The sequence below is a fragment of the Rutilus rutilus genome (assembly GCF_951802725.1).
Source record: "Rutilus rutilus genome assembly, chromosome: 1".
Classification (NCBI taxonomy): Eukaryota; Metazoa; Chordata; class Actinopteri; order Cypriniformes; family Leuciscidae; genus Rutilus; species Rutilus rutilus.
In genome coordinates, this window is record NC_140209.1 from 33,103,478 (window position 1) to 34,256,910 (window position 1,153,433).

Consider the following 1,153,433-nt stretch of genomic DNA (forward strand, 5'->3'; position numbering starts at 1 on the left):
GGAGCAAGGATCTTTGATATTACTGTACTGAAATCGTAGCCAGCTAGCTAGGCTATGTTCACTCGGCTGTGAACTGAGACTTGATAAGTCATATTCCATAACACTGACTTAGATTACAACTGACACAAGAATGCTATTGTAGAAATAAAACAAATATTACAATATATAACATTGGCCAGCGAATTTTACACAAGTGGCACAGACTGTATTATCAGTGTTGGGCAGTCGCTACTTGTAGCTTAGCTAGTAATTTAGTATTTTGGTGGTATCAAGTAACTTTTCAGTAGCTTAACTCCTTTATTTATCAAGTAGCTTGGTCAGACAAGCTACACTTTTCTTGTCATGTGCAATTAGCGCAACTTAAAGTAGCTTCCTATGTAGTGAACTAGCCTACTGCTGTGTTTGTTACTTAGCTTCAGTTCGGTATTCAGTGAGGTATGATTAATTAAATGCGCTGACAGCTCATTGCACCTGCCAAACAGATTACACTGAGCGGAGCGGGTGACCGGTCCAAGATGGCGGCCCCACGGCTCGTCAGCGCCAGTAGGCAGTAGCGGTCGATGCGACATCTACTCTCTTTTATGTCTATGGTGTAAACGACCTTTGCCGGTGTTGTAAAAAGAATTTAAGGATACACAGAGTACTTACCAACAAGATCATAATTTTTGAGAGAAATAGTAAAGGTGAATGCATATACAAACAAGTTCTCCGTTTAGGATTAGAACTCGACAATACAGCAAACAAATCTTATCGCAACCCAAGCGCTCTTTGGTGACGTGGATGATTACGTTACTGTTGATCATCTGTCCATCATCGTACAAAGCCCGCCCTGACAATTTGATTGGTCCGACCAGCTCTGGTTCGAGCATAATTGCTCCACAACGGATCAAGTCCAGACCGAACTTCCTGACCTCAAATGTTGTGGGCGGGGCTAAGTTCGGATAGCATCCAGGCTAATCCACACAAGTTATCTGAAAGAAATGTATATTTGTCATCGTAATATTTCATAGTAAAAGGGAATTGTCATAATTTACCCTCATGCCGTTCCAAACACCTACGATTTTTGTTCATCTTAGAAACACAAATTAAGATATTTTAAATGAAGTCTGAGAGATTTCTGTCCCTCCATTGACAGTCGAAGCAACTACCATTTTGATGCTTCAAAAAAAATCATAAAGAGATTTAATAACTAATCCATATAAATTGAGTGGTTTAGTCCAAATTTTCTGAAGAGACACGATCGCTTTATATGATGAACAGATTTAATTTAGGCTTTTACTCACACACAAATTTGCTCTGCCTGCTTGATCTGACATCACCAAGCACCATGTTTCACGCAGAAATGTGTACAATACATGAGTAAAATGACGGGGGGTTTCTAAGAGTGTCAGTACCCTGTTCATGTTAAATTCTGGTTAATATACTGCTTGATGTGTTGAAAATGAGAAAGCATAAAGTTTCCCTTACTTTGAGACATGTAACATTACTTCAAATGAAGTTGTATCCCATCAGTTTAAGTATCTGCAGGAAAAGTCTGGAGCTCTGAAACAAATGATCGGCCTTTGTGAGAGCTCTCAGTGTTTCAGTGTGATTGAGTTGTTCTCTCTGCCTGAGGATTTGAAGCAGTCACAGTTCAGCAGAAAGAGAGTCTTTCCTCTCACACAAGCCCTGAGATAAATGAGAGACCTGTTGGAGAGCAAATTAGAAAAAGAGAAAAAAGACAGTCTGGACTATAGTGCAGCCACAGGCAGAGATAAGGAGAGAAGAATTCGAAGAGACAGAGAATAAGATAATGTCTAAAAACAACACAACAACTAATTTGCCTTTGCAGAGAAATACAAATTTATAGAGGCCAATCTCTGGGGCATCTCATCAGACGAGCACAAACACTGAATTCATACCGTATTCCTTTTGCATTTCTGCTGTATAATGCAAGCGTAGCGAATACAGCTGTCCCCCAAGCCGTCACATAAATCTTTATTATGTATATGGACTCAAAGCGTCAATTCACCACACATCCCATACATAATACATCAAAATATACATTAAAAGACAAGTGCCTGCAAGTTTATAAGCTCTGCTGGAATTCGTAAGTATATAACGTCTATATTACCAAGACGCTACAAGATTATGCTTACATGGCAAATATCAGACACTTGAATCCCAGAGTGAAGAGTGTGTTTCCCACCATTATTCCTCCAATGTGTCATTTTTCCAAGCTGAACAAACAAAACACAGCTGAAGGGGGAGGAAATGTAATAGGTGACGACTCCTCGCCCAGAAATGCCTCATGCGCACAAATTCATTAATATGGAAATTGGGGCAAGGCCACGATCACGACGCCTTACTGATCTTGTTATTAAATTAATTTCCTCCAAACAAGCTGCCGCCGCTGCTGAACTAGTCAATGGAGATTCCTCTTGTCTGTGAATTTCAATGAGCTCTATCAATTTTGCATTCATCACAGATAGCCAGAGTCAACGGGAGAACCGGGAGAACGGCACTGCGTCTCCAGCCTGTCACCATATCCCAACTCACACACACTGCAGTCATCACTCCAGCGCTCACATGTCCTTCGTCATCGCGCCGTGCCGACGACGGGCCATGCAAGACCCCCCGCGGGCCCTGTTCCCGATCTCTCCGAGTCAGCTAAAGATTCCACTCACGTATAATCAGTCTCACACACTCTCAGGCAGTTAGTTATTTTCCTGACTTCACTGAGGAGGGATGCTGCAGTTCTGTCTCTGAGAGCCCATTTCCAAAGCTCTTTACCACCAATAACATGATAAAAGGGTGTCAGAAGTGTGTTGATGAAGATCAAATACCATTTGGAGCAGTGGTTCTCAAACTTTTTTGGGTCAGCACCCCCTATCCATTATCCAGGTCCCCATTAACCTGCTGTATGCTTGCGGCATTCTGAAAAGTTGAGATGTTTTCAACCGACCGCGTCGCTTCCATTATGAGCGCGCTTGCCGCGCGCCTACATTTGAAATAATGAATTTGCACACCCATAAAACGCGATATGTGAACGGCCCCTGACTGGTTCGAGTCGGCACTCGCCACCGCTGCGGAGTAGCACAGTACCTGCACAGTCAAGACGCCTGCAATTTTGTTTATTTACCGCTAGAGCGCCAAAAGTTACGGACCGCAGCTTTCATATATAATTAATATAAAGCATGTCACTAAAAGCCAAATAACAGATTTGATTTGACTGAACAGTGGTAATATTATTATCATAGTTTCCCAGAGAGAAAAAAGGCTATATGTCTATATATTTATTACATGGCTTGGTTGAATTGTAATGTAGAATGCGGTCTGTTATTTCTTGATAACAGACCGCTGCTAAGTATAACACACCGTTGCCATGAAAAACAGAGCGTTGCTATGGACGCAGGATTCTAACCGTAGAGACGGAATGGACTATTTTCTTTAGCGGAAGCAATACAATCATTTTTAAATCAATAAACTCCGTTTTAAATCAATATTTTGTGTCAAATTATTGATTTATTTCATAGGTAGCCATGTAATAAGCGGGATAATGTAGAGCGAGGCGGTTGTTATAGCGAATACAACCCCTTCAGGCTGATTCAAGACTGTCGGGGTTGTATTCGCTAAAACAACCGCCTCGCTCTACATTATCCCTTACATATATATCAGTGTTAACGAAATGCAATGGTTACAAATTTGACATTCAAAATTGAATTATGTGGCTTATCGCAAATAGCAGCCAATCAACGAGGAGCAGCCAAAAAATGCAACGGTTACAAATTTGACATTCAAAATTTAATTAACAGCAGCTGTACCACGAACAGCCAGTCAGCAAACAAGAATTATTCTTATAAATTATTTTCAACGGAGAACAGTAACAGGGAAAAAGCAGAATGATTTATTTGAACTTTCGAATTCGCATCTTTCAAAATTGATTTGAAAATTAGTGTGAGCCCTGTGCTTGATGTTTTTCTGCTTATTTCTTTACTGCGGGTTGCAGTTTTAGCCGTAGTGCACCTGAGGCATGCAAGTCCATGTGATTGCGGTACTTAGACTGCATGTGGATGTGACAAGAATAAACATATATGAACAATAACATTTTTATTGTATTATTAATTTTTTTTAACTATCTTGAAACTATCTAAGCAGCGTTTCCCGCTCAGATGTGATGGCGGAATTAATACATTACCAAAATGTGATTACAGAATATATTTAAATTATCCATCAAATTGTCATTTTCTTCTTACAGTCTTGCGAGCCTATAATGTCAATAATGTCTGACCAGTAAATTACTTGGTGAACAAAGAAAATATTTTGCCATTATTCATTGGCATTAGTTAATGCCTAAAAATGTAAAAGTTTTACCTTATAAATAAAATTTAGTTTAATTAATTTTAAAATGTGTCGCCGGAACCAATGGGAACATGATTTATTGAAAATATTTGAAAATATATAAGTGGTTCTTAAGTCAATACTTGTTTAATGGCTTGTCAACTTTCCATTCCTCCACAGCGTGTAGATTAAAAAGTTTGTCGAGACAAATTAGTTAAGTTGTCTTGAGAAAGCTGGACCAGATAGTTTGAAGAAGTGATTCTAGTCAGCGCTGGATTCTAGCCACCACCGGATTGTTGTCAGTGCAAAACACATTTTTGAGCATGTGAATGCTGATTCTTGTCAGCGCTGGATTCTAGTCAGTGCTTGAGCGCTGGTCTATGACTGGAAAAATAATAGAGTCCTTGCAAAAGAAACGATACATAGCTTACATGTTGCATTAAACTGGCAGATTTTAGAATGTAGTAGGCAATTATTTTGCAAGTAATTACATGTTTAATCTTGTCTTGCCTGGATCTTTGGTGTAAACTCGTGAACACCTGAACGCCCTCCTTTCAAAAATCTTGCTTCCAACGCCTCCGCTGGACTCAGGCGTACTTTGTAATTAATTCCCCTGCTGAAAATTCCTGCAGGGCTGGTTAGCAGCATATGCTGGGTTATGAAAGCCTGATGTCTCAGACGGCACACCCACAGACCACCCAGTCTGTCACTAGCCGCGTTTCCATTACCCTTCAAATTGCGCAAATTGAAATTGCGAATTGAAAATACGCCCAATGGAAACACGTCAATTTCGCAAAAACTCCCATTTATCGCAAAAAAGTTTTTACGCTCGCATGAAGTGGTTTAACATCGGGTAATGGAAACGCCGTCATTTCACAATAGTTTTTTACCAAGTTTTGCGCAAATCTGTAATGGAAACGCGGCTACTGGCTGCCTGATGCATATTGCAAAAAAAAATTAAAAAAAATTGCAAGAACTTTCTTGATCTGGCAGGCTTCAATATGATCAGCTTATATGCCATTTTCAGGAGTTGGAGCACACAGGCTTTCCACCTGGAAACTAATGTAACAGGTTGCTACAGTGAGGAAGGCTGTTGAGAAAGAACTAATCATGCCAAGGCTTACCAGGTTATTGGCGTCAAATCTTTTGATAAACCTAGATAAACACACTACCTTAAAAAGTAGATTTATATTTTTAGTTATGTCTGTAAAATAAATATGCATTTGAATGGACATAAAGATCAAAGCCTAGTGTAGCTTGCAGAATCCTTCAGGACAGTAAACATTTATATTTATGAATTGTTAATATTAATATTAATTGACAATGTGTACTTATAGGGAAGGGTTAGGATTGGGGTTAGTTGCATGTAATTAATTATGCATTATTTCCTGTAATTACTTTAAAAAGTACGATTAGATTGCAGGTAAATGTGGCCCAAATCCAATTTGTTTGCTCATATGTGACTCAGATCTGTTTTTCTCATGACAGTGTGAACAACAGCACAAACCACATAGAATCTGATCGTTTCAATACCGATTTGTTCCACTTCCATATGTGGTCCAAAATCCGATACAGGTCAGATGTTTTGCAATGCGACCTCAGTCATATTGGAATTGATGCAACTTTTACATCATTCTAGAGCAACATTAGTCACAATTCTGCACTCATGGGAGTCACTTCAAAGATTTTACATACAAGACAGTTGTGAAAGGTAGTCAGTGGTAGGACATTGATGTGTCAGAACTTAAGTATTACAGTGACAGCTCTATATACAAGCAAAACATGAGGGCTCGTATCATAAATGTTTGAAAACTGTGCTCTCTTTGTTTTATATTGCCTGTGCATAAATTTTCCGGCTTCCGCGGCAGATCACACTATAAATAAACCTGTAATTGCTAACTTTAATGTCCTCTGTGTTTACTTCCGTATGACAGCGTGCTGCGTGACGTCTTTTTATCGTTATTTTGCGCATGCGTGTCAGTCCAGGACCATGATCTGTTCGCACTGGAATCTGATATTGGCCACATTTAAAACAATAATGTGAACAGCTATCGGAAATTTCGGATATTATCAGAAATATAAAAAAAAATCGTGTCTGAGCAATAATTCGAAATTGAGCACTAAGGCTCGCAGTGTGAACGTATCCAAAGACACTGTAAAATAAAGTGTAACAAACACCTTGGTTAGAGTATTCTGGACAGAAAGCAAACTTTCAACAAATTTTCTCAAAATAATGGTTGTCAAGGGAACTGTCAAGGTCACCTGTTAGTCACCGTCTTCACTACATGTCCCATAATCCTCTCCGGCTCACACCTGCACTCACTTCACCATTACCCGCACCTGCCAGCAATCATCATCACTCACCATGTTCAGCTGTTGTCATATGGAGGCAAAATAGTCTAAAATATAATTTACGCAAAAAACATGATTCATACATGTGTAGACAATTTCACATGCATGAAACCTAATTCACGTACGAAAAAAAAAAAAAAAATTCACATGCATGAAAAAAAAATATATATATATATATTCACAAAAAGCAATTCACATGCACAAAATAAAATGATATATTCGTAAAATACATTTCACAAATGCAAAACACAATTTGTAGATATACAACTGTGCACAAAAACCTTTCAATGTTTCAAATGTACGAGATTATCCTTGAATGTGAATGTGCAAATTGTCATTCACGTGTGAATCGCCTTGGATGTGTGCTTCTTTCAAACAGCCAAAAGCGTGACAGGAACAGGCTGTCAAGGTGACCCGTAGCTGTAGAGTTCAGTGTTTATTATGTATTAAGCCACTTCTCTGGTTTAAAGTATTGAGCTGGATAGCAAAGTCATCAGCATTACAGCGACATCACCTCATTAGGCGAGTTGCTTGAAAAAAAAAAAAGAAGCTTATTATGCCGGGTTAGGCTTAAGCACAGGCTTAATGTTTAAAAATTAAGAAAGTGGATTGTTTATTTTCAAGTAACACTGTTCATTAAAAAGCATTGAGTGAAATGGGAAATGTGTTATTATAGCTTTGTTGACTAATAGGAGAGATCGAGTTTTTTGCGTGTTTTTTTTTAGTCTGAGTCGGCATCAAAATTCATCTGTTTTTGTTCATAAAATAAGAATCAATAAGGTCTAAGGGTCCTCTAAGGTACAAAAGCTGTCACTGGCAGCATCCTTTAGGGGTAAATAAGATATAGAGGTGTATCTTTTTAAAGGATAACACCTTTTTTTGTGAGAGTATACAGACTTTAATTGTATGGACTTTAATTGCACAGCTGGCCACGGGGCCTCCGCAAGTATGCGTTTCCCCCAGTGAGACTTCAGGAAGGACGAGGAGCAGGTCATTTTGGTTGCGCCTCTCTTGCCCACCCGGACCTGGTTCTCCGAACTAGTACTCCACGAGACAGCCCCTCCCTGGCCAATTCCTCTAAGGAAGGACCCAAAAGTTTCTTCTGCTCATCAAGCCTGCATTTATTTGATCAAAAATACAGATTTTTTTTTTTTTATATTATGATATATTATTACAATTTAAAATAATTGGTTTTCAATTTATTATACTTTAAATTATCATTTATTTCTGTGATGCAAAGCTGAATTTTCAGGATCATTACTCCAGTCTATCACATGATCTTTTAGAAATCATTCTAATATGATGATTCATTATCAAAGTTGGAAACAGTTCTGCTGCTTAATATGTTTTCATAACCTGTGATACTTTTTTAGGATACTTTGATGAATAAAAAGTAAAAAAAAAAAAAACAAGCAAATGTTTTAAAAATAGAAATCTTTTGTAACAACAATATACACTACTGGTCAGTAATTTGGGTCAGTAATTTTTTTTCTTTCTTTTTTTTGAAATAAATCAATACTTTTATTCAGCAAGGATGTTTTAAATTGATAAAAAGTGATAGTAAAGAAGATTTATATTATTAGAAAATATTTTTTTTATTTTGAATAAATGCAGTTATTTTTAACCTTTTATTCATCAAATATATTAGGCAGCAGAACAGTTTCCAACACTCATAATAAATCAGAATATTAGAATGATTTCTAAAGGATCATGTGATAGACTGGAGTAATGATCCTGAAAATTCAGCTTTGCATCACAGAAATAAATGATAATTTAAAGTATAATAAATTGAAAACCAATTATTTTAAATTGTAATAATATCACAATATTAAAAAAAAAATCTGTATTTTTGATCAAATAAATGCAGGCTTGATGAGCAGAAGAAACTTCTTTCAAAAACATTAAAAATAGTAATGTTTCCAAACGTTTGGCCTGTACTGTACATGTGTGGCTTCTGGACGGGACGAGGCAGGTTTGTGTACCCTACCACCTCAGGTGGTGGCTAACATCACTTCCGCTAGGGCCTTGTCAACTCGACACGCCTATGCGTTGAAGTGGAACCTCTTCGTCACCTGGTGCTCTTCTTGCCGAGAAGACCCCAGAAAATGCCCAATCGGGTCTGTGCTCTCCTTCCTCCAAGAAGGGTTGGAACGAAGGCTGTCTCCTTCCACCCTCAAGGTTTACGTGGCCATTATCTCAGCTCACCACGACCTCCTGGAGTCGAAAACAGTAGGTCAGCACGACCTGGTCATCAGGTTCCTGAGGGGAGCCAGGAGATTAAATCCTCCTTGCGCTCCCCTCGCACTCTCTTGGGACCTTGCAGTGGTCTTATCTGCCCTGCAGAGAGCTCCCTTTGAGCCATTGCAATCAGTTGAGCTTAAGTTCCTGTCTATGAAGACCGCACTCCTGGTTGCATTGGCCTCCATCAAAAGGGTAGCGGCCCTGCAGGCATTTTCGGTTGACGAAGCGTGCCAAGAATTCAGGCCAATCTTACAGACATCTGCAGAGCTGCAGGCTGGGCGACACCTAACACATTCGCGAGATTCTACTCTCTAGGATTCTAGGATCTGCTCAAGTGCCTTCGCTTGCTCGCCATTCCACTCCTCGGACTGGATATGTGCGATATTCTCCTCAGGTGAGTTTCTCCGGGAAGTCCTGAGTTCCTCCAGCACTGTTGACGTCAATGACAGAGTTATGCCTGCAACAGCTTTCGTGTTGGCTAGGTGCCTCCATGTGCAATGCCCATTGGTATTCCCTTGCCACTGGCACGTTTTGTAAGAACTCGAAGGTGATAGGCTTTCTAAGCGGAACCCCATTCGTCAGTCACTGACGTAACGTCTCCGTTCCCTCCTCAGGGAACGAGGGTTACATACGTTTTACTTTCACTGCAAGCAAATGTGTTAGTAAATTCTGGTGCCGCTGTAGTTCATTTTATTTCATATTGTGTGAAGCTTCATTCCAGATGGATTTCAGTCAGATAAGCTCCTTGTTTTCATGCTCTCTCCTGTTTGTCAGCATGGATGCTGCCTGGATGGACCAAAGGTTGTTCTCACTAAGGCTTGAAAAGGCAGAGGCGGATGAGGTCAGCACACTCACTGGTGACAGAGGGAGATGTACAACCCCTCAATCTCATCTCTGAAAGGGCACAAGATTCTCTGCTGCAATCACAGGTTTTAAATCCATCTCTCCATCCTGACCTTTCCTGTACTGCACTGAAGGAGAACAACGAAGATGGGCGGGGGCGACGGTGGGGATTAGCAATAGCCTGGAAAATCTTCATTTCCAGTTTCAAGAAAGGAATAAAGCGTCAAAATGCCTTTTCCATGGATACAGCAGCGCTCCAGCTGAGCACATAAACTGAGAGAAACAAAACAAAAAAAAGCATTATGATCAACATCGCTGATGCCATTTTCATAATTCATTAGCTTTCACTTGCAACTCAGCTAGAGTTACTGTGGACACCTGCAGCGGGGAAGCTCCTGTCTGACTCCTGATTGGGTGAGTAGATGGAGGGATGGGGAAAGAGAGAGTGAGTTGACTGAGGGAAGGAAGGGGACTTAGTGGAACAGAGACTTGTACTGGAGGGCAGAGACCCTTAGTGGCCATACATCAGCTTGGTACAAAATAAAAGATTTAGCGTTCTGTCCTACTTACCATCAAACATCCTGGCATTCCCTTGTTATTTTAACAGCTCCCAGTTCAATTTTTAATGCGGGCATATGCTTATGCTAAAACCGCACCCTGCTGGTTTCCCTCCCCCTCAAGTTCCTCTTCGCCCCCACAAAGATAACAAAATTCCAAACTTCAATGGAACTGAACTCAGATAAAAAAGGATTTGGGGACAAAAGAAGGCATGTGTGATGCAGTGTGACATGATTGCTAAAGCTCTGGTCGTGAAAATCAAAATATCATTGCAACAGCAGCAGAATTATGGATTGTGTTATTTTTGGCTCCTTTAACTCAGCCAGTTGAGGGTGGCACTAGTAAAGCCAAGGTCAAAGGTTTGATTCCCAAGGAATACACAAACTGATCAAATGTTTACCCTGAATGCTCTGTAAGTCCCCCTGGATAATGGTGTTATGTCAAATGGATAATTGGTAAATTTATGAAGGATGAGAATAGGAACCCTCCCAAAAGATGAAATGCTTTAATGTGGTGAAAGCTCTGGCACTCGCATGGATACATACCACACATTTCTGAAGTAAACATTTTGATAGATTTGACAGAGTGGGTAGAATCACCATGAACCCATTTTACCTCCATAATGTGATGTATTTCAGAGTGAAATAGATTTGTAACCATTTAACCCCATTGGTAACTGATTGGATCATGAAAAATGCATGCTACATTCCAGATTTCACTGTCAGTTTGATTTAGGAGGAATGCTGTCCTGAAAATTCTGTCATCGTTTACTGAAGCTCATGATATACAAACCTGTATGACTTTTTTTATTTCTGTGAAACTCAAAAGAAGACAACAGTGAACCCATTCACTTTCATTGTATAGACAACAATATCTTCAAAATATCCTCTTCTGTGTTGCGCAGAAGAAAGAAAGTCGTGCATGAGTGATACAATTATGATAGAATTTAAATTTCCGGTAATTTTTTTTAGCATAATTTGCAATTTTTTGGAGCCATCATTACATGTATATACCTAATGTCAACATTAACCAACATTAAATTAGTATTAGGTAAGATTTTAGAAAGTTACATTGCCTACAACAGTGGTTAGTGTTCCTGTAGATCAGAGCTTCCCTAAACTTCAGAGGCGTAAGAAAGTGTATTTCGTTTAGTTGTAATGACATGATGAGGCTGATGCACTGTCATACTCTGCTCCTTTTTTTACAAGCATCTAATTGTTCGAAATAATGTCAGTGCTGGATTGTGTCAGGCATCCAGGGTAAAACCTGTGGCAAATTAAATGTGTGTGTGAAGCGGACCCTTCAAATGAGCGGGAATAACAATTAATTGGATGGATGGATGGATGGATGGATGGATGGATGGATGGATGGATGGATGGATGGATGGATGGATGGATGGATGGATGGATGGATGGATGGATGGATGGATGGATGGATGGATGGATGGATGGATGGATGGATGGATGGATGGATGGATGGATGGATGGATGGATGGATGGATGGATGGAATTGTTCTAAATAATTAACTGAATACAGTTACAAATAAGCAAGGTATCTCACCTTGCTATAATAAAAAACAGTTTTGATCAATTTCAAACTGATATTACAAAAAAAATCAGAGCAAAGACAATTTTAATTGTCATTTGTTCTCTGCAGCCCACCAGAGGGCCGAGATCTAGGTGATGTCAGCCGAAATCACAAAGATCGCTAGCATTGGATTTGTCCCTAATGAATCGCAAACCACTTTACTCTGTAATCTGCTCGGTCATTTTTATAGTTGCACTAAAGAAATGTGCTGTTGTGTTAATGCTGATTTCTCATTTTATTGTTGACGAAGATTGAAAACTAAGCTGTTGCAGGAGACTTACTTGACAAGCTTTTTGGCAGAGAGGAGAAAAAAGCCATTTGTGCCAATGAAAACAGAGCAAAATGGAGGCAAATGTGACAATCAAAGTAGCAAAAGAGAGAGAGAGAGAGGAAGACATTCCTCCATTTTGGCGCCAAATGCGGGGCGAGGGATGGCACAGAGGATGAAGAGGAAGTGATGAGGGGCCCAGAGGAGAAGAGCGCCTGATGAAATGATTGCAGGATAGAGAAAATACGAGAAGGAGATGGATGCTAAAAACATGAGTCTGTGGCAGAAGCATGCTCTGTAATCATCATTCCCCTCATTTCCTGCTATTCACCACCTATACTGTCTCCATCACCAAACACACTCGCGCAAACAGTACAGAAACACTCTCGAAGCAAGAATCCGGACCTGATTACCTATTGTGCAGTGTTTATTATTGCAGAAAAAACAAAACGCACACGCTCGCACTTCAAAACCTCAGTCCTAGCCTTTCTGAGCCACATTAGCCTGGCAAAAAAAAAAAAACACCAGAAGAGTGTGAGGAAACAGGCGGCCTGCAGTTTCTATGGAGATTTAAAACTTGATCATTCAGCTACCATGGCGGGCTCAGACAGAGCCGTCAAAGGTCATCATTTATTATATCTCTCATCAGCCTGGTCTGTGTGCGCGCTCACCGAAGTCAATGACTTTGTGAATGTGTGGCAGGGTGTGATAGAAAATCAGCGAGAATACACAGTTCTGTTGACTGTGTATGAATTGTGTTTACCATGTATGATGTCTTGTATAGCTTGTCTGCTTTAAGGAAAAAGACTGAAAATTGTGGATGGAAGGGAGGGGCAATAATGGCAGACAGAGAATGAGAAAAGAAAGAGAGAGAGGAGGACGACGACGAAGGCATGGAGTGAAAAAACAAGCTTCAATGATGTCAATCAGACACCAGGGATTCATTAGTCAGATAGCAATGCAACTCAAGCCATGAGATAGTGAAACATTTTACACTGGGCTTTTTCATTTCTCCGCAACCTCTCCTTCCTTTTTTTTCTCCTGCTAGGGTTCTGTTCTTGTCAGTGATCTTGGCGAGGGTCAGAGCTTCAATACTTAACCTCTGTTGTTCAGTCAAACAGACAACCAAACCAGTGGCATAGTTTCATTTGAACATTGAGAGGGCAGGTCCATCTGGACATTTAACATTAATGCTTAAGGAGGAGAGAAGCTTGCCTAGGGGAGTGTGGGGTAATATTAGGCAATTTTTACATAGGTTGTCTTCTATACAAGAAAAAACTGGGATAAAATGAATAGGTAAAGGTTTCTGTTCATAAAAAATATGACTCAGAGAACTCTTTTTTTATTTTATCATAGGAACGTTGTGGGTATATACCAGATGTATCTCATCCAAATTCAAACATAAAGTCAGAACATTTTTCTTCTGAATTCTTCAAGAATGTTGCAATCGTGGATGTGCTGCATGAACTGAATAAGGGTGCCTACACTCTAGAGAAAGCTCTTTGATCGATATGAGTGCGCAATATTCGTTTAGAGAGGTTGGAAAGAGCCAGTCTGTGTCAGTTTAAAATAATTTGAATGGATTTCTGAAAGCTCAACTGTCATAAAAAGTTTTAATGCTGAATAAAAAAAAGAAAAAAAAAGGTTGTTAGCGATTAACGATTCTTATCGATTTCAGTTTCGATTCCAGTAAGGTAAAAATAAAATGACGTCAAACATTTAGATATCAACGATATTTATTCTGTGTCTTTCCATGGTTTTAACAAAAATACCACAGCAGAAACAACTAGACTAACTAATATAAATTTCAAACATTATTAAAGACAAGTAAACAGTCAGTAATAAAATAAGAAAAAATAAACAAATTAGCAGTAGCACAAATAAATTCAACTGAAAAAAGTTCAGGTACATAAATTGAAATCAAATAACACTGCGTAGTTTTCTTTTTAGAAACAAAATATAGATTAAACTTTATTAAAGTTAGAAAAGTTGTTCAGTCAAGATCAGTGAATGATTTTCGTTAATTGTTTTTATTAACATTAATGATATGGAAGCAGATCAGTCTCATTATTAATCCATGCAAAAAACTTGATTCACACATGCGTAGACAATTTCACATGCATGAAACAAAATTCACGTGCACAAAAAAACAATTCATGTGCATGAAAAAAAAAAATATATATATATTCACAAAAAAGCAATTCACGTGCGCAAAATAAAATTATATATTCATAAAATACATTTCACAAATGCAAAACACAATTTATAGATATACAACTGTGCACAAAAAACTTCAAATGTTTAAAATGTACGAGTTTATCCTTGAGTGTGAAAATCGTCATTCACATGTGAATCACCTTGGATTTTTGTGTGTATATTTTTGAGACTTTCTTGGCAGCGCACTCCTCCTTCGCACTCCTCCTTCACAGATCAGTCGTACTCTTTAGCCAATCAGATTTAAGCTTATCAATCGATCAATCATAATCACGTGAGGGCGTGCCTACCTGCATGTTGCGTCATAAGCAGAGGTATGTGCAGTTGATCGGTTCATTTCTCTGTGTTTACTGAAGTTAAAGAAGTTAGAGATCAGTTAAAGTTTATTAACTGCTGTTTAATCCACGTGTGAACATCAACATTTATTTTTAGTATTGATGGATTTTTATATCCTGTCCACCACACATTCAATTGATGATGATGATAATGACATGCATACATAGGAGACATCTATGTTTTGTTTTAAGCTGCATATATTATGTAGTTTTATTGTTTCAGATTTCCGAGACAGATGATGTATGAAGTTGCAGACAACGAGTTCTGTGATCTTACCATTCCTACAGTAATTCTTTCAAAACAGTCATGTTGCAAGCCATCCATTTTGACAGTTGTTTCAACAAGAAGTTGAAAGTGATGCATTGTTACTGTATTCATTTGTCTCCTGCGGACTATATGTACACGCTTTAGGAATAAAACCCTGCTATGCATGCATTATTAAATGTTCTTGTTTTATGTCAGAATTAAAAGATTCAAATACATAGTTAATATTTCATTTAAAAGTCTCTGGATCCTTTGAAAAAAATACGAAATATATATATATTACTTGGTCATGATTAATGTTTCTGTTACATATGAAGATCAAGAACTGACAATCTTAAGGATGAATCACAACATTCAGACAGTATAGAGAAATATACGTCTCTTCCATAGTTGTGATATCCAGTCAGAGTCTTCTTATCTTTTAAAGTATATAAATGTTTATGGCCAAATGATAAATATAAGTGCAATACATCAGGTGAAAAGTTCCTGATGTCCTGAATCCAGTCATCACTAGACCTCTCTGTTAGGACACTGTTAGGATTTTGGTCTGATATTTAAAATAGTAAAAACCTATACAAGAGGTGCAGACAGAGGACGCAGGAGATTAAGTGATGGTATATGAATAGAGTTTACTGAATAATTTTAGTTGCATGATCTTAATTGCCTCTCTATGATTAGCTTTGTCTGAATAGCATAAATCAGATTGGCCTGTTTTACCAGGCAAAGTCAAATTAATGCTTCACAACATTGTCCTGTGACACTAAAAACCTTGAGATGACAATAAAGCACAAAACATAAGGAAATTAATAGTGAATGTATTGGTAACACTATATATTTTACAATAAGGTTCATTAGTTAACATAGTTAATGTATTAACTAACATGAACTAACCATGAGCAATACATTTGTTGCTGTGTTTGTTAATCTTTGTTAACGTTATAGTTAATAAAAATACAGCTGTTCATTGTTAGTTCACAGTGCATTAACTAATGTTAACAAGATTTTAATAAAGTATTAGTAAATGTTGAAATTAACATTAACAAAAAGTAACAAATGCTGTACACGTGCAGCTCATTATTAGTTCATGTTAACTAATGAAACCTTATTGTAAAGTGTTACCAAGACATTAATACATAAATATAAAGTATAAAAGAGAATAAAGAAATAACATGAATTAAGATGTTTGTGACTGCTATCCAGATGAGTAATCTTCAAAGGTGAGTAATCCTGAAAAATGCAGGGAAACAACAAGTGTAATAATTTAACAACATACACAAATTGCACAAATGGCAAATTAACAATGGATTCTCATAAAAATAGGTCTATTCACTACTTAAAGATCGTCTCGATGAGGCAAGTGCTAGGGTGAGTATTGGAGTGATTGTCATTTGCGTGATTGAAACTGAGAGAGAGAGAGAGAGAGAGAGAGAGAGAGAGAGAGAGAGAGAGAGAGAGAGAGAGAGAGAGAGCTGTCTGAGGGGCTCTGTCTGTACCTGCAGCTAAAATACAACAAAACAAGCATCATTTCTTCTTCATTTTTGAAACAGTATGGGACATCTGAGAGGAAAGTCTAAAAATACACACACACAAATCCAAGGTGATTCACACGTGAATGACGATTTGCACGTTCACATTCAAGGATAAACTCGTAAATTTTAAACATTCAAAGGTTTTTGTGCACAGTTGTATATCTACAAATTGTGTTTTGCATTTGTGAAATGTATTTTATGAATACATCATTTTATTTTGCGCATGTGAATTGCTTTTTGTGAATATTTTTTTTTTTACGCATATGAATTCTTATTTTGTGCTCGTGAATTTTGTTTCATGCATGTGAAATTGTCTACGCATGTGTGAATCAAGTTTTTTGCCTGAATTAATAATGAGACTGATCTGCTTCCATAAATGACAGACAGCAGCGGGTTTATTAAGCTGCTGTCACTTTAAGAGCTATTGCACAGATTCAATAAACTGATACACATGGGTTTTCTTTCTCAACTATTCACACTCACTTAAAACAAAACCAACTGTGTTTATATGGATATTTTTACATCATTTTGTGTATATTTGTCCATTCAAGAAGACATGAAAGACAACTCAATTCAGTATTCGCTCACTATATGAGGCTAATTTGCGAGCTTTGGACGTATGCACAACACAGAAAACTGAGTTTTCTTTTGTGCTTGAATGGTTTAAAGTCAAATTAAAATGCGAACACCGGAATCGTTAAGAGGAATCGAAATGCGCATGTCTTATCGAATCCCTGGTTCCTGGAAATTAAGAAACAGGTTCTCGATGCCCAACCCTACCTATGACCCAAACACAAAAAGAAACAGCAAAAGTAGAGGGCGTGTGTGTATACAGTACATATGTGAAAGATGGCATCTTGAGATCTTAACAGTAGAGCACATTCTCTCTGAAGAGTACATCTGAAAGCTTCCAAACATACAAAGCTTTCTTGTAGCTCCGGCACACTGAAAAGGCTTCACACGACAACAAATAACGCCAGCGCAAATGGTTTATTGGCAATTGTTTGCTTCGAGGCGTATTGTTGTGAGCTACAAAGGCTTGAAAGAAGCTAGAGAAGCAGAAATAAAAATTGGAGGCATCTGTTAGCCACAGATGAGTGAAAGATTGAGGTCGTCCTCCTCCAGATCCTCATTAAGTATTGAGGCTCCAAATCAGAGTCTGCAAACCCTGCCGTTTCGCGCAGTGTCAAATGTCTGATCGCTATCTCCAGCTGCAGCCTGAGGAGCCGAGCACAGGGACCTGTGCAGCTCAGAAGCCCAGTGTTCCTGTCAGACTAGAGCACAGACAGCCTGCGAGTGACTGAACAATCACAGACAACTCCAGCGCAGACTTACGTGCAATTTCGTTTCATGTTATACATCGAAATATCACCCCTCAAGGCAGTTCATCCTGGAGGGATTCTGTAGAGGCACTCATGCTTGTTGTGATTTTGACAAACGAATGAAATATTCCTCAAAAGCCGCCAGTTCCGATCTCGCCGTACGTTACTGCATTATCAAGATCTTCATCAAGAACATGGTGTGGCTTGCCCTTAGATTTCTGTGGGACTTGCCATTTTTATGGCATATGGCAGCTAATGTATTTCACAGAAACTGAATGACACTGCTCTGTGCTGCTTCTTTATAGGTTAATTAAAATTTCATATTCACAGATTTTATCACCATATTGGTGCGTTAAATAGCAGATATGAATTATCATCAGTTCCATCTAAGCTATTTATGAGAAGGCTGTTAGGCTGTGTGTTAGTGATGTTCCGGTTATGAACGAATCGTTCTCCCATGGACTCGTAAGTCCTTCGAATGTAATACACTGTCCTTAAAGACTGAATATAGCAAAACCGAGATTGAGCAAGTAGCCTTGGAACAGCTGTGAAGGGGCATATATATATATTGGACAAGCTCACTTGAAAACAAGGACCTTTACTGAATGAGTTGGTGATTTAACCCATAATGAATGAGTAAGTGGATTGGCATGTTGCTCATTCAGTTCAACATGTCAGCCTTGTTCACAACAATGGAGTAATGAGTAAGAAGCACATAAAAAAATAAATAAAAAAAAAAGAGCCATGAATTAGATGCATCAGGCTCAATTTGTGAAAGAATGGTTGGGAGGGAGCATGCAGAACCTCTTGATTAAAATAAATGTTGTATTTTTATTTCCATCAAGAGGTGCATACATTTTTGGTGAAGATCCAGCATGCTGGAAAGTCTCCTCCAGCACATCCCAAAGACTTTCAGTGAATTTAAGGTCTGAACTCAGAGGAGCCAATTCATGTGTGAAAATGATTCTTCAAGCTCCTCCCAACCATTCTTTCACAATTTGATCCTGATGAATCATTGTCATCCTGGAATATGGCCATGATGTGTCTTCCTACATGGTTGTTTAAGAAATGAAAAGCTACTCACTCTATCAATTAAGGTTAGTAGAACTGATGCCAAACATATAACATGATAGAAACATAATAATCACTGCAATTATGATCCGGTCATAGACTTTCAAGCATTTTTCTATTTAAATCCAAACAGCAACTTTCTTTTGGGCCGGGCAATATGCAAAATATTATATAAATATGTCTATATATACATTTTTATATAATATATCTTTTTTATAGATAGATAACTCATAGCGACGCGTTATGGTAACAATGCCTCAGACTGTCTGAAAGCAGAAAAAAATAAACAGTTAACAACATTTGAGTGATTTGTTATAAAATTGTGCATTAAATATGTAAACACAGAAGCTTGAACAGACCTCACAGGTTCTTGCGCGTCATGCTTGCACGTTTGAGCTTCTTATTTTCTTTCTTTCTATTTTCTTTTAATGGCGGTTGGCAAACCCACTTGAAGGACCATTTTCCATGACCTACTGCACAACATCTGCATGACAGCTGATGTAAAATAAAGGATCGGGCTTAGGATAGCCGATTCCGATCATTTAAAAAAATCTAAAAAAATATTCGGCCCCATATTCCGTTCCTTGATATCGGCTTGGGACATCCCTAATTCAAAACAAACTTAGTGAAAGACAATTGGTCCATGCTGGCCGGTATGTTTATTTATTCAGTGTGGCTTTAAAAAAAAGGATTAAGAAAGAGGAAGCTGGCCAAACTTCGACTTCGTCGAGTCCATCACGAAAACTTCTGCGCATCTTCTCCACAATATCTCAGAGCAACCTTATTCCATCAGCGTATTCCATGAAGCACTTTTCTGCCTGTAGCCTTCAGATGCTACAAAGCCTCATTCTCTAATGCTTGCCCCATTCACCTTTACTGTAAGTGGAAGCCTTGTGTCATAGTTCTTGCGCACTCGAACACATGTATTACTATAATACGAACTGCAGGGAGGACTGAATGCTCTACAGTTCAGAACAATGCAAACACCTCCCCAGCAGCCTCCCGACGGGATAAGCATTTCATTCATTCTGCCTGCTTAGGGTCATTATCGTTCATGCGCATACCGTGCAAATGCCACACTCTGACTGTCAATATTTTGACTCCCACGGAAATGAAATCACTTTCTTTAATTACATTGGTTTTCAGGAGTAAATGAAACACATAGCCTAACCTCAGAGAAATGCAGCTACTCAATGAGGAGATTTGCTTCCACTCTCACACACACACTCGTGCCTCTCATTACATGCCACGTGCAGAGAGAGCTAGTGCACGCAGGCAGGTGTGCTACGTTCCACTCTGCCTCCAAGGAACCAGCATATTTAATTAACCTCCCAGCTGGCCTTCTACCTCCCCCAACACACACACACACACACACACACACACACAGAGCAGACATATGCTCCTTAATTACTATGCACATTTCCGTGACTGCTAAGAAAACAGTAGATTGTAGAGTAGATAGCGACAAATACTCAACGCAGTTCAATATGCATGCATTAATTAATATGCATGCCAGCTTCCAAGGTAAGAAACCAAGGTGTGCGCATTATGCCTCCCGTTCTAATATAAAGTTTGCTATGTAAATGGCACGGCGCTCACTTGCATACTAATAAGATAAATTGAACATAGAACGCTGGAAGCCCTAACGTTTTTATATTTTCCATCTGTATCCCCGACCTTTTTCATCCTCACAAGATGTTATTGATGATCCCCATTTCTATTTGTGAGAAACTAGGTCTTCTGCAGTAGGCTTGCTTCGCCTGCACACAGGTTAGCCTAATTAAATGCCGTTATAAAATATGGATGTTCGCCTTATAGTTATGCTCCTTCTGTTTCATATGGTAATGCGATTAAAGTGAATGAGAAGAGGGAAAAATCATCAATAAGAAAACAGGGGGCTTTTACGAGTGGAAATCAGCAGGAGTAGAGGCCATGTAAAGCTGGAATTAGCCTTTTAAAGCTTCTTCCTGAACCATCATGCACTCAAAGCAGTTAACGCCAGCAGATAGCGCTGAGTTTTCATGAATGCCTGCAGCGTCATTTACATTAATATCTGCCACACTTCCCTCCAACTGACATTTACCTGTTATCCTTCAATCATTTTAGGACACTTCTTAGTAGTTGGGGTGAAACTAGTTATCATGGGCCAAATATGAGATCAAATATCATTGTGTCTGAAAGACAGAATTAGTTCTGAAATGTAGCAAGGAATGGGAATGGCTTCTTTTTAAATAAATTGGTTCACAAATAAGCCTGAAACGGTGGGGAAAAAACTACTGAGTCTGAATTGAGATGCAATCGCACACTTTTACCAGCATTGTTGCAGCCCCAAAAGCCAGTGGCATATCACAAACCAGTTGGTCCCCATCACAAACAATGAAGCAGGTCCCACTCAAAAGCAGTGACATCATGAATTACAGTTTATTGCTGAATAACAATGACGCTGATGGAATCATCTTAAAGCTGGTGGAGACATCTTAAAATTGGCAGGAAAGAGAATTTGCGATATTCTTTTCTTCCTTACTGTGATGTATATCTGAGTAAAATGGCGTCTTGAACAAGAATTCTTGTCGGTCGATTTTGTCATTGGGGAATTGATTGGATGGTTGTGGTTTGCTATTGCAGTGATGTCATGTGAGTGATAGGTTGCCCCGCCCTCACGCCAGTAAACACGTGTAGTTGCAAAGTTACTTAGAGTTAGTAGAATGTCTATGGTGGACCATCGAAATAAAGTGTTACCTAAAGTTTTTGAGGGGTTGCACCACATGATTTTTTTAACAATAAAAATAATCCCAAAAAAGAATCTCATTATCTCGTAAGCTTTCTGGATGTTAAAAAATTTAATCTGGCAGGCTATAAATGTTGCTGTTGTCAATCAGCATGCATATTGTTGTCTGCCGGTTGGGCACGAGAAGATAAAGATGGATTTAATGGCAAAGCAAACTTGTTTTCAGTCTATTTTTAGGTCTGTTTCTCTCACCCCACTGGCAATTTGTTTTCGGTCGGTGCCGTTAAACTACGTAGCCTAAAGGAGGTTTGCCGTATGCCAGAGCCCGATCCCACAGGAACAGAAAAACAACAACAACAACAGGGGCTTCCTCATTCTATCCAGTTTTCACAGCCTTCTTAAAGCCAGCTGCAAAGGGATTGACCCGGGCTATACATGGATTAATGTTGATTAACACAAACACTGGGGGAGAGGTCAAACTAATTTAGTTAGACATTAAATACATTAAAAAACTTCTCAAGGGCCAAATTAATAAAAAACGAGTGGCAATAATGATGTTCTCTGCAACCGAACGAACAATGCTTCATTTCGGTGTCTCGTCTCGGAAGAGAGCGAATCCAAAACATTTGGCACCAAATTGTTTGTTCTGCTGCCAATAACGCTGATTTGAATTTTAACATTAGTCAGAGGACATGGGCAGAGAGAGAACGGGGCAGTGAGCGAGAAAGAGAGGGACGGGGGAGCAGGGGCTGGTGAGTACAATCAGTCACAGATGAGAGTCATTTGTCTCAGTCTGAGAGGCACTCATTCAATTATTCCCTAACTCTTTACTCTGGTGGGAACAGAGACATGCAGGCAGGAGTATTGATTCATTTATTTTTACACCACACCATTAAACAGCAATACACAAGCAAAATAAGATTGAATTAAGGCTTCTCACTTCCACTGTATCAGCAGCCAAATTTAAGGTGGTGCTTATCCGCCGGTCACAGACTACCTCGCTCTCTCTCTCACTCGGCGCGCACCTGCTCACGCTGTGAGGGATAGCAGTAAATCGTTAGCTGTGAGACCACCATAAATTGCTGACTCGCGTGAAGAGATGGTGCCCAATTACACAGCAGGAGTACCTGCCACTACACTTCTAATTGAACTGCTATTTTAGCTTTTCAAAGATTCTTGGTCCATCTTAAAAAACGTACAAAGCAAGCCGCGCAGCCTGAGCCGAGAGGCGAGAAAGGAGCTTACCGACAAGTAGCTTTTACAGCCCAAATTAAGTTCTTGCTCATGTTGGCAGCAGCTCAGGCACCCCGCAATGTTTGCTTTCTGTTTGTGCCCTTGCGTTACTTACAAAACCTTTCCATCACTGCCTCCGCAGCTAAGAGGTCCCCAATCGTATGTGATATGCGGCCAGTGAGCCGTGCGCTCAAAGTATAATTACTCAGTCCAGCAACGGCATAGGCAACAAACCCAATTTGCCAGAAAATGGAGTTTCTTTATGGAGGATCAAGATGGACGTCCAAATGGAGGGTAATAGAGCAGATGGGCTATGATGGGATTTGGAGTGTAGCAACGACAACAACAACAACAACAGGAGGTAGAACAACAGGTTTGTAAAGCAAGTGTAACGGGAACAGACCGATGCAGGAGTGGTTTTCTGTAAGCAACTAAACCAGTTATATTCACATCAAACATTATTATAATTGAGAATGATTGGGGAAAGTCACGTGAGATGAGGCAATGGCTCCTTCGCAGTATGACTGGTTATGATTGGTTTGTGAGATAAATCCCGCCTCTTGTTTTCGTGCGCGTTCTCGAATCGGCCTGACTGAAGATTGATGACGTTAATGGGAACACCAATTAAAAAGTAAGGAAACAACTCAGCTACTTAGATATCACCGCTTTGCCACGTCAGAATCAAACTTGAAATGGCCTGAAAACATGATGACTGTGGGGGAAAGCAATCAGCTTGGGGAAATTAAAGGTACATTTTCATGTCTGTGTCTGTGACCAGTGTGTACAAGCTTGATGACTGATGAAAATATGTTGACTATTACAAAGAGTTAGTAAACATTGGTTCACAAATAATATACAGTACATATTGTTTAAATTGTAACTGCCTTTAGTTATTATTTTGGAATAAATGTAAAAATGCGTAAAAATAGTAGAATTGTATTTGGTCTCTCCTTTATTTAACCAGGTAAATTAAGTGTAACAGGGAAATCAATTTACATTTTCTATGGATAAAAATGTGAGGACTTTGTCTCATTTTAAAATTACATCTCACACCACTGCTTACACGTCTAAACCAGAAGCGACAAAATCAGATAGAACCCATTATCAAGTGATGCTGTCTACACTGGATGCGGCCCAGTGCTGCACGACACCACAAATGTACGATGGTAAGCTGATGCCCCATTCTATTTATGACATGCTTCAAGCACTCATGCAACTTCTCATTCAAAGGACAAATAGATTTGCAATGGTTGTTTTGTTGTGTCTGTGTGGACAGCTTCTAGCTGTATATATTCAATGATTGTGTCCGGTGTAGACACGATGTTAGACTCTAAGGCAGAGGGTTTCAATCTTTTAGATGCAATGGACCTGCAAATATGATCATCCTGATGTGAGGGCCCCCCATCTAAAATGTAAAAGGCAGCTCTATATTTCTGTCATGAAAACTCTCGGAGAGTATGTAAATGTGTTTGGTCTTGACGGATTAGATCTGCTACACTGCTGCTGTTATTGTTGCTGCTGTTGATTATAGCTTTTGCTGCTGCTCAGAGCAAGTGCCACTGCCAATACACACGACATGCTGCTATGAGCAAGATGTGCTGCTGCTGCTGTACAAGCATACGTGATTTACCCATAGCAGATCTATACAGGTGGAGCTGGGGAAGGTGGAGGGTAATACATCGGGAACCAATCAGCTGTGCCCTATAGATGTAATAGTAGGATTTATGAGCCTGCGCTATCTAGATTTTCATGACAGAACTATTTCATGTACAAAGACCAAATGTATACTGTGAAAAATAATAGGTAACACTTTATAATAATTATACAGATTTACAAACTAGTTATAGTTATTCATAGTTTATATATTGTATTCTCTACATTGTTAATATCATTAGGCTATTTACAAATGGTGAGTTCTTTATTCATTGTCATTGTAATTAATACAATTATTATTGTTTAATTAACTCTAGAGTTAATGTTTTTATTGTATAACAAGATGCATTAATGCTGCAGAAAACGTTTCCAAAATTAAATAATTGTCTTTTAAATTGCCATTGTTCTAAATTTAAAGTAAATTATTAAGAAATTATCTATAGATTATTAAAAAATATGACTTAAATAAAATCTAGAAAATATATTTTCAGTATTAAGATGAGAGCAAATCTTTTTTAAAGTACTGCTAGACATATGAATTTGAATAGAACCATTTTCAGTTCAGCTCAATAGCACTTTTAACAATATATACTGTTCTGAAGCAGGTTTTTAGAGCTGCTTACAAAGCTGCCTACAATATTGCCTTACAATCCTCAGTGAGCAAGATAAAGGCGACAGTGGGTGAGGAAAACCTCTGTAGAAAGATACAACAAAAGCACAAACCATTCATGCATAAATGTAGATGTGCATTCAAAGAATGGACAGAGGAACACTTACAAATATAGATTTTTTCCCCACAAAAGTATATCCAGATGTACTTTTGTGGAAGAAGAAAAAACAGTGTTTAAAAAAGTAAACAGTGGTTATATAAAATTCGTTGATGTTTTTATGAATTTACAGTTTACAAAATTTTCTGCAGAAAACTTAATACCTTGCAAACCCCAAAAAAACCTGCTCCAATGCATTATAGAAACCAAATTAAATGAGAAAATATAGAAGACATTCAATGTTATAGAATAAGAACAACAATGAAATTATCCATCTTCTCAGCAGGCAGCATTTCATCAGTCAAGCTACGGATGCTACATAATAAATGTGAAAATTTGGACAGTCTTGTGTAAGCCGACTGGCACACAGAGATACATAGACATTACTATAATTTAAAAGGGATTTTATGTGACAAAACCTTAATATAAAACTCATTTCTGTCTGCAGTCTGGAGTAGTTTGTCTGCAGAGACAATATTTGCCGAAAGTTTGCACACACTAAAAGCTTGCTGTGGAGAACAGGGTTATAATTCACATCGCAGCAGACGTGCTCTCTACTCTTGCCTGCCGAGAGGTATTTCCACCCGTTGTTACTCTTCTGTTACAGCTTCATTTATAGGCTTTTCTGCTCAGGTCAGCCCTGCCTGTACACGGCTAGTAACACAGCACCTTCTAAGGAGGTGAACTAAAGAACTTGTTGTCTAATCGAGGAGTAGTGAATGTTTTTTTCACGGTGGGTAAGAGAGCAATGATGCTTACGGACATGTGGAAAAAAATCAACAGCACTACAGAAATTACTGCTCATTGTTGTAAAGGGCACAAACAAACTCACACCTCCAAAATTCTGGATTCAGTCTGCATTGTATGTGTGTTTTTGAAATGAGGATTTTCTTTTGTGTGGTGCTGATATAATTGTATCTGCTGGTCAAGAACTAGATGCTAGTCAAATAAAGTCACATTTCTTTATATATAGTGCTTTATACAATGTTTCAATGCAACTTCACATTAACGAACAGGAATATAACCATATTAATTTAGCTAAATTATTCAATTATGAAATTAATTGGTTTTCAGCTGTAAAGCAGCTCTACAGAAGCCAAGAGTGTAATTTTTCAGCTCAATTTAGTTCTATGTTAGTTCTTGACTTGATGTGATCCAGTTGATTCAACTTCATTAAACTGTTTTTATTATGTTTTTTTTCCCCTAATTTTCCCTTTCATGTAGTGTGTAAAATAGCTGTTTGTGAATGTAAATGTTCTGCAAAGTTGTAAAGTCGAAAGTGCACGATAAATAAAGTTATTGTCCCCCAAAAGAAAGAATCGATTCTGAACCCCCTACACGAGTCATCTGTAATTCCAATCCCACTGCGTGACAGTTCTATGTCACAAGAAAACACATTTGCATAATGACCACCTATGTTGTACGTTGTTCACCCACAAACAACTTGACCAGCCCTCAAACGTCATTTTACTGACGACTGCTTCTCAAATCTGGGAGTTCAACGTGGAATTCACAAAACACTTGCTCTTGAAAGATGGGTCAGTACCAGCTTGCTCCTCAGAATCACAACCATGAATAATTATTGATGTATACATTTTCTACTGAGTGTTCAAAATAAGTAGTTTTGTGTTTCATATTGTGCAAGTTTCCGGCTAACTGGCTAGCTCAAGTTATTACGGGTCTTACTGAAATACTTCTGCTAATCAGCTGTGGGCCACTATTAAAACTGTGTCTATTAATGCAGATTGTCTGTCGTACTTACTACTGCTGATGTTGAGAAATGACAGCTGCAACATCTCATAATGTACCTCAAACTGAGAAGTGTATCAGCGTCCTGCTCAAGTCGTCCTTGAGATGGATGTTTGGGTTGAATAACTAGGTCTTCCATTGTTTCATCATCAGACTCGTGCTTGGATTGATATGGTATGATATGGTAACATTTTTACTGTGATGCATCATTACTGTCTTTACAGTTCAATCGCTGAGCTGTAGGAAGCCTCTGAATGGAGCTGAAGTTCAGTTATGGCAATGGCAAAAGTTTAGCTTCCAAAACACATGTTGTAAACGGTAGACCAATCGTAACAGACTGGGCCATCTGGCCAATTAGAGCAGAGCAGGCTCGCAGAAAAAAAGGATTTAGAGAGACTGATTCATCCGGTCAAGTCATTTGAGAATCATTGAAAAATCTGGTGATGTGCAATGTATATTATGAGAAAATGAAACTGTTTGACCTTTGATGGATGTAAACCTGTTGTAGGAGACCTCCAAAACAAAATTAGGAGCCTTTCAAATAGAATAATGGGGGCACTTTAGCAAGTTTTCTAGCAATTTACGTTTGTTTCCCGAAAACGTGTCACACGCCCGTCACTCGGACCACGTTGGTTCAACAATATATTTAATGATGGCTCACAGGTGGTGGAGTAATAATCTGTTGTAGATTGACTAAATGTCAGATTATTGCTGTAAATAACAAACATGGCATCTGAAGACTGCCTCGCTATTTATGTTCTCCATTGTTTTGCTTTATTTCCAGATGTTTTATTCAATCAAGTTCCCTCTTGCATCACCCAAGGGTTCCCCTGGCACACTAGAGTACGAACGCACATGTGCACTCTTCAAAAGTGCTTTGGAGTCTTCGGTCTTTCCACTATCAAATTCCGTCATGTAAATAGCGAATCTGCCATGACACGAGCGCAACTGCCATTTAAAGGGAATGGGAGATGAGACTCTGATTGGTTTAACTCATGTAAATCCCGAAACACATCCATTACTCATTTATGGCCTCGTTTACACTATCAGTGACATAGATCGGAAGTGTTCTATGACCGTGTAAACAGGAAAAAAACGCATGCATTCAGATATTTCGAGATCGGTTTCAGGCCTCGTTCATATGTGGAAATAAATCAGATATAAATCAGATATGTGCTGATGCGACTGTCATGTAAACAGGCAGATCGGATTTTCTGAGGCATTATCTACATCTCCGCGGTTTAATGACGAAAGCAACCCCGACTCGTATCTGCGAAGGGACGAAACGTCGTGTCGTCGTAGGAGAGGAATGTGGACAAACGTTGACACATCATATTAAAAGTTGGCTTGCTCATCCTCGGACCGACCACTCCTCGTTAAAGCCAATATTTAAACACAATATGCTCCCACGAGTCCTGAGATCTCTCTCGCACTCAACAACTGAAGCATGAGCACAGGCTGCAATGATGGCACTTTTACTCCTCCTCCACCTCAAAATCGTGGTGATGTTTGGCGAACTTTGCTTATATCGCAGAGCTAGCATAAAGCATATTTCGCGTTTGTCCATCTGTGCAAGATAATTTAACCCTTTAAGCATACGCGATGTTTCAGATAGTATGGCGAGTGTAAACACATGAATCGGATATGGGTCACAATTGAAAGAACGTGTAAACGGACGTTAAAAAAAATAAAAAAATAATCGGATATAGGCAACAAATCAGAATTGGGCATCAAGACCTGCAGTGTAAACAAGGCCTATGAGAATTGGGACAAACCTTTTAGACCATGCGTCTGGCGCGCCGACCATTTTTCCCGTCGTTAAACTAGCAAAAGTGGATTCGGACACGCCCCTAGTGAACTTGCGCCGTGCGCTTTAGACCATGCGCTTAGATCGTTAAAATAGGGCCCTCAGTATTATTTGTTTATTAATTCTAAGAAATGTACATTTCCGGGGTATGGGAAATGTTTTTCTTATACTGTACAGTATACTAAGAGCAAGTAGTCCAAATCTGCATGATTAGGGACTCCAGTATATAAGAGCTTGAAACACGGACAACTTTACGTGTGACGAACAAAATTTTATTAACTAGACTAAACACTTAAAGTACTCTAACATACACATACATTCATGCATACAGTTTACCAAGGGAAAGAGAGCTGAAACAGAATACAGGAAACCAAGAAGTTATAGCATTGTTTGAAATTCAGCAGATCGACAGCCTTGAGCAAACCATCAGTTTAGTTCTAACACGCCCTTCTTTAAAAGGGGTATGGCTACTTAATGTATCAAATAATGAGGCTAAGTTTGATACTTGCATGTTTCACCCATTTGAATTAAACTGTCCTAATGCAATTTGTTGAGGCTCCAGTTGATCTCTGCTGATGTTGTCTTGATGAGAGAGAACCAGTGGGAGTCAGAGGATCTTTGGTGAATGGAAAGACAAGGCCGCAGCCTGGCACAAGCTTGGGGGTCCTTAGAAAACTTCTAGTGATTTTTAAAGCGTGAATAAGTCTCACCCTCTGGAGGGTTGTGAGCCAAAAAGAAGTTGTTCCCTTTGGAGGACGAAGATAGGAGTTTATAGAGACTAAACATGATACACATGATTTTGGTTAACCATAGTATGCAAGTCTGAAACATTAATCCAAAAGAGTTTTAAAGCGAGAATGATTATATAGACCAAACCATTAGAAAATTAGATTTGTGTTTATAAATTTCTCAAGTGGTTATATATAGGATTAAAAGGGTTTATTTATTCTTCTCAGCTAGAATTAAGTGAGAGTCACAACTCTCTGCAAATTCCTTTTGGGGTCGTAAAACGTCTTATCAGTCTTAATGTGTCCTGTGTCAGGACACCAGGTGTGAAAATGACACTTTTTCCAGTATAAATTCTCTGAAAACTCTTAATATCTTACACAGTTTTGCTTGTCAAGTAAATGTATATTTTAAAGGATGTTTCGATATTTTTACTGGAAAAAAGACAAAAATACTGATTAAGAACATGATTTTCTTGATATAATGGTCCACCAGCACTAGCAAGCATAAACTAACTGGAACCAGGAAAACGAAGCTGGTCTTTCCAAAGGGGGAAAAGTCACGGGAACTGTCTGTTTCCATCCACATAAAATAGTGCAAATTCAGCTACTTTGAAGAGCTCCTTTCACACCTCCAAAACCAGCTTTATTCTTCCATTCCGTGGCCAGAAATTTAATATAGAAGAGAATGACCAGACATTTTCATAAAATAGTTCGTAATTTCCTGACCTCTCTGCACTATTATTTCCTCTCTCAGCCCCAAGGGTAGGAGAAGAGATTGGACAGCAGATTTCAATCATACTGTATGTGTATGTGTGTGTGTGTGTATGTGAAGGCAATGAATGAGATGGGTAAGGAGATAGTGGAAGTGCAGAACAGGGTCCTTGGGGTAGCATGCTGTGCTGGCAATATAGACTTTTGTTAATAAATGAGGAAATTTATGAAATAAGATTTTAATATAAATGCCAGAGCTGACAGATTGGTGATATGGGTGAATTCAACCACAGCATTTAATTCACAAAAGACATTTTAAAGAACTGTTTTATGTATTTATCAATGCAGTGATTATTTACAGCAGATTTCCGCAACGACAACCTCAGTAATGATCTTAGTTTTACAAAGACCATTTTGAGGAAAGAGTTTTTTCAGAATGGATTGTTGAAGTTTTTAAATAATAAAAAAAGGTCCATAAATGTTTCATGCACTGTACAGTATTTGAAGTCTTCTGAAGTCATAAAATAGCACTGAGTTAGAAACAGACAGACAGAGTTTTTCCCTATAGATACAGTTTATTGAAAAAACGCTGAAACCAGATAATTGACTATGTGAATGCCTTTATGTGCACAACAATGCAGCAATATCAAAAAACAATACAAATCGGTTTTAAGTGTTTACATACAAATCAATAAACCAGCATGGGGAGTAATAAATCAATTATTACTAATCTACTGTATATTACTACTATAAACAAATCAATAAACCTGTATCTCCGGTAGTGAGATCAAAAATGTATAATCATTTTGTGACATTTTCCGACATTTTCAGTCAGACATAAACACTCTGAATAAGCTAGAAGAACAGCAGTAAAGGTGCTTTCATGCAGAGTGAAATAGAGGTCATGGGGAAAAATCTGTGTGTTGATCAGTTTTTGCTTAAGCTATTGCAGTTTTTAACATGACCTTGCACACTGTCAGATTATTAAGCATAATCAGTAAGCCTGTGCATGTTTGGCAAGCCGTTTTAACATTTAATCCTTAAAGTATCTATTTTCATGCTACTAGTACTTATTTTTTAGATACTAGTAAAGTACCAGTAAGTACTAGTACTTATTCATTAGCTATAGTGCTTATTCTTTAGGTACTAGTACCTTTTTAATAGATACTAGTCATTATTCATTAGATACTATTCTTATTTTTTAGATACTGGTATTCATTCATTAGATACCAGTACCTATTAAATAGACACTAGAACTTATTAATTAGATTCTAGTGCCTATTAAATTGGTACTACTAGTACTTATTCATTAGTTACTAGTAGAGCCGGACCGATATGGATTTTTGGGGGCCGATGCCAATACCGATATAAGGGAGTAAAAAAAGCCTGATATCGATTTATTGGCCAATATTATTTATGTGTATATTATAATACAGTAGCAATATTATTTATGTGTATATTATAGTACAGTACCAGTTAAAAGTTTGGACACACTTTCCCATACAGAATACACAGTATTCATAAACAGAATATATATATATATATATATATATATATATAAACACATGTTTTGCAATGATCACTCAAATGGGGTGATCAAACACTTGTGTGACAAAGATAATGGAGGCAGGGTGAATGATAGAATGAGAATGATACATTTGAGCTGTAACCAAACTGGTTTGCATTACATGTTCTATTCTATATCATATTCTAAATACTGTTGCATAATCTTCACTAAAGACTTTGTCTTTTAATTTAGTCACATTATATAAAAAATAACTTGTATCAATAAATAGCCTAAGCCTATCAAAAGTGTCACTGGCAAAACATTATCTTCTATTATTAATCTTAATTCCTCAGTGGAGGAAGAAATCAGATCCTTTTACTAAAGTAAAACTAATAATACCATAATGAAAACGTGTTTAATTACATATGTACAGTACTTTTATACTATAGTACAAGTAGTCAGCAAAATGTACTAAACGTGAAACTAGGCTACTTTTAATGCAAAATGGCCCCATATTAAGTGTTATAATTATATAAATGATTAGAATATTGCTTGATGTTGTAACGTAGCATTTTAGGCAGAATGGGCTTTAACACTGTGTGTCCACACTGCGTTTACCCTCGACGCGAAAAAGCGCCCGTTACAAAGCAGAACGAGGCATCAGATTACTGTTGGAGATCTGTCGCTCGCGCCACGCCGCATCCAGTGTAGACCACATCACTGATTATAATGGGTTCAACTGTCTTTTGACGCATCGTGCCGCTCGCGTCCGTTGTCTTGTTCAGGCAGCAGCAGACAAGCGGTGTCTTAACTGTAGGCTAAGTTGCTTACTAGTAGGCTACCAGTGCGGTCTGTTGAATGGTGATTTAACGCTATGTTGTCACCTGGCGAGACGCAATGCTATACAGTAAATAAACAATGTCCCCATCTTTTACTCTCACAACGAGCTTATATCATACTCGTTTGCTACATTAGCTAGCTAGCCATGTTTCATACCTTGTCAGTGAAGTGGAAGCTAATGTGAAACATCTTTCACGTGTCTGAGGTAGAGACCTTCTTTTACTGAAGTGCTCTATGCATGTGTGTTGATAAAATGTCCATATGTGAATAAAAGCCTAAATGAAATCTGTTCATCATATAAAGCGATAATTTGGATTGAACCGATCGATCCATATGGATTACTGTATTTATGAACAAAATTTTAGGGGAAATGGACTTTTAATTTTTTTAAATGTGTCAGGTTTGCACACACGAAGCAGACAAGATGGTAGGTTTGATATTTTAATAGCAGAATGGATTGGACACAGCGTGAAAGGTGAGTAAACAGGAAGTAGATAATCAGATGAAGCTTAACTGAATGATAACCAAGTCTATCTCTCTCTTGCAGATGAAGATGATGAAGTTTCTCAGAAGACGGAATGAAGACAGGCTGAAGAAGATCGGGATCGACGGTGAGTATGCAGGTAGGTAATGTAGAGGGTCTGATTGTCATGAATCGATATGTATTGATGAGACCAGACGAGGAGTGAAGGGAGAGTGCTGAATATATAGGGCTTATTAACGAGGGAGTGCAGGTGATGATGATGATGGCTGATAGAGTGCAGGTGTGCAGGTGTGCCAAGGAGGATGATGGGAAGTGTAGTGCACACACAGATGAGGAAGACAGACGGTGAATGTGACATTACTCCCACCTCCCGCTAGGCGCGAACCGCGCCGTAGAAGGCAGAACACGGGAGGGGGGGTGGGCATCCTGGAGTCTGTGACCGGAGGGTGGACAGGGAGATGACAGACAGGAGACTCCAGGATGTTATCGCCGACCCCGGCGGCGCAGGACGAGGAGGTGGCCATGGCGAAGCAGGCTGAGGAGGTTCACGAATCCCCAACAGAGCCGAATGGACCCAGAGTCGAGGCGACACCACAGGTCCGGAGGGCCAAGGCGGATCTGAAGGCACATGGGACTGAGGCGGAGAAGGGGCTCTGGAAGGCCGCGGTGGAGCCAGTGCGAATGAGGACGACAGTGGAGCAGGAGGGAAGACGGAGCCCAGTGAAGCTGAAGGGACGAAGGGCAGAGGCGCAGCTGGCAGCTCGGAGTCCCGTGGTGGAACTAGGGTGACGGCTGACCAATGCGGAGAAGGAAGGACGAGAGAGCCTGGCGTAGCTAGAGGGCTGACAGGACACGGCGAAGAGGAGGGCACTATGGGCTGAGGAGAAGCTGTGAAGGGTCGGAGGAGCAAGGTGGAGTCCGAGGTTCAAGGGACAGAGGCGAAGACAGGGGATCCAGGGGCCAGGGCGATGTTGAGGCCTGGACACCCTGAGGCGGATGAACAGAGACATGTGCGTATAGCTGTGGATGAGCCGAAGGGTTGACAGGGCTCAGCAGAGGCAGGGCAGGAGAACAGGATGACTCAAACAGAGGAGGTGGGAGAGAGAGGCTGGGTGAGAACAGCCTCTTGGAGAATACTGGGCTGGACAGGATCAGCGGTGAAGGCTCTGTGCTGGACGGGACCAGCGGTGAAGGCTCTGTGCTGGACGGGACCAGTGGCGAAGACGGCTCTGAGCTGGACGGGTCCAGCGATGAAGAGGGCTTTGAGCTGGGCGGAACCAGTGGCGAAGAGGGCTCTGAGCTGGGCAGAACCAGCGGTGAAGAGGGCTTTGAGCTGGACAGGACCAGCGGTGAAGAGGGCTTTGAGCTTGGCGGAACCAGCGGCGAAGAGGGCTTTGAGCTGGACGGAACCAGCGGCGAAGAAAGCTCTGAAAAAAGGTCAATTAAGTCCTTCTCGTCCGGACTCTGGCTGAGGACAGGAACAGGAGACACTGGGCGGACAGTCTCTGGCTTGGCGGGCACGACGCTTACAGTCTCAGGGGCGGCGGGCACGACGCATACTGTCTTGGTCTCGGCAGCTCTGGCGTGAAGTGCGGGCTCGGCTGGACTGGCGTGAAGTGCAGGCTCGGCTGGACTATGGATGAGGGTGGATGGCGTGGCGAAGATGGCTGGAGATGGTGGCGTTCCGGAGCCGAACTGGAATGCCGGCTCGGCAGGAACCAACCGGATAATGAACGGGGCTGCGTCGAATAGGGACAACAGGTTAGCTCAGTAATCCAAAAGATTCTGCATCTTTGGTCTGGTCTTCTGTCAGGTTTGCACACACGAAGCAGACAAGATGGTAGGTTTGATATTTTAATAGCAGAATGGATTGGACACAGCGTGAAAGGTGAGTAAACAGGAAGTAGATAATCAGATGAAGCTCAACTGAATGATAACCAAGTCTATCTTTCTCTTGCAGATGAAGATGACGAAGTTTCTCAGAAGACGGAATGAAGACAGGCTGAAGAAGATCGGGATCGACGGTGAGTATGCAGGTAGGTAATGTAGAGGGTCTGATTGTCATGAATCAATATGTATTGATGAGACCAGACGAGGAGTGAAGGGAGAGTGCTGAATATATAGGGCTTGTTAACGAGGGAGTGCAGGTGATGATGATGATGGCTGATAGAGTGCAGGTGTGCCAAGGAGGATGATGGGAAGTGTAGTGCACACACAGATGAGGAAGACAGACGGTGAATGTGACAAAATGTTATTAAAAACATCATCATTTGTGTTTCAAAGATGAACTAAAGTCTTATGGGTTTGGAACGACGTGAAGGCGAGTATAACAGAATTTCATTTTTGCATTTTTGTTCCTCACAAACAGGTATCCTCTTTGAATTTTAAAATCTCCAGTCCTAATGGATTGTAATTGCATGGAACAGAACGACCACAGATTCTTCAGACTTTCTTATTTGTGTTCCATGGAAATAAAGAAAGTCAAAAAATTTGGGGAATGACAGGGAAGTGAGTAAATGATGACAGAATTGATTGTTCCTTAAAGGGTTAGTTCACCCAAAAATGAAAATTCTGTCAGTAATTACTCACCCTCATGTTGTTCCAACCATGTAAGTCTTTCGTTCATCTTCGGAACACAAATTAAGATATTTTTGATGAAATCTGACAGAATTTTGACTCCTCCATAGGCTTCCAGTGTGACCGAAACTCACCGGCCCAGAATAGTTATTAAAACATCGTTAAAATAGTCCAAGTAACTACAGTGGCACTACATTAAGTTTATCATGCGACGAGAATACTTTTTGTGCGCAAAAACAAACAAAAATAACGACTTTATTCCACTTTTCATTTCCTTCTCTCTGGGCCTCGTAGTGTTTTTGCGCTGCGCGTCTGTGTTGCACGTCATCACGCAACACACACATGACCGGCGTCGGCCAATAGTGAGCCTACGTGGTGACGTGTAACACAGACGCGCTGCGCAAAAACACTACGCAAACCAACTAGACATCCAGAGAGAAGGAAATGAATAGTGGAATAAAGTCGTTATTTTTGTTTGTTTTTGCGCACAAAAAGTATTCTCGTCGCTTGATATACTTAAGATTGAGCCACTGGAGTCACTTGGACTATATTAACGATCTCTTTAATAACTTTTCTGGGCCAGCAAGTTTCGGTCACACTGGAAGCCTATGGAGGAGTGAAACATGGCTCAGATTTCATCAAAAATATCTTAATTTGTGTTCCGAAGATGAACGAAGGTCTTACGCGGTTGGAACAACATGAGGGTGAGTAATTACTGACAGAATTTAAATTTTTGGGTGAACTAACCCTTTAAATACGGTTACAAGAACCAACTTGGTGTTACACAAAACATCTCTTCTTTGGTGTCACTTACCAGACAGCATGAATATATCATCTTGACACATTCAGAGAACACATCAATAGTTTCAATAAGAAAAAGTAATTTCCTTACTCAGCAACATTTTGATCTTCTGAAGCACCATCAATACTCCCTACGCTGTAGTGCCTGAAACTCTACAAATGATAGACATTGCGAGCATAAATATGCAGCATGACGAAAGAGAAGGAACATGTGCAACACAATCATCCACAAACATGAAAATCAAACAGGCATTGAATCTTGAATGAACCTAAACACACAGTCTGCATTATGCATTTACCTCATCTTCAGCAGACATGTGACGGGAAGCCAGAAAAGCTTTGATGAGATCAAAACGACTGTATCTCCAGAAGGACGAGAAGCTTTTTATGCTCATATGAATGGTTTTTGAAACACATCAACAACTGCAGGGGAAAAAAGCAAAATACTAACAAAATTAGGCTTACAGTATTTTTCGTACCCTTTGGTAAACTGTTTTCAAGTATAAAGTGTCTGGAGAATCCCAAGTTAAAGAATGATACAGAAGAAACGCCAATCCTCATTATGTGTGAAAGACCTTGATTAATAGCGATAATTTTGGATGATTGTTTGTGTGTGTGTTGGTTGGTTTGTGTGTTTTAGAACGCACACGCCTTCCCATCTCGACTCTCTGCCCCCCCTCCGCTCAATATGTGATGGACCTCATTGGAAAGGCAAGCTGACAGCCATGTTTAATTTCCCTGCAATAACAGAAAATTGAACTCTCCAGGAGGACTGCGGAGCGAGAGAGCTTTTCATCACATGCACTATAATGTTATAATACCGACGTGCATACAAACACCATACACCTGCGTTTCCGTCTCGTAGTGTGACAAACGCACTCTGAAGCTTGCTAGCGAAAGAAATTGAGACAGGAGAGGACAAAAACAGCATTAGCTGACTGAGCATGGGAAAACAAGGACATAAGGGAGGCGTAATCACTGAAATGTGTCAGAGGTGACCTTCCCCCACCTAAAAGAGCAGCAAAAAAAAAAGAAGAAGCCGGGAGCGATTATTTTGTGGAACAGAGATAAAACCATTAGGCCATGGAGATGAGCCTGAGCTTTGTGTGTTCCACGTCCAGCATACGCGTGTCAGAAGGGGTCATCGCTGATCCCAGGTCTGTAATGAGGCTAAAAACATCACCTACGAAGTGTAGCTAATGATGCACTCGCACTGATCCGGCTTCCGCTGCTAATCGTGTTTCAGGCAGCCGAGCGCAGCGCCTTATCCTCGCTCGCCTCCAAACAACAACAGCAGTAAAGGAGGGAAAAGATTAAAAATATACCCACACCAACTATTTTCTGAAACTCCGAGCCGAGATGAAAGTGTTCAGGCTGTTGATGCAAATGCTAGGATGATGAATATTTATACATATTTAGATGTAAGAGAGCACGTAGGGGAACACCATAGTCGTGTGCCTCCCTCAACCTCCTGAAGCTGAGGGCCAAAACATACGTCAAAAAACAACGGCGTTTTCAAAAAAACGCAGTTCAGTCTGCTGTCAGAGAGTCATGGGAGTCATGTATTTGTTTAAACTTAAGTCAATAGAGCTTTTCAGGAACAGTCCTAGAGGGAGAAACACAGCGTTCCTGAATAAAAAACAAAAATGACTTTTTTTTTGTACAAGGAGGCCATTTTCCACTAAGAAAAGCTGCTAGAACAGGGCAAAATGATATCAGCTTCCTCCTGAGCACCACAGCACACACAAAGATACATAATCCTGCTGTTAATTGCGAAATTTGGGAGCTGAGAGGGGAGCCAGACTCTGACATAATAATAGAGCCATTTCGCACCGGCTGTTTAATAAGATAGGGCATAGCTGACTCAGACCTCCTGTTTCAGTTCAGAAATGGACTATGAGTAATGGGTGGGATACTTGCTGAGATCTGTAAAAATAGTCAAAGCATAAATGTCATCCAGGCCTGTGTGAGCTTCATCTTTTAGTTCAGTTGCAGTGGTAATCAACCTTGGCTAATTCAGGAACCAAGCTGGCTAATTTCCTTTTGTTTGTGAGAGACACGTTTTCGAAACGCTCTCTGAACGTGAACTGAATATTCCCTCTCCGCTCTCAATGTTCTGCACATTTGTAGCTACTGAACTCCTCATCTGAAAATGCATACTTCGTAAATATACACACTGCTGGGTTATTTTTTTCTAATGAAATGTTAGGGTCATTATTGGGGTTATTTTTAAGTGTTTTTTTGCGTTTTATGTAGATTTTGTGTCATAGCAGCGGCATTACCCGGCTGATTAGTTACAGAACGCAGATACATTTTTGTGTAGTAAAATAAAGGTTTGTGTATGTTTTATTTGATCTATAAAGTCATTACTGTGCTGTAAATCATTTTATTTTATGCAACGCAATAAACAGGGATGAGATGTCATTCAGGAAACGCCTGATGGCTTGAAATAAATTGATTTATTCGTAAAGAGACTGAATACAATTACTGGTACTTTGAAAGGTAAAATAAGTCATCAGAACTGTGTACTGTTTATTTATAGGCAGGCTATAATAATTAAATCATGGCTATCAGTAAAACATGGGGCAGCGGCCTGAGGTTCGCAGTTCCCAGCCGAACACCAGCCCTGCTCTGGCACTAGAACAAGTACCATTTTGGTTGAAATAGATCATTTCGACTTTGACTAGTCGACTTTAATGGTCTGGCATGGCACTTTAAGCTTGACGTCCACTTGTCGCTGATCATTCATGGCCTATAGAGGGTGTAACAGGATAATAATAAATGTTTAAAGTCCACTTTTATGCTCCGTTTCAGTTAAAATGACAAATAAATGCATACTCAGAGAACGCTCCACAAGATACATTTAATTATACCATCTGGAAGCCCAATATTGATCAGGTAAATGCACGTTTTACACAGCTTATTGCACAGGTAAGTTAATCGCCGTTCTAAACTGCTTCTGCATTACGCGCACACACACACAGACAGCAGCGCGGATCACGTGAAACTGAGACAGATTTAATAATGATATGGAACAAAGGCAAGCGGAAACAGAGCAAACAAAACCAAAACAGAATAAAACGGTTGCAGTAACTCCCCCTTCTGGAAGGCACGTCTTTGCGCCATAACGAATACACCTGAGCAGTGGCGTGTGAAAATGTCCTGGTAGACGGCTGCGTTGAGTGGACAGCACAGTGGACCAACTCCAGCCGATGACATGGCTCCCCAAACCAACACAGACTGTGGAAACTTCACACTGGACTTCAAGCATCTTGGATTGTGTGCCTCTCCATTCTTCCTCCAGACTCTGGGACCTTGGTTTCCAAATGAGATGCAAAATTTGCTCTCATCAGAAAAGAGGACTTTGGTCCACTGTGCTTTCTTCAATCCAGAGTCAACGCAGCCGTCTACCAGGACATTTTCAGAGCACTTCATGCTTCCTTCAGCAGACAAGCTTTATGGAGATGCTGACTTCATTTTCCAGCAGGATTTGCACCTGCCCACACTGCCAAAATAACCAAAACCTGGTTCAATGACCATGGTATCACTGTGTAATTACTGTGTGATTTCATGTAATATTCAAATTTTTTGAAATCCTGTTTTCATGGGTTTTATGAGCTGGAAGCCCAAATTATGTACAAACTAAATACTTGAAATCGTTTAAGTTGTGGGCCCTGAATCTATAATCTATGGAAGTTTAACGTTTTAAATGGAATTATGGAAATAAATAAACTTTTCCATGATATTCTAATTTTTTGGAAAGGGTCTGTAATTGTATAAATGTAATAATATAATAAAGGTATAAATAATATACAATAAAGTATAAAAATACTACTAATAATAATAGATTATTTTAATTATTTTAATAATTATTTTTTAATTATTACTAATAATAATATAATAATAATATAATAAAGGTATAAATGTATAATTATGTGAAATGTATTATGAAAACTGGCTAGCAATTTCGAAAAGCAAATACCAAGAAATAGGTTGCAGCAGTTTGTCTTTCGACTACACTTGCAAAATCCGCGATGGGACTGAGCTCGAATAGCTTCATCATCAGCGACTTTTTATTGTATGAAATTGCTGTCAATCAAAAGGAGATACAGCCTTTCGACAGACCCTCCAATCATCACGCAGAAGCCCGGAGTCCAGGCCAGCCCACTCCTCATTAGCCGCGTTTCCACTGTCGGGCCAGGGCCGGGCCGTGCTAGTGCGTGCCAGGGCCAGTCGCGTTTCCACTGTCACTTCCGGGGCTTGATCGGGGCTTACTCGGGGCCAACGGCCAGGATTTCTGGCCCGTCGAATACCTTGGGCCAAAGCGGGCCAGCTCGGGCTAGAGGAGTGGTTACCAACAGAGGAGGAGTTTACAGTTGGGAGACGGCAGCGCCGGATGATTCTGTCAGCATTTAAGACTTAAAAATAAAATAATTTAAATCGCGTTCATGTTTGAATGCCTTCTGTTTGTGATGCAAAAGACTATGCGCGCTAGCCGTTACCATAGTAAACATAGTAAACGCTTGAAGATACACATAGTAAAAAAAAAAACATAGCGAATGCTTGAAGAAATCAGACCAATCTTAAAGGCTATCACAGTCATGTTTTTATTTTATCTGTCATAGCCTACGTCTCGTCTCTTTAAACCGGACTATCAAAAAATAAAGTAACTTTTTTTTTCGGGAGCTTCCTCTGTTTCTCTGACTGAAAATATCTGTATGGGAGTCGAGAGAGTGCTAAAGCTCCTCAGGTCGTATGGCATATATTTGTAGAAATTATAATTTTTTCTAAATGTGATGGATTATGTCCTGTAACTAAGTTACCAGATAAAGAAACAGACGCGACTGAAAAAGTAAGTGTGCATGTCCTCTTTCTTTTGTGAAATAGACCTAACGGTAATTTATTTCTGAGTGACTAATGTGCAATTTTTACATAAATTAATTCATTATGATCAATGTATCACTTTTTATTGTAAACCTGTGGTAAAACATCGATGCTTGGGTTTTAAATATTCAAGTAGCTGCTAAACAAACAAACAAAAAAAAGCTAGCAAACGGCCGCTTTTATCGTGTTTGTTTTCAACGCTGTTTCCAGTGATATCTGATTAGTTTTCTGATAAAACTTCCATTTGTTGGTGAAATGATGGGTTAGTGTGACGTTGTCCCAGAGAGGCGTGTTACGGGCGTGTTTTAGTGAAGCGCTGTGGAGCTTCTGGCCCGACAGTGGAAACGCATGCCCGGTGCTATTGGCCCGAGGCTATTAGCCCGGCACGGCCCGTTTAAAGCCCTGGCCCGGCCCTGGCCCGACAGTGGAAACGCGGCTATTCACCCCCAGAGACGCTGAGCGTCCGTGGGCGGGACATAATCGCAGCATTTATCCAATGACCGTCTAGTTTCGAAGCACCGGAAAAAACTGTTCAAAGCAGCCCCATTGAAGTCAACAGGGAAATGCACTGTGACGCTACGTGAACGTATGAGAAGGAAATCGAGTCAGCCGACCTGCTATATGTAACTGATTCGGAACTAACTCTCTTTGAGATGAACGTTTTCTAGTCAGTAAAATGTTAACACAATAGTACATATTTGACCATTCATTTTTTGACATTATAGGGGAAGCCGAGCTTCCCTTGCAGTCTTAAAGAAATCCCCACTGGTTGAAATCCCTCGCTAGAAATTGCATTCCGTTTCCCTCTCAGTAGAAATCGCCCCTTTTTCACTACTAAAGGGGCAGGGGCTCAAGAAGGAGGAGGAGTGCGGAGCTGGTGATGGGTAGGAAAGGGGGAGTCAGTGGAGAGAGACACCATGGTTGAGTCGACGGAGGCCGAACCAGGGTGCGTGGAGTATCCTGCAGAGCAGAGAGGCCGCGTACCATCAAGATAGCCAGACGGGACCGGCGGAAAAGTCAAAGACTCGAGAGTGGGGACTCGGGAGGGAACTGGATCCGTGGACCACAGATCAATTAGGCAGAGGTCCGCTCCTGGCTCTGAGATGGACTGAACAGTGCTTTGATAGTAGCCGGCTCAGGTTCTGGGACGAGCTTGGTGAGTGCTTTGGGCTCGTAGGCTGTGAGGGTGGGGGTCGCCATGCTGGAGCATCCAGCCCAAATACTCCAGCACATTACGGTGTTCTGTGAGGATGAAGAGGAGCCACGCTGGTCAGTCCTTGTTCTTTTTCTTTTTTTTTTTTTCATCTCCATACCGGCGTGATGATAAATATTCTGAATGATCCAATCCAATCTGACTTCTGACCTGTGATGCAGCCTAAATCATAATCATACACTGTTCGCTCGTTGGCCAGAGGAGAACTGGCTCCCCGACTGAGCCTGGTTTCTCCCAAGGTTTTTTTCCCAATTCTGTCACCTGATGGAGTTTTGGTTCCTTGCCATTTTCACCTTTGTCACCTTTGGCTTTTGGCTTGCTTAGTTGGGGATTGTACTGTATTGTATTGTATTGCATTGTACTGCCTGCACTGACACAATTATATGAGAACTGAACTGAGCGGGACGATGACATGACTGTTTTCTGCAGAGCAGCTGTAGATAAATGAACTAAATGAATAACTTTTTTACAACAAACATTAACCATCGCTGAACTTACTTAAAGGCAGGGTAGGTAGGTTTTTTCTAAAAAACTTTTTCCCAAATTTGTTTATACCAATACATAAGTACTCTGAAAAGGAGAGTATAAAAATCGAGTGTCTGTAGTCCTCTCGGGGCTGCAATAAACACAGCCACTTATTTCCATTCGGAACGAATGAAATGATTGGCTGGGCGACTGTCACTCTCCCTCGCTACCATGGCTACCACCCCTGCTGCTACAGGAGCTGCCCACATGCGCGCACCCGTTTGACTCGAGGAGGCGAAGAGGCACGGAAGCTAGGAAGAATCACAATTATGGCAGAGAAAGAGCAGTCAAAATTCCCAGTACCTGCATATACAGTCAGCGAAGGCAAACAAGGCAAAAAAAAGGAAGACAGTATTCGAAAAGGCTATGACCAAAAAGTCTTTGGATAAAGCAAGAAGTCAGACGAAAGTCAATATCGGCCAACAGTGCTTTCATCGTGGAAGCTCTTACATGCAAAACACCGTATATGTTATGAATCGGCATCGCGCGTTCATGTGTTTTGGGGGCGTGGCTTTGGAAGGAGCCCAGAAGGGAGGGGGAGGGAGTGAATGGAATAAGTAGCTGTGTTTATTGCAGCCCTGCGAGGACTACAGACACTCGATTTTTATACTCTCCTTTTCAGAGTACTTACATTTAAATTATGTATTGGTATATAAAGACAGTTTAAACAAATTTGAGAAAAAGTTTTTTAGAAAAAACCTGCCTACCCTGCCTTTAAGCTGGATATTACACTATTTTCTTCTAGATCTGCTGTACAGCCGAAACAAACTTAGTTGCATTATTTGTCACTGTAAAGCTGCTTTGAAACAATCTGTGTTGTAAAAAGCATTATGTAAATAAAGGTGACTTGACTTGACTTTTAACTTTTCTGTGACGTGTAGTTGGTAATAAAAATAATGTGTCCAAACTCAAAGAACACGGAACAATGAGAAAACAGCAGTCAGGAAATTTTAGAGGATTTGAGTTAATCTGGAAGTACTTACACATGTATTTAGTTGATTTTAACCAAGCATGTTAAAAGTAGTATGTCACTACACGGTCCATTAACGTAAAGTTAAAATAATTCAATATGCAATATGATAATACTTTAAGCATCTAAAATCAATTCAATATATTTTTAAAAGCTATAAAATCCATAAATGTTTTGTCCCAGACCCAATGAATTTGAACAAATCTCATTCCATTAAACAAAAATAGCTTACAGCACCTTTAATCTATAGTTCTGATCAGTAAAGTAGATAAGAGCTGGGCAGTTTTCCATCATAAAACATGCACAGCTCCCAAGCAGAAGTCCATCCACTAACGTCCCTACTTAGAATCGCTACAGGGCACACAGGCGTTCCCAGACGAGTGTGAGATTGCCTTATCCGGATGAGTAATGGCATCCGAGACTATATGAAGCCTGGTGCATGTCCTTCTTTTTTTGGCCCCACAGCCGGCAGCTACATCTGCACATGGCAATTTTATCACTGCTGCAACCTTCATAAAGCTCGTCTGGAAAAAAGACTTGTCTGGTGATAATAAAAACATGTTTTGGAAAGTTGCGAAATTGTTTGGGGACTGTATAATCTAAAAGATTGATGCCATCCGTTGCTCTTATTTTGGCTGTGCCTGCTCTTGTTGCTTTCCTTGGCAGTGAGGGATATGTTTACTGTTGCAACAAGAGGAACGGCACATGATCGTTCAAGATGAGCAAGCTGTGCGTGGACACTTGACACACACACGCATTCATTTTCCAGGCTTTGTGGTTTTGTGGACCCAGATATGCATTGCATTCCTTTCTAAATATTCTAAAAGAAATTAAGCCTTTTTATTGCGACAAAAAACTTTAAGGGTGAGAAATGCACGATTTTAAAACCACAGCACTCAAACAGCAGGTCAAGCCATGGTCACATGATCTACAGTGGGCCAATTAAAGTGAACATCAAATCTCTGCTGCTGAGAGAGAATTTCTCCTGAGACGGACTATAGCCTGCGGTCATAAATGCCCAGACTGAATGAGGTCCTCAGAATGACGTCTGATATTTGATTTCTTCACTAGAGAGCTTCGTTTGATTGACCGACACTGTAAGAGTCAGACGCCTGCAGGCATACGAGTAAAAAAAATAAAAAAACTTTGAACACACATGCACAGGTGAACCTAAAATTCATTCCCACATCATTTCACCCCAAAATCAAACATGTTCTTGACAGATTTTGTGGGACTTACCAGTACCCACATTCTAGCAGAGAGTGGTGGACTCCTTTTCACACCAAGACGAATATTCTGTGAACAAATTTGGTTCATTTAAATGAATGGCTGTTAATTCAGTTCAGATCAACTCAAACATTTGCAAGGTTTTTTAATTTCTTTTTCAACTCATTGCGGAAAAAACAACAACTGCGAAACCAACAAGATATGCGCTTTTAGTCACATGCCCAGAGTCACTGCTTTAATGTAAAACTTGGTAGTGCTCATGAAAAGACTATTTTGCTAAGCGCCACCTACTGTCAGACTCAAACCGCATGTGAAAATTGAACCAAATTTTCATGTCGAACATTTGTGTTGGTGTAAAGTTTGTAAACTAATTTAATGTAATCTAATGTAAATTAACTATGCAATTTCAATGGAATGTAGCAGTGTTTATTTTAAATAATAAAAAAACGTACGTCCCTCCTTGCTACGACTTCTCTGATGCCGTGTATATCTGCCGTGAGGGCTGGGCAATAATGTTGTCTAATAGCCAGGTTAAAACAATAGAGCACAAACTATTATTTACCAGCAATTTATATTCAAATATAATACACTCAAATAAAACTGAAACGTTTGTATACAACACAGTTGCACATAAGACAGTTTTCATAAACACTTGTCTCCATGGCAATATTATTCAAATATACATATAAAATTAACAGTAAATAAGCTCCTCTGTAGTGTTTTTCTAACTAACGAACTCTGAACATTGGATAACTTTCCTGAGGTCAATGCAACATTAAGTGACATATTGTTAACAAGCTTTGAATGTTTATTGACATCTTTTATTGACGTCTTTCCGCAGTTGAAACACTGGTTGAGCAATTACATGAGACATGATACATTTCAGTAAGTTGTACTGTATCTTTCAACATACCTTTTGATGTTCATTCATGTTTATTTCGTGCTGTAACTAGTAATAAAGTGGTGGGAAACAAGGAATCAAGCTCTGCGCTGCCGCTACAACTGGGGCACTACAGCAATCTGTCACGTCACATGTAAGAGCATCAAAATGTCATTTATTGTTTGAATTTGCGATAAACTAGATAAAATTTGAAAGCTTAGATATCGTTTCTTATCATAAGTATTGGATGGCAGGCGTTACAAATAATGTCTAGTGTAGAGAAAAACCACGGACTTGGCAACCCTGGCTTGAACTACAGGTAATTCATAATAAGGTCAAATAGAGCCTGCTTTAACTATGCTTTTTTTTTTTTTTACTGTTCATGCGTTATTGTCGTGTTAACTTAGAGACAGCCCTAAATTGTACACAAGAGACATTTGTTACACTTTATTTTAAGGTGACATATTTACATTAAAATAAGTAATATTAATTAACTACATGTGCTTACTATAGAGTTACGGTTAGGGTTTGGTTTACGGTTAGTTACTTGTAATTATGCATAATTTACTATTACTAAAGCAAGTACATGTAATAATGTAACTACGTCACCTTAAAATAAAGTGTTACCGAGACATTTTCCTCATGCACAGTATGTTGTAGTCTAACATGTTTTTCTGCCCTCTTTTGATTGACAGGATATAAGCGACCCTGATCACCGGCTGTTTTTTAACAATCAAACGGTAGCCAATAGTTAAAATAATTGCTTTTGTTGGCCGACACCGATAAAACAGTGCATCCCTAGTTAAAACCGCGTCACATCAAGTGGTAGATTTACTAAACAGGACAAATTAGCGTGAGAGCGCAATTCCAAAACAGCACCAATGGGAGTGGAAAGTTCTTCGCTTAATCTACTGACGACGTGCAAATGAAAGAACAAGACGCCATCAGATCATTTCCATAATGACCAACACAATCTACCAGGTAGCGTCTGGTTTAAGAGGTTTAAGGTTTTTTTGGGTGCTAAATAATGGCGCAAATACCAGTAAATTGACTAGCGCAAACCCTAGTAAATTCATTTAAATACTCTCCTCCCATAAATTTGCGCCTGAAAGCGGAACTCCTATAAATACATATTCAATAAGGTCAGCCGCAAAAATAACTGTCCACGCCCTTTCAGCGCTAATTTTTCACTGTGTGTCTTTAGTAAATCCTGACAGTAGATTTTTAACGCCAAAAGAGGGTTTGCGCTGGCGCAAGCTGTTAGTAAATCTGGCCCCAAGTCTATAACCTTTACAAAATGAACATAAAACTGTATGCCTGTGCCTATTATCATTAATATAAAATATTAACAATACTAGGCAGTTGTTATTAGAATTATATTATTATTATTATTATTATTATTAATACATCTTCTCATTTAAATTGTTTTGAGAAAGCGCACTGCCTAACACATTCTCACACACAAACCGTCGCCTGATGCACTGCCTTCATTTTGCACTTGTTGCCAGTGAATAAGGAAGGCTCTGGTGCCTAAAAGATGAAATATTCTTGTGCAGCCTAAATGTCATTGGTGCAATGCAGGGAGCCCCAGGGCTCTAAAGAGGGGCTGAGAGAGTAAGAAAACAAGTAAACGGCAAGAAAGAGAAGATGGGTAAAGGTGATAAATGATGTAACTCCTGGGTTTATCCCTGACACCACACTGACACACAGAGTACAGCTTCCCTGAGACGACACATGAGACTAGATGCATTTAGTCACTTACATTTACACTCCAAGTAGACACTTTTTGTTACCAAAGCCATTCATAATGAAATACACAAGTCGTTCTATTCTAGTCATCCAATTACGAGTGCATTAGTTTGTGAGTGCGCATGTTATGAATCTAGGCTACTTTTTTGATTTTTCCTGGAACTCCTTGTGCTACAAGGATGTACTCCAACAAATTCTCATTAGCAAAACAACAGAAATCTGTTAACAACTGGCAGAATTAGCACTGGGCTGAAGAGGCTCTAACATATGTTTGAGGCGAGCTGGAAATGGAGAGCCAGCTGCAGCAGCAAGGGCTGATGGGTAACAGCCGACAAGCCAAAAGAAGAGTTTTTGTGCGCAATGGAGGAAAAAGATTGACATTATCTGAAACCAGGATGAGCATATGAGAAATAACAAGTCCCTCCAGCCCCTCCTGTCTGTGGTCATGATATCAGAGCTGATGATTCCATGCTTGGCTTCCATCAAGTGCCTCTTCGCCAGATGCTGACATTTCATCTGAATGAATTAGTCTACGCTTTCCACAACACAAAATTAATTTATAGATAGAGCGAGTATGAAAACAGGTATTGACCCAAATTATGTGTGCCTCACTATACTGTATGGTGGCTAAATGACTAAAATAGCTGAACATTTTTCAGTGGAATTACAGTAGCTCAAAACAGTGTATTTTCCTCATAACTAACTAAGTTTTCCAAAGAACAACAGAAATACTGAATGACTGTTTGTGTCACATTGTACTGCGCATACAGCTTTACAATGAGCGAGCAAGGCGACAATCAATCACACTCTCCTAAAACGTATACTCTCTCTTTGAAGTAGAATTTGAGAAATCTGATTTATTTTAGCGAATCAGCTCGACCGGACAAGTTTCAAACTGGTTCAAAGAAAGAATCACCAATTCATTGGAGTCCCAGTGCAGCATTTTCATCTTCTTTTTGTTTTGAAATATCCAATTAAATACCGCAGGTCATCGCTGTTTGATTCATATAATTGGGGCTTTATGTTTGTTTGTTTTATTAGTTGCAGTTAATGTAAATGTAAAACATTTGTTTTATTAAAGCAGTTAATGTAAATGTAAAACATTTCATTTTATCTTAGGCCCCGTTTACACGATGGGAAAACGCAGATATTTCCCTGCGTTTTGGCCTGTCCTTTACACGAAAACGCCGTTTTTATCCAAGAAAACGGTTATTTCTAAAAACTCCGGCCAAAGTGGAGATTTCTGAAAACGCCGGTTATGTGTTGCCGTGTCAACTGGGAGAAACGGGGTTTTAGGTTCTCAAACGTCACATTATGCGCCAGAAAATGCTTACGTCATGTGAGCGCCCTATGTTTAGAGTTTGTTTGGCTACTATTTGATCATGGATGCTGTTAAGGTGGTACTCATTTTTACTTTTGTGCAAACGTTTTTGGCATGTTTGCATTTGCTTCGCTGCCTGTCCACACAAACGAATCTCGCGCCATGTCTGTTGTTTTGAAAGGAACTGGAAGTCGCTCGTGCTATTCGTTGTTGTCGCTTTTTGAGGATTCTGATTGGCTTGCATGGCTTTATCCTTCTCCCTACACTGCCGCCCATAGGTTTGGCATAATTATGATGTTGCTCGACGGCGTATTTATGCGGGTTGATGTAAACGACAACTTTTTTGAAAACGATGTTGTGTACACGATGTTATTTTTGAAAACGGAGGGGGAGAAATATTCGTTTCTCTAAATACCCGGCTATGTGTAAATGTGGCCTTATACTTATATCTAATTAGATATCCCCCCTTATTGTAGTTAGCCACTTTTTCTTAGTAGCTTGTAGTGTAGATCAAGGGCGTAGGTTTGATTTTGAAATTGGTGGGGACGGGGGACATCCCCTGAAGCTGAGCTGCATCTGTCATTAAAGGGATAGTTCACCCAAAAATGTAAATTCTGCCATCATTTACTCACCCTCAAGTTGTTTCGAACCTGTATGCATTTCTTTCTTCTTCTGAACACAAAAGAAGATATTTTGAAGAATGTCGGTTCAGCAGAAGAAAGAAATGCATACAGGTTCGAAACAACTTGAGGATGAGTAAATGATGGCAGAATTTTCATTTTTAAAGTCCAACTGAAATCAAAATGGACCCTATTTACTTTGTTAGCGCATATTACTAGTCTTGTGGTGAACAATTAATCCGTGCAAGTTAAAACACAGAAAAAAAATGTTTGGCTTCGTAATCTTTAATCAAAATCTGAAAATGCCCCTCCCCTCTGCATTGGAGGACCTTCCCTGATGACGTAGGTTTGACGGCTTGGTTTGGGAAACGCTTAACCACTCCCCTCAAATCGTTACTCTGTAATGAGCGAGAGATGGAGAGGAGGAGCGCTAGAGTAAAACCCTGCCATCTGTTCAATATTCCCTTTCACTGGGAAATACGTCACAGCACTGGAGAAAAGTCGTTTGCAACTTCCGGTTCACGCGGACTTTAAGTGAACTATCCCTTTAACGGAAATGAACTGTTGGCATATTTGTTTCACATCAATAATGTCCAGTTTGTCCTATTGGACATGGCAGCAATACTGTTAAAAAAAGTTTTCCACAAAAAAAAAAAAGAATCCCCACAAGGACAAGTATTTCAGATATTGCCATCTTTGTGGGGACATTTTGTCACTATAACTGTTGATTTCTCCCTAGCTTACCACATCTAGGTTTCCTTCAGAGGAGCATTAATTGCCGCTTCACACAAGAGCCTCTCACAAGTTAGAAAGAAAAAACAAAGCCAATCAGTTTAGCGATGTGTGTTACTGTTAACTGTTTGTGTACCATGAATTTGTACATTTTTCTCAGAATGCTCTTGTAAGAGATTTTAATACAAATGTTTTCTGATTTAAAAAAATAAGCCTAATACATAAAAACCACAAGACACATTCGGAAAACAGTGGTTATACATAAATATATTTTAAGTTTTGATCTAAATTATTGCTAGGGACATATCAGTGTCACTGGATATTGGTAGGGACACGTCCCTAGCGTCCCTACTCAATTCTACGCCCCTGGTGTAGATAACTTCTTCAAAAGGGATCTTGACTGAAGCTGAGCACTATGGAAGATGAACACAATTCCATTACTATAAATGGGGTGGTATAATGCCCTTTTCACAAGATGTAAAATAAGTCTCTGATGTCCCCAGAGTGTGTCTGTGAAGTTTTAGCTCAAAATACCCCACAGATATTTTTATATCATGTTACAATTTTGAGGGTGAGCAAAAACGCAGTTTTTGTGTCTGTCCCTTTAAATGCAAACGAGCTGCACAGAGGGCGGAGCTACAACAGCTTGTGTCCTTTTACCTCACACAGACATGCACTGAAAATTTCAATTTTTTTTAGCATTTTATGTTCAAACCGGATTCAGACGATGATGGAGAGACTCAAGAAGAAGTGACAACATGTAGAATGCAACAGTACGTTTCTGAATGGTTAGTTGATGAATTTATGTAGCTTATGTGTAGTTATCTTCTAGTCATTGATTAGCATATTCTGTCATGATAATCTATAAATCGTGTTCCCAGGGGGTGGGGTTTATGTAAATTTTAGGGTTAGTGATGTCACTAACCCAGGAGGAAGCTCATGTTGTCCCTACCAGCCGTTTGTTGTAGTCCTTAAAAAGCAATTTCTTTAAAAGCAAATATCTCCCTTTGCTTTGAACTTTGAGTATTGTAACTTTGCAGATGTTGTTTATGCTCAAACAGCATCACCCTAACTAAAGTTAGAAATGTGAAATCATAATCAACCCCTTTAAGTGAATCCATAAAAATCAGCTGTCAAGCAGTTTTTGCTTTACCCCAATACACTAGTAAGCCTGCAATAAGGATTTATATTTTGAGCAACCAGGGACATTTTTATATTTATGTCGCGTCCATAAACAATGGGAAATACAAGTCAATATGGCGTCAGATATATTACTTCCTCAGTCTCTCTTCTTACTATCAGTAGCTAGTCAAATCTGCTCTGATATACCATGTGTCTACCTCAAATCATCAGATTTTTTTTCCCGGCGATGTCCGTAAATAAACGTTGTTTAAATAAATGTTGGGGCAAGGTTCTCTAAAATTTATGAACAAACGTTCTTCCAGTAACTTTAAAAGAATATTAGTTTAAAGTTATCTGGTCTTTTATTATGTTCTCAAAATGTTAACATAAAAACATTATTGTTCATGGAACGTTTTTTTTTTTTTTTTTTTAAACGTTGGATGTGCATCTAACATTTTTTTTAAATGTTACTACTAGTTTTAGAATGTTCAACATTCAATGGAAGTGTTCCCTTAAAGCCCCCTGTGGTGAAAACAAAGCTTTTAATGTTGTTTATGTCTATGTGGTGTTTTTAATATGCTTTAAGACAAACCATGTACAAATTCATAAGTCAACACCATTGCTGAGTATTTTCTCCTTAAAAATGCAGTGAACCAAAGACCATCTGAAAAACGCAGTTTGTAAATGCTGGTGTTTCTGACGTCACAAACTACCTTGACTTGTAACCAGTCAAATCAACGTGTGATCATCAACGAGTGGATCTCTGAGCTGGTGTGAGTGAGTGGAGGTGGGGTTAATTTACATATTCATAGAACTGTGTATACTAAATGAGGCAAGGGTATAGAATTACATTCAAGCTATTTTAAAGCATGAAGATTTTTTTTTACGGAAAAAAACATTTAACCCTTTCATGCATGAATTATGATAACCTCAGTCAGGATTTTTTTCCTATGTGTTTTTATCGCTCTTAGGGCATGAAAAACAAGAATTGATTTTTATTTATTTTTTTTACAAATTTTTCAAAGAGATCTTCAGATGTCCACTTGAGTGGACAGCATGCGGTTATGGTTTAAACTTAAGATATACTATATTAAATATAAGACAATAATCAAACAGATAAAGTATGTGAATTTAACAAACTAATCAATACTATTATATCAAATCATGTGAAAACTATAAAATATATGCAAAAAATATAAATGCAAAATATTGCGAAGGCTTCATACAACTTCATACAAGTTGCACTTCGCGTATCTTTGATATCAGAACACGAGGACGTGATTCCATCAGAATTTTCTACAGTCTGTCAAGGTACAACTGTGGAAACCACTCAGATGCTCCCTCCAGTGCACCAGAGTATGGATATTTACCCTTATTAGCTGATAATTCTAATTATCTTCAAGATGGACATGCACATTTCTATCATAGCCCTTCTCTGAGAAAACCTAGCGATACGTTTTTTCAGTCTCATCTGAAATGATCAGTGTTGGGGGTAATGCATTACAAGTAACATGCATAACGCATTCAGATTACTTTTTTGATGTTACAAGTAAAGTAATGTGTTACAAGTAACATGCATTACCTAATCAGATTACTTTTTGATCTAACAGATAATTAACTACAAGTAATCTGCATTACGTAATCAGATTACTTTTTGATGTTATGAGTAAGGAAACGCATTACAAGTAACATGCATTACGTAATCAGATTACTTTTTTATGTTATGAGTAAAGTAATGCATTACAAGTGTCATACATTATGTAATCACATGACTTTTTTCGATGTTAATGAAAATTACATTCTAATAATACAAATACATTTATTTACAATAAAAAAAGTCACTGCAGATTAAGTTTTAAGTTTCAAAAACAATATTCACATTATAATTATGAATTGTAGCTGAAATATAGCAATTGATGCATGACGTCCACTACAGTGGACATGTGATTAATCAGAGTTTTCTCTCAATCTAAAATCAAAACTTGGAAAATTTTACTGTGATATGACTCATTAGATATTGCTTGATGCTGCAATATTTTTTTTACCTACAAGAGTCTCCTAGGATAGAAGGAATGGGTGGATATTCCGGAGCAACTTGGCATGTCTGACTGACCCTTGGCCATCTTGGTTTGGAAAAAAAAACACAAAAAAAATCGAAACACAACGGCTTGCCACTTGGTTGCAATTTATAGGATGATGCACCAGGGTCCAATGAAGAGATTGATGTGCAACTTTGCCATAAAAACCCGTGCAAATTCAAGAAAATGCTTTTTTAATAGCTGTCCACTGTAGTGACCACTATGCGTGAAAGGGTTAAATATGTCATTTTGGTGATCAAAGATGAGTTTTAGGGGATATAATTATTGACTACAGCCAGGAGGACTTTAACAAGGTAGGGTAGGCATTTTTTTTATATAAACACTTTTTGTTATACTGGTAACAATAAAGACCCTTTTTGTACATTTAAGATATTCGTATCGGATTCATTCATATTCCAAGTTTGAAACAAAGAGGGAAGTCATAACAGTGTACCCAACAGCAAGGTCAGGCATCTCTCAATTGCTTGCTTTTGGCAAAGCCGCATGGGCTTTTGCAAAACTATCATTAGCATATGTGCATGAGGGCATCGGAACAGACCATTTGAGCCTTATAAATAGTGCAGTAGGTCAGTGCGGCTCTATCTATTATTCTTATGAAAGAAGCAGAGAGGACTAACAACGCTGCAGGTTTAGAATGGACTCAGGAGTGGAGCTCCAGGGCTGTCAGGCCATATGTTTTCATAAAGCTCATCTCAAAGCCTGTGAGCAGTTATTCCACCTCTAGACATCATAAAAACAGGGATTATATACATTTACTGTCAGCCTTGGTAAAGTCTTTGCACATCAGAGATTGATTTTTGGTACTTTCACGGTATAGTCAAATCAGCTTTAAAAGAATAGCCTAAGATGCATTCGTATTAACAGTTTTCAGCTAGATTCTCTCTCTCTGCTGAGGTAAGTTGAGGAAGATCTGACCAGAACAGAACTGTCAACCATCTTCACAGAAATAAACATTGATTTAGATGTGTTGGTTTGACAGGCACCGAAAACACAAACAAACAGTACAAATGGGGAGTGAATCACACTGCCTTGACTATACAGACTAAAAGAAAGACAAAAAAAAAACAAAAAAAACATATGAAACGTAAACCTGCAGTCTGCATGAACCTCCTGCAATACAAACATACAACAAGAACTATGATGAAAACAATGTTGAAAAATGGAAAAATATATTATGGGAATTTGAAATAATGTTAAGATTTGGATAGGTTTTTCAATAATAATAGTTTAAAAATATTAACATTCAAAACAATTTACATATGGAAGCTCGCTTCCTCTTCAGAGTAAAATATCTTTTTTTAATTTAAAATAAAAAAAGTCTCAATTGTGAGAAATAAACTTACTGTGTGATATAAAGTGGAAATAACAAAATATTAAAAAATATACAGTATAATTATAAGAAATACTTGTGCAACTGTGAAATTGTCACGTGTACATTAAGTTTTGGTTTATTCTAGTTCCTGTTTCCTTTTTTCTCATTTTCCCGACCACTTGTTTGTTTCTATGGTTGTTATTTAGTTCCCAACACTTGTTCTGTTACTACATTGTTTTCAGTTTGTATTCAGTATAAGCCTTGAGATCTCCTTAGTTCTTTGTCCTGTATCGTTAATGGAAGAGTGGTTGTGTTTCTCCGTGAACTCCTACGTGTTTGTTTTCTTTTATAATAAAGTGTTTCTTTGGATTCTTCTTCATCATGCGCTTTGTATACAGCCACTACGTGACAGAAATATAAAGTCACACTATACAATATAGTCGTAATTGTGAGAAATAAAGTTGCAATTATTGTGAGAAATCACAAAGTGAGATATAAAGTCCCAATTACAAAGGATGAACATTTGTAATTAAGAAATAATTGCAGCTAAAAGAAATAAAGTTGAAAGTATAAAAAACCGATACAAAAACATGGCTGATTTTGTCCAAGAAATGGGTAAGATTAGTATGACACTGCTGTAATTGATGTTGATGGTAATTCATTTGGACATATTTGTGCTGGTGTCTTCACTCAGTAAATATCTCTGAAACACATCAAAGGGGATTTTTGCTTTGTATCATCATAAAATGGCAATTTCAGAGCTTTATCAGTTGTTGTGACACTATTCAGAAAAAACTCCATGGCTTCGGTAACCTTGCCATGCTGCAGTGGGTAGAAGCGGCCACAATAACTAGTTTATTTCAAGTCACAGCCTGCCACAGATTGATCCGATTAACAGTCATATCAAGGCATAAGATTGTGCATGTCATTCCATATGACAAATCAGTCACACTATAGTATGTCACTGGAACTGATAACAAATAACTACAATGAAAAAGTAACTACAGTCCACATAATTATTTCTTCTCTAGTAAGATTTTCCACCCACCTTGTTTTTTTTCCCAATATAAGGCATTTCCCTGTAGAATTTTCCTCCTACAAATGTAAAAGGGCATACACATTATCTCTCCGAAGAATCACAGCAATTAAATTTAATCTCTTTCTTCATGAAACAAATACAATAAAGCTGTCAAGCGCAGAGAAAACAAAACAGTACAGGGTCAGAATTAACAGACATTCTTATAGGACAAAGAAAGCAATTAGTCTGGAACCATTAATACAGGCAACCCACACAACAATTTTCACTCACTGAATCATATTTTCAAATGCACTCCAAAAATCTTTGTTTTAGTTTAAAAAAAAAAAAAAACATTTTTACAGTGCAGTCACAGAAAATATTCAAGTATTATATTATATTATTATACTGTTAGACTTTAAGGTCAAAGTGTCTTTATTTGTCTCTCCAAGGAGAAATTTGTTTTGGATGTGAAGAGATTGCTACAAAACTATTAAAACAGAGACAAAACACAGATACAGGGTTAAAACAGTTAAAAGACAAAAAGTACATAAAACATTAAGGCTACTCAAAGAGCTGTGCAAATTGCAAATCACAATTTTCTAAAATCTGTTTGTGCAAAAGTGATATCATGTCCATACATAACACTGAATCACAGATATACAGTACATTAATAGATTCATGGTCAGACGGTCATCGCTGCTCATTTATGAGCTTAATTGAGAGAGGAACAAATGAGCGCTTATACCTGTTGTATTTGCACAGAGGAACCCTGTACCTCTTTCCTGAGTTCAAAAGCTCAAACTCTGAAAACAACACATGAGAGTTATCAGGTCAAAAAGCTGGTCAGGGATGCGTTTCCCGTACAACTATGTAGCTCGCTGCTTAACTACCATAGTACAATGCATCGATGGAGAAATCAACTAGCTAGTCACGACTGTTTCCCGAAACCGTATGTCGCAAAGTATCGTTCAACCACGTTGGTTTATGACGTCTCGCACGTGGTGGACTAATAACTTATTTTAATTAATCTGTTTGAGATCGAATTAACGCTAGATTTGGTCATATAAGCTACAGACATGGCGTCTGAAGACCATTTCAAATTTTTCTCAGTTATTTTGCTTTATTACCAGACTCAATATTTGGCTCGTTCTTACATAGTAGAGCACGTTCGCACATGCGCAGTCTTCAAAAACGGTGCTTTAAATCTCTTGACAAACTAAAAGACGTAAATAACATTTGTATGTATTCTAAATAAATAACACGGGTTGTACTGAATGTCAGCTTGCTTATTTTGCTAAAGATAAGGATTTATTCAGTCTACATCTCATGTAAACTAGAAACTATGCTTCTAACCACAGCTCGAGAGCTGTCGCTCCAACCACACAAGTTTGCGATGCTGTTTGCGAACGTTCGTTGGAACGATGGTTTCGGGAAACACCAAATCGTTGAACTATGCTGATAACGGCGGAACTTGCGACCATAGTTGGCTAACGATGCTTTCGGGAAACGCACCCCAGGTTGTCTGGTCAAAAAGCTCCTGCGGGTTGAGGGGTGCTGGTGTACCCATAATTTTACCTGCCGTCTTGACCAGATTAAAAATCGGAGTTTTTTTATTTAACTGTCAAATTTCCAAACCAGCTGGTGATACCATACCGAATAATGGACTATATTGTTGCTCTAAAAAAGGTGTCCTTGTCAGTGTAACAATGCATTTAAGTACTAAGTCATTTAGGGTTAGTTGCATTATGCATAATTTACTGTTTTTACTACTGTAAGGACATGTATCAAATGGAAGCTTGTTTCCACCACAGAATAAAACATTTTAAAAGATAATTGTGACTTTTAATCTCACAAATGCAAGTTTACATCTCACAATTCTGACTTTATAACTCCCAATTGCGACTTTCTATCACCCAATTCTTTCTGAGATAAAACTTCAGAATAATGAGATGTAAACTCGCAATTGTGAGAAAAAAGTGAGATAAAAAGTCGCAATGACATTTTTTTTTATATACTTTGGCAGAAACCAGCTTCCATAGTAATATATGTAACAAAGACACTAAAAAGTGTTACAGATTATATTACTCAAGCAAACGGTTACTGATGGTTTTTAGGCAAGCGGATTCATTGATAAATGGCATTTGAATAATTCATAACGGTGAAAATGTAAATGTCTTGCAGCTGTTTGCCTCCCTGCTTAACATCAGCTACATACTGCAGTCTTGCACTCAAAAGAGACACAATCTGGGGCGTTACAAACACAACCTCGGACAACAGTGACTAATCTAACAAGGGGAGTCATACACTGTTGTGCTTATTAAAGCATCTCAACCGGGACAGGGTCAGAATGCATTTTCTTCTGTTTTACTACACTAATGGCAACATCCACAAATACCAAACAGCTGCACTCATCAACACAGCACAGATTTTGCATCACGGAGCATGAATAAGGAGGCTGTTTCCTTCTCTACTCTGAAACACACAGGCGCTTCTGGGTTTGGAGTGGCCCATGACCCATCAGGCCAGCGTACAGCTCAGAGGGGCCATCCATCACTGGGCCACGGCTGCAGCCTGGGGATAGATTTGCACTCCCCCAGCTGACTCATCCATCAGCGCTGGCTCCCCTGCATACGCAAGCAACCTGGAGAGGCCCAGCAATGCCAGCCAATGTCATACGCTTCCAAACCTGCCAAATGCCTTGAGATAAGCTCAGTGAAACCAACGACCTAAGGCTGCTTTAATGTTTTACGCTAACAGGAGTGTAGGAAATATTCTTATATATTTAATGGGTTTATTGTATGGCAGAACAGATGGAATTGGAAAACGACCTGGACAAATCTGTTAGTATTTATTGCTGCACTGCACCAGTTAAAGTCGCCATGAAATCCAAATGGACAATTGTTGTTTTTATGGAATATTGCAGTATGTAATATAAATTATTTATCCGTGCACATCATATTTTTTTTTTTTGTGTGCCCTCTTAATCTTAAATAGAATTAACTTTCCCTCCCTCTTGCAGCGACATCTCTTCTCTTCTCTGTGTTTACTGGCGCGGGGGCGGGGCAACCTGTCACTCACATGACATCACTGCAATAGCAAATTACAACCATCCAATCAATTTCTCATTGACAAAATTAAGCCCACAACATTTCTTCTTGTTTGAGAAGCAGATTTAATCGGATACACATCACAATAGCAAAGAAAAACGATCGCAACTTCCATTTCATGCTGCATTTAAACATAAACCTCATTAAATTTTGTTTGATTTATAGTTTAAAAAGAAGATAAAAGAAGATAAAGATGATTAAAGATATTTTTTAAATGAACAGTAAATCAGTACCATATTGGTTATTGGATTTTTAATTGTGAATGCTAATTTCTTTTTACAGTTAAATTACCTTTGCTGCCATCTAATGCTCACTTAAAGCTAATCTTTAAAAACAGTAATAATTTGTATTTGTACAACATTGTTAAATATAATCTTTAGCACATTTCAAAATGAATATCCATATTTCATACTGTACATTCATAATGTGGTGATGCCTAAATTCACTTGTAGCATATTTAAAATGATTTATGTTCATTTGTAATGGTATATTCCTAATTTCTTTAGTATCTGTAATATATCTGGCATAACATAATTATCAGCTATTTGGTATCGGCCAGAATTTAATCAGCCTACTTTTTCCCCCTTTTTTGCTTGACCGGTGAATTGATCATGTTTTAAGTATGTTTAGATTTTGACTGTAAAACAAGATAACAAGACGTTCTGATAAAAAGATTTTTGCTGACCTCTCTTTCATATGTTACTGTACTGTTTCTGAAGCATTACAGGAACCATCAGTAGCTCCAACAGACAACCAGAAGCAATCTCTGATGCAATCGGCCTGAAAGATAAAGCCGAGGAAGCAGAGAGCACAATTTGCATGTGGCTTAACTCAAAACTAGCACATAGCAGTTTAATGAAGGAACGGTATCGCAAGGTTAATGACGACGCAAACCCATTATCACAGAGCTGCTCTAAGCTGCTTGCCATGGTGACAAAAGGTCTCAGGGTGTGTGTATGTGTGTATATTCATAATGTTGGCACGCCAATGTGTCCTCAAGTCTCAACAGAGCGGATGAGAAAAGTATACAGTTGTCACTGTCGGATGACACCTGTATACACACTTTGACTGACAGCAAGAGGCCAGCACCGCTAGCAATTAAAAACTTTAATTAATCAGAGCTATTTAAAGATGCCCATTCATCCCCCTCGGCAGGTGCACAGACATGAACGAAAGATAAACGGCAAAGCCCCCACCCTTCCCCTTCTTCCTATTTTCCTCTTTCATCTCTGCCCCTCTCTCTTTCATGCCTCCATTCAGTGAACTAAATCAGGTCTGCATTACCAGAGTGACACAACAACAGCAGTGCGAGATTTCCACGACTTTTCCATAACTATATTAATCTTTAACAGCTTATCTGGATCACTAACCATTTCCTAACCATTTGTGCTACAGACATGAACAATACATTAAATGGTGCGGGTTGCTCCAACATACAGTATGATTTTTGCCTGGTGGATGATAAGACAGGGGAAAGAACTTTTGAAGGAGGGAACTGATATATAGAGAAGAGAATTTCAAAGAAACAGTGGATCGGCTCTTTTGGCCACCTAGCAACCATCCAGAACACCCTAGCAACCATCCAGCAAGCAGAGCTCAAATTTTCTATGAATAACTGGAGAATTGCAGTTATCCACCTTAAAAGTCTTGTAGAAGTGATTTTTAGAGCACTTGATCTTTTGGAACTGATGTTTTTTGTCACAAAGCACTGGTTTTGATTGAGAGGTCTCTTCCGGTTGAGATTTGATTGAGAATGTCTTGATTGAGAGGGGTTCAGTTTACATGAAGACACTTCTGGGGTCAAACACAATATGTGGGTGGTTCATCACTTACTGGCTGTCATGACTCTCAAATGGGATGTATAGTGACTGATGCGCTCAAAGGCTGATTTGTGCTGCCCTGTGCGTGGCATGCCTCGCAGAGTCGTCTTTTATCTCTGCTCCCTTTAAACAGGGACTTCATGATGAAACTAGCTTTTAATCTTTAATCGGCATTGTTAGGCAGCAAATTAATTGCTTGTTTTGTCGCAACAGTCGGTAATGAAAAGGGGAGTGATATGCCACAAACATGAAAACACTGGCACTGAAGAGAGAGATGCATTAAGAACATTGTGAAAGGTCAGACATTAACTTAAACACATTAACTGTGATTTTAACTAATCTATTAATTCTATTTTACATGCAAGCACGTGATGCATAAAAAGCCTCGTTGATACTTTCAAACCAACCAAAATGCAAGTTAAAACTCAAAATTCCCTGATTTAAATAAGAGATAGACAGACAGACATAGATAGAATGACAGACAGACAGACAGACAGACAGACAGACAGACAGACAGACAGATAGATAGATAGATAGATAGATAGATAGATAGATAGATAGATAGATAGATAGATAGATAGATAGATAGATAGATAGATAGATAGATAGATAGACAGATAGAACGACAGACAGACAGACAGACAGATAGATAGACAGACAGACAGACAGACAGACAGACAGACAGACAGACAGACAGATAGACAGACAGACAGATAGAAAGATAGAACGACAGACAGACAGACAGATAGATAGATAGAACAACAGACAGACAGACAGACAGACAGATAGATAGATAGATAGATAGATAGATAGATAGATAGATAGATAGATAGATAGATAGATAGATAGATAGATAGATAGATAGATAGAACGACAGACAGACAGACAGACAGACAGATAGACAGATAGATAGAACGACAGACAGACAGATAGACAGATAGATAGATAGACAGATAGATAGAATGACACAGATAGATAGATAGATAGATAGATAGATAGATAGATAGATAGATAGATAGATAGATAGATAGATAGATAGATAGATAGATAGATAGATAGATAGATAGATAGATAGATAGATAGATAGATAGATAGATAGATAGATAGATAGAACGACAGACAGACAGACAGACAGACAGATAGATAGATAGATAGATAGATAGATAGATAGATAGATAGATAGATAGATAGATAGATAGATAGATAGATAGATAGATAGATAGATAGATAGATAGATAGATAGATAGATAGATAGACAGATAGACAGACAGACAGACAGACAGACAGATAGATAGAACGATAGACAGACAGACAGATAGATAAGACAGATAGATAGAACGACAGACATTCAGACAGACAGACAGACAGACAGACAGATAGATAGATAGATAGAACAACAGACAGACAGACAGACAGACAGACAGACAGACAGACAGACAGACAGACAGACAGACAGACAGACAGACAGACAGATAGATAGATAGATAGATAGATAGATAGATAGATAGATAGATAGATAGATAGATAGATAGATAGATAGATAGATAGATAGATAGATAGATAGATAGATAGATAGATAGATAGATAGATAGATAGATAGATAGATAGATAGATAGATAGACAGACAGACAGACAGACAGACAGACAGACAGACAGACAGACAGACAGACAGACAGACAGACAGACAGATAGATAGATAGATAGATAGATCATTTACAATAGCTGTTTTGGTTGAACTGCAGTACTGAAGAATAATGTTTGTATAGTGCTTTTCATAAGTGCCTTATACTAGTTAGGAGATTAATGTGTGAAAAGAGCATTCAAGCGCTCTCTCAGATGTTCAGATGGGCAATTCCATCCCTGAAGGTATCCATACACTGCGATATGAACACAAAGCGGAAATTGGTCCTTTGATAAGCTGTAAACAAACCACTCGCACACATATACAGTCACCGTATGACAATACAAGCAGAAGTGCAGCCACCAGTGTGACATCGAATAACATCAAACATTTACACATAAAGAGCATACATGGACACACACACACTTACACACCTCAACGTCACCAGCAGCTCACTCTTGAGTCACAAATGCTGACAAGGAAATGGACAAAAAATTGAAAGTGCCAAAACAATTCATCATTCTCCCCTGGGAACGGCCTCCGTCATGCTCATATTTCTGCTCTTTAGTATATGTCATGTTAAATCAATATTTTGAGAGCTCATGTGCCATGTTTTATTGAAGTTAAAATCATTAGTCGTTTATAGATTATACACCAGAGTAATACATGAAACCTCCAGACTACACGCATCAAAATTATACAGCAAAAAAACATCATTAATCATTCCATTAACAGAATGCAGGTATTGCTTCCAAATAGATTTGGTTGTTATTCAATCTAAGTGCAAGTAATTCCCGCTGCCTGAGACATTCAATAAACACGAACCTTGAGGCTATATATAGTTTACAGCACAAATAACGTAACTTACAAATATTATCACACTGTGGCTTTTTACTCATCCTGACATTAACAAATTATTTTCTTCATAAGGAACTTTGTTCTGTTTATATTCATTTATTAATTCATTAATCCACTCCTGAAATATATTTTGAATTAGGTTTATTTTTCTTACACCACTTGTTTTTTTCTTGTTTCAAGCGCAAGTCTTACTTAATGTTTCTGGATTTATGCTTAAAACAAGATAAAAGTACCGATTAAGAAAGTTATTTATTTTTTTACAGTGTGTGTGTGAAGTGCCTTGACAATGATAAGAAAATGAAATCAGTTGTTGTATGTCTATTTGCTGAGTACAGAATAATCTAGAATAGTGGAGCTGATGTTTTATGCATTTCCTTTTATAAAGTGCTGGTCTTGCTCTCACCACTGACAGAGTGATGGTTCCAGCGGTGGGGCGGCTTATCTTTGTGAAGAGCCTGCGCGCCAGAAAGCCCTTCTGTACCAGGGACCTATCAGTTTCAGCCAGGTTAGCACAGTGTTATGGTAAAACTGACCTTTAATGTGTTTTCGAGAGCAATGTCAAAGCATACAAATGAGGTATACACCGCCTGAGGAGCAAACAAAGGAGACACAATAAAACACCAAGAAATTTAAATATCATGTCGAGCTTTGAAAATGTATGCTTTAAGAGAATTGCAATTAAAAACCACTGCATATATGAAATCACAAAGCTTCTTGAAAGTGCAGAAGAATTGCAAAGGTTCTCAAACTCTCCAAGCCCCACCTCAAACTCGCGCCATTGGTTGACTCAATGTTATGGTGTTGTTTTGTGCGCGTTTGTTTGACTAAGGGGGCATTCACACGACACCATTTTCATAACGTTTTTTTTATACTTTTTACACGTCAGCGGCATTTTGGGGGCCTGAAAACGCGAACTTTTTAAAAACGGGATGCAAAGTGAAAGCTTTTGGAAACGATACCGTTATCGTCTCTGTGTAAATTTCAAAAATTAACTGAAAACTGACGTCATGCGCATGCGTATTACATGTTCAGTCTATTGGCGTGTCGTTTTTTTCCTCACAAAGTGACATCGCCAACTAGTGGCATGAATAATACAACTTTTTAAATCATTTTCGTGGATCCGTGTGAATGGGGATCGTTTTGACAACGTTGTCGCCTGTACGCGAAAAAACGCAAAGGAAAAGCTTTTTCGATTTTAGTACATCGTTGTCGCGTAAACGTACCATAAAATAGTCAAGAGGTGTGTTTGACTTGAAGTGGCGCTGCACAGACCGATCAGTGCATCCAAATCCAATTCGTAGTGGATGCGTGGTTTTCCCCCACAATCCAGTTCAGCGCAAACCACGCCCACGGCCGATTCAAAAGATTGTATTACTGATGCTGATTGCCTACACAACGCTCCAACATATACCCTAACCTTAACATGGTTTGGAAAAACGCGTCCACTACATATCGGATTAAATCCAGTACATCATCGCAAAACAGTGGCCAGTTACGTGTTTGACACCAGCAGCGGCCAAAAAAATAACTCCCTAATGTGTGTGCTTTAAAAGCCAGTGAAATCAGAATATTTGTTATTATGTAAGCAGTAAGGTACGAGAGGCCATGCTGTAGGCAATTGTGTATACAGTCAAGGCTGAAGTCAACCCCTTCAGCCATGACACGCATCGAGTATCTTACTGGTTTTATTAAACAGTTACCACAAAATACAAATATTAAAGCCAAAAATATGTGAATTCATATGTAGTGCTGGGTAGATTACACACAAATTGTAGTCAGTGACTGATTCCAAATTACATGACAAAAGTGTATAATGTAATCTCAAGATTACTCATTTTAGGTAAAGTATTCAGACTACTTTTTAAATTACTTTTAACCTAACTCATATAACACATTGATTTGAAAAGGATAATCTTGTACCATACTGCTTTAAACATACAAAGACAAAGAAAATATATTACATTCTTTGATATTAACAACAGTGCATTAAATATTACATTATGTCAGGGTTTCCCAGACAGGGTTCATGATGGAGCTGCAGGGGTTCGTGAGTTTAATGAAAAGCTATTAAGTAACTAAATCACAAACATTACATAAATCATTTTAAAATAAAAACAAACAAAATAAAACATTTACAAAAAAAAAAAATATATATATATATATATATATTTGTTTACCTGCATGTAATGTGACCATTAACTGACATCAGCGAACTGTAAACTTAATTTTATTATTATTGGCTTAATTTTATTATTGCCCTAAATTATTAACTGAAAATCTCAGGAGGTATTTCAAGTAAATATATTAGGTCAAAGATGTACAGCTGATGAAAAAAAATGGGAATCCCTGCATTGCATGTAAATATGAAATGATGTGAATTGTACAAGTGAATGTGTATGAAAGACAAAAGCCTTCAAGAGATATAGTAGTAGGCCTATATGGTTAAATGACTCACCGGGTGATAATTCAAATAATAATTAATGTAGTCAGGAGCTGATTAGATAAGCAATGTTGCAATGTTAACACTTGTTAAAAGTGAAATTATTTCTTTGAATCCAGTGATCAAAAGCCATGTGGGTCTCAGTTTTCAGTGATAGTCACATGACGGCTGCTCTGTGTGTGCACTTCCACAAACCTGGAAGACCTTCTGAACATAAGCAGTAGGCTTTTTTATAAGGAAATTTTTAAATATAACAAACAAGCAGAATCAACGATTTATGAATAATGTATTTCCATTGTGGGAATAACATGTAATCATGAAATCAATAGAAAAGAAACTGTAGTCTGATTTCAAGTAGGCTATTTTAAAATGAAATATAATCTAATTAGATTAGATTAGATTAGATTAGAAATATAATCTAATTAGATTAGATTATAGGCACTGAAATATTTTAAGATATGTCAGTCAGTGCAAGTTGCTTTCAGTTAAAACAGATCAAACGTGCACTATAGTCTGGGACTAGTCTTAAATCTTGTCTGTGAAACCGGGCAAATGCATATTTCCTCACGCACGCTCATCTCTCAACGTTTGTTTTCCGTCTTTATTTTAAATATGTTCACGCCACTGCGTAAATTCGCATAATAAGAAGCGCCATTAAACAGTATAACTCGATGAACATACAGTAGAACCATACCTGAAACAGAACACTTTTAAATAATATTCCCTCTGCGCACGTCGGCAACGTCGGGCTTCCACAGGGACGCACACATCAAGGTATCCACTATCCAGCATGACAGGACTTGACAGGGGAAGTGTGTGGCCGCAAAATTAAAGTCCCCGTGAAAGTTTTTTTGGCTTTTAATATGAATGTTAGTCTCACTGTTATCTATAAGCTAGTGTGCTCCAAAACAATGGTAACATTTGCATTTAGAAGATATAAGCATTCAAAACTCATCATTTTCATTGAATGATTTATAAACACCCACCAGTTTGAAAACGCCCTCAAATTTAGAAACGCCCACTTCTGCTCTGCACAGACCCCATACTTGGTTAGAAATTTTGTCCGATTTGATACAGCACCGACGTGTTTATTCTCACAACTTTAGTTCCACTTAAGCTCACAAATCTGTTTTTTATTACAGTAAACACTTTTTTCATGTAGCCGCGATGTTATATTCTGTCATGTTTATCAAAATAAAACTGATTAAAAAACGTAGACTCCACTTCATTGATAGTAGGCTATAGGCTTATGTTGAACTTTATTCTTGTTCAAACAGATGCTGTATGAAGCATAAAGTATTGAATGAAAATATCTCTGAAACATCTGTGTATTTGGCAAATATTGCATTTATTTCACTTCAGCTGTGGTAAAGCAAACACAGCGCGAGCGTCACTACGGGAAGCAGAGTGTCCGACTTCACGTGTCAGTTTTCTCGACGATCGGTTACATCCAGCCGCAGCCGATATCGAACACACCTATTGAATAATGCTGTGCGTTTCAAGGCACTTCAGTGGGCCTTTAATGACATTCAATAACGCCAGCAAACACTTCATTAAATAAATAATAAACAGCTGATTTTGCTGAAATGCATAATTCATGGAACAGTTTTGACTGTATATTGGTTGCTAGGATGAGATCTATTTGTTGAAACGGAATTGACCAATCAGCATCAAGGACCGGAATCCGTTGCTATTTTGTATAAACATTTACTAAATGTATATTTTATATGTATAATTTCTTTGGATCAGTAATTGTTCCTCATCAGCACAGCACTCTATTTCATTAATAAATGTGTGAAATGTCAATAAAAATACTATAATTACTATCTTAATTTTGAAATCCATGCATGCAAAGCACATTTGTTAAGCAGTACAATAAGCCTGTATCTGCTTATAGCAATGAAAGTGAAAATACTATGGTAGTCCGCCAACCTATTATGTTTTCCCTAACAGGAGTTTTCATGTCGGAAAAGTAACAAAAGCGTCTTTATTGAATAGGCCAGCCATTATCTTCCTTTTCAATACTACAAAAATGGAGACAAATTCCACTTAAGTATGTGTTCTGACATAAGGGATGCAAGAGGAACAGCCCGGATAATTGGGTTAATTGCAAAAAGCAAAAAGCATGCAATTAGCTGTAATTGAAGTAACTGTTGTATTCAAGTACTGACTCATTGCTGAGAGTAGCTATAGTGGATCTATAACAATGTCTTCTAAAAACTGGAAGCAAGCAAGATAGGTGCACTTATAAAAAGCATTTATAAAGGTCAATCAAATGTCATGTTCTGGGCAGGCAATGAGATGTGATTTCAAAATAAAAAATAAAATAAAAAAATCCTCAGGGCTGTGGACATGAGGGAATAAAGAAATGGAGCAACAGGTATGTTCCCTGATTTGTGTATCTGTCCCAAATAGCACACAAGAACAGAATGTTTCTGTCTCAAACAGCAGACTATGTTCAAAATAGTATTCCAAAGGTGCTCGGATACTATTTCAGGTGGATTTTTAAGTCTGCATCCAGGTATGCTTTTTTTAGGTATTACCCACAATCCCCTGTGCAACAGAAGTGTTGGTAAGGTGATGAGGACTGTCACTGCAAAGCAAAGGCTGCCACACAAAATGTATCAACCTAAAAGTAATTAATTTAATTCAAGTTCGCTTATATGCTAACATAAACAGCTAGCAGTTAGCATTGAAAGTTATCCCAAATACTGGGGCACTTTTTCTGAGTTCCATTGATGTTTCTTGGAATAGTGCACAGGGTTACATAAACCACTAAGACAAGTTAGTCATACAGTCCCAGTTTTGGTAACCAGTTTGGTACAGTTTTGGTAACCAGACAGTTGATGGACCCCTTTGACTTCCATAGTCGGGAAAAAAAAAATACCATGGAAGTTAATGGTTACCGTCAACTGTCTGGTTACCAAATTTTTTCCCAAAATGTTTATTTTTGGGTCAACTATCACTTTTAAGACACTGTCTTAATGGCTATGTTTATGTAACTGGCCCCAGAACGCCACTTAGCCTATAGTTTTAGGCTACACGCTAAATTACATACACCCTATTTTAAACAAATGAAATGCCTAAATTAGGTAACGGTCTTACATTAGTTACATGATTGCGTAACCTAGAGACAGATGTCGAAGCTGTTGTTTTTTCCTCTTGAGAATTGTAGGCCTACACCTAAACAAACACTCACATTTCCTGTCAGATGTCAGAGATATAAATATCCCACATCTGCCCTGAATGGGTTCAAAAGTAAGCTGTAGTTTTCTATCAGCATACTCATGGTTAATTTGGGGGGGGGGGACCATGGTTAATCAGAGATGGCTATTTTTAACAATATAACTCAGATTCATCCACGTATGATATCCAAAAAAGCACACTTATATGCATTTATATTCCACAAATTCAAATAAAATGTATATTTAAATAACTGAGGTTAAGATCACAGCATTTTGGGGAATTTGGAGCTATCTCGTTGTACATTTCTTTAGATTTGGCGCCCTCTAGACCAGCACTGATACTGAACAAGTGGAAGAAAAAGCAGGGATTCTAACGATTCCACAGTCGAAAATCATTTTCCTCTCAGTTCAGTCAATACATGTATTGCGAACACATCCAGATCTTTTATGCTGCTTCATCAAAGGCATTTTGGGCATTTACATTGTTTTTGCTCTTTAATGCACGTATATTTTCGTTAATGTGCGATTATAGGCTATTCATAAAACGTTTAAGATTTTTAGCAGTTTAATTAAGTAGCCTATTGCAATTATTCGCGTATTTGTTGCAATACAGTTTGTGAAAAGGAGCTGGAGAAAGCAAGTCCATGATGAGTCCTAGTCACAGCTTATAATAATCGAAGCCGAGTCCTTGAATAGACTAACAGACACTGAAGGCTTTAACGGTCTTAGTGTACAGCGAGTTGTCAAATAACCTATAGATATTTAGGTCTGAGCACGGTGCACCTTACGATCTGTTGCTATCATATTTGGCAGCTAAGATTCGTACGTCTATCAAAAGATCACTCTTGGCGTTTGTCAGTCATTTCCAACTACCTTGACTAATTTTAGTTTGACTCCAAGACGTGTCTGTTTTATTTTGGTCTGTACATGGACAACATTATTTCAAATCTGTTGCAAATGTATATGAGCGAAACTACGGTCCAGTATAGATTTGTTGTGCAACACTGCCACCTGTTGGAAACCTTCAATAAACCAATTAACCACGAGGGGTCGTGATTATTTTACCACTGTTCAAGTCAAGATTTATTATTTTGCACGACGTGAAATGGCTTTTTTGAAATAATAACGTTTAATAGCCTAGTAAAGGTCAATGATCAATAAATAGATACATTTATTAATTGTAGTAATGATCAGAATACACCTAGCCGAAAAAAAGCATAACTTTGTTGTTTACGGTTGCCACAATTGTGCGTATAGGCTATATATTACCCGTTTTACGACTTTATTTGTTTGTAAAATAAATATTGAGGAGACATTTTATTATAGTAATAAACATTTCCAAAAAAAACTTGTGTCTCGAAGATGATTTCCTCCATGTTTTACGAGTAAAAACTGAGCAGTTGTTGCTCTGTTTTCAATAGAAAATGTAAAACTTGTCTAAACTTGTCTTACTTCTCTCTTTTTTTTATAGATTTAGATTTAGTACTACTGTTTTTGAATGATTTACTGTATCTTTAGGCTCTCTTCTCCCAGTCATTTTGGATTATTAATGTGATCATTAAGCGCTCAGATCATCTAATTTGATTTCAGAAATTACCCATGCCAGCTCAAAGAGTTGTCACTATAATTTTCTCACCCTCATGTTGTTCCAAACCTGTATGGGTTTCTTTCTTCTGTTGAACACAAAAGAAGATATTTTGAAGAATGTCGATAACCAAATAGTTGATGGACTCCATTGACTTCCATACTAGTTTTTTTCCATAATATGGAAGTCAATGGGGTTTACCCCCATGTTCTTCAAAATTCTTGAAAAAAACTTCTTTTTTTTATGTTCAGCAGAAGAAATAAACTGATACAGGTTTGGAACAACTTTAGGGTGAGTAGGCCTAAATGATAACAAAATGTTCACTTTTGGGTGATCGATCCCTTTAACAAGCTGCAACCTCCTATTACCAGCAGGCGGCACTTGTAAGCTGTGAAAAACAATGGTATTATGATCATGTGACCTCAATTTTTACTAATTGCAGCTAAAATCAAGAACTCATCTCAAAAGCTATATGGCTTGCTTACAAAATCCCTTACAATTGAGAATTTCTCCCAAAAACAAGACAAAACATCATGTAAATTTGGAAATGTGCTTGACATTTATAAAGACAATAAAATAAGTGTATTTTGAGTATGGTACACACACAAAGTTGAAGGCACCTTGACTTAGACAAACACTAACAGTTCTGCCTTGGATTCAATCAAAGACAAACAAAACATATATTTTGAATTATACCCTTGAATTTAGAACTCTATTCTTAACAATACAATCTTTATTCATCAAGAATAATAATAAAAAAAAAACAACTAATAAGACAATAGTGGTGTTGTGATGCCTAAAATATATTATTTCATATATATATAAATATATATGAAAATCCAAAATTTGCTTTTGTTGCCTAGAATAGTTTTTCTTAGTTGCTAGTACACTGTGCATTGTTGACCTATCTGAAATAGCAAATGTGTGCAGTTACCTCTTACATAAATGTGATTTACTGTTTATTTAATATACAAACACTTATTTATATACTCAATAAATTATATTCTTTTATTGCAACAAACTATTTATTGTACTACGTATCTGTAGATTTGAGAACGGTGGCTTTTCTCTGCAGATTATGAGACTTTGATTGTCATAATTTTGTACTGCTGCTGAGTACATCAACTGTTTGTGCAACAATCTTATGGAGAGAGAAAAAAAAAAAGGAGCTACTTAATATTACTTGAGCGCTCAGTATTTTCTATACACAGAAATGTTAGGTCTTATCGACTCGTAGATGTGGCATTCGTGTTACTGCACACTTACTGAAGCATTTGCAACACTCGCTGCTGTAAAACATCATGTTTGGCCACTCGTATCTTTAAAGCAAATACTTCAAGTTAAAAACGTTGCATTTGAGCTGGACTTCTGCCTGCAGAGATAGTTACGCTTTTCGCTCCAGGTGCCAAATCACATCATCAAGGTGCAGATGGAAGATCTTCGTGGAGGACAAGTTGAGTGGATCATGCTCAGCTCTGCTGATAGACTGCTTTTAAAAGTCACCATCAGACAGAGTCACCACAGGAACTGATGTGTCTGTTGAGCAATAGCTGCGAGTACATGGCACCCTCCTGCATTGTTTTCCATGCAAAACAAGGAGAAAAATTATTCCAACCTTCTCTACCTCTTTCACTCACATAATACACACCCTGAGATACTCATTCATCCTTAGAGGAGGAGTGTATTAGCCCATTGTGCGGTGATCCCCCCCCCGGAGCAGCAAGCCGTGTTGGGACATAATGAGTGTTAATCTGAAGCTACTCATAGTGTTTGTTATAGTGCATCTCTGCTGCAGCGGGTGGAAAGGGGACGAGGTCATTTGTTAAGCGTGATGGTAGCATAAGAAGTTGGGATGTAGCCCTCGTCCCCGTTGTTCCGGCGCACCCGCGTCCACCCATCGCCCTTATCCTCCTCCACTACAGACAGCACCTCTCCTTCCTGCATGGATATGGTTCCTTCGCTGGAGCCTGTTGACAGATGGATGATCTGAGTGTCAGAGGACAAGTGGTGGACATGATATTCGCCAATGCTTGTGCGAAGCCGTTAAATCGTACCTGGGAAATTGTAGAGCGCTGTGCATTGACCAATAGGTGCGGCGAGTTCCTCTTCCTCAAAGTCGTCATCAAACTCGGTGTAGATGGCATGGGAAGGGTCCGTGTCATCTGAGAGAGTTCCAGGACTAAAAAAAAAAGAGCACAGGACAATTCTGATTATGTAGACGCAATGTAATCGCCTTGACCAGATTCAAATAAATGTACGGTTTCTAAAACAAATCTGAATAAGACTGCTGATATATTCCTGTTTATTTGCATTCTGTGTTTGTTTATATCTCTGTGTATCCACATTACTAGGTAATTTGAGTAAAACAAGAGAAGTGAAGCTACGAGACCTCAATGACTTATTACAAACATTTAAGAGGACAAATTATGAGGAATAAAATGTTGCTTAATCATTTGAGAAGAGCTTGCTCTACTATGAAAACATACTATTACTGTCAAAACACATAATTTCTTTCCCAGTGCCCAGATGACTGGGGTGTAGTCAACATCACAAAGTAATAATAATAATAATAATAATAATAATAACAACAAGAGAGAGCGAGAAAGAAACTAAAGAAAAAAATTACTAACATTTCAGACTTTCAATTTAATTGTGATGTTTTTTTATGTAATATCAAAAAAAAAAAAATAACCCAATTAATCATGCCCCTGATGCATAAAATTCCATAATAATACCAAAATATAAAAATTATTGCAGACTGGATACAAGGTCCACTTATTGACCTCTGAAGCTGCATGGATATGGTTCGATATAATAAATATATCTTTATTATTTAGGGAATTTTTCTTTAGATTTTTTTTTTTTAAATTAACACAGTGAAATCATGTCCAACATTTTGCTATTCATTGCACTCTTGTGTGCTGTTGTCAAGGACACAAATGATAATGAGTTGATTAAATATATAATGGTATTTACACAAGACAGTAGAAGGAAAACAACATGCATTTCTTAAGTTTATAGGAAACACTGGTCTGCGTTTTTACAAATCGTCTGCTTCAGAGATAAAAATTTGCTATTTATTATGTATTTTGATGTGATGTAATTCAAATATGACAATTAAAACAACTGGCAACTGTTTTTTTACGTCTCTGTGTATTGTGTAGATAGTACCCGTCACCTGTTTATGTAACCCTTTAAAAATCACCAAAGGGTTATATAAATCAAATTTTCTTATGAAACAAAATGTACAAAAAAAAGTGCATAGATTAGTCCTATTCAGTGTCTACTCTGCTCTTCTTGGCTTGTCTCTTGTATTCATTAAATGGAGCATCTCTTTGTCACTGTCCAGCAATAGTCTGCCAGCATTGATGGGCTCCGTTTAAGTTATCTGCCCTGTTCACACAAGTACGAGGCATCGCTGCTCACTTTGGCTAAAACAGAAATGAGCACCTTTGCAAAATCAAACACTGACAATTAAGAGAGCAAGGCACTGTATAGCCCCTTTCACACAGAGATTCCAGAAAATACAGGGATAAAGTGACCCGGGATTTGACCCGGGTTCGTTTGATTTTGGTTCATTCACACTGCCAGTGATTTTCCGGAATCAGAGAGTGCGCTCACACACAACCCCTAAAAATCCCGTAAAGACACGTGACATCGATGTGACTTATGTCTCAGCAGCGTCTTAAGTTTGCATATGAGCTGCGATTTCTCTCTCGAGAAACCACGCTTGTGCATTTTTTTTCTCTGATTCGATCATAAACTTGCGCATTACGTACCGTTTGGTGGCGAAAGAACCAGGTGTTGTGCTGAATTTCGACCCCCTGCCAAATTATTACCCCCCTCGTTGAAGTCAGTACCTGATTGCCTAATCCTAACCCCACCCCCAATCCTAACCCTCCCCCACAACTAATCCTAAACCTACCAATACTAGGGGGGGTAATAATTTGGCAGGGGTCGAAATTCGGCACAACACCGGCATCAATCCCGAGTCGTGTTTGTGTTCCATCAGGCTTACTTGAAAACTACAGAATTGCATATTGAAACTAAACTCTGTAGGGCTGTGGACCTCCAGGAATTGAGTTTTGCACCCCTGCTGTATGATTCCTAGAACTGACACGGGGCAATTTGTTCAGCAGAGTGATCGTTATGATTTCATCATCCATGACTTCTAGGAATAACAGCTGCGTCTGAAATCGCCACCTATACCCTTAAATAGGGCACTATTTGAGAGGAAAGCCATTTGTATTGGTGTCCTAAACCATAGTGGATGTTATCGAGTGCACTCATTCAATCCCATAATACACCGCAATAACGAGTACACAACTGATGTACGCTCAACGGCTAGAGAATACCCATAATGCACTGTGAGAGTCGTGCGCCGAATGAATTACATCTTCTGACCAGAAGATGGCGCCTGGAGATAAATCATCCATTCATCCATTTTCCAAAACGCTGGTCCAATGTGGCTACAACGTAATATCACACATGTGTAAATACATTTTTGATTGATTACTTAATTGTTTAATTAAGGTTTATACATAGTTGTTTCCATGACAGAGTCCGAATTGACTCACTCATTTTCATTCACTCCTTCAAGTAAACTATATTAGTGGACTAATGTAGGGAATAGTGAATGAGGGTTTAGGGGGCGAATTCAGACACATCCAACATGATGCAATTCATATCATGTGACGCAATACCAGCTTCAGATGGCATCATTCATTGGTTTGCCTATAAAGCAAGTACTTTCCAAACCCAGTCATATTCATAGATCCAAAGATGTATTTTAGCCATTTCTGGTTAAAACTGAGATCCCTTCTCCTCCGCCATTCCCAAGTCAAGGTCATGTATACTAACCCAATAGCATATCTTGAAAACTAAAGCCAATCAATAATTTTAAGCATTGTTTTCGTTCTCAGTGACCCAGAATTAGTGAAGTTTGACTACATTAATTTCAAGAGCATTTTGGTTGTAGACTTCCAATAGCTGTGAAGCAGAAAAAAAAAAAAAAAAAGCTTTTTCAGAAGGATTAAAGTGATACTTCACCCAAAAATGAAAACTCTATCATCACTTATTCACCCTCAAGCTGTTCCAAACCTGTATGGGTTTGTTTCTTCTGTTGAAACCAGACAGTTGATGGACCCCTTTGACTTCCATAGTAGGAAAAAAAATACTATGGTAGTTGATGGGGTCCATCAACTGTTTTATTACCAACATTCTTCAAAAAAAATTCACAATTCACAAATTTCGCAATTCTTTTGTGTTGAGCAGAAGAAACAAACCCATGCGGGTTTGGAACAACCTGAGGATGAATAAGTGATGATAGAGTTTTCATTTTTGGGTGAAGTATCACTTTAAAGGGGTCATCGGATGCCCATTTTCCACAAGTTGGTATGATTCTTTAGGGTCTTCATGTAAAGTTTGTAATATACTTTGGTTAAAATTCCTCAATGGTTGTGTAAAACAACACCCTTTTTACCTCCTCAAAAACAGCTCAGTTTACAGTGACCCGTTTCGGTGCATGTCTCTTTAAATGATAATGAGCAACTGCTCCCCCCCCACCCCTCTCTTCCATGGGGCGTGTCGACACAAGACACGTAAAGTGCTGCCTTGGCGGACAGTATACAAATGGCTGAGGGCGGAAATATGCTAATACGGGACAGCCCGTCAGTGGTCGTGGGCGGAGCATGAGCAATATGACATGATATTGCTCAGAAAATCCAAACGGCTTGATTATTGAGTGTTTAGGCTTTTTGAGGATAAAAAAAAGGAGATTTTTTTCATTGTATGGTGGTTGTGTCCACACACTACAAAGACACATTTATATGCAAACACCAAATAAAAGTGAATTTTGCATCCGATGACCCCTTGAATCCGAATACACACCATAATTAGAAATAAAAATTGTTGAAATAAAACTGACCTGCTGGGGTTGTGAGCACCGTTATTGTTCAGAGAGTGAGTGGAGTATCGTATCGAGTCTCCCCGGCCCCCTGCTTCTGCAAGCCAGGACTACAACAAACCAAGAAGTGAGTGTGCTGAAAAAGTCTTTATGAAGCGGATAAAGATTTACAGACAGCGTTAAAACTGAAACCTCATATTTGTTGAGATCTCCTCGCAGTCTTTCCATGTTTTGTGCCGTCTGAGTGATCTGAGGTGCCAAACTGCCAGGATCTCCCATCTGAGGGTTTTTTTCATATACATCTTTCATTTTACCCAGAGCCTCACTGCAGAGAGATATAAATATATTTATTTAAGATAGAGAGAGATTGATCGTAAAAGACAAACAGATACGGTTACTCGTGGCACTCAACACCACTGATTCCTCAGAGACCTGAAGAGCTTAGTAAACAAAGCCCAGACCCCGGTAACCCTGAGGATTCAGCTGTGGCCGGTTGCCATGGAGATGGTTGTCGGAGAGGCGACTCACCTCTGATCCATTTCCTTCTGCAGCTCCTTGCTGATGTCATCGATCTTCTGCTGCAAGCGTTTCCTGCGCTGCTCAGGAGGAAGATGGGTGAAGCCCTCCGTGTCCACAGGCTGAGGAGAGATGGGTCGGGGAAGATAGTGTCACTCACAGAGATTCACACCAACACACAACCCCACCAACACCACAAGATAAGCCGTGAAAGACGTCAACCAGAGAGCCAACAGTAAGAGTTCAGGTTTGCAGAAGCAAAAGATGTAATGTAGCAATTCGTCACAAGGGTAATTACACCGCCTGTTACAATTGTTCCACTTAAACACTACAGGCTGTATGCTTTAACGAGATTTTGGCAACACATTTATCATTTATGACAAGTAAGACATGCTTAAATGGGTGATAAGCAGTTTTACTCAAAAGAATGTTCTGGGTTAAATAAAACTAGCTTTTTGAACAGAATTTGTGACATGCTGTCGACTATTCTGTAAAGGAATAGTGACCGGAGGGGTTTAAAGGCAGAGTTGTGAAGCTAATATTTATGTTAACACAGTTACATGAAATACTTTTAGTAGGGCTGTCAAGCGATTACATTTTTTTTAAACGAATTAAATCACACAATGAGGCGATTAATTAATCGAATTAATCGCTAATTAATCGTATGTCAAATTTGGCTGAGAAATTACCCCCATAAGATAATTTAAAGTCATAATTGTGTTAAATAGCACAATGTCAAATAGACATTACAAAAAGTAGCTTTAGAAAAATTATTTTATTTGATTAAAAAGAATTTATTAGACAAACGTTTAGGCTTCAACGGCCACGAGGGTGAGTAAATGATGACAGAATTGTCATTTTCGGGTGAATTATACCTTTGATGTAGCCTAGAAATCTAGACGCACCCTAGCGGCAGCAAAATTATTTTGCAGCCAGGATGGGTCTAGCAACTCTCAATAGACCTTTTTGCTGCAAAAACCTAAATTGGGTCAGGCCAATCACGTCATGTATAGAGTAGGCGGGGGCGGGCTTAACATATGACGACAGAGTTGCGACGGCTCCCTGCCACTTGAAAACAAAGAATGGCTGCTGCGGATGGAGAACAACGGTCTTTCGAATCGGCTTTGGCCGCAACTCTGGAGGAGTTGGAGTTAAGTTTTTCTTTGAGAAAAGAACAAAGAACGGCACTTAAGTCATTCTTAAAAAAAGGAAGATGTGTTCGTAGTTTTGTCGGCCAGATTTAAAAGTTGAATCTATCAACTAACGTTAGCTCCGCTGTTGGGAAAACGCTCTGGTTGGTTGAAGCGCTGTCCTATTGTGTGCAGAGAAAATTTGAAAGACAGCCGTTTATCCCGCCCATCAGATTGACCGTGTCTATGGTGAGTTGCCAGACTAAACATCTTGATGTACGTCTGGCTTGCCAGGCTACCTTTGATGGGCTTTTTATTAAAATGGTAACTGAAATGTTTTTTTAATGAAATGATACTAGTAATTAGAAATTACTAATGATAATTTATTCGATTCATTCAAACGGCTGATTCATTCGATTCATTCAAGTGGCTTTCTTTATGAATGGGCCATTGAATCATTGGTTCACCCAATTTTTCACTAAAAACGTGCACCATGCCGCCCTGCATCATGTTTGCCACCATCAACTGGATGAAATAGGTCTAGGGCGGGGCGGATGTGTTAAATGTGTTCATTTGAACGCGTAATTTTTTTTAACCAGAACTAATTCATTAAATTAAAGTGTTAAATTGACAGCCCTAATATTTAGTAAAACATTTGATACTACCTTTGATGCTCGACATGTGTGCACTTGAAAGTTTGGGCTTTTTACGCATACACTATATGCGTACAGTGCGTGACGTAAATTTTATCATCAGTATACATACATACACGTATGTGCAAAGCTAGATTTTTCTATCCTGCACATATGTGTATATTGAATTTTTGGGGGATTAATTAGGCTTGCTGTTTCAACGGTCAAAAAAGAAACAGATGAGACAGAATACAACAACAGCAACTTCAGTTTTAACAAGTACACAAGACGGTCATAACCTTTGGAGATAGAAGTTACAGTCAAAGAGCACAGACAATGGACAAGGATGAAACTTTCTGTTATGCATGTGTCGAGCGCCTGTGCTAGACTTATATTTTAAAGTTGGATATTACTTAGAGCAGACGGGTTTAATAGCAGCACTAGCCTAATGTTAGTTGAATGATGAAATGTAATGGCTACACTATCAAAAAAGCGCGACAGTTTCATATTTTTAGCTTTTATTCACAGTGCTGTAGACTTGCCCCATAGACCTCCTCCAAAAGTGTATTGCTGTTTTCAATTGTTTTTACAAACCCGAGGGAGAGATGTCGTCAATAGGGTATAGATTTAATTTAACCAGGAATATTCCTTTGAGCAACCCTCAATGCATTTAAACCAACTTTAAAACATGTCCAATATAGTACACCATAACACCCTGGCTTAAGAACCATTGCATAGATTATGTGTTTATATGCCTTTGTGTTTGCAGTGTCTCACCCTGGAATAGCTTGTCACGGTTTAAGAGCCATAGAGTGTACTGTTAATAAGCCCAGAGGCTTCTGTGCCTTTTACTGAGAATGGCCACCTCTACAATAGTGAATGATAGAAAATCTGTCATTTTAGAGAAGATGTAGAGGTGGTCATATGTGAAAATCCTCAGAAGCAGAAAAAAATCCAATAAAGACAGAGGAAGTGAAATATACATGTATACGGCAAGTACGGCCCATACCATCTTAAGCTTCTCTGGAGCAAACTAAGAAAGAGAGAAATAAACAGACAGTGCTTTATAAGCTGGCATCACACTAGTCAATTTTTTGGTCACTTCACTTTTGTCTAGTTCTGCATCTTACAAAAAGCAGCTCTGAACGCAGTGAGAAACGCAGATTTCAGATCTTAAGCTTTTGCGTGACCTGCTTCTTATAGGAACCCTGAAGTATCATGCAATATCATGAAACATGATTGGATTAGCACAGCCCTAGTAGATGTGCATAACCAATAAGCTCTGATTCAACAACTGACATGCTTCTGCACTGCTCAAATCTCATCCAAACAGCATAAAAATTCCTGACCATTGTCGACCGTGATTGTGTAAACATGCATTTTTGGCATTTGCCCTGAACTTACATGGGCAACAAAATAAGAAAGCAAAGGCAGAACAGTCTACTTTTATATAAATTAAGTCATGCTTTCACATGAGCTGACAAGTTATGCTGGAAAACATGAACATACTACAAGCTCCAGAGGGACAAACACACAATCACACTCACTCAAAGGACAAACATACTACGTGAAGTGCATTCTAATTCAGTCTTTGCTCCAGTTCTTATTTCAGCAAGCTTCATGTTGATTTGATGCCAATATGGGACGTTTAAATGCATGGGAATGAGAAAGAAATATCCGAGGCAGTCGTATAATTTGCCACCAAACTTTCATTCTTAATCGTAGAGCTTGAAAGACTCACTGCCAGAAGAGGTTGAGATTTCAGCCACAGCATTCGGTAGGTGACATCTCCTACTGTTATCAGTTCTTTCGAGTTGGCTAGTTGTGATGTCAGCCTTAGCTACAACTCAGTAGGTGTTAGAAGTGTACTAGAGGAGTGTGGTAGGAATAGGTGAAAGGTTGGTGCTGTTGTGGTTGAAGATGAGTGGTGAAAGAGCAGTGATTTCTACTTCATTTGATGTGCATGTGACCACAACTCAGACCCAGATCAATCTAGTGCTGCTGAACGCCTTAAAGAGACGTGCCAAAAGCAGCAGCACACAGGTGTAGCAAACTTGCTTGATCCCTGACCGGTCACACTCACCGTTCTCTTGAGGGTCCGGAAGGAAGAGATTCGGGGTTTGACTGTCTTATTGATTTCCTTCAAACAGTACGACAGGGGGTCCCGGCCAAACTTTGGGGAAGGGGGTCCGTTAGCGGGCGAGGGGGTGGGGGGTGTGGAGAAAGGACTGAGCGAGGACGAGGGAAGCTAGGGCAGACACCAGGCACAAACCCAGAGGAACACAGGGACAGGACGGCAGGAGAGGGACAGGGGGAAGGGTAAAAACAAACAAAAAACATATATGACAAGGGAAAATAAAGAGACACCATCAAACACCTCAAAGCAACATCAAAACAGCAACGAGGACAACACTGGACCAACCTTAGCAAGAGCCAAGAGAAGCAAGACAAAGAAAACCCAAACCCACAACAGCCCCAAATCCACAAGCCCCAGCAAAAGCCAGATGAAGAAGCAAACAATGGCTCCATCAGAAAACAATAAAAGTCTTGGCTTGTTCAATGGGCAATGTGGCCTTCAAGAGATGCAGGAATGATGGTAAGGACGTACATGAATGGCACCACAATCTGAGGTCATGTAGATTACACAACTACGGTCTATACAAACTTTGCTTAATGTTGATGAAAAACAGTTACAGTTGAAAATTATTTTTTTGATGTGGCAGCACGAAAAAAACAAAAAAAAACAAAAAAAACAACAAGGCATAAATTACACGCCTACAGCGAATCCACTGCTTTTTGTCTTTTCATTTGCTAAAGAGGTTCTGGTCTTTGTCAGAAAAAAAAAAGCAGAAATTACACCAAAATGTCCATTTCATTCCAACCAAAATCTCTTGAGAGCACATCACAATGACAGCCAAATGCATAAGCTTTCAAGAAGAATTTGCACTGTAGGCAGCATAAGAATAGTCAATGTAAACAATCTACGAAACTATTACTGTTTTACACCCCACTATGGATGTAACGAGTGGAGCCACTTTTTGCCCAATCAACATTCGGAGGGTTATGCTGGATTGCATAGCAACAAAATGGCCTAAAAATGAAAGGAGACCTGATAATTCAGTGAATAAGCTGTGCACACTTGCTCTTTTCAAAAGTGAGCTGCCTATAAAGACAACCTCACAGTTAAATCTACAACTCAGAGTTTATTCCAAAAGAAGCTGATAATAGCTAAGATACTAGTTACTCTAATAAGCACAAAAAGTATTTGAAGCACACAAGAAACTCAATTAATGCTCACATGTTGATTCAAAAACAAGACTTACAAAAAAAAAACACAATACACAAATATTGGATGAAATCATGCATTAATTAGATGGAACTACTTTGAAAAAAATATATACATTGCAATCTGGGATTATTGTTGTAGGATAAATGTGATGCTAGTAAGATATCTTATATTGCAGCATAATTTTGAAATATTTTTCACATTAGGAGGGCCTATGACCCTTTTCTAAGTTTTATAGGTGGGCAGTTCACAAAGTGGAACCGAGCAAATAAGCTTCACCCTGATACAAGAATTTTTTTAAAGTTTTAAAACCTACAATTGCATCAAACAATCCCCTACAAGTTATATGGCTAAACGAATGACAGTTTGGTGCTAAAAATAAGTATTTCCCCTTCCATTGGTTTTAGCTTCTCAATATTGCGACTGTCTCAGCCGGAAAGCAAACATGCACGGTGAGCAAAAAGTAAAGCGTCAAGGAATAAAGGAAGATGTTTGATCTACACCAGTGGTTCCCAATTCCAGTCCTCGTGACCCACTGCTCTGCACATTTTGTAGGTCTCTCTTATCTGACACACTCATTTCAGTTCATGGAGTCTCTCCTAATGAGCTGATGATCTGGTTCAGGTGTGTTAAATAAGGGAGACATACAAAATGTGCAGAGCCGTGGGTCACGAGGACTGGAATTGGGAACCACTGATCTACACGACTAAGGGTAAAGGAAGAGGGAAGTAGATTTGAGGTGCAACTTTTGTAAAACACAACAAAAACTCCATGATATTTGCTTACTCGCAAGGAAAAGAATGGATCTGCACAATGATTAGGACTGAAATTAAACAAGACAAGACTAGACATTTAAGCTGGCAAGCTCAGGAAGGCTGGCAGAGGAAGCGCTGAGGGTCATGTGAAGAACGCCAAGCATTGAACAAGCAGGAAATAAGATTATTGGAGGAGCAGGAAATGATATTATTAATATGAAGGTGAAGTGTTCCTAGAAAACACTTCAGACCTATATAGGCCACAGGGACAAAGAAAGATCCATTGAATCCTATGCAGAGCTCTGAATCATCACATGACTGAAAAGGGAATGTTTTTAATGCTTCGCCTCCAACCCTCATTTTAAGAGGATTTTTCTCCTTAACAATTTAACCAGATGCAACCGAGCATCTTTCCTGATGGCAAACAGTGGACAAAGGTGTCATTGTGATGGGACTGAAGGATATTTTATACAGCATATAATAGCAGTAGTGTGTGTGTGTTAAGGCCCATAGCAGAGGCAGCAGTGTCCCAAAGAGAAGCACAGACACAGCAGAATGAGCACTAGGTCACACGCTGAGCTAAACAACAGAGCTGGGGGCTTTTCAATCCCCATTTACAGCCAGACAGCCATGCAAAGGGTGTATACTTGAAAACCGTCTGTGTCGGGTGCATCAGAGAGATTGAGAGCTGGGGTAAGGAAAGGTGACGGATGATTTAAAAATCATGCATCTTTCAGCTGTGGCAGGGAGACGAAGGGTGCAAGAGACCACAGCTCTATACCTTTACTTTACCTTTTCTAGTGACCTTTCAAAGACCTGAAACAATGTTTTTCCCACAAATCATCTCAAGCCAACCCTTTGTTACTTTTCAGACTGTGAATCTCCTCTATTATATTGTAGGGCAGGAGTCTAACCTTAATTAAACTTAAAGGTCTTCAGGATCACTTAAATTTTCCAGGCAAGTGTGGAGCTAAACTTATGCTGGTGGTGCTACAGGAGTGGGATTGGACATCTCTTCAGGAATTGGTACTGTAGAAACCTGTAACAGATCTACGGTTCTGGTGGCTGGGTTCAAAGTTGCCTCTAGATGGTTAAATTTGGTCAAGCTTCATTTAGATCAGGAGTGTCCATTGTCCAATTCTAGTTTAGTTTAGCTCCAAACCCAAATTAAACACATCTGAACCAGCAAATCAAGCTCTCCAGTAACACTAGAAACTTCCAGCCAGCTAAACTTTGCAGGATTATGGCCCCTCAGGAACAGAATGGGACACCCCTGATTTAGATGGTTGATCAGGTGGACTATCAGAAGCTAGAGCTGTCAGACCAGTATGGACAAGCTGGTGGGATCTGGTTGAGATGGTTCACTTTTTTTGACTGGTATGACAAGGTTTTTCCAGCAGGGAACTTTACATCTCCACAAAGAACACAGGAATTTCATCAGATGGAACTCTGGTTTCATGGAGTGGTGAAGCCTACCTTGCTCTTCTTATTAAACAACCGGAAGGTTTTATTCTTGTTCTTGCCCAACAGCTCTAGTGGACCTTTAGGAGTGCCAAGGCTGCTGTCCGAGGAGGCCCGGTTGATGCCCTGACTGTAGTCCTCAAACTCCAGATCTCCTGGTCTCTCGAAGCCAGACTTATGTTGCTCTATAAGAACCACAGAGTCCTGAATAACACAGAGAAGTGTTAGCTACCCAATGTGTCGGTTTGCAGAAGATTGACTGCTCTCTCAAAGTATTTGGCTTAACGCAGGGGTGTCCAATCCCTCTCCTGGAGGGCTAATGTCCTGCTGAGTTTAGCTCCAACCTGCCCAATCACACTAGTAATCCCTAGTTCAGGTATGTTTAATTACAACTGGAGCTAAACTCTGCAGGATTGTGGCCCTCCCGGAGCAGGATTGGACACCCTTGGTTTAATGAGAGCAGGAAATGTAACTGTTTTTCTTAGAAACGCAACTCCACTTACGTTCCTCTCGTTTACATTCGTGCCAGCTCTGGTAATGCCCTCCAGACACTTCCCAATAATGGGCATGACTTGACGCTCCGTGTCTGCAAACTGGATGTAGCCCTGTGCCATCTTTTTAATTCGCCGTTCATCCATGTCCTGCAGATTCTGCAGAGAAAATAGCATGCATATAACTCTAGATATTACTATAAAGTCTGCAAGACTGCTTGGGATCATTCCCATAGATGCGTCTCGACATGTTAGGACTGAGGCGGGTGCTTCTTACATTGAAAATAAGAGGCATGTCTGTGAAGTAGAACTGATTCTGTTCTTTGTTGTACTTCTGAAGCTGTGCAGCATAGTCGTTTTTACACTCTTCTGCTATGTGTGTTCGCATATGTGCCTGCTGTTTGGCCTATGGTCAGATAAAAAAAAAAGTGAAATCAGACCCATGAACATAAAGAGGAACAAGGAAACAACAATAATGCATTTGGATATAATGGAAATGAGATGGCAGGATGGGAAGATGTGCATACAAAGGTGCGGCAACACCTGTGAAACATTTTGGGGAAACGAATACCTTCTCCACGTCGGCTTTGGTAGCATTGAGGTCTTGATCTGTTTTCTCTGCATTTTGAGTAGCCTTTTCTGCTTCTCTCCACTCCCTTTCAAATCGTTTTTTACTCTATCAAAAAAAGAGAAAAAAAAATCAAAGCTATCCCTGTTGGTTACTACTTACACAATGCTCTTATTTTCAGCCATTAAAGGGATTATTTACCCAAAAGTTAACATTGTGTCATCACCAAACCTATATCACTTTCTTTGTTCCTCTGACATATTACTATTTAGCCTGGTAATACCAAACTCTGCTACTTCGCTTTGCTTCGTAGACAGAGTCTGGAAGGGCGTAATAGAAAAGCGTTTTCTTTCTTGCGCGGGGGCACTTGTCTGAAGTTTAAAATCATTGGTTACCCGTAAGCCAATCACATAACGTTTGGTTAAGAAGTGTGTTATGCGCCGACTCAGCCGCATTGAACTTCACCTGTAAACACATATGATGCGAAAACAAAACCATCGAGTGAAATACCGGACTGAACATGGCTATGAACGACTTTTGCAGATTATGTGAAGTAACACTACGCATCCACGGTACAATCAGCGTCTACGTCATGGCTCTCAGCCCGCCCTCTGTTCGTTGATTGGCCGGCTGTTTTGAGGCCGGAGGAAAACTGAAAGACAGGTCGATATCTCAGACTGAGTACAGAAGCGAACTGAAATTGAGCGGAAGTACGAAGTCTGACGTAGTCAGGCTAATTACTACTGGCTATTACACCCAAATAAAACAAGGCATTTAGCACCACCAAATGCAAACTTGCTATGAGTATTCATGCGGCATATTTGAATATACATTTAAAAGTCCCTGTGAAGAGGCTTGATTGCGGTTTTATCGAAATATGCTTATTGTAAGCATATTTATACTGCCATTTCCTTAATTTCCTATATAGTGCACTATGTGCCGTTCACATAGTGTAAGTGTGTGAATAAGTGATTGATTTCAGGCACGGTTGTATCATCCTTTTATCATGTAGAAGGTGGGAAGCTTCAGATTCTAGAGAGCATTTGATTGGACAGGCAATATGGTAAGTTCCTGAAGTGCATTGTTGAATTTTGAATGCATACATCTACTAAATGTGAATTTTGCCATACTTTTGGAGCACCCTCTCTTATTGATGACCTTTTATTGAAATAATTTTTGGTATTTTTGTAGCTTAACAGCATCTATCCCCACTCACTTTTATTTCAAGGATAATATCAGCATTAATATTCTATCGAACATCTCCTTTTGTTTTCCAAAGAGGAAATGAAGTCATACTGGTTTTGAACATGATTTCTATGTGAAAGAAGGCGGAGCCTCAGTGCCACACCCACCTAGTACGTAATCGCCACGAAACAATGGTAGCACGAAGGTGTTTACCAGCTGGAGTGAACTTTTCTGGAAAGTTCGCTTTGGCAAGTCGTTTCGAACTCCCAAAACGAACTCCAAACGAACTTTATTTGGCCATTCGAAATGACATCACATCAGGGCTGCATTTCCCAAAAGCATCGAAAGCTTAAGTTGATCGTAGAGGCCATTTGTGGCAATTGTTGTATGATCAACTTACGATGCTTTTGGAAAACGCACCCCTGTTCGTTCTGGTATTTCGTATATTGGGGCCTTAACACTGTTTTTCCCGACCACCCCTGTGTAAATGATTACAACATTGAAAAACAATAATAGTTTTTGATTTTGATAAAACATCTAAAACAACTTTTTTTCTTTAAAATAATGTGCACGAAAGAATATAGTGTAACTATGGACATTTATATATTACACTGCATATCGAAATACTTGAATGTGTTTCTGTTTACAATCCTTACCCTTACCTGAACAAACACAACGGCCACAGAAACAAACGGTAAACAATCACTTTCAGTCTCCCTACAAAAGAGCTCTCTCCCCACAGTCAGCGCTTACACCACAAAGAGACGTGACGCAAGCCTCTGACAGGGTGCAAGAGCCAGTCAGATCTGGATGCTCAATGATACACTCAAAAGACACACCACACCGCCCACAACAGGGTCTCCATCACAACCTGTCACAGAGAGAAACTTACAATGTCGAGCTGCTTGTAGGTGCCCTCCAGAGACTGTTGTGCTTTCTTGGCATCTGACAGATGCTGTTCATTATAGACAGAAAGAGAGAAAGAGAAAACATGGTCATTGTGCTTTAGGCTTTCTGACATAACATCAAATTTTGAAAAAAAATTAGTTTTTATATTTTCTAAAGAAAAATATGAGTGCTTGCTTGTACAAAACTGAAAACCATGATTTATAAGATTAAAGTCGGCATGAAATAAAAATTCATCCCATCTATTTTCTAAATGAATCATTCATAATAAGATCCATAACATGCATCCATTTCTTTTCTTGCCTTTAGAACTTTTAATTAAAGCCCCCTGTGGTGAAAACCAAGCTTTTAAATGTTGTTTATATGTTTATGTGGTGTTTTTAATATGCTTTAAGACAAACCATGAGCAAATTCATAAGTATTTTCTCCTTAAACCTGCAGTGAATCAAAGTCTCAAAAACACGGTTTGAAATCGCTTGTGTTTCTGACGTCACAAACTACCTTGTAACCAATCACGTCAACGTGTGATCATCAGTGAGTGGATCTCTGAGCTGGTGTGAGTGAGTGGAGGCGGGGCTAATTTCATATATTAATAGAATCGCGTATACTAAATGAGGCAAGAGAGTTACATTCAAGCTATTTTAAGGCATGCAGAACTTTTAATTATGTCATTTTGGTGATCAAAGACGAGTTTTAAGAAATACAATTATTGACTTCAGGCCAGGGGGACTTTAAAACATAACTCCATCTTCTCTCGAGTGAAGCTGAACTCTGGTGATGTATGCCGGAGTTCTCTAATCATTCAGTCCGCTTATACCCCCACCCCTTTCTTATTATTCAAATCAGACTCCATCCAATCAACAGCTGATGAACCCTCCTTCTACAAGCGTCTATGTGATTCTATGTGACTGCCAGGCAAAAAATACTTTAAAAAAACAAACATTTTAACAGCAAAACCGCGTTCTGTGTGAACCTGCCCTTAGAAAGGAAATAGCACACCTCTCTCAAGCAAAGAATATTTACCTCACAAATCTGAGGTATCATTCTAGTCTATATCAACAACATGTTGGATTGAGTTTAATACTCATGTTCAGTCATTTGTTTAAATGTCTGACTCTAAGTATGAGCAATGGTAATAGTGATATGTGCCTTAGGAAGCACAAACAATAAAACAGTGTCCCATAAATTCCAAGTGACAAACAAGAGGAGACAGCTGAGGTTATATGGTGAGCTTTAACTGTTGTTTATGAAGATCATCAACAGTGTTGCGCAAATCAAAAAGAGCATTCCTCCCCAATAGACTATAATGTTTCTACACAAGTTCTCCACTGCCTTTCCTTTTTACCCACAATCCCCCTCTCTGTGTCCTTCCCAGCCCTCTGTCCCACAGCATGCTTTATTTTAAGCATGGCCCAGTTTCTCCGACTGCCTCTCTCGTCCTCTCACCATCTTGCGCTCCTGTTTGAGATCCTGGAGGTACTTTGTGAGCTCGATGCAGATATTGATCATCATGTTCTCAGCGATCAGCTCCCTTTGGCCTGCATAGTCATTCATCTCATTCAGGATGTCCAGAAAGGCCTGGTGATTGGAGAACCTAAAGAAAAGTGATACAATGAGATACAATGCAAGAAATCTCCATGGCCTTCTTTTAGTCAGTTGTGATAACTCATGTTCATTCATTCCCCAATGAATCTTTCATTTCAGACTCATTTTGGGTGGAAAAACTCAAATCAAACCTCAATAGGGTTTGAAAGCAAGTTTTACACTGTGCATACAAAATCTGTATAAAAAAAAATAACCAATCATTTAATAGCCCACTTTCACAATCCAATCAAACCCTGTTGTTTAACTTGTAAATGCGCCACATTGCAGAGGTTCAATGTGTTGTGAACGTTGTTTCATCACCTGTGGCTGATTCAAATAGTGCCTGATTTCCATGAGTGACTTCATTAGTTTAGCTTTCCAGAGGGAGCATACGTAAAGTCATTTACATGTGTATGCGCTTGTTTGTTGAACTAATATGCTTTTGTTTGGAGTCGGCAACGGCCCCACAGGTCCTGCTGCTCAGTCACCGTAGCAACATCAGACATAGCTCAGCGTACCACAGTGAACTGATTATAGTGACTGGGGATTTGTCAGCTTTATTCTCTGATTGCACATTGTTCAGGTTGGACAGTTCAATTGTCATCACAATTGTGAGGAAAATAAGCTTCTGAAATGTGCAAAATTACCTGCATTCCTGCTCTTCTTTGCTGCCTCGTTTAGGGCTGTATTTCTTGGTTAAATTCCTAGCAACCAGGAAAAAAATCCACTGGATCAACAACATCATAATACTGTCATTTGCAAGTGCTCAAATTTCAAATAGCAAAAGGTTGCATAACACGCCACGTTGGAGATCGAAAACTGCAGAGGTCCTGCCGGAGCAGGTGGCCGTGAAGCATTTGCATGGGACATAGTGTTCAGAACATTTGTCCTTTCCAAGACACAGACAGAGTATTTTTGGGGTATGTCATAGGGACATTTTCTTTACTCATTTTTCTTATCATAACACTAATCAGGCAGAAAGGGAGTTTCCATATCTATCTCTGCGGTCTATATCAGGAGTTTTCAAACACATGATTTAATATCCCTAAGTTACATCAAGCGTCAAATCAAATAGAATCAAATGTAGCTGCATGATGCAACCACTTTTTGTTGGTACATACGCTGTACAGGTGTGGGATAAAGAATATTTTTGTTTAGGTGGCCAAAATGTCCGCCGATAGAAAAAAGTTTTGCTCAGCAAGAAAAATAAATGAGAAGGAACATTGCAGTTAACTATAACTAAATTAGCGTCCACACAACAGCGGACAATATTGTTCTGTTTATCATAAGCATGTTCTGCACTTTAGCTGTCTGACGCTTTAAATGCTCATGCTCTTTACAGCAGGATGGATTGTGATTGGCTGAAAAAATTATGTAAAATGATTGTTATTGCTGTGGTGTGGTGTGGACTGCTATTCTTTTAAATTCAGAATTATAAAAAAACACACAAAAAAAAACATCTTTATCGTTAACATTATAATTATCGACTTTGGTGTGAATGGGCCTTTCTGCTGGAGCAGGATTTTGAACCAAAGAAATTCACTGTGGACGGGACAATATATAAGGGTCAATGACACTATTTTTTGTCTGTCTCTATTAATTTATAAAAAAATGCATTGAAAACAGTATTTATACATTCAATGACTTGAATACACCTCTTCTATGGTATTTATTAAACTCTGAATCAACATGCACCAATGCTAAGTTTTCTATATATTGTAATCATTATGTAATTATGCATTAATACATTATTACTTGTAATAATTACTTCAATGAGCTCATTGTTTCTGCCTAAAATGTATACATGATGTTAGCTGTGTGATTTGTATATGTACATTTGAAAAATATAACTTACATAATATATATAACAGATCACTCTAAATTGTAATGTAGACACATGCATTTTTTTATATAAAAATTTGATAAAAATTATATTGTCAAAAGTGCGATAAAAATGAATGTGACTTGAAAATGTAAATTTATTTGGGGGGGGGGGGGGGTTAACATTTTCATGGTGATGTAACTGTTTGATATAATTAAGAAAAAAGCCTCATTAAAGAGAAAAGCTTATGAAGTAATTAGGCATAACCTTTTGATTGTTGTTTTTTAGAAATATATAAATAAAACAGGTGGCAAACTGTCATGTGGTGCGACTCGCCAAAAACAATGTATTTATGAATTAATGTTGTTACTTGGGATATATGTACTTTTACTTTAAGGTCACACCACATTACAGTCCTTAAATTTTAACTTTTATTTGAAAATGTTTTTCGAAATCATTCAAAAAAAGCCAGCATAAATGCAAATTATAAATCTTTAAAGGATTTTTCATTGGCCCCTTGGTCACAGTCAGTAGGGACAGAAGCTCAGACGTACATCAAACACTGTGGCGTGTTTCAGTTTCGATTGACCAAGCACAATTGTGTAATCCCAAAGAGCTGGACTACAAACTGAAAGCAATGAAATGTGTCACATAAGGAAGGCCACCGTAATCAAAACCAGGGTTCATTTGTTTCCTTCCTTTGCATACGAGAAGCCGAGACAGAAGCCAATGCTAAGCAGCTTTCCACACTTTCACTCTATCCCTCCACATCCCCTCAGTCATATGCTCGTCTGCTCCCACTTCCCCACTTCTCTCAGAACGGGAGGGAGGGAGGAAAGAAAGACGTAGCGTGTGGAACTCTGAACAGTCTGGCAGAGATCAAGTAAGTGTCAAGGCATAGCCGTGAATGAGAAGGGGAGCAGGCGCGGATATGCTTATCCTCTGGGCCGAGGCCAACGCTACAGCTCAGAGGTGCCAACAAGTTCAGCTCTGCTCTGTTCAGTCATGGGACCCGAATATTTCACAACCAGCTCTGGATAAACATTCACAAGCATGCATACACATGTACACACTCAAACAGGTCAACAGGATAGCCTAGATTTTAAGATCTCTTACCGTAGTTGCTTGGCATAATTCTGTTCAATCTCTGTTCGCTCCTTCACAAACTTCACGTATTTCTCCACCAAGTCCAAGCCAGATTGTGTGTGCTTATCAAGGATGTCATATTGGTCCTGTAATACAAAATCGAGACCAGGCTCTTAAATAAAAATGTCAACTTATTTTGATTTGTCAGACACTGATCCAAATCATTTGATTGTGATGGTCTGTCGTCATTCCTTATTCTTATTCAGGTAGCTGTTGCACCTCCCAAAATGGTTACAATTTATGATATTATTATAGGGAAGCATAACACTTTCTTCATACTGATTATTACTCCGTAATCATACTAGAGATGCAGGATTAATCGTTAAAATATCGCGATCCCGATTCAAACACCCACACGATCTCATTCCAAAACGACAACGATTCGGTCATGTTTATTAAACCATTGACAAAATCATACCGGGACATTCAGATCATGTATATGGAATGAGCTTTTCAGCCACACAGTATCATTATTTCTGTGTTACAAATATTCAAATTATCACAGAAGTACTGAGATAAAACAAAAGTTTATAGTTCAGATATAAAAACTGATGTCTATGGTAGCAATCAGAATAGAGCTGAACATTGCTCTTCGGATAGCGATTGTATCGTTGACATCGTTACACCTGTAGGTGGCGACAAGTGACTGCTTGTAAAATGTTTTTGTCATTGGATTGATTCAAAAGATTTGTTCAAAAACACTGATTCATCCAGTGATGAACCAAGTATTTATAAGTGAGTCATTGAATCATTCATTCAAAGCAATTTTTTTAAATAATGAATTTAAATTAATTTAACATTTTAAATAGCAATTAACATTCAGAACCTCTAGTAAATTACTTTAAATAAATAAATTATGTTATTTTGATCATGAATCATGGGATCATTATTTGAAAAAAATATATGAAGAGTTCAGATGCAAAAGCCTCTAAATGCCATCTGAAATTTTCTTATAGAATGATAATTTTTATCAAGCTTGTATGTTTAAGTTCAGTAATTTCACTTAAATGACAATTAATAGGTAATCTTCATTGCCATTTAAGTGAAATTATTGAATTTAAATATACGAGCTTGATAAAAATGATCATTCTATAAGAAAATTTCAGATGGCATTTAGAGGCTTTTGCATCTGAACTCTTCATATATATATATAATAATAATCGTGATTCTTAATTTATCCAGAATCATGCAGTTCTATGCCATATGCAAAATATAAGTATTGTTCACTATATCTGTAAGAAACATGCATTAGAGGAACCCTTGTCAATAGAACCATGTGCAAACATAAGAAATCATTTAGCATGCAAGCAATAAAACAGGAATCTGTGGATGAGTCTCTGAGTCTCTGAGGATGACCTGTCAACTGGTAAAAAGGACACATTTTTTTAATTAATAATTTTGAGACACAATGTTTCATTGACGAACTTTAGCACTACACTCCGCAGCATCCTGCAACATTAACATTATGTAGATTTTAAACCTGCACTCTTAGAAAAACTTTCTAATATGATTGCATAATAATTTAATGTTTAATGGGTTATTTGATAAAGTATGTTTGCGAGCGGTTTCATTCATAAAAATTAAAACAAAAAAAATTACTAAACTAAAAAAAAACTAAATCAGTCAAATGATCACATGATGGTTTCCCATAAAAGGTTCTATGAAGCCAACTTTTAAGGTTCTATATAGAACCTTTTCTTCAGAGTGTGAAAGATAAAAATTGAGTAAAAACAAAACAAACATCCACAATTAATTAACTTTTCTCCCTTAAATTAACTGACGCTATCATCATCTTCTATTAAATAATATCCTGGCTCTTCCAAGCATTACAATGGGAGGAGTGAATGGTTCCTTAGATTTTGAAGCCCAAAATAGCATATCAATCCATCATAAAAGTAATTTATACAACTCCAGGGGGTTAATAAAGGCTAATAAAGTTACGAATATGGATATTTTTCTTACAAAATCGTTTCGCTTCACTTCAGAAGGCCTTTTATGTGCTTCAAAATCTCAGTTACCATTCACTCCCATTATAAAGCTTGGAAGAGCCAGGATATTTTTTAATATAACTCCCATTGTGTTCGGCTGAAAGAAGAAAATCATATACAACTAGGATGACTTGAGGGTGAGTAAATTATTAATACAATTTTTTGGGTGAACTAACCCTTTAAGAATGAATCAGAAATGGTATCTTTTGGGTTCATAACGTCTCACTGAACTTTTTTTTAAAACAACATGACTTTAGGTTTAATTTTTTATGAATTTATAAGGGGAAGTTTCTCATCATTTGTAATGTTTTCCCTTCATCTAGTTATTATAAATGAATTTTTAAAAGTACAAATGATTAGCAGATGCATAGTCTCTCATCTAATATGAGCCAGTAAAAGCTGCATGCATAATAATTGTAAAATTATTATAATATACGCTGCAGCTTTAGGTTGTCCAAATGAATGCAATCATGAAGATGGAAAGGTACTTCATAAGTTTTACTAATTCCAAACACCAGCTGAAAGCCTGCATCAGATTGTGTGAAGTCTCCTGACAGGAGTTGATCAAACTAATGCGAGAGCAAGTAAAAATGCAAGTGAAAAGAGGAAGACCAGACAGTTTGCCAGCTTCGTTTCTGCAGAAACTCAATGCCCAGCTATTTTTGTAAACCAACCCGGAAATCAGCATCACCCTGGTTCCCTCGACAAAATCCCAATTGGCTTTTGGCTTATTGCAGAAAACAAGGTCTGTGGCTAACAAAAGCTTATGATTCTAACATGTTTTGTTCATCGTGATCATTTTCACAAATGAACACAACTATGAATTTTGAAGTATAAATACAATCGGCAGAAGTCCAAGGCTAAACGTAGGCTATAACCGAACTAAAAACGTGCCTGCCCAGTGCCCACACAGAGGACATCCCAGAGATTCCCTTCCCTGTTCGCAACCCTTGACCCTATAACGTTATCTATGCGAGGCAGAGGGTTCCTCAGGGCTTTAAACGCATCCTGACACAAGTGACTGAGCAGACAGAACACAGGAAGTGGAAGTCTTCCCCACGTCCTGCTGCATTTCAGCTGTGCTCAACAAAAATATGAATATAACATTCTATTTCCTACAGCATACCTGAAGCAATACAAAAACAGACCTAGAGATTACTTTGTCAAACATATGCCAGCAAGAAAACAACATCTGAAACTGCCTGGTTTGGCTGTATTTTTCCTTTTTTCCCCAGTTCCTTATTTGGTGGGGCGCTCTGTTACATTTCAAGTACGGGCCTGACCACTTGAGAGTGATGATATCTTGAAACGTCCCCCACCCCCTCAGTGCTACCTCCATCGGCCTGGATGTAGATATGCGTTTTTGAAGTGGGAAGGAGGGAGGTGCCTTTGGGATGACATTCCTAACAAGCCAGGCCATGTCCTGACTCCACCTCCTCCTCCTCTCTCCTCAAAATGGAGTCCATTAATATAGAACAAGAGAAGAATTCCCTGCCCCCTCACAACCCACTCACTCGCAAAAATAGAGAGCTTTTCAACTTCAAAACAAAGTCTCGTGAGGCAGATGTTTATGCCCCAAGATAAGCTTCTGTTAGTTTGCGTCTTAAGACAACAGCAAATATTTGAAATATAAAAAGAAAAGAAAGTCAAAAAGATTGTTTTTTTTTTATGAAGTGAAAATAATCTCATTGTCATTACTGTAAATAATAGTACTTATTTTTTTAACTGTGATGCATATTTAAAATAGTATTTGACCTTCCATAAAACAAGGAATGCAAAAAGTGCTGTGTGGGGTGTAGAATCCGTGGGGTGTAGAATGCTCTGTGTGTGTAGAGATAATACATTTATAAAAAAAAAAAAAAAAAAACCTTTTCAAACCAAGGCACTCGAGAGTTTAAGGAAAAAATATAAAAAGCCTTTCTTGAGTCATGGCTCAGGCATTTAAAAACAGGTAACGTAACCGCACACCGACGCGTTTATAAATATATATTGAAGTTATAGAGTATTTAGTTTATTTGAACATATTGTGTTTGGTTTAATTATATTTTGGTGAGATATGTTCTCTTTACATTATTAATCATGTATCACTACATAATCACATCAGGTGACTATACCATATGACTAATTCATTGCTGTTTAATAGGACTCTGGAAATGATTGCTGTCAACACCCCGATGAAGGCTCATTAGTCGCAACGTGTCGGTGTGCGGTTATCTGTTTTAAAATGCCTAAGCCATGACTCAAAGGCTTTTTATATTTTTCCTTAAACTCTCGATTGCCTTGGCTTGATATGTTTTTATAGTATTGGACCTTTTTTTGCATTACAGTAGGCTACTGTGAATTTGGGGGTTCAATAAAAAGGAAATAATCTTTTAAAATATCTCAATTGTCTTAAAAATAGGCTACGTTTTATGTAATTTATTATATACTTTTTTCTTTTTGGGTGAAATATAATGGGCATTTCAATGAAATTCACAGAAGAAAATTTAAATGCTAAAGGATTTGTTCGCACCAAACATTTCATTGTGTCATAATTTACATTAAAATCAAGTCATAGATTACAGACTTTTGGTAATCATTGGAAACAAAGATATTTTAATATATTTTCTCATAACTTGTATGCCTATTGAAAATCTAAGCATACAGTAATCAACATTTTTTAACTTCAAAAAGTACAACGATTTTTGGATTCATGGACAGAAATAATAATTTTTGTTTCGAAGATGGTTCAACTAAACCTTTAATGTACAGCCGTGGCCAGCAGTACACAGCCAGTGGCATACATTTTGTGTTTCGCAAAGTTTGCTGCTTCAGTATTTGTAGATTTTGGTTTTTACGTTACTATATCTACAGTAAAACTTAAGCACTTCATAAGCTTTTAAGGTTCTTATTGGCAAAAGCATTCAACATATGCAAAGAGTCAATATTTACAGTGTTCTTCTTCATAACCTCTGCAATTCACTCTGACATGCTGGAAATCAGCTTCTGGGCCAAATCCTGACTGTTAGGCTTATACCGTTAAGCCTTGCCTTATTAGTGCTCGGAGTTGATCGCAATTTGTGGGCTTCGCTTTTCCACTCACCTTTTGAGGACTGACCACAGGTTAAAATTTCAATGTAATGATCTCTGATCCATTTCATTATTACTCTTGCCTTGTGACAAGGTGCTTAACATATTAATTATGGTGCTTAATCACACCAAATTGCACCTGTGTCGTAGAAGTAGCTCTTGCAGGATGTTTTGATACCATTATTTATCCCTGGCAGTGTTTTTGGGCAAAATTTTGAAAGATCCCATTCCCTTGGATAAAAAGCAGCCCCACACATGGAAGGTCTCAGCATGCTTCACTGTTGGTACGACACAGGACTCACGGTAGCGTTCACCTTCTGCGCACAGTTGGTTGATTTTCAGATGTCCCAAATAGTTGGAAGAAAGTTCATCAGAGAAAATAACCCTGCTGTCCAGTCCTTGTGAATTTCAGTCTGTCACTGATGTTTTTCTTGGAGAGAAGTGGCTCCTTTGCTGCTCTTCTTGACACCAGGCCGTTGTCCAAAGTCTTGGCCTCACTGTGTGTGCAGATGCACTCACTCATGCCCAATATTGAGCAGCTCTGCACCGGTGGTGACAGGATTCCATACCCGAATCCTCAGGAGGAGACGGTCCCGGCGCTTGCTGGACACTCTGGGACGTCCTAAAGCCGTTTTCACTGCAGTTGAACTGAACACCTCTCCTTGAAGTTTTTAACTCTATCCCCTGCCATTGATAGAATTTTCCTGCTTTCCGTGCTTTCGCTGTTAATCGGTAGGGAGCGCTATAACGCATCTTCTGAAAGAGTACTGAATCTCCTAATCAAAACATGTGCGAGAAAGATGCAGAAACGAGCGATATCATATGCAAGCAGATGCACATGTAAAATAACACGATCAACAACATTAAACAGAATATAAACCAAAACTGCCTAATGTTACTGAATGAAATGTCGACCCAGGACGAGCTTTGGGACTGTGCAAGCATTAGGGGTGTTGATGGACTCGATCTATTCCATCTATGTTTTGATCATCGTTCTGAATCAGATCTGGATGAAATCACTGGATCAACTTTTTGCTCAAAATTTAGCTTTTTGATGGAAAAAAAGAATGCATTAAGCTAGAATGAAAATTGTTTAAAAGCAGAGGCTTTGTTCTTTCTTTTGATACATGGCATGTTCAGATATTCATACAACAAAACATTCTGAAATTGTTGTGAAAATGATCAAAAAACGCTGGCGGTGGCTGGCAACTTTTTCTAAAAACGCTAGTGTGGAAAGAGTTATTGATTCAGTCAATGGTTCTTTCAAGTGCAATATTCTTTGCAGCAATTTCCTTGCATGTGAGGCCACTTTCATGCAAAGCAATGATGGGATGGCTACACATCTTTTTTGGGGGGGGGGGGAAGTAACCAACACTGTGATTGGAAGCATTTCCTCCTTCCGTTTATAACCATCAGTCTGCTCTTATAATCCAAACAGAATGATAGAGTGAGTTCACCTGATTATTGCTCGTTCACACTTTCCCATGTGCTGATGATACTCTGGTCATTTTGAGCCAGGGCCAAAAAACAGTGAAATGTGGGTTTTTGTGATAAAGTTAGGCCTAAATTATTATTTTTTGGGGGTCAATTATGCTTTTTGCAATTATTTAAAGAGCATCTGATACAATCTGAACAATTTCATCAACAGCACGACAACTGAAGCAGCAAACTTTGCGAAAAACTACATTTATGCCATCGCCAATACTATTAGGTCATGGCTGTAGCTAATGCACTGAAACAACTCCCCTGATTTGAATCAGCGGTGGCTTCAATCAAACTTCACACCAACTGCTATCATCACAATCTTTAAACCAACAGAGATTCCCTCTGCAAACATCCAGTCAATCTATAAAAACAGTCCTGAGCACAATTTACAGCAGGGTTCCTCTTATCCGTAGCACTGTATTCGGCCCAGTCTTGACCCCTCCTCTTGTACTTTACTGCTATCATTAACTCCTCCTCCCCATAGTGCAAACCAAAGCTATTCTCCCAGCCTGAGCAGAGAGCAGCAGTCTACAGCCTCCAAGAGACGAGAGTACACAGCGAAATACCGCTGTCCTTCGTCATGCTCTTATGACTTATAAGGAGCCTGTTGTGTGGCATTTCTCATTTCAAGAAATGCAGAAAGAATTCAAATCAACAAAAATCCTCCACACTCCCATCGGTACACATCTGAAATCTCGAGCTGCCAAAAATAGCAAGTGGCTTAACAGCAAAGGAGTGGACAGATGCCACAGTGTAGCCATGGGAATGGCACTTAATGACTAACCCAACCAAAACCAATTAGGTTAGACATTGCTAAGAGTGACGGTAAACCAAAGCCAGACTTATGAAAACCAGCGAATGCCCTTCCCACCTGGACCGCCTCAAGCTGAGAAACAAGTCCACACAAACACCAACTTTCACTTCTGTCTACTACAGAAGATGAAACTACTGTAATTTCCCGGGTTGAAAGTAGCATCCCTCAAAAAGCACGCAAAAGGGAAACTTTCTAGTGAAGCGGACCACAAAATAAACAGCAACGTGAAGTGATGTGTTTTTATGAAATTAGGGCAAAACTAATTAGGCTGGTGCAGTAGAAGATGGAAAGGGGACAGCGGACAGAGGCCTAAGGGGAGCAACAACAGCAATGAGGTCAAACAATCTCCACCCATTTCAGAGCAACGCTCCATTTGCAACACTGCAGGCATGTGGAAGGGTCTGTGCAAAATCTGTCTCTTGTCGAAAGAGGTGGGAACCTCTGTGCAGACGGGACATAATGTGATGGCAACGCGAGAACTAAAACAGGCAGGATGAAACACAGCTGATGATGATGCAATCAGAAACAAGCACTGACAATTTCTCTAAACTATTTCCACCTTTGTGAAAGTGCTTCGGGTGACAAGACTGATGTGTAGCGGATAATTGTGAACAAAAACAAATGCAATTTGTCTAACTAAATAAAGATCATCAATTCAAGAGCTCCTCGTTGTCAGGTGATACTGATAGACAGGGACTGTTTATTAAACTAATCTCCAAATCTACAGAAAACATTCAAATCAAGCAACAGAAATGATGAATAATCAGCTAGCAATTCCCATTAGCAGGAGACGATTAAGCCTGTCTGAGCAGATAAACGAAGCCAAAACATCTTTACAAGACAGCCAGAGACTAAGACAAGAAAACAGAGTAGGCCACTAAACACAAAATAGTGACATTTATGGTTAAAGTTGTTGGTTATAGTTCACTCATGTCTTATTGAATAAACAACTATCTCCCCAAACAAAAAATGGATGGATACATACGTAGATGTATATATGCATGTATGTATACATGTTTGTATGTATACATGCATATGCATTCAGTACCGGAAAAAATTATAATATTTATGCTCATCAAGCCTTCATTTATTTGGTCAGAAATACAGTAAAAACAGTAATATTGTGAAATATAATAATTTAAAATAATGGTTTTCTATTTTAACATACTTTTAAAATATAATTTATTTCTGTGATGCAAAGCTGAATTTTCATCAGCCGTTACTCCAGTCTTCAGTGTCACATGAATCTTCAGAAATCATTCTAATATGCTGATTTATTATCAATGTTGGAAACAGTTGTGCTGCTTAAAAGCCTAATTTTCATAACCTGTGATACTTTTCTCAGGATTCGTCGATGAATAAAAAGTTAAAAAAGAACAGCATTTATTTAAAATATAAATCTTTTGTAACAATATACTCTACCGTTCAAAAGTTTGGGGTCAGCATTTTTTTTATTTTAAAGAAATTAATACTTTTATTCAGCAAGGATGTGTTAAATTTATTTTAAAAAAGTGATAGTACAGATTTATATTGTTAGAAAAGATTCCCATGTTGAAAAAATGCTGTTCTTTTGAACTTTTTATTCATCAATGAATCCTGAAAAAAGTATCACAGGTTCCAAGAAAATATTAAGCAGCACAACTGTTTCCAACATTGATAATAACTGAGAATGAAATCATCATATTAGAATGATTTCTGAAGGATCATGTGACACTAAAGACTGGAGTAATGGCTGCTGAAAATTCAGTTTTGCATTACAGAAATAAATTATATTTTAAAGTATATTAAAATAGAAAAGCATTCATTTAAACTGTAATAATATATCACAATATTAGCGTTTTTCTGTATTTTTTATCAAATAAATGCAGGATTGATGAGCATAAGAGACTTCTTTCAAAAACATAACAAATAATGTTTATGTAGTAATGTATGTAGGCTGTGTATACATCAATGTTAAATAGAGATTGTAGACGGTGACTGGGCCGACTCTGGTTATATGAAGTTAACGGCGATACTGTTGTTGTTGCTGCTGTGATTCTGCTCAACTTTGTGTTAGAGCGGATGTTCACATTAAACGTGGCAATTAATCGAATTACATGATGACAATCGTGTAGTTCGAAAAATTTGGTCATAAATCTGTTTCACAATCTGCCAGATAGTCTTTTCGTGCATTTATCTTCTTCCAGTTTGCAAAAAAAAACAAAAAAAAAACAATTGTCATAAATCACGCTTACGCCCATGTATTTAATCGAGAAGTTCATCGGTGTCATTGAATCGGACTCGGACTTTCTGAAACAGAAAAATTAAACACAAAACAGAGTTTATCCTCCGAACTTACCCAAAGCTCAGTGCCCCAGTCCATGTTCAGCTCTCCTACCACTTTCCCTCCTCTATTAGCCTGAAAAGTTATCCCAATTTACGAGAGTAACAGATGTTCAAATTAGGATCAAAGAAAGCGACTCATATCTTTTCCCCACATTCACGCGAAACACAGAACAAATCGGTATGGTTCTCCAGCGCGAGCTACTTTGTGGCGGCACAAATACTTTTCGTTGCTGAGCAAGAGAAGGATCAACTGGATTTCATTGCCGCGTCACTCCCAGATCCCTAATTCTTAAAGGAGCCGCCGGATCCAGTTTCCAGTTTTCAGACTGCATGTCGATCAACAGACGGAGTGAGAGAACTTCAAAACAGAGGGGACGTTTATGAACATATAACACCTTTATTAAAACATTCCCACCACAGGTCAACAATCAATCAAAACATACATCCTGAAACCATTTTCCATTCATTTTATTAATCTAAATAAAGCTTTTTATACTGTATCTAGGCCTGTGTAAGCTGATATAATTTAATGGTCAGTTATCTAGTTTGAATATATGAAGCCATGCAAAAATACCTAAAAAAAAAGTCAAGTCACTCAATAATATAACTTGAATATTCTTCTAATTAATATGTTTTTAAGAGTAACTTGTTCATTTTTGTTGGGCTTTAGTTAAAAGTAGTATGTAGTATGTAAGTAGTTTGATCTTTCTTTATTATTCTTTTTCAAATCTGCAAATTAAGTTTGCTTAAAAATATGATTCTATTTCAAAACGTTTTGTACAGTCTTTTGATCCTTTATTGCATCATTATTAAAGAACAAAATAGGCATATTACTATCTGCCAATACAGAATTCAACTACAGATCTGCATTTATACATAAACATTTCTAACAATTGTAATAAGTTATGTAACACACAAGATATGTTTTCGTTTCACGCAGGCTATTAACCCAACTTTAAACCCACAATCTCACAAAATAGTGGGTAACACTTTTCTGTATAGCAAATAATATTTAGTGTGGCATAGGCTAACCAACATACAGGAAAACATTTAGTTTGATAACTTGATACGTTTTAAACGTTTCTTTTTTTATCATCCAAGACATTCTTCTTTGACACTGACACATACACACGTGACAGCGCATGCTGCTATGAGCTTTTACACATTGAAGGCCCGGTTTCACAGACAGGGTTAAGATTAAGATTCAATTAGGGCATTTAAGTAGCTTTTATAAACGTGCATCAGAGAAAAAAAAAAAACATTACTGGTGTTAATCTTGAGACAAAACAATGGCACTGACTTACAGTACCAGTCAAAAGTTTGGAAACATTACTATTTTTAATGTTTTTGAAAGAAGCCTCTATGCTCATCAAGCCTGCAGTTAAAAAAAATAAAATAATGGTTCTCTTTTTTAATATATTTTAAAATGTAATTTATTTTTGTGATGCAAAGCTGAATTTTCATCAGCAAGTACTCCAGTCTTTGGTGTCTTATGATCCTTCAGAAATGATTCTAATATGATGATTTGATACTCAGTTATTATCAATGATGGAAACAGTTGTGCTGTTTAATATATTATTTTGGAATACTTTTTTCGGGATTCATTGATGAGTAAAACGTTAACAGCATTTATTCATAAAAACAGCATTTATTCAAAATAAAAACATTTCTAACAATATAAATCGTTAATCGTTAAAACGGTAGTGTATATTGTTACAAAAGATTTCTATTCTATATAAATACAGTTCTTTTTAACTTTTTATTCATCAAATAATCCTGAAAAAAGTATCTCAGGTTATAAAAAAAATATTAAGCAACACAACTGTTTCCAACATTGATCATAAATCAGCATATTAGAATGATTTCTGAAGGATCATAAGACACCAAAGACTGGAGTACTTGCTGATGAAAATTCAGCTTTGCATCACAAAAATAAATTACATTTTAAAGTATATTAAAAAAGAGAACCATTATTTTAAATTGTAATAATATTTCATAATATTACCGTTTTTTTTTTTTATTATTATTATTTTTTTAACTGCAGACTTGATGAGCATAAGAGACTTCTTTCAAAAACATTAAAAATAGTAATGTTTCCAAACTTTTGACTGGTACTGTAGCCTAGATATGCCAGTGCAAGTTGCTGTCAGTTAAAACAGCTCAATAATGCATTTTAGTCTGGTAGTAGTTTAAGCCTTGTCTGTGAAACTGGGGAATAGATTTCCCACCCGTTTTTATTGAATATATGTAATATGAATGATGTTCAATAGGCAATATCATCTTTGTTCATTGTTAGCTTTCGCCTCCATTGTTTAACGGACGCATTTCATACTGATTCACTGGCTGTATTTGATAGCTTCCAGTTGATTTTTTCTTTATCCACAGATAGATAAGTAATGCGATGATTATAACAAGCAGTGGAACAACCGCTATAACAATTGGAATGTAGTTAGGAGGGTTGCCTAGAAAGGAAAAAGCAAAATGTAGGTTCAGTTAATAAAGATCTAATAAAAAACTCAAAATATTTAGCATAACATTCTTTTTGTGGTGACTCAACAGTAAAATATCACATAACCAAAATCTGTTAATATCTCACGGCATGGGGAATAAATATCAGATTATTATCACAGTCTTAGCCCTAACCTCTTATCTCCACTTCGAAGGTCTTGTCCTGACGTCCAATTTTATTCTTGGCACTGCATGTATAAACTCCAGCACTGGTAGACGTGGCTTTCGTGATGTTGTAGGTGATTGGGCGCCCCCTAGTGGAGATGGTCTTATTGTTAAAGCTCCACCACATTTCAGGCTCTGGGTTACCAGACGAATCGCACTCTAGGGTTATATCGCTGTCTTCAGCCACAACAAACTTGTCTTGGCTGGCATGAAACACTGGGGCATCTGTGTTGGAAGTAGAACATTGTCTTTTTTATTTCTGTCAAAGGTTGTTAAAGAAATATATAACGTATTGAAGAAATTTTTTTCGTACACAGGATAGTTAGAACGAATGTAGAATTCGCAGTTCCATGTTTGTTACTTGCAGTTAATAGATACGAGCCATTATCATTCCATTTGGGATGGAAGGGAAGCTCGATACGTGTTCCATTTTTGTAGAAGGAGACATCAGGCTTTGGTAATCCATCAGCTACACAAGGACTTTGGAAGGGTGTTTTCTCTTTTACTTTGTAGCTCTCACTGCACTTCAGCTTTGGAGAGTCTATTTTTGTGAGAAAATGTTTTTAAAATTTGATAACAGAAAGACAATCAGAGACACAAAACATCAGGTTTTAACGCAGAGGAACTCTCACACTTACACTCCACTGTGATGTTTATGATACACGTGGAATTGCCATGTTCATTACTGGCAATGATTTCATATTGGTCAGAATCATATGTGTTAAGAAGCATAGAAGCATTGAGTTGGCCTAGTGATGATTTGCGTCTCCAAGTGATGGCTGGATGAGGGTTACCCACAAGAGAATATGGATATGAATTCAAGGAGGTCCCTGCCGTTGGAAACCAGTCCTGACAATGTTTAATTGTTGGCTTATCTGAAAAAGGACATTGGAAACATAGAACATACTTATCGGTGTATTTTAAGAGCATTTCGAGCTTTTTTACATGTGTGGAGGATGGAGATAAAAACAATATTTTGTTTACTTACAATATACAATAATGTTGAGAGGATCTGATGGGGCTGTTGGAGGAGGTTGAGGTCCTTCTTCTCCCAGTTCCAGCTTTGCTTCACACCAGTACTGAGCTCCATCATCAGCTCTGTCTGGACGGATCTGGAGTTTAGATGTTTTACTGACTGGAGTCTTGATGGTGTCATTGAAGATGGTTTGATCCACCAGAGTCTGTCCTTTGTACCAGTTGACAGTGAGATACTGTACAGGAGCCACATTGAGAACGTCACACTGGAGCTCATACTGGTTTCCCTCCATCATTGGTCTGTTGTGATTCACAGTGCTGATGGACACACTGTCTGGAGTCTCTGTGGAGGAAGATATACACACTGATATCTGCAGTCATCAATGTACATACATTAGACATTTCTGAGAAGGAAAATATAACAATATCAATAACAGAGAAACTCACTGTAAATAGTCACTGGGAGATTCACTTCACACTGTGGCTTATTATAGTTTATGTAGCAGGATGGCTCTATGCCCCATTCTCTCAGTTCTGGCACTCTCCATGTGATCAGACTGGCTCTGGTCATGGGCACTGGTCCCTCACTGGCTTCCCATCCCAACCCTCTATGCTGGACATAAGTGCTGCAGTCGACTGAAACAGGACCGCCAAACTTCACAACAACTCTCTGTGGGTTGAGCTGAACTGGACAGTCGCTGTCTATAGAATTGGATGTGATTGAAAACTAATTAATCTCTATCACAGAATAACAGCATCATTTATAATCAGTTTGGGCACTCACTCATCTATCTAGTGATAAAAAAAAACTTTTCCTTAGCAAAGTGTGAGCAATAAAATAGTAATGCTTTAGGAGCCAATTATATTGAACACATTAAATAACACAAGATGCAGGGCATTACGTGTCTTTTAACTATGTGGTGTTCCTCACACACTTATGATCCTCAGCGGTCAAAATCGATTTTTTTTGTTTTTTAATTAAACGGATGTACTACAATTTGTTTCAATAATATATCTTTTTTTAATTAAAAAAATTATTTTTGAGGGGATTTCATTTTACTAGACAATATTCACCTGCACATGTATTCCTATATAAAATAATAGAAATATTAGAAATAAATTTTCATATTATTTTCAATTAATACAGTGATTAAGTTAAAAACAGAGCAAATGTGTTCAATATCCAATGCACTGAAGGCAGATTTCCGCCATCTGATGTGAGAACCAAAGAAAATCATATGTAATACCATCGTGCAACCAGATGCCTGTATAGCCCTATATATGTATCCGGTCTGTCCCTATTGCTTAAAAAAGTAGTTTCGGACCACTCTCAAAAAATATATATTTAAGCGGACCATTCTCAAATAAATATATATTTTTTTATATCAGACAAACACACAAAAAAATGTGTAAGCCTACAATAATAAAAAAAAAAACAGTTCCTTTCTTTAGTATTACTGTCAGTATTTCTGAAGAAAACTGAAACAGCTGTTGGAAATTATCAATTAAATTAACTCACTTAGAATGGAAAATAATAGAAATAGTTACCTTGTATGGACACTTTTACACGTCTGGTGGTGCTGCCAACAGAATTTTTTGCAATGCAGAGCAGATCCTCAGGTGTTGAATCTGTTATAGTAAGAGTTTCACTATAAACTATATCAGTTGTGTTGACACTCCAGCTGATTGTTGGTTTTGGGTTTCCCTCGGCTTCACAAACTATCACCACTGGGTATCCTCGAAACACAGACACTATGGAGGGCAGTTTGGTCTCATTGATGATCGGTTTAACTGCAAGAAGGAGAAAAAAACTGTTTTAGAGGTTTTGCATATCTGCATCTTAAATTTCTTGTGTTAATCCATATTCATTTTAATCTTGTAACAAAACCAACAAAATTTAGAAATTTAACAAGAAAGAGTTACACACTGGCTGTGTCTGAAATCGCATAGTCTCTTCATGAGTAGGTACTTATTTTGATTAAGTATTTACTTCATGGCCACCAAAAAAGTATTTTCTATAGTATGAATGTGTGTATAGTACGAATGTAATTTGGATGAGCTACATTTGCCATAATGTCATTATCACATGACCAGCGTCAGTTTTGTCGCTTCACCGCCATTAACAAATCCTCTCCTGTGGCCTCATGGGATAGTAAAGTGTCTATCGTATGCACACTTTTTGTCTACTCTTTAGTGAGTACTGTGAATTCAGACATACACTACTGGTCAAAAGTTTTAGATCGGTACGATTTTTTATGTTTTTAAAATAAGTCTCTTCTGCTCACCAAGCCTGAATTTATTTGATAAAAAAAAAATAAATAAAAAAAAACAGTAATATTGTGAAATATTATGACAATTTAAAATGATTGTTTTCTAATTTAATATATTTTAAAATGTAATTTATTCCTCAGATGAAAGGTGAATTTTCAACATCATTACTCCAGTCTTCAGTGTCACATGATCCTTCAGAAATCATTCTAATATGCTGATTTTATGCTCAAAAAACATTCATTATTATTTTCAACACTATTTTGTGCACTTGACATAATATATTTATATTCAGTTTACTTATAATAATTGTGTTTGTTGACTTTAAATGTTTTTTTTTCTATTAAGGTCCACGTAATTATATCTCAACTTAACTCTACAAAATCCTAACGCGTTGTCTAAACACAAACCATTTATGTTAAGTAAAAAATTCTTACATCCAGAGGGTGGCAGTATAGTGCGACGCCAACTGCCATTTTGCCCTAACTTAATTTGATTGTGTTCAATCTGCTTAAATATATATAAAATTTAAGTTTACTTAATCCGTTTGTGTTGGATTGCATGAATGATTTGTGTTGCATTAACTGAAACTGGACGGTGCTTGTTAGTTCCCAGCATGCTTTGCAAATGGTTGAATTAAGTGACTTAATTAATTAAAATTAAGTGTTATTTTATGTTTTTTTGAGAAAATGAGAAAAGGGGAAGACTTGATAGTGTGTAATTGTGTTTAATGGTCAATTACATTGGAATTATTAGAACCATTTAAATGACAGTGTGTTACCATTGTGGAGAAGAGTGGAGCATTTTGTTTGGCTGTGGACTGATTTTGTTACTTACAACTGCTTTGGTTGAAAGAGCATGTAAATCTTAGATGATAATATGTGCTACTGCTAGCAAATAACTAGCTATAATCTATCAATTTAATTATGTGTCACAAAAATAAATGAAATATTAATGGATACTCTTGAAACATATGAATTATGTCAGGAAGCCTTTAAAAATTATCTTTGAGACTACTTAATTTGGGTCGCTTAAAATGACTTAATTCCATGATGTTAAAGTTACATGAACAAATTATGTTAGTTTAACGTAACCCAGTTATGTGGAACCTGTTGACATAAAAAAAATGAATTAAAGCCAACATATAATATAATTTTTTTTGAGTGAATGTTGAAAACAGTTGTGTACAATATTTGATGAATAGAAAGTTCAAAAGAACAGCATTTATTTAAAATAGAATATTTTCTAACATTATAAATGTCTTTACTGTAACTTTTGATCAGTTTAACTCATCCTTGATGAATAAAAGTATTGATTTATTTTATTTCTTTCCCCCAAAAATAAAATTAAAATTCTTACTGACCCCAAACTTTTGAAGGGTAGTGTTTAAGTGAAAGTGAAAGTGAAAGTGACACGTGACGGCCAAGTATGGTAACCCATACTTGGAATTTGACCTCTGCATTTAACCCATCCAAGTTAATGCACACACATTAGGAGCAGAGTAGTGAGTAGTTAACACACACACTGCAAACGTGGATACACACACCCAGAGCAGCGGGCAGCCTTTGTGTGGCGCCCGGGGAGCAATTAGGGGTTAGGTGCCTTGCTCAAGGGCACCTCAGTCATTTCCCACCGGCTCTGGAATTGAACCAGCAACCTTTGAGTTACCAGTCCAACTCCCTAACCACTAGGCCATGACTGCCCCTACAAAAGCTTTCCATTTCAGATAGATGCTGTTCTTTTGAACTTTCTATTCATCATAGCATCATGAAATAAAAATGTAAAAAACTGTTTTCAACATTGATAATTATCATACATTTTTCTTGATCATCAAATCATTATATTAGAATGGTTTCTGAAGGATCATGTGACACTGAAGACTGGAGTAATGATGCTGAAAATTCATCTTTGATCACAGGAATAAATTACACTTAACTTTATATTCACATAGAAAACAGCTGTTTTAAATTGTAATAATATTTCACAATATGACTGTTTTTATTTATATTTTTAATCTAATAAATGCAGTCTTGGTGAGCAAAAGATACTTCTTTTAAAAATATTAAAAATCTTACTGATCTAAAACTTTTGACCGTTAGTGTATACTTCTTGGGCCATATACTGTTTTCACCAACTATATTGTAGGGAAGTGTGCGATTTCGGATACAGCCACAGTGTCACATGGTAAGTGCTACAACCTAAAGTCTGATTTGGACAACAGATGTTCCTAAAAGATTAATAATAGAAACTGATGGATCTTACTTACAATATACAGTAATGTTGAGATGTTCTGATTGGGCTGTTGGAGGAGGTCGAGGTCCTTCTTCTCCCAGTTCCAGCTTTGCTTCACACCAGTACTGAGCTCCATCATCAGCTCTGTCTGGACGGATCAGGAGTTTAGATGTTTTATTGACTGGAGTCTTGATGGTGTCAGTGAAGATGGTTTGGTTCACCAGAGTCTGTCCTTTGTACCAGTTGACAGTGAGATACTGTACAGGAGCCACATTGAGAACGTCACACTGGAGCTCATACTGGTTTCCCTCCATCATTGGTCCGGTGTGATTCACAGTGCTGATGGACACACTGTCTGGAGTCTCTGTGGAACAGATTTTAGAGCTATTGATTTCCACAATCCTGAGTGAATTCCAGAAAATAATTAGTTTTGCATGATTTAAAAAAAAAAAAAAAAAAACTCACTGTAAACAATAAATGAGAGATTCTGTGAACACTGAGTTTCATTGGAGAAAATGTGACAAGTTAGTTGCATCTCCCAGTTTGTAACATCACCACTTTTGGAGATTTCTCCAATGTTTTCCAGTGTGTCATCAGATGCCTCCCAACTCAAGACAAAATCATCTGTCATGGAAGTGGAGCAGTTCACTGAGAATGAAGCTTCATATTGAACCACCACCTCAGGAGGGTTGAGGGAAATGGGGCAGTCTGTCAAAAGAGAACGAAGACAGTGCATTCTGATAAAACTGATTTATGTGAAAAGTAGTATTAGAGTTCATTAAAGATTTAGTAAAGCTGTAAACAAACATTACGCAAACTGAACGCCTAATTGACTCTGCTACAGACTTTTTTATGCTTGATGTGACAAAATCTGTTAAACATCCAGAATTTAGCATTCACACTTCATGAATCGTGTGGCTTGTATTTACCCAAAGAGAAGAACAGCATATACAGTAACAGTATATACACCTCATGTCATTCTAAATCAGTATGACTTCTGTGGTGGCAAACAATTTTCTAATACTGAATAAGAGACAAACAGGTATCAATTATCTATAACAATTATACCTTATAAATAAGGTCAGCAGTCACACAAAGTAAGGTAGAACAGTTAGCCTATGTGTATTAGTATGTAGATACAATGGGTTATCCCACTGGTCACTATTGTTGCCGTTGACATGTTTGTGAGTGCTATGACCACATTAAACAAAGTTGAGTAATTGCAAATGCATATATCAATACTAGACACCTTAAACATGATATGTACCAAAAATCTATGTCCTATCTTTATGTTAACATACTTTACCACCCTTTTCTTTGGGAGCTTTCTTGCTGCCATCCTTTTCTCTTGGCGCAAACAGGAAATAAACAGCTCTGGTCATGTGACAATTTACAGTAAACATGCGACACTGCACATATTTCATTGAGACCCTTTATTATTTCAATATCTGCTGGAAATGCATTGATAGATCATTCAGTAACATTTTTATAGTCTTAGAAATGAAACATTTTTTTACGGTCACTATTGTGACCGGTGGGATTAAATGGGTTAATATATTTTAAAATGTAATTTATTCCTCAGATGAAAGGTGAATTTTCAACATCATTACTCCAGTCTTCAGTGTCACATGATCCTTCAGAAATCATTCTAATATGCTGATTTTATGCTCAAAAAACATTCATTATTATTTTCAACACTATTTTGTGCACTTGACATAATATATTTATATTCAGTTTACTTATAATAATTGTGTTTGTTGACTTTAAATGTTTTTTTTTTCTATTAAGGTCCACGTAATTATATCTCAACTTAACTCTACAAAATCCTAATGCGTTGTCTAAACACTAGGGGTGTAACGATACCCTAATTTCACGATTCGATACATATCACGATACTGAACTCACGATACGATATTATTGCGATACTCCAAGACATATAATAAAAGGTTAAGAAAAAAATGTACTGTTGATTAAATGCTAAATTTGATATAACATTGTGGGTGTAAATGAATAGGCTTGGACAATGGGGACACCAGAATAAATATATTCATGATTCTGAACCTGAAAATACAGAATTATTTTAGACGAATATGCTTGCACTCTGTCACTGGCTAGATATATTTAAAATAACCTAGGCCACTTTTTACTGGTAACATAAGCATTATCAGGACCCACTAATATTCCCCCATTACTATACATAATATATTGTAGTTTAATGTAGTACTGACTCTGAAAACATAAATATTTTCTCACAGGGTAATTTTTATTTTGGGTGAACTATCCACGATACATATTGTCACTATCCACGATACATATTGTTGCATTTTTGTATTGCGATATATTGTGACACGATATATTGTTACATCCCTACTAAACACAAACCATTTATGTTAAGTAAAAAATTCTTACATCCAGAGGGTGGCAGTATAGTGCGACGCCAACTGCCATTTTGCCCTAACTTAATTTGATTGTGTTCAATCTGCTTAAAGGGATAGTTCACCCAAAAATGAAAATTCTGTCAGTAATTACTCACCCTCATGTTGTTCCAACCGCGTAAGACCTTCGTTCATCTTCAGAACACAAATTAAGATATTTTTGATGAAATCTGAGCCTTGTCTCACTCCTACATAGGCTGCTAGGTGGCCCAAACTTGCTGGCCCAGAAAAGTTATTAAAGAGATCGTTAATATAGTCCAATACAGTGGCTCAATCTTAAGTATATCAAGCGACGAAAATACTTTTTGTGCGCAAAAACAAACAAAAATAACGACTTTATTCCACTATTCATTTCCTTCTCTCTGGGCCTCGTAGTGTTTTTGCGCTGCGCGTCTGTGTTATACGTAATCACGCATCACACACATGACCAGCGTCGGCCAATAGTGAGCCTACGTGGTGACGTGTAACACAGACGCGCTGCGCAAAAACACTACGTGAACCAACTAGAGGTCGAGAGAGAAGGAAATGAATAGTGGAATAAAGTCGTTATTTTTGTTTGTTTTTGCGCACAAAAAGTATTCTCGTCGCTTGATATACTTAAGATTGAGCCACTGGAGTCACTTGGACTATATTAACGATCTCTTTAATAACTTTTCTGGGCCAGCAAGTTTGGGCCACCTAGCAGCCTATGGAGGAGTGAGACAAGGCTCAGATTTCATCAAAAATATCTTAATTTGTGTTCCGAAGATGAACGAAGGTCTTACGCGGTTGGAACAACATGAGGGTGAGTACACTGAAAAAAATGATTCATTGACTAGTTAAATTTACTAAAAAAAATTATGTTAATTGGATCCACATAATTGATTTTAGCTAGATTTAAACAAATGCATTACGTTGAACTAAGTTCAGCTTAATGCATTTGTTTAAATGTAGCTAAAATCAATTGTGTGGAACCACTTATGATAATTTTTTTTTTGTAAATTCAATGATTTCAGTAAATTCATTGAATTTACTAAATGTTTTTATCGTAAGTGGTTCCACACAATTGATTTTAGCTACATTTAAACAAATGCATTAAGCTGAACTTAGTTCAACGTAATGCATTTGTTTAAATCTAGCTAAAATCAATTATGTGGAACCAATTAACATAATTTTTTTTAGTAAATTCTACTAAGTCAATAAATCATTTTTTTCAGTGTAATTACTGACAGAATTTTCATTTTTGGGTGAACTATCCCTTTAAATATATATAAAATTTAAGTTTACTTAATCCGTTTGAGTTGGATTGCATGAATGATTTGTGTTGCATTAACTGAAACTGGACGGTGCTTGTTAGTTCCCAGCATGCTTTGCAAATGGTTGAATTAAGTGACTTAATTAATTAAAATTAAGTGTTATTTTATGTTTTTTTTTGAGAAAATGAGAAAAGGGGAAGACTTGATAGTGTGTAATTGTGTTTAATGGTCAATTACATTGGAATTATTAGAACCATTTAAATTACAGCGTGTTACCATTGTGGAGAAGAGTGGAGCATTTTGTTTGGCTGTGGACTGATTTTGTTACTTACAACTGCTTTGGTTGAAAGAGCATGTAAATCTTAGATGATAATATGTGCTACTGCTAGCAAATAGCTAGCTATAATCTATCAATTTAATTATGTGTCACAAAAATAAATGAAATATTAATGGATACTCCTGAAACACCTGAATCATGTCAGGAAGCCTTTAAAAATTCTCTTTGAGACTACTTAATTTGGGTCGCTTAGAATGACTTAATTCCATGATGTTAAAGTTACATGAACAAATTATGTTAGTTTAACGTAACCCAGTTATGTGGAACCTGTTGACATACATTTTTTTAATAAAGCCAACATCATTTTTTTTTTGAGTGAATGTTGAAAACAGTTGTGTACAATTGTTTTTTCAAAATTATTTGATGAATAGAAAGTTCAAAAGAACAGCATTTATTTAAAATAGAATATTTTCTAACATTATAAATGTCTTTACTGTAACTTTTGATCAGTTTAACTCATCCTTGATGAATAAAAGTATTGATTTATTTTATTTCTTTCCCCCAAAAATAAAATTAAAATTCTTACTGACCCCAAACTTTTGAAGGGTAGTGTTTAATGTTACAAAAGCTTTCCATTTCAGATAAATGCTGTTCTTTTGAACTTTCTATTCATCATAGCATCATGAAATAAAAATGTAAAAAACTGTTTTCAACATTGATAATTATCATACATTTTTCTTGATCATCAAATCATTATATTAGAATGATTTCTGAAGGATCATGTGACACTGAAGACTGGAGTAATGATGCTGAAAATTCATCTTTGATCACAGGAATAAATTACACTTATATATTCACATAGAAAACAGCTGTTTTAAATTGTAATAATATTTCACAATATGACTGTTTTTATTTATATTTTTAATCTAATAAATGCAGTCTTGGTGAGCAAAAGATACTTCTTTTAAAAATATTAAAAATCTTACTGATCTAAAACTTTTGACCGTTAGTGTATACTTCTTGGGCCATATACTGTTTTCACCAACTATATTGTAGGGAAGTGTGCGATTTCGGATACAGCCACAGTGTCACATGGTAAGTGCTACAACCTAAAGTCTGATTTGGACAACAGATGTTCCTAAAAGATTAATAATAGAAACTGATGGATCTTACTTACAATATACAGTAATGTTGAGATGTTCTGATTGGGCTGTTGGAGGAGGTCGAGGTCCTTCTTCTCCCAGTTCCAGCTTTGCTTCACACCAGTACTGAGCTCCATCATCAGCTCTGTCTGGACGGATCAGGAGTTTAGATGTTTTATTGACTGGAGTCTTGATGGTGTCAGTGAAGATGGTTTGGTTCACCAGAGTCTGTCCTTTGTACCAGTTGACAGTGAGATACTGTACAGGAGCCACATTGAGAACGTCACACTGGAGCTCATACTGGTTTCCCTCCATCATTGGTCCGGTGTGATTCACAGTGCTGATGGACACACTGTCTGGAGTCTCTGTGGAACAGATTTTAGAGCTATTGATTTCCACAATCCTGAGTGAATTCCAGAAAATAATTAGTTTTGCATGATTTAAAAAAAAAAAAAAAAAAACTCACTGTAAACAATAAATGAGAGATTCTGTGAACACTGAGTTTCATTGGAGAAAATGTGACAAGTTAGTTGCATCTCCCAGTTTGTAACATCACCACTTTTGGAGATTTCTCCAATGTTTTCCAGTGTGTCATCAGATGCCTCCCAACTCAAGACAAAATCATCTGTCATGGAAGTGGAGCAGTTCACTGAGAATGAAGCTTCATATTGAACCACCACCTCAGGAGGGTTGAGGGAAATGGGGCAGTCTGTCAAAAGAGAACGAAGACAGTGCATTCTGATAAAACTGATTTATGTGAAAAGTAGTATTAGAGTTCATTAAAGATTTAGTAAAGCTGTAAACAAACATTACGCAAACTGAACGCCTAATTGACTCTGCTACAGACTTTTTTATGCTTGATGTGACAAAATCTGTTAAACATCCAGAATTTAGCATTCACATTTCATGAATCGTGTGGCTTGTATTTACCCAAAGAGAAGAACAGCATATACAGTAACAGTTTATACACCTCATGTCATTCTAAATCAGTATGACTTCTGTGGTGGCAAACAATTTTCTAATACTGAATAAGAGACAAACAGGTATCAATTATCTATAACAATTATACCTTATAAATAAGGTCAGCAGTCACACAAAGTGCCTGCAGAGTGTGACAACGAGTGGGGGGTATCCTTCATTCTTTATAGTTGTTCCTCCCCCAAGGTTGTTTTACCGAGGCTGCATCAAGATACATCTTAGCCATAACTAACATATTGTTTAGATTTGTCTATAATATTTAATCATATTACACCCTTGAATGGAGACTCTCATTCATTCAGTCACATTAACTTTTGTCAGGTCATATACAAGGTCAAGGACATACACATACGTATATTCATGAGGGTATGTATCGACACTACATTCATCTGATTATCGTCATATTTCTAAGATTCTATGAATATAAGAAAATGCAAACATATTAAATTTCTTCCACACTTTATTTCGTCTGTGATGAGATGAGTCATTTGACTGCAGTGGTTTGGTGTGTTTATAGTGGTTTTTAAGGCAAGCATTAGCTTATCTTTTGCTCATACCTATGGCTAGGGAACAAACCACCCACTACTCTAAATCTTACTCCTTGGTACGTAAATAACCCTGCAGTTCAGAGATATTAATATCCATCAAACATTATTGACAAATCATGTGGTTTGTTGAGCAGAGGTGTGCTATTTTTTCTAATAAGCTGGGAAACAACCATCTACCGACCTTTTGAATGCCTTTAAATGATGCCATAAAAATAATTCAAAAGACCATAACTGTATCAATCTAAAAAAAAAATCTACTTACTAATTTAAACAATATTCAGTTTCTATAAAAGTTAATGAAATTATCTCATTCATATGTTCAGAGTACAGAAGAAAAACAAATGTCAAAATGTGTTCAACGTTTGGGCGTTAGAAGTGTGAAAACTACTTGAAGGACTGACTGCATGTGCTACAGTTTCTGTTCAGAGACTTAACAACTGGCACACCCTTCAAAATCATTCAAAAGTTAAAAAGAAGCTTTTGGATAGTTGGATCTCCTGGCTTTAGAAACTAATATCATCTCTCAGATAAAATCAGATGGAACACTTTGCAAAGTGCCATAGCTTTAAAACATTTTTATATGTAAAAGAAAATGCTGATCCAACAAAATCAGATGAGACCATCTCAAGAATAACAGATTTGGTTTTGGTAGAAATCGGGCTACAAAGACATGAAAGAAACAGGGTTACAAACACTATGAACTCTGTCCCAGGAGGACTTTTTGGCCTTTTAGCCATGATAGAGCTTAAAGACATGACTGAAACCACAGAAAGACAAAATGGTGAGAACTTACCGCCATGAACCAAAGTGATCAGCAAGAGACCTATCAACCGTTGAAGCAGAAGCATTGTCGGCACAAGCAAACGATTGGCAGTGATGAAGCGGTAATGCCAGAGATGGATGATAGATGGATGATTGCTGTTGAAAAGGATTTATTTTCTTCTAACTGTCAAAAGCATGGTGTGATGCATCTAAGAAGCTGGCAATTGAACAGGAAATCCTGCACAGACTCACATTTTAAAAGAGGAAACCCACAAATGTGAGGCAATGTTTTTTTTTTAAATAATTTGACGCAGACCGTTTCCAAGGAATAAAGAAAAAAATAGAAGTTTTTTTGACTAAAATATGTACATTTTATATGCAATTATACAAAAATTAGACATTTTATATTTGACAGTTTAAACACAATTCAGTTTTCACTAATGCAAATATACCAGAATACAAAACTGCATCAGACAAAATTCAAATCATGTCTTTGTTCTAACAAGACTACATCAGCAATGAAATATCCTGAAGCTCATTTAGTGCTCATTGTCACATCTTTGTGATTGTGAAAAGGTACAGTAGCACTCTTTCTGTCTGCTGAGTTGTTTCAGTTCAGCTTAGGCAGGTTTGATCATCATGGCCACTTTCTTTAGGGCGTACGAGCCTCCATGGAACTCTGCCCAGTAAACGCCATCCTGGTATCGACTTCTGTAATGGCCGCCTCTGTACCACACACCGTTCAGGTTTGAGTGGGCACACATGTGGTACCACCAACCGCCCTTCTGGTAATGAGCGCAGTTACCTATGGAGGACAGAGAATGTGGCTTTTAAAATAGTTTTAAGGACAGAAAAAAAAAAAAAATAATAATAATAATGATCACCTGAGTAGGCATCCTTATCACGGTCCAGAGTAGTGAACGCTTTATTGTTGTGCCATGAGAGGGAGTCTCCTGCACTGCCTTGGTAACTGCCTAATCGTAGACGATACCAGTCGCTCTCCGCTTCCACCTGAAAGCTGTCGTACTCCGCAAACACCTGTCGTCCTTGCCAGTCTTCCATAGCAACTCGCAGCTTGTACTTGGCCTGAGAGGTGAGCCAGTACAGGTGCTCCAACCCCAGCCAGTATTCTCCATCCAGATTCCCAAAGCCTTGCTGTGTATAAGAAATAGTCATGTATTTAATTTTGCATTAAAAAGTACATTGTGTGCATTAAAAATGCAGATTTTTTGCTCATAAGCGCCCTCCATGGACCCTGTTTTGCCGCTTATGTGGCATCATGGCACCAAAGTGTGGAACGTAAGGGTTGAGACCATCAGTTGTGTAGGGCCATTGAATTTGAAATTCAACATTGAAATTGTAGAGCCGTTTAGTTTTCAACTAAAAATGGAAAAAAATATATACGTTTTGGCCATTTATTTACACGAAAACAGCATTTTGGGGGCCTGAAAACTCAAACTTTTGAAAATGGGTTTCAAAGTGCATGGTTTTTTAAAACTATTTTGTGTAAACTACACAAAATGTGAATTTGTGAAAATGATGATGTCATGTGCATGCATATTACATGTTCAGTCTATAGCTGCTTAGTGTTTCTTTACAAAGTGACATCGCCAACTACTGGCCTGGCATGAATAATACAGTGTTTTTTTTGTTTTGACGTGAATGGAAATCTTTTCTGTTTTTGGTACATCGTTGTCGTGTAAATGTACCCTAAAACAGTATAGACCATTGTTACCCATGGCTAATATTTTTTAGATCAAAGATGAAATACACTACACAACTTGTAACTTAAAATGTGAACAGATTTCAATACATCATACACTTGCCGTTACAGAGAAATTTTTTTACATCATACACTTGCCGACTTTGTAAATAGTTACAAAAATGGGAAAAAATTGACATAATACACTTGATGACTGAGAATGACTTTAAAGCAACACTAAGGAACTTTTCCTCTTCGGTCGCCCTACAGGTTGGAAGCGGAATTGTCCATTACCGCTGTCGTAAATAATATAGCCTGCTGCAGCCTACTGTCGCACGCATGCTCGCTGTTTATCTAGCACCGGCTTTGGAATGAACGATGTCCACAGACAAGGTAGAGTATGTTGCATGATTTCATGAAAGTATGATGTATTGCGACATCAGAAACGAAGAAAAACTAAATAATAATTGTAACGCTTGACGTAAAGCAAGTCAAATTTGTAGTTTTCTTATGTCTCATTCGAACTACAGAAACGCGACCCGGTTTGGCAAACTTGCATAGTGTGGTTATAGCAGATATAGGGCTGCAAAGCGAATCCAGAAGTGCCTTTCACCCTGTTACGACTTGATGAACCACTGAAACAATGTGTTAGTGTTGCTTTAAGACAAGTCATTTCACTCGGCGGCCATCTTTGAAATGCCTCTCGGTCATGCAAGTGCAGCTCCTATCTCTTTGAATGGGGAAACGTCAAATTCACCAAAGCTGTTCATCAAGCTTATGATTAAATTTTATTTTTGAAATCACCAATGAAATCTGACAACAACTGTCTCATAAATGTTGTTTCTAAATGCTCGAATCATGACAGAAAACATCATTTTTCAGGCAGGATCAAGCTAATGCGCATACGAAAAGGAAGCGCGCGTCTGACTGTTTCTATAGGAACCGGAGCTTCTAATGGTAGCTGCAGTGACACGATGACTCTACCAATCAGCGATTGACTCTTATTTAGAAGGCGGGACTTATTTTGCCATATTGAGCTTTGCACTTTTCAAATGACTGATCTCCTCCAAATGGATGGAATCACAGTATGTACTATGTAGATAAAAAAATGATATCTGTCAACTCCGACTGACCCAAAAATCTGCAGACTGGCTTTGACTTTCGACAACTAGCATCAAGTAGATGGCGACAAATAGCTGTCTTTATGAGTGAGCCATTAATTCATTCATTTAAACACACTGATTAATTCAGGAACTAAACAATTGATTGTCTTAATACGCGAGTCATTGTATTAGTCACTCAAACGATTTGTTCAAACACACTGATTCATTCAGAAACACAACACTGATACTGTGGCTGCAGCATTCTTAACCCTGCATATCAGACACAAAAAAAAAACAGTATGTGAAAATAGTAATGTCCAAATTGACAGTATTCATAAAACAGTAGGCAAAAAGTACCCGGATGACCTACTACTTCCAGCGAGATTCTGAAGTGTGCATCTGATTTACTATCCCATGAGGACACAAGAGAGGATTTGTGAATGGCAGTGAAGCAAGACAACTTCTATAATAGCAAGTGTTTTGTTTCATGCACCTTGTACTGATCCCAGGTTCTGAAGAAGTTGACTGAGCCATCCTGTCTCCTCTGGATGACGGTCCAGCCACCTTGAGCTCTGCTCTGGTCACACCAGGCCTGCAGCAGACGGTTAGTGTTGCGTGGTCGCAGCAGGTAGATACCGCTGCTCTTCTCTCCTGACTCCAGCACATGATGACAGTCATGCCACGGCCCTTTAAAGGAGACAGTGTGCTGCTCATTCATATTTAGTACATTTTCACATCACAATCATCTATACTACTGGTCAAAAGTTTGGAATAATTAAGATGTTTTAATGTTTTCGGAAAAAAAATATTTTATGCTCACCAAGACAGCATTTATTAGATCGAAAATACAGTAAAAAACAAATGTTGTGAAATAATATTACAATTTAAAATAACTGTTTTCTTATATATTAAAATGTAATTTATTCCTGAGCATCATTACTGCAGTCTCACATGATCCTTCAGAAATAATACTAATACGATGATTTGCTGCTGTGTTATTATTGTAATTGGTAATCAATTATTAATAATAGTCCTTACTGTTAACAATTTTGGATGATTTAATCAATCAATTCTATCTCTAAATCTTACTAACCTCAAACTTTTGAATGGTATGTATCATGATTTCCACAAAAATATGAAGCAGCACAACAGTTTTCAACATTGATTACGATAAGAAATCGGCGAATCGGCGAATTAGAATGATTTATAGGATCCTGTTCATTTGCTGTTCATTTCTAAGAAATATTCCTGGTGTTTCTTCATTGATTTTATTTGTGAATCAAAATGTTTAAAACAAAACATGTTTTCATGGGAATATTGTTTTCTATCTTCTTGGTCTTTTGTATAGCATTATCCTTCCATGAAGTGGCATCATTTGGTGGGAAAACAACCACAGATATCACCATGTATTAGCAATGGATTTGATGAATTTGTGACGATTTGTGTTATTAGTTGGTTTGTCTCAATTCATAAAATCGCAGTAATTGATCTTTTGGTCAAACAATCAGCATGATTAAAATTGTAACACTTTACAATAAGGTTTCAGTCGTCAACATTAGTTACTACTTAACACGAACTAACAATAAACAGTTCTACTGCATTTATTAATCTTAGTCAATGGTCATTTCAACATTAACTCATTTTTTTTAAATCCAAAGTTGAATTTGTTAACATTTGTTAATGCCCTGCAAACTAACAATGAAGAATTAGATTTATACTAAATGTTAAGAAAGATTAATAAATGCTTTAAAAATATATATTGCTCATTGTTAGTTCATGTTAGCGCGTTTTATTGTAAAGTCTTAACATGAACGCCAAGTTGGCTCTCAATCACAAGCACCTTGTGACCCTGCTCTTTTTGTTTTAACTTTTAGAGTACTAGATAACTTTTAGAGAAGTTAGGATATGGGTGGTTTCTATGTTTGTAAAGTTAGATTCAGCATTTGTTTTGAGCACATAAGATGGAGGTGCTGGACGAATGGTAAGGAAGGGCTACTCTGTTGGTTCAGAAAGCAGCAAGGTCATGATCTGTATACAGTATACAGGCGTCTCTCAGACTTCATTTATCAGCTCACCGTAGAGGAATTCCCACTCCCACAAGCCAAAGAATTTCACCTATACAGCACATCACTGCCATCTTCTAGATACAGACTAAAATCTAAAGGAAGTAGTTTGCATCGTGAGATTTATTTATAAAATATATTTAAAATATATATATGGGATTTTGATCATTACAATTTTTAATTATCTTATAAAATGATTTTAGAGTTTTATAAATTCATTCACCATTGCCTTTTACAGTCTCCAACAATTCAGTCTTCTATCAGTGTATGTCCACACGTGCTCTAGTTTTTGTTCATTGCTGACTAACACCTACTCCACCCTTTAACAACTTTTCATAAGTTACAAAGTAGCTTTTTTTAGAACGTTTTTGCAAACTGCCATAGCTTTAAAGCATTTTTTTTTTTACATTTTCAACTTCCTTTTGTGTGTAATGTTGCTGTTTTAGCATGAAAAGGGTATTCAAAGTTACAGTCACTGCAAAGGGAGTTTTTTTCCCCTCTATATCAATAAGCATTGTTTCTGAACTCCCTGAAACACCTCCATTGTAGTCTTGAGTTTTCTTCCAAGAACGTACACATCACTATATTCCTCCTTTGAATCATTTTCGTCCCAGGTATATGCAAACAAAACAAAAAAATGTGGCGAGGCCTGGTTAAGTTAGTAGTGTATGGAGCCCCTAAAAGGACATGGTAATGGAGGGGGGCGGTATTTCAATGCTTTTGTGTTCCCCAAGAGACTTTGCGTTCGCTCAAAAGCATTGACGTATAATTTTTCCTCCCATGTTTTTTTTTTTCACCACCTTGTCCCTTTTAGGGGCTTTGAAGTAGCGTGTTAAACATCGTGGTTATGATAAGGTCCAGCCGACCAATCAAAGAACACTGCGCTTTTCGGAAGGAGGGGCTTCATAGAGACAGGAACTAAACAGAGCGTTACTGACAGACTGGGAAGAGAGGTGCTGCAACAATAGCCGCGTTTCCAACGAAATTACCCGGAACAATTTGTCCCAGGAACTTTTTTTTACCCCAGACCTGTTGCTGTCTGCGTTTCCACCGTAGTCTAAAGGGCCGCGAAAATTAGGCAAATTAGTCCGGTGACGTAGGATTGCGTGCTTCTTTACAGTTCCCGCTGGATTTCATCCTCTGAATTTAAGCTTAATAAAGCCTGAACCTTGTTGTCAGTCCATCTGTCGTATTTTTTAAACTCCATTGTGGATTCTATAGCAAACAACTGTTACTGCACGCACGGCAACAGATTTAAAAAAAATGCTGCAACCAATCAAAATGCGGCATTAACTCAACCAATCAGAATGTCCAGCACCCAAGTCACACCCCAAAAAGTTCCTGAACTTTGAAAAAGTACTACCTTGCAAGCAGGGACTTTCGGAGGGGGAAATATTTATCCGGAACTTCATCTCTAGACCCTGGTTCCTGCGGTGGAAACACACTGAGTAAACACAAAGTCCTTAGTTCCCGGGGAAAGTTCCTGCGGTGGAAACGCGGCTAATGTTAAATATGTGGGCCATTTTTTTTTTTTTTACATTAAAGTACGAAAAGCTATTCTAGTAGTATATGAGTCGCCTGTAATTTATGGGTCAGCTGTAATCGCCGGCTGTAATTTGGGTCTGTTAAATGGAAACGACATGTGTCCTGTAATCTCACACCCGAGTTGGCGAAGGCAAAAGCATTGCATTGTAATTCAAGGGTTGTGTCACAAAGCTTTTATAAAGGTGGTGATTAACATGCATGCGTTATGTGCATGTGTGTGTGTGTACTTGTGCTAATACACAGTTTTCAGCCTGAGCGCAGCTCTCACAGTCTGTACGTCAAGTGAAGACTAATGAGGGTCACCACCTCTGATAAGACACTGTTTGGAATTCTCCGAGATAAAGCTTCCTGACTACAGGTCACTAACACTCAAGGCTATTGAACTCCTACATGAAGCACAGATAGTTTCCCATATAACCCATATCTGAGATTCTCACTCTTCTGCTTTTGCATTAACATATTACATTTACATTTATGCATTTGGCAGACGCTTTTATCCAAAGCGACTTACATTGCATTTCAAGGTACACATTTTTTTTAGCTGCTGAGGCAGTTGTCACTAATTGCTTATACTTTATGTTATAACTTAGAACAAACACCTAACCCTGAATATTCAACTTTTGTGTAACTGATCCAGCACCGTTTGTGCTGCAGACATGAATGATACCTCAAACGTGGTGGCTTGTTGTGGCGAGAAGTGCTATTGCTTTTCTAAGCATTTCCTAAGATTTTCACTTGGTGGTGGATGATAAAACGTGCAAAAAAATCAATCGAAGGAGGGACCACATTGGGTGGGCTCTTTCGACTTAAAGGAGCCGTATGTAAGATTGTGGCCAAAACTGGTACTGCAATCACTTTCAAATGACTGTAGAGCGGTGTATCCCCTCCCCCTCCCCCCTGACTCGAGGTTGCCAGATAGGCTGCAGGATCCAGCAGGAACGTAGGCTGCTACGTAGCTGTGGTAACTAGAGCAGAGCTGGCAACCCCGATGCCGAAACACTACTGACTTCGTGATTGGTAGATAGGTGGAGGGTGGGGCATCAGGCCAAAACACAAGATGACAACATCAACATCAGTTGAGGGCTGCAACTTCACTTTTTAAATGACAATATCCTGGCCGGACTACTGTTGTCAGTGATATAAGTATTTGAAATGAACATGATTTCTTAATGTCTAGTGACATATCAGGGCCATTTTATGATTAATTGAAATACATTTCTTACATACAGCTCCTTTAAGTCAGTAAGTCCTAGCAACCACTCTTAACGCCCTATAAACAGCATAGCAACACAGAAAGGGCTAGATGTACTAACAGCTTGTTCCAGCACAAACCCTCTTTTGCCGTTAAAAAACTACTGAGACACGTAGTGAAACATTTGTGCTGAAAAGGCGCGGACACTGTTATTTTTGCTATATATATTTGCTCCAAATATAAATTTGGCTAACCTTGAATATGTATTTCTAGTTTCCCTTTCAGACGCAAAATTGATTGGAGGAGAGTATTTAAAAGAATCACACAATGTGTTTTACTAATGTTTGCGCTCGTAATTTTACTGCTATTTTCGCCATTATTTACCGCTCCAAAAAAAGCAAGTCATTGGTCATTATGGAAATGATCTGGCTATGTCTGTGTTCTTTTACTTAGCGCGTTCTTTTACTTGCTTCTGATACATCAGAAGATCACGCATAGAACTTTCCACTCCCATCGGTGCTAATTTTGGCATTTCACTCTCACGCTAATTTGAACTTTGAACATTTATGGAATCTTTCCAGGTTCTTTACACTGGAAAAAAGGTTCTTTAGATTATTAAAATGTTCTTCACCCTAAGGTTCCTTGGGGAACCAAAAACTGTTCTTCTATGGTATTTCTGTAAAACCACCTTTTGGAACCTTTATTTTTACGAGTGAAGCCTTTCGGGATTTTTATGCTACCTGGAGATTTAGTCACAGGGTAACTGATGAAAGGTGTGTCAGTTGGTGGACTGGGAGAGTCATCAAACATCTCCAGTGGTTCTTGAGGACTCTGTTCCTGGTGCAAATGGACACTTTGGTCTCTTTGGACATTGCTGGTAACTTCTTTAGTCTCTTTGTTCTCTCTCAAACTACTTGTCTGTTGAACCGGTAGTGGTGTGGCTTCCTGTAAAGAGATTCATAAGAAATTTTACTTGTGGGGGCGTTGCGGAAGAGAAAACTGAGAGCTCAGATGGCTCTTACCTGCAGTGTTTTAGCAGGATTCTTGAGCTGGCACTGTTTCTCCAGATGTGCGATTAGCTGGCTCTGGTTGCTCACTAGAGAAGTGAGTGTGTCATACTTCTTTTCCAGGTCTCTGTAACTGCTGGACACCTGAAGCACCTGTCAGGATTTGCCATCAAACGGTTGCAAAGAGTGATCAAAATATTAAGTATAAAACTTCATAAGTGGTCCAAATATAAAATAACGTTCCATAAAAATAACCTTTTCAATACATCCCTTGAAAAAAAGAAATGAATTAAATTGTATTGAATGTGCACTTGAAGTGTACTTCAAATCTTAAAGTGATAGTTCACCCAAAAAATTCAAATTCTGTCCTCACTTTTTTCCCTCTATACTATGGAAGTCAATGGGGCCCATCAACTCTTTGGTTACCAACATTCTTCAAAATATCTTCCTTCGTGTTCGCAGAACAAAGAAACTTACACAGGTTTGGAACAACTTGAGGGTGAGAAAATGATGAGAGAATTTTCCTTTTTGAGGGAACTATCCCTTCAATATTAATTTAAAGTTATAATATGTAAATGCATGCATTTTGCGAAATAAACTTCTTTGAAATGTAATTCCAGCACTGTGCTACAACAACCACAATGAAATTAATGACCCTTCACATTAGATAATGCTTTACACATTCACATTTTGACCACATGATGTCGCTACACACAAAGAGAGCATATTGTGTTTTTGAGTCAATTATGGAAAAACCTAAATAAAAACAACATATAAATTGCTTTTAAAAACTGCCGACGAAAAGCAAAAACGTAGGTATTGTTTCATAAACGTAATGTCTAATGTTAAAGTTTGTTTTTACGTTATATGCTCATTGGAAGCCGGACATGCCGATATTATGGAAGACGTCAAATGACGCGACTCGCTGAGGTAGGAGGGGTTGATCAATGTACCGACGAGTTCACAGGTATAATGTCTGATTTGAGTGCCGTTCCAGCCATTATTCCCAAGAACGAGTTGGAAAAATCCAAATTCCGAGCTGTCTAGAACGCAGCATCACACCATGCCTCAAATATGATGATACACACGCAGTCACGCACGGGCGAGTGACGTATGTACGCAATTTCCCGCGAAAACCATCCTGACAGGTAACATATAGCTTTCCATAGTAAATTAGGGTAAGACAAAAACATGTTTTAGAAGAAGTAGGCTATTGATGATGTATTGATATGCTAATTTTGAACAAAAAAAGTTATATGGGGTACATTTAAATCAAATTACATTTTAATTTAACTGCAATTAACATGCAATTACTCTTTTTAAAAGCATTCTTTTTTTCACAAGGACATTTTCTTTGGTTTAAATTAAAATCTATGACTTTTCATTGCACATATATTGTATTGTAGCAAATCTGCGCACAGTTTGATGTCGTTGAGATGATCTCTGCTGAAACTTTAAAGGAGACACTCTCAGGGAAAATATGAGATGCTGGAGACTCCGCTTGCTCTCCATTTAATCTCACTGCTGTCTAGGTGAAGCAACTGAGACAATAATCAAACAGTAATTGTTTCTTCACAGTATGAAAAGCTACCTGAGATGTTGCGTTAAGCACCAAACTCTCGAGCCGCCGTTGCTCCGAAGCATGATCCTTCTTCTGGATGATCTCGTTCAGCAGTTGGGCGTAGAGTTGGGTGATGCGGCCATTCATGCTGACGCTCTCCCGGCGCAGGACTCTCATCTCATTGGCCAGTGCGCCTTCCTTCTCCAGTTGCCCACGCATTGTATCCAGCTGTTCCTGCTGCCGGTCCAGCAGCGCGCGCAGGGATGCCATCTCAGAGCGGTTGACACGGGCAGTCTCAGTGCTCAGGCAAAGTGCCCCTGTTAACTTCTGCTGAGGCACGATGAAGGTGTAGGAACAGCGGCTCGGCTTATTCTCTGATGCTCGAGACGGCCTTTTGTGACTGGCATCCTCCTTGGAGGTGTTTGCATTAGAGGCTTCCTTGAGGGCATTTACAAAGCACGCCCCAGCCAAAAACAGCAGGAGAACAAAGGCACGAGTCACTGGAATCTCCATGAGTGTGCTACTGTTCCAATGAACTGTCCAATAAAATCCTAACAAACAAATAATACAAAGTCTTAGCAATTTACACAATAGCATAAATCTCAAATGAACTCTCTTAATACAGTTTAACTTTCTAGCATCTTTTCTTTAGTAACTCAACGTTTAGACCGAATCTGACTTGAGAAATTGTAATAAACAGTTACTGTATGTCAGATCATGTGTTTAATGTTTGACTGAGTTTAAACCAGATAGACAAAGTCGCATCCACGAGTAGGTCAGTCATGAACGGAACTGAAGAGGCCTGCAGTTTTTGATGCATGCCAGATGTTTCTGTTTAACGATGGGGGGTAAAACATTTTGCCTTTTCTTGGGTTAATTAGCATGTCAACAGAAACAGAGCCTGAGTCAAGCCATCGTTTCATCTGATCGTCAATAGCAATTGCTAAAGTCAATATACTGATGAAAATGACAGCTTTGGCACACATCATAAATATCATAAGCAATTAACAGTCTAAACACTGACTGAGACAACTACTTAAAAACAACTAAAACAAAAGAACTAAAAAGACCATTGATGTCTATGGAATTATAATTCTCAGTAAAAAAAATACCAAAACTAATAGCAAAAGTATGTTGAAATGTTAATGTAATGTAATGTAAATGTAAATGTAAATTATCATAATATATTTTTTGAACAAGTTTCACTCATTAAAAAACTGCATTGTTCCACTGTAAAAAAAATTAGATGATCAATACGTTGACAACATATGTTTTTCATCAAAATAAGTTAAGCAATTTTCAACTTTCTTTAAACAAGATTCAACTACTTTTTAAGTCGTTTTTTTGTGATTTAAGTTGAAATGACTTACATTTTTAAGTACAATGAACTTGGATGTTTAAGGCAGGCAACTTTATAAATATATAATTAGTGCTAATCGTGATTAATCACATCTAACATAAAAGTCTGTTTACATTATATATGTGTGTATCACACATATATTTATACATACTGTATATATATATATGTGTGTGTGTGTGTGTGTGTGTGTGTGTGTGTGTGTGTGTGGTGTGACACAGACAGACACACACACACACATATATATATATATATAAACATAATAATATACACACACAAAGTTTTATGTTAGATGTGATTAATTAATCGATTTAACAGCACATATATATATATATACCAAATTTCAAAGTAATACTGAAGAGGAATTCCAACAGAAGCACACATCATTTATGTAAATTTAAAAAAACTAATATTTCTCTTACCTCCTCAGTTATATCACCAGATGATCTTCTCTTTTATTTTTGGTTTTGTTTAACTGATTACCTCGTCCTCCCGACTGATGCAAGCTAAATCTTCTGATCTGTGCGTTATATAACTAAAATATTATAATATCAGTGAAAAATCCCTATCATAATGAGAAGCACAGTTTAAACATGGCCTTTGCCGTTAATAATTGAACAGGAGGACTGAAGCAGTGGATGTCTGGTCGGTGCTCTGGCTGGTCTTCAGTGGAGATCTTCAAAGGCTGAGGGAGACACCCAGACTGACAGTAAACTTTTAAAGCAGGATAATCAGCTCCTGTCAGAGGATCTTTAAACAAAGAAGAGTGTAATTACAAACCATCCTAATGAGACCAGCGCCTCTCCTCTCTGGTCCTGTCCCACACGCACCACCCTCTCCTTCACTCCTGTGACCCCGTCCATCGCTCAGACTGACCATGATTGTACAATGTGTCGAAATACAGCTTATAGGGTTCTATAAAATTAATTTTTTACGTTGTTTCCATAACAAGGCAGCATTTTTACAGTATATGTGCAGGAAATTACTCAAATTCATATGATTATTTACATGATTGACATTAATTGAAATAAAAATAACTATTAACGTCTTAATAGCTGATGATATTTTCTACCCTCTAACCTGACTTCTAAACCTTATTATGTTTACAAAAAAAGTGAGAGATGAAAACGATTAGGAATAAAAAAGAAACACTAAACAAGAAAAAGAGAAAGATGACGACACTGCAACTTTTTAGATTGTTGTAACTCACATTCGATTTTGAATCAGATCAATAGAGTGATTAATTGAGAATGAAGAAGAGTAATCTGAGTTTAGCAGTGGATATTTCCTTAATAATCAAGCATGGATAGTTCACCCAAAAATGAAAATGCTGTCATCATTTACTCACCCTCAAGTTTGAGGGTTGTTTGAGTTTCTTTCTTCTGTTGAACACAAAATAAGATATTTTAAAGAATGTTGGGAACCAGACAGTGATGATACCCATTGAGTTCCAGAGTATTTTTTTCTTACTAAATGTTCATTTTTGGGTCAACTATCTTTTTAAACCTACCAATGTGTGTGTGTGTGTAGTAATTCATCCCATCCAAGAGACGGCGCATGTAAATCAAACATGCATCGTGCGCACAGCGTGCAATACATTGCTTATGCGCATGCGCAACCACGCCACATGGTTAACAGCAGAGTTCCAGGATTTTCAATTTCAAGATGGACTCTAGTTAACAAGACATGTGAGATATTTTAGAAAAGATTTTCGCGTTAAGCTCAGGTTCAGTTTTCCACTCTAAGTTTGGAGAAGTTGTACTGTTCTATAAAAAATGGGGAAAACAAAGGTAACGTTATGTGTTTAACTTGCTTCCTGAGGTTACGGTAAACGAGACACGGCTAGTCAGCCTGTCTTTATCTGTGCAGTGTCTCTAAATTTCGTAATTGTGACGATTCAAATTTACAGTAAAATAAAGAGAAGAGTTACTTGTTACACTTCTGTTTTTGTCTCATAGACTAAGAACCAGAAGAAAGCCCGCGAGGCTGCCAGCGTTCTGGCGGAGGAGTCTTACTCCACTGTGCCACACACCTTCGTGTTTCAACGGGGTCAGATCGGTAAGAATGTCGGTCAGCTGGTGTTGGACATGAGGCGAGTCATGGAGCCTTTCACTGCCAGATCTTTAAAGGTGAACCTCGCGATTACTCCTGCTCAACTCTGCGCTCATTCAAAGTCTCATGATCATACACTGAAACCGGTGACATGTTTTGCAGGTGCGGAAGAAAAACATTTTGAAAGATTTCGTTGCTGTGGCCGGACCGTTAGGAATCACGCACTTCTCAATATTTACCAAAACAGATCATTGCGTAAACATGGTGAGTATAGTTGCATTATGAGGGCAAAATTCACTATCTATTTTCTAACTGTATATTGTTACTCTTGTTGTGAACAATACTTCTGTTCTGTCTATATTTTTTGTACAAAAATGTCAATGTCAAATATCTCCGTATTCCAGTGAAATGACAGAATTCTCTCTGATGACGTTTGTCAGTCTTCTCCAATCATTTAGTCTGCTTAAACTCCGCCCCCATCTTACACTTGACTACATTAAAGAGATAGTTTACCCAAAAATGAAACTTCTGTCATCATTGACTCACCCTCATGTTGTTCCAAACCTGTATGAAAAAAGAAGATATTTTTAAGATTATGGGTAACCAAACAGTTGATGGTCCCCATTGATGTCCATAGTATGGAGAAAGAAAATTACTATGGAAACCAGTGGGGTGCATCAACTGTTTGGTTACAACATTCTTCAAAATATAATCTTTTGTGTTCAGCAGAAGAGAGAAGTTCATACAAGTTTAACAACTTGAGGGTGAGTAGATGACATAATTTTCATTTTTAGGTGAACTATCCCTTTAAGATATTCCACCATCCAATCAACAACCAACACACAGAACCCTGCCCTAAAGTTTTTTCTTATAATGTGTTTCACTCAAAAGTGTCACAAAACAGAAGAAAAGATATGTCGCTATTTCTGTTATATTGTGACTTTAATGAATTTACATTTATGCATTCAGCAGATGGTTTATCCTAAGCAAATTACGTTGAATTATTACTTTTTTATCCGTTCTTGCTTTTCCTGGGAATCAAACCGATGACCATGGTGTTGCTAATGCCATGCTCTAATTTTTGAGCTGCAGGAATGTTTTTTAAAATGATAATAAAAGCAATGAGTTACTGGAGGCTTTGACTCTGTAGTATTAAGTATGGCTTCCTACATAAGGTAAATGTCTTTTTTGCTGTTTTAAAGTTCATGGCTGGATCATCTTCTCAGTCTTTTTGAGATAAAGTATGTTAACAAACTGAAATGTCTCTTTCTTTCTTCACAGAGGCTTGCTCGGCTTCCCAAAGGTCCAACGTTATATTTCCGTGTTGCAAAGGTATATAAATGCACTATCTTTGGTTTGATTTCTCATATTCGAGGGCACAGATGATGATATTTTAATATATTGACTGTTGAGTGATGTCTCTTCAAAGTAAACGTACTGACGTGTCTAGTCTCACTTTGAACGCATTATGAATGCTCTTCTAAATTAATTTGTTCTAAAAGCAAATTGTCTCTTTGTTCCAGTACACGCTCATCAAAGATGTAGTTTCATCTTTAAAGAGGCACAGGATGCATGACCAGCAGTTTACCCATCATCCTTTGCTAGTGCTGAATAATTTTGGCATAGAGGGCATGCATGTCAAGCTGATGGCCACCATGTTCCAAAACATGTTCCCCTCGATCAACGTACACAAGGTAACTCACTCGTTCGCTCACAGCTGTAAAACGTTTCTTAACTCATGATGAAAGTATAGTCTTCTGAGATCTGTGAAGTGTACATCCAGCTGATATTTTTGTCTTTTTAGTGGTGACATAATATAAAGGTTTCGTGCTTGTTTTAATCATTCACCTCTAATCTCTCAGCTCAACCTCAACTGCATAAAAAGATGCGTGCTGTTAAATTACGATCCAGTGTCTCAGGAAGTGGAGTTTCGTCATTAGTAAGTAGCCTGGATTTGTTTTTTGTAACAAAGTAAATTTGCACATGATGAAAATTTGAAACATGACTTTCCTGTGATTGTTTTCAAAGTAAACGCACTGATGCACCCTAAAACAAATGCTGTGCTGTGTTGTGAGGTTTGTTACGATGTCTCCTAACCCTTTCCATGTCCTTCTGTAGTAGCTTGAAGGTGGTGCCCGTGGGCATGAGTCGAGGGGTGAAGAAGCTCATGCAGGAGAAGTTCCCCAACATGAGCAAGCTGGAGGACATCAGTGAGCTCCTCATGAAGTTAGTCTTCCATGAGCTGGAGATGATTGGCATAATTTGATGCATATGATGAAATGTATTAAAATTGACGGAACAGTGATGTTTCAAAGTAAACGTTCTGATGCACCAGCTTCATGCTTATATTTGTATTTTAAGTAAGTGGTTTTATAAGTCACACTTTTGTTGTCCATTGCACTTTTCAGAGGCGTCAACCTTTCTGAGAGCGAGGCCGAGCAGGACGGGGATCACAACATCACGGAGCTTCCTCAGGTGTACTCGGGTCGTGGGAACATGGCTTCTCAGCAGAGTGCAGTTCGGTTAACTGAGGTGAGGAAACTCCTTGCAAGCCACTAGTCAAGTCGCGTGTGATGCCTTTAGGGGTTAGTTCACCTGAAAAGGAAAATTATCCCATCATTTACTCCCTCTCAAGCCATCCTAGGTGTATATGACTTTCTTTCAGCTGAACACAATCGGAGTTATATTAAATAATATCCTGGCTCTTCCAAGCTTTATAATGGGAGTGAATGGTACCTGAGATTCTGAAGCCTAAATATCCATATTTACATCTTTATAATCTATTCACTGGCTCTACACGAATCTAGTTCCAGCGGACCCGATGCATTACGTGTTGACGAACGTGAAAGCACAGAGGGGTAGAGCAAAACGAAACACCGGGCAGAATTAGAAGTCTAAAATTTCTATATAAGAGAAGAGGAGCTTGAGTTTGTTGCCCAGTCCTATTTGTTTGAACTTCGAGAAGCATCAGCTCTCACCTAAGCTTATGTTACTCCTACATCATAAGTCATGTGTCAGGTCTAGAGATGCACCGATTGATCGGCTGGTGACCGGAATTGGCCGATTTTCACGTGATCGGCCATGACCGGCGACCGGCCGGTCAGTCTGACATATGCCGATTTTTATGCCAGTCAAATGCACTCGGGCGCCGCATGATTAACCTTTTGAGCGGTGCGGTCTCATATATGGGATTGTTATGTCTGTGCCCCTGAGAGTATCGTTACGGCGCCACATTTAGAATGTTCAGTGACGTCGCATAACTGCCAGATTCAAACTGTGCTTTCGCGCGTTGGCTGGCGCTGAGCCAGAGTCGGACGCGTTCAGCGCTGTCATATATCACAACTAAGCAGTGTTTTCAACCTCATAATGTTTATTTTAGGTTTCAGATATTTAAATACACATAAGCACGAGTAAAACAATACATTTGGAGTTTGTAAAACACACTAATGTCTGTGGAAGCAGCAATAACAATCTATTCAAATATAATTTGCCGACATGTGTTATTCATATCAGACAAACATAATGGAAGTAACTATAAAGTTTACTCTATTCTTCTCAGTTCACCGGCCAATTTCTTGCATTTATTTCGGGAGAAATTGATGAATTCACGTGCTGTAATCCGACAACATAGCGGCGCCCATCTCATGTGTTATAGATCAAGATTATTTATAAAGGTTTTAAACGACCAAACACACTCACTTACACGTATTTGAGAATTGGAATATCAGATATCAGGGAACTACACTGCGACCAAAATGGTCGCATATGCGACCTTTTGAAATGTCATTGCGACCCTAATTTTTAATGGGTCGCAAATGTATCACTGATTATATGCTATGATTTACTATGAGCATTTATTAAAACCGAAATGTGTATTTTAAGAATACGTTTTAACGTACTCTGAGCATTCAACACATCAAGTTGGGTTTGGTTTTCGGTACGCATTTTTAAACCGAACGGTTCGTTGGACCATTTTTCCTGCCGACAAAAATTCCGTTATTTCAAATGTAGGCGCGTTGCGCGTGGCAAGCGCGCTCATAATATAAGAGACGCCGGCGCGACCACAATATTGCCCAACATCAAATGGCAAACGTAATGCAAGAGGAACGAAACTGCTCGTTATAGTGTGGTTGAAGGACCGTTTATCACTTTGGACCAAAGCAGCGCGAGCCGATCGTGATCATGCGACACTGTTACTACACAGCGCTAATAAGAGATCCAGTAAAGAAAGCATTTGAATTCGCCACAGAATTAATAACATCGCTGCGAGATCTAGGGAGAAACATTCACATTTCTCCGTTATTAACGGATCAAACATTGTGCCATGAATGATCCAGTGTCCGATCAGCAACATTCACCATGGATTTACTGTAGTAACTAACTGCATCCATGTAAGTTTGGCAGGAATAGTAGGCATAATGCCTTCAAGTAACATTACGTAGGTTTTATTTTGACATTATGAATACAATTGCTGCCCTCAAATGTTAATCTGAACTAAAATAAACCTTTGTTTATAACTACTACAATATTACATTTCATGTCAAGGAGCTGTTTTGTTTTATATGCTCCTAAGAAAAGTCAATTATAGCTCCAGAATTGCTCAAAGTAAAAAAAATATATATATATACTTTATGATGTTAGTTTTAATAATTTTTTTTTTTTTTTTTTTTTTTTTTTTAAATTAAATCAAGGAAACTTCTCTGGCATTTCTTTCTTTTTGCTGTATCGAAAACGTACCGAACCGTGACACAAGTGTATCGTATTGAACCGAACCATGAATTTTGTGAACCGTTACACCCCTAGTATCCGGACATATGAATTTCGACACCAGTGGCTCGAAGAATACCAGTGGTTAAGGTACCAAGATGAAGCAATGCACTGTGTGTACTGTAAATTCTGTGGGCCTTCAATTGCAGGACTGTCCAAATTTGTAACTGCGTCAAAACAATTCAAACACGAATCATTGAAGCTTCACAATGACAGTATGAAGCACGCGAATTGTAGAGACAGTTGTGTACTGTATTTTTTTTTTTTTGCAGTAAATCTATCCCAACCAATGTTAAAGAAAACAAGAAGGCATGTGGTTTAAAAGATGGCAAGTAAAATAAAAAGCACATCTGTATGCAATACAGTTTCATTATTGTTCATTATTATCCAGAGCGGCTTACTATAAATAATTTGTGCGACCAAATCATGTTTTGCGCCAGTAACTGAAAAAGTTAGTAGCGCAAGTGCCACCAGTGGAAAAGATTAGTGTAGTTCCCTGGATATATATAGTTATGATATAGTTGATGACATGGTAAGCAAGTTTGTGAATATTTTGAATAAAAAAGGAAAAGCGAAATAAAAGCGACACATCTGTCATACAGTATTATTGTGGCTGCGGTGCATTGCATGACACGTCGTCATGGAAACATTAAAGGGAATGTTCGCCTTGAAAAAACTCACTTTGGGGGTGGGGGTGTCAGTTAGAATATTTTAAATATTACCGTTACCGCAAACCAGTTATTATACCAGTTTATAAAGTTATATGGATAAATATGCATATTAGCAAAAAATATGGATATTTTTCTTACAAAAACACATCGCTTTGCTTCTGAAGGTCTTTATCAACCCACTGTAGCTGTATGGATTTATTTTATGAAGGATGGATGTGCTTTTTTGTGCTTCAGAATCTCAGGTACCATTGCAACTTTTGACATTGTTAAATCCTTTGTTGGTACTATACGGTTATCCGGACCACATGTGACCACAACCGCTCTTGGTTGGTCGTAACCCCAGTGACGGGGTAGGTTTAGGGGCGGGGTTTAGGTCATCAAATAGACCCCAGTGTGGTCCGGATAACCGTATAGTACCCCTTTGTTTCTTCTTTTTGATGTAAAATGTATTTTGTGTAAATGTATATTTTTCTATTTAACTATTGATTAGGTATTTATTTTTTTACCTTTTCTACTGCAATGTCTTGCAATTCCTTAGCACAGTATAAGTCTACTTGGTCAGTGGGTGGCTAAATGGGGGTTATGGGTTACACTTTAATATGTTGTATATCAAAAACAATAGTCTCCGGTACCATTCACTCCCATTATAAAGCTTGGAAGAGCCAGGATATTATTTAGGTTAACTCTTGATTGTTTGGCTGAATGAAGAAAGTCATATACACCTAGAATGGCTTGGGAGTGAGTAATTTATGGAATAATTTTCATTTTTGGGTGAACTATTCCTTTAAAACGCTGCCTGATTTGGCGTTCACTTGGGTTTGGAACATGATGGGTGTCTGTTCTGCTACAGATTGGCCCCAGAATGACTCTACAGCTGGTGAAGATATTAGAAGGCATGGGAGAAGGAAATGTGCTCTATCATTCCACAAGTAAGTATATCTTTGTGTAAGAGACCGTCTAGAAACAAAACGTAGTCATTACTGAGCGTAATCCTGAGCTAGTCCAAATTGTGCTCTGTCTGCAGTCTCAAAAACGGAGGAAGAGCTTCAGGAGATGCTGAACAGGAAGGAGGCCCGTCTGAAAGAGAAAGCAGAGCGGAAGAGAAAACAAGAACAGAACGTTGCTCTAAAAAAAGAAAAACGCGATCAGAACAAGTGAGTAGACATCCATTTGCTGCTCTGGTGGTGATGAAACGCTAGATGTGGTGCAGTCTTGTGGTAAAAGAGCAGTGTTATTAAAGGGATAGTTCACTTTGAAATTAATTTTTGATATGTTTTAGCTTACCTCAAGGGCATCCAAGATGTAGGTGTCTTTGTTTCCGCAGTAGTTTCAATTTTGATATTTTTAGGTCAAACCGTTCTTGTCTGTCAGTCATATAATGCAGGTCGATGGTCATTGTCTCAAAACACAAGCACAGAGTCCAAATTAAAACAATTCCCCATCGTAAGTACACATTGATGGCCTAAGACACGAAACGAGCGGTTTGTGTGAGAAAACGAACAGTATTTATATCGTTGTTATCTCTTGAAAACAGCACACGTCCAAATGATCTGACGGCGCGGGCGGGTATAGATATATACATAGATGTCGCCTTGGCTACGGTTTCGTTCCAATGAACTGCAGTAGCGAAGGCGAACACCATGAACACCTGTAAACAGTATTATATTTATGGTAAATATGGCGTCTTTATGTTAATGATATAGTATTTGGTCCTAAAAGTATTTAATTTCTTAAAGGAAAAGGAGCTTGGAGGGAATCAAGAGAAAGGGGCAGCAGGAAGGGCAGGTGTCCGATGATGAAGTGGAGGATCCTGGGAACCAGGAGGACAAGCCGCCAGCCGAGGAGTCTGAGGACGAAGCAGATTATTACAGGCAGGCTGTAGGGGAGGAACCAGATGAAGGTATCATTTCACACCTAATTATTTGCAAAGTTTTACTCTTATCATTTGCAGTGGTGGTAATTTTGTTCTTTGACTCCATCTCAGACATGTTTCCTGGTGCAAAAAGGAAGCGCGGCCCTGGAAAGTCACCGAAACCCTTCAAAAAGAGGAAGCTGTCACCGGGGAACGGCCCTCCCCAAGACAGGAAGAGTTTTAAGTCGCCTGATAGGGGGAAGAAAGCTGGTGGGCAGCGGTTTGGGGATAGAAAAGCTGGTGGGCAGCGGTTTGGGGATAGAAAAGCTGGTGGGCAGCGGTTTGGGGATAGAAAAGGGGCAGAGGGGAGAAACAGGTTTAGGAAGAGTGAAGGAGGCAAGAGGTTTGGTGCAAAAGGGGGAAAGGGAAACAGATTTGCAGGGCAGAAAAAAGGAGAAACTGGGAAGAAGTACGGCGGACAGAAAACATTTAAAGGACGTGCTGGTATGAAACGCCAGAAAGGCGCTGAAGGAAAAAAGGACTTCAGGCACAAAAAAGGAAAAAGCTAAAGGAAACGAAAATTAACCACAAGATGGGACTGTTGCTTCACTGATGCGTCAAGTCTGATGTATCATTTCCATGCAAACATCAGCAATAATTCTGCGTAATGTCAGACTTGTGCCTTGTATAAATGTTCACAGAGTTGCATGCAATAGCCAATAAATTTTCAAACCGTCACTGGAGCGCGCTAGTGTGCATATCTGTGCTTGTGTGAGTGATTTCACACATTCAAAAAAAAAAGAAAAAAAAGTGTACACTTTGCATGAGACAGGAAGTTTGACTGTTTCAAGGGAGACTGTCGGAGTATTTAGTAAAGCAGAGATACTTGGTGAGTTTTATAAGCTTGTTTGACTTTTAATTTAGATTTGTTTATCAAATTTAGATTTTTTTTATGTTTATACACTATTCCATACAATTAAAAAAAAAAAAAAAACTGCAGAGGATAATATAAAAGCCAGGCTTGTTTCTGTTGTGTTCCTCGTGTACATGTGCTCAGTACAAGTAGCCTGTTACATTGTATTAACATGTTATTACACGTCTCAGTTGAGTAAAGGGTAATTGATATATAACTGTACTTGATGTGGATTGATTGGTTTGAATACATGAAGGTATCTGTGCGTGAATCGTATTTGGTGAAATTGTTGTAGTCATTTAAACCCATTAAGAGTTCTTAGCCCTATGTTTCCAAATTTGGTGAAATATTGTTTGAATTCGCTGCAAATTATTAAATTCATTAACTTGCATATTAAAACAAAAAACATTTAAAGCAATGCAGATACATTCTCCATTTCATATCATAAACCGCATTTGGGTGAATTTTTGCACGTGCTGAAAAGAAGTTTTGCAGTGCATAGGTCGAGCTTTGTCATCACACTTTGCTAACCCCAGTGCAGATGTGACGCATGTCTCTGAATTACAAGACTAGGTTAGTCACGTTTTTTAAAAATCATTACATCTTTTATAAACTAAGCTAAATTTCTAATTGTAAAATGTTATGTAAAAGTATTTTGTTGGCTACAACAAACCATTTTTAAAAATGCATGGTGCAAAAAACTATAATCAGATAAAGAGTTGAATCATAAACAAGGTAGCGATTAATTAACGAACAGTAGTTAATGCATTAGGTGTCAACTAACAATGCAAAACAATTCATGTTCATTTATACAACTTGAAATCTTAAAGTGTATTTTTTACCAGATTGTGCCATTTTTTTCAGGTTTGGCCTTTAAAGCAAATACTCGCTTTATTCCTGTTTTTTTGCTTCTGCATATTATATGGATACATTTATATTGGATAAATTGTGCATCTATAATTGTGTGGGTGTGTTGGTAAATAATTTTTATAAACTTAAACCTATAACTTTTTTTGGTTTCACTTTTGTTTCCCAAATGAGACCAAACTTAAGTCTGTGCTCACAATCGTCACATTTTTATGACAGGTTATTTTTGTCCTGTATGGACTTATGTGTAACCTTTTTTAATTGACGCATAAGGGTTAATGCAACAAAGATTGTTTTGGCTGTACAGCAACTCTAGAAGAAAGTCATTGTCTGGCTTAAGGGCACACTATGTGAGATGTTTGGATCAAAATATCGAAAAACCACTAGAACAATGTTATATATTTTGTTGATTTGTGTACATACATGATCCCAAATGTTTCTAAGGATGTTTAAATCCAGAGAAATAAGCAGTTTTAACCAGGACACGGACCGTGTCCGTGCGTCGCCTATCAATGACATCATACCCGCGTTACCCTTGATTTATTTTGTAGAAACCATAGAAACACCAAAGGCGCTTTAATATATTATGTGTTTTATTAGACAGGTAAGCAACTGTTTGGATACATTCATTGACAGAAAACTAATCATTGTTATATAGCTCAACACAGTTAATATTTTTGTTTAAATCTCGTTTTTGTGTGTCATGCTTGTCTCTCATTAGCAATCGCTCCAGCGGCCTCGTTTTGCTCCAACGGCCTTCGTAACGTTAATAAATCTTTAACACATTACCGGTGTAGCGACAATGACCTTCTTGTCCCTTAGAGGTGTTGTAGGATCACTTCTGATGCGTCCAGTACTGCATTTATCCCTTTATTTGTCACAGTTCCGATGCCAAAACACATTATAATCCACAAGTTAGCATTTCCACATACGATCCTGACACGTCAAAAATGGTTTGCCTCCCTCATTAGTTACACCTGACTTCACTTGCTCTCTGGCTACCTATATATCTATTAAACCCACACTCCACCCAGTGTCCAACAGTGGAACTACAACTAATTATAAATGGAGCATAATGGCTTTGCTACGCCTTTGTTTTTGAATAAACGACCTCTAGTGGTGAAAAATTACATAGTGTGCCTTTAAAGGAACACACCTACTTTTTGGGACTTTAGCTTTTTCACTGTATCCCCCAGAGTTAGATAAGTCCATACATACCCTTTTCATCTCCGTGCGTGCCGTAACTCTGTCTGACGCACCCACCGCTAGCCTAGCTTAGCACAAAGACTGGAGGTAAACGGCTCCAGCTAGCACACTGCTCCCAATAAGTGACAAAATGACGCCAACATTTTCCTATTTACATGTTGTGATTTGTATAGTCACAGCGTGGACAAATAACAAGGTCACATGAGACACAGCCGCCATCTAACCGTATAAATACTGGGAACTATATTCTCAGAAGGTGAAGCACTGCTACTTCTGCGGAGTGATTTGCTCACAGCACCTGAGAAGCCACGAGTTGAAAGAGTAAATCACTCCACCCAAGTAACAGTGCCTTCTGAGAATATAGTTCCCAGTATGTATACGGTTAGTTAGATGGTGGCTGTGTCTCGTGACCTTGTTATTTTTACACTTATTGGAAGCAGTGTGCTAGCTGGAGCCGTTTACCTCCAGTCTTTTTGCTACGCTAGGCTATCGGTGGGCACTGTTGTGCCTGAACGCGTTCATTGAACGATAGTTCATGAACTCGTTCATATTTTGGGCGAACGAACTGAACGTAGGCTACTTTATTACTGCCTGATGAACGTTACTGTGAACTCGTTCATTCGGGTGTCTGTGAACGGCACGCTCTCTCAGTTTAACAATAGGGTGCCGGGTTTCTATAGAGCCTTCCAGGCGAAAGCACACCGTAAACTGGCCTTAATATGTAGCGGAAAAAACACCCAATCTGGCAACACCAGCCACCACTGTCGCACCGCCGCATGCGTATCAAAACAAAAAGCAACATGTAGGCGACAAAGCAGCAAGGAGGCGTTGTATGATCATTTAAACGAGTGTTATGACAAGGTCGGTGAGGATTGGGAAAAATCGTACATTTCTGTGCAAACTTTGAAAGGAAAAGAAAATCCGCACTTGTTGAACCTGCCTGGTATATTTTTTCAGGATTCCAGGATTCTTTTTTTAGTAGCCTATGTACTGAAATGGAAAATTATTAAAATTGAAAAACATTTGCACCTTATGGACTACTGTCCTGTTTTTCCTTTTAATAATTCCTCATTTAAAAAAGACCATTCAAGCAGCACATTTTTAATAATTGCTGTCTGTGGATCTATATGGGCAGTGGAAATATTTTTGAAAAAAAAAAAATAGCTCGTAGCAACATATGGAAAAAAAAGAACTATGAACTAGTTCATTTTTGGAACTGTGAACTTAGTTAAAAATGTTGAAGTATGAACTATGAACTAAACTAGTTCATTTTAAAATTTGTGAACTGAACTTTGAAATAGTTCATGTAGAAAGTGAACTTTCCTAACACTGTCGGTGGCTGCGTCAGACAGAGTTACGGCACGCACGGAGATGAGAAGGGTATGTATGGACTTATCTAACTCTGGGGGATACGGTGAATTAGACAAAGTCCCAAAACGTCGGCATGTTCCTTTAAGTAAGTTTTTGATTTATTAATTTCCGTTGTAAAAAATAATGAGTTATTAAGTGACATTACCAACTCTATTTGTATTTTTTTTTAGGGGTCAGAGAATGCCAGAGACAATTTGCAACAGTTCAGACATAGCAGGCCTATATGAGTTTCAAGTCTTCCTCCTCCCCCCCATGTATGGCATTGAGATGTGTGTGGCTCTGGTGGGGAATATTTTTGCCCTGTGGCTCCTGATGACCAAAGAGAGGCAGAACTGGCACACTGGAGTAGTGTTCTCCTGTAACCTGGTCATCTGTGACATTATTTACGTCCTGACCTTGCCTTTGCTCATCATTTACTATGCCAAAAATAAGAACTGGACCTTTGGAGATGCTGTATGCAAAATCGAACGCTTCCTCTTCAACTGCAACCTCTACGTCAGCATATTCTTCATCATGTGCATCAGCGTCAACAGATATGTCGCCATAGTTCACCCATTCTTCACCCGGAGCTACGTGCGCTCTAAACATGCAAAGATCGCAAGCGTGCTTACGTGGGCCATCGTGATCATCGCTTCATCGCCAGTCTTCAAATTTGCTGGAATCGAACCGATAAAAAACTACACTCTTTGTGTCTCATGCCATGATGAAAGCATGCGCGGTACCCACTTTAAGTACAAGGTATTTCTTATGGTTGTAGGCTGCATGATTCCTATGGTAGTTACTTTTGGGTCTTATTTAGGTGTGATTTGGACCATTCTGAAAAATAAAAACATAACCACTCTTGAGAAGAGGAAAGTAGCTCTGTTGGTCGCTCTGGTCTGCATCCTTTACGCCACGTCATTTGTGCCCTATCACGTTCTGCAGACGTACCACGAGCATCTGAAGTCGGTGAAATGTAGCAACTCATTGGTGTATAATTCATATCAAGTGTCAAAAGGCCTGACCACCCTGAACATGTGCTTGCATCCGCTTTTGTACATGGCTGTGTTTGACAGCATACGGACAGCTTGCTGTGGAAGGAGCTCGGATGACTAACCTTCGTACGTTCAGTATATCTTTGGCAAAATCTCACGCAGTGACATCCTGAATGATGATTTTCTGCTAAAGCTTGTACTCTGTTCTTGAACGTCTGAAAACCACAAATAACAGAGAAATGAGAAACATTTTCCTTGTGTTATTTTTGTATTCAGAAATTTGTATGTGTATGCAAATAAGAAAATTTATGACTGTAACTGACAATTAAAATGCTTGATATGTGTTTAAAGCTGCAAAAAATACCAATTAAAGATTTTTAAGAAAAGACAGAACTGAAGAATTTTTGTGGGTAACAGATGGGGATCAGATGAAGCAAACATTGTGCTAAAGCAAATGTATTTAGATCCAAAATGTTGGTGATTTGTGGTTATTTGATATATATATATATATATTTTTTTTTTTTTTTTTATTTATTTTTTTTATTTTTTTTAAAGTAGGCTATCATAAATATTCTTTTTATTTAGAAAGCGCTTCTTTTAAAAAATTTTTTTTTTATTTGGGGTATATTGAGCTCCAATAATATTCCAGTACATTGCCATTTACAATATTACTTTCATTGGACTTCACAACTAATATTGTTTAATGTATAACTCAAGTGAACCTTAAAAGCCTGCTGTATCATATTTAATATGCAAATTTAACTTGGCTGAAAAACCTGTTGCACATAATCTACTGCATGACTTCTGTCGTCTAATAGTTTTAGTATAAATCTAAAAACGTCCCCCTTCAGATTGTGATACACATATACAATTATTTTAAACATAGACATAGGAATAACTTTTATATTGTCAGTAATATTCCAAGATGAACATTTACTGGAATGAAGCAAATTAGGTTTACTTGATTATCCATTTAAAAAATAAATAAAACATGTTAAAATGAGGGTATCAAAGATGATATATCAGGCTTTTGAGGAACAAGTATTTGTTCATCGCTCAACCATATTGCATTGCATTATGTCAAAGCTATAAAGCTTTGATCATAAAAATAGGCATTTAAATATTATCTAAGATTAGTATTTGTATGCTAATGGTTGAAATATGATGCTCAACTAAATAACATTCGCAAACCCTTTTTTTAAATAGTTTGTCTATAGGATCAATAAACTGTTTCATTTCAAATAATTACATTTTTCTGACTATTATTTCATATTGTCAGGCTTTTGCAGGGTTAAGTCAAGTTTGTTATAGCCAATTTCCCAATACATATTGATTTAAAGCAGCTTTAGAGAAAATATTCCCTTCTGCTGTTCAGCAAGACATTTGAAGCTCTGAGGCATATAGGCTGACCTTAAAATAATGTTTTGCATTTCATAGGAAAAGTTGGTAACACTTTACAATAAGGTTCATTATAACATTAGTTAATGTATTAACTAACATGAACTAACCATGAGGAATACATTTGTTACTGTATTTGTTAATGTTAGTTAATAATAAATAAAGCTGTTCAGTGTTTGTTAATGTTAGTTCACGGTGCATTAACTAATGTTAACAAGATTTTATTAAAGTATTAGTGGCCTAAATGTTGAAATTAACATTAACAAAGATTAATAAATGCACAATAAAAAGTGTAGTTCATTGTTAGTTCATGCTAACTAATGTATTAACTAATTTTAACTAACGAACCTTTAAAGTGTTGCCGAAAAGTTGTGGCTGCTATTAGGCTACATTTTTTAGGTTAGTTAACATTTTTGTAATGGCATTTTCTTATGTCCCTAGATAGATGAAATATAATTAGGATACCTCGTTTATCTCATCTTTTACGTAGAGAGGAGGGGGGAAAAAACAGCTAATTTTAGCACACTTTCTCTTCATCGCTCTTCTTCCTCCACTCCACTCCACTCACCGTCGTCCTCCGCGCGCACAGGGGTCGCTGTAGCGCAGCGCGTGCTCTCGACTACCGCTGACTGTCCCGGGAAACGCTTCCTCTCGAGGCTCAACGCTACCCCGTAAAGATGCCGTCGATCGAATTCGACGAGTAAGTTTTTCATATCGTTTTTACTGACTCTTACTGCTGTTTAATAGGCATCTAATGACTTGTGTTTTTCGACAGCTCAAAGCCGAGCTGGGCTGATCAGGTAGAGGAGGAGGGAGATGAAGGTACGAGGCCGCAGCGCAGCCTGCGCTTAAACATCATCACACACACGTGTTTAACACACACTCTTTCATTAAAATACACTCATTACATGAAGCCATATGAGAACATGCTTTACAGATATAGAAACACTCTGCTTATTGTGAAAAGTACAGGAAAGTGAGCAGGATGCCTGACTGAAGAAGTCAGCTGGTGCTTTGTACTGTGGCTACTATACAATATATATATATATACATATACATATACATATATATATATATATATATATATATATATATATATATATATATATATATATATATATATATATATAATGCTATACTACATACAGCCATAATATATATTGTACTGTACTTCTTTGCCATATTAAACAGTACTGTTCAATGTACTATAATATACTATTTACTTGTCAGTAGTGACAATTAGGTAAATTGAGGGGGGAAAAATATGCAAAGAAGGTTACAAATTCTTTCCACTATTTAAATAATCTTGTAAGGTTTTTTTTTTTACAGTTCACTTGGATATGTGACAACACTAAACATACTAATATTCCATGCAGTCAATTAATTTAAGGTCATAAAACTTCTACAAGAATTAGAATAATAATAAAAAAATAGTATTAGTATTAGATGACATATGTGCATAATGTTCTGCTTGACCTGCCATGTGAACTAACCATAGTAACGCATCTATAAGGGATCAGTTTACATAGAATATTTCTCAACAGGTTCACTTCCTTCACCGAAAGAGACCGTCAAAGGTAACATCAAGACTGCCACAGAATACAAGATAGATGAAGATGGCCAGAAGGTTAAGGTTAGTAGAGTTTTATATTCTTTATAGTATATAGCACTTGTGAAAAGGTTTCAGAAAAATGTCATAAAGGTTTCATATTTATTCGTTGCTCCTCTGGTCAGATTATCAGGACGTTTAAAATTGAGACACGGAAGGCCTCCAAAGCTGTTGCCAGGAGGAAGGTATGTCTTCATTTGTCTTTAATATATTCATATCTAGGCCTGTCACGATCATGAATTATTGTGCTGATGATTAATTGTCGTATATTTTTACCTTTTAAAATCATAAACTGGGTTCACATGTTCTACTTAAATGCTATAAAATTAATATTTATATAATACTTAGAGTTTGTTTTGTGTACTTTACAACAGTTAATTTTATATTAGAGATGTTCCGATACCCTTTTTCCCTTCCCGGTACCGGTACCGATTCCGATACCTGGACTCAGGGTATCGGCCGATACCGAGTACTAATCCGATTCCCCTTGGTGTGTATCTCTACAGCTTGGTTGCTTGTGGCAACAGCACAACTTCCTGTGTTGCCACAAGCAACCACTGTTTAGAGCAGCAAAGAAGAATTTGCAGCGTTAAGCAAAGCTAGCGTGCATAACGAGGTATTGTTTAATAAAATGGTATCGGATCAGTACATGGGTAGATGTACTCGCCCGATGCCAGAATTTTTATTGGTATCGGCGGCATTTCCGATACTAGTATCGGAATCGGAACAAGCCTATTTTATAGATTCTTTGGCAAAATGTCATTGAAATTTAAACTGCACAATTAGACGATTAATCAATAATCATGACAGGCCTATTTATATCTCCATTAAACATTTTTTGAGAGTTTGATTGTCTTTTCCAAACAGAACTGGAAGAAATTTGGCAACTCTGAATTTGACCAACCAGGTCCGAATGTTGCCACCACTACAGTGAGTGATGACGTCTTCATGACCTTCATCTCCAGTAAAGAGGTATGATGGTGATGACCTCCCAGTTTTTGCACTGATCCATACTTAGAAACTGAAAAGTGTTTTGTAATGCAAGCTGATATATTTCAGTCCTTTGATGCGTTTCACTTCCCCGTTTGTACCGATGCCAACTTGAAGTGATTCTCCCCGCTGTTTTACAGGACTTGAACGCTCAAGACCAAGACGAGGACCCGATGAACAAGCTGAAAGGTCAGAAGATCGTGTCCTGCCGTATCTGTAAGGGGGATCACTGGACCACTCGCTGTCCGTACAAGGACACACTCGGTCCAATGCAGAAGGAACTGGCCGAGCAGTTGGGCCTGTCCACGGGAGAAAAGGAGAAGGCGGCGGGTACAGGTATGTTAAGCATATTTTTGGTGTCGATTATTCTTTTTTTTAAACATTTTTTTTATATATAATATATATATAAATAATTTTGTTTTGATATCTAGAGCCCGAGCCTGCCCAACCAGTCCAAAGCAAGACTGGGAAGTATGTTCCCCCCAGCCTGCGGGACGGTGGTACTCGCAGAGGGGAGTCCATGCAGCCTAACCGCAGAGGTGCGTGTTTGAGATTCAGATCTCCATCACTGATGTTCTCAGTCATGAAGGCTGATGCTAATGTGTTGGTATTTTCTCTGCAGCGGATGATAATGCTACAATCCGCGTGACCAACCTTTCCGAGGACACCAGGGAGACGGATCTGCAGGAGCTTTTCAGGCCTTTCGGCTCCATCTCTAGGATCTATCTGGCCAAGGACAAGAACACAGGCCAGTCTAAGGTGAGAGATGTGAAACACGACGAGGAGTTAAAGATCCGAGTTGATTCATTTGCTCGTGAACAAAAACAGGAACATGAGCTTAATGGTTCACCTAAAAATAAACAGATTTGCTCATACTTGTTTTTCTAAAATGACTGTTGCACTGTAAGAAACGCATGAAAGCACCATGTGAGTTATTCTTCTGGAGAAATTCATATGACTTGTTTCCCCATCACTCCAGGGCTTTGCCTTCATCAGCTTCCACCGCCGCGAGGACGCAGCCAGAGCCATCGCTGGCGTGTCGGGCTTTGGATACGATCATCTCATTCTCAATGTGGAATGGGCCAAGTGAGTCCTCTAGAAACTCTTCATTTAAAGGGATAGGGATTAATTGTCATCATTTTCTCACCCTCCTGTTGTTCCGAACCTGTCGGAGTTTCTTTCTCCTGTTGAACACAAAAGTATAATTTTGAAGAATGTTGGTAACCAGTTGACGTCCATAGTATTGAAGTCAGTGGCTACTGTCAATTGTCTGGTTTCTGACATTCTTCAAAATATCTTCTTTTGAAGAGATTTCCATGTCAAAGAAGTCAGAGATTCAGAGATAAACCTACCTAGTATGTAATCGCCATTGACCAATGGTAGTTTGAAGGTGTCTACCAGTCGGAGCGAAGTTTGCTTTGGCAAGCCGTTTCAAACTCTCCAAGCAAACTTTTCTTTCTTCGATTTCGCTTGAAGTATATCAGGGCCTTTAGAGTCTAAATCGAGTAGCGGGTGTGTTTTCTCTGATCTGATCATGTTTTGCTTTGTCTTTCCAGACCCTCCAACAACTGAGAGAGTTCCATAAATATTCCAGGAGGTCTAGAGTCTGTTCTCCCAATTGTATAAGGCAGTGATTCAAATAAATGCAAATTATAAAACATCCAGTTGTCTGATGTGTTGTGGCTTAATTTGTCTTTGATCAGCTTGTTTCCGGAGTACTTGCAATGATTCTCTTACAAATAATAGGGAACTAATGAAGAAATCTGAGGGAAATGCAGATCTGCCTTTGTTAAATGTTCTTAATGTTCAATCCTATAGAGACAGTCTGAAGGTGGACATCACTAAAGACAGGGCTGAAACCACCACAGACATATTATCATACATTTGATATTCTTGATGCTGCACTTAACGTGCTGCTCTCGGTAGGATGACAAAGTTTTAAGTGATGTTTGCGGTGGTCTTCCTCAGCTGTCTATAATTACCTGTCAAATAAAAGAAGGTTGGCTTCCGTTCACAGATCCAGAACATTCCAGTGCGAGTGTCAGATTTAATGGGAAAGGAATGAGGTAAGATGCAAGTAGTTAAACGTATTTTTTTTTTTTTTTTTTTTGCATTTAATACATGTTTTACGACATAAATGTTAAAAGACTGACAGCAATAGTTCGTTTTTGATATTTTAAGTACCTTTTAAGTAATTCATAACTAAGAAATATTAACGTAAGTCTTCTTAAAAAAAAAAACTGCATAGGCTGGTTTTAGAGGGGTTTTGGACACTTTTTGTTGTTGTTGACTAGGCTGGTCTAAGCTGGGAGAACAGATAAAAGACAAGCTGAACACCAGCTAAGACCAGAAAAAAAAGGTTTTTTTTTTCAGCAGGGCGTAGACCGATTTGTCACACTACATTGGCCACAGTTTAGCAAGCAATCAGATAGTATCACAAATGCTCAAAATAGTGTTCATAAAAAATAAAAAAAATTCAGAGGTTGAGTACATTGTATACTTGTTTAATGCTTTGACAAGCATTAATGATATTTCATGTAATTCATGAAATTTGCAATGCATGTTTTACTATATATACTGCAGAATGAGTATTGCATGTTACACAGAGCAATGGTGACCAGACGTTCCTGTTTTCTGGGGACAGTCCCAGTTTTCGGTTCATCCTGGCTCTTCTCATCTGGGGTGCTATTGAACTCTCCTGGAGATTTTTCCTTTGGCACGGTCACGTGTCTCATGATAATAAACAACCCCTGCAAGCACAATTGGATATAACACAGGCCATATATTTTCCATTCAAGGCTGTTTTGTCAGGATTCACTGGAACAGAACATGAGAACTCCATCCACACACAGTGATTCACGGCAATGGTTTAAAAAAGAAGTTAAAAAATGACACCTGCCAAGTATGCATATGTGTTAGTGACCTTAGACACAGTTGTCTTTACATGTCTCATACAGCTATCATAAAAACAGCAGAATAAAATGAATAGACAATTATCTTACTAGATATGACTCTTGGTTAATGTACTTATATGAGCAAGTTACAAAACAAGTACATATTCATTTTCTGGAAGCTGGGCTAATTGCGTAAACACTTAATGTCTGCATTCCTTGATCAGACCCTCAGATAGCAAATACAGGCATTGCCTCAAAATAAATACATACTGTTTTAACTATGTTACCTTATTAATACAAGAGGGAATGTAAATCCACCCCTCCACACAAAACATTTGAAGCTAAAAATTGCATTAATGGAAACAACATCAGTTTGTGAGAATAAGAAAACCGTTTTATTTTTGTATTGCTTTCATCTATTTGCAATGGTTAATATTTAGTTTTTCAGTGTTTTTTGGTGAATTACACCAAAACCAGGTAGGGTTTTAATGCAGGCATCATAATCAAATATACAATCTTTACAAAAATGTATTATCCCAGTTTTAAAATGTATAGATAAGTGAGATTTCAATGGTATTTTGACCACTGAACTGGGAAATGTCTCGTTTCAATTCCAAAAATCTTAACTCCCAACATTAAAGCCTGATTTTTTTTTTTAAATGAATCAGACATACCCCATTTATTAGATTTCAGAACAAAAAAAAACCCATATGACAACAATGAAACCATTGAATAAGAGCTTTATTTGAAATATTACAACATATAAAAAACTACATAGAATTTATGCCACTGTCTCAGAGTGGATAATTGCAAATACACGGTTAAAACCACATTTAGAAATTGATAAAACATCACATAATGGCACTGCACAGACTGTCCATAGAAATGCCACTGAAGCGGCCGGGCTCCAGACTAGCTTATGAATAAATGGAATGAGTTAAATGGGCTGATGCATCACACACACACTCCCAAACACAATGCAAATGGCCTGCTGTTTTATGAGATGGCTTTAGTTTCAAACCTCCATCTTCTCCTTTTTGACAGGCTCTGAGAGAGAGAAAAAAAAAGGTGAAGATTAAAATGTGTTATAGTGAAAAAAAAGGTGAAGATTAAAATGTGTTATAGTGAAAAGTACTTGAACAAGAAAGAGAATAAATTCTCCTTTATTCTCTCCTGCACACATCTCTTGATTTCAAGGCCAATGGCTTTGGAGAGGGGTGGAGGCACAGCATTACCAACCTGAGAAATACAAGGACAGATAAGTGTTACTTTTAATTTATACTTCACAAGATGAGAAGTGAAAGGGTTTAGCAGAAGCATCATACCTGTCTGTGTTTGTCTAGGATGTTGCCGAAGAAGCGATAGGTGTCCGGGAAGCCCTGGGAGCGTGCACATTCCCTGACACTCACCACACGGTGCTGCTCAGGGTGCAGGACGCGTCCCTGGGGAAATAACAGCTTCATTAACATCAGTACCACTGCAACAGGGCACAACATAGTATTTAACAGGGAAAGTCAGCTTGTCAACTCAAACGGCTGTAAACTGAAGTTTATAGCTGTTCAATTCAATGCAACCATGGTGAGAAGACCACAAAACAGTAATATTGTGAAATATTTCCAATAGTGGTTTGCTATTTTCAAATGCAGCTTATTTTTGTGATTGCAAAGCTGAATTTTCTGCATCATTACTCCAATCTTCAGTGTCACATGATCCTTCAGAAATCATTCTAATATGATTTGATAAACATTCATCAAGGTTGAAAATGGTTGTGCTTTTTGGGGGGGGGGCGGGGGGGGGGGGGGGACTCTTTAAATAGAAAAATGACACTTAAATTAGAGTTCTCTCCAACATTGTCACTTGATCAATTTCATGCATCCCTGCCGAATAAAAAGTATTTAAAAAAAATTAAAAAAAAATTAAAAAAAAAATTGTAGGGTCAGAAAGATCTCTTTATGCTTCATGTCACGACAGATTAGCAAATGGCCTATGAAGGCAATACCTGCTTTCCCATAGGCTCAGGATTGGTCACCGTAGTGCTGAAGAACCCGTCCCATTCCAGACGGCCGTACAGACCAGCCCAGTGATTGTGCCGGTTACCCGTGTGAGGCAGACACCAGGGAACCAATGTGTTGAACTGCCTGTCCGCAGGGTCACATGGTTTTCCTAGTGCAATGAGACAGTAACTGGCAAGTCAGGATTTTGATTAATTAAAAGAAAAACAAAACAAAAGCTCCAACTGATTGAATTACAGACCCTCAGCACAGGAACACACTCCTCTTAAAGCACCGGTGCCACTGCGGCCATTCTTTTTGTCGGAGTGGCTGTAGCGAAGCTTTTTTGTGAGGGTGCCGTCCCGCAGCCGCACCTCAATATTAGGCAGATCCCTCCAGTCAGAACCAGGAGCCAAAGGAATGTGGCGCATGCGGGCCGCGACCAGGGCGCTCATGTCCTACAACACCACAAAAATCCAATTATTAACCTGCTCAGCTTGTGGTCTGAACTATGGTGCCTTCTCTCTTGCAAAACCTAATTTAGCAACATATTGAGAAGACTTGAGTGAGCTCTTTGGTATTTAACGCTTAACTTCCTGTATGTCTAAGAGGAAATGTCTCAACAGCTGCAGTTTTGGTCCAAGTTACTTGTACTGCATGAGTGAAAAGCAAAAATAAGTAACATGTAATTCTAAGCCACTGATAAGCAGTGTCATTTAACCATTTTCCGAGTGTCAAAAGACACCAAGTCACTGCCGACAGCACTGGAGAGGGACTGACCTTACAGATGTGGTCCCGGAGGATGGGCTGGTACTGAGAGCCACGAATGTGTCTCTGGAACCAGGACTGCGGCTCACCATTGTAGGAGATCTCCAGAGCTGCGGCTCCGTTACGGATCTCAGGGAGGTCAGACATGGTGTCTCGCACTGTGATGGTGCGATAAACACCCCCATTTCCACTGGAGAAGAAATGTGTAAGATTAGTATAGAAAACCGCAGAATTTACTAAAGTGACTCCAGCATTACTGTTCACAAATGCGTACCGAGTCACATTGCTGACGTATTTCTTTTCGTCAACCGCCACACTAAGAGAACACGCTCGTGGGGCAAACACATGCAGGGGTTCAGGGTAACGGGGCAGCTTTTCACCCGGGGCTGCAGCCAGGATGATCGCCCTGCGTCGGGTCTGGGCCACCCCATACTGTCCAGCCTGCAGAAGATAAGAGATTAATGAATGTGCATGAATGATGGTAACCCTTTGATTAGGCATTTTAGTCAAAAAAAATAAATAAAAATTCTAAATGATATCTACAGTCAGATGAGGGGGCAAAGGGGGATAAAAATGGGCTACCAAGTTGACATCAGATCAGCACTTTTATAATAGATTAACATTTACTTTTTAATACAACAACTTGCCTGTAGCACACCAAAGGTGCACTGGTATCCCATGCGAACCAGACAGCGCAGCGTGAGTTTCAGGACCATGGAGCGCTTGAACGACACAAAGTTCCTCACATTCTCCAGCAGGAAGAACTTTGGTCTGTAATAGTCACAGTAACTGAAAGGAAAGAATGATGCACACAAATGATAAATATATCCAGCATTTCCAAATATGCAAAGCCTCATTTTACAGAAAGACTCATTGTGCTGACCTCAGATAAGAGACAACCAGAGAGTTCTTGAACTTTGAGTATGTGCGTGAGTTGAAGCGGTTCATTCCACTGAACCCTTGGCAGGGCGGCCCACCACAGAGCATCTCCACGTCACCCTTCTGAGGCAGCTTCTGTCCAAGAGAGTTGGTCTTCTCTCCAGACATCACCAGCTTCAAAAGGACATTACAGTCCTCCGTGAAAACTGTGGTGCCAGGATTGTTCAACCTGAAGGCCTGAGCGGCAGGATCCCACATCTCTATGGCCCAATTAGTCTCTGAGATTCCTGGTGTTTGGGAAAAGAAATGCATAAGCAGGGCATGACATTCTGTCAGCATTTATATCTGTATATGTGCCATATACCCCAAGGGCATTTTCTTTTTACCTTTATAAAGGTAACAGCCCTAATAGTGTCGTCTTATTCCAATCAAATTAAATAATTTACACTTAGAATATTACAAATGGATAATGTTAGATGTTTTTTTTTAAAGATACTTAACATGAAACTAAACCGCCAGTAGGTGGCAGCAATTGACCATCTTAATCAGACAGTGATTCATTCAACAGGCCGGTTTATTCAAGTATGAGGCAATTGTTTATGAATGGGTCATTAAATCTTTGAATGATTCAGCGTTTATATAAAAAAAAAAAAAAAAAAAGGGTTGAGTGATGAAAACACTGCCGAGTGTTGCTGAGACGCGCTACAATTCTGCTGTGATCTTTGTTTGGAACTAATTTTGCTGCTGAAATAGAACCAAGTCAATATTAACTACTCTATTATATTAATAAAATACATGTTTATTGAACAGATGTATGAAATCAGTCACATTTTCAATCATGATGGTATTCAGAAAAACAGCACTCACGGTTGTGTGATGTTGCTTTACTGTATCATACGTTATAAATACAAAAAAAAGTCACGATCCTCAACAGTGCAACCTTATACATTATATATTATCCACTATCAAATCACCACTTACTCAACGTAATAAAATCAGAATCACTCGCCTGCTGGTGATTCATGTTTTTATTAATCAGGCAACTTGTCTGGCCAGGCAAGTAAAGCTTTTACTTACCCCTTGAAAAACAAAAACCTGTCCCTGATAAGCATTAATGTCAAGCCCTGAATATAAAATACATATAATACAACAGGTCTATAAAGAGGTTTTGAATAGAAGCCCAACCTGCTTGATGGAAACCCTCAGACAGACCACCACAGCCAGAGAACACATCCAGTGTGCGCAGTTTGGGGACTGTCGGCTCTTGCGGCTCCTGATCCGGTGATTCCTGTGAGGCTGATTTACCCTTCCCTTTCCCTGCAAACAAATCACAATACACAAATTATTTGGCTGTAATTTTTCTCCAGGCAGTCGTGATTTACGTTTTATGGAGGATTTTTAAAACAAAATTGCATCAATGATGGAATTTGTTCTAGTTATCCCGTTTCATTGGCTAGAAACTGGCCAAGGATTCCATGAATTGTCATCCCAAATTTAAGGCCCGTTCTCACGAAGAATGACAGCTGTAATAAGCCATATTCATGTCCACACCAACACACGATAACGTTGTTTATAAGCACGTGCTGCAGTCATGTCCTGTCACTTAATGCTCAAACTCTTTACAGCAGGATGGATTGAGATTGGCTGTTTGTTCTAATCATTCATTAGCTGGGGAAGAAGAGAAAAAAAACCTTTATTGGCTTGAATTTCAGCGCAGGATTGCGGGTATTGCACATAATTTTACTCCTTCCCACAGGTTATGCTCTTATAAGGAGAGAAATTCCCACAAACATACAGTATATAATATTAGCTTGTTGGCTGAATGAGCAAATTAATTCACAGATTACATTTTACATTTTTTACATTTAGTCATTTAGCAGACGCTTTTATCCAAAGCGACTTACAAATCAGGACTAAATTAAGCGAGTCATCATGAAGAGGCAAAAGACAACAACAACGCAAGAAGTGTTCAGAATACGAAGTTCATGCATTATTCAGAGTAGCATAAGCATGATAAGTGGGATTTTAAGGGAAAGGTTTTTTTTTTTTTTTTTTTATTTAAAAAAATTACCAGATAGTCAGTAATTAGACAATTCTGCGAGACAATTTCACAAACAGCGTGAGAGATGCGGTAGCGCTGAATCACCCCTTCAAAATGCGCACATGGCTTCACATCGTCTGTACAAGCAAGCTGCAATACAAGACTTTCCCCTCGCGCTTCGGGACAGAATTGTCACTTGCCCAATCGGCCTATTGTTGCACTGTTACTAAGTGCACAACTTGCCCATTTAAACATGCAATAGTACTTGCACACAGAGATACCCGGAGCTCACACACAAAGCTGCCTCTCAAACAGATGACTAGTACCAAACAGAGCTTTTTAGCAGCTTATTGTGCTTCAAAAGCCAGCAAGAAGAATCAATCTGCATTTAATTTATTCAATTTCTGTAGTATCCTGTACCTGAATACGGTTAGACCAACCTGAAAACCTTAAACCAATCTCATTTGTATTTTATTGCATTTATTTGTGCTTCTTGTAATTTGTTTGTTTATTTTGTGAATTCAATTCAAGGTTGAAATCAAGCTTCCTTGTGCTGTGTAAAAGCAAAAATTACCTCATTGTAAGAACACAAAATACATAGAGCGAGCACATTTAGGTGAGAAAATGTAATAGACAAAATATAATCTTTTAGTTGTCCTTGGTGTGAATGGGAATTTAGTTACCTTTCCCCTTTCCTTTCCCTTTGCCCTTATGCACGGCTGATCGGGCATGATTGGGAGGATCCTCAAAGCTCTTAGTCCTGGCATTATAAGCCTAAAGAAAACAAAAACAGTTAAACAACAGAAAAACAAGTGGCTAACCATTTAACTCAAATCTGCTTTATTGAAAAATCAGTGCAGCTGAAAAAAAAGGTTGCAAATTCACTCATAACTCCACCACAATACCACTACTTTGCCCTTTAAAGATTCTTACCTCTAGGAAATAAAAGCGATCAGGTCCTCTACTTGAATAGTCCTGCACACTTTCCACAAGATCCTCTGCATACTCCACACGACAGCGGCCCAGCACATCCACCATGTTCACGGTCACCTCTTCATCACTCCAGTAGAGCTGGTTTATGTCAGAGTGGTAGGCACCCTTTGGTCCTTTATGAGTGTTTTCAGGCCTGAAAGCAACAGTCATCATGGCAGGGGAAGGAAAAAATAAATAAAATCAGTTCAGTTTAATGTACAACCTTAATGGAAACTGGAAGGAAATCCATTTCCTGAAGTACAACATTTAAAAGCAGATCCAGTGGTTAACATGCAAGAGGATGAAAATGTGTCACCTGTAGAATTTATAGAGGCGCAGTTTGATCTCGCTTGTGTCCGGCTTTCCATTGCTGCGCTTGCTGCAAAAGATTTCTTTGATGCGGCCAACGCGGAAGGGCTCTGGAGCATCCAGGTTAGAGCCCTTTATGTAATCAGAGGACTTCCTATAGTATTCTGGGTAAAGATCCTCATCAACATCCTCCTTTCTGTGAGAACGCTTCATTGGGCTTGCAACCTTTACCCTAAGAGAGAAAAGACACATTTAATAAAACTCCTTTCAACCTCAAAACATCTTAAGGCTTTAAAAAACAAAAACTTACACAAAATTAAAAGCCTCGGGGGGTAGATAGACGCTGTCTCCTACTCTGTACTGCTCTCCCTTCAGGCTAGCCAACCCATAGAAGGCTTTAGAGTCACTATCCCCATCCTCCAGGGGCTCATAGGCATGAGGCGCATCCTGAGCCGTTCGTTCCTTAATCCTGGTGCAGCTGACACAGAACCTGCCATAAAACATGCATTAAAGTGCATGTAAAGGAAGAAACAAACCACAGGAAAGAAAAGGGGCTCAAAAGCAGTACGTACTTATACTTGCAGTCCTCTGATGGTGTGACACTGGGAGGAGTCTCAAAGCGAGCACATTCCACTTCATACCAGAGCTGATAAAAGAAGCTTTTGCCATCATCCTCGATGACTTTGATTTCATCATCCATGCCACCCTAAAAGCGTGCAAATATTAAAACTTCTGCCCAGTTTGTTACCAAACACAAATGTAGCTCAGACTTCAGCATCTGTACCTCCATGAACCAGTTTTCAGATGGAGCCTTGTAGAGGACGTTGACCTTGCCATGGACAAAACTCAGCTGCATGTCTTCACACTCATCCACAAGAAACAGCTCAAGAGGGTCTGATGACTCTCCAAGCACAGTATCGGTGCCACGGCAGAACCAGTGGGCATGAAACATCTTTTCACTATCCTCCCACAATGCTGTAATTCTACAAACAAAAAGAAAACAATGGCTTATCGATTTGAGGCGATACAAATGTTGGCAGTAAAGGCATGTTTGGTTTAACCTCCTTTCAAAAAAAACACAAATTTGCTTCGATAAAGGTTACCTTGCCAAGTAGATGGGGTGTGAAGGGTCATCCGGGCTAACAGACACACAATCTCCAACCTCAACCACCTCATTCTCAACACGCACTTTCATGTAGTATTCCTTCTTTCCCTCAGTCTGAAAAGGACAAGATCAATACTTAAAGTCCTAGAAGTGGTCATCCAGGTTCTCAATGCAAGTGAAACCACATACCTTGATGGGCTCTCCCACCCAGCTGATCTTGTTCTTGGTCTGTTTCTTTTTCTTGGCCTGAGACATCTTCTTTCTCTCTTTAAGAACCGGTAACACATCCTCCTCTTCCATATTCTCATCATCCTCCGCTTCTTTCACTGCCAGGTTGGGACATCTGGAAAAGAGAAGACACCCATTTAGCTTTAACCTGGCAAACAAAACCAAGGCCACAGAGCTGGATAAACTGGCAGGAGCTTCCTAAAAAGCTTATCCTATTCACACTCAATACGACATGCTAATAAAGAGCAGACTCTTGCTTTAGTCAGAGTCAGCACTGAACAGAGATCTGGCTCATTGTGTCTGTTGTTCCAATGAACAAACAGATTTTTCACATCTAGAAAGATTAGCAAAGACAGGAGGAGAGACCAAGGCAAGATCATAAGCAGTAGTCATGTTAAACACAGAATTCAAAACTAGCTCAGGCATTTCACATCACATGGAAACAATATTACATTTCTGCCAAGCAGAATTACAGAAGTATGAAGACTGCCCAGCAAAAGCATACCTCCTCTTCTGACAGGCCTGTTTACTTCTGCCACTGCCGCCAAACTTGATCATATCCTTACAGGCTGAACACTTGCCACAATCTGGTGCTTGACACACCTGAAAGATAAAAACGGAATTATAACAGTCTTGTCACATGGACATTTGCAGGCTTAATTTGGTTGCAATAAAGGCAATTTCTGGAGAACCTACTTCACAGACACCACACCGGTGTCTCTTCACTCCCCCATCCTTATTGTTCTGGTCAATCTGATCGGAGAAAAAGGTGTCAAAGATTAGGTAGACCAGTTTAGTGGTGGTGGCTTTAGTCGGGCCCTTGTTGTCCTTCTCAATCTTGGTGGGATGACGAATGGCTTGTCTTCTGGCTGCTCTCCTGAGGGGAGAAAAAACCCAAAGTGCAATAAGAAACAAATACACAACATTCAGTTTCTTTTACAGAAGCCACTAACAGCCAAGCGAAAATAGAGCCATGCATGTAATATGTATGGAGGTCACAATACACTGAATGGATTGACAGTTTGTCAAGACTGGGTGATCGTCTATTCAAAGTCTATTTTAAAGAATTTGTGGAGATCAGCTCTTTTTTTTTTTTAAACAGAACAAGGACATTCAGTTCCTTCAGAGGCATAGTTTCTCCAAATGCGAAACTTGTAAACTCAAACAATGGGAGCGCAAATTAACATCTGTTATGCAGAGCCATGCTAGTTGGGGGTGGAAAGAGCTATGGAAAATACTCTTGTTCTCGTCACCCACCCCTTTCAGCTAGTGAAGTAGGTTGCCACCAACACAGACTATTGAAGTTGAGCGTTTGGGAAAATGGATAAAAACCAAGCCACACACTCTGCAGAAACATCAGGTTTTACATACCAGTACAGCTGCCTGCTGCGTTAGGGAAGGTTAGAGGCTCATTAGAAACAGGAGATCATGGAACAAGCACGAGTGAACCCAACAAAACACTGAATGTTCAGAGCCTACCACAGCGTCAAAGTTCACCCAAAACTTAAAACGTTAAGTTAAAACTTAAGCATTTAGTCACTGAAAGCAAAACACAAATATTGTTAAAATGACTCCATTAAGAGCAAAGGGTCAGACACTAGGAGTACATCATAATTTGAGCATCTAAAGCCAATTACAATCTCTGCCTGCCAATTAAGAAACCTTTGCATCCCCTAGCACCTATTAGAGTAACTTAAACATGATTCAGTGCTTGGACAAATTTGCTAAAATATTGTGCAAGATATATATATATATATATGGAGACAACAAATACAATAGGCAGGCACTTTGCAACTTTGTGAATGATGGGCATTGCAATTCTTAACATGCAGATATCCACAACCTCTTTCAGGATGGAATATCAGCTCATTATCTAAGAGCATCAGGTTTCAGGCTAATTTAATAGGTTTAAATAGTGTGCAAACCTTGCCACACTGCTCTCTGGGTATAAGCATTTGGCTATTATATTAGTCAAACATTACTCGATCACACTGAAACATCCAAAAGACCTTCACTCTATAAACTCACCTCTTTCCCAAAGTAACACCAGCCAGCTTGATCAAGTCTCGCATACAGGGAGTGACGATGATGGGCTGCTCGTCTGAGTCTCCAGCCTCATCATAGCTCTCCACCTGCTCCACCACAAACTGGGCATGGCGCAGCAGTGTGTCCTCAGTGAAACGGTTGAAGTTGAGCCCAGCAGGCGGAACAGTAGTCTAAAAGACATGGGTGAACACATCAGCACTGCTTCTGGGGGACAAGAGACTTACTGTGCTTCAACATTTCAATCAGCTTACCTCAATTTTGTTAAGCAGATCCTCATATGTGGCGTCCTGGTTCTTCTGGAGAAATTCAACCACAATCTTGCTCATGTAGATCTTCTCCTGCATCAGAGCAAAAATGAGCGAGTACTCCTCACTGGGGTCCATTAGAATGTAGTCCGCAAAGGCTGTGGAGGGGGAAAAAAATAATTCAAAGAAATAAATACACTGTTGGATCTAAATGTGCATGGTGAAATTTAGTTTAGGTGAAAGTTACTTTAGGAAACATTTACCTGTTGTGAAGCCAATTAAAGCTTTCTCTCCACCATCAAAACCAGTGATCCACCAAGCATTGACGGGACCAAGCTTCTTGGCAGGAACCCCGCCTGAAGAGAACAATTGGAATACATTTTTCAATCTACACTGATCAATTTTATTTTGCTAATTTTAGGATTTACATGTCTTTGTAAAGAATAGGGCTGCCCACAACTACATTTCTAGGCTAGTCACTCATTTAAGTCACTAAATCACACATTTATATTACTTATATATTAAAGACTATGGTTCAGTATTCCCCCAGTATGTGTGTAATATCTAGCCTATTCCACGCTCAAGCACACACTCAAAGCATTAAGTAAACATCGTTTTTCAGTCGAATGCACAGCCTTGCAAAGTATGGTTCTTTTGACTCCTACGCGTTCGACGCATGCACAGTTGAAACAGTATCTTTCGCCAAGATACAATCTATGTAAATATCTTGGTATTCGTTCATGCTAAAGTTGTACAAATGAGGGTACTTTTAACCTCTTTGCACAACCTCTCGTCCATGTGGGCCTCCATTGTTGCTGTAGCTTGCACACGTTCTGGTCTGTTTATGCAGTTTTCTTAAAAAAAAACAAATGCGCATGTGCGACCTCTGGCGTTGCGCATACTCTTCCGATGATGAAATTCACGTTACGTGCCAAACGCTGCCCCGTGAGGAAAGTATACGCCGGGTTTGTTTTGTGATTTGCTCCAGTTCACTGAGACCGAGACGACAGAAAGCACAAACGTTTTCTTATTGAAAGTTTACACAAACTTAACAGTTTTGAATGATGTATGACCATTAGCTGTATGACCAAAGACGAGTGTATTTTAAGTTGTTTCTGCTGTTGTCAGAAAATAATAAATGCTAGTGATCGTGCCGGCGCCTCCATGTGGAAGCTGAAGTATTAGCACTCTTACTACATGACATGAACACTTGTATAAGTGCCTAATAATAGCACACATTTAACTTGGTTAACGTTTGAGTGCACAGCCAAGTTACTTGCGTTTCAAATAAGCTATTTGAGGTCGATGGATAGGTGAATGTTTGGATCTCCTGACCGAAACCAATTACCACAAGGACCCGACATTAACAATCTGTCCCTCACGGTTTGCTTGATTCTGACACTTTGAGTTTTATCTGAGACTAACTGACTAAAATCTTGGGTCGACTAGGCCTTTTCTCATTGACAGTCGACTATTAGGGGGCAGCACTAGTAAAACTTCAGACATACCATCCATGCATGGGTTGTCATCATAGATCGGCTTAACAGCACAGCTGAAGTACAGCTCCACATTTTTCTCAATGAGGCCAGAGTCAAACGGACACAGGTGCCCATGCTTGTCATACACACTGTGAATGAGGATTACCACATCAGTCAAATCATTGGGTAAATAAATACAAATAACGTTCAGTTTGATGCATCCCTCTTTATCACCTGAAGTTAGTGATCTTGTGCTGAGGCAGATCTTCATAGCTTTCAAAACCATCCTCATTTGCATCAAAGAGGGAAAGACGCTCATCGGTCAACATCTCTGGTTCATCCAACTACAATATACACCATTTTAAAGTGTTGCAAAGACATTAAAATATCACCTTTAAATTTGAGATATAGATGTGAAACATTATTTTAACATGCAATTAAAAGTGATCCAGCAGTTGTCATGGCATCTAAACCGCTTTAAGTAATAAAAAAAAAAAGCTCACAGCATTATCAGGATCTCCCTGGAAGAACTTGAGGTCTGAATCATCCAGAAACTGCCTGCAGTCGGGACACTTCGGCGGAGGCGTCTAAAATGAAAATTAATGGGATTAATTTGGTGCATTAAATCAAGTAGCAGCACAGATGGGGAACGAAATGAGTCACCTTGGCTGTGGACACAGGCTTGATGCTGCCATTAGTGGCGTTCTCAGTGTCATGCCTGAGAGAAGGGATAAGAATTAAACTCATGTGCATTACCTATGGAGAACAACAGTTTTATTAAATTTGCATCAACAGGGAACTCACTTCTCAGCTTCCGTTTTAAGGCGTTTCTCTTCATGGACCTTGACGGGAAAAGCTGCTGTTAAAATATTACTGTCAAGGACTTAATAAAATGACATTAACTTGCAAAACAATTTTACCTCCTCTGTAATATCTTCCTCCGTCTTAGCTTCTGCATCACCATTTGCTGCTTCTCCATTCAACTCATCAGACTTGCGTTTTGGGCTATTGAGGAGGGTACAACACCTTTCATTTACAAATGGAAGTGATTTATTTCCACTAGCACAATGCATTTCACAAGCCACAAATTAAATCAGACTCTCACAAAAGGACACCAATCGGACATTAAATTTTCAACTTACACTCTAGAGAACATTGACAGGATAGTTGGCTGTTTCCCGGAGTTGCGTGTAACCCTGCTACTGCCTGGAGATTCTGTGTGGAAGGAAAAAGAGTGTCATTAATAAAAACACTAAACATTCAACATCCAGCACACAATGTAGAGCCATGCAACTCACTCTTGGTCTCAGAGTCTGCTTTACTGCGACGGCCACCCCTTCCCTTTGGGGCGCTGGGAGACTTTATGGCATCTCCTTCCTCCCGAGTATCCATGGCTCCTTCCTGCTCGCCATCCTCCTTGTGAGATCCGTTTTCAGAGAAGCCGTTTGAATGTCCATTCTGCTCCACTCCATCATCCACCCGGACAACTCCCAAAGCTTTCTTCAGTATGGCCTTCACCTCCGATGTGTAAACCTCCTAAACAGAAAGACACGAGTTAGAGCTCATAACTACTCTAGATGAGAGAATTGAAAGGGCAGAGCAAACTCACAGTGGAAAGCTCAGAGCTCTTTAACTTGTCCTCAAGGATTTTGAGCTGGTCCTGAGTATCAGCGAACAGGAACTCCTGCAGTAACCTGAGCTTTTCCTTTACACACTCCTGGACAATGAAGAAAGTGCAGTCAGGCTACATGTTCAGTGGACTTTGCGGACTCTTTAACTTTTAAATAGGACTGGGATTCAAAATAAATACAAAATAAAGATTCCTCAATTTAACAAATCTCATTTTGATGAACCTATATAAAATTCCCAATAAATCACAAGAAGCTGTGTTACTTTTGAAATAAAAAAAGGGACAAATAAAAGAGAGATAGTGACACTGTAAGCACCTCAGTTCAAGCGGCACATGATCTGATAATCTCTTCCTCTAAACTGCTAGTTATAGCACGAAAGAAAAGTCAAGTAACATTACACTTGCCTCTATAACCAGCTAGAAAAATAAACCGTAGAGAAGCATTTTGCCAAATATGCTCTCAACTTCTGAAATGTACAGTTACTTCTGATGTAACTCCTTTAGATACTGTACAGACTATAGAACAATTCTGTATGGGTCATTGACGAATAAGGTTTTTAAAAGTGTAAAAAAAATAGATTGGAGATATAACTATATTTGAAACCATTTTTTAGTTTACCTAGGTGTTAACAATAAGATTTTGTGGTTTGTACAATCAATTAACACTGTTTTTTGTCATTTTTTACAAGATGGAAAAAATTTGTCACCAAAAGTCATTCGGTTTAACCACTGATTTGAAAGTTAAAACCTGATTTGACATTGATGTTGAGATAGTATATAGTGTGTACCACAGAAGAAATATTAAATAAAATTATCACTGATCTCATAAATGTAATCACTTATTGGACTACTCTAAACACGCCAACATATTCAAGTGAAACATTGCACAGGGAAAGGAGAAAAGGGGAAATGTAAAAAAAAAAAAAGAGAGAAAAAAAAAGAGCCTTATCTGCTTTATATTTGTATTATTGTAGTTCCGTTAGTTATTAAAAACAATATTATTCCATTTAAATATTTACTATATCGGTTTTACCAAATGACCTTTGACACTTCAAAATCTTTAAAATACCTTTATATGTAGTAAAATATAGTTAAAACCTTTAGGATTCAGTAAAAGAGATCAAGTTGTACTACCTTACATACTTTGGATGTTATATATTTGTTTCATTATTATTATTATTATTATTATGGCCTTTGGACAAAAAAAAATGACCGTCACGTCATTGACCCACATAGATCTATAGTGGATTTAACAGTAATGTATCTTTTAATGTAACCTTCCTTTAAATATTTTGCTCAAATATATTTAGCTATAAATATAAATCAGCTCAAAAATAATTTATGCAGTTATAATTTACATTTATTTGAAATCATTAAAATAGAAGTTTCATGCCTATCCTTGTATTGTTCAACTGGTTGAGACATATGGGATTTAGAAAGTAATAAGTACCACTACTTTATTAAGAGCGTAATCAGTACAGTAATCTATTTACAGTGTTGAAGAGTGGGTTTCACATATAATTTACAGCATTAGTTCAAAGATAATTGATTTTTTTTTTTTTTTTTTTTAAGTGTATAGCCCCATGTAATAAGCAGGAATAACCTAACCATTTTATTTGAATACACTTCCGAAGGATGCAATGAAAACCCCTCACCTCATCTGACAAACTGTCATCACCACCTTCATCCAGCACCTGAAGCCTGGGAACATGAAGGTAAACATCTCATTAACATTGCCCACAGATCTCGCCACCCACTTTGAGCGATCAAAATGACGAGAAAAACATTTCACACAATAAATCAGATGTTAATTGTAAATATTTAGTATTAACTATACGGTAATATCAGCAGCTAATATGTTCTTCTCAACAAACGCTAGCATGTGATCGCACAAGTAAACAATCACGCGCGCATGCAGAGACGGCGTGCATTTATTTGCTTACTAACACCACTTCAGATGATCTTCCTTGAGTAAACTACACGAAATGCAGCTGAATTCAGTAGGGATGGGTCTAAAGACTTCTGCAGTGATTGAGTAGAGGGAGACAGGAGGCGGGCAGGGCTTCACTCTGACGGACACATGTTTATTTGGCGCCAAATGCAGTCAGACTGACACCTGCAAGTCAAATCGCATCAAAACAACCAGCCGCCGCCTGTTTTACCAACTAAACGCGAGCTAATGGCATTTAAAACATTTATAGCATTTGTAACACGGCTAAATGCTAACTAGAGTAAAAAACAAAACCGTCACGTTTTTAAATCTTCAAACAGCACTTAATACAGCGGCCGTTATGTGACGTGATCAATGTGTAACGAGTCGCGAGCAAAGCCCGCGAACTAGCAAGCTATCAAACCCAGTAGTTGCTTTAAACAAACAAGAGCACCGTACCGTTCCTTGACATCCTCTGGCAGAGACAGTGAGGTCCTGGTAGGCATTTCAAGTTCGAGTTTGATCAAAGAAAATACTATTTAAAAACACGATTTAAAACAACAACGACAGATAAAAGCGGTTATTAAAATCTGCCAGTGCCAACAGCAGCGCGCGCTAAAAGGGCTCAACGGGCTTTATGAATTGACGCTAGCAGCTGGGAAATACGCGCGGGCCGCTTTTTCGCGCGGAAACGCGAGTTGGACGCTACCATTCTTATTCAAAGCACGGGGGTCAACGGTGTCAAATAAGTTGTGCGTTTCTATTTTGGTTTTAAATGATTCAGGTACGTTCTTGTGAGTATATGAAAAGTACATTATTATTATGAAATATATACTTTAAGAGTGAAGGAATATCAAACCGTACGTTGTTTTCAAGGATTATTTTTATATGCACCCCTTGTACGGCTTCAGAATATTCAACCGATATAGGATGTACCACGTTTTGCCTCGCTCAGGGGTGCAAATTCGCTCCAAAGAACCCAACTCTCCCGATGTAAATATTGAACTGCCAGTGACGAATAGAAATCTGAAACCGAGCCGACCAATTCGATTGATCTATTTCAGTCAAGTTTATTTGTAGGCAGCATTCATTTATCACAATGTTCAAATATTTAATAAAGAAAACAAAGGATCTTCAAACAAACAGATAAACGTATAAATAAACATAAATAAATGCAGAGTCCTGTTAAATAAAAGCACCCTAAAATCAACATGAAACTAATGTTAAAGCAATTCAACAGCTGCAGCATTTCCTGCAGGTTGCATTTTCAGTTTTCAGATTTGTTTAAATCTATTGTAATATTCATGTTTATATTGAACTATTCAAAAGAAAAGATAATCACACAGATGCACTGATTTTCACAAATTAATATTTGTTATGGTCATAACATATATGTAATAATAAAGAGATAAAAATTGAAAAGTTATTTATTTTAAAAGTTGGGGGGGTTTTTTTGGATTTTTTTTTTTTTTTTAGATTAGTCTGAGTAGTAACCTACTCCTGTCACCACCATGGTCACCACACTGCCAACCACAACAATCTGACATCATTCGTAGTTCGATCAGCCTACATAATCATGCAATCTTCCTACAGATGGCACAATAGGCCAGTACATAGTTAGACTCGTTTCTTTGTCTGACCACAAGGTGGCACTGTTGTACAGCGGTTGTAGTTACTGCTTTGCATCTGGATGCATGTCTTGTCAGAATAAACGTGTTCTCACATACGCGGCGTGGAGTGGGAGTAGAGAATGAACATAAATCACACAGAATTTACTGAGAACAACTCTATATGTTTGCAGCTGTTTAACCATGAATGGCGTTACTTCGGGCTAACTCTTGGCCATATTCCAAGCTGTGTTGTCTCCCAGGGTGGGTTGCTGTTCCCACTCAGGAATTCTGGATGTTTGACAACAACCAGGTCAGACTATCTTTAAGCCCACTCAGTCAGGGTTCACAATCTTTTTTTTCTTCTTTTTTTTTTATTTTTAATTTTTAGCTAAGAGTAGCCCCAGCTTATGGCCATGCCGTCCCAGCAACCCCTTTCCCATAATGCCATTCCCATTGATCTCGTCATACTCCCCTTTTCCTACAAAACCCTTCGGCTAAACATCTGCACTCCCACAAAACCTTGGAACTGGCACTTATTGGACTGTCAGAAATCAAGGCCGGCAGTTGGGCAATGTTGTTAGCAAATAGATGCATGTCATAGCGAGTCTGCCCTTAACCATGTTCGTGCATGCTAACATTTAGTTTCCTTTTTTTATTGTCTCTTTAGATTTCTGTAATGTGTGGGATAAGCTCTAGGACCGAAATTCAAAGTAAATTGCGTAGTGGCATTAATCATTTCTGTCACGCACACAACAACCACCTCAGAAGTTACACTTAAAGGGACAGTTCACTCAAACATTAAACTTCTGTAATCATTTACTCACCCTCATGTTGTTCCAAAACTGTATAAGTTTCTTTCTTCTGTTGAACAAAAAATATATTTTAAAGTATGTTGGTAACCAGACAGTTGACATAGCCATTGATTTCCATAGTATTTTTTTTTTCCTACTATGAAAGTCAATGGATATCATCAACCGTCTGGTTACAACATACTTTTTTTGTGTGAACTATCCCTTTAAAGCATATGCTAAATTCATAAATGCAATCATGACGCAGTCAATCAATCTAGATATCAATCAATAAGCAATAATAATTTTCAAGAACACCCTTAAAAAATATTAATTAGAGAATGACAATCAAGCAATGACTTTTTTTTACTTTTTTTATTTAAAAAAAAAGGAATGATCTAATGTGTATGTACCTACATTAGTGTTTGGGATTGTACCGATTTAGCACAGGTAGCTTGCTACTAAACACAAGGCTATTGCACACAAGACATTCTACACGTATACACATTACATACATTCTGTACATAGATACATACATACATACATACATACATTAATATATTTATCATAAAAAAACTAGCATTGTTCCACAGGGTAGACAATGTTTTACATTGAACGGAGTGATAGTGATGCTCACACAGGCTTAAACTCTTCATGCATTAAAAAAAGAAAGAAAAACCAAAATACATTAGACCGGCATTGGAAGAGCTGCCAAAGTGCTTTCTCTGCTGAACTAAACCGATCAACAGAGGAAACTAAAACATGTTGGGATCAAACAGTTAATGGGTATGATTGTATGAGTGAAAGTGTTGGGCTAATGACATTAACACATGACAACAATGAGGTCAATTCATAACAACAGGAGGAAGCATAAGAAAACACCGGACTTCCCGTGGTTGCAGGAAGTTTAAATTTTCTTCAGAAGACTTGTGATCCATTAAAAGACAGGGTGACACCTAACATCCTCCATATTTCAGAATGAATATGCCTTCAAAAGAGAGAAAGTCATACTCAATTTGTCCCATCAATGGCCTATCAATTTCAATTAACTTTAAATGTTGTTAATACTTCACAGTGTGAGCCTTCTTGTTGCTGCAAGCTCAATAATCAACAGGAGAACAATAAAGTTCATTAATACTGTCGATCAGCGAAAATGTTCGCCTGTAACACTTCATTATTCTATTCAGTTCCATTAGTCAAGAGGGCACAAAACGAAGCACACGCTGCCGCAGCGACGCAACAACATCGTCAAGATCAAGATCTAGAATTTACACCGGCTGCTGTGAGAAACTCATTTCAGGATTTCAGTAATCATATACCGAGTGTGCTTTCCTCTTAGGAAAAATTAGGAATGTAAAAAAAAAAACAGAAAGGGACAGTGAGTTTAGATGGACAAATAGGAGTAACATTGACAATTGTACATAGGTTTGCCATACATATTAGTTTTTACACAGGTTAGACTTTCATGCAATACAATGAAGCGGAATACTTTTCTTGTCGGTAATCAAAGGGTGTTATGTATATCAAGTAATTCGATAAATACATAGGAAAGGTTCTGCAAGCATGCGTTGTGGTTTGGCTCATGTGGAGTGCATTGTCGATCCTTACATTCCATCTCTTATTCCTCTCAGTGCATTGTCGATCCTTACATGTCCTCTCATATCTCTGAACCATGACAGTGGCAGCCGAACTTGTGGATAAGGATACATCTTGTATTTGACTTCTGGTAGGTTAGTCAGCATAGGAGAAATATACAATCCCAAACCGCCTAGAAGTCTACAAAGTGCAATATTTAACATTTTGGTTTTTTCGTGTTCTGTCAAAGAGCTAAAATACATATTCCCATTTGAATTTGGCTTTCTTTAATTTGCCTGAAAATGTCAAATATGTGATGGTCTTATTCTGTGATGGTCAGAAACCTTTGCAAGGACAGAAGTAACAAAGGGCACAAAGGGAGTCCAGTACCACACCTGTGATATCTGTTCTGAATGCAAGAGTCCAAAGACGTTGATTGTGATTCTCATGTCATCCATGAGGTCTCTGAACGCTTCTGTCTTCGGTGCCTTGCCTCCAAGATGGAGTCTCCCCTTATCTTTAAGGACCTGGGAACTGTGGAGCCGAAATCAGACACAGGTAGTGCAGTCCTGCATGATGGGAGTCGACTGATGTTCGTGTTTGTTGGTGCAGTGCTCCATTGAGCTTGAGCTCTTGAGTGGCACCATGCAGCGGTGAGGAGGTCTGCCGCAGTAGAGGAGCCCCCAGCAGCACAAAACCCTGAGGAACTCCTTCCTCATGTCCTTACTCCGCAACGTGTAGATCAACGGGTTCAACGCAGAATTCAGCGTGGCGACGCTGAAGAAGATGTCAGCTTTATTGAGGATAGGGCATTGCTGGATCGGACAGGAAGTGTCCAAGAGAAGGATGGTGAAGGCAGGCAGCCAACAAATGATGAAGACGCCCAGCACGATCGTGACGGTCTTCAGGAGAGCGTAAGCTGGAGAATTGGTGGCCTCTAGTTGGCTGGTGCGCACAATAAGGTAGATGCGAACGTAAAGGATCACAATGGACAGCAAGATGATGGTAAATATGGTGACGACAAACCGGACGTAGTATCGGGTGTTGAGAGGCAGGACAGCGGAGCATTCATCCAGGTTGTTAATACAGTTCCAGCCGATAATGGGAAGCCCTCCCAGAAGGATGGACATCACCCAGCACGCTCCGATCAGAAGGAACATGCGGCAAGTTTTGTTGGAGCCGTAAACCTTGACCTTGGTGATGGCAATGTAGCGCTCTATAGCGATAGCCAGCAGGCTGAAAACTGAGGCGGACAGGGCGATGAAAGCGGTCCCCTCTCGTATGAACCACTGGACAGGCACCAAATTAAATGTCCTAGGGCCTGACAGAAAGATGTTGGCGATATAAGCAGAGCCAGCCAGTAAGTCAGAGAAGGCCAGGTTTCCGATGAAGAAGAACATGGCCGAGTGGAACTTCTTGTTGCGAAACACGGCAATAAGCACCAGGAGGTTTTCCAAGATGATGATACTGCAGATAATGACAAATACAATTTTCAGGGTGTCCAGGCTCTGTTTACCATCTATGCGGTCTTTCAAATCCGCTTCGTTCATATTCTTGGCAGATTGATAGTGGACCCGTATGAGGGTCGTGTTGAAGTACTGGGAGTATTTGCTCATGGTGACAGCTTGGCAAAGCCTTGCAACTGGACGGCCAGTAGTCATTTAGAGGGCAGGTTGTCTGAGCTTGTCTGGGCCAGCAGGGCCACAGGAAACGAGACGCCCAGCCCGAAGTCACGTCTCAGCGGCCCAGGAAGCTCTTCGTTGTCACCTGGAAACAAATACAAAAAAGAACAATTACTGGCAGCCCTTACGAAAAAAAAGTATACTTCAAGTTCATTTTATGGAGTATACTTGAGTAATGTTCAAGTATATTTTTAAGTATACTTTATGTAGTAAGTATACTAATGTCAATATGTACTAGTAGTAAACTTGTAAGTGTACTATTTTAATACCGATTGGGACTAAATTGGCCCACTTGAAGTATATAAAAGTATATGTTTAAGTGTACTATAAGTGTAACAGTAGTAAACTTTAAGTGCACAACTAGTTCATAATTATGTTTCTCATTTGTACTGCAAGTGAACTTATGAGTATACTAGTAGTTTACTATTTTAATACTTGTAGCAACTTTGAAGTATACTCTCAGTAAACTACTAGTTTAGTAGTTTTATACTACAAGTTTTCTTTAAGTGAACTTAACATCATGCTTATAGTTTACCATTTATATATTATTTTTACTCTTTTAGTGTACTCTCAGTAAACTTGTAGTATAAAACTACTAAACTAGTAGTTTACTGAGAGTACACTAAAAGAGTAAAAATAATATATAAATGGTAAACTATAAGCATGATGTTAAGTTCACTTAAAGAAAACTTGTAACTAGTAGTTTTCTTTAAGTGAACTTAACATTATACTAATAGTTTACCATTTATATATTATTTTTACTCTTTTAGTGTACTCTAGTTTAGTAGTTTTATTCTACAAGTTTTCTTTAAGTGAACTTAACATTATACTTATAGTTTACTATTTATATACAATTTTTGCACTTGCAGTAGGCCTACAGTATACTACTATGTTCAAATGTTATTTTTTATACTTGAAAAATACCTTTAACTCTACTTTAATTTGAAAAAAACATTTGATTAGCTTCATGCATCCTTTTTATCAACACTTGAATGTCGGTAAGTTTCATAAAGAAAGGCAACATTTTGTTAAAATGTTGAGAAAATCACATTTTTGTCAAAGACTACGCCTTGATCAGATTAAGAACGATGATCAAAACACAGATGGAGTAGATTGAGTCCAACACCCCCAAAGCTTTACAGTCGTTTTCTCTTCATGGGTTAGGCCTACGCTTCATTTCATTTGGAAACATTAAGCAGTTTTGATTTACATGCTGTTTAATGTTTGATGATCACATTATTTTACATGTGAGTGAGCAATCTTCTATCACATGGTTCAGCTTCTTCTTCTCCTATGTTTTGATCCGGAGATTCTGTACTAGAAGATGTGTCATAGCGCCCCTACCGTATACCAGTGAAAACATGGATAGCTGGAAAATTCAGTCAATGGTGTGGAAAAGTTTAATTAAAGTAAATATGTACACTTCCAGTGAACTAGCCTACACAAAAATTCAGATATGCAGAATTAGAAACATATCTGTTTTATATCAACATTTTAATCAATATTTTCAAACAAAGTTTCATAAGACTGTATATGAAAAACGATGTAAAAAAAGTATATTTATAGGCTACTCGATCAAAAGAGTTAACACAACTACAAGCCAAGTATACTTTTTTAAATAATTAAAATTTTAAGTATATCTCGATCAAAAGATTGAGTACAAGTATAGGCCAAATATACTTGGACTTTTCTCTCAGCATAAGTCAAGTACACTTAAGTGTAATTAAGTATATTTTTGAGAAGTATATAAAATGTAGACTTGTTCTTTTTAGATGAAAAGAAGTATTCTAATAGAACACTTGAATAAACTTATTTTCCATGATTATTTTATTTACTCTATAAGCTATTCCACCCGAAAGTTTGTTACTATATAAAGCAGAACATGTTAGTTTATAAGACGGTATGTAATATTATGTTTTTAAAAAAAGTATTTAATAAGCTACTCAATCAAAATAGTAAACACAAGTACAAGCCAAGAATACTTAGAATACTCACTTTTAAGTATATCTCAATCAAAAAGTATAGGCCAAATATACTTAGACTTTTCTGTCAGTATAAGTCAAGTATACTTAAGTGCAATTTGAAGTACATTTCTGAGAAGTACATAAAGTATATTTCTGAGAAGTATATAAAGTATATTTCTGAGAAGTATATAAAAAGTTGACTGAAAGTATACTTTTTTATTTTTAGTTTAAAAGAAGTATACTAATAGAGCACTTGAATAAACTTATTTTTCGTAAGGGAGGCCAAATGTAAAAAAAAACAGACCAAATCATTAAAAGTTGTCATTTCTGCACCTCTAACAGCACCAAACAATCTGTTTGAGTGAGCAACATTAACAAATTTGGATGGGATTACTTACTTTTTTGCACTTTTGTTGCAGGTAAAAATCTTTCAAACCTATTTTAATGTCAGCTCTAATGATATGCTTCACATAATGCTATGCAAAGTTTTGTCTGACTTAAACCTTAAGGTGAAATCTGGTCAGCCTGTGCACATTAGGTCCTGTTTCCCCCTGGTATTAAGATGTGTTTTCAGTGATCGTTTCAGAAGTCGTCAGCCTAGGTGCATTACCATTTCCACCTGGTATTATAAAGGTTTCAAATCTCCTGTGATCACTTGTGTTCAGATTTCGCCTAGATCATCATCAAGATCATCACACTAACATCACTTTTATGGGATCAGTCTGTGCTGCACACACATACAACTCAATGCACAAACTCATGTTAAACATCTTACGCGAGTGAGCAGGAAAGGAAGTGAATGAAAAAGATAAGGAGGGGAGCTATGATTTTTGTGTTTGGAACAACACAGTGAAGTTGGAATCGCTTGGTTTGGTGTGCTCACACACACATCCCAGAATACATAAAACATTCAAGAACCCATTTACACAAGTATTTAAAACATCTTAATACCAGGTTGAAAGGTTACTCTGCTCCAGACTGTAGCTACAATTGCTCACTAACAAGCTTCATCCTCGTAATGTGCGCTAGGCTTTATCTAAGGATCAAGCAGTGGTCCTGCACTGATCAGACACATGTTGGAAACCAAAAATAGCTCTCAAGTAGTGTTCTGGAATTTCCCTACTGAGTAAAGGCGCCATGCCAGAGCTGTCCTTCAGCTACAATCTGTTCTTGCCCCATGAACTAAGATAAAAGTGCATGTGACAGACAGTCTTCTACACCTACACATAACTACACCGTATGTAGGACTTGATTCTTAGTCTACTCTCAGACTGCTTTTTGTAACCTCACGAGATGCGTAAAACAACGTCACAGAAACCATCACCTTGTCATCTGAATGTCTAACACATTTGACAAGAATCACCAAGATCTCCAACACAAATGACTAGAGTGTCATTCCAAAAGGCCTCAAAGGCTATAAACTTTCCCCTAATCTAAAACTCCCTTTCAACTGCTGATGACTAAATACATAGGGGAAATGCTGAGATTGACATTCTAGAATGTTTAGTAATTGATGACGAACTGCTGAATGCATCAAAAATGATGCACAGATTTGAGTAACAAGGTTCTATGTATGTCAGAGACAGAGAATGTGAGCAAACAAGTGTGATTACCTGCGTCTGCCCTGGCCTCAGACATACAGTCACATTATTACACATAATTACAGTATTTTAGATTTTAGGCTGTACAGTAACCCCAATCAGCTGTTGGCTAGCTGCTAAAATTGCGTCATTTTGAAATTGAAATAGTTTGTCATACAGTTTGCTTGCCCAGTGCCTTTTATAATGTGGCAAGTAACGTGCAACTGTAATGCCATCAAGACTGGAACAGCTTTATAGCCAAGAAGTTGTGGAAAATGTAATATCCAACATAATATCCATATGATTTCTCACTTAAACCTGGTCCCTTTCTTGCTATTAATTGCAAGCTTGCATTCAGATCTGCCTCCATCCAATCAACAAACTATGGACAGAACCAAGTGCATGACCTACATTGTTTTCGTATTTTGCCAATACGGGAAATTCCTTTTATTTCATTGTGACTTTAAACTACAGATTTAAATATTACATTTACATTAAAAACATTAGAGAAATTAAGGTGTCAAATCACATGCAAACAGGCCTTTTGTTTCTATTCAGAAGGGCAAACAAGAGATCTCCAGGAGATAAAGTATTTAGCCACAAGGTGTCTTTGAGCTGTGGCCTAGCGGTTAGAACCCCGGTTTTGTATCATGTCCAGATCTCTAATTTCCTGTCTGCCACCTCCCGTTACAAATGACAAAAGACCCCAATAAGTACATCCCATAGTCCTTAGAGTGAAGTCTGAACACAATGGGATGTGCTTTGGTGTATACTTGCATACTTTTGTGATTAAATATAGTAGACGAATCAAGATATTTGGCTAGAATATCTCGAGGCCAGTGGTTACAAAAGACTACTCACAAGTGGGCTCAAACATAGCTGTTCTTCACTGCTCAAGACACATCATCAGCACAGCCAGAGCAAAGCTGCCAAAGCCTCAACACTGAAAGATGCAAATCCCCCGTCAGGCCAGAGTCACTGTAGAGACTATGCAACCATGTGGAATGGCATCTGGAGACAAAGGCAGGAATCTAAGACATCTGTGTGACGCACACACCTCACTTCGACAACTCTGTTCTCTGCACATAGTTCAAAACCCCTCACATACAGACTCACAGATGCGGACTTATGTAAACATACCAGGAAACGTGTCTCAGTCACCTACAAACACACAATAAGGTACAGCTGCGCAGACAGTGCCACAAACCTGCTGCCAAATGCCAATAATATCCAGCAAGGCCATTTCCTTGAGCAGCAGCGAAGAACAATGGTCTCCTTGTCCAGGTTATGTTTCACTTGATACTCTCCAAAGGCACACTGTGCTCCAAAATTACACCATGCATCAACTACCAAATGCAAACTCTACAATTCAAACTATTTTCAGTAAACAATCAACAGCTCACAGCATCCGACCAAAACTTCAATTACCCATCAAAATGTGTAAGCTGCCTTCTCAGAAACTGAAGGACGCATTTTCAAAACAGCTCATTGTCTACCCACTGAAATTTCACTCTCAGAACAAGTTTAAGTAGGAGGTTTCGCTACTGACAACTTATGTTTGTAATTTCACTGTGTCGTCTGCAAGCTCCCGCTCACATGCACTCTGGTCCTCGGTGTTACCTTGGAGACCTTGCCGACTTTCATCATGGGGATTTGTCAGCTTGTGAAACCTGATGGGCTGGTTTGTCGGCAGTGCCGTCTCCGGCCTGCCCCACTTTACAAGTATCCCCGCCCTGTCCTGCAACTGCAGACTGGAAGGGACGCCAGATCGTCCTGTCTGAAATAAATCCTTTGTCTCTCCCGCTACAGAAAACCATATTCATCATACTGAAAGATAAACAAGATGTTCATATATAGGGCGCACAGACAAAACTGTGAATGCATCGCCAGTAGCAGGACTCCTTAGTCCAGCTGGCTAAGAAGAGCAGTCTTCCTGTACACAACTATGCTGTTATAGGCCAGAGGAAGTGTTTGTGGTGTCAGAAGACTAACATCCTGTTCAAACTTGATAGCTGACTGGTGGAGAGCTAGACAGTTAACGTGGGAAAGGTTCAGTGGAAGTGAGAGACGCAAAAGCAGATCAGAGGAAGTTTATTCGGATTCTTACAGGTGTAATACGTGCGGCAGGAAATGAGCTGAGGCACGGCAACAAGCCGCTCGTTTTATGTCAAATGTGCGACAGACAGATGTAACTTCGAGAAACCTTTGTTGTAGAAATCAGAATTGAGTCATCATAAAGGTCACTGTTACAGTTCAGAACAAGTCAACCATATGATTACCATCTCTCATTCCACAGTCAGTGAAACCTGAACTGATGACCCCAGACTCGGGCAGGACTCCGCCCACATCCCCGTGACAAGTCTACAAAGGCTCCAGGTGTTGTTTGTACTTCCCAGCAATACCTGATAAGCCCCAATTAGTTAGTGGCGTCGATGCAGCCATGTTTCCCACAACGCACCTGTTACCTAGCATCAGTTGGACACCAGTTGCCTCTTTCTCTAGAGAGATCTTACATCTTTGCAGCTTGCACAAACCGTCAGCAACCACACACAGTTGGAAAAAACAAAACATCTAACTGGCAGATGTTTCACTTCAGCTTGTTATGGCTGGTTCTCATGTTTGCCATCACGTATGTTAAAAAAACCCAGAATGAGCTGAGAAATGACCGCGAGACATACGCTTCCTTTAAGTTTCGTTGAGGGAGAGAGGTTTAAGAACAGAAAACACAAAGGGCTGTTAGAAACTACGCATAGCACACGTTACTTGTGTCCATGCAACGCCTGTCAGCACAGCGCGTTCTCACCCGAGCATGTGATATTATTGAACATATGAAACAATATAAACACTTCATTAGCATTTTTTCCCCATTTGTGCTGCTTGAGCTTAAATGCTTTTGTGCTTTATATTTCTTGTTTACACATACTGTTTAAACTAAAATAATACCTTAAGATATAACGTAAGCTTGTTGTGTACAGTATACTGCCTAATCGTAAGCTTGTTCAGAAATGGTGACAAAAACTTTCTGAATAAAAAAAAGATATATTTCTTGTTAAACGTCATTTAAATAAACCGAACTGCGAATAGTAAATTGTTTTGAGTCCAAATATCTGAATACAACACTTTTTGAAAAATGCCCATCCCTACTTTATGCCACCTCTGTTAGTACAGCTTGAGTGTCAGCCTTGCAGTCTGCAGTAAATAGATGAGCAAAGTTCTCTTTCTGCGCTAATGTTGTTGCTGTGCTCTATAAAGAGCTTCAGGCACCGACAAGCTACTGCTACTACATCCTGTCCCAATCGTGATAAGTATCACCATCCACACGACCACATTTTTTCACCTCCACCACAAATGCACTTAGAGCTTATTCTTGGGAAATTTTATAACACTGGTTGATGCAAAAAAAGCATTCAACTGCAAATCCTACAAACGTGCTAAAGGGCAGGAGGAAATCTTTACCAGAACATCACACTTAGGCACACTGTACATGCAAAAATGTTCTTTCAGGTTTGAATGCATTGTAGAGGAACTGCAATACAAGTATTATCAAAATGCAATCAGTTCATAGCACATGATCATTAACCTGATAATACCTTGCCCTGGAGAGCTGTACAATTACGTCATACATAATTGTATTGATTTGCTAGCTGGTTCCATAAAATCAGATGTAAAAGGGTGAAGCAGAGCACTTACAGACGGGTGGGGAGGGAATGGGGGAGGAAAATTCCATCTGTTTCGCTAAGCCAAAGGAGTTATGATTCAAAGCCAGTCAATGCAGCGAAGGTGATACAACACAGAGAGTCCCGAGACCACAAAACTCTATTCAACACACTCTCATTCCACCATGCTAATGACCCAGGTCGGACATGTACTTCCGCGACTGGAAAAATATCTTTTAAATATGCCAGTTTATGAAACAAATAGTCCTGGGATGAGGATTCTGATTGGTTAACACAGAATTTCAAGCATGCTACAGGCTTGCTGCAGTAGGGTGTGTTTCCAGTGTTACGCGGCGTTCGGCCATACACCAATTACATTACATGCCCACCGTGGCACCAACCCCACTGTCGTTTTGCTTTTTTATAGAAATAAAAAACATTCAGTTGGACAATGGACGCTACAATTATAAACTGAGAACGCGTCTGCTCTGCTCCATAGAGTCGCTGCAGATCATGCGCATCATTGACAAATATCTTATCTTGTAAAATGTGCGGTCAGTACCCTATGCACTCCCTAGGCATGATGCGAATTCACACATTCATGCGCACATTCAAAAGCGATTTCAATACCCTGTTGATAGATAGCGGTGCTCGCAAATTATAGGCCTATACAGAGAGCATGCGAGAGCACGAATTCGAGCATGCGTTCAAAATATCAGTAATACCAGTTTTGTCACAAGTTTATATACCGGTGTAAAAATATCCTTACATCCCTAGCGTGCTATAATCCATAATATAGGCTACTCATGCCTGTTCACCATATCACTGCACTTCTCCCATATAATCGTTATTTTGTGATTTTTGAAAAATTCGGTGATATTTTTAGAACTAGTGATGCACAATCAAGTTTCAAATGATCACGTGTTTTAAATTACCGATATTGGTTACGTTTGAATACTTATTAATAGATACTGGATATTTAATTGTGTATACAACCAGACAAATGCAGTGTTTAAGAAATTTCATCTGAAAGGAATGTTACAGGTTCAATTCAAGTCAATCTCTATTGGCAGTGTATTTGGCATGCTGCTGATTACCACCGAAAATAATTCTTAGTTTAAAATTTTTTTTTTTTAAAAACAGGTATACTAATGTTCAAAAGTTTGGGGTTGGTACGATTTTTTTTAACGTAAAAATACAGTAAAAATAATTGTGAGAAAATAATTTAAAATAACAGAGATTTTTTTTTTTACAGAGATATGATACATTGTAAGCAAGAATCTACAGTTCTAGGAGGGCGAAAATGAAAACAGGCAAATTTCTATTAAAAAAAGACATCAAGAGCGGAAAATAATTATGATTAGTAATCAACTGGTTTCGGACCAGCCTTTAAAAAACAGACTGAACAATGTCATCCCCCCTCCTGAAATTTAGGGAGAACCCTGACCACCTAGTAGAATAATAAATAAAAAAAAGTCACAGGATCCTTCAAAAATGATTCTAATATGCTGATTTGCTGCACAAGAAACATTTCTTATTATCATCAATGTTGAAATTATGTTGGTTGAGCTGCTTCATATTTTTGTGGAAACCGTGATACACTTTTTTCAGGATTCTTGATGAATAGAAAGTTTAAAAGAGTAGCATTTATTTGAAATGGACATCTTTTGTGACATTCTAAACTGTTTTTACTATCTTTAATGTCTTTAAAATCTTACTGACCCCTAAACGTTTCAACTGTAGCGCACAGAAATGTACGTACATGTCAACATAAAATTGCACAGCTGTCAATGCATGTTGGAGTGTAGCAAACTGTGAAAACATATGTAATGTGGTAACCTGACTTGCATTTGCAAGACCATTCCTTTAAAGCCACACAAATGTGTTTGTAGTGCATTGTTTGTTGGTAGAACAAAGGCTGTGGGTGATATAAACTTATATCAGAGAAAACCACAAAGTTTTAATGTCTTCAGATAGCATGCTGTCCTACAATACTGCCACTGCATCTAGCCAAGCTGCATCTGACGCTTCATGTAGCCTTATTCTCACGAATCAAGAAGCATGTGGGCAAGCTGAAGCAAGCCTAAACACCAATGCACGCCGAACATCCTAGCGCACCGATGCTGCCGCTCTGTAACAAAGCCTGGGGCCGCCTCTAACCGTTCCATACAGCGTCTCTCCATCATAACCATGCATCGATCGGCCGTGCGGAAAACGGCAACATTCCTAGAAAGCGTCAGAGTTCTGGAAACCGAGGCAGTACTCCTAACAATGCTTGACAGACCGACTGTGATGTAACAGATTGGCCTCAAAAGCCAAAGCGTAGATATTAGTTATGACATAATGCATGTTAGTAAAGAGTCTTTGTAGAATACCACATATTAGGGGTTAAACAGATCGTGGTTGATATGTGATCCAGGCTCCACGGTTCGGCACGCATGTGATTCGCGGATTATTTGCAAAGTTTAATCATCAGAGTGAAAGTTTATCACTTGCACGAGTTTTGTCTTGCCAGTTTACGCCTTCAAGCAGTTATTCCAGCATAAGAAGAGGCGAAAGAGAACTGAATTTGGTCCTCGCACGCTGTTATCTGTGCAGACAGGCGCACACACATATAGAGACAAGCTTCAGATATATATAGCGCACAAACACAGAATTGATTCCTCTTTTGCATTTCCTTGCGCTTGAAAGGATACATGTACACAAAAATTTATGTCAAAATCGGCAAGTATTCTCTCAAACACAGTCGGCTGAAGTGAACGTAACCAGTTGAGTAGTACATCGGATGTGTATCATTATATTGGATCCATGCATTAGCTCTTAAAGTGACAGCAGCCTATAAATTCATGTTGCTGTTTATGTCATTAATGGTAATCAAACAACAAGATTAATCTATATTTAATTTATACAGTGAACACTATAGTTTTATTTTACATTTAGGCCTAATTATTAAATTTCTGTACCTGAATACACTACAGTTAGACCTTACCTTATTTGTAACTTTGTTATACTTTATCTATGCTTGTAATTAGTGTATTTGTTTTTTTGTTTTTTTTTGACTGTTCACTTGCCTTTAATAATGTTTGAACTTTATAAAGTTAGGCTAGTAGTTTTTGCTGTGGTATCGACGTTCTTAAAGTGTGCGTTTTAATAAACGGAAAGCAAAGTTACATTTGGTTCCCCCCAACTATTTATTATTTTTTTCTTGCTGATCTGAAAAATGATCTGATCTATGACTCAAAAACTGATATATGATCCAAACCGCGAGTTTTGTGATCAGTTGAACCACTTCCACATAATCCCCTTAAGCAATAAGCTATATTTTCATCCAAAGTAAAAATTATTTTCATAAACTTTTCATAAAGTAAAGTGATCATGTTTTTTGTTGTTGTTTGCAAAATAATAATAATAATAATAATATCTATTGGATTTTATATTGTGACTACCAAAGTATTCAAATTCTATTTAGAAAAAAATTACTACGTATTAGTTGAGAGATATTTTAGAACTACCAAGTATCTGGATTTTACCTTAACTTTTACAGTACTGTTAAAAGCATGCATTTAGAGAAAAAAATAATAATTGGTATACCATTTTTTTTACAATATCTTTCCAAAATATCTTCTTTTTTTTTCAGAGATATGATACATTGTAAGCAAGAATCTACAGTTCTAGGAGGGTGAAAATGAAAACAGGCAAATTTCTGTTAAAAAAAAGACATCAAGAGGGGAAAATAATTATGATTAGTAATCAACTGGTTTCGGACCAGCCTTTAAAAAACAGACTGAACAATGTCATCCCCCCTCCTGAAATTTAGGGAGAACCCTGACCACCTAGTAGAATAATAAATAAAAATTTAATAAAAAAGTACAAGATTTGTGCATGAGCAAGTGTTGGGAAAGTTTTAGGGAGTCCATCCTCTATCTGGAGAGATTTTCCTCTTCTGACTCATCTGAATACACTAAAGCACAAAATATCTGTCCTCAGCAGCAGACACCAGCCTCCCTTGAAATGATTTCCACTCTTATCTCCAGGACGTGGATGAGCAACAGGCATTTAGATAATACAGAAGCTAGAGGGCAGATCTCAAACAAAGCAGAATACCACAACAAATGATTATCTGTTTCTCATCTGTACAAGCAAACATAGACACAACACTTCAGTATAGACAGATACATGTACACCAAACTATTAGGCTGTGTCTCAAGACTTCACCCCTGTTCATCAATAGTTATGTCGAGAAGCAGAAGCTAGTGTCATGCTAGGGAAAAAACAACATTGAGATTAAACCACAGATAGGATGCTAACTTCTGTTGCAATACACACTTAAACGTCGTTAGGAAAGTGCAAAAAAAATCTTTGAACAGCTCCCAAGTGCAGTGCTTTGTTGAGCAGATATGGGTGATTTTATGTGGTCTGCCATATCTCACGTACAAAAACTCTTGAGAGGAACTTCACAGACATTTTATGAAAATGCATAGCAAAAAAAAAAAACAGAACATAATTAAGTTGCTTAAGCAAGCAAAATACCAAATAAACCCGAGCACACTAGAAAAGGGTTTGTGTAATCATACAAGTCAGACTTGAAGTCACATCTTGCATTAGCATCACTGGTCAACATGGCAGACAAGGGCCACTTTCTAACAGAAGATAATAAAGTAAATTTTTGGTTTTCAGAAAAAAAATCTGAGTATAGTATGCGTGCATGCACAATGCAGAGGTGATGTGGGTAGTTACTATGCGGTAGCTGAGGTTACGTTTCTAGTTTGTTTGCTAGAGTGTTTTTTAAGTTAACTGGCCCCAAGTCAAAAATATCCAAGTCTCTATGTCATAATAATTCGTACTAGATGGTGAAATCATAAGAAAGTGTATGCCCTGAATCTAAACCTGACCATAAAGTCCATTACCCAATCCCTAAACATGCTATTTAAGGGTATCTATTTTTTAAGAAAAAAAAAAAAAAAAACGTCTAGAAATCATAATCATTCATATAAGCCAATTGGTACAATATCTTACAATTTCACCCTTTCATGAGAGTGTGTTGATGTTCTGGTCTATAGATGTGTTGGCCCACATTTACTTCAGTTTTGACATAAATGCTTTGTCTATGTGTACCACCAACCGCATTGCCTTTTCAAGTATACTCCATTAGATGGTGTGAAAATTGTGGGAGCCTTTAAACTCGCTCACACAAACACTTGTGCATCTATTGTTGTTGCCGTCACTAGTAGTTTGCAGTTGTCGTTGCTGTTCTTCTGTCTCATCCGTTTCTTTTCCGACTGAGAAACAACTAACGGAGGCAGTGCTGCCACCTTGTTGACAAACTAATTAGTGCAAAACAATTTAAAGTGCATGTGCGAGATGAGCGTACTGAGTTTGTACAGTAAAAAAAAAAAACCGGCTGTGTGCAAACAACGCATAAACTATGCTGATGATGAAATTTGTCACGCGCACCACGCACACCTTAGCGTACACGTAAAAACCAAAGTATACTTTGGGCTTAAGTCTATTTTCTTTCGTCCATTTTATAATCCACTAGGCAAATTTTTTTATCTGATCGCTTGGCTATGTAACTCCCCACCTCTCCTCAATAAGCTGCATAATTCACGGTATCATTCATTTTCATAGTTACACTGAAGTTTAATATCATCGCTAATCTTCCTAAGTAAAAGCAACAGACACAGTGATACTTGGATGAGTAGTATGCACAATTAATCACTCCCTCATTTCAATGAAGAGCAACCTGATAACAATCTACTTATCTTTACTTCTCTCAATTAATTCCACTAATTAAGCCTCGGTTTTGACTATGTAAAGCCCAGGCACACTTTCACGGCTAGGAGGCAGTGGCGGGGTGTCACACGGACACGCGGTGTTCTGCTATAGTAATTCAGGGGGAATTGGAAAGTTGTGTATACGTTTGCCCTCGGCTGCACGGGGGAGGGGAGAAAACAGGCGAGAAAGAGAGAGCTGCTTTTCCATACAACTTACATTTAGCCGCATTATTTCCTCTCAGAACATTGGTCAATATTGTGTGGCTTAAGTCTACTCTTCACTTGTCAGTGTCTTTTCCTCCCCTGCGTGGCATACATAAACAAAAGCCCATTAGAACTCATGGCTTACATTTGTCATCTCTGTTTATTTGCCGATGCGTTTCTTAGCATGTGGGCGAAAGAAAGGCGACAGGAAACGAAGAGCTGAGTAAAAAGAAACAGTGGAGTGGAGAAACCCTTCTGCCTCACATTCTGGACATTGGGGGTAGTGCTGGACTATGTGTATTGTTATATATTTTTTCTGAAATATTATTATTATAATGGGTTTTCTATTTGAATAATAATAAAAAAAAGTATTTATTCCGGTGATGCAAAGCTGAATTTTCAGCATCATTACTCCAGTCTGCAGTGTCACATGATCCTTCAGAAATCATTCTAATATGATTTTCAGCTCAAGAAACATTTCTTATATACTTGTTTAATATTTAAAATCTTTTGTAACATTATAGGTAAATGTCTTTACTGTAACTTTTGATCAATTTAATGCATTCTTGCAAAATAAATGTAAATTTTTTTTTTTTAATCTTATTGACCCCAAACTGTATATATATATATATATATATATATATATATATATATATATATATATATATATATATATACCGTTTTTGGTGGTGTGGTGAGGATGTTGAAGTGTGTTGAGGTAGCCTAGTACTCTGAGCTACTTACAAGGTTCACTCTTATCAATTCATGTCAGCCACAGGCTCTTCACTTCTGATTCAGATTCTTGACGGACTCTTTCCCGCCCCCAACCCCCTACGGTTTAATGTCTACTACATAGATCAAAGGAACGGCCCACAAGAGGGTGATTAAAAACATCAGGAAGGATTAATTCAGAACCACAGCCATGGTCACGCCGTCTCTACTGCTCATTAGATCAAGAGCTAATGCAATCTTACTTCATTATTGAATCTACCAAAGAAACTACTGCTGGTTTAGGCATGTCTAGACCTTCGACGTCCACACATCAGCAGGGCACATGAAGGCCACATAATGGACTAAATAATAACTAGGCCTAATGTTTGCTGAATTATCAAATGTCAACCAGAAGTTAAATAACGAACGGCAGAACTGTCAAACTAAGAGCACTGATATTTTTAACTCTGCAGCACATCCCCGTTATAAACGTGACAATCTGTGAGTTAAATCTTAACCGCAGAAGATCAAGTTTCACACGCACGGCTTTTCTCACACTTTTCTGCTGTTGTCTCCACATAGGAAGTATCTTTTAATGAAAGGTCCTAGAACAGAAATTGCACTTGCTTTGTTCTAGAGCCCTGCTCCTGTTCCCCCATAATGCAAACCCCACCCATGCTCATATTCTTCTGCTTTATCATGAGGATGTGTGTGTGCTCATGTTCGCGACAGACGAAACACTGCCAGATCTTCATGACAACACTGTACCATTGTGCAAATGTGACCCGCATGTGTTTCTCATATGCGTCAGTTGTGTCATGGGACAGTCGAGGGTTTGGGGGTTGTTGCTGTGAATTAAAGAGGGGGAGACTCCACAAAGGAAACAGGCATCCACAACGACGAACAAAGCAGTCTTGATTGCCTTTTGTGATACGAAGCTGTATTATGGTCTGGTACCTTTCATCCAACAATGACAGATGGGATAAGAAACAGAATGGGGGAGACCTGAAAGTGGACATGTTAAAAAAGTGCCCATGCAATAACAGATGCGCTAAGGAAGACTCCCTATTTGTGTTTGTGGGTATGTTAAGATTCAAATATTCTTTGTATTAAATGACGATAAACACAATAATTGTCTGTGTCTCAAAAATGCACAATGATCTTCCATTTTTCCCAGACCCTCCTGACATATTAGATCATGTCCATTTGGGACAATAAAGACTAGATTTCCTCACAGACACATGCAGAGTGTCTGGCTTGGTATAAAGTGAAAGTTTTACTTCCTACTATAGTCAAAGACTCAATGGCATCCTCCACTCTCTATCAGAAGCATCATTCAAACCAAAAGAGCATATCCGTCTTTGATTTTGAACCAAGATTTTAAACGCAACTTCAAAAAACTATGATTTTCTATTAAATTCTATAATATATATATTAATATCAATGATGAGACATTAAATATACTACTACATAAAATAATGATAAAATTTACACATTTATATTATATTATACAGTGCTATGCATAAGTTTAGACACCCATGCTAAATTTGACTAAAAAGAGGAATAAAAAATCATCTTTTGGAAATTGAACTTAATGCCTTAATTAAAAAAATTCGGAAAAATCCAACCTTTAAGGACACCAATTTTCCTTGTGAATGAATAATGTATCGTAAATAAATAAATAAATGTTCTTCCTTAAAATACAGGGTGCATAAGTCTGGACACCCCTATGTTAAATTCCCATAGAGGCAGGCAGATTTTTATTTTTAAAGGCCAGTTACTTCATGGATCCAGGATACTATGCATCCTGATAAAGTTCCCTTGGCCTTTGGAATTAAAATAGCCCCACATCATCACATAGCCTTCACCATACCTAGAGATTGGCATGGTTTTATTTCAGTTAGCCTAATAGCTAGTTTGATTTGCATTGAGAGATGATCTTATGGAAAGTACTCCATGCCAATCTCTAGGTATGGTGAAGGCTATGTGATGATGTGGGGCTATTTTAATTCCAAAGGCCAAGGGAACTTTATCAGGATGCAAAGTATCCTGGATCCATGAAGTAACTGGCCTTTAAAAATAAAAATCTGCCTGCCTCTATGGGAATTTAACATAGGGGTGTCCAGACTTATGCACCCTGTATTTTAAGGAAGAACATTTATTTATTTATGATACGTTATTCATGCACAAAGAAAATTGGTGTCCTTAAAGGTTGGACTTTTCCTAATTCTTTTAATTAAGGCATTAAGATCAATTTCCAAAAGATGATTTTTTATTCCTCTTTTTAGTCAACTTTAGCATGGGTGTCTAAACTTATGCATAGCACTGTATATTATATTATTATATTATCTAAAATAAAGTTGCACGATTATCATAGGTTAAAAAGCAGGAGAAATCCGGCAGAAGTCCCATCTACCATCTACTCCACCATTTTTGTGGAACAAAATGTCAAAGCTCCTCTTTTCCATGCACTGTCCAGACCCCCAAAAAACCTAAACCTTCATGCTAAAAAACCACCAAACATGCAAACAGCATGTTGTCTTTATAATATCATGCTTACTATTTTACAGAGTATGATGGCCTTTATACATAAATATATACAGCTGTCTTTAAATTTTAAGCAGCAGGGATTACCATATTTGCTGGTCTTTCCATGGCATCAAAAAGCTAGAAACGCTCTGCAACATCTTGCATTTGCATTAAGCATTAGTTAAAAAGTGTTTGTTTTGCTTCTTTTTTTTTTTTTTACATACCTTTAGTTATGTCTTTTCTTGCTTAGGGCGCCTATAGTGAGTCTGGACTGCCACTAGTGCCCTCAAAAACAACTGATGCATAATGCCCTTTGTCATTTCATTTCCCATAGGGTGTGGTTTAGATATCGATCCAAAGCAGATCAAATTCAACAGGCTTATTAGTGCTGGATATGTTACAGGGGGAAGTCAGAAATCATATCATGTGGGCCTTTAACTGTAGCCTATTACTGGCACAGCAAGCCGTAAATCTAATATACAACATTGTCTGACGTATGTTTTTTCTGTAATATTGCGTTTCAGGGGCCAGGCTTTGGCATGTCTGCTCATTTGTGTTTTGATTTGTATCACCACACATAAGTCTATCAGTGACCCGTGCGTTCGCCACGGGTCACTTCAGAAGACATTTCGTGAGGAGACTTCTCATCGTCGAGGGAGACCAGACCAGACCAGCCGATTACACAATATCAACGATTTATGTGGCTGTTTAAGAGAAGTGAGAACATTTTTCCCCAGCAGAAAATGTCTGAAATCATCTAGTTTTTAGTCTAAACGTTAAACCGCCAAGTTATGCAAGATTGTCAAGAGTTTCATTTAGCTTCAGTAAAAAGACAAGATGAAGTTGTGCAATATCTGTTTCAACAAATGATTGCAAAAAAACAAATAAGTAACAGCAGTATCGTCCCACCAGAGAGCAAAGAGCCAGGCTATTCTCATGCTAAAAGCCCCCATGTGGGCAGGATCCATGTCTTTCTGCCACTCATGGACATTCATGACTTTGCGTTAGCATGAGGATGGGCCTGATCCTATCACAGATGCCACAACTGAAAGAACAGGTTTGATGGACAAAGCCCCCCCTCCACAGTTTAATCCGCCGAGCTCTAGCGAGCAATCCGGCTCTTCATTCCAACAGGGCTTCCTCGGTGGGCTTCTTCCAGGTGCACAAACAAAAGCAGTCAGGGTAACAATACGCTGTCTATCACGAGGGGGAGGGTGTGCGGGTCTGGCATTATCTCTTTCAGTACCTGCTGGAAACTTAATGCAGTTGGACGTACTGATGCCCGGTAGACGCTTGCAAACCACAGTGTGACCACATCACTACATATCCACCACTTTATGGAGTACTTCAAGCCACAAATCGTTCAGAAATGTTTTACGGCTCACTAACACAAAAACGATCTCCAAACCTCTTCGTGGCCACTAAAACGGTTAACATTATCATAGCACAAGAGAGTGCCAGATTTACAGAGGAAACTATCCCGTTGCAAGGTTTCTTTACTTTTGAAAGCTGCAAAATCATTCAGCACACACAGTGGTTTTACATTCAGCAACACCGTACCAAAATATACAATTTACACAATACAAAAATGTACTAAAAAGCTTGCAATGAAAATTCAATCATCATTTACTCACCCTCATGTCTTTCCAAACCTGTACGAACCTGTGTGAAACACAAAATATATATTTCTTTGCTGTTTTTTTCTTCTTCTTTTTTTTCAAAATACCTTCTTTTGTCCTTTTGTCCTGAAGAAAGTAAGTTATACAGGTTTGAAACGCCATGAGGGTGTATAAATAAATCATGACATTTTTTGGGTGTACTATTTCTTTAAAATCAAACATACATTAAAATGTATTAATATTAACATGCATAAGCTCATCAATATGCACAATTAACATTACATAAATGTCTCATGAATTTGAATTATTTCATGCTCTCAGAAGCCAGTTATTCACTGCGCATTGTGGTTGACACAAACATTACATTTACATTTACATTTATTCATTTAGCTGACGCTTTTATCCAAAGCGACTTACAATTGCTATATATGTCAGAGGTCGCACGCCTCTGGAGCAACTAGGGGTTAAGTGTCTTGCTCAGGGACACATTGGTGTCTCACAGTGGATTCGAACCCGGGTCTCTCACACCAAAGGCATGTGTCTTATCCATTGCGCCACCACCACCCAAACATGTTTGTCCTTGTTGCAAGTTAACCAGTATTCATTCTAGCAAAGGTCATACTATTATTTTTTTTAATGCAGTAAAGTTTGATTGGATACACAGCCTTTGACATCATTGATTTTTTTATCCTCTCATCTTCTAAAAATTGCTATTTATTTTGCTATTCCAACTACCCACAATTACACAACTAGCTGCTTTTTTTTTCTTTTCTTTTTTGCATTAGCAAACACTTTCAGTAACTAATTTGTGACCTGATTTTATGTTAAGACCCACAAGTTAAGAACAACGGAAACATATTAGACATTAGGCTATATTGCCCAAAATTCACCTTTGTGTTGCTTTTCTGAAGCTAAGATCTGTGTACACCTGCATCAGTGTTAAGCCAGATTTGCCGTTCTACTGTATATGGCAGATTTTTATCAGTTAGGCGATGTTTGGCAAAATAAACTCATAAATAGTCATTTTGCACAGATGCTAGACATGAATAGAAAGCGAGACCTTTAGAAGTTCTTCCATGGCTCCAAAACTGTCCTAAAATGGACAAAGTGAAACGCTGCTCAGTAAATATTTAGAGAGCTTCCCCTGAGCCTTGTCTGCATGTGTAACTGTGATGTATACAACATAAATTTATGGGATTGTGTTCGTGATTGTCTTAACATTAAATATGCATGCTACTGTTTGTACATAGAGTAAGAAAGTCTTTGTGTGTAAGAAAGTGATTGGGTGTGTGTGTGCAATGTGCATTGGAGAAGGTTAGCAGCCCAAGCAAAGGCAAGTCATTACAGCGACACTCCCAATTCTTGGCACAAATACTGCAAGCTCAATATTGCCGGCTGTGAGTTGTAACTTGCTCAGCAGCAGCCTCCAAAACAGAAGGCGTTTATTTTGTTCCAGCTGCCACACCCAGAAAAAGTGTTTTTCGGCTGAGGCAAGATGGCATGCTGCCTTATAATATATAGTGCAAGCCCTAAAGCACTGGAAACCCCAGTCTCTATTAATATCACCAAAGATATTGATTAGCATTATTGGAAAAAATGCTGAACTGGTTGACCAGAGAATGCATTGATCCCTGAGCGCCAACAGTTCCTGAACAACAAAACATATTGGTTCATCAAAGATGACCGTCTTCCATAATACCTTCCTGTACAAAATGTCTTTTGTTCTTAAAGGAGTACACCCAAAATTGATTGTGACGATTTTCTTAACCGCATTTTGTCAAAAAACGCCATAAAATACAGAAATGTACGTAGTTATTGACTGAAAATCTTGATATGAACCATGCACCGTTTTGTGAACTAATCGTTTATTTGAAGTGTTTTCAATGATTCGGTTCACAAATCTCAAATGTTTCATTCATGAATTTACGAAATTCTCAAGTTCACCGACTTAAAAGAGCGCAGAAATCGTTTAGACTACTTTTAGTGCTACTTTTTCCCCAGTCCTCATTTACTTCCATTATATGGCAGGGCTCCAGACTGCGATAAGAGCTGCCATTTCCGTTGCCAAATGAAATGAAAACGGAACGAAACAGCGCTTCTCGTGAGGTCAGAACAGGTTAGCACTGGGAGATCCAGTGAGAAAGTTGAATTCGCCGCAGTATTAATAACTGCTCTTAAATGTTAGTCCAGACTAACATTGGAAAAGAGAGATGGACATGAGCAGTTAAGTGATTTCATTTTTGGGTGGACCTGTTTTAAATGCTCTGCCTGGCTTGAGGGATTCAGTCTTCCTCAGAGAAGGTTCTCTCAGGACGTTCTGCAAGCGCTCTGCGCCTGTTGCCAAAATGCTAAACGCAAAAGTCCTTGAGGAATCGCTCCGCCCACACAGTGACATGGCCCCACCCGTAACCCCTCATGTGACCAAGCCCAAAAATCCCACACTTCCAGTTCCCACCACCGCCTGCAACATTTATTTATCTTTCCGTTTGCTTAGATTTCCGTTTATTTATTCACTTTTTTTTATTTAACTTCGCCTCTCATGCACAATCCCTCCTCATTGACGTCTGCATGCACATATATGCGACCTGTGGGCATGCAGAGCCAAGTCATGGGGAACGATCCTCATTCCGAAACATGTGTTTATGGGACAGAGTTGAAATGAAGGTCAGGGGAATTCAGGAGAAAGCACCAGCAAGTAACAATCAGACAGTCAACCTGTGCGACGCCATCATAATGAATAGTACCACTCATATCTGAAGGCAAAGCCTTTGCTTCATCATGAAACTTTGAAAGTGAATACTTGGAGAAAATTCTGAGTGGCACGGTGAGTCATAGATATGCCTACGCTAAATCCAGGCACGCAAAACTCTGTGGAAAGCTCAGGAGACTTCCTTGGAATTGGAATGTCTGTCTCTTAGGCTAATTTGATAACAGTTTACGCTGCCAGCTAACAAACTTCAAGTTTGTCCCCAGTAAATGATGACAGAATTGTCTACGGTTTAAATGCATTCCGCAGAGTTCCAGTGAAAAAAAAAGAACAGAAAATACAATAAAAGTCTGGAGTGTCCAGGTGATAGAGTCACAGTGGGTAATGTATTAAATTAAGACCACAGCTGAAGTCTCTCTCACGTAGACATGGACTGAGAGTATGAACGTGAGTGAAGAACGCCGGTGGTGGTCAGCTGAGACAGCGTGGCTGGTTTTGTTCTGGTTTAATGAAGCATGGCATCACATGATGCCAACGCGGACTACATGCTGCCCATATCAGCTCCGTCTACAGATCGGATCGCAGCGTGATGAAAAGCTGTCACCTCAACAGAGAAGAATGAAAAGCTGTCACCTCAAGACCCTAGACAGGAATCTCCACAACCATCAAACAGATCCAACACCTGATATTCCTGCTCATTGTAATTTTCCCACTTTAGTAATGCTGTTTCCATCTAAGCAGTTTAAAAAGCATGCCGAAATCCCCATGCGCATCTGCAAGCACTCTGCATGCAGTCCCAGAACAGACAAGATAATGCAATCATTCCATTTAAAGCTTTTAGAAGAATAACGTAACCTAGCACACATTTCACACCCACACTAGAGAATGATAGATGGACAACTCTCAATGTGATAATCAGCGTTTCCTCACACATATCAGCTTATCTTGTATAGGGAGGCATTGTGTACCACAAAAGCGGATTACAAAAACATCTCGACCCCATCCCCTTTTCTTGTCCTGGAGAGAATGTACAGTTGTGATTCTGAGTCATTATCTCAGAGAGGTGTTGTTAGTGAATGATTATTCTGGACTTAAGGGACGGGTGCATTTCTATACTATGACCTAAATTCAGAAACCAGCGCAATGGCTTTTCAATGTAGCCTTGGATTCCAGGGGAAACAAAAATCTGTACAATAGAGCTGACCTACATCTATACAATTGTCTAGTTTCATAATAAAACAGTCAACACCAAAAAAAAAAAAACATAAAAAAAAACCCCATAAAGGGATAGCCTTACCCAAAATGGAAGATTTGGTTAAGTTGGTCAAAATCTGAATGCTTTTTGGTTCTTCCACGGAACAACAAAAACCTACATCTAAGAGGATAGGCACTGATTTTTACTATCAAGCTTCATAAAAATGCAACTGATTCTTGTGTGAATGATGTTGAAATCAAACAAAGACTTTCAACAAACTTTGAAAATGAAAACTGTTATCAAGAACCAGGTTTCGGGAATGTAAGGCAGAAGAACAGCCTCAGCTATCATTGACTTTCATTACATGGAGAAAAAAAAAAAAAAAACTTAAAAAAAAACAATTAAAGTGCCACAGGCTTTTGTGTTTCACAGAAGAAAGGAAATCATACAAGTTTACAACCACATGAGGATGAGTAAATTATGACGAAATCTGCATTTTGGGGTGAGCTATCCCTTTAAATTCCTGTCAGACAACAATATATCTTGTGTTTTCTTTGTAAAAATCCCCCAAAACATTTCTCTCTTTTTTTTTTTTTGCGTTTCAAGACAGAAAGAGTAAATGATGACAGAATTGTCATTTTAGGGTGGACTATCCCTTTAAGAAACAGACACTAGACTCAGAGAGCTCAGTCCAGCAGCATAATGCCATAATAGAGTCTTTTGTCTTATTAATACGAGCTTTAAGAACAATGCCATCCTTTCGGTGACGGATGGACGAATCCCCACGGCGGGTTTTGCAACGGCTACAAATATCGCAAAGCTCCTTGCGTGCAATGAGCCCAGCGAGAGCCCGTCCCTGTTGACAAATGAAGAGCTGCTGGAATACACATAAAGTCCAGCAGGTCTGGATGATGCAGGTCAATGTTTAACCGCATGCAAGTTACACATTACATCTGTGATTAAACATTTACGGTTTACTTTCTCGTAAATTATGCAAAACACTGGTGCATGTCACACTTCATTTCAACTGACACTAGTGGAATATGCATGTGTCGAAAGCTTTGATAAGACTATCTCGCGGATTTCATTATCTGGTCGGTGCATGCGAGATGATGGTGATGGTGATAGAAACGTGTCGGTGTTGACAAATTAAAAACCTCACAATTTACTGTTAAAGAGTGAATTCTGAGAAGGGCTCACACATCTGTCTTAAACAGTCAACACCCAAAAAAAAAAAAAAAAAAACATAATTTGAAAATTTGGTTAAGTTGGTCAAAATCTGAATGCTTTTTGGTTCTTCCATGGAACAACAAAAGGGGTGGTGGTCATTAACTAAATACAGGTATATCGCACTGGTACGGAAATGAATGAAGACTATTGAAGCTATTGAAACACCACATTTGACTAGCCTTAGTAACTTATATAGTGCGATGTCGTTAGTTACAGTGCTGTGAAACTCACCCCATGTGCGATGTCCGGCAGAGAGAAGAAGCGCGTGCCGATGTTTTTAATCTTCATTTACAAAGTTTACATTAAATTCCGTAATTCCTAATCGCTTGATCGAGTCTTCAAGGATCCGTTTGGGAGAGCCCCAACAATGCAAATGATTTAATAAAAGTCAAAACTTTTGCGGAATCATTTCTTCATATAATCTAATCATTAGAACAGCCATGGTTAAGATAAACGTCAAAAAAAGCTAGAAGAATACTCTGAGTTTGCGTTGACGTCTCTAGGACGCGTCCGTTACTGCTGTATTTTCAGTTTAATAAAAAAAAAATCGTTAATTCCACGAGCTGGTCGCCAGAACAACAGCCTCGCGATCTGCGCGCGGAGACGTAATACACACACACACACACACACACACAGAGAGAGGCGCGCGCACGTCCGCACTCGCACTCGCACTCGCTCAGCAACTTAGCGTGGAAGAGCTTAGGACGCCTGGCCTGGGTGATGATTTTTACACCCCTAATTTGCCTGTTAACGAAAATAAATGTATTACAAAAAACATATAATTGCAGACGGTCGTCAAAAATATGTTTTCTCCACTCGATGAAAATGTTCAGGATAAAAAAAGTCACATTTATGGTGGTATTTTAGCTGCTCTCTCCCCCGGGTAGAAATGAGGTCCAGATGTTTTTTGAGTTTTTTATTTTTTTGGTTCCACCTCCTCACTTCCTCTCTACTCTGAGTTGACTTTGTTTTGCCTCTTTTTCACACATAGATTGACATGTGTATCTAATTGGCAGAGACCTATTGATTTTCCTACTATATTTCAATATGGCTTAATTAGACGTTTTATAGCTACAACAAAGGCAACAATAAATATGAATGCTTCAATTGTATGGTGAGATCTGGTGGTGAAGAATCAAGTAACTTTGGATTGATATTAATTGGATTGCCATCTGTTAGGGAATGCCCTTTGTCATTTTTCACTTCCATAATTGTAGATTGTGGGATTCCCAAACTTCTGAATGCTGATGTTTATGTCTGTGGCCTGAACAACCAGATGCATTTTGCACTTGGCACCTCATGAGAATGTTTTGAAGCAGGAAATTACACTTGGTTTCTTTACACATTACACACCCTCAGTGCCCTTCAGCTGATGAGTTTACAATCAACATTCAAATCATCTTGTTTCAGTGAGCTATACCACCCTAATACCGAGACTTCATGTGGTCAGGGGAAAATTATACGTCTCGTTTGACATCTGCTCATACATGTGTTAAACACCTTTGCTGATTCACTAGAATACGCTCGCTTCAACGGTTTATTTTTTTCTTCTCCTTTTTCCTATCATCACTGATGTATGCGTTGATATCTGCCAGTATAATTTTTTTTTTTTTGTCTTGATGAACACGTTTAGCCTCAGGTGTGTGCCGTTTGGTCTAGGCTTGTTTGCCATTGGGGTTATGTTGTATCGTGTTCACACAGGGAAGGCAGGTATGAATCATACGAGATTTGTTTCATTGAACACTACTTTTAAATTCAAGCTTTCTGGCATCAAGAACCCAGGAATAAAAGACATTAATAAGGACCATGTGTTTAATTTCATTCTGTTGAGTAGATAAGCCCCTCGAGCGTGTATGGAAATCAGTGAGTCATCCTGGATAACGACACATCCACCTCCAAGTCGTTCCTGTCTCATTTTAAGCAGCATTGTGTGGGCTGATTTCACCGTTTTGAGATGTAAATACTCAAATGTTAAATTCACACCCATCTAGAACAGTTAGATGCCATATACTTTGACGAACAGATTGATGCATCTTACAAAAGTCCAAGAGACTCCGGTTTGAACTCTACATTTCTGTCAGCTCAGAGGAGGGGTCAGGAACCCTGACCTCACTTCCTGTGGTGACTTCACAAGCCGTGCATTGTGTGTGAGAATGTGACAGGGCTCCTGGGACTCCTCCACATCTGGCAGCTGTTTTGACCACCCCCAGTCCTTTCCACCACCACCAGGAAGATCTATGAATGTTCCTGGTACTCACCTCAGGAACCCATCTCACACATGCTCTGTATTTTGGTTTGCCACACTCTGGTTTCCACCATCAGGTTTTACCCGAAGAAGTTCCGTTTTGATGTGGTTTATGCCATCGTCTTTTGCAAGCGCCTCACCCTCCATAGGACAGACGTTAGCGGTCATTGTGAGTTCCTCTAGCTAAAGGAGAACAACTTTGTTATTCAGAATCATTTTCATTGCTAGTATTTTCCCTTCAATGCTTCAGGCATTATTTAGGGACATCAAACATTTTTGTGAAATGCCACATTTGTGTCACTGTCTTTCTCACGGGGGCTTGATGCATGTGGTCTCGCTCGCTGCTTTGAGAGGATGCTGCTAATTTTAGATGGTTTCTAACGTAGGCAAAGTCTTTACTTCCTGTTTAAAGTTTGAAAATGAAAAGGGCATATCCTCTGTCATTCTGAATTAAAATATGTTTAATTTAGAACAAATAGGAATTATTTCATATTTTAATATGTGATTTAGTAGTTGCAAAAGCAGGCATGATTCCTCACTATTCTACACGATTCTTAATATTAAGATGTAGAATATTATTATTTTGTAAAGAATTTCAAATAAGAAATTAGTAGAATTTATTACCACTAAATATGATGATGCCCTTGCAAGGGAACCTTTCCTAAAGTATTAACATATCAAACACACTTGTCTATATATAAATGTGACATCTATATATCTATCTATTAAAAATATTAAGTGTCTATACTGAGAAAAATATTAAGTGTAATAAGACAACATTTTGGTTCCAAAAATAATTCATTTGCTTTATTATTGTCATTGTACAACAGCAGATTGTTACAAATACTAATAAATACAGTATACACACACGCTACAAAATTTGCCCCCAATACTTGATTCTGATTGGTCAATTGCAACATTCTGAAGTCAGATATTTTTGTATAATCTATACTTTATAATTGACCATTATGCCAAATAATTAGCTTTGCTGTGTTAGTATCTTGTATCTCATATGCGGTCTCTTCCCACATCAAACTCAAATCAATATTTCAAGTCCAGTTATGTTACTACTGTATTGTTGTTGTAAGAAGTGGATAATGTACAGCCAGCCGGCCATTCATTTTTGTAAAATAAACCCAGACAGAGTGATCAGGACATTGATGCAGTGTGATTATAATGATCAGCTGATTGTACTTTAACCTTTACATATATCTGGTATTGGTATGTGCTAACGGTCATCACTGTAAACAGTTCTGTATTTCACACCTACATTATTTTTCTTTTAAAGGTCTCTGACCAGTAGACACTGGTATACTGTGCGTACCGGTATGTACATATATATATATATGTGTGTGTGTGTGTGTGTACTAAATAAAAAGAATGTAGGCAATAACAAAAAAACAGAACTGTGCTCATATTTCATTTCCTCTCATTAGAGCGGGAACCTCCAGCATTTGCGCATTGACATATACCCTTCCTCTTTTTTCCGTCATCATCACAGATTTATATTTTTAGAACATCAGAAGATTCTCTCTCTGTCATGTGGTCTACAGTCGTGTGATCCAGTGAGTCTGATGTCTTATGATGAGTTTACAGTCACGCTCATTGATTTGTTCAATTTGCAGCATGGCATTGCATGCTTGAGAGAATATTGCTGTCAACATTGCTTTGGCAATGTCTAAAGTGCAGAAAAAGCCACAATGTTTACACTTTTTCTTTTACACATTAGAGTATTCAGTGTGTAAGAGTGTTTCATAAGTGACATTTGGCATACAAGTCTATTTAGCGTGCAAAACTCTAAAAAGAATTTGCAATGTAGTCTTATCATAGCATTGACCATATAGTTGTCTCTTTACATTAAACTGGCATAATTCAATTAAAAAAGTATTTAAATGAAATAAGTATAAATAGCATCCTTAAAGGGATAGTTTACCCAAAAACTAAAATTCTGTCATTAATTACTCACCCTCAAAAACCCTCATTCCAAAATATTAATCTCAGACTCGCATTCACGTAACAACATCCGCTCTCTTGTTAAACACAACATGCATGCGTCGTGGTGTTCTCGTGAACGCGCATTTGAGATTAATATTTTGTAAATAAAGTGGTAAATTATGTTAAGTTTTCACAAACAAAGCACTCGCGTCACTTCATAAGATTGAGGTTAAAGCACTGGAGTCACATGGATTACTGTAATGATGTCTTTACTACCTTTCTGGGATTTGAAAGTGGTAGTTGCGTAGGCTGTCAATGGATGGGGCAGAAAGCTCTCAGATTTCATCAAAAAGATTTTCATCTGTGTTCTGAAGATGAACGAAGGTCTTACAGGTTTGGAACGACGTGAGGGTGAGTAATTAATGACTGAATTCAAAATTTTGGGTGAACTATCCCTTTAACCCAAATAATCATAAAATGCTAATAAACTATATCCTACTATTCATTGTTTAGCTAAAATGGAGTGAATCCTAGAAAGGAAATGCTTAAGCTAGCACTTGCCTTGCAAGGCCACCAAATCTATCATGGCTTTATCTTACCAACAGACTTTGTGGACAGTTAGACACCATGTTTTTTTTGTTTTTTTTACACAGAAACACTCACTATGGTGAGGTGTCTGTTCTTCCACTTCTTCCCCTTCAGCCGTTACTGAAAAAGTAAATAATGGCACCTGGAGTCAAGATGGCTGATCTCTTCTTCCTCCTAATCATCCATTAGAGGCTTAAGTGTCAGTCGCGCCACATGTCTAACAGAGCTCACAGGTTAAAATCCCTCACGCCCCCCTTCGCTCATACCTTTTATCACCTGCTCATTTTCCTTTTTATAAGACCAGCTTTGTTTTTTGTGGAACGGTGCTTACACCATTTAATGGTTTTGCACAGCTGCATTCAGGATGTTTTCCAGATTGTTTGTCCATGGGAGAATGAACAAACTGATCTAGCAGGTGATGCCTCTTCTTTATCAACAGTTCACCATGCTGTTTTCATTCTTATTTCAGTGACTGCATCTAAACCATTGTATAAAACAATCATTATTTCAATCTTTCCTCACAGGGATGTAGTTGACTTTACTATATTATTATAGAGGAGGACAGAAGTTGGTTCCCATGCTCCAAACTGTGTGCTGTTTGAGTATGTGTGCGCCTGTATTATGTTTACATTGGGTTTAATTATGTGATCATACTTGTTTGTAACTCAGGGCAGATATAGACAAACATAAGGGCATGTAAGGCCCAAAAAGTGCTCCACCGGGGGGGGGGGGGCGTCAAGAGGAATAGGGAGTGGGTTTTCTGGCTTCCTGGAGATTAGGCCTTTATTTACAGAGGGGTGCTCAAGTGTCCTTAATACAACACAATACTAATCCACAAGTCCATTTTTACGCTTTTCTTTATTAACTACTTTGCTGAGAAGACCATGTTTTCCCTAAGAGGGCCGGTCATTTGTATGGTAATACGAGTCCTATAATGTGATTTAGCTAGGATTTTGAAGTCCCAGCCAGTCAAGACTTGCTGTTGATCGTATCTGGGATTTAAAACGTGTGAAAAGTACAAGAAGGCCGGTTTGTACCAGTTTGAGGAATAAGTAATGCAACAAAAGACATACGGGATGGGGAAAGGGACACCATCTTTTTTGCTGATACTTTATCTTGACAAAATCTGTTGTTTTGACCTGTAACCATATGGCAGCCATCAGTACTTTGGCCCCTTTGGCTTGGAAACCTAACTCTGACAGACATTCACTATCACATTGGTTATCTGACTTGTGCTGGATCAGAAGAAGGTACTTGAGTCTAGTTCCTGTGAAAAGACCTGCATAGCTGCTCGCCAGCATATGTTGTGTTTTGGATGCTGGTTCCCAGCATGGGTGCTGGTTTTCCCACCAGGCTTCTTAACTAACACATCTAGCAAGACTTCCTTTGACAACTCACTTCACCATGCTGCCAAGTTTTCAGTGACTGTAATTTTTAAAACGTAGGACGTGTTCCTGGATCATCATCTTTGATGGTCCTGTAACAACATTCCTATTTTAGTCTTTTTATTTTAAATGTGTTATAAATCTACTTTAGCCACCTGTATTAGTTAATTAAGTTAAATGTTTTTTTTTTTCCTTTTATTCATTATATTGTAAAATCAGTTATACATTAATTGCAGTTATACGCATGTCTTTAAAGGGGTCATGGACTGGATTATTTAATTATGTTATAATGTTTCCTGGGGTGCCCTTATAATGTTAGTATGATTTTAACATCAAAAATTGTTATAATTTATAAATAAAAGGCATTTTTCCAAGCCTGATTTTGGCCTCTGATTTGAACGCTCTGTTTTAAGGGGCGTGTCTGCTGTGAGACCCACTGCTGTGATTGGCTGACATGTTTGCATATGAAATAGCTAGTATTACACGTGGAACTCTCTCTAAAACTTTTACTACGTTTTTACTATAACAGCTATCGAGATTAAGGAATCGTGAAAAGTATTGATCATAATGATCTATTCCCATCACATGAAAGGTTGCAGTGATGAGCATTGAGCAGATGACAGACAGTCTGTTGATCACGTATGAAAAGATCTTATCATTGAAACGCAATTTCGGCACTCTCACGAATGAAAAAAGCCAAATCTCCAGGCTGAAAAACGGTGCTAATTAGCAAATCCAGGTGATTGGAACAATAGCTACTGAGGAGGACTTTTAATTTCTGAACCTGGACTTTACACCTCTGGCTTTCACCAAATAACAATGCAAACACGATAGGCATAAATGCAATAAGAGCTTCGTTGTACAGTACATTGTAACAGCATCATGATTTTGTGATGATTGATTTCAACAAGTTTTGGCAAGTGTCCAGATAAACTTGCGCTGTTTGATTGACAGCTTGGGCAATTGGAAAGGGAGCATTCTTTGATGCTTTCTTTGTATAATTTAATCTCAGTTTAAATAAGATTATTTTCATCCTACTAAGAGAAAAGACGTGAAGTTGACTGGCTTGATTTACTGATGCATAAACAGTACTGAACGATATTTTGAGAGATAATCTGTCAGAACTTCAATAATTACATCAGAAATCACTGATCACAGATCAGGCATTAGAATAAACATGACTACTTACATGTTTGTGGTGTTGCTGGCAGATCCATATCGTTTGCCAAGCCTGCACCGAAATTTACCAAATAATCCACAGTGAAATACACAGAATACAAACAAAAACACTGCTGAGACATTCACATTGAAAGAAACCCTACTAGCATTAGGATCGTTTGGAAGGATATGATTCTTTATCGATCTTTTCTTGTTCTCATGTCACTGTTCAGTGGGCGGGGCCAAAGCTGCCCTGTGACATCACACGTCTCCACTTTTTAGATCCTGTCGTTTGCTGGCCTTGGTTTCAATAAAAGCAGTTTTTGGAACTTACAGGGTATTTTTATAGTAAAACGAACTCTTAACTGTCAAAGGATCAAGGAACATTTGAATTCTCAGTCTAATATTACTTCCTCAGTTCAATTCCTCAATCACAATTCAATTCCAAAAAACATTCTCAATTCCATTCTGAGTGGAACATAATGTTGGTTTGTGGTCAACATTCTGTCATGCTAACATGCTTCATCTTTACACAACCTTAAGATGTTAAAGTTGGGACTATGTCTGACGGAAAGAACACAAGATATTGCTAGATTATAGTCACCAACCAACCATAACAAAAAAGCAGAAACCAGCTGGGACCAGCAACAACACTGATGCTGCTCGAAACTGTTTTTATTCAGCAGGGTGTTTAGGTATTAGAGAAATCAAAATATCTCATGCAAATTTCCAGTCTGTCCATATGGATTTGCACTACACTCACTATCCATAAGCAAAGGTGCCCAAGGGCGATTGCACTCCAAGCAAGATCATGTTCACAGCATGTACCTAACATATGGAGCGCTCTTGACCCCTTTGATCTTGCAAACAAATGATCTATAATGGAGATCCTCATGTGGCCTCTCTACATGGATTACCATTAGGAATCACTTCAGCCTCAACAGAGTAATCTAACATGCTCCCAGTGGGACACATTTTTCTCAGAAGGTAAAATGACATTTCTGAGAATCAAAAGGTTCTTTGAGTGGCAAATTTGGTCAAACTGAACCCAGATGCACCACGCACCAAAAAATGTTTAGCTGTTTTAATGAAGCACGGCAGCATGCAAACTGAGGCATAGCTGCAAAGCAGTCGTGCAATTTGACCCAGAACTCCAGAAAGGTCAGAGAAAGAAAAAAGAAGTGATGGAGTAGAGAATCAAAGAGGGTTGGGAAAGGAAATGAGGGAACAGCTGAACGCAAAGTTGTGCGCGTGCAGGAGGAGACGGGAGAGGAGGAAATGCAGTTAGGTGGATCAGTAGAGGGTGAAACAGGCTTTCATAGAGCAGGTCATGCATATAACAGCGGAATCCAGAACTGCCAGACACGAAGATCTCACGGAGATGCGTTTTTTAATAATTCAACTCTTGAAATATAAAATATTCTGTGTACAAAAACAGATGCTCACATTGTACCTTTTGCTGAATTGCACTGGCCTTCACTCAAGCTGCCCTGAGGGCAGAGCTCAAAGTCAGAGGTCAATGTCAGGGGTCATCTGATAGCGGGGGATATGACTCAGCCCAGTACAGAGGCTTTATTCTGTGTCTGTTGATGTTGGCCATCTTCACTCTGTGGCCCCCAACTTCTACATACACACACACACACACACACACCTGCAATTACGTCAAACAAGCTTGATGTTAAATGGCACCATTATAACCGAAGGCTGCAGTAAAGAAATTATAGCTCAATTGGCAAATCAGTACAGAAAATATACACTTGACATACTGTGCACATTGTTCAGTTCCTGAATTAAGTATATAGTTTTGGAATATCTGACTGCCTGATCAAGCTATCTTGTGGAATATGCACTCAAAACATGATATATGCCTAATACTTAATAAAAATTCACTGCAGCAACACAGTTCTTGTACATTGTCAGAATTGTATTTCATTATGATTAGTCTGTTTGCATTTGTATTGAACAACTGAAACTGGACAGTGGACTTGTAATTCCCCGGATTGAAACAATAAGTGTTATTTTATACGTTTTTGAGTAAAGGGAAAGCATCGTTACTGTAAAGATGCTTTGAAATAATCTGTATTGTATAAAGCAGTAGCACTATATAAAAAAAGTTGACTTGACTTGATAAACAAGAGTGGATTATTACTCACAAAATAGTTCAAATGAAATTGATGTAATCTCATTAAAGTAAGATGAATTTTACTTGTCAGCACAATTCTCTCTGTTGGAGGACCTACATTGTGAAAATGTCATAATGAACTAAGCAGGCAAAAAACAACAACAACAACAACGCAGGCTCATTGAAAAACATGCCTCTTCCCACAAAACTCCAAAAAATCTACCAATAAATACATCTGTTTCCATCTGAAATGAACACCGGAGGATTTAAAACAGCAACAACTTTTATTCATTTTCACACAAATTTATGATTACAGGGGTAGATTATTGATTAATAAAGACTTATTTTCATGTGCTCATGAAAATACTATGTTATGACCACAAAACACTTTTACCATGATTTGCTAACTAATACATTTTGACGTTTGCAGCGCATAACCAGATTGTATATTTGACTCTGGGCCACAAAACCCACATGGGTCACATGGGTCAATTTTCTGCAAATGAGGTTTCTACATCATCTGAAAGCTGAATAAATAAGCTTAGTTAGGACTATTTGAAAATCTGGAATCTGAGGGTCCAAAAAATGTAAACACTGAGAAAATCGCCTTTAAAGTTGTACTGCATTCACTCACAAAAATAAATGTTTTATATATTTACGGCAGGAAATGTACAAAATATCTTCATGGAACGTGATTTTTACATGATTTTGACCCATTCAATGTATTGTTGGCTATTGCCACAAATATACCCGTGCGACATGACTGGTTTTGTGATCCAGGGTCACATATGTGTTGCTTTTCTGATAGAAAATGCAGGTAGCTACAAGACCTGTGAAACGCAAGACATGACAAAAGAGCTCAAAGACTTGTAGAAGCTAGCTGAAATGCCATGGTTGCTTCAGCAAATGCGTTTTTATGTCACGTTTGCTTTTATTAACATTGTCAGGTTACGGTTTAGTGTGGTACGTTATTTTCAAATGTGATAGAGCTTTAAACATAGCACCACTCATCATCACTCATTACAATTCAGAACTTCCGCAATACGCAGCTAGTACGTCGTACAACCAATGTAAAAAAAAAAAAAAACGTTGCCAGATTCATGTTCATCTGTTTAAAATAAAAACTAATCGTGCTTTTAGTGCCACTCACTGGAATTTTCACTTTGAAAGCATCCCAACACGTCCAAGAGGCAAAGCAGCCTACATTTTTAGAAATGTCACCACGGGTAGGCCTACGTCTTTCAATAAGCCTGGGTTGCAAAAAAAAGTCAATGCTGTCTGCTTAGCATTTCTTCACTATGCACAAATTTACAATCTAACACAATCTAAAGTGTGATCAGTTTTAACATTAGAAACGGATGTCAAAGTTAGAAGTCATATGCGACCCTGGATCACAAAACCAGTCATAAGTCGCACGGGTGTATTTGTGGCAATAACCAACAATACATTGTATGGGTCAAAATTATCGATTTTTCTTTTATGCCAAAAATCATTAGGATATTAAGTAAAGATCATGTTCCATGAAGATATTTTGTAAATTTCCTACCGTAAATATATAAAACATTTCTTTTTGTGAGTCAATGCAGCACAATCGCGAACATAAATGGAGAATTTAAAAGGCGATTTTCTCAATGTTTCGATTTTTTTGCACCCTCAGATTCCAGATGTTCAAATAGTTGTATCTCGGCCAAATATTATCATATCCTAACAAACCGTACATCATTGGAAAGCTTATTTATTCAGTTTTCAGATGATGCATAAATCTTAATTTAAAAAAAATTGACCTATGTGACTGGTTTTGGGGTCCAGGGACACATATTAAAACAAGAGATCATTGTGAAGATGAGCTGCACACTTTGCAAAAAAACTTAAAATACATAAATATTGACAAGGCTACTCATCAAATAACTTATAGTAACACTACAGCTACAATTAATTGGAACTGGAGCTTTCCAGCAAAACAAAACTACTTTTGGTTACTATTTTTGTCCCTTTTGAAGCTTGAAAATTTCAGTCTCACTTCCTTATAATTTTACAGAAAGAGTGACCAGCACATTCTTTGGAATTTCTCCTTTTGTGTTACAAAGAAGAAAGAATGTCATGAAGCTGGTTTGAAACGTCATGAGAGTGAGAACATGATTGAGATTTTAAACTTTTCCTTTAATAATGTGTGTGTGCTAGTGTATAAAATGTTTAGTAATACTTTGCAAGTGTAAACCCCCTTTTTAGCATACCAATAAAACTTCTTTGAGTCTTGCAATGTAGACTAATGTAAGTATCATAAAATAACAAAGGCACCGATAGGAGACAACGTGATGTCTGGGCTCTAAATGTCACACTATCCTGACAGAGCTTCCAACAACCCTGTCTACACTCTGAAGACCTCCAGGGTCCAGACAGTCAGACAGAGATGTGACTAATTCTGCCAACTATATTCCCTGTGGTGTTTTAGTGCAGATACTTGAAGAAAGTTCTAATGCACCATAGTGGGTTTGTGTACAGCATGCTTTTGTTTTTACACAATAAGTCATGAAGTATTTCCTGAGGGCAAATGCACTTCCAGATAACTTGGATAAGCCCACAAATCGGTAAAGGCATCTTTATTTGGTACTATTCAGAATTCAGTCAGTAGTATCATACTTCTTCTTTTAGGGTTTTAGAGTATCTAAGAATATAGTCAGTGTGATTGTAAAAAGATCTTTGCACTTTCAAAAATACTTTGTGTGAAGGCTGAATTATGTGTAGCAGGGAGTGGACACAGCTCTGGAAAAGTTTGCTGATGTTGTTACAGCTGGACCATAACTAGAATATGACTTCACAGACCACAGCCAATCAAAACTAAAAAAAACTCATTGGCCAGATTCAATCAACAGAGCAATAACACCAGCTATTGAAGTCAAAATGATTGCCAGTGTTTGGGGGAAAGTTTAATATCTGAACATTTGGTAGCAAGGTTCCACATAAAACTGAAAAGCTAACTTGCAATTGCTCTGTTTTGACATATGGAAGAGTGGACAACATCAGCTTTCACCAAAGCCCTTCTCCTCACTAACATTTAGATTGTGGCAACATTCCTCATGTTTGAGGAGATTATGACAGATGAGTTAAACGTGCAGCCATTTGTTTGTACAGTTAAATATTTGAAAGGACCATAGTGTCATCTAGAGATGTCTGTCCTGATTGCTATAGCCTATGACCAAGATGTCATGATGACTTGCAAATCATACCAAACTTTAGTTAGTGGTGCTTGCTAAGGCCATCTTGATTACTATTGCTTTGGTGGAAAAAATCCATAGAACTGGGAAAGTAAGTAACCACTCATAACACTGTAGCAATTACCTGTCATCAACCACAATGCAATCAATGTCCTAGCAAACCATAATTAAAACCGTTACAGTTAAACCAAGTTAAAACTGCCCAGTTCGTTTTATCAACCACATAGCCAGGCCTAGAGTTTCTTGCCACTGTCTTTGGTTTGCTTAGTCAGGGACACTTAATATTCAGTAATGTTATTGATTTGACTGCACTGACACTATTGGATGAGAGCAAAACATATGAGCTGAATTGAGCTGCAAAATGACACCACTTTTTTCTGCAGAGCTGATTCGACTTGGTTCCATAATTGACTAATTTTGCTACATCTACACTCTTATTGAACTGACTCAAAGCGAATAACGACACTATTATCTGCTGTACAGCTGCTTATAGCTGAATTTAATGTATTTCATAATTGAGTCATAATTTTACAGTTATTGAACTGAAAGTGAATCAACACTGAACTGACTTCAGCTAAATATAGACACTATTGTTTATCGACACTATTGTATCACTGTAAAGCTGTTTTGAATTTGTATGGTAGAAAGTGTTATAAAGAAGACTTGACTTGACATGCAATACTATTTATGCAACAACGTTGCAACTATATAGTTATCACTACACTCTAAAAAATGCTATGTTGGCTTTAATTAACTTTTTTATGGTAACAGTTGGCTTTAATTAGCCTAACATTTTTATGTCAACAGGTCCCACGTAACCAGGTTTTGTCCAAAACAATTAAGGTAATTAAGTTCAGTTATCCTAAAAAATTTATTTTTACATTCAGCCAAAACAAATAATGCAGTTGGATTACAAAATTAAGACTGTTAACCTTATTCAACTAAAAGGCATTGGATTAACCTTATGTAATTAACTTAAAGGGGTGGTTCGGGATTTTTGACATCGGACCTCATTTTTAAGTCAGCCTGGTTGTTATTCATCAGTGGAGACATTTTTTTTTTAAAATTATCCAGTCCTTATATTTGGATAGTTAGCCGATGCTAGGCTAGCGCGAGTCAATGGTATATGTTAGCCAGCCATTAAAAACCGTTTTACCCACTCCACAGTGCACTAAACGCAAATCAATTATAACACTAGACTATCGATGCAAATGTCCGTTGAGAGAATAATGTTAGAAATCAAACTTACCTTTCATCTCAATGATCCCAAAGGAACTAGTTTCTCAGCAGCTGCGGAATTTTACTTTGCTCCGGTTAGTAATGCGGCAAAAAGTAAACACAGAACAGAAGCTCACTCGGTTGCCTAGGTAATCAATATCACTCTGCTGCTGCTGTAGACAAGGCTTATGGTTACAGGGAACAAATTATAACTAATGCAATGTGATGAAAGGTAAGTTTGATTTCTAACATTATTCTCTCAACGGACATATACATTGATAGTCTAGTGTTATAATTGATTTGCGTTTGGTGCACTGTGGAGTGGGTAAAACGGTTTTTAATGGCTGGCTAACATATACCATTGACTCGCGCTAGCCTAGCATCGGCTAACTATCCAAATATAAGGACTGGATAATTTAAAAAAAAAATGTCTCCACTGATGAATTACAACCAGGCTGACTTAAAAATTAGGTGCGATGTCAAAAAATCCCGAACCACCCCTTTAAGTTAATTGAAATAAATAATGTTACATGAATCCAAGCTAACCTAGTTACGTGGGACCTGTTAACATAAAAAAGTTAATTAACATAGCATTTTTTAGAGTGTGCATGGATGTGCTACACAATCTAAAGTGAAATAAATGACCTTGACAGAATCTTTATGCACAAAATCCAGGACTGGGTTAAATGATGATCATTGTTGATGACTCAAAGTGTACACAGGGAAAAGAGGCAGAGCACTAATCCCTGTAGACTATTGGGAGTTTCCACATCTGGCAGGTTTAGGAAGGGTGAATTGAAAAACAAGGGGTAACAACTACATCAGCCCAGTCTTCTCAGGTCTTGTTTTAATTTCAGTCTTGACGTTCTTTGTCTGTTGGCTACATCTCTGTGTTTATGTGTCTGCGTGTGTCTTGTGTTTATGTCATAACACAAGCTCCTTTGTGACCATCTACTGATGAGTTATGCTGAGTAAATTCCAAAGTTTATCTAAAAGTTTGAGTTTGGCATGTTGCAGCTGCTGAGAAGAATGGTTCATAAATTGAGGAACACCATTACTTGATAGCCCCGCAGAAGACTGCTGTTAATCATCTCGCATAGGAATCCTGACAGGGTTGTCTGTGCTGGTGCTAACTGAAAGCAGATTGTTGCAAATGGGCTGAGAGTCCATGTTGAAACAGAGGAACGCCTTAGATTACTGACTGTGGGTGATTAAAAATGGGGGATTGTTATTTTGTTGCGTCATGCATTGGCGTGGATGCTGACAATAATATTTTCTTCTTCTTTTGCCTGAGAAACTCAAAGGACGGAGCATGACACAAAGCAGTTGTTCGTATGTCTTAACATTACAAAAAAGTACCATGGTGGTTCTTTGATGGTATTACCCCACCATGTTAAAAAACTAATAGGACTACCCAGGTGTACTATTTTGTAAGTGTAGTGTCACTAACACACAACTGCAAAGTGATCCCAAAAACAAGTATCTTTGTCCTTCAAAAACATCCGACTCATCCTGCTTTTCTGTCTCAAGGGTGGCTGACTCCTTATGTTCTTAAAACAAATGACTCCAACTCAGGAGAATATAATGGTCACTCTTTAAACAAGCAAACCTTTCACCGCAAAGACCTTTACCTCGCCCTTTCTGGCTTTCTGCACTACTATGGGTCACTGCCTTAGGCATGTCAGAGTTTACACTTAGGATATCCGATCTCAAATAACAATCCCTTTGACTCTTCTAGGCTTAACTCGGTGAGGAAAATGGATCCATCAGGAAACAGTGGGTATGTAACTGAAAACAGTGGGCAGGAGGCTGTTGTGCAGTCAGTAGGCCTCAATAAACTCTCACACATCTGGGAATCAATTGATTTAATGGCCAAAAAGAAATATGGCCTCCCTCTTCCTCCAGTGTGTGCTCACACTCTAAGCGTCCCCACGCGCCTCCAAAAAGACTCCAGATTCCAGGAAAAGTTGAAGTGGAGCTCTCGACTCTATAAATCAGCCTCCCCCTGTGACAGAGGAATTGGGGGTGAGGCCGAGAGCCCTCCACCCCTCTTCTGAGAGGGGAACTGGACGCCTTTACACGCTCCCTGTCTGAAATTGCCCCCTCAAACTCTAGTGTGTCTAGTATCTTCAGTGTTACGGTCTGTAAAGCTTTTTATAGCCCTGGCCATATTGCCACAGAGGTGTCAATGTCAAACCCCTTCAAAAACAGACCATATTCTTTTAGCCATTAGTGTCGGTCCATGGCCATGGTGCCGTGTCCACTTAACTGCCTGTAATCAGCAGAGCTCCTGCTCCCCTTTACCAGCTCTGGTATGCCTCACTGATGGGACAAAAAAGGTGATGACAGCAGCTCCAGACACAAAGGATGAAAGAGGGATGGATGACTAGATGCGTCTGGACGTCCAGGAAGGCTGAGGTTGATTTTAATTGAAGGTGTTTGCGTGATTCAGATTTAGGCCTACGTAAGGTGTATGTGTTTCCACAGGGATAATAGAAGAACCTTCAACTGACGCATTGTAGAAGCCAAGCCCTTGTGAACCATAACTTGTCCTCACATGCAGATTAAACTTCGAGAAGGCGATTAGTAATGGGCAAGATTCAACAGTGAATGACACATCACTCAAAACATGTGCGCTCAATAACACATGGCTGAATTTACACAAATAACCAAAAACAGTGAACACTCTTAAACAGTTCTGAGGGGATTTTGAAGTTCTTTTCTTACCAGGACAGGGGAAAGGGTGGATAGGTTGTGGACCATAAAGACTTTGCAGCTGATTTTCTCTGTTACGTAGCCCAGTGTTGTGGAGCCGCTGTGGCCTGCCCCCTCTCTCCTGTGGGACATTCTGCCTGTGCAAACAAACCGACCCCCGGGCCTCTGGTCTAATGGGAACCAGACTTACCCCAGCACCAAGGCCCAGCAAACTCCCCTCTTTTTGCACACACAGTCATCACGGGTTCCAGCTGAGGGATGCAGTCCAATTATCCCTAACAGACCTGAAACTATTCCCTCTCTCGTTTCCCACATAGCAGAGCACCATGATGTTCCACCTTTTAAAGCCACTCAACCTTGTGACCCCTCAAAAACAAAATGCATGTACAGTATGTACAAAGGCATCATGGCCATTCAGGGGGGCATATGCACCCTCAGATCTGAGCCAAGTCTGTTTGCACAACTTGGTACATTGATAATTGCTGTAAGTTGTGCAAGTATTGCATAAAGATTTTTAGTCTGCATTTGGTTAGTCCAGACAAGTTGTAGCTTCCTCAAGCCATTTGCTTTAAAGGGTTAGTTTACTCAATACAAAAAAAGAAAAGAAAAAGAAAGTGCAAGGTGCATGGTTCCCCAAACTTATAAATGTAGTGTTATTTATAAATACAAATATCTATCTATCTATCTATCTATCTATCTATCTATCTATCTATCTATCTATCTATCTATCTATCTATCTATCTATCTATCTATCTATCTATCTATCTGTCTGTCTGTCTGTCTGTCTGTCTGTCTCTATCTATCTATCTATCTATCTATCTACCTGTCTATCTATCTATCTATCTATCTATCTATCTATCTATCTATCTGTCTATCTGTCTATCTGTCTGTCTGTCTGTCTATCTATCTGTCTATCTATATTTTATAAATACAAATATCTATCTATCTATCTATCTATCTATCTATCTATCTATCTATCTGTCTGTCTGTCTGTCTGTCTGTCTATCTATCTATATTTTATAAATACATCTATCTATCTATCTATCTATCTATCTATCTATCTATCTATCTATCTATCTATCTTTTATAAATACAAATATCTATCTATCTGTCTGTATTTGATCTATCTATCTATCTATCTATCTATCTATCTATCTATCTATCTATCTATCTATCTATCTATCTATCTATCTATCTATCTATCTGTATGTCTTTCTGTCTATAAAATTATAATTTATATTATTTTACCAATATTTTAAATTCAATTGATCATGTTTGTTCAATTTTATTACCTACATGTAGTAGCCTACAAATGTTTTAGCATAAGCAATTGCATGTTTTTTCTTTGGTCTTATCTTATCTAACATATGGCAACACACGAGTCAAGCCACCTGAATAAAACAAAGGTGCATGATGTCCCTGCACAGAGCCGTCAATCTCTTTTAGTCAGTCAGTCGTCCTAAACGTAAAAAAAAATAATGAAATGATCATCTCCAGTCATTCAAGCACAATGTTCTTTCCTTTCTCTAATGATTCATCTCTCCAGGTCCAGTTTTCTTACTTTCTCCTTTTTATTCAGCCGTCTCTTTTTCCAGCTCACTCTCTTTCTTTTCCACCCCCCACATCTTTCTTGTCTCCTTCATCTCCCTCTCCCCTTTTTTTCCATTCCCCGCCCCCATGTTACAAAAAATCAGTTTCAGTTTTTATCACTCTTCCACAATGTGCACTATTGTGTTTGTCCTTGGCCTAGTGCTGCTGTTACTTTCCTAGTAAGATCATGGGTTTGTGGAGGAGGCCTTGTGATAGTGACTTTCTTTGGCAGCTGCAGAGTAATGAGTTGAGCAGCAATCTAATGTGTAATACAATTCACTAATTTCCTGCTTCAGACGCCCAGGGCACAAGGCAGCACAGTCCATCATGATTCTAGATTGTTCACTGTTGGATGATACAAGTTGAATGATCTCATTGTGGAGTTTATGGGTTATCTCAGAATGTTCAGCCAGGTTTTGCACTGCTTTTTATTTGAATGGCCCATTTCGCAACAGACTGAATCACAGGACAAAAGAAACTAATATGGAAAGTCCTCCAAAATGCAATAAGCCCCCACATAAGATGTGCCGCTAGAGGGTTTTTCCCTATGTCTTATAAACAGAAAGTCTTTTATGCAGTTGTTTCCACCTAAAAAAAATCAAGCACGGCACTCAATCTGAATGCTTTCACCAGATTTTTGGTCAACAGCCCACTCTCTTTCGTTATCTCTTTTGTTTTTTTTGTGTTTTTTTTATAACACTCATACTGAGTGTGAGTTGTGGTGTGGTCCTGTATGTGTGCTCAGTTCGAACAGTGTGTAAGCAGTGGATCTAAAACATATTGAGGTTTTGAGGTATAAAGTCATTTTAATGTCAACACAACTGGGAGATTATGTCTTTTCATTGTTTCCTCTGTATCTGAGCACAGACTAGTCCTGACAGGCTCAGATTGGTGTGTTTTCAGGCAGGTTTTTTTGTTGTTGTTGTTTTGTTTTAAGCATGGCAGGAGTGGCCTACATCAGACTTTCCCTTCTGGGGAAGTGTGAATGTGCATATCTGCGTCTATGGTTTCTGCAGCATCAGCAGAAAGGCCGATAGAAACCTGCCTGCATGTAATCGCTACAACGCGGCTGTGGTGCATTATCGAATAAAGGGCAGGTGTCTGTGAAAAGACTGATGTGTGTTCATCTGAGCTGCTTCTTTAAGAATGTGATGTGTAACCTGAGGCTTTGGATACTAGTTGCCTTATTGATTTGTCTCGAAAGTATTATAATAATCTCTTTAAAGCGTCTGGAAACTCATTTCAGATCAATAAATTATGTTTTATTAACAAAGTTCGGGAGGAACACGTTCAAACGATCTATCCAATCATCACGTCATTCCAATCATCACGTCACTTTGGGCCAAATCCCGAGCTCGGAGGCCTCTCCTCGGACAGCACGCCAAATACGCATTCTACTTTACTCTGATCTGATTATTTGTAAGTGTGAACTTGTGAAACTCCTTTGTCTCTTTCCTGTTTGCATTGTCTGTTTGCCTTTATGCAGAATTTTCACATCACTCTTTTTTTTTTACAAACTGTTTTCTTGGATTTTGAACAGCCTTTAATCACTATAACGTAATCTTCAATATAAAGATTTTACCTAAGAATGCGGATGCTTAAAAGTGAAATTCGGCTAAAGGCACTATTTAATGAAAGTTTAAGTTGGGGGTGCTTTCAATCTTTTCCAAATTGAGTTCCAACGAATCTGCCAAGAAAAGGCTTCATGCAAGCATTGCATATAAATGTGTTTTGGTAAATAGTTTGCATGTGTGTTTTTCTCTTTATCCATTATTTTCTTTCTGCATTTGCAGCTTTACGAGATTCTATACGGCATACAGAAATGAACGACATGTCTATACCCATTAGACTTTGGTGCATTTTAGCTTAAACTGATGCCGCTAGGTTCATTTTGAATGAGTGTAATGCACCCCCAATGACATTTTTGAGTCATGGATCCCTGGCAGAAACAAACGAAACACAAACAAACAGTCTTGATCACCATCAGCAATAGGGAATGAAGCTCTAGACGTTCTGTTTCTCTCATCAGGGTATTATTAGCCAGACGTGCTCCATCAGTGCAGCGTGAATACACAGTATGATTTGTTCAGAATCGCTTCCGTAGAGAATACAACTTCATTACACCATGTCTTCTGGCCTTCCTTTGTCATTCTTCTCTTTTACAGGCCTCTCTAACTCTCACCACATCTGCTGCCACGTTTCCATATGCTACGGGCCCAGTGTTGAAATCATTTTCTTTATGAGGTGAAGAAAAAAGGAATTAGCATCCAACACTGACGATGTGGCAAAAGTGAGAAATAACAGAGATGGGGCTTTCTAACACCCCCAAATCCTTCTCCCAGTGCTCTACTCTCTCCCACCACCACCAGCTGAAATATTCAGGGAAGTGTGGGATTACTTTCACAAGGAGAACTTGAACCCCTTGACTTCCTGCCCGCTGATGAGGTCACTAGTCTCTGAGGGAGTGTCTGTGAAATGCCTCCCGCTCAATAACAGCCCAGCCAAGGCCAGAGAAGAGCGGGGGCTGGTGCAGTCAGAGAAGCTTCGGAAGCAGATGAACGAGGGGGGGGCGGTGGAGGAGTGACGGAACTGGGCACGGCAGGGGGGTCTGGAGGTGATGATGAGGAGGACTGTATCGTCCAGGGTCTGGGAACTCAGCCCAAACACAGTGTGATTTCAGATTATGGCACGTTTATGGGGGTGCCACATTGGAGAATTCGATCAAGTTGTGAGCGTCCGCTATCGCAGATGGGTCCTTGAGTGATGCTTTACAGGAGGGAGAATCCATATTTCTGATAGATATGCTGAAATAACGTTGTTTTGCTGTCTACCCTTAGGCTCTGGGCTTTTGTTGCAGATGGTGCTGAACGCTTGGAGGGAAAAGAAATGAGAGAATAAGCCTTTTGACAAATCCAAACCAGATAAAGGCCAAAACCCCTCGTATGAATGTACTGTCTGTGCAATGTTCAATGAAATAAGCCCAGTTACAGACTTCATATGGGGCGTCCCGTCGCAGCTGGGCTGATGTCGCCGATGATGAAGGCCGAGCACCTGGTACGCCACACCAGAGGCCGGCTCATTTTAGGTGGGGGCGAGTCGCACTCACAAAGCCATCTTGTTCGAGCTTGTGGTCCAGATGGAACAGCTCTTTTGCCAAGGATGCCGCTTTCCACTTCCTGTACCAAAATGAAAAGGCCAGTCCTTTGAACAAAGAGTCATACACAGACGCTTTCATATCTCTTCATCTGTTTCGTACACTAGCTGCCTCTCATGCATGCATGTTTAACCTCACACTATTTCACTGCAGTGAAATAATGATGGGAGAGAGTCACACTCTCCCCATGAGATAGGCTTTTCTCTCAGCCCTGCATGGGCAATAATAGACTAATGCTTTCCAGATGCGGTCTGCAATGGCCGTACCCAACAGTAGAAGTGCCCCTCTCGCGGGAGTCCTAACGACGCCTTGGGGGCCTTTGAGAGGGAAAGGTTTGAGTCTGTAGTCCCCCCCCACCCAAAGCCTTTCCCTTTTTACATACTCGTCTCCCACCGCAATCACAAGCTGCTGATCCCTGATCAGCACAGCTGGAGGTCAGAGAGCGAAATTCTTTTTTCAATCTGGTTCAATTTGTATTCCGATTCCCATGCCATTTACACCACAAAGTGAACTAAAAGTGGTGTAGATGTGATTTTTAAAAGGATGGGACTCCTTATTAATTGCTTAGCTTTTCAACAGGCTAGATCTCTAATCGCCAGATAAACTCATGGGAATGTGACCTGACCACGTGACCTGTTTGTTTTATTAAGGCAGCGGGGAGGGCGATGAGAGGCTGGGAGGCAAGGCACGGGTATCTGAGCTGTGCAAAGCATCCTCTCATGTTTCAGGACTCAAATGGTGTCCATTTGCCTCAAATTCCTCCAATTCCAAAGTCGAGTACTTTATGCAAGCTCTTGTAGCAGGGCCCCAAGTTGATATTTTGGTGATGCTGCTCTGGCTTTTCTCCTGGGCCCGTTTCCATGGTCTTTCTGAATCTGAGGGCTGTATCACCAGAAACAAGTACCGCATGTTCCCCAAGGGAGAATCCACAGCAGCTCTCAAGTGCAGGTTCGCTTGACCTAACTTTCTCCCTTGGAGAGAGCGCGAGATCTGTCTGAGACAGACTGTTCTCACAGGAAGAAGAGAGGGTGGGATTTAGTCTGAGAAAAACAAGCCCGATGGCTTTAATCTCTGCCTCAGCGCAGGGCTGGAAGGGCCACTGGGGAACAACCAGAGACGCAAAACCTTTAGTCTGTTGGCCTACCATGTTAGTCCTTCTGATAAAACCAGCACTTTTCATTACCGAGTCTTTATATATAACTTTGAATTGGTTGTAGGGAGGCATATCAATGAGCATTTGTCTTAAAATCTAATTGAGGTGGGCCTTCTCAAATTAAGATTAAACAAAACAGGGTACAAAGACCATACAGAATAGCAACTCTGAGTAAAACTCAGGCTCTGTTCAGGAACAGGATGGAGCAACTCCGTGAGAGTATGTCCATCTGCAACACATACACTGTGGAGCCCACCCAAAACAAACAAACAAATGTTAAAGACACTCTCTTTCTCTCTGAGTTTAAAGTTTTAAGAAAAAAAAAATCCTGTGACAAAGTCCTCCTCAATAATAAGGCATCTAATTGCTGTTTTGGATAAAACTTTGGATTCTACCTTTGTAACTGGATACAGCTAAAACCTCAGAACTTAATCTTAAAGCATTTACATGTAAAACCTGAAAACGTTTGTTGATGAATTACTAAAGATGACAGGCTTTTGAATAGTGTCTCTCTGGTATCTCCTGGTAGATCGTTGACAATACATCGTTGAGGTAGACCAAAAAAGATTAAAGACACGAAAAACTCACAGTAAAGAACTGGACAAGTCTGTTTGACATACTTAATCATGTCCTCATGAGCCTAACCACACTTTCACAACCAGTATGGTTGTCTGAGGTTCTTGTGGTTGCCATTGCTGATGTTTCCTAAATCCTGGAGAAACATGAAACTGTTGGACGTTTGAATTACTTTAGTATTGGGCAAGCTGCCTGTTAGCAACCACCAATGTACCAAATCACAGAAAGTTCCTTTTTTCTTTTATTTCTGTGGAAAAAAAATCACCCGAATCTGCTCCACGGATCAGTGGCTGAACGTTTTGGGTGTTAGCTTTATACCGGCGCCATCTTGTGTCGTGAAAATTGCATAGCAACAACCTCAGCTTTCATTTTTATAAAGGCTTGCTAAATTGCAAACAAAAAATTGGCGTTTATTGTCATTATTCGAGTTTACAACCTGCTGAATGTAACGATATGGATTAGCTTTAAATAAAATATGGCAAAATATACATTTTTAATTAGCGTTAATTCTGAAAAACTACAGCTTGAGAAGAACAGTAACTTGTGTTAAACTGGTAGTCCTTGTAAGACAGTAAAGTCTTTGTAAGACAATAACATCTAATCTAGCCTACATAAAAGGCATTAAAATAGCTTAAATGATGATGGTACAAAGATTTTTTTAGTGTAGAAATTCCCCGTCAGATGTAAGAAAGAAAAACTAGAGAAAAAGAATTAGACATTGTCGGGGATAAGTGTAAACGTTCATGATTTAGACATTACTTGCCTAGTCTATAAAGCTTGTAAATATAAATGTTTAACTGTAACCACTAGATGGCACCATTTTTCTGAATATGCTTACAGTACAAGGTTTTCATGAACAATTATTGTATTCTTGTGCTTTATGGGAAATGCTCGAGCTGTTTTGTGAAACTGAAACATCTTAGGTTTTGCTCCAGCTGTTGGGTTGCAACCGAGCACAATAACCCCCCTTTTAGACATAGTCAACTAGGCTATTTATAATAATGAAAGTATAACTATGAACGGTGAACTTTTTAGATCAGCCTCACTCTTAGAAGAAAATGTTCTAGACCTCTATTGAACCTTAAAGGTTTCTCCCAGGCACTTCAAGAACCTTTTATGGGATACCCTCATGTGATCATTGTATGGGTTTAGTTTAAGTTAATTAGTTTTGCTTTAATTCATTTTTAATTTTAATTAAATTGTATGAATTAAACTGCTTGTAAACATACTTTTATCACTAGAGTATTGTGAAATTGTTTAAGACATAGCCTATGTCCTATTATATAACCTTTTTGAGTTCTTTAAAATAGAGTTCTTTCAAATAAAGCCTTGGGTTCTATACAGAACCTTGCTTTAGAATTAAATAATGCAAAGACTTTAAAGACAAAATAACTTTTGTTTGAATCTGTATTAAAGTTCTTGAATATACACTGAGAAAAAAAACTAAATGGTGCAGATACAATTTTAACTTTTACATTTACAAAGAAACAGTAACACATTGAATTAAATGTGAAATTTCAAAGTAGAAAAACTGCCATTCCACCGAATGGGTGACATTTGCTTGTTGTAACTCTTCAAAATTAAACTTTATTTTGTATCTTTTTTCAACACTGAATCTAATACTACACATATTTAACTATTCAAAATGTGTATTGGTCAATCTCAGGCAAATTTTTTACAAGGTTTCTAAGCAGAAGATGGACGCATGTTTTCTCAGTCCTGTCAACGAAACTCATGTGCCATTTAAAAAGAATGTTTAAAAGCATGTCAATTAATTCCTTTGTTTTCCCCACAAGAAAGTGTTTATTTTAAAGAAATTGTTGGTTATATGTTCAAATAATTGATATTTTTGAGGCAACGTGTATTTTAATAAAAAACACAGACATTTTTTTTTTTTTCATTTTAATGAAGACCAAAGCCTCAAGTTTATATATTTTTTAATAATTTAATTTATTAAACAATTGTATAAATGATGGACCAAACAAAACTGATTAAAACAGTGGTTTAACTTTCTTTTTTTAGAAAACAAAACAAAATTATTAACAGGAATGAACTATTTCATAACAGGAATGAGGAACAGGAAACAGGAATGAGTGTCGGTGTATGACATATGTTGACCTTCTCAGTAGTTACAATTTCATCAAATATACAGAAATTAAAATGAGAGGACTTGTGGTCTTCCCATTGCCTTCAGAAGATCCAGATGATGCAGCTTCATGTTGAAAATGTGTCTTGTGGAATATTCCATGTTTTTCAGAGGGGGGGATGTGTTAGGGTAACAGGAAAGAGTGAAAACCTGGGGAAATGACTAAAATGTGTATTTTATCTAAAATATTAGATTAAATATTTTTTTCTCATGAAAAAAAAAACATTTTAAATGCAGAAAATGCTATTTTTTAGTGTTCTATGTAGTTTTTATTGTTTTTAATTATACATTTAACATTTGTAGTTAGCTTAATGTGCAGGACATTTTGCTTAATAATAAAATGTATTTTAGTGTTAATTTTCATGCAATTTTATGTCCTGGGGACATAACCATAACCAGTCACCCATTCGGTGGAATGGCTCTAAAATGTACCATAATAATCATTGTTTTATTTACTACTTTGGGGATGATTTTTTATTTATTTTATTTTTACAGTGAATGTAAAAGTGATCTTTTAATAAAAAATGTTCCCTTACAACAAATGGCATTTATTAACCACAGTTTCCTCTAAATATCATAGAACAAATAAAGAACTGCAGTACTGTTAGTACTGTACAACTATAATAAATGAACATGAGATCCTCTCCAAACAGTCTTTCAGAATCTCATTCCAGCACGGCCGTATATCATTAGGCTACATTGTTTGTGTTGGACGGCTGAAAATCTTTTCCTTTCTTTGGGGGAAGTCAAACATGTTTGGGCTTAGAGTTGAACTAGACAAAATGAAACATCATGACAATTATTTGAGTCCTCATTTAAAGAGAAGCCACTCATGGAAGGGGATTTTTGGCAAGCGGGGAAGGGGTTGAGTATTGCTTCAGAGCTTGAGCTCATACCAGAAGTCATGTGATCTCTCAGCAAACCCCCCTTTTCCTCGCTCGGCCAAGTTTCTCTTCAACGCTTCCAAGAAAAAGAAAAAAACGGCCGTAAATCAAAGGAATGCCCTAAAAATATAAAGGAAAGGCAAAAAAGCTGATGACATTGTTTATATTACTTTTCAAATTCAAGGACTTTTTTTATCATTCATCATGGGGAAACATTGAAACATCCTATCACCTCAGACCTTTTGTTAAATATGTGTCCGGTCCGTCTTATGCAGCCATTCTGATTGTATCTTTGTTTCCTCAATGAACTTCATTAATGTAGTAAGGAAAACGTTTGTGATCTTAAAAAAAAAACAATTATATTATACTGCACAAAGTCTATACAGCACATCTATACCTCTAAGTGCTGGTCTTTTCATAGCATATTGTAAACATGACATCCTATCCTGCAGAAACTATGTGTGGAGGCAGGAATAGCAAGCTGGGATACTCACAGGACATGTATGCTGGAGTGTGTTTGTGGAAATAGGGCTTTTCCTGGAAGAGATATATTGCACTGGCTTAATGATGTAAGTCTCTGAGGAATCCCCCCACACCCCACACCCACTTGATCATTTATCATGTAAAAATTGTCAGAGTTTGATTGCTTAAAAAAAATGATAGTTATTTTCATTAAATATAAAGGAACATCAATTTTATTGTTAATTTTTATTATTGTCAAGTTTTGTTACAGTGTATGAATGCAGGTCTTTAAAAATGTTACATAAACTAATTAAAAACAAACAAGAGCAAGTAAGCATAGAAAGCTGTGGGAAACACAATTACTGACACTGATGGTGGCTGTTTGCGCATGAGAAGTAGTGCGCTTTATCACTGCTGACCTCATCCAATGGCCTTCAAATGGCTAAAAGGGACATATTTGTCAAGGCTAGAATACACTACATGACTTGTTTTGCCTGGAGTTGATGCTATTTGACATAAATCAGAGTCAGTCAGTCTGCATATTTTGGGCAGTCGCAGTTGACAGATGTAACAGAAAATGCGTAGTGTATGTTGAGCAGAGTCTCTGATTTTTTACCTTCATTATATGATTCCATGCAGATAGAGAATATAAAACATGTTTGATCATTCAAGTGGATTTTAGAAATCATGTTTGTTGTTGTGGTCTTTGTTAGCGCGCCAGAGACACGGGTTGGAATCCCACTCAGAGCGGGTCGAGTAGGACCAGTTACATTTAGTGTGTGATGCCCAGTTTTTCTCTGTAACTATTTACAAAGTCAGCAAGCGTGTGATGCATAGTGTTTTAAAACCTGTTCAGATTTTAAAAGTTGTGTAGTGTAGGCTATATCCAACCTTATGTCTTATTCCCTACCTCAGTTCAGGCTCGTAGAATAACGATTTATATGATGTTTCATTAACAAAGTTCGGGAGGAGCACGTTTAAATAATCAATCAATCAATCAATCAATCAACTCGTCATCAAACAATTACCATGTCTACCCTATCAGCATGAGAGGAAGCATATATATTCACTCACCTAACATTCCTTGACAGTTTTCAGCATCCCTCCACCACCCCGACTCCTCACTCTTGGCTTGTTCTTTCACAGCCAGGAATACGGGGGGAGTACTCTGGGTTCGGGCCGAATACCGAGCCCGGAGCCCTCTCCTCGGACAGCACGCCAAATACACATTTATTCTATCTGACTTATTTGTAAGCGTGAACTCGTGAAACAACAGTTATTTCCAGGCCTCAGATTTGATCCAACAGTGCTGGATTCTCACTGTTTTCACTGCTTGTCTGTGTTTTTTTCACTCTGTATGGCGGGGATTTTTCACGATGACACAGTAGGTGTTTCTTCATGAGTAAAGTTTGTTTTTCTTCATCGTTAAACAATGTGTTACACATAAGTGATTCGTGTCACGTTTATTGATTATAATTAAAAAAGTCTTTATGAGTAGGCTAAGTCAGTGAATCATTCATTCAACCGAATCATTCAAAACGCTGATTCATTAGGGAACTGTGTCTCAATTCAGAGGCTTCAAAGGACGCGGTCTGAAAACAAAGTTGAAACCCGATACTTACATTTAAAAGTGTAATCCGGCAATTTCTCTCAAAACAAATCCCTTCATCACCGGTGCAAGGAATCTTGGGATAGGCAAGGCTGCGAAGGATCCTCTCGTTCTATACTTCATTGCTCGAGGAACAAAGGACGCATTTGAAGGAACCTTCGAATTGGGATAGCCTTCGTCGCATCGATGTGACGCAACCGGCCTTCGAATACAGGCTTTGTAGGATGCAGCGTCTGAATTGGGAAGCAGCTTATGCGACTAGTGTTTTGCTAGGAGAATAAACGATATTCTGTTTTAGAATTATTTACATTGACAGAACAGAAATAGACTAAATAACTGTAATACTGTATCTAGAAGTCACACCACTTAATATATAGTTGCCTTTATTCCGAATTTCACCTCTCTCGCTTATAAACTGAGAGGAATTCTCTCTTGGTATCTGCTATCTATCCTGCAGTTTCAACACATTCCATTCTCCCCCCCACAGACTATAAAGCCCTCCTCTCCCTGACATTAAAGAAATAAACAATGTCATGCTGCAAGTCTCTTCAGAACACAAGTCTCATTAGTATGAGTTGTTTTTTCACCAACACACTTTAATCTTAAGAAAAATGTCATATTGACATTATTATCATAAACATGTTAATGAAAAAAAAAAGATAAAATATACAGTGCATTTACCTAAATGTGAAGTGCTCCAGTCCACTGAGAAGACAGGGATCTCTGTTCTTCACTGAGAACTCGATACCCTAAGCTCTCAGATTCTTTAGTGCTTCCTGACTTCTTATCAGGATGCCAACAACTTTCTTTCCTTTCCTGATGCTTGTGGGAAAAAACCCCCACTGAATTGAATCAGAACTTATGGAAACTTGTTTTATTAGTTCGAGTGTGACTTCATTTAAAACATTTTTTATTTTTTTTTATCAAAACAGGTGGCCAATGGATCAACAAACACTGCAGCAACCATATGTCTGGCCAACACTGATTTAAAGAACATTGCATGGCACAAACATACTATGTAAATCTCAGCATTTATTAACACTTGAACAATATTGCCAGCTCAATATTGTCATTAAATGGATCTCTCTACCCAGTTTCCTTTCGATTTCCTAATTAACAAGGAGACCAAGGGTAGTTATCATGCTTTTTTACTCCAATAAATATTTTTCAGGGATTTTTCTTTCTTTCTTTAAAGTCATTTATTTTGTATGTACATGTTAAGGTATTGGTGGGACATGTTGTCACATCATATGAGATAAGCTGAATGCATGTCAGTGTGTTTTTGTGTTCATTTGTAAGAGAGCTTTTACAAAAATATTATTTAGGAATTTTAATTTGCAGGATAAAATTAACATTATAATATTATATAATATATAATATAATATTATCCTAATTTAATAGGTCTGAACTTGTAGGATGCCAACATACTGAAACAAGTAGGCTTTTAAACAAGTTTTTTTTTTGTATTGAACATGTTAAAAAACAACAAAAAATCTAAATAAGAACAAACAATCAAAAAAACAAACAAACAAAAAAGATCATCAGCAGATGATCCTAATAACAGTCATGTTCACTTGAAGTGATAGGATGTGTACTTGTTGTAAAGTCTACTTAAGAGACTACTGGCCAAAAAATAAAGACTGCATGGGAACTCTCGGTAAATTCCATTATTATTATGTCACTAATAAGGGTCATTGTGTGTGTGTGTGTGTGTGTGTGTGTGTGTGTGTGTGTGTGTGTGTGTGTGTGTGTGTGTGTGTGTGTGTGTGTGTGTGTGTGTGTGTGTGTGTGTGTGTGAACTCTCGGTAAATTCCATTATTATGTCACTAAGGGTCATTGTGAATGTGTGTGTGTGTGTGTGTGTGTGTGTGTGTGTGTGTGTGTGTGTTTAAACTGCAGTAGCCTATGTAGCTATGAATTAGTAAGAAGCTATTCCCTTAATAACACGGGGCATTCCCGTAATCTTGCTCACATCTCTACACAGGGGAAGGGCAGTTCTGTTCCGCTGACCAGAACACGTGGTCTGGTCAGTCACTCTCATTTTTACTCTCCCACTGGGCGAAGAACGCAGTTCTACCACAGGGGAAGGACATCTCATTTCTAAAGTCCAGGACTAAAGTTTAACATTGTTTGTTTGTTTGTTTTAAAATGAAGAAAGGGGCATTTTTTCTCTCCACATCTTTTCGGATTTTCTATATGCGGCTAATCGGATGCTGTTTTCTGTACTTCTCACTAATTGCAGGTAAGTGTAATCGTTTTCGAGAATAAATGTGCCGCTTATTAGTTTGAATGTTTTGTAGTTTATGACACCGGTTCAACCCAAGAAAGTGCTGTAGGTGTCTAGGCTAATCAGTCAGATCCGTATCGTTAGGGGAAAACCAGAGATTGGTGTTTGGAGATTGTACGTTTTAAGCTTTGAACCTTTAAAGACTTGTAAAAGAAAAGAAAAAAATCGTATGCTTTAAAAAAAAACTGACCTACTTTTTACGTATTTACACCCCGAGTAGGCTAAAAGTCGTTGGATTATTCTGCGTTTGGCTACGGCTCGTCATCATCTGTAAGCCTACCAGATGAGGGCGCAATAGCGTTTTTACAAAAAGTTTTCTTTAGAGCGCTTTTGTTTTTTGATGTCCCCAGGAATGCAGGCTTTTTTGTCAGTAGACCCAAGTTGCCAACACTGTAAGAACAAGATATTTCACAAAAACCCGTTCACCGCATGGACGATAACTATAAAGATAACGATAAAGATGTAGTTTCAAAAATCGTTCTCAATATTAAAGAATTGCAAAGCACACCACAGATAGCCTATATAACGGCACAAATCAATTATATCGTTGGAATTTTGTCCAGCTGATAGCATATATACAGCCAATCAGACCCTTACGAAAAAAAAGTAGCCTATAGGCCTACTTCAAGTTCACTTTATGAAGTATAAGTAATGTAAAGTATATTTTTAAGTAGGCCTATATTTTATGGAGTAAGTATACTACTATCATTGTGTAGCCTACTTGTTGTAAACTTGTAAGTGTACTATTTCAATACTGTTTGGGACTAAATTGGCCCACTTTTAGTAAATATAAAAGTATACGTTTAAGTGTAGGCTACTATAAGTGTAAGAGTAGTAAACTAAGTACACAACTAGGTTTCTCATTTGTAATTAATCTGTACTACAAGTGAACTTATATGTATACTATAGTAGGCCTAGAAGTAGCCTACATTTTTTAGTTTATGACTGAAGTGTAGGCCTACTCTCAGTAAACTGCTAGTTTAGTAGTAGGCCTACTACTTGCAAAGTGAACATAACATTATACTTATAGTTTAGCCTACTATAATACGGCTTTGGGTCCTTGATCCACTGCTCTTTTTCAGAATTAATAAAAAGTGCCCTTCTGTAACAAATATCAATGATAATATTGTGATCAATAAAACAAAATGCATTTGATTATAATTAACATGAAAATGTGTACGAAACTAAAGTAGCCTAAATTCACGTTTATTTTTGCGTTTCTGTCAGTCTGTGGTGTCGTTGCCATAACGCGTTGGTATGGGTTGCGTCACTTGCGTTTGTGACTGTCTTGCTTCGGACTTGACTGAAGAAGTCAGTCTCCGTTTTCGAGGGTCGAAAACTCCATAGACAGTATATAAACGGAAAACTCCGGGAAAAATGTGTGTGGACGGCAGGCGCAGGCGCAACCATAGCGAAGGTTATGCGTTTTAAAATGAAATTGCACTGGTAGGCCTATTCCAGTCTGCTCAGGAACCGATGCTCTCGAGCCAAATATGGTTATTTCAGTGAGTAGCCTAGGCAGAAACTTCAGCAGCGGGGTACACATTATTAATAATCCAAAACTAAATATCCTTTATTTTAGGTAGAATATTGGCCATTTAAGGCAATTGCAGTTTTTTTTATATATATATTTAATTTTCAAATAGTTTTAATTTTGAAGGTTTATTGAAATCTGAAAATAAATTAACATTTTAATACATTCCCTATTACTTTGTGATTATTATTATTTTTTGTCTCCAATATATACTTCTCCAGTCTTTAACCCGGGCAGTTTAACAGATACCTTTGAATATGTAAGAGTGTTTCTTATTAGTTTTTGTAAAGCAAGAGTAGTTTTTGTTTTTGTGCTTCACACAATGTATTAAATTCTCTAAAGGAACATTTTATCTCAGAGTTCTCCATGAATGCATTATGCTGAATGATTTGACCTGTTTTATCTAAAGATCAACAACATGTAAAACTTTTTTCATACCACTCTTTTCTATTCTACTTCTTTTCATTCTAGGAGTCATGCCTGGATTAAGGGATATATAACTATAAATGTTGTTTTATAATATCTTAATAAACTTACAAACCCCTTCCCCAAAACCAAACATTCTAAGAGTCGTAAATATAAATTCATGCTCCACAGTGTCGAATGCTTTAAAAAAAAATCTAAAAACAAAATGAGGCTTTCTGATTGTATCAGTGATTGATAGTTGATCATATCCAAGATTAGTCTAATATGGTTTTGAATATATCTTCCCTTGATGAATGCTGATTGATATTCCTCTACAAGTTTCCCAAGTACCAATTTAAGACGATTAGCATACACCAGGGCAAGTGATTTATAATCTGTACATAACAGAGTTATTGGTCTCCAAATTTCTAATAATAACAACTGTTTTTTAGGTTTAGGTAGGTTATTAAACCTGTTTTCATAGTAGGTGATAAACTTCCTTTCATTCTAAAAATGCATTATATAATAATTTCCGAATATCTTTCCAAAAATGTTTTAAAAATTCAGTAGATAAACCACCAATACCTGGTGATTTACAATTACTCATTTGTTTTAAAAAGCTATATCCATTTCCTCTAAGGTCAACTCATCATCAATTAAGACTTTGTCTTCCTCTTTCAGTTTATGTATTTGATTTCTTATATTCCCAAATAAAGAATCACAATCGGCTTTATTATAATTGGATTTATAAAGGTTAGAATAGAAAAGCAAAATTCCATTTTGAATAATTTTTTGATCATCTGTTATAATTTCATTAATCTTAAGATTGCTAATCTTTTTCTTTGTTTGTCTTTGTTTTTCAAGGCCAAAAAAATATGATTCACTTTTTTCTCCCTCCTCAATCCATCGCGCTCTCGGTCGAATATAAGCTCCATTTGCATTTTCTGAATACAACTCATAGTTGAGATTGCAGTGACTGTAATTTTGCTGAATTTTCTGGTGATTCTTGTATATTAGCTACCAAAGAGTTTATTTCTCCAATCAATTCCCTTTGTTTCTGTTTTCTCCTCACTGATACAAATGTACCTGTATCAGTTGCTATTTGTTTAACCTTAAATTTGGACCATTCACATTTATTTAAGTTAGACATATCTAACTTATCAATCTCCTCAATAAAAGCCAACACTTGTTTGGTAAAATCTATCATTCTTTAACAAGTCATTATTAAACTTCCAAATATTAGGAGAAATTTGAAGTTTCTTAAGGACTGATAAAGACAGAGTAACCATACAGTGATCTGTAAGTGGCACTGGTGGCTTCACTTCTCACCAATGGAAGAGAGCGAAGGGTGTCGTCCATCTTTTTTTACAGTCTATGGTCACACCCAGAGCCATATAGAAATATTCTTACAGTGTGACTGAATAATAGACAGTTTACTGTTCCAGATTTGGGAATTTTAGCACTGTGCATACATGAGTACATAAATATTAGGTGATAAAAAAGGTGCTTTGTGATTTTGTGCAGTTTGTCTAGTCAATTGAAAAAATCCTGCATTTTTGCTGTTCTGTGGGCAGATTACTTCTGTGAGTTTTGATTCACCACTTGCTTGTTACAACAGTGTTTAAAATACTGTAAATCACAGCCTTCTCTACGATGTGTTTAACATGAGGAACATGCTTTTGTGGAATGACCCTGCTGTGCATGTCAGTGATGTTCATTAGTTTGATGCCAGTATGATGAGAATTGATGAGCATTTGTTTTAAACAGTCATTGTTAGACTTATGGTCTTCTACAAGACCAGATCCTGACCAAGAATCTAGACTAGTCCTTTTTCTTAACATGTGATATTTGCTGTCATTGTTAGTCTATCAAGTAAATAATACCTGTATGCCATTATTCTAAACTCTTCAATGTGTTTAACAGGTACACATGCTGATGATGGATGTCCTCTTCAGCTCAACCCACAGAGAGTTATTGTGAGGTACGGCGGTTCTGTCTCAGTCAACTGCAGCACTTCTGTCGAGCATAAAGGAATGGGATGGGAAGCCAGTGAGGGAGCAGTGCCCATGACCAGAGACAGTCTGATCACATGGAGAGTGTCAGAACTGAGAGAATGGGGCATAGCGCCATCCTGCTTCATGAACTATAATAAGACACAGTGTGAAGTGATTCTCCCAGTGACTGTTTACAGTGAGTTTCTCTGTTATTGATATTGTTATATTTTCCTTCTCAGAAATATCTACTGTACATTCATGACTGCAGATATCATTGTGTAAATCTTCCTCCACAGAGACTCCAGACAGTGTGTCCATCAGCACTGTGAATCACACCGGACCAATGATGGAGGGAAACCAGTATGAGCTCCAGTGTGACGTTCTCAATGTGGCTCCTGTACAGTATCTCACTGTCAACTGGTACAAAGGACAGACTCTGGTGGATCAAACCATCTTCACTGACATTAACAAGACTTCAGTCAGTAAAACATCTAAACTCCTGATCCGTCCAGACAGAGCTGATGATGGAGCTCAGTACTGGTGTGAAGCAAAGCTGGAACTGGGAGAAGAAGGACCTCGACCTCCTCCAACAGCCCCATCAGAACATCTCAACATTATTGTATATTGTAAGTAAGATTTATTTTAATAAAAATATTTCAGTTTCTATTATTAATCTTTTAAGAACATCTGTTGTAAAGTCCAAATCAAGCAGACTTTTAGTGGTTGTAGCATGTGACACAGTGTCAAGTTGTGTGATGATAGGGATCGGATGCAGTATGTAACTTTTTCTTGTCAAATTTCTAGATTTGAGTAGTTTTGTTGAAGCGCACATTACTAGACTTGTGGTGAACAATTAATCTGTGCAAATTAATAAACGGAAAAAAAGTGTTTGTCGTGGTAATCTTTAATAATATTCTGAACATTTGCTTCCGCTCTGGAATGGCGTTCCTTCTCTGATGACGTCAGTTTGACGGCTTGGCTTGAATATCCTTTAACCACTCTCCTCCAACCATCAGTTTTCTATGAGCGAGGGATGGAGAGGAGGTGCGCTAAAGTAAAACCCCACCCTCTATTCACTTTTCTGTTTCACTTGGAAATATATCACAACTTTTGGAGAAAAGTTGGTTGCGACTTCCGGTTCACTGGGACTTTAACATAAGACACTTATCATGTATATGAAGGAGAAACACCTCTTAAACTGTTTTTCTTTCACTCCTTCCTGCAGTTGGACCGATCATCAATGAGATCAAACTGCCCTCCATAGTGTCTGTGTTTCGAGGATACCCAGTGGTGATTGTTTGTGAAGCCGAGGGAAACCCAAAACCAACAATCAGCTGGAGTGTCAACACAACTGTTATATCTTATAGTGAAACTCTTACTATAACAGAATCAACACCTGAGGATCTGCTCTGCATTGCAAACAGTTCTGTTGGCATCACCACCAGACGTGTAAAAGTGTCCATAGAAGGTAACTATGTATTTTTGTATAATTTTCAATTAAAGAATTGTTTAATTAATTTATTGTTTAGTTTAATTGGCAATTTCAGTTTTAGTAATACACTACAGAAAGGAACTGTGGTTGTTTTTTTAGAATGATTTTTTTTTTGTATTTGTTTGTCTGATATTAAACATTATATTTATTTTAGTTGTATTAAATATGCAAATTATTGAGAAAAAACAAAACAATTTAGTAGTCTAAATGATGTTGTCAGGATAGATTTTATGCAAAGTCATTTGAAGTTCCTCTTTTAGCGTTTTGCCTTTGATTAATGCAAATTTCATTCATCCTTCTTAAAACAATTTCGACACAGCTTTCAGATTTTAGCATGGCTTTTTTTGTGGTTAATGTTTTGGCCTTTCACAAAGTATTCGCACATTTGTAAGAAGCTGTTTGGTTTGTTGCTCTTGTAACGCTCTGCTTGCAGTCAGAATGTCAGAGGATGTGTTATAGGAACACTATTTAAGCGAAATGGCTTGTGGATCGTGTCACCATTGTTGATCTGCATGGATTTTTATTTAGATTAGCTGCTGACTTTCGATATGTTGGAGGCATTATGCAGGCTTGATATCTATGCCCAGTTTTGCTTGCTTGGATATAATTTCCTAATTTGCTGATTTACTCATATATTTGTTTCTTTTGACACAGAGAATTACGTGCCCATAATAGTAGTCATTATTGTTGCTGTAGTGCTGGTCATCACAATGATCTTCGTCTACATCTACTACACCAACTACAAAAAAACCAGGACGGGCCATTATAATTTGAGGAAGCCCAGAGCACAAAATGGACTCTTAGCACAGTCCCTATGAAGGAACTCAATCTGCTGTCTGATCAGTCGTGGCAGACGGTCACAAGGATCGGTGTTCTGCTCACTTCACCCTTAGATCGAACTGCCAATCACATCCTCAACCTGTTGTCCAAGGATGTTGATCAAATAAAAACATTTGAGGAGAATCCTGGTTAGATTTTTATTGGATTCTTGTCTGCTTTATAAAGGAACTATGCTTACACTGTATGTTTCAGCCACATTGAACATTCTAATATTTATTACATTATTATATAAGACACTGAAGTTGCTACTGTAGTCTAGATGTTGTAATGTTGTGGGCATATTTAAACAGATGCTGATGACTTAAAGATGAGATCTCTTGTGCCTAACCTGTAGGATTTCTTTGTGACCAATTGATGTAAATGATCTCAAGCCTCCCTGTAAATAGAATCTCATTTCTTTGTGTAGAATACAATTCTATGGAATTCACATCATCGGTCCTATTAAACACAACTTACACATGACATCATGTAAATAATTTTTTTTTTAGAAAACCTTTTTAAAGAAAAGTTAAAAATAAAAATAAAACTTTCTTTTTTCACTGACTATTTTTTATTTGAAAACCATGCTAAGTGTAAAAATCCTGTCACCGCAGTAGCTCTACATTAGCTTATTATCTTAGCAAAAATGGCCATAGTCATTTCTATTGAGAAACGCAGGGGAATAAGGCACTTGTCGCTTTGCTATTAACTTACTAGTACTGTACCAGTGAAGCATTTCTGTTTCTTGCCAAGATGATAAATATAGATGAGCCTCTAAACAGGCTGACGTATTCGGAATCAAGCCAGAATCATTTTTCAGGGGTGTGTGTGTGTATGGCATTGGTCAAAGCACAAAACTGGCTGTCAGTTTGTAAGCCTCAAGACAGAGTACACAAATTTTTGATTTATGTTTTGCTGGCTGATAAAGCAGTGGTCTTGGACTTTGTATTGACATCTGTTCAAATGCAAATGCGTGTTTTTAGTTGACATTGTCATAGAAATGCCCTCTTTACAACTGCAAGTGTCCTTGTGTACTTGTTTGATTCTATAGCTTCATTATTTGTAAACCACACACTTTTCTTCTATGTGTGAACAAGAACACAACAGATTACCCTTTCAGCTCGACCCGTGGAGTGTTGTCTGCTGGCACGACAGATCTGTTTCTGTTAACTGCCACACTTCAGTCACAAAGATGCAGCGCTTGTGATCACTGCACCAGATAACAGCGAATGTTCTCAGAACATTCTGGCAAGGTTCGCTCAACGTTTTGAACAAACATTCTTACAGTAACGGTGATAGAATGATCGTTCAAAGTTATCTGGTCTTCAATAATGTTCTCGAAACGTTAGCACATAGACATCATACATCGTTCATAGGTTTCTACTGAAACGTTCTAATTTTTTCAGAATGTTCAAAGAACATTCTAAATTGTCCCAGAACATTCAGAAATTCAGAAATAACGTTTTTGTTACTTGATATGAACATGAGCAAAATGCTCTTAGAACATAATTTTGTTTGATGGGGCCAGTCTGATTATCTTGTGATGCACTGGTTACTCTCAGCATCACATGTCTGAATCTATCTCACCCACCATGTCATGAGAGTAGTACTGAGTATTCAGAGATGCTTCTCCTTTCTGCATGCTAAATATGCTTATTCAGACAGCGAATGTCCATCATGCTGTGGATCACTCATGAATCATGACCAATGCCCAAGGAGGTCCATCATCACTTATTATGACTCAGACTGTGACACATAACATAAGAGAAATCAAACAGCATACAAAACGGTGTTTAATACAGACCCACCCCGGTCTGTAATATGCTCGAGGATATGTTGACAATCGACTCGAATCGAGGGAAATTGGGTTAAGTAAAGATTGGCTTTTCAACTGTGGTCTTTAATATTCAAAACATTACATTGCCTTTTCTAATTGGTGAATGCGCTCTCTTTTCCAAAAACCCCGATTTGAAGTGATCATGCTAATGAATAAAGTTGGAATACGTGCACTTTATAGAGATGTGTGGGGGAGGGTTAACATTAACTAAAGCAGGCAGCTATGCGAGGGCAGACTGGGCAGTGGTTTCCTGCGATAAATGAGGGGTCCGAGTCCGTGTCCGTGTGTTGTGTTGTGTTGTGTTATCGCCTGAACAATTAAACACTGTTAGCTGGTTAAAGATAGTGTCGATACAGCGCAAACACTGCTAAAATGACGGCGCGGAGCGATCGGATACTCTTCACGTGTCTAATTTTGGATCTGCTGTCGCGGTGGTATGCGTTGGATGGTAGGACATTTATATAACGAATCTTGTATCTATCCAATCCTGAAGGGGAAAATAAATATATATATTCATAACAGTTTTCGGTGTTAAACTTGATAAAGCTGTATTAAATACGTCAAGGGTGATTAAATAGTCGCCTCTGAAAAGACTTTTGTGTAGCACTGTTTAAATAGCGATAGATCGTTGTAAAACAAGATATCTAACGTTACAGTGTTTTTGTTATCATTGGAAGTAACCACAGCCAGCCATAACAGTAGTCCGTTAGCAAGTTAAGTTAGTCTTTCGGTAAGGTAGAAAAGGGCTTCTGAATCTATTCACCAGGAAACATCACAGTTTTTGTTTTAGGGTGGTTTCTTTAGCCTACTTTAAAATGTTAACTTCATTTCCCATGTTAGTTTTGACTTGCAAAAATATCACCCAACTTGCTGATGATAGTCTAACTCTTGCTTCAGCAACAACTACTTGCATACAACGGAGTTTGGATTCCTGCAAAAAAAAAAAAAAAATTTTACACCTAAGCTGGTTTACTGTTCTTAGGTGGTTTCCCAAGTCTGGCTAGTTTAGAGAGGTTTGGGTCTGTAGTACTAAACACTAGCTTAGCCAGGCTACCCAGAGTAAACCGAGACCATGTTTGTTTAAGCATTTTTCGCAGGGATATATAGAAAACGTCTCCATGAAATCCAGAACATCACACTGGAAATACCACACTGCTCACAATACAAAAAAGGAAGTTAACCATTTCACAGAATGGAAGCAAAGGCCAGTGTGTTTGGAAAGTAGCCTACATCTTAAGATGGTGACTGTGCTTTGAAGCAGGGCTAATGGTCATATTGATGGTCAAAGAGCAATAGTTGCAACATACAACTACATATAAAGTAGCCTTGTGTCTAAACAGCACTCAGCTAAAGCAGGGACATGTTTTTAAAAACACATTTCCAAAATTTTGTTTTGTTTTGTTTTTTTCAATAAATGAAAAACATTATTATTTTTTGCACCTTTTTTTAAGTATGTGGGATGCAATTTTGTGATGCATTTTAGTTACTCTATTATTATTGCTTAATGTGTCTTCCAGATGTTTCAATCAGGACTGGGAATCACACCGATAGGAATCACATAACAATGATAGTGGGCAAGAAGTATGAACTCCAGTGTGACGTTCGGACTGTGGCTAAGAGTGTTGTTGTGAGATTGTACAAAGGACAGCATCTAGTGAATAAAACTATCTTCACTGACTCCTCCAATACTTCAGACAGAAAAACATATAAATTCCAGATCCATCCAAAAAAAAGTGATGATGGAGCTCAGTACTGGTGTGAAGCAGAGCTGGAACTGGGAGAAGGACCTCAACCTCCTCCTAAAGTCACATCAGAATCTCTGAACACTACTGTACATTGTAAGTATAATAATTTGTCCACTTTTCATGTTTTCAGACATTAAAGTTTATTTAGCAGGTATTGGTCTTAATTATTAACATGTGAAACCTGTTTATTGCTCCTTCCTGCAGTTAAACCGATCATCAATGAGACCAAACTGCTTTCCAAAGTGCCTGTGTTTTCAGGATATCCAGTGGTGATAGTTTGTGAAGCCAAGGGAAACCCAAAACCAACAATCAGCTGGAGTGTCAACACAACTGTTATATCTCATAGTGAAACTCTTACTATAACATATTCAACACATGAGGATCTGCTCTGCATTGCAAGTAATTCTGTTGGCAACACCACCAGACATGTAAAGGTGGTAAGAAAAGGTAACTATGCATGTTTGCGTATTTTTTTGTGTACATTTCCAACAGCTGTTTCTGCTTTCTTGCCCTATCAATATGGGAATGTTGGGAACTATAGAATTTTGATCAGGCCAAACACTTTAAAAAAATAATGTTTATGATGTTCACCTCACACTAGTTCAAATATGCAATGATAGTAGCAAATCATGATGAACAAAATCATTTAAAAAATTTGTAAAAAAAAAAGAAGAATTTTAAATAATGTGAATCAGAATGGATTTAAGTAATTTGATTCAATGTTATTTGCAAAAGCAATGGAAATGTACTGTTTACAACATCAACATGTGATGTATTCCCTTTTCTCTAACTCACAAAGACAACATACGATTAAACAGTAATATACAATGAAAAGTAATATGAAAAAGTAGACGAATACTGATATAAAATGAATATTAGGAAATGGGTAAAAATGCAGAGATCAAGATAGGCCTACAACATAAATGAAGTACAGCACAGATGTGTGTTTACAGTTTTTTAAGCCACACAGACTCATAGGCTGCTTTGAAAAACTCAGTTTAGATCCTTCATACAGCTTCACTTGTAGTTTTAGGGTGATAAACACACATGGTTTAAATGCTATACATAATTTTGTGTGCTTAGGTGTTATATCTGGTACTTTACTTATGATCAGCCTTTTCATTTAGCTTGTTTGCTTCTTATATGGCAAATATTGTTTTCTTCAGGTCCCTATTTAGCACTTCTTAACTGTTATTCGTTTGCTTGGATTGTGACTGATTTTTTTTCTCTGTGCTTTATTTCTCTTGACACAGAGGATTACCTGCCCTTAATAGCAGGACTTGTTGCCATCACAGTGGCGTTCATCTCTGTCATCTTCATCTTCATCTACTCTATCTACTACAAAACAGCTAAGATGGGCCGTTATAACCTGAAGGATGCCAAGCTTAGTCCACAAAATGGAGACATAGCACAGAATGGCAAAGACAACTCTATACCTATGAAGAAACTCTCTCAGTCCGATATCCTTGCTTAGGTTATGAATCCCTGGGTTTGTTGCATCTGCCCCGAGCCCCACTGTCCACATTGGGCAAGGTTTTATTTTTTACACTGGAAGTCTCTGGGGCTAGTCTCTTCAAGGCTTCATTATATTTATTTTATGGAGCATTAGTGCATTCACTTCTCTCTTAGATCCAGTTTTCATCAACTGCTAATTGCATCACGAAATAAACGTTTTAGATCATTTAGCAATTTAGCAATCTGCTGTTTAAATGCCCAACGGAAAATATCTGACAGAACAAATGTTGAGGTGATGACAAAGAAAACCTGAATGAATTTCAAGTTAAAGGACCTGATGCCTGCATTTGACGTTTTCAGGATCTTGAAGATTCTTGACATTCTTCGACTACAAAGGGAAATTACTTGGTTGATTTAATATTTGCTTTGTACACTAGCTTAAGGGAATAACATGTTTTACTATTCTTTTGTATATGTCACAGGCACATTGATCAGATTATGTTTTGTCAAATGCTATACATTATATATTGAGAAAAACACAACAGTTGAGTGTTTTACTCTGTCATTTCTGTAAAGTTTCAGTTCTTCAGGAGAATTCCGCACTTCAGAGGTGGTTGACTGTGAAGAAGTGAAAGTTTGGTTATGAGGTCTCTTCTCTCATGTCGAACCTGTGGGAAAGTATATTGATGTATTTCTGAAAACTCTCTCAGGCCTCATAGTCTGTAAAAAACAAAACAAACTGCTGGACATAAAATAAGTGTGCCAGTTTTATGGCTCGAGTAGTTTAAAGATGTTAAAAGCATAGTTAACTCAAAAATGACAAGTCTGTCATCATTTTTTCACCCTCATGTCTAAAGCTGTATGGTGTGTGTGTGTTTTTTTTTGTTTGAATTTTTTATCAGAGCACAGAAGTAGAAATTTATGAAAAATGTATTTTTGCAAAGATTTTTCAAAGTTTTACCTTTTGTGTTCCGCAAAACATGAGGGCGGAATAAATTATGACAGAATTTTCATTTTTGTTTGAACTGTGTTTCATGTAGACTGTAATGTCGTTTTCTTGTGGGGTTTAAATGATATTAATGGAATTTACACTTTCTGTCCTTATAAAATGATTTGAATTTGTACAAGCAATTGCTGAGAACATTTTAAGAAAACATAATTTGTTTAAAAAAATCACAAAAAAAAAAAAATTGTGCTTTTTACTCATCATGCAAAATAATTGAACATTCCTATTGTGTATTGAACAACTATGCATTTGATCAACTAAACAAAAGTATTTTACCTACCTTTTCTGATTATTTGCTTCTTGTTATTTACAGAATTATTTCATTGTGCACAACTATGACATTTAATGAGACATGAGAAATGTGTAAGATGAAGAAAACAAAACAAACCAATACGTATTGTTTCTGCTGTTATAACATAAGTTATAACTATATAAATTATATAAAATACATTAAAACTATAAAAAATATATATAATTGTAACCGTAAAATAGGCTACAAGAGCAGAAGCAGTGTTTGTAGATGCATTTGAGAAGATGTTTTTTTTTTTTTTTTTTTTTTTTTTTTTTTCTTCTCAAACATTGACAAAATGTATGACCAACGTAGGCTACTTTATTATTATTTCAACGTAGAGTAAAAATTATTCGACCAGACAGATAACAATAGTATGTAACAGATAGCCTAAAGAGATGTTTTATTACGACCAAATAACGTTGTGATGTGCCAACCAAACAGTGAATGCTCAACACTAAAATATCGTATTCTGTCGTCGGTAAGACGGTTTGTATCACTTTAATAAGAGTCTGATGTTTGAAGTGAAAGTAGGCTATATCTACACGAGAACCGCGTATGAGATTGTTTTGCGATTATAGGCACTGTGTTCTGAGCTGAGGATCCTCCCATGTGATCTGTGTGAATGGTTTCATTTCTATAGGTAGGCTACTTCTGTGGAAAAACATATCCAGTTCTGATCTGGGTGGGGTTTTGTGGAGTTTTGCTTGAGAAACCACTGGACAGTCACTCAAATCTGATCACAGTGTTGGGCGACGTATTTATTTATTCTCCAGCCTTTTAACCGCGCCTTTACTCCGGTCGACGTTTTCCTTGAAAACATTTAATATGCTGCAGTATTTCTTTGGACTTCTTTATCTCTTTTCGGTTTTGCTGTTTGTGACTCTCACAGGTTTGTATTAAGTTCCATTTTCATTCTACCGATAAATGAAGCGAAAACTTTAATTTACTGCCTACGAGTTTAAATATCATTTCGAATTTTATTTGTTTCCGAGCGTAGGTTTCCTATGTTATATTTTCTTTGTGTTTAAAGGTTGATATGTTGGAAAGCTAATCCATTACTGTACACAGTCGCTATATAGGCTACAAGCGCTCACTGGTACAGTATGCTCTTCAGCATGTAATCTTTGGATTTGTATATGACCTTTAAAATGTAATCCAGACAGTCATGAGTTATGACAGTGCAAGCTTTTTATAATGCTGATATTTCTACAAATATCCACTTTTTGGGTACGGACAAGCAGCAACATACAAAATTAAGCAATAAAAAAGTAAACACGTGTCCTTGAAGAGTTCACATACTGTAACAGATAATGATATAATTATGACTTTTTTTATTTTATTTATGGAATTGTATATCATATTAATAAGGGTGAGTTGTGAGGGTAATGGGTTTGACACTTAAAGGAATAGTTCACCCAAAAATGAAAATTCAGTCATTAATTACTCACCCTCATGTCATTCCAAACCTGTAAGACTTATGTTCATCTTCAGAACACAGATGAAAATCTTTTTGATGAAATCTGAGATTTCTGTCCCTCCATTGGCAGCCTACGCTACTACCACTTTCAAGCCCCAGAAAGATAGGAAAGACATCATTACAGTAATCCATGCTACTCCAGTGCTTTAACCTCAATTTTATGAAGTGACACGAGAGCTTTTTTTTGTGCCAAAAAAACAAAAAAACAAGATTTACCAATTTATTTACAAAAATAAATTATTCATCTCGCAGCGCAACTTCTAAAATATAAATAAAATGTTTAATCCCTGCAACAACTTGTGCTTAATTACTAAAAGAGAAGTTTGAAACGGGGTTTAACATTGTAAATGGCTTACAAATATGTTAATGAGGAACATGCTTTTGTGGAATGACCCTGCTGTGCATGTCAGTGATGTTCATTAGTTTGATGCCAGTATGATGAGAATTGATGAGCCTCTTTGTTTTAAACAGTCACTGTTAGACTTATGGTCTTCTACAAGACCAGATCCTGACCAAGAATCTAGACTAGTCCTTTTTCTTAACATGTGATATTTGCTGTCATTGTTAGGCTATCAAGTAAAGAATACCTGTATGCCATTATTCTAAACTCTTCAATGTGTTTAACAGGTTCACATGCTGATGATCGATGTCCTGTTCAGCTCAACCCACAGAGAGTTATTGTGAGGTACGGCGGTTCTGTCTCAGTCAACTGCAGCACTTCTGTCGAGCATAGAGGGTTGGGATGGGAAGCCAGTGAGGGAGGAGTGCCCATGACCAGAGACAGTCTAATCACATGGAGAGTGTCAGAACTGAGAGAATGGGGCATAGAGCCATCCTGCTACATGAACTATAAGACACAGTGTACAGTGAATCTCCCAGTGACTATTTACAGTGAGTTTCTCTGTTATTGATATTTTTATCTTTTCTTTCTCAGAAATGTCTTATGTATGTACATTGATGACTGCAGATATCAGTGTGTAAATCTTCCTCCACAGAGACTCCAGACAGTGTGTCCATCAGCACTGTGAATCACACCGGACCAATGATGGAGGGAAACCAGTATGAGCTCCAGTGTGACGTTCTCAATGTGGCTCCTGTTCAGAATCTCACTGTCAACTGGTACAAAGGACAGACTCTGGTGTTTCAAACCAACTTCACTGACACCATCAAGACTCCAGTCAATAAAACATCTAAACTCCTGATCCGTCCAGACAGAGCTGATGATGGAGCTCAGTACAGGTGTGAAGCAAAGCTGGAACTGGGAGAAGACGGACCTCAACCTCCTCTAACAAACACATCAAAAACACTCAATGTTGAAGTTTACTGTAGGTTTTTTTTTATTGCTACGCTTTCAAATTTGATTCAGTTTAATTCAGTTTATATTTTTCGGAAGGGCCTTCTAGTGTGAAGGATTATTCATATTATGAGGATTATTCATATTAATAGGATTTTAATTCACTTAAATGAATTAACATTATGAATTAAAATGTTCCTCTGTCCTCCTCAGATAAACCAAAACACTCCAGGTCAGCAGAGACCATCAGTAAAACCAAAGAGGGGACACTAAACTGTACAGTGAAGGCAAACCCGCCTCCTACGTACTCATGGCACTCAGAACATCTGAAAGAGACGATCAGCTCCTCAGTGCTTTCCTCCACGCTCAGCTCAGGAAACTACACGTGCATCGCCACAAACTCTCAGGGAAGTGACATCAAAGTGTTCATCCTCATATCTTCAGGTCAGTTCTGAATAAACACTAATCTGCCTCTCAGTTTAAAGTTACAGTTACTGATTTCTGCATTCTTACTGTTCAATAAAGCATGCAGTGATGATGTATTTTTGTTGGCCAACTCGGAAGTTAGCGTCACGTTCCCTCAATAAAAACTTAACCGTATTTTTCCATTGGCTTTAGAGAAAGCATGCTCTGTGACCAACAAAATATGATTCTTACATGCTTTATTCATTATGATGAACTTCACAAATGGAAAACAATTTTATGAATTTTGAAGCCTAAAAATACAGTGACCAGAAGTAAAAAGCAAAATCTTTAAAAAAAAATCACAAGGGGGTATACCGGTAACTGATGTATTTTATATATATATTTTTTTTAATTATCTTGTGATAAACACAGACCTTATTTCAGGCATTTAACCAACAACTCATTTAAAAAAAAACATTGACTTTGGGACGATGGAACCAGAAGTGTTAAAATGCTAACTCTTCTCCGTGTTTGGCCTATAAAAATACGTCATACATTCCTCAAAATAAAGGCTCTTTATTTTTGCAAAAGGTTCTTCATATTTTTAAAATCACACTAAAAGGAAAATGTAATTAGGCTATTTTAAAGGTTTCAATTTTTTTTTTGAGGTCTCCTACAAATTTTCTTTTTTTTTTAAATTTCGTAATGTACATTACACATCACCTCTTTACTCAGAGTGTCTGAAATGACTCAATAAAGAATTCAGTCTCTCTAAACCCCTCCTTTCCGAGAGCTTCCTCTGCTCTGATTGGTCAGACGGCCTAGTCTGTTGTGATTCGTCGACCGCTTACAGAAGGCAAAGCGAAATGTCCATTAGCATATCTGAATTTCAGCTGAGTATCTTCCTCAGCACTTGATACACAGCGATACGAACAGTAACGATGGAGTCGGTTTAACCTTATCAATTCGAGTCCTCATCCTTTGGAAGTGCAGCAAAGTGTATTTGCTTTGGCAGCACAGAAAACAGCGTCTTCTCGACATGTCGACAACATGAACCAGACTCTTTCAGACCTCAGCTACAACTACAGGGTTTGAGGGCGGGTCAAAGAAGACGCTGTCCAATGACGATCATATGCGGACAGTATGCAAATTTCAGACAGTTTAGAATCAGTTCTTTCATTTAGGAGACAATAACGTCATTTGTCGTGCACATTGACCTTTGAAACTTTGCGGACCTTTTACATTCACAAACAGCTTCAGTATATTAGGCACTACATCTGAAAATGCATAAACCAGGCACTTTAAGAGTGTACATGCAGCACTATATATAACAATGAGATCTTCTGATACAGAGTAGCCTAGGCCATAGCTGTCAACATTGAACATTGAAAATAAGGGAGATTTCCCGGAATCCATCCCCAAAATAAGGGATTTTTTTTTACACGATTCTTACCCAAAAACTTTTTTAAAAAAGCACTAATCATTAACAGTCTAAAGAGTTTATAACTACACAATATATATTACAGACCAATGGATATGTTTAAAGAGCTTTATTTATTAACAAAGTAAACATTCAGGGTTTCTGCAGGTTTCAGTAAGTCAAATTTAAGACCTTTTTAAGACATTTTAAGACCATAAAGATTCAAATTTAAGACCCTACACGTGACGACGCATTATCCAAGTTAGATAGATAGTTACCTCGGGATCATTATGTATCTATCTATCTATCTATCTTTCTATCTATCTAGGATTATCTGATGTGTGTGTGTGAGACAGAGGGAGAGGTAGATATTTTTTTAATAGAAAATTGTACTTTTGCATATTATACTGTAAAAACACAGTTATTGTTGATTGTTGTTTTAGTTGATCATAACTAGAGGAAATGATAAGATGATTAAAATGACCAAAATGATCACGGTTATCACAGAATCCTGTTCAAAAAGTACTAATACTACAGAATGAAGTCAATTCAACAAGTTTTATGTCGAAAAACAGCAAAAAACAAATTGATTAGCATCAATATGCACTTTTTGTTTACGTAAACATTAAAATACCATTAAAAATGATGGCCAGATTTTAGAAGAGTGTCTTGCAACATGTTATCTACTAACATGTACAAATTCAAATAAAGTTTTGACAAAAAAGGTTTTATTCAAAGATAAACCTCATATTTCAGCCTTTAAATATTTTTTTATAAAAAGTCAAAAAAGATAAATTACTGACATTTACACATTATAGCTTATATTTATTAGTAGTGTTTGGGTGCACCCCCATCCTTCATGTTGACTGTGCTTTCAATGTTGTTATGGAAAGGGGTGATTGGTTGGTTCCTGTCACAGGACCTGCGGTGCGTTTGCGGCATTCTGAAAAGTGTAGATTTTTTTCATCTTGTTGCGCCTGGTAAAAAAATGTGCGCGTCGCTTCAATTATGAGCGTGCTTGCCGCGCGCCTACATTTGAACAAACTTGAGCGCGCAAAAGACGCGATATGTGAACGGCCTCTGGCGAGCTAGCTCATATCAAGCCACGAGCGACTGGTAGCACGCGAGCGACGAGTTGGAGACCCCTGATCTAGCGCTCCGCTTTGTAGGCTACATACTCCATACTTTTTGCTACTTTGTAACAACTTTCTGCGGCCAGCGTTTCTGGAAATGAACGAGGGTAAACACTTTTTTGGATCTGTCACCTGACTAAATGAAATTTAAGACCTAGGATGAAAATCTGGCCGTTTTTAAGACTTTTAAAAATACGGGATATTTTACGGGAAAATACTAAAACGGGAAGACAGCGGGAAAAGAGTTAAAATACGTGAGAAACCCGGAAAAAACGGGAGGGTTGACAGCTATGGCCTAGGCTTGTGTGTTTGTTACAATTCCACTAGTGTAATTTTCTTAGCATTTTATTTAGGAGCATCTAAAAAACGAAAGTCATCAAAAACAAAACAGCTTTCTATTGGTTATATAGACTAAAATATTATATATAAAAATAAAAAAAAATCAATTTGAAATGAAAACCCTAACTATGAGGAAGGAAACAAGAATGTGTTTGTTTAAACTCTCAGTATTGATTTGTCCCAATTGCAATTTTGCCCCATTGATTTGCTCTCTTGAATCATTCATCAGGCATCTAACACAAAATGAGGAATAGGGCAACAATAGTGTCTTGTAGTCTCCCGTACACTGGTGTTGTGTTCCTGCCGAGCCGCTCCAGGACGGCTGCTGGTAGTTTGTGTGTCACGCTTCTGTTGCTGAAACTGTTGAAGGATTCATCTGTTTCTAAAATCATTCATGTCATTTCTCCCACAGGCAGAACCACATTCTGGGTTATTATTTCATGCGGTGTGGCAGTGGCTGTGCTGCTAACCGTCGCTTATTTGATATACAAACGCAATGCTTCCCCGAATTCTGTCATTTGATGGACTTGCAAGAGATGACCTCAAAACAGTACCTTCTCCTCAGGGAGATTGTGAAAAACTTGATTATTATGGATTATTCTTTAAATAACTGACTTGATTGTGCATGGCTTGGGGTGTTACGGTAAACCAGAAACTGTTACAATACAGCACTTTTTTTTTACATCGACAAGTTAGATTTATTTTTATGTGTGTTTACTGATTATTCTGGTCCTGAAAGGACATAATTATGACTTAATAATTTTATATAACCACTTATTAAATATAACCACTTTTTGTGGAAATCCCATTACTGTACAACACTAGATGAATGCTTTTTGTCTTTACATATATTGTCATATTTCCTTGCTATGGTCACATTTTTAGTGTCTATGTTAATTAGGTACTGAGTATGTACTGTAAAATATTTAGAATGTAAGTAGTTGATGTTACATGCCACACGTGTAATAATACTAATAATCATGTTTAATTAGTCTGTATTTTACTTTAGTCCTGAATGTAAGACATCTAATTTTTTACTCATTGACTGTTTTATTCATAGCTAAAGTGAACTTGTTTTTCATACAGCCTCACATAATTGTTCATGCTGAGGTCGGGACATCAGGCTCAATCCGCTTGTTACTATTAAATGACCTGCGTGCCTTTTTTCTATGTATTTTTATAAAACATATGAAGGATTGATAGAACATTTTTATCTTGTGGTGCATAAGTGATCAAGAGCATGTTATGAATGATTTAAATATGCTATATTTATTTCAACTAACCCTATCTGTCATCCTAACCTCAACTAACTGAAAACTGATAGTTAACTTTATGAACTTAGTTAACTGCTGGTTAATAATAGAAACATTAACACGAATCTACTTTTTGGGAATGAAGCAAAAAAATAAATAAAATTCGATCACAAAGATTGCAACAGAAAAGTATGAACTAACTATTATCATGTAGGCTACTAATATCAAAGGTGTTTAACATCCTGACTACCTTATCATGTGTAAATGTGTTCAAAAATGTTGTAGGGCACACGGTTGTTGTAAACGTCTGTTGCTTCTTCTGAATGTGTAGTAGCATTTTTTATCATGTTAGTTTTATTTGTGTGCTTATGTGTTTTATTTTTTTATGAATACAGAAACTGGTTGAAATGCTTGCTGTAACTTGTTGCCTCAAATGTTTTTGTTTGGTGTTTTTAATATTCTTTAAGAAAAACCATGTGCAAATACATAAGTCTACACCATTGCTGAGTATACTGTAAAAAAAATCCCGTAGTTTTTACGGAAAAAAACTGGCAGCTGGGGTTACCAGAACAATTGCGTAAAATATACAACAAAACAGTAATTGCTTTTACCGAATAACATGTACATTTTACAGTTTAAACCAGCATATAACACACTGGAGTTCTGTTATATTTACTGGTTTAAACTGTAAAATGTACGTGCTATTCTGAACAACATGTCAATTTTACAGTATAAACCAGTAATATGATATAATGTTAAATTACCGACCTATTCAAGTATTAATATCTGTTTTGTACACTGATAACCACCAATCACAGCAGTGATGAGAGTCACATGATCAATCAAATCTCAACACAAGTAGTTCTTCCACAAGAAAGTTAATACTAATATATATAGAAGCTGCTCAGTGTCATTCACACAAACATTAAACACCATCATGGTAACACATGAAATTTTAAAAATGCAATAAACATTAATTTAACAACATTAAATGTAACATAAACCCCTAATGTACATAACTGATTAGAAAAAACGAAGAAAACTATGAAGAAACAAACATAGTTATTTCAACAAAAATACATCAAATGTGAAGTGTCACAGGGAATTGTGGGAATGTCAATTTACGGTTTTTCACTGTAAATTATACAATGAGTTGTTTTTTCACTTTCAAAAACTGTAAATTTAACGGTATGTTACAGTAAAATTACATTAAATGTACCGTTAGATCTATCACAGTTATTTACCGTATATAGTACGGAAACTTTCTGTTAACCAATTAACAGTTTTTCACTGTAGCATTTTTACAGTCTTTTACCGTTAAAATTACGATCATTTTTTACATATTTTCACCTTAAAATTGCAGTGAAACAAAGACAGTCTCAAAAACACGGTTTGAAATTGCTGGTGTTTCTGACGTCACAAACTACCTTCCCTGCAAACACATTTACATTGTGGCAACATCTGTGACGCGTTGCATTTCTGCTATGGCAATGTCGCTGTCTACGTGCTCGCAACATTGTAACAACGTAGAATTGTAAGACGTGACAGGGCTGTATAGCAACCTTGCTGCGCGAAATTCAGCAACTGAGAGACGACGTTCTGACATTTTTTTTTTATGCTAGATAAGGCCTATATTCCCCATTTAGCATGTTATATTTTGTGGTTAATTTTTAATTAGTCATATGTTAGATAATTATATAGGCTACTTTTTAAATATTGTTTAACCTTATTATTATGTATGGGCCTAACAGTGAATTCATTATAATCAACACCTACAAGTGTACACTTTGAAGAGTAAAAATGACATAAAAGGTTAGCTAATTCAACTTTATTAAACTGCAATTCCAAAAGTCATACATTTGTGAAAAAAAAAAAGAAAAAAAAAATCAGGGAGTGGACTGACGTTAACTAGCATGAGCAGACATGAGAAAATGAATGAGTCAAATCAAAGGAAAAAAATAAACAGGTGTGCGAGCGGTTACAAACATTTTTCCCATTTTTTTCCCTCTGTGCATTTCCAAAAAAAAAAAAAAAAGTCAGTTCAGGGAGTGCTGAAATCAATTACTCGTCATTAAAGTAACTTTGGCTTCATTCTTTTGGCATAAAATTCAATATTTGTCATACCTGACCCATAAGATGTTCAAATAAATGTCACATTAGATAATGAAGTTGTTTATTTAGCTGAGGTAAATTAAACGCAATTCTCATGTAGGCCTATCCTTGCTTGATGAAGAATGAGAGACGGCCCAACGGTCAGTTGAAATTTAAAAGGCTGATTGATTCACGCTTCAGGGCAGTGACGAGTCCTCCAGTGGTTGTCCAGACACCCTTGGCACAACCTTAAAGCAATGGCCCTGAACGGTGGTTCAATGTCAACACTGTGACAATGCTGTAAGTTAACAACCCTCACCACACAACATAGGCATATTTATAGCAACCTTTTGGCCATGTTGTTAAAACGTTGTTAGAAGGTTGGGTACGTTGTGCCAACGTTCTGTGTTTGCTGGGTTGTAACCAATCATGTCTGAGCTGGTGTGAGTGAGTGGAGGCGGGGCTAATCTACAGTGAACCCCACTGATTACAGTTACCCCACCCCTAAACCCCAGTTACTTCATGGATCCAGGATACTATGCATCCTGATAAAGTTCCCTTGGCCTTTGGAATTAAAATAGCCCCACATCATCACATAGCCTTCACCATACCTAGAGATTGCCATGGTTTTATTTCAGTTAGCCTAATAGCTGGTTTGATTTGCATTGAGAGATGATCTTATGGAAAGTACTCCATGCCAATCTCTAGGTATGGTGAAGGCTATGTGATGATGTGGGGCTATTTTAATTCCAAAGGCCAAGGGAACTTTATCAGGATGCATAGTATACTGGATCCATGAAGTAACTGGCCTTTAAAAATAAAAATCTGCCTGCCTCTATGGGAATTTAACATAGGGGTGTCCAGACTTATGCACCCCGTATTTTAAGGAAGAACATTTATTTATTTACGATACATTATTCATTCACAAAGAAAATTGGTGTCCTTAAAGGTTGGATTTTTCCAAATTTTTTTAATTAAGGCATTAAGTTCAATTTCCAAAAGATGATTTTTTTTTTTTATTCCTCTTTTTAGTCAACTTTAGCATGGTTGTTTAAACTTATGCATAGCACTGTACATTGCTGCTGGTAGACCACAAGACAAAACTTGTTCATAAAAATTCCTTGTCTGGAAAAAGATTTAGTTATGTGTTAGTCAGTTTTGTACAAGCACAATTTGCTCAGTTTTCAAATAAATGGCGTCACCCGTTGTCTATTGCTCAAATGTTATTCATGGCTCTTGCGCTGCACTTCATGGAAATACACTGAAACTATGACTCAGTTTATCAGATGAACTCTTTTTGTGTAGGCCCGTTTAACAGAGACCTGAAAGGCTACTGCCAAAAATGTGTGCAGTACAGTGTGTTTCTATAGCAACTGCTCTACAGGGAAGAGCCCTAAAGCCGCTCGCCAGGACTCAACAGTTTCCTCAACCAGAGACACACACAGCAACACATTTCGTGAGAAAGTAAACATGGGATTAAGCAGTTTAAAACGTCTATAGGAGTGATCTTGATGGATTCAAGAGCACCATTTTTATAGACTTCCAAAATAAACAAAAATACAAAACCCAGAAGGTAAATGTGACTCAGCAAAAATCACAATGAATCATAAACCATTCAACATCTGTCATTGCACATTCAAGACTGCACATGTTTAATAAGACATTGCATTCTACTTTAACATACACTGTTTAATAATGATGCAATGATTAACTAATATGTGAAAACAAGGTAACATGGTTAACACTCAGAGAAAGAGAGAAAGGAAGAAACTTGAAACCGTGAGCAAGACACTTTCGAACTCCTCCTCGTCCTGTCCACTCTTCAGAGCATTTACACAACGATCTGTCACTGATATTTGATTTTCAGTTGGAATATTATTTTGAACAATAATGTAACTGTTGTGGCAAGTTACATGTTTTTAGTGTTTAATTCAGTGAGTCTCAGTAAAGAAGAGACTTAAGTGATTGAATGCCCTCATTTCTCTAAACGAGTCACGTGACGGAAACCACCCAGGATCACATACTGTAGGCTACAACAAAAATCCCTCATGAAATCCATCCATTCCAAACTTAAGTTTTCTGTCTTTTAGTCTACAGGTGTGAACCTAAATCTCGATGAAGTTCGTTTTTGTCGGACAAGCAAGTAGCAGCAAATCATATTCATGGCAGTTGCATTAATCATTTTTATTTCTTTTGTATTTTTTAAAATATGCCCAGACTTTAAGTTACAGTTAAAAGTAGAATAATTCATTAATAGTATTAATAGTATAAATATCTTTAGAGTAAGTTAACTAATGGGTGTTGTGGAAGTACAGAGAAAACGCAAAACCAACACTTTGCGACCTCCACTGGTCACGAATGGAAATGCATTGCTTCAACGCTAATATGAAAACAACTGAAGGGAATCGCCCACAGAAATGCATGAACAAATGTAACATATAGTTTTATTCTGTTCTGTTTGTTTGTTTGTTTATTTATTAAATGGTAGCATGTGTTTACATAGATATTTTTGAATAACTAAACAAAATATGTTTGTGTAGCAGCATACATTTCATTAAGCCCAAACCAGTATCTTCAAAAACTTCATCTTTGTTTTAAAATACATTTTTATATAATTTTTCATTTGTATTAATTACTGGTTTTTTTTTATTTGTTTAAAAGCATATTTTATGCTTCTGCTTCATGGATGACCTTGACTCTGAATCGGTTGCACATATCCTGTTTTCTCTCTATTGCCCTGATTTTATGGAAAGGGAAGAGAGCACTTATAAGAGAGCAAAGGTAAACTTGAAATCAGGCTCTGTCAGTGCTGATATATAATCTGATATAGTGCAGCTGTACAGACAGTACATTCATGATCTACTCTACATGATTAACATTGCATTCTATCAGACAAGAAAAATGGTGTGAAAACATTTAAGAAGCAACAAAATGTGCTAAATAAATATTTTGAGTTGCACCAGATAAATAAAAATATATATATTATATTAATCAAATATTTCTGGAGCCAAAACAAATGAACAGTTAACAGTAGATAGGCTAAATTACATATTAAGACTTCAGACATCTTGATTATAAGTCCTTTTGCCTTGTTTCTTGACATACACTTCATTATATTTATATTATACTGGGTAACACTTTATTTTACAGTGTCCTTGTTACATGTTACATGTACTTACCATAGTAATAACAGTAAATTATGCATAATTACATGCAACTGACCCTCAACCAAATCCTAATCCTAACCTAACCTATAGTATGTGGTTGCTTAATATTACTCAGTACTTAAATATATAATTACACTGTAACAATGACACCTTAAAATAAAGTGTAACCTTATACTGTATATTATTTTATAATGCATGTTTCTGTAGTGCACTGAGTGTCTTCCATTAGCTATATAATAGGCGCTATATATATATATATATGAAGACTTCAGATGCAAAAGCCTCTAGTGCCATCTGAAATTTTCTTCTAAAATTAGCATTTTTATCAAGCTTGTAGATATATTTAAGTTCAGTAATTTCACTTTAATGACAATTAATAGGTAATTTTCATTGCCATTTAAGTGAAATTACTGAATTTAAATATATGAGCTTGATAAGAAAATTTCAGATGGCACTTAGAGGCTTTTGCATCTGAACTCTTCATATATATATATACTGTATGACCTTTGTAATTCGTAATCTTTCTATTCTCTTACTCTGTAACTTTTCCCTCTCAGCAAACGTGACCGCAGAGGGCAGATATCTTACTGGTTAATCAGATTCAGTACATAGTGAAATATTGCTTTCTTATGCGAGTAACTGAATGGACACAGGGATCCATCCACTGATTGTGAAAGTGAAACAGATATAATAACAGATATAATGAATGTGTGATGCTGAGGTTTGCAGTTTATAAAATCACAATGTGGCATATCAGAATGGCCATTGTTTGCTGTTAAAAGCTTGAGGTGACAGTCAAGTCCAGACAAGCCTGCAGCAGCCCTTCACTACCAGTGGGTATAAACACACAAACACACACAGTCAAGTGACAGAAATAGCAGACGGCCTCCACACTGCTGCTGTGAGTCTGAGATAAAGCAGCTGGTCTCACTTAAGAAGATGTTTCACCCGAGGTCACACTTGTGTGTCATTTAACAGTTGTTTACAATTAAGGCCCGTCCACACCAAGAACGATAACGAAATATAAAGATAAACTATATTTGCATCCACATCAGTGGACGTTATCGTTCTGTTTATTTTAAGCGTGCGCTGCAGTTCTGTCGTCTGCTGCTTAAAACTATGGGATGAATATAGTATCAAAATGATTAACATGTGCAAGCACACTTATCAATGAACTTGATACATTTTGCAAAAATGTTTTATCCATGCCTTTCAACTTGAGTGAGCAAAATTCAAAATTGAATGAATGTGTAGCAATCTGTACAAATAGAGACCTTTTTGTGAATACAAATGTTTTCTTTTGTATTAGTGTATCATAATTTGCGCATGCAACAAAGATGTGCATGTGTGGATCAGGTGACGCGTGCATTCATTGACGTCTTTTCTGAGTCGATCTCATTTGACTCATTTGGATTTTGAGACTTTCTTTTCGCTGTTTTTAAGCATTTCACAACCCACACAAACAACTACAAATGAATAGGCCTGGTGCTAATTATTAATGTGTGCACAACTACCCATCTATTTGACAAATTCAGAAAATGTGCGTCACTACATTTAAACTAATACAATACAACTTGTGTGTACAAAATCAATTTGTTAAATGACCCTTTTATAGCCATCCAAATGCAAAAGTTCAAAATTTTTTTTTTGATAATTATTGATCTAGACCAAGTGAAACAGCGCTGCGTTACCTCACAAGTTTAATTCGCCAAATAAACTGACTTGTTAACCCTTTTCCACCAAGGCAGTGCTGGTGCTGGTTCGGAGCTAGAGCCTAGTTTCAAATCGGTTCTTTGTTTTTCGACACCCAAAGCTACCAGTTATGAACCAGGAAAAGTGGTTCGCTTGCATCAGGGGCTGGGGGCGGGGTTACCGTGACCAACAAGACGAACAGAAACTTGTGACCGCCATTTTTCAAATAGCAGCTAACTTAATCGAGCTAATAGCAGCTTGATTGTAATCTCCGTCTATGCAAGTTACGGCGAGCTGCACGAACACGTTGGATTCGCCGTGTTTGGATGCCGATGTAGGTTCGCAAAGCCATGGCATGAGCATCAATAGTAACGCAACGACCTCCATTGTTGATGGAAGGCTTGTTCGAGATGCATCGGAGCGGCACGGACCGATCGGAGCTGCGGGAGTGTTTGGAGAGCATACGAGTCCTTGTGCTAATTTGGATTGCTTTCGCAGTGCTTTGATGTCATGAGCCGATCGGTCTGCGAGAAGCCTAACCATCTCGAACAAGCCTGGTGCGTGTGTTTGTGTTTGGCGCTGCCACACTAGCGTTGCTGGGCAACATGAGATGTATACAGTGACCTTGTGGAAAGGCAAACTGGATCTTAGAGAGCTCGTCAGTCGAACCAACTCCGGACTGGCAATAGCTCTGGCTCTGAACTGGCACCTGGTTCATGCTGGTGGAAAAGGGGTATGTAAAGAAATTAGCTCAAAGGGGAAATATTAATAATAATCCATAATTACTAATTATGATTAATTATTAATATTTGGGTCAGTTAATTAGATTAACTTTGAGGTAAGCTAATTAATATTACAATCAATTAATCAGTTCCAATGAACTCTTTGATTATTCATTTATTCTAAGAAAAGTGTATCTTTCATCGTCACTGGAAAATAATTATTCCTTAGCATGTAGAGAAATTAGAGCATACTGTAACAAAATCAAAATCGTAAAAGGGACTTTGTATGCAAACAGAGGATCAGAAATCAAATTCATAATTGTGCAAAGTTTTATTTACTAAATCACAAACATAATTAACACTAAACAAACATAAATACATTCATACATCCATACATGATACATGCATAGGTAAAGGTGTGAGTGATGTGGAACCGGAAACAGGAAATAGAACTATGGAGCAAGATCTATTTCAGTATGAAAAGAACCATAAGCTTATCATTTTCAGCGCACCTCATAAAAATAGATACTTGCATGATCAATTCTTGAAGTGGTTGAAGATTTAGGTAGAATTTCTGGCGGGAGTTTCCTCTGTCACCAGGATTTACATGCCTTTGTCTTAAATGTGCTCTTTCGGACTGGCATGCTGGATTGGTGTTTAATGACACTACTAAGGAAGATTCTTAGTAATACTAATGTGTTGCACAGCTATTGGCATATCATGTACACAATCATTTCGATCTTCAAAGTACCAATTTATCGAGTCCAAACATGGTATAAGTGGGGTTACATTGACAGTTGGTCCTGTAATAACTACATAGTATCGAAGAGATCATAGTATCAACAGAATTATTAAAAGACAAAAACACACAACAGTAAATCATTCTCAAAATGTTCTGGAATGCATGTTCATTTCATGTTAGTCAGTTCATCAATAAATGAATGCAGGAGAGTTTGTTCTGATATCTGTGTCAGAGTTAGTTACTTGTTAGCATTCCTGAGAGTCATAAAAACATCCTATCTGATCGCGGCCATGGCAACCAGGCCCCTTTCGCCCCGCCTGGGGAGTTGGGACCACAGCTCTCGGATGAAAGTTTTTAAAGATTTGTTTGTGCATATGGTAAATAATTGTGTCTGATTTGTCTCAGTCGCTACAGGTATGTGTGAGTATTAATTCAGCACTTGCGGGTAGATCTGTAGAATGAAATGTCCTTATTCCTTTATAGCCGCGGGACTCGCATGTGGCTCTGATATCTGTCTCTCATTAGCAATCGCGACCTGCTTCATACCGCAGTCATGTTAAAAACATCAATGTATTCACTCATCCATAAACATTATTAGATCCTTCGGCATGACGACAAGTTCCATAATTCCGCTGATGCGTCATCAACCTACACCTTTGTTATTGTAAGAGGTTAGCAAGCCTGGTTAGTACCTGGATGGGAGACCTCCTGAGAAAACCAGGTTGCTGCTGGAAGGGGTGTTAGTGAGACCAGCAGGGGGTGCTCACCCGTGGTCTATGTGGGACCTAACGCTCCAGTGTAGCGATCGGGACACTATACTGTCAAAGAGCACCATCCTTCCAATGAGACGTTAAACCGAGGTCCTGACTCTCTGTGGTCATTAAAAATCCCAGGCCAAATCTGCCCCTTGGCCTCTGTCCATCATGGCCTCCTAATCATCCCCATATACTGATTGGCTTCATCACTGTCTCCTCTCCACCATTAAGCTGGTGTGTGGTGGGCGTTCTGGCCCAATATGGCTGCCGTCGCATCATCCAGGTGGATGCTGCACATTGGTGGTGGTTGAGGATATTCCCCCTTCCATGTAAAGCGCTTTTGGTACCCAGAAAAGCGCTATATAAATGTAACAAATTATTATTATTATTATTATTATTATTATTATTATTATTAAAATGTAGATGCAGAATATAACGCTTTAAAATATGGACACAATTTAAGTTCATCTACAGTGTTTAGAGAAAACAGACAGAAATTTTTTTTTACAAGATGGTTACCATTTAAGAGTTTCCTCTTATTGAATTTTTGTTAGCCTATTTGTTGTTACATGTGTTGTAGTTCCATTTGTAATATGTTGTAGAGTTCATATCGATATCTGATATTCAAATTTCATAAAATTTCATGTCAACATAACATGTTCTAGTTGTTTTGAACTTTTCACATGCATTGAGTGAACTGATGAGTATTACTCATCATAGCCTATCTATGTGCTTTTGGGTCTGTTAAATATGCTGTGGAATATGTTTGTGTGATGTGTTAATAAATCATGTGTTTTTAAGATCCAGGATCATTTTTGATAAATTAGGGATGGGTCACATTACCTGAAAAGAAATTTGTCTGGAGTGCATGATCTCAAAATGTTTACCTTGCAAATAACACATATCAACTGTATTCAAAATTAAATATTAAAGTCGGACCTTAAAGTTAACAAAAGTAATAAAAAGAAATAAACATCTAGGTACTGTATCTAAATGACAAGTGTCCCACCTTACCTGCATTCAATCTACTAAAAGGGGATTTTAACATCGATGCCATAGAAGAATCATTCCCTCAGACATTTTTACTTCTGCCTTCAAAGACAAGTACAGTTTTTTACAATCGCTATGACAATTTTTTCAATACTTTTAACAAATTTCCTAAACTCTTAACGCACCAACACACCTACAACACACAATTGGCAAAACAGTTAATTTCATGCTCAAAATCACACATTGTAAACTAAACTCCAACACTAATTTTCTAAATACAATAATACACTATGTCTACCAAAACACTGCAAACATGTCTCAAAATCAAATCATTTTTCAAAACACTAACATATGTAACATAGCCGTCCAACAGGAAGATTTAGTCAATCATAATGGCAGTGTCATGTCAGTGTGTCGCGATGTCAGTGACACATGCCACTATCCACCACTGACACATGCCAATAATGTCAGTGACACATGCCACTATCCACTGGCACATGCCAATGAAGACCGGATGTGCCACCGGATGTGCCAATACGCATAGTGACATGTGCCATTGGCTTCTGTGCGTCAGATGCATGTCACTTAATGTTAATACCGCCTCTCACGGATCGTTCATGAAGGACTCATCACTTCCGCGGTAGACTATTGCATGAGGAACCACTGGATAGTCACTAATCTCTAATCTGAGTCTGTCTATGATTTGATTACAGTGTCGGGCGACGTATTTATTTATTCACCAGCCTTCTAACAGCGCCTTTAATCCGGTCGACGTTTTCCTTGAACACTTAATATGCTGCAATATTTCTTTGGACTTATTCATCTCTTTGCAGTTTTGTTTGTGACTCTCACAGGTTTGTATTGACTCCCTTTTTTATTCTACCGATACATGAAGCGAAAACTGAGCGTTTGTAATGTGACATATGACAGTGCTTGAGTAGCCTACACGGTATTTTTAGTGCTGGCAAATTTGGATTTTTAGACCTTATGCGCCAGAGAAACAGGTGCGCAGCCATCTTTAGAATATTGTCTGTGAACTCCCGTTTTTGCGGTCGCTCTGTATATTTCTATGGCATCGCTGTCGAGGAGTAATTAGCTGGCTTAGTGGATGTAGCCTACTTATTGTAGAGTTAACGAAAGTTATCACGAGCATTTGTAATGTTTAAAGCAGATGTCTTAGCAAATGTTAAGGACGAGCTGTTCATTCACAAAAACCGAATGAAGACAACGAGCACAACGCTGAAAAGGGGCGTGCCTGCATGTATAATTATGTGGTTGATTATGATTTTACTTTTTTAACTTTAGTTAATGTGTAATGTTGCTGTTTGAGCATTAAACAAGTGTTCTTCAACCCTGCTCCTGAAGGACCCCCAACACTACACGTTTTCTTTGTCTCCCTAATCAAACACACCTGATTCAATTCATCAGCTCATTATCACATGGGTTAATGAGCTGATGAATTGAATCAGGTGTGTTTGATTAGGTAGACAAAGAAAACGTGCAGTGTTGGGGGTCCTTCAGGAGCAGCTAGGGTTGAAGAACACTGCATTAAACAACATCTGCAAAGTTAAGTTCAAAGCAAAGGGAGATATTTTCTTTTACATAAACCACATTTTAAGGACTACAATAAACGGCTGGTAGGGACAACAGGAGCTTCCTCCCAGGGTTAGTAAGATCACAAACCCTAAAATGTATATAATCCCTACCCCCGGGAACATGATTTATAGATTATCGTGACAGAATATGCTAATCAATGACTAGAAGATAGTTAACTCTACATCAGCTACATAAATTCATCAACTAATCTTTCAGAAATGTCCTGTTGCTTCTACATGTTGTCACTTCTTCTTGAGTCTCTCCATCTTTGTCTGGTTTGAACATAAAAGGCTAAAAGTTTTTTAAATGTTCAGTGCGTGTCAGAGCTGCTAACACAGGCAAGCTCTTTAAGCTCCGCCCTCTATGCTGGAAGCAGCAGCTCATTTGCATTTAAAGGGACACACATTAAAAAACCCTCAAAAAGTGACAATTTTAACATGATATAAAAATATATATATGGGGGTATTTTGAGCTTAAACTTCACATACACACTCTGGGGACATCAGAGACTTATTTTACATCTAAGGGGCATTATACCACCCCTGTCACAGTCATGAACCATGTACGGTGGCCGAGAGAGAGCTTTACGCGCTCCAAAGAGCAACGCGCTGCAATCTGCAACTGAAGAAATAGAAATAGAAAAAATACCAGTAAATTAATAAAACCAACATCATCTTCAGTTTGACAACACGTGCTGCAAATACTCACAATGCTACCAAATACAGAAACGCGCTGCAAATAGCATTTATTTTGACCTGGTTTTAACCATTAATAAAGTAAGCATTACGGAATTTATTTTCGTGAACCTTGAATGTTATTTAGTTACAGTTGTGAAAATTTGCCAGTTTACATAACGTTTCACAGTTGATTGTGTATTTTGTCAGATTATTTGGGCTTATAATATCCAAAAGGCTAGCTGTGTGTTTCTGTATTCGGTTGCGTTGTGAGGATTTACAGCACATGTGTTGTCAAACTGATGAAGATGTTTTCGTAATTTGCTGGTGTTTTTTCTATTTGCATGGCTTTTCTTCCGTTGCAGCGCATTGAGCTCTCTCTGCCACAGTAGGCTCATGACAATGCAATCGGTTTATTGAATATAATATGAAGTGATAAATAATTAGACATTTACTTCCGTAGAAACTATGGAAACACCAAAGACATTGTAATATATTATGTGTTTTATTAGACAGGTGAGCAACTGTTTGGATATCTTTAATGACAGAAAACAAATTGTTATATAGCTCAACATATTAAGCTTGTATAGCTTATTATTTGAATGTCTTGTTTTCTTGATTTACCACGAGTAACATATTTGTACCATGCCTCATGGAGACTAACATATCATAATCAGAAATAGTTTTTTTTTTGTTTTTTTTGTAACAGTAATACAGCATTTTCTCCACCATACAATATTAATTACAATAATAAAAAATATTTTTTATTATTTAGCAACACAAGTCATCCAGTTTTATTAATATTCTAAAATAGTTTACTACAGTGTGCAACAAGTGTCCAATACCAGCCACTGTGTGAACGCACAGAGTAACGTTATATCATAACTTTTAACACACTCAATTTATTTTTATTAGGATTGTTTTGACCAAGTAAAACAGTACTGCGTTACCCCACAATCTTAATTTGTCAAGTAAAGTTTATTGTAAAATAAACAAACTACAAAATGTGTTTACGGGTGTCATCAAGCCACACCTTTGTTATTGTTTTTAATAAGCGACCTCTAGTGGGGAAACTTCCGTACTATGCCTTTAATGCCAAGATGATATGAATTGATTCGCTTCTTTGTTTTTAAACAGTCATAAACAGTTATAGACTGATTGTCTTCTACAATAGCTTTGTCTTGCATAGTTGGTCAATAAACACAATAAAATACCAGATCCTGACCAATAATCCAGACCAGTCAATATGTGATAGTTGCTTATCAATGTTCAGTCTGTCAAGTAAATTATGCTATTTACTTGCTATTACCTATGCCATTATTCTGAATTCTTCAATGTGTTTAACAGGTTCACATGCTGATGATGAATGTCCTCTTCAGCTCAACCCACAGAGAGTTATTGTGAGGTACGGCGGTTCTGTCTCAGTTAACTGCAGCACTTCTGTCGAGCATAGAGGGTTGGGATGGGAAGCCAGTGAGGGAGGAGTGCCCATGACCAGAGACAGTCTAATCACATGGAGAGTGCCAGAACTGAGAGAATGGGGCATAGAGCCATCCTGCTTCATGAACTATAAGACACAGTGTACAGTGAATCTCCCAGTGACTATTTACAGTGAGTTCCTCTGTTATTTATATTTTTATATTTTCCTTCTCAGAAATGTCTAATGCATGTACATTCATGACTGCAGATATCAGTGTGTATATCTTCCTCCACAGAAACTCCAGACAGTGTGTCCATCAGCACTGTGAATCACAACGGACCAATGATGGAGGGAAACCAGTATGAGCTCCAGTGTGACGTTCTCAATGTGGCTCCTGTTCAGAATCTCACTGTCAACTGGTACAAAGGACAGACTCTGGTGGATCAAACCATCTTCACTGACACCATCAAGACTCCAGTCAGTAATACATCTAAACTCCTGATCCGTCCAGACAGAGCTGATGATGGAGCTCAGTACTGGTGTGAAGCAAAGCTGGAACTGGGAGAAGGAGGACCTCGACCTCCTCCAACAAACACATCAGAAAAACTCAATGTTGAAGTTTACTGTAGGTTTATTTATTGCTACGCTTTCAAATTTGATTCAGTTTAATTTAGTTAATATTTTCTAATGGGCCTTCTAGTGTGAAGGATTTTTCATATTATGAAGTGAATTAACATAGATAAAAAGATTTTACTGATCAGTATTTTACTGATCTATTAATAACAGCTGCTCATCATGGTGTTGTTGTGCTGAGAAATGTTCCTCTGTCCTCCTCAGATAAACCAAAACACTCCAGTTCAACAGAGACCATCAATATAAATGATGAGCTCACACTAAACTGTACAGTAAAGGCAAACCCGCCTCCTACGTACTCCTGGCACTCAGAACATCTGAAAGAGACGATCAGCTCCTCAGTGCTTTCCTCCACGCTCAGCTCAGGAAACTACACGTGTATCGCCACAAACTCTAAGGGAAGTGACAGCAAAGTGTTCATCCTCATATCTACAGGTCAGTTCTGAATAAACACTAATGAATAGTTAAAACACTAATTTAAAATTACCGTTACTGATTTCCTACCCAGATGTTAGCATCACTGGTTCCCTCAATAAAAACGTAACTGGATTTTTCCATTGGCTTTAGAGAAAGAATGCTCTGTGACCAACAAAATATGATTCTTACATGCTTTGGTCATCATTAAAATCTTCACAAATGAACACAATTTTTATACATTTTGAAGCCTGTATAAAACTGTATAAACTACACCACGGTCACATGTCTTCAACGTCACCATCACCCAGCTTTCAACAAATCTTTCGGTCTTTATAAAAAAAAAAAAAACATTTTCCCATGAGCGTTTGAGTTATAATAGTTTGCAATAGTTTGTGACACAGGTAGGCTGTACAAGCAGACTATAGTGAGTAGATGACTAAGTTGTTTGGTGTAATTGTCTAATGTCCCGGCAACAATGTCTGTAGTCCCATTTTACCACTTGTTAGCAACTGCTTTTTTCAAGAAAAGCAAAAGCTTAAAAAAAATTACAAGGGGGTATAACTGATGTATTTTTTTATTTAAATTATCTTGAGTTTAATTATTGAAATTACCTGATAAACACAGACCTTATTTCAGACATTTAACCAACAACCAATTTCAAAAACCCATTAACTTTGGGACGATGAAACCAGAAGTGTTAAAATTCTAACTGGTTTCTGCATTCGGCCTATAAAAATACATCATACACTAAAAATAAAGGTTATTTAAATGTTCTTAAATGTTTGATTTAGCTTATTCACAGTATCCCCCAGAGTTAGATAAGTCCATACATACCCTTTTCATTTCTGTGCGTTCTGTAAGTGTTATTTGAAGCACCCACCGCTAGCCTAGCTTAGCACAAAGACTGGATGTAAATGGATAATGGTAGCATACTAATCCCAATAAGTGACAAAATAATGCAAACATTTTCCTATTTACATGTTGTGATCTGTATAGTCACAGCGTGGACAAATAACAAGGCTATATGAGACAGAGACCATTTTTAATCGTATAAATACTGGGAACTATATTCTCACTAGGCGTAGGAGCACAGCTAACCTTACTTGGGCGGAGTGATTAGCGCAGCACACGAGACGCCCTGTGGTGAGGAGCAGAGAGTTCGCTCAGAGTTGGAGTAATAGAGTCAGTAATTACTAGATAGTAAATTTATAGTTTACAATCATGGGTGTTCGCTGTATTGTAAAGAGCTGCGACAATAAACAGGGGAGACCAGGTAATACCATGATGTTTCATAGAATTCCAACCAAAAACGCTGACTTGACGAATCGATGGCTACTTGTTCTGGGTATAGATCCAAACACACCTGTAAACATCATCAAGAAGTATTTCGTTTGCTCTGAACATTTTACTATAGACGACTATTTTGAAAAAAATGCAAGTTGCCACACGGACCATGAAACGTGTGCTAAAGGATGCAGCCATCCCATCGATAATAAAGACAGGACAAATTGGATCACCTGTTGCTGCGGTAAGTGTTTCGTTATGTTTTGAGATGACTAACATTAGCCATACTGTAACAGTGCCATGCTGTAATGTAACCTTAGTAGTGACACTATTACGTGAATAGGGGCTCCGTGTATCCCCTTTATTGTTATTATTGTGTTGTCATGAACACACTGTATCGCTCAATAACAAATGAGCGGCGCTAAATGTAACTCTCAGGACTGTAACATTCAACTTGCTAATGAACAGCTTCCAAAGTTTGTAACTCCTCGTCGGTGTATTCTGGCTCAAAACTATATGGTTCTGGATCTTGGTTTGATACACAGTAAAATTCCTCTGACAATTCCTCAAAGTCAGCCATGATCACGAGTCACGTTCGCTACTAGCTAGTTAGTCACGTTTGTTTTGTTTACGGAACCATCAACAGGGCGTCTCGTGTGCTGTGCTAATCACTCCGCCCAAGTAACGTTAGCTGTGCTCCTACGCCTAGTGAGAATATAGTTCCCAGTATTTATACGATTAAAAATGGTCTCTGTCTCATATAGCCTTGTTATTTGTCCACGCTGTGACTATACAGATCACAACATGTAAATAGGAAAATGTTTGCATTATTTTGTCACTTATTGGGATTAGTGTGCTACCATTATCCATTTACATCCAGTCTTTGTGCTAAGCTAGGCTAGCGGTGGGTGCGTCAAATAACACTTACAGAACGCACAGAAATGAAAAAGGTATGTATGGACTTATCTAACTCTGGGGGATACTGTGAATAAGCTAAAGTCCCAAAAAGTCGGAGTTTTCCTTTAACATCCATGGAGCCTTTCCATTTCACAAAGGACTGACTCTGAGTTTCTCAGTCCAGTCTGAGTTTCACAAACAAAAACAGCAAACATGCTGGATGAAAATACAAATCCACTCTCTGTCAGTAGGTGGGGGGCTTACTGAGCAGCAGAAGTAGAGCTGTTTCCCCGGTAACTTCTGCTGCTAGTAGACTGTTGCTTAATTTGCTTAATACCGGACAGTATTTTACCATGAGTTTTTCAAACCCTGGAAAACAAATACATTTTAATGACGATTAAAATATTAAACTGTAATACGTCAGAAACTGCATTGTGGTTTATCTTCAAACTGGTAACCGTTTCATCCCTATTCCTCAAACTTGGAGTGAACTTGCCGACTCCTCGTAAATCTTTAGCATAGTGGCGGTCGCGACCCCCAGGTTGGGAAACATTTGATTATAAGTGCGAACTAGTGAAAACTCCTTTTCTGTGAGCTTACTCAGGACTTCATACACAGTGAAATGAACAGTAACAATGATGGTTTAACATAATCAATTCGAGCCCGAGTCCTCATCCTTTGGAAGTTCAGCAAAGTGGATTTGGTTTGCTTTGGCAGAACAGAAAACAGCGTCTTCTCAACATGTCGAAAACACAAACCAAACTCTTCTAGACTACAGTGTTTGAGGGCGGGTCAAAGTAGACGTTTGCAGGCAGCCATTGAAGACCAAAGGCTGGATTTATGCAAATGTGTTAAACACAGGTTTGAGCAGGAAGTGAGACGACTCGTTTTGGCAGTTCAAAATCGATCCTTTTATTTGCAATAACATAATTTGTCATGCACTTTGATCTTTGCAGACCTTTTAAATTCACAAACAGCTACAGTATATTAGGCACTGCATGAAATGTAAAATATGAAAAAGCATAATAAGGAGGGGGGCACTTTAAGAGTGTAGCACTGTATATACTGTAACAATGAGATGATCTGATGCAGAGGAGCCTAGGTTTGTGTGTATGTTACAATTCTGCTAGTGTCATTTATATAAGTATTTTAATTAGAAGGAGCAACTAGAAAACAAAAGTAAAAAAAAAAATTAAACAGCTTTCTGTTGGTTATATAGACTGCAATATTATTAAAAATCTTTTCCATTTGAAATGGAAAACCCTAACTATGAGGAAGGAAACAAGAATGCGTTTGTGACATTTTAGCAAGTTGGTTATATTAAACTCTCAATATTAATTTATCCCAAAGTTTATTCTTTTTTTTTTCTTTTTTTTGCAGTCTTGAATAACCTTTGCATTTGCATTTAATCATTCATCAGGCTATTTTATTTAACACAAAATGAGGAATAGGGCAACAATAATGTCTTGTAGGCTCCCGTACACTGGTGTCGTGTTCCTGCCGAGCCGCTCCAGGACGGCTGCTGGTAGTTTGTGTGTCACGCTTCTGTTGCTGAAACTGTTGAAGGATTCATCTGTTTCTAAAATCATTCATGTCATTTCTCCCACAGCTGGAACACCAGTCTGGGCTATTATTTTATCTGTCGTGGTCGTGGTTTTGGCACTGGCAGTCATCTCTTATGTGATATACAAATGCAGGACCTCCTCAAATGCTGTCATCTGATTGACTTGCAAGATATGACCTCAAAATGGCAGCTTCTCCTCAGGGAGATTGTGAAAAACTTTATGATTATGGTTTATACTTTCTATAATATATACTTAAGATAAAAATGTATTTATTTATTTGTCCTCAAAGAGGAAATTATTTTCCACAGTGGTGCATATATTACAAAGACACATTCAAACGTGTTCAAAATTATACAATAATAAGCATACACAATGCACAAATCAAAACAATGACAAAGGCATAGCTAATCCTCTAATGTGCATTGAAAGGATTGTTTGTTTAAAACCTGTACACCCGTATGGCTGTATAGAGCTGGTAAGTCCCGCCCCTTCCGTAAAACCCCGCTGGACCTTTAGGTTGAAAAATCATCAATGCAAGTGAATGGGAGAAAATAATTATTTTATGGTCCCGTTTGAATTGTGCCATGAATGTGAACATATGTTGTCTGTGAATTTTTTATATAATCTTTCATGTTACGAGTTTGACAGTATATGGTATGATTCTTCGGCTAGCAGTTGTGGAAAAGACATAACGAGAAAGACTACATGTCGCCTATGTGACGTCACCCCATAAAGTTGACTTACCCGTGGTTTTCGCCAACCTCAACGATTTTGTCCTCTCCCTGAAAGAAGGCGGTGAAGTGCACCAAAGACAGTCATCTTTAGCGGGATCAGTGAGCTAGTGTCCGTGTGCGAATGAATGGTGGTGACGTTTCAAACGCGTCGAAAGCAGCGAAGAGTTGTAGTCCACAAAGTGCTCTCACACAAAGTCTAACCGTATCAAACTTCTACCCGCTAAATTGTAGCATTCTTCACACGAAAGATTATATAAAAAATTCACAGACAACATATGTTCACATTCATGGCACAATTCAAACGGGACCAGAAAATAATTATTTTCTCCCATTCACTTGCATTGATGATTTTTCAACCTAGAGGTCCAGCGGGGTTAGCGAAGGGGGCGGGACTTACCAGCTCTATAGGGACTTCAGTTTAAACGTCCACTGCTGTGATTGGCTGACAGATTTGCATGTGAAATAAATAGTATTACATGTGGAACTCTAAATTTTCTAGCATGTTTTTACTGTTACAGCTCTCATGCTTAACTAATCGTGTAAAGAGTTGATTATAGCATTATATTTAGATCTATAGCATTATATTTAGATGGTGGCATGAACGGTTGCAGTGATGAGCATGTAGCCGATCACAGAAATGTTGAGCACATGAATGCAGCGCTCTCATCATTGCAACTTGATTCTGCACACTAAAGAATGCTTTCATCATAAATAACAGTGCAAACATGATGTAAATAAGAGATTTGACGATTATAACAGGAGTTTTGAGATGTTAAGGTGGAGAAAACTGAATACTGAATTATCAACCCTTACAGCTTGCAGTGTATTAGAAAGGAAGGTATGGACCCGGTGTATTAATGTTGAAGGAACTTGTAGATGCTGCAATTTCTTGATTACCTGATGACAATGAATCATATTGAAGTCAGAACTAAAGTCAATAAAGAGAAGAACATTGACAAATTAGATTAATAGTAAACTTTATTTTATATAGTGCCTTTAAAGCAGCTTCTCAAGGCACTTTACACAATAAAAATACAAAGAAAATAAAAATACACAAATAGAAATACAAAGAGTACAAAAAATATATATAACAGACTGGAATACTTTTTTTTGCACACATTGCAATTTGGTGAGTGTGGTTTTAGGAACCCCAGAAAGAAGTGCAATGCAGTCAATTCGGGGAAAAACAAAACCAAAGTATTGATAAGCCTTTCAGTCACAGGAAAAGATAGCATAGGGCGAAGTCTACCCTAGTGAACAAAATAGGATACTTAAGCACACATTCCCCCGGTTTCACAGAAAAGGCTTAAACTAGTCCCAGACTAAAATGCATGTTTGAGCTGTTTTAATTGAAAGCAACTTGCACTGGAATATCTTAATATATGACAGTGCCATTGTTTTGTCTCAAGATGAACACCAGTATGTTTTTTTTTTTTCTAAGGCATGTTTATAAAAGCTAGTTAAATATCCTAATTGAACTAAGGCCTAATTCTTGCTTAATCTAAGCCCTGTCTGTGAAACTGGGCCTTTATTCAATAAACGTAAGGCTTGGTTTCACAAACAGGGCTTAGATTAAGCCAGGATTAGGCCTTAGTTTAATTAGGGCATTTAATTAGCTTTTATAAACATACCCTATAAAAAAAAAACATTACTGGTGTGCATTTTGAGACAAAACAATGGCACGGACATATATTAAGATATTCCAGTGCAAGGGTCTTTCAACATCTCAAAACTTTTAGCACTTTAGTCTGGGACTAGATTTAAGCCTTGTCTGTGAAACCGGATGTAAATGTGTTGGTAGTGCACTATAAATTGGTACACTTCAAGTCTACTAAACTAAAGTTGTGTTAAGTATACTTTGTTGTGCTAAAGTGGAACTATTCCAAGTATACTTAAGTACAATTTAAATATCTAACCTAATTTTTGCAATATACAGAATACAATATGAACTTCAAATGTATTTTGGTGATATTGAAATTGCACGTTATAAAACTTTTGGACTTAGATTTATTGTTATACATTTACATGATAATCACCTTACAGTGGTCAACACACCAGAATTGATTGCTTTATAGGCTACTGACAATTCATAGAAATTCCCTAATATACCAACAATTCACTTAATTTGTGAATGTAGGATCTGGATTCAAACTCGATTCCCTCCCGTTACAAAGGAACTGTCTTTACCAACTGCGCCACCATCAAGATTCGACTTATTTTGTGGTCTTCCCATAATGGGAAATGTGTTCCTGGTGTGTAAATATCTTTCATAATTTATTTCACTATTTCAACCTGACTACACCTGATATTAAAATGTGCTTAAATGACGGTTATGACTGTAAAAACTGTATGAATTTGTATGATGTTAATAAAATTGTGTAACAAACAACACTAAATACCTTGTCATTTTTCTTATGTAGAAAATGCATCTTGATTTAAGAATGTTTGGATATTTTGACCGGAAACAACAAGGCATTTTTTAGCAGTGCAGGTACACTCATTCATTGCGCATATTTTCATCATGTAGACAACATCAAAAATGGCATGTCATTTTATACAGGATCCTGTAGAGGATCCATTAATTCGTAGGGAGTTACATTATTAGAATTTTTTTTTAGGATTTACAATGTGGTTGGATGCATTGATGCGGTTTACTGCAGTGATTCTCAACCGGTGGGCCTTGGAGGGCCATCTGGTGGGCCGTGTAGGCAGTGGTAGACTACCCCCAAATTAATTTTTATTTATTGTTTAATTGACACATCTTGTTATTTTCTAATGATCTAACTGTAGGCTACTTATGAATTTATATGTTCAAAAACACTCAAGTCAAGAAGCATTATCTAAAAGCTGTTTTATGTAAATATCGCAACACCAATTACGTTACAACGTCAGATTGAACGTTTGTTCGATCAGATGTAGTAACATTATGTCACTGTAATATAGATTGTTTAATGAAAAGAAAAGCAGATGTGGGAGAACTGTGCAAGCAAAAGCTTCGAAGTGTGTGGTGAGAAAATACGATGCTGAATACATTCAATTTGGTTTTATAAGGGCAGGTACTGAGACCACCGGAAGCGCAGTGCGCGTCGCGTCCTGTCTAGGACAAAGGGACGAATTTTCTAGGACGAATTTTAAAGACGCGGCGCTGCGCTTCTTGTCCGCTGCAGGCGCAGTGTGTTGAATGTGGAGACATTTTGTCAAATGAGGCGCTAAAACCGTCAAAGCTGCAGAAACATTTGAACTCAAAACACACGGGCTGTGTTGGGAAGCCAAAAGAATAACAGTCATGTTCATATCGCTAATTTTATTTGATAAATTACAGTGTTCTGTTTTGCTCTATCCTCAGCTCTTCCGCATTCGTCATTACATAATGTGTCAGGTTACTCTTCCACCGTAAATCGATGCGTTCGGAAGCTAGTTATAGTCGATAAAGTTTTAAATATGGATATTGTTTTTTACACAAATGCATCGCTTCGCTTCAGAAGGCCTTTATTAACCCCCCAGGGCCGTGTGGAGCACTTTTATCATGGAGGGATGCACTTTTGATGGACTTAAAAACAAAAACGACCATTCACTGCCATTATAAAGCTTGGAAGAGCCAAGACATTTTTTAATAACCATCCCGTCTACGGATAGCCTACCCACTCCCTATTAAATCCTATTGTATCGAATTTTGGTTGTAGTCCCACCAGAGTTCCACTGGGGGCGATCGCCCATGAGTGCAGACTGAATGGGAGTCTATGGGGCTAGACGGCTAAATTTGTCTCTTTCACCCGATTGCCGTTGAGAAATCTTAGATTTGATTGTAGGTTTTGCAAGTTCAAATGGGTTATAGGTCGAAAGTTTAATGAAGGAGTAACGTTACTTGTCCTTTCGATTTCTTACAGGTTGAGTTGTTGTTGCCCATAACACGCTAGCATTCTGCTAATGAACGCTGATTGGTCAGTGAAGGACTGATTACGACCAGAGATACCGCTTGATGGCATCATGGCATCCGAAGCGGACCAGAAACAAACAAAACAAAAACTCTTCTAGCACGTGTATTTACCTGTGTCAGCTGTGTTGTCGATGCCTCGAGAGAAAAGAAAGTGCAGAGCGCGAAAGCACCAAAGTGACTGAAGGATTGCCGTTAAGCAGTATCTCTGGTCGTACGATGTGTATGACGTCATTGACGATTTAAAAGACTTTTTAAAGCAAATAAGTGACTCTAAAAAATCTAACACCCCGCAATGTGTAATTCCTTTGCATCTCCTTTCGAATACAATATTCAAATTACTAGACAAAAAATTATATCCTGAGAAAAGTGGATTTTGATGTGTATACATAGCTGTCAACATTGAACATTGAAAATAAGGGAGATTTCCCGGAATCCATCCCCAAAATAAGGGATTTTTTTTTTTACACGATTCTTACCCACAAACTTTTTTTTTAAAAAGCACTTATCATTTCAGTCTAAAGAGTTTATAACTACACAATATTACAGACCAATGGATATGTTTAAAGAGCTTTATAACAAAGCAAACATTCAGGGTTTCTGCAGGTTTCAGTAAGTCAAATTTAAGACCGTTTTAATACATTTTAAGACCATAAAGATTCAAATTTAAGACCCTACATGACGCATTAGATAGATTGTTACCTCGGGATCATTAGAGTATCTATCTTTCTATCTATCTAATTATCTGATGTGTGTTTGTGAAAGAGAGGGAGAGGTAGATATTTTTAATAGAAAATTGTACTTTTGCATATTATACTGTAAAAACACAATTATTGTTGATTGTTGTTTTAGTTGATCATAACTAGAGGAAATGATGAGATGATTAAAGTGACCAAAATTATCACGGTTATCACAGAATCCTGTTCAAAAAGTACTAATACTACAGAATGAAGTAAATTCAACAAGTTTTATGTCGAAAAACAGCAAAAAAACAAATTGATTAGCATCAATATGCACTTTTTGTTTACGTAAACATTAAAATACCATTAAAAATGATCTTACTAACATGTACAAGTTCAAATAAAGTTTTGACAAAAAAGGTTTTATACAAAGATAAACCTCATATTTCAGCCTTTAAATATTTTTTTTATAAAAAGAATGAGTCAAAAAAGATAAATTACTGACATTTACACATTATAGCTTATATTTATTAGTAGTGTTTGGGTGTACCCCCATCCTTCATGTTGACTGAGCTTTCAATGTTGTTATTGAAAGGGGTGATTGATTGACATGACCTGCGGTGCGTTTGCGGCATTCTGAAAAGTTTAGATTTTTTTCATCTCGTTGCGCCTGGTAAAAAAAATTGCGCGTCGCTTCAATTATGAGTTACGCCTACATTTGAACAAACTTGAGCGCGCAAAAGACGCGATATGTGAACGGCCTCTGGCAAGCTAGCTCATATCAAGCCACGGACGACTGGTAGCACGCGAGCGACGTGTTGGAGACCCCTGATCTAGCGCTCTGCTTTGTAGGCTACAACTCCATACTTTTTTGCTACTTTGTAATAACTTTCTGCGGCCAGCGTTTCTGGAAATGAACGAGGGTAAACACTTTTTTAGACCTGTCACCTGACTAAATGAAATTTAAGACCTAGGATGAAAATCTGGCCGTTTTTAAGACTTTTAAAAATACGGGATATTTTATGGGAAAATACTAAAACGGGAAGACAGCGGGAAAAGAGTTAAAATACGTGAGAAACCCGGAAAAAACGGGAGGGTTGACAGCTATAGCGCCATAGACCTCCATTCATTCTGCACTCGTCCTGTGAGCGCCCTCATATGGAATCAGAGTGGAACTGCAACCTGTTCAGAAGCCGGAAGTTTACTGAGAGTGAAACTTCTCCCCTTTTTAGACATTCTCTGATATAACTCCGATTGTATTCGTCTGAAGGAAGAATGTCATATACACATGATGGTTTGAGGGTGAGTAAATCATTGGGTAATTTTCATTTTTGGGTGAACTATCCCTTTAAGTTTGTGTATTTTAGTCCATGCGTGTAAACTGAGGTCACCAATATGCAAGTGAACTCAATGACTCTGAAATCTATCTTGACGAAGTTCGTTTTTGTCGGACTAGCAAATAACGTTCATTCCTGTTGCATTATTAAATCCCATTTTATTTTTTAAAACCTGTCCAAACTTTGTTACAGTTAAAATTAGCCTACCTCATTAAATAATCCTTAATGAGGCTTTTTATTTATTTACATTTAAGGCCGGTTCACACCAAGAACGATAAATAAATGTTAACGGGTCTTTAGTTTTGAATGTCCAACTTTATAGTTTCACAAAGGCAAAGCTAAACAACATTACTTGCAGTTAAATCGGCATATTCTCTGCATCATTGTTTTTTTATTTTAATTTTTTATAGAGATTGCAATCACAAGGAGGTTTTTAGGTAATGAAATTACTTTGAGCTGCTAACAACTAGAAAAGCTGATATTCACTCAACAGAAACTTCCACAACTTTTTAAGCTGGTAAAATTTCCATGTTTTTCCAGGTCTGTAAATCACACACTTACTAAGGTTTTCCTTGACTTTGGGATCTCTGAGAATTAATTTGTTAGATAATGTATATAAACCTATGTTCTTGTATACTGACCAACTTTAAGTATATTGTACAGAATTTAAGGCAACATTTAGTGTAATGAAATTAAAAACAAAACACATAAAGGTATAAAATGTGAGCTCAAAATCAAATGTAATTATGGTCAATATATGGAAGTTGAATCGGATTGATTGTTTGCTGAATTAAAGTTACCTCTGGGTCTGTGTAATCATTTACCATGGTATAAAAGGATACAAAGGTCTAACATGAAGTGACGCCAATTACACTATAAGGAAAACAGACGTAAACTATTTTACTATGCTAACATGAACTCCACCACAACGTGTTTTGCAATATATACAATATTTATTTAAAAACACACACACACAAAAAGGAAATGATAACCATCACAGTCCACAAATATTGTGGAGGCAGTGTGAACAGAGTTACAGGGAGAAGATCTGTCAAAAGAAATAGGAGGAATATAATCTCATTTTATATATAAATAAGGGTTCATGATAAAACAGACAAATGTGCTGAGTAGAACCAGAGAATTTAACATTCTGGGTATGAAACGCTTCGTATTGCATAATTTTTTTAAATATAAAATTCCAATTTAATTCATCACAGAGTCATAAATCAGTCAATAATTACAGACCAGGCCAAAAGATCATATGATTGCTGCAGTAAACCTGTTAATTAAAGGGACAGTTCACTCAAAAATGAACATTCTGTCATTATTAACTCTCTTCATTCTAAAGGCTCGTTTACATCAAGAACGATAACTATAAAGATTAGCTATATTAGCGTCCACACCAGCGGATGATATAGTTCTGTTTATTATAAGCGCGCGCTGCAGTTTTGTCGTCTGCTGCTTTAAATGCTCAAGCTGACTGGATTCTGATTGGCTGTCAGTGTTTTTATCATTCATCAACTGGAAATAATCATTGTGAAAGTGAATCCAACGATGTTGTTTCTCTGTGCCGTTATTGTTATAGTGTGAATTTTTAAAACTCTATCTTTATCGTTACAGTTATCTTAAACCCGTATGACTTTCATCTGTAGAACATAAAAGAAGATACTTTGAAGAACATTTCAACTATTTTTGTCCATAAAAAGCAAGTCAATGGTGTCCATTTTAACAAAGTCATACAGGTTTGGAATGACATGAGTAACAATCCCTTGAACCGTAGATCCACTGCAGGTTGAGTAAACAGTGCAAAACAGAGTATTCACTATTACTTGAGAACTGCTGAAATCAACAATATTTTAGTAACACATTCATTTGTCTGAGGTTATCGGTGAATATGCTACATAATTGCTCTTTCTGTCCATCTTTTTGGCCAAGAAAAGCTTTTGTAAAAGAGTCCCAGATCTCCAGTGACCTAAGAGAAGAGGACATATGCTGTTCCACCACCACCGATCTCCCATACCGTTCACTTCAATTCAGTTTTACATCCACAACTGCCGCAATCATCCAGAGGAAGGTCCATTCTCCTCTTCCTGTAAGGTGTGATGGCTAGTTCAAGCAGTCTCTATCTCTCGGCCTCCATGACAATAATAGTATGCTCAGCGGAGGCTTGCTGAGTCACAGCTGCGGGCCAGCCTGGAGAGACCGTCTGCGGCACGAGCTGACCCGGAGTCCATCGGCCCTGCAGGCCAGGGGTCGCCGGAGGGCTCATGGCCCAGTTGGTGTGAGGAGCTGGTGATGTAGCCATAGGAGAGATGGGACTGCTGCTGCCGAAGCTCTCTGAGGCTTTAAGATGAGAAAACATGGCTAGGGCATCTGGGAAGTTGGGGGGTGTCGCTGGTGTGTTGGCTGGAGTGCACATCTGGAAACAAAGACAGAACCAACTTAATCATTTATAATGAACACTGCAACATTCTGTAAGAACTATCAATTTTGATATCATGCTGACTTTAAAGGGATACTCCACACAGTTGAGTTTTACCTTTTTCGAATCCATTCAGCCGATCTCCGGGTCCCACTTTTAGCATAATGAATTGAACCGGATAAGACCATTAGCATCTCTCTCAAAAAAATTAACAAAGAGTTTTGATATTTTTCCTATTTAAAACTTGACTCTTTTGTAGTTACATCGTGTACTAAGACCGACGGAAAATTAAAAGTTGCGATTTTCTAGGCTGATATGGCTACGAACTACACTCTCACTCCTGCGTAATAATCAAGAAACTTTGCTGCCGTACCATGGGTGAAGCAGGCGTAATGATATGACGCAGCGCATGCCGCCTGATAATAGGCTACTGAGCTGGGGACTATTATCAGGTGCTGCGTCATATCATTACGCCTGCTGCACTCATGGTACGGCAGCAAAGTTTCTTGATTATTACGCAGGAATGAGAGTATAGTTCCTAGCCATATCAGCATAGAAAATCGCAACTTTTCCTTTTCCGTCGGTCTTAGTACACGATGTAACTACAGAAGAGTCAAGTTTTAAATAGGAAAAATATTGAAACTCTTTGTTCATTTTTTTGAGAGAGATGCTAATGGTCTTGTCCGATTCAATGATCTATGCTAAGCTATGCTAAAAGTGGTACCGCCAGACCCGGAGTTCGGCTGAATGGATTCGAAAACGGTAAAACTCAACTGTTTAACTCTGGGGGAGTTGTAAAATGAGCCTATTTCCAAAAAAAGTGGAGTATCCCTTTAAAACTGGTACGGTTAATGCAGCATTTGACACACAAGGGTCAGTTTCATAAAGTAGATTTTTACAGCTTTGTCCACTGAATGGAAATCATTTTCTTAGAATTGAGGAAGCAATTGAGGAAGTCTCAGAAATGTGACTGAGGTTGTAGACCTTTGGAGTTGATTTAATAATGATTGGCTACCTTGCCTGAATAAACACGAGACCTGATGCACCCACCCAAATGCTACTATAGCAACGTTTAGTCTTTCAGAGGCCAGCGTTAAGAAGAAAAACAACACCTATGACGTCTTCTGTGACATGTTGTGCACTAGACACACTAGAATTTAAAGAATTAAAGCCTTTTCTTGGGCTTCTGACCCAAGACACATTTGCAAATTCTATTAACAATATACAAACTATATTCTCTATATGTTAAATACTTTTGAAATTACTTCTGTGTACCATTCAAAAGTGACAGTAGAGACATTTATAATGTTACAAAAGATTTATTTGTTAAATAAATGCTGTTCTTTCAAACTTCTCAAAGACAGTTGAAAAAAATGTGTCACAGCTTCCACAAAATTATGAAGCAGCACAACTGTTTTCAACATTGATAATAATAACAATAAGTGTTTCCTGAGCATCAAATCATAATATATTAGTGATTTCTGAAGGAACACATGACACTGAAGACTGGAGAAGTGATGCTGAAAATTCAGCTTTGACATCTCATAAATACATTACATTTTAAAATATATTACAATAGAAAACAGTCACTTTAAATGTTAATAATATTTCACAATATTACTATTTTTTATCAAATAAATGAAGCCTGGGTGAGCATGAGACTGCTTTCAAATATTATTACTTTTATCAACCTAAGTATAACTGATTTTCTAAATAACTGCTAGTTTCTCACATCACACCACAATATGTTTCTTCTAACATAAAATAATTTCAATGCAAATTAATACCATTTATTTGGTAAGTAGTCATGTAGTGGAATAATACAGTCAGTTGATCATTAACGTAAAAAAAAAAAAAAGAGAAGCTTTTATAAGCAATTAGTTCACTCAGCAGGTCTGAGGGTTTTCAAATACGGTACAAATATTCGCTACGGTTTGGGTTTTAGTTTCTGCACTTGTGTGAGTGGATGGCATACCTACACCAGTATATGGTCAAAAAGCACATGTCTCCATTGACAGTCATTCAAAAGTTCCTATGTCTGACAAACATTTTGTCAACAAATGTGAAAAAGATCAGCTGAATATCAGCAGTCAAGTGACAGTTCCATCAACTGGCCCAAAGATTGCTCACACTGGGACACCCTTACTGTTGAACTATTACAACTAGTACAGTAGGACTTTTAAACTGAAACCTGTATGTGTGTAAAGGCTATTTCTATGAATTGCTCACTAAAACAACACTGTCATCTGAAAATGTAAATCGCCTCGGCTTTCCAGTCACACGCAGATCATTCATAATTCATCTGTCTGCTTGCAGCCTTGGGGACCCAAACATTTTAAGCAAACAGAAACATGCCCATGTCCACCAAAACTGACATTGCACAACATTCCCTTTCACTATAATCAGAAATTTGATTGGGGTTTTTTCTCCTCATTGTCATATCTTTTTTTCTCGCTGTCATATCCTTTGGTTTGTTTGTTTAGATGTACTTTCACATTTACACATTGAGAGCTGTAAACGCCGTTATCAGCTAATAAGAAAGCTGCTAAAACTTCTTTGTTGCTCAAAAAAATTATGGTTTCATTATAAATTACCTCCTGATTTTCTGAAGATTATTTATTTATGTATCCCTAATATTACTTATTTCTATTTACTTGTATTAATTTTTTGTATTTGTAGTTTCTATGAATGTTTTGTGAACTTTCCCTTATGTAGACTACTGCCTTGAATTACTTTGAATTTACTGTCTTATTTTTTGTATCTTAATTTATTTTTTGTGCTTGATGCATGTATTCCTTGTCCTTTTTGTTCAATAAATAAAAAAAATAAAAAAAGTTATAAACGCCGTCAACTGCATGTATGAGACTGGTGACGTCACCATGGCAGCGCCCATAAGGGTGCGACCCGCTCCCTGTAGAATAAAACTGCCTTTTCCGATTAGTCTTTATCTCATGTGGGTGTACATCATAATAATATTCCATTTATTTATTTTATGTGATGTTTGAGTAAACCATTTTAAAGTGCAAACATTTTAAGTGGACTTGAAAGTGAGAGACAAATGAGGTGCTTACCAAGGGTTAACTGACTTTGAATTCGCTTTGCATGTGACCGGTAGTACACTAGTCTACTTCTGAGTAATTCCAAACAAATTCCTTTAATTTACGATATCTGCTAAAAATTAATAAAACGTGTTTTTTAAGCCACTGATGTTTTGAACACCACGGTACCGTTCTTTTAATTGTTATACGGTGTAAACAGCGCGGTGTCAAGCGCGTGCTCTCTCCGTTTCCTGGAATCGCCCTCCCCCACAAATTTTGGACACGTTTACAAAATCGCAACTCCCATGAGTCCAGATTATTTTATCATCTTAAATATTGACATATTTAATTAACCACCTACGGGAGACTATTATGCGCTTAAAAAAGACAAAGTTGTGAGTTTGAAACGACATATATGTAGCCCTCGCGAGAAAACATGCCAGCCTGTGTTTATTTTTGTCTGACTCGTGGTTTCAACATGGCGGAAGTCATCATAACAGATATTAAAAACTATCAAGACACAATAACAAGAGAGACAAAAAAATATATATATACTCACCATTTGATGGCTGTACGGAATATTAGCCTCTTGGAAAAAAGTACTGAGTGCAGTCTGCAACATCATAAAGTAGTTATCAGTAATGCATAAACACGTGAGAAAGCAAGCAAACGTGTATTGTAGGGCTTTGAACATAAATTTAAATTTATAGATATTTATTTCGCTGAAGCCAACGAAATATCCCGTTTAAAATACTTTATAAAGTATCTGATTGTCCCATTTGTTGGCTTGTTTTGCTGTCTGTTGCAATGAGCTTGTCTCGCATTGTTTTAAACTACATCAAATAAATGAAGGGTTAATTATAGTGATTTGTATAGATATTACTGTGCAACATGCCATTCAGTTTTCTGTTATTTGCCCCACCAAACAAACATACCTCAAACTGCCAATGTGAAGCTTGTAGAAGCTGCTTTGCTTGATCCGCCGCACATCCGGCTGTAAGAACAAACTGATTTATCATAACTTGATGCCTTAGTTCGTCCATATCCAGTTAAGAAAGCTGTGTTATTTCGTACGTTCAAAGTTACAGCTCGCAGTCTTTCAAAAACGCCGCACTCGAACATCAACTTGTCGGGTAGAAACAGAAAATGTTGTGAGTTGAAGCGTCGCACTTAGCGCCCCCTGTCGGACATCTGCAGTGAGCGCAAGATACGATGAACTCTGGGATTTGTAGGCAAGTATGCAAACGATAGCTCGATGGACTCAAAATAATTGATAACAAGACAAGCATGGATATGAAATCTATATTAAATTCTTACAAACGCACATTAAATTAAGCTTCCACCCCCTTATCATGTTATTAAGATTTGTCACTTTCATCCTGTGTTGTACCAAGACTTTAGTTACACTTAGTTGTACTTGTACCCATTTGCGTATATATTTTTGTCCTTCGTTCCTAAAGTAATTTCCACACAACCCAACTAAACAATTACACATGCAACAGTTGAATTTGCAGAAAGCACATATTTTTTTGCCTTCAAAATGAGCCTGAAATGAAAAATATTTAGCCTATTTTGGCATTGCAAGTTTAGTTTCCAAAAGCACAAACATAAACTAGCATTTGAAAAGGTTGTAATTATTACTGTATAGAGTACGAAAATGAAAATATTAAATACGATTAGAAAATGCTATAAATGTATTTATTTTTGTAATGTGTTTTTGTAAAGTCATTATTTTGTTATAATATAATACTGTTTTGATGTCTTTGCTGTTTGCAATGGTTGCTATTTACTATTTATCATAGTGTATTTTTTGGGTGAATTGTATTACAACCAGTTAGGGTCAGCGAACATCATAATAATTATTAATTATACTACCAGTCAAAAGTTTGGAAACATTACATGTTTTGTTTTTTTTACATTTATTATAAACATAACTTTTTATTATCAATTTAAAGTGCCTTTGCTAAACAAAAGTATTTCTTACTTTTTTTTTTTTTTTACTTACCCCAAACTTTTGAATGGCAGTGTATCATGATTAAAAAAATAAAATAATGTTTTCAACATTGATAATAATAAGAAATTATTTTAGAATGATTTCCGAAGGATCACGTGACACTGAAGACTGGCGTATTGATGCTGAAAATTCAGCTTTGATCACAGGAAAAAAAAATAAAACTGTTATTTTAAATTGTAATAACATTTCACAGTATTACAGTTTTTACTGTAGATCAAATAAATGCAGCCTTGGTGAGATTAAGAGACTTCTTTCAAAAACCTTACTGTTTCCCAACTTTTGACCGGTAGTGTATAATAATAGTATACTGAGCCCACGACAAAGATACAATAATATATCGTTTTTTTAATTAATAGATAATAACAAGTGAGATTCAATTATATTTTGACCACTGAACAATTCAGATAATATAAATATTTGTTAATTTCTATAGATATATAAATAGATATTGCAGTTATTTTACGGTTACCAAAAATATATGATCTTCTATGCCAGTGTGAGATAAACAAAGCTTGTGTTCTTTCCACTAGACTAGATGAAAACAGACTTCTCATGGTCAGCGAAGCTTGTGATTGGACGAGTATTCATTTCTCGTGATGAGTTCAGCCAATCACGTGGCGATACGCTACAACCCTCGCGGGATCGCCTCGCAACAACGATCTCGGATTTCCTTGTTGTTGTATTTTCACGAAGAAGCTGCTATTACTTCGAGGAAACACCAAACGGTCTTTTTTCTTGCCTATCAGAATTTACCTTTGTTTGTTGATGTACCCTTTTCACATCTTGTTTTATTGGGTATCCGTTCGTGACAGGCGAACTAACTAGCTAGGCGCTGTCTTGCTAGTCAGTTAGCCAAGTGTCAAGACTGATCCAGCTGACTGCACTGAACAGCACATAATACGACTGTACGAGACACATCTGATCCGACTCAGAAGAAAAAAGATGTCGATCAAACTCGTGTCATGTTAATTTAAACACTTCGGTCGGTTCGGAGCGGTTGCTGTTATTACGCGGCTAAGTTAGCTGGTTAGCTGACTTTAACAGCCGTGCTATTGTAGTGTACACCTTAACAACTGCCTATTTGTTCTGATCGGGCTGTGTTGGAGAAATGGGTTCAATTCTTAGTCGAAGAATCGCTGGTGTTGAGGACATCGACATCCAGGCTAATTCTGCCTACAGATATCCTCCAAAATCAGGTAAGGGTGATACAAGGTGGCGTTTATCTGCTCATGTTTTGTAAGCACTTATCTCTGATGGATTGATATCTTGAGCTCAAATAAGCGGATTTTCTTAAATATTCAAATGATAAGTTAGACAAATCACTACTGTCAACAAACCATTTAAAGCTGCAGTCCGTAGTTTGTCGCTACTTCTTTGTCGCCATCTCTGTTCAAAATCTGCAATTGCAGTTATTCGCGGAATTATCAACTTTACGCGGGTTGTGCCGTGCCGAGGCACAACCCACGTAAAGTTGATAATTCCGCGAATAACTGCAATCCGATAATTCAATAACAATCTCAATAATAACGAGCTCAATAACTGAGCCCGATAATTCCGCGAATAACTATGAATAGCGCTGATGAATCCAATGTTTTGAGGAGAATGTGCGGCTGTCAGTCACTGCGCCGGTGTGGATACTTGTCATTCGCAATCACAGATTCAACTTTTTGGAAGTATGACCAACATAAGAATTTTCACTGGAAAATGTCGTCTGAACAACTAAGTAACATCCACTTTTGTTCTGACCAACTAAGGGAAATTTAAGGCTGATTAAATCTAACGATCGCTTATCATATCACGTCAAACCGTGCAAATTATACTTTGTTCTCAAATTGTTAATGTTAACAACATCAGCATTGCGTGACTACATTTAATGCCCTTCTGATATTATCCTTGTTTTCGCATGGGCCCGGTTGCAGACTCTGTAGCCACACCGAAGTCTGAACAAAGTCTTTTGCATTTTACAACGGTTGAATCTCCAGTTGTCACTGGTTTGCACCTTTCTGGATCCGCCATAAAATTGATAAGTTTAATTATATCAAGTGCTGTGAGAAAAGGCTATAAATCTCCACCTCCAACATCCTCACACACAATATAGCCTACTAGCCGGGACACCTTCTTTATGTGTACAGATGTGACGTAATGGCGCAAAGACATGCTCAAATTTCCCGCGGAAATCCACCAGTACCACTGGAATTAAAAACATTATTACAAGCTTATCGTTTTGAATTGAGCTAAGGCAAGCAGATGGTTTTGAACACTGGCTGGTAATGTACTTGCTCAAACATTTATTTGGGATAATTTTTTTAACCCAAAAAAGTTTCCGGAATGCAGCTTTAAATTATTTGGTCAAAAATCGTAATGATATGAGACATATCAGTACTCTCCAAAATGACAAAGGATGCCTTAATTTATGGTGTTATTCTGTTTAGTTAGAGGTGTCAGATTGGCTAATTACTATTTTCCTTTCCTAAGGAAACTATTTTGCCAGCCACTTTTTCATGGGAGGAGAGAAGTTTGACACCCCTCATCCAGAGGGTTACCTTTTCGGGGAGAACATGGATCTCAACTTTCTTGGTAACCGCCCAGTGCAGGTACAGGAAAAGCAATCCATCAGAACATCTGTTAGCTGAATATTGAATGTCTTGCTTTGCAGTGCTTCTGATCTCTTTTGTTGTAACTGTAGCATCTTATAAATATATTAATAAAATATTAATGATTTATTTCTGTTTTGTTTTGGTACCTGCCACAGTTTCCCTATGTTACTCCAGCACCCCATGAGCCAGTCAAGACTTTGAGAAGTCTTGTCAACATCAGAAAAGACTCATTACGATTGGTCAGGTACTGATTCAGGAATATGAATGACCAAATCATTGATCACCTGAGAACAAATTATCTCAGTTAGTGCTGCATGTAGTGACTTTTATTCTGTTATTGATTCACGTGCTTGATTGTTTATGTAAATGTGTGTGATTATAGGTATAAAGATGATACTGATACTCCTACTGATGAAGGAGTAAAACCAAGGGCCTTATATGGAGTGGAGTTCACCTTTGACTCGGATGCACGAGTGGCCATCACCATCTACTGCCAGGCTTTTGAGGAGTTTTCCAATGGGATGGCAATGTAAGGACTGCCGTTGTACAGTTACAAATGTTTAAAGTCGCGATAAAACAGAGGTAGTGACAGATCTTTTCTTATGTATTGTGACGTACTGTATATCCGATTGGCTGTTGCTTGCAAAAGTGGAGGCAGATGAACGAGAGTTTATCGGACTAAATGATTGGAGAAGTCCTGCATACGTCACCAGAGAGAAGTCGGAAACAACAGATTAATGTTTGATTAAACATTACAAGGTCAAAATCTTTTATTAAAAAAAGACACGAATGCATGGATGTATTGTTTACAATAAGATCTATAACATGCATTTAGAAAATAGAGAGGGTGAATTCCCATTATCCATATAAATCAGTGTTCTCGTATTAAGTAAACAGTATATTCGCAACCATTCTTTGATATAGTTTCTTATAAAATGCCATTACAGTTTATTATCAGTGTTCAAGTAATAATACAATTTTTCAAAGTTCATATTATTTATGTGTTAAATGGACAGTTCATTAATGACTCACCCTTATGTCATTCCAAACCCATAAGACTTTAGTTCATTTTCGAAACACAAATTAAGATATTTTTAATGAATTTTTGAGATTTCTGTCCCTCCATTGAAAGTCTATTTACCCAAAACTGTGACGGTTCAAAACGTCCATAAAGAGATCATAAAACGAGCGGTTTAATCCAAGTCTTCTGAAGAGACACATTCATTTTATATGATGAACAGATTTAATTTAGGCTGTTATTAACATATAAACATAGTTCAGAGAACACACATAGAGCACTCAAATATGGTAAACGGAAGGTTAACTCTACATGCTTGATTTATATGATCTTTTTATGAAGATTTTGAACTGTCAGAGTTTTGCGTCAAGCCTACGCGATTATATGATGCAAAATGCTGCGATTTTATATTAAATAAACAAATTAGCGCTGTTAACGCAATTAACGCAGCATCTGTTCATTTTTGCCATCCTTTGGCTATAGTACATGATCCCGCTCTTATTCATGCAAATGCTTTTAAACCATTCGTGCGCGATAAGACAAAAAATAACGCGCTGTCAATGAATGTCCTCCTGACACACACACACACACGACCCACAGATAGACGCGCGCCAGTATCAAGTTCTCTTTCGCGGTAGAACGAACAACACACATGTATGCCAAAATGAACGCGCTGCCTGTGAATGTCCTGACTGTGACACACAGAAAGACTCGCGCTAATATCGTGCGTGCGCACAAAACAGCATGACAGAATACAGTTCTCTTTCGAGCTTTTCGAGCTTGAACACACACAATTATGCCAAAATGTCTTTTTGTCGAGTATCTTCATAACATAAGAGTAGTCTTATGATGAACGTGAAGAGTTGTGACTCGTGAGAGAATGAGGCGTGTGAGATCTGCGTCTCTGACAACAGCGGCTGGTCTTAAAGGGACAGTACACAGTATCCACTAATTATATCTGTCGCTAAAGTTAATCAAAGAACAGAGGGAACAGAGAAAAACACTCACTGCTCTTGACTAAAGAACTTTTTTCTTTAGGCAGATTATCACTAATCTGTGTGTGCATTTATTTTCCTTGAGAACCAAGCAAGTTGACTCATGAAACCATTTGTTTATTATATCGCATATCGCAATCGCAATATTGACCTCTATTAATCGCAATATGACATTTTCCCCAAATCGTGCAGCCCTAATTAAAAGTATCTTCATTTGCAGTCTGAAGATGAACCAAAGTCTTATGGGTTTGGAGGGAGAATAAATTATGACACAATTTTCAATTTTCATTTTTGGGTGAACTAACCCTTTAAATAATGGTTGTTGAAAGGCTTTAGTGTAATTCCTCTGTACACTTGTCTTTGTTTTATTTTGAAAGTTCATTTCTCAAAGCTGTGTATATCCAAAAGCTAAGTAATTACAGTTAACAATCAGTCACTGGAGCCAATTGAGCTACAGAGAAAATGCATTTAAATGTGAAAAACTTTATGTAATTATTATAATTTGAACTCTCTGAAATGGCGTTATATGAAAAAAAAGTATTTTGTTGGTATATTTGTGCACTAACAGTATATATTTGTCCTTAAGATACAGCCCCAAAACCCCTGCGTTGGTCTCTGAAACTGTATATTACAAAAGAGGGGTTAGCCAGCAGTTTACCCTGCCAGCCTTCAAGATTGATTTATCTGAATGGAAGGAAGAAGACGTAAGTACCATCAGTCTAGTTTAGCGCTGTCAATCAATCAATCTCCTCTGATGGTCAAATCCATACTGGCCTCTAAGATATTGATTTTTGAACTCTTTGCATTATTAGTTTACACGCATTGAAGAACAAGATCATGCAAATCCAATAAAATGAAAGTGACTGACTTGAATGTAAAGTGTTTGACCTGACTTTTCTCTTCCTTTTTTTTTTTTTTTTTTTTAGCTCAACTTTGATTTGGACAGAGGTGTTTTTCCCATGGTGATTCAGGCTGTGGTTGATGAAGGAGATGGTATGTTGCCATGACTTCTTTATAGTTGAAGAGTGTAAAAGATTCAAGGATTTGCTCTTAATATCAAAATCTCTTTGACACTACACTGCTGATACTTGTGGCTGGTTGAGACCAAAAAAGTTGAACATGGAAGATATGTGATTTAATTGCTCTACTCTATATTGTTGTGCTTATAGAGATTGGTGTTGCCCAAATCTTAAAAAAACAACAACAACCAACCAGTGTGTCTGTGTAGTGCTGTCATGAATGTGCATTTTTAATGGTAATTGTCTATTTCAGATTGTTTGGGTCATGCACATGTACTGCTGGCAGCTTTCGAAAGAGTGAGCTGAATTTGATGTCATATTATTCATAATTTCCGAAGAGGTTGTTTGTAGTAGTTGTGTATTTCTGACGTTTTTTTTTATTTACAGCATGTTGATGGCAGTTTCTCAGTGAAACCTTTGAAGCAGAAACAAATAGTGAGTCCTAAAGATGTACACTTTGTCCTGTTTTTAACATTAAGTACAAAATATAGATAGCAATGTTTATAATGCTTATAAACAGGCTGTATTTCTAAATACTTCCCTTTACACTACAGGTGGATCGCGTTAGTTACTTGTTACAGGAGATTTATGGAATTGAGAACAAGAACAATCAAGAGACGAAGGTGAAAAGATGATTGTTGCTGTTCATTACATTTTCTATATACTTTTATATGTCTGTATTATTATTATTATTATTATTGAAAAATCTCATTGTGATTTTCTCCCCAGCCATCTGATGATGAAAACAGTGACAACAGCAATGAGTGCGTGGTGTGTCTGTCGGATTTGCGGGACACTCTGATTTTGCCCTGTAGGCACTTGTGTCTGTGTAACTCTTGCGCTGATACTCTACGCTACCAGGCCAACAATTGCCCGATCTGCCGACTACGTATGTAACTGTTGTTAACAGTCCCACACACTGTAAAAATTCATTTGTTGGTTTAACTTAAAGTAGTTACCTGGTTGCTTTAAAATTTTGAGGTCATTGAAACTAAAAATTTGAGTTAAATTGTAACTTGGCCGATTTTCAACCCGCTTTGTATTGGTACAATATACAGGGTGTCCGCGGATCCTTAAAAAGTCTTAAAATGTCTTAAATTAGATTTTTAAAATTTAAGGCCTTAAAAAGCCTTAAAAAGTCTTATTTTTACTTATGAAAGGTCTTAAATTTTCGATGGCAATTTGACTTAGACATATCTAAATGTTTTCCAAATTAAAACCATCTAATTAGCGTACTTTTTTATTTGTTATTCTTTCTTTGTGGATTTGCTTGTTCACGTGACATTGCGCGTCACATTCGCGGCAGCATTACGTCCGTCTCCTGCACGCGAAACAGGAGGAGAGGAGAAGCGAGCTGGTGAATGTCAGTTCAGTTCCAAGTTAATTCTTTATATGCGTAGTGGTGTGCGATGTAATCATTGTTTTAACGATATATGAGGCACTGCGAGCTGACATCGCTTTTGTCTCTCGTGCTTTCACTGCGATAGGTATGTTCCCAAATGAGTTTTTGTCTCATATTTATATCATATTATGTTGTTATCATAGGCCTACAATATCACACCAGCAAGAGTTCCGTTTTCCCGTGCACAATTGCAAATGTGATTATTTATTTTATATAACAGTTAAATTAACAATAAATTAACATTGTGAGTTAAATTTTATAAACAACATTGTCAATTTTGTTTGTTTTCCCTTTATTTCGCTGACGAGAATTTCTAAATGAAGCCATAGCAGAGTCAATGCAACAGACAGCGACGAGTTTTTTAATGGAATCCGCGTTTTGAACGAATCAATTTAATGATTCAATGAACAATCACTTGCTTCTTTCCCGAATAAATCAGCCGTTTGATCAAATCGGTTGATGAATGACTCCCTCAACTTACTTATTAAGACAGTGACTTGCCGCCACCTAGTGGCAGTTTTAGTTTCACATTCAGAGTACCCTTTAATTAGAACGTTAAAATTAGAAATCAGTTCATATTTAACAATCTCATAGCTTTATTTATGCAATTGTAAATGCAGTGTAAATATATTAATGCCAGATCTGATGCCACTTCTGTGTCTCCTCTGCACTGCAAAGATGGATTTTGATTTATTGATTTAATTTGACTGGTAACAGTGGTATTGTGTAATTATTCTAATAGCATTGAATTTGAATGTTAGAATTTGACATAAAAGGTGATGCACAAAGATGATCTACAAATGTCCATATGTAGGTGAAAATGCCCCTGGAAATCAATTTAAGGTGGCAAATATTACCCCTTAATAAAAAAAATTCATTTCTGTCACTGCTGTGAACTGACCACTGCATAGAATATGAAAAATATGAATATCTTCGTCAGTCAGCTGTCAACAACAGGCCTAAACCAGCCATGGCACCAAGCACAGAAACACAATCAGTAAAATATTATCTAATTATTATTATCAACAAAACTTTGAAAATATATCGAGACATATTTTGTCAATATTGCACACCCCTAATGCATGGTATTCATTTTGATTTCTTCGGGTCTTAAAAAGGTCTTAAAAAGCCTTAAATTTGACTTTTAAAAAGTGTGCAGAAACCCTGAATATAGGTAGGATATAAATGCTCAATGTTTACTTGTTCTCTGTGTTACCTGGACTGAGAAATTAATGTTTTTTTGGCAGCAAATGTCCGCCGGACTTTTGACAGTGCCAGGGCTTTCGTGAAAACTACAGATTATACTTCCGCATTTTTGTATCCCAACCCACAGACATTCACATCGACAGAAAACAGTTATTGTGGGTATTGTAATATCACTAAAAACTGTATCATACTTTGTCTACTTTTTGAACAACCGGGGAACAATACAAATCGACACCATTACAACTAAAAGTTTGCTAAACAGTATTTCCTACTAAAGCTTTCCTACAAATTTTTGACTCTAGTCAAACGTATTCATTGCAAACTGATGCAAGTGGCCTTTGATGGCAACAAGACCCAGTGCATTATGGGTGTTTAAGTTTCCCTGCCTATTTGGCAAAAGGGAAGACGGCAGTCTTTTTTCTCTGTTTTCTCTAGTCAGCACTGAATTAAAAGAAAAAAATCTGCTTTTCCTTTTAGTGTTTTAGTGAAAGCTCATTTTGCCAGCGGTGAGGTCCCCTTTTAATACAAAGAGAGAGAGAGAGAGAGAACAAAATATCTTTCTTTGTATTATTAACAAAAAAAAATTCTCAATGAACTCCAAAATTTAAGGCAACCAGGTTACTTTAAGTTAAACCAACAAATAATTTTCTACAGTGCAGTTGTGTATCATTTAAGTAACAGCCCAGAAAGCCTGCATTAGATGTAAATGTTCATATATTTTGAGACTCTGAAGTAGCTTTTTGTCTTTCTCCAGCGTTTCGAGCTCTTCTTCAGATTCGAGCTGTAAGAAAGAAGCCTGGAGCGCTTTCTCCTGTTTCCTTCAGCCCAGTGCTGGCGCAGAGCATGGACCATGATGAGCACTCAGTATGTCACATATGTATCTGTATTGTCTCTTTACAAGACAACATGGTGTAACTCTCATTCTCATTGTATTGTCCCGTCTCTCAGAGCTCAGACTCCGTTCCCCCTGGCTATGAGCCCATCTCCCTGCTGGAGGCTTTAAACGGTCTTGGTGGCGTGTCCCCCGGCATTCCGTCTGCGCCTCTGTATGACGAGATCAACTTCTCTGGGAGCCTGAGTGGAGAGAGCCGGCAGCTCAGTTCACCTGACCACTCTGGGGATAGTGGCGAACAGAAGAGCAAAGTCAGCAAGTCACCAGACAGGTAAATCTGACCCGCTGTTTTTGGATGCAAACAATTGGATCTAATAACATGCTAGACTATAACTTAAAGGTGCTCTAAGCGATGTCACGTGTTTTTTAGGCCAAAACATTTTTTGTCACATACAGCAAACATCTCCTCACCATCCGCTAGCTGCCTGTCCCCTGAACACACTGTAAAAAAACGCGGTCTCTCTAGACACCACAGGCTCCACAAACGGCAACAAAAACAAACTGGGCTAACCCGCACCACCAAACATAACAAACTGTTCCAGCCAATAACCGACAAGAAGGATTTGGGGTGGGGGTTGGGGGGTTAGTGCGCGGATGAGGAGGAGGGAGGGTCTAGCTAGCCTCCGTTTTGTTTGACAATACAAGAAGTGACGTCACCCAACATCACTTAGAGCACCTTTAAAATACTATTTATTTCTCTTTGTGTGGATATTATGTACACTAGAGTTCAAAAGATTCACCAAGGCGACATTTATTTGTTCAAAAATACAGTAAAAACAGTAATATTGTGAAACGTTATTACAAATTAAAATAACAATATATGTTTAAATGTAATTTATTCCTGTGATCAAAGCTGAATTTTCAGCATCATTACTCCAGTCTTCAGTGTCACATGATCCTTCAGAAATCATTCAGATATGATTTGCTGTTCATGAAACATTTCCTATTATTATTATTATTATCAATTTTGAAAACAGTTGTGCTTCTTCATATTATTTTCCCATGAGTCTTTAATTAATATAAGGTTCAAAAGAACAGCATTTGTTTGAAATGGAAATCAGAATCAGAATGAGCTTTTGTTTGAGGACTTTGTCTTGGTGACAGGAGCTTCCAGTGCAGAGGAAAGAATTTAAATAATGCGATGTATACAGCAGTAGAAATATAGAGAAATATATATATATGAAGAGTTTGGTTCCAAAACGCCATAAATCCATTTTGATTAATTTGAGTAAAAATGTGTTTTCTTTACCCAGAATGTGGCAAGATGAAAACCACTATTTTCTGTTTCAAACTTTCACATAGCATCTTTAGGTTATAATAACAAAAAAAAAATTCAAATCCAGATTTTGATTTTCAAAGATTTATTATAAAAACTGAAATTTTTTTCCCCAAAATGCAATAAATTCATGACACTTTTTTTTCAAAATGCAATTAATCCATTGAATCAATATAAAAGTTATTTTTAATATTGAAACTGTTGAAAATACACAACAAAATAAGTTGCTCCACATATGACAGCCTCTGAACTCGGTCAATATCTTATTACAGGCACTGGACTAAAAATACATTCAATCAATCAGCCATCGCTGGGAAATACCTCCTGAACTTTTTTGACGGCGATCATCTGTAAAATGGCTTGGTCCTGCTCGGTTTTCGTTGACTTTGAGTAAAACAATTGAAGGTTTTTCAAAAGATCCCCTGGGGTTAACGTGTCAGCGTGACTGAAGTTTGATGGTGTCGTGTGACAACAAGCAACAGCCGGCATATTTCCTCCTCCCACGTGCCTCGTCTTCTTAATCTCCTCACGTAAATGATTAGATTTCGATGGCTTACGTTTCTTCCCTACCGCAGAAACCACCACAGGTTCATCAATGCTGTCAAAATTATAAAAAAATTTGTTTGATTGTTGATCAAAAAGTACAAAGTAGATAGGAAAAACTAGGATGCCGGGTGTGTTCAAAGCTCCGCCGTTACTGTTTACAATGCGTGGAATGGTGCGCTGTGATTGGTTGAGCGGATTTATCGCATTCTGCAGAGAAAAGCTACGTTCACACCGTGTCCTAACTACACGCGACGCGACGCCGCGACACGCGATAAAAGGTATCTTTTCCATGTTAATCAGAGTTTTTGTCCTAACCAGGCGCGACGGCGACACGCGACGTTTCTGATTTAGAAACGGTTTCTATTTTTCTGCGACGTCGCGCTGGAACATCAAACACAAGTGTGGCGATGATAATCTCAGGTACTGTTTATGTGCTTTATTTAATTTTAAAAGCGTGAAATGTGACTTTGAATATCATTTAGTGCTCCAGCTTTGTATCTGTAAAAGCAACAATGGATAATTCACCTCAGATCTTTAAATTAAACAAATGGAAACATGAACGTTCAAACTGTGAACAAACAAGTGTATTATTTGACAAAGATTGTTTTAGTAACTCAGTAGCCTATGTATTTTTTTTTTAAAATGGTGTATGGTGTAATATGTAGCTACTTATCCATTTTCTTGCGAGTGCCGTCAAGTTTACTCTCTAGTGCTGTGCACTTGCCGCGAGACTCTGTTCTGATTGGCTGTGATTTTTCGATTGACGTTCTGGCGCCTCACAGTCGCGTCGCGTCGCGTCTAGTGTGGACAGACACACTGCCTGTCGCTGGAATTTTATCGTGTCGCGTGTAGTTAGGACACGGACACTACACGCGACCAAGCGACGCGATACCATTCATTTTCAATGGGGAGCGGGCGACTTCCGGTGACACGCGCAGTCGCGACCGTTGGCGACTGGATGGGGCGTGTCTGGCGACGCGACAAAGTTGAGAAATGTTTAACTTTATGCAAATGAAGAGCGACTTTCGGGAGCGACAACCAATAGGAGTGAAGTCAGTGGAGCACACGTGATCCGTCACTCTTCAGTGCTGCGTCAGACTGAGGCAAGATGAATGAGAAGTTTATTTTAGCAGTCCGAAACTGTCCAATAATGTATGATATGTCTCCGTGTACTTACAGTGGTACTCGCCGTGCTGACTCCGAGCCTGAATGGTTTCGTGAACTCAGAAAGACCAGTATTTGCCCATTTTCTGCAGTTAAATAGCCGCGATAGCACAGGGCACTCGCTGTTTCTCATTCATCTTTAATATTATGCATTTAATGTACTGATTCCATTTATATTTAGACTTTTCCTTCAAAATGTTAGCTTGTAGAGGCAAGAAAACAGATTTGTTGTCTACAACATGGAGTAACATCCGTGAATGTCACTCACAAACATTACTAGGCAACCAGTAGTGGGAACGCCCACTAACGACCTCACCGCCAGCCACTGGCGACATGCAGCGACAAAGTCGCTTGTAGTGTGAACGGGGCTAAAGGAGACTGGCGTTTGTCGCGGTTTGGAATGAAAGGGAGAAAACATGACAGAATAACACGGGGGATATCGCATTTTACCTAAAATTTAAAATTGACTTTTCAATTGACTTCAAAATTGACTATACAACAGTACTGATTTTTGCGGGAACTCAATTTAAAAAAAAAAAAATAGCGTTTATCGTGTTTTGCCAACCAAACAATTTTTTTTAATATATATAATTTTTTTATATATATATTTTTTTTATATATATATATTATTTTTTTTTAATGAATTTACAATTTAAATCAAGAAATGAATGTAAAAGCCTTTATTAATTTAATGTGCCCTTGCAGAATAAAGGTATTTGTTTAAAAAAAAAAAAAAAACTTTTGATTAGTAGTGTATATTTGACAACAAATTGTCATGTGAACATCAAAGTCAAGTTTCACTACACTTACAAATTCACATTTTCAAAGATTTTAGCTTAATACGTTCTTTAGAAAGAGAATATCGCTTCGCTGTTGAGTCTATCTATATGTCCAAACTTCCTGTTTTATTTAGAAACAGGAAACGCATTAACACAGGAAAGAAAACAGCACTTGAAGTTGTCAAACTATTTCATGGCATCTTTAACACTTTCAAAAATAAAATAATGCTTTTGGCTCATCTCAAGTGAGACATTTTAAATGTATGCTGCTCATAAGAAATCACTGCCACTCCTGACTGTAATAATGACTGGCTAATGGCCAGTCAGGAGTGGAACTTCCTGTTTTGGCCGGTCTGCGTGTCACAGCGAGAGGTTATGACCTTCTCTTTTCCATACATCACTCCATTTGCCCTTTTCTATCCGTCCTGTTCACATTGTTGTGAATGCGATTTGGAAAAAAATCTTAGTATCTCAGGAAGCACGCATGTGTTGACTCATTCCAGCTTTCAGGTAATTATGTTGAGACTTTTAACACAAATAACACTGAGAGGCTTGATTACTTGACAACAGCATTTGTTTGTTTTTTCCCCCTTCCTGGCATTCTTTGATTTGCGATCACAACATGTCATCATGCAAATATTGATATCAAATGTTTTAACTAGTAAATTTCTTATTGTGAGAATTAATGTGCAAAATAAACTTAAAATGCAATATGGCAATATGAACTGACAGCTCTCATTTAAACAGAGAGAGTTGATATTTATAGACAGAAAAATCACTATATTACCACTACATATTCACTATTTACAACACTATATTAAAGTTGGCATGAAATGGAAATTGTAATAGTCTTTTCTGGATGGTTGTGGTTTGCTATCGGTGGATCTATCTATATCTATCTATCTATCTATATATTATATATACATACACACTCTTGAACAAAATCTTAAGATTGGAGGAAACATTGCAAGTATTCGCATTTTGCACTGGTGGATCATAAAATAAATAATAATAAGGGGGCAGGGGCGGAAGGACCAAAAAAAAAAGAAGAGTACCTTGTTTTTTTTTCTTTTTATCCTTTATTTCATTGGCATTCTATGAAAAGATGTTGATACAATTAAAATGCATAACACATTAAACGAAAATAGGGAAATTATGATAATATTACCAAATATTATTTACTTTACCAAACAAAACAGTGAGAATCAAGAAGGTAATTATGAGGAATTCATGTTTAGTTTTGTTGATGTTGTAAATTTTATGTATGTATTCATGAAAATATTAGCTATCATGAGATCAGTAACACTTTACAATAAGGTTTCATTAGTTACATGTGTTAACATGAACTAATAATGAACTGCACTTCTACAGCATTAATTAATCTTAGTTAATATTAATTTCAGCATTTACTAAAACATTAAAATCAAAAGTTGTATTTGTTAACATTAGTTAATGCACTGACTGTGACATAACATGAACAAACAATTAACAGGTGTATTATTATTATTATTATTATTATTAACAAATACAGTTACAAATGTGTTGCTCATGGTTAGTTCATGTTAGTTAATACACATGAATAATAAAAGTGTTTCTATGTTATCAAATATATAAATTCCTTACAATTTAGAGTTGGACATGGACTTAAGATTTAATTTCACTATGTGAAATGCGGCTGAAATCGAGTTATAATTTTATTATAGTTAAGCATAACTCGCATGCTGCCGCAACTTTTACAGTAGCATGGTTGGATAAATGTAACTTTTCCATATTAGCTAAACGTTACCTGCTGCTCGTGCAGTTTGAAGACTCTCGGTGAACTGCTGTGTACGAGACGCTGCAAAGGAAACTCCGCCTGCCACTTCACCTCCGCCAAATGCTTTTCTGCCCAAAAACATGTTTATATAATATTTTTTTGGTATTATTATTGTTAGTGGCAATAGTGTATAAGTGTATTGTTATCTATTATAATATTTATAATAATAATAATAATTATTTACAATTATCAGAGAGGGGCACAATACATTTTGAGACAAAAGGGACAGGGGCTTGAGCCCATTGTCTGCGGTGGAGACAGTGTGCTCTAATGGCACAAAGATGACAAAGACACAGACACCGCTCTGGTAAGTGTCCAAATTTTTTGAGAACATGAGCTGCTACTTTCCAGCATAAAAGCAGATCCTCATCCTGTGGGATGCGTGACACTTGATTTGGCAGAACCAAATCTACCAATAATAAATGTTATAAACATTTCCATACTTAAATCACATCAGCTTCACATATCCACAGCGCCACCTAGTGCATTCAGTAATGTGTTTAGGTGAGAAATGGGAAAGATGTTTCATGGTTACAAATAGCGAATATGATTTGTACTTCTAGTAGTTGGCGTGTTACCTGTGCACATCAATAGTTTTGACAGTTTGTGTGTTTGCAGCACTCTACGCTCTCCATCATCACCGATTCAGGAGGAGGATGAAGAAAAACTGTCTGAGATGTCTGATGCACAAGCTCACATGCTGCTGTCCAGCAGTCCCGCTCCCACTGAGGTCAGCAGCACAGCCCGTATGACACCTTCCACACGGCCTGCCTGATGATGGGTATGAGATCCTGATGTTCTGCACTGTCTTTGTATTCTCAGGGTACGGCTGGGGAGGACGCCCCCGATTCACTGTCTCCTGAAGATGGTGAGTAACTCCACTCTTATCACTGTCTGACTGGAAATAGCAAAATAATACAAATGCTTTATTGCCTCATGTCTATCATATTATGTAAAGGGCTTTTTGTCACAATAATGTAGTTTAAAATTAATGTAATTTTTTTTTTCTCAGTAAATATTGATGAAAATGTGATTAATTGGAATTAATTTGAGTGATTATTAACAAATAATATTTTTTTTGATAGATTTAAATCTATTGACAGCGCTAGTTGAAAGTATTGAACCTGGTGGGACTCATGATAGGGGCATGTTCAGATGCACCAAGTCGTGTTGTTTGCCACTGTGGGATGGCCATCTTTAAATATCTACGCAAAGGCCATACATATGCATATTGTATGTATACACTCCCACTTTATTAGCTTGTATTTTAGAACATTTGATGATTATCTAATCAAAATAACAAAATAAAATAACCCATTGTTTTTTAAGTTCATGAGGCACTACTAATGTTAGCGTCCTCTCAGCCTTGACGGAAAACATGCTGCAGTTCTTTACTAATGCAGCATCTAGTCAACAAATGAATTACTTTATAATACGATGAAAACATGTACTGTATTGTAGTGTACTGTGTACTTACCGTTTCGCTGTCTGTTTAAAACTTTTAAATCCATTTCTGAAGTGTCCCTCTCAGTGCAGCGTGTCAAAACAAACACCACGAGCCGTCAGTGATAGTTTTTATTTCGCCTCTAGAGGCCGCTCTCGTACTGTATATAATGTCAGCAGACTCTAATGGACGGTATGGATTTTTGCAGATAACGGATTGTTCCAGCGATCAGTCGGTCGACCTCTGATTAAAATTGACAGTAAAGACATTTTTATTCATTTATTGTGTTTTTCCACAAAATTTCTTTAGGAAAAAAATGTTACTGACCCCAAATTTTTGAGGGGCTGCATATATATTACAAATATTTTGAAAACAAGTGGGCGAACATGTATTCATTAATATCATAGACAGACATTTTTACTAACAACGGAAGAAGCTTTTGAGCAATTACAGCTTTTATTTCTGTTATTTGTGAATCTGTGCAGAGGATGGACTGAATCTGGAGGAAGAGGCCATGAATGACTGTAGCAGCGAGCACAGCAGCTTTACCAAAACTGATAGTGACCCACCTGGAGACCTGTCCCTCCCTGGTGAGTGCATCTGGACACAAGAGCCCACTCTGCATGCTTTGAGTGTGTGGTTCACAGAAACGCTATAGCCTCGAGTGTGCGTGCACTCATCGAACAACACTGTTCGTTCTTACTCTTTTTTTTTTTCGAGTCGTCAAACGCTCTGTTTCTGGCTCTCAGTCATTCAGCTTATCTAACCTGTGTGCCCTTTATTCCTTGACTTCCTTCCCCTGCCTTCCTGCCTGCTCTCGTGGTCTTGCTCTGGGCAGCTCTAGGTCCTGATTCCTGCTCTATTGGTATGGAGGAGTAACTGGTATGTAGGCTTCTGTGTTCTTCTCTCAGCCGTTCCTTCATGTTCTTGTTCTCAGTGCCATGCAAACCTATGCGGCACAAGACGTTTCTCAGTTTTACTGGTTTAATTGATCATCAGATTGTTGCTCATTACAATTTACATTTTTATTAAACTTCGGCATATTATGTTTAGATATTAGTGAAGAACAGTGGTTCCCAACCCTGGTCCCGGAGTACACCAGCACAGCAGATTTTTGGGGCTGTTTTATACGACACCATTTTCAACTAAAAACGGAAACTTCTTTTGTGTTTTGGCCGTTCATTTACACGACAGCGGCGTTTTGGGGGCCTGAAAAAGTGCAAAGTGCAAGTTTTTGAAAACGATACCGTTATTGTCTCCGTGTAAACTGCAAAAACGCGGATTTGTGAAAACGTTGACGTTAAGCGCATGCGCGTTACGTGTTCAGTCTATAGGCGTGTAGTGTTTCTTTTCAAAGAGACATTGCCAACTACTGGCTTGGCAGCACAATACAACATTTGTAGTCGTTTTCGCGGATCCGTATTTAGTTTAACGTGTAAACCTACCTTTAGATGTCTCTAATCAAACACACTCGATTCAAACCAACAGCTCATTAGTAAAGACTCCCAAGACCTCAGATGGGATGTCAGATAAGAGAGACATCCACAATGTGCAGTGTTGGTGTTCAGTACTCCAGGATCAGGGTTGGGAACTTTTTTTTCTTCTTCTTCTTTTTTTTAACTGCAGTGTCTGTCGTTTGTTTAGGATTGTCTGGCTCAACCGAAAGTCTGAACACTCAGAGTACCTGCTGCTCCAGCCAGCCGCTCCTCGGTCCCTCAAGCCATTTCCACATGGATGATGAAGAACTGGATTTTTAACCATGCAGGCCCATCTCCTCTGCGGTCTATGTACAGCCCGACATGAACCTCACTTCAATGTTCCCACATTGAAGTTTGATGCAGTCCCATTCCAGTATCCAACTTCAAATGCGATTCAGCCCTTTTGTTTTTGAATATAACTGGCTGAGGCTGATGACTTTTGTTCTGGTGATCTTTCATTTTTCATTGTGCTTGATTTTTAGGGCTCTTGATTCACACCGAAGTGATCGCCCTCACGTTATTGCATGTATTATGCCTTACTTTCCTCCATAATTCCGCAAGGAGAAGTTAGGCAGAATGTCCAAGCTTCTCTTATCCATAATTTGAAGGGGGGATGGTGTTTTGTACTACTTGATAAGCTCCAAAAAGCAATGTTAAATATAAATATCATTATCAAATATCAAGTAGTCTGTATGACTTCTGAGCTATATGTAAGTCTTCTGAAGCCATATGATTTGTGTGATAAAGAGACTCTAAACCATCTAATAATATTCCCTTCAATTTAAAAAAAACGACTTATCAAACTTTTGGAGCTTCACCATCCATCTTTTCATGGCAAAAGACATAATACTGGGTTAGAATGACATGAGGGTGAATAAAAGATCATTTTTCTTGGTATATATATTGGTTAAAGGTGTAATCCATGCTGATTTGTGTATACACTCTTAAAAATAAAGGCTCTTTATTGGCATCTAAGGTTCCGTTTAAGAACCTTCACGAGTGTGTTCACACTTGGCATGTTTGGTTCGATTAAAACAAAGTCATGTGCGATTGCTCTGTTAGTATGGTTCATTTGAATAAGCGTGAACGCTGCCGTCTGAATCCTGGTGCGCACCAAACAAGTAGCCTAGACCGAGACCCCTGAAAAGATGGGTCTCGGTCCACGTCTAAAGGAAATGAGCACTACACGGACCAAAGACATGTAAACAAACCCAAAACGGGACATGATGTCACGTGATTCGACCCTAAAAAGGACAGATCAAGCATACCTGTTTTGTTCTCATCATAGTCACGATGTTGCCCATCACAGTTTGGTACAGGATCAGAAAGCGTCTCCTCACAGCCGCTCTTCATTTGTGTGTGTGACGGAGCAATTTCAGCCACTGTACTGACTCCTTTACTCATTTTATAAGCTCTTCACCAGTTCTCAGCTGGTCAAAACACCATCGGCTACACACATACAACGAGCGCATTCAGCCTAGCACACATTGGTTTGGATATTCAGTAAGTTCCGTCACGAAATAAACGCAATAAAAGCCGACCAAGCAGGTTTTGAACGTATCCCTATGCCTTTAGGTGGGGTATGTTTAGGTTTGGTGTTAAAATGCCAATGTGAACCATAAATGGTTTTTACGTTGTTGTTTTTTTTCGGTCCGGACTAAACGAACCAAGAGAACTGAACTGCAAGTGTGAACACACCCTAACATCCAGAAATCTTTCCAGACATCCAGAAATCTTTCCATTGCACAAATTTAGGTTTTTAAAATGTTCTTAACGTTAGGAAAAAATAAATGTTATTTTAAGAACTGATCACTGAAAGATCATTTGAGGAAACAAAAATTGTTCTTTCTTCTATTGCAAACCCCCCTTTGGAGCCTTTATATTTAAGAGTGTAGTTAAGGAGGTTGAGGGAGAAGAACGCCATCTCAGTGCTTAATATAGAGCTTTGATCTGGACCATATTATAACATTATTGACATACAGCAGCCTGTTATGGTTAATAGACAAAGCACATTTCAGTAAAACTCACTTCAGGATATCTGTATGACTAAACATAAAAGCGTTTACTCGATAAATGATCGTATTAAACTCACTAGTAAATAATGCAGAAATATAACTGTGCAGTTGAAATGTTTTTAGTAAGTACTTAAATGTCCTGAACTTATTTTTTTGTGTGCTGACTGAAGACAAGCAGTTTAAAAAAAAAGCACCTCAGAATATATATATTCATGATTCCAAATGTAATATTTATAGTGATCAAATAATGTTAAAAATGGTTGACTTCTTGTCAGTTTAATGACAAAAATATTGTGTGGTCTAACAGTGCTTTAAATGTGCTTGCCTGTTTAGCTATTTATGCTTTTTAAAACTTTAAGGACTAAAAAAAGCCATGCTGGACTCTGTTTACCTCTTTATTTGCTTTATAAATATTGTAATATGATCTTTAAATACTTTCAACATGTGAAGGCATTCCTTTCATGTGTCAGTTCAAATGTTATTTAATCACTTAGCTTTGTGAATATTTGACATCATGTATTTCTAAGAAAGGAAAGAACAGCTAAATGACCAAGTCACAAGAAGCATTAAATCTCATTGTTCTCCTCAAACATGCAGATATGCCGTGTCTTGTAGCGTTATGCAGAGGTTTACGTGCCTTTAAAAAACAAAGCAAGTGTTGCTACAGCTTTTTCCCATAGCTGTGCTGTTCATCTTTAAAGCTGTAACCTTTAGCCTTGATTTACATCTATGTATTACATGTGTGGCTACTTATTTGTATTGTCCATTTTGAAGAGCAGATGATTTTAAATTGATATTAAGTAGGTAACATATTGCTTATATTGAACATGAATACAAATAAACTTTGTAATGCTGCGATAGGCCTACATGATTATTCATTATATCAGGATCAATATTTTACCTGTTAATACTGATTAAGCTGCCCTGTACATGTATTTTAAACAAATGTAATAGAAAAATAATAATAATGGTGTTAAGTTCATTTCTTTACGCTCTGCATGATATGTTAGATTTATCACTGCTCTGGAATATGCATATTATTTTATTTCCTCAGATAATGTGCCATTTCAATTAAATATTCCACTGTGCCTTCTTGGTCCTCACTTGTGAGAAGTGCATTTAAAGCATTATGAAAGTAATATACTTTAAGACGTCATATTTCATACATAATTGTGTGTATTTAATGTATTATGGAACTGTTGTATTCCGTATTCTCAATGTAAACATTTTAACCTTTTGAGTGCCTTTTGACTTTATTTTAGGAGCACCATAAGCTGGCTAAGTGTCATTGTTGCATGTACTTCTGATACTGATACTTTTGTGCAACCTATTAGTTGCACTGAAAAAAAAAAGTACTTCAGGGCAAATCATTTAGAAAATGATTCTACTGCATTGGAAATGTTTTCTATAATAGTCCTATACTACCATATAGGCTACTTTACTACTGTGGTGTAGCGTGCTACTGCTAAAATACACTTAGCTATTCTGAAACATTCAATATATGTTATAATAAAATGTTATCTAAAATCCTATAAGAATAGGCTATTTAAAAAAAGAAAATCCTTTGAATCCCTTCACTGGCTTAAACAGAATTTATGCATTTGCAATAGCAAGAGGCGAGTCATTGATTATAAAAATCTAGCTTTGCTGCTTTCGTTTGTTTCTGATTGTAAAAAGCTGCAGCCTATAAATTTGTTCATTTTTCAGATGATAATCAATTGATCTGCATTGTAAAGTTGGTCCCTAGTGATGAACAACATAATCCAATTTATCTGTGATCACGTGGCTATACGTTAAACAGCTCCATTAAAGGTTTAGTTCAGTGATTATAGTTTATAAAGTTATAAATATGGAAATTTTTCTTATAAAAACGCATTCAAAATGCCTTTATTAGACCCCTGGAACCATATGGATTACTATGATGGATGTGCTTTTTTGGGGACTTCAAATGAAGATCTACCATTCACTCCCATTATAAAGCTTGGAAGAGGATATTTTTTTAAATATATGGCTTGAGGGTGAATATATTATGAGATATACAAATTTTTTATATTTTGGGTGTATTTTGTTGATACTGACATAATTAGATTGGTAATGGCCATACATACAGTGTCTTTTTATTCTGATTTAATGTGTTGATTGAATTTAAGAATCTGACATAAGAGGACAGATATGACAGGCTTTATTGCTCTGTTATTTCAGGATTTTGTTCTTCTCTCAACTACTAGAGCACATCCTGTATTTAATTGTATTATTTAAATTAAGTAAGGGATAATGTATAGCGAGGCGGTTGTTATAGCGAATAACCGAATAACAACCCCGACAGGGTGAACGGGACCCCGACGCGAAGCAGAGGGGTCTTGAATCAGCCTGAAGGGGTTGTTATTCGCTATAACAACCGCCTCGCAATACATTATCCCGCTTATTACATGGCTACCTACAAAATAAATAAATTATTTGACACAAAATATTGATTTAAAAAGGAGTTTATTGATTTAAAAACTATTATATTGCTTCCGCTAAAGAAAATAGTCCATTCCGCATACATAACGCTCTGTTTTAATGGCAACGGTGTGTTATACTTCGCAGCGGTCTGTTATCAAGAAATAACAGACCGCATTCTACATTGGAATTCAACCAAGGCATGTAATAAATAATAATAATGAATGATAATAATAATAATAGCAATAAGCCCCGCGAAGCCGTGTTTTACAGTGGACTTAGAACAGCTAAGGGGCGTTGTTTGGCACGACGAGGAAATAGGCACGAAATTGTAATATTTATTTTATTCATAAAATAAACACCAGCAACAAAAATATAACGTTATAACCACTGATCTATAGAGTGTCATCATTATATAGATCAGTGGTTATAACACATTTATTTCTCTGCCAAGCTAAAGAGGTTGCTAAGCAACACATACATCAACAAATAATCACAAACGGCAGTTGCGCAGTAATACTAATGTAATGCGGTCACAGGTGTATGTTTGTTGAGTAATTTACAACGGCTTCGAACGCGGCTCAACCAATCAGAATCAAGGACTGGAACTATCCTTTTTATAATAGCCTAACTATTATAAAGTTTGTGTGCTACTCCATAATTGAGTTAGTTGAGGTCAGGTGATTTGTTGCATAGGAAGGGCCCAAACAAAAACTCAAGCCCAGAGGCCCCCAGCCCCTCGAGTATTGCCCTGCCCATGCAATGCTCTGGAAAGCAGGTAAGTTAAGTAATTTAGACAAAAAATAAACCTCAGCTCAGCCCATATGGTCATTGTCTGAGCATGTCCGCTCACTAAATAATCTGTAACGAGTCATGCAGTCACACAATCATCAACACTGCATACTTTATTAGTCTTTGGTTCGTTTGTTGTTTGAGTCAGCTTGTGTTAGCTTCATCTGCTCATCTGGCCCAGAATGACTCATTGGCTTTTAGTCTAACGTTACATTCCACAGGCCAGCAAGCCATTTATTTGCTCTGATCATCTTAACTTCTGTAAATCACGATCAATCTAAATTGTCAAGTGATGTACATAATACACAATATTAAGAGAAAATAAGGATGCTAATATTATTCTCTAAAGGATTTTTCTCTGATTGAGAGAATTGTCTTTTGAGAGCTGCTTGCAGCAGAATTGAACTGTTTGCATAATTGAATCATTATTTTACTGTAAAGCTGCTTTGAAACAAACTATTATTGTATAAAGCACTAGGCTATATAAATAAAGGTGACTGACTGACTGATAAACTATTAAGATTCTTCTACATTATTTATATGCTAAACCAGTATGTCAGCTGTGACTTACAGCTGAAACACTGTTTTGTAACTCATAAACAGTCACCGTGTTAAGACTGTCTTAAGAATTGGCAAAGGCTAATCCGTCTTACTTTTACACCACGTTACATTTCTGTTAGGTCTACAGTTTAGAAAATGAAATCTGTTAGGTCTACGGTCAAGAAAATGCAGCAACTGGCCCCTGACACGACGATTGGAGCTTCTCCGAGGGGTCGTTGAAGGTCAAGTCATCTTAAATTGAGCTCCTCCTGTAGGTCATCTGAGGTCCAGCATTAACCCAGAGCTTCAGTCTGTCAGATGTCATTTTAAAACATAAATGCTCAATACAAAGTGTTCTGGAAGCGCCTTAGACTGTGTAGATTTGAAAAGGACGACGTTGTGGGATAAATATGAACAGCAGTGTGTAAAAAATATGTAAATATTTCAATTAAAACCTTCAGCCGCATGATATGCTATGAATTAATTATACTATATGGCAAAGATAATAGCCTATATTCTTCATCAAATGAATAATTTTAACACTACAGCCAGGGGTTGCTATACAGATGTAAAGGGATCTTAAACTGTACAAAGCCTCCGGTTAAAACATGGGATGTAGGCCTACAAAGTAATATGGTTTGCCTTGACCAATGAATAACTGAAATAATGAATGCAAACAATAAATGAAGCAACAAATATTCAAAATAGACATGTGAATTAAGTCCCTTTCATACAGAAATCGATCAATTCAGTAAAATGTATTCAGGCAATGACGTATTTTAATGTAATTATTAAAAAAAAGAAAGGGTAGTGACACACACACACACACACACACACACACACAGTGAAGACATTTATAAAGTTACAAAAAAAAATCTAGTTCTCCGTCTTCTTATTTCTCTTGTTAAGGAAATGTAGAAAAAAAAACCTAAAACAAAATACGTAACAGTAACAGATCTATCAGGACTGGCGTAAACAATCCAAAGCTTGCTTTGGCTGTACAAACAGTTTCTGGGTAAGTGTTTGTAAGAGTGGCTGATGAGCTGCGTTGAGAGTAGGCTATTAGCACACAGACTTTTAGGGAATTGCTGCAGCTTCACCTGCCACGTGCATCCATATCCCTCTAAACACAGGACACTTTAGGAGATGTGGGGCGGGCTGGGAAAGAGCCCAAAGTAGGGTTAAAGAGGAGGAGAGGTGACAGCAGCAGCGAGGTTGAACGATAGGATTCAAACACATCGGACCATAGGAGAGAGCGGGCTGGACAAATAGACTGACGGAAAGACAGCGGTGTCCTAAAACTTTAAAGTGAAGGAAACCCACTAAGTTACTATTACAAACAGTCTAGTCCTCCAGCAGTCCGAAGTGAGCTCGTGTCAGATGATGGCACCTCAGGTCGTCAGCTCACCCTTCCTGAAGCCATTCTTCCTGAAGACGCCGCTCAGCGTTGGCAGCTCGCGACGCCAGCGACGACACACATTACCCGCTAGCGAGTTCCGAAATCTCACCCCACAGGACGCCATTAGTGTATTTGAGATCGAGAGAGAAGGTAAGATGTTTCTCAGACATGAGTGTGTGGATATATTGGGGTGCTGCTAATAGATATACTAAAATAGAGTGCCATAATAATTTAAATTGCTGTTAAAGAAGGTTGTGCAGTGTCAATAATGTTGTAATTTTAGTTTAAATTTAGTTTTTCAGCAAGTGACAAACACTGAAGGCATTAAGTTATACTCTTAAAACTCTGATGGTTGGGTTTAGTTTACTTTACTGGTTAAAATTTGTGAGCATATGTATAGTAATATAGTGAAAATATTTTACCAACCCAATACTTTTGAACGATGGTGTATGTATGTCATACTAATAAATACATTATTTTTGAATTTGGGAAAAAATTGAATAAAAATGGTTTTGGTTAGCCTGGAAAAAAATAACATTTATTTACAGAACTCTTCATTTTTAAATTGGTGCCCCATAAAATTCTGTAATACACACCAACACACACTTCTTTGTAGAAGAGTTTAATCAAACCAGTACTAAAGTCCTTAAGCACTTCCCAAGTTTTACATATAGAAAACTAGAAGACTGCAGTCAACAAGCCGACTTGATTGCGATAAACCTGCTAATCTGCCGATAAACTGTTGTTTGCATTGGGATGAGGGTTGACTCATCCCTGTATCTCTCCCATCTCTCCCTCTACAGCGTTCGTCTCAGTTTCCGGTGAATGTCCACTCACCCTTGATGAGGTGCTTAGTTTCCTGGGTCAGTGTCCTGAGCTCTCTTTGGGATGGTTTGAAGAGGGTCAGCTGGTGGCCTTCATCATAGGATCTGGCTGGGACAAAGAGAAACTAGGACAGGTGAGAAGTGATTCTCTACTCTGAAAAAATAAATAAAAAAATTATAGTGTAGGATTAACTTTGAAACCATTTTCACTCCAAAATTGCTAGTAAATTTCAAAAATGATTACAATTGCAAGTAGCACATTGAATTAAGGGTGAAATTTGTACTTCTTGTAAATCGTACTTAAATAAACTTGCGAAAAGTTTTTTTTTTTACAGTGTAGTTGTTGAAAAAACATCTATGTGGTTCTTTAAAGAAACCTTGTATCAGTTCATTTGGGATGCGTTTAGATTCTAACCCTCTTTTGACCATCTTATCCAGGAGGCCATGAACACACACGTCCCGGACTCTACCGCGGTACACATCCACGTGTTGTCAGTGCACCGCCATTGTCGACAGCAGGGCAAAGGCTCCATCTTGCTTTGGCGCTACCTGCAGTACCTGCGCTGTCTCCCCGGCCTGCGCAGGGCCCTGCTGGTCTGTGAGGAGTTCCTGGTGCCCTTCTACCAGAAAGCTGGCTTCAAGGAGAAGGGTCACTCGGCCATCAGTGTGGGGGCTATGACCTTCACAGAGATGGAGTATCAGCTCGGAGGCCTGGCTTATGCACGACGAAACAGCGGATGTTAAGTTTCTTTAGCTTACAGCACATCCAATCCTGATAAAGGACATCATGTGTAGATTCTGGACAGCTCTCACCTAGTTAAGGACTCAACGCCCTAATACCGCCTGAGCAAAGAACCAGAGACTTGCCTATGCACTCATTTAAAGAGATTGCACACAGATGTTGGCTGTTCATTTTTCTTTTCTTGTGAACTGCCCAAGATACACTGCACACTTTACTGGTCAAAAAACAGTAGTTGTTTTTAACAATCACCATATTCATCATTTAGTTTGATCAATAAAAAAAAGTTTCTTTCATCTTTAATTACATTTTACATAAATAATATTCTACTTTTACAAAACCATTCAACCACTGAAAAAGTGAATTCAAAATCTTTCTTCTGGAAAATATAACTTTTAATTGAAAATTTGACATAATTTTATTTTTATATAATGTTCCATCCCTTGGATTGCAAGTGGACAGTGAAATGTTGAATACTGTTTTAGAATAAAATCTTCCTAATATATTACTGCATATGTGACAATGTGTTTTGAAATGCAATCTATGTATACAGTGTATGAACTGATGTGAACTTTAATTAGAACATCCATAAACATTCTCTGTGGCATCTTAATCAATAACAAATAAAACATCTAATAACAAAGCTATATTTTGTAATGTGAATTTTATGCACAGTGGTGAGAAAGCATTTCTTTAGGTTTATGGATACATTAAGTTATCCTTGGTACCATCCTAATCATTTAATTTAAAGACGCAATTGTGAGATATGTAGTTGCAGTTATGATAAATAAAGGCAAGTCACTATATATAAACTCACATTGTGAAATATAGTCACAATTGTGAGATATTAAGTCACTGACGAATTATACATTTTGTAATTAAGAAATCATTACTGAGAAATAAGGTCACATCGCCATATACTGACTTGTACTGTGATAAGTAACGTCACGATTATGAGAAAAAAACAGTCGCATTGCAATATATGAAGTCTTAATAAATGGAAACAAGGTCACAATTGTGAGATATTAAGTCGCGCTGTGTTGCAATTATGAGAAATGTTTCCATTGAAAGTTGTGAATTTAACTTGTGTGCAACATCACACAAAAAAGAAATCATATTGAGATGGTGTGCAATGCGATTGGTCCGCTGGTTAGTGCAGTTATCCAATCACATCCTCTGTTGAGGCATGTCGAGGGATTTATTCTGTAAATGTTTCCATCTTGGCGTTTCCATCGAGCATTTTTTATGCAATATCTCAAAATGTGCATTAAAATAGGTGGATGGAAACATAGCTATTGTGATAAAAAGTCGCATTGAGATCTTTTACATTTTTATTTTTTTTTTACTCTGAGGTGGAAATGAGCTTCCATATTTTAGAGCTTGTTTATGGTCGAGTAGACAAGAAAAAACAGACAAACTCCAGAGGTGCAGGTTGTTTTTTAGCTGTATTCTGTGACAAGTGTGTAAATTGGGTAGCTAAAACACTACCCTTTCATAATCAACTATAACTCCATTAGAAGTAACACACAAATAAAAGAATATCATTTGAGTGCTAAACGTGTAACGAAAATATGGCAGTAGTAGGTACATTTATCAAGGCACCGAAGGTACAGTTTTTTTTCGTCCCTGGATTCTGAGGTCGACTAAACAAAGACAAACCTACCCCTGACATGCTAAAACATAAAAAGTACAACAATCAAAATTGGAGAAGACGTGTTCTCCGTTTGGTGTACCAGTGCTTTTATTATGACACTGCCTTCTGAGACTGTAGTGTAAAGATTGTTTTCGGGCGAGGGTGACCCTGTTTTCGTATGATTATCAGACACCCTTCTCAATAGACTACATAAATCTTTAGGGTACGTTAAAAAGTGTTCTTCATTCTCAGAGTCCTAAAATCATAGTCAAAGTGGAGTTCCACATTGCACTTGAGTAAAAAAAAAGCAAAACAAGCATACGTATGTCCATGTTCACAGAAAGGGCTTCATTTGGAAGAGACGAAGTGCAATTTGGGGCTGGCGGATGCACGATTAACGACCAATCAAATCCCTTCGTCCCCGAAGCCCCGCCTCTCCCTCAATGGAGGTGCGCGTTGAGGTCGTACTTCTCACAGAACTTGTCGGTGAAAGGAATGCAGGTGAGCAGCTCGCACCACTCACACTTGATGGGATACACGTAGAAGAGCACCACGAGTCCGGCGAACAGGCCCACGAACACCACCATGAAGATGATGATCTGGCAACGCTTGCGGTACATGTCCAGGCGGCCGAAGCTGATGTAGGGCAGGAAGGCGAAGGAGAGGAAGAAGCCCGAGATGAATCCGCAGATGTGGGCGAAGTTATCGATCCAGGGCAGCAGGCCGAAGGCAAACAGAAAGAGCACCACGCACAGTAGCTTAGTGAAGGCCCGCCACGGCTGAGCCAGAATCTGCCAGCTCTGAATCAGCTCCACAAACAGACAGGCCAGGATGCCAAACTGAGAGCCAGCCGGACCCACCTAGAGAAGCAGCAAAAGAGGGGTCCGGATTAGTGCCATAGATAGATTCAATTCACAATTCATATAGTTTCAAAGCAGCTTTACTGAAAATGCAGTGTCTGTTATTAGAGGTGTTCAAGTACACATACAAATCACGCAGTTAGCTAACAACGTATTCATTTAAAGGAGAAGTTCACTTTTAAAAAAACTTTTGCTGATAATTTACTCACCCCCATGTCATCCAAGATGTCCATGTCTTTCTTTCTTCAGTCGAAAAGAAATTAAGGTTTTTGATGAAAACATTCCAGGATTTTTCCCCATATTATGGATTCCAATGGGACCCAAACGGTTCAAGGTCCAAATGACAGTTTCAGTGCAGCTGCAAAGGGCTTTAAACGATACCAGACGATGAATAAGGGTCTTATCTAGCGAAACGATCGGTCATTTCAAATATAAATAAAAAAGTTTAAGTTTTATAAGCACAAATGTTCGCCTTGCTCTGTTCTGTGATGCGTGTTCGTGACGTCACGTAATACGCAATTACGTTGAAAAGGTCAAGTTTGAAAAATGTTCTTTTTGGCTTTTTAATATTAAAGCAACTAGGATACGCACACGAATGGGCATTTTAAACGATAAACTGACACAAATACATTTTAAAATGTGTATATGGTCCTCCTCCCGCACATTTGTAAACACATCAAACTTGACCTTTTCAACGTAATTGCGTATTACGTGACGTCACGAACACGCATCACAGAACAGAGCAAGGCGAACATTTGTGCTTATAAAACTTAAACTTTTTTATTTATTTTTGAAATGACCGATCGTTTCGATAGATAAGACCCTTATTCATCGTCTGGTATCGTTTAAAGCCCTTTGCAGCTGCACTGAAACTGTCATTTGGACCTTGAACCGTTTGGGTCCCATTAGAATCCATAATATGGGGAAAAATCCTGGAATGTTTTCATCAAAAACCTTAATTTCTTTTCGACTGAAGAAAGAAAGACATGGACATCTTGGATGACATGGGGGTGAGTAAATTATCAGCAAAAGTTTTTTTAAAAGTGAACTTCTCCTTTAAGGCAGAAACAAGCTCATTTAAGTTCCACCAAGATTGTGCCGGTTCTCTTCCTAAACTCGGGTCTGCGAATTTAGTGGTGGTTAGTGAGGGAACTGCAGGGGGTTTGTGAGTTCAACGAAAAGCTAATAATTCAGTCATAAAAATGTAGTTACAATAAAAATACAGAGCCACACACATGATATTAAAAAAAATATATATATATATATTTTGCAGATAATAAACTTTCATGATGATGAAGAACTGCAATGTCACACGAGTGTATCCAAGGCATGAGCTGTACAGGTTCCACCCAATTTGCATTTAAAGATACAAAAACAGCATGTTTTTTCTTCCAATCAAAACCGGGCATTTACAACATGGTATAATAATTTATCTGTGGGGTATTTTGATCTGAAACTTCACAGACACATTCTGGGGACACCTGAGACTTATAATACATATCGTAAAAAGGGGCATAATAGGTCCCCTTTAAATCAAAACAAGGGAATGAATTAGTACAACATGGCCACAAATAACTAAAATGAGGGAAATAATGAGTAAATCACGCCATGACTCACTAAAATGAATGAAATGAATACATTCATAATTCGTGGGAACGAATTCTTAATTTGGGGCGACAATGACATATTGCATGTCGTGCGGGGCTCCTAATAAAAACAATAAAACATTTTAATATTTGATTTGTTTACTTGCACATCATGTGACTAAAAGAACTATAGAAATGAGAATGTGCTGTTAAATCATTGAAATATTTAATTAAAATCTCAAGGGTTACTTCAACAAAAAAAGTTTGGGAATCCTCATCTTAGATGGAGCCCCCAAACAGTTTTTAAGAACATATTTAACATCCATAGGAATTTTGTAGTAATGCAAGAAGTTATTTTAATATATGGGTCAATGATAAATAAGAGCGTTCATGATAAGGAATAGGAAAAATCTAGTTTAAAACATGTACAAAGTTCTTAGAAATACACTCTTTATTCATATGTTTTTAAAAAATTACCATTTTTGGAAAAAAAAATCTATTTAACTGTATAGATTTTTTGTCTTTATACATTTTTATTTTGAAATTTTAAAACATGCCTATCATAGAAAAGGTGTATTTAAGTCATTGTATGTATAAATTGCATTTTAAAGTATTTTAAATAAATTACTAGAGCCAGGCAAAAAATGAGTGTCACTTCACTGTTTAATAAATAACATTAATCTGAAAACAGTATATTTATAAAGGAAAATGATTTTAAACGGATGAAAACTAAGACAGCTAGAGCCACAACATACATCGGATGTCCGTCAACTGGAGCGTTTCCAGTTTCCAGCGCACCCTGTCGGTGTAAAAGAGGCAAGAGGGGCTCACCTCAGCCCTGTAGGGGAGGAAGATGGCACTAGCCAGGTTTCCTGTGATGCCACTCAGGATATAGATGATAGATATTCGTACCCATCCGGCCAACTTCTCTAGATCTCGAAGGATTGTCATCTGAAAACATACCGACACCAGGCAATGCAGAATCCTGTTTTTAACAGATGGGGACAAAGAGAACGTTTCAAGCATGTTGTTTAAAAGCTGCCATGACATCTTTATGGATTTAAATGCATATTCATCATTCCCAATACACCACAATGTTCTGAAATGGCTCCAGTGGGTATAAACATTCCCCTCATTTAAGTTATGATCCATCTGACTCTAAATTATGTCCAAGCAATCCACTGCCTATGTCATAATTACACTTCTGTCAGCTGTCTCATAAAATGTGGCAAAGGCATGTCACAACAAGAGTCCCCGCACATGTTATTATGAAAGATGCTTCATTGCAATCACTGGCCACATATATGAACAAATATGCAACAGGCGATCCAACTTCAGCAGGTTCAAGGACGTCTGAGAGTGAGAGTGATGTTCAAGGTGTTTGACAGAGGCACGTGCAGGAGCGTTAATCTGAGCCTTCTTAAGAAAGGCAAAGAGCCAAAGTGCAGCTCAGTGAAGCACTCTCTTTGATTACTACTACAGATCACGCCACGCTCAATAGCGCCAGCTCTTCCAAGTGTCAGCTGTTTCTTAAAGCAGATAATCTGATCGTGTGTCAGCTTTTCGAAGCATTTGAAATATACTGCAGTGCAGCATGGGACACGGGGCGTATGGGTAAACGGTTCCACCACGTGTGCATAGTTAAAACCCAGAGGAATTTTATTATCGCTTGTGGGTTGAAGATTTAAGAAGAGGTCTCGGCAGTGTTTCGTTTGAGTATGAACTCGGTAGGAAAATAAACAGACACTCAAGAGACAATTGTTGAAATACAGTAAGAGTGAGAGTAGAGCTGAAAAATGAATAGTAATTTAGTCTGGGAGGATTTTGATGAGACATTATTGAGTCAATACTGAAATATCTGCCATTGCAGACACTGGTATTCTGCCAGTCTGAGCACATTTTCAGACATTAATATCTAATATTTGGAAACTCTTGTGTTTTAACCTGTAATAGTTTGCTTTTTAATTTCGCTCATGGAGTGAAAACATGTTTTGTTTGCAGATTTTTGTCTGTTATAGGCAATGTTGCACATTTCGTGTTGTTCTTGGCCTGAACAGATCTTTCATTTACATTGTTTCACTTTTTTTGTTTAGCTGTTGGTGTGACCAAGTCTGTTACCACATTTGTCTGTGACATTTTGCTTTTCCGTTTGAATTTCGTCTGCAATATTTCACTCTATTGTTTTTCTCATGGGATGAACAGACCATTCGTCTGCAATTAGTTTAGGTTTCCTGAGTTTTTGTTGAGTGTGAACAGTCACTCACCCAGCATGCAGGAACAGTGAGAGCCAGAGACGGTAGAACTGATCTGGGACCTCCGGGTTCAAGAAAGGAAGAAGGCCACACACATCATCCATACAGTGAACCTGGCAGGGACAGATTAGTGCGTTTCTTTAGATTATAAAAAAGAAAAACACCCCCAAACACTGCCAATAATAAATTCAATTGCATTTCCAAGCTTAAGATTAGACATTAGACCGTATTTAACACACTTTTAGCACAAAGTCTTAAGTTAAAACCCTGGAAGCTGGCACAAGCTTCAGACCCGGGCAATCACAGTGTGCCCTTTCAGATGACAACAGATTTTGCCATTGCAGAGGAGATTAGCATGGCAACCTTCATTGTGATTACAGAGCACTTAGCAGAGGGTAGATTTATCTTCCGTTCTTATTCACGCCACCTCATTAGTCTAGTGGGTGAGTACTGACAACTTTTAGGGCTGAGAGCTTTACACTCATTTGCGACCTGAAGTTTGGGGTCAGTAAGGTTTTAAAAAAAGTATACTTTTACTCAGAAAGGATGCATTAAACTGATCAAAAGTTACAGTTAAGGCATTTGTAATGTTACAAAAGGTGTGTTTTTCAAATAAATGCCGTTTATTTTATTACCATTTTATACAAAGCCATTAACAGTCGTGCTTCAGTGTCACTTGTAGCACATCTTTGCCTTATTTCTGTGCTTCTCTGGTTTAGTGTGCTTACTTGTGAGCAGAGGGTTGCCTCCTCGTGGAAGAATCCTTTCATGAAGTCACAGTACTCCCTTGATGTGATTTCACACCTGCAAAACAACACACAAGATATTTAGAAAGCGCACAAAACTGTATATTCATGCCCACTAAACAAGTGCATGTGAAATGTCTCAGTATTGATCAATTGTAACTAGCGAGTAATAGCAGATTTCCTCACCTCCCTTTAGTGCCGATGCAACAGGGCCGGCCGGTGATAGTACAGTCGATATGAGGCAGATTGGTGTGGTTCCCAGAATTATATTTGGTGCAGATCTGGAATACATATCTATATTAGGACAAAGTATCTAATCGACCACAGGTAATACTATAGTTCTTTCATATATTTACCATTCTTGATGCAATACTTACTGGCCATTTGGTGATGTCATCAGGCCACTCATGAGGAGATACAGAGGCCGGCTCTGTACACGTCCTGCCAAAAACACAGTAAGATCTTGTGTTTGAAATGTCTCTGTGAAAATTGTACATTGAAGTATTGAGTGAAGTCGTATTCCCTCACCTGGGGTCCTGATGACACACAGAGCCATACTGCCGGTTTTTCAACTCCAGCTGAGGGGTGCTGGGATGCTGAGGCCATTTTACCCATACAGCCAAAGTGCTCTGAAACATAAAGAAAGGGATGTCAATGACCCGACAGCTTCTCATTCATAGCCTTGAGAGTCCACGGCTCCTGTACTTACAGAGCATTCCTCCTCTAAGGTCTGCAGACAGCCTGAGCGGTCGTTGCGCACACAGCAAGCCGAATGTCGCTCCATATCCCGCTTTTTTTTAATCAGTTCATGTACCTGGTGGTCCCGTCGCATACAAGGTGAGAATTTGGCTCCCAGGTGGATCAAGGCCTCCTGTTGAGAAGCGGACAATGACGATGACTTGTCTTATGATACTATTTTATTCAGTTGTTCAGTAGGAAAACATTCAATAACTGATCGCTGCTTATGAAATACAATTTCAACATAGTCAGAGTTTCACTTTTGAGATTGGAGGGGAATAGAAGCCGCATCTGAAGTGCCATACACTACCGATCAAAAGTTTGGGGTCGGTAAGAGTTTAGTTCACTTCTTCTTGAGTCTCTCCATCTTTGTCTGACTCCGGTTTGAACATAAAAGCCTAAAGGTTTTTGAAATTTTCAGTGCATGTCTGTGTGAGGTAAAAAGAACACGAGCTCTTGAAGCTCCACCCACTGTACCGGGACCAGGAGCTCATTTGCATTTAAAGGGACACACACAAAAACGGTGCGTTTTCGCTCACTCTCAAAAAGTGACAATTTTAATAACATGCTATTTAAAAATATCTGTGGGGTATTTTGAGCTAAAACTTCACATACACACTCTGGGGACATCAAAGACTCATTTTACATCTTGTGAAAAGGGCGTTATACCACCCCTTTAATAATTGATTATCTTTACAGAGGAGCTGAATCAACACTGAACTAACTTCAGCTGAACAATGACACTATTTTCATATAGAGCTGCTGTACAGCCAAAATTAACTGTTTGCATAATTAATCTGTACTGGATAAAGTGCTATATAAATAAAGGTGACTTGACTTTTTAATGCAAATCATAAATGTATTTACACAGAAATCGCAATCATGTGAAATCTAATGACAAGCTTGAAAGTTGATTGCTGAAACTTGCACATGTTGTGCCATGAGACATGCAGTGTTTTAGACAGTACTTTAAATCAGAATTGAATCATAACTAACTAACTAACTAACTAACCAAGTGTCATGAAACCCTTCCCTGTTTTAGCCTGGTCGTTCACACCTCAGAGTTGAAAAAGTCTCAAGAAATGGGTGTGTAAAGCTGTGGAAAAGTGGGAGAGTAGAAGGTGGGAAAAGGGGAGACAACAACGGATAAAACACAGACTTGCAATACACTCATTATACAGACACATGAATATTAAAATATGACCACGGAGAAAAACAAACAAACAGAGTTGAGGGCACCTTGATGCATTTTAAACATATAACCCAATATGACTACAAACTCCCAAAACTGAGAGCCTGTAATGCGATCTCATGCATACTACGGCGCAGTGATTTGATTGAACAAGCTCTTTCTCATGAATAAATGCAGCGAAGCTCTCAGAACCGGATGACGTAGATTCCACCTTCGTGACACTGCTTCGACTTTGCTTTTCAACCCGGAAGAACGAAATTGCTCTTAAAAACTCAAAAATAACCAATTTCCACTTATTGATCAAATTTATGAGTGTGTAAATATAGGTATTTTTATTAGTGAGTTTTAGTGTTTTTAGTGATGTACATATCTGTTCACATCTAAAAAAAAATGTGTTTTGGGGTTTCATGACCCTTTAAAAAAAATTTTTTTTTAAAACTCACCGAACTTGGTCCAATCCAAAAGTTCTCTTGCTGCACGAATTTGACGTTTTCATAAACACCTTTATTTCTTAGGACCTTTATGAGAGAAAAACAAAATGTGTTTACAAACACCAGATGGTCAGAAACAGGAATAGAGCATCAGAAATGCAGGATATTTTGAAAGTGCAGCAGCACTCACAGAATCTACGGTTTCATGCTGGGAGAAGCCCACTGGTGCAATGCCATAAATACACACTGCCAAAATGGTGATGAGTATGTGAACGAACGTTATCCAATATGTAAAGAAAGGCCTGAGAAACAGAACAGAAAACACAGCCTCACATTATAAGCATCTCCGAAAATCTTAAAGAAGTTTTAGGGATTTAATTAAGTTTGCAAACCTGTGGTCATCCATGTCCTCTATTTGTTGTTTCACGTAGCTGTCGATACGCTTGCGATATGTTCGATTGGTCAGCTTTCCCACCATGCCCAATCCATACGGCCTTTTTTCTCTTGCAAAGAGCTTTTTGACTGGCACGGCTATGCGTTGGCCTCTCCGCTGACCGTTCACACTCACTACCTCCTGCCTCAGTCTGACTTTAGGGGGGACTGGCGTTCCCTCCTTAACTTTTCGCCAGCCGCGCTCTAAAGGCCTGTTTGAAGAACGAGGATAGAATGATAAAGCATATATATAGTCATAGAACAATGTCTAAGCTAGATAAATCATTATTATGTCAATAAATAATCATCCTTTTTCAAATATTTCTGGATATGATTTTATACTTTTTTTCCAGCAAAATATCTAAATCATATTTAATGTTTCTTAAACATTATATTTAATTATATTTTCAAAAATATTTTGAATTATTGAAATATTGAATACATGTAAGATATGCTGCTACTGCTGCAAGAATAGAATACATCTCATAGCAGATCTAGGCAGGTTGAGCTGGGGGAGGTGGAGGGTTTCAAAGGACTCTGGACTAGCCTCCAGAGAACACTTCAAATGTTGAGTAAGAAATCTCATTGGCTGCTGAATTAGCAGAAGCCAATCAGCTTGTGCCATGCAGTAATGGTGTTATTGCTTGCAGATTGCAGTGAAAATGACCTATCAGTCAGTGCCATCTAGAGTTTCACCAGAATTTTAAACAGAAATTCTCTGCAGCTAACATTTTCTATTATCAAATATTTTATAGTATCAAAGCACAATTACTGTGACAGGTAATATGGTGTTGTGAAGCTCACAGCATTAAGTGACTCCTCTCTAACTCGCTTTTTTCCAGTGCGCTGCCTGTTAGCTCCGACTCATCCAGCTGTTTGCTGTCCACATCCTTCATGGTGGAGTCTGATGGAGACTCAAACACCTCATCGTGAAAAGTGGACATCTCCTCCTGCATCATGGCATCCTGAAGCCCGACAGACAGTAAGCATACATATCGGGAAAAAGTCTCCCAAAAGCAAATGTATGTGTGATGTGTTTCGGTGGGATTATCCTACCCTAGCAAAGAACGATGTGTCCAGTTCATCTGGGAAGTCCACAACATCTTCTTCAATAAAGCTAGCAGGTGTGAAGCTGCGCCTGTGAGCTCGTTTTAGCGTGCCTTCGCGCAGCGAGCGACCCTTAAAATACAAAAACACAGATAAACCACACTTTATCAATCAGCATGGCATACTAAGCAGAATAAAAAGTATTTACTAAGTAAATAGATGATAAATAATTCAAAGAGACTGTGTTGCGAGACCATTGACCTGTATACCAGCTCGGTCTCTGATATCTGATGTTTTGCTTCATGTTATTGGTCATTTTTAAAGATTGAATGTGCCCGTTTGATTTATCTGATGTGTCTTTTAAAGAACCTCAGATGACCCTACGCTAAGCCGCACCTTACAAATGCTACTGACCAATCCTACTTTAGCAGCTGTTCCCATTTGACATTATCAAACAAGCTTCTTCTCTGATTTAATGTAGGTCTGTGAAGTATCTGAAGTATCAATTATCACAAAATACAGTAAAACTTTGTTCCCGGGTCACTTATAATAGTGATCCAAGAAGCTCAAACAGGATACAAGCATTTTCCCCAAAATAATATTTCATTTGATATAAATCTTGTGAAAGTTATGGTGTGGACTATGTGTAAACACCTACATTTGCTCCAATGTAAACAGACAGATATATTAGCCAGACCAATTAATCAGTATAATCATTGACCACTGAAAAAACACTGTAAATAAATGTTAGTAATTGGCAGTCATTTAATTTGAACATTGATTCATATCATCATAGTGTTGATAGTACCATTTCTGTTCATTAACATCAGCTATATCAGCTTAAAATAATGGATCTCATTGACTAACCATATGTACGCACAAATTTGTGTGTGAAATCAACGTTTTTGCAAACAAATCATGATTTATCAATAACTTAAGTACTAAAACGTATTCTAAATTCACGGGGGGAAAAATGTAGGAACAACTGAAACCACACATACACAAAAGTCACATACTCTAGATGGCCTCATAATTGTGTTAAGATGACATTTTATAAACAGATATTTCATCATTTAAAGTGAGAGAGTAAGAAAAACTGTTATAGCTCCAGTTAGCGCTTTATGCAATACAGACTGTATAAAGCGCTATATAAATGATTCATTTCAGCTGTACAGCATCTCTAAATGAAAACAGTGTCATTGTTCAGCTGAAGTCAATTCAGTGTTGACTCATTTCCGTTGAAAAGATCATCAGTTATTAAATTAGTTCATTTCATCTATAAAGCAGCTCTGCAGAAAACAGTGATGTCATCATCCAGCTCAGTTCAGTTTTCATTCAATAGTATCAGTGACTATAAGGCATGAAGATATTATAACCATTAACATCATGATTTTCTGTAAAGTTGCTTTAAAACAATGTGTAATACAGTCAAACCAAAAATTTTGACATTTGACTTGACTTGACACTATAAGACCAAAACCTGGTGCATTATTTCCAGAAAAGTTCCAAAATCATTCCCAATGTACAAATTCAACTGAAATAAAGGGTATAACGGTCATGTATGCAGCTGTGGGTCATGTGCTCACCTTGACCAGAGCTGCTGCCGCCCTGAAGCTCATCTTGGCCACGGACTCGCGCTTGCGTCTGCGTGGGATGCGGTTCAGGCCTGAGCGTGAGCTGGTGAAGGAGCACAGGGACGCAGCGCCGGGGGTGATGGGAGTTTGAGGCACACTGTAGCCATCTACTTCCTCGACCATGCGAAACGCACGTCCTCTTGCCAGTGGGTCCACAATCTGAACAAAAAAAGTGCATCATTAAAAAAAGGAGGAACAGGTGCACATTCAGTCCTGTTCCAGTGATGACTCCTGGTACTGTACCTTCTGCATGCCATGCTGAGATGAGGGTACGTATAGAGGTGGAGGGGTTTCCGTGCTGGTCAGGGAGATGTTGTCCTGGCTGGGCAGCTCCATCTCACGGATCACCTGCGGTTTCAGCTTGCCGTAGCGCAGGCTGCAGTGTCGCAGGCTCTTCCTCTGCCATTTCTGCGTGGCGTCGCCGTCCTTACTGACCCCGAACCAGTCCGCCGTACCCCTGAGAGCGATCGACACAACCCGTTCAGCCTGAGCTCACTCATCCAGAGATCACATGACATCCCTGACTCTCTTGAATTTCCCTGTATGCTAACATGTTCTTGCACAATAACTGGACACTGCAATGGTAGTTTCCACAAACGTGTGACACACTGTCTCCTCCCGGTTGTGTACAAATGAGATCAAGGGTGAGGTAACTGTAACAAACTTCTAAGGAAATAGTGATGGGACATGCCCAGGCATGCTTCACAGTAAAGCTACTGGCATTGGCTAAAATCCTGTCACAAAAACGAAACCAAACGCACACACACAGAGAATCATTAGGCTGGTGTCCATCCCTCTGCACAGCTGCTTGGCTTGGGAAACATCCGCCTCGTAATGTCAAGAGGCTGACATGTTTTTCAAGTTCACATATGACTCATGTTTCAGTCAAAAAGATAAATTGATATAAACCAGTGTAAAATAAATACACAATGCTCAGCTGTCCAGCCTCACCCACAAAAATAATCACATTTTATTAAACAACCCCCATACCAAAACAGTAAAAACTCTGGTGGTCCATTACAAAAAGGCTCCATGGCCAAAATAGTCATAGTTAATACAGTTATTTTAATAAGAATCCATGTGATCGGGAATTACATGTGACTGTAAAAAGATTTCCCCTTATGCAGATTTTGGTCACACAGATTTGGAGCGCTGACTAACAGAAAGCTGTGACTTCTGTGTGAGTTGTACCTCATACATTTCTATTGATAATAGACAATGGACTTTTTTGCTGGTGTAATTTTGTCAAAAATTTCGCTAATGTGCCCACATCTTAAGTCTAAGGGATTTGGGGTGTTTACAAAAAAATGATGAAAAGTTTTTGCTTTGTGTTTTTCACGGACAGACGACAACGTCGTCAAAACGATCCCCGTTCACAGGAATCCATGATAATGACTAAAAACGCTGTATTATTCATGCCTGGCCAGTAGTTAGTGTATGGCGATGTCACTAAAGAAACACTTACGTGCCTATAGACTGAACATGTTATACGCTTGCTCGTGATGTCACCTTTTTTACAAATTCGCGTTTTTGTAGTTTACACAGAGACAATAACAGTTTCGTTTCCAAAAACTTGCACTTTGAAAAAGCTTGCATTTTCAGGCCCCCAAAGCGCCGCTGTCGTGTAAATGAATGGCCAAAATACATAAAAAGTGTTCAGGTTTTCGTTGAAAACGGTGTCATGTAAACGGCCCCTTAGTTGCCAGTTTTATGGAAATTGTTCAGTTGCTTAGAAAAGTGTTACTTTTCTTTCTCTCCACAATCTGCAGGATAAGTTACACCACTCACAGCTACTTTCCTGTCGACTTTATATACAGTATTGTACTGTAAATAAAGCAAAGAAATAAAATAAGTTAGTAATAAGGTTAGGCCTTCAAAACAAAAAGTATGAATTACTAATAAATTAAAATAGGACCTCCTTCAAACAGTGACAGGATCTCTTTTTCATTATGTTTTGGTTCATGTTTCATGACAGTGGTGGCTGAGATCAGTTTTTATAGTAGTAAATAACCATGTTAGTTTTTGAAACTATGGTTATCAGCCAACATTTTTGTAAGTGGTGTGTTTGAGATTTGAGTGCAGACCAACAATAAGCTGCTAAGGACTGGAGTATGTATGATGTGTGATGAAAATAATTATTTTCATTTGTATTTGTCATTTGTATGTGTGATTGTCTGATAATATTTGTATAAGCGTTGTTTTATTGTTAAAATAAAATAAAATATGAATATTAAATGAAAAACAAACTTAGAAAATTTGAAATTATGTCTTTGCAAGAAACTGAAATAAATAAGCTGAAGTACTTAAATTTCTAAAATTAAAGTTAAATATAAATTCTATATTTATGAAAAGCACATAAAAAAAATTACTAAAACTTCAACCTAAATTAAAATTAAAGTGAAAATTGAACATATAAAAATTAAAAGCTAATTAAAAATATGAATAAATACTATAATAGAATATAACCATTCTAGATGAGATTCCCATTGCTGTTCAGCGCACACAACATGTGTGGCTATAAAACTCTGGATCGGCACCCCACAGAGAGATCTAATCTAATCTTTCTGACTCACCGAGGCAATAAACATGACTCAAATTCTGGCTTATTATGTTTCATCTGAAAGACAACAAATACAGCCTGCCAGTCTGGGCACAGTGTCAAACTGTGCAAAACAACTAAAGATGAATGTGTCGTTCGAGCTCATACATTGGAATGTTTTCAGCTCAGTTTAGAAGAATGGCAACAATGCACCATGTTTGAAATCATAACGGTTAGAGACAGTGAGCATGTCATGATAAGAATCCTTATTTGCCCCTATCAACAGACTGAAGTTATGCATGGCATGACATGTGCTGAGAATCCAAACATGTGAAACAGAAAACCACAAAATCCTCACTACTTAAACATCCACTGAGGGAGAACGCAAAGGGAACATATTTGACAGAAAGATCCTAGGGTCAAACCTCACAATGGATGACCAAGGAGCATTTCTTATTATTATTTATCAATGTTGAAAAAAGTTGTGCTGCTTTGTGGAAACCCTGATCATTTTTTCCAGGTTTCTATGATGAAGAGATGGTTCAAAAGAACAGCTTTTATTTAGACATTTTAAACATTATAAATGTCTTTACTGTCAGTTTTGATCAATTTAATGTAATATTCTTTGGTATCAAATTAATTTCCATCACTTTTCCATAACTTTTGTGATTACTGAACTGAATGCACAAACAGCTTATTCATAACTAGAAAACTGTAGATTCACTATAGAAATTTCCATTACGTTTCCACTGTAACATACAGCCTGCGTTTCAGTTTAGTGTTCATGGACTTTTAGGGGCCATTTACACGGTACCATTTCCAACAAAAAACAAAAAACTGGCCATTCTTTTGGTCATTCATTTACACGACATCGCCATTTTGCGGCCTGAAAATGCAAACTTTAAAAGCGCAAGTTTTTCAATACGATACTGTTATCGTCTCGGTGTAAACTACAAAACGTGAATTTGTAAAAACGGTGAAGTCATGAGCACGCGTATCACGTGTTCAATCTATAGATGCATAGTGTTTCTTTACAAAGTGACATCGCCAACTACTGGCCTGGCATGAATAATACACAGTTGTTAATCATTTTCACTGATCCATGTGAATAGAGATAGTTTTGACAACATTGTCGTCTGTACGCGAAAAACACAAAGCAAAAACTTTTCCGTTTTTAGCACATTGTTGCTGTGTAAACGTACCCTTAGTTGGTGTGTTTGTGTTTTCCTTTGTTCCAGTCATTAAGTTACTTCCATAGATACTAATTACCATCCACATGTGTCTGGATTAGTTGCTAATTATCTTATCACCCTTGTGTATTTAAGCCCTCTTGAGTTAGTCTTCAGTAGTCGGTTATTGTTTATATGCCAGTGTACTTTCTATTTCGTTACCTTTTGGATTTTACCCTCTTCTTCTTGGATGATCTTCTTTGTTTTGATTAAACAATCCTGCAACTGTGTCTAGATTCTACCTCAACTGCTCGTCACATCCACAACTTCAACAACGACTTTTTCAGGCCTGATAATAACAATTTTAAATTTAATACATTTGTATCACTCTGCTGTACATGCACTCTCCGAAAAAAGAAAAGAAATTTGTGATCGGGATGGTACCCAATCAATAGGTTCACCTTTGTACTTATTTACCCTAAAGTGTACACACTAATTCCCTAAAGTGTACATACAGCATAATAGCACCTAAATGGAACTATTATTACAACGCTAACACCAAAGTTGACTGTGCCACGTGACCATGTTTCCTTTGCATTGTGTGTGTTGTGTGTGAGAGCTCCCTCGCCAGGCCTCCTGCGGCCCGCTGTACCTGAGCAAGGTTCTGGAGAGGGACTGATGCCTTCTGAAACCGTGCCGCCCTGCACGGTGACCCTTAATGGGCACAGTGTTAATCCTCTCAAAGTGCACCCGCCTGCTGCTGTGGACGTCCCGAGAGCGGGAGGAGAGGAAGAGCAGGGCGAAGAAAGGAAGCAGAAGAGAAAAAGATAAAAAAAAGAGGGAAGGAGTGTGAGAAGAACTGGAAAACTGATCAACAAGAGCCAGAGAGCAAGATTAGCAAAAAGCAGAGTATTCCAGCGGGAGGGAGAGGGTTATATCAGTGCAGATTTAATGAGTAGCATATGAGTGAGAGACATGTGCTAGTCATACATACACACGCAGACGCACAGAAATACACAAAACAAGGCTGAAAAGTGGCATCGTCCACATAGAAACCTTGTAAACAGGCAAAAAGACACTGGTTCTTTTCAGGTTTGATTTATCAGCCATGAAATGGAGTCATGAAATGAGGAATTTCAAACCCTCTGGCACATGGAATCACATGCACATTCCTATTACATCTCGGCGCAAAACAATCGCAGCAAACAAATCATAAGGCAGGCTGGCAACATTGGCTTGCAACCAAAAAAGTGCTACAGTCTTGACTACGGAATCACACACAATTCACAGATAGAAACAAAGTATGCAACATAATGGGCTACATTGATGCACAACCAATTAAAACTATGATTAAAACTCTAACTGTTGGTGTAGTAGTATTAGCTTTGTTCCAAAACGTAGTGAGCTCTCTTCTAAAGGTATGGCCACATTTCCCGCTGTTCGCCGGCAAAATACGGTAATTTAAAATATAACTGGTTTTACAGCAGGTTCAAGTTGGTAACACAAATCGCCGCATTGACCAACAGACAACTGCTTGGTTTGAAAGTGTCTTCTGTGTGAGCTGTGCTTCATACATCATTACACTATTGATAATAGAAAAATTATGTTTTTTTGCCCACAAAATGTCATCGAAATTTCGCTAATGTGACCACAACTTAAGGCAGCATCCTAATTGAGACTGAACCTCACTGGAGAGTGTACTCCTTAGGGGGAACATACATCAGCCATCTTGGATTAATGTTTTTACTGAAGTCTCATTGCATTATGTGATTGACTTCTCATAGGTCACACGAAAAAGCCCCAAAAAATGTTACTGCCATTTGCAACAGTCTTCGTTTAGATCAGGGGTGCCTACAAAGTTCAGCTCCAACCCTGATCAAGCACAACTGAACTAGCTAATTATGGGCTGCGTCCGAAATCGCATTCTTCCCTACTATATGGTGGGTGAAAAACAGTATGTGACAAAAGAAGTAGGCCTATGTCTGAATTCACAGCACTCATAAAACAGTAGGCAAAGAGTCCCCGGATGACCTACTACTTCCGGCGAGATTCTGAAGAGGGACACTTTACTATCCCATGAGGCCACGGTAGAGGATTTATGAATGGAGGTGAAGCGACTTAACTGACACTGGTAGGTCTCATGATAATGACAACATGGCAGATGTAGTACGTCCAGATTACATCCATACTACACGCATACATACTATTTAGAATGTACTTTTTTGTACAAGTAATTACTCTTTCAAAATAAGTACCTACTCAAGAGGTGTATGCGATTCGGACGCAGCCAAGATCTTCAAGAGCACTTGATAATGACAGACGGGTGTGTGGCATCAGGGTTGGATCTGAACTCTGCAGGTAGGTTGATCTCCAGGAACAGGATTGGGCACTACTGACTTAAAATGTCTATGTAGACAGCTTACTAGGTTTTGAAACAGAGTTTGACCTTTGGTAAAGACATGAACCTCAGGCCACATGTAATGCCTCCCCTACCTCTTGATGGTTTGGGTGATTGAAGACTGACGCTGGAAAGCAGCTCGACGGGGGTCAAAGAGGTCCCGTGGAGGGGAGGGGAGATGAGACGTTTCCACTGGCATACTGACGCTGCGATGGAAACCGTGCCTCTTCACTGGCTGCAAAAAGAGAGACATGGACAAGATTGGAAACCAGGGCTAAACTCACTTGCACTTAGAAGGACAGTTAGAGACAACAATGCTGTACCTGGACAAAAGCGGGAGGTTCGTCCAGGGACACCTGAGCGATGGGAATGTCCAGTTTTAGCCATGGAGGCTTCTTGCGCTGCAGGCTGCTGGTGCTGTCGCGTCTGGGTTCAGCCATGCTGCCTGCCTCTCCTTAGACCTGCCAGCTACAGACAGAGAGAGAGAGAGAGAGAGAGAGAGAGAGGTGAATCCTCAAAAGAATTGCACAGTGTGGAATTAAATCCCAAATGCAAGAAGTTAATCCTCAAAGTTGAGGCTCTGTTGTACTGATAAGGTTCATGACTGACTTATGTAGGAAACGGGACACTAAATGCGCTAGACAGTATGCAGTATACAGCCTCAGGGTTCAACAATAAGAATTTTGTTGCCTTGCCAATACTTCAAACTAAGTAACTCCATTGGCAGCTATACATTTATAAACCCACTTCTGCTCAAAAATACACCTTTGCTGGTTAGTAATTTTGCATTCTCTGTACAGTACATATACTGCAGCAGCATACTACACATACTAGCATGCCACTCATACCCAATGTCTAATTAAAAGTACTTGTTGTGCCACAAGATGGCAGTCTAAAATCACCACAAGATACACGAGGGCCCAAATATCCAGTAAACCTTCCTGCTGCTGAGGAGGAAACCATAAAATGTAAATAAATAGCCGTTTTCTCATATGTTTACATTCACTCAACACACTCATATCCACTTAACTGACTAATAAACATTTCTACTGTGGGGGTGGAAAAGTTTATTGTCAGTAGATTAAGCCTAAACCACTTATTTTATACCACCCTCTCATTAAAAGTGCTACTTTGTGGCGGAGCAGGAATTTGGTGAGAGGCCATCATTAGTGTGTCTTCCCGCTGCATATTCCCACACAGCTTGAGCAGAGAGTTTACCAGATCACTGCAGCGTGGAGTCGGCAGACGAAGAGCACTAAACCAACACTGTTTCTGCCTTTCTCCATTCAGTGAATACAGCTCGTCAACATGTCGAATTAGGGCAGCCTGTGTGTCCACAGAATAGAAGTCTGCTACCCAAACTGAGACTGCTATCAGTTTTTTCAGATTCAGGTTTGTTATGGAAGAAAAAGTTTTTTTTTAAGGGTCCTGGTTTTGGCTTTATCTTAAAGGCACAGTTCACCTAAAAATGAACATTTTCTCATCATTTCTCAACAATTTTATCACCCACATGCCATCCCAGATGTGCGTAGAGTTAAAGATCTTTACAGTGTCACGCTTGTTTAAAGGGAATCATTTGCAGTGCACCATGACAGCAAAATATAACTGAAATTATTTAGAGAGTTACTCCTTATGACTCCTGATTGTTATAAAATTACAATTAAGCACACATACTAAACACTTAAGTCAAGTCAAATCCCCTTTATACAATACAGATAGTTTTAAAGCAGCTTTACAGTGATAACAGGAAAATTCTATGAGGTCCATTCAGTGTCATTGTTATCAGTTTAGTGCTGTTTCAGTTCCGTTGTAAAGATCATCAATTATTAAATTAGTTCAATTCATCTATAAAGCAGTTCTGCAGAAAACAGTCATCATCAAAAAAATCATTGATCATCATCAAAGAATTCTGTAGAATTTGCAGAATCCATCACAATTTTTCCTACATACTAAACAAAACGAAAATGCTGATTATGACACATTTAAATGTGTTTTATTAATACAACTCTTTTCATCTGTCTTCAACTACATATTGTCTTTTACAGTAAACATCCAGCCAGAAATGAGTCAGATATTCATTCAATAACCACTTTGATGGACTTAACAAGTACTTCATGAGCAAGTGAATCATAATAACTTGTCAGTTTGTGGGTCTGAGTAATAACTTAGAAGCTATTGTAATGACTACAATGGTCCAGTGGTGTTTTTGCTTTTGCGCGCAGTCAGTGAAGACAACACAATAGAAAGACAAGTTTATTGTCTTTGTGTTATTTCACAATACTGCAAACTCATAAATCAGAGGAAAATATCATTTCTTCTGCTTTGGTGCACTGATTCAGCAGAGGCACAGTTAGGAGTGCTCAAAAACTTCTTTTTTCAAAAGGCCTTTTGCTTTGACAAGGGAGTGACGTGTAGGCAAAGGCAGTCTTTCTTTCTGGGATATATATATATTCACCCCTCGGGAAGGCCTCCAAATCTGCTTTTGGTTTAACAAAACAGATTTTACAGCAAACCACCCATGATGGAGTGATGATGGAAGAAGCCACTGTGAAATAACATAAATCACAGAAGTTCATAAATCTTGAATCTTGTAGAACCTGAGTGACAGTTTAAACTTTAAACTCATAAAAATAGCTACCTATCAGCAGGCACCAGGCAAGAAAGAAGCCCTGCGTCTGCAGCTCATGCTGGAAAGTGAAACACTCTCATTGTCCATGAGAAAGTTCCTGCCCGCTGAAGAGGAATGTGGACTGATATCATCACTGGCCGCTCAGTATGTGTGCGGTGTGATGACTGTGAGATTACAGAGCAGACAGGAGCAAAGCCCCAGCTTTGAGGACACCCCTGTCGGCCCATGCCAATGGTTTCCCACCACAAGGGCTGGGTGATGGAGGTCAAAATATAACAGACTCTGTATTTTGTGCTCATATACTGTATATTGCGATACTTATGTATTTGTTCTCAAATGGATTAACTGTAATGTCACTAGAGAAGTGGTACTTAAATGGCGGACCGCAGTTCAGTTCTGGACCCTGGCTTGGTTCCATCCGCCCACGGGACATAATTGCGCCATTTTACCGTTAATACAGTTTAAAGTGAGTGCATCAAAACAACGTAGCGGTTCACACTACATACAAGTGCTCTGGGTCGTTTACAGTAATGATATTTCAGCACTACACCCTCTAATATTTTTAGAGGATTCATTCAAGCCCTTTCCGCTCCGTGTGCATTGCTTCTCTGAGAAGAATGAATGAATGAGAATGAACAAAAATGCAGAAAATACAATTATTTTTATGTCATACAGATGACTCTGACCGTTTGACTAAACCAGGTTTGTTAACGCGTGGTGCCTTTAGACTTTTTTTTTTTTCCCCTTATACATTTAGTATTATTAAATCAGCATTTTAAGAGCATTTCATAATAAACACTGCTATAATTTGAAACATTATTTAGAGATGGCAAAGGAAGACAAAAAACTTTGAAATTAGGCCTACTAGTTACCTTTGTTTTGTGCTCATGATGAGAGAGTGCACATTGTTTGTTTTTAGTAGTTTATTACATAGAGCAAAATATAAAAATGGTCCATACAGTGTTTTCTCACATCCTGAGGCCTTTTATGTGTCACACACGTAGGTGTCTAAGGGCCAGATTTACTAAACAGGGAAAATTAGCGTGCGAGCGCAAATCCAAAAATAGCACAGATGGAGTGGAAAGTTCTGCGCAAGATCTACTGACGTAAGTTAAAGAACACAGGCGCAGCCGGATCATTTTCATAATGACCAACACAATCTACCAAGAGCAGTGCAAATTAGCGTCTGGTTTAAGAAAGACATACTTTTTTTGGCTGTTAAATAATGGCGCAAATACCAGTAAATTGACAAACGCAAACCTTAGTATATCACCTTGCGTGATCCCACCTCTCCTCCCAAAAATTCTGCATCTGAAAGGGAAACTCCAACAAATTGATATGTAATAAGGTCAGCCGCAAAAATAACTGTGCGCAAATTTTTCCACTGTGCATCTTTAGTAAATCCTGACTAGTTTTTTAATGCCAAAAGAGGGTTTGTGCTGGAGCAAGCTGTTAGGAAATCTGGCCCTTAATGTAAAAAAAAAAAAAAAAAAAAAAACTGATAAAACATCCGATCTTACCTTTTAATATTCATATCCAGTTGTGAGAAATATTTCCTTTTTTTGGTAAATATTGGTAAAAGTCCTAAGATTCACTGCTTTGGCTCTCTGTGCCCAATATTCTCATCTTTGAGAATATTAAACACTATATTGTGTGTTTAGGATTTTTTTTCTTTTACAAAGCACTACAGCTGCCCCGATGGAAATGTGTAACTGTTCCAAAAAAGTATTGTCTGAACCTCTGCTGGGAAGTAAATATAGAGACCGGGCCTCTTGGCACGTTCACTGAACACCTCTGCGCTATAGGATAAAAAATGAGTTACTAACAGATACTTCAAACAAGCAAAGATTTACGTAGTGTAGCTTTAAACAAGCCAACAGATGTATCTCAAATATTTCACAAAAGTATTTGATATTGTCCAGCCCCACCACAGAAAGGAACCACCTGCCAGGTTCAATATCCAAACAGACCCATTACAGAAATCTAATCCTGACTTTTAAGCATGTCAGAACCCAAATTGACTGATTCTGAAAGGCAGCGATTATGTTTGACGCAGGAGTCCGAAATGAGAAGACGCAGTTGTGCTGTGTGATAGACCGCTGGAGAGGCCTGAGGGAGACACATGAAAGCTTCCTGTCAGTCCTTGAGTCAGAACAGACCACCGTGACGGTTTAATGTCTGTATCAGTATCCACCATCATCTCATTAATCTGGCCACTAAATCTCACGACGGGCTGATTACCGACTGCATGAGAGCCATCAGCCCCGGGTCTGCACATTGCATTGTGGGATTACGGTAATTATCTTCTACACCCCTGTCATTTGACTCCAACCCCTACAGCTTCCCTTCCTGCGAAGCTAATATGTAGCATGTGCCTGGGTTTATGTTGCAGATGCCTATGGTTAGTTTGAAAGAGAGCTGATGTTACATCGCCAGCAATTAATTCCCTTCAGTTTTACTGTAACATCTTAAACATTATAGCACCTGTCAATCACAGAAGCATGGTTTTGGGATAGACTTCTGGTTTCTCGAGCCTGTGCATGCATGGGCACTGTGGCATCCATCTCAAGGCTGCACATGTCGGAGACTCCCCAGGAGAACCATGGGAAGAACCGCACAAGGCCAGCTGTGTGTTTTGTAACACTCCATAAACTTTCAGCAAGTGTGCAAGACGCTGGACAGCTGTAGCCCAATGCATTATGTAGATGTGATGAGATGAGATGTATACAGTTATGAATTCTATTGAGGCTTGTAGCCAAAGCAACTCGCAGTGCACTTTTTACAAGGACTTAATATTCTGCAATGTAATTGATTTGACTGGACTGACACTATTGGATGAGATGAATTGAACTCCTTTCATAATAGATGAACTTTACACAGTTATTGAACCAAACTGAATCAACCCTGAACTGATTTCAACTGAATAATGACTGTTTGCTATCATCTATTTAGAGCTGCTTTACACACCGTTTATCACTGTAGCTGCTTTGAAACAATCTGAGGGGTTCAATTTGTTAACATATTTAACATAGTTAAAATATCATAAACTAACAACAAACGTTTTTGGCAGCATTTATTACATTTAATTAATTATTCTAATGCATTAATTAATGCACACAACTTGAAAAGTTAAAAAATATACACTACGATTTGAAAGTTTGGGGTCAGCAAGATATTTTTCAAAAGATTTAAAAGAAAGGACGGATTAGATTACAGTTAAGACTGATTAAATACTGTTCTTTTTAACTTTCTTTTCATTGAAAAGCAGCACAACTGTTTTCAACATTAATAATAATAATAATGATGATTGTTTCTTGTACAGCAAATCAGATTATATTAGAATGATTTCTGAAGGATCATGTGACACTGAAGACTGGAGTAATGATGCTGGATGCAGGAATAAATTACATGTTAAAATATATTACAGTAGAAAACAGTTATTTTAAATTGAAATAATACTTCCCAATATTACTTACAAAGAAATGCAGCCTTGGTGAGCATAAGAAGCTTCTTTCAAAAACATTAAAAAATCTTACTGAACCTAAACTTTTGAAAGGTATTGTGTGTAGTATAAATGATCATTAATCAAGATTAATAAATGCTGTAATTATTAACAAACATTCACTAATGTTAACATATCAAATCTGAATTTGAAGTGTAACCAATTTAACTAGCAAAATGTCCAAGCCATTCTTTTCAATAGAATAAATGTGGATGGGGACCAGTGCATAAACAGTGGCAAAAAGATATGAAAAACTACCATACAAATCACGCACTGAATTCCAAGTCTTTTAAAGCGATGCAATAGCCTTGTGTGAAAAGCAAATCAAAGTTTAATTTTGACTGACATTTCATTTTTGGGTGAACTATCCCTTTAAGTGCCCCGCTCAAAATCAAAATGCTGATAGACGGTTCATGTATAAGGTTTGAAAATAGTAGCCCATATCTTGACCCATCCACATCACTCAAAGTTATTAATTAGGACATTTTATGAAGGATTTTTTAATATCCTCTACAGTCAGAAGAGACAGTTTAGCAGGTCATGGGAAGAATATCCTTGAATGAGAGCGATATCCTTGAGGAGGGAGACAACGGATTGATTTCTACACATGGCCGTCATCCAAAGGATATGAGACTTCTATAAAGGTTTTCATTCACATTTATGCTTCCACACAGAAAAGGAAATTGACCCACTCAAGAGCTTCAAAAAGATCACTTATATCAAAGTTACAAAGCGAGTGAATAGCACCACGTCGAGATGAACTTTCCATCAGGGTTTTAGCATTCTCTCTTCCTGACTGCATCACATGTGGCGTCACTAAATGTTTTTCTTTTTATGTAGCCATGTAGTGATTTGTTTTGACTGTCCGATTAAATCAAGAGAAAGAAAATCTCGGCTTTCATCTTGACGTTACATTGTTCGCGATTAGCTTCCTGCTCTTGTGTTCCCCAGGCAAAAGCCTGACACGAGCTAAAACTTCCTGTCTCGAGACATAATCATACTATATCTGGTATGTACAGAAGGCTAAAGTGTTGCTAATAGTGCAGGTGCAAGGGATTCAAGGTAGAGGTTAACATGCAAACACAGATTGGCTGTTGAGTTTTCTCTCGCTAAGACACAACAGTCTTTTTTATACAGGCTTTATTCTGCTTTTATGATTTGTATGATCTGTTCCCACCACAACTGAATACAACAACTTGCTGAATGAGTGCTAGTCATGCATGACAGGTTATGTAGTAATGGATTGGGCCACTTTTTAGAGCGGGGGAGACTTTAGATGCTAACAGTACCATGCAGGGTATGAGTGAGTGTGAGTGTGTGTGTGTGTGTGTGGTTCAGGTATTCCCAACACTATGGGGACAAAATGTCATTTTCGGTCCCGATGAGGAAAACAGCTTATAAATCATACTAAATGATTTTTATTGCAAAAGTAAAAATTCTGAAAGTTTTCTGTTATGGGTAGTTATTGGGTTAGAATATACAGTTTGTACATAAAAAGCATTATGTCTACGGAAAGCCCCCATAAAAAATGGAAACCCATCATGTGTTTGTGTGTGTTGGGGTGTGCCCTTCTGTTTCCACATCTCAAGCCACTCAAGAAACACCCTCACCACCAGCAGACCAAATGGAAACTTCCTGTCTGAGATTTTCCACCATTTGAGCCTAATATAGAACACCCGGGTGAGCCAGATACGATTGTTTTTGGAGAAATCTATCTGATTGGACGACCTGCCACTGCCATCTGTTTGTCAGAAAAGTTAAAGGTCTATGATTTAGATGGTAAAATCTTTCCCATATTCCAGGTTAATATGCACAGTCTCCGATACATATAATGCTGTTTTCTCAAAACCTTGCTCTATACTTACATACTGTATGAGCTCAACCAATGGCATCATTTTGGGGCGGGTAAAAGGGATTTTAGTATAATTCAAAATAACTGGGCTGAAGCATCTTGAGTTTACTTGATTATCCAGACACCTTTTTTGTTAAATTGTGAATATCAAATATGATCTATCCGGCTTTTGAGGAATGTTTATTTGTACATCTTTCAATCATCATTGTATTGCACTGCATATATATGTTTTGCCCCTGACAATATAAACAACAGAGCTTTGATTATAAAACTAAGCTAATTTTACCAAGACATATTATTGAGAGATATAATGACCACTTTAATGCTGCTTTTTCTTTCTTTTCTTTTTTAAGATCAACAGTCCCAGTCTCTATACATTGTATAAAAAAGAGCAGATTGGACATCCAGCAAAATGTCATATTTTGTGTTTCACAGAGGTTTGGAACAACATGAGGCCGAGTCATGTGAATTTTTCATGAGAACATTCCCTCTAGAAAGCAATCTAGCAATTCATGAGAAGAGGAGATCACTGAGTTCAAGCCAACCCAGTCTCATGAAAAAAAAAAAACCCATCTATTTAATAAGGTGGTAAGGCAGTATTTTGTATGAATTTGTATGATGCGAAGCATGAAGGTCCGCCTGTAAACCTAACCATCAGCAGGTCAAATGAGATCATTATCCACAAATTCACCAAAACATAAAATAGTTACAAATTGCCATAGTGTATTGGTTTAATCAGCATGTTCTGCAGATACTCATGTCTCGCATGTGTTTGTGTTTATTTGGAGCAACAGTGTTTGATGAAAGAGCCCCGGGGCAGAAGGAAGAGGTTTAATGATTGGGGCAAAAGAACACAGTGATGGATGACCTCATTTATTTGTGTGTTTGAAACACTGGACACTTCCTTCCTAAAGGCTGAACATCCTGGCCTTGAGGAAGGCTTCTCTCTCTCTCTTTTTTTCTTTCTGTCTCACTCCTCACAATTTCTTGGACCTACAGTTCTTGCACACACAAGTGGCCGCTTTGCTCGCGGCATTTATAATGTGATGTCTTTATTTCCCAGTCACAGAGAGTTAAACTCCCCCAGTTGCACAATACCCACAAAGCAGCCAACAGAGTTATTTCCGCTCATGCCAAGCTGACTCCTCCTTTCCTCTTGTACACTACCAGCAGTGTGCCTAAAGGATCTGCCCAGTCTCAACAAATCAGCCTGAAAGGAATTCCCATTTTACTCCCAAACATGGAAAAACTGACATTTGGACTTTAAACTGTAGCCTTGTGTAACTATTCTAGCCAGACACAGTGCAAGTCAATGGTCGTGAATCGTGATGAAGGATACATGTTGAGGCAACGCTGTGTGTCAGGCCAGTTAGGATGAGGTCTGTGTATTAAGAATGGATAAAAAATAAAGGTTTAAAAAAACAAAACAAAAAAGTACAAACATTAGGGGCTTTCGCACCGGAGGAACCTTTTCATAGTTCCTGTAACTATTGGTGGAAGTACCCACTTTTTTAGCGTGTTCTCACCACAGGAAGTGGGAACGATTTTAGTTCTAGGAACGCCTTTTAGGGGAACTAAATTAGCTCCTACTACAGAGTAGGGTCAACCCAGCACTACAGGAACTACCAGTGACATAAGTGTACGTTGATTGGCCGAACGCATGCAAAACACCTGCACCCGCCATTTAAAAAAAAGCCATGTACACACCGTTTATAACCTATATTTACTACTTGAACATGGAAAAAGAGTGATAGATGGACTGATGCCAAAGTACAGGCACTTATCAACCTTTACGCTGAGGAAATCCAATGCGACTTTGAAGGGACAAAGCGAAAAATGATTGTATTTCTGCTCAGCAAGCGACACTGGGCATCAACCACACGGCAAACGATATTTTCCGTATACCGTTTACTTTCTTTGTGTAACAGTTCTATCTAATAACGTGTAAGATAGGACTGTTAAACAGATCGTAAACTAATAAAGACAGAGGATGTGAGCAGTGTGTGCTCAGGCTAAGTCGTTCGCCCCTATTATTAGTAATTCATCAAATAAAACAACTGAGAAAACCATCATATCTCCAGCAAGAGCAACTGAGCAACATGATATTCATCTGGGTGTGTGTTCTGTGGTGTAACTGCAGCTCATCTTCAGTCTGTCTATTTTGTACAGATTCTGGCTTTTTAAAAATCTTTTTATAGCTCACCAATTTTGAAGCTGACAACAGCAGGGGAGCTGCTCAAGCTTGGTGGAGGATTCTGGACAACTTTTGAAAGAGATTAGGAGTCTAAAAATAAAGCCCATCATCTATGAGGAGAGAAAGCCGAGCAGAGCCAGGTGACTGTGCTGCTACTGCACACACTGCTGCCAGAATGACATAACCAAGGGTACAGTGCCACGCTGAGCTCACGTTTGCTCATGCTCCATATTCACATGAGGGACAAACCAGTATGACAACTAATCACGCTTCAGCAGAAAGGAGAAAAAGAATTCTGAAAGGCTTCAATGGGAAATCAGAATTCAGTTATTTTCCTTTCTTAATAAGTATTTATGGTTTCAATGTGCACATCACAGTCAGTCTAAAGAAGAAGAAGAGAAAAAAAAAACTTCCATAATCTTCCAAATCTCTATGCCATAATGCTGGTGGTTGCTTGCTATGCAGTTATTACAGTGTTCTGAGTGGTTTTAGTATGTTATTAGGAGATTGCTTTAAATTGTTATGCATTTTCTAGTGTTTCTAGTATGTCACTATGTGGTTGCTAGGGCTGTGCTAACCAGTTACTAGAGTGTTCTTCTGAGTAGGGTTTAGTATGACACTAGGTGGTTGCTTAGGCATTGCTATGCAGTTACTAGAAGCTGTGTCCCAATACAGAGGGTGTATACTTTGAAGTCCATGAAGGTCGCACAGTGTTGTTAAACAGAAAAGTCTAGCCTACGTAGGAAAAGCGACAGTACAGGACTTTTTTGAAAGTTGTATTCAACTATCTGAAAACAAAACAGGGTTCACAACCTGTCTAAATATGTTCACATTGGTCCATTTATGTACATAATCAACGTCCAATGAAGGCTAGGCTGTGAAGGATCCACTCTTTCTATCCTTCGCGGCCTGGGAAGGACGCATTTGGAGGAGTCTTTGAATTAGGACAGCCTTCATCACGCCATGGTTATTCATTCTGCCTTCGAATGCAGCCTTCGAAGGATGCAGCGTCTGAATTGGGATACAGCTAGAGTGGTTTTAGTCCATTACCAAGTGGTTGCTACAGTATACGGTAAGTAAAGTTGCACACGTGAGACAAGTTCCACGCCGATAATACTTAAGAGTCGTTCAAAACCCTAACCGCAAATATGTGGAACAGTAATAGTAATTATAGTAATAACAAGCATATAATATCATGACCATCCAATAGCAATCCAACAATAAGCCGCTGGATCAAATAAAGTCCCACCCTACATTATTTCCAGCTGCACAGTGTGTCTCACTCACATTGCAGAAGTTAATGCATTCTGTGTCATGTTGTCTTTAGGGGAGATGGGGGAGGGACGATGGTCTGCGCAGCATTCCTTCTTATCAGACAGGAAATACTCCGCATAGTCACCCATCATGCTGCACACCCCTGAACTGCTCAAGCCCATTACATTTCTGAGGAAAGCCTGACACTGTAACATGTGACGGTCTTTCACCCTGAACCACTTCATCTGACATTAAAAAACAAACACACAGGAATACCCTTTGCAGCAGACTCTCTGATCATGTATCAGGGCAGCGGTGGTCAGGACTGACTGTGTCTCAGTAGTGGGCGGAGCTTATGCCGTTGCCCATGTTTGCTCAGCAGGTTTCAACAGCATATCTGGTCTTTCCAGGGGAAACTAAACACTTCAAAGTGATCGCCTGCATTAATGATGTAAGCATGCATAATTATAGCCAATGCTTAAAGTGACAGATCACCCAAAAATGAAAACTCCAGTTTTTCCAAACATGTATGTGTTTGATTCTTACATGGAATCAAAAATAAGATATTTTGGCTGCTTTTTTCCCAAAAGTTGCTCTTTTCCGTGCAATTAGTCCCTGTGGAGATGAGGCTTTCAAGCTTCAAAATACCATAAAAATTTCACAAAAGTAGTCCATATGAATGCACAGTTGTGTAGTCAGTAATAGCTTTGCGATAGCTTTAGGAACAGACTAAATTGAATAGTTATACAAGGAGTTATTCACTGAGAATCTTCCCCTGCAGTGGGCTGTTGTGACCAAATCATTGAACTGAATTAAATGAATCACGAATTAAACTGAATCAGTTATGCCCTGTTTACACCTGGTATTAAGATGCATTTTGGTCAATCGGATCACAAGTGGACGAGGCTAAATACAGGTTTAAACGGGGTCTAAAACGTTTTGAGCTTGTCCACTTTTGACCACTTGCAGAGGTAGTCGAAAACGCATTCAACCGGATTGCTTTTAACGCTCATGTGGTTGAATGTGTTCAAACAGCCACAAAAGACCGTCTACTCTCCTACTGACCTAACGCATTTACGTTATGGGAAGTGCGCTAGCCAGATGGGATTTAAACTTTGGCTGGAGACCCAAGTTTGGTTTGAAGACGAAAAATGTACCAAGCACAATATTATCTCACCATTCCTGATTTCTAACACACACTCACAGCGTTCTGCGTGATCTTGCAGCTGTCAGAGCAGAAATGAAAGCTGCTACTCTGCGTATGTTTTTCAGTCGTCTCCGTGCGCGGTCATATGTAAATTGCGAGAGCTTATTTTGTCCATTAAATTGAAAGATCTGAAAAAAAAAAACTCATATATTAGACCCTCCCCTCAAAGAAATCAGGACAGAATTGGTTGAAAGTGGACAAAAGAGACATTCAGATACCAGGTGTAAAAGGGTATATGTCTTCCTCGTCTACTTGGACCTCGTTGACGATTCATTTAAGAATCGGATATTGCTACTTTTCCCATGAACGCTCATGAAAGTGCCATGAAGAGCAAGGGTAGATGTCAAGTTATTTTTTATTTTTTTTGTGATTAATGATTTAAATTACACAAAATTATCAAATGACTTCAGAGGATTCGAAAATTGCTAACAGACTCGTATGGACCACAGCTTGAAAGCTTCAGACCCCATTCATTGTAATTCTATGGGTAAAAAAAGTGTTCCATGGAAAAAGAAAGCCATACAGGTTTGGAGCAACATGATGGTGAGCAAATAATGACAGAATCTTCATTTCTGTGTGAACTATCCCTTTAACCTTCTTCAAAGTGACAGTAAAGTGCACACTAAGAATTAAAGCATGAAAAGGGACCATAAAACAAATTACAAACCAAATGAAACACTGAACACTGAATCCTCTGCATTCAAGCTCCCACATTCTCCCTATATCTCACGGTCCGCTGCAGCGCTAGCCTCTACGGCTGCATTAAGCCGGGTGGAGGACTGATTTAATTATCACAAGCAAATTACTAAGTATCCTCAGCTGTTTCTCACCATGATCCAGAGGCCGAAGAATCCAGCTCTGAGTCACTGCTGAGCTGAAACAACATCCCCTGATTTTGCAAGACGTGAGGCCTCACGCACCATATTGTTCAGCGACCTTTAGTTGCTCACATTATTGTGCAGACTTACAGTTCTCAACACTCCCATCCAGAAATAGCCTCATATATATTTAACAATCACTCGGGGGCCTTAAACTGCGGTAACAGGCATGACTCCCTACATAAGTGCCACTCAACACTCATACTGTTCAGCTTCACATCAAAACCACATATAAATGTCACAACACTTCAGTATTTTACAAGACTCCAGAGAACAATAGGAATTTGCATTAATTTACAATGTAATTTTCTGATTTAAGCATGTAGGAGAGAACGGTACTCATGTATGGAACCTGAAATATCTGTTTTTTTGTCCATTTAATTGAAGTCAAAGGCCTCCAATTTTCCACATAAGAAAGAAAGTCATCCAAGTTTGGAATGACACAAGGTTTTTTTCTGGATCTAACGCTTTAGCGCTTTGATTTTTATGTCGTTGGTCTGAAAGTAGTGCAGTGGCGAATAATCTAATTGATCAATTATTTAGCAATGCAACATCCTTGAATAATTCACCACCTTTTTTTATTTTTGGAGCATCTATAAACAAATCTCTCTGGTGACTAACCATGAGCAGAGAGTGGTCAGAGAGTCTGTTTCCTCTTGAAACCCGCAGGACAATCGTCTGGATCACTACAAGTGCAAGAACTATCAACCAAAGGAAAGTGCAGGTTTACATTATTTCATCTAACAGGAACTGAAGAACATCACAAGCAATTTATTTATCTATTTATGTACACAAGCAAAAGCCAAAGTAAAATGAAGAAATAAGAGAAAGGATTAGTTAGAAGAAGTGCGTCGTCAGCTGTTTCTTGAAAGTTTTGATTGTCTGAGCAGATCATATGCCTGAAAACCACAAGTGAAACTGTTTCCCTTTTGCATTTTCTTTAAGACATTACATTACAAATTATATTGTCAGTATCAAAATTTGAGTGAAAAGATCAATGACATTACATGTCATGATCAATATCGCAAATTTAATTTTGTAGTGGCCTAAAAATAGTGCAGAATATTTATTTATTTCCAGGATGAATTTTGAATATGATTTTTCAATATTGACCCCACTTTCTATTAAAACTAAACTGCCTTTCTTGTCAAATGAAAAACTCTGTATAAATATATATTTTACTGACATAAGAAATAGAACTATGATGCCAAAATATTCCGTACAAACTTACACAGCTATGTTAAACCATCACAGCATTTTGTAAAATCCACTGAAAAATATGAATATGAAATTCAAGGTCAATATTTTGAAAGAGTCAGTTTCTAGAACTACTGTTCTTTTACTATAACGGTGGTGTATTTGGCTACAGAGGTCTGAAGTTTGCATGCATGTGAGCTCCATGCTGAGTTCATGTGATGCCTACAGCTGTCAGCTCAATGTGTCAGAAGAGAATAAAATAGAGCAGGAGGCCTCAACAAAAATCACATGACACCCAGTTACAATAAACAGCCACATACACCATAGTATTAGTTCACTGACAATTCTGTCATCATTTAGAGGGTATTCAGGTCAATTGGGCCACTTTATAGCATTAACATCACTGTCACAACATTGGCACAACATGAAAGATGAGGAAATGGTGGCCTTTTGGGGGTAAACTATCCCTTTAAATTGACTGATTACGAATGCATGATATGGTCAATTCTTTGAGTTAAGAGTTTACCCCTCTATAAATAAAACAAAATATGTATTTTTTTTAACAAGCATATATTACAGGGATCACAACAGTGACTGTTTGTCATACAGGGCATTCAATACGTGTCACTCTTTATAATTTCCATATAGCCAATACTAACTAGAGTGGACATGCAGAGAAGGAAAAGGTTTTATTTAAATAACCGTAACTGAAGAACATGTGTTTTGCATTCACAAGCTGGTGAGAGCAAACACACCAGTGCATGTTTACTTTCATACAGGGTCATATCCTGGGGAATCAAATTTCCTTGATCTGTTACGATAAAAGAGCTTGATGTGCGATGAAAACATACTATAACTGTCAGAACTAAAAATTCCAAAAAGAGCATTTATTGAAACTAAGGGTACTACATTTACATGGTAACAATGTACAAAAAACGCGAACGTTTTTCCTTTGCGTTTTTTACGTACAGACGACAATGCTGTCAAAATGATCCTCGTTCACACGGATCCGCGAACATGATTCAAAACGCTGCATTATTCATGCCAGGCCAGTAGTTGGCGATGTCACGTGCCGTAATACGTCACCGTTTTCACATATTCACGTTTTAGTTGTTGACATGGAGACAATTCTGGTATCGTTTTCAAAAACGTGCACTTTGAAACCCGTTTTGAAAAGTTTGCGCTTTCAGACCCCCAAAACCGCCGCTGTCATGAAGGGCCAAAACCATAAAAAGTTTTCAGTTTTTATTTAAAAACGTTGTTGTGTAAAGGCCCCTAATGCAGTTAGATGCTAGTCTTTCTTTCGTAACACCGCCATTGTCGTCCACTATGGCACACTATACAAGATTAAACGATCCATTCTTGCGTCCCAACGCCCTTTGTCATTTACGTATCACCACGACACCCTACATCAAACAGATCATGCCAAAATCGAGCTGATATCGTTTAGTCTGAACCTGGCATAAGCTGCAAAAAATACTCATTATGAACTTCTACAATTTGAGACATCACATTGTAGATGAATACAATATCATTAACCGTCTATATTTACAGGTCATTGATGCCTCCCAGGTGATCAAAAACCTATTTATGCCACTATTTATAAAATAGTGATGATTATTATTTTTGAAATAATAACAGAATATTTCATAATAACTGAAAATAATGAGTGGGCTGCTCCAAAATCACACCATTGGTTGAGTTGGTCAGGATACTCAAAACACCATAGTGTGTACGGGAGGGCATTCAACATATGGATGGTTTATAGCTGTCTCTGCATATTAAGCTGGGACAGAGGAAAGTGCTGATGAAAGTTACACACTTCACCTTTAAATGCACACAAACACACTGAACAAGTCAGTGAATCAAGGCAGAATGTCTCTGCAACCCTATGTATGTGAAGGCAACTCCCACTACAGATGTCAAAAGGATCAATGTTGTCAACTTTTCAGTTTGTGCCAGGATTTTGACAAGACATTTGACCTCTTTTCATTCAATCTCGCTGGCTGTGCTGAGTTTCCTCTCAGGAGAGCAGCATTACAAACAGCGAAACAGCCCATATTTCAAGCAGCTCCCTGACAGAGAGGCTTCAAGCCGCATCCTCAACCTGCTAAACAAGTGACTGATTGTCTGCTGGAGGTCAAACATTTTCCTGTTAAGTGAGCTAAGAGTGGACTCTCAGTCACAGCGTGCCCAAAAACATGTGATCCCCATCTAAATAGTTTCCAGCATGATATCAGCCTGAATCAAGGCCACAGAAGCTCTTATTGTGCTCTCAGTATGAGCCTGATGAGCATCAAGCGGAACATAAGGTCAGCAGACGGGCCCTTCTTCGCAAGGAAAAAACATCCAGGGAACCAAGTTCATACAAAAAATTGCATCTACACATCCTGCACAATTTCTGCACTCTAAGAAAAGTTGTAAAAATACGGCCCAATGTACCGTTTAATATGAAGGAATTTTCTGTATTGTTCTGTATTTCTGTAGGTGTTTTATCTGTATTTTGCATTACGCATTGCATTGTGTTTGAGTTGAAGGAAATGTCTGTAAAAGTAATGGAAAAGGTATTGGTAGAAAAGGTCATTATCCACTTTTTCCTTACGGTTTGAGGTATTTATAAATGCAAAAAAAATACTGAATACAACTAATAAAAATAGAAACTAGCATATATATATACACACGAAAGAAGATTCTGGACTATATTAGCCTCTGAACTTCCAGTCTCTTCAGAACTCTCTAACAGAGTTTATCTTATCTGCCTGCAAAAAGCAACAAACCCAACAATAGTCCTCAAAGGACAGCAAAGATTCCATCACATCACATCCGCCTCAAGTGAGGCGAGGGTCAGAGGTCAGAGTTCTGCTTTTTTGAGGAGCCAGGGAAGGAAGTGCAGAGCAGAAGAGCTGATGAGACTCAAATGGAAGAAGGAAACGCACTCATGTTTGGGAGTCTTCTCTGCTTCCGTCAGCCACATTTACGGAAAAAACACAAGTCGATTTTGAAATGCCAACGATAAGCCACTGAGTAATAAACTAATCAGAACCTCACCCATCTATACATAGCACACAAAATAAATCTCGTTCATGCATTCATGCAGAGTGTCATGTTTGGCAGAAATTGCCACTATTGACAAGGAGGGAAAAACACATCACATCACTTCCTGCCAACATTACAGCATTTTCTAGGCTCATCATTAAAAAAAAAATCCCCAGCTCTTTTCATGAAACCATTGTTCCTCCTTATTGAAAGAACTTTGTCTATGTTAAAACAGAAAAAGTTAATCATTTAGTTACACATTTATTGTAATTAAAATAAAGCCGAACAAAATAAAATATACATATTAGATCTGCAACAAGTTACTAACTGAAAATAAATAAAAACTAAAAACCGAAGTTAAACTAAAACTGAATTAAAAAATAAACCTAATTAGTAATACAAAAAAGAGACAAAAGCACTTTTTAAAAATTAAGCTAAAATTAAAATGAAAAACTGAAAAATAAAAGCTAATTCAAAATATGAATTAAAGCTATAATGGTGTATACATGATACTAAAATAGTACCGTTACAAAAAAGACGTCCTCTGAATGTCTGGTTGAACAGGATGCCGCCAGGTTTAAACGGCACTGAGATCACTATATGTTGAATAGTCTTCAAAAGAGGGTGTTAGCCAAGTTGTCGAAGCAACTTAGAAAAAAAACCACGAAAGGGAAGTGCAAGGGCTGGGTATGACTTTATCCTCACGCCTTCACATGACTTCTGTGCAGCAGCGCTATACCACATCTGCCCAGTCTCTCACAAACTACAAAAACTTTGTGCATAAACTACTGTCGGGAATCATTTGTTACTGGAGCTCCTGGAATTTCTTTAATGCTCGACCATATTAATTGACATGTTGCTTGAACATCTGGTCTTTCTGGAATCCCTTCCCCCACTGATAGCAGAGATCATGGGAAAGGAAATGATCTTATCACACAAAGCCCATCCCTTTCATGTGCACGTTGCAAATGCAAACACTGATAAGTGTATATGACTCCTGCGCAGGTGAAGCTCATTATCATGAAAATGAAACGCTGGGAAGCAGACAGCAGGGCTTGAAGGTGCAGATCTGGTTCTTGTGGTTTGGGCGAGCGGTCTAACCTGGGGCACAAGAGTGTGGGCTGATGACACAGTTTCACTGTTCTGCCACAATGTCAGTTGAAAGGAATCTTTCTCACCCTACATGTCGTTACAAACCTGTATGACTTACTTTCTTCAGAATACAAAAGGAGAATTTTTGAATATTGTCAAGGGCACTCTTATTATTAATGTGAAAGAGAATTGGGTGTATCAAGCTCCAAAAAGAAAAAAAGCTATATATATATAGCTTTTTTTCTTTTTGGAGCTTGATACACCCAATATATATATATGGGCCTAAAACTGCCAATGGCCGGTGACTTAAAGAAACTTTACTAGCCATAAATATTTTTTACCAGCCGTGAAACATATATTAATCCTTATTAAAGTTACAAAAGTTATTCGGTCAAGAGCAATGAGTGACTGTTCTTTGTCTTTTGTTGTTTGATTAACATTGAAAACACAGTCAGCAGCAGGAATATTAGGCTGTGGTCACTTTAAGAGCTTCACAGATCCAATATAGGCCTACTGTTACACATGTGTTTACGTTTGTTTAAGACAAAAATGACTGTTCACAAGGATACTTGCTAAGACTTTTGTTTGAGTATGTCTGTTCAAGGTCAAGAAGACATGAAAGAGATCTCAGTTCACTGTTCGCGTGTTGCCTGACACGCGGCTTTTTGGGCGCGTGCTTTATGTTTTTTAACTTCCCACACGTGACTTCCCTTTCATGTCTTCTTGAGCTTGAACATTTAAATTAGCAACGCTTAAAGGGTTAGTTCACCCAAAAATGAAAATTCTGTCAGTAATTACTCACCCTCATGTTGTTCCAACCCCGTAAGACTTTCGTTCATCTTCGGAACACAAATTAAGATATTTTTGATTAAATCTGAGAGCTGGATCACTCCTCCATAGGCTTCTAAGACATTATAACTTGCTGGCCTAGAAAATGCATTAAAGACATCGTTAATATAGTCCAAGTGACTCCAGTGGCTCAATCTTAAGTTTATAAAGCGACGAGAATACTTTTTGTGCGCAAAAACAAACAAAAATAACGACTTTATTCCACTTTTCATTTCCTTCTCTCTGGGTCATGTGTGTGATACGTGGTGACGTGCAACACAGACGCGCTACGCTTAAACACTACGTGAAAAGACTCGAGGCCCAGAGAGAAGGAAATAAAAAGTGGAATAAAGTCGTTATTTTTGTTTGTTTTTGCGCACAAAAAGTATTCTCGCCGCTTTATAAACTTAAGATTGAGCCACTGGAGTCACTTGGACTATATTAACGATGTCTTTAATACATTTTCTGGGCCAGCAACTTATAGTGTCTTAGAAGCCTATGGAGGAGTGATCCAGCTCTCAGATTTAATCAAAAATATCTTAATTTGTGTTCCGAAGATGAACGAAAGTCTTACGGGGTTGGAACAACATGAGGGTGAGTAATTACTGACAGAATTTTCATTTTTGGGTGAACTAACCCTTTAAGGTGATGATACACAGGGCAACTTTTTGAGCAATGTTGCTGGGCAATGTTGCTGTCAACGGGCAACCAGATGAGACACAGGGCCCACGACCGATCTAAATTATCCAGATAGAAATGTAATGCCCATTTTCAATGGAAAAGTGCCCAAGCAACAATCGCTCGGCAAGATTTCCCAGCAATATTGCTCAAAAAGTTGCCCTGTGTATCATCAACTTTAAACTTTCGTGATGATGCAGCGCTGGCCCATCAACTGTCCGGAGCGTCGGTTTGTTTACGTTACCAAGCAACAATTTGCAAAAGGGCGTACATAAAGAAAGTGTTTTTACGTTTAAAAACAGCTAGAGGAACCAAACAGAATGCAGTTTGAAGAACCATATTAAAAACACTCACACCGCAACACCCCAAATAATTTTCCTCTCAAATGTGACTGAAAGGCTTGCACTGAGAGCTCTACTTAAGCGAGTGCAACAGAACAAATACTACAGGAGCCACGCAACTCCCATTAAGCCACTCATCTCTATTATAGTCATAGAGTTTTGCAAGCTTGGCAAAGTTGTACATTTTCAGTCACCCACATTAAAGAGGTTTAAGCAAGCAGTCATTCACACGTAAGAATCATTTCTGCTGCTTTTGGGAGCGCTCACGGTGGAGAGCTGGGAGTGACCTTGAGCGGTGTTGACAACAGGTGGAGGGGAAAAGACACAGTTGGGTTGGGAGAGAGAGAACGAAGAAGAAAACAGCAGCAGGCCCCTGCAGCTCATACAAACAGGGAAAAACAGCAATTCCAAGCAGGCAGGCTTAGTTTCCTTCCTTCAGACCCCGCACACACCAGAGCAGGAGCATGTGTGACACATACTAGCTTACCATGGCTGTGGACAGACAAGACAAGAACAGAAGGAAAGTGCTCTCGTCAGCGCTCCACATGGGAGCGAGCGTGCCGTGATGAGTCTGCAGTTGTGCGTGCCACGCTTGTGCAAGAGTGTGAGCGAAAATCTGGGCTGCATCCCAGAGCAGCAATCTAACAGCTTCTATTACTGCTTTGTTTTTATCGCGATGCTCTCCGTCAACATGGCAAGCGCTCGTTTGTTCTCTTTTTCCTGTTTTTGTTTCCCAAAAGAAGAGGCCTCATGTGGCGCATGCTTCATTTCTGCCTTTCCAAAGTGCTTGATCCACCTCCTGCATATTTGAAAGAGTTTACATCATTTGGCGGGCGCATAGCAGTGCCAAGATATGACTAATGGAAGGGAGACTTGGCTGGATAGCATCCACATAGTTTCAAGCAAGGTATGCTGAACGCCCAAAACAACACATCTGGTGACATAATGTTCAACAGAACACAGTTTTTCAGGCAAAAACAATGGAACTTTTTTAAAGCCCTTCTCTGATAACATGCCATGGAAGGTTGAGCAATGTGTCCACACTGACCTTACAGGAATCTTCTTGTCAGTTATTATTAGTCATCTTGCATCCACCTACTCCCAAAAGGCCATTGAAGGCCAAGTCACACAGCGGCACAAAACACGCCCTCAGTTTTTGGTTTGAAGTCTAGGCTAGTTTGATTCTGTCCAGACTGCACATGACTTCAAGTAGACAAACAGGGTCGACAGCCTCCTCAGACTCATGCCACACTGTATGCTAAAGATAGAGACGGGCGAGCTGGCCGACCTATTTAAAAGCGGCCCTTCATCCTCACTGCAATAATATTAGCACACAGGCATAACTACAGACGGGACAAAACAACAGCCCAAGACCCAATATAAACTACTGCCTACTGGATTGTGCAGTCAATAGTAAATATTCACTGTATTTTAATGTCTAAAATAGACATTCTCACATTCCACAGGAAGAAGAATTACATCCCCCAAATTCGTACGCAGACAGATAGTAATAGAAGCAGGATGGGTTGGCTGGTGGTGGGGAGGGAATAGGGAGCTGCTTACCTGCTTAGGGCACAATACAATTTAAAAGAGAGGCGACAGCAGAACTTAAGATGTGTCCTTGTGGGAAGTTTACATATTCAGAAATCATAAATACAGCATGTGCATTAGGGTTAGTGACTAACTTGCTGTACACTTTTTATCACTAATGCAACATTATGAGGATAAATGGATGCACATTAGGTGTGTGTTAAAAGTGTTTGGTCATAAGTTTGTCTCCTCATTAATTTTTCCATTATTTTTCCATCATCATTTACAATGACAAATTATTGCTTGTTATTATTTGCATGTTAACAATTTGCTTCTGCCAAGGTTCTTTAACTAACACACCCCTAACTTGCAAAATCTGGGTTTAAAGTTGGCATGAAATGAAAAGTCAACCTATCTATTATTTTGTAAATCGATCTTCTTGAGAAATGCTTCATCCATGTATTTGTTTACTTTCGGTAACACTTAAGTTTAGAGTCCAATTCTCACTATTAACTAGTTGCTTATTAGCATGCATATTACTAATCTGGCTGTTTATTAGTACTTATAAAGCATATATTAATGTCTTATTCTGCATGACAATATTCTACATCCCCAACTTAACAACTAGCCTACCTTACTAACTATTAATAAGCAGTAATTATGAGTATATTGAGGCAAAAGTCAATAGTTAGTTAATATCAATAACTGGACATAACTTGCTCTTCCGGTGAAAACAACAGACTTCTCTCTGGTGACGAATGCTGGATTTCTTCAATCATTTGGTCCGCTTAAACCTTGACCTACCACAATAAACTTTAAGCACACATTCGTTTTTGAGTGCAATGTCCAAATCCAATCAACAACCGATGGATAGAACCAAGTCCCCAACCTAAATTTTTTCTTTTTCGTTAATCCGTTACACTCGGATGTACATCACATTACGGAAGAAATGATCTGTCGCTACTTCTGATTCATTGCGACTTTAAAGAAAGTATAATTGTGTTCAAGTGTGCTCAACTCGCATGTTAATTTCGACATTAATTCAATGGACCATTACACTTGGTACAATTCCTTCGATCTGCAGTGAATGTGTGATAGAGAAGTGCAGTGGCGCTGTGTGTGGGGAGGACCTATTGAAAACATTGTATATGACAGAAACCACCACTATGCCTTAAATGGGCTGACTTGATGATACTATAACTTTTTGTCTATTTAAAATGCGTATTTGACTTTGTATCTAAATTTGGCTTGGACAGGAAGCCCACAAGTCAACCGACCCACCAGAAAGCTCCCTAATGTCACTCCATACATCTGCCTGATGTTCTCCATAGGCCTCTAAAGTGAAGAGATTATGAGTACAAGGCCTCATATGAAAAACATACAAATCTAACCTGAAATATCTAACACAGAAACACTCAATGCAAAATGTATGATAGGTACCCTAAACCAGCCTGAGATGCATGTTTTTCCAGGCTGGTCTAACCTGTGGACCAGCATAATCATGCTTTTCTCAAGCTTAACTGATCTGGTGTAACTGCTCCGCAACCAGCATAATCCCATGCAAATTATACCTTATGGTGGTGACCAGGAATGCTGGATTTTTCAGCAAGGTAGAAAAGCCAATATTCTTAAATAACTGATCGAAGCAGCTGTGATTTGTAAATGATCTCCTGACCTATATCAGCTTTTCACAGAATTATTTGAATCTCAGAGGGTAAAACATAACTCAATGCAATTCACTATACTGATTTACTGATCAAAGCCCTTCCTGTGGAAACACCCACAACATTACCAAAGCCCTCCAAAATAGCATGCTCATGTCATACACGTACACATAATTTCAAACCAGCAGCACTGTTTCTGGACTTAATAAACCCTAACCGTCTCATTCAGAAACCCCTTTGCTCATTAAAGTCATGTTGATTAGTCTGAGAACCCAAAGTCACTCAATTATGCCAGTAACATGTGCACAGGACAGGACTGACAGCAGAGGTAAAGGAATCTGAATCTCAGTGATCTAAAGAGCTACAACAGCCCTGAAGAACTGCATCATAGTTACAGAGAAATGTTTAAGAGCATGCCACAATCTGTCAGATCTAACCAAATCAAACAACACCTGAAACAGGCAAGACACACAGAAGTTACATTTTAAGAGCACATGATTTATGCTCCAAAACAGACTCAAATAATATTTCAAAGACCACAATCTTTTTTCACCCAGCAAACACATCTAGAGCATTCTTGCTTTTAAAAGTGCAAAACGAATATAATGTGCGGAAATATACAATATAAGTGTGAAAAACAGTGCCTAACAGTTTAGCAATACCGCACAGCCTTGCCTTACTATGCACGTTACAATTCTCCAAGCGGTTTATGATTGTTTACTCACATAATGACTATAATTATATGTCAACCTTTAGTGCTGTCACATTTATAATATACGAGCAGGTATTTTTAGATAACGTTAATATTAGTAGTTAGTGCATGATTAAATGTAAGAAAACGCTCCCAAAGAAAATACCGAGTTCATTGAGGCCAAGTTAATCAAGTCAGTGAAATCAGCAACTAAAATGAAACCACATGAGATCATGTTCCTGTTAATACATCCTCTGGCACAGTTGCAATTTTGATTAAAAAAGATACATTAATTTATTCCAGAACCCAAACAAGGACTGCATGTTTCTAAAAGTGCATATGAACATCCAAGAAGTTCATTTACGTGCGAGTTCTTAACAGTTTTAAAATATGTGCGAATCAACAAAGTGGTGTGTTGAAAGTCCACTTTCAAAGAGGGAGGAGTGCTGCTGGGACGTCCCCAACAGCTCTGACACAATTCGAATGCTGCTTCTTTGAAAATATGAAACTTGAAGCATGGAGCTGTGGGGAAAAGGCAGACTCGTTTTAGCAACTTTAAGTGACAATAGTATTTTCTTTCAAAAGTTGTCAAACAAGTCAGTGAAACATGTCTTTCTGAAAGCGATACTGTTACTTAGAATTTTCTTTTCAACATAATGTGTCTATTTGACACATAACAGGAAGAACTTAGTTATACTTCAAGTAGTGCTGCATCTGATACAATATCAGCACAGTCTATTATTAGCTTCAATCCTCGCTTATTGCTGTTTTGCAACCCCTGTTACAATAAACCACAAGACCACCAATACCTGCGGTGACAAAGGATGGCAATGTCATTTCACAACACGTGCTAAATCTACATGGTGCTATTCAGACCTCAGATGAGCTCTTTCTGATTCACAAGGAACTGGTTAAAAAAACGTAGGCTACTTTGAGAAGAATTTCACATAGCTTTTTCTTGTCCATAGCTAAAAAGAACACATGGTCATCTCACAAAAAGAAATAAAGAGTCACACCTTTGACCTTTTACGTTTTAGTCGCAAAACATCAGTTAATGGAAACGCTGTAAACTGCTGTTGGCGTGAAACCCTCTGCTCCCTACCATTGTTTGACAAATCGCTGCTCGAACCGATGTTGTTATATCCGGCCCAGTCAGGCAATTAATACAAACAGAGTGCAATTTGGCACTTTAATAAACAGTTTCACTGCCAGAAATGCCTTTTAAATTGGGAAGCTTGAAAGAAAACAAAACCACATGTAATGAAAGCGATCCACTCTTGGCTAGACAGACCGACAGTCAGACGGACACACACTGCCGTGTGACTCATCCTCATATGATCACTCTTCTCCATTACTTACAGCCACCTTCGGCATCAACCTACTCCAGCACTATCCTCCCCTTGTCCTTCCTCTACTGTGTCGACCTAGAGCCCAGTTGGAGCGCACCTGCGACACATAATGACGACAGTCGATCGAAGCCCTGCTTAATCGGGCTTGTTACATCACCATGAATGATGATCCCCTGAATGAGATAATGTTTCGAAAGCATTGCGAGCACAAGCTGGAGTGGGATGTGGCGATGGGCCAGGGACACCTCGCGCGGCACAAACTTCAGAATAGACGCTCTAGCTCTCCCAATAAAATAACTGCTTGTATTCTTGACTATCTCTTGTGTATATGCATGCAAAACATCAGCGATAATGTTTCACAGGGATACTGAATTAGATGCAGGCCAGTAAATGCCTTTTTAAAACACATAAGCATGGCCTGAAGCGGCACACACCCCCTAAAAGGCTAACATGCAGGTTGTGTTTCGAAACCTGAAAAAAGTGCTGTCGTCGCAGGAAGTATGGCATATGGATGCATCTCAATTTGTACCACAATCATTAAATATTCAGTTAGTTTTGCTCCCCTGGAACTGGTTTTTAGATCATTAGATATGACATTATGTTGCCTTGGAAGCCTGTCAAAAGCAAACACACTACCTGTGAATGAGGTTCCATTTGTACCAAATAAGAACAGATTGTTTTGTAATATACATTTTTCCATGTCTACAAGTCATTGCGTACTTGTTAAGATAAATTAGTATACTGATGTGCAATCTTTGTTTATGTTGTCTCGTTCTTTTGATTATGGAAGGCTTTATTAAAAAAATTATGGCATTCTGTTTGTGCCAAAAAAGTGTCCTCTGCTTTGCACAGTACATTTGTCTGTTTAATGCTATTACTGTTTCTATTTGTGTCCTTCTCCCTGTTGTGCGTTCAGCTCGGTTTTATGCAGTGTTGGGGAAAGTTTTAAAAGTAATGTGTTACAATATTGTGTTACTCCCAAAAAAAGTAACTAATTGCATTACTTAGTTACTTTTTATGCAAAGTAAGTTTTATTTTTGGCAAATGTAAAGGCCCTTTCACCCCATAAGTGAAATGAATAAGCCTCAGGCTGAAGGAAATGCAAATTCACTCCTGTAAAGTAGAGGGCGCAGCTCAAACCATTCAGCTGTGCTGCCATTCTGGATAACAGAAGAATAGGACGCAGAAGAAGAAAGTTAAACACTTACTTCAGCAATACATTTAAAAAAAAAAAAAAACGCATATGTGATGTTTATCTAAAGTCATTTTTGCTTATTAGTATGTTTGAATTGGATCATTGAAGGTCAGCAGCAAAGACATTGGATAATAAAGTGAGATTAAATACATAAAGTATATTTGTGTTATTTAACATTTAATTATTGCAGGTTTGCATCATATTCTGAGTTTGCATTTCACAGTTTTTTTATTTTTTTATTATGAGGAGTACTGAATCTGTTTTTGTGCAAGTGAGATGAGTAAATGCATGCTCACATTAGTATAGAACTACAATAACCATCATGTTCACACAGCGCACACAACATCTCTGCACTTATGGTGCGTTCAATTCATGTCAAAAGATTGTGAACGAGTGGAAAGTTCAGGATTTTCTTTAAGCCCTGATGTTTACGAGTTGGGGATGCGTGACGTGTCAATGAGAAACATGGCGGAATACCACAATATTTATAGGTATTATTATTACCAACATTTAAAGTTTACAGTGGCTTCATAAATTAATTAAAAAGCAAAACACACCCGATGCACATTCTTTGTTCTTCATTATCTAGAAGAAGAGTTGAAAACCTTGATGCATAATTTAAGAGATGCATGGTGCACCGCCTTCTTGCTCTGACGAAAGTGACTTGAACGCACCTGACATAGTAAACACGACATCCCACCTTGTAAATATACGAAACTTCCCAGGAGGACTTGAACACACCATTACTCTCGATTTCTTTCAACATGGAGACGGGAGAGGTGTCAGTCAAATAAGTAAACTGCGTTACTTATTTGAAAAAGTAACTCAGATATTTTGTTGGAAATTTAAAAGTAATCCGTTACTTTACTAGTTACTTGAAAAAAAGTAATCTGATTATGTAACATGCTTTGCTTGTAATGCACCATCCCCAACACTGGTTTAATGCCATACAAGTTACTGCTCTCAATGAACGTTCTGCAACGCATTTTACAGATAGGCCTATAGGACAGGTAAACAAATAGAACACTGAGATTTTTTTTTCAATGAGTTGTCTACTTTCTACAACTCTGAATATTATGACAAAGCACGAAGATGAACCATAGGGACTACAGATTCATTCAAGTTTATAGAGATAAATGCATCGACAAGTTTTTGGAAAACTCATAAAAAAAAATTCTAAACATTTTTATTTGTTTACCTGTAGGCTATATCTGTAAAATATGTTGCAGAGCCTTCACTGAAAGCAGTCATTTATAACTGGGAGGATGATACAAGCAGACGACTGACGACACAAACCGAATACTATTAATAAATATGCATAAGTTAATTTCCATTAAATACTAGTTAATTAATTAACATTTCTGAATTTTCATTTGATTTATAAAAACATTTTGCGCGCTCAAAGTCATGTGAGACTGCGGCTTTACCAGAACCCCACATGAAAAAGAGCAACGCACAATCGCCAGCAGTGGCCTTTGGTTTTGAACAGACTGAATGCATAAAATACAGGTAACAATCAGCTTATAAAAAAAAAATCACTATTGAGGCGGGGCATCAATAACATTCGAACTGACGTCACTGCCAGTGCAGGAAATAAGTGAAATGATATTACTAGAGTAGCGTATGGAAAACACACTAACACTGGCTATTCGTATCAAAAAGATTGTCCCTCTGACAACCAATGAGGCGTTTAACTGATATAGGCAATAAGAGCTGCAAATCACCATGAGGTTACTATTACTGGATACGGGGACCATAAACATATTTAAACGATATGGTAAGAAACCATATTCTTTAAAACTGTACAATGCAGTACATAAATGCATCGATTTGATCTCAAGACGCACCGGTAGCCTATGTTGATTGGCGTAACCTACACAGCAAATAAATCGTTACGAAAGAAACGATCACCTACCCTTATTCGATCCACAAGCACTTCGAAACGGGGTGAAATATTAACAGCTGAAATCTCCAGATCCCTGTGAAATATCGAGGGTGTATAGGCTATGTTTATTTCATTTTGTCCAAGCAGCGCAAACGATAAACAACTGCAGATGTCAAAGTCTCTCAGTCTTGAGGCTCTCGGTGATAAAAATCCAATGTTAAGACATTGTAGAGCCGTTCATGTGATTGTTCCCACGCATGCGAGTACATTCCCACGCACGCACGACACACAGCGAGAAGCGGTAAGTTTAGTTTTGGTCTGCCGGTAATTCAGTTTCATAAACTGGGAGCCCCGCCCGTGTCGACCAAGAGTCTGTCAAGTGCGTGGCCGATTGGTGCGCGTACACACACACGGGGAGGCGCAGAGACTCGTACTGTATGTGTGTGTGTGTACAGCCATGACTAAGCAGAGAAGTCTGTTAAATACAGGACACGAGTTTATGAATTCCTCTCAGCTGTTATTACAGTCGTGTGATATTGTTGGGGAGTAGTTGTTTAAGTTGCTGTATAGGTTTAAACATGAACTGCGGTTTGTGACAGAAACTCATTTAGATAAAGGGGTGTGGATGAGCACATGATCAGACGTTCAGACCTCATGACACACTTGAGAAATTACACGGACCTCTTTTTTAGTTTTTAGTTAAAAACATTTTTTTTTTTTTTTCATCGGTTAGGTGCAGCTGTCGAGTTTACTCAACCAGCATTCAAAGAGTGCTAATATACAGTCCAACAGCACTGGGTCTTTTCACTTTCTGTATCACTCCACCTCTCTGTGTTTGTTCCAGACTGACTGTCAGTCTGTGAGTTAATAGTTGGATTTTTGTGTGTGTGTGTGAATTTTTCACCAAGTTTGTTGAAACCTTTGAGATTATCTTTTGAACTCATTCAATTCCGTAATGCATCGCAATAAGGAGTGTATAAATCCATGTACATTCAGCAAACAACTATTTCATCTCAGATTGGCCTTAACGTTAACAGAGATAAGACCAAGATTCTCAAGATAAAAAAAACCCCACAAGCAGGGATCCATTCATTCTGAATGGAAGTCCCCTGGATGAAGTCCAGTCCTTCACCTACCTGCACATAATCATTAACCAACAGGGCGGCACAGATGCAGATGTCAAGGCAAGGATTGGCAAAGCAAGAATGGCCTTCTTACAGCCCAAGAACACCTGGAGCTCCGGAGACATGACCTTGGCAGCAAAGATGTGAAAGTAAATGTAACAACATGCATTGGCAGCCATAACAATGATGTTAAATTATGACATTAAACTAAGCCACCATGGGATTATGAAATGGGACAAGGATTTGTTTAGAAAAGTAGAGGCTGCATTTAAAGAGAATTATGGATATGAGACTGCATTCACAAAACCACACACTATCTTCACTGAATGTTTTAGTAAATGATTAATCAGGGAAGCATTACTGAAATTCACAAACGTTCCCTTAAATTCCTCAAGAATGCAACGAGTAATGATTAAATCATTTTAAGAGAAAGCAAGGCAACAAAATAAAGCATTTGTGGTTTTGATTTGTCAGTTTGTGAAATATCCATTCTGATGTCAGTTCCCTTTCGCCCTTAAACCGCAGAATCAGGCAGAGAGATGTTTTAATTCTGGACAGCAGGTTCCTCCTCAACTCCAGAGTTCAAACTCAAGACAAAGAGACTGCATTGACATGCATAGCATTCCATTTTCTCATTCGACATTGTTGAGATTCTTCCCGTATTTGCCTTCGGGGACTTTCCAGAGTGCCTCTAAGGCTTACGTGTTCCGTTTTCCACATGGCCTTATTACCTGATTGTCTGTCCACATAAAATCATGCATGAATAGAGAAGAAGAATATGACTGTCCTGATCAGTGCCTGCATCAACTTTGGAGACACCGTAACTTGTATGTTTTACACAGCGTGGGGTGCAGGTCATTGTTAATTGGGGTTCAATTTAATCAAACCAAACCTGCCAAGTGTGAACACACCCTAAAACTTGCAATATATAATAATAATAACATATTGGCGACCAAACTATGTTTGTGCCCTGATTTGGAAGTAAATTTATAGGAATAGTTTACCCAGAGTCATCATTTCCTAACCCTCATATCATTCCAAACCTCTATAAGAAAAAAGGAGACATTTTGCAGAATGTCCAAGCTGCATTTTTACATGGCTTTCAAATGTCATTCATGCTTGCATGCATCTTTAAGACGCTTTTCAAGGGCTTTGTATGATGTCAAAAGTTATTGGTTCTTGTGCATTTTGGTACCAAAAACATTGTTATTGAAAGTTTTTAGTTTCAGATTTTAGAAGTATGCATTTCCAGCATCCCTCCACCACCCCATCTCCTCACTTCTAACTATTCCTATCCCAGCCTGGGATGAGGGAGTACTCTGGGTTCGGGACAAATTCTGAGCTCGAAGCCCTCCCCTCGGACAGCATGCCAAATACACATAACCTTTACTCTATTTAATTATATGTAAGCGTGAACTCGTGAACCGTCTTATATATATATTTTTTTTCATCATGTCCCCTCAGGGGCTCCGTCGATTTTAAACAATTAAAAGTTCAGACTTTTTCTCACACAAAGCTAAGGCTTCAAAAGACTTGTTTAAACATTTTTTTTTTCTCATTAGAGCTTGACAGTATAAATCACCATCCATTTTCTTTCTATTAAAAAGGGCAGCTTGTATATTCAGCTAAACATCTCTGTTTTGTGAATAATGGCAGAATTTTCATTTTCGGGTGAAGTTTACCTTGCTGAACAAAAATAACACAGACAGAGCCCAAATGTATGAAATGCTCATTGTGATGTAGGAGGCTCATGGGGAACATCTGATTGCTCTACCATGGGCCAGTAGTAACGAATAGATTCTGAAATACTCCTGTGGGTCACAGAATAGGCAGAGGGGGGGCTGAGGGCAAGGCACGGCCACCGATTAAACTGCAGTAGTGAAGCTGGGAGAGCACTCAAGCTCTGTGGAAACCCCATCAATCAGTCCCAGATAAAAGAGCTGAGCACAAGACCCACTTTCAACAGAGGAACACAGAGTCAGACAAGCCATAAAGGATTTCCTCTGGTGTTAACTGTCCACAAAGCTGCAGGAGCAAATCTCACTTCGGAAGTCTTCACGGTTGGCCCTGAATTACTGAGGGCAAAAAGAAAGGACATATGGAGAGTGACAACTCGATATTCTTCGGACATACACATGCATGACACTTAAGGGATTGAAAAAAGGGGTGAAATGAAGGGTCCTCCATCAGCACTCCTCCTCAGTATCAAATATGTGTACATTTTGACAGTCTATGTGTTTGCTTTCTATGTTAATTCCAGTTTTAGGCTAGGAAAACATTGGCTAGGAAAACATATTGACAGATCCGGATCTGGTGATTGTAAGTATAAGCAAAAAATAAATAAATAGCCCATTCCAGGATTGTGGGAGTCTAACTTTTCTTCATGTGTCAGAAAGCCCTGCAGTGCCTCAGAAACTCTGCTGATGCAATAGCCTGTGGTCCACTTCGGTCACATGTTACTTCCCTCACAAACCACTGGCATCAAACCGTGTCATTATGGTAAAACAGTAATCAAACACAAGAACAGCCATTTACATTCCACTCACCATTTTGTCTAACCAAACCTCACAATCCACATTTTTTAAATATGAACTCATCATAAATCTTATGTCCAGCAAATCCAGTATTTTGTAAGCAAATTAGGGATAGTTCACCCCAAAATGAGAATTGTGTCATAATTTATTCACCCAATTTCTTCAGTGGAACACGAAAGAAGAAATTTTGAAGTTTTTGCCAATATAATGAAAGTCAAAAACATTGAACCCCATGGACAAAAGCATTGAGACATTTTTCTACAGAAATGCACACAGGTTGGCGCTCTCAGAAGAAAAGGTACAAAAGCTGTCACTGGGGCGTACCTTTCCAAAGGTACACCTTTGTACCTCTAAAGGGTGCATTATTGTCCAAGTACCTAAAGTGTACATATTAGTACCTAAATGGTATATTTTAGTACCTTATTGAAAGGGTACCAACCCAGAGACAGCTTTTGTACTTTTTTTTGGGATAGTGAATGATTCACCTTAATGATTCATTATAAACTGTAGTAGGAAAACAATGCTGCACTGTGAGATTCAAACAACAGGTTAAAGATGGAACAGGGGTAAATGTGTCAGTTAAACAAACCTCCTCTTCCTCAGTGAGATAAGAACAGAATCAGTAAAGTCCAGACCGCTTAAGTCTTCCTGTCTAATGGTAGAGCTTTAGACTGGGGTCAAGGAGGCTGCTATCAGAAGCATAACACTTTTTTGTATCAGGGCACCTGTGGTCAATCAATACAGTGTAAATAATCTTCCACAGCTGCATGTCAGGAGAGTCCAGGAGTAGAAAAGGAATTTTGTTCAGCCCTTGTAAAACAACTCTGTCATTTTTTACTCACCTTCATGATGTTTCAAACCCAAATGCTGTGGTTTTTATGAAAAGTATAAAAATAAAGGTTCCAACAGGGGGGTTTCAAACCAATGCCACAGGAGAACATGTTTGTGTTCCACAAAGAACCTTTCAGTGAACACTAACAGTTCTTAAAATAACCCTTTTTTTCTTAGTGTTAAGAACATTTGAAACACTTAAATAACCCTTTTCCACTACAAATAACCTTTTATTGAATGGAAAGGTTCCATGCATGTTGAAGGTTCTTCATGGAACCATTAATGCTGATAAATAACCTTTATTTTTAAGAGCATATGATGGACATAATTCACAAACGATCATCAAGTCCACTGCAGCTCTCAGTCTTCATCCCATCTCACATTTTCAAACCAGCACATTGTGTTCATTTACGGCACATGACAAATCCATCCCATGATATTTTGCGATGTCGAGCTTGGCACGATTGTGAATGTGATTTCGGATCTGAAACGACTTGGATTTTGGTCTGTTCCTCACACAAGGTTCGAATGGCTTTAGAAGACTTGGAATATAGAGCATTATTTATTTTTAGAGCTTGACAAACATGGTTTCTATGAACTGTGGAAAAGAGAGGTTTCATTTAAATAACATCCCAACAGAAATGACAGTTTAAAGGAAGAAGAACAGGTATCATAAGATAAGGAAAGCAGTTTTTCACCTCATATTTCTGCATGTAACATTTGACCTCACATTCTTGCAATATCGTTTACCTCCTTTCCATAGGAGCCCCCAGCAGATGAAAGAATAAGCATGTGTGTGTCTGCCAGCTGTTTGGCTTTCAGAGCAAGACCACATGAGCCGCGGAAACCACCCTCAGAGTATCCCGAATAATCCCGCCTCTCCCTACTGCAGAGCCGCCCAACACCTGACACCTTCCCACACAACACCGCCAGGGTCCCTTTAAACATTAATGAGCTTTAAATTACGACGGGTTTAATTAAAGAAATTGAGTTTGACTAGGGAGAGATATTTCCCTTGAGGAATCTTTCATCCTGCTTTCTTAACTGGCTTTCAGTGGAGAGCGTTTGCCAAGTGCAGTTATCCCACAATGCCAGGTGGTGAGAGTGAGAAAGAATAAACACTATCTTTTGGCACGATGACCTGGAACAAAGTGGGAATATTGTGGCAGATCCTAATTTTGCCTTCTCTTTCTTACAGCTCAACAAAAAATGTGTAGAGCTGCGATAAAGCAGGTGGGACTAAAGGAGAACAGAGCTGAAAGAAAACTGCATGTAGAAGTTTTCACATTGGCTAAATCCTGACTGCATTCTAATCTTGAAAGCCACAGAAATTTCACACCCACTCCATCAATGTGAAGAGCTGATCCTCTATCAGTTAGGAAAGTAGTTACAAACCACACCAGGCTCTATTAAAGATGAAGTGTGCACTTTTTGTCCCTCTTGCGGCTCCGAATGGATTTGCAAAAAGTAATTGTTCCAAACAGGTTTCCCTAAAGCTCTAACACGTCTTCTGAAGGAAGCAGAACGTTTGGCGTTATATCTTTGCATTCCGTGTTTGGAATAATAGTACAAGGGCTGCACGATATAGCACAATTATTTAAATATTACAAACGCACAAATCGTAATATGCATAACGCAATTGCTTGTGATTGATAAATAGAGAGATTGATTTTTATACTTTAAAAAAGTGCAAAAAGTCAAAGTTTTAGGGTGATACAGATAGCAGAGAATACACAACTGTTACTTAGGGGTGTGTGTGCTTGAGCTCCGAAGACATACAGTGATCCACAAACTCTGGTGATGGTCGCATAGCTACAATTTGGCCGCCTGAGACAAATTGAGTGAATCCTAAAAGATTTCTATGATCCTAGGCCTAGTCTTTGACCACTAGTTTGACATGTTCGCAGACTGCCGATTAATTACCATTGCGATCGAATTTTACCTCAGATGAAATTCTGGCAGTGTCAGAAGATTTGATGCACAGTCCTGCAGTCTGGCTTCTCAAACAACAATCGTCTAATCAAAAACCAATAGGAGGAGATTGAGATTTCAACATCTTGTATAAATTATTACAGTCAACTTCTCATTAGACTTAGTGTACATTTACACAACAATGATGTAATAAAAACGAAAAAGTCTTTCCTTTGCGGTTTTCGCGTACAGACAACAAAGTTGTCAAATGACTAAAAATGCTGTATTATTCATGCCAGCCAGGCCAGTAGTTGGTGATATCACTTTGTAAAGAAACACTATGCGCCTATAGACTGAACACATGATATGCATGCGTATGACGTCACTGTTTTCACAAATTCACGTTTTTGTAGTTTACACAGAGACGATAACGGTATTGTTTTCAAAAACGTGCACTTTGAAACCCGTTTTCAAAAGTTTGCATTTTCAGGCCCCTAAAACGCCGTTGTCGTTTAAAAAAACAGCCAAAACGCATAAAAGGTTTTCCGTTTTTAGTTGAAAACATTATGTAAACAAGTCCTGATTTGGCAGTTGACATTCGTGGTCGTGTATTCAAATGTCATATATCTGTCTTAAGTCAGCAAGTTGCAACAGTATTAAAGGTTTTTAATAAAAAAATTAAGCCATTTTAGCAGTAAAATCTGACAACATCAAACAAATTTCTACTGCCACAATTTCTCCTGAACTGTTTATGTCCCCATTTCTCCTGGAATAACAGAGACGCTCAACCAAGAAGAATATATATTAGACAGAGTATTATTTCAGGAGTCTGTGACACAGAAAATACAGCATCTTTTGAACTTTTTGAATCAGAAAGGAGCTGTCAGAAAGGAGTTTCAGAGAATCACAAAGCAAAATGTGATGAGATAGAGGGAGCGATACATGAGTAAGACAGCGAGCAGGTGGTAGAGGGAGAAGCAGAAGGAGAGGGAACTTTGAATGAAGGAAAAGAGCCAAAGAAACTATGGAGGCTCCGATTAGTAACGCCTGGATCCGCATGTCAGCTGACAAAGATATCGAGTTAAATTTAGCAGTGAGGCAAACAGAGCAGAGTATGCCAGAGAAAAAAACACTCCCACCGTCTCTATTATCTGACCTCACATTTCAGCCAGGGTTTGTTTGAACTTACTTAGCCAGAGGCTGGAGTAGCTTTCCTACACTGCTTAACGTTTAAACCCATTTCCATTTCACTCAAACGCAAGAGGTTTGCCTAAAGGAAATAACATATAAGTAGGATGTCAAGTGTTTTGTTTCACTGAGGCTCATCTAGATCCGCAGCTCACAAGACATTTTTATGTTCCCTGTCCTTAAAGGGATATCAATTTAAAATCTGTCCTCATTTACTCACCTTCATGTCATGTTGTTCCAAACCTGTATGACTTTCTTTCTTCCACTGAACACAAAAGAAGAATGGTATTGTCATTCTTTTCCAAACAGTTAGTCCCAAAGAGGAGTGAGGCTTTTAAACTTTAAATGGGCACAAAAGTGCCATAAATGTGCAACGGTTCATATAACTCATGCATTAGTCATTCGATAGCTTTCTCTGATGAAAAGACCAAAATCGTTATTCAGTGATAATCTTTCCCTCCAGTGAGCTGTTAACCGCTGTGACTGGATCATTGTGTCAATGCGAACCAAATCTGATTCGTGAATGAATCATCCGTTTTTGTGAACTTAGAATAACCGATTCATTGAAAAGATCTGACTCAAACGAATGATTCGTTCATGAATCAGACATCTAAAGACATGCGAGTGAGTAACGGATGACAGCATTTTCATTTCTGAGTGAACTATCTCTTGGCCAGCTACAATATGACACATAGAACAATGAGGCAGATATGGATGCAAGCTATGCATGATTTAAAAGTACCACAGAAAATTCTTTCCCGCTGCCCCCCTGTGAACTGTTGAGCTGAACAGGTGTTGTTGTGAAACTAGAGAGGGAAACAATCTGCCCGTTTAAATATTTAGTAGGGAAATCTGCATACAATTACCACATGAATGTCACTTAAACAAACACATGCACCGTCAAGTTCAAGTTTTCTTCTCCTAGAAACAGTAATAATAATAATAATTAAAGCTGCAAGCAGCATTTATCGGGGTTCAAGCAGTTAAGGCCTTTAAGGCCTTTAATCACACAAGCATCAAAAGACATTACGTTTTATTTAGCAAGCATTTAACAACTGCCATCATAGATGAAAAAGTCAATTTACAGCCAATACATGCAGTTTGCCATAGGAAATCTATGGTTTTAAAGCGTTTTTACAGTATATATTTTATTTTATTTTATATATTTTAGTTATAGCACCTTTTTGCCTGAGTCTTCTTACAGTCTTGCCTGATCTCCACCACTTTTATTAGTAGTACTCAAAGTGTGCCTATATATATATATATGTGTCAAATTTGTTGTAAATATGTAATTTTGATAAGGAGTTTAGACAATTATATTCAGTGGCGTAACGAGCCAACACCGGCCCTTAAGTAGGATTATCAAGGCGGGCCCCTTGATGACGCAATTGATGACATTGATGACGCAATGTCCGCGAGTAGGCTACCATGAATAGGGCAGGATATGATCATACACAGCATATAAGAGATGAGATGACTAACAAAATCAGGAGGAGCCTACGCTCACCAAAAAAAAACAATAAAAAAACACTGGTGACAGCGCACCATAACATTGTTAGGCCTAGGTCCAAATATGTAAAAAAGATGCTTTCTTACATTATAGCGGGATTTTCCGGGCTTTCCTATGTGCAACTGCAAAGTTGTCGATTAGATCAGGATTGTGCGCACGGGCATTGTCAATTGACCCTTCGCAGGGAGTTTGATTGACAGGCGATCTGACTAATCATAATCCTCCATTTTGTCCCACAAAGCAGTCAGGAGAGTTAGTAGATTAACTTTGGAGGATTTAAATTTGAAAAACAAAGTGTACTGACGTCTTAGCACTTTAAAACAACATTCCTTTTATGTTCATTCATGCTTATTTTAATGCTATAAATTAACTAGAAGGAAGAGATGATCGGTTCACGAGCAGCTTTAACTGAGCCTTGAGTCTACAGCGATCTGTCAGACACATTAAAGAGTCACAAAACGGTATTTATTGTTTAAATGTCTCTAAAAAATGACTACATTTGAAAGGTGAGACTTTTGGCGCTTTTCCATTACCAGTACCAGCTCAACTCGACTCGGCTCGGCTTGCTTTTCGCTCCGTTTTTCATTGCAGATAGTACCTCCACAATAGTACCTGGTCGTCATAGCGACGCCGCAGGAAACTGCCGTGACTTAATCTTCTACGCGAGATACATCCGCTGCCACACACACAGGACAATGGAGGAAATCAAGTGTATGCTGTTTTTGGATGTTTTTGTTTTTGCTGTTTTTTATTCAGGATACTCCGTCTGGCGCGTGAATAGTGACGATTCTCTCTGACCAATCAGCAGTCTGCCGTGTTTTCACGTCACATTTTAGTATCGCCTCAGCTTGCTTAGAACCTTACCGGAGGTGGTACGAAAAAAAGTACAGGCACAACTTTTACACAGTGGAAAACCAAACAAAGCCGAGTCGAGTCGAGCCGAGCCGAGGCGAGCTGGTACTGTGTAGTGGAAAAGCGCCATTTGTTTCATATCAAAAGTACTTGTCTGTCAGCACGCAGTCTCCTCTCTGATCTGCAATGTATTTTTCACTGCGTGAGAACTTGGTGTGGTGTGAGAGTGGCGTCGCTTGTCAGACATAGCAACAGTAAGTAAAGTGGTCTTTGCGAATGGTCAATGACAGTATGGACGGGGATTCGCCACTCCCAATTCAAAACAAATTTCATCACAATCCATCATTGTTCGTTTCAAACATGTGAGAGCATCAAAATGATCCATGGGTGAATTTTTTTGTCAGTTCCTATCATCAGTTTAACATTTTGGCGTTATTGTTTAGCTATTTACCTATGTTTTCAAATTTCCTTTGTTTTTTTGTTGTTGTCTCGATCGGACTAACGGCTTTGAAGATAAACAATTTTTTAAAGCTCTAAATGACACTTACAAAAACCATAAAGCGAAACCTGGCATGTTTGGTATTGTTGGACTCGGCAAGGATTCAGGAGTCTTAGGAGGTCACTCCTGTGAAAAAACACTGGCTTGAAACTTTATTTATTTTATTTTATTTTATTAGTTTATTTGTCAGGGACAATGTACAAAATACATTAATCTTTCGAAAAGATGTTTTGTACCAGAAATAGCAAAAGCTATTTTCCATATGTAGTCCCCGGGCAGGTGCACAATATTAAAACATTAAATAAATTAAAAAACGAATCAAAAAACCATAACATCCTAAAATATATACAACATAGTCAAAAACATTTACTTCAATATTACATTTGTAGACTTTAAATGAGCTGATGCTGACACAGCTGGTTATCAATTATGTAATTTTTTAAGTTTCGAGAGAAAACTTCTAAGGCTCCTTCAAGGCATTGTGCCAATGACGTATACTGAGTTTTTTTAGATACACCAATGTTCTCATAGACTATTATGGCACCCTGGACAAAGACACTGCGTGCCAATTTTCAGTAGACTAACAGTTGGGTGCGCTTATAGCTATTTTCATGATTTTTTTCACTGTTATAGCGCAACCAAGTGGCCAATTGTCACGATTTTTTTCATGCCAACTCAGATTGAGCTTATGAACATGTGTCCCAAGTTTAGCGAAAATATCTCTTTCCGCTCACAAGTTATAACCATTTTATACTGCCACCACGTGGCCAATTGTCATGATTTTTTTTCACATGACCTCAGAATGAGCTCATGAACATGTGTCCCAAGTTTTGTGAAAATATCTCTTTCCGTTCACAAGTTATAACAGTTTTATAGTGCCACCAAGTGGCCAATTGTTGCGATTTTTTTCAAGTGATCTCAGGTTGAGGTCCGGAAGATGTATCCCAAGTTTAGCAAAAAAATTCCTTTCCGTTCACAATTTATAACCGTTTTAGTAAAAGTGGCCCTGGTGCCATCAAATATTTTGGTTCCCCTTATCGACCGTTAATTGAAATTTAGAATTTTTTGGATGATTATTGATTGTCAGACTCCAGAGAACATTCTTGCAGTGGTTTGGTTCCGATCGGGCCAAAAACCTAGGAGAAGTTCGCAAAAATAGGTTTTTCAAAAAAATGCAATTTACTCGAAATTGGCGCCGAAGGGCAAGCAAATCGGAGATAGCCATTTTGTCCGCCTTGAGCCAAGGATTCCAACGATATAAGACACTTGATCCTGGGACAAGCGGTCTAAGAGTTATGAGCGATTTTGAACTTTTGGTTGCTGTAGCGCCACCTATGGGCCAATCGGGGTCATACTCTGATAGGTTGTCCCCAAATTGAGGCCTACCATCTGGCCAGGTTTCAAGTCTCTAGGCCTTACGGTTTGTCCTGCACGATGCGTTTTACGAATCCTTACAATTACAATAGGGTTTCAGCATTTCATGCTTGAACCCCTAATAAGAATGAAGGCTTTTTGCCAGTTATAGCGCCACCTATGGTCCGATCTCCATGAAACTCTGCATGCTTCCTCACCATGTTCGGACACATATGCTCATCAATTTTGGTGAAGTTCTGAGTTTTCATTTGGGATTTATAGGCTTTTTAGTGTATTTTGCCACGCCCCTTTTCTAAATGACCCTGTTACAGCCACCCACATGCCAAAGTTCAACTTTTTTTCGATAATTATTGATCTAGAGAGTCCAGAGAATTGTCCTAGACTGGTTTGGTTCCGATCGGGCGAAAAACCAGGGACTAGTTCGCAAAAGTAGGTTTTGGACAAAATGCGACATAGCAGAAATTTTTCCCTGCCTACATCCAAATCGGAGATAGCCATTTTGTCCGCCTTGAGCCAAGGATTCCAACGATATAAGACACTTGATCCTGGGACAAGCGGTCTAAGAGTTATGAGCGATTTTGAACTTTTGGTTGCTGTAGCGCCACCTATGGGCCAATCGGGGTCATACTCTGATAGGTTGTCCCCAAATTGAGGCCTACCATCTGGCCAGGTTTCAAGTCTCTAGGCCTTACGGTTTGTCCTGCACGATGCGTTTTACGAATCCTTACAATTACAATAGGGTTTCAGCATTTCATGCTTGAACCCCTAATAATAAAATACACAAATGTAAATATAAAGGCTAGGCTACATACAGAAATTAGACACGCATTTTTACAAATATTTTTTTTTAGAATTGTGCCAGGACAATAGTTTATTTTTTGGCTTTTGAATACTTGTAAATACATTTTAGATTACATTTCAATACATATTCTACAAATTAAATTAAAACCTAACAAATTACACAAAATTCTAAAGTTTGTGGGTGTTCATGTTTTTGAATTTGTTTTTGTTTTGAATTTATTTTAGTATTCATATTTTTATTTACCATGGATGCATTCAGCTGTGCAGACCTCATAAGCAAACAGTTTATGAAGATATTCAGCTGAAGTTTCACTTCCCACATGGCATTGGACACGTCTCACTTCTCATATACTGTTCAAAATGTTGGGGTCTAAATGGGGTCAAAATGTCTATTATGCTCACCAAAGCTGCATTTATTTGAAAATACAGCATACAAATAGTGTATATATATATATATATACATAGTGTTGGGGAAAGTTATACTTTTAAAAGTAATGTGCTTCAGTATTGTGTTACTCCCTACTATTTGCGTTACTTAGTCACTTTTAATGGAAAGTAATGTAATACATTACTTTTGCATTACTTTTTCACACCTGGGCTGGGCTTGCTTGTCCAGAGTTGTATTTTTGGAAAATGTAAAGGCCCTTTCACACCAAAAGAGCAAATGCAAAAGGAAATGCAAATTTAGGCCTGTAAAGTAGAGGGTGCAGGTCAAACAAACCTTGAACCATTCTGGATCACATAAGAATAGGATAGGGGAGGGTGGGGTGATTTGTGCCAGGGGGGAAGTAGTTCCACCCCTTGTTTCTGGAAAACCATAGAAGAAATTGGTCATGTGACCACATCATTTTGAAAAGCAATCACTTTTACTCATCCTCCAAAGAAGAGAGACACATGGCATGAGAGTTAAGCATATTTTAGTGCAAAAAAACAGTTTTTTCCCTTTCAAAGTAAAATTTCTATGATTAAGGTTTTTTGATTGTAGTGTCTGAACAATTATAGACAAGTTTGAAAACATTTCACACGTTTTAGTGCTTTAGTAGGCTACACAATGAGTCTATACAGTTAGCATGATATTAGCTCTTAACTGCTAAATCATTCTAGTTTTTCAAACTTGTGGGCCTGGGTTAAGTTGTGCCAGATCCAGACCACCTAGACCATACTCACAGGGGATAATATTGAGAAGTGAGGAGATGGGCATGCCTCATCATTGTTTGACTTAGGCCTGCCTGCTATTTGTTTAATTTAGCTAACACTGATTTCAGTTTTGAGTTTGCACTATGTTATTGAAGAGAAGTTTTATTCTGTTTTTAAGTGGCCTATGTCACAATAGGATGTTTAGAAATTAGCCTAGTCACTTTATTCTTATATGTTACATAATTGACAGACAGCGCTATGTCAACATGCATCTATTGCCAAAGCCTTTTTGCCTGAAATGATTCACAAATATCACATATTGTGTTGCTATGGTGCTCTAAATGGTTGCTAGGGCGTAGCTTGATAGCTTCACAATGATCCTGAGAGACTGATTGGTCGTCTGAGTAAAATGAGCCCGCCCCCTTGTCTCTATGACACTGTGATCCAGAGTTATGTTCAATACAAAATCCCTATGCAATTGACCATAGTAGGAAAAACGCATGCTATGGTATTCCAGGGTGACAATATCTAAATAAACCTTAAATGAGTAATTTTGTATTGAATTTATCTTGCTTTCATATAGCATTACGGTTCATAACATGTTCTGGTTTACTTCAGACAACACTGGCACAATTTACCCCAATGTATTCCCCCAAAGGCACAACTTCCCCCGCACCAGGGGCAAGTTGTGCCATGAGACCACTTTTTTCCCAAAAGCTATATTTCTGAAACAATTTATTTCAGATCCAAAGTTATTGTTCTCAGGGATGCACCACATCCTGAAATATATGTACATCCTTAAGTTGAAGGCATTACTGCCATGGCCTCACTTTGAGTAAAAACTGGTACAACTCACCCCACTTTCCCCTACAGGAGAAGAAAGTTCAACAATCTTACTGCAGCAATAAAACAAAGTCATTTTTGCTTATTAGTATGGTTGAATTGGATTGTCGAAGGCCAGCAAAAAAGACATTGGGTAATAAAGTGAGATTAAATACACAAAGTATATTTGTGTTATTTACCATATTTAATTATTGCAGGTTTGCGTAATATTCTGAGTTTGCATTTCACTGTTTTTATTCATTTTGAGGGATACTGAATTGGTTTTTGTGCAAGTGAGATGAGTAAATACATGCTCACATTTAACCATGTTCACACACAGCGCACACAGTGCTTCACGATTTCTCTTAACATGGGTACAGGAAAGCTGTCAGTCAATAAATGGGAAAACAAAGTAACTTGAGTTAATTATGTGAAAAGTAACTTAGCTATTTTGTTGTACATTTAAAAGTAATGCGTTACTTTCCTGGTCACTAACTTTAAAAAAAGTCAACTGATCACATAACTCTGGGTACTTGTAATGCACAAACACTGGTCTTGACAAACGATTGATTCAGAGTTTCTAAACAAAACCTATAACCAAATCTTACCTAAACTTTTGCAGCTTTGCAATTTCTGGTATTTCCAGTTTTCCCATGGAGCCTTTACTGTGCTAGGATATGGTCCTTATATTGCAAATAAATCTCACTGCTTCAGTTTCATACTGAAAATAAATGGACATGTGGACGCACTCCGCTTCAAGAGATGTTTTTGCTGCCTTCTGCTTGCTTCCTGTGCGGGAGCAGCCATGCGGGAACACTGAAACTCAAATCAAACAAGCCAATCTTTCCATTTAAAAGAGTGTGAAAAGACATATCAGACATGAAAATAAAGCTTTTTATTTTCTCATACTGCTGTCATAATCAGTGAGTATCACTGAAGCGTGGCAGTGGAGAGCATCCATCTATCTGTCACAGGCATGTCCTGCTGCCTAAAGCTGAAGAGCTTTAGCTGAGCTGATGATGGAAGTCTTTGCCAGATCTCCTCCTGTCTGCTGACATGTACGTGAGACCAAAGCCAAAACATCCCAACAATGGTTTCAGCCAAACCACCAGATATATGACACAGCCATCATCAAACCATCTCTGGCTTTTAGTTACAGTTATGTCAGGCCAATTTGTATCTCTGGCCCCAGCTTTGGCTCAACAGGCAGACGTGATCCTGATGCCAACTGGCCGTTGGAGCACATACGCTCCGATCAGCAGACAACAAGCATCCCAGCGCAACACTTCGCCACATACTGAGATACTGTGTTACACATATGCTTCTCATTGTTCTCTAAATAGATGTACAGTGTGCTACATAATAACTTTTGGAATGAATGACACTCTCTTGAAAAGTTAATGTAATTAGTTAATTAGATATAATGATATATAAAGTAACTTAAATCACCTTTCTTCCCCATTATGATGCTCAGTTTTAACTTCAGCAGATCCTCTTCACCATATCTACATGCCTACATGAGTTGCTGCCATGTGATTGGCTGATTAAATATTTCTGAGCAGTTGAACTGGTGTATCTAATAAAGTAAAGTTTGAGTATATATATATACATTTTCAACATCACATCTTCTAGAAAAGCCTTGTGTTAAATGATCCATTTTGTAAGGATCATTCAACACAAAGGTTTTAATTAGTAAATTGTGATTTTTAATGTGCTCTTTCTAATGTGTTGATTTGTTGTCATGGAAACTTTTTATTATTAGCACAGTTGCAAATGGTTGTGCTGCTTAATGATGTGTGGAAAGATAATGCAGTCTTCAATAAGTCTTCTGGCTTCACCTTTTTGAAAGAAAAAGAAATTAACTTGTATTCAGCAAATTACTTTTTTGGAAATGAATCTAATTGATCAAACGTGATAGTAAAAATAATATTCTGTTTCTTTAGCTACAAATCAGCATAGCCTATATGTGACACTGAAGACTGGAGTAATGATGCTGAAATTTCAGCTTTGATCACAATACATTACATTTTAAAATATATTACAATAGAAATGACATTGTAATAATATTTCACAATATGACTGTTTTTACTGTGTTTTTTGATAAAATAAATACAGCCTCGGTGAGTTTAAGAGACTATATGAGAAGTGAGACATGAACTACAATGACTAGAATGCATAAGCTCTGCGCGGCTGAATGCATCATTGGTGAATAAAAATAAAAATAGTACAATAAATACTCTTCAAAAACGAAAACATTTCAGTGATTCCAAACTTACAAAGCTGTGTTGAAAACTTTACGGAGAATCATTGTAAAGAAGATTCTAGTGCAATACACAATCTTGTGGAAGACCTTAGAGGTGCAGCTGGTTACTCCACTGTACCATAAAAATGAGCCATGAGCATATTTCACCTTGGAATGTTTATGGCATTCTTGAGTTACTTAAACATATTGATTTACACATTGGCAGCCAACAGTGTGCCCCCTTTCTATTTCTGCTACCATTGCACATCAGAGCAGCAATGTGTGAGCATGCAGATCTCAGTGGCTAACCAGAGTAAAGACGCATACGCAACAAGGACGATACCTACAACGATAATAATTCAGATGTTCTAAATGTAAAAGAATAGAAGAGTCCACACCATGGCTATTAACGACTGCGGAGGAACGATAGCGTTGGAAATTTGAAATCACTTTCAAAATGATTTTCTTCCTGCAGATGAACTTTAAAAACATTGAGAGCCAAGCAGTGTTGCCAGGTCTGCGTAACAAAACTAGCTCAATATGGCCAATCAAAAGTAGTCCAATGACCATATCTCAAATATCAGAATGCAAATCAGTTATGCAAATTGAATTTAACCCATTTTTATATACGGCTTCTTCAGTGATCTATCCAATAGTGTTGTCAAAAGTACCGACTTCGGTACCAAGTCTTTTAAAAAATGTGACGATGCCAGGAATACAGGGGGAGCACTCTGGGTTCAGGCCAGCGAGCTCGGAGTCCTCTCCTCGGACAACACGCCAAATACGCATACTCTTTACTCTATCTGAAGATTTGTAAGTGTGAACTCGTGAAACAGAGCATTATCGTCCGCTGGTGTAGATGCAATATAGTTATCGTTCTTGGTGTGAACGGGCCTTAATACTTGGGGATAAAGGTTTTGAAAAATCCCTAAGCCCAGTTTTGAGCAATAATACTATATGCCTCTACACTCTGCTTTAACTCACCTAAGCACTGTAACATATTGCAAGCACTTCAAAGACTTTGGACAGGCTTCAGAAGAGTCAGATGGGAGGCCTGGGACAGGCTTTTGTCCATCCTGTCGTCTGTTCTTCAGTCTTACAGAACTTTACAGCTGGTGGTTGTGTCCTCTGGGAGCGTCCACAGGCGATCAGCCAGGTGTTCAGGAGTCGGTCTGCTGCTACTGATGACAGACATGCTGAGACTGTAGAGAGTGGCTCAGTTAAAGCCTGAATCTGTAAGTCCCATTAAAGCCACTGCTTGTCATGCTGTCCGTTTAAAGTCAGGCCATCTCTGAACTTTTGCTGTGTAATGTTTTAGAAAAACACACAGAAATAATCCAGTCTGCACTTTATGCATGGATTCCTGGATCATTGCTGGAACATTCCTATCAAACAATCATGGTCCAAATCATGGTTTCCCTAAAACCAGAGGAAAAAGATTCTTGATATAAATAATGTTGTTCAAGCTATGAATCCTAACCCTACATCTAACCTTAAACTGAACCCTAAAATCTGATCGGTGTGGTTCTCCGTCAGATGTTTCTGAGCATTTCCTTACCACAGACACTCACTCCCTCTGAGCTCTGACAAATCACAAGCTTTCTCGGGGAATGGAGAGTATGAAAGGTATTTTTAAAGAATGAATATACTAAATCACAACCATTTTGCAAGTGTTTCAGGTATATAATATCAGTTTATTGTCATTTCTTGAGTTATCATTGATAGACGAATAACCCTCTTTCAAAATACTGGCATCTACAGGCGTGAGAACCGCTCTTATTTTTGTAGTAGAAGTAGTAGTATCTACTAATATTATACAATATTGTGATTGTGTATTATCTCTATATGTGGAAATGTTGCAGATTTGTAAAGGGGCATCGAGTCATTACATTTTATATTTTTCTTTCTAAACAACTCTTACGACAGCAAAGTCTGAGGTAAGTTTGTTGTTGGTTACCTTTAAGACGAAAGCTTTTTCATTTATAATCTATAATCTAAAGTGTATTCTGACTAAATTAATTTTTTTTGCAAGCAACATTATTTTTTTGTATTATAGTAGATATTTTACCAGTGCCCAATTCTTCTTGATGGGGTCTAAAAGAGATAGTTCACCCAAAATGAAATTCCGATTCATAATGATTTATTTTCTTTTAATATCTCTTTATGAACGTCTTAAAGCAAATTTGGGTTGCATGGACTGCCATTGGAGGGACAGAAATCAGGTTTCATGAAAAATATCTTCATTTGTGTTTTGAAGATGAGCAAAAGTCTTATGGGTTTGGAATGACATGAGGGTGAGTAAACGATGACAGAATTTTCATTTTGGGGTGAACTGTTATTTAAAAGCTTTCCTTGTCACAGCTTAGGTAGTCTCTGATGAATTTGGGACTGTTCGAGCCAGCCAGTCCAAACTGATATCGCGGGAAAACGTATCTGTGTAACTTAGGTGGTGATTTCTTATGAATTTGTATGATGTGTAAAAAAAAGTAAGCATGAAGGTTCAACCATAACCCACCCCTAAACATACCCGTCACTGGGGCGCAATTTGATAGTATGAAAATGTATGAATGAGATGGTATAATTCATATAAATTAGCCAGCAATTTGCCAAAATGTAAAATAGTTAGCCTATGAATTGCCATGAGATTATGGCCCTGTTGAGACCTGGTATTAAGATGTGATTTGGTCGATCGGATCACAGGTGGACACGTTTTTAGCTTGTCAACTTTCGACCACTTCCAGAGGTAGTCGAAAACGCATTGACCGGATTGCTTTCGTAGTGTAAACCCTCATGTGGTCAAATGTGTTCGAACAGTAAAAGACTGCTCTTCGTCTACTGACCTAACGCATAAACATTATGGGAAGCGCGCTAGTCAGACAGGATTTAGGCTTTGTCAGCTAAAGATCCAAGTTTGGTTTGAAGACAAAAAACATACCAAGCACAATGTTCTCTCACCATTCCTGATTTCTGACACATTCACAGCGTTATCAGAGCTGTCAGAGCAGAAACGAAAGCTGCTTATCTCCGTATTTTTTCCGTTGACTCTGTTCGTGTTCATATGTAAATTGCGTGAGATTTCTTTGTCCATTAGTTCGAAATATCTGAAAAAGCCCATACATTTACCTGTCCATAGACCCTCCCCTCAAAGAAATCAGGACAGAAGTGGTTGAAAGTGGACAAAAAGACAGATTAAAATACCAGGTTATGTGTCTCCCTCGTCTACTTGTGATCCGATCGACTCAAACGCATTTCAGTACCAAGTGTAAACAGGACCTGTGTTGGTGATGTCATGACATAATTGTCATGCACCTAAATCTTCTTGGTGGCAAGGAAATAGGGGAAATGTGACTGTCATTTTAATCACTGCCAAAAGTTCTACTCATTTCTACGGATGATCAACTTTTGTGGGAGAAGTGGGAAAAATACTTGCACCTTATTTCATCCGAAAATCAATCAAAACAACTACAACCAACAACTCAGTTGTTCTGCAACTTAACGTCACACAAACGCCACTGGCCCTTTAAGTATCCCAGCGTGCTTTGCGCTTGCTAAAGGTAAACAAACCAGGGCTGCTGCTGCTGAAACTGAACTGAATGAATTTGTTAAAGCTGCTGTAACTCCGTATTCAAACATCCACTAAACACAGAAGCGACAGTATACGCATTAAGTGTTTCCCCCTCTCAAGACCGCAGTTACACTTATTCAAAATAATCTGCACATTGGAACATGTTGCAGTTTTGCGATAGGCTATATCACCTATAAAAGCGACATTACGTCTTATTGCTTTTTGGTCTTATTTTATTTAGCATTTAAGTAACGTTATAAAGTAAAGTAAAAAAGATCGATAGAAAGACTGGAATAAACTTATGGTTTGGGGAAAAAAATATAGCCTAATATTTTTTAATATTTATAATGACAACACGGAAGAGAAAGAATTTATCATTACCTCAATCAGAATCTGCCGATGGTGAACCTCCCAAAAGACTCATTCAGTCTGACACGAACACTGCGGATCATCATCATCATCATCTCAGCCCTTATTTCTCAATGAAAGACCCCGTCAGACTGAGTGACAGCTTCTTCCATCAGTCCTGCGTTGATCTGGCGAAAGCCTTTCTCGGCAAGGTAAGCTGAGGGAAGAGTCCGATCTCAGGAAATCACCTCATATGAAAAGGTTACTGCTGAACTTTCAAGAAATCACGTTCCTAAAGTGTCAGGCATTGTTAACTAAAACTATAAAAAAAAATAGTTTTCTCTAATATATTAGTTGCCTTTTTTTTTCTGTCATATATTCTTGTTAATTATATCAGCAGTAGAGCATTGGAATGCAGATGGAACACAAAAAGTCCTGCATTAAATGTTTAACTTAATATTAGTTATTTTACATTCAAATAGTCAGAAATGGCATCATCATTTTCATATCTTATTTCTATCATAGAGTATGAAGGAAAGTGTTAAGAGTGTAATCCTGAGCCGTCTCCTGTCAAAAAAATGTACCCCACGCCTGTAAAAAATTATTCACAGAAACTGTGATGAAATCATGGAGTGACAGTGACACCCAGAAATGAGCAACATCCCAAGCACATACTTATTCCTTGGCAAGAGTCAGTGTTCAGAAGCCCAATTCTGACTTTAAAAATGTCTGTAATGCTACAAAATTGTGTTGGAACTAATACATTAATGCTTATAAAATGTCTTACAATCGGCATGAAACAAGTTGCGAAAGTTTTAAAGACATATATCAGAGTGAAACAGCCATTTCAAACAAGAAAAAATGTAGGGCGGGATTTAATTTTGTCCAGTGGGAATTGATTGGATGGTTGTGGTTTGCTATTGGTCGATCTCATGTGAGTGACAGGTTGTCAGTAAACACGTCATCAGAGAAGAGATTTCACTACAAGAGGGAGGGGGAAGTTATTTTGTTTTAAGGATTATGAGGGCACATGAATTAAATAAATTGTGATGTGCACGGATAAATCAGTTACAATAAACACTGCAATATTCCATTAAAAATAAGAATTGTCCATTTTTACAATACATATAGATATCGTATTAATTTAGATAAAAAGTTGAGAATCACTTTGGCTTCTAGGAGTTTTTTAATGACTCCCTGTCTTGACTGCAGACGGCATATCTTGAAATACAGCTTAACCTCATGGAACCATTTGAATGACAGAGTTAAATGCAGAATGCAGAGCACAGAATAGACTCGACCGGACACAGAGAAGCCTAATTTGCATTTTAATGAGGTTTAAAATGGAAAGAAGGCTGCTGAAACCATCGAGGCTACTCTAACAAAATCAGCCACATCGTTGCGTGACAGTGCCGAGTTTCAGGTTGATTTAACCAGCACAAAGTATGCCCTTGTTTGTTTTCAGTTTACCAGTGTGTAAATAAGGGGGTGTAATGAGAAGCATGAAGAGCCATTATCATGTTGAAGGGTATCCGGTCTGACCCATAATAGGTTGCTCGGTGTGACCAAGCAGTCGTCCAGCGTGACAGCCTGCAGCCAGTTTGAAGAAGGTGACACTTGTGGCTTTCACACTCTGTCGCGCTCGCTGCATAAACATCATTCACAGCTGTCTTGTATTTGCTCTACCTCCCTGCATGACTGGCTGTAGCATCTTTTAGCACATTTTAAGCAACCTTTCAAAGGATAAGTGAACCCACTTTGAATGAACACAGACTTTAGAGTGTCACACAATGTGTTAGTGCTTTGATGGGTAGTTTTCTAGTTTAAAACACAAATGTCAAGTTCTTAAAAAATGTAGACTTTGTATTCATGTATGGTTTTGAAAAACTTTACATAAAGTTTACATGACTCTAAAAATATAATGTAATATATTGTTCTTACACCTTTAAACACATTTTACACATAAAAAAAAGTTGTACAAATATTTTTCAAACTAAAAGTAATTTTATATATATATATATTATTAGGTTTTTGGGGAGTCACAACCTATGACATTTTACAACCTGAACCAACCTTGCGTTGTCATAAAAAATGTCAAAGAGAAAAGTTATATTGTACTTCTATTTTAAATAAATGCTGTTTTTTCCCTCAACTTTATGAATCCTGGGAAAAAAGATCAGTTTGACAAAAATATTTAGCAGCACAACATTGCTAATAATCAAGAATATTTCAAATCATCATATCAGAATGATTTCTGAAGGATCATGTGACACTGAAGACTGGAGTAATGATGCTGAAAATTCATCTTTGATCACAGGAATAAATTACATTTTAAAATATATTACAATAGAAAACAGTTTTTTTAAATTGCAATAATATTTCACAAAATTAATGTATTTTTGCAGCCTTGGTGAGCAGAAGAGACTTCTTTTTAAAAACATTACTGACCCCAAACTTTTGAACATGTATTTTTTGTGCCTGTTTTATAAACTATCAAAAACAAGCATAGACCCAGTCGTTTAGAAAAACAATAGCCCGCCTTTACTCAAAAAGCAACAAGATTTTACATATCATCAATAGCCAGCACCAACTGTTAACATGTGATTCTAGTCTCAGTCGTTATAATTTATTGGCACATTTGCACCACCTGCTGGATATAAGATGACGTGTTTTTGCAGGATATCTGGTTTCTGTGTTTATTAGGTGTTGGTGAGGAAGCTAACTGATGGCACTGAGCTCAGAGCAAGGGTTGTGGAAACCGAAGCATATTTGGGTGGGGAGGACAAGGCGTCCCACTCAGCGGGGGGAAAACGCACAGAGAGGAACACTGCAATGTTCATGAAGCCTGGAACCATCTATGTCTATCCCATCTACGGCATCTACCTCTGCATGAACGTCTCCAGCCAAGGTGAGGCTCCAAAATCCACTCTAATTGACCACACGCACATAGGAAAAAGGCTTTACTGGAGATGGAGCCGGAAGGCTGTGACCACAGATCCCTCATCGCTGGTTAAGCAAGAAACAAGTGTTTTGTTTTGCTGCCGTTTTGCTTCTCTCCAACTGTTTCTCATTATAGGTCGAGTTGGCACATTACATAAACCTAGAGAAAGGTTGGAGCATACGCACAAAGACACAAGCCAACAGGAAGGAGACAGTGAGGAGCCTTGCTAACTACTCTACTATGTGTGTGTGTGTGTGTGTGTGCAGGGGAGGGGGCGGCCGTGCTTTTGCGCTCGCTGGAGCCTTTGAGCGGTCAGGACGTCATGAGGGGCCTGCGAGCAGCCAAACGTAAAGCTGGAGCCAAAACCCTTAAGGACAAAGAGCTCTGCAATGGCCCGTCCAAGTTGTGCCAAGCGCTAGATGTACAGCGCTGCTTCGACCGCAGGGATCTGGCCACTGATACCGAGGTGTGGCTTGAGAAAGACCCAGAGCGAGAGACTGTTCCCGCTGGAGAGGTGGTGTCGGCCCATCGGATCGGAGTTGAGTCTCATGGGGAATGGGCAACCAAACCGCTTCGCTTCTACCTGAGAGGACACCCATGTGTGAGCGTCCTGAACAGAGACGCAGAGCGTCAGATGCATTCACAATCCTCCACTGACTCGCAAAAGACAGTCTCCTGAAGGTCTTCATGTTGTTTGGTCTCTTTAAAGAGATTGTCATCATTTACTCACTCGCATGTTGTTCTAAACTTTTATATTTTTTTGTTATTTTGGAGAACAGAAAAGGAGAGGTTTGGCAGAATGTCCAAGTTGCTCTTTTTCATATAATAAAATAAATGGTCACCAGGGATCGTTCAGCGCAAAAAACAACGAAAAGCACCATAAAAGTATCAAAGTGGTTGTGCTTTATATTCTCTATATAATGTAGGTATATTCTAAACGCTATTCTCTATAGTCTTCTAAGGCCATATAACAATGTTGTGTGCGCAAAAGGCTGAAGTTTACATCTTTATTCACCAATAATTTTCTTAACTGCCCTCACAAAGCCATCTGATTGAGAATATAGCACACAATGGTTATCATTTCGTCTTTTCTGGAGCTTGAAAGCTTCACTTTTAGTATATTGAGAACAAAAAAAGAGCAGCAAAAATCACAAGCTTCTACAGAAGAAAATCATACAGGTTTGGAAAGACATGAGGGCGAGTAAATAATGAGAATTGTCATTTTTGAGTGAACTATCCCTTTGAGTGATTTCTGAACAGGTCTGGTTTTTGTAACATCATGTTTCTTATATAATAAATAGTCTTGTTATTCCTGGTGCTCATTGATTTTACAGATGTTTGGAAAACCATTTGCACCTCATAGCAATTACAACCCCCTTTTTTTCCTCTTTCTCTTCCCGATCTCAGTTTCTCCGCTCTGGAGTCTTCAGGGCATGCAGTCTTATAGTCTGGAATTACCATCATGGCATGTGTTTTTGGTCTTGTTTGCTTGAGGAGATGATATATCACATCAGGGAACGATATCAAAATAGGAGATGCTTGGGTGGAATACTTAATCCATTTAATGGCTGAACTGCACATCACGACCCCTGAATCATTTATTAAAATCGACCACTTATGAGGTAAAATCATGACAACATAAAAATCTTTGGTCAGCACAGTTATATACAGTAGATTATGCGAGGCTCACTCCATAAACCTCTTCTGAAACTGAGAAGGTCATTATTTTGTTGCAGCAGAACACATTTTGCTCCTGAATTAGGTTATTTAAGCCACTGATGATGAGCAAACACGTCAACACCGTCCTCAGACTCACGGCGAGCTGAATGATCCGTTCACTCTGGTGGAGACTGGAACAGAGAGATGATGGGGTCCTCATGGTTGGTTATGACTAAAACACTGCGAAACTTGTCGAATAAAGTTTTCAGCTGCGAGCGACGCATGTTCTCATTGTACATGATCTCTTCCAGGTGATGATGGCCTCTGAAGGAATGCAGAAGCCTAAAGAAAGACAACACTATACATTAATATGCACCCAAATAATCCATTTAAAATAAGACTGATTGGACTTCATGCAAACACCTCAATCGATGCGATTGAGCTCAATCCGAGGTAAATCTTGATCGGTTTGGAAAAGGTGTTGTAGACCATAAATAATCCAATAAACCGGACAAATATAAGCACGTAAACGCTTGAATCGGACTATTTTCTCAATTGGATTCAAAAATACCAAGTGCACATGTGCAGCGCCGTGATACACATTTACATTTTACGTCTTATAAATGTGCATATCTTTATGTCTCGCAACTTATGAACTGGGCTGCGTTTCCAAAAAGTTCTGCAATCTACATAGGCTTACGATGCATTTGGGAAATGCAGCCCTAGTCAGAGGATGAGACTAAATATTTGCTAAAAAAAAAAAACACACGTGTAAGCATTCATATTAGATGTGTCATCAAGGCAAAAACTACATTTATGCTTGTGGTACTGTAGCTCAGATGACATTATCAGTCCATTTTGTCTGATTCTAATCACTGCACATGTGCTGACATTTTGTTTGGAATACATGTAATGCAACTTTCAGAATCAGAAATTGGAATGGATTCATTCTGAAAGATGAAAATGAGTGCAAACTTACGAAAACGCACCTGCTGTTCAGAACAAAGTCACGTTTGAGATAAAAACGCTCTGTCACCTGGCAAACAAGCGCAGATCCTCTGGGTTCTGTGCCGCTGGGACACGGAGTATGGCCTGCCGCTCATGTTCGGTCAGGCTGGCCAGAAGCGTTTCTGTCATTCTTTTATTGAGAGGAGAGTCTCCACCGGTCTGCTGCTCAGCGCTGGAGTTTTCCATACTGGGACTCGTCAGGGTCATGTCATCGCTACTTGCTGCAGAGAGAAAATGAGAGAAACTTTATTTGATTATTTATTTGTCTCTTCTCTCATGTGAGTGTCTGTGGTGTTGTGGTTAACTGGGTTACATACTGGGAGAGCCGAAGCTCAGGGCACTGGGAGTGCTCAGACTTCGGCCTGTAACGCGTGTGACTATGGGTGGCTCCTCCTCCCGCAGACCAGGCTCCTCCTCAGTGGGCGGGACCATTAGATAAACATACGTATGGATCTGGAACAGCAGCCGGTGCTGGAGCATCCATACCACCATCTGAATGAGCTGGGCCTGCTCAGATACACGTAATGGTAACAATAATTACTTCATCTACAAGCCTTAAAAGGGTACTTCCCTGCTGGCAAAAAGGGCTTTCAATAAAAAAAATTCTGAAATAAAAACAGAGAAGGTTTTCTAGGACTCAAAGTATATAATTAATTATAACAATTATTTTTTTTACATAATTATTCGTAATTTGTTTAACAGAAATTTTAAGTTTAAAGAATAACATTTTAGTTATTTTATTTACTAATCTGATAGTTCTGATACAGACTAGGCGGAAGCGTGGGGTAAAAGTCCAAATTTCAACGCATATCAGAAAATTCTGCATTCAAATATGTTCTAATCTCCACAATGCTCCTGTACTACTCCCCATTGACAAGGAATGACTTCCTGCTTGTTGTTTGTCTGAGATGGTAAAATTGTGGCTAACGACACTAACCTCATGCACAGGGGCATCCAGTGGATTCCTGAACTCCGACAGAGATACAGGAAGTGAGAACTTGGCTAACATGGAAGGCAGGTCATGACCTGGAAATTGGAGGGCGAACTCATCAGCCAGAGGAGAGTAGCTGGAGGGAGGAAGACACAAAATCACGATTAATGTCTGCAGAGAGGTATTTTGAAGGAATTAGAAGAACTTACATTTTTTACAGTGTGTACATTAACACTGACAATGCAAAAGAGCTTCGATTGGTTTTCTAGAAAGCACATACTCACATGCAGATGTTTGCATGGGGAGAGAGCATATACACGTTGTTCTCACAGAGAGGGTAGATAATGATGGCTTTACCCCAGTACACCAAATGCGCAGCTATCTGGAAGACCTGTGGGAGGCAGTGTAAGTGTCTGATGATCTAAATACAGTTGGTCAATTAATTTGTCATTTTATTTTTATTTCAGAAATACTGTGTGCGTACGAGCAAGCATGCTTATAAACAAAATGCAGTGCAAGTAAAAAAAAAAAATAAAAAAAAAAGTCTTTAGTGTAGGAAAGAAGCTAAATGTATTTTACAGAAGTAATTTGAGACAAATCTAACTATTCAATGTCTAGACTAAAAAAAAAAAAAAAAAAAATTATATATATATATATATATACAGTGCTATGCATAAGTTTAGACACCCATGCTAAAGTTGACTAAAAAGAGGAATAAAAAATCATATTTTGGAAATTGAACTTAATGCCTTAATTAAAAAAATTAGGAAAAATCCAACCTTTAAGGACACCAATTTTCTTTGTGAATGAATAATGTATCGTAAATAAATAAATGTTCTTCCTTAAAATACATGGTGCATAAGTCTGGACACCCCTATGTTAAATTCCCATAGAGACAGGCAGATTTTTATTTTTAAGTATTTTTTTTTAATTTTTTTTTAGGATACTATGCATCCTGATAAAATTCCCTTGGCCTTTGGAATTAAAATAGCCCCACATCATCACATAGCCTTCACCATACCTAGAGATTGGCATGGTTTTATTTCAGTTAGCCTAATAGCTAGTTTGATTTGCATTGAGAGATGATCTTATGGAAAGTACCCCATGCCAATCTCTAGGTATGGTGGATGCTATGTGATGATGTGGGGCTATTTTAATTCCAAAGGCCAAGGGAATTTTATCAGGATGCATAGTATCCTAAATTTTTTTAAAAAAAAAATACTTAAAAATAGAAATCTGCCTGCCTCTATGGGAATTTAACATAGGGGTGTCCAGACTTATGCACCATGTATTTTAAGGAAGAACATTTATTTATTTACGATACATTATTCATTCACAAAGAAAATTGGTGTCCTTAAAGGTTGGATCTTTCCTAATTTTTTAAATTAAGGCATTAAGTTCAATTTCCAAAATATGATTTTTTATTCCTCTTTTTAGTCAACTTTAGCATGGGTGTATTCACTTATGCATAGCACTGTATATATATATATATATATATATATATATATATATATATATATTAGGGGTGGCTCGATACCACTTTTTCATGTCCGATACCGATACCGATACCACACAATTGAGTATCTGTCGATACCGATACAATACCATATATTTTTTTCTTAATTAAGCTGTTAATAACACATTTGTCAGGAGGATGCACTGTGCTTAACCTAGCCATCTAAAAAGCATCATGCTCAAACAGTGCAATAAATGTTCCACTTTCCTAAAGGATGAAATAAGTAGGCCACAACATGACTCAGTTGTGCAATACTGCTGCTTAATTTTTAGGAAAACTATTTTTAAACAGAACTTGTAGCAGCATTTTTAATTATTCAGCACCATTCAATTAATGAAATTTAAAGTGCAACTGTGCAAATAAAACAAAAATTATAATTCCAGTGCCAAAAACTGGATGTAACACACAACTCTTATGTAGTCATCATAATAATAGGGCTGTACCCGACTATTCGAATATTCGTTCGGTGGGTTGGTATTCGATTTGAGAATTTGACATTCGAATATTCGAATATTGTGTTTTTTTTTTTTGTTTTTTTTTTTTCACACCTGGCATCTCCCTCGAAATGGTTCTCATTCGCGCTTGAATATGTTCAACACTTTAAAATCTGACGAAATATAGATAGACACACAAGACGAGACACGTTCAGAATGAATAAACTTTTAATAAACTACAGAACAGCGGGAGTGGGAAGCGGCGCGCCTCACGCGGGCAGGGCTTATATGCTCCGAGAACTCTTTTTTACAACTATCTTATAAAGCCTAGCCATTTTTAATAGGATGGACAGTTGAAGGAACCCAACCTCGTTATTTGATGCTTCTTGGCCAGTTGGCCTAAAGTGTTCCTGCAACGGGAGTATTCTCTGGCTAGAGCGCAGAACAGCAGAGTTTGTTTGGACAGAAGTGCATGCCTGCGAGCTTGTATTTTGGGTTAAGCTGCGTTGCTTTGACATTGTGGAAAATAGAATAATAGAAACAAAATGTATTAAGCTTTTTACCCCTTATCAATCTAAATTAATCTAGTTTTTAATTTAACTTAATTTCGGTTTTCTTTATTTAAATTCGTTTTTTTCTTTAATTAAATTTCGTTTTTCTTCATTTAAATTTCGTTTCTTTATTTAAATTTCGTTTTTCTTTAATTAAATTTCGTATTATTCTTTATTTAAATTTCGTTTTTCTTTATTTAAATTTCGTTTCTTCTTTATTTAAATTTCGTTTTTATTTATTTAAATCTACCCTTTACTGTGTGAGTAATTTGTTAGTCAGAAAAATATTAGACTACCTTATTAAGTATTGCTTAAGTTAACAGACCTGTGTGTGTGTGTGTGTGTGTGTGTGTGTGTGTGTGTGTGTGTGTGTGTGTGTGTGTGTGTGTGTGTGTGTGTTACGTGCGAGTGTATTTACTTTGTGTTGTTCATGGGGAAGATGCGTTTTATATCACTAGTGCAGTAATCCGTTTTCGGAGCATAAGCCGTGCCCGCATGAGGCGCGCCGCTTCCTGCTCGCGCTGTTCTGTAGTTTATTAATTATGAACGTATCGCGTCTTATTTGAAATAACTCCACACAGCTGACATGATAACTTAATTGCTGAGAGGGCTTACCTCACTCACCTCTAGCTACCGTTCACGTGATGCCAGTGTTGCCAAGTCCGCGGTCTCTCCCACCCCGAAATTTTTAAGAAGCAATTGGACGGGATTTGTATGTGAAAATCTGGTAACCCTGCGTGACGCTGCTCATCTCTCTTTATGGCATGTCTCTCAGGTGTTGTTAAGCATTTGTATGACAATTTAGGACTAAGGGACGTGATCGTATCGGATCGGGTTATACTCCCGCGATTCATGCAATATCCGATCCAGTGATTTTGGCCAGTATCGAACTAATACCGATACCGAATATCGGATCGGCGCACCCCTAATATATATATATATATCTATCACCATAATTTCATGTGTAAAGCCACAGTTCACTTTCGGGTCAAAACGGACCCGAACACAAAAGGTGTAACAATTTAGTTTAAATGGTTATATCCTACATTTATATCCTACATTTACTCCTACATTTTGTTTTTAAAAATAAATAATGTGTATTTTGACAATAAATAAATTTAAAAACTATTAATAATTTTTTTTTTTTTAACTATATACCTCTTGTGGGTCAAAACGGACCCGAATGCATTAGGAGGGTTAAATGATTTAAAATAAGCCAAAACAACTACAAATCAAGATATTTCTTACTTTATTTCAACCTTTCAACAACTATTTTACTTTTCTGCGAAGAAACAGGATTCCCATATTACTAGAAAACCTGTAGAGACGTATCCTGTAGGTAAAAGTGTGATTTCTGGACCTGGATTACAGGTCATGTAAATTAATAAATGGTAAAACAATTTTTATAATGATTATACATTTTTCTAGTTATGCAAAGCTCTAAAATATTTTATTGAGTAGAATTTGTAAAAATAATACTTACATTTTATTTTATCCTTAACCAGAAAACCATGAACTATGAGTCTCAGGCTTTTAAATAATGATGTGGACAATAAATACACTTTTTTATATACACTATCCAGAACATAATGTTATTTTCTGTCCACTAGGTGGTAGTATAAGACTAACTATAACAAAAACAAATGCTATGACGTGGAAAGTAACTCTTCATTTTATTTTTGCCAGGACTAAAACGAGAGCTTGTCTTTGTCAAACCAAAGAGAAGATGAAAACATGGAAAAAGGACATGGCTGATAAAAGTGTCATATAGTCATTAACCTGCAGGAGAGCCAGGTCGGCGTCTTGAGCCAGCTGCTGCAGGTTCTTGACGGCTGAGCAGGTCTTGATGAGGCGCACTAGAGCAGGAGAGCAGTCCAGAGGGAGCTGAGCCAGCAAGGCCTTCTCACTGTCCAGCAGCAGCAGTGCGTGATACGGCCTGCAGGGGGCACACCAACACAACAATACGTGCAGTTCAAACTAAACTCTGGCCAAATAGCAAGTGCACTTGATCATGCAAGCAAAAAAAAAAGGCAGGGGAGACTAAGGCTATTGTCAGATTATCATATTACCATACTATTGCTGAAGTAAATAGTATACATACTGTGCACAAAGAATAGATGGATGAATTACTATATTTGCCAAAAATAGCACTTTATAACAAAGCACACTGAGGAATACTACATCCCAAGAAAGAATAGTGAATATGAAACAAGAAAGAAAAAGAGTTTTAGAAAAAGCAAATTAGCTAATATCAGCAACTTGCTGAATTAAATGCAACATGATGACAGGGGCATTTGTGACTTTAAAATGTTGCAAAATGTGTTGGACATATGCTGTAACTCACCGAATGGCCTTTAGGCTGCGCTCAAGAGCCTCTGGTGGGATGTGTTTCCCTCCTACACGGTGGATTTTGTGTGGAAGGCAGAAACTGACCTCAAGCCAGTTATTGATGTGAAGCCGAACAACTCCGGTCGTGCAGAGACTGAAAACAATACACAGTCTATAAGGTTACCATGACAGAAATTACAAGAGTGTTTCTTTCAGTTAAGAATAGAGACACAAGTCAAGTATGTTTGTCGGTCCACCTTATTTTGCAAAGCAGAAGCTATATTCTATGAAATATGCGAGACTTTTGATTCATTAGACGCTATAGGGAAATAACTAAAGGAACAACAAACAAAGAGCAGTAAATGGTGCGTTTAAAATAATATGACAATAAATACCACTTTGCAATATCCAAGCAGCAAAACGGACTAAAACTGGAAGCCTCGCACATTTAAGTTACAAATGGACGCACCCACTACTACATTACAAATAAGCCGGTGGATACAACTGTATGCAACATTTATTCATATATGAAAATTAGGTATTTCATGCATAAGAATTTAAGTTAAAGCATCAATAACAGTGCTGAAACACAACATGCTGCATGATTTAGCCCAGCAGGACATGTTCCTTTTGAACAATTATTGCCCTAAACATCCATTTTCCTACTCCTAACCATAACCTAGTACCCCTAAAATCAAAGGGACATTTGCTGATAAGAATGTCATCAACCCGATGACCCGATAAATGACAGTTAACGTAACACTACTCACCTGTCATAGGCCTCCTTTAGGTCTCTAGCTAATTTACACTTGGGAAGGATCTGGCGAAACGGCGACTGTGGGGTGCCGTCTGCTATAATAACAGGTAAATGTCATGGTGAAAATCATGTAACAGCTTCAGTGATTATATTAGCATCTCAAGGGAACGGGACGTCTCACTCTCAGTCATGGTGGTGACCTCGTCCTGCACTGCTAGCATGAGCTTGGCCTCTCTGGTGAGGTACTGGCATCTGCGCTCCTCGTGCTGCAGGGCTATGGCAATGCGACGGGACAGGTTATGCATACAGTTGATGACTGAGGCGTCTGCATTGGCCTGTAGAAGGTGGAAACACAGATGAAAGAGAGACACACAGTTATTGTTTATTTAATGAGTGGGTCAATGACATGAAACTCATTGTTTGTGCTTGTCTATGAATTTATTCCAAATTGCATTAAAAATGCATTTATTCATACATACAATGACTTCAATAGTAATAAACCTTTTCTATGAGGAGCAGTGTCGGGGGTAACGTACTACAAATAATGCAAGTTGCGCAATCAGATTACTTTTTTCAAGTAACTAGTAAAGTAACACATTGATTTTAAAATTAAACTTTTAAAGTTACTATTTCAAACAACACAAGTTACTTTGTTTTCCCATGTACTGGCTGACACCTCTCCTGTCCCCACGTTGAGACAAATCAGGAGTAAGTGCAGAGGCGTTGTGTGCGAACATGATGCTTATTGTAGTTCTAGACTAAATGTGAGCATTTACTCATTTATGCACAAAAACAGATTCAGTGTTCCTCAATGAACAAAAAGAGTAAAATGCAAACTCAGAATATCACGCAAACCCGCAATAATTAAATTTGGTAAATAACACAAATATACTTTATGTATTTAATCTCACTTTATTGGCCAATGTCTTTTCTGCTGACCTTCGATGATCCAATTCAACAGCAAAAATGACTTTAGATAAACATCACAAATGTGTTTCTTTCTCTCTCTTTTTTTTTTTTTTTACTGCTAAAGTAAAAGTGCTGAACTTTCTTCTCCTGCGTCCTATTATTCTGTAATCCAGAATGGCAGCACAGCTGAGAGGTTTGTAGGAGCTGTGCCGTCTACTTTACAGGAGTGAATTTGCATTTCCTTCAGCCTGAGGCTTATTCATTTCCACTTTTGGTGTTAAAGGGCCTTTACATTTGCCAAAAATAGAACTTTTGTTTTGGTTATAAAAAAAAAAAAAAAAAAAAAATCAAACAAGCAGAGAAAAGTAATGCTAAAGTAATGTAACATATTACTTTCCATAAAAAGTAATTCACACAAGTTACTTTAAAAAGTAACACAATATTGTAATGAATTACTTTTAAAAGTAACTTTCCCCCACACTGGTGATGATTTTCTATTTTTTTGGGGACAAAGTAAAAAATGTCAAACTATGCTGAAATCATAATGAATAAAAAAAAATGGCTCATTAAAAAGAAGACATTTTTTAAAAAGACAAATTTGGCATAATCGTATATTTTAATAAAACTGTTTCACTGCTTCCTTAATACCCATCAAAATCATGTATTCCAACATTGAGTCTATTAACTTTAAACTTAAATAAAAATTCTCAAAATTCTATGAAACAAATATTAATATAAAAAGTACATACATACATATACACATATATATATATATATATATATATATATATATATATATATATATATATACACACAGTGCAATGCATAAGTGAATACACCCATGCTAAAGTTGACTAAAAAGAGGAATAAAAAATCATATTTTGGAAATTGAACTTAATGCCTTAATTTAAAAAATTAGGAAAAATCCAACCTTTAAGGACACCAATTTTCTTTGTGAATGAATAATGTATCGTAAATAAATAAATGTTCTTCCTTAAAATACATGGTGCATAAGTGTGTACACCCCTATGTTAAATTCCCATAGAGGCAGGCAGATTTTTATTTTTAAGTATTTTTTGTATTTATTTTTTAGGATACTATGCATCCTGATAAAGTTCCCTTGGCCTTTGGAATTAAAATAGCCCCACATCATCACATAGCCTTCACCATACCTAGAGATTGGCATGGTTTTATTTCAGTTAGCCTAATAGCTGGTTTGATTTGCATTGAGAGATGATCTTATGGAAAGTACCCCATGCCAATCTCTAGGTATGGTGAAGGCTATGTGATGATGTGGGGCTATTTTAATTCCAAAGGCCAAGGGAACTTTATCAGGATGCATAGTATCCTGGATCCATGAAGTAACTGGCCTTTAAAAATAAAAATCTGCCTGCCTCTATGGGAATTTAACATAGGGGTGTCCAGACTTATGCACCCTGTCTTTGAAGGAAGAACATTTATTTATTTACGATACATTATTCATTCACAAAGAAAATTGGTGTCCTTAAAGGTTGGATTTTTCCAAATTTTTTTAATTAAGGCATTAAGTTCAATTTCCAAAAGATGATTTTTTATTCCTCTTTTTAGTCAACTTTAGCATGGGTGTATTCACTTATGCATAGCACTGTATATACACATAAGCATGTATTTTATATTACATAAAAAAAAAATCCCTTTCCTAGACTTTTCTTTGACAAATATCTCTAATGCAAACTATAAAATTACGTTACAAATCTGTCTTTGTTGGCCTTTTGTTAATTTTTTTTCTTTTTACTGCTCACAAGGAACAAAATAAATATATTTTTTTTCTCCCCTAATATTTGCAATGTGCATGTGCAGTGTACTGTAGTTACACGATTATAGATGACATGAAACCTTTATTAAACTTCTTAAAGTTAAAATCTGAAGTGTATATAATCTAATTATAATCTAAAACGTTCCAGTTAAATCAAAATTTACACATTATTCCACCAATTACTATTTAGTCCACAAAAATACAGTACATGATGTATATATGAAAACAGTCTTTGTTCATTTGATTCATGCAATAATGGCACACAATGACTTGAATATACCTTTTGTGTGATTAACATGTTTTTCATTTCTGCATTTTGATATTTTTAAGGGGGCATAAAGAATAACTCAACCAAAAATACAACCCTTTAACAACTTTAATATTTCACAGAATATTTTCTTGTTTCAAATGTGCCCATATGGTAAATTTGCAGACTAATGGTGGGCAGTGTGACAGAGGGAGGGTCCCGAGTGAAGGGAGTGGGCATTGCTGGAGAACTGATAGGAGCGTGAGTGTGCGTTTTCTGCAGCTGGAGCTTTGACTCAGCGCTCTGCCATGTTAAGTCATGGTGGCACCAGGGTGGGTCTGATCATGTGTGGTCTGATTGTGAGGTGAACAGAGTCCCGCCTCCCTGTTAGGCTGTCTGATAGACAGCACACTGGAGGCTTATCAAAATCCACACCCTTTCTGAGAAACTCTTGACCTCACATATCCTCACAAACAGCTGATTCACTATGCAGGGGCTCCAAAAAGTATTCTGTATTAAAAATGTATACTTTTTTGTTGTTGTTGCAATGCATATTAAACTAAATTAAAAAGTTCGTCGAATTTACATAATCGAAATTATGATTTTTTCCCTCCAAGTTCACATAGATGTCCTGTCCTTTATCAAGCATGCACTGACACTGACATTTTAAATCTTAATTTAGAACAAAACACTAATGCCATGATAGTCACATATTTTAAGTGTATTTTAAGTGTATTGATGTGTACCTTAATATCTTTGGGGGCCAACATATCAAACAGTGGTTTTAAGATATTAAGTAATTAAATCGTAAAAATATCAAATTAAAATAAATAATTCTAAAATAAAAACAAAACCAAATAAAAATAAAACACTTACTAAAAAATATTTTAGTTTGTTTACCTGCATGTCATTACACCATTATCCAACATCAGAGAATCGTGAACTTAAGTGTATTATTGCACTTATTAACTGAAAATTGCAGGGGTTACTTCAAGTGTATGAATGAATTTGTAGGTGTATCTGTACTGTTGTTATTTATTATTTTTGCTTGTGATTTGTCTTTTGTATTCTGTATTTGTGTTTATAGGACCCTCTTGAAAATGAGATGTTGCATCTCAAGAGGCTATCCTTTAATAAATAAATTCAAAATACTAAGTGAATATATTAGGTGAAAGAGTTTAAGCTGATGAAAAAGTTGGGGAATCCCTGCATTGTATGTAAATATGAAATGACGTGAATTTGTATACACATCATGTGTTTGATGTGTTCATGTGTTTGATGTGTTCATGTGTTTGAAGACAATAGCCTTCCAGAGAGATAGTAATACATGGTTAAACAAGTCACTGAGTGATAATTCAAATAATAATTAATGTTTGTCAGGAGCTGAATAGATGGGCAGTGTGGCAATGATAAGAAAACACTTCTCACTATATATATATATATATATATATAAAGATTATATCAGTTTTCATTTAGAGTTTATTTAAATATGATGTTTTCTTACCCTTAAAGCAAAAACCACACTGAACAGGATCATGGTGGGCAGCTCTCTTTTGGGGGAGGGGTCGGTTTTGGAGACCTGGGGAAAGGAAAGTAGAATTAGATTAAGCTAATTTTATTATTAAACATGTCTTTCAAAAGGTAGACACGTGATGATAATTTTAGAGCAATGATAAATAACGTTTGTTTTCTTTTAAAGTTACGTATATTACAGTAAATTAATTGAATTGAATGTTGCATTAAGCGTATTGCAGTTCAAGTTCTAAAAAAGTACAATCCTGACTTATTTATAAGTCGTGACAACTATATTTCTATATTTGAGAAATAAATGTGATGTGTGCATGTAGATTATACTTTCATTGTGCAGGTTAGTATAACAGAGTTTTGTGTCGATAACATACAGAAAAAGTGATAATGTTATAATCAGAATCAATTTATCTGCAGCGTGAGTTGATTTTTTGATGAATCTTTGCTGTAAAGCAAGTTAAATTCTCATTCAACAAATGCAAAGAATTTCTTGGCATAGTGGTCTCCTAACATATTTTCTCTCTAACAGAAGGTGGAGCTGTTCGCCTGTGATCATGGTAGTTGTCAGTGCCTTTGCAATATTATCAGCAGCTCATCATACATGCAGCAGCTTCCTGACGGCTCAAACATTTGAGCAGTTTATGGGAGGAATAAATGGCCAAATTTCACAGGTCAAAATCCTTTCCTAACCTAACGCAGTACAGACTATCGTTCTGGGGTCAGAAAGACTTTTAAGAAATTAATACTTTTATTCATCAAGGACGCATTGATTAAATGGATCAAAAGTGACAGTAAAGACATTTATAATGTTACAAAAGATTTCCATTTCAAATAAATGCTGTTCTTTCTATTGATCGGATTTTGGTTTCCACCAACTATTAAGTTAATTACTATTAACTATTAACAGTTTTCAACACTGATAATCAGAAATGTTTCTTGAGCAGCAAATCAGATCCTTAGAATGATTTCTGAAGGATCATGTGACACTGGAGACTTGAGTGATGATGCTGAAAATTCAGATTTAACATCACAGGAATAAATAACATTTTGTTGAGTTATATTAAATTGCAATCAAATTTCACAAGATATTTGGTACGTCTCACCTGAATACTGTGCGGAAGCTGCAGTAAAGTTGGATGTCCGACGAAGCGCACATTGTCTATTTTTAGTTCAAACTTCTTGCCGCACATATCAGACTTGGTAGCCAAGATGGTGGCGAGAATGATATCAGAAAACCTTTGAAGGTAAATGAATAAAAAGAGGAATTAAGAAAAGATATCACAGAAGGAGTAAAACTAAAATCAGTGGGTGCAATTACAGCAGAGGGTCTGATAGGATTTAAAGTGCTAATCTACTCAACACTAGTAGCAACACTAGCAGCTAGCTGAGAATTATACACTCTCTAAACATATTTCTAGGGGATTCACAAGGGATGGGTGTTTGGGCAAATGATTTGGTGAAGCCTCTGGACTTTTTTCCCTGATCTAAACCTTTAAAATGCACTTATAAGTGAGTGATTGTCTCCCTCTGGCAGAGTGATGAATCTGCTGGTTTATATTGCTCACTGTATATATTTCACCCACTCAGACAAGGTCCTTTAGAGTGAGACAGACCCCAAGAAGGCCCATGGCACAAAAGTCAGTGGTCTGATTCAAACATTTAATTATGTGAGGGGAAAAGAAAGAAAGAAAGAAAGAAAGAAAGGAAAACAGGTCTTGAAATGTGTTGAGTTCATGAGCATTGCATTAATGCAGGCCCATCACCTGTACCACATTTGATTGAATATCATTTCTTGATTGCAAACGTATCTCAGGTGATTCCCGCAATGCTGCATTTCAATTAATTTGAATGAATGTAAGAGCAAAATCATAATCGTACCATTGCAACTTATTCAAATCCATGACCCGATTTAAGCTGATACTATGGCATAAATTACAGAAGCTATCACAACAATTACTCAAAATTTTACAGACTACATTTGCCATTTAAGTGTGAACAAACTAGAACATAAATGTCAGACAAAATTATCAGGAAGAAAACATGAACAAAGATGTGGTGCTCTGGAAAAAGGAGAGGTGGTTTAGACTTAGAGAATGGTGGTTTAATCTTACCCTGCTACCAACTGTTCATCAGTTAATGGAGTTTGTTCTCTGAAATGGGAATAGGGCCATAAAGAAGAAGAAAAAAAAAAAAAAAGGAAAAAAAGAAAGAAAAAAATGCAGCAGACAAGTTGGCAGGATGCATGACACAAGGGTGACAAAAACAAACCAAATTTTAAGATTGAAGATTGATCATCCAGGACAGTAAGTTTGTTTTCTTTTTACATATTTAATTCTGGTTGCAATGTTTAAGGGGCTATATGTACAAATGGTCATGTATTAATCGCTTTTATTTATTGCCAATGAACGAACAGCCCTTTAACGAAACCTTCCCCGACTTCCTAGGTTGTCTCTGAAAGCCTATTGACTGATTTTTATGTGATGGACTCGGGACGTTTCTGATGGGAAAATCAAAAGGATGTGACGATCCCGAGAGAATGCGTCAGGATAATGCCAAAAGAGCCATTCTGCACTGTAATGTGTCATACAAAGAAAAGGGATTAATTCAAACTATAGTCTCAGCCAGATCTATGAAGTCTATGGTCTCAAATATACTTAAAGGGATACTCCACTTTTTTCGGAAATAAGCTCATTTTACAACTCCCCCAGAGATAAACAGTTGAGTTTTACCGTTTTAGAATCCATTCAGCCGAACTCCGGGTCTGACGGTACCACTTTTAGCATAGCTTAGCACAGATCATTGATTCTGATGAGTCCAGTAGCATTTCTTTCAAAATGACCAAAGAGTTTCAATATTTTTCCTATTTAAAACTTGACTCTTCTGTAGTTAAACCGTGTACTAAGATCGACGGAAAATGAAAAGTTGCGATTTTCTAAGCCTATATGGCTAGGAACTACTCTCATTCCGGCGTAATAATCAAGGAACTGTGCGGCTGTACCATGGGTGCAGCAGGCGTAATGATATGACGCAGCGCCTGAAAATAGGTCTAATAGGTTAGACAAATAGGTCCTAGCCATATAGGCTAATAGTTCCTAGTCATATAGGCTTAGAAAATCACAACTTTTCATTTTCCGTCGATCTTAGTACACGGTTTAACTACAGAAGAGTCAAGTTTTAAATAGGAAAAATATTGAAACTCTTTGGTCATTTTGAAAGAAATGCTACTGGACTCATCAGAATCAATGATCTGTGCTAAGCTATGCTAAAAGTGGTACCGTCAGACCCGGAGTTCGGCTGAATGGATTCTAAAACGGTAAAACTCAACTGTTTAACTCTGGGGGAGATGTAAAATGAGCTTATTTCCGAAAAAAGTGGAGTATCCCTTTAATTATCAAACTATCATAACAGTATAATTTTATTTTCTTCATCTGTTGACATGATGCCGGTGAATTTCAGAGGTCGTGCAAACAAAACACGACGATTAGAGATGCTTTCTTAACTGCTGCTTTCTCACCGCTGTCATTTTTGTACAGCACATATTTACATATTCATCTAACCGTCGCTCTCAGCAGCGTGGATGGCGTCAGGATATCGCTCAAAAGGTATTTCCAACTTCTTTGTATATCAGAGCCTTGAATCATGTTCAGTCTCTTGTACATTACGTGTTCACGAATGTGAGCCTGAGCAATAAGTTGCTGGCTGCAGTTCACTTAACGGCCACCGGTGTCGCTAATAACGAGGGTTTTTGAATTCTACATATAGCCAGAGAATGTCTAATAGGAAGAGAATTGGCACTCTCTGCTTACTTCCGGTTTCTGGACTGGCTGCAGTAACCATAGATATCATATATAAAGGCTAGATGTCTCGTGCGCACTGCTGGCCAATGGAGGTCGACGTCCGCACGTGGCGGCCATCTTGCCACAGTGTACTCGCTCACTACTTCAATGGTGCATGTACTTTTAAATAACCATAACTTGCTCATTTTTCTACCGATTTTCAAACGGTTTGGTTTGTTATAAACGTCAGAGATGTAGTTATGACACTGCATACATACACTGCATACATATGAAAAATTATAACATACCTGTTCAAGCATTCGGAATTATAGCCACGTTAATAACGTTTGTAAGAAACCAAACCGTTTGTAAATCCGTCAAGATTTCAGCGAGATAAGAGGATTTGTGTACGTGCTGATCATTCACCTTAATGCACAGAGCACTGTGACAAGATGGCCGAACGATGATGCCGGAAGTGACTGCGCCATAAGACATCTAGCGTTTATATATGATATCTATGGCAGTAACACGTCTCTGTCCATGCGGGGGCGCTCGCAGGCGAGTGCAGAATGAATGGAGGTCTATGGCGAAAAACCCTCAAAATCCACTTTTCTCAGGATACAATTTTTTGTCTAGTAATTTGAATGTTGTATTCGAAAGGAGATGCAAAGAAATTACACATTGCTGGGTGTTAGATTTTTTAGAGTCACTTATTTGGTTTAAAAAGTCTTTTAAAATGTCAATGACGTCAGAATGCTGACGTCATTAGCAGAATGCTAGCGTGTTATGGGCAACAACAACTCAACCTGTAAGAAATCGAAAAGAAATAAGTACTCGTTCATTCAACTTTCGACCTATAACCCATGTTGAACTTGCAAAACCTACAATAAAATCTGAGATTTCTCAACGGCAATCGGGTGAAAGAGACACATTTAGCCGTATAGCCCAATAGACTCCCATTCAGTCTGCACTCGCCCGCGATCACCTCCAGTGGAATTCTAATGGAACTGCAACCAAGATCGATACAATGGGGCTAATAGGAAGTGCCAAGGCTCTCCGTAGACGGACTCTGATATAGCCCTTTGAAAGTGTGATTATTTGTTAAAGGAGCCGCATGTAAGATTGTGGCCAAAACTGGTACTGCAATCACTTTCAAATTACTGTAGAGTGGTGTATATTTTTGTTCATTATAATGGCTTATAAAAGGGTTATAATTTAGCCTATAATAATAATAATAATAATATTAGTAGTAATAATAATAATACAAATGTAGCCTACTATACACTGCCGTTCAAAAGTTTGGGATCGGTAAGATTTTTAATGTTTTTAAAATAAGTATTTATTTTTTTGATTGATTTATTATCACCAAGGCTGCATTTATTTTATTTAAAAAACAAAAACAGTAATATTGTGAAAATTACAAAAATTACAGTCCGTAAGAATTTTTTTTGTTTGGAAAGAAATGAAAGAAATGAATATTCTTATTCAGCAAGGATGCATTAAATTGATCAAAAGTGACAGTAAATACATTTATAATGTTACAAAAGATTCCATTACAAATAAATGCTGTTCTTTTCAACTTTCTATTAATCAAAGAATAAAAAAAAAACTGATTTCAACAGGGATCAAACAAAAAACTGTTTGTTTTGTATTTTTAATCAAGTAAATGCAGCCTTGGCGAGCAGAACAGAATTCTTTGAAAAACATTTAAAAACGTGCCGAGCCCATACTTTTAAACGGCAATGTATATCACGCAATAATGTTGTCAAACAGATTTCAGAGCGATACAGACTCAGTGACACTTTTACGACACATTTATTAAGTTATGTATTATTATTTAAATAATATATGTACATATATTATGCATTATTATATTATGTTTATGCTGCTTAAAACATTTTATAATCATATACCTAAAACTATCACATATAACATGTACATTTATAGTCAAGTTTAATGACGTTTCTGGATCAGGCCATACATATATTGTGGTTTATAAGCACACACTAATGCATAATATCCAGACAGCAAGCTAAAATCATCCAACATAGAAACATACAACAGTGGACATCATGAACTCTGGTGACACTGGTGATTTCTTAACATGCCACTAGGGTTTACCCCATGCAGAAAAACGCTGACAACAGAATAATTTGGGTCATATGTAGTGTATTAGCAGAAAGCACATGTACATCAACAACATGCACACTTATAAAGCGACTTTGCTTTGCATAGTACCTTGAGTCACCATCCTGGTCCTCCGTAGAGTCACCTGATGTATTCAACACATATGGACTCCGCTGTTTTGCTTTAATGAAGTAAAAATACACACCTTGAAAAGTTCAATTCTTTGTGTATATTGCATGTGTAAAGTAATGTGACTGACAGTAGAAATGTGTCAAAATGTATCAATCACAGCAGGTGTGGCAGTGTCAGGTTAAAACTCCAGGATGACACACAGAAGAGAAAGCAGGAACACTTACATGCTGCTGATGAGGTGTTTTCAGACACCTTCTGGAACGGGTATCGGAAGAGCAGTTTATTTCCTCTGCTGCCAGAGCTAACTAGTATAACGCTTATGGGACTTGTTTTTTCACCATTTGGCTGCAGGCTGGATTCAGACTGCTTCCACATCAGCTTCGCATCTGCATTTAAATCTGGAGACCACTGCTTGTACATCCTGACGCGTATTCTGAAGTATATATAATCTCAATCGAATTAAGGTTGCAGCTGGAGCTGAAACCGTGCAATGTAACATTTACAATACAAGTTTGGACAGCTAAAGGGTTGTACCGCATGAGAATTTAACTGAATGAGTGTAATACATCCGATGCACTTGATGAACTGCATCTCTGATAACCTGAAAAGAGAACTGACATAAACGAAAATGGGAGATAATGGCAGTATAACAAGTTCTGTTAGCCTGCTAGCTAACTAAAAGCACAACACTGACGCAAACCAGTTAATGGTATCATTAGATATAGTACACCAAAATGGCTTGTCCATCAGTCACCAGCTGGCGTCATTGAATATGTGCAACTAATCTGACAGTGAAGTTTAAAACGGAGAGCTAAATAAATAAACGTAATTCTTTACTGAAACATACAACATTACCGCCTGGCAGGTCAGTGTTTAGTGTTACACTACTTGCGCCGAAGAAATACAAATGACTGGATGCAATGGTTCCGCATGTATGCCTGCATGCATAAATAAATAAATAAATAAATAAAACAGTTGAATATTTTTTTTCGATCAAATTTTTGTTGTTGTAGCTATAACCTATATTGTTTTACATTTTTAGTTATGAAAATCCATCATAAAATATTAATTATTTTGTAAACTATTATAATCCATATAATTACAAATACTGACATAATACTAAAGTAGCCTACTACTTATATAGCCTACTATTGTCCACGAAGAGTTGCCCCAATGAAGTTATTTTCTTCTTCTAAAGTTGACTGAGTCAGGATCCCTACAGTGTTTTATGCTCCCTACTCCCTGGATAGTTCACCCTAAAATGTAAATTAAGTCATAATTGGCTCATACTGTTGTTCTACTAATGACGTATGACCTCTTCTTTCTTTTTTGGACCACAAAAGGACAATAAAAAAAAATCGTGTGCTTGTCATGGCAGTGAATATCGAGCATTAAGCTTTTAAAATAAGACGCAAAAATGTCTCAGAATGATCCCATGCGACACATGTCGTATATTCCAAGTGTTCTGGGTATCCTATACGATAGGGTTTGGTGAAAAATAAACTGAAATTTAGCACCCTGTCCTGCCCAATTTGTCACGGCTGCAATGTCACAGTAAGGTTCTGTCTTGTTTGGTATGTTTACACGATGGTGATGATGAATGATGTACTAAAAGCTGAAAACTTTTTCCTGGGCGTTTTTGGCCCTGTCCCAAATGGAACCCTAAGCACTCGCGGTCTTCCTCTGAGTCCGCACTTTCGTGACGTAATGCCGCTTTGACTGTCGGGAAGAAGTCTCATGCGGAGCCCGCATCAGCGCGGGCTCGGCAAAAGTGCGCATCAAGGGCGCAAATCGACCACATGGGGGCGCTCGCGAGCACCCTTCTGAGATCTAAAAATGAGAAATGGGACACACTGCGGTCTCACGGACTTAACGGACACGCGCACGCGGCAGCCATTGTCCACAAGACCGAAAGTGCACATAAAGTGTGCCATTTGGGACAGGGCCATTCATGTATGGACTACAACATTGTCAAAACCATCCCATTCACACCGATCCGTGAAAGTGACTAAAAACGCTGTATAATTCATGCAAGGCCAGCAGGTGGCGATGTCATTTTGTAAAGAAACAGTAGCCTGCCTACATGCCTAGACAACATGTTGGCCTAATATGCATGCATCTGACATCACCATTTCACAAATTCGTGTTTTTGTAGTTTACAGAGACCATAACAATTTAGGCTATGTTTACATGTAAACGATCTGAAGAGAAAACGCAAAAGTGGCGTTGCGTTATCACTTTTTATTCTGCGTTTTAGACGAGCGTTATGGGGGGGGAAATCTGCGTGCATATGGTGACGCAAAAGTGTGTGAAATTCCAGGGGCTTGTGAAGCACTGCCACACAACAACACCAAGTCTGCGCGCCTGCGTACAACCTTCCTTCTATTACAGACTTTTGCGTTTTAGACGGGAACGCGACGGTGGAGCGTTTTTAAGATTTCCACTCTGGAGGGTGGTTTCACTTTTTTGTGTTTTTAAGCCCCAAAAACGGCGTCGCCGTCTAAACGAAAGGCACATCTGATAAAATATTTTTACGTTTTCACCCGCGAGCGTTCTCGTGTAAACAGGGCCTTAGTTTTACTTTGAAACCTGTTTTCATTTTCAGGCCCCCAAAAGTTGTTGTGTAAATGAATGGCCAAAACGCTTAACAGTTTTCCGTTTTTTAGGTCACCTGTCTCCTATTTTGTTGATTACCTTCCTCGTCTATTTAAGTCCTCAGTTCTCCTTTGTTCATTGTATTTTGTTAAAGTTCTGTTAGTTGTGGTGTTATTCTCTTCAGTGTTTATTAAAGTGATTATCTGTTCATTCTGAATTCATACTACAAGCAAACCCTAACAGAAAGAGAGATTTACAGACAAGATTAAATGACGAACATTGTAAATGGTTATTTCCGCAGTCCATCTCCTCCTGCTAGAGCAGGGGTATAGTTCCCTCGAGGATCACACAAGGGACTTTTTTACCTGTTGTGCCTAACTCACTAATCTGACCACTCACTTTGTGTTTATATCACACCGGACTTAACCAGCGGTCGAAGGCACGCCTGCCTGTAGATGGTCCTCGAGGAAGCTTCACCAAGTGTGGAGTAGGTGCTGGTACAAAATGACTATCCATTTACATCCGTTTACATCGTGGATGAGGACATCGCGAGCCCCACTCCAGCCCCAGATCCTAGCCAGCCGTCAGCAATGCTCATCGCAGAAAAGCCAGAGCCTGACACTGACTTTGAGCCAGAGCCTGTCATGACTTCACTTGTTTCATTCCTGGATGAATCAGCGTTTTTTGAACGAATCTTTTCTTTTTTTTTTAACAGTAACTTGTGTTGTAATAGAAACCATCTTTATTTAAAGTGTCACCTTTCAAAAGGGGATTTACTCTATTTTGATACCATAGATATCAGTGTTTATATCCAAACTATAAACGTTTTTTACGGTACTTCCATGATTATCTGAGTGTTTGTGAAGACTTACATCGCTTCTATTCTTGCCACCTGAATGTCGGATTGGAAACCCTTCTGCCGGCGGAGTTCTCGCCACCGTTTGAACGCTTTTCCGATGTAAATTCGGACTTCGTGTTCCTTCTCCTTTTCCCTATTCTTTGTTATTTGTTCATCGGAACGTCGTCTCTTTGGTCGTGTGTCGGCCATATCAAAATTCTCAAGAATATACAATTTTAACGTTAGTCGTTGTTAGGACATCTCTCCTCTAGCTAACTTCCCTCTTCATGCTTCTCTCTCCTCCACTCCCCACACCCCCCTTCATGTGCAGGCACACTAACCCCCCAAACCCCACCCCCAAATCATTCTTGTTGGTCATTGGCTGGAACACTGTTTGTTATGTTTCGTGGCCAAAACTGGGTCAGTTTGTTTTTCTTGCCATTTGTGGAGCCTGGGCTGCCTACAGAGACCACATTTTTTTAACAGAAAACGGAAAAAAAAATTGGCCCTCCGACCTATCGGTTCTACTCTAGCTCAACCAACGCTCCCTCGGCTCCACCATGGAATGTCATCCCTCAGGCTCTGTCCTCCTCCAGGGCCTCCAACCTCCCGCCTTGCGAGGACATGCTTTCCAGGGGAGGGGAGTTATTTCACATAAAGACAGGCGATTATTATTTGTTTACTCTGCGTCACGCATCATCCTTTGGATTCATACTACAAGCAACCCCTGACTGCAGAATGGCATGGTGTGGTTTGTCTAGCTTTTTACTTTAATTGATTGTATTTAGGCTTCAAAATTCATAAAAGTTGCGTTTGAAGAATATCATGATGAACAAAACGTGTAAGAATATAACAATTGTGTTGGTCACAGATCTCACTTTCTGTAATAATCCAAAAGGCAAGGGAAAAATCCTATTGAGTCTTTGTCAAGGCAAGGGAGCTTGGAAGATGCTAACTTTTGGGTTGACCTACAAAAATATGTCACCTTGCAGCCCTCTACAGCAGCAGCTGTTATATATTTGTTTAATTTAAAGGGGTGGTTCATAATGATTTCACTTTTCTAACTTTAGTTAGTGTCTAATGTTGCTGTTTGAGTATAAACAACATCTGCAAAGTTACAACGCTCAAAGTTCAAAGCAAAGGAATATATTTGCTTTTAAAGAAATCGTTTTTTAAGGACTACAACAAAGTGCTGGTAGGGACTACACAACATTCCTCCCGGGTTAGTGACATCACTAACCCTAAAATTTACATAAACCCTGTCCCTGGGAACACACAGTCCATGTTGAGAAGAGGCAGAGTTGTTGTAGTAGAGCACATTTGAGAGTCTGCTCAAGCTGTTGCATCCGTCTTTTCACATGCAATACAGTACATTACACAAATGCAATAGCATGTCACTCTGTAGGCATCTTACAACAGTTCCCACACGAGCGATTTATATATTATCATGACAGAATATGGTCATCAAAAACTTGAAGATAGTTAACTCCACATCAGCAACATAAACTCATCAACTAACCATTCAGAAACGTCCTGTTGCATTATTCTACATGTTGTCACTTCTTCTTGAGTCTCTCCATTGTCCAACTCCAGTTTAAACATAAAAGGCAGAACAGTTTCTGACATTTTAGCTCATGTCTGTGTGAGGTAATCGGAGCAGCTAACACACACAGCTCTTGAAGCTCTGCCCTCTGTGCCGGGAGCAGCAGATCATTTGCATTTAAAGGGACACACACAAAATGATGCGTTTTTGTTGTAAAAAATTATCTGTGTTGTATTTTGAGCTAAAACTACACATACACTCTCTGAAAACAACAGAGACTTATTTTACATATTGTAAAAAGGGGCATTATACCACCATTTTTTATACATACTGTATATACACTCACCTAAAGGATTATTAGGAACACCTGTTCAATTTCTCATTAATGCAATTATCTAATCAACCAATCACATGGCAGTTGCTTCAATGCATTTAGGGGTGTGGTCCTGGTCAAGACAATCTCCTGAACTCCAAACTGAATGTCAGAATGGGAAAGAAAGGTGATTTAAGCAATTTTGAGCGTGGCATGGTTGTTGGTGCCAGACGGGCCGGTCTGAGTATTTCACAATCTGCTCAGTTACTGGGATTTTCACGCACAACCATTTCTAGGGTTTACAAAGAATGGTGTGAAAAGGGAAAAACATCCAGTATGCGGCAGTCCTGTGGGCGAAAATGCCTTGTTGATGCTAGAGGCCAGAGGAGAATGGGCCGACTGATTCAAGCTGATAGAAAAGCAACTTTGACTGAAATAACCACTCGTTACAACCGAGTTATGCAGCAAAGCATTTGTGAAGCCACAACACGCACAACCTTGAGGCGGATGGGCTACAACAGCAGAAGACCCCACCGGGTACCACTCATCTCCACTACAAATAGGAAAAAGAGGCTACAATTTGCACGAGCTCACCAAAATTGGACAGCTGAAGACTGGAAAAATGTTGCCTGGTCTGATGAGTAGAGTAGAGTCAGAATTTGCCGTAAACAGAATGAGAACATGGATCCGTCATGCCTTGTTACCACTGTGCAGGCTGGTGGTGGTGGTGTAATGGTGTGGGGAATGTTTTCTTGGCACACTTTAGGCCCCTTAGTGCCAATTGGGCATCGTTTAAATGCCACTGCCTACCTGAGCATTGTTTCTGACCATGTCCATCCCTTTATGACCACCATGTACCCACCCTCTGATGGCTACTTCCAGCAGGATAATGCACCATGTAACAAAGCTCGAATCATTTCAAATTGGTTTCTTGAACATGACAATGAGTTCACTGTACTAAAATGGCCCCCACAGTCACCAGATCTCAACCCAATAGAGCATCTTTGTGATGTGGTGGAACGGGAGCTTCGTGCCCTGGATGTGCATCCCACAAATCTCCATCAACTGCAAGATGCTATCCTATCAATATGGGCCAACATTTCTAAAGAATGCTTTCAGCACCTTGTTGAATCAATACCACGTAGAATTAAGGCAGTTCTGAAGGCGAAAGGGGGTCAAACACAGTATTAGTATGGTGTTCCTAATAATCCTTTAGGTGAGTGTATATATATATATATATATATATATATACACACACACACACACACACACACACACACACACACACACATATATATATATATCCTTCTATGGTACGCAATATGATATCAATGAGAATTTAATTATTTAAGTTTTAAAAGCTTGTTGCCTCAAGGCAACATTGTACCTCAATGGACAAATTGAAACACTTGACATTTTCACAAAAAAAAAAAAAACTCTTTATTGAAAACATCAATTTCTTTAACCACACACTTGAACAAACACATTTATCCAGTTTTTAATGTATTACAAATTTCATATTTAATAAAAAGTAACGTTTCATATCCATCTGTTGCAGCATAGTGGGACACAAGCAGTGGTTAAATTGGGCCGGGGCTCTCCGGGGCTCAGCCCCGGCACATAAGCCTGCTCGTTTGCAGTCAGTTGCCTATAGGAAATTATGTCACATAAAATTTGATAAAAGTGATGCTTTTGAAAACATATTTCTGATTATAAATGAAAGATTTTGAAATGGCATGTCTATTTTGTCTCGGCGGAGCTGAGATGAGAACAATCGGAACACGGCCGTGCCCGTACTCTTGTTCAGCTGCTTAATCTCGTTGTCAGTCGACCATGAACGCGCACCGCTCGCGCATGCCATGCGCATCTAGGTAGGCTCAGAACTCCGACATGGATAAATGTACGCAGCAATAATGAATGTTCCTGGGAGATCCGTAGTTGCGCGGGATGTGGAAGCGCGCAAAAGTTCCAGAACCTTCTACTGCCTTGAAAAAAAAAAAAAAAAAAAAACCCGAGCTGCTGGCCGCCGCTGCAGCAACAGATCAGTTTTGTCAAGTTCAGCACAACGTTGGTTGTACAAAAAGTGCCCTGGCCTTGAATAACAAGGTAAGGAAAAAATGTTTGGCACATTGTATGGGTCACTATATCATAACAAGGTAATACAATGTGTAATCAAGCGTTTTATATTTAATATGAGGGAAATAGGCTACACATGCCGTGGACGTGACACAAAAAATCTTTAACTTTTAGGTGGGAAAATATTTTTTTGTAATTCTGTGAATTACACTGCAAACCAAAGTACTACCCACCGGATGAAGAAGGGTTGGCTCTCCACAGAACATAACATATTATGTGGGGGGAACAGGCAAGACAAACTCCTACATTTAAGCGTTTTATATTTAATATGAGGGAAATAGGCTACACATGCCGTGGACGTGACACAAAAAATCTTTAACTTTTAGGTGGCAAAATTTTTTTTTGTAATTCTCTGAATTACACTGCAAACCAAAGTACTACCCACCGGATGAAGAAGGGTTGGCTCTCCACAGAACATAACATATTCATTTTATTTTATTTTTCATGTTCGCATTTATGAGGAAAAAAACATGTTACGGACGGGACCGCTCTGAATGTGGCACTAAAAGACTGTTTAAAACTTTCACTGAGACCTCAAACAGAAAGCACAAAGCCTTTCTTTAAAATTAATTTCGTTTTGTATTAATTGTATCTTAATTTTAATCAATGTTTCATTTCAAAAATAAGAAGTAAATATAGTATATAGACAATAGATAGGCTAATCACGACACGGACGCGCCGGCGAGTGAACTGGACTCTCGTCTCATAAATGAACCGAAACTCAGCGTATAAGGGAGCCTACTTGCCTGACAGACCTGATAAATATATCTATAGAAAGCTTGGAAGGTCTTCTTTTCAAAACGAAAGAAAACAGACCGCTGCTTGTGTAGCCTAATCCGTATGAAATGTGCATTTCTCTCTGGCGAGTTTACTACTGCGAAGATTGCATCGTCAACTTCATCTATGCAGGGCACTGACACAGAAAACACTTGTTTATTAATAAACAATTAAAATGTCTCCTTGCTATATTTTACATATTCATAATCATTACTTTTGATGGTTCTTTGTGACAGCTTTTAGGTGCTTTATTGGCAGCGCCACCCTTACATGAACGCGTCACCACCGCATCAGCACCGAAAACAGGACATTTTTTTCAATCCCTGTTTTGGCAGGGGGAAAACTGATCAGAAAATGTAACGAAACGTTGTAGAAATGTAGTGGAGTAGAAAGTATAATAATTGCTGCAAAATGTAACGAAGTAAAAGTCAAACGTATGCACTATTGATTCTACTTAAGTAAAGCCTACAGAAACGAAGTATTTGTACTTCGTTACATTCCACCACTGCTGATTAACAGTAATGTAAATGCTAAATGTCCTAATACCTGTTGATACTACAACAATGCAAATATGCTCTTAACCTTGCAGTTTTTCACATATCATGTAAGACTCAATTTCTCCATTTCTTTGCACAAAACTCTCCAGAAAATGCCATTTAATAGTTTATTTTTCAAAAAAAATTTCCGGGGGGGCATACCCCCGGACCCCACCAGGGGGGGCCCCCCCACATAATAAATCCCAATTTAACCCCTGGACACAAGTATTACCAAACCATCATACATCAAGTTATCATATTCATCTTCATCCTCATCTCCATCTTCGCTCTCACCCTTACTCTGTCCCTGCAGGATTCACTGTCACTATGACCTCATCTTCCTCATCACAGTATGACACTTCATCCTCATCACAAATTACAGGGGGAAGACTCCAGACCCTGTCAACAGTGAGCTAGCATTAGCAGAGGAGCTGAACAGTTTCTTTGCCAGGTTTGACAAGGACAACAAAAGAACAGTGATGCCAGCCAGCCTGTCACTTGAGGGAAGCACAGCACTGGTAACAACACTTGCTTTGCTATTGATGTCCATGGCTTTGCGGACCTACATCGGCATCCAAACACGGCGGATCCAACGTGTTCGCGCGGCTCGCCATTATTTGTACAGACGGAGATTACAAGCGAGAGTAACGGCATGTACATAACATTTATTTTTAACAATAAGATGCCGACTTTAGCCTTAGATTTATATTTTAGATCGCGTCCATCGTGTTTAGCTGTTGTTAGCTCGATTAGCTGCTATTTGAAAATGGCGGTCACAAGTTTCTCTTCAGTCTTGTTGGCCACGGTAACCCCGCCCCCAGCCTCTGACGCAAGCGGTTCTTTCTTGGCTCCGTTCTAGACCCTGCAATGATTTGGTGCTACTTAAGAACCAGTTTTACTGGTTCGGAGCTGGTGCTTTGGCGGTGGAAAAACAAAGAACCGATTTGAAACTAGGCTCTGGCTCCGAACCAGCACCAGCTCTGCCTTGGTGGAAAAGGGGTATCACATGTCCACAGTGGTAGGCCCAGCAGAGCCTATATTGCCTGAGGGCATTCAAAGGATCCGGTCTACCCGAAACTGCTGGTGAACTTCTATTACAGTGCCATCAAAAGTACAATAACGTACTGTAGGACGTCATGGTATGGTAACTGTAATCAGGCTGACAGGAAAATGCTGCAAAGAATTTTAAGTACAGCACAGGATACCACTGGGACCCAATTACAAGACCTGGACTCAAAACATCATAAAAGACCCATCTCACCCAAGCCAACACCTGTTTAACCTTCTGCCTGGGAGGAGATACAGGAATATCACTGCTCGGACTTCGAGGAAGAAAAATAGTTTCTTTCCCAGGGCTGTGACAATACCGAACACCACTTCTGCTCAATCCATCACCTCAGTGATAAATAATCAAAGTCCACAGAGACTAGCATGTTAATCTCATCATTGTATATTGCTACTCTTTTTCATCCCACATTTTTGTAATTTATTTTAATTGTATGTCAATCCCATGTGTAGTTATTGTTCTCTTACGAGAGGTTCTCTCGTATTGCGTAAGCTAGCTTACGCTGCGGGAAAGTCTCCTTTCACGAGATACTGAAGCCAAAAATTATCCTAATTTTTTAAACTTTGTCAACGCAGTGCGGCAGCCTGCAGACCTAGGGCAAGCGAGTCGCGTGCCCATTGGCTGCTCTGCGGCAACTGCAGCAGCCTATGGCTGAGCCTTGCGCGTGACGTCACGTCCAATGAGCGCGCTTGGCGCGCTTAGTGCGTCACAGCCCGTCATTAGGGGTGTGGCTTAGAGTATATAAGCAAGGAACAGAGGCTGCTTCGCTGATTTCTGTCTCTTCAGCGAAGCTCTTCGCATCGCTGATCTCCGAGGAAGCCGCCGTTGAATCCAGCGACCAGCACGCCGAGGATCTCAGCCTGAGGACGCCGGCCGCTCGCCGCCTTCAGCCTTCCCTGCCTGCTGCGCCATCCGGCCTTATATCCTTTTCTGCTCTGTTTTGTGTGTGTGTGTGTGTCCGCCGCGACACACTTGCATCTAAAAGAGCGCGAGGCGTTGTTCCAAATGCCTCGCACATCCTGTGGCTCGTGCAGAGCCTCGCTCAGCGACGGAGACCGCCACGTGCTGTGCGCTCTCTGCCTGGGTTTTGACCACGCTGTTCGCGCTCTCTCCGAGGGCGGCTGCGAACAGTGTGAAGATTTACCGATGTCGACCCTACGGGCTCGACTCGCTAAATTCGAAGACACTCCATCTTCTCCGGCCGCTTCTTCCGGGCCACGAAAGAAAAAACGTCGCTCTCAAAGGCCGCCGGAACTGGACGCTACAGCTGAGCGCTCGCCGGAACCTCTCCCGCGAGCCTCGCTCTCTCCTTCCCCCCCACCCTTCTCCGACGCGCAGCGGCCGGCCACTGCCCGCACTGCCGTCGCCCTGGGGGATGATGCAGATGATGCCGCTGACAGCTGCTCTCTGCTCGCGTCTGACAGCGAGGAGTGGTCGGGCTCTCACCGCTCCGCCCCCTCTACTATGGAGTCTTCTCGAACCCGCGCTAGTGTTGACGCAGAGCTTCTCCGCCTCCTCACTTTAGCGGTCGAGAGAATGGGACTGGATTGGTCTCCACCTAAGGAGCCGGAGCCCAATCGCCTTGACGGGTTTTTTCTGCCTAGCCGCCGCCCTGCGCCTGCCTCTAGGTCAGCACCCTTCCTGCCTGAGCTCCACGCCGTGCTCTCTTAGTCCTGGAATGCTCCGTTCTCCACCAGACTCCGCTCGCCAGTCTCCTCGGCTCTCTCCCAGGTGGACGGAGCCGCCGAGAACGGCTATAACGGCATCCCCGCCGTTGAGGATGCTGTGGCAACGCACCTTTGCCCGCCGTCTGCTAGATGGCGCTCAAAGTCTGCCCTGCCGTCTAAAGCCTGCAGGACCACCTCAGCTCTCGCCGGCCGCGCTTTCGCCGCCTCCGGCCAGGCTGCTTCCGCCCTGCACTCAATGGCTATTCTTCAGATCCTTCAAGCCGACCTCCTCCGTGAACTGGACGAGAAGGGCTCGGATCAGTCTGCCTTTACCGATCTCCGCAGCGCTACGGATCTCGCGCTGCGCGCTACCAAGACCGCTGCTCAAGCCATCGGCAGATCCATGGCCGCGCTCACCGTCATCGACAGACATCTATGGTTGACGCTCGCGGACATGAGTGAGTCAGAGCGCGCTGTGTTTCTGAACGCACCACTCTCGCCTACCGGCCTCTTTGGCCCTGCGGTCAGCGGAATTGTGGATCGGTTCTCTGAGGTACAGAAGGCGTCGCAGGCGATGGACCTCTTCCTGCCCCGCCGTTCGAGCTCAGCCACAGGCCGCCCTCAAACTCAGCCTCCTGTGCGCAGCTCTAACCAGCGCTCTTCCAGGCCCCCCAACGCTTCGCAGCGGCGCCAGGGCAATCGCCCCAGGTCGCGCTCGACCAGCCGTCACAGACCGCCGCCCCCACGGGGCCCGCGGTCCAAGATCGCGTTGAAGCCCGAGCCCGCGAAGTCCTCCTAGCATCCGCAAGGAGGAAAAGATGGTTGAGTCCCGCTACGGCCGGACCGCCATCAAAACGCACAGCTCTGTCAGTCCCCTATGCTCAGGCTACTGCAGCAGCACACACCGCAGCCAACGAGCCAGTAATTACACTCGCTCGCCTGCACACAAACGCCGTTTTCACGGCGACCCAGATAAATCTCAAAAAGAGTATAAGTGCTTTAAGTGTAGAAAATGTGCCCACACCCATGTGCTCACTGCTTCACACAAGTGCAATCCCCATGGTAACGCGCCCAGAGCGCTCTCTCATAAAGCGGCCTCACACCGCTCGAGCACTAAATGTAGTAAAAGTGCCCACACTTCCGTGCTCACAACTACTCGCTGCTCGCTCTGTCACTCAGTTACCTCAAATTGCTACGGCTCAAGCCGCAGGGGTTTTAAGTGTAGAAAAAGTGCCCACTCCCGTGTGCTCACTGCCTCACACAGACCAGGTTCCCATGGCAACGCGTCCAGAGCGCTATCTCTTAAAGCGGAAACTTTCCGCTCGAGCATCAAGTGTAGGAAATGTGCCCACAGCCCTGTGCTCACACCTGCCCACTGCCCGCTCTGCCAGACAGGTTGCAAACCTCATAAAGCCCCCAAACACTGGCCGTGTCATAAGTGCATATTCCGCGCCAGCTCACGAGCACGCGCGCCCACTTTCAGACACCATAATCCCCACGCCGCCCTCGCGCCTGGGTTGTTTGACAGCAGTTCACGCTCCATCGTCCAAGATCGAGCTACTAAATTCTGCACAGTCGGCCAGCCCTGTTCTTCTGCCCTCGTGTCCGAGCATCGGCGGCGCGCGCGCCGCCCCGTCTTCTCTGATACAGGTTCCCCATCCCGCGCAACGCGGCGATCTGAACCCAGAGACCATTCGACCCCTAGCTATGCATGCAAAAGCATGGGAGGCTATTCAGGGCGCGTCAGAATGGGTGCTCAACACCATAAGACACGGTTATTCGCTCCAATTTGCTCGTCGCCCTCCGCGCTTTCTAGCGCAGACGGAAACGAAAGTGAGTTTGGAAACAGCACATCTGCTTCAAGCAGAGATAACAAAGCTGCTGCGAAAAGGGGCCATAGAACAGGTGCATCCTTCTCTGAGCGAGTCAGGCTTTTACAGCCGTTACTTCCTCGTTCCCAAGAAGGACGGAGCATTAAGACCTATTTTAGATCTGAGACATCTGAACAAAGCCCTCATGAGACGGCCGTTCAGGATGATTACAACCAGACAGATCCTCGCGCAAATTCGCCCAGGAGACTGGTTTATCTCTCTCGATCTGAAGGACGCTTATTTCCAGATCCAGATAACTCCCCGTCACAGGCCATTTTTGAGATTCGCCTTCGACGGTCGAGCTTATCAATACACAGTCCTGCCGTTCGGCCTGTCTTTAGCACCCCGTACATTTACGAAATGCATGGACACGGCTCTCGCTCCCCTGAGGAGTCAGGGAATGCGAATTCTGAACTACTTGGACGATTGGCTCGTTCTAGCGCAGTCAGAGACAGAACTTGTGTCTCACAGAACAGCGCTACTCGACCACCTGGAGGTTTTGGGTCTAGCGGTCAACTGGACAAAGAGCTCGCTCTCGCCCCGGCAGTCGATTTCCTTTCTCGGAATAGAACTGGACTCGGTGGCGATGACGGCCAGATTGACGGAGCAGCGCGCGCGCCGCATCCAGCGCCTCGCTGCATCCTTCAAAGAAGGCAACCGGGTTCCCCTGAAGGCATTTCAGCGCATTCTGGGGCATATGGCCTCAGCTGCAGCAGTGCTTCAGTTGGGTTTACTGCGCATGCGCCCGCTTCAACGCTGGCTGAGAACGCGCGTATCCCATCGAGCCTGGGCGACCGGCGGCTCGCTAATCAGAGTGACTCAGGTCTGTGTCTCAGCCCTGCAGCCCTGGCTAGCAGCCGAATGGTATCACACGGGAGTGAATATGGGAGTGGTCTCACACCGGAAAGTTGTCTCTACAGATGCGTCCAACCTAGGTTGGGGAGCGCTCTTCGAAGGCAGACCGGTCTTTGGCCACTGGTCAGACCAGGAGAATCTCCTACACATAAACTGTCTAGAGATGCTCGCGGTCGAGAAAGCGCTCATGCACTTCCTCCCTTTCCTCCGTGGTCACCATGTTCTAGTCCGCACGGACAACACTTCAGTAGTGGCCTATGTGAACCGCCAGGGCGGTGTCAGATCAAAGCAACTCTGCGCCCTGACGGAACGCCTCCTCGTATGGGCTCAGCACTCTCTGCGCTCTCTGAGAGCATCGCATGTGCCTGGCCATCTGAACGAGGGCCCCGACAGACTGTCCAGGGACAACGTTCCCCCTGGGGAGTGGTCTCTACACCCTCAAACAGTCCAGTCGCTGTGGCGCCGCTTTGGCAGAGCGAAAGTCGACCTCTTTGCGTCAATAGACAACGCACACTGCCCAGCGTTCTTTTCAAAGAGCGAGGACGCGCTGGCCCAGTCTTGGCCCAGCGGCCCGCTATATGCGTTTCCGCCAGTCTCTCTGCTGCCTCAGGTCATCGAGAGAGTCAGGAAAGCGCGCCACACAGTGCTCCTCATAGCCCCGTTCTGGGAGAACCAAGCTTGGTTCCCGGAACTCATACAATTGGCAGACTCAGCCCCCTGGCCGATTCCGGTGCGGAGAGACCTTCTCTCTCAAGCCCGCGGCTCGATTTGGCATCCCCACCCAGAGCACTGGTCTCTGCATGCGTGGAGCCTCAACAACTACATGCTGATCTACCAGAAGGGGTGATGAACACGATCATACAATCTAGAGCCCCCTCCACGAGGCGGCTCTACACGTCTAAATGGTCTGTGTTTAACAAATGGTGCACTACCAAAGGGCTCAATCCACAGACATGTGGGGTCTCACAAGTATTGTGTTTCCTTCAAGAGCTACTGGACGCGGGCAGGTCCCCCTCCACGCTCAAAGTCTATGTCGCGGCCATTTCAGCGCTCTCTGTGTCAGAGCCGGGCCGCGCATTAGGAAGGAACGAGTTGGTCATCCGCTTCCTTAGAGGAGCGAGGAGGATGAACCCCCCGCGACCCCCTTCGGTTCCTATGTGGGATCTTTCACTGGTCTTAGACGCACTGAAAGCACATCCCTTTGAACCCTTAGAAACTGTGGATATGAAATACCTCACGCTCAAAACCGTTTTTCTGATAGCACTGTCTTCAGTAAAACGTGTGGGAGACCTTCACGCGTTATCCACTAACGCTGCGTGCCTCGAGTTCGGACCTAATGACTCTAAAGTTATTCTCAGACCGAGGCATGGGTACGTCCCAAAAATTTTGGGCACTCCCTTCAGAGCGCAGGTCATTTCCCTTTCAGCCCTGCCGATTACAGGCTGCGAGGCAGATAGTCACCTCCTCTGCCCAGTTAGGGCGCTGAGAAGCTATATTTCGCGCTCCGCCGCCTTCAGGCGTTCAGAGCAGCTTTTTGTTTCGTTTGGTGGGCGCACCAAGGGTCTCGCCGCCTCGAAGCACACTCTGTCCAGATGGATAGTCGATGCTATCGCAGCTGCTTACGCATCTAAAAACCTGCAGTGCCCCTTGGGCATTCGGGCACACTCCACCAGAGGCATGGCCTCATCGTGGGCGTGGTCCAGTGGGATTCCCATTCATGACATTTGTGCAGCGGCGGGCTGGGCCTCCCCCTCCACATTTGTTAGGTTTTACAACCTGGATGTTCCCGCTTTGCAGGCCAAAGTGCTATCAGTCTAAGTCTCGCGTAAGCCAGCCCACTGTCTGTGCGCGGGCTACGCTGCTGATTTAGCTCTACTGGTTGAGCTACACTGTATGGAAGTGTTAGTTGGACCGGCTGTGCCGCTCCCTGCCTCATATTATGTGCTTGTGTACTGTGGTATCTGGCCGCCCAGCTCCGTTTCGCGTTCCCTGGGCTTCCCACGGGATTCATTCAGGATGCTGGGCGCGCGCACGGCGTTGACAAAGGTGTTCCCGCAGCGTAAGCTAGCTTACGCAATACGAGAGAACCTCTCGTAAGAGAACGTACTCGGTTACTAACGTAACCTCTGTTCTCTCTAGAGAGGGAACGAGTATTGCGTAACCCGCCGTGCTCTCGCCACGAGCTCATTTTCGCTTCATGCGACAGAAACCAGCGAAGCAGCCTCTGTTCCTTGCTTATATACTCTAAGCCACACCCCTAATGACGGGCTGTGACGCACTAAGCGCGCCAAGCGCGCTCATTGGACGTGACGTCACGCGCAAGGCTCAGCCATAGGCTGCTGCAGTTGCCGCAGAGCAGCCAATGGGCACGCGACTCGCTTGCCCTAGGTCTGCAGGCTGCCGCACTGCGTTGACAAAGTTTAAAAAATTAGGATAATTTTTGGCTTCAGTATCTCGTGAAAGGAGACTTTCCCGCAGCGTAAGCTAGCTTACGCAATACTCGTTCCCTCTCTAGAGAGAACAGAGGTTACGTTAGTAACCGAGTACGTTTTCTAATATTTGTTGTTTGCTGAGCATGGTGACTTTTTGTAATCTTGTTGTTTACAATGACAATAAAGCTCTATTCTATTCTATCAACTGGCAATTGTGTTTGATACCTTTTTAGATATGTGCATATCATAATATGTGCAGTCAGACATAGTATATGAATTACTATTCTTATGAGTGCATTACAAAATCATGCAAACATGTTTTTCTTACAACTCTTTTCCTTACAAATATAATTTTGTATTCCAACCTGGTATGGTTTTATGCAATTCCATTGTGGTACAATGTTGCCTCAGTTTTTTGTAATGTCCTTTAAAACATTTGATGATATATAATGTAAAGTTCTTGAAAATACCTCTTTACTCACTACTGAAGGTGGCTCATATTTTTTTGTGGGTGATTAACTGGACATAAATTAGTGAAAAATGCACTTTTCATTGGGGAAAATATGGAGCCATGGGCTGTCGCTAGTGGGGTGAAAGGTGGTAACAATCCAGCAGTTATGCTGTATATGCCCCTGTTGTATGAATAATTCTAATATTTATATTAGTTATATGCCTGAGTTTTAAATGAAAACGGAAAACTTAAATGGTAATTAAGTGCTTTTCCTAAAAATGAGAAAGAAAATACAGGGTATTAAAACAGTAGCCTATGAACTACAAATAAAGTCAGTATGTGAGGCTAAATAGATGTGTTTTAGTCTGAATTAGGTAAGATGTGTGCTTCCATTTCAGTTTCCACAAATCCCTTCACTCGACTGGGATGTTCTCTTTTGTTCTGGGCGGCAAGTGCAGTAACTGTAACATCGGGCATATTTTGAAGTATTAAACACATATTTATACCGACTTAAGGCTCCGAAAATTCTTCACAAAGAACACAAAGAATGGCCTTCTCAGCTGCCATAGTTGCAACTCTTGCGTCATCAGAACAGTGTGTTCAACGCATCACCGTTTCTGTTTAAAAAACGTTGTGCAACGTTTTGTCGGGGCTGAGCGCAGGAGACTGACTGACTGAAAATTTCGGGGATAAGAAAACATAAATCAGGGTACCAGAAACGCCATTAAAAGAATGAGAGGGAGGCCAGGAGAGTTGTTATATCCCAGTCGATCAAGACGTTCTTAAAGACAGTTTGCATTGTTATTTCGCTGGGAATAAGAAAACTACCGGCTGCTTATCAATATTTTTTCAGGGGCCCCGAATCCTCTTGCTATGGCCTATGTGCATTTGTGCTGAAACAATTAAATGGACCCCTGTGGGCCATGTGACCACTTTTTTGCACTTTCATTGAGTTCTTCTCCCCTGAGATAGGTTTGACCAATAAATGGGTGTCTCATTTTATTAAAAATAAACTAAAATAGACTATGTTGCCTTGAGACAACACCCAGAGTGCTAAATTGATGTTCCTGATATTTCATGATACATTATTTGAAGCAATGATTCTGCAAGTGCAAGGCATCTTTAAAAATATGAATGCACAATGCAAAGTTTTGAACACCGGACAGCCTGTGTTATCTACAAGTGATGACTGTTTTGAGTTTTCTGTCTACAGTTTTGGAAAATTACATCAAGGTTCTAAAATTGGTGCCGAAATGAGTGTAAAAAAAACAACAACAAAAAAAAACTGTAGGATAGTGGCAGAATTATGAGAGGGGCTCATATCCTATACATTCTTGCAACATCTCACATGCCATAACCTGAGGCTACAAGAACTCTGAACCATCCTAATGTATAGGCCAATCATTTATGCACATTCATATGGCCCAACTTGCAGCATATCGCTACCGTCCGAAAGTCTGCATATACAATTGTGATCAAATTAAGAGCATTTTGAGTGTTTTAAAAAATGAAAAAGAAAATATTAGGCCTACTTTATAACCATTGCAAGGTGAACAACTATTCACTGATAATGCTGAATATGATGGCAACAGTTTTATTCATTTTGGAGAGAAATGTTGATGCTCATTTATCATCATTATGCTGTATGTTAAAGTAATTTACTTGATGAATAAAAAGACTCACAATCCAACCCTTGTATGATTGCTTTATTTATATACTTTTTCAACACTTTAATCCATCGAATCATTGAATTGAGGCCGAGATGTCGAGCAGGACTTCAATAGTACTGGCTGGAGAGAGCGGACACAACTACAGACAGGAGCTTCTGCCAGGTGGCCTGAACTGCAGGGGTGAAAGCGGGTCCAAATGCGGTCGCAATGATAATGGTGAGGCAATTGGCCAACAGCTGCGTGCATAGGTCAAGAAAACGTGCATTTGTTAGGCAACAACTGTCTGTGATATACTTATTAATACGCTCAAATTTAGAAAATAAAGCATTTACCTTGAAGTTGCCTGGATCGACGTTGAGTTTCTCGCAGTGCAGCTGGCTAAGTTGGGCGTAAGTGGCTTTGATGTTATCCATGTTCTTCACGGCTTTGTCCAACGCATTTAGCACAGTTTTACCATGTGCTGACACTTTAGGATTGCCCAGGATTGCAGCTGCATTGGATAGGTCTCCAAAGGTACCGAAATACCTCTGAGTCCAGGGGTATACAATCAGAACCCTGTCACATGAAGGAATGGAAATAGCTCTATAAATCCAACCTCTTTTCAAAATACATAATTGAATAAACGACGTGTTATAATCTTTGACACGCTTTCACATTACCTTGCCAGAGTCTGGGGTCCGATTTCACCGACGTTGATTCTGCTCCAGACACTCGCAACAGTTTTGCGCTCGGAATCTGACCACTCCACCATTGTGATTATCTCCTTCCTTTTTCAACAAGTGTGAATGCTGAACATAGATAGATGCGCGCGGAGTTTTTATTAATAATCGCACTCTCCGCCCCACACCAGGCGCCGAGAATGATTGGTGTGGGACCCATTCGTAGGCTACTTGGATCCGAGTTAGCTACATTCTGATTAGAAACATGTGAACTTAGATTGAACCCATTTCGTACATCTCAAAATAAATATGGATTCATTCAACCATCAAAATCACGAATGTCGTATTGTGTGTATTGTTGTGTGTAAGAGTCCAAAATCTAATCAAGGCTTTATGTTGTAATTTGTCTTCCATACTCAGAAAATGTTGAAAACTATAGCTGGCCATTAACATAATTATGTTTAAAAAACACTAGGCACATAAGTCGCATTAACAGTGGATGGCACATCAATATTTAGACATATGAATCCGTATAGGGGAAAGCTCGGGCATGTAAATTATTAATATTAAATTAACGTTAAATAAAATAAAATTATCGCTTTCAACATCTAATTTAAGTTTTTAATTTGAACGAGTGCCAGCTCATTTGGCTTTATCTGGACACTCAGACCCGTTCCTCCCATTTCAAAATGTTCTTAATTTGTTTAATCTCGATAACCGTGGATGTCCTGTTCTTTTTGTATTTACCCCTTTAGGTACCATTTGGTGTCAACAACTTATTTTGATGAGTTAAAGCAATGTAATAACATAAGCAATTCTCACCTTTTTTTGTTATTCAAAATTCAACTCAATTCAACAATTTTTTTAAACAAAAAAGTCAGTTGAATGTAATTTAACTTGAAATTACTTAAACATCCGTGAATTGTACTTTACTTAAACCTTTTACTTACTTAAATTACTTAAACCTTTTACCAAGTTAAAGGCAACTTTTACATGCAAACACAGCAGACTGAATATAAATTGTTCAGATAAATGTATTGTTAATTTAGTAATAAAAAAGGCAGAAAAAAGCAAGGACAGTATTTTTTATGTTTTCAGACAAAAACGGCCAAGACATTCAATATATTGTTTAGGATTCTGGTAATTCTTTTTGGATATACATCGCTGTTTAGAGAGATGATGCAAAATAGATTCATAGACATTTTCTGTTCTCTCTCTCTCTCTCTCTCTCTCTCTCATTTAGAATAAATGAATTAGACATTCACTGTTTGTTTTTTTAAGAATGATAAAATGAATTGACAAAATGCGTCTGTAATTGTTGGCTGAAGTCTGAGAGGTGGAGCTGATGCGCTGTTGGGTGTGGCAGAACTGCGCATTATAACCCCCCCCCCCCCCCCCCCCCCCCCTATCCTACAACTAAAACTTTTCTCTTGTAGCCTAATACCGAAGTGGAAAGGATCGAAAAATGAGTTTGACAGCTAAGGATAAAGCCTTTGTCAAAGCCTTCTGGGGTAAAATATCTGATCAGGCCGACGCCATAGGACAAGAAGCTCTGGGAAGGTAAGAGATCTACATTTGAATTATTTTTTTGACACCAAGCAAATCAATGTCAAAGAGTTTTGCCAAACCAAATAACGGATTTTTCTCTTTCCCACAGAATGCTCATCGTCTACCCTCAGACTAAAATATATTTTCCTGACTGGACTGATTTTTCTCTCGACTCTCCTCAAGTGAAGAAACACGGCGAATCTGTGATGTCAGCCATCACTGATGCTGTGGGCAAAATGGATGATCTTATTGGTGGAATGAGCGCCTTGAGTGATCTCCATGCCATTAAAGTTCGCCTTGACCCTGTAACCTTCAAGGTGAGATGATTTCTATGTGCAGTGTTTCAATCCTTTCACTTGAGTGTACATTTAGGGTGTTAAAATAATCTGACACACTCAAATCATGGTGTGGAGCACTCTGAGTTCAATCAAACGGAGACATTCAAGATGTGAAATAAAATATGGATTATTAATTCATAGTGCATTAATTGTTATTTTTTCTGTTCTTTTTTTTTTTTTTTTTTTAGATTCTGTCCCATAACATCTTTGTGACTCTTGCAGTTCATTTCCCCACTGACTTCACGGCAGAAGTGCACGTGGCCGTGGACAAGTTTCTTGCGGCTGTGTCTGCAGCCATCGCCGATAAATACAGATAAGATCATCATTCAGGGGCTACCTCAAATAATGAAAAATAAAATATCAGAGGCAATCAATAAAATATTCTACAATCAAAACGTCTCTTATACCTGTATTTTTTCGAGCCTTCCGGACGATAACCAGCCTATATGGACAAACAGGTTATTGCATGATTGATTGTCCTTTAACCCTTTCAGACACGTTACTTGGACAACTTTAGCACCTCTCATTGTGCTTTGGAGTTTAAAGCAGGATCTTTCCATTTTATTATTTTTATTATGGCTGCTCGAAGGTAATCCGTTCATTTTAACACATTGAAAAATTCCAGCAGCCATTTATTTTATTGATGACAATAATGAAATGACCAAAAGAAATGTAAATCTCTGTAAAGCTCGTTCTATTTAATCAATGTCATTTAATTTCTAAAAAAAACATTCTTTAGATCCAGGGGTGTAGCCTTACAAAACTTCCCCATGCGGTGAAAGTCAAGCTTTTAATGTTGTAATATGTCTATGTGGTGTTTTTAATATGCTTTAAGACAAATCATATACAAATTCATAAGTCATCAGCATTGCTGAGTATTTATTCATTAAAACTGCAGTGAACCAAAGACCGTCTCGGTTTGAAATCGCTGGTGTTTCTGATGTCACAAACCTTGTAACCAATTGATCATCAACGAGTGGATCTCTGAGCTGGTGTGAGTCAGTGGAGGCGGGGCTATTTTGCATATTCATAGAAGGGTGTAGAGTGACATTCAAGCTATTTTAAGGCATGACGAATGTTTTAAAGGAAAACAGTTTTAAATATATAATTTTGGTGATCAAAGATGAGTTTTAAGTGATACATTTTTTTGACTACAGGGGGACTTTAAGTAAAAGCCTAGAGAAAATGTTACTCAGTATGGCCTACTTAAAAAAAATAGTAAACAAGTACAACTATAAATTATATGATATTATTTAAAAATAAAGTTTCCAACACAAATAAAACCAAGAGAGATAAAAAAAAAATGTGATGCAGAGGCCATAAACATATTTAAGAAAGAATGCAAGAACATGTTGATGTTAACAACTCCTAAACTCTGCTGCTCAAAATGTTTTGCTGATGTGAACTGTAGGCAGTGATAGAGGTAGTTTTATGAGTGAGATAGAATTAAAACACTGACTTCTATAGCCACTTTTGTCTCTATTCAGCCTCTGTCTGCAACAACAACAAAATATTTTTTTCTTTCTCAGAAAAATATTAACCCTTTCATGCATAGTGGTCACTACAGTGGACAGCTATTAAAAAAAAAATTCTTGAATTTGCACGGGTTTTGATGGCATAGTTGCACATCAACCTCTTCAGTGGACCTTGGTGCATCATCCTATACATTGCAACCAAGTGGCAAGCCGTTGTGTTTCGATTTTTTCCCCCTCCAAACCAAGATGGCCAATGGTCAGTCAGAAATGCCAAGTTGTTCCGGAATATCCACTCATTCCTTCTATCCTATAGGCGACTCTTGTAGGTAAAAAAATAAATAAAATTGCAGCATCAAGCAATATCTAATGAGTCCTATCGCAGTTAAATTTTCCAAATTTTGATTTTAGATTGGGAGAAAAATCTGATTAATCATCTGTCCACTATAGTGGACCTCATGCATCAATGGCTATATTTCAGCTACAATTCAACTTATACTGTGAATATTGTTTTTGAAAATACTTAATCTGCAGTGACTTTTTTTGACTGTAAATAAATGTATTTGTATTATTAGAATGTCATTTTCATTGACATCAAAAAAAGTTATGTGATTACATAATGTATGTGACTTGTAATGCGTTTCTTTACTCGTAACATCAAAAAGTAATCTGATTACGTAATGCACATTACTTGTAATTAATTACTTTACATGTTAGATCAAAAAGTAATCTGATTAGGTAATGCATGTTACTTGTAATACATTACTCATAAGATTAAAAAAATCGGATTATGTAATGCATGTTACTTGTAACACATTACTTTATTTGTAACATCAAAAACGTAATCTGAATGCGTTATGCATGTTACTTGTAATGCGTTACCCCCAACACTGCTCGTTTCAGATGAGATTGAAAAAAACGTATCGCTATGTTTTCTCAGAGGAGGGCTATGCTATAGAAATGTGTCCATCTTGAAGATAATCAGAATTATCAGCTAATAAGGGTAAATTTACATACTCTGGTACACTGGAGGGAGCATCTGAGTGGTTTCCACAGTTGTACCTTGACAGGCTGTAGAAAATTCTGATGGAATCACGTCCTCGTGTTCTGATATCAAAGATACGCGAAGTGCAACTTGTATGAAGTTCAATTGCCTTTGCAATATTTCACATTTATATTTTTGTATATATTTTATAGTTTTCAGATGATCGGATATAATGTTATTGATTAGTTTGTTAAATACACATACTTTATCTGTTTGGTTATTGTATTATGTTTAATACAGTATCTCTTCAGTTTAAACAATAAACGCATGCTGTCCACTCAAGAGGAGATCTGAAAATGTCTTTGAATAATGTGTAAAAAAAAAAAAAAAAAAAAAAAAAAAAAAAAATCTTGTTTTATGCCTTACCAGCAATAAAAGACATAGGAAAAAAAAAAAACCCTGACTGAGGTTATCTTATTCCATGCATTAATATTTCGCTTACAAATTACTTGATTGACATACCTACTTGTTACTCAAAATATATTTATAATCTGATATGATAATATTCACATAGAACATCACTAAACATGATTTACACTTAATTTAACATATTTAATGTTAATTTTAAATCAAGTCTGTGAGTAAAACACTGATTTTATTGTTATTCTCAATGTTGTGGGCAGTTACCAATGACCAATATTTCAATGTAAAAAATGTATGTATGCTTCTACGAAAGCATACAAACCTCAGAGGTTTATAGGACTATTTAAAACTCAGTTTCTTTTGGGAGATTTAGAATTGTGTTGGCTATTTTTCTTGTGAAACCCAAGGTGCGAATTACAAGAGAATTATGACAAGGTTGTTTGCATTCGTTTTTTATGTTTCAAAATGTGGGTTAATGTTAATTTAAACATATTTGATTTGGCCCATTGCTATAAGTTAATTCTATCACTATATTTTACAATTGAAATTTAGAGAGGAAATCTGCAATAATTCTTGGGGGTTACCATCAGCCACCAAAAACTCAGCGATAACAGCCAAGGAATCAAACTTATAGTCTGCCAACGACCCAGGATTGAATTTTCTCCACCATTCGCCACGTCTACTCTACCCTAATATCTATTTAAACAGGACACCCATTAGTTATTTAGCCCAAACTGCTTGGGTACGATAGAAACCTGTGCGCCAGTGTCAATCAATAAACGTGTTTCACACTCACCACCAGTCAGAACAACTCCAGCACCGGATGAAGAAACTGAGGCCAATTTATCAGACACAACCGTGAGGGCAGGCATTTGGACTGTTGTGCCCGCCCCCTCTAGTTTCTCTGCAAATAAGGGCAATTTCTACGTAGGTGTCTAGTACAACCACATTCCCAACATGTTTCGGTCCCGTACTACGGGGTCCTGTGACTCAGATATTTAGAGGAGTCACTGCGTGCAGACTTCACCTGTATATCCTTACAGTACCTAACTTGTAAAGCCTTAACCTCCTGACGCAACTCCTCCACTATGCCCAGTAAAACTTCAACCTTATTATCAGATGAATTCTGAGCACTCAGACCCCGAACTTTAGAATCTGAACAATGTGCATGTTCCAAATTCCGAATAAGCTCCAATTCAGATGCTAAATTAATCGTGCCTTCTAAAGTGGCAGTTTTTGCACTGCGCAAATGAAACGCTTAATAAAGCTTACCCTTCGCTTCGCTTACCCTTACCCCATTAAAACGCTTAACCCTCTGGGCTTCTTCGCCCGAAAACGGGCGAAAACTTGAACGTTTCGAATTGTTTAATTTTTTTGCTTCATCGGATGGGGGTGAAACTTGGTGACTTTTGTTTTATTATCTATATGAACACACAAAAAAATCAAGGAGATGATTCTGATATGTTAAAGGGTCGTAAAAAAAAAGTCACACTTAGCTTCCTCCCGCCCGAAAACGGGCGACATAGGAAATGAATGGGAAATACGAAAAAATAGGAAAACTCAGAGAAACTTTTGGTGGTACAAGCTACAGATCAGCCACTGTGCTGAAAAAAAGTGTACAGCAATGAAGGGGTGACACTCTAGAACATCAAGAGTGCAAATAAGACACCCTCCCCCCCACACACACACACCCACACACACAAACACACACACACACAGAGAGAAATGAACTGGTAAGACTGAAACAGCAAATTTTGCCCCAAACTATATAAAAATTATATAATCATAATAACTCCAAAACTATAGCAAGGAGAGTCAAAAGGTAGGTATCGTTTGAAAGAACTCTTTTTAATTTTTTTGAAAATATAAATTACATTACATTTGGACATTGTCCTGCCAAGAAACAGCGGATAAAAGACAATATATATATATAATTTTTATTATGATTTTGCATATGTTTCTTATTTGTCATGGAATAACTCAGGAAGGAAATAAGGTAGGAGGAAAATTCTTTTTTAGTGAAGTCCCCCTACATGTTAGCTGCATCTGGATAAAAAAAAAATAATTTTTGGATAAAGGAATCAAAAGTTACAGCATTTGGAAAAGAGATAGCCTTTTTGTACAGTCTTTGACACCCCCGCATGGGCAATATTTTCTCCATGAAGAATATCTTGTCATAAAAGCAATAGATTATGTTAATTTTGGGCTCATTTTAATTGTAACAATATGCTGTAAAAAATGAAGTGCCATTTTCAATTATCTGAGAATGTTTCATGAGCTGTATGATGTTTTTGACACATTGCAGTACATTATTTTATAGATTATGAAAAAAAGGAAATTCTATTTATCAGCAAATAACTCAGCAATACTTAAGAGTTTTTCAAAGTGGATACATTCACTGTAAAGTTCAGACTCTAAGCTTTCAAATGACATCAACTTTGTGTTAATCAAGACAACATGTAGGTAGCGGCGACATGCGTAGCCTATAGGGTAGAGTGGGGGAAAACGCCCCCCTGGGGTAAAACGCCCCCCACCTGTTTTTCCCAAAATAACCACTAAAAGTAGTCAAGATACATTTTTACTGTTGCTATGCACTACGTTGATAACGGGGATATACAAATCTCTATGGAGAAGCTGACACCAGCAACATATTTGAAGATAAGAGGATTACAGGGTAAATGCTATAATTTTCAGATATTAGTAAATAAGTGTTTAAGAGAATATTGTTCTGCAGGATATCGCAGTGATGTATGATAGATGAATAGTGAAGTCTGTAGTTTGAGATCATATATTATTTATAAGGAATATAATTATATTTTAAAAATTAAACATTTTTTAAAAAACTCATAGCTTGTGGGGTAAAATGCCCCCTACACTGAGGGGTAAAACGCCCCCCCTGGGGGCATAGTTTCTCTATCATAATTACCATAATAAAATATTTATGTCTATCAAATCCTTTGTTTTACACTTAATGCAGTATAACTAGGTGGTAAAATCAAAATATTTGAACAAAACATGAAAAAATTACCTCAAGTGAGCATTAACTAGCTAGCTTGCTAGCACAGTTAGCTCACTGATGGAAGGTAGTTAATTTTGCCTATTTTGAACATTGCTGAAATAATTATTAATATATATACATGTTGATACATTACTTGCCTTTTACCTTTAGAGATTAAAAACTATTGTCTGTTAATTTTGCTGTTGATCTATGAAGCAAACTGGTTGGTAAGAAAGGGGGCATTTTACCCCACGTTGGGGGGCGTTTTACCCCACCGCTGGGGCAAAACGCCCCCTTTGTACAAAAATATTTTCAGTGAAAATACTAATTAATTATGAAGGCTGAGCAATTTTAATATTTGGTGAATAACTCCTGCCATAGTCACTCAAAACCGGGATGGCAATTCTAGTCACATTTATGTTTTGTTTCACTGTAATGTCACATTTTCCTTAAGGGGGGCGTTTTCCCCCACTCTACCCTACATTTCACTGGCCACGAGCCAGTAAATCTTTCGTAGCACCATCAGCAGAAGGGTAAGCTTTATTAAGCGTTTTAATGCATTACCAAACTCACGCGCAGTCCAACATGCTGCAACATGATCTCAAGACCAATTCGTACGAATTCGTACGAGTGATAAAAAGGTGGCTAATTCGTATGAATTCGTACGACCTCACTCGTACGAATTTGTACGACTTGTCTAAACCCACGTGATGGGTATGTTTAGGGGCGGGGTCAGGGGTAGGTCATTCGTCTGAATTCATACGAATTTGGCAATTCGTAAAATATGTACGATTTAGCAAAAATCGTAGCCTACTAATTCGTACGAGTGAGATCGTATGAAGTAGCCTACGAATTAGCCACCTCATAGAATTCGTACGAATTGCCTCGTTCCAGTCTGCACTCTCATAAGGCTTTTAACACTTACCCATCGCATCTTTTAAAATAACATAATTATTCTTTGCTTCATAAGGACGTCCACTGTAAATATCTCTGGCTCGACCAAAAAATAATAAAGACATAACCTTTAACTTGGGCTCATTATCCCACCTTACTTGGACCGCCATCTCAAATTGTCTAGACCAGTCAGACCATTCCCGTCCCACCCCAGTAAATGCTTTTAGCATGAAAAGAGGGCGAGAAACTGGAATTAGGCATTAGAGTTAGAAGCTGTCATATCACCATTTGATACAGTTTATGATATTGGTGGAGGGTGGTGGGGGGCCCACATCAATATTTTTTCAGGGGGCCCGAATCCTCTAGCTATAAATGGCCTATGTGACCTGTGAATTTGTGCTGAAACAAGACACTTAATGGACCCCTGTGGGTCATGTGACCACTTTTTTGCACTTTCATTGATTAGTATTTGAGTTCTTCTCCCCTGAGATAGGTTTGACCAATGAATGGGTGTCTCATTTTATTAAAAATAAACTAAAATAGACTGTTGCCTTGAGGCAACACATACCACAGAGTGCTATAATTAAATATTTCATGATAAATTAGTTATTTGAAGCAATGATTCTGCAAGTGCAAGGCATCTTTAAAGATATGAATGCACAATGCAAAGTTTTGAACACCGGACAGCCTGTGTTATCTACAAGTGATGACTGTTTTGAGTTTTCTGTCTACAGTTTTGGAAAATTACATCAAGGTTCTAAAATTGGTGCCAAAATGAGTGTAAAAAAATAAATAAAAAAACTGTAGGATAGTGGCAGAATTATGAGAGGGGCTCATATCCTATACATTCTTACAACATCTCACATGCCATAACCTGAGGCTACAAGAACTCTGAACCATCCTAATGTATAGGCCAATCATTTATATGCACATTCATATGGCCCAACTTGCAGCATATCGCTACCGTCCGAAAGTCTGCGTATACAATTGTGATCAAATTAAGAGCATTTTGAGTGTTTTAAAAATTGAAAACGAAAATATTAGGCCTACTTTATAACCATTGCAAGGTGAACAACTATTCACTGATAATGCTGAATATGATGGCAACAGTTTTGTTCATTTTGGAGAGAAATGTTGATGCTCATTTATCATCATTATGCTGTATGTTAAAGTAATTTACTTGATGAATAAAAAGACTCACAATCCAACCCTTGTATGATTGCTTTATTTATATACTTTTTTAACACTTTAATGCATCGAATCATTGAATTGAGGCCGAGATGTCGAGCAGGACTTCAATAGTACTGGCTGGAGAGAGCGGACACAACTACAGACAGGAACTTCTGCCAGGTGGCCTGAACTGCAGGGGTGAAAGCGGGTCCAAATGCGGTCGCAATAATAATGGTGAGGCAATTGGCCAACAGCTGCGTGCATGGGTCAAGAAAACGTGCATTTGTTAGGCAACAACAGTCTGTGATATACTTATTAATACGCTCAAATTTAGAAAATAAAGCATTTACCTTGAAGTTGCCTGGATCGACGTTGAGTTTCTCGCAGTGCAGCTGGCTAAGTTGGGCGTAAGTGGCTTTGATGTTATCCATGTTCTTCACGGCTTTGTCCAACGCATTTAGCACAGTTTTACCATGTGCTGACACTTTAGGATTGCCCAGGATTGCAGCTGCATTGGACAGGTCTCCAAAGGTACCGAAATACCTCTGAGTCCAGGGGTATACAATCAGCACCCTGTCACATGAAGGAATGGAAATAGCTCTATAAATCCAAACTCTTTTCAAAATACATAATTGAATAAACGACGTGTTATAATCTTTGACACGCTTTCACATTACCTTGCCAGAGTCTGGGGTCCGATTTCACCGACGTTGATTCTGCTCCAGACACTCGCAACAGTTTTGCGCTCGGAATCTGACCACTCCACCATTGTGATTATCTCTTTCCTTTTTCAACAAGTGTGAATGCTGAACATAGATAGATGCGCGCGGAGTTTTTATTTATACTCGCACTCTCCGCCCTACACCAGGCGCCTAAAATGATTGGTGTGGTACCCATTCGTACTTGGATCCGATCCTAGTTAGCTACATTTTGATTAGAAACTGTGAACTTAGACTGAACCCATTTGAACCCATTTCGTACATCTCAAAATAAATATGGATTCAATCATCAAAATTAATGTCGTATTGTGTGTATTGTTGTAAGAGTCCAAAATCTAATCAAGGCTTTATGTTGTAATTTGTCTTCCATACTCAGAAAATGTTGAAAACTATAGCTGGCCATTAACATAATTATGTTTAAAAAAACACTAGGCACATGAGTCGCATTAACAATGGATCGCACATAGGCTAGTCAATGTTATAGGCTAATATTTAGACATGTGAATCCGTATAGGGGAAAACCTCGGGCATGTAAATTATTAATATTAAATTAACGTTAAATTAACATTTAACGCTTTCAACATCTAATTTAAGTTTTTAATTTGAACGAGTGCCAGCTCATTTTGCTTTATCTGGACACTCAGACCCGTTCCTCCCATTTCAAAATGTTCTCAATTTGTTTAATCTCGATAACCGTGGATGTCCTGTTCTTTTTGTATTTGCCCCACCCCTTTAGGTACCATTTGGTGTCCCCAAAAGACCCCGAAGCATCTCTCACACTGTATAAAAAAATTACATGGTCAAGTTATGACAACATAACTTATTTTGATGAGTTAAAGCAATGTAATAACATAAGCATTTCTCACCTTTTTTGTTATACTAAATTCAACTCAACAATTAAACAATTTTTTTTAACAAAAAAGTCAGTTTAATGTCATTTAACTTGAAATTACTTAAACATCCAAGATAATTGTACTTTAACTTACTTAAACCTTGTACTTGCTTAAATTACTTAAACCTTTTACCAAGTTAAAGGCAGCAACTTTTACATGCAAACACAGCAGACTGAATATAAATTGTTCAGATAAATATGTTGTTAATTTAGTAATAAAAAAAGGGAGAAAAAAGCAAGGACAGTATACTGTATATTATATTGTTTATGTTTTCAGACAAAAACGGCCAAGACATTCAATATATTGTTTAGGATTCTGGTAATCATTTTAGGATATATACATCGCTCTCTTTCTATCTCTCTCTCTCTCATTTAGAATAAATGAATAAAGACATTCACTATGTTTTTTTTTTTTTTTAAGAATGATGAAATGAATTGACAAAATGCGTCTGTAATTGTTGGCTGAAGTCTGAGAGGTGGAGCTGATGCGCTGTTGGGTGTGGCAGAACTGCGCATTATAAAAAAAGACCCCCTATCCTACAACTAAAACTTTTCTCTTGTAGCCTAATACCGAAGTGGAAAGGATCGAAAAATGAGTTTGACAGCTAAGGATAAAGCCTTTGTCAAGGCCTTCTGGGGTAAAATCTCTGGTCAGGCCGACGCCATAGGACAAGAAGCTCTGGGAAGGTAAGAGATCCATATTTTTTGACACCGAGAAAATCAATGTCAAAGAGTTTTGCCAAACCAACGGATTTTTCTCTTTCCCACAGAATGCTCATCGTCTACCCTCAGACTAAAATATATTTTTCTGACTGGACTGATTTTTCTCTCGACTCTCCTCAAGTGAAGAAACACGGCAAAACTGTGATGTCAGCCATCACTGATGCTGTGGGCAAAATTGATGATCTTATTGGTGGAATGAGCGCCTTGAGTGATCTCCATGCCACTAAGTTTCGCATTGACCCTGTAAACTTCAAGGTGAGATGATTTCTATGTGCAGTGTTTCAATCCTTTCACTTGAGTGTACATTTAGGGTGTTAAAATAATCTGACACACTCAAATCATGGTGTGGAGCACTCTGTGTTCAATCAAAAGGAGACATTCAAGATGTGAAATAAAATATGGATTATTAATTCATAGTGTATTTTTTGTGTTATTTTTTTATTTTATTTTTTTCAGATTCTGTCCCACAACATCCTCGTGACTCTTGCAGTTCATTTCCCCACTGACTTCACGGCAGAAGTGCACGTGGCCGTGGACAAGTTTCTTGCGGCTGTGTCTGCAGCCCTCGCCGATAAATACAGATAAGATCATCATTCAGGGGCTACCTCAAATAATGAAAAATAAAATATCAGACGCAATCAATAAAATCTTCAACAATCAAAACGTCTCTTATACCTGTATTTTTTCCGGACGATAAACAAATCAATAGCCTATGCTATGGACGAACAGGTTACATTGCATGATTGATTGTCCTTTAACCCTTTCAGACACGTTCCTTGGAAAACTTTAGCACCTCTCATTGTGCTTTGGAGTTTAAAGCAGGATCTTTCCATTTTATAAATTTATATTAATGGCCAATATATTATGGCTGCTCGAAGGTAATCCGTTACTCTCATTTTAGCACATCGAAAATATCAGCAGCCATTTATTTTATTGATGACAATAATGAAATGACCAAAAGAAATGTCAGTTGCTGTAAAGCTCGTTCTATTTAATCAATGCCATTTAATTTCTAAAACACATTCTTTAGATCCAGGGGTGTAGCCTTACAAAACTTAAAATCCTCATGTGGTGAAAGTCGCTTTTTATGTTGTAATATGTCTATGTGCTTTAAGACAAACCATATACAAATTCATAAGTCAACAGCATTGCTGAGTATTTACTCATTAAAACTGCAGTGAACCAAAGACCGTCTCGGTTTGAAATCGCTGGTGTTTCTGATGTCACAAACCTTGTAACCAATTGATCATCAACGAGTGGATCTCTGAGCTGGTGTGAGTCAGTGGAGGCGGGGCTAATTTGCATATTCATAGAACCGCTTATACTAAATGAGACAAGGTTGTAGCGTTACATTCAAGCTATTTTAAGGCATGACGAATGTTTTAAGGGAAAACACGTTTAAATATGTAATTTTGGTGATCAAAGATGAGTTTTAAGGGATACATTTTTTGACTACGGGGGGACTTTAAGTAAAAGCCTAGAGAAAATGTTACTCAGTATGGCCTACTTAAAAAAAAAAATAGTAAAAATATAAATTATATAATATTGTTTAAAATTAAAGTTTCCAGCACAAATAAAAACAAGAGAGAGAAAAAAGTATGGCCCTTAAACAGACAGATGTGATGCAGAGGCCATAAACATATTTAAGAAAGAATGCAAGAACATGTTGAGTTACAACTCCTAAACTCTGCTGCTCAAAATGTTTTGCTGATGTGAACTGTAGGCAGTGATAGAGGTAGTTTTATGAGTGAGATAGAATTAAAACACTGACTTCTAAAGCCAACTTTTGTCTCTATTCAGCCTCTGTCTGCAACAACAACAACATTTTAATTTTCTTTCTCAGAAAAATATTAATATGTGATATAATTTGAGGAAATCTGTACTCAACAGTAATTCTTGGGGGACCAACATCAGCCACCAAAAACTCAGCGATATCAGCCAAGGAATCAAACTTATAGTCGGCCAACGACGCAGGATTGAAATTTCGCCACCATTCGCCACGATATCCATCTACAGTATATCCATCTATCCATCTCTACCCTTATATCCATCAGAACAGGACATCCATTAGTTACTGTTAGCAGAGTACACAGATTTAGCCAAAACTGCTTGGGTACGATAGAAATGTCCGCCAGTGTCAATCAATAAACGTGTTTCACACCCACCTACTTTACTAGTCAGAACAACTCCAGCACCGGTTGAAGATAGGCTGAGGCCAATTTATCAGAACTAACCGTTTGGGGGCATGCATTTGCCCGCCCCATCTAGTTCCCCTTCAAATAAGGGCAATTTACGTAGGTGTCTACAACCACATTCCCAACATGCTTCGGTCCGAAACCGGTCCTTAGATATTTTTTTCAGAGGAGTGGTTCGTGCAGACTCCACCTGAATATCCTACAGTAACTTGTAAAGCCTTAACCTCCTGACGCACGCAACTCCTCCACTATGCCCAGGAAAACTTCTACCTTATTATCAGATGAATTCTGAGCACTCAGACCCCGAACTTTAGAATCTGAACAATGTGTATGTTCCAAATTCTGAATAAGCTCCAATTCTGAATAAGCTCCAATTCAGAAGTTGGCTAAATTAACCGCGCCTTCTAAAGTGACAGTTTTTGCACTGCGCAAATGTACGCATGTCGCCGCTACCTAAATGTGAGACAAACTGGTCACGAGCCAGTAAATCTTGCGAAGCACCATCAGCAGAAGGGTAGCTTCTAAGCTTTATAAATCAAGCGTCTTACCAAACTCACTAGCAGTCTCGTTATGGAGCCGACGTCGGGAGGAAAACCTCACCCGATTCCATACACTCTCATAAGGCTCTAAACACTTAGCCTACCCATCAGATATGTTTAAAATAACATAATTAGTCTTAGTTCAACGAGTTGGTGTTTCCCGAAACCATCGTTCTAACGAACATTCGCAAACAGCATTGCAAAGTTGTGTAGTTGGAACGACAGCTCGACCTGTGGTTAGAAGCATAATTTCTAATTTGCATGACATGTGGACTTAAATCCTTATCTTGAGCAAAATAAGCAAGATGACATTCAGTACAACCTGTGTCTTTTAATTAGAATACATAGCCTACAAATGTCATTTACGTCTTTGAGTTTGTAAAGAGATTTAAAGCACCGTTTTTGAAGACTGCGCATGTGCGAACGTGCTCTATAAGAACGAGCCTATGATTGAATCTGGAAATAAAGCGAAATAACTGAGAAAAATTAGAAATAGTCCTGAGATGCCATGTCTGTAATTTATATAAAAACATCTAGCGTTAATTCGATCTCAAACAGTTTCATTAAAATCAGTTAATAGTCCACCACGTGCGTGACGTCATAAACCAACGTGGTTGAACGACCACTTTGCGACAATATGGTTTCGGGAAACAGTCGTGACTAGCTAGTTGGTTTCTTCAACGATGCATCGTGAAGCATCGAGTTACGTCGTTGTACGGGAAACGCACCCCTGATAATGACGGAACTTGCGAACATAGCTAACGATGCTTTTGGGAAACGCACTATGGTCGCAAGTTCCGTCGTTATCAGCATAGTTCAACGATTTGGTGTTTCCCGAAACCATCGTTCCAACGAACGTTCGCAAACAGCATAGCAAACTTGTGTGGTTGGAACGACAGCTCTCGAGCTGTGGTTAGAAGCATAGTTTCTAGTTTACATGAGATGTAGACTGAATAAATCCTTATCTTTAGCAAAATAAGCAAGCTGACATTCAGTAGGCTACAACCTGTGTTATTTATTTAGAATACATACAAATGTAATTTACGTCTTTTAGTTTGTCAAGAGATTTAAAGCACCGTTTTTGAAGACTGCGCATGTGCGAACGTGCTCTACTATGTAAGAACGAGCCAAATATTGAGTCTGGTAATAAAGCAAAATAACTGAGAAAAATTTGAAATGGTCTTCAGACGCCATGTCTGTAGCTTATATGACAAAATCTAGCGTTAATTCGATCTCAAACAGATTAATTAAAATAAGTTATTAGTCCACCACGTGCGAGACGTCATAAACCAACGTGGTTGAACACTTTGCGACATACGGTTTCGGGAAACAGTCGTGACTAGCTTGTTGATTTCTCCATCGATGCATCGTTATATGGTAGTTAAGCAGCGAGCTATAGTTGTACGGGAAACGCACCCCTGGTTATCAATACCACCTCAATGCTGAAGCACTTGTGCCAAGTATTGACAAGGCCTTTTCTCCCTCTGCTGTGAGAAGGGGGGACTCATTGGTCCCACCACCTGTTTTAATAATTGTTGTAGCCTACTCTGCTGTGCCCTTTTCATTTTAGCAAGGTCGGTATAGTCATGTCACTTTTTCCTGACATATTTCCCTGATCTTTTAATGCCCCTAGCTGCAGTCAGTTTTGTAGCAATATCCTCCCAGATGTATTGTTGTTTTTGTTTAGTTGTATGACTGCCCTTAAACCTGTTGACAAGTTTTGTTTGTAGCTCCACCTCCTCTAAAATGACATTAAAGGAGAAGTTCACTTTTAAAATGAAAATTCTGTCATCATATACTCACCCTCATGTTGTTTCAAACCTGTATGAATTTCTTTCTTCTGCTGAACAGAAAGGAAGATATTTAGAAGATTATCAGTAACCAGACAGTTTTTGGGTCCCAATGACTTCCATAGTATATTTTTTTCCTACTATGGAAGTCATTGGGACCCAAAACTGTCTGGTTACTGATAATCTTCTAAATATCTTCCTTTCTGTTCAGCAGAAGAAAGAAATTCATACAGGTTTGAAACAACATGAGGGTGAGTAAATGATGACAGAATTTTCATTTTAAAAGTGAACTTCTCCTTTAATCTCCTCTTTTTGAAAAATTTATTATTATTATTTTTTTGGTTCTGCCATTTTGCTGGTGTCTCCACCCGTAGGTTTGTGCTTATTGGCCTCGTAGAAAATGCACATCAGATGAAAACAATTAGGCTAAACATTTCAAAATAAAAGCATGTGCGACAATTACGAGCCATTCTACAAGGTGACATTTCAGCACCTGACATACAGCGAAGTAGCACTTAAAGCACAGCTGTGTGCGATCGTGCTAAGTGCGTTTTTGTGAAACGCACTTGTTGAAATGAACAGGGCTGGGTGCGTTTCCCGTACAACTATATAGCTCGCTGCTTAACTACCATAGTACGATGCATCGATGGAGAAATCAACTAGCTAGTCACGACTGTTTCCCGAAACCGTATGTCGCAAAGTATCGTTCAACCACGTTGGTTTATGACGTCTCGCACGTGGTGGACTAATAACTTATTTTAATTAATCTGTTTGAGATCGAATTAACGCTAGATTTTGTCATAGAAGTTACAGACATGGCATCTGAAGACCATTTCTAATTTTTCTCAGTTATTTTGCTTTATTACTAGACTCAATATTTGCCTCGTTCTTAGTAGAGCACGTTCGCACATGCGCAGTCTTCAAAAACGGTGCTTTAAATCTCTTGACAAACTAAAAGACGTAAATTACATTTGTATGTATTCTAAATAAATAACACGGGTTGTACTGAATGTTAGCTTGCTTATTTTGCTAAAGATAAGGATTTATTCAGTCTACATCTCATGTAAATTAGAAACTGCTTCTAACCACAGCTCGAGAGCTGTCGTTCCAACCACACAAGTTTGCGATGCTGTTTGCGAACGTTCGTTGGAACGATGGTTTCGGGAAACACCAAATCGTTGAACTATGCTGATAACAACGGAACTTGCAACCATAGTTGGCTAACGATGCTTTCGGGAAACGCACCCCTGGGTTTCCCGATAACGATGGATCTTTCATCTTAGCACTTATGAAGATTTTCTGCGAGTGATTTTCTTCGTGTTCATTTCACGTGCGTTTCACAAAAATGCACTTAGCACGATCGTTCGCAACTGTGCTTTAAGTGCTACTTAAGAGTCGCTGTCCGTTTGTCAAGTGCTGAAACCTTGTAGAATGGCTTGTAATTGCAGCACACGTTTGCAATTTTAAATGTTTAACCTGTTTTCACCTGATGTGCATTTCCCCCCACGAGGCCAAAAATCTATAAAAGCACAAAGATACGAGTGGAGACACCAGCAAAATGGCTGAACCAAAAACAAACAAACAAAGAAAATACCTTTTTTTTAAAAAAGAGGAGATTAAGGTAATTTTAGAGGAGGTGGAGCTATACAAAAATATTATTTTCAGCAGGTTTAAAGGAAGTCATACAAATAAACAAAAACAAAAACAAATCTGGGAGGATTTTGCTAGAAAACTGACTGCAACTAGGGGCATTAAAAGATCAGGGAAGGAGGTCAGGAAGAAGTGGCAGGACTTTGCCAGCCTTGCTAAAAGGAAAAGGGCTCTGCAGAGGAAAACATTTAATAAAACAGGTGGTGGGACAAATGATGGCCAACCAAGAAATGCCCAATACATGGCTAGGTTTCGTGCATGTCAGCAAGTCATTTTTCAACCCTATTTTTCCCAGTCTTTGAAGCATATTACATCTTTTATTTATTTTTTGTTCATTCATTTAACTTTGATTAAATTATTTCTATTTTGTTGTTGTTGCTTTTTTTCTGACCTTTTCAATTATTTAATTTATACATTAATTTAACAAAAACAAAACAACAACAACAAAAAAGAGTAGGCCTAATAAAGTGTACAAAAAGTACAATCAAAACCTTATTATATATTATATTATAATCACATTGCATTTAAATAAAGTTAAAGGTGTAATCTGCCGGTTGTCCTGCAGGTGACCTCATAACTCTGTCCTCTTACGATGCACTTGGGGATTTCCGATTACTCCAGAGCACTCGTAGATCTACGATGATTTTTAAGTGCTATTTAAGTTACGATGCTTTTGGGAAACAGACCGTAATATTATCAGTCGTACGATCGTTTTTACGATCTACTTAAGCTTACGATGGTTTTGGGAAACGCAGCCCACGAACGTTCGTGAAGTCGCTCGTAGAAAATGCTCGTAAGTGCTAAGACTTTTCCTGCGCACTGCAGTTTCGTAAAACTCGCCCAATAGGTCGCGCAAAAAAAATAAAAATAAAAATAAAAAAATAAAAATTACTTGGTACGCATCTTCTTTGGACGTCCTACCATATCCTCTATGAATCGGATAGGCTTCACAAGGAAAAGACATAGCCATGTCGTCATAATGGACCACAAACAGCCAAGGAGACAAATAAATAATTCGATCAAAATTAGAAATGAAATATTATGTGCATTTAATGTTCTGGATTAAAGCAAGCATTCAGAAGAATTTTGATTTGAATTAAACTGATCTCAACTGAATAGTGACTTTTTACAAATGTCTTTTTAGAGCTGTTTCAGAGCAGAATTTAATTCTTTTTGCATCATTGAATCGATATTTTCCTGTCTATCACTGTAAATCTGCTTTGAACATCTGTGCTTTATATAAATAAAGGTGGCTTGAAAGGACTTTCCTTATGAAATTTTATTGGCTACTGCGGTTTTTTGGAGTTGGCTACACAAAGTCCAAACTTCTCAAAACTTTGTACATATGATATGGATAACAAGTGATTCTGAGCAAACAAGCAGTTTCATGATTTTATGATGCTTCGGCGAAAACCATCCCATCAGGTCTATTACCATATGAATCAGGGTAAGACAAAAAAACGTATTGGAAGAAGGATTGATGATGTATTGACTGATTAATTTCTAACAAAAACGTTAGTGTAGCCTATATGGTATACTGTGGGTGTTAACCGCTTGAATTCATTGATCAAATCAATTAAATGTATCGCAGCCTCCATAAGCTGACACTCTTATCTATTTTTATTAATATAATTATTAATAGTCAGTTTCTCTGTTTGCAAATTTGACATTATTTTGATAAGAGAAAACAGCGAATTACCTGCAATGTGCTTGAACAATATTTTTGCAGAGAACGGAAGAGTGCCTTCTTATTAATATGAAATAGTAAAAACAACATTCCAAGTTCCAGCAGGCCAAGTTCTATTATGAGCCATTTTGATTATATTATATAGAAATATATTTAAAAAATGAAAAGAGCCTTAAAGGTATAGGCTATACCTTTAAGGCTCTTTTCTTTTTTTAAATATATGTCTATGTGTGTTGCCTTAACCTGCTTGCAGTTTAACACAAGTGTTTGTTTTATTTTTCATAACACTACAGTAAGCCTTAGTGTCTTTATATAAATTGTATAATATATCTTAAGTGTCTCTCCATTTTAAATGGACAGCAATATATTTAATCATGTCTTGTAATTAGAAAAAATGTGTCTTATTGGGGTCTAGAAAAGAAAAACATTTAATGATCTATAAGCATTTCACAGATTTCTATGTAGGCTACACTAATTAAATAAAACAGTACTGTCCGCCTCGTTCGTAGTTTAGCCTCAACGATTCTAAGATTATTTTAGAACTACTTTCCTCATCCATCCGTTAGATTTTTGTTTTTTTATGTCTTAATTTCTTTGGCTATATGGTACAGCAAAAGTGCAGCATGCTATTAAACGGAGCTGTCAACACTTTAAAGAGTATACTACTTAATCAAACAATATAAAAAAACAAAAAAAACAGGTATATTTATTTTCTATAATTTTCTATATATTTTCTGTCAACCTGCTCTCTAGAAGGCCTAGGCTACTATCAAAACTTTAGACACGATCTCGCGGATTAAATAGGCCTACTGATTGATATTACAATATATAAAAAATAAGCAAACGTTAAGATGACATTTCAATAAATTGTCAATAATATTGACCGGGGTAGTGTTTGTCTTGTAGCCTGTCATATCCGTGTATAAAGACTCATGCTTAAAACGCTGAGTCGTGAACATTTAAATTGGCTTTGTACATCTACGTGCGTTGTAGCTACATCTAAGTGCTTTGTACATCCTACGAAAAGTTATTTATGGTATGCTCTGTCATACCTGTCTTTTTGTGTTGTGTTAAATTTGCAAAAGACATTACCGAACCATAAATAAGGCCCCGGGTTATCCATCCTGTGTGCTTTCGTTTTTAATAGGCTTTTTTTAAACAGTTACTTTGTGACAGTTATTTTGGCTGTTAAGTTATAATCCATTTCCATCTGTTCTTTGTTGTTTCTGTGGTTGTCCAGCTGTGTTGTCAAACTGGGAAAGCAAATTACAGTCGATATGTCATAGTTTGCTATCAGTATAGGGCCTACTAAAAGAAGTAATGCGATAGCTTTTATTACAGGCTATTAACTTACATGTAACCTAACTTTCGACATTGCAAGTTGGCCTATTTGGTAGATCTACACGGTTTGCTTTCGGCTCATTTTAGTAGATGTCCGGTGTAGTTAAAGTAGTTTAAAGAATTTAGAAATTCGACAGAGCAGAGATGCCGACATTTCAGTTGGACATTTAGGACATTTAGAGTTAAACGTGTTAACTCGAAGAAGAGGTGCAAAATTAAACTTGTAGGTTCTGCTATGCCTTTGTTATTTGGCATATTATTTTTTAACCTTATGACAAAATGGCTCATAATAGAACTTGGCCTGCTGGAACTTGGAATGTTATTTTTACTATTTCATATTAATAAGAAAGGCACTCTTCCGTTACCTGCAAAAATATTGTTCAAGCATATTGCAGGTAATTTGCTGTTTTCTCCTATTAAAATAAATTGCATACACATTTGCACATAGAAACTAACTGACTAATAAATAATTATATTAATAAAACTAGATAAGAGTGTCAGCTTATGGAGGCTGCGATAAATTTAATTTCTTTTATCAATGAATTCAAGCGGTTAACACCCACAGTCTGCAAATCTATTACAACTGTCTTTGAAAGGCTTATTTGTAAGAAGTTTCTGACTCATTAGGTCTTGTCGAAAAACTCACTAAGAAATGGTTAAAACCCCAATAATGTTGTTAAAGAACAGGATTATTTTCTTAATTTGCCATCTATATATATATATATTTTAATTTTTTCAGAGTTTATATGTATGATCATAGACTATGATCAGCGTGTTTTGTGGAATAAATGGGAGCAAACAACATTAAAGTGCTTTTAGCATTATTTTATTGATCTTGTTGTATAAGAGTTAGATCTTTGTGTGAACAGCTCCGTGGGGTGCGATCTTCTGCAATACAGCTGGTGTTCATTGGTGATGAGACTCTAGTGGTACTGTCTGCCCAGAGCGGACACGACCACGCTCAGAAACTTCTGCCAAGCCTCCTGGACGTCAGCATTGAAACCAGAGGGGCCGAACTTCATGGCAGCGCACACGGTGATACAATCAGCGAGAAGCTGTAGAGCAAGAGATCTATTAAGTGGCTGCTGTGATGAATAGGCCTATTCAACATAATATGAGCACAACAGTTTTGTAAATGTCGTGGGCAAACCTACCTTGAAGTTGTCTGGATCCACATGCAGTTTCTCAGAGTGCATCACACTGAGCGCGGCATAGGTGGCCTTGATGTTGTCCATGTTCTTGATGGCTCTCTCCAAACCTCCCATCACAGTCCTCCCGTGAGCTGCCACCTTGGCGTTACCCATGATTGCAGCGGGGCTTGACAGGTTGCCAAAGGTCGAGAAATATCTCTGAGTCCAGGGATACACGATCAGACACCTTAAAAGAACAGAATTATTAAACAAACTGGGTAGCTGACATCATCTAACAGAGGGAGTCCTGATAGAATGCGTCTATTAAGAATCTGGTGCAGTTATTTTACCTGGACAAGGCCTGAGGTCCGATTTCATCGATATTGAGTTTTCCCCACAGGCCAAGGATGGCAGTTCGCTCTGCGTCTGTCCACTCAACCATGTTTACGCTTTAGGATGTCCTTAGGTGCTTGTTTAAGTCCAATAGGAATCACTAGTAGAAATTCAGAAACCGAAGTACAATTTATTGATGTCTGATGTCTCCGCCCATTAAAATATGCAAAGTCTTATTGGATAATTTCTCTCAGCAGGTGACGCATATGTGTCTGGACCTCACTGATCGGACCCCGTCCAAAAAGTTAGTAAGTAAACATGAACAAGCATTTATATATATTTTTTTTTTTTAAATAAAAAAATATGCATAACGAATTTTGGTCGTGCCCACAATGATCATGCCATTACTTTCCCAAAATATGCCCCACTGTTATAAGGTTAAAAATAAAAAGTTTATGTTTTTAAAACAAACAAACAAACAAAAGTTCATAAATTTCAATAAAATGTAGGCTAGTTGTTTTCGTTGAAAGACCTACACTCCAAAAAAATTATACATTTTTAAGATTTACGAATTTCAATTGTGTAGTACAATTCCATCTTTAATTGAACAATACTTACATATTATTCATATTATGGATTAAGAATTTTAAATCCGTTAAGCAGAGCTTAAATAAACATTTTGTATAAATCTTAATGGAACAACGGACCATTTAGTCTAGGCTATGTGATTCCTATTCATAAATTCATAAAACAAAATGTATTTATTTTTATTTTTATTTATGAATATGAATCACATAAACTAAACCCATTCCCTTGTTCCATTAAGATTTATTAAAAAATATATATATATTAAGCTATATCTCTATTTTTTTCATTTAAAATTCTAAATCCATAATATGAATAATATGTGACCATTATTCAAATAAACTGAAAATGTTATCTTCATTAAACAAGAAGCACAAAATTGGCACGTTTTTGATTGGACACCACAGGTTAGAGATCAGCAGAAAAGCGTTGAAGAGGTGTGGTTTGGATCGATTGCATGGGTGTGCCCGTCTTTAGTTTTATATAAAAAGTGGAACAAAATCCCGTTTTCGCCAACACCGTTTTTTCTGAAGACGATCTAACTTGAGAAAAAAAGATGAGTCTCTCTGATAAGGACAAGGCTACGGTGAAGGCCATCTGGGGTAAGATCAGCCCTAAGGCCGATGAGATCGGCGCTGAAGCCCTCGGCAGGTAATACTGACCTATTGTCTTTCTATTTAAGTTAAGATAAACGGAGTTTTGAAGAAACTTGTTAAATAACTTTGCTGAACAGCATGAAAAGTTAATGTTTTTATCACTTCTACATTCAAGTATAGCCTGATGTTTAGATTACCCAAATGATTATTGTTATTATTTTCTTCTTCAGAATGCTGACCGTCTACCCTCAGACCAAGACCTACTTCTCTCACTGGGCTGACCTGAGCCCCGGCTCTGCTCCAGTGAGGAAGCACGGCAAGGTTATCATGGGTGCAGTCGGCGATGCCGTTTCAAAAATAGACGACCTTGTGGGAGGTCTGGCCGCCCTGAGCGAACTTCATGCTTTCAAGCTGCGTATCGACCCGACCAACTTCAAGGTACACCAAAACAATAGCACTACAAGTCTACCCAACACTGACATGTAGTAGCCTAATAGCCTAATCATGATAATGTGTTTCTCTTTATTCCTTTTCTAGATCCTCGCACACAACATCATAGTGGTCATCGGCATGCTCTTCCCTGGAGACTTCAGCCCAGATGTTCACGTGTCAGTTGACAAGTTTTTTCAGAACTTGGCCCTGGCTCTTGCTGAGAAGTACCGCTAAACTTCCAGTGGGCATCCATGGGCAAGACTGTGCGGCACCCCTAACCAACTCATGCATGATGTCTGAATAACATTTCTCAATAAAAGGCACAGAACTGAATGAGTTGAGTCTTGTTTTTTGATAATGTCGATCGTGTGTTCCCAAGTGTAAACGCTACACGATATAGGCTTACTCAATATGACATCAATCAATCAATCAATAAATGATGAAATTTTTCTTTTTTCTTTTTAACCCTCTGATGGTCTTCGGGGTCTTTTTAACCCGCAAGTGACTTTTGCTGAATTAAAAAAAAAAAGTTATCTTTGTCCAAATGGCATGGAACTTTGTACGGCTCTTAACCCTTTCTAGATCTACAACAACAACAACAAAAAAATTGTAATGATATCTGTTTTTATGTTAGCGTGAAAAAAAATAGTCACACTCGTGGTCTTTGGGGTCAAATGTAAAATGCAATTTTACTCTGTTTATTAATGTTTTTACTCCGCATTTGTGCAGTTTTTGGAGGATTTATGATATATTTTAAATAAATGAATTAAATACATACATATATATATATATATATATATATGGGTGGTTGACATGACATGGCCTTTTTTTGGTCCAATGTGTCAATGTTAAGTAAATTATAGAAAAATATATCAAAAACTGTGATGATATTGTTCAGAAAGTGCTGTTTTATATGGACATACAGAGCATTCATGGGTTTAATCTTCCATTTTTTCACAATTTTCAGCCAAACCAGAATAAGCTCATATGGCGTGACTGTCCCAAGCACATTTCACAAATTTTGATTTTGAATAAAAACAAGAAAATGAATTCATTTTCTGTTTATTAAATCATATATTGATATCCCAGATGTCTACTTGTGAGTCTGCTTGACTAAAAGTTCAGGCATAATATTTTGAATCAGCCCTTAACTAAAACGTGTTGTCCCGGAAATGGATATCATTAGGTGTGACGCCATATTCCCTTTTTTAAAAGGGCAATTGTTTGGAGATCTTTGGGGTGTGGGGGTCCTCCTTCTTTCAGGAGGAAGAACAACACCTCAGAAGGACAATGAAAGTTACAATTAGAGTTTTCTCTCTTCATGGTTTAAAAAAAATCAAGTATATCCGGCACTCCTGCTTCAGTTCCCTTTTGCGCTGTCTTTTGGTGTGACACATTTTACACAAAAATGCCCAAATGAAATTACTTTTCAGTCAAAATTACCTTCAAAACTATATTGTCATATTGTAGTTAGCATGGTTTTAGCATGTTAGCATAAAAGCACATTGCTTAATGTCATGCTAAGTACATGAAACCTCATATGGTGTGACACAAAATCATAAGGTGTGACAGGGTTTTCTTGTCACACCATATGATTATTTTGTCACACTATATGATATGAATTGCATTTAAATACGTAAATAATGTTCTTAGATACATATTTTATAACTAATAGTTAAGTTTATTGAATATTTTGACCTTTTAACACATTTTGATACTATATTATGTACACATTTAATATCTATACACCAACTCAATTTGGTGAATCCCTACTATCCCATTTTCAAGCTGAATCCATGTTAAACTACAGCATTTTGTCACTCAAATGTTTCCCTTTATTTATTTATTTTTTATTTTTTTCAGTTTGAGGTAGATTTCAGTAGATGGCGAGATAATGCGAATAAAGAAAGAACAACGAAATGATACATCAGCTTGCTGTTCGGTCATTGTTTTACTCATCCTCATTTTGAAATGAATTTATGCATTCAATAAAAAAAAATGTTCAATGATTTACTATAAAGATTATTATAATTCATGTAGTTAATATTCAGCAGATTAAAATAAAAAGTGCAACATCAAATGAATACAGTAAGTGGATTAATGCATGTGTTATAAACATGATTCTTTGCTACTTTGAGCAGAACTCACTGTTTTAAACAATTTTGTGATTTTTGCAGTAACTGAAACAATGATTCACTTGTCAAACTAAGTTGGGTTGTTTGTTAAATGCAGCTAATACAGATTTTTGCATACAGATTGTTGTGTGGTGTGACATCATATGGCGTGACACCATGTCATTTGGTGTGACATTCAGAATTTTGAAAGATATTAAGGCTTTTTGGTTATTAATCATAAAATCATCAATGTGACAGATGGGGAATAGTGCCAGCAAAGGTTACAAGCATTTTGGTACTTTTATAGCAAGGTATTCCCAAATTAATTTGAAGTATATTGAAAGATTACAAGTAAACGTCTGTCTATGAGTGATGATAAAGTAAAATAATGCAAAATGTAACATATTTGCACATAAGAATTGCTATACTTTTATATAGTAATGATAAAGAATCAGGATAAATTTACTTACATTATCACATTATACCCCTTTTTAATTTAATACACAATAACATTCAAGTCACACCATATGACATTTTTAGTCACTAAGACAGTAAACTAGTGAATAAATGTAAATTTTAGGACAAAATCTTCAAGACCACATATATATTTGGAAATATAAGAGTTGGTAGAATATAACCCAATGAGTTCCATGACTTACATTTGAGATTTTTTAAAAAAACTTTTTTTTAGCCAAATATGTCAACCACCCATATATATATATATATATATATATATATATATATATATATATATATATATATATATATATATATATATATATATATATATATATATTTCTTTTTAAATAGACTAGGTTTTTATACAAACACAGGTTTTAATGTAAAATTCACTTTATAAAAGACCCACATTTTTAAATTTCATTTATGGGGATAACATAGATAATTTGACATGGTTTAGTGTTACATTTTTGCCCATATTTTGGAAAATGTAGTTTTAAAAGTAAAAAATGATCATTTTATCCACTAGAGCAGTGGTTCCCAATTCCAGTCCTCGTGACCCACTGCTCTGCACATTTTGTATGTCTCTCTTATCTGACACACTCAGTTCAGTTCATGGAGTCTCTCCTAATGAGCTGATGATCTGGTTCAGGTGTGTTAAATAAGGGAGACATACAAAATGTGCAGAGCCGTGGGTCACGAGGACTGGAATTGGGAACCACTGCACTAGAGGGGAAAAGCAGGGTTAACTTAGTTACAAAAATGCGGCCAGGAAAAGTTCATTCAACTCAGAGATAATGTTCATGGTTGACATTCTCAACTGAGCGAGCTAGAATCCAGAATACTGGGAGGTTGAAATTACAGAGATATTCTAATAAAGATGAAGAACATGTGCGAATCACAATAGTACTTCACTATAATAATATTAGGCTAATTGAGTTTTGCTGAAATATAATTGTAGCCTATTTTTAATTACATTACAAAGGGGAAAAAAAATACTTTTTACTCAAAAATACATAGTAGGCTATATATATATATATATTTCATCATATATATATACATTTCATCATGACATATTTCCTCAGTGATTAAAAAAATAGTCTTTTTCTTTATAATGTGACTAACAATAAATCATGCAACTTTCTTGAAATGTATTTTAGTGTAAGGCAGCTTTTATTTTACGAATAGTTTATCAAGACATAAATATGTTATTCTAAACCTGCACAAATTTTCACTTCAGTGCATCACAATATAAGTAGTTCTGTAGAATGTGCATGTTCCAAGACCTCCATAGCCATATGAGGCTTTATGTAGGAACTGAGTTATTCACTTGTCTTCAAAATCTACTTTGACAATTTTCCCTTTCAGACAGGCTTTGAACTATGATTGTTTTTTATAGGCTAGGCTGAATGAACTTGAGTCAAGTGTGAAAACGATTCATGAGAATTTATATTTTTATATTTATTATTCTAAAAATCACTATATTCAAGTCATCTGCAATTTCAGATGAAAATATTCAGGTCACACTATTTCCAGAATACTTTCAATTGTACTTTCAATGGTAACAGGTTTTGTGATATTGGTTTCAGTAGAACACTGTGTCTGAGAGTCTTGCATAGACAGAACAATGATAAATAGTCATTTTCCAGATCTGTCTCCTATTGAAATGTGTGACCCATCATGAAAAGGAGAATCAGACAACGATTTACTGTCTTGTATCAGGCGAGATTTGGCAAAAATTCCACTTGCAAAACTGCAACAATTAGTATCCTCAATTCCTAAACGATTATTTAATATTATTTAATTTAATATTAATTAAAAGGAAAGGTGATGTGACACAGTGGTAAACATGCCTCTGTCCCAACTTTTTTGGAGTGTGTTGCAGCCATCAAAATAAAAATATGCTTATATTTACAAAATACAATTAAGTTGGTCAGTGAAAACAATGGAAAACTTTTCTTTATACTTTTGGCAGTTAAATAAAGGTTCAAGAGAATTAACAAATCTTCATTTTGATTTTATTGCATTTTGCAAAATGTCTTTTCTGGATTTTGGGTTGCATTTAGATTATTTCTGAAATACTTTAATTTGTTGCGACAAACTAATTTGTAGCAGACAAATATGGGAATATTATACCATTTGTTTGAGGCACATAGCATTTTAAAGTTACTAATGTCTCAACACTCCATGATCTCCACAATTTTGAGTTTTTCTCAAATTCTAAGACTAAAAAGGCAACAACAATTGAGACTTTTCTCTATACGAAATGGCCAAATTCCTGTTTTGGAATTTGTTAACAAACAAGTATACTTGTTAACAAACAAGTATTCATTACTTCAATGAGTTCATTGTTTCTGCATTAAATTATTACATTGTTTAAATTAATACCTTTTTCGCTAACTGTGATTTTGTATATGTACATTTCTGAAATACGTAACTTAGACAGTAGCCTCTGATAACAGATCACTCTAAATTGTAATGTGGACTCATGCATTTTCTTTAAAGCTGCTTTGAAATGCTGTGTGTAAAGCGCTATACAAATAAATGTGAACTGAATTGAATTTTGCTTAGGATACCTTCTTACGTGTGACGTTACCCGTAGTATGGTGTACATTTTAGGACATCCTCAGACTGTCTCTAAAGGTTACGAGAAGGAAACTCCTGAGAAGAGAACTTATGCTGCGTCGACGATGCTTTGGGAACACCCCTGCATGATTGCATGTGAAGCACGTATTTCAACTAGTCCAATGGCGAGAGTGAATGTCATGGGCAGATGGCGTCACGACCAGGAAAGGATAAAAGCACATCCGGTCTGACGGGCGTTAGCTTCGATATAGCCGAAGCAAGTCAAATCACAGGAATGCAGGAAGTATGGCAGGGCGATGCAGTCTCCCTTTCGAGAGAACTCACTCTTTGTCGACGACGCTTGGGGAACGACAATACCCAAACGCCAGACTTTCAAATGCCTGTATGGGAAACTCACCGCATCACACACCTCCTGTAAGGAAACCCCTGAGAGTAAGGCTTTGGAGGCCACCATATTCCTAGTAGAATGAGCCCTGACCACCAAGGGTGACAGTTGGCCAGAGGACTCATAAGCAAGAGAAATAGCCTCAACTATCCACTTGCTGATTATCTGCTTAGATGCCGGAAGACCCTTCTTAGGTGATCCAAAGCAGACAAACAGCTGATCTGATTTTCTCCACGGGGCAGCTCTGTGGACATATGTGCGTTGTGTTCTGAGACGCAAACAGATCCACTTCCGCTCGGCCATAAAGTTCCCATATGTACTCCACCACCTCGGGGTGGAGTCTCCAATCCCCTGGCCTCAGCCCCTGTCTCGACAGGATGTCTGCTCCTATATTTTGGTAAACCGGAATATACACTGCCCTCAGGGGGAGTATCTTCCCTAGGGACCACAGGAGGATCTTGTGTGCCAGTTTGCATAGTGGACGCGAGCGCAGACCCCCCTGGTGATTTATTTAAGAGACCACCGATGTGTTGTCTGACCGGACAAGTACATGATGGCCCCTCAGATCTGGGAGGAAGTGTCTCAACACACTGAAGACCGCCATCGTCTCCAGGCAGTTGATGTGCCAAGAGAGATGATGACTCCTCCACAGACCTTGAGCTGAGCGGCCTTCCATTTCCACTTCCCAGCCAGTGAGGAAAGCATCTGTCGAGAGCCCAACTCGATGGCAAAGAGCTCAAAACACTGGACCCTGGGATAGGAACCAAGGTCTCCTCCATATAATCAAAGTGTGGAGACACCGCCGCGCGATCTTGATCATACGAAGTGGGTTTCCCCTCGGGGAGAACCCTTTGGTCCTGAGTCACCACTGCAAAGGTCTCATGTACAGCAGGCCAAAAGGTATCATATTGGATGCCGCTGCCATGAGGCCTAACAGTTTCTCGAACTGTTTCACAGTGCATGACTGGCCTAGCTTTAACTCTTTCGTGGCTGTGAGGATAGCAGCTACACGAGCGGGGGATAGGACGGAATGTGACCGAATCCCAGAGCACACCAAGGAAAGTGGTTCTCTGTACTGGAGAAAGCACACTCTTCTTGGCATTGAGTCTCAACCCCAATTTTTGCATGTGTGCAGATCCTTGTACAGCATAATATTTCAAACTTTTACTATGTAATCCAAAGAATTTCTTAAAAGTTTCTCATATACAAAAATCTATTTTATTGTTTTGTTTAGTTTTTAGACACACAGACATCAAGAATCAGCCTGTGAATCTCAACAATGGTGACAATTATAAAGCATGTTGCAGTACATTCTGCGTGCCACCAATCAAAACTTATTCACGGCTCCCATCATGCATTGCTGCATGAATAAATAATGAGCGTATGATCAGAGGTGATCTGTTTGTCACCATTGCTGAGATTCATACGCTAATTCTTGATGTCTGTGTGTGCCATAAGACATTTTTTTTTTTTTTTTAATCATTTGGATTTCATTGAAATGGCTAATACTATTATGCTGTACAAGGACAGTGCTGCTATAATTAATAAAGTAAACCTAACTCTATATGAGTTCAGTGATTCAGGTCAAATGATTGTGAAATAATGATTATGTTAAAACACAACCAATACCATCAGATCACCTTTTCTATTTGTTCATCTGGTTGTTATGACTCAGGAACAGCAGCTAAACAAAATCTAAGTTAATGGTTTAAGGGTCAAGAGCCCAACTAAAACAAACACAGATCACCATAATGGTAACTTAGAATTACGGCTTTCTCCTTAAGTGATTCTGCTTTTTTAACATCAGGTATCTTCAATGTTGGCAATAAAAAATAAAGAGTTCTTAATTCATCTTTGACGTCTGTCTGTTATTCAGATATTTTTGTTTAAAAAAATGTGTTGCAACTTTTACTCATTTTAAATGGTTAACTTTTAAGGAATTAATTTGATTAATTAGCCTATTATTCAATTCTAATTTGTTAAATTTAATTAATAATATTGCTTGTAATCTGTTGCCACAATTTTATTGAGTAGATATTCATTTTTACAAAAGGCATGAGAGTTGGCTGTTTTTCGCGGGTTGGGTGAGAAAAAACACTGATATTATGGATTGGACGGCACTAAAATCACCGACTTACCCATGTAAATGTTTAAAATACCGTACGAAGTGAACCCATGAGAAACAATTTTAGCATCCGAATAGGACTTAACTAACAGTAGCCTATGCTTTCACTGGCCTTTAAAACCGCTCTTTAATTAAATTAATAATATTGTATGATAATATAATTAAAAATCTAACAACAATCAGTGTAATGACAATTTTATTCTTTTTTCTATTCATACTTGAATTAGCCTAATTGAACACTGTCTGGGTGTATTAAAACTTCAGAATTATATTCGTATTGACCTGCAACAGTGATAAGGTAAAGCGGTAACACTTTAGAATACTGTATCTTACTTACTGCATAACTAATAAGGAATTATTGAGGAACTAATAGATAATTATTTATTAACACTTAAGTCACTACTGTTAACTACTAAGGAAGATGTGTTAACTAATTAGTATGTAATAGAATTGTATGATTGTGTTAAGTTTCAGTTAGTTAATCAATAACTAATGAATTATGTCATAACTCTTGAAGAACTATTATTAATTATCTATTAATTAATGTGCAAGAAAAATAACTAAGAAGTAACTACTAATGAACAGTCATACACAGTGGTTACTACAATAAACCGTTTTAGCAGTGGAGTGGTGGATGAAGTACACAAATCAAGTACTTGAGTAAAAGTACAGATAACCCAATAAAATATTACTCCAGTAAAATGATAAACTATTGGCCTATTCATTTTCAAAATTACCTTAGTAAATGTACAAAGGTAATTACTTGAAAAGTAAAAAGCACTGATCAATGTTTTTTATTTTATTTTCTAGCCAGTTTTAGTCATTCTTCAGCACTAATAAGAAAGATAAGTGCAGACATTTACTAGGCTATATATTGATCTGCAAATAAGCAAACTTTTTATTTAATTAGCAAAATGTATCATAATGTATGATAACTTATCTATTTTACAAAGGTTTAGATAATACCGTTAATAATGTGTTTTTTACAGTAAGTTTGATTTGAGTCAGAAGTATGTGGTAATTCTGTATTAATTACTAATGAGTTCCCTATATTCTCACTTTAGAATACTGTTCCAGGTTCCAAGTAATTCCTGAAGAATTATCTAATAATTATTTGTTAATTATCAATTAATTTCCTTATATGTTCACTTTAGAATACTGTTTCAGGTTATAAGTAGCCTAATTCCTGGATAATTATTTGATAATTATTTATAAATTACTAATGAGTTCCCTATATTCTCACTTTAGAATACTGTTCCAGGTTCCAAGTAATTCCTGAAGAATTATCTAATAATTATTTGTTAATTACCAATTAATTTCCTTATATGTTCACTTTAGAATATTGTTTCAGGTTATAAGTAGCCTAATTCCTGGATAATTATTTGATAATTATTTATTAATTACTAATGAGTTCCCTATATTCTCACTTTAGAATACTGTTCCAGGTTCTAAGTAATTCCTGCAGAATTATTTGATAATTATTTATGAATTACAAATAAGTTCCCTATATTTTCAGTTTCCCTCAGTCATTACCTCAAACATGAATTTACTCAATGGCATTCTATGCTGAGGAAAACAGACACACACAGTACTGTATATAAAATATAAAAACTAATCTGAGGTTAGTTTTGTATGACTGTTCATTAGTAGTTACTTCTTAGTTATTTTTCTTGAACCTTAATTAGTAGATAATTAGTAGTAGTTCTTCAAGAGTTATGACAGAATTCATTATTTATTGATTAACTAACTGTTACTTAACACAATCATAAAAATATATTACATACTGATTAGTTAACACATCTTCCTTAGTAGTTAACAGTAGTGAAGAAGTAGTTAATGAATAATTACCTATTAGTTCTTCAATAATTACTTATTAGTTATGCAGTAAGTAAGATACAGTATTCTAAAGTGTTACCGGTAAAGCTAAGAGTGGTCCAGACCAACCTTCCGAACGTATGACTTACAAAAAGTATACTTGCCTAAGAACGTTTCGGGAAACACGTATTAACGATAAGGTACAGCTTAAGGTGTAACTTAAGAACGACGTAGCGTTAAGAAGGTTTCGGGAAACCCAGCCCAGGGCCCGGTTTCCCGATAACGCTCACTCTTAGCCTGCTAAGAAGACTCGAAAGATATATCTTACCAAAGTAGTTTATGTTTTTAAGTGTGTTCCCCGAAGTGTCTCTTGGAAGCTTCTTAAATCGCTGCCGCTTAAGTTCAACTTAACAAAGGCGCTGTCCCAAGTGAAGGTGCTGAATTAGTTGTCATCGATTGCTCAGGAATCGATTTTACACTTCACACGGTGCATTACAGCGTTAAGAAAGACAACACGTTCTATCCAAATGAAACATTCCTCAAATTATTCCAGTAACTTTTATTTTAACATAGTGTAAGTTATCAGTAAAATATAGCCTATTAATTAAATGGTTAAATTGTCAGTAATATGTTCACACAATATGTTGTGACGGGTAGACGAACCGGGTATCCCTCGCTAATCATCCACCCTCCTTATCCCGTTGTGCCACTTGTGCAGCTTCTTTACATGGGTTTAACGACTTCTAAAAATTATGTAATTATGCTCTATCTATGAGATACCTTATTTATCCAGAAGGAAATGAAACAGTGTCATTCTAAGTGCACATTCAGATATAAAGTCTCATTTGAAGAGGCTGCGTAAAGACATTAGTTTGTAATGTACATTATCTGTGTGTTTGACGTAAAGCTATGCATAAGGCAAAGCAGTGGAAAGGGAATCCTCTGACAACCATGTGACCTGCGTTCAATGCCCTATAAATGAATGAAGATGAATCAGCTATGAGACGTGGTCATTTGGGCATATGTCAATTTTTGATGCAGAAATTCTAACGTGTACGCTCCTTTGTCAACATTAACCCTTAAAGAGTTTCTGTATCTTGGGGGATACAGTCATTTAACAGGCTGTGGGGGGAAGGGCCATGGGGGGAGGGGCATTATGTGGTTGCAGTTGATGAGAAACACTGATGGGGTGATGGGTCATGTAATCAGGTCATGTGACTTTATGCCAACATTCCAAATATTTGTATCAAAATCCAAAATGGCAGCATACGTGGACAAAGACACTGGCTATGAGGGAAGTGTTTTTATATTTTTCACGATTATGATATTTTAGAGTGATTTTGTTTTAGAAAATAGTTTTTTAAGGATAGTTTTACATGTTCTTGTGGATATTTTTTAAATAATCTTCTCACAACTTTGATTATCAGACATTGAATGCCTGTATCCTGGGGGATACATTGCCCATATAAGGGTATTTAACAGGGCTGATCACTCACAGATATTCTTATGTTTTGAGGCCTGTTCTCTACAGATATTGAATATGATAAAGGTTTTTCTTTAACTTGTAGTGTAGTGTAGTGTAGTGTAGTATAGTGTAATGTAGTGTGGTGTAATGTGGTGTAGTGTAGTGTAATGTAGTGTAGTGTAGTGTAATGTAGTGTAGTGTAGTGTGTAGTGTAGTGTAGTGTAGTATAGTGTAATGTAGTGTGGTGTAATGTGGTGTAGTGTAATGTAGTGTAGTGTAGTGTAATGTAGTGTAGTGTAGTGTAATGTGGTGTAGTGTAATGTAGTGTAGTGTAGTGTAATGTAGTGTAGTGTAGTGTTATAGTGTAGTAGTGAAGCAATTAGAGGCAAATTGTTTGCCAGATTATAATTATCAAAAGTGAATGCCAATTATAGATTGACACTCATTAATGCTTTAATGACATTAGAAAATAGCCAAGGCTAATTAGCACCATTTTAGTTCTAATAACAAATAAAGTCAACTTCATAAATAGTCCTGTATCCATTGCGGACATTTTTTTATTAGTATATATATCATTATATATAGCATAAAATCATTGTTGAGCCACAACATTGTCAACATACCATAGTTTGACTTGCAAACAACGCTAAGAGAGAGCTTACGAATGGTCTGGACCAACCTTACGAAAGTGTGACTTACAGAAGATATACTTAGCGTACGAACATGTCGGGAACCGTGCATTAAGGTTAAGAGAGAACTTAAGTACTAGGTTAAGAACTACTTAGAGATAAGAACGCTTTGGGAAACCGGGCCCAGCTCTTTACATTAAATTAGTTGAGTTAGCATAATTAGTTAATGAACTTAATAAAATAATAAAATAAAGTTTAAATTAAGATACTGACCATATATTTCTATATAGCATTGCTTATTCCACCACACAAAGGACTGTTTATAAGGCGACAATCCGTTATACATGTGAAGATTGTAGGCTGTATCTTGACGATTAATTAATTAATTTTATTTGTATTGTATTGTATTGTATCTTCTGTCGAAGATTGACATTTCGTTAATTAAACAAAATAAGAACACAATGTTGTAAAAAATAAACAACTTAGGCTATGTTCTGTTAGATGTGTTTTGACTACTTTTTGTTTAATTAGGTATTGAGATATAGCCTATTAACAAAAATAAATATTATATATAATATAGGCCTATTATATAAAAAAAAACTTATAGGCCTATATAAAATATATATTTTAAAGGGCCTCATTGATTAATTTTGTCTGGGGCCACCATTCAGTGTTCGCCTCTGATTGGGGACTGCTATTTGCTTCAGCTTTTTGAACGTAGAAGTGTGATAAAGGCGTGAGGCTATCAATTGTATGTGGATAAAGGCATATTTTGTACATGACTACACATGTCCTTATAAGGCCAAGAAAATATGTCGTTTTAACGACAATACATCTCGTTATTACGAGAAAAATATGTCGTTTTAACGACGTAAGATCTCGTTGTTACGAGAAAAGATGTCGTTTTAACGACACAAGATCTCGTTATTACGAGAAAAATATGTTGTTTTAACGACGTAAGATCTCGTTATTACGACATAATTGAGGGAAAAAAAATAGTAGCCTATCTATGTATGCGTCACCGTCATTTGGCATATTGTAATTATCTTTTTTTTTTTTTTTTACTTATGACAAAATAGCTCATAATAGAACTTGGCCTGCTGGAACTTGGAATGTTGTTTTTACTATTTCATATTAATAAGAAGATTCTTCCTCACATTCCCTGCAAAAATATTGTTCAAGCATAATATTGCAGTTAATTCGCTGTTTTCTCTTATTATGATAAGTTGCAAACAAATGTGCAAACAGAGAAACTAAGAGACTAATAAATAATGATATTATTAAAATAGATAAGAGTGTCAGCTTATGGAGGCTGCGATAAATTTAATTTATTTTATCAATGAATTCAAGCGGTTAACACCCACAGTCTGCAAATCTATTACAACTGTCTTTGAAAGGCTTATTTGTAAGAAGTTTCTGACTCATTAGGTCTTGTCGAAAAACTAACTAAGAAATGGTTAAAACCCCAATATAATGTTGTTAAAGAACAGGATTATTTTCTTAATTTGCCATATATATATATATATATATATATATATATATATATATATATATATATATATATATATAGGCCTATATTAATTTTTTCAGAGTTTATATGTATGATCATAGACTATGATCAGCGTGTTTTGTGGAATAAATGGGAGCAAACAACATTAAAGTGCTTTTAGCATTATTTTATTGATCTTGTTGTATAAGAGTTAGATCTTTGTGTGAACAGCTCCGTGGGGTGCGATCTTCTGCAATACAGCTGGTGTTCATTGGTGATGAGACTCTAGTGGTACTGTCTGCCCAGAGCGGACACGACCACGCTCAGAAACTTCTGCCAAGCCTCCTGGACGTCAGCATTGAAACCAGAGGGGCCGAACTTCATGGCAGCGCACACGGTGATACAATCAGCGAGAAGCTGTAGAGCAAGAGATCTATTAAGTGGCTGCTGTGATGAATAGGCCTATTCAACATAATATGAGCACAACAGTTTTGTAAATGTCGTGGGCAAACCTACCTTGAAGTTGTCTGGATCCACATGCAGTTTCTCAGAGTGCATCACACTGAGCGCGGCATAGGTGGCCTTGATGTTGTCCATGTTCTTGATGGCTCTCTCCAAACCTCCCATCACAGTCCTCCCGTGAGCTGCCACCTTGGCGTTACCCATGATTGCAGCGGGGCTTGACAGGTTGCCAAAGGTCGAGAAATATCTCTGAGTCCAGGGATACACGATCAGACACCTTAAAAGAACAGAATTATTAAACAAACTGGGTAGCTGACATCATCTAACAGAGGGAGTCCTGATAGAATGCGTCTATTAAGAATCTGGTGCAGTTATTTTACCTGGACAAGGCCTGAGGTCCGATTTCATCGATATTGAGTTTTCCCCACAGGCCAAGGATGGCAGTTCGCTCTGCGTCTGTCCACTCAACCATGTTTACGCTTTAGGATGTCCTTAGGTGCTTGTTTAAGTCCAATAGGAATCACTAGTAGAAATTCAGAAACCGAAGTACAATTTATTGATGTCTGATGTCTCCGCCCATTAAAATATGCAAAGTCTTATTGGATAATTTCTCTCAGCAGGTGACGCATATGTGTCTGGACCTCACTGATCGGACCCCGTCCAAAAAGTTAGTAAGTAAACATGAACAAGCATTTATATCTTTTTTTTTTTTTTTTTTTTATAAAAAAATATGCATAACGAATTTTGGTCGTGCCCACAATGATCATGGCATTACTTTTCCCAAATATGCCCCACTGTTATAGGGTTAAAAATAAAAAGTTTATGTTTTTAAAACAAACAAACAAAAGTTCATAAATTTTAATAAAATGTAGTTGTTTTCGGTGAAATACCTACACTCCAAAAAAAATTATACATTTTTAACATTTACGAATTTCAATTGTGTAGTACAATTCCATCTAATTTAATTGAACAATACTTACATATTATTCATATTATGGATTAAGAATTTTAAATCCGTTAAGCAGAGCTTAAATAAACATTTTGTATAAATCTAAATGGAACAACGGACCATTTAGTGTAGGCTATGTGATTCCTATTCATAAATTCATAAAATAAAATGTATTTATTTTTATTTTTATTTTTATTTTTATTTATGAATATGAATCACACAAACTAAACCCATTCCCTTGTTCCATTAAGATTTATATATAGGCTATATAAAAAAAAAAAAAAAATATTAAGCTATATCTCTAATTTTTTCATTTAAAATTCTAAACCATAATATGAATAATATGTGACCATTATTCAAATAAATTGAAAATGTTATCTTCATTAAACAAGAAGCACAAAATTGGCACGTTTTTGATTGGACATCACAGGTTGAGATCAGCAGAAAAGCGTTGAAGAGGTGTGGTTTGGATCGATTGCATGGGTGTGCCCGTCTTTAGTTTTATATAAAAAGTGGAACAAAATCCCGTTTTCGCCAACACCGTTTTTTCTGAAGACGATCTAACTTGAGAAAAAAAGATGAGTCTCTCTGATAAGGACAAGGCTACGGTGAAGGCCATCTGGGGTAAGATCAGCCCTAAGGCCGATGAGATCGGCGCTGAAGCCCTCGGCAGGTAATACTGACCTATTGTCTTTCTATTTAAGTTAAGATTATTAACGGAGTTTTAAAGAAACTTGTTAAATAACTTTGCTAAACAACATGAAAAGTTAATGTTTTTATCTCTTCTACATTCAAGTATAGCCTGATGGTTAGATTACCCAAATGATTATTGTTATTATTTTCTTCTTCAGAATGCTGACCGTCTACCCTCAGACCAAGACCTACTTCTCTCACTGGGCTGACCTGAGCCCCGGCTCTGCTCCAGTGAGGAAGCACGGCAAGGTTATCATGGGTGCAGTCGGCGATGCCGTTTCAAAAATAGACGACCTTGTGGGAGGTCTGGCCGCCCTGAGCGAACTTCATGCTTTCAAGCTGCGTATCGACCCGGCCAACTTCAAGGTACACCAAAACAATAGCACTACAAGTCTACCCAACACTGACATATAGTAATAGCCTAATCATGGTAATGTGTTTCTCTTTATTCCTTTTCTAGATCCTCGCACACAACATCATAGTGGTCATCGGCATGCTCTTCCCTGGAGACTTCAGCCCAGATGTTCACGTGTCAGTTGACAAGTTTTTTCAGAACTTGGCCCTGGCTCTTGCTGAGAAGTACCGCTAAACTTCCAGTGGGCATCCATGGGCAAGACTGTGCGGCACCCCTAACCAACTCATGCATGATGTCTGAATAACATTTCTCAATAAAAGGCACAGAACTGAATGAGTTGAGTCTTGTTTTTATCCTTTAACCTGTATTTGATCATGTCGATCGTGTGTTCCCAAGGGTAAACGCTACACGATATAAGCTTACTCAATAGGACATCAAATTCAATCAATCAATCAATGATGAATTTTTTATGTAATTTTTTTCTATTTAAAATGGCCTAATTCTAAGGGTAAAGCAGGGTTAACGTACCATTATCGGTTACAAAAACGCGGCTGGGATTCAACTCAGATGAAATAATGTTCATGGTTGACATTATCAACTGAGCGAGCTATAATCCAGAATACTGGGAGGTTGAATTTACAGAGATATTCTAATAAAGATAAAGAACATGTGCGAATCACAATAGTACTTCACTATAATAATATTAGGTTACTTGAGTTTTGTTCAAATATAATTGTAGCCTATTTTGAATTACATTTACAAGGGGAATAAATACTTTTTACTCAAAAATAGGCTACATATATAATTTTTCTCACTTTTCCTCAGTGATTAAAAAAATAGTAGGCTATTTTTCATTATAATGTGACTAACAATAAACCATGCAACTTTCTTTTTATTTAAACAGCCAATAAAATGTATTTTAACATAAATATGTAATTCTAAACCTGCATCAATTTTCACTTCAGTGCATCACAAAATAAAAGTTGTTCTGAAGAATGTTCATGTCACTATCACTATATTCAAATGTCATCTGCTGCTAATTTTAGCTGAAAGTATTCAGGTACACTGTTTCCTGATACTTTCAGTGCATGGTACTTTTAATGGTAACAGATTTTGTTACATTGGTTTCAGTAGAACATCTCTACGGTGTCCGAGAGTTTGCATTGACAGAACAATGAGAAATAGTAATTTTCCAGATCTGTCTTCTATTAAAAATGTATGGTCCATCATGAAAAGGAGAATCAGACAACGATAACTAGTGATGGGAAACCGAGGCTTTCTGAAGCATTTGAGGCTTTCATCAAATTGTGCCGAAAAAGGTTCATTACTCGAAGCTTTTAACACATTGTGCATTAGTGACATCTGGTGGTCAGACAGGATTCTCCACCATGTCTAACAAATCACCGCAGAGCATAAAAAGCACGCGACCAAAGTTTCGGAAGTCGGTGACATGGATCAATACAGTTCTATCTAATTTAGTATTGATACAATCTCATGAATTTGTGCCAATGAGACCACAACTCATGTCATGTGTAGCCTGGTCAACGGATTCACATATTGATCAATAATATAGGCCTATATATATATATATATATATATTATGTGATGATAATTATAGTAAGCTAATTGTAATTGAAAAAATATTTTGGGGGTTCTGTTTTAAGAAAATATAAATCATGTTATAGGGAAGTGTAGTGTTAATTTAAATAATGCCTCCTCGATGATCATTTCCCCTTTTAATGCATCAGATAAGGTCGCGATTCTCGCGAAGCTCCTTTTTCTTTTTTTAAACCAGCAGCTGTCCTCCTGACCATAGATATCATATAAAGGCTAGATGTCTTAAGGCGGAGTCACTTCCGGCATCACCGGCGGCCATCTTAGGACAGGGCTCTGTGAATTAAGGTGAGTGAGCAGCACGCACACAAATCCTCTTATCTCGCTGAAATCTGGACGGATTTACAAACGTTATTAACGTGGCTATAATTCTGAATGCTTAAACATTTTGAACATAATTATTCATATGTATGCAGTATAATAGCTACATCTCTGACGTTTATAACAAACCAAACCGTTTGAAAATCGGTAGAAAATTGAGCAAGTTATGGTTATTTAAAAGTACATGCACCATGTTATGAGTGAGCGAGCACCCTGTCTTAAGATGGCCGCCGTGTGCGGATGTCGAGCTCCATTGGCCAACAGCGCGGACGAGACATCTATGCTGCGTTCCAGTCCAAAACTGTCATGCCCTTCACTCGCAAACTTCCCTCCGTCTCGTTCACTCGGATGTACGTCATTGCGAGTGCCCACTACTGGCGGAAACTGCAATGGGCTGAACTGGAACGTCCTAAGCCCTTGATCACTTGGAATCAGCTGTGGAGTTGATTTATTATTTACATTTTTTTTTTCCTTTAAGAATTTGTTTAATGCAGCATCCAAATGTTTATGTGTGTTTGGGTTGTTTTAAACAAAATATATATATAATTAATGTTGTCTGTTGTGGTGGTGATTAGATGAGATATGTGGTGACGTCACAATCGTACTGCATTGTGGGACATAAAGGTGCCTGAAGTGTACATTTGAAGCAGACTCGCTCCCTCGGTCAAAATCGAGGGAACGAGGGTCTGTCCATATAAACTTCCCTCGTCCACTTCACGAAGTGGAACGCACTTCAAAATGGCGGCAGGGATTCCCCCAAGGGGAAGTGCTTAGGGAAGTTCGCAAGTGCGTGTCTAAAAGTGGACTGGAACGCAGCACTAGCCTTTATAGAGCTGGTAAGTCCCGCCCCTTCCGTAAAACCCCGCTGGACCTCAAAGTTGAAAAACCGTCAATGCAAGTGAATGGGAGAAAATAATTATTTTCTGGTCCCGTTTGAATTGTGCCATGAATGTGAACATATGTTGTCTGTGAATTTTTTTTATAACTTTTCATGTTACGAGTTTGACAGTATATGGTATGATTCTTCAGCTAGCAGTTGTGGAAAAGACATAACGAGAAAGACTACATGTCGCCTATGTGACGTCACCCCATAAAGTTGACTTACCCGTGGTTTTCGCCAACCTCAACGATTTTGTCCTCTCCCTGAAAGAAGGCGGTGAAGTGCACCAAAGACACAGCCATGTTTAGCGGGATCCGTGAGCTAGTCCGTGTGCTAGTGGTGTTGACGTTTCAAACGCGTCGAGAGTTGTAGTCCACAAAGTGCTCTCACACAAAGTCTAACCGTATCAAACTTCTACCCGCTAAATTGTATAATTCTTTACACGGAAAGTTATATAAAAAATTCACAGACAACATATGTTCACATTCATGGCACAATTCAAACGGGACCAGAAAATAATTATTTTCTCCCATTCACTTGCATTGACGGTTTTTCAACTTTGAGGTCCAGCGGTGTTAGCGAAGGGGGCGGGACTTACCAGCTCTATATGATATCTATGGTCCTGACTGCCTACTGCCAAGTCATCATGACTTTCGAACCTTCAAACGTCATCAATCACGTGGTATTGTCATTTCAATACAAGCAGAGCCGTTAAATATGTTTTTCAACGGATACAATTCGGTAGCCTGACTACGTCAGACTTCGTGCTTCCGCTCAATTTCAGTTCGCTTCTGAATCTGTAGTCAGTCTGATATCGACCTGTCTTTCAGTTTTCCTCCGGCCTCAAAACAGCCGGCCAATCAACGAACAGAGGGCGGGCTGAGAGCCGTGACGTAGACGCTGATTGTTGCCTACCGTGGATGCGTAGTTTTACTTCTTCACATATTCTGCAAAAGTCGTTCACAGCCATGTTCAGTCCGGTATTTCGCTCAATGGTTTTGTTTTCGCATCATGTGTTTACAGTTGAAGTTCAATGCGGCTGAGTCGGCACATAACACACTTCTTAACCAAACGTTATGTGATTGGCTTACAGGTAACCAATGATTTTAAACTTCAGACAAGTACAGTGTGTGACAATAGTGCTTTAAAAACTACGCTGGAGCATCAGAGCCCCGGTATCAACCGTCCCATCACTAACGATAACCACGGACTGTTGAGCAGGACTGTCTTGTAGGCCTATCAGGCCAGATTGGGCAAAAATTCCACTTGTAAAACTGCAACAATTAGCATCATCTATTCCCAAACGATCACAAAGTGTAATTAAAAGGAAAGGTGGTGTGACACAGTGGAAACCCAGGGGTGCAACTGCATGTTTGCTGAGGGGTAGGCTAGGCTAGCTTCTTATGACAGGACTATACAGGGAGTAAGGTTACTATGAGCAGACGTGGTAGCATAAATAGCAGACAAATCAAAGGAAAAAATAAACAGGTGTGCGAGCGGTTACATTTTTTTTTTTCTCTGTGCATTTCCAAAAAAGGAACAAACATTAACGTGCAACAAGTACGCGCTTGAGTCACTGTCTGTTCAAGGAGTGCTGAAATGTCAATTAGGCCTACTCATTAAAGTCATTTTGGCTTCATTATGGCTTAACTTTTGGTATAAAGTTAAAATATTGGTCATATCTGACCAGAAGATGTTAGCACACTGGTAGGCCTAATTTACACAAGATTGCAAACTCCATGAATTATCAGCTAACGTTATTCTGTTCTTTCAGTTAGACAGAACAAATAATTAAATGTCACATTAGACAAGGAATTTGTAGTTTTGTTTGAATAATTATGTATCTTATTTATCTGAGGTAAATTAAACGCAATACACAAGCTATCCTTGCTCGATGAAGAATGAGACAACACAATGATCTCAATGGGCGTTTGAAATTTAAAAGGCTGATTTTCGCGCTTCAGGGCAGTGACGACGAGTACATGTCGTCCAGTGGTTGTCCAGACACCCAAGCACAACCTTAAGCTATGGCCAGAGCCGCCTTAACCTAATGTTAGGCCCCGGGGCTGAGAGGTTTTGTAGGCCCCCCATCCCATCGATTTATAGAGTCTCATTTTAAAAAAGTGTAATATCTAGGTAACCTACATCACAGAATGCATTAGTTTCTTTTGAGACCTACAACAGTGAGTTTTTTAATATTGTTTTCAATTTTAATATTGTCATTAACATATCACTGAGCACATAAACACAAGACACTTTATTTAACAACCACACACAGCAACTAAATTTCAACTTTATGCAAATGAGAAGGGATTTTCGCGAGCGACAACCAATAGGAAATTAGCCTTTCAGTGGAGCTCAGTCAGCTCCAGCTCCCATCACCGTCTCGAGTGCAGTGCAGGCAAGACAGAAGAGTTAGAGGGCGATTTAACTGTTTTATATGGTTTGACTGTAACCACAAACATGGATATAATAAAATGATGCATGGAAAAGAAAGAGTAAGAGTTTATGCTGGATTTAGTGCGTAAATCATTTAGTTTACAAATTAGACGCTTTGCAGTTGTTATATACATGTTAAAGATTTTATTTTGGATGTGTTCATTGTGATTATATTGGCTGGGTTTATAAACGTTTATAAAATTGAAAGGATCATTGCTTGGTGCATTTGGAAACAAAGCTTGTCTATTTCTAAATGTAATCGCGTGCATTGCTGATGATTAGGCTATAGCCTACTGTCCATGTGTTGAAAAAAAACTTAGATTAAACACTCGCAACAGACACACCCCAACAGCGTTGCCAGCGGCACTGAGCGGACTTTTGCCGCTGTAGTGGACACGCACTGTAAAGGTGCGTTCAGACCGGACGTGAATAGCGCGTCAGGCGCGAGTGATTTCAATGTTAAGTCAATGCAAGACGCGTCAAATTCCCGCGGCGCGAATGAGGTGTAGAGCGCGGCGCGGGACCTCTAGACGCGCGTAAACGCGTCTTTGCATTGACTTTACATTGAAATCACTCGCGCCAGACGCTCTATTCGCGTTTGGTGTGAACGCACCATAACAATAACATTAGAGCGACAGCACTGTCTACCAACGTCCACAAGCGACTAGCGACATACAGCGACAAAATCTGACAAGTTAAAACAATATGACCTTTTCAGCTCATCATGAACCTGAACATGGGAGGCCCCTGAACTTGGGAGGCCCCTGGGCTTCAGCCCAGGTAAGCCCGTGCATTAAGGCGGCCTTGGCTATGGCCCTGAACGGTGGTTCATTGTCAACACTGTCTGTGACAACGCTGTAACAACCTTCACCACACAACGTATATCAACCTTTTGGCCACGTTGTTAAAACATTGTTAGAAGGTTGGGTAAATTGTGCCAACGTTCTGTGTTTGCTGGGATGACCGCATGCGCACCAGTGCACAAAGCAAGGTCCGTAAAGACATGGATGAGCGAGTTTGGTGTGGAGAGTGGAGACCTCAACCTGATAGAACACCTTTGGGATGAAGTCGAGCGGAGAGTGCGAGACAGGCCTTCTCGTCCAACATCAGTGCCTGACCTAACAAATACGCTTCTAGAAGAATGGTCAAAAGCCTTCCCAGAAGAGCTGATCAAGCTGTTATAGCTGCAAAGGGTGGGCCAACTCCATATTAAACCGGATTAAGAATGGGATGTCATTAAAGTTCATGTGCATGTAAAGGCAGACGTCCCAATTTTTTGGTCAATATATATTGTATATTACTTTATTCTATCAAAAGCCAATTGTGGCCGGACTGTGGCCAGGTAAACAAATAAGTAACACAGGCCTATTAATTTGAGACCGCATATAAAGCCTTTGGGCATTAGGCAATAATGTTCTCGAAAGGAATCAGTGGATAGGTACTGCCCATAGTGGAGTGAATAGCAAAGGTTTCAAATATGATGATATTATCATGAAGCATATGCCTACTAATAATATAAAAAGTAACATGTACAAAGGTTATGAATATATAATAATACAAATTACAGGGTATATTGGAAAAAATGGAATTGAGAGAGAGAGAGAGAGATAGAGAGATAGAGAGAGAGGCAGGCGTCCCCTGCTGGTTAAAGTGATGAACTAGTTCTGTTTTATTTATAGGCCTATTATTAGCTAAATTAATAGACGTGAACAGCAGAGGGCGCTAAAAGACTTCGTTCTGTGATGCAATACATTTCTATTCAAGGCTTGTACAATATAAAGTTACTGCGAGCCTGTGCGAGGTTATGAGAATATGATATAGCAAAAGTTGCCTATAGCATATGTTCAGATTTAATATGGCCTTCGCCTGAAGAACTTTTTTTACCAACGTTGCAAATAATATTCAATGTAAATGAAGGAGATAGTCTCTTTAAATTTCATTATATATTTTTTGATAAACAGTTATTCAAAGAAATTGTTATTTAGGAAACTGTAATGTCAAATACGTCTCTATATGCTATTCGATTTCTTAATTATTCTGTAGTTTGCAACTCTCATGGGAGATCAGTTATTTGTCTAAGTGGTGGAGATATGAGAGAATAGGCCTACCCCCTTCTTCTCAGATAGGCCTACTAAATTCCGTTCAGAATTCTCCAATGTACAAAAATATTCATTCGTGTATTATTTATTTATATCTCATACAATATGACATCCGATAACAATAGCCTAATCGTTCTTTAAAAAACGTTGACATATTAAAATATGTTAGGCTATAAACATGATGCAGTAGTTTCACAGTAGTCTATTGTTGTTTCTATTTTTCTTTTTTTGCGGCAAAATATTGTTTAGTCTTTGTAGATATTAGAAAAGAACGTAGACTATGATATGCATCTCTTGGATGGACGTGGTTGAACCAACCCACAAACTTATCACCCAATAGCCTGCTAAGGGGTGTGGTGACGAAAAGCATTTAAAAGTACATCTCTGAAACTCTCTCTTCTCAGGATTCTTCAGCTTCTGTTAAAGCTCCTGTAGTCTGAACATCTAAAGTCGGAAACATGGTTGAGTGGACAGAATTTGAGAGGGCTACCATCCAGGACGTCTTCTCCAAGATTAACTCCGACGTCGTTGGTCCCCAAGCCCTGGCAAGGTACTGAGTCTTAGCAATACTTTAACTTTAAGACAGGCGACTAGTTTCGAAACTGTGCTCTGATAAAAAATGATTTCTTCTCATTGTGTTTCGTAGATGTCTTATCGTGTACCCCTGGACCCAGCGGTACTTCGGCAATTTTGGAAACCTCTACAACGCCGCTGCCATCATGGGAAACCCCATGGTTGCTGCTCACGGTAAAACTGTGCTCGGTGGCCTGGACAGGGCTGTGAAGAACATGGACGACATCAAAGGCACCTATGCTGAACTAAGCGTGCTGCACTCCGAGAAGCTCCACGTAGATCCTGACAACTTCAGGGTTAGTTTGATGCTCAAGTAACGTTCATTAATAGGCTAAGTCTTGTTCTGACTTCAATATTCACGCATCTCGTCTGTGAATTTATCACTGCTCTCTGTCCTCCCACAGCTTTTGGCTGACTGCTTAACCATCGTTGTTGCTGCACAACTGGGTGCTGGATTCACACCTGCAGTCCAGGCCGCTTTTCAGAAATTCATCGCCGTCGTGGTCTCCGCCCTTGGAAGACAGTATCACTAGATACTAAACCTGCTTGTGCACAGAGGATCATCTGATGTTTAGAATATGATTTCTGAGTTGAAGCAAATAAATATTTAAATATTCAATATTACGTGCATCATGTGTTCTTTCATATTCGCATGAATTCACTCTTTGTGTCTTTGGGATTGCTTCTGCTGCAGACAACCTTTGATTTGAAAATAAAACAAACCTTGGTAAAAACGGTCTCTAACAGATCATCTTCTTATATTAAAATAGGCAGCAAGTTCGTGCATAACCTAATCCGAACACCTCATAATAATATTGGTGAAATAACCGGTAACACTTTATTTTGATTGTCCACTTTAGACATTCTACAAACTATAAGTAACTTTGCAACTACATGTCAACTAACTATCATTGGATTATTAGTAGACTGTCTGCCTAATATCTGCTAACACTTTATTTTGATGCTCCACCAACAGATATTCTACTGACTATAAGTAACTTGGCAACTACAATTCAACTTATTCTACTAACCCGAACCCTAACACCCAACCATAACCTGACAGTTTACTCAGAGAGTTAGTTGACATGTTGTTGCAAAGTTACGTTAAGTTAAGTTAAGTGCTGATTCATAACCTAAAGGCCAAAATAATAATAATAATAATGATGATGATGATGATGATAATAATAATAAAAATAATAATAGAAGAAATTTGAATGTATTTTAATGGAAATTAAATAATAGAATGCACCAAATGAACAGTTTCGATGGGGTTTTAACCCCATTATTAATATTAGGTTTACATATTGCATGTTGAAAAATAACTTTTACATTTTCTTTCCGAGCGAGAGACGCCTCATTTGTTAAAAATAAAAATGGTTTACAATTGAGCAACACAGAGCAGATTTGTTTCATGGGTTTGAAATCATGCACGAATTTAGTTTTCAGCCTTCGTCCTCTTTTTTAATTAGTTTAAAACTCCATCTGTCTTGTACAAATGGTGTAAAAAGTACCGAGAAATTGTTTATCAATTAAATTTAATCAATATAATTTACTCCATTAAAAGTCACCCAGACAGCAACATGTCGCATCAGATCCGGCCCACATCTGGACCCTGTGGAATCCACGTGTATAGGCTACCAGATGTAGGCCGTATCTGGGATGACATGTTGCTGTCTAGGAAGTCTCTAAAACATTTTTTAATTATAATTAAAAAATATAATTTGGACTTCAAGTTGACAAGTTTATTTGTTCTTGAAGTATTCAAAAGAAAATGTTTGAGTAGGACTATTGTTATATGAGCATATTCATTTCAGCAATAGCTGATTTTATTTGATGTTCAAATTTCGAATACTGTTGTAATACTAATCGTTCGGTCGTGACCATAATTTCAATTATGGTTAAGTTATAATTAGCCTAAAATAAGCTGCATGAGACGTCCATATCTGTGACTATATTTTACACTGATATTAATTTCCTAGTTTATTTTTAATGAAAGTTTAACGACAAGAGCTCAGACCGACAGGCAAAATAATTGTTTAATAAGAGAATAGATTTATGTTGTAATGATCCATATTAGGCCATGTTAAAATACACAAACTATGCTTAAGGCTGAGAAATTATAAAGCAATATCTGGTCTCATGTTAAGGTTTTAAAGTTTAAAGTTGTTTAACCCTCTGATGGTTTATGGGGTCTTTTGGGACCCCAAATGACTTTTACTCAAATTAAAAAAAATGTTCCCTTTGTCCAAATGGTATGAAACCTTCTACGGCTCTCAACACTTTCTAGATCTACAAAAAAAAAAAAAAAAAAATTGGAATGATATCTGTTTTTATGTTGGCGTGACAGAAATTGTGACACTCGTGGTCTTCGGGGTCTCTGGAGACCCCGCAATCAAAATAGACACAATTCATCATCAAAATCAGAAACAACGCAGAACACATCGACAGAAATGGCACAAATTAAGTGGCACACTTCCACCGATGCAAAAAACATCCACAATGCTAAATTATATTGCTCACAACACGCGTGTACACACACACACGCACACACACACACACACACACACACACACACACACACACACACACACACACACACACACACACACACACACACACACACACACACACACACACATATAGAGGAATACATTTTTGAGACTATAAAAACTGTTCTCTTATCATTTGTAAAATAAAATCATCCAAAATGCAGTACCACCACAAAAATAAATTGGTGACACTGACACATTGAAAATGTGCACACACACACACACACACACACATTTGTAAGGCTATAATTTGTCAAATAAAATCATCCAAAATGCAGAACCAACACAAATATAAAGTGGTGACACTGACACCGACAATGTGTACTCACACACTCTCTCTCTCTCTCTCTCTCTCTCACAGACACACACACACACACACACACACACACACACACACACACACACACACACACACACACACACACACACAGGAACATTTGTAAGGCTATAATTTGTCAAATAAAATTATCCAAAATGCAGTACCACCACAAAAATAAATTGGTGACACTGACACATTGAAAATGTAAACACACACACACATACACGCATACACACACACAGGAACATTTGTAAGGCTATAATTTGTCAAATAAAATCATCCAAAATGCAGAACCACTACAAAAATAAAGTGGTGTGGTGACTGGCACATCGACAATGTGTACTCACACACTCTCTCTCTCTCTTTATCTCTCAGACACACACACACACACACACACACACACACACACACACACACACACACAATTGTGTGTGTGTCTAGAATCTAGAATTAGATTAAAAATAAATGATTGAAATAAATGATAAAATCTTAAGACTCCAACATTTCTCTTTGTAACATTTTGTTCAGGTTTGGTTCTAATCATAATGTAACATTATTGAAAAACTGGGTTTTTTTGGTACAAAAAAATGCTAAACTTTGACAAAAATATTTTATTTTTGTTATAATTGTGATTTTATAATATTTAGATATGAATCCAACTGAATCCAACTTGTGAAAAGATATATTTCAGGTAGTCTAATAGCAAATAGCATATACTGGAGCTCTATAGCCATATAGTGGTTAAAATTATTATTTTTTATTTTAAAACTGCATTTTCCAAAAAATGGGCAAAAATTTTACATTAAACCATTTGAAATTATCCATGTTATCCCCATGAATGAAAGTTAGAAATCTGGGTCTTTTATAAAGTGAATTTTACATCAAATGCTGTTTTTTTGTAAAAAGGCTATTTAAATATTTATTTATTTATTTATTTATTTATAGAAATTTTAAAAAATATCATAAATTCTCCCAAAACTGCACAAATGTTGAGTAAAAACATTAACAAACAGAATAAAATTACATTTGTAAAAAAAAAACCTATTATCTTGTTACAAAATTAAATGTTATTGTCTGGGGTCTCTAGAGACCCCAAAAACCTCAAGTGTAGACATAAATAAAGACCATCAGAGGGTTAAATGTATTTGCTTGTTTAGTTTTGTGGTTGGTTATTTTATGTTTTATTGTATTTTAAATGCCAGATTTGTAGCCAAAACGGTTCATAGCTTATTGAGTATGCGAGATAAAACAACATCAGTTTCATGTTCATGATAGCAGTCTTATAGAATGTATTTAAACCAACCTGATCTCACGGGAAAACGTACAAATTCTACGAGGTGGCTAATTCGTCGTACAAATTCGTATGGTGAGGTCGTACGAATTAGTACGAATTAGCCACCTTTTATCATTCGTACGAATTCGTACGAATTGGTCGTGAGATAGTGTTGATTTAAACAGTTATAAACAATATTTGTGCTCTGATATTATACATATTTCGTCTCTCTTCATTCGCTAATTGTCTTCTTGTTATGACAACAAAACGATGTTTTAAAACATAATTTACTGACAAGCTGATACTGACAGGTTAATGACTTAAAAATATGCAGCAAAGACGTTTCGTTAAGGTTTTTCATACTTTATTGCATCATAAAAAGACAGAATGTTTATACAGGCATCCGTCTGGTCTTGAACAACCAAGCGCGCTCATCTGTACTTCTCGGCCAGAGCCAGAGACAAACAAGAGAGGAACTTGTCCATAGCAACATGGGCCTCAGGAGTGAAATCGGTGGGGAACAGAATGGCCAGAACCACGAGTATGTTGTGGGACAGAATCTATGGGAAAACACAGACAGCGAATTCAGGTTACCGCGACTACAAGAGTATGACAAAATTAAGACGAACTTTCATGCTTTTACCTTGAAATTGGCGGGATCAACTCGCAGCTGGAAAGCATGAAGCTCGCTGAGGTTCAGAAGTCCAGAAGTAAGGTCATCGATTTTGCTGACAGCCTCACCAACGCCACCCATCACAGTCTTCCCGTGCTTCTTCACTGGAGCAGAGCCGGGACTCAGGTCTTTCCAGTGAGAGAAATAGGTTTTGGTCTGTGGGTAGACCGCCAGCATCCTATAGGCAGACACGTTGAATTGAATTCCAGATAGACGCCAAGCTAAAACATTAAGCTATAAGCATATTAGGCTACAGCACACCATAATAAACCTTACCTAGAAAGAGCATCATGTCCGATCTCGTCAGCTTTTCCTGAGACCTTGGCCCAAAGGGCTGTGACGGCAGCTTTGTCTTTGGCAGTGAGACTCATCGTGGAAGGATGACTTTAGTTTGCAGAAGACTTCTGTAGATTGCTGACAAGAGGACTGGCTGTTTTATACTGCCATCAGGAAGAAACACCCAAGACCCTCCTCACACCCCCAAAGATGACTTATCAAGCTTTGGAAGACTTATCAACTTTTGAATGCCCCACTTTATTTCACCGTATACTTTAAAGCTTTATTTTTTATTCACCTTTATTGCATTAACAAGGAATTAATTGAATTGAAGGTAATTTAATAATTTACCATCAATACTTGTAATTAATTACAATATTACAATATAGCTGCAAGTCTCCACGACGTGCCCATGTAAGCACTGGCGCCACCAACACCCGGTGGTTTAAGACTTAAAAAAAATTGTGTAAAATAGTGTAAAATAGACAATCACACTAAAACACACATTCTTATGTGGACGTACATAACACAGTTCAGGAGTTTGGTGTGTTGAATAAAACCATTAATTCAGCCGCAATCCAGAAAAACACACACAGCAGGGATTAGAGGACTGAAGGAAATAGGCCTTGGATTTATACAAACCGTGGCACAATCCAAAACATATTTCGGGGAATAACCTTTCACAGGTAAGACTGAATAGGCTAATTGTTTCTGGTTGTATTATGTATTTGGTCATAACATTATGTTGGCAGCTATTTGACCACCACAGTCTATTAATAGTTAGCGATAATACTATAAAGGTAAGACTTTATAAGTTCGCATGGTTCTTATGAAGTCTCAGTTTATATAATGTAAACTAAACTAAATCGCAAGTGAGTCTTGCGTGCAGTGCAGTGAGCACGTGACTTTGACAGGACAAGTCAGGCTTTCAGAATTAGAGACAGAGCTAAACCCAGCCCGATCTCATGTTGGCTAAACCATGTCTTCAGTTACCCAACTAATCTCAAAAGAATAGGCGATTTTATAGCTTGTCATCAAATGGTGGCTCATTAATATTTTTCTCCAATTTACATTTGTCTTTATCCAGTGGGAACCAGGACAACACTAACCTCGAGGAAGGCTGAAGAGAGCCTGTCATTGGACTGTTCTCTGAATTTCCCTTCTGTATTTTACTTAGCCCTATATTATATTATTGTAATGCTCACTTTAGTTACTAATTTTATTGACTATGTTATTCTACAGTTAAAACTATTTGATGTTATTATTAGTTGTCACAATACTTCTATAGCCTACTATAAACAAACATGTCAGCGAAAATGAAGAGGTAGAGATGTACAAAAATATTCTTCCAAAGGCTATGCATTTATCTATATGCAATCGATAGCCTATCCTCCGATTACAATAATTGTTCTTTAAAAAATGGTGACTTATTAAATTAAGTTATTAACAGAATTCAGTGTCAGTTGGCCTATTGTTGTTTCAGTTTTTTTCCTTGCAAACTATTGCTAAAATTAACTGTTTTAAGTTTAGTCTTTGTAGATATTAGAAAAGAAAGTAGGCTATGATATGCATCTCTTGGATGGACGTGGTTAGACCAACCCACAAACTTATCACCCAATAGCCTGGTAAGGGGTGTGGTGACGAAACGCATTTAAAAGTACATCTCTGAAACTCTCTCTTCACAGGATTCTTCAGCTTCTGTTAAAGGCGTTTAGTCTGAACATCTAAAGTCGGAAACATGGTTGAGTGGACAGAATTTGAGAGGGCTACCATCCAGGACGTCTTCTCCAAGATTAACTCCGACGTCGTTGGTCCCCAAGCCCTGGCAAGGTTGAGTCTTAGTAATACTTTAACTTTAAGGCTGGCGACTAGTTTCGAAACTGCTCTGATAAAATGATTTATTTTCATTGTGTTTCGTAGATGTCTTATCGTGTACCCCTGGACCCAGCGGTACTTCGGCAATTTTGGAAACCTCTACAACGCCGCTGCCATCATGGGAAACCCCATGGTTGCTGCTCACGGTAAAACTGTGCTCGGTGGTCTGGACAGGGCTGTGAAGAACATGGACGACATCAAAGGCACCTATGCTGAACTAAGCGTGCTGCACTCCGAGAAGCTCCACGTAGATCCTGACAACTTCAGGGTAAGTTTGACGCTCAAGTAACGTTCATTAATAGGCTGTCTTGTTCTGGCTTCATTGTTCACGTATCTCGTCTGTGAATTTATCACTGCTCTCTGTCCTCCCACAGCTTTTGGCTGACTGCTTAACCATCGTTGTTGCTGCACAACTGGGTGCTGGATTCACACCTGCAGTCCAGGCCGCTTTTCAGAAATTCATCGCCGTCGTGGTCTCCGCCCTTGGAAGACAGTATCACTAGATACTAAACCTGCTTGTGCACAGAGGATCATCTGATGTGAAGAATATGTTCGTTTGAGTTGAAGCAAATAAATATTTCAATATTCAATATTACGTGCATTATGTGTTCTTTCATATTCACATGAATTCACTCTTTTTGGGATTGCTTCTGCTGCAGACAACAGTTGAGTAAAATAAACGCGAATCAAATATTGATATAAACTGTTTCTAACAGATCATCTTATATTAAAATAGGAAGCAAGTGGGTACATGACCTAATCCGTATACTTCTTATAATAATACCAACAGTTGATCAAGTTATATTTTAAAAAATGGACGAATACAAACAAACAATTGTATGCACAGGATATACCTTCTGTCAAAGAATGTCCTCAACATTGCATTGTGCCATCTCAAACTAAAAGTAGGCCTGACTGTATTTAATATACAGAATGTTGAAATGCAAGTATAGCCTACACTTTTTCACAGAGTTTTAGAGTTTTACAGTTCATTTAGTACCTAGTCCATGGAGCCATACAAATATTAACACAAATACAGAAGACAAATATCAGCTTTTCAATGTTAATGGGAAAAAAATCATGATAACATTTGATGTTGATAGTAGCATAACTAACAGACATAACCAAATACAATTTGCTCGTTGTTACACTATAGTAGTTCACTGATGATGTTATTTTGATCAAATAGAATAATGAGAATTATACTTCATACTTGATGCAAAACAGAGATCATTTGTTCCATGGGTTTGAAATCATATTAAAGACAGATTTAGATTTGCAAATGTCTTTCATCCTCTTTTTAAAATGGAAGTCCATCTGTCTCGTACAAATGGAGAAATTGTTTTTATGTTAAATTTAGTAACTATAATTTATTCCCCAAAAAAAGTCAAAGAATCTCAAACAAAAACTTTAAGTAAACGTGTATAATCGTTTGTAGCCTACTTAAAGCTGTGTATATTTGTTCTTAAAAAATAAAAAAAGTAGATTTCATTATTTATTTTTTTATTTTTTTATTTTTGTATTATATATTATTATTCTTTGATCAGAGTCCTCTCGTTGTTCAATATATACAGTTGTATTATCGCAATTCAACCCCCATTGCAAATCAGGTTTATTGGCAAAAAATTCGGACTTTAAGCTGTTTGCAATGAACAAATCAAACAAAAGTAATTGAAATAAGGCAACACAACAAATGTTTAAATTGGTTTCCACAAATTCAACTGATAATGCTTGTATTAAAAAAATCCATGTTCATTGGATGGCAGTTCTAATTTATGAAATAGTCATAAACAATATTTTTGTTCTGATGTGAGATTGCGCCATATCTCTCTCCATTTGCCAGCCTAAATGTCTTCACTTTATGACAACAAAGTGATGTTTTAAAACATAATTTACTGACAAGCAGATACTGACAGGTAAAGGCCCACACTGTAACAAATTTACTGTAAAATTTACAGCAACTTACTGGCAATTTTGGTTGCCAGTAAGCCTGTCAATTTTACAAGAGTACTGTAAAACATCAACTACAATTTAACAGTAAAAATAAAACCTGTGTAAACTCGTTTCATTTGAGGAAGCCAAATATCTTAAAATGGTCAATTGCCACTTCATATTTTCATATCTTAGTTCATTTGAGTCCACTCAAAAAATAATATTTCTAAAAAATAAAATACACTTAAATTTAGTTGACAAAACATAAATTTAACTCAATCCTCTTGCAGATAATTATTAGTGAACAACAGCACACATACATGAGACAAATAACTTAACAAAAAGATCATCAATGCATCAGCAATGTGAATAGGGTAAAACAACTAAAAACTAATAGATATCACCATACTTCCCCAGGTGATTGATTACATTACACATTGCAAACATTTCGGAAATGTTGTTTAAATATGCAAATGAGACAGGTTTATGGCTTGAAAAAATACGCAGCAAAGACATTTAGTTAAGGTTTTGCATACTCGTTTATTGCATCATAATAAGAATGTTTACAGGCATCCGTCTGGTCTTGAACAACCACGCGCGCTTATCTGTACTTCTCGGCCAGAGCCAGAGACAAAGCAGAGAGGAACTTGTCCATAGCAACATGGGCCTCGGGAGTGAAATCGGTAGGGAACAGAATGGCCAGAACCACGAGTATGTTGTGGGACAGAATCTATGGGAAAACACAGACAGCGAATTCAGGTTACCGCGACTACAAGAGTATGACAAAATTTAGACAACCTTTCATGCGCCTACCTTGAAATTGGCGGGATCAACTCGCAGATTGAAAGCGTGAAGCTCGCTGAGGTTCAGAAGTCCAGAAGTAAGGTCATCGATTTTGCTGACAGCCTCACCAACGCCACCCATCACAGTCTTTCCGTGCTTCTTCACTGGAGCAGAGCCGGGACTCAAGTCTTTCCAGTGAGAGAAATAGGTTTTGGTCTGTGGGTAGACCGCCAGCATCCTACAGGCAGACACGTTGAATTGAATTCCATATAGACGCCAGGAGAAAACATTAAGCTATAAGCATATTAGGCTACAGCACACCATAATAAACCTTACCTAGAAAGAGCATCATGTCCGATCTCGTCAGCTTTTCCTGAGACCTTGGCCCAAAGGGCTGTGACGGCAGCTTTGTCTTTGGCAGTGAGACTCATCGTGGAAGGATGACTTTAGTTTGCAGAAGACTTCTGTAGACTGCTGACAAGAGGACTGGCTGTTTTATACTGCCATCAGGAAGAAACACCCAAGACCCTCCTCACACCCCCAAAGATGACTTATCAAGCTTTGGAAGACTTATCAACTTTTGAATGCCCCACTTTATTTTACAATATACTTTGTAAAGCTGTATTTTTAATTCATTTTTATTCAATTATCTAGCAATTCATTCAATTGAAGTTAATTTAATAATTCACCATTAATCACTGGCGCCACCAACCACCGGTCAAGAAAAAAACAAGAGTATAAAATAGACGCACACTAAAACAAATTCTTATGTGGACATAACACAGATCAGGAGTTCGATGTGTTTATAAAACCAAAAATTCAGACACAATTCAGAAAAACCCACACGGCAGGGATTAGAGGACTGAAGAATATAGCCTATTCCTTGCAGCCTTGGGTTTATACAAACCGTGGCACAATCCAAAACATATTTCGGGGAATTACCTTTCATAGGTAAGACTGAATAGTCGTTTCTGGTTGTTGGTCCTAACATGTTGGCAGAGTTGACCACCACAGTCAGACTATTAATAGCTAGCGATAATGCTAGTTAGTAAGATGAGACTTTAAAATAAATAGAGTTAATGATTCTAATGAAGTCTCAGCTTATAATGTTATAAACTAAACTAAATCGCAAGTGAGTCTTGTGTGCAGTGCAGTGAGCACGTGACTTTGACAGGACAGGTCAGGCTGTCAGAATTAGAGACGGAACTAAACCCAGCCCGATCTCATGTTGGCTAAACCATGTCTTCAGTTACCCAACTCATGTCCAAAGTATCGTTTTTTTTTTTTTTTTTAGCTTGTCATCTAATCATGGCTCGTTTATATTTTTCTTCCATTTATCTTTGTCTTCATCCAGTGGCAAGCAGGACAACACAAACCTCAAGGAAGGCTGAAGATAGCCAGTCCGTGGACGTAGGCTACCTCCTGTATACTTAGGCCTATAGCCTATGTTATTGTAATACTCACTACTTCAGTAACTATTGGTTATTCTACAGTTATAGGCTATACCAATACGGCGGACTCCTTGACGGCAAAAAGTGGCAAATGAGGCGTCTTGTATAAGAGAGAAGAATCAAATGTTTTGTCTAATAAACACGTCAGTGGAAAATGAAGAGGCAGAGATCTGAGAAAACATACCCTCTTTTCAGATTACATTCTGTTCAGAATTTATTCTTTCACAGGCTAGTATATCCAATAATCATCCGATTACAATAATTGTTTAAAAACCGAAGTTTTGAACAGAATCCAATCTCGTTTGGCCTTTTGTTGTTTCAGTTTATTTCTCGACAAACTACTGTTAGAATTAACTGTTTAAGTTTAGTTTTTGTAGATATTAGAAAAGAAAGTATATAGGCTATGATATGCATCTCTTGGATGGACGTGGTTGAACCAACCCACAAACTTATCACCCAATAGCCTGGTAAGGGGTGTGGTGACGAAAAGCATTTAAAAGTACATCTCTGAAACTCTCTCTTCACAGGATTCTTCAGCTTCTGTTAAAGGCGTTTAGTCTGAACATCTAAAGTCGGAAACATGGTTGAGTGGACAGAATTTGAGAGGGCTACCATCCAGGACGTCTTCTCCAAGATTAACTCCGACGTTGTTGGTCCCCAAGCCCTGGCAAGGTATTGAATCTTAGCAATACTTTAACTTTAAGACAGGCGACTAGTTTCGAAACTGTGCTCTGATAAAAATGATTTCTTCTCATTGTGTTTCATAGATGTCTTATCGTGTACCCCTGGACACAGCGGTACTTCGGCAATTTTGGAAACCTCTACAACGCCGCTGCCATCATGGGAAACCCCATGGTTGCTGCTCACGGTAAAACTGTGCTCGGTGGTCTGGACAGGGCTGTGAAGAACATGGACGACATCAAAGGCACCTATGCTGAACTAAGCGTGCTGCACTCCGAGAAGCTCCACGTAGATCCTGACAACTTCAGGGTAAGTTGACGCTCAAGTAACGTTCATAGGCTATAGGTCTTGTTCTGGCTTCATTGTTCATGTATCTCGTCTGTGAATTTATCACTGCTCTCTGTCCTCCCACAGCTTTTGGCTGACTGCTTAACCATTGTTGTTGCTGCACAACTGGGTGCTGGATTCACACCTGCAGTCCAGGCCGCTTTTCAGAAATTCATCGCCGTCGTGGTCTCCGCCCTTGGAAGACAGTATCACTAGATACTAAACCTGCTTGTGCACAGAGGATCATCTGATGTATAGAATATGTTCGTTTGAGTTGAAGCAAATAAATATTTCAATTTTCAATATACGTGCATTATGTGTTCTTTCATATTCACATGAATTCACTCTTTTTGGGATTGCTTCTGCTGCAGACAACAGTTGAGTAAAAAAAACGCGAATCAAATATTGATATAAACTGTTTCTAACAGATCATCTTATATTAAAATAGGAAGCAAGTGGGTACATGACCTAATCCGTATACTTCTTATAATAATACCAACAGTTGATCAAGTTATATTTCAAAGAACAGACGAAAACAAACAAACAATTGTATGCACAGGATATACCTTCTGTCAAAGAATGTCCTCAACATTGCATTGTGCCATCTCAAACTAAAAGTAGGCCTGACTGTATTTAATATACAGAATGTTGAAATGCAAGTATAGCCTACACTTTTTCACAGAGTTTTAGAGTGTTACAGTTCATTTAGTACCTAGTCCATGGAGCCATTCAAATATTAACACAAACACAGAAGACAAATATCAGCTTTTCAATGTTAATGGGAAAAAAATCATGATAACATTTGATGTTGATAGTAGCATAACTAACAGACATAACCAAATACAATTTGCTCGTTGTTACAGAGTTCACTGATGATGTTATTTTGATCAAATAGAATAATGAGAATTATACTTCATACTTGATGCAAAACAGAGATCATTTGTTCTATGGGTTTGAAATCATATTAAAGACAGATTTACATTTGCAAATGTCTTTCATCCTCTTTTTAAAATGGAAGTCCATCTGTCTCGTACAAATGCTGTAAAAAGTAGGCCTGGAGAAATTGTTTTTACGTTAAATTTAGTAACTATAATTTATCCCCCCCCCCCCCCCCCCAAAAAGTCAAAGAATCTCAAACAAAAACTTTAAGTAAACGTGTATAATCGTTTGTAGCCTACTTAACGCTGTGTATATTTGTTCTTAAAAAAAAAAAAAAGTAGATTTCATTATTTATTTTTTTCATTTTTATTATTATATTATTATTATTCTTTGATCAGAGTCCTCTCGTTGTTCAATACAGTTGTATTATCGCAATTAACCCCCCGCAAATCTGGGCCCGGTTTCCCAAAGCGTTCTTATCTCTAAGTAGTTCTTAACCTATTCCCTAACCTCTCTCTTAACCTTATGGCACGATTCTCGAAACGTTCGTTCGCTAAGTATATCTTCTGTAAGTCACACTTTCGTAAGGTTGGTCTGGACCACTCTTAGCTTTACCTTATCACTGTTGCAGGTCTATATGAAGATAATTCTGAAGTTTTAATACACCCAGACAGTATTAAATTAGGCTAATTCAAGTGTTTTCATGCAAAGAATAAAATTGTCATTACACTGATTGTTGTTAGATTTTTAATTATATTATTATACAATATTATTAATTTAATTAAAACGCTCTTTTAAAGGCCAGTGAAAGCATAGGCTACTGTCAGTTAAGTCCTATTCGGACGCTATTGTTTCTCATGGGCTCGTCCGGTATTTTAAACATTTACAGGGGTAAGTCGGTGATTTTAGTGCCGTCCGAATCCATAATATCAGTGTTTTTCTCACCCAACCCGCGTAAAAATCCCTGGCCAAATTAGTACCTTCTGTTTTTTGACAAACAGGTCGTGTGGTAATTTAATTGCCGTCTGAAATTCTGAATCCACATCTCTGAGTTTACAAGAGATTCAAAATTCACGGTTTAAATCCTTTTTGATCACTGCCGAGCACTGTACGCAAGATGTAAACTTTTATTACTGAAATGCTGGAAAGTATTTACAAGAACAATATTTCATCGCAGCTCCACCTCAGCGAACAAAAATGGGAAAGAGAAGAAGGCACGTACATTTTTGAAAAGGTTATTGTGGCAGCAATATATGTTACAATTTTAAAATATGTAGGCTAGGCTATTATAGGCTATTATAGTTTGGATTATTTTTTATAATATCCAATAATCATAATAAATTGCAATTTCAACTATTTCTGAAGTGCTTCATTTATAAAGATCACCGCTTTCTCACATAAACAGCCCCTGCACGAGAGAATAATTGATTCTCGAGCCATCGATATCAAACAATTCAGCACCATCGCCACGGACAGCGCCGGGTAACGTCGCACGTAAGAAGGCATATCTTAAGCAGCTTCCTAAGGTATGGTTCCAGGAACACACTTAGGAACATAAACAACTTTGGTAAGATATATCTTTCAAGCTTTCTTAGCGCGCTAAGAGTGAGCGTTACCCGGAAACCGGGCCCAGGTTTATTGGCAAATAATTCTGACTTTAAGCTGTTTGCAATGAACAAATCAAACAAAAGTAATTGAAATAAGGCAACACAACAAATGTTTAAATTGGTTTCACCAAATTCAACTGATAATGCTTGTATTAAAAAAATCCATGTTCATTGGATGGCAGTTCTAATTTATGAAATAGTCATAAACAATATTTTTGTTCTGATGTGAGATTGCGCCATATCTCTCTCCATTTGCCAGCCTAAATGTCTTCACTTTATGACAACAAAGTGATGTTTTAAAACATAATTTACTGACAAGCAGATACTGACAGGTAAAGGCCCAGGTGAATAGGGTAAAAAAACTAAAAACTAATAGGCAATAGATATCACCATACTTCCCCAGTTGATTGATGTATTACACATTGCAAACATTTCTGAAATGTTGTTTAAATATGCAAATGAGACAGGTTTATGGCTTGAAAAAATATGCAGCAAAGACATTTAGTTAAGGTTTTGCATACTCGTTTATTGCATCATAATAAGAATGTTTACAGGCATCCGTCTGGTCTTGAACAACCACGCGCGCTTATCTGTACTTCTCGGCCAGAGCCAGAGACAAAGCAGAGAGGAACTTGTCCATAGCAACATGGGCCTCGGGAGTGAAATCGGTAGGGAACAGAATGGCCAGAACCACGAGTATGTTGTGGGACAGAATCTATGGGAAAACACAGACAGCGAATTCAGGTTACCGCGACTACAAGAGTATGACAAAATTTAGACGACCTTTCATGCTTTTACCTTGAAATTGGCGGGATCAACTCGTAGATTGAAAGCGTGAAGCTCGCTGAGGTTCAGAAGTCCAGAAGTAAGGTCATCGATTTTGCTGACAGCCTCACCAACGCCACCCATCACAGTCTTTCCGTGCTTCTTCACTGGAGCAGAGCCGGGACTCAAGTCTTTCCAGTGAGAGAAATAGGTTTTGGTCTGTGGGTAGACCGCCAGCATCCTACAGGCAGACACGTTGAATTGAATTCCAGATAGACGCCAGGAGAAAACATTAAGCTATAAGCATATTAGGCTACAGCACACCATAATAAACCTTACCTAGAAAGAGCATCATGTCCGATCTCGTCAGCTTTTCCTGAGACCTTGGCCCAAAGGGCTGTGACGGCAGCTTTGTCTTTGGCAGTGAGACTCATCGTGGAAGGATGACTTTAGTTTGCAGAAGACTTCTGTAGACTGCTGACAAGAGGACTGGCTGTTTTATACTGCCATCAGGAAGAAACACCCAAGACCCTCCTCACACCCCCAAAGATGACTTATCAAGCTTTGGAAGACTTATCAACTTTTGAATGCCCCACTTTATTTTACAATATACTTTGTAAAGCTGTATTTTTAATTCATTTTTATTCAATTATCTAGCAATTCATTCAATTGAAGTTAATTTAATAATTCACCATTAATCACTGGCGCCACCAACCACCGGTCAAGAAAAAAACAAGAGTATAAAATAGACGCACACTAAAACAAATTCTTATGTGGACATAACACAGATCAGGAGTTCGATGTGTTTATAAAACCAAAAATTCAGACACAATTCAGAAAAACCCACACGGCAGGGATTAGAGGACTGAAGAATATAGCCTATTCCTTGCAGCCTTGGGTTTATACAAACCGTGGCACAATCCAAAACATATTTCGGGGAATTACCTTTCATAGGTAAGACTGAATAGTCGTTTCTGGTTGTTGGTCCTAACATGTTGGCAGAGTTGACCACCACAGTCAGACTATTAATAGCTAGCGATAATGCTAGTTAGTAAGATGAGACTTTAAAATAAATAGAGTTAATGATTCTAATGAAGTCTCAGCTTATAATGTTATAAACTAAACTAAATCGCAAGTGAGTCTTGTGTGCAGTGCAGTGAGCACGTGACTTTGACAGGACAGGTCAGGCTGTCAGAATTAGAGACGGAACTAAACCCAGCCCGATCTCATGTTGGCTAAACCATGTCTTCAGTTACCCAACTCATGTCCAAAGTATCTTTTTTTTTTTTTTTTTTAGCTTGTCATCTAATCATGGCTCGTTTATATTTTTCTTCCATTTATCTTTGTCTTCATCCAGTGGCAAGCAGGACAACACAAACCTCAAGGAAGGCTGAAGATAGCCAGTCCGTGGACGTAGGCTACCTCCTGTATACTTAGGCCTATAGCCTATGTTATTGTAATACTCACTACTTCAGTAACTATTGGTTATTCTACAGTTATAGGCTATACCAATACGGCGGACTCCTTGACGGCAAAAAGTGGCAAATGAGGCGTCTTGTATAAGAGAGAAGAATCAAATGTTTTGTCTAATAAACACGTCAGTGGAAAATGAAGAGGCAGAGATCTGAGAAAACATACCCTCTTTTCAGATTACATTCTGTTCAGAATTTATTCTTTCACAGGCTAGTATATCCAATAATCATCCGATTACAATAATTGTTTAAAAACCGAAGTTTTGAACAGAATCCAATCTCGTTTGGCCTTTTGTTGTTTCAGTTTATTTCTCGACAAACTACTGTTAGAATTAACTGTTTAAGTTTAGTTTTTGTATATATTAGAAAAGAAAGTATATAGGCTATGATATGCATCTCTTGGATGGACGTGGTTGAACCAACCCACAAACTTATCACCCAATAGCCTGGTAAGGGGTGTGGTGACGAAAAGCATTTAAAAGTACATCTCTGAAACTCTCTCTTCACAGGATTCTTCAGCTTCTGTTAAAGGCATTTAGTCTGAACATCTAAAGTCGGAAACATGGTTGAGTGGACAGAATTTGAGAGGGCTACCATCCAGGACGTCTTCTCCAAGATTAACTCCGACGTTGTTGGTCCCCAAGCCCTGGCAAGGTATTGAATCTTAGCAATACTTTAACTTTAAGACAGGCGACTAGTTTCGAAACTGTGCTCTGATAAAAATGATTTCTTCTCATTGTGTTTCATAGATGTCTTATCGTGTACCCCTGGACACAGCGGTACTTCGGCAATTTTGGAAACCTCTACAACGCCGCTGCCATCATGGGAAACCCCATGGTTGCTGCTCACGGTAAAACTGTGCTCGGTGGTCTGGACAGGGCTGTGAAGAACATGGACGACATCAAAGGCACCTATGCTGAACTAAGCGTGCTGCACTCCGAGAAGCTCCACGTAGATCCTGACAACTTCAGGGTAAGTTGACGCTCAAGTAACGTTCATAGGCTATAGGTCTTGTTCTGGCTTCATTGTTCATGTATCTCGTCTGTGAATTTATCACTGCTCTCTGTCCTCCCACAGCTTTTGGCTGACTGCTTAACCATTGTTGTTGCTGCACAACTGGGTGCTGGATTCACACCTGCAGTCCAGGCCGCTTTTCAGAAATTCATCGCCGTCGTGGTCTCCGCCCTTGGAAGACAGTATCACTAGATACTAAACCTGCTTGTGCACAGAGGATCATCTGATGTATAGAATATGTTCGTTTGAGTTGAAGCAAATAAATATTTCAATTTTCAATATACGTGCATTATGTGTTCTTTCATATTCACATGAATTCACTCTTTTTGGGATTGCTTCTGCTGCAGACAACAGTTGAGTAAAAAAAACGCGAATCAAATATTGATATAAACTGTTTCTAACAGATCATCTTATATTAAAATAGGAAGCAAGTGGGTACATGACCTAATCCGTATACTTCTTATAATAATACCAACAGTTGATCAAGTTATATTTCAAAGAACAGACGAAAACAAACAAACAATTGTATGCACAGGATATACCTTCTGTCAAAGAATGTCCTCAACATTGCATTGTGCCATCTCAAACTAAAAGTAGGCCTGACTGTATTTAATATACAGAATGTTGAAATGCAAGTATAGGCTACACTTTTTCACAGAGTTTTAGAGTGTTACAGTTCATTTAGTACCTAGTCCATGGAGCCATTCAAATATTAACACAAACACAGAAGACAAATATCAGCTTTTCAATGTTAATGGGAAAAAAATCATGATAACATTTGATGTTGATAGTAGCATAACTAACAGACATAACCAAATACAATTTGCTCGTTGTTACAGAGTTCACTGATGATGTTATTTTGATCAAATAGAATAATGAGAATTATACTTCATACTTGATGCAAAACAGAGATCATTTGTTCTATGGGTTTGAAATCATATTAAAGACAGATTTACATTTGCAAATGTCTTTCATCCTCTTTTTAAAATGGAAGTCCATCTGTCTCGTACAAATGCTGTAAAAAGTAGGCCTGGAGAAATTGTTTTTACGTTAAATTTAGTAACTATAATTTATCCCCCCCCCCAAAAAAAGTCAAAGAATCTCAAACAAAAACTTTAAGTAAACGTGTATAATCGTTTGTAGCCTACTTAACGCTGTGTATATTTGTTCTTAAAAAAAAAAAAAGTAGATTTCATTATTATTTATTTTCATTTTTATTATTATATTATTATTATTCTTTGATCAGAGTCCTCTCGTTGTTCAATACAGTTGTATTATCGCAATTAACCCCCCGCAAATCTGGGCCCGGTTTCCCAAAGCGTTCTTATCTCTAAGTAGTTCTTAACCTATTCCCTAACCTCTCTCTTAACCTTATGGCACGATTCTCGAAACGTTCGTTCGCTAAGTATATCTTCTGTAAGTCACACTTTCGTAAGGTTGGTCTGGACCACTCTTAGCTTTACCTTATCACTGTTGCAGGTCTATATGAAGATAATTCTGAAGTTTTAATACACCCAGACAGTATTAAATTAGGCTAATTCAAGTGTTTTCATGCAAAGAATAAAATTGTCATTACACTGATTGTTGTTAGATTTTTAATTATATTATTATACAATATTATTAATTTAATTAAAACGCTCTTTTAAAGGCCAGTGAAAGCATAGGCTACTGTCAGTTAAGTCCTATTCGGACGCTAATATTGTTTCTCATGGGCTCGTCCGGTATTTTAAACATTTACAGGGGTAAGTCGGTGATTTTAGTGCCGTCCGAATCCATAATATCAGTGTTTTTCTCACCCAACCCGCGTAAAAATCCCTGGCCAAATTAGTACCTTCTGTTTTTTGACAAACAGGTCGTGTGGTAATTTAATTGCCGTCTGAAATGAATCCACATCTCTGAGTTTACAAGAGATTCAAAATTCACGGTTTAAATCCTTTTTGATCACTGCCGAGCACTGTACGCAAGATGTAAACTTTTATTACTGAAATGCTGGAAAGTATTTACAAGAACAATATTTCATCGCAGCTCCACCTCAGCGAACAAAAATGGGAAAGAGAAGAAGGCACGTACATTTTTGAAAAGGTTATTGTGGCAGCAATATATGTTACAATTTTAAAATATGTAGGCTAGGCTATTATAGGCTATTATAGTTTGGATTATTTTTTATAATATCCAATAATCATAATAAATTGCAATTTCAACTATTTCTGAAGTGCTTCATTTATAAAGATCACCGCTTTCTCACATAAACAGCCCCTGCACGAGAGAATAATTGATTCTCGAGCCATCGATATCAAACAATTCAGCACCATCGCCACGGACAGCGCCGGGTAACGTCGCACGTAAGAAGGCATATCTTAAGCAGCTTCCTAAGGTATGGTTCCAGGAACACACTTAGGAACATAAACAACTTTGGTAAGATATATCTTTCAAGCTTTCTTAGCGCGCTAAGAGTGAGCGTTACCCGGAAACCGGGCCCAGGTTTATTGGCAAATAATTCTGACTTTAAGCTGTTTGCAATGAACAAATCAAACAAAAGTAATTGAAATAAGGCAACACAACAAATGTTTAAATTGGTTTCACCAAATTCAACTGATAATGCTTGTATTAAAAAAATCCATGTTCATTGGATGGCAGTTCTAATTTATGAAATAGTCATAAACAATATTTTTGTTCTGATGTGAGATTGCGCCATATCTCTCTCCATTTGCCAGCCTAAATGTCTTCACTTTATGACAACAAAGTGATGTTTTAAAACATAATTTACTGACAAGCAGATACTGACAGGTAAAGGCCCAGGTGAATAGGGTAAAAAAACTAAAAACTAATAGGCAATAGATATCACCATACTTCCCCAGTTGATTGATGTATTACACATTGCAAACATTTCTGAAATGTTGTTTAAATATGCAAATGAGACAGGTTTATGGCTTGAAAAAATATGCAGCAAAGACATTTAGTTAAGGTTTTGCATACTCGTTTATTGCATCATAATAAGAATGTTTACAGGCATCCGTCTGGTCTTGAACAACCACGCGCGCTTATCTGTACTTCTCGGCCAGAGCCAGAGACAAAGCAGAGAGGAACTTGTCCATAGCAACATGGGCCTCGGGAGTGAAATCGGTAGGGAACAGAATGGCCAGAACCACGAGTATGTTGTGGGACAGAATCTATGGGAAAACACAGACAGCGAATTCAGGTTACCGCGACTACAAGAGTATGACAAAATTTAGACGACCTTTCATGCTTTTACCTTGAAATTGGCGGGATCAACTCGTAGATTGAAAGCGTGAAGCTCGCTGAGGTTCAGAAGTCCAGAAGTAAGGTCATCGATTTTGCTGACAGCCTCACCAACGCCACCCATCACAGTCTTTCCGTGCTTCTTCACTGGAGCAGAGCCGGGACTCAAGTCTTTCCAGTGAGAGAAATAGGTTTTGGTCTGTGGGTAGACCGCCAGCATCCTACAGGCAGACACGTTGAATTGAATTCCAGATAGACGCCAGGAGAAAACATTAAGCTATAAGCATATTAGGCTACAGCACACCATAATAAACCTTACCTAGAAAGAGCATCATGTCCGATCTCGTCAGCTTTTCCTGAGACCTTGGCCCAAAGGGCTGTGACGGCAGCTTTGTCTTTGGCAGTGAGACTCATCGTGGAAGGATGACTTTAGTTTGCAGAAGACTTCTGTAGATTGCTGACAAGAGGACTGGCTGTTTTATACTGCCATCAGGAAGAAACACCCAAGACCCTCCTCACACCCCCAAAGATGACTTATCAAGCTTTGGAAGACTTATCAACTTTTGAATGCCACACTTTATTTTACAATATACTTTGTAAAGCTGTATTTTTAATTCATTTTTATTCAATTATCTAGCAATTCATTCAATTGAAGTTAATTTAATAATTCACCATTAATCACTGGCGCCACCAACCACCGGTCAAGAAAAAAACAAGAGTATAAAATAGACGCACACTAAAACAAATTCTTATGTGGACATAACACAGATCAGGAGTTCGATGTGTTTATAAAACCAAAAATTCAGACACAATTCAGAAAAACCCACACGGCAGGGATTAGAGGACTGAAGAATATAGCCTATTCCTTGCAGCCTTGGGTTTATACAAACCGTGGCACAATCCAAAACATATTTCGGGGAATTACCTTTCATAGGTAAGACTGAATAGTCGTTTCTGGTAGTTATTGGTCCTAACATCATGTTGGCAGAGTTGACCACCACAGTCAGACTATTAATAGCTAGCGATAATGCTAGTTAGAAAGATGAGACTTTAAAATAAATAGAGTTTGTATGATTCTATGGAGTCTCAGCTTATAATGTTATAAACTAAACTAAATCGCAAGTGAGTCTTGTGTGCAGTGCAGTGAGCAGGCTGTCAGAATTAGAGACGGAACTAAACCCAGCCCGATCTCATGTTGGCTAAACCATGTCTTCAGTTACCCAACTCATGTCCAAAGTATCGTTTTTTTTTTTTTTTTTTTTTTAGCTTGTCATCTAATCATGGCTCGTTTATATTTTTCTTCCATTTATCTTTGTCTTCATCCAGTGGCAAGCAGGACAACACAAACCTCAAGGAAGGCTGAAGATAGCCAGTCCTTGGACGTAGGCTACCTCCTGTATAGAGTGGGGGAAAACGCCCCCCTGGGGTAAAACGCCCCCCACCTGTTTTTCCCAAAATGATCACTAAAAGTAGTCGAGATACATTTTTACTGTTGCTATGCACTACGCTGATAACGGGGATATACAAATCTCTATGGAGAAGCTGACACCAGCGACATATTTTAAGAGAAGAGGATTACAGGGTAAATGCTATAATTTTCAGATATTAGTAAACAAGTGTTTAATACAATATTGTTCTGCAGGATATCGCAGTGATGTATGATAGATGAATAGTGAAGTCTGTAGTTTGAGATCATATGGTATTTATAAGGAATATAATTATATTTAAAAAATTAAACATTTTTTTAAAAAGTAATAGCTTGTGGGGTAAAACGCCCCCTATGCTGAGGGGTAAAACGCCCCCCTGGGGGCATAGTTTCTCTCTATCATAATTACTATAATAAAATATTTCTGTCTATCAAATCCTTTGTTTTACACTTAATGCAGTATAACTAGGTGGTAAAATCTAAATATTTGAACAAAACATGAAAAAATTACCTCAAGTGAGCATTAACTAGCTAGCTTGCTAGCAAAGTTAGCTCACTGATGGAAGGTAGTTAAATTTGGCTATTTTGGACATTGCTGAAATAAATATTAATATATATACATGTTGATACATTACTTGCCTTTTACTTTTAGAGATTAAAAACTATTGTCTGTTAATTTTGCTGTTGATCTATGAAGCAAACTGGTTGGTAAGAAAGGGGGCATTTTACCCCACCGCTGGGGCAAAACGCCCCCTTTGTACAAAAATATTTTCAGTGAAAATACTAATTAATTATGAAGGCTGAGCAATTTTAATATTTGGTGAATAACTCCTGCCATAGTCACTCAAAACCGGGATGGCAATTCTAGTCACATTAATGTTTTGTTTCACTGTAACGTCACACTTTCCTTAAGGGGGGCGTTTTCCCCCACTCTACCCTATTACTTAGGCCTATAGCCTATGCTATTGTAATAGCCTACTACTTCAGTAACTATTGGTTATTCTACAGTTATAGGCTATACCAATACGGCGGACTCCTTGACGGCAAAAAGTGGCAAATGAGGCGTCTTGTATAAGAGAGAAGAATCAAATGTTTTGTCTAATAAACACGTCAGTGGAAAATGAAGAGGCAGAGATCTGAGAAAACATACCCTCTTTTCAGATTACATTCTGTTCAGAATTTATTCTTTCACAGGCTACAGTATATCCAATCATAATCATCCGATTACAATAATTGTTTAAAAACCGAAGTTTTGAACAGAATCAGTCTCGTTTGACCTTTTGTTGTTTCAGTTTATTTCTCGACAAACTACTTTTAGAATTAACTGTTTAAGTTTAGTTTTTGTAGATATTAGAAAAGAAAGTAGGCTATGATATGCATCTCTTGGATGGACGTGGTTGAACCAACCCACAAACTTATCACCCAATAGCCTGCTAAGGGGTGTGGTGACGAAACGCATTTAAAGGTACATCTCTGAAACTCCCTCTTCACAGGATTCTTCAGCTTCTGTTAAAGGCGTTTAGTCTGAACATCTAAAGTCGGAAACATGGTTGAGTGGACAGAATTTGAGAGGGCTACCATCCAGGACGTCTTCTCCAAGATTAACTCCGACGTAGTTGGTCCCCAAGCCCTGGCAAGGTATTGAGTCTTAGCAATACTTTAACTTTAAGACAGGCGACTAGTTTCGAAACTGTGCTCTGATAAAAATGATTTCTTCTCATTGTGTTTCGTAGATGTCTTATCGTGTACCCCTGGACACAGCGGTACTTCGGCAATTTTGGAAACCTCTACAACGCCGCTGCCATCATGGGAAACCCCATGGTTGCTGCTCACGGTAAAACTGTGCTCGGTGGTCTGGACAGGGCTGTGAAGAACATGGACGACATCAAAGGCACCTATGCTGAACTAAGCGTGCTGCACTCCGAGAAGCTCCACGTAGATCCTGACAACTTCAGGGTAAGTTGACGCTCAAGTAACGTTCGGCTATAGGTCTTGTTCTGGCTTCATTGTTCACGTATCTCGTCTGTGAATTTATCACTGCTCTCTGTCCTCCCACAGCTTTTGGCTGACTGCTTAACCATCGTTGTTGCTGCACAACTGGGTGCTGGATTCACACCTGCAGTCCAGGCCGCTTTTCAGAAATTCATCGCCGTCGTGGTCTCCGCCCTTGGAAGACAGTATCACTAGATACTAAACCTGCTTGTGCACAGAGGATCATCTGATGTGTAGAATATGTTCTTTTGAGTTGAAGCAAATAAATATTTCAGAATGCAATATTCAGTGCATTGTGTGTCTTTTGTATTCGCATGAATTCACTCTTTGTGTCTTTGGGATTGCTTCTGCTGCAGACAACATTTGATTTGAAAATAAAACAAACCTTGGTAACAACTGTATCTAACAGATCATCTTATATTAAAATAGGCAGCAAGTTCGTGCATAACCTAATCCGAACACCTCTCATAATAATACTTGAAATAACTTTAATAAATGCAGATTAGGTCTAGGCTATATTTAAAGTTCTATTTAATAAACAAACAGACGAAATAAAAAGAACCATTTTATGCACAGGATGTAATATACATTCTGTCAAAGAATAATGTCCTCAACATTGCATTGTGCCATCTCAAACTAAAATTAATTTATAATTATATACAGGATGTTGAAATATATTTTCAGAGATATAATAGAGCTTGAGTGTTTACAGTTAATTTAGCCTTTGGCCTAAATAGTCCATGGAGCTTATTAGAAATAGATACAAATATTAACACAAATTCATGAAGACAAATATTAGCTTTTCAATGTTTATGTTGCCATATTTTATGTTTTAATCGTCTACGCTACAAACATAACCAAATACAATGTACTCGTCGTTGCAGAGTTCACTAATGATATGTTATTTTCGTCAAATAGAATAATTAGAATTAAAATATTAATTTGATTTAAGGAAAAGTCCTTTATCCTCTTTTTAAGTTGAAGTCCATCCGTCTCGTACAAATTGTGTACAAAAACGAACAAAAACAAAAACAAAAAGTATCGAGAAATTGTTTTTACGTTTATCAATTAATTTTGGTCAATATAATTTATTTAATTAAATGTCAAAGTATCTCAAACAAATAAGACTCATTTAATTTTGTACTTAAAGTTGACTAGTTTATTTGTTCTTAAAGTATTCAAAAGAAAAACAAGAATTAAAATATACAAATCTTTATTATTTTTGTATTATTTATTATTATATTTTGGTCAGAGTTCTCTCAATGTTGAATATGTATAGATGCAGGACACACCATTAAACTGAAGCCTATGAAACTATTTACAGAAATATTCAAATATAGCCTAGTAAATAAATGTGTGAGAGATTTAAGTAAGCTATTGTTATATGTGCATATTAATTTCAGCAAAGGCTGATTTTGTTTGATACTAGAACACTGCTGTAAATACTAATCGTTCGACCGTGTTCACATTCAAATTCAAATTTCAATTATGGATATGTTTTAATCCAAATAAACTGCATAATACGTTAATCTGTGACTATATTTTACACTGAAACTGATTTCATCGTTGATTTGTAATAAAAGTTTAATGACAGGAGCTCAGAACGACATCGGGCAAAATTATATATATATATATATGTTATAATCACCAGTGAAATATTCACGTTATCCATTGAAGGACTAAAATAATTTGTAACAATTATATAACGTCCCCAAAATTATAGACCGAGTAGGTATGTTTACTCAATAAGGTTGAGAAATTATTTTGCAATGCTTGGTAATTTAAAGGTTTTAAAGTTTAAAGTTGTTTACCTTTATTTGCTTGTTTATTTGTTGGTTGTTTTATGTTTTATTTTATTTTAAACTTTGCAGTAAAACTGTTTACAATGGGTATCATTCTAAAACAGAATTATACTTTCATGTTCATGATGGCAGTCTTATAGAATGTATTAAACAGTTATAAACAATATTGGTGTTCTGATGTGAGACTGCGCCGTATCTCGTCTCTCTGCTGCTAATTGTCTTCATTTCATGACAACAAAGCGATGTTTTAAAACATTAATTTACTGACAAGCAGACACTGAGAGGTAAAGGCAAGACACTCCAGGTGAATAGGGTAAAAAAAAAAAAAAAAAAACTAATAAGCAAATAGATATCACCATTTCAGCTAATTAGAAACACCTGAGTGACATGGTAAGTTACCACATGAAGCATGCCAAAATAATACACATAAACATACAAAGAGAGTCCACCAGGTGGCCACATTGCAAATTAAATCCAAAAACAAATGTATACAGAAAAAATGATCACAAAAAAGGACTGAAATCTATTTCTTCATTCAACCCAGGGTACACTGTGGCCTGTAAATCGTATATAGAATGTTTCTGTGTAAAAGTAATTTTAATCGGTCACCACCCCGAATATTCTTTTTGATCGTTTCTAAACCTTCAACCATAGGCCTTCTGGATTGCTGTTGTGCACATTTTGGAAGTGTTTTGCCATAGGATAATCCAAATTAGCTTTTCTAATTGCATTTTTATGCTCCGATACTCTGTCTTTGAGACGTCTCTTTGGTCAGGCCACATTTACATGATAACCTATATAGGCTAGTATTGCAATTAATGAATGCTTTTATGTTATACATCTTATTTGTCTTAATTACAGAATTGTTTGCATTCTTTAATATTGGAACAGTGATTGGAACTGTCTGTAAAGCCAAGTAATCTGTTTTTTGTTTGGCCAAGTAAAATGTTGTTTAAATATGTAACTAGGCTAAATGCGGCAGGTTTATGACTTGATAAAATATGCAGCAAAGACATTTAGTTAAAGTTTTTCATACTCGTTTATTGCATCATAATAAGACAGAATGTTTATACAGGCATCCGTCTGGTCTTGAACAACCACGCGCGCTCATCTGTACTTCTCGGCCAGAGCCAGAGACAAACAAGAGAGGAACTTGTCCATAGCAACATGGGCCTCAGGAGTGAAATCGGTGGGGAACAGAATGGCCAGAACCACGAGTATGTTGTGGGACAGAATCTATGGGAAAACACAGACAGCGAATTCAGGTTACCGCGACTACAAGAGTATGACAAAATTTAGACGAACTTTCATGCGCCTACCTTGAAATTGGCGGGATCAACTCGCAGCTGGAAAGCATGAAGCTCGCTGAGGTTCAGAAGTCCAGAAGTAAGGTCATCGATTTTGCTGACAGCCTCACCAACGCCACCCATCACAGTCTTCCCGTGCTTCCTCACTGGAGCAGAGCCGGGACTCAGGTCTTTCCAGTGAGAGAAATAGGTTTTGGTCTGTGGGTAGACCGCCAGCATCCTATAGGCAGACACGTTGAATTGAATTCCAGATAGACGCCAAGCTAAAACATTAAGCTATAAGCATATTAGGCTACAGCACACCATAATAAACCTTACCTAGAAAGAGCATCATGTCCGATCTCGTCAGCTTTTCCTGAGACCTTGGCCCAAAGGGCTGTGACGGCAGCTTTGTCTTTGGCAGTGAGACTCATCGTGGAAGGATGACTTTAGTTTGCAGAAGACTTCTGTAGATTGCTGACAAGAGGACTGGCTGTTTTATACTGCCATCAGGAAGAAACACCCAAGACCCTCCTGGCCTCCTCACACCCCCAAAGATGACTTATCAAGCTTTGGAAGACTTATCAACTTTTGAATGCCACACTATATTTCACTATATGCTTTGTAAAGCTGTATTTTTATCCATGTTTGATTGAATCAGTTAGCAATGAATTAAATTGAAGTTAATTAATTTAATACTTATCCATTTGTTATTGTAATGAAAAGGCTTACATAAGGCGATACTAATTTATAAATAAGGCAATTTAAATTACACTTTTTTTGTGATAGCATGCTTGTTCTGTTATTTTTTTTTCTTTTTTTCTTTCTTTCTTTGTATAATATGATAAAATGACTTGATTTGATCAAATTATTCCAAAATGAACTTTGTCAATTAAACATTGTATAATTCTTGCCACGCCTTGCTGAGAAATGTGTGCTATCTTTGAAATGGCCTGTTATCAAACGAAGTTCTTGTCTGTGGGCGTCTCACTTAAGTGTAGATAATTCTAGAGCTCACAGTTCAACAGCTTTTTAAGACTTGCAACAGGACTTTGGAAACTATATAAAAATAGAAATATACACCTGACATGTTTAGTTAGCCTATACTTTATTCTGTAATTCCATCAACCTAATAAACAAATAAATAAATAAATGTTTGGAGTCATCAAATGATGATTTGAATGCAGATTACCTCAAATGACCAGTGGGGACGCTTGCCATAAATGTGTATAGGCTACCCTTAAATACTATCTTATCACTAGTTGTCAAAAGATATATATTTGACATTTGCCAAATGATTTTTTTTTAAATATAGGTCTCTGCATATTTTTATGTTCACTCTCTCTCTCTCTCTCTCACACACACACACACACACATTTTTATACTGTACAGACTGTATGTCCTCTTCCCCTACACTACCCCTACACACAATCCTCAAAGAAAAATTTCTGCATTTTTACATTTTCAAAAAACATAATTTAGTATGATTTAGTATGTAAGCTGTTTACCTCATGGGGTCCAAAAGGATCTCAGATATTGCCAATTTTCCATATTTGTGGGGACATTTTTGTCCCCATAACGTAGGGTTTACCTGGACCACACACACACACTTTGATCAGTGATACACTAAGATTCATATTGCTATGAGTATTTTGTCCAGCAGAATGAGTTTAGCTATAAATAAATCAACACAGGAATAAACTTTGGAAGGTCCTCCGGATACTCATCTATTACTGCCTCGCGCTATTGAATTGTTTACGGGACACAGATATCAAGTCATATCATATCAGTCCTGCTTCAGTTCAAGTTAATTTTGGCTCATTAAAGCTGCTCGTGTTGTGGCGCTGATAAATACGAAGTGAAAAGCTAATTTTCAGATTGGATTATCGTCATTTGAACAGAATTTCTGACATATGTTTTGCAGGATTACATGATGGGCGAGTGACTGATATAAATAAACGCAACCTAACCAACAAGTAATTAGTGGTATAGCGGCATTAAAGTGTCTAACTGATCATGGTTGAGTGGACAGGCCATTAAGTCTGTGGTGGGGGAAAATGAATGTATATGTGATTGGGCCCCAGGTTTTGGCAAGGTGAGTGTGCCCAAATTGTTGATCTGAATGCAATGTGTTTGCCTGCTTTTACATCTTCACATGTTCCTCGTCAGATGCCTCATCGTGTACCCTAGGACTCAATGCTAATTTGGCTCCAAAAGTGTTGTTGCATTCATTTTGGGTAACTCGGTTCGCCAGCATGGGAGGCGGGCACGCTAACAAGGACGCTAAAGATTGCAGATTTTTTTAATGAAATCTGAGAGGTTTCTGAACCAGCCATAGGCAGCAACGTCATTGCAACTTTCAAGGCGCAGAAAGGTAGTAAAGACATTGTTAAAATAGTTATGTCATGACATGACAACTCTCATGGTAATGGTTATGTCAATGCTAATGTACATGAATAAACCCCTGTAGCAGATCTATACAGGTGGAGCTGGGGAAGGTGGAGGGTTTTTGAAAGTGTGCTGCATACTGCTAACAGCAACATTTACATTACATTTACATTTATTCATTTAGCAGACGCTTTTATCCAAAGCAACTTACAAATGAGAACAATAGAAGCAGTTAAACTAACAGTAGGACAACAATATGCAAGTGCTATGACCTTTCTCAGTTTAATCTAACGCAGTACGTGTAAAACATTTTTTTTATAAATAGAATACAAGAGTTAGTATTACTGGATCAAGTGCTGCCGAAAAAGAAGCGTCAGACGTTTCTTGAAAATGGCTACAGACTCAACAGCTCTGGTTGAGTTAGGCAGATCATTTCACCAGCAGGGAACAGTCATGGTAAAGGTCAGAGAAAGAGATTTTGTGCCTCTTTGAGATGGCACCACAAGACGACGTTCGCTTGCAGAGCGCAAGTTTCTGGATGGCATATAAGTCTGAAGTAATGAGTTTAGGTAAAAGGGAGCAAAGTCAGTGGTTGGTCTGTAGTCAAATGTCAGTAACCTGAATTTGATGCGAGCGGCAACTGGCAACCAGTGCAATTTTGTGAAGAGAGGAGTGACGTGTGCTCTCTTTGGCTCGTTAAAGACCACTCTAGCTGCAGCATTCTGGATCAGTTGCAGAGGTTTGACAGAGCAAGCTGGAAGACCAGCCAGGAGAGCATTACAATAGTCCAGTCTGGATAGAATTTTGAGATTTTTGGATATTTGTCTTCAATAACATGTCTTCTTTCAGACTTGTGGTGAAAAAAAGTCCGAAATACACATTTAGGTCTTTATTTTATTACACTTTGTCTGTTAGCGTCTGTAGATTTCTCATAAATTCAACAAAAGTTTGCGTTCTTAATCAACATGCTGCTCCGTGATCTCTGCCGTCACCCTGTCATCAGAAGAACCGTTAGGAAGCTCTCTCTCCCCTGTACAATCCTGTCAGATCCAAATATGGTCATTTCCTTTTTATCAGCAACCAATCGTGAAAGTAAAAGGGCTGAATGCGCAATCTCATTGGCTGATGATAAATCTTTAAAGCCCGTTTTCTCAAAATGACTTTTCTCTCGTACTCCAAGTCCGAAATCTCCACTTCAGTAGCACCTATATACACCAAACTTTCCAGTCTTGTACCTAGTTATAATGAAGACATTTACAGAGGGATTTGTAAATATATTATTCCTAGCCTGATTTATATAACATTTTATTCCAAAAAACATGGCGAAAATAATTTTTTTAAGGCTATTGACAGTATTTTCTGATTTACAGGATAACAAAAGTAGATATCCATAAATCCCTCTGTAATTATTTCCCCATCTAATATGTGAACACAATGAAAAAATAATTTTTAACCTGGCTTTATCCAATACTCAGATTTTGATATTTAGATATTGCCTAATTTGCATATTTAAACATTAAATTACAGAAAACTTGTAATACATTTTTTTCTCATCTTAATGTAGGTAATCAACTGGGAAAGCTTCATGGTGATATCTGCTAGTTACATTTTTTTTACCCTATTCACCTGTAGTGTCTCGCCTTAAGCAGTGGGGTTACCCGAGCCTGCTTAAATGCTGTGGGAAAGGAACCAGTGTGAAGAGAGGTGTTGATGATGTGCGTGAGTGCGGATACAACTGAGGAAGAAATGGCTTGAAAGTAGGTTAGTGGGAATAGGATCAAGTGGACAGGTAGTAGGGGAATTGGAAAGGAGGAGTTTGGAGACTTCTGCCTCTGAAAGCAGAGAGAAGGAGGGTAGAATGTGTGTGTTAGCTGGTAAAATGTGTGTGCCAGTTTGTGGATTGGTAAATTGCCCATTGATGGTGGTTGTTTTATTTATGAAGAATGTGGCAAAATCATCAGCTGTTAGCGTTGATGAAGGAGGAGGAGGAGGAGGTTTGAGAAGAGAGGAGAAGGTTTTAAAAAGCATGCGAGAGTCAGAAGAAATGTTAATTTTGTTGTGATAGTAAGTCATTTTAGCAGTAGAGATATTAGCAGAGAAGGAAGAGAGGAGGGATTGATAAAGACCAAGGCAGCAGGATCTTTCGATTTGCGCCACTTCCTCTCTGCACCCCTGAGTTTAGAACGATGTTCGCGGAGAACATCAGATAACCAGGGGGTAGAGGGTGTGGCGCGGGCTGGCTTGGAGGAAAGGGGACAGAAGTTGTCCAAACAGGATGTAAAAGTGGAGAAAAGAGTATCAGTTGCACTGTTAGTATCTAGTGTTGAGAGCTGATCAGGTGGAGGAAGTGTGGATGAGACCAAAGAGGATAGGCGAGAGGGTGAGAGTTAGCGTAGGTTTCGCCGAAAGGTGACCTGTGGAGGAGTGTGTGTTCTGAGGCAGGTTGAGGTTGAGAGTGAGGAGGAAGTGATCTGAGGTGTGCAGTGGAGTGACCAGTGTATGGTCAGTGGAGCAGTAGCGTGTGTAAATAAGATCCAATTGGTTACCTGATTTGTGAATAGCCGCCGTAGATACTCGTTTGAGGTCGAATGAGGCAAGCAGAGTGTGGAAATCAGCAGCCTGAGGTTTTTCTAGGTGGATGTTTAAGTCTCCAAGAACTATGAGAGGACTACCATCCTCAGGGAAGGATGAGAGTAGCACATCAAGCTCCTCCAAGAAACTGCCAAGCTGACCTGGGGGACGATAAACAACTACAAAATGGGTTTTAATAGGACTAGTGATGGTAATTGAATGCGATTCAAATGAGCTGTTGTCACACAGAGGTGGTAAAGGATCAAATTTCCTATCGTTTGAGATGAGCAGACCAGTACCTCCACCCCTTCCGGTCAGGCAAGGGGTGTGTGAGAAAGTGAAGTTAGTGGAGAGGGCAGCAGGTGTGAGAGTGTCCTCTGGTCTGATCCAGGTCTCAGTCAGGGCCAATAGGCTGAGACCTGAATAACTAGAAATAGATGTAATGAAATCAGCTTTGTTTACAGCAGACTGGCAATTCTAGAGACCAATAGGAAAAGAGAATAAAATACTAGAAGACACCAGAAAGGTACGCAGGTTGTTAGGATTGTACTTCCACCTACGTGTGACATTTCATTTACGTATGTTAGTGATAGTAGGGATTGTGCGTTAGAACTGGTTACACTGTTGTCGCTTGCGAAAATCAAATGGCGGCGCTGTGGGTGGAAACATGCTGATTAAGGGGCGGAAATAATATAATAAGATCCCCTTCCTACGTCAGAAGGGCAGCTCATTTTTTTTGACATCCTTGTAGAGAAAGGCTGCTGCTGCAGAGCAAGTACCGAAACTTGCTACTGCTATACATTCACAGACATTGCTGTGAGCATGCAACACAGAAGCGCTGCGTTGTTACACTACATGAACTCACTCTGAGGCCCACACAGAAGAAAATTAATAGTTGAATAAAGTCGTTATTTTTGATATAAACTTTATTGATAAACTTTTGGTTGAGCCACTGTAGTCACTTGGACTATTTTAAACATTGTCTTTTCTAACTTTCTGGGCCGGCAAGTTTTGATCCCATAGAAGCCTATGGAGGAATGATCCAGCTCTCAGATTTAATCAAAAATATCTTAATTTGTGTTCCGAAGATGAACGAAAGTCTTACGGGGTTGGAACAACATGAGGGTGAGTAATTACTGACAGAATAAAACATTTTGGGTGAAGTAACCCTTTAACACTAGTGACCTAGGCTATGTGCGCCTTGGCTTCCTTGCTGACCGGCTTAACACTAGTGACCTAAGGATATGTGCACCTTGGCTACCTTGCCGACTGGCTTAACACTAATGACATAAGGCTATGTGTGCCTTGGCTACCTTGCCAACCGACCTAACACTAATGACCTAAGGCTATGAGCACCTTGCCTACCTTGCCAAATAGCTTAACACTAGTGACCTAAGGCTGTGCGCGCCTTGGCTACCTTGCCGACCGGCTTAACACTAGTGACCTAGGCTATGTGCGCCTTGGCTACCTTGCTGACTGGCTTAACACTAGTGTTTCGAAGCCTCGACACAATACGGCACATTTGCTTCAACTGTTTCAGTGTTCCACGAAGCCTCGATCTGCCCACCACTAGTTAATACCCGGACCACACAATATGTGCAGAGATGTGGAATAAAACACCAATCACTTATCTTAGATGTCGGTCAGATGCGTTCTGAAAGTGCACTGCATACTGCTAACAGCAACACACAGTATTTGTTTGAATGTGGACCCGCACCTCATTGGCCGCTGATGCAACAGCAACCAATCAGCTGTGCTATGTAGATAATGACGTGATCTACCGAATGAGTTAAAGATTTATCAGTCTGCACCATCTAGAGTTCCATGCCAGAAGTTGAACTATGTTATGAAGCAACGAGAATAATTTTGTGCAAAAAAAAAAAAAGAAAAAAAAAGACTTTATTCAACATTTCTTCTCTTCAGTGTCAGTCACCTACGCTGTTGACATAAGGCTTGTTCGACTTGAACCGGCGCTGCACAGACCGATCGGTGAATGACATCAAAGTACCGCGAGAGCGAATAGAAAGACTGCTCCTTATGCTTTTGAATTGCTCTCGCGGTACTTTGATGTCATAAACCGATCGGTCTGTGCAGCGCCGGTTCAAGTCGAACAAGCCTATAGGCTTGTTCGACTTCATGCAGCTCTGCGCAGACCGATCGGTGGCTGACTAGAAGCAGTGCATGCCGGTTAGAAATTTTGTCCGACTTGATCCAGCGCCGACGCCACGTGACTGTGACGTATGCCATCAAAGTACCGCGAGAGTGATTCGAGAGTAGCCAGAGAACTCAGCCAGCGCAGCTTCTCAAGAGCGGCTGCACGAGGGCTGATGACGACACAGCTGTTCCACGATTGGCCGGATTCAATGCATGACAACGATCACGTGTGTTTCGTGTTTATCCGAACACCTTTAGTTCCTCTAATGCTGGGTACACACCAAAAGATAATCGGGCTGATTTTGGGCCGATTTCTCCCCTTCCGACAATCCTAGCTATGTCCCGATTATCTTGATGGTTTAACAGATTATTTTATCAGATTTTCCCTTGGTGTGAGGTGTGTTAAGAGTGTCCGAACCTGCTCGGAAGAACGTCGGAGCCGCTCCGATCGCGAATCGTAAATATTAAACATGTTTAATATTTACGATCAGAAATCCTGATGTGTGGGGGGAACTCCGAGGACAAACACGCGCACGCTCTGGAGATTATCACGTGAAACGAAACAATATCCAATCAGAAAGCGAGATGATGGAAGACACGGTCATTCTCACACACACACACACACACACACACACACACACACACACACACACACACACACACACTTGCAGGAAGCTTAATGTTAAGATTTAGTATTCATAAGTGTAAATTTCGAGGAAACAAGCCTTTGTTTTTCATTTTAAGAGCAGAAATTTTACAATACCTAAACACAATATTGGGTTTGAAAAATAAGAAAGCTGCAAAGTGCGTTTCAATCTGTAAACATTTTCAAATTTTTGTTTAACTTTTAAGTTTGTCACTGTTTATGTATATGTCTTTTTATGTTTGTTTATCAGCTTTACTCTTTGTACCCCCCTGACTGTAATTGTATAATTCTTAAAATCAATAATAAAAAAAAAGATAAAAAAAAAAAAAAGCTGAGTGTTAAGGGTTCAGTGAGGTTCTATAGACTAGAGGGATTAAATAACTTTTTCTAAAGAGACAATAAATCCAATAAAGAATAAATAAAGACAATAAAGAATGAATATATTTCTGTATAAAAGGTTATAATGGTAGGTACAATGGTTTTTTCACGTGAATTTTCTGTGAAAATCATTCCAAACACTATCGCAATTTCTTCCTGCATATCGTCCGTCATGCTTATTCTGAAGTCTCACGATATTTTGCGAGATTTCCTGTGTTCATAGTCGAGACTCTGGTTGAAAATCTGTTTGTGTGTGGTGTGCTGTCTTTGTCACATCATGGCATACCACACACTATAGGAGCAAAACGCTTAAATCTAGGATTTTTTGTCCTCATGTTTGTGGTCTGTCACATTTTGAAAATCTTATAAGATGTAAAAAATCTTTTGGTGTGTACCCAGCATACAACAGTAAACACTCTTTTCATGTAGTTGCGATGTTATATTGTGTCATGTTTATTAAATTAAAACTGATTAAAAAACGTAGACTCCACTTCATTGATAGTAACTTATGTTGAACTTTATTCTTGTTCAAACAGACGTTGCATGAAGCTGTACATAAAGTATTGAATGAAAATGTCTCTGAAACATTATTTGGCAAAAATTGCATTTATTTCACTTCAGCTGTGGTAAAGTATGCAAACACCACGTGAGCGGTCACTACGGGAACCAGAAAGTGTCCGACTCCACGTCTCCGTTTGCAGCTCCTCCCCGCCTGCACGCGGCTACTCTCGCCGATCGGTTACATCCAGCCGCAGCCGATGTCGAACACACCTTATAGTAAACACAGTGCAGCGCTTCTGTGTTCTAGAACGCCGGCTCATTATTGGCCGGCTAGTCATGTGAGCATCACAACGCATGCCTGTAATGCTGACGCAGGAGCTGGCCAATAATGAGCCGGCTTTGTTCTGTAATATTAGGCTTGTTTGAGATGAGCAAAATCTGCGCAGAATCGATCACCGGTGATCAGCGCGAGATGCATGCCGGTTAGAAATGTGTCCGAGTGCGGTCCGCCTTGCTCTGATGTCATGCTGACGTATGTCAAAAATCTCTCGCGAGCGCAAGGCGCACCTGTCGGATTCTGCAGTCGAGCGCAGTTGCTCTCCACCGACTGATCAAAAGCATGATGGGAAACGACTTGCTGACGACACAGCTTAATGTTCATTGGTTTAAACAACCGTGATGTATTGTTCTCTTTTAAAATGTTTGATTTTAAAACTCTGATATCATGTTTTATGTATATGTGAATATTCCCAAACTATCTAACAGTGCGATCTCTATGGATTATGCAATGTATTTTTTATAAAAAATAAATAAAATAAAAAACATGTCTGTATTAAAGAAAAAAAGACTGATAAACATGTATTTGGAATGGAATTAAATAAGTAGGCTACTTTGGGTGTCTTGTTCATTATATTTATTTTCATATAAAAGCAACAGAACTTAAATTCCATCCAGTTTATTAGCAACACTGTGCACGAGCGTGAATCCCGCGAATCCCGCGATATCCATCTTTGATCTCACAGCTGTCAGATCCACTGCGAGAGAGAACTGTCCGGCTTGCCTGCGCTTTTTTCACTCCTCCCCTCACTGCAGCCGCCTACTCTCGCCTACATTTCAGGCGAGGCGAGGCGCATCTCAAACAAGCCTATTCTTCTGTGTCTGAGATTTTCAGTGACACTGGGCGGAGCTTACATGAATATTCACGAGTTTCGAAACTCCTGTTTTGTGTTAAAGCCATAGGTTAAAGCACCACTGAAAATATTAGCGCACGCTCCTCGGCTTACCTAAAGGTAATTAGCCTAAGTTTCAGCGTTAAACGAATAGCGAACCAATATCGTTTAACAGCCTCTTTTTGTTACGTTTCTGTTTTAACATGAGAGTCTTTAAATCGTGTTTATAGGTTTGCCGAAATGTATGGTAGCATAATAATATTAATTCTAAACTCATGTGGTGAAGGCAGCAGTAAACTTTCCTAGTTTGCAGAACCACTTCTACTCTGGGTAGACTTAAATTTCTAGTGTTATGTTAGCTATATATGTTTCCAAAATTGTTCACATGCAGGAAAACATGTTAATGCATTTTAAATATATTTTAATGATTATCTTAATTGGCCATGATGAATTATGCATGTGCTAACCCTAATGTCTAGCTAATATGATTATTTTCCAAAGAAGATGTCAATAAATATTCCTGTACACCAGACAAAGCAGACACTTTTATTTTCACTTTGTTTTGAGCATGACGGTATTTAACATTTTAATAATACAGGTTTGTTGTAAATGTAATTTTGTTCTATTTTTTAGATTGAATGTGTCATTTGCAAAGGCTGGTATCACTGGGATTGCATGAGCAGAACAAACTTTCATTTGTCTGGGATCCCAAGACCCTGTGTAAAGTGTGTTAATGTGTGTGTTTAAATAAAATAGTTTTTGCTTATATGTCAGCTATATGTCATGGCTTTATCTTTGATATTTACAGTAAATAAGGCAAACAGCTACTAAATTTAAATTCAAATGTAAACATTTTAATTGTTATGGAAAGCTTGTAGAATAGAACTAAAACATTCTATTGTGAATGCAGTATGGTTTACTCATTTCACAACTTTACCAGTGTAATAGTTCCATACCACTGTGTTCCTAATTCACAGTGCATCATGTGGTCAAATATATTATATATATATACATATACACACCTTTTTTTACAGTCTATGATACACACACACACACACACACACACACATATATATATATACACACACACACACATATATATATATATATACACACACATTTAAGACATGTTTTGTCATTTTGTCAACTAAATCCATATGGGGAAAAATACTGGGAATGTTTCCTTATAATATGAAAGAAATAACATTTAACTTTAGGATTACTTATTACTAAATTATTTACCAACTGAGCAAGCAATTAAGAAATTACAGAACAATCACAGCAGTGTGTATGTCTAATTATCCCCATATTAATAATCATAATATTCCTCACACTTTTGCCAATTATGTCTTCTCCATATACACATTTTTAAATAAACCCCCCATGACTAACTTTTAGCTTTGTGGTTGATCAATTTAACCACTTGTAATTCAGTTTTAACATTCTAGTTGTAGGGTAAGCTTGTAGAATTAAACTACAACCGAATGTGCTGCAGGGTTGCTAATTTCACCATCTCACCATCTCACCATCTAACCGCATGTTTCTAACCATAGAGCATTGTGTGTTTTGCGGATAAAGACGAAGAAGGCTTACAATAATTAATTGATGCATGTCAAAAACATAAACATTTCTCATTCCCCCTTCTCACCTTGTAATTTTCCCCTTAAGCTGCTTGGTGACTGTCTGACCATTGTTGTGTCTTCCCAGCTCAGTCGTGCCTTTACTCCGGACATTCAAGCAGCATGGCAGAAGTTTCCGGCAGTCGTAGTCTCTGCACTTGGAAAACAGTACCATTAACTGAACATCTGGTTTTGTGACAGAACTATGTGATAAGGTTATCCATAAGCACACCAGTCTCTGTTTGTTGAATGATGATGCAGATCTTGATCTGACTGTTAGCCAGCGTAGGATTCTTCACACTGTTCTAACTGCGGCCAAAAATATAATCTTCAAGATTTGGCATGAGCCTACAATTCCAGCAGCCAAATTGTGGCTCATAGAATTTAAATACATTGCGCTGTTAGAACTCACTACAGCGAGAATTAACAAAGCCAAACCAAAAACACTTAAGGCCTGCATGGACTGAATTTGTTACAAAACTATCTTATATAATAACTCATTAGGCCACCCGTACTGATTGCTTCTGAACGTTATCAAGGAGGATTTTTTTTTTTTACAAGCAAACCCTGGTCTTGTATATAGTTATTTGTGGTCGCACATGTGGACCATGTTCAACCTTGCAATAAATAAATAAAATAATTACACAAAAAAAACTGAACATGTTTTGAAAAGCTAAAGAGAAAGGTGTATGTGACGTGCATTTTTTCAATGAATAAAACCCCAAACAAGCTTGATCACTGGTGTTTATGCTTAAATAAAACAACTACATTTGCATTAAATTTTGTTGTCCATATTCTTAGTTGTGTGTTCATTTTGTTGATTATGAGCATCTGTTTGGAAGGCTATCTCACAGAGGGAAATATATTTCACTTGATAATGACCATAGTGATTGACGTCCATTGATCTCCGACCTGCTGGTTTCAGCACTGGACAGCGCCATACACAACCTGTCTGATCCTATCAGTCACTCTCAGCTGCTGCCATAATAATATACATATACAGCCAGGCCAAATACTGCCGAGACTATATATTGAGGTACTGCGAAGAGCTCAGAGGTAAACATGCGTATTCTTCATTTTATTGAGATGAGCTCCTAAACAGATTGGCCATGTTTATATAAATCAGACTCAATCATTGAAATTGACTTTACGAAATGGAAAACACATAGGCCTACTGAATAATTCATTTAAATGTATTAGTCTCGACCATATTTGCTAGAATGAAAAGCTAGAATGAAATCAAACGCACGATTGGATACTCTGTGTAATCACATGTAGCTTTCAAAAAAAGAGAAAGTTATCAAATTTTACCTGTCGTGACAGATGGTTGGTTCCAGAACTGTGCATTTGGCGTGCAGTTAAAACATGCAGTTTTTGTCTGCGGCTGTTGCAGAGAGGTGCTATGTAAGGCTTTCAGAATGGCTAAGCTATCTGATAACAAAGCTTGAATCTCTTACAGTCCCGGCACAGTATAGCCTGCGTGTTTAGTAAAGAAACCGTTTCCCCCCCCTTCGTAACACTAAAAAGGCAACAAGGCGGCATAATCTAGACTCAAAAGTTACACGTGTCATGCGTTTATTTATTGTTTATGGGCCATTTGTGCTCAAAATGTACATAAAATACACTATTCATGTACAGTAGGCCTATATTCATTATTCAAACTCAAGATACAGGAAACTACAGAACAATCCCAGGCCTTCATTAAGAACATTGTTTGATATAAACTGGTTGTAATTTAATCATCTCTTAATTTCCGTCACTTTTGGCCAGGCTCTCATTCAAATAAATTATGGACACATGCGAAAACAAGAGAGAACCGACGAAATATTAACAACTGATTATGTCAATGTTTTCATGTGAACGTTTTTCTATGCCCTTTTTTTTTTTTGCATAGTATAAAACCTGTAGCTGTAGCCTCTTTTTCCCAAATAATTTTGTCAGACAAATACCTTAAAGGAGTTTAGAGTTTCATCGAACTTGTAGGGTCATTACAAACAAATATCCCATCAGGACACCAATATTAAATAATATGTGTGGTCATTCTTTTCCTTTATTCATGTTTTATATGAATTAGGTCTCAAATATAACGTTTCTGAAACATCTTCATAAAATAAAATAAAAAATGTCTCAGCATTTTAAACGTGTCTTGAACTGCTAAAATGTCTTTTGGGTTGAGCTGGATTATCAGTGTTTTGTCATAAATACTCTATAAATATAGCCTAACTTCATGAACTATATTACTGATTTGATTTGCAAATAGAAATAAATGCAGTTAAAAACAAACACGTTAGTTCTTATTTTAAAACTGTTACAAAGTTGTCTAGTCAATAATTTTTTATTTAAAAACTCCAAGTGGCACTGTAAAACTAATTGTTGGTTTAACATAAAAAGAAAGTAACTTTTTTTCTTAAAAAAAAAAATCATTGAAATTAATAATTTGCCATAACACAATGAAGGACATTGGTTTAATCAACAAACTCAAAATAATATGTTATCTGAACCACATTAGTTGATTTGACAAAAGAAAAAGTTGTGATGAAAATACATTTTCACAGTGTAGGCCTATACACATCAGATCAGTGGTATGTTTTTGTGAGCAGAAACGAAAAGAGAGAGCTTGATTTCATACATTTCATTTTATTAGTTTTTCATTCTCATTAAGGCGAATACAGTGTCGCGTCGGAGATGAAAGCAGCGTCGACTTTAGCGGTACTTCTCGGACAGAGCCAGGCTGAGCAGAGCGAGGAACTTATCCACAGAAACATGCACCTCAGGAGTGAAGTCCTCAGGAAACATCAGCGCGAGCGCCACGAGGAGATTGTGATTAATGATCTGGGGGAATAAAATAAAACATAAAAACATAGAACAAATATAGACTGTGTTTGATTGCAATTGGAAATTAAATGAGATCCTCGGACAAATGTTTTCAGCAGAACGAACCTTAAAGTTAGCGGGGTCCACGCGAAGCATGAAGGCATGGAGCTCGCTGAGGGTGAGCAGACCACCCTTGAGATCATCTATCAGGCCCACAGCGTTCAGGACACCATTCACTACTGTCAGTCCATGTTTCTTCACCTGAGGAGAGCCAGGGCTCAGGTCTGCCCAGTGGGCGAAGTACGTCTTCGTTTGAGGGTAAACGAACAGAGTCCTGAAAGGATAAAAAAAATAAAAAAATAATAATGAGATGGATTGTCTATAATAGCAGCTTATGCTATAAATGTCCGCTCATGCACATTTCACATTACCTGGACAGAGTCTCGTTGCCAATCTCCTCAGCCTTAGAGCCAACTTTGTCAAAGAAGGTCTTGACCGCCAATTTGTCCTTTGCAGAAAGACTCATGGTTACTCGATTAGCTGTGAACAGGCTGCCAAAAAACAACAACTCAAGCAATCTGTGGTTCTTGGCAGGGCTTTTTAAAGAAGAGAAGGGCATTGTTTTGAACCCAATTTTTGACTCCACCTCCCAAGCAGACCAGTGGGAAAACATCTCTTGAATCTTGATAAGCAAGACACAGCTGTTTTAGTGTGAATCAAGTGAGCATTACGTGTTTTTATGATTCAAACTCTATAGGAGCCCCACAAGGGCTTCATTAACAAGGACATTGTTTGATTCTTGTGAACTGAAGGCTTGACTGCAAGCTGATGCAATTACTTAAGAGTGCTTTTGACCCACTTAAGCACATTATTATAGCCTGCGCAATTTCAAAATTATATTGTCTTTGATATTAAAGTGTACTGACAAGTAATTTACTTTAATGACATTTTATGGAAACTTGTATGGCATGTATTACATTTTATTATTATTCATATATATTATTAATCGGCCTATATTTGTAATGATAAAGTTGCAATTACATTTAAAATATATTAACTTCATGTCAAATAACACTAAATCTAATACTTTACATGTCCTTTAGTATGTTATCAAAATAAGTGTACTTTAAAGCATGACAAAAGACTATTAAATCATCATGATTAGCTTTGTATTGCCTGTGGCGTTAATACATTGTATTTTGATGTACATTGATAAACAAAATGCTCACATTGACACATTTTCTGTCATTTATGCATTGATCAGCTGATATATTTTAAACCCTTTGATAAAACATTGTCTGATGAGAATGATAGACCATACTTAGTACCATATTGTTGCATCTTAAAAACTGTTTGACTTTCTGAAAACGATGCACGTTTGAAAATAAAACGTTTTCTCCCGCTACAAGTAAAAGGTTGTCGTCTTTAAATGTACCATATTTGCACCCTATACAGTGTTGAAACAAAGAACACTATTAGAGTATAAAACACCAATATAAAACGTATTTTACTCTGTTTAGAGTTTGTTGAGTATAATTACATTTTAACTCTGCACAGAGTCAATACGAACTCGATTACACTTTCAAAAGTGTTAAAACTCAACTGGGAGTGACCCCATGAAACACTTTTAAAGTGTTGAAAATAACTAAAAAGAGTGTTATTTGTCCATATTTTGTAGTTTAAAACATTTTGACAACTATACCGTGGACTTTATAAGAAATAGTCCAGAGTGTACTCCATTTAAGTACAATTATTTAATATTATATTTGCAAGTAGTTTTAAAAAAAATATATACTTTTAGAATCTGAAGTGCACGTTCTATACAAGCAAGCACACTTCTTTTGCACAAGAGAGTTTGTGGTCATTCTTAGCATTTATTTTTTGCATATGAGGTTTCTAAGATAAAATATACAAGTTAAGTTTTTGAAACGCGTTTTCATGAAATAAAGAAATAATCATAACATTCTCTACGCTGAAGCATGTTTTGAGCCACTATGAGCTTGTGGTTTTTTGGGGGTTAAGAGTGCTGATGGCACATAGCCAATAAATGACTTATTTCTAGAATGGCGCATTGATTTGTGTTCGCGTTGCCAATATTGGCATTGAATTAAATACTGTCTGGGAGTGATAAAACCACTGGAATTAATGTTTGACCAAACTACTATTGCTGTAGAGAAAGGGTAAGGTTGGATTTCAAGTCTTATCTTCTGGAAACATACTCACATTTTATCAGTAGGTTCAGCAGGAGGTCCACCCTTGGTTGGCACTGATCTTGATTACAATGAATTTGTTCACGCGTGGATATCTTCCTGCTGAAGCATGCTGCAAATGCTACTTCTGAGAAAGCAAGATGTTTCACGATGAATGCTGTTACTCGGGTGTTGAAAGTGTGCAAAAGGCGGCAGACCCGATTAATCGGCCGGTAACAAAATTATACTTTGGTTCATCTGCAAAATGCACTGTATGCAGGCCTACATTAATAGTTCATATATGGTTATTGTTGTTTACAGTTGAAACATGAATGTTTATTTTTCATGAAATAAAACAGGCGGAGTAAGAGGCATGAAACTAGTCTACTCATTTGCATGTGTAAAATTTTCATTAATTAACAGACTAATAGAAAATACAATATAGAAAATGGAATAAACTATCTAATAAAGAAATGATAATAAACTATAGGCTATTAGAGACTTTTTCTTGGTCACACTATATGGCTTTTTGGTCATTTTCATATTTTTCTTCTGGTATGGTGCATATTTTGTATTAATTGTTCACTGGACAAAATAGATAGGCCTACAGTTCAGTCCAATGATGTTGCATGGAGTCACTATTGAGAATTTTGTAGTTGTCATGATATGTGTTATTTTCAATTGGGGTGTTTTTGTACTATCCATGAATAAAGTACATATAGCATTTACTTATCAGTTGGTAGACTAAACATAGCGAGAAGACAATTATGTTCGATTATGCCATGTAAAAGTTAACGTAAAGTCTAGACTACACTAATGAGCATTGCTTCACAGACAGGGTTTAGATTAAGCCAGGATTAGGCCTTAGTTCAATTAGGACATTTAAGTAGCTTTTATAAACGTGCCTTAGATAAAAAAAAAAAAAACATTACTGGTGTGCATCTTGAGACAAAACAATGGCACTGACCTATTTTAAGATATTCCAGTGCAAACTGCATTCAGATTAAAAAAACTCAAACATGCATTTTAGTCTGGGACTATCTTAAACCTTGTCTGGAAACCGGGGGATTATGTTTTACAAATGTGTTTTTGGTAAAGGGTTCCATTCTGTTCAAGAAAGGTCAATCAAATTGTGTTGGACATGACTGTGCAGGTGTCAGAACATAATTAAACAGTTACCATGTTAATAAAAGGTGTTAATTCCGATAAATAACTCTTATACTGGCATTGATAGGACATGCTAAAGTGTCAAGGCCTGCGCTACATCTCCCACAGATGGACTGAGAGCCGTTTCACCATCGCTGTATTATTGCGCCCTCTGGCGTGCAAAAAAGGAAAGTCAGTACATCGGACACATTTCTCTTTTAAAATGGCTGCATTGTCCTGTAGCTCCATAACGCTTATAACATTAAATAAATACTCCATTCCAAGCGACACACGTCCTTCTATCTAAATTTATTTCCCCACAAAACTAGGGAAACAAACAAACAAACAAAATGTAAATGTGTGAGCACTTTACATAAAGGTACATGACTGGCAAATGTGCCAAAAGATATACAAAACTGTGAACCGATATTACAAATTTTGAAAGATATTCAAAGAGTGTTAAATAAAACAAATACAAAAGAGTATAAAACTAATTACGTACTAAACTAGTTATATGAAAGCATGTGTGGGTAAACCAAAAGGTTCAATCTGTCTTTCAAATTAAACAAAGCTCTTCCATTTAAAATATTAAAATCCAACAACTTGTGTGGTTAAAAAAAATTCTATAGTCTTTGCACTAAAACTTTGGAGACGATATATATTATTTTCATTTTGGAAAACATCTTACATTCGTTGTAGACAATACCGAGCCAAATCAATCTGTGCTCAGCCAGGACCAATATGTGCATATATAATGTGCACAACATCTGGTCTCATTCACAAAAAAAAAAAAAAAAAACGTACATGTACCTTCATATTTCCTTCACTGGCTATGCATCGTTCCAACTGGTAATTTGCAAGATAACAGATATTAAAAAAAAAGAAGAATGTATTAGCTCCGCAACATTATTTTGTATTCATCAATGCTGTTTTTGGAGAGCCCTTGTTCAATAAACCTTCAATATTTTTTTTTTTTTACATTAACAAAATGACAAAACCATGCAGTCCTCCACAAATCAGAGTAAACAAAGTACAACCTCAAAAGACCATAATACTGCATCAGCTGTGAACAAACCTGGGGTGGTAATGAGAACGGGTCACTATGATTTTCCAAAGTAAGACACGTTCCTGGATCAACATCTTTGTTGATCCTGGAACAACATTCCAATCAACCAATCAGATTTGAAATAAAAGTTTATAGTTACTGTCAAGTTCAGGCTTACAACCATGGTTAGGTGTTTCTACATCAGTGTTATTCACCATCATTTCCCTCTGATTTTAGAGATAAGTTATGGGTAGGGTTAGGTTTAGGGGTAAGGATATGGTTAGGACTAAATTTTCAGACAGGAATGTTGTACCAGGATCAACAAAATATGTTGATCCAGGAACATGTCTTTCTTTCTCTGTCCAAAAACATAGTCCTACCCCTAAACCTATCCATCACTTATCCCTAAAATGAGAGGGTCATGATAAGAATGATGTATAAGCCCTTAACCCAGGTTGTAAGCCTAAACTTGACATTACCTATATATCCCTCAAATCTGATTGGCTGATTGGAATGTTGTACTTGGTGAAATCATGTTCACCTACTGGGAACATGTACATCCAGATGATTTACACAAGCCTAAAAACAGGATGACATCTCACCATGTGAATTCATTCAGTAAAAATGCTAAAATATCATCACAAGTGTATTACCTGTAAAATATAGTATTACAAATCTCCTAGAGAAGTAAGTGGTTTCCCGTTGTGGGGTGAGACAACTGCACTGTATAATCAAATATTGAAAATCACCATGTAAAATCTATCAAACATCGTGCTGAAAACAGCTGCTGTGGAAACTCAAAATGTGTTTTTCGCAATAGTAAAAACCGTGAAAGGACACTTGATCAAGATAAACGTTTTTTTTAGTTGTTTGCACAATGCTCTTATGGATGGTTGTAAAAGTAAATGCACTTTTATAATTTGACTGTATATGGTAACACTCGTTTCATGTCAACAAATGGACCGCTAGATAAATGATATTGCTATTAAACGCTCGTTGTTATTCTTATTTGAGTGGCACCCATAAAAATGAGCTACAAAAAGGAACAGAAAACAACAGATAAGGACCGATGGTGCCAAGTGCTACTTCCTTTTTAAGAGTGCACAATTTTTATATCTATAAAAGTTGTACATGCTAAATTGTGGGTACACATACTGTACACAAACACACAAAAACTCTCTCACACTCACACACACACAAACACACACACAGAGAGAGACAGTGGAATGGACGAGGAACGTTAGCTGGAAGAGTTGACATCAAATTCATGGCATCCATTTACTTCAGTTCAGAGGAGGGAGGAGAAGATCCCAGAATAGGAGACTTTGGTGACACCTGTTGAAAAGGAAAAACTTTGTGACTCAACTCACTCACAGGGCAGATTAACTGTGAAAACAGAGCGAGCGCACTTACAGGGGAAGGTGGCTTAGCGAAATTGAGGTGCGCATACAGAAGCACAGCTATGTCATTCTGACTGGCCTCCAGCGCAATGGAGAGAGCCGTGCTGCCATCCTGTAAACCAGCAGCAGAAAATACACAACATTTAGTAAAACAAGCTAAATAGAAAGATTAATGACAAATATGAGTGTGTGCAATAAAGTAAAAGGGGTAGCACTTTACAATAAGGTCCTATTAGTTAATGCATTACCTAAAATTAACTATAGCAATAGATTTGTTAAAGTATTTATTTATCTTTGTTAACATTAAATTAATAAAAATACAACAAAATCATAGATAGTTCAGATTCATTAAGTAATATTAACAGATACAATTTTTGATTTTAATCCGTTGGTGGCTCAGCAGGAGAGGCAAGGGTGACATTTTGGGTTGAAAAAGGGAGAAGGACAGTTTAATGTTAATAAAACTCCTGGTTATTCATTTCATGTCGCAGAATGTGCATTTCTTGTTTCTAATTTCACCACTGTAACGCCATTACTGAAGTCAGAACCACCTCTGCTCTCCCCCGAACGAGTCTGAGGGGATAGAGAAGAGGAGGAGGAGGCAAATCCATAGCTGGAGAAGAGAAGAGCCTATATCACCATCGATCACTTCACTTACATCGAATATAGTGTTGAGGAAAAAATACAATGGCAGAGGACGCCAGCCTCTCTCGGTATATTAACCAATCATTGCAGAGACGTAAAAAATGGCCATCTACCTTCATTATGCAGAGTAGAGATATGAATATTTGATTGGCAACAAATTTACGAAGCTACCATTCGAACAGCAGCTACAAATTAAAAATGAAGGAAGACCATATGCCTAAGTTGGACAGAGGCTACAGCAATCCACTTCACTAAACGGCAATTAGAAAGAAATAATCCTTAGGAGGGGATCTCCAGACCGCTACACTTTATTGTGCCGCCTCTATTTTAAAACCCACCAGCTGCCACTGACTTGTATTGGTAAATGTTGAAATTAAGACAAATTAAGATTAATAACTGTTTTAGAAGTATCCGCCATTGTTAGTGCAGTTAACTAACTAATGTTAACGAATGGAACCTCATTGTAGAGTTTTTCCAAAAAAGTAAAAATCTTTTAAAACTCGTGTTTTAAACACGTGGCAAGTTCTTAGAAATGAATTCATGTTGGTTTCATTTTATTATATATTTTTTAATGTATGCCATCATGTTAAATAAAATAACATACTTTCCTTTCACTTTGAATAAGTTAAACGTTTTTAAATATATTTTAAAACATTGAATTTATATTAGTTTTAAAATAAAAAATATAAGCTTCCTTTTTTTTTCTTTTTTTTTTTTAAATACCATGAATTATTAATTCATAAATATCATTAGGTTTTTGGGGGGTTGTACATGTGATAAATGTGTACCTTGTCATAAAAAAACAACAACAACAAAAAAAACAAAAAACGAATCTGATATTATAACTCTTTCCCTGCCACTGACTTAATTTCCGGCTATCCATGTTTTCACTGTTATACGGTAGGGGGCGCTATGACACATCTTCTGAGAGAGTATAGAGTCTCCAGTCTAGATCCAAAAACAAACGAAGATGATTATCAAACATTAAACAGCATATAAATCAAAACTGCCAAATGTTAGGCTACTGAATGAAATGTAGACCCAGGACAAGTTATAGGACTTTGATGCTTTAGGGGTGGACTCGATCTACTCCATCTGTGTTTTGATCATCGTTCTGAATCTAATCTGAGTGTAGTCTTTGACAAAAATGCAATTTTTATAGCCTTTTGTTTTTTGTTCAAAATGTTGTTGTTGTTGTTTAAAAAAAAAAAGGAAATTACTGACATTCAAGTGTTGCTAAAAAAAAAAGAATGTATGGAGCTAGAATTTTTATTGATTTATTAAAAGCAGAGGCCCGATACTTTCTTTTTATATATTGTATGTTCAGATATTCATACAACAAAATAATCTGCGGGCCATGAAAGTTTTGTGAAAATGCTGGCGCTGGCTGGCAACTTTTGACCTTGACATCAAATTTCCCTGCATTTTGGTTGCACTTTGATTTGGCAGATAAACATAATACATTTATAATATATAATTTTATTAAAATTGCTTCATTGTTTATTTTTTTCTAAGAAATAATAAAGAATTATGCTTGATAGCATACCACACTTAAGCAGCAAAATTGGCCAAAAATTATATAATGATAAAAGATAAAGAAGAAAGACAGAATTTAATAAATGATGGTATTATGCTTGATAAAACAAAGAACTAATCACATTATCAGTGAGCGTGGCATCACAGCCTGGCACAGACAGCAGCTGCCGCACGATATCCACGTGACCGTGTTCACAGGCACACATGAGCGCTGTGGAGCCGTCATCATCACGCAGGTTCACCTGGGCTCCACAGGACAGCAGAGCTTTCACCATGTCCCCTCTGCCATGACTGACCGCCAGCATCAGTGCCGTCTGCCCTGCCTACCACACACACGTGCATCATCAGTACATTACAGAGCACACGGTGACTGACACATGTTGAAGTGTAGTGATTGACCAGAAGAGGGCGCACCTGGCTGGCTTTGGCATTGACGTCGCCTGTGCAGAGCAGCTGGAGGACGGTTTGAAGGTCACTGTCAGAGTTGAAGGCAGCCAGAGCTGTCAACATGATAGCCGTGTAACCAGCCTTGTTCTGCTTGTCAGCATTACAGAGGCCTACAAAAACAAGGACAGCTGATAAATAAGAGGTACAGATATAGCTCAGTCACATGGTAAATAAAAGGTACGGACATATTTTTGGCCACAAGTACACTACTGTTCAAAAGTCTAGAGTTTTTTTTATTACTTTTATTCTGCAAGGATGCATTAAGTTGATCAAAATTCTGTTTCAAAAACATATTGTTCTTTTGAACTTCATAAGAAATGTTTCTTGAGCATCAAAGCATCATATTAGAATGATTTCTGAAGGATCATGACACTGAACACTGGAGGAATGATGCTGAAAATTCAGCTCTGATCACAGGAATAAATTACATTTTAAAATACATTCAAATAGAAAACAGTTATTTTAAATTGTAAAAATATTTCAAAATATTACTGTTTTTACAGTATTTTTTTTATCAACTAAATGCAGCTTTGATGAGCATAAGAGACTTGGTGGTTTAGGTCAAATTAATTTACTGTAGTATGTTTAACTTAACTACAGTGCTATGCATAAGTTTAAACACCCATGCTAAAGTTGACTAAAAAGAGGAATAAAAAAAAAATAATCTTTTGGAAATTGAACTTAATGCCTTAATTAAAAAAAATTAGGCAAAATCCAACCTTTAAGGACACCAATTTTCTTTGTGAATGAATAATGTATCGTAAATAAATAAATGTTCTTCCTTAAAATACTAGTCTGGACACCCCTATGTTAAATTCCCATAGAGGCAGGCAGATTTTTATTTTTAAAGGCCAGTTACTTCATGGATCCAGGATACTATGCATCCTGATAAAGTTCCCTTGGCCTTTGGAATTAAAATAGCCCCACATCATCACATAGCCTTCACCATACCTAGAGATTGGCATGGAGTACTTTCCATAAGATCATCTCTCAATGCAAATCAAACCAGCTATTAGGCTAACTCAGTGGTTCTCAAAGTGTGGGGCGCGCCCCACTGGTGGGGAATAGAGACGTGACAGGTGGGGCGTGCCAAATGGGAGGAAATTTTCCTTTTATGCCTTTATATCTTTATCCAGACATCCCAACTGTCCCGGAAGTTCCAGGAGTCTCCCACATATTGATAGCGGCTCCTTGACGCCCGCAAATGAGATCCAATCTCCCGGAATCGTGCACTAGAGAGTGACTGCGCGCACATGTGTGTTTGTGTGACTATAAAGGCATATTAATATTAGCGGAACAAACTTTCGCGCCCATAGATATATGTGTAGCTATATCTATGTTTCGCGCCGATGGGTAGCAGGCTAGTGTGGGCAATAAATAAATTGTGCAATGCAAAACAGGCTCATTGCAGCCACTAATGCAGGGATAAATAGACCTGTCTTGCCAAATGGATTTATCTTTTCTTTTTTAACAGATTGCAAAGTGGCACTTTTATTGCTTTTCTATTTTTGAATTTGATACAAATTTTGACACAGCTGCACTTTTATTTTCTCTATTTTTGAATTTCATGCAAATTATGACACAGCTGCGCTTTTATTTTCTCTATTTTTGAATTTCATGTAAATTATGACACAGCTGCACTGTGTATTTTTTTAACTTTCTGTTATTTGATGTAGATAGTTAGTTTGTATTTAGATATAACTTGTTACTATACTGATACTACTTGTTAATTCAATACATTTGAAAATTTTATTTCTTTAGCATGTTGAGGCAGGTGGGGCTTGGAAATTCCCCCTTGTCCAAAGTGGGGAATTACCGAAAAAGTTTGAGAACCACTGGGCTAACTGAAATAAAACCATGCCAATCTCTAGGTATGGTGAAGGCTATGTGATGATGTGGGGCTATTTTAATTCCAAAGGAATTGCCTCTATGGGAATTTAACATAGGGGTGTACTCACTTATGCACCCTGTATTTTAAGGAAGAACATTTATTTATTTACGATACATTATTCATTCACAAAGAAAATTGGTGTCCTTAAAGGTTGGATTTTTCCAATTTTTTTAAATTGAGGCATTAAGTTCAATTTCCAAAAGATGATTTTTTATTCCTTTTTTTTAGTCAACTTTAGCATGGGTGTCTAAACTTATGCATAGCACTGTATTACATTTGTCAAACTGCATCCAACTTAATTATTTTTCTTAATTTACTGAGGTTTAATTACTGTCAAATATTACTCAATGAGTGAAGCAATTAAGCTCAGCCCACAACAATCATAAAGCTGCCCACAGTCTCAGCACAAGAGCCACTCTTCAGCACATTACAGAAACTCTGCTAAACGTCCAACATAACTGACATTAAACACTAACATGTCTTTTCCTTTACTGAAAACACCTAAAATGACACCTAATCCCTAAATTCACTCTCCTAATGAAGTCCTAATGCTAATGCTAAGCAAAGCATGCTGGGAACTACAGATCCACTGCCTAGGAAGAGAAAGAGAAGAGCAGCAGTGAGCATTGCTCGGAGATGTGAGGAGCGTCACTCACCAGTTCCCAGCAGCAGATTAACTACAGGGAAGTTGGAGTGAGAGACAGTGTAGTGCAGAGCTGTGTTTCCATTGCCGTCAGCCATGTTGATGACAAACTCCAGTAGCTGCGGGGAAATGGAGGCAAAGGTGTCCATGTATGCCTTGACAACTGCAGTGTCAGCAGCCTTATGACAGGACACTCTGAGCCACTCCTGGAGCACGCTGGTGTAGGCCGTCCTCTGTCAACACAAGACAAGACACAAACGGCTTTTAATGCCCTGTCTTGCCATAAACAGGTCATGTTCAATCAATGGAATTGAATAACTATTTTAAAGGTGAAGTGTGTCATTTCTGCAGCACCCAAATGGAATTGCAAAAATAACTTGATTTTTTGGGATTTTCTTTAGAAATTGTGGGTGGTGCTTGTCCATGCACACTTTGCCAGCACAATGTCGGAGCTGGAATGCCAACTGCCCAGGTATTGCCTCAAGTCTGTATGATATTCTGATCCCCAGTTTTTTTTTATTTTTATATTATTTATGCCTGTCGCACAAAGAGTGTGGGACGTTTTAGGTGGGAAGTACTGTAAAATGAGCAATAACAATAGTTATGTTTGCTTAATATTTTAAAAGCATCACAGAGCACAATGGAAATGATGCTGTTGGAGATACTGCAAATACTAGGGCCCTATGAAATGATTTCTTTATAATTTTTTCCAAAATTCAGTTTTATTTTCCTCGTATCTATATTTTTCTGGTTTCATTACATTTTAATAAACAAAAATCATGTCTAATCAATTGAATTGCTTTACATTTTTCTGGATTTATATTTTTATTAGCAGAAAAAGGTATTAATAAAATGAAGTCATAATTCAATTAATCTTTTAAAATTTAAATTAATTGAAAACTTAATTCCTTTTTGCCAACCAAAGTGCTGCACAAAAGAGCTTTACTGTTAAAATGAAAACAGGGACTATAATTGTGTGATGTTCCTTAAAAAATAACATAAAAAAAAAAAAAGTATTATTATTACACTGAGAAGCACATTCTACTGTACAGTAGTAATGTACTTCTGCCACAATCTCTTCAAGTTAAACCAAATTTAGATTTTGAGGGGGTTGTCGTGAAGACCTTTGAGTTTCTGTGTGTATATGACATGACAATCTCAATTCATAAAAAATTTGCCATATCCTGTGACATTCCACGTTATACTGTAAATTCCGTTTTATGACTGGATTCTGCGATTCCGTCCACGTTTTTCCACATTGTAGAAATCAGAAAGTTTCTAAGCAAAATAATTACATACTTCACTTCCAAACGTTTAAAACAACCTTAAATATATGTTGAAGATATAAACTATGGCATCCGTCATTTATAATCATAAAAACAGAACTGACGAACATACCGCGTCTTGATGGCTAAATGCATTTGGTTCGCTGAGGGCCTTCTGCAAGGTTTGGAGAGCCGTCATGAGACTGCCACTCAATTCCAGCCTGAAAACAAGGAGAAAATGCTTGCCAACTTATATAAATCAACAGTGAATCTCATAATAGCTTGTGTCACTGATTTGAGTCAAACTACCTGCTTGCTTGTTTATTAGTGGGGGTGGTGCTTGTGTTTGCTGCTGTATCAGTGGCGGAGGATATGGCTATGTCCTGTTTTGCTGAGGCATCAGTAGATTGTGAATGCGTTGCTCCTTGTTGGGAGGTGAGGTCAGCGGTTTCTGATTGGCTAACATCATGCTGAGGTTTGGCACCGGTGGATTGTGACTGAGTTGTCGTCTGTTGAGCAGCGAGGTCTGAAACCTCTGGCTGGACATTTGAATCAGTGGCTTTGGATTGCTGCACTGCAATGCTGGTGGATGATGACTGGACAGAGTTTTGTTCAAGAGAAACGGCAGTGCTTTCAGAGGCATGCACTTGAAAAACGCATTTGAACTCTGTGGACTGAACGACACCTTCCGGATGAGCCGTGGCGGTCACTGGCGATTGGCTCACACAATGTTGTATGTCTGCCTCTGCTGCTGGTGACTGGGTGACCTGTTGCTGGGTAGCTGCATCCGTGGCATGTGATTGGCTGGTGCTTTGCTGTGCTGCAGTGTGATTGGCTGGTGGCTGGGCAGTGCTTTGCTGAGGTGTTTGGGCATCTGCTGTCTGAGAGGTGGGCTGCAGGATGCAGGAGGTCACCTGAGATGGCTGTGCCGCAGAGTCCGGCAGTTTCTCTGTAGCCTCGTGGTATTCGCTTGCATCACTCTCATCTTCTGAACTTTCCGAGCTACTCTCTTCAGAGGATGTCGATTCGTACCTGCAGAGCACAATAGTGATGTTTTTTTTACTAGATTGCGGCAAAATACTCACGTAAAACCCTCTGATCTTATGAAATGGATCCTAAATGGATAATCTAAACTAGATGTGTAGTTCCTGATGGAAGCAAAAGTGTTGCGAGGCAGCAAAATAATAGATTCTAAGTACTTTGCAAATGACACATTTTTGTTTTTTAGTTTAATCTTCTTAAAAAGTTTAAAGTTTTCCAAAAACCATGAGTAATTAACACATCCACATTAAATTATCCACAAAAAGTCTGAATTGAGTCTGAATGCGGAGAAAAAAAAAAACCTTAACCAAAATGTTTGAGAAATATTCTCTTTAAAGGGTCATGAAACCCTAAAACATATTACTTGAGATGTTAATAGATATGTATAGGTTGCACATAAATGAAAACAACGATATCACTCGTTATGTTTATTATTAAAGGGGGAAAGTGGTTGTTCTTTTCATTTTACAGAGCCATTTCGTTCTTCTGATTGTCACAAAATGTGAGGTAGAGCAATAGATAGTTCAATGCTAATATTGTTAAAACACAAACAACTGCAACATATCTAATTGCTTATTTAATAAACATAATTTTATATTTACCCCCCATTGACTCCTATGAACTGCAGGTTCTTTTTAGTGGACGGAGAGCCAGGTTCCCCATCAGCCTTTCTCTTCATGATTGACCTCAGTGTGGACTGAGGGGACGCTGGACAGTACAAACAAAGTGGTCATCGTGAGAATCACTACTTAAAATATATGGAAAATGTCTGATTCATTGTTATCACCAGTTACTCAAAGCGAACCTGGTTTTGAGGGATCGATTTGGATGGCTTCTTCTGCTGGTTGCTGGTAAATATCTCCTTCATTTAGCCGTTGGCAGACAGCAGACACTTGGCTGCACTTGGTCTCCATAGCGGTTGCCTGGTTGGTCACTGGCACTGATTTGGACACTTCGCTTCTCAAGACCTCCCGCACCTGCTTAGAGCTTATTGCAATGGGAAACTCGCGTGGTAATTCTGAGGACAAAACAGAAACAGTCTAAATTAGCACAACAGCTAAAATAATTGAAGGAATGATTGTTTGATCTGTGGAACACAAAAAGAAGAAAAAAGGCAGAATATCCATGCTCCTATTTTCAATACTGTGAACGTGAAAAAGAACATGGGTCTAACTGCAAAAGTGCCAAAAAAAGCACTATAAAAGTAGTCCAACTGACTTAAAGGGTTAGTTCACCCAAAAATGAAATTCTGTCATTAATAACTCACCCTCATGTTTTTCCAAACCCTTAAGACTTTCGTTCATCTTCGGAACAAAAATGAAGATATTTTTGACACTAGACTTTCAATCTTCTATTGGTTACACGTCTTCACATGATAAGAATTAGTCAGAGTTCACCAAACTTGAACTTTGCAATGCTTTGAAATTCACATAAGCTTGTGTTTCCGCTGTCCCAAATTCACTTGAGTGTGGATGAAAGTCAGGAATGAAAAGTGTAGTATGACTGCCCCTTTATGTGCTATTCTGATGCCTTCTAAATCCATACAACCACTTTAAGTAAGTATTAGACCAAATTCTTTTGCATTTTCAAACTGGCACAGAAAATGGCTACGACATGCATGAACCAATGATGTTTAACCCTTATTACTTTGAATCATATCTGAATATAGGTATGGTGTCAGAACACTAATATAGGGAATTAGTAGTTTTGACCACTTTCATTATGCTTTTATGATGCTTTCTTTGTAATTTCAGGAGCTAAACAGTATCTGTCCCAATTTACTTTCATTGTAAAAGAAAGAGCAAAAAAAATATTCTGCATCTTTTCGTATTCCATAGAAGAAATCGATCAGTCAATTGGTTTGGAATGACATGAAGGTGAGTAAATGGTGAACTATCCCTTAAATAGTTAAAATGGCACCCAAAAGTATGTAATTACATTTGTAGTGTTTATGTTGTTTTCAGTAGTGTATCATTTCATACACACCCTCTGCTGCTGGGGACTCTGCATGTCTTCTGTGGGGCCCCTCCGGTGCAGACACGGGCTGAGCGGGAGAACTGCAACTCTGGGCTCTTAGCAGCTTCCCCACACCCACCACTGTGGGCTGCTCCAATGTGTACACTTGGATCCCCACGGTCCTCTGCTGACGAGGTTGCTGGGTAAAACTGACAACAGTGTGCAGGCCGGCACCAGCCTGACCCTGCTGCTCCTGCCAGCCGAGACTAGTGGCTCTCACAGCATGGTCTACCTGAGGGGAAAGAGCCTGCCTCTCGACTTGCTGCTGAGCGCTCTGTAGCTCCTGCATCGTTTCCCTCAGCTGAACTTCTAAAACCCCCACCTTAGTCTTGAGGGCTTCAGTTTCAGGCAGAAGCCCCAAGTCTTCTTCTCGCACCCCTACTCCTACTTGACGATAACTCCTTTCTTCCGCCTCAGGCCCCACACCGACGGTTCGCACCTCCCGCCTTGCACCCGGACGAGCTCCACCGACAATTACGGTCTCCTCGATTTCACATCCTGAGTCCTGGAGGGAGACCGGAGTGGTAGGTGAAAGACTCCCTGTGGCTCTGTTCGAGGCTCCTGCCCCGTTACCCGCCTCCTCCTCGGGTATGTCGATGTAAAGGTCTCCTCTTGGACGGCTTCGACTGAACCCCAGCGTGTGGCCCAAGAACTTCTGGCTCTTTAGTTGCACACTGAGCTGCCTCTTCTCCTCCTGAAGCACGGAGATCTTCACTTGCAGCACTGGGATGGTCTTTACCTGCTCCTCCAGCTCCCGGATCTTCCGTAAAGCGACGGCCATCTGCTCCCGTACGTGCTGCAGATGGGCAGGTGTCGGAGAGACGGGTGTGGATAAGCCAGAGCTCATTGGCGTATAGGAGCCACCTCCCTGGGCACGATTGAAGCTGTGCGCACTGGACAGGGAGGTGTTGGAGCCGGCAACGCTGTTATGCATGCTGCCCAGGTTTGAGAAACGACGGCCGTCCTTCTCCTCCTCCAGCTTGCGGCGAGCATCCAGCAAGGTCTTCTCCACGCGTGCCGTACTGAAGTTGGGCCGCTGTGTACTATGGAAGCCCGGCGCACAATAGGAGTATGACGAGTGGCGGCTGTCCATGCTGGCGTTGGAGCACAGCGACTCGGTGGAGGTCCACCAGGAGCCCGTGTAGCCGTAGCCACGTGGAAGAGAGCCGTAACGTGGGCGCCGCTGCACTGGCACCTTCTTAATAGTGTTTCCTTTCTCAATATCATTGACATACTTGAGGAAGTCCAGGTCCAGACGGTAGCCGTAGGGGGTCTCTACTGAGTATGGAGCCTCTTGTTCCTTTCCATGCAAGGAGGGGGGCGCTGGGGGGTTAATCTTCCCTAAGGACAGAGGAAACAAATTTAAACTGCAGGAAATCTTAGTCTAATCTCAGAATCAGACAACAGGAAAAAGAATAAACTTTACTCTATGATCAGATCAAGGATTTTCTTTACTAGTTAGTCTCTTAAGTGCGGATGAACAAGGGAAAGAATCACAATATATAAACATTACATTATGTGCAGTATACGACTTCAAAATTGGATCTTACCAGGAAAACTGGAGTCCATATGAAGCACCTGAGCCATGATTGTCATTCACCAGCCAATCTCTCCTGCATAAGAGAGATATCATAAGTATTTTCCCATTGAACTCATGAGATTTATGGCCAGCTACCAGACCTCACTCAAAAATCAGGTCACCATGAAATCAAAATTGACCCTTTTTTAATGGAATATTGCAGTATTTATCATAAATGATCTATCCATGCACCTTGTGCCCCCGTGAACTTGATGATGACGTGTTCACTGGTGCAAGAGTGGAACAATAACATTTCCCCTCCAGCAACCTGTAACTCACATGAGTAATACCAAACAGCAACAATCCAATCAATTCCCGATGGACAAAAGTCCCACCTGAAATTTTTTCATTTCGGTCATTTCATTTGAAAGTTATTTCACATTTAGTGTTGGGGGTAAAGCATTACAAGTAATGCGAGTTACGTCATCAGATTACTTTTCAAGTAACTAAATTTACAACAAAATATCTGAGTTACTTTTTCAAATAAGTAACACAAGTTACTTTGTTTTCCCATGTATTGACTGACAGTTCTTCTGTCCTCATGATAAGAGAATTGTAAGTGCAGAGGCGTTGTGTGTGCTGTGTAAACATGATGGTTATTGTAATTCTAGACTAAATGTGAGTATTTACTCATCTCACTTGCACAAAAACATTCTGTATTTCTCAAAATGAATAAAACCAGTAAAATGCAAACTCAGAATATTATGCAAACCTGCAATAATTAAGTATTAACTTATAGTAACCATAGTAGGAAAAAATATACTATGGAAGTCAATGAGACCAGAAACTGTCTGGTTACTGATATTTTTCTAAATATCAGAAACTCGGCTGAATGGATTCGAAAACGGTAAATCTCAACTGTTTAACTCTGGGGGAGTTGTAAAATGAGCCTATTTCCAAAAAAAGTGGAGTATCCCTTTAATAACCAATGTCTTTGCTGCTGACCTTCGATGGTCCAATTCAACCATACTAATAAGCAAAAATGACTTCAGATAAACGTCACATTTGTGTTTCATTTTTTTATTTGAAAAAATAAGTATTTATTTAAGTAATAGTGTTGAACTTTCCTCAGCAGCAGAGCTGAAATGTTTGTTTGACCTGCACCCTCTAATCCACAGGTGTGAATTTTGCATTTCCTTCAACCCGAGGCTTATTCAGATCCATATGAATTTGAGGTTTATTCAAATGGGCCACTTTTGGGCCACTTTTGTCCAAAAGGGCCCAAAATAGAACTTTTTTGTTATTAAAAATCAAACAAGCAAGCACAGCTTCGATAAGGAAAAGTAACGCAAAAGTATGTGACGCATTACTTTCCATAAAGTGTAACTAAGTATCGCAATTACAGTAGTACTTTTTTAGAGAGTAACGCAATATTGTAATTCATTACATTTGAAAGTAACTTTCCCCGACACTGGTCACAATAGGGAAGAAAAGACTTTATACCGGAGACTGTAAAAACAACAGATGGCTGCAGTGACAAGCACTTGTGTGAGGGCGTTATGAGATATTTAAAATAATACAAAGACATTTTTACGGTCATAACTTCTAGAGAAAAATGCCGTACATGCTGGACAAAGATGAAACTTTCTAGAGCGCATGTGTCGACCACCTGCGTTTGCGCACGCTATCAAATGGCGTAGGCTATACTTTGAAAGGTTGCACGTTCGACTGTACACATATGCTATAGCGTTCTCGTAAAACAAACTAAGTATACTTTGGGCTTTAGACTGTTCGGTTGCTGTTTGTTCCTAGTTCTCTTGTTTGGAGGAGAGGGGAGAAAGAGGGGAAAGTTTTCTGGCAGGCGACAAGAGAAGAAAGAGTGTCTAGTTACAGCCTTATTAGGAATCATCTGAATACGCTCTCTGTGATTCTCAGAATTGAGGTAATGTAAAAAAACACAGACACAGGCACTATTGCTCTGCCTTTCTCTCCCACACTTTTTCCATGATTTTTATCTCCCTTTCTCTGCCTTATTTTTCCTTACCCTGTCAGCTGATGATCAGGAGATAGCAGCTGACCTCTGCCGGCTCTTTCTTCTTCCGCTCTCTAATTTGCCTACTGCACCAGAAGAAAGGAAGTCAGCCTTAAATCAATTAGATAAAATGAAACTGATGCATTACATGTATAGGCCTTTCTATAACTCACTATCTTCATCTGTTTTTTTATGTCCACTCAGTATTGCATCTTTCTCAGCTAATGTGCCTTTTTGCCAAAGATTAACTTTCTAGGTCATTAGTTAGTGTGTGTGTGTGTGTGTGTGTGTAGGGGGCGGCAGTGCCATGGGCTATCTCTGTTCCCAACATTAACAACATATTAGACCACAGAATTGGGCTTCACATACATATAGAGAACTGCTGACTGCTCCAGTCATTTCGGTTCATAATGGGAAATTGCTTCACCCTTGCTGCCTCACACAAATCTTTCCCCTCTTTCTAATCTCATGACCCTCTCAGTCTGTTTATGTTCTTGCCTGTTTCAGGGGAAAAGTAGGGCATACAAGACTGACTGAACTGATTTGGTATTTTGTAGATCTTAAGTCGACAAAATGAGCTCTCTTGCACACTATCCATCCTGTGTGCTTTTGCTCACTTACACTTGAAAACTCACTAATTTAACAGGCCTCTGTTTTCTCTTAATCGTATTGAGTTATCTCTACCATCCAGGGTTAATATGTTAAGAACAACAAATATACTAGTTTTCACTGCAGTTTCACCTGCATCAGTATAAAATGCATCACTGTAGAATGTTTAAAAAACGGCACTTTTACTGTTAGTGAACATCTCAAAGAGCTATTTCCACCTGATTTAGCCAATGAAATTAGTTTTATGATTTGTTGGTTTTATTCAGTGATGTTTAATAATATTTCTGACTTGAATAAAAACAGTTCATTAAGATTTTATCAAAAAAATGGAGAGATGCTTAAGTGATCCGTGTACCTTCAAATAATTTTGTTTCTCATTTTTGTGATTATTACTCTGTTCACGAAACTGAGGAACAACTGATGAGGAACAGCTGAAACACGGTTTTATGTTTGGTTGACCAATCAGTGGAAAGAGCCGTTTAATTCCCACCCATGCAGAGGTCGAATATTCAAGCCGTTTATACTTTAAACGTTTATATTTTAGTTTTATTGTGTTTCCATTTGGTGAATTAGAACAAAGTGTGATGAAAGCGGGGAAAGAAAAAAATCAGTTTATATTAATGAGAAGGGTTGAATATGTGATAAATGAACTCTCTCTTATTTTCCCGTTTTGAAGACAAAACCGAGAAAACAAATTATCCGAAGGTACACAGACCTCAAGTCAATATCATCTTAATTAGTGGGTTTTTTATTCCCCTGCCACAGCCACAGATGAATGTTGAGTACGCTTGAGAAAATGTTAGGGTGTGTGTGAATGTGAGCGCTAACACACAGATTTGTGTGTGTATGTGTGAAAAGTGAGTGTCAGTGCTATGGTGAGTGCTGACAGGGGGACGGTTGATGAGCCATAATTAGAGACTCCAGTAAAGGCACACAGCATGACAAACATCCAGCCCTCAGCAATGACGTACAAAATTCCCTGTCTCTTTCGCTAAGTCAGAAACACCCTTGCTCTCCTCCAACCAGTCTCTCACTCTTATTTCTCTGCTCTACTAATATTCTAACATCTCTATTAGTATTGTTCATATTTAGAGTTAAGTTATCGTCAAATAAAAAAAGGAGCTACACCTGTGTAAATGAACAGTGCTGCACTTTACTCTGAAACACGATGTGCATTTATATTTATTTATTTACATTTTTTTAATTTAATTGCAGCCTTTGAGATTTGATAATCACACTTGGCCATATCAGAATGTCAATTTTATTTTGATTAATCATTCAGCCCTATCTAGCATACAAAGCAACATGCCAAAAGCCACTCAGAACACTTTATAAGCCGCATATAAATGCTCTAGCAACTATTCAGAAAACTGCAGCACAACAACACACTTCAAACCACTTACAACACATTGGCAACCACATAGCAACACCCTGGAAACCAATCACACAACTCCTTAACTCTTTCCCCGCCAGCGTTTTTCAAAAATTTGCCAGACAAAATTTTCATGGCCCCCAAAATATTTAGTTTTTTGAATATCTGAACATGCAATATAGCCAAAGAAAAAAGTTTTATTCTAGCTTCACGCATTCTTTTTCATCAACAATTTAATGTGGGTAAGTTTCATAAAAAGCAAAATTTTGGGCAAAAAGCTTCGAATTTTTGTCAAAGCTTACATCTGGATCGGATTCAGAATGATGATCAAAACATAGATGAAGTAGATCGAGTCCATCAACACCCCCAAAGCTTCACAGTGCTAAAGCTCATCCTGGGTCGACATTTCATTCTGTAACATTAGACCGTTTTGATTTATATGCTGTTTAATGTTGATGATCGCGTTATTTTATAACGTGCATCTGCATATGCATCTGCTTACATATGCTATCCCTGGTTTCTGCTTCTGTTTCGCCTATGTTTTGATCCAGAGATTCAGTACTCTTTCAGAAGATGTGTAATAGCGCCCCCTATCGTATAACAGTGAAAAGTCTTAAAGTCCCCCTGTATTCAATAATGTTATCCCTTAAAACTCATCTTTGATCACCAAAATTAGCCTACCTATTTAAAAGTTCTTTCCTTGAATTTTAGTTTTTTATTCATGGCTTTAAATAGCTTGAATGTAACTCTACATCCTTGCCTCATTTAGTATGCTGTTCTATGAATATGTAAATTAGCCCCGCCTCCACTCACTCACACCAGCTCAAAGATCCACTCAGCACGTTGACCTGATTGGTTACAAGGTCATTTGTGATGTCAGAAACACCAGCGATTTCATACCGCGTTTTTGAGACTGTCTTTGGTTCACAGCAGTTTTAAGGAGAAAATCCTCAGCAATGGTGTAGACTTATAAATTTGTACATAGTTTGTCTTAAAGCATATTAAAAACACCACATAGACCAATAAACAACATTAAAAACTAGATTTTAACCACAGGGGGACTTTAAATGACGGGGGAGCATTCTCTCATAAATGACGGAAATTTCCGTCAATGGCGGGGGAAAGAATTAACATTATGAAGGCACATTTTACAAAGGGCCATTCATATTGCATTAAGTCAGTCAATGTCGAAACCTAGTGTTCCTGACTCGTTTCAGTGCTGTGCCTCATGCTCCCAAACAATCCCCGTCTCCAGCCCACCACGTTCACCCTCTGCTGCCGAAGAACAGGGCTTCACCGGCCACTACTGCGCAGAGGCATGCGTGCAAGTGTGGCGGTGACCTTCCTCCTCCTCTGTCTGCACATAAACACTGTCCCATTGAGATGACGGTGAACAGAACACAGTGTGCCCCTCTCCCCGGCAGCGCCCTGCCATTTCTCAGTGGCATGCTGATCTCTACCCTCCTCCAGAAGGAATGTGTTGCCCTAAACCCATGCCCTTCACTCCATACCTCTCTCCCAACTTCCCTCGTTTTACATTCCAGAGCAGCGGAAGTTGACATCTCCTGCCACCAGGGTCTCCCACACCCACCGCCACATTATTAAGATTAGCAATCGAGGGAAAGAGGATGTAGGGAAATTTTATATCGGCCCACATTTGGTGGCTAGGAGGAGTAATTTTACCATGTTCGTGGAGTCGGGAAAACAGAATTCCTCAAAGTCTGTTTAATATTATGAAAACATGCCAAGGAGAATGTCTGGTCATTAGTTTCACTCAAGCAAGCTTTCTGAGGAACAGATAAACATTGAGGGTTTTTTGGGTTTGATGCTTCAAAGGTCCCTTTATCACTGTGTGAATTTCAAGGTCAGTTCGCAACAAGCTGCTTAATTTTTCTTGGCTATGACGTGGAATTTGGGATCCTTATCTACAAACCAGGAATAAATTGACTCCTTAAACTCAAGGGAGCCGCTTGAGTAATTTGTATCTTGTCTAAAGACAGCAGTTAGAGTTAAATAATTCACTGTAGAGGTCTGTGCGATATTCCGGCGCAACTCCTGCCTGCAACTTTTGCATTTTGTCCCGATCCTGCTGGCAAAATCCAGCAGGCAGAGATCTATATGGTGATTTTTCAGTGTTTTCTCCTTTAGCCCCCCCCACCCCACACACACACCCCTATGACCTCACCTTGGTGCATTTGTTACAGCAGGCAAAAGGTTTCCCTGTTTTCCCTTGCTCTTGCAATACAACGGAAAAACATGAATGCAAGAATGCAGGACCTCTAACTCACTGTGCTGCAATGATGGTCTCTCTTCCCCGACCTCCTCGCTCTCCTCTTTCGATTCCTGCGACTCTCTTATGGGTGCCACCAAAATCCTGAAGGGGAAAAAAAAGATTTATTTAAAAAACAACTCAAATTGTGACTAACATGGGCAGATTCTTTGTATGATTTCGGTCGCACCCTTCGTTTCAGACCCTCAATGTCATCTCGAGCACCAGAGAAGCCACTCCTCACGACTGCTGATCCAAAAATGACTCTTCTGTGAGAGACTAATTCGGCTTGGCTCTGTTGCCTACCACCACAACACACCCTTCATATCCCTTAACCACAACAACATGTTACTTGGCATACAGTCCTGAGCCTGGGAAAGCTTTGCGCTGTGACTGTGAGCAAAGTTTTTTGGTCCGGAGTACTACCGAGTCAAACCCAGAGAGACAGACACACCCCTGCCGGACACCAGGCGGCACCCAGAAACATTCCAGAACATCGTGGACCTTCACAAACACTCCTACACCTTAAAGACTTCCTCAATGGCGGGGCTCAATAACTTTGTGTTTAAAAATCTACACGACTGGAAAATTATCCTCAAAATCGCATACAGACATTTCATTTCTGGTCATCTAAACCATTCTGCACGTTCTTCTAAAGCTCAACAATGACCAAAATGCATTTCTGCAGTCTTAGTGGTGAATTTATATGTTTTTATAGAGTAACAATGTTTAACTGGGAACATTAGGTTACATTGTTCCAACACTTTTGTCATGCCAGTATCTAGAGGGGGAAAGAAACAGAGCTTTATACAGGAGTGACATCCAAATCACAAAGAGCCATTCATTCAGCCTCAAACTCCACAGCTGGTTCTAATATAGTGCTGGGAGGAGCATGGGGAAGAGAGAGATTGCCTTTAAAACACACGTAATGCTTCTCATTTGCCCACTGCTGAGAAAGTCCCATTCTTTCTGGAAAACAAAGAGAGAATCTTACTGTAATCATAAACTGGTTTAGCGTGCGGTTTCTTTTCTTGGATGTTCTCACTACTGGTTTACGAGTAAATATGTGGTGGAATTTATGGACATATTTTATTTGTCTTTGTTACATTATTATATATATATTTCTTTTTTAATTTTTTTTTGTGGTCAAAAGAGTTAAAAAAATTGATTCAAAATCTAAATTACATCTGGAAATAAACAGTCTATGTAAAATAATGAAACAAAAAAGTAACCCCTTACTGTCACCCCACTTTTTGAGAATGGCTGTAATGCATGAATGCTGTGGAATACAGACCTAAGGTTGGTCTCTTTTTAAAGAAGACACTCAGCAGATTATTGTCAAAGTTTAAGTTTACTGTAAACAAACATGCACTAAACATTTTTTATTATACACAAAATATGTAGGTTATTTTACAAAATAATTTTTACTCTATAAAATTGATACAAAATCAATGCCATATGTCTAACAAGGTTATGTTCCAAGTTTGACGTTCCTATAAGATTTTGTTTAGGCGCTGTACCAAAAATAGCCACCGGGGTGACACCTATATTCCATTGAATTTGTTTATGCATTCTACTGTAACAAATTAATACATATCTGTCACAATATCACTTCTATCACGAAACAGTTGCCAGATATGGAACCTTGAGTCTCAGAACTTTCCGACGATATGTGTTTAGTCAAGATTAGAAAAAAATGTTGAATATAAAATAGTTCAAATATATTTTTTAATATGAAACATGAAACGGCCACTAGTCGGAGGAGCACGCTAAAAGAATTTAAAGTACAATTTCCATGGTAACGCAATGTCAGATTTCAAAATGGTTTTTGAGTTTGAAATTTTGAGTTAAGCTTTCGAATGATACGTAATTTATGATGATTGCTAAAATGTGTGATATATAGGCAATAAAAAAAAGCGCCGAGAGGAAGCAAAGAAACAACTCAGTTCAACGTTTCACTGTAATTGTTACATAACATTGTAATTGTAAAATGATATACACAATCATCCAAAAGATTGGGGTTGGTAAGACCGAAAATTCTCTTATGCTTATCACAGCTGCATTTATTTGATCCAAAATACAGTAAAAACAGTAATAATAAAATACTTAAATATTCATTGAAATACTATTACAATTTAAATAACTATGTCTTCTATTTTTGATCTATAAAATGTAAAGTATTTCTGTAACGGCAAAGCTGGATTTTTCGTGCTCAAGAAACATTTCTTATTATTATCAATGTTGAAAACAGTTGAATTTTTTCAGGACTTTTTGATGAACATAAAGTTCAAAAGAACAGCATTTTTTACAGCATCTTTTGTAACATTATAAATGTCTTGACTCACTTTTGATCAATTTAATGCATCCTTGCTGAATAAAAGTTTTCAATTTCTTTCACAAAAAAATTATAATCTTACTGACCACAAACTTTGGAATGGTAGTGTATTTAGCACAAATAAATAAGAAAAAATCGAAATATATTTATATTAGTGGTCTCAGACTGTACTGTACATACAGTAGACCACACTGTATATCATGTACATATATCATCTCACAAAACATACTCTAAAGTGATTTTTAGTGTACTTTAGTGTAATCAAATCGTGAATAGTGATTCATTTTGAATAGGCTAATCATCCACACACAACAATAGCTAACTCTGTAGCGACGCTCAAAAGATTGACACCTGAAAACGACACAATTATGTCTAGGGCCAACGATACAAATGTCCCCTTCCAACCACACATGAAACCATACAATGTCAAGCACATACTCAACAAAAGTTCACAACCTTTAGATAGAGGAGGATGATACTGTGCACTGAAATACTTGAGGGTAGTTATAAGGGTAACGGTCCATTGAGAACCGTTGCATATGTGTACGAACAGCTCATGAGTTCAGGTTCAGAAAGAGTTACAGGAAAGGGAGCTGCAGTTCCCCAAAGACCCAGAAACTAGTCGGTCACTTCCTCCCAGCCGAGGAGAAGGGGAGACTTAAAAATTAGGGAGGGAGAGAAAAAGAGAAAAGATTACAAAAGTAACAGAGTACAGAAAATTTAGCAGGAAGGAGAGCAGAAAGACACAAAGGGAGTAGGTCCAGGATGGACACCAGGAGAGGCTAAAACAGCAAAGGGTGATATTTAAATGGAAATGTCTAGAGCAAAAATACTTTAGGCAAAGGCAGCTTTGAGACTAAGAAAGCCAATGTGAGTCATTTAAAATTCCATTGGCTTTACGTTTTGTGCTCTTTGCTGACCATATGCGGCAAAAAAAAAAAAAAAAAAAAAAAAAAGAAGCACAGCAGGACAAAATGAGGCATAAGGAAAACTTAACTAAGTCTCAGACAGGGGGTGAAAATTGTTGCGATCATAACAGAGTCTCGAGTCCGTCCCAATCGCGATTGTATTCAGTGCATTCCTCTGACCAGTCAAGAAAACATACGAGACATAGAGGGAACTGTGCCGTGTCTTTGAACTATAGTCTTTCAACAACTCTTAAGGCCCGTTTACACCAAGAACAAGAACTATAATGATAATTATATTAGCGTCAAGTCCCCCTGTGGTGAAAATCAAGCTTTTAATGTCATTTATATGTTTTTAATACGCTTTAAGACAAACCATGTGCAAATTCACAAGTCAACACCATTACTGATTATTTTCTTCTTTATACCACAGTGAACCAAAGACCGTCTCAAAATCGCTGGTGTTTCTGAAGTCACAAGCTACCTTGTAACCAATCAGGTCAACCTGTGATCGTCAACGAGTGGATCTTTGAGCTGGTGTGAGTGAGTGGAGGCGGGGCTCATTTGCATATTCATAGAACCACGTATACTAAATGAGGCAAGGGTGTAGAGTTACATTCAAGCTATTTTAAGGCATGAAGAATTTTTTCAAGGAAAAAACATTTAACTATGTAATTTTGGTGATCAAAGATGAGTTTTAAGGGATACAATTATCGACTAAAGGCAGACTTAAAAAATAACACAAAAAGAAATCTGATGCAACATGAGCAGATCTAATTGTAATGCCACAATCAACACTTTTCATTAATTTTCACATTTCACATTAATCACGACTTAGTTTAATTAGTTTAATTGCACAGTGCCAATTTTTGCCCTCTTATCTTGAATTTGGGAGGTATTTTTGTTCATTTTGGTGGCCCCTGTTAATTTCTGAGGCCTTGTCAGACTAAGCTGTTCTGTGAGGAATACTTCTTCATTGGTGGTCCAAAGCTGTTGTTGTGCGAACAGATCCTGTTGATAGAAGAATAACATGCAGAACTCTGTGAATGACTGCGCTGTTATGTAACGGGACCTGCTATCCATGTATATATGGGATGCAGCAATGCTCCAACCAGGACCGTATGAATAATTATGACCAATGCTGGAAAGCGTCCACATGCCCTGCACATACAGGGCTGTTTTTTACATTAGGGAGTGGTATGGAGAAAACGACGGCATCTACAGAAACACCACGGCCTGAAGCCAAAGCTCAAGGTCCAGGGAGGGGCTTCTCCCCGCTCACGTTACCGCCGGAGCAGGAGCAGAACAAACACACGCCGCGACGCCATTGGTCATTGTGCTGACCTCTGACAGGAAACGGCCTGCGGGGTGGAGCTGGGCAACAGGAATCACCACAGACATCCAAATTGACCCCTCCAAATGAGAATTAACGGCAAATTCCTGCGAGATCCAGGATTACGGGTTATGGAGAAGCTGGGGAAATATAAATACTTAAAAGAAGAAAGAGACAAACAAAAGAGACACTTTGTAAGTGTATAGTGTCATGCAGAAGCAATCAGGTCATGAGTATGTTAGGACTGGCGATTCATCACTGTGGTCGGGACAGCTGTGGTGGGGAGAATTTAGGGGTTAGTCAGACTCTACTCGCTAATGTAAACAAAGAGTAAGGGAAGCAGATTTCACGGGGAACATTCACAACCTCTGCCATTTCCAGGATCAAGCTCTCTCGTGTGGAAACCAAAACTTTTCCAGAGTGCAACTGTGGAATACATCCTGACAGAGCTGAATATAACGTTACTATGAAACGACGAGTGTGCTTTGAAAGTGTCGAAGTTTGTGCAGAACCTTTGCTAAAGAGTTCATTGAGCTTTTCTAGGTTAGACGAGCAGCAGCACACACCCCAGAACACATGCCCCACACATGCAGCAGACAAACACTGAGACAACACCTTCACTCTAGGGACGAAAGTCTGTTCTAAAATTTCCATCCTCCCCTTCAGATTAATGTCTTCTCTGGATGAGAATGCTTCACTTTCTGGTGGGCAAAAAAATGAGACGCATACATTGCACAAAGGAACAAGTTGCTACCAAAATTACTTGTGCAATCCGCCATATTACATGTTCTGAATCGATAATGTCTTAAAGTCGGGATGCAATGGAAGTTGCGATTGTCTTTTCTTCCCTATTGATATGTATGAAACCTTCTTGAACAAGAAAAAAAAAAAAATCAGGGCGGGACTTCATCATCAGGGAATCGATTGGACGGTTGTGGTTTGCCATTGCTACGATGTCATGTGAGTGACAGGTTGTCCCGCCCTCATGCCAGTAAACACATCATCAGAGAAGAGAAGAGAAGAGAAGAGAAGAGATGAGCTGCAAGATGGAGGGGAAGTTATTTTTGAAGATTGCGAGGGCAAATTAATAAAAATAATAATAATGATGTGCACGTAAAAAATATTTATAATAAACACTGCAATATTCCATGAAAAAGAAAAAAAATCGACTTTAAGCTAAATGTAACCAAACCTAGGGCATTTTTTTGTTTTTTAATGGCCATGTATAACTCCACAGCAGACACTATGATATCTGGACAAAAGTTGCAAATTAGTATGATTTTTCATTCCCTATGCCAACAAGCACGTTTAATTTGAATAATTTTAGTATGGTTAGAAATTCTGTGAGCCTTGACACAGCTATGGTTTGTGCCGCATTCGTTTGGTGGATGTGGATTGTACTGATTTTGGTATTGGTCTGAATGAGATATTTGTGATAAATTGTTTATTCTAATTTTAGAACAGGGACAAAAGATACAAATTTGCCTATAGGGTTACCTCTAGCTCATTTATATTTATGTTTCTGTTGATTAATGTGCTGTCAAATAAAGAAATAAAATAAAAATTCAGCAAACAGAATGATGGTGACTGTTTGCATGCTTGATTATTGTTGCCATTGTCTACAATGAATTTAACGTCGCATTTAAAGTGACAGACAGATTTACACACCTATCAAGCAGAATAACGCTTGCTGAGTGGAAGTTAAAGTGAACGTGACAAGCCATAAAATTGCTGAGGATCATTTTTAGATACAAAAGGCTGCCCACTTTCACAAAGATCCATGTATAGAAATAATGGAGTTTTGCTTCAAAGCATCGGAAGCATGTCCTAAAATACCTCAGGAAAACTACAAATAGACATAAATGAGAAGACAATTGCTGCCATAGAGTGGCTATAAAGGCTATACAATGAATGTGGAGAGCAAAGACGGGTGTCTGGCAAATCTGAGCACAGTTGGAGACATGGTCTAGTTACTTGGTGGATATTTGTCTGAGATTAATGTAGTCTTTATTTTAAAAAAAATAATAATTCAATACTGTCAAAGAGAAACCAATGAGATCCCATTTGTGATTTTTCTTTCCTATGGGGAGTCCTGGGAGGATGTAATTGTCAACAATTGAGTGACATGCTGAGAAACATCAACAATTAATGGAAATTAAAAGCGCTCGAGACACATTCCCGTAGTCCTGTGGCTTAATTTCATTAGTCTTGCAAACAATATTAAGACGCCCAGCATGTGGTCCACCGTGCAAATGGGGTTTATAACCGCGCATTCCTGCGCGAGGAATTCCACGACTTCACCCCGCGCGCCAAACGACGCGCGCGTCTCATGAACACCAGAGACTGCGCACTACGACACGACTATACGAGCGCGTGTTGTAATCACATCACAACCTAAACGAGGTGTTAGTTAAACATACGACCGACGAGAAAGAGTGAAAGTAACCCCCAAAACAAAAACAAAAAGTCGCGTGGCGTGACTGAAACAATAGCCAACGCTAAAAACCCTCAATGGCAGTTTCAAACACGGACTAAAGAAATTACTTTGCAAACTACGAAACTATACAACTAAAACATTATCTTTCTTTCAACTAAAACTTAAACTGGGTTGAAAATGTGTCATTCCCTTCTTTTTCACAAGTTCTACATTCCAAGAGGTGTTCCGCGATCAGTAACATTCTAATTTAAATCAGACTTGTGCAAACATCAAAACGCACGTGTTAAACCAAGCAAATCAAGGCCCATGAATTCAAAGCCAAAGTGATGAACATCTGGAAGTCATGAAAACTCAGCAGTCCCACCCTCTCCCCAGAGTCACAGCAGTCACGGGGCTTTTATTTAATGAAGAATTTACCCCAAACCGCCATCAGCACTCGTTTAACCATCATCTCCGTCGAGTCCATTTAAATGATATACGATTACGAGAGCAATATTCAGATAAAACGCATAAAATGGTGTTTTATGTCCAGATTTGACTAACAAAAAGAGCGCGCGCCCGCAAACGAACTCTGCTTTTTATTAAAAACAAATGCTTCCTTAAACACTTCAGTCAGTTTACCATATTCACAATGAATTGAATAATTCTACACGCGTATATGAACTCTAAGGATCACACTAGGCATTGTGCGCACTTCCCACGAAAGATGCATGCGGTTTAATTTCCTTATGCCTATAATAATAGAAATCAACCAATAAAAACGAGCGTTGCTTCTTTTTAAATGAACGCAACCTAAATAATTCATAGCCTATAATAGAAAGGGTAGCCAGTTTTAAATGGTGAATGTGAATCCCCATCATGGTACCGTTACTTTGAAACTCAAAGTAAAATCGAGCAGCACAAAGACTGAAGCATCACAACCAAGAAAGCAAATGGAAAATGACAATGTACCCGTATACTGTATAATTGCATGATTTTTTTTTCTCATAAAAAGCACAAGGTTGAGCAGACAGCATGTGTGTATTGTCACCTACCCCCTTCCAGTCCCCTCAGTCGATAAGGCCAGCAGTCTCACTGACAGAGACAAAAACACCGCAGCCAAACCATGAAGCGAACCCCTCCCTCTGCTCTTAAAGAGCCAACGCGTCCATACCTCAAAATTCATACCTTATTATCTTCCTCAAATTTGCTCTTTTTATTTTTTCACTTCAAAAAAACTCGCAATATTGAGCAAATTGTTTCAGTATATCGTTAGAAACAACATGATTGATCATATACTTATTAAATACAATAGACTTCAGGAAACATATTGAAAATAATTAATCAGTATTGAATTAATTTTGAATGCGGTTACACCGAATCGCTGTATTGAAATTTGTAATTAAATAACGCTACTGATATGCTGGGGGCATGACGTCATAATGACCTTACGTCACGTGCAGACCGATATACGGCGATGACGAGCTCATTCATCGTCCGTATGGGCTGTAAAGCCGCATTATTAACTATATTAATTTGTTATTAGGTCGCAGATGGACAGGCGCGTTTTTTCTTTGTCTCGTTACATGTCAATGACACGTTGACCATATGGTGGTCGTTTTGAGAAGCAGACAATCAAGCTGTGATGAGATTAAGAGCTGCATGTAAAAAGAAGAGGCTTCGAACCTTCAAGCATCCGAATAAATATTTAAAATATATTTACTGTATAGAGAATATATAGTAAATATGATTTATATTTATGTATATATAATACACATTTCTTATTTACCTTTAATGTGTGTGTCTATATCTGTGTTGTGTGTAAAAAAAAAAAAAAAAAAGCTGCTACGAAAAATTAGGAGAAATTTCTTTTAATATAAAAAGTAAAATTGGAAAAGAAAAAAAAGACAAGAATACAAATAAATAAAAAAACATTTTGGTAATTAAAAATACAGTATTTAGACCAGCAGTTTGCACAGTATAGTGTCGAGACAGGCAGTAGAGGTCAAACAAACATTAGAATAGTGCAAGACGGATATTACAGCAGTCCAACTATGGTAGGAAGGTGAAAGTATTGCTAATTCAGGATAATAGCTACATTCAAAAACCATTTCATCTGGTATCATCACAAAATGGTAACATCTAAATAGTTCTCCTTTTTTTTTTTTTCAGTTTACATACTTGTGCATAACGTGGATAGTATACATTACATTAATGTGCATTTACAATAACATGAACATTAAAACGCCTTCGTGTCTGAAAGTAGGATTCGGTGCAGAAGTGGCAGTCAAAATTCAGAGCAGTCAGTGCAGAACGTTAGTGTGCTCTTTTGTTAGTGCGGTGTGGAACTTTTTCCACAGTAAATGACTATATTAATGCCTTATGCTTCCCTCCTCTTCTTCTGTTACCTAAAGGGACACACATCTAAAGAACGATCAAGGGATCTCCACTGTACACTCGACAGTCTTGAAACAAATCCAGCCTTTCTTTGCTCATCAACATCAGTGCTTGAGCCAACAGCAGAATTAGTTTTAAAAACAGTTTGCGCAAAGGATGTGATAGATTTAACGCGTCTTCTCTGAGTGAGCCGGTCTCTGGCCTCAGCCTGTCAGCCGTTAGTCTTGGAAAAGACATGACATAGAGCTTTCACAAACACTTTAATCCACTGAGTGCAAGCAGACAAATCAGACAGCGCTACAAGGTTTTATGTGGCAACACGTTCTCTCTCTCTCACACACACACACACACTCACAAATGTCTGGAAGGACTGTGGCTCGTATTGCTGCCCTCTTTCTCACACTCACACAAGCGCACGAGACGAGAAAGACAGCACAAACAAACAAAAGGAGGAAGTGCAGGGGAGCATCTGAATGCCGTGCGCCGGGTAGAACCTAAAATTACCTCTGCAGTTGAGCAAGAAGCTCATTTTTCTCTACTGATGACTAGTTTGAGCAGTTATGCTGCTGTGCCCATGAAGATCATAATGACTCTGTTTACAGCAGATAACCTCTCAGAGTAAACAGACTGAAGAGAGAGAGAGAGCGAGAGAGGGCTTATGCCTGAGAGAGGAATGTGCAGTGTGTTAGTGTGCGTTTGGGGGGGGGGGTATGGGTGTTTAAATGATGGAGCGGCAGATCACATCTGGTTTTACATCCACCCGCGCTCAGCTCCGCCACACCTCAGCACTCCACCCGCCGAAAACTGGACCGACTGAGAGAATTCCTGTAAAGATGAGCAAGAACAGATCCATGATTTGAACAAATCCCCTCTGGTGACTCACGGTGGTCATGGCTCTGACAGTCAGTGAACATTCACCAAAGGAAATGTGGTTTGGAAGGGGAAAAAAACAAAAGACACCTAACAGAACTGCTTATTATTTACTGTTAATTTATTATTATTATTATATATGCATTTAACTTATTATACACATTAATATTGATTTATTGAATGTAGAACTGTATATTAGTATGTTGCCTCAACTGTGTTTTTGTTATTTTAATTTCATTATTCTGTTAATACTATTATTATTTGTTCATATTATTATTGTCATTACATAAGTTTACTTGATATTTATTCATATTTATTTCTGTAGATGCAAATGTATATTATTTAATTGTCTTAAAAGGTAAACAGACAACTGCTTTCACTCATTTTATTTTCATTTATTACACAATGTTGTTTTACTGTATTATTATTATTATTAATAACATAATACTTATAAATTTGTGATATAGGTATTTCATTTCTCCTAATCATTATTATTATTTATTTATTGAATGTAGATGTAACTGTATTATATTAGTACATCGTCTCAACAAAAGGTGAATAGACACTTTCAAAATTGCATCCATTTTTGTTATACAATATTTTAATTTCTGTTATTTACAATTTTTTATTTTAACACCGTATTATCATTTCCAATTCTCATGGTTGACAGTGGGCTCACATCGGGCGTTGGGGGTCACCATCATGAACGACGACCCTCCGAAACTCTGCTGAGCACTGCTTTCTTGTCATTTCTTTAGCAATACGCATTTTTCACGGGACCAGATCGCAACCCTCCTTTATCCCGGCTTGGGTCACATAATGAACAGAAGTACTGATGATGATGAGCTTTATTATTTGTTAGAGTCACCATGAAATCAAAATGGGCAATTCTTATATTTTTTTCACAGAATGTTGCAGTGTTTATTATGAATGATTTTTCTGTGTGCATAATTATTATATATTTTTTTTAATTCACGTACACTCCCCTCCCTCTCAAAACGACGTCAGTTTTCTTCATGACACGTGTCTGGGACTAAATATCCTCCACAACTGACTGCAAACTGCCATCCAGATCTGCCTCCATTTAGTAAGCAACGCCCAATTCCCGATGGACAAAATCAAGTCCCGCCATTCCAGAAGCCGATTCACTCGGATATACATCACAGTAGGAAAGAAAAGACTAGTGCAACTTCCGTTTCATGCTGACTTTAATATTATTATTATTAACTAATTATTTAATATATAAATATGTTTAACTACAAACATTAATACTTATGATACATGTAATTTATCATACATTTTATAAACATTTATTTATTGAAAGCAGATTAATTTTTATATTAGTACACAGTCTGTGAACATGCTGTTTAAGGCTAAGACAGTCTCATAATGCACACACATTTTTTTTAAGAGTAATTGGCTGCTATACAACTAGCATGAGTCAGGGTGCACAGATTTTTAATTAGTCTGATGGGTTTAGTTGACAAGTAACCAGGCCGCGATGACCTGTTCTATTATTGTGCTATCATCAATTTCAGATAAAACCGCAAAACGTAACAAATAAGTGTACATGCTTAAGGGGCTGGTGTTGGGGTGAGTGAGGAGTGCGTGGCGTTACCTCTGTGTTGGTGTGGTCGGCAGAGGCAGCGGTCTATAGAGTTGTGGAATTTTCCGGTTGATAAGGGGAAACAGAGCTTCTCTCAGTTTAGTGTAGTTCCGCTCCATCTCTCGATGGTATTCCTTCTGATCTGAACCGATCAGAGACTTGTTCTTCCTTAGAGCATCCTCACACCTGAGTCAAGAATACTGCAAGTTAGTAGGCTAAAAAAACCAAGCTGTCCATTTGTATGAACTAAAATGTAGAACGTTTTATTTTAGCATTAATTTCATTCGCTCAGATACCATGCTGATGTGTGGTTCATGTAATTGTCAGCTTTATATGGAAATAGACTGTTGTCATGTCAAGGACCATAAACATCCAAACCAAGGCCAAAACAATTACATTTTTGATTCACTGCTTTTTTACTTAATTAAAAAAGCAAATTTTCTAAATTCAGATAGATTCAATTGGACTTGATACACTGAAAAGCGATTCGCTTTAGTATCATCTTCAAATGCTTTTAGACAAATCTCAAAATACCTCTCCTTAATATGCATCTTTAGCAGGAAAAATAAGTTTATAGTAATACTTGAAGAGACAAAATAAAAAGTGTGAAAAACTGTCACCAGTTGGTCGCAAACTGATTTATTTAAACATTGTACTTTCATTCAAATTACTTGTTCTGGTGAATAATTTTAAATGCTAAAAGTAATTAAATGGATTTGTTAAAAATCACATATGAAGGTTGATGTGGTTGCATTGGCAGGATTTTTAAATCACTATCTAAACGTTTCCAACTCTGCTAAAAAGTGAGCGTGCTTGTGTGCTGGAAAGTCACTCCACCTTTTAGTGAAGTCTTTGAAGCAGAGGCGCAGTTTATTGTGATGGCGGAAGAGTTTGGGGTCCTCGGGAATTTCAGACAGGAAGACCTGAGCCACCTCCAGCGGACCCTGTGTGACAGACAACATGTACAGGTTCACATCCACAAACACGCCGACATACTGGAAAAGCAGAAAACAAAACATTTAATCCAAAGGTTACCTGATTAACAGTGGTGCCAACACTTCCCTGAAGCACCATCTGGAGCATCTTTGGGTCTGCAGGGTCCTGATGGGTGGCGAAGGCCAGTTCCTGAGTTTTCTTCTGCATATCCTCAATCGCCACCTCCATCGGCATCAGAATGATCTGTAGCGAGGAGGAAATGTAGTTAGAAAAGCCTGTTTCTTGTAGCAATGTACAAATCTGCAAAACAGAAGCGTCCCACACCTCCTCTTTGTGGATGACATTGATGCGGGTCTTGATGTAGGGGAAGGCGTGGGAGGTGGTGAGGATGGTCTTGCGTTTGTACTGCTCATGCAGGTCGCCGTGGGCCCGACCGTCCAGCGTGAACGGCGTACAGTACATGAACGTACGCAGGTTATAATTCTTGTCAAAGTATGTGATGCGCTCCTTCAGCTCGTAAGTGTCAAAGAAAGGCTCCACATATGTGATCTGAAGGTATGCCTGGGTAACATAAACATACACAGCACTCTTCAATATGGAGACCATATGTTCAAACCTGCAGTTATAGTGGTTAAAAAGACATATATACATATACATATATATGTAGCGTTAGTTTCTAACCTTATTGGGGTCCAGTTTGGTCTTGTCAACAGGGCTGGAGTCCTTGATGATCGACACCACGTCGTCACCAAATCGTTCAGAGTAGAATTCCTATAAAAGGAAATATGCATATACCTTACAAATAATTGTATTAAAAGCATAATTTGAGATGCAAAAAACAAATTGGTGGACCACGGTCCTGATATTGACCCACGATTTGCCCCCTGGACTACAAACTATTTCTCATAAATCAATATAAATTGTAAACAGTGTGTTTCTTTCTTTCTTCTTTCAAAATGTAGGACACTTTTAAACATAAAAAAAGAAAAAAAAATTACAATTTTTAGAAACAATGTAAAATAAAGTAAAAATAAATAAAAATAAAACAGCTAAACATTTTCATGTTGAGAAAAATAACTCTTTATATTTATATTATAATTAATTATTAAATATTGTATTATAATTATAAATCAACAAATCATTATACCATGGTCTGTCTGAATACTCGATTCTGATTGGCTGGAATGTGTGCAATACAACCGTTTAATGCACATGTAGCGACAGACAGACACACAGACAGACAGCCACACACACAGACAGACACACAGACAGACAGACACACAGACAGACAGCCACACAGACAGCCACACAGACACAGACACACACACACACACACACACACACACACACACACACACACACACACAGACACACAGACACACAGACACAGACACACACAGACACAGACACAGACACACACACACACACAGACACACAGACACACAGACACACAGACACACACACACACACACACAGACAGACACACACAGATTGGAGATCGCCTTGAGCACGCACAGAAACTTTCAGGAGCACAGAAACGTATCAATGCTGCCCTGCGACTTTTATTAATAAAATAGCTTTGCTAATGTAGTGACATCATATTTCTCAGCAAAGAGGGGGTAACAGTGCTGTTTTTGAAGTAATTAAACTTACAGCTTCGTTGTTAATAGAGACAGACTCTGAAAAGACCCAGGTAAGCATCTCTCATCTCTCTCGATAATTAATTCAAATAAATGCTATAATTCATTCACTGAGACGAACGTAATCTTACGCACTACATTATCTCTGTGTCTGATTTTATGCAGGCAGAATGTTAGAACTAACAAGCTGCAACTGTCGAAAATAACCGTCATTTAACACGTTCCCTTATTTAAATTACTACTCATATTAATAAACATTACTATTTAGTTATTAGTAATAATAAAATAATAAAAAGTCATAGTAAAATATTGGTATTATTATCAACAAAGTAAGAACAGCCATCATCATTTCTCTAGACCAGAAACGAACCTCCAGTCTATGCGAGATCTCGGCCAGTTTGGTGATAGAAGGCTCTTTATAGACAAACTCCTGCTCATCCAGATCTCCAAAGCGGCATCCATAGAAGCCCACACGAAAGTAGGTGCCAAACATCCTCTGTGACCTGAACATTGAGGACAGGAACAATGGAGAGACATGTAAAGAGAGAGAAGAGCATTGTGTCTCACATAAAAGCCTAAATAACATAACTTTAGTCTGCTTCATGCCCGAGGACACGACACTGATGGCATGGAGGATCTGAATACGCGTACACATGTGCCCGAGGCACTGACTGCTGCCATTCTTGTGAAATGGCCTTACATAAGTGTGTCAGAGATGGTGAACCTTAGAGTGAGATGGAACGGCTTGAATTTTATGTCGGGTAACAAAGTTCATGTTCACTCACCAGGAAAACATCCAGACCGCACAGGGGGAGACGGATGGAGAAATAAAAAGAGATAAAGAACAGAGACAGTTAGTTTCTGTGGAGGAGATAATTATTTTCTAACATAAACTGCAACATATGGTACTGATAAATACAGGAGCACAGTGTGATCGAACAGCCTTACCTCCCATCCTGAACTCTGCGTGCGGACACAGCAGGAGACGCATCATCACCGACAAGACAGAGAAGACATCAATCACACACATTACAATAACAGAGAGCTTTGCACCGGAGGTCAGCAATCAGAGTTTGTGGTCCAGATCTCGGCACAAAGACCGGTTCCATCCAGAGCACACGTTCTCGTTATATAACTTTTAAAGCTGTCAATTACTATTGCTAGTTTGGTCTGATAAATTACTATTAATTATTACAATTAAAATATAAACACACCTGCAAAACATTCTAAACTTTACAATTACCATTAAAACTACTAGTTTACAGCACAGATGATACATAATTGTATAAAATGAAGATGTATAAAATGATAAACCTCACATTTCAGCCTAATAAATGATTATGCATGTTTTATATAATTAGTCTGAACAAAAACAGCAGATGCTGATTCATGCAAATGAACTGTGACAGTAGGTAGTGCTTATGGAAAAGCAGAATACAGTGGTTACCATGGTTACTCCTGTATTACCCCTCCCCTCCCCTTCTCAATATTATAACTACGTTCAATATCAGAAAGGAGAATTTTGTCAAAAGTGAAGTTTGCTGGAATGATTAAATGAATATTCAAATGAAAATGTATGATCCCATATGTAAAATCTGGAGTACAGAATTTTCCCACCATCTGAGCAATTCAAGTTTCTGATAAATCGAAAAATTTAATTAAAATGACATTATAAATAATACATCAGCACAATGATTTCTGTCCAACTGCCAATTTCACCTAATGCAACTAGCTCAGCAATTACTGCCAAACTTGTTCACATAATCTAAACAAGTGAAGTGCATTGCAATTTTATTACTAATAAATAATACCAATTCATTTATTATTATTTACTACTGTGGTTCTAATACTGAACGAAGCAGCAGACAAATTAACTATAAAAGGATATATTTATTGACAAGAAATCACAGCTGCCCCTTTAAGAATGTACAATGAATACTACTGAAATGGCCATTCAACATACTGACTCCAGAAGTCGTGTAAGATTGTTTGGACCTTGTTGCAGACATGACTTCCTGTGTCAACAAACCTGATTGTATACTTTGTTGAAGGCGTCCTGCAGTTTGCCGTGGACGGAGGCGAGCTTCTTAAAGTCTCTGTTGGCCTCGTGAATGGGACAGAGGATCTTATAAACCTCATTTATGGCCTCGTACATGGCAGCCTAGAGGAGAGACAGAAACTACAGTCAGCCTTCACTGCGCTAATAATCCCACAAAAATGTGTGTCGCTGACTTAAAAACAGGTCTAAATCCCTTTGATTCCCTTGGATGCTCTCAGTTTCCGCGACTGTGGCGTGAGCTCTCACCATGTTGAACGAGGCAGCTGCTTGCTCTAGAAGTCCCACGAGCCCTGACTCACTGAAGTACTTCCCTGAACAGATGCCCTCCTCTTCTGGGGACAGGATATCATCAGACACCGCAGACTCCTCCAGCACGTTGGACGAAATACTCTGTGAAATGCAATTCAAGTGTCAAAGAGACTAAAAATCTATTCTGATCGATTTTTGTTCAATTTATTCCTCTCAATATATCTAAAACATTTTTATTGAAACATTTTTAATTTATAAAACATTATTTTAATAAATTGACATTTTTATTTGACAAAATATAATGTTTGCAAATAAATATGGTATGAATAGTATAAATACTGCTGTGAGGTTATTATTTTCATTAAAGTAAAATTGTATTCATCTTTTTTTGTGTGTGTGTGTGTGTGTGTGTAAACTTTTGACTATAAAATGCAAATGCAAGAATTAGAGTATTTACCAGAGTTTCCCTTTTCACCAGTTCATTTCCATGACTTTTTCAGTTCTTAATGAATACTGGATAAAGAGTAACTACCAAATTAAACATTAAAGAGCAAACCTTAACTATAAAAATGTATATTTGCTACGGATATTAGATTTTTCAAATGACCAGATTTTGTTCATTTTTATGACATACAAAAAAATAAAATAATAATAATTTACTACTATATATACTACTATAGTATTTTTTTTTACCATATTTAGTAAAAATATAATAATAATTTTAGTAATTTGGTTATGTGCTTTTGTCATTTTTCAATCTTTTTTTATATATATTCATATATAGCTTTAATACATTTTTATTTCAGATTTAGTCATTTTAGTACTCCAACTTATTTTGGTTAGTTGCACAGGCAACATTTGTAATATAAAGCTTTATTTCAATTATTGAAAAAATTTGAATATCGTGCAAAAGTTAATTTATTTCAGTAATTCAACTTAAAAGGTGAAACTAATTTATTATATAGACTCATTACATGCAAAGTGAGATATTTTAAGCCTTTATTTGTTATAATTTTGATGATTATTGCTTACAGGTTATGCAAACCCTAAATTCAAAATCTCTAAAATGTTCATAAGATGTAAACCATAATCATCAAAATTATAACAAATAAAGGCTTGAAATATCTCACTTTGCCTGTAATGAGTCTATTAGTATAAACTTCTAGTTTCACCTTTTAAGTTGAATTACTGAAATAAATTAACTTTTGCACGATATTCTAATTTTTCGAAATTCACCTGTAATTTTAACAGTTTTAGTTAACAATAACAACACTGGCCCAGATTAAACATTTAAGATAATTAAAGTCCCTGTAAAGGCAATTCAAAAAAAAAATTCTAAACACATTAGAAATGTTAGAAATGTATTGATAAAACATATTACAAAGACTGTGAACTGTGAAGTACTGAATTGTGGAGTTAGACCGTTAAACAGTTTTTCACCATTGCTGTGTTCCGGATTTTTTGGGCGGGGCTAAAACGGGGGCTCGATGACGCACCGGAGCCCCTGAGCTCCTGGACACGCCCCTACTTGATGACGCATCGGAGCCCCTGACGCTGGCCCCTCCCCTAACAATATAGCACATTCATTCACATCAGTTTGCCGATCGCGAGTTACTGCCAGTACTATTAGTTACTACAGCCTACAGTTTGCTAGCTAGCTATGCCTTCCTCACGGAAATGCGTACTACCTGGATGCGATCACGTACAAAACAGATCGGTGTCCTTATTTAAATTTCCGAAAAACGATCACATCAAGAAGAGGTGGATTAATTTTGTGAAGAGCCACCTTGCTTAGGATCACCGCCAAAATCCGCCTCTGTAGTGATCATTTTACACAGGATAGTTTTATAAACTTTCGTCGGCGACAACTGGGATTCACTGATAATCCGCTGTTACTGGTGAATGGGGCCGAACCGATTATCTCCCGCCTCGGCCTTCATCCTCCCGTCGCGCCGACAACTGGTGCCATCGTCGGCTGGCTTTCGTCAGCTTTCCCGCGAGTGGGCGTGGTTTCAGCGCAGCCAGCGGACACGCCCCCAGCGTTTGAGAGCAGAGACTACTGCTCATTTTTGCAAGATTTTGATAGCTTATTTTATGTACTTGCCGGCTTTTTTTATCATTCAAATTTGGCTGGGTGGCTAATAACACCTTTTTCTGTGGTGTGACAAACTCAGAAAACATACTTAATTTTGACTTTACAGGGACTTTAAAAACATTTTCAAGCTTTTTTTATTTTTATCAAACACACACACACACACACACACACACACACACACACACACACACACACACACACACACACACACACACACACACACACACACACACACACCAAGCATTTACCTGGAAGGTCACACAGCCGATAGGGAGGTAGCGGCAATCTTCAAGCATGTTGAGGTACTCGGCCACCAGGGCGGCGCTATGCACCAGGCAGTGTGCTGCCTCCGCGTGGTTGCCTCTCTCCGAGTGCTTCCCTGCCATGTTCTGCAGCCAGGTGAGTCTCAGATCTGGAGAGTTCTGATAGCCCTTAGCAATCCTACACAAAGAGAAGAGCCACCTTAACATTCAGCACAGGAGCCACATTAGACGTCCTTTGGGTTTCATGAAGAGAGAGCACTGACCTGTACATGAGGTCTAAGAGCATCTCTGGGTCCTGCTGGTGCTCCTTCATTTTCACAGTGTCAGTGAGAATCATGTGGAGGTTGAAGACGAGATCCTGAACCTACAGAGACGACAGCAGAACATTAGCATCATATTAGTGACTCTCCTAGAAAGCATAATTTTTATAGCAGATATAAAGTGTAGAAAAATATATCCTTAAAGCCTGACATTTAAAATAATAATCATCAGACAAATCAATTTTATTTAATGGAATAGTTTATTAAACCTTTAGACAAAATAAAAATTCAAAATCCCCCCCCAAAAAATATTAAAAATGTTTTATATATATATTTTACACACACACACACACACACACACGTACGTATATGTTCTGTTTTGTCATATTTGATACATCGGGTTATTGATATTTATATGGCCAAAAAAGTCAGATGAAATTCTAATAGCTTGTAATGTAATTCAATGATTACATGATAGTGCATATAAATATCAATTGTCGCTCTATATCTCACAAAGTCCCAATAATATGTCTCAGTAAGATGACATTTAATGCTTAATTTTATGATCAAATCTCTGTAGTTTTTTTATTGTGGGGAGCAAAGCGTATGGATATGAATAACCAAGTAAACCTAATTTGCTTTAGTCCAGTCGATGTTCATGTTGAAATATTAATAACAATATTAAAGACTTCATTAAAGATCAATTAAAAAAAATGCATTAAAGATTTCACAGAATTAATACATGTGTATCAGGACCTGAAGGGGACTGACAAAAGGCATGTAGTAGCTTACATGCAACAAGTTTTCCAGCAAAGTTTAATTCGTGTTTATAATTTAGAGGCCTTAGGAGTTCATGTATTAAATATGATACAGTATAGGCCTTATTCAGGTTAGATGCTGTATTGAATTTAACACAGATGAAAGCGAGACTGTGAAGGACAGACGCACAGTCTTTACAACGGCACGCACTGAATAAAGGTTTATATTCATAACTCACAACTTCAAGTTCTCAACTATCAACTGAAAGCGTTTCATCAGCTGAACAATTGGTATGTTGTTAAACAAGAGTACGATCCCTTACTGTAACACGATCCAAAGTACTCTAATTCTATCCCTCAGAGTTCCCTGTCAAAAATTAAATATGGCGCTGCCCTGACTAAGGTCTATAGGGTTTTTAGGGTTAAAGGGCACATTAGTGGTGGTGGTTGGGTCCCCTGTGGGATTCGAACCTACAACCTTTTAGCTGGCCCCCCAGATTCAAGTGTTTGATACCTGCTCAGGGAAGGTTGAATCTCTGAGCTCCAGGTCATCCTCAGCATACGTGAGAATAGTTTTTAAAGAGCGCCGCAAATGCTCTTCGTTGAAGGTCTGAGAGGTTCCCACGAGCGAAGACAGAGACATGGTGACCTGCATCTTCACACGGGCAAAATTCTAACAGATCGGGAGGAAAGACACAGGATTTGATTTGGTTTATCATGTCTTTATAGGGAAAGCTGAATCAAGCATCAGAGTTTGGTGAGACGTTGTGCCTTACGTTGCCGATCTCAAAGTTCTGTCTCATGAGCAGGTAGAGGGAGGCGCTGGCGTGGCTGCGGACGGAGTTCACGCTGCTGCTGCAGTGACGCAGTAACCGCAAACACAGATCTGCACAGAGCTCAGTGTCCTCCTCAAACAACATCTCTGGGAACTACAGAAACACGTGCAAAGCTTAGCTTCTTCTACAATTTCCTTAACAGGTCATATGTACACAGAGCTGACCTGAACAACTAAGAAAAGTCTTAAAATCCCCCCAAAAAAAGAAGTTTTGGCTGATACCAACAAGCTGATCATTATATTCATCAAATGAGCTATAACCGATAAATGGCTGACACATACATGCAATAGTATTTTGTCTAATACCCCTGGTGCAGGAAGGCTTTTGCACCAATGTTCAAACCTCAGGGTTTAGGGTTAGCCAGACACGAACCTTATAGACCAAAGCTCTCTGTGTGCTGAAGCAGTGCTGCAGGAAGAGGGCGCTCTGGTTTCCTGCCATACTGTGAAGGAGGACTCTCAGCACACCACTCAACACACTCTCCTTCAGCTCTGACATCACCACCGTCTGATGCGAACACACACACAAACACCTTTAATCTATGACACACAGTTGTAACGCATGGTATCTGTTGCAACTGCATTCAAACGTGAGCAACAGTGTCTCCTTTACTTTGACGATGATCTCCAGTGTGTCCAGGGCTATGAGAGCAGCTTCTGTTGCCAAGTTTCCATCCACTACCGACTCCTGCTCCATCTCTGCCTTGGTTCTGCGCAGAGACAGTGTTTACTGTAAGCTATTCATAGTGCCCATCTGACACACACACACACACACACACACACACACACACACAACTGCACATGTACCCTGTGATTATGTGCTTCATTAAGTCGACTGACAGTTACAGCAACGGCACTCAGATGTCCAATGAAGCTAATCAGCAATGGAAAGATATTCAAAAAGTGAGAGAAGGGGGAAAAAAGACACACTTATCCACTCTGTCTGCGTTCTGTCTCCAGTGAGTGACGTTTTTCCTCCAGCGGACATTCTCCTGACCTCCGTAAGGACTCCGCTCTGAGGAACGCACAGGACCAGTGATGAATGACAAATGTAATGCTTCAACATTTACTTGGGCACAAATACCACCGGAGCATCTGTCGTACCTCTGCAGCGGCGGACCATCTCCTGTCTTGCTCCGATGGTGCCGAGTATGGCCTCCTCCAGACGGGCCTTCATGTCCTGAGACTTCTTAAAGGTCAGACTGTTGATCCTCTCCAGGGTCTTCTTCCCCTGAGAAGAGGCACAGTAAACAGGACGATCAAAACATGTTAACATCCAACACACAAAAAATCTAGTCAAAATTCTGGTGAAATTTGTTTGTGTGAAATTTAAAGGGGTCATGTCATGTGTTTATCTAACATGTGACTTGTTTATCCTCTGTGGTCTGTTTACAACGATTTTGCACCAAAAATAGTTTTTCCTGATCATTTTCTATCTTTTTTTTAGCCCTTGGAATTAAACAGGACGTTCAGACAATTATAGTTTTAAACTGGTCCAGCCTTAATACCAGCATCTCTGTAAACCAAGTACATGGCATTCATAAAAAAAAATTATGAAAAAATACATGCAGAAAGGTGCCACTCACATAACTATCACAGTTCTGTCATGTGGGAACATCACATTTGCATTTTTAATGTATTCCCTCCAAAATATAAAACAAATATTTCAATAAAAATTTGAATTTTTATTTTGCACAATACTTTTTCAAATATATATTCTATTATTAGTAGAAATACTCCTCAGACTTTACATTTTAATTCAAATTTAAAATTCTCAGATTTTTCAGATAAAAAAAAAAAAACAACAAAAAAAAGAATTCTGGCTACGTAGCCAGAAACAGCACAATGTTTGATTGACTTATTCAAATTTGATTCTTACCGTTCCTTTGGTATTAAAGAAAAAAAACGTATCAATCCTACTTTGACTAGACGGGCCATGTTAATAAACACCAAATAGCCATTATTGAGACTAGGGATGTGCCTGAAGCTGAATACCTTATTTGGAAAGGCATTCTACGGAGCCCCTATAGGGACACAGTTAGGATTGCTGCCTTGAAACCTTCTGCCGAAACTAGACTCGTGTACGGCTGTTACCGGAAGCCAGTGATTATAGTTTATAAAGTTATAAATATGGATATCTTTCTTAAAAAACGCATTGCTTCACTTCAGAAGGCCATTATTACACCCCTGGATCCGTATGGAGTACTTTTATGATGGACGGATGCGCCTTTTTTGGGCGTCAGAATCTAAGGTACCATTAACTCCCATTATGAAGCTTGGAAGATCCAGGATATGTTTTAATATAACTTCGATTGTATTCCACTGAAAGAAGAAAGTAATATACACCTAGGATGGCTTGAGGGTGAGTAAATTATGGAATAATTTTCATTTTTGGGTGTATTAACCCTTTAAATATTATAAATGTATTCACATTCACTGACAAATCCATATTAACCCACTAACTTAAAAAGATGAGAGGGGAATGTGGATGTACCTTGTATTCGAAACAGGACAGACAGAGGTGAAGAAGATCAAGCAAGCGGTTGATTTGTGGCACAGACAGGTCTGACACCCATCGCTCCAACAGCCCTGCGTCTGCATTCTTCAACACCCACAGGAAACAAACCAGGAGTGTCTTGCTGCACTCCGCAGAGAGGGCGCTACACTGACGGCCCGCCTGACAGAGAAACAAACACACAAACACATTTACAATACACCAATACACTCACACAGAAAAACACAACAAAGCCGGGCTTGATCAGACATCACATCCGGCAGCCTGTTTGGGACAGGCATATACAGAGGATGTCCACTCCTTACACACCCATGTGTTTAATAAACACTCAGACACACATGACGCTCATTTTCTCAGCCATACTGCCATTAATATTCACTAATGGACAGGAAACAGTGTTGTACACCTTCAGGGGAAGGAGTATGTAATAATTCACCCTCTTGTGGAGGAGGGCGGTACTGTAGCAGACAGAATGAGCAGAAGTGTGTGTGTGTGTGTGTGTGTGTGTGTGTTAGTGAAGGGCTCCTCTAGTGGTGATATTAAGACACTGCAGCTATGACCTCATTCAGTTGAACTTGAGGGAAAATTCCAGAAGACCATGAACTATCACAAGTAATTCTATTTCTGTTGTTCGTCTTTTCTATTTATTCTACTAGAGCAGCAGCATGGGTAAAAGATGTGGACTCAAAAAAATAAACTGTGCATATGTGCATAAATATAGCTTATTTCTAAAAGGTATTTTCATATTTTTGGGATTTTTTGATTTATAAAAAAAGAAAAGAGGAGAGTGATGTGAAATTGGGGAATATGACCAGAACCAGGTGAACTGCTAAACCACAGTTCTGAAAAATACATTACTGTTCAAAATGTTAAGGGTCAGTAACATTTTTTTTAAAGACATTAACACTTCTATTCGGCAAGGACTCATTAAATTAGTCAAAAGTGACATTATTATGTTACAAAACATTTCTATTTCTATTATCAAAAAAAAAAAAAAAAAAATGCACAAAGATATCAAGCAGCATAACTGTTTTCAACATCAAAAGTGTTTCTTGTGCACCAAATCGTCATATTAGAATGATTTCTGAAGGATCATGTGACGCTGAAGACTGGAGTTATGATGCTGAAAATTCAGCTTTGATCACAGGAATAAATTACATTTCAAAATATTTCACTTCCAAAAGACATTACAAATTCTGAACAGTAGTGCATGTTCACAGTCTTCATTCATAATCATAACGTGACTTATTAATGGTGTTCAGCGAGCAGGTACTCACCACTGACGGCAGAGTGAAGGGGTTGGCCTTGGAATGGGGGAGGGGTGAGCCAGCTATCGCCATGGCAACAGACTGGCTGATGGTGCCGTTGTCTGGGTCGTTATCGTCGACGAGCGCCGAGGCGTGACGTACCCGCTGTGGGGACGTGTCTGGGACATACAAAGGTGGAGAGATACAGATCTTGGCTGAAATGGGACTTTTGTTCAGTTTTTAATGACTCTCCGGAGCTCTGACCTTTGGAAAACTATTCAAGTCATAAACAAAGTGTTCATATAAATAACCGAAGAAGAGATAAGCCGGCTGCTCTATTGTGGGCACTCGGCCCAAAGGGTCTCACTAACCGGTGAAGTCGTGGAGAAGGGGCAGCGTCTCCATGACGATGGGGATGAGTGGCAGGTAGAGCTGGGCGATGTGCGAGCGCACCTGGGGGTCTGTGTAGCGGGGGTCCGCATCGTGACTGCACAGCAGAGAGTGCAGGGCACTAATGGCCTTCTTGTGGAGGAAGAACACACTGAGAACGAGAGAGAGAGGTGTGAGCTGTGTGATTACAGTGTTAGAGAGTCCTGTTTATAAGAGTGTCTAAGGGAGAGTTCAGCCAAAAAAATTAAATCTGTCATCATTTACTCACCCTCAAGTTGTTCCAAACCTGAATGAGTTTATTTATGTTTTGAAAAATGTTGGTAACCAGACAGTTGACGGCATCCATTGACTTCCATTGCATGTTTTTTTATTATTATTATTATTATTATTCTATGGAAGTCAATGGGGTCCATCAACTGTTTGATTACCAACATTTTTCAAAACATCTTCTTTTGTGTTCAACAGAAGAAATAAACTCATTCAGGTTTGGAACAACTTGAGGGTGAGTAAATTATGACGATTTTTCACATAGCAAAACATGCTAATAACTGGATAAAATGTATTTGTTTCATTGCTTGTTCTTTGCTTCTTTTTTTCATGCATGCTTGACTGTTTACTTGAATAATTGACTTTGACAAAATTAAAGCAATAAAAGTCATCAGCATATTTCTTTGAAGGCTGGAATACACTACAAAGCTTTTAAATAAACAGATTTTTAAATACTAGGAATCACTTAAACAGCACTAAACAACTGAGGATCACACATAATAATCAGACTTTCAAATCATTCTGAATACAACAAACTGCAAAAACAGGCGCCTTGATGCTAAGAGATGGGTAACAAATGAAAACAAATCGCAGTGTCTGAAATCGCATACTGTCCCAATAGGTACTACATGTGAATTTTAACTTCGCGACATTCTATATAGTATGAATGTGTGTAGTATGAATGAAGATCAGACGAACTACATCCGCTATGTTGTTGCTATTGTCATGTGGCAAGCGTCAGTTGTGTTGATGGAATGACATTCAAAATTCTCTCCCGTGGCCTCATGGGAGAGTAAAGTGTCCATCGAGTGCGCACTTCAGGAAGTAGTAGGTCATCCGGGTACATCTTGCCTACTGTTTTTCGAACACTATGTATTCAGACATACAACTCTGTTGACATACTGTTTTTCGCATACAATAAGTATTTGATAAGTATAAATATAGGGAAGTATTCGATTTTGGACGCGAATTTGTTTTCTAAAATCGGCTCAAATTATCAAACATGTTTGATCTCCTCCGGCTAGATGGAACCATAATATGAAGGTGAAAAAATTCAAAGTCTGTGCCCATCATACACTGTGTGACTTTGCTATATCTGTCAACTCCGACATCAAAATGACGATGGCTGTGTCCGAAATCGCCGCCTATACCCTTAAAGGTGCTGTATGTAGTTTTCAGCGACCTCTAGCGGTGATGTTTCAGATTGCAACCAATAAGTTTACAAGCGCGTGCTCTTGCGCGTGCTCAAATTTATGAGCGAGCACTGTGGGTACCTTCAGACTGAGACGCAACACACTGGGGAAAGCATCACACAACATGCTGGAAACTCAGGTAAACTCCCACTGCAACGTTACAATAATAGGCTACTTTTATCAGCTTGACGTTGAACTAATGCTCCATGCTCGTACCATGATAAGTATGGAACCCTATCAACCGTGCCGAATTTTGCCACTGCAAGCACCACTTCACATTTTCTTCAGGAAATGTACATTCTAGGTTTGTAGATAAGGTTTCTCCATGATTCAAATGCCCTGCCGATGTTGAGCCGTGTTTTTTCACCCTAAGTTCATGCGATTCACGTCTGGCCTTACGAGCTTCAGCAGAAAAAACTTTCTTTTTTTTTTCTTTTTTTTTTAATATGTGGAGTTTGTGTTGGAGTCTGTGTTGTGCTGGGAGCAGGTCGTTTCTTAGTGTTATCAGATATGTCATAAGTTGCTTAAGTCATAAGTCCATATCATAATTTGCAGTGTCGTCGCTGTTGAGTGCAAAGTCAGGCTAGACGAGGCGAGAGGCTCGGGAGCGCGCGTGCAGGTCACGTCACTGGATTTCGCGGTAAATCCGACCCGGCACCTTCACATAAAAATAAGAATACTTGCTTTCCGAGCAAAACCCGCAAAGTGGATAATTTTAATGTGAGATTACAACCCCTTCACACACAGGCAATAAAAAAAGGATTCATTTAAGTAGAAAAGTTACATACAGCACCTTTAAATGGGGCACTATTTGAGGGGACAGACATTTGTAGAGGTGTCCGAAACCATAGTGGATGTTATCGAGTGCACTCATTCAATTCCATAACACACCGCAATATCGAGTGTACAACCGATGTATGCTCAACAGCTAGAGAATACCCATAATGCACAGAGTGCCGAATGAATTCCCGCGTCTGACCAGAAGATGGCGCCCGAAGATAAATCATTTCATCTTACTACTGGAGCTGCCAGTTTGTAAGCTTTTAAAAAAGTTTCAAATGATTATTAAACAGTGGCAGGCTGGCAGCCCTTCCGGAGCACTCAGTGTCTGAATTCACTCACTCGTCTTCATTCACTCCTTCAAGTGGACTATATTCGTGGAGTAATATAGGGAATAGTGAATGAGGGTATAGGGGGCGATTTCAGACACAGCCTATGACTTTCGACAACTAGCGTCGACTCCTCCAGTCTTCAAAGTGGGACAAAAGTCATGAAGTGTATTCCAGCCTTTAGCTATGGAATCGAAATTGGCATTGGGAATGTGAACTTTGAGTGAACCTGATTTTTTTTTAATTGTGACACTGTTACAACAAAAATGTGTTCATTTGTGCATATTATAAATTCAGCTCCATAACATAACAGTTCCAAATTTGATTGACCATGAGATGAAAATAATCAGCTATTGTCATGAAAATGTCTAAATGTGTATCCCTAGTAAAATACTTGTGTAGGAACGTTTCTCACCCCTCTCCGTCTGGCTCAAGGATGAGTGACAGTTCAGCCAACAGAAGGCCAGATAGAAAATGCTGCTGGCGGAACGGCACCGACAGTTCGAACATGCTGACCACACCCTGATCCTGAACATGACAGGAGAACGCAGAGCTCTACGAGAGAAGACACAGAAAATGTCATACTATAGTGAAGTGCACTTTATTTCCTAAGGGAACTCCTTTGAGTGTGTCCAGCTTGATATAATGTGGCAGACGGCAACATAACATCCATCATGAGAGGATTTATTCTCCACAGTGAGAAACACTTTACCACACAATTACAAACAAATCAGGAAACTCTACAGCACTGACACTAGAATTCTGAGGATTATGTGAATGTGGTCAGTTTATATACAGATTTGTAGAAGAAAGAGCACTCTCCCTAATCCACGCAAGAGAACATGAACGCCCAGCTCTCGAGAGTGGATTCAATTTTAGCCACATCCCACAAAACTGAACTTGTCAAGCTTGAGGAGTAAATCTGCCTGCAGGGTCTAATAACATCCCTCACACTTTATCAAGTATCATATCTTATAAACAGTCTGAGATGAAGAAATTAAAGGAATGTTCATGGAAAAAAAAATGCATTTGTGGCATAATCTGTTACCACTGAAAATGATTTCAGCTCATCTCTCTTCATAATTTTTGTTTATTAAAAAATCTAAATTGTGGTAGTACACAGTAAAGCACTTAAAATTTAAGTAAACATGGCACAAATGTTAAAACAGAAACATGAAGCCCATATTTTTGTTAAAAGTACTAAAATGTACACTACTGTTCAAAAGTTTGGGGTCAGTAAGATTTCTTTTTATCCTTTTTATTCAGCATGGCCATATTAAATTGAACAAACGTGACAGTACAGTCATTTATAATGTTACACTAAATCTATTTAAAATAAATACTGTTCCATTCATCAAAAAGTTTCACAATTTGAAGCAGCACAACAGTTTTCAACATTGATAATAATAATAAATGTTTCTTGAGCATCAAATCAGCATATTAAATGATTTCTGAAGGATCATGTGCTGAATTATTAATGCTGCTTAAAATTCAGCCTTACCATCACAGGAATAAATTAATAAATTCAAAATGTCACTATATTTGATCAAATGAAGCCTTGGTGAGCATAAGAGACTTCTAAACACATTTAAAAAAAAAATCTTACTGACCCCTTTTGAATGGTAGAGTATTACTATGAAGGAGGAGGAAAAAAAATAGTTACGTAATTTCCCTGTCTGATACACTTCCATGTATTGTGTGAATGTTACCAGGTTTTACAGGAGTTTTGTAGTCATGACATGAAAGACTGCATATAAATGGGTCTAAATAGAATCTGCACCGTACGCGGAAAAAGCCGCACATTTACGATAACAGCAATTGCTGTTTTGTTTTTTTTCCAACTGTGTTAGAGTGTGTGTGTACCTGAGAGGTAGTGGAGGATGTGGAGGGTGAGGGGGATGCGGGGGGACTGAGGGTGGCACAGGGCAGGTTCAGGGTGACGTAGTGCTCATGGCTGCAGACGATCCGAATGAAGTCCATCCTCAGCGCTGTCAGAGAGCTGGGGTTCTGCGCTGTGTGGAGCTTATTATTAATCTGCAGACACAAATGCACCAAACTGTTCTCTGAAATGTTCTAGGGCAAAATCATGAACAGCTGTGACACATTCTCATGTAGTGTTTTATGTCTTGTTCACCAAACCACCAGCAATCTATTTTAACCAGGTATTATGTGTGCTAGTATAAGGATTTAAATTAAAAGGCCCACTGAAGTGCCCTGAAAAGCGCAGTATTATTCAATGTTTTGATGTAATTTACACTGGAACAGGAAGACAGGGTGGGACATTTGAACAGCTCCTCCCCTTTTTTAAAATAGCCAATAGCGTTTCATTTATATCACAGCTCAACCAGGGCCGTCGAGCTCGGTAAAGCCGCAGTTTCATTCTAGTCTCTAACTGTTTCTCCTCCATGTCGCTTTAAAATATAGCGGTTTCATTACATAACTTCATTCACCCCAATGGAAAGCATATGTACACTGTCTGAATCGTTGCCCATCCCCTGTATAGTGCACTGTGCCATTCACCATGTAGAAAATAGTAAATGTGTGAACAAGTGACTGATTTTAGCCGCAGCTTCAGCGTCTATTTGGGGGCGGGACGCTTTAGATTCTAGAGAGAATTTGATTGGACAGAAATTCTGATGAGAAGCTGAAGTGCAGAGTGATGTCATCAAAATCATTGATCCAGTTGGCAGAAGAGAGAGTCTGTAAGTTTTGAATGCTTATATCTTCTAAATGCGAATTTTGCCATTGTTTTGGAGCACACTAGCTTATAGATAACAGTAAGACTAACATATTCATACTAACAGACAAAAAACGTCAATTTTGATTTCATTCTTTTAAGTCATTCTTTTCAGTGCAAATACAGCTTTTTATGTAAATAAGGCTTTTTATAAAGGAGTATTGTTCATAAAATTCAGCAATATTTGTCTAATCAAACTAACATTGTGCCACAGAAAGCAGGCAATAAACTGAGTTTTATTAAAAAAAACATTTTTTTCATAATATAGTGATCATGGCATAATGATGGGGAAGAGCATCATATCTAAGCATACATTCAGACTATGAGGTAGTCAGCATTTTAAAGTGCCCCTACTATGCTTTTTCGAATATTACCTTTCATGCAGTATGTAAAGGTGTAATAGCTGTTTATTAATGTAAAAGGTCTACAAAGTTCTACAGATCAAAGTGGGTGACAAATTAAGTTATTTTCTCCTAAAAAAAGAACTGATTCTGAACAGCCAATATGAGTCATCAGCAATTCCAGTCTCACTTCCTGTTACAAACTTAGGTAACAATGCAACAAATTTGCATAATGCCAGCATATGGTATGGCCTTCATTGGCTGCCCACGAAGAGCATCTACTTTGCGCCGCCCTCAAACACTGTAGTTGTAGCTGAGGCCTGGAAGAGTTTGGTTTGTGTTGTCAACATGTCGAGAAGACGCTGTTTTCTGTGCTGGAATCCACTTCGCATGCACTACCAAAGGATGAGGACTTGCGCTGGAATTGATACTGTAAAAGTGATGCCGTCATTACTGTTCGTAATTCACTATGTTTCAAGTGCTGAGGAAGCCTCCCGAGCTAAAATTCAGATGTGATAATAGGCTCTTTGTTTCTGACACGTGCTGAAAGCGGTAGACAAATCACAACAGACTGGGCCATCTGACCAATCAGAGCAGAGTAGGCTCACGGAGGGGTTTAGAGCGACTGAATCTTCGAACGAACCGTTTTCAGACTCTTTGAGAAATGAGGTGATGTGTATTATGAAAAAATTTAAGTGGTTTTTGACTTTGGATGCATGTAAATCTATTGTAGGAGACCTCCAAAACAAAATGAGGAACCTTCAAAATAACATAATAGGGGCACTTTAAAAGCTAATTCAGGTGCATCGACCATAATGGTGAAGCTACGTTGTAAACTACGCAAAGGATGCATGCTTGTGTGTCTGTGCAAGTACCTGTTTATAATATGAGCGGATAAGGTTGAAAATAAAGCCTCTGTCCATGAGAGACAGCAGGTCATTGAGGAAAAAGGCCAAGCTGCTGTTTAACCTCTCCACAAGCTCAACATCCTGAAACACACACGAATATTAGCTCAGACAGAGATAAGCAAGCATCCTGTTGATTCATAACAAAAGTAAACAGTCATAAAACAGAGTACAAACCATCATAAAGTCTCAAACCTCCTCTTATCTACATAAGGTCTGTGTTCCTCCAGCAGTAAAATGAGATCCGCTGCTCTTTTACCTTTTGATATCTGCTGGCTATGTCTGCGCTGATGGCACATACTAAAGCAGCAATGTCATCCACAAAGCGGTCTGGGAAGCGCTGGCGGCGGGGCATGTCCAGGCGTGAGGACAGGAACAGATGATGGGACATGCTCTTCACCTGTTATCACACATAGAAGAATGAGTGATAGCATTTTAAACTTTGATTCTGCTGTATAAGCAATCCAAACACTAGGTTTTTAAAAACCCACTGAAATAATTCAGTTGAAATAATTCACTGGAACTATAAAAGGGATAGTTTACCCCAAACAAATTATTCTGTCATTATTCATTTTTAAACAACATGATGGTGAGTAAATGACTAAGTATTCATTTTCGATTTAACTGCACTGACACTATCAGATGAGAACAAAATATGACATTAACTTGAATCACATTAACTTGGGAAAATCAACATTGTTATGGAACTGAACTTAATCAACTGAACTGACTCGAACTGAATGACGACACTGTTGTCTTCTGTAGAGCTGAATTGAACTTGTTTCAAAATTGAAGTTTGCAACATTAAACTTTGACATGAAATGGAAAAGCATTGAACTAAATTAGCAGAATAATGACAAGCTGTGTCTCGTTTCGAAGGCTGCGTTCTCCGGAAGTCGAATACGTCTTCAAGGTTGTCCAAAAGTAACCATTATAAAATGTACTGTTGTTTACCCTTGTGAAGTGTAAATTGTTGCAATTTCTTTATGACTTTGAAATATAATGGTTACTTTACTGAAATGAGGCAGCCTCAATGCCGACAAATGCGACCTCCGGAGGACGCAGCCTTCGGAATGAGACACAACTATTATCTTCTGTGGAGATGATGAAATTTGTTTTATAATTGACGAATTTTGCAACATTAACTGTCATTTTCCTGTTCACTGCTGTGAAGCTACTTTGAAATAATCTAAAGCACTATTTAAATAAACGTGACTTGACTTTAGTTATTGATGTAAATAATGTACAAGGTTGGAGGTTGACTGACCATGAGCTGGAAGAAAAACCAGGCCTGCTGCAGAGACGCCTCTCTCACGGTACTGGTGCTCACCACCCACTGGAGAGCTAACTCTTCATGAAGTAACTAAACGCAGAGAGCATTATTACAAAACATGACCCCATGAAGGTTTTCTGAACCACACACACACACAATAAAGGCAGGATCACAACATTGAGTACAAGATAAAGCGGCTCAATGAATGGGTGAGTATGTAAACGAACAACTGAAGGAATGAATAAACAGGAGAGTGCACGGGTGAGTAAATGAATATGTGCTCTACCTTCTTGGCGATCTGCCTGGAGGGAGGACAGAGAATGGAGGAAGTCTCGATGAAGGCAGACATGCGATTACAGGCACGCTCACTGGCCTGTAGACCAGTGGGTGAACAGAAGAATGGTGGTGGTGGTGATGAGGATAACAATGAAGATGATGATCAAGAATGGAAGACAGGAAGATACGAGAGAATGAGGGAAGAGAGATAAGAATGCCTGCTGGATGCACAAACCCAGATCATTTTACAAACTCAAAACCATCAAACTAAATTCATGCTATGTTATGGATAATGTACAGTCAGCCGGTCATTAATGCAAAATAAACCCTGACAGGGTGATTGAGGACTTGCACAATCCTGAAGGGTTTTATTTTATGGTTAACTGACTGATAACAAGTAGACTGGTGCATAGCTGTGTAATAAGCCAGATAGCATACAATTATATAAATAGATATTAAATATTGGTTGATAATTTGAAATTATTTTAATATGCGAGAAGAAAAAGATGGCAGAGTGCTACAAGAGACAAGAAACTATCATCATCCATGTAGCAAGCTGGTTTTCAAATACACAATTTTGTAATGGCATAAAACATTTGAACAAAACATCAGAATCAAGCACTCCATAATAAAAATAGTAATAAAAAAAAAAAAAATAACGTACGGGTGGATATGAGCATCTAGAAGAGATGCTTCAGTGTAGTAGTTAATTGCATTGGGTTACACTAAATATATATGTTGGTATCGTTGCTAACTAGACTTCTACCAAGGCAGGAGAAGCACAGCAGACAAAGGAAAGAGAGATGAGTTGATTGAAGAAGAGGAGGAGGCATGAACACACAACCTTCTAGACAAATGCTTACACACCCTCAGACACAGACACACATTTACAAAGACAGAGCCAAATGGACAGCAGCAGAGGAGCTGGCACAAGATTACGGAGTACGATTACAGAAGTAATACCAGAGTGAAGGCAATGAGAGAGTGCAGGATGATATGGGTGTAGTGCTGGAAGACTTGTTAGCATGTAAAAGTTGAGAATGAACAACAAGTAACAACAAGTTAAGTTAAGAGTTTGAGTTAGTAACAATGTTAATGTTAGGGTTAAGGGTTTGAGACAGCAACAAGTAATGATAGGGTTATGGGTTTGAGAGAGTAACAAATAATGATAGGGTTAATAGTTTTAGACAATAACAAGTAAGGTTAGGGTTAAGGGTTTGAGATAGCAAACAAGTAATGTTCGGTAAAGAGTTTGAGACAGTAACAAGTAATGTTAGGGTTAAAGGTTTGAGACTGTAAAAAGCTGTATTGAGACAGTAATAGGTCAAGTTAGGTTGTTGTTTTAAAGGGATACTCCACTTTAAATTGAAAATTCTGTCATCATATACTCACCCTCATGTTGTTTCAAACCTGTATGAATTTCTTTCTTCTGCTGAACAGAAAGGAAGATATTTAGAAGAATGTCAGTAACCAGACAGTTTCTGGTCTCATTGACTTCCATAGTAGGAAACAAAATATACTATGGCAGTCAATGAGACCAGACACTGTCTGGTTATTGACATTCTTCTAAATATCTTCCTTTCTGTTCAGCAGAAGAAAGAAATTCATACAGGTTTGAAACAACATGAGGGTGAGTATATGATGACAGAATTTTCATTTTAAAGTGGAGCATCCCTTTAAGAGAGTTAAAGGACATTTTAGGTTGTAGGGTTTGAGATGGTAATGATGAATAATGTTATATGGTTATATGTGAGGTTAAGTGATTTGAAGGGGTTACAGGTTATATTAGGGTGTATGGTTAGAGGCAGTAGGGAAGGACGTTAGGGTATAGGGTTTGATTGGCACCTGCTTGAGCTCACAGCTGGAGTTGGGGTTCCGACGGAGGACAGCCCTCGAGCCCCCTGGAGCGTAAGCAGAGTTTACCCAGGAATGCGAGCGGTCTATTCCCTGCTTATCCGCCGACGACACAAACACAAACCACAGTGCCACACAGGGGAGGCAGAACAGCCACATAGAGGCGTCACAGGGAGGGGACGAAGTGCAGGACCAGATTTAATTTAGAGGAGGGTGGGAAAAAGTCAGGGGGCACAGTGAAGGAGGGTACCACAGCAAAAAACATAGCACAATTATTAGCAGAGCGATCAACAGATGCCACAGTAAACATGTCACAGTCAATCTCTAAGCCTCTAGCTCCAGCACATGACAAAGAGTAGGGATGCAAATATTTAATGATTTTGATGAATCAATTAATCGATCAGTTATTTTCTCAATTAATTAAATAAAAAGGCAATTTCTTTTTACAAATTTTTAATGTTACAAGTATATGCTTATGACCCTTTTTCCACAGAAACAGATTTGTTTTATAAAGTGGTGACACTGATTAATTAATCAAATTTGTTGTTAAATATCTTTACTATTGATTTTTAGTGATTAGCTTGAATTTTTCCCAAAGATTGTAATCAAGAAAAGAGAAAAAAAAAACTCTCAGTTCTTTGTAGCTGCCATGTCAAGGTAGAAAAAACACAGGACAGAGCGGGGCAAACTGCAGTAACTTGAACAACCAATCAGAAGCCAGAGGAAGAGCCGCCTACCTTGCTGGCAATGATTCTCTGCACCTCCTCATCAGGGGTGGCTGGTGTGGAGGCCAGGTCGGGGTTCGAGTTACTAATGCTCTTGGAGCGGGACAGTAGCAGGCTGCTGGGTCTTGCCATCGCCCTAGAGAGCGTGGCATACTGGATGGGGAGCTCAAATGATGCGCCTCCCACTGAAAGAGGAAGAGCGACGCTCTCAATGAATTAACTGCTTTTAAGGTCAAATGACTGCGAGTATGATGCTATAGCTCATAGTTAAGCCCAACTTATACTTCTGCAACGAACTCACGGCGTAGCTACGTCGTAGGCTGTGTGTAACACGTGTACCCTTCGGCGTACCCTGACGTGCACCTCCCCAAAAATGTAACAACACGCTGATTCTACGTGGACGGAAGCGCTGTGATTGGTCTGCCAGAACCCCTCCCTCGGGTTTCACATGCTCCCTCTGCATGTGTAATTGCGCGTCAACACGGACAACGACGCAGAAGTATAAATGAAAACCAACGCGTAGTCTATAGCGTAGAGGCTCCGGCGTAGGTCCGACGCAGAAGTATAAATCAGCCTTTACTTACAATACATAAACAGTGAGCCCTAGAGAAATGAATCAGCATGTCTTAAAGGGATACTCCACTTTTTTCGGAAATATGCTCATTTTACATCTCCCCCAGAGTTAAACAGATGAGTTTTACCGTTTTAGAATCCATTCAGCCGAACTCCGGGTCTGACGGTACCACTTTTAGCATAGCTTAGCACAGATCATTGATTCTGATGAGTCCAGTAGCATTTCTTTCAAAATGACCAAAGAGTTTCAATATTTTTCCTATTTAAAACTTGACTCTTCTGTAGTTAAACCGTGTACTAAGATCGACGGAAAATGAAAAGTTGCGATTTTCTAAGCCTATATGGCTAGGAACTACTCTCATTCCGGCGTAATAATCAAGGAACTGTGCGGCCGTACCATGGGTGCAGCAGGCGTAGTGATATGACGCAGCGCCTGAAAATAGGTCTAATAGGTTAGACAAACTTAGTCCCGGCCACGTTGGAAGAAGTTACCGAGCTGGGGACTATTTTTAGGCGCTGCGTCATATCATTACGCCTGCTGCACCCATGGTACGGCCGCACAGTTCCTTGATTATTACGCCGGAATGAGAGTAGTTCCTAGCCATATAGGCTTAGAAAATCGCAACTTTTCATTTTCCGACGATCTTAGTACACGGTTTAACTACAGAAGAGTCAAGTTTTAAATAGGAAAAATATTGAAACTCTTTGGTCATTTTGAAAGAAATGCTACTGGACTCGTCTGAATCAATGATCTGTGCTAAGCTATGCTAAAAGTGGTACCGTCAGACCCGGAGTTCGGCTGAATGGATTCTAAAACGGTAAAACTCATCTGTTTAACTCTGGGGGAGTTGTAAAATGAGCATATTTCCGAAAAAAGTGGAGTACCCTTTAAAGGTTAGATATTTTTTACAGTTTTAGCCATGGTTCAATAACTTTTTCAAGACTTAAAAGTTCAGCCAAAATTAACAGTTGTTTGAAACCCACACTATTTCTTTCATGAAATATGTTTTGCATAACACATCTCTCAAATCTCACATGCGAACATGACATGTAAACCATTTTTGTGGCTTGCGAGCTGTATTTCCCACTCACCAGCAGGGGGAGATAAAGGCTCTGTTGTGGGCAGGTGGAAGCAGTAGTGGATGTAGGAGGACAGCAGATTGTTACGACCGTGATGGTCCTGGTTTCCCTCCAAGTTCTTATGGATCTGGTTTACCAGCAGGGCCATGGCTTCAAAGGCAGCGCGGCCAAGATTCACTGCATTTGGAGGAAGGAGAGGAAATGGATTACACAAGGAAACACCAAAATGTGTGTATAAAAAAGGTAATATTAGTAGTGACCGGATCCAGTGTTACTAACCGATCTGTCCGGCTATAACAGGAGGGTGTACAATTAGCAGTATGAGCTTGCTCATCAGTTGGTGCAGGAAGCGCACGCAAGTGTCCAGCAGCGCGCCCTTAAGAGCGGCCATGCTGGCCTTCAGCTCCGCCTCTATATTCGCCTCTGTGATTATAACATCCTTCAGCCGAAAAGGGAACGAGTATTCCTCCAGAACATACACAAGTGTGAAGAACTTATCCAGGTGTGGATCCTACATACAGAAGGTAAAATAAGCATGTTAATAGACTTACATTATATATGTGTGCAATGTTTTTTTTTCTTCTGATTTCTTTTCCTTTTTTTCATTACCTGTGTGTGAACTGAGGAGGCTGCGGTCACTTCTACATTAAAGACTCCTTTGTGGTTGTCCACCCATTTCATTCCTGGTAGCTGTACCTGAAACACACACAGGACACAACATATCCTCATCCTCACATTCTCATTCCTCCTCAGATTTTACAGAGTTATCTGTAAATTGGATAATTAGGTTGCATGATTATTTCTGTTGGTAAAACTTTGTTTGCCTAAAACGCTATGCCATAAATTACCCATTCACACTTATATTTGCTCAATCAATAAGGTCCCCACATCTTCATGACTTCTCTATCACTTTATCATGACTTTTCCAGTCTTTCAAAATGGATGAAAAACGATAAAATGATAAAAAATGATTTTTCATCATTTTATGAATTTTTACGACTTTTCCAAGCCTGGAAAGAACCGTTTTGAAAAATTCCCTCACATTTTGCAGGTGTTCCATTTGATTTTAACTAATAATAATTACAATTAATAAATAATTGTTATTATCTGTTATGTGGCTCCAAACTTGTATGACTTTTGTCACGTGGAACACAAAAGGACTGATTATTAAAAATGTCAGAGCTGCTCTTTTTCCATACATGAAAAATCATTATCATGATTGTCACCAAGGCTTATTCTTGGCTCATGAATATTATTCATTACATTATGTGAAGCTTGCCCAGTAGGCTTTACTAAATTGCTAAAAGGCAGACTCATGAATATTAATTAACACATTCGACTAGAAGCACCAGGAATGTTATGAAGCATCAACATGAGAAAATGTTTGAGTTGTTATTTGCAATATTACTTATTTGCAAAAAAAGGGGAAAAAAGGGCATTATTAGTGGCCACGCTCTGAAGGTGCATAGGCACCTAAAGTTATTATTATTATTATTATTATTTTCAATTTTAAGATGGACTTGGTGTAGGGGAGACCATGGGCTAAATTTCTTCAGTCAAAAATAAGCAAGAGTGATGACACATTGTACTTTGAGAAAACGATTTTGAGAAAAAAAATATTATTTTGATGTCCAATATTTTTCCACAGCTGTCTAGGGTATTGATGCCTTTGAATTAAATGAATACATATTTTATCTTGGTTGTTGGAAAGATGCTTACAGGGGTGATTGTAACAATGACTTCTTGTATTAAATTTGATATTATGTAAAATATTAGTCCAATAAATAACCATTTCTATTATCATTTTAAGTGATAGTTGCTTTTGGCACAGTTAAATATTTATAATAGCATTATTTGGAATATATCTAAATACAGTTCAAAAACTAGATTTGTGAGATTCAAAATAATAATCAATACTATTAAAAAATTATAATAATGGTAAGAATTACTTATTAATTTATATTAATTATTTATTATTAATTAATTGTGAAATTTTGTCTCTAGTGCTTTAAAAAAGGTCTTGAGAGACATCAATTTCCTTGAAAGTAGTAGTAGTCTGTGGCAGGTAGTAGTAGTCTGTGAATTATGAGAAATTAAGAAATCGGTCTGCCATCCTTCACTTCCACATTCATTCTCACATGCATAAACAAACACCCAGTGCAAGATAAATGTCTTACATCAGGAGTGAGGACTGAGTAGCTGGGGGGAGGTTTCTCCACAGAGACGGGCAGACTGAAGGATCCGGTGCGCAGGCGGCCGTGCTGCATGAGGGGGATCCACTGTGGGGAGCAAAATGAACTCTGATTAAACCCAAATTATTAACATTAGCATACTGTAGGTGGCCTACAAATCACATGACGCCGCAACTTGGGAAGGGTGCTACTGTGGTGACGTATAAGGATATGCTTCAGGGTCACACAGAGGGGAGCGTTTCATCAGGTAGCCTGGAGTGCTTCTCCAGCGCTGTGGGAGCGTGACTGTGAGGAGACGGAAGAGAGGAAGAGGAGAAGAGAGGGGGGTCCTTTTCTCACCGTGTAGCCCACGGGCGTCTCCAAGGGGGTGTTCTGCTTGGTTTGGCAGCTGATGTGATAGAAGGTGAAGAGCAGGTGGTGGTTGTCGGTGAGGTTGGCAGGAATCTTCATCTTTACCTCCTCGTAGAACTCCGGGGACCTGCAGAGATGGAGAGAGGAGACTGAAGTAGTGGTTCTCAACCAAGGAGCTGGGACACACTAGGGGGCCTCAGCAAACTAAACTGGGTCACCTAAAATTATCTAAATTAATATATTATTATCGGAATTAATAATAATAATAATAATAATAATAATTTTAATATATTTGATGTTATTAATATATTAAAACAAATCTAACTTCATTAAAATGCTAAAAACAAACAAAAACAACAACATACAAATCAAGAGTTAAATGTTTTTTTTAAATCGAGGAACAGTTTTTAAAACTTCTAGACTCACAAAATGAAAGCATTAAAAAAAAAAATCAAAAGTGACAGGAAAGACATTTATAATGTTACACTTAATTTTAAGGTGACGGTTACATTGTACTAACTCAAATAAGTACTGAGAAATATGAATTAACTACATGTACTTACAATAGAGTGACGATTAAGTTTAGGGTTAGTTGCTTGTAATTATGCATAATTTACTGTTATTACTATAGTAAGTACATGTAGAAATGCGTAACTACGTCACCTTAAAATAAAGTGTTACCTACAAAAATGTCTATTTCAAATAAATGCAGTAATTTCAATTTGCTATTCATCAAAGAATCCTGGGGAACAATATTAAGCAGCGCAACTGTTTTCAAAATTGCTAATAATAAGAAATGTTTCTTGGGCAGCAAATTAGCATATTCAAATGATTTCAGAAGGATCATGTGACACTGAAGACTTGAGTAATGATGTGGAAAATTCAGCTTTGATCACAGGAATAAATTACATTTTAAAATATATTAAAAGAGAAAACAGTTATTTTAAATAATACTTCACTATTTTTTACTGTATGTGTGTATGTATGTATGTATATATATATATATATATATATATATATATATATATATATATATATATATATATATATATATATATGTATATGTATATATATATATATGGAGGCTGCTGGAGGCCTTTGAGTCAAAAATTAACCACTGTTGTAAGTAAATGAAATGCAATTCTGGACATAAAAAGTGATGATTCTGTAATGAATAGTGAATGAGACATGGGTTCGTACTTGTTATGGTAGATTACTGGGGTGTACGCCTCCTTGTAAAACTCTGCACAGCTTGACTTTCCAAAGATGACCTGTTCAGCGGGTGGAAATCACATTACATTGGTGAATCACAGCTCAACGGCTCCACTAGATGTCACTGGGGTGTTTCATTTCAGCCATGATGTTGCTAATTATCACAAAGTGAATTTAGCCTCTAATGTACCTGCACTGCACTGGCCTCACACTGAGCTTTAAATAAATTACGGATGTTTCAGAGTGAGCAACTGGTGTGCGAATGCAGCACTAACACTATTAGGGAGTTTCTAAAATCCTTGATTAGATTAACCCAATGTAAAAGGTCCTGTGTCTGCGAGTTCACTGAAATCTCCAAAATTTCCCAGAGCGCTTCTTAATCCATCTGGAGAATTGGTTGGAGTGACTAATGTAACCTGTGTGTTTAGTTGGAGCTAAAATACCGTGATGTGGATCGATGTGTTTTAAGGAGGCGCTGTCATATTCTTGGCACAGATCTGGAGAGCTTTTATGTGCACAATTAGGTTTATCCGAGCGATGAGATCATCGTATCAGATGTACTTGCATAATTCCAAATGTTTTTTGTCTTTCCATGAGAATATGCTTTGACAGTGTGACTAGAGCCGTGAGGGAGTACAGGGTGTGGGTGTGATCGGTGACTCACAGGCATGGCCTGGCTGGGATCTTCTCCTGCCATGAACTGCACCTTCACTGCAATGTTCCTCACTGAACCCTGCCGGCTATTGAAGTTGACAGTCTGAGGGTAAATGTACAACAGGTTCCTGAGGGGGAGAGAGATGGAAATACATTAAATAATTAACCCTTTTAAATCAAACCAGCAATGGTTTATGAGAGGCCTGTAGATGACATAAAACTCAAAGTTCAGATCTATTATGCACACTCCCCATTAAAGTTTGCAAAGTCTATGAAACTTTTATACTTATTATAACTTTTATTTTCAGTTCACTTCTCCCACTTTCTCACTGGTTAGACACAGTTTGTTTCCTTGTTTTCAACACCAAAATGAAGGCCATGCTTGAGTGTGCACCACTAAGGACAATAGATTGAGTCACTAAAACGAGTTTCTCGAGAAAGGTGCTTCCTTGTCTGAAAGCAAATTTGGACTTCAGCAATGCAAGAGTCCTCAATTTGGCAACTGAAAAAGACACTGCATTGCCTTCCTTGAGCAGCACAACCACTTTCAACTATACTGAGATAAAGAGAAAGGTTTCTTGAGTACCAAACAAGGATATTAGAATGATCTGGGCACTGAAAATGAGGCTTTACAATCACTGTAAAACTTATTTATTAAACAGTCATTCAAACAGCAATGATTTTTTGCAACATTAATAATGTTCTATGATGTTAATTCCAAGAGAGTCATACATTTCTTTCAAAACCATGTCTTAGTGATTTCAAACTTTTGAACGGCAGAGTAAATGGTCAAGTTTACAGCTACTTTTGAAAATGGTAAAGATTACAACTACTAATATAGATGGTTACACCTAAAATACTAACGCCAACTACTGATTTAAATGTTTAGGTATCAATTCCTAATGCAAAGTTACTTAAGGTTAAGTGTTTCAGCTCATGTAAAAGGTCAAGTCTACAACTGCTATTTGCGGTTAAGTTTTAACTTCTAATGTAATGGTTAAACTTCATTTGCCACTACTACTATTATTAACGGTTATAATAGTATAGTTTCAACTACTAACGTAAGCAGTTACGTTTCAACTCTTAATGTAAACGTTCAAGTTTACAACTACTATATAAACAGATAGATTTCAAATTTTAATGTAAATGGTTCAACTTTAATTCCCAATGTAAACGGTCAAGTTTACAAATAAAAATTGTTAAGCTTACATTTTTATTGTAAATGGTCAAGTTTACAATTACTAATATAAATGGTTGTTTCAACTCCTAATGTAAACGGTAACGTTTACAACTACTCATATAAATGGTTAAGCTTCAATTCCTATTGTAAACGGTCAAAACTACTTATGTAAACAGTCAAGAGAAAAACATATGGAGAGAAAGATCAATGCTTCCATCTGTAACAAACATGTATTTGAATTATCTTCATTTGAAAGCTTTTCTCAGCAAATATTTTATATGAGATTAATTCTAATCAATGAATCAGCATTTCATGCAATTAATTCTAGTAATATTTTCTGACCACACTATTCTAAACAAGGGGAGCACTGTGACACTCTTTCATCTGCATGTTTTAGGAACAGGGACAGAAATAGACATGAAAGGCACTACAAATCACTTGACTTTACCCCAAATCAAACACTGAACATGTGGCAGCGGCATGAACATACTGAACCCCTACTGTATCTCTTCCTGTGACGCTAAATATGATCTTTCAATAAATAATGCAGCAATCGTTTACAATCTCTTTTTTATATAGTTCTAAAATGGCAGTGTGTGACAAAGGGTTCACTGGATGATCTGTGCACCTCTGAGGTTAAAGGAGAAGAGTGCATTGGCATACAGGCTGCAAAGCACGTCTCTGGTTAAATACCACTAAAAATATGTCTGGCCAACATAAGTCAAGGTCTCTCTGTCTCTCTCTCTCACACACACAGCTGTAAGCGCAGCTCTGATAGGCCTGTGTCTCAGCTGATTTCCCAATGTCCAACATGGTCACAGCTTATAAAAGCAGCACCATGTTGCAATGCATGCACATTAAAACAGCCTGTTTCCTTGCACCTGTGGCGGTCACAGTTTGTTTTTAAGGAGAGAACAGGATGCAGGCAGCTTTATGTGTGCTGTTTCTGACTCTGTGTGTGAACAGGGTCTCCTCATCGCCGTTGAAATCTTTCCAAATGGGGGGAAACCCGGCCTCCACGGATGACGTGAACATCCTTATGTATGGCGTGGTGCAGTTCAGCGAGTCCCTGCACCACATATACCAGAGCACAGAGGCCAGGTTGGCCCGCGTCATAAAAGCCATCAGCCGAACCGAGAGCGAGGTTAAGAGACTGGGGCACGACACGGAGGAGGCTGCTCAAACCGAGCGACAGATCAAAGAGAAACTTCAGCTCATTCAGGTAAGCCTATGAGTCACTTGATCAATGACATGCATTCATGACAGGCTGAAATACTAGCCAGGCTGTTCAATCGGGCATTTGGAAACTACTGCCCCAATTAACAGAAGTGCTAGTGTCCGTTCCAAAATGTACTAACAGCTTCGTCTATGAATATTAAGCAGAGGTGAGTGGGGTAAGCTGTGCCACTTTTCACTTAAGTTATCCTCTAGGCAAGGAGGAGTAAATGTAATTTGCCCAATTATATACATGTAATAGTATTAGTATTTCATTATATTTTCCATTTTATTTGATTCATTACTGAGATGTATATAATTTTTTTTGTTGAGCCACTGTCATAGTTTACCCCAAATTATCTGACACACTTTACCCCACAGCTACCATTCTGGCAAAACGGTTTCATTTCATTTTGGCTGATATTTATTAATGATATAATCTTTAATTATTGAATTGAGTAAATGAATTGAGTAAATATTAGAATTGTGTAAATTAAATTCACTAAATGAGGGAAAATGGGACGTACACTATATTAAAGTATATTACTTGTACATTGGAATAACAATGCTGTAGATATCAGCATTGGCCAATGACAACAAATAATGATTTCAACTTAAGTCTCAGCTAATGTGCAGACATCTGTTGGTCCAAATGGAGTTGGGTCAGTGTGCTCAACAAGCTGGTCTGTTTGCAGGCTCAGATGAAAGCACTGCAGATTCAGGTCCAAGAGAACAGAGGAACAGTCACCAGGGTGGAGCTGGAGGAGGGAGAGCTAAAGAAAAAACTAACCAGCCTGGAGGAAAACCTAAACAACGCCGTCCCAGACAAGATCAAGGTAGCTAAGATGCAAAGCTGCCTTTCAATTAACACACTTACAGTTTCATCTGTAAATACCCAACCATATCCTTCTGACAGGGCACAACACTTAAAAACATCCCTATCCTGAAGGATCTGATGAAGTGGACCCAAGAACAGAAACTGAAATTGGAGAATCAAAACCAGCAGCTGGCTGATTTACAGAAACACGTAAGCCTGAGTGCTGACTTACTAGTAAACATGTGATCATCAGTAGATCATCGGCTCATGTCAGTACTTGCTTCTCATTTCAGAATATGGTGTAACCGCTAATATCACCTACGAGGAGGAACTGCAATCCTCATCAACACTCCATTCATGGCACGGCAAACGGATCTCACCAATTACATGTTCATTAATGACACAGATGTCCACTTTGCCAATCACTTTATACGCACTTTGGGCCTCAGGAAACACGAGCAGAGCGAATTTCTATGTAAAATATTTGTATGCAATTCCTAACCACAGAAACAAATATTTTACTATTTTCTTAATGTTATAATATGGATAATATGTTTATAATAGCACAAAACATAATTATCATAATATATATCTGTATATGTATTTGTGTTTTGTAACTTATTTAATAAAAGTATAATGAGTGATGTGGTGTCAATGAGATGAAAAAAATACACAATGTTTCAACACAAACATGAATGAGATTTGTGAACTCTGGCAGAGGGGAGGATGATCAATGGATAATAGCTTAGATCTATGTCTTTTAGTCACACAAGAGTTTCTCACCAAAGACTTTAGATATACAAAGACGTGCACTCATATTACTATAAATGGGAGAAAGTGCAATATGGCAGAATAAGTCCCGCCTTCTAAATAAAATAACCAATCGCCAATTCGTTAAGTCATTGCATACGCTGCCCTTAGAAGCTCTAGTTGCTATGGAAATTGTGAGACAGTTGTTATCAGATTTCAGTGGTGATTTCAAATATGAAATTTAATCAAAAGCTTGAACAGCTTTGGAGAATGTAATGGTTCCCCATTCAAAGAAATAGGAGCTGCCGAGAGGCGTTTCAAAGATGGCCAAGAGTGAAATGACTTGCCTTAAAGGGACTTTTCATATGAGTTCACACTCAGAATGTAGTTTTATATGACACTTTCAGATATATTATCTGTTCTTTTCTGCTCTATTACCTGTAGGTAGTGTGTGGGGTGTAGACGTAGCGAGCGGGAAACTCCAGCACCTCTTTGGTGGGGCGCACGCGTGGGTCAGGATAAGGCTTCACGTGAAGCAGCTCTGAAGACAGACAGTAGTGAGGAGCTTCTGGAGCCGGGGAGATGTCTATCTTCAACTGAGCTAGACGGAGAAAGAGACCGACGGGGTGTGATAAAATGCTTAAATAATATAACGGAGGTAAAAAAAAATAAGTGCAGCCAGGTACCCGTCACAGGTCTGAGTCGACGCAGGACAGATGACGGCCTCCTCATGTCTGCCAAGAACTTATATAAGTCTTCATCACTCAGTCTGTCCCCCTCCTGTAGCGCCACAGAAACACGCAGCATTAATTTAATGAGGGAAACAATAAATCATGCTAATATACTATCATCAGCAGAACACAAGACACAAAAAAAAATCGAGATCTGACCTGTTTGAAGAAATTGGTGACAGTGAGAGTGGCTGGCCGGAAGTTTGTGAAGTTGCACATGTCCTCTCCTACACTCATCCTCTCAAAACCTTTCTTCTTCCTCTCATTCCATGTCCCCTTACGCTCTGTAAGGAATGACAAAATGCTGTTTGTTATATAACTGAGTCATGCTACTAGGGCTGGGTGACATTAAATATTTAATATAGAATATCTATATTCAATATAACAGTCACACGTTATATTAAGAGTCTTTAATTACTATGTACTTATAAACACAATAAGTACATTGTACATAACAATGATTTGTTTTTGACGTTAAATTGCAAAACACTTGTGCTGCTGTTGAGGTGGGATCCGGCTACGGTTATGACAGGTTTGTTGGTGTGGGTAAGTTTAAGGGTGAGTCAACAGTGTGAATATAGATGTAATTACAGAAATTAATTACAGCTGTAAGCACAATGTTCAAATGATTCATTTAAATGTTAGTACATATTGCGGCAGACAAATGGGACCTCAGGAGAACACACCCTTCAAAATGAGACACAGCTAAGGTATTTCTGGATCAAAATGATGGAGCACATTTATTGAATATTGGAAAAATGCTAACAAATATACAGATATAAGTTGCGAGTATATGATATGGTGTCAATCGCCAGTTGGCTGGTACATTTCTATACATTTTAACAATGCAAAATCTTAAAAATATGAACAAACATGAACGACGCTCTGGACATTCGAAGGGGCTGTGCTGCATCGTCAGGAAAGTTTAAGCCTTGCCAATTGAATTACTGAAGCACAAAAAGACACGAAAGAGAACTCAATTCGTTACTCGCGTGTGTGGGAAGTTTAAACATCTGAAGCACACACCCAAAAATATAGTGGATAGTGAATAGAGTTCTCTTTCACGTCTTGCACTTGAACAGACATATTCAAACTTCCCGTTTTGGCAAGTATCCTAGTAAACATAACATAGTCAGTTATGTCTTTACTGAACGTAGACAGTTGGGAAATAAAACGCATGTGTAATAGTATATTGGATCCATGCATTAGCTCTTAAAGTGACAGCAGCCTAATTTTCCATCTGCTTTCTGTGTTTTTAATGTTAATCAATCAACAGAAGACAAAGAACAATCACTCTTTGCTCTTGACTGAATAACTTTTGTAACTTTAATAAGGATTAATCTGTTAAAAATATTTATGGCTGGTAAATTTTCTTAAATTGGCAGGTGTAGCAAAAAGTCAATTTTAGGCCCTGGTTGTAAACATAATGCCTATCCCTTGTGTGTGTTCATTTCAGGGACATCCTCAAGGTGACTACTTATAAGAAATCAATAAAAAGTAAACTTTAAAACAAAAAGTGTGTTGACTCTGGTTTATACCTGTGTCTGAGTCTGAATCTGAGCGGTCTATCCCTCCAGCGCTGCTGACGATGTTCAGCAGATGAATTGCGGTCCAGGCAAACGGCATCCGGAAACGTCCCAGCCTAGTGCACATCTGCTCGGCCTGAGTCCTCAACTTCTCCAGCTTTTCCTTATGCTGCATACACACACACACAAAGGTGAAAAACAGTGAATCAATTCATAACCACCATCTGGGTTACACAGCCCCCATGTAAAGGTAATGGATGAGCAGCATTTATCATGCCATTTCAAACAACCAAAAAAAGCAACTTGGCAGCAGAATTATACAGTGACAGTAAAGGGCTCCAGCATCTACTGGACCTTGCTCATATTGAAAAAGAATGACAAATATTGCAGTAGTCCAGATCAGGTTGAGAAACGCTCAGAAGATACCATAATCATGCCAGATGTGTCTGATGAAATACTCATGCAAAAACCCATGGTACACTCGTACCTTAGTGGAGTCGGATTCCTTCATGACCATGTATGGCTCACAGCATTCGCCAATATCTCCCTGTTGAAGGACTTTCTCCAGCTGAAACACAAATACAGCAGAGCTCAACAATAAGGATGTCCCAAAGGCCTGAGGCCAGGTGACAGAACTGTCACACACATATATCCACAGTGACCGGCTTAAATGTCAGGACTCAGGAAAACAAGCATTTTCTTTGTCTTTTTCAGCCAACAAGACAAGGAACTATATCAAACAAGCTTTACCAACTAAAGAAAAGTTGGTAAAAACTTGTTTGATATAGTTCCTTGTCTTGTTGCCTCATCCAACCTCTCTAAAGCTTAAAGTCCTGACATTCTCATGAAAAATATCTTGATAAATAGAATTCCTTTTTGAAAACAGTTGTGCTGCTTATTTTAGTGGAAACTGATTCAATATCTTTTCTTTAATGAATAGAAAGTTCAAAAGAACAGCATTTATTTAAAATAGAAATCTTTTGTAACACAAGACATGTAAATGTCTTTAATGTTACGTTTGATCAATTTAACGCATTCTTGATGAATATTAAGTTAGTGTATATATAAATAATGCATAAAATGCATATTTATTTGCAGTGAAAATGTTTTAGTATTTATAACTCCTAACTAAATAAAAGAGGCTGTGCGACTGTTACCTCATAATGTACGTCTGTATGCAAGTTTGAGGGACTTAAAGAGGGACTTTAAACTAAATGCATACACCTCTTTAGCTATGCATGCCATTGGTTGCGACCCCTGTCCTAGAGTTCCTCCTGCACCCTCTATAGGACATGTGGCACTGCGCCCCCTGCTGGACATACCTTAATGACTAGAAAGATGTCAGGAGATGGGTATGTGATGGAGAAGATAGCAGATCGGGCCAGGGTGGAGATGGCTACGTTGGGGGTGTGGGGTCGGAGCAAGCCTTTTATCTGATCCGAATTCAGGTCAAAGTGAAAATCCTCCGAAATCTAAGGGAGGGAAGGAGCATGGATGAAAGGGATGCAGCATATGAATGATCATGAACCCATCACAGGATTTGAACCCACAACCTTTTCAGTAACAAACATTTAAAAGGTGATGAATATTTAGGTCATACCTTTTTCTTTTCTCTGACATCATACAGAGCCAGTGATCCAAATATTGGCTCGATTTCAATCTCAAATCTGGAAGAACAACCACAGTGCAGTTGGCTTAACTCTTCAGGGTGAATGTGTAATCAGAAGGTGTGTTAAATCTCAATCAACGAATACAGTCAGGGCTTGACATTAAGTCAAGTCAAGTATATTTGTATAGCGCTTTTCACAATACAGATTGTATCAAAACAGCTTCACAGTATTAAATTAAAATAATACAACAAGGTTTGTTTCTAATGGAATTTATTGATTGATAAAATTACATTAAATATCCCCAAAATATCCCCAACTGAGCAAGCCAAAGGCAACAGTGGCAAGGAACCGAAAAACTCCATCAAGTGACCTAATGGAGAAAAAAAAAAACCTTGGGAGAACCCAGGCTCAGTCGGGGGCCAGTTCTCCTCTGGCGTTTATGAACTAGAGGCCGGATTTAACTGTAAGATTAAAAATATTATATGAATGCCTGGCTGAAGAGATGCGTCTTTAATCTAGACATTAACACCCAGCAGATTTCAGCAGTGCAGTGTAACGTAGTCACTACTACAATGTTATATTGTTATATTGTATTATAGACAATGTTATGTCTAAGTGCAAAGTAGTGTTGTCAAATATCGATTGAAATAGAAAATATCTGAAACACTTCCAAGACTGTAGGAGCCATAACCATTTAGCATAAGGTTTGGTCCTTTCTCTGGAGTCTATAGGAATTGATAAAGAATGTCTGTTTGTCCAGAGACTGTAGAAACTGTAGAAAGAGTTGGGACTGATCTGGGTGTTAAGTCAGTAGCCACTATTTTTGTTTTTAAATACATGTACTAACTAGGGTAGAAGAAGATAGCATAGATAGATCGGAAGTATATTGTCTAAGGGACTAATTTGAAACAAATGAATTCAGCTTTCTGAGCAAGGACTCCAAAAGAACTGAACAAGACTGAGTTAGCGCAGACTAAAAAGAACAACACTGAACTGTCATTTAACATTAGATTGCTGGAATATCAAGAGTACATCAAAGAGTATAAGCAACCATTTTGGATTTTGAAAACAAATGTTTGATTTATCTGTGTAAAATGGTCAGACAACAGCCACTTGTTGACCTCAGCAATAAAATGACTGAATGATTGGATGGGCTGCTTGAGAGCCTTACTTGAGCGACAAACACTTGACCATGATCCTCTGGCCGGTGTGCTCTTTGGGCACCTCAGGGAAGGCACACCTCTCGACGGCCTCGTCCTGTCGAACACAAAGAACCGTCATCATGACTACGGCTCAGTCAGCACCATGGCAACGTTTGCTCAGTCATCAGAAACAATGTGTACACAGACATAAAGCGAGAGGATGAGCAGCGACGATGCGGAGGAGACGGAGGAAAGACAAAGAATATGTTTGACAAGATCAAACAAAATCGCAGATGGATCATCAGAGAGACGTCTCTGCTTTTGAACTTCAGCGTTTGACAGCTCTCCTACATAAAAGTGTTGAGTGTCACTCATCGTCTCCTACACAGAAGACTCTACTTTCTTTCACACACAGTCTCACACTGACTTGAATGATTTCAGATTTCAGACCTCATCCGGTGCAGGGTAAAGTCCCAGCAGATCAGTGTGGCGGCAGTGCTGGCGGTTCTCAGAGTTGCGGCGGTCCATGTCCTCCGGAGCCGTGCGCTCCAGCACAGACGGCAGCAGCGCATCAGGCGTGGAGTTTTTCAGGTCAAATATACTGGAGGCCCAGCTCCCCCGCGGCGTCTCTTCTAGCGACACGGAGTTCCTCTTGGAGTCATCCTGTCACAGACACAAACCTGTCATTACCCACTTATTAGAACCATAAAAATAACAGTTTATCCTGCCAATTTCTTAGTTTAAAGGTATAGCGGAGGATTTTCTTTTTCCGGGTGGATCATCAAGACTATTGGTCCTCCTAAGTGTCAATCATTCTGGTGATATGTTTACGTAAGGCCGTCGTACGTGCTCATGCACACGATTCACACGATGGCGCGCGCTCAAAACACAGGTTGGGCTTCCCACTGATGCCTCAGTCACGAAGTTTCTACTTGACAGGTAAAGTTTGGCATGCTATTTGGAGAAATCCATTTAAAATCACTGCTAGTAAAAGTTAATGTAAGTTATGATTAGCTCGTGCGTGCTCTCTCGTGCACACGTTTAATAGGCGTTCCCTCTCGGGAGCAGGTAGAGTGTTGCGCATGTGCATTTTTTCAAAAAGTGGAGAGGGCGGTTCTTTTCTAAAATTCGGGAAAATCCTCCGCTATACCTTTAACATGTTAATTGGATTATTTTACAAAGACCATATTGGTCCTTATTTTTCCGTTTCACTTACAACATTCTTTAATTTAATAATAATTTAATAAAATAACACAAAAAAAGAAAAGAAAATACTGTTCAACAATTTGATCATTTATCCAGGCAATTTCTCAGTTTCACTTTTTATTATTTTTATTTAATACAAATTTTTTTTTTAAATCATTTGGGAGATCATTTATCATTATTATTTCTTGCCTTTTTTGTACTTTCTAAATGTAAACTTAGTAAATGTTTGGGAGAACAAAGAGGAATAGGACTGGAAAATCTTGTGTCAAGTCTGTCAACCACACCCACTTTCACCTGAAAGTCCGCACCAATGTCTGAACCAAACTTCATGTTTTGATACATTTTATATATTCTGTAAGTTTTGTCGTCATCATCTATGTGGGCTACATCTTGACATTGATTGGTTTGTAAACGGACGTGCATCTGACGTCAGTGTGTTGTCAATTCGGTGGGTAACTTTGACAAGAATGAATGAACAGACGGATATCGTTGCCACTATACTGTTATTATAACGGCATTACTACCCGCAGCACCAACTATACTCAAGGCTAGTTCAAATTCGCCAAATGAACGTCCTCCTCGTTGTGCGAACATTTAATCGTCGCCGGCAGGAAAGGAGGAGAAGACTGCCAGCAATCCTGCAAGAACCACTAGAACTTCCTGTAAATGGTCTGAAAGTCCGAACCGTACAGAAAATGCTTTCACACTAGAAACGAACCAAACCTTTGTTCAGTTTGATCCGGACCGAGACTACCTCTTTTCGTCAGACCAAATTCCGTCTGTTTGGTCCGGACCGTGGTCCGGGGGAGGTTTCACACCTGTCATTTTGATTCGGATCAAACTGAAAAGTCAGAAAATCCGGTAGGTGTGAAAGGGCCCTTATAGGCCACTGTAACAGACAGTCACCTGCTCATCCTGACGGTCAATGGCTGCATCATCCAGCTCAAAGGTCTGTTTGATGAGTCCTTTCTGCTTCTCCCGCTGCCGCTCAGAGTTATGAGGCGTCTGTGTCGTGCTGTATCGTTGATACCTGAGAGACCACAAAGCAGCATGTTTCTACTTGTCCTCCAGTAAGCATCAATGTCATACACTACCAGGCAAAGTATAAACAAACTAAATGTTTTTTATGATCTTAAAATCTTTTGGTTTAAAGGCTTTTAAGCAAAATCTCGTTTATCATTTAATTTAGTTTTGTAGAGAAAATAAACTGTACCTATGTGTGAACTTCTCAGCAAAACTAAATTTTGACTTGGACTGATGAAGAAAAGAAAAAAGTTCAACAAGACGTAGCAAACATATATAAGGGGTTAGAATTGTTGCATTATTCCAGATAAATAGATTGAGATCCACAAATATTAATACAAATAAATAAAATGAAATTTGCAAATGAAAATGAATTTGCAAGTGTGTTTTATGACAAAAACACAACTCTGCCAGGAATTCATTTGTGAATGGCTTTCTATGCATTTGTGAATTGCTTTCTGACATAAAAATATTTTTAGTTGAAAATCATTTAATTTTTTTTGTGAAACTCTTCACATGTATTTGTGGATCTTGATTAATGAATTTGATTATTTTTGGTGAATCTCTTAACATTTATTTGTGAATCTCAATCTATTTATTTGGAATAATGCAACAATTCTAACCCCATACATACACTACCATTCAAAAGTTTGGGGTCAGTAAGGTTTTTAAAAAAAAAAAAGAAATTAGTAACTTTCTTCAGAAAGGAATCATTAAATTGATCAAAACTGACGGTAAAAGCATTTATAATGTTACAAAAGATTTAGATTTAAAATAAATGCTGTTTTTCTATTCATTAAAGAATTTGTAATAAATATTTCACAAATATTATTAAAGAAATTGTAATAATTTTCACAATATTATTGTTTTTACTGTATTTTTGCTCAAATACATGCAATTGGTGAACATGAGAAAAAAAAATTGCACAGAAGTTTTTTAACATTAGAGTACACATCGAAACTCCTTCAAGCATCCCAGGATGCACAACATGTAGTTGATTGAAAATGTAGATTTGTTGAACGTTTTTTGGTCACAATACTTCTGAAAAAGCTGGTATGTCCAAACTTTTGACATGTCCTTGTATATTTTACAGGCCAGTCTCATGTATGAAGACGAATACTCACTTCCTCTGGATGATGAGCCAGTCGTCGGTGTAGACCCCCAAGGCATCCCTCACTCTGGGGTCCAGAGAGCTATCAACAGTGAGTGCAAAAAGAGATAGTCAAACCACCAGAACCCCTTCACACCCCTTTAAACCAGAACGGTTCACGTTCTGGAGCCACAGCCTGTTCTCGGCAAGGCAAGCCTGCAGTGTGTTGAGGAACGAACGTTGACATAACGATACTACGTGTTGCTTACCCGACTATAAACAGGCTAAAATCAAACAGTGCACGTCCCGGTGTTTGTGCAGGCAGTGCAGCACCTCTGTTTTGCTGCTCACAGTCCCGGGAGTGATACTAGCTCGAATAAACTCCTGGTACTCTCATGTGTCCTCTTTGGAGATAAACTGAAACTAGAACCGTTCACTCACATGCTGAGTCCCTCTCACTTTTGCACAGGTTTATATATTCAGATATAAAAAGCAATGTAGTACAACATTATTACATTGCTCAACGAGACTGCCATTGACAGCCTTTCTCCATCCCTCGCTCCATTCAAGACCAGCAAGTTTTTAGGGCCGGTGTTGAACCGATCTGCAGAGGAAATGCACTGAACGGTTCGAGAACGGACAAAGGCTGGGAACCCGTACAGGAACGGTGTTGGTGGAAAGGGGTATTAGTGCACTCACGGGCAGCACAGCATGGCTTACCCAAGATGATGAGATTACCTGATTAGCAGTGAGGAAGGGCAAGGTTCATTATAGTGAGCCGTGTGTGTGTGTGTGTGTGTGACTCACTCCTCCTCAGGGACTGGCGGCTCTATGGTAGCACACTCTCTCTCCTGCAACAGCAGCTCCAGGTCATCGCTGGGGAACTCCAGGAGCTGTCTGAGCGGTCCGGCCTCTGCTCCGGGTGGATGGCTGCTAACGTACTCCTCATAGTCCACTGGCTCCACCGCCTCCGTCAGAGGCACCTAGACAAAGAATACGTTTGACAAGATCAAACAAAATCACCCCCGGACCTGACTCACTCTGAACACTCCAGCAAAACGACTGAATTATATTTTGATCAAATTCATTCACATACAAGCATTGCTTAACTGTCCAAATACTTTATGGGGCAACCGTATTTTCTTTATGTACGTATATCTACATATATATTTATGTACACTACCATTCAAATTTTTTTTATGTTCATCAAGGCTGCATTTATTCAATCAAAAACTACATTAAAAACAGTTAGATTAAGAAATTATGATTACAATGTAAAATAACTGTGTTCTATTGCAATATATTTTAAAATGTAATTTCTGTAATGTCAAAGCTTCAGTCACATGATACTTCTAAATTTCTATTCAAGAAATGTTTCTTATTACTAATGTTGAAAGCAGTTGTGCTGCTTAATATTTTTTTGTGGAAACCATGAATTTTTATTTTTTCAGGATTCTTCGATGAATAGAAAGTTCAAAAGAACAGTAATTCACATACAAATATAATTTAATGCATCCTTTCTCAATAGAAGTACTAATTTCTTTCAATAGAAAAAAAAAAACGTACTGGCCCAGTTTTTTAATAATTTATTTTATGTTCACTTACAGTAAAGTGTTAGTGCCAAACTTCTCGCAGACTCAAAAAATAAACTGGTAGACTTTTTTCCGCTTGTTCATGTGTTAACGTATTAATCTAATATAAAAAAATGTGGACGTTTTTGCAGCTTAGTTTCAATAAATGGTCTTTTTTCACTAGGGCAGAAGTTATGAGTTAAAGTTTCAGAATGTTTTCATAGTACAATGAACTCTTTATATCTTCAAAAATTGTATTCTGTGTGATATGACCCATTTAAACAGCTTCAGTGCAGTAATATACTTGCTGTTGTAACAGTGTATCTATGTATTTTTTTAAATGTTTCAGAATGACCAACAACGCATTAAAAAAGCACAGAGAAAACTTTAAAATAACCTTGTGTTGGGGGAAAACAAGAGGAAGTGATTGTGGCTTGTGGCCAATTCAACTTCCCCTTTATATTCCCTTCTACAATTACATATACTGCATACAAAGGTGCCAAACATAATTGGACATCAGGTCACTCTTAAACTGCCTGAACTGCATTGCATTAGATACAACACATTGAAACCGTGTGGCATCTACAAACAAATGATGCGATCCCTTTTCTCAGAACTAACTTTTCAGATCCATTTTTGACTTTGAAGGGTGCTTAAAAAAGCAAAGGCAGTGACTTCTTGCCTCGCTGCCCTATCAGGCAATGACTTTGCAGGCAGCGTTTGCACATGATGGCACCTAACGAAACTGATTTCGGACAGAATTAGTACTGCGCAATTCTGGATAAACTGAGAATCACGATTCTCCCGCAATACTGAAAAGACAACTGAACAGGATAACAAATAATTTACTAGGGGTTCTGACAAAATATGAATTGCTGCCATCTATCTTAAAAATATATTTAATTAAATCTGTTTGAGTGAATAATTCAATGACTCACTCATAAAGACCTCACTTTGTTCATTTTTCAACAAATCTCTTAAAAGAATGATTTAACGATTAATCATGCAGCTCTACTGAGGCAGCGTAACGGTTTAATGATCTATAACAAAATAGAGAGAACTTTGGCGATAACTAAGTGAATATTTAACCACTACAATAGTAATTCCTCGCTAGAAATGACATCAAAAGTGGAAAACGTTGGTCAAAAACATACATTTACACACAAACCTTAACTTTCAGATGCCATCTTTATTTTTTAGCTCAACTGTCACAGAATGGAAAACACAGGATTATGGGATACCACCATAATACCAATTTGATATTTCGTATTAAAGTATTAATTTGGTATACCGATTTTCCAAGACCAAATCCTTTTTTTCTTTAGCCTAGAAATCTAGACGCACCCTAGCGGCAGCAAAATGTATTTTGCAGCCAGGGCAGTCTAGCAACTCTCCATAGACTTTTGAGCTGCAAAAACCTAAATTGGGTCAGGCCAATCACATTGCGTATAGAGCATGCGGGGCGGGCTTAACACATGACGACAGAGTTGCGACGGTTCCCTGGCTGCTACTTGAAAACAAAGAATGACGGCTGCTGCTGGAGAACAGTCTTTCGAATCGGCTTTGGCCGCGACTCTGGAGGACTTGGAGTTAAGTTTTTCTTTGAGAAAAGAGCAAAGAACGGCACTTAAGTCATTCTTAAAAAAAGGAAGATGTGTTCGTAGTTTTGCCGGGCAGATATGGCAAAAGTTGAATCTATCAACTAGCTCCGCTGGTGGGAAAACGCTCTGGTTGGTTGAAGCGCTGTCCTATTGCATGCAGAGGGAATTTGAAAGACAGCCGTTTATCCCGCCCCTCGGATTGAGCCGTGTCTATGGTGAGTTGCCAGACCAAACATCTTGATGTAGGTCTGGCTTGCCACTGCCAGGCTATTTTTTCTTCTCATTTTGAACAGAATATCTATCGTTTTATCTGGTTTTTGTGACATGTTTTTATTTGAAAGTGTACTTGTGTTGTGCTATAGATGATTTTTAACATACAACACTACCATTCAAAACTTTGGATTCGGTAAGATTTTTTAAATGTTTTTGAAAGATTTCTCTTACGCTTATCAAGGCTGCATTGATTTGATCACAAATATTAAGATTATGAAATATTATTACTGTTCTATTTTTATATATTTTAAAATCTTTTGTAACATCATAAATGTCTTTACTTTTCTTTACGTCTAGGCTACGTCTTTACAAAAATCGTATTGACTCCTAACGTTTAAACGGCAGTGTATAATGCAAACACATTCATACACTCAAGTGAAACCTCACCAATGCAAACGCATCTGACATTGTAAATATTTATATGTTAAACTTAATCTTGCTGAATTCCAGAAAAACAAGAAAACCCAATATCACATTAAAGACTTGCGCCCAAGGTTTGTTTTCAAAGCAAATATTCTGCAAACTGTTCAATTACGCCCTCAGTCTTACTCAAGACCTGACAGGAGCCCACAGGACTATGTGCAGACAAGCAGAAATACATAAACACAAATACACACTAACCGGTTGATGAGCTCCAGCACGTTTTTTGGACAGCTGTGGGGAGCCATATTCCCGGGAAACCTGCTTCCTCACCTCAGACGCTACTGTCCTATGAGAGACACAAAACAAGACAGGAAAGGGACATTTATTATATTTACATGATTTTATATAACCACATCTGGAGCTCATATGACAAAATCATCAAGAAGATCACGACGACTCAGACACAGACAGCGAGACGAGTTGATATCAGATAATATTACTGCGGCCAGAGCCGGCAGCTGCTTAGATGGCGACGGTCAAACTCTGAACGTTTGAAGAGATGCTGAGCCGCTGGCAGAGAGCAGGCAGGACGCCACAGCTCTGCCAATTTGAGAACTAAAAGCAAATGTGAGGCTTTAATGCCCAACAAAGCCCAATAACCCAGTAACCCCTCATCCTCTCAGAGATAGCCTGCAGCTGCTCTCTAACAAACTCAAACTGCCTCGCTCTCACAGACAAATATACACACACACACACACACAGCTGCAGATGCTCCAGTTCCCTTCAAAACACACACGCCCCATCATTAGTGAAGCTTGCTAGGGCAAGAAGCCTATCCATATCACTATAGCTCAAGAGTTAAGGATTTAAAGCAAATTTCAGTATGCATGTGATATAGCCTAGTATGTAGGAGTGTTGCAATATACCGGTATTGATGATAAAAATTAAATATTGATATTATGTTTAGACTACACATATGATAATATTCTATAATCCAAGGTATCAGGTTGATATGCAACCATAGTAGCTGGTGATATTGCACATAAAAGCTGGTTTTCACTCATCATAAAAAAATTAAAAAATTAAATCATGCTGATGCAGTGGCTGCATCTGAAATCTTGTAGTCTCTCTGCGCAGCTTCTTTTTGAATAAGTAATTGCTTCCCGGTCGATTAAAAAAATGAATGTTATCTAGACGTAGTGAATCTGTCAGGTTGTCACTGTCATGAGACCTACAGCGTCAGTTGTGTCGCTTCACTCCCATTTATAAATCTTCTCCCGTGGCCTCATGGGATAGCAACATGTCCATTGGATGCACACTTCAGAATCCTGCCACAGGCAGTAAGTGGCAGGTCATCTGGATGCTTTTTGCCTACTTTTTTTCCCCTGAATAATTCTGACATACTCTCTTGGCGCACTGTTTTTCATACTATACGATATTTTGAGTGCAATTCATAGGCCAAAAAAAGAGAAACACACAAAATAAACCAAGTTAAAGAGGAATTTGACTGATAGCATTGTTGTTGTTTTTTATTCTTTTAGACATCACAATAATATTGATACTGTAAATTTGTCGTGTACAATAATCGTGTACTCATATCTGATTTAGTGACAGACCTAACTGTAAGTAATTGCATGTATTTCAGCAGTTTGTTCTTCACTGTTTGTGCTACAGACGTAAAAGAAATATATGACTACATTCACACTGCAAGCCTTAATGCTTAATTCTGATATATTGCTCAGATCTGTTTGTTTGGCTGTTCACATTATTTTTAAATGTGGCAAATTTCAGATTCGAGCGTGAACTGGTTATGATCCTGAACTGGCCCGTATGCGCAAAACAACAATAACAAAGATGGCACACGGTCATAAAGAAGTAAACACGGAGGTTACTGAAGGCAGCTCATTTATAAGGTGGTGTGCAGGAATAAACAGAATTCAATTCTGCTGTAAAGCAGCTCCAAAAAGACAATAGTACACACAGTCATTATTCACTTGCAATCAGTTCAGTGTGGATTAATTTCGGTTCAGTAACTGTGTAATAGGAACAGTGTAATAACTGTGGTTCAATAAGTCCACGATGTGATGGCGAGTACTGCATGAGCAAACACTCTCACATTCTCTAACCTTAACCACCGCTGCCGTTCTCTAAGCACGAACCCAGACTTTGCACTGCTGACAAAACCCTGCCGACTACAGCATCAGGCCCTGTCATTCAACCAACCCCGATGTGGTGCAAAGAACGGACGTGGCCTCCTCCCAGGGGTTAAGCCACTTCACTACCTATCCATTTCCTGAAATTATAAAGCTGTGACTGAAGGAAAAGAGTGTTAAGGCAAACTCTAAGCCTGCCTGGCCAGCAGGATCAAGCTGAGAGAGATAATAACATGCTGTTTGTTTTACAGTGCACTGCAATGAGAATTAAGAGCATTCATGAGTGCATGCTAATGTGCGACCTTTAGGCGTTGCACACTTCTTAAGGACAAAAAAAAAATCAGAGCATCGCACCGTGGCTTCCTATTTCCTGCTTCAGAAGGAAAGAGGAAAACTAGCCTGTTCTCAAAAGCAATGGGCGGAATGAAGCGCACCACCCTTTCCTACATCCTGCAGGGAAACAATGAGTCCACTCTCACAGAGGTAAAGACAGAGGAAGATAATAACTAAAAGAAACATAAGCCTATGTGTGGGTTTCATGCCTTTTGAGCAGAAACGGCATCTATTTGTCCAGCAGTACCATATGAACTGAGTTCATACGAAAGTACCATGGTATTACAATCTCAGTAAAGTGCTTTTGTAAGGGAAGACTCCTGAAGACACTCTCTGCAGGCTCGTCTACTTCCATCCGCACTGCAAGATTTCACTCAGGTCCCATATGCCACATTGATTTGGAGCGATTTTAATCTCCTTATCAAATTATCAGTGTTGCTCTAGTCTACGTCAATGAATGAACATCACTCTCAACAAATAAACACCTGAATACATCCATCATAGACATACTGCTGTTTCTCTGTTTTTATGAACCCATCAAGAAAGTTCCAGAGATGCTTCCTCAGCAAAAAGTGAGTCGATTCCCATCAACTCTTGATGAGCAGGCAAAAACTACAGCTGTCAAATCGACTAATTGCAATCTATCATAAAGGCTTGTGTATATATACAAACTTTTATGTTAGCTGTTTCATTTCGGTTTGCCCTTCTAACAGATTATGTATGTGAACACATGTCATAATACAGATAGAGCTACCATAATAATATAATGTTAGAAAGGTCTAATATTAATATACTACAATTGCCCTAGGCCTAGTCGCATATAAATTATGATCAAAAAACATGTAATCTGTGACCAGAAGGAAAACACAGAACACCATTTTTGATTGATTTATAAAGTATTATATATTAATATTACATTCATTAATATAATTTTGAACAGACAGATTTACAATATAAAATGTAGGCTAGATTTCAGAAGTTGTACATGTAACAAGTAAAATCAAAAATTATTTCTGGATTATAATCCCCTTCTTATTACAAAAAAACATTGTTACTTTATTGTTGCATCCTTTGTATTTGGTCTTATAGTGAACTACTGATACATTGTTGCTCGGCAGTTTCCCACTGTTTACTGTTATAATAACAATTCAAAGAAAGAAAAAAAAAAACTTTCATTCAACTTTCATAGCGCTATCCAAGGTGTAAATTACACGTGCTGACTTTAAAGTTTTAAAAGGGACAGCCTTAAGCGCATTCCCGAACCGCCAAGTGATATATCTGTTTGAATAGATAAAAAGAGTAGTTCCGATTTCACTAGTCATCATCACGTTACAGTCCATGGAGTTTAATGCATCATATTTTCATCCCCACCGAGTTTAATCATTTCAGATTTGAAACCCCCGTGTATTCATTGCAAAGTACTTCATCCGTTAAAAGAGTAAAACTGAAGTAAGTTGCAGTGTCATACTGTTGCGAAGTGCGGCGAGTTGAACTAAACAATAGGTTCATCCCTGTGTAACTCGTGGCGGATCTCTTTATCTCTCCATTCTCGTGAATCCCGATGCGCGGGACAACTACTGCACAACACCTCTACTGTCCAACAGTCGCTGAAGTTCCCCTACCTGTTAATCTTGTGCGCAAAAGCCCTCCGTTCGCTGGCTAGACTTGCCATCCCATATAAACAGGGAGAGCTCCTTTCCAGTTTCCCTGTACTTTGGTAATATTATTGTGGAGTGGAGTCATTAGCTTCCTTGTGTCACTTTGGCGCATAATAGCGCCTCCTCGCGGTCTGGGGGCGAATGGCGCCGTTGACGAGCTCGCCAAACCGGTTTACAATGACGCACCTGTCTTTATCTTTGGGGATCTGCGATGTTTATTATTTCTAGAATAGATCATGCAAATAAATTGTTGAATGTTTTTCCTACTTAAAAAGTAATAATGCTAATTTTGCAGATTACCAAGGACACCACAAGCCAATCTGTGATCATACGGTGTTAATATAAGTGTTACGGTGTTAATAAAAGGACAAACAAAGCATATTAAAGAAATATATACATTTATTTATTTATAATAGCAATCAGAAAAAATTATGTTTACTGTTAAGTAGAAGCTATATTGTTCATCATTGAGTTTCTTTAACCGTTAGAATCCAGCCGTTAGTTGTTTTGGTCAAATGTGGATATTTCTCGCATGGGGAAATGTAAAACCCGGAGTAGAGCTGGGCGGAGTGATTACTGAACGCTTTGAGTGGGAATGGAAATCTCTGTCGATCCGCTCCACTCTCATACACGCCAATCCAGGCCGGCTTTCAGTCTGTGTGTTGCTTTCTAACAAGCGAATCTTGATGTTTTGGCTTCGTCTCACTGAGAAGAAACGAACTAGTACCAAGACATACGAAATAACCACCTGTTTGTCTGAAACGTAAGTTCCTCGATGAATTACTTAGTTAAAGAACTGTCGTATAAAACCAAATATAAAATTTACACACAACCATACTGTCTGCTGAAAAAAAAACAACAACAAAAAATAAAACCACACAATTGAAACCCGCATAGAATTTGTAATGGCTTTAATTGTTATAATGGGAATTGTATTGGTTTTAATGGAAACTGTAATGGTCCCTGTGGGTCTCTGCTGGCAATTTGTTGCCTTCTATTATTTGGTGGCTTGTTAAAAGCACTAATGGAATACTAATGGAATATGGCCAAAAACACACTAGGCTACTGGACAGGGTTGCCAGGTCTGTCCAACAAAACCAGCCCAAACTCCCATCCAATATAGCCCAAAACAAGCCCAATAACTCTATCCAAATATCTCACTCAAAATATTCCACCCCCATACCTAAATACATATTTTACAGCCACTACTATAATGTATAATATGTGTAATGTATATTGTACATTATACATATTATATGCAAAAAAATGTATAATATCCCAATAGATGCATTCATTTTTTTTTATTTTTTTTTTTTTTTTTTTTTTTTACAAGTTATGCAATATTTCAAACCGTGGGAAAACCATGAACTTGGAAGCACTCCCACTGGAAACCATTATGTAATTGTTTTAACTTTAAATGGTTAACAGTTGATGGTTTGTAATGTTTGTATAGGGTATTTGTAGTGGAAATCATTAGAACTTCTGTGATGGATTCTATTTTTATTTCAGCAGGGAATGTGGTTTATCCAAACAGAATTAAGATTAGATTTTGTATATGAAGTATAAATATTACCATTTCGATATTTCACAAATATTTCACTAGCCTATATACATTTTTAGAAATATATTAATCTAGATACAATCATGGTAATTTTTAAGCACAGCAGAAAAAAAAGAAAAGAAAAAAAACATTTTCTAATCTTATGGCAAGAATTACTGATTTCCATAGTCATGGATTTTTCCCTTAAATATGTTGAAAATCTATATCTAGAGATATAATCCCTACCAAAACAGCATTAGGCATTAGAATGCTGCTGGTGCACTTTATCATAATGCAATTAGTGTGATGTAGATCTAAATCTAGGCCTATTTATCACAGCTACACCGCCCGGCCAAAAAAATAAGTTGCTGTTTGGAATTAAATAGGCAAATGCTTAAGAGTCTGTGGTTGGATCATTATTGCAGTGTTTATTATGTTTCTAGCATGTAATATGTTTGGCGTCAGTTCTTCTAACCCTAATTGATGGAGTGTGTAGCTTTTCATTTCTCAAACAACCATGTAGGAAGACAAGACACATTGCATCACAACATGTATTTCCATCAAGAGGTGCATACATTTTTGGTGATGTATTGTCAATGCAAGAGTCCAGCACTCTGTAAAGTCTCCTCCAGCACATCCCAAAGACTTCCAATGAATTTAAGGTCTGAACTCAGAGGAGCCAATTCATGTGTGAAAATGATTCTTCGTGCTTCCTCCCAACCATTCTTTCACAATTTGAGCCTGATGAATCATTGTCATCCTGGAAGATGACCATGATGTGTCTTCCTATAGGAACATGGTTGTTTAAGAAATGAAAAGCTACACATTCCATCAATTACTGTAGGGTTAGAAGAACTGATGCCAAACATATAACATGATAGAAACATAATAATCACTGCAATAATGGTCCAGTCATAGACTCTTAAGCATTTGCCTATTTAAATCCAAACAGCGACTTTTTGGCCAGGCAGTGTATTTATTCATGTACATATCTTTAATTAATGCGAAAGCCTATGATAATCCTCTTATTTGTGTTCACGTATACATATCCATATATTAAGAGTTACACCCACTCTATATATACACACATGCATCTACCTATTTTTCACATTGCTTGTCTTCCCTCAGCCTTTTGCACAATTTACAGTACTTTGTATCTCTGCCTTTTTCTCTCTCAAAGATTTGTATTTATGTACTCCTTTTCTATATTGTATTTACTCAGAGACCCATATTATTCTTTCCCTGTGTTTCATGTTTAATGCAGCAGTGCCTCAGGGGATCACTGAAGTTATATTACCTTATCTTTTCTATCGGCCCACACATTTATGTGCCTATATGTTATATTGTTGTATGGCCACCAGAGAGCGATGTACTCCACAAGTGCTGGAGCATGAAAAGGCGGTGGCCAGGAAATAATGACTCAACCCTCCACCTTATTGTCTAGATGCAGCATTGTCCAGAAATAAAATATCACGTAGCCAGAATTCATACATTTTTCACATGAGTTAAATAATTGCACAAATAACCAATTACTGCAATAATATAGAGTTCAGTATCCTTCTGTTTAACAATAGAAAGACATCTAAAAGTCATTGTTGCATGCCAGGTTTCTTTCAATTTCTCACTTCTTCCCCTGTCAGTTGAATGGAGATAGTTGCAGCAGCGCTACAGATCTCCTAATAATACTTCAAATAGCAAGACATCTATGTTTATTTCTCATGAATCAAGTTCCACACGCAAAAGCGGATTACCAGGAGGCATTTATTGACATTTTCCTTCGCCCAAGGACACACATTTATCAGTTTAGACGGAAGCCATCATTCCTCTCTCCTTCTCCCCGCTGTAACCTCTCCCCATCCCCCACGGTCAGTGAGGTATGACCATACAGTGCTGGCTGCCTCCTCCCTATAGCTCAGCTCAGCACCATGCCCCATTAATTCAGCACCAAGGAGAGCTGCTAGTGCAGGTACAACAAGCCAGCACTGACCTAAGGAATGTTTTCAGAGTGAACAAGGGCGTTTCAGGAGACACTCCTGCCATGTATGTAGTGTGCTTTATGTGTGTTTGTGCAGTCTGTTCCCCTCACAGCAGTCTGTACTCCAGGGCTGATACCATGCTAATGAAGATTAATGAATCTCTCTCCTCTCTTTGGCTTTAGACACCGTGCAGTACTAAAAGCTGATGCTTGGTATCACAAGGAATAAATATAGATCGGTGTTGTGAAGCTTTAAGGCTTTTTCTGCCGCAGACTTGCTGGGGATTTTCGTGTCATTTGTTAGGAAGTGTGTGTTACACTGGTTTTGAAGGATGAACTGTCTATACCGATGGGAGTGGACTGGCTCAGAGATGTAATGGACCATCATTCGAGCAATTACATTAAGAGAATTACCGCATTGCGACTGTCATACAAACCCAGTACATACGTTCATGGCGTGTGCACTGAACACATGCATCCTTGAACTCTATGGCAGTCTGATGGCAGTGATGCAACATGTGACATCCAGATGGAGAATTAAAAATAGTTTTGCGTTGTAAATTGATTGCATTTACTGTAGGCAGGCGGCGTTTCCATCATTTCTTTCTTTTCTTCCCTTTCCCTCTGCCTCTCCACGTCGAAGGCTTTCAGTTCCTCGACCAGCACTATTGTTTGGCTGCCCCTCCCCCCACGGGCAGGAGAGCACCCCTCATCCCTGCTGCATTACTGAAGAACAAAAGAGAGAGTGTCAGACACCACCCTCTAGATCTCTTTCACGCCCCAGCCCCCACCCTGCTTCCAGATGGGGCTGCCTTTTTTCCAGGGTCTCTCTGAACCCCAAGAGTCCTCCAAAATGGACGTGCCCCTCCCCCCTCCCCACTCTTCAGCTGCCCGTCATCCACCTGCTCTCTCTGCCACGCGCCCGTGCCCAGAGCACGCCCCCTTCCTCATCCCACCCTTGCAGCCAGCTCCTTTCAAATCTTTAACCACTTGCTTTCTATGGCCTAGCTCTAGGACATTACTTTTGCAGCTGTAAACCTTCTTTTTATGATATGCGCTCCTTTGAGGCCTGCAGAGGGGGGAGGGGACATAATGTTTGCATATAATGTGAAAACGGTGTGCGATGAAGCAGTGCTACTCAACTGGTTTTACTTCACAGAGCAGAATTTACATCGGATATCAAGTGATGACCCAATGCAATACCAAAATATACCAACAAAAATCTCCTTATGACATGTATTAATATCACCATGGACTGCATAGACCCAACAATATACAATATTAAAGAGATAGTTCACTCAAAACACAAGATATGTATATAAAAAAAACAACTATTTTTGTCCATACAATGAGGTTCAATGGGGTCCAAAATAAGGCTGTCACAGTATCAGATTTTAATTTAACAGTTGTTATAGGAAAACTAACTTCACAATAACATTATTAGGTCCGTCATTTACGATTATTTTGGTAGCCAGTAAAATTACTTAAAATACATAGGTATAATAACAATGAGGCAATAATAATTGGTTCAGATAAAGTATCAAAAACAAGTACTCGTAAGATTTTATTGAACAACGCTGTTAAAAGCTTGGGGTATCCAGGACCCCAGTGCAGGTTGTTGTTGTGTATGTGTGTGTTGGGGGATGTTTTGGGTCCCTCTCGGTTGAAGTCTCTAGCGACGGCTCTGATTGCCAATATTGCTTCACCTTCACCCTGGAGAAAAAGTAGTACACTTTAGCACACTTTAGAGTACTTATTACGGAAATAATATATACATTTTAAAGAATAGACTTAAAGGGTTAGTTCACCCAAAAATGAAAAACGTATCATCAATTTCTCACCCTTATGTTTTTTTAATGAAATCTGAGAGACTGATGAGTCCCTCCATTGACAGTCCAAGCAACTACCACTTTGTCGCTTTAAAAAGTTCTTGAAAGAGATTGTGAAACCAATCTATATGAATCGAGCGATTTTAATCAATTTTCTGAAGAGACTCGATTGCTTTATCTGATGACCCGATTGAATTTAGGCTTTTATTCACATATAAACATTGATCAGAAAACATAAACAGAAGCTCAATCGTACCTAATTTATGTGTAAGAACAAACCTCATTGGTTCTTGCTGAAGCTCAAACGTGCTGCGTAACACACGAGAATGAACTTAATTGGTTCTTGCTGAAGCTCAAACGTGCTGCGTAACATGATAGTGAACCTAATTTATTCCTGCGGAAGCTCAAACGTGCTGCGTAACACAAGAATTAACCTCATTGGTTCTTGCAGAAGCTCAAACGTGTTGCGTAACACGAGAATGAACCTCATTGGTTCTTGCAGAAGCTCAAATGTGTTGCGTAACACGAGAATGAACCTCATTGGTTCTTGCTGAAGCTCAAACGTGCTGTGTAACACGATAATGAACCTAATTTATTCCTGCGGAAGCTCAAGCGTGCTGCGTAACACAATAATTAACCTCATTGGTTCTTGCAGAAGCTCAAACGTGCTGCGTAACACGAGAATGAACCTCATTGGTTCTTGCTGAAGCTCAAACGTGTTGCGTAACACGATAATGAACCTAATTTATTCCTGCGGAAGCTCAAACGTGCTGCGTAACACAAGAATTAACCTCATTGGTTCTTGCAGAAGCTCAAACGTGTTGCGTAACACGAGAATGAACCTCATTGGTTCTTGCAGAAGCTCAAATGTGTTGCGTAACACGAGAATGAACCTCATTGGTTCTTGCTGAAGCTCAAACGTGCTGTGTAACACGATAATGAACCTAATTTATTCCTGCGGAAGCTCAAGCGTGCTGCGTAACACAATAATTAACCTCATTGGTTCTTGCAGAAGCTCAAACGTGCTGCGTAACACGAGAATGAACCTCATTGGTTCTTGCTGAAGCTCAAACGTGCTGCGTAACACGAGAATGAACCTCATTGGTTCTTGCAGAAGCTCAAATGTGTTGCGTAACACGAGAATGAACCTCATTGGTTCTTGCTGAAGCTCAAACGTGCTGCGTAACACGAGAATGAACCTCATTGGTTCTTGCAGAAGCTCAAATGTGTTGCGTAACACGAGAATGAACCTCATTGGTTCTTGCAGAAGCTCAAATGTGTTGCGTAACACGAGAATGAACCTCATTGGTTCTTGCTGAAGCTCAAACGTGCTGTGTAACACGATAATGAACCTAATTTATTCCTGCGGAAGCTCAAGCGTGCTGCGTAACACAATAATTAACCTCATTGGTTCTTGCAGAAGCTCAAACGTGCTGCGTAACACGAGAATGAACCTCATTGGTTCTTGCTGAAGCTCAAACGTGCTGCGTAACACGAGAATGAACCTCATTGGTTCTTGCAGAAGCTCAAATGTGTTGCGTAACACGAGAATGAACCTCATTGGTTCTTGCTGAAGCTCAAACGTGCTGCGTAACACGAGAATGAACCTCATTGGTTATTGCAGAAGCTCAAACGTGCTGCGTAACACGAGAATGAACCTCATTGGTTCTTGCAGAAGCTCAAACGTGCTGCGTAACACGAGAATGAACCTCATTGGTTATTGCAGAAGCTCAAACGTGTTGCGTAACACGAGAATGAACCTCATTGGTTATTGCAGAAGCTCAAACGTGCTGCGTAACACGAGAATGAACCTCATTGGTTCTTGCTGAAGCTCAAACGTGCTGCGTAACACGAGAATGAACCTCATTGGTTCTTGCAGAAGCTCAAACGTGCTGCGTAACACGAGAATGAACTTCATTGGTTCTTGCGGAAGCTCAAACGTGTTGCGTAACACGATAATTAACCTAATTTATTCCTGCGGAAGCTCAAACGTGCTGCGTAACACAAGAATTAACCTCATTGGTTCTTGCAGAAGCTCAAACGTGTTGCGTAACACGAGAATGAACCTCATTGGTTCTTGCAGAAGCTCAAATGTGTTGCGTAACACGAGAATGAACCTCATTGGTTCTTGCTGAAGCTCAAACGTGCTGTGTAACACGATAATGAACCTAATTTATTCCTGCGGAAGCTCAAGCGTGCTGCGTAACACAATAATTAACCTCATTGGTTCTTGCAGAAGCTCAAACGTGCTGCGTAACACGAGAATGAACCTCATTGGTTCTTGCTGAAGCTCAAACGTGCTGCGTAACACGAGAATGAACCTCATTGGTTCTTGCAGAAGCTCAAATGTGTTGCGTAACACGAGAATGAACCTCATTGGTTCTTGCTGAAGCTCAAACGTGCTGCGTAACACGAGAATGAACCTCATTGGTTATTGCAGAAGCTCAAACATGCTGCGTAACACGAGAATGAACCTCATTGGTTCTTGCTGAAGCTCAAACGTGCTGCGTAACACGAGAATGAACCTCACTGGTTCTTGAAGAAGCTCAAATGTGTTGCGTAACACGAGAATGAACCTCACTGGTTCTTGAAGAAGCTCAAATGTGCTGCGTAACACGAGAATGAACCTCACTGGTTCTTGCTGAAGCTCAAACGTGCTGCGTAACACGAGAATGAACCTCATTGGTTATTGCAGAAGCTCAAATGTGTTGCGTAACACGAGAATGAACCTCATTGGTTCTTGCTGAAGCTCAAACGTGCTGCGTAACACGAGAATGAACCTCATTGGTTATTGCAGAAGCTCAAACATGCTGCGTAACACGAGAATGAACCTCATTGGTTCTTGCTGAAGCTCAAACGTGCTGCGTAACACGAGAATGAACCTCACTGGTTCTTGAAGAAGCTCAAATGTGTTGCGTAACACGAGAATGAACCTCACTGGTTCTTGAAGAAGCTCAAATGTGCTGCGTAACACGAGAATGAACCTCACTGGTTCTTGAAGAAGCTCAAATGTGTTGCGTAACATAAGTGTTGTATAACACAAGCATGAACCTCATTGGTTTTTGCGGAAGCTCAAACATTGCGTAACGTTGCGTAACACACAAGAATGAACCTCATTGGTTCCTGCAGACGCTCAAACTAATCTATATGAATCGATTTAGTCCAAATTTTCTGAAGAGACTCGTTTGCTTTATCTGATGAACAGATTGAATTTAGGTTTTTATTCACATATAAACATTGATCAGCAAACATAAACAGAAGCTCAACCGTACTTAATTTGTGTGCAAGAACAAACCTCATTGGTTCATGCAAGTGAGCTTCTGTCTACCACAACTGACGTGTGAGTTGATGAATGTTTATATGTGAATAAAAGCCTAAATTAATTCTGTTCATTCATCATATAAAGCAATTTTGTCTCTTCAGAAAATTTGAATTAAACTGCTCAATTCATATGGATTTTTTTTTTTTTTTCATTTTTATGAACTTTTTGAAAAATCAGTGTGGTAGTTGCTTCGACTGTCGATGGAGGGACAAAAATATCTCAGATTTCATTAAAATATCTTCATTTGTGTTTCAAAGATGAATGGAAGTCTTAGTGGGTTGGAACGACGTGAGGGTAAGTAAATGATGACAGAATTTTTCAGTGAGCTAACCCTTTAAAGGGGTGGCATAATGCCCCTTTTTACAGTGTGTAAAATAAGTGTCTGTTGTCCCCAGAGTGTGTATGTGAAGTTTTAGCTCAAAATACCACACAGATGTTGCCGGGGGCGGGGTTTATATAAATTTTAGGGTTAGTGATGTCACTAACCCGGGAAGGATGTTGTGTAGTCCCTACCAGACATTTGTTGTAGTCCTTAAAAAACGATTTCTTTAAAAGCAAATATCTTAATTTGCTTTGAACTTCGAGCGGATGTTGTTTATGCTCAAATAGCAACATTACACATAACTAAAGTTTGAAAAGTGAAATCATAATCAACCACCCCTTTAAGTGTATGATGTAATGTTTTCAGACACTCAATTGGATGTTGTTTACAATGAGATAAAAATATAGTGTAAATAGTAGAAAATGTATAGTTTAAATCTATATATCTATAATCTAACTTTAGAGTGCTTTTTTGATACTTAACTATATAGACCCCAAGTGCATTTTTATATGTAATTTCATAATTACTTCTATTGTCTTTGAAATAAGGTTAAGTGTACTGATGAATGTACTGATAATCATTTATGGTAAACTAAAATATACTTTAATGTCATTTCTATTGAAAATTATAAAATCTATGTTTCATTTGTAATAATGAAGATTAAATTGAAAGCCTTTCAAATATATTAACTTAAAGTGTTGTAAAAAAATAACACACTACAGGCAAAATTATAATCAAGTACTTTGCACATGCTTTAGTATGTTAGTCAACACATTAAAATACGTGCATTTCATTCAAGCACGAAGGGAAGCAAAAATAATAATATACACTTACAGTTGCATTGTATTATTTGAATTAGCATAGTTTTTCCTTAATGTCCGTCACTGTATCAGACTTGTGACCCGCTTTTGCATTGTCACCCAATACTGCAGTGAAGGACAGGATAATATGACTAACTGCAAAGGGTGCTCGTAGACGTAGTGAGATCAGAACATCACGAGAAATGTTTGACATAATCAGCACACTTATTTTTGAGGCGAAGGCGAATGATTTCAGAATGAGTCACTAAGTCTGCAGTAAGATCACGGTTTGCTTCTTAAGTTCTGCAGCGGTAAGCGGTGATGCCGGCTCACGCGAAGAGGGGGCAGATGCTTATTTGATTGTGTTTCTCTGAAAGCTTTGACACATTGCATCCTCCGAGCCATATTTGCTTATGCCTTCCCCCCACAGCGCCCTCCTGAGCCCCCAAGGGAACGGTGGAGAGGAGCGGCACTGGCCCGCATCTGTCACGGGGCAGCTGTTGGTCACTTAATGGAATTTGTCCTGTTGCTGATGGGCCAGGGGCAGTGGGAGGTTGGGCTAATGACTCCCAAATCTGTTAAAACCTTGCCAATTACTCAGAGATAGTGAAATCTATACTGCCAATTTACCTTCTACTGTCACACTCTTCTTAAGAGCTGATTAGTGATAAACCATGACTGATAATGTTTATGGTATGTCCACTGCAGTCGCACATTCCTGCATTTAACTTGCACAACATTCAATCATTTTTTGCTCTAAATTAATTTCGGATTCAGATTTCTATGGACCCCTGTCCTTGCCGGCTACTGAATTATGATTCTTCTGAATTCTCTGAATTGTGTAGCTTTACTGCAAAAAAGACAATATTCAAACTTTGGATGTGTGCCAATAAGTGGCAGAGCTTGAGTTTTTCAATGTAAGTGCAAGATCCAGAAATTGGATGAAGCCTATATCCAATAGCTTCAAAGACTAAATAAATAGGAATTTATGTAGATGGACACATTTATTTATTTAGCTATAGTCTATTTATTTACTAAACAATGTTATTTTATATTCCAAAATCTTGTCTGTGTATATCATAGGACTTTTCACACTTGAAATAGTTAACACTGGGTCATGCTAAACCCTGGGTAAAAGGAATCCTGGGTTATCTTTATTCACGTTTCACACTGCTCATACTATACCCGGGGTTAACAATTAATCCTGGGTATTCATAAGCTGACGTTTCACACTGTACGTTAACCCCTGATGCCGCGTTCACACCATGTTGTAATTACAGTAAATAAAGCCCCATATGTTTACTTTGAAGTCATGCACAGTGCCACTTCAAGTCGAACACACCTTCTGCAGTGGTCAGATGGTACAGCGTCCACATGTTGCAAGTCATAGCTCTCAGAAAATGAGTTTATTGTTATTATTATTATTAGAAGTTCTACAAGCACGTGAACTATAATTACGAAGGTATACACGTAATAAGCATGAACGCTCCTTAACCCGGGGACCGTTTCACACTAGCAATTTAGACATTTCATAGTCTAAATAGTTCATAGACGTTTCGTAGTTTCAGCATTTGAGGTGAAAAATGTCAAATGGTGATAATTGAAGTAAAGAAGGGACCATTTTATTGTCACCTTTATAGTCCAAAAAGTCCATTCAGGATAAACTGTCGGCAATATATAATATGAGGATGCTCAATACTCAAGCCTTTATGTAAACATATCATGTGCCGCATTCGTCCAATCAGTGACAATGATACCGCAAATAAGGACATATGGGGCTTTATTTACTGTAATTACAACATGGTGTGAACGCGGCATCAGAACGACGATAACCGCACAGTATGAAAAGCCCTGATTTTGTTCCGCTATAGGTATAAAATCTACTGAGTGTTTGGTTAGTGAATATGCAATTTACAGCCATATAGGTAATATCTAGAACCAGACATATAGGCGACATATTCATACATATACATATTCATAGACGTAACATTTATAAGTAGTATTGAAAAAAGGTTTAATAAAAAGGATAGTCTATAAATAAATAAATATGTGATTGATGTATGGTTTGTTAGGAAAGGACAATATTTGGTAGAGATACAACTATTTGAAAATCTGAAATCTGAGGGTGCAAAAAAATCTAAATATTGAGAAAAACGCTTTTAAAGTTGTCCATTTATGTTCGCGCTTTTTCTGCATCCACTCACAAAAATACATTGTTGATATATTTAAGGTAGGAAATTGACAAAATATCTTCATGGATCATGATCTTTACTTAATATCCTAATGATTTTTGGCATAAAAGAAAAATGGATAATTTAGACCCATACAATGTATTGTTGGCTATTGCCACAAATATACCCGTGCGACATGCGACTGGTTTTGTGATCCAGGGTCACATATTACTAAAAGAAAATTAAAATAAAGGGAAAAAGAATTTAGCCAGATTGGGTACAGATTTGTAAATGTAGTCTAAATTAAGCTAGTTTGGGGCCAAGTGATTTGTAGAGAAAGTATTAAAAATAGTTTTTAAAACAATTAATTTAACATCAGTTCAACCAAATCTTTAAAAACTATGACATGTATGATTTTATAAAATAGAGCCTGAAACTCATAAATAAAGAAATAAAGACAATGCATTTGCCCATGCATGACAGGCTAGTGCAAGTATTTAAGTAATGGGTTCCTTTGCAATTAAGCCACCATAAGTGCCTTCTCTTGCCTTCATTCCAAGACATTGTGTTTAGAAAGCTTTTATGTGTAACTGTTTGACTGTAAGACAATAAGCATTAAGCCACTAAGCATTACTCTGATTTGCATGACTCTGATTTTTCCCCCCCTGACCTGCAGGAAACACCAACCCCCACAGCCATGCTCGCCATCCACGCGAGTTCAAGCAGCCAAATCAATGAGAAGAAAGAGAAGTGGGCCCTGTTCCTCCCTCTGCATCTGTCAAGAAGCAGTAGAGGGAGGGGTTCACTCGTGGGATGGGGAAGGGAACAATATCAGTCCATCTGTCACAAACAGCCTCATCTCCGCTACGATGAAATGTAGCTCCAAAGTAAATCAACATGTTACTTCAGCACATTTATGCATTATTGATGGCTTAAGCCATAAAACTGATCAAAGTCGCGCAGTGTTCAATTTACTGAGCGCCCTGCGCTGACCAATCCTCTTAAATGATTGTCTACCAGGGTCACGCAAAACAGCAACTCAAGGCCACAGATATAAATATATATATGCGCTCTAAAATCTGAAGCATGTTAGTGTTTTTCCTCTACTGTTACTTGATAAAAACTCTGCATCTTCGGATAAAACCTCGACAGCATGCAACACACCCCAGCCTGATGGTTTGTCTCATAAGTGGGATATTTACTGCCTCCCTTCCCCCTCCGAGGCCTCATCCTGCGCTCTCAGTGGCAGGTAGAGCTGCAATCTCAGTCATTCATATTTAATTCTAGCAGAGTTTCCGGCCAGACTAATGCGCTATTGATTGCAAGTCTCCCATTACAGTAGGGCGAGAGGAAAACGGGAAGGGTAAGAGAAAGGAAAAGAATACCGAAGACCGAACACGAGCAGGCAGGAAAGAGAAAGATGAGGTGGTTTGAGACTGACCATAAATCAGACACGAGCAGGGGTAGAGAGCGATCTGACATTTAAGAAATATGACCGGTTCTTTTAATAAATAGAAAATTGGGTGGATTATGTGCAGTGTTGTGGAGTTTTCCTCTCTCAAATCCTCACACACACAATTATTTTTAGGCCCGAAACATTTTCAAGGAACCCAAATTCCATTAAGTCCGGAGTCCGTCAGCGGCAAAAGCGCGCGAATGCATTTAAGTGTAATTAAAGGTACAGTCAGAGTACACTGACATGCTAGAGAGGGGCTTTGCTTTGCTTTCTTCAGTGCAAGCTGCATCTAGATGTGCTCATTTATGTGTTATGAGAGAGAGCCTGCATGCTTGTGCAAGTGGAAGAGACGGAAAAGCGAGAGAAAGAAAGAGAAAGAGGGCATTCTGGTGCTTTGTGTATTTAAGGTTTTCTCCCTGGATACCAACGCAGATGAGTCGAGATGAAAGATTAATAACAGAATCTCTATATTTAACAAGATCGGGTGTAAAACATGCTCCCTAGAAGACATGAGGCCTTCACTCCCACCCACAGCCCACTGTCATATGAGCAAATGTATAGGCGAGGAACTGGGAAATATCTTCAATGTTTATGCATGTGTTTGTTGCGCCTCACGCGATAACATGTGCGTGCCAACACATGAATGCGGCGTATGGCAAGCTGAGGAGAATCAATAAGTAAAAAGATGACAAGCAATGTCTATGTCAGATTCTTCCTCCCACAAGCCTGTCTGCTCTAATAATAGCCCGGAGAAAACACAGAAAGGCAGAAGAGGAAAAACAAAGTGAGGGGGAGAAAATGCCAAATAATGCATGCAGGGCCAAATTAGGCCAATATCCATTACTCAAAAATGGCCCAGAACTATGTGGAGAGGCTGTAGGAACCGCCACACCAACCCAACTGCGACCCCCACCCTTCTGCTCCCACAAGCCCTTACCACTCGAGGGGCTGGGAGTGTTACCCTGGGGCTCGGAGCCCACTAAACGGTGGAAGCACAGGCCCAGAGCGCCCATCTCTCACTACTCTAATCCAATCAGACTCAGCAGCTCTGACTCTCTCCTAAAAGCCCAGCAAAAATCACATCAGCCTCTGAAAACGCAAAAACACTCCACTACATGAAAGCCGCCGTGTTGTTTGTAATGCATGAACGTTTAGTAGGTTATGTGTGGTACATGAAAATGAGGTTGTAGCCAAAATGAGGGGAGATTGTGGACATGCGAAGTATTCTTTATTAATTATGGGTGTTTATTATGACTGCCTAATCTTGTAAGCATTCTTATCACACCTTCTCATGAATGTGCTGAAGTGCTAAAGAGAAAGCCAACAAACGTGTCCAAATCCCTCCTTCATTTTGCAAGTTGTTACTTGTGAAACTGGATAACCAACTAATCTAATCAAGCTTTGGTTATTATTTTACAGAACACAGTCGGTGTGACTCAAAGTGTTGGATGAATTATGACAGTTTATAATGGGTTCCAAAAGTCTGAGATAAAATAATTTTTACTTTATAATTTCCTTCCAAACTGAAAAATTTAATTAAATTATAAACTAAAAATTATATATTCACAGCATTCAGCGTATTTCATAATTTGGGTGACTTGTACACTTAAAATGAAAAGTTCCAAAAGGGAGTTTTCACAGTAATGCCGTTGAAGAACCATTTTTGGTTTCTCCAAGTACTTTTCATCAGAACATTTTTAAGATCTAAAAGAACCTTTTTGCACTATAAAGAACCTTTTGTGTAATGGAAAGGTTCCATGGATGTTAAAGGTTCTTCATGTAACCTTTATTTTTAAGAGTGTTCATGAATTTTTACAATTTCTTAGGGGTGTAACGGTACACAAATCTGATGGTTCCGTAAGTACCTCGGTTTTGAAGTTCGGTTCGGTATGGTTCGGTACAGCAGGTGGGAGAAAACTAAACCTAAAATAGATTTTTATTAAACTGGTTTAATGAACAAATTGTCTATCTTTAAATTAATTCAATTATAATTAAAAGTTTCTTAAGGAAAAAAAAAAAATATATATATATATACTGTATATATCTGCTAATGCTGTAAACTATATAGGGAGCCCTTACCTGCACATTACTAACAGAGCCCATACTATTCAGTTGCTATTTATTTTTAGATATAATAATCAACAAATTGTATGCAAACATTTGTATGCTGGACATAAGGCAAAAATTCTGTTTTTACTCCAATTCGTTATTATATTTGTTATATTATGTAATTCAAAAAATAGCTAATCATTTACACAGTGGCTATCAATTTCATGAGATATAAGACATCACTAACAGGTTAAAGTAAAATATTATAAATATATAGGCTAATATAGTGCATATTTTTAGACAGAGTTCATCTCTCTGGTGAACTAACAAGCTGTGGACACTGAATGACTTGCCTGAGGTAAATGTAATGTTACATTTTATGCTACATGGCATTGTTTACAAGAGTTTACTGATGTCTTTCCGCCATTGAAACACTGATTGAGCGATTACACAAGATATAATACGCTTTAGTAAGTTTAACTGTATCTTTCAGCATACCTTCAGATGTTCATTCATCTTTATTCTGTAACTAGTATGAGGAACTTGCGTTCACTCGCGTTCTGCGCTGCCGCTTAAACTGAGGCACCTAGAACAGTGATCTGCCACGCCACATCAAAGAGTGTTAAAACTGTGTATTTTTGTTTGAATTTCATGATAAAATGGACAGAAATTGAAAGATGAACATCTGTTTCTTATCTAAAAGAACAAAACGCGGAGCTTATTGCGATTATTGGTGGTAGGCTACAGGACGAATTCGTGTACCGTTACTCCCCGTACTATTTCATCAAATGTCAAGCAAGAACACTTAGTTTTATGACATAAGGTAAAGTGAGGTCAATCTCAACAATGGGCCGGGGCTGGGCCAGGGCTGGCCCAGGGCAGCAGGGGGCTGGGTGCGTTGGGTACGCCATGAGAATATCGCGATACGCACCGTGGTGTGGGTTTGAATATCGTTACACCCTAATGCATAACATTTATGCAAGTGAGAAATGTTTTATTAGGAAGTCTTTTCTGTTTTTGCCTTAAAGGCATTAGCACTAAAGCTGCATGAGCTGCACAGTATGTCAAACCTGATAATCATGTTCCCCGGCATGATTTAAGATGATCCGAAGACCTTCTTGAGCTTCAATAGAAGAACATCTGACCATCTGTACAAAGAGTCATGACGAATGTCACAAATTTACTTCAGAATCTGAATTTATTATCCATTTGACGTCATAACATTTCTTTGGTTTAAATCCATTAGAAGTTTAATTGAAAATCATCTCAGATTTTCAAGTGGTCTCATACTTTTGGACCCCACTGTATATATATATATTTAAGGTGCATTTTAACTAGTGCGATTTACAGCTTGCACATATTTATGTAGGTGTCACCAAGTTACATATAAACTCAACATAACAGCATCCTATGAGTCAGGACCCTTTATGATATACTGTCAAAACAAATGCCAAACAGTGTATTGACTATTATTATATGAGCCGTCACGCTCAGCATAGCTGGGTAATGAGATTCCTCTTCATTATATGTTCTTACATCCTGTGCTACCGCTTTCAGTATGTGAGCAGAAGTCCAAATTATGCTGAAATGTAGTACTCAAGATTGTTAATTCATAAGATGTCTGTAAAAGAGGTAGAACTAATATTGAAGCACTGGGAAAAAGCACTGGAGAGAATATTCAAGAGTGGTCATGATATTGAAATGAAATAATCATTAAACTGATTAATTAATCATCTGAACCATGTTTGGTTTCATTTGCGTGTATTTTATGCAAACATTAAATACATGCAAAGTGATATGTAACATAAGCACATTTTAAAGTAAGGAATAACGTCATAGCTGTATACAAAGTAAGCCATTTTAAAAGACTGCCAATTGGCAATACAAAATCCATGAGAAATCTTCTTTAGCACAGACATTTGAGCCATTCTAATCCATTGCCTCAGAACATAATAAGGGGGATAACACTAGCTGTAGCAATGGAACACATCTGTTTCACACAATCATATCTCCTGCGCTGGTGCTAAGTAGATTCAGCGCGATCATAACATGCTTTCTTCCCATGAATGTAAATCCACAATTTGCAAATGCAAAAAACAAGTGTATACTGTAGTTCCTTGTTTCCTCCACCAGTGCTATCTCCAACAACCACATTTGGATGGCCATAAAAAGTGATGAAAATCAATGATATTTGAAAGAGCAAAAGAGAGCCTTAGAATCTCTTATGCTGTAATGATACGGGGGACAAAAGCACCAGTCTCTTAATCGGCTCTTCTGGATGGGACTCCTCAACATTAAAAATCATCAGTGAAATTACTGAAAGAGCTTCAAGCAACTGCCATGCTTGATCCTCTGAATCAGGATTGTGAATAGGTGCTTCAGATGCCCTCTTACCCACGGGGTGGATTCAGTCGCCCCAGTGCCAGCAAAGACCTCTAATGAGCCTCTGCAATTAAGCTGGTTTATTCACGTTAAGTGTGAACGGGGTGTGTGCAGAACCGTAGGCAGCTAACAGACCTGTTCTCTTTGTGCCACAAGTGCTGCCTTTATTCAGCTCACAAAGCAGAAAACAACACCCGCATCTATAATGGCGCAATCTTTCCCCTCACTCGGTCGCCACTCTGAGGAAAGTCGCGACTTGACAGAGGAGAGTGGGCGGGGTTAAGACAGACTGACAGCGGGGCCCATCTCGATCCTCTTATTAACGCTTAACGAGTGCTTTCCTCATGCAATATTCATCGCCACTAATATCATCCAAGCTCTGAGCTGAGCTGGCTACTTATGTAAGGCAATTATGTAAATATCAGACAGGGCCCACACTCAGAATCTGACTGGGGTAGAGATGCGGGACAAGAACCGAGAGGAAGAAGAACTGAAAGTGAAAGGGAGCATGAGAGAGAGGAGGACGAAAGGCAGCAGAGCGAGGAATCGCAATCCATGCCACAGCGCCCGGTCGAGTCAAGATTACTGGAGAATGCTTGGCCTTAACGGTTAACCCCTAACCCAGAAATGCACAACGTTCGGCGCCCCCGAGATCATCGAAAGGTTAACGAGTTTGAACGCATCTGCCCACTCAGCCCATTTCCTAAGAACTCATCAGCCAAAATATATATAATTGTGTATATTACTCACAGTAGACACAACGAGAAAATGCTGTTTTTCTGATCTGCATTACAGCGCATTTGCCCGCCAACGACAATACCACCCACTCGGTACCTCTCTGACTCCTGATACCTGTGCTGTGACTGTCTACAATCTGCATAAATACAGAGAACTCCAGCCGAAGACGCGCAACACACAACCATTTCCACAAGGTCATCCAAGGCCGATGCAGATGTAGGTGAGTTCCAGCGACCCGTGGTCTCCGGCGCGCATATAAACAGACGAAAATAAACACCATCCTCTAGTGGGAATGACAACCCCCTCACACCTCCATATTTCCATAAGCCTACATGCTCTGCAACCATCTCCTCCAACTTCACCCATACAGACACAGCGGAGACTCCTATGAAACTGCCAGCATCATCCGCATAACAGAGATATACCGAGCATGCTTCCTCAGGTCAAGGCCCTGTGGGGGTCTGTGCAGAAATAGGTCATTTGTCACACATCAAGTCCTGGGGCAGGAGATGCATTATAGATGAGACCAAACAGCCTGTCTCAGTGAGCTCTATCCACTCCCTAGACTGGAAATGGGGGGGAAGGGAGCTTGAGATAACAACTGCTGCAATCAGTGTGTCGATGTTTAATATCAGCACCAATGAATCTCTGATTTCATTGTTTTTGCATGCGATTATACAACAGTTAATAATGTGTGACATCTATATGACACTGACACCCAAGATGATGTCTTAATCCATATTGTATGATAAGAAGATTTTTCTCATTGTAGGCACTGGCCTTTGTGTCATTATGTAATCTACGCATTCAACACGCACCTGACATGATAATATATAAATGGTTAATTAAGTACAGGCGGGTATTTAAACAGTGGGCCGTGTTATGTCCAGAAATGACCTTCACACAGTTATGCCTTCGCACGGCCGTTCTGCATTCTCGTTTTTGAACAAACGGCAAAGACTTACTCACGCCATTTACTCAGCTTTCTTAGAAAATGCAGCGCGCCAGACTACAGGACGGAATCTGAGGAGCTACAAGGACAAATAATGTGAAATCAAGAAAGAAGAAAAAAAAAAACTGAGCCATGAGTAAGGGGATGAGAGAGAGAGAGTAAGAGAGAGAGGGGCAAAGAGAAGGAGAAAGCATGGCTCCTGTCTTTTTCTGCACCCATCTGTTCGGAGTGCAGGTGGAGCTCTATTCACTCAGCTCTGCATGCGTGTTGGGGGGCAGGAAGAAAGGGAGGGCAAAAGGAAAGAGTGGAGAGATGGTGGTGGGGGTGGAGGGACGGGGGGCTCTCGGTGATCTCTCCTGAAGGGGATAATGGGAGAGGAGCGCATTGCAATGGCTGCCATGTAGTACCCTCCCTGCGCAATTAGCCAATCAGCAGCAAGCACTGCCAGCCAGAAGGACACATAAAAGAAGAACATTGCAGCAGAGGCACAGAAGGAGCCTGCGAGGAGCTGGGAAATACACACACAACAGCAGATCCACAACACCCTCCCCTGGACACACCCTACTGGGGATCACTGCTTCTCTTTTTTTCTGAACCATCGCCCACGCCACACGGAGAGAAATCTCTCTCTCATCATCATCCTGAAGAAAACCCCCTTCTCCTCATTTTCACACTACTGAGGAAACCTACAATCGCACGGGCTGAGATTTCCTGGGCGAAGACTGTCCTTTTTCCTTTTTCTTTTTTTTTTCTTTTCGTTTGGAAAACTGACATCTGCATTTCCCACCACGGCGTAATATCTGCGAGTCGGCCTGAAGACCTGCAAATCGAAGGACCTAGATCACTATCATCTTTGTACATCAAGAATGGTTACTGTACGTATACCTTCTCTCTTCTTCTTCTTCTTTTTTTTTGGTCTGTCTCATAACAAAACAATAACAGCACCACCAGAAAATCTATTTTATCAGCCTCACACATCATGTGCCTGCAAGACATTCAAATTGAGAAAGCAAAAGTCTAGGCTAATTAGACATTAAAATTCATCTTATTTAAATACAAGCGAATCAAATAATAGGCTATACACAGCATTTGGTCAAAAACGCAAACATTCTAGCACATCTAATCGCGGATTCCGTGAACAAGATTAACGATTAGCCCAGGATTTAAGTAATGTGATACAGGCACGCGCGAGCATCGCTATAGCCGAGCTCGCTTCGTTTTCTGAGGGGAATCAAAACATTGCTTTCTCCAGCCGTACGAACCATTCGTCTTGCATCGTAATGCGTAATACGCGAAACCCTTCGCAACATGCATTTATTTCTACATCCGTTAATTAAACGCATTCAAGCGATAATTAGCCATTATTAACATAGAGCGCTGAGGAATTCCTCAGAAATAGCTGAGGTGCGGCGGAGGCAGAAGGGCGTAAGAGGGCAGATGCCTCGTTCAGAAAGGATGCTCGAGACTGAATCTCTGAGACAAAACACGATGCCTCGGAGGCTGAGAGCCCATCGAGAGCAAAGGCAAAGAAAAGGGTCGAGTCACTCAGAGGGGGAGGGGAGATATTATGCATCCACTGGTTTGGATTGAATCAGGCAGGACAAAATTCCTAAGGCTTGCGATGCTATAAGAGATAGCGAGAGAGGAAACGGCCAAATGTCACGTATGGAAACGGTCAAATGTCATCGATTTCTTGCGATTTCTTCTCGAGTTGCGTTTCCGTCCTTTTCTCTCCAAAAATATAACGACACTGAGAGTGTAAATAAGCAATATGAGGGGAATACAAAGGCCTGAGGGAAAGCGTTTTGGGCGTGTCTTCTCGAAAAGAAGACAGCGATGGCACGAGCTCAGAGTCACCATCTTCACGTAGATTTTCTGTGAAAACAATAACAACAGCTCATGTAAATACGAACAGGTGCTTGAAACGTATCCATGAATGAGCGATTAAAATGTTAGGATTAATTTATGACGTTTAACTCTTCAGGCCTGCTCTACATGAAGCGTATTGTCAGGTTAATCGTCTTTGTTTCTTGCCAGAAGACGTGATAGCTAATACTAAACGCTAGATTCGTTACAATGAAGACTTAATTTGTAATTATTAATTTAATAGGGTACTAAACGACGCGCTTCCCTTTCATTTAAATTCTCAATAGATGGTGTGATGAATGAACGACGGGCCCTTCGGCTTGTTGTTCCGCAGTCCTCCGTGAGCACGAGCCTCTACCGCAGTGCCAAGCACATAAAACCGTTGAGTCAGATAACCTTCTCCAGGCGCGTACACAATTCAAGGACAAGGACATCACAACGATACACAACACAACACAACGGTCTAAACATACGAGCTCCTCACTAACCGTTAATAAAGAGGGTTGTCAATCAAAGAAAAAGACGGCGTTAAAAAAAAAAAAAAAAAACGTTATGCTGGACAGTTTAAACTGTCAGGGGCGTTACGCACGTTATAGGATCACAGGCCTCGTCTATTGTGAATCGAACCGCTCATTATACAGTACATACACTGATTTTATTGGCAAAATAATGACATTAACTTCTAAATATTACGACCAGGCCATTTAAGTTAAAATTGTATATATACATACATGCATACATACATTATATATAGGCTATATATAAGGAAAGACTAGCTATAGGCTTTTATTGAATGTCATTATTGATTTTTAAATGTATATGAGCTATATTTGTATTATGTTTGCTGTATTATTATTATTATTATTATTATGATGATTATTATTATTAATAAATTGTCTTGTAGAATAAGTCAAAGTGAAGGCAGTTGCAATGTTCATTGTTCCCGGAAAGTCCCGCAGCCTCTGGCCTCGACACAAAGCGCTACTGTTTACATTAATATTCATAGTGCTGCCATGGTCTCTGTAGAGGAGGAACGGGTGGCTCTTTTGTTCGCTTGTGTCAATACGTTTATTCAGCAAAAAGGAGCTCGGATTTGTGAATGCCCACAGAGCACACGCGCACTTGTCCAATCAAAGGACGAGAGGATAACGATTTTAAACGATTCGTAGAGGTGTTTATTTATAAAGACGACAGCAAGAGCTTAATGTCCACTTGATAAAATGAAGTCCGCGGCACCAATGTTATTTTGAAGGTTGTTGTCCATGCCGAGCCACTCCCGAATTCAGCACTCTGGATAGCGACCAAAGAGTAGCATGAACACTGCTAGCGCCTTTTCCCTAACGTTAAACGTTTAAACTGGCGGTTTTGCAAAATTAGGCCTAGCCTACTAATAATTTAAAATAGAAAAAAATACAAAAAATAACGCTATTAGGGAAAATATAAGAAATAATTGTGCATTCGCGCGATAAGTCGATGATCTTTCGCGCTGCAAATTTCACGAGCTAAATTAACCCAATTCACCGGTAAAAAATAAAAAAAACAAAGATAATGGTTTATCCGTTCAGTTTTGACTTGTGTCCTGTTGTTTTACAGCTGCCACTGTGATCCCTTAAGCTGCAGTGAGAGTGTGGCTAATGCCTTTTGTTTAAGATAATCCTGTAATCTGTTACTGAAACAGCCTATTGGCAATCCAGCGTTCACATTTCAGTCAGGAGGCTCGTCCAGACACGTACGCTTATGAAATACAAATGATAAAAATTAAGGTCTGCATTAGGCATCAGAAACGTCACGAATACAGATTCATTTTCCACAGCCCATCGTTAACAGACAATGCTGGGAATCGCTGGCTGACACTGGCAGTCTGAAAATGAACGTTGACATGATGCATACAGCTATAGATTAGATCAGCCTTATGCTTTATTTGTTTACCTCACCGGATCTTGTGCAAGACTGTGTTTATTTTAAGAAAATGGCTTCCTCACTCACTGCACAGGGACATTAAGGAAGTGACGTGAGCCAATAGTCTTCACAGTCAGATTGCTCTTTATCTCATGCTGCTTTCAGGCCTGTTTGTAAATAGCGTTCTCTGGCATGATGCGTTTATGACTGTAGATAATGGAAATGTATTTTAACTTATAATTCATCTATATTTTGATTTCATCTAACAAATATTGCAGCAGTTAAACCAAGTGGCTTCTTACATTTGTGTATTGTGACATTCAACATGATTTTTCAGGGAAAAATCGAATGAAATTTCCCCCTCTGTCTGACTGTCAAGGCTTGACGGTCATTTCAGCAGACTCTAATTACAGACTCACTAAGAGGAATCTTTGCAGTCATTTATCCTGATCAGCGCGCTGGTGGGAAGGTAATAGGTTTTGCGTGTACGAGATGCAGGGCTCTTGTTTGCGTGTGAGTCTGGGTCCTTGTGTAGGCGATGCTGATGCAGTGCATTAAATATTGAGGGAGAACTCTCCCAGAAATAGAAAAGTACAGGCTGGGACAGGAACGTCAAAGCCTGCTTCCATGGCCACGTTTTGTTTCGAAAGCCCTATTTTTAATAGCGTAAAATTCAGGGACAGTTGATAAGGTGTGTGATGCTTAAGGAGCACAGTGGAAGGAGTCTCTCGCCTGTCTCTGCGATGCATGTATTTTGGGATGAAGCGCTCCTCCACCTCTACCTCTGCTGTGCTGGCGACAGTATCTGGGCTGTAAGACAGTGTACGTGTCAGTCTGTGTGGCCGAAGAGCCTGTGCGTTGTGTAACTCACTACATTTGTCGCTGAGGATGGGTGGCTTGCCATAGGGAGGTTTACTTCAGTTCACGAATCACATTTGCCCTGATCCTGTCACATTGTGTCAAGACTCGCTCTGTTTGTGTCAACGCTTAGACAGCGCCTGTTTGAGTAGGTTTACATTCTGAACCCGAGATATTTCCTGAAATATACAGGCTATGGGCTACAGCCACAAAAGATGCCATTTTATCACTATTTGATTGATCAAACGAACGACCTTTTCTTGGAAATTCCTGCTCGGGTGGCAGTGAAATTGTCAGTTTTGCCTAGATCCGTGTTTGCAGCGCTTTAATAACTCGCCTCCCTGAGCTTTCTCCTTGTCAGTGTCAATTTGCCTGAGATATAAATTCTGGCGGCCCTGAAAGCTTATTTTATTAATGCAAGACAAAAAGTGAGTTTAACCGAGCACTAGTTCTCGAACACACAACTCCAAGTGCACATACGACATGCACACATATGTGCGAGGTTTGCTAAAAGTCAAGAAGCCAGCCAATAGCAACAGTCGTCAAGCTGCTGTTACCTGGGCAACCTGGTTAGAGGTAAGGCTCAAGGCAAGAATAAATTCATTCCACTGAAGAGACAGAGAGCGTTACAGAGAGGCAATACTGAAGGGAGAACAAAAGAACAGACTACCCACACTATTAGGAATTCACCTGTTTGCGCATCTGATCGTAAATGCTTAATTAGATATCATTATCATTTCATTTATTTCCAATTACATTCATATTATTAATTATTTGCATCATCCACTTTCAGAAAAAAAGGTACAAAAGCTGTCACTGGGCTGGTACCTTTTCAAAAGGAACATATATGGTTCATATTGGTAGCTTAAAGGTACATATTAGTACCTTTTGAAAAGGTACCAGCTCAGTGACAGCTTTTGTACCTTTTTTTTCTTCCTGAGACTGTAAAAACACAGAGGGACACTTGTGGCATATGATTGTGCCTGTTGATTGTGGGGATCCCCAAAAAAAAAAAAAAAAAATCACGGATGCATTGTTAATTAAGACACCCTCTTCCACCCCAGGGGCCGTTCCGAGGGAAGAGTGCTTTCAGTCAACTTACGATGACTAATAAATGAACATACATTACACATGCCGATTAGTAAATTCTGGAGAGTACCAGCCTTCGGGAAAATGTTTTAAAAAAATCAACATAAGTCACAAAAGAAATAAAAAAGGACGGATCGCTTGCGGTACGATGAGGAGAAATCCAGTCGTGCGTTGTGACAGAAAGGGACCGTTAAAGACAGAAGTAGCGTCTACAACCTGCATACATCTGTTCTTTGAAAATCCCCATAGGCCAAATTAAACATCATGTGCTCCACAGCAACACGGATGAACCGAAGACCCAGACGCGCACACACACACTCTCGCTTTTCACATAAACAAGGTGCCAACTCCATCTCATCTTTATTTGTCTAGACTCCCACTTTTTGAAAGAAATTATATAAAAAAAAAAATCTGTTAGCAAAGCTGAAATGACAACTATTCTCATGCCCACACCGTCATCCTCTCAGAGGCTAGTGATGTAACGCTGTTTGACCCTGGATAGCATAAAGGGGGGCTGGGAAAGAGCGAAAGGACTGTGACATCTGCAGGGCCAGGGGCTGATGGAGAGAGTTGAAGTAAGGGAGGAGGTCATAGGAGGAGGGGAGGTGGGATATTGTTCTCCTCCAGTCCTCTACCCCTCAGACACATTGATTTTTAACCTCTCAACGAGGACGCCCCTGAAATTATGCGTTTTCACCTAAACTGCACTGTCTATAGTCTTAATTTGTAATTTTTCCACCTGCAGATAATTAGCACCATGGAAACTCAGGTGTCCAATGGTCCGAGCGGAACCAGCCTGCCAAACGGCCCCGTCATTAGCACTAACGGTGCTGCGGACGACAGCAAAACCAACCTGATTGTCAACTACCTGCCTCAGAACATGACCCAGGAGGAGTTCAAGAGCCTGTTCGGCAGTATCGGAGAAATCGAGTCCTGCAAACTAGTCAGAGACAAGATCACAGGTAACAATGCGGCATATCTTGATTCGGTAGGAAATGTTTTGCATTAAAGGGTGGTTTTCAAGTGCATTCTTGTTTGTCTTATTGCAGGCCAGAGTTTGGGTTACGGCTTCGTAAACTACGTGGATCCCAATGATGCCGACAAGGCCATCAACACGCTCAATGGTCTCAAACTGCAGACCAAAACAATCAAAGTAAGAGAACCGTCCTCGCCGAGCCCAAGCTCCTCAAATCGCTCGATGGGGAGGAAGCAGGGAATGAAGCAGAGCCCAAGACAGACGTGACAGCAGGAGGGGAGGTGAAAGGGAGGGGCGGTGGGAGGAATCGTGGCGGGGACAAAAGGAGCAGAAGAAAAGAGAAAGTGGAGGTCAGAAAGCAAAGGGTTGTGTGCAGGGGTGATTGTGATGGAAATGTAATTAGAGAGACGCAATGTGAGGCTTGGAGGTCAGCGAGGAGAGCCCCATCTGCCTCCAATCTTGGCTAATTAGGGCCTTCTTTGTCCCCAATTCAGCTGGGTTTTGGGGTGGGGAAAGGTCTGCTTGGGCTTCTGAAAGTGAGAGATTAAACAGTCGGTCCGCTTCTCCACCTGATCACCACACATCAAAGATCGCAACAAATCCGCAAGAATCCGCAGTTAAGCAGCTTCTGTGGACTCAGCGTGTGCTTGCATGCATTCATATTGGAGATATAGATGTGAATTGTATGATATAGGCATATGCATACAGAGCAGTTTCATTCCTTATAGTCTTAAGCAAAGCACTGTTATTCCAGTGAATAATGACTGCAGGCCATGGGCGAACATTATTGGCGTAGTTGTTTAAACCGATTGCTATTGTCCTAATCGTCTTGTTTGTTCAGTGCATTCATCCAGCATCGTTCTCTGACATTCAACGTTCGTGTGCCCACTGCCCTCAAATCCTTAAGCCGGGCAAATGTCATATTTTCCATGTCAATACGGCATTGTTAGAAAGGTAGAGACGATAGCGAGGATGGGAGGGAGCGAGGGAGGAAGGGAGGGTGACGGGGTGCAGTAGCAAAGGCTAGGAGGGAGCCGAATGCCAATGACAGGATTAGGAGCCATATGGGCTGCAGGCACCATCTGTACTGTGGGAGAGAGAGGGAGAGGGTTAATTATGGGGCAGCATCCCATCCCTCCAATAGATCTCCCCCCCCCCTCCAGTCTCTGCTGTATACTCACCCACTCACTGCACAATTACACCCCTACCTCAACAATACCGCTGCTTAGTCATACTGGCCTGCAAGACTCAAACACGCATATGGTGGAAAAACACATCATTCTGCCAAGCTCTGATGGCGAAGCATGCTATAACTTGACTGGGCGTTGTAAAATGTCTCGAACACGTTTAAAATAGACTCCTATTTATTATAAAAACAAGTTTACTCGCTTAACATTTTTTTGTTGTTGCTGTAATCGCACACATAAAAAGGTCAACAGATTCAAATCTGTGAAATGAAATGCTTTGTTCTATAACCCGCCATTGAAGAAAATGGTTAAAGACAAAAATAAATTAGATTAGTAAATAAGTAAAAAGAGCATTGGAAACAGGATAGGTTTGGGGTTATGAAGTGTTAAGCTTTATAAAGCTTTAAGGCAATATAAATGTTAATAAAAAAAAAAAAAAATGTATATTCAATATAAAGTAAATAAGTGTGTGTGTGTGGGGCTGTAAAAAGAGTGTAAGGCTTTAAGGCAATATAAATGTTTAGAAAAAAAAATAAAACAAAAAATATATTAAATTATATTAAATATAAAGTTAAATGAGTTAGATAAAAAATATATTTGTAAATAAGTGTGTGTGGGGGGCTGTAAAAAGAGTGTAAGGCTTTAAGGCAATATAAATGTTTAGAAAAATAATGAAAAGTTAATATATTATATTAAATTACATTATGTTATGGTAAATTAATTTAGATGAAAAATACCAGACTATAAGACTATGACATTTTTTTGGAAAGATAATAAAAAGTATAAGTAAAAAGAGATAATATAGAAAAATAAATAAAATACAAAAGTAGAAAAAAAATAGAAAGAATGAGATATGAGTAACAAGATTTTTTTGTTTTAAATGAAGTAAAGGTAGTACAGTTATTGTATAATAATATAAGTAACATGTCCACATATAAATGAGAAGTATAAATTGTACGTGTAATACTGTTGAATGAAAGCAATCGAGAGTTTTTGGATAGTGAGGATGGTGCTTTTCCATTAGCATGAATTGGTATTGAGCTTTTTATTTGATTTGCTTTTTTTTTTTTTCACTGGGTATTTAGAGAGGGCGTGTTAGGGAGTTGTCAGGGACGCTGGACATCTTGTAATCTGTTTACTTGGTTTGCCGGTTGCCAGAGGAGCAGTTTCCCCTTGAGAGAGAAGACAAAGGAGAGATGGAGAAGGAGGAGGGGGCCAATCTCTTTATCTCAAAAAACCACATGCGCACACACTGACACCATCAATCAAAGTCAGCCCCTTTCCACCAGAAACTCATAAATATACATATTTTATGAGAAAAATCTGTTCGCATCTCAAATACGACTAAGACGGCTCGGTGGGGGATTTTTAGGAAATATAGAGGGGAATATAAAAATGAGATGAATATTTGAACGTCAAAATAAATGCCTAATTGGACTTTATATTACATGACACATCCCAAAGCGGAACAGGTTCTAAATGCTGCTGTCTTGTGGAAAATCACCGGCTAGAAAAACAGCCCATGATATCAAATTTTCCTCACGACTCCCTGAGGGAGCTGGTCTCAAATCAGCTCAGAGGGTGTCGAAGTGTCTTGGGGGGTGGGGGAGTGTGAATGTCAGAGTGGGTTCGTGTTTCTGCTGTCAGGAGCACTGCGAAGCTGAAGTAGTGTTTAATAAGGGAACCGGGTTTGGTTCGAGTGAAGTGCGGATAAGAGACGTGGATTTTAAAGGAAGGAGGGATGAGAGAGAGTGGGCGGATGTCTCGCCTTTGAGCGTGGCACTGCTGTGACATACCCGCCTTGACTACACTTGAAAGTTTTGCACTGCTGGGAGTTTTAGGACTGTCACAGCTGTCTTGATGCATGCTTCTTAATAATATTACAAATCCTAAACTGCAGCTCCAATTTTTTTTTTTGTGTGTGTGTGTGTGTAGGTGTCCTACGCCAGACCCAGCTCAGCTTCCATACGTGATGCCAACCTGTATGTGAGCGGGCTGCCCAAAACCATGAGTCAGAAAGACATGGAGCAGTTGTTTTCCCAGTATGGAAGGATCATCACCTCACGCATCCTGGTAGACCAGGTCACAGGTAAACGTTACCTCACTTCCACAAACAGCGTACGCACCCTGGGGGAGGATTACAAATCTAATTAAAGCTCTGGATGTGACGCAAAAATAAAACAATAGGGTAGGCTATATGCTTCACAGTCAACATGAACTCAAAATTGACCCCATTTACATTTTTAATGCACGTTCTTGGCAGTGTTAATTTAGTATCATTGAAATAGTATTGTAGTTTGTAATAATATTTTGAATTAGTTTTTTTTTTTAATGGCTATATATTTTGAATAACCAAAAGCCAAATTCCTATGGAAGTCCAGCCCATATTTTCTCTCTTTAACTATACTGTACTATAATATGTTTTTTTTTTCTTTTCATGTTAAAATTTTTCTTTGTCTGCTTTATAGAGCAGATCATAAAGCACTATAGTATAAAGTCTGGTTTAGCCCTGTGTCCACATGACTCACTTATCTGCCATTTTAAATTCACGGTGCTTACATTACGTCGCTTTCTGTCCGGAGCAGGTATATCGCGCGGAGTAGGTTTCATTCGGTTCGATAAACGGAATGAGGCAGAGGAGGCCATCAAAGGCCTGAACGGTCAAAAGCCGCTGGGTGCCGCCGAGCCCATCACCGTGAAGTTCGCCAACAACCCCAGTCAGAAGACGGGACAGGCCCTGCTCACCCAGCTTTACCAGACAGCAGCTCGCCGCTACACCGGCCCTCTGCACCACCAGACTCAACGCTTCAGGTACTGCCTCCACCCTCAGCCCACACCCCTTCCGCTGCCTACTCTCCCTCTGACGGTTTTCCTTTAAACCGCAGCACGTTCACGCCATCAGGGGGATTGACAAAATCACAATGGGTCTAACTGAGGCAGTGTGTACATTTTTAAAAGAACTGCCCTGCTTAAGAGATAAAACACAGCGTGCGTGAATCAGTCATGGCACGGATGCATTCAGAAGCACAAACATGCGCGCAGTACTCTCGATCCATCGCCTGAGGGCTCTGTAAGCACTGCGTCAGTGCGATGGGCGAGCCGCGCCTGTTGATTGGTGGATGCGGTGCCCGGTAAAGAGCTCCCCCTGGTGGCTGAAGTGGCTCCATGAAAACGCTTTGCTCTGGTTGTTGGATCTTGCAACTAATATCTTCACCTCCGTCACTCTCCCTCTTGCATTGCAGACTCGACAATTTACTAAACGCCAGCTACGGAGTCAAGAGGTAATTTAAAAACAAAAGGTGTGCTTTCAAAAGCATCCATGCCTAAACAAGCTCAAACAAAGTGCCCGGAATACCACCTGCTGACTTAAGGATTAACATTAGAGATTGATTTGAGATAACACCATTTCAGTAGACTAGATTGACTTAGCTGATATCACAGCAGGACATTCTGGCATGGCTTTGTTGAACCTTTTTGTTCTTTTGGTTGATTCCTTGATCAAACTGTATTTCTGTATTGAACTAACATTATTATTTTTTTTCAGTTTTGGTTGCTTTAATGTTCTTTTTTTCCACCAGCATGGACATACAAGGTTCCGTTTGCGTCTCCTCTGTTAGTTCCAATTTTCTGTTGATTTGTTTCTGATTTGCCTTCATCCCTCTCTAGGTTTCTGTTTTGCTTAGTATCGTGATTTTGTTGAACATTGTGAATTCTGTGTACTATTTCTAACAGGGAATATGACTAGTTTGGTTTGGTCACCAGATAATATGACTAGATAATATGATAGCTGGCCATTTTCTTACATAGGCTGTGGAGATCGAGCGTCCGCTTCTCAAAGAGACAAAAATGGCAGGAGCATGTGGTAATGAGAAGCACGCTGTGCTGAACTTCAGAATGACACCCATGGTAGCTCTCCTTCTTTCCTCCCCAGATTCTCCCCAATAACCATTGACAGCATGACCAGTCTAGCCGGCGTCAACCTGACCGGGCCCACTGGAGCTGGCTGGTGCATCTTCGTCTACAACCTGTCCCCGGAAGCTGACGAAAGCGTCCTGTGGCAGCTCTTCGGTCCGTTCGGCGCCGTCACAAACGTCAAGGTCATCCGTGACTTCACCACCAACAAATGTAAGGGCTTTGGCTTTGTCACCATGACCAACTACGACGAGGCAGCCATGGCTATCGCCAGCCTGAACGGCTACCGCTTGGGCGACCGTGTCCTGCAGGTCTCCTTCAAGACCAGCAAGCAGCACAAGGCTTGAAGGAAGGCCTAGTCACTACTGCTCTTTAACATGTAGGGGGAGCTACTGAGCTCCCTGTACATTCACTCTACATGGGCCTGGACTGAGTCTCTCTCTAACACACACACACACACACACACACACGTTTAGTTGTTTCGAACAAAAATACACAAGTAGAGTTGTTTTTCTTTTCTCTTAACACAACATGCTAGTCCTTCCCAATGTTTGCCTGTATTGAATTAGCAGAGGTGCGAGGCGAGGCTGGGGAAATCCATGAGGAGGGACAGTCTAATGAATGTGACAGAGAATGTCTGCAGAGATTTAATTTAATTCAGGCAAAGTAAGAACTGGTCAAAGAAAAAGAAAAAGTAAATCAAATATGTGCAATTTACCCAAAATATTGCCCCGGTAACTCTCCTGTCTGGCTTCAGAGGATGTAGTCACTTTTTTACACTTGGGCATTTTGAATCAGTGATTTTTTTTAAAGAGAAAAATGATTAAAAACAGTGTTCTCATATATATTATGATATAACTATATATTCAACATTTAAGGTGGTTATAATAGCCAAAAATGTAAGCATTTTCTAGAACTTTGAATACGGTTTCCTGGCTCTACATTAGGTTGCAACCTTGCCTTATGGCACCAAACACACACCTTACTCGAGGTTCAAAACCCAACAGCAACTGAACAAACTGTGTGGATGGTAATCACAAATCGAGAGGTCACCCGGGGGTCATCACAATCACCTCAGCACGCCGAAAGACAACTTTCATCACAGAGACACTCGCACATCAACACACACACACACACACACACACACACACATACGTAGCTCCACCGGAGGGCATAGCGAAACTTCACAAAACATAGCGACCTAGAATCTCCTCGTATCTTTCCACTCTGAGTTTTATAGTTAGAATTTAGAATCGATTGCACCACATATGCAGTTGTCTGTGTAACTAGGGGCATTTCGACAGTGTTCCCATGGCGATGGTATTTGGAAATCTTTTGAAAGTCTTTCAAACCATTTATCCAGAACTGTATTAGATCATTTTAAAACAGCTTTGAATGGCTTGAGAGTAGGAAAGGCTCTGCGTCAGCTCTTTGAGACGTACATTTGAGCCGTTATGGAGGTCAGGGGCCACTGGGATTGGTCGCCCTTGCTCTTCATAACCTCTCAGATACATTTAGCTCTATTCACTAAAAGGAATCCCATTATAATTCGCTTTTCCCAAACCGGTTTTAGCAGCCCCTGCATATCTAAACAGCTACATATCAAACATAAAATCTAATTTTGTGTCCTCAAGGCCCTTTTAAGCAAGTCGCAGCCACACGAGCTAAAAAAAAAATATATAAAATCTTTTCTCAAAATACTCATAGTTTGAGTATTTTGAGAAATGAAACATTCCTTAGATAAAATAACGACAATGCCCAAGCTGTCCACAGCCCTGTGATAAAACAAACTAAACCGTTCCATGGGGAGAGACATTGCTGTAAAAAAAAAAAGGGAAAAAAAAGCAAAACTTCACATTATATGAAGAAAAGAACTGAAAGATGTAAATGTGTGTTCAAATCAAGTGACATTTTGCTTTTCTAAATAACGCTGTGTTAGCCAAAGAGGACAATGATCTCTTTGAAAGGATTACATTAGAGATTAATATATTTTTATATCTACGGAAAAAACAAGACCTTGTGCGACATTTTTACAGATTCTTAAATCGTGGAAATCTTTGGACACACCGCATGGCTTTTATTTTCAGAGTTTTCAACTTTGGGGAGAGAGGACCAGTCTGCGGTGTAAAGGGAGGGGATCGAAGGGTTGGGGACTAAGACTTACATGCAGTGAAACCATTTCATTTTCAAAAATACAAAAATACAAAAACAAAAAAAGAACAGAACTACGAAACATTCAAAAACAAAAAAAAAAGAATCAGCAGACAGGCAAATGTATGCATTACGCAAGAAAAAAGACGCTATGGTTTCTCTAAAGTGAAAAATGTTGCTTCAATGACGGTGCAGTGAAGCTCAAAATGGCGTCACATCGAACACCATGAACACCCAGAGCATTTCATCTCGCATCGGCAAAAAGACGGAAAGGAAGAATCACCTTAACGCTTCAGCATTTTCAGTGCACCAAAAAAAGTTAAGAAATTGACATAATACAATGTAGCTGCACTTATCAATGTAATCAAATCTCACACAATAATCCATAGTGAATTATATTCGCCAGTATGTCACCACACAAGGCAAACGTCTACCATTGTTACTTTTTACATTTTTTCTTGTTTATTTCCACAACACATATCTTCTCTATTCCACCATCATATCGTCAACACCTGATTTTGCTCCTATGCACAAGCACTAACCAACCAAGGGATTTTAGCTTTGTCACTGATGAAGGAAAAAAAAAAAGTCAGTCCGAAACATTTAGCAAGAGTGTGACCGCACATGCACACACACACTTACACGCGCACACACATATTATAACATATCAAAGTGTCTCTAAACTCTTTCCATTCCCATTGTATAAAAACTGTGATATACCTTGAACCTCTCTCAGCTTACAACGCCACATTAACATCGCAACACATTTTTATTTCGCTAACGCAACTCATCCTGGAACTCATCGGTGGTGTGCCCTAGAGGAGACAAAAATCCTAAATGTAAAGATTCGTCCACCCTCTAAAATGAGCAACGGGACAGATACAGTGACCAGCGCAACCCAGTAGTGTGCCTGGCGTCCGAAAGGGGTGGGGTGGGGTGGGGTGGGTTTTAGCGTCGTCCTTCTGGCTAAGTGTCCCAGCGAGCCCTTTAGCTACACCACTTACCCCATTCCCTCTGAGAGCCAAGGACAATGGCAGGAAACAAACATACTGCACCGCTTGAGCAACTTCAATAATAATCATTTTAAAAAAAAGACAAAAAAACTTTCCTATGGAACAGTAAGTGCAATGTGCTTCGTTTTTATATTGACTGAGAACAAAAGATATATATATTTTTTAAAAAAGAAATTAAACGTCACACTGAAATGGTTTGCAGAATAGTGAAAGGATCAAATGTAATGAACAACAACAAAATGCAAAAAAAAAAAAAAGTGTTAATTAACAGATTCATTAGAAGAATCAAACAAGCACCAAGAGCTCTGGTCTCTAAAAATGTCCATTATCCCTTCCTCCGCCCCCTTATTAGTGCTCTGACCATGCAAGCTAAAACAAACAGCCGTCTATGGTACCGAAAAGAGCAAATCTAAAAGACCGTGAAAGGAATACCGTCTAAAATATCATCGGTTTTAGCCCATGTTGATTTCAGAATATCATTTTCCCTGTAATTTATTGATTTCCTTTACATATCAGAATCACACGTTAACTTAGCGTATTTGTGTTGTTGATGTTGCCATAGAGGACACACACGTGGGTCGAATATTTTGTTTTGTTTCCTTTTATTGGGTACGATTTCTTATATTTGTTTCCATTATTTATAATTAGTTGCCGTTCTTACAGTGTATGCAGGTTTTAGAATTAGTTAGAATTATTTCTTTTCAATCAAAATGTGTTTAATTGTGTTTGTAAAAGTCTGTGGTAGCTTTTGTTGCAACATAAATAATTTAAACTGAAAAAAAAAAAAAATCAATATAGCGCCAATGAACTTGTATTATTTGGGCGACTTTAAGCTTGTAGTTTTAACTTATTGTTAACTTAAAAACTATTTATTATCATTATTATGATTATTATTATTGCCTCGTATGAAAGTATGTTTTGTGTATATTTATGGTTTATTTCATTATATTTGCAAGTTTAAATACTTTTCATTTTGCCAAAATGTGGTTACACCTTTTTTGTTTTTCTTTAAAGGGAACAAATAGATTAAAAAAATAAAACAAAAAAAAAACAAAAAAAAAACTGCTTTAGAATTACAATTTGGGAAAAGTTCTCCATAGGCAAAGAATGCACTGCTATATTAAACTAATTGAAGTGTATAAACATACATGCTGTGTGCTAGATGTTATGCCTTTAATGCCTGTGTTTTGTTTGTCTTGTTAAATGAAAACGTTTTGATTATTTAATCTAATCACAGTCTTGTTTTTCCTGCCACGTTCGGAACCCCATAGTGAATCAGGGCCCGGGGCGGGTCTACGCTCTGGTCCCGCAGCCAGGCCTTAGGCTCAGCGTCCCTCGCCAAACACCCCTCACCCCGCTGCCATACAGAGCCGTGGAAGCGACTAAGAGAGCTGTCTAGGAAATAATAGAGTCATTTGGGGGGTTGGGCTCGAAGATTAGCAGACGTGGCTAAGGAGGCGCAGCGGGGGAGATGGGACAGGCGACTGGCGCTGAGCTAGATAAAGGGGGTCAGTGGTCACTCTGTTTCTCAACCAGTTGTATTTTGTGTCAGTTGATTTAGGAGGGACACAGAGTTACTTAGCAACGTTCTTCTGAAACCATTTTCCAGGAATAACAGAATAAAACAAACGAACAACAATAATAAAAAAAAAAACGATCAAAAGCAGAACTCCTGATCTCAGTGTCTGTGTGTCACGAATAAAAATCTCATACTTCCAAACATGAACAAACGAACAAACACACAACAAAGGGGAAAATAAATAAATAAACCTTTCAGTTTAGTTTAGGATATTTATTACTGGGATTTCAGCTGAAGACGCTTGAGGACTTTTTCATGGAATTGTTTAATTATTTGTACTTTACATGCCAGAAAAAAATAAACGATATGAATCTCTGTTTTCTTTGTGCGTGCTTTTTTTTTCCGGAGGGGTTTTGAACAAGCTCATTACACCCTGCTGCAGTCATTCAGGACAAAATAAAATTCCTTTATCCAGTTTTTTTCATTGTCTAAAGTTAATAAACAGCTTGATATTTAACAACGTCAGTAAGCAACAGATAATGCTAAAGATCATAGTCGAGCGTGTAAAACATTAACCCCAGTTAGTCAACTGGTTGTCCATTTCCTGCAGTAAAGACAAGTACTTTTGTCCTATTCGATACCATTTTGTAGTGTGAGTAGTGTGTTCAAACTGACAATTCCAACAAGAAAAATGTAAATTTAAATACCTGGATGATGCACTTAAGGCCCGTTCACACCAAGGATAACTATAACGATAAAGATATAGTTCTAAATATAAAAGAAAACCACAGCTATAATGATAACGGCACAGAGAAAAGATATTTTTTCAGCCAATCACAAAATCCATCCTGCTTTAAAGAGCAGCTCGCTTATAATAAACAAAACGATATTGTGTGCTGAAGTGAACGATCATTATCGATCTGGGTCTGAACGGGCCTCTAATTCACAGACAAAAATGTGTGTGGAATGATGGGCACTTCAAAATCTGAAAAAAATCTGTACCTTACACGGTAGAGTAAATATTGCACAGAATATAGCGTTTAGTGAGTCATTTGGGACACAACTAAGGTCTTTTTTCAACAAGTCACAACAATTTTTCAGATATGAAGTTGAATTTATTTCAACATTATCCATGGAATGTGAAGAGATCAGATATTAATCCATTACAAACAACAACATAAAACATTACAGTTTACCAAACTTAATGCTCTCCCAACGTCCAGCCTCTTTTAGCTGATCCAAAACTAATGGAAGAGGTTCTTAAACAGCTTGAACAGGAAATGAAGCTTCATTAGTTCCCAGAACTTCCCACTAAGCAACGACCTACAGAACAGGAAAGAGAGAGAAGTTAATATTGATTTGTGACCACACACAAACAAAAATACAATGCACGGCACTTTGAGCTCATAAATTGATAATTCACTGTGTGAATGGAAAGGCTGATTTCAGGACATTTGCAAGCTAGGCTAATTGTATTCTGGAGAAGATCACAGGCATTTAAGAACAAAACAAGATCATCTTTTGTATATAATACACAAGACATCCACACTTGTTCCAGATAGTTAGAGGTTTTCATATTAAACAATGTTGTTGATCACAGGGTTGGTGCAATCTTTAGTGGAACAAGGCAATATTACATCTACATTTTATACTGAATTGTCGGCAGAATTAAATCAGTTGTTTTAATACATTCACTCCAAGATGTTGCACTCAGCCCAAACAAAGGCTAACTGAATCTTTTATAGCAGGCAGCAAACTGTCATCACCCAGGCAAAACCAAGACCTCAAAAATACAACAAAACAACTTTGATAACTTAGGTCTCTTGAAAAACCAGGCCTTTTAAAAACAGCTAAAATAAAAAGTATGCATAAGTACGAGGCGCACCATGCATCAACAAGCAGAGCGTAGAGTCTAGAGCTCCTCGTGGCCATGTGGCGAGAGGTCAATGTTGGTTGGCTCCTGGCACACTGCAGGAGTGGTGAACTCCATCAGATATTCGCAGCGACTCGGCTCCGACGTCGAGGTCACCACCGTCTCCTTCCCGCAAGTCAGCTTCACCTACCACACAAAGGTACACTTAGCAGAAAAACTCCCAGCATGAATGGCACGGTGGAAGCAATGAAAGAACTAGTACTTACTGTAGTTGATCTGTTTGGACCTTGCCAGCACCCAGTGCCGTGCTCGTATTTCATCACCAAGTACTTATTATTTTCAGGCCCTGACCAGCTTCCCCATGACCTGCAAACATGAGCTCATTAAAGACGGTCAAAAACGCTCACGTCACGCGATTACAAATAAGGTGGCAAAAACTGTTTAAACTGTTATAAGGTGGTTTGCTGATCTCAGTGGGTTCAAACTGGTTTCCAAGCCTTACCAATCTGGTGTTTAGCTGCTTAGTAAAGATGTTACACTTTAAATGAAAGCTTACACCAGTAAAATGGGTAATATTAAAAGCTCTATACTGTAGTCTAAAAGATTTCTGTGGTCTTCTGGACGTCAGACAAAGGCGACAGGTAAATTGCTATGTAGCATTGCAAGATGTCGTAGGAGATTTAGCCTCTTAGGCCGTGTGTCCACCAAAGCGTTTTTAGCCTGCTGGAAACGCCTAGCTGTGGGCGCTTGAGAGCGTTTTGCCAGCGTTGCGTTTTTTTCAGTTGAGACACTTTTGCTTGTTATGATACGGAATATCCACGAAAGTGTTACTAGTATCTCATTTCACACATATTTTGTTTCTGCGTTAATTCTATATTCAAATGTCAATACAATGTAATGTATTTTCTCTGGCTCTTGTTTTAAATGATTTTGTTCCGTAATTATGCTGCTTGTTGTCATCTGTTGACGTTGTGCAAGCAGAATGTGGCGGACGCGGTTGGTCGGTGTGGTATTAGTCCCGCCCCTCCTCCACTGTGATTGGTCGGTTGGGTAAAAAGTGACAGTGATGAGCGCAGCGTTTTACCCAAAGTTGAACATTCTTCAACTCTCGGCGACCTGTAAAAAACGACAAGCGCTCGGCGCTTCAGTGTGAAAAACAACGCTCAGCGCCTCGCTACGCTCATGGCGTTTTAAAAACGTGGCGCTCCCATTGAAAACAATTGAAAAAACACGCCAGCCACGTGAAAAAAACGCTTTGGTGGACACACGGCCTTATTAGCCCTCCTTTTTGCTTTTTCAATCGCATAACATACATCTATTCCATCTCAAGCATCACGAAACCCAACAAAATCACAGCTCTGGTCACACCGTCCTCAATCATCCAGTTGCTGAATTCCGCAAAGTGACTTGCATCACTTCAGATTTCCTACCGGTGGTGCGAATGCAACCAGGGAAATGGCCCTAGGGGAAAATTCTGTTCTCAGGGGGACCTTCCTGGTGGCTAGTTCCCAGAACTGACTTCCTATAACTACCTGGTGCTAAAGCCCCTACTGATGCATCACAACATAATATACAGTATGAAAAATGGGATTTTCTAGATTTAACAGATTACATTTAACAGTGTTATTAAATTATTGCGATTTAACATTTAGATTCATTTTAAATGAGTGTTAGATAGTGGCAAAGGTAAAGGAAAAGAGCATGAACACTTAAATATCAAATATCAATCGATACCAATAAGAAAACATTGCTAATATCAACCAATAACCAATTCAACCATTTTTGGGGTCTGTAAGACTTTTTAATATGTTCTCGAAAGAATGTTCTCAAAAGTCTCACCAAGGACGCATTTATTTGACCAAAAAAAGAGAAAGAGTAATATTGTGAAATATTATTACAATTTAAAACACCTGTCTTCTATTTTAATATATTTAAAAATGTAATTTATTCCTGTGATCAAAGCTGAATTTTCAGCATGATTACACTAGTCTTCACTTAGTCACATGACCCTTCAGAAACATTATAATATACCAATTTGCTGCTCAAGAAACATTACCATCAATGTTGAAACTGTTTAATATTTTTGTGGAAACTGTCAGGTTTTTTATTCAGGATTCTTTGATGAATATAAAGTTCAAAAGAACAGCATTTATTTGAAATCTTTTGTAACATTATAAAAATCTTTGTTACTTTTGATCAATTTAATGCATCTTTGCTATAAAACTATTAATTTTTCATTCTTTTATACTAGCCAAAACCTTCTAAAGCTACCTTGTCTTTTTTTTTTTTCCTAATGTCACTTACCCAAGGTTGGTCTCTGAGCCTCCATACTTGGGTTTCTGTGAAACCCGACTGAAAGGACAGAGTCTGTAGATGTACCTGAAGGCAAACCAAACACACAAGTCAACATAAAAAAATAAAAAAATATATAATAATAATAATAATAATAATAATGATAATAATATCACAGCTAGGGCTGCACGATAAATAATTTTAGCATCGATATCGCGATGTGCGCATCCATGATAATCGCATTGGAGGACGTGCAATGTCAAGTGGATTGTAGTTGATTTGTACGCATGTGGTTTTCGGATTAATTGCAAAGTTTAACCATCATGGAGTGAAAGTTTATCATTTGCATGTGTTTTAGGTCCTGTCAGTTTAAACATTCAAGCGATTTTAAGCCATTGGAGTGCAATAAGACACGAAGGAGAACTGATTTCGGAACGCGCACGCTGTTTTCTGTTCTGAACACTGAATTCCGTTCACTTCCACCTCTATTTGTGCTTGAACAGACACATACACACAAAATGATATTAAAATACCCATCTTGGAGAGTGTCCTCGTAAACACAGTAAACAATTGACGAAGAAAATGGATGCGTATCATTGTATTGGATCCGTGTTTTAGCTCTTAAAGTAACCGCAGCCTATTATACCTGCTGCTGTCTGAGTCAATCAAATGTTAATCAAACAACAAAATACAAAGAAAATATCACTTTTGTGGCTTTAACAAAGATTAATTCTATTTAATATATACAGTGAAGAAGACTAAGCAGTGTTTTACATTTGATTATATTCAATATCTGTACATGAATAGTTAGATTTACTTGAAAAACATTGGCTAAAGTACTGTTTATTTCATTTGAATCTTTGGTCTATTGTTTTTTTGTTTAAATCTAATGCTTGTAATTTGTTTATTTTTTTCTATGCAGATTCACTCCCTAAAATCACCTCAATCATTCTAGATGATTAATTCTTTCCAAATAGAGCTAATTCCTAATTTCATATAAATATATATATAGCAGAAAAACAAAATATCGCAACATGTCTTTTTTTATTATTTCTTTTTTTATATCGTGCAGCCCTAATCAAGGCACAAAAATATCATTACAAAACAAATGCTAGTTTCACTTACTCGCTAGTGGGAAGTTCGTAGCACTGGTTGTACAAGTAAGTGAACTCAGCATTAGGTCCGAAATCAAAGGTCAGCTCTTTTTCAATATTTCTGCAACACAATCAAAGGACAATTCAACACAGTGCTCAGCAGCAGGCCCCCCCCCCACACCAGCATCAGAGAACACTGCAAATGCATCGAATTCAAGGGCACAGGAACGTAGGAGACAAACGCAAGGTTTTGCGAAAGTGATGCAATCTCAAGTTGAGAAAACGCATACAATGACCAATGAGAATTCCAGGTGCATACGAAAAATCAGTTCGCTACACTCCCACTTGATTTCACACTTCTTTGAGCCGTGTCCTGGAAGACTGTAGTATTGAACAAACCTGATTTGTTCGTCCATCTCCCGAAGAGCTTTCTCAGCCTCCTCAAAGTCATCTCTGGTCTTCTGAGCAACTGTGAACCAGAGAAAAGTTGGTCAGCAGAAGGAAACAAAGAACAACTGACTAAAATGGATCAAGTACAGTCGTATTTCTCTGAAATGCATCAACAAATAGCCTCCGGATTGGCCGTTGGAACCAACCATCGATGAGGACCTGGGTTTCCGCATCATAGGGTGGCATGGCTTCCTCGTCGTCTTGACTTTTTTCTGGAGTCCTTACGGTGGGTGGCGCCTGCACAACACACAGCCACGCTCAAATGAAGACATGTATTTTTACACCTGCACAGTACGGTGAGCATGAGTTATGACACGCTACGTTGTAAGACCTTTGCCATTGTGCCTTAGGACGTGAGTTAAAGGTTAAGAACGTTAAATGTCAGGCAGCGAAGTGTTAATAGAAGACTCAAAATGTCACTGCGGATGTAAACATCACTGTGGTTAATGCTTGCACAGGTTTTCTGTGTGATATACCCTCTCACCTTATCATCCTCTTCATGATAATCATCTTCTTCATCGTCATCCTCGTCCTCTTCCTCAGAGACGTCTTCTTCCGGGTACGGCTCATTGTCTACAACTGGCTCCCTCACTTCTTCTGGGGGTGTTTCCACTGGAGCAGGTTCCTCAGACTGGGACTGAGAGAGAATGGGGGAACAGACATTCAAAATGCGTTATGATCAAGATCAGTGGGTTTTTTTTTCAGAACTGATTTTTTTTCTTTTACTCAAATTTGGGTGATTTTATTATAATCAAGCAATTAATTAAACAAAAAAGAAATACAATTTATCAAATTAAAAGACAAAAGTACAAAATAACTAAGTAACTACTGTTCAAACATTTGGGGTTGGTTATATTGTTTAGAAATAAATCAATACTTTTATTCAGCAAGGACACATTCAATTGATCAAAAGTGACAGTAGAGACTTTAACATTGTTGCAAAGGATTTCTATTTCAAATAAATGCTGTTCTTTTGAATTTTCTATTCTTCAAAAAAACATTTATCAAGATCTCGACACAAATATTAAGCAGCACAACTGTTTTCAACATTGATGATGATAATAAATCTTTTGAATCTTATGATAACAAACTTATGAACGGTAGTGTAAATAACTAGCTTACTTTATCTAACAGAAGACACTTAACATGACATGCCTGCTTCTTCTCTACTGACCTCTGAGTGGTACTTTTCTTTAATATTGGTCCAAACACTCTCAAATGTTGATGTGTCCACCTGCTCAGTTCCTCCCAGCAGTCCCTGAACAAATCACAAAGCATAAATCAGAACTAGTGGCGAATGAGTCAACCCATCGCATTGCATTCAACACATTTTCTACACATTTTCCAATTAAAAATTCTGTACTTTTCCACACTCCCATTTCCCAACCTTTTTCAGACCATATCCTACATGTCATTTATGCATTTAGCAGACGCTTAAATTCAAAGCTACTTACATAAGAAGAACAAATCATTCATCATATTTAACATAAATGGTTCATAGAGCATTATTTCTGGTGCATAGTAAAGTCATCTATAAATATTTTTATTTTCTCTTTTTTTCATTGGTTTTCTCAAAGTGATAACATGCACTTATATGATGAGAAGAAACCTAAAATGCATTATAAACTGCATATATTTACATCTGGCACATCAGTTTGATACTGTAAATGCGGTTGGATGTTGCATGGTCAGAAAACATCAAAGTACAGTCTAATTTAAATAATAGTTTTTTTCCTTTATCTGTTGCTGGTTCGATTGGAACACACACATTTATTAAGTTTTATGCAATGAAAATGTGTGCCTTGAATTAATTCGTGTTACTAAAATCACTAAACTTTTGCCATGAAAGCACTCTGCTTGTATGACACATTTATTTTTTAGAAATTCTTAATGTTATATTTCAGAAAAAATGAAGAGAGCAATAGTTTGGAAACACAAATGTATTTCCATACTCTGTTTTCTTTTTTCCATACTTCTCCAGACCTGGACTTTTCTAAACTGCGTAGGAACCGAGATTTAATGGCTGGTGCATTTTGACTGAGAAATGCAAAAATACCTGGGCCTCAGTTTCAGTAAGTGTGCCATCAGCATCTGGGTCCAATTCAGCGTGGGACTGAAGCTCAGACACAGACACACTGACACACAGAGACAACATGTTATTTTACACCCATTCTCTATACACACAATCAGAGAGAATAACCACACTCATTGGCACTTACAAGCCATCTGCATTGTCATCCAGCTCCAAAAATGCTTCTGCCATTTTGGCTTTGTCCTTCTCCAAGCGAATAGCTGCCTTTTGCTCTGGAATGAAGTTAAAACGCAGATTAGACTTACATTAATGAGGAATCTTAGATTAAATGAGCTTGCAAACAAAACACCATAAAGTCATTACTTAGGGGGTATATGAATATAAATATCGTGAGAACTTTTTTCGTAGTGGGCAGACACTGTCTGGTTTAAAGAGATATGCATTTGATTTGACTATTAAACAGCTGCACTCACCTTCCCAGGCCTTAAGGTGGCGCTCTTTAGCTTCCTTCTCAGGCTGCTCTGCAGTCTCTTTCACTGTCCTCAGCGCTTCAACTTTCTCCTCAAGCTGTTTCCTATTTTCCTGCATATCAGTCACTTTAACCTACAGAAGAGACACAGCATTTTACATTGACCAAAATTCACTGACACAATATGGCTTTTTAAAAAACTGCAGTATATACAAGATATAATTCAATGCTGGAACTGGATGATTCCTGTTGGATGCGAGAGCCAAAAAAGCAAATATGTGGGCAAAGCATTTTGAAATCCTGGACTTATATTTTTGTTCATACAAAGCAAATGTTACCTGCTTTTCTTGTTGCCCCTTCTTGGCTTCCTCAATGAGCTGCTGTTTCAGGAGAAAGCCCTCTTTGGTGATCTCAGCCATCTTCTGCAGAACCTCCCTCTCTTTACGTCCCAGTTCCCTGAAAACCAATCAAATATTTAAATGTGTTTGTTTATATAGTCACTGTATTGAATCATAAGGAAAAAGGGAAAGTAAAGCAATGTAATGTGTGGTTATGTAACCTATGTTCTCATAAAAAAACAAATTGTGCTATGTATTTATTTATACAAAACATTTCTATTGTCAAAAACATTGTTTGCAAAACCCCTTCTTAAAGGGTTAGTTCACCCAAAAATGTAAATGATCATCCTAGGTGTATATGACTTTCTTCTTTCAGCCAAATACAATGGGAGTTATATTAAACAAATATCCTGGCTCTTCCAAGCTTTATAATGGGAGTGAATGGTGGCTTAGATTTTGAAGACCAAAAAAGCACATCCATTCATCATAAAAGTACACCATACGACTTCAGAGGGTTAATAAAGGCATTCTGAAGTGAAGCGATGTGTTTTCTAAAGAAAAATATCCATATTTATAACTTTATAGACTAATAGTAACTTGCTTCCAGTAATGGCCGTATGAGAGTCGAGTTCCGGTCAAAGAGTGAAGGGAGGGTAAAGCAAAACGAAATGCCGGTCACGAATTAGAAGTCTAAAATTTCGATATAAGAGGAGCTTGAGTTTGTTGCCCAGTCCTATTTGTTTGAACTGCGAGAGCCGTCAACTCTCACGTAAGCTAATGCTACGGCTACATCATATGTCATGTGTCAGGTCAGAGGTCACTCAACTCGACGTGCATACTGCCGTTACCGGAAACCAGTGATTATAGTTTATAAAGTAATAAATATGGATATTTTTCTTAGAAAAACACATCGCTTCGCTTCAGAAGGCCTTTATTAACCCTCTGAAGTCATATGGAGTACTTTTATGAAGGATGGATGTGCTTTTATGGGCTTCAAAATCTAAGGAATCATTCACTGCCATTATAAAGATTGAAGAGCCAGGATATTTTTTAATATAACTTTGATTGTGTTTGGCTGAAAGAAGAAACTCATATACACCTAGGATGGCTTGAGGGTGAGTAGGGATACATTTCATTTTTGGGTGAACTAACCATTCATGTTAAAACTGCTAGAAGGCGTGCTATTTACCATATACTGCTAATATATACACTTAACTTGAAAATGAGCTGCTGCTATGAAAAGTTGGACTATTTTAACAAGGCATCTTAACATTTTGGAACAATGGCCAAGGACATCCGTCTGGTGCATGAGTATGCACTGGAGTGCAAGAACGTGTCCTGTGTGAACCACTCCTAATGTGATTCTGCCTGGAAAGCAATTACATTTGGATCAAAACTCACTTGCAGGTATTTTCACATTTGGCTCCGCTGTTGTACTCATCAGTAGTATCGCAGCAATCTGCGGAGAGCAAAAACGTTAAATGCAATGCCATTTAATTCCATTCGGGCGAAAGACTGCTGAGGAGACATATCCAGGTGCAGAGTCATCTTACCACAGATGCCATCATTAATACGGGAGGATGGGATAAAGGTGGGCCTGTAACCAGCATTGGTGCAATGGAAGCTGCCATTCGGACAAGCAGCAGTGCCTGATGACAGACATGAACAACTGTCATGCACATCATCTCCATGACACCATCAAACTATAATTCATCACCACTTTCTACCCGGCATAGACTTAAGAAGGATAGACATTTCTCACATCTGATGAACTGTGATGTAATTGCCCTCATGTCCCATAGGCTTTCTTTCTTGCACAGAAAGAAGATACTTAGCAGAATGTCCAAACTGTTTTTTCCCCCCACACGATGAAAGTGAATGGGGACCAGAAGCAGCCATGGTCTACATTTACTTTTATTGTATGAAAAAGAACAGCTTGTGTATCCTGTTTGATAAAGTTTGTGTTCTGTGCAAGAAAGAGAGGGTCCGAATTTTCATTATCTGGTGCCCCCTACGGCTTATCACTTTGCACACTTTATCCACATTCACTAACGTTGTAAATGTAGTTATTAATGTATAAATGTACAGATACTTTGTTCTGCTTTTTAGCACACTTTTTTTTAACCAATGAGGTTTGTTTTTGAGTGTCATGCAAAGCATGTTTGAGTTCAATGTGTCTTAAATTATAAACTAAATAAAAAAAATGAGCTCTGTCAATACCTGGCTCATCTGAACCATCTTTGCAGTCACAGTAGTCATCATTCACCCGGTCAAAAGGAATGGTCCGTGATCCATCGAGACAGGTGAAAGGCTTGTTTTCCTCATAAAACGGTTTCTCTTTAGGTATTTAAACAAAAGAAAGTAAGAGTTAAACAAGTTAAACAAGTTAAGCCAGTGAAGCCAAAACCAGTGCACGTTTAATAGAGAATTTGCAATATATGATATGACTTTACTTGTCAGGGGTACTCCTCGTGGCCGTTGAATCTCTACAGGTGTCCCCAAGCTGACAGCAAAGACCAAAGTCAACAGCAGGTGTATGCAGGTCATGATGCCTTAGGAAATGAGGGATAAATGCAAACTCCCACTAGAGGCGCGTGACCTTGGAGCAAAAAATACACAATGTATTGTTCAACTGAACACAGAGCTTCTAATCCCATCATAAATATATTTCTCATACAAATGGTTTGCAAAAAAGACTAAACAAATGAACATTTACATGATATAAGTCCGTCTTTAAAATGTCTTATTCGCATCATCCTAGTTAATTCAATTTGAAATGGCTTCCGCACACACGGCCAACTGAACATACTGAAATTCTCACTTATCTAAAACACAAACAATACAGTATCACGATAGCAAGTGATATGTTTTAATAAACATCGCGTACATTAAATATGCGCTCGTAGAATTAGTCAAAGAAACCTAAAAAAAAAATTCATTGTACAACAGTAACTCATCACTTACTTCCGTAGAGCGCTCCTGCACCCAGTGTGTTACGTCACCAAGATAAGCGGTGTTCTCATATGATTGGTGGACTGGATTCATGTAACGGAGTACAGCATTGTGGGTAATGCAGTCATTGAAAAACACACACAACCGATTTCCAAGATTTCTCTTTTTGTATGTGTGTGTGTGTGTGTGTGTGTGTGTGTGTGTGTGTGTGTGTGTAAAACATCGATAATATGGTATAATATATCAATATGCATACATTTAGGTAAAAGCGTCCCACCAGTATTTAAATACAGACAAATTATGCTTCCAATACTGACAGGAATTAATCCCATCACGCAATTTTAAACATTATGTTAAAATATATGGTGTGATGATAAAACAGGAATGTTATAAAATAACGGTTGAAAACAAGTGTGTTCACGTGACGTGAGAAAGGCGTGCGGTTTTCTCAGTGAGACAGAGAGACTGAGACGGTTAACGTTGTATTTGCTCTTCCAAACTTGTCATATCTGTACAAAAAGTTGTGATTTTTTTCTTAAGAATAACGTTTGTAAGGATTTAAGTTTGTAATATTTGGGTGATTCATATCTGTGGCAGTTTCTCCCACAGTTTCAGGTCTTACAGCCTAATTAGTTTAATTTGACCAATGGCTGTGGCCTGATAATAGTAATGGTCACAGGTGGAAAAGAGAAGGTCACGAGAATGGAACAGGAACAGTTACATGCAGGTGAGTGATATTTACGGTAAGAGGAAATATTGGATTGTATACATGTAAGTTACAGTATAGCATACCCATTGCATAACGGTTGGGTTTAGTCACACACACACACACACACACACACACATACATATGTGGTGTATGAGGTAAATGTGACTTTTTAGTGGTTTACGGGGACACACTCTATTAATTAATTAGTTAATAATTATTACATTTTTCCGAATTAACCGACTAGTCTTGTAATGCTGGTATATCTCATAAACCACTACACACACTCTCTCTCTCTCTCTCTCATCTTTTAAAATAGTAAAATAAATAGTGAAATTACGTGTATTAAATGTGCCATTACTCTTACATTTACATTATACTAATAGCCTATAATAAATAAATCTAATTGTTTTATTTGAAATGAAAAAAGTCACAGGCCATATACAGGTTCAGAGTGTATACAATAATAAGCTAATATAAATAATAAAACCACTATGTCTATTTTTAACAATAATATACAGTAGCCTAATTGACAACTGCTTATTAATAAGAATGTTTGTCTCTAAATAATGGCAGTCTGTAGGGGTCAGTAAAGTGCCACTGTTGAGCAAAGCGGCCTGTGCTGCATATCATAACTGCCATTTTTGCTGAGTACCATTTCAGATGGTTGCTAAATATTTTAAATAGTGTTCACTGTCATGAGTTGTAGAATGATGATGCACACAAATCAGCCTCATTGCATGCTGCCATTACTGTAATATGAGGCTGGACATGGAAAAAAAGAAAACAGAAAAATCCAGATATTGCATTTATTAGAAAAATCGTCCTTTATTTGTATTTTCAACACACTTTACAGTACTGAACAGTGAAAGAAAAAAATATACTGGTATATATTTATATATTTGTGTTTTTATATATAGCCGTTTGCTTATTAAATGCATTTTATTCACAAAATGACAACTCAGTTCTCTCAGAGGAAAACCTTTCATAAAAATAATATAATATAAAATAACTTGGACACATTATACACATTACAGCAATATAATGTACAAATATTACAATCATTTTCCTGTGTTTTCTTTTTCATTTATATTATTACCATAACCTGTGAACAAGTAACATATTATTTAAAGCCCAGAGAATAATTTCATTGGAGAGTCTCATGAGGCATGACTTTAAAGTACTAAGAAAAACTATTCTCTGATTAAGCCACGTCATCTTTCTGACTGCCTCTTGGTCATTAACCTCACAGAAGTATTTAAAACCCCTATTAAAAGCCTTTACAGTGCAGATTATTGACACAGAGTAGCTGATGTTGCTCAGAGCTTTAGCAGGAAATGGCATTGAGGACCAAAAAGACGACGTTTGGGCCAAGCCATTTAAAGTGCTCACCCTGTGCCATGCCATACCATTCCCCTTGATATCAGCCATCTCACAACACCGTTCTACAGACAAAATAAAGTGCTGGTAAAGACAAGTTTTAGAAATAACTGATGATTAGTCTGTTTTCCAATACAATTCAAATATTCACATTTAAAGGTGGTGGGAGGTTGACTAAAATCCCCCAAATGAATGGCAGGGGAAAGAAAGGGGAAGGCGGGGGTCGCCTATGAAATTCCACAATTCAACTACAGTTCATTACAACTAAAAGTGACTCATTGTGACAGTGACGGATTCTGAGAGATCTCAAATTTACAATTCAACATTACAGTATATACAAAACAAGCAGTGATTTCGTCTACTATTTATATTAGTAGTTTTGATTTTTAAACCATCAAACCAGAATGATACAAAAATAAAAACTGTACACAAACTGTTCAAAGAAAACACTTGTTTTTTCCTTTTGATATCCAAAAAGAATGGCAGCAAGGAATTAATTTTAATAATTTCTTAATAAGAAACAATTGCTACAGTGTCGTGTTAAAATGGCAAATATTATTTGTTAGCGTAGTGCTCACAACATTAACGAAAAGCCACACAACAAAGCATTTTAAGGTAAGACAGGCAAATGGAATGGGAGTGACGTTAGTTTGCACAAACCAATCGTGTAACCTCTGGCTTTCCTCCTGTGGTCCGCCAAATGAAAATTTATCCCATGACATCCTCTAATCCCGTCACAGACAAGTACACTTTTCATATATGTACTAGCATGACCTCAAGTCACTGCTCTGACAGACACAGGCTTGAGGAAAGCTAAGCTACTGACCAGCAGAAACTAGCTTGTTATATCATATTTCAAGAGGAATGCTTGCAAACGCTGCCCCTCAATATAGCAACAATTGGTTTATTAAACTGAACTAAAACCAAACTAAAAAGTTCTGAGATGAGAGAGAGGCAATATTGCAAATCAAACATCAACCTGAGAACTCTCTCATTCTCTTACTTTCTGTCTCTCTCTGTCTTTCTGCCTTTAAAAGATGGTGAAAAGTCAAATAGACATCGCGAAAAGATGCCGGACATGAAATACATTAGAGCAACAGTTTATTTTAGTGGTATGACCTGCTTCCTCTGTCTGAACCGAACTTTGCCATGCAAAAAAAAACTACCCTACACCTCCAGATGGAGCTATTGTGTACTCACAGACATTTAGCAAGGCATATAGACATGAAACAAGTAGTCTGGGATATAATGCCAACATCTTATTATTCCACAATGTGACAGGTAGAAACCCTGCAGTTGACATTAAGGCAAAAAGCATCAAACTCAATATGGCTGCATGTGACTCCGTTTATCGCTTTCCAGCATCTAACCACCAACGTCTTTCTCTCATCCCTCTCTCACCATCCTCGATCAATGCTTCTCCAACTTATCAGCTAAGCACTCATTCCTTTGGCAAAACGTAATGTAGTGTGTTGTGGTGTAGACAGAGAATGTATTACCAGCGTGAGTGGGTGAAGGTGAGAGAGAGTCTGTGCGAATTTGTGCTGCAATTGAGAGACTGTTACTTTTACAAATTTGGCAGGAATGGATATAACAAAACAAAACAAAAAGAAGGCAAAACATATGTTTCAAAGCGTCACATGGCTTATTCTCGGAAAGTGACTATCATTTATTATTCGCATGGAAAGTGAGGGCAGTCCATGAGCAGTGACAGTGATAAATCCTAATGCTCGGTTGGCTTGAAAGCGACCGAGGAAGACTGACGGATGAAAGCAGGAATTATCACAAAGACAATGCGAACGCTCCGTGCGGGCACAAACCATAATCGATGGAGATAGATTGCTTAAAAAGAGAAAAAGACAATCAAAGATGAAGACAAAAGCAGACACTCCTGTCCCATGATGCATTGCTTCACAACAGCTCCAGAGTTGAAGCTGGTGGTTCAGAAAGGCACACAGCCATCTTGCACTGGTAGCACTCCTGGGTAAAGGGTAAGAGGGGGTGGGACCAACGTAACGAATCATTTCCGACATCCTCATCCCTCCACAGTTTTTTGGACTGCGGACATTATCTCATTTTCCCAGCAGATGCAACTGTGTTCTCGCTATGACAGAAATAGAAAAAAAGTCTCTCAGATTTCTCTCAACACGTGAATCTGAGGATTTAAGTCCCTGTTGGAATGCTTTAAACGCTGATTTATTGACACCGATGCTCCTTCTTGAGATGGCTTTTTCCCAAAGAGATTCCTTTCAGATCCAGGCCCCCTGAACACATACACAGACACACATCCGCGTGTTTGCATGTACTATGGTGGTGTCGTTATTTTCGATCGAAATTCATGTACGTCTGTGAATGTGTGTATGCGTATGTGTGGAAATTCCAGAGTGCTACACTGACGTAATGGCCCTTTACAAACCCCACCATAATTCTGTTTCTCCATCCAAATTCACCCTCACTGCTGGATGGACTCCAGCTCACACTCGTAATCTACAGTTGCTGTGTTAAATACTTCTCTGATATCAATATTATTTTGTTCCCTTTTTGAAAAATAAAATAAAATGTCTTATTGGATTTGTACACAAGACTTAATCTGTTTATGGTCTAGCTATCAGAAACAGAAGAGTCCTATGTGAACGGTAAAGCGTAGGGACAGAGTTTCTGAAGGATGGCCCCTACTTAGCCCTCTGGGCCAGACAGCTGTTCCTTGAGTCGGACGTATTACGTGTCATCGGTAGGAGAGGACGACTTCTCCTCCTCCGTCTCCTCCACGGGGCTCTCATCAGACTGTCTCTCGTCCTCCTCCTCAACTACTGACTGAACCTGCAGTCTCCTCCGTCCCGATCTCTCGACCACTACCTCTGTCACCTCCTCCCCGTCCTCCATTTTTTCTTCTGCCTCGTCCTCCTCAGCTTCCACCGCCTCCTCGTCTTCTTTGTTTGCCTCCTGACCATGGTTGCCTATGTGGTTATGACTGGGAGAACCGACCTGTCCTGTTTCTCCCTCCAGGGTGAGCTGAAACTGGAATTTGCTCGTGCAGGATTCAAGCTCGTTATCTGGGCCGTCAGGCGGTGGTGACGGGCTCTGGGGAATGGTGCTTTGGTACCAGTCCCGGTTGTCCTCAAGGGTGTCCAAAATTTCCTGAGCATCAGGGTGGACCAGGTCCCCCCAGGTCTCCCACAGGGGATGCACAATATAATCGATAAAGCCCACCTAAATCAGGAAACCCAACATATAGACTCTTTAGGAGCAGCTTATGTCAGAGAAGGTTAAGAATTTATGTTTGTGTGGGTGTTTATATGTGTACCTGACTCTTTTCCACAGACGCAGTGTGTTTGTCACACATGGGGCTGATTTCCATCCCACGCTCTCGCTCTTTATCGCCCTGCCGGAAGAACTCCTCCATAATGCGCTCAGTCCACTGCCTGTACACTGCCAGGGGCTTCGTTGGGTTACTAAGGTCAGCACAGTGCACCATGTTCCTCAGGACCTACACACACACACACACACACACACACACACACACACACACACACTTGTGACTAAGGCGTTTCTCTTTTCTCTTTTCTGGTCTGCACTTGCAGACACATGTCATTTTTGACATTCTAGTTTTAAACAGTTTTGTTGCATTATAAAGAAACACATTTGTTGGTAATCACCTGTATTCGGTCATTATAATGGTCCAGCATCAGCACTCCTGAACTGGTCACTTTCTTGGTCTCCACCATTGTCTTAAGATCTGCCAGCAAGCTCATATGCTTTGACATGTCTGTTGCCAGAACCTAAGAAGACGAGCAGCACCATTTATACAGGAAATAAAAGTGTAGACCCTCAGAAATTCAAAAATAATCGAATGTTTAGTGCAGTGCAATGAGCATCTAACCATGTCAATGACCAGCTTGCGCAGACTCTGCCGTTGCCGTTTGGTGAGGTTCTGAAAGATGTCACAGTTCTCCTCATGCAGAAGCTTGAAGCCTACAGCCAGGTGGTGGTTCTCCAGTACAGATTCATCGTTGTACATTAATGCCAATTCTGAGTCTGTGAAACAGAGCAGACCAGGCTATCAGTGGATTTCATGGCTCACCAGCGAGGATTGCCCACTGGGCCCATGGCCAGTGTGAAAGAGTTGTTTTGGCCAATACTAAATACTGAAAAACATACATTTGTTGATCTTCTACATACATTTTTATGCCCTGGAAATGTATTCTGCTGTTGTCGATAGTTGGACACATATTTTAATCCAAACATTGAATTAATTTTTTTTTTTTTTTAACAAAAAATGTAAATGAAACTTAAGAAAATATGGGAAATGATTTACAAGCTTTATTAATTAGTTCAGACTAAAATAAAGGACACATGAAAAGTGGGGTGGCAGAGTAGACCCTGTATAGAAAGGTTGAGGAACTGCACATATGTCCTCTGTTGGGTACAGTACTTCAAAAAAACAAGCGTTTTAGAAAACAGAGAACAATACAATATGTGTGGTTGCTGATTTTCCTCATTTTGTTCTCAGATACAGGATATTTTTCTCCGGCATTACCATGGCAAGCCAAGTTATCCATATAATTATCTATAACCCCATTTCCAAAAGATTTGATTTGATTAGTTAATTCTCTTGAACCTTTATTTAACTGACAAAGGTATGAAGAATATATTTCCAAAGTTTTCACTGACTAACTTAATTGTATTTTTGTAAATATAAACAAATTTTGATTTTGATGGCTGGAACACACTCCAAAAAAGTTGGGAAAGAGGCAAAATAAAAGTGAAAAGACTAGAATATCCAACTGTTTTGACAGTCCACAATAAGCATGTGAATTTGTAATGGGTGAGGGTATTGTGATTGGGTATAAAAGGAGCTTCACCAAAGGCTCATTCTTTGCAAGCAAAGATGGGTCATGGTTCACCACTTTGTGCCAAATTGCATGAGAGGATTGTCAAACAATTCGAATTTCTCAATGTAAGATTGCAACGAACCAGCATATAAATCAAATGGACTCGATCTACTCCATCTGTGTTTTGATCATCGTTCTGAATCCAATCTGGATGTAGTCTTTGACAAAAATGCGATTTTCTCAGCTTTTTGATTAAAATGTTGCTTTTTTAATGAAACTTACTCAGATTCAAGTGTGAAGCTAGAATAAACTTTTTTTTTTAAATGGAAAGAGTTAAAGTATAGTTATTTTTCAAGTATAAAAAAATGAATACCTAAATAGGAACATAGTATACCTAAAGTGCAAAAATAATTAAAAAATAGTAAACTATAAGTATGGTTATGTTCATTTATAAAACTACTAATCTAGTAGTTTACTGAGAGTACACTTTAAAGTGGAATTCATAAACTAAAAATGTGCTACAAATATAAACTATCAGTATGCCTATAAGTTAACTTATAGTGCAAGCGAAAAACTTAGTTGTAAACTAGTTGTGTACTTAAAGTTTACTAGTACTGTTACACTTATAGTACACTTACAAGTATACTTTTATATACTAAAAAGTGGGCCAATTTAGTCCCAAGTAGTATTGAAACAGTACACTTACAAGTATACTTCTATTACATTGATATTAGTATACTTACTACATAAAAATAAACTTGAACTTCACTAAAGTATTCTTAATAAAATGAACTTGAAGTATACTTAATTTTCATAAGGGGATACATAATATTGTGAGAAGATTCAGGGAATCCATAGAAATCTCAGTCCATGTGGGACAAGACCGGAAACCTCTGTTAAATGTGTGTGACCATTGCATGATAAACTTTTACTGTGTTAAATATAATCACATTGGCTTGGGAAAACTGTTGTCATTTGTGTGTTGTGGTCAGATGAGTCCACATTTCAGCTTGTTTTTGCAAAAAACTAACTTTGAGCTCTCAGTCCCAAAGTCGAAAGGGACAATCTAGACTTTGATCGGCGACAGGTGCAAAAGCAAACATCTGCCATGGAATAGGAGTGCATCAGTGCAAACAGTACGAGTGACTTGCATGTGTGTGAAGGTACCACTGAAGTGGAGACGTATATTGGGATTGTACAGAGACATTTAAAGGCACACTATGCAAGATTTGTACCTTAATATAACAGCTTCGAAATCATTTTGATGGTAAACGAACTCGTAGTTGGGCGAATCATCCCGATAGCAAAGCAGGGGGGGCATGCTGCTGGCAAAACCAGCAATACAGGTTTGAGTGGTGGCACGAGAATCACGACTTGCGACGGCACGACGTCACATACATCAACAACATATGAAGCAGCCTCTATGGAAGACAGAGTCCTGCACGGGTCCGATTTTGTAAATCCGCATCTGCCCATACCCGCAGTGCTTAAAACTGCATCCGACCCGTTTTCCGACAGCAGCACTAATTAAAATCCGCACCCGACCCGCTTAAAATAGAACCGACACCCGACCTGCACCCGAAATAAAATCAGTTTAGCCAATCACATTATAGACACAATTACAAAAATGTTTATTGCCAGGTCATACAGAAGTTATTAGGACATACAAGGACAACTTCAGCCGAAGCTGTCAAAAGGCCGGTACATGAAGAACATGGCTAACGTTACCACAAAACTGAATAGCCTTGTAACATTTTACCAATCGAACAGACGCGGCTACAACACTATATCTGCCACGCAATTTCGTCTAGCCTGCATCTGACAATTTTGGGTTCAATCGAAAATGCATGCAGCAAATAAGCCTTTCACAATATTTTCTTCAGATAACTCCAAATTTCTCCCACACACTGGACTTGATTTTTGATGACGTATTGTCGACAACTTTACAATCTCCACTAGCTATTCTTTTCTTCAACTCCTCAGCATCCATCTCGACGACTGCAGGCAGATCGCGCACGCGCGGTTATGATGCATTTTTAGCCTAGGTAACGTTATAGATACTGGGAGGGCGTGGCGCGTGGGTACAAATAAACTGATGTGGATTTTAAATTATTTTATCAACTTGAAATACAGGCATATTTTTGTAGATGTGTTCCTAAAAATCTGCATATATTTTTACGTTTGCATGTGATTGTTTTAAACCCGTGTTTAGACCCGTGTTTCCCCCGTGTCCGACCCGACCTGCACCCGTATCCGACACAGTTGGATATTTTTCACCCGTTTGAGCAAAATTTGCGGGTCACCCGTCCGAACCCGTGCAGGACTCTAATGGAAGACACTAGCACGCATTTCAGGCGTGAATCAAGAGTCGATGAAGAAACTGCGGTCGGAAGAGTCAAGGAAAAGAAAACGACGGCTCTGCGTGAATGGTATAGGCTCTATGCATGATCGCTTCTGCGTTTTGTCTCAGCCCACCCAGTTACATCCGGTGCTGCGTCGGAAGCCGTTTTTGCATTCGGTGGCGATAATGGTAAATTACACCCGCTGTTTACAAGAACTTCCAGCGGTTAACGTGAATGATGTTAACAATATTGTGAGGCAGTTAGCTGTCACACCTAAGAGTAAGAAAGAGAAGGGCTTTAAATTATATATTTCGAGCTACATCGACAACTTTGAGGGTGAGTATTCTCTCATATCATGCAAAATCCGACTAGCGAATCAGTTTCTAAAATCGTTGTCTCCGTTTCTGAGAAAATTAATTTTATGAAAGTTTTGCCTCTAGTACACTTCGCTATAGAACGTGCTATGCGGAAGTAAAGACGCTGGCTGAGATTCTACCGGAAATACGTCAGCAGCGTTCGTGCATAGAGTGTATTTACGACAGTAACGTTGAATACAAGTTCTCCATAACGACTCTAGGGGTCGCTGTTTGAGAAAAACGGAAACTGCAAAGTGTGCCTTTAATGGCATCAAAATGACATCTTTCTTGGGAAGCCTCATTCTGCATGTGCTACAACAGTGGTTTAGTAGACACTCTACACCTGCAGTCCAGATCTGTCTCCTATTGAAACGTGTGACCCATCATGAAAAGGAGAATCATACAACGATGATCACGGACTGTTGAGCAGATGTCTTGTATCAGGCGAGACTGGGCAAAAATTACACTTGCAAAAGTGCAACAATTAGTATCCTCAATTCCCGAATGATTAAAAAGTGTGATTAAAAGGAAAGGAAAAGGAAAGTCCCAACTTTTTTGGAGTGTGTTGCAAAAATGTGTTTATATTTACAAAATACAATTAAGTTGGTTAGTGACACCATTGGAAATCTTTTTTTTTTTTGTTAAATAAAGGTTCAGGAGAATTTAAACAAATCACAGATTCTTGATTTTATTGCATTTTACAAAATCTCCCAACTTTTCTGGAAATGGGGTTGTAGCTGACTAACACAGATTAGATTTTGACAAAATTGCAAAAATGACTTATGATGGTCTTGGAAGCATTTAATTACATTTTATTTAATATTATTTCTAGCAAATATTAAAATACATTGTTAAAATAAAAATGAATGTTTATTTTATGATGTGGCCCGTTGAAAAAGCAGAATACATTCATATCATTGAGCCCTGTAAATCTGTGCTGCCCTAAACCAGTTCTTAGATGTCCAACTCACCAATTGACATGCATGTTTTTGTCATATAATACTTGTCAAATGATCAGGGCTGCATTTCTTAAAACCATATTGAGCTAAGTTGATCGTAGAGACCATTGGTGTCAATAGTTCTACAATCTGCCTTAGGCTTAAGATGCTTTTGGGAAACGCAGCCTAGGATGATTCATCAACATCATATTTTTTTACAATGTAGACTTACTGGTGTTGATGAGGAACTGGTTGGAAACTCCAGGGTGGTCTACATCATGAATGGCAGCAGCGAACAATGCAGCCAGGATTTCAAGATCAGTGAAAACAGCCTGGTGGGAAGATACAGGAGTACAATGGTCATTATGTATAGTGTCGTTGCTGACTTTGAAATCTTGATTTCAGATTATGAAACTTTTTGCTTCTGAATGAGCACTGGCTCTCCCATGTTAGAATATACTCACGTCCAGTGCCGGTGTGGAGAGCAGCACATGTGTTGACTGTGTGACATCAGCAGCATGCAGGCTGTTGTGATAGGCCACGTTGGCATGGTAGTGGTCTTCCAGTGTCATTACATAGGTGATAAACGTATCCACTGGTATCCCAAATGTCTTCAGTAGATCCCTTTCCTTTAATGCATTGCAGAACGTAGACAGAACATAGTGAATGGTCAATATAAAGGATGAAGAGGTTTGCTTTTGTAACTAGTAGGGCTGAGTAATTCAGTTGGGTATATTTCAGTTGTAATGTCTATTATGCTTACATATAGTATGAAGAAATAATTTCTCTGCTAATGCTTGTACAGCGCAGTGTTTTCCACATTACACATTTTTTTATTGCATCACATTCAAACAGACTACAGACTCACATTCACAACTCAGCAGGAACACTGATAGAGCGAATCTTCGAACTTTCCGAAAATTATCAACTAGTGAGTTAGTTCAGCAGAATGCTGTGGCATGTGCAAGACGGGAAGTACAAACATATTTCCACATAGCCACTGAAAACAGGCATTGAGTAAAATATTGATTTAGGGATTTTAAGGAATCAATATATCGATTGTTCAAATATTTTTACCCATCCCTAATAATGAGCATGCAAAACCACACCGACATCTTTGCATCTGGCATTTTTCATAAGCACAGCACAGAAGCATTCATAGCAAAAACCAGGGACCACACACCTGGAAGATAGCAAACATCATGCAACTTAGAGGTCTGTTATTGGAGTACTCAGCCACGTGGAAGATATTAAGGCCCCACTTGTTTAAATCATTCAGCTCCTGTAAAGATAAATTCAATTATAACAAATCCATTCGACAAACAGAGTTTTTAATACTGATAATGGTCAAATAGAGTGCTGTGTGTATGCATTGTGTCTGTACCCTAGCCAGTGCGTCCTCCTGCTCGGTTTTGACCCCGAAGCGGGGCAGGGCTGCACTAGTGAGGCTCGAGCTATGTGTAAGCTTCTTGACTCCGCTGATGTGAGACATTGGTTTCTCTCGCTCCCGGAGCGTAGGAGAGGGAATATCCACCTCATTCTGCTTGTCTGGGACACAACAAATGCATGGACTTTTAACAGATGACAGCTCATTTCAAATCATTAAGCATTGAGTGTTTCAGAGTAGTGCATGTACTCTACTATAACCTACTGCAATGCTGAAACTAAGAAGCAAAGGGCTGAGATGTACAAAGCAGAGCGTGAGCGGACTCGCTTACCTAGGAACGTAGTGGAGATGTATTCGGACACCTGATTACCAGAGCGGCTCATCTCAGACAGATGAGACAGTTCCCTGTTTAACATCCTCTTGAACTAGAGATAGGAAAAGGGAAAGATGGAGATAGATAGACAGGGAAGAGAGGAGAGTTATAAGTATACAGAAAATGGAAAGTTTTTGTCCATTTGAAAAGAAATTGACTTTGTTATCACATAGTAAGATGTCAAATACAGACCCTTTCCAAAAAATGGAAAGGGTCTGGAAAATCCTGATGGAAAATGAAGGAAGCATGAAGTGCTCTGAAGATGTCCTGGTAGACGGCTGCATTGACTCTGGATTTAATAAAGCACAGTGGACCAAAGTCCTCTTTTCTGATGAAAGCAAATTTTGCATCTCATTTGGAAACCAAGGTCCCAGAGTCTGGAGGAAGAATGGAGAGGCACACAATCCAAGATGCTTGAAGTCCAGTGTGAAGTTTCCACAGTCTGTGTTGGTTTGGGGAGCCATGTCATCGCCTGGTGTTGGTCCACTGTGCTGTCCACTCAACGCAGCCGTCTACCAGGACATTTTCAGAGCACTTCATGCGTCCTTCAGCAGACAAGCTTTATGGAGATGCTGACTTCATTTTCCAGCAGGATTTGCACCTGCCCACACTGCCAAAATAACCAAAACCTGGTTCAATGGCCATGGTACACTGCACTGTGTAATTACTGTGTGATTTCATGTAATATTCAAAAAAAATTAAATCCTGTTTTCGTGGGTTTTATGAGCTGGAAGCCCAAATTATGTACAAATAAACAACTAAATACTTGAAATCGTTTAAGTTGTGGGCCCTGAATCTATAATCTATGGAAGTTTAACGTTTTGAATGGAATTATAGAAATAAATAATATTTATTTTATTTCCATGATATTCAAATTTTTTGGAAAGGGTATGTACATATCAAAAGGCATAATTCATCCCAAAATGGAATAAAAAAATCATCAAGAATGTTGGGGGTTTCAAACAACATGACTCAAACTACTGACTTTTATTGTATGGACAAAAACATGGAAGAAATAGTCATACAGGTTTAGAACGACAGGTGGTTGAGTAAATGATGACAGAATTGAAATTATTTGGGTGAACTATCCCATTACGGCTTATATTCTTCTCTATTATTCAGATTGTTACTTTTGCTTTACTGCAAGGCATATAGGCAGAAGACATATGTTGAAAATATCTGAATTATGTTACCCAAACATGCCGTATATGTGGTACTGCCAGGTTATATAGAGCTTGTGCTTATAAAGTGTGCAGATATATACATGCAAATAAACCTAAGGCATTTCTAATGTTGTAGCTGTAACATTGTGGGGTTAGAGGAAGGGCCTGTCTTTAATTAAAATCTAATTAAGTAATTGCCATGAGGGGAGAACATTGTTGAATGATCTCACATCTCCGAAAACCACTGCTTAACAAAAAAAAGAAAACAGATTTGTAGCAAAATTAGTTGTTTATAAGAAACAAAATACGTATGTGACTCAAATGACTGAAATTGTGCAACTTCAGCAGATAACACAAGACAACTACACAGTCGCACAGCACGACTCCGATAAGACCCCTGGTCTGTCCCACTGACTGGTCCTTCACACATTACAATCTCCATGGAAACCAGCAGGTTTCCTTAGCAACTGCCTCCTCACAGTCCCTCCTGCAGCATGATGGGAGTGAGGCGATGGGTTGGGTGACAATCTGAGAGAGTAGGCAGGTGTCTGTCTCTGACCTCCTCCAAGGTCAACACTCTCTGTATCACTCTCCATCTATTCTGTTCTCCTCCATTCTGTCTTTATCTCTCTCTTTAAGCCCTCCTTTTTGTTTCCTGTCTCTTTTCATGTCTGTCCTCCACATTCTATCCTTTTTCCTCTGCAGTCATATTTTTCCATTGATTGTGTTTCTATTCATTCTCTTTCATGGTGTGCATCTAATTCCCTTCCTAGATGATATGGACATGTGTGTTCTGTGTATTAGCCATATGCAAATGTATAATTTATATTACATGCATCATTATCGTTGTTTTTAAATCTTCTATAGCTAGCAAAATATAGAGTGTTTTGATGACAGTGTCCCTGACATCAGGTTTGAAGACAATGTGAGAATGCCATAAAATAATTCACAATATCTAATCAACAACACAATAGGGGAAATAACAATCAATCAATGTTAAATCAAAATATTTATTGATTCTAAGTAATTTTCCTTTCACAATCACAGTATAAACTCCCTCACTCTAAACCTGAATCTTCCTGAATGTTCTCTTAGGGATCAGTGCACAATGTCTATCTCACACAGAGTTTATATAAAGCTTCATGTACAAAACTCTCTTCCCTGTGCAAGTGCATATTACATACTGTACCAAGGATCTGTTTGTACTGTGCTGAGTCATTATTTAAACATTCACAGAGTGCCAACTGTTTTTAGCATGCATGCATCCTCTAGAGGACCAAGATGATACCAGATCATGTGGAAAGGAAATCAGACCAAATTAATACAAATATGTGTTACTAGGGGAGTCTGATACTATCTGTTGCCTTTATTATTTATTAAGACTAAGCTTGATAGTTGAGTTTGATGCTGTGCTTCTGCATTTCAATGAGCTAATTTCTACAGGTCTATTCAGCAACATAGATAAAACACATCTGTCATTCAACAATTAAGAACAAAGAAATAGAAAACAGTTCCCTGAAACCACAGAGGGCATCCCTTTCCATGCTGAAATGTGGCACAGAGTCACAGATTATGTCCCAATGTTTTTAATTCTATCCGGCAAGAACAAACCTTAAGTTTTACCTGTGATAGATTTAAGGTGTGCTGTTGCTGGATAGAATTAAAACACAAACACTGATTCTGCCACATTTCAACATCATCATGATCGGCGTCAAACATCTCAACAGTAAACAAGTCTTAGATGAAAGAACTATGCAGAAAAAAGCTACCAAATATTGAGCAGATAAAGCCTGTTCCCAAACCAGAGATAGAGGGAAAGATAGAGGAAGTGGGAAGAGTGCAGTTGAGGTATCCTGAGAACCGTACAGGTTCTGTCCAATTCTAAAACAAGGCACTAAAACAACGTAAGCCAAGTGCTTTGGCGGCAGCCATTTTCTCCCTAGCTCTCAAAAGTGTCACTGAATAAGTGCCTAAGTTAGAGCTCAGGTTTAAAATCACACTTGAGTTCTGGAGACTGATACAAATTTGGATACACCAGCATACAACGAACATCGGTCTTATCACATGTTGTCTGTTCCAGAAGCATTACAGTTCAATCACCTAAGCAACTTTTCTTTCCCCCCACATTTCTGTTTATCATCCTGCTGAGCAAACATCCTTTCTCCTTTTCTGGACCTGAAGTTTGTTAACAGATATTTAGCAACCTTTTTCTATTCATGCTGACCCTACCTGGTCCCACCAACCAATCAGCCAGGGTTTGGAGCAGGTATCGCAGAACAGATCCATGAAGGGGGCCCTCCGCTCGGTGGCCTGACCACCCCCATCCAGCACCCCATCTGCAGCTGCCTCAAGCTCCAGCTCTGACCCTCTTCTCCCCTGCAGGGGGCTGTAGCTGGAGGAGTGGGCCAGCCGGTAGCCTCCGGGCACAGGTGAGGGGCAGGAAGAGGGCGTTGGGTCAATGGCCTCCACCACGCCCATGCTGAGGGTGACGGATGGCGTGGACCGTTGGCAAAGGCAAGAGGCGCGGAAGTGCACGGGGGCCGAAGCGCGGCGGGTGCTCCAGCGGCATGTGGGTGCGGTCAGGGTGTGGGCAGAGAGGCCGCAGCCTAGCCGGCCAGGGTGCTCCAGAGTGACGGCTGCCCCCAAGAGGCGGGGAGCAAGGGGGTAAAAGTCCAGCGGCAAGCGCTCGCTAAGGCTGTCTCTCTACATGCAGCAAGCAGTGTGAGAACCAGGCCCTCCTGAAAACCACTGAGTGGGCCCCACGGCGATCTGCAGGCGAGTGTCCCCTGCGAACGGCCCGCCAGGAGCCGCCCAAATCCACAGGCCGAAGGAACTACATCTCATCCCAGCAGCTGAGTAGAGCTGACCCAATGATCAAACAGGAGGGGGAGAAAGTGACGAGGGGTGGAACGGACAAAGATGGAGAGTCAAAGAGACGGAACCGTCTGAAGGACACAGAGAGGATGCGGAGGGAAGGAGAACAGAGGAATTATAGGAGGTAAGGAGAAAGATGGAGATGGAGCAAATAGCTAATGGAGACTGACTGAGGGGTGACAGGACGAGGAAGGAAAACAACAACAACACACAGGTAGCAGCCGGAGAAAGCGGTTAAGAGTAGACAGAGAGGACAACGGAAACAAGCAGACAGAAACACAAGAAAAGACGGGGCCTTCAGTCAAAAGCCAAACTACACAAGAGAGCGGTGGTCTGGAAAAACATCCTTTTTCTCTCTCCCTGCGTCGACGCCCCTCCCCCACCGCAGAGCTCCAGGACCCGGGCCCAGCGTTCCCAGCGAGTTGTGTTCAGAGCGCACAGTCCATGAAGCACAATGCCAGTCCTGTCAGCACAAAGCAGCTCTCTTCAGCAGCCCCACTGTTTAATCCACACACGGTGTCAGCCTCGCCGATGCAGCTCAGCCGATGCTCTGCCTCTCGCTCTGTTTCCCTGGATGCTGTAGACAGATCTCGCAAGCTAATCAGCCGCTGTGGCAGGAGGCGCGTGCTTGGGTGTGTGTGCGTGTACACGCACCCTAAGAGCGCATGTGCGGCAGACGGCATGTAAGAGCGTAGAAAATGGACAAACGTCTGTACGTGTGTGTATGTGTGTGAGATGTATTTAATAGTCTGACAAAGAGAAGGGGAAATAATCTAGGCTTTAGTGTTTTCGCTTATCTCTGCATGAATGATTCTGCCAATATGCATATGGGAGTGAATGTGTGTGTGTGTGTGTGTGTGTGTTAATGTGAGAGATATATGACAGATCTTCAATTCACACATGTTGTAATATACACACACAAACACTGCTTACTTCTCATACTGATGTTCATCTTATGAGGTATATAGCAAAACACATGAAGCACCAGTAATATGGTACATGGAAACAACCATACAAAAAGCTGCACATCCAAAGTCATGGTACTGTCTCTTTAAACAGGCAAGGTATGGAAGAGAGCAACCGATTTTTCATTGGCCAGCATCTAAATCACATGTCTCATGGCCACAGCGAAGAGCCAATAGATAAACTGGCAGGGTAGACCTTGCTGCAGCTCGATAGCAACGAAGGTTACAGCAGAAACACTGGCATCAGGACCAAACTGCAGCCCCCTCCTCCCTCCTTCATGTCCTCCCCATCCACAAACCCTCTTTTTTCTCCCTCTCTCTCCTTCTCTTCTACAATTATCAAACCAGAGCAGCGTGTATGACAAGGCTGGCAAGAATTGCACACAAAAGCTATTTGCTTCCGTGTTTACGGATGATGATTAAAAATACATTAAAGAAAGGAACATCACTCAGGTGGGACCATATCAGATCCGGCACACAACCTGCTCAAGAATCTTTCTCCGCATATGCATAGATGTAGTCCTTCATGTGTGATAATTCACAAAATGGCAGATCTTGAAACCTCTTCTTGAGGCAATCATGTTACATGTTTCGTAAAATGTACAGGGTGGAAATTATAAACCATGAATGGATACTTGAAATGGGAAAAAAATACCTAGTGTGATAGGCCACAAAATTGGTCTTTGAGAAGGTAGGACAATACGGTAACCAAACTAGGCAGCACAGATGCAACAGTAAGTGATTGAAGAAACACCTTGTTGGAAGCCATCTCGCTAACAGAGCGGTGGGTCTGAATGGTCTCCAGCTGGTCCAAACACCAGTCAAGTTCCTCCAGAGTCTCCCGAGCCAGCTGCTGGTATGTCTCATCTGCACAGGACATAAGACAGCCATCAGCATCACATCACAACAGCAGTGTCGCATACATTTAACACTCGCTGTGAGAACTTCGTTTGTGAACAGTGGGGATGTTGTTTCCTGACAGGAGGACATAAAGAATTGTCTGAGTGATGTCTTCAAAAAAAAAAAAAAAAAAAAAACATCCAAGCATGAATCTTTCAAGAGCTTCATATGGAGAGATCAAATGCCTCATAAATAATGAATCTTTTTACTCGTAAGAATGAATAATCTTTCTTTTTTAAACCAGAGGAATGAGAGAATAAAAAGGAAGAAGTCTACAGCAGCTAAATTTCTGAAATCAAGAGACAAACCAATTTATAAACGTATAAAAATATCAAAGAAAGCTCAACAAAAATGAACTGTTACATCAGTTATATCTAGAGCAGGGATGTCCAATCCTGCTCTTGGAGGGCCACTGTCCTGCAGAGTTTAGCTCCAACCCCAATTAAACACACCTGAACCAGATAATCAAGGTCTTACTAGGCATTCTAGAAACTTCCAGGTAGGGGTGTTGAGGCAGGCTAGAGCTAAACTCTGCAGGACAGTGGCCCTCCAGGACTGAGTTTGGACACCCCTGATCTAGAGGAACCATGTTGTTTAACACTACAAATACAACAAATGTATTCAGTGTGTAGAAAAATAAGTATAGTCATTGCTCAACTGGACTGGCCTGCACAAAGCCAAGGCAGGCTACATCACCCAACTTCAGTGTCTGACCTCATTAATGCTTTTGTTGAACATTAATTTCAAAAGCATTAACCCCTCCTTTTGCTGCTATATCAGCTTACACTCTTCTAAGAAGTTGTTCGGCTATAGATGTATGAATCTGCATCACGGAGTCCCCCTGGTAATCATTCTTTTTGGATTCAAATTAGACCAATCTACCTTTTTATGTAATTGACTTTAAAAAAGTTATACAAGTCTTGAAGAAAACAATTAAATGATTAGCAGTTTATGCAACCGGCCACTGCTGGTCCTAACTTTTTGAAGTCGCATAAAAAGGTGCATTGGTCTGCAATCGGAAAAGCAAGACTGATTTCTTATCTAAATGCTAGTTGGTCAAACTAGGTCTTAAAGGGATGGTTCGGAGAAAAATCAACCTAGGGTCCTTTGCACCATGACCTCGAGCCAGACACCCCTAACCCCCCCCCCCCCCCCCGAAGCCTTTTTTCCCATGGTCGAACATTATTAAAGTTAGAGCTTATTTAGAGATATCAGTCAAATGGCTTAGTGCAGGCGCTAATGGATCCAAGGTTTTATCTCATACCAAACTTCTACAGTAGTACAAATAGGTTCTGTACTCATAAAACGAGGCATTGGAAAGTTTGTAAGTACATCAGGAGTTTATTTAAATAACACTTGCCTGACGGCTTATGCTACCGCTAGGTCACTTCCGTTATTTGGGAAAATCAACGCAGAAAGTGATGCATAAGGATGTAGTGTAACAACGCCCATTTCCAGGAATGCACTAATGGCTCGTTTCAACTGAGCGGTACGGTACGGTTCGGGTCGGTAAACCATGAATCGGCTGAATTCCACTGCCAACAGTACCCTTACTTGATAGGCATGGTGTAGCCTATGCCGGAAAGAAGCGATCGACGTCATTTTCGCGCGAAGAAGAAAGCGACATAAACAACAATGACATACAGCAGATCTGGTTCTTGCTTCTCGGCATGTTTGTCACAAGAAGCCAAGTGCCGCCGCCGACATTAGGCGTTTCTCAATAGCAAGTACGCAAAGTTCGGACTTGCCAAGTCCAGCTCAGGAGAATGACTCCCGAGGACGCGACTCCGGTAATTCTGAAAATGGAACAGCGCGTTCTTCAAAGCGTCAGTCAGCTCGCTCTGCTAACGTTACTCCGGTTATCTCTGTATGTACATTTTAGGCAACAATAAAACGAAATATGTTATAAAACACCACACTGCCTCTTTACGTTTTCATTTAAAGAAATCTTAAACATTATAGCCACACAAATGTGGTTCAGGCAACGCGTATTGATTATATTCACTGCATGTAACGTTAGCCTATTTATAACAATATATATATATACATATATATATATACATATATATATATATATATATATATATATATATATATAACACAACCCTGCCTCTTTTTGTTTAAATTTTAAAAATATTAAACTTATTAATATGGTTCAGGGCAGGCAATATGTGCATTTGTACTCTGATCATCTTCAATGTAATAAAATAAAAAATTACAAAACTAAACCCTGTCTCTTTCTGTTATATTTCAGTTTTATTAATAATAGCCATTATAAAAGTATAAGTAAAAAGTACAAGAAGCTATACAATAAGAAATAAAGCAAACAATTCAGTCAAACATACAAAGTCAGCGCTCTAGTCTAACAATACAACAGTAAAGTTAAATAGGCTAAATATAAAGTTATGAAATTTCACTTAGCCCTCAGTTCGGCCAGGGAACAAATTATAGATTCACAAGACCAAAGATCGCCGGTTAGGTCTACACAAGATGAATTATATCTCGTTTAACCACTACAGAGACGTCAGAGTCAGCGGCAAACGTCAGAAGGACCAGCCGAGGAAAGGCTGTTCCAGGCGGGGTACATGAGCGCCGAGCGCCCGGTGATTGCATGGATCTCAAATTTTCATAAATCTTTATAAATAAAGCACAGATTTGAGCTTTAAACAACTACATTCTCGCCTGAAAAACTCTTCAAATTACATTTCGTGACACAGTAACAGTAGTATTATATTAAACTGTATATTAAAGCAGAACTCGGCAACTCTAGCAAGTGAACTCTAGTCACTTCTTCGCTGATTTTCCCTTTTGTTGTCGCATGTTTTCCCCACGAGCTCCCCCTACAGCTGTGGGGCGTATATTTCCCAACACTGTCGTAAAAAACTCACTTCTGGCGGCCTCCTCCCCCTCTCTACCGCTGCTCATGTGCGTTTGTTATGATCGGAGCAAGCCAACTGTATCATGTGGAGCTATGTCTACCGAGGTGGGTAATGCATCATACATGCGTGTGTTTATGTCGAATTGCCGTAAAGCAATTTGTGTTTCGCGCTCGTTCTCGTTGTCGCTTCTCACATAACTTTCAATATCTATCTTGCCGGGACGGTAGTCCCCAAGTTGCAAGGTTGGTTTTCCACCTGGGAATGCTGGGGGGAGCGGGGAAAGTCACCAATATCACCAGAACAGGTTGTTTAACCATCCAAATGATTTCTAGACAGTTTTATTAAAGGTGCTGTATGTAACTTTTTTTATAAAATGAATCCTTTTTTTATTGCCCGTCTGTGAAGGGGTTGTAATCACACATTACAATGATCCACTTTTCGCGTTTTGCTATTACCTCTGAAGGCCAGTATTCCTATTTTTATGTGAAGTCTCCGGGTCGGATTTTCTGCGAAATCCACCGGATGTGACGTGCATGCGCGCTCCCGAGCCTCTCCGTTTTATATATACAGTCTATTGCGACGGCACTGCAGCTAACGACATGGAGTCTGATAACACCAAAAAACGACCTGCCTCCAGCACAACACAGACTCCAACACAAACTCCAAAAAAAATTAAAAAACAAACAAAATTTTTTTATCTGCTGAAGCTCGTCAGGCCAAACGTCAGTCGGATCGACTCAGGACGAAAACACGGATCAACATTGGCAGAGCGTTTGAATTATGGAGAGACCTCCGCTTTGTTTTAGGCATAAAAACAGACCCTGAGTTGGCTTTCATCCTTTTGGACAGGTAAGCTAACAATACTTCAAAGCATGTAAAATATATTGTGATTTTGTGCTTTAGTTGGCTCAAGTTAGACATCATTAGTTCGCCAGCTAACGCCGACCATTTGCTAACATTATCTGATGTGAAAGACTACAGTTGTAACTTTATTGCTTTTCACGAGCACGAGCGCTGTTGTTGCAATCTGAAACATCACCGCTAGAGGCCGCTGGATCCTACATACAGCACCTTTAAGTTAAAAAAGTTAACAAGTTCTGCTTTAAAAAATGGCGCTTCTTATGTTGTCATTCCACTTGTAGCACGCACAAGTGACGATTCTCTGTCAACCAATCAACGTCCTGCAGTGAGTCTAGCTCCACCTTTTAGTACCGTACCACTGTGCTAGGTACCACAACGGAAGGGTACCCAAAAAGTGGTATGGTACGGTTCGGCATTTTGGTACCATTCACAACTTCTGATGGTGGAAACGCAAATAAATGCGTACCGTTCCGTTCCGTACCGTACCGTACCGTACCGCTCAGTGGAAACGAGCCATAATATTTTGTTGGTAGTACCAGTTTGCAACAATTATAAGTTAACACTAAGTTGTCAACACTTCGGAAAAAATAATAATTCGTCATTACACTACATCCTTATGCATCGCTTTCTGCCAGGACTTTTACGTGCTTTTCCCAAATCACGGAAGTGACCTCGGCGTCCAGGTTAGCGGTAGCATGAGCCATCAGGCAAGTGTTATTTAAATAAACTCCTGATGTACTAACAAACTTTCCAATGTTTCCAACTTTTCCAATCCCGTTTTATGAGTACATAACCTATTTGTACTACTGTAGAATTTTGGTACCATTCTGGGCATTATTAGTGGGGTAATTTACGAGATACAACCTTGGATCCATTAGCACCTACACTAAGCCATTCGGCTGATATCTCTAAATAAGCTCTAACTTTAATATTGTTCGACCAAGGGAAAAAAAGGCTTCTGGGGGGGTGTTTGGCTCGAGGTTATGGTTCAAAGGACCCTAGGTTGATTTTACTCCGAACCATCCCTTTAAGACACATTCTTAGCATATAGGCTTTGTTTATGTGACTGGCTCCAGGTAATGGGGCCTGGATAGCCATTACAATTCCACTTGATCCCCAAATTGTTAAAAAAACATTCAAATCTGGGATTTGTGCATTTAACTTCTACACAGACTTATTAAACCATTTCTATGGACATTGTGCACTGGGATGATGTTGACTGCTGCAACAACAAAAAAAGAGTTCAAAGCGAGCAATTTAGAAGAGTGTCCACATACTTTTAGTCATATAATGTACATTAAAATATCTGATAAAAGTTATATTCTAAATAATTCAAATTTAATTTATTTAATTTTCTCAACATGTGCAGCATCTTCACTGCTTATATGCCTCAGAGTTTCTTATTTAAACTAGCAGCTGAGGGCTGTTATTTGGCTAGTTAAAGCATCTGGTTAGATTCCAGCCCCTGTTTCCCATATGGCTCCACTATTTCTGATGCTGTAATGTATTTTACTGGCAACAGTGTCTACAAGAGGAAGTGTATGCGTAATGTGAGAGACACTGTGTGGGAGAGTGCTAGTGTGGGAGATAGAAAGCTCACCAGTGACTAAGTTACAGTACAATAAACATACCTGAGAGCGTTGCTGGGGGAACCGTTGGTTGGCTGGTCACTGGTGACCTCCTGTGGACAAAAAGATCATTACATCAGTGATAGTGGTAGACGTCGCCCTCTACTGGTATAAATTCATTTAGAATTGCTCACTGGGAGGAAAGCTGCACTTGTTATGAACCAAGCAAATAAAATAAAATATTACACACACAAAAATATTCAAAATATATATCGTCATCTTCCTAAAATAATTGCCTACATAATTTTTTGACAAAAAATATTTTTTTGCATAAGTCATCTCCTCATGATGCTGGCCACCTCTGGTAAAATCGCCCACATCCTCAGTTGAACAGATCATGCAATTCTACCCCTGTAGTATAATGGCCTATGTCAAGAGTGTGACTTAGGCCGTTTTATTTTGCCTAAGTCAAAAGACAATGAGACTTAGGCAATTTTACAAGCTTTTCAAGATGGCAGCTGCATCAAGAAGAACGAAGATCTACTCAACCTCTGAAAGGCAACCGTCGATATATTGTGTTTTCTGAGAAACCTGAAAAAATGACTTGAGCAATTATTTTAGGAAGGTGACGATATTATACATTTATATATATTTACATTTATTATATAATACATATTTAAATAAATGTCAAATTTTAACATTTATTTTCACATGAAATAAGATTAATTTTTTATGTTAAGATTTAGAGTTAAGCTGTGTGAATATGCATTATTTTTGTACATTGTTTTTATTTATTCATCATAAATAAAATAATAAAATGCTGTATTGAAAAGGAAACACTGGTGGCCATAAGGGGGCAGAGCAGAAATCTAGAAATTGTTGCATCAAAGCTAAAAACTGACTTGTTAGTGGGAGTCGTGACGTTGGCGAGAATGGTGAAGTTGCTTCTGACAGTTCGTAGACTAGCCAACACCTGCATTAAAGAGGCAGAGAGGAGAAAAAGCGAGAGAGAGCAAGTGAACAGCAGGATATCACTCAACTCCAACTCAGCAAGTCATGACAAGCAATTAGCACTCATTATATACTGTTTGCCAGACACAACAGAGGCTTACCTGAGCAAAAGGGGTGACTATGAGATCTTCAGCATGACTGCAGAAAGAGGAAAGAGCAGTCCCAGTAAATGGGGAGGAAAAATACTATACATTTTGGTAAATGTTTACAAATGGTCTTTTATAGTATTGAGATGAGGCAAGGAATCATCCCCAGGTGTGAGGAAATTGATTTTTTTTTTAAAAGCCATCCAGACACAGTGGTCACAGAGAGCGTGAGCATTTCTGAGGGTGTAACAGCATTATAGTGAGACAGGTAAAGAGGGATTTAGTTGATGTGATTAATGCTGCATGGTGATTCTGGGATAAAACAACTTTCTCTGAGGCCTTTTAGAAATGAAATGTGAAGACAGTAAACGGTGAAAGTGTGCTGTTTGTTGAGGGAGACGGCTTACCCCTCGCTGTTGATGGAGGAGTTTCGTGACATGGTCTTGGGGGACATGTCGTAGTCGGAGTCAGAGCGGTAGAGAAAAGATTCCCTTCTCTGACTCTGAGGGAAGGGGGGATGAAGCACCAGCCCAGGACTCGCCTGCGAATCCATAGGGCTGCGGCCAGGAGAGGGCCCATTCTCCCCATCATAGCTGTGGAGATAGAGAAACCAAAAAGAAATGGAGGAGAAAGTTAAAACAAATGTCTTGTCATTTAGCTCGAACGATGATTTGCAAGTGGCTGCATTAGATTTCCAGTCTCTGGCCAACACAGCACAAATAGAGATGTGGAACACAAACAATCGTGATTGCCTCTTACTCCAGAGAAAGCAAACGCTCTCTGAATGTATAAAGAGCTGATGAAGACTGTGTCACCCTGAAGAACCATTAAAGGAAATCACCAGCCTAATCAGAGGAGAATCTTCAGCCGCCACTTTACAATTTATATTCTATAGGCACTTTGTGGTTTAAAGGAACAGTTCACGCAAAAATTTAAAATCTGTTATTACCTGCTCACCCTACTCACATCTTAGAAGGTTAAGCTGTCAAGCTCCAAAAGGGACAAAAACACCATAAAAATAGGCCAAAGGACTTGGGTGTTTATTCCAAATCTTGGGAACAAAAAATAAAAAATTCTAATCTTCCCCTTAACAGAAGGTTTAATGTCACGACACAAAAACAAAATTGCATTCCTGTCGCTCAAACAGTAGAGCAACGCCAAGCTCATGGGTTTGATTCCCAGGGACTGAATGAACTGATAAAAATATATAAGTGGTATTGGATAATGCAGAAGTTGGTTCTGGTAACTTAATGTGATATGCCAGTTCAAATATGCAAAATTGAGAAATTCGAGAGTTCATATGTTTCGGTTCATATGAAAATGGTGATGTGGACTTCTTTTATGGCTTTTTTTGTCCTTTATGTTTCACAAAAATCAACAACAACAACATGAGGGTGAGTAAATAAATCTATCATTTTAATTCTGGGCAAACCACTCCTTAAGCTTATCATTAAAAGTCGACATCTGTGGACGGACTAATCCGCACAGTTTTGGCATAAAACGTGACTAGTGGAAAAGTACCGGATATGGTGTCTGACCCCATCTGGGGTTATAATACGTACTGTATTTGTTCAGTTATCATGGCTCAGTGATAACGAATGAAAACTAGTCATCTGGAGAGCCTAATGACTGCAGAGCTGAAAGTGAGCATGGAACCTATTGCAGGTCAATCGCCAGTTGTAAACAAGACATATAATGTCACCACATCACAGGGAGAATGCCAAGAACAGCTCATCCTTGAGCTGGAGGCCAGGAGCCATTTGACTGGGATCACCTGTGCTCCTGTACTCTGCGATGGGGCCTCAAACGTCTAAAAAAGCAACAGGGGTCATGGGCATGGTGCGATAGGAGCCAAGCAGAAAAAAGGGAAGGCTTTTGCATGGTTCCTAATTCCTCTGGTTCCAGCCTCCTCTGAGTCATGCCGGGAATTATGGGTACACCACACCAGAGAAACCTCAAACCAAAGCCTACACCTCAGAAGTGAAGCGTCAGAACTCGGTGCCTGCCAAGACTTCAGTCTCTCTCGCGCGCTGTCAGTCACTCTTCCTCCCCCTCACTCCCTCGCTTCTCACAGACAAAATACTAAAACCCCTCTTCCCACACACAGCGCATAAGGCATCCAAGCTCGTCTCCTGCCCCTAACTGCAGAACTGAAGGTAGTTTTAGCCTGTGGCTATGAAGGGCTCCTGTTTCTATGCTGCTGTTGGTGAGCTGGATCTGGACTACAGCTAGGTCCTTTGATTCGGTTGTTTACTTTTCTTTATCACACAGACGTCCAGTGCAACAGCACTTGAAACGCTTCTTTCTAGCAGCTGCTGTCCCCTCTCTCTAGAGATCCTGAGTGATGTGAATCCACAGTAAACAGGCCCTACCTGTCCTCTCTACATGTCCCTCGAGACAAACACTGCCTCGGGCTCTTGACCTACACCTCATCTTTCCTCTACATCTCTCTCTCTTTCTCCCATCAGTCTGCTTTCCATCTAAATCCTTCCTTGTTAAGTTGTTTCCTGTTCTCACACTCCTTATCTCGCAGCTCACAGAATTCCTCTCGCAGTGATGGGAAGACCAAGCGACATGAGCGACAGGAGAAAATGGAGTGCACGAGTACTTGAAAAAGGGAGCGAGGAGAGCAAAATCATAAAGGAGAAGAGGAAGAGCAAGAGGGAGGGAGGTGACTCATGGCCTATCTAAATATTTACTTGCCCTAGGTGCATGTACAGCTTCTTCCAAAACCATTTTATTTTTCCAGCAACAACTGCAACACTATTTACAGTTGATAACACACGGTTGACCTTAAAGAGTTCTGTCACTATCTGCATAACTACAGCAGTCTGGCTTTACTGTGCAGTAGAAATAGCAGCTCTCTGTAAACCCATTTCCTATTTATACGGAGAACAAGCTCTTTTTTTTTTCTGCATTAACACGGCGCCTTTCGCTCAGAGTGTGTTGCTTTTCTTGCACTGTATTCATGCCTGTAGAAGGTAGTGTGTGTGTGCGAGAGAGAGTGAATGTGTGGGCGCACACGAATGCTCCTGCTTTTCTGTCTGTGCTTCACTTTAATGCCTCCTGTAGTCATGTGACATTTGTGCTACTCAGAGACTATACACAAAGGAGTGAACAATAAGAAATGAGAAGCCTTGTCAACCAGTTTCCCCTTCTCCTCCTCTTTCTTGTGTTGTGATTCGAGCCCTTCTATTTCTCCTTCACCCTCATTCTATCTCCTTCTCTGCTTCTCTGGCTTTTTACCAGTCTCTGTCTTCTGTCTCTCACAAGATCTCTGCCTTTCACTGCCTCCTTCTCTGTAATTTGTGTCTATGGCTGTGACTCAGCCCAGAATAAAAAAGCAAGCAGAATGCATGCTGGGATATTGGAGTTCTCATTTGTTTATAAGGCACAAGAGACACACTCACTATACCCTCATAGACACACAATCAAAGGCCGTTTTTTGTGTGTGTGGAACTGTTGTGTCAAACACCTCGTCGCTAAACCTCGTCAAAACTGAGCTCCATGAATTGAAGGAATCAGATATTTGTCTTTTTTAATAATTATTATAAATAGCACTTACATTGAGCTGCACAAGTAAGTGTGAAAATATGCAAATGCAGTGTATTAATGTGCATAAATTGTGGATGAAGCAGCCGCAATTATCTTGCTTCAGTAATCAATAAGGGTAGAAATGTATTAAACTTTCATCATAGATAATGCACTCGCAAAATACACACAACACAATTTCTTCTTTTTTCTTCTGTGCATTGCAGGATATGCCATTGGCAGCTCTCACTTTCATTCGGTGATAACAGAACCCCTGAAGAGTAGGACTCTGGACAACATCATGATCATAGGGGGCACAGAGGAAAGGATTTGTGCCAGCTGGGTGAGTCTTTCCTATAAAAGATAACACATTAATGTCAGCACATCCCGTGCTTCTGAAAACCAACCCTAGCGCATTGGTTGGGCTGTTTATGTATCTGCTAAATGACATTGGAGTAACTGTAACAAGCTGCAACCTGACAATAATTCCAGGAGACAAGAAAAGCAATTACTGCTTTCAGATACAAAGATGCTCAAACTGATGTGGACCTAAAGTCTAAAAATAAAGGAAATGGTTATATTGTAAAAGTCCAGAGGGAAGAATTAAAATACATAATAGCTCACACGTGTGCCCCCCGAAGGCTTCACACAATGAGGATGTCTTACTAACGTCCAAGAGGCTGCCTGAACGTGACAGCACAATTAAAGTAATTTGATAAATGTTGTACCATCCTCTATGCGGCCCAGGATAGTGAGTGGAGGCATGATTCTTCCTATTCACAGCTTTTCGGGGTGGCAGATTTGAAATTAATTGAATATAAATCTGGGCCTATGAGTAATGGAGTGTGTAATGCTCTAAAAGAAGTAGCTTTGAGTCACAAGGACTAAAAGACGACTTACAAAATAAACGCATACACTAAAACTACCCCCATTTTCCCTCCTAAGATCACAATAGTAAGCATAATCGTAACTTAATCACAAATTCATATGTGAACCATCATCCCTTCATTTGAAGAGCTTGCCTCGAGTACAAACTGTAGCACTTACTCCCCATTTGCTGATACAAAGTGTTCCGGTAGCTGATTCCGAACATTCTCACTTACGCCGCAATAATAAAGGAATTTGATTATGTTCCATTAATACTCTGGGTTTTAAAAGGCTTTGAAGTTTGAGTTAAGAAGCTGATTGAATTAATTAAAACTTGCTGTAAAATATGTAAGGGATATCATGGAGGATTTACAGGCTCATTCCATCCAATGGCCCTCTTATTGATTCCTTACTACCAGTAAACACAAAACCTGGGGCCCTGGAAACTCTGGTCTACAAGCTCCCAGCACACACCGCTACAGTGAATTCTTTAAGTATGAAGAGCCATTTAAAAAAAGACCTCTCGCCAAAAAAAAACTTAATTCTCTCCCTTTCAGTTAATGATTAACGCCTCCCCCGACCCCCAACCACCACCACTCGCCCGTTCCCAGCCTGAATGGAGAGTGACAGTTATTTCCTGCCTCCACTTTCTCTGCTGCCAAGCGAACCATGTGCACACCAACACCCCCGATGACTGCCTCCCCCTATCCGTGCCCGGGCATTTAGCACCTGGTTGATTGCTGCATGCAGGAGGGGGGTCAGAGGAGGTGCGAGATGTTGGGGAGTGGGGGGCAATCATAAAATCAGTGGTGACTGTATATGATGCTGTCACTTCGCTGGCTCTTTAATCAGCAGCTGATGCCGTGTGATAGAGCTTTTATTGTGGCGCTCTGTCCCTTTGGCAGTGCATTACAGCAAACTGTGTCTCATCAGTCCCCACGCTGACTCACAGAGGTATTTAAGGGAGCGTGTGGAACACTCTCTTCCAGCCGCTAGAGTCTTGGTGAAACCTGCAAGGCTCCTGATGTTCCCCCACGCGACATTCCACCTCTTCCCTCAAGACAGGCGAGTGACCGTCTTCCTGACGGCAGGTAAACATGGAAGCTGAAAGCTGGCTGTGATCTGCACCGGAGGCTGTGTCCTGTGTCACAGTCCCGCACAAACACGCAGGCAGGGCTGAAAGAAGCAGGCTGGCCACGCTGCGCTTCCTGGCGTGAAGTCATCTTGCAGGACACCGTGCTCCAGTCAGATAAGAGAGCTGGGGATTACAGCAGATTATCTGACAGACAGGATCAGAAGCACCCTATTGAAAGTGTCCCAACAGTGAGAGCTCAACCATTACAGACAAGCCAGGCATCTGCCCTCAGGAAGAGGCTTTAAAGCCTTGATACCATTGATTCAACTGTACAGTCATTTCTGTGAGGGCCATTGAGAAGATTGCTTTTACTATCTATATTATGCCTGGATGCCTTTCCAAATTCCATATAAACCTCAGCTTTGTGCATGGAGTGACTCTTCTGTGGTGTGCTAAGTCAGAGTCCTGTACAGACATGATAGGCAGCCACAAACTAGTTTTACTACTATCCTGCTCAGTGTCTATTTCTGATTTCCCTGAGCAACACTGCATCAGTTATTCATGCTCTTATTTGTCTTTTGCTTGATTTCTCTATTTTCATGCAAATCCTCATGGGATACCTATCAGTTCATATTAGCCAAATGATATCAGCACACTCCTAGCTTCAAGAATAGTACCCCGTCTTTGCTATAAATACACCCCAGAAAAATCTGTCAACATTTACACACCATCATGTCATTCCAAGTGTCACTTTCTTTCTTCCACAGAAAACAAAAAGAGAAGACAGTGCTTAAAGACTGAAGCTTTGAAGCTTTAAAAAGGACACAACACCATTAAAGTATCATAACAGTTGTACACTATAGTCCAAGGTTTCTGAGGTAGCTTTGTGTGATAAACAAAAGTCTTAATTTACTTAATTGGGTCCACTGAAAATCCTGACATCCCCCCAACTCCTTGGTGCGTTCATGAGAAAAGAAGTGATGTCTGATTCATAAACTAATTGTTTGAGTCAGACCTTTAAGTCCCCCTGTAGTCAATAATTGTATCCCTTAAAACGAATCTTTGATCACCAAAATTACATATTAAAAAAAAAAAAGATCTTTGAAAACAAATTTCTTCTTGCCTTAAAATAGCTCGAATGTCACTCTACACCCTTTCCTCATTTAGTATATGCGGTTTATATGAATATGCAAATTGGACCAGCCTCCACTCACTCACACCAGCTCAGAGATCCACTCGTTGACGATCACACATTGACCTGATTGGTTACAATGTAGTTTGTGACGTCAGAAAGCAGAACGTTTTTGAGTTCACTGCAGTTTCTAAGGAGAAAATACTCAGCAATGGTGTTGACTTATGAATTTGCACATGGTTTGTCTTAAAGCATACTAAAAACACCACATAGACATATAAACAACAGTAAAAGCTTGATTTTCAACACAGGGGACTTTAAATGAATCGGTTGATCTGGTTCAAAAAAACAGTCTGCATAATTTATTTACTTTACTGAAGATTATTAGTGAATAACAATGTAAATTGTATCTGTATCTCTGTATTGAATTGTAAAACTGTATCTCACACAACTTCTCATTACTTTTACGGCGATTTTACATATCTTTTTGAAGTCCCGCAATTTCATATTTGTGCTCTAGGAACAAAGAAAGTCATATAAGTTTCCTTCAAATCTTTAAATCTTTAGAAAATTATGCCTAATCCTTGATGTGAACAGCGTTCATGTCATGTGCGCAATAAATTATTCTGTTCGGCACCCTGCAGCACTCTCCTTTCAATCCCATCCTGATTTGTCACCCAGCTGTGACCTTATAACAGCAAAATTCACCCAGTGAACCCCACTGCCATGACACAATAACCAGCATTGACCAACATTACTCAGTGGTGTTGGCACTGGCCATTGTGGCCAAGCCTGCCAGCTCCATGCTCAAATACTCAAATCTGACTAATTCCTACTGAGTACAGCCATCAGCACCCCAAAGGCTCTCTCTCCCCCCGCTACGTTCACTCCTCTCATTCCCTAGAGCGGCTCAACTCGATAACCTTTTATATGGAAATCGTCCCTGTGAATCTAGGGGCCATGTGGAGTAATGGGAAACTATTAAAAATCATGAACATCTTTTAACAAGCTTTAGTGAGCTGAAATGTCACGGGGAAGCACCAAACAAGTGTTTGGTTTAATGAGGGTTGCTTTCAATCAGCATCCGTCTGCTTTCAATACTTGAGCACTTCCATCCTCACTGGTTTCAGGTGGAGGATGCCTTGCTTCGTAGCACATCATAGGCTGAATATATGAATGGACTGGGAGGAAGATACACGAAGGACGATCGACAATTTACAATCGAAACGGTTTCATTCTGAGACACAACAGCTGATCTGAAAAATATGTTGTCCTGAGCCTTGTTCATTTCACTGCATGGCGACATATTGATTGGTTAATAGCACCAATCCAACATAGTTACCGGGTGTAATGATCAAAACAAAGAAGTTACTGAGGGAAGAAATTCCATAATCGAGAGACTAGTGGTCAGTTGGCTGTCTAACAAAGGCCCTTGAGAGACACCATCAGGGACAATGCAACTGAACTGGGAATACAATTAACACCCTAATCCATGTAACGAGCCAATCAGGGATATCGACCCTGACTCGGATCCAGTAAGAGCATCTATCCTGTGCGTTTAGACGGCACATAGACTCTCATTCTGCATACACCAAAACTGTAATGTACAAACCGGCTTCCAGAGCTGCACCCCCGCCCTGATCTCCTAGTGCAGCCCACACACAGAGGGGTATTTTTAGCGTATCACCCTGTCTCTGAGATGGAAAGCATAACTCCCCCTCTGCAGGCTGGGGCTGCTGGGGTTCTGTTATTTTAATCCAGACTGGAGAGAGAGAAAGAGAGATACAGAAAAAGAAGGAGGGAGTGAGTCATCAAGAGCTACCTTTGTGTCACTGTAGAGTTGTCTTCTACGCCACCCTCATCTCTCCATCTGCACCAATCTATCTGTTACATTTCAGATTCATATCATTGCTATCTATCTATCTATCTATCTATCTATCTATCAATCTATCACGCATCATATTGTACTAAATAAAAGTGGATAGTATAATTTGCATTTTTGGCGATCCACTTTAATCTAATTGAATCTGTGCACAGGATTTCATGAACAGATGGCTCGGAGAACCCCATTGAAGCCATGCTTCGTTGGGAGTCTATGGCAGATACCTGTTATATTGATTTTAATGGAACAAAGATCGCTGTTCATTGGACAAGAGGCACTAAACACGTCATTTTGGTTCCTTCCAGGACATTGTGCGTCTGTAGGTGTCTACGAGAGCATCACGAGCGCTGTTTGCATTGGGGAGAAAAAACGAGTTTTCATTGGACACTGGGCTTTCAATCACTGTATTTTTATCTTGCCTAAAAGCTCTGCTTCTCGCATGCAACACATGGGCACTAATTGAAATGGTGAGGAATGACTGCACAATTTGGATGTCTCCCTAATCAGTCACACCAAATTCAACTCATTTGTAACCACTGCTGAGTACTAATGGATGGACACATGTGGCATTTACTTAAGTTCATAACCTTATTTCTTGCATATTTTCTTTTATACATTTAAAAAATACAGCTCTGAGTATGGTAATTTTCATTTCTATCTATCCATCCATCCATCCATCCATCCATCCATCCATCCATCCATCCATCCATCCATCCATCTGATTTCGCGTTGTGTTCTTTCCTAGGTGTAAATCTAAAGTCTCTTCCCTCTTTGTGCCAGGCAATTTATTAATGAGATTTTATTTTATATGGCAACCTTCACAATCGATTTGTCACACAAAATTTATAAAGACACACTGATATGATATGTATGAAAAACATATCATGAATGCTGACTGGTATAATGAGGGAAAATGAAGTGACAAGTTTAATTGTACGAAACAGGATAAGAATGCGAGCATTGTTTTCATTTGGTAATTGTGTTTGATTAGTCACTGATGCATTTTTAAAATCAATCTTCAGGTTACAGTGGTTGACCTTGCAGAACAGCCCTGATAGACAGATGAGTGGAACTGAATTACCAACAGTGGAAAGCAATAAAAGATTCAAACAAAAGCTTATGAGGGTACATTCACTCCAACAAAGGTATTACACCTATATTTCTTTGGATTAATTAAGTTATCCTGAGAGGATAATAATTATGCTCATTGATAGAAAAGGCAAAAACAGTCATTAGTGGGAGAGAGGAGAAATCTATTCCATGGAGCATTTTGTTTAAACCGCATGAACCGCATTCACCCTGAGGCTGCATGCTACTCGCATTGTGTCGTTTTTGGAGACTGTCTGTCTAAGCTAAAAAGTTTAAAAGATTTGAGACAGAAAAATAATATATTAGGTTAGACTGGAGGAAGTGTCAGGCTCTTTTTCACAATGCCGAGATGGCGTCTGACGTCTGTCTATCTGTGAATATGCCGTGTCACTCCAGCTGTGAAGCCCCTCTAAAATCAATTTTCTCTGAAAGTTTGCAGCCTTGACCTATATCAGCAAACGGGCATCAACCGTGGTTGACACTGACTTGCTTTTACTAGAAAGAACAGCTCAGACTCCGGCTCAGAGACGTTATGTTTTTTTATCGAATCCCACTGGCTTTTATTTATAGTGTTTTCATACACTTTTATAGTTCATGTGATTTGATTTTGCTTGACATCGGGCTACTTTAAGGCAATGGCCTGCATCACTGTGAGAAAGAGATTTATGTGAGAGTTTGTCATTTTATCTTCAATAAGAAAAGTGCCTGGATTATTTTAGACACTTGGGTCCAAGGCTGGTAATGCTGAACGATCCATTTAGGTTGTGCTTCTAGACTTTTGCACTAAAAAAATGGGCTATTCATAGACAGCTTCTTTGTTTCTGCAGCTGCATTTGTCTTATCTGGTCCTCTCTCTCTCTCTCTCTCTCCCTCTCTCGCTCACTCATGAGCAAAATCATTCTCTTTCAGCTTCTCTTGCCTCTTCTCATGTGTATCTCTTAGCACTTCATCTTTCACAATCTATTCTGTCACTCCTCAGTACACGGAAAGTAAATCTCTCTCTCTCTGTCCACATCTGATCACCCTCTGATGAATGGACTTCAATCAGTGCTCACTCAAGCGATATATTAATGCACGTAGACATCATGTTTCAACTGATATTTATGACGGTAATTGGAGGCGAGACATATAGGAAGCATTGTGGTTACTGACTGCGCACTGGGAGTCGTTATTGGCGGTGGATTGAGTGGATAGGGCAGAGGAAGCTGTTATTGGTAGACAGAGATAATAAAAGGGCAGAAAAATAAGCCAGTAGAAAAGCTTTACATGCAATGGAAGAAACACTTTACACTATTTAAATCTGAAAGCAAAAAAAAAAAAACAAGCAGAATGATTCCCAAACTAATCAAAATCAGAAACGTGTTATTAAGAAGTGTGCCTAATTGCTTTTAGCATAATAACTTAATGCATTCATATAAAATTCAGCTGATGTGCACTGGCTTTGAAAGTGGCTCATTGTACTTTTGTACTTTTACTTTATTTTTGTTTTTAACTCATGTTACATAAAGCTGTTTTGGCACTGATGCCAGATTTTGGATGGCATCAATCAAGTTCCAAATAAAATAATGAAATGAGATGAAGTATCATTTGTTAAATACATTATTTAATTCACTAGACAGCCAAGAAAAAATTATTATTGAAATTGAAGCCATATATATATGTGTGTGTGTGTGTGTGTGTGTGTGTGTGTGTGTGTGTGTGTGTGTGTGTGTTAGCGATTATGTCAAGCGATTAAAACATTTAATCTAGTCTTAATCGCACATCAAATTTGGCTGAGAAATTACCCCCAAAAAATAATTTAAAGTCATTATTGTGTTGACTGAGAAAAGCATCAAATGCACATTACAAAAAGTAGTTTTAGAAATAAATATTTTATTCGATTCAACATAGAATTTATTACACACAAACTTTTAAGCTAAAAGGCCATGATTTTTTTTTCAGAAGCTGAATTGGTATTTAGCTATATTTACAGACAAAAGTTTGGCTACCAACATTCTAAATATCTTCTTTTTTGTTCTGAAAAAGAAAGAAAGCCATACAGGTTTGAAACAACACGAGGGTGAGTAAATGTAAATAAACAGAATAAAAAAATTTGGCCAAACTATTCCCAAAATATGAAATAATTTTTTAATGAAATGATACTTTAAATAAAGTAAGTCATTGAGTCATTTATTCATTCGACTCATTCAAATGACTGATTCATTCAGGAATAAAGTAAATGGGTGCAGGGCGTCATGCACTTAGTATTTTTGAGGGGGCACCAGTTGGGCGGGTCAAACAAAACAACCCAAATAAAGTAACTAACTATATTTATAATAAAACTTTACTTAAGCTTTCACTGTAATTATTACTGCAATGTCATCATATCCCATATCCGATTGAATTATCAAAGTGAGAACATATGATATTAATACTGTCGCTATTCCAATTCCATATTAAGAATATTAGGCCTATAAGTCCTGCATTGATTTAGTCCATCATATATTTTGTAGATTATAGAAACAAACAAATTTAAACCATAAGCACTGACACCACAAGGCAAACTGTACCTTATCTCAGCGTTGTACAACACATTTTGTGAATAAGAGGCTGTTCTTTGAAATCCTTCATTACCTTTCGGTCGATCAGTAAAAATAATTTGAACAGAAGGTTAAAAATGTATATTCTGTAAAATTTTGGACGGATTCCCCCAACCACCCACACACGATAACTGGATGGTTTTGCACAAATCGACTCGGTTGTGTGACATATTTTAGCTCCAAACCAAAGAAATTCACCAAAAGACGATAAATTTAGGGCACTATTAATTTTGTACCTGCAAGAATAGAGTAAACTTTTTAGTCACCTACTCAATGTGTAGACCATCGGATATCAATAAAACACTTCGTCATATTATATTTGAAAGGATTATTATTGCAGCTTTCGTATTTTACAAACTATAAATGCTTTTTGTCTTTTGGAAGCTGCATTAAATTCATTTAAACCTAGCTCAAAAATCTGAGGGGGCACGTACCGCGAGAACGTTTTGAAAGCATAAGGAGCCGTGCAGTCTAATCAATCATGCAATACTTTGATCGGTTTTGCGCAGCGAAGCTTCAAGTCGAACACACTTAATGTCTCTCTTTATGAATCTCCTTATGAAGGGACCACTGAATCATTGGTTCGCCTGATTGATTCTGTCAAAACCTTTGTTCAACAGCTGTGCTCTGCCTTTATAGGTAATATATTTTTGTTGGAAAAACTTAGCAAAAACAGACAATATTGTGTGTAAAATATATCACAATATTAACTAATTATTTATTGAACTGTTGTATAAAATCAATATCACATGTGCACTCGTGCTATTCAGGATAAGGACAGCACTCGTGTGATGTTGCTTAACTATATCATATCATATAGGCCTAAACATGAGACAAAAACTCATACAGTGAGAATATATATATATATATATATATATATATATATATACAGTGGGTATGGAAAGTATTCAGACCCCCTTAAATGTTTCACTCCTTGTTATATTGCAGCCACTTGCTAAAATCCTTTAAGGTCATTTTTTTTCCTCATTATTGTACACACAGCACCCCATATTGACAGAAAACCACAGAATTGTTGACATTTTTGCACATTTATTAAAAAAGAAAAACTGAAATATCACATGGTCCTAAGTATTCAGACCCTTTGCTCAGTATTTACCAAGGTTATAATCGTTAACGAAAACGAACGAAAAAACGAAAACTAGGTGGGAAAAAACATTGTCGTTAACTGAAATAAAAATAAAAACGAGGCATTACAAAAAAACGATAACTAACTAAAACTGTAATGTGTGTTTGGCAAAACTAACTAAAATAAAATAAAATTATAGAGTAAATGTCCTTAGTTTTCGTCTTTGTCAAGGTCTTTAATTTTTCAACGCTATTTAAAACACGCAGCATATTCGTTCAGCTGCATTTCCTTTCCCCATACGTCTCTCAGATGCGCGCACGCACGCACACACACACACACACACACACACACACAGCCCCTCCCCTCCGTGCACACCGCGTCCCCATGAGAACGAGTGTTCGTTCGACGTTGAAAGCAAGTTCGCGAAAGGTTGGTATCTCTATCTCGTGAACACCTTCACACAATCACACATTAAAAAGTGGTATAAAAATATTTAAAATTCTGAATATAATTTTGTCAGTGTGTTAATGTCGACCCGAGAAGCGATTGCGCCTTCTTTAGAAAGTTAACTAGTCGCAAGTTTGAGGTAAAATGCACTTTTTGATTGTGGTTGTCAATGTCAAAACAGCATAAGCTGTGATTCAAATATTAAATAATGTTATGTCATTTTTTTACTTTTACACTGAATGTTTGCTGCTTCAATCCAGATGAGTAGGCTATTGACTGTATAGGGTAAATTTAAGGTGTGAAAATTGTACAGCTGTGGTATTTGTATAGGGTGTGAATTCTGTATAACGTTAGAAGATGTGTAGATTTTTGGTACGGCGTGTGGATTTTGTAAGAGGTAAAGGAATTGCAATGGGGTGTGAATTTTTTTCTAAAATTGTATTATGTTTTTGTTGAGTTATTATTACACAATACTTTTTCTGACCTTTTTGAATCTTGTCCCTGACAAATAACCCAAATTACAAAAAAAGACTAAAACTAACACTAAAACTAATAAAAACTAAACTAAAACTAAGCATTTTCAAAAAATAAAAACTAAACTAAACTAGCAAACCCACTTTAAAAACTAATTAAAACTAAACTGAATTTGAAAACAAAAAGTCAAAACGAAATAAAAATAAAAACTGATGAAAAATGCAAAACTATAATAACCCTGGTATTTACTAGAAGCACCCTTTTGATCTAATACAGCCATGAGTCTTTTTGGGAAAGATGCAACAAGTTTTTCACACCTGGATTTGGGTATCCTCTGCCATTCCTCCTTGCAGATCCTCTCCAGTTCTGTCAGGTTGGATGGTAAACGTTGGTGGACAGCCATTTTCAGGTCTCTCCAGAGATGCTCAGTTGGGTTTAAGTCAGGGCTCTGGCTGGGCCATTCAAGAACAGTCACGGAGTTGTTGTGAAGCCACTCCTTCGTTATTTTAGCTGTGTGCTTAGGGTCATTGTCTTGTTGGAAGGTGAACCTTCGGCCCAGTCTGAGGTCCAGAGCACTCTGGAGAAGGTTTTCGTCCAGGATATCCCTGTACTTGGCCGCATTCATCTTTCCCTCGATTGCAGCCAGTCGTCCTGTCCCTGCAGCTGAAAAACACCCCCACAGCATGATGCTGCCACCACCATGCTTCACTGTTGAGACTGTATTGGACAGGTGATGAGCAGTGCCTGGTTTTCTCCACACATACCGCTTAGAATTAAGGCCAAAAAGTTCTATCTTGGTCTCATCAGACCAGAGAATCTTATGTATCACCATCTTGGAGTCCTTCAGGTGTGCATTCATGTGTCTTGCACTGAGGAGAGGCTTCCGTCGGGCCACTCTGCCATAAAGCCCGACTGGTGGATGGCTGCAGTGATGGTTGACTTACTACAACTTTCTCCCATCTCCCGACTGCATCTCTGGAGCTCAGCCACAGTGATCTTTGGGTTCTTCTTTACCTCTCTCACCAAGGCTCTTCTCCCCCGATAGCTCAGTTTGGCCGGACGGCCAGCTCTAGGAAGGGTTCTGGTCGTCAAAAACGTATATATATATATATTCCTTTTCTGTTAATCATGTTATAAGATTTTGTTCATATTGCCTAGCCCTAAGCAGTAAAAGGGTTAAAAGCCTGTAGAGCACCAACAGCGAGCACCCCCAGTGAGCTGCAGCCGTGCTTTAAGAGCGTCTGCTCTTGGAGGCTCTTACAGCGTATGGCAGAGAGCATGTATGGGCTGCCGACCAGCAGTATGGCCAAACAGACTGGTCGTCTCCCACTCTGTCCCCAGACACATGCAAATAGTCAATGACACTCGCACATACAGGCACATACTCACAAACACATACGCTAACACATGCTTGCAGCACCAGAATTCGTCTTGCTCATGTCATGAGACCTGGCTCATTTTGGTTGGACCTTTTAACATGAAGAGAGCCATCTAACTACAAAAAAAAACAACGTCTGGCATAAAACATAGCCTGACAAGCTGATTGGAGCCATTAGAGTAAAACACAGGTTGCTGAATAATTTTTATGGTGCTGTGGTGTAAAGCACATTGCCCAGATAACGGACAGATCACAAGGAAAAAACGGCACACCCTGAGTGGAGGTGTGGTGAGAACACCTTATCAAATCCATTAAACATCAATACTACAAAAACAATATAGGTGGCATGCAGGTGTGTGGAGTGCACGTGGCTTGTGTTCTCTGTACGAAAATATTACTGAATTATTATTTTTTTTAAATGCTTTGTTTAGTTTACTTACTATTCTGAAATTCCAGCAACTTACTATAAAGTTACGATGTAAAGAAAGTAGTGACAGATCTTTCCTTCTGTATTTTGACGTTAATTCAAGTGAAATGAATTTTCGAACAAAAAAAAGGGCAAGGATTTTGTTGATAGGATAAAAAATTACGAGCTCAAAAAGATATGCAATTAAATGAATTTTCTTGCCGTTTTTAAGGAAAACAATCAAATACAGTAAATACACAATGTACCAGATAATTATATTAATGCATTTATGATTAGTTTAATAGATAATATGAAATAATTTAAAACCATATTAATAATTGGAATAATTTTCAGAAAACGTGAAAATTAAGAAATCGTGTTAAAATTAACTTGATCTAAACAGATAATTGCTACAATGGTTGCAACTTTTAAGTAACGGATTTGCCATTTTAAGTTAACTCAAAACAAAACAAAACCAGATGAACTGAACGCAAAAACTTGCACTTTACCCATGCAAACTACTATTTTTTTCCAAAGCAAGATACAGAAGTTATGCTCAATTCACACTCAATGTTGAGGCTGGTTTGATTTAATCTCATTAAAATGGGAGCCTGAGGCCTCCTATCCTATTTATAGCACTCACAAAGAGGCGGGCTGGACCCACGAGGTCATGCTGCTGTGGCCTCATGAGTGATACAACATGGGCCAATCACAGCTGGAGCCAGCCAAGAATTTGATTTGGCTAAATGGAAGATTGCCGTGAATTCTTTATGACAGCGGCCATCACTGGCACCACTGCTTCCTCTCATCTATCATTCCCCTTCACTCTCTTTCCCCCGTCTCTCTCTTCTATTCTCACCCCATCTTTCTCTCTCTCTGTGCACTTTCCCTATTTCTTTCATGTCCTCGGTATACCTGTCTCTCTCCACAGAATGCCTAGACTTCAGTGTCGACTCCCATCACGACGACTGGATTTAAACATAGACGACGACAAGTGCCCTAATCTGTCACGGGCGATAAGCATCTCAAGAGCAGAAGGAGAGGGGGTGGGGTGAGCCAGCGATGTGTGTGTCAACATCACATTCCACTGCGTTCCGTTCATTTACAGTGTTTACCATTTGCATGGCGTTCCGTGTTTTGTGCGAGGACAACATGGGATACAGAAAAATACAGCTGAAAAACATTGTCCGATAGCCTTTGCAGACCGCATAAGGCCTGACTTAGCAATCGGATCACGCACACACAGTGGCAGACACGTAAACAAGTGTAGAGGGGACAGGAGAAGCTGGAAAAGTAGGGCAAGTGAAAGAGCCAACTGCGATAATCTGAATTTAAGAGGGAGAAACAAGGTCTCGCTGTGCTCAGTGTTGATGTTAATGAATTACCCTCGTTGGAGTTATCACTGGCTCTCGGCCCGCTCCCTGCCTCACAGGACATTTCAATTCCTGCTCCTTTACAGATGTCCAGACCCCTGCTGCCAATCACAGAGCAGCAGAGCGTGGCGCTGCCGGGGGAAATCTCTAACCCTAGAGCCCATTCAGAATCGACACACTGTGGTCTCGGATCTGAGGATAATAGATTCAGGCCCAGCATGGAAGGGAGTCCCGGGGCACATGGGGAATCTCAGGCCTTTAAATGCCACGAGAGGCAGGAGTTTTATCCCATGACTGTTCAGCTTACAGACAGGGCTTCCTGATCAGACGAGCTGCATTCCTGAATCAGTCTCACGGAGGTCAAAAGGTGGTCCCAAAGGACCAAAGCAGTGTCCATTACAGTAACTCAGCACTGTGATGTAATAACCATATCAGTCGGACATTTGTCAATAGCTGCAGTGGACTGGCATCAATAATGCAAGAGCCCGTTCTAAGTTTGCCGTAAATTCCCTGCTGTGGTTTCCGTAAGAAACACAGTGTATTAAATACAGCTGAGCGCTGATGCTCCTCAGCACAAAAGTGTTTTGACTAAAGCTGAGAGACATTTTAAACAATCACAGCCAGTACCACTTTTAGGATCCCTGGTACCACCCTGAATCTATATTTTTTTGAACAAAATGTTGGTTGTCTGCAGGTTACATAATGCGAGTGACTCAGAAACAGCAGTTTCCAGTCCAGTTCACACATGACCAGACCACAGCCGACTCCAACCGAGCAGGCCGACGCATCCTCCTGCTCTTTCTTTCTCTCAAAGGATATTCATGTTGTAAGCGAAACCGTGTGCATCCTCACAATCACGACATACCAAACCAGCAAACATGAAAACTGCATAATAAATTCACAGAGGAGGAAGCATTAATTATGTTTATCTGTGAGTTGATTCGTTGGACCAGGCGATAATGTTGTCTAAATGACTAATGTTTAGCATGTATTTGCAAGCTAATTCATTATAGGTTAGTACAAGCGAACGCAATATTGTCTTGGATCATGGTTCAGTGTGACAGTCAGAGCCATATTCTGCTGATACCGCAGCCATCTGTCCTTCCCCAGTGAGTAGGATTGCCACTTTCTCATAATTATCCAGTGGGTTGAAGCCAGACTATCTATGGGTTACAAATCCCTGGTGACATCGTACATCAGGTAGGACAACAGGAAACCCTGCCTCAAACATAACAGGTGGATTGCATACATATTAACTGAGGGACGCTCTTCATATCTCTCAAACACCAGGTGTGGTAATGCACTCGGCTCGGCTTTGATTTGTTTGCTATCCTCAATTTGAACTAGTCTCTCCCCAGTGTGCTTTCTGCTGCCCAACCTACATTATCTCACCCGTCTATTGCTCTGACAACTGTCTTTTGATGTCTCTGCTGTAGTTGTGTGTGCGCATGCGAACGAGAGAGTGTGTAAATGCATATGCGAGGATCTGTGGGGCTGACACCTCAGTGACACAAGTATGTCGGTCTCTCTCAGAACTGCCACCCGTTGAGACGAGAGTCCACAGTGCTCACGCACACACATTCAGACATGCTCACATACTCAGAGAGGGTCCAAGATCCCTTGACGGATGTCACTACAGAGCTTATCATCAAAATGTGAGAATGGGAATGAAGGCTGCCGCTGTGGAGCAGGTTGGTTCAGGTTGTCTGTCTGATAACAGGCGAAATTCAGGACTCCTCACACCTCCACCGACACGCTCCTCGCGGAATACTGACGCGCTAATGCTAAACAGCAGACGCAAAGAGGGATGTGAGAACTGACCCCATTGCAGACAACCATGGGAATCTAAAATGGCTTTTTAAATTACTCTGTCAGAGAAACATTGTGGCATCATGTTTTTTGTTCATATTAGCATATGAAAGTGAGGATGGGGGAGGGGGCGTTTTTGAGCCAATTATATTATGGTTAGACGACTATTTTACTTGGCATTGAAGCTGTATGACAGAGGCAAACATAGGATATAAAAATGTACACACATGCAAATGTATTTGCACAACTATCACAGTCGAAGAATAGAGATCCATTCGTTTTTTTATTTATTTATATGACAATAAAATTTTACTGACCAGCGCTAACTCATTGTAAACCTCCTGAAGCCCTCCGGATTTGTTTTCTAAGCAATCTAGAAAGATGAACGGGAAATATTTCAGCACAGACTAGGATAAATAAAGATAAAAGTATTTAACAGAGAAAAATAACGTCACTGGGCCATACCATACACCCGACGCAATGTGGTGCCAAGTGTGTTTTGCTAGTTTCAGCCAGAAATCTTTGTTATCTTTTACATGTCCTGCACCACGTTGTTTAAATAGCAAATGCATTTGCGTCCATGGGCGTGCTGGTCTGAACACGAGGTGTGTTCAGTTCCATTGACCAACTGAAACCTGGTCTCGCATTTTTTTATTTTTTTTATTTAAAGGGTGCCTTAGTAATATGCGCCTATAGGCGGGTGGACAACACATGTACACTCTGCTTATCACACACACAGGGACGTGCAGCAGCACACAAACTAGCCAAATATAAAAAATAAAAGGATTACAATGTACAAGATTAATATTGTGTACATACAGATATGGTGGAATCCGGATCCAGATCCGTTTCCTCTCTGGAGAAGCGTTCAGTTTTTCCGCTTGCAAATTCCGCCATGTAAATAGCAAGCCGCCATGGAGATACCACAACTGGCTTTTAAATGGAATGGGAAATGACACTCTGATTGGTCTATTGCACGTTACGCCCAAAACACACCCATTACTCATTAAGAGAATAGGGACAACCCTTTTAGACCATGTGCTGGGTGCGCAGACTATTTTTCCTATCGTTAAACTAGCAAAAGTGGATTCAGACTAAGTGCACTTACGCCATGTGCTTTAGACCATGCGCTTAGATCATTAAAATAGGACCCACTGTCACCATCAGAGATAGCAGGTAATCTTTTGCCAAGGTTTGCGATACGATTTGCGTTACTATTTTGAATTTTGAATTTTTTTACCCAAGTGTCAATAATTTAAAGCAGCTTTTTTTGCACTGATTCTTGATTAAGCATAAATTATGTATATGTAATATGTATAATGTGTGTATAAAGTAAGTATAAGTAGTATACTTATAAGTAGGGGTGTAACGATTCGTTTTAACAACGTTTCGATTCGTATCGCGATTCGTGGTTGTCGATATGATTCAAGGACGATATTGGTTCATTTAGAACGATACGATCCGAAACGATATCAGTGACTTGAAATCGATTCAGTGACTTTTTAGCCAAAAATTCTTGAAAGGGAATCAGGTATCAATTAATTATGCGCGTGCAATTAAAGAGTGCACGCTACGAGCACAGTATAACGATGACAGGACATGAGATTTCGTTTTTCTGAGGTGAGATCGAGACTTTATTTCGTTACAAGTTATGAAAATAATGATAGAATAATGACACGGACATATAGCCTGACAACATCATCTGACTGCAGATACTGAATCTGGACAACACTTTTTTTCTAATTTAAAACGTAACGACATTGCATGCTTGTAGTTTATTTTGTGCTTTATATAGTGAAACGATATAAGCCTGCAGCGTGCGCGTGCAATTGAAGAGTGCGCGCTACTGCAGTATAGCGGCTGAGAGGACAGGAAAGTCCGTTTTTCTGAGGTGAGAGACTTTGCGCTGCTTGTTGTCTTTGCGCTGCTGCTGGTGCGTCACGCATGGCGATCACGTCACAGATAGGCAGACTGAATCGAGTAACGTTTAACGCCTTTATCATTAAAAGTGCTAAGAAAAAAAAATCCTTATAAAGTCTGACGTGCTTAAATCCAATGCGTTATTTCCTAGTATTGATACAATCGATTCATTACCTTTTAAAATGATGTTAGATCGATTTATGTCATCCGGAAGGCCAACTTGCCGAGCACAGATCGATGTAGTTGGATCATAAGAATATAAATCGATTAGGGGTGCACGATATATCGGCCGCCGATATAATATCGGCCAATACGGTCATTTTTTTTACACATCGGTATCGTTCCGATGTCAAAATAGGACCGATGTGAACAGGCCGATATTTGACGTGAAGTTGAAGATGAAGTTGACGATGCTGACTCGCGATCTTAGCAGTAGTGAATGCTCCTGAGAGAAATACACATTTCATGCAGATGACATAAGCAGAGAACAGTCTGTTTTCTTTCGTTTTGAATTGTTCTGTTTAAAAATAGATGTTTCAAGCTTTCTATATATGTCTTAGGTTTGTGAGGCAGGTAGGTTTCGGTTCATTTGAGACGCGCTTCAGTTCACGCGCTGTTGCCTCCATGTCCTGATTAAATATTTTCTAATATTTACTTCTTATTTATTTTTGATGAAACATTGATCAAAATTAAGATACAATTAATACAAAACGAAATTAAATTTAAAGACAGGCTTTGTGCTTTCTGTTTGAGGTCTCTGTGAAAGTTTTAAAGCGGTCTTTTAGTGCCGCGTTCAGATGTGCATAACAGAGAACTGTCCCGTCAGTAACATTGTTAACGCAGTTATGTTTTTTCCCTCTTCATGACACATTTTTTGATTGATCGTTTTTTGACTCGTAGATATTTGAATATATTGCATGATATTTGATACCCGTTCGAATTTGATTTTTCTCAAAAGCGACACCACGTGTGATTTGTGGATTACTGATAAGCGCGAGTGGAGAAACAGGCGTTTATTTATTCATTCTCAGTGTTGAGAAACGTAGCCTTCATGTGTTACGTTATTGTGTTAATAATAACTAAAGTAGCCTACCTAATTATGTTACATATTTATTTTGTATGAAAACTAGCGCGTTCGTTACTTATGGATTAAAAAGTAGGCTACCGTTGGATCAGTGCTGCGCGAGCTCTCCCTCACAAACACGGACGCGCGCACCCAGAGAGAGAAGACAATTGTAAAATGAAAAATTGACGGGCTAAGTTTAAATTTTGTTCTTGCTTGTTTTTTTTTTCTATCAAAATGTCAGAAAGCATTTTGTATTATCCATCCGTGTTTTTAAAATTCTTTAAATGACGGACGTTTTACTGTTAACACAGCCCTCATATGTCGGATTCGTCTTATAGCCTACTTGTTATTATTTTTAGAATAAGTGATTCGTTATGCTATTATTGGACTCCTGTCTATTCATTGTCAACTGTTTTCTATAAATATGTTTGTATTGGCTAACATTTATTCAGCTAATGCCTGTTTAAAATGTGCAATGTTCAAACGCAAAGACAGCACGTCACAAATAGAAGTCCTTTTCCCTGTGGTATTTAGTATCATATTTGGATATTGGAATAATAAATTAAGTAGCCTATCTTAATTGTACACAATGTTCCTGTTTTTTTTTCTTCCTGTTTTCTAAGGGTTTCTTAATTTTAGACAAGTTGACCAGCACACATTATATGCAATGCAATATAATGCATGTGTGTCGTATGTGTGACATATTTTGCATACAGGTAAAGGTGCCCAATATCAGTCATTTCTAAAGTAAAAAAAAAAAAAGTGTTTTGGAAAATAGCTCTTTATTTGATAATCATTAAAATTTGTTTTCTATACAGAGATATCGACATCGGTAAATATCGGTATCGGCCATAACAGCAATATTAATATCGGTTATCGGTATCGGCCACAATTTTCACATCGGTGCATCCCTAAAATCGATACATCGATGTAGTTGATGAATCGTTACACCCCTACTTATAAGTATAAGTATACTTACTGTATGTAAATAAAGTCAATCTGCCTCAATGCAAAAGCAGCTGTTCAGCAGCTGTGTGAATTTACCCCATCAGCATCTAGCACATTTACTTCAGACCTAAATAATGCTGAATTCAATCCTCTAATCATATCTGTTACAGTTGCTGCTGTGTACTGTGGAAAAGCTCCTGGTTTCACTCCTCCAGCCTTTAGGAGGAGAGGTATGGGCAGGTCAAAAAAGGGTGAGCATGGTGCAGCTTAGCCTGTTGGTGCACAAAGAAAAACAGATGTCGCTAACCATGAGATCACGTGCCCAAACATGAGGGCCAACGTTATCCGTGAAGCTGGATGCTTAATGCTTGCTCATTGAAGCACTCGACTGAGCTACAGTAATGTGAAGGTTAGATGAGCTGGGAGCACGTCATGTCTCTCATATGGGAAACAAAAGCCTTAAAGGAACACTCCAGGCTGAATGCAACATGAAGGGAGTTCACCCAAAAATGAAAATCCTGCCATTCACCCTCATGTCATTCCAAATCATTTCTGCTGATTATAATTCAAATTAATGTGGACTGGAGATTTCAAAATTGTATGTTCCATGGAAGGAATTCATACGGATTTGGAACCACACGAGGGTGAGTAAATGAAATTGAATTTTTTTTTTTTTACAATTAGCATAAATCTACAGCATATGTGGCATCAAATTGGTTTCCACAGGAAATAATATTGAATTGTCCCTGACAAAATGCAAATGGTGAAATTCCACAGTGCCAAAATAAGCATCAAAATTATTTAATAGTCACACCCTTTCAAAAGTTTATACATTAGCTTGTATGTGTTATTAACACTTCAGTATGCAGTCATAACCATAATCATAATCATGTAAAGCCAGAGATAACTTTCAAATTATATCCAGACAAGGACACCAGAAAGGGATGTGACAATCTATAAAGCACTGTTTACATGCAGCAAACTTCACGTAAACAAAACACCACTAACTTCATACCCTCAAGTATGATTTCCACATAGATTTCCAAACATGCATTTTTTCAGTCAGACGGAGGGATTTAAAAGTAGCAACATATTCAAACAAATTTTCCAAAATTGCAAACAATATTCTATAATAGTAAACTTTTTACCAGTGTCAGATGTGAGATAAATAGCAATGCGAATGGATCATTTCCTCCAGGTATTATAGGCCTTATTATCTTCTTGGTTTTGCCCCATTACTCCACATCTGGAGTGGAGCAGGGGCATTTGAAGAGGGTCTCATGCTGCAGGCATGTAATAATGCCATTACACATTTTCAGGGGCTTTAACTTGTTAATGATCGTGTAGATTTCATGTTTCAGATTTCAGCCACACTAATTGCACAGAGCAGAGATGGAGCAGAGGGAAACCGCTGGTATCTTGAGAGCAGGCGGACATGTCTGGGTGTGAAATAAAAGGCTGGTGCTCTACTGTAAAAGTGTTGTAGGGAAGTGATGGATGGCACCAAGAATGCAAGGGCTTTGTGAAAGGCAGCAGTATCATTTACAGGGCTGTACCCGCGGGGAATGGGAGAAGTAATAAGTGACGGCAGAAAGTCTAATGGCGAGCAGTTCTTTCAGACACTGAGGAAATGGGAGAGAGAGGGAGAATTAGATGAGTTGATGATCTTTGCGGACATGCACGGGAGTGGGAAGAAATGATAGATTTAAAGATAGGACAGCGGTGTGATTAACTCAGCGGTGAGCATGAGCAAAGTGCGTGAGAGACAATGTAAGTGGCATACGAGGCCCTGAGAAGAGAGAAGCACAATAGGGAGCACAAAAGGCGACTGGAGAAAAGAGAAAGCAAGGGATACAGAGCGAAAACCAGACAAATAAGATGATAAGGAGGAGAGAGAGAGAGAGAGAGAGAACAGCAGTGAGCGAGCGAACGGCTGAGTTCGAAGTCAGTAATTACCACGCACAAAGAATCATACGGACTGCGTGATGTGGAGGGAGGACATTGAAAAACGAGGAAACACAGGCTGGTGATCATACACATATGCTCAGAGCCAGAGATATGAGTGAGAGACACTCATCTGTCAAAAGAGGAAGGAGGGGCCAGAGACACCAGACGATATCAGAGACGGTGTCGGTGGGTTTCAATAAATCAGCGAGAGATCGTCGGGGCAACAAAGATGACATTTGAAAACACTCAAACACAGGATGCGGAGCATGTTGAGTGCTTTGAAGTATGGAAATTCAGAGAATCAAGAGGGGAGCAAAGACAAAAAAATGTGGAGCCTAGGTACGCAATAGATAGGAGGGAAGACTGAATTTCAACAACTAATTTGTGACAAGAAAGGAAAAGAACATGCCTTGAGATGAACAATCATAACGGCACTTAGTATGTACCTGTGGACTGGTACAAATTTACACAATGTGTAACATCTGAAACACCAATGCAATTGTTGAGGTAATTAATTGCAGGTGTATCTAATTAAGCACTTAACAAGCTTGGCAGCTCTCAAACAACAGACTGTCAAATAAACAGTGGCCTTAGTTTCCATCACCCTGTTTAAATGCGCATTTTGAAGTATCGCATCATAAACGAGTGATGGAAACGGCAAATTTCTAACATAAATTATCCCTTAATTCAAAAAAAAAAAAAAAACGCTCGCTTGAGGTGGTTTTTGATGAAAAAGAGTTCATGCGAATAATGGGAGACGTAAACGCATCTGCCGAATAAATTCTGATATAGCGAACATCAAACCCATGTGTCTAATCGGCTGTTTCTGCTGATGGTGTTTTATTTATTGTTGGTTACTAGGTTACCAATATCACCGTCATCCGCTCGAACAACTTGATGGAAATGGACTTAATTCGCAGTTGTTTTGTGAACTTTGAAAATATTCGCTTCATGTTTAGATGAAAACCCAGCTATTGTGTAGTTTGTCTATAGATTTAATGCTAGGTGCAACAATGCAGACTAGAGGCAACGGTAGATAAGAGGGAATAATCAAAAACCAGTGACTAAAAATAATAAACACTAATAAACAACAACTAGGAACAATGTGACTTACGGGAAATCTGTGACATATCACCGGTGGGTTCTGAGCTTACTGAAAGTATATAGTATATAGTATCCACTACACATTTAGCAGGTGATGAAGATCAACACAGTAAACAACAGTCATGTCATGCTAGATGGACAGCCTCTTGAGTAAGTGGACTCCTTTGTCTACCTTGGGAGTGTATTGGACAAACAGGGTGGCACAGAGAGTGATGTGGTCGCCAGGGTTGGCAAAGCAAGGGCGGTGTTCATCATGCTTAAACATCTGGGCCTCCAAAGAGATATAAGAGAAGCAACCAAAATGAGGATTTTCAACTCCAACGTGAAGTCTGTTCTCCTATATGGGTCGGAGACATGGAGAATGACCAAGCGCACACTGCAGAAGATCCAGACTTTGACCAATGCATTGCCTAAGGCGCATATTCAAGATCTGGTGGCCTGACCGTACCAACAATGAGGAGCTCTGGCAAAGAGCAAATCAAGAAGCCATCACCCAGCAGATAGGGAGGAGAAAGTGGGGCTGGATTGGACACACATTACGTAAACCAACGAGTAATGTGACACGCCAGTCCCTCACTTGAAACCCTCAAGGAAGACGGAAGAGGGGACGGCCCAAGAACAGCTGGAGGCAAGACACTGAGACAGAACTGAAGAAGAGTGGTATCACCTGGACTCAAATAGAAAAGACAGCCCAAGACCATGCCCGCTGGAGAATTGTTGTCGATGGCCTATACTCCAGGAGGAGCGATGGGCCTCTGTAAGTAAGTACACATTTAGCAGCATATTTGCCTTAAAATATTAAAATGACATACTGTGCATCTGGGAATGAAACTTTCTTTTGCCTTTTTGGGCAAAATGTATCTATTTTACACAAGCACGAAACGTAACCATGGCAACAGAACTGCAGGATAAGCTGTTATTCTGTTCAGTGTTGGTCATTCTTTCCTCAGTGGTAACTTCCCAGAGTGCACTGGGGTAGGGGGTACGTTCAATAATGCCACTTTCCTCCCAAAGTAAGGCTGCAGTAAGTTTCACAAATTCATTTTGTGTGAAAGAAATAAAAGCTGCCTTAGTCATCTGAGAAATGGTACTCCACGGCGTCCTATCAAGTTTTAATGACTGAAAGCAGGGGTGGTGAATTTGGGAATACGAGTGACAGTTGAATATTTCAGTGGGAGTTATGGTTAAAAGGCTAAAGAAAAAAAAAAAGAACAACAAGCTACGGTTGGGAGGGAGTAAATTGAAGGATGTGATGATTACACTGGATAGTAAATCAAAAATACTGCCACCGACAAAAAAGGAAACGTGAGTAAAGCTGAATGATCAATCATCAACACCAAATGTGTTTGAAACTCTATTTGTAGTTGTGGAGTTTCTAATAAATCACCCACCATGCTTCCACTAAAAACTGGTGTATAAAAAAAGTGTATATAGGTCTAAAAAATACCAGCACCAGAGAACAATTGGCTTCTTTTGGCCCAAAGGGTCTGAGAGGTTGAAGATCCTGCCTACTTCTCTAGTTGGTGTGCTCAGTCACATCGCCTCTGATGATTGAACGGAGAGCAGATATGCCCCTATGGGGCTACTTTCCATTTTACTTAACGTCTCCTGGAAACTCATATAAGATAAGACTGTTCCTACAAACATCTACCAGGAAATGGTTTGGACCATATGCTCCAACAGTGTTTATTTTACAGGAAAATTCCAGGTTTAATATAATTTGAGCTCAGTTGACAGCACTTGTGGCATAATTAGAGTCCTATGAAATACACTTTTTAGCCCTCTGATTTGAATGCTCTGTTTTAAGGGGCGTGTCTGCTGTGAGATTTCAGTGTAAATGCCCACTGCTGTGATTGGCTGGCAGCTTTGCATATGAAATAGATAAGTATTACATTGTGTGGAATTCTCTCGAAAACTTTTAACATGCTTTTACTATTACAGCTCTCAAGGGTTACTAATCGTGAAAAGTGTTGATTATAGCATTATATTTAGATCTATAGCATTATATTTAGATGGTGGCATGAAAGGTTGCAGTGATGCACATGTAGCCGATCACAGACATGTTGAGCTCATGAATGCAGCGATCACGTCATTGTAATTTGATTTCTGCACACTAAAGAATGCTTTCATCATAACTAACAGTGCAAACATGATGTAAATAAGGGATTTGTTGATTATTACGGGAGTTTTGGCGAGAGTCCAGAACACTCGCGCTGTTTGATTGACAGTTCCAGCAATTGTAAAGGGAGCGTTCTTTGATCGCTTTCTATATAATTTAATCACAGTTTAAACAACTGATTATTTTCAACCTACTAAGAGAAACAATGTGAAGTTGACCGCTTTGTCACTGGTTTGATTTACTGACAATAAAAGATTTTGAGACAAAAACATCTGACTTTAGGCCTACATGAATCCTTACATATCAGAAATCACTGGTCACTCACTGGTTATTTTGGTTAGACATGTACACATAATCCATACATATCAAACGATCTGTAACAAAGCAATAGTGACACAGTAAAACTTTTTTACTCACGTAAGTGTGTTGCGCCGTTCCTGTCGGATCCAATACAGAAGGCACAGCATAGGTTTTTAATTTCAGGCTCTCTGCAAATTCAATGCAGCTACTGCGTTTTTCCAAAACCTGGCACTGCACAACATTTTGCACTCTTCAAAGGCATGTTTATCAATTAGTCGCTCGATCCAAACTGTTAGCGTCACGTCTGTTATTTACCTACTACTACTTGTCGTGCTCGAGTCAGTGGGCGGGGCTACTGAACTTTAGGGTTTGTGATGTCACCAACCCAGGAAGAAGCTTGTTGTAGTCCCTACCAGCCGTTTGTTGAAGTCCTTAAAAATCGATTTCTGTAAAAGAAAATATCTCCCTTTGCATTGAACTTATGCTCAAACAGCAACATTACACACTAACTAAAGTTAAAAAAGTGAAATCATAATCAAGGACCCCTTTAATAAAAGTACTGCTTGCAATTAGTTCCTCTACTCTCCCTGTGTGAGCTAAGCCGTTACAACTGTACAATAGTAATATATTTCTGTCATAAATTCTTTAAGTAAAATCAAACTTTTATTTTGACTTCACAAGTTCAAATAATCAGATTTTGGCATATTTGGCGTGCTGTCCAACAGATTTAAGATTGTAAAAATGTGTACCTTGAAATGTAAGTTGCTTTGGATAAAAGCATCTGCCAAATGCATAAAAATGTAAATGTCCAAAGGCTCCGGGCTCGGAATTAAGCTCGGCTTATCTCTGGTTAGGATAGTAACCAGGCGAGTGTGAGTAGACGGGGTGGTGGAGGGATGCAGAAAACTGTTGAGGAACATAGGTGAGTCAGCTGTGTATATATATAGGCCTCCTCTTGTACTGACTGGATAAGTCAATTTGTTCCAATTGTGTTCCTCCCGAACATTGTTAACAAAACATCATATGTTGTCATGAAGACCTTTGAGTTTCTATGTGTATATGCAGGGCTTGACATTAACTTTTTTGCTCAACAGCCACTGTGGCTAGTGGTTTTCCAAAGAAACTAGCCACTCAGCATTTTCCCTGGCCACAATTTTGACATCGATACCATGGGGAAAAATTGCCATATACTGTAGATATTTTTAATATTATCTCATAATTTGGCAGCCGGTATATTAGGCTGCTGTCACTTTAAGACCTGACACACAAAACCCATTATACTGTTTTATATAGCCAATATATTTGACTTTATGTGCACGCACTTTGGGTGTGAGCACAAAATCTGCGGGAGTGAGTAAAATTTTGCTCAATACGAGCAATCCCTAGCCGAAATTCAAGCCCTGTAACACCAACAATGTATTGAAAAATCTATATTTTTGACAACACTATATTGCACTTAGTTTATTATTTCAGATGCCTTTTTAAAAGACTACAATTGAAAAATGTATATTATATGCGCTACACACCACCGCTGAAATCCACCCGCCAAATGGGCGGGTTGGCGGGTGTTAATGTCCAGCCCTGTTTCAACAATATTTATTTTTTATTTTTTATATGAAATAGTGAATGCTGGTGAAGTGACTCTCAGAGCAGCTCTGGAGGTGAAGTGCATGTGTTCAGATGGTAGATGCTAAAAACATCATGCGTTCTTGTCTTTGCGTAGCAGACGGAACTGCACCGCTCATTCACACAGAGACATGCAGACATTACATTTAAATAGCAGTCTTTTGCAGCCAATCTGTAAGTGAACTTCATCTTTCTCAAGAGCATCACACGGCAAAACATGAGGCATCAGTGTATCATTGGGCATGCAGCTGTGTATGAGGTTGATCTGAGTTTAGCCGCAGGCTCAGAGAAACAGATGACATGGAGGGGGTTCTCTGGGCAGTATATTACTTAAGCTCAATAAATGTGCATTGGAGGCAAGACACCATGCTTAGAGCTCCCATTAAAGGACTGCCAGGGACATCTCAATAAAAAGAATGAAAATAAAAATTTGTCCCTGTGATGACTCCCACCATCACCACCTCTGTGAGTGGTACATGCAAATTGCTAATTATCATCCATGTTTTTCTCTAAAGCCTGCAACAACACATGCCCCAACACACCCGCGCACAAGCACATATACGTTATCGTATCCATCCAAGTGAAAAGGTAAAATGGACTTATTATAAAAACCATACAACATAAGAAAACACGTTTACGTGACATTTTGGAAACCACAGGTTTTTCATCGGTTTTGACATCAATACGTAAACAGAAACGCGGGCAAGAATAAGCCAACAAAATGTCAGTAAATGTATTTACATACAAATAAAATTGCTGTTTTGTTTACACTGACTATGACCTTTACTCAATAAAATAACACTGTTCTTTGTCAAATTATTAAAGGGATGGTTTGGAGTAATTTCAACCTAGGGTCCTTTGCACCATGACCTCGAGCCAAACACCTCCCCAGAAGATTTTTTTCCCTTGGTCGAACGTTATTAAAGTTAGAGCTTATTTAGAGATATCAGCCGAAAGGCTTAGTGCAGGCGCTAATGGATCCTAGGTTGTATCTCGTAAATTACCCCACTAATAATGCCCAGAATGGTACCAAACTTCTACAGTAGTACAGATAGGTTCTGTACTCATAAAACGAGGCATTGGAAAATGTGTAAGTACATCAGGAGTTTATTTAAATAACACTTGCCTGATGGCTTATGCTACCGCTAACCCGGACGTCGACGTCACTTCCGTGATTTAGGAAAAGCCCGTAAAAGTCCTGGCAGAAAGCGATGCATAAGGATGTAGTGTAACGACGCCCAGTTCCAGGAATGCACTAATATTTTGTTGGTAGTAGCACCAGTTTGCAACAATTATTAGTTAACACTAAGTTGTCAACACTTCGAAAAAAATAATAAAAAATGCATCATAATCTGCCATTGACTCGAGGTCATGGTGAAAAGGACCCTAGGTTGAAATGACTCCGAACCATCCCTTTAAGCATAATCCATTTAAACACTAATTTCCACAACACATACTGAAAGACCTATTAAGACCTATGCCTTTGCATGACAGATCATGTTACAAACTGTGATGAGTAGGAGGAGAAAGTGACCAGATAGGCATGGACATCTCACTCTGCATCTTGTGACATCACCAGAGCCACACGTACACACAGGCAGCTTTCTCTGTCTCTCGCTCTCTATTTCTTGCACTGTACCGCCCGCCCACAGTAGAAACAGGACAGTCCGAGCCAGTGCTGCTGCACTAATTCATGGACTGGCTGTGAGCGTGGCCTGGGGAAGGGAATACAAATCAGGCTTTACTATACAGTCAGGCCGAGCTGGCCTGTCTCCCAGGAGCCTACCGTGCAGACCGTCTGTGGCCTAGGCAAAAAAGTTGACAGGAAGGAAACCAGGCCTTCGGTTCTCGGCCTCCCCTGGGGCTCACAGCCCTCACAGAAGCAGATTATTACTGTAATAATCACCCAATTTGGTAAGGCGCCACTCAAAGGGACGCCACATTTCACCTCTTCCAGCACTAACATCAGTCTGTATGTGCATCCACGTACAAGCACAGCAAGCAACACCCACACTCATCCTTGAGGGTAAAAGCAGTGTATTGTACGCTACACCGAATCATGCAAACCCACAAAATCGACATGAATTTCAGGCTGACAAATGTGTTTCTCTGTATAAAACTGATTCAAGTTGATTATTTACAACAGCGCTACACAGTCAGTGCTGTGGCAGTGCAAGTCAAAATTCTACAGTGCTTCTGTTCTTTCGGTGCATGCGTTGGCTTTTTGGAAAACACTATATTCAACTCGAAGATCTAGACTTAAGACGAAGGGTGACCATGCTTTTTCTATGGTTGGCCCAAAATTCTGGAATAGTCTTCCTCTATCCCTAAAACTAGTATCCACAGAGTCTGTTTTTAAATCTAAGTTAAAAACCTACCTCTTTTCAAGGCTTACAACTGTCCTTGATTTTTAATGCTGGATTTTTCTGATTGGTGTTTTTGATGTAAACTCCCTTTATCGTTTGTTTTGCGGTCTTTCTTGTTTAGTTTTTTTGGATATTTATCCTGTTGTATAGCACAATGGCCAACTACTGTTGCTTTTATTGTGCTATATAAATCAAAGTTGAACTCTATTTACTCTTAAAAAAAGGCTCCAAAAGGGGAGTTTCGCAGGGATTCAGTTAACAGTTCTGAAAAAAAAAAAAAAAAATTCTTGGTGTGAAGATTTTTTTTTTAATCTCCCAGCAAACATATAATGTCATGTCCCTGGCCAAAAATAGTCACGTAGGACAGCATAAATTGAATAACGACAAATAGATGGCCAGTTCAACTTTCATTTTGGAACTATTTTTCTACCATCACGGGACGTGTCGGAGGGACGTCTTTTCAATGGTCATTAAACATCCAAATGTTTGCTGGGCTAAAGCACCTTTTTCCACTATAACTGTTTCCATTTCTATGAGGACATAGAAGAACCACTTTTGTTTCCTCAAAGAACCTTGAACAGTTCTTAAAAGAACCATTTTTTCCTTAAAGTGGTGAACATTTTAATCCTTTATCCTCTATAAAGAACCTTGGAAAGGAAACGGTCTGATGGATGTTAAAGTTTCTTCATAGAAACGATGGATGCCAATAATAATTTTAATTGTATTGTATTATGTAATAAAAATCTATTATCATAAAAACCAGAAGAGACTGTATCACAAACCTGTACACAAATGAACATGTTACGCATTGTCTTAAAACCCAATTATGTCACTAACATGATACTGAAGAGCTTGATTAGATCATGTAATTTTTTTTTTCGTGTGCATATGGTGTCTGCATGTGCCAAGAGCGAAAGAGCATATGCCATGATCCTAAATGATTGTAATACTTTCAGATCAGTCCCTCAAGACTTTGTGGCATCCACATCATGGGGGGGGCTAGGGCTCTCCAAAACCCCATTATATGCTCGCCTTCCATAGTTTTGTATCCAGCTCATTAGCATTATTAGTAAGTATGCCATCAGCTGCTCATAACTGGTTTGAGGTTACTTCTGGGGGTCACGTTCGAGGCATTTCAAACTCACGCTCTCTGAGAGCTGCTGGAGCCGTTACGCACAACGCATCATCAAGGATGCCCACGCGTCCCGCCTCTCCAGTCTCCACACAAAGCACTATTAACCCTTCCAGCATCATTATTATCAGTTTTGGGCGTCCATCACACAGAAATAGCTCGTTTGTTCACACGTAATTAGTCACTCGGCTTTCTTACCGCTTACTCCCAGCGCAGTTGCTTATGGACGCGCTGGTGGTTCCGTGGAACGACGATGGCCAGGACATGCGGGACTTCTTGAGCCCCGGCCGGTCACTCGTGTCCATGGCATTCGAGCGCTCTATCTGTCGGTGGTGATGTCGGTCGGTGTCAGAGTAACCGCGATGTTTGATTTTGATGGGGGTCCGTGGCTGTCTCCATAGATGCTGGGGAGGCTTGAGGGTCGCCTGTCCCTCCCGGGGAACCGGCAGCGAAAGAGACAGGCTCTTTTTAGAGCACGGTGGCGGTTCCATCATAGTGCAAAATTAATAGATGTACCGAACGCAATGTGTTAAGAGGAATAAAAACGATATGGCTATGTATTCTTGCACATTAAGAAATCAACCCATCTACTGTCCGTAACTGACTAGTCTCCATGTCCAACGCCGGAATGTATTGAAAGCAGGTCCAAAGGCAATAAAGATTCAGTGCTTTTGTGAGAACTAATCACAGTGTTCAGATAACAGGTGATGGCGCAATGTCGTCCTGTTTTCTTGTCATCTCCGCGACTGTGTCGATGTTAAATCCCAAAAAAGTTCCTGTTTATCAGAAAGGCTCCACTTTAAAACATTACGAGGCGTCGTATTATCCGCGCGGTCGCCGGTGAAGCGCTTTCCCTGAAGTTTCTCATAGCGCGACGGGTCACTTATGTTCAGTGTGGAATTATTGCTTTTATCAACCCTCCAGACTGGTTTCCTGCCCGCGATTATTGCTGCTAAAGACCGCACATGTCTCTCCAAGCTCTGGTGTCTCCAACTGGAGCCATGCGAACTCTGCGATGAGGAGCAATGTTGTACATCTGTAACTAACGGCGACTAAAACTCAAGCTCGCTGTCAGGAGATTCACCTTCCACCTCCATTAAAACCTCGCCGCGAACAGTTTCATTACGCGAATCATGTTGGATTTTGCCTGGAGAACAGCGCGCGTGGGATGATGGATGTAGCCTATGTGAGATCCATGCACGCGGCTTTTTCTCGTCCCCGCTTTTTTCTTTCTTGAAGCATTCATTCAATTCTGCGAAATCATGATTGTAAATCAAAGTTCACCGATATTCGTGCTGTACTTTAGTTAGTTTTGCCGTCTTATCTCGCTCGTGTCATTCAGTTGTCGACAGATGTTAAATGGCATTTGAGGAACACTACCGCTATACACACACTCTCTCTCTCTCTCTCTCTCTCTCTCTCTCTCTCTTTCTCTCTCTCCATTTAAGAGCCCGCGCCTCGATGCAGTTTTCTCGTTCAATTAGGCGAGATGGACCCAAACCGCTCCAGTCGTCACTAGTTTTCCCCTATGAATTGATTTTGCGTGTAATTCCATTAAGTAAACATATTGATTTACCAGCAATGTGCACTGCATTTGGAAAGGACAAATCACCATAATTATGCTCTTCCATTTTACATTAAATAAATGTATAATGCTGTGGTTTGCTAATGATTAGAACCGCATTGAACAGAGTAGGATTGGTACAATTTGAGCATTTTTGTATCAATTACTTGTGGCAATATTTCTTTTGATGTTTTCATCAACATGGGTCAAAACCTGCAGAGCACATTGTTTTTAAAAGGATGTCTGCTAAAACCCCTAAGAGGGCTGTACATACCTGTAGAAATCGATCTATCAGCATTCACTTTCTCATGAAACCACAAATGGTCAGCTTGCTCATTAGCGCAATTAAATGACTGAATTTTTTTAGTTTGTTAAAACATCAGGCTAATGGCATAGCAATATTTAGGAGGAAGGAGTTGTTGTTTTTTAGGAGGAAGGAGTTGTTTTTTAAAATTGCAAATTTTAATACCAGGATTGTTGCAACATGTTGCATCCTCTTTAATCCTCTTGTTGTAGGGCAATTTTTCGTGATTAGATATTTAACCTTCGCTTTCATGCCCACCCTTCGGGTTTCAAATCAAAGTCACATTTTCTGGCCTAAAGACAGAATCTCTAGTTAATATTTAGTTAATCCAGTGATTCCTATCCCGAATCCTGGAGGCCACCCTACAAAACACATTCAGATGAGTCATAAGTGAGTATAAATGAATTAGTTGAATCAGGTTTAGGGAAACATCTAATGTCTGGTACACTTTGTATGATTTTGGGCTGTCCCACACACACACAAAACAAAAGACTATTGTGGCTCCTAAATGGTGGTCGTACATCGTACAGTGAGAGAGGTTAAAAGACGGCCATTGTCGTGGTCTCGCGACCAAAGATAGCCAGCGATCATTTTCTGACAGTGTCAGAAATTTAGCATGATCATCTCAGTGTTTTTGCAGCTACGACCTACGTCTACTGACTAGCCAATAAAAATGCAGCAGGAAATGGCGTATTGATCAATGCGACAGTACGCTAAAACTTAAAACTTCTTATCTCAAGCTCCATTTGCAAAATTGGCATGCCAAGTTGGCCTCTTTTCCCTAGCAATGACCACATCCATATTCTCCTCATTCGCTTCCTTCTCTTTTTTCCAGCACACATACAAAACATAATTGGCAAAATGCTCTTGTTTACCACTAGCGCATGCGGATGACGTTTTATTCTTCCATCCTAACTTGTGTCGTAGCGTCTGATTCAATAGGTTTCATCATCGTACAGTCTACATACATGTCGTACCCAAGTTTATTAGATACAGTGTGATTTATAATGATCTTGTAGGATTGCTGAAATCGCACAGTCTTTAGGAGGCATAAAATGTACAGGAACAGGGTTGGGTTGAGTTAATCTCAAGTTATTTTACTGAGCAACCTTTGACTGTATTCACACAATAATCAAATGCTCTTAAATATATGTCGCTCTTAGATATCTCATGCGCCTGTCTCATCTGTCTCTCATTTCCGCTGTATACTTGACAGCGGCGATATTGATACTTCACTCATAATTAGATTGCACTCACTCATGTATCGCTGTGACGAAAGCCTTTTGCTTTTGTCTGCATTGATCCCGTTTACATTAACTCACTGCTGTGATAATGGAGGTTTCTTTCAGTTGGGCTTCTTTAAAGGTCACGTATCTCCGCACCGCATGGGTACACAAAGCACAGCATTAGTTTTATGTATAGCGTATCCAGACGGCGAAATATGCAAGTGAGTGTGTGAGAGTGTCTGTTGGACTTTTAAATGGACAGAATATTGGTTTTCATCACACTGACTTCACCATTGATGATAAATACTTCTGAAAACTGAATGACTCCGGACGGCTTAAACAAAAGGTTCCAGGCATTTCCATTCCCAGTGTGCACCTTAATGGAAATGTCAAGCACTTTCAATTTATGCTGCATATTCTGGATCAGAATAGACAAATTCACAGCTCACTTTCTCATCTTATCCCTTTCACCCCATAAGTTAGACTGAAATATCACGGCTTACACTCTGATACAGGGGCAGAAATGTATCTTAGTTAAAATAATAAGGCCAGTGTGCAGAGTGCATCCAATACGGAGCATTTCAGCGAGCAGTTTGTCTGCTCCTATTTTCACTTTTCACTTCATGAGCACATGCTACTTCTCAGCCCACTCAGAAGAACACATGTATAGACGGGCGCTGAAACATGAAAGGCGATTTCTCAATGTAATGCCAAGAGAAGCTTTTCGTCTGGCCGATGTCCCAAACATAGTCTTAGCATGAGGGTATATAGGAACCTCGTTGCTTTTGGGAGAAGGCCATTAAATATTAATTTGATCCTCTGAGGAATGGACTAATGAAGGCAATGTAAGTGCAGTTCTGTAAGTGCGGTCATGCATCCAGCACCTGTATCACAGAACAGAAAATATGAAAAGCACTTGGGCTTAAATGATGTGTATCCGCCTCCTACACTAGGATATGTGGTATGTTTTGTCGCTTGGCTACCGAAGAATCCGAATATTAGTCTAGAACGAGGCATGCCTATTTTCAGCTCTTCTGCAGCTCTGCCTAAGTGGAAGGAGCAATTTGTTCATCTTGTTTACTAGTCTATTACCTTGTACTGTCCACTTCCTTAAACACTAATAGATCGACTGCTTGTGCATGGTGTGAGGGGCAGAGAACAGTGTTAATCTCATCAACAAAATTAGTGCTGAACACGGTCATTAACAAAATGTCCACGTTTTGACAAAAATAAATGATGTGTATCTTGATGATAATTAAAGTTGTCGAAACTATCAGTTTACTAAAACTAAAGTTTTTAACAGTTTTTGAGAAGATGTACTACCATTCAGAAGTTTGGGGTTAATGTTTTTTAAAAGTCTCTTATGCTGCATTTATTTCGTACAAAAATACAGTAAAAACAGTAACATTGCGAAATATTTTTACAATTTATAATAACTGTTTTCTGTATTTTAAAATGTCATTTATTTCTGACGTCAAAGCTGAATTTTCTGCATCATTACTCCAGTCTTCAGTGTCGCATGATCCTTCAGATTTATTACTCAAGAAACATCTCTTATTATTATCAATGTTTAAAATTTTCTGGTAAAACTTTATTTTGATGGTCCCTTTTGAACATTCTGTTGACTACAAGTAATTTTGCAACAACTTGTCAACTAACTCTCATTAGAGTATTAGTAGACTGTCTGCTTAATATCTGCTAAGTCTTTATTGCGATGGTCCACAACAGACATTCTACTGACTAAAAGTAACTTTGCAATAATTAAATAATGTCAACTTATTCTAACACTAACCCATACCAGTCTCCTAATAATCTAACACTCTAATGAGAGGTAGTTGACATGTAGGTGCAACATTACTTATAGTCAACAGAATGTGTTAAAGGGGCAATCAACATAAAGTAAAACCAATTTTGTTTCTGCATGGTTAATATTTGTGTGGAAACCATGGTACATTTTTTTCAGGATTTTTTTTTTGATGAATAGAAAATTCTGAGGAACAGCATTTATTTGAAATAGAAATCTTTTGTAACATTATAAATGTCTTTAAATTCTATTTTTGATCAATTTAATGCATCCTTGGTGAATAATAGTTTTCTTTGAAATACAAAAATATTACTGACCCCAAACTTCTGAATGGTGTTAAATGTTAAAATAATTCAGTTTCTAACAGAATATTGACAAAATATAACAAAGATATTTGTAACACTTTACAATAAGGTTCATTAGTTAACATTAGTTAACTACCTTAGTTACCATGAACTAAGAATGTACAATACTTCTACAGCATTTATTAATCTTAATGTTAATTTCAACATTTACTAATACATTATTAAAATCAAAGGTTGTATTTGTTAACATTAGTTAATGCACTGTGAACTAACAACAAACAACGAATAGCTATATTTTTATTAACCAACATTAACAAAAAATGAACTAACAAAATGTTAAAAAGTAACAAATGTGTTGCTTATTGTTAGTTCATGTTAGTTAATACATTATGTAATACATATGTTACAGATATTTTTTCCTGAAAGACAGAAACTATGACTACACACTGTAAAAAGTTATCAGTTCACTTACATTTTTTTTATCAAACCCATTGCCTTAAAATCGTAAATAAACTTAATGCTTAATTGAAAACAAAAAGGCCTATGTGAACTTGACAATTCCACATAATTTTTTTCAATTAAGCATGGCGTTTATTTACTTAATAATTTTAAGACAACAGGTTTCCTAAAACAATTTAAGTTAAGTCAACTGATCACTTTTTACCAACTGTGTAAAAATAACACTGACATAAAGAAATGATTGAGAAGTCTAAGCACTCAGCAGCTGATAATTCAAAGACATTAATGATGAGTTTCTGGAAAAGGCGAACACATGAGAACAATGTGGTTTTCTGGAAGAATCAACTAAGTACTCTCCAACCGCATAATTGCACTTTAAGTGAGTTGCAGAACTTGTGAAAGCAGAGGATGGGGAGTGTCAAGATGGGCCCGGAGACAGGGTTGAGTGTCATTTAGAGCACACGGCCGGCCAGGGTGACCTCACGCTTGTAGTTCACCATGCACCATTACCATCCACTCTCATTTCCAAGCGCCCATTATCTCAGATGCCAGCAATATCGGCAGCATTTCCGTTAACCGCAAGATGTGATTTCCATTCTAGCTGTTGGAGGAAGACGATGACATGTCAAGCCCCACTAGACGATGATTCATACATGAACCAGACATGCTTACCCCCCCCCCCCCCCCCCCGAGAACCGAGATGTTCCAGAATATTCTGGCGCAGTGAGAGTTAATGCTAAATCACCTCCTGCATGTTTTATTATCCTCGCCTTTCTTCTGTTCAGCATTTTGGGAAATCACAGGTTTCTACAGCAGAGTCAACACCAACAGTGCAGGGGGACTGTGTGGGTGGAAAAATGAAAGGCAGAATTCTAAATGCATCTGACATATTGTCCACTCCGCCGCTATGCTTCCCTTTAGAGCGCTCGAAGGTAACAAGCAGAGCTTGTCCGTCCAGAAAGAATTACAGACCTTTATAGAAAATGGAAATCAGAGCACGAGTGCATGTACGTCAGAACATAATAACAGGGATCAGTTGTAGTGCCGTTCTCTATTAACATCTGCGGCGGCATTCAAAGACATCCAGTTAGACCGAGCTTATTAGAACACTCAGTGGTCCATTTTTCTTTTTGATCTGCACATGTTCCATAACAGCATGTCATCGTTTGCTTTAGATTCACCATCATAGATAGACTGCAAAACCCAGCAGTGAAATTAACTAAATGAAATGAGTTCCTCATGAGTTCAAATGAGAAAAAAAAAAGTGAACTCAATAACTTATATTAAGCCGGACTTAAACTGAACGAGTTGGAGCAGATTTCTATTTCACAGCAGATGCTTTGTGTATGAGTGTATGAATGTTAAAATTAAGAGTTACTTTCTGTTTCTGCACAAGGTAGAGATGTGTTAGCGTTATATGTTCTGTTATGTTGGGATTTACAGGGGTTACCTGCTTTTTGCGGATGATGTTGTCATGTCGGCCCCATCAGACCAGGACCTTCAGCATGCACTGGGACGGTTTGCAGCCGAGTGTGAAGCGGCTGGGATGAGAATCAGCACCTCCAAGTCCGAGGCCATGGTTCTGTCAGGTTTGTGTAGAGTTCCTGCCTCAAGTGGAGGAGTTCAAGTATCTTGGGGTCTTGTTCACGAGTGAGGGAAGGCTGGAACGGGAGATTGACAGACGGATCGGTGCAGCTTCTGCAGTAACATGGTCGATGTACCGGTCTGTCGTGGTGACAAAGGAGCTGAGCTGCAAGGTGAAGCTCTCGATTTACCGGTCAATCTACGTTCCTACTCTCACCCATGGTCATGAGTTGTGGGTCATGACCGAAAGGATAAGATCCTGGATACAGGCGGCCGAAATTAGCTATCTCCGTAAGGTGGCTGGGCACTCCCTTAGAGATAGGGTGAGGAGCTTGGTCACTCAGAGTAGAGCCGCTGCTCCTCCACATCGAGAGGGGCCAGCTGGGGAAGACCTAAGACTCGTTGGAGGGATTATGTCTCCCGGCTGGCCTGGGAACGCCTCGGTATCCCCCCGGAAGAGCTGAAGGAAGTGTCTAGGGAGAGGGAAGTCTGAGCATCTCTGCTTAGACTGCTGCCCCCGCGACCCAGCCCCGGATAAGCGGAAGAAGATGGATGGATGGATGGATGAATGGATAAGGTTACCATTGTGATAGAGAAGCGCCTGCATGTGTTTACTCTATGTTGTATATCTGTGTAACAGTATAAAGTAACAGTCTCTTTGCTAGTTACATTAACATGGAAGTATGTTAGCTAGCTGGCAGCAGTTCAATGCAAAATATTTTAGTTAATATTTGAAATAAAATTTTATGAGGTCACTTAGCCAATATTTCAATTTAATTGTAACTAACACGTTAGTGTAGTTCAGTGTTGGGTAAGTTACTCTAAAAAAGTAGGTAATTACTAGCTACTAATTACTACCCTGGAAATCCAGAGTTCTCGTGAGAGCACAAGTTGAATTTGCTCAGCGAGTTTACTCTGGCGTCAAGTAATGATGCTCATTAAATATGCCCTTGTATCCAAGCTGCACCAATCACATCGGGTTATCTGATATAGGCGGGCCAGAGTCGAGCTAAACAGATGACGACAGCGTTGTGACGTCGAAGTCATTAGTAAACATTGCGAGATGGCTATGGATGAACACCAGTTGTTTGAAACGGCTTTGGCCGCTACAATGAACGAGTTAGACTTGCTTTTTATCTAAAAGAGGAAAAGAAGACGCCGCTTAAATCGTTCCTTTGCAAGAAGGGTGTTTTTGCTGTTTTGCTGACCAGATACGGTAAGAGTCTAATCTACCAGTTAGCTCTGCTGGTAGCTAAGCGATAACTTGTTGTGATTGGTCGTAGTGTTATCTAATTGCATGTAGTGAGATTTTCAAATGCATGCTTGGTGCCGCCCCTCGAGCTGGCCGATTTTCGTTAGTCGATGCCAGAACATTAATCTTTCAGATTTAGGTCTGGATTTCCAGGCTAACTAATTACATCTTCAACAGTGTAATTAGATTACTGTACCGATTACTCTCTCTAAAAAGAATTGCATTACATATTACTTTCTAAATCCCATATCAACCTCGGCCAGTTGAACAATACAAGGATAGACATGAAAATGCTCTTTTAATTCTTTCAAATAAGCAATATAAAATTGCATAAATTATTCTTGAACTGACCGAAGTATTTCAAGGGAGAAGGTTGCATTAAAACATGCATTTTAACATTAAACGTAAAATGTAAAATTAAATTTTTTAATAGTCTATAATGCAATTACATCAGAAGTAACTGTAATTAAATTACAGAAAAATAAAGCGTAATCCCTTACTTTACTTTTTCAAGGGAAAAGTAATTAACTTACAGTAATTAAATACTTAGTAATGCGTTATACCCAACACTGGTAAGCTGGTAAATTTACTGTATAAGCTGATTACCTCAAGTTTTGAGTTCTGCTTTCTTATTAGGGTTTAATTAAACAGTGTATAATTTGGATGCCCTTTGGTTTCTTGAGTGTATTCTGTTTATTTAGTTAGGTTTGGCATCTCCCAATCTTCAGCTTAGTGCCAAGTGGGCAGGCACAGATAGGCTAAGCACTGGTCAGCCAATCACTGCAGCCTTTTAACCTAATTACTGGGACAGGCTGAGTCTCCGGGAGAGGCTCTTGTCCTTCTGCAGTGATCTTAGGGGTTGAAGGGCACAGAAACAAAGAATGCTGAACGTACAAACAGGTCTTTTTAAAATGGAGAGACAGGTAAACGTGGCTCAAAGCAGTGTGCGATGAAGAAGGAAATATCTTCCCATCACCTCCTCAACGCAAAAGTCATTGTGCCGAACATTCCAAACCTAAACAGAATTTGAGATGGGAACCTTGACATTAACCCCCGACAAAAGGGAGTGGAAAATGTTGACATTTTCATTTTCTTATTTCTAAATGATAATGCCAAGCCACCCTATGAGTATCTCCCTCTCCGAAAAGTCAATTTAATGTCTCCCGGTACAGCAGTGTGAGGCCTGTATTGACATTTCTGTACTCTACAGAGATATAAATCACAGATTGTTTGTGTTTATTGATGAGTAATCATAATCTTCAAATCTTAACCTTTGGCGCTGACAGAGTGGGTGCAGAGTGACTTTTTCAGGCAGCCAGGTCCAACAGGGACGGCCTTTTTCGGCAGCCAAATCCGACTGTATAACTCCATGGGGCTTTCACTCGCGTCAGTGGAGGAATTCTGCAAAGCAGACAACATAACACGCCATATCAACATGCGTAGCATTAAATTATTAACTCTACATTCGTTCCCCTCATGCATTAGTGAAAAACAACACTATAATTCAGACACACTTGCCCTGCGCGTGCAAAAATAATGACGTATGATCAAATATACATTTCCGTTTTCTTTCTGGATGTATTTTTCTACTAGATTTGGTAGAGGACAGAAATATTTCAGGACAAAAAGTGTATTTCGTTTTCATTCCTGAATGCTTAGACACGGTAAATTAGCACAGAAAACACTTTCTGTAATCCAGTAGGTTCTGCCTTTTGTCAATTGTCTATCAGGGACACTAGAATTTAAACGAGGCACCACAAGAACACGCACAGTCGCAAGCCCTTGACTGGTGTGACTTGAATTGAATTCAAGCAGATATTACAGTGGCAGTGTAGAGATCTGAGCAGAGGTGTAACAAGAGAAGGTTAAAAAAACAAGTTGTGCAGCAGCAAGGATGTGCTCAAGGGCAAATGCTATAGAGCACAGGACTGTTGGTCGAGGAAGGGCACGGCATTATTGTCATATTGAGGTCCACAAAACAGATGGATGACACCTGAATTTGCATAACCCTATAGATGATCCTTTCAGCTCGCTCCAGTGTTAGGATGCATTTTCTAAAGCACATAATCACATGTACTCCTATTTATATTATCCTGAGATTCTGATTGGTGTCTCATCAGTTTTGCTACTTAATATTTACTCGTGGATAAATGTGTGCGATTTGAGTTTGCGACTTAATTATATTATGCGTTTGTATTTTATGAATGAGAACATGGTTAAACCTGTGTAAAATGAGGAAATTTTTATGTAGTTTTGAGTGTGAAAACAGGTAAAATGTGTTAAACGTTTTGAGAAATGTCTTTGTTTTGAGAACTGAATGAATGGTTTAGAAAACTGTGCCAACTGAATTAATCATAGTGTTTTAGAAACAGAAAACCTGTCAATCTAAAATACCAAATCATATATTCCAAGTAAATTTATGCATTTTGACAATTTAGTTAATTAATGAGAGACAAATACAATAACAGAACTCTTGCCAAAGAGATCCACCTGAATGGTAAACTTATTCTATAAATGATACTGTAGTCCTACATTTTGTATTTGAAGCAGTGCCATAATAGTAATAATACTGTAACTGATTCAGATTGATTTCACTCAACAGGCCTATGAATTATAGAGTTGTACATCTGTTTATGATTATGAGCGTATGATTAAGAGCATTACTATTCAATAAATGTGTTGAGATCTATGGTCAAGAGAACAATTAAAAGTGTGTGTGTTAACATTAAGAAAAAGATGAAGGTTTAAAATGAGGTTTAAAACAAATTCTTCAAATCTTTGCGATAATAGCGCTTTTGGCATTGCCAATTCCCTCCAATGTTTTAATGAAAACGGCACAAAATGTGTTATACATAAAATTATATCTTAGGAACATAAATTTTGGCCGTGTGACTAATAAATTATTGAAAATGTATACTAACTTTGGGAAAATTAACATGCTTGCACTCTACCAACTGCAAACAACATGTCCGTGAGTCCATCTGAGCCTGAGACTACTTGACACCGAGTGCTTTGACAAAGCTGGAGGCCACAGTGGTTTGACCTTCAACGCAGAGATTTGGTGAGAGAGGTCTTGGCTGGGAGAAAGAGGAGTTCAGTCCAGTCATGATTAAGCTTGAGGGTACAGTAAGCATCTAGTTTGAAATGTCAGAGAGGTGCATTGAACAAATAAATGTCCAAATGAGTGTGAGATGTGACAGAAGAATAGATGTGATCGGACCCTTCTAGATGTCGAAGAGTCGGACTCTAAGCACTCATCCCTGAGAAGCCCAGTGGTGAGGATCCGCCTGTTGGGTCAGATGACAACACTCACACAGAAAAACGCAAAAAAGTTGGATTCAGCAGTTGAGTCCTCTTGAATGCAAAGGAGGTGGTGGCTAGGAGGAATGAAAAAAGGAATAACATAATTCGGCAGACATTTGGAAGTGGGGCAGGTGTAGTGTATTTCGGTTTCTTGAAGACAGGATACATTTTTTTTATAACATCCAGAGGGAGGTCAATGGACACATGTAAGGTCTGCTGGGAGCTATGACTCCAATCACCAAGCCAAAATGCATCCTGAATATTTGCCCAACTGATTGTGAGTTATTCTCTCTTTCAAAAGACGGTGAGATCAGGAAGGGGGGAATTCGGGAATTTCCATTAAGGTAGCATAAGAAGAACAGATCCACGGTCTAGCGGTTAGAGCTCATGTTCTGACACGGTTGAAGGATAGTTCAGACAGAAACAGCATTGCTTAATACCAGTCTTAATCTGGAGGCTACATAAATGTGGCCTTCCTGAGTCTCAAAACTTCAAGCCTCGGACTGAATCTCGGCTTATGGGCCGCAGAGAACAACAAGACTCTGAAGAACTGAATTACGTCCATGAACTACAGAAAAACAAGAAAGCATTTCATAATTGAGAACATTAGCAAGCTATGGATACAGCTGTGATGGATAGTCATGGCTACTTAGCCAGTTTCCAATGCTATGTCAGCATCTCCAGCCATTCAGTTCAGTGTATTTATGTAGCTAGGCATTTTGGCTGCATAAGCATATTGTAAAAAATGGGATTCTGTTGTATTTGTACAGCTCAGCATTTGAAAAGATGTTGCTACAAATTCAGCATTTTCTCTGTCTGGCTCTTTGACTGGATCTTGACTCCAGCTACTTGACACAAGGAGGAGGAGAAACTGCGCACAGGCTTCATGGATTCTTGTGGTATCAACAGGTTTGAAATGAACAAGATCCATCTTGTAAATGTAAAACGAACGCAACAGGAAATGGATGACAGAAGGCAAATTCAAGTTTGATCTGTTCCTTCAGCAAAGCTCTTGTTTGGTATTAGAGGACTTTGAAAATAGTCCATATGATATGTGTGCTTTTTATTTTTTTTGGAGCTTGACAACTGAGGAAGAATATATGGAAGAAATTTTGGAAGAAAAGGACTTTAAGAGTCTTGCATGATCTTCCAGTCCCGTTCCTTTGCTCTTTTCTTGACTATCCTCGTCAATAAAAAAGCAGACAAAAGGCCAGAAATTACAATGCATCGCTTCAGCTTGAGCCAAGATGTCATCAGAGAAAGTGTTTGCAGATGAAGTGTTACAGATTGTAGTATCTTTAGGGCTTATTCAACTCAAAGCGGACCCACGAAGAGACATTGTTTTGGCATAGAACAATACGACATTACTCACAGTGGACTATCAGCAGCACCAAAGGCCTCCAGGAGAGATAAATAAAAGCGTTAGAAGATAGATGAAGTTTGACAGGTATCTTTAGCAGTGGTTAGCTCTTGATGCAGACTGTATAATAGTTGATAGTCATCCATCCTCAAAGTGGCGACAATACTCTATTGTCTCTTTCTGACAAAGCTTTTGCTTACTCTAGCACAGATGCACATCATAAAGCTGATGTTTATGCAGCCTTCATTTCATTTCACAATGTCATAATTATCTATGGGAAAGCCATGATATTCTTTAAGCCCTGATTTTCACTCAAGAATCAATGTGAGGTCACATTAAAAGTGGAATTTGCTAGCAAGAATGACTTTTAATACCATAAAACTTGGCAATGCAAAAATAAATCTGTGCTACATGACTAAAAGAAAAATACTGTTGCGTTCCCCTTTGCAGAAAACTGTTGATCCACTTGTCAATGGGCAGGAATACAAAAAATGTAGAGGTTCGATCTGTAGTTTTAACCCTTACGCTGTGATGAAAACCCTGTAACGCCTTAGGTGGTAAAAAAAAAAATGCTTCCCAATTTAATTTTTTTTAAATTGCTTGTAAATCTTGCTATATTATCACCAAATATTAGATTCAATCTTTTTGTCAACTTCTTGTCTTTCAATTAGGACAGGTTTTGTATTTCTTTTTGGAGGCCTCATTTATCTGAGAATAAAGTTAATCTCTGTGAAAAAGAAAGTCTGTCCTAATTGAAAATGTACAAAATTATTTAATCCAATATTTGGTGATAATACAGCATAACAAGAGATTTATAAGCTACTGGTATTTTTTGTAGGCCGGACATTTTTGACTGGGAAAAACACAAATATATCACTTTATAAATATTTAAATTGTGCCACTACCAGCACTGTAACAAAACAAAGCTGGTTGAAAATCATTGATGCTTGTTTGATTTGTTTTTAACGCCATACCAGCTTCTGTGGCTATTTTCATGTTGAGGAAAATTTATGGTAAAACAATGTTTACATTTTTTTTTTTTTTTTTACTAAAACCTCTATTTTGGTTAACTTTGTTAAAAACTTATTCAAAAGAGTTTACTGAATAAAAAAAGGTTTCTCACAGGGTTAAAACCAGCACAATCTAATAAAACATGCTTCAGTGACAGAAAGAACATTTTGGTGGATCTTCTCCTAGTATTAAAAACGTGTGTGTCATCCCGGAATTGATAGAAACTTATTCCAACATTGGGGCTGATTTCATGAAGTTTGTTCATAGCATACACATCCCATTGTGTTTAATATAGAAATTAATTATTGGTTTTAGATCCATAGGAGGTACTGTGCAAATTTTGAGGTCTGCTGATAATGCCTCTTTTGCAGCAGAGACTTCTTCATTTCCTTTGATTCCACAGAGTCCAAGTACCCAGCAAACCCAGATATTAAATTGACGCCCCTCTAGTTCAAGTAGTTTATAAATAATCATTGCAAGTGCTGGGTGATCATTTTTACGGGCTGACATTGCTTACAGACATGACAGTTCAACTTTTACAGAGAAATTATCTTAGAATTACAGATTCAAAGTCTGTAATTATAAGAAAATTTCTCTGTTGAATAATCTTTAAGTTGATCCAACTGTTCAAAACAAGTCATTTGGGTGGGTTTCAGATTTAAAATTATTTTTGGTTTTTTAGAATTTCCAAGTGGACACTTTACAGAAGTGCGTTTGTCCCAGTATGCTTAGATTCACTTTGAAATTTTGTAAATGTAGTTTGATCCATAGTCCAAGAGGTTGGATATGTATTGTTTTTTTTATCTGTACAAACTTGTTAGAGGAGTTAAGAAAACAGGAAGATAGGCCAGATTTCCTTTATTGGTCTTTAGCCTCATTGTGTTTAAAAATCATTGAACTTAAAGGATAAGTTGTGACAATTGACATCAAATGCGCAATGCATCCAGTTGTATCAGTTCCAAACTTTTAGCAGGAATTTTCCAGAACTTGATTAGTGGTTCAAAAACCTGACCTGTTTAACATTTATTGCTAAACATCTAACAAGAATCTGATGTTTAAAGTTAAAAATTGAGCTTTTAATTATACAGTTGAGCTCCAACCCAAATTAAACACATGATTCAGCAAATCAAGGCATACTAAACTTCCAGGAAGGTGTTTTAGGGCATCTTGGAGCTAAATTCTGCAGGACCGAGTTTGGACGACCCTGATGTAGTCCGTTTAGTGTAGTTGATGTGCATAATTGATTGACAACACAAACTTCATGAAGGTGAACTTAAATAACATTTACTTGTTCAAATGTCACAAAAACAGAGCAGAAGAGCTGTACAAAAGGAAAGAGTAATTGGGGATGAAGAGGTCATTTAACATCAGAAAGGTTTAGTTCATTTCACTCGGCAGCAGCTCTTACCATGAATCGCACATGAAAAATCATTACAAGATACTGCACTGTGCAACTTCACTCAGATGGATACAAAATACAGAGCAGCAATTTTGATACCATTACAGACTAGAAGAAATATAAGAACACGAGCTCAAGACTCCAGAGAAGAAATATAAATCAAACTCAAGCATGTACACCGCAAATAAACAAAGTCAAATGTAGTTGAGGCTCACAGTCTGGAGAGATTACAGTAAACACTGCCGTTTTTAGGCACATGAGTAACTCCATGTTCCATCGTAAGCCGCAGTACAAGTCAGAGGTAATGCGTTATCACAAATCAAAATGTCAACCAGATTAATAAGTCACACACACACAGACTCAATCATACGTCAATCACATTCCAGTCTGCAGAAGCTTCTTCCCTTCCGGGGCACAGCAGTTAAAACCGCAGAGGGGGAAAAGATGGTGACAGTTACAACGGTAAAAGTAAATGTTACGCTAGGGCACAGGTCCGGCCTGCTTCACACTGTTGGCTCGTTTAAAACAAAAATGTAAAAAAAAATAAAAAAAAATTGGAGCAGTGCCAACTGAAAAGCTAACTGGCTCCCTCTGCTGGTCTGCAGTGGAGAGGCACCTAACGGAGAACACGAGGAGTGTGTGTGTGTGTGTGTGTGTGTGTGTGTGTGTGTGTGTGTGTGTGTGTGTGTGTGTACAGAAGCAACAGCAGGCATACTGTGCTTTCAGCAGTATTCCGAGCATGGACAGGGGAGAACGGCAGCCCATGTTCCATCTCCAACCAGCTGGGGCTTCATAACGTGACGGCCGAGACGCTAACGCTTTGCAACAGCAAAACTGTGCAGGTTGAACGAGGTCAAAGATAGGTGTGAAAGCAGGCAGAAAAACAAGAATGAGCGTGAACGAGCATTACGGGTGAGGAAAAGGACAGATTCTGGAGGATGAATATACATGATCCATCTCCTCCAAGTGCAACGCTGAACAATCAGCTCAGAAAACCTTGACTCTGTAAAATGGGATGAAAGGATGGAAAGTAGTGCAACACAAATACGGTGCGTGGTGGGGGAACACTATTTCGAGACTAACACTAACCCAGAGCTCCCCATAAAGACACAAACAGGTGACTCACTGAAGAGAACAGACAGCTACCATATCCGTTGCACAGATACATGATATTCAAAGCATGTAAGGCTTGGCACTTGTGTGTGAGAGGAAGTGTTTGTAGTGGAGAAGCCTTTTTAGACAACTGAACAACTATATACACAACTAACAAGAGGCATAGCAGAAAAAGGCTATCGTCCTGCTTAAAATTATTCAAATTAATTCAAAATAAAAAAAGCCTACAAAATAGGACTACTCAGATGAGCAAGACAGGAACCCTTTCCTTTCGTTGTGGTGCTTGTTGCATCTTTGGGTTTACAAAAAATCAAATTAAAAACAAAAAATTAAAAACAAAAAAACACAATTTACATACACATTGAAATTATATACACACACACAAACTTCGGCAATCATCCATGACCGATCATCGGAGCTTCAGGGTCCTCCAATGGTTCCTGTTGTTTTCTTTCCCCAAGTGAACTCAATGACGGTCCACCGCTCTTTCACGCTTTCTCACACACACACTTAAAGGTAGTATTAAAGTAGCAATCCCTTTAAAAGCTGGTGGTTTAGAGGAAGCCATCAAGTGCTGGTCAAAAGATGCGTTTGCGTTTCAGGTAGGAGTCAGCATAGTGTCCCCCGAGACCCTGAGAGTGCTGACCTACATAGCCACCCTCTGGACTGGGCTCCGGAGACGGGATGAGACGGGAGAACAGACGCTTCTGCCCGCCGATGGGAGTCTACACACGGACAGAAAAAGCAAGAAGAATACCTGTTGAAAGGTTCCTGGCACACTTATTCAATAATAGACAAGGAGCAAATATAGATGCTAGACATCAGGGCTGAAGATGGCCTACCTTCATACCAGCACCAGGTGCAACAGGAAAAAGGCTGGAATGAGTCACTGGAGGCATTCCAACAGCCTGAAGAAACAAACACTTATTCAACTTTCTGGACCGGCTTACATATGTTCCGTCCATCTACGCAAATACAAATTGTAATAAAGATGGTATTATGGAATTATGTGATGAGAAGGATGTCATGCTTCATATAAGTTCTGAAAATGGATTGAAGAGCTTTTGAAAATGGATCCAGATAAGTGATTCTTGGGCTTGCCGCCAACTCTGATCAAACAAGTGTCGCTCTTTTTGTTGAGCTGCACGGCCACTCTGACGAAACGAAAGGATTTTTAATAATATCACGGCTGAATTGACTAACAAAGTTATTGAAATGTATTGCACATTTCAATCCAAAGGCAGATCACAATGGCATAGACTACCGTTTAAATGTTTGGGGCTCTTTAAAAAAAAAAAAAAAAAATTAACTAACACTTATTCAGCAAGGACACATTAAACTAATTAAAAGTGACAGTAAAGAAAGTTGCAAAAGACTTCCATTTCAAATGAATACTGTAATTCATTAAAAAAAAAAAAAAAAATAAATAAATAAAAAAAAAACACACCTCACTACAGGTTCCATGAGGGGCCATATTTGTCATGGCAGGAAAAAACAATATCCTGGTTTGACAAAGTGGCCGGTTTTGAGTACCTTATTGAGCTGGGTGGAGGGGATGCCGGTATGGCCACCAAAGCTGAAATAAGACTGTGGGGGGCTGGGAGGATAGCTGAAAGGAGACCCTGCATCACCGAAGCCTGCATGCCTGGAGAGCTTGAGAGACAGAGACAATTACGATTTCACACGAGTCCAATCTTGGAACAGAATCCTTCAGCTAGTGTCAATTGCAGGGAGGAAGGGCTGTACCTGCAAACCGTAGCCGGGAATAGCTGCATTTTCCAGAACCTCCTGCTGTTCATACAAGTGAGACAAAGGGTCCTATGGATGGGGTACAAACAATGACAACATCCAATTAGAAAGGGATAGTGAGGCAGTTACATATTCAGTGAAGTTCCTCTAACACATGAGCCAACCTGGTGCAGAAGAGGAAACTCTGGTGTGCAAGACTCTTGGAAGCGCAGGCTATAGTTTGAGTGGATGCTGTGATGTGTGCGTTGGTTAGACGCGCTTCCAATCGCAGTTTTCTTCCTGTAGGGGTGAGCTCTGTTGCTGGCACCTAAATAAACGTAATTCTTCAAGAAATGCAACAAGATAAAAAGGAGGAAAAAAAAGTGAAGGTGCACGAAACACCACAGGTAGACTGACCTGAAGATGGGAATATGCTAGGAGCACTGAGAAAGGGGTTCTGGGACACACCAACTTCTTTGGGAGGCTCACCCAATATAGACACCTCCAAGAAAAGAAAAGATCTGAATATACAAACCTGTTGTAGATACTCTTTGGCATCACACTGAACACTAACGACAGCAAATTGAAGCAATTTCAAAGCTCTCCTCTGGGAGATCATGGGATTAGTCATTAGCCATTAGTAACCCATCTCACCCCTGGTAGAGTTGGCCCATCCGCTCCTAACATCCCAGCCAGGAGGGACATGCTCAATCCCTGCAGTGCAGGAGAGGATGGTGGGGGAAAGCCAATTGGGGTGGCTGGGGTCTCGGTCTCTCTCCCAAGAGGTCGATTCAGGGATGGTTGTTTGATGGGGCCAAGAGGCTCATTCTGCAAGCCCAGTGTTGGAGCAATAGCACCTGGATTAAAGAAGCACATTAAACCCTACATGGTATCCAGACTTCTTGGCCAATGATTTTCCATTAGTTTTCCCAGTTGATTAGGATTATTGGACAATGAATTTGAAAAATCAGATAGCTGTGGTAGACTTTCACCTGTATGTCAAATACAAATACCAGGTTTGGGAATTATTGACATAAGATTATTTGGCACTCAAACATGGCAAATAAGACGAAACATCGAGCACTCACAAAGAGCAATATAAAATGTGTCATCAACAAATCCGCCCAGTTTCTACCCATTTTGTTCCAAACCCGCAAGACTTACAATCATCTTTGGATGTCAAACACTTAAGTCGCTTCATAAAATTGAGGTTAAACCACTGGAGTTACATGGATTACTTTGTCTTTAATATCTTTCTGGGGCTTGAAAGTAGTAGTTGCATAGGGCGTCAATGGATGGACAGTAAGATCTAAGATTTCATTAAAAATATCTTCATTTGTGCTCTGAAGATACAGGTTTGAAACGACATGAGGGCGAGTGATTAATGACAGAATCTTCATTTTTCAGTGAACTAACACTAGGCTAAGTGTTTTCTGTGATCGCATCACTAGCGGCCAGCAAAGACCCATTACCATGCGTTTCAAATGAGTTCTGTGACCACTTGAGTCGAGGACGATCAAATATTAGCTGAGCGGTCACATCACAGCAGTCCAGAATGCATCAGGAAGGATTAGTGTTTCCACTACAACTATATTTTTTGACTACCTCCATACGTGGTTTCAGTGTGTCAATCACAAAAAAAACGTGCATCTTTATGAGGTCAAAACAGGGTCAGTTCCACATATGCTGATTTTTTAACTTCAGGAATTGGGCAAAAACAGATATGGAGACGAAAAAGTAAAACACAAAAAACACCACACCTTATTTTATAGGTTTAAGTACCCCTGAAAGATGCATGTCACCGCTCTAGAGTAGTGGTTTGCTATTGGTCACAGTTCTTATTTTGCACTGAAGCCAAGTAAAATGACTGCTACCAAGTTAAGCTCCCTCAAAAATGGAGACAAACTTGGATGATTCTAAAAGTGCAGCACCTTTGATATTTCCATGGTTTTCTAAGACTGTGGGAATCCTGCCCCAGTAAATAAGTGCACAAACAGACCATTACAAAAGTGTGATACCTTGAGACATCTCTCCCAGCATGTTAATGCCTTGTTGTAGAGGAAGAGCAGCCAGAGGATTTTCACTCAGCAATCCAGCCTGTGGAAAGACAAGAACTGTATTACTTTGACATTTTTATACAGTAAAATTCTTCAGAAACAGACACTTGTCAGTTACAACAAAATCAGAGGATGTAAACGGCACACAAAGGCAAAAATGTTTGATCAATTCTGGCTGATAGATGTAGCTAATGGGGTTTTACCAACTATTCGCTTGGACTCAAACTATTAATCTGCGGTAGAAGAATAGTTTGACTATTAAAAAGCACACAACCACCTCACACCCACACAGAGCAACCACTCACACAAGGAAGGAGACTGCACTCTTTATTGTGCAGAATATGTGCCCAAAGAAGAGGATTCCCTAAAAGAGCTTGCTGAGAGGGGAGAAGAAGAGAGTGAGAGGGCTATAACACATGCTGCTGGGACAGTGGCAGGTGATGAGGGAAGGACTGACAGTACCTGTTGGACTTGGTTCTGGAGCAGCATCTGCATGAGGGCAGCAGAGAGGGCAGGGTTAGCCAGCAGAGGGACGGCGGGCGCAGCTCCCAGAAGGCCTGCATATTGAGAGAAGAGTGACAATCAAATACATCGTCTGGATGAGCATACAAATGAGCATACACAAGGAAATCAATGAGAATAAGCACCTTGTTTATGTCCCGGGTTGAGAGACGCCATCATCATCTTCAGCGTGGCAGGGTTATTGAGGCCAGTAAGAATCTGTATGGCATTAGGTTCAGGGAGGAGCCCTTTCCCTCGGTTCAAGGCCTGCAGACGTACAGGATGACATTTACATGAGCATGTAAAACCACAATCCCTAGTACTTAATCCATACTGATACAAGGATTCAACATGACATTACAAAATGAAGGTTTTATATGAACCACAACTAAATTAATTGTTTTTTTTTAAAAAGAGGAGGGAACTGAATGCAAAACATTCCACCTTTCACTAAATTAACGCTTAGTTTGTGCTTTGTTAATCTTATATTGCAAATTGAGGTCTAAAACCCTTTCAAAGAGTGATATTATAAAGTTGCCAAAGAAAGTTTGATTAGTATATTAACAGGGGGGAGGGGATGTTACAGCCATAACTGTCAACAAATAAACATTGGCAGGGAATAAGCTTAACACTTACAACACAAATCACGCACCGTAATTGCTTTTACCAAAACCGTAAAGTGAAACTATCATTCTATTGCACAATGCAGAACAGTTTCTTTTGTGAATGATTTTATTTTCACCAAGTAGTTGTGTCTCTGTGTTAGTTACCATGGTCTGGGCGGCAATGAGGGCAGCTAACATGCTCCTTCCAGGTGGTCCAGGGGCGCAGAAAGACACGCGTATACGAGTCCCACCCAGAGATCTTCCATCAGTCAGCCGCTGCACGTCCTCAGCCATCTCAGGTGTGGAGAACTCCAGCACTGCAAACCGTCGAAAACTACAATCCTGACCTTGAGCAAGCTATGGGGGAAAAGAAATCAATTTTATTATTTTTTTTTTTTAAGATATGAGGCCACCCCAGTATAACAACTGACTTGAAGATTTTACATTTTGGGGTGAAATATCCCTTAATTTACATGCTTTCTTCTGCAGAACATTACAAATATTTAGATGCGTGTTTTTTGTTTTTTGCCCATACACTGAAAGTCGATTGTAACCAAAACCTTTTGGTTACCAACATTCTTCAAAATATATATTTTCTGTTCTGCAGAAGTCAGTCATAAAGGTTTGGTTCGACATAAGGGCGAGTAGATAATTTCGAGTGAACCATTCCTTTAAACGTCAAAGAAAACTGTTAAGCTGCTGATATGGCTGTTGTTGTTGGAGTTGGCTGGAGTTGTTGCTGTTAAGTTGATGTTGGCATTAATCACAGATAGTTGGTTGCAACTTTGCAAGAAATAAATTATATAAAACACATTTTCAATTCCAAAAACAAGGGAGTGTTTGAAAGCAGGCGTCTATCAGCGGATCCCTAATATATCCACCTGCTTTCAACCCCTCCCGTGTGTATCTGTGCAAGCGCTCGGTGAAAACATGTTTTTGAAGCGTTGATCGTTGTAGCCAATCACAGACATATGTTGAGCCCGTGAACAATGGCCAACCAGAGGTATTTAAGAATCTGTTCAACAGCGCTCAAATTACTAGAGGGAAATACTGGTGTCGTCACTTTTTAAATTTCAGTACCGACTTTGTACCGAAGTCTGTACTTTTGACAACACTAGTCCAAAGATTACAACATCGGTACATCAGAAACAATCATATGGAACAACATGCATGATGACTTCTAACATGTCTAACAGTAGATGGAAGTCTAACCAGTAAGAACAGTTGTACCTCCACAAGTCAACAAGATAAAACAGTGGAGAGAGGAAGGGGAGATAGAACACTAGGACAAGCACAGTACTTTGGTTTGGGCAGAGTGATTACAATGCATTTCAAAGCCCAGTACTATGCTAATCTATGGAAAACACATGCATACTTAGAGCAGAGAGACTTGGGAGCTACAATAATCTTAATGACTCCGTCAGGAATGGTTGCCTTGTGTATGAGTGGAACTGTGTTCAAGCAAAGACAATGAGACGCTAAGGCCTTGATTATATATTACTGGAAAAATTCATTAGACATTATTTGGCCATTTTACGCATGAGTGGAGCCTCATCCACATGAGGGAGGCCAATCCAATACTTGCCTAAAACCTGGGAAATTTAACTGGGAGCACAACTGGATTTAATGAGAATTAACTTCCAAAAGCCTCTGCTAATTCCAAAGCAATGGGGAACATGACAAACGATGCCAACAATGCCTTGCAGCCTGCGGCGTACGTGCTACACACATTTAAAATATGAAAAAGGCAGCAGCTCGCTCTCGTTCCAGAATGACCTGCTGACTGACAGCACCTGGGCCGGTCATGTGACTGTCACCACAGAAACCAATGCACTCTGCCATGGAGCACTCAGCATGGCCTCATGGAAAACAGGTCAAAGGTGACAGAGCTGAACACAGTGGAAGAATAAAAGGGAAATTCAGCTATATAATAATTCAGGAAATCTGAAAATGGCCTATGCATGAAAACCAAAAGCAGAAAACAAAACTTTGAAAAATTTGTGAATCATAAAAGTTTAGCAGAAAGCTCAGGCTGTTCCTTTCCATAAAGACAAAAGTGAAAAGGGACAGGGGTCAAGAACCATAAAGGACAAAAACTCCATTTAAGCATCATAGTCAGCTCATTTGACTACAGCTTTGTTTACACAAAGATGTTCAATAATCATTAACACTTAACGTTTAATAATCATTCTAATTCTATGAGAACAGAGTCCACACCACAGTTATAAGGATGTCACAGGATTTTTCAATTCATCTTTATTTTTAAATAGTTTTATAATGTGGTCGATTCAAAATTGATTCTCATAGGCCACAAATCAATTTTTCCATATTCAGGGCTCAAATTTCAGCGCAAGATTGTAGGTATTGTGAATCATTTTAATCATTCCCACGTCTCCCACTTACAATGCGGGAAATTCCCGCAAACATTGATTCACTTTAGCATGTAGATTGTATGAGTAAATTAATCCACACAGCTTATAAAATCAAATCATTAATTTAAAAACTTTCTCCGAGACGCAATTTCACAAACAGCGTGAGTGTTCAGCGGTGCTGCGTCTTCTCTCTGTACAAGCCAAGCGTCAAGCGCGCAGCAGGCGGCGATACTACACACTCGCGTTTTCGGAGTCGGGACATGACGGAATTGTCACTCGCGCAATCGGGCCAGCATATTGCATCGTAACTAACGTTTAGCATTTTCACATCTTTTTAGTCTTACCAGTTTAAACATTCAAGTGATTTTAACAGCTTAAAAAAAACAAAAAAAAAAACAACAACAACATGCAAAATTATGTCAAAACTTGGTGAGTAACCTCAGACAGTTATGTCTTAAGCATAAAACGCATGTGACAGACAGTATAACTAAACAGTATTACATAGTGGATCACTGCACTAGTTCTTAAAGTAACAGTCATGTGTGTCGTCATTAATTTTGTTGTCAAAACAAAAAATATATATCTTTAATTGTAAGGAATCAGGATTAATAGCCAATGTATTTAATTTATTCAGGACTAAAATACTATTCAGTGTTATTTTACATTTGATTATTCACTTTCTGTAGTAGGCTATTTCTGAATACTAGTGTTAGACCTACCCAAAAACATTTGTCTATTATGTGTGTGTTTTTTTGTGCTAATGTTAAAGATCTTCGACTAAAGGCACAGCAACTTTAAGACTTATTATTTACGATGTTTCTGAGCTGGAATGGATAAATGTCAGTCATCCATAGGATAATGTCAATAGAGAAGCTGTAACAAAAACACTTAAACATTTTGTAGTAAGAGGACCAGAACAAGTGGAAATTTAGAAGTTTGACTGTAAAAAGTAGGGGAAAACAATGTTACATCAAAAACAAGGGATTTCTAGCAAGTGATGGCAAATCAAATCGTGCAGTTTTGCTTTAACCTGATTTGTAGAACATCTTAATTTTCTTATTTTTGCCAGTTTTGTCATCTGCCAGGCAAAAATGTGATCACTTAGTGCACCTCTCCTCAACATGTGCTTTGTTTGTGTTTTTTTAAACAGTGCTCTGCTCCATTTCTATTCACAAAAGGCTGAAGACAGTTCCTACCTTCAGTCCGATCAGCTACATTAGCTTAATCTTTCTGCTAGTTTTTCATTAGCTGTTTATCACAGGCACTCTAGATTTATTACCATAATACTGCACAAAGCAGACAATGTTCCACCAGGTAAATAACAGCTATGGAGCATAAGGAAACATGACGACCATGACTTCAAATTAAAACTCCAGCACTGGAGAAATAATTAAATGGCATGTTGATTACAATATCTTGCCATCTGCCGCTTTAGCGAGTACATATAAATGACAAACAAAATTGACCCTACCTACTTATTATACATTTCTTATTGCACATGATACGATCTTTAATAATAATTAGGAGTGCACCAATGTACGGGCAATAATCGGTATCGGCAGATAAAAGCAATTATTTTCACTATCAGTCATCAGCCGATGCTGTTTAAAAACAGCAGATGGTCAGGGCAAAAAAAAAAAAAAAGTGTCAGAATGCATCTCATACTGTGTGTGAAGAAAATTAAGCCATTGAAGTTCATGTGACAACACACATTAACAGTTTTTTTGTTTTGTTTTTAATCGGCGTTAAAGCAGGAGTTGATAGGCCTGTGGTTTTTCCCCAAACCAAACATTTGTAACGCACATCCCATCCAATAATCGCAAAGTGCTTTGTTACTTCTGATAAGAAAACATCTTCGTTTTTAAATTCTGTCCATTTTATCAAGAAATTCAAACAATAAATCTTAGGCCCCGTCCACACTACTGCGTTTTCGTTTAAAAACGGAGACCTTTTGCTATGTTTGCACCTCCCGTCCACACTAAAACGGCAAAAACGGAGACCCAAAACGGAGAAGTTTAGAAACGCTGCCGACCCGTTTTTCGTTTTGAATCTCCGGAGGGCGTTTTAGTGTGGACGGGTCAAAACGGAGGACTTTAGAAACGATGACGTAGTAGAGGCTCACGCTCGGATCTGATTGGGTGTCATCAGTCATGGAGTAGGCTATATCTTTTCTAGCAGCTGTTGTGCAAGTAAATTCTGCATTTTACAATGCTAACTGCCTACATGCGCCGGAGGCAAGCTATTATTCGAGCGATCTGTGACAATTCCCGGTAAAATAGTGACAATGTGACAATTCCCGTGTGCAACTGACAATTCCCGATAAAATAGTTTACGTTTGACAATTCCCGGTATCGACCGTGTACATGGAGCGTCGGTTTTGGGTTAACCCGGGAAGAACCAGCGCATGGTGGGATAATTTTATCAATGAAGTTGTGTTTACACCGGCTCGCGCATGCCCAGTGTCGGTGAATGGTCACATGATCCGCGTTTTCAGTCGTTTTAATGTGGACGGAGATCAATTCTAATACGCAGCTGGTGTGGACGGAGATCGTATTCGTTTTAATTCTCCGTTTCTAAACGAAAACGCAGTAGTGTGGACGGGGCCTTAGTTGTAACGCATTATCCCAGTAGTGCGAGACCGTTCTACCACTTTAATATGAGTTATTGCATGAAAACACATGCATGAACATCAAATGGAGTTTAAATATACAGTACAACTTTCCGAAACGCATCATGTCTCATTTAATCGATCTGTGTTTCTGTGGCAGAAAGGCCTCAATAAAACAGCTTGTGAACTATGTCACTTATCTTTGCATTAACATCAGGAAAGTTATCCAATGTTTATACAAATGTATACAAACATTTCAGTTTTTATTTGAGCAATTATATCTGAAAATAAAGTTGAATAAAATAGTTTTGCTTCGGTTGTTAATTTTAGCCTCAAATATTATAGTAATGTACCAAATGTATCTTGTTCCTTGTATAGTTTAAAGGCAGGCTGAAATCAATTTTAGATTTTTAGCTTTTAGTATGAATTAAGGTTCATTAATTGGAGCCTTAAGGTTATGAATAAGCTGGTGTGTTCCAAAACAATGACAAAATTCACACTTAGAAGATATAAGCATTCAAAACTTACAGTCTCTCACCTACGCTAAAATGGATCACAGATTTTTATGACATCACCGCAGACTTCAGCTTCTCATTACATCTTCTGTCCAATCAAATGCTCTCTAGAATCTAAAGCGTCCCGCCATTTTCCAACTGTACGTTGGTTAAGAATGAAATATCTATAATTTATTCACACCTCTACTATTGAATCCAACGTATCATCAGCGCTCGGATTCGCGTCCATGGTGCTGTCAAGTACGCTATTGCCGATATTTGAAAAGGGGGAGGAGCCATTCAATATGTCCCACCTTAGCTTCCTAAGTATTGGTGCATCTCTAATAATAATAATAATAATAATAATAATAATAATAATATCAAAACTATCCCTTGAAATCAATTTCTGTGGAGAAAAGCACATCTAGCTAGGGCTGAACGATTAATCGCAACAAAACCGCACGCGATTTGCGATTATTTTATGCGCAGCTTGTCAGTGGAGTGCGGCTGACTGGTAGTAAATACTGCCCCATTAGAACACCAGAGGGCGCTCTCATGCGAACATGATAAATATGCCCCGCCACAGAAGTACAATAATGCGCATCATTCCAGGAAATCCCTGTCGCTGCAGCTGAATAAACAGAAGATTGAAACGCTTTGATTAAACATGACTTATAAATACATGACTGCCTTTTTCTGTGTAAGAAGGCACATCATCTCACGTCGTTATGAATTGAGTTTGGAGTAAATGCATGTTATTAAATGTTGTCTGTTGTTGGACAAGAGGTTCATAAATGCTTCTCATGTTTTGGAAAGATGTTTGACGCGTTTTCAAATGCACGTTATAAGTGACTCAAACTCAGTGCTTTCATAAGGAGCAGCGTTTACAGAGCCGTACATCAATGACAAACTGCGCATAAAAATAAATCGCAGCCTTTGCGATTTTAAAAATCGCCATAAGACATCTCGATTTAAAGGAGAACTCCAGTCAATTTTAACATTGAGCTCATGACTCACATGACCTGTGCACTTGTAATGACACATCAAGGATGTTAAGAGCCTAAAAGCAGGTTTAAAACTTGCCCCATTGAAGTCAACAGGGTGCAAATTTTAAAGAGGATAACTCGGTGTAGGCAACACCGATTTTTGTCGTTGTTCTCTGTACTGACAGCACTCCAAATGTACATAAAATTGACCGGAGTTCTCCTTTAAGTGCGATTACATGGAAAGTGCGATTAATCGTTCAGCCCTACATCTAGCGCACGTTAGCAAAGAAAACAGTGGAAAAGAGCGCAATGGAACCCAAAAACACACTCTGTGAGAACAAACTCTTACTTCCACACTTGAAGTAAGGGTCAAAAGTGCTCGTACCAACCTGGCAGAAAATAGGAGCGTGCGTGTCAGTCAACACACTGCAGAGATCCTGAGCGGTGAGGATGTTTTGAGGTAGTCGGTCCACACAGAGGCAGCGAGAGTGCAGCATGGGATACGTGAGCGATCCAACCTCTGTCCAATGCACGTACAGCATACGTGACCCAAGCTGCTTCCCCAGCAGCTCGGACTTCGCCCTGGCTGCTGAGTCCTTCTTCATGTACTCCACAAAGCCATAGGCCTTCGAGTGGCCCGTGGCAGAACTGTGCACCAGGAAGCAGCGCTCTATGTTTCCAAAGGGGCGAACGAGCTCCTCAAACTGTTGCTGGGTGAAAGCCCTGGGAAGGTTGGCGATGCATAGCAGAGCGTCCGTCGGCTGCAGCTGCACAGAGATCTCACGGTCACGGAGAACATACTGGTGAAATTCCTTTATCGCAAACTGGGCCTGCTCACCGTTCAGTAGCGTCACAAAGGCTTGAATAGGAAAAACAAGGACCATTTTAAAAAAAATACATTAAAGAAATTATTCCCTCTGATCTTCTGTTTCATTATTAAAGTTTGACTACTCGCAGCAGTCTCGCATGCGCTTAGAGCTCGTGTGAATTGCACGTATAAAACGAAGTTAACGAACAAATCTCGATCCATCAGGAAACGGCACATAGGTCGCTGAATTTCACTGCGCTTCATGAAGAGTTTTTCTTTTGCGTGAAGAAGCCGTTCGCCGGAGATGTGTTAAAAGATAGCGGAGTGCATTCATGATTATTAGGCTACCGGTATAATAATCCTCCTGGCACCGGGTCTGAGTGAGTAATTTACTCTCTTACCTTTGTTCTTTGATTAACATTAATGACACTTTAAGACCAGCCGCTGCTGACAGAGACGCGATCTGACACGCGTCCCATTTTCTCACAAATCTCTACGTTCATTTAAGACTTTATTTAAATCATTTAAGACTGTTCTTATGAGGACACTCGACAAAACGGACATTTTGGCATAATTTGTGTGTGTTATGGTTTGTTCAAGCCCGAAAGAGAACTCGATACTGACGTGCGTCTTTTCTGTGGGTCGTGTGTGTAATAGGCAGGACTTACAGCGCGGTCTCTTTAGTCTTGTCGCGCTTGAATGGTTTAAAAGCAGTCACATTAATAAGAGCGTGATCATACAACGCTAGTTGTACTCCTTCAGAAATTATTCTAATATGCTGATTTTATGCTCATGAAACATTTATTATTAATGTTTAAATCAGTTGTGCTGCATCGTATTTTGTGGAAACTGCGATACATTTTCTTTAGGATTCTTCACTTTAAAAAAAATTAAAATAAACTTTTGTAACAAATCTCTTTACTGTCATTTATCATAAATTTAAAGCATCTTTGCTAAAAAATAAATAAATAAAATAATATATATATATGCTCTATCTATCTAGACAAAAAACCCCCACATTTTTAAGAAACAAAGTTAAAAATAAATAGGATGCCTAAGACTAAAACAATCTGCAAAGGGTATGTTGAGTTGTTTCATATTTAGGGTTCACAAAATAGCAGTGCTACCTTTAAAACACAGCTAAAATCCTGAACAGCTGATGCTAAATAAAGACTTAGGCTAATCAGCTAAGAATGATGTAAAATACTGCCAATATCTACATTAAAAAAACAAAACAAATGTCCATTCACATGATAATATGAGTCATACACACCTGTCCCTTTGTACTTGTCCACAAAGCAGTACTTCAAATCATAGTTGCTTAATAGCTCATGCACCTCCTAAAGAAAGACAACAACAAAAAAACAAAAAAAACATTGTCACCACAATGGAAGACTTTCATTCATCGAACAATCACAGGATCCTTAATTTTGAATAGATTCAGAACTAATCGAATAGCTCAGCTCTCATCTCGATTCCCACGACTCATTTTGAAGGGTCATAAATAATTGGCTTTCAGTGGTTATGATTGAGGGATTTATAAACAACTTTTCACAATGCTTTCTACTTTTACTTTCAGGCTTCCTACATGTTACCATACTATGAACCAGCACTTTCTTTTAGTTTCAGTGAAAGCAAAACGTTTTGTTTCAGCGCCTTCTGTCCTTTGTCGTCCTCGCTGCTCCCATTCCTATCTGGACAATACCAGAGGCGCACGCACACACACACACCTGTTTTCCCCATGAATCAAGCATTTTCCTAAGAGAACCACATGCACAAAGAACAAGAACCAACTGACCCGTATGAACTTTGGTGTCGGCAATTGAATCTGCTGTGTCAATGTGAAGGCGGATGATCAGGGTTTCAGAGAGATGCTTTAACCACACAGAACCTCGTGTCATCCAGTACTCCTGTAATTAATTACCAATCTAGGGACTAAGCTTTATTTTCCTGTAGTTTAGTGACTCCTGATGTAAAGCTAAATACTGTTTAGACGACAGAACAATTCTATATGAAACAATAGTGGATTTAACGTCAAAATTTAGGGTAACCGTCTCCCTTAACACACTTCGGTCAGTTCAAGAATAATTTATGCAATTTTATATTGTTTATTTGAAAGAGTTAAAAGAGCAGTTTCATGTCTATCCTTGTATTGTTCAACTGGTTGATATGGGATTTAGAAAGTAAATAGTAATAAATAATCCAATAATTTTTAGAGTGTAATTAGTACAGTAATCAGTTTTTTAAGAGTAACTTACCCAAAACTACTCCTGAATTGAGTAACATTAGTTGTATCTAAAAAATAAGCACTAGTGAAAATGAAAGGTACTAGTCACCATTTCTGCTTGTTAATAAAATAAAGACAAAAAACAATAGTCATTTGTTTCAAGCGTCAAAACTGCTTGCCCGACACTGGTAAACAACAGTTTCTAAAGTAACATTCGTGACAAGAAACTTCATGGAAATGGCCAATATTTTCAGATTTAAGCGTCAGATTTTAAGAGATGTGATAGAAATATTGAAATGAAGCAGCGAACATATAACATTAATCTACACAAGCTGTGTCTGTGTATAACCATCCGGGCATTCAGCTTGCCTTAAATCAAATGAACAGTCAAGCAACATTTCAATAACGTTACAGTAATTGTTAAACAACTCCCATTGGACTCCATCCCGTTACCGTGGCTCTTTAATGGCTGCGATGACACGAGGTTCGGTGTGGTCAAAGCATCTCTCTGAAACACTGACCATCCGCACTCACATTGACACAGCAGACACCAAAACACTGTAAAAAAATCTAGTCCATTAACTACTGAGTCAGCGATAACCGAAACGGTAAATGGATCAAGCTTGGGATGCCAGTCCTAAAGTCCACCAAGTTACATAAAACTAAACTATTGTTTGATGTACAAACCTGATTGCTGATGTCGGCTGGGAGATTCTTTATTATTATTTTTCGCCGATTATAAAACTCTCTTCTCGTTCTTTCCAAACGGCTGGCAATCTCTTCTGGACTGAGGGCCATCAGTTCATCATCGAGCCGTCGCGAACAGTCGCTACCCGCCGCCGGTGAGCCCTCATCGACGGCGTCCGATTCAACTTGTTTGCCCGTTTCATACTCCCAGTTTTCAGGTTCGCCTGCTTGGTCGTTACCTGTATAGAGTGGATTCGGGGCAAAATTAGCACCAGTGAAGGATTTCTCGTCTCTGACAGCTGAGCTAACGGACACTGCGGCCGCCATGTCTCCGTGTGGAAGTTTGTGTGCTCGCACTGTTCGTTTGCTTTGGCCAGTTTAAACAATACACACATGCGAGGAACTCGCCTGCTGATTGGTCGAGGGGAAATGCGTTTTTCTTTTTCGGCGTGAGGGGCGGGGCCAACGAGTCACGTCTCAAATTTGAACACACAGCAGGTGGGTTGCCAGATACCACCATTAATATACACAAATATAATCACTTTTTCTTTGTTTTACTATGTTCTCCGTTACGTTTTTGCTTTTTCAGCATTATTTTACTCTTTGTATTACCTAATACCTGATATCATGTTAAATGTACCGCCTGTACATTGTAATGTGTACAAATGTACAGTCTGTGAGATATTGTCCTAAACATACAATGCAATTCAAACCAAACCAAATAATAGACAATCTATTACAAACATCCTCTGGACTGTAGTAGAGCACTGTTGTTGTTTTTGTTAATACCCTGATGCTGATAGGTAATTATTTTTCAGTCGTACATTTTTCAGTACAACGAGGATGACAACATAAAAAGGGGAGTTTGGTTGCCAGATCAGACTAGAAGCACTCAATGGGCCTCATGGTCAAGTCACCTTTATTTATATAGCGCTTCATACAAGATTGTTTCAATCACTTCTTCTCTGGAAAGTGAATGGACATTACCGTTACTTTAACCTTCTTTAAGCACAAAGGAGCAACAAAGCGCTGTAAAAGAGATGTATAGATGCATACATGGATATTAAAATCTTCAACAATTAAGACTTTGTCTGCAGCCAGCCAGTACTAATATAAATATTTTTTTCAGATAGAAAATCAGCAAATTCTTTGATAAAGTGTTTATGGTTCCCTGGTGGCCTGTATACAGTGGCCAGTACAAACGTCAAGCGTAATTTATCACTTAACGAGTCTTAGACAAAGTTAAATAAAGCACCATCACTTCAAAAGATATTTGAAACTAGACTTCTGAATAATACTGGATATATTACTATAAATTGCAGCAACACCTCTCCCTTTGCCTTTCAGAGGAGGCTGGTGTTTATAACAGTAATCTTGTGGGGTGGAATCATTAAAGTAATGTAATCGACTGGTTTTAGCCAGGTTTCTGTCAAACAAACAGTTATGATCTGTGATCATATCCTTTTCAAAAAGTGCTTTTGTAGAAATGGACCTAATATTCAGCAAACCAAGCTTTATCATTTGTTCATCTGTATTATATATGTTTTTATTTATTTATTAAACATCAAGATTTATCTGACTTCTGTGACGTGAGACAGCTAGCAGACGTTCGGTTTAGCCAGGCTTTTTGCTTCCTGACCTGGGCCCCAGTTAGTCAAGGTTCAACTCTAAAACTGTGCCATATTACTAGAGAGAAGAGCGCCATGGGTCCCAACAATAGGGGTTCACACAGTTGTTGTTAAAATGTGCTATAGTTTTGTATAACTGGTCATGGTATCAAGAGCTGGCCTAAAGCACCAGGTCTTGCATCTGCGCGCCATCAAAGTCACGCTGAAATGGAAGTAGCAACAGATCTTTTCTTCCATATTGTGATATCGGATTATTGAAAAAACAAAAAAAACCCAAAGGTTGCGGAGTCAGTTTTATGCAGCATTAGTTGACTGGATTTTTTAGATGTGAGCGTTGCATTTAAAACGAACATAAGCTTGCACACAGTTGTGGAGGGTCGAGGTTTAAGCGGACCAGAAGTCGATCATACATCGCCAGAGAGAGGCGTCAAAAGAAGAAAAAAACAAACATATTCATACTTTTAATCCTTCACAAGATCTATATCAGGCATTTACAAAAAAGGATAAATTTGACTGACTCTTTCTGATCGAATGAAAATCCAAAAGGATCCAGTTATAAAAAGAAAGATGCATCCCAAAAATTTGATTTTGGTATACATTTTCAATAATTACATTTATTAAAAGAGTTTTTATAGATACATTCAGTGGGACAATTAAGACAATAGCATTTCACACAAGATTGTGTACAAAAGGCCATTAAACATAAGTAGAATTGCACATTTTTTTAAAAAGAAAAAATATAAATTAAAAAGGAAAACATTCAAAGCGGCATTTATATCGTTGTAAACATCTTAATTCATATTCTTCAGGCCTTCCAAATAACAGCCTGTCACAGACTTTGCTTACTACCAATAAAAGCAGAAAGCAAGCAAACATACCTCAGAGTATTTACACAAAGTTACATTGATTAAGGAATGAATAATGTTCACAACTATGCATTCTTTGGTTATTACAGTTTAACAGCAAGGAAAAAGTGCAGTAAGCGATTTCTGAGAAACACTGTTGATATTTAAAACTGACACCCAAACAAGCACATCCCTACCCAAAAGAAACATGCCCCTCCCATTGCTCTGCTCCATATATATAGAAAATAGTTAACTAACACTGTTGCTATTTTTTCTCATGCAGTTGCGCTAAGCACTTTATTTTCCCCGTCCATCTGAAATAAATAGCTTTATACAGTTGTATGTCACTGGTCACCTCTCTAAGCAGTTCTGAGGGAGGTTTGCAGATCTGAGCACTGACTCCAGCACGGACACAGGCACAGTTTCGGTGGAAAAAGAGGTATAGTATGTGGGTTTCCTTAAACAGAACATTTGTATAAAAAATCCTCTTTTCTTAAAATATGGGCCAATGACATGAACAGCCTAGTGTGGTCAGGCTCACAGTGAAGTGCTGTGGTTACAGGCTGTGAGAACAGCACAGAGAGAGAGAGAGAGAGAGAGAGAGAGAGAGAGAGAGAGAGAGAGAGAGAGAGAGAGAGAGAGAGAGAGAGAGAGAGAGAGAGAGAGAGAAGGTCAGGTCAGCTTTGGTTGAGCTGAGCGAGCTGCACAGACGGTTGCAGTCTGTATGTTCCCTGGATGTCGTCAAGTGAATCAGCCAGGGATTTGAATGACGGACGCTGCCCAGGGTTGAAGTCCCAGCATTGCTCCATCAGTAAGTAAACCTGCAATAAGGATTCAGTAAATGAAGCTGTGATTCATAGGTTGTTCGAATAAACTTGTAAGAATTTATGAATATATGTGCCACTTAGTTTCACACTACCTCACGGGGACAGTCTCGAGGGCACGGCAATCTCTCGTTTTTCTCCAGGAGGCTAATAAGTTTAACCACAGTCATCTGACCATGGACCAATCCCATCATATCAAAGAATTTCTATGGAAAACAAAGTCATACATCTATCAGCTTAAGAGATATTGCAAACGTAAAGAGATAGTTCCAAACCTGTTTGGCTTGCTTTCTTCTGTGAAACACAAAATGAGAAATCACGATGAATGCTCACACTGTTCTTTTCCATACGACATATGTTGCAAATCCAATTGGTGGGTCATGTTCACAGAATGAGATTTGAGCGTTATGGCTGAGGGCAAGATTTTCAGTGAATAACAACTTCAATTTTGGTCTGTTCTTTATGTAAAGCCATCATATAGCTTTATATAAGACTTCCACAGAAGTAAGTCAGACAGGTTTGTAATGACAATAAGGGTGAATAAATGTTTTGGGGTGTTTAATGAAATAAAGGAAACAGTTTCCTAAACGGTGCATTCAATTACATTTAATTTTGCTGGCTGTTTGTTCCAAATGTCTTGTGCTCTACACTGACCTCTATTGGCTTGGATGCATGAGGTTTGTTTAATACTTGCCACTCTCTCACACCAGATCCGATTAGCATTTGTTAAGTTGTATTCCATTTCATCTTTGTTTTTCTTAGGGATGCACGATGACGATAACATTGTTATGTTACACCGATACGGTGGGCGATATAAATTTTTTATGTTATCGTTAGCGGCCCGATAAGAAAATTTGGCCGATATATTGAAGCCAACAAATAATGGATTATTTCCTTCAGCTGAGACACTTCAGATGCGCGCTGTTCAACATGATGGTTCTGAATTGCTTCAAAATATGATTGGAATAACTTCAAAAAAGGGAAATATAGTTAAGGGCAACATGTGCAGCGCAAGTCCAGTGTATATAGGCTACATACAATTAAAATGAGAACATTATAATTGTGTGCTTGGGACATGGCTTTTAATGGTGAGACTTGATTTTGTAATCAGGCTCTCAAAAATTATATAAAAATTTGGATTAAGGTTTATCGGCCAATATATCGGTTATCGGCTTTCAAATGTAAAGAATTATCGGTATCGGCAAAAATGTTCATATCGGTGCATCCCTAGTTTTTCTCTGTCTCATACTATACACGTCAATAAAATTGAAATTTTAATACTGTTGATAACAACAACAACAACAAATGTTTTTTGAGCAGCAAATCATCATATTATAATGATTTCTGAAGGATCATGTGACACTGAAGACTGGAGTAATGATGCTGAAAATTCAGCTTTGATCACAGGAATAAATTACATTTCATTTCTGTTTTTATTGTATTTTTGATCAAATAAATGCAGGCTTGGTGAGCAGAAGGAACTTTTTACAAAAACATTAAAAGAATTCTACCGACCCCAAACTTTTGAACAGTAGTGTATTTGGCAACTCATTCATATCTTTATGTGTAAAATCTGAACATTACTGATTGCACTTTTAGCATAAACACAACAAGCCAATACAAAAAATGACATAAACCGAGACTTACCGAAGGAGGGCTTTGGCGATGATTGCAGTTGGTCAAAATCTCATAGAGGGTCACAGCAAAAGACCAAACATCAGAGGCAAAGGAAAACTTGCTCTCCTTCAGGCACTCTATGGCATACCTGAAAACCCAAGAAATAACATGTTTTGGAATAACTGCTCTTTGTTTTAAGCCCAGAGATGAATTTAAAGTCCCCCTGTGGTGAAAATCAAGTTTTTAATGTTTATTTTTATTTTTTTATATGCTTTAAGGCGAGACACTACAGGTGAGTAGGGTAACATTTTTAACTAGCAGATATCACCATGAAACTTTCCCAGTTGATTACCTACATTAAGATGAGAAAAAATGTATTACAAGTTTTCTGTAATTTAATGTTTAAATATGCAAATCAGGCAATATCTAATCAAATATGCACTAATTTGCATATATTTTAAAAAACAAAATCTGAGTATTGGATAAAGCCAGGTTAAAAATGATTTTTTCATTGTGTTCACATATTAGATGGGGAAAAAAATTACAGAGGGATTTATGGATATCTACTTTTGTTATCCTGTAAATCATAAAATACTGTCAATAGCCTTAAAAAAATGATTTTCGCCATGTTTTTTGGAATAAAATGTTATATAAATCAGGCTAGGAATAATATATTTACAAATCCCTCTGTAAATGTCTTCATAATATAACTAGGTACAAGACTGGAAAGTTTGGTGTATATGGGTGCTACTGAAGTGGAGATTTCGGACTTGGAGTATGAGAGAAAAGTCATTTTGAGAAAACGGGCTTTAAAGATTTTTCATCAGCCAATGAGATTGCGCATTCAGCCCTTTTACTTTCACGATTGGTTGCTGATAAAAAGGAAATTACCATATTTGGATCCGACAGGATTGTACGCAAGAGAGAGAGCTTCCTAGCGGTGCATGTGATGACAGGGTGACGGCAGAGATTGCGGAGCAGCATGTTGATTAAGAACGCAAACTTTTGTTGAATTTATGAGAAATCTACAGACGCTAACAGACAAAGTGTAATAAAATAAAGACCTAAATGTGTATTTCGGACTTTTTTTCAACACAAGTCTGAAAGAAGACATGTTATTGAAGACAAATATCCAAAAATCTCAAAATTGACCAGTAAAAAAAAAAACGATGTTTTTGCCTGCCGTGTCTCGCCTTAATACAAACCATGTGTAAATTCATAAGTCAACAGCATTGCTTTGAGTATTTTCTCCTTAAAACTGCAGCGAACCAAAGACAGTCTCAAAAACGCGGTTTGAAATCGCTGGTGTTTCTGACGTCACAAACTACCTTGTAACCCAATCACGTCAATGCGTGATCGTCTCTGAGCTGGTGTGAGTGAGTGGAGGCGGGGCTAATTTGCATATTCATAGAACAGTGAGCATTAAATGAAGCAAGGGTGTAGAGTTACATTCAAGCTATTTTAAGGCATTAATAATTTTGTTTTCAAGGAATTCAAGGTTTACATGTCATTTTGGTGATCAAAGATGAGTTTTAAGGGATACAATTATTGACTTCAGGAAGACTTTAACATTTCAACGTCTGGAGATAAACCTAAGGGTGCAAAAAATTGTTTTTCTTATTCAATTATTTTATTTGCTGTGGAATCATTCGATTATTCTAACGTTCTCTGTGTCGATCGATATCAAAAATACTTGTGCTTTCACTGAGTGACACCACCATAAATCCATTAACAGACCATGTTTTATTGATAAAAGCATTCTCCAAGATGTTATCACCATTAGAGAACATTATCCATCTCCCCAAGCCTCTAGCTATTACAGCTTACCAGAACACAGGACTGTCTCCGTCCTCACGAACACGATAGTAGATCTCCCCTTCGGGAATGTACTTTGTCAAGCCAAAGTCACCGATCTTAACCACACCTTCATTCTCCACCAAAACATTCCGTGCGGCCAAATCCCGGTGGACGTACCGCTGGGAGTGCAGATACTCCATCCCCTACAGGTGCAGCAGTACAGATTGGACAACATGGGACAAATTAGAAGAGTGAGGACTATCAGTTAGCTTAAGTATGACTTTAATGTGTCTGAATTCCTCACCAGACAGATCTGATGTGCAAACAGGAGACTCTGTGCGATTCCCAACCGATGTTTAGGCAGGTACTCTCTGAGGCTTCCCAGTGGAAGATACTCCATGATTAATTGTACCACCTGTCCACCTAAAACAAAATACCACATATGCTACACTATGAGTGTGGCATCACATTTTGCATGAGTAGATGAAATATTTCCTACTGAATCACTGATTTGCTGCTTGCTATAGTCAGTGAAGGTGGAGTTGTTATTCAAGAGAGGGTTTTATTAGACAAAAAAAAACTGGATAAGACTCAATATTTAAATCTGAGTCCATTTTCCTAGAATTTGAAGCATACATATTGGTAGTTTTGCTCACCTTGTTCAGTAGAACACCCCTTGTATTTGACAATATTGTTGTGGTAAAGTGATTTGAGTATTTCGATCTCCTTCATCCAGGAATCGTGAAGGTTACTTCCACTCTCTTGTTTCAAGGCCTTCACTGCAACATATTCTCCTGTTCCATCACTGTTAGGGTCATAGATGTACAGCATCACCTTTCCAAAATGTCCCTGTAAGCAGGTCACACAGTATCATATGAAATTGCCATATGACGGTAAGATCTGAACACAGTCTGAACACAGAAACCGTAAACTGACCTCTCCCAGATCCCTGATCTTCTTTAGGTAACGTTTGTAAAATATGCTGGGGTCTCTGTCTGGAAGTGACTCACATTCGGATGAAATGTCTGGATCTTTTGAGGAAGAGAATAGCATAACAATTTCTGAAGTCACAAACAAAAAGGTTTTTTTTTTTTTTTTAACAGTGCAAATACTATAAAACATGAATATAGTATTAATTCAGTACCATGGTATTACCTAAGGATGCATCAACATCTAAATTTTGGTCGATACTGATAATGATATTTGTTATGCTTGATAAACAATATTATGGCTGACAACATAAATCAATATTCTTTACAACAAAAAAAAAACAAAAAAATCAGTTCCAGATAAAAATGTTCATGCTTCAAGACATTAACATTTTTTATGTATTGTTTAGTTCTTTTGTAACATGGGGTAGAAAAAAGTTTTAATCAGAAAAAAGTGATATCAGCTGATACTAATACAGTGATGCACTGAAATGAAAATTCATGTTTAAAATTTTTTTTGGAACCAGAAATGCTCATTTTAATTGATCTTTTGTTCGGAATAACTGTTTTGTGTGGAATTATTATTTTAATATATTTCTTACTGATTAAACTTTACACTTTTTCTTCTTTTAATCAACATTACTATAATAACATCTAGGCTCCAACAACAACTTAAAATATTGTATACGCCTAGCTTTTTTTTTTAAATACTATACTTGACTTCCATAGTCTTAGGCCAGTTTGACAGATACGGTTCATCTTGTGTCCCTAGTATTACTCCAAAACAAAATGGCTGTCATGTTCGCTCACCCTCATGTCAAACCTGTATGACTTTCTTTATTTAGTGAAACACAAGAAGAACATTGGACCCCATTGACTTTCATTGTATGAACAGAAAAAAACCCTGCTTTTTCTCCATCGGACTCGGGGCGAACGGTTCCAGTTACATTTCCACTTGAGCTTGGTTTGGCACAGCATGATTACAAACTGATCTTGGCACGTTTGGCTAGTAGAATGCGTGTAGTGACGTCGCCACTCAGGATTAGTGACTTGTCCATTGCATGGCTACCAGTTTCTCTGTAGATTGCTAATAGCGCTATTTGAGTGACTTAAACACAAGTAAATAATAGAAATATCCGATTATCATCCATAACGTGCTCACACATTTACACTGCATACCATCTGTAAACTCTTGCACTACCAAGACAACGACTGACGCATTTGTATTACATTAAAAAGAGCTCGAATCCATATCCGTACAGGCTGGACTAGTTTGGCACGGAATGGAACGGTTAAGCAGCGAGAACGGTTTGCCCCGACAGTGGAAAACTGGCTTTAATGATAATACAATAAATAGAAAACCCCACAGCATGCATGAATTCACTGCATTAAAAGCTCACTTTTAATCTGAATCTCAGTTAGCTCTCTCAGAATGGTCCGGAATGACGGCCGTGCGGCAGAGTCGTAGGTCAGGCACATGCTGATAAAGCTGCCCAGCTCTTGAGATGACGGCACCACCAGGCGACTCTGCGTCTCATAGAATCGCTCTTTCTGTAGACAGAGGAGAGCTTGTGAGCAAACGTTGAGAGTGTGGGTTGTCAGGTGCACAGCTAGAGGAAGCCGTACCTCAGGCAGTGTGTTGCCACTGATAGAAAGATCTCCGTTGTTGCAGATCTCCAACAGAGTTGCTCCAAAGCTCCACTGGTCGGCAGCGCTTCCTATACGGGCCCCGTCGGCGATACACTCCGGGGCGATCCACGGGATTCTCTCCACACGCTCTGCACATAAAAACACTAACATATCAAACACAGACTTTTACATTTTCTGGTGAAAACCTGAGCGGTTCTTTCCTCTGCAAACCCCGCCATTATGATCTTATTATGAGCTGAGTAGTTTTAGTGTGTTGCTAATTCATTTAATACTTAGGGTTTCTGTCACTGTTTATTCTGGACAGCTGCTTCGGTGCTGTTAATGTGATCATCCTTGACATTAAAAAACGTGCTAGACTAAAGGAAGTGAGCATCACCATTAGGAAGTGGTTGGTTTGTAGCTTCCTGTTCTATCAACCATGAGAGAATCTGATGAAGTAAACAGTAGTGACAAGCGGAGTGAAGTAACGAAAAAAGTGACACCGATAAAGAAGGACAGGATGTACTCATCTCGATGTACATAACGTGTGAATAACAACACAGTTCTTGGTTACCTCCACGAGACAGAGCCGAGAGAGAAATGCCTGGGTCGCTGAGCTTCACAAAAGGGGATGAGCCCTCCTCCAAACCCTTCCTGACCACCAGAATATTCTTGCCACAGACATTTCCATGGACCAAGCGCTTTGTCTCCTGTGAAGAAAAATGTGATGGGTCAATCTCACAAAAAATAAATAAATAGGGATAATCCAAGGCTAGCTGTGCATTAACGATTTTAATGTGCAACGTGGAGGCAAGGAACCACCCGATGCGAAGCGTAGTGAATTAATTTAGTTTAATGCACAGCTAGCCGTGGATTATCCCGCTTATACCATATTCATTTGACAACACTGACAACTTAAAGCTGTCATTGATGTTTTTGCAACGCAATATTTTGCCGGAAGGGTAAAAGTGACAATTATTTTCGTCAGTTACGGCTCGTTAGCTTTAAATAAGACACAGAGATAAAGTAGACCGTAAGATTACATTTATTTGAATGAATGAATTATAGCATTTATTTGAATGAATTATTGAGAGAGAGATAGAGATGAGTGTGTGAATTACCTGCATCTGTTCAGCATCTCTCTCTACTAATAATGAAGCTGTGAGTTTAATTACTACAAAAACAGCGCTTTTTCCCTCTCATTGCTGAGAAATATAATGTAGTAATTTATTTGCGAAGCTATTTTATTAATAAAAGTCGCGGGGCAGCGTTGATAAGTATCTTGAATGTTTGTGTGTGTGTGCAGCGCGATTTCTGTGTGTGAGTGACCTGTGTGTATGTGCACTTTAAATAATCTCATTAATCTGTGTATTTTAATAATTATAATAAACTTCATTTACATTACAGTAATGTTAACTGGTATATAACGATTCAATGAAAAAAAAAAAATCCTAAATATAAGCTTCAATTTCCTTAATGCAAACAAAAAAATAATTTTTCTTTTGATTTTGGGGTGAAATAGGATAGTATTCGTGTTATTCATTCTAACACAGACTAATAATTTAGAATAATCAGAGTGATTTTTTTGTCAATTATGGATGCAAGCTGTCCTATTTTAAAAGTCCCATATTGAATTCAACACTCACAAGATAGCAAAGAGCACTGGCAAGCTGTTTAGCAACAGTAAACTTCCACTGAGGAGTGACACGACCCTTCTCTCTGTGCAGGAACACATCTAATGGGCCGAACTCCACAAACTCCTCCACCATGATGTCTGTTCAAATAAAAACAGTCCAGTCAACAGATACATAATGTGTCTGACGGATGGTAAAAAGTACAGATTGTGCATAAAAAAGGAGCTCAACAAAAACACCTATGACGACACCTGCGCCCTTTAAAGAGGAAGTTAAAAAAGGGCACAACACTCACTCTCAGATCCCTTTACTGAAACACCATGCACAAAGACCAGATGACAGTGTGACACCTGACTCATGAGACTAGCTGTCTCAAAGAATGCCTAGAAAAAAATTAGACAACATCATGCTTTTGCCATTGTTTTTATCATACAATTCCTAACCAGACAACTCTTACTAGCGCTATGTCCTTGTGGCTCTGGTCCAGAATTTTAAGGACGACCCGGATGCCTTTTACGTTGCGGTGATTGTTATTGAATTCGTTGACGTCATCCTCTAGTGAGCCGTGTATCTTCAGCCAGCCTGAGTAAATGTTAGTCCTGGTGCCTCGTCCCAGATGCTGCTCCTGTATCCATTAAAAAAGATCAACAGGTGTTTCGTCAATTACGGGTATTTTATGAGGCAGGGCTTGACTTTTTTCTTACATGAAGGTCACATTTTTCATATTTTATTTTTTTTAAATATTTGCATAAATTTGAGAACAAATTACGACTATCCCTCAATCATGATGTTATTTCTAACACAACAAAATATTCTGCCACTAATACAATTACTGTACTTGAAAACAATGTCAGTGAAGAATAATTGTTAAAGTTAATTTAAGTTTTTTAATATATACAATATATTTTTTGTACAAAAAGTTTATTTATTTATTCTTATTTATTTTATTTCGAAAAACAAAAAAAGATACAAATAATATAAAATACAATAAGTATGTTGCAACATACCGAAAAAAACTAACAAACAATATCTATAAAGTATTATAACAATAATTACAATATGTTCGAAAAGGAGCGGGATGAAGCAGAAGCTTATTATTTTTCCCACCCCTTATATACAGTAACTCTAAATAGTTCCAGTATATATATATCATTTTATATATCATAGCAAGATAACAAACATAGCATAAGTTTTAACACCAAACCAACTTTTACATTTTGCACCAAACAACCCTTCACCCTATATTCACATATCCCAATGCAATCAGTATTATAACCCACACTCACAATCACCTCTGTTCCTCATCATATCCTTTTAATAAAGTGTTTTTATATAACTTTTTTAAACTGTTTAATGTTTGTACAATGTTTTAACACCTGCTCCAAACCATTCCACGACCTCACCCCACAAATAGTGATGCACATACTTTTTAGAACTGTTCTTATTTTAAGCTTGAATTCTTTAACCATATCAGTGAACTTCAATATATGTGACTTTAAGAATAATAGATTTGTCTGTTCCTGATATCCAATGTTATGAATGATTCTGATTGCTCTCTTTTGTAATGTGCATAACGACGGTAGGTTGGTTTTGTAGTTGTTTCCCCTGATTTCCACACAGTAACTCAAATATGGTACTCAAGTAACTCAAATATTTCCAATTAAACTGTACTTTTGTTAATTACTGTATGCAAAAAAATATGTTGTAAAGGCCGTTCATTTAGTTTCATTAAAGGCCCACTGAAGTGCCTTGGAACGCGCAGCTTTGTATGATGCGTTGACGTAATTTCCATTTTAACAGGAAGCTACGGCGGAACATATTGAATGGTTGCTTTGGCCAGGTGGTATTTATAGCATAAGGGGCGGAGCTTTAGATTCTAGAGAGCATTTGATTGGAAGGAAAGTGTGATGAGAAGCTGATGAAGCTGATGAAGAGTCTGCGGTGATGTCATAAAAATCTGTGATCCATTTTAGCGGAAGTGGGAGACTGTAAGTTTTGAATGCTTATATCTCCTAAATGTGAATTTTGTCAATGTTTTGGAACACACCAGCTGAGCCTAACATATTCATACTAAAAGCTAAAAAACTAAAATTTTGATTTCAGGGGGCCTTTAAAATATCAGACTTTTCCTGTGATGCATGTTTATGTTTAAAGGTTTATTTCGTAAAGATCCTCCAGGTCAAAGTGCATAGTTGACAATATGACAAACTACATGTGTGATTTATAATGTAGTGTCTGCTTTCATTTTATCAGTGCAATCAGTACATCAGTACAATCTGCCAAAGTGGAATGCAAGAAAATGTCCTTATCAATGGTTTGGTGTTGTAGAGCTCAGCTCGTGAGGATAAGTAGGCGACTGATTTTGTGTATAATCACATACCTTTGTAATCTCCTTGTCCTTAATTTGATGAAACCTCAGTTGGCTCAGGTTGAGGGAATCAGAGACAGTTTTAATGCTACTGTTTGCACCCTTTCTCATTACGAGAAGGTTTGATAGCTCTGCAATACAACAATAAAAAATGTTAACAGGATGACTCACCAAGTGATAAGAATCATGTACCTCTGTGGAATTTTTCCTAATCAGAAATTCAATCCAGGATGACTCAGAGGTTTGACTGTAAAGTCTGCCAAGCTAAAAACACACACACACACACACACACACACACACACACACACACACACACACGCACACTCTCACCTCCTGGTCTGGGCAGGCAGCACTTCTTCAAAGTGAAACTGTCTTCTCCAGACTTCAGCACAGAGGTCTTTAAACTAACGGTGAGCTCCTTTATGCTGAAGAACTCTTGATCCCAGCCTTCCAGTTTGAACAAGGAGCCCTTGTGTGTAATTCGGAACTGTTTGTATTTTGGATTTTCTCCTTCCTGCCAGAATTAAAGTCAAGCAGAAATTATTAAGAAAAATAGCGATGAAACGGTAGTAGCGACAGATGTTCTCTTCTGTATTGTGACGTGCATCCAAGTGAAACAGATTATTTAAAGAAAAAAGGAGGGCAGAGACTTGGTTCTATGCACTGGATTTTGAGATGTTGCAGTTGCTCTCAAAAGTGGAGGCAGATGAAAGTGAGCTTGCAGGGGTGGAGTTTATCGAACTAAAAGATTGGAGAAGTCCTGCATACGTCACCAGAGAGAAGTCTGCCCTACTTTTTCCTTTCAATAATCTGTTTCACTCTGTATAGTGACTTTTTCACCGGAAGGTCCAGTTATGACAATTTGATTGAGCAGTACAAGGTAAAAAAAAAAAAAAAACACGTAAAAATGAAACCTATGCATGGGTGAATTGTTTACAATAAGATCTATAACATGCCTTTATAAAATAGAGAGGGTGAATTAGAATAATTAATTCCTTTTCTTTTTACATTTATAATTCTACATTGTATATTTTATGTACAGTATATTGTATGTTATGTGTATTATGGTCTCTATGGGGTTTTGTTTTGTTGTTTTGTGCATGTTTTATCATCTATCAGGAAAAAAATTGGAAGCTTCAAAAGCAATAATACACTCCGTAGGAAAAAAGGTGCGGGATGAGTTAAGGGCATTTTGCGCAATAAACAGCAACCGTTTATCTTGTCACCACTTTTCACAGAAAAGAAGTGGTATAAAACAGGTAGTACTATATTGTTCTTTCACCACATAAAATGTACGCTGCAGCTGCTAAAAACTTTTTATATTTAATGGTGTGAGCCACTACCAATTATACACAACAAAGTGTCAGGATTCTCGTGAACAAGCTTGACAAGCAACCATGTGTTAAAATGAATAAGAAACTCGCAGTTGCCACCTAGTTAATTCAAGCCAAGACAAGTTCCCTTTACATGACGAAGCTTAATTCTCGCCTTATTAATTACCACTATTTACTTAACCTATTACAAATTAATTTCCCAATTCTTCCAACTCTGAGGAGTTGACAACTGATCCCCCTATCAAAAGAATTACCTTTGTCCGACTCAGAGATGCCAGGATTATTCGATGGTAATCCAAAACACTCCAGCGCACGATAAACGCTCCCTCCTCTGGTTCTTTCTTTAGTTTTTGGAGCACAAACTCATCCCTAGCATTAGGGAAAAGAGTGAACACGTCAATAAAATGGAAGAAGGCCACATGGCCGCACTGACTGCATGTGGAAATGCGAGCGACGTACAGTATGGGACCGTGCAGGTCATTGGTCTCACTGAGAACCGCTCTGGGCGGAGCCACTTCGTGACAAAGATAATGATGTGCATCGGTTGTAAGGCGGAAATACCCATCAAGCAGTGAAACCAGAGAGCGAGCCTGAAGACTGGAGCCCAAATGCATTTCCTGGAACACAAATATATGTAGGTGGGACACATATTATACAAAACACAAACTAAATATAGCTTTACCAGACTGTTTACCATTGACATGTTGTCTTGTCGACTGATGCTGACATTTACGCCCCGAATGGCTATCAGAGAGATCTCAGGGAAGTCACAGAAGGTGTTCCAGTTGTCCATTTCCTGTTCATCACATGACTGTGTCTCTCCGCTCTGATTATGAATGTAGTCATTAACCTGGAAAATGTGACTAACTTGAAAGTACAGCCATAGTAAAGAAGAATGTCAAATATCAACTGTATCAACTTACCCTTTGTGCTGATAACTTCCTCCACCATATGCCAGTTGATCCAGACACCTTGATCTCATAAGTAGGTTCAGTGTTTACAGTTTCCCCAGAGGGTGTTTGTGTTCGGGAGGCAATGAGGCACGACCCACTGCCATCTCCATCAGGTCTCAGCTCAAGAAGAAACACAGGGAAGGTCTCGACGCCAAAATGAGGAGCCAGACGCTCCAGCGTAGACAGATACTTGTACATGACCTCTTGCGATCCAAGCTTCCCCATGCCCACTGTGTGCTGCTGGAAACTGCTCACAAACTTCTCAAACACACGCCGAATACGGAACCTTGTCAGGAAGTTGTTCCGGGCAATGTGTCGGGAAAAAGATTGAGGGATGCATCGGAGAAAGCTGAAGGATGGAGCATAAACATGTCAACATGCTTGAATAATTTGGCTTGACAATGGCTATTAGCATTATTAAATGATTTAGAAATGCACATCTGAAAGTGCTTCAATTATATATTGGGGAGTTTTATTTAATTGAATAAAGAAATTCATTTTCCTCGATCTTTTAAGATAAGAGTTTTTTTCATAGATGTACTAAAACATTGTAATTTCCTCCCCAGTGAATAAAAGACTACTTATTGAAACTATGCTGTAAAAATGTCTCATTCTGTATTTCTGCAACTTTCTGACATTAGATGAAGACATTTAGACACATGACCGTCCACTTTTACCCATCAGCAATGGCTATTCATTGTTCAGAATCTTGCCCTGTTGCTGTGTGTAGCACATACAGCTATGAATTTCATTTTTAAAAAAAAACAAAGATTTGTTTTTAACAAGGTGCCTGGTCATTTTTTCTACTACATTCGTGGTTTGTAGCAAATTTGAAGGACGGGGCAGTTTAAAAACTGTATTTGATAGCAAACCTGTAGCCTGTGAGTGACTGCAGGAAAGCGCTGTATTTCAATGCATATGCAATGAGGGCATTCACTTAGAAGTCCCCAAGGCACAGTAGGAAACATGAGAGGGTGGAAAAAAAACCTTTACTAACATTATGCGTGGAAAGAGTGAAAAAAAAATCGAATTATGTACGATAGGACCCCTTTAAAGACTATCTGCGGTTTTATATATTGTAACATTCTTCAATGTCTTGTGTCTTTTATTTAACTTCCTCTTTAAAACAGCTTTCAGATCTTCCTCTGAACAATGAAGAAAACTGAAGCCCACACCTGGTCTGCTTGGCCACATCCTGTAGAGAAGAGCCAGTCTGCAGAGCCGTGTAAGAGAGGTGGAGCACGGCCATACCCAGACACTCATTCTTAAAGCGACTGATCTCTTCCTCTCCCTTCACTGCATCCAAACATGTCAAGTCATTCACAAAATCATATTTCGCCTGGTAAGGGAACCAAAACATACAGCTTAAAAGACTTTGAAAGAATGGTAAATATGGACAATATATGAAGAATATTTGGACATTGGTTAGACAAAAACCCCAACAAAACACAATTCCAAATACAAAAAAATATATCGTTTCAATTTTGTGTTATTTTTATGGGAAAATTACATTTTATTTTATTACATGTTTTTTTTTTCATCTCTTCTGTTCAAATCTCAATAAATTTCTTTCAATTATTTTGAGTGACTGTAAAAAAAAAAAAAAAAAAAATCACCTGAGCAAAGAGGTATTCCAATGAGGTCATCTCCAGCAAAGGAGACGTCACCTGCTCTGCTCCAGGTCCAATTCGTAACGCATGACGAGTCACTACCGGTTCCTTTTCAGCTAATCCATGCCAGTTACGGAAGTAAAATCTACAAAGCAACAACATTAATTGAAGATTTACACCAGTGGTTCTTAAACTGGGGAACGCGTGACAGAGGTGACAGTGAGGTACGTGAACAAAATGCTGAGTTTTACCGTTCATTTAAAATCTACCCCACTATAAAATATCATTAAAACCGAGCATGAATTTCTAAAAGGCAAAATGCAGCCTCTAGTGTAAAAACAGGAAAATTATAGTGCCGTAAAAGGTTAAATACAAGACATCCCCTCAAATTACCTCATATTTTGCTGTCAACTCTGACTGCATATTATATGTTGCGTGCAGAGTCTGCTGCCTTAGCAAATCGCACTTACTACCATGAAAAACAAATATAGACACAGACTGTTCATAGAGAACGATTTAAGACTCAAACTCTCTTCGATACAAAAACATGCCCTGTGTGAGGTTTTAATGTTGATAATATAATACAAGCAAAAAAAAAACTCTCAAATATCCACATGACTGCAAATGAGATATTGATTTAAAAAAAGTTAAACCAAAAAAAAAGGTGCTATTAAGTGACGTACATTTTTAACAGTATTGTCAGAATGGTTTCCTCTGTTTTGCTATGAAATAGTTCCAACGAAAGCAACAGCAGAACTGTTGTGTGTCTCCACGCAACAGTGACGTTTCTTCAGTGAAAGAACCTGAGGCTTTGAACAAATCAGGAGAGTCAATGATTCGATGACTCATTCATGAATACAGCCACTTGATTCCTTAAAGACTGAATGGATGAATGCATGAAATACACGCATGCAAATTAATAAAGTGCATATATATTAAATCCGCAGCGCATATATTTATTTAACTCGCAGCCTTTGTGATTTCAAAATAGCTCTATGATATATTATGATTTTTAAATGGTTTTAAATCGGTTCATTGACTCGTCCGTGGAATGTGCCACTTCCGGTATTTTGCCGGTTACTTGACCCAGGCAAATTGCAATCGAGGACTTTTTTAAATAGAGTACTCGAATTTAATCTTAATTCAATTATATTAATAATTATATTAATGGCATTTTAAGAATTTGACATAAAGCATTACACATACGTACATTTAATATGGTTAGAAAAACTGTGCCCTTATAAAGGTAAAAATTGCATGGAAAAAGCAAATCTCTTAATGGAAAAGGTGTGACTGCAGTCTAAAGTCGAATTTCCACCCAGATTACACGGAACAATTTCTCTCAGGAACTTTGTTTCCCCCAGACCTGTTGCTGTCTGCGTTTCCATCGGCATGTTCAGCAAGTCCCACTCCCGAAAGTTCCTGAACTTTGAAAAAGAACTAAGCCTTCCTCGCGAGCAGGGACTTTCTGAGAGGGAAATTTTTACCCGTAACTTCATTTAGACCCTCGTCCCTGCAGTTGAAACCGAGTAACACCCCCAAAGTCCCTAGTTTTTGGGGAAAGCTACGGTGGAACCGTGGCTTAAGTGGAAGAGAGGGGGTACACAGAAGATGTTAAATGCCCCAGGGGGTTCGCCACTCAAAAACGTTTGGGAACCACTGATTTACACCATTACATCATGCATATTTGTGCGCTTACCATTGCATTAATCTCTACACATGCACACACAGTCTCATATTCACCTCATTCGGAAATGCACCAACAGGCCAGACTGGTTTTCCGCATTAAAATTGTGATTTGGACTGTACCAACACGAGGATGCAGGGTCATAGAGAGCAAACAAGGCAAAACAGACAGGAGTGATCCCTGAGGGAGAAAGAAAATACTTTAGATCGCCAAGACCAAAAACAAGAAAAGGAAACTCAAGCACTTACTGGCACCCACACCCACACCCACAGCTACACCTACCCACAGCCTTTGCTGCATCGATGGTGAGATCTTCAGCCGTCACCTCACCCTCCTTGTAAGACAGGAAGCGCTCTCCCTCTTTGGTCCAGAAGAGAAAGACATGGACCCCAGGACCCTCACACTGTCCTGTGGACGTCCCTGCTCTGGATCTTCTTGGACGTCCTCGTCTAGACATTATACACTGAGTCCAACACCTGCTTCAAAGACATGAAAGAGTGTAGATGATAAAAACAAGGAAAAATCTTTTAGAGTTTTTAGAAATTCTTTGTATCCATATGGTTTCGAAATGTTTATACCAGTTTCAACACGTTTATATTTAAAGGGGTCATCGGATGCAAAATTCACTTTTATATGGTGTTTGCATATAAATGTGTCTTTGCTATGTGTGGACACAACCACCATACAATGAAAGAAATCCTCAAAAAGCCTAAACACTCTCAATAATCAAGCCGTTTGGATTTTCTTAGCAATATTATGTCATATTGCTCATGCTCCGCCCACGACCACTGACGGACTGTCCCGTATTAGCATATTTCCGCCCTCAGCCATTTGTATACTGTCCACTTGTGTCGACACGCCCCATGGAAGAGAGGGGTGGGGGTGAGCAGTTGCTCATTATCATTTAAAGAGACATGCACCGAAACGGGTCGCTGTGAACAGAGCTGTTTTTGAGGAGGTAAAATGGGTGTTGTTTTACACAACCATTGAGGAATTTTAACCAAAGTAAGTTACAAACTTTACACAAAGACCCTAAAGAATCATACCAGCTTGTGGAAAATGGGCATCCGATGACCCCTTTAATTACTCTAAAAATAGCATTTTGTAACCATCAACATAAGGATTAACCCTCAAAAATGTATTTTAATTTGAACAACATGTACATTATAAGCCTCGCTCAGACTGTCAGTCCAAATCTGATTCATGTGCATATGCCATTGGAATCAGATTATATTTTTCAAGTGTTAAAGGCAAAAAAGCATGTGTGGTTTGAAATCTTATTCGAATCGCATTTCTGGAAATCTGTTTCAGTCTGACTGCTCTAATCTGATTTTGCATGTAATTTTCTCACGCCACGTAAAATTTAAACATGTCAGACATCATTGGAAGCATACCGACAGTCGCTGCAGAAACAAGGTTGTGTTGTTGCAAGAGCCGGTCGAGCAGAAAATTACAATAGCCTTTAAATAGAGATATGTTTTGAGGCAAGGGTAAGCAAACTGTGTAAGCAACCCAGGTAAATTTACTCAGATTTAAATTTAGCCATAGCAACTTACTCAGTCTGAACATGACTTGCTTCGGAGTTGTTCAGCACATGCATGGCATTTTGATGAGGCTCCAGTGGGTGTGACAGCATATATTAGGCACAATATTATACTAGAGTTGTCAGTACCAAAATTTCAGTAGTCTGTACCAATACCAGTACAATTTTGCGGTTCTCTGTACCAGAGCAAAAACTGTTGAATTAAGTACCCATTTTGTCTGGTCCGTTGGGTATCACTGTCAAATATTGTAGTTTCCGATTCAATGGTGCATTTAAATACGATTGTCAATCCATAAACTTTGCAGTGTACTTATCAGCATGAAAAACTAAACTGGTATTCAGATTGTGAATGGGTAATAAACAGGAAGCAAGAGAAGAACAATCACTAAGGCTGTCAAGCACAAGCTCACTGAATTCTGCACTCTAGCGAAAACTGTTATGCTAATAAAAAAAATTGTCTTAATTGTACAATGAATCTCTTATTTACATCGTGTTTACTCTTTTGGTTATAATGAAAGGATTTGCGAGTGTATGACTCGTGTTTAACAAAACAAACCCTGGATTCTGACTAACTTACTGACGAGCAACTCTGATATGATTGTGATTGGCTACAATGCTCAACGCTTGTAAAAGCTCACTGTAAATTGAAACCTTTGACGGTCAGAGAGTGCTCAAACAAACTGACACAACTTCTCGAATGAGAAAAAAAATAGGGCGGGTCTTGATTTGGGGATTTGGTTGTTGGATCATTGTCGTTTGCTTATTGCTGCAATCTCAAGTGAGTGACAGTTTGCTGGAGGGGAGAGATTATAAAGAAGAGATGACATTGCGAAAGGGAGAGAGGTTTGGCTCCAACCCGAATCAAACACACCTGACCTGAACAAGCTAATCAAATGCTGCATCCGAAATCAAATACAGTAGGCAAAAAGTATCCGGATGACCTACTTCTTCCAGTGAGATTCTGAAGTGTGCATACGATGGACACTTTACTATCCCATGAGGCCACGAGAGAGGATTTATGAATGGCAGTGAAGTGATGCAACTGACGCTGGTAAGAATGTGACTAACAATATGGCGGATGTAGTACAACTGAATTTCATTCATACTACCCACAATCTTACTATATAGAACAAACCTTTTTAACGGTTACAAAGTAATTTCAAATTCAAACGTGGTACGTACTCAAACAGTATGCGATTTCGGACTAAGTGACAATCTTCAGCATTACTAGAAAGTAAACTCCACAGGAAAGTGGACAATGAAGGCCATAGTTAAGAACCCCTGGCCTACAAACACTAATATTGTGCTTCTTAAAGGGGACATATCATGAAAATCAGACTTTTTCCGTGTTTAAGTGCTATAATCTAGTCCCCGGTGCATCTACCAACCCAGATAAGGTGAAAAGTGACAACCCAGTAACTTTGTTTTGGTGATCCTTTCTCTGCCTTTCTCCGATCAGATGTCGCTCCCCTTCTGACGTAGAAAGGGGATCTTATTATAATATTACTGCCCCTTAATCTGCACGTTTCCACCCACTGCTCTGCCATTTGGGTTTTGCAAGCGACAACAGAGTAAATATGGCGAGCCGTTTTAACATTTAATCCTTAAAACCTACTAGTATCTATTTTCATGCTACTAGTACTTATTTTTTTTAGATACTAGTATCTATTCCATTAAGTACTAGTACTTATTCATTAGCTACTACTGCTTATTCTTTAGGTACTAGTACCTTTTTATGCTAGTTCTTATTTATTAGATACTAGGCTAGTACTTATTCCAATAGTGACTAGTATTTATACTTTTATAATTTAGTAATTATACCTAACTTAAGAAAAAATAGAACTAGTGCTTATTTTTTAGTTACTAGTAACATTTAGATCAAAGATATCCTTACCTTAATAGATACTAGTACTATTTAAAGGTATAGCGGAGGATGTTTTACTTCCTGGTGGGTAGTCTAAACTATTGGTCCTCCTAATTGTCAATCATTCTGGTGAATCAATCAAACTTTTCAAAAAGTGGAGAGGGCGGGTCTTATCTAAAATTTGGAAAGATCCTCCGCTATACCTTTAAATAATCAGTATGCAAATAATATGCTGAATATTAATGAACCAACAAGATATCAAAGAGAGATGACACAGGAAACGGACTAAATTGCAGAAGGCCGTTTTTATAAACAATATAATAATAGCCTTCCTTTTTAATGGTATTAGAGTAAAGACAATATATAATGAATAGGCATATGTAATATAGTGCAAGTGCATATATACTCTTATTTTGACATGACTCTCATTCTCAGATGCAGATTAATATTGCGAATTTTTGATTGTAAGGAATTATGAATGCTCTCCAAAAGTTCCAATCTCTGGGTATTGTGGTTGTTTGGCTGGTGGGTATGAACCGGTTTTTGTATCTACTTAACTGTTGTTTGAATTTTATTATTGGCAGTTAAGTCTTTATCATATTAAACATTTATCTTTCCTTGTGTTCATGCTAACCAATTAGCTAGATAAACCAACACAGCCAGTTACTTATGAAAAATCAATCTTCTATAGCCTTAGTTTAGCCTGCATTACCATATGAACTCTGATTGGATGGATGAGAGTATACTCATGTTTATGTAATGATCTGTTAAAAGAAGATATCTCTTAATATTTTCTTACTAGTTCCTTATGAGGTTGAAGATATCTCCAAATTAATAGATACTAGATACTATAGCTATTCTGTTTTGATATCATCTAATCATTTATGACTAGTAATTAATCCAATATTGACTAGTATCTTTTTAAATATTACTAATAAGTATTCATTAGATGCTAGTACTTATTTATTGTATACAATTAGGCTACTTTTCATTTGATACTAGTACCTATTTAATAGATACTAGTAGTTATTTGTTAGACACTAGTATCTTTTTTAATTGTAACTAGTAACATTTATTATCTTACTAGTCACAACTGGTTTTACTCGTTTTATGTTCTGACTAGTCAGAACGACCACTGTAGAGTTCAATTAAAAATCTTACAAGTAAAATAAAAAATCTTGGAATAAATACTAGTATCTAATAAATAGGTACTATTATCTATTGAATAAGTAGCTAATTAATAAGTACTAGTATCTATTTAATAGGAACTAGTATCTACTTAATAGGAACTAGTATCTAATGAATAAGTACTAGTATTTATTGAATAACTACTAGTATCTAATAAATACGTACTAGTCACAATTGGATTACACACTAGTCAGAACTGAATAGTTGATATCTGAATGACAGATCCCCATAGAAGTCAATGGCAAATTTTTTTAAATGTGTTACTAGTAAAAAAGAATAGTTACTAGTCACTATCGAAATAAGTACTAGTATCTAATGAATAAGAACTAGTATCTATTTAATAGGTACTAGAATCTAATTAATAAGTACTAGTGTCTATTTAATAAGTATTGGTATCTAATGAATGAGTACCAGTCTCTAAAAAAAGAAAAACAAGTATCTAATGAATAACTACTAGTATCTTTTAAAAAGGTACTAGTACCTAAAGAATAAGCACTTGTACGTAATGGAACAAAAACTAGTAGCATGAAAATAGATACTAGTAGGTTTTAAGGATTAAATGTTAAAACGTTTTGCCATAGTGTAACCAGTTTTAACGCAATGGCAAAAGTTCCAGCAAGTTCTGTTGTTTGCTGCACAGACAAGCACCGAACACTACTTAACCAAAAAAATGTCACAGCTATTTTATGAAGACCTCAGGGAACTGTGTCAACTGTGTCAACAACAGTTAAACATGACAGTACATGCAAGTCGATGAGATGAATCAATATAACTCCACAACAACTACACAAATGTATCCACTAACCCAGTGGTTCTCAAACTTTTTTTGGTCGCGCCCCCCTTTAAACCTTTAAAAATCTGGCAAAAAAAAAAAACCGTGCAATGAAAAACACCTGCAATAGTTTCACTTTGTAATGTCATTATTTCATATACCAGTAAGAGAGAATCATAATACAGAAATGAACTTTTAATTTAAATGAACTAAAATATTTAAATATTTCAGTGATGCTTTGGATGAACAATATATAAAAGCGCATATGTCACCTTTAATGTCCATTTCCATGGTGACTCTTGGCTTTTCTTGAGAATGTTTGACTTCCGAGTTTTTTAATCTCTGGGTTGACTGAACTAACTCCCAAACACGTTTTTGGAACCGATAACTGTGAATAAGCTGAGGCAAGTTTTGGGATAATCAAGTGCAAGGGAAATTCTAGGATTTCAGTCATATGAGTATATGATAAAAAATATATTTATTTAATATTTTGTTTACATAGTAGAGATCTAAACCTATTGCAGTATTCCACTGTATTAGATAGATTGATGAGTAGGCCTATCTTCAGTGATTACTAAGCCAAACACACACACCTGTTCCATGTACAAACATAAACACACGTGCAAACACACACACATGTCTGGTTTACTATCTCTGCGGGGACTCCATAGACGTAGTTGTTTTTATACTGTACAAACTGTATATTCTATCCCCTTACACTTACACTAACCCTACCCCTAAACATACCCATCACACAAAACTTCCAGCATTTTTAGATTAAAAAAAATTCTGTATCATTTATAAGCTTGTTAACCTCAATTCAGGTCCCCACAGTGACACGAGTCCCCATGAGTCTGTGTACATTCAAGACCCCATTTGGATTTAAAAACATGTACACACTTACACAAACACACACACACACACACACACACACACACACACACACACACACACACACACACACACACACACACACACACACACGCACACACACACACACACACACACCTGCTCCCTGTACAAACATAAACACACATACACATCTGTTCCATGTACAAACAACTTAATACAAACGGCTGATTAAAGGCAGGGTCGACAGGTTTTTTCAACAAAAAAAAATTCTAAATTTGTTTAAACTGTCTTTATACACTCACCTAAAGGATTATTAGGAACACCATACTAATACTGTGTTTGACCCCCTTTCGCCTTCAGAACTGCCTTAATTCTACGTGGCATTGATTCAACAAGGTGCTGAAAGCATTCTTTAGAAATGTTGGCCCATATTGATAGGATAGCATCTTGCAGTTGATGGAGATTTGTGGGATGCACATCCAGGGCACGAAGCTCCCGTTCCACCACATCCCAAAGATGCTCTATTGGGTTGAGATCTGGTGACTGTGGGGGCCATTTTAGTACAGTGAACTCATTGTCATGTTCAAGAAACCAATTTGAAATGATTCGAGCTTTGTGACATGGTGCATTATCCTGCTGGAAGTAGCCATCAGAGGATGGGTACATGGTGGTCATAAAGGGATGGACATGGTCAGAAACAATGCTCAGGTAGGCCGTGGCATTTAAACGATGCCCAATTGGCACTAAGGGGCCTAAAGTGTGCCAAGAAAACATCCCCCACAGCATTACACCACCACCACCAGCCTGCACAGTGGTAACAAGGCATGATGGATCCATGTTCTCATTCTGTTTACGCCAAATTCTGACTCTACCATCTGAATGTCTCAACAGAAATCGAGACTCATCAGACCAGGCAACATTTTTCCAGTCTTCAAATGTCCAATTTTGGTGAGCTCGTGCAAATTGTAGCCTCTTTTTCCTATTTGTAGTGGAGATGAGTGGTACCCGGTGGGGTCTTCTGCTGTTGTAGCCCATCCGCCTCAAGGTTGTGCGTGTTGTGGCTTCACAAATGCTTTGCTGCATACCTCGGTTGTAACGAGTGGTTATTTCAGTCAAAGTTGCTCTTCTATCAGTTTGAATCAGTCGGCTCATTCTCCTCTGATTTCTAGCATCAACAAGGCATTTTCGACCCCACAGGACTGCCGCATACTGGATGTTTTTCCCTTTTCACACCATTCTTTGTAAACCCTAGAAATGGTTGTGCGTGAAAATCCCAGTAACTGAGCAGATTGTGAAATACTCAGACCGGCCCGTCTGGCACCAACAACCATGCCACGCTCAAAATTGCTTAAATCACCTTTCTTTCCCATTCTGACATTCAGTTTGGAGTTCAGGAGATTGTCTTGACCAGGACCACACCCCTAAATGCATTGAAGCAACTGCCATGTGATTGGTTGATTAGATAATTGCATTAATGAGAAATTGAACAGGTGTTCCTAATAATCCTTTAGGTTAGTGTATACCAATACATAATTAAAATGTAAGTACTCTGAAAAAGAGAGTATAAAAATCGAGTGTCTGTAGCCCTCTCAGGGCGCAATAAACACAGCTACTTATTTCCATTCGGAACGAATGAAATGATTGGCTGGGCGACTGTCACTCTCCCTCGCTACCATGGCTACCACCCCTGCTGCTACAGGAGCTGCCCACATGCGCGCATCCGTTTGACTCGAGGAGGGGAAGAGGCACGGAGAGAGGCACGTCAAAATCCCCAGTACCTGCATATACAGTCAGCGAAGGCAAACAAGGCAAAAAAAAGGAACTAGTAAGGTACCGGGGTGGTGTGGCGCAATGGATAAGACACATGCCTTTGGTGTGAGAGACCCGGTAAGTCGCTTTGGATAAAAGCGTCAGCTAAATGAATAAATGTAAATGTAAATGTAAGGTAGAAAGGTAGGCTACTTGTCTCCGGAGTGTAACGTTAGTCCTCATCAGAGCCAACAGTGCTTTCATCATGGAAGCTCTTACATGCAAAACACCGTATATGTTATGAATCTTACACGAAATTCACCTTCATCACAGTGTAACTGATGGTAATGGGAAACCGTGTATCAATGCAACCTGTTTTTAGCTTTGCCTTATGTTACTAGCTTGTTACCGAATCAAACTCAATATATTTTAAACTTTACCAGTATCGATATGCAAGCTTGATAGTGAGTACTAAATGCCATGTTAGTTGTTTATATTCATAATGATAAAGTTAGGTATTTTATTACTTGTGATTCTGACATGATGTCACTACATGCACTGCGCTCCTCTCCGCTCGGCGCTGGCAAATGCGTCCTCCAGCTGAGCGGTCGGCATCGCGCGTTCATGTGTTTTGGGGGCGTGGCTTTGGAAGGAGCCCAGAAGGGAGGGGGTGGGAGTGAATGGAATAAGTAGCTGTGTTTATTGCAGTCCTGAGAGGACTACAGACACTCGATTTTTATACTCTCTTTTTCAGAGTACTTACATTTTAATTATGTATTGGTATATAAAGACAGTTTAAACAAATTTGGGGAAAAGTTTTGTAGAAAAATCCTGCCTTTAATTCAGGAATGATGCAAGTGACTAAGGCCTCGTTTACACTGTCAATGAAATGTGACCCAATTCCTCATATGTGACACAGATCGGATGTGTTCTATGACCGTGTAAACAGGAAAAAAACGCATGCATTCGGATATTTCGAGATCGGTTTCAGGCCTCATTCATATGTGGAAATAAATCTGATATAAATCGGATATGTGCCAATGATTTTCTGAGGCATCAGGTAACGTACTTCGCAGTTTAATTACGAGAGAAACCCCGACGCGCTTCTGCAAAGGGACGGCTGGCCCGACGAAACTTCGTGTCGTCTTAGGAGAGGAATGTGGACAAACGTTGACACAACATATCAAAGGTTGGCTTGCTCAAAAATTTCGGACCCACTGCTTCTCGTTAAAGCCCGCCACAATACGCTCCCACCAGTCCTGAGATATGCACAGGCTGCAATGATTACTGCTGATTAAATTAACAGGACACTTCACCTAACCTTATTTTATTTCATTTTTATTTGATAGACTCGATTTAGTCTTTAATGCAAAATAATAATAATAAATAAATAAAACATTTTATTTAGAAATTTGGCATTTCATTATTTTGATTAGGGTTACACATACTGACCCTGTTAAGCTGAATAGTTGAACTAAATGACATTTGAATAGCACGATAACATCATAAATAAATAAAAAAAGATAATCTTTTATGCCTAGGATTGTGTGTGCAAAGAATCTATTATTATATGCAAACAAAGGAGGACATAATTTAGCAAATTGTTTAGAATAGCACAGCAACACAATCATAAGACATTCACTTCAGCTGCTCATGACAGCTGAAAAAGAAAGGCAGGCCAAAAAGGCAAGAATGCTGAAAGTAAGGGTGCGATTGATCTGGCACTGATTGTTATCAGCCAACAGGAGTTAAAGCAAAAAAAATACATCTTTTGACTGAAAATTTTTCCTCGACCAAACCCCATTCCACAGCCTGTCACACACCCAGTTTAACAACAGTTTTTTCTTCTTCTTGTAATTAGGAGTATAGTGAGTACATGCTTTACCTTCACAAATGAAATACTCAAAAAACATTTGCATTTAAAGAAAGCACTTTTCGTTCTCCTCCGCCTCATAATCATGGTGTTGTTTGGCGAACTTCGCATATATTGCAGAGCTCAATCATATTTTGCATTTGTCCATCTGTGCAAGATAATTTAACCCTTTAAACATGCGTGATGTTTCAGATAGTATGGCGAGTGTAAACACATGAATCGGATAGGCTATGGGTCACAATTGAAAGAACGTGTAAACGGACGGTCAAAAAAATCGGATATAGGCAACAAATCAGAATTGGGCATCAAGACCTGCAGTGTAAACGAGGCCTAAGTGTGTTCGGCTTGATGCGGCGCTGTGAAGACCGATCAGTCTATGACATCAACATTATGTTATATGTGTACATTAACATATACAACATGTACATTATATGACATACGGTACGTTGATGTCATAGACTGATCCGTCTGTGCAGCGCCACTTCAAGCGAACACACCTACTATCTTTATTAATGAGTCAATGAATTACTAACTCAACCAATTCATTCAAAAATGTGAATTCATTCGGCCAACACAGTGGTTTTTAATCCACCGCTCAGCACATTTTTTATGCCCCCCTTATTTAAAGTCCCCTTGTGGTTAAAATCAAGTTTTTAATGTTGTTTATATGTCTAAGTGGTGTTTTTAATCTGCTTTAAGACAAACCATGTGCAAATTCATAAGTCTACACCATTGCTGAGGATTTTCTCCTTAAAACTGCAGTGAATCAAAGACAGTCTCAAAAACACGGTTTGAAATCGCTGGTGTTTCTGATGTCACAAACTACCCTGTAACCAATCAGGTCAACGTGTGATCGTCAATGATGCAATTTTTGAGCTGGTGTGAGTGAGTGGAGGCGGGGCTCATTTGCATATTCATAGACTCGAGTATACTAAATGAGGCAAGGAGTTAGGCGTGGAGGCGTTTTTTTTTCAAGGAAAAAGCATTTAAATATGAAATTTCGGTGAGCAAAGATGAGTTTTAAGGGATACAATTATTGACAACACGGGGACTTTAACACACCTACCCTGATTCAGACTATCAGCTCGTTAGGTGAGAGCTCCATGAACTGGGGTGAAATCCAATCAGAGCAAGTGAGCATCCCTATGCCCTACTCACTCAACGCCAGAAGTTCAGACTTTGGAGTTAGCATGCCTCTTGTGTGTCGTAATGTAGCCATGTGGAATGCACTTGAAGAAGGAAGCAATGAAAGAGCAATGAAATGTATGACAAATATGTGTGTAACAGCACAAACAAAACAACTCTACATATTCTATCACGTTAACTCGAACTCTCCTGTCATCCAGCTTTAAAATAAATTGCGAGGTTTCGCAACCCTGGATCACATGACCATAAATGATCAAATTACTTCCTTGAAGTTACCATCTCATGTACCCTTTGCTAATTCCCCAGTGAACTCAGATAAGAGAGACAGACAAAATGTGCAGAGCAGTGAGTCCCCAGGACCAGGATTGAAAACCACCGCAGTAACAAACACCACTGCATGTTGCTCAGAGTTGCGCAACGGTTCTGGCTGTGGCTTTTTAGAGCTATTTTCGTTGGCAAAATAGAGCAAAAACAGACAATATTGCTCACGTTGCCTGATCATCTCTTCCTCTTTACTACTAATAGTTGCAGCAAGAAATAAACATGGGTGAACAGCAGAAGGTATGTTGAAAGGTACATTATAACTTACTAAAATGAATCCTGTTTCATGCATTCGCTCACTCAGTGTTTCAACCGAGGAAAGACGTCAATAAAACAGCTTGTAGGCTAGATAACGTCACTTAAAGTACATTTACCTCAAGAAAGCTATTCAATGTCCATAAACTCATTCGCTAGCTAGAAAAATAACTCTAGAGAAGAGCATTTTGCTAAATATATGCACTCTATTACATATTCATTATATTTTTACTTAACCTGCAAGTGATGTCTTCATTATTTAATGCATGTTATAAATCTGTCTTGAAAACAAGTTATTACAGTTTATTGTCGTTACATTTTTTTCATATTTCACCAACAAACTGGAGGAGAAACAATTCTGTTATTAAACAGTTGATATAAAAATGCCTTATGTGCAATTTAAATGTTTGTACAACTCACTTTATAAGTTATGAGTTTGATTACTAATTGATTATTTGTTTTCAGTTTTGGTTTTCGACCAAGTGCGTCCTGAATTTTTGGGTTCGGCACAGAATTTTCATTTCGGTACATCCCTAATTTTATGGAGATAAAATCTTAGTTTTTTTTCCAACTTTACTATACTATAGGATCTGTGTAAAAAACAATATATATATATATATATATATATATATTAGGGATGGGAACGACACGGGATTTGGAAAATCGACTGTCGAGGCCCATGTGTCGACTTTTTGTCGGATTGTCGGCCTTTTTTTTCTTTTTTTTTTTTAAAGAGCAGCAGCAATGCGGAGGGTGGAAAATATTCTACATCAGGGTCCGAAATTAACACCCGCCAAGCGCCAAATGCGGGTAGATTTTCTGTTTGGCGAGTAAATCTCAAAAGGCTATCCGCCACACTGGCGGGTGAATGTTCATAACAAAATATGAAATTTTAAGCGCGCACGCACGAGCAGAGAGAGAGAGCGAGTCCCGGCCGCGCGCGCGCGCACTCACCATTCAGAGCGGTCAAGCTTCCCCGTACTTTTTGACAAGTCAAGCGTCCTTGACAGGGCGGCCAGAGCTTCTTTGCAGCTCAAGTCGGCGGCGGTGTGTACGTACCTACAGTTAACGCTCTTTCTGTTGACGGCGCTGAGGAAAAAGCTCCCGCCACTGTAAGAAGCTGTCGCCGCCCATTTGTGTCCTCCTGCGCACCCATCAGAACGTCTTCAGCACTCGCGGATCGTGCATATTTCCGCTGCTGCTTCTGTTTACACACCATGGTCGTTCTTTTCTCGAGAAAAGGAGTTTTCTCATAGCGTTTGCAACGCAATACTCATTCCCTTATCTCTCAGGGAACCGAGGTTAAAGTAACCGAGGAAATGTAATAAATTAAAAGCCCCCCCCAAAAAAATGCAATTTGGAAATCCCACAAGCCCCGCCCCCTCGACATGTCGACACTCTATTTTTTTTGTCGAGTGGAGCATGTGTCGAATGTCGGTCGTTTTGTCGAGAAAAAGTCCCATCCCTAATATATATATATATATATATTGTAGAAAATATATAATTTAACACTGTCAGATGATACCATAAAACAGTGGTTAAAGACTTTAACTTAATATTTTTAATAACACATGTACATTTACAACATTTATTTGATAGTATTACAATGTAATTATAAGACTGGTTAGAGAAGAGTTATTTATTTTTCATTAATATTAATTATTTATTCTTTTGACAGCCTTAAGAATATCTAAAAGATACAAACCAAATCTGCTAATGATGAAAAAAAAAAAAAAAAATATTGTGCACAAGAATTTTTTGTGTTCATCTCTCCTTCCCGGTGATGTAAGCACGCTCAGGAAGAGTTTTATATTTTCATATTTATATATAAATATTTAAAAATATAACACATTTATTGTGACGATATAAAAACAGGCTACGAAAATGAGGTGAAAATGTTTCTCTTCAGATTTAAAGATCTAACAACAAATTTCCTGCAGTTCAAACAGAAGATGACAGAGTTTGGAACAGCAAGGTCATGGGTTCGATTACCAAGCAAAACAAAAACTATAAGCTAGTAAAAAATGTGTACCTTGAATTCAATGTAAGTCACTGTGGATTAAAGCCTGCATTTGTAATGTAAATTTAATGTAAATGTATCCTAACATTAATAGCTGGTAGAGCTAAGATACACCCAGTGACAATATAATAAGAGCTAATTATTTATTTTTTACAAACAACACGTTGTCTTTATATTTATACTATTTTTTATTTTTTTCGTAGAGTAGCCTATATATTTTATATTATAAAACACATAGCCTATAGCTGTCTTTATATTTTAGGAAGGGGGTCCTCACAAGGAGATTACCGTATTTGGGGGTCCATCAAAAAGCCCTGAAATGTATAACAGTGCTTCTGCCCATCATTACTATTAATATGGCATGCTTTACTGATGTAATGGCCGGGGTTGGCAGTTCTCGGAACATTGTGCTATTAGATTTAAAGAAACTGACAGGTCATGTCGACAAATTACACATATTACTAATACTAAACGCACGAATGTGTTTACTGTCATAGTATGTAGGCGCAAAGAAGCGACAAACAACCTTCTTTAAGAAGAATAACATATAAGCTACTTCCTGTTTCAGATACAGCCCTGATGGGCAACCACTTGATCTCATTTAAATATTAAAAATAATATATAAATAATTGGTAAAAAGTATTGAAAACTGATCATGAGGCAGCGTTTACTTACAGACAGATGAATGACGGTGTTTATTTCAGTTAAGTTGTCCTCCTATTACAGGATTCACATCTTCAGCCACTGACGCGCACCACAGACATATTGCGTATTTTTCAGTCTCGCTACGTGAACTGTCACGAGTATCGGCGTCAGAGACTGTAAGCAAGCCCGCGCTTCGAAACCTAGTGAGCTGCCTACTTAGAAACGATGGGCAAACGACAGGGGCGTGTCAAACGCGAATAATATGCTGTCCGTGTAGCCTGTAGGCAGGTCGTAAGGTATTGAGGCACAACCAACATGTATTTTCTGTTTGGCGTCCAACAGCTCTTCAAATTAAAAGTTCTGATAAATCATAGAATGTCTATTTTACTCTCAACACACACACATAATTAAGTGTTTAAGTATAACACATCCCTTTTATTCAATAAACCCATATATATATAAAACAATATTTTTATATGCGTTTTAAAGGTTTATTCAAATCAATAAATAGCCTAATCCACGATTGTTGAAATACTAGTATCTGTTTGTAGGCTACTACAGGATGTTAGATCAAGTAGCCTATCACAACAACTCCACCCCATTCAGTTGAATAGAGTATTAGTTTCAAGCAATCAATTTACCTTAAAATAAAAATGCCAACAATGCAGTTCTAATAAATGTGAATTAACATGATATTTTAATGTATTAAAGGCAATTTATAATTTATTATTTATTCTTCTTATATGTTGTCACCATATTATTTTATACATTATTAAAATACGTTTATCTTATTTATTTATTTAAATCATATTTATTTATGTAAAGTTTCACATGTTTCACATGTAATGCTTCTTCTACATTTTTCCTTCTTTCTTTAAAACACAAGGCTTCTTTTTACAAAAAAAAGAAAGAAAAAGGCTTATTTTTACCGTAATCAATTGCCTACATTAGGCTATACTTTAATAAAAGGATGCTGAAAGCCCCCACTAGAGGGAGCAATTCGACAAACAAACACTCACTCACTCAAAGTAAGCTGGTGGTGGGATGAAACACACTTCAACAATAAACATGAGCAATAGCTAACTGAAAGTTAATTTTGACCACCCATAAAATAATCCTACTATTTTACAGATATCACAAAAATTCCCTGAGAAATGATACTTGTCTTGTTATATGCTTTGAAAACACAGCTGCTTCAAAGTTCATGCTTGAGGGATATGAACGTGTGTAAATAGTCTTTTTAAGTTAACCACAAGAGTCAAAACAACCTCGAATGAACCTATGAATGTTAAAATGGAAATTATCTCCCAGTTAGAGATCCTCCACCCTTTTCCTTGAAAGCACAATGCTTCTCTCTGCCGGTAGCTACTTCCTCATATTCTTCTACAAGTGAATCAGAAAAGTTCATCAGAGTTGTCCTTAGACAAGAACGGGTATTGTTCAAAATTCATGTATAACTTTGATGAAAGGTTTTGATCTAATTTCTCAATCAGGACAGTGCATTGGTATTTCCTGCATTTGGTTGCAAAAACTTCCCATAATAAAACTAATTAACTTAATTCTTTTTAGAGACAATGAAGTTGTGTACAGTTTTATATTTTATTCAATTATAAACTGAAAATAGAAGGTGTTTGAATCAGTGTCTAAATTTGCCGGATTAATGCTAAAACACTGCCATTATTTAATTTGCTGGCAGTTTTTTACAAATTTAATCATTTGTATTTGTTTTTAATAATCATGCCGTTCCATTGATTTTAGGGTTGGCTCAACTTACCCCATCCCCATGTGGTGGATGATTTCACATGGCTGATGCAAACACCATGTTTACACAACTAGAACTACCATCTCCATGTCACAACTGTCCAAGATGATTAGCTAAGAGCTATGTATATGAACATGAAATGAGACTAACAATATCAAGCACCTGATCCTTAAAAGGTTAGTTCACCCAAAAATGAAAATTCTGTCATTAATTATTCATCATCATGTCGTTCCAAACCCGTAAGACTTTTTTTCATCCTCGGAACACAAATGAAGAGCTTTTTGATGAAATGTGAGAGCTTTCTGTCCCTCCATTGTCAGCCTCGACTACCACTTTCAAGCCCCAGAAAGATAAAGACGTCATTACAGCAATCCATGTGACTCCAGTGCTTTAACCTCAATTTTATGAGTCCTTTGTTTGCGCAAAAAATCATAATCTACCACTTTATTTACTAAATCTCCATCGCTTGTTCACGAGAGCATGACGCATGTGTGTTGTGTTGACGCGAGAGCAGACGTCTTTGCATGAATGGGCGTAGGAGATTCATATTTTGTAATTAAAGTAGTAAATTATGTTTTTTATGTTGTCGGTTCATAAAATCGAAGTTAAACCGGAGTCACATGGATTACTTCAATTATGTCTTTACTCTCTTTCAGGGGCTTGAAAGTAGTTGTGAAGACTGTCAACAGAGGGACAGAAATCTCTCAGATTTCATCAAAAAAAGATCTTCATTTGTGCTCCGAAACAACATGAGGGTAATGAGTAACAACATCATAATGAAAGATATTCGATTATATATTCAAAATAATGTAAAATTTTCTTATATATAATAATAATGTAAAATCAAGTTTCCTTAGATTTTCCACCTCAAATTTTTAATCTAAGGTTTCATATGTGACTTTGAAAGGAGTCATTTCTAAGTAAAAGTCTAAATATCAACTCCTCTGCACCTGGCATGATACATAGATACAAGTTCAATGAGCCAATTTTATATCAATTTAAAAAACAACAACATGCAGGCTAGGGTGTTAAAGAGCATTCAATGAAACATGCTTGTGCTGAATGTAATGAAATGTACTCTTTAGTATTGTATTCACAGTTTATTTTTATTTATTATTATTAGGTGAGTAAATATCTGCAAAAACATTAAAATGTCAGAGCCATCACAATGTGTCATGGAACATACAAATGCTCTGTTAAAATGACCTTACACAAAATTTTAATAATGCTAACTAGCATAGATTTTACACATGCTGTATGTGTATATAGGTTTGACTCTCATATTTAACAAATCATAACCCCTGAAATGAGAGTCCCCTAAAAGGTAACATATACAGTAGATCTAAAATGTAACAGAGCTAGAGCTAGATTTTGATCTGCCACGTTCAGAAAGTCCTGAGCGTACCATCTAGATGTCTTCGGTTCGTTCTCAAGGTCTCTGGGCTTAAACACCTGTGAAACACACGCACAACAACAATGGTGAATGACAGGTTAGCAGAATAAAAATGCTCCTGAACATTTAGAGATACAGAAACAAACATTTGAATACTCATTTACAGTATGTGTATGGATCTGTCAAAACAAGACATAAGACGTGTTGGAGACAAACAAGATATCTTAAAATCAAATTTTTACATTTTAAAATCTCCCAAAACTATGAGAGAAATGTGATTCCTTTTCTAAGTAATGCTCCACAGGTTTGGAACAACATGAAGCTTAATAAATGACCGAACTTTCATTCAAGTGAAAGGTCATTGTCATTGTCAAGGTGCAGTGTGTGAGATTGACAGCTAGCGGTTGAAACGGGTACTGCAGTCCAAATTCTAAATATTGGAGAGAGTTGTTTTCCCAGTCCCATCGAGCAATCGACACTGTTTGGTTACAGACATTTTTCAAAATATCTTCTTTTGTGTTCAGCAGAAAATAGAAATTCATACAGGTTTGAAACAACTTGAGGGTGAGTAAATTATTTTTGGGTGAACTATCCCTTTAAGTTACCAGAGAATCACCACTGATCACAGGCATGGCATGGAATGCACATCTATGTAAACTCGTGAATTATGTTAAAGGTCATCCAGGACTGATAATCTAGCAATGCAATAAAAAGTGATCATGACTTTTTCTCTTGCAACAGAGAGAGGCTTTGTAATTACAGGAATTCCTGTTATTGCTTTGCTTCCTGTTGCGGTTTCAATTTTAACAGATCTCACATCCGCACAGAACTTCTCTCGCTGCTGTCATACATGCATGATACAAAAAATTGCATTACCCTATAAATCATATTTGATATGCACATTTCTACAGCCGCTAAATTATTAACGTGATCAAAACTTTGCTGAAAAACCTGTTGCACACAATGCCACTACATGCCTTGTTGTCTGATTGTTTATACCTTTTTAGCAAAGTACATTAAAATATAATTCTAAACTGTTAGATCTACTGGACTAAAGCAACTTAGGTTTTACTGGATTGTCATACATGTTGTTTGTTTTTGAGGTCAGGACTCATTCAAGTTCCTCCACACCAAACTCGCTCATTCATGTTTTGTGCACTGGTGCGCAGTCATGTTGGAACAGGAAGGGGCCGTTTTCTCACCATGAAAACCATGTTCTTGAGCCTGAAGGCCACGCGAAGTTTGGAGGTCTGTAGCTATTGACAGCACTGCAATTTTACGTGGCCTCCCACTTCGTGACTGAGTTGCTGTTGTTCCCAATTGCTTCCACTTTGTTATAAATAATACCACTAACAGTTGACTGTGGAAAATGTAGTAGTTAGGAAATTTCTCGAAAAGACTTATTGCACAAGTGGCAACCTATCACGGTACCACGCCTGAATTCACTGAGCTCCTGAGAGCGACCCATTCTTTCACAAATGTTTGAAGAAGCAGTCTGCGTAGGTGCTTGCTTTTATACAACTGTGGCCATGGAAGTGATTGGAACACCTGAATTCTGATTTGGAGGGGTGTCCCAGTACTTTTGGCAATATAGTGTACGTCAGGCTTTACAAGGTTAAAGAACAGTTCATGCAATGAAAATTAATATTTACTCACTTAAATAATAAGTTTAAACTAAAAGTTTAAAATAAGTTTAAACTTGTGTGACTTACCATAAATGCTTGTCAGTACTTTCGTGACAATAAAAAATGTTACTGCTGTTTACTTAAAAAAATTATGGTAACAATATTACACATAATATTTTTGAGTAGTTAAAGCTTGATTTCATTCATGGAATCTACCTGAATAAATCACGTAAAATGCCCTAATTTATTTAGTCTATGACATAATACATTTTAGTGAAATGTGCTTTTTTATTTGAAGTATTTTTTATTCTCAAAATTGTGTGAAGTCAAGTGAATGGATATGACCTGTTTATATTTAACTTTGAGATATATTGTTTTATATAAATACTGTATGCTGCTAGGACAGCACAGAATCAAACTTGTTACTGCACTATCATTAGCAGAGTTACTGTTACATGTATAAAACGATATGCTTCAGAATATTGAGAAAATGCAGTTATTCACAACCTAACCATAAGCCCTACTCTTCTGCACAATGGTAACGATCAAAACTTTAACATAATAGAAACTCTTTCAAATGTCAAACATACCTGAACATTAAACATTAACAGATGTTTCCCTTTACTCAAAAACACATGAAATAACACTTAATTTCAAGATTTACTCTCCATTTCCAGCCATGTGCAAAGCATGCTGGGAACAAACAATGGTGTCTCTAAATAAAACCGCATAAATGAGCTAATTCTCTTCAAATAAATAGGTAGCCCCTTTTCCTTAATTTAATGAGGTTTATCAGTTCCTCAATTCAAGCCTTAAAATTGTGTATGTTTCCTTAAAAAAAATAGGAAAAGGCATCTCTTGGTGTTATTAGTGAAATATTCTCAATATTTTCAACAAAACACTGAACCACAATTTTCTTAATAAAATATACATAATACTTTTAATGATCACCTAAATTTTTTTAATGAAAATTACAAGACTCATGATTCATTTTTTACAGTGTGGTATTACATATAAAGATATACTTTAGTCTTTAAGTGGGTCAAAAAAAGCACTCTAAAGTTCAGCTGATATTTAAACTATAATACATGTTCATGTATGTGTGTCCACAAACATTCAGTTTGCACATAAGAATATGCTTTTAAATTCAATTATTCCTATAATAAGTACTCTTTTTACACAAGGGTGGTGTGCTATCAAAACAAAAATGTGTGGAATGTTGTATTAGGAGTAGGCTATCTGTTAGTACGATCAGGGGATTAACTCGGTGAATGGTACTATGATGCTACACTGTCAGAACAAAGAAATGTGCAAAAGATTGTATTCAGGGCTCCAGAAGCTTAGGGCAGTATTTGCACCTTATTTAGACCAGCATGCATTGCAGCATGTTTGTTTATTTCCACTGTTAAGTTCAGTGTTCATCTATGTAATGCTCCTGCGTATATACAGACCCTTTCCAAAAAATTAGAATATCATGGAAAAGTTTATTTATTTCCATAATTCCATTCAAAACGTTAAACTTCCATAGATTATAGATTCAGGGCCCACAACTTAAACGATTTCAAGTATTTAGTTGTTTATTTGTACATAATTTGGGCTTCCAGCTCATAAAACCCACGAAAACAGGATTTCAAAAAATTTGAATATTACATGAAATCACACAGTAATTACACAGTGATACCATGGTCATTGAACCAGGTTTTGGTTATTTTGGCAGTGTGGGCAGGTGCAAATCCTGCTGGAAAATGAAGTCAGCATCTCCATAAAGCTTGTCTGCTGAAGGAAGCATGAAGTGCTCTGAAAATGTCCTGGTAGACGGCTGCGTTGAGTGGACAGCACAGTGGACCAACACCAGCCGATGACCAACACAGACTGTGGAAACTTCACACTGGACTTCAAGCATCTTGGATTGTGTGCCTCTCCATTCTTCCTCCAGACTCTGGGACCTTGGTTTCCAAATGAGATGCAACATTTGCTCTCATCAGAAAAGAGGACTTTGGTCCACTGTGCTTTATTAAATCCAGAGTCAACGCAGCCGTCTACCAGGACATTTTCAGAGCACTTCATCATGCTTCCTTCATTTTCCAGCAGGATTTGCACCTGCCCACACTGCCAAAAGAACCAAAACCTGGTTCAATGACCATGGTATCACTGTGTAATTACTGTGTGATTTCATGTAATATTCAAATTTTTTGAAATCCTGTTTTCGTGGGTTTTATGAGCTGGAAGCCCAAATTATGTACAAATAAACAACTAAATACTTGAAATCGTTTAAGTTGTGGGCCCTGAATCTATAATCTATGGAAGTTTAACGTTTTGAATGGAATTATGGAAATAAATAAACTTTTCCATGATATTCTAATATTTTGGAAAGGGTCTGCATTTGCTGTGCAAGATGCTTTCTTCTCAGACTCAGAGGCAAATATTTTAGGGTTCACTTCATTTTAACTGTATGTAAAACGTAAATAACTCAATGCATCATGTTGCCTTAGGGGGAAAAAAGGTCAACATTAATGTTTCCAATGTGGTTTGATTGCTCTCACCTTTGGATTTGTGTTTGATGACAAACTGTTTGCTCTTTTTCCCCAGGATATTAGATGCAGTGCATGTGTACACCCCTGGGCCCAAAGATGCAGCTGTCAAAACAGGCTGGTTATCAGCTTTTTCCTGAAGGTTTGAGGTTGTCCAGACATACACAGGAGGCGGGTTACCCTCCGCAGTACAATCCAGTACCATTTCACTATCTTCACTGATTTCCATTATCTCTTCCTCTGGACTGCGGAAGTCAGGCGGGTCTGATAAAAAAAAAGCATGTTCACATTGATAGCTATTCACATTGAAATAAAAAAAAAAAGTTTGAACTATTGGGTTTTGGTGCCTTTATTCACTTACATTGAACAGCAATGTTAAGAACTTCAGACTGAACTGTTGGAGGAGGTCGAGGGCCTTCTGCTCCCAGTTCCAGCTCTGCTTCACACCTGTACTGAGCTCCATCGTCAGCTCTGTTTGGGAGAATCAGCAAGGTGGAGGACACCTGGACTGGCGTCGCAGGGGATAACTCGGAGAACGAGTGGTTGTAAACCTCGGTTTGTCCTCTGTACCATCTTAAAACAAGGTACTGCACAGGTGCGACGTTCTGCACCTCACACTGTAGCTGGTACTCTCTTCCCACCACCACTGGACTGCTGTGATTCACTAAACTTATGGACACGCTGTCTGGTTTCTCTGTGTGAAGACAATTGGCAATTTAATCAATGATATTTAATGAGGATATTCAAACAAGCATAGTGGTCTTGGTTTGGATGCTGGTCTGTTTCTGGCACGAGCTGTTATTCTTGCAGCTTGACCAGTGTAATCATGTTAAAAACCACTTAGTAACCAAAGTAAAGGAATAGTTCACTCCAAAATGAAAATTGTGTCATCATTTACTCACCCTCATTATTGACTGATAATCTTTTTCTCCACCAGAGCTCTCGAAATCTCAGTTCTGCTCATGTTAAAAATGCTACCACACAGGCTCGTTGGAAAACTGGCCTGTAGCAACACTTCTGCAAAATGATATTACACTGTTTTTTGCATGTTTCGCGACAATGTGAAATGCGTAGTGAGTGACGCGTTCAGTTTTATCGGTGAATGTGAATCTGCCAACTTTTTATTACGTTGGTTGTTGTACGTTTCAAGGCAGATCAGAAATGAATGGTGGGTGGTGCTAATGCTCTATTGCGTTTGAAATTAACTTACACGTTACACCTAAACCTGCATTGGTCTGCTATCAATGGCTCGTGAGCCATTCCACCGAATGGGTGACATTTCTGTCCCCAGAGCATTATATGTATAAAATTGCATGAAAGATTGTTGTGTGACTTTATATCCAATCTATGCTTTAAAATGTTTTTTTTTTTTTTATGAGAAAAAAACATTTAATCTAATATTTTAGATAAAATACACGTTTTAGTCGTGTCCCTGGGTTTTCACTCAGTCTTGTTACCCTAACACATCCCCCCCTCTGAAAAATTTGTTGACACATTTTCAACAGGAAGTTGCATCATCTGGATCTTCTGAAGGGAAGGAAATTGTAACTATGACTGAGAAGGTAGATCTCAACATACTGTCCTGAAACCTAAATTATTTCTTAGAATTTATTTGTTTATTTTAAAAATATTAACTTTTGTTAAATCACTAGCATTTTCTCATTGTCCTCATGCATTTAGCATGTATGCTATGTGGCCATATGCCATGCATGTATTTGATAACTTTTTGCTTAAAAACTCCTGTTACTTTCAGCCCTGTTACTTATATGAAAAATAACAGGAGTGAGTTAAAGTAACAGGAGTGAATAGAGTCCTCTGTTTTGTTGATTTAATACTGTAAGTATTAGTTGATATAATACTATTCACCTCAATTATGAGTTTTAAGGTTGCAATGTTTTACACCATACTTCCAGGAAGCCAGTCCACCACGAAGTGACGTTATCTTTTGTAGAAGACGGAGAAAACCCATACTATGCAGGTGCCAGAAACACCCACCTATGACATCCTGTAATGGAAGGAGCGAAACACACCCGCAACCCTCTCTTTTCATGTCTTAACTTCTCTCTTTCTCCCTCCTTCTCGCTCTCTCCTTCTTCCTCTTTCCACCTCCTTCGCTGTGAAGTACTACTAGAACATAGTACATCACTTCAACACAGAAATCTTATGCACACACAGTCATGTACACTCTCTCATGGACACTCATTCCTGTTTCCTGTTCCTCATCCTGTTATGAAATAGTTAATTCCTGTTACCAAGTGTTTATTCCTTTTACTATTTATTTTTCTTTTTCAAAAAAAAAAGAAGTTTTGTTTGGTCCATCATTTATACAATTGTTTAATAAATTAAATTATAAAAAAATTATAAACTTGAGGCTTCGGTCTTCTTTAAAATGAAAAAATGGCTTTGTGTTTTTTTATTAAAATACACTTTACCTTAATATATAGTGATTCTTTTTTTGTCACAAATATCAATTATTTGAACATATAACCAACAATATCTTTAAAATAAACACTTTCTTGTGGGGAAAACAAAGGAATTAATTGACATGCTTTTAAACATGCTTTTTAAATGGCACATGAGTTTCGTTAACAGGACTGAGAAAACATGCGTCCATCTTCTGCTTAGAAACCTTGTAAAAAATTTGCCTGAGATTGACCAATACACATTTTGAATAGTTAAATATGTGTAGTATTAGATTCAGTGTTGAAAAGAGATAAAAAATGATGTTTAATTTAGAAGAGTTACAACAAGCAAATGTCACCCATTCGGTGGAATGGCCCTCATAGCTCTAAAATGACGTTTTGAAATTAGCAATGGAGGCTTGATTAGATGTGTAAGAAATTAGTCGTACACACAAGAGCGTTTTAAGGACAAATATCTTGAAATACATCATCTGAACATTGATTTGAGGTGAGGTAACTGTAGTATAAGCAGAATAATTTACTCATTGAATTATTGCAGCTTTGCATTATGGCCGCATTACCACCTCTGGTGTACATTATTTTTCATTCAACGGCCCACCGTCAATTATTCCTTACATAATCTGGCCCATAATAATAATTTGTGTGAAACGGTTGTTGTTGTTTTATGTTTGTTACATTCCTGCCTCGTTTTCCCGTTTTTTTTGTTAGGACTTTTAAGTTTATGTGTTTTCTGTTTGTTTCTGTGTTCATGTGTTTAGTTCCCTGTTTGCTTTGTACCCTTGTTTGCCACCTTTGCAACCCTAGTTATTTTCCATGACTACTCATCACCTTCACCTGTCCCTTGTCAGCCCCTCATTATCTCGTGTATTTAAAGTGTTTTCCGTGTTCTTTATCACGTCTTGTCCAGTGTTGGCAGTTTTGTTGTTGCACTCAGTTTTGTTCTTCGTTGCTCTGAGATTTCAGTTCTGCTTCTGATGTTCTTTGTTTTTTATTAATAGTTTGAGCCTGTGCCTTAGTTTTGTAAATAAATAACACAGTACTTGGATCCAGCTCTCCCCTCTCTGAGTCTGCCCAGCATTACAATTATTTCAGCTGTAAACGGCAGTAAATTGTACGTATAGTTTTTCAGTATTGTACAGGCATGTTTATCCAATGAGGTTGCATATACAAAAGCTAGATTTAATATAATTAAAGCTACACTGTGTATTTTTTTTAGTTGATTCTTAGCAAAAAACACCTTGTTCTTTCAAAATGATATGTGCTCATTAATGTGTAACTATTTCTACCAACTAATCAAGTATTCTCGTAAGCGTAAAATCTGCCATTTAGAATACATACGAGCGAGTCGCTCGAATGGCGGCAGCCATGTTGCGCCTCCATCTTGAAAATACATTAGCCAAAGAGGGACATACCTGGAAATTCAAGCTTCGCCTTTCGCGTTTTTACACGCAGTGGCACCGTGACGAATGCGAGGGGGAGATTACTCACGACTGCCGGCAGATTTGAAATAATATGGCCACCGTAGGAGTTAAAACGCCCTCGGAATGGGAGGGGCTAGAAAGTAATATTCAGTTGGTAGTCATAAAAAATGTCAGCGCTAGATGGGAGAAAATCCTACACAGTGTAGCTTTAAGGAACAATTACTTACATTTCAGAATGCTTTTAAATGTCACTGTGTTTGTGGTGCTTTAAAAATGTCATATTTTTCATGATTTCAATTTTTTGATCGGACCTTTTTTTCAGAAGGTGTTTTTAAATACTGTACTTACTGTATAGAACCAGGTTAAGTTTTTCCTCACACTGCCTGGGTGCAGTGAAAAAAACACCATAGCAGATTGGCTCCTCAATCCAGTCAGTCAAACTGTCCACCCGCCACTGAACGCTGAGGTCACGCTGAGTGTGTGATGCGGCAATGACCGATTCCCATCCCAGCACACGTACCGGACGAGAGGCCACACAGCTGGCCGACACCGCATCCCCAAATTTCACCACTACTCTGGAGGGAGAGATCTCTAGGGAGCAACTGTCACCTGACACTGAAGGAGGTGTGCATCAGAATATCATCAAAATCACATCAGATGAATGCAACATGCCACATATGGAGACGATTTAATCATTTTCTTGCATATTATTAAAAATCAATTATTGTGCAGCCAACCAGAAAGCCATCCAACAGAATATAGATGTAACTATAACTCATCTTTCTACTAACACATTACATTCAGAAACCACAGTTTATAAAGCGTAATGTAAAATATTTCTTCTCGAAAAATTCTGTAGGTTTTCATAGGAATTTAGCAACTGTTATAGTACTTGAACAGATACACACTGCATAATTGTTTACTCTGAGCGTAACCTGAAATACTATAAAACAACTAGCGTTATTTGCACACTGCAACATCTTACCTATTCCGATAATGGACAGACCAAGAAAGCATAAGAGATTGTTTTTCATTTTGATGAAATTGGTTGAAATCTGCTATATTCCGGACACAGAGGCGAGAGGAATTCCGACTCGGTCTTGCTTGGCAACTAAAAACAGTGAACTGTGAGAGCCAACAAAAGCCTTCCCTTGTCCTGAAAGGCCTGAAGGGGGAATTGAAGCAGTGGGCCTCATTAGAATCAGCTCTCCCTCTGCTCACACTTTAATATTTCACATTCTCCCCCATGTTTCTTGTAAAGTGTCAGTCTTTATTTATCACATCTGAGAGTAGTGTACTGAAGGCTGAAATGAGATTCATTATTAACGAATCCTTAAATTAGAATTAGCAACTAATTTGTCTTTCAACTTAAAGTAGCCAATTACACTAACTAGTTTTGAGTCATGTTTATTGTTTCAGTGGATCACAGCATACATCATCCACAGACTATATTCAGTTTGAAGATTACTCACAGTGAATTGTCATTATTTCTATACCTCACAGAGATGTCACCGTTTATGCATTCATGTTGGTTTAAAATCTACTGAGTTCCGACTAGCTGTCTTAAAATGCTTCGCTGCAGGCAGGTTGCCATGCCAACACTCACTCACAGGAAGTTTTGGCAGACTGAAGTCGCTCAGGTCACTGTTATACATTACACAAAAGAGACACAAAGAAGTCTTCATTTAAAAAGTACAAGGTTTAGAATTTATGTTTCTCTAAAGTAATTATTACTTCCTTGGGTGTGAAATGACTCCATGGTGATTCAGAAAGATTCATAACAATCACATAGCCACTAGTAATCCGTTTTTGTTCATAAAGTGTTCACATCAAACATAAAAAAAATGGTTGGTTGTGGGTGGCCAGTAAACAAGTCTCTATATGATATTATAGTCTCTAGATGGTTCCTCTTTCTGTCAGGGTGATTGAGGGATGAGGCAAGGACTCAGTAATAATTTATTAATTATTAATAATTAATAATTAATTTTTATTAATGGAATAAAAAGAAAACAAGACCGACATCTGTACAAAGCAGGACTGGACACAGTTCACAGTATCAGGCAGGACAGGACACGGACAGTACACAAGACGATGAACTGGCACAGGACAGAAAACATGGAGAATAAGTAGGAGAGCAAATTAGGAGGGTAATGAGGAAAGGTGGGGCAAACAAACCAATAATCAGATAACAAGAAGTGTGGTGTTAAAAGCCCCCTGTGGTGAAAATCAAGCTTTAAATGTTGTTCATATCTATGTGGTGTTTTTAATATGCTTTAAGACAAACCATTAGTCCATGAGCCAGGGGGGTTGATCGGTATCAACGGGGGGGCAAATGCTATCATTGTTTTTTGGCAAGGTATACACCCCTAGTACTAGAAAAATCACGATAGCAGTGCAGGGGTGGTAGCGAAATCACTTTTTTCAGCTCATGAAGTTACTAACCCCCTAAAATAAATTCCGTTTTTGAAATCTGGTGTATATCTGGTTTAAGGCCTCATTATACTTCTGCGTCGGACATACGCCGGAGCCTATACGCCGTAGGCAACGTGTTGGTTTTAATTTATACTTCTGTGTCGTTGTCCGCGTTGACGCGTACCTAGGCAGCGTGTGAAACCCCGAGGGAGGGGTTCTGGCAGACCAATCACAGCGCTTGTGTCCGCGTAGAGTTGTGTTGTGTTGACGCGTTGTTACATTTTTGGAGAGGTGCACGTCAGGGTACGCCGTAGCTACGGCGGCAGTTCGACGCAGAAGCATAAAACAGGCTTTAGGCTCATGCTAGGGATATTGTCAATATTCTATAATATGGTGCTTGGTATCGTTGGAAAGGGGACCTTTTAGGCTTTCATTTAAGCCCAGTACTGAATCTGTCTGACAAACACAGAGTTCACAAGACTTCTTTAAACCAGAAATAACACACATTTTTTCACAATTTCCGCCTAAACTGTATGCTTTCTTTTATCCCTGTGGCATGAAAGAACACCATGGACACAAAACTCAACAACTTCAATACTCAAGGCACTCTGATGACTCAGAAAATGTATAATATACCCATACTATTTATTTGTGAGAGCCTTAAATTAGACTTCTGCAGCCAGCACAAGTCTTTAAATTAGAATAGAGCCAATAGAATGGACAAATAGAATACCCTATTAGTCCAGGGCCAAATGGCCTATTTATTCATGTACAGTTGTAATAAAAAGTAATTGTTTCAATAGTGTTGTCAGCATAACACTTGTAAGTGGTTTAACAAAATGTTTCTATCATGTATTTTGATATTCACCCACTTTCAGTTAGAATATCAGAAAGTAGCTCATGCACGGAATGTTGATGGATTTTGACAGTTTGCCCCGGTTTTTTAAAAAGTCAGTTTTGTGAAAAGATTGTTTGTTCAGTTGACTGGTTATAACTACACTACCAACTATGCCATCTTCAATCAACTTCCATTGAGTTCCAAGGGTATTAAATGTAAGTACAAAATACCTTTTCTCTTGTGCTTGTGAATTGGTGGGGAATAGTAGCAATGACTAATGTCAGCTTGGCGTTTTTAGCAGGCTAGCTATCTAGCAGGCTAGCTAGCTTGCAGGTTAAACTGGCTGTCATAGATTAATCATAGACTGGCATAGATTAATCTATGAAACAGTGTAACAGTAACTGCTACAGTGCAGTCAGGGCTCTCAAGTGTCACATGACAGTCACTCATTTCGGTCTTTTGTCACGCCCTTTTGCCACACATTGTATTTCTCATGCGGAAAAACTATTTATAATATATTTAATATGCCGCAGCGCCCAAAATGTCTCTGGCCGCGCCAGTCTCATTATGGAATCGGCAGGAATCAATCGCTGTAAAAATCTATTATTGTCTATCCATTATAAAAGTGCATCTATCCATTATAAAAGTGCATCTATCCATTATAAAAGAGCATCTGTCCATCATAAAAGTACATCTATCAATTATAAAAGTGCATCTATCCATTATAAAAGTGCATCTATCCATAATAAAAGTGCATCTATCCATTATAAAAGAGCATCTATCCATTATAAAAGTGCATCTATCCATTATAAAAGTGCATCTATCCATTATAAAAGTGCATCTATCCATTATAAAAGAGCATCTATCCATTATAAAAGTGCATCTATCCATTATAAAAGTCCATCTCTCCATCATAAAAGTCCATCTATCCATTATAAAAGTCCATCTCTCCATCATAAAAGTCCATCTATCAATTATAAAAGTGCATCTATCCATTATAAAAGAGCATCTATCCATTATAAAAGTGCATCTATCCATTATAAAAGTGCATCTATCCATTATAAAAGAGCATCTATCCATTATAAAAGTGCATCTATCCATTATAAAAGTCCATCTCTCCATCATAAAAGTCCATCTATCCATTATAAAAGTCCATCTCTCCATCATAAAAGTCCATATCTCCATCATAAAAGTCCATCTATCAATTATAAAAGTGCATCTATCCATTATAAAGGTCCATCTATCCATTATAAAGGTGCATCTATCCATAATAAAAGTGCATCTATCCATTATAAAAGTGCATCTATCCATTATAAAAGAGCATCTATCCATTATAAAAGTGCATCTATCCATTATAAAAGTCCATCTCTCCATCATAAAAGTCCATCTATCCATTATAAAAGTCCATCTCTCCATCATAAAAGTCCATCTATCCATTATAAAAGTCCATCTATCAATTATAAAAGTCCATATCTCCATCATAAAAGTCCATCTATCAATTATAAAAGTGCATCTATCCATTATAAAAGTGCATCTATCCATAATAAAAGTGCATCTGTCCATTATAAAAGAGCATCTATCCATTATAAAAGTGCATCTATCCATTATAAAAGTGCATCTATCCATTATAAAAGAGCATCTATCCATTATAAAAGTGCATCTATCCATTATAAAAGTCCATCTCTCCATCATAAAAGTCCATCTATCCATTATAAAAGTCCATCTCTCCATCATAAAAGTCCATATCTCCATCATAAAAGTCCATCTATCAATTATAAAAGTGCATCTATCCATTATAAAGGTCCATCTATCCATTATAAAGGTGCATCTATCCATAATAAAAGTGCATCTATCCATTATAAAAGTGCATCTATCCATTATAAAAGAGCATCTATCCATTATAAAAGTGCATCTATCCATTATAAAAGTCCATCTCTCCATCATAAAAGTCCATCTATCCATTATAAAAGTCCATCTCTCCATCATAAAAGTCCATCTATCCATTATAAAAGTCCATCTCTCCATCATAAAAGTCCATATCTCCATCATAAAAGTCCATCTATCCATTATAAAAGTGCATCTATCCATTATAAAAGTGCATCTATCCATAATAAAAGTGCATCTGTCCATTATAAAAGAGCATCTATCCATTATAAAAGTGCATCTATCCATTATAAAAGTGCATCTATCCATTATAAAAGTGCATCTATCCATTATAAAAGAGCATCTATCCATTATAAAAGTGCATCTATCCATTATAAAAGAGCATCTATCCATTATAAAAGTGCATCTATCCATTATAAAAGTCCATCTCTCCATCATAAAAGTCCATCTATCCATTATAAAAGTGCATCTATCCATTATAAAGGTCCATCTATCCATTATAAAAGTGCATCTATCCATTATAAAAGTCCATCTCTCCATCATAAAAGTGCATCTATCCATTATAAAAGTGCATCTATACATCATAAAAGTGCATCTATCCATAATAAAAGTGCATCTATCCATCATAAAAGTGCATCTATCCATCATAAAAGTGCATCTATCCATCATAAAAGTGCATCTATCCATTATAAAAGTGCATCTATACATCATAAAAGTGCATCTATCCATAATAAAAGTGCATCTATCCATCATAAAAGTGCATCTCTCCATCATAAAAGTGCATCTATCCATAATAAAAGTGCATCTATCCATCATAAAAGTGCATCTCTCCATCATAAAAGTCCATCTATCCATTATAAAAGTGCATCTCTCCATCATAAAAGTCCATCTATCCATTATAAAAGAGCATATATCCATTATAAAAGAGCATCTATCCATTATAAAAGTGCATCTCTTCATCATAAAAGTGCATGTCTTCATGTTAATTTTATGAAGTATACTTAAGTAAAGTATATTTTTTAAGTATACTTTATGTAGTAAGTATACTAATAACAATGTGTACTTGTAGTAAACTTGTGTACTATTTCAATACTGATTGGGACTAAATTGGCCCACTTTTAGTATTTTTTGTATTTGTAAGAGTAGTAAACTAAGTACACAACTAGGTTTCTCATTTGTAATGCATCTGTACTACAAGTTACTTACAAGTATACTAGTAGTTTACTATTTTAATACAAGTAGTAAATTTTTTGTTTATGAAAGTATACACTGAAGTGTACTCTCAGTAAACTACTAGTTTCGTAGTTTATACTGCAAGTATACTTGTAAGTTTTCTTTAAGTGAACATAACATTATACTTATAGTTTACTATTTATATATTATTTTTGCACTTGAAAAATAACTTTAACTATACTTTAATTTTAAAAATATTTTATTAGCTTCATGCATCCTTTTTAATCAACACTTGAATGTCAGTAAGTTTCATAAAGAAAGGCAACATTTTAAACAAAAAAGTATAATTAGAGTAAATTGTTATACACTACCAGTGGACTAGCCTACACAAAAATTCAGGGCCCGTATTCATAAAGAATCTTAATGCAAAGAGTAGCTCCTAGTGACAAAATTCTAAGAAAATTCTTAGAAATGTGGGCGTTTACTCTTAAAATTAAAGAAAAACTCCCAGTAAAGAAAAAAGTAATTCAGAAAGCATCTTAACCCTTAAAAGAGGTCTTAAGGTCAAAATTGTTAGGAGCACGGACGAGGACTTTTAAGAGGCTTAAGAGTTTCTTTAGCAGAGGAGAAAATGGCAGAAAGACGAAGAGGGTGAAAAAATGTGTTGCAGACAATGGATGACAGTGAGTTAATAAGACACTATAGATTAGATCGTGCAGGGATCATGTTTGTGACTGATCTTTTTAGAGACACGCTAATATCTCCGACACAGCGCAGAAATGCCATAGCGCCTGAAATGAAAGTAATCACTACATTACGATATTTGGCAACTGGGAAAATTCCATGTTTGATACATTAAAACCAACATTCAAACCACCGCTTAAATAGACATGCCAGCAATCAGTGTAACTGGAAAGAGTGGAACAATTTTTATCATTCTAAGCAATCAAATACCTTATAGGAAATCAACAGCATGGTAAATAAAAAAAGGATGTATATACACATATATAATGTGTGTGTGTGTGTGTGTGAGAGAACGATCAAATAGGAAAAATTACGCATGTAAGTTCAAAGTGGAGGCTTAGAATAGACCCTATACTTAAAATCACTTTTTTTTTTTCTTCTTGGACAACCAACCAATCACAGTCTTCAAAAGATTGTGTCATACATAGCAACGGGGTCAACCCCGCCTCCTCACTAAGATAAAAGTTTTTGTATTTTCCTTACTCAGATTTGCTCTCAGATCGGTCCCGAATCGCTCTTAAGCTAAGACTCCTACATAAAAGTTTTTAAGCTAAATTAAGAGTTTTCTGAGAGAATTCTTAGAATCTTTATGAATACGGGCCCAGATATGCAGAATTAGAAACATATCTGTTTTATATCAATATATAATATATACCCGTATTCATAAAGAATCTTAATGCAAAGAGTAGCTCCTAGTGACAAAATTCAAAGAAAATTCTTCGAAATGTGGGCGTTTACTCTTAAAATTAAAGAACAAATCCCAGTAAAGAAAAAAGTAATTCAGAAAGCATCTTAACCCTTAAAAGAGGTCTTAAGGTCAAAATTGTTAGGAGTACGGACGAGGACTTTTCAGAGGCTGAAGAGATTCTTTAGGAGAGGAGAACATGGCAGAAAGACGAAGAGGAAATGTGTTTCAGACAATGGGACTCAATGACAGTGAGTTAATAAGACACTATAGATGAGATCGTGCAGGGATCATGTTTGTGACTGATCTTATTAGAGACGCGCTAACATCTCCGACACGCAGAAATGCCATAGCGCCAGAAATGAAAGTAATCACTACATTACGATATTTGGCAACTGGGAAAATGCAATAATGCAGCAGTGTGTAATGTACAAAGTCGCATGTAATTTCTAAGTGAAGGCTAAGAATAGTAGCCTGACTACGTCAGACTTCCTACTTCCGCTCAATTTCATTTCGCTTCTGTAGTCAGTCTGAGATAGCAGCTTATCTTTCAGTTTTCCACCGGCCTTCAGACGGCCGGGCCAATCAACGAACAGAGGGCGGGCTGAGAGCCGTGACGTGGATGCTGATTGTACCGTGGATGCGTAGATTTACTTCACATAATCTGCAAAAGTCGTTCACAGCCATGTTCACTCCGGTATTTCGCTCGATGGTTTTGTTTTCGCATCATACATGTGTTTACAGTGGAAGTTAGATGCGGCTGAGCATGCGCATAACACACGCCATAACCAAACGTCATGTGATTGGCTTACGGGTAACCAATGATTTTAAACGTCAGACAAGCGCCCCCTAGTAAGAGAGAAAACACTTCTCTATTATGCCATTCCAGACTCTGTATACGAAGCAAAGTGAAGTAGCAGAGTCTGGTATAACCAGGCTATTAGAATAGACCCTATACTTAAAATCACTCTTTTTTTTTCCTTCTTGGACAACCAGCCAATCACAGTCTTCAAAAGATTGTGTCATACATAGCAACGGGGTCAGCCCCGCCTCCTCACTAAGATGAAAGTTTTTGTCTTTTCCTTGCTCAGAGTTGCTCTCAGATCGGCCCCGAATCGCTCTTAAGCTAAGACTCCTATGTAAAAGTTTTTAAGCTACATTAAGAGTTTTCTGAGAGGATTCTTAGAATCTTTATGAATACGGGCCCTGGACTTTTCTCTCAGTATAAATCAAGTACACTGAAGTGTAATTTTAATTATATTTCTGAGAAGTACATAAAATGTAGACTGAAAGTATACTTTCTTATTTTAAGTTTAAAAGAAGTATACTAAGTGTGAAAAACACCAAGCTTACATTAGCTACTGCTACTATTCTGCTACTATTCCCCACCATTTCACAAGCACAAGAGAAAAAGTATTTTGTACTTACATTTAATACCCCTGGAACTCAATGGAAGTTGATTGAAGATGGCATAGTTGGTAGTGTAGTTATAACCAGTCAACTGAACCAACAATCTTTTCACAAAACTGGCAAAACCTCGTCAAACTGTCAAAATCCATCAACATTCCGTGCATGAGCTACTTTCTGATATTCTAACTGAAAGTGGGTGAATATCAAAATACATGATGGAAACATTTTGTTAAACCACTTACAAGTGTTATGCTGACAACACTATTGAAACAATTACTTTTTATTACAACTGTACATGAATAAATAGGCCATTTGGCCCTGGACTAATAGGGTATTCTATTTGTCCATTCTATTGGCTCTATTCTAATTTGAAGACTTGTGCTGGCTGCAGAAGTCTAATTTAAGGCTCTCACAAATAAATAGTATGGGTATATTATACATTTTCTGAGTCATCAGAGTGCCTTGAGTATTGAAGTTGTTGAGTTTTGTGTCCATGGTGTTCTTTCATGCCACAGGGATAAAAGAAAGCATACAGTTTAGGCAGAAATTGTGAAAAAATGTGTGTTATTTCTGGTTTAAAGAAGTCTTGTGACCTCTGTGTTTGTCAGACAGATTCAGTACTGGGCTTAAATGAAAGCCTAAAAGGTCCCCTTTCCAACGATACCAAGCACCATATTATAGAATATTGACAATATCCCTAGCATGAGCCTAAACCAGATATACACCAGATTTCAAAAACGGAATTTATTTTAGGGGGTTAGTAACTTCATGAGCTGAAAAAAGTGATTTCGCTACCACCGCTGCACTGCTATCGTGATTTTTCTAGTACTAGGGGTGTATACCTTGCCAAAAAACAATGATAGCATTTGCCCCCCCAGATGATACCGATGGACCAAATTTGGGGCCCTGGCTCATGGACTACATGTGTAAATTCATAAGTCAACACCATTGCTGAGAATTTTCACCTTAAAACTGCAGCGGGCCAAACACAGTCTCAAAAACGTGAATGAACACTCAAGTCGTGCTCTCAAACATGGAGCATGAATGTACAAACCCCGACACAGTACCGAAACCAAACTAGACAGGAGTGCCGGGATCCGAACACCATGCTCCGCACATGAAACAAAGCACATGGACAAGAGAACACATGGCTCGAGCACACTCGAATCTGCACGCTCGCGCAAAGACAAGACGATACATGAGTTTCAGGGCTCTGTCACAAAACTAAACCAGACTCAAGTGACAGAACTTTCAATGAAAAACACCTTAAAATGTAGTTAAAAAAAACAAAACAAAAAAACACGTAACACAGCCATCCACTGTCACAAAGAGTTAAACAGACTCGTGGCGCATCACTATCTGGCTAGATGGCTTGCTGTGGTTAACATGTTCTTCTATAACACCTTGTGTGTATTCTCACTGACTTTGTGTGAAAACTACATATGTGTGAAACTGCGACCCTGCCCAAGCTCTAATTGCTGCTAATTCAGTTTTTCAAAGCACTTTTCTTGTGATATAAAAATAATATCAAACAAAACAACAAAATATCTTGTGCAGAGCTGAAATGGCTTTCACAATCTTTGTATTCCACTTATAGGAAGTGGCACTACTGAACTTGTGCTCAGCTCACATTCACAGAGTACAGAAGAAATTTAAGATGACCTGAGCAATGAATGATTAATGCTCAATACCTTTAGGCATTACAAGATGACAATCAAATATACTAGAATACTGCTGTTAGAATACAATAATGTCAAAAACATTACATTTTATCATTTACTTGATGTCATGTACATCAGTGGTTCTCAGTTGTTTTTTTCCTTTTCCAGATTTCCAGATCCAGATTTTACACTAGACATCAACACATATAAAAGTAACATATTGTTTTTTAATACAAATGACAGACTGGCAGGAAAACAGTTCTAAACTTCACAGTGAACAGTTAAAGAACCTGTGACATACATTTAAACCTAAAATCTTAATATTACTTAAAAAAAAGTTATTAAATGTTATGTGTCACATGTATTTTGACAGATATATTGTATCAAAAATGAAAACAAATAATGTATTAACATACAAAACATTGGGTTAAGGCAATAATATTTACCATATTTTTTTATGTGGTGAGATTTCAAAGTGCTAATATATTTTGTCCAATAATTTCAAAAACTAAATCTAAAAAAAAATCCAAGTAAACATTAAAGAAAATGTCCTTTTCAGTGACAGATGTTGAATTTCATGCTAACATTTAAAGGCAGGGATTTTATTTATGAATAAAATGGATGTGTATTAGCAGTTTCCCTGATCATGCATCAAGTCATTAAATGCAAGTCAAGTCAACAGCATTTTTAGTCCCATTTAAAAAAAAAAAAAAAAAAAAAAAATTCTGCAGCTATTTCTCTCTTATGTGACAATTATCGATGCAACCAGAAGCTGGGAGAAGATAAGAACATTCCAGAATGTGGGACGACTGCCTGTAAAAGAAGAGCTGTGTGAATGATGGTACAAACAGAAACACACACACAAACAATGTTTTCAAAGCTCAATCCCTGTCTACAGTTACAGAAGAGAGAAGAGCAGAGCTGGAGCTGCTGAAGAAACACCGACCCGACATCCAGGAAGAGTTTTTGTCATATATCAGCACAAAGGACTCAAGTAAGTCATCAGATATTTCACAAATGTGCCCTCAGATTCCTTCCTCATTTTCAATGAGAGCAAAATGACTGAGCTAAATACATAAAAAGAAATTCAATGCAAAATGTCTTAATGAACATTTATAAATCCTATTCAAATATAAGCAAAACATAATTACTGTACACTGTAAAAAGTGAACAGTTGGATCAACTTAAAATTACTTCAATTGGTAACACCTAAAGAAATTAAGTTTTCTTAACTTAAATTATCACGTTTTATCGTGAAAAAAAACGTGATAATTTAAGTTGAGAAAACTTAATTTCTTTAGGTGTTAGCAATTGAAGTAATTTTTTTAAGTTGATTCAACTGTTCACTTTTTACAGTGTACATTATACATTTTATTGAACAGACAGAGAATATGCAGTTCATTTTTCTTTTCATTTATAACCCACCTGTAGATTTGAGGATGAACACTTTGCTGTCACTTCCCTGAGAGTTTGTGGCGTTGCACTTGTAGGTTCCTGAGCTGAGCGTGGAGGACAGAAGCTCTGAGGAGCTGATCGTCTCTTTCAGATGTTCTGATTGCCATGAGTACGTAGGAGCCGGGTTTGCCTTCACTGTACAGTTTAGCGACCCCTCTTTGGTTTTACTGATGGTCTCTGTTGAACTGGAGTGTTTTGGTCTATCTGAGGAGGAAAGAGGAACATATTTTCACAACTGAAACATATTTATGTTAATTCATAATATGCAATATTTATCAAATGATCTCAGTTAATAAACAAAACTCTGCATATGATGAAATATGACAGTTGCACATCCTTCATGCTAGAAGACCCTTCAGAAAGTATAAACTACATTAAATTTAATCAAATTTACAAGCTTAGCAATAAGTAAACCTACAGTAAACTTCAACATTGAGTGTTTCTGATGTGTTTGTTGGAGGAGGTCGAGGTCCTTCTTCTCCCAATTCCAGCTTTGCTTCACACCAGTACTGAGCTCCATCATCAGCTCTGTCTGGACGGATCAGGAGTTTAGATGTTTTACTGACTGGAGTCTTGATAGAGTCAGTGAAGATGGTTTGATCCACCAGAGTCTGTCCTTTGTACCAGTTGACAGTGAGATTCTGAACAGGAGCCACATTGAGAACGTCACACTGGAGCTCATACTGGTTTCCCTCCATCATTGGTCCGTTGTGATTCACAGTGCTGATGGACACACTGTCTGGAGTCTCTGTGGAGGAAGATTTACACACTGATATCTGCAGTCATCAATGTACAAATATAAGACATTTCTGAGAATGAAAATATAACAATATCAATAACAGAGGAACTCACTGTAAATAGTCACTGGGAGAGTCACTGTACACTGTGGCTTATTATAGTTTATGAAGCAGGATGGCTCTATGTCCCATTCTCTCAGTTCTGACACTCTCCATGTGATTAGACTGTCTCTGGTCATGGACACTGCTCCCTCACTGGCTTCCCATCCCAACCCTCTATGCTCGACAGAAGTGCTGCAGTTAACTGAGACAGAACCGCCGTACCTCACAATAACTCTCTGTGGGTTGAGCTGAACAGGACATTCATCATCAGCATATGAACCTGTTAAACACATTGAGAAGGATGTGATTTAAAACTGGTGAAGATTCAGCACAGCATAGCATGACTAAAGTATTGAATTACAAGCAGAGACAGAAATAACTTTCTAAGAGTCATTAAGACCTGCAAACTGAACACTGGTCCATGATAGGCCTCTAGAGTTTTGTATTTTATAGAGTTGGGACCATGACATCTTAATAGCTAATGAAAAATGTAATGGGGTTCTGTAAAAGCCCATCTATTGTCATATGCAACAAAAAAGCTTTAGTAATACAGTAGCGAGGCAATATTTGGCAGGGTTAGTCCAAACTCAAACATGTTAACTGAACAGAAATGAATTTACCACTCCCAACTCTGTTAATTTAGCCCACAATAAAGTAAAAGCTAAACTTTAAAACATATTTAGTCTCATTCCAGATGCATCGGAATAATAAAAGAAAGAATTAAGTCAACATACAAACCTGTGAAACTCAAAAGCTGTAAAACTGCCAAGAGATAAAAAAGTCCAAAGAAATGTTGAAGCATATTGAAAAACAATTGATCAGAAAAAAACTGTAAATAAGACCCAACTTTATCACTGTAACTCAGAGTGCAAGTCTGTGACTGAATAGCTGTAGCTCGAGCAATGCAACAGTGAAACAAAAAAATAACTAACCCCACCCATAAACTATTTTGAGAGGAAATTTCACTGGGTTGACCTCAGGAACATTATGTATTAATGAATGACTGCAAAACATACTCAGAAACAAAATGAAATGTAGAAATAACCTGAATCCTTGCAATGATAGTATTACCCTAACCAGACAACCAGAAAATACGTAGATGAGACTGACGTTGGATGTTGGAGTTATTTTGGGTAATAATTTGATGCTCTCACAGAAATTTAACATCATAAAAAAAAAAAAATAAAAAAAAAATCTAAAGTTTCTCTGAAAAACATTTTCCAACGGGTCCTTGGCCTAGAAAAAAAGCTTCTGTTTTATTGCACACAGCGCCCACCTGTGGTAATTGCAGGATAGAACAGATAAAACCCAGAAACATCTGACTAATATCAACTGTTAAGTTTATTCTACTTGCATTTATAAGTACATTTATAAGAACTCTCCCACCATCTATTTTTAAAATGAATTATGAGGATTAGCCACCCTGAGTCACCTGTTCATAAATGTAAAATTGACCCAATTGTTTGGCCAATCACATGCACTGCTAATGGCCTGTTTTCTTTAAGGGGTTACACTTTTATCATTCAGTGATCCTTATAGGAGTCCTTATAAACCTCTCTGTGTTTATTTAGCGTTTTTTGACTGACTGAAGCTTACAAATAAAATGCATGTTCAGCTAACGATTTTTTGTTTTCAATATGACTGGGAAGGTTCGTTTCCGGTTATATTAAAAAAATTAAACCGTTTTCCGCTCCGTGTGTGCGCCGCGCGCGATATTTTTCCCCCCAAGATGGTAGGGGAAGACTCATGAATATTCATTAGGGAAGTCATGATTGATGACCTACCCCTAACCCCACCCCTAAACCTACCCGTCACTGGCTGGGCGCAAGAAATGCGGCCGCCATCTTAAACCGGTCATACTCCTATTTGCGTTGCATAGCAGCAGTAGACGCCAGAGCACTGTGCAACATATTCCTGCTCAAATCGGCGGACCATCGCTCTGGGATTACTTTTCACAAGTTAGATTTAACATTTAACATTACCGTACTATTGATTGTATTTTGTGAATAAAATATGCAATGTGTCCTGTATCATAGCTACATGTATGACGTTTGCAGCAAAAAAACCCGCGTGAAAATCGGTTCGGTATTTAGTGAGATATGATTAATTAAATGTGCTGACACCTGGCAAACAGATTACACTGAGCGGAGCGGTTGACCGGTTTAAGATGGCGGCCCCACGGCTCGTCCGTGCCAATAGGCAGTAGCGGTCGATAGGGCGTCTACCTATATGATGTCTATGGTCACTGGGGGTCTGATGACCTACCCCTAACCCCGCCCCTAAACCTACCCGTCACTGGGGTTAAGACCAATCAGGGATGGCTTCCCTAATGAATATTTATGAGTCTTCCCATCCTGGGAAAAAAATATCGCGCGCCGCGCTCTGTGTTCCGTGTGAATGTATGTTGGCGCGCTGTGCTCTCTGCTCCGTGCGCTGCACGTTCTGCTCTGCCGTTAACGGCCCAAACGCTCGAATCATATAGGCTACCGATCACGCACTGGAAAAGCAAAGTCCGCTCAAATTGCTCTGTAGCAGACTGTTTCAATAGCCCTGCTGAGCTGGTATAGTCATGCTGGGCAACAATGGTAAAATGACCTGCTCTGATCACATGCTCTGGTAATAATAGCTTTGTAGGACTATTTTATTTTGATAATTAGTTATATTAAAAAAAAAAAATCTGTTAAATTGATTATGGTGATTGATTATTGAAAAAGAATAATATATTGATATTGATGTTTAATATAATTTTAATATAGGGCTATTTTCTGTTCCTTTTTTTCCCTGTGTTGTTTCATTTAATTAGGTGATTCTAAGTTTAAATATTGATGATTACAAGCTTGGGGGAAATGCAATTAATTACAGCAAATTGTGCAATTAATTCGTTTTTTTTTTTTTTAATCGATTCCCAGCCCTATAAAAAAAATCAAACCTAAAAATAACTATTATAATGGTCTTTAGGTTCCCTTTAATTATCTTTCACTCTCAGAAAACAAGGTACAAAAGCTGTCACGGTTCCCTTTCAAAAGGTACTCCTTTCAAGAGTGCATGTTAGTAGGCTACCTAAACGTTACATATTAAAACCTTTTTAAAAGGTACTGTCCCAGTGACAACTTTAATACCATTTTTACCACAAGTCAGCTTTTTGTAACAAAAAACAATACACATCTGCACGCTTGACTGAAGAACTGTGGAGCCAGAATGACAAAACAATTTGAATCTGAATTGTGCAAATTTTAATTATATATTCTGGACATTTGATATTTAACTATGTGTTTTTTCCCCTCTCACAAACGCAATTTTGACTAATATGTGCAGAATGTTATAAGTTACAGTTTAACTGATAGTAATCGGTCAAAATTCTTACTGTCGGTTAACGGCTAAGCAGTTAATTATGGTCGTCCCCAACAAATACATCTAACCTACACAACAGCCATTTAATTTCTCACAAACACAATCTTGGGGCGTCATTTGTAGGGGCGTGGTTTGTACTACTGTGGGATGCAGTCGGACACACTTGACTAAAAGGGTCTGTCTGCACCCAAAACAAACCATGGACCAATAAGGTACGCCTCCCGGGAAGAAACAAGGATATCATTGACTGAAACAATCTTTTCAAGTACATTGATTTATTTAGTATTTTGTATATGTTTGTAAGGCTAACTTGTTTTGCTTTCGAATATTAAGAAGTTGTCATAGCCCCAATCATCACTCAATCACCAGAGTACTGACTCGCTGCACCTGCACTCCCTCATCAACACACCCTTTATATGCCCCGTTCACCTTCCATTCCTTGTTTGGTCTCGTATACACTGTATACACTGCTTTATGTCAGACTCCTTACCTATCTTACTCACCTGAGATCGTCTCGTCCTGTATCCAGTCTCCTGTTCGTCATCCTGATCCAGATCGCCTGTCTTCGTGTTCACTCGTCACCTGCACAGAGAATCCACTTCAGTCGTCGCCAGCTAAGTCACCATCATCATTCTACAAGTCACCATCATCTGGTTCCCGTTGTTCCACCACCACTCTGCTTTTAATAAACAGACACTGTGTGAACCTAAACCTGTCTGTCTCCTCCTGTGTTTGTGACAGAAGACCAGACCATCATGCAGAGTCCTGTTGGAACCAGCTCCTGTTGGAGCAGGGTGCGTCCACCGGATCAGTTTGCCGAACCTGTGCAGGCGGTTCAGCAATCTCTCCCCTCTGCACCACCCGCTCCGTCGCCACCTGCCTCTGCCAGTCCAATGGCCCGACCAGCTACATACAACGGTGAGGCGGAGGATTGAACCGGGTTCCTTCTACAATGTTCACTGTATTTTGAAATGCAACCACAGCTTTTCTCCACCGAACGGGTGCGTATTGCCTTCATGATTTCCCTGCTATCTGGATTGGGCCCAATCCATCTGGCACGCCAACGGCCCAGTCACGACTTCATTGGCATCCTTCATCAGTCACTTCGAGGAAGTCTTCGGTCAAACCGCATCAGAATTATCCATCCATGATCAGCTGTTCAACCTCTGCCAAGGTAATACTTCTATAAATGCTTATGCTCTGCAGTTCCGCACGTTGACGGCATCTAGCGGCTGGAATGAGACGGCCAGTGTCTGAACCCAGAAATGCGCCACTAGATGGTCATTTATGACCAGGGTTGGGGAGTAACGGAATACATGTAACGGCGTTATGTAATCAGGATACAAAAATCCAGTAACTGTAATCCGTTACAGTTACGTCAAAAAACGTAGTAATCAGATTATAGTTACATTTTGAAAAAAGGGGGAATACTTTCAGGATTACAATGGTTTCATTTAAAACGAAATAAATAAGTATTTTGGCATAATAACACTATATTAAGACGAGCGCGCTACTTACAGTAGTTCCTGGTTCTGTTGCCAGTAATGACTCACGCTGGTGCATGTGCAAATAACAGCTGTCTACAATCTCCTCAGACGCAGATTGAATCACTGCTGCTAGTAGAAACGATGCTGCCTGCAGGTAAAATCGCTTTTAATTCATGGAAATTCCGCTGCTATTTTGTAGAAATTAGGAGAGTAGCTTTTTTAGTACCCAAAATGTCCTTTCTTAATCTTTTCTCGCGTAACGGGATGTTCGCTGTCTAGGTAACGTAGGGGAACTCCCACTGCCAACGCCTCAAGTTCAGTCAGGCAAATTAAGAAAGATCACGGCTTTAGTCAACATGTAGGCCTATTTTAAAATAAACTAATGTAGATTGTGTAAAAATTTTGTGCTTTTTATTTTTTTGTAAAAAATTTGTTAAAAATAAAACAAAATAATCTGTAATACCATACATTAGCCACTAGATGTCTGTATAGCCCTTTACATAAATATATTATATTCAGGCCTGTGTTAATGTGTTAAAGGTGCAGTGTGTGATTTTTAGCGGCATCTAGTGGTGAGATTTGCGAATTGCAATCAGCCAATAATTCGCGGCCTTTCCTTGAAATTTCAAACTCGAATGAGAGGCTACGGTGGCCGACGTAGGAAGCCGCGTCTTTTTCTGCTGCTTCTCATTCAAGTTAGTGATGAAACGCGCTCTGTAGCGCTGTCTGTTCGCTGTCGGCTACGGTAGAAACATGACGTCACGATATGGCGACCTTCATAGAAGGGGTGGCCGCGGTTATGTACATATAAATGACTCATTCTAAGGTAATAAAAACATAACGGTTCATTAAGTAAGGTCTTTATACACCACTGAAAACATAGTTATGGATCTTATATTGCATTTCTGTCAATAGATCCTCAGAAATATCACACATTGCACCTTTAAGGCCAAATTCTTAATATGTTTTTATTTTATTTATTTTTTTAATAATATTTCTTGCTTGACTTTATTTATATACGTGACCTTGAAGTAATCCAAAAGTAATCAGTTACATTACTTTCATATTATAGTACTTGGATTACGTTACTGAATACTTTTTTTATGAAGTAATTTGTAACTGTAACGGAATAAATTTTTAAAGTAAGCCTCCCAAGCCTGTTTATGACGACAACTACCTTGTAACCAATCAGGTCAACGAGTGGATCTTTGAGCTGGTGTGAGTGAGTGGAGGCGGGGTTAATTTGAATATTCATAGAACCACGTATACTAAATGAGGCAAGGGTGTAGAGTTACATTCAAGCTATTTCAAGGCATGACTAATTTTTTTCAAGGAAACATTTTTAAATATAACATTTTGTTGATCAAAAGTGAGTTTTAAGGGATAAAATGATTGATTACAGGGGGAGTTTAAGACAATATACAAGAGAGCACCTGGTACATAGAAACAAATATGACAAGCCATGTGCTCACACCAAAAAATGACATGAACATGTTGCTAATGAGAAGACTCACAAGCCGCATGTTCACACAAATCATAACATGAAAGCATGCAGTTGATGAAAACACAAACCGCGTGCTACGTAGAACACGACAACACAAGAACGCCCGGCAAATGAAAACATAAACCAGGCACTCTACAAAAACACGCAAGACAAGAGTGAATGAACACTCAAGTCGTGCTCTCAAACATGGAGCATGAATGTACAAACCCCGACACAGAACCAAAACCAATCTAGACAGGAGTGCCGGGATCCGAACACCATGCTCCGCACATGAAACCAAGCACATGGACAAGAGAACGCATGGCTCGAGCACACTCGAATCTGCACGCTCGTGCAAAGACAAGACGATACATGAGTTTCAGGGCTCTGTCACAAAACTAAACCAGACTCAAGTGACAGAACTTTCAATGAAAAACACCTTAAAATGTAGTTAAAAAAAACAAAACAAAAAAACACGTAACACAGCCATCCACTGTCACAAAGAGTTAAACAGACTCGTGGCGCATCACTATCTGGCTAGATGGCTTGCTGTGGTTAACATGTTCTTCTATAACACCTTGTGTGTATTCTCACTGACTTTGTGTGAAAACTACATATGTGTGAAACTGCGACCCTGCCCAAGCTCTAATTGCTGCTAATTCAGTTTTTCAAAGCACTTTTCTTGTGATATAAAAATAATATCAAACAAAACAACAAAATATCTTGTGCAGAGCTGAAATGGCTTTCACAATCTTTGTATTCCACTTATAGGAAGTGGCACTACTGAACTTGTGCTCAGCTCACATTCACAGAGTACAGAAGAAATTTAAGATGACCTGAGCAATGAATGATTAATGCTCAATACCTTTAGGCATTACAAGATGACAATCAAATATACTAGAATACTGCTGTTAGAATACAATAATGTCAAAAACATTACATTTTATCATTTACTTGATGTCATGTACATCAGTGGTTCTCAGTTGTTTTTTTCCTTTTCCAGATTTCCAGGTCCAGATTTTACACTAGACATCAACACATATAAAAGTAACATATTGTTTTTTAATACAAATGACAGACTGGCAGGAAAACAGTTCTAAACTTCACAGTGAACAGTTAAAGAACCTGTGACATACATTTAAACCTAAAATCTTAATATTACTTAAAAAAAAGTTATTAAATGTTATGTGTCACATGTATTTTGACAGATATATGGTATCAAACATGAAAACAAATAACATATTAACATACAAAACATTGGGTTAAGGCAATGATATTTACCATATTTTTTTATGTGGTGAGATTTCAAAGTGGTCATTTATTTTGTCCAATAATATATATATATATATATATATATATATATATATATATATATAAAAAAAAATAAAAAAAATTCCAAGTAAACATTTAAGAAAATTTACTTTTCAGTGAAAGATGTTTAATTTAATGCTTTTAAAGGCAGGGATTTTATTTATGAATAAAATAGATGTGTAATAGCAGTTTCCCTGATCATGCATCAAGTCATTTATTTACATTGACTTCATACGCATGATTAGTGAGATGCTACAAGTCAACAGCATTTTTAGTCCCATTTTGGAGAAAAATACCTAAAAAAATTCTGCAGCTATTTCTCTCTTATGTGACAATTATTGATGCAACCAGAAGCTGGGAGAAGATAAGAACAGTCCAGAATGTGGGACGACTGCCTGTAAAAGAAGAGCTGTGTGAATGATGGTACAAACAGAAACACACACACACACAATGTTTTCAAAGCTCAATCCCTGTCTACAGTTACAGAAGAGAGAAGAGCAGAGCTGGAGCTGCTGAAGAAACTCCCGACCCGACATCCAGAAAGAGTTTTTGTCATATATCAGCACAAAGTAAGTCATCAGATATTTCACAAATGTGCCCTCAGATTCCTTCCTCATTTTCAATGAGAGCAAAATGACTAAGCTAAATACATAAAAAGAAATTCAATGCAAAATGTCTTAATGAACATTTATAAAATCCTATTCAAATATAAGCAAAAAATAATTACTGTACATTATACATTTTATCGAACAGACAGAGAATATGCAGTTCATTTTTCTTTTCATTTATAACCCACCTGTAGATTTGAGGATGAACACTTTGACGTCACTTCCCTGAGAGTTTGTGGCGTTGCACGTGTAGGTTCCTGAGCTGAGCGTGGAGGACAGAAGCTCTGAGGAGCTGATCGTCTCTTTCAGATGTTCTGATTGCCATGAGTACGTAGGAGCCGGGTTTGCCTTCACTGTACAGTTTAGCGACCCCTCTTTGGTTTTACTGATGGTCTCTGTTGAACTGGAGTGTTTTGGTTTATCTGAGGAGGAAAGAGGAACATATTTTCACAACTGAAACATATTTATGTTAATTCATAATATGCAATATTTATCAAATGATCTCAGTTAATAAACAAAACTCTGCATATGATGAAATATGACAGTTGCACATCCTTCATGCTAGAAGACCCTTCAGAAAGTATAAACTCCATTAAATTTAATCAAATTTACAAGCTCAGCAATAAGTAAACCTACAGTAAACTTCAACATTGAGTGTTTTTGATGGGGCTGTTGGAGGAGGTCGAGGTCCGTCTTCTCCCAGTTCCAGCTTTGCTTCACACCAGTACTGAGCTCCATCATCAGCTCTGTCTGGACGGATCAGGAGTTTAGATGTTTTATTGACTGGAGTCTCGATGGTGTCAGTGAAGTTGGTTTGAACCACCAGAGTCTGTCCTTTGTACCAGTTGACAGTGAGATTCTGAACAGGAGCCACATTGAGAACGTCACACTGGAGCTCATACTGGTTTCCCTCCATCATTGGTCCGTTGTGATTCACAATGCTGATGGACACACTGTCTGGAGTCTCTGTGGAGGAAGATTTACACACAGATATCTGCAGTCATGAATGTACATGCATTAGACATTTCTGAGAAAGAAAATATAACAATATCAATAACAGAGGAACTCACTGTAAATAGTCACTGGGAGATTCACTGAACACTGTGTCTTATTATAGTTAATGTAGCAGGATGGCTCTATGTCCCATTCTCTCAGTTCTGACACTCTCCATGTGATTAGACTGTCTCTGGTCATGGGCACTGCTCCCTCACTGGCTTCCCATCCCATCCCTTTAGGCGGGACAGCAGTGCTGCAGTCGACTGAGACAGAACTGCCGAACTTCACAATAACTCTCTGTGGGTTGAGCTGAACAGGACATTCATCATCAGCATGTGAACCTGTTAAACACATTGAGAAGGATGTGATTTAAAGGTGCCCTTGCATGGATTATTTTATTATTTTAGAATGTTTCCTGGGGTGCCCTTATAATGTTAGTATGTTTTTTAAGTCAAAATTTGTTATAATTTAGAAATAAAAGGCATTTTTCCTAGCCTGATTTTAGCCTGATTTTTGAACACTCTGTTTGAAGGGGCGTGTCTGTGTGAGACTTCAGTGTAAACGCCCACTGCTGTGATTGGCTGCTGTGAGACTTTAGTGTAAGCCCGTTGATCAAGTGAATGAAGATCTTATCATTGCAACGCAGTTTCTGCACTCTCACTAATGATTTCACCAATGCAAACATGATGTACGTACAGTAAGAGCTTCGTTGTGCAGTGTAACAGCGTCATTGATTTCATAACGAGTTTTGGCAAGTGTCCAGATAAACTCGCGCTGTGTGATTGACAGCTTGGGCGACTGGAAAGGGATTGTTCTTTGATCGCTATCTGTATATTAATCACAGTTTAAGTAAGATTATTTTCATCCTACTAAGAGAAACGACGTGAAGTTGATCGTTTAGTCACTGGCTTGATTTACTGATGCATAAACAGTATTGAACGACTTTGAGAGAAAGATTATCTGTCTGAACTTGAAGAATTACACATCAGAAATCCACATAACCCACTGCTTCTTCAGAGGCTCGGATGAAGGAACTAAAAAAATACCTTTGTGTTCATTTGTACATCCAAACACTGAGCAACTGCCATGCTTCGCTCGTTTGCAAGCCATGATGTCTCTCGAAGAAAAATTATTCGGACGATGATTCGGCTGCGCAGTTCCGCCTGGCCTTGAACATGGGCTGGCATATGCAAATTTTCAGGGGTGTTTTTCAAAAACGAGATTTAAATAAGAAGGAGAAAACTACTCGGTTACTATCGTAACCTCAGTTCCCTCAGTGCCCGAAACCATTATATATATACATACATATTCGACCAGACACCATCGGGTCTTATAAAATATATGTGACAGTAACAATACCATCATAATATACTAATGAACCCAGACACCGTCGGGGCTATTAGTATAATAAAATATAACCAGCAAGCGGGTTTTATATATGTGTGTGAATGATTATGCACAGTACAATGCAGACAAGACCGGACACCCCGTCGGGCCTTTATCATACCGAAAATACCGTCGCTTGCAGAGAAGGCACCTCCATATTATAAAATTTCATAAATGTGGAAGGCGAGGACCAGCCCGCCCCATCACAAATATCTTGAATGGGCAAACCAGATGACCAAGCCCACGACGAGGCCATGCCTCTAGTCGAATGGGCTTTAATACCTATGGGGCAAATCTGACCCACCGAGGTATAAGCCATAGATATAGCATCCACAATCCATCTAGACAGCCTTTGCTTAGTGACTGGATCACCTCTGGATCGGCCACCAAAGCAGACAAAAAGCTGTTCTGACTGTCTGAAAGACGCAGAACGCTCCAGATAGATTCTCAGTGCTCTGACAGGGCAGAGAAGATTAACCTCTCCATCCTTCACCGAAGGGGGAAGAGCTAATAATGTAATTACCTGTGCTCTGAACGGCGTTGAGAGCACTTTAGGAACATAACCATGCCTGGGTTTGAGGATGACTTTAGCATCACCTGGACCAAACTCCAAACATGAAGGGCTCACTGAGAGCGCCTGCAGATCCCCTACTCGCTTGATAGATGCCAGTGCCAACAGGAGAGCAGTCTTGAGCGAGAGAGGTTTCAGATCAACCGACTGGAGCGGTTCAAACGGCGGGCCCTTTAAGGCCCCCAGGACCACAGAGAGGTCCCAGAGGGGCACAGAAGGGGGTCTGGAGGGGTTCATCCTCTTAGCACCCTTCAAAAAACGCACCACCAAATCATCTCTTCCTATCGACTGGCCAGCCAAATCGGCCAAATCGGGTCTCGGATGCCATATCTCTTTGGCCTGAGAGAGGAGGTCTTTCCTCATCGGAACAGGCCAAGGGACTGTGTCTGATAGCTGAATCAGTTCCGGAAACCACGGCCTGGATCTCCAGAGAGGGGCCACCAGCAGAACTGGGCACCCACTCTCCCTGACCCTCTTCATGACTTGTGGAATCATCGAGACAGGGGGAAAAGCATAAAGGGGGTGGTTGGGCCAGTGATGGGTCAACGCATCCCTGCTTTTCGAGAAGAACATTTTGCAATGAGTGTTGGATCTCGAGGCAAAAAGGTCTATTTCGGCCTCTCCGAACACACTCCATATCAGACGAACCGTCTGTGAGTTCAGGGACCACTCGCCTAGGGGAGGGTTGCCCCGTGAGAGCATATCCGCCGCGCCCAGATTCTGAACACCCAGGATATGCATTGCTCTGAGAGAGCGCAGATTGTTCTGTGCCCATATGAGGAGTTCTCTCGCCATGTCATACAGGCTGCCTGACCTGATGCCGCCTTGCCGATTTATGTAAGCCACCACTGACATGTTGTCCGTGCGGACCAGGACATGGTGACTTTTTAAGTTTGACAGGAATGCTTTCAGGGCCAAACCAACCGCTTTCATTTCCAAACAGTTGATGTGTAAGCTCTGCTCCGTGCTCGACCAGAGGCCGGAGACAGGCTCGCCCTCGTGCAGCGCACCCCAACCCAGGTTGGATGCGTCTGTAAACACCACTTTCCTTCTGGAAACTACCCCCATGGTCACACCCTTGAGGTACCAGTCCTGAGCTCGCCAGGGAACCAGGGCTCTTAAACAACCGTGATTCACCATGATGCGCAGGCTGCCGGACTGCCATGCATGGGTTGGCACACGACGTTTCAGCCAGTGCTGCAGCGGACGCATGCGCAGTAGTGTATACAGAGTACTGACGATGCCGCTGCCATGAGACCGAGAAGTTTCGGGAATTTTCTCAGGGGCGCGCACTTGCGCGCTCTGAACGAGGCTGCTAGCGTCTGCACTGAGAGCGCGCGCTCTCGTGTGAGCCGCGCTGTCATCCCCACAGAGTCTAGAACTGTGCCCAGAAAGACTACACTCTGGCTGGGTGTCAGTTTGCTCTTGGTAACATTGATTGTGAGACCCAGGCATTTCAAATGGCCGAGAATCAAATCCCTGTGAGCTAATAGCTCGGTTCTCGATTGCGCCAGCACCAGCCAGTCGTCGAGATAGTTCATCACGCGAACTCCCTGATTTCTCAGGGGAGAAAGCACTGCCTCCATGCACTTCGTGAATGTCTTCTCAGATCGCTGAAGGCCTCGGGGTCCGGGCCAGCCTCATCCATCGACTGGAGGAGCTTGGCCTGGTAGACCTGTAGCACAGCCATGGTGTGTAGAGCCGATGCAGCCTGGCCAGAGGCGGAATACGCGCATCCAGCGAGGGCTGATGGTAGCTACATGGTTTGTTAGGGTGGGTAGCTCTAGCTCGCCAGCTAGCCGCCGTGTTCGGGCACAAATGAGCTGCCACGGCCTCCTCGAGGGGCGGCAAAGATTCATAGCCCTTCTCCGCTGCACCATCAACTGATGAGAGTGTCGCGGAAACAGACGAACCCACACGCACTGAGTAGGGTGCGCGCCACGCCTTAGTCAGCTCCTCGTGGACTTCGGGGAAAAATGGCACTGGTTTTATGACGAGGGGCCTGCTGGCGCCCCGAGAGAAACCAGCCATCCAGCCGACTACGAGGCGGCTCCTCAGGTGAGGCCCACTCTAGGTCGAGGTCCGCGACGGCCTTGGTCAGGATCCGAAGCATTTCGGCGTCGGAGTTAGTCCTGGTCGCTAAAACGCTGCCTGACGACTGAGAAGCTCTGGCGGGGTCAAGAGAGCCCGGCCATTCCTCCTCAGACGCAGCGATCGACAGGCTGTCGTCGTGCTCGATCGATCCTCCGAAGGAGACAAGGCCCGCCACGTGGCTGGGGGGGCGCTGGTCTCTCTCGAAGAAAACCGGGGAGGGTGTCGTCTCTGGAGAAGGCGAGGCACGCGGGGACACGGCCAGCGTGCGTTCGCTTACTTCCATGCTCTCGGGGGGCCTTTAGCTGCGGCGCTTCTTCTTCATCGGCTGAAGTAGGGCCGGGAAGGGAAGCGCAGGTGAAGCGCCGTCTCATAAGAGAGCTAGCCGCGTTCGCAGCATGGAGATCAGCATGCTTTCGCAGGCCTCACATCCGCCAGCAGAGAGTGCATTTTCCGCGTGGGCGGCTCCCAGGCAAGAAATGCAGCTTGCGTGTCCGTCGGCCTCGTGCAGCTTGAGTCCGCACGTGGCGCATGATGAACTAGTCAAAAGGATATATCGTCGTCGTCGTCGCCGGATAGCCACAGGTGAGACGGCGTCAGGGGACAACGGCTGAAGGGCGTAGTCCGCTGAGAGAATGCTCGCTCAAACTGAAGGGCTTGTTCAACGGCGAAGCTTGCAGTAGTCAGTCAGAGACATGCAGTTGTCGCTGAAGGAGTGATATCTGCTATAATGGCGAATTCGGGGCTCTGATATAGGCTGAGGCCACGCCCCCTTGGGGAGCTCTGACGTGTAATGATGCTCATTGGTTACATGTCAGAGGCGCCCGCGCCATTGGTTTGTGCAGTTGCTGCAGCACAGCCTATGAGCGAACCAGATGCTCAATGTGCTAGCTGTGCAGCTGCAAATGCGTTTTACATAAAAGCTTCAGTAAATCGAGGAAAAGGAGTTTCCCCACTGCGTATAGCTACGCAATACGAAGTGACCGTTCGAAAGGGAACAATGGTGTTTGAGACTCACTGTATGTCATGTCCATGTACTGAACTCTTGTTTCAAGATTCAGCACAGCATAGTAAGATTCAGCACAGCATAGCATCACTAAAGTATTGAATTACAAGCAGACACAGAAATAACTTTCTAAGAGTCATTAAGACCTGCAAACTAAACACTGGTCCATGATAGGCCTCTAGAGTTTTGTATTTTATAGAGTTGGGACCATGGCATCTTAATAGCTAATGAAAAATGTAATGGGTTTCTGTAAAAGCCCATCTATTGTCATATGCAACAAAAAAGCTTTACTAAAACAGTAGCGAGGCAATATTTGGCATGGCTAGTCCAAACTCAAACATGTTAACTGAACAGAAATGAATTTACCACTCCCAACTCTGTTAATTTAGCCTACAATAAAGTAAAAGCTAAACTTTAAAACATATTTAGTCTCATTCCAGATGCATCGGAAGAATAAAAGAAAGAATTAATACAACATACAAACCTGTGAAACTCAAAAGCTGTGAAACTGCCAAGAGATAAAAAAGTCCAAAGAAATGTTGAAGCATATTGAAAAACAATTGATCAGAAAAAACTGTAAATAAGACCCAACTTTATCACTGTAACTCAGAGTGCAAGTCTGTGACTGAATAGCTGTAGCTCGAGCAACACAATAGTGAAACAAACAAAACAAAAAATAACTAACCCCACCCATAAACTATTTTGAGAGGAAATTTCACTGGGTTGACCTCAGGAACATTATGTATTAATGAATGACTGCAAAACATAAACATAAACAAAATGAAATCTAGAAATAACCTGAATCCTTGCAATGATAGTATTACCCTAACCAGACAACCAGAAAATACGTAGATGAGACTGACGTTGAATGTTGGAGTTATTTTGGTTCATAATTTGATGCTCTCACAGAAATGTAACATCATACAAAAAAAACAAAACAAAAAAACAACTAAAGTTTCTCTGAAAAACATTTTCCAAGGGGTCCTTGGCCTAGAAAAAAAGCTTCTGTTTTATTGCACACAGCGCACAGCGCCCACCTGTGGTAATTGCAGGATAGAACAGACAAAACCCAGAAACATCTGACTGACATCAACTGTCAAGTTTATTCTACTTGCATTTATAAGTACATTTATAAGAACTCTCCCACCATCTATTTTTAAAATGAATTATGAGGATTAGCCACCCTGAGTCACCTGTTCATAAATATATATAAATAACCATTAGGGGGCGTTAATACAGGTTCAGTTTAGATTGTCATGAAAACTTCCCTGCAACGTTCTGGGAATGTTAGTTTTTGGTTATAAAAAATAAAACCTAAAAATAACTATTATAATGTTCTTTAGGTTCCCTTTAATTATCCTCCACTCTCAGAAAACAAGGTACAAAAGCTGTCACGGTTCCCTTTCAAAAGGTACACCTTTCAAGAGTGCATGTTAGTACCTAAATGATACATATTAAAACCTTTTTAAAAGGTACTGTCCCAGTGACAACTTTTGTACCATTTTTACCACAAGTCAGCTTTTTGTAACAAAAAACAATACACTATCTGCACGCTTGACTGAAGAACTGTGGAGCCAGAATGACAAAACAATTTGAATCTGAATTGTGTACATTTGAATGATATATTCTGGACATTTGATATTTAACTACGTGTTTTCCCCTTCTCAAAAACGCAATTTTGACTAATATGTGCAGAATTTTGCATAAGTTAGCTACAGTTTTTTTTTTTTTATATGATTATTTATTTATTGATTAATTGCAAGATTGAACAAGGTCCACATGAGACCACCATTAACTATATACAAGACCAGGGTTTGCTAAGAGAGAAAAAATAAATAAATAAAAAATATAACAGTGAAAATAGATGAATAAGTTAGGGGGTTAATTAACGTTAGCACAGCTCTAGGATTTCCACTGCTCTTTATCAACACTCCGAAAAATTCAATACATCTGAGCTAACGAGTTATTATATGAGATATTTTTGTAACAAATTCAGTCCAGGCCTTAAGTTAGCTACAGTTTAACTGATAGTAATCAGTCAAAATTCTTACTGTCGGTTTATTTTATTTTATTTTACCTTTATTTTACCAGAAAGTCTCATTGAGATCAAAAATCTCTTTTACGAGAGAGACCTGGCCAAGGTAGCAGCCATACATAAACAACATATTAAAGTGCTACATACAAGGTAGCAGCCATACATAAACACAACATAAAAAAAAAAAAAACTACATACATTCATACATACATACAATCATGCAAAAATCATTCAAATACAAGGACCTCTCAAGAAAAACAACTACATGTCTCCTTTACCATATTTTTTGATGATGGTCTTAAATTTATTGATATACACGTTTCTAGTTTAAAACTAGATCTTTTTGCTAATTATTCCATGCCCATGGTGCATAGTATGAAAATGCAGTTTTCCCCAAATCTGTCCAAACCCTGGGTACATTAAAAAGTAACCACTTGGAGGAGCTTAGCTGATAACTAGCAGAATTGAGACAGAGGGTACAGAGGTAAGCTGGAAGTTTACCTAGCATGGCTTTATATATAAAAATATACCAATGCTGTTTTCTGCGGGTGGTCAGTGCTGTCCAACCCACCAGATCATAAAGAATGCAATGGTGAGTGAGGGACTTTGCATTTGTAATAAATCGTAGAGACGCATGATACACTGAATCAAGGCTCCTTAAGATGGAGGAGGCTGCATGCATATATAATATGTCACCATAATCAATCACAGACAGAAAAGTAGCTTCCACAAGTTTTTTTTGGCATTAAAAGTAAAGCTAGATTTATTTCTAAAATAAAAGCCAATCTTTACTTTTAGCTTCCTAACTAGATTAGCAATATGTACATTAAATAAAAGTTTGTTGTCTATCCATATACCTAAGTACTTGTACGTGGGTACCCTTTCAATGGATTTACCATCAGACATAAAAATGCTAAGATCATCAAGCAACTGTAGGTGAGTTTTTGAAAAGACCATGATCTTTGTTTTCTGAGGATTTAAAACCAATTTTAAATTGAGCTGAGCAGTTTGTAATGACTGAAATGCAGTCTGAAGCTCTTGCACAACCTGTGCTATGGAAGGAGCATATGTATAAATGACAGTGTCATCAGCATAAAAGTGTACTTTTGCTTGAACATCCTTACCTAAATCATTTATAAAAATAGAGAACAGAATAGGTCCCAAAATAGACCCCTGGGGGACCCCTTTAGATATCCCAAGAAACTCAGATTTGTGGCCCTCTGCATGGACACACTGAGTTCGATCTACAAAATAGTTTCTAAACCATTTAACAGCATTAGGACAGAAACCCACAACCCTAAGTTTGTTCAGCAGCGATTCATGATCTACAGAATCAAACGCCTTGGATAGATCTACAAATAAAGCAGCGCAATGTTGTTTTCTGTCCAAGGCACAAATAAGATCATTTATTACCACCATAGCAGCAGTAATGATATCAACTTATCTGCTGTTTTATTGTGGACAGACGAAGTAGCAGTGTGGAATCTCAGATTGAAACAGTGGCTGTGGGCAGATCTGCAGACCAGGAAAAGCGCAGTCGCCCCACCTCACCCAGGGTCCACAGGTTTGACAGTTAGTGTGCTACTAGGCCTTAAAGGGGTCATATAATGGTACATGCACTTTTACAAGTTGGTTGTACTGAAATGTGTGTTGGCAGTGCCTGTACACAACCATCATAAAATGATAAAAATCCAACCAGTGTTTTTTTTTTTTTATCTCCTTATATGTTTTCCCCTCTCTCAAATCAAGCCGTTCGACCTTGTGACATCACACGGTCGGACGCCCCTCCCACGATTGTTGATTGACAGCATCGTTTCAACACAGACCCGCCCTCGCTCGTGAGCGAGCTATCATCATAGTCCGCATTATTGATACGCTGGAGCAGAATGGCGTCTAAGCGATTGTGGTGTTCTGTTCTTGGGTGTAATAACGAACACAGCAGTCACTTTGATGTTCCTAAATCCGAACCGCTGAAGACACAGTGGCTGAGTTTTGTTTTCGAAAAGGGAATATTCCCCACGATCAACATCAATGCTTTCATGATTGCGCGAATCATTTCACCAGACTGCTTTATAAACGAGAACATTGAAAAAGGTATTAGCTCCTGTCCGAGTATGTGTTGTTTATGTGCCTAATGACTGTCATAGTCTCACAGACTGGTTATTTTTTAAACAGATCAGTAAAATTTTTGTGCTTCAGCCCTGACAGTTGTACCTAACACTGCATAGATAACATTACGCATCACTGACAAGCCTACATTTACCGAAAAAAAGTTTTTCATGACCATTAGCTGTAACATCAATCTGTCAATGAACTAATGTATGCATCAGTAAACACATAGCATTCGTATCTCACTATACTCTACCCTGCCAGTACACACAAAGATAAATCAAAGTGACATTACGTTAACCAACTGTAACGTAAATATATGACTCTGGGTCAATGCGAATTAGCTCAAGGATATAGGGAATTTTGGAAATATTAATAATCATAACTCATGGTCATAATTCATAAATCGCATATACATTTACTTCATCAGTTATCGGTAATTACCTCTTAACTGGCCTGGTCTCGTTTATCAAATCAGTCACTTGTCCAGCAAATGTATGTAAGATAGCTTATCACAGATCAGCAAGGGTATTACTGTGTTTACAAACTCCAAGAAAGTTTATCTTCTGGCCACGAACATAAAACTTTCTGAGTTTATGAATTAAAACTACTCAAAGTAGTCTATAATATCGAGCATGTAGCTTAATTAGATCTTTGCATTTCATTGACTTCATAAAGGTGTGTTTTCAAACACAAAGACAGTCAAAGTATGAATGGGTTTTAATAAATGTCAAACTAGAGATTACATGAGCTACAACTATAAACTTACGTAAAAATGCAAACAATAAAACAAACAAACATTTAAACAAACAAGAACATAAGAAATAACGTGATCAGAGTGAATGAAATGAAAGAGAGAAAATAAGGAGAGAGAGAGAAAGGGACTGGTAATTATTACAGACAGAAACCTAATTTCAAGAGGCACCTGGAATCAGCTTTTAGTCAGATCAATATACTTGCAAGTTTGTTCTCTGTTCGGGTGATGCTGAGAGGCAGGAAGCGCGGACGGTGTCCTGTTTTTGCTGCGTCTTCCGGGGTTGCGGGAAGCTTAAAAGGCTCACTGAATGTAACGTTTACCGGAAAATAAGATTCATCTCTCGTGAAGGAAGAGGCAAATATCTATAACTTAGTTGCAAAGAACGGCAGCTACGACTCGAACATGTGTTTGTCCGAGGGAGAAGGCCGGAGCCTTTTCAGTTGTTCCTTGGAGAAGAGTTGCGCGGGGGAGAAGAGGGAGAAGGGTAAGAGAGAGAGTTTTCGAGGGTCTGCACCTTTAAAGGGAACGTGCTTCCCCCCCTCTTTTTGGGACAACAGCCAATCGTATCTTCTGATCTGAAGCGGGAAAAAGTTCCTTTGTTTGTGAAGAAACGCCTACTTTGACTATGTCATGTGAGAGATGGAATTCGTATTTTCTCTTTCAGAAAGATAATACCCATGAGAATACATTTCATTGTAATCTTATACATATATGCAATTCCGTGAGATCACTACGATTAGAATGATACCAGAAATGGTGTGAACAGAATATGGGAATACAGATATGCATTTCAAATGTAGAATTCTGAGCATTTTAGGTGTCAATTGATTTCTATGATAGAACATAGACATCTCAATCTGCCATGGAAATTATACACACATGAAAATACATATCAAAAGCATTGCTATTGGATCATATGTGGAAATTTCTGTTTCAAAGTCCACGAGTGTTCTTGTGCGTGTGTGTGGAATGTCTGGAATGTCTTTGAGGCTTGTCACGTGATTCAAAGGCATGTGGGTTTTAGAGAGAGGGGGTTTTAAACAACAGGGTTCCTTCTGTTTAAGTGTCTTCTGCCTTGTGTCTGTTTAAGCCTTCGGTGACTCAAATGTCTCTCTAGAGAGCCACAAAGTTGCAATTTTGACAGTCCAAGCAGACTTAGGGGCGTCAGTGCAGGACGTGAACAGACCTCTTGTCTTCTCAGACAACGAAGGATGTGTTTGCGAGATCAGGATTCACTAATTTGAAAAGCAGCTGACCAGATGTCATTGTCATTGTTGCTACACAACCATTCAGAAACGTCCTGTTTTCCGACTCCGGTTCAAATTGATATGGTTGCACAGTGTCATCAGAGACTCCCGCTGCCATTCTTCAAAATATACCCTCAACTGTTGTCAAGGCAACACTCCACGTGTGTTGTTGTGGCAAAACGCCCACAGAACAGAGGGGCGGGGTGAGCAAAGCTCATTATCATTTAAAGACACATGCACTTAAACAGCGTGCTGAAACAGAGCTGTTTTTGACCAGGTAAAATGAATGTTTTCTTACAATACTAATGAGAATTTATTTATTTATTAACATTTTTAAATAATTATTAAAGTATATTACAAACTTTTAATTTAGACCCTCAAGAATCATATTAGCTTGTACAAAAATGGCATTATATGACCCCTTTCCAAAAATCCAATCCAAAATCCAGCAGCAGGAGCGAGCCCCCACTTAGAATATCTGAAAAATGTTATGTCCTTCTTAGGAGCTGTGCAGCAGCAGATGGATTCCAGGAAGGTCTAGGCCTCAAACAGACCAAACTTCCAGAGTTCTGTGGCAATCCAAAGGCATCTAATAAAAAATGGTCCAAGCTGAAGGAGAAAATGTTTTTCATGGAAAGTTCTACTCATTCAGACCCAAATGACATAAAATATCTTGCATAAAAACATAAAAAACTCGATCTCACATACTAACACACAAACAATGGACTGCCTTGGCTGCCATCTTGGATTGGTTAACGGCTAAGCGGTTAATTATGTTCATCCTAGGGCTGGGCGATATATCGCATGACATTGTTATGTGCATCTCGTCAGTAAAGGCGGTTCCTTGATTAGTAGTAAATCGCCGTCACCTGCTTTCGGATGGAGCGGCATTTACAGAGCCGTAGTTCACTGACAAGCTGAGCCATATCGCATTTATTATCACGGACGTATCGCCTGAAAAACCTTAAAATGTAGTTTTTTGAAAGAGAGAAAAAAGAAAAGAAAAAAAAACACGTAACACAGCCATCCACTGTCACAAAGAGGTAAACAGACTCGTGGCGCATCACTATCTGGCTAGATGGCTTGCTGTGGTTAACATGTTCTTCTAGAACTGTAGCTGCCTGGTTTAAAAAAGGTTGGACTCTTTAACTGATGATTCCAAACGCTTTATTTGAATGTCCGTCATCACAGATACGATCACCGTTGGACACCATGACTCGTTGAGAATCACTGTAAAAGCTTGTTCAAAAGAAAACAAATACCAAAATGAATAAACCTTGAAATAAACATACATCAAAACCAAATAAGTAAAGATTAAAGACTTAAATATACCTAAACATTATACAAAACAACCAACAATTAATCTTAATACAAAGAAAATAAATCAAAACAAAACAAAGATAGCAGGAAGTCTATAACCGTACCTTGTTCTCCATTTAAACCAGGAGCTAAATCCTTTTAAACTTCTTGCAAACCGTAAACCTTTGATACCACAACCAATACGTATGGGTCTTGTTCAGGGGGGCAGCGTTTCATATTATGTTGAAGCTTCCCCGGGCGCCGCCATTGGCTATCAGACCATCACCTGCTGTTAGCATCCCATTGACTCCCATTCATTTTGGCGTCACTTTGACAGCGAATAACTTTACATCTGAGGCGTTTAAAGACTCCATTTGTCCATTATTTATTTCTAAAGAAACACGAAAATGTATAAAAGGCTCCATTACCTTGTATCTTACGTTATGGCCCCGTAGAAGCAGTTTTTGTAAAAATAGGCTAACGATTGCGTCATAACCACGCAACTCTCTGTCGCACAGTAGAGAGATTACCGTACAGACAGGAGGAGAAGCTCGCGCGCAATCGGGGGGACGTGGAGGCAAAATGGCAAAGTAATTAATCAGAATACTTAGCAAAAGTTTCTCCTGCTCTTATCTCATGGACACCTCCTACTCACACTCTCCGTCTCTGCAAGTTTCGGAAGGGAATGATTCAGATTTCGCTTGGCACAGCTACTAGAAGACAGACGGGTTGCTCACGTCACATCTACGTCGTCAAGCTCAGTTTTAGTCTGCGCAGTACGCTCGACCATCAGGAAGTTGGTGCTTCTAATTGACTTCACTTTCCTCCGTTGAATCCAATGGGGACGCTGTGTCCAGTTTATATACTGTCTATGGTCTTGTTCCATACTGAATTGTTTGGACAATATGCGCATTACATCCGCTCACGCGAGTGAACGTCAAAATAAAAGACCTCCGTTACCATAACACAGATGAAACCCAATATCAAAAAATTAAATATCATGCAAAAATAAACAATAAATAAAATTTAAGGACTATATTATTTACATTTCAAAACAAACAATATAACAGTCATTAACAAGAACACCTTTGTGTGAAAACTACATATGTGTGAAACTGCGACCCTGCCCAAGCTGTAATTGCTGCTAATTCAGTTTTTCAAAGCAGTTTTCTTGTGTTATAAAAATAATATCAAACAAAACAACAAAATATCCTGTGCAGAGCTGAAATGGCTTTCACAATCTTTGTATTCCACTTATAGGAAGTGGCACTACTGAACTTGTGCTCAGCTCACTGTAACGACTGAGACAAATCAGACGCAAGTATTTGCTATAGTTTAACAAATAATATTTAAAACTCACACTGGGATCTGTGGTCCCATTCCCACAACAAGGGCAAGAAGGTCTTAGTTACCATGACCACGATGAGATAAGTTGGTTTTATGGCTGGTAAAAATGTGGTCACATGGTCAAGACAGAGAAGACAGAAACAGACTTTAAAACAGACTTTGCTGCATTAATCTGATCTATAAATGAACATGCATCCCAGAAAATTGTGTGAATGATTTACTGTCTTGTGTAGTGTTTTTAATTCTATTTTTTTTTTTTGTCTCTATAAATTGGTACTTTGAAGATCGAAATGATTGTGTACATGATATGCCGATAGCTGCGCAACATATTAGTATTACAAGAATCTTTCTTAGTTTCTTCATCAGAAACCAATCCAGCTGCACATGCAAATGAGAATGCTTAAAACAAAGATTCATAAATCAACCACAGAGGAATTTTCCCGCTTGGAAATTCCACTCTTCTCATTGGTCAAGAAAATGGCAGGCCGTGACCACAGCCTGCTATGCCTTCACTCTCCCAACAGAGTCAGACTGTATTTTCTTCAAACCAACTCAGAAGAAAACTGCAACTTTACCATCAATGAATGGGCAACCATCTTCGACTTCCTCACTCCCTGGTTGCCTGGGTGGCCTTTCTAGCCCAGGGCCGGCAGGTCACAATCTGCATGTGGTCAGCCATGTGCTCATGGAGAGAGAGAAAACCTTCGACCAGAACAGAGTCAAACAAACCACTCAAGTTCATCATATCTTCTTCATCCAAGAAAGAAAACGATCACAAGTTTAACATTTGACACTCACAGAACCAACAACTACAATTTTCAACAACTTCAAGAATTGTGTCCACTGCACAGACCATGCAAGTATCAATTTAATGAGGTGCTCTAAAAATTATAAGCTGATGGTTCTTTTCATAGTTAAATGGATCTTTTCTATAGTTCCATTTCCTGCTTCTGTTTCCATTCTCTCACTCATCATTTTACCTGCATGTATGTATGTGTGTTTAGATTAGTTATGTCTGTGATTTAGTTAATAAAACTTGTGCACAATACGTATTTGGTTCTGATATTTGGTTCTGACACACCAAGTGTGAACAGGTGGGTTGATTTTAATATAAATTTTACTACATTAAGTTAATTATATGAACTGATCCAAATATTCAAAATCAATTATAACCAGTTATTATTGATTATTAATATTTCATAGAGCTAATTCGTTACATCACATTCACAGAGTACAGAAGAAATTAAAAAGATGACCTGAGCAATGAATGATTAATACTCAATACCTTTAATTGAGGCATTACAAGATGACAAACAATCAAATATACTAGAATACTGCTGTTAGAATACAATAATGTCAAAACATTACATTTTATCATTTATTTGATGTCATGTACATCAGTGGTTCTCAGTTGTTGTTTTTTTCCTTTTCAAGATTTCCAGATCCAGATTTTACACTGGACATCAACATTGTAACATTGTGTTTTTAATACAAATGACAGACTGACAGGAAAACAGTTCTAAACTTCACAGTGAACAGTTAAAGAACCTATGATATGCATACATTTAAACCTAAAATCTTAATATTACTTTAAAAAAAGTTATTAAATGTTATGTGTCACATGTATTTTTACAGATATATGGTATCAAAAATGAAAACAAATGATATGTGACCCTGGATCACAAAACCAGTCTTAAGTCGCACGGGTGTATTTGTGGCAATAGCCAACAATACATTGTATGGGTCAAAATGATTATTTTATGCCAAAAATCATTAGGATATTAAGTAAAGATCATGTTCCATGAAGATATTTTGTAAATTTCCCACCTTAAATATAAATATATATATAAAAAAAATTGTGAGTGAATGCAGCACAATCGCGAACATAAATGGACAACTTTCAAAGGCGATTTTTTTTAATATTTAGATTTTTCTGCACCCTCAGATTCCAGATTTTCAAATAGTTGTATCTCGGCCAAATATTGTCCTATCCTAACAAACCATACATCAATGGAAAGATTATGTATTCAGCTTTCAGATGATGTATAAATCTCAATTTAAAAAAAATTACCCATAAGACTGGTTTTGTGGTCCAGGGTCACATATTAACATACAAAACATTGGGTTAAGACAATGATATTTACCATATTTTTTTATGTGGTGAGATTTCAAAGTGGTAACTTATTTTGTCCAATAATTTCTCAAAATAAATCTCAAAAAAATCCAAGTAAACATTAAAGAAAATTTACTTTTCAGTGACAGATGTTAAATTTCATGCTAACATTTAAAGGCAGGGATTTTATTTATGAATAAAATGGATGTGTATTAGCAGTTTCCCTGATCATGCATCAAGTCATTAAATGCATACATTTACAAGTCAACAGCATTTTTAGTCCCATTTAAAAAAAAAAAAAAAAAAATCTGCAGTCTTATGTGACAATCGATGCAACCAGAAGCTGGGAGAAGATAAGAACAGTCCAGAATGTGGGACGACATGTGAACTAGGAGCTGTGTGAATGATGGTACAAACAGAAACACACACACACACACACACACAATGTTTTCAAAGCTCAATCCCTGTCTACAGTTACAGAAGAGAGAAGAGCAGAGCTGGAGCTGCTGAAGAAACTCCCGACCCGACATCCAGGAAGAGTTTTTGTCATATATCAGCACAAAGTCATCAGATATTTCACAAATGTGTCCTCAGATTCCTTCCTCATTTTCAATGAGAGCAAAATACTGAGCTAAATACATAAAAAGAAATTCAATGCAAAATGTCTTAATGAACATTTATAAATCCTATTCAAATATAAGCAAAACATAATTACTGTACATTATACATTTTATCGAACAGACAGAGAATATGCAGTTCATTTTTCTTTTCATTTATAACCCACCTGTAGATTTGAGGATGAACACTTTGCTGTCACTTCCCTGAGAGTTTGTGGCGATGCACGTGTAGGTTCCTGAGCTGAGCGTGGAGGACAGAAGCTCTGAGGAGCTGATCGTCTCTTTCAGATGTTCTGAGTGCCATGAGTACGTAGGAGCTGGGTTTGCCTTCACTGTACAGTTTAGCGACCCCTCTTTGGTTTTACTGATGGTCTCTGCTGAACTGGAGTGTTTTGGTCTATCTGAGGAAGGAAAGAGGAACATATTTTCACAACTGAAACATATTTATGTTAATTCATAATATGCTATATTTATCAAATTATCTCAGTTAATATGCAAAACTCTGCATATGATGAAATATGCAGTTGCACACCCTTCATGCTAGAAGACCCTTCAGAAAGTATAAACTACATTAAATTTAATCAAATTTACAAGCTTAGCAATAAGTAAACCTACAGTAAACTTCAACATTGAGTGTTTCTGATGGGGCTGTTGGAGGAGGTCGAGGTCCATCTTCTCCCAGTTCCAACTTTGCTTCACACCAGTACTGAGCTCCATCATCAGCTCTGTCTGGACGGATCAGGAGTTTAGATGTTTTATTGACTGGAGTCTTGATAGAGTCAGTGAAGATGATTTGGGTCACCAGAGTCTGTCCTTTGTACCAGTTGACAGTGAGATTCTGAACAGGAGCCACATTGAGAACGTCACACTGGAGCTCATACTGGTTTCCCTCCATCATTGGTCCGTTGTGATTCACAGTGCTGATGGACACACTGTCTGGAGTCTCTGTGGAGGAAGATTTACACACTGATATCTGCAGTCATGAATGTACATGCATTAGACATTTCTGAGAAAGAAAAGATAAAAATATCAATAACAGAGAAACTCACTGTAAATAGTCACTGGGAGATACACTGTACACTGTCTCTTATAGTTCATGTAGCAGACTGGCTCTATGTCCCATTCTCTCAGTTCTGGCACTCTCCATGTGATCAGACTGGCTCTGGTCATGGGCACTCCTCCCTCACTGGCTTCCCATCCCATCCCTTTATGCGGGACAGAAGTGCTGCAGTCGACTGAGACAGAACCGCCGTACTTCACAATAACTCTCTGTGGGTTGATCTGAACGGGACATTCATAATCAGCATGTGAACCTGTTAAACACATTGAGAAGGATGTGATTTAAAACTGGTGAAGATTCAGCACAGAATAGCATCACTAAAGTATTGAATTACAAGCAGAGACAGAAATAACTTTCTAAGAGTCATTAAGACCTGCAAACTGAACACTGGTCAATGATAGGCCTCTAGAGTTTTGTATTTTATAGAGTTGGGACCATGGCATCTTAATAGCTAATGAAAAATGTAATGGGTTTCTGTAAAAGCCCATCTTGTCATATGCAACAAAAAAGCTTTACTAATACAGTAGAAAGACAACTTTTGGCAAGGTTAGTACAAACTCAAACATGTTAACTGAACAGAAATGAATTTACCACTCCCAACTTTGTTAATTTAGCCTACAATAAAGTAAAAGCTAAACTTTAAAACATATTTAGTCTCATTCCAGACGCATCGGAAGAATAAAAGAAAGAATTTAGTCAACATACAAACCTGTGAAACTCAAAAGCTGTGAAACTGCCAAGAGATAAAAAAGTCCAAAGAAATGTTGAAGCATATTGAAAAACAATTGATCAGTAAATACTGTAAATAAGACCCAACTTTATCACTGTAACTCAGAGTGCAAGTCTGTGACTGAATAGCTGTAGCTCAAGCAATGCAACAGTGAAACAAAAAAAATAACTAACCCCACCCATAAACTGTTTTGAGAGGAAATTTCAATGGGTTGAACTCAGGAACATTATGTATTAATGAATGACTGCAAAACATACTCAGAAACAAACATGAAATCTAGAAATAACCTGAATTCTTGCAATGATAGTATTACCCTAACCAGACAACCAGGGAATCTGTAGATGAGACACTGATATAGCTTGCGGTATTTTTGGTTCATAATTTGAGGGTCTCACAGAAATTTTACATAAATAAATAAATAAATAAATCGATCGATCGATCAATTAACCAATCAATAAATCAAATCAAATCCTAAGTTTCTCTTAAAGAAAAGTTTCCAAGGGGTCCTTGGCCTGAAAAGTGTTTTGGTCTATCTGAGGAGGAAAGAGGAACATATTTTCACAACTGAAACATATTTATGTTAATTCATAATATGCAATATTTATCAAATGATCTCAGTTAATATGCAAAACTCTGCATAATGATGAAATATGACAGTTGCACACCCTTCATGCTAGAAGACCCTTCAGAAAGTATAAACTACATTAAATTTAATCAAATTTACAAGCTTAGCAATAAGTAAAATACAGTAAACTTCAACATTGAGTGTTTTTGATGGGGCTGTTGGAGGAGGTCGAGGTCCTTCTTCTCCCAGTTCCAGCTTTGCTTCACACCAGTACTGAGCTCCATCATCAGCTCTGTCTGGACGGATCAGGGCCCGTATTCATAAAGATTCTAAGAATCCTCTCAGAAAACTCTTAATTTAGCTTAAAAACTTTTATGTAGGAGTCTTAGCTTAAGAGCGATTCGGGACCGATCTGAGAGCAACTCTGAGTAAGGAAAATACAAAAACTTTTATCTTAGTGAGGAGGCGGGGTTGACCCCGTTGCTATGTATGACACTATCTTTTGAAGACTGTGATTGGTTGGTTGTCCAAGAAGGGAAAAAAAAAGTGATTTTAACTATAGGGTCTATTCTAAGCCTCCACTTTGAACTTACATGCGTAATTTTTCCTATTTGATCGTTCTCTCACACACACACACACATTATATATGTGTATATAAATCCTTTTTTTATTTACCATGCTGTTGATTTCCTATAAGGTATTTGATTGCTTAGAATGATACAAATTGTTCCACTCTTTCCAGTTACACTGATTGCTGGCATGTCTATTTAAGCGGTGGTTTGAATGTTGGTTTTAATGTATCAAACATGGAATTTTCCCAGTTGCCAAATATCGTAATGTAGTGATTACTTTCATTTCAGGCGCTATGGCATTTCTGCGCTGTGTTGGAGATGTTAGCGTGTCTCTAATAAGATCAGTCACAAACATGATCCCTGCACGATCTAATCTATAGTGTCTTATTAACTCACTGTCATCCATTGTCTGCAACACATTTCTTCTCCCTCTTCATCTTTCTGCCATTTTCTCCTCTGCTAAAGAAACTCTTAAGCCTCTTAAAAGTCCTCGTCCGTGCTCCTAACAATTTTGACCTTAAGACCTCTTTTAAGGGTTAAGATGCTTTCTGAATTACTTTTTTCTTTACTAGGAGTTTTTCTTTAATTTTAAGAGTAAACGCCCACATTTCTAAGAATTTTCTTAGAATTTTGTCACTAGGAGCTACTCTTTGCATTAAGATTCTTTATGAATACGGGCCCAGGAGTTTAGATGTTTTATTGACTGGAGTCTTGATGGTGTCAGTGAAGATGGTTTGATCCACCAGAGTCTGTCCTTTGTACCAGTTGACAATGAGATTCTGAACAGGAGCCACATTGAGAACTTCACACTGGAGCTCATACTGGTTTCTCTCCATCATTGGTCCGTTGTGATTCACAGTGCTGATGGACACACTGTCTGGAGTCTCTGTGGAGGAAGATTTACACACTGATATCTGCAGTCATGAATGTACATGCATTAGACATTTATGAGAATGAAAATATAACAATATCTGGTTCACACGGCAGGATAATTAGGCCGATTTTAGCCCCGATTCACCCCTTCCGACAATCTTAAGGATTATCGTAAAATAATCTGATCAGATATTCCTGCCGTGTGTGGTGTGTCAAGACTGCTCTCGTCTGCTCGGAAGGACGTTGGGACCACTCCAATCTCAAATCGGGGATATCGAACATGTTGGATTTATTTGGCCCGCGTGTGTGGTGTCCCCCGGGGACAAACGAGCACGCAGCCTGTGGACTGTGGCGTGTAGCCAATCAGAAAGCGAGGTGACAAGGCGGCGAGGAAGCACCGGGAAACAATATCAAAACAGCCGGCGGCATGGCGCACCAGAAAGTCCGGTGAACGTCGGAGATCATCGCCTTTTCTTTTGATAACGTTTTTTTTTTTTTGGTTAAAAACTAACTACAAACTATCGCCACTGCATCCTCTTCGTCCGCCATGATTGTTTACTCTGAAGTCACATTTGATCTCGAGAGATTTTGCGAGATTTCCCGTCTGACCTGGGAATGCTCGGGAGTCAAATCGGTTCGTGTGTGATGTGTTGATTTTGCCGTGTGGCTGCACACCAATACACCGAACTCTCCGGTTCGGAAAATCGGCCGACAATTTTAAAATCGTCCCGTGTGAACCAGGCTAAACAGAGAAACTCACTGTAAATAGTCACTGGGAGATTCACTGAACACTGTGTCTTTTTATAGTTTATGAAGCAGGATGGCTCTATGCCCCAGTCTCTCAGTTCTGACACTCTCCATGTGATTAGACTGTCTCTGGTCATGGGCACTGCTCCCTCACTGGCTTCCCATCCCAACCCTTTATGCGGGACAGAAGTGCTGCAGTCGACTGAGACAGAACCGCCGTACTTCACAATAACTCTCTGTGGGTTGATCTGAACGGGACATCCATCATCAGCATGTGAACCTGTTAAACACATTGAGAAGGATGTGATTTAAAACTGGTGAAGATTCAGCACAGAATAGCATCACTAAAGTATTGGATTACAAGCAGACACAGAAATAACTTTCTAAGAGTCATTAAGACCTGCAAACTGAACACTGATCAATGATAGGCCTCTAGAGTTTTGTATTTTATAGAGTTGGGACCATGACATCTTAATAGCTAGTGAAAAATGTAATGGGTTTCTGTAAAAGTCCATCTATTGTCATATGCAACAAAAAAAAGCTTTAGTAATACAGTAGAAAGACAACTTTTGGCACGGCTAGTACAAACTCAAACATGTTAACTGAACAGAAATGAATTTACCACTCCCAACTCTGTTAATTTAGCCTACAATAAAGTAAAAGCTAAACTTTAAAACATATTTAGTCTCATTCCAGACGCATCGGAATAATAAAAGAAAGAATTTAGTCAACATACAAACCTGTGAAACTCAAAAGCTGTGAAACTGCCAAGAGATAAAAAAGTCCAAAGAAATGTTGAAGCATATTGAAAAACAATTGATCAGTAAATACTGTAAATAAGACCCAACTTTATCACTGTAACTCAGAGTGCAAGGCTGTGACTGAATAGCTGTAGCTCGAGCAACGCAACAGTGAAAAAAAAAAAAAATAACTAACCCCACCCATAAACTGTTTTGAGAGGAAATTTCAATGGGTTGAACTCAGGAACATTATGTATTAATGGATGACTGCAAAACATACTCAGAAACAAACATGAAATCTAGAAATAACCTGAATCCTTGAAATGATTCAGATTCAAATTCATTTTATTTAAACAGGGACAATGCACAAAATAACATTAACCTTGTATCAAAACAAGGAGAGATGCATTGTGCCAGGTTATACTGTAGCACAAGTGCTATTTTCCGCCCGTAGTCCCTTGACAGATCAATAAGACAATAAGACAAAATTTCATAAAAGTAAAATACAAAACATTAAAATTTACAATTTTACAACTACAGTCACACTTAATTTTCAATTAAAACTATCATTATGCTCAATTGTTCCCCCTTCCTTAAACCAAAACACACACACACACACACACACACACACACACACACACACACACACACACACACACTTCATAAATGTGTACAATTTTGTTGTGACAGTAACCATGCCTTTGTCAAACTCGAAAAGGTTAGAGGATTTGTACATGTAATAAGGTGTGTAGGGAGAGTATTCCACTGAGTTATGGCCACAAAAGAAAAAGTTGATTTGCCAAAAGAAGTTTTGCGATTGGGAATATTGCACTCTCCTCTAGTGGCTGACCGAGTAGCTCTTTTTTTTTCTGAGTTGAGCGTAATAATTTTTTTTAAAGGAGGAGCGACAGCATTATTAATGATTTTAAAAAGTAAGCAAACATTTGAATGCATTATCAAATTTCCAAAATTTTAAATATTGTACTTAGTAATTATTTTGCAGTGGTGATATTGACGTGTTTTTTTATCATGGATCTTAAGTGCTGTTTTATATAATGATTCAAGTGGTCTTAAGACTGTCTTACCCGCTTGTGACCAACTTGTCATGCAATACAAAAAATGTGGAACAATCATTGCACTTAAGTAAGTATTTGATGCCTCAATGGTAAGAGAGTTTCTTATATATTTGTAATTTATAAGATACAATTTTAGTGTACTACTCAATCTTTTAACATGTTTTTTTAAAACTAAGAGTTGGGTCCAGGGTAACACCCAAATATTTGAATTCATCCACATTTTTAATTGCATGCCCATTTACTAAAACCTCAGGACATTCCTTAAGTTTACATCTATTTTTAAAAAAACATGGTTACCGTCTTTTCAGTATTCAAAGTGAGACATGAATTATGTAACCATTCAACAACCTTATGCATTACATTTGTTAATTTTAAAGCAACCTCTGTAGCATTCTTCCCATGAGTGTACAGCACAGTATCATCCGCATACATTATTATATCAATATCATTACATACTAGTGGAAGGTCATTTATATATATACTAAAAAGCAGTGGCCCTAAGATTGACCCTTGCGGGACTCCCATGGTACAGCTTTTCAAGGGAGATAATGTGTTGTTCATTCGCACGCACTGATGTCGTCCACTCAGGTAAGATTTGAACCAGTTTTGTGTATTTATTGAAATATTGTAGTGTGCCAATTTGCTTAATAGTATCTCATGATTAGCCGTATCGAAAGCCTTGCTTAAATCAAGAAAAACTGCTCCAACCACTCCACCTTGATCTAAATTAGTTTTAATTTGTTCAAGGAAGTAGCAGCATGCTGTTTCAGTTGAGTGTTTTTTCCTGAATCCAAATTGCATTGGGTGTAAAAAAGCATTAGAGTCAAGGTGAGCAATTAGTTGTTCTACTACCAACTTTTCAATGACTTTTGAGATGACCGGAAGGATGCTAATAGGTCGGTAATTGCTAACCTCTTGTTTGTCACCAGATTTATACACCGGGGTCACAATAGCAAGCTTTAAGGCACTAGGAAAGATGCTTTCTTTAATAGATTTATTTAATACTTTAGTTAAAGGAACAGTCAAAGATTCTTTATGAGTTTTTAAGAAAGCAGTATCAAGACCATAAATGTCCTTTGCTTTGCTATTAGTTATTATTGAAAGTATTTTACTAACCTTTATATCGTTTGTGGGTGTCATAATAAAACCAGCATCACACACTAAGGAATAATTAAATGTTTTTTTAGTAAAATTTTGACCCAGTTTCTCCACGGAATAAAAAAAAATAATCGTTAAAAACTGATAGTATTACCCTAACCAGATAACCAGGGAATCTGTAGATGAGACACTGATATAGCTCGTGGTATTTTTGGTTCATAATTTGATGCTCTCACAGAAATTTTACATCAATAAATAAATAAAATCTTAAGTTTCTCTTAAAAAATTTTTCCAAGGGGTCCTTGGCCTGAAAAAAGCTTCTGTTTTATTACACACAGCGCCCACCTGTGGTGTAGGGGAGAGCGGGGCACAAAGTAACGCTTTTTGACTTTCTCAGTTTGTGTAAATCTACTTATGGTTCAGAGTATTTATTTTTTTCCCACATTAATTTCCCACATGTCTAGTACAATTATGTGTTTTTGTTTTATTAATACAGTATATACTTTTTTCTTGATATACCCCGAAAGAATGGAAGTGAAATGTGACAACATGCCCCATAGGTGGGGTACATTGTAACATGTGAGGGGCACATTGTAACATGACCATATGACAGCTTAAAATGTTATCTGATCTAATTAAAAAATATATACAAAATAAACTAAAATATTTTCTAAATATAATACAATTAAAAAACTTTTTCATATAAAATAATGGCAATTTTTAATAATTAAATATAAACTCATTTTTGAGCTTTGACTACGAACACATGAAAACACAGCTATACAACATAGTTCAAAACAAATAAATAATTAGTAATTTCTGAACATTGACTCTCAGTCTTTATTCACCTTTTTCTCACGTTTTCTCAATAAAATTAATAAAAGTATAGAATATAATAGCATATTTCTAATAGGGGCACATTGTAACGCAGTGTTACAACATGCCCCCGCCTGCACAACTGGGATTTAAACCCTGCTAGTGTCTTCTGCTAGTTAGCGAAGCATTAAATAACTATCTCAACTGTTAAATAACATCTTAGAGATTAAAATAATATCAGATTTGTCTTATTTTAAATAAACACAAAAAATAGAGATGAAAAATTAACTTTAGTAAGAAATTTACTTTTGCTATGGTTTAATAAATGTCTATGGATATCTTCAAAAAAATAATAATTTTGGCGGATTTTTTTTTTCTATATAGTGTTGATATGGCAACTAGTAAATACACAAAGTTTCGTCATCCAAGCATGTGCGGAAGTATTTAAAACAAGCGTGTTACAACTAACCCCGCTTTAGGTTGTGCCCCGCGCTCCCCTATATATCTATGAGTCCAACCATAGACAGTATAAGAAGTGGACAGAGCCATCTCATTGGAACTCAATTGAGACGAGTGAAGCCCATTTTCAGCGATTTTTTAGGACTTCCGTTCCTGACGCGCAGACTCAAACCGACTCAAACTGAGCTTGACGACGTAGATGTGACGTGAGCAACCCGTCTGTCTTCTAGTGCCTGTGGCATGAGAAATCTGAATCATTCCCTTCCGAAACTTGCAGAGACGGAGAGTGTGAGTAGGAGGTGGCCATGAGCTAGGAGCAGGAGAAACTTTTGCTAGGTATTCTGATTAATTATTTTGTCTTTTTGCCTCCACGTCTCTCCGATTGCCCGCGAGCTTCTCCTCCCATCCATATGGTAATCTCTCTACTGTGCGACAGAGAGTCGCGTGGTTATGACGCAATCGTTAGCCTACTTTTACAAAAACTGCTTCTACGGGGCCATAACATAAGCTACAAGGTAATGGAGCATTTTGTACATTGTCGTGTTTCTTTAGAAATAAATAATTTACAAATGGAGTCTTCAAACGCCTCAGATGTAAAGTTATTCTCTGTCAAAGTGACGCCAAAATGAATGGGAGTCAATGGAATGCTAACGCAAGTGAAGTTCTGCTACAAGATGGTGGCACGCGGCCGGTGTGGTGAATAATACCAGAGAATGTCTAATAAGGCGAGAAGTTTCACTCTCAGTACACTTCCGGCTTCTGAAATGGTTGCAGTTCCACTCTGGCTCCATATGAGGGCGCTCACAGGACGAGTGCAGAATGAATGGAGGTCTATGGCAGTATACCCATCAAAATCCACTTTTCTCAGGATATAATTTTTTGTCTAGTAATTTGAATATTGTATTCGAAAGGAGATGCAAAGAAATTACACATTGCTGGGTGTTAGATTTTTTAGAGTCACTTATTTGCTTTAAAAAGTCTTTTAAAGTGTCAATGACGTCATACACATCGTACGACCGAGATACTGCTTTACGGCAATCCTTCAGTCACTCTGGAGCTTTCGCGCTCTGCACTCTCTTTTCTCTCAAGGCATCGACAACACAGCTGACACAGGTAAATACACGTGCTAGAAGAGTTTTTGTTTTGTTTGTTTCTGGTCCCGCTTCGGATGCCACGATGCCATCAAGCGGTATCTCTGGTCGTAATCAGTCCTTCACTGACCAATCAGTGTTCATTAGCAGAATGATAGCGTGTTATGGGCAACAACAACTCAACCTGTAAGAAATCGAAAGGACATAAGTACTCGTTCATTCAACTTTCGACCTATAGCCCATGTTGAACTTGCAAAACCTACTATCGAATCTGAGATTTCTCAACGGCAATCGGGTGAAAGAGACAAATTTAGCCGTCTAGCCCCATAGACTCCCATTCATTCTGCACTCATGGGCGATCGCCCCCAGTGGAACTCTGGTGGAACTACAACCAAAATTCGGTACAATAGGACTTAATAGGGAGTGGGCAGGCTCTCCGTAGACGGGCTCTGATAATACGGTTACTCGGTGTGAATAGTCCAGGCGTAGGACCCAAGCAATCCGATTGGTTCAAAGCACGTTTTATGGGTAATCGCTTTAGTGCCTGGTTACAAATCATACAAAATCACTTTATTATAGAAGACGTTTGTACTACGTTATAACGAGTCATTAATGTATTTAATGTATTTTAAATTATACGTTTCATATACTAGTATTTAAGCGAAGCTATAGATTGTGAAATGAAACATTTCTCGTTGTTAGTGTGTTTTTTAGTTAGCTTAGATAGTAGCATAGCATATAGCTAACGTTATCCGATGATCGTGCTATGAGCTTTACCTGAGCTTATAGCTTATAGCTTATACTGCACTGATACTGCCTTACCGTATTCACAGCAATTCGTAGTGCAATTATAATTGTGTCATTATTTTTTATCGCAATAATCAGCGCAATATGTTACAGGTACACTTTTATTTATTAAAAGAGCCATAAAATAATGTTTATTTGTGTATATTACTATTTTTCTTATTAACAGTTTAGTCATTTAAATAAATTACAGAATGTTATCTATGTTTTGTGGGTATAAATATTAATTGGTTGTCAAGCCAAGACTAAAGAACAGTATAATAATATTATGGAATCACAAATCTCAATGTAATCAAACTACTTAATTCATATAATAATCTTTTATTTTAAATAAATACCATTTTTAAGTATGTTTTGTGACGAAGTTATTTGTTATTAAGCAATAGGGCATAATATGCTTTTTTTATTACAAGCATGTCATTTGTGTACTAATGCATATGATTTATGGCATAATTAATTAATACAGAACATCATACAACACAATAACATTTAATGTAATAAAATTAGTGAACCAAAACTTGTATAAAAATTTAATTAAATTATACAATACAATACATAATGAATTCAATTGAATTATGAGATTTAATATATTACATTTTTATTAACACAAAACTACAAGCAAAATGCACATCGTTTTAGGACATTTATAGAGCTTTTAAAAATACACAACAATACAAAGCAGCTTTAAACAGACATACTTTTGTATGTCTTTACTTTCCTAAATACTTTTGTGATAGTTCTCTGGCTATACATTGTGAAGATTTAAAAACAATTAATGTTGAGATAGCTGTGTTAAAATATTTAATGAACTGTAAGGTTAAAGTTTTTAGAGAACTAATGAGACACAAATAGATGCAGTGTCTTTTGCTGTATGAAAAGTCAAATCTTTAGTTTGAAGTAAATTCATGTTGTATGTGCAGTCAATTCTTTGTGGAACCATCCTAAGGCCTAGATGATGCAGTCAGTCAATTTCCCCTTTAGATGGTGGGGTCGTGACCTGGTAGGCGAGGAGGCTGGACTAGGTGTCATGGACTGGCTTGAGGGAACTCTGTAAAAACACACAAACATGCTGCAACACGTCATGTGCAACTGTACATATGCACAGTCTTTAGTGCTATGGAACATCACTCACTGTTTTTACTTTGACCTTCAGACACGTACACGTGTACGTACCCCTAATAGATATTTTGGGTCGAAAAATAAAGTTTCTTGGATATTCTTGAAATCTTGGATTCTGTTAGAGGGTGCTGAGACATAGACATGAATGCATGATTGGAGGCTCTAGAGCCTTCCAGAGCTGAGATATGGAGATCCCACACAAAGCATTTATTCCATTGGGGCAAATAGAGACTCGCAAATTAAAATTCTAACATGGTCATTCAGCCATGGGAAACTTTTTTTCTGTGGACACAGTGTCTCGAAATCTTCTACTGTGGCCTGGCATCTCGGAAACTGAATGAGTGGCCGCTTTCTGTCGGTTTTCTCACTCAAAATTCTCATTTACATTTCCTAGAAAAAAAAAACCTTTGTAATTGTCGTACATATATAATATTATTATATTAGACTTCCATTTATTTGACATCTTACCTCTTCTAGCTCCAAGATGTGAAAGCGATCCACTGAAAACTGATTTTTTTTTTTCAATTTCTGTAAACACATTTGGATCAGTCACAAATCTTTGTCAAAGTTACTTATAGTACTTTTTTAAAAGCAAATCAAGTAAAGCATACCTGTGCGTGATGCATCACCTCCTGCCATGTCTGTCTTCAGGCAGTAAGAATCATGGTCATGTTGTGAAGTTTTCTTTCATCGAAGCAGAGACCAGGAGACAGATGGGATCGCGTTCAACGGAAGTAATTCTTTATTGAGAACTCCGCTGTACGCGGCTGTAGAACTTCCAACATGATCTAACTCTAATACAGTTTGCATTGTAGTTATATACATTCCAAGGGGGAGGGATTACATAGAGGTGGAGACCCTGAACAAAGCATGCAAATGAAGTAGGAACACACCCTACTCTGAGTCCAATTGAATCAGCATAACTATTCACATGCTGATACTGGCCAGGAACTCCAATTCCAAGAGCCATCCCAGACCCATTAAAGACAAAAGGTTAAAGTCAATCAACCTAACGATTCAACGTCTGGGCTCCGAAAGGTGAGAATCAAGTGATCTGACTTATTTAAAACACAATAGAGAAAACAGGTCTGGCAGGAAAGGAGACTCTTGCTGGAGACTCAATAAATCAGTATATAAACTTTATCAGTTTATATACTATTGCAGTGGAAAAACTAAATTAAACATTTAATAAATATGTAATACAACACTTCCCCCTTTGAGAGTTCTAATAACTCTCACAAAAATACAAATTTATACACTTAAAAGTTAATTCTTTTAACTTGTGTAAGTTACAGGCACGTGTAACTTATTCTGTGTTGTGTCCTTGATTTACATGAGTGTCATAGTTCTTCTCAAAACCATAACTGTTGACACCTGCGACGCAGGGTGTACAATGTCATATAAACTACATGATTACACAGAAAACCATGTAGCATAACAGTGGAATTCTTGAAAGTCCATGGCGCCTGAATAGCTGTGAAGTCTGTTTCCTGTAGCGTCCATTTCCCACGTAGAGTCGCTCTGATGACTCGTCCCTCATGAGGCTTGTTCATGGAAATCTGAGGTGATGCTTTACACCAGGTTTCTGCTTGCGAAGACATCAACACATACGAGTAACACAAGAAAACAAAGAAACAGCAGAACAGCAATATTCATGCATAGACTTCATCCTTCCATAAGTCATTTGATCGTATAGTGGTTTTAAGTCTAACTTTTATCAAAGTACACTTAAAAGTTCATTCTTGTAACTTGAAAAAGTTACAGGCACAAGCATGATCTGTGTTGTTCATCTGTAATTGCATGCTGACACAGAAACAAAACATGCAATTAGGGTCCGTGAATTTTCTCTGCGTTGTGTATTTTTCATTTTCTTTGGTGATAGTTCGTTCAGCAGTAGGTCTGGTTGTCTTCTTGAGGTTGGGGCTTCATACACAGATGAGACGGTCGTTGCATATGGATCTTGAAAAAGCCATCAAGTTTTATCTGCACACTGTAAGACAGAAAACAGAAAAACAGAGAGCAGTCTTTCTTCAAAACACTACGGTTGTAGCAGTTTAAACTTTATGGTTCTATCGTTTTCAGAGTCTACTGTTGTCGTTTCATTCTTTCCCTATTTCTTAATTTATTTGACACCTATGGACCAGTGAGGTAAGGATGGACTAAATCGGGAAAGGCCTATGAGGTAGTGTCTTCACCCTGGGTTCACCCCCGAATGCATGTTGCGTCCAGATCCTCCCAGGGCACCCCACTTGTCCGTGTCCTATCCTGTCCCTGTGTTGTGTGCACACTGTAGAGTGTGTGAGAAAATTGGCACATTTCCATTCTCCAGTGAAACATCAGTCCTAGTAGACATCATTAACAGAGGATGGTTGTCTGACTGCAATATTCTGTGTTCTGCAGTATAACATTTAAGGCTGTGAGTATACTGAATGTCCCCCAAACAAAGGCTGTGACAGTCACTAAGTCTTTCATCTTTGTTGTGAGTTACTGGGGAGATTAAGCAATCACAGCCCAAATGGTTAACACCTCAAAAAGCTTAGCCACGAGTCCAATGACGAGGGGAGGGGTTGCTTTAAAGTAGCAAACAAATGTAGTAAGAGCTGCATAACATTGTTAACTTGTCTTAAGTTATTTTTGTTTTTTCTACATTCATTTCCAAAATGTCCGTGCTTGCCACAGTAAGAACAACTGGCTTCTCTAGGACTTTTGCGTTTCTTTGGCTTCTCTGAGTTGACCTTAACAGAAACTGCTGCAATTCGTACTCTCTCTTTGACATCAGAATCTCTTTCCCAAATAGCTAAACTGTCCAAGTTGTCTTCCATGGTTCTCGTACACCATGTGATGTTTAAGTAAGGCAAAGCCTTTCTGTGTTCTGGCAAAAGACAATGAAACCATGTGCGAACCAAAGGGCCATTATCACCTAACACCTTCTCTGGCGTGTCAGCAATTCCGCTGTAAGCGGCAGCGGTCTGGCAAAATCTTTCTGTGTAATCACAAACAGTTTCACCCTTCTTCTGTACACAATTGGTTATTTTTGACCAGTCCACGTTCGGTCCAACAATGTTCTTTAAAATTTTCAGAACTTCCTCTCTCAATTCATCTTTACTGGCTTGTTGCAGTTCAGAGTTGTTTACAGCACTTTCAAAATCATTGAATTCTGACTCAGTCAAGATCTGTGATATTAGCTGAGTGACTTCAGCTAGAGACATATCGTAGAGCCGCATCTTTTTGGACAACTCTCTCCTAAACTCAGAAAAATTTCTTTGCACTGATGGCAAACTTTCAGAAATTCTCTCAATATCTTTAGGACCTAAAGATGTTTTGACTGCTTGTGGCTGCAATATGTGGGTTGCAAATGAAACTGTATCAATACCTTTTCCCTGAGGCTTTTGTCTAGCTACGCACACTTCAACTGCATTTACATCTGCATTGACATTGTCCTCTATACTATCAAAAGACTGTAAATCAGGATAGCTTTCATCTGACTGTTGGTCTTCTAAATCACATTTGGTTGAGGCTTTGTTATGGCCCACGTTTGTCTTGAAACAGGACACCTGAGTCTGCAATTGTTTGATCTGATCTTTCAACTTATCAATACAACGAGCTTGTTCTTGTACAATGGATAAGCTAAATTCTCTGTGACAGGAGATAATGCCTTTGACATTTTTCTTGCGAATACTTTCTCCTAGTACCTTCTTACAATCTTCAATTGACCATACTTTGTCTACATCAATGTCAAATTTCTTTGTTAAATTCAATCTGACTTTCTCAGTCACGATTGTGTCCATATGCTCTGATAACAAAGACTTAAACTCATTGTCTGTCCATGTTGTGGGAATCAGCCTAGCATTCCTTCTAACCATTTTGTGACTTCCTTTGTTACTTAACAATCACAAAACACTAAAACTTCTCTACTGTCTTACAAACAGAGGGTACAATCTTATTAGCACATGACGCTATTGTTAACTTTCCAAATTACCACACTTAACTTCCCTGCTGACAAGAACAGAGGATCAACAGAAATAACTAGCATGTAAAGCTAATTCTTCTCTGCCTAAAGCAAAGGATACCAACTATTAGCACTTGATGCTAACTTTCTCTAGCTTACAGATCAAGAGCATACACACAATATTAACATGTAACTGTTAAACTTCCCTGCCAACAACAGAGGGTAAATTTCATCTCTAAAAGCAAACTTTAGAGGCTTATCTTTAGTTAACCAAACTCTACAGCTGTTTGTTAACTACTTCTCTGAACGGCGCAATTTTTGTACTGGTCTGCAAAGGTTCTTTGAAATGGAGTGAAACTCACCAAGTCTTTCGTTTGTAGAGAAAGATTCCGTCTGGAAAAAATTCAGTCTTTGAGATCTTTTTGGAGCTTGAAGTTTTCAATCTGGATTCAGAAGATTCAGTCTGGAACTTAGTCAGGCTTTGTTGAGATCTTTGAGTTAAGTTTCCTTTTTCTCCATCCGGGTCACACGGCACCATCTGTTGTAAAGTTTTTTCTTTCTTCAAAGCAGAGACCAGGAGACAGTTGGGATCGCGTTCAACAGAAATAATTCTTTATTGAGAACTCCACTGTACGTGGCTGCAGGAATCCAACATAATCTAACTCTAATACAGTTTGCATTGTAGTTATATACATTCCAAGGGGGAGGGATTACATAGAGGTGGAGACCCTGAACAAAGCATGCAAATGAAGTAGGAACACACCCTACTCTGAGTCCAATTGAATCAGCATAACTATTCACATGCTGATACTGGCCAGGAACTCCAATTCCAAGAGTCATCCCAGACCCATTAAAGACAAAAGGTGAAAGTCAATCAACCTAACGATTCAACGTCTGGGCTCCGAAAGGTGAGAATCAAGTGATCTGACTTATTTAAAACACAATAGAGAAAACAGGTCTGGCAGGAAAGGAGACTCTTGCTGGAGACTCAATAAATCAGTATATAAACTTTATCAGTTTATATACTATTGCAGTGGAAAAACTAAATTAAACATTTAATAAATATGTAATACAACAGTCATCATGAATTTTCACTGAAAAAGGTTGTATATGTAATATTTTAAATTTGCCATAAACATTTACTTCAAAAAGTGGACCATCTACTGTAATGTACTGCCTTACTCACCATTCAGGTTAATGTCACGCCGCAGGAATGGTTTGAGTTGGGAAACATTGGTTTTCTGGCGGAGAATGTTGCCTGATTTGTCTGCAAGTGTAGCAGCCCCATTTCCGGTAATGTCTTTGACTACAAAAGGGCCTGTCCAGTTCCCCTCTAAACGTCCACCTTTGTGTCCCTCTTTTCTTTTGTTTGCTTTGAGTACCTCCTCTCCTTCGTGGATGTGAAATGATTTCACATTTTTTCTTTTCCGGGACTCGTACTCCGCCTTTTGCTTCCCCTGTGCTTTTTCAATGTGATCCTGCACCTTATGAAAATAATGTATAATAAACAGACTTAATAGAATACCTTAAATAATGTGAATTATTACTTAATTACAGTTCATACTACAGACAATTACCTTTGCCTGTACTGCTGTCACCTCTACTATCCGTGTGGGCATTACAATATTCGGATCCTCTGCTACAAAGCAATCTGTCTCAGATACTACCTTTGTGTTTAGAAGCTCTGGCGTGTTTGGGTGCCGGTGAAACATCAAAAAGAATGGTGTATACTTTGTAGAGCCCTAAAAAAGTGTTTCAACAAATTACATTTACATAATCAATTGCATATAATAATTTCTATTTTAAGCAGTTCCAATCACCTGCTTTGAGGTGTTGATGGCATGCACCACATCCTCCAGTTTTTCGTCCCAGTCATTCTGCATGTCATTGCAGTACTTTGACAATGACCTCTTTATAGTCTGATTAGTCCTCTCATCCTGTCCATTTGACTGAGGGTGGTAAGCTGACGTGACACACTGCTTCACACCCAATTCCTTAAATATGTCCTCATTTAGCTGTTTTCAAAAAGGTATCAAAGACATGGTAGATTCTTATAACATATAGCCAAAAATTTTTATAATAAAATCTTCTTAACTAAATAATAATAACCTGGTTCACAAACTCCCTCCCCTGGTCTGTGATTATTCTTTCAACCAGTCCATATGCATTAAATGCTTGTAAGACCCCTGTAGCCACCTCAACTGCGGTCTTACACTTCAGGGATTTGGCGAAAACCCATTTGGTGAAGAGGTCAGTCATTGTGAGGACATAAATGTTCCCCTGAGGACTGGTTGGAAATGGTCCCATCAAATCCATTCCTATTACATTCCAGGCTTTAGTGACCTTGATAGGGTGCAACACTGGAGCCACTGTTTTAATAGTATCATTACGCTGACATTGGGCCAATGTGCCCAATGCCCATGTGGCCAATGTGCCCAATGTGGACATTGGGCAATCAAAAAAAAAATTGTAGGTGTTTGCAACATTACAAACAACAGAAACACATTACTTTGTACAACTACATCAGGGGTCTCAAACTCAACATATAGGATCTTGAGGACACGACTTAACTCCATTAAGTATTTAATATAATATGATCTTGTGGCCTCAATATAATATGTCGTGGCCTCTACATAACGTACCAATGAGTTAATTATTTTTTTATTATTTACAGGGGCTGTATGAAACCATCTTGTGGTTCGGGAATTTGAGTCTACAATTATCTTACCCACTTCGTGACGTCTGAAAAGATGCCTTGCCTATAGTACGCGCTTGCAATCTTATTGCATGTCCTTGTTCTCCCCTGATGCCCACCTGTAGCTGGGCTGTCATGGCAGTCCCGAAGGACTTGTTCCTTCTGTTTCTCATCCATGACAACTAGACGGTTTGATTCGTCTGCAGTCTTGTAATAAAGATGTCCACCTGTGTTAGAGACATAAAGAGGTAATGTGAGGGAACGCAACACACAGACAGTATATAAATCATGTTATTTATTGAAGAAAATATTATGTAAAATTAGTTGTTTTATCATAAGCAAACGTAGCGGATACTGTAAATCACAGAATACATAACACATTAAAAGGCAATGATATTTTTTCTACTTCCCCTGCACAATGAACTTCTTAGCAGAACGCCTGACAATTCTCTTGCGTCCGGTGTCGGCGTTCCCTTGGTAAACTCCACGCTCCAGGTACTCCTTCACCTCAGCATGCAACGCAAACTGTAACATAACTTTAATGCAAAACAAAAGTAATGATATTAGGTTGATTAAACGTATTAATTGTGCAGTCAATTGATCTAAAAAATTAACTAGATTAATTACACTTTTGTTCTGATTAATTGGGATTGATCGCAATCATAAACACTCAAGTTTCAGTAACACTGTATAATAACGTTCAGTCATTTATAAGTGGTTAGTTAATGATGAACTAATCATTTACAGAACATTCATAAATCATTAGCAAATGATATACTAACATTTTATGTAGCCTATGTTTTGTCAATTCCGTTACACGTCATTTACAAGTGATTAGTAAATGATTAACTAATCTTTTATAAAACATGAATATGCGTTTCATACATGTTTAATAATAAACAAGAGGAATAGCTAGCCGCACACTGATCCACTCCAGACTAGAAGTCTACAAAATCATATTTTATTTTTCAAATTGCATCGTGCAAAGAAAGTGCAAAGTGCATGTGGATTAAAAACAGACTAGACACCAGCAAACGTTTCAGCACATTGCTATCTTCAGTGCTCATTTAGCAAACAACATTCACCCTTTTGAAGCAAGTCAGCAATTAAGGACAATCAGCTGAATGCAATTATCTCAATATCAATTGTCTCAAGTAGAATTACAAACAAGTATGTTTCAAATGAACAACTTCCAATGATAATACAGCATTATAGACATACAGAGAGAAAGAATGTGTTTTACAAAAAAACAAGAAAATTCAAGTTCTTCATTCATACCTTCAGGAAATAAAGATTTAAGTTCAAAGATCCAAAAAGCCTCCCTTTGCAATAATTTTCTATCTCTATCTCCACCTCTCCTGTGGGGTGGAATCCTCTCGATGCCCAGGAACTTCATGTCAGACAAAGAGTGGTTAGCAGACTTAAAATGACGAGAAATTGAAGATGTATCATCCTGTCTCCTAATGGCACTTGTGTGTTCAATCATTCTTGTGCGTAATGCACGTGTAGTTTTGCCAACATATAGTTGTGGACATGAACAAATGATAATGTAAACAACATATGTACTCTTACAAGTAATCAGTTGTCTAATCTTATATGTTTTTAGTGTACGAGGATGTGTAAATGATTTACATTTGACATACTTAGTACAAGAAGAGCAATTGTGACATGGAAAATTCCCCTGGGCATCGACAAGAGTAGTTGGAGATGAGATATGGGTGTCAGCATGGACAAGCTTGTCCCTCAAATTAGAGCTCCTGGAAGAGACAAAAAGTGGTTGTTCACTAAATACATTCATTAACTGGGGATCACTTTGAATAATGTGCCAATGATTCTTGATAATGGTTTTAATATCATTACTCAATGGACTAAATGTGGATTTAAAAATGCATGAAATATTCTTATTTCTTTTTTTCATAGTCAAATTTCTCTCCTCCTGTTTTTGTAGAATGGAAACCTTTTCAAGTGCAGTATCAAGCCACTGGTTGGGATAGCCTCGTGATTTAAAGTCCATATACAAGCTCTGGGCTTTAGACTCAAAGTCTTCACTCCCCGAACAAATGCGGTGAAGTCTCAAAAATTGGCTATAAGGTAAACCTCGTTTTAGGGGCGTTGGATGAGCACTGCTAGCATGAAGGAGACTGTTCTTAGCTGTATCTTTTCTATAAAGAGAAGAGACTATTTTATTGTCCACAATTGATATGGAAGTGTCCAGAAAATTGACATCGGTGAGTCGCACATGGTATGTAAATTTAATGGAGGGCCTAAGACAATTCATGTACAAAACAAATGTTTCAAAATCACGTGCAGAACCTTTATAAATGACAAAGCAATCATCAATGTATCTCTTAAACAAAATAATATTATCCAAGAAAGGGTTATTGTTGAAAACATATTGGTCCTCTAGAAAACCCAAATATAAATTGGCATAGTCAGGAGCCATAGTGGCCCCCATGGCGGTGCCCTCAACCTGCAAATAATATTGATTTTCAAATAGGAAATAGTTTTTAGTAAGTACCATTTCAGCCATTTCAGTGATAAATTTAGTCGGAAGACCCTCATCATCAATGCGTAAATCGAGAAAATGTTCTAAAGCCAGTAGACCCTCATGATGTGGGATGTTAGTGTACAATGAGGTCACATCCATGGTTGCTAATATAGCATCACAACAAACATTTTGCAGAGTTGCTAGACATTGCAGGAAATCAGCGGTGTCTCTCAAATAACTAGGAAGGGACTTGCTTCAAAAGGGTGAATGTTGTTTGCTAAATGAGCACTGAAGATAGCAATGTGCTGAAACGTTTGCTGGTGTCTAGTCTGTTTTTAATCCACATGCACTTTGCACTTTCTTTGCACGATGCAATTTGAAAAATAAAATATGATTTTGTAGACTTCTAGTCTGGAGTGGATCAGTGTGCGGCTAGCTATTCCTCTTGTTTATTCTATATGCCATTGGCTCTACGCACCTGAAGTACAAGGACCTGCAGTACCAGAACTTTTTTTCTGTTTGGAGCGCTACATATTTTTTCCAGTTATACATGTTTAATAAATAAAAAATTTTTTGTATATATGTAGCAATTAGAGGGTGCAGAAAGTGTTGTAAATGCCTTGAATACACATACAGATAATTTGTAACAGGTAAGTGTAACACATTTACAAGTAATGAATAGTTTACACTTTAGATTAGGGGATGCAAAAAGTGTTGTAAATGATTTATTCATGCGTTTACACATCTATAACAGGTGTTGAACACTGTAGTGTGTAGTGTAGTGTGACTGGTGAGGGTATAGACAGCTGTCTTCTCTGAACCACTGCACCTGATGTGAGCAAAACATACCAAAAAATGTAACATAATGAACATTTATGAGACGCATAGTCATATTTTGTAAATTATTAGTTAATCATTAACTAATCAATTGTAAATGACTTGTAACGAAATGTACAAAACATACATAAAATGTTAGTATATCACTTATTAATCATTTATGAACGCATAGTCATGTTTCATAAATAATTAGTTAATCATTTACTAATCACTTGTACCGGAATTTACAAAACATACATAAAATGTTAGTATATCACTTGCTAATCATTTATGCATGTTATGTAAATGATTAGTTCATCATTAACTAACCACTTATTAATGGCCTACAACTAAACGTTATTATGAAGTGTTACCCAAGTCTCTATACGTTTTTACTATATTTTATCATTTAATCATTTCACATTTAATCTCCAGATGAATGTAGAAAAACATAAAATAACTAAATAAAGACATTATATTTTAAATACTTGTTTAATGACATATTTTTTTATGAAGGCCAGTATCACTGATACTAATACAGCTACTGATGTCTTGATAAATATGGGAAATAAAAATAAATTGAATAAAGCGTAAAACACTCTGCATTGCATAATGTATAAATTAGATATACATGAATCCTTATTAAAGCTACAAAAGTTCTTTAGTTAGGAGCAGTGGACAGATGATTAATCAGATTTTTCTCCCAATCTAAAATCAAAACTTGGAAAATTTTACTGTGATAGGACTCATTAGATATTGCTTGATGCTGCAATATTTTTTTTATCTACAAGAGTCTCCTAGGAAAGAAGGAATGGTTGGATATTCCGGAGCAACTTGGCATTTCTGACTGACCATTGACCATCTTGGTTTGGAGGGGAAAAAAATCGAAACACAACGGCTTGCCACTTGGTTGCAATGTATAGGATGATGCACCAGGGTCCAATGAAGAGGCTGATGTGCAACTATGCCATCAAAACCCATGTACATTTAAGAAAATGCTTTTTTAATAGCTGTCCACTGTAGTGACCACTATGCATGAAAGGGTTAATCTATATAAAACAGCGCTTAATCTTGCAAAGTAGGTTACGTTTTGGTGCTACTGCTATCATTACGTTAGTAATTCATTAAGCAGACGTCAGCAGAACTAGCCGAGGTAAGGCTGTTCCAGGCGGGATACATGAGCGCTGAGCACCCGGTGATCCCTTGGATCTCACATCTCCGAAAACGTCAGATCAAATTTTTAAATAGGCGCTATCTGTATAAACAAACAACATATTCGAGATTGAAAAAACTACATTATAGACTGAAAAACTCTTAAAACTACATTTCGTGACACATTAACAGTAGTATTTTTAAATTTCGCGGTCTTTCTCCTGCTATTGACGCAACTTGAGGTTTTAAATATTAGCTATAGAATATACACAATTTACATATACAATATAACATTTAATTTAATCTTACCTTGCATATAGCAGCGGGATTTAGCATTCTACATAAAGCTACCACATAATAACACTAAAACAGCTCACGTTAGCTACAAGTTATCGCGAGAACAGATTTAGATCAGGTATACTAATGGGGTCCTACGCCCGGACTATTCACACCGAGTAACCGTATTATTCACCGCACCGGCTTCAACTTCCGGTCGACTTCCTTCCCGCTTGGAGTCCAACACATGGTCTCCTAAGTTACATTTTTTTATTTTTTTTTTATTCAGCAAACAAGTTGAAATCCCTGTAGGCCGCTGTACGTGAGCTGTATCGTTCAGTTTCGTTCCGACAAATGGGGCACTACTTTTTCTTTTGCTCAATATGTTCAACGTTAATAAAAGGTATCCAAGCAAAAAGTTCTCCACGCATTATCCTGCAGTTAATGAGAAAAGTGTAATTTATTGGCGCACTATATTGACTGCGTATTGAGACATATAAAACTGTTGAGCTAGATTATCAACCAATCAGCATCGAAAATGTAAGTAGGTCAGAGCCAAAATCAAGCCAATATCACTACGCACATGTAAACATGGAGGATGACGTAAGCAGCGCATCTTCATCTGATAGCGGCGATCAAGCTCGATTAACACCCGTAAAGTGTAAAGTGTATTCTTCATGTCGGAAAAGATGGTGGGAAAGGTCCGCAGCCCTTTACTGAAAACTTTTCAGAGCTGCCAACTCTCACGCATTCACCGTGAGACACACGCAATTGACACTTTTCACACGCTCTCACGCCACACATCCATTTTCTCATGCACAGAAAAATCGCGAAGCAAAGAGGACACGGAGACTGACAGACTAGACAGAGGAGGTTACTTATGATATCAAAAAATCTCAGCTCTCAGATTCTGTCACTTTTATTACGAAATTCAAACAATAAATACCGTTTTGGCGCTTGTAAATGTGACGCGACAGATCCCAGCGGCACATGAACCGATCATCTCTAGCTAATAGTACACGAATGAACACTGTTGAAAGATACAGTAGCCTAGGCCTACAACTTGCTGAAATGTATATTCCTCATACATAATATCGACCAATCAATCAAACAAAGGGGTCAATAAAACAGCTGGAGAACAATTATGTCACATAACATTTACCTCAGGAAAGCCATTTGATGACCATAATATATATATAGGCTATAGCACGTTATTGGCTAAGTTAGAAAAAAAAAGAGCTATAGAGAGTATTTTGCTAAATGTGTACTATATTACATATTTATTATATTTTTACTTTATAATAATTATATTTTAGATCATTAAAGTTGTTATTATAAAAAAAAAAAAAACGCATTTTATTTATTTGAGTTATTTTTAACCTTCAATAATACTACCAGCTGATAGGGCTCTCTGTATGTTTACAGCATTAGGTGAGTTGTTTTTTTCTTGAGAAAAATGAATGCCTATCTTGTGTAGCCTACCTAATATTTATCCAAACGAGTCAATATTACATCAAATCACAATTGAATTGAATTGAAATAATAAAAAAGCGTAGCTTGCCAGAAATTGTACCATGTAAACATTGTAACATGTTGTCACTAAACCTAATAAAATTCAGTTTAGTTACTAAAACTAAACTGTTTTGACAATCACAATACACTTATTGTGATGCAATAATTTTTTTTTACATCAAGTTTATTTTGTACTTCAAGTGATAATTCTGCATTTTTGGGTTTATATGATAAACAGGTTTGAAAGTGCAAAATTCCCTATGTTTTCCCTTTTTTTCAAAATGGGCACCTTTAGCATAATTTTTCTCAAAAACTGCAAGGTTGTGTGCGGAGAACTTTTTCCTAAGGAATCTCTATATATTTCTGATGTTAAATATAAAAAAAGTAGGTAGTGCCCCACTTGGTGGAACGAAACCCTATTTCTAGGCCTCTTTTAGGCTACCGACAGCGGCCTACTGTGGTCACAGCTTTTATGTGTCAACACTGTCTTTAAAGTAGGGATGATTTTAATCAAGAATTTTGAAATAAAAGTTGGTATTTTGGTTTAGTTTAGTGGCAGCTGGCAACTAAGGAAAATCTAAATGGCTACCATTTATTAGACATGATTTAGTTGAAAAAACATGTTGTTTTGTCAACTCCGTCAGACGTCAACTCCGTCAGATATTTTGTCTGACGGTGTTATCATGTAAGCTGACAGAGTGGAAAAGTGCTCCAAAATACTCATTAAGTAATTTATAACAACTACATAACATGATGATATGATCTAAGTATACATGTTGATTGACTTAAAATATCTTTACCCAAATGCCATATAATAGCTTTAATAAAAAGTATTGTTTTTATCTGTACTGTAGGAAGACATTAGCCTGACTTCGTCATACTCATATTCTAGTCAGAATGTGAGTCTGATACTGCTCCATAGGGCTTTAATTATGGGGCGTGTCTCAACTGAACCAGAAAAAACTAAAAAAAAACTCTGCACTCAATTGGATAGACCTACAACCAATCAGAGCAACGGAGTAAATGACGCATGTTCTTCATTCATATTTTCAACCAACAAAACTGTTCCCTGTTCCTCTTTTAAAATGAATGCGCTGTGGATATCTTCTATAACAGACGCGATGGCGGATCGAGTCCAGACCGAATTTCCCGACCAAAAAATGTTGTGGGCGGGGTTCGGGCTGGCACCCAGGCTAGGAAGACATGGCTAGACAAAAACTGTCAGTGGAGGAGCAAAGAAAAAAGAGAAACAAAGAGTTCCAGATAAAAAGGAGAGAAAGAATTAACAGTAGGCGCGTTTCCATTAGAGATTTGCGCAAAACTTTAGCATTTTTTCTAAATGTTGACAAAAAACGATTGCGAAATGACGGCGTTTCCATTAACCGATGTGATGCGACTAAAACTTTTTTCTCTCACGCGAAGTCATTCCAAAAATCATGGCAACGGACATTGGTAGGTTTATGTAGGCTATATCCCAGCCACTGCACTGGCCATTATTATTATTATTATTATTATTATTATTATTAATGTAAGGAGATGTATGTGTGTTATCCAATCATTAATGGTAAGGAAAGACCCTTATACTTGTGAGCGGCACATACAAGATATTTCTGGTTGTTTCTCCCTCATTTCTGCTTCAGATCTTGATTGTGGCATTTATTTGAGGCTTAGAATCCAGTATTCCTGTAATTCTTTTGTCTTTTATGAATTTAATAAAGAAATCTGTCTCGTATTCTGTCCAAACATACTGTGTCCTCTACGTCGGGTGACTGTAAATGCCATTGCAGTTTTGCAAAATATTTCTTTTTTGAATTGCCTAAAAAAACCACCCCATGTGAGCATAAAAACTTTTTTGAAATAAATGAGAGTTTTTGCGAAATTGACGTGTTTTCATTGGGCGTATTTTCAATTTGCGCAATTTGAAGGGTAATGGAAACGTGGCTACTGACCCAGAAAGCAGAAGAGACCAGTTAGAAAAGGAGAGACAGAGATGGAAGGACAGGGCCCAAAACACAAAGTTAAAACAAGTAGGAGAATTAGGACCAAGAGCAAAGAGGCACCGCAGAAAGTATTGGAGAAAAGCAAAGAAAAGGTCCAGAGATGGCTAAATGAAATAGACACCCCATCAGAAAGTCCTTTGGACTAGACTTTTGAGGGTGAAGGGCTGGAGAAGGCAGGCAGATTACAGGGAGAAGAAGAGGGTCCAGGCAGAAGGGAAGTGTATTCGGCGGGAAGACTCGTGGAGGTTGAAGGGCAGAAGGTTTTTGGGCGATGACGGACTGAGGCAGAACCGATGAGGGAGGATGACAGGGAGGAGACGGAAGTTCGCCGGGCCATGGTGGAGCAGAGGGTTCAGAAGGACACTGCGAAGCCGCTGGCTCGGGTAACTGAGGTGTAGACGGGGACACAGAAGGGCACGGTGGAGCGGCTTGTAGCCTATTTTACTGTTACAATTATACATTGTTTATAGTTTTAATGTATTTGATATAATTTATATATTGCTATAACTTATAACAGCAGAAACAAAGTATAGTGATTGGTTTGTTTTGTTTTTTTCATCTTACACATTTCTCATGTCTCATTAAATGTCATAGTTGTGCACAATGAAATAATTCTGTAAATAAGAAGCAAATAATCAGAAAAGGTCAAATAGACAGACTGAGGTAAAATACTTTTGTTTAGTTGATAAAAAACATAGTTGTTCAATACACAATAAGATGTTCAATTATTTTGCATGAGTAAAAAGCACAAATATTTTTTTATTTTAGATTTTTATAAACAAATTATATGTTTTCTTAAAATGTTCTCAGAAAATGCATGTACAAATTCAAATCAGATATCTCATGTGTTTATAAGGACAGACAGTGTAAATTCCATTAATGTCATTTAAACCCCACGAGAAAACGAGATTACAGTCTACATGAAACCGTTCAAACAAAAATGTTTTTTTACAGTATGTTTTTTTTTTTCAGAAATACATCAATATACTTTCCCACAGGTTCGACATGAGAGAAGAGACCTCATAACCAAACTTTTACTTCTTCACAGTCAACCACCTCTGAAGTGCGGAATTCTCCTGAAGAACTGAAACTTTACAGAAATGACAAAGAATAAAACACTCAACTATTGTGTTTTTCTCAATATATACTGTATAGCATTTGACAAAACATAATCTGATCAATGTGCCTGTGGCTGTGACATATACAAAAGAATAGTAAAACATGTTATTCCCTTAAGCTAGTGTACAAAGCAAATATTAAATCAACCAAGTAATTTCCCTTTGTAGTCGAAGAATGTCAAGAATCTTCAAGATCCTGAAAACGTCAAATGCAGGCATCAGGTCCTTTAACTTGAAATTCATTCAGGTTTTCTTTGTCATCACCTCAACATTTGTTCTGTCAGATATTTTCCGTTGGGCATTTAAACAGCAGATTGCTAAATTGCTAAATGATCTAAAAAGTTTATTTCGTGATGCAATTAGCAGTTGGTGAAAACTGGATCTAAGAGAGAAGTGAATGCACTAATGCTCCATAAAATAAATATAATGAAGCCTTGAAGAGACTAGCCCCAGAGACTTCCAGTGTAAAAAATAAAACCTTGCCCAATGTGGACAGTGGGGCTCGGGGCAGATGCAACAAACCCAGGGATTCATAACCTAAGCAAGGATATTGGACTGAGAGAGTTTCTTCATAGGTATAGTGTTGTCTTTGCCATTCTGTGCTATGTCTCCATTTTGTGGACTAAGCTTGGCATCCTTCAGGTTATAACGGCCCATCTTGGCTGTTTTGTAGTAGATAGAGTAGATGAAGATGAAGATGGCAGAGATGAACGCCACTGTGATGGCAACAAGTCCTGCTATTAAGGGCAGGTAATCCTCTGTGTCAAGAGAAATAAAGCACATTAAAAAAAAATCAGTCACAATCCAAGCAAACGAATAACACAGTTAAGAAGTGCTAAATAGGGACCTGAAGAAAACAATATTTGCCATATAAGAAGCTAAATGAAAAGGCTGATCATAAGTAAAGTACCAGATATAACACCTAAGCACACAAAATTATGTATAACATTTAAACCATGTGTGTTTATCACCCTAAAACTACAAGTGAAGCTGTATGAATGATCTAAACTGAGTTTAGTGTGGCTTAAAAAACTGTAAACACACATCTGTGCTGTACTTCATTTATGTTGTAGGCAGAGATGGGCATAAATACATGGAAATGTATTTAAAATACAAATACAAAATACTGTGTGAAAAAATTTATTTAAATACAAATACAGTATTTTGTATTTTGAAAATACACAAAATACATGTGAAATTGGCCGTCCAGTGCAGGTACTGTATAGGTCACAGTGAATGAAGAAACTACATAGGCCACTGACTTTTCATTCATAACCTCATCTCTGCCCTCTCTGTCACTCTTTCTTTGTGTCTTTCTTGCAATTACAAATAAACTTATGCAAAATAGCAGCCATTTATATACTTATTTCTGGTTACAATGTAGTCTATTACTTGTGGTGAACACTATATAAAATTTCATACTGTATGTAAAACTGTGGGAACCTTTTCTGCTATCTAGCAAAGAATATGGATGGGCAATATGACCAACATCTCAATGTTACTTCACAGTAACAATGTCATGGTTTCACAATTCTCAATATCAGTTTTGATTCCACAGCATTTTTTTTTGCAGGTAGTCCAAAACTTTTTAAGTTATTTTATGTAAAGTTTATTTGTTTCTATAAGTGTATTCAAATTAGAAAGTGTATCTACAATTTAAAATTAGAATTAATTTAGATTCATTTGACACTATTTACCCCTTTTTATTATAATTTTTTATGTTCAATAAAACTAAAAGCTGAAGATGTGTGTGGAGTATCATTCATCAGTGTTTGTTTTTCCACTCCAATGTTCCAATAATTCCTGCCTACTAAAAGCTGCACGGATAAATCTGCTTACCCCAGAAATAGGCCCATCTATGTGAACGATTTAGAAAAAGTTCCATCAATTCACACTTTATATCATCGCTATGATATGTTGGGGCCTATTTTAACGATCTGAAACGCAAGTATCTTTGTGGGCGCTGTTGCTATTATACCGGCGGGATAAATGACTCTTGCGCCCGACGCAAATCTAAAATGTGTTGGTCTGAAGTAGCTTCATTACTCATAGGTGTGGTTTGGGCGTAACGTGAAATAAACCAATCAGAGCGACATATCACATTCCCTTTAAGAGCAGGCATGCTTGTTCCATGGCGGATTGCTATTATAACAGCGGATTTGCCAGACGCACGCCAGGAGCGGTTCACAGCCGAGGAGACCGACGTTCTCGTCAGGGCCGTAAAACACAGAGAAGTGACACTGTATGGGGATGGAGAAACCCACCCAAATCAGCTTCGGTTAAACAGGCGTATGATAATTTGGGTAAATGTGTAAGCTAGATTTATGCCTATTTTTTCACATCTTCATGGACACAATAATGATTTCCCTCGTGTGTTAATATTTTTCCTTGTAATAATGTATGGTTTTCTAAAAATGAGAACTGCTGCATCTGTGTGTAGATGGCCAAGCATGCACCCTTGAAATAGCATATGAATAACATGTGCAACGCTCCACTGACTTTAGACTAGATTTTTCCTGGTCTGTGGCGGAATTGTTTTCTGGAACTGCAAAATAGCACCAGGGAACGTTTGTGCCGGAACACGCCTCCTCTTTTCGCTGAACCGCCCCCGGGAGAACAAGTTAATTCCCTAATTTACCGACGTGCATCTGTGGAGGGAAAAGTCCGCTGTGCGCGGGTGCAAAATAGGAATGATACATGCGTCGCTGTACAAAGTCAATTGCGCTGGGTGCAAGATAGGGCCCGGTGTGTCATATCACCCAGCCCTAACATGCAGTAATGCTTTAAACACATTTGACAAGCTAGTTGATAAAAATGAACAACCGGTCAAGACTGATTGGCTAACGCTATTTTCCCACTTGTCTGTGCTCTTTTATTCTTTCATGTTAACTGAAGTGAATAATGCACTATTTTAACTTTAATTAACAAGTAGAATTGATCATGACATTCTCACCTTATTCCAAAAGAAATCGCTGATCCAACGCTGAGCTAGTGAATGTCTGAACTAGTTGATGCACAAAATCAATACCCTGATAAAAAGGTTGACTGGCCAAAAGTATTTTATGTATTTTGAAAATACAAAAATACTCATCTTAAATGTATTTAAATACAAATTACATTTGATTTTTTCCAAAGGCTTTAAAATACAAAATACAAAATAGTATTTTGTATTTCAAATACGTATTTTAAATACATGCATCTAAAATACTGCCCATCCCTGGTTGTAGGCCTATCTTGATCTCTGCATTTTTACCCATTTCCTAATATTCATTTTATATCAGTATTCGTCTACTTTTTCATATTACTTTTCATTGTATATTACTGTTTAATCGTATGTTGTCTTTGTGAGTTAGAGAACATGTTGATGTTGTAAACAGTACATTTCCATTGCTTTTGCTTTGGTAAATAACATTGAATCAAATTACTTAAATCCATTCTGATTCACATTATTTAAAATGTTTTTTTGTTTTGTTTTTTTTGTTCATCATGATCATTGCATATTTGAACTAGTGTGAGGTGAACATCATAAACACTATTTTTAAAAAGTGTTTGGCCTGATTAAAATTCTACAGTTCCCAACATTCCCATATTGATAGGGCAAGAAAGCAGAAGCAGCTGTTGGAAATGTACACTAAAAAATACGCAAACATGCATAGTTACCTTTTAATACCACCTTTACATGTCTGGTGGTGATGCCAACATAATTACTTGCAATGCAGTGCAGATCCTCAGGTGTTGAATCTGTTATATTAAGAGTTTCACCATAAACTATATCAGTTGTGCTGAAATTCCAGCTGATTGTTGGTTTTGGGTTTCCCTCGGCTTCACAAACAATCATCATTCCATAGCCTCGAAACACAGGCACTTTGGAAAGCAGTTTGGTCTCATTGATGATCGGTTTAACTGCAGGAAGGAGCAAAAAATAGGTTTCACGTGTTAAAGGTCCCGTTTTTCCTGTGTTTTTGAAGCTTTGATTGTGTTTACAGTGTGCAATATAACATGTGTTCATGTTTCGCGTGTAAAAAAACACAGTCTTTTTCACACAATTTACTTATCTGTATACCACAGTTTTCACTGTCCTAAAAACGGGCTGATGACTTCCTTGTTCTATGAAGTCCCTCCTTCAGAAATACGTAACGAGTTCTGATTGTGCCAGCGGTTCCTGTGTTGTGATTCGACAGCAGCTTTAGCGCACGTTCCCGGAAAGGTCACGCCTCTTACCATAACGTGGAGATGCATGCGCTCAGTGATATTGTAAACATGTCTTTAATATTATCTTATCAATTTGAGCCGGAATCAGATCTGGAGAACATTGATGAAGAGGATCGATTAGAACCTGTTCAAGCACGACTTTTGCAGGATGTTTCACAATGGTAAGCTGTTTATTTAGTAGTTGTCATACTTTCACGTTTAGCTGTTACCTTGAATTGGTTAAATTGTAATGTTAAATGTTACAAACTGTTATAAAAGCTTATGGTATATGGTTTTGTCCGTCTGTCGAATTAACGATGGTGTTGTTGAATTTTTTAAATAAGTGCATTGTTTATTCCTACCTTAGTTACACGTGAGCACGAGTTTTGATTAGTAATATATGTTGAGGGATGTAGTCCAAACCGGCCGTTCGCTGTAGGCTTTGAAAGGGGACTTCTGTTAAATAAAATATCTCGCTTGGCATTGAACTTTGAGCTTTACAATTTTACTGGTATTATTTATGCTCTAACAGCAACATTACACACTAACTAAAGATTGAAAAATGGGATCACGAAGAACAGGACCTTTAATAATTAAGACCAATATAATACCTGCTAAATAAACTTTAATGTCTGAAAACATGAGAAGTGGACAAATTATTATACAGTGTACAGTAATGTTCAGAGATTCTGATGTGACTTTAGGAGGTCGAGGTCCTTCTCCCAGTTCCAGCTGTGCTTCACACCAGTACTGAGCTCCATCATCAGTTTTTTTGGGATGGATCTGGAATTTATATGTTTTTCTGTCTGAACTATTGGAGGAGTCAGTGAAGATAGTTTTATTCACTAGATGCTGTCCTCTGTACAATCTCACAACAACACTCTTAGCCACAGTGTGAAGTGTCCAGTCACACTGGAGTTCATACTCATTGCCCACTATCATTGGTCCGGTGTGATTCCCAGTGCTGATGGAAATATCTGGAATACACATTAAGCAATAATAATAGAGTAACAAAAATGAATCACAAAATTGCATCCCACATACTTAAAAAAAAAGTGCAAAAAAAAAAATATTTTTCATTTATTGAAAAAAAAAAAAAAACATTAGAAATGTGTTTTTAAAAACTTGTCCCTGCTTTAGCTGAGTGCTGTTTAGACACAAGGTAGCTATACTTTGTATGTAGTTATATACATACAACTATATAGCACTATTGCTCTTTGACCATCAATGGCCCTGCTTCAAAGCACAGTCACCATCTTAAGATGTAAGCTACTTTCCAACACACTGGCCTTTGCTTCCATTCTGTGAAATGGTTAACTTAATTTTTTTGTATTGTGAGCAGTGTGGTATTTCCAGTGTGATGTTCTGGACTTCATGGAGACGTTTTCTATATATCCCTGCGAAAAATGCTTAAACAAGCATTTACAGGTCTCGGTTTACACTGGGTAGCCTGGCTAAGCTAGTGTTTAGCTGTACAGACTCAAACCCCTCTAAACTAGCCATGGGAAACCAACTAAGACCAGTAAACCAGCTTAGGTTTAAGTTTTTTTTTTTTTTGCAGGAATCCAAACTCAATGTATGCAAGTAGTTGTTGCTGAAGCAAGAAGACTATCATCATCAGTTGGGTGATACTTTTGCAAGTAAAAACTAACATGGGAAATGAAGTTAACATTTTGAAAGTAGGCTAAAGATACCACCCTAAAACAAAAACTGTGATGTTTCCCAGTGAATAGATTCAGAAGCCCTTTTCTACCTTACCGAAAGACTAACTTAACTTTGCTATCGGACTACCGTTATGGCTGGCTCTGGTTACTTCCAATGATAACAAAAACACTGTATTTATCTTGTTTGACAACGATCTATCGCTATTTAAACAGTGCTACACAAAAGTCTTTTCAGAAGCTACTATTTAATCACCCTTGACGTATTTAAGACAGCTTTATCAAGTTTAACACCGAAAACTGTTCTGAATATATATATATATATATATATATATTTTTTTTTATTCAGATACAAGATTCGTTATATAAATGTCCTAGGCTACCATCCAACGCATGCGGCATACCACCATGACAGCAGATCCAAAATTAGACACGTGAAGAGTATCCGATCGCTCCGCGCCGTCATTTTAGCAGTGTTTGCGCTGTATCGACACTGTTTTTAACCAGCTAACAGTGTTTGATTTTTCAGGCGATAACACAACACACGGACACGGACTCGGACCCCTCATTTATCGCAGGAAACCACTGCCCAGTCTGCCCTCGCATAGCTGCCTGCTTTAGTTAATGTTAACCCTCCCCCACACATCTCTATTCCAACTTTATTCATTTGCGATCGTCACTTCAAATCGGTGTTTTTGAAAAAAAAAGAGCGCATTCATCAATTAGAAAAGGCAATGTTATGTTTTGAACATTAAAGACCACAGTTGAAAAGCCACAACTCTTTACTTCACCCCATTTCCCTCGATTGTCAACATATCCTCAAGCTCAGATGAGGCTGGGTCTGTATAAAAACGCCGTTTTGTATGCTGTTTGATATCTCTTATGTTATGTGTCACAGTCTGAGTCATAATAAGCGATTATGGACCTCCTCAGGCATTGGTCATGTTTCATGAGTGATCCACAGCATGATGGACATTCGCTGTCTGAAAAAGCATATTTAGTATGCAGAAAGGAGAAGCATCTCTGAATACTCAGTACTACTCTCATGACATGGTGGGTGAGATAGATTAATTAGATTAGATTAGATTAGATTAGATTCAACTTTATTGTCATTACACAAGTACAGGTACAAGGCAACGAAATGCAGTTTAGGTCTAACCAGAAGTGCAATAGCAGCAAGTGCAGGATATACAGTGGTTCCATAAGTGCAGAACATGGATATGTACTGAATAAATATAGAGTTGAATACTATTATAAACAAAAATTTACAGATAGATTGTCCTATGAATATAATATACAGATAACTATTACTGTGAACAGAGTTTACAGCTAGATATGTACTGAATATAATATACAGATGGCTATTACTATAAACAGAATGTTTACAGATAGATATGTACTATGAATATATATACAGATGGCTGTTACTATAAACAGAATGTGAGCATAATATACAGATGGCTATTACTATAAACAGAATTTTACAAATAGATATATGTATAAGTTAGGCTAATGAGCAGTATAACAATGGATTTAAAGTAGTGCAAATAAAGTTTGGACAGAAGCTATCCGAGTGAAAGTGCAGTGGAAAGTAATTGCATATTACAGTTAAGGTACGATATTGCAATGTGTATATATAAACAGTCGGTACTGTAAATAAACAGTCGGCAGTGCAAATTGAGCATATTCCAGTCAAGGTAGTAGTGCAAGATGCATATGTAAACAGTTGTTACTGTAATAACAGTCAGCAGTGCAATGAACATTATAGTATTGCAAATAACAAAATGGAGGCAGGTGTGAGGAGGGAGAGGAGAGTCAATCAGTATATGAGGGGAGTGGGATCAATGAGGGTTAGAGTTTAATAAAGAGACAGCTCTGGGGAAAAAAACTGTTCTTTAGTCTGCTGGTCCTGGTCCGGAGGCACCTGAAACGCCTGCCGGAGGGCAGGAGAGAAAACAGTCTGTGGGCTGGGTGAGAGGAGTCCTTAAGGATGCTGCGAGCTCGATGCAGACAGCGTTTCCTCTGGATGTGCTCGATGGCAGGTAGTGGAGTCCCAGTGATGCGCTGGGCGGTTTTCACCACCCGCTGCAGTGCCTTGCGCTCTGCAACAGAACAGCTCCCATACCACACTGTAGCACAGTTGGTCAGGATGCTTTCTATTGCACAGCGATAGAAGTTCACCAGGATAGTGGAGGAAAGCTGATTCTTCCTCAGTGTCCTCAGGAAGAAAAGGCGCTGGTGAGCCTTCTTGACCAGGCTGGAGGTGTTGGTTGTCCAGGTCATGTCCGCCGAGATGTGGATCCCCAGGAACTTGAAACTGGAGACACGCTCAACAGCCATTCCATTGATGTGGATGGTGTCGTGTGTGCCTCTTGACACTTTCCTGAAGTCCACGATGAGCTCCTTCGTTTTGGTGGTGTTGAGGAGCTGGTTATTTTCGGTGCACCATGTGGCCAGGTGCTTGATCTCCTCCCTATAGGCAGTCTCATCGTTGTTGCTGATGAGACCAATCACCGTAGTGTCGTCCGCAAACTTGACGATGGAATTAGATCCGTACACAGGCTTGCAGTCGGAGGTGAAGAGGGAGTAGAGGAACGGGCTTAGCACACAGCCCTGTGGTACACCAGTGTTGAGTGTGATGAATGTGGAGCAGTTGGAGCCTGATCGAACATTCTGGGGTCTGTTGGTCAAGAAGTCCAAAATCCAGTTGCACATGGAGGTGTTGAAGCCCAGGTCTCCAAGTTTGGCTATTAACTTAGTTGGGATGACAGTGTTGAATGCTGAGCTGAAGTCAACAAACAGCATGCGTGCATAAGTGTTCTTATTGTCCAGATGTGTGAGCACAGAGTGCAGTGCCATGGAGACTGCATCCTCTGTGCTCCTATTGCTACGGTAGGCAAACTGGTGTGAGTCCAATGTGGATGGTAGAGAGTCTTTTAGGTGTGCCAGGACCAGCCGCTCAAAGCACTTCATTACGATGGGTGTGAGTGCTACAGGGCGGTAGTCATTAAGGCACTTCGGGCTGGAGTGTTTTGGCACTGGCACAATGGAAGTGCATTTAAAGCATGTTGGTACAGCTGCTTGGGCAAGAGACAGGTTGAAAATGTCTGTAAAAACCCCAGCGAGCTGCTCCGCACATGCCCTGAGTACGCGTCCAGGGATGTTGTCTGGTCCAGCAGCCTTGTGCGCGCTGATCCTGCTCAGTGCATTGCAGACATCTGTGGAGGAGAGTGTGATCGGTGGGTGGTCAGCTGAGGATTTGAGCTTGGTGGCAGTTTCTCTGTTGTCTCTTTCAAAGCGAGCATAAAAGTCATTTAGCTCGTTCAGGAAGTTGACATCAGTGGCTGCGGGGGTGGAGTGAGAGGGTTTGTAGTCACTGATGGCCTGAATGCCCTGCCACATGCGCCGAGGGTCAGCGTTGGAAAAGTGTCCCTCTATCTTAAGCTTGTGGCAGTGCTTGGCCTCTTTGATGCCCCTTTTCAGATTTGCTCTGGATGTGCTATAGGCTTGTGCATCTCCTGATCTGAAGGCAGTATTGCGTGTCTTCAATAGGAGTCGCACTTCCCTGTTCATCCATGGCTTCTGATTTGGGTATGTGGTGATGTGATGCTGAGAGTAGGGGAGAGTGGGGTGATTTGTGCCAGGGGGGGAAGTAGTTCCACCCTTGTTTCTGGAAAACCATAGAAGAAATTGGTCATGTGACCACATCATTTTGAAAAGCAATCACTTTTACTCATCCTCCAAAGAAGAGAGACACATGGCATGAGAGTTGTTGTGAATTCCCTGCTGTGAGGAGGTCACGTCACAGCAAGCTGCTTCATACAGAGTCTGAGGGACTGTTTGCGCATGCGCAGTACTGCGTGTTCGGGGAAATTTTCCTGTGTAGTCAATAGTTGGCCTTCTACCGACAGTCCGTGGTCTTCATTATTACTTTGTACAACAGTGTGCGTCGGTGATGATGTAAGTTACATGATGAGTAGATGTTGTTTATATATTTGAATGTGGCGTGATCTATTAATATTACCGGGGTAATATGTTTATTTGTTAACTTCCTATTTAGCGTGTGTTGCTGAGCCCCGTGAAACAGACGGCCTGACATGTAGTTAATTACCCCACATTTTATTTCCTTATTCTACTGTTTATTTAGCTGTGTAGCTTTGTTTATGGAGGCCGTTAATATTTTGACGTTAATGTGTCAAATTACTGATCGGTAGTTGTCAGGGCTTTCTCAGTTTAGCTTGGTCACGTGACCTACCCGTGGCGCGAAGCTGTGGTGTTGCTTAATGATCCTACACTGACCCCTAGTGGCGATTTGCAGTATTACACACTGTTCATATCTGTTGTAATTCATGTTATTTTATCATTATTACCATTGATGCCACTGAACTTTAATTAGTATTAATATTGTTTTACTGTTGTTATTTTCTGCAGGCATCACAAACCACACATACACATATTACAGTGCCCTGTAAAGTTGTAAAAGACCAATAAATTCATCTAAAGGAAAGAAGTTGCTGCGTCTTCTCTGACCGGAGGATTAGGCCAGTATACATACAGCCAGCATTTAATCACCGCAGCTGTTCCGTTACAAGTGGTCCTTCGAGCCGGATCGTGTGTATAACTGCGCCATGGCAACTTCCAGCAACCAAACAGATGAACAACCTTCAGTTGTGTCCCGCCCAAGCCGGTCTCACCAACTCCCCAGGCACCTTCGCGACTTTGTCATTGATAACCCTGTCAATTTGCATAGACGTGATGCCACACATCAAATGATAGAAGCGCAAGAGGAAGAGCCTCCAGACCATATTCTGCACACTGGGTCAGAAGATCTCATGCTGGAAGGGATGGAAGCCCGCATGAAAGACATAACTAGGCAGATGAAACAACTACAGTCAGCCATGGACAGTGTTAAATGTAAAGTTCACCCTCAACAGCATCCATCCAAATTATCATATCCTCTCCGGAGCTCGAGCCTTCCTCATATTCACCACAGTGAAGAGATATGGCCCAGAGTATCACCCCTCATGGATCATCGGATGATTTGGAAATCAGCTAATGAAGGTTATTGTCAGCTCTTAGACAACAGTGAACCTTACCCACTTACAGCACAGCCCATACAGCAGGGAGAACTCAGCTCAACAACTCAGGCTACCAGAGCTCTGCAGCCATCCGTCCAGGTAGCAGCACAACCACTAGACCTCAGTGAGCCTACTCGCCATTCAGCTACCCTAACTGGGCCAGTGCCAGAGTTTCCACAACTGCCTGGAGTTCAGTCTGCTCACCACACCCCGCTTACCCAGCGAACATATTCACCTTTTCTGCCCGCCCAGCATGCAGGTCAGCACGTCCAGTCAGGGCACCAACCAGCTCAACAGACACCCTCGACAGTGTATCTGCCAAACCAGCATGCAGCCCTGCGGACATACGTACCTACACAGTCTCAAGGTTTACCTCAGCCCTTACTCACAACTGTACAACAGCAGACTTATCCTCGATATGTCCAGCATCAGATCACTCCTCAACCTGGACCACTGTTTGGATTTCAACCTGCTTCACTCAAACAACCAGAGATAAGAATACCATCCCGTTCTATCCCTCCTTATCAGCCACCTACTGATCTAGGAGCAGCCTATTCACTTCCACAGACCAGATATCTCCCTGAAGTTCAATCACAGTTATACCAGTCTGGACTTCATTCAGCTGCACACTACCCACAGCTTACTCAAAGGGCTGCCTCACCTACAGCACCAGGATACATTTCTCCCTACAACAATCCTGCAACACTCACCATGACAGAAATGGCTATTGCAGCCTCATATGGTATTCCAAAGCCCAAACTGCCTCTCTTCAGTTCTGGAAGGGAGAGTGATTTCATCATGCTGAAAAGGGGACTGGATAGTTTACTTGGTCCACACCGACATTTGACTGAAGATTATAAATACCAAGTATTACTTGATCATCTCAAACTGCCTAGCGCCTATCAAATGGCAAAGAGATACATACATGACCCCACACCATACTCCAGTGCAATGGACGCTCTGCAGCATCGATATGGGCAGCCAAGACAGTTGGTACAGGGAGAATTAAAGACCATATTGAGCTCTCCTCCCGTGAAACCTGGCGACGTAAAGGCTTTCGAAGATTTTTCTTCAGCTGTAAACACTCTGGTGGGGATGCTAAGTCGCATGGACGGTCCTGCTCAGTCTGAACTGCAGTGCGGCTCCCACGTAGACACCCTCCTTGGTAAGTTGCCTGGTAACTACAGGGATAGCTTTGCCGAATTCTGTATTAAAAGAGGCATCATCCGCAGTGGGAGCGACCAGACATACACCTTACCCGACCTCGCTGAATGGCTGGATATGAAGGTTCAGGTGCTCCAGGTGTCTCGAGGTGCAGCAGAATCCAACACATCTGATCCCAGTCGTATCACACTGAGAGAGAATAAAGCAAGTAAATCACAGTGGGTCAAACCAGCCTCTGTTTACTTCAGCAGTGACTCTACAACAGTCAAACATCAGCAGACCTCTCCACAGCGACAACGGACCAACCTCCAGTCGGGTTCAAAGAAAGATCAGCCCACAAGCAAAGGGAGGGAGCGTTTTAAGCCCTATTGTCCGTATTGTAGGACCACCCAGGATCATTACCTCAATGGCTGTGCAGAGTTTGAAAGAATTACTACTGAAGAGAAAGCCACCTGGATAAAGGACAAAGGAAAATGTTGGAGATGTGGGCGTGGACACTCTCCAGAGAGCTGCACTCTAAAGAAACTCTGCTCCATGTGCAACAAACAACACCTGCTGATACTTCATGAAGTTGTGGCCCAAGACCCGCAGCTAAACATCCTCACTGTCAGCACCCCAACAAATGCAGTGTATATGGATCACGCCAGCCACTCAGGGCGTGTCATGTTAAAAGTGGTACCAGTGCTGCTCCGTCATGGCAAGAGAACACTAAAAACACATGCAGTGTTGGATGACGGCTCTGAGCGCACTGTGATTCTGGCTGCTGCGGTCAAACACCTTGGGTTGAGCGGGGAAGTGGAGTCACTCAAATTGAAGACCATCAGACAGGATGTATTGCAGCTCCAGGGAATGGCAGTGTCATTTGAGGTGTCCGCTGACACAAAACCACGCACTTATCACTCTATCAATCAAGCTTTCACTGCAACCGAACTCCAGCTGGCTGAGCAGTCATGTCCAGGTGACAAATTAGCAAGGAAATACAACCACCTGAAAGGAGTCCCCCTACACACATTCACTAAGGTGCAGCCAATGCTACTGATTGGATCTGACCATCCTCATTTAATAACTCCGATCCACTCAGTACGTGCAGGACCGATAAGAGCACCAGTAGCAGTCTGCACCCGACTCGGCTGGGCAGTGCAAGGACCCACTAACTTTCTTCAACATCCACCCGGTGAGAGTTCCTTCCTTCACCTGTCAGTTGACACACCTTGCTCCAACCTACACAAAGATGTTCAACGCTTGTGGCAGCTTGACATTTTGCCATATAAAAGCTAGAGGGAGGTGACGCGATCCAAGCAAGACCAGGCAGCTCTCACCATGCTTGATGAGAAGAGCACCACTGTAATAGTGGATGGTGTCTTAAGATACGCAACGCCCCTCCTTCGGAAGAGGAAAGTAGCTCTGCCCTGCGCATCACCTGTTGCTGTGATGCCCCTCCTTCGCTCTACAGAACGCCGTCTATCTACCAATCCTGAGTTTGCTAAAGTTTACAACCAGGAAATACACAAGCTAGTGGAGGCGGGATATGCTGAGCGGATCACCAGTGAGGAGGCCAGTCGCTCTGCCGAATCCTGGTACATTCCACACCACTTAGTACATCATAACGGAAAGGCAAGGGTGGTATTTAACTGCTCCTTTCGCTACCAGGAGAGTGCTCTGAATGATGACCTGCTACCAGGGCCTTCCCTTGGACCGTCACTATTAGGAGTTCTGCTCAGGTTTCGAGAACATGCCGTCGCTATCAACGGAGACATACGGGCAATGTTCCATCAGATCAGACTCCTTCCTGAGGACTGCCCACTCCTCCGCTTCCTCTGGCGCAGCATGGAGAGAGACAGGTCACCTGATATCTATGAGTGGCGTGTCCTGCCATTTGGCACGGTTTGCAGTCCGTGCTGCGCCATATATGCTGTGCAGCGTCACGTTCGTGATCACCAGAGCGGCAACGAAGACCTGCTGGAGACGGTAATTACCTCGTTCTATGTGGATAACTGCCTGAAATCGCTCCGCACGCCACAGCAGGCAAAGGATCTTCTCAACCGCTTGAGAGCCCTCCTAGCGAAGGGTGGATTTGAAATAAGGCAGTGGGCATCCAACAGGACAGAGGTAATCTCTCACCTCCCAACTGAGGCACGATCAACAACATCTGAGCTCTGGCTAACCGCTGAAGGAGATGACCCGAGGGAGTCCACTCTCGGCCTGGTTTGGCATTGCATGACAGACACACTGGGTTATAAATGTCAGCCTGTGACGCCTAAACAGCCCACCATGAGAAATGTATATAGGGTACTTGCCTCACAATACGACCCGCTCGGATACATAATCCCCTTCACTACCCGTGCTAAAGTCCTGGTTCAGGCTTTGTGGGCTACAGAAAGACAGTGGGACGAGCCTATTGCAGATGAGTTACTTCCAGTGTGGCAGGCCTGGGAAGGTGAGCTCCCTCAATTGCAGAACATAGTTCTTCCCCGTTGTTATGTTCCAGAAGCTGCTGACAATGATTCATCAGTGAGGCAGATTCACATTTTTTGTGATGCCTCGGAGAAGGAGTACGGATCAGTCGCCTACCTGCGAGTGGAGGATCCAGAGGGACGCATCACTGTGTCATTCATTATGGCCAGGTCGCGGGTTGCACCTAAACGACAACAGACGATACCGCGACTGGAATTATGTGCTGCACTCACTGGAGCCCAGCTGGCCAAAGTGCTCCAGACCGAACTGACTTTGTCCATCCAATCCGTAGTGCTGTGGTCAGATTCAACAACTGTACTGAGCTGGATACAGTCAGAGTCCAACCAGTAGAAAGTATTCGTTGGTACAAGAGTTACTGAAATACTTGACCTTACCAAGCCTGGGTCATGGAGATACATTAACACGGAGTCTATACAGTTAGCATGATGTTAGCTCTTAACTGCTGGATCATGCTAGTTTTTCAAACTTGTGGGTCTGGGGTGATTTGTGCCAAAGGGCCTGGGTTAAATTGTGCCAGATCCAGACCACCTAGACCTACATACTCACAGGGGATAATCTTGAGAAGTGAGGAGATGGGCATGCCTCATCATTGTTTGACTTAGGCCTGCCTGTTATTTGTTTAATTTAGCTAACACTGATTTCAGTTTTGAGTTTGCACTATGTTATTAAAGAGAAGTTTTATTCCGTTTTTAAGTGACCTATGTCACAATAGGATGTTTAGAAATTAGCCTAGTCACTTATGTTACATAATTGACAGACAGCGCTATGTCAACAGGCATCTATTGCCAAAGCCTTTTTGACTGAAATGATTCACAAATATCATATATTGTGTTGCTATGGTGCTCTAAATGGTTGCTAGGGCGTAGCTTGATAGCTTCACAATGATCCTGAGGGACTGATTGGTCGTCTGAGTAAAATGAGCCCGCCCCCTTGTCTCTATGACACTGTGATCCAGAGTTATGTTCAATACAAAATCCCTATGCAATTGACCATAGTAGGAAAAATGCATGCTATGGTATTCCAGGGTGACAATATCTAAATAAACCTTAAATGAGTAATTTTGTATTGAATTTATCTTGCTTTCATATAGCATTACGGTTCATAACATTAAAATGTTCTGTTTTACTTCAGAAATCACTGGCACAATTTACCCCCAATGTATTCCCCCAAAGGCACAACTTCCCCCGCACCAGGGGCAAGTTGTGCCATGAGACCACTTTTTTCCCAAGAGCTGTATTTCTGAAACAATTTATTTCAGATCCAAAGTTATTGTTCTCAGGGATGCACCACATCCCGAAATATATGTACAGCCTTAAGTTGAAGGCATTACTGCCATGGCCTCACTTTAAAGTCACTTTGAGTAAAAACTGGCACAACTCACCCCACTCTCCCCTAACCAGTGCATCTTAAGATAATCAGACTGGCCCCATCAAACAAAATTATGTTCTAAGAGCATTTTGCTAATGTTCATATTAAGTTACAAAAACGTTATTTCTGAATGTTCTGAATTTCTGAATGTTCTGGGACAATTTAGAATGTTCTTTGAACATTCTGAAAAAAATAGAATGTTTCAGTAGAAACCATGAACGATGTATGATGTCTATGTGCTAACGTTTCGAGAACATTATTGAAGACCAGATAACTTTGAACGATCATTCTATCACCGTTACTGTAAGAATGTTTGTTCAAAACGTTGAGCGAACCTTGCCAGAATGTTCTGAGAACGTTCTCTGTTATCTGGTGCAGTGGTGCAAGCGCTGCATCTTTGTGACTGAAGTGTGGCAGTTAACAGAAACAGATCTGTCGTACCAGCAGACAACACTCCACGGGTCGAGCTGAAAGGGTAATCAGTTGTGTTCTTGTTCACACATTGAAGAAAAGTGTGTGGTTTACAAATAATGAAGCTATAGAATCAAACAAGTGCACAAGGACACTTGCAGTTGTAAAGAGGGCATTTCTATGACAATGTCAACTAAAAATACGCATTTGCATTTGAACAGATGTCAATACAAAGTCCAAGAACACTCATCAGCCTGCAAAACATAAATCCAAAATTTGTGTACTCTGTCTTGAGGCTTACAAACTGACAGCCAGTTTTGTGCTTTGACCGATGCCATACACACACACACACCCCTGAAAAATGATTCTGGCTTGATTCCGATTACATCAGCCTGTTTAGAGGCTCATCCATATTTATCATTTGCAAGAAACAGAAATACTTCACTGGTGCAGGATACTAGTAAGTTAATAGCAAAGCGACAAGTGCCTTATTCCCCTGCGTTTCTCAATAGAAATTACTATGGCCATTTTTGCTAAGATAATAAGCTTGGTTTTCAAATAAAAAATAGTCAGTGAAAACAGAAAGTTTTACTTTTAAACTTCTCTTTAAAAAGGTTTTCTAAAAAAATTTTTTTTATTTACATGATGTCATGTGTAAGTTGTGTTTAATAGGACTGATGATGTGAATTCCATAGAAGAAAATTGTATTCTACACAAAGAAATGAGATTCTATTTACAGGGAGGCTTGAAATCATTTACATCAATTGGTCACAAAGAAATCCTACAGGTTAAGCATCAGTCATTTGGCAGACACTTTTATCCAAAGCGACTTCCATTGCATTTCAAGGTACACATTTACGTTCTTATCAGTTCTTGCTTTCCCTGGAAATCGAACCCATGACCTTAGCGTTGCAAGCGCCAACACTCTACTGTTTGAGCTACAGGAAAACCGACAAGAGATCTCATCTTTAAGTCATCAGCATCTGTTTAAATATGCCATGACTTTACAACATCTAGACTACAGTAACAACTTCAGTGTCTTATATAATAATGTAATAAATATTAGAATGTTCAATGTGGCTGAAACATACAGTGTAAGCATAGTTCCTTTATAAAGCAGACAATAATCCAATAAAAATCTAACCAGGATTCTCCTTAAATGTTTTTATTTGATCAACATCCTTGGACAACAGGTTGAGGATGTGATTGGCAGTTCGATCTAAGGGTGAAGTGAGCAGAACACCGATCCTTGTGACCGTCTGCTCCGACTGATCAGACAGCAGATTGAGTTCCTTCATAGGGACTGTGCTAAGAGTCCATTATGTGCTCTGGGCTTCCTCAAATTATAATGGCCCATCCTGGTTTTTTTTGTAGTTGGTGTAGTAGATGTAGACGAAGATCATTGCGATGACCAGCACTACAGCAACAATAATGCTTACTACTATGGGCACGTAATTCTCTGTGTCAAAAGAAACAAATGTATGAGTAAATCAGCAATTTAGGAAATTATATCCAAGCAAGCAAAACTGGGCATAGATATCAAGCCTGCATAATGCCTCCAACATATCGAAAGTCAGCAGCTAATCTAAATAAAAATCCATGCAGGGCAACTATGGTGACACGATCCACAAGCCATTTCGCTTAAATAGTGTTCCTATAACACATCCCCTGACATTCTGACGGCAAGCAGAGCGTTACAACAACAACAAACCAAACAGCTTCTTACAAAAGTGCGAATACTTTGTGAAAGGCCAAAACATTAACCACAAAAAAAGCCATGTTAAAATCTGAAAGCTGTGCCGAAATTGTTTTAAGAAGGATGAATGAAATTTGCATTAATCAAAGGCAAAATGCTAAAAGAGGAACTTCAAATGACTTTGCATAAAATCTATCCTGACAACATCATTTAGACTACTAAATTGTGTTTTTTTTTCTCAATCATTTGCATATTTAATACAACTAAAATAAATATTATGTTTAATATCAGACAAACAAATACAAAAAAAAAAAATCATTTTAAAAACAACCACAGTTCCTTTCTCTAGTGTATTACTAAAACTGAAATTGCCAATTAAACTAAGTCACTAAGTCACTTTTAGAATTGAAAATTATACAAAAATACAGTTACCTTGTATGGACACTTTTACACGTCTGGTGGTGTTGCCAGCAGAATTGCTTGCAATGCAGAGCAGATCCTCAGGTGTTGAATCTGTTATAGTAAGAGTTTCACTAACTATATTATTTCCGTTGACACTCCAGCTGATTGTTGGTTTTGGGTTTCCCTCGGCTTCACAAACTATCACCACTGGATATCCTCGAAACACAGGCACTATGGAGGGCAGTTTGGTCTCATTGATGATCGGTTTAACTGCAGAAAAACAGTTTAAGAGGTTTTGCATTGCATATGTAGCATCATACATTTCTTATGTTAATCTACATTCATTTTAATTTAGTAGTTTTCAGCTAAATTTATCAAATTTAGAAAATTGATAAGAAAAAGTTAAATGTTGCATCTGATCCCTATCACCACATAACTTGACACTGTGTCACATGGTAAGTGCTAAAATCTGCCTAATTTGGTCAACAGATGTTCTTAAAAGATTAATAATAGAAACTGACGGATCTTACTTACAATATACAATAATGTTGAGATGTTCTGATGTGTTTGTTGGAGGAGGTTGAGGTCCTTCTTCTCCCAGTTCCAGCTTTGCTTCACACCAGTACTGAGCTCCATCATCAGCTCTGTCTGGACGGATCAGGAGTTTAGATGTTTTACTGACTGGAGTCTTGATAGAGTCAGTGAAGATGGTTTGGTTCACCAGAGTCTGTCCTTTGTACCAGTTGACAGTGAGATTCTGTACAGGAGCCACATTGAGAACGTCACACTGGAGCTCATACTGGTTTCCCTCCATCATTGGTCCGTTGTGATTCACAGTGCTGATGGACACACTGTCTGGAGTCTCTGTGGAGGAAGATTTACACACTGATATCTGCAGTCATGAATGTACATAAATTAGACAATTCTGAGAAAGAAAAGATAAAAATATCAATGACAGAGGAACTCACTGTAAATAGTCACTGGGAGATTCACTGTACACTGTGTCTTATTATAGTTCATGAAGCAGGATGGCTCTATGTCCCAGTCTCTCAGTTCTGACACTCTCAATGTGATCAGACTGTCTTTGGTCATGGGCACTGCTCCCTCACTGGCTTCCCATCCCATCCCTTTAATATGCAGGAGTGGGACAGAAGTGCTGCAGTCGACTGAGACAGAACCGCCGTACCTCACAATAACTCTCTGTGGGTTGAGCTGAAGAGGACATTCATCATCAGCATGTGAACCTGTTAAACACATTGAGAAGGATGTGATTTAAAACTGGTGAAGATTCAGCACAGAATAGCATCACTAAAGTATTGGATTAAAGCAGACACAGAAATAACTTTCTAAGAGTCATTAAGACCTGCAAACTGAACACTGGTCCATGATAGGCCTCTAGAGTTTTGTATTTTATAGACATGGGACCAAAGCCCATCTATTGTCATATGCAACAAAAAAGCTTTACTAATACAGTAGAAAGACAACTTTTGGCAGGACTAGCACAAACTCAAACATGTCAACTGAACATAAATTAATTGAACACTCCCTATTCTGGTCTTAAGACCGAGACTGTCATGATCATTAACAACATATTTAGTCTCATTCCAGACGCATCGGAAGAATAAAAGACAGAATTAAGATAACATACAAACCTGTGAAACTCAAAAGCTGCGAAACTGCCAAGAGATAAAGAAGTCCAAAGAAATGTTGAAGCATATTGAAAAACAGTAAATACTGTAAATAAGATGCAACTTTATCACTGTAACTCTGACTGTAACACTGTGACTGAAGACCTCAAGCATGGCAATACTGATAATAAAAAAGACCCCACCCAAAAAATATTTTGAAGTTAATGGATGACTGCAAGACAGAAGCAGAAATGAAACTAAATGAACTTGAATACTTGAAAATATCTTGAATAATGAGGTTTCCCCTAACCAGATAACCAGAACATCTGTAGATGAGATGATGTTGTTTGGCACATGAATTCCATCTTTGGTTCATAATTTGCTTTCAAAGATAAAAAAATGTATTTAAAGTTTCTCTGAAAGCATTTTCCAAGGGGTCCTTGGCCTAAGATAAGACAGCAATCTCAGACAGCAGATGCAGTGAGTTTGCTTCATTCTTCTCTGAGAAAATCAATAATATCAGAAAGGCGATCAGCATATCCTCATGTGGCACTGAGGTAAGACAGATCAGACCACATCCTCAGAATGTTACCATGTCTGATTTCAAAGAAGTTAATGGTAAAATTTTGGAAGAAACAGTAGGGGAGAGTGGGGTGAGTTGTGCCAGTTTTTACTCAAAGTGACTTTAAAATGAGGCCATGGTAGTAATGCCTTCACCTTAACGATGTACATATATTTCAGGATGTGGTGCATCCCTGAGAACAATAACTTTGGATCTGAAATAAATTGTTTCAGAAATATAGCTCTTGGAAAAAAAGTGGTCTCATGGCACAACTTGCCCCTGGTGCGGGGGAAGTTGTGCCTTTGGGGGAATACATTGGGGGTAAATTGTGCCAGTGATTTCTGAAGTAAAACAGAACATTTTAATGTTATGAACCATAATGCTATATGAAAGCAAGATAAATTCAATACAAAATTACTAATTTAAAGTTTATTTTTATTGTCACCCTGGAATACCATAGCATGTGTTTTTCCTATATATGGTCAATTGCATGGATTTTGTATTGAACATAACTCTGGATCACAGTGTCATAGAGACAAGGGGGCAGGCTCATTTTACTCAGACGACCAATAAGTCTCTCAGGATCATTGTGAAGCTATCAAGCTACACCATAGCAACCATTTAGAGCACCATAGCAACACAATATATGATATTTGTGATATCATTTCAGGCAAAAAGGCTTTGGCAATAGATGCCTGTTGACATAGCGCTGTCTGTCAATTATGTAACATATAAGAATAAAGTGACTAGGCTAATTTCTAAACATCCTGACATAGGCCACTTAAAAATGGAATAAAACTTCTCTTTAATAACATAGAGCAAACTCAAAACTGAAATCAGTGTTAGCTAAATTAAACAAATTTTGGGCAGGCCTAAGTAAAACAATGATGAGGCATGCCCATCTCCTCACTTCTCAAGATTATCCCCTGTGAGAATGTAGGTCTAGGTGGTCTGGATCTGGCACAACTTAACCCAGGCCCTTTGGCACAAATCACCCCAGACCCACAAGTTTGAAAAACTAGCATGATCCAGCAGTTAAGAGCTAATATCATGCTAACTGTATAAACTCATTGTGTAGCCTACTAAAGCACTAAAACATGTGTGAAATGTTTTCAAACTTGTCTATAATTGTTCAGACACTACAATCAAAAAACCTTAATCATATAAATTTTACTTTGAAAGGGAAAAAACAGTTTTTTTGCACTAAAATATGCTTAACTCTCATGCCATGTGTCTCCCGTCTTTGGAGGACGAGTAAAAGTGATTGCTTTTCAAAATTATGTGGACACATGACCAATTTCTTCTATGGTTTTCCAGAAAAAAGGGTGGAACTACTTCCCCCCCCCCCCGGCACAAATCACCCCACTCTCCCCTACAGCACCTTAAAACACCTGCGCCCTTGACACACTCCTCACCTCCTTTTTCAAAACCTGTTAAGCCTGCAACCCCACTTTTGAAAAATCCCCAGAAATGACATACCCAAACTGAAACAGATACAGTTCATGAACCCTTTACACTAAAAACACAAGTACGATCTCATTTGAAAGCTGACACCTGGCAGTTTATTGTAAATGTAGAATTAATTATTGTCATAATGAATTTTTTTTTTATAAATAGCTTCAAAGTTGTGTAAAGTTATTAGAAATTTATTTTTATGAAACATCTTCATGAAAATAAAATTGAAGTTGACACTGTAGCAATCTAGAAATGCACTGCAGCTAAAGCCACATGTGTGACCATGTTATATTTAAAATCTGAAGATGGTAAGTCTAAAACTCTGTATTTAGTTAAATGTTTTTCAAGATCATATCATATGACTATTTTGATTAGGCTCTAAAATGCTACTGATGTTTAGTCATCATCTAAGCATTTATTCAGTCTTTTGCAGGGTTGCCAACTTTGGGACTTTGCCTGGAGTGAGACTCTGTAAAACATCAGTGCGCGCGCGTAACCCTAACCCTAATTTTAAAAACATCAGTCCTTGTTTACTTAGTATAAACCCTGATTTATGAAAAATAAAAGTTTTCTCAAAATGTACAATTAATTTATTGATTGCACTATATAAAAAAAAAAAGATAGAGGTGATTAAATAACAAACATGTAAAACAACAACATCAAAACAATAAAAAATCTCAAAACAAAAGGGACACATAATAGTTTCTCCACCTCCCCAGAAAACCACAACACAAGTTTCACACATTAGGCCTGTTGTAGCCTGTGCCACAGTGGCAGTGTTGGCCTGCTTCACTCAGGAGGCTCGTATCTGAAGCAGGGTTCAATCCGTTCATAAACGTTCATTGCGTCTGTCACGTGACAAATGAACGAAAGACACGGAAAGTAATTATTTATGTTCCCTGTAAATTATTTTTGACTGCATTATAATGATTTTTTAATTCAGAATATGATAAAGACTGCGTAGGTGGATGTGTCCAGGGAATTTGGCTGTTAAAAGTATAACATTTAAAGCCCCTTAAATGAATGAAATGACTCGAAAAAAGATTTGTTCATTTTAATGAACGAGATCGAACAAACGAGTGAGTCAAATGATCTGAACTTCCCATCACTCACAGGGTGCCATCAAGTGACAGTCTGTTCCTGGTGTCAGTCTTGTTTAGGCCAATAACTGAAAAGGTTCGCTCAGCATCCGCATTTGACTGTGGCAGACTCAACACAATCTGGGCAACCTTTGATCATTTTTTTGATCATCACACAAAATGGGGGAAAAAGTTTTTGCACTTTAAAAAAAGCAAAAATGTTTTTCACAATTTTAATCACATGTCCTGCATTTACATACCTTTAGGGACTATGGCAAGGCAAGGCAAGTTTATTTATATAGCACATTTCATACACAATGGCAATTCAAAGTGCTTTACATAGAAGAAATTAAAATAATAAAAGGAATAAGAATAATTAAAACAGTTTAGAAAAATAAAATAAAGTACAGTACAAACAGTCGGACAAACAGCGGCACAGTGCTCATTCAGTAAATGATGTTTTATAAACAAAGTTCGGGAGGAGCACGTTCAAATAATCAATCAATCAACCAATCTATCAATCATCTCATCAAACAATTACCATGTCTACCCTATCAGCATGAGAGGAAGCATATATATATATTCACTCTGTCAACTCACCTAACTTCCTTGACAGTTTCAGCATCCCTCCACCACCCCGACTCCTCACTCTTGGCTTGTTCTTTCACAGCCAGGAATACGGGGGGAGTACTTTGGGTTCGGGCCGAATACCGAGCCCGGAGCCCTCTCCTCGGACAGCACGCCAAATACGCATTTATTCTATCTGACTTATTTGTAAGTGTGAACTAGTGAAATGCATAGCTAAACAGAAGTGTTTTGAGTCTGGATTTGAATGTGATTACTGTAGGAGCACGTCTGATCTCCTCTGGAAGCTGGTTCCAGCTGTGGCTGGCATAATAGCTAAAAGCAGATTCGCCATGCTTAGAGTGAACCCTTGGTATTTCTAGCTGATATGATCCTAATGATCTGAGTGATCTGTTGGGTTTATATTCAGTGAGCATATCTGCAATGTATTGAGGTCCTAGGCCATTGAATGATTTATATACCAGTAATAATACTTTAAAATCAATCCTAAATCTAACTGGGAGCCAGTGTAAAGACCTGAGGACTGGTGTGATGTGTTCATATTTTCTGGTTCTGCTCAGAATCCTGGCGGCAGCGTTCTGTATGAGCTGCAACTGTCTTATGGTCTTTTTGGGAAGGCCAGTGAGGAGTCCATTACAGTAATCCACCCTGCTGGTGATGAAAGCATGCACAAGTTTCTCTAAGTCTTGTCTGGAAACAAAGCATCTAATTCTTGCAATATTTTTCAGATGATAGTATGCTGATTTAGTTATTGCTTTGACATGACTACTGAAACTAAGGTCTGACTCTAGTGTCACACCAAGATTCCTGACTTGATGTTTAGTTGTTTGACCCCTAGAGTGAAGGTATGCGTTCACCTTGAGAACTTCATCTTTGTTTCCAAACGCAATGACTTCAGTTTTGTCTTTGTTTAATTGAAGAAAGTTTTGACACATCCAACTGTTGACTTCATCAGTGCATTGGCACAGGGAGTCAATGGGGCTGTAGTCATTAGGTGATAGGGCTAAGTAGAGCTGTGTGTCGTCTGCATAGCTGTGGTAAGAGATTTGGTTCTTTCTCATTATTTGGCTCATTGGGAGCATATACAGGTTGAACAGGAGTGGTGCAAGATACAGGAGTTGTATCTATGGTGATACAAAATCCAGGCTATAATTAAGTTGATTATAATGATAAACTCTGCCAAAAAGAATATAGTAGGCTACTAAACTATGTATAAGAAAAATATGTCTTACTTTCTTTATTGTTTAATAGGGGCCAATTGCCAAGACTTGAGAGAATCATTTTATAAAGAATGAGAGAAATGAGATTCTATTTACAGGGAGGCTTGAAATCATTTACATCAATTGGTCACAAAGAAATCCTACAGGTTAAGCATCAGTCATTTGGCAGACACTTTTATCCAAAGCGACTTCCATTGCATTTCAAGGTACACATTTACGTTCTTATCAGTTCTTGCTTTCCCTGGAAATCGAACCCATGACCTTAGCGTTGCAAGCGCCAACACTCTACTGTTTGAGCTACAGGAAAACCGACAAGAGATCTCATCTTTAAGTCATCAGCATCTGTTTAAATATGCCATGACTTTACAACATCTAGACTACAGTAACAACTTCAGTGTCTTATATAATAATGTAATAAATATTAGAATGTTCAATGTGGCTGAAACATACAGTGTAAGCATAGTTCCTTTATAAAGCAGACAATAATCCAATAAAAATCTAACCAGGATTCTCCTTAAATGTTTTTATTTGATCAACATCCTTGGACAACAGGTTGAGGATGTGATTGGCAGTTCGATCTAAGGGTGAAGTGAGCAGAACACCGATCCTTGTGACCGTCTGCTCCGACTGATCAGACAGCAGATTGAGTTCCTTCATAGGGACTGTGCTAAGAGTCCATTATGTGCTCTGGGCTTCCTCAAATTATAATGGCCCATCCTGGTTTTTTTTGTAGTTGGTGTAGTAGATGTAGACGAAGATCATTGCGATGACCAGCACTACAGCAACAATAATGCTTACTACTATGGGCACGTAATTCTCTGTGTCAAAAGAAACAAATGTATGAGTAAATCAGCAATTTAGGAAATTATATCCAAGCAAGCAAAACTGGGCATAGATATCAAGCCTGCATAATGCCTCCAACATATCGAAAGTCAGCAGCTAATCTAAATAAAAATCCATGCAGATCAACAATGGTGACACGATCCACAAGCCATTTCGCTTAAATAGTGTTCCTATAACACATCCTCTGACATTCTGACGGCAAGCAGAGCGTTACAACAACAACAAACCAAACAGCTTCTTACAAAAGTGCGAATACTTTGTGAAAGGCCAAAACATTAACCACAAAAAAAGCCATGTTAAAATCTGAAAGCTGTGCCGAAATTGTTTTAAGAAGAATGAATGAAATTTGCATTAATCAAAGGCAAAATGCTAAAAGAGGAACTTCAAATGACTTTGCATAAAATCTATCCTGACAACATCATTTAGACTACTAAATTGTGTTTTTTTTTCTCAATCATTTGCATATTTAATACAACTAAAATAAATATTATGTTTAATATCAGACAAACAAATACAAAAAAAAAAATCATTTTAAAAACAACCACAGTTCCTTTCTGTAGTGTATTACTAAAACTGAAATTGCCAATTAAACTAAGTCACTTAGAATTGAAAATTATACAAAAATACAGTTACCTTGTATGGACACTTTTACACGTCTGGTGGTGTTGCCAGCAGAATTGCTTGCAATGCAGAGCAGATCCTCAGGGGTTGAATCTGTTATAGTAAGAGTTTCACTAACTATATTATTTCCGTTGACACTCCAGCTGATTGTTGGTTTTGGGTTTCCCTCGGCTTCACAAACTATCACCACTGGATATCCTCGAAACACAGGCACTATGGAGGGCAGTTTGGTCTCATTGATGATCGGTTTAACTGCAGAAAAACAGTTTAAGAGGTTTTGCATTGCATTATGTGGCATCATACATTTCTTATGTTAATCTACATTCATTTTAATTTAGTAGTTTTCAGCTAAATTGATCAAATTTAGAAAATTGATAAGAAAAGGTTACATGATGCATCTGATCCCTATCACCACATAACTTGACACTGTGTCACATGGTAAGTGCTAAAATCTGCCTAATTTGGTCAACAGATGTTCTTAAAAGATTAATAATAGAAACTGACGGATCTTACTTACAATATACAATAATGTTGAGATGTTCTGATGTGTTTGTTGGAGGAGGTTGAGGTCCTTCTTCTCCCAGTTCCAGCTTTGCTTCACACCAGTACTGAGCTCCATCATCAGCTCTGTCTGGACGGATCAGGAGTTTAGATGTTTTATTGACTGGAGTCTTGATAGAGTCAGTGAAGATGGTTTGATCCACCAGAGTCTGTCCTTTGTACCAGTTGACAGTGAGATTCTGTACAGGAGCCACATTGAGAATGTCACACTGGAGCTCATACTGGATTCCCTCCATCATTGGTCCGGTGTGATTCACAGTGCTGATGGACACACTGTCTGGAGTCTCTGTGGAGGAAGATTTACACACTGATATCTGCAGTCATGAATGTACATAAATTAGACAATTCTGAGAAAGAAAAGATAAAAATATCAATGACAGAGGAACTCACTGTAAATAGTCACTGGGAGATTCACTGTACACTGTGTCTTATTATAGTTCATGAAGCAGACTGGCTCTATGCCCCATTCTCTCAGTTCTGACACTCTCAATGTGATCAGACTGTCTTTGGTCATGGGCACTGCTCCCTCACTGGCTTCCCATCCCAACCCTTTATGCGGGACAGAAGTGCTGCAGTCGACTGAGACAGAACCGCCGTACTTCACAATAACTCTCTGTGGGTTGAGCTGAAGAGGACATTCATCATCAGCATGTGAACCTGTTAAACACATTGAGAAGGATGTGATTTAAAACTGGTGAAGATTCAGCACAGAATAGCATCACTAAAGTATTGGATTAAAGCAGACACAGAAATAACTTTCTAAGAGTCATTAAGACCTGCAAACTGAACACTGGTCCATGATAGGCCTCTAGAGTTTTGTATTTTATAGACATGGGACCAAAGCCCATCTATTGTCATATGCAACAAAAAAGCTTTACTAATACAGTAGAAAGACAACTTTTGGCAGGACTAGCACAAACTCAAACATGTCAACTGAACATAAATTAATTGAACACTCCCTATTCTGGTCTTAAGACCGAGACTGTCATGATCATTAACAACATATTAAGTCTCATTCCAGACGCATCAGAAGAATAAAAGACAGAATTAAGATAACATACAAACCTGTGAAACTCAAAAGCTGCGAAACTGCCAAGAGATAAAGAAGTCCAAAGAAATGTTGAAGCATATTGAAAAACAGTAAATACTGTAAATAAGATGCAACTTTATCACTGTAACTCTGACTGTAACACTGTGACTGAAGACCTCAAGCATGGCAATACTGATAATAAAAAAAAGACCCCACCCAAAAAATATTTTGAAGTTAATGGATGACTGCAAGACAGAAGCAGAAATGAAACTAAATGAACTTGAATACTTGAAAATAACTTGAATAATGAGGTTTCCCCTAACCAGATAACCAGAACATCTGTAGATGAGATGATGTTGTTTGGCACATGAATTCCATCTTTGGTTCATAATTTGCTTTCAAAGATAAAAAAATTTATTTAAAGTTTCTCTGAAAGCATTTTCCAAGGGGTCCTTGGCCTAAGATAAGACAGCAATCTCAGACAGCAGATGCAGTGAGTTTGCTTCATTCTTCTCTGAGGAAATCAATAATATCAGAAAGGCGATCAGCATATCCTCATGTGGCACTGAGGTAAGACAGATCAGACCACATCCTCAGAATGTTACCATGTCTGATTTCAAAGAAGTTAATGGTAAAATTTTGGAAGAAACAGTAGGGGAGAGTGGGGTGAGTTGTGCCAGTTTTTACTTTTTTACAGTGACTTTAAAGTGAGGCCATGGTAGTAATGCCTTCAACTTAAGGATGTACATATATTTCAGGATGTGGTGCATCCCTGAGAACAATAACTTTGGATCTGAAATAAATTGTTTCAGAAATATAGCTCTTGGAAAAAAAGTGGTCTCATGGCACAACTTGCCCCTGGTGCGGGGGAAGTTGTGCCTTTGGGGGAATACATTGGGGGTAAATTGTGCCAGTGATTTCTGAAGTAAAACAGAACATTTTAATGTTATGAACCATAATGCTATATGAAAGCAAGATAAATTCAATACAAAATTACTAATTTAAAGTTTTATTGTCACCCTGGAATACCATAGCATGTGTTTTTCCTATATATGGTCAATTGCATGGATTTTGTATTGAACATAACTCTGGATCACAGTGTCATAGAGACAAGGGGGCAGGCTCATTTTACTCAGACGACCAATAAGTCTCTCAGGATCATTGTGAAGCTATCAAGCTACACCCTAGCAACCATTTAGAGCACCATAGCAACACAATATATGATATTTGTGATATCATTTCAGGCAAAAAGGCTTTGGCAATAGATGCCTGTTGACATAGCGCTGTCTGTCAATTATGTAACATATAAGAATAAAGTGACTAGGCTAATTTCTAAACATCCTGACATAGGCCACTTAAAAATGGAATAAAACTTCTCTTTAATAACATAGAGCAAACTCAAAACTGAAATCAGTGTTAGCTAAATTAAACAAATTTTGGGCAGGCCTAAGTAAAACAATGATGAGGCATGCCCATCTCCTCACTTCTCAAGATTATCCCCTGTGAGAATGTAGGTCTAGGTGGTCTGGATCTGGCACAACTTAACCCAGGCCCTTTGGCACAAATCACCCCGGACCCACAAGTTTGAAAAACTAGCATGATCCAGCAGTTAAGAGCTAATATCATGCTAACTGTATAGACTCATTGTGTAGCCTACTAAAGCACTAAAACATGTGTGAAATGTTTTCAAACTTGTCTATAATTGTTCAGACACTACAATCAAAAAACCTTAATCATAGAAATTTTACTTTGAAAGGGAAAACACAGTTTTTTGCACTAAAATATGCTTAACTCTCATGCCATGTGTCTCCCGTCTTTGGAGGACGAGTAAAAGTGATTGCTTTTCAAAATTATGTGGACACATGACCAATTTCTTCTATGGTTTTCCAGAAAAAAGGGTGGAACTACTTCCCCCCCCTGGCACAAATCACCCCACTCTCCCCTACAGCACCTTAAAACACCTGCGCCCTTGACACACTCCTCACCTCCTTTTTCAAAACCTGTTAAGCTGCAACCCCACTTTTGAAAAATCCCCAGAAATGACATACCCAAACTGAAACAGATACAGTTCATGAACCCTTTACACTAAAAACACAAGTACGATCTCATTTGAAAGCTGACACCTGGCAGTTTATTGTAAATGTAGAATTAATTATTGTCATAATGAATTTTTTTTTATATAAATAGCTTCAAAGTTGTGTAAAGTTATTAGAAATTTATTTTTATGAAACATCTTCATGAAAATAAAATTGAAGTTGACACTGTAGCAATCTAGAAATGCACTGCAGCTAAAGCCATATGTGTGACCATGTTATATTTAAAATCTGAAGATGGTAAGTCTAAAACTCTGTATTTAGTTAAATGTTTTTCAAGATCATATCATATGACTATTTTGATTAGACTCTAAAATGCTACTGATGTTTAGTCATCATCTAAGCATTTATTCAGTCTTTTGCAGGGTTGCCAACTTTGGGACTTTGGCTGGAGTGAGACTCTGTAAAACATCAGTGCGCGCGCGTAACCCTAACCCTAATTTTAAAAACATCAGTCCTTGTTTACTTAGTATAAACCCTGATTTATGAAAAATAAAGGTTTTCTCAAAATGTACACTTAATTTATTGATTGCACTATAAAAAAAAAAAAGATAAGAGGTGATTAAATAACAAACATGTAAACCAACAACATCAAAACAATAAAAAATCTCAAAACAAAAGGGACACATAATAGTTACTCCACCTCCCCAGAAAACCACAACACAAGTTTCACACATTAGGCCTGTTGTAGCCTGTGCCACAGTGGCAGTGTAGGCCTGCTTCACTCAGGAGGCTCGTATCTGAAGCAGGGTTCAATCCGTTCACAAACGTTTATTGCGTCTGTCACGTGACAAATGAACGAAAGACACGGAAAGTAATTATTTATGTTCCCTGTAAATTATTTTTGACTGCATTATAATGATTTTTTTAATTCAGAATATGATAAAGACTGCGTAGGTGGATGTGTCCAGGGAATTTGGCTGTTAAAAGTATAACATTTAAAGCCCCTTAAATGAATGAAATGACTCGAAAAAAGATTTGTTCATTTTAATGAACGAGATCGAACAAACGAGTGAGTCAAATGATCTGAACTTCCCATCACTCACAGGGTGCCATCAAGTGACAGTCTGTTCCTGGTGTCAGTCTTGTTTAGGCCAATAACTGAAAAGGTTCGCTCAGCATCCGCATTTGACTGTGGCAGACTCAACACAATCTGGGCAACCTTTGATCATTTTTTTGATCATCACACAAAATGGGGGAAAAAGTTTTTGCACTTTAAAAAAAGCAAAAATGTTTTTCACAATTTTAATCACATGTCCTGCATTTACATACCTTTAGGGACTATGGCAAGGCAAGGCAAGGCAAGTTTATTTATATAGCATATTTCATACACAATGGCAATTCAAAGTGCTTTACATAGAAGAAATTAAAATAATAAAAGGAATAAGAATAATTAAAACAGTTTAGAAAAATAAAATACAGTACAGTACAAACAGTCGGACAAACAGCGGCACAGTGCTCATTCAGTAAATGATGTTTTATAAACAAAGTTCGGGAGGAGCACGTTCAAATAATCAATCAATCAACCAATCTATCAATCATCTCATCAAACAATTACCATGTCTACCCTATCAGCATGAGAGGAAGCATATATATATATATATTCACTCTGTCAACTCACCTAACTTCCTTGACAGTTTCAGCATCCCTCCACCACCCCGACTCCTCACCCTTGGCTTGTTCTTTCACAGCCAGGAATACGGGGGGAGTACTCTGGGTTCGGGCCGAATACCGAGCCCGGAGCCCTGGCTGACAGCATGCCAAATACGCATTTATTCTATCTGACTTATTTGTAAGTGTGAACTAGTGAAATGCATAGCTAAACAGATGTGTTTTGAGTCTGGATTTGAATGTGACTACTGTAGGAGCACGTCTGATCTCCTCTGGAAGCTGGTTCCAGCTGTGGCTGGCATAATAGCTAAAAGCAGATTCGCCATGCTTAGAGTGAACCCTTGGTATTTCTAGCTGATATGATCCTAGTGATCTGAGTGATCTGTTGGGTTTATATTCAGTGAGCATATCTGCAATGTATTGAGGTCCCAGGCCATTGAATGATTTATATACCAGTAATAATACTTTAAAATCAATCCTAAATCTAACTGGGAGCCAGTGTAAAGACCTGAGGACTGGTGTGATATGTTCATATTTTCTGGTTCTGCTCAGAATCCTGGCGGCAGCGTTTTGTATGAGCTGCAACTGTCTTATGGTCTTTTTGGGAAGTCCAGTGAGGAGTCCATTACAGTAATCCACCCTGCTGGTGATGAAAGCATGCACAAGTTTCTCTAAGTCTTGTCTGGAAACAAAGCATCTAATTCTTGCAATATTTTTCAGATGGTATGCTGATTTAGTTATTGCTTTGACATGACTACTGAAACTAAGGTCTGACTCTAGTGTCACACCAAGATTCCTGACTTGATTTTTAGTTGTTTGACCCCTAGAGTGAAGGTATGCGTTCACCTTAAGAACTTCATCTTTCTGTAGTCATTAGGCGATAGGGCTAAGTAGAGCTGTGTGTCGTCTGCATAGCTGTGGTAAGAGATTTGGTTCTTTCTCATTATTTGACTCATTGGGAGCATATACAGGTTGAACAGGAGTGGTGCAAGATACAGGAGTTGTATCTATGGTGATACAAAATCCAGGAAATAATTAAGTTGATTATAATGATAAACTCTGACAAAAAGAATATAGTAGGCTACTAAACTATGTATAAGAAAAATATGTCTTACTTTCTTTATTGTTTAATAGGGGCCAATTGCCAAGACTTGAGAGAATCATTTTATAAAGTCAAAAATGTGTGCAAATAAAATTTAAATAATGTGAGACTCAATTTCCACTGTAATATAGAAACAACATAAAGACAGTATATTTTAAACAATTGTTTAATGACTTTTTTATGAATGAAGGCCAGTATCACTGTAGCGACTGATGTCTCCATGAAAATGATTTTTTTTTTACTTTTGAAAATTATAACAACTTTTAATATAAGTGAAATTAAACCTTTCCTCACATAAACCCAAAAATAAATGTAGTATTTACATGTGCCCTTCCTGTCTAACAGGTATGAAATATACAGAAATTGAATTAGGTTATCAAACAGTCCGCACTGCATAAATTATTAATTAAATTAGATTAATCCTTATTAAAGCTGCAAGCGTTCTTTAGTCAAGAGCAGTTAGTGATTTTCTCTGTTCCCTTTGTTCTTTGGTTAACTTTACTGACTACAGAATTAGTGGCTGCTGCCACTTTAAAATCTGCCGCTGCTGACAGGCTCTCACGCATCTCATTTTCTCTTGTTCATTTAAGACTTTATGTAACTAATTTAAGACTGCTTATTGTTATGAGAATACTCGACAAAACTGACATTTTGGCATGTGTTATTGTTCGTTCAAGCGCGAAAGAGAACTGCCCAGCAAAACTGATTCTGAGGCGCTGTCTGTGCGCTCGATACTGGCGCAGTCTCTCAGTCTTTCTGTGCGTTGTGTGTGTCAGTGTGTGAGTGTGTGCGTCAGGACATTCACAGACAGCGCGATACCTGCTCATTATAACTTTCAGTGAGGTATTTTTAGTGTGTACAAGCGACGTTCCTGGACGCGGCTGCGCGCATTGACGCAGGCAGGCGATCCGTGTCCTGCTCGGCCCTGCTCCTCTGTGGCGATGACGGCGTGCGGTTAAAAAATCATAGCAAACTAATTTGAAAGTTGGGGGGAGACGAACGAGATTTCGAAAAGAGGGGGGGACATGTCCCCCCTGTCCACATAGGAAATTACGCCCGTGAGTCAAAGGCACACCATTTTGTTATCTGCTTACCTTCCAAACTTTCAAGCGCGCATCAATGGCTCCGACTCTGAAACTCTCTCTGAACTTCTCACACGCAACTGACGTATCAGATCAAAGAGTATAGAAGTACCAAGAGGCGAAACTCCGTTGCAGTTTTGACAACAGCCACTAGGTGGCGCTTCGGTAGCGCGGCCGCCATTTTGGACTGAACCAACGGCTTTACCGTTAGCACAACTACCGTATACAGCATTAACATTATGTCTGAAATAATTGGAAACAAAGAAAACAGTGTTCTGCCATCAACTGCAACATCTACCAGTGTACAACCAATCAACTAGCATTTCATAGATTCCCCAAAGATCCAGAGAGGTAAAGTAGAAAAGGTTTTTATTAACTTTAAAGTGAGCTAACGTCAACGATAACAGGTGCTGTAACGTTAATGTAAGCTATCCCAGTAACAGTTTGCTAATGTTATGTATTTGGTCGAAATTGTCAAGACTCGAAATGGGCTTTTTAAATCGCATACTTTCAGAGATATATGAACACCTAACCTGGCAAATGACCGCTTTATTAATTCATTGTTATCACTAAATTAACCCTTTAACTGTCACCTTTTTTTCGCATAAACATGAAAATCACTATCCAAACTTAAATGGTTGTAATTCAAGAATGCTTTGGAATATAGACCTATGGTTGGTCTTGTTTTAAAGAAGACATTTGTCAGATTATTGTTGAAGTGAAATAAATTATGAAAGTGAAACAGAAAAAAGTTATATAAGTTTGAGTTTATTAAAATGTACAAATTTAAAAATATAATTATTTATATTTTATATAAAATATATATATTACAAAATATATTTTACTCTAGAACTGCAAGAAAATGAAAGCAAAAAATCTGAACAAGTTGTGTTCCACATTTTAGGTTGATATGTTGATATCTTGCTCTCTCACCCTTTCTGCCGTGTGCTCTAACATTACACGGTTTGGAGCTGCGCGCTCTTGCTCGCTCGCTCTAGATTGCGGGAGATTTTAGCTAATTTGCGGGCATCAGGGAGCCGCTATCAATATGCGGGAGACTCCCGGAACTTCCGGGAGACATGGGATGTCTGTTATAGAGATATTAAAAACTAGAAACTACTATTTAGTTCATTTAACCGCTTTTGAATTTGATCGTTCAATTCTATGACAGCTGTGTTGCGTTCAGTCCAAGATGGCGGAGCTGCAGCTCTGCGCATGGGTGCGTTTGTTGCAATGGAACGTTCTATTGAGTTTCGCCTCTTGGTACTTCTATACTCTTTGATCAGATGCAAGGTTTTCAGCGAATCAACGATCAGAATATACTGCAATGAGAACGTTATAGGCAGATGTTACAGCTGTGGGACTTAAACTCCTCCTGTAATTAATACGCAGTGGTCTAGTCATCAACAGAAAATGAACGGATTGAGAGGGGAGAAAAATGGATTTTGGCGTGACATTTCTTGCGTGTGCGTGAGATTGATGCTGAAAGCGTGAGTGTCACGCCAGATGCGTGAGAGTTGGCTACCCTGCTTTTGTCTCTATTGTTTTGTGGTGCAAACGAGGCCCATTCAGTCTCAGTCTCCCCCTGCATACATTCACACCTCTCCAGCCTGGTTATGGCTCTAAATATGCATTTCTTTTGTCTGCATTATAGTTACTAACGACTGGCTATTCACAGGCTATCCATAGGGTTTCAATCCCTAATTTCTTTTATCAAAGTTCTCACTTACATTTGATCTGGAATAAAGAATCGTTTCAGTAAGCATTCCTATTTAGAAAAAAATCATAAAAGAATAACTGCTGGTGGCAGGTGCACCTGGGACGAGCTAGCATGTTAGCTTAGCACACCATCAATACACGACCATTTATGAGATTAAAACCATGTTTGTGCTCCAAACTTACTTTATAACGCAAGTTGAGTGTTTTAAATAATCTTCTGTGATCTAATTTGGCTTCAGATAAAACAATCAGACAGAAAATATATTATTTTATAGTATTCTGCACGATGATAAAGTCTATATCGATTAGCATTACATTATAAATATAATCTATTATTATGAAAATACCTGACATGGCTCGAAGAACACAGGTAACTCAAATATCATTGCAATCATGTTTATTGTCTTCAAAAAATCTTTATCTGCATGTTACAGCGATCTCTGATAGCTGTGTGTGTATCAGCAGAGCCCGTCTACGGAGAGCCTGCCCACTCCCTATTAAGTCCTATTGTACCGAATTTTGGTTGTAGTTCCACCAGAGTTCCACTGGGGGCGATCGCCCATGAGTGCAGAATGAATGGGAGTCTATGGGGCTAGACGGCTAAATTTGTCTCTTTCACCCGATTGCCGTTGAGAAATCTCAGATTCGATAGTAGGTTTTGCAAGTTCAACATGGGTTATAGGTCGAAAGTTGAATGAACGAGTACTTATGTCCTTTCGATTTCTTACAGGTTGAGTTGTTGTTGCCCATAACACGCTAGCATTCTGCTAATGAACGCTGATTGGTCAGTGAAGGACTGATTACGGCCAGAGATACCGCTTGATGGCATCGTGGCATCCGAAGTGGGACCAGAAACAAACAAAACAAAACAAAAACTCGTCTAGCACGTGTATTTACCTGTGTCAGCTGTGTTGTTGATGCCTCGAGAGAAAAGAAAGTGCAGAGCGCGAAAGCACCAGAGTGAGTGAAGGATTGCCGTAAAGCAGTATCTCTGGTCGTACGATGTGTATGACGTCATTGACACTTTAAAAGACTTTTTAAAGCAAATAAGTGACTCTAAAAAATCTAACACCCAGCTAGGGCTGGGCGATATGGCCAAAATTTCATATCCCGATATAGCTCATTTGATATCCCGATAACGATATACAGCAATGTGTAATTTCTTTGCATCTCCTTTCGAATACAATATTCAAATTACTAGACAAAAAATTATATCCTGAGAAAAGTGGATTTTGAGGGGTATACTGCCATAGACCTCCATTCATTCTGCACTCGTCCTGTGAGCGCCCTCATATGGAATCAAAGTGCATTTCGGAAGCCGGAAGTGTACTGAGAGTGAAACTTCTCGCCTGGAATGTCACATGATTATGGCACTTCTTCATGTGTTCCATATATGGACTATTATTGTGCTTATAGCGCCCTCAGGCTGTTGGTATGGATTGAAAACACATTACATCAGTATCCAGCGCTCATAATGATTACATCAACGCATTTGGGTATAAATTCAATAAATATTATTCCTGTCTATAGAAATCTGATGTAAACCTATGAGAATCTATCAATATTTCTCCAAATCTGCACAGTTTTTAGCTAAAAGCCCTGAGGGCCGTTGTTTTGTCAAGCGCTGTCATGACGACAGGACAGTTTTTTTTTATGAATGAAAGCGGCTGGCGCTCATAATTCATATTAAAGGTATCGACTCATTTTTTTCATTTCATAACTCCTGACACAAATTAAGAAATAACTGTCGCTATAAGTTTCTCAGAATACAATAGTGGTCAAATACTGAAACTTGAGTCTTATATCTTTATAATGATGTATAGTTTGTCAAGGTATAACATTAAATGTGATAGTAACTTTGAACTAAATAATAAAAAATAAAAAAACGCTTCAGTGCGCGGGCGCACTGGCAACGGTTAACAGGTTTAAACTGTTTAGAAGCAGATCTCCTATAGTGGTAATATCCCCACTTCTCTCTGGGAGTTTTCCAAATTCCCTTAAAACTGCAGTTGTCAAGTCCCTCATGAAAAAGAGCAATCTGAATAAGACCATATTAAGCAACTATAGACCAATCTCAAATCTTTTTTTTTTTCTTAGGCAAGATCATTAATCAGCAGAACCATATGAACATATCACACCATTCCTCGGATCTTTACCCTGGCTCCCAGTTACATTTAGGATTGATTTTAAAGTACATAATTCCACAGTTTTCGTGTGTTTTTTAGATGCATCTAAGGCGTTTGATCGAATTAATCATACTAAGTTATTTATAAAATTGCAAGAAAGAGGGGTTTCCCCATATTTTATAAGAATATATTACATTTTTGGTATATACATCAAACCTTAAAAGTTCAATGGGGTAAGAACGTATCGGAACCGTTTTATATGACGAATGGGGTTCGGCAAGGGGGGATATTGTCACCTCTTCTTTTTAACCTGTACATGGATGGTCTTTCTGTAGAGTTAAATAATTGCAAGACTGGATGTGTAATAGGTGATAGTCTCATTAACCATTTGATGTATGCTGATGATTTGGTTATTATGTCTCCTTATAGCGCAGGATTACAACAGCTGCTTCGAGTATGTTCAAGTTATGGTGTGCAGCATGATATTAAATTAAATTTAATGTTAAAAAGAGTGTGATCATGATTGTTAAAACCAAAGAGGACCTTAAGCAAAATTTTCCTTCTTTTTAGATGACCAAGTTTTAAATGTGGTAAATAAAGTAAAATACTTGGGTCACATCATTAGAAATGATTTAAATGATGACGATGATGTGCAGCGCCAGTGCTGTAAGTTGTATGGGCAAGCTAATATGCTGGCTCCTAAATTTTATATGTGTACAGTACAGATGATGTTAAAATAGCTCTATTAGGGCATACTGTACTTCTCTCTATACAGCCCACTTGTGGTGTAGGTATGCTAAAGCTAAAATGAAAAAGCTCCAGGTGGCATTTAATGATGCGCTAAGAATTTTGCTTAAACTCCCAAGGTGGACAAGTTCAAGCCAAATGTTTGTATCTAATAATGCACCTACTTTGCATGCTGTCTTAGAAGTGTATGTATAATTTCATATGTTGGTTGAGTGATTCAAAAAATAGTATCATAATGGTCTTAAATTATATTATATTAAGTATGGCATAAACAGCATACAGGAAAGCATTTTGTTGTCATGTGATAAGATAACTTGATACGTTTTAAACATTTATTTTTTATCTCAGACAATCTTTTTTGACACTGACACATATTCATGCATGTGACAGCACATGCTGCTATGAGCTTTTACACATTATACAGCTTTTTTTTCCAATTAACGTATTTATTCATTGTGATCTGAATGATGTTCAATATATCATCTGTTCAATCTTAGCATTTGCATCCATTGCTGAAGAGACACATTTCATTCTGCTTTACTGACTGCGATAACTTCCAGTTGATTGTTTCTTTTTCCACACATAGATAAGTAATGCGATGATTATAAGAAGCAGTGCAACAGCCGCAGCAAAACTAAGAATGTAGTTTAGAGATGTGCCTAGAAAGGAAAAAGCAAAACAGGTTCAGGAAATGAATAAGTAATATAAAACTCAAAATCATTAGCACAAAATTCATGTTGTGGTTAAATAATTGAAAAGTAATATATCACATAATTAAAAAGTTGTTCTAAGAGCTATTGTTAATATCTAATGGAGAATATCATCATATTTTCATTGAATACAGTACGTAAGTTAAAAATAGAGCAAATATATTTAATATCCAATGTATAGAAGGCAGATACCATGGTACTAGATGCCTGTATAGCCCTAATACAGCATATTTCCTACTTAGAGTATTTTTTAGAGATAATTACTTACTTTTATTACAGTTTGTATTTGTGTACATTTTACAGTATCTGAAACGACTTAATCAGGGGGGATTAGTAGATTGTACCCACCAAAATTGGGTACATTAAACCTTGGGTACAATAAATCTGTATTTTCATATTTTCCATTAATTTCTTGGTCATTTTTTAATGCCAAGATCACAAGTGTGAATATAGTCAAAGCAGGGGTGGGCAACTCTGGCCCTCAAGATCCACTTTCCTGCAAAGTTTAGTTCCAACCCTAATCAAACACACATGAACAAGCTAATCAAGGTCTTCAGGAATACTAGAAAGCTATGGCAGGTGAATTTTGTCATGGCTGGAGACAATTGTCTATTGTGTTTGTACAATGTCTGTGTGTGTGTGTGTGTGTGTGTGTGTGTGTGTGTGTGTGTGTGTGTGTGTGTGTGTGTGTGTGTGTGTGTGTGTGTCCTCCGAGGGGGCAAGGGAGGCAACTGCCTCCTAAAGAATATTGAATGAGAAAATAATCCACAGTGCTGCTGTAATTATATCGTATAATTTAGTTTTAAATTATTATTAATTTGTTTAATTAGTTTGCTTAGTTCAGAGGAGAGTGGTACATAATGGTATACTGAAGCGTCCATTGTAGCGCGTAGTTACAGATAGCGGTAAATGAGGCTACAGCAACAGTAGTTAATTGTTTTAGTATCGCAACACGACAACTGGCTTCCCGAGCTTCAGATACAGACAATAAATGACGAGTTCAAGTCATGTCAGGAACATCATATTGCCATTGAACGCACATGAATGCCACAACAAAGTGTAAATATGAGTGCATGGGAAGCTAAGGATTTTTTTTAAACCCCTATTTTACGAGTTGGGGGCATATCAGTGAGAAATGTGTCAGAATACCATAGGTGTTTAGCTGTGACATTGTCAGACTTTTTTATTTACAGCATAATAAGCTAAATGCCTGAACAAAATATAATAGCATTGTAATATAACAATATAATAGTATGTAGGCCTAACGAAAAAGTTGACAGTGGCTTCATAAATTAATTATAAACATAAAAAATCAAAACACACCTAAAGCACATTCTTTGTTCTTCATTTTCTGGAAGTAGAGTATAAAAACCTTGCTGTATTTTAACGACATCTTGCTCTGACGAAAGTGACCTGAACGCACCTTACTTCTAGTGGACCATCAGTAATGGCTAAGAGGCTTTATTTTTATATTAGTCTTTAAAAATACTTTTTTTTTAAATCCTGCATAGTGCACCTTTAAACTGAGTCACTCACTTACAATGGAAAATGTTACAAAAATGCACAATTACCTTGTTTGGACACTTTTACACGTCTGGTGGTGATGCCAACTAAATTGCTCGCAATGCAGAACAGATCCTCAGGTGTTGAATCTGTTATAGTAAGAGTTTCACTAACTATATCAGTTGTGTTGACACTCCAGCTGATTGTTGGTTTTGGGTTTCCCTCGGCTTCACAAACTATCACCACTGGATATCCTCGAAACACAGACACTATGGAGGGCAGTTTGGTCTCACTGATGATCGGTTTAACTGCAGGAAGGAGTTAAAGAAAAACAGTTTACGAGGTTTTGCATTGCATATGTGGCAACATAAATTAATCTATGTTGTTAATCTACATTCATTTTAATTAAGTATTTTTCAGCTAAATTGATCAAATTTAGAAAATTGATAAGAAAAAGTTAAATGTTGCATCTGATCCCTATCACCACATAACTTGACACTGTGTCACATGGTAAGTGCTAAAATCTGCTTGATTTGGTCAACAGATGTTCTTAAAAGATTAATAATAGAAACTGACAGATCTTACTTACAATATACAATAATGTTGAGATGTTCTGATGGGGCTGTTGGAGGAGGTTGAGGTCCTTCTTCTCCCAGTTCCAGCTTTGCTTCACACCAGTACTGAGCTCCATCATCAGCTCTGTCTGGACGGATCAGGAGTTTAGATGTTTTACTGACTGGAGTCTTGATGGTGTCAGTGAAGATGGTTTGATCCACCAGAGTCTGTCCTTTGTACCAGTTGACAGTGAGATTCTGAACAGGAGCCACATTGAGAACGTCACACTGGAGCTCATACTGGTTTCCCTCCATCATTGGTCCGTTGTGATTCACAGTGCTGATGGACACACTGTCTGGAGTCTCTGTGAAGGAAGATTTACTCACTGATATCTGCAGTCATGAATGTACAGTAGATATTTCTGAGAAAGAAAAGATAAAAATATCAATAACAGAGAAACTCACTGTAAGATAGTCACTGGGAGATTCACTGTACACTGTGTCTTATTATAGATAATGAAGCAGGATGGCTCTATGTCCCATTCTCTCAGTTCTGACACTCTCCATGTGATCAGACTGGCTCTGGTCAAGGGCACTGCTCCCTCACTGGCTTCCCATCCCATTCCTCTATGCACGACAGAAGTGCTGCAGTCGACTGAGACAGAACCGCCGTACTTCACAATAACTCTCTGTGGGTTGAGCTGAAGAGGACATTCATCATCAGCATGTGAACCTGTTAAACACATTGAGAAGGATGTGATTTAAAACTGGTGAAGATTCAGCACAGAATAGCATCACTAAAGTATTGGATTAAAGCAGACACAGAAATAACTTTCTAAGAGTCATTAAGACCTGCAAACTGAACACTGGTCCATGATAGGCCTCTAGAGTTTTGTATTTTATAGAGTTGGGACCATGACATCTTAATAGCTAGTGAAAAATGTAATGGGTTTCTGTAAAAGTCCATCTATAATAATAATAAAGTAAAAGCTAAACTTTAAATTAATCTCATTCCAGACGCATCGAAATAATAAAAGACAGAATTAAATCAACATACAAACCTGTGAAACTCAAAAGCTGTGAAACTGCCAAGAGATAAAAAAGTCCAAAGAAATGTCTTGCACTATGTTTGTCTAATAGTGACTACAGCGTGTGAAGTAGGCTATGTTGTACCACAGATGCAACTTCATTGAACTACGTTGCCACAACAATAAATTAATATCTCACCCTCTGTTATTTCCTTAACTTTTCTTATCTTCCCTTTGTTATCTTTCTTCATTGTTTCTTTTATTTTCTTGTGTTCAGACAACGCTATCTCACAACCAGTTTGTACAAGTGATAAAAAGGTGGCTAATTCGTACGACCTCACGCTTATGAATTTGTATGATTTGTCTAAACCCACGTGATGGGTATGTTTAGGGGCGGGGTCAGGGGTAGGTCATTCGTATGAATTCATACGAATTGGGCAATTCATAAAATATGTACGATTTAGCAAAAATCGTATTAATTCGTATGAGTGAGGTCGTATGAATTCGTACGAATTAGCCACCTTGTAGAGTTCGTACGAATTGCCGTGAGATCAGGCTGGTTCTGATGACATTGAATATATCATTGATACAAATTGTGTATTGTATACAACAGTTTTATATGTCATTTATGTCAGAATTGTTTACAAACATAAAAAAAATATATAAAAATAATTCACTCACTTTCTCCTGGAGATGAGGACTATGCAAATTATACACCATCAAAGTTGCAATTTTATGTCATTTACACATTAACAACCACTTGTTGAACAGATAACATTCATTAATTATCATATAGCAAATGAGGCAATAATAATTGGTTCAAATAAAGTATCAAAAGTGATTAAGCATATTGTTTTATTCAACAACACTATTAAAATACATGAAAAAATGTATATTATGTATTATAATTTGCCAGCAGAGGGCGCCAGAGGCCTGACGATTGTTGTTACTCTTTACATCAAGAGCAAGCCATTGTTTATCTCATGTTTAATTGCACTTAAAGGGATAGTTCACCCAAAAATGAAAATGCTGTCCTCATTTACTCACCCTCATGTTGTTCCAAACCTGTATGATTTCCTTTCTTCTGCTGAACACAAAATATATTTTAAAGAAGGTTGGTAATTAACAGGGGGGAAGTAAGTCGACCGGAAGTTGAAGTCGGCCGCGTGCCGCCATCTTGTAGCAGAACTTCACCTGCAGTTAGCATGCCATTGACTCCCATTCATTTTGGCGTCACTTTGACAGCGAATAACTTTACATCTGAGGCGTTTAAAGACTCCATTTGTCCATTATTTATTTCTAAAGAAACACGACAATGTATAAAATGCTCCATTACCTTGTATCTTATGTTATGGCCCCGTAGAAGCAGTTTTTGTAAAAGTAGGCTAACGATTGCGTCATAACCACGCGACTCTCTGTCGCACAGTAGAGAGATTACCGTATGGACAGGAGGAGAAGCTCGCGGGCAATCGGGGGGACGTGGAGGCAAAATGACAATATAATTAATCAGAATACCTAGCAAAAGTTGCTCCTGCTCCTAGCTCATGGACAGCTCCTACTCACACTCTCCGTCTCTGCAAGATTCGGAAGGGAATGATTCAGATTTCTCTTGGCACAGCTACTAGAAGACAGACGGGTTGCTCACGTGGTCCGTGTAACGCTTTGCTCGGTTTGAGTCTGCGCGTCAGGAAAGGAAGTGCTAAGAAATCGCGAAAAATGGGCTTCACTTGTCTCAATTGAGTTCCAATGGGGTCGCTGTGTCCATTTCTTTTACTGTCTATGGTAATTAAACAGTTGCTGGTCCCCATTGACTTCCATAGTATTTTTTTTTCCTACTATGGAAGTCAATGGGGTCCATCAGTCGTTTGGTTACCAACTTTCTTCAAAATATCTTCTTTTGTGTTCAACAGAAGAAAGTCATACAGGTTTGGAACAACATGAGGGTGAGTAAATGAGGACAGCATTTTCATTTTTGGGTGAACTATCCCTTTAATCTGTAATGTTTGGCCACATCTTTGATAGAAATGCTATAGCCAACAGTTTGATTTTGAAACCTCAAACATCAATTTGCATATTTAGAATTATATTGGTTCATTCTCGTGTTTTTGGTGTATGCTTTTAAGTTGCTAAATCAGTTCAACAGCAAAAGTTTCCTCCATATTCCCAAATGCACTAGCCTGGCTAACGTCAGACCAAGTCTCATTGAGACTTGGTCTGGGAACTACGTGCGCATTTTCTCGTATTTGAGGCGTGGTTTACGAATGCCCAGAGCCGTTTATTGGGCGCTATGAATGTCTATCAAATGCGCCTGTATGTAGCTCATAGCCAATCGCTTCAATTATACCAGATGACGTATGTAGAGTGAGAGAAATTCGACGAGGAAAAAGACGATGGGTCAAAGATTTATTTGTACATGATGGCGTTTAGCGAATATTACCGTTTGTGAAAGATAAACATGAGGGTAGAAGGTAACGTTGAGTCTGATATAAACAAACTGCTTCGGTGTCGTCATCATCTTGCTGCTCCCTCCCCGTTCTGTGATTGGTTCCCTTTTTCAGGGGAAAAATTGTCCCATGGTGTCCAGACTGCCTAGCAGCGTGAATAGAATCGCGCTGCGAGCAAGGCAGTATGGGGAAACCCAGGCTACAAATGCACGTTAATGTGGGGAAAATACGAAGCGTACATTTTTGCTACAAACTCAACTCTGTTGAACAGAATACCAGAGGGTTAAAGGGATAGGATCTTTATGTTGTCCCACACCCGCATTTCATTTTCTTTCTTCTGTGGAAAATAAAAATTACATGGAGACTTATGGAAGTACGGAGCCCCCCTAGTCCCACTTTGGCAAAAAAAAATTATTATAACTATCTTGTGGCCTCTAGATCGTGGCCTCAAGATAGTAACTCGTGGCCTCAAGATAGTATCTCGTGGCCTCAAGATACTAACTCGTGGCCTCAAGACAGTAACTCGTGGCCTCAAGATAGTATATCTCGTGGCCTCAAGATAGTAACTCGTGGCCTCAAGATACTAACTCGTGGCCACGAGAAAGTAAGTTTTTTCAAGGCGAACGTTCCTTTTAATGTTTCCATACACCGCAGCCACAATAATACTGTATGACAGATGTGTCGCTTTTATTTCGCTTTTCCTTTTTTATTCAAAATATTCACAAACTTGCTTACCATGTCATCAACTAGCCCCTGAGAGTACGGCGCCACATTTAGAATGTTCAGTGCTGCCAGATTCAAACTGTGCTTTCGCGCATTGGCTGGCGCTGAGCCAGAGTCGGACGCGTTCAGCGCTGTCATCACAACTAAGCAGTTTTTTCAACTTCATAATGTTTATTTTTGGTTTCAGATATTTAAATACACATAAGCACGAGTAAAACAATACATTTGGAGTTTGTAAAACACACTGATGTCTGTGAAGCAGCAATAACAATCTATTCAAATATAATTTGCCGACATGTGTTATTCATATTAGACAAACATAGTGCAAGACAAGGAACTATAAAGTTTACTCTATTCTTCTCAGTTCACCGGCCACTTTCTTGCATTTATTTCGGGAGAAACTGATGAATTTACGTACTGTAAATCCGACTGACAGGACAACATTGCAGCGCCCATCTCATGTTATTATAGATCAGATTATTTATAAAGGTTTTTAAACGACTAAACACACTCACTTACACGTATGTGAGAATCGGAATATCAGATAGGCTAGTTGATGACATGGTAAGCAAGTTTGTGAATATTTTGAATAAAAAAGGAAAAGCGAAATAAAAGCGACACATCTGTCATACAGTATTATTGTGGCTGCGGTCAATCGCGTGACGCGTCGCCATGGAAACATTAACATGGAAACGTTCGCCTTGAAAAAACTCACTTTCTCGTGGCCACGAGTTAGTATCTTGAGGCCACGAGATATACTATCTTGAGGCCACGAGTATCTTGAGGCCACGAGATATACTATCTTGAGGCCACGAGTTACTATCTTGAGGCCACGAGTTAGTATCTTGAGGCCACGAGTTACTATCTTGAGGCCACGAGATAGTTCTAAAAAAATGTTTTTGCCAAAGTGGGACTAGGGGGGCTCCGTATTGGAAGACTTTTTCATGTCACTCAAAAATATGATTTTTGGGATTTCCTAAGATAAACACAATGTTGTGGGAAGTGGTCTGTAATCTCTTAAATTCATGCACCTGCATATAGGCTACTGAAATGCAATACTTAAGCTACTGGAGTTGTAGGTTCACACGAAGTGGGGGAAGAAATATAAAATTAGACTGGAGACATAGATAGAAAAAGCCGGCACTTTAGCCTACTACAAGACAATACAATACACAGAACAATTATTCAGGTGAAGGAGATTCTTGCAAATGACAAAAGGTAAGTAATAAAAGTAAGGTCTTCTTATATTTCTTTTTAATTAGAAATTAGTTTAGAAATAAGTTAGTGTAGTGTAGTGGATCAAGTTGAGTTTGATAGTCTATGAGTATATTAATAAAAGGTAATTAATTTATTATAGCCCACTTATTTAGGATTTGCTAATTTAAATGCTTACCTCTTTTTTCACAGGTAAGCAAAGTAAAAAAAAGAAATATCATGACATTGAACACAAAATAAAAACAAAACACAAATGTGGCATAATGAAGCAAGTCACCAAACGCAGGTGCAGAGGGGGTGCTAGATCATTGACAGGGGGAGCTGCAATTATATATATATATATATATATATATATATATATATATATATATATATATATATATATATATATATATGTGTGATGCGATCTGGGAAAACCCGTCGGATGTCGCGCTGGGCCGTTTTCAGTAAATTCCAAAATAGTTTGAATGTCAGTTTTTTTGTCAATTTTTTTTTTCCATTAAATTATTATTCTATAACATCTTTTCTCTTATCTCTGAAAATATCTTGGCAAAATTCCCTTGTTTAGTGCAGAAAAACAGCGATTTATAGTGTCAAGCTGAAAATACTCTCTAATGCATTCTATGCGACCATTAACGCCCGGCAGAGGTGAAAAAAACAAAACAATCATCACCGTATATCCCATACACCTGTCCGTCTCGTAACACTACAAAGATAGTTTACCTTTAAAATAAACCACATACATGTACAGTTAATGTGTATAGTGCGCATTTCGCGCCAATCCTGTTTAAACTATAACGTCACGCAGTTTCATAACAATCGCGAGATGGACGCGTCTCAACGGTGACAGTTATTTAAACCTGTTTTTCTCAAAATTCCGTTCCAGAAAATCATAGAGATCGGCCGACTTCAGATAAACATAACTTCTGCTACCAACAAGCTATGATAAAAATAAAAACAGATTTGGAAAGGGCTTGATACCAGCATCCATATGATATAAAAACCTGTAATAGGTAAAATTTCACCATGTGGTGGGTTTTCCCAGATCGCATCACATATATATATATATATATATATATTTATGTTAATAAACTAGTGTTTATTAACACTAATAAAGTGTCGGCTGCAAAGATGAAGTTAACGATCGCAATCTCCGTAGTGAACCCGCCTATACAGAGAAATGCACATAATGGATTACATAATCAGAGAGTAGCCTATTTCTTTTCGTTTTGAATTATTTCGTTTAAAGACATTTCAAGCTTTGTGTATTTGATGTATTTCTCATGTCTGTGAGGCATACGAGTTTCGGTTAAGTTAGGATGAGATGCGTTCCAGTTAACGTGCAATGTAAGTGACTGCGCCGGCGCCTCCATGCGCTCTCAGAAAATAAAGTACATAATTGTACCTTTAGGGGTACAATGGCTCAAGGGTACAATATTGTACCTTAACCTTTAAAAGAAACGGTACATATATGTACCTTTTAATCAGTGGTGTAGTCTACGTGATACGCAGGTATACGCCGTATACCCACTAGAAAATGCCAAGGATTTGCGTACCCACTTAACCCTCTATTGCATAGCGTTGCCATATGGCAACAATTACTTTATCTTAATTTTTTTTAAAAGCTGTGATATAAAATCTATGTTTTTACAGTTAGTTGTGAGAAGGGGGCTTTAACTTTTAAGAAAATACAATTTATGAGGTCACATGACCAGGATATCCTGTTTGCCAGTCCTTTTTGCTCATGGACATTGACATGCAAACATCACTGTCTGGGGCTCCTGAAGATAGCCTTTTATTCAGAATTTTGAAAAAAAAATCATCAAATAAAAAAATTAAATCAGTATCTGGGGTAAGTAAACTTTAATTTTTTAACATTAAATTCAGTTTTGATTTTATATGTTTTTTGTAATATGCTAAAATACATTTGTTGCCATATGGCAACTATATGCAAATATGGAAACGTCTTGGTGCATTCAACCTAATGGAGTCCCATTGACTTACATAGCATGAAACTACTCTGAGACTATGTTTACAACTTTTGCTTATATTTTAAAGGAAAAAACATTAGACCTTCACAAGCTGTTGTGGTGGGGAAAAATAAAAGAGGGCCCCAAAGCTTTGTCCCGCCAGATCCTGTCCGCAGAGACCGCACAGACCACTGGCCCTTGCATGCATCTGAGAAGGGCAGATGCAACATGCCAGGATGCAAGGGCATTGTAAGAAGCAAGTGCTCCAAGTGTTTAGTTTTCCTCTGCTTCACTGACTTTCACAAGTCATGAAGAGAATTAAATGAAATGAAACAGCAAAAAAATGACTGAATGAAATGAAACGAATGAATAGTGTATTTCAGTGAGACAGGTTCCAGGTCCCTGGTTATTACCAGACATTTCAGATAACTGTTGAAATTATATAATGTTTTTACTGTATACATGTTTGTTTAAACATTTCACTAAGTATGAGATGGATTTGTTGAGTCTTGTTTTAAATAAAATTAGTTTTTTTAATTTTTAATTTTATTTTATGGTACTTTCCACGATTGCATATTGTTGCCATATGGCAACAATTTACCAACGACCCCCCTTTAAACTTTTTTTTAGATTTTTTTTATATATATCTGTTATTTAGCTCATGTTAAGTAATAAAAACATGCAAAACATTTTTTACCATGTCTAAGTAATAATTCATGCAATAGAGGGTTAAAAAAGCGTGAGGATACGTATCAACTTCGTTTTGTGTCAGAACTTTCACACTTTCATTCATAAATTCACCCCGTCTGTGTTTGCGAAGCGACGGATCGAATCGCGGAATCCAGTCACAAATGGAACTTGCTATATAAAGCAGAACGTCACGGAATTTGCTATTTTTGAATGAATAAATCAAAAGTAGCTGCTGTACAATGAATGAAATCTCGATATGGACTAGTGTCTATGAAAAGCTAAAAGAGACTGCAATTGTTCTACGCGTCTCTGGGAATGAGCGCTCAGTGTGTGCTCCTCCACTACACACACACACACACACACACACACAGAGAGAAGCACGCGTGACTCACGCTCGTGGGGTTGCAGCGTTTCACTGTATTGAGACATGATGTAAGCTACACATGTGCATTTCATCGCAGAGCTGCTATGAGAGTCACCTGATGAGAATTTCACCATTTCATTTGATAAAACTATCGTCATTCATTCGTTTCATATACACACAGAAACTGTTATGTCTTTACGACAACCTGTCAAAATAAAAGTTCTGTATAACTTGAAGAAATTATAACAGAAATATATTACTATTGCACGGAGTATACTTCAGGCCTAATAATAATAATAATAATAATAATAATAGTTTATTAAAACACACAGAAACTCAAATGTCTACAACCCACCAAAATAAAGTTCGGTCGAATTAACTCAAATTAATTAGAAAGAAATTGCACAGTAAAAAGTATTTTAAAATAATTTTTTTTTCAAAAACGGGGGGGGGGGGGGGGGGGGTTATATTAGAGTATACTCACTACAAAAAACTAGACTACACCACTGCTTTTAATGCCTTTTGACCCTCAAAAAGGTACATATATGTACCTTGAGGTCCAATAATATGGGGTACGTGAGTGTATATTGTACCTTGGGGGACAGAAATGGACTCCTACTGTACCCCTATTTCTGACAGTGTTCATGATTATATTGCCTGCTATATTTGCTTCTTATTTATTAAATTCATGCAATTGGTTGATGAAAAATGTATTAAAATTAAGATACAATTTATACAAAACGAAATTCACTTTAAAGAAAGACTTCCTACAAAACTTAATGAAGTGGTGGTAGTCTCCCGATATATTGCGCATCCAATCTTACTCATGCTGTTCACTTTTCATTATCAACATAGATGGGGAAAAAATAACATTATATAATATTGTAACAAATATGAAACTAAATGCGCTTATTTAATGGCTACAACACTTATAGTAGGTCTAAAGACTCTCTATTTGTACAAATTGCTGCACATTCAATTAATTCTGAATTTTGCACACATAAGTTCAAACTAAGGCATTTATTTGTGCATAGTAAAGCATATCTGCAATATTTATCAAGTTCACGGATAATTGTGCCTGCATTTATAAATCATTATGATACTAAGGTCTGTTGTATAGGACTAGATGTTGATATCCCTCAATAAATACTTGGGGCACCGATCGTGGGATGGTCAAATGAGTGAGGGCACCCTTTGGGTTATCAAGTGGGCGCCCTCCTTCTTCGGTGTTTCGCTGATAGACCCACGACACCTCCAGAGGGTTCAGCAGTGAATCCCAGCATCCCAGGTTCACTCCCTAGGTGCCATCTACTCACTTGAAGGCCCAGACTGAGTCCTTTCTCTTCATCCACAGCCACTGGCTCCCCTTTTCAGCGGCCCTGGAGAGGTCTTTGACTGCATGTCGATGGGCCTTCCCTTGCACTCCCATCTCCCTGAGTAGCCTGGATGTTGAGGTGGCTATGAACCCTCTGCAACCTACTTCCACTGGGCGTATGTTCGCTTTCCAGCCTTGTTGTTGGGCATCGGCTGCAAGTTCAGCGTACCTCAGCCTTTTCTGTTCGTAAGCCTCCTCCACTGCACCTTCCCAGGGCACGGTGAGCTCGATAATGTAAACAAGCTTGAGTGAGGCTGACCATAGAACAAGGTCTGGTCGCTGGTTTGTAGCTGTGATCTCAGCTGGGAAGACGAGTTTCTTGTCCAAGTCTGCCAGCAGCTTCCAGTCCCGTGCTCTGCCCAGCTGGCCAGTGTCTGGTCTTGTGGTGGTGAGGCTGGCTTGACCCTCGCCTTCCCGAACAAATGGTGTCGGCTGTCACCGGGAGGACGGGAGAGGAAGGGCATTCACACTTGTCCGTCGACTTTCTAGCACTGCTGCAAGACTCTTTAACACCTGGTTGTGCCGCCAGGTATAACGGCATTGGGTAAGGCTGGTCTTGCATCTCACTAAGATGTGCTTCAGTGCTGCTGGACTTGGGCATAGATGGCACGTGGGGTCTTCGATATACCACTGGCTAAGGTTTGCGGGGGACATCGTAGGCAGCCCTGATGGTAAAACTTGCCCTGAATGCCTAAATCTCCCACAACTCATTCCAGAAGATCTTCCTCTTCTCCACTCCTTTCCATGCCATCCACTGTCCTTGCTTTGCCTGTGCCACAGCTTGGGCGCACCTTCCTGCTTCCTCCTCCTGACGTACCTCCTGGACCACCAGCTTACGTCTCTGAGATGTAGAGGCCTTGCTCCACGCTGGTGTACTGGCCCCAAGGCCAAGACCACTCCTCCCCTTCTGCGCTCGGCCCACAATGTCTTTGTGTCTGAGTGCTGCCTTTGCCTGCTCAGTAGCAGCCAATGGGGTCCATTTCCTCCCGGTGGCCAGTATGGGGGCAGCTTGGGCTACGAATGGATCACACGAATCCAGCAGCATTATCTCCAGTCTGACTTTGGCGCACTTGTACTCCTCTGTCAGACTGGAAATGGGCAGGTGTAACATCCCTTTGCCGTAGAGCCCAATTCTGCTGAGGCACCTGGGAAGGCCAAGCCACTTCCTTATATGAGCTGATCAGTCTCTCCAGCTTCTCAACCTTTGAGAGCGGGACTTCATAGAGCAGGGCTGTTCAATTAGCTTCATTCGAGTGCCGAATTATTAAATCGAAAAGTTGAGGAGGGCCGGTGGGTTTAGCTGATTTATTGAAACATTATTTATTACTTATTGAAACATAACCATATTAATAAATAAGCTAAAGTAAACCTAAAAAAGCATTGTATTTACTTGGAAATGTGGTACCCAACAGTATGCACATTTATAAGACCATAATAAATAACTTATTTACAGTTGTGTACAAATATATAAATTATACATGCTCATAGCTATTGGTAAGAATTATTTTATTCATAATTATTATAGGCTTAAATAAAAAATTCTGACAGTAAGACTTGGTAAACACAGGTAAAACCATGCATGGCTACTCATTCACTACCACTACAGAGAAATGCTTAAAAACAGGTAAAAACTATACACACAACGAATTATAAATTCCTCTACCCACCTAATAAATCTAATGCAATATAATTTACTATTAGGGTTGGGCAGGGACAGACTGGGGCTAAAAAACGGCTGAAAGCCCTGGACTTTCTCCCAAATAGGCCAATCATCCGGCCATTCGCCTCTAGCCGTGTGCGACAGACACTAGCCAGGATGTCCTGATACTATGCCACAATACTGTAGCCTATCAGACCAGGTATTCACAGCAAGTAACATCTCAAAACAATGATGATAATTGGGGTTGTGTTTATTAATGAAGCCTCAGCCTTCAAATAAAAACAAAAAATGTACAATGCCATAAAATACAAATAATGATATCTCACTGGCTACAGAAACCCCAAATTACACAAACTTGTAATTATAAAACATATAGTTACTATATACCAGGGTCCAACCTTTTTGTGTGTGAGGGCTACCTCAAGGGATAAAATAATCTAGAAGGGATTTTTGTTTGTTATTCTCAAAAATATTTATTATACACATTTAACATGGTGGTGCTTTTTTTTACTTTTCACCATCATATGCGAAATAATAAAATATCTTGATATTCTGGTTCAGACTTACAAGCGTTTAAAAAAAATCAACAATTCCTGAAAAATTATGACCGTAGCCTATTTATTGATTTTTTTTTTTTTTGTTGATTTTCTATTGTATGTGTTATCAAAAACAGTAGCTCAAACATTTAGTATAAATATAAATGCAAAAATAAATAAATAAACTGCCATAACTTCTAAACAAAAACATTACTGCATAACATTTAATACATTTATACTATATTAAAGTCCAACTGAAATCAAAATTGACCCTATTTACTTTGTTAACGCATATTACTAGTCTTGTGGTGAAAAATTAATCCGTGCAAGTTAATACACAGAAAAAAATAGTTTGCTGTCGTAATCTTTAATCAAAGTCTGAAAAGTTACTTCCGGTCTGGAATGGCGTTCCTTCTCTGATGATATAGTGCTGCGTTCCAGTCCACTTTTAGACACGCACTTGCGAACTTCCCTAAGCACTTCCCCTTGGGGGAATCCCTGCCGCCATTTTGAAGTGCGTTCCACTTCGTGAAGTGGACGAGGGAAGTTTATATGGACAGACCCTCGTTCCCTCGATTTTGACCGAGGGAGCGAGTCTGCTTCAAATGTACACTTCAGCAGTGGCGGATACAGAATGTCATTAATAGGTGGGCCTGGTGAATATACGGGGGGGCCTCGGTTTTTTAAGCTTATATATACGCCCAGTGGCGTAACTTTAGCTAAATTAGATATATGTACATTGTACAACAAAATTACAATGTCCAGCAATCGATTTAAATAGTAGGCTACATGGTGTTTAATTTGTCGTTTAATGAGATGTAGCCTAATATATGTTGTCAGTGCTAAAATACATAGATTCGCCTATTTGAACAACGTCCCTAAATGGTCCAGTGGTAGAAATTTCGCCAACAGTGTCAGAGGTTGTGGGATCTAATCCGCATCAGTAGTTTTTTTTTTTCTCATCAAAACTGATTATGTTCATCAGTGGTTGTATATCAAGGAGGGACATGTATGCATTATGATGTGTGATTTCACCAGAACGAATAGAGAGTATACGCAATGGATTGAAGCGAGCGTCAGAGTGAAGACAGTGCGGTGTGTGCGAGCCACACGAGAAAACACTGTATCAGCGCCACTGATCGCAGCGGCAACGAGCACTTTCATCACTTGATTTAAAAAACACATTTCAGCGCTAGATCGTCTCTTATTTAACAAACGAACGAAATGAATGCTCTGCTGGTTGTTTAATGTTTTGTAGAATTGGTACATTCGTGCCGCGAGATGTTTTAAAAAGTGGTGGGGACATGTCCCACCCGCAAATTACGCCTATGTAAACACGCCTGATAAATATGTCAACTATAGCATATCGGTACTTAGGTAGTGAATTTAACTACCTTGTACTCATGTCAGTCAGCCCTCCCGGCTGCTTTAAACCTGAAGTTAATCTGTCTGTCACGCGAGTCGCATGTAGACTATCACAACGTTAAGTCAGTGCGCGCACAGAGAGCGGTGTTGCGTGATAGCATCACTGGACTGACACGTGATATGCCGACATAATATTTTTCTTTTGTAGCTATTTTTCGTAGCTATTGTACATAAATGTCGTCAGGACACTATTAAAATGAAATTATTTATTAATACATTATTATTATTATTATTAAAATTAACATTTTTAATTGTTTTTATTAATCTGATTGGGTGGGCCACCGGTCAATCTGGCTGGGCACGTGCCCACCCAGGCCCACCCATAAATCCGCGCCTGCACTTCAGGCACCTATATGTCCCACAATGCAGTACGATTGTGACGTCACCACATATCTCATCTAATCACCACCACAACAGACAACTCTATGATATATTAATTATATATATTTTTTGTTTAAAACAACCCAAACACACATAAACATTTGGATGCTGCATTAAACAAATTCTTAAAGGAAAAAAAAATGTAAATAATAAATCAACTCCACAGCTGATTCCAAGTGATCAAGGGCTTAGGACGTTCCAGTTCAGCCCATTGCAGTTTCCGCCAGTAGTGGGCACTCGCAATGACGTACATCCGAGTGAACGAGACGGAGGGAAGTTTGCGAGTGAAGGGCATGACAGTTTTGGACTGGAACGCAGCACAGGTTTGACGGTTTGGGTTGGGAAACACTTAACCAATCCCCTCAAACCGTTAGTCTGTTATGAGCAGAGATGGAGAGGAGGAGCACTAGAGTAAAACCCTGCCCTCTGTTCAATATTCATTTTCACTGGGAAATACGTCACAACACTGGAGAAAAGTCGTTTGCAACTAGGGATGTCCCGATCCGATCACGTGATCGGAAATCGGGCCCGATCACGTGTTTTCAGACTCGATCGGAATCGGACGTTACCTCCCGATCAGGACTCGGATATATATGTATATATATTCTCATTATTTTTTAACACATCTATAGTTATGCGGTGGCACAGAGTTACACCGGTTTCACACTGCACGCGTTAGCAGAGCGTAAGCAGCGCAGGAGCAGTGCCTATGGTGAGCAGGAGCAGGACACGCGCGTTTTGCTTTCACACTGGCAGCTTTTGTCACGCGCGGCTGAACCGCGGGTTGTGTAGGGCAGGCTACATACAGAGTAGGCTACTCTATAATGGATAAGTTGGCATTGCTTTTTTTGTTTTCAAATACATTTAAGAATAAAGACTTGTCAAGAAGCTTATTTTATTAATAATTTCATATAACTTTTTGTTCATCTTTGTTTTTATTGTCATGGCAAACAAGTTTGTTTTTGGACATTTGTTTTCTTTTTAAATTGCTGTTGGTCATTTGATTGACTGTTTAAAACACAATAGATATCATCAATGCACTTTTTGGATAAAACTGCGGTGTACTTTGACCATGATCAATGTATTGTCACTTTAACTCAGCAAAAGCGGCGCAGCAAAAATAGACTCGGCGCCGAAACGATCGCGGCACTTCTGCTCTGCTATACGCACTTCCGCGCCACCTCTGCGTGCGGTGTGAATGCTGCAAAGACTAGTTTAATCTGTTAACATGGGCGGCGAAAAAAATACGCACTGCACGCTCTGCTAACAGTGCAGTGTGAAACCGGTGTAAGAGTTAGGAGTGCAGTTCCTAAAAGCACATTACTGGCTTTGCAAACACTGTGGCACTTTTATTTTTTATTTGTTCACATGCCTGCCGGGTATTTTAAGTTGAGGTGCTATTTGTTTATATATTAGACTTTTTTATATTTACTGTTGCACTAAAGTCCAAAAGTGAAGAATTTATTTATTACTTGATTGTTCAAGCTACCTCACAGAAGTGCTCTGTTTGTTAACAGAGTTGTTGAATGTTAAAATAAGGTGAATTAAATAAAAAATAAGGAACATCCTGGATCTGTTTTTTCGCTCTTCTTTATTCTTTTTTTTATGTATTAAGTATCGGATCGGGACTCGGTATCGGCAGATACTCAAAATCAAATGACTCGGACTCGGACTCGAGGGCAAAAAAACCTGATCGGGACATCCCTATTTGCAACTTCCGGTTCACGCGGACTTTAATATAACAGCATTTTTAATATGAATATATACAGGCACATTTCTGCCAAAAAAGTTTGTTTTATTACAGTTTTACTACAGTTAATTCATAAGTTGTGGAGTGAATGTCTTCTGACTGGTTTGTTCTTGGAACAATGTTTCGCCTGTTTTTTGCGTCAATATGTTGAGAATATCAGCGCTGTTTCATGTCAAGTCAAGTCATCTTCATTTATATAGCTTTTAACAAGATTGTTTCAAAGCAGCTTTACAGAGATAAGCGTATAATTTAAGGTAACAGAGATTGTTTTGGCTTTATAGCGGTTCTTTAATAAAGTTATTTTCCAGCTAAAGTTAGTTTTGATTGATTCGCTTCCGTCGCAACGATCATTTGTTATTAAAATTAGGGGCCGCTAAGACGACACCATTCTCTCTACACAGACTTTAAACGCGAACCTGTGATAAACGCTGATGGTGTTCACATGCGCATTAAGAATTGGTTCTATAGTTATGTGCGTTTGAATATATGTGCGCAGGTTTGTAATTCCCTACAAACCAAGCCTAAACAAAGTACTGGTCTTTCCTTATAAATTTTAATACAGAATTTTATTTTATTTTGTCACTTCGGGGTAGGTACGCGAAACGAATTTTCCCGACAACGCTTTATCTGTAGAGTGGTTCATCTGGCTTTTAACAAGCTTAAATCACAATGTCATCTGTGGGTTTATAATAGAGATAGAGAATTCTGCGCTGAATTGAAATGCTTCTCAGTGGATCGTGCAGCTCTGTGTAATAATGTTCGCGTGATCGAGATCAGCCCGCACAGCTGCTTTGGCCGCGATCGCTGTTTTTTGGGCCGAGCTCATAATGCTCTGCGCTGCTCAGATCAAACAAGTTTTGTTCCGCTTTTTGACATTTACATTTTACATTTACATTTACATTTACATTTAGTCATTTAGCAGACGCTTTTATCCAAAGCGACTTACAAATTAGGACTAAAATTAAGCGAGTCATCATGAAGAGGCAAAAAACAACAACAATGCAAGAAGTGCTCAGAATACGAGGTTCAGGCATTATTCAGAGTAGCATAAGCCCGATAAGTGAGGTTTTAAAGGGAATTATTATTATTATTTTTTTTTATTATTATTTTTTTTATGAAGGTAAGTGCTCACGGAAGAGATGGGTTTTCAGCTGTTTTTTGAATGTTGTCAGGGATTCTGCATTCCGGATGAGGGTGAGGAGAGTGTTCCACCAGCATGGAACTGTGAATGAGAATGTTCTGGAAAGTGATTTTGTGGCTTTCTGTGATGGAACCACGAGACGTCGCTCGTTGATCGATCGTAGGTGTCTGGTAGGGATGTAGGCTCGTAGGAGTGAGTGAAAGTAGGAGGGAGCTGAGCCTGTGATAGATCTGTAAGCAAGCGTCAATGCCTTGAACTTGATGCGAGCAGCGATAGGTAGCCAGTGCAGGGAGATGAACAGAGGAGTGACGTGGGCCCTCTTGGGCTCGTTGAAGACAAGACGAGCTGCAGCATTCTGGATCATCTGTAGAGGTTTGGTTGCACATGCTGGAAGTCCGGCCAGAAGAGCATTGCAGTAGTCAAGCCTAGAAATGACCAGGGCCTGGACGAGGAGTTGTGTTGCGTGCTCAGTTAGGAAAGGCCTGATCTTCCTGATGTTGTGCAGCGCAAACCTGCATGATCGAGCTGTCTTTGAAATGTGATCTGTGAAGGTCAGCTGGTCATCAAACGTTACTCCCAGATTTCTGACCGACCTTGATGGGGGGATCGATGATGAATCAAGCTGGAGGGTGAAGTCATGCTGTAGAGATGGATTGGCAGGGAGGACGAGAAGCTCAGTCTTTGCCAGGTTGAGCTGCAGGTGATGTTCCTTCATCCATGTGGAGATGTCTGCCAGACAGCTTGAGACCCGTGCAGCTACTGTGGGATCATCTGGTTGAAATGAGAGGAAGAGCTGTGTGTCATCAGCATAGCAGTGGTAGGAAAAACCGTGTGCCTGTACGATGTGTCCCAGTGATGTAGTGTAGATGGAGAAGAGGAGGGGACCAAGAACTGAACCCTGGGGAACCCCTGTGGTCAGTTGATGTGCTCTGGATACCTCGCCTCTCCATGCGACCTTGAAGGACCTACCTGTGAGATAGGACTCAAACCAGTCCAGTGAAGTTCCTGTGATGCCCAGTGATGAGAGGCTGGACATAAGGATCTGATGGTTTACAGTGTCGAAGCGTTTGCCATTTGATGTTTCTCATACTCAACGCAAATGACAGCGTATAATTAAAGAGAGTTGGGTAATTTTGTAGAGGCAAAAGTGCAAATGTTTAGTTACACCGGCACGAAAAAAGGTAGCAAAATTATACCATTTATGACCACGATGAGATAAGTTGTTTTTATGGCTGGTAAAAATGTGGTCACATGGTCAAGACACAGAAGACAGAAACAGACTTTAAAACAGACTTTGCTGCATTAATCTGATCTATAAATGAACATGCATCCCAGAAAATTGTGTGAATGATTTACTGTCTTGTGTAGTGTTTTTAATTCTATTTTTTTTTTTGATACTGTGTATTTTATGATAGAACCAACGGTCAATGTAACCTCACCTATACCATGTTTGGTCTCTATAAAATGGTACTTTGAAGATCGAAATGATTGTGTACATGATATGCCGATAGCTGCGCAACATATTAGTATTACAAGAATCTTTCTTAGTTTCTTCATCAGAAACCAATCCAGCTGCCATTGCAAATGAGCATGCTTAAAACAAAGATTCATAAATCAACCACAGAGGAATTTTCCTGCTTGGAAATTCCACCCTTCTCATTGGTCAAGCAAACCTGGAGAGGTGGGGCCTTTCTCAGGCTTTATTAGAGACAAATTCACAGTGACCCTGCTCTTCTTCTGGCCTTCACTGCTGCTTCTTCAAATTGATGTCTGTGGGGAACCACAGCCTGCTATGCGTTCACTCTCCCAACAGAGTCAGACTGTATTTTCTTCAAACCAACTCAGAAGAAAACTGCAACTTTACCATCACTGAATGGGCAACCATCTTCGACTTCCTTACTCCTTGGTTGCCTGCGTGGCCTTTCTAGCCCAGGGCCGGCAGGTCACAATCTGCATGTGGTCAGCCATGTGCTCATGGAGAGAGAGAAAACCTTCGACCAGAACAGAGTCAAACAAACCACTCAAGTTCATCATATCTTCTTCATCCAAGAAAGAAAACGATTGCAAGTTTAACATTTGACACTCACGGAACCAACAACTACAATTTTCAACAACGTCAAGAATTGTGTCCACTGCACAGACCATGAAAGTATACATTTAATGAGGTGCTCTGAAAATTATAAGCTGATGGTTCTTTTCATAGTTAAATGGATCTTTTCCGTAGTTCCATTTCCTGCATCCGTTTCCATTCTCTCACTCATCATTTTACCTATTCATGTATGTATGTGTGTTTAGATTAGTTACTGTATGTCTGTGATTTAGTTAATAAAACTTGTGCACAATACGTATTTGGTTCTGATTCTCTGCTTGCAACAAAGTTTACTTTACGATTTAGATTCTGACTACAGGCTCTTAGTACACTGTACAGTAAGAAAGACATTTCGCTTCCCCGGAAATGAATATTTCTTAGAATTAATAAACAATTAACGCGAGTGTTCACACCAAGTGTGAACAGGTGGGTTGATTTTAATATTAATTTTACTACATTAAGGTTATTAAATGAACTGATCTAAACATTCAAAATCAATTATAACCATATTGATTATTAATATTTAATAGAGCTAATTCGTTACATCACATTCACAGAGTACAGAAGAAATTTTAAAGATGACCTGAGCAATGAATGATTAATACTCAGTACTTTTAATTGAGGCATTACAAGATGACAAACAATCAAATATACTAGAATACAGCTGTTATAAACAATAATGTCAAAAACATTACATTTTATAATTTACTTGATGTCATGTACTGTACATCAGTGGTTCTCAGTTGTTGTTTTTTCCATTTCCAGATCCAGATTTTACACTAGACATTGTGATGGATTTTAATTAATCAACTATAATTAATCAACTAACATTTGTTTTTCTTGCAGGAACAACATTCATATGCTTTTAATGTGTCCAAACTCTTTGGGGAAAACTTGTGACTTTTGACTGTATGTGTATAAATACAGAAAGGGGAAATGAAACTAGACAGTCTGTTAGAATCTTGTGATTAAAAAATGAAGTCATCACAAGATCAGAGTTTGCTTTACCTAGTAACAGAGGGGTTTGCATATGAAGAACCAATCAAATAGTGGGGAAATTATGTAATGCAGCCTGACATTTATGCCATACCTCTCTACAATAAAAACTGTTGTATATGTATTTTACGGTAGGATTCTCAATGGGATTTGTCTGAGATCCTCCGGCCTTGCTTCTTGGGAGAGATTTCTCTGAGAACTGCTCGAGAAACTCTCCCAGCCGTGATTAAAGCATTTAAAGGACAATTGCTAGTTTGTCTGTCATTTATGCTGCGCAGCAAGAAAACTAGTTAGTAAGGGAAAAATAAGTTAGACTAGGTGAGATATCCAAGTGGGGACGTCGCCAGGAGACGAGACCCAGGTACAGAGTTGGGTGTCCATTTGGAGACACCCCAGATAGTTAGGTTTAGGGAAAAATCCATGACAACATCAACACATATAAAAGTAACATATTGTTTTTAATACAAATGACAGACTGACAGGAAAACAGTTCTAAACTTCACAGTGAACAGTTAAAGAACCTATGATATACATACATTTAAATCTAAAATCTTAATATTACTTTAAAAAAAGTTATTAAATGTTATGTGTCACATGTATTTTGACAGATAAATGGTATAAAAATGAAAACAAATGATATATTAACATACAAAACATTGGGTTAAGGCAATAATATTTACCATATGTTTTTATGTGGTGAGATTTCAAAGTGCTCATTTATTTTGTCCAATAATTTCAAAAACTAAATCTCAAAAAAATCCAAGAAAACATTAAAGAAAATTTACTTTTCAGTGACAGATGTTAAATTTCATGCTAACATTTAAAAAGGCAGGGATTTTATTTATGTATAAAATGGATGTGTAATAGCAGTTTCCCTGATCATGCATCAAGTCATTAAATACATACATTTACAAGTCAACAGCATTTTTAGTCCCATTTTGGAGAAAAAACAAAAAAACAATTCTGCAGCTATTTCTCTCTTATGTGACAATTATCAATGCAACCAGAAGCTGGGAGAAGATAAGAACATTCCAGAATGTGGGACGACTATGTAAAAGAAGAGCTGTGTGAATGATGGTACAAACAGAAACACACACACACAATGTTTTCAAAGCTCAATCCCTGTCTACAGTTACAGAAGAGAGAAGAGCAGAGCTGGAGCTGCTGAAGAAACACCGACCCGACATCCAGAAAGAGTTTTTGTCATATATCAGCACAAAGGACTCAAGTAAGTCATCAGATATTTCACAAATGTGCCCTCAGATTCCTTCCTCATTTTCAATGAAAGCAAAATTACTGAGCTAAATACATAAAAAGAAATTCAATGCAAAATGTCTTAATGAACATTTATAAATCCTATTCAAATATAAGCAAAAAATAATTACTGTACATTATACATTTTATCGAACAGACAGAGAATATGCAGTTCATTTTTCTTTTCATTTATAACCCACCTGTAGATTTGAGGATGAACACTTTGCATTCACTTCCCTGAGAGTTTTTGGCGATGCACGTGTAGGTTCCTGAGCTGAGCGTGGAGGACAGAAGCTCTGAGGAGCTGATCGTCTCTTTCAGATGTTCTGATTGCCATGAGTACGTAGGAGGCGGGTTTGCCTTCACTGTACAGTTTAGTGTCCCCTCTTTGGTTTTACTGATGGTCTCTGGTGAACTGGAGTGTTTTGGTCTGAGGAGGAAAGAGGAACATATTTTCACAACTGAAACATATTTATGTTAATTCATAATATACAATATTTATCAAATGATCTCAGTTAATAAACAAAACTCTGCATATGATGAAATATGACAGTTGCACATCCTTCATGCTAGAAGACCCTTCAGAAAGTATAAATTTCTTAGCAATTTCAAAGCTTAGCAATAAGTAAACCTACAGTAAACTTCAACATTGAGATGTTCTGATGGGGCTGTTGGAGGAGGTTGAGGTCCTTCTTCTCCCAGTTTCAGCTTTGCTTCACACCAGTACTGAGCTCCATCATCAGCTCTGTCTGGACGGATCAGGAGTTTAGATGTTTTACTGACTGGAGTCTTGATGGTGTCAGTGAAGATGGTTTGATCCACCAGAGTCTGTCCTTTGTACCAGTTGACAGTGAGACTCTGAACAGGAGCCACATTGAGAACGTCACACTGGAGCTCATACTGCTTTCCCTCCATCATTGGTCCGTTGTGATTCACAGTGATGATGGACACACTGTCTGGAGTCTCTGTGGAGGAAGATTTACTCACTGATATCTGCAGTCATGAATGTATAAGACATTTAAGACATTTCTGAGAATGAAAAGATAAAAATATCAATAACAGAGAAACTCACTGTAAATAGTCACTGGGAGAGTCACTGCACACTGTGTCTTATTATAGTTCATGAAGCAGGTTGGCTCTATGTCCCATTCTCTCAGTTCTGACACTCTCCATGTGGTCAGACTGTCTCTGGTCATGGGCACTGCTCCCTCACTGGCTTCCCATCCCATTCCTTTATGTGGGACAGAAGTGCTGCAGTCGGCTGAAACAGGGCCGCCAAACTTCACAACAACTCTCTGTGGGTTGAGCTGAACTGGACAGTCGCTGTCTATAGAATTGGATGTGATTGAAAACGAATTAATCTCTATCACAGATTAACAGCATAATTTATAATCAGTTTGGGCACTCACTCATCTATCTAGTGATAAAAAAACCTTTTCCTTAGCAAAGTGTGAGCAATAAAATAGTAATGCTTTAGGAGCCAATTACATTGAACACATTTAAAAACACAAGATGCAGGGCATTACGTGTCTTTTAACTATGTGGTGTTCCTCACACACTTATGAACCTCAGCGGTCAAAATCGACAAAATTTTGTTTTTTAATTAAACGGATGTACTACAATTTGTTTTAATAATACTTTTTTTTTAATTAAAACATGTATTTTTGAGGGGATTTCATTTTACTAGACAATATTCACCTGCACATTTATTCTTATATAAAATAATAGAAATATTAGAAATGTTCATATTATTTTCAATTAATACAGTGATTAAGTTAAAAACAGAGCAAATGTATTCAATATCCAATGCACTGAAGGCAGATTTCCGCCATCTGATGTGAGAACCAAAGAAAATCATATGTAATACCATCGTGCAACCAGATGCCTGTATAGCCCTATATATGTATCCGGTCTGTCCCTATTGCTTAAAAAAGTAGTTTCGGACCACTCTCAAAAATATATATTTAAGCGGACCATTCTCAAATACATATATATTTTTTTATATCAGACAAACACACAAAAAAATGTGTAAGCCTACGATAAAAAAAAAACAGTTCCTTTCTGTAGTATTACTGTCAGTATTTCTGAAGAAAACTGAAACAGCTGTTGGAAATTATCAATTAAATTAACTCACTTAGAATGGAAAATAATAGAAATAGTTACCTTGTATGGACACTTTTACACGTCTGGTGGTGCTGCCAACAGAATTTTTTGCAATGCAGAACAGATCCTCAGGTGTTGAATCTGTTATAGTAAGAGTTTCACTATAAGCTATAACAGTTGTGCTGAGACTCCAGCTGATTGTTGGTTTTGGGTTTCCCTCGGCTTCACAAACTATCCCCACTGGATATCCTCGAAACACAGACACTATGGAGGGCAGTTTGGTCTCATTGATGATCGGTTTAACTGCAAGAAGGAGAAAAAAACAGTTTTAGATGTTTTGTATCTGCACTGCATCTTAAATTTCTTATGTTAATCCATATTCATTTTAATCTTGTAACAAAACCAACAAAATTTAGAAATTTAACAAGAAAGAGTTACACACTGGCTGTGTCTGAAATCGCATAGTCTCTTCATGAGTAGGTACTTATTTTGATTAAGTATTTACTTCATGGCTGCCAAAAAAGTATTTTCTATAGTATGAATGTAATTTGGATGAGCTACATTTGCCATACTGTCATTATCACATGACCAGCGTCAGTTTTGTCACTTCACCGCCATTCACAAATCCTCTCCTGTGGCCTCATGGGATAGTAAAGTGTCTATCGTATGCACACTTTTTGTCTACTCTTTAGTGAGTACTGTGAATTCAGACATATACTTCTTGGGTCATATACTGTTTTCGCCAACTATATTGTAGGGAAGTGTGTGATTTCGGATACAGCCACAGTGTCACATGGTAAGTGCTACAACCTAAAGTCTGATTTGGACAATAGATGTTCTTAAAAGATTAATAATAGAAACTGACAGATCTTACTTACAATATACAGCAATGTTGAGATGTTCTGATGGGGCTGTTGGAGGAGGTTGAGGTCCTTCTTCTCCCAGTTTCAGCTTTGCTTCACACCAGTACTGAGCTCCATCATCAGCTCTGTCTGGACGGATCAGGAGTTTAGATGTTTTACTGACTGGAGTCTTGATGGTGTCAGTGAAGATGGTTTGATCCACCAGAGTCTGTCCTTTGTACCAGTTGACAGTGAGACTCTGAACAGGAGCCACATTGAGAACGTCACACTGGAGCTCATACTGGTTTCCCTCCATCATTGGTCCGTTGTGATTCACAGTGCTGATGGACACACTGTCTGGAGTCTCTGTGGAGGAAGATTTACACACTGATATCTGCAGTCATGAATGTACATGCATTAGATATTTCTGAGAATGAAAAGATAAAAGTATCAATAACAGAGAAACTCACTGTAAATAGTCACTGGGAGAGTCACTGTACACTGTGGCTTATTATAGTTCATGTAGCAGGTTGGCTCTATGCCCCATTCTCTCAGTTCTGACACTCTCCATGTGATCAGACTGGCTCTGGTCATGGGCACTGCTCCCTCACTGGCTTCCCATCCCATTCCTTTATGTGGGACAGAAGTGCTGCAGTCGGCTGAAACAGAACTGCCGAACTTCACAACAACTCTCTGTGGGTTGAGCTGAACTGGACAGTCGCTGTCTATAGAATTGGATGTGATTGAAAACTAATTAATCTCTATCACAGATTAACAGCATAATTTATAATCAGTTTGGGCACTCACTCATCTATCTAGTGATAAAAAAACCTTTTCCTTAGCAAAGTGTGAGCAATAAAATAGTAATGCTTTAGGAGCCAATTATATTGAACACATTTAAAAACACAAGATGCAGGGCATTACGTGTCTTTTAACTATGTGGTGTTCCTCACACACTTATGATCCTCAGCGGTCAAAATCGACAAAATTTTGTTTTTTAATTAAACGGATGTACTACAATTTGTTTCAATAATACTTTTTTTTTAATTAAAACATGTATTTTTGAGGGGATTTCATTTTACTAGACAATATTCACCTGCACATGTATTCCTATATAAAATAATAGAAATATTATAAATGTTCATATTATTTTCAATTAATACAGTGATTAAGTTAAAAACAGAGCAAATGTATTCAATATCCAATGCACTGAAGGCAGATTTCCGCCATCTGATGTGAGAACCAAAGAAAATCATATGTAATACCATCGTGCAACCAGATGCCTGTATAGCCCTATATATGTATCCGGTCTGTCCCTATTGCTTAAAAAAGTAGTTTCGGACCACTCTCAAAAATATATATTTAAGCGGACCATTCTCAAATAAATATATATTCTTTTATATCAGACAAACACACAAAAAAATGTGTAAGCCTACAATAATAATAAAAAAAGTTCCTTTCTGTAGTATTACTGTCAGTATTTCTGAAGAAAACTGAAACAGCTGTTGGAAATTATCAATTAAATTACCTCACTTAGAATGGAAAATAATAGAAATAGTTACCTTGTATGGACACTTTTACACGTCTGGTGGTGCTGCCAACAGAATTGTTTGCAATGCAGAGCAGATCCTCAGGTGTTGAATCTGTTATAGTAAGAGTTTCACTATAAACTATATCAGTTGTGCTGAGACTCCAGCTGATTGTTGGTTTTGGGTTTCCCTCGGCTTCACAAACTATCCCCACTGGATATCCTCGAAACACAGACACTATGGAGGGCAGTTTGGTCTCATTGATGATCGGTTTAACTGCAAGAAGGAGAAAAAAACAGTTTTAGATGTTTTGTATCTGCACTGCATCTTAAATTTCTTATGTTAATCCATATTCATTTTAATCTTGTAACAAAACCAACAAAATTTAGAAATTTAACAAGAAAGAGTTACACACTGGCTGTGTCTGAAATCGCATAGTCTCTTCATGAGTAGGTACTTATTTTGATTAAGTATTTACTTCATGGCTGCCAAAAAAGTATTTTCTATAGTATGAATGTAATTTGGATGAGCTACATTTGCCATACTGTCATTATCACATGACCAGCGTCAGTTTTGTCACTTCACCGCCATTCACAAATCCTCTCCTGTGGCCTCATGGGATAGTAAAGTGTCTATCGTATGCACACTTTTTGTCTACTCTTTAGTGAGTACTGTGAATTCAGACATATACTTCTTGGGTCATATACTGTTTTCGCCAACTATATTGTAGGGAAGTGTGCGATTTCGGATACAGCCACAGTGTCACATGGTAAGTGCTACAACCTAAAGTCTGATTTGGACAATAGATGTTCTTAAAAGATTAATAATAGAAACTGACAGATCTTACTTACAATATACAGCAATGTTGAGATGTTCTGATGGGGCTGTTGGAGGAGGTTGAGGTCCTTCTTCTCCCAGTTTCAGCTTTGCTTCACACCAGTACTGAGCTCCATCATCAGCTCTGTCTGGACGGATCAGGAGTTTAGATGTTTTACTGACTGGAGTCTTGATGGTGTCAGTGAAGATGGTTTGATCCACCAGAGTCTGTCCTTTGTACCAGTTGACAGTGAGACTCTGAACAGGAGCCACATTGAGAACGTCACACTGGAGCTCATACTGGTTTCCCTCCATCATTGGTCCGTTGTGATTCACAGTGCTGATGGACACACTGTCTGGAGTCTCTGTGGAGGAAGATTTACACACTGATATCTGCAGTCATGAATGTAAATGCATTAGATATTTCTGAGAATGAAAAGATAAAAATATCAATAACAGAGAAACTCACTGTAAATAGTCACTGGGAGAGTCACTGTACACTGTGGCTTATTATAGTTTATGAAGCAGGATGGCTCTATGTCCCATTCTCTCAGTTCTGACACTCTCCATGTGATCAGACTGGCTCTGGTCATGGGCACTGCTCCCTCACTGGCTTCCCATCCCATTCCTTTATGTGGGACAGAAGTGCTGCAGTCGACTGAAACAGGGCCGCCAAACTTCACAACAACTCTCTGTGGGTTGAGCTGAACTGGACAGTCGCTGTCTATAGAATTGGATGTGATTGAAAACTAATTAATCTCTATCACAGAATAACAGCATAATTTATAATCAGTTTGGGCACTCACTCATCTATCTAGTGATAAAAAAAAACTTTTCCTTAGCAAAGTGTGAGCAATAAAATATGCTTTAGGAGCCAATTACATTGTACACATTTAAAAACACAAGATGCAGGGCATTACGTGTCTTTTAACTATGTGGTGTTCCTCACACACTTATGATCCTCAGCGGTCAAAATCGATTTTTTTTGTTTTTTAATTAAACGGATGTACTACAGTTTGTTTCAATAATATATATTTTTTTAATTAAAAAAATTATTTTTGAGGGGATTTCATTTTACTAGACAATATTCACCTGCACATGTATTCCTATATAAAATAATAGAAATATTAGAAATAAATTTTCATATTATTTTCAATTAATACAGTGATTAAGTTAAAAACAGAGCAAATGTATTCAATATCCAATGCACTGAAGGCAGATTTCCGCCATCTGATGTGAGAACCAAAGAAAATCATATGTAATACCATCGTGCAACCAGATGCCTGTATAGCCCTATATATGTATCCGGTCTGTCCCTATTGCTTAAAAAAGTAGTTTCGGACCACTCTCAAAAATATATATTTAAGCGGACCATTCTCAAATACATATATATTTTTTTATATCAGACAAACACACAAAAAAAATGTGTAAGCCTACGATAAAAAAAAAACAGTTCCTTTCTGTAGTATTACTGTCAGTATTTCTGAAGAAAACTGAAACAGCTGTTGGAAATTATCAATTAAATTAACTCACTTAGAATGGAAAATAATAGAAATAGTTACCTTGTATGGACACTTTTACACGTCTGGTGGTGCTGCCAACAGAATTTTTTGCAATGCAGAACAGATCCTCAGGTGTTGAATCTGTTATAGTAAGAGTTTCACTATAAACTATATCAGTTGTGCTGAGACTCCAGCTGATTGTTGGTTTTGGGTTTCCCTCGGCTTCACAAACTATCACCACTGGATATCCTCGAAACACAGACACTATGGAGGGCAGTTTGGTCTCACTGATGATCGGTTTAACTGCAAGAAGGAGAAAAAAACAGTTTTAGATGTTTTGTATCTGCACTGCATCTTAAATTTCTTATGTTAATCCATATTCATTTTAATCTTGTAACAAAACCAACAAAATTTAGAAATTTAACAAGAAAGAGTTACACACTGGCTGTGTCTGAAATCGCATAGTCTCTTCATGAGTAGGTACTTATTTTGATTAAGTATTTACTTCATGGCTGCCAAAAAAGTATTTTCTATAGTATGAATGTAATTTGGATGAGCTACATTTGCCATACTGTCATTATCACATGACCAGCGTCAGTTTTGTCACTTCACCGCCATTCACAAATCCTCTCCTGTGGCCTCATGGGATAGTAAAGTGTCTATCGTATGCACACTTTTTGTCTACTCTTTAGTGAGTACTGTGAATTCAGACATATACTTCTTGGGTCATATACTGTTTTCGCCAACTATATTGTAGGGAAGTGTGCGATTTCGGATACAGCCACAGTGTCACATGGTAAGTGCTACAACCTAAAGTCTGATTTGGACAACAGATGTTCTTAAAAGATTAATAATAGAAACTGACAGATCTTACTTACAATATACAGCAATGTTGAGATGTTCTGATGGGGCTGTTGGAGGAGGTTGAGGTCCTTCTTCTCCCAGTTCCAGCTTTGCTTCACACCAGTACTGAGCTCCATCATCAGCTCTGTCTGGACGGATCAGGAGTTTAGATGTTTTACTGACTGGAGTCTTGATGGTGTCAGTGAAGATGGTTTGATCCACCAGAGTCTGTCCTTTGTACCAGTTGACAGTGAGACTCTGAACAGGAGCCACATTGAGAACGTCACACTGGAGCTCATACTGGTTTCCCTCCATCATTGGTCCGTTGTGATTCACAGTGCTGATGGACACACTGTCTGGAGTCTCTGTGGAGGAAGATTTACACACTGATATCTGCAGTCATGAATGTAAATGCATTAGATATTTCTGAGAATGAAAAGATAAAAATATCAATAACAGAGAAACTCACTGTAAATAGTCACTGGGAGAGTCACTGTACACTGTGGCTTATTATAGTTTATGAAGCAGGATGGCTCTATGTCCCATTCTCTCAGTTCTGACACTCTCCATGTGATCAGACTGGCTCTGGTCATGGGCACTGCTCCCTCACTGGCTTCCCATCCCATTCCTTTATGTGGGACAGAAGTGCTGCAGTCGACTGAAACAGGGCCGCCAAACTTCACAACAACTCTCTGTGGGTTGAGCTGAACTGGACAGTCGCTGTCTATAGAATTGGATGTGATTGAAAACTAATTAATCTCTATCACAGAATAACAGCATAATTTATAATCAGTTTGGGCACTCACTCATCTATCTAGTGATAAAAAAAAAAACTTTTCCTTAGCAAAGTGTGAGCAATAAAATATGCTTTAGGAGCCAATTACATTGTATACATTTAAAAACACAAGATGCAGGGCATTACGTGTCTTTTAACTATGTGGTGTTCCTCACACACTTATGATCCTCAGCGGTCAAAATCGATTTTTTTTGTTTTTTAATTAAACGGATGTACTACAATTTGTTTCAATAATATATATTTTTTTAATTAAAAAAATTATTTTTGAGGGGATTTCATTTTACTAGACAATATTCACCTGCACATGTATTCCTATATAAAATAATAGAAATATTAGAAATAAATTTTCATATTATTTTCAATTAATACAGTGATTAAGTTAAAAACAGAGCAAATGTGTTCAATATCAAATGCACTGAAGGCAGATTTCCGCCATCTGATGTGAGAACCAAAGAAAATCATATGTAATACCATCGTGCAACCAGATGCTGGTATAGCCCTATATATGTATCCGGTCTGTCCCTATTGCTTAAAAAAGTAGTTTCGGACCACTCTCCAAAATATATATTTAAGCGGACCATTCTCAAATAAATATATATTTTTTTATATCAGACAAACACACAAAAAAATGTGTAAGCCTACGATAAAAAAAAAACAGTTCCTTTCTGTAGTATTACTGTCAGTATTTCTGAAGAAAACTGAAACAGCTGTTGGAAATTATCAATTAAATTAACTCACTTAGAATGGAAAATAATAGAAATAGTTACCTTGTATGGACACTTTTACACGTCTGGTGGTGCTGCCAACAGAATTTTTTGCAATGCAGAGCAGATCCTCAGGTGTTGAATCTGTTATAGTAAGAGTTTCACTATAAGCTATAACAGTTGTGCTGAGACTCCAGCTGATTGTTGGTTTTGGGGTTCCCTCGGCTTCACAAACTATCCCCACTGGATATCCTCGAAACACAGACACTATGGAGGGCAGTTTGGTCTCATTGATGATCGGTTTAACTGCAAGAAGGAGAAAAAAACAGTTTTAGCTGTTTTGTATCTGCACTGCATCTTAAATTTCTTATGTTAATCCATATTCATTTTAATCTTGTAACAAAACCAACAAAATTTAGAAATTTAACAAGAAAGAGTTACACACTGGCTGTGTCTGAAATCGCATAGTCTCTTCATGAGTAGGTACTTATTTTGATTAAGTATTTACTTCATGGCTGCCAAAAAAGTATTTTTTTTTTTTTTTTTTTTTTATAATTTTTTTATTGAAGGAAGAACAAAGTGATGTATCACATACATAAAGAGTTTAACAATACTCCTTGTTTTTACAATTTTTTCCCTTTCCCACAACCCACCCACTGAACAAAGAGAGAAAAAAAAAAAAGAAAAATGAAAAAAAAAAAATAAAATAAATAATGATAATAATAATAATACAATATATAAACGATGTAAAAAAAAAAAAAAAAAAAAAAAAAAAAAAACCATTTCAAAGTTCTAATATTATAAACAGTGAGAAAATAATTGACAATATTGTCAGCCAACTGTGTCGGATTACGTCATCCAACCCAATGTGCACAAGCCTTTTAATAATAATTAGTTTTAGTTTGGGGGGAGAGTTGCATCCTTTTCAAAAAAAGAAATCATTGGGGACCATACTGAATAAAAACGTTTGGTGGATCCTCTAAGAGAATATTTAATTTTCTCCAGTTTCAAAAACAGCATCACATCACTAAGCCAGAGTGAAACTAAGGGTGGTTTACTTGACTTCCAATCAAGTAATATTCTTCTACGAGCCAAAAGACATGCAAAAGCACATGCGTCCTGACACTTTTTGGACATGACCACATCTTGTTCAGGTACTCCAAAGACAGCCATCTCAAAACTAGGCCTGATATCCTTAACATATACCTCAGACAAAATTTTAAATATAGCTGTCCAGTAATCCAGCAGTCTGGGACAAGTCCAAAACATATGAGCAAGGTCTGCTTTAGCAGAGTGACAACGCTCACATGTATCAGCCACATTTGCGTATATCTTAGACAGCCTAACCTTGCTGTAATGAAGTCTGTGGAGGACTTTGAACTGGATTAAACCCAAGCGTGTACAGGAGGTTGTTCCATTCACTCTAGATAATGCATTATTCCAGGTTTCCTCTGAAATATCCACTGCCAAATCTTTTGTCCACTCTGCACGGATTTTATCTAGATTAATATTTTTTATTGACATTAAAATATTATATATATTAGAAATTATTCCCTTCAAATGTAAGGGAATGTTTAAAATTGCATCCAATTCTGTACTGGGAGGAATGGATGGATATGTGGGACAAAGATTTTGAATTAGATGACGAACCTGAAAATATCTAAACATGTGTGAACTTGGCAGATTATATTTTGAGGAGAGGTTGGAAAAAGAGGCGAAAAAATCATCAATGAAAAGATCACTAAATTTGACAAGACCTGTCTGCTGCCACTGACTGAAGATCGAGTCCAATTGAGCTGGAAGGAATAGGTGATTTTTGCATATAGGACTGGCTATGAGGAAGTCTTTAAAACCAAAACATTGTCTAAATTGAAACCAAATCTTGAGAGTATTTGCGACGACTGGGCATTGAGTATACATAGAAATACAAAGGGGCAATTTAGATAAAGCTAAAGCAGGAAGGGATGATGAGGTACAGGAGTTTGCCTCTGAGATACACCAGACATCTTTGGGGTTCTGAAGCCAATAAAGTAATTTCGAGATATTTGCGGCCCAATAATAGTACCTGAAATTAGGAAGCGCTAAACCACCTTGAGATTTCTGTCTCTGGAGAAATTCCTTCCTAATCCTAGGTGTTTTTCCACCCCAGATAAATGATGAAATAAGTCTGTCTAAATTCTGAAAAAAGGATTTTGTTAAAAATATTGGAATGCATTGAAACAAGTACAAGAATCTTGGTAAAATGTTCATTTTTACACAGTTAATTCTACCTGCAAGAGAGAGAAATAGCAAATTCCATTTTTTGAGGTCTAATTTTAACTTGTCAATTAGAGGGACAAAGTTCTCTTTGTAAAGGTTAGGGAAGCCCTGTGTGATGTTTATACCTAAATATCTAAAACCCGATGTAGACAACTGAAAAGGTATATTGGTATTCGAAATCTGGAGGCCCTTACTGTTTATGGGGAAGCAGACACTTTTCGAAAAGTTCAGTTTATAGCCTGAGAAAGTTCCAAATTGTTTCAAAATTTTAACTACCTGTGGAATACCTAAGATCGGATCTGAAAGATACAACAGCATATCATCGGCATATAAGGATACTCTATGTTCTATGCCCTTACAGATGATGCCAGTGAAATACTGTGAGTGTCTTAATGCTATAGATAGGGGCTCGATGGCTAAAGTAAAAAGTAAAGGGCTAAGAGGGCATCCTTGTCTTGTACCCCGTGATAGGGGAAAATACTTTGAACATACTCTATTTGTAATTACAGATGCTTTAGGGGAAAAATATAATAACTTAATCAATGAGAGAAGAGATGTATCAAAACCAAATCTTTCCAGCACAAAGAATAAATATTTCCACTCCACCCTGTCGAATGCTTTTTCAGCATCTAACGAGATGACTACTTGAGGAACAGGGTTTTGAGAAAGTTTAGACGAGTGTATTACCCCTAACAATCTCGGATATTACTAAAAGAGTGTCGACCTCTGACAAATCCTGTCTGGTCTTTTGAAATCAAATTCTCTATTACTGTATCTAATCGTAAAGCAAGGATTTTTGCCAAAATTTTTACATCTGAATTTAAGAGAGAGATTGGCCTATACGAGTTACATTCCAGGGGATCTTTTCCAGGTTTTAGTAAGAGTATAATGTTTGCTTCATTCAAGGTTTGTGGCAGGCTACCCTTTTCCAATGAGTCCTCAAACATATCAAGAAGAATAGGGGCTAATTTATCTGCAAATTTTTTGTAAAAGTCTATTGGATAACCATCAGGGCCAGGAGTTTTTTTGCTCTGCATTAATGTGATTGAGTTTAAAATCTCTTCAATTTGTATGGGCTTATCCAAATTAGTTTTCTGCACAGAATTGAGGGTGGGTATATCTATATTGTTTAAAAATTCAAAGATTTCAGAGTTAGATTCAGGGCTTTCAGAAGTATACAAATTTGAGAAGTAGTTCTTAAAAGTGTTATTAATTTCAATTGGATTAACTATTAAATCATTATTACTGTTCGAAATTTGAGGTATAAGTTGAGAGGCAGCTTTAGATTTTAACTGGTGGGCTAGAAGTCGACCTGCCTTTTCTCCATGTTCATAAATATAACCTTTAGAACGTGATAAATACCATTCAGTTTTATTTGTTGATAACAGATTGTATTGAACTTGAAGGTTTAACCTCTCTTTATAAAGTTCAGGTGACGGAGACGTAGAGTTGAGGCAGTCTACCCTTCTTATAGAATCAATTAGATCGTCCAGTTTTTGTTTACGTTTTTTATTGAGAGTTGCGGTATATGAAATTATTTCTCCCCTAATAACTACTTTAAGTGTCTCCCACAATGTAGATGCTGTAATAGATTCGGATCTGTTATGTAATAGGAAATCGTCTATAGCTGTTGATACAAATGTACAAAACGCAGGATCTGATAACAAGGCCGTGTTTAGTCTCCACAAAGGCCGTTCGTTATACCTCAAGTTGCAAATAAGGTCTAATTGCAAAGGAGCATGGTCTGATTCCACAATAGGTAGATATTCAATTTGTCCAACAGAAGGAAGGAGAGATTTATCAATAAAGAAATAATCAATTCTTGAATAGGAGTGATGAACATGTGAAAAATAGGAATATTCTTTGCTGTGTGGAAATTGAAATCGCCAAGGATCAACCGCCCCTACTTGCTCTATAAATGTAGATAAGGCTTGGGCCATCTTAGAACGGGATAAAGATTTGGGATTAGAGCGGTCAAGGGACGGATCCATTACGCAGTTTATGTCACCACCAAAAATCATAAGATGGGAGTTTAGGTCTGGCAATAAAGAGACTAGCTTATTAATAAAACTCACATCATCCCAGTTAGGCGCATATACATTAACTAATACGACAGGAACATTGTATAATATCCCAGAGACTATAACATATCTTCCCTGAGGATCTGCAATAGAAGCAGAGGCAGTAAATTGAATGCTTTTGTGTATCAAAATGGCAGTTCCCCTTGCCTTAGAGTTAAAGTTAGAGTGGAAAACTTGCCCCACCCATGATTTCCTAATTCTGAGATGATCAACAATGCGTAAGTGGGTTTCCTGTAAATATATTATTTCAGATTTTAATTTTTTTAAGTATGCAAAAATTCTGCCTCTTTTGATTGGGCTATTTAGGCCTTTGACATTCCAGCTAACAAATCTAACTTTCGACCCCCCATGAGATTTAGTTAAATCGGCCATATCAGACATGAACAAATATACATTTAGTCAAGAGTTCACTGATCAAAAATGCAAACAACAGCATAAATGTTTCCTCACTATTCAGTTTGTATAAAAACATAACATAAAACAAAACTTTCCCAAAACTTTTTAGATAAATGAAACTTAGAACCAAACTTCCCAACATTTTCCTAATGCTTGCTTCCCCAACTGAAACAAGCCGCAGAAACCTATATAACTTGCATGGCTCCCGATTATCCAGTCTTTACCTCTCGATCTTCTTGAGAGACTCCAAACCACAATATTGACGTTGAATACAGCATAGCGTCAATATTACGCAATGTACTGAATGAGCTTTGAGAAAATAAACAAAAACAAACATGCCGTCTTTTCTTGAAGTTTTAGATAAATTTGCGATGGAAGAATAGGCGGAGAAAGTCACCTTATTACTTGAAGTATATTGTCTGTGCCATTTAAGCTCATAGACAACATATTACGGCCAGAGTCGTATTTAGTCTTGTACAAGGACGCGTTGTTTGTAAAAAGCCTCGGCCGCCTCAGGTGAATCAAAAGTGTGAGTTTCCTCTCCGAATTTCACACGGAGACGTGCAGGGTGCAGAAGTTGAAACTTTATGCCTTTTTGATAGAGGGATTGTTTGACTTCTTTGAATCCGGCGCGTTTTTTCGCTAAAGCTGCACTCGTATCCGGGTATAGCCGCAGTGACACTCCGTTGAATTTAGTATCATGTCTTCTGGCCCAGTGAAGTGCTTTTTCCTTTTCCTGAAATCGGTGGAAGCAGACAATGAATGGTCTTGGAGATTGCCCTGCTCCAGGTTTGGGGCGAAGCGCGCGATGCGCTCGCTCAAGTTCAGGAGGTTTGTCAAACACGCTCTCCATGGCATCTTTAAGCAGCCCAGATATAAATCCAATGGGGTCTTTTCCGTCCTCAGCGCCTTCCGGAAGGTTGATAATACGCAGGTTAGCCCTTCTGGATCTGTTCTCAAGATCGTCAATTTGGTCAAGAAGAGATGAATTCTGTGTCTTCAAGGATTTAATCGTCGCTTCCGCGGCGGCTAGCCTTTCAAAGTTTTCACCGGCCAGTACTTCGGTAGACGTAAGTCGGTGCTGAAACGAGCCGACTGTCTCGCGTAGCGTCTCGAGGGAGGCCTGTAACGGCTTGATTGAATCTTGAATTAAACTTGCCATGTCCTCTTTTAAACTGGCCCGCTGTTTTGACAGTTCGGAGACTAGTTGACTCATTGTCAAGTTATCCGTATTGTCTTTTACAGGTATATCCTTGTTGCTAGTAGTTGTGTCGTTAGCCGCCATTACTGCTAGCTTACTCGCTAGGGTTGCACCTGACCGTGTTGCTGGTGCGGTACTTTGCTTCTGTTTAGAGTTGCTCATTTCGCTTTCTGGGCTAGGTGTAATACTTATGTTATGTTGCAAAGCAATTAGATTAGAAAAAGAAGACGCATAAATATGTTTTAAAGGAGTGTGGTTAGGAGGTCCTCGCCTCTGCTGCCCTCTCTTACATCGCCAAACCGGAAGTCTCCCAAAAAAGTATTTTCTATAGTATGAATGTAATTTGGATGAGCTACATTTGCCATACTGTCATTATCACATGACCAGCGTCAGTTTTGTCACTTCACCGCCATTCACAAATCCTCTCCTGTGGCCTCATGGGATAGTAAAGTGTCTATCGTATGCACACTTTTTGTCTACTCTTTAGTGAGTACTGTGAATTCAGACATATACTTCTTGGGTCATATACTGTTTTCGCCAACTATATTGTATAGGGAAGTGTGCGATTTCGGATACAGCCACAGTGTCACATGGTAAGTGCTACAACCTAAAGTCTGATTTGGACAACAGATGTTCTTAAAAGATTAATAATAGAAACTGACAGATCTTACTTACAATATACAGCAATGTTGAGATGTTCTGATGGGGCTGTTGGAGGAGGTTGAGGTCCTTCTTCTCCCAGTTTCAGCTTTGCTTCACACCAGTACTGAGCTCCATCATCAGCTCTGTCTGGACGGATCAGGAGTTTAGATGTTTTACTGACTGGAGTCTTGATGGTGTCAGTGAAGATGGTTTGGTTCACCAGAGTCGGCCCTTTGTACCAGTTGACAGTGAGACTCTGTACAGGAGCCACATTGAGAACGTCACACTGGAGCTCATACTGGTTTCCCTCCATCATTGGTCCGTTGTGATTCACAGTGCTGATGGACACACTGTCTGGAGTCTCTGTGGAGGAAGATTTACACAATGATATCTGCAGTCATGAATGTACATGCATTAGATATTTCTGAGAATGAAAAGATAAAAGTATCAATAACAGAGAAACTCACTGTAAATAGTCACTGGGAGAGTCACTGTACACTGTCTCTTATAGTTTATGTAGCAGACTGGCTCTATGTCCCATTCTCTCAGTTCTGGCACTCTCCATGTGATCAGACTGTCTCTGGTCATGGGCACTGCTCCCTCACTGGCTTCCCATCCCATCCCTTTAATATGCAGGAGTGGGACAGAAGTGCTGCAGTCGACTGAGACAGAACCGCCGTACTTCACAATAACTCTCTGTGGGTTGAGCTGAACAGGACATTCATCATCAGCATGTGAACCTGTTAAACACATTGAGAAGGATGTGATTTAAAACTGGTGAAGATCCAGCACAGAATAGCATCACTAAAGTATTGGATTACAAGCAGACACAGAAATAACTTTCTAAGAGTCATTAAAACCTGCAAACTGAACACTGGTCCATGATAGGCCTCTAGAGTTTTGTATTTTATAGAGTTGGGACCATGGCATCTTAATAGCTAGTCAAAAATGTAATGGGTTTCTGTAAAAGCCCATATATTGTCATATGCAACAAAAAAGCTTCACTAATACAGAAAGACAACTTTTGGCAGGGTTAGTACAAACTCAAACATGTTAACTGAACATAAATTATTTTAACACTCCCTATTCTGGTCTTAAGACCGAGACAAAGTCATGATCATTTAAAACATATTTAATCTCATTCCAGACGCATCGGAAGAATAAAAGACAGAATTAAGTCAACATACAAACCTGTGAAACTCAAAACCTGTGAAACTGCCAAGAGATAAAAAAGTCCAAAGAAATGTTGAAGCATATTGAAAAACAATTGATCAGAAAATACTGTAAATAAGACCCAACTTTATCACTGTAACTCAGAGTGTAAGCCTGTGACTGAAGACCTCAAGCATGGCAATACTGATAATAAAGAAGAACTAACCCCACCCAAAAAATATTCTGAGTAAGTTAACGGATGACTGCAAGACAGAAGCAGAAATGAAACTAAATGAATACTTGTAAATAACTTGAATAATGTTGTTTCCCCTAACAACACACCACACCCGTGCACACCAGAACATCTGTAGATGAGAGTGATGTTGTTTGGCACATGAATTCCTTCTTTGGTTCATAATTTTCTTTCAAAGAAATGTAACATTATACAAAAACAACCAAAATATAAAAATTGGCCTAAAAAAGACAGCAATCTCAGACAGCAGATGCAGTGAGTTTGCTTCATTCTTCTCTGAGGAAATCAATAATATCAGAAAGGCGATCAGCATATCCTCATGTGGCACTGAGGTAAGACAGATCAGACCACATCCTCAGAATGTTACCATGTCTGATTTAGAAGATAATATAATAAAAAATATCTTATTTAGAAGATAATAAAATTATGGAAGAAACAGTACAGCACCTTAAAACATCAACCTGCGCCCTTGACACTCCCCACCTCCTTTTTCAAAAGTGTGTTAAACTGTTCAGAAGCAGATCTCCTAGAGGTGGTAATATCCTCACTTCTCTCTGGGAGTTTTCCAAATTCCCTTAAAACTGCAGCTGTCAAGCCCCTCATGAAAAAGAGCAATCTGGATAAGACCATATTAAGCACCTATAGACCAATCTCAAATCTTTCTTTCATAGGCAAGATCATTAATCAGCAGAACCAGAAAATATGAACATATCACACCAGTCCTCAGGTCTTTACCCTGGCTCCCAGTTACATTTAGGATTGATTTTAAAGTATTATTACTGGTATATAATCATTCAATGGCCTAGGACCTCAATACGTTGCAGATATGCTCACTGAATATAAACCCAATATCACTCAGATCATTAGGATTACATAAACTAAAAACACCAAGGGTATTTCACTCTTGGTGAGTCCGCTTTTAGCCATTATGCCAGCCGCAGCTGGAACCAGCTTCCAGACGAGATCAGATGTGCTCCTACAATAGTTCAAATCCAGACTCAAAACACTTCTATTTACTGTTTCCACTGCGCGTCCAACTGATTACACTGTATTTTATCTCTGCATTCTCCTTTTGATAAACTGAACTCAAATGACACTGTTTTGTGAGGGGTAGCCTATTTTAGTGTCAGAGCATATTAGATTGGGTTTGCATAAACCCTCATTGTGTTGCCTTTCAGTTAAAAGATTTTGTTATGGGTGTGCTTGTTCATTTGTCTCAAAGTATCATAAGATTTGTTTGTCAGCGGTGCATTTAGCTATTTATTTGTGCAGTCAAAAATTTTAATCATCACCAAATCAGGCATACAATAAGACATCAAAAGATGTTTAAAATTATTTATATATATAAAAAAAAAAATTCTAGAAATAACCCGACTGTTGGGTTAAATAGCCTACGGTTTCTGCAGCGACTGTTCAAATTTTAACGGTCCAGTAACAGACAGTCAACGCAGGAGCTGCTGCTGCATCCTGATTATGAAAGGTAAGTCATATCGTTTTTATGTATATATAACATTAAGTATTGTGTACTGAGACGTTGAATATAATTATTCTAAATTTGAATTTTATATTTTTTAAAAACGAAGTTCCCTTTAGACCGTTTTAATGATCTCCGGGAAGTGAGATCGATTGGAAATTAATCCTAGCTATCGCCGTTAGGTCGCTAGCAGTAATAAAGTAATTAATTATAACATTATACTAGCGAAACCGTTTACTACCAGTTACCTAGCTACTACAATAAACTAAGTAGGCCTTAGCCCCGTTCACACTGCCAGCGATTTTGTCGCTGCATGTCGCTAGTCTATGTACAGTGAAGTCGCTTGTGGGCGTTCCTAGTGTTGTCGCTCTAATGTTATTGGTAAACTGCACGTCTGAGCATATACCATCACAATTGTTATATAAAACTGAGATATAATTCTAATTTGACTAGGAATTGGTCTTAAAAGATTTAAAAGCAATATTATGTTGTTGGGAGAGTGTTGTTATATTAACCACAGCAGTGCAGTGCATTAAATATTTAACTACATTAACGATCGATCAATCAACAAATTAAACTCACTCATACTGTCAATAGTTACTAAAACGTTATTCGAATTTGACAAATAATCCATTTCTTGTCCCTTATAATCCACATAATGCAGGGGAAACTGTAAAATGAACTGTCTGCAGCAGTGCTAAACTTGCATCATAAAATGACAACACTCGAACTAAATGTGTGAATTAAACTCACTGAGAATGTCGACAGTTTCTTTTCCATGCATCATTTTATTATATCCATACAGTCAAATCATATAAAACAGTGAAATCGCCCTCGAACTCTTCTTGCCTGCACTCGAGACGGTGACGTGAGCTGAACTCCACTGAAAGTCTTCTTTCCTATTGGTTGTCGCTCGCGAAAATCGCTTCTCATTTGCATAAAGTTGAAATTTCTGAACTTTTGTCGCGCGTCTCGTGTCGCTTGACACGCCCACATTCTGTCGCCAACGGTCACTGTCGCTCGTGTCGCCGGATGTCGCCAGCGCTGCATTGAAATGAATGGGATCATGTCGCTTTGTCGCTGCGTGTCGCTGGCGGTGTGAACGCGGGGCTTTACGGTGCGTTTCCACTACAGCGGCAAAAGTCCGCTCAGTGCCGCTGGCAACGCTGTAACGTCTCCGCTTTGGGGTGTGTCTGTTCCGAGTGTGTTTAATATAAGTTTTTTCAACACACGGACAGTAATCATGATCAGCGATGCACGCGATTACATTTAGAAATAGACAAGCTTTGTTTCCAAATGCCCCAAGCAAAGATCCTTTCAATTTTATAAACTTTTATAAACCCAGCCAATATAATCACAATGAACACATCCAAAATAAAATCTTTAACATATATATAACAACTGCAAAGCGTCTAATTTGTAAACAAAATGATTTACGCACTAAATCCAGCATAAAATCCGGCACAATTTGCATATTTTTAAACTCTCAAAACAGACGTCACATCCCGAACCTCACAGCAATTGGCTGCCGACCGCGTTTTTCGCTTGATATTTGCATAAAGTCGAGAACTGCCCAACCTTTTGACGCTCTCGGTCGCTCTAAACGCTTTCTCCGGTCCGCTGTCAATCCCAAAATGCACTGCGCGAGCGTGAAGCTCGACTTCCATAGGAATGAATTGAAAACGCTCGCTCCGCTCCGCTCGCAACGCGCCAGTGGAAACGCACCGTTAGTCTGAAATCACCATCTAGCATACGCCTTTTTTACGGTATTCGTGATAGCAAATGTCTTAAAGGGACTTTAGTGATGGTCTATCACAGTTGAAGCAGTGCTCCAGACTAGTAACGTAACAGTTACTATGCGGAACGAAAGAGCTCTTCTCATTTTGAACCGTAGTGCACGGACCATTTAGCTGCTATCAGCTCGGCCCAGCGGCGCGAGCTCAGACATCGGCCACACGACACCACAACAGCGCTGTGTCAGGTGCAGTGAGATGCGTTTGAATTCGCGGAAATCTCCGAGATGAAAGAAAGATGAAAAAGTGCAGATATTCCCAACAACATTGAAATGGGAAACATTGTGCAACAAATAAACGATTAGTTCATGATTAGTTAAAGAAAGTTGATGTTTTCCAATACACAGATTACCTTGATTTACTGTAGTAACAAGTTTTTAAGGACTAGTTTACTTTTCTGAAAATATTTATTTTTTCTGCTTCATTCTAACACAGAAAGGAGTAAATGAAAGTATTATGCTGCTGGATGACAATGGTTCTCAACTCTGGTCCTGGACAGTCAGTCTACAATAGTACACATTTTGGATGTCTTCCTTATCTGGCTCCGGTCTTGGAGTCCCTCTACTAACAAGCTGGTAAGCTGAATAATGATTAGAGATACCAAATGTGCAGTGCTGGGGCTACTACAGATCCAGGTACAGTTAATTACTTATGTTTTTTTTTTTTTTTTTTTTTAGCTGTCTTCCGTAATTTCAATAGCTACAGTATTTTTTATTTCAATATAGTCTGAGCTGTTTGATGACTGACAATGATTGAGTGGCAAAAGAAAGCAAGATGTCCTCACAGCCAAGTCGATGAGTTCATGAGACACACACCACCTCAACAAACTGCAGTGCGTGGAATTGATCCTCTGGAACAAAAACTATCGAAGAAATCATTAGAGAATATCCCAGACTTCACAGTTTTCTTGGAATGGTGAGTTAAATATGTATGCGCGTGACGTAGTAGTGGGAAGTGCGGATCATTTTACTAACTCGGATTTTTGAATCTCGTTCATAAAAATGAATAAATATTTTTTCAAGTAATTTAGTTAATTTCAGCAGAATGTATTTAAAGGGATACTCCACTTTTTTCGGAAATATGCTCATTTTACAACTCCCCCAGAGTTAAACAGATGAGTTTTACCGTTTTAGAATCCATTCAGCCGAACTCCGGGTCTGACGGTACCACTTTTAGCATAGCTTAGCATAGATCATTGATTCAGACGAGTCCAGTAGCATTTCTTTCAAAATGACCAAAGAGTTTCAATATTTTTCCTATTTAAAACTTGACTCTTCTGTAGTTAAACCGTGTACTAAAATCGACGGAAAATTAAAAGTTGCGATTTTCTAAGCCTATATGGCTAGGAACTACTCTCATTCCGGCGTAATAATCAAGGAACTGTGCGGCCGTACCATGGGTGCAGCAGGCGTAGTGATATGACGCAGCGCCTGAAAATAGGTCTAATCGACTAAGTCTAGTCAACAGACATTTACATCGATAGTCTGGCGTTATAATTGATTTGCTTTTGGTGTACTGTGGAGTGGGTAAAACTGTTTTTAATGACAGGCTAACGTGCACCGTTTACTCGCGCTAGCCTAGCATTGGCGAACTATCCAAAAGTAAGGACTGGATGAATTTTTTTGAAAACTGTCTCCACTGATGAATAACAACCAGGCTCACTTGAAAATGAGGTCCGATGTCGAAAATCCTGAACCACCCCTTTAAGTCGAATAAAACAGTGATCAACTTGAAGTGGGCGTAACCTGAAGGGGCGTAACTTGAAGTCTTGCAGGCTGCAGACAGATTCTATTGGAGAATTTCAGGAACCGAATATATTGGCTGCGTTCCAAACCGCATACTTCCCTACTATTTAGTATGGGAAAAAGAGTAGGCGAGCGAAAAAGTATGTACGAATCCAAAAGAGTAGGAGAGAATTACCTGGGTGACGTACTAATTATCGCGAGATTCGGACTTAAGTGCATTCGAATATGCCTACTTTCCTACTATATAGTAGGCGAAAACAGTAGGCTACGTGAAGGAAGCAGTAGGGGAGAGCCGGGACAGTTGAAACACTTTTCAGATAAACGTCGTTTTCTAAGATAAGGTTACAGATAGATTTTTTATTTTTTTGTGATTAACAACTCACATATGTGTTCTCTTAGTATCATGTGTTATTCGGTACAAATATATAATGATTTAAGTAAAATTTGACTTTGAACGGGAGTTGTTCTTTGTTTCAATCGTCCTGCCTGTGCGGGACGGTTGAAACACAGGGGTGGGACAGATGAAACATAACAGTTTAAACGGCAACTATTCATCTAATGCTTATTTTTGTGAACAATACCTGACAAGTAACTTATGTACATTGTTACAAACATATTTTGTAATTTATTTTTATTTAAAGGTTCATATTAACCATTTTTGTTCTGTCGCCCAACAAACAATAGGCGATAAGCCTATATGCGCATTTTGTAATCTTTCTAATAGGCTATTTTGACGAAGACAGACAAATCCGTTCACAATTAATTTTCTTACATTTCTTCCTTGAGTCATATTGAGTGTTTGCTAGTTGAATCACCTGTTATTATGAAGAAAACGAGGTCAACCAGAAGACGATAAATGAAATTTATTGAAGATTGAAGATTGGACAATTGATGATTATTACAGAGATAGCATGTGTTGGGTAATTGAAAATTAATTTGCATTAAAAGAAACACAAGTCTAGAAACAGTATATTAATCTATGAACAGTAGGCCTGGCATCTCGGAAACTGAATGAGTGGCCGCTTTCTGTCGGTTTCCTCACTCAAAATTCTCATTTACATTTCCTAGAAAAAAAAGCTTTGTAATTGTCGTACATATATAATATTATATAATATATAACAGACTTCCATTTATTTGACATCTTACCTCTTCTAGCTCCAAGATGTGAAAGCGATCGACTGTAAACACATTTGGATCAGTCACAAATCTTTGTCAAAGTTACTTATAGTACTTTTTTAAAAGCAAATCAAGTAAAGCATACCTGTGCGTGATGCATCACCTCCTGCCATGTCTGTCTTCAGGCAGTAAGAATCATGGTCATCATGAATTTTCACTGAAAAAGGTTGTATATGTAATATTTTAAATTTGCCATAAACATTTACTTCAAAAAGTGGACCATCTACTGTAATGTACTGCCTTACTCACCATTCAGGTTAATGTCACGCCGCAGGAATGGTTTGAGTTGGGACACATTGGTTTTCTGGCGGAGAATGTTGCCTGATTTGTCTGCAAGTATAGAAACCCCTTTTCCGGTAATGTCTTCGACTACAAAAGGGCCTGTCCAGTTCCCCTCTAAACGTCCACCTTTGCATCCCTCTTTTCTTTTGTTTGCTTTGAGTACCTCCTCTCCTTCGTGGATGTGAAATGATTTCAAATTTTGTACGCCGCCTTTTGCTTCCCCTGTGCTTTTTCAATGTGATCCCGCACCTTATGAAAATAATGTATAATAAACAGACTTAATAGAATACCTTAAATAATGTGAATTATTACTTAATTATAGTTCATAATACAGACAATTACCTTTGCCTGTACTGCTGTCACCTCTACTATCCGTGTGGGTATTACAATATTCGGATCCTCTGCTACAAAGCAATCTGTCTCAGATACTACCTTTGTGTTTAGAACCTCTGGCGTGTTTGGGTGCCGGTGAAACATCAAAAAGAATGGTGTATACTTTGTCTTGCCAATGTGGACATTGGGCAATCTAAAAAAAAATGTTAGGTGTTTGCAACATTACAAACAACAGAAACACATTACTTTGTACAACTACATCAGGGGTCTCAAACTCAACATAGGATCTTGAGGACACGACTTAACTCCATTAAGTATTTCATATAATATGATCTTGTGGCCTCAATATAATATGTCGTGGCCTCTACATAACGTACCAATGAGTTCATTATTTTTTAATTATTTACAGGGGCTGTATGAAACCATCTTGTGGTTCGGGAATTTGAGTCTACAATTATCTTACCCACTTCGTGACGTCTGAAAAGATGCCTTGCCAATAGTATGCGCTTGCAATCTTATTGCATGTCCTTGTTCTCCCCTGATGCCCACCTGTAGCTGGGCTGTCATGGCAGTCCCGAAGGCCTTCTGTTTCTCATCCATGACAACTAGACGGTTTGATCCGTCTGCAGTCTTGTAATAAAGATGTCCACCTGTGTTAGAGACATAAAGAGGTAATGTGAGGGAACGCAACACACAGTATATAAATCATGTTATTTATTGAAGAAAATATTATGTAAAATTAGTTGTTTTATCATAAGCAAACGTAGCGGATACTGTAAATCACAGAATACATAACACATTAAAAGGCAATGATATTTTTTCTTCTTCCCCTGCACAATGAACTTCTTAGCAGAACGCCTGACAATTCTCTTGCGCCCGGTGTCGGCGTTCATACATGTTTAATAAATAATGGTTTTTTTTGTATATATGTAGCAATTAGAGGGTGCAGAAAGTGTTGTAAATGCCTTGAATACACATACAGATCATTTGTAACAGGTAAGTGTAACACATTTACAAGTAATGAATAGTTTACACTTTAGATTAGGGGATGCAAAAAGTGTTGTAAATGATTTATTCATGCGTTTACACATCTATAAAAGGTGTTGAACACTGTAGTGTGTAGTGTCGTGTGTAGTGTCGTGTGTAGTGTAGTGTGACTGGTGAGGGTATAGACTGTCTTCTCTGAAACACATGAATCTTTAACCACTGCACCTGATGTGAGCAAAACATACCAAAAGATTTAACATAATGAACATTTATGAGACGCATAGTCATATTTTGTAAATGATTAGTTAATCATTAACTAATCAATTGTAAATGACTTGTAACGAAATGTACAAAACATACATAAAATGTTAGTATATCACTTATTAATCATTTATGAACGCATAGTCATGTTTCATAAATAATTAGTTAATCATTTACTAATCACTTGTACCGGAATTTACAAAACATACATAAAATGTTAGTATCACTTGCTAATCATTTATGCATGTTATGTAAATGATTAGTTCATCATTAACTAACCACTTATTAATGGCCTACAACTAAACGTTATTATGAAGTGTTACCCAAGTCTCCATACGTTTTTACTATATTTTATCATTTAATCATTTCACATTTAATCTCCAGATGAATGTAGAAAAACATAAAATAACTAAATAAAGACATTATATTTTAAATACTTGTTTAATGACATATTTTTTTATGAAGGCCAGTATCACTGATACTAATACAGCTACTGATGTCTTGATAAATATGGGAAATAAAAAAAAATTGAATAAATCGTAAAACACTCTGCATTGCATAATTTATAAATTAGATATACATGAATCCTTATTAAAGCTACACAAGTTATTTAGTTAGGAGCAGTGAGTAATTTTCTCTGTTCCCATTGTTATTTGAAAAATAAAATGAATGCAATACAAGTCACATACATTATGTAAGCACGTTACATTCTAATAATACAAATACATTTATTTACATAAATGTTACTGCAGATTAAGTATTTTCAAAAACAATATTCACAGTATAAGTATGAACTGTAGCTGAAATATAGCCATTGATGCATGAGGTCCACTACAGTGGACAGATGATTAATCGATTTTTCTACCAATCTAAAATCAAAACTTGGAAAATTTGACTGTGATATGACTCATTAGATATTGCTTGATGCTGCAATATTTTTTTATCTGCAAGAGTCTCCTAGGAAAGAAGGAATGGTTGGATATTCCGGAGCAACTTGGCATTTCTGACTGACCATTGACGATCTTGGTTTGGAGGGGAAAAAAATCGAAACACAACGGCTTGCCACTTGGTTGCAATGTATAGGATGATGCACCAGGGTCCAATGAAGAGGCTGATGTTCAACTATGCCATCAAAACCCATGTACATTTAAGAAAATGCTTTTTTAATAGCTGTCCACTGTAGTGACCACTATGCATGAAAGGGTTAATCCATATAAAACAGCGCTTAATCTTGCAAAGTAGGCTACGTTTTGGTGCTACTGCTATCATTACGTTAGTAATTCATTAAGCAGACATCAGCAGAACTAGCCGAGGTAAGGCTGTTCCAGGCGGGATACATGAGCGCTGAGCACCCGGTGATCCCTTGGATCTCACATCTCCGAAAACGTCAGATCAAAATTTTAAATAGGCGTTATCTGTATAAACAAACAACATATTTGAGATTGAAACAACTACATTATCGACTGAAAAACTCTTAAAACTACATTTCGTGACACATTAACAGTAGTATTTTAAAATTTCGCGGTCTTTCTCCTGCTATTGACGCAACTTGAGGTTTTAAATATTAGCTATAGAATATACACAATTTACATATACAATATAACATTTAATTTAATCTTACCTTGCATATAGCAGCGGGATTTAGCATTCTACATAAAGCTACCACATAATAACACTAAAACAGCTCACGTTAGCTACAAGTTATCGCGAGAACAGATTTAGATCAGGCATACTAATGGGGTCCTACGCCCGGACGCAATATTTTTTTGCCCAAGATGGTAGGGGAAGACTCATGAATATTCATTAGGGAAGTCATCCCTGATTGGTCTTAACCCCAGTGACGGGTAGGTTTAGGGGCGGGGTTAGGGGTAGGTCATCAGACCCCCAGTGGCGGGTAGGTTTAGGGGTGGGGTTAGGGGTAGGTCATCAGACCAATCAGGGATGACTTCCCTAATGAATATTCATGAATCTTCCCCTACCATCCTGGGAAAAAAAATATCGCCGCCCGGACTATTCACACCGAGTAACCGTATTATTCACCACACCGGCTTCAACTTCCGGTCGACTTCCTTCCCGCTTGGAGTCCAACACATGGTCTCCTAAGTTAAATTTTATTTTATTTTTAATTCAGCAAACAAGTTGAAATCCCTGTAGGCCACTGTACGTGAGCTGTATCGTTCAGTTTTGTTCCGACAAATGGGGCACTACTTTTTCTTTTGCTCAATATGTTCAACGTTAATAAAAGGTATCCAAGCAAAAAGTTCTCCACGCATTATCCTGCAGTTAATGAGAAAAGTGTAATTTATTGGCGCACTATATTGACTGCATATTGAGACAGATAAAACTGTTGAGCTAGATTTTCAACCAATCAGCATCGAAAATGTAAGTAGGTCAGAGCCAAAATCAAGCCAATATCACTACACATGTAAACATGGAGGATGACGTAAGCAGCGCATCTTCATCTGATAGCGGCGATCAAGCTCGATTAACACCCGTAAAGTGTAAAGTGTATTCTTCATGTCGGAAAAGATGGTGGGAAAGGTCCGCAGCCCTTTACTGAAAACTTTTCAGAGCTGCCAACTCTCACGCATTCACCGTGAGACACACACAATTGACACTTTTCACACGCTCTCACGCCACACATCCATTTTCTCATGCACAGAAAAATCGCGAAGCAAAGAGGACACAGAGACTGACAGACTAGACAGAGCAGGTTACTTATGATATAAAAAAATCTCAGCTCTCAGATTCTGTCACTTTTATTACAAAATTCAAACAATAAATACCGTTTTGGCACTTGTAAATGTGACGCGACAGATCCCAGCGGCACATGAACCGATCATCTCTAGCTAATAGTACAGGAATGAACACTGTTGAAAGATACAGTAGCCTAGGCCTACAACTTGCTGAAATGTATATTCCTCATACATAATATCGACCAATCAATCAAACAAAGGGGTCAATAAAACAGCTGGAGAACAATTATGTCACATAACATTTACCTCAGGAAAGCCATTTGATGACCATAAAGGCTATAGCACGTTATTGGCTAAGTTAGAAAAAAAAGAGCTATAGAGAGTATTTTGCTAAATGTATACTATATTACATATTTATTATATTTTTACTTTATAATAATTATATTTTATATCATTAAAGTTGTTATTATATATATAAAAAAAACGCATTTTATTTATTTGAGTTATTTTTAACCTTAAATAATACTACCAGCTGATAGGGCTCTCTGTATGTTTACAGCATTAGGTGAGTTGTTTTTTTCTTGAGAAAAATGAATGCCTATGTGTAGCCTACCTAATATTTATCCAAACGAGTCAATATTACATCAAATCACAATAATTTAATTGAATTGAAATCGTAGCTTGCCAGAAATTGTAACATGTTGTCACTAAACCTAATAAAATTCAGTTTAGTTACTAAAACTAAATTGTTTTGACAATCACAATACACTTATTGTGATGCAATAATTTTTTTTACATCAAGTTTATTTTGTACTTCAAGTGGTAATTCTGCATTTTTGGGTTTATATGATAAACAGGTTTGAAAGTGCAAAATTCCCTATGTTTTCCCTTTTTTTCAAAATGGGCACCTTTAGCATCATTTTTCTCAAAAACTGCAAGGTTGTGTGCGGAGAACTTTTTCCTAAGGAATCTCTATATATTTCTGATGTTAAATATAAAAAAAGTAGGTAGTGCCCCACTTGGTGGAACGAAACCCTATTTCTAGGCCTCTTTTAGGCTACCGACAGCGGCCTACTGTGGTCACAGCTTTTATGTGTCAACACTGTCTTTAAAGTAGGGATGATTTTAATCAAGAATTTTGAAATAAAAGTTGGTATTTTGGTTTAGTTTAGTGGCAGCTGGCAACTAAGGAAAATCAAAATGGCTACCATTTATTAGACATGATTTAGTTGAAAAAACATGTTGTTTTGTCAACTCCGTCAGACGTCAACTCCGTCAGATATTTTGTCTGACGGTGTTAACATGTAAGCTGACGGAGTGGAAAAGTGCTTCAAAATACTCATTAAGTACTTTATAACAACTACATAACATGATAATATGATCTAAGTATACATGTTGATTGACTTAAAATATCTTTACCCAAATGCCATATAATAGCTTTAATAAAAAGTATTGTTTTTATCTGTACTGTAGGAAGACATTAGCCTGACTTCGTCATGCTCATATTCTAGTCAGAATGTGAGTCTGATACTGCTCCATAGGGCTTTAATTATGGGGCGTGTCTCAACTGAACCAGAAAAAAAAAAAAAACACTGCACTCAATTGGATAGACCTACAACCAATCAGAGCAACGGAGTAAATGACGCATGTTCTTCATTCATATTTTCAACCAACAAAATGTCGCGGCTCTCTGTTCCTCTTTTAAAATGAATGCACTGTGGATATCTTCTATAACAGACGCGATGGCGGATCGAGTCCAGACCGAACTTCCCGACCAAAAAATGTTGTGGGCGGGGTTCGGGCTGGCACCCAGGCTAGGAAGACATGGCTAGACAAAAACTGTCAGTGGAGGAGCAAAGAAAAAAGAGAAACAGAGAGTTCCAGATAAAAAGGAGAGAAAGAATTAACAGTAGGCGCGTTTCCATTAGAGATTTGCGCAAAACTTTTGCATTTTTTCTAAATGTTGACAAAAAACGATTGCGAAATGACGACGTTTCCATTAACCGATGTTATGCGACTAAAACTTTTTTCTCTCACGATAAGTCATTCCAAAAATCATGGCAACGGACATTGGTAGGTTTATGTACACTCACCTAAAGGATTATTAGGAACACCTGTTCAATTTCTCATTAATGCAATTATCTAATCAACCAATCACATGGCAGTTGCTTCAATGCATTTAGGGGTGTGGTCCTGGTCAAGACAATCTCCTGAACTCCAAACTGAATGTCAGAATGGGAAAGAAAGGTGATTTAAGCAATTTTGAGCGTGGCATGGTTGTTGGTGCCAGACGGGCCGGTCTGAGTATTTCACAATCGACTCAGTTATTGGGATTTTCACGCACAACCATTTCTAGGGTTTACAAAGAATGGTGTGAAAAGGGAAAAACATCCAGTATGCGGCAGTCCTGTGGGCGAAAATGCCTTGTTGATGCTAGAGGTCAGATGAGAATGGGCCGATTGATTCAAGCTGATAGAAGAGCAACTTTGACTGAAATAACCACTCGTTACAACTGAGGTATGCAGCAAAGCATTTGTGAAGCCACAACACGCACAACCTTGAGGCGGATGGGCTACAACAGCAGAAGACCCCACCGGGTACCACTCATCTCCACTACAAATAGGAAAAAGAGGCTACAATTTGCACGAGCTCACCAAAATTGGACAGTTGAAGACTGGAAAAATGTTGCCTGGTCTGATGAGTCTCGATTTCTGTTGAGACATTCAGATGGTAGAGTCAGAATTTGGCGTAAACAGAATGAGAACATGGATCCATCATGCCTTGTTACCACTATGCAGGCTGGTGGTAGTGGTGTAATGGTGTAATGGTGTGGGGGATGTTTTCTTGGCACACTTTAGGCCCCTTAGTGCCAATTGGGCATCGTTTAAATGCCACGGCCTACCTGAGCATTGTTTCTGACCATGTCCATCCCTTTATGACCACCATGTACCCATCCTCTGATGGCTACTTCCAGCAGGATAATGCACCATGTCACAAAGCTCGAATCATTTCAAATTGGTTTCTTGAACATGACATTGAGTTCACTGTACTAAAATGGCCCCCACAGTCACCAGATCTCAACCCAATAGAGCATCTTTGGGATGTGGTGGAACGGGAGCTTCGTGCCCTGGATGTGCATCCCACAAATCTCCATCAACTGCAAGATGCTATCCTATCAATATGGGCCAACATTTCTAAAGAATGCTTTCAGCACCTTGTTGAATCAATGCCACGTAGAATTAAGGCAGTTCTGAAGGCGAAAGGGGGTCAAACACAGTATTAGTATGGTGTTCCTAATAATCCTTTAGGTGAGTGTATATCCCAGCCACTGCACTGGCCATTATTATTATTATTAATGTAAGGAGATGTATGTGTGTTATCCAATCATTAATGGCAAGGAAAGACCCTTATACTTGTGAGCGGCACATACAAGATATTTCTGGTTGTTTCTCCCTCATTTCTGCTTCAGATCTTGATTGTGGCATTTATTTGAGTCTTAGAATCCTGTATTCCTGTCATTCTTTTGTCTTTTATGAATTTAATATAGAAATCTGTCTCGTATTCTGTCCAAACATACTGTGTCCTCTACGTCGGGTGACTGTAAATGCGCAAAAACTGTTTCCATTGCAGTTTTGCGAAATATTTCTTTTTTGAATTGCCTAAAAAAAACACCCCATGTGAGCGTAAAAACTTTTTTGAAATAAATGAGAGTTTTTGCGAAATTGACGTGTTTTCATTGGGCGTATTTTCAATTTGCGCAATTTGAAGGGTAATGGAAACGCGGCTACTGACCCAGAAAGCAGAAGAGACCAGTTAGAAAAGGAGAGACAGAGATGGAAGGACAGGGCCCAAAACAAAAAGTTAAAACAAGTAGGAGAATTAGGACCAAGAGCAAAGAGGCACCGCAGAAAGTATTGGAGAAAAGCAAAGAAAAGGTCCAGAGCTATGCAGAATAGATGGCTAAATGAAATAGACACCCCATCAGAAAGTCCTCTGGACTAGACTTTTGAGGGCGAAGGGCTGGAGAAGGCAGGTGTAACGGAGGCCAGCTGGTAGTTGCTGTGCGAGTAAACCTCTCTCCTCTGATCTCAATAGGCGCTCTAGCGACAGACGCTAGAGGCTGCAGTCTTTAGCCTCCTTGTTAGAGCGCCTGACTCTCATGCCGGAGACCCGGGTTCGAGACCCGCACGGAGCGGGGTGTGAAGGACCCGGGTGAGAGGGGTTACACAGGCAGATTACAGGGAGAAGAAGAGGGTCCAGGCAGAAGGGAAGTGTATTCGGCGGGAAGACTCGTGGAGGTTGAAGGGCAGAAGGTTTTTGGGCGATGACGGACTGAGGCAGAACCGATGAGGGAGGATGACAGGGAGGAGACGGAAGTTCGCCGGGCCATGGTGGAGCAGAGGGTTCAGAAGGACACTGCGAAGCCGCTGGCTCGGGTAACTGAGGTGTAGACGGGGACACAGAAGGGCGCGGTGGAGCGGCTTGTAGCCTATTTTACTGTTACAATTATATATTGTTTTTATAGTTTTAATGTATTTGATATAATTTATATATTGCTATAACTTATAACAGCAGAAACAAAGTATAGTGATTGGTTTGTTTTGTTTTCTTCATCTTACACATTTCTCATGTCTCATTAAATGTCATAGTTGTGCACAATGAAATAATTCTGTAAATAAGAAGCAAATAATCAGAAAAGGTCAAATAGACAGACTGAGGTAAAATACTTTTGTTTAGTTGATAAAAAACATAGTTGTTCAATACACAATAAGATGTTCAATTATTTTGCATGATGAGTAAAAAGCACAAATATTTTTTTTATTTTAGATTTTTATAAACAAATTATGTTTTCTTAAAATGTTCTCAGAAAATGCGAATTCAAATCAGATATCTCATGTGTTTATAAGGACAGACAGCGTAAATTCCATTAATATCATTTAAACCCCACGAGAAAACGAGATTACAGTCTACATGAAACAGTTCAAACAAAAATGAAAATTCTGTCATCATTTATTCCGCCCTCGTGTTTTGTGGAACACAAAAGGTGAAACTTCGAAAAATCTTTGCAAAAATAACATTTTCATAAATTTCTACTTCTGTGCTGATAAAAATTTTAAAAAAACACACACACACACACACACACACACACACACACACACACACACACACACACACACACACACACACACACACACACCATACAGCTTTAGACATGAGGGTGAAAAAATGATGACAGACTTGTCATTTTTGAGTTAACTATGCTTTTAACATCATTAAACTACTTGAGCCATAAAACTGGCACACTTATTTTATGTCCAGCGGTTTTTGTTTTTTACTGACTATGAGGCCTGAGAGAGTTTTCAGAAATACATCAATATACTTTCCCACAGGCTCGACATGAGAGAAGAGACCTCATAACCAAACTTTCACTTCTTCAGTCAACCACCTCTGAAGTGCGGAATTCTCCTGAAGAACTGAAACTTTACAGAAATGACAGAGTAAAACACTCAACTATTGTGTTTTTCTCAATATATACTGTATAGCATTTGACAAAACATAATCTGATCAATGTGCCTGGGACATATACAAAAGAATAGTAAAACATGTTATTCCCTTAAGCTAGTGTACAAAGCAAATATTAAATCAACCAAGTAATTTCCCTTTGAAGTCGAAGAATGTCAAGAATCTTTAAGATCCTGAAAACGTCAAATGCAGGCATCAGGTCCTTTAACGTGAAATTCATTCAGGTTTTCTTTGTCATCACCTCAACATTTGTTCTGTCAGATATTTTCCGTTGGGCATTTAAACAGCAGATTGCTAAATTGCTAAATGATCTAAAAAGTTTATTTCGTGATGCAATTAGCAGTTGATGAAAACTGGATCTAAGAGAGAAGTGAATGCACTAATGCTCCATAAAATAAATATAATGAAGCCTTGAAGAGACTAGTTAGCCCCAGAGACTTCCAGTGTAAAAAATAAAACCTTGCCCAATGTGGACAGTGGGGCTCGGGGCAGATGCAACAAACCCAGGGATTCATAACCTAAGCAAGGATATCGGACTGAGAGAGTTTCTTCATAGGTATAGAGTTGTCTTTGCCATTCTGTGCTATGTCTCCATTTTGTGGACTGAGCTTGGCATCCTCCAGGTTATAACGGCCCATCTTGGCTGTTTTGTAGTAGATAGAGTAGATGAAGATGAAGATGACAGAGATGAACGCCACTGTGATGGCAACAAGTCCTGCTATTAAGGGCAGGTAATCCTCTGTGTCAAGAGAAATAAAGCACATAAAAAAAAAATCAGTCACAATCCAAGCAAACGAATAACACAGTTAAGAAGTGCTAAATAGGGACCTGAAGAAAACAATATTTGCCATATAAGAAGCTAAATGAAAAGGCTGATCATAAGTAAAGTACCAGATATAACACCTAAGCACACAAAATTATGTATAGCATTTAAACCATGTGTGTTTATCACCCTAAAACTACAAGTGAAGCTGTATGAAGGATCAAAACTGAGTTTTTCAAAGCAGCCTATGAGTCTGTGTGGCTTAAAAAACTGTAAACACACATCTGTGCTGTACTTCATTTATGTTGTAGGCCTATCTTGATCTCTGCATTTTTACCCATTTCCTAATATTCATTTTATATCAGTATTCGTCTACTTTTTCATATTACTTTTCATTGTATATTACTGTTTAATCGTATGTTGTCTTCGTGAGTTAGAGAAAAGGGAATACATCACATGTTGATGTTGTAAACAGTACATTTCCATTGCTTTTGCTTTGGTAAATAACATTGAATCAAATTACTTAAATCCATTCTGATTCACATATTTAAAATGTTTTTGTTGTTTTTTTTTTATCATGATTTGCTACTATCATTGCATATTTGAACTAGTGTGAGGTGAACATCATAAGCACTATTTTTAAAAAGTGTTTGGCCTGATCAAAAGTTCCCAACATTCCCATATTTTGATAGGGCAAGAAAGCAGAAGCAGCTGTTGGAAATGTACACAAAAAAATACGCAAACAAGCATAGTTACCTTTTCTTACCACCTTTACATGTCTGGTGGTGATGCCAACAGAATTGCTTGCAATGCAGAGCAGATCCTCAGGTGTTGAATCTGTTATAGTAAGAGTTTCACTATAAGATATAACAGCTGTGTTGACACTCCAGCTGATTGTTGGTTTTGGGTTTCCCTCGGCTTCACAAACTATCACCACTGGATATCCTGGAAACACAGGCACTTTGGAAAGCAGTTTGGTCTCATTGATGATCGGTTTAACTGCAAGAAGGAGCAAAAAACAGGTTTCACATGTTAATAATTAAGACCAATATAATACCTGCTAAATAAACTTTAATGTCTGAAAACATGAGAAGTGGACAAATTATTATACTTACAATGTACAGTAATGTTCAGAGATTCTGATGTGACTTTAGGAGGAGGTTGAGGTCCTTCTCCCAGTTCCAGCTGTGCTTCACACCAGTACTGAGCTCCATCATCAGTTTTTTTTGGATGGATCTGGAATTTATATGTTTTTCTGTCTGAACTATTGGAGGAGTCAGTGAAGATAGTTTCATTCACTAGATGCTGTCCTCTGTACAATCTCACAACAACACTCTTAGCCACAGTCCGAACGTCACACTGGAGTTCATACTTCTTGCCCACTATCCTTGTTATGTGATTCCCATCGGTGTGATTCCCAGTGCTGATTGAAACATCTGGAAGACACATTAAGCAATAATAATAGAGTAACTAAAATGCATCACAAAATTGCATCCCACATATTTAAAAAAAGGTGCAAAAAATAATAATAATGTTTTTCATTTATTAAAAAAAAAAACATTAGAAATGTGTTTTTAAAAACATGTCCCTGCTTTAGCTGAGTGCTGTTTAGACACAAGGCTACTTTATATGTAGTTGTATGTTGCAACTATTGCTCTTTGACCATCAATGACCATTAGCCCTGCTTCAAAGCACAGTCACCATCTTAAGATGTAAGCTACTTTCCAACACACTGGCCTTTGCTTCCATTCTGTGAAATGGTTAACTTCCTTTTTTGTATTGTGAGCAGTGTGGTATTTCCAGTGTGATGTTCTGGACTTCATGGAGACGTTTTCTATATATCCCTGCGAAAAATGCTTAAACAAGCATGGTCTCGGTTTACACTGGGTAGCCATGGCTAAGCTAGTGTTTAGTACTACAGACCCAAACCCCTCTAAACTAGCCAGACTTGGGAAACCACCTAAGAACAGTAAACCAGCTTAGGTTTAAGTTTTTTTTTTTTTTTCAGGAATCCAAACTCCGTTGTATGCAAGTAGCCTAGTTGAAGACTATCATCATCAGTTGGGTGATACTTTTGCAAGTCAAAACTAACATGGGAAATGAAGTTAACATTTTGAAAGTAGGCTAAAGAAACCACCCTAAAACAAAAACTGTGATGTTTCCCGGTGAATAGATTCAGAAGCCCTTTTCTACCTTACCGAAAGACTAACTTAACTTTGCTAAAGGACTACCGTTATGGCTGGCTGTGGTTACTTCCAATGATAACAAAAACACTGTATTTATCTTGTTTGACAACGATCTATCGCTATTTAAACAGTGCTACACAAAAGTCTTTTCAGAAGCGACTATTTAATCACCCTTGACGTATATAAGACAGCTTTATCAAGTTTAACACCGAAAATTGTTCTGAATATATATATATATATACACTCACCTAAAGGATTATTAGGAACACCATACTAATACTGTGTTTGACCCCCTTTCGCCTTCAGAACTGCCTTAATTCTATGTGGCATTGATTCAACAAGGTGCTGAAAGCATTCTTTAGAAATGTTGGCCCATATTGATAGGATAGCATCTTGCAGTTGATGGAGATTTGTGGGATGCACATCCAGGGCACGAAGCTCCCATTCCACCACATCCCAAAGATGCTCTATTGGGTTGAGATCTGGTGACTGTGGGGGCCATTTTAGTACAGTGAACTCATTTTCGCCCACAGGACTGCCGCATACTGGATGTTTTTCCCTTTTCACACCATTCTTTGTGAACCCTAGAAATGGTTGTGCGTGAAAATCCCAATAACTGAGTCGATTGTGAAATACTCAGACCGGCCCGTCTGGCACCAACAACCGTGCCACACTCAAAATTGCTTAAATCACCTTTCTTTCCCATTCTGACATTCAGTTTGGAGTTCAGGAGATTGTCTTGACCAGGACCACACCCCTAAATGCATTGAAGCAACTGCCACATGATTGGTTGATTAGATAATTGCATTAATGAGAAATTGAACAGGTGTTCCTAATAATCCTTTAGGTGAGTGTATATATATATATATATTTTTTTTTTTTCAGATACAAGATTCGTTCTATAAATGTCCTAGGCTACCATCCAACACATGCGGCATACCACCACGACAGCAGATCCAAAATTAGACACGTGAAGAGTATCCGATCGCTCCGCGCCGTCATTTTAGCAGTGTTTGCGCTGTATCGACACTGTTTTTAACCAGCTAACAGTGTTTGATTGTTCAGGCGATAACACAACACATGGACTCGGACCCCTCATTTATCGCAGGAAACCACTGCCCAGTCTGCCCTCGCATAGCTGTCTGCTTTAGTTAATGTTAACCCTCCCCCACACATCTCTATTCCAACTTTATTCATTTGCGATCGTCACTTCAAATCGGGGTTTTTGAAAAAAAAGAGCGCATTCATCAATTAGAAAAGGCAATGTTATGTTTTGAACATTAAAGACCACAGTTGAAAAGCCACAACTCTTTACTTCACCCCATTTCCCTCGATTGTCAACATATCCTTGAGCTCAGACGAGGCTGGGTCTGTATAAAAACGCCGTTTTGTATGCTGTTTGATATCTCTTATGTGTAACAGTCTGAGTCATAATAAGTGATGATGGACCTCCTCAGGCATTGGTCATGATTCATGAGTGATCCACAGCATGATGGACATTCGCTGTCTGAATAAGCATATTTAGCATGCAGAAAGGAGAAGCATCTCTGAATACTCAGTACTACTTTCATGACATGGTGGGTGAGATAGATTCATACATGTGATGCTGAGAGTAACCAGTGCATCACAAGATTGTCTCTTGAAAGATCAGACTGGCCCCATCAAACAAAAAATATGTTCTAAGAGCATTTTGTTTACAAAAACTTTATTTCTGAATGTTCTGAATTTCTGAATGTTCTGGGACAATTTAGAATGTTCTTTGAACATTCTGAAAAAAATAGAATGTTTCAGTAGAAACTATGAACGATGTATGATGTCTATGTGCTAACGTTTCGAGAACATTATTGAAGACCAGATAACTTTGAACGATCATTCTATCACCGTTACTGTAAGAATGTTTGTTCAAAACGTTGATCGAACCTTGCCAGAATGTTCTGAGAACGTTCGCTGTTATCTGGTGCAGTGGTGCAAGCGCTGCATCTTTGTGACTGAAGTGTGGCAGTTAACAGAAACAGATCTGTCGTGCCAGCAGACAACACTCCACGGGTCGAGCTGAAAGGGTAATCAGTTGTGTTCTTGTTCACACATAGAAGAAAAGTGTGTGGTTTACAAATAATGAAGCTATAGAATCAAACAAGTGCACAAGGACACTTGCAGTTGTAAAGAGGGCATTATGACAATGTCAACTAAAAATACGCATTTGCATTTGAACAGATGTCAATACAAAGTCCAAGAACACTCATCAGCCAGCAAAACATAAATCAAAAATTTGTGTACTCTGTCTTGAGGCTTACAAACTGACAGCCAGTTTTGTGCTTTGACCGATGCCATACACACACACACCCCTGAAAAATGATTCTGGCTTGATTCCGATTACATCAGCCTGTTTAGAGGCTCATCCATATTTATCATTTGCAAGAAACAGAAATGCTTCACTGGTGCAGGATACTAGTAAGTTAATAGCAAAGCGACAAGTCCCTTGTTCCCCTGCGTTTCTCAATAGAAATTACTATGGCCATTTTTGCTAAGATAATAAGCTAATGTAGAGCTACTGCGGTGACAGGATTTTTACACTTAGCATGGTTTTCAAATAAAAAATAGTCAGTGAAAACAGAAAGTTTTATTTTTAAACTTCTCTTTAAAAAGGTTTTCTAAAAAAATTTTTTTTATTTACATGATGTCATGTGTAAGTTGTGTTTAATAGGACTGATGATGTGAATTCCATAGAAGAAAATTGTATTCCACACAAAGAAATGAGATTCTATTTACAGGGAGGCTTGAGATCATTTACATCAATTGGTTACAAAGAAATCCTACAGGTTAAGCATCAGTCATTTGGCAGACACTTTTATCTAAAGCAACTTCCATTGCATTTCAAGGTACACATTTACATTCTTATCAGTTCTTGCTTTCCCTGGGAATCGAACCCATGACCTTAGCGTTGCAAGCGCCAAGACTCTACTGTTTGAGCTACAGGAAAACCGACAAGAGATCTCATCTTTAAGTCATCAGCATCTGTTTAAATATGCCATGACTTTACAACATCTAGACTACAGTAACAACTTCAGTGTCTTATATAATAATGTAAAAAATATTAGAATGTTCAATGTGGCTGAAAAAACGACTGATCAGACAGCAGATTGAGTTCCTTCATAGGGACTGTGCTAAGAGTCCATTATGTGCTCTGGGCTTCCTCAAATTATAATGGCCCGTCCTGTTTTTTTTTGTAGTTGGTGTAGTAGATGTAGACGAAGATCATTGCGATGAACAGCACTACAGCAACAATAATGCCTACTACTATGGGCACGTAATTCTCTGTGTCAAAAGAAACAAATATATGAGTAAATCAGCAATTTAGGGAATTATATCCAAGCAAGCAAAACTGGGCATAGATATCAAGCCTGCATAATGCCTCCAACATATCGAAAGTCAGCAGCTAATCTAAATAAAAATCCATGCAGGGCAACTATGGTGACACGATCCACAAGCCATTTCGCTTAAATAGTAGCCTGGGTGCCAGCCCGAACCCCGCCCACAATATTTTTTGGTCGGGAAGTTCGGTCTGGACTCGCTCCATTGAGGAGCTATTATGCCTGAACAAAAATTGTTCGGACCAATCACAATGTCAGGGCGGGCTTTATACGATGATTGACAGATGAGCAACGGTAACGTAATCACCCACGTCACCAAAGAGCGCTTGATTTGAATTAGTTTACAACAAAGACGAGTGCAGCTGGAGAATTGAGATTTCACGAGTTCACTACAAATAAGTCAGATAGAATAAATGGCGTATTAAGATTTCACGAGTTCACACAAATAAGTCAGATAGACTAAATGCGTATATGATGTGCTGTCCGAGGGCTGTGGGCTCGGTAGCCATACTCCCCCCGTGTTCCTGGTTGTGAGAGAACAAGACAAGAGTGAGGATTCGGGGTGGTGGAGGGATGCTGAAAAACTGTCAAGGAGTGTTAGGTAAGTTGACAGAGTGAATATGCTTCCTCATGCTGATATAGGGTAACGTTAGACATGGTATTGTTTGATGACAAGTTGATATTGGATTGATTATTTGTACGTGCTCCACCCGAACTTTGTTTATTAAACATCATGTGTAGATTCCGCCATCGTGTCTATTATAGAAGATATGCACATATTCATTTTAAAAGAGGAAAAGAGAGCCGCGACATTTTGTTGGTTGAAAATATGAATGAAGAACATGCGTCATTTACTCCGTTACTCTGATTGGTTGTAGGTCTATCCAATTGAGTGCAGAATTTTTTTTTTTCCTGGTTCGGTTGAGACACGCCCCATAATCAAATCTCTATGGAGCAGTCTCAGACTCACATTCTGACTAGAATATGAGTATGACGAAGTCAGGCTACTTAAATAGTGTTCCTATAACACATCCTCTGACATTCTGACTGCAAGCAGAGCATTACAAGAACAACAAACCAAACAGCTTCTTACAAAAGTGCGAATACTTTGTGAAAGGCCAAAACATTAACCACAAAAAAAGCCATGCTAAAATCTTAAAGCTGTGGCGAAATTGTTTTAAGAAGGATGAATGAAATTTGCATTAATCAAAGGCAAAACGCTAAAAGAGGAACTTCAAATGACTTTGCATAAAATCTATCCTGACAACATCATTTAGACTACTAAATTGTGTTTTTTTTCTCAATAATTTGCATATTTAATACAACTAAAATAAATATTATGTTTAATATCAGACAAACAAATACAAAAAAAAATAATTTTAAAAAACAACCACAGTTCCTTTCTGTAGTGTATTACTAAAACTGAAATTGCCAATTAAACTAAGTCACTTAGAATTGAAAATTATACAAAAATACATAGTTACCTTCTATGGACACTTTTACGTATCTGGTGGTGATGCCAGCAGAACTGTTTGCAATGCAGAGCAGATCCTCAGGTGTTGAATCTGTTATAGTAAGAGTTTCACTAACTATATTATTTGTGTTGACACTCCAGCTGATTGTTGGTTTTGGGTTTCCCTCGGCTTCACAAACTATCACCACTGGATATCCTCGAAACACAGGCACTATGGAGGGCAGTTTGGTCTCACTGATGATCGGTTTAACTGCAGGAAGGAGTGAAAGAAAAACAGTTTAAGAGGTTTTGCATTGCATATGTGGCATCATACATTTCTTATGTTAATCTACATTCATTTTAATTTAGTAGTTTTCAGCTAAATTTATCAAATTTAGAAAATTGATAAGAAAAAGTTAAATGTTGCATCTGATCCCTATCACCACATAACTTGACACTGTGTCACATGGTAAGTGCTAAAATCTGCCTAATTTGGTCAACAGATGTTCTTAAAAGATTAATAATAGAAACTGTCGGATCTTACTTACAATATACAGCAATGTTGAGATGTTCTGATGTGTTTGTTGGAGGAGGTCGAGGTCCTTCTTCTCCCAGTTCCAGCTTTGCTTCACACCAGTACTGAGCTCCATCATCAGCTCTGTCTGGACGGATCAGGAGTTTAGATGTTTTACTGACTGGAGTCTTGATGGTGTCAGTGAAGATGGTTTGATCCACCAGAGTCTGTCCTTTGTACCAGTTGACAGTGAGATTCTGAACAGGAGCCACATTGAGAACGTCACACTGGAGCTCATACTGGTTTCCCTCCATCATTGGTCCGTTGTGATTCACAGTGCTGATGGACACACTGTCTGGAGTCTCTGTGGAGGAAGATTTACACACTGATATCTGCAGTCATGAATGTACAGTAGATATTTCTGAGAAGGAAAATATAACAATATCAATAACAGAGAAACTCACTGTAAATAGTCACTGGGAGATTCGCTGCACACTGTGGCTTATTATAGGAAATGTAGCAGGATGGCACTATGCCCCATTCTCTCAGTTCTGGCACTCTCCATGTGATTAGACTGTCTCTGGTCATGGGCACTCCTCCCTCACTGGCTTCCCATCCCATCCCTCTATGCGGGACAGAAGTGCTGCAGTCGACTGAGACAGAACCGCCGTACTTCACAATAACTCTCTGTGGGTTGAGCTGAAGAGGACATTCATCATCAGCATGTGAACCTGTTAAACACATTGAGAAGGATGTGATTTAAAACTGGTGAAGATTCAGCACAGAATAGCATCACTAAAGTATTGGATTACAAGCAGACACAGAAATAACTTTCTAAGAGTCATTAAGACCTGCAAACTGAACACTGGTCCACGATAGGTCTCTAGAGTTTTGTATTTTATAGACATGGGACCAAAGCCCATCTATTGTCATATGCAACAAAAAAGCTTTACTAATACAGTAGAAAGACAACTTTTGGCAGGACTAGCACAAACTCAAACATGTTAACTGAACATAAATTAATTGAACACTCCATATTCTGGTCTTAAGACCGAGTCATGATCATTAACAACATATTTAGTCTCATTCCAGATGCATCGGAAGAATAAAAGACAGAATTAAGATAACATACAAACCTGTGAAACTCAAAAGCTGCAAAACTGCCAAGAGATGTCCAAAGAAATGTTGAAGCATATTGAAAATCAGTAAATACTGTAAATAAGATGCAACTTTATCACTGTAACTCTGACTGTAACGCTGTGACTGAAGACCTCAAGCATGGCAATACTGATAATAAAAAAGACCCCACCCAAAAAATATTTTGAGTACAAGTTAATGGATGACTGGAAGACAGAAGCAGAAATGAAACTAAATGAACTTGAATACTTGAAAATAACTTGAATAATGAGGTTTCCCCTGACCAGATAACCAGAACATCTGTAGATGAGATGATGTTGTTTGGCACATGAATTCCTTCTTTGGTTCATAATTTGCTTTCAAAGATAAAAAAATATATTTAAAGTTTCTCTGAAAGCATTTTCCAAGGGGTCCTTGGCCTAAGATAAGACAGCAATCTCAGACAGCAAATGCAGTGAGTTTGCTTCATTCTTCTTTGAGAAAATCAATAATATCAGAAAGGCGATCAGCATATCCTCATGTGGCACTGAGGTAAGACAGATCAGACCACATCCTCAGAATGTTACCATGTCTGATTTCAAAGAAGTTAATGGTAAAATTTTGGAAGAAACAGTACAGCACCTTAAAACATCAACCTGCGCCCTTGACACACTCCTCACTTTTCAAAACCTGTTAAGCTGCAACCCCACTTTTGAAAAATCCCCAGAAATGACATACCCAAACTGAAACAGATACAGTTCATGAACCCTTTACACTAAAAACACAAGTACGATCTCATTTGAAAGCTGACACCTGGCAGTTTATTGTAAATGTAGAATTAATTATTGTCATAATGAATTTTTTTTTTATAAATAGCTTCAAAGTTGTGTAAAGTTATTAGAAATTTATTTTTATGAAACATCTTCATGAAAATAAAATTGAAGTTGACACTGTAGCAATCTAGAAATGCACTGCAGCTAAAGCCACATGTGTGACCATGTTATATTTAAAATCTGAAGATGGTAAGTCTAAAACTCTGTATTTAGTTAAATGTTTTTCAAGATCATGTCATATGACTATTTTGATTAGGCTCTAAAATGCTACTGATGTTTAGTCATCATCTAAGCATTTATTCAGTCTTTTGCAGGGTTGCCAACTTTGGGACTTTGGCTGGAGTGAGACTCTGTAAAACATCAGTGCGCGCGCGTAACCCTAACCCTAATTTTAAAAACATCAGTCCTTGTTTACTTAGTATAACCCCTGATTTATGAAAAATAAAAGTTTTCTCAAAATGTACAATTAATTTATTGATTGCACTATATAAAAAAAAAAAGATAGAGGTGATTAAATAACAAACATGTAAACCAACAACATCAAAACAATAAAAAATCTCAAAACAAAAGGGACACATAATAGTTAGGCTACTCCACCTCCCCAGAAAACCACAACACAAGTTTCACACATTAGGCCTGTTGTAGCCTGTGCCACAGTGGCAGTGTTGGCCTGCTTCACTCAGGAGGCTCGTATCTGAAGCAGGGTTCAATCCGTTCATAAACGTTCATTGCGTCTGTCACGTGACAAATGAACGAAAGACACGGAAAGTACTTATTTATGTTCCCTGTAAATTATTTTTGACTGCATTATAATGATTTCTTAATTCAGAATATGATAAAGACTGCGTAGGTGGATGTGTCCAGGGAATTTGGCTGTTAAAAGTATAACATTTAAAGCCCCTTAAATGAATGAAATGACTCGAAAAAAGATTAATTCATTTTAATGAACGAGATCGAACAAACGAGTGAGTCAAATGATCTGAACTTCCCATCACTCACAGGGTGCCATCAAGTGACAGTCTGTTCCTGGTGTCAGTCTTGTTTAGGCCAATAACTGAAAAGGTTCGCTCAGCATCCGCATTTGACTGTGGCAGACTCAACACAATCTGGGCAACCTTTGATCATTTTTTTGATCATCACACAAAATGGGGGAAAAAGTTTTTGCACTTTAAAAAAAGCAAAAATGTTTTTCACAATTTTAATCACATGTCCTGCATTTACATACCTTTAGGGACTATGGCAAGGCAAGGCAAGGCAAGTTTATTTATATAGCATATTTCATACACAATGGCAATTCAAAGTGCTTTACATAGAAGAAATTAAAATAATAAAAGGAATAAGAATAATTAAAACAGTTTAGAAAAATAAAATACAGTACAGTACAAACAGTCGGACAAACAGCGGCACAGTGCTCATTCAGTAAATGATGTTTTATAAACAAAGTTCGGGAGGAGCACGTTCAAATAATCAATCAATAAACCAATCTATCAATCATCTCATCAAACAATTACCATGTCTACCCTATCAGCATGAGAGGAAGCATATATATATATATTCACTCTGTCAACTCACCTAACTTCCTTGACAGTTTCAGCATCCCTCCACCACCCCGACTCCTCACCCTTGGCTTGTTCTTTCACAGCCAGGAATACGGGGGGAGTACTTTGGGTTCGGGCCGAATACCGAGCCCGGAGCCCTGGCTGACAGCATGCCAAATACGCATTTATTCTATCTGACTTATTTGTAAGTGTGAACTAGTGAAATGCATAGCTAAACAGATGTGTTTTGAGTCTGGATTTGAATGTGACTACTGTAGGAGCACGTCTGATCTCCTCTGGAAGCTGGTTCCAGCTGTGGCTGGCATAATAGCTAAAAGCAGATTCGCCATGCTTAGAGTGAACCCTTGGTATTTCTAGCTGATATGATCCTAGTGATCTGAGTGATCTGTTGGGTTTATATTCAGTGAGCATATCTGCAATGTATTGAGGTCCCAGGCCATTGAATGATTTATATACCAGTAATAATACTTTAAAATCAATCCTAAATCTAACTGGGAGCCAGTGTAAAGACCCGAGGACTGGTGTGATATGTTCATATTTTCTGGTTCTGCTCAGAATCCTGGCGGCAGCGTTTTGTATGAGCTGCAACTGTCTTATGGTCTTTTTGGGAAGGCCAGTGAGGAGTCCATTACAGTAATCCACCCTGCTGGTGATGAAAGCATGCACAAGTTTCTCTAAGTCTTGTCTGGAAACAAAGCATCTAATTCTTGCAATATTTTTCAGATGGTATGCTGATTTAGTTATTGCTTTGACATGACTACTGAAACTAAGGTCTGACTCTAGTGTCACACCAAGATTCCTGACTTGATTTTTAGTTGTTTGACCCCTAGAGTGAAGGTATGCGTTCACCTTAAGAACTTCATCTTTGTTTCCAAACGCAATGACTTCAGTTTTGTCTTTGTTTAATTGAAGAAAGTTTTGACACATCCAACTGTTTACTTCATCAATGCATTGGCACAGGGAGTCAATGGGGCTGTAGTCATTAGGCGATAGGGCTAAGTAGAGCTGTGTGTCGTCTGCATAGCTGTGGTAAGAGATTTGGTTCTTTCTCATTATTTGACTCATTGGGAGCATATACAGGTTGAACAGGAGTGGTGCAAGATACAGGAGTTGTATCTATGGTGATACAAAATCCAGGAAATAATTAAGTTGATTATAATGATAAACTCTGACAAAAAGAATATAGTAGGCTACTAAACTATGTATAAGAAAAATATGTCTTACTTTCTTTATTGTTTAATAGGGGCCAATTGCCAAGACTTGAGAGAATCATTTTATAAAGTCAAAAATGTGTGCAAATAAAATTTAAATAATGTGAGACTCAATTTCCACTGTAATATAGAAACAACATAAAGACAGTATATTTTAAACAATTGTTTAATGACTTTTTTATGAATGAAGGCCAGTATCACTGTAGCGACTGATGTCTCCATGAAAATGATTTTTTTTTTACTTTTGAAAATTATAACAACTTTTAATATAAGTGAAATTAAACCTTTCCTCACATAAACCCAAAAATAAATGTAGTATTTACATGTGCCCTTACTGTCTAACAGGTATGAAATATACATAAATTGAATTAGGTTATCAAACAGTCCGCACTGCATAAATTATTAATTAAATTAGATTAATCCTTATTAAAGCTGCAAGCGTTCTTTAGTCAAGAGCAGTTAGTGATTTTCTCTGTTCCCTTTGTTCTTTGGTTAACTTTACTGACAACAGAATTAGTGGCTGCTGCCACTTTAAAATCTGCCGCTGCTGACAGGCTCTCACGCATCTCATTTTCTCTTGTTCATTTAAGACTTTATGTAACTAATTTAAGACTGCTTATTGTTATGAGAATACTCGACAAAACTGACATTTTGGCATGTGTTATTGTTCGTTCAAGCGCGAAAGAGAACTGCCCAGCAAAACTGATTCTGAGGTGCTGTCTGTGCGCTCGATACTGGCGCAGTCTCTCAGTCTTTCTGTGCGTTGTGTGTGTCAGTGTGTGAGTGTGTGCGTCAGGACATTCACAGACAGCGCGATACCTGCTCATTATAACTTTCAGTGAGGTATTTTTTGTGTGTACAAGCGACGTTCCTGGACGCGGCTGCGCGCATTGACGCAGGCAGGCGATCCGTGTCCTGCTCGGCCCTGCTCCTCTGTGGTGATGACGGCGTGCGGTTAAAAAATCATAGCAAACTAATTTGAAAGTTGGGGGGAGACGAACGAGATTTCGAAAAGAGGGGGGGACATGTCCCCCCTGTCCACATAGGAAATTACGCCCGTGAGTCAAAGGCACACCATTTTGTTATCTGCTTACCTTCCAAACTTTCAAGCGCGCATCAATGGCTCCGACTCCGAAACTCTCTCTGAACTTCTCACACGCAACTGAGGTATCAGATCAAAGAGTATAGAAGTACCAAGAGGCGAAACTCCGTTGCAGTTTTGACAACAGCCACTAGGTGGCACTTCGGTAGCGCGGCCGCCATTTTGGACTGAACCAGCAGCTTTACCGTTAGCACAACTACTGTATACAGCATTAACATTATGTCTGAAATAATTGGAAACAAAGAAAACAGTGTTCTGCCATCAACTGCAACATCTACCAGTGTACAACCAATCAACTAGCATTTCATAGATTCCCCAAAGATCCAGAGAGGTAAAGTAGAAAAGGTTTTTATTAACTTTAAAGTGAGCTAATGTAAGCTATCCCAGTAACAGTTTGCTAATGTTATGTATTTGGTCGAAATTGTCAAGACTCGAAATGGGCTTTTTAAATCGCATACTTTCAGAGATATATGAACACCTAACCTGGCAAATGACCGCTTTATTAATTCATTGTTATCACTAAATTAACCCTTTAACTGTCACCTTTTTTTCGCATAAACATGAAAATCACTATCCAAACTTAAATGGTTGTAATTCAAGAATGCTTTGGAATATAGACCTATGGTTGGTCTTGTTTTAAAGAAGACATTTGTCAGATTATTGTTGAAGTGAAATAAATTATGAAAGTGAAACAGAAAAAAGTTATATAAGTTTGAGTTTATTAAAATGTACAAATTTAAAAATATAATTATTTATATTTTATATAAAATATATATATTACAAAATATATTTTACTCTAGAACTGCAAGAAAATGAAAGCAAAAAATCTGAACAAGTTGTGTTCCACATTTTAGGTTGATATGTTGATATCTTGCTCTCTCACCCTTTCTGCCGTGTGCTCTAACATTAGCCTACACAGTTTGGAGCTGCGCGCTCTTGCTCGCTCGCTCTAGATTGCGGGAGATTTTAGCTAATTTGCGGGCATCAGGGAGTCAGGGTAGGCAAGTCTACCGCTATCAATATGCGGGAGACTCCCGGAACTTCCGGGAGACATGGGATGTCTGTTATAGAGATATTAAAAACTAGAAACTACTATTTAGTTCATTTAACCGCTTTTGAATTTGAACCGGTATCGTTCAATTCTATGACAGCTGTGTTGCGTTCAGTCCAAGATGGCGGAGCTGCAGCTCTGCGCATGGGTGCGTTTGTTGCAATGGAACGTTCTATTGAGTTTCGCCTCTTGGTACTTCTATACTCTTTGATCAGATGCAAGGTTTTCAGCGAATCAACGATCAGAATATACTGCAATGAGAACGTTGTAGGCAGATGTTACAGCTGTGGGACTTAAACTCCTCCTGTAATTAATACGCAGTGGTCTAGTCATCAACAGAAAATGAACGGATTGAGAGGGGAGAAAAATGGATTTTGGCGTGACATTTCTTGCGTGTGCGTGAGATTGATGCTGAAAGCGTGAGTGTCACGCCAGATGCGTGAGAGTTGGCTACCCTGCTTTTGTCTCTATTGTTTTGTGGTGCAAACGAGGCCCATTCAGTCTCAGTCTCCCCCTGCATACATTCACACCTCTCCAGCCTGGTTATGGCTCTAAATATGCATTTCTTTTGTCTGCATTATAGTTACTAACGACTGGCTATTCACAGGCTATCCATAGGGTTTCAATCCCTAATTTCTTTTATCAAAGTTCTCACTTACATTTGATCTGGAATAAAGAATCGTTTCAGTAAGCATTCCTATTTAGAAAAAAATCATAAAAGAATAACTGCTGGTGGGAGGTGCACCTGGGACGAGCTAGCATGTTAGCTTAGCACACCATCAATACACGACCATTTATGAGATTAAAACCATGTTTGTGCTCCAAACTTACTTTATAACGCAAGTTGAGTGTTTTAAATAATCTTCTGTGATCTAATTTGGCTTCAGATAAAACAATCAGACAGAAAATATATTATTTTATAGTATTCTGCACGATGATAAAGTCTATATCGATTAGCATTACATTATAAATATAATCTATTATTATGAAAATACCTGACATGGCTCGAAGAACACAGGTAACTCAAATATCATTGCAATCATGTTTATTGTCTTCAAAAAATCTTTATCTGCATGTTACAGCGATCTCTGATAGCTGTGTGTGTATCAGCAGAGCCCGTCTACGGAGAGCCTGCCCACTCCCTATTAAGTCCTATTGTACCGAATTTTGGTTGTAGTTCCACCAGAGTTCCACTGGGGGCGATCGCCCATGACTGCAGAATGAATGGGAGTCTATGGGGCTAGACGGCTAAATGTGTCTCTTTCACCCGATTGCCGTTGAGAAATCTCAGATTTGATTGTAGGTTTTGCAAGTTCAACATGGGTTATAGGTCGAAAGTTGAATGAACGAGTACTTATGTCCTTTCGATTTCTTACAGGTTGAGTTGTTGTTGCCCATAACACGCTAGCATTCTGCTAATGAACGCTGATTGGTCAGTGAAGGACTGATTACGGCCAGAGATACCGCTTGATGGCATCGTGGCATCCGAAGTGGGACCAGAAACAAACAAAACAAAAACTCGTCTAGCACGTGTATTTACCTGTGTCAGCTGTGTTGTTGATGCCTCGAGAGAAAAGAAAGTGCAGAGCGCGAACGCACCAAAGTGACTGAAGGATTGCCGTAAAGCAGTATCTCTGGTCGTACGATGTGTATGACGTCATTGACACTTTAAAAGACTTTTTAAAGCAAATAAGTGACTCTAAAAAATCTAACACCCAGCTAGGGCTGGGCGATATGGCCAAAATTTCATATCCCGATATAGCTCATTTGATATCCCGATAACGATATACAGCAATGTGTAATTTCTTTGCATCTCCTTTCGAATACAATATTCAAATTACTAGACAAAAAATTATATCCTGAGAAAAGTGGATTTTGAGGGGTATACTGCCATAGACCTCCATTCATTCTGCACTCGTCCTGTGAGCGCCCTCATATGGAATCAAAGTGCATTTCGGAAGCCGGAAGTGTACTGAGAGTGAAACTTCTCGCCTGGAATGTCACATGATTATGGCACTTCTTCATGTGTTCCATATATGGACTATTATTGTGCTTATAGCGCCCTCAGGCTGTTGGTATGGATTGAAAACACATTACATCAGTATCCAGCGCTCATAATGATTACATCAACGCATTTGGGTATAAATTCAATAAATATTATTCCTGTCTATAGAAATCTGATGTAAACCTATGAGAATCTATCAATATTTCTCCAAATCTGCACAGTTTTTAGCTAAAAGCCCTGAGGGCCGTTGTTTTGTCAATGTTTTGTTTTGTAAACGTTTTTTTTTTATGAATGAAAGCGGCTGGCGCTCATAATTCATATTAAAGGTATCGACTCATTTTTTTCATTTCATAACTCCTGACACAAATTAAGAAATAACTGTCGCTATAAGTTTCTCAGAATACAATAGTGGTCAAATACTGAAACTTGAGTCTTATATCTTTATAATGATGTATAGTTTGTCAAGGTATAACATTAAATGTGATAGTAACTTTGAACTAAATAATAATAAAAAAAAAAAAACGCTTCAGTGCGCGAGCGCACTGGCAACGGTTAACAGGTTTAAACTGTTTAGAAGCAGATCTCCTATAGTGGTAATATCCCCTTCTCTCTGGGAGTTTTCCAAATTCCCTTAAAACTGCAGTTGTCAAGTCCCTCATGAAAAAGAGCAATCTGAATAAGACCATATTAAGCAACTATAGACCAATCTCAAATCTTTTTTTTTTCATAGGCAAGATCATTAATCAGCAGAACCATATGAACATATCACACCAGTCCTCGGGTCTTTACCCTGGCTCCCAGTTACATTTAGGATTGATTTTAAAGTACATAATTCCACAGTTTTCGTGTGTTTTTTCGATGCATCTAAGGCGTTTGATCGAATTAATCATACTAAGTTATTTATAAAATTGCAAGAAAGAGGGGTTTCCCCATATTTTATAAGAATATATTACATTTTTGGTATATACATCAAACCTTAAAAGTTCAATGGGGTAAGAACGTATCGGAACCGTTTTATATGACGAATGGGGTTAGGCAAGGGGGGATATTGTCACCTCTTCTTTTTAACCTGTACATGGATGGTCTTTCTGTAGAGTTAAATAATTGCAAGACTGGATGTGTAATAGGTGATGATTTGGTTATTATGTCTCCTTTATAGCGCAGGATTACAACAGCTGCTTCGAGTATGTTCAAGTTATGGTGTGCAGCATGATATTAAATTAAATTTAATGTTAAAAAGAGTGTGATCATGATTGTTAAAACCAAAGAGGACCTTAAGCAAAATTTTCCTTCTTTTTAGATGACCAAGTTTTAAATGTGGTAAATAAAGTAAAATACTTGGGTCACATCATTAGAAATGATTTAAATGATGATGATGATGTGCAGCGCCAGTGCTGTAAGTTGTATGGGCAAGCTAATATGCTGGCTCCTAAATTTTATATGTGTACAGTACAGATGATGTTAAAATAGCTCTATTTAGGGCATACTGTACTTCTCTCTATACAGCCCACTTGTGGTGTAGGTATGCTAAAGCTAAAATGAAAAAGCTCCAGGTGGCATTTAATGATGCGCTAAGAATTTTGCTTAAACTCCCAAGGTGGACAAGTTCAAGCCAAATGTTTGTATCTAATAATGCACATACTTTGCATGCTGTCTTAGAAGTGTATGTATAATTTCATATGTTGGTTGAGTGATTCAAAAAATAGTATCATAATGGTCTTAAATGATATTATATTAAGTATGGCATAAACAGCATACAGGAAAGCATTTTGTTGTCATGTGATAAGATAACTTGATACGTTTTAAACATTTATTTTTTATCTCAGACAATCTTTTTTGACACCGACACATATTCATGCATGTGACAGCACATGCTGCTATGAGCTTTTACACATTATACAGCTTTTTTTTCCAATTAACGTGTTTATTCATTGTGATCTGAATGATGTTCAATATATCATCTGTTCAATCTTAGCATTTGCATCCATTGCTGAAGAGACACATTTCATTCTGCTTTACTGACTGCGATATATTCCAGTTGATTGTTTCTTTTTCCACACATAGATAAGTAATGCGATGATTATAAGAAGCAGTGCAACAGCCGCAGCAAAACTAAGAATGTAGTATGGAGATTTGCCTAGAAAGGAAAAAGCAAAACAGGTTCAGGAAATGAATAAGTAATATAAAACTCAAAATCATTAGCACAAAATTCATGTTGTGGTTAAATAATTGAACAGTAATATATCACATAATTATAAAGTTGTTCTAAGAGCTATTGTTAATATCTAATGGAGAATATCATCATATTTTCATTGAATACAGTACTTAAGTTAAAAATAGAGCAAATATATTTAATATCCAATGTATAGAAGGCAGATACCATGGTACTAGATGCCTGTATAGCCCTAAGCTACAGCATATTTCCTACTTAGAGTATTTTTTAGACATAATTACTTATTTTTATTACAGTTTGTATTTGCGTACATTTGACAGTATCTGAAAATAATCATGGGGGATTAGTAGATTGTACCCATCAAAATTGGGTACATTAAACCTTGGGTACAATAAATCTGTATTTTCATATTTTCCATTAATTTCTTGGTCATTTTTTAATGCCAAGATCACAAGTGTGAATATAGTCAAAGCAGGGGTGGGCAACTCTGGCCCTCAAGATCCACTTTCCTGCAAAGTTTAGTTCCAACCCTAATCAAACACACATGAACAAGCTAATCAAGGTCTTCAGGAATACTAGAAAGCTATGGCAGGTTAATTTTGTCATGGCTGGAGGTAAACTCTGCAGAAAAGTGTATATATTGTGTTTGTACAATGTCTGTGTGTGTGTGTGTGTGTGTGTGTGTGTGTGTGTGTGTGTGTGTGTGTGTGTGTGTCCTCCGAGGGGGCAAGGGAGGCAACTGCCTCCTAAAGAATATTGAATGAGAAAATAATCCACAGCGCTGCCGTAATTATATTGTATAATTTAGTTTTAAATGAATATTAATTAGTTTAATTAGTTTGCTTAGTTCGGAGGAGAGTGGTAGCCTACATAATGGTACTGAAGCGCCCATTGTAGCGCGTAGTTACAGATAGCGGTAAATGAGGCTACAGCAACATTAGTTAATTGTTTTTGTCTCGCGACACGACAACTTGCTTCCCGAGCTTCAGATACAGACAATAAATGACGAGTTCAAGTCATGTCAGGAACATCATATTGCCATTGAACGCACATGAATGCCACAACAAAGTGTAAACATGAGTGCATGGGAAGCTAAGGATTTTTTTTAAACCCCTATTTTACGAGTTGGGGACATCTCAGTGACAAACGTGTCAGAATACCATAGGTGTTTAGCTGTGACATTGTCAGACTTTTTTATTTACAGCATAATAAGCTAAATGCCTGAACAAAATATAATAGCATTGTAATATAACAATATAATAGTATGTAGGCCTAACGAAAAAGTTGACAGTGGCTTCATAAATTAATTATAAACATAAAAAATCAAAACACACCTAAAGCACATTCTTTGTTCTTCATTTTCTGGAAGTAGAGTGTAAAAACCTTGCTGTGTTTTAACGACATCTTGCTCTGACGAAAGTGACCTGAACGCACCTTACTTCTAGTGGACCATCAGTAATGGCTAAGAGGCTTTATTTTTATATTAGCCTTTAAAAATACTTTTTTTTTTAATCCTGCATAGTGCACCTTTAAACTGAGTCACTCACTTAAAATGGAAAATGTTACAAAAATGCACAGTTACCTTGTATGGACACTTTTACACGTCTGGTGGTGCTGCCAACTGAATTGCTCGCAATGCAGAACAGATCCTCAGGTGTTGAATCTGTTATAGTAAGAGTTTCACTATAAACTATATCAGTTGTGCTGAGACTCCAGCTGATTGTTGGTTTTGGGTTTCCCTCGGCTTCACAAACTATCACCACTGGATATCCTCGAAACACAGACACTATGGAGGGCAGTTTGGTCTCATTGATGATCGGTTTAACTGCAGGAAGGAGTTAAAGAAAAACAGTTTAAGAGGTTTTGCATTGCATATGTGGCAACATAAATGTCTTATGTATTAACATAATGTAGATTACTACATTAATTTTAATTTAGTAGTTTTCAGCTAAATTGATCAAATTTAGAAAATTGATAAGAAAAGGTTACATGATGCATCTGATCCCTATCACCACATAACTTGACACAGTGTCACATGGTAAGTGCTAAAATCTGCTTGATTTGGACAATAGATGTTCTTAAAAGATTAATAATAGAAACTGAAGGATCTTACTTACAATATACAGCAATGTTGAGATGTTCTGATGGGGCTGTTGGAGGAGGTTGAGGTCCTTCTTCTCCCAGTTCCAGCTTTGCTTCACACCAGTACTGAGCTCCATCATCAGCTCTGTCTGGACGGATCAGGAGTTTAGATGTTTTATTGACTGGAGTCTTGATGGTGTCAGTGAAGATGGTTTGATCCACCAGAGTCTGTCCTTTGTACCAGTTGACAGTGAGACTCTGTACAGGAGCCACATTGAGAACGTCACACTGGAGCTCATACTGGTTTCTCTCCATCATTGGTCCGTTGTGATTCACAGTGCTGATGGACACACTGTCTGGAGTCTCTGTGGAGGAAGATTTACACACTGATATCTGCAGTCATGAATGTACAGTAGATATTTCTGAGAAGGAAAATATAACAATATCAATAACAGAGAAACTCACTGTAAATAGTCACTGGGAGAGTCACTACACTGTGTCTTATTATAGTTAATGTAGCAGGATGGCACTATGCCCCATTCTCTCAGTTCTGACACTCTCCATGTGGTCAGACTGTCTCTGGTCATGGGCACTGCTCCCTCAATGGCTTCCCATCCCATTCCTCTATGCTCGACAGAACCGCCGTACTTCACAATAACTCTCTGTGGGTTGAGCTGAACAGGACATTCATCATCAGCATGTGAACCTGTTAAACACATTGAGAAGGATGTGATTTAAAACTGGTGAAGATTCAGCACAGAATAGCATCACTAAAGTATTGGATTACAAGCAGACACAGAGATAACTTTCTAAGAGTCATTAAGACCTGCAAACTGAACACTGGTCCATGATAGGCCTCTAGAGTTTTGTATTTTATAGACATGGGACCAAAGCCCGTCTATTGTCATAATGCAACAAAAAAGCTTTACTAATACAGTAGAAAGACAACTTTTGGCAGGACTAGCACAAACTCAAACATGTCAACTGAACATAAATTAATTGAACACTCCCTATTCTGGTCTTAAGACCGAGACTGTCATGATCATTAACAACATATTTAATCTCATTCCAGATGCATCGGAAGAATAAAAGACAGAATTAAGATAACATACAAACCTGTGAAACTCAAAAGCTGCGAAACTGCCAAGAGATAAAGATGTCCAAAGAAATGTTGAAGCATATTGAAAAACAATTGATCAGAAAATACTGTAAATAAGACCCAACTTTATCACTGTAACTCTGACTGTAAGCCTGTATCTGAAGACCTCAAGCATGGCAATACTGATAATAAAAAAGAACTAACCCCACCCAAAAAATATTTTGAGTACAAGTTAATGGATGACTGCAAGACAGAAAGGAAACTAAATGAACTTGAATAATGTAATTTCCCATAACCAGATAACCAGAACATCTGTAGATGAGACTGATGTTGTTGGGCACATGAATTCCTTCTTTGGTTCATAATTTGCTTTCAAAGAAATGTTACATTATACAAAAACAACAAAAAAATATATTTAAAGTTTCTCTGAAAGCATTTTCCAAGGGGTCCTTGGCCTAAGATAAGACAGCAATCTCAGACAGCAGATGCAGTGAGTTTGCTTCATTCTTCTCTGAGAAAATCAATAATATCAGAAAGGCGATCAGCATATCCTCATGTGGCACTGAGGTAAGACAGATCAGACCACATCCTCAGAATGTTACCATGTCTGATTTCGAAGAAGTTAATGGTAAAATTATGGAAGAAACAGTACAGCACCTTAAAACATCAACCTGCACCCTTGACACACTCCTCACCTCCTTTTTCAAAAGTGTGTTAAACTGTTCAGAAGCAGATCTCCTAGAGGTGGTAATATCCTCACTTCTCTCTGGGAGTTTTCCAAACTCTTCCAAACTGCAGTTGTCAAGCCCCTCATGAAAAAGAGCAATCTGGATAAGACCAAATTAAGCAACTATAGACCAATCTCAAATCTTTCTTTCATAGGCAAGATCATTAATCAGCAGAACCATAAGAACACATCACACCAGTCCTCGGGTCTTTACACTGGCTCCCAGTTACATTTAGGATTGATTTTCAAGTATTATTACTGGTATATAAATCATTCAATGGCCTAGAACCTCAATACATTGCAGATATGCTCACTGAATATAAACCCAATATCACTCAGATGATCATTAGGATAACATCAACTAAAAATACCAAGGGTTCACTTCACTCTAAGCATGGCGAGTCCGCTTTTATTAGTTTTAGTTATTATCCAACTGATTACACTGTATTTTATCTCTGCATTCCCATTTTGATTAACTGAACTCAAATGACACTGATTGATAACCGGTGTTTTGTGAGGGGTATATTAGTGTCAGAACATATTAGATTGGGTTTGCATAAACCCTCATTGTGTTGCCTTTCAATTAAAAGATTTTGTTATGGGTGTGCTTGTTGTTCATTTGTCTCAAAAGTATCATAAGATTTGTTTGTCAGCGGTGCATTTAGCTGTTCATTTGTGTAGTCAAAGATTTTAATCATAAGCAAATCAGGCATACAATAATACATCAAAAGATGTTTAAAATTATTTATTTAAATAATAATAATAATAATAATAATAATAACCTGAAATAAAGCCCAATTCCAAAAGGATATATTAGTGCTTGCTTCACACTCTAGTTGAGGTGGGACGAATAATTGATAAAACAATACATTGCAATATGGTTTCTTGCAATACATTATCACTGATATCATATCAGCCCTTGCACTAATGCAGAATACAGCTTGCTTTACTGTATACCTAAACAAGCATTTCGGTTCTTGAACAGCTAAGAGTCAGTTTAATCAACTCTAGTATGTTCAGTTTATGTTTAAATCGTGCGAAAACGATTCAAAAGCATACATTTGACGTCATACACCGACCAGACTGTACAGCGCTGCTTTAAAGGGGTGGTTCACCTCTGGGAAGATGAATGTGTATTTAAAATAGGTAATTTAAGTAGAAGAAATGTGAAGAAATTTTTTAATTTGGAGCTTTCTAGACTGAGAAAAGCCAGAAAAAGTATTTTTGGCTTATGTGGATGAAAGACAACAACTCCCAGAATGCACTTGCTTCGCTGCCTTAGGAGGCCACGCCTACCGGTAAGAGTGCGCAGATGAAAACAACAAAGCTAGCCTACGTGATGAGTTTGCGAGGGATTTAGAGATCGTCCAAAATGTCCGGGATTCGGCTTTTGCGTTCTACAGTCGCCATTCATCATGTTTACTGTGGCGAGCAGGACGAGGCTGACGGCCGCGGGAGAACAGCGCGAGGCCGGTGGTGTCATTACTAAGACGCGCCGGTCTCGCATCTCTCACGGAGGAGCGGGAATTTTTCTTAGCAATGGTAAAACGCACATCAACCGATCACTTGTTTAGCGTTCATGTAAACACTACATTCAAATTCACCAATCAGAATGAATTCAGTTAGATTGAAAGGTGTGCATGTAAACAATGAATGGCGACCGCAGAAAGCAAAAGCTGAATCCCGGACATTTTGAACGATCTCGCCCGCCGGACAAGTCCGGGAAAAGGAGGATGGTTACTTACTCAGCTTTCTCCTACTATTCAGCTTTCTCCACAGAAGAACAAGATCCTGCTAGCTTAGCTTCCAAAGAAAGACGGCTGACAATGTGTACATTCTGACTGAGTGAGATCCCACCCTATATGGGCGGGCTGAAAACATGCGGAACAACGCCATCTACTGCCTGTAGTCTTTAGCCTCTGTTCAGAAAATCCTCCGATGACGCAAAATGACGATTTTTGCGTCATCGGAGGATTTTTTCCAGACAAAAAATACATAAATCTCTTGTCTCAGGCCAGGGGGATAAGAGGGTGGAAAGCATGGTAATTCGAAAATACTACAGGTTTTCTACTAATACAAAGCTTAATGCTAAATCCTGAAGTAACCCTTTAAGTCGAAAAAAAACAGTGATCAACTTGAAGTGGGCGTGACTTGAAGTGGGCGTAACCTGAAGTGGGCGTAACCTGAAGTGGGTGTAACTTGAAGGGGCGTAACTTGAAGTCTTGTAGGCTGCAGACAGATTCTATTGGAGAATTTCAGGAACCGAATATATTGTAACACCATAATCAAAGTTCAGAAATATTTGATCGCCTGACCAACGACTGACCAATCAGAATCAAGCACTCCGTTGCAAAATTATTTAAATAAAACCTCACCATTTGCAGTGTGAATTATTGACTTTCTTATGCCATAAATGCATTAAAGTGCCGCACAAGCAGCTCAGTAAAATAGAGTAAACGGGCTACTTAAAAACCCTACTACGGCGGAGGCTTAAAGCGTGCATAATAATTACGTAACGCTGACGTTGCTTAGTAACCTTGCGAGAGCGTCCACTCATGTGGCCTACTTAATATTCATAATCTAATCCTTCGCCATAGTAAGATAAATCACCAGTGGCATTCACACACAGACGCTTTATACACCTCCCATCTCCCATGTTTACGTCAAATCCTTCCCAGCAGCGGATGTTATTGGAAAACTGGAGCCACAAAGCATCAACGTTTAAGCTAGAAATCGGAAAGTTCTCAAAGCTGATATTTTGATTGACGCCGTGGATACAGAAGGTAACAGCACGTCGCCTGTATGAATATTGCTTTGTGTTTTCGTGCGCTGGCAGCGTTATGATCTGCAACCGCAGGCCTGTGCTCGCATCATTCACGAATAGCCTATCAATCGCTGAAGGATTTTAATCGCTAAGGATGTTTATCGCTCTCTCAAAGTTGTTATGATTCGCTTGAATTTCTAACAGATGGATTTTCATGTGTCGTGCTTTTATGTTAATATGACTAAATGACTGAAATATATGTTAGCTAGCCAGGCTTGCTGCTGATACTGCGATGAATGAGTATTGCATGTATGCAATAGTGCGAGTCACTCTACACTTTTGTGCTATATTTGTCAGTGAAGAGACCGGGACTTATTTTTAGACCAGAAAAAGTAACTCCCGCTTTCCTTACATTGATGACGAGGCCAGTAACTAGTGACACAAATAGCTATTTGCAACACTATATTTCTATGTTAGGGTGAATCACAGTCAAAGTTGAGTAATAGTGAAGACATGAAGGGTTAGGGCAGTGTTATGTAATCATTGCCAGCGCCGATGGACGCAGGTTGGATAATCGCTGATCTCTGTTCCAGAAAACACCAGAACAAACACACCAACTCATGTGCTGCTCGCTCAGTTCAGCACGTTTAAAAGTTAAAAAGCTGTCGCTAATCGTCTTAATATTATAATTGGTAAAATTATAATTAAATTAAAATGATAAAGAACACAATAAAGTGAAGGCAAGACCCTCCTCCTCCCCCTCCTCCTACTCTATTAGTTAATTAAAAATTAACTAATAGATATCACCATACTTCTCCAGTTGCTTGTTTCCATAAATCAGAAAATACTGTCAACAGCCTGAAAAAAAAAACATTTTCATAATTTTTGTTTAAGGATTAAAATGTATAAAATCAGGCAAATTATTTATGAACAAACCACTCTGTAATAAAAAACAAAAACAAAAAAACTCAGAATATATATAGGGATAAAACTGTAAAGTTTTGGTGTATGTAAGTGCTACTAAATTGGAGATTTTTTACTCATTTTGAGAAAACGGCCTTTAATGAACTGTAATGGAAATCTACAGGCGCAAATAAAAATGTGCCATGAAAGATAGCCTTCACTTCAGAGTGTATTTTGGATATTTTCTTTCCACTAGTCTGAAATAACACTTTATAAAAAGCCCAAAATCTATGCTATGCCAAGTGTGTGTTTCAAACACATAAAAAGTTGTAAGAATTCTTGAATTATCCCATTTTTATACAAAACGAATGGTTTCCCAGATAACAGGGAATGTTCTCAGAACTTTGGCTAAAATTCTGGCAACTTTTTTCCTTGTAACGTTACTAGAATGCTTGTTAAAAGTTATCTAGTCTATAATTTTAAAGACATTAAAAACTAAAAAGTTATCTTTAGTTATTTACCCTATAGCCTACATCGTTCATGGAACTTTTTTTTTCTGAAACGCTTTAGTAAAAAAAAAAACAATAATGTTTCAGAATATTCAGAGAACATTCAAAAGTAACATTCCCAGAATTGTTTGCAAAATTACTAAATTCCCTTAATGTTGATACAACCAAGAAAAAACGTTCAGAAAACATTCAAAATAACATTTTCATAACTCAATGGGAACATTAGCAAAACGTTCTTAGTAGCCTACATATTAGTACATACAGGACCAACACTGGCCTATCCACCTTTTTCCTGCACCCTGTGACTTGAATTATGAATTATAGGAGTATAACTTTGCCTATGTTAACTTGTAAACAATCAGCGAAAGGTTCACCCTGTGAACGCAATAATGAACATTTTCAAAATACAATAAGAAGACATTATTCCTTCACCCATTGATCATTAAGATTTATAAAGAAATTTAAAAGTATAAAAGCATTAACAAATGACTTCAACAGACCATGAATTCCCCAAAAGCTCGATTATTTCTGCAGCGTTGCTTTAATAAATTTTTTTTAATTAACTGGAACATTGATGACAGGCTAATATTTCCAAGTGATTTCCATCATTTTTGACAGACGATAAATATTGTATTTACCCGTTTTAGAAACATTCCAGTAAACACTGCTAATACAGATTAGAAGTGAAAAGGGCAGACAATTACATTTTAAACATCGGTGTGAAAACAAACCTGGAAAGAGACGTGAGGATTTGGGGAGAAAAACAAGATATTCTTAGTACAGTTCTGCAGTGAATTATTCATTGGATATATCGTAAATTAAATCGGAAGAACAGACCACAAACACGCAGTAGCCTATATGTTGTCTTTTTTAAACTACAGCTCAATAATAAGGGGGGAAACAAAGAAAATAATCAGAAGGAAAAGAATGCAATGACTGAAAAGAGATCTCGTCACATTAAAATACCAAGCATTACGTTATTAACATGAAGGAAATTACAGCTCATTCGGGCAAACTGACAGATCAGGATTATTTGTAGCTCAACCTTATGATTTGAAATGATTTGTTTTTCGCTTCTTTTAAGTGAAACTTCCCCAAACCGGAAGTCCCTCTCATAATTTAGGCTTGTTAGGAAAAAGGTGGAAAGGTAGCATTATTAAATGCTCTAGGCTATATGAAATGAAAGTGTAAACTGATGTTCACTGTGGATTAAACATTCAATGTTAATGTTTTTAATCAACACGATGTTTTGCTGTATATCTATAGTTTTGTATCAGATCTTTTTTGAATGTTCTAATTACACGGCGGCAATGCATCATAAATGTTGCCATAATTTGTGGTTATACGGAGAAGCTTTCTGTGTAATTCATTTCCATTAGGCTATTCTGAGTAAAACAGGATGTGAACTGGGCAACGAGTTACTCTGACTACATAAGCTAATGGACATTAGGCTCACGCAATATTTATACGCTCCACATATAGTAGTGGTCACATGCTTTATTTGTGCATTTCCTGCTTCATCCCTATTGGCTGGTGGTAATCATTCCTAGAAAGTGCAAATGAGATAATGTGTAGTCATATCACCAGTCATGAAGAGGACACACCTATGACTAGCCATTTTAATGGTTAATTATGTTATGTCAACTTTACCTGATTATAAGTATTTGATGAGAACCATAATAATGCCACATATATGCAGTTAGGCCACTTATAACTAAGGAATAATGATTGAAGTTGACATACAAAGTTTTATAGTCTTAGTTATAATGTCGGTTTGGTTTTCAAATGAGGTGCGGTTTTTCCCATGATTTTGTTTTTCATTTGCATTTATTTCCCTTAAACTTTGACAATTTTCATTTGTTTATATTTCACACAAAGGACACGATGTTTGATATCTGGTTAGTCTTGACCCACATATCTGAGGTTCTAAGAATACTGTGCCACTGTTTCTACTGTAAATATTATTACTTTAACTTCTTAAAGGCCAAAACTGTCTACCTAAGCCAAGAGATTGTGCATATTCCATAACATTGCGCTGCATATACTATATATATGTGTATATATATATATGTATATGTATATGTATATATGTATATGTATATATGCATATGCATATATATGTATAAATATATGAGGATTATACTATATATTATTCAAACGTTTCGGGTTGGTAATAAAAAATAAAAAAAAAATTCAAAGAAGTCTCTTACGCCTTTTTGAATATATTTTAAAATGTAATTTATTCCTGTGATGTCAAAGCTGAATTTTCAGCATCATTAAGTCTTCAGTGTCACATGATCCTGATGATTTGCTGCTCAAGCAACATTTCTTATTATTATCAGTGAATATTTTTGTGGAAACCATTTATTTATTTTTTTTTTTTTTTTTTTTATGATGAATAGAAAGTTCAAAAGAACAGCATGTATTTGAAATGGAAATATTTTTGTTATATTCTAAATGTCTTCACTGTCATAATTGATTAATTTAATACATCCTTGCTGAATAAAAGTATTAATTTCTTTAAAAATCTTACTGACCCTAAACTTTTGAACAGTAGTGTTGATTATTGATGAATCCAAACATATTGTGTTTATTTAATAAGGCTAAATAAAGTGATCGGGTTGATTGTCACAAGCTTCAAATCAGAAATGATCTGCACAAATATACAGAGTTTCCGGTTGTTTGCGCACACTAGTCATCCTCTTACAGTTTCTTTGTTTTAAAAAGCAGACTTAATATTTATTTATTTTGGGTCCTAATTCAGAGAGGACGAGCACATGAAGCTTTGTGCCGTGCTGCTTATATTTTGGTCTGGTGGGACGTTGACTTGCACCACTTCACAGAAGTGGAAGGAGTGGATGGAGAGTTTAGTAAAGGGGTGTCCAAACTCGCTCCTGGAGCGCCTCTATCCTGCAGAGTTTAGCGCCGGCTTTCCTCAACACACCTGCCTGGAAGTTTCTAGTATGCCGTTGCCTAGTAAGACCTGGATTAGCTGGATCAGGTATTGGGGTGGGAGCTAAACTCTTCAGGACAGTGGCTCTCCAGAAGCAGGATTGGAAACCCCTTTATTAGTCTAAAGTGCGAAGAAAATCTTTGTCCATAAGGTTAGATATTTCAAGCTTATGTATGTTGTTTTTATTTGTGGGCTCGTGGGAGTGTTGAAGCAGTGAGCATCTGCAAACGAATAATTGGATGTGAAATGCCTCAGCAACAGTAGTCCGGGATGCCGGGATCACATTACACTGTGTGCTTGCTGAACCATGTGGCCTGTCTGTGTTCACTTTAGAAACTCCCTTATCTGGCCTCCTTCCAGGGAACCAACATGTCCAGTGACCCCCCTCCTCCTTACCCAGGGGGCCCCAATGCCCCACTTCTTGAGGAAAAAAATGGACAACCTCCAGTTTCTGGTAAATACCTAGATATTTGTCTCTTCTCTTTAGACATTTGAAATGAACTTCTACCTTTTAAACCTGCTTTTAATAGGTAAATGCAATGGTTTGAAGAAACGCTCGCACCATCATTAGCTGCAGAATGTCAAAAAAGTGTTCTAGAAAACCATGGAAACTTGAATGGAAACACTTTCCTCAGCCTTTTAATGGGCCACTAGAATTGTATGAAATTAGATTTCTTTTGTTTCACTTAATAATAGCAACATATGTTCAATGATGAAATAATAAAAACAATAATAACTATAATTATTCATATCAATTTGGCGTGAGCAGAAAAGGCTATTCATATGAATATATTAGCTAATTCTGTAAACCACACTGCTGTCTGTGTATAAACATTTACTTTGATTTACAGTGGAATCATAAAGTCTGACACCACAGGATTCTGCAATAGATCACTAATACATTTTGTAACCATTTATACGCATTTAAACTTTAAACTCATCAGGTTTGATACAAACTTGTGGAGATCACGCAGCTCGAGTGCAAAATGAAAACGGGTTTTTTTTGGTTTGTTCCACATTTGCTTCAGATTAACTTTTCACTCAAATTGGCCGATATATTAATTTGTAAGGTAGAATGTTGTAATGAATAAAAAAAATAATAATACTATTATTAATTTATGCAAATTAACACAGTCATTTCACTTGTGGTCTCATATGTTTGGACACCACTGCATGTTTATAATTAATGATGAGAGGAGCAAGTCTAGCAGGTGGGATACAGGAATTCTGTAATTAAAAAAAATAAATAAATTGACATAAAGCTGTTTCCCTCAGCAGCCTCTGCTCCAGTAATGACAGGACCTCCACAAGGACAGCCGCTGCCTCCAGAATACGGGCCTCCACCTTATGAAGCCACACCTGGCTTTGTTCCTCCGCATGTCCCAGGCGAAGGTCCCAAGCCTATGTCTATGCCTATGCATATGCATATGCCCATGCCTCATCCTCACGGTGGGTGTGCCAACCAAACTCACACACTAATGCATCAGCAGCCATTCACGGATCATTAGCATTTCAGAGTGAAGAGCTAGCAGTAATGTTAAATCAAAATGATGTGATGCGACAAGTTACGTCGAGCAACAAGTGATTTTTCTGTTCACAACGAAACTAGATAAAGAGATGTGAGAGGGCTTTGAGCACGATTACACAAAACATTGCTACAGTGTAATAATACATTTAAGTACTGAGTAATATTAACTAACTACCTGGTTCAGGGTTAGTTGCATGTAATAATATGTAACTTACAGTTATTATTATAGTAACTATACTGTATGTAACGTCGTGTAATAAGGACACTGTAAAATAAAATGTTTCCAAAATCTTTCAGCAAAATGTAAAACTGCCTCTGAATTGACACTGTTTTCGGTTACTGTTGTAGGTATTGCTGCCTTTCTAAAATCTTGTTTATAGTTAAAGCAGTAATTAAAAGGGTTAGTTGCTTAGTTCATCCAGAAAAATGAGATTTAAAAAAATATATATAGCTATATTTTAACGATATTTTAAGTGTCAAACAAGCAACGGCCATTCAATGGCATTATATGGGCTCACAAAGATGGATTATTTCCCTACAAATGTTTGTTTGTTTATCTGAAGAAAGAAACAGTCATATGCAATCGGGGATGGGATGATGGCGAGTAAATGATAAGATAATTTTTGTGTGAACTAACTTTAACCTCAAAATTGATGTGCTGCAGGTGGTTACTACGCTCCCCCTGGACACTTTCCTCATCCGATAGTGGAGCACTATGGTCCGGGGCCCAGTCACTTTGGTCCAGGTCACACAGCCACAGTTCTCTCCCCTCCTGGTACCACCACCACCACCGTGACTGTTCTACAGGGGGAGATGTTTCAGTCGACTCCAGTGCAGACGGTTTGTCCACACTGCCAACAACCCATCACCACCCGCATCAGCCACGACATCGGCCTCATGAATACTCTAATCTGCATGTTCTGCTTCTTTGTCGGGTAAGTGACGAACTGAACGGCACAATATATGATATTGATATGTTTTCTTTTTCTGCATGTTGGTTGGCCTACATGTCTTTGAGTTGGCGGACATACAATTTTATAAGAAATAATAATAAAAGCATATGCTAAACTGCTAAATAAGGTTTTCTTAAAGGGATACTCCACTTTTTTTTGGAAATAGGCTCATTTTACAACTCCTCCAGAGTTAAACAGTTGAGTTTTACCGTTTTCGAATCCATTCAGCCGAACTCCGGGTCTGGCGGTACCACTTTTAGCATAGCTTAGCATAGATCATTGATTCGGACAAGACCATTAGCATCTCTCTCAAAAAAATGACCAAAGAGTTTCGATATTTTTCCTATTTAAAACTTGACTCTTCTGTAGTTACATCGTGTACTAAGACTGACGGAAAATGTAAAGTTGCAATTTTCTAGGCTGATATGGCTAGGAACTATACTCTCATTCCTGCGTAATAATCAAGAAACTTTGCTGCCGTACCATGAGTGCAGCAGGCGTAATGATATGACACAGCGCCTGAAATAGGTCTAATAGGTTAGACAAACTTAGTCCCGGTCACGTTGGAAGTTACAGAGCTGGGGACTATTTTCAAGCGCTGCGTCATATCATTAAATCGCAGAAAATCGCAACTTTTCATTTTCCGTCGGTCTTAGTACACGATGTAACTACAGAAGAGTCAAGTTTTAAATAGGAAAAATATCGAAACTCTTTGGTCATTTTTTTGAGAGAGATGCTAATGGTCTTGTCCGATTCAATGATCTATGCTAAGCTATGCTAAAAGTGGTACCGCCAGACCCGGAGATCGGCTGAATGGATTCGAAAACGGTAAAACTCAACTGTTTAACTCTGGGGGAGTTGTAAAATGAGCCTATTTCCAAAAAAAAGTGGAGTATCCCTTTAAGATAAAGAGGCTTTTTTTCTTCATTATAATTTCAGGACAGTTGTATCACGCTCACTATTTTTGACTTTATGCTCATACAAAACTACACCACTGTTTAAAAGTTTGGGGATTTTTAATGTTTTTGAAAGAAGTCTCTTGTTCACCAAGACTGCATTTGTTTGATCAAAAGTTCAGTAAAAACAGAAATAAGTGACATTATTACAATTCAAAATAACTGTTTTCTATTGTTATATATATTTTAAAATGTCATTTATTCCTGTGATCAAAGCTGAATTTTCAGCATCATTACTCCAGTCTTCAGTGTCACATGATCCTTCAGAAATCATTGTAATATGATCTGATTTGATTCTCAAGAAACATTTCGTATCGTTATTATCAATATTGAAAACGTGCTGCTTAATATTTTTGTGGAAACAAAAGAACAGCATTTATTTGAAATATAAATCTTTTGTGACATTATGAATCTCTCTTTTGAGCATTTCAATGCGTCTGTCGAATAAAAGTATTCATTTCTTTTTCAAAAAATCTTTCTGACCCCAAACTTTTAAATAGTAGTGTAAATGAATTTTAATACAGAAATTAAAAACGTGCACCATACAAGAGGTGCATTCAGGCCATGCATGCATGAATTGGATTTTTTATGTAGTTTTGCATAAATGAATACACAATGAGCCCTGAATGATGAACCGTACAGTACGCTCTTGAGATCCCTCATGGCTTTTGTCTTTGTTTTACAGTTGTGATCTAGGTTGCTGCTTGATCCCCTGTATGATTGACGACCTCAAGGATGTGACACACACTTGCCCCAACTGCAAGGGCTATATTTACACATTCAAGCGCATATGCTAACAGTCTATCCCATTAAAGAGCGTGCTGTGACCTCATTCTGGTGGGTGTTGACGACTCACTTTCATTTCCGTCTGCTCTGTGATCGCCCCAGCTGACAGCTCGTATTTCTAGCCATTTCTCGCTTTATGTAACTATTGATTCTCACATTTAATTTACAGGCACTTGATGTAGTTACTGACACCTCTTAAATGAAGCAGAGGACATGAAGGATCGGTACGTTTTAATATGCACAATGGTCATTGTTTCATCAATTTTTTTTTTTTTTTTTTTTAGCAGTAAAGCAAAGTGTAAACGTGTAGAAAATATGTGAAAACAGTAACCTTAAGCTCATTTGTGAATCTTACCGAGTAGCGAAACCAACTGAATTTCACTACAGGGTCAGTATTGTTGGAATGTAGGATTATTATTTTATGCATTATTGTTTTATTTTAACATATTAAAATGAAAGTCTTTAATGGCTGGGTCTGGGACCGTTTAACGTTGTGCTGGAGTAACATTGTTGCTTTTACATGTGAAAAATGCATCTATATTTGGCATTTTATGCAAATGTTATGGAAATTTCACTTTTGTCATGTTTTCAATTTCTTATGTTTGTCGAAAAGACTCATTTGATTTGATATGCTTATATATGAAACATGCATTGTTGTGTAGACGTGACATTTTAGTTGAAAGGTTTCTATTGATAAGGAATATGTATGTCCATCTAAATCTCCTTTTAGTAATTCTAAAGCTCATGGTGTTTTAATATGCCGTGCAGTTCATGTTAGGGTCATATTTGTGGAATTCAACCAATATACATTTAACATGTTTTTGAACTGTGAATCAGAACTATAGCCATGGTGCTTTTCAAACCACTATACTAGCTGTTCTGTGTTGTCAATAAGCTGTTTGAGCCTTCTCTAAACTATCATCGGTTATCCAGGTCAGTCATTAATAAAGTAGGTCTGTTTGCTGATATTAAGATCAGTGTAGAATCATCTCTAATCACGCATTTATTTGAACATTTATTCTAGCCAGAACTGCTGAACAACATGTTTAGAAGTGGCTGCTGCGTTATTTTTTCATTTCTACTTAACGTGGTGAAGTTGTCGTCATCTTCTTCTTCAAAAAGGGAAGAAATCTCTTGTAAAGGCTGTTCAAAGCTGCTTTGCTGTTGGAGTTCACCAGCATGATGAAATGCGCTGCATGGCATCACTGTAATCTTGCATAGCGCTCTATTGGGCCATATGTCCCCTCAGTGTGTCAAGCTGGGCTTGTTGCTGCACTGGGCTTCATAACTCAAAGCAGATTAACCGTTCACTTATTAATACTGTGTGTAACCGGCCACAAGGACTTAAATGATGATTGTCCTGATTTTTCCTTTTTGTGGTCAGATTGTGATTTCTGTGGAATCATCCAAAGAGATTGTTTCCGTTATTTGGTCGTTTCGGAATAGATGTTTGTTCTGGTTGTGAAATTGTAATCTTTCAAAAACCATTTTGCTCTGTCTGACAATGTGATTTATTGCTGAAATGGTACAGAAAACAAAAGTTACAACATCCACAGTGCTCAAGAATTATATATATATATATATATATATATATATATACAGTGCAATGCATAAGTGAATACACCCATGCTAAAGTTGACTAAAAAGAGGAATAAAAAATCATATTTTGGAAATTGAACTTAATGCCTTAATTTAAAAAATTAGGAAAAATCCAACCTTTAAGGACACCAATTTTCTTTGTGAATGAATAATGTATCGTAAATAAATAAATGTTCTTCCTTAAAATACAGGGTGCATAAGTGAGTACACCCCTATGTTAAATTCCCATAGAGGCAGGCAGATTTTTATTTTTAAGTAATTTTTTTTTTTTTTAATTTAGGATACTATGCATCCTGATAAAGTTCCCTTGGCCTTTGGAATTAAAATAGCCCCACATCATCACATAGCCTTCACCATACCTAGAGATTGGCATGGTTTTATTTCAGTTAGCCTAAAAGCTAGTTTGATTTGCATTGAGAGATGATCTTATGGAAAGTACCCCATGCCAATCTCTAGGTATGGTGAAGGCTATGTGATGATGTGGGGCTATTTTAATTCCAAAGGCCAAGGGAACTTTATCAGGATGCATAGTATCCTAAATAAAAAAAAAAAAAAATACTTAAAAATAAAAATCTGCCTGCCTCTATGGGAATTTAACATAGGGGTGTACTCACTTATGCACCATGTATTTTAAGGAAGAACATTTATTTATTTACGATACATTATTCATTCACAAAGAAAATTGGTGTCCTTAAAGGTTGGATTTTTCCTAATTTTTTAAATGAAGGCATTAAGTTCAATTTCCAAAATATGATTTTTTATTCCTCTTTTTAGTCAACTTTAGCATGGGTGTATTCACTTATGCATTGCACTGTATATATATATAAGCACTGTATTATTAATTACTGCATTATTATTAAGGTTGATCGTCCTATTTTTTTTTTTTTTTTTTTTTTGTGGTCAGACTTGTAATTTCTCAGGAACCATCTAAAGAGGTTGTTTCCTTTATTTGATCATTTCTGAATAGCTCTGTCCAAAAATGTGATTTAATGGTACGAAATTCAAACACTACAACATCAGCAGTGATTAGACTATCGCCCGGTTTCACAGACAAGACTTAAGCCTAGTACTAAAAATGCATGTTTGAGCTGTCTTAACTGAAAGCAAAGTGCACTGACATTTCTTAAAATATGTCAGTACCATTGTTTTGTCTCAAGATGCAGATCAGGAATTTTTATAAGGCATGTTTATAAAAGATACTTAAATGTCCTAATTAAACTAAGGCCTAATCCTGGTTTAATCGAGCCTTGTCTGTGAAACCTAGCCTATACATCTCAATATGAGTTAAACCTCTGCTTTTCACTTTTGCCTAAAGCTACACCATGTAACTTTTGGCCCTGAAGCGTAAAAACAAAACGTGTCTTGGTCGTGCTACGGCTCTAGCACCAGTTTACCGGTGTGCAAGGGTTTCTTTGGAGGTTTGTCGTTTTGAATGATTCATGGTGAATTTTTTCTCGTTTGTTGTGACGGCAAACTTTTATCTTCACGCTACTGCAACAACATTAACGCGGAGCTACTTTTCTCTGTGTACGGATATATACAGATACATCGTGACACGCACGTGCGAATGTATTTCATTTTTATCCACAAAATCCATCCCGACAGCTCAAAAATATTAATCGTTATTATAGATTCATCAAAGTGTATTGGGCAAAAGTAAACGCATTCGGAAAAGTAATCTAATTGATAACATGTTAGCACAAGTTACACAGTGTAGCTTTAATTCAGATACTAATCATCTTTCTCCTGTAGACAATCTGCCAATATTATAGCTGTTTAAAAATCAGAATCTCCGTCTTTCCATTGTAGTATTTAACGTGAAGGAAAACATGTAGCAATTGCTAGTGTGTGCAAATGTATTTAAACTTGCTGTCTCATTGTAAATGATTCTTTTTTAATCAGATCTGTCCAACGAACACTGGATTTTTCATAGTATTTGCACATTTGCCTCATACGTGTATGCAAGCATTACAAAAAGAACTTTTGCCACATTAAGTTCTATTTTCTAAGTTTAAATTCCAATGTTCTATTTTCCGAGTGAAAAAAGGCCTCATCCCACCCTGCTTTATTTAATCGGGAAAAAAAATCATCAATATACCTCTCCATCAAACATACACAAAAAATATATGATGTCTGTTTGATTACTGAAAGATAATCTCCAGTAAATATGCATGTTCATGAGGTTTACTTGCACAATCCAGGCTGGCTCCCTTTAATCTAATATGCTCTTGACTACGTAGGTCTACTTGCTTTGTGAAGTGACTTGATGCTGTTGCAGACAGTAGATGTCAAGCTTGTGTTACAGGAATGCAGTTGTAGATAGATGCCTTGAGAATAGTTCAACTGAAGTCTCAAATGTGTATGTAAAATAAAACTTGTGGACTTAATGATTATTTGAACAAATAAAAAGACTATAACATGTATGAGATGTAATTGTATTACTTGCGCACACACACACACACACACACACTCACACACACACAAGAATGGTCATCAGGCCAGAACAACCCAGATGTAAATGATGTGGTTATTGCACTAACCGAATGACACACATTCTGCTAGTTAGTGAAAATAACGGTTTTTAATCCATTTAAATGATGACACAGTTTTGGCTCCAAAAAAATAAATATATAATCAAAACAGAATATTGTATTATGAACACATATTTAGTCATATATTTTGAGTCTCAAACAAAGTCCAAGACTGATTTAGTCTCTCCAACGATGCCCACATTGTATATTGCAACACTTGTAGAAAGTTGTCATTGGTTCATCAGCAGATCTAGTTTGAATCTGCATAAAGTAAGCCCTTGGGTGCTCACATTTTGGACAAGGTTCTTCAAAGAAAAAGAAAAAAGAAAATGTTATACTCAAAATAAACCAAATACACTTATTTAAAGCCACCTGAATGTGTGATTAAAACACATAGAAGTATTGTTTTTTTTAAATTACATTAGGATACACTGTTTTACCTGGAGTGGAATCCACATTTTCCCAAGCAGCAGCGCCCCCGAGAACATCATCAACCTCCTTCAGTTTGGGGTACATTCTGTTATTTACCTGTCACAATAACCAACCAATTATTTCAACACACATCAGATATATATATATATATATATATATATATATATATATATATATATATATTATATCCGAACGTTTTATGCTGGCAGCGTCTCAAAAACTACATTGACCAAATTTTTGAGGGATGTTCTAATCAAGGTTTGAAATTAACTTTTTCGCTCACACACACACAGCAGCCAGTTTGGCTACTACATTTTTAAGTTAGCGGCCATTCAGAGATTTAAATATACTTCTTAATAAATCAATCTGAATTATTGAATTGAAAGCTTTTAGTTTTATGACAGATTATCTCATTGTTTGCTGATACTATAAAAAATAGAATGGAAATAAAACAAAATTCTTAGTAAATCTTTTTTTTCTTTACAATTTTAAACCCAAATTTTAATGTGCGCAACCCTCTTTACGCTTTGTTTCACTAATGCTGGAGCATTCGGATTGGAGGATATAATTTATTAATAAAAATAACCCACCAAAATGGATAGTGAGTTGAGGTGTTACACGCCATGGTTGATTTTAGAAGGTCTTTTATCAACCTTTCTCAGACCAAAAACCCTTGGTGGACAGAGAGAGAGTGGCTGCTACCAAAACTGCATCACTATTTAGGTTCTTCTTCTTTTGCAAAAGTATTTACCTTATGACAGTTAAAAACAAAACGTTTTTTATAAAGTATGAATGTAATCCAGAAATACTACATCCGTCATGTGGTCATTGCCATGTGACTTACAGTTTCGTGTACACTTTTTCGACTACTATATAGTAGGGAAGTAAGCATATTCGGATGCAGCCACGGATATGAATGAACAAGAAAATGAATATTCGACTCAAACTTTCTTCATGTTCTAAAAGAAAAGCTTACACATTGTTCATGTTATCTGAATGGAACGCTGACATTGCTTAATGCAAATTTAGTGTTTTAATGTTATAAGCATTGATCTTATCAAGTGTTCGAATTGTTCAAATCACGTTTACAATCGAACAGTCACTATTCCATGTTTAATTTAATCGACGATTTGCATCATCAGATTTGTTTGACTCAAACTTTCACATCACTTCATCTGTTCACTTCATTCGAAACGAACGTTCAACTTATTTATGTGTTCCATTATCACGTGTTCGTTTATGTGTTATGGTGGTAACTCCACATTACCTTCCTCGTGACATTGTGCACATATGGACATGTATTACACGCGAATCTGAAGCATCTTTGTCCTTCCTCCACGATTAAAACATTCCCACAAGTTGGACAAAACATAAGCATTTTCAACGGTTATATATAATATTGTTTACTAAATACTGGTATTGCTTTTCTGATCCAATTAAAGTTGGTGTTTACACACATTCTCAGCTGCAGTTGCTACAGGAAGCACATGATGACAAACGTGCCTCTCTATTCTGGGCTCGACATGAAACGTAATATAAACACAATGAAACATTGATTATAGAGTATATAAATAATAATAATTTGATATATACCTGGCAATATATAAAATTGTTGAATTAAAAGATATATATTTTTAAGAATTATGTAGCTAATCCCGGACATATAATTTTAAAACGTACGCGGAACTAAAGTCTGGTGCACCATATAAATCTTCCGACAGTGAAAGCTGAAACGCTGCATGTTGATGTTACAGTTTCATCAGAAAGAATTTCCGCAAAATGCCTAATTTATTATTTCTAAATTCTTAAATTTATATTCATTGTTAACTTTTACATGTCTTGTATTTCTGTATTTACTCTTAAATCAGGAAGTTTTCGCTTATTATTAGTTGAAAATGGATGAATTAAAGGAAGAAACCCTCAAGAATGTCGACGTGGCTGACTTTGCCGAGAAAATCGTTGTAGATGAAATTAAAGAAGAAGAAGAAGAAGAAGAAGAAGATGAGGAGGAGGATGATGAGGAGGCATTGCCCCATTCTGAATTTCTTGACATCTTCGAGGAAGGCTTGGCTCTGATAGTGCAGGACCCTTTACTGTGTGACCTGCCAATTCAGGTGTACCATCAAATAACAATCAAGTTTTAAAATCAACTGTTGACTAATGACTTTCTGCAGAACATTTCTTTATAATCTTTTCTGCTCTCTGAAATCGTTTGTTCCATCTGTTCAGGTCACATTGGAGGAGGTGAACTCTCAGGTGGCTCTGGAATACGGTCAGGCCATGACTGTTCGTGTTTGTAAGCCTGATGGAGAAGTCATGCGTGAGTTTTCTTGGAGTCGCTCTGAATTGTTACAGATTTATTGATTCTAACTGGAGCAAATCTCTTCACAGCTATCGTGGTCGTGCAGTCTGCTACGGTTCTGGATCTCAAGAAAGCCATTCGCAGATATATGGAGCTAAAACAACAGCGAGAGGGAGGTGTCAAGCACATCAGCTGGTAAGACGTGTGCCAGGTAGGCTATATGATAGGTTTAATTCTTCTAATGTTTTTTTTTTCCTAATCTATTTACCCTGTCAAGGAAATACGTGTGGAGGACATTTCTTCTGGTCTTCAACGGAGAAAAGTTAGAAGACGACGAGAGAAAGCTGAAGGAGTGAGTCCAAGCAATCTGCTGCTTTTGTAGAAATGTGTGAAAACTGCACAATAGTTAATTTGCTTTGAATTATGTTAATGATTTTTAATGTGATTTAAATATGACTGTGCTTCCCTTTATTCTCAGCTACGGGATCAGGAACAGAGATGAAGTGACGTTTTTGAAGAAACTAAAGAAAAAATGAACAGGGACAATCTCCAGTTTTTATTTATAACTCTAATTTGTAAATAGTCGAGACATTTAAAGGAATAGTTCATCCAAAAAGGAAACCTCATCCTCATGACGTTCCAAACACTTTATGTTGTTATTTTCCGTGGATCAAAAAAGGGAATTTTTTTAAACTTGGCAGCTGTGGTCACCATGAACTCTAGACTATGTCCTTCAAAAATTCACCTTTTTTATTTCACTATACAAACCGACAGCAACTACAAAACAAAAACAGAAACCCAATCTGTCATGCAAATTCATGTATGTTAGGCAGGGATGCAAATGTTGGCTAGACCTGCTTGATGAAAACACTGTATTATTTATGTACATATTGTACATCCACAAAACTCATTGTAACTGCATGTCTTATGAAGGTCTTTAAAGTCATATTTGTGGGGTTTTATGTTGCTTTTATATTGATCAAAATACTACAATCTGAACGTGATTAAAATACAAGTTGTTTTTAAGAGTGCAGTTTTATTCCCCTTGTTGTTATTTTAATATAGTCCCACCAGAACCTGCTGTAAAACTATATATTACTATATATAAACTATATAGACAGTTACTGTTTATGACCCTTGTCGTGACATGTCATGAATTTAGTAAAATGCAGGTAAACCACACACTTTAAATATTGCGAATATGTTCCTCATACTGTTACGCTACAGTAATATGATGACCAGCCTCTTATTTCCTTTATACGGCAATGAATGTGAAGAGCGACTGATGAGACGCAACAGCACACATGGGTAACTATGTCATTTTTAACCACAGATATTTACTGTTTATTCACATTGTGATTGTGCTTGGGTTAAGTAGTATTTTTCATATCAGGAAAAAAACCTCTATGAAACAGTATTCTTGACTAGACACTGTATTGCATCTCTTTCAGAATGGACACTGAAGATTTGAGGCTCTCTGAGGTTTAAGTGAGCTGTCGTCTCAACCCTCAACATGCCTCAACAATCTGATGAGCGTTTGTCGAGTATCTTTGAGGAGCTGAACAAGCTGTCCTTTCGAAGACAGCAGCTCATGGACAGACGCAATGTCCTGGCCATCCTCATCCAATTCAAGCGGAACAACGGGCAAAATGAGCAACGTTAGTACGAGTCGATGGAACTATTTATTAATCGACTTACAAATGAAGCCAAAGAAACTTTGAAAGACATTTGGAGATTATTTTTTAAATGTGAATATAGAGATTTTAACACGAATACACTGATGTTTTGTTACTCACACTTGATCTTTGTGACCAACAGAGTATTCCAAAGAAACTGGAGAACTTCAACAAATTGACGAGGATCTTAAAGCTCTGTCTGAAAGGAAGATTGAACTTGAGAAAGTGCAAGAGGAAGGCTCTCATTTAATAGGTAAAATGACTCCTCATAAGGTTTGCTGTCTTGAAAAGATTTTTGCCAAATATATTCAGACATTTGGAAATTGACCGCTGTGCTCATAGGCCTATTTAAAAGTATAGTTGTCATATGTTTGTATGTTTTTATTTTGCAGACACCACTAGGTCATCTAGCGTCATATTTGTAGACAGTCCACCTCCGTTTTCAGGTTAGTACATATTTGTTTTTTATGGTAACACTTACGATAAGGTTCCATTTGTTAGCATTAACTACAATCATGAACTAACAAGGAAAAATAGGTAACCCTTTATAAGTGTAGTGTAATAAAGCACAAATCATTATTACAATTACCATTTCAACTACGCCAATACAAAATACAACAGGACCAGAGCTTCCTGAAAGCGGGTTTTTTTTTTTTTTCTTAGCTCCGCAGGTTATTCTGGATGTCAAGCAACTTCCTCGACACTCCTCTAAGACACAGTGTCCTTTCTGTCGCCAATATGTAACCACAGAGGTCATGACCAAAGCTGGCAGTGTGACCTATCTTGTGTGTTTCATTTCCATGATTTTTTGGTGAGTTTAACTATTTACCTCATTTGCTTGACTTATTATCATTCACGTCCTGTATGTGATTACCATAATGTCTTTCTGCCATGACATATTTGTGTTTATGACTGTTTCTTGTGTAGTTGTGTAGCTGGCTGCTGTCTAATCCCGTTCTTCGTGGATTCCTGCAAAGACGTCGTTCACAAATGTCCAAAATGTCGCAGTAATATAAACACGTGCAAAAAGTTCTGAGGAATGGAAATGTAATAATGTCAATTGGACTGAATCACCAGCATCTGTACTGAAGACTCTTATTTTTTTGATTATCGCACACAACTAAGGCGGTTGGAATTGTTTCGGAGATGTCATCCTGAACTTTTTAAAGGGACAATCCCCATGGAATTGCGATATCCGATATTGTTTCCTCTCTGCAGGGACCAAGCCAAGCTTTCGGCTAACCTTAAAACGTTCTAGAACTATCCAATCCGAAAGGAAAACAGAATATGTCTGAATCTTCAGGGTGACCTTCCAGTCTTCTGGTTTGAACTTCAATGCTAAGTTTGTATTTTGGGTTATTACACTATCAGGAATATAAAAAATGGAATCAAGAAGCAATACTATGACCAAATTCCTGATTGCTTTTGGATGTAATGGAGTAGGAGTTCTTCAGCTGATAAAAACAATCTTGTTTTGTAGACCATAAGTTATGATCTTTCCTTTGAGAAAAATACTGTCTCTGGTACAATGTCAAATGTTAAGTTTATTTATTGTGTAGCTTTCTTTGGATCATAACTGAGGTTATGCATTGCTGGAACATGGTTCTGTGTTTTGGAGGGCCAAACAAAGTCATTTCAGTGGTTTCAAATACAGAAACATTTTAATGATAAAAGGCTGTATATACAATAAAGATATGTACAAAGATAACCTCCAAAAATATTTACAGTTGCACAAATACATTTGTATAAAAATGTATATTATAAAAATATATACACTGTGCAAAATATATGATCTACATCGCACTTCAAAGGGTCAGTATGTCTTCAATTATTTCTTTACCTCTTAATAACAAATAGCAATTACTCTGATGGACATGTTGGAGAAAAAAAAAGGTATACAAGGTATTCCTCTGAGGTCTTATGATAAGGTTTTGCTCCACCACGTGTCTTTTTTTTTTTTTTTTCTTCAACATATACAAATATTTATAGAGGCATAAAATGTGTGAAAAAAGAAAAAAAAAGTATATATGTGAGAACTGCATAAATGCAGTAAAATGGTATGTTTACAAAATTAAAAGCTTTGGGTCTCTGACAGAGACAGAACTATGGTAATTACATTTCTAAATATAGAAATACATTCTTTCATTTTGACGTGTTTGGATATAGAAATGATTGTCTGAGTTCATGATCAGTACAAGGTCAAGTAAATGCAATATTTGGCATATTTTCACAAAGTGTCCAGGGGGAAATCTGTTATTATATCTGTCAAACACTGCAAAGAAACATTTCTTCGAGTGATACATCGAAAGGAAGTGGTGATAAAAAAAATATTTTTTTCGAAACATTCCAGCAGATGTCGCTACATTGTCACATTTTATAGAAAATCAAAAAAAAAAAAATCTATCTAAACTCTAAAAGACATTTGGACTGAAATCTAATTCAATCTTACAAATAACTAGAGAAGATGAGGTTTAGGTACATTCACAAAGGCATATCACCCGCCAGCTACCTGTACTTCAGTGGTTATGTAGAAAGAAGCTTGAATTCTGTGAAATATAGTGAATTTAGGCCTCAGCAGTTCATCTACATCCCAAGCAAGCTACTCTACTGCAGCAAAGAGTCTGACCAATCAAAATGCAGCTGCTCACCGATGTCATTCTGATCGCCTCATATGAATATGGAAATTTCACTGGTCCAGTTTAGTGTTGTTTCCCTGGTCAAGTCATGCAGCAGTGCCAATTCAGCTGGTCTGTAAAAGCTAAATCGTGTCTCTACTCTTTTGTTAGAGATGATAATGGCTCCTAATCTCCCTCCCTCTCTTTGGCACCATGATGGGTTTGGTAAACAAACTTGCTCTGACCTTACCCAGTCCACGCACTAAATAAATTTGAAATTTTCATACATTAAATGTTATTAGTTAGCTGCCACAATTTCGAGTACCCTAATGCAACGGCTAACAGCTCATTGACCATGGAAATTGATATTGAATATATAAATGAGACACTAAACAGGTTCCTTCAAGGTGATGTCACATTTGGAACAATTACCATGGCACAATGCTTCCATCAAAAATATTTGCAAAATCTGTGTTAAAAGTGATAGTTCACCCCAAAATTACAATTCTGTCATCATTTACTCACCTCACATGGCTTCTTTCTTCAGCAGAACACAAAAGAAGATATTCTGAAGAATGTTTCAGCTGCATTTTAAAATATTTTTAAGTCATTGGGATTTCGTTTGAAACTTTCAAGCTCCAAAAAGAACATAAAGGTGATGTGAAATGGATCCATATCGATCACTTTTTATGATGTACAGATCAAATTACGAGGTAAAAAACAAAAAAAACTAAAAAACATACACATGGATGAATCGTTCACAATAAGATCTATAAACTGTTGAGGAACATAGGCAAGTCAGCTATGCATATACAGGCATCATTTGGAAGTGTTCCTCACAATCTTTGTAAATTAAACAAAGATAAAACAAAAAGTGGTCATGCCGCATCGGAATATAATCAAGTCGTATGGATTAACTGCATGCTACCTTTACGTCCCAAATGTTTCAATTCACTGACTTTTTATAGACCGAAAAGCTGAAACGGCTTCAAAACATCTTTTGTGTTCCACAGAGAAAAAGATAAAAGTTTAGAATGACATGAGGGTGAGAATAATAAATTTTGATGAACTATACCTTTCAATTCTAAAACTAGAGAGTTTCTGGATAACGTAAATAGCAAAAGGCACATTGTACGTATAATTCTTACTTGCTGCAAAATGTGTGATATGAATCTAATATATATTCTGTCAATTCAAAGACATTATAATAAATCACAATCTAAAAAACAGCATTCTATATAATATAGGCCAGCAGTTTCAAAGACTGCTTCAAAATATGAAAAGCAGAAGGTCACTGCCTAAATATATAGGTGAAAAACAGTGTCTCTACATTCTTTTTCTGCCTTGAAAGGTGTTGGTGACAGCAAACAAAAGCAAACAAACCTGCACTTATAGGCACAAATGAGAAAAGCTGATAATTAATGATGGTCAACTCCAGATCCACGGATGCCGAGCTTTACAAGAGTACGACTGCGCACTGCACGCCTGTTAGTGGTCACTAAGGGTCAACAGATCTTTTTTAGAAAGTCTCCAATCTTGCTGCCTTTGTGAGCTCAGTCCCAGTGCAACTGTAGATCAGTCGAGTCCAAGAAATCAGATGAAAAGACAGTCGGAGAGGAGATTCCAGCAGGACCTGGGATCGTAAGGTCCAACCACTCCATGTTATCAAGGCCGGTGTCTTGTAGATGGAGGGTGGATGGCGGTGTGTCGGTGAAGGTCAGATCTGAAGTGTCCATTGGGGAGTGGGACCGCTCCAGCAGCTGGTTTTTGAGCTCCTCCATCAGTCTCTGGGACTGCGGCCCAGCGTCCTCCAGCAGGACCTCCAACTGGTTATCGGAGGCCAGGGTCAGCAGGCTGGGTGGAGGTGCTTGGGTCTGATTAGGCGTGCGGGCAACGTGTATTTGCGGGGGAGGACGTGACAGCACAGTGTTAATGGGCAGGGTGGTGATGTTTACCGTCACTGGCATAAGTTTATCCAGAGAAGGATCCTGCCTGGCCAGAGGGGATATTTCTGGGAGGGAAAGCACAGAAAATGGTTTAGTTCTACAAATCTATTGGAGCTAAAATCAAAGACCTGTTCTGTGGTTCTTTCTTTACACAGTTCTCACCTCCACTCTCAATCAAAACGTCAAACAAATCGTCCATGTGCTGACTGGTAGCAGTGGGAACCTTTATGGAAGAATATGAGGTATTAAGACAATGGTAAAGTGTTCAATATACATTTCAAAGTATGCAACTGGCCATTGGCCTGGCCTGTTGTTTCACGGTTGAAAAAGAAATGGAAGAGACGAAACAAAAACAACAAAACGACAGGAGACGGCAACAACGATAGACACAACTCTAGTTTAGATGAGTCCTGAGACATTTTTGTCTGTCATAACTTCTGGAGAGAAAATAGTGCAGACACTGAAACTTCCTACTGTGTCGAGTTAATGCATGTGTGCATGTTCTTCGGTTTGTGCATGCTATCAAATGGAGAATGCTTTGAAAGTCTAAGTCTAAAAAGTATATTTTGGAGGATCATCAAAGCAAATAATGCCATAGAAGTGCTGCACAGGGTGTAAAATCTCAGTGCTCTTTGGTTGTTTGGGATAATTAAGCTCTAAGAACATAGGGACTCCAATGCACTCGAATTATGTTGAAAAAAGTTACAAAACCTTCATTTTATTCATGGCTTAAACATTAAAATTGGTGACAGGTACACCTACACGTTGTGGCTTTACATGCCTTTGCCAGGGTGTATATTTTGGAGGATATTCTGAAGTATAACTTTAAATTACCTGCATTGTGGCTTGTAGGCCTCTGGTCTGTTTGACGGCCTCCTCGTAACGGGGTGGGTCTTTGCTCTTTGGGCTGTGGTGATTTGGGAATGTCGATGGCTGAAGGATATAGTTGAGCTGACAAGGCGATGGAGGCTGAACAAAACAATATAACTTTCAAACTGTGTAATATGGGTTGTGGGCAGGGCAAACTGTAATATATAAGGTATAATGGAGCACTAGACAACAAAGAGTACACGCTAGTTAGCATGTTTCTATGCAGTTTATAGTGTGTTCTGGGTGGTTGCTATACAATCATAAAGGTGTATTGAGAGGTTGTTGACATGTTGCAAGCATGAATACTTGTTGTGCATACTTGACATGCGCTCTGGTTTCGTTAAACCAGATATTATGCTAAAATGATATTTAACTAGCAAGCTGAGAAGACGACAGTTTACTCTCCCACTATGTAGACCAGGGGTCGGCAACTTATGGCATGCGGAGAGATAATCCCAGAAGCATGCACCTCCGGTCGCACTAATGGCTTGTCGGATATGCACTCTACCGCAGGTTAAAATCTCACACTTTAATAGTATTTATAGCTCCTAACTTAATAAAACAGGCTGTGTGACTATGAGGAATTATTACCTCAAAATGTACGTCTGCATGCAAGTTTGAGGGACTTTATTTAAATTGCGTGCCATAGGTTGCCGACCCCTGAAATAGACAGTTTAATTGCCAATATAGCACCCCTTGTGGCAACACTGAGAAAGCTATGTGTTGCATTACGAGACCTAAACTATTTTTGAAGCGCATCAACCCGTGAAACGCAGCTTGTGCTAACTAGGAGAATTTATGTTCATGTACTTAAGCATGTTGAATATTAAGCTGTGTGTCCACCAAAGTTTTTTTTCCCTGAGGCCAGAATATTTTTCAATTGTTTGCAATAGGAGTGCCACATTTAAAAAAAAGCCAGCAGCATGACGAGTCACAGAACATCTATTTCACGCAGATTGCTGGGTACTTGCCCTTTGAAAATGTTGGTAAACACAGTGTTCATCACTGTCACCTTTTCCTCAGCCATTCAATCACAGTGAAGGAGGGGTGGAACTGGAAGATCGTTTGAATGGACTGGCCAAAATTTCAATTAAGCACCAAATCTGTTGCAAATTGGATAAAACCTGTCTTAAGTCAACAGTAGGGGTCAATATGTGATAAATTGGACTTTTTTTATTTTTTATTTGAACGTAGGGGGCAGCGTATTCCAATTTTGCCCAGAGCGCTGGATTGTCTTCCTCCGGTTTTGGGTGGAACAAATACTACACTGACCAAGCGTCAGTAGAGGATAAGTTAATATTGCTGGTCTCTGAGTATTCATGTCTGTACCAGATTACTGGTCATCCACAGGCTACCACAATATTAATATGATTTTTTTTTTTTTACAGTTCCTCCAAGGGTCTACCAGATAAGGAGTTAAATGCTGCACCTTCAAAGCGTTCTCAAGCGCTGGGTGTTTTCAGAAAAGCACATGGAACTTTCAGCTGACAAAAAATGCTTTGGTGGACACATGGCCATAGAGAACAGACTTCTGTGAGTAGAGAGATCAGTTTGTCTTACTTTGTTAATGGGTCCATTTGGGGTTGTGTGTCTGGGCGAGACTCTAGGTGAGTTGTTGAGGAAGCACTGGGGCAGATCTGCCATGGGCTGGTTCTGGTTCTGCCTGTACTCAAACCCAGAAGGCGAGCTTCCACACAGGGGTAAAGCCTGCAAACACATACATCAGGAGGCAGAATTAGGCCCACTGCACGGTGCGAGTAAAAAAAAATTATATCAGTGTTCCTCTTGTTCTTGAACCAACTCCCAGTCTTCTTGATAAGTGCTCTTTCTGATTTTCTCTGTACTTTCTACTTCTGTCACTTAAATAGCCAGGTCTGCGTTTGATGTTGTTGAGAGGGTAATGCATCACCTGAACTGAACTGCTATTGCCAGGGCAACATCAGAGATAAGTGCAAAACACATAGCAGGCCTCAGAAAGGCTTTCCATTTCAAGCTACGTGCCAAATCAGAGAGAAATGCGTCTGGGCCTTGTCATCACAATAGTGAGCTGAACTGGATTTATGAAGTGTCGGAACACTCAGAGCAAAAGAAAAGGTTAAGATCTACAAGCACCCTAAAGTATACATACATAACAACACAACTAAGAGAATACAATGAATTTCTAATTGTTGAATTATTGTTAATATTTTACTTCAATGTACAACGTTATTGTTTGTGATTTGTGATGTCTTAATAAATTCGAATTATGCATATCCTAATTACTTTGTATCTCTAAAACAGCGCATATAAGAATTAGTGGTTAACTGATATGATTTTTTATATGGCCAGGGCATTGTTTAATGTGTTTTGTTTAGTTTCCAGGGAGTTCCAAGCCTCTTCACTTTGTAGTTTGCTTGTTTTCTTAACTTCTTTTTTTTTGTCAAGCACTGGTTCTCTAAGCTGAACAGCCAATCAGAGTGATCTCTCTTACCAATGGGCTGTACCACAGATTCAACATGCTCAATTCACCCTTTGCCGGGAGTTTGACTAATAGACGATCTGACCAATCATAATGCAGAATCCGCCATTTTGTCCAACAAACAAACCAGACAGGAGTGTTAGTAGATTAATATCAGTGGACTTGAACTTGAAAATGGTGTGTATTGGCGTCTTTCTGCGGTTGAAACAACATAACTTCTGATGTTCATTCAGGTTTATTTTGTGCTGTAACTTGTAGGAAGAAATGATAAGTTCACGTGCTGCTTGATCTGAGGCACTCATTCTGTTGCGACACATTAAAGAGCCACAAAACAGCATTTATTGTTTGAATTTCTTAAAGAAATTACAAAATTTGAAAGCTGAGACTTTGTTTCATACCAAAAGTAACCTCCTCTGTCTTGTCTGTCGGCACATTGTCAGTATCTTTTCCTCCGCAATATATTTTTCACTGCGTGAGAATTCATGTGTGGCATGACAGAGCCATAGCTTGTCAGACGGAGTCAGTCTTTGCAAAGAGTCAATTGTCCAAAAAGTTGCTGACGGGGGTCCGAACCCTCAACAATGGCCCAAAATTGATTGATGGACAACCGTCAGCTGGTATATTACAGTCTTTAGGCATTTACCATTGCCAGGACATTGCTATATGACTGCTAAGGTGTTTTTAGTGCTTGATAACGCATTGCCATTCACTAGATAAAAATCACACAGAAGTAATATGCTCACCTGAGGTGGAGATGGTGTCTGATTTGAATGCGTATTATTGGACGTCTGTGTTTGCAGAAGTGGCGTTTGTATGATGGTTTGAGGCAAACTTGGCATTGTTGTTTGGAGAACTGTCTGTGCCTGCAAAGTAAAGAGAAAAACTCTAAATAAATATGCCATTTTCTTAACTGTAAATTGAACCAGCATATCATGAATGTTAAGAGACCTGTGTGCTGATGGAGTTGCTGGGCAGGCTGATGGGCAACAGGATTTGTGTGGCAGGCTGAGTGTTGATCAGTGTCTGCTGATGCAGCACTTGAGGGACTTGCTGGGTGTTGATGTAGAACTGCTGGACTGGGGTGTGGTGCATCTGGGCATGAGGCTCTTCCTGTTTCACACCTGTAGTTTTTGGCAGGGGACTCAGCTTGGAGTTACAGCTAGGGGCGGCACTGTTCTCCTCTTTGACCTGGACTGATGTATTGGGTTCAGGCTGCTGCCCTCCACCCTGCTGACTCCTTTTCTCCACCTCCAGCTGCATCTTCAGCTCCTCCACCAGCCGCTGCTCCTGCTCCAGCTTACGCATCAGCTCCTCAATCTGACGCTCCTTCTCGTGGAGGCGCTGGTCTTTTTCAGACACCTTGATTTCCATGGTCATGTCTTCAGGTGTGGGTTTGAGGGGTGAGGTGCTTGTCGGCGGGTGGGCTGGAGACAGAGTGCACAGAGGTTTGGTGAAACTATCTCTGCTGTCCTCCATACTGGTGTTGGAGGCCTCGGACCTCTCAGGAGACACAGGTGGAGTTGTGCTCATGCTTTCGGGATGCAAAGCAGTTTTGGAGAGGTTTGAATCTATGGTTGTAGTAGACTGAGAGCTCTCCTGGTGGGACTTAAGCCTTTCTAAGAGGTCTGTCTTAGTGCCAGACACAGGAAGTCCACGCAATTTCAACTCCATCTTAAGCTCAGCCACCTAGAAGACATAAGAACAACTGTACTTCTGCACACTTATCTATTTGACGTGGAAAAATGCATGGGCATATTACCCACCTTCATCTCATCTAGGTTGGCAGGCAGAGATCCGGTTTTACGACTGGTCAAGGTGTTGTTGGGACGTGAAGAAGCCATACTCGGCAGAGACACCATGATGGGAGAGGGAAGGTTTGGGCTGGTGCTCAAGGTGATGTTGGGGCAGCTGTTCTGACTCTCAGCTACTGGCCTGCAGAGGAGTATGGGGTATTTTAAATGCAATAGGAACTTCCAGTTCTCTCATCATTCACAATAAGCAGCCCTTCTACACAATAGAAGCAGAGGTATATCTTGCGGCAACAGGAGCCAAATTGGAAAATAATATGAGGAACTACCATACTACAGCTGTGGTGATGACAGGTCGCTTAGACAAGATTAATAGGCGAAACCATTATTTAAAGGCTATAGCTCATAGCACACAACGCTCACATTCCTTTCCGAGCTGCGAATTTCTTTTTGCAAATCAGTCAGGCTCATAATAAATCCTTTTTAATGTCAGAGCTGAAACTGATATATCAGAATCATATGCAATTGCACTGGTCCGTAACCAATGATTAACTGCATCACATAAGAGGAACTAGTATTTTGTTTTTTGTGTATGCATCCCTGCAGGCCATTTCACATGCCAGTTTCCCAATGTATTGAACATTGAAGATAAGTGTCAAGCTACAGTGTACGCAGGTCAAGTGTAACATGAATCAGATAATAATCATCATATTATACTATATTGTATACATTATATGACATACTATGTAATTTATTAAACAATAAAATCCTCTTGTCATGTTGAGGTCAAAGTGACACATGGTGCTTGTGATTAAGAGGTGAATTTCATGAGAAAGGGCCTCAAATGTTGGAAACTTTCCTTGAAATGTGACACATACTTGAGTGGTGCTGGTAAAATGGCCTGGTAATTGTAATGCTGTTGCTGTTGGCTGATAATCTGGAGCTGCAGGAACTGCTGCTGTTGTTGAAGAAGCCTGGCATATGCACAGTCCATCGGGGCTTCATTGGGTTCCTGCTTCTGGTCGGGCGGGATGTACTGGTGATACTTAAGCTTCTTAATCCGCGGTTTTGGTTCTTTACTCTTCTTGCTTCGACTCTTGTCACTGGACTGTTTGGGCTGGCTTTGCTACATGGAAACAAGGGCGGAAGAATTGAACAAAAAGTGTCACCTGAAATCACACAGCAAACATACTGACTGCATTCAACACCCTGCCGCTTTGGAATCATATCACCAGTCAGTTTGACTTGTGATTTCAGGTGATTCCCGTAATGTCCTCTTGCTAACAAGAGGCGTCAGCACTATGAGAATACGAGGAGCTGAGAGATTTGTGGGTAAAACCACAAGTTTGCAACTGCTGTGAATAGGTGGGACATGTATGAGCTTCTACCCTAAATCACAGGAAGAGGAAACAGGATGCGTGGAGGGGACATGACCCTCATTGTTCCACTTTATCCCACTTATTGAGTCACAGGATACACATGCAAATGGTTTGGCTTCTGAGGAAGGGAGTTGAAAGTCATCGGGATGTAATAACACAATTTCAAGCTGGCGTATGTGTGCACAGGTTTCCCAAAGCACGACTGTAAGAGAGGGTCAGAAGTGACCCGCTCTCATGTAGTAAATATGCGGAGTATGCTTTGAAGGCTTGGATTATGATGAAAGCACAAGTTATTGCCTGATTCCTGTTTCTTATGTCCCCAGCTTAAGTTTGTTCTTTTCTGCATTCATGAGTGTGAATATTTCATATGACCTCCAACTGAAGACAGAAGGCGGCTGCTAGCACTTCTATCTCTGCATCTGGTGCTCTTCTGAAACTGATTTGGCCTAAGATATCTTTGACAAGTTGTTCTAAACAAGCTATTTAGAGTGACAAACAACAGCTCTACTTCTCTCCTGTCTACACTGTGGTACAGGATCTTTCTTGCTAAAGAGTTACACTACCGTTCAAAAGTTCAGTAAGATTTTTTAAAAAGAAATAAACTTTTATTCAGCAAGAACACATTACAGTAAATTGATCAAAATGACAGTTAAGCATTTATAATGTAACAAAACATTTCTATTTTAAAACTTCAAAGCCTTGTCTGAAAGTTTTATAAGCTTCCTAACATGATTGATCATGTTGTTAACATGTCTTATGTGTCTAGCATTATTTTACATTTTTCTAACATGTTTGTAGCATGTTTTAATACATTGCTAGCATAAATTAGCATGTTGCAAGCATTTAACGTTACTTGCATGTCTTACTAAAAACACTGTTGCTAGCATATTTTAACACAATCCAAACGTTTTAGCATGTTGTTAATATAACATTTGTTGTTAGCATATTTTAACACATTGTTAGCATGAATTAGCACGTTGCTAACATGTTTTAACATGTTGTTAGCATGAATTAGCATTTTGCTATCATGTTTTTTTATTATTATTTTATTATATATTAATATAACACATTATATATATTTTTTAATTGTAATAATATTTCACAACATTACCATTTGTACTGTAAAAAAACAACAAAATCAAATTACCACAACCTTGGAATCATGCAAATGATAAAAAAAAAAAAAAAAAAAACCTGTACCGACCCCAAACTTTTGAATGGTAGTGTATATAATGTTCTTGTATCTGTAGGCAAAAACACTTTAACATCATTTTTTTCAGTTAATTTCTGGGTTCACAGTCTTTGTGGTATATTTCATTATTTAGCTGGAAATGCTATTGTGAAATGAGTCAGTATTACTGTGAGTCACTGACCATTATCTCTGAAAATAAACACTGACAGGAAATGACATCACCGTGGTTAGGACATATGGTTTACCTTCACGAGGGTGGGTCCTGGTTTTGTGGGAGCAGCAGCTGTGACTAGCTGAGTGGCAGTCATTCCTCGACCATCTTCTACTGATGTTTTGCTCAGGAAGTCTGAGCACTGGGTTGTAGGTGGACACTATTGAGATAAAAAGAGATTAAAAGCCATATGGCCATGAGAAGACACAAAAACACATACATCTAACCAGCATTACAGGGCTGATGTCTGGATAAGTTGCATGGAAAATACTGAAGTAGAGACAACTTAGCTCTTCTGGAGAGCGGAACATTACTTCATATGCTTTAATTCTTTACCAGACCTTTTCATCAAAAGCTAACTGTAAATATTAGCACTGAATATTCCTGAACCGGTTATCAGTCAATATGGTGTGGATGTGAATCCAAGGACTGCTAAGAGGCTGACCTGGAGTTTGGAGCCGATCGGAGGCGATACAACGGATGGATCAGGTAGTCTGGCTTCTATAGGAGAAGATACAGAGCCCAGAGACTCATGACTAGCTGGCTGCTCTGGAGACAGAGCTTCACTGCTGTCCTCATTGAAGTTATAAACATCCAGTTCAGCAACTGCAGTGTCCAACAAAAAACAAAAGACAAAAGTTAAGTTTTTTTTTTAGACATGTAGATCGTTTGCTATGTTCCGAAACAGGTGCTTATTTTGTTACAATGTTGCATTTTCTTCTTGGTTCGGTTCGCTTTTACGAGGCAACATTTCAAAATGTAGCAAAATGTCACATGTGAGGAAAACCTCCTCTTATTGGTCAGAGTTCACCTTTTACGTTTCTCTGCACCATCCATCAAGATAGATTGACAAGTCTGTCTGCAGGCTTATTTTGGCTTTATCTGTGGCTGTCATAACACATGCAAACACTTACTTGATTCCCGCTCTGATAAATTATATATATTTAATTACATTTAAAATATATATAACTCAAGTCAAGTCATAAAGATTGTATTTACGAGTTGAATGCACATGAATGCCACCACAAAGTTGTAATACAAGTGGGAAGCTCTGGATTTTCTTTAAGCCCCGATGTTTACGAGTTTGGGGCGTATCAGTGAGAAACGTGGTGGAATACCACAATATTTTAAAGGTATTTAGCAGTGACATTGTCAGGTATTTTATTTAAAACAAAGTAAGTAGTTACACTTTATTTTAAGGTGTTTTTGTTGTAATGTACACTGCAATTATACATTTAAGTACTGAGTAATATTAAGTAACTACATGTCCTTACTATATAGTTAGCATTAGGGTTTGGTTTGGTTCAGGGTTAGTTGCATGTAATTACTGTAAGCATAATTTATAGTTATTACTAAAGTAACTGCATGTAACATATGTAACAATGACACTGTAAAAAAGTGTTACCAAATAAGCTAATTCCCTGCACAAAATATAATAGCATTGTAATATAACAATATAATATGTAACAATAAAGTTTACAGTGGCTTCATAAATTAATTAAAACGTAAAAAAGCAAAACAAACCTGACACACATTTTTGTTCATCATTTTCTGGAAGTAGAGTTTAAAAACCTTGCTGTATTTTTCTGTAGTTAATAAAGAGAAGGTACACTTGCTCCGACAAAATGATGTTGTAAACACGACTTCCCACCTTGTAAATACGAACTTCCCAAAAGGACATGAACGCACCTTTATAATGCAGTTAGAGCGGGAATCAAAGCTTCGCCGGGACAGCAATGCACGGAGCAATTACACTTTGGTTTTCAACCACAAAAAAATGATGAAGCATGTAAATACATTATTTTATTGTTTTTACCAATGTCAACGGGCAGGATGTTCTTCACCACCAGTTCCATTGGTCCCGGCCGCTGTGCAATCTTCTCATTGAGGTCATCCGCTAGACGTGCCCTCTTCAGCTTCATCTGAGTGGCTTGCAAAGAAGGCTCTGCATGGGTTTCTGAAATACATAAACAGCTTCAGAATATACTAAAGCTACATCACGAATGAAGTATCCAGGAAGTGAAACAAAAGTGCTTCAAAAAGTGTAACTTCTGACACTGAAAATGCTCTTGAGAGCGAAATCACTTCTGTTTGGTCAGGTGCTTACCTTGTAAAATGTGCATGCGGACAAGTTCAGCACGTTCAGGTCTGCTACGGATTTTATGTTTCAGGAAATTCTCAGTCTGTATTTGAAGAAAATGCAATGAATATGAATTTAGTAAATTATTAATAAAAATACATCTCAGCATGTTACTGTTCTCATAGTAAACTAGTAGCTGACAAATGTTTACATATGGAAAAAAGGGTGGCAGATGGCCAAAGTTAAATTATATTATGTAATAAATTTTCATAATATATTATGTACACAAAATTGTTGAATTTAATTGTTCAAAATGTCTGAATGTCATTGCATTATATAACAAAATATAAAACCAAGTGACATCTGAAACTGTAAATGTAATATTCATATTTTTTTAAGTGTGGCTTAACTGTCCAAAGACTTGAGGCCAGTTATTAAACCTGTGTAAAGGCCACTTCACTAATGAGTGAAAAGTGTAAGAATACTTCCGAACAGTGAAGTCTTACCCTTGCCCTCTCCAAACTTCTGACCTGCTCATGAAAAACTGCAGGTGTCTTCAGCGCTGCAAGGAAAATAATCTTCATTTAAAAACAAGACAAGTGACATGACATCATTTAATATCTTATTATATAGTACTTATATGGAAGCTTGTTTCTGCAACAGACAATTTTGTCTCCGATTTGCGGATTTACATCTCAAAATTCAGACATTATGACTCACAACTGTCACTAACCAAACTAGGCCTCTGAAACGGTCTGCTGCACTAACAACAACCCTTTTCAGTAAAGGTATAATTCCTGACATGAATATGATTGAAGAATGCATGAATTGGTCTTTGTGGGAGAATCTGAGCCATTAACCATTGACTATAAAGCCCGGGAGGTAACCACAGATCTTGCTGAGCAAAAGTGCAGGCCCAGCCGCTGACTCACTCTTGTTACTCTTGGAGCTTGGACCATGACGTTAGGAGCCCTATACAGACGGCAAGCACTGAGAGAACAGGACAGCCCCCGCTGTTCCAGACAGACATCAGTCACACCATTGTTCTATCTCTGCTTCCTTATCAGTTTGTATCCTCAACAGACGCTTTCTTTTATTAGAACTGCTCTCCTTACCGGCACGCTTAACTTACTCCATCCTCCTGCCGCCAAATGAGTTATCCACAAACAAACTGTGGCTGGAGGTGAATGTGTTCCACTTTATGAAGAATAAGTACAGTATGTGTGCAAAGCTTAGGTAATAATGTGTGTGGCACTTTGTCAATGACGCTGGATTAAGAGTTAAAATAGCAAGAAATTAGAACATTTGTCTAACAAATAGATTTGGTCTCAACGGAGAACTTCATGAAAGTCTAGGCTTAATTTGTCTAAACATTAATGGCTGACATTTAAGTGTTATTTTTCCATGAAGCATGCAGACTCACGTGGCATGATGCCCTGGTCTGCGAGCTGCTCGCGTGTGCGCCTCTGCTGTAGTCTTAACTGTAGCACTGTGGAGGAAGCAGAAACAGAACTTTAGTGAGCTTGTACTTATAATACTCTCTGAAATGCACTAGATACAGTCCAAAACAGGTCTTGACCTAAGCAAGCATGACACAAAAGCACTCATTGTCAGATTCTTCATACAGTGTTCAGCAATTTTTAAGAAACAATGCCTCTATTTTTTTTTTTTTAATGATTTAATATGAAACATGGTTGTTATAGATAAATGAAACTAAAACCAAAAAAAAAAAAAAAAAACACACTTTAGGAATTTGAAATAAAATGTAAAAAAAAAAAAAAAAAAAAAAAAAATTCAATAATAAAAAAAAATATTTCAGTCAGTTTAACTTAATGTACTAAAATAACTTTAAAAAAAAAACAAAAAAAATATATAGAAATATTAAAAAACAAATGAATAAAAATCACAACAAAATGACCGAAAACAGAAAACTAAAATATTAATAAACATTATAATAGTATTTCAATATAACATCCTCAATATGTGTTATTGGTAGAAACACTTGTTATTTATCTTTAAAGGTTATTTAATATCAAAGCATTGCATTACTTCAGCATTATTTCAAGTATATTTGGAAATCATAATTTGATTATAGTCAATAGTGGTAAGTATTGCTCAGTTTTAGTGTTTTATTATTTTTGTTACTATATTATGATTTATTACCAACAAATAATCTGTGACATTTTCCCTTTCATCCGAAATGTTTTGGGGTTGAAGTTTAACCAAAGAGTCGTACTTAATTAAATGTAATAAAAGTTTCAAGCTGTACACAATCTCAACAGTACTGACCTCAAAAGCAAACAACAGAATGCTGTTTATAAGAGAGATCAACAACAGAACAGCGTCCAAAGCACAAAATAATAAACAGTGCAATGTTCCTATCGACTTCTCAAGGTGATGTCAGCTTAAGACTTGGCTTTGGATTTGCTGCCCATAAAAAGCGAGATGCAAGGTGTTATGCTTTGTATGAGGAAGCACTGATGCACATTGAGATAACAACCAAGAACATCAAAAAGACAGTGAATGCCTGAATGAAAGGGTGAAATGCAGGGCGTTATGCACAGCCTACTACACCCTGGTTAGGGTTGAATGCTATTTCACTATCCCACAAGACAGCTCGGTTTATACATTTCGAAAACACACAAGCGTGGACATGTTGGTTCAAGAGAATAACACCACTCCTCTGCAAAAAACATTTGAAGAGGAGGGTGGCAGTTGATAGTGACAAATGGGATGGCGGAAGGTGGAAAATGCCCAACAGACCCCTGCTTCCACCCATCGCCAGCACTGGGAGCACAGAGCCAATCTGATTGGCTGCAGAAAGAGGCCTAGCACACCCAGTTATGCTTAAGTCCCAGGAGAGGGACCACTCTGTCTGACTCACCCCTGCTAAAATAAACCCAGCCGTTGTGAGAACAAGGCCTGGGAAACTGAAGATTTTGGAAATGGCATGGGGGGAGTACATAAAACACATTCATTCTGCGACAAACACTCTTAAAAATAAAGGTTCCAAAAACAGGGTTTTTGCATCAATGCCGTAGATTCAGAACCATTTGTGTCCCATTGAAAAGCCTTTCAGTGAGCAGTTCTGAATAGAACCTTTTTTTCTTAGTTTGAAGAACTTTTAAATGATCTAAAGAACCATTTGTGCATTTGAAAAGTTCCATGGATTTGAAAGGTTCTTAATGGAACCATGTATGCCAAGAACAAAGAGTGAACAGACTAAAGGAGGGGACCAAGTGCCCCTCCTAAAACCCCCCTAAAAGCTTGGAACACTATGTCCCGAACCATGTTTTCCATTATTTATGTGCGCCAGGAACTCCTGTGGGTTTCAATATTAAAGTGGTTATGCATTACAAATCAAGATCCATGCCACCACCAAGTGGCTTTAACAAAACAATGTGACGGATGAAGCTTAGTAATATCGTAATAATCTTCACATCAGTATGACGGTACCGGTACATGACATGCCTGCAGTCATCCCAGTGTTTGTTGAGCTGATGTCATTCCTCATGTTCTCTGCTGAACCCTGACTGACCTTTATGTGGCTCCAGGCTTCACTCTCAATCTGCACAATAAACAAAAGACAGCTTAGATGCCTGTAAATCTCACTCCCCTAAAACCCAGTCCTCAAGATTCAATCTAAATCCAAATTCAAGCCTAAAGTTGCGGTCACATTTACCATTGTTTGTCGAATCATTTCAATAAGAATCACACAGATTTTGTACACGCAAAAATTCCACAACAGACCAACAGAAAGCTGCTATGTTTAAAGGCCCTCATATCCTTCAGGTGAAAACAAAAAACGAACTGGTGTGACGACATTTCAAACAAAATCAGGCCCAAACCGAGCATGTTTCGATTTTGTTTTCAGAGTTTAATAGCTTGAACAGCTAGAAATGTTCTTCAATGTTCATTTCTTCTGTTCAGTCCATCGAGGTCAGACTTGAGTCAGGACATGAACACACTGGTGAGCAGCTTTATAGTAGAATCTGAAGTTGTAATTCTAACTGAAAGCGACACTGACACTACTTTTTCATGTTTAATACTGTAAAATTGCTTGCTTTAAAGCAATCTGTTGTATAACGTGCTATATAAATAAATGTGGCTTGACTGGAGAGTTGAATTGCAGAGCTGGTGCAAACAAATCTAGATCACTAAGATCAGATGCTTTCTAAACTGCTGTTTTCTCACCACTGTAATTTTTGTTGCGTGCCTATATTGTTATTGAGAGGAAAGCATATTTACATATTTATCTAAAACGCAAACTTCTTTTTACCCCTAAGTGAAGAACAAAAAAAGAACCTCAGTGTGAGTATATTATCAGGGCCTTAAAACTGACATCTGTGCGAGTTGTGCTTCATAAATGTCCACAACACTGACAATAGTCAATGGACCTTTTTTGCCAGCAAAACTTCGCTAACGCGACCGCACCTTAACATTACCAGACGCTACCATCGTAAATTAAATGAACGGGCTGTGTTATGGCTAACGAGCCCGTTAATGTTGACTAAACTGAAGTTGTTTAAGAAACACTCTGACATTGACCTGGGCTGTGTTGACATTACTGTTAGAAAGAATATTTCAGCTGCTCGACAGATGACTGTATCTTCATGCGTGCTTGCAGAGCTCTGGAGGACAGCAGAGACTTCATGTTGGCTCAGGTTTGAGATCTGATAAATGAATATACCATTTGGTTTACGGTTCATCGATGGGCACCATTCCCAACAACCGATAACTCACTTGAAACTCTCACAACTGAAGCCATTTATTAATAACAGTGAAGGCTGCAAAGATATCCTCATGCACATGAAAGTCTTATTGTTAAAAACCTGTAAAGAGGTGTTACTCCCATAAGGCACTAAAAGCAGATACATTTTCAGAAGAGGAACGATAAGCCAGCTAAATGATTAACTGAATGGTGAGGTAATGTTTGGGTACGAGTTTGAATGAAAACCTGTTAATACAAAAATATAATACAACCAACATCAGACAGCCTAAAAAACAACAACAAGCCTCATCATTACTCTCATGTTCAACCTAACAATACAACTTTGGTCAATTATTTGTACAATAACATTTGTATCCAATTCAGAACATGTGTTTCTGTAATAATTACCAGCTGCCGTGTGCTAAACTCTGGTTTCCCAGTGTCCTTCACTCATGTTTAGCATCAACTTTCCCCATTTTAATTCATGCTCTCATTAATCCACGTTGGAATTTTTTACGAAATTTTATTCTAAATATTTGCATTTACCCCTGTAGACATTCAAGGTCTCCACTTCAAGGCAGGCCATGGAGCTGAGAGATGGATCGGACAGTTTCCGTGTCTGGAGTCCCATGGATTGCTGTGGGAAATGAGGAGCGAGGCAAAATGGCGAGATCTGGCAAGAAATTCCCCAGCGTAATGTTTGATTCCAGACCGTTCCGACAAGTTCCTTCACCGGCTCTGTCTCTAGACTGCCTGAGTGAGTTTTTGTGGGTGTGTAGTTCTCAGCGAGTGCGGTTCAGCTCCAGGCTCCGTCAGCGACTGAGAGGAGAGGCGGGACTAAAGAGCTGTAGCTGTTAACCCTCAACAGCACTGATCACTGGGTAAACAATAGTTCAAATGCAATCTTAGACAATAAAGAGGAACTTAATGCAAAAATTATCATGCAAAACCACAACTTCCCATACTTATTTTATGCTACTTCAGTTTTAGCAGTGAGAAAATAAAATGTGTACCTTTTTTCCCCATTGAAAACATGTTGTCATGGAACAAAAATGGCAAAAACAATCAAGCAGCACCCCAGGGATGTCTCTGTTTCTTTTTGTCACTTAGTGTCGACATGTTTACAGATGAGATTCAACATTTGACTGTTTCTCATTTGTATTTCAGCAATCCGCCATTCTAATGAAGCACTATCGTGTCTCAAGGGGTTTCCCAGAAAAAAATGCCATTACATTTCTTATCTACATCGAGGGATGTTTCTTTCATAGCTGCTGGAGATTAATATTGCAGAGAGGGAAAGAAAATATATAAACAAATCCTATCTGAATCAGCCAAAGTGATTAAACACAATGGAAAACAGGAATGTCCCGGGGAAGCCGATAGGGAGCGTTGTCCCGGGCCCCCTAAGGTGCTGTATGGTTTAGTCTACTCATTGGGTCCGGTGGAGATGTGCAAAACTAGTTCCCTTAATGATTAATTGGTCTTAAAAAAGCCTTAAATTTAAGAGAAACAACACTTGTCTTGAGATGCATTTTAAAAAGTTGGATTATTTTTTTAAAACTGCCATCTGAAAAACACAAACCGATGTTTGCCGATGTTAGTCTACAGTCAGAGTTGAGATTTGTACAGAAAATTGCATAGTGTTTGATGGGCACAAACTATGATTTTTTGACTAGTCTGGAAGTCTGCTGAATGACATTGTGACACTAACTCTAAGGTCTACCTATAAATATTGTATATTTTATGTGTGTGTGTGAACTCATTGGACAATTGGATCCAACCGAAGATTAGTGTGAACAGTAAATTTTTTATGTTAAAGACTCATATGTTAATGTTATTATAATGTGTAGGTCATACGATAGCTTGTGGGAACACTGACATAAGTGTCAGTAGGGGAATTTGTGAACAGTGGTGACGCTTAGTTTTTAGAAGGGTGGGTTGAAAAGAGGAAGGATGGGTACGGTCTGTCCTCCAGCCTGAGCAGGAACAGATCTTGTTGATTTAGTTCAGTGTAACAAACTCTCCATGAGCTCATAATATCTTAAGGCGGCAGTGAGCAGGAATCAATTATGAGAAAAAACAAGAGTGTTCCTTTAAAAGTATTTATTGCTGCAGTTCTTCTGATAAAGGAAATTCACTCAAACTCATAACTTAGTATCTCCAAGCTGATAAAAAGCAGAAATGACGCCTTGTATTAGGATTTATTGTGAGTCTCTTTTAAGTTTATCGTTTTGTGCTGAATGTTATGAGGTGGTCTGTTGCACATTATGTTCTCATTAAGTATATTAATCAACCACATGCGCTGAGGGTGGATCGCCCCCATTTTCAGAACTGTGGTCGATTTTTATGTTTTTTTTCATGACACGTATGCATCCTCTCTTGAAGATTTGCTTACATCTTTGCCTTGTGCATCTAGTTTCTATCTAGTGATGCGCTGAAAAACATCTTAATCGTAACCAAAACCAAGACAATATATACAATTAAATATATATAACCAAATACAATAAAGAAGTAAACATGACCGAATTTGAAGTTTCATTCAGCTGTCTAAAGATGGTCACAAATCACTAGATTAAACAGTTATGTTACTCTATTGACAGCCATAGTTCAGATTTCTTCTCAGTTTTGTAGATCTAAAAGTGCTCAGATGACGAGCAGAGAAAAAACTCAATATTTTCCAAGAAATATGTCTCTATACATGAAAATATATAGTTGACTTTATATTTTGGGAAAATATCATCATTTTAGGAAAATATCATAATCAAAAGTTTATTTTAAATAATAATAATATAAAGAATCCAAGAGATTCTTGGCATGAGAACTTTCAGGCAAAACAAGGAAATGGAAACACTAACTGAATTTGCAATGGTGTTTGCATTTCGGCAAAATATTGCTAAATATTTTGCAAGTAGCAAGAATTTCAAGGTCATGTTGAAGTGTCTGGGTGAATCACAGTTTCAAGTCTATTTCAGTGCAAAAGGTCTAGGAAACTGTGGATTTACACAGAATGTAATGAAGAAAGTCATTATGTAGTGGGATCAGAAATACACACATGCCTGGTGGGGTCTCTGTTTTTCTTTCCTTGAGCAGTAAATTAATAAGCAGCTCACATTAACAAGCAGGACACACTGGCATTCTCAAGGGCAAGGATGTCCGTAGGGAGTGGGACATGAACTCCTTCTGTGGTCGGACAGAGTCAAGTTCAACAAGGTTCACTGCCTGCCTGCCCTTTGGATCAGCCCTCGTGCCTTCTTATTAGGGTTCATATTCCAGTAAAACATTTCTAGAATGAAACTTTGGCCAGGATTGTGAGAGCCAGACAGAAGGACAATACGATTAGAGTGACCAGCAGTGACCAGATATTTTTTTAGAACTGCCAAGTTTAAGGGACAGTTGACTCAAAAAAGAAAAAGCTGTCATCATTTCCTAACCAAAACCCATATAACTGTCTTTCATACTTGAAGCACAAAAATAGATATTTAGAAAATATTCTGGTCGCTGTTTTCCATGCAATAATAATTAAGACAGGATTGGATCAGTCAAAGATTTGACTCAACAAAATTTGAGTACTTACTGCATACTGCTAGTCTAGCTTAATTTTTGTGCGTCCACACTGCTGACATGTTTGCCTGCTGTAGCTTAACCACATTGTGTGCACGAAATAGATGACGACACAGTGAAACAATCATCGGAAGGGCTACTTAAATGCCTTACAAAACTATTGCAGTAAATCTTTTCAAAAATTTCAGCTGCCGCAATTTCGGTGCATCAGAGCAAAATATGCAAGTAATTATTTGCTTGTCATCATAGTCCAGAATTATACTTAACCTTTTTTTTTTTTTTCACAGAAGAAAGTCATACAGCTTTGGAACATAATATCCATTTTTGAATGATCAACTGTTCCTTTGAATTACAGCCAAACAAAAACCACAACATGACTGCAGGCCTAAGAACCTTCCATATCGGAGACTTTCGGCAATCATATTTGACACCAAAATCTATCACATTAGTTTACCAGTCGTCCACCCTAACGTGAGCCAAGAACACTTTGGAAAAGAGTTAAAGGGAGCACTTAAGACATGATTACATGTTGGCATTCACATACAATTCCTGTGTAATTCCCCATGTCTTACCGCAAACAAATTTCTCAACCTTCTGGCAGGCCTTATTTTCTCAGTGTCAAATCGGGGCGGTAGTTTAATGGATGAGGAGGAAATAGGAGCTTGGGAGCAGAGTTATGGCCTAAGGGCCTGACCAAATGAGCTTACTCACCGTTCTTGCGCTCTTTGATGGGTGGAAGGCTCTGAGTGTACTGGAGAGACAGTTCTTCCAGGTCATGGGTCACCGCTTCGCTCCGTGGGCTCGGCACCAGCACCCCCGTCATGCCTGAGTCGCCCTCCACTCCCAGACTCTCATGGGGCTCCATATCTCTTTGGGGGAAGAGGCAAGGGTCTTTCCCTGGAAATTACCACAGCGGTATAGACGACTGGCGGGAATCTTGGACTGCAGCCTGCCAGAAAAACAAAAGTGTTTTGCAGCCCTTGTAAACATTAGAAAGCCCAAATGGAGCTTAAAGTTGTTGTTGTTGGGGTGTGGTGGCAAAACTAATTTACTTGTATGTGATTGATTGTTAATACACTTTAACTGAGCCAGATATGCAGCTCAAAGGTTAGTGTACATTGCTTAGATCCAGAATGGATTTTGTTGTAAACTGGTGATGGTAAACTTAATAAACACTCTTATTTCACAGAGCTTCTTTTAAATAGCTTGAGCAAAATCTGCCTAACCTTAGACTGTCCACTACCATGCATTTAATCAAATAAGTTTGATTGTCCTCCCAGTTAACCTTTAAAACAAGCTCTTAAATCCTTATGGCTGATGTTAAAAAGTGCAAGTTGCATAATGTGGCTCCAATCCGAGACAAGTTATACGGGAGTATATGCAGGCAGCACATCTGGCCCAGCTGTTTAATGTGTTATTCTTACAGATGCTTTACATCTTGGAACATAGAAAGGCCACTTTAGACAAAGATGTATGTAATATCTGCTTGGTGTAATTTTGCAATGTACCGCACTGGAAAATATATGTTACCATATTTCACACTTCAGACGTGGAGATTTACAAAGAAAGACTATAGGGCTCCATAAAGCACAAGACACGCAAGATTCCCAAACATGTCACATTGCAAATTTATGATCAACATATCAGGAATACCTGTATATATGTAGTTATGCAAAGAGGGATAGAGACTAGTGATGCATACTAGTCACTTACCCTAGTTAAATGCTGATAACTAAAAATGTATATTGACTTGCCTGTTTGCAATTTCACAGTCTATATATATTTTTTAAACAACTGTACAAAAACATTGCTTTACAGAAACTTTCAGGCTCTAGTTCTTTTTACTGGGACACTGAACAGATATTTCTTAAGCACATTGTTTCAACAAATCCCCAGTCAACAATACAAATAGTTACAGCTGTCCAGCTAACACACTGACACCATTTGGTGAAAAATAATTATGAATGGTTCAGAAAAGTGACAATAAAATAAAAGTTAATTCTGAGTAAAGCTCAATCATCATTTGGTTCCACATGCCACTTGGCTTGACATTTTAGGTACAATAAAAAAGTCATACATTTTAGGTAAATATTTTTGAATGTCATAATGTTACATGATTTGAAGGGGTAATGGCATGAAAAATCAAACCTGGCTTGATCTTTTGACATATAAGAGGCCTTTTTTTATCAGTTAACATCCTGCAAGTTTCATGGTTTAAAAACCTCCTCCTCATTGTAAACAAAGCATTTATTCTACCAAGCTCGTTTGTATATTGTGGGATTTGTGACGTCACACGGGCAAAAACATATGCATATGCATTTACTGTCTCCAGAGCAAGACATTGATGAATAGTATATTTGTCTACACTGGATGTGAGCGTCGTGTTGCGTCAATTCACACTGAATACAGTATACAGATGCGTGTTCAGTTTCTGACACTCCACGCACTTGAGTGTTTCGACAACAGGCCAAATGGAAGAGTGAATAGAACCGTAAAGGAACGTTCAGTTTAAACAGCTCGTCTGTTTCTCTGTCAGAAGGATCCCAGCACTGAAAACAAGCGGATGGTTTATTCTAATGGCGTCCTGGATCTCGTCAGAGGATTATGTTTGTTCGGAGCATTTTGTTTTATAAACGAGGCACAGTGTAATGAAGAATTCACAAAGAAACTTTTGTTGAAAGATGAAGCAGCCAACTGTATTGGATCTGACAGCTGCATCACAAGCTGTAAGTAAATGCTTTCATAATCCTTTGTCTGTAAATTATGGTTTTATGTGGATCATGTTTTCAAAACACAGTGTTAGCCAATCATAACAGAGGGCGTTTACTGACCAGCCGTAAAGGAGCTGCCCCAATGGGACATTTCAGACAAAGGGTCAGAATGAGGGTTAAAAATAATTGTTTCAACCTTATATTTATATTAACTATGTAAACCTACAGGAACTTTGAAATTTTCTGAAAAAGTTTTCCAAAAGACCTACACTTCGTCTACATTCACAATAGCTATATATATATATTCTGAAGAACACGTCTATTAATATAATTAGTTATTTTAAATTTGTATTGTGCATGATGTCTGCTCTGAAACAGAAGCTGGTTCTCTTTCTAGAAGGGTAAACAAACTACAGAGGCAGCTTTAGAGTTGACAGACTGATCAATGGGATGAAGAGCTATAGGTATCAACCTATACAAATGCTCCTGTCAAAGACAAATCCTGCTCTTGGATGATCCATTGCTCCATGCCAAGCTGAAGACAAAGTGGAGTTTGGCAAAACCGCAGCATCTGCTTATTCTACCCTGAGTCTGTGTCTGGAGAACTTCACAAACATTTTTTTGTTTGGATTGGAATTTTTTGAAGGATTGCCTGTGAGCAATTGATGACAAATAAAAATATATATAAAAAATCAAGCTTTTAAATCACCCACATGAGAGATGGCTCACATGGTTGCTTTGTTGTGAGAGAGGAATCTTGCTTAACTGATGTCCCAAAAAAAACACCCACCACCTTCTCATGGTGGTGCTCCTTTCTCTGGAGGTTTCAGTTCAGCAGGGCTGATGGTGAGAACAAGCACAGGCGCATCCCTACGAGTACATGCTTTTGATCTGAAGCCATGCGTGTCACAACTCTCACAAATAGGGAATATAGGCTGACATTGACTTGGCACAAGTGTTCAAAACATTCTCCGCCCACTGTACAGTTATCTAGAACAGTCTTTCTATAATATTCTTCATAAATAAAATAAAAAATCTTATGACGCAAGAATGATATCAATTAAAATCTTGTCATTTAATTGTCATTTAATTGGCAATTAAAATCTTGTCATTGTTAATACTTTTGTTTAGTAGGCCTACCCTACCATAAAACCTTGTTTTTATAGTTTTTATCCATCAGCAGATGGCACTGTAGTCCTCATGTTACAATGATGAGACAGCTGTGCTTTTGGATGGAGGGATGGATGAACAGACGGAGGAATGAATGAAGGGATTGACAGACTGAGGGATGGATGGATGGATGAATAGATGGAGGGATGGATGCCTTGAATGGAGGGATGTATGGAAGGAGGGATGGATAGAGGGACAGACTGAGGGATGAATGGATGATGGAGGGATGTATGGAGGGATGGATGGACAGAAGGATGGATGGATGATGGATGGATGGAAGGAAAGGTTGTATAGAGGAATGGACGGAGGGATGGATAGATAGATGGATGGACGGATGTATGTATGGAGGGATAGACAGAGGATGAATGGAAGGACGGATGAATTTGGATGGAGGGATGGATGGATGGATGGATGGATGCCTTGAAAGGAGGGATGGATGAACGGACAGAAGGATGGATGGATGAATGAATGAATGGATGGTCTCAGGGACAGACGGAGGGATGGATGCCTTGAACGGAGGGAGGGATGGATGGATGGATGGAGGGATGGATGGATGGACAGATGGAGGGATGGATGGATGAAGGGACGGAATGAGAAATGGATAGATGGATGGATGGATAAATGGATGGACGGATGGATGGAGTACAAAGCCTTATGCAACAATCATGCAATGATAAAATAATAAAAATCCCAAATTAATTCACAACTGTATTTCAGTCATGACAACTCTCCAGCATTTATTAGCATGGGGCATAAAATATACATAGGCTTGATTTTGGCGGACGAGATCTGCTACGCTGCTGCTGAGCATATACAATAATTTGTTCAGCTTAGTAAAAATAACAAACAAAGGAAAGGCTGCTGCAAGAAATGGTGGAACTCCCATAGCAGATCTCTACAGGTGGAGCTGGGGAGGAGGAGGGAGGCTAGGGTAAGATGTATATGGCTATGTGGATTTGGAAGTACTTCTGATTGGCTGGTGTGGTGTCACGGCATTGAAAGAACCAATCGGCGTTCATTCGAGTTTCATGCCTGACCTATTAATTTTGAATCCCATCTGCCGGTTCAAATTATTAAAAACTTTTTGAATTTAAATCACAATGCTAAATATTAAAATAAATCACTGTGAATATGTGCACTGGTAATTTTACTTCCCTTAAAATAAGACATCAAAATGGACAACGGAAAAAGCATTACACAAAGTAACAAACTGTTTTACAATTACTTGCTCATATACAATGACAACTTTACCACAGTAACTTTAATTCTAATCTCTCTGAGAAGAGTAGATTTACCTGTCGAAGGAGAAGGACGCTTTGTGCTGCAGTGCTCCTGATGAAGATCACTAGGTCATGGTGCCTCTGAAACACAAAGGAATATCCTGTCATTAAATGAAACAGAACTACAACAGGTTCAAACTTCGTAAACCTTTCCATTAGAAGTTTTCTGTAGGTGAAAGCAGAGCCGTTCTACATCGTCCGACTGCAAACCAGCATGTGAAGAAGAGGGCAAGGAAAGGGAAGGGAGGCTTGCATCTAATCAATGCAGTTGCCGTGGAAACGCTAATCTGCTTGCACACTGATTAATGGCTAAACAATAGGATGACAGATATTTATGGATGTGTGCCACTTCACAGGAGAGGCCATGAAGAGATATGGAAAACAAGCTTACGAGAGCCTGTACTCCAGCCTCAGACACAACCTCCGCAAACAGAGCATTCATATTCATTAAAGCACAACAAGACAAACATTCGACCGTGTTGCTCCAGCACATCTGAAGTTCTGTTTACATTTGATCTTTATCACACTATCAGAAGTGTCATGTCTGAACTTTATATGCAGCATACAAACAAGACATTGTGTCTTTGTATTTGCAATGTGAAATTTAAACTGTTGTTGTTGTTGTTTTAAATGCTGTGGCAAAAATCTTCAATTTCACTTGGTTTATTAAATATTATAGGGATACACCAATATTATCCAAGACTGACTGGTCACTGGTGCCGTGCCCCTTCATAATAATACGTCCATGACCCCCCCTCTGCAGAAATATTCACCAGCATCATCTTCAACATCCATTTCTATGATGAAATCATTACAGCTGTAATCCTAAATATGTGGACTTGATGACTATATGCTTGTTGAGTTCACAATTTCTATGGAAAGCAGGGAAAGCAGATTAAGTGACTCGGTGAGCACTGTGATCTTGTTATCTTGTGCAAATTAAAAACAACAGGCTGATGAATGTCTTAACTCTTCCAGACTTACAATCCTTGATGACTTGACTAAGCCTTCGCTGGCTTTCCTGCCTGCTCACATTCCCTGCTTTCAATCTAATTCAGCTGAGTTTAAAGACTTTCGGCTGTTTTCTCGCTAAGGATCAGCGGTAAGCCCCTCTCAGTGACATATTGAGAATCCATCTTAGTCCAACACAATTCTGAAACCTCAAACAGAATTATGTTTTTAGTTTTGAAGTGGAAACTCGGGCCAAATGGGGACATCGCTGTACCACTGTCGGCCAGTAAACTCAACGGCCGGTTCACTGCTGTGGCTTCTTTGTGTTCACTCCACCTAGAAAAGGAAGTCAAGATGTGCATGACTGAGAACTCAGTGTAAACAACTTGACTCTCCCTATGGAGGGATATTGATCCTGTAGCTCCTGTAGCTCAAATAGTAGAGCATGGCATTAGCAATCCCAAGGTCATGGGTTCGATTCCCAGGCAGTGACTGCATTGATAAAAATGTAAAGCTTAAATGCAATGCAAGTCGCTTTGAAATGCATAATGAAAATGTTAACAGTAACTGTTTACAATGAAGTCCCCGATAGACCATATGCGCCAGAGAAACAAGCGCACAGCCATCTTTAAAAAAAAATTGCGGTAGCTCTTTATATTTATATGGCATTACTGTCGAAGAGTAGTGTAGAAGTGGATTTACTTATTGTAGAGTTAACCAAAGTTATCATGAGCATTGTAATGTTTGAAACTGATGTCATAACAAATGAGAGAGACAGATGACAGAGAAGATTTTAAAACGAGCGGTTAATCCATAAATCCGTAAGATCTTACCTTCATGCTGTGGAAATATAAACCGGAACGCTACATAAGGTCTATACTCACAGCGAACTTCTTTTTAGTTTTTTTCCGCTTATAGGGGTAAAAAGAAGTTTGAAATACGTGACTACCAGTTACTATTTATATTATTACTATTAGCGAACATCCCGACACCGTCCACACTGCTGAGAGCGACATTTAGATGAATATGTAAATACGTGCTCTTTGCTTTCATTTAAAGGGACACTCCACCCATTTGCATTAAGCTTTGCATTGTTAGAAACCCAGTCATACTATTGAATGGTCGTGCAACACTCTCTCATTTTCCCCTGAGACGGGAGAAATCCGTTATTTACCTTTTACACTTCCTCCTACAATGACGCAAAAATCGTCATTTTGCGTCATTGTAGGAGGAAGTGTAAGAGGGGGGGATTTCTGTTGAGACTACAAGCACTAGTTCCTCATCTTTCCCAGGGGGCGGGACCCGCTCACGCTACAGACCTATTACAGATCAGTGGGTGGGACTTTACTCTCTGAAACTGAAAGCAATATCCTCCATCTTGTTTGAAGCTAAGCTAACAGGCGCTGTGGAGACCGATGTAAAGTAATGACAATAGCGGAGGAGAGTGCTCAATATGATATAGAAGAAGAGGATTTCGGAAGTCTGATGCTTGAATCAGGTGTTTATGGCTACCTTTACAAGCCGCATTATAGCGAAGAGCAGCCGAGGCAGAAGACCTGCCTGCCGCGGACGAGGAGCCCGGACTGGCTCGAGTTAGGGCGGACTGGCGGCGCCGGTGATCTCACTATGCAACTCATAGACTGTAAGATGCAACTACGAACACAGAGATAGAGTCCGTCTGCGGCAAAGAATTTCAACGATGACAATTTCTCCTGGACGAAATCTCTGAATCAGACGAGGACACGGACGTTTGTGTAGAGAACTATCCTAGTTTCGCACCGCATATGTTCTGACTGAACATCCAGGTACCATGCAATAATTCACCTTTTCGAAAGAAATACAAACGAGGAGTAATGAGTTCGCCAACTAACTAGACATTTTGTGTGAATGTGAAATGAATTTCAAGCTCTGGTGGTAGCTAGCCTTGTAGACGGAAGAGTGATTTCTCTTATAGGCAGATATGCGCTTTCTGGATTAGTGGGAGTGGCTTGCGGAGCTGTGCAATGCGGTGCATTGTGGGAGTTGTTGTCTTTCATACAAATGCGTCCTGAAGTTATTTTTTGTCTTTCCTCGGTCACGAAGGCACCAAATTCAAAATTTATTTTACATTTCGACTACATACATGACCCACTTTAAATAAAAAACAATGTTCAAATGGGTGGAATGCCGCTTTAAATGAAGGTGAGAAAACAGCAGTTAACGGTATGGAAGGCAATTTCGGAAAAGCTAGCAATAGCAAGCTAGCTTTGAAAGCATGAGATCCCACCTTCCCTACAGAGCAAAGCCACGCCCCCCCCTCAAAACACATGACACAGCAGAGTCTGCAAAACGTCACAAGAGGAAAAACGGTGTTAAATGACCTCATGTCTCAAAGCATATAACATTACAATGATAATGAACGTTAACAACTTACAGAGCTCTTACTTGTACCACCTGACTGCTGGAGGTTAATTTAGGCATTGATAGTGTTGACATAGGCACGCATAAATCCGAGTCTGAGGACGTGAACAGCTCCAGATATCCGTTAACATTAATGTACTGTAAACTAACAAGAGCAATCAATAAACAATTTCTATTTTTATTAGTTAACATTAACAAAGGTTAATACATTCTGTAAAAAAGAGTGCTCATAGTTAGTTTACATTAACTAATGTTAACAAATTAGACATTATCGTAAAGTGTTAGCATGTTAATTAATACAATCACGCATTGTAATGGCCTTAATAAAACATTCATTTTGCAATTTGAGTTTGCTATGTTGAATGGAAAAAAAAAAATCCTAGGTGTGTTTATTCAATTCTGTTTATTTAAAATAGTTAACAGTTGTTCCGTACAGTCCAAACACCAAATCCAAGTGGCATTTGGCAGAACATATTATGGCCGTATTACCACATTACTACACAATGAGAACTTCTCCTCACACAAACACTGAATGACTCATCCGCAGTAAACTGGAGGGGGTCAGCTGTGCTGCTAAATATAGCTGTGAGACCGGCCAAAATAAGCATCAGAAATAAAAAAGAAACCCCTCCAACGCTTTTCCATGTGTGCGCGAAGAACGCAGGCATCAGGAGTCAGCACAAAGAAAACACTGTGAGACCCGCTCGAGTGAGGAAAAGAAAAGAGAGGGGGAAAATTCCTTTACCGTTCCCAAAAATTATCCCACATTTTAACTTTCCCAGAAAGCCAGCTAATTCCCAAGAGGCTGTCCCTGAGCGCATTGCACATGGCCTTTGCCCCTCCCACTTCCCCTCATGTCATTGGCCCAGCACAGGACTCCCCAGGGAGTCAGCAGAGAGGGATCGCTAAACCAGTAATCAAAATAGCCTGCTGTCAGCCAGTGAGCATATACTGATGTTTTACAGATTTCATTTAAAATCAATCCATCAAAAGATGCAGATTCACTTAAAAGTAACGCTAATAGATTATTTAATCCATTTCAGAAGCTGACTCTCTGGTTCCCACACGATCATACAATTACTTCTCAGAATCTACTTCCCATTTTTTGACAATATGATTCAACCCAATTAGTGAGAAGTGCAGTTATTATGAGTTTTAATAGGTTTTCGTGAAACTTGCATTACTACAAACATTCTGCTTTTTTTTTCAGAACAACAGATGTCTGTCAGTCTGACTCATAATAGCGTCCTATGTGGCAAACAATGACATGAACTTGTTGATCATTTCGAACAATGGTCAGAGTGATGATATAAGCACTTTTCATAGTGCTCTTTTCGGGTAAACAAACATATCAACACCAGACATCAGTGCTAGTTCCTACTCAAAAACAAACTGGAACAATGACAGCTAGGGCAATGACTAATAAAGAGCATCCAACATCAATACAATTTCAACAAAAGTTTAAATTCAATTACTCTAAAATGTCATGTGGTGTATAAACAGTAATATATTCCTTATGTACTGTCTTAAATGACATTTTTAAAAATGTTTTAAAATATATTGTTAAAGGTAAAAATTACTTGTACAAATATCATAAATGTTACTTACTACATCAGACTTTGGCAAGTCACACCTTGTCTTGCATTGATAAGGTCAAATCATCTGATATTTATAGAGACTTCTTGACCTTGACACACAGGCATGAGGGTACTTTTATGGTATCATTTCCTTTTTTTTTTCTTTTTTTTTCACACTTGCATGTTTCTGCAAGTCGCACCACATGATTTATGTGTATTTATTTTTAACGGAACACGCTAACTGCTATTCTGTCCCATTCTGTAATATACTAATGGAGATACTTTAGAGAGAACAGATATATGAGGTAAAACAGGCGCGACCAAACGAGACATTTTGCGCAATATTATCACAGCGCATCCTACGCAAGTTCGTCGACCATTTGAGAGGCTTAACTTTTGGTTGGCAGCGCTGACTTAATAATTATGTTGAAGTCTTTTGATCTGAGGACACTTGAGCATGGATATGAATCTGGTTCATCAGCATCAAAGCCTGTGAGGTCACATCACATGACATCTCAGTGGAATGTTATTGTGTCATGTGAGCAGAGTAAGGAAGAGAAAAAAAAAATCCCGATTGTCTTTTTTCCAGGCATTCGTTTGAAATACGAACTTTAAAAAAGCCAGGAAGATGTTTAGCTTAACGGAACACTGATATCTACAAAAGCAATGATCTCATTCTTGTTTGTGAACTGTAACTTTCCAAACTACAGTTCAAATGCACGAAATAACATTTACCCGATGATAACAGGTAACGATAACAACGTTGAGGCCGCAAGCTTTAAGTCAAACAGGCGACGCAGCAGACTAAGAAAACAATGTCCAGACCACCAGGGACACACCATGCTTACAGTCACTATAAATACCAGGACCTCCAGCTTTCAAGTTCTGCTTGAGCACAGCTGTAGTCTAAAGGTCCTGTCTTAACTGTAGGAGTGTGGACATGGACCAGAGGATGGAAGAGAGTATCAAAACACGGGCCGTTGTTTAAGACAAAGTCAGAATTCCTTTAAATTGATTAAAAGACAGGGAACAGTCCTCACCATTCATCTTTTCAGCACATGCTGCTTGAGGAATGACAGATGTATGTGAAATATGCTGTGGTGAACTGACACCTGCGGTGGGTAAGATTCAGCCTGTCATCGATGAAGAATGCTTTATTTGTTAAGTCAACGGCCATAAGCTATATTTAGGTGAGAAAAACTATTTTGGTTAGAGAATAGTATAAAAACATAGGCTATTTTGAGAAAAATACGACTGAGATCACTGGACCACTTGTAGTTCAGTTCTCTTGATACATTTAGTCAGCTGCTTCACCAAACCTAAAGATGCAAAACAAAACAAAAAACAGCTTTATTTTGCGACAGAACTTACCGAACATCCAAAACTGTTTTGTGTGAGTACATATGATGGTATTTTTACCAGCTGAGAACTCACAAAAAGCCAAAACAGCACCAGAATTGCACACAAATAAAGATCTGCTGCAAGGAGACAGTGGTTTTGACACCTGTACCGAACTGTAGTATCTCATATGATGAGAAAAAACAGGTATGCTTGAGCATCTTGTGACATCATGTCCTGGTTTTGGTTTGTTTAGATGTCTTTGGTCAGTGTTGCATTCATATTTCAGTAGAACCGTTGTTTGGAAGCGGACCGGGTTCCGGCTTTGACTGTTCCAATATGGCGGACGGTTTACGTATAGCACCCCATAGAAACAGCCGCTAATGATATTATATAATACTACATAGATTATATAGTATATATTATACTGTATACATCTATGATAGAAACAAACGCACCATGTTTGGACTTCCGGTTTGTGGTTACTTATTGAAGAGTTAACAAAAGTTATCATGAGCATTGTAATGTTTGAAGCGGATGTCAAAACAATTGTCTGTAGAAGATTTTAAAACGAGCGGTTCATTCATAAATCGGTAAGATCTTACCTTCATGCTGTGGAAACACAAACCGGAAGACAGAACACAACGAGCGCAGATCTGAAAAGCGGCGGGGCTACATAAGATCTATAAACCGAGAAGCTGTGAAAATAAGGTGGCATTTGATGCTATGCAGGCAAACTGGCACAGATAAACAATTAAAACACATGGCTCTGACATTTAAGAGCTGCTTGCAAATATTATTCTTAAATCATAACACACATTCACTATTTCTGACAACTCTGTTGGTCTGTTACATTGTAGCAAAGCCCATTCATATGAGAAGCTTAAATAAATATCAATAATAACAATCTGGTTCCTGAAGTTTTTGGTGGTTGTTATGTTCTCCTTGACTACAATGACTGCAAATAGACAGAAACAGAATAACAGTACACACTGTAAGTGTCCAGTGACATTATGAGTCAAAAGGACGACCTATTGAACTGAATTTACTGATTTATAGTGAATATGTTTTGCAAGAAAAGGTGGCCTACGATCCAGACTATATTTAGGCATAAAGCCGCCCTAATTAAGGATTCTCTACCTGCAGTAGAGAGTAATTATTCAGGCCTGTGGCAGTAAACACTGGGAGTGTTTCATGCACTGTGCCTCCTTCCACAAAAAACACACCGCGGCTAAAGGTCGCTGCATGGGAACGCTCAACAATGCTGTATTGCAGACACACCCATGAGTGTGTGTACACTTAACAGCATTTTAATGAGCTATAAAGGCCGTTTCAGTTGTTTATGGTAACAAATACGCAACACAAACTGCACTCAATGCCCTCACACCTGCTCGAGTGAAGCACACAAATTATTCATTTAGCAGATGCATGTGACTTGCACATTTTTTGTTAGCATCATTATCTTTCAACACTTGTGCTGTACAAAGTGAAAATGTTGCTTTAAAAAGGTATTTCAACTTGCAGCCTCTAAAGTAACTTGTTGGTGTATCCTAGTAAGGTTGATTTTGACTTTTAATAAGTATAGACTTAAAATAATAAAACCAGTTTATGAAAACCAGCGTATGGTACACTTGCAATCAATCAAAAATTCAAGTGTTAAGTTAAATTGTGGAGGTTGATCACAAACAAACAAACAAACAAACACATACTGGACAATATCCGATTTTCTGGCAAAAGTTGGTCAAATCAATAATATTAATGAATTAACTGATTTTGGTTTGGTTGAATTAATGAGTAACTTTCCATTCAATGTGAAATAGAGAGGGGATATCTTACAAAATAATAAAAAATGACAATAATAACCAGGCAATAATAAACTAATTATTAAATTAATTTAATAAATTAAATAGCTATGCCCAACTACTGAAATAGAAATGTAAGTTATTATTTTAAATTAAATTTACGATTAATGAATAAAATAATACAAACTGAATACAAGAATATTGTATTGTATTGTATTGTACTGTCTCTTGTAGGCTATTGTAAGGAATACAAGAATAAAAACTTTTTTTACGCTTATTTACCTGATTTTTTTTTTTATTATTCGTATAGGCCTCTCTCTCTCTATATATATATATAATTAGATAATTATATAATACTTAGATAATTATAGACTAATAATCGAATATTTAGTCAATTGACATAAGTTTTATTAATGTCATGATGTTCCAAAATATTCCCTAAACTTACTCAAAAGAGTTCATTCAGTGTCATGACACTGTGTGCGCAGCGAAAATATCCATTTAACAGTCGTCCCGTTAGAAAAGAGTTCAGTTTATGACTCATTATTCTGAATTATTGCGCAGGTATTTAATAGCCTATATAAAGTGTCACTTGTAACGCATTAAAGGCTGTGGAGTGTCATTCACTCAGGCGTGCGGCAGCATCTTATAGATACGCAAGAAAAACCGAATAAATATCGAACTTACCGTTTCTTTGCTTCTAAATTATACGTGTTCCCTTGAATGACACATCTAGAATAGCAATAGAATTCCGGCAGGATATTTATTCTCTTTCTTCACTGAAGTATCAGTCGTTGCTGTTGGTAAAGATGGCCGCTTTCATTGTGTTTAGCCGGTGATGTAATGAAGTTGTGTTAACCCTTCGTAACACTTGGAGAACTGACACCACATCGACATTCTAACCTGCTAAATTAGAAAGTGAACAGATTAAAAGCGATTTTTAGATGAGTATGAGTAATTCTGAAAGATGTAAACATAAGTCTACACGCAGCAATGCACATATTCTAATGTTGTGAAAATGCGTCGAAATGTTACTCGATTAAAAAATATATAAGCAAAAGCGTACATGACTTTAGTTGAACTAATAATAGGCTAATAATAATAAATTAGCCTTCTTCAGTTGGCATGTGAATTATATAGATTATATCAGTTACAGACCCTGATGTGAACCCTACTGTAAATGCCTGTGATCAGTCCAAGTTGGCTCAGCAAAAATATGGGCATATAAGCAAAATGATAAAAGTAAAATAACCTAAACATTATACTATGATCATTATGAATAATATAAAACAAAAACAAGGTACCCATTTAGTGTATGACACTGCCATCTGGTGAAATCTCAAGGTCAGTTCACTCATCGACATGTCAACATCAGCTTAAATATATCCAAATATTTCTTGGACTAATTCTTGAAAAACTGGATATAGCTGTAGAAAATAAAGCATACCAGTTCACTTTCTCAACTGGAGATTCAAGATCCTTATTGTCACTTTTTAAAACAGCATTATTGTGTGCTTCCACAAGGTTGTTGCAGTTCCCAAAAAATTGTGTAATAATAGGCTAAATAACCATGAAACTTCACTGTATAAGGTGCACACATGAAAGCAGTGCTAAATAGGCCTTATTTGTGCAAAATGCAGGTATGATTATTAGGGTAGTTGATGTATATCCATGGACTTTATTCAAGATTTTGGGTTCAAACTGATAGTGATAGTGAAAGTGTTAAAGCAGTAAATGGTCACTTGATTCCAGTTTTGCCATTTTAATCACATTTTGCCTTGATTAGCTAATGGTCCTGCTATGTGACAAATTAATTTTGTTTAATATTAGGTCAAAAAAAGCGCCACATGCATAACAATTATTATAAAGTAATTAGCAAAATGCTGTTTATGGTTTTAGATGGAGTTTAGCATTTCATCAACTTCTCAAAAGTATCTCATGCCAGTGCAATAACATTCATTCAAAACATTTAAAGAAACACATTATTCGCGATTACCACAGTATACAGGAGACTTAATGCATGTGATATCTGATTGCTGATTGTAAACCTGTGTTTATGGCATTCAACTGTGGTGTCAAAGTAAAATAAACGTTTCATACTGGAGATGAAGAACTATAACTCTTGATTCACCCAAACAGTTCAGACCACACCACCTTAATGGACTTTGTGAGTGTCCTTATGTTTCAACAGCCGTTTAGAAAGTAGTAGATCACAGATAATTTGCAAACCAAACCAGATCCAACATAACAACAAACTTAAGCAACGTGGTCTGAGTCATAGGAAAGGTTGCTCTTTTCCCCCCTCTCGTTCTGTTTTCTCCTGCTTTCGTTTCTCATGTCTTCTCCCACATGGTTGGGATTGGATGATCATGTCCCACATTGCCCACACTCTCCCGCTGATGGAGGTGTGAGGCTTAATCACGGCCCAGAATAGTGTGTGGTTTGGGGAAGGGGGGGGTGTGCTGGGGGAGGCAGGCTGGATGCCAGCCGTATCTCTGAGAGTGCTGGCGTGAGATGTGACTCATTGTGTGTCTTTACGTTCTGCTTCACACACAGTGAGATGATGGGCAGGATGGAGCCCCAGCTGCCTGAGAGACTTTGGGGCACCAACCAACCACTGATTATTCATTTCGATTACAAAACACAAGAGTTTGTGTTGCAGCTGCGCCCTGGTGGTCAATGCATGCACACATGTTGATGTGTTCATGTGGGCAATCTGAGATTCTAGATTCTAGTCAGTTCCCTGATCCCGATTGCTTTCGTACTATGACATGAAATGACAGAAAGGCTCTAAATTATACTATGTTACCAATTTTTATGGTTTTAAAACAGTGTGAACAAGATTCTGTATGCTAGAGTTGACGTGAGACAGAAGCTGTGGTAGTTTTTTCTTCACTATTGTGAGGTAGCCTATATCCAAGTGAAAATACTTCTTGAACAAGAACAAACATTAGGTGGGACTTGATTTTGTCCACTGGGAACATACTCCCTTGAGTAGGTACTTCACGTCTGCTGAAAAGATAGATTTTATATAAATGTAATTATCTGGACATACTTGCCATATTGTCATTATCTTGTGACCTACAGTACCAGCGTCAATTGAATCACTTCAATTCTATTCACAAATCCTCTCCTCTGGCCTTATGGGATAGTAAAGTATCCATCATATGCACACTTCAGAGTCTCGCCATGAAATATTATAGGTCATCAGGTTTCTTTCTGCTTTAATGAGTACTGTGAATTCGGACATGCTTCTTTTGTCACATACTTTTCGCCTACTATGTAGCATGGGAAGTATGTGATTTCGGATGCAGCCAAGATGTCACTGCAAGAGGAGGGGAAGTTATTTTGATTTAAGGTTATGAGGGCACATGAATTGAAAAAATAATGATGTGCATGGATAAATCTTTTAAACACAGCAATGCTCCAAAACATAAAAGCACACACCACAGTTCAGTCACTTATCTAGACTTGAACTATAGAAACTATAGAACTATAGGGGGGGGGGGTGGTGGTGGTGGCGCAATGGATAAGACACATGCCTTTGGTGTGAGAGACCCGGGTTCGAATCCACTGTGAGACACCAATGTGTCCCTGAGCAAGACACTTAACCCCTAGTTGCTCCAGAGGCGTGCGACCTCTGACATATATAGCAATTGTAAGTCGCTTTGGATAAAAGCGTCAGCTAAATGAATAAATGTAAATGTAAATGTAGAAACAGACTAATTTCTGAGGTCTCCTGATCACCTGTGAATATAAGCAGACTTGCCTGTGATTCTCCCTCGTGTTTATTCAAGTGTGAGTCCTCTCCTGCGATACTCCAACCAGCATCTGTAAGAGAAAGCCTTTCATTATTATCATTCTGTCATTCATCAACTGATAACCAATATTTACTCACCTGTTTGTCTCCAATGTGAGACCAATAAAGTGTTTTTGGATTAACTTACCCTCTCGCTCAGTGTGTATATCCTGACACATGGGTTTGATTTCCAAGGAATGCACTGATTAAAAAAAAAAAAAAACCTTTAATGCAATGAAATGTAGGCATGTAGCTAAAAATAATATGAGAATAATATAAAATAAGTATGTCTAATGTCTTGTTGCACAATTAATGTTTTTAAATATTTAGCAGTATTGTTTAACTGTTCTTTTGTGAAGATTTAGAGGAATATGCTGGGGAGAGTTACTTATAAAAAGTTATGTTACAGTGTTGCATTACTCCATTAAAGTAACTACTTGCATAAAATTTTACGGAAAGTAATGTGTACTTGGAAAAAGTAATATGATTACGTATATTGCATTACTTGGACTACTGTATACTCCAACACTGTATATATATATTTTTATTACATGGCTTGGTTGAATTCTAATGTAGAATGCGGTCTGTTATGTAAGGGATAATGTAGAGTGAGGCGGTTGTTATAGGACCCCTCCGCTTCGCGTCAGGGTCCTGATCAGCCTGTCGGTGTTGTTATTCGCTATAACAACCGCCTCGCTCTACATTATCCCGCTTATTACATGGCTACCCACCAAATAAATCAATAATTTGACACAAAATATTGATTTAAAAAGGAGTTTATTGATTTAAAAACGATTGTATTGCTTCCGCTAAAGAAAATAGTCCGTTCCGTCTCTACGGTTAGAATCCTGCGTCCATAGCAACGCTCTGTTTTTCATGGCAACGGTGTGTTATACTTTGCAGCGGTCTGTTATCAAGAAATAACAGACCGCATTCTACATTGGAATTCAACCAAGCCATGTAATAATTCTTGATAACAGACCGCTGCTAAGTATAACACACCGTTGCCATGAAAAACAGAGCGTTGCTATGGACGCAGGATTCTAACCGTAGAGACGGAACGGACTATTTTCTTTAGCGGAAACAATACAATCGTTTTTAAATCAATAAACTCCTTTTTAAATCAATATTTTGTGTCAAATTATTGATTTATTTGGTAGGTAGCCATGTAATAAGCGGGATAATGTAGAGCGAGGCGGTTGTTATAGCGAATACAACCCCTTCAGGCTGATTCAAGATTCGCGTCAGGGTCCTGATCAGCCTGTCGGGGTTGTATTCGCTATAACAACCGCCTCGCTCTACATTATCCCTTACATATACAGTATATATATAATTCAATGTCATGGTGTTCCTAAAATTTAAGAGTTTAAATTTAATTTAACAGATATGAGATTAATTAGATATGAGTTCGGTTCATTATTCCGAATTTTGCGCAGGTATTTAAATGTAGGCTATGTGTCACTTTTAATGTAATAGACCAGACTATCATAGAAAGTTCAACATTTGTGTGATATTTAGTCTCAATTTGCTGAGGTTTTTACAGCTTATTGTCAAAAAACAATGAATGTACACACAATAAAATGGAATAGTGCATAGTATGGCACAGAATACTACACCTATATAATAATATGACAGACTGCAGCTGATTGGGGTTGGAGGGAGGGGATCAATCAGGCAGAGTCTAGTGAGACGCTGAATGACACTGGGCCTTCTGCCAGAATAATGAGTGAGTGCTGTTCTTCAAAATGATACTGGCTTTCTTATGCACATATTTGAAGCTGAAGTATGATGGTGGGAAGATTGACCAAATCATTTTCAACACCTGCTCCAAGGCCTTCTTTTCTGGGTGACAGTTTGTGTCCTTCCAGAAACAGTAAAGTATAAGGAGACTGTATGCAGTATGTTTACCATTTTGGCACCACTGCAAAAATGGAAAAACACTTGCGGCGCCATGTAGGATTCTTCAGATCGTCAGAATGGTTGAACCTTATGAACCTTTCAAAAAAGGAAGTTCTCCCGTGGTTTCCACTAATGTGGCAGTGCGACAAACCAAATATGCCTCAATTACCTTTTTCTTTTTACTGTGTAGATTGTGATTGTTGAATGCATCAAGTCATGTTGAATTGCTGAACATGCCTGGATAATACAAATATATGCCTAATTATTATTTAGCATTGATATTATATATATGAATTACTCCTACCTTTGATAAAATACAGAGATGTTAAAAAACTAAGTTTACTTGGTGCATCAACATGCAAAATGCCATTCTTTACACAAAGAATGACTGCACTATTAATGGACCTCCTGCATTTACTAAGCCAGCGGCAGCAGAGGGCAGTATAGTATTTCTGTTTTGGCTCATGGGCTACTTTGTTTTTTCTTCTTTTTATATATATATATATATTTTTTTTTTTGGAATACTACAAAACTAGACGTTCTGTTTTGATCAGAGCAAAATGATTTCTCAAGGAAAAATGCATTTCTCGCTATTTGAGAAACTGGGGAAAATCAAAAGGAAAGTGTGGAGGCCCAATTCGCAGTGTGTAGCCTAGTACTTGGAGAATTAGAAACTGTAAATTTCACTTGTTGGTCACGTCTTGTTAAAAACAAATTATCACCGCTAAATTACTGCAATTAGTCAGTCAAATTAAAGCTTGCGTTATGTCTTTGACTGCATAAAAAGAATAACACATTATTATGGTCTCATTATAATACGTCACCATGCTGCCATTCACACGTGTATAATTCTTCTATAGCCTAATCGATAATCTAAGGTAAAATGATCCTTGAAGTGAATTCCTAGATAATGTCCTGATAATACTGACAGTGCCCCCCATTTCTAATGATTAGGATATATCTGTCCAGTATGTACACACACATGTGTAAACACTCTACATGTTTATTGATGGGAAAGCGTTTGCTGTCTGACAGCATCAGAAAGTGAGTATGGGGGAGGTTTGGGGAGCTTTATTTGGTGTGTAATGAAACCCTTCTCAATGGATGGATACTGAAAGCTGAACATCTGCATCTAATTTAGTGGCCCTCCTCCTATGATGACGCGAGTACGTCGCCGTTTATAGCTGAAGCGATTATGCCATCAGTGCATTCTTACAGTGTAACAGTTAAAGCCCTGCCAGGCTTCAGAATTCACACCACATCCTTGCAAGCGTCCATAATAACATCCCATGCTGGAGCAAAATGTCGAGTTGTTAATTGACATGCAGAAGGGTGTGTGTGTGTGTGTCCCTCATGCCAACCAGACCAGAGGCTCTGACCTTGAAGATTTGTCTAAGCCAGAGCAGAAATATGACCCAACCGCTGGGTTGAGTGAGTTGGGTTGGTGGTGACTTATTAAAGCATAGAACATTTTGAAAAAAACATGAAGTGACTTCACAAGCAGGACATGCAGCAATAAGTGAGATATGGTGTCATCACCCAAAAAGTGTAAAATACTTCACTCAAAAAAAGAAAAATATTTTTATTATTTTGGCTACTCATTGTCATGTTGTTCTAATGCAGTTCAATTTAACTTCTATCCCATTTAGGTTGAGATTGAAAGGAAAGGATGGGGGGATTATCAATAATGACTAGATTTCAGTCTAGTTTTATGATACTTTAGTGTGTGTGTGTGTGTGTGTGTGTGTGTGTGTGTGTGTGTGTGTGTGTGTGTGTGTGTGTGTGTGTGTGTGTCTGTCACATATTTTGAAGTTTTATTCCTGTGATGTAAAGCTGAATTTTCAGCATCATTACTCCAGTCTTCAGTGTCACATGATCCTTCAGAAATCATTCTAATATGATGATTTGATGCTCAAGAAACATTTCTTATTGTTAGCTATGGCTATTATTATCAGGATTCTTTGATGAATTGAAAGTTCAAAAGAGCACCATTCATTTGATATAGAAATCTTTTGTAACAATGTAAAAAGAGTTTTACCGACCCCAACCTTTTGAAAAAAAGGGCGACATGAACAAGATCAGTGTCTTCCACAATGGATGCCACAGGAGGATATGTCATATATTCTGGCCTATGAAAATCACAGATGAAGAATGGACCCAGGCCGAATCCCAAAGACTGCCTTGAGATGGACATCACCTGGCAGAAGAAAACAAGAACGACCTAAAACAACATGACGATGCACAGTGATGGCAGAATTTAAGGAGATGGGTCTGACATAAGGCGAGGTGCAGCAGCCTAAGGACGAAGAGGAGTAAGGAAACTTTTATCAACTTTTGTATGAATATAGAACTATTGTAAATGGGCAATGACCAGGAACCTTTGTAATGAGGCAGTCCATTAAGGTGGTCCGTGTTTCAGTCTGCACACTTAACTTTGACTCGGAACCCTCTGAATTTAAGTGATGGATCTGCATGAATCCACACGAGGGCCAGCAACCCTCATGTGCAACAGCAGCAATGAAACACCCTGAGCGAAAAGGGCTTGTTCTGCTTATTGAAGTGAAACAAATCTAATTGAATTCCATTAGTTTGAGGCAAAGCCTGTTAACTTTGAATTGATCTTGTTTTCTTACCATCAGTAGCTTTTCTTCATTTAGTGTTGTTTTCGGGTACACTAATTGCAGGGACAATTACCCAGGTGTTAAATGGGGTTAAGCACCTTGCTCAAAAGCCCAGCGGTGATACAACAGAGTTGTGATTTTAAGACAGTTTCTGGGTCCCCCCCTGAAACCGAGGCCCTGTTTACACATGAAGATGTGATTTGGTCGATCGGATCACAAGTGGACGGCGCTAAATACAGGTGTAAACGGGGTCTAAAACGTTTTGAGCTTGTCCACTTTCGACCACTTCCAGAGGTAGTCGAAAACGCATTCAACCGGACTACTTTCGTAGTGTAAACGCTCATGTGTTCAAACAGCCACAAAAGACCGTCTATTCTCCTCCTACTGACCTAACGTGTAAACATTACGGGAAGCGCGCTAGCCAGACGGGATTTAAACTTTGGCTGGAGACCCAAGTCTGGTTTAAAGATGAAAAACGTACCAAGCACAATGCTCTCTCACCATTCCTGATTTCTAACACACACTCACAGCGTTCGGCGGCTGTCAGAGCAGAAACGAAAGCTGCTGATCTCCATATGTTTTTCCATCGTCTCCGTACGCGTTCATATGTAAACTGCATGAGCTTATTTCATCCACTACATCTAAAGATCTGAAAAAGCCCATAGATTTACCCACCCATAGAGCCTTCCCTCGAAGAAATCAGGACAGAAATGGTTGAAAGTGGACAAAAGAGACGAATTAAAACACCAAGTGTAAACGGGAATGTGTCTGCCTCGTCCACTTGTGATCCGATCGACCAAAAGGCATCTTAATACCAGGTGTAAGTTGTTTTAGAGCCCTGGATGATGATTAACCATTAGGCTGCTGTCAGTGAAGTGTGAAAGAGGAACAGGCGTGAGGAATTATTCATTATTATGAAATGCATGTTTTAATAATTCATCTTCAGATAAACAAACCTAGCACCTGCGATATTTCATATAGCTGTCAAAAGAAAAAAAAAGAAAAAAACGTTTAAAACTTTTTTTTAGAGATTATAGTTTATCCCTATGCTGTTGTTGGTGCAAGTGTAACAAGCTTGTCAGGTTTGATTTTGCCGAAGAGACCGGGGCAATAAAACCTGAGAAATATTGTTTTCAGGAAGGATCAGGGAGATATACGACTTTAGAAAGTAAATTTACTCTGAGAAGAAAATGGGAGCAAAACAAATAGACATCCTAGCTCAGATGAAATAGTGCATTCAGTGGAGTAGAGAGTGAGAGAGAAAAAAAAGTGCTGGAAAAATAAATTGTAAGCTCTGGCAGCAATGAGACAGATGGGGCATGTTTGAGGGTGCTGACAAACGGTGACAGTATCCGTGCTTTGAAATGTAGTGCTGGTGTCACTGTCTCATTAAAATAACCCCATACATCCAACGTGATAAAATATATGCTTGTTTTATGGGATGTGAATTTCAAAAGAAAAGTAAACTTATGACTGATGATCACTGAGAATAAAAACACACAGCCTTGAGCACTAGGTGCGGATCAAGTTAACTAGCTGCTATTTGATAGAGGCCGTTGGGATTTGTTCTACATGTAAGACCCTCAAGGCCATTATGCGCTCATCGTATCTATTGAGTCTCATGTCCTTGACTATTATTAATTGTATATTTACAAGATGCTCATGTCCTTTGTGAATTAAATATGACCATAGTGTTCGTGGGCAACATTTGTGAAACTTGGCAATGAGTGTCATTTGAAAGAATGAGCAATTTCAAATACAGTCTCTCTGACCTGATCTAGTCTTGCTTTCTAAAACACTGCAGTGTTATGAGGAATGGTTTGGAGAATTTCTATAATAGCTAATAATAACAATGATAATAAGAAAAAAATATTCTGAAATGACCTTAATTATATTATTAATTAATATTATATACAACATTAGTATTTGACAAATACAATATTCTTAATTATTGGTACCATTTATTATTAGTTGTAGTATATATATATATTAATCATGACAACTCTCGTAATAGTTTTAGCATGTTATTGAAAGTGGCAATTTTTAAAGGGGTCCTATTATTCTTTTTCAACTTTAGTTAGTGTGGAATGTTGATGTTTGAGCATAACAAATATTTGCAAGGTTACAAAGCTCAAAGTCCACTCTAAAGGGAGATATTTTATTTACCAGAATTCACTTTCCAAGAGCTACAACGAACGACTCGTTTTGACTACAACACGATTTTTCTGGATCTTATGAAGTCAAAATGTTACTCATTTTAAAAAATCTCAGCCCACGGAATACGCAGAAAAGGTGGCGATGCCTGTTGCGTTAGAAAAGACAGTGTTGTCGCTATGCCAAAGAGACAGTTTTTTCTAACGTTTCCAAAACTCATTTGTTTGACCTTCCTAAGGCTGATGAATTTAGAGTGGTTAATTTATTTTAAACACTGCTCCTGAACATTATAACCCCAACATTTATCTGTGCGCAGCACATTTTATGGAAAACAGCTTGTTTTCTGTTGCTTTTGTAAGACGGTTCACCGCTCCTAAGGAAAATTAACCATGGATTTGTGATCGATTACTGTTTGTATTACCTTAGTTTTCTGACAAGTATCGTGATTAAATGGTGGATAACATCGTATCTATAATGTATAAGAAAAATATAAAAAAAAACATACCCCTCTGAAACGTCCTGTGAAATCTGTGTTTGCAAAGTTCGTGCTTGAAATCCGTTCAGCACAATCCTCTGGTTCATTAAAATTGTCAGGGTCTGAACTGGGCTTTAATTGGTTTGAAATTGACGCCATCCTTACTCATATTTACACTGGAGAAAAACTCGCAGTTATGGAGGGATTGGACATTTCCTGAACATGCGCTAAGCGCTGCCAATCACAACACACTGGGTCAGCTAACCAATCACAGCACATTTTGTATTTCAGAAGGAGGGGCTTCATCGAAACCGGCATGATCGAGCCAGACTGGAGAGAGAGGCGCTGTAATAATGTAAAATATGTCAAAAATAATGTGTTTTTTGAACAATCAAGCATCAAAACATATTATTGTTTACCCCATAAACAAAATCAAGACTTCGTAAAAAGGACATAATAGGACCCCTTTAATGTATTTTGTCTTGGCAGACTAGGTCTGACACGCTGCTGTAGATTATTGCTGCTGCTGCAGCAGATAAAGTATGGACTTGCTACAGCTAATATATACACAGAAACGATGGTGTGAGCATGTAAGATATGCTGCTGCTGCATGAATTGACATACATAAATCCTGTAGCAGATCTAGGCAGGTGGAGCTGAGGGAGGTGGAGAGTTTCAGAGAAACTCTGATAGCGCACTGCAGGACTAGATTACAACATATATATATATATATATATAAAATGTATAATTATACTACTATACTACTACTAATAATAATACTAATAATAATAAATGATAATTATTATCATTATCTTCAACTTTTCTAGATCCCTCCCTAAGTGTTCCCTTAATAAGAGAGTGCCGTAACTGTTACTGATTCCTCTGCTCTACTCTTGTGAGTCATGCCTGCCTGGATAAGTGCCATCATCCTGTCCTACATGTCATCACTATACCCGATCCCCTCTCTCGTCCCTCTTCAGCTCCCCTGTCAAACTACACCTGAGGACACTCTTCTCATCTCTACTCAGTTCTGTCATAATATTTTGAGAATATGCTGCTATTAGAGAGTTTTTTTAGACTTAGGTTAAAGCAGTGTTGGACATTTACTCTGTGATGGAACAAAGCCTTGAGACAAAGCCTTGTTTGCTTAAGACAAAACCTGCTGAAGTTGTTTTTGAGCGCATAAATTTGAAGATATGAACTACCTCATTAAAGACTTGACAAATTAGAAAGCAATGTACTACCTAAACATTAATAACTAATTCAACAACAATTGATAAAACCAATGACATTTTCAGAGCACAAAGCAGAATATTTATTGAAGTAAGGACTGGTCAGTTTACAAATCACCTAGGATTTAAAAAGACATTCACACAGGGTTAAGTTGGCTGGTTAAGTAAGCTACTTGGCAGGTAAGGCATAACTTCAATCTGAATAATTTATCTTCTCACAACACAAAGATGACCTTATTGCAAACGTTATTTGAGGCTTAATCGATGGCTCATAGGTGACCTTATCCGTTTTCTTATTAGCAGTTTCCTTGATGTCGGCAATGAGGTACTTGATAAACTCCATGACCTCATCTATTAAATTAACATTACGCTAATCAGTGATCTCATAGGTGAAACTGTCGTCACTGAACAAGCTAATGAGCTCATCAGGGATGTCACTAAACAGTGATGTCGTTAGTAGAGTCACTCGTGAATAGTCCAGTAATATAAGGGTGTTCACATGACAACGAAGTACTAAAAGCAGAAACGTTTTCCTTTGCTGTTTATCGTGTACAGATGACAACGTTGTCAAAATGATCCTCGTGCAAAAGAATCCGCAAAAACAACTATAGACTGAACACGTAATATGCATGACGCACCGTTTTCACAAATTCATGTTTTTGTTGTTTACATGACTTGCATGACTTTCAAAAACTTGCACTTTGAAACCCGTTTTGATTTCGTTTTCAGGCCTCCAAAACGCTGTTGTCGTGTAAATGAACTGCCAAAACGCATAAAAAGTTGTCAATTTTTTGTTGAAAACGCTGTTGTGTAAAAGACCCTAATAAAGTGAATGACAAAAAAAATAAAAAAAAATAATAGGAGCTACAACCACAAGACTTGATATTTTAAAGGATTTCAAATGTCATATCTACTGAATACACACAAAATGATAAAGAAACATTAATTTCAAAGTTTCAAAGAAATTGTAAACAACGTTTTAATTGTGATATTACGGCCACAGAAATAACACAATTCACTGCAAAATATAAAAACGGTTCAATAAAATGGTTTTAATAAAAATAAAAAAACTACCACACAAAGACATCTGAAAGTAGGCTATCTTGTTGAAACCGATGAAGCTACTGATGAAATGAGGGCAATTATCAGAAAGTACCACGTTTCTGAGTTATTACATATGAGCAGATCCTTAAACAGCAGATCTTGTCTATATTCCAGCATGGAGCTGCTAATAGGACAGTGTGTGTCAATCAATCGACTGTATCTCTGTCCCTGGGGTGAGACAGAGTGGAGAACTCCAGCTGAGACCAGAAATTACAGCATAGCCGTCAATGCTTGCCAGTGTTTTTTTTAAACTCCCAAGCTACTCGTTTAAAGTAGTTAAACTACAGTAGTCACCCTTTAAAAAAAGTATTGAAATACACTACAAACTACTAAATATTACTAACTACACTGAATCTATTTAAAAAGCACAAAATAAATAGATACATTTACACTAAATGCAACTATAAAACACTCTCTCTCATTGTAGTGATTGTGCACTTTTAGTGTTCAGTTCAAATATTAAAAGTATATTTCAAAAAACATACTAATATTAACAAAGTAATATAATGTACTTAGAGTACACTTTCATGACTTTCATGTTTCTTAACACAATTAAGTACATTTTAATGCACTTAATTGAATAAAATTAAACACTTAAGTCATTAATAATCTTTTGTTGTGGTTTAAAGATTTACACTTATTTTGATGTGTTGACTAATACATCACATAAAGCACTTGACAGGTAACACTACATGTCAACTAACTCTCATTAGAGTTTTAGTAGACTATCTGCTTAATATCTGCAAACACTTTAATTTGATGTTCCGCCAATAGACACGTGAAAAGTAACTTTTCAAGTATGTCAACTTATTCTACTAACTTGAACCCTAAACCTAACCTAAGTCTACTAATACTCTAATCCGATTTAGCTGACACGTAGTTGCAAAAGTTACTTATAGAATTATAGAGATAATTTGAACTGTGTTATTCAATATTACGTTTAAAGTTTATATGTTTTAATAGTACTAAATTAAATTCCAAATTGATCATTACAAATGTGTCTACAAATTACATTAAAGTATATTTTAGTTAACCATAAATACTTGTCAGTACATTCTGAAGCACACTTTAATCATCAATCATCAAGCCAATAGAATTAATTATGAATTTAAGGCCCGATTTCACAGACAGGGTTTAGATTAAGACCTGTAAATTAAGGCAATTAAATAGCTTTTATAAACATGCCTTTGAAAAAAAAACATTACTGATGTGCATCTTGAGAGACAAAACTGACTTATTTTAAGATAAGCTCAAGCCTGGTCTGTGAGGTAAATATAATACTACTTAAGTCCTACTTAAGTGGATCTAAAGGTCAGCTAATTGCATAAATTTAAACATTTTCCTTAAACTGCAATTAACAGCCAATAATGTGTCCGAAAAACATTCAGTTCACACTTAAGTACAGTTTTATAGAATATTGTTTCTGTAATAAAAGTTTGCTATTTCTTTTTAAAAGTATACTAAAGTGTAATACCATTCTGAGAATATATTTTGAGTAATGTTGCTGTTCAAGCTATGCTCTGAATTTTATTTATTTTTAAATGGATGGATTAAATCGTACATTCTGGTGTTGTTCTGGTTGCCCTAATGTCTTGATTATTCTCATTTCACCTTCTGCTGTGTGAAAATGAAGAGTCCAAATATACGCTGAAGCCCTGAAGTGATGATGTCGTGATAGGTAAAAGCACCAGGGGAACAGCTTTTCCAAGCACATTTTATGTTTGAATCTCACTTCTCATTTCTTGTTCTTAAAACAAACATTTCTAAGTAGATTTTTCATTATTGCATTCTATGTAATAATAATTGGTATATACAGTGGGGAGAACAAGTATTTGATACACTGCAGATTTTGCAGGTTTTCCCACTTACAAAGCATGTAGAAGTCTGTAATTTTTATCATAGGTACTCTTCAACTGTGAGTGACGGAATCTAAAACAAAAATCCAGAAAATCACATTGTATGATTTTTAAGTAATGAATTAGCATTTTATTGCATGACATAAGTATTTGATACATCAGAAAAGCAGAACTTAAAGGTGGGGTATGGGATTCTCTTTTTTGTCAATTTTTTCAAAATCACTTGAAATCCTATTCCTAACCCACTTACAGCCACTGAGTTAGAAGCACTGACATGAAAATTAAGCAATTTAATCATCTGTGGAACGGGCAGGACTCGAAAAACTCCAGCCAATCATTTCCAAGACCACCTAGAATCATTGGACAGTAAGTTCGTCAATCAAACGGTCGTACCATACCCCCCTCCCCCTCCCCCTCCCCCTCCCCCTCCCCCTCCCATGTTCTTCAAATGGGTGGAGTCAGGGCCAGCGTTGTAGGAAAGAAGGTAAGACCATTTGAGTTGTGTATTTTCAAAATCTGCCGGCCGTTTTGCAAATCCCATACCCTACCTTTAATATTTGGTACAGAAACCTTTGATTGCAATTACAGAGATCATACGTTTCCTGTAGTTCTTGACCAGGTTTGCACACACTGCAGGATTTTGGCCCACTCCTCCACAGACCTTCTCCAGATCCTTCAGGTTTCGGGGCTGTCGCTGCGCAATACGGACTTTCAGCTCCCTCCAAAGATTTTCTATTGGGTTCAGGTCTGGAGCCTGGCTAGGCCACTCCAGGACTTTGAGATGCTTCTTACGGAGCCACTCCTTAGTTGCCCTGGCTGTGTGTTTCGGGTCATTGTCATGCTGGAAGACCCAGCCACGACCCATCTTCAATGCTTTTACTGAGGGAAGGAGGTTGTTGGCCAAGCTCTCGCAATATGTGGCCCCATCCATCCTCCCCTCAATACGGTGCAGTTGTCCTGTCCCCTTTGCAGAAAAGCATCCCCAAAGAATGATGTTTCCACCTCCATGCTTCACAGTAGGGATGGTGTTCTTGGGGTTGTACTCATCCTTCTTCTTCCTCCAAACACGGCGAGTGGAGTTTAGAACAAAAAGCTCTATTTTTGTCTCATCAGACCACATGACCTTCTCCCATTCCTCCTCTGGATCATCCAGATGGTCATTGGCAAACTTCAGACGGGCCTGGACATGCACTGGCTTGAGCAGGGGGACCTTGCGTGCACTGCAGGATTTTAATCCATGACGGCGTAGTGTGTTACTAATGGTTTTCTTTGAGACTGTGGTCCCAGCTCTCTTCAGGTCATTGACCAGGTCCTGCCGTGTAGTTCTGGGCTGATCCCTCACCTTCCTCATGATCATTGATGCCCCAGGAGGTGAGATCTTGCATAGTGCCCCAGACCGAGGGAGATTGACCGTCATCTTGAACTTCTTCCATTTTCTAATAATTGCGCCAACAGTTGTTGCCTTCTCACCAAGCTGCTTGCCTATTGTCCTGTAGCCCATCCCAGCCTTGTGCAGGTCTACAATTTTATCCCTGATGTCCTTACACAGCTCTCTGGTCTTGGCCATTGTGGAGAGGTTGGAGTCTGTTTGATTGAGTGTGTGGACAGGTGTCTTTTATACAGGTAACGAGTTCAAACAGGTGCAGTTAATAATGAGTGGAGAACAGGAGGGCTTCTTAAAGAAAAACTAACAGGTCTGTGAGAGCCAGAATTCTTACTGGTTGGTAGGTGATCAAATACTTATGTCATGCAATAAAATGCAAATTAATTATTTAAAAATCATACAATGTGATTTTCTGGATTTTTGTTTTAGATTCCGTCTCTCGCAGTTGAAGTGTACCTATGATAAAAATTACAGACCTCTACATGCTTTGTAAGTAGGAAAACCTGCAAAATCGGCAGAGTATCAAATACTTGTTCTCCCCACTGTAAATAAGAAAAAAAACACCATAAATTCACAAGGAATGCCAATTTGAAGACTCTTTGAATGAGACGTCAGGTTTTGCTTCCTCAAATAAGGATTTTCCATCAGAGTCGCACTTGTGGGCTTGTTTTTCAATTCACGAGAGTGTTATCAGTCAGAGTTACACTTCACCGTGAGCTTTTAAACCAGAGAACATCTCAGAGACTGTCAGAAAGCCCCACCGGGAGCCAAATTCCCACCCGACCTTGCAGATTGGAAATCAATTCAAATTCAGTCCTCATTCTGAGTGCTGTAAGAATGCATGGAGGCAGGCTCTGGGATGAAAAAGCATGATGGCTACATGTTTATTGTAATGAGATGGAATGAATCACATTTCTGTCTCCATTCCCTAAAGCACAATTAAGCAGCTGAAACTGTCAGAATCAACAGTGTTAGATTAGCTCCACAACAGCTAAACATCAGAGGCCTTTTGGCTCTGCTGCTACGAGGCAATACCTTGTTTAGTCTTCTAATAGTGTCTTTGTGCAGAACAACTCAAGGGAAATGTGGGTACTTTTGACTGAACAAATCTCTGCCTCTGTTTGGTTTGACAAACTGGCTACATACTGTTGATCACACACTTTCAGGACTTTTCTAAACAAACACTTCAGGAGTCTGTGAAAGCAATTTGTGCTCCGATTTGTATGTAAATTGCATAGCTCTTTTGACATGCTAATTTATACCACATTTAGTTTCAGCCCTCAAATTTGATTGGTAGAGTGGTATTCCTAGAACTGTAATATATTTTCCAACAGCACTGGGACTTTGTATCACAATGTTTGTATGACTCTTTCTGAAGACTGTTATATCAGGTAACTGAATGTCTTATTGTATGAGTTATTGATTTGTTTATTCAACTCAATTTGTTAAAAATCACAGATTAATTTAGGAATGAAACATGTGATAGTCTTTATGAGTGAGTCATTGATCATTAATTAAAATCACTGATTGATTCAGAAACAAAACATTTATAAGTCATTGAATCATTCACTCCACCGATTCGTTAAAACATACTGATTCATTTAACAAGTGTCCATGAGTGAGACGTTAAATCATTTATTCAACTGATTTGTTCAAAAACACACTAATTAATTTAGGAAAAAAACATATGAACACATTTTCGAGTGAGTCATTGAATCATTCACTCCACTGATTTGTTCAAACACACTGATTCAGTCAGGAACAAAACATCACTACTGTTTGTTTGCTCGAGGACTCACAGCGGTTCTGCTTTGATTTCGTTTGGAACTATTTTCATTGGCGGAGCAATATTATATACAAATCACCAGCAATACTGCGCATAAAGAGTAAGTTACTCAATAGTAACTCCTTTATTGAACTGTCGTATAAAAGCAATATCAAACATTGTACTGTTGGCCTCAATATTCAGAACTTGATGCTTGCTGTTTGTTTCATTTGGATAAGTTGTCTCATGAAAATGGCTTTTGAGAATATCATCAGGATGATACAATGTGTCATGATGTCAGGTCAAAGTAACTACCCAGTCAACAAACTACCTAACAGGAACCTCTTACTAACGGTCATCTAGACTGTTTTTCAGCTGTTGTCATGACAGCCACTTTTTTCTTCTCCTGCATTCTGTGTGGCAAATAGTGATACAAAAGAAAAAAGCGGCTTGTCAGCCCATCTGCAGACACACCACATCCAATTCCACTCATCGCAAACAACTCCAATTTGGCAATTTTATGGAAAAAGCCTTGGAAGCTTGCAGCCCTTCTATTTAGGGGTCTAAGATTTCAACAGATTTTTTGGGGGCATGCACACTGCAACAGCAGCAGTGCTTTATAGGGTCAGCTATAATTGATCAAATATTACACATGAAATATAGAAGAAAAGTCTATGCCTGACTTTAAACAAAGAAAAATAGGTGGATAGCACCTACCTTTAATGAATACAAGGGCCAACACTAAGCAATGGCTTTAAGTATTGTAGCCTGCAACACCTATGACATTAACAAACAACAATCTAAGCCTTTGAAAACAATGTGAACATGATGTTGTTCTCAAAGAGCCTGGTACTCAGAATAACAAAAGCCTGTTGCAGAGGCTCTCCACTCATTTTGCCATGTGGGCTGAACACCCACTCTTGTCCAAAATGTGTCATACGTGCTGAACTTGCATCCCTCATCAGCAAAAACAACAGCCATCAGAGCAACACATTTGCCAGTTATCCACACAACAGTCATACGTTCAAATATATACCGCTTTGTACATGTACAAGCAATCACAGTATAAAAAATAAACAACAAGGGTATCTTTGCCGATTTTCAACCAGTTTTGTATTGTTACAATGTCAGTAGTATGCACATGAACAATGTCCACTCTTTCTCCATCTTACCTACACTCATTACTCTTACATTTTCGTTTGTCAGCAAAAGTCCACTTGTCCACAAATGTGGCATCCGTGAACTTTTGACACTTTTGTGAAAACAGATCATGCTTCCACATTTTTCTATCCATGATCACAGACAGTCAGATTGAGCCCAGTGCATTATGGGTGTTGAAGTTTTCTTACCTTTTTGGCAAACGGGAACACCACATCTCTTTTTCTCTGTTTTCTAGTCATGTAGCACAAAAACAAAACGTTTCTAAAAAGTAACAAATCCTTCCCTCGCAGGTCAATAGACCCCCTTCAGAATGAAAAATTGAACAAATTTTTTTTTATTTTTTTTTATAATGTCTACATGTGTATCTGAATGCATACTGAAGAGAAATGACTTTAGGACCCATCAGAACAGCTCATTTGCGCCATATAAAGCTATAAGGCCATCTAGTGGCATGAGTCATGAAATATCATGTTATATATATATATATATATTTTTTTTTTTTTTAACAAGAGGTCGGCAAAGACCCCCAATATAAGATATTTTGAGCTGAATTAAATGTTATGAAATTGTAAGTTATTTTGAATTTAAGTTGACAGAATGTGAGGAATGTGCTTAAATTACTATTTACTTATTTATTGATCAAATCTAGTAATTCAAAGGCAAAAAAAAAAAAAAAAAAAATCTCCCAAAAAATGCATTAAAAAATGTAAAGAAATATTATCAAAATGAAATAAAATATGCTTTCTGGACAAAAAAATTATCATTTTAGGGCTTCGGGTCATTTTGACCCACGAGGGAAAGATTTGTTACGAGGGAAGGATGAAAAAAGACAAATAACATTCTAATATTTAGTGGTTGATCAATTTATATATGAAGAGTTCCATCTGAAATTTTCTTCTTGAATGATAATTTTTATCATGCTCGTATATTTAAGTTCAGTAATTTCACTTAAATAGCAATGAAAATGACCTATTAATTGTCATTTAAGTGAAACTACTGAACTTAAAGGGACACTTCAACCATTTGCATTAAGCTTTGCATTGTTAGAAACCCAGTCATACTATTGAATGGTTGTGCAACACTCTCTCATTTTCCCCTGAGACGGGAGAAATCCGTTATTTACCTCTTACACTTCCTCCTACAATGACGCAAAAATCGTCATTTTGCGTCATTGTAGGAGGAAGTGTAAGAGGGGGGGATTTCTGTTGAGACTACAAGCACTAGTTCCTCATCTTTCCCAGGGGGCGGGACCCGCTCACGCTACAGACCTATTACAGATCAGTGGGTGGGACTTTACTCTCTAAAACTGAAAGCAATATCCTCCATCTTGTTTGAAGCTAAGCTAACAGGCGCTGCGGAGACAGATGTAAAGTTATGACAATAGCGGAGGAGAGTGCTCAATATGATATAGAAGAGGATTTCAGAAGTCTGATGCTTGAATCAGGTGTTTGTGGCTACCTTTACAAGCCGCATTATAGCGAAGAGCAGCCGAGGCAGAAGACCTGCCTGCCGCGGACGAGGAGCCCGGACTGGCTCGAGTTAGGGCGGACTGGTGGCGCCGGTGATCTCACTATGCAACTACGAACCGCTACGAACACAGAGATAGAGTCCGTCTGCGGCAAAGAATTTCAACGATGACGATTTCTCCTGGACGAAATCTCTGAATCAGACGAGGACACGGACGTTTGTGTTGTGAACTAGTTTCCTAGTTTCGCACCGCATATGTTCTGACTGAACATCCAGGTACCATGCAATAATTCACCTTTTCGAAAGAAATACAAACGAGGAGTAATGCACTAATGAGTTCGCCAACTAACTAGACATTTTGTGTGAATGTGAAATGAATTTCAAGCTCTGGTGGTAGCTAGCCTTGTAGACGGAAGAGTGATTTCTCTTATAGGCAGATATGCGCTTTCTGGATTAGTGGGAGTGGCTTGCGGAGCTGTGCAATGTGGTGCATTGTGGGAGTTGTTGTCTTTCATACAAATGCGTCCTGAAGTTATTTTTTGTCTTTTCTCGGTCACGAAGGCACCAAATTCAAAATTTATTTTACATTTCGACTACATATATGACCCACTTTAAATAAAAAACAATGTTCAAATGGGTGAAATGCCCCTTTAAATATACGAGCTTGATAAAAATGATCATTCTAGAAGAAAATTTCAGATGACACTTAGAGGCTTTTGCATCTGAACTCTTCATATATGTATATATGATAAAACATACTAGGCCCTATACACTGTAAACAATTTGTAACACTCCCAAATCAAAAAATTCAATTGACCGATAACATCTAAATTTTTCAATTGGCCCAAGTGAAAATCTGTACATTTAATTTTAGAATTTGCAGAATTTCACTTGGGCCAATTGAAAAATTTAGATGTTATCGGTCAATTGAAATTTTTGATTTGGGAGTGTTACAAATTTTTTACAGTGTAAGACACTATAGTAAGACACTGATTAGCTGGTTCAGGTGTGTTTAATTGGGGTTGGAGCAAAACTCTGCAGGACAGTGGCCCTCAAGGGCCGAGTTTGGAGACCCCTGGTCTAGACAGATGATAAATTTCACAGTATGTGACGTGTGAATGTCTTAGAATCTGAGGATAAAAAAAATACTTTAATGAATTGAAAGGGCAGCAGTCCAGGCTTTTATATTGAGACGGTGGCAAATCTAACGAAGCTTTAACAGCTGGCATTATGTCAAAGATGCTGAAGGCTGCTTTAAAATGAGTGCATGTTAAGAGAACAATAGAGACTTGACATCTCCAGTCACCCAAAAGGCTCTAGAAAGGTTGAATTAGCATGAAATCTAAAAGAATGCTATTCTTTCCTCCAGTGCATTTAACTGATCTTATGTAGTCATAATATGGAGGGAGAAACTCCACAATGCTGGGGATTCACACATGACTCACATGGCTTATGGAGAGAATAAATAAACGTGATAAATTCAACACACATTCTGTATATTTCACAGTGGGTGCACTAGGCTCAAAGAACGGCATTTATGGAAGGGGTTTTTAAAACCTGCTAATTTGCTATGTGATCCAGATTGCCTCTTTGCTTAATAGTCTGTAATTATAGGGCTGTTGCAGAACTTGAAGAAAAGTCTTGCATATCAATCTAAGAAAGGAAAAACATGGCAAATTCCACATTTTTCCACAGTAAAAAAGTGTCAATGAAAGCTGTGCCAATATGTGATGTGATGTATAACAGATGACCATGTTATGTTATTAAAGCTAATAAATGTACAGCAAATGACACAATCAGACTATCATTGTCATAGATGCTGGAACTGTCAAGCCGTATCACTGATCTGAACATGCCCCTCCGAATAACCAATCATATAATAATCTTGTAATATATCATTAAGCTCTGAACTAATTGGATTTGCTTGATGTTTTTGTCTGCTTCTAGACGTTTTTGTCCTTTTAAACAGTATTTTGAGCTCAAAATAACCACTCTGTGTGCATAAATGTCATTGGCTGTCATTTTTGCCAAGAGCCCTTTGGCTATCAATCTAACCACTACCATGTCTCGGAGAACAACAACGTTTCTGCCCACTAACCCTGAAATTATATAAAAAAGGTCCCAAAGACAAAAAATCTAAACAAAAGAAAAACGACAACAAAAAAAGCTTTCTAGAGAGAACAAAAACATTTTTCTTTGACCCTTAGGCACTACGTCTGGATATATATATATATATATATATATATATATATATAGTTGTATATACTAGTTGTCATAGTCTCATGTGGTATGTCTCTATATTAATTTATTAATTTATATTTTATTATGTTATAGTATTATTCTATTAAAATATAGAAGTACAAATTATACTCTTACACAGATATTTTGAAGCCCTTATCCCAGAAAATATTGATTTGTGAATAACACCTCTGTTTGTCACACAAAGGTCCTTTTGTGTGTCCCTCCAAATATAAGTATGCTGATGAAAGTGTAAATGTTGACAGAAATGTTGTTAATTTCATTTTAAACATGTAAAGCCTGTCATATGAAATCAGAAAAATCCTTCTTTTTTTTTTAAATGGAAGAATTTGTTGACCCTTTAAACAAAATATTGTCTAAAATTGTCTTATTTAAAGGACAAGTCCGGTATTTTACACTTAAAGCCCTGTTTACAGATCGTTTCTGATGAAATAGAACGGTTAAGATTAAATTTTGGACAAATGCTGCTGTCCCGAGAATTTTAGGTTTCTTTCGCTTTCCCCCCCACCAGTAGACTGGGTGTATAGGTGCACTCGAACACTCCTTCCTAAAACACATTAAACTTTCGTTTACAAAGACGTGAAACTCACCGAGTGGTCAGGGGTGTCCACTGATATGCTCACACAAAAATCGCTGCAAAATATGCTTTCCAACAGGTGTTTTACCATTTGTTGTAAAACTGTGGACCTATTTTTCCAAACGCCTCACACCCGTAGATTCTTCCGTTGAGAGCTTGAATAATAGACACTCCAGCCCAGTTGGTTGCGATAATGCACCTTTGCAAGCAGACCACTGGCATTTCATTGTTTGCGGAAGCGAAAGAAACCTAAAATTCTCGGGACAGCAGCATTTGTCCAAAATTTAATCTTAACCGTTCTATTTCATCAGAAACGATCTGTAAACAGGGCTTTAAGTGTAAAATACCGAACTTGTCCTTTAAAAATAAATAAAATAAATAAATAAATAAATTGTCTAAAATTGTCTTATTTAAAAATAAAATAAATAAATAAATAAATAAATAAATAAATAAATAAATAAATATTGTCTAAAATTGTCTATATTTTTTTTAAAACAATTGTTTATATGATCAGAGCTCTTTAGTTTTCATTGACGAGGGCAAAAAACTAAATGCAATGCATAAACAAATAAATGTTCCTCAAAAGCCTGTTCTGAAAAAGTTCTTAAGGTGGGCTTTCTTTCTTTTTTTTTTTACAATTATACTAAACAAAACTTATATCTGTGGGCGGCATTTTACCTGCTAAGAAAGTATAAACTATTAATCAGACGATGTAGAAGATTGTGTACAACAGTTTTTTTTAGTAAAGTTTTAATCATGCTGATAATTTAGAGGCCATTGCATATCAAATATGATACAGTAGAAGTTAACTTTGGTTAAAGTATAAATATAAACATAAATATACACACAAATATAAATATAGTAAATATTAGGATTCAAATGAGGCATAACAAACCATTAAGGTTGTGAATATGATAAATGAGATAAGTGATAAATGATTTTTCTTCATATTAGCTGGTTATATTATTACTCCTACATTAGGATGGATATGAATGCATAAACATCTCTGTGATCTCATTTACAGCATCACAATTCTCTACAGGAACAAACCTTCAATAAATATCCTGAGTAATATAGCTATAATAATTTTTATTTATGTTATGAGCTTATTAAGTACACGTAAGTGCTGGGTGAATACAAACAGTTTTTGTCCAGTTTTGCTTGGATTTAGCGATAAATACAAAAGCCACCTGGAGAATTTCAGGCAAAGTTTGAATAAAATGATAGGCTGAGGGAGACGGCTTTGAATGCTGTGTCAAAAACGGGCCATTAGCGTGATGAAAAGGCAGAGCCTCGCTTCAAAAACAAGCACAAATATCATGAAAAACTGAAATGTGAGCCAAATGTGTCTCATTTGAAACTGAGCCAAAGATAAGAGCATTCAATGAAGCCGATGAAATAATAAAAAAAAAATCATGAGAGAGAATTGGAATGTGAAAAGGTGACTGAGTGAGAGCAATTCCAATACCCAGTGCGATAATAGACACTAGCAAATGACCGAAATGGTCGTCTTCAGGGAACAAAGAAGGAAGAGGATGCACCTCTTATATCAGGCTAATAAAAATATCGCTTCAGTCAGAGGATCGGATCTCACATGGCAAAAATTAAAATGAGGCTTTCATTACAGTGAGAAAATTAGTTTAGTGAGGCCAATTCAAATTTCACATCCCGAAATCCCCACTCTACATTAGCAATCTGGTAATGCTAGAGCAGCAATATTTGAGAAAATGTCTGAGAGGAACATGTTTTCACCAGGTATGTTTTCTATGTGTGTGGTTTGAGTGTGGAAAGGCAGAGACCATTTCCTTGCCAGAAAGCAAATCCATCAATGTCTCCTGCCGTTAATAAAATCTGTCACAAAGTAAAATCCTGTGATGGGTTTGGGGAGCACTGTGCTGAATAGGAGGTGTCAGCAGCCAGTCCCTTTTCTTTGAGCCTTGCACAATGGCAAACAAGACGGGTCCATTGTCAAAGTCTGAGAAGCCTGAAAGGTCAACTAATGTGAGAGAGGGAGTAATAGAGAATGAGCGCAATGGCAGATGAAGTAATTTCTCAAAGTGTAGCAACCATTCGCCATATGAAGAGACGAACCCGCTCTCTTAAGATGACAAGTTAAGGGCAAACCGACAGCATGTGGCTCAGCTAAAGGACAGGGCTTATACTTGCCATTAAGATGCGTTTTGGTCGAACGGATCACAAGTTGACGAGGAAGACGCGTTCCCGTTTACACTTGGTGTTATTCTGTCTTTTTTGTCCACTTTCGACCACTTCTGTCCTGATTTCTTCGAAAGAAGGGTCTATATATGGGCTTTTTCAGATCTTTCTATGTAATGGATGAAACAAGCTCACGCAATTTACATATGAACACGACCGGAGCTGAAAGCAAAAAGACGGAGAGCAACAGCTTTTGTTTCTGCTCTGACAGGCGCAAGACGCCGCTGAATACTGTGAGTGTGTGTTAGAAATCAGGAATGGTGAGAGAACATTGTGCTTGGTACGTTTTTCCCCTTTAAACCAAACTTAACGGGTCTCTCGTTTGTCAAGCGCGCTTCCCATAATATTTATGCGTTAGGTTAGTTGGTGGAGAATAGGCGTCTTTTGTGGCTGTTCGAACACATTTGACCACATGAGCGTTTACACTAAAAAAAGCAATCCGGTTGAATGCGTTTTCGACTACCTCTGGAAGTGGTCGAAAGTGGACAAGCTCAAAACGTTTAAGACCCTGTTTACACCTGTATTTAGCGTCGTCCACTTGTGATCCGATTGACACTAACACTTCTTAATACCAGGTGTAAACAGGGCCAAAATGAGTAAATGACACAACAGGATTGTTCCAAAACCTGGTGAGCTGCCAACGGAGACTAAAACAAACTAATTTAATTTATTAAAAAAGGTAAATGAATTCATTCTAGAATCTGGTCATTGCACATACAACATTCTACAGAGAACGACTCTCTAAGACTCCCCATATAGGGACCAAATGCTATAGCCGCGTTTCCACCGAAATTACCTGGAACAATTTGTCCCAGGAATTTTTTTTCCCCTCAGACCTGTTGCTTTCTGCGTTTCCATCGCGGTCTAAAGTACCGCGAAGATTAGGCAAATTAGTCCGGTGACGTAGGACTGCATGCACCGCAACAGATTTAAAAAAAATGGTGGTTGAAATAAAATGCTGCGTGGAGTCAACCAATCAAAATGCGGCATGAACTCAAGTAGTCAGCATGTTCAGCACCCAAGTCCTACCCCCGAAAGTTCCTGAACTTTAAAAAAGTACTAAGCCTGACTACCTCACTAGCAGGGACTTCCTGAGGGGGACATTTTTACCCCGAACTTCATTTAGACCCTGGTTCCTGCGCTCGAATCACACAGAGTACCACCCCAAAGTTCCTTAGTTCCTGCAGTGGAAACATCCAAAAAAGTAGCTGAGTTTGATTTTCTTTCTTTTTTTAAGTCCAATTTTCCTTTTAAATCTCTATAAAAAAAAAAGATATTTAACCAGTACTTTAACCAGTTTTTATTTAAAAGTTTGTATTGTTTTTTTTTGTTAGTCTCTTATGCTCAGCATTGTGGACTATTATTAAAATTATACATTTGAATATATTTTACAATGTGATGGCAATTTATTCACGATTTTTCTCAAAAATATTAAGCAGCAAATGCTGTTTTCAACATTGATAACTATTATTAATAACTGAGCATCAAATCAGCATATTAGAAAGGATCATGTGACACTGAAGACTGGAGTAATGTGTCAGTCTTGCATGGTGATGGCAATGCCAGAATGCAGTGGTGGAAGAGGGATGTGACACGATAGTGGAAATGTGATTGCCCACCTATAATGTAGGGATCCGATATGTGAAAGGAGCATGGGTATGCACAGGAGATGGAAAAAGGGTGAGAGGCCAAATCCTTGATTGATGTGCCTATCCGTCCTGGGACTGGGATGTGTTTTTCTAGGGATAAGGCAGGATTAGCATTCAAGCCTTTCAGTGGGAATGCATGTAGTTCTGGAACTGAAAACTCAGAAACTAAAGGTGTTGACTGACTTCATTGCAGGCGCCATCCAATTCCCTGTGGGCCCGCTGATCCTGCTCAATGCAGCCACCAAAAACTCAATATGCAAAGTTAAGGTGGAGAAACATAGGAATTGTGGGTATTACAGATTATTGGCTGCATGTCAACAGCAAGGGATTTACAATGTGGAAGTCAGACCATATTAAAATGAAAGCTTAGGCATCAGTGAGTTTACTGCATTGGAAGAAAAGAGAAAAAAAAGAAAAGAAAAAATTATTTTAAATTTATTTTCTGAAAAAGAAGATAAAAAAAATAAAAAAACTATTTAAGCCATCAATTTAATTTACTAAATCACATTGGTGTCTGCAGAAGTAGACCGAAGAACAAATAGCAGAACACACACTTGTGTGATTGAAAAATATAATTAAAACCACCATGGTGGCATCTTAATCAAAAGGAGACTAAAATAAATCACTTGACAGGACTCCAGTGCCTCTTATGCCTGCTACAGATTGTGCAATTTCAGCAATCCAATAAAATCATTATAAATCACACTGTACAACATGGATCTAATAAACTTGGGTACAACATGTAGACTGTGCAATGATGACACCTATTGAATCGTAGGCTACGACGCAAGTTAGAACGTCATCCGCATGCGCTAGTGGTAAACAAATGGAGTGAGATGAATTGCACTTTGGCAATTGTGGTTTTTATGTGCGTTGAAAAAAAAAAAAAGAGGACGAAACTGTGGAAACTGTGGTCATGGCTTGGTCATGGTCATGGTTACAAATGAGGCCAATTTGGCATGCCAATTTTGCAAATGGAGCTTGAGATAAGAAGTTTTAAGTTTTAGTGTATTGTCGCATTGATCAATACGCCATTTCATGCTGCATTTTTATTGGCTAGTCAGTAGACGTAGGTCGTAGCGGCAAAAACACTGAGATGATCATGCTAAATTTCTGACACTGTCAGAAAATGATCGCTGGCTATCTTTGGTCGCAAGACCATAACAAGGCCGTCTTTGAACCTCTCTCACTGTACGACGGACGACCATCGTTTAGGAGCCACAGAAATCGCCACGATTGGTCATCTTTCGTCTGGGACAGCCCAAAATCGTACAACGTGTACCGGGCATTATATATGTTTGTGAAACACAGCAAAACTGTGATCAGTTTTTTTTTATTTTAAAAAAAGAATAACAGGCTATGCCAATTAGTAATTGTTTGCTGGATTTTGAAGAGGAGGTTGAACTTGAATGGTGGCTGATTTATGTTGTCTCAGATTGTAACACCAACACACTTGTCTCCTTTCTGCCATCTTTGTATTTCACATCCCTGAAAAAAGATAAGACGACTTGAGAAGAAGTGTTGCTTGCAAAAACAGCTTGTCACTTATGAACAAACGTTCTTCCAGTAACATTAATAGAATGTTTGTTCAAAGTTATCTGTTCTTTAATAATGTTCTCAAAATGTTACAACAAAAATATTTAAACATCATTCATGGATCATTTTAGTTTGATGTTCGTCCTTTTTTTTATATATATTTTTTTATAATTTTAAAATGATACTACTTGTTTCAGAATGTTCAGAGAACATTCAACTTTCATAATGAGAACGTTAGCAAAACGTTCTTAGAACATATATTTGTTAGCTAGGATGGATGGATGGATGGATGGATGGATGGATGGATGGATGGATGGATGGATGGATGGATGGATGGATGGATGGATGGATGGATGGATGGATGGATGGATGGATGGATGGATGGATGGATGGATGGATGGATGGATGGATGGATGGATGGATGGATGGATGGATGGATGGATGGATGGATGGATGGATGGATGGATGGATGGATGGATGGATGGATGGATGGATGGATGGATGGATGGATGGATGGATGGATGGATGGATGGATGGATGGATGGATGGATGGATGGATGGATGGATGGATGGATGGATGGATGGATGGATGGATGGATGGATGGATGGATGGATGGATGGATGGATGGATGGATGGATGGATGGATGGATGGATGGATGGATGGATGGATGGATGGATGGATGGATGGATGGATGGATGGATGGATGGATGGATCATAAAACAAAGCGAATGGAATCAATTATTTGAATGGATATTTGCTCTGTAGTGCTTGGAAAAAAACACATTATAATACTCACATTTGTGCAAAAGATTACTCCTGTCACCTAATTATAATAGAGATAAAACATCATACTTTAAAATCACATATGCAGCATATCATATAAAAATAAACCTTCCAAACTATTCATATTGGTTACATGTATGATCTGTGTTTCCCTCCTTTATTGTGTTTTTGGTTTTGCCATGTGATCGAGTTTTCCTGAGTTGTCTGATTTGTCATTATATTCACCTGTGTCCTGTTAATCATCTCATTTGCTCCCTCATTTCAATGTTCATTACATGTTCTTGTATTTATACTCCCTGTTTCCTTCAGTTGGTTTGTCCGATTTCATCTATGTTTAACTTCAATTTGTGTGGATGTATTTACCTTGGCTATAGTAGTTTGTATTCATATAATTTAGATATGCATGTAAATAACATAATTAACCGTACCAAAATTAGGAAAATAGAAAATGATGCACTACTTGTAAAAACATCATTCATACGGTGCCGTCACATTAGCAAAATTGATCAGGCATAAAGGTGCATTGTCAATAGTGTAGTGATGTATGAAGCACAGCTCACACAAACATCAGTTTTTGAAAACCAAGCAGCTCTCTGTTAGTCAACACAGCTGTAAGACTGAAAAAACTGGAAGAGAGGGCAACTCTCTGAGAAAACAAATGAAAATTAACATTTGAACTCTCTCTTGTGAAGTTAGCATCACCACTTGAGACACAATACATCTCTTTCCCTCTTCCCCCACTCCTTCTCTCTCATGCTGAGATCACCAAAATTCACCCAAAAATCTATATGGTTTAAATGAATAATTATCATATTTATGCATGTTTGGTATCATTTGAAAGTGATTTTTGCAATTTAGAACACCATTCTAAGATGATGGCTCATGAGAACTGAAATCATCTGAATCCTCGCTGTCATTAAAAACACGCTCCCTCTGTAGAATGTCATGGGAAACATCTTCCAAAAGCAGCGGATAAATTATCAATCATTCCTTTTTTCAGCTTATTTTTAAATGCCTTTTCAATTAGTTTGTGTTAAATGAATATAACATTATTAAGCCTGGATCACAATTACTTCTGATTGGAGTGCTATTTAAATTTTAATTGTAGTGTATTGAATGAAAAGGCATTTCTGAGGTTTTGAATGATTCCGTAGAGTTCATCACTTGGCCATTATTCCTTCACACTAGATTTCAAATAGAGGCATTTCCACGGGCGTATGTCAAGTTCCTAAAGGTGAACTTGACCATGACCTTCTTGGAATTAAATCACTTGATTTTGACTTTAAAAATGGGTTACCTGAATCGTGTTTTAAAAAAAGAAAGTGCACAATCTCTGTACTTATAGAAGACAGTGAGCAAAGGCTGAAGTACTTTAATTACACTTTCATTTCTGTACTCACTCAGGGACTGGTTCACACAGTTTACATGTTCAAAGGGCTTGTCATCACAAGGGCGAACATGTCATACGCTGAATATCTGAGATTGAATTAGACTTGGACGCCAAGATCCTTTGGACTATATGACAGTTCATGTTGAAACAGAAGAAAGACTAAGAGGTTGGATCAATCTGCAGTGTCTGCTCACTGAAGGCATCTGTTCCCAAGATCACCTCTACAATCAAACATAATTTACATCTGCTGAGTAGAATCTCCACAGTGACTGTATGTCATCGATCAAAATTTAATGAGCAAAAGTGCTGTCATGAAATACATGATGCTTCACAGGCCAGTTCTTGACTTGCTTATTTGCAAACATGAATAAGATTGGAGAGCTGTGATTAAGGGAAAGGTTTTAAAGTTCCTAATATACTCACAGTAAAGTTCTTTTTCGCTCTTTGCTTAGGAGTGAAAAGAAGTTCAAAATACATTTGCAGTGGTGTACTGTTAGCAAATATCCACATGCCACAGACGTTTAGATGAATATGTTAATATGTGCTGCGTGAACTCATCTCAACAAAATAAACACACAACAAAAATTACAGTGGTGAGAAAACGGCTGTTAAGAAAGCATCGACTCATAGCGACAAGCTCTGCTTTCTGGAAAGTTTGCTTTGGCAAGGTGTTTCAAACTCCCAAAACAAACTCCAAAGGTAGTTTGCTTTGGCCTGATTTAGTTCGAAAGGACGTCACACCAGTTCTTTGATTATGCTTTAAAGCAACACCAAAGCACGCACACTATTTGTTTTCCAGCACCGGCTTAGGAAATAACGATGTCCACAGACAATGAAGAGTATGTTGCATGATTTTATGAAAGTATGATGTATTGCGACACCAGAAATGGCTATTTTTATATAGGCTCCACCTATCGGCTATGGTAACGCTTGCCGTAAAGCAAGTCAAATTTGTAATTTCTTATGTCTCATTCGAACTACAGATCCGCTACCCGATCTCGCAAACTTGCATAGTGCGGTTATAGCCGATAGAGGGTCGCAAAGCTAATGCAGAAGTGCCATTCACCCTGTTACGAGTTGATGAACCACTGAAACGATTTTGGAAACATTATTTTAAGGTACAAAAGAATGTATATCGAGGCCTTTATTGAGAAATGGCATAAATTTCGGTCTGTTACTGAAAGCCTTCACTTGCAAACATGCAACGCATTTATTAAGCGGAAAATAGCATGATTCCCTGGAGAAAAATAAATATACTGAAATGTTTTAGAAATACATTTATTTACATATTTATGTACTTAATATAAATACCCTGCAATTGTATTTTGGGTATACTAAACTTTAAAGACTGCTAAATTGGAACAACTAATTTTGCATAAAATGCACTTTAATTGTGCAGAATAGTGCTGAAGTCCAATTAAAGATATACTTAAAGTCCCTGTGTCAATAATTGTATCCCTCAAAACTCATTATTTGATCACCTATTTGACATATATATTTTATTTCTCTTCATGCCTTTAAATAGCTTGAGTGTAACTCTACACCCTTGCCTCATTTAGTATACGCGGTTCTATGAATATGAATATAATCAGCCCCGCCTCCACTCACTCGCACCAGCTCAGAGATCCACTCGTTGACGATCAATAATTGGAACAACTAATTTTGTACTTAATGCACTTTAATTATCCGGAATTAGTGCTGCGGTCCAACTAAAGACATATAAATATTATACATATAATTCCTTAAATATATTCTGGTATTTTTTCATATAGAAGAAAAACTAACTATCACAATGTCAGTTTTTCCATATGGCAGCATTGTGTGAAGAATATGGAAATAAATGAATGAATGTATATCTAAGGTACCATTATTCCATTGACAGACATCATTCTACTTGAACTGCATGCTGAAGTATCATTAGTAAGCCCTTTATTCTCAATCATTATCCAGAGGCTGCCTACAAAGGTTCAAAACCCTCTTTCATCTCTTCATTTAGGACTTGGTCGCAGCTTTGAGGAGCAGGAATGGGGGCGAGACGTGGTTCCTCAGGGAACAGATTGCAGTCTCTTACACAGGGATTGGAATTTTGAATGAGAAGGTGGGATAATACTGACATAAGAGCAGGTTTCTCATAGAAAAACTGTGTCTGGTGTGTGATATGTGATGGTTGGATGGGCTTTTGTCCTTGCTTGTTGAGTAAATAACAGACATGGAAATATCTGATAATCTAAATATTAGGCTTTCCCTGATATGTATGAGCCCACAAATAAAAGGATTCCCCCCCTTCCTCTATAGCAGCTCAGTGGGCCTGCTGAAAGATTACCACATGGATCTTTAAGGATGGAGCCACAGATTTATCTTCCAGACATGGTCAACAAGAAGATACTCTCTTGTGTAAATATGTCTTGGTTTACTTTATCCTAAAGACATAGCCCACCTCTGACTATCATCCAGCTGAGGTTCAACCAACAGAAGAGCTTTAATCCTCACCAGCCACCTTCACTATAAGCAATGTATGACTGAATCCTGGTATATACCTGCTTATCAGCTCTGGACCATGCCTGTGTCGATAAAGTCATGCTCCGTGGTTCAACACCATGACAAAATCATGAATGGTTTTATCCCTAAATGATTCAGCTTGACATAACAAGATGTACTATTTTGGTTAGTAATCTGTGCCACCAATATCATAAAATGAAGACATTGTATAGAAAGAAGTATCATGCACATTTTTTGAGGGGGCATCAGTGATTACTAGAGAGAACAAGATATGGCCAAAGGTGAAAATGTTTTTTTTTTTTTTTTTTTTAAGTAGCAGTTTTATGTTATTGAAAACAACTAAACTGAAACATTTAATGAACTAAAACTAAGTAATGGCCACAAAGTGCTATAAGTGTCTACAAGTGCTGCAGGTATGGTGTATTTTAATAGGCCAAAACGCAGAAACAAGTTAGCATTTGAGCACTGCTGGTTCCATTGTCCCAAAATCAATGTTTTTTGGGTTTTGTTTTTTAATGGGTTTTTGGTTAAAGGCCTGAAATAAGGTCCGTGTTTATCACAAGATCAAGATATAGTTTCACATTTTATCTTGAAAAGGCAGTTGCTAAAAATGGCCAAATGGGAGTTTGGCCAAAACCGAGTTTGTCGGGAAATCATCAGCTACTCATCTACTCACTAGTCCATTTTTACAGCCTAGTTGTGCTCTAATGGTTCAAGTCTTATCTCTCAGGTAGGTCCTTCAGGGTGTTGTTTAGGGGAGAGGTGTCTAAGTTGGAACATCTAGCTACTGGGGTGCCTCAGGGCTCAGTGCTTGGACCACTTCTTCTCTTCTCCATCTATATGTCATCACTAGGATCTGTCAAACAGAAACATTGTTTTTCTTATCACTGCTATGCTGATGACACACAACTCTATCTCTCATTCCAGCCATTTTATGAACAGTTAAACTTCACAGACCACACTGCTAGAACTGCTCTGTTCTGCAGATTTGCCTTATACAACATTAGGAAGATCAGACCCTTCCTATCGGAGCATGCTATACAACTCCTTGCTCTTGTTCAATCCAGACCAGACTATTGGTGCTCTTATTGGTGCTCTCCTGGCAGACTAAAACTATTTGAGAGTCCAGTGGTACAGATTTTTTCAGTGTGAAAAGGGTATTTGATTGTAGCCTCATGGTGGAAGAATAAATGCCAATTGTGAATCAAGTTACCTGAAGCAAAAGTAAATCCCAAAGAGACAATCCACACTCTCTGAGTCATTTAAAACATTTGACTTGTGACCTTTTTACTCATCACTGACACACAAAACTTCATCTAGGGGACAGTAATTGTGAAATATTCCGCCTTCACGATGCCTAATGAAACAGCAATGAAATTGGCCAGCAGCCTCTGTATCCTACGGCTCCCACTGATCGGTGGTCATAAGGGAAATTGTGAGGAGTGTAATGAGAAAACACAAGTGAAATATTATACCAATAATATCACTCCAAAGACAAGTGAAGTTTTGTGGGAGAAGTGAGTCTGGCCCCCTGGCGCAGCTGTTTGCTGAGGTAAACAGATGAGTCAGGAGATGGTGACCTCAGACAGCCTCAAGAAAGCACAGAACAACCTGCCAAAATTTCCAGAGCAGAGCTGTAGTCTGGGAAGTTCTCAACAGAAATCACATAAGATACAGAATTTACACCTGATTGAACTTAAACACAATACATATCAGATTTATTTTGGAGGTCTTTAAAAAAAAAAAAAAAAATTACTGAGAATTTGCTGTGAAAGACTCTTTGAAAAAAAAAAAGCAAAAAACTCTGGAAAACTTACATCTAGCTTTGTGAAATACATTCATATTTGTTATAAACCTCAATTGCATGCTTTTATATAGTATCTAAGCCTGTAATTCAGATTGTTGAAGACCTATTTCTATCCCTTCAATCCTACACCCTTGCAGAATCCTGTCCCCCTTTCTCAATGCGTGCAGTTACTGCTATTCTAAGATACTATGCTAAGCGGTTAGATTGCTATCTAACCAGAGGCTAACTGAGAACACAAAGAAGTTTTTAATTCAACCATTTTTAGCTTTGTAATAAAATGTGATTTGTGATGTACACAACTATTCAACAGGTTCATCGTCAGAAAGATTTTATTTTGAAATAAATTAATACTTTTACTCAGCAAGGATGCAGTAAATGAAGTGAGTATAATGTTGCAAAAGATTTCTTTCAAATCTTTCGTTTTTATTTATTTACTTTTAATCAAAGAATCCTGGAAAAAAAATTATATCACAGTTTCCACAAAAATATTAAGCTATTTTCAGCATTGATGATGGTAATAATAAATGTTTCTTGAGCAGCAAATCAGCATATTAGAATGATTTCTGAAGGATCATGTGACACTGAAGACTGCAGTAATGATGCCTTGACATCATAGGACTAAATTACATATTTAAATATATTCAAATAGAAAACAGTTATTTTAAACCGTATGAATTTCACAAATTATGGCTTTATTGTATTGTGATCAAATAAATGCAGTCTTGGTGAGCATAAGAGATTTTCGAAAACATTAAAAAACGTTTGAACAGTAGTGTATAATTAAGATATCAGTCAACATATTTTTATTATTTTTTATTATGAATAAATAGCCTACACTGTAAAGCTTATCTAGAATTTATCAGGCACCAAAGTTTGCTTAAATAAATTGTCTCAGCCAATAGAATGGCTTTGTTAAGAAAAGCAGATGGGATCTTGAACAACACCAGTGTTAATTCAGTATCAGGGTCCTGACAGAACTTTCAAATCTTTCATACATTTGTACTTATACATTCATGATATAGAAAACAGTTTTATAATGTAAAGCCACGTTTATTTGTATACTCTGAGATGGAGTAAACAGGGCCAGAGAATGAAGACAATTTCTATCATGCTACAGATGCATCAGTAAGGTCAACACTCATTTGTATTTATGAGTCTATGCTTGAGAAAATACAGGATATATTGAGGTCAGGCTTAAGGTCAACACTGGTAGAAATCTCCAGCAATTATTTTGAGTCTCAAACACTCCATCCAAATGAATCATGCAGAGTGGGTTGGCTGAACATGGTTCGCTGAAGCACAGAATTACACCTATTCTGGTTTCTGTGTGTAAACAGTAAAATACGTCAGCTGGAAGGATAAACGTACCACCTAAATTACTAGGATGAATCACAAGTGATGTTTCTGAATGCTAATTAATGAGTGGAGAGCATCTCACATTTGACATGAAAGCTATTGAGATTTACCAAGCATTCAAATAATAATCCACAAACACAACACAAACACCTCCCCTGCCCCAAATATTGCTACACTATCCCTTTACTATTTTGTGTTTTGAAGTCCTCTTGTAATTAAAAAGCCATTAGACAGTTGAGACACCTGGAACTGTCACACTGTGATTTATTAACTTTACCCCCTGATTAAAACAAAGTGTGCTAAGTAGAAATAACTCGAAAATATGACATTTTTGAAGTACTGTAGGTCTATATTCATTTAATTGTGGACTTATGGTAAGCACTTGAAACCTATATGTTACATTATGGGATAACTTAAAAAAAATACACCAAAGAGTGCTCTTGTTGTCTTTTAAAACGCTCTTGTGTGTAGGACTAATTTATTACGCATCTCATCCCAAGCCTCCGTTGCTAATTCCAAAACGTAATTTTAAAGCTAGTAAAAGAGGCTTGAGCCATTGATATCAGACCAGAGAGAGAGAGAGAGAGAGAGAGAGAGAGAGAGAGAGAGAGAGAGAGAGAGAGAGAGAGAGAGAGAGAGACACTAGACAGTGTTCAGCAGCAGCGTCTCTACTAATAGCAAAACTGTAAGTTGATCTGCTTCGAAAAACAGAGCTGTTATTACCACCTCTATAGTGAGAAATGTAGTTAAGTTGTTAAAACTATTTTACTGAAAAAGTTGTCAGAGCAACGCTGACAACATGTTTCTGTATGTGTGTGCGCTTGAGTGGAAGAGAGAGAGTGGAGAAAGAGAGTATGTGCAAACATAATTTGTTGTTTTTAGCCTATTGTTTACTATATTTATTTGCTTGGTCAGTGTTGTTGTGGGTTTTGGTTATTTTGCTGTTGTAGGTTGTTGTACCTTTGAAATACTGAAATCATTTGGCGTAGTGATATAGAACTGTAATGCGGTCAAGACCTGCCTGGAACTACTTTAACTGTGCGTTTCCCTGAAAATAATTACACACCTTAGAACGTTCGTCAACCAATCAGATTCAAGCATTCAACTGCCCCGTAGTATAAACACTTTTGACAGGCTTACGAATCAGGTGATCATCAGGAATCAAGATGTATTGACTCATTTAAATTTTGTTCATTTTAAACAGGAAAGTTACATAGCTTTACATACCTTTAAAATACTACAACTTATTATTATATATTTTTTAAATCAATTAGTGCAGAAATTTCGGTTTCAATTTCACACAATCGATTTTACATCGACAGAACTCATCAAAATAATGTTTGCAACTTAAAATGTTTAATTAAAACAAATTCTAATTTCTTTACAAATCAAATGGTATAGGCCACCTGAATTTCCTTTTAGAAACAGTTATGGAAGAATACGTCAGATAAACTACACAGGGTGTTTAACCCGTGAATGGTGAGTGAACAGGAAACATGTGCGTGTAACTATGGAAACAGGTATGATGATTGAAACCTCTAATGATGAGACTGGGAATTGCTATGTATGGATGTATCGTACACACAAGCCTTTAGGAAGAACTGTTCTAACGTGGAGCAGGATGATTTGTAAATCACTGACACATGGGTTCATGTTAAAGATGCGTTCTGCTGGTATCCTCCTTGACTGTTGGGTCCAAAACCCATAAAATGATGCTGAAATTCAAAGGCTACAAAGCAAAAATGATTTGCAAAATGGACTCAGCAAAATGGTCAATCATTCATGACGTCAGTGTGGAATATCGTCTGTGAAGCATGTGTGGGTGTGCTGCCTGAAGCTGAGACCACATACTAGTGGTTTACATGGGTCTGGTCTGACTCGTAGGTCTATTATTTATGAGCCGAGTATTAGCTCAGCGTAGCTCACGGATACACGTTTTGAGAGTTGCAGCAATAGGAGTGCAAAAACCGGCCAGTCACCAGGTACAGTACAGTCATTACACCACTCCATTAGTGTTGAAGTCAAGCAATGAAATATTTTTTTTATGAGAGTATGGGCGATTAGAGATAGATAGCCAGGATCACTAAGATCTCTGCACACACAGGTCTGACATTTACTCAGATTGACATGTCCTTGACTGGCGATGACCACCAAAACTTCCTAACAAGGATGGGTGTTCTTTTAAGAGCAAGAGGAATCAGGTTATGCGCCCAATAAATTCAGAGACAAAATAAGAACATATAGATCGCAGGTGCAGACACAGCGTGGGTTTATCCAATGACAGCTGGATGTCTTCAATTATCTCTCGTTGTACTAAGGGTTAGGTGGATGTGGGCAACTGCACTCAAAAGAATATGGAGAGACAGTCACCTTTGGAATTCACAGAGTCTCGTCAATAAGTTAGTGAAGTTAAGTCTACTTTAACAACCAAGAGCCTTTTAAAGCTGTTGTAAACGCCTCATTTAGAAAGTGTCATTTTTATTTTTTAGAAGAAAACAAAGAATACATCAACAGTGACAGTTAAGACATTTATATTGTTTCAAAAGATATTATTTCAAATAAATGATGTTTATGTAAATTAAGTTTCTATTTATCAAAAATGCAACAAAAATATCAAGCAGCACAACTGTTTTCAACATTGATAAAAATAAGAAATGTTTCTTGAGCATCAAATCAGCATATTAGAATGATTTCTGAAGGATCAATTGACCCTTCGCAGGGAGTTTGATTGACATGCGATCTGACCAATCATAATCCGCCATCCACGTCCGACAAATCAGTCAGGAGAATTAGTAGATTAACGTTGGAGGACTTGAACTTGAAAAACGGAGTGCACTGACGTATTTCCATGGTTAAAACAACATTCCTTCTTATGTTCATTCATGTTTATTTAATGCTATAAATTAACTAGAAGGAATAGATGATCGGTTCACGAGAAGCTTTAACTGAGGCGCCACAGCGATCTATCACGACGCATTAAAGAGCCACAAAACGGTATTTATTGTTTTAATTTCTTTAAAAAAATGACCAAATTTGACAGTTGAGACTTTGTTTCATATCAAAAGTAACCTGGTCTGTCCTGTCTATCAGCACGCTGTCAGTGTCCTCTTTGCTCCGCGATGTATTTTTCACTGTGTGACATGGTGAGGCGTGAGAGCGGCATGGCCATAGACAGTATATAAACTGGACACAGCGACCCCATTGGATTCAACGGAGACAAGTGAAGTCAATTAGAAGCTCTCACTTCCTGATGGCTGACCGTACTGCGCAGACTCAAACTGATCTTGACGACGTAGATGTGACGTGAGCAACCTGTCTGTCTTCTAGTAGCTGTGCCAAGAGAAATCTGAATCATTCCCTTACGAAACTTGCAAAGACAGAGAGTGTGAGAAGGAGGTGTCCATGAGCTAGGAGCAAGAGAAACTTTTAGTAGGTATTCTGATTAATTATTTTGTCATTTTGCCTCCACATCCCCCCGACTGCCCGTGAGCTTCTCCTCCCGTCCATACGGTAATTCTCTACTGTGCGACAGAGAGTCGTGTGGTTATGACGCAATCGTTAGCCTATTTTTACAAAAATTGCTTCTACGGGGCCATAACGTAAGCTACAAGGTAATGGAGTCTTTTATACATTTTCGTGTTTCTTTAGAAATAAATAATGGACAAATGGAGTCTTTAAACGCCTCAGATGTAAAGTTATTCTCTGTCAAAGTGACGCCAAAATGAATGGGAGTCAATGGAATGCTAACAGCAGGTGGGGGTCCGCTAATCAATGGCGGCGCCCGGGGAAGCTTCAAAATAATATGAAACCCTGCCCCCCTGGGCATGGCTTGTCAGACATAGCAACAGTAACTAAAGGGGGCGGGTCTTTGCGAACGGTCAATTGACACTGAAGGCTGTAGTAATGATGCTAAAAATTCAGCTTTACCATCACAGGAATAAATTACATTTTAAAACATTAAAATATAAAACAGTTATTTTAAATTCATATATAGCCTATAAATTTAAACTAGTTATATTTAATAACTATGATATGTTGGTCTTTACCGGCAGGACATTTAACCATGCTGATCACTTGGTTTCCTATTATGCGGTATATTAACCATCCAACATGTTCTGATTGGCTTATACTGTATTGTGCAGCAACATACCGCATTTTGGCTATCAAAGTGAACAGGCAAACTGATTATCGTTGGAAACTCACCATTTCATGCATGATTAGGAATGGTGTGATCTGGTTGTTATATCTGACACAAACATCCCCCAATGCATTCCATCATTCAACTCTTTGTCTTGTTTTCCTTGAAAATAGTGAAGCTCACATCCGCACGATCCCTCAGGTCAGGCAGTGGACTCAAGCAGAGCAGGTATCACAATTCATTTCCTTTTCAATTACCGGCAGAGAGACAGTGGGCTGTGCCCTGGCAAGCCAGCGGAGAAAAGGCCAGCTCTGATGGTGAGGTTTGGCTGCTCAATCACACTCCTGGAGCAGAAGAGCAAAGCCAGCACGCCAGATGAAACACAATAATGACCTCAAATGCTACAACTGCACCGAGGAAATGGAGAAAGAAAATCGGACAACTTGTTCTGTGTGTTTTTCCATTCCCGCTGAGAAAGAGAGAGAAGGATGTAATAGAAAGTGAAGGACAAATCAGCAAAGGGGTAAAAGAGTCGTATGGAAATTTCGGACGGAACAAATTATAGAATTTGACATTACATCTCTGACAGTTTATTCATTATAGCTGAGATGTGCCCTGCGAATATTATAGCACTGTCAGTCAGAACCACGCTAATCAGAAGCATGAAATATGTGATTAATAAAACTACTCTGCATTATGTTTTGTCTGTGACTTCTCTTCAAAATATAATACAAAACCCATTGTGTTAGAATATGTGTTAGACATTCAGAATTAAACCAATTTGACTTTTGTAATGTGACATTTTAAAGTAAAAAAGGATATGCAATTAAAATGGCAGTACAGGAATTTATTTGAAAATAAAAGTGGGAGTATGGAGCCAGAACAAATGCGAGTTTGCTAAAACATATTTAAGTTGTGATATAATGGAGAGACAGATCTTTTCTTTTATATTGTGACTTACATCCGAAGTGTTGGTCGGAGACTTCTTGTTGATTGGATGGAGGCAGATCTGAATGTGAGCTTGCAGTCGATTGTAATAAAGGGGCTGGGTTTAAGCGGACTAAATGTTTGGAGAAGTCCGTTATACGTCACCAGAGAGAAGTCAGACATTTCACTGGAAGATCGAGATTGATTTTGATGAAAAAATAAATAAAAATGAAACATATTAGGGTACACGGAGTAGTCATTCACAATAAGATAAATAACATGGATTTAAAAAAAGATTAAGAAATAGATGAATTTTCATTTCATGCCAACTTTAACCAAAAGTGGCCAATCAGTGGAAAATGAAAGTCGTTTCACGTAACAGTCATTTTTTTTCTTTGGAAAATATGCACCAAAAATGGTTCACAATAACACCAGAAACACGCACTAGGACAATAAAATGTCAGTTTTGAAATATAATGTTTATATGCACGACAAAGGCATCTCATAAGCTAGCTATCTTGACTGATCCTGTGTAGTCAAGAGTAATGCCAATCATTAATTCAACTGTTTTATGTTTACTCTTAGGAACATCGCACAGCACATCAAATAAAACCCATTGAGTAGAATAATACTGGTACTGAGGGAAGGTTTGAGTGTGGCTCAGGTGCAATACATCAGACAAGAGATTTTATCTAAATGAATTCTAGAGACAATATGCGCAAGAGCTATTACAATCCTAAGAATGAAATGAGATTCCATGTATTCCACCGATCCATATACAGGCAAGACTTTGTAGTTTTCACTGGTTTTGTGCAATACTGTACCTTATATGTTTTGTTTTTTACACATAATGAGAAAGTTACAATCACCAGCTGCTTTGTTAGGTACACCTCACTAGTACCATGTTGGACCCCCTTTTGCCTTCATAACCGCCTTAATTCTTCATGGTATAGATTCAAACATGTGCTGTAAATAACACACAGTTGCTGCAGATTTGTCGCTGCACATCCATTATGTGAATCTCCCGTTGCACTACAACCCAAAATGTGCTCTATTGGATTGAGATCTGGTGAATGTGGAGGCCATTTGAGAATATAGAGATGCCATATTCAAGGTATACTTCAGAGAAGCTCTTCTGCAAACCTCGGTTGTAACAAGTTACTTGTCGCCTTTCTATAAGCTCGAACTAGTCATTTTCCTCTGACATCAAGGCATTTTCATCCACGGAACTGCCACTCACTGGAGATTTTCTCTTTTTCAGACCATTCTTTGTAAATCCTAGATCTGGTTGTGTGTGAAAATCCCAGTAGATCAGCAGTTTCTGAAATACTCAGACCAGCCCGTCTAGCACCATCAACCATGCCACGTTCAGAGTCACTTAAATCACATTTCTACCAGAAAGACTCGGGAGAATTATTTCAACAAATCGTACATTTATTGACAGCTCAGCAAGCTGATAATATACAAAGTCATTTGGCGTAGGCCCCGTCCGTAGTGCATAATCCGAGGGTATCGGATCTGCAATTCCTGCCTGATGACGAAGGCAGGGGCGCAGCCGACCCCCCCGGGAGGTATGGACAGGACCATCCTGGTGGTGGTGGGGAGGATGGGGGTAATCGTCGCTTCAGTATCTGCGAACTCAAACATGTGTAAGTACCGAGCTTTATACAGTGAGCATAAGAATATGATTGGATAGAAGTGAAGGCAATAGGTGACGAAGTAACTGAGTCTTCCCGGCAGAACTTATGCTAAAGTTTTCATTTCTTTCCACATTCTGATGCTCAGTTTGAACTTCAGCAGATCGTCTTCATGTCTACGTTCCTAAATGCATTGAGTAGCTGCTATGAAATTGGCTGATTAGATATTTGTGTTAACAAACAGTTGAACAGGTACCTAATAAAGCGGCTTGTGAGTGTATATGTAACATTTAACCTCTACTTTCAATGATGGAAGTATTTTCATTAGTGGTCTTAAACCTTTGGCCCCTACTGTATACTGTTGTACAATTCCCAGCCATGAGCTCTAATCGCGGATCACCGTATTTATAGTATTGAAGTAACTCTTTCATGAGAGCTAAGCATTTTGGCATGTCAAAAATCTTTGGTTTGTTTACTAGAGGGGCATTACAAGCTTTTGCAAACGTGCAAATACTGTTTGTTTTATCTTGAGAAGCCAGCTGCTAAAGCAAGGCTGGATATGGGAATTGAAAATTATTTTCTCCTCTGTCACACAATCCCCTTCAATGTCACTGTCATTTTGTGTGCTGAATGCCTGCTTACTACAGCTATGTTTTTTTTAATAAACAACCAAAAAATCCATTCTTTTCATGAGTTCATGATATTGAAACCGGTTTACGTGCTTTGCCGAAACGGTGGAAAAAAGTCCCGGGGGTTAAACAAAACTGGATGAATAGATTCTTGTAGGACTTGACTCAAAGATTCAGAGGAAAAAAGAATCTTGATTCTAGTCTGAGTCCAGAGTTATATGGATTGAATTGCATTTTATTATATTATAGATTCTAACCAAAAGCTTACAGCCCCTGGTATTCCCAGGCTGTCTCCCATCCAAGTACTAACCAGGGGTGCGTTTCCCGTACAACTATATAGCTCGCTGCTTAACTACCATAGTACGATGCATCGATGGAGAAATCAACTAGCTAATCACGACTGTTTCCCGAAACCGTATGTCGCAAAGTATCGTTCAACCACGTTGGTTTATGACGTCTCGCACGTGGTGGACTAATAACTTATTTTAATTAATCTGTTTGAGATCGAATTAACGCTAGATTTTGTCATATAAGCAACAGACATGGCATCTGTTTTTCTCAGTTATTTTGCTTTATTACCAGACTCAATATTTGGCTCGTTCTTACATAGTAGAGCACGGTCGCACATGCGCAGTCTTCAAAAACGGTGCTTTAAATCTCTTGACAAACTAAAAGACGTAAATTACATTTGTATGTATTCTAAATAAATAACACGGGTTGTACTGAATGTCAGCTTGCTTATTTTGCTAAAGATAAGGATTTATTCAGTCTACATCTCATGTAAATTAGAAACTATGCTTCTAACCACAGCTCGAGAGCTGTCGTTCCAACCACACAAGTTTGCGATGCTGTTTGCGAACGTTCGTTGGAACGATGGTTTCGGGAAACGCAGCCCAGGCCCAATCCTGGTTACCAGGAGATCGAGCATGCTCAAGTGTGCTAAAGTCCGCTTTTAAATCCTCTATAAATTGGCCCTGTTTACTTCCAGGGTAAATGCGTCACCATTTCCCCTTTTTTTTTTTAAAGGAAAGGCAGAAAGGTCGAAATTAATTTGTGTCGTAATCAACATTATGCCCCAAATGCTGTAAACTGAGGTTATCTTGTTTTGAACACAGAATATTTCGGTAAAAGCCACAAGGCATAAGAATAATTTATTTCTCACTGAGCCAATGTTAACAGACTATTGCAACAAGAATTGCACTTGGGCCAATTAAAAAATTTAGATGTGACCAGTCACTAGAAAATTTTGACTTGGAGAGGTTAGAATTTTTTTGATGCAAACACCAGACAGATTCAAACGTGTGGTACTAGCGATAATGATGTCACTGATGATGTAAAGAGACAATCTCCACAATCTCTTTACACATATTTTCACTTTAAATACTTCTCTGTGGGATGATGTTACATATCTTGAAATCAAATGATTAAACTGAGTCACTGTCTGGTTCCTCTTCACAAGGGAGAGTCACGCACAGCTTGGTGTCCTTTTCTAGCAAGCAGCAAGTGATCAAGGGCTCACGTCACACTCCACATGGCCAAAGACAGAGATCAGCCAGGCCTGACAGAAGGTTGGGGGAGTGACGGCTGCAGCTCTCCAGACTATGGGAAAAGTGGCTGTGTATAAAAAAAAGTGTAGGATGTGTGTTGTTTTTCTATAGTTATATTAAAATAAATAATTTATATATATTATTTTAAATCAATATATATTTTTAAATAAAATGTAAGTACATTTTGTTGTAAAATAATTGGCATTTTCTGTAATATGCCGTATAATTTGCATAGCCTACAGTATAAATCATTATAGAAAAAAAAAATTATGCGTGTGAAAATGTTTTGTGAAAACTTTGGTTTATATACATTTAAACATTTTATTTAAAAAAAAATTATATTTAAAAAAAGGAATAATGACTTTTTTTGTTGAATTATTCTTGTGAAAAAAAGTTTTATTTTTGCTATTTTTTGCCAATAAATGACTATTTCCAAGAAAATGTAGGTTGCTTACAAACTTTTGTAAATCTGCAGATTTTTGTCATTCACAATATATATAATAGCTTAATTCCCCCCTTTTTTACACTTGCATAAATACACTTTATAATGAATTAACCAAGGCAGAAGGGATGTAAGAGGTTTAAAGTGATGTATGACCGAAGGCTATAGCAACGTCTCTGAACACACTGCCTGAGAGAACAATGATTCAAAACTTGTTTAAGATTTGGTTTTATCAGTCAGGTGACCTTTTCTCAGGGCCGCACAGCTCTATTCTACTGCAGCCAGAATCCATAAATCCTACGGTGGACTATTCATTCAAGATATACAGCCGCATCTAAAACAGTCTGGCCAAGAAGTATTGACATGTTAAATTGAGCGTGATGTTTCATTGCTCGCCAACTGCTATTCTTCCTAAGTCAAAGTGACGCAGTCAGGGCTTTTTTAATGCAATGGTCTGATCAGGAGCTGCCAGCTGTTCTCTCTGAGACACTCGAGCAGAGTTTTGTCTCTCTAAACAAACTTTGATAAAATCCCAGATGAATGACTGAACTATTTACAGCAGTCTTTAAAGATATAAAAGAGAAAAGAGCCATGATTCCCATGACAGCCAATTGTAAATAAAGAAGCTTTCTGTGGCTCGGACTAACATCAAAAGCAAACGAGCAAGATTTCTCAGGTGGCAGATGGTGCTTTCAAAAACACTGTTAAAATTCCAGATTAACACCAGCTCCAAAAATAAATGATCTATGACAAACTTTGCGTAAGTTTATGCATGATCAAGGCTCTTCATTGTGATGGTGATAACAAAGGACAAAAAAAACAAAAAAAACAATACATGAGGACGCAAATGGCACAGTAAAAAAACACAGTGGGGTCCAAAAGTTTACACGACACCGTTTTCAACCAAAAACATAAAACATTTTATCCGTTTTGGCCATTCATTTACACGAGAACAGCGTTTGGGGGCCTGAAAACGCAAGTTTTTGAAAACGACACCGTTGTCGTGCAACTACAAAAATGTAAATTTGTGAAAACTGTGACAACATGCGCATGCGAATTACAAGTTCAGTGTATAGTAGTGCTTCTTTACAAAGTGACTGCTGTAATTGCCAACTACTGGCCTGGCATGCACAATACAATGTTTTTAGTCATTTTCGCAGATCAGTGAGGACAGGGATCATTTTGACTATGGTGTCTATACACGAAAAACGCAAAGGAAACACTTTTCCGTTTTTAGTCGGATCGTTGTCATGTAAACACCCTGAAACCAAATTACTTCTCTTTAAAATGAATTTCTCCCTAATGCAATACAACATTTGTCATTACAAATTGTATTCACAGTATATCAATCTGACTGAAAAGTTGACCTGAATGATTAACATGAATGTCTTAGTATTTGGTTTGTCCCTCTTGTGTCCCTCTAGTGGTAGCAGAACACAAGCTCCATGAACTTCACAAGAACATAAAACCTGATGATCTTGTTCTATAGCATGATTTGAAAATGACCTGATCAGTATCTTACAGTTTTTCTCAGTCGCTTTGGTGCATTTCTCACATCACTATTTGCATTTGCACTACAGTTAATGCAGTTCTCAAAACTATTAGTACAAACTGCCAAACCTAGTTGATAACCTGCAAAAGCGTGTCACTTGCTCAAAATGGATAGTTCATTCCTCAAAAGCAAGTATTCATGTCAATGAAAGTGTCAGTGTCATCAAGATGAAAAGTCCTGACACCATTGTTTATGAACAAGATAGTCAAATGGCTTTGTCATGTTTTCATTATGACAGTTTACTCTGTAAATGTTTTCCAGTGCAAAAAAAGTCAGATCTTGGTGACACTACCTGAACATGCTCAAGACAGCACTATATACTATTTGCACAGCCATTTGAAAAATACAGTAAAGTTACACATTACTGTATTTAGTGAGGTAACTGAGTACAAGACACTGAATATGTATGTTTCACATTTTTACTGCATATGCTCTTTGCAATTCTAATTTGTTCACAGCATTGTGCAAAAGAAAAAATACACCCTTATTTACAACAAACATAAACTCCCTTTGGGTAGAGCCATGCACAACTGTAAACAATATTGCAGTACATATTGGAACTGAATATACAACATACATAGTAGCCTACTGTAATCATTCATGCACATCCAGACGTTCCTCATCAGTGAAAGCTGAGATTCACCTGAGAGAAATTGTTCAATTTAGGAGACATTTTTTAGGAGACAAAAATGTGTAAAATTTGCTTGACAGATTTTGACAACTAGTTCAACATTTTTGTATGTAATGAGTCAAGCAATGAAATGAGGACTGTTAGTTTTATATGGAATGACTATTCAGCATTCACAAGTAGGCCTATAGTTAATTTTGACTGACATGACATAAGCAAATGATAATGTTATAAAACAGCAGAGTTGTATGAAAGCAATTGTTGCATGTCCAAAAGCATTTGCAATTTGTTGGAAGGAATGAGAAACTGCTACTATGATGTGCACAAATGACTAAATGTTGTGGAGGTTGAACTAACTGTTGTGCAAATGTAAATAGTGATGTGAGAAATGCACCAAAGCGACTGAGAAAAACTGTAAGCTTCAATGGAAGAAGAACATCGGACTGTCTTTAGAAAAGTCACTTATTTCTTGTAGTATTAGCTCTTATTTGATGACTGACCTAGAAATTGTGCAGAATATTAAATCATTCTTATTAATTTAGATGTACTCAGTTAGCATGCTTTTATCCAAAGTGACTGTACTTTTGACATCATAATGGTCGTTTTAAAATGTTGTTTCCAGAATTGCATTCCAAATTCTAGATTTTCAAAGTGTTCAAAGATTTCTGGGACGCACTGTCATCAAATAAACACACACACATGTATAGATGGGTAGATGGACAGAAATAATGAATGAATAAATGAATGAATGAATGAATGAATGTAGATAGATAGATAGATAGATAGATAGATAGATAGATAGATAGATAGATAGATAGATAGATAGATAGATAGATAGATAGATAGATAGATAGATAGATAGATAGATAGATTGCAAATGATTATTTATGCATGAAAATATAGCTGGCAAAATCTCTATTTTAGTTTCTGAAAGACATAGCCTATGTGCTCTCCAGAAAGAAAGAACCTGCTGGGATGCACAACCGAATAAATGGGATAATTCACTATGTATTGACCTTTAGACAATGGGGTGCATCTCTTACGTAAACTGTCATTCAGCTTCAGCTGTCCTTTTTTACAACTTTAAGCATCATGCTGTAGAAGAAAAAAAAAACGGCACTCTTCCCTGGCTTTCTGTATGTTTTGAAAATCTCTCTTCTAAGTCATTAGGACCTGGAAAATGAAATTAGGCCATTATGCACCTGGTTACCATGGCAATAACAAGACCAAGTGATCCCTTAGTGTCTCTCAAGTACTTTACTGATGGCCTCATTGACTCATGCATTCTGATAACCCTCATTTCTGGAACAGTTCTGCTGTTTTCATGAGATTTTATAAATTTACTCAGAACATGAATATTCGAAAAGGAGCCAAGAGCCTTGTTTTATATAATTGCATTAGTGCTTCTTTTTTCCTTTCATAAGTTACAATTTCTGCCACCTTAGGCAGGTCTATTTGTCCTCCCAAAGACAATGCAGATTGCTTGTTCATCTGCATCAGTATGTAATTACATTATTCTGAGCTGTGGTCTTGTTTGCCGTGCCAAATGCCCATTAGGACCGACTATGTCTCAGTGATCATATAATTCTGTAACAGACCATATAAAACAAGCGATTAAACCAGAATATAACACAATAAAACTGATTTATATTATCCCTCTCGAGATATGCAAGTCTGTCTGTGGTTTGTAGGTCTAGTTGCATCTTAGCAATAAATGGAATGAACTGGCTGGATCTTATCACTGCATTAGTCTCAATTATATTTTAACTGGAAAGTTTAATAGTGTGAACTGTACTCAGACAGATCATGTGTTCATAATTCCCAGAATGACCCACGCAAAATTATTCTGCGTTATATGACAAATAAAAAAAAATCATAAAACATCAAGGGGAGATATAACTGGAGGTATGTCACTCTTATTATAATTTGCATTTAATCTCATTTTGAAAATTATATCATCTCTAAATCCATAATTGTAAACACCATGACAAAATTGGCAACTTTGACAACTGTATGAACAACCTACAACCTAAGGCTGTGCTGATTTAATGAATCGCATATTGATATTTCTATCTAGGTTAATATATTTGTATGGGTTGATCCAGCTTAATTGCTAAATGTTTAATTGCCCAAGTATGAAAAATGTTTCATTTTTTACAGCCATGTTGCTACTAAAATGCAACCATGCACCATCAAAACTTGGTATAATTTGGTGAAAATAAATTCACCTTCAACTTCTAAAGGCACTTCTTTTATATAACAACTTCCAATATATAAATTCCATCGATATATAAATCGATAAAGTGAGCAGGCCTACAGGTGAACGTTAGGGGAGAACTGGGCGAAAGTAACGCGGGGCGAAAGTAACAAAGCGATTTTTCTCAGTACGCAACCCTTGACTAGGCTGCCAAATATCACGTGATTTCGTCATCGTTTCCCGCGTTTAGGTCCGGAAAGCAGTTTTTGAGTACGATAAGTAAATTACTGAAGCGGTACTTCTTTTCTAATTACAAGTTGTGTTTTTCGTTTCATGTGTCACACAGTAATGATCAATCTACAGGTTTTTTAGCACTGTAACACATCCTGAAGTTTGCCTTGTCAGAGTTTTTCAGTATAAAAGTAAACCAGTTGTTACTTTTGTCCCGCTACAGTAAAAACAAGTGTTTCTTTTGTCCCGCTGCTAATGTGGTGACTTTCTGTGTGTTTCAGCATTTATTAAAACATGTTTATGTCATATTATACCAACAGAATATGGCAAGAGTGAGGGTCAGAAAGACAGACAGAGGTCTGATTCAGCCAGATGTTTATGAGAGGGCGTTTAAAGCTTAAGTCACATTTAAATCAACTGATTTCTGTCACCATTTTTTTCACTCAATCTGTTTCCATTTACCCTAGTCACATTTAGGTTTTAGCCATACCTTAGGTTTTCCACCTCCACCTATGAATTTGCAGGGTTTCCATCCAGATGTTTTTATGCACATTTTAAATTTATGCATAAAAACAGCTGGATGGAAACATGACTATTGTTACATTATGTTGGGAATTTAGATTATGCTAATTTAATTTAATTTTCATATTTTTCCATGTAAAAAAAAAAAAAAAAAAAAAAAAAACCTTTTATAAAATGGATTGACACTGCCAATAAATAAATAAAATCTAAACAATTCAGGTTTGTACTGTTGGGTTACTTTTGAAACATTTGATTAAACTGACATTTAAAATGAAATTGTAAATTAACCTTTTTTTTTTTTGCAAAGATAAAGGCCAAAATATGTTCGAAGTTACATTATAGGCTAACAAGGTCATACTCAGGTATTTAGGCTAATAAAAAAACATAAAAAAAACAAGAGTAACACAAAAAATCTAGCTTGTATATTGTTGTGTTACTTTTGACCCACCTGTGTGTTACTTTCTTCCAAACTGACGGGTCGAAAGTAACATGAGCAGTCTTAAAGGTATAGTGGAGGATCTTTCCGAATTTTAGATAAGACCCGCCCTCTCCACTTTTTGAATAAGTTTGATTGATTCACCAGAATGATTGACAATTAGGAGGACCAATAGTATAGGTGATCCACCCGGAAGTAAAAAATCCTCCATTATACCTTTAAGTTCAAAGTGAAATTATACTGAAGTCGTTCATAATAAGTACTGATAGACCACACTTGTGAGTGACTGACCATGGCAAAAATATATCTCTGTCTAAAATATAAAATTTTAAAATTATGTTTTTCTGAAAAATTTTACTTTAGCCCCTGCTCTCCCCCTACCTTTCGTTCACTGGAGGTCGCCGGGTCGCTGTCGGCCTCTGCACTCCCATTGGTAGTCGCTGCTCGAATTTCATCACTGTGGTTTCTTTTGCTCGGTCACTGGAAATCACCAACTCTCTATAAAATTAAATAATATCCTGTTGCATTGTTGAATCGCAATGTGAACGCTCATTATGTCAATCCGATTTTAAAATGGCTGCGAATGAAATCAACCCATTGGCTGGAACTCCCTCAAGAAACCAAAACAAAAGGAGGGGCGGGGCTTCAAGGTTTTAAACATTTATGTAAAATCTTTTTTAGACGTTTATAAATATTGTAACTCGGGGCTAATATCGTACAGGACTTTCCATTGTGCTTCAACGCCTAAAAGTGGCATATAAAAAAAACCCGAAAATATTTGTTTTAAATAGGCTAGTCGATCCTCATGAGTAGCCTATCGAACGACATAATTCGCACATTGCAGTTGGCTATTTGTAGCGTATGAGTTGCGCATTCATTGTATAGGCTACTTTTTGTGAGAATCACAGCCTCACAGGACTTAATATTGATTGACACATTCTGCTCTCTCTCCTCTTAATTCTTTTGCTGCTTCCTTCCATGTGCCCATACTTGGGGTCCCCTCCTCCTCTCTCATCATTACGCATTCAGTCTCACTCAGCGCTCCGTTCAACTGCAGCTCATTGCGATCCAGGCGATCCACGCTCCCGAGTGCTCAAGAACGCCGTTGTTTAGGATAATATATATTAGTAGACAAAACACAGTAGTGTTTATTGGAATGCCACACTTGATAAGATAGACATCTCCATATTCAATCATTTGCATACTTACTTCAAAACCTCTATAGACTCATTGTGGCGTTGAAGTATCATCAAACATGATCATCTCGGATGGCGGTGATGTTTTTGATGGAGATATGCGTCCTGACACTTCATGACAAAAGACACCCAACTCTGTCTTTCAGCGTCCGTTCAGCCGTGGCAAAGAAGAGGAGAGAAGAGAAGAGCGCAGGATGAAAAGCACTGGCTTACTACTGGGTTACTTTTTGATGAAAGTTCTTGTGTGCGACGCGGAAGGAGAACCTGGGAAGAACCTGGATGGTCTGGTGACAGCGTCAGGGTCTAACGACTCTAGAGACGGGGAAAACGGTCTCTCTGAGACCACTCACACAGACAGGTGTCGGGGCTATTATGATGTGATGGGTCACTGGGATCCTCCGTTCGTGTGTCGGACGGGTAGTTACCTGTACTGCTGCGGGACCTGTGGCTTCAGGTTCTGCTGCGAGTTTAAAAACTCCAGGTTAGATCAGACCACTTGCAAAAACTACGACACCCCGCCGTGGTCTATGACGGGCAGACCACCGCCGAAGATGATGGACCAACACGATCCGACTAAGGATAAAGCGAATTTGATTGTGTATATTATATGCGGAGTAGTTGCTATCATGGCGCTGGTTGGGATATTCACCAAACTTGGCTTGGAGAAGGCGCATCGACCTCACAGAGAGAACATGTCCAGGTAAGAGAGGTTGAATAGCCTAAGTTCAAGTTCAAACGCTGTTGCTTATTGTCTGCGTGGTTGTTGTGGAGATGCGCAGTTTAGAGACGGAGAAAACCAAATGGGATTTCCAAAAATCAAATTCTTCCAAAAGCAAATTAGGCCTGAGCTGTCTTTTACATATTAATACACTCTTACTGCATATCAATAATCATTTTTAGATATCCTTTGTAATTTTTATAAACTGTTGTAAATTGTAAGCTGTATAGTTGTGGAGCAGAGAAGTTTATTCCATAGGAAAGAAAGGAAATCAAATGGGATTGAACAATTTAATTAATAAAGGATAATATGGAATCTACATTTAACAGATTTACATTGATACATTCGTGTCTTGTCCTTTTTAAGAAGTTGTAAATTGCTTGTGTTGTTTTGGAGTCCAGCAGTTTACACCATGGGAAATAAAAATACAAATGAGAGCTTATTACCTCAACTGTTTCTTGTAGACAACAATGATATTAAACAGAGAGAAAACTGAGAGTTGTTTACATAAGTCACTTGCTTGTTTCAACTTAAGAGTTTCAGAAGAGTTCTGACACACAATCACAAACTGTTCCAAAATCTGCAATCAAATGTCCTACATTTGTCCTAAAGAAGGCACAAAGGGTCTAAAGAAGGTCTAAAGAAGCACCCCAGTGACAGCTTTTTGTACCTTTTCTCATAGAGTGTAGAGTTCATTGTGAACTCAAATATTTATCACACTCTTCCTAAATTATCAGAGCTTTTTTATTTGAATTAATTTAATTAGCTCAACAATCAATAATTACCTCAGTTGTGTCTGTTTTTATTTTCTCCTAAGGAGATTTTATAAGTTGATATCAATAATGAAATATAATGCTTATGCCTTCAATGAGCAAACCTCTAAGGATGACAGTTTTTCTCTGGGATGTCATTCGGCATAGCTCAAGGATGACACTGACACAACTCTATCTCTCACCATGACTTTGTGCTTTTCCCTGAAGACACAGTATAAAGTGTTGATAATCAGAGAGAGCTGAAAGCAGGTGTACTACAAAATATACTGACTAGCATTCAGGTCTAATTCATCTGTTGATCAGCAAACATTCATCAACATCTCTCTAAGTCTCTAATTATCTCCATGGTGAAGCACAGATTTTGTCTGAAAAAGCGTCTACTCCAAACAAACAAACACACACATAGCCGGCTTACTCATCTAAACATCAGTTGAGAGGTGTCCGTGACATTAGTAGGATAATGGACACTGATCTGTGTCTAATGATACTAATATTTCAAGGACATTCTATTTGTGCACTGACCTTTCATTTTATCTTTCACTCTATTTAGGCGTGAACACAATAAAAACTCACATGGGCCATAGTATCCTATCCACCTCCCACAACCAGGCATTTACACCATTTTAATTGAGTGCCTTTTGAATATGTCACCGTACTGACTTGCACAATTTTAATGATTTTTCATAATGTATCTCCACAAAAAGTTATTATTATTGTTATTTTTACCATTTAAAAGCATGATGTGAATTAATCTATTAGTTTTATGTACATAAGGTTGTTTGAAGACCCCAGGAAACCCAAATGGGAATTTCGTAGCTTTTAGATCATGTCTGTTAGGTCAAGTCTGTTAGGTCTAGCATATGCTACTATACTCTTAAATGCTGATTAAAGCTGTCTTTTAGCAGATATACACGATTTAAATATTTATTTTCACGGAACACAGACTTAAAGGGATAGTTCACCCTGAAAAAAAAAAAACGCAGCACGTTTGAGCTCAAGCAAGGACCATGAGGTTCATTCTCGTGTTACGCAGCACGTTTGAGCTTCAGCAAGAACCAGTGAGGTTCATTCTCGTGTTACGCAGCACGTTTGAGCTTCAGCAAGAACCAATGAGGTTCATTCTTGTGTTACGCAGCACGTTTGAGCTTCCGCAAGAATCAATGAGGTTCATTCTCATGTTACGCAGCACGTTTGAGCTTCAGCAAGAACCAATGAGGTTCATTCTCATGTTACGCAGCACGTTTGAGCTTCAGCAAGAACCAGTGAGGTTCATTCTCGTGTTACGCAGCACGTTTGAGCTTCTGCAAGAACCAATGAGGTTCATTCTTGTGTTACGCAGCACGTTTGAGCTTCAGCAAGAATCAATGAGGTTTATTCTTGTGTTACGCAGCACGTTTGAGCTTCAGCAAGAACCAATGAGGTTCATTCTTGTGTTACGCAGCACGTTTGAGCTTCAGCAAGAACCAATGAGGTTCATTCTTGTGTTACGCAGCACGTTTGAGCTTCAGCAAGAATCAATGAGGTTCATTCTCATGTTACGCAGCTCGTTTGAGCTTCAGCAAGAACCAATGAGGTTCATTCTCGTGTTACGCAGCTCGTTTGAGCTTCAGCAAGAACCAATGAGGTTCATTCTCGTGTTACGCAGCTCGTTTGAGCTTCAGCAAGAACCAATGAGGTTCATTCTCGTGTTACGCAGCACGTTTGAGCTTCAGCAAGAACCAATGAGGTTCATTCTCATGTTACGCAGCTCGTTTGAGCTTCAGCAAGAACCAATGAGGTTCATTCTCATGTTACGCAGCACGTTTGAGCTTCAGCAAGAACCAATGAGGTTCATTCTCATGTTACGCAGCACGTTTGAGCTTCAGCAAGAACTAATGAGGTTTATTCTTGTTACGCAGCACGTTTGAGCTTCAGCAAGAACCAATGAGGTTCATTCTCGTGTGTAGAGAGGACAGAAAGCTCTCAGATTTCATCAAAAAGATCTTCATTTGTGTTCCAAAGATGAACGAAAGTCTGGAACAACATGAGGTGGAGTAATAAGTAACAGAATGTTCATTTTTGGGTGAACCATCCCTTTAAAAATATTTGACTCATCTTGCACAAAGGGGCGTATCTAAATTTTTATCCAATCAGATGCTCTCCAGAATGAGGACGTTCCTCCCACTAATACAACCTGTCAGGATGTATCAAATTCATGGAATCTGATATGAAACTAAAACTTATTATTGGCTAGTAAAAAAATGCGTCAACACAGAAAAGAAAACGGCTGCAAGTTATTTTATGGTGTATTTAATGTACCACACTCATTTCGGTCTAACATAATAGATCGCTGTAATCCCTCTTTGTCAACATTTATTTAAAATTTTCGGAACAAACTTTTCGATGAGTAAATGTCTGTCAAGAACAGTATAAATATCTATTGAATTGCTCTACATCAATTTACAGTTTTTCTTTGTAAGCTGAGTAAACAAAGCCTTTCTCCATAGAGCCCTGGCCCAGGTGATGCGCCAGACAGCTCCAGGAGAACACGTGGAGAGGGAGGAGAGTTTGGCAGTGCATGGACAACACTACGAGAACATGCAGGCCAGAGCAACAGGAAACAACCTGCGTAAGTAAATCTGTTCCTTACCATGCTCATGCACAACAGGTCGAATCCATGTCACTTAAAGCTCAGTTTAGCTCATTCTGGAAAACACTCTCCGCTGTGACAATCCAATAGTAGCAGATGCATCTTCTTCACCCCAGAGAAGCAGCTGTGAGGTCCTATGGCTATTCATCAGTAAATATCTTTGCCTGCTTGATTCGACTCCTACTGAGAACAGGGGAAGTAGTTAGAGAAGCCCATTTTTGTCATGTCCGGTGGGCTGCAGTAGCACTTGTGTGCGTCTATAGTGATCATTTAACATGCTAAGATAGTAATTACCACAGGCTAAGTGGCTGACTAACACACAGAAAGCACACACACACAACTCTATCTCCCTCTCTCTCTTTTCACCTCACTCATGCTGTTATTTTATGCAAATAATACAAATGTGCAGGAAAATATGATAACTAACGAATTATCACCTTAAAATATCCAGTTTACTTTGGCAAGTGTGCTAAGTTCTTTTATAAAATTGATAGTTCTGGTCCTGGGTCCTGATTGGTCAAAACAATATATTATAAAACATATAGTTCTGCTGATTAGCCAATACGGAATATTATAAAACTGATCGCTCTGAGGCTGGATGCTGATTGGTCAATACAATTTATGATAAATTGCATAGTTCTGTTCCTGGATGCTGATTGATCAATACAACAAAATATAAAACATATAGTTTTGCTGATTGGTCAACACAGAATATTATAAAATTGATATTTCTGGACCTGGATGCTGCTTGGTCAATAAGAAATATTATAAAACAGATAGTTCTGGTCCTGGATGCTGATTGGTCAATACAATATAAAATGCGTAGTTCTGGACCTGGCTTCTGATTGGTCAATACGAAGTCCAAGACATGATAGTAACAGCTATTATGTGAAACAGCTGATCACCAAGCTCTTATTGTTTAGCAGATTATTTTTGTTGCATTGCAACACTCTATTTTGTCAGGGACTGTATCATAAGGATGGCACTGAAAGATTTTGCATAGTAAAATAACGAAAATGGGTGTTCTTGATATTTTATGTAGAAACCATTTATTAAGGTAATAAGGCATTCGAGGCTGTACTGTATTGTGAATATGGTCACGACTGTATTCATTAGCTAGCAAGGCATCTCATACTGTATCTAATTTCTGAAATACAGCTTCACTTAATTTAGCCGAGGCAAAACATATTAAACAGCGCCTTTCAAGTCGATGAAAAGGTATTTGTGATGAAAAACAATCCCAGTGAAATTTCCTCCGTAAATAATGATTAAAATGAAATATTACAAGATAGGAAGTCTAATTCAATAAACTTTCAGCCCGCAGACAGCGCTGATTTACTAACATTGTCTCGTGGCATGTCACAGTGTTGCCATGGTGCTGACGGAATCCAAATCGGTGTCCCAGTTGTCTTCCGGATGTTTAGATCAACATGCCTCGCGTCGAGTCAAACAGTCACACTTTATTTGATAGCCTCTTAATGAAAGTCAGAAAAGCAGTTGTAGCAGATGTCGTATGCTCTTTTTATAGCCCGTGTGTTTCACGCAAACACTCCGACGTGCCTGGCAAGATATGTTTATGTATCTTAACTGCTGAACAAAGTCTGGTTGGCTTTTATTTCACCACATTGTTATTCAATGGCCTGACAGCTGTTGCTTTAACAGTGGACAGGGAGAGTCATTTCTGAATTTTTGATGGAAGTGAAAAGCTCTTTGTTGATTTTCGGCTGTTATCACAAAACAAAATGCACACTTGATTTTTTCCATTGGTCTCTGCTCATTCTCTGAGATCGAAGAAAGGGATTTCGTGGAAAGGAAACAAACCAAGCACTTATAGATAGCTGTCAGCTCTGAAAAAGAGAGCGCGAGAGAGTGAAATCTGTAGTGCACACCCATGTTATTTCTGCAACAACACTTGAGAGGCAATGGGGAGTGTATGTTAACAGGCTGGCTGAGTGATTGAGCTTTCTGCTGAAAGTGCAACGGAGCACAGCGAAGCGACATGCAGGTGCTGCTCCTCTAAAGAGCTGTCTCTACGAACGCTGGGGAGAAAGAACGTTATGAGAGAAGGGCCGTCTGCAGGGAACTCAAAACGTCTCGCTGAACAAAGCAGGGAAAACATGCAAACCTCTGGCTTGCTCACATTGAAGGCTCTGCGGCCACAAACCCATTAAAGTGTTTACTTGAGGAGTGCTGACCGGGGCCACACTGGGACCAGGGGTTGGCTTGGCCTTGTTTTGTTAAACAAGGTTACACTCAAGAAGTAAAGCACTGAAAGTTCGAGAACCATGTCATTCATGATAGGTGAGAAGAGTGAAGATAGTGTAGAAGTTAGTGACTGAGGCGTAGCACAGCATTTGAATCATGTCTTTCTGACACTGTTCTGCTCATGTGGGTGACAAGTTTAGATATGACCCTAAATGTACACTACTGCTCAAAAGTTTGGAGTTAGTAAGATTTCTAATGTTTTATAAAGATGTCTCTTGTGCTCACCAAAGCTGCAGTTGTTTGATCAGAAATACAGTACAAACAGTAATAGGCCTATTGAGAAATATTACAGTTTAAGCAGAGTGACGTGCAGGGGTGTTCTGAAATGAGGGGGGAAAGTCCTCACAGTTTTTAATTATTATTAATAATTATTAAATGATTAAATAAAAAAAATAAAAAAAACTTTATAAATAAAATGTCATTATTTAATTAATCATAATGATTAAATATAAAAAATTTTTTTTGTAAAATTACACTTAATGTTGTCACATTTTCCTGGGTTAAATAAACATTATATAAATCAAATACATTTCTATTTTGTATTTTTATATTACCAATGCTTTTAATGTTCTATTTATTAAAACCAAGTATAAATCTCATCAAGTTAGTCTCTTTAAGCAGTTTTACATTTATTGCAAAATAGTGTCTAAGAGCAGTAATAATTTAAACAACACATTTTATTTGTGAAATGATGTCGAGCTGTTCTTTTTAATAGTCAACTTGTTTTCAGATCATCAGCCATCAAGCTTGTAAACACTGTCTGTCACAGACATGAAGATGTCACATTTTAATATCACATTTTGTAATATTTGTGTTGTAATATATTTGCATATAATATTTTCTCATCCGAATTTTTTTTTTTTTTTTTTTTTTGAGGAGCCACTGCCTCGCTTGCCTCCTCCTCGGAAACACCCCTGAGTTTAAGATGATTGTTTTCTACTTTAAAATACTATAAAATGTAATTTGTTCCTGTGATGTTAAAGCTGAATTTTCAGCATCATTACTCCAGTCTTCAGTGTCGCATGATCCTTCAGAAATAATTCTAATATGACGATTTGGTGCTCAAGTAACATTTCTTATTGTTACCAATGTTGAAAACAGTTGCTATATATTTTTGTGGAAACCGTGATGCATTTCTTTCAGGATTCGTTGATGAATAGAAAGTTTAAAAGAACAGCGTTTATTTCAAATATAACCATTTTGTTTTATTATAAATACATTTTCTGTCACTATTGATCAATTTAATGTTTAAATGTTTAAACTTTTTATACATTTTTTTGACTTTTTGTGGCATTATTCAACCATCTTTATCTCAAGTCAGGCCAACAAACAATATTTTCGGGCAAATGACTTTACGGCGTATTTGCACTTAATCATGAAAATATATTCATTAATGTCTTTTAAATTACATTTTTGCAAATCAATATTGAGTTAAAAATGGTGAAAGTAAATATTCCCTAATCGTTTTTGTCTTCAGTTAGCAAGCTAATACCTTAGCCTACTAGCTTAGCAGCACATGCGGTCTGGTTAAGAAAACCAGAAAATCAAAACCTCTTTTGATTAGGATCACAATGGTGCTACATTTTTGCTATCAATGGAGAAAGATGCTTTTTTTTTTTACACATAATGTTTTAGATAAACTGTCAAGCTGTGGCTGACGAATATAGCCAAATCTGGACTCCCTGGTCGTTTGGGCAACTGGTTAATTTAACTGAAAGGTGAGACTTCCTTATTTGGCATATCTTTCTATGAATGGTCTGTCTCCTCCTCCTCAAACTGTCTCACTCCCAAAAATGTCCATTCACTCTCTACTATATCTACGTAATAAAGAGGCAAAAGCCCCAAAATATCTCTGTTCCACAACACACAGACTTGACATTACGCTTGATATCTGTATTGACAAACCTGAGTCATCTGGTGACTGGGAAAACAGAATTAGCATGAGTAAATCGGTCACTGAAATGCAATTCACAGTCCCAATCCAGCAATCCGGGTTAACCAAGCACAAGAAACTCGGTTTGGCTTGAGTGCTTTATGTATTTACTGCCCAACCACTATACTTTTCCATTACCGTACAGATAAAATTTGCACAATTAGTCTGTGAAGCACAGAGTTCTGCTGTAAAGTTCAGGCCCAAACATTTACCAGCTCAAGCTGAGAGTCTGTTTTTATTTAAACAGGTGACAGCAATAATATATAATTAATTCACCCCAGAGCCAGTGTTTGTACAGCACACTTTTACTCATGAGAATCTGCTTAAACTCAGAATCCGCTGGGCAAAGAAACTATCTGTGACTCATTGCTACGCCAGTTAACCTAATCAACTCTCATTCTTCTGTTTACACACCAGAACAGCTTACAGCAGTTTTTAGAGAGCTTATAGGACTAAATAACTGTTAGAGGTGAAATCAGCATTAAAATGAATGGAAATGCAGTACCGCATGGAGTTCGTAAGACTGCAGCTGAGTTGCATAGTCATAAGCAAAAGTCATAGCTGATGAATCTGTATTATGATAATGCTGCGCCATCTCTGTGCTTAGAGTAGAGAAACACAACAGAAGAAATCTTTACCTGGAGTGAATATTCCTGTCAAAAGTCCTTGAATTCAGCTGTGGTTTAGTTACTCAGACAGCTTTACCTGGTTTGCTGCACAGCTTGTTTCCATGGAGATGGTGATAGATTTTGCTGACCATTGTTGTTCTTCCCCATGCATGGAAAAAAAAATACAATTGAAAAATATGGCAAAATAAAGCATAATAATGGGATCCGATGGCCAGAAGATTTATGCCAGATGCATAAATGTTGCAAGTGATTGGCCATTTAGCAAGATGGGAAATAATGACCTGCTCATGAATTTGACCACATATCAGTCTCAATATGACAGACACTCGTCACATAGTTCCATCATGTCACAAACTTTGTTTCCTAAATATTTGCCAAAAATGTGTCACTTGGAGGGCAGTGAGGAAATGGTGCTGAGCTGTGTTTTTTTTTTTTTTAGATACTTAAAGTCTGAGACTAGGAATGCACAATATATCACTAGCATATTGCTCATACATATGTATATATATATATAAAATTGCGACATTATCACACAATTCTGACTTTTTCTCAGAATTATGAGATATAAACTCACAAATGCGAGTTATAAAGTCAGAATTGTTGGATATAGCTTAAAAGTTTATATCTTGCAATTCTGACTTCTTTTTCTCAGAATTGTGTGATATACTTTTTTTCCCCCACAATTGCAAGTTTATATCTCGCAATCTCAGAATTGTGAGATAAAAAGTACCTTATTACTAATTTTTATTCCGTGGCAGAAACAAACTTGCATGAAGATCACATTGAAAATCTGGAATTGGAAATTTAATTTAAACCTGTGAATAATCAGCCAGTTTTGGGATTTTGATTTCATAATATTTTTTTTTTGTTAATTTTATCACAGAAAATGTTATGCTCATAGTTTATAATGAAGAAAACAAATCAATGAATTGCAAAAAGGAAGCATTTTCGCTAGTGATCTCACTTCTGGACTCTATATCAAAGTACCACGGTATTACCATCGTCTGACACCGTCACTACACCACAGTAATTTGTTTGTAATGCAGTAATTTGAACATTGTTGAGACATGAGTGGCCATTTAATTCTTAAAATTCTGGTGGCTGAGATATATCAGGGGATGGTTTGAGAGCGCAGCTGAAAATACTGTTATTGATTTTAATGAATTTAGGCAAGGACGGATAGAGCCTAGGCAGTCAGATCAATTATCGCATCTTAAACAGAGTTCCCTCTTCCCTCTAATGCCCCCCCCCCCCCCCCCCCCCCCCAAGAATAATTATCAGTTCATTTCCTGCCAGTCGACGTGCTGACAAGTAGGTGGCTATGTAAATCAGCGGCATCCGAGGAAGGCTGCGATGACTGGCAAGCAATGGTGTGGACTTCTCAGATCGCATAGGCTCTAAGTTAACACATTATAATTAGAAAAAAAAACCTGCACACCATCAAAAACAAGCAAAACATATAAATAATCCCCGATTGGAGCTGTGACATAAATCGCCCGTCTGGCTCGTCAGAGGGAGCATGGAGCTCACACTGCTAAAGCAACTGTTGAAAAGATGAGAGCTGAGAAAGGCTGCTTTTTCATCGGGCCCAAATTGGCTCTTTGAGAGCTGTGTCACAATAGGAGGTGGATTGCTTCAGACCTTCATACATCCCACCATCAGTCAAACACTCCCACGGCTTGAGCTGAAAACGGCCATAGATGATTGTAGAGGAGCAGTTGCCCACTCCATGTTAAAGAGGTCACGTCAGTGGGAATCAAATGTGATCTTTTAAAATCTGTTTGAAACTAAGACGCAAAAATTACTCATTCTAAAATCCGTCAGAATCCCCAAAAATTTACATGAGACCACCCACGTTTACAAGTCAGCATTGCCTATTCTGTGTTCGGAAACTTGGCTTTGAAATAATTGATGATGTGTAGCACCTACAGCTCTGCATATCCTTCTGATGAAGCCAGAGAGCGGTTGGTTAGAAAAGAGGATCTTTTTGGTTTATTTCTAACAAGATCCTTGGTCATTTCAGTCTTATACTATCGGTTTGTTTGGTACAGAGCCACTCACGACATGCGGAGGAAAATATAGGTATCGTGGCCATGAATTAAGTATTTGTTCCCACGACTTATTTATTGCAGATTATTATACTGTAATATACAACTATATACAGAGTGCTGCACATGGAACAGAAAACAAAAACAAAAAGATTGTTATCACATTTCATGAATTCATTATCTTGTTAAATCGCACATTGTGTGCATAGTAGCATAGCTAATTAATACAGTATAATATCCTTCATTTGTGTAGTGCAGGCTATTTTGCCATCTTCTTACATATGATGCAGATTTTGTAAAGGGAAAAAGTAAGTAAACTAGGAACTAATGGAAGACAAAAAGTTGAATCAATACTTCTTAATCATTTCCCATAGCTCAATAAGACTATACACACAATATTCTGTGCCAGTGCAGATTAATTATGTAGGTTTCTTATATTTCTTCTTAAAATGCTTTTTATATTTCAAGCGTAACTAAAAAAGTGAATAATCACCTATTGAACAGCTCAGTGGGCTAATTGTAGGCATATATATATTTTTTATTTTTGCATTGCTTTCCAAATGTGGATTATTTTCCAGTATTAGTCCAAATGTATTCTGGAAGCATAATGGCACCCTACAAGGGCTGTTATTGTTATGAAGTGCAGAGCCGTCATAAACGGCATGAAAATCATTCTTCACTTTGTGTTTGAAGAACAGCACAGTTATAATGATAGAAGGGCATTCAAAGTCCAAATCAATGCAAACTTTGTCTGTAAACAAGACAGCATCATTAGAAAAAATAGCATATTGAGAAATGTCATTTCAAAAAATGTCATTTCAAAAAGCCCATTTCACAACCATTACACTGACTCCAAACAATTAAAGGACAGTAATGTAAAATAAAGCAAAACAAACCAAGATATCTTTGTCGGTTATGGTCTGTCCGTGTTTTTATTTAAGCATTTCTGTCACGGTGTCAACATGCCATCCCCCTGCCGTTCTGGACGACTGACAGGTGACTGTGTGTTCCTGTTCCTATAATTTGTCCATGGCACAATCCTCCCACCGCAACTGGAGCACTTACGGTAGCATGGCCTCTTTTTACCGCAGGTGGTCAAGCAGGGGAGAAGAATTTCCTCTCAACTTAAAAACCATGTCATTGAGTGGATATCAGACCACTTCCTCTCAGTCAAAATGTAAGCCCAGTGGTGATGTACAACTCCTGAAATGGGTCAGTCCAATTTGGATTTTATGGCACCGCTGTAAGAAATGAGTCCACTTCACTTTTTTTATTTTTTATTGGTCTACATTCTTCAGTGGCAGAATTTAGTCCGGAGGGCATTTCATCTTTTTGGACTGAGTGTTTGAAGCGTTTACTGAGAGAGAAAAAAAAATCAGGTTATAACTATGTTTAGCATTTAGAGAGCTTTCAGAACAGACAAACTGAGGAGTTTATTAATGTATGCTGATTTTGAGCTTATTTTCAGTCTTCAGGTTGCATGCACAGTAGTTAGTGTTTATTTACTGCGTCAAATTTATTATAGTGAGTACAAATTTACCCAGTGTGAAAGAAACACAAAAATACTATAGGGAATTCATTAAGAATTGTGTTCATATTGTCATTTAGCTGTCTTACACTCCCGCCACCTAGTGGATTGGCTGTATACGATGCAGAACGGTGAACTATAAATGTGAACGGCCATTGTGGAGATGGCAATGGTGTAAATTTTGGTGGAATTTTGCTGCCAAAATGGTCCATTGTCTACTGTAAATAGTGTAGCAATGTATAAAGCTAAGCTCAGAAAGAAGTAACTGGTCAACGCAGTGAATCTGTGACCAATTTGAACCCAATCTGCGTGGGAAATCTTTTGACCTCCCGAAATTCCCAAATTCGTGGACTCCTATGGAAATTACAGGATTTTTGTGCAAAATTTTAAGTTATAATTAGCTCACAAAAGTGACCTTAAATGACCTTTTCTCCAAAAACAACACTAGATTTACAAATGTGTTATGCATTTTATCTTCATCAATGAAAAAATATATTATTTTTAAACTGTGAGCTCACCACTTCAGTGGTGTGAACCCAAAATTATTTGAACACTCAAGCCACACTTGAAACCGCAGTGTGACGCAAAACATCAAACCAAATAGCATCTGTAAACAAATAAACTGTAAACTCTTATCTAAATCTACAAGGCAGTTGTTTTTAGCATTTTCAAGGTATTTTGATGGCTCCATTAGTTTTATGTAACATACTATGTCTCACATTTTGTATTCCCATGTTATGCCCTCTGGTCACTGTGGCGTGGCGCATTGAAAATCAAAAAACATGTTTCTGCTGTTATCCATTTTTTTCCAATCCCAGTCTGTCTGTCTCTCAAGGCTGCATCGGTACAATGTGAAGCCATTTTCCGCAGAGGAGCAAACAGTCGTACTAATAACTTTGGGAATATTTGAAGGTGGGTAATGGGTAATGGGTAATGCGGTGCCGATCTCTGTCCATTAATATTTATTGAATTTGAGGATGTGGGGATATTGAATATTTATGGATAATAAGCACATGAGGCAGTGCCATACTAATGATGTGGTACAGGCAGGCATGAATTTTGGAAAATTTAATTTGTTTGCAACGTAATTCAAGAAATGCTGGTCGTTTTCAATAATTGTGGCCTGCGACTTTAACATATTGTTGATCGACACAATATCAACCTGTCTTCTAAGCCATGGCAGAAAGTTAAGTTCAAAGATAAGCTAAAAGTTTAAGTTAAGCTAAGCTAAGCTTAGTTAAGAGTTTGGAAACACTTTATTTTGATGGTCCCTTTTGAACATTCTGTTGACTATAAGTAACTTTGCAACTACATGTCAAAAGCAATCATCAGAGTATTAGTAGACTGTCTGCTTAATATCTGCTAACTCTTTATTGTGATGGTCCCCCAACCGACATTCTACTGACTATAAGTAACTTTGCAACTACATGTCAACTTATTCTAAACCTAACCCTACCAGTCTACTAATACTATACTAACACTCTAATGAGAGTTAGTTGACATGTATGTGCTAGAGATGCGCGGATGGGCTGTTATTTCATCCGCAACCGCGTCACAAAACTCATCATCCGTCCGCCATCCATCCGCACCAACGTTTTTGACCAATTTTCAAAACCGCACCCGCCCGCCATCCGCTGATTGGTGTATACATATATTTTTCATTTGATTGGTTCAACCGCCCGCCACCCGCCCGAATTTAATTAAAATATTATTTTTCGTCACGTCATCCGCCCGATCCGCGGTTTATCCGCGGAGTCCGCGGCTGTAACCGCAAACCGCGCATCTCTAGTATGTGCAACATTGCTTATAGTCAACTGAATGTGTTAAAGGGGCCATCAAATAAAGTGAAACCAAGAGTTTAAGTTAAGTTGAGTTGAGTTGAGCTGAGTTGAAGGAGCTCTCTGCGGTGGACACATTGTTCTGCTGGAATACACCAAGGCAAAAGACAGGCTAAAAGTTCAAGGAGTGCCAGAAAATGAAACATGTATGCCAAGGCCGCCACAAGGCAAGATTACCAAAGAGTTGCAGAAGATATTTACAGAATACTCTTATTATTTACCCTGTTCACTGGCATTTCTTGCTCTGACTGAACAGAGCACAGCACTGGCGATGAAAACCAGGGAAATAAAAACAACTTGAGGCTTGTAAGGCTAGAGTTTGAGGTCTCGTCAGCCTGTCAGACCCAAAGCTGGAAACCTTTAAAGCTTTAGGAAATAGTGTCATCTAATGTTTTTCTCAAGTATCTGAAAACAAAATAAGACATTGGGTCCTTTTTCGTTTTATCAAATGTCAGATGATGTGGTGGGATGTGCGCAGTCCACATCCATGTTTGAGTCTATGAGGCATATTGGGGTCCGTGCCCATATGTGGCATACTTATCCTAAACCATTGGGCCACTGACAGCACAACATCCAAATTTCCTGGGGAGAGATGAATATGCAGACGTGGGTTTCCAAATTTAAGATGGCTGCCCACGTGTGGAGTTGTGTTGAGTGCGTAATGAGTCATGTAATGACAGATCAGGAAAAAATCAAAGTCAGAGCTTGTCTTGTTTTCTTCTGGCATTATGTTGTTGAATCACATGATAAGCTTTTAAAAAATACCAAACAAGGAATGGAAAGGGTATTCATGCATGACAGAAATGGCTTCTGGGAATTTAAGAAAGACCTAACAACACAGTGTAGGTGCACAAAGCCTTCATTATGATATAGTGGTGGTGAAGATTGAACCGCATTTCCACTGTTCGGCTCCCAGAAAAAGCTTTTACACAGGCTTTTGTGGATTTTTTCCAATCATGTTTTTGTCATTTCGAAAGTAAAGGCTTGCACACTGCAGAAATCACGTTCTTAATCAACATTTATGTCTTGTTTCCCCAGCCTACGTATCCTTAAAACAAGATAAATTTACTTGAGATAAAAACTTTATTAGATATTAAAAACTTTTCTTCAAGTCCCCCTGTGGTGAAAATCAAGCTTTTAATGTTTTTTATATGTCTATGTGGTGTTTTTAATATGCTTTAAGACAAACCATGTGTAAATTCACAAGTCAACACCATTGCTGAGTATTTTCTCCCTAAAACTGTCTGTCAGTGAACCAAAGACAGTTTCAAAAACACGGTTTGAAATCGCTGGTGTTTCTGACGTCACAAACTACCTTGTAACCAATCACGTCAATGCGTGATCGTCAACGAGTGGATCTCTGAGCTGGTGTGAGTGAGTGGAGACGGGGCTAGTTTGCATATTTATAGAACTTCGTATACTAAAAGAGGCAAGGGTGTAGAGTTACATTTAAGCTATTTTAAGGCATGAATAATTTTTGTGATCAAAGATTAGTTTTAGGGGTTAAAATATTGACTACAGGGGGACTTTAAGGGGTATGTCAGAGAATAAAATTGTTAATTAGCAAAAAAAGGGGAAAACATTGCTACAATATTTTATTAAATATTAAGTTGATGCTGCCAGTAAAATGTTTCTGCTCTAAAACTTGTTACAGGGTTAAGAAACTGACAAAATTTTAAAATAACTTCAAATTGGTTGTTTTGTTAAACACAAAAGAAGATATTTTGAAGAATGTTGGTATCCAAACAGTTTTGGTAACTACTGACTTCCATTGTATGGATAAATAAAATATGTTTTTTCATGTTCCACAGAAAAAAGAAATCATACAGGTTTGTAATGACATAAACTCCCTCTTATGTCATTACAAACCTGTATGATTTCTTTTTTCTGTAGTTACCAAAGCTGTTTGGTTACCAACATTATATCTTCTTTTGTGTTTCACAGAAGAAAGAAAGCCATTGAAATGTTGAGTTTTGGAATGATATGCAAGTATTTACATTTTTGGGTGATTATTATTTTTATTTTATTTTTTGTCGCATTTTTGTCTGGTTTTCCATAAAAAATATCGAAACATGCTTAAGATAAATTTAACAACTGTTTTTAGGCTAATATGTATAATAAATAAATAAATAAATAGAAACTTTTACACAGTTGTGCTTACGTAAAATTCGTATTATTTTTTAACTTTATTATTATTTATTGTAGCCTACATATTTTTACAGAAAAACAAGTCATAAATACTGATTAAGCTGATACTGCCAGTAAAAAATGTTTCTGCTCTGGAAAAAAATGTGGGTTTATTTTAAGGCAGACATCTGACAGTTAGCCCGCCATCAGTAACAGGAGATGCTGAAGGTCATAACACGCCTGAAATTAGAAGGACCACAGACAGACACCAGCCAACCTTTCAAATGTTCCATACATACACATACCATAGCAAGATATCCACATCCTTTCATGTGAAAGGTGGATGTAGTGGAAAGATGATAAATCCATTATTTCCGTTCCAGCTTTCAGATCGGTTCCAAAGTTTTCTTTGTGAGACGATGTCTGTGCCCTTCCCAAGTCACTATTGTGTTTAGATCCCAAAATACTCTATTGCATTTTTAATGAGGCCTTGCAAACTATCTGTGTCTGTTTTTGACTGACTTTGACTCATTTGAGCAGGTCTTTTTGTGTCCTTCTACTTTAAAGGGATAGTTGACTGAAAAATTAAAATTCAGTTATCATTAACTCACCCTAACAAACCCTATAAAGGATAATTTCCCCTTTTTAATGCCATTGCAATTAATAGGCACTAGAGGTTTCAAAAAGGACATAAAAAGCTCTTTTTCAATTCACTCGGCCAACCTTATTATTGATAACATTTTGTTGACGTCTCCATTAGAAAGATATGAGCTAAGAATCTCAATTATTGGTGTCTTACAGCTACAGAGGATATTTCCGATATGTCAAATGTGTCTCTTCATCCTATTTAGTTAAGACTGTTTTTCATCAGACACAACATGTACTTTCATGCCCCTCTCTAATGTAATTAGCTTGGCACTGATATCTGGTTTTGACCAGTGGGAAATAAGGCTGTAATTAGCCCAATTTCTGTATTCATTATCTCTTTTTATCATTGAGATACAGCATTAAGTGGGCTCCTTCAAACTAAAACTTGAGACCACAAATACTGGATTTGGACTTTTTATTTTATTTATTTTTTTAAGTTCTTTTGAACTTTGAAAAAACCCTCCTGTTTGTGCTGTGTGATGTACTTTAAGTACATCCCAGATGCAAAATTAAAGGAGGAATTAAAATATGCCATAAATGCAAAGTAATGCAGAACTTGTGTGTGCAGTTGCAATGTAGAATAATTTAAGTGCCTATTTATGTCAAAAAACCTGTGATCTAAAGATGTTTTTGGTAATAGATGTATTATTTATTGGAGAAATGCAGGTATATTGATTTTAGTTTTCTTCGTGAAAAATTCAGTACAGGTCTTGGACCAATGTTTCTCTTATTGCAATATGCACCGAAGCATGTTTTTCCATTACGTATTGACGAAAATGTCTCATGCACCCCCCCCCCCCCCCCCCCCCCCCCCCCAAAAGCTGACCTCAGTCATTTATTAGCTATGTTAGATAAGGCTTCTGAATCACAGTCCAGGAGGGAATAGAACTGTGCATGTAACATAACTAAAACTGGCATATTCATTAAGTGCTCTCTTCAAAAATGGGCTAAATTCCAATCAGACTTCTTGGCAGAGCGAAACGATGAGAACCCAAAGCTGGGTGACATCTCACGCATAGCTGACATCTCCTCCCAGATAAACGGCCACTCGCTTTTTCTTCCCCTCTCTCTCTCTCTGAAACGCTCACAAATTATAGCAATTTCTGTCAGTCCAGCATTTATAGTTTTGTCGCTTGAAAATCTAATTTTATTGCCAAATACAATAAGCTTTGTTTGCTATTTACTGTAGCTCCTGACCAGCCAAGGAGGTCTGTATTACCTGGAGAGAGCAATCTGTTAGCATTCCCATTGAACTCCATGGCAATTGATATCTTTGGTCATGGATGCTTAAAAACTTATTTTTGGGACAAACACCTAAGCCACAACATAACTTACTGACTTTCTTATATATATATATATATATATATATATATATATATATATATATATATATATATATATATATATACAGTGCTATGCATAAGTTTAGACACCCATGCTAAAGTTGACTAAAAAGAGGAATAAAAAAATCATATTTTGGAAATTGAACTTAATGCCTTAATTTAAAAAATTAGGAAAAATCCAACCTTTAAGGACACCAATTTTCTTTGTGAATGAATAATGTATCGTAAATAAATAAATGTTCTTCCTTAAAATACATGGTGCATAAGTTAGTACACCCCTATGTTAAATTCCCATAGAGGCAGGCAGATTTTTATTTTTAAAGGCCAGTTACTTCATGGAGAGCAATGCAAATCAAACTAGCTTTTAGGCTAACTGAAATAAAACCATGCCAATCTCTAGGTATGGTGAATGCTATGTGATGATGTGGGGCTATTTTAATTCCAAAGGCCAAGGGAACTTTATCAGGATGCATAGTATCCTGGATCCATGAAGTAACTGGCCTTTAAAAATAAAAATCTGCCCCCCCCCCCCCCCCCCCCCATAAACTGGTTTAACTATACCTTCTACAAACAAATGTGCTATTATGGATAATGTATGTACCACTACAAAATTAAAATATTTAAGTTCTTTTAGTTCTATCTCAAATAATAAAATATTAACAGTTGTTTCTGCCATTTCTATTCACCTTCAAAGTAACTATATAGCTAGCAAACTATAGCTTAGTGACAGCAATGAAACGTCCAATATTAGGTGATGTAGGCTACAATACTAAGTAGCCTACATTTATTTCATTGGACACCTTAATAGCTAAGATGAGAAGACTTACTGAGCTTTATTTTTTATCTTCTTCCTTTCTCCTTTTTCGTCCCTGTGCACCAGAGGTTTAGACCGCTTCATTTTCGATCAACGCGCCAGCAGCTGAGCACTTCCCTAACGTAACGTAACGCAACCCTCCCGCCCCCCGCCAATCCAGAAATGGTCGACAAAAATCATAAATTCAATCTAATAATCAGGTTGACAAGTAATTAAACGTGTGGTTGAGGGGGCGCCCTTTGCCCTTTGATCATGTTTAATAAACATGTTTTATTTCGCGTTTCGTTCTAATTTTATGATTAATATGGGAAGTAGGGCGACACTAGAGTGCGTCCGCGCCCCCAACACATTTGTCGCCCTAGGCAACCGCCTAGTTCGCCTATGGCAATCGCCGGCCCTGTATATATATATATATATATATATGTTCGATATAGTATGAGTGTGTGTAGTAGGAATGTAATCTGGACGTACTACATTCATCATGTTATAATTAATACCAGCATCAGTTGTGTTGCTTCACTGCCATTCATAAATCCTCTATAAATCCATAAAGCCTCATGGGATAGTAACGCGTCCATCATCTGCACACTTCAGAATCTCACCGAAAGTAGTAGGTTATCCGGTTACATTTTGCGTACTCTGCTGTGAATTCGGACATACTACTTTTGTCACGTACTGTTTTTCGCCTACTATATAGTAGGGAAGTATATGCGATTTCTCCTCTAATGACGAGTTTTTCTAGCAATCCCATAGAATGTAAAAAAAAATATGGACATAGTGTCCGTTACGTCACCCGTAGGTTTATGAAGAGCATTTTTGAAGGCTAAAGTGGGCGGAGCCGTCGCCATCTTGGCAGCATGTGCGTCACTCCCGGATAAACGAAAATGAGCAAAGAGGCAGGGCGTGGGTGGAGCTGAGGTGCCTGGATGCTGAAACCACGTCCGCCTAGCTTGACGTGATCAAGTTAGCTCAGGCTAAGGAGCTAAATAATGATATATGCTACTGGCAGTACCGTCTGTGCCAAGTGTGTGACCGCACAGGGCCTCACGCTAAAGTGAAAGCTGACTTGATGATTTTAAGCCAATAATTAAAGTTCATATTTTTGCACTTATAAGAATATAAGCTAGAATAAAATTCTACAGACCATGAAAATTTTGTAAATATGATTGAAAATGCTGACTACTTTTCTAGAAAACGCCAGTGGGGAAAGAGTTAAGGATGTTTATATTTTTTTTCCTCCCAAACTCAAGACAGAAATACAGATTTAGATTTTGTGCAGTGTGTGAGTTTTATCATATTTTCATGGAATGATTGTCCTCCACAAAAGATTTACTTTCTACTGTATCCACCCAAATGAGGGACCAGACAATTGTGAAAGATGAACCGCTGTCCTCACTGCATCCTAAATCAAGCCTACTCATTACTAGATTTGAGGTTGCATGGCAACGCTACAAAGAAGGCCAAAGAAATTAAAGCTCTCTACAGATGAGGAATCAGAGGCTAGTTATTCCCATGTCGTTTCTGGTGCGTCTTCTCATAGGGTGTGATTGTACTGTATAAGCAGTGAGCCAATCCAATTATCTGAAAGATAGGATGGTTTGTGGGCCACAAATAATAGGAATCATCTCCTTTCCACCTTCCGGTGCTTTTTTCAAGCTGGTTAAATATGTGATTTAGACACAGGAGGGACATATTAATTTACCACAGTCAATATATGATGTTAGAAACTGTCTTCTAGACTTCTCACATGCTGTATATTGGATAAACACACTGCTAATCAATGCTTGGCAATACTGGAACACCAATGTGAAGAAACATAGACTGTCTGTAAAAGGCATGAGGTCTAATTAGGGCTGGGTGATAAATCAGTATTGACATTTATAGAAAAAAAAAAAAGATTGGTGTGTTGTGTTGCTAAACAGTCTGTATGTTCAAGTCTTTATCTATCTATCTATCTATCTATCTATCTATCTATCTATCTATCTATCTATCTATCTATCTATCTATCTATCTTGCCCATATCAACCAGCTCTAGGCCAAATATGAAGCGTACATCTCAGGGTTAATGGTAATAATGTGAATCAATTGTAAATCAGCATTGTGTCTTGTATAATGCCACACGTGTCTCTCGGCATCAATACTAATAAGCAGGAGGTAGTATCATACTCTGTTTGACTAATGACCTTGTCAAAAAGAAAATTCGTCACTGTCAGCAGATATTAAAAACCATTACCTGCCACCATGCCTACAGCTGCTCTGTCAGACCTATATGGATGCCACAATCGAGTTAGACTGAGTCTGCAGAAACAGCATTTCAGGAGTTTGGTGTGAAGAAGCAGGTTGCGTCAGGTTAAGCTCAGCGTCTGAAGGATTGATTCGGGAGACGCTCAATAATCATTCAGGAACCGCAGGACAGGCATTTCATTTTCTGCGAATGGGCCCTCTACCCTGTCTTTATTACAGTTCCACTGCATAATGACTTATTTCCATCCCCTCTTTCGATTATCGAAATGGAATTAATCGTACTGCCTAAGAGATTATGGATCATAGTGTAATTAATTTCCTCACATTTTAATTAGATATTCTGCACACCTGGTTTATAAGCATATTACCTGATGCATTTATGGGAGCTTCATGTTTAGGAGACTGGAGTCTGAACTGTCAAACTGATTCTAATTGTCTGGGATTATTTTCTTTATGGTTACAGTAATTTCCTTTATGAGCTAAACTTCCAAATGATCTAGGTGATTGATTATATGAATCAAATGATGATGTGATTTGCTCAGTTTTTTAATAATCACCACAGAAAATACTCTTCAAAATAAAACTTTTTTTCTAGAAAAAGAACGGATTCTTGCACTTTTATCTGATCTTTAATGGAAAAAAATATTGACTTCAACGAATACAAGCCCATCTAGTTTAAGTAGACATCTTAAAAACACACTGGGTGGATTTTAATGAAGACAAAATGCCATTGTAGTGTCTGAAACATATCTAAGGGACTTAATTAACTGATTTAATATGTATTTGTTTGATAAGAAAATACTAATAGAGTGCTGCAGTTATGACTTCAAAACCTGGAAGACTAATTCTCATGTGGTTTCCTTGAGATTTTCATATGGGTTTTTATAATAGTTTTTTTTTTCATGAGAAAAATAAGGTCTGTGGTAAACATAACTTGACGATACTCAAACGCCTTGCTCTACAAAGTAAATTACACACACCCTTATCAAAAATGTAAAATTTAAAGCTGTTGTGTTAATTTGAACTCTTTCCCTGCTAGCTTTTTTTCTTTTACTGTGTACGTAAACTGCACAAACTCAGACCCCAAATGTTCTTATCTATTTACTTACATAACTCTTTCTTCGCCATTGACTGTATTTTCCGTCATTTAAAGCTTCTCTGCCATTGATAACATTTTAAAATTGAAAAGCCATGTTTTCACGGGGGCACTATTACACATCTTTTGAAAGAGTGCAGAATCTCCAGATCAAAACACAGGTGAAGTCGTCGTCGAAAGAAGTGATTGAAGTATTGTTGAAGTATAATGTTTACCCAGGATGAGGTGAAGGACTGTGAAGCTTTGGGGGTGTTGATGGACTCGATCTACTCCAGCTATGTTTTGATCATCTCTCTGAATCCAATCAGGATGTTTTGTGAAAATGTATATATATATATATTTTTTTTTTTAATGCTGGTGCTAACTGGAAACTTTTTAAAAAACGCTAGTGGAGAAAGAGTTCAAATTAACATGACAGCTTCAAAATTTGCGTTTTCGATATGGGTGTGTGTAATTTACGTTGTAGAGCAAAACGTTCAAGTATCATCAAGTTATTTTATTTTACTCAAATTGAAAAACTCATTCATATGATCAGTGGTGGTATGTAACATCTCGCAATTGCTTCTTGTTTATCAACAGAAATATTTGATTTATCAGTGGAAGGTGTATGATCTAGACTAGTGTTTCCCAATTCTACCACCATATTGCACATTTTGAATGTCTTTCTTATGTAACATAGCTGAATCAACTCATAAGATCATTAGTATTGGCTTTATGAACTGAACAGGTAGACATATGTGTTAAATGTTTTATGATTAGGCTGTTCCTGTAGCTCAAAGTTCAAAGATCATGCTTGATTCGAAGGGAATGTATGAAGTGACAAAATGTATAGCTTGAATGCAGTACATGAAAACGATGTCCTAATATGGAAAAGTTTTGTCTTTGTACAGATGACAACATTATACCACAGTGCACTCGAGCCGAATGCACATACCTATAGACACAAATTACATAATCTATCTTTTTTTTTTTGTCCGATTTTCATTCTAAGGATGTTAATCTTGATAATACTGTAATAGCCTATTACTTTGTCCTCCGGGTAAATTTCATCTTCACAAAGCCAGAACCAATTTTAGAATGTTCTCCTCTGATATAAAGTCCCGTTTCACTTCCTTTAAGAAAATGTAAAATCCTTTGAACACAAAGGCAAATTTAAAATGTATTATCATTGAGTCTGTTGTAAGGAACCTTTCACTTTTCATGATGACATAATGTTATATTGTGTTGATTTGTGTAATTCTTATAACCACTTGTGATGATGTCCACCCTTATTTCTTACTGTTACACTACAGTTTACACGGAGATGATAAGGGTGTCGTTTTCAGCACTTTGCTGAAACTCTCACACTTTGAAACCCATTTTCAAAAGTTTGCATTTTCAGGGCCAGAACACATAAACACATAAAAAAGCACACATAAAAAAGTATTCAGTTTTTAGTTGAAAACAGTGTCATGTGAACACTCACAGTCTACCTAAAGTATAAATGTAATAAAAAACTGCATAAATGATTTTTTGGTTGAATCCTATATTTAATTTCATGTATATTACTAAAACCAGATGCTTGTCAGAAGTCTCTAAAATGAGAAATTGTAGTGTCGTTATCCTTATCTAACCTAACACAAACATGGATGCTCTTCATTTCTGCTTAGTTTTACTGTTGTTTTCCTGGCAGCTCAAACAGTGGAGCATGTTAGCAATGCCAAGGTCATCAACTCATAAAATGCATATCTTCAATGCTGTGTGAGTTGCTTTGGATGAAAGTCTCTGCCAAATACACTGCCATTCAAAAGTTCGGGCTCAGTAGGATTAAGATTTTTAATAAAGATTAAGGATAAAGATTTATTTCTCAAGGACACATTAAATTGATCAAAAGTGACAGTAAAGACATTTAAAACGTTACAAAATATTTCTATTTCTGGACTTTCTATTCCTCAAGGAATGCTGAAAAATATATATTTCCGTTTGAACACAAATTTTGCATTGATCTGATATAACATTGATATTTGGCTTCAGTCTAGTGCCTGAAGTGTGTGTTAAGAGAAGAGCCCTTCAGTAAGTCCTGTGATACAGATGGTACAATCTTGTAGCGAACAGCCATCCAGCTAGAAGAAATAGACTTAAAAGAGGTTTCCAAGACAACAACAGATCAAGGAGAGTTCAACAACTAAAACGCATCTGAAGAACGGGAAAAGATCAGACAGCACTGTTGCAGTGTGGCACAATGCCACAGAGCACAGTTTCCATCACGGACACAAACCGACTCGTTCGCAATGAAAGAAGTGGACGGATGGTGCCCATTACAGCTAGTCTACTGTTTCCTAATTCCTTTCCAGCATTTGGCTGTATTTTCTCTGTCTCATTCGACTCATCAGAGTGGTTAGAGATAATACCCACAACATCTGGTTGGCCCATCATGCCAGCCGGCAAAGGGCCAGTCAATTTGCCATGCTCCTGCGCCCCCATTCAGCTGGCCAGATGTCTACTAATGCAATCTCTAGAAAAGCGTTTATGATTTACACCATCTGCGACCCTCAATAGGAAAGTCTTTGCTGTAATCAAGTGTGAAAACTTGTGAAACAAACAATTAATTTTCCATTGTGACCATCGCTTGCCAGTGCTTTTGGCATTAACGTGTTTTGACATTAGCAGTTCAAACGGATTCGATTAGTAGCCCAGGAGAGCCTGGCTGGAGCTCCAGAAATCCATGACTAATGATCTGCTTCCTGGGGGTATAGAGTGAATCACCAAAGAGAAAACTCACAAGTTGCGTTGATGGGTCGATGAAACAGGCCTCGAGCAGCTTAAGATATTGTTAAATGTTAATTTAGCGGTCTCTGATGGGAGGTATCCCAACTGCTATGAGCTTAAACAAAAGAAAAGGCACTGAGAAAGACTTCTGAGGGTGTTAATGTGTAGAAGAACAACAGATTCTCATGCAGCATTTAGCCTTCCCGAATAATGTGTGTAATGCTCGCACACAAACAATAAGTGATGCCCAGAAGAGTCATAGTCATTCAGATGCTTGTGCCCCCTCAAGTGGATTTTTAATGCTACTTCTAAAAAAAAAAAAAAAAGGCTTTTTTGATAGTTAAGCTGGATGGTTACTGTAGGTAACACAATAAAATAAATCACCCTCTCACATTGTTGGTCTAAATCGGTCAGTTCAACAGAGTGGCTCCAAACGCACACCACTTTCAGTTGCCTAAATAAATTAAAGTGTTAGTGTTTGTGTGTGTGTGTGTGTGTGTGTGTGTGTGTGTGTGAGTGTGTACATCTATGCATAAGCTACATTTTATATACATAGTACATGCATACATACATAAATTATTTTAATGTATTATAATTCAGCCAAAAACACTGAATGAAAACTTTACCACTGGACCAACACTTCCTGCTTTTCATTTTGGCAACACTTTATTTTGATAGTCCACTTTAGACCTTCTAGAAACGCACACACACACACAATAAATAAATAAATGGGTGCATGATCCCACTGGATTCCTTTTATTTATTTAAAAAAATATCCTTTGTGATTTACCACTCATATCTGTTATTCGTTTCTATTTCTCTATCACTAAACTAACAAATCCTGCTCTAATATGAAAAACTTCAAAGATGTGAAAAGTTTTTTTAGTCCTGTCTGTCTTCATGTTTTATGTCATTTAGAGCACCAGATGAGCCAGGACTGACTCTGATTCACCTTCAAAAAATAAAATTAAAATAAAGATAGATAGATGATAGGTCATGGAAATATTATTTACCTTTCATATCGGTTATTCGTTTCTATTGTGTGTCTCTTTGCTTTAGAGTGTGCCCAAATGAACAGTGTGGGGTCTGGTTCATCTCTGATGCAAGCCATGACACAATACCCTTCGCTTGGACAGGTACCTGTAGCCCACCCCTATGAGCCATCTCAACCTGGAAAGGAGCTCAACAAGTACGCTTCGCTCAAGGCTGTGGGTAAGACGGCCATTCTTAAATCTGCCTGTATGTGGGTTTGATCAAAGCCTGTTCTCCTCTGAAAAAAACAAACAAACAAACAAACAAACGCTCATTTTCTTAAATGTTATCTATAGTTTTTAAAAATGCTATTTTATCGATATGAGATCTGGCTTCCATGAATCTACCATTGTCAGGAATTACAAATGTAAGCAAGTCATCAAGTATTTAACATGGAATTCTTTTCTTGTTGTGCATTACTCTAAAATACAAGAAATAATGTTTGAAAGTCTTCAATATGGCCACCTTTAGTCAGAGTTCTTGATCATGTGGTCTTGGTCTGAGATCTGGTTGTTGGACTGGCATGCTGGATGTTAGGTGGTCTCATCTTGGTCTAGATCTGGATCGGGGTCTTGTCTTGACATAATGTCTGTCCTATGTCAATATTTAGGGTCACTTACTGTTACAGTATTGTTCTCCCAATGCATGGTCACGGTACTTCATTTTTTTATTTTTTTTATAGCAAACACTTACAAGCTCAAATGGCTTTAATATCGGGAATGTTTATATGAGTTTGAATATATTTGCCATTATTATTGTCCAACCCAAAAGAACCAGCTCAGTTGTTAATTTTGAAACAAGTTCCTGGCAGTTTAAGGCCTGGTTTCACAAACAGGGTTTAGATTAAGCCTAGATAAGTCCTTAGTTCAATTAAGATATTTAAGTAGCTTTTATAAACATGCCTTAGAGACAAAACAATGGCACTGACATATTTTAAGATATGCCAGTGCAAGTTGCTTTCAGTTAAAACAGCTCAAACATGCATTTTAGTTCTGGACTTAAGTCTCTGAAACTGGGGGTCAGTGTTTTTATATATTTATTTTAGAAATTCTGTATTCAGATTTTGATGTCAGGAGAGCTGAAAACTCTCATTACTCTTTCCCAGTCACTTAAGTATCAGAAGTACTTCAGAAATGACTGACTGCACCAGTGACATTGCTAACTTGTTCTAAAAGCAGAAACCAGAAGGTTCTAGAAGCTTCTCATACGGTTTGTGATCATTTTAATTACTTAATTTTTCATTGAATTAATTGTTTAAAAAAAGTTGTGTTTTACAGTGGTAACATTGGGTAGTAATATAGTCACTTGTTACTTTTCACACCAGTTAGTCTGGCATCAGAGTAAAGCCCATGAAAAGACGTCAGTGAGATGACAGCTAGCAAACAGTAGACAAACAACCATCAGAAGCAGCGACGTGTGATGACATTCTTTCTCTGAGATTTTCGGCCAGAGATGAAACTGCTCAGTTGCTAATCCACTGAAGTACAGTCTGTGCAGACCGATCCCTGGGAAAACAAAAAAAGGACAGTTTATAACGAGAGAGGCCCAGGAGACGAGCCACACGACGAGCCGAGGAGTAGCCAGAGAGCCGGAGTGCCTGAGTTCCTCTGATGTGCGTTAATCCCAGCGCATTGATGTTAATGAAAGAGTCGCGTCAAAGATCAGCACTTCTCTCGGCCGGCTGGCTTATTTTGCGCTCTGCCTCCTGGTATGAGGTTTTAGATCTGTGGTTTGTTGTGACTCTTGGGTGTCAAGGCTGTTAAAAAGGTCACCTGAAGGATATTTAATTAAAAAGTCTAAAATGTCATGCTGAAATGAGGTGGATTTCAAGCAGAGTGTAGTCAGTCCCAATTAAGGCCTGGCTGAGTTGGAAGGTGATACACCGTTAGCGACATTGCATGGAATTTATGAAAAAGAAATGATTAGTGACACGCTAGGATCGTTTATACTCGTTTGTCTGATCTGGTTTTAGCAAGTTGTGATTCACACTGTCAGTGATCGACTAGCACTGGTTAAAAAAAAAAATACAGTAGTCAACATTTAAAGTGGATCAAAACCTTTCATCAAAGTTATTCATGAATTTTGAACAAAACCCGTTCTTGTCTTAGGACAACTTTGATGAACAAAATATATAACAGCTTTTTTTCTAAGGAACTGTTGGTTGCCGTTTTAATGTCAGTGTTGATATGGCTGTAAACATTATTGTCCAAAAATAACATTTACAGTAATAGCGGCAACGTGACAGTGAGAGTGCACAATAACTACAGGTTAAAAAAAAAAGTGGTTTCAACAGACAAATAAAACCCCAAACCATCTTCTGGAAGAGCAAAAAGCTGCATGGTTCCATTTGAGGATGGAAGCAATCCAGGCTAATTTGCATTCAAAGAAAAACATTTACTTGTAACAAATAGAAACCTTAGGCGAAAAGAAAAGCATTAGCATTTTGCAGACCAACTATTTTGGTTGCCATTCACAATGGAACATTAACTGCTCTTATAAATATTTGAGGCACTCTTAGCTATTTGCATTTTACAAGTTATTTTTGTAAACAAACCCAAGTTTTTAATAGTGCAAAAAGAACTGAATATGTTGGCATTATTTACTCACCTTCCATAAAACGTATACTCTATTTTCTCGTCTTCTGCTGCCATATGATGTACACTACAAACCAAAATGTACACTACTGTTCAAATGTTGTCTCCTCTGCATTTATTTGATCAAAAATACATTAAAACTAATATTGTGAAATATTATTACAGTTTAAAATAGTTCAATATATTAAAAAGTTATATATTTCTGTGATGGCAGAGCTGAATTATTCCAGTAGTAGTAATACTACATACATAGATACACACAAAATGATAAAAAAAAAAAAAATTCAGGATTCTAAATAAACCCCCCCCCCCCCAAAAAAAAGTCATTCATACTGACCCCAAACCTTTGAGTGTATGTGTACATGTTTGGTTATTTGAAAATGTTGTAGGAAAAAGAGATATGTGAAGCTCTTCAAAAAAATAGGAAAAAAACAGGTTCAGAATGACATGGAGGCGAGTAAATAATGGCAGAATGTCACTATACCTCTACAAAAACATCCGGTTCTATTTGTTGTTTGCAGAAGGAAACAATCGGGTCAAGTATTTTCTGAGAAAAATGGCTCATATTGGGAAAAACAAGTGATTGCCCTTGATCTATTAAATGTGTTAAATTCTCTGGTGGGGAGCAAAACAGCAATCAGGTTGTTGTTTTTTTTGCATCTGACTAATGAAGTGTTGTTGAATTTTCCTCGCTTTTGCTCTCTCTATCTCTCTTTTCCAGCTGAAAAAGCGAATGAAAACTTCTACACTAACAGACGGCACTTAGCCGACCTGGCAGTGAAAGGCGCTCTTCCCATGCACTCGGTGAGTCTGGAGCAGGAGCCCACCAACCCTTACAGCCCAGAGCTGCCCTGCCAAAAGCAGAACGGACACAAGTCCAAAAGCACCAAGGTCCACAGTTCCCACCCGCTGGCTTTTGGCTCGAACACCATCGCCAACCCCGGCATGCTGAAGAGCTGGGAGGGGACAGAAACGCTGGGCCGCCGGCAGACGTACGGCCCCAAGAGGCACAGCGCCACCGTGGAGCAAGTGAACGAGTTGACGTCCGCCCAGAGCCAGCACTACCTGCCTCCACATCCGTACTTTGTCACCAACAGCAAGACTGAGGTGACCGTGTGAACGGGGCCGCAACAGCGGGTTTATCGAGCCCAGGCCTTGAGTGGATGCGTGGAGCGAGGATAACAAAAGGAAGCCTGACAGAGGAAGAAGTGTGGATTAGGAGTCCGTCCTGCTGGAAGGATTGACCGAACGGTCTGGCTTGAGATCTGCATGGCTGTATGTGTGCTGTTTGTCTTTGAGCGGTTGTGCATGGAAAAGGCATGCATTGGACTTCAGCCTCATTTGAAAGGGAAAGCATAACATTACTCAAATGAACTCTTTCTGTGTCCATTCCGTCACAATGCAAATGGGTAATCTGACTTGTGGTGATGAGTTTGTCACAAGGCCATCCGTCAATATGATGAGGGACATGTTCAAACACGAAACAATCAATGCAGTCAAACGTTCTAGATGGGGCCACCGTCATGATTCGCAACAACTTGAAAGCTTGTGAGAAAGTCGCTCTAGTCCTAAACACACATTGTTTTTCTCAGAATCTTGTACATAACAGAATGTTACCAAGGACGTATAATGTCAAAAGCTTCCTCGGATAACAGAACATCAGTTTGGAAGATTAAGGTCGATGTGAGGACAATCGTGTCTCTAGTTCTTCTCATCTCAACGATCGAGACTTTCCAGAGCGTGTGCACCAAAAGCATCCTGTAGCAATGCAACACGCTATATCCTGACAAAACACTGGGCTTGTGCCTTTCCAAAAGAAGAACTCATTATCTAAGAGCTCTTGTGCTTTTCAGCAAGCACATGGTGTTTCTTCAAAAACAAAGATGCATAAAATATAAACAAATCTATTGTTTACGGCTGTCATATTCAGTAGAAAATGTTGATTGTCAGTGTTCTGAAATACACATTTCTCCTTTCTGTTCCGCCATTTTTCCTCTGATGTGTTCACATACTGTACTACCCAATCTTTTAGTGCAACTGTAGACTGTAGAAAAAGGAAGTGCTGTAGGGTTAATGATAGACATTCATTATCTTTCAATGTTAGATATGATAAAAATGAATGGTTAATTATGATACCGAACAAGATTGTCAAAACACTGCCATTGTTGGATTCCCAGTAGTTTTGGTATTGAAAACTGATTCAGTAGTTTATTTTGTTTTTAGCATCATAATGTGAACCATTTCAATTAGCATAAGGGCAAAAGGCTGCATTCAATTTCGAAAACTTAGTGTTTTGTCACCTACATCCAAATAATCCCAAGTACCCTGTATCTGGTTGTGAATAAAGTGGGTCACATAAACTTTAATTGCTCTGAAACAAGTGGCTTTATCTCAGTGCACTTGAAATGTTGTTGACCTACGTCATTTACTCTTACCCTAATTGAGCTGGAAAATTAGCAGGCTAACTCATACTGAAAATGAAAATACATTTACATATCTAGCAGCACAGCTTTCTGCAGTGTCACGTTCTCTAATTTCGCAAGTAGAAAACTCATTCTCAGTATTTACAGTAAGTAGTAAACTTAAGGGGTGGTAACACTAGATTTTGCGTTCGCATTATGCTGTTTTTAAGTTTGGTGAACTCTTTCTAGCCTGCAAATTCATATAGTGATGTTTGACTATTAGAGGATCTAAATTCAACTTTAAGTTAAGCTATGTGCATGGTTTGCAGGACTTGCTGTTTTTTATGTATTATTATTATGACTATCAAAGTTAACAACACATAGGGTTAACAAAATTGGGGTTAATTTCTCTTAATGGTATTAAAATATCCATTCAATATATCATCAAGCAAAATGATTAACAGTCAGTTACATTTGTTTACAGAGTCTACACTGTATGAAACATTTTCTCAGAAAATTGCCAGTGCTTTTTCTGTTAAATTTAAAGACCTTAAAACACAGCACAATGTAACACCGGTAAAAAATCAATACAGAAAATTTCATATTAACATGCTACATTGTGATATCTGTCAGCTAATAGCAACTCTGTATGTGTAATATAAAAAAAAAGTAATTTACAGCACATTTAAATATCATCAAAGCATAACACCAATTAATGAATCATTTGTACAATATTGGAGCACAAAAACCTCCTTTGTTTTTTTATGTTAAATAACAAAATTTAACAGTTTGAAATGTTAAAAATAAATATATTCTTTTTTAATTCATTCAAAACAGAAGACCTGGAGTGTTGCGTAATATCCTTTTGCCCATGTGCATTGCAGGTCCGAAATAATTCTTAAATCTAGTGCGACCACCCAAGCCACATATTAATAAAACATTTTAAGATCCGCAGATAATAGAGTTTGATTCCATGTAAATGGAAATAGTATGTAGGCCTACATCTGGGGCTGATTATTTATGAGGAGAAATAAAAATTGTTGCAATATCAGTATTATGTCAAATTTTGACCTCTGCTTTCCTAAGAATTCCCTCTAAAAGAAAAACACTCGAGCAAATAATACAAGCCCTTCCTCCAGTTTAACCGCTTTTCTTCTCCACACCATTGAATACTGTCTATGTGCGTCACTGCCAAACAGCTTGTGACAAACCAGTACTTAAGAATACTCCCGTAATTGCCGTTGGTCTGTCAGTCTCTGAGTCCACTCAACATCTATTAAACCTGAGTGTTTCACTGCAGGTCACCTCATGACTCAGATCGCACTACAGGATCACTCACCGGGGGGGCGCATTTCTTGGTATTAAATCACGTAGTGAATATCTTTTCCATTGAAATCTCTGAACACCGCAGAAATTGATTAGCACAGATAATGTCAAGATCCGACATGTAGCTAAAAAGACCTTCACAGCTGGATTCTTGCAGTCTGGCTGCACAATCTAACATATGAAATCGGGATATAGAAATCATCATGTGTGAAATAATCTAGGTTGGCAGTCGGGAGATAATTTACTAAGAATTTATTGCACCCGCTGATTAATCTAATAGCATTGTTTTAGCACCCAAGTTAAGGAGTTATGCTAATATATGACCAAGATACTAGTGGTAAACACAATTTTGCACAATATAGAATACAGCAGACGGTAACACTTTGTTTCGATGATCCAGTACTAACTATAAGTAACTTTGCAACTAGATGTCAACTAACTCTCATTAGAGTATTAGTAGACTATTGGGTTAGGCCTAGCTGTTAGGGTTCAGGCTAGTAGAGTAAGTTGACATGTAGTTGCTGCCACAACTGTTTAGTGAATTCAGCTTTCAGCGTGTTGAAATGTATGAAACCGCATGTTACTTTGAGACTACATAGGGGGTAGTCTAATCACTGATTGCTGTTTCCACCTCTCATTGTGTCTTGCTGTTCATTAACAGACACTATAGGTCCCCATTTGTTTCCTTTTATCAGTATTATGGAGGATTGGGGTTGGCCTCAGATGAATGCATAGAAAGAACACATGTCCTAGATGTTTTTATCATTTGCCATCAGCACAAGGTCATTTTAGATAGAGACATGATGAACTAGTACATAACAGATGCAGTCTTGAACAGTCATCTGTACATTATACATCACAAAAGGGCTGAATATTAGCAGAACAACTTTAATGCTGTGATCATGAAGGTTAGATGTTGAGTGAATGCATTCTGACCCTTACTGAAAACACATTGAAATGTACAGGCAGATGTTATAAAATGATTTTGCCCTTTATTTAATGTCTAAAAAACTCCCACTGCAGTTGATATTGATGTTATTTTGTGTATTTGTATCTGTAACTTGTTCATTTTAAACACAGATGCGATTAAAAGTAATACCTCAAATACTTTTGACAAGTAGAAACCCACTGTTTTATTAATTGAATTATTTGTTATTTATTCTGGGAATAGCTATGCCAATGGAATACTAATCTTTTATGATATGATATTGTCATATTCTTCACATAACGCCGGAGTAGATACACAATAACTTTATATTTGTTAGTAGTAGCATAGTTGCTGATCAGACCAAGTTGTCCAGTTCAGTGGTTTATATTGTGAATCACATAGATGAATCATTGAGGGTTAAAATGATACCCGCCAAACAAATACCTGCACAAGCTCAAATTATACTGAGAAACCTGAGTGTCATTTATTGAAGCGTTATTTTGTGATCCAGGTTTATTAAAAAAAAGTATCAATATAGGATTCAGTCCATTATAATACTGTTCTATGTTCTCTGTATTGGCGATGCACAAAGTATCTGGGAAACAGAGACAACTTTGTCACATCCTACTGCCCGTGGATCACATTAAATACACTAAGGTACATTTTTCAAACAAAGTATTCTGTGTAACATTTCTATGTGGAAGTTGAAAGTTTAAGCACTGTTGTATCATTCACATCATAAAACTTATTTACAATAAATGTCTCTTCTCTATACATGCTGTGTATTTTTGAGTTAAGGAATTGAAAGTGTTCGCTGTGCAGGTTATGTTTAACATGATATTAGACTAACAAAGAATATTTTGTCATCTGGGAAGATGTGCATTATCCTACAATGAAGATGAGGCATAACATTCCGATTTGGGCTATTAGGCACAGAATGTGTCATTTGAATATAAGGATAAATATATTGGATCTGGCCAAGGGGTAAAGATTTAGCTTGTTAGCATGGCTCTGTTAGCTTCCTTATTGAAAATAAGCTGTACATTCTGGCAATATCTTTTTTTTGAAAGGCTTTAAAAGTGTGAAATGGGCCCCGTGTGCTGCCTTGAATGTCACAGAGACCAGAACAGTCACTATGGCATTGACCTGATCGAGATGAATGAGAGCGCTAACAAATAGCTTTCTCCATGTAATATAGACCTAGCTGATTCTGGCCAAGATCACCCTCTTAGACCCAAAAAGGAAGATTCTGTCATCATTTACTCACCCTCACGTCGTTCCAACCTGTATGACTTTTAGGGCCCTATTTTAACCATCTGAAACGCGAGGCACTGTTGCTATTATACCAGCGGGATAAATGACTCTTGTGCCCGACGCAAATCTAAAATGGGTTGGTCTGAAGTAACTTCATTATTCATAGGTGTGGTTTGGGCGTAACGTGAAATAAACCAATCAGAGCATCATCTCACATTCCCTTTAAGAGCAGGTGCAGCTTGTTCCATGGCGGATTGCTATTATAATGGCGGATTTGCCAGGCACACGCCAGGAGCGGCCGACAGGGCTGTAAAAGAGAAGTGACATTGTATGGGGATAGGAGAAACCCACCCAAATTAGCTTCGGTTAAACAGGCGTATAATAATTTGGGTAAATGTGCAAGCTAGATTTATGCATCTTCATGGACACCACAATGATTTCCCTCGTGTGGAATATTTTTCCTTGTAATTATGTATGGTTTGAAAAAATGGCAACTGCTGCGTCTGTGTGTAGATGAGAGAAGCAAAGTGTATGCGCGTTGTGCACACACAACATTATGGCCAAGCACGCGCCCTTAAAATAGCATCTGATCCTGCCACTGAAAACTCGCCACTGACTTTAGACTAGGTTTTTCCTGGTCTGTGGCGGAATTGTTTTCTGGAACTGCAAAATAGCACCAGGAACATTTGTGCCGAACACACCTCCTCTTTTTGCTGAACCGCCCCCAGAGCGCAAGTTCATTCCCTAATTTACCGACGTGCGTCTGTCGAGGGAAAAGTCCGCTGTGCGTCGGGTGCAAAATAGGAATGATACATGCGTCGGTGTACAAAGTCAATTGCGCTGGGTGCAAGATAGGGCCCACTGTCTTCTATGAAACTTAAAAAAATATATATATATATATATATTTTGCACTGAGTTGAGTTGAACTGGACTCTCCCTTCTCGAGGACTAACGTTTTCCAGCTTTCGTGCAAAAAGAAAGTAATTTGGTTGGGTGAGGAAACCATGGCAGAATTTCAATCCAAGATGACCCATTCCTTTAAATAGGGACATTTAATATATTACTTTAAATGTTCTTGAAATAGGACAATTGAAGAGTTCAGATGCAAAAGTCTCTAGGTACCATCTGAAATTTTCTTCTAGAATGATCATGTAAATAATTCAAATGTCCACACGAGTCTCAGGGTTCAATGAATACTTTGTATTGTTACAATCGTGCAGCAGCTAACATACAGGCAAGTGTTCAAACTCAAAAAACTCCCCGCAACCGCCCCCGAGTCTCCTAGGGCAACGCCCCCGCGTGCGTACGTAACAGAATGCCCTTAAAGCTATAAAGTCACATTTACATGTGCACATTATATGACATCTCCCCTTTTAAGTTTTGTTTCTTTCTCTGAGGATACACAAGATACCGAAGATATCCTGACTGTTCCTATAACTGAACATTTGAACAGTACTGCACTTGATTAAACAGTAAGGCACTAGTATCAGTAGGCTTAACTCATCAAACATAACTCTGTGCCATATATAAACGAGCATTAGAACATAAGCTCTCTTCGGAGTGTAAACTTTTCAGTCCACAAAATCAACAAACATTTCCTTTGTCATCTTTTCCCCTCCCCACAGTGCATGGCTCCAAAGGTGAACAAAATAGCCACACCTGCACAGATTCAACCTTTCAACGGGTTTACTCAGTCTACCAGACCGGGTATGGACCAGTCCAGTCTGAGTCTCTGGCGGTTTGAGACTGGGGGTTGGTGATGCGGTGTCAGCGAAGACTGCGGGGTCAGGCTGCTGTGTGGCAGCACCTTGCTGTAGTCCATCTGGAGCTAAAGGGTGAGTGTCTCCAGCTGCCGGAGGAACATGCTGCAAGTGACGCCGGTTGCGTCTCAAAGTTGCTCCCTGAGGTGTTTCAATAACAAAGGAGCGTGGTGTGATGCTGTCTCCCGTGACAATGGCAGGTGTTCTCCAGGCTTTCTGATGATCCAGCTTCATGAGGACGGGATCACCTGGCTTTAAAGAAGGCAAGGGCCTAGCTCCATGGCGCTGATTAAAGTAGAATGCTTGTTTCCCCTTTTCCCATGCATCCTTAGTCCTGACCGTTTCCAGATCAGGCCATCGGGGCTGTAGATTTGCCTCCAGTGTTGGAAGGGTTGTCTTTATCTTCCGGCCCATGAGTAGCTCTGCCGGGCTCGCGCCTGTGGTGGTGCAAGGCGTTGACCGAAAGCACATAAGGGCAAGCAGAGGGTCTTTCTGCGTCAAGATTTTTTTAGCGGTCTGAACCCCTCTCTCTGCATGTCCGTTCCCTTGAGGGTTGTGTGGACTAGAAGTGATGTGTATAAAGTCAAACTCTCTTGCAAAGTCTTTAAATTCCTGGCATGAAAACTGAGGCCCATTGTCAGACACAACCTCATCTGGACAGCCAAATCTTGCAAACACTGTCTTCAACTTCAAGATTACCTGCGAGGCAGTGGTTGTCGGCAGGTGAAGTATTTCCAGGAACCGGGAAAAATAGTCAGACACGACAAGGTAAGTGTGTTTGTTATGATCACACAGGTCCATAGCAAGTCTCTTCCAAGGCCGGTCAGGAAGGGGGGTAGAGATGAGAGGTTCTTTCCGCTGGCTGGGTTTCATCTCACGGCATACCTGACAGGACTGGACCTTTTGTTGGATTGCTGATGAGATGCTGGGCCACCATACAGACGCATGGGCTCGCTCTCTACACTTTGTCAAACCTTGGTGTCCGTCATGTATCCGGTTCAGGATGTCATTTCTCAGCACATCAGGAATCACCATACGGCTGCCTCTGATGACGATCCCATTGCATTCAGATAATTCAGCTTTCATGGGAAAATACTCTCTGATTGCTGCTGGGACGTGGCCTATGTAATCTGGCCACCCTGACTTTATGTACTGCAACACCAGTTGAAGGTTACAGTCGGCTGCCGTAGCTGTCTTTATGGCCTCAAGCTTACGTGGGGTTGCAGGCAGGGCGTCTACAACGGCTGCTATATAGCACGCTACGTCTGAGTGAGTGTCAGTCTCCGTTTCCAGGCACTGTAGTGGACTCCGTGAGAGTGTGTCGGCCACTGTTAAGGTCTTCCCTGGTGCATATTCGGCCATCGGTTTAAATCTCATAAGTCTCATGAGTAGTCTTTGGCACCGTATTGGCACGTTGTCCAGGTCTTTCTGATTCATGAGGGGCACCAGAGGTTTGTGGTCGGTGACCAATTTGAAGCTCTCAAGGCCACACAGATACTTTCCAAATTTCTCACAGGCCCAGACGCTCGCCAAACACTCCTTCTCAATCTGTGCATATCTGGTCTCGGCATCAGACAGGCGACGTGAGCAGTATGCCACAGGTTTCCATTCCCCTTCATGTAGCTGCAACAGTACTCCGCCTATGCCATAACTGCTGGCGTCAGCTGAGACAGCAGTAGGCCGGTTCACATCATAGAACTTCAGGACTGGAGAAGTGGACAGGATGTCTTTAATCCACTGGAATGCCTCCTGCTGAGAATGGTCCCATGTCCATACTGACTTGGACTTTAACAGGTCATAAAGTGGCTGACACACAGTAGACAAATTTGGAATGTATCTCCCCAAGTAATTGAACATGCCCAAAATACGCTTTAGGTCTTGCACGTTCTGTGGTGGTGGGAGCTCGCGGATTGCCTTGACTTTTTCAGGGTCGGGCCTCACACCTGATTTGTCAATGACATGACCCAAGAAGTGAAGCTGGTCCTGCCTAAACTTACATTTTTCTTTGTTTAGCTTCAGGCCGGCTGACTCGATCCTTTCCAGCACCTTGCTGAGACGTTGGTCGTGCTGTTCTGGAGTATCTCCATACACAAGGACATCATCCATGAAGATAGCCACGCCTACCAGGCCATTGAGGGTCTCTGTCATTTTGCGTTGGAAGATTTCCGGAGCACTTGTGATTCCGAATGGGAGTCTTTTAAACGCATATCTCCCAAAGGGTGTTATGAAGGTGGTTAATTTGGTGCTTTCAGGGTGCAGAGGTATCTGCCAAAACCCGGAGGCGGCATCCAGTGACGTGAACATGGTTGCGCCACTGAGTTTAGCAGTAATTTCCTCAGCAGTTGGAAGGACGTACCTCTCTCTCCTTACAGCCTCGTTTAACCTCTTCAAATCAACACAGATGCGCACCTTCCCATTTTTCCTTGGAACTGGCACCATAGGCGCACACCAGTCAGTGGGCTCAGTCACAGGCTCAATCACCTCATTTTCCTCCATGCGTTTTAATTCCTCTTTTACTTTTTGCAGTAGAGGCAACGGGACACGACGAGCAGTGTGCACTGTGTATGGCTCAGCATTATCTCTTAACAGGATTTTAACAGGTTCGGTTTTGAGTGTTCCGTGCTCACCGAATGCTGTGTGGACTTCCTCGACACGTTTCACAAGCCCCATGGTCATTGCAGTGGCTCTGCCTAGCAGATTGTTCGCGTTGCGGCCACCGACGACGTATACTGGAAAACAGTATGGCTTTCCCTTATATTCTGTGCTGGCTTGGAACTTTCCTAAACAGTCCAGCTGACCACCTGGACTGCACAGTGTGATATTAGATGGCTCCAATTTCTTATCAGGAACTAGTTTGTTGAACGCCTCTGCTCCCATAATGTTTACATCTGCACCCGTGTCAATTTTGAATTTGACCGGTGTTGTTCCAATTGTAAACTGTATTGTCCATCGTTCATCACTTCTGTTTTCATTTGTGACTGCACCCAGGAAGTATGGTGTCTGTGAAACAGTCTCTGTCACTTCTCTGACTGATTTACTATAACATTTCTTTTCCCAGTGACCCACCTTCTTACACTTGTTGCATGTGGAGTTCTTGGCTGGGCACCTTTCCGGATCTCTATGTTTCAATTTTCCACATTTTCCACAGTTTGAGTCTCCTTGATCATTTTCTCTCTTTTTAGGTTTCCACTTGGGCTTTCCTCTGTCTAATCCTCTCCCGCGGATTTCCTGTACTGCTGCATGTGACTCCCCCTGCAGGTGAACTTGGAGTGCAACCTCCTCAGACTGGCGAACAGTTGTAATCGTTTGGGCAAGTGTAAGATCAGCCATTAGCTGCAATTTACGTGACAAATCCTTGTCCAAAATGCCCACAACAATGCGGTCGCGGATGTGTTCGTCTCTATTTACACCAAAGTCGCAGTGTTCTGATAGCTCATAAAGGGCTCTGATAAACATTTCAGCTTTCTCACCGGGCCGCTGCGATCTCTGGTGAAAACAGGCGCGCTCGTGAATCACGTTGCGTTTAGGATAGAAGTATGCGTCATATTTTCCCAACACAACGTCAATCTTCTTCTCATCCCCCTCCGTCTCAAATGTGAAAGACTTGAAAATGTTTTCAGCCTCAGGCCCCATGGCATAAATCAACGAACTGACCTGCACTTCGCCATCCTCTTTACTCAGTTTAGTGGCCAGCCGAAATCGCAGGAAACGTTGCTTCCAGTCTGCCCATTCATTTGGACGATCAAAAGCGAAACTTTCCGGAGGATGAAACTTGGCCATCTTTTCAGTGAAGCAATGTGTCCGTCAAACGCTTCTGACACCATGTAAATAATTCAAATGTCCACACGAGTCTCAGGGTTCAATGAATACTTTGTATTGTTACAATCGTGCAGCAGCTAACATACAGGCAAGTGTTCAAACTCAAAAAACTCCCCGCAACCGCCCGAGTCTCCTAGGGCAACGCCCCCGCGTGCGTACGTAACAGAATGCCCTTAAAGCTATAAAGTCACATTTACATGTGCACATTATATGACAATCATTTTTATCAAGCTTGTATATTTAAGTTCATTAATTGCACTTAAATGGCAATGAAAATTACCTATGAATTGTCATTTAAGTGAAATTACTGAACTTAAATATTCAAGCTTGATAAAAAAAAATATCATTCTAGAAGGAAATTTCAGATGGCACTTAGAGGCTTTTGCATCTGAACTCTTAACATGTACATCTGATAAGGGTAACTCCAATAAATTTTGGAGGTATTCAGAAAGCCTTGCCAGAATTGTTCTTTTGGTAAAACAACCGAGATGGTGTGAGGGTTTAGATCTGCATCATTGATGTGCTGAACAGAGAATCAGCACTAATCTGGATTTTGCTGAAGGCTTTGCTGTAGCCAACTGTGATCACCGTAAGTTTACAAAAGCACAGTTTCAATCATGACTTCTCCCAAATGATAGTTAATCAGCTCATCTTCAATAATAACCATTAACACGACTGTCAGCTGCTTCACTGTAGGAGTATGTGCCCTTTATCCACAGAAACAAAGGCCTTTAATTATTGTCTAATGTGCTCCTGGCCATTTTATTAAGAAAGACCTCATCCATCTCCTTTAACTCATTTAAAGAAGTAATTTCCTGCGTTTGAATATGCCTACTTCCATACTATATAGTAGGCGAAAAACAGTATGTGAGCCAAGTATTATGTCCAAATTCATAGTATTCATTAACACACTATTGGTGAAAAGTACACTCGCTGACTGAAATGTGCATTTGATGGACACTTTACTATCCCATGAGGCCATGGGAGAGGATCTGTGAATGGACGTGAAGCGACGCAACTGATGCTGGTAGGTCACATGATAATAACAACATGATGGATGTAGTACGTCCACATTTTTATTCACACATTCGTACTATATAGAACAGAGTTTTTTAACAGTCAGGATTAAGTTTCAAACCAAATGTAGTTCCTACTATACAGTATGCGATTTCGGATGGAGTGAATGTTTGGCATGGTTAGCATAGTCTCGTTAGTTTCTACCAACCCTTACGAAAAATAAGTTTATTCAAGTGTTCTATTAGTATACTTCTTTTAAACTAAAAATAAGAAAGTATACTTTCAGTCTACATTTTATATACTTCTCAGAAATATACTTACAATTACACTTAAGTGTACTTGACTTATACTGAGTGAAAAGTCCAAGTATATTTGGCCTGTACTTGCATTTAATCTTTTGATCGAAATATACTTAGTTAGAAGTATAATTAAGTATTCAAATTATACTTGGCTTGTAGTTGTGTTAACTCTTTTGATCGAGTAGCCTATTAAATATACTTTTTTTACATAGTTTTACATATACAGTCTTATGAAACTTACATTGTTTGAAAATATTGATTCGAATATTGATATAAAACAGATATGTTTCTAATTCTGCGTATCTGAATTTTTGTGTAGGCTAGTCCACTGGTAGTGTATAGGAATTTACTCTAATTCTACTTTTCCCCTAGCCTGGCTAACGTCAGACCAAGTCTCATTGAGACTTGGTCTGGGAACTACGTGCGCATTTTCTCGTATTTGAGGCGTGGTTTACGAATGCCCAGAGCCGTTTATTGGGCGCTATGAATGTCTATCAAATGCGCCTGTATGTAGCTCATAGCCAATCGCTTCAATTATACCAGATGACGTATGTAGAGTGAGAGAAATTCGACGAGGAAAAAGACGATGGGTCAAAGATTTATTTGTACACGATGGCTTTTAGCGAATATTACCGTTTGTGAAAGATAAACATGAGGGTAGAAGGTAACGTCGAGTCTGATATAAACAAACTGCTTCGGTGTCGTCATCATCTTGCTGCTCCCTCCCCGTTCTGTGATTGGTTCCCTTTTTCAGGGGAAAAATTGTCCCATGGTGTCCAGACTGCCTAGCAGCGTGAATAGAATCGCGCTGCGAGCAAGGCAGTATGGGGAAACCCAGGCTACTTTTCCCCACCATTGACTGAATTTTCCAGCTATCCATGTTTTCACTGTTATACAGTAGGGGGCGCTATGACACATCTTCTAGTACAGAATCTCTGGATCAAAAAACAGGAGAAGAAGAAGCTGAAACAAGTGATAGAAGATTGCTCACACAAATGTAAAATAACGTGAGGTGATCATCAAACATGAAACAGCATGTAAATCAAAACTGCTTAATGTTACCAAATGAAATGTCGAACCCATGAAGAGAAAACGACTGTGAAGCTTTGAGGACTCGATCTACTCCATCTGTGTTTTGATCATCGTTCTGAATCTGATTAAGGCGTAAGTCTTTGACAAAAAAGTGATTTTCTCAACTTTTTTTGTTTAAAATGTTGCCTTTCTTTATGAAACTTACCGACATTCGAGTGTTGATAAAAAAAAGTATGCATGAAGCTAATAAAATGTTTTTTTTTTTCAAATTAAAGTACAGTTAAAGGTATTTTTCAAGTATAAAACATAATATCTACATTTGAACATGGTAGTATACTGCAAGTGCAAAAATAATATATGAATAGTAAACTATAAGTATAATGTTATGTTCACTTAAAGAAAACTTACAAGTATACTTGCAGTGTAAACTACTAAACAAGTAGTTTACTGAGAGTACACTTCAGTGTGGACTTTCATAAACTAAAAAATTAACTACTTATATTAAAATAGTAAACTACTAGTATACTTATAACTTCACTTGTAGTACAGATGCATTACATATGAGAAACCTAGTTGTGTACTTAAAGTTTACTACTGTTACACTTATAGTACACATAAACGTATACTTTTATATACTAAAAGTGGGCCAATTTAGTCCCAAGCAGTATTGAAATAGGACACTTACAAGTTTACTACAAGTACACATTGATATTAGTATACTTACTACATAAAGTATACACTTGAACATTACTTAAGTATACTTAATAAAATTAACTTGAAGTATACTTCTTTATCGTAAGGGAACCTAAACTAATGAGAAAATTTAAGTATTTTATGAGGTGGCAATTTTGTAAGAATTTATGAGATAGTATTGACTCCTGCTGTTAGATGCCTTAACTACCATCTGGATAGCTTTCTAAAGTCGGCATCGAACGGAAGTTGCGACAGTCTTTTGTTCTCAAATGAGATGTATATCCCAGTGAAATGGCTTCTCAAACTAGAAAAAAATGTTGGCTAGGACTTGATTTTGTCCATGGGGAACTGATTGGATGGTTGTGGTTTGCTCTTGCAGTGATGTCATGTGAGTGACAGGTTGTCCCGCCCTCACGCCAGTAAACACATCATCAGAGAAGAGATGTCACTGCAAGAGGAAGTGGAATATATTTTTATTAAAACTCACGAGGACATTGCATATTGATTTCATGGTGACTTTAATTCCAGTAAACACTTCAGACCACAACTGAGATACATGTTTAGGATAAAAAGCATATAGTGAATGCATAGAACCTTTTCCTAATATAAAGAACCTTTTGTGGAATGGAAAGGTTCCATGGATGTTAGGTTCTTCATAGAACCATGGATGCCGATAAAGAACCTTTATTTTTAAGAGTTCAAACTTAAGTATATTATTTCCATAAGTACTCTTTTTAAAAGTTTGCTGAAGTTCTTGAATCAGAATGATTTAATGAATCTAAATTATTTGATTCATCAATTAATAGGCCATATTTCCTGGAGGAAGAGCCCAGCAATCAAATCTTTACTGAAAGGAGAGAGCAGTGGCTCTTTTTTACTTGGTAACAAAAGCAAGATAGACAGAGAAGCTATGCGGGATTAAAGTATTGACATGCCGAGTGTGGCATCAGAACAGACAGACTCCCGCCGCTGACACAACCCTTACGCAAGCCATCCTTTTCTGAGGAGGTGGTCAATAACGGCTTATCTCCCTCCCCAAAACTTTGAGACGAAAAAGCCTTTCAGGAAGGAATTAGCAGGCGCGACTCAATTTGCGGGCAACAAATGACATGAGAAATGGAGCGTCTGCACATATATTCTCATTTTTAATGCAAAAAAAAGGTTTTGTCCTAAAGCAATGCTATTTTTTGCTTCAGACGCTTGAGTATTAACCTAGAAACCGAGGTAAAATTGTGTATCAACAGTGTGACTGCCTGTTGTAATTTTTAAAGTTCCTATCGAAAGTGACAAGGACATAACAGTGTCCTGTTTCTCCCATGACACATGCTGTTTCAGGTGTAAAAGTGTCTTTCACCTGCTTAAAGCGTGGCCTCATTATTATGGCTGATTAAACCCTTCAGTAATTAAGGCCAGGGTACCGCTGTTTAGAAATTATGCTAATTTTCCAGCCCTCTTGCAGACAGGGTCTCCCTGTGCAGCAGCGATTCCAGTACAGAATAGCATTAGAGAATGGAATAGGGCACATGCGAATGCCTCTGCTTGAACGCTTGAATTTCGGAAGACAAAACTGCTTGAATATTCCCGTGCTTGAATATTCCGTTAAAACGGGGCACTGAGGGGGTCTTACATTTTCTACCTCTGCCAGCAGAAGGTTTAATTGATCTCGTGGTCCACAGGTACACAATGTCACAGCTGCATTTTCATGTCAGAGAAGAAAGCGCCTTCTGTTGTTTGGCATCTGTCTCAGCTGTCTAGTGCATTTATGGGAGAAGAAAGAGACTTGGGCTACTGAACCTGGATGAAAGGCGAATGGAAACGCAACTCTGATAAAATCAAAATGACAAATGTATTTTTGCGCCTTGACAAAACCTTTTGGTGTGCTTGCATTTGCAATGTATTTGCACTGATAAAAAAAAAAAAAGTGATAGACTACTGTTCAAATGAATACTTTTATTCAGCAAGGATATTTTAAAATGATTAAAAGTGACAGTTGTCACATGTTAGGTGCAATCTACGCTCCCACGGACCGTTGGCTGAACGTCTGATGCATATGGCACACGAAATGGGAAACACTTCGGGAGTTTCAAAGCCGTAATTTGGTTGAATTCTACAGGATTTCCGAGAGACGTGTGTGTTGCGTTATTCAACGTTCCATCTGGAAACAAAGCCGTCGTGAAGCCAAGCCCCCTCATGGAAGAAGAAAGCCATAGGGCCCTATTTTAACGGTCTGAAACGCAAGTATCAAGCGCGAAACGCAAGTAACTTTGTGGCCGGATCTCGGGAGCTGTTGCTATTATAACGGCGGGATAAATGACTCTTGCGCCCGACGCAAATCTAAAATGGGTTTGTCTGAAGTATAGGTACATTTCTCATAGGTGTGGTTTGGGTGTAACGTGAAATAAACCAATCAGAGCGTCATATCACATTCCCTTTAAAAGCAGGTGCGCTTGTTCCATGGCGGATTGCTATTATAACGCCGGATTTGCCAGGCACACACCAGGAGCGGTTCACAGCCGAGGAGACCGACGTTCTAAAAGACGAGAAGTGACATTGTATGGGGATGGGAGAAACCCACCCTAATTAGCTTTGGTTAAACAGGCGTATAATAATTTGGGTAAATGATTTCCCTTGTGTGGTAATATTTTTCCTTGTAATTATGTATGGTTTGCAAAAATGGCAACTGCTGCGTCTGTGTAGATGAGAGAAGCAAAGTGTATGCGCGTTGTGCACACACAACATTATGGCCAAGCATGCGCCCTTAAAATAGAATCTGAACGCGCCACTGAAAACTCACTGATTTTAGACTAGGTTTTTCCTGGTCTGTGGCGGAATTGTTTTCTGGAACTGCAAAATAGCACCAGGAACGTTTGCGCCGGAACACACCTCCTCTTTTTGCTGAACCGCCCCCGGGAGTGCAAGTTCATTCCCTAATTTACCGCTTTAAAGTCCGCTGTGCGTCGGGTGCAGAATGATACATGCGTCGGTGTACAAAGTCAATTGCGCTGGGTGCAAGATAGGGCCCATAGTGTTTACAACTGTGACAATGAGCACCGGGTTTTCAAAAGTATGAGAAATTCACGGCTTTATTGTTGCAGTAAACTTGCACAACGTTCTTGAATTAATAATTTATTATATGCACACCGGTCTGTTATTGTAGGGACATCGACTTTACATTTTCACGCCCCTAAACATGACGTGGAACAAAGCAAACTGCGATTGGTTGCTTTACATTGTCGGTCTGGCATCTTCTTGGGTGGTTCTTGGTCAATGAAAGCTGCGATGAGTCCAGACCTTCTGTCGTCAGTCTGAAGGTCTGGCTGCACGAGACTAGGTGCAATCCAAACTGCAATGACTCAGGTAGATACTTTAATATACACGAGCCCAAGATACATGGAGAATCCACAACGCACACAAAACTATAACACAGACAATAACCGAAAGTGAACCGTAACCTGGGTAAGAAGAATTAGTAAACAGGGAGACGAGAACTAAACTGAAAGTAAAAACAGGAAACACAGGAAAATGAACAAAAACACAAGGAAACATAATGTGACCCTGACAACATTAAAGACATTTATAATGTTACAAAAGATTTCTATTTTAAATAAATGCGGTTTGTTTGACCTTCCTATTCATCAAAGAATCCTGAAGCAGCACAACTTTTTTAAAAACATTGCTAATAATAAGAAATGTTTCTTGAGCAGCAAATCATCATATTAGAATGATTTCTGAAGGATCATGTGATATTACAGGAATAAATTACTTTTTTAAATAGATTACAATATAAATTGCAATTTAAAACAACTGAAAGCTCTTTTGAATTGTAATACTATTTCACAATATTAGTTTTTCAGTATTTTTGATCAAATAAATGTAGCCTTGGCGAGCAAAACAGATTTCTTTTGAAAAACATTGAAAAATCATACCAACCTGAAACTTTTTATTAATCATGTACCAGTAGGTCAATAAATGTATGTTTGATTTAAGTTGAAATTTAGGCTACGTTTATACGTGGCCGGTTATTTTCATAAACGGACATTTCACCCTCTCCGTTTTCAGAAAAGTGTTCGTTTACACAAACCCGTGTATATGCTGTCAAGAGCATGCCAAACCTGTAGGTGGCAGTGTAACGAGAAGTTCAAGCCCATGTTAGCCAATCAGAATCCCGAAAATATAGGTCGCACCTCTGATGCAGTGCAAGTTCTGTCGCATACTGTGACATCGACTGCCTAAAACTCAATTTTTCTCAGTTTACATGCAAACGTGCAAACAGAGTTTTCCAAAATCTCCACTCTGGCCAGAGTTTTAAGAAAGAATCGGTTTCAGAGGCGAATTCTCCGTTTGCGTGTAAACGAGGGGCACAACCAAAGGGAAATGTCTCCGTTTTTCAAAATAACCATGTACGTGTAAACGGGGCCTTAGAAAGCATAGAGAAAGTGTGTAGACTTCAGAATGTCGACCAGACAAAAATACTGGCAACCCCAGTTTGAGTCTGAAATGTGTTATGATCCATCAATCCTAGCAATAAAATATAAACAAAGTAAAAAAAATAATATATGAACCAGAATGCAAAGATTTACGTGCACCAAGAAGTCTAGGTACAATAAACCATATAGAAAATCTGATCCAGATATTTCTTCCACTATGACACACAAAAAAAGATGCCCTAAATGACAATGGCAACATATAGACAGACATTTACTCTTCTTTTGTGTCAGTAAATGGGTCATACACTATTTTAGATAGAGTAGCACCAAAACTTCAGAATATGTCCAAGTTTGGTCTGCGTTTAAATGGGCCAGTGCCACTCATTTGAACACTTTCCTTTTCAAACAATTGGGAAAAGGGCATTTATCACATTTATCTCCAGTAGTTAACCTACTTTTGTTGGTTTGGAATTGACACATACAAGAGATCTTGCCCTAATGCAGAGTCCTGCAGTGATCTCTCACAGTGATTGGGGGAAATGCACATTCAATTAGCTGAAACTTTGTGCTAAAGTGAACAATACTGAAACATACAAGTAAATAAAAAAAAAAAAAAAAAAAACAGGCTTTGTAACGGTATGTTATTGTCTGTTTGCGAATTGACAAGCATGGTTTATTCAAACATAACAAACCCTAAAATTAGAAACAACCCATGTGTTTTAATCCATGGTATGATATGTTTCTGATCACGGGAGGTGTGACAGAAACAGTCAGACTGACTTAAATAGGACATCTTTCCTTTGAGACATCTGAGTTGTCTTTTTGTTTTTCATCTACTTTGAACTACTACCCCTATTGGTAGTGTGATTTGAACTAAATCCAAACTACAGTAATAGAATAAAACAGACACCAAACTTTTAGAGTAATAAAAGAAGGTTGTGATTTAATACAGGCCAGACTTGCTTTTGGTCTTTCTGCACAGTTCTCATCTTTCTTTAACAGCAGGTTACTTATTCCCTTAGACATCAGAACATCTCCTGCTCCATGTGTCTCAGAAAATGAGTGTTGTGAGTGTTTTATATCAAAAAGTGGATGTTCTGGTGATAGACTCTCAACATGAGGGTGCGATAATGCAATTCAATTTTGATGTCTCCTGATATGCTGTTTTCACATTAATGGGCAAAGACCAGTTTTTTACTATAAAGGATGACAAAAATCGGTGTTACTAATCCATTCATGATTAGGCTAAAATCGTAGATTCAAAATCTGCATGAGGAGAGGAATAATAAAGGTTTGTTGTTGTTGTTGTTGTAGTTTATATTAACTTACAGGAGTAGTTCAACCAATGACATAATATAATTGATTATATATGTTTGATTATTATAAGTCTCTTATGTTCACTAAGGCTGCATTTATTTGATCAAAAATACAGTAATATTGTGAGATATTATTGCAATTTAAAATATCTGTTTTCTATTTGAATCTATTTTAAAATATAATGTATTCATGCGATGCAAAGCTGAACTTCTCTTTAGGCTGTAATAACACATCTGTCATCATTTTATGTCTCTCATGTTTAAATGGCCTCCAGTCATACCTTTAACAAGACATCTGAAATGTGTCTGCTTTTGTCACCATTTCTTTTCTGAAAACCCTGAACAGAAGTGTTGTTCTGTGGTCAGATAGCGTCCAGTATATAGTGTCATCTTAATGGTGATGGTGGACCGGCCCAGTCCCTCTTAAAGCCCTGAGGACGAGGCACCGGTCCCGCTAGCAGATGGGTGGGTGGAAGCACAAACTGCTACTACTTTATTAAATGAAATGTGAATTCATTTGGAGGCCATTGGTCATGTTTTGCTAGGTTTGCATTTACTCTGGAGACTTTTTGACAGGGCTTTTTTTCACACTCCCCCTGCAGCACTCTCAGGATTTCCTCAAATGTTTCACACATACAGCTCATGGTATTTATAAAGTGGATTATGGAACTAATTAATTGTGGCAATAGTCCACTTTAAGTTGGCATGACTGAGTGTACACGGAAAGAGTTTGCCACTTTACCACTGACAGACATTAATTGCCTTTGAAGGGAACATTTTATGGGGGATTCTTTTTAAATGTAACAGTTTATTTAAACTCTAGCCAAAAATATATATTATTTATGTATTGTTTTTATGGCCTGTCTGATATAATAAGATATGGTGAGAATTTGGATCTCATACCTGAGGAGGACGTAACTCAGAAGCCCAAACTGAGCAAAAGTATGCAAATTGGTGCAGTTTCTGACATTCATGGCCAAATAATAAGATGATAGCTTCTAATGTAAATCAGTGAGATCTTTATAACAGTATAACTTACATAAAATGCACATACGTTGTTACTCTATGACTCCCAATAATATGTCTTATTAAGATGACATTTAAATGCTTAGTTTTATAATCAGAGTTTCCATTGTAGGGGGCAAGAAATATATAATGGTATGCAATACAATGATGATTCAGAGATACAAATAAATGTTCCTAGAAAGATTGATGGATTTGATACATAATATTAGATTTTTCTAAAAAGTGATGTACTGTATGCATAATCAAGTAAACCAAAGTTGCTTTAGTCCAGTAAGTGTTCATCTTGAAATATAACTAACATTTTTAATGTTGTTATGTAGTGATTGTATTTACTTTCACTCACTCTCAGAAAAAAAGGTACAAAAGACAGTACCCTTCAAAAGGGTTCTAATATGTACACATTTGGTACCAATATGTACCTTTGAGGGACTTATATGCACTCTTTAGGTACAAAGGTGTACCTTTTGAAAAGGTACCGCCACAGTGACAGCTATTGTACCTTTATTTCTGAGAGTGCATTTATTACAATGTTTGTACAATTAATGTACAATAAAATAAAATAATGTACAGTTATTTTCCCAAAAATTTTCCTCTTTTCCTTAATCAGTTCATGGTGGATAAAATCAAGTCCTACATTTTTTTCTCATTTGAAGATCATTAAGTCAGACTGCATAAGTATGGTTTGCGAATGATGATTTACATTGATATGCAGTATATAAGAGTATATCCTGAGCAACTGAGGCTTTTGGCTGTCGTGGCTAAAAAAAGGCTGAATGAATATCATTATGTAGTACAGTACGTTATCATTAACACCAGATAATTTTTCCTGTGAGTGCTTGGAGGTGAACAACTTTAACAGCTTTTGCGAGACAGTAATGTATTCTGGACTATAACAAATGCTACATGTGAACGGACATTTCCTTTTCCTTCTCTGTCTCTCCTCTGTTGCATCAATTGGTAGTTTGTCCTAGCCATCACACAGGGTCTCTCAGTCACGAGTGGGGATAAGGGTCGTCATTGTATGTCAGGTCTACTGACTTCCAATCATGCAGAAATATGGTTCACGTGCTACAGATGGACAAAGCAATAGCGAACTACAAGTAAAACTATGACACTAGGTGACCAAAGGTTTAATAACATCCATTGATAACTCTGCTTTATGTGTCTGTGTGTGCGGGTGAATGATTATAATTATGATAATTTGTCTGCTTTATGTGTCAGTGTGCGCAGGTGAATGCGTAAGGCAATTATTCATAATTATACATGACTGCCACAAGGTTGTTTCTGGCATTTAAGGTTATTTCACGGTTCTGTTCACATCTGGAGTCATGGATTGTGGTTTTGCTGGCGTCTCATTGTGGTAACCTTGCAAGCTTAAGCTCCTGGGATGGAAAGCAAGAGCCGTGTAAGAGCGAAAACATAGATTTTTGGTGGAGCAGTGCTCTGATCGAAATGTTTATTTTAATTACAAAACAGTTAGTTGTCTGATTGGCCACATCAATTTTTGTTAATAGAACTGTTGTATAAAATCACTTTTGTTCTTGTAATATTGCTTATACAGAGTATACAGAATAAGTAACACTGTCCATCTGTGACTTATCAGGTCGAAAATACTCTCTGGCATATTGAAGTAAGACCGTAATCAACAGTTAATGGAGTCATGCAGAGACCTGAGCGGATGAAGGGTTACTGTAGCATTTCTAAAGGGCCATTTAATTGATTAACACTCCAGAATTACAGCAACCTGGAATCAACCTACGATGTGACTCGCTGATTCAAAGCATGAACTCTCAAAAAAGTTATTCAGTTGAGGTCTTTCAGTACATTCAAGACAACGATGTACTAAAAATGGAAAAGTTTTTCCTCTGTGTTTCGCGCACAGACAACCACGTCGTCAAAATGATCCCCTTTCACAAAGATCCATGAAAACGACTAAAAACACTATATCGTCCATGCCAGGCCAGTAGGTGGCGACGTAACTTTGTAAAGAAACACTAGGGGCCCTATTTTAACGATCTGAAACGCAAGTGTCAAAGCGCAAAGCGCAAGTAACTTTGTGGGCGGGTCTTGGCGCTGTTGCTATTTTCCCGGCGGGATAAATGACTCTTGCGCCCGACGCAAATCTAAAAGGGGTTGGTCTGAAGTAGCTTCATTATTCATAGGTGTGGTTTGGGCGTAACGTGAAATAAACCAATCAGAGCGACATCTCACATTCCCTTTAAGAGCAGGCGCGCTTTTTCTAAGCGGATTCCTATTATAACGGCGGATTTGCCAGGCGCGCGCCAGGAGCGGTTCACAGCCGAGGAGACCGACGTCCTCGTCACGGCCGTAAAACACAGAGAAGTAACATTGGGGATGGAGAAACAAACACACCCAAATTAGCTTCGGTTAAACAGGCGTATGATAATTTGGGCGTATGATTAAATGTGTAAGCTAGATTTATGCCTATTTTATTTTCACATCTTCATGGACACAACAATGATTTCCCTCGTGTATTAATATGAATAAATGAATGAAATCTTTATTTCGAACAATTAAAAAATAAATTAAACCAAAGACAGCAACACATTAAATATCCATCAATAAAAATAAAACAAAATCAAGAAAAACAAAACCTTTTTTTTTTTTTGCATAATAATCACACTGTTCGTAAAGGGATACGTAGAAGCCCTAGGCTTATCAAGACCTACAAGACCTAATATTTTTCCTAGTAATAATGTATGATTTGCAAAAATGAAAACGGCTGCTTCTGTGTAGATGAGAGCATCAAATTGTAATGCGCGTTGTGCACACGCTACATTGATTATGGCCAAGCATGCGCCCTTAAGATAGCATGGATAACATGCGCAACGCGCCACTGACTTTAGACTAGGTTTTTCCTGGTCACTGGCGGAATTGTTTTCTAAACCTGCAAAATAGCATGAGGGAACGTTTGCGCCGGAACACGCCTCCTCTTTGCGCTGAACCGCCCCGGGGAGCGCAAGTGTATTTGCTAGTTAACCGACGTGCTTCTGTGGAGGGAAAAGTCCGCTTTGCGCGGGTGCAAAATAGGAATGATACATGCGTCAGTGTACAAAGTCAATTGCGCTGGGTGCAAGATAGGGCCCTAGGTGCCAATAGACTGAACTTGTAATATGCATATGCATGACGTCACTGTTTTCACAAATTCACATTTTTGTAGTTTACACGGAAATGATTGAAAACAGTGCCGTTTAAACGACCCTAAATATATAGAAACTAACTATATACTGAAAATACGTAAAGACATTTTCAGACAAAAGTAGAACCAACACTGGTACTTTGATACTAGTGGATACCATAGACTGGAAACAATAGACGTACGGCCCTATCATACACCCAGCGCAATGCAGTGCCAAGTGCAACGCAAGTGTTGTTTGTTGGTTTCAGCCCGACGCAGTTATCATTTTCACGTCCTGCGCCAAGTTGTTTAAATAGCAAATGCATTTGTGCCTATTTATGCACCCATGGGCGTGCTGGTCTGAAAATGAGGTGTGTTCAGGTGCGTTACTATTTTGAGGCAACTGAAATAGACTGCGCCATTGACCAACAAAAACCTGGTCTAAAGTCAATGGCGCAATATTTTTTTTGTTATTTAAAGAGGTCCTGAAAGGACCTTATTTAATAGGCGCACATTATTTAATGTGCGCCTATAGGTGGGTCCACAACGTGGTACATTCAGCCTATTACACACACAGGGATGCGCAGCAGCACACAAACTAGCAAAATATTACAAATAAAAGGATTACAATGTAAAATATCAATATTATTGACATAAAGATGGAATCCGTCTTATCCTGTAGATGGTCTGCTTGAGCACTTTAACCTTGTGCACAAGCAGATCCATTTGCGCTCTGGAGACGCGTTCAGTCTTTTTCGCTTGCAAATTCCGCCATGTAAATAGCGAATCCGCCATGGCTATACCACAACTGGCTTTTTGCCCGAAACACACCCATTACTCATTAAGAGAATAGGGACAATCCTTTTAGACCATGCACCGCGCTCGCCAACCATTTTTCCCGTCGTTATACTAGCAAAAGTGGATTCGGAATCCACGCCCTAAGTGCAATTGCGCCCTGCGCTTAGACATTGCGCTTAGATCGTTAAAATAGGGCCCGTAGTGTCCATGACGTCACCCGTAGGTTTCTGAAGAGCATTTTTGAAGCCCAAAGTGGGAGGAGTGCACCACTCGTGGATAACTGAAAATTGGCAAAGAGGCCGGATTAACTGAGGGGCCTTGACGGCTAACAGACAGCAGACAAACGGCTAGTCCAGCAGCGGTAATCCACCTGTCACTCAAGGTGGATTCTTAATTATGCAGAACCTTAAGGCTCAATATAATTTAAACGGATGAGTTATAAAAAAATTCACCCCCCTCACAGTTGTCATGAAGGGCAAAATTAGCTATATAGACCAAAACCACTTTTTGTACCAGGCTGTAAAAAAATGTTTTCTGCTATAAAGTTTTACCATGGGACTGACTCTCTTTTGGAGCCTGTCTCTAGCGGCCAGTCGATGAATTGCAGTTTAAGTCACTTCAGTGTTGGATTCAAGAGAGAGACCGGAAGGTTGCCGCTTGGTCGATGCTTATATTTTTCACTACCCACTGATAGACAGTTGTTTTTAAATGCAAATAAGTGTGTATTTGTGTGTGCACTCTGTAAAGAGCTAGCCTGACGTCGTCATACTCAGATTTAGTCAGAATATGAGTCTGATACTGCTCCATTGGGCTGTGATTATGGGGCGTGTTTCAACCGAACCAGGAAAGAAAATGCCTCTGCACTCAATTGGATAGACCTACAACCAATCAGAGCAAAGGAGTAAGTGACGAATGCCAGCCAGGATTCCGGGCTTCTGAAAAGGAGCTGGCAACGACCGCTGGTTATGCCCACCTCGTCGTGCACGCCGAGTTGCATCTCCAAGATGCCCATTTCGGTTGCTTCTTTCACTTGGCCCTCCATGAGTGCGACCGAAGGAGAAACCACAATGACCACAGGGTTTTCATTGCGCCCCATCTTCTTAGCGACCATCGGGGCCAGCTGATAAATTAAACTTTTGCCGAATCCTGTAGGAAGGACGGCAAAAACATCTTTCCGATCGACAAATGCCTTGATCGCGGTTCTCTGTTTCTCTCTAATTAATTAATGCGCTGTCGATATCTTCTATAACAGATGGCGGAATCTACACATCTCAATTCTCCAGCAGCAGCCATCTTTGTTGTAAACAAATTCAACCCAAATGCTCTTTGGTGACGTGGATGATTACGTTACTGTTGATCAACTGTCCATCATCGTATAAAACCCGACCTGACCATTTGATTGGTCCAAACAGCTCTGGTTCGAGCATAGTTGCTCCACAACGGATCAAGTCCAGACCGAACTTCCTGACCTCAAATGTTGTGGGTGGGGCTAAGTTCGGCTGGCATCCAGGCTAGTAAAGAGCATCAACGGTTTCTATTTGCAAAGGTTTTTATTTTATTTTATTCTGAGCATTATAGCCAATAACAGATGTCTGTTGAGTTCTGCACGCTCCCGAATCCCTACTAAGTACTTATCAACAAAGTGAACCAAGGAAACACATGACAAGATCGAATGACAGGTTCACGAGGGGAGCAGGGAATCTCATGACAAAAACAGAAAACATGACTATGACTAATAAAAAATAAACTTCATAATATAAGACAGGACATAATAAACATGAACTAAGAGCATGAAAACATGAACAGAGAACAAATACATAAAAAAGACGTGACAACTGCACTTTATTCTTGGTTATTTACCGGCAAATGAATCGGAAGTCTTGCACATTCACACAAAATAGCTTACTTTCGCATTGCAAAACAAGGTGGATTTGTATATCCTCACACAGTTAAATTAAATAGTAAACAGTTCCAGTAGTTTTTGCTATACAGAAACTTGTACAGAGAACCATGAAATATTGGTCCAGACTGAAATTTTTAACTTACATCTCTTAATCTCTTGAAATATGTGATTTTGCCATATAGAATTATAAATTACTTAAGAATGATGTTGAATGAATAAAATAAATGTTATATTAAAAATATAATATTAATTCAATATTTAATGAATAAAATCAAATATATAGATGCTAAAAGACTAATTATTGATCCCAAACCCATCCCATGTAATGAGGCATATAGTGAAAAGATTTAAGGCATAACATTTTTTATTAGTTGAACATTGTTACATAAGCGAGAGCTCAAATTTTCTGGTTTTGGCTCTTACGTCAGTAAAGGTAAGTAGCTATCTCAGCAAAGTGGCATTGAAACTCTTCTGTGCCCATCACAATCCCGAATTTGGCAGTATTTGACACTGGGATCTCAGTGGGAAATCACTCCACCCCTCCTACACCGCTTCAGACAACACGACAGAAGTATCCGTCAACAGGTTATGTGTGCGTGCGATTTTCTGTTGTGCTCATTTGATTTTCCTCTTGAAACATAATTAAATCATATGCTGTATACTGAACGCTTCACCCTGTGCATATTCAGTTGATGTGTATTTTTGTAAACAGATGCACCATATGCATTTACCATATTGCTTTGTTTGTTTTAGATTTATATTTTTATTTATTTATTACCATGTTCTGTAGGTACACTGTGAGGTGACTAAATAATACTGAATATGTAAAAGCATTGTGATATCTTATTTTCCCAATATGTCAAAAACTAAGATAGACATAAAAATGAATAGCAAAAACAAGTTTCCATTAAAATGGATATTCAAAACCAAAAACATTTATTCTAAGTAATCAGTCACATGTCAAAGACTCCAGTGAATCAAGCAAGCTAAACAGTCAGACAAGGGGTCAATGTTTTGTTGATTAACACAGTCCCATTAGGTGGGTGATGCTACAACATCACAATTCGCCTGCAAAAAGCATATCTCCATTGATGGCCATTCGGAAACTCTATTGTTTATTATTTTGTGCTCTGACAAAATAATTGTTGCAGGAAACAGGTAAGTGTTTCATTATATTTTTTAAGTAGATGTCTTGCCAGTAAGCAATATTTGAAAGGGTCCGAAAAAACTGTTTATTTAACATATATATATATATATATATATATATATACATATACAACATATATATATATATATATTTAAATCAATTGTATTCATAATACTAAACTGAAAGAAATTGGTGCAGATGTTATTTATATGGCCAAAAAAGTCAGTTGAAATTCTGATAATGTAAATAAGATCAGACTACTTACTGATGATATTTAAAGGTTTACTTTTATGATCAAATGCAATGTAATACATTGATGATTAAGAGATCCTCAACATTCTTCAAAAGACTGATTGATCATATTTAATACTCACATTTTTCAATAACAACAACAACAAAATAATTGTACGCATACTCAAGTAAACCTAAATTGCTTCAGCCCATAAGTGTTCATCTTGAAATATTACTAAAAATATAAAAGTTATTATTTGGTTTACTTTATAAAAATCATTAAAGATTTCACAGCAAAAAAGTATTTTACTTACATAAAAAGTATAACCTATGGATGTAGTAGATATAAAAAGCATGTAGTAGATTGCGTGCAACAGGTTTTATAGTAAAGTTTTGATCATGCTGATAATTTAGAGGCCTTAGAATTGTGCAAACCAAATATGATACAGTAAGAATTATAGGGTTAATTAGTCACTTTTACAGCTTCAAATCACAAACTTCCTGCAGCCGAACAACTGCCATTGAGATGAATGGGAATGTCAGATGCCTGTCTGTGACATTGACAAATGCAACACTCCCTCTCATGGACACGGACATGGACACGGGGACAGACACATACACACACACACACACACACGCACACGCACACGGACACGGACACGCACACGCACACACACACACTCCTAATAGATTAGCTTTCCAATCTCACAGTGATGAGTGGCATAAAGTTGACTAGCACACACAGTTGGGAGCTCTAGACCAAATGTTGAGATGAACAGATGTCTTTGAGAAAATTCATTAGCATATCCATCTTGTTTGATTATGAGATTCAAGAGTGATTTTCACCTTCAAAACATTCAGAATGCAATCTGACTGAATCGTTTGGGAAGAATATACCTTTAAAGTCAGTGCACATGCATGATCACAAGCACATACACACACACACACACACGCATGCAAACCATATCATCCGGGGAGTGGGATCCTTTGAATGAGTCCCAAGTGACTCCCTCCCCAGCCTCCTCATGGCTGATCTTCTCTGCCGCCCGCTGAGCAGTCGTGCAGCCCGGTGTGTGATTCAGACAGAGATGAACGTTCTGCTCCATTTAACACATATGCTGAAGTTTTCCAGCAGATGTACCTGATTGACATCTATCATTCCATCTGAGCTCACTCACTTCCTCCAGCGATCTTTGGGGACTTCAGATCTTCAAACTTCACAGTGCAATTTTATGAACTTTAGATATGTTTGTAATATACAATACTTATTTTATTTGACAGATATTAAGCATGTGACTGATGAATACTGCAATAGGCAATGAGCTATATATATATATATATATACACACACACACACACACACATATACAGTTGCAATCAAAATTATTCAACCCCCATTGCAAATCAGGCTTATTGACAATATTTACAGATTTTCAGCTGTTTGCAATAACAAAATCAAGCAAAAGTAATTGAAATAGCTCATCACAACAAATAATTCAAGTGGTTTCCCCAAATTTAACTGAAAATGTAACTTTTAATGACTTCTGCAGTTCTCATGATTAGACAGCATGATTATTGCACAGGTGTGCCTTAGGCTGGCCACAATAAAAGGCCACTCTAAAATGTGCAGTTTTATCACACAGCACAATGCCACAGATTTGTCGCAAGTTTTGAGGGAGCGTGCAATTGGCATGCTGTCTGCAGGAATGTCCTCCAGAGCTGTTGCCCATGAATTGAATGTTCATTTCTCTACCATAAGGTCTCCAAAGGTGTTTCAGAGAATTTGGCAGCACATCCAACCGGCCCCACAACCGCAGACCACGTGTAACCACACCAGCCCAGAACCTCCACACCCAGCATTTCCTCCAAGATCGTCTGAGACCAAACACCCGGACAGCTGCTGCAACAATCAGTTTGCATAACCAAAGAATTTCTGCACAAACTGTCAGAAACCAGTCTCAGGGAAGCTCATCTGCATGCTCGTCATCCTCATCAGGGTCTCGACCTGACTGCAGTTCACATGTGCTCACATTCTATGGCGTCTGGTACTTTGGAGAGGTGTTCTCTTCACGGATGAATCCCGGTTTTCACTGCACAGGGCAGATGGCAGACAGCGTGTATGGTGTCCTGTGGGTGAGCGGTTTGCTGATGTCAACGTTGTGGATCGAGTGGCCCATGGTGGCGGAGGGGTTATGGTATGGGCAGGCATATGTTATGGACAACGAACACAGGTGCATTTTATTGATGGCATTTTGAATGCACAGAGATACCGTGACGAGATCCTGAGGCCCATTGTTGTGCCCACATGAGGTGATGGTCGTGGATGAATGATCCACGACCATCACCTCATGTTGCAGCATGATAATGCACAGCCCCATGTTGCAAGGATCTGTACACAATTCCTGGAAGTTGAAAACATCCCAGTTCTTGCATGGCTAGCATACTCACTGGACATGTCACCCATTGAGCATGTTTAGGATGCTCTGGATCGGCATATACGACAGTGCGTTCCAGGTCCTGCCAATATCCAGCAACTTCGCACAACCATTGAAGAAGGAGTGGACCAATGTTCCACAGGCCAAAATCAACAACCTGATCAACTCTATGCGAAGGAGATGTGTTGCACTGCGTGAGGCAAATGGTGGTCACACCAGATACTGACTGGTTTTCGGACCCTATAATTCACCTGTCATTGCCTATTATATACATATTATATATTTATATATCACACACGTATATATATATATATATATATATATATACACACATATGCATATACATATACATATACATACATATATATATATATATATAAAATTTAAATATATATCAAATATATATATATATAAAATTTAGAATCTGTATTTTGAGTGTTTTTTTTTTTTTTTTTTTTGTCACTCGCAGAGTATGCCACTTTAATGAGAGGAATACAATTGTACTGAGGAACACTTAAGTCAGAAAAATAACTTTATTTATTCACATCTGGCCATCTGCGAGTGTTAATTTTGTACCCTGTGGTTACATGTTACAAGTGATGAGCAGAGAAAAAATATTTCAATTACAATGGCAGCATGTGCACGCTACCATTAAACATCTGCTTCATTAGTTAATGAATAGAAATAATCTCGAAAGAAGTTCTGGCAGGCCTTGAGAGACGTGCTGATGCGAGCGTTGCGTTGAAGAGCAGGACTACACTAGATCAGCTTGTAGGGACCTCAGGTACCTGTAACAGTAATTGCAGTTGTTAAGAGCTCAGAAACATTTAATAGGTGTAATTATTCTGACATTCCACAAGGATGTTCACGTACACTGCAGGGAAAGAGCAGCAATGCATACAAACCAGGGGCATGTCTGTGCCATGTGCTTAATACATCTTTTACTTAATACATTTTTTTGTTGACATTATGCATTAGACATCCTTTCCTAATACATACTGTCAAAAAAAACTGAAATGATCAAAAGTGGGGAACATGATTGGTCAATTATGCGAGCCATATTCAAACTTGAATTTGTGAGCATTTAAATTGTAAAAAGAAAATATATCCTTGTAAAAAAGCAGTACAATTTAGTTTTCTTTTAACGTATACTTAAAAAAAAAGAAAAAAAGAATAGCCTACTTATAGAAATAATACACTTTAAAATAATACGGATGCAATGTTTTCGGACAATTGCAGTTCTAATTGAATTAATTGCAATTAAATGAAATTTAAAGTTTACATTTATATATATTTTTTTCCAGTCGGCTAATGACAGCTGATAGTCGAGCTTGACCATATAGCCTGCCTAAACTAACGCGGTGCTTGATTTTTATGTTATTTTGGTAACACTTTATTTTACAGTGTCTTTGTAATAACAGTAAATTAGGCATAATTACATGCAACAAACCCTTAACCAAATTCTAATCCTACCCTAACCCTATAGTAAGTACATGTAGTTAATAAATATTACTCAGTACTTAAATATATATTACACTGTAACAACGACACCTTAAAATAAAGTGTAACCGTTATTTTATTTAAGCGTGTGTCATTACACATTTACATTGATGTTGTAATTTAGAACAATTAAAATATATTACCTTAAATGTAATAATGAATAACACACTACAGTTAAAATGATTTTAAAAAGTACTTTACATGTGCTTTAGTGTGTTAGTAAACACATCAAAATTATTTAAGTATGTTAAAAAATTTGACTGAAGTATGTTTTAAAAAAATATGACATTTTACTCTTGTTGCCTTTTATTTCAAGTACAATATACTTTTCAAATTGAATTAACCCATTAAAATTCATTATAAGGATGAGAGAGAGAGAGAGAGAGAGAGAGAGAGAGAGAGAGAGAGAGAGAGAGAGAGAGAGAGAGAAATAAAAATTGTGTTAATTGTGCCACTGTATGCCTAATCTTCTGTATGACTGTATGCCTAATCTGAAAAATCTTCCAATGCCTCTCCCATAGCAAGGGAGCTTTTTCGCCTCTGCCAATTATCCTCAGTCTGCCGCTCGAGACCGTCGTTTTATCCGTACATTGAAACACTGATGGATTACCAGTGTGAGATGTGAAGAGGAGGGCAAACTAAATCATACAGGCCGAGTTCAGATGTGTAGGAGGGCGAGTCCAGACCATGAAGACACAGCAGACAAAGTTAGATGGAAGTCCCATCACCTCTTCACGACACCCTTTGAAGGATTAAGCCTTTAAGCGTCTGAAAGTTTGCCTTTTAATGGAAACAGAGAGCAAGGATTAGACAGATAAAAATCACCTCTATAGAGGCGACACTCCCTGCCTCCACATGCACTGAGGTGAGATACATGTCAATGCTCAGGGGAGGAAGGGATTAATTGTTTGCTCCCCTCGGTGATACAATCATGTTTTACAACCGGAGCCCTGAGGGAGGACCAGACAGCTTCTGCCAGTCGCTGTGCCTGCTGAAAGTATTTTTTAATTGGATATGAGAAATGAAGACTTGCTAGGAACAACTCAGTCTTGTGTCGACAGACTTCTGAGTAAAGCCACCAGCTCTGGTTTACAGTGCAACAGGTTCTTGCCAGGAACTGCCCATTAAGACGAGAAAAGGCTGCCTGACTGACCTGGAAAGCTGCCAATCACAGTTAGTGTTGTTTTCATGTGACATTTACTCTGCAAAAAATAACTTAATACATTTTGCAATTAGTGTTTTTGATTAATTATTTAGTTTCAGTCACTGAAACAAAGGAATTTAATTACGCAACACTGCATAAGATATGTGTCATACATTAACCCATGGGTCATTCTAAAAAGAATCCTGGGTTATCTCACTTCATGTTTCACACTGATCATAATTTACCTGGGGTTAACAACAGTTAATCCTGGTTATTCACATTGTACATTCCCAAACCCTGGGTTAATGTCCTTATTTGCATATTTGCGATGTCAGTGTCACTGATTGGACGAATGCTGCAAGCAATATGTTTACACAAAGGCTATAAAATTGCACATCCTCATATTATATATTGCTGACTACTATAAAGTTTATATTTGATGGACCTTTCGGACTATAAAGGTAAGAATGAAACGGTCTCTTTTTCACACCAATTGTCATCAGTACTTTCACAATAGCACTGACGTGGCGACCACGAAACAACAAGCAGATGTAGGCTACGGTCCGGTGGACAACGGAGGTGGAGAAACGGCTGGTCGAAATGTGGCAACTCGACTGCCTTTATAATGTCTCCTCATGTAATGTCTACAGCAATTTGCAGCGACACAGTATCCATTCTGTTTACATACGCTTCCCCGTGAGATCACGTGTGGTGCTAAATCTGGCATGATAATCTTAAGAATATCTTGTAGTTTGTTATGCACCATGATTTTTAAATCTTGTAGTGTGTGCAGGTTTGAGATTTGTAAGAAGAAAATCTGTGAAGATTCTCCTTATGCAACCAGATTTCACAAACTCTGAGTATCTGTCAATGATTTGATGCCACTAACCTGACGCAGACGGAGAGTGAAAGGACTTTACGGGGTCCGTGGGTGTGCTGTCCGGAACTACTGTGAGAAGAAACAAACACTGTTGAAACCTTTCTTTCAAGTCATCAGGATTATTTAGCCTATAATAGTTCACTTTCTTCTATCTTCTGCGTATCTCAGTTTGTGATGTCCGTGAACTGTTTCTGCAGTTTTCTTTGCTGCTTTTACAATGACAGCTGAATGACAAACAAGGTCCTCTCGAAACCTTATTGAGACTTCTGATGGAGCAGCTGGCACTAGAACGTGAACGCGGTTACGCACGCCCCTTATTTCCATATCATGGCCACACTGCCAGCTATAAGTGGACTGCACTTCCATCACACAAACACAGAAAAGGCCCTCTCATGCCATAAAAGACACAGCATGAAACATGCAGTGATGAGAGGAACTATACGGGGTGGGGAATTGCACCGCTCAGCTCGGAAAATGTGCCTGGAGTTTATGGATTTTGAGGTTGCTGTGGCAACAGCAGCAACCGTTCTTTGAAATAGCTTTAGAAGAAAATTTTGACAGTCTATTAAAAGCAGGGGAGACTATAGGAAAAATGCACATCATTTACCATGTTCATCCTTACATAAAAAGAGGCTCCCCGTGGACTCATCCATTTCAACCGCACCCCAATACGTTTTTTTTTTTTTTTTTATGTTGAATGTTATGAGTTCTTTTGGCCTCTCCTCATTGTTCCTTTCAGGTGGAGTCTCGAACAGATCCATTATCTGCCCTCTACTAAAGGTACAGACAGAGTTTAAAAGCAATTAAGAATCTGTTCATTTCAACAGAGGAAATTACCATTCTTGAATGTTCATTTGCAGCGCAAATTATTTCACAATTATTGCATATTCTCAGCCATTTATCTCTCTTTAAAGAGATCAGAATGTACCGTGAAGCTGGAAAGCGTCTCACTGGAAATATCACAGAAACCGACGACAGCAACTCAAGTGAATGTAGGTTGAGGAGGAGAGAGATGTGACATTATGTAAACAGACTCTAGTCGAGCTGAGAGTGGCCGCTAAAGCTGTGGAAGTGACAAATTCTCAGCGGGGAGACGGAGACGCAGCCCGATGGATCTGGCCGAACAATAGGGATGGCAACGGCTTCTGCTGCTTCGCTCTCTATGGAAACATGCAGAACAAGAGGGATTACGGCAGCACGGAGACCGTCCAATCAAACTGTGCCCACAAAAGCCTTCGTAATCAAAAAGGCTTCACATGAGAATAAAGGTGCTTCTCTGAATCTTGACATGCTGATGATAGCCTTAGGCACAGGAAATCATTTCAATTACTAAAGCAGTCGATAATGTTGCAAATTTCCATTGGATTTTCTTTTTTTTTCCTCTCACAGTCCTTACTGTCAGTGAGGAAAACATTGGTGTATCAACTATTGTCTTGCACCACCTAATGTTGCCTTTGTAGTCGCTTGTTGGTTCAGAGGATTCTGTCAAAAACTTGGCAAATTATTATACATATAACAGTATTAAGTAATTGTATCTATTTGTGTATGTGCATATGTGTAATAACTGTTTTCTATTTGAATATATTTTAAAATGTAATTTATTCCTGTGTGTCAGGGTTATGTTCAGTTTTGTTCAGTTTGATTGTGTTTTAGGGGATGTTTACACGACACCATTTTCAACTAAAGACTGAATACTTTTTATGCGTTTTGGCCGTTCGTTTACCCGACAACTGCGTTTTGGGTGCCTGAAAAACGCAAACTTTTGAAAACGGGTTTCAAAGTGTCTCCGTGTAAACAACAAAAACGTGAATCTGTGAAAAAGATGATGTCATGCACATGCGTATTACGTGTTCAGTCTATAGTGTTTCATCGCCATCTAATGGCCTGGCAGCAGAATACATCGTTTTTAATCGTTTTCGCGGATCTGTGTGAATGGGGATTGTTTTGACAATGGTGTTGTCTGTACGAGGAAAACTGTTGGGCTCTGCCTTCCCTCTGGGTCTGCCTCAGTCCTCCGATGAATTCCTGGTTCCACCTCATCCACTTTGGCCTCCAGGACCTACGGTGGCACCCAGTCTCTGTGTCTCCTTGGCTCCGCCTGGGTCTCCAACTCTCCTGGATCCACTGCTGGAGGTCGGGCATCTGACTCCTCCCTGGATCGTCTGCTCTGGGTTCCTTGTTTTCCTTATAAAAGTGTTTGGTTTGAATCTTTATCCTGTGATGACCATGGGACATGGGGCTAACTCGTCTTCTCTTATATCCACTTAACCATCGGGTTAGATAAACAAAATAGTATGAAAAGGTCAGTTTAGAATAAGAATTTAATATTATATAGCACGAGGCTCACGCTACATATAAGGTCTTAATATCAATGTCACCAGACAGCATATTCTTTTAGATCCCTAGAGACTTTTTTAAATTGCCCTTCACTAGATTGAAAAGTTCACATTTCACTATCGCAAGCCTGCCCAGGATGGGAATTCAGGTCTCCAGATAAAGTCGTAATTGTTCTGCCATTCTGCTGCCAGAATAGACATCCCGCTCTCTTCCTCCAAACCCTGAGTTTCCCAAACTCTCCCAGAGTTTTTCCATAAAAGAGTGAAAACCAAAAATAGAACCGATACAAAGACTCACAGCATCTCTGCAGTGATGAAAAACTGCAAACTGCACTGACTAGTCAACAAGTTCAGTGTGTTGTGTTGACTAGTCATGGATCACAAGACATTGGTCATGCTTGTTGTGTGCAACTGCAGGAAGAAAATTCCTTACAGAAACTGTGAATTGGACATTTGCGTTTTTGGACCATTTATGACAATGCAAGCAGCATGAATCTGACAATGGACATGCACACTTTCATTTCTCACCTGCACAGAAATTCTCAGTTCTCACACACTTTCCGTCAAAGCTTGCCAGAAACAGCAAAGACTGCTGAAGCTGCATTTACATAATGTAAACAAGGACTCGCCAAGTACTCTGTTACTTTTCTGTACTACTAGTCAGCTATTAAATATTAGTAGTTGTGCGAGCTCTTATGGAAGACAGGAATCAGAAACTGTTTGAGAATTTTCATTGATGTTTCACCACAGAAAAATAAATAAAGAGCCAGCACAGTTACAATGCTTTCAGGTAGAGAACACATTTCGGTCCCTCAGGCTCAAACCCTAATCAAACACACCTGAACAAGCTAATCAATGTCTTCAGGAATACTAAGCTGCGTCTGAAAGCTAAAAATGTTGTCGTCTGCGTTTTTTAGTTTGTTCATGTCTATGTGGTTGTTGTTGTTAGGACAAATTGCATCGACACTTTTAGTATATGTATACTATACCGACAATATGACTGACAAATACTTTTAAATTTGCAAATCTCCACTGAAGCACTACAAGATCAAACACAAAAAGCATCGCGCCACTTGCCTCCTCCCTTCCTGGCATCTCTACCGGCATGGCTCACCATACTATGCTCCGGTGAATAGGCGTCGGAAAAGACGGGGTAAGCGTGGCGGTGTGGCCGTCAAGCTCAAGATCCTGCTGCGGACAAGCAGTGAGTTGAACACTAGGCTCGATCGATTCATTCCTGTAAAATTGGCTACAATTTTTAAAGACTGCTTTCAATGTCGGACTATACAAATAACTACAAACAACAGCTTCGAATTGCAGTTGCTTGTGCTGGACTCTGACACTCCACTAGCTGTTGCTGTGGTCTATAGGCCTCCAAAGCCACATAAAGATTTCCTAACGGATTTTGGAGACTTTCTGGGGGGTATTATCCCCAATTTTTAATTGTTGGGGATTTTAATATTCACATATGCTGCCCCCAAAACTCATTCACTAAAGATTTTATTAATTTAACAGAAGATTTTGACTTAGTGCAGCTGGTTACAAGACCTACACACATAATGGGGCACACTCTTGATCTTATTCTGTCCCATGGGATCCTGTTGGGTGACATTGAGATATGGAAGATCACAATCCTATTATCTTCAATATGCCACTAGCACTGAATACTATAAATCCCCATAAAACTGCACATGTGGTGCAGAGGATCACTGCTGCTACCTCTGCTACTTTCTCTGCAGCGTTTGAGGAGCTTTCCTATTATCCTGAACTTGCTTCACCAGAGCTCAGCCCGGACGAATGGCTTTATAATTGTAATTATGTTTGCAGTACAATTTTAGATGATGTCGCTCCAGTGAAGACTAAACATCAAAAATGTATCCCTGAGCCATGGGTGAATAATACCACTCGGACACTGAGACGGTTATTTAAAAAAGTGTTTAATGTAATGGATCCGACGCTCTTAAATTTTATAAACAAATGCCTTGAGTAACCCCGGATTTCCACCAACTGCGGAACGGCTGCGGAACGGCTCCGCTGCGTGTCGGCTCCGTGCTCCGCCGTCCTTCAGTACGCACCAGGTCCGGATTTGTTGCAGAACGGCTGCAGCCATGACTGACAGCTGAAGTCACGAGGACCCACGAGATCTCGCAAATTCACGTATGATCACGCGATGTAAGTGCTGAATTGCTGCGGAGCTCTCCGGCATCCGGCAAAAATAGAAGCTCTGCGTATCTGCTCTGGAGGGCTGCGGATAGCCGGAGCTGGGACGAAGCCGGAACGCAGCCGTTCTGCAGTCAGTGAAAATACACACATTGACTTATTGACCTATTGACTCCGCCGCCGTTCCGGAGCGGATCCGCAGCCGTTCCGCAGTTGTTGGAAATTTCACTCCACTGAAACGGCTCTTGTAAAAGTGCTCAATGACATCTTTTTAGCCACTGACTATGGAGACTCGGTAGCATTGGTACTTCTGGACTTAAGTGCTGCATTCGACATGGTAGACCATAATGTCCTGCTGTCTCGTTTAGAACATATAGTGGGCATCAGAGGTTCAGCCTTACATTGGTTTCAGTCCTATCTGACAAACAGGAGTTTTTCTGTTAATATTGGTAATTATCGATCTTCCTCTGTAAAGTTGACGTGTGGAATTCCTCAAGGCTCCACACTAGCTCCTATGTTATTTTCTTTATATATGCTTCCTCTTGGTACTATTTTTAGAAAATATGACATGAGTTATCGCTGTTATGCAGACAACACACAAATATATTTTCCTCTTAAATATAAAAATAGTTTAGAACAGATGGCTGTCTGCCTTGTGGATGTTAAAGCATGGATGTCTCTGAATTTTCTAAGTCTGAATGAGAGTAAAACTGAGGTTATGGTGTTTACCCCTTCCAATGTACATTACACAACAAATGTAAATCTTGGTGCTCTGGCACCTTATGTTAAGCCATATGTCAAAAACTTGGGTGTGGTGTTGGATAGTGCCCTAAAGCTTGATAGACAGGTCAACCAAGTTGTGAAGTCAAGCTTTTACCAGCTACGAACCCTGGTAAAAATGTAGTCTTTCCTTTCATTCTCAAATTTTGAAAAAGTAATACATGGTTTTATCACCACAAGGCTGGATTATTGCAATTCGCTTTATTTGGGGATTAGTCAATCGTCCATAAACCACCTTCAGACAGTCCAGAATGCTGCTGCCAGAGCTTTGACAGGAGTTCGCAAACGGGAACATACAACTCCTGTCCTTCAGTCACTTCACTGGCTGCCGGTGCGTCATAAGATTAATTTTAAAGTTCTGTTATTAGTTTCCCATTTGCTGACAGTCCATAAACCTGCAAGAGCTCTTAGGTCTGCAAACTTAGGTCTCTTAGTGGCTCCTAGATTAAGGCTTAAGACTAGAGGAGATCGAACATTTTCCATTGCTGCCCCAAGACTTTGGAACAGTCTGCCTATTGAAATTAGACTACTGCACCCACCCTGTCCATTTTGAAAGTTAGGTTAAAAACATTTTAATTTGATCTGTCTTATAAAATATGAATGTTTATAAAATATGAACAGTTGTCCTGTTTGTCCTTGCTTTCTTTTATTCTGTTATTGTTTTTCCTTTTTACTCTGTACAGCACATTGGTTAACGGAAGTTGTGTTTAATTGTGCTTTATAAATAAAGTGATTGATTGATTGATTGATTGATTGAAAAATGCTGCCTTCGGAGGATGCATTAGAATGCATCAAAGCATGTGCAAATCCAATGTTAGCTTCACTTCCTGTCTCCTGAAGATATATTCATCTGAGGCCCTGTCCCAAATGGCACACTCCGGACTTGTGGACTTCCTCAGAGTCCACACTTTGGTGACGCCATGTAGTGCAGACCTATAGGGCCCTTGGCACGAGTCCACGAGGGCGCATTGAGAGGTACTTCTTGGGACAGACTCGATCGTCACGCTGGAAATAACGGTCTGGTTGTTGTTGGACAGGAGAAATCACATTTTTGCGCTCCGACGTCTTATCTCCATGTCAGCTACACAGCCTAATTTTACAGTTCTATATTTTGATATTGTGCATGCCACCTGGGCATTACAATAGATACATCATGCTTATTTAAATGATGTATACAGTTGTACATAATAATACATAATGTTCCATTTGAACTAAGATTACAATTTTAACACATAATAAAAATGTGCATGAGTTTCAGATGAATTTACAGGTTTCAATATTCATACTATGTTTACATATGACTCAGTAAAGCCCTGACATTCAGTTCTATTTATTTAATGAATCATAATGTGATCGTATTATTCAACGCACTATTATTATGTTTGAGACATCAACCACTGCTCGATGACCATAATGTTTGTATAAACTGTAGGTAACAACTGGTAAAATGTACATCTAGGTCATAAAAACGGTAATATTTTCTTCTCAGCCATGTCAACAATTATCCGTGTGTGAAATCTCCTCCCATCCGTTGTCTGATTGGCCTTTCGCAAGGATTCTTGGGTAGTTAAAGTGCGTGGAGCCTGCATCTATGCGGGCTTCACGGAAGACCGCTTCAAGGGTACAAAGGGGGCGCTGCTGAGCACACTTCAGAGCGTTAAAATGCTGAATGGGACGGCCTACGGACTCGTAGACTCGGCGAGCACACGCAATTTAAGTCCACGAGACCGAAAGTCCACATGAAGTGCGCCATTTGGGACAGGGCCTGATTGATTTTTGTAGTGTGACGAGTCTCCGGTTGTTCCTGCTGTTGTGGGTCTGGCTGGGAGACTCATCAGGAGAATGATGTACACCTGTGCAGGGTCATCGGGAGACTGATGCGCACCTGTATATAAGCTTTGAGAATGTTGAGGGTGCTTCGGAGAGCTCCAGAGCTGAAAGACGTTGCGAGACTTGTTTGCTTCTGTTCGTTTTGTGTTTGGTTTCTGGTTTGTGTGTTTATGTTCTCCTTTGTATTAACTTTGAGCTTGGTTCTCTCTGATACTTTAACATCATTTGTCAGACAGAAATTGTTAGTTATTTTTGTAATTGATTTCTCGTTTTACATATTTCCCTACTTCTGTTAATAAATATTTGTTGCAACTTTACCAACCTTTACTATGTCCTCCACTTATTTGTCACGGCTTTGGGCCGGTCGTGACAGTAGGCAGCATGGATGTATCCTTCACTCCCTTTGTCATGTCACGTCACCTTTATTTATATAGCGCTTTTTACAATACAGATTGTTTCAAGGCAGCTTTACAGAGATAACAGGAAAATAATGCAAACAAGTTTGTTTTCAGAAGATAATAGCGTCACAGTCCAGCTTAAGTAAGTTTTTATTTTTATTTAGCTCATTTTTGTTTTAAAAAAATTGAGTTCATTTAGCCTATATATATATATATAGCCGCTCTGGAGTAAACCGTGATGTCATCATCCAGCTCAGTTCAGTTCTTGTATAATAGTGTCAAGACAGGCAGATCAATATTATTGTTGAATATTAAATTAAATGTTAAATTTAATGTCCACAACTAAGCAAGCCAAGCCAATGGCAACAAAGGTGTCAAGGAACCTAAACTCCATCAGGTGGCAGAATGGATAAAAAAAACAGTCGGGGGGCCAGTTCTCCTCTGGCCAATGAATGAACAGTGTATGATTATGATTCATGCAGCATTATAGGTCAGTTCACGAGTTCACATCTACATATAATTAATACAATAAGTTTATCCGTATTTGGCGTGCTGTCCGGGGGGAGGGCTCCGAGCTCGGAGTTAGGCCCGAACCCAAAGTACTCCCCCAGTTGGTAAGTGTAGATGGAACTGGAAGTGTAGATGGAACTGGAAGTGAGGAGATGGGGTGGAGGCGGGATGCTGACAAACTTTCAATGAACAGAGATTGGTCTGCTGTGAATTTATACTCTGTCATTGAGTTGATTACTGATTAATCTCCAGCTGTGCATAATTTGGTTAATTATCTGAACCTGCTCCTCCCGAACTTTGTTAAATAAAACCTCATAAGTCAGATTTGTTTGGAAAAATCAGAATATTATCCAATTCCATCAGTTTAAGATCGGAGTCACGCCGGTATGAAGATGGGTTTGTTGAGGATCAGTGATATGATACAATCTATGATATCCCACAATCCTGTGCTTAACAATCTGTGAGAGTTAAAAATAAAAATGGCATCTAAAAGTTAAAGTTGGTGGTCAGTTTGTGTGTAAATGTATGTTTTTGACCAACGTTTCCATTTCTGATATTATTTCTAGTGAGAAATACTCTCTTAGTTTTCACCAAAGCTCTCTCTATTTTATTGTAGATCGTTAAACCATTAAACTGCCTCAAAAGTCAGTCCGAAATCAGTTTTGTTAGGTACCTTTGTGCGTAAACACCGCCTACAAAGTTATTGGCTGATAGGGCAGCGAGGAAGTCGGCTGCCTATGCTTTCGTATGCAGCCCTAGAAAGTAATATTCAGGAGAGTTTGATCAAGTTTGGAGCTAAACTCTGCAAGCAAGTGGACTTCGAGGCCCAGAGTTGAGAACCCCGTCCAAGTCATGAATGAATCAACACGTTACAATGAGGTTCAGTTTTCATTACAGATTTCATTAGTTATTGCATTAGGCATCATGAACTAACGTTTTCACAGCATTTATAATCTAAGTTAATTTATATTCATTGTTAAAAATTGTTCTAGTTCTTTTTGTTCCAATTTGTTTGTATATTGCTTTTCATAATATGTATCGTTTCAAAGCAGCTTTACAGAAAGTTGTACGGTTATGTCAATAATGCCTTAATGCTGTATACATGGTTATTCATTATACAGTACATTAAATGATAAATTTACCTGAAACGTTAATATGTCGAAATTAACATCCATTTTATAAAAGGTCATTGTCACTTCATATTAGCTATTGCATTAACCAATGTTAACTTATTTAACCTTGTTTTAAAGTGTTACCGAATGGTTCTTTTAAGTAAAACATTAATCAGTTAGCCCTGTTCACTAAGCCAATCTGAACAATTCAAGCGTATTCATCGAACTGACGTCAAGCTGTGTTTCAAACATGTCTGATTCACACTCATCAGCACTCATTAGAGAGAACTGATGGTTGAAAAGTATGTTGTGATTTTATCAGCAAAGATTTGAAACTGAGTTGGTTTTAATAAATAGTATAAATAACATAGCATTCTAAGTGATGTTATTTAGTATTGTTTAAATGCAAATTTTATATTTGGCTTGAATCATACTGCACTGAGACACTTAAAATTAAGTGAATAATTGTAATAAATATCAATATGTGCCTTCAAATGGCTTTATTAATGACTGCATTTCATTGTCTACTTGTACTCTTGTAATCTAATTCATTGGAAATGTTTATTGCATGAAAAATGCCATGCAGGGATGTCAAGGAACTTTTTTTTTTTTTTTTTTTGACTAATTGAAATGAGTTGTTAGAGAACCGAATCATGAAACCCACTTGCTCTCTCTTACCTTGAAGTATCTTGGCAATGTGCTTGTGTTTTTGGGTCACCCTGACATGACAAGATGTGTATATCCTTCACAATTGATGAGCTGGCTATGAACATTAATACTGGGTGATGTAAATGCTGTTAACCTGGATCAAATAATTGTGGCACTACTGTTCTGCAAGTGCCCTTGAAAGAGAAAGAGCTTTGACCTAAAACTTTCATCATGCTTCTTCTCTGAAAAGAAACCGATTTTCTGATTCCCTCTTGAGGGCCGGTTTTCCAGGACCATGAGAAAGCAGGTTACCTACTTCAAAGCACCTGAATGTCAAATAAAACATGTTATTCAGAGAGGGTTTTCAATGAACGTCTACTGTTTATCTATTACTGCAGGCGTCATGCAGAACAGGTCGTATAAACCCGCAATATAGACTCATTTGCAAAAATACATACAAATGCTTCAATGTGGGTCATACAGTGCCCTGCTGTTTTACTTTGAGCTTTGCTGCGGTTATGGCAACATTTCTCTGAATATTAATAGAAATGAAACAGGGAATGTGGCATGGAACATGTGCAGAGCACCACTCAAGGCATCTGTTGATTGTGGCCCCATATTGCCATCCTCTTCCTGCAGGGCCTCATTTCCCGCCATCAGACTTTTCCTTACGTGATTAAGTTTCCAATTACCGATGTCTGCCAAGTTCCATTGGCTCCATTGAGCGGGTCTGGATCGCTCTTCCTCTTCTGAGGCTGAGAGCGGCGTGTTGGGAGTCTAAAATAGGAGGGTGCTCTTGCATGCTGAAGCAAAAACTCATCAAGGAGAAACTCATGCTGAGCAGAAACATCTCAGATTGACAGGTATGGTATAAATGAAGGCCTTTGTGAGCAAATTGGATGAATGGATGGATTTTTACATTGTCTAGTTTTAAAAAACAATAAAAGAGGCGAAAGAACATTGACAGCAAGCTGATATTTAGATTCACAAATCAATGATTTTAGCACAGTCAGTGTGATTACTGAACATTCATATTTATTAAAATTAAACTTATTGTGTAAAACTGTACACTTTAGTCTAATAAAACATTTTGTGATTTAAATTTTAACTAAATGAGAAAAAGCAGATTTGGAGTTCAAATTATGATATTAAATGTGTCTATACTTACATTTTATTTGATAGGCCACTTTCTACCAACTTTTTTTGTAATTTTGCAACTGTGTGTCAGCTAACTTTCATTAGAGTATTAGTAAACTGTCTGCTTACTATCTGATAACACTATTTTGATCCTCCACTACAGACATTCTGACTATAAGCTTTGAAACTACATGTCAACTTATTATACTTGCATCTACCAGTCTACTAATACTCTAATGAGAGTTAGTTTACATGTAGGTGCAACGTTACTTACAGTATAATGTTAGTAGTTATTTAGTAGTATAATGTGTAACCAAAAAGTATTGCAAAAAGTACTTTTGACAAAGAAGTCTGTATTAAGTCCAAGAGCACTGCTTTGTTAAGTGCATCTTTGATGACTAAATAGCAGGAATAGCAAACTAAACGTTGAGAAGTCAGATACAAGTTGCTTCAAAATGAAGTAAAAACATGCCTTCTGTGAGTTTGCAACACTTCCAAACACATTAGCGCAGTTTTTCAGCGTCAGTAGTGTCGAACAGATTTTGGATGCGTGTCCTTTAGACTGCAACAGATTCTGAAAAGAAAATCAAAAGGCAGATGGAAAAACAATGCAATTCCAGCTGGTGAAATACAAAGCCAACTGAAGACAACATGGCCAGCTGAGAATAAAGAGTGTAGATATAATCAAAACAGAGCCTACAATCATAATCCAAACATGCTCATTCAGTAGAAAGCTGTATTGAGTTTAGTTCATTCATGGAGAAACATTAATCTTTCTCCAAGCCCAAAATGTTTTCAGTAAAGCCAAGAATCGTTTAATCCTCTTTGCTACAAACATTTAATCCCTGGTCATTTTCTCATTAATAAAACAATGCTGCACATAACCTTGATTCCAGACTTTTGACTATTGATGTTAAGTCACATACTGAAGTTTATACTGCAACAAACTGAAAGCTCATTTAAATTATGGTGCAGTGTTCTGTTATGTAGACTACACTGTAGAAATGTGTTGACTGTGGTCAGGATTCATCATCCAGGCAAAACGAGCACTATTTTAAAGACCTGACCTTGAAAAACAAGCAGAATGTGCAGCTATGCTTGAGGAACTTGATGGCAAACTTTTAAACAGTAGTTTGCAGTCCTTACAAAGCTGTTTTATTAAGGCAATGTCATGAGCCTTGCAAAGTTTGACAAATCCAGCAAAAAGTTTTCCTCTCAGAAAAAATCTTTTGCAGAGCTGCTTATTAGCTGAATTGACTTTGTTTCATAGTTGATGAAATTATTTTGCAACATTGGCGCTATTATTGAACTAAACACAACACTGAACTGACTTGGGCTGAATAACGACACTGTCTTTGTAGAGATGCTTACAGCTGAATTAAACTCATGTCATAATTGATTTATACAATATATATTGAATAAAGCGCCATATGAATAAAGATTACTTGACTTAAGTAGCAGCATGCTAACATGTGACCAAACCTAAAAACATGGCGCACCATCAACGTACAATGCACAATGTTCAGTCGAAAGGGTCAAAACTATTGCAACTATGGTGATTTATGGTGACACTGTTTACAACTAAAAACGTAAAGCTTTTTATGCATTTTGGCTGTTCATTTACACAACAACGGCGTTTTGGGGGCCTGAAAAGGCAAACTTTTGAATACGGTTTTCAAAGTACACGTTTTTGAAAACAATACCGTTATTATCTCCATGTAAACAACAAAAATGTGAATTTGAGAAAACGGTGACGTCATATGCGCATGTGTATTACGGTTTCAGTCTATAGGTGCGTTATGTTTCTGTACAAAGTGACATTGCCAACTACTGGCCTGACAGAATAAAACAGCATTTTTAGTCGTTTTCACAAATCCACATGAACAGGGATGGTTTTGGCAACTTTTGTAAAGTTACGATAGTTGACGGAAGTTAGCATAATTATTTTTAAATAAAGTTAAAAATATAGTTATTCCAAACAATGGCTAATTTAGTTTCGTTACATCACTAAAAAAAAGTCTCTCTCATTATGATTTCAAGCCTGTGTTGGGAGAGCATATCCACAAGACACTGTCTGAATGTCACTATATTCACATACGCTTGGCCTAAATGAGCTTGTTAGCTGATTATGCTGTATTTATTAGCCTGCCAGCTTGCTAAGCAATTACATTACTTCCGAGAACTCAGTGTCACACTTGTATAATGATTTTATCCAACTCCCATGGTCAGAAGCCTCTCCAAAAGTCCCTAAGTTGCCAAGAATGAAAGCATGGATCAGCACGTCATCTTTAAATTTTATATCCGGCCACAGGGAAAATGAGTACAAAATGCACAAGTATAATCTGCAATAAAAACAAGGCTGCTGTGTCTTAAGGGAGCACTTGAAGGACCAATTGATTTTTATCCTTCGTGTTTTTTTAAAAACCTGAAATCTGTTTAGCGCTCAAGTGCAAGCAGTAAATTGATTTCCTCAAATAAATATGACTCTGTTGGTTGAATATCGCATTCATCAAGTTGCTTTGGAAAGCAACTGTCCCTTAATATCAGAGAGAAAAACAATGACAAGACAAAAAACAACTACACAATGTTAACAACAACAATAAAAGGGCATTTACTGAAGAATTTACTGAACATTTTAAGGGTCACACTGAATTGGTTTGGTGGTTCACTGAGGATTTTCTTTGGTGAGGCAAGATACTTGATACTTGAACAGTACTTATATTCATTCAGCATGCGCCTCCTTTCTCTGTGTGGTATTGAATACAACCTTCAGAAGAATTATAAATGCTCTCTTTTATGGAAAAGGGAATTTTGTGCAAACTCTCGTAAGCCAAAAAGACCATGACAGCAAAATGGGTTTGTTTGAAATGATGAACAGATTCATATAATTATGAAATTTTGGGAAATACAACAATAGATTCTTAAAAACAAAATAGTAACTGTGTGTTTTAAAGTAACATCAAAGTAAAGTTTATGTCAACTGATTAAAATATATATTTAATCGTGATTTTTTTCTTACACTGTCACACGTTTTGTTCTTTTTTAAGGAAAGACAACTAAATAAAGCCTTTTATGTGCAATTTGTCAGCAAATTATGTAGATGACACCAACACTAAATTTAAGCAGTAGTGCTTTTTACTCATCTCACACTAAACAACACATATTCAAGTCATTCAAGTTTCAATAGAAATGACATCAGAGTATATGTATACTCTGATGTCATTTCTATTGAAACTTGAATGACTTGAATGTTGACCATAAATGTTTGTCAGCAACAGTACACTTTAAACATATTTCAGATAATAGAAGTAATCATGAAACTATATAAAGATGTAATTAAGTCTTACTTAAGTGGGTCAAAAAAATGAAATGAACTATTTTCATTTAATTCAATGTAAGATTTTTGGATTAAAATATACAAAAACCACTAGAACAATGTTATATATTTTGATGACTTTACTGTGCCTTTAATAATTAAATGTAATCATATATTGAGCTCAAGGGAGGCAAAAGAGGCTGCTTTCCTATTAATATTATTTGCTAAGTGTTTTTTTTTTTTTTAAGAATCATTTTAATATCATATTTTGTAGTATCTGTTTTAATAGTTTCATACTGACAAATATGTTTGATGTCAATATGTTCCAGATTTTGTTTTTGTATTTTGCCACAGATCCCCTTGCCTCATCCCCTATCCTCATTCACTGAAGGGCAACAGAATGTGAAACAAATTCATCAGGTTATAAGTACACTGAATAAGAACAACCTGTGCTAATGATCATCATAGTAATAATTATATTATAATCTAAAGCCTCTATGTCCCAGTGGTCAGATTGTCCATCACCTTGAGCCGCAGCACCAGCAGACTGCTCTATAAATGGTCTTCGCCATTCCCCAACTGTTGCTCAGAACTGGGACATGCACAGCATCAAAGTCACAGAAAACGCTGGCCTATATTATACTTCTAGGCCCTCACCCCGTCTGACCCACTAACGCTGAGGAAAACTATTAATAAGAGCAATGTGTGGAGATGGATAAAAGCAGACTGGGCAACTTCTTCTGAAGGTTAACATAGCAATTACATTGATTTGCATCATCAATTTCAGCATGAAAGTCTCAAATCATTAGTAGTTTGCCATTTTGTTGGGTTTTTCGGTTATCTGTTTTGTTTGAGGCACATTAAAGGGTTCACCTAAGTGTCACCACATGCATCCACGTCGTTCAGGCCCAGTGTCCCACTGGCTGATTATCAGTTGTATGCATTTACATAGTCGTTTGACTCAACTGAGTTAATTGTCTAATAGCATCTAATTTGTTCAATATTAACGGTGGTGGTTGTTTGGCGTATTCATTTTCAGAAGTTATCCATTTTCAGGGGGTCTCCTGCACTGAAATGGCTAATAAAATAAGAAAATGGAGACATAAATGATATTCTTTTTCTCACTGAAGTGGTGCATGTTCATATGATTTCTCATTGTGATGATTCATATAGGCTAGCTGCAGAAAATGAGTTATTTAGTAAAATGTGCAGGATGTTCATTTACATACCATGAAGTCTTTGTAGGCTATACTCTAATGGTTCGATAGCTCTTTAAAAATAAAATAAACAATAATAAAAAATAAAAAAAAACATCTACAATAATGGGTTACAATTTAATCTGGTTGCAAATCAAGCCAAATTTAGCTTTTGTCTCCAAATGTTGTCAGGGTTCTGTCCTGGCATCTTTGTCTGTGTTGTCTTTGTTTCATGTCTCTATGTTTGTCTTGTGCTTAAAGTCGGCATGAAACGGAAGTTAAGATTGTCATTTTTTCCTTGTTGTGAAGTATATCCGAGTGAAACGGCTTCTGAAATTAGAAAAAAAATGTAGGGCGGGGCTTGATTTCGTCCTTCGGGAATTGATTGGATCGTTGGAGGTTGGGCGTTGCAAACAAAATGGAGGCAGATTTGAATGCCAGTTTACATTTAGTTGTGGAGGATTTCTCTCCACCGGACTTCCCCACCGTTACCCTCACATGAGGGATTTTTTATTGAGGAGCCCGGCAACGAGAACGAGGACAAGCAGCTAAATTTTCAGGCAGGAATCAGACCATATTTATATGAGCCTCCCGCGAAACGAGACAAACACCGATAGCCGCACCCTCATCGGCTCTGGCCGCACCCTTTCGCCATGGCACGTGACCGAAAGAGAAGAGAGGTCGTTTCGAGGGGGGAGGGAAGGGTAATGTATTTGATTAAAGATTATAAGGGTACATGAATTTAAAAAAAAATAATGAAGTGCACAGTTAAATCATTTATAATAAACACTACAATATTACATATAAAAAGAAGATTTGTCAAATTTGATTTCATGCCGACTTTAAACATATGGCTCTGTCTTTGTTTGTGTTGGCCATGTGCTCCTCTGTTCCTGCCTCCTTGTTTCCCAGTACCATGCCCTCTTGTCAAGTTGAGTCCTCATTTGTCTGAGTGTTGTCACCTGTTCCTCATGTTCTCTGCTCCCTTGTTGAGTCCTCGTTTGCCCGAGTGTGTTCACCTGTTCCTTGTCTGAGGCCCCGTTTACACGAAGGGAAGATGCAGATATTTCCCTGCGGTTTGGCCTGTCATTTACACGAAAACCCCATTTTTATCACAGAAAATGATTATTTCTAAAAACTCCGGCAAAAGTGGAGATTTCTGATAATGCCGGTTATGTGTTGCCGTGTCAACTGGGAGAAACAGGGTTTTAGGTTCTCAAACGTCACATTATGCATCAGAAAATATTTGGTTCTCTAAATACCCGGCTATGTGTAAATGTGGCCTGAGTGTGCTCACCTGTTCCTCTTGTTCTCAGCACCCTTTATATGTGTTCTCTTCCCCTCATGTTTTGCCAGTTCGTTATACTTTCTATGTGCCATAAACTTTGTGTGCTGCATTGTTTGTTTGACAGTCTACTGTAGTTTCTAGTCAGAGCTTACTTAAAGTCTCACCTTTTCTAGTCTCGTTGTGTCTTGTGCTTGCTGTGTCTTTTGTCTTCCCTAGTTTGTCCTCCAAGCTGAGCTTCCCTGGCCGCTTACACCATCAGCCAAGCAGCAAGACCAGTGCAGTAATTGTTTGTGCCCTGAGAGTTGATCCCCTTGTACTGTGCGATCCTACCTGGCACTTACTGTTCTCCTCCAGTCTCTTGTTGCCATTCTGTGTCTACCCTCCCTACTACTGTCATCCTGGGTTGGATTCAGCGGTCGCTCATCCAACCCAGGATGTGCCTCATTCCTGCCTACTGTTTGGACTGTTCACCTCCCTTCCCTCACAATATCCTGTCTTGTCTGCTGTCTTTCAAATCAATGTCTCTCAAGGACATCTTTAACTCCTGCTTGGATGACCCCCTGCCTGCATGGGAGATGGATTCTCTCAGTATTCTGGATTTCTGGGGTTTCTCCAGGTACCTTGGTCATCACAGTAAGTGGGGAATGCCAAATCGACCAGAATCTGCTTGCAGCAATCACCCTGCCCTTCGTCGCCTGTCATGTCAAGTGTATGATCCTCTTCTGGCTTCTACCAAGAAACTAAGATCCAAAAGGAAGAGGGCAGTCCAGTCCACCAGTCAGTCAAACCAATAGCCATCTTCTCCCAGACATCCAGGTCAGTCCCAGTCACTTCAAAGTCAATTTCTGTTATTCAAGAACCAGTCAAGTCAACCGCTGTCATCTCTGACATTCAAGTCCAGCCACCTCTGAGTCTGCTGACTTAACCTCTGTCTTCCCATTAACTGCCAATAGTATTCCTGTTACTTCAGAGTCAGCCAGGTCTGTTTCAGTCACTGCTGAGTCGACGAAGGTCACTGCTATTCTGCCTGGGTTGGCTGAGTTAGCTGTAGATACTACAGAGCACACAGTATCAGCGCACAGTATCAGCCCATAAAAAGAGGAAGAAGAGAAAGTCCCTTGCAGAACAGTCTATGATTCTTCTGAGAGGGCAGTCCCTGAGCCTGCTGCTGAGAGGGCGGTCCACAAGCCCACCAAATGTACCTTTACCTCAGATCCAATGTTGATTTATAGTCCTTTATAATATTATATTTCCTATAAATTAAACAGCATTTGGTTGATTTTTCTTTTTCTTTTAATAACTTTGAAAACAGGAATGAAGACTGAGCATGATGAATGCAGTCAAGAAGGGAAAACACAAGGGACTAAATATTGAGTTCATTAAAATGGCAATCATTCATGGGCAATTTCAGAGAGGCTAGCAATAGCAAGCTAGCTTTGAAAGCATGAGATCCCACCCTCCCTTCAGAGTAAAACCATGCCCCCTTCAAAACACATGACACAGCAGAGTCTGCAAAACGTCAAGACGAGATACGGTGTTAAATGACTTCATGTCTCAAAGCATATAACATTACAATAATAATGAACGTAAACAACTTACAGAGTTCTTACCTGTACCAGCTGACTGCTGCAGATTCATTTCGTCATTGATAGTGTTGACATAGAAACGCATAAATCCCAGTCTGTGGACATGAACAGCTCCAGGTAGAACGCCACGGTTTGCCATGGCTCATTGTTGTTGCAATATAAGCTTGTTGTTTTGGTTCAGGAGAAACTGTAAAAGGCGGGCCCGAATGCAATGATTGGACAAACATTGTTTTGTTCCTGAGACTTCCACAGAAGATATATGTACATGTTTTAATTTTTAGACCACTTCTATCATTGATTGCTATCAGGATGTGAAGAAAGTTTCAGCCAGTATAACAAAGTGTTCAGTGTTGGGGAGTAGTTAACTACAAGTAGCGACGCTACTAACTTAACTACATTTTTCAGTAGCTTGGCAGTAGCTCAGTTGCTTTTTAAACAGTGTAGCTTTTCCAGTAGCTAACTACTTTTTGCAGCAAGTAGCGGTGTAGCGCGAGCAAAAGCTACATTGCGTTTTGTTGTCGAGCCTGCGCGAATCAGCGCGATGCAAGGATATTCTTCTTCTTGTTAGATTACAAACAAATTTTTTGCCATTACCGCCACCTGTTGTTTAATCACGCATCTTGCGGCTAACGGTTCACTGACGTACAGAAGTGGGTTGACACACCCATATTATCCATGATGGAGCAAGACGTGGCGGCAGATTTGGAGGATGGAGAAACAACTAACGTTAATTACCCATGGCCTTATTTGTCCAAGTTCATGTCTCTCAAAGAAACGACAAGTAAAGGTTACACTTTTGTATGCAATCTTTTTAAGAAAATGTTCTTCATGCAATTTACGTTGGATATATATTTTGTTCTTGCAATGTTGTATTTGTTGCAATTTTGCACTTTTGACAAACAGTCTGAGATATTTGAGTGTTGTGTGTAATAAAACAATACTCTTTGAAATCATAATTGTATTGCATTGTTTTAAACACTAAATATTTTACTTAAAACATTCCTCAGACACTTATTCAGTTATTTATAATATACGTTGTTCAAAAAAATCAAAAGTAGTTTCAATGTAGCTAGCTACTTTTTGATAGTAACTTGTAGTGTAGCTAACTACTTTTCCAAAAGGGTAGCTTGACTGTAGTTTAACTACTTTAACTTGCGAGTAGCTTGTAGCTTGTCAAACTGAGGGCAGTCATGGCCTAGTGGTTAGGGAGTTGGACTGGTAACCCAAGGTTGCTGGTTCGATTCCAGAACCGGTGGGAAATGACTGAGGTGCCCTTGAGCAAGGCACCTAACCCCTAATCGCTCCCCGGGCGCCACACAAAGGCTGCCCGCTGCTCTGGGTGTGTATCCACGTTTGCAGTGTGTGTGTGTTAACTACTCACTACTCTGCTCCTAATGTGTGTGCATTAACTTGGATGGGTTAAATGCAGAGGTCAAATTCCAAGTATGGGTTACCATACTTGGCCATCACGTGTCACTTTCACTTTCACTTTCACTTTCACTTACAGTTTCAGAGTAGCTTCCCCAACACTGAAAGTGTTTATAAAAAACATTGCCTACCTTACCTGTAACTTACTGTTAACTTACTTTTCATGCTCTTATTGTTAGTTATTCAAGTAGCTACAATATGATTAGGGTTGGGTATCGAAACCGGGCACCAATTTGGAACCGGTACCTAAGTAAACGGTATGTAACCGGACCGAATCAAAACGCAGATTTAGGTACCTCATTTTGGTGCCACTTAAATGCCTCAGCTGTCGGTTGAAATATTTGCCCTCTGGTTCTTCGAAATTGACGTAAGAAGCATCATCACCGCATGTGATCGCTAGTTAACCCTTTGGTTAACTACGATGGTGGTCCGGTGTGATTAGAACGTTCAGATTGCGTGATCATCAACTTCTAAATTCAAATCTGCGTTCGCGCATTGGCTGGAGCTGCCACTTACTTTAATGCATTTCGGGAGAAGTGGTGTAGGCCTAAATCTGACAGATTCAATTCTCTGAACTGTGGTTCATAGGCTACTAACACCCATTGTGCATTATAGATCAACTAACATGAATCATGATCATTATAAAGGTTTCTTAAATGACAAAACACATTCACTTACATGAATTTAAGAATAAAAATATCAGCCATGGACTGACTGACATGTAACGCAACCAATTTTTTTTCGCGTCATGTTTAGTGTTGAAATGTAAAGTCGATGTCCCTACAATAACAGATCAGCGTACATCTCATAAATGATTCATTCAAGAACGTGCAAATTTACTGCAACAATGGAGCAGCGAACTTCACAAAGTTTTGAAAATCCAGCCTTCAGTTAATCCTGAACGCTCATTGCCACAGTTGTAAACATGACGGTGTTCTTCTTCCATGAGAGGTTTCATGTAACGCATTTAAAGTGATACGTTCTAAAATAACGCTCACCTTGTGCAGGACATGCAATAAGTCAGGAGAGGTGTATTTTGCCAGAGAAGTAAAAAAAATGTAAAAAAGTATTGCTGAAATTTAAAGCTGGTTTGTAGCATACCAAGAATACAGACTACTTTGCTATTATTAGTACTGTAGTGTTTTTTTGTGTTAAATTATTGTATTTGGGTTAGGTTGCTTAGGTGTTATTGTAAATTTGTTATGTAATTAAAATTGTAATATATTAAATTAAGATTTTTTTTTATTTTTTATATTCAATAAAAATATTCAATAAAGATTTGTGCTCATAATGCTTGCAAAATGTAATGGGACATCAAAGTGTACTGTATTCATGGAATCTGCCTCCAGCTCGCTTTCAAACTGAATATGCTTCACTATAGAGTGATTTCCCTTGAGAAATAACATCAGTCCTTCCATAATCCTTAAAGGGATAGTTCACCCAAAAATCTAAATTTCGTCATTAATTACCCACCTTAAAATCATTAATTACCCATTACCAATGGAGGGCTTAAAGTCACCATGAAGCATCCACTTGTTTCCAACGCTAGGATCCTTCTGAAATCTGTACAGAGATGCAAATGAGCTGTTTAAACTGGACGCGTCAAAGTGAACGTTCTTTCATTCTTCTATTTGTCCTGTTGTTGGTGCGTAGAGTTTATCAGAAACTGAACGTGCATCTGTATGCTTTACTCAGTGTAGACAGCCTCAGTGATTATAATGGGTTCTATTTGCTTTTGTAGTGATGCACACATCCAGTGTAGACAAATGTCAGCCATTAAGTGTCTGAACGCCAGTGGGCGGGGCCTATGGTGTGATGATGTATAACTATTCGTTGAGGTCTTGCTCTGGAGGCAGTCATGTGCAAATGTATTTGCCCGTGTGACATCACAGATCCTGCAATATCAAAACAATCTGTTTTTGGAGCTTGATTAAACAAATGCTTTATTTATAATGAGGAGGACGTTTTAAGCTATGAAACTTGCATGATGTTTTAATGGTACAAATATCTTCTTATATGATAATTATTATAATTTTTATGTCAAAAGATCATGGGGCAAATTTGATTTCTCATGTCATGACCCCTTTAATGCTTCAATTTGCTCTGGGGTTAAATAAATAGTGTGTGGCTATGGAGAATGAGTAATTGGATGATTTGTTACCTAATTACTGTTAGTCGATAGAATGCATTTACATTTGTATTTACAATAGATTGTGATCAGTCTTGAATTGTCTCAGTGCTGGAGTCTCCGGTGTCGTAATTATCCATAATACGACCACGGGGGATCAAAGTTTGTTTGTCTGTATAGAGCTGGACAACAAAGCTTGCTCTTTTATAGATGCCTCCTTCCAAGGACTTTCACAAAGACAGCATGTGGTGGGCTTCACCTTCGCTGTGGCCCCAGTGGGGTTCAGACTGCTCATAACAATAACGATGACTGGAATACTTCCATTAGAGATTCAACTAAATAGAGATTAACTTCATGCAGAGAACACATGATATTTAATACTTTTGATTCAAGACATGAAATCAATACAAACCTACATAAGGATTTCAGATCCATTTAAACCATGCTGTGTGCCCAATCTGACGTTGACCTTTTTCATTTTATTTATTTATTTAATAAAAAACTTGCCCTAATACTCTCTTAGGGCTCTTTCTTCAGAAACCATGCTAAGTGATTGTTTGTTAGTGTATTCTATGATTTCAGTCGTAAGGGGGTTCACACATACTGCAATTCAATTATTGAGTTGACAATTTCCAGCATCATGAGCGACAACAGTCATTGTTGGTTTGGGCATGTCCAGCAAAAAAATGTTAAAGCTTTATTTCTATAGTCCATTTTAGACATTCTACTAACTATAAATAACTCTGCAACTACATGTCAACTAACTGTCATTAGAGAATTAGTAGACTGTATGCTTAATATCTGGTAACACTTTATTTTGATGGTCCCCAACATATATTCTACTGACTATAAGTAATTTGGCAACTACAAGTCAACTTATTTTACTATTCCGAACCCTAACACCTAACCATAACCCAACCGTATACTGACAGTCTACAGGTACTTCAGTCTACTAATAGTCTAATGACAGTTAGTTGACTTGTAGTTGCAAAGTAACTTATAGTTAGTAGAATGTCTAAAGTGGACTATCAAAATAAAGTGGAACCACGGGTGGTTGCAGGAAGGCAGACGGAGACGAGGATATATTCTCAAAACGAAGGTTTAATTTAATTAAGCACAGGACAGCAGAACAGGTATAGCAACACACGCTAAATATAACGGAGATCAGACAAAGACTGACTGAATAGACAGAACTTATATACAAACACACATGACACTGATAAACAGAACACAGGTGATACAGATGATGATGATGACTAAACAGGTGATACAACTGAACTGATAGTGACAGTAACCATGGAAACGAAGGAGTGGCATACACTGACACGTGACACTGACACGTGACAATACCAATACCAAAGTGTTTTTTTTGTGTGTTTTTTTTAACCAGCCATGAAACATAGATTAATCCTTATGAAAGTTACAAAAGTTATTCAGTCAAGAGCAATGAATGATTGTTCTTTGTCTTCTGTTGATTGATTAACATTAAAAACACAGACAGCAGCAGGAAAATTAGGCTGCTGTCACTTTAAGAGTTAATGCATGGATCCAATATATGGGGCGCCGTTTGTAAAGCGTCTCACGCTGAAAATAACAGCAACATTTTGTCACATTTAGCTTCAAACAATGTCAAAAATTTATACCAGTTTTTTAAACAGTCACTTTTGAGCACATTTACAACAATATTTGTCAACTTAGAGATATTTTAAATAGTTAAATCTAAATATTAAATGTTACACCTAAATGTTAAATGTTAAATCTAAATGCTAAATCTAAATCTAAATGTTAAATCTAAATCTAAATGTTAAATCTAAATCTAAATCTAAATGTTAATGTTAAATCTAAATCTAAATCTAAATCTAAATCTAAACCTAAATCTAAATCTAAATCTAAATGTTAAATCTAAATCTTAATCTAAACGTAAGAATCTAAATCC

The 1,153,433-nt window shown here is 38.4% G+C and overlaps 57 protein-coding genes, 1 long non-coding RNA gene and 1 pseudogene across 97 annotated transcripts; 24 read left to right on the plus strand and 35 right to left on the minus strand.

The window, feature by feature from the left end:
* Positions 1 to 71,314: 71,314 nt before the first annotated feature.
* On the minus strand, positions 71,315 to 102,137 carry trip10a (thyroid hormone receptor interactor 10a). Of its 3 annotated transcripts, none has more exons than XM_084408132.1 (15): positions 101,860 to 102,108; positions 92,136 to 92,251; positions 89,845 to 89,901; positions 89,060 to 89,207; positions 87,600 to 87,662; positions 85,526 to 85,630; positions 85,232 to 85,360; positions 84,967 to 85,113; positions 84,479 to 84,667; positions 79,971 to 79,994; positions 77,212 to 77,321; positions 76,876 to 77,008; positions 76,705 to 76,793; positions 72,833 to 72,957; positions 71,315 to 72,745 (listed from the first exon to the last, which is right to left on the minus strand). In XM_084408132.1, the coding sequence occupies exons 1-15, from the start codon at positions 101,881 to 101,883 to the stop codon at positions 72,594 to 72,596; spliced, it is 1,611 nt and encodes a 536-aa protein (XP_084264258.1). In that variant the 5' UTR covers positions 101,884 to 102,108; the 3' UTR covers positions 71,315 to 72,593. The 3 variants fall into 3 exon arrangements, with proteins under 3 accessions (XP_084264258.1, XP_084264257.1, XP_084264259.1); XM_084408131.1 differs by lacking the exon at positions 79,971 to 79,994 and adding an exon at positions 81,045 to 81,209; XM_084408133.1 differs by lacking the exon at positions 79,971 to 79,994 and having other exon boundaries at positions 101,860 to 102,137.
* Positions 102,138 to 102,219: 82 nt separating this feature from the next.
* LOC311289850 (vascular cell adhesion protein 1) lies at positions 102,220 to 117,621 on the minus strand. 2 transcript variants are annotated; one of them, XR_014627230.1, is made up of 13 exons: positions 117,403 to 117,621; positions 115,550 to 115,792; positions 115,119 to 115,448; positions 110,460 to 110,702; positions 110,029 to 110,358; positions 107,043 to 107,285; positions 105,942 to 106,196; positions 105,508 to 105,837; positions 105,158 to 105,394; positions 104,833 to 105,060; positions 104,490 to 104,744; positions 103,924 to 104,308; positions 102,220 to 103,221 (listed from the first exon to the last, which is right to left on the minus strand). XR_014627230.1 is itself a non-coding variant. In XM_084408096.1 (12 exons), the coding sequence occupies exons 1-12, from the start codon at positions 117,455 to 117,457 to the stop codon at positions 104,139 to 104,141; spliced, it is 2,919 nt and encodes a 972-aa protein (XP_084264222.1). In that variant the 5' UTR covers positions 117,458 to 117,621; the 3' UTR covers positions 103,883 to 104,138. The 2 variants fall into 2 exon arrangements, 1 of the variants encoding a protein (XP_084264222.1); XM_084408096.1 differs by lacking the exon at positions 102,220 to 103,221 and having other exon boundaries at positions 103,883 to 104,308.
* A 104-nt stretch (positions 117,622 to 117,725) lies between these two features.
* angptl6 (angiopoietin-like 6) lies at positions 117,726 to 129,712 on the minus strand. Its single transcript, XM_084408182.1, has 7 exons — positions 129,324 to 129,712; positions 127,575 to 128,095; positions 125,999 to 126,136; positions 125,717 to 125,921; positions 120,670 to 120,863; positions 118,256 to 118,526; positions 117,726 to 118,176 (listed from the first exon to the last, which is right to left on the minus strand). Exons 2-7 carry the CDS (start codon positions 128,055 to 128,057, stop codon positions 117,992 to 117,994), a joined length of 1,476 nt encoding a protein of 491 aa, XP_084264308.1. The 5' UTR covers positions 128,058 to 128,095; positions 129,324 to 129,712; the 3' UTR covers positions 117,726 to 117,991.
* Positions 124,739 to 785,585, minus strand: LOC311304609 (vascular cell adhesion protein 1). The gene is made up of 8 exons (XM_084431734.1): positions 785,415 to 785,585; positions 784,690 to 784,956; positions 784,256 to 784,585; positions 783,808 to 784,041; positions 771,924 to 772,190; positions 768,093 to 768,425; positions 767,639 to 767,995; positions 124,739 to 125,013 (listed from the first exon to the last, which is right to left on the minus strand). The coding sequence occupies exons 1-7, from the start codon at positions 785,476 to 785,478 to the stop codon at positions 767,679 to 767,681; spliced, it is 1,812 nt and encodes a 603-aa protein (XP_084287860.1). The 5' UTR covers positions 785,479 to 785,585; the 3' UTR covers positions 124,739 to 125,013; positions 767,639 to 767,678.
* ppan (peter pan homolog) lies at positions 130,521 to 138,981 on the plus strand. The gene is made up of 12 exons (XM_084408168.1): positions 130,521 to 130,691; positions 130,860 to 131,030; positions 131,116 to 131,217; positions 132,235 to 132,285; positions 132,477 to 132,647; positions 132,816 to 132,892; positions 133,072 to 133,179; positions 133,362 to 133,485; positions 137,242 to 137,320; positions 137,416 to 137,545; positions 138,128 to 138,291; positions 138,376 to 138,981. The coding sequence occupies exons 1-12, from the start codon at positions 130,677 to 130,679 to the stop codon at positions 138,810 to 138,812; spliced, it is 1,629 nt and encodes a 542-aa protein (XP_084264294.1). The 5' UTR covers positions 130,521 to 130,676; the 3' UTR covers positions 138,813 to 138,981.
* p2ry11 (purinergic receptor P2Y11) lies at positions 138,994 to 143,947 on the plus strand. The gene is made up of 2 exons (XM_084408227.1): positions 138,994 to 139,132; positions 142,771 to 143,947. The coding sequence occupies exon 2, from the start codon at positions 142,781 to 142,783 to the stop codon at positions 143,693 to 143,695; it is 915 nt and encodes a 304-aa protein (XP_084264353.1). The 5' UTR covers positions 138,994 to 139,132; positions 142,771 to 142,780; the 3' UTR covers positions 143,696 to 143,947.
* Positions 145,562 to 148,661, plus strand: eif3g (eukaryotic translation initiation factor 3, subunit G; the record flags this gene model as incomplete). The annotated part of the gene is made up of 9 exons (XM_084408238.1): positions 145,562 to 145,672; positions 145,748 to 145,794; positions 146,517 to 146,605; positions 146,707 to 146,766; positions 147,449 to 147,553; positions 147,712 to 147,907; positions 148,003 to 148,110; positions 148,194 to 148,330; positions 148,551 to 148,661. The coding sequence occupies exons 1-9, from the start codon at positions 145,650 to 145,652 to the stop codon at positions 148,659 to 148,661; spliced, it is 876 nt and encodes a 291-aa protein (XP_084264364.1). The 5' UTR covers positions 145,562 to 145,649.
* On the minus strand, positions 151,188 to 166,803 carry dnmt1 (DNA (cytosine-5-)-methyltransferase 1). 2 transcript variants are annotated; one of them, XM_084420889.1, is made up of 35 exons: positions 166,547 to 166,733; positions 165,813 to 165,858; positions 164,137 to 164,244; positions 163,826 to 164,063; positions 163,670 to 163,742; positions 163,448 to 163,532; positions 163,332 to 163,369; positions 163,191 to 163,245; positions 163,031 to 163,114; positions 162,762 to 162,871; positions 162,558 to 162,676; positions 161,313 to 161,405; positions 161,056 to 161,207; positions 160,787 to 160,974; positions 160,130 to 160,144; positions 159,455 to 159,635; positions 159,264 to 159,361; positions 158,720 to 158,873; positions 158,529 to 158,644; positions 158,210 to 158,408; positions 157,998 to 158,131; positions 157,736 to 157,915; positions 157,433 to 157,657; positions 157,078 to 157,270; positions 156,828 to 156,918; positions 155,289 to 155,420; positions 154,108 to 154,390; positions 153,872 to 154,013; positions 153,499 to 153,665; positions 153,237 to 153,414; positions 152,719 to 152,914; positions 152,465 to 152,628; positions 151,791 to 151,907; positions 151,601 to 151,704; positions 151,188 to 151,512 (listed from the first exon to the last, which is right to left on the minus strand). In XM_084420889.1, the coding sequence occupies exons 1-35, from the start codon at positions 166,591 to 166,593 to the stop codon at positions 151,383 to 151,385; spliced, it is 4,635 nt and encodes a 1,544-aa protein (XP_084277015.1). In that variant the 5' UTR covers positions 166,594 to 166,733; the 3' UTR covers positions 151,188 to 151,382. The 2 variants fall into 2 exon arrangements, with proteins under 2 accessions (XP_084277015.1, XP_084277016.1); XM_084420890.1 differs by lacking the exon at positions 160,130 to 160,144 and having other exon boundaries at positions 166,547 to 166,803.
* Positions 168,869 to 195,742, minus strand: s1pr2 (sphingosine-1-phosphate receptor 2). 2 transcript variants are annotated; one of them, XM_084408195.1, is made up of 3 exons: positions 195,143 to 195,587; positions 189,795 to 189,822; positions 168,869 to 171,827 (listed from the first exon to the last, which is right to left on the minus strand). In XM_084408195.1, exon 3 carries the CDS (start codon positions 171,719 to 171,721, stop codon positions 170,609 to 170,611), a length of 1,113 nt encoding a protein of 370 aa, XP_084264321.1. In that variant the 5' UTR covers positions 171,722 to 171,827; positions 189,795 to 189,822; positions 195,143 to 195,587; the 3' UTR covers positions 168,869 to 170,608. The 2 variants fall into 2 exon arrangements, with proteins under 2 accessions (XP_084264321.1, XP_084264320.1); XM_084408194.1 differs by lacking the exon at positions 189,795 to 189,822 and having other exon boundaries at positions 195,143 to 195,742.
* Positions 224,902 to 237,919, plus strand: LOC311303052 (CD166 antigen homolog). Its single transcript, XM_084429326.1, has 7 exons — positions 224,902 to 225,308; positions 229,216 to 229,482; positions 229,583 to 229,912; positions 230,512 to 230,754; positions 234,952 to 235,272; positions 235,384 to 235,626; positions 236,433 to 237,919. The coding sequence occupies exons 1-7, from the start codon at positions 225,215 to 225,217 to the stop codon at positions 236,651 to 236,653; spliced, it is 1,719 nt and encodes a 572-aa protein (XP_084285452.1). The 5' UTR covers positions 224,902 to 225,214; the 3' UTR covers positions 236,654 to 237,919.
* LOC311303071 (vascular cell adhesion protein 1-like) lies at positions 238,397 to 245,223 on the plus strand. Of its 2 annotated transcripts, none has more exons than XM_084429341.1 (5): positions 238,397 to 238,821; positions 240,037 to 240,300; positions 240,405 to 240,734; positions 240,917 to 241,147; positions 244,413 to 245,223. In XM_084429341.1, exons 1-5 carry the CDS (start codon positions 238,758 to 238,760, stop codon positions 244,520 to 244,522), a joined length of 999 nt encoding a protein of 332 aa, XP_084285467.1. In that variant the 5' UTR covers positions 238,397 to 238,757; the 3' UTR covers positions 244,523 to 245,223. The 2 variants fall into 2 exon arrangements, with proteins under 2 accessions (XP_084285467.1, XP_084285468.1); XM_084429342.1 differs by having other exon boundaries at positions 238,438 to 238,572.
* Positions 255,991 to 264,540, plus strand: LOC311303060 (intercellular adhesion molecule 2-like). Its single transcript, XM_084429332.1, has 5 exons — positions 255,991 to 256,266; positions 259,030 to 259,293; positions 259,398 to 259,727; positions 259,940 to 260,170; positions 263,943 to 264,540. The coding sequence occupies exons 1-5, from the start codon at positions 256,206 to 256,208 to the stop codon at positions 264,053 to 264,055; spliced, it is 999 nt and encodes a 332-aa protein (XP_084285458.1). The 5' UTR covers positions 255,991 to 256,205; the 3' UTR covers positions 264,056 to 264,540.
* On the minus strand, positions 271,521 to 277,241 carry ubald1b (UBA-like domain containing 1b). Its single transcript, XM_084424147.1, has 3 exons — positions 276,979 to 277,241; positions 276,603 to 276,656; positions 271,521 to 273,002 (listed from the first exon to the last, which is right to left on the minus strand). Exons 1-3 carry the CDS (start codon positions 277,084 to 277,086, stop codon positions 272,706 to 272,708), a joined length of 459 nt encoding a protein of 152 aa, XP_084280273.1. The 5' UTR covers positions 277,087 to 277,241; the 3' UTR covers positions 271,521 to 272,705.
* mgrn1b (mahogunin, ring finger 1b) lies at positions 278,680 to 298,559 on the plus strand. 2 transcript variants are annotated; one of them, XM_084424162.1, is made up of 17 exons: positions 278,682 to 279,253; positions 280,533 to 280,651; positions 280,810 to 280,898; positions 281,037 to 281,183; positions 283,254 to 283,371; positions 283,594 to 283,660; positions 283,940 to 283,983; positions 284,074 to 284,121; positions 284,241 to 284,309; positions 284,416 to 284,575; positions 287,049 to 287,158; positions 287,243 to 287,457; positions 293,386 to 293,497; positions 293,590 to 293,635; positions 294,697 to 294,801; positions 295,050 to 295,093; positions 295,856 to 298,559. In XM_084424162.1, the coding sequence occupies exons 1-16, from the start codon at positions 279,166 to 279,168 to the stop codon at positions 295,088 to 295,090; spliced, it is 1,578 nt and encodes a 525-aa protein (XP_084280288.1). In that variant the 5' UTR covers positions 278,682 to 279,165; the 3' UTR covers positions 295,091 to 295,093; positions 295,856 to 298,559. The 2 variants fall into 2 exon arrangements, with proteins under 2 accessions (XP_084280287.1, XP_084280288.1); XM_084424161.1 differs by lacking the exon at positions 295,050 to 295,093 and having other exon boundaries at positions 278,680 to 279,253.
* aanat2 (arylalkylamine N-acetyltransferase 2) lies at positions 302,647 to 305,086 on the plus strand. Its single transcript, XM_084419207.1, has 3 exons — positions 302,647 to 303,027; positions 303,681 to 303,835; positions 304,140 to 305,086. The coding sequence occupies exons 1-3, from the start codon at positions 302,859 to 302,861 to the stop codon at positions 304,443 to 304,445; spliced, it is 630 nt and encodes a 209-aa protein (XP_084275333.1). The 5' UTR covers positions 302,647 to 302,858; the 3' UTR covers positions 304,446 to 305,086.
* On the minus strand, positions 305,867 to 352,544 carry rhbdf1a (rhomboid 5 homolog 1a). 3 transcript variants are annotated; one of them, XM_084419184.1, is made up of 19 exons: positions 352,130 to 352,476; positions 323,421 to 323,565; positions 323,193 to 323,332; positions 321,352 to 321,459; positions 317,235 to 317,448; positions 316,944 to 317,150; positions 315,367 to 315,489; positions 315,115 to 315,275; positions 314,271 to 314,522; positions 314,069 to 314,180; positions 313,891 to 313,965; positions 312,227 to 312,388; positions 312,046 to 312,146; positions 311,895 to 311,958; positions 311,704 to 311,798; positions 311,500 to 311,575; positions 310,784 to 310,884; positions 309,351 to 309,504; positions 305,867 to 306,933 (listed from the first exon to the last, which is right to left on the minus strand). In XM_084419184.1, exons 2-19 carry the CDS (start codon positions 323,535 to 323,537, stop codon positions 306,514 to 306,516), a joined length of 2,682 nt encoding a protein of 893 aa, XP_084275310.1. In that variant the 5' UTR covers positions 323,538 to 323,565; positions 352,130 to 352,476; the 3' UTR covers positions 305,867 to 306,513. The 3 variants fall into 3 exon arrangements, with proteins under 3 accessions (XP_084275310.1, XP_084275311.1, XP_084275312.1); XM_084419185.1 differs by lacking the exon at positions 321,352 to 321,459 and having other exon boundaries at positions 352,130 to 352,544; XM_084419186.1 differs by lacking the exons at positions 321,352 to 321,459; positions 352,130 to 352,476 and adding an exon at positions 341,371 to 341,479.
* mpg (N-methylpurine DNA glycosylase) lies at positions 371,216 to 377,096 on the plus strand. The gene is made up of 3 exons (XM_084419255.1): positions 371,216 to 373,049; positions 375,541 to 375,745; positions 376,045 to 377,096. Exons 1-3 carry the CDS (start codon positions 372,837 to 372,839, stop codon positions 376,455 to 376,457), a joined length of 831 nt encoding a protein of 276 aa, XP_084275381.1. The 5' UTR covers positions 371,216 to 372,836; the 3' UTR covers positions 376,458 to 377,096.
* On the minus strand, positions 375,353 to 396,405 carry nprl3 (NPR3-like, GATOR1 complex subunit). 4 transcript variants are annotated; one of them, XM_084419218.1, is made up of 14 exons: positions 395,700 to 396,397; positions 395,455 to 395,524; positions 391,552 to 391,590; positions 390,544 to 390,676; positions 389,418 to 389,492; positions 385,144 to 385,297; positions 384,976 to 385,057; positions 384,222 to 384,359; positions 383,657 to 383,813; positions 379,661 to 379,767; positions 379,383 to 379,512; positions 378,763 to 378,952; positions 378,474 to 378,666; positions 375,353 to 377,779 (listed from the first exon to the last, which is right to left on the minus strand). In XM_084419218.1, exons 1-14 carry the CDS (start codon positions 395,893 to 395,895, stop codon positions 377,614 to 377,616), a joined length of 1,830 nt encoding a protein of 609 aa, XP_084275344.1. In that variant the 5' UTR covers positions 395,896 to 396,397; the 3' UTR covers positions 375,353 to 377,613. The 4 variants fall into 4 exon arrangements, with proteins under 4 accessions (XP_084275344.1, XP_084275345.1, XP_084275346.1 ...); XM_084419219.1 differs by having other exon boundaries at positions 384,976 to 385,054; positions 395,700 to 396,380; XM_084419220.1 differs by lacking the exon at positions 391,552 to 391,590 and having other exon boundaries at positions 395,700 to 396,405.
* LOC311287672 (hemoglobin cathodic subunit beta-like) lies at positions 414,247 to 415,153 on the minus strand. The gene is made up of 3 exons (XM_084404679.1): positions 414,885 to 415,153; positions 414,558 to 414,780; positions 414,247 to 414,461 (listed from the first exon to the last, which is right to left on the minus strand). Exons 1-3 carry the CDS (start codon positions 414,974 to 414,976, stop codon positions 414,333 to 414,335), a joined length of 444 nt encoding a protein of 147 aa, XP_084260805.1. The 5' UTR covers positions 414,977 to 415,153; the 3' UTR covers positions 414,247 to 414,332.
* Positions 416,296 to 417,165, plus strand: LOC311288057 (hemoglobin subunit alpha-like). The gene is made up of 3 exons (XM_084405261.1): positions 416,296 to 416,444; positions 416,542 to 416,749; positions 416,959 to 417,165. Exons 1-3 carry the CDS (start codon positions 416,350 to 416,352, stop codon positions 417,085 to 417,087), a joined length of 432 nt encoding a protein of 143 aa, XP_084261387.1. The 5' UTR covers positions 416,296 to 416,349; the 3' UTR covers positions 417,088 to 417,165.
* Positions 424,752 to 425,554, minus strand: LOC311287610 (hemoglobin cathodic subunit beta-like). The gene is made up of 3 exons (XM_084404549.1): positions 425,390 to 425,554; positions 425,063 to 425,285; positions 424,752 to 424,966 (listed from the first exon to the last, which is right to left on the minus strand). Exons 1-3 carry the CDS (start codon positions 425,479 to 425,481, stop codon positions 424,838 to 424,840), a joined length of 444 nt encoding a protein of 147 aa, XP_084260675.1. The 5' UTR covers positions 425,482 to 425,554; the 3' UTR covers positions 424,752 to 424,837.
* On the plus strand, positions 426,813 to 427,709 carry hbaa2 (hemoglobin, alpha adult 2). The gene is made up of 3 exons (XM_084405142.1): positions 426,813 to 427,010; positions 427,094 to 427,301; positions 427,503 to 427,709. Exons 1-3 carry the CDS (start codon positions 426,916 to 426,918, stop codon positions 427,629 to 427,631), a joined length of 432 nt encoding a protein of 143 aa, XP_084261268.1. The 5' UTR covers positions 426,813 to 426,915; the 3' UTR covers positions 427,632 to 427,709.
* On the minus strand, positions 437,059 to 438,010 carry LOC311287449 (hemoglobin subunit beta-2). The gene is made up of 3 exons (XM_084404318.1): positions 437,729 to 438,010; positions 437,403 to 437,625; positions 437,059 to 437,303 (listed from the first exon to the last, which is right to left on the minus strand). The coding sequence occupies exons 1-3, from the start codon at positions 437,818 to 437,820 to the stop codon at positions 437,172 to 437,174; spliced, it is 447 nt and encodes a 148-aa protein (XP_084260444.1). The 5' UTR covers positions 437,821 to 438,010; the 3' UTR covers positions 437,059 to 437,171.
* Positions 438,753 to 439,657, plus strand: LOC311287903 (hemoglobin subunit alpha-like). Its single transcript, XM_084405022.1, has 3 exons — positions 438,753 to 438,947; positions 439,123 to 439,330; positions 439,430 to 439,657. The coding sequence occupies exons 1-3, from the start codon at positions 438,853 to 438,855 to the stop codon at positions 439,556 to 439,558; spliced, it is 432 nt and encodes a 143-aa protein (XP_084261148.1). The 5' UTR covers positions 438,753 to 438,852; the 3' UTR covers positions 439,559 to 439,657.
* LOC311287534 (hemoglobin subunit beta-2) lies at positions 452,564 to 453,515 on the minus strand. Its single transcript, XM_084404427.1, has 3 exons — positions 453,234 to 453,515; positions 452,908 to 453,130; positions 452,564 to 452,808 (listed from the first exon to the last, which is right to left on the minus strand). Exons 1-3 carry the CDS (start codon positions 453,323 to 453,325, stop codon positions 452,677 to 452,679), a joined length of 447 nt encoding a protein of 148 aa, XP_084260553.1. The 5' UTR covers positions 453,326 to 453,515; the 3' UTR covers positions 452,564 to 452,676.
* Positions 454,281 to 455,183, plus strand: LOC311287829 (hemoglobin subunit alpha). The gene is made up of 3 exons (XM_084404910.1): positions 454,281 to 454,475; positions 454,654 to 454,861; positions 454,956 to 455,183. Exons 1-3 carry the CDS (start codon positions 454,381 to 454,383, stop codon positions 455,082 to 455,084), a joined length of 432 nt encoding a protein of 143 aa, XP_084261036.1. The 5' UTR covers positions 454,281 to 454,380; the 3' UTR covers positions 455,085 to 455,183.
* On the plus strand, positions 462,605 to 463,395 carry LOC311276584 (hemoglobin subunit beta-like). The gene is made up of 3 exons (XM_084386299.1): positions 462,605 to 462,753; positions 462,850 to 463,072; positions 463,181 to 463,395. The coding sequence occupies exons 1-3, from the start codon at positions 462,662 to 462,664 to the stop codon at positions 463,307 to 463,309; spliced, it is 444 nt and encodes a 147-aa protein (XP_084242425.1). The 5' UTR covers positions 462,605 to 462,661; the 3' UTR covers positions 463,310 to 463,395.
* Positions 467,277 to 468,010, minus strand: LOC311300993 (hemoglobin subunit alpha-1-like). Its single transcript, XM_084425746.1, has 3 exons — positions 467,867 to 468,010; positions 467,561 to 467,768; positions 467,277 to 467,477 (listed from the first exon to the last, which is right to left on the minus strand). Exons 1-3 carry the CDS (start codon positions 467,959 to 467,961, stop codon positions 467,349 to 467,351), a joined length of 432 nt encoding a protein of 143 aa, XP_084281872.1. The 5' UTR covers positions 467,962 to 468,010; the 3' UTR covers positions 467,277 to 467,348.
* hbbe1.2 (hemoglobin beta embryonic-1.2) lies at positions 469,552 to 470,329 on the plus strand. Its single transcript, XM_084422449.1, has 3 exons — positions 469,552 to 469,696; positions 469,787 to 470,009; positions 470,116 to 470,329. Exons 1-3 carry the CDS (start codon positions 469,605 to 469,607, stop codon positions 470,242 to 470,244), a joined length of 444 nt encoding a protein of 147 aa, XP_084278575.1. The 5' UTR covers positions 469,552 to 469,604; the 3' UTR covers positions 470,245 to 470,329.
* On the minus strand, positions 472,213 to 472,919 carry LOC311275690 (hemoglobin subunit alpha-1-like). The gene is made up of 3 exons (XM_084384865.1): positions 472,793 to 472,919; positions 472,487 to 472,694; positions 472,213 to 472,403 (listed from the first exon to the last, which is right to left on the minus strand). The coding sequence occupies exons 1-3, from the start codon at positions 472,885 to 472,887 to the stop codon at positions 472,275 to 472,277; spliced, it is 432 nt and encodes a 143-aa protein (XP_084240991.1). The 5' UTR covers positions 472,888 to 472,919; the 3' UTR covers positions 472,213 to 472,274.
* Positions 474,437 to 475,199, plus strand: LOC311303805 (hemoglobin subunit beta-like). The gene is made up of 3 exons (XM_084430476.1): positions 474,437 to 474,579; positions 474,675 to 474,897; positions 475,003 to 475,199. The coding sequence occupies exons 1-3, from the start codon at positions 474,488 to 474,490 to the stop codon at positions 475,129 to 475,131; spliced, it is 444 nt and encodes a 147-aa protein (XP_084286602.1). The 5' UTR covers positions 474,437 to 474,487; the 3' UTR covers positions 475,132 to 475,199.
* On the minus strand, positions 477,921 to 478,632 carry LOC311301228 (hemoglobin subunit alpha-1-like). The gene is made up of 3 exons (XM_084426195.1): positions 478,506 to 478,632; positions 478,200 to 478,407; positions 477,921 to 478,116 (listed from the first exon to the last, which is right to left on the minus strand). The coding sequence occupies exons 1-3, from the start codon at positions 478,598 to 478,600 to the stop codon at positions 477,988 to 477,990; spliced, it is 432 nt and encodes a 143-aa protein (XP_084282321.1). The 5' UTR covers positions 478,601 to 478,632; the 3' UTR covers positions 477,921 to 477,987.
* Positions 480,184 to 480,912, plus strand: LOC311306886 (hemoglobin subunit beta-like). Its single transcript, XM_084435499.1, has 3 exons — positions 480,184 to 480,292; positions 480,388 to 480,610; positions 480,716 to 480,912. The coding sequence occupies exons 1-3, from the start codon at positions 480,201 to 480,203 to the stop codon at positions 480,842 to 480,844; spliced, it is 444 nt and encodes a 147-aa protein (XP_084291625.1). The 5' UTR covers positions 480,184 to 480,200; the 3' UTR covers positions 480,845 to 480,912.
* LOC311288293 (hemoglobin subunit alpha-1-like) lies at positions 483,632 to 484,365 on the minus strand. Its single transcript, XM_084405620.1, has 3 exons — positions 484,212 to 484,365; positions 483,906 to 484,113; positions 483,632 to 483,822 (listed from the first exon to the last, which is right to left on the minus strand). Exons 1-3 carry the CDS (start codon positions 484,304 to 484,306, stop codon positions 483,694 to 483,696), a joined length of 432 nt encoding a protein of 143 aa, XP_084261746.1. The 5' UTR covers positions 484,307 to 484,365; the 3' UTR covers positions 483,632 to 483,693.
* On the plus strand, positions 486,812 to 487,586 carry hbbe1.3 (hemoglobin, beta embryonic 1.3). Its single transcript, XM_084404788.1, has 3 exons — positions 486,812 to 486,956; positions 487,052 to 487,274; positions 487,377 to 487,586. The coding sequence occupies exons 1-3, from the start codon at positions 486,865 to 486,867 to the stop codon at positions 487,503 to 487,505; spliced, it is 444 nt and encodes a 147-aa protein (XP_084260914.1). The 5' UTR covers positions 486,812 to 486,864; the 3' UTR covers positions 487,506 to 487,586.
* Positions 490,135 to 490,882, minus strand: LOC311288130 (hemoglobin subunit alpha-1-like). The gene is made up of 3 exons (XM_084405379.1): positions 490,738 to 490,882; positions 490,432 to 490,639; positions 490,135 to 490,348 (listed from the first exon to the last, which is right to left on the minus strand). The coding sequence occupies exons 1-3, from the start codon at positions 490,830 to 490,832 to the stop codon at positions 490,220 to 490,222; spliced, it is 432 nt and encodes a 143-aa protein (XP_084261505.1). The 5' UTR covers positions 490,833 to 490,882; the 3' UTR covers positions 490,135 to 490,219.
* On the minus strand, positions 504,446 to 506,877 carry hbae3 (hemoglobin alpha embryonic-3). Its single transcript, XM_084405500.1, has 4 exons — positions 506,862 to 506,877; positions 505,070 to 505,189; positions 504,765 to 504,972; positions 504,446 to 504,656 (listed from the first exon to the last, which is right to left on the minus strand). The coding sequence occupies exons 2-4, from the start codon at positions 505,162 to 505,164 to the stop codon at positions 504,528 to 504,530; spliced, it is 432 nt and encodes a 143-aa protein (XP_084261626.1). The 5' UTR covers positions 505,165 to 505,189; positions 506,862 to 506,877; the 3' UTR covers positions 504,446 to 504,527.
* kank2 (KN motif and ankyrin repeat domains 2) lies at positions 508,268 to 535,839 on the minus strand. Of its 3 annotated transcripts, XM_084404023.1 has the most exons (14): positions 535,748 to 535,829; positions 527,723 to 527,808; positions 523,466 to 523,539; positions 521,453 to 521,515; positions 519,873 to 521,243; positions 518,692 to 518,904; positions 518,489 to 518,594; positions 517,155 to 517,877; positions 516,979 to 517,066; positions 515,594 to 515,813; positions 513,014 to 513,156; positions 512,722 to 512,922; positions 510,432 to 510,530; positions 508,268 to 510,353 (listed from the first exon to the last, which is right to left on the minus strand). In XM_084404023.1, the coding sequence occupies exons 4-14, from the start codon at positions 521,496 to 521,498 to the stop codon at positions 510,297 to 510,299; spliced, it is 3,267 nt and encodes a 1,088-aa protein (XP_084260149.1). In that variant the 5' UTR covers positions 521,499 to 521,515; positions 523,466 to 523,539; positions 527,723 to 527,808; positions 535,748 to 535,829; the 3' UTR covers positions 508,268 to 510,296. The 3 variants fall into 3 exon arrangements, with proteins under 3 accessions (XP_084260149.1, XP_084260150.1, XP_084260151.1); XM_084404024.1 differs by lacking the exon at positions 523,466 to 523,539 and having other exon boundaries at positions 535,748 to 535,839; XM_084404025.1 differs by lacking the exons at positions 523,466 to 523,539; positions 535,748 to 535,829 and adding an exon at positions 527,894 to 528,100.
* On the minus strand, positions 536,548 to 589,889 carry dock6 (dedicator of cytokinesis 6). Of its 3 annotated transcripts, XM_084418943.1 has the most exons (50): positions 589,761 to 589,827; positions 585,911 to 585,998; positions 582,652 to 582,827; positions 581,879 to 581,947; positions 580,638 to 580,761; positions 578,976 to 579,188; positions 578,555 to 578,640; positions 577,374 to 577,440; positions 577,096 to 577,245; positions 576,261 to 576,341; positions 575,786 to 575,942; positions 574,407 to 574,531; positions 574,203 to 574,296; positions 573,955 to 574,117; positions 569,565 to 569,682; positions 568,889 to 568,959; positions 567,677 to 567,815; positions 567,323 to 567,424; positions 565,755 to 565,841; positions 565,425 to 565,656; positions 565,158 to 565,322; positions 563,505 to 563,677; positions 562,759 to 562,860; positions 560,924 to 561,010; positions 560,632 to 560,727; positions 559,624 to 559,764; positions 559,335 to 559,448; positions 557,245 to 557,415; positions 555,797 to 555,936; positions 552,794 to 552,963; positions 552,453 to 552,601; positions 551,155 to 551,337; positions 549,765 to 549,891; positions 549,591 to 549,675; positions 549,274 to 549,370; positions 549,034 to 549,168; positions 548,602 to 548,754; positions 548,340 to 548,498; positions 547,071 to 547,171; positions 546,793 to 546,985; positions 544,447 to 544,590; positions 544,171 to 544,302; positions 543,090 to 543,104; positions 542,512 to 542,637; positions 541,183 to 541,272; positions 540,826 to 541,062; positions 540,601 to 540,744; positions 540,403 to 540,509; positions 539,578 to 539,751; positions 536,548 to 537,914 (listed from the first exon to the last, which is right to left on the minus strand). In XM_084418943.1, the coding sequence occupies exons 1-50, from the start codon at positions 589,808 to 589,810 to the stop codon at positions 537,872 to 537,874; spliced, it is 6,345 nt and encodes a 2,114-aa protein (XP_084275069.1). In that variant the 5' UTR covers positions 589,811 to 589,827; the 3' UTR covers positions 536,548 to 537,871. The 3 variants fall into 3 exon arrangements, with proteins under 3 accessions (XP_084275069.1, XP_084275068.1, XP_084275067.1); XM_084418942.1 differs by lacking the exon at positions 562,759 to 562,860 and having other exon boundaries at positions 589,761 to 589,889; XM_084418941.1 differs by lacking the exon at positions 560,924 to 561,010 and having other exon boundaries at positions 589,761 to 589,889.
* Positions 565,602 to 573,205, plus strand: angptl8 (angiopoietin like 8). 2 transcript variants are annotated; one of them, XM_084418977.1, is made up of 5 exons: positions 565,602 to 565,669; positions 571,701 to 571,956; positions 572,645 to 572,785; positions 572,866 to 572,976; positions 573,060 to 573,205. In XM_084418977.1, the coding sequence occupies exons 2-5, from the start codon at positions 571,732 to 571,734 to the stop codon at positions 573,069 to 573,071; spliced, it is 489 nt and encodes a 162-aa protein (XP_084275103.1). In that variant the 5' UTR covers positions 565,602 to 565,669; positions 571,701 to 571,731; the 3' UTR covers positions 573,072 to 573,205. The 2 variants fall into 2 exon arrangements, with proteins under 2 accessions (XP_084275103.1, XP_084275102.1); XM_084418976.1 differs by lacking the exon at positions 565,602 to 565,669 and having other exon boundaries at positions 571,587 to 571,956.
* elavl3 (ELAV like neuron-specific RNA binding protein 3) lies at positions 609,820 to 621,798 on the plus strand. 8 transcript variants are annotated; one of them, XM_084419017.1, is made up of 7 exons: positions 609,822 to 610,207; positions 615,790 to 616,006; positions 616,094 to 616,197; positions 619,143 to 619,296; positions 619,790 to 620,018; positions 620,450 to 620,488; positions 621,118 to 621,798. In XM_084419017.1, exons 1-7 carry the CDS (start codon positions 610,199 to 610,201, stop codon positions 621,464 to 621,466), a joined length of 1,101 nt encoding a protein of 366 aa, XP_084275143.1. In that variant the 5' UTR covers positions 609,822 to 610,198; the 3' UTR covers positions 621,467 to 621,798. The 8 variants fall into 8 exon arrangements, with proteins under 8 accessions (XP_084275149.1, XP_084275143.1, XP_084275145.1 ...); XM_084419019.1 differs by having other exon boundaries at positions 621,139 to 621,798; XM_084419018.1 differs by having other exon boundaries at positions 610,078 to 610,207; positions 619,793 to 620,018.
* prkcsh (PRKCSH beta subunit of glucosidase II) lies at positions 626,825 to 637,395 on the minus strand. 2 transcript variants are annotated; one of them, XM_084418997.1, is made up of 18 exons: positions 637,315 to 637,395; positions 636,804 to 636,949; positions 636,571 to 636,687; positions 635,904 to 635,999; positions 635,752 to 635,809; positions 634,351 to 634,468; positions 634,017 to 634,146; positions 633,731 to 633,815; positions 633,568 to 633,646; positions 632,686 to 632,769; positions 631,996 to 632,148; positions 631,658 to 631,748; positions 631,461 to 631,530; positions 631,093 to 631,182; positions 629,980 to 630,054; positions 627,942 to 628,041; positions 627,688 to 627,861; positions 626,825 to 627,125 (listed from the first exon to the last, which is right to left on the minus strand). In XM_084418997.1, the coding sequence occupies exons 2-17, from the start codon at positions 636,895 to 636,897 to the stop codon at positions 627,715 to 627,717; spliced, it is 1,587 nt and encodes a 528-aa protein (XP_084275123.1). In that variant the 5' UTR covers positions 636,898 to 636,949; positions 637,315 to 637,395; the 3' UTR covers positions 626,825 to 627,125; positions 627,688 to 627,714. The 2 variants fall into 2 exon arrangements, with proteins under 2 accessions (XP_084275123.1, XP_084275124.1); XM_084418998.1 differs by having other exon boundaries at positions 636,804 to 636,934; positions 637,315 to 637,343.
* Positions 638,822 to 696,967, minus strand: pde4a (phosphodiesterase 4A, cAMP-specific). Of its 2 annotated transcripts, XM_084424289.1 has the most exons (15): positions 695,779 to 696,967; positions 662,331 to 662,516; positions 661,939 to 661,975; positions 661,729 to 661,799; positions 660,890 to 660,939; positions 655,373 to 655,485; positions 649,575 to 649,668; positions 649,241 to 649,404; positions 649,040 to 649,138; positions 648,321 to 648,485; positions 648,089 to 648,188; positions 643,269 to 643,423; positions 643,045 to 643,167; positions 642,693 to 642,875; positions 638,822 to 642,598 (listed from the first exon to the last, which is right to left on the minus strand). In XM_084424289.1, exons 1-15 carry the CDS (start codon positions 696,072 to 696,074, stop codon positions 642,107 to 642,109), a joined length of 2,328 nt encoding a protein of 775 aa, XP_084280415.1. In that variant the 5' UTR covers positions 696,075 to 696,967; the 3' UTR covers positions 638,822 to 642,106. The 2 variants fall into 2 exon arrangements, with proteins under 2 accessions (XP_084280415.1, XP_084280416.1); XM_084424290.1 differs by lacking the exons at positions 655,373 to 655,485; positions 660,890 to 660,939; positions 661,729 to 661,799; ... (1 more) ...; positions 662,331 to 662,516; positions 695,779 to 696,967 and adding an exon at positions 653,009 to 654,297.
* Positions 711,015 to 727,737, minus strand: raver1 (ribonucleoprotein, PTB-binding 1). The gene is made up of 14 exons (XM_084386056.1): positions 727,338 to 727,737; positions 725,697 to 725,763; positions 724,005 to 724,474; positions 717,321 to 717,512; positions 716,697 to 716,817; positions 716,512 to 716,606; positions 716,011 to 716,089; positions 714,647 to 714,849; positions 714,410 to 714,494; positions 714,178 to 714,320; positions 714,011 to 714,082; positions 713,798 to 713,917; positions 713,107 to 713,172; positions 711,015 to 712,989 (listed from the first exon to the last, which is right to left on the minus strand). Exons 1-14 carry the CDS (start codon positions 727,662 to 727,664, stop codon positions 712,843 to 712,845), a joined length of 2,187 nt encoding a protein of 728 aa, XP_084242182.1. The 5' UTR covers positions 727,665 to 727,737; the 3' UTR covers positions 711,015 to 712,842.
* Positions 729,514 to 760,574, minus strand: tyk2 (tyrosine kinase 2). Of its 5 annotated transcripts, none has more exons than XM_084408062.1 (24): positions 760,451 to 760,574; positions 746,475 to 746,671; positions 746,249 to 746,372; positions 744,512 to 744,650; positions 744,071 to 744,234; positions 742,866 to 743,244; positions 742,637 to 742,792; positions 742,402 to 742,559; positions 742,197 to 742,311; positions 740,939 to 741,122; positions 740,621 to 740,739; positions 738,698 to 738,865; positions 738,536 to 738,623; positions 738,253 to 738,380; positions 737,181 to 737,316; positions 736,604 to 736,755; positions 736,378 to 736,528; positions 734,985 to 735,079; positions 734,705 to 734,897; positions 734,353 to 734,471; positions 734,079 to 734,251; positions 732,282 to 732,399; positions 730,730 to 730,840; positions 729,514 to 730,631 (listed from the first exon to the last, which is right to left on the minus strand). In XM_084408062.1, the coding sequence occupies exons 2-24, from the start codon at positions 746,647 to 746,649 to the stop codon at positions 730,488 to 730,490; spliced, it is 3,489 nt and encodes a 1,162-aa protein (XP_084264188.1). In that variant the 5' UTR covers positions 746,650 to 746,671; positions 760,451 to 760,574; the 3' UTR covers positions 729,514 to 730,487. The 5 variants fall into 5 exon arrangements, with proteins under 5 accessions (XP_084264188.1, XP_084264187.1, XP_084264191.1 ...); XM_084408061.1 differs by having other exon boundaries at positions 746,475 to 746,668; positions 760,451 to 760,571; XM_084408065.1 differs by having other exon boundaries at positions 742,637 to 742,768; positions 746,475 to 746,668; positions 760,451 to 760,570.
* A 6,912-nt stretch (positions 785,586 to 792,497) lies between the features above and the next one.
* LOC311289934 (vascular cell adhesion protein 1-like) lies at positions 792,498 to 812,432 on the minus strand. 2 transcript variants are annotated; one of them, XM_084408215.1, is made up of 5 exons: positions 812,260 to 812,432; positions 811,540 to 811,803; positions 811,106 to 811,435; positions 810,658 to 810,891; positions 792,498 to 792,703 (listed from the first exon to the last, which is right to left on the minus strand). In XM_084408215.1, the coding sequence occupies exons 1-5, from the start codon at positions 812,321 to 812,323 to the stop codon at positions 792,633 to 792,635; spliced, it is 963 nt and encodes a 320-aa protein (XP_084264341.1). In that variant the 5' UTR covers positions 812,324 to 812,432; the 3' UTR covers positions 792,498 to 792,632. The 2 variants fall into 2 exon arrangements, with proteins under 2 accessions (XP_084264341.1, XP_084264340.1); XM_084408214.1 differs by lacking the exons at positions 810,658 to 810,891; positions 811,106 to 811,435; positions 811,540 to 811,803; positions 812,260 to 812,432 and adding exons at positions 793,105 to 793,338; positions 793,553 to 793,882; positions 793,987 to 794,253; positions 799,451 to 799,616 and having other exon boundaries at positions 792,512 to 792,703.
* A 1,501-nt stretch (positions 812,433 to 813,933) lies between these two features.
* On the minus strand, positions 813,934 to 815,960 carry LOC311289981 (intercellular adhesion molecule 1-like). Its single transcript, XM_084408262.1, has 3 exons — positions 815,778 to 815,960; positions 815,051 to 815,317; positions 813,934 to 814,303 (listed from the first exon to the last, which is right to left on the minus strand). The coding sequence occupies exons 1-3, from the start codon at positions 815,839 to 815,841 to the stop codon at positions 814,083 to 814,085; spliced, it is 552 nt and encodes a 183-aa protein (XP_084264388.1). The 5' UTR covers positions 815,842 to 815,960; the 3' UTR covers positions 813,934 to 814,082.
* A 6,744-nt stretch (positions 815,961 to 822,704) lies between these two features.
* Positions 822,705 to 924,246, minus strand: LOC311289989. Its single transcript, XR_014627261.1, has 3 exons — positions 924,121 to 924,246; positions 923,957 to 924,028; positions 822,705 to 822,768 (listed from the first exon to the last, which is right to left on the minus strand). It is a non-coding gene; the product is annotated as an uncharacterized lncRNA (long non-coding RNA).
* On the minus strand, positions 837,868 to 866,444 carry LOC311289864 (vascular cell adhesion protein 1-like). Of its 2 annotated transcripts, XM_084408110.1 has the most exons (10): positions 866,312 to 866,444; positions 865,637 to 865,903; positions 865,203 to 865,532; positions 864,698 to 864,937; positions 857,661 to 857,936; positions 857,227 to 857,556; positions 856,723 to 856,962; positions 843,103 to 843,414; positions 841,907 to 842,149; positions 838,098 to 839,004 (listed from the first exon to the last, which is right to left on the minus strand). In XM_084408110.1, the coding sequence occupies exons 1-10, from the start codon at positions 866,373 to 866,375 to the stop codon at positions 838,784 to 838,786; spliced, it is 2,523 nt and encodes an 840-aa protein (XP_084264236.1). In that variant the 5' UTR covers positions 866,376 to 866,444; the 3' UTR covers positions 838,098 to 838,783. The 2 variants fall into 2 exon arrangements, with proteins under 2 accessions (XP_084264237.1, XP_084264236.1); XM_084408111.1 differs by lacking the exon at positions 843,103 to 843,414 and having other exon boundaries at positions 837,868 to 839,004.
* Positions 877,079 to 889,986, minus strand: LOC311298722 (annotated as a pseudogene). Its single transcript, XR_014630317.1, has 7 exons — positions 889,900 to 889,986; positions 889,288 to 889,764; positions 880,585 to 880,666; positions 879,989 to 880,256; positions 879,559 to 879,888; positions 879,038 to 879,277; positions 877,079 to 877,415 (listed from the first exon to the last, which is right to left on the minus strand). The product of XR_014630317.1 is annotated as an uncharacterized misc_RNA (transcript).
* LOC311289796 (hemicentin-1-like) lies at positions 900,472 to 917,625 on the minus strand. 3 transcript variants are annotated; one of them, XM_084408041.1, is made up of 17 exons: positions 917,470 to 917,625; positions 916,746 to 917,018; positions 916,312 to 916,641; positions 909,763 to 910,005; positions 908,669 to 908,923; positions 908,235 to 908,564; positions 907,417 to 907,659; positions 906,324 to 906,578; positions 905,890 to 906,219; positions 905,072 to 905,314; positions 903,980 to 904,234; positions 903,546 to 903,875; positions 902,728 to 902,970; positions 901,637 to 901,891; positions 901,196 to 901,529; positions 900,765 to 900,994; positions 900,472 to 900,611 (listed from the first exon to the last, which is right to left on the minus strand). In XM_084408041.1, the coding sequence occupies exons 1-17, from the start codon at positions 917,531 to 917,533 to the stop codon at positions 900,604 to 900,606; spliced, it is 4,221 nt and encodes a 1,406-aa protein (XP_084264167.1). In that variant the 5' UTR covers positions 917,534 to 917,625; the 3' UTR covers positions 900,472 to 900,603. The 3 variants fall into 3 exon arrangements, with proteins under 3 accessions (XP_084264167.1, XP_084264166.1, XP_084264168.1); XM_084408040.1 differs by lacking the exon at positions 900,472 to 900,611 and having other exon boundaries at positions 900,624 to 900,994; XM_084408042.1 differs by lacking the exon at positions 900,472 to 900,611 and having other exon boundaries at positions 900,751 to 900,994; positions 901,200 to 901,529.
* Positions 924,247 to 933,146: 8,900 nt separating the features above from the next.
* Positions 933,147 to 943,547, minus strand: LOC311289898 (CD166 antigen homolog). Its single transcript, XM_084408155.1, has 7 exons — positions 943,377 to 943,547; positions 942,705 to 942,971; positions 942,275 to 942,604; positions 941,758 to 941,997; positions 935,832 to 936,152; positions 935,473 to 935,715; positions 933,147 to 934,692 (listed from the first exon to the last, which is right to left on the minus strand). Exons 1-7 carry the CDS (start codon positions 943,432 to 943,434, stop codon positions 934,472 to 934,474), a joined length of 1,680 nt encoding a protein of 559 aa, XP_084264281.1. The 5' UTR covers positions 943,435 to 943,547; the 3' UTR covers positions 933,147 to 934,471.
* Positions 943,548 to 952,076: 8,529 nt separating this feature from the next.
* Positions 952,077 to 956,718, minus strand: LOC311289974 (vascular cell adhesion protein 1-like). Its single transcript, XM_084408248.1, has 5 exons — positions 956,489 to 956,718; positions 955,838 to 956,078; positions 955,408 to 955,737; positions 954,873 to 955,115; positions 952,077 to 953,254 (listed from the first exon to the last, which is right to left on the minus strand). The coding sequence occupies exons 3-5, from the start codon at positions 955,688 to 955,690 to the stop codon at positions 953,133 to 953,135; spliced, it is 648 nt and encodes a 215-aa protein (XP_084264374.1). The 5' UTR covers positions 955,691 to 955,737; positions 955,838 to 956,078; positions 956,489 to 956,718; the 3' UTR covers positions 952,077 to 953,132.
* Positions 956,719 to 959,819: 3,101 nt separating this feature from the next.
* cdip1 (cell death-inducing p53 target 1) lies at positions 959,820 to 969,666 on the plus strand. 3 transcript variants are annotated; one of them, XM_084425005.1, is made up of 6 exons: positions 959,820 to 959,981; positions 964,661 to 964,781; positions 965,603 to 965,776; positions 966,520 to 966,790; positions 968,450 to 968,601; positions 968,720 to 969,666. In XM_084425005.1, the coding sequence occupies exons 2-5, from the start codon at positions 964,697 to 964,699 to the stop codon at positions 968,559 to 968,561; spliced, it is 642 nt and encodes a 213-aa protein (XP_084281131.1). In that variant the 5' UTR covers positions 959,820 to 959,981; positions 964,661 to 964,696; the 3' UTR covers positions 968,562 to 968,601; positions 968,720 to 969,666. The 3 variants fall into 3 exon arrangements, with proteins under 3 accessions (XP_084281131.1, XP_084281133.1, XP_084281132.1); XM_084425006.1 differs by having other exon boundaries at positions 959,869 to 959,981; positions 964,688 to 964,781; positions 968,720 to 968,857; XM_084425007.1 differs by having other exon boundaries at positions 959,840 to 959,981; positions 965,606 to 965,776; positions 968,450 to 969,543.
* Positions 969,667 to 972,711: 3,045 nt separating this feature from the next.
* polr3k (polymerase (RNA) III (DNA directed) polypeptide K) lies at positions 972,712 to 974,608 on the minus strand. Its single transcript, XM_084421221.1, has 3 exons — positions 974,380 to 974,608; positions 973,121 to 973,208; positions 972,712 to 972,985 (listed from the first exon to the last, which is right to left on the minus strand). Exons 1-3 carry the CDS (start codon positions 974,488 to 974,490, stop codon positions 972,858 to 972,860), a joined length of 327 nt encoding a protein of 108 aa, XP_084277347.1. The 5' UTR covers positions 974,491 to 974,608; the 3' UTR covers positions 972,712 to 972,857.
* Positions 974,609 to 974,815: 207 nt separating this feature from the next.
* Positions 974,816 to 976,447, plus strand: snrnp25 (small nuclear ribonucleoprotein 25). The gene is made up of 5 exons (XM_084405123.1): positions 974,816 to 975,226; positions 975,342 to 975,432; positions 975,504 to 975,609; positions 975,692 to 975,766; positions 975,893 to 976,447. The coding sequence occupies exons 1-5, from the start codon at positions 975,008 to 975,010 to the stop codon at positions 975,948 to 975,950; spliced, it is 549 nt and encodes a 182-aa protein (XP_084261249.1). The 5' UTR covers positions 974,816 to 975,007; the 3' UTR covers positions 975,951 to 976,447.
* A 150-nt stretch (positions 976,448 to 976,597) lies between these two features.
* Positions 976,598 to 978,762, plus strand: LOC311287966 (lipopolysaccharide-induced tumor necrosis factor-alpha factor homolog). The gene is made up of 6 exons (XM_084405105.1): positions 976,598 to 976,722; positions 976,866 to 977,072; positions 977,233 to 977,343; positions 977,483 to 977,536; positions 977,754 to 977,901; positions 978,018 to 978,762. The coding sequence occupies exons 2-6, from the start codon at positions 976,928 to 976,930 to the stop codon at positions 978,124 to 978,126; spliced, it is 567 nt and encodes a 188-aa protein (XP_084261231.1). The 5' UTR covers positions 976,598 to 976,722; positions 976,866 to 976,927; the 3' UTR covers positions 978,127 to 978,762.
* On the minus strand, positions 978,733 to 1,013,920 carry mrtfbb (myocardin related transcription factor Bb). Of its 3 annotated transcripts, XM_084405070.1 has the most exons (17): positions 1,013,778 to 1,013,920; positions 1,005,038 to 1,005,103; positions 1,000,573 to 1,000,810; positions 993,013 to 993,078; positions 992,096 to 992,151; positions 991,617 to 991,692; positions 991,326 to 991,466; positions 989,955 to 990,115; positions 989,544 to 989,669; positions 987,606 to 987,853; positions 986,743 to 986,911; positions 985,928 to 986,665; positions 985,723 to 985,842; positions 984,082 to 984,228; positions 982,486 to 982,620; positions 981,814 to 981,874; positions 978,733 to 981,716 (listed from the first exon to the last, which is right to left on the minus strand). In XM_084405070.1, the coding sequence occupies exons 3-17, from the start codon at positions 1,000,724 to 1,000,726 to the stop codon at positions 981,259 to 981,261; spliced, it is 2,856 nt and encodes a 951-aa protein (XP_084261196.1). In that variant the 5' UTR covers positions 1,000,727 to 1,000,810; positions 1,005,038 to 1,005,103; positions 1,013,778 to 1,013,920; the 3' UTR covers positions 978,733 to 981,258. The 3 variants fall into 3 exon arrangements, with proteins under 3 accessions (XP_084261196.1, XP_084261197.1, XP_084261198.1); XM_084405071.1 differs by lacking the exons at positions 1,000,573 to 1,000,810; positions 1,005,038 to 1,005,103; positions 1,013,778 to 1,013,920 and adding exons at positions 995,061 to 995,157; positions 996,847 to 996,999; XM_084405072.1 differs by lacking the exons at positions 1,000,573 to 1,000,810; positions 1,005,038 to 1,005,103; positions 1,013,778 to 1,013,920 and adding an exon at positions 996,847 to 997,114.
* A 52,105-nt stretch (positions 1,013,921 to 1,066,025) lies between these two features.
* On the plus strand, positions 1,066,026 to 1,099,416 carry shisa9b (shisa family member 9b). The gene is given in 5 exon segments (XM_084405543.1): positions 1,066,026 to 1,066,332; positions 1,066,335 to 1,066,861; positions 1,070,139 to 1,070,260; positions 1,092,602 to 1,092,754; positions 1,095,890 to 1,099,416. Coding segments are annotated over 5 exon segments (1,299 nt in total). The 5' UTR covers positions 1,066,026 to 1,066,233; the 3' UTR covers positions 1,096,288 to 1,099,416.
* The last annotated feature ends 54,017 nt before the right edge of the window (positions 1,099,417 to 1,153,433 follow it).

Bases quoted from the DNA above. Each gene is read 5' to 3' on its own strand.
- trip10a (XM_084408131.1), bottom strand. From the start codon at position 101,883: ATGGACTGGGGCACTGAGCTTTGG. The intron at 89,902-92,135 runs GTAAGAGATCTT...CCTGGTTGCTAG, and splicing joins AATTATGCCAAGCAACTACG to GAATTTAACCAAGAAATACA. The intron at 72,746-72,832 runs GTACGATTTAAC...ATCTGTCAACAG, and splicing joins AGCGCTCTACAATTTCCCAG to GCTCCAGCGAAGGAACCATA.
- LOC311289850 (XM_084408096.1), bottom strand. From the start codon at position 117,457: ATGCTTCTGCTTCAACGGTTGATAGGTCTCTTGCTGATCACTTTGGTT. The intron at 110,703-115,118 runs GTAAGTAAGATC...CTCTTTTGACAG, and splicing joins TCTCAACATTACTGTATATT to ACTGCCCCATTTCCCTCAAC. The intron at 110,359-110,459 runs GTGAGTTTTTTT...TCTGTTCCACAG, and splicing joins TCTCTCATTTATTGTTTACA to AGACTCCAGACAGTGTGTCC.
- angptl6 (XM_084408182.1), bottom strand. From the start codon at position 128,057: ATGGAGATTCCAGTGACTCGTGCCTTTGTTCTCCTGCTGTTTTTGGCT. The intron at 120,864-125,716 runs GTAGCATAAAAA...TCTCCTTTAAAG, and splicing joins CCCTGTGACTAAATCTCCAG to GGCCGTGGCATGACTGTCAT. The intron at 118,177-118,255 runs GTGATCATTATT...TGTCCTCCATAG, and splicing joins TGATAAGGATGCCTACTCAG to GTAACTGCGCTCATTACCAG.
- ppan (XM_084408168.1), top strand. The intron at 132,893-133,071 runs GTAAGTAGCCTG...GTCCTTCTGTAG, and splicing joins GAAGTGGAGTTTCGTCATTA to TAGCTTGAAGGTGGTGCCCG. The intron at 137,321-137,415 runs GTAAGTATATCT...CTCTGTCTGCAG, and splicing joins TGTGCTCTATCATTCCACAA to TCTCAAAAACGGAGGAAGAG.
- p2ry11 (XM_084408227.1), top strand. From the start codon at position 142,781: ATGCCAGAGACAATTTGCAACAGTTCAGACATAGCAGGCCTATATGAG.
- dnmt1 (XM_084420889.1), bottom strand. From the start codon at position 166,593: ATGCCTACCAGGACCTCACTGTCTCTGCCAGAGGATGTCAAGGAACG. The intron at 163,115-163,190 runs GTGACTCATTTC...TTTTCATTTTAG, and splicing joins AGCCTGTGTCCACAGCCAAG to ACGCCTCCGCCGAAGTGTCC. The intron at 162,872-163,030 runs GTGAGCTTTTTT...TGTATATTGTAG, and splicing joins AGGGAGATCCTGATAATGCT to TTGGATGAACCAGAGATGTT.
- s1pr2 (XM_084408194.1), bottom strand. From the start codon at position 171,721: ATGACTACTGGCCGTCCAGTTGCAAGGCTTTGCCAAGCTGTCACCATG.
- LOC311303052 (XM_084429326.1), top strand. From the start codon at position 225,215: ATGAAGAAAGGGGCATTTTTTCTCTCCACATCTTTTCGGATTTTCTAT. The intron at 230,755-234,951 runs GTAACTATGTAT...TGTGTCTTCCAG, and splicing joins TGTAAAAGTGTCCATAGAAG to ATGTTTCAATCAGGACTGGG. The intron at 235,627-236,432 runs GTAACTATGCAT...CTCTTGACACAG, and splicing joins TGTAAAGGTGGTAAGAAAAG to AGGATTACCTGCCCTTAATA.
- LOC311303071 (XM_084429341.1), top strand. From the start codon at position 238,758: ATGCTGCAGTATTTCTTTGGACTTCTTTATCTCTTTTCGGTTTTGCTG. The intron at 240,735-240,916 runs GTAGGTTTTTTT...TGTCCTCCTCAG, and splicing joins ACTCAATGTTGAAGTTTACT to ATAAACCAAAACACTCCAGG. The intron at 241,148-244,412 runs GTCAGTTCTGAA...TTTCTCCCACAG, and splicing joins GTTCATCCTCATATCTTCAG to GCAGAACCACATTCTGGGTT.
- LOC311303060 (XM_084429332.1), top strand. From the start codon at position 256,206: ATGCTGCAATATTTCTTTGGACTTATTCATCTCTTTGCAGTTTTGTTT. The intron at 259,728-259,939 runs GTAGGTTTATTT...TGTCCTCCTCAG, and splicing joins ACTCAATGTTGAAGTTTACT to ATAAACCAAAACACTCCAGT. The intron at 260,171-263,942 runs GTCAGTTCTGAA...TTTCTCCCACAG, and splicing joins GTTCATCCTCATATCTACAG to CTGGAACACCAGTCTGGGCT.
- ubald1b (XM_084424147.1), bottom strand. From the start codon at position 277,086: ATGGACGAACTAAGGCATCAAGTTATGATAAATCAGTTTGTTCTTACA. The intron at 276,657-276,978 runs GTATGTTTGTTT...ATGATGTTGCAG, and splicing joins CTTCACATTGGCAGTTTGAG to ACTGCACTCAGTACTTTTTT. The intron at 273,003-276,602 runs GTGAGTATATAT...CTTTGTTTCCAG, and splicing joins TTCCGTACAGCCATCAAATG to ATGTGCACTCCAGCCAACAC.
- mgrn1b (XM_084424161.1), top strand. From the start codon at position 279,166: ATGGGTTCAATTCTTAGTCGAAGAATCGCTGGTGTTGAGGACATCGAC. The intron at 280,899-281,036 runs GTACTGATTCAG...GTGTGATTATAG, and splicing joins GACTCATTACGATTGGTCAG to GTATAAAGATGATACTGATA. The intron at 283,372-283,593 runs GTAAGTACCATC...TTTTTTTTTTAG, and splicing joins CTGAATGGAAGGAAGAAGAC to CTCAACTTTGATTTGGACAG.
- aanat2 (XM_084419207.1), top strand. From the start codon at position 302,859: ATGATGGCACCTCAGGTCGTCAGCTCACCCTTCCTGAAGCCATTCTTC. The intron at 303,028-303,680 runs GTAAGATGTTTC...CTCCCTCTACAG, and splicing joins ATTTGAGATCGAGAGAGAAG to CGTTCGTCTCAGTTTCCGGT. The intron at 303,836-304,139 runs GTGAGAAGTGAT...CATCTTATCCAG, and splicing joins ACAAAGAGAAACTAGGACAG to GAGGCCATGAACACACACGT.
- rhbdf1a (XM_084419184.1), bottom strand. From the start codon at position 323,537: ATGGCTGAACCCAGACGCGACAGCACCAGCAGCCTGCAGCGCAAGAAG. The intron at 321,460-323,192 runs GTAGGGGAGGCA...GGACGTCCACAG, and splicing joins ATCACCCAAACCATCAAGAG to CAGCAGGCGGGTGCACTTTG. The intron at 317,151-317,234 runs GTACAGTACCAG...TTTTTTGTTCAG, and splicing joins CTCAGCATGGCATGCAGAAG to ATTGTGGACCCACTGGCAAG.
- mpg (XM_084419255.1), top strand. From the start codon at position 372,837: ATGACAACACGGAAGAGAAAGAATTTATCATTACCTCAATCAGAATCT. The intron at 373,050-375,540 runs GTAAGCTGAGGG...TGTGTTTATTAG, and splicing joins CGAAAGCCTTTCTCGGCAAG to GTGTTGGTGAGGAAGCTAAC. The intron at 375,746-376,044 runs GTGAGGCTCCAA...GTGTGTGTGCAG, and splicing joins CATGAACGTCTCCAGCCAAG to GGGAGGGGGCGGCCGTGCTT.
- nprl3 (XM_084419218.1), bottom strand. From the start codon at position 395,895: ATGTACAAGCAGTGGTCTCCAGATTTAAATGCAGATGCGAAGCTGATG. The intron at 389,493-390,543 runs GTGAGACGTACC...TCCTTTCCCCAG, and splicing joins AGCTTCCGCACAGTATTCAG to GTCTCCAAAACCGACCCCTC. The intron at 385,058-385,143 runs GTGAGACGTCCC...CTGTTATTATAG, and splicing joins GGTCACCACCATGACTGAGA to CAGACGGCACCCCACAGTCG.
- LOC311287672 (XM_084404679.1), bottom strand. From the start codon at position 414,976: ATGGTGGAGTGGTCAGATTCCGAGCGCAAAACTGTTGCGAGTGTCTGG. The intron at 414,781-414,884 runs GTAATGTGAAAG...TTCATGTGACAG, and splicing joins GGACCCCAGACTCTGGCAAG to GGTTCTGATTGTATACCCCT. The intron at 414,462-414,557 runs GTAAATGCTTTA...CTATGCACGCAG, and splicing joins TCGATCCAGGCAACTTCAAG to CTGTTGGCCAATTGCCTCAC.
- LOC311288057 (XM_084405261.1), top strand. From the start codon at position 416,350: ATGAGTTTGACAGCTAAGGATAAAGCCTTTGTCAAAGCCTTCTGGGGT. The intron at 416,445-416,541 runs GTAAGAGATCTA...TCTTTCCCACAG, and splicing joins GGACAAGAAGCTCTGGGAAG to AATGCTCATCGTCTACCCTC. The intron at 416,750-416,958 runs GTGAGATGATTT...TTTTTTTTTTAG, and splicing joins TTGACCCTGTAACCTTCAAG to ATTCTGTCCCATAACATCTT.
- LOC311287610 (XM_084404549.1), bottom strand. From the start codon at position 425,481: ATGGTGGAGTGGTCAGATTCCGAGCGCAAAACTGTTGCGAGTGTCTGG. The intron at 425,286-425,389 runs GTAATGTGAAAG...TTCATGTGACAG, and splicing joins GGACCCCAGACTCTGGCAAG to GGTGCTGATTGTATACCCCT. The intron at 424,967-425,062 runs GTAAATGCTTTA...CCATGCACGCAG, and splicing joins TCGATCCAGGCAACTTCAAG to CTGTTGGCCAATTGCCTCAC.
- hbaa2 (XM_084405142.1), top strand. From the start codon at position 426,916: ATGAGTTTGACAGCTAAGGATAAAGCCTTTGTCAAGGCCTTCTGGGGT. The intron at 427,011-427,093 runs GTAAGAGATCCA...TCTTTCCCACAG, and splicing joins GGACAAGAAGCTCTGGGAAG to AATGCTCATCGTCTACCCTC. The intron at 427,302-427,502 runs GTGAGATGATTT...TATTTTTTTCAG, and splicing joins TTGACCCTGTAAACTTCAAG to ATTCTGTCCCACAACATCCT.
- LOC311287449 (XM_084404318.1), bottom strand. From the start codon at position 437,820: ATGGTTGAGTGGACAGACGCAGAGCGAACTGCCATCCTTGGCCTGTGG. The intron at 437,626-437,728 runs GTAAAATAACTG...TGTTCTTTTAAG, and splicing joins GGACCTCAGGCCTTGTCCAG to GTGTCTGATCGTGTATCCCT. The intron at 437,304-437,402 runs GTAGGTTTGCCC...CTTGCTCTACAG, and splicing joins TGGATCCAGACAACTTCAAG to CTTCTCGCTGATTGTATCAC.
- LOC311287903 (XM_084405022.1), top strand. From the start codon at position 438,853: ATGAGTCTCTCTGATAAGGACAAGGCTACGGTGAAGGCCATCTGGGGT. The intron at 438,948-439,122 runs GTAATACTGACC...TTTCTTCTTCAG, and splicing joins GGCGCTGAAGCCCTCGGCAG to AATGCTGACCGTCTACCCTC. The intron at 439,331-439,429 runs GTACACCAAAAC...TTCCTTTTCTAG, and splicing joins TCGACCCGACCAACTTCAAG to ATCCTCGCACACAACATCAT.
- LOC311287534 (XM_084404427.1), bottom strand. From the start codon at position 453,325: ATGGTTGAGTGGACAGACGCAGAGCGAACTGCCATCCTTGGCCTGTGG. The intron at 453,131-453,233 runs GTAAAATAACTG...TGTTCTTTTAAG, and splicing joins GGACCTCAGGCCTTGTCCAG to GTGTCTGATCGTGTATCCCT. The intron at 452,809-452,907 runs GTAGGTTTGCCC...CTTGCTCTACAG, and splicing joins TGGATCCAGACAACTTCAAG to CTTCTCGCTGATTGTATCAC.
- LOC311287829 (XM_084404910.1), top strand. From the start codon at position 454,381: ATGAGTCTCTCTGATAAGGACAAGGCTACGGTGAAGGCCATCTGGGGT. The intron at 454,476-454,653 runs GTAATACTGACC...TTTCTTCTTCAG, and splicing joins GGCGCTGAAGCCCTCGGCAG to AATGCTGACCGTCTACCCTC. The intron at 454,862-454,955 runs GTACACCAAAAC...TTCCTTTTCTAG, and splicing joins TCGACCCGGCCAACTTCAAG to ATCCTCGCACACAACATCAT.
- LOC311276584 (XM_084386299.1), top strand. From the start codon at position 462,662: ATGGTTGAGTGGACAGAATTTGAGAGGGCTACCATCCAGGACGTCTTC. The intron at 462,754-462,849 runs GTACTGAGTCTT...TGTGTTTCGTAG, and splicing joins GGTCCCCAAGCCCTGGCAAG to ATGTCTTATCGTGTACCCCT. The intron at 463,073-463,180 runs GTTAGTTTGATG...GTCCTCCCACAG, and splicing joins TAGATCCTGACAACTTCAGG to CTTTTGGCTGACTGCTTAAC.
- LOC311300993 (XM_084425746.1), bottom strand. From the start codon at position 467,961: ATGAGTCTCACTGCCAAAGACAAAGCTGCCGTCACAGCCCTTTGGGCC. The intron at 467,769-467,866 runs GTAAGGTTTATT...GTCTGCCTATAG, and splicing joins GGACATGATGCTCTTTCTAG to GATGCTGGCGGTCTACCCAC. The intron at 467,478-467,560 runs GTAAAAGCATGA...GTTTTCCCATAG, and splicing joins TTGATCCCGCCAATTTCAAG to ATTCTGTCCCACAACATACT.
- hbbe1.2 (XM_084422449.1), top strand. From the start codon at position 469,605: ATGGTTGAGTGGACAGAATTTGAGAGGGCTACCATCCAGGACGTCTTC. The intron at 469,697-469,786 runs GTTGAGTCTTAG...TGTGTTTCGTAG, and splicing joins GGTCCCCAAGCCCTGGCAAG to ATGTCTTATCGTGTACCCCT. The intron at 470,010-470,115 runs GTAAGTTTGACG...GTCCTCCCACAG, and splicing joins TAGATCCTGACAACTTCAGG to CTTTTGGCTGACTGCTTAAC.
- LOC311275690 (XM_084384865.1), bottom strand. From the start codon at position 472,887: ATGAGTCTCACTGCCAAAGACAAAGCTGCCGTCACAGCCCTTTGGGCC. The intron at 472,695-472,792 runs GTAAGGTTTATT...GTCTGCCTGTAG, and splicing joins GGACATGATGCTCTTTCTAG to GATGCTGGCGGTCTACCCAC. The intron at 472,404-472,486 runs GTAGGCGCATGA...GTTTTCCCATAG, and splicing joins TTGATCCCGCCAATTTCAAG to ATTCTGTCCCACAACATACT.
- LOC311303805 (XM_084430476.1), top strand. From the start codon at position 474,488: ATGGTTGAGTGGACAGAATTTGAGAGGGCTACCATCCAGGACGTCTTC. The intron at 474,580-474,674 runs GTATTGAATCTT...TGTGTTTCATAG, and splicing joins GGTCCCCAAGCCCTGGCAAG to ATGTCTTATCGTGTACCCCT. The intron at 474,898-475,002 runs GTAAGTTGACGC...GTCCTCCCACAG, and splicing joins TAGATCCTGACAACTTCAGG to CTTTTGGCTGACTGCTTAAC.
- LOC311301228 (XM_084426195.1), bottom strand. From the start codon at position 478,600: ATGAGTCTCACTGCCAAAGACAAAGCTGCCGTCACAGCCCTTTGGGCC. The intron at 478,408-478,505 runs GTAAGGTTTATT...GTCTGCCTGTAG, and splicing joins GGACATGATGCTCTTTCTAG to GATGCTGGCGGTCTACCCAC. The intron at 478,117-478,199 runs GTAAAAGCATGA...GTTTTCCCATAG, and splicing joins TTGATCCCGCCAATTTCAAG to ATTCTGTCCCACAACATACT.
- LOC311306886 (XM_084435499.1), top strand. From the start codon at position 480,201: ATGGTTGAGTGGACAGAATTTGAGAGGGCTACCATCCAGGACGTCTTC. The intron at 480,293-480,387 runs GTATTGAATCTT...TGTGTTTCATAG, and splicing joins GGTCCCCAAGCCCTGGCAAG to ATGTCTTATCGTGTACCCCT. The intron at 480,611-480,715 runs GTAAGTTGACGC...GTCCTCCCACAG, and splicing joins TAGATCCTGACAACTTCAGG to CTTTTGGCTGACTGCTTAAC.
- LOC311288293 (XM_084405620.1), bottom strand. From the start codon at position 484,306: ATGAGTCTCACTGCCAAAGACAAAGCTGCCGTCACAGCCCTTTGGGCC. The intron at 484,114-484,211 runs GTAAGGTTTATT...GTCTGCCTGTAG, and splicing joins GGACATGATGCTCTTTCTAG to GATGCTGGCGGTCTACCCAC. The intron at 483,823-483,905 runs GTAAAAGCATGA...GTTTTCCCATAG, and splicing joins TTGATCCCGCCAATTTCAAG to ATTCTGTCCCACAACATACT.
- hbbe1.3 (XM_084404788.1), top strand. From the start codon at position 486,865: ATGGTTGAGTGGACAGAATTTGAGAGGGCTACCATCCAGGACGTCTTC. The intron at 486,957-487,051 runs GTATTGAGTCTT...TGTGTTTCGTAG, and splicing joins GGTCCCCAAGCCCTGGCAAG to ATGTCTTATCGTGTACCCCT. The intron at 487,275-487,376 runs GTAAGTTGACGC...GTCCTCCCACAG, and splicing joins TAGATCCTGACAACTTCAGG to CTTTTGGCTGACTGCTTAAC.
- LOC311288130 (XM_084405379.1), bottom strand. From the start codon at position 490,832: ATGAGTCTCACTGCCAAAGACAAAGCTGCCGTCACAGCCCTTTGGGCC. The intron at 490,640-490,737 runs GTAAGGTTTATT...GTCTGCCTATAG, and splicing joins GGACATGATGCTCTTTCTAG to GATGCTGGCGGTCTACCCAC. The intron at 490,349-490,431 runs GTAGGCGCATGA...GTTTTCCCATAG, and splicing joins TTGATCCCGCCAATTTCAAG to ATTCTGTCCCACAACATACT.
- hbae3 (XM_084405500.1), bottom strand. From the start codon at position 505,164: ATGAGTCTTTCTGCAAAGGACAAATTGGCGGTCAAGACCTTCTTTGAC. The intron at 504,973-505,069 runs GTAATGTGAAAT...TTATCCTTTCAG, and splicing joins GGCAACGAGACTCTGTCCAG to GACTCTGTTCGTTTACCCTC. The intron at 504,657-504,764 runs GTTCGTTCTGCT...TTATTCCCCCAG, and splicing joins TGGACCCCGCTAACTTTAAG to ATCATTAATCACAATCTCCT.
- kank2 (XM_084404024.1), bottom strand. From the start codon at position 521,498: ATGACAATCATGGCTCAGGTGCTTCATATGGACTCCAGTTTTCCTG. The intron at 518,595-518,691 runs GTTCGCTTTGAG...TGTACTGTCCAG, and splicing joins AATCGATCCCTCAAAACCAG to CGTCCCCTCAGTCCACACTG. The intron at 510,531-512,721 runs GTGATTAGTTCT...GCTGGTTTACAG, and splicing joins ATGCCACGCTCACTGATAAT to GATGGCAGCACGGCTCTCTC.
- angptl8 (XM_084418976.1), top strand. From the start codon at position 571,654: ATGCAGGCAGCTTTATGTGTGCTGTTTCTGACTCTGTGTGTGAACAGG. The intron at 571,957-572,644 runs GTAAGCCTATGA...GTCTGTTTGCAG, and splicing joins AGAAACTTCAGCTCATTCAG to GCTCAGATGAAAGCACTGCA. The intron at 572,786-572,865 runs GTAGCTAAGATG...TCCTTCTGACAG, and splicing joins CCGTCCCAGACAAGATCAAG to GGCACAACACTTAAAAACAT.
- dock6 (XM_084418943.1), bottom strand. From the start codon at position 589,810: ATGGCAAGTCTAGCCAGCGAACGGAGGGCTTTTGCGCACAAGATTAAC. The intron at 549,676-549,764 runs GTACGACAGATG...TGCGTTCCTCAG, and splicing joins GATGGTCCGCCGCTGCAGAG to AGCGGAGTCCTTACGGAGGT. The intron at 544,591-546,792 runs GTAAATGCTTGG...TGCATTTCACAG, and splicing joins TCGGCTGTGTGACCTTCCAG to AGTATTTCGTCCAACGTGCT.
- elavl3 (XM_084419017.1), top strand. The intron at 616,198-619,142 runs GTAAGAGAACCG...GTGTGTGTGTAG, and splicing joins TGCAGACCAAAACAATCAAA to GTGTCCTACGCCAGACCCAG. The intron at 620,019-620,449 runs GTACTGCCTCCA...CTTGCATTGCAG, and splicing joins CACCAGACTCAACGCTTCAG to ACTCGACAATTTACTAAACG.
- prkcsh (XM_084418997.1), bottom strand. From the start codon at position 636,897: ATGACCTGCATACACCTGCTGTTGACTTTGGTCTTTGCTGTCAGCTTG. The intron at 632,149-632,685 runs GTCAGTAGAGAA...ATTCTCTCTCAG, and splicing joins AAGAAAAGTACCACTCAGAG to TCCCAGTCTGAGGAACCTGC. The intron at 631,183-631,460 runs GTTTGTTCAATA...ATTGTGTTGCAG, and splicing joins GAGATGGACGAACAAATCAG to AAATATTGAAAAAGAGCTGA.
- pde4a (XM_084424289.1), bottom strand. From the start codon at position 696,074: ATGATGGAACCGCCACCGTGCTCTAAAAAGAGCCTGTCTCTTTCGCTG. The intron at 649,405-649,574 runs GTAAGCGAGTCC...GTTGTGTCCCAG, and splicing joins CATCTCCACTACGTTCCTAG to ACAAGCAGAATGAGGTGGAT. The intron at 642,599-642,692 runs GTACACATATAA...TTCCTGATTTAG, and splicing joins CGTCTGTGGAAAAGAGTCAG to GTGGGCTTTATCGATTATAT.
- raver1 (XM_084386056.1), bottom strand. From the start codon at position 727,664: ATGGCGGCCGCAGTGTCCGTTAGCTCAGCTGTCAGAGACGAGAAATCC. The intron at 725,764-727,337 runs GTTTGTACATCA...GTCTTTCTTTAG, and splicing joins CAGCCGACATCAGCAATCAG to GAGGTGCATGAGCTATTAAG. The intron at 713,173-713,797 runs GTACTCAAAACC...TTGTTTCTTCAG, and splicing joins CCTCCACCCAGCTCAATAAG to GCTGTTGGAATGCCTCCAGT.
- tyk2 (XM_084408062.1), bottom strand. From the start codon at position 746,649: ATGTCTAGACGAGGACGTCCAAGAAGATCCAGAGCAGGGACGTCCACA. The intron at 735,080-736,377 runs GTGAGCTTTTAA...CTTCCTCAAAAG, and splicing joins AACTGAGATTCAGATTAAAA to ATCCAGACATTTCATCCGAA. The intron at 734,898-734,984 runs GTCAGTTTACGG...ACCTGCTTACAG, and splicing joins AGATCAGGGATCTGGGAGAG to GGACATTTTGGAAAGGTGAT.
- LOC311304609 (XM_084431734.1), bottom strand. From the start codon at position 785,478: ATGCTTCAACATTTCTTTGGACTTTTTTATCTCTTGGCAGTTTTACAG. The intron at 784,586-784,689 runs GTGAGTTCCTCT...CTTCCTCCACAG, and splicing joins TCTCCCAGTGACTATTTACA to AGACTCCAGACAGTGTGTCC. The intron at 768,426-771,923 runs GTAAGTACAGTA...GTCTTCACACAG, and splicing joins ACTTAACCTGGTTCTATACA to AGAAACCAGACAGCGTGTCC.
- LOC311289934 (XM_084408214.1), bottom strand. From the start codon at position 799,514: ATGCTTCAACATTTCTTTGGACTTTTTTATCTCTTGGCAGTTTCACAG. The intron at 793,883-793,986 runs GTGAGTTCCTCT...CTTCCTCCACAG, and splicing joins TCTCCCAGTGACTATTTACA to AGACTCCAGACAGTGTGTCC. The intron at 793,339-793,552 runs GTAGGTTTACTT...TTTCCTCCTCAG, and splicing joins ACTCAATGTTGAAGTTTACT to ATAAACCAAAACACTCCAGT.
- LOC311289981 (XM_084408262.1), bottom strand. From the start codon at position 815,841: ATGCTTCAACATTTCTTTGGACTTTTTTATCTCTTGGCAGTTTCACAG. The intron at 815,318-815,777 runs GTTTGTATGTTG...TGTGTTTAACAG, and splicing joins ACAGCTTTTGAGTTTCACAG to GTTCACATGCTGATGATGGA. The intron at 814,304-815,050 runs GTGAGTTTCTCT...CTTCCTCCACAG, and splicing joins TCTCCCAGTGACTATTTACA to AGACTCCAGACAGTGTGTCC.
- LOC311289864 (XM_084408110.1), bottom strand. From the start codon at position 866,375: ATGCTTCAACATTTCTTTGGACTTCTTTATCTCTTGGCAGTTTCGCAG. The intron at 864,938-865,202 runs GTAAGTAAGATC...GTTTTTCTGCAG, and splicing joins TCTCAACATTATTGTATATT to TTAAACCGATCATCAATGAG. The intron at 857,557-857,660 runs GTGAGTTCCTCT...CTTCCTCCACAG, and splicing joins TCTCCCAGTGACTATTTACA to AGACTCCAGACAGTGTGTCC.
- LOC311289796 (XM_084408040.1), bottom strand. From the start codon at position 917,533: ATGCTTCAACATTTCTTTGGACTTTTTTATCTCTTGGCAGTTTCACAG. The intron at 917,019-917,469 runs GTTTGTATGTTG...TGTGTTTAACAG, and splicing joins ACAGGTTTTGAGTTTCACAG to GTTCACATGCTGATGATGAA. The intron at 903,876-903,979 runs GTGAGTTTCTCT...CTTCCTCCACAG, and splicing joins TCTCCCAGTGACTATTTACA to AGACTCCAGACAGTGTGTCC.
- LOC311289898 (XM_084408155.1), bottom strand. From the start codon at position 943,434: ATGCTTCAACATTTCTTTGGACATCTCTTGGCAGTTTTGCAGCTTTTG. The intron at 935,716-935,831 runs GTAAGTATAATA...TCCTTCTTGCAG, and splicing joins TCTGAACATTACTGTACATT to TTAAACCGATCATCAATGAG. The intron at 934,693-935,472 runs GTAACTATGCTT...CTCTTGACACAG, and splicing joins TGTAAAGGTGGTAAGAAAAG to AGGATTACCTGCCCTTAATA.
- LOC311289974 (XM_084408248.1), bottom strand. From the start codon at position 955,690: ATGATGGAGAGAAACCAGTATGAGCTCCAGTGTGACGTTCTCAATGTG. The intron at 955,116-955,407 runs GTAAGTAAGATC...TCCTTCCTGCAG, and splicing joins TCTCAACATTGCTGTATATT to TTAAACCGATCATCAATGAG. The intron at 953,255-954,872 runs GTAACTGTGCAT...TTTCCTTTCTAG, and splicing joins TGTAAAAGTGTCCATACAAG to GCAAATCTCCATACTACATT.
- cdip1 (XM_084425005.1), top strand. From the start codon at position 964,697: ATGTCCAGTGACCCCCCTCCTCCTTACCCAGGGGGCCCCAATGCCCCA. The intron at 964,782-965,602 runs GTAAATACCTAG...TGTTTCCCTCAG, and splicing joins TGGACAACCTCCAGTTTCTG to CAGCCTCTGCTCCAGTAATG. The intron at 965,777-966,519 runs GTGGGTGTGCCA...GATGTGCTGCAG, and splicing joins GCCCATGCCTCATCCTCACG to GTGGTTACTACGCTCCCCCT.
- polr3k (XM_084421221.1), bottom strand. From the start codon at position 974,490: ATGCTTATGTTTTGTCCAACTTGTGGGAATGTTTTAATCGTGGAGGAA. The intron at 973,209-974,379 runs GTAATGTGGAGT...TTATTGTGACAG, and splicing joins TGCACAATGTCACGAGGAAG to GTAAATAACAGAATGTACCC. The intron at 972,986-973,120 runs GTAAAACAGTGT...TTTTCTTTGAAG, and splicing joins AAATGTGGATTCCACTCCAG to AACCTTGTCCAAAATGTGAG.
- snrnp25 (XM_084405123.1), top strand. From the start codon at position 975,008: ATGGATGAATTAAAGGAAGAAACCCTCAAGAATGTCGACGTGGCTGAC. The intron at 975,610-975,691 runs GTAAGACGTGTG...TACCCTGTCAAG, and splicing joins GGTGTCAAGCACATCAGCTG to GAAATACGTGTGGAGGACAT. The intron at 975,767-975,892 runs GTGAGTCCAAGC...CTTTATTCTCAG, and splicing joins GACGAGAGAAAGCTGAAGGA to CTACGGGATCAGGAACAGAG.
- LOC311287966 (XM_084405105.1), top strand. From the start codon at position 976,928: ATGCCTCAACAATCTGATGAGCGTTTGTCGAGTATCTTTGAGGAGCTG. The intron at 977,344-977,482 runs GTAAAATGACTC...TTTATTTTGCAG, and splicing joins GGAAGGCTCTCATTTAATAG to ACACCACTAGGTCATCTAGC. The intron at 977,537-977,753 runs GTTAGTACATAT...TTTTTTTCTTAG, and splicing joins CAGTCCACCTCCGTTTTCAG to CTCCGCAGGTTATTCTGGAT.
- mrtfbb (XM_084405070.1), bottom strand. From the start codon at position 1,000,726: ATGGAGCCCCATGAGAGTCTGGGAGTGGAGGGCGACTCAGGCATGACG. The intron at 985,843-985,927 runs GTCTCTTAACAT...TTTACTTTGCAG, and splicing joins GCAACTCCATCAGCACACAG to GCACAGACAGTTCTCCAAAC. The intron at 981,875-982,485 runs GTAATTTAAAGT...TCTTCCATAAAG, and splicing joins GCCTACAAGCCACAATGCAG to GTTCCCACTGCTACCAGTCA.